Source organism: Girardinichthys multiradiatus, chromosome 6, assembly GCF_021462225.1.
Source record: "Girardinichthys multiradiatus isolate DD_20200921_A chromosome 6, DD_fGirMul_XY1, whole genome shotgun sequence".
NCBI classification, from domain to species: Eukaryota; Metazoa; Chordata; class Actinopteri; order Cyprinodontiformes; family Goodeidae; genus Girardinichthys; species Girardinichthys multiradiatus.
In genome coordinates, this window is record NC_061799.1 from 35084793 (window position 1) to 36129792 (window position 1045000).

At 40.0% G+C, this 1045000-nt stretch overlaps 25 protein-coding genes and 6 long non-coding RNA genes across 89 annotated transcripts in view; 17 read left to right on the forward strand and 14 right to left on the reverse strand.

Annotated features, from left to right (window-relative positions):
- Nucleotides 1-91968, forward strand: part of LOC124870310 (receptor-type tyrosine-protein phosphatase mu-like) — a 247633-nt gene extending 155665 nt beyond the window's left edge. Inside the window, exons 13-36 of one of the 8 annotated variants that reach the window (XM_047368913.1) lie at nucleotides 3685-3721; nucleotides 6362-6436; nucleotides 9329-9464; nucleotides 12122-12151; nucleotides 22091-22308; nucleotides 27341-27421; nucleotides 28081-28107; nucleotides 31817-31828; nucleotides 34047-34240; nucleotides 36436-36444; nucleotides 40270-40357; nucleotides 41682-41758; nucleotides 50316-50352; nucleotides 59259-59356; nucleotides 64301-64417; nucleotides 66520-66674; nucleotides 70271-70406; nucleotides 73153-73296; nucleotides 73640-73813; nucleotides 76499-76630; nucleotides 84661-84786; nucleotides 85626-85789; nucleotides 85973-86108; nucleotides 91130-91968. In XM_047368913.1, coding sequence (XP_047224869.1) covers nucleotides 3685-3721; nucleotides 6362-6436; nucleotides 9329-9464; nucleotides 12122-12151; nucleotides 22091-22308; nucleotides 27341-27421; nucleotides 28081-28107; nucleotides 31817-31828; nucleotides 34047-34240; nucleotides 36436-36444; nucleotides 40270-40357; nucleotides 41682-41758; nucleotides 50316-50352; nucleotides 59259-59356; nucleotides 64301-64417; nucleotides 66520-66674; nucleotides 70271-70406; nucleotides 73153-73296; nucleotides 73640-73813; nucleotides 76499-76630; nucleotides 84661-84786; nucleotides 85626-85789; nucleotides 85973-86108; nucleotides 91130-91183 — 2457 coding nt within the window. In that variant the 3' untranslated portion in view covers nucleotides 91184-91968. Of the gene's footprint in view, nucleotides 1-3684; nucleotides 3722-6361; nucleotides 6437-9328; nucleotides 9465-12121; nucleotides 12152-22090; nucleotides 22309-27340; nucleotides 27422-28080; nucleotides 28108-31816; nucleotides 31829-34046; nucleotides 34241-36435; nucleotides 36445-40269; nucleotides 40358-41681; nucleotides 41759-50315; nucleotides 50353-59258; nucleotides 59357-64300; nucleotides 64418-66519; nucleotides 66675-70270; nucleotides 70407-73146; nucleotides 73297-73639; nucleotides 73814-76498; nucleotides 76631-84660; nucleotides 84787-85625; nucleotides 85790-85972; nucleotides 86109-91129 lie in introns of all 8 variants that reach the window. The other 7 variants (XM_047368912.1, XM_047368914.1, XM_047368915.1 and 4 more) reach the window with 7 other exon arrangements.
- A 23581-nt stretch (nucleotides 91969-115549) lies between these two features.
- On the forward strand, nucleotides 115550-142675 carry LOC124870031 (transmembrane protein 200A-like). Of its 3 annotated transcripts, XM_047368450.1 has the most exons (4): nucleotides 115550-115643; nucleotides 127930-128101; nucleotides 128654-128820; nucleotides 140439-142675. In XM_047368450.1, the coding sequence occupies exon 4, from the start codon at nucleotides 140472-140474 to the stop codon at nucleotides 142029-142031; it is 1560 nt and encodes a 519-aa protein (XP_047224406.1). In that variant the 5' UTR covers nucleotides 115550-115643; nucleotides 127930-128101; nucleotides 128654-128820; nucleotides 140439-140471; the 3' UTR covers nucleotides 142032-142675. The 3 variants fall into 3 exon arrangements, with proteins under 3 accessions (XP_047224406.1, XP_047224405.1, XP_047224407.1); XM_047368449.1 differs by lacking the exons at nucleotides 115550-115643; nucleotides 127930-128101 and having other exon boundaries at nucleotides 128638-128820; XM_047368451.1 differs by lacking the exons at nucleotides 115550-115643; nucleotides 127930-128101; nucleotides 128654-128820 and adding an exon at nucleotides 128863-129809.
- A 3387-nt stretch (nucleotides 142676-146062) lies between these two features.
- epb41l3b (erythrocyte membrane protein band 4.1-like 3b) lies at nucleotides 146063-220319 on the forward strand. Of its 24 annotated transcripts, XM_047368424.1 has the most exons (28): nucleotides 160057-160202; nucleotides 160300-160408; nucleotides 170109-170284; nucleotides 173624-173767; nucleotides 177311-177415; nucleotides 177686-177728; nucleotides 177819-177894; nucleotides 178167-178385; nucleotides 181854-181941; nucleotides 188247-188291; nucleotides 188816-188968; nucleotides 189478-189575; nucleotides 190310-190485; nucleotides 194494-194699; nucleotides 195053-195637; nucleotides 200033-200086; nucleotides 201023-201058; nucleotides 201405-201470; nucleotides 202628-202816; nucleotides 205964-206026; nucleotides 206428-207102; nucleotides 207837-207869; nucleotides 208315-208383; nucleotides 210266-210349; nucleotides 211875-211973; nucleotides 212128-212208; nucleotides 213548-213663; nucleotides 219310-220319. In XM_047368424.1, exons 3-27 carry the CDS (start codon nucleotides 170120-170122, stop codon nucleotides 213656-213658), a joined length of 3663 nt encoding a protein of 1220 aa, XP_047224380.1. In that variant the 5' UTR covers nucleotides 160057-160202; nucleotides 160300-160408; nucleotides 170109-170119; the 3' UTR covers nucleotides 213659-213663; nucleotides 219310-220319. The 24 variants fall into 24 exon arrangements, with proteins under 24 accessions (XP_047224387.1, XP_047224381.1, XP_047224379.1 ...); XM_047368431.1 differs by lacking the exons at nucleotides 160057-160202; nucleotides 160300-160408 and adding an exon at nucleotides 146063-146272 and having other exon boundaries at nucleotides 170142-170284; XM_047368425.1 differs by lacking the exons at nucleotides 160057-160202; nucleotides 160300-160408 and adding an exon at nucleotides 146309-146445.
- Nucleotides 220320-222153: 1834 nt separating this feature from the next.
- Nucleotides 222154-228239, forward strand: LOC124870476 (zinc finger and BTB domain-containing protein 14-like). Its single transcript, XM_047369188.1, has 2 exons — nucleotides 222154-222282; nucleotides 225101-228239. Exon 2 carries the CDS (start codon nucleotides 225124-225126, stop codon nucleotides 226297-226299), a length of 1176 nt encoding a protein of 391 aa, XP_047225144.1. The 5' UTR covers nucleotides 222154-222282; nucleotides 225101-225123; the 3' UTR covers nucleotides 226300-228239.
- Nucleotides 228240-230544: 2305 nt separating this feature from the next.
- On the forward strand, nucleotides 230545-235742 carry LOC124870394. Its single transcript, XR_007038755.1, has 3 exons — nucleotides 230545-230631; nucleotides 230827-231118; nucleotides 234605-235742. It is a non-coding gene; the product is annotated as an uncharacterized LOC124870394 (long non-coding RNA).
- A 6835-nt stretch (nucleotides 235743-242577) lies between these two features.
- On the forward strand, nucleotides 242578-249902 carry LOC124870437. Of its 2 annotated transcripts, none has more exons than XR_007038770.1 (4): nucleotides 242578-242761; nucleotides 244192-244417; nucleotides 244519-244621; nucleotides 249490-249902. It is a non-coding gene; the product is annotated as an uncharacterized LOC124870437 (long non-coding RNA). The 2 variants fall into 2 exon arrangements; XR_007038771.1 differs by having other exon boundaries at nucleotides 242580-242761; nucleotides 244192-244354.
- Nucleotides 249903-261532: 11630 nt separating this feature from the next.
- Nucleotides 261533-262135, forward strand: LOC124869847. Its single transcript, XR_007038669.1, has 3 exons — nucleotides 261533-261615; nucleotides 261686-261741; nucleotides 262027-262135. It is a non-coding gene; the product is annotated as an uncharacterized LOC124869847 (long non-coding RNA).
- A 19391-nt stretch (nucleotides 262136-281526) lies between these two features.
- On the forward strand, nucleotides 281527-302857 carry LOC124870684 (protein APCDD1-like). The gene is made up of 5 exons (XM_047369507.1): nucleotides 281527-281818; nucleotides 287651-287822; nucleotides 288150-288675; nucleotides 299469-299790; nucleotides 301966-302857. Exons 1-5 carry the CDS (start codon nucleotides 281779-281781, stop codon nucleotides 302442-302444), a joined length of 1539 nt encoding a protein of 512 aa, XP_047225463.1. The 5' UTR covers nucleotides 281527-281778; the 3' UTR covers nucleotides 302445-302857.
- Nucleotides 302858-315354: 12497 nt separating this feature from the next.
- LOC124870528 lies at nucleotides 315355-318467 on the forward strand. The gene is made up of 3 exons (XR_007038797.1): nucleotides 315355-317034; nucleotides 317112-317181; nucleotides 317760-318467. It is a non-coding gene; the product is annotated as an uncharacterized LOC124870528 (long non-coding RNA).
- Nucleotides 318468-323529: 5062 nt separating this feature from the next.
- vapal (VAMP (vesicle-associated membrane protein)-associated protein A, like) lies at nucleotides 323530-346825 on the reverse strand. The gene is made up of 6 exons (XM_047367560.1): nucleotides 346543-346825; nucleotides 330626-330778; nucleotides 329078-329181; nucleotides 327718-327795; nucleotides 325469-325636; nucleotides 323530-324439 (listed from the first exon to the last, which is right to left on the reverse strand). Exons 1-6 carry the CDS (start codon nucleotides 346598-346600, stop codon nucleotides 324275-324277), a joined length of 726 nt encoding a protein of 241 aa, XP_047223516.1. The 5' UTR covers nucleotides 346601-346825; the 3' UTR covers nucleotides 323530-324274.
- Nucleotides 330645-377277, reverse strand: rab31 (RAB31, member RAS oncogene family). 2 transcript variants are annotated; one of them, XM_047367563.1, is made up of 8 exons: nucleotides 377078-377277; nucleotides 375193-375272; nucleotides 373210-373291; nucleotides 368989-369060; nucleotides 368605-368711; nucleotides 367135-367244; nucleotides 364174-364281; nucleotides 330645-330778 (listed from the first exon to the last, which is right to left on the reverse strand). In XM_047367563.1, exons 1-7 carry the CDS (start codon nucleotides 377111-377113, stop codon nucleotides 364184-364186), a joined length of 585 nt encoding a protein of 194 aa, XP_047223519.1. In that variant the 5' UTR covers nucleotides 377114-377277; the 3' UTR covers nucleotides 330645-330778; nucleotides 364174-364183. The 2 variants fall into 2 exon arrangements, with proteins under 2 accessions (XP_047223519.1, XP_047223518.1); XM_047367562.1 differs by lacking the exon at nucleotides 330645-330778 and adding an exon at nucleotides 361411-361992.
- A 4281-nt stretch (nucleotides 377278-381558) lies between these two features.
- Nucleotides 381559-393856, reverse strand: ralbp1 (ralA binding protein 1). Of its 2 annotated transcripts, none has more exons than XM_047368907.1 (10): nucleotides 393782-393856; nucleotides 390795-391097; nucleotides 389390-389827; nucleotides 388768-389117; nucleotides 388033-388194; nucleotides 386745-386876; nucleotides 386152-386262; nucleotides 385940-386061; nucleotides 385743-385863; nucleotides 381559-383037 (listed from the first exon to the last, which is right to left on the reverse strand). In XM_047368907.1, exons 2-10 carry the CDS (start codon nucleotides 391042-391044, stop codon nucleotides 382726-382728), a joined length of 1998 nt encoding a protein of 665 aa, XP_047224863.1. In that variant the 5' UTR covers nucleotides 391045-391097; nucleotides 393782-393856; the 3' UTR covers nucleotides 381559-382725. The 2 variants fall into 2 exon arrangements, with proteins under 2 accessions (XP_047224863.1, XP_047224864.1); XM_047368908.1 differs by having other exon boundaries at nucleotides 393683-393808.
- Nucleotides 393857-399695: 5839 nt separating this feature from the next.
- On the reverse strand, nucleotides 399696-414274 carry twsg1a (twisted gastrulation BMP signaling modulator 1a). The gene is made up of 5 exons (XM_047367026.1): nucleotides 413715-414274; nucleotides 411831-411991; nucleotides 403952-404051; nucleotides 401779-402039; nucleotides 399696-400192 (listed from the first exon to the last, which is right to left on the reverse strand). The coding sequence occupies exons 2-5, from the start codon at nucleotides 411954-411956 to the stop codon at nucleotides 400011-400013; spliced, it is 669 nt and encodes a 222-aa protein (XP_047222982.1). The 5' UTR covers nucleotides 411957-411991; nucleotides 413715-414274; the 3' UTR covers nucleotides 399696-400010.
- Nucleotides 414275-415825: 1551 nt separating this feature from the next.
- ankrd12 (ankyrin repeat domain 12) lies at nucleotides 415826-468228 on the reverse strand. 4 transcript variants are annotated; one of them, XM_047368218.1, is made up of 13 exons: nucleotides 468052-468224; nucleotides 435256-435369; nucleotides 430350-430500; nucleotides 426748-426819; nucleotides 426219-426359; nucleotides 424794-424997; nucleotides 424392-424534; nucleotides 423971-424118; nucleotides 419426-423678; nucleotides 418431-418529; nucleotides 418168-418311; nucleotides 417993-418088; nucleotides 415826-416963 (listed from the first exon to the last, which is right to left on the reverse strand). In XM_047368218.1, exons 2-13 carry the CDS (start codon nucleotides 435313-435315, stop codon nucleotides 416778-416780), a joined length of 5697 nt encoding a protein of 1898 aa, XP_047224174.1. In that variant the 5' UTR covers nucleotides 435316-435369; nucleotides 468052-468224; the 3' UTR covers nucleotides 415826-416777. The 4 variants fall into 4 exon arrangements, 2 of the variants coding, with proteins under 2 accessions (XP_047224174.1, XP_047224175.1); XM_047368219.1 differs by lacking the exon at nucleotides 426748-426819 and having other exon boundaries at nucleotides 468052-468223; XR_007038694.1 differs by lacking the exons at nucleotides 415826-416963; nucleotides 417993-418088 and adding an exon at nucleotides 418848-418968 and having other exon boundaries at nucleotides 418170-418311; nucleotides 468052-468228.
- Nucleotides 468229-468287: 59 nt separating this feature from the next.
- On the forward strand, nucleotides 468288-503403 carry acss2l (acyl-CoA synthetase short chain family member 2 like). 3 transcript variants are annotated; one of them, XM_047368221.1, is made up of 19 exons: nucleotides 468288-468340; nucleotides 479767-479998; nucleotides 480080-480275; nucleotides 486230-486321; nucleotides 487718-487821; nucleotides 491609-491681; nucleotides 491814-491889; nucleotides 493135-493219; nucleotides 493708-493845; nucleotides 495274-495444; nucleotides 495528-495661; nucleotides 498291-498423; nucleotides 498741-498797; nucleotides 499678-499758; nucleotides 499939-500047; nucleotides 500178-500246; nucleotides 500351-500527; nucleotides 502830-502904; nucleotides 502984-503403. In XM_047368221.1, exons 2-19 carry the CDS (start codon nucleotides 479875-479877, stop codon nucleotides 503109-503111), a joined length of 2022 nt encoding a protein of 673 aa, XP_047224177.1. In that variant the 5' UTR covers nucleotides 468288-468340; nucleotides 479767-479874; the 3' UTR covers nucleotides 503112-503403. The 3 variants fall into 3 exon arrangements, with proteins under 3 accessions (XP_047224177.1, XP_047224178.1, XP_047224176.1); XM_047368222.1 differs by having other exon boundaries at nucleotides 468325-468340; nucleotides 479795-479998; XM_047368220.1 differs by lacking the exon at nucleotides 468288-468340 and adding an exon at nucleotides 479263-479647.
- On the reverse strand, nucleotides 470666-478707 carry ndufv2 (NADH:ubiquinone oxidoreductase core subunit V2). The gene is made up of 8 exons (XM_047368224.1): nucleotides 478553-478707; nucleotides 477481-477534; nucleotides 475753-475815; nucleotides 475165-475281; nucleotides 473162-473330; nucleotides 472696-472805; nucleotides 470926-471002; nucleotides 470666-470851 (listed from the first exon to the last, which is right to left on the reverse strand). The coding sequence occupies exons 1-8, from the start codon at nucleotides 478592-478594 to the stop codon at nucleotides 470758-470760; spliced, it is 726 nt and encodes a 241-aa protein (XP_047224180.1). The 5' UTR covers nucleotides 478595-478707; the 3' UTR covers nucleotides 470666-470757.
- A 13810-nt stretch (nucleotides 503404-517213) lies between the features above and the next one.
- On the reverse strand, nucleotides 517214-626058 carry LOC124870444 (microtubule cross-linking factor 1). Of its 8 annotated transcripts, XR_007038774.1 has the most exons (17): nucleotides 623494-626058; nucleotides 617997-618221; nucleotides 617287-617445; nucleotides 581879-581938; nucleotides 578955-580328; nucleotides 569337-569477; nucleotides 561883-561984; nucleotides 559871-560092; nucleotides 554534-554704; nucleotides 544599-544766; nucleotides 541973-542248; nucleotides 537497-537832; nucleotides 536606-536685; nucleotides 534617-536159; nucleotides 532891-532948; nucleotides 532747-532790; nucleotides 519619-519702 (listed from the first exon to the last, which is right to left on the reverse strand). XR_007038774.1 is itself a non-coding variant. In XM_047369126.1 (16 exons), exons 2-16 carry the CDS (start codon nucleotides 624310-624312, stop codon nucleotides 519580-519582), a joined length of 5799 nt encoding a protein of 1932 aa, XP_047225082.1. In that variant the 5' UTR covers nucleotides 624313-624534; nucleotides 624612-626058; the 3' UTR covers nucleotides 517214-519579. The 8 variants fall into 8 exon arrangements, 7 of the variants coding, with proteins under 7 accessions (XP_047225082.1, XP_047225083.1, XP_047225088.1 ...); XM_047369126.1 differs by lacking the exons at nucleotides 532747-532790; nucleotides 532891-532948 and having other exon boundaries at nucleotides 517214-519702; nucleotides 623494-624534; nucleotides 624612-626058; XM_047369128.1 differs by lacking the exon at nucleotides 532747-532790 and having other exon boundaries at nucleotides 519564-519702.
- Nucleotides 626059-626191: 133 nt separating this feature from the next.
- Nucleotides 626192-640581, reverse strand: rab12 (RAB12, member RAS oncogene family). Its single transcript, XM_047369133.1, has 6 exons — nucleotides 640165-640581; nucleotides 636664-636724; nucleotides 632803-632941; nucleotides 631314-631403; nucleotides 631020-631124; nucleotides 626192-628299 (listed from the first exon to the last, which is right to left on the reverse strand). Exons 1-6 carry the CDS (start codon nucleotides 640403-640405, stop codon nucleotides 628192-628194), a joined length of 744 nt encoding a protein of 247 aa, XP_047225089.1. The 5' UTR covers nucleotides 640406-640581; the 3' UTR covers nucleotides 626192-628191.
- Nucleotides 640582-642032: 1451 nt separating this feature from the next.
- On the forward strand, nucleotides 642033-647849 carry napgb (N-ethylmaleimide-sensitive factor attachment protein, gamma b). Its single transcript, XM_047369324.1, has 12 exons — nucleotides 642033-642210; nucleotides 642416-642483; nucleotides 642576-642660; nucleotides 643681-643698; nucleotides 643782-643812; nucleotides 643900-644009; nucleotides 645161-645227; nucleotides 645311-645381; nucleotides 645483-645561; nucleotides 646543-646622; nucleotides 646735-646864; nucleotides 647138-647849. The coding sequence occupies exons 1-12, from the start codon at nucleotides 642155-642157 to the stop codon at nucleotides 647282-647284; spliced, it is 942 nt and encodes a 313-aa protein (XP_047225280.1). The 5' UTR covers nucleotides 642033-642154; the 3' UTR covers nucleotides 647285-647849.
- Nucleotides 647850-650823: 2974 nt separating this feature from the next.
- LOC124870041 (piezo-type mechanosensitive ion channel component 2) lies at nucleotides 650824-798673 on the reverse strand. Of its 3 annotated transcripts, none has more exons than XM_047368462.1 (53): nucleotides 798112-798673; nucleotides 780894-780989; nucleotides 769067-769192; nucleotides 754580-754622; nucleotides 743832-743994; nucleotides 738070-738355; nucleotides 734864-735077; nucleotides 726513-726687; nucleotides 719278-719397; nucleotides 718663-718698; nucleotides 716728-716845; nucleotides 715355-715524; nucleotides 714027-714257; nucleotides 713583-713703; nucleotides 713091-713284; nucleotides 711546-711694; nucleotides 709182-709355; nucleotides 701987-702270; nucleotides 697386-697546; nucleotides 693105-693275; nucleotides 692751-692876; nucleotides 690744-690944; nucleotides 690451-690655; nucleotides 689513-689614; nucleotides 688230-688395; nucleotides 685131-685374; nucleotides 684906-685023; nucleotides 683287-683443; nucleotides 682802-682891; nucleotides 681796-681920; nucleotides 680258-680326; nucleotides 677611-677714; nucleotides 674974-675094; nucleotides 674522-674599; nucleotides 673797-673963; nucleotides 672274-672467; nucleotides 668227-668400; nucleotides 667373-668023; nucleotides 666986-667244; nucleotides 666666-666845; nucleotides 665096-665405; nucleotides 662059-662191; nucleotides 661390-661537; nucleotides 660348-660559; nucleotides 659383-659541; nucleotides 658139-658286; nucleotides 657696-657884; nucleotides 656293-656400; nucleotides 655945-656117; nucleotides 654515-654634; nucleotides 654220-654293; nucleotides 653841-654042; nucleotides 650824-652193 (listed from the first exon to the last, which is right to left on the reverse strand). In XM_047368462.1, exons 1-53 carry the CDS (start codon nucleotides 798173-798175, stop codon nucleotides 651941-651943), a joined length of 8856 nt encoding a protein of 2951 aa, XP_047224418.1. In that variant the 5' UTR covers nucleotides 798176-798673; the 3' UTR covers nucleotides 650824-651940. The 3 variants fall into 3 exon arrangements, with proteins under 3 accessions (XP_047224418.1, XP_047224417.1, XP_047224419.1); XM_047368461.1 differs by having other exon boundaries at nucleotides 674522-674602; XM_047368463.1 differs by lacking the exon at nucleotides 718663-718698 and having other exon boundaries at nucleotides 674522-674602.
- Nucleotides 798674-798743: 70 nt separating this feature from the next.
- Nucleotides 798744-804549, forward strand: LOC124870044. Its single transcript, XR_007038709.1, has 2 exons — nucleotides 798744-798869; nucleotides 803971-804549. It is a non-coding gene; the product is annotated as an uncharacterized LOC124870044 (long non-coding RNA).
- Nucleotides 804550-810830: 6281 nt separating this feature from the next.
- LOC124870136 (cathepsin Z) lies at nucleotides 810831-825300 on the forward strand. The gene is made up of 7 exons (XM_047368660.1): nucleotides 810831-810862; nucleotides 812705-812905; nucleotides 818293-818456; nucleotides 818528-818707; nucleotides 822058-822205; nucleotides 824630-824795; nucleotides 824970-825300. Exons 1-7 carry the CDS (start codon nucleotides 810831-810833, stop codon nucleotides 825081-825083), a joined length of 1005 nt encoding a protein of 334 aa, XP_047224616.1. The 3' UTR covers nucleotides 825084-825300.
- Nucleotides 825301-831410: 6110 nt separating this feature from the next.
- Nucleotides 831411-835220, reverse strand: LOC124870388. Its single transcript, XR_007038752.1, has 2 exons — nucleotides 835104-835220; nucleotides 831411-834789 (listed from the first exon to the last, which is right to left on the reverse strand). It is a non-coding gene; the product is annotated as an uncharacterized LOC124870388 (long non-coding RNA).
- A 27-nt stretch (nucleotides 835221-835247) lies between these two features.
- On the forward strand, nucleotides 835248-858544 carry mppe1 (metallophosphoesterase 1). Its single transcript, XM_047369042.1, has 9 exons — nucleotides 835248-835785; nucleotides 835879-835987; nucleotides 837287-837390; nucleotides 839274-839354; nucleotides 854407-854515; nucleotides 854781-854861; nucleotides 855867-855989; nucleotides 856162-856302; nucleotides 857850-858544. Exons 1-9 carry the CDS (start codon nucleotides 835535-835537, stop codon nucleotides 858030-858032), a joined length of 1182 nt encoding a protein of 393 aa, XP_047224998.1. The 5' UTR covers nucleotides 835248-835534; the 3' UTR covers nucleotides 858033-858544.
- Nucleotides 858545-863162: 4618 nt separating this feature from the next.
- On the reverse strand, nucleotides 863163-942493 carry gnal (guanine nucleotide binding protein (G protein), alpha activating activity polypeptide, olfactory type). Of its 2 annotated transcripts, none has more exons than XM_047367355.1 (12): nucleotides 941799-942493; nucleotides 917655-917727; nucleotides 913839-913893; nucleotides 913551-913670; nucleotides 898474-898571; nucleotides 871853-871907; nucleotides 871683-871756; nucleotides 870168-870226; nucleotides 869929-870049; nucleotides 867544-867674; nucleotides 867391-867458; nucleotides 863163-865413 (listed from the first exon to the last, which is right to left on the reverse strand). In XM_047367355.1, exons 1-12 carry the CDS (start codon nucleotides 942292-942294, stop codon nucleotides 865267-865269), a joined length of 1497 nt encoding a protein of 498 aa, XP_047223311.1. In that variant the 5' UTR covers nucleotides 942295-942493; the 3' UTR covers nucleotides 863163-865266. The 2 variants fall into 2 exon arrangements, with proteins under 2 accessions (XP_047223311.1, XP_047223312.1); XM_047367356.1 differs by lacking the exon at nucleotides 941799-942493 and adding an exon at nucleotides 917996-918582.
- Nucleotides 942494-942550: 57 nt separating this feature from the next.
- LOC124869494 (serine/threonine-protein kinase MAK-like) lies at nucleotides 942551-956991 on the forward strand. 5 transcript variants are annotated; one of them, XM_047367361.1, is made up of 9 exons: nucleotides 942551-942679; nucleotides 946679-946887; nucleotides 948498-948552; nucleotides 948850-948971; nucleotides 949310-949392; nucleotides 949636-949768; nucleotides 954861-955032; nucleotides 955130-955297; nucleotides 956275-956991. In XM_047367361.1, exons 1-9 carry the CDS (start codon nucleotides 942668-942670, stop codon nucleotides 956842-956844), a joined length of 1524 nt encoding a protein of 507 aa, XP_047223317.1. In that variant the 5' UTR covers nucleotides 942551-942667; the 3' UTR covers nucleotides 956845-956991. The 5 variants fall into 5 exon arrangements, 1 of the variants encoding a protein (XP_047223317.1); XR_007038603.1 differs by lacking the exons at nucleotides 942551-942679; nucleotides 949310-949392; nucleotides 949636-949768; ... (1 more) ...; nucleotides 955130-955297; nucleotides 956275-956991 and adding exons at nucleotides 946978-947097; nucleotides 950594-950642 and having other exon boundaries at nucleotides 946263-946887; XR_007038602.1 differs by lacking the exons at nucleotides 942551-942679; nucleotides 948498-948552; nucleotides 949310-949392; ... (2 more) ...; nucleotides 955130-955297; nucleotides 956275-956991 and adding exons at nucleotides 946978-947097; nucleotides 950594-950642 and having other exon boundaries at nucleotides 946263-946887.
- A 2825-nt stretch (nucleotides 956992-959816) lies between these two features.
- Nucleotides 959817-966315, reverse strand: LOC124869493 (transmembrane protein 14C-like). 2 transcript variants are annotated; one of them, XM_047367359.1, is made up of 5 exons: nucleotides 965765-966123; nucleotides 963685-963786; nucleotides 963519-963606; nucleotides 963358-963437; nucleotides 959817-961892 (listed from the first exon to the last, which is right to left on the reverse strand). In XM_047367359.1, the coding sequence occupies exons 1-4, from the start codon at nucleotides 965832-965834 to the stop codon at nucleotides 963377-963379; spliced, it is 321 nt and encodes a 106-aa protein (XP_047223315.1). In that variant the 5' UTR covers nucleotides 965835-966123; the 3' UTR covers nucleotides 959817-961892; nucleotides 963358-963376. The 2 variants fall into 2 exon arrangements, with proteins under 2 accessions (XP_047223315.1, XP_047223314.1); XM_047367358.1 differs by lacking the exon at nucleotides 959817-961892 and adding an exon at nucleotides 966162-966315 and having other exon boundaries at nucleotides 963292-963437; nucleotides 965765-965863.
- Nucleotides 966316-966459: 144 nt separating this feature from the next.
- Nucleotides 966460-974448, reverse strand: pak1ip1 (PAK1 interacting protein 1). The gene is made up of 10 exons (XM_047367357.1): nucleotides 974124-974448; nucleotides 973053-973215; nucleotides 972717-972837; nucleotides 972565-972639; nucleotides 972136-972188; nucleotides 971896-972041; nucleotides 971125-971222; nucleotides 969456-969555; nucleotides 966903-967029; nucleotides 966460-966621 (listed from the first exon to the last, which is right to left on the reverse strand). Exons 1-10 carry the CDS (start codon nucleotides 974199-974201, stop codon nucleotides 966482-966484), a joined length of 1101 nt encoding a protein of 366 aa, XP_047223313.1. The 5' UTR covers nucleotides 974202-974448; the 3' UTR covers nucleotides 966460-966481.
- A 4492-nt stretch (nucleotides 974449-978940) lies between these two features.
- Nucleotides 978941-985732, forward strand: si:dkey-222f8.3 (Poly(U)-specific endoribonuclease-C-like). Its single transcript, XM_047367055.1, has 7 exons — nucleotides 978941-979082; nucleotides 981962-982061; nucleotides 983236-983347; nucleotides 983472-983593; nucleotides 984108-984220; nucleotides 984469-984622; nucleotides 985047-985732. Exons 1-7 carry the CDS (start codon nucleotides 979072-979074, stop codon nucleotides 985305-985307), a joined length of 873 nt encoding a protein of 290 aa, XP_047223011.1. The 5' UTR covers nucleotides 978941-979071; the 3' UTR covers nucleotides 985308-985732.
- Nucleotides 985733-987886: 2154 nt separating this feature from the next.
- On the forward strand, nucleotides 987887-1012158 carry cc2d1b (coiled-coil and C2 domain containing 1B). 2 transcript variants are annotated; one of them, XM_047368250.1, is made up of 26 exons: nucleotides 987887-988014; nucleotides 988297-988428; nucleotides 988512-988656; nucleotides 991207-991307; nucleotides 992221-992340; nucleotides 992763-992903; nucleotides 993466-993796; nucleotides 995417-995538; nucleotides 997572-997650; nucleotides 998379-998459; nucleotides 999154-999290; nucleotides 1000345-1000417; nucleotides 1001210-1001349; nucleotides 1001427-1001556; nucleotides 1003829-1004001; nucleotides 1004133-1004258; nucleotides 1004585-1004643; nucleotides 1004770-1004949; nucleotides 1005029-1005102; nucleotides 1005282-1005340; nucleotides 1005426-1005477; nucleotides 1005998-1006097; nucleotides 1007188-1007278; nucleotides 1007737-1007859; nucleotides 1007963-1008010; nucleotides 1009328-1012158. In XM_047368250.1, exons 2-25 carry the CDS (start codon nucleotides 988366-988368, stop codon nucleotides 1007972-1007974), a joined length of 2712 nt encoding a protein of 903 aa, XP_047224206.1. In that variant the 5' UTR covers nucleotides 987887-988014; nucleotides 988297-988365; the 3' UTR covers nucleotides 1007975-1008010; nucleotides 1009328-1012158. The 2 variants fall into 2 exon arrangements, with proteins under 2 accessions (XP_047224206.1, XP_047224207.1); XM_047368251.1 differs by lacking the exon at nucleotides 987887-988014 and having other exon boundaries at nucleotides 988033-988428; nucleotides 1004770-1004886.
- A 166-nt stretch (nucleotides 1012159-1012324) lies between these two features.
- The window catches only part of zfyve9a (zinc finger, FYVE domain containing 9a), a 40002-nt gene continuing 7326 nt past the window's right edge, over nucleotides 1012325-1045000 (reverse strand). Inside the window, exons 2-19 of one of the 3 annotated variants that reach the window (XM_047368248.1) lie at nucleotides 1040340-1040436; nucleotides 1036418-1036541; nucleotides 1033081-1034468; nucleotides 1032201-1032300; nucleotides 1031532-1031708; nucleotides 1031221-1031384; nucleotides 1029559-1029667; nucleotides 1029081-1029203; nucleotides 1026909-1027064; nucleotides 1026145-1026369; nucleotides 1024462-1024544; nucleotides 1024228-1024332; nucleotides 1020475-1020625; nucleotides 1020191-1020271; nucleotides 1019010-1019172; nucleotides 1018358-1018463; nucleotides 1017798-1017974; nucleotides 1012325-1016121 (exon numbers count right to left, since the gene is read on the reverse strand). In XM_047368248.1, the coding sequence (XP_047224204.1) occupies nucleotides 1015960-1016121; nucleotides 1017798-1017974; nucleotides 1018358-1018463; nucleotides 1019010-1019172; nucleotides 1020191-1020271; nucleotides 1020475-1020625; nucleotides 1024228-1024332; nucleotides 1024462-1024544; nucleotides 1026145-1026369; nucleotides 1026909-1027064; nucleotides 1029081-1029203; nucleotides 1029559-1029667; nucleotides 1031221-1031384; nucleotides 1031532-1031708; nucleotides 1032201-1032300; nucleotides 1033081-1034468; nucleotides 1036418-1036487 (3540 nt within the window). In that variant the 5' untranslated portion in view covers nucleotides 1036488-1036541; nucleotides 1040340-1040436 and the 3' untranslated portion in view covers nucleotides 1012325-1015959. Of the gene's footprint in view, nucleotides 1016122-1017797; nucleotides 1017975-1018357; nucleotides 1018464-1019009; nucleotides 1019173-1020190; nucleotides 1020272-1020474; nucleotides 1020626-1024227; nucleotides 1024333-1024461; nucleotides 1024545-1026144; nucleotides 1026370-1026908; nucleotides 1027065-1029080; nucleotides 1029204-1029537; nucleotides 1029668-1031220; nucleotides 1031385-1031531; nucleotides 1031709-1032200; nucleotides 1032301-1033080; nucleotides 1034469-1036417; nucleotides 1036542-1040339; nucleotides 1040437-1045000 lie in introns of all 3 variants that reach the window. The other 2 variants (XM_047368247.1, XM_047368249.1) reach the window with 2 other exon arrangements.

Genomic DNA, 1045000 nt, shown 5'->3' on the forward strand with positions numbered 1-1045000 from the left:
TTATATTTTAAAACCCTAGAAAGGAAGTACATTGTAGTAATTAGACTTTCCAACAAAACCTAAAATAAAAGGTGCATTTGCTTCAATATCAATTAGTTTATCACCTTCAGATAAACACCTGGTGCTATCAAACCATACCAGAGGAACCGTCCAAATTGTGAATAGTTAAATAGAAATATTCATTGATATATAAAAGCCTAATTGGTTTCAGTTAAAAAAAAAAAAAACAGAGAAATAATCACTGCCAGTCCAGCTTTTTTCAGTTTTTCCAAATATACAATTAACTGTCTCAACTGAGTAACAACATAATCAGATCAGCATAATTGAGAGAAAATCTAATTTGTTCCTCTTAATTTAGTCAACTTTAGTTAGAGAGAATCAAACTGATGAGCACAATTTGAAAAAAAAAAATCAAAGTTGTGAAAGTAATTTTTCTTTGTCATTTAGTTTTTCAACAAACTTCTATTTTTAATGGAACAAACTTTCTTTTATTGTCAAACTACACATTTTATTCTCTCTCTAAATAATATCAAGGTAGATTTGCATAAAAGTAAAAGTCTAATTAACATTTTAACTCCTTGCTGTAAGTTGATAGCTACATAGTAACAGATAACAGGAGCAGACAGCAGTTTCATGCAGTCTTCAAGCAGTCTTCTCATGCGGTGCACAAACAGCAGTGAGTGCAGCTTTTTCTTTGGAACTTTCTTTCAAACACCACACAAATGAAGAGCGTTTAAGATCTGATCTGCAGTTAAGTGTGCAAGTCGGTGGTACAACAGGGCTGGCTAATCCTCCAGGTCATAGCTGCTGTCATCGAGTAGCACTTGGAGGGCCCCTCCCCTGTGCAGCTCACTCAGTTGCAATTTTAAGAGCCCTGCCGATTGTGTCCTGAATGAGAATCGCCATAAACAGCCTCCTTGAGTATCACCAGCACGTCTTTAACATGCAGCAATGCTGAATCAAATTAGCAAAGTTTGCTCTTGAGATTAAAGCACAGACAGATACGAGTCCATGTGTTGTGTGATTGGGGAGGAGGAGAGTGTGTGTTGACTTACAGGTCTAGTCAGAACTTCACATACACTCATAGGCATTTACAACATTTATAGAATTTGAACATTTGTTTTCCATGGGCCGAATGGTTAACATTCCTTAGCAAGATGATCATGAACCAAACACTTTTTACAGCCATTCAAGCTTTTGACATGATCCTACTGAACAGGTGACTCTTCTTTTTGGCAAACATGGTAAAGTTCAGGTAAAATGGTTTATTTCCTTTTTAGGCCTATAGCCTTTAAGTGTAGTCCATACATTTTACATTGAGATGAGGTTTGGGTCATTCATGGTTAATGTTAACATGCGTTATCCATTCCAAAACATGTTTCTATATGTGCTTGGCAACATTGCCCCACAGGAGGATCCGATCATGTCCAAATTTAAAACATCTGACCCAAGCTGCCACCCCAAAATGAGAAAATATTATGTTATGTTAGTTATGTTTAACAACAACGTGGAAAGCACCAAGGCTCATGTCTATCATAAACTTGAAGCTGCTGGAAGACTGGTGTCACTGTCCACAGCAAAGCAATTTTTATATTAACAGGAACAGAGAGCTTTCCAACCCAGAGAGAAGCTGTCCAAAAGACAAGCTATACACCTTCACCTTTGGGAGTAAATGGTATGGCCAGATGAGATGAAGATTAAACTGTTTGGAGGAGTCAGCGTGAGCATTTCGATGCTAAAAACATCATGACTGTCAAGCATGGTGGCAGCAGAATCATGCTGAGGGATTTATATGACAGCCATCGGTACTGGTGAATTACACAAAGTGGTTGGAATAAAGAAGGACTTCCTCTAAATTCACCAGCTTCCCTTCAAATCAACAGATATAAATGGCTGCAACTTTGACACAACTGGATGTCCCAACAGGGCAATGATTTCAAACCCTCATCAAAACTGTTGTTTTAATGGATAAAACAGGCAAATATTAATGTATGGACTGTGCTTAAAAAACAGCTTTGTTCCAGGAAACCAAAGAATTTCATTAACTCTACCAATTCTGATGAGAAGAGTGGTTAGTCATACAGCCAAAACCATGCCACTGTCTTGGTGATGTCTGCAGAGAGCATGTGGGTTCTCTGCAACATTTAAACAAATATTAGCAGGGCTGCATTTATGTATTTAAGTCTGTCTGTGTTTATATTTTTTACAGTTTATAATCATATTTTGTTTTTTTTTGTTTCCATCTTGAAAAAATGGTTTGGATATGATTTGTATCAGGGCGCTTGAACCTGTGGCTCAGAACTTTGGCCAAAGCATAAAGGCCTGAGAAATGTTTTTAATTATAAAGTTGAAAAAAGGCTAGTTTTAGTATTTTTCTCAGCAATTATTTCATGCTATATTTACATTTCCACAACAGAATTGACTAACGATGCAAGGAATTCTTTTTAGCTCTTCAGTTTTGTCAGTAGGGCCCAAACTACATGTTCTTCATTTTCCATAAATTGACTTTTTGTTGGACGTTTTTCTTTGTTTAAAACATAAAAATGAGATGTTTATTTTTGGTTCTCTAATTTAACTGTAAAACATAAACAGTTTTTACAGTAGATGTTCATAAAACTTGACCACCTAGGTTTTATGCCTTTTGACAAATTCCTTTTATTAAATATGAGGGCACAAACGGTTCTTTGGATTGTAAAGTTTGCTGACTTCTGATTTAAATTAATTCGACATTCATGCTGATGATGAGTGGATAAAAACTTCATACTGGAACTGTTGCTCACAGCTCTATCCCTATAAAGTAAACAAGTATTCACTATCAATAGAGGGTCCTTGGAGCCTCAATTAGTGTCTAACAACACAGACATGATTTCAGTCTGCCTTTTAGACATACTAAGCACTTCAAGGTGTGCACCACCTATAATTAGAATTTCTTTAGTTTTTGTTCAAGTAGAAATCCAATGTAACTTTTCATGACATTGCCTATAATAAAAAAAACATCTGACAGCTTAAAAGCTGCAGTACTGTCCCCAGAGACTTCGTGAACAGTGATCTATTTCTGTCCTTGGTTTCTCGTCATTAAGCTTCTCATGGCCTCTAAATGTTCCCTGCTAACTGGACAGTTCGGCTGGGACAAATGTGGGGACACAGCAGTCAGACCTTTTTGTGGTGAATTACTCATCGGATCCCCAATTCTGTCTGTGTTCCTTTTTTCCTGTTCACCAGACTTTTTTGATAGCAAACTTCTCCACCAACAGTGAGTGTTAAATTGAAGGCTGTTGTCAGAGCAGGAACTCCATTACCTATTCTGTAAGTCTCATTGATGTTTTCTGCTGGAGCCCTGCTTAGTAGGTTGGTGTCGCCTGTCTCAGGGCTCTGGTTTCTCCACACTGGCTGACCACCTTGAGCCGCTAGCTGCCGACAGATCACTGTTGGTTGACAAATCTGCAGCTCAGCACCACTAATCTGTGCTGTGGGCCCCCTCGCTTAGATGCATTTTGTGTCTCAGTCATTGAGCTCAACACATGATAGGGGCCAGCAGGAGACTGGCCACGCTGTTTCTTTGCAACCACAGGTTCACTGGATTGGTATTGTTACTGTCATATGTGTGCCTTTGGGTTTTTAAAGTAACCCGTGATCCTCTTCTTCTACTTTTCTGCTTTCTCTCTTTTTTATCTATTTGGACAGGAAACCAAAATCGACTGTGTTCGGGTGGCAACCAAAGGTAGGACCAGATCAAGTGTTTTTTTTTTTTTTACTTAACTTGCATATATTATTTGAGAACTAACTAAATAATAACACATTGTTAGTTTTTTCACTGTAGTTTTGTGACATGGATTTGGTTTAATGTACAGTGTCTTGCAAAACCTTTTCACATATTGTGACATTAAAACCACAAACGTCTGTGCATCTTATATATATATATATATTTTTTTTTTTTGATAGACCAATAGTGCATAATTGTGAAGTAGAAGGAAATTGATAGAAAGTTTAAAACCTTTTTTAAACAAATAAAAATCTGAAAAGTATGGTGTGTTTATTGATTTTAGCCTCCCTGAGTCAATAATATGTAGAACCTCCTTAACTGTAGTTACAGCTCTAAATCTTGGGGGTATGTCACTTGTAGCTTCACCCATCAAAAGACTGCAATTGTTATTAATTCCCCTTTGCCAAACAGCTCAAACTCCGTCAGATTGAACAAAGAGCATCTCTGAACATCAGCTTCCAAGCTTTAGCATCATTGTCTGGCTGGAAGGTGAACCTCGTTTCAAGTCTTTTGCAGCCTCTAACAGGTTTCTTACCAGTATTCCCTTGTAGTTATCTTTATCTTCCCATCAACGCTGACCAGCTCCCCACAGTATGATGCTTCCACTACCATGTTTCACCATCACATCACAGGGTGATGTGCAGTGTTAGTTTTCTGCTACACATAGCATTTTGCCTGTAGGCAAAGTTTATAATCTCATCTGACCAAAGCACCTTCTTCCAAGTCTTTGCCTTGTTAGCTACAAAGCTTGTGGCATGCTGTAAATTTAAGTTCTCGTGGCAACATCTTTCTTTTTGCAACTCTTGATCTACAGTAATTCACGAGCTTGTATTGGTCTATGACAAACATTCCAATAAAATACATTGAAGCCTGCTGTTTGCTATAATCTAAAAAAGGTTCAGGGGGTATTTTGCAAGGCGCTGTATTGACTGAGAACATGTGTTTTTCTGTGATTTGGAGGCAACCTGTGTGCCCAGCTCAGTCTGTAGGTACTTAGCTATGCTGGCCGAATGTCCTGCTCCTCGTATTAAGGGTGATGAAGTCTAAGCACCATTGATCGGGGAGCAGAATTGATACGGCCAGAGGGAGTCATAGTCACAATCCGTTCTGGGCTGTGGGAGGTTCTGTCACATGCCCCGACAGTCTCATATATTATGTTGTCTGCATTCAGTTGCACTATAGATTTATTGCAGAAGGCCCAAATGACCACAGCTACATGGGTCAATAGGCTGAATTCAGTTGCACACACAAGTGTAAAGATCATAGGGAGCCATGTATCACCTGGAGGAAAACATTTAGTATTCCAAATGTTTCTCACAAGGATACACGGATGCAGACCAATTTGTTTGCATCCCTTAAAGATGTGTAAAAAAGCCTACAAATAAGTTTGCCCTTTATAGCCGTTGTACAAACTTATACTGAAAATTCCAACCGTTAATTTGATCATATTTATTTAGTGGGGATTAAATCTCATAAGACATATTTGCTTTCATCACTATTGGCACAATTATAAGTGTGATCTAAGCATCTTTTTAAATGTATTAAATATTTTTGGTGTCCTGGGGGTATAAATTTGAAGTGACACAGAGGTAAATTTCTGTTAGCCACTAGCAACAAATCTGGATGAGAGCCCATATCCATCTTATCAATGCTTACAGTGAGAAGGATATTAAGGGAGGTAAAATAGTTTCCAAAGCTAACTGTTTGAGAACATCTTGGGGTCTGAAAGTCTCAAAAACAAACATTAGATGCAATTTCCATGCCAATTGGTTGTTTGGAAGTCATCCCAGAAAAAAGCCTTCACTGTCCCATAATCACAAAGGCTCTACTGGGTTTTTAAATGTATATTTGTGTTTTGTTTTTTTTTTTTGCAAAAAAACATTCCAGATGGATTTGGCATAGAAGAAAGGGGAAAATGAGGGAAAGTACCTATGCCCAGTGTTTAGTACAGTGGGAGCTATGATGCTGTTGATCTGTTTTTCTTCTAAAGGCACTGGAAACTTTGGCTATACGGTGCCGTGGACTCACTGAAATACCTGGAGATTTTACATTAATATTGGGTGACTTGTGTCTGTAAACTGAAAACAGCTCATCTTTGGGAGAACAATTTCAATACGATAATGGTCAATGATATGGCACAGAATCTGTTTCCAGAACACGAAATCAGCCTTTTCTATGTCCATCTCAGTTCCACAGCTAAATCCTATTGAAACCTGTGGGGTGAGCTGAAGAGTATAGCGAGTAAGAAATGAATCTATGGTCATGGTCAAAGATCCTTCTGTCTCTGGAAGCACCACGTGTGTGAAATCTTGGAGAAGAATAAAGCTACCAAATCAATTTACTCTAGTTAAAGGTTGGATTTTTCAGGATGAGATTATGCTACTCTAATATTTATTTTAAGGGTTTTTAGTCATCTTAGCCAGCGCTGCCAACCAGTTTATCTGCATTTGTAAACTAAAAGTTTCCTAAATGAAATGTTTTGGGTTTGTTTTATCTGGCTCTGTGTCGCATGATGTTGTTTCCAGCTTCAGTGTGGCCTCTCTCTTTCTCTCTTGTCTTTGTCCTGCATGCCGTCCTGGATCCACTGACTATACTCAGCTGCCATACTCGTGACTCAGCTCACCACCCCCTACATCCGCATCGCCCCAGCGGCCGGGGACAACCAGCTAACAGGTCAGGCCTAGAGCCTCTCTGCAATCCTCTGACACTCACTCCATTACTCTATGTTGAGAGATGTGATTGTACTCACAGCTCCCTCCACAGGAAAAAAACAAAACAAATGCATGTGTGCAGTTTTTTGTTATTGTGTTTTAATTTGCATCTAGGCATCATGATTAACTCAAAGACATGCAAAGATTGTTTTCTACCTTCATCTTCTCCGCATTAGTGGACATGAAAGGCCTGCTTGAGGAGCGATTGTTGTTTTGATTAGTCACCGTAGAACATTTCTGACAGGAGTTAATCCTTTTTCATGAATATTTCTCATTATTCTTAGCCAGATTAAGTGACTGTTGGTTGTTAGTTGTGACAACTTCAAACACACAAAATAATGCTGAAGAGTAACTATTCAAAATATGCCTGGATCCTCCTTGCTGAGCAAAGATCCTGAATCTCTCTGCAGCTAAATCAGACGAATAGTGGATGAACCTTCAGCTCTTCGAAGCTCGGATGGGGATTTGACGTTGACAGCATTTCTCTGAGATTAGTGTGAAACAATGTTTGGGGACAAAATCACCTCCGTCACTCCTGACATGATGTCTTTCACAGTCTGGCAATCCTTCACCGTTTTGCCTAAAATCATATCTATTTTTCGAATAAATCCTGTTGATAACAACACAACAGAGCTGAAACAATATGTCAAATTCATCCCGGGATGGATATCTACTTTTTTTTTAGAGGGAAAGAAAATGGGAATCCCACATAAAGATTTGGTTGACATGACCATTTATTTTTCTAAATTTACAACCGGTGACAAGGAATAATGGTGTTTCTCAGGTGGACGGTCGGGATTCTAGCACCACAAGTATTTATTTTTTTTTAGAGCACTTCTTATCATTTCCCAAGAAACAGATGGTGTTAAAAACAAGCTTCTTTTCTAAAGTACCCAATCTCTTTGCGCGTCTCATTGTGGGCTATCTCCTCCCTGGCTGATATTTAATGTTTTGAGCATTTTTATCTTCTGGGTGTTATCTTTTCTGTCCTGCATCATGCATTTTTCTAAATCCTAAGAACCATTTGCCTCAAATGTGATTAACCAAGGGTAAAGTAGGTACGCATTTATCTCTCTTGGTGCAGCTTTGTCCACAGATTCCTGATTGTCCACAAAGGACGTGAGCTAAAGGTGGAGTCTTTGGGACAGTTGAAAGTTACTTACTTTTATTTTTGCTTCATTTAATTAATTTATGTTCTTTTAGAGTTCCTAAATTGTACACACTGTCGCATCGTTCACTATACACAAACGCTATGGGGATGGTCACAATTCTTCACAACTGCCTTGCCTTGTACTAATAAAACAGATATGTCAGATATATGAGTAAAAATAATCTTTAGCTGGATAAAAGTCTTTAAAAAAATCAGAACACTTTCAGGAAAAAAACTCAGAGTGGTCAGTGCAGTAGAAAAGTCAAAGGAGAACAGAACTAAACTCAAACGGCAGTGATAAATTCAAACTGTAGAGCAGAATTAGTTGCAATAAGGGTTTTAATTCTGCCCACAGGCCAACAGGCAAAAAGATGGAGGTTCCCTGGGAGAAAATGAATTTTTTTCTTGTATAGAAATGTTTTTTTGCACCCTTTCTATCATAATAATATACTTCTTGGAACTGTAAACCAGCAATCTTACATTTCTACTTCTATAATAGAGTTGGGCCAAATAAAGACCTTTGCAACAAAGTATGCATTTTCTAGTATGATGTAATGGGACTACAAAAGTAGCCTATGCTTCTGTGAGTTATATTACAATGGAAGTGTCATTAATTATTAGTATTTTGAATGTTAATTTGTGAAATTATTTAGAACTTAGTATGCAGGTATGAAGGTATGCAGCTTTAAGTAAATACCACTAGAGCAGCAGTTTTGCTACAACTTGTTTAATTTAATCTCCAAACAGATTTATTTGGACATGTCAGAAGATTTTATGGCACATCCATTGCAACTCAGAGGTGCAATATATACCACATATAACATACACTGCTACAAAATTCACATGAATGCCAGGCAGATGTGGTGGCAATGATGACATGATAATAACATTACTTAATTCAATGCAGACTCTCTTTCTGCACTGATGAAGATTCACTCAGCACAGCATGCTGAATGTTTTCAGCGGCTGAAACAGCAGGAGAGTTTGCCCTATTTTCTGATTAACTGAACTAATAATTATTTGTTCCCCTGGGGCTACTCAGAGACATTGCACTGCCAAATATGGTCAGGTGATCATTTAATAAACGAAGGAAATGAGACAGTGACTTCACATCAAAAATTAAGTTACCCAGTTTTGTCAGATACTTCATGATACGCAGAGATGAATAACACTCCACCATTACAACTGATAATGTAGCCTGCGTAATTTCATCTCAAGATATGAAAAGTTGGATGAGATTTTTGTCAAAAAATAAACTTTTTTGAGAGCAGAAACTTAGAGGCACAATATATTTTGCAAATAGATTTCTTTGCTAAGAAATGTGTGTAAATGCTATCTAAATGTTGTGGCAGTGAGAAAGTGACAACATCACCTGATCTAATGCAATGCTGTGCGGAGAGAGAACGCGTACCAAACGTTTTGAGGGGCTAACAGTAAAGTTTGCCCTATTTTCTGATTACCTCATCTAATAAAAACCTGACTACTTAAAGGCATTGTTTATACAACATTATACTTTCATCCCTAAAGGATCAGATGATAATTAAGTGAAGAAAAAAAGGTAACTTACATAGGACGAGACTCTACACCCTTCATCCCAATATAGATACAATGTAAGTGAATGGCAAGAAAGGAAACAGATTTGATTGTTAGTCTTGCTTTTTGATTTGCCCCAGTGAGTGGCTCTTAACACCTGATGTTTTTCAGGAGCAGCAACTCATAAACCTGATGCGGTTGAACCAGAGAAACAAACAGACCACACTGTAAAGATTGCAGGGGTCATCGCTGGTATCCTCCTTTTCGTCATCATCTTCTTAGGTGTGGTGCTCCTTATGAAGAAAAGGTAAGCAGTTTTTTGTCCTTCTTACTCATTGAAAAACAGTTTCAAATGTGTGTGGATGAGGTTGAACTCACTTGCAACATACAAAAAATAAACACTTTCTTTACCATAATTTCCTGTGTTTCTTCCTCAAAATGGTAGCAGTGTCAGTGGCATCATAAATAATTAATTTGATTATGTTGATACGGCCCATTTGTGCTGTGTACAGCCACAAGATACAAGTGTGCCATGAAAAATTAATCCGATTCTACAGCACCCTCAAACAAATGCACAGCACTTCAGTGACACTGGAATGGGAATAGAGGGAAAAAATGTTTTTCAAATGTTGTGGTGTGGAGTGGAGGCATAGAGGAGTTAAGAAAGAAAATAAGATGAGAGGCTCACAAGGAGAAGAGCCTGGCCGCATAGCTGAAGGCAAAGTTTACATTAGCTGTTGGACCCCATACTCCAGAGATACCCACTGCACACATTCCACTAATCAGGGGAGCTAATGCTCAACAAATATGAACTTCTTTTGTCCAAAGGAAAGGTTTCAAGTAACACAGTATGTGTTTCTGTGAATATTTCCTCCATGGATACAAGTTATTTTTCTGCAATATCTTTCTGATGTTTAGCATGGGTGAGCTGTAAGTTGTTTTTTACAATCTTATGTCTTAAGTTCAATCAAAGATAAAATGCCTTAAAGTATTCATTCCCCTTGAATATATATATATATTTTTTTTTCATTTTGTCATTTTACTTCCTCAAACATCAACGTGAGTTTTCGAGGTCAACCAACAAAAGGTAGTACATAATTGTGAAGTGGAAGGAAATTTAAACATGGTGTATGACATGTTTTGCAAATAAAAATCTGAAAGGTGTATTTGGTATTCCGCTCCATCGCTCTGATATCCGCAAATAAAGTCCATGAGAACCAACTGTCTTCAGTGATCAAATAATTAATAAATATACTATAGCTTAACTACATGTAATTTATTATCACTTTTAATTCAGCTGTTCTGTGAAGGCCTCAGAGGTTTGTTAGAGAACATCAATGAACAACCACCTTCATAAAGACCAAGAAACACAGCAGACAGGTCAGGGAGAAAGTTGAGGAAGGCTCTAAGGCAGGGTTAGGTTAAAATGGAATAACTTTGGTATAACTGAAAACCAAAACATGACCATCCAGCTAAACCTGTCAGGTAAGGAGAGCACAAATAACAGCAGCAGCCTAGACCTAGAGGAGATGCAGAGATCCATATGGAAAAATGGAAAAATCATTAATTTGGACAAAAGTTAGTCACCTTGTAAGATGATACCCATCATAAGATGTCTTTTTGAATTTTTTTAAAACATCCTGGATGAAGGTGCTCTGGTCGGATAACAGCAGAATGTAACTATCTGGCCTATGTGCAAAACACTATTTGTGGAAAACTAACATCCTGAACTCAACATCTCTACTGTGAAACATGGTGGTGACAGCATTATACTGTGTGGATGCTTATGCTCCACAGGGAGAAGGAAACTGGTCATAGTTGATTAAAACATGGAAAGAGCAAAATATCAGGGGATCCCTGAAAGAAAACCAGGTAAAGACAGGGTCAGAGGTTCATCTTCCAGCAGGACAATGACACAAAACATACAGGCAGCGCTACAGTGAAATGATTTAGATCAAAACACATTCATGTGTTAAAAATGGCACAGTCTACATCCAAACCTAAATTCATAATCTGCAGTAAGACAAGAAATGGATGTACACAGATGCTCTCCATCCATTGTTTTACTTTGCAAAGGTAAATGGACAAAAATGTAAGTCTCCAATGTACATTAGAAACACAACTCTGAAGATTTGTAGCTGTAATTGCAGCGCAATTTGGCAACATTTATTTGCAAAACAAAACGTATCCTTTTCCGTGCACTTCATAATTTACAATATTTTGTGCTGGTTAATCACAAAAAATCTCAAGAAATACATTGAAGTCTATGGTTGTAATGTCACAAATTGTAATTAAGTGTAAGCATTATCAAACATTTGAATGCACTGCAGTACATGAGATCAAGTAAATGTAGATGGCTGGGAAGGCGTCTCTGTGTCATTTCGCTCTAATATAATCACCATGTTCCATGTTTACTCTTGCTGGTAATATAGGTTCCACTTCCCACAGCATGGCCCTGTTTGTGTAGCACAGTAATCAGTGGGAGGGTGTGAAAATCAGCACCAAGTAATGGAATTGTTTTCAATTAGCCTTAATCAAACCGGAGATGGAGAAGACTCCGTTGGTTGAATTTTGTCTAATTTACCGTCACCGACCAGGGAATCAGACTTGTGTTTAGACATTCGAAGTACTCATTAAGTTCCAACCTCAGAGGTCAGATATGGTAATTCTCTTTATAAGTGTATAAAATGATGTGTTGATAAAAAGGGAGATCAGTTTTACTTCAGTAAAACTTCTCGGAACTTTACTCAGAGCCCCTTACAGAAACAAGACATGACTCCAAGCGATCACCTTTGCCCTCACAATCACTGGTTTATCTCCACGTGTGCCACCATATCTGATTTTGTTCATTTCTACTCTTTTTTCAAACATTAATATATTTTTACTTTTTCTTTCCTTTTTATTCCATTCCCTCCCCACCTCCTCCACCACTGCCTAAAATCCTACCACCACCCCTCTCGGCAGAAGAACCTATCACTCCTACACTTACTACCTGTAAGTAACCACTTTGTGTAATGTTAGTGCCATGCTTCTCACCCACACGCTGTTTCCCTCATGCATGCAGAGAGCCATGTCATCCACTTCCTGCCCAGAGCTATTACAGAGGCCCAGCTGTAATCTCAGCTGGAGGGATGGGATACGCCACTCCAATGCATCTCCATGCTATGAGCACATCATACTGTATGTCACATTGGCACGACTTCTGACGAAAAGTAGACAGGCACAGCTACACGCCCCCGCAATTACGAACCTGACACTGGAATGCTGCTGCTGACATAATTTCTGTTGCACTTTACAGAAATTTGTTTATGAAGGGGAAGCTAAACTTGCTGCCTTAATGATTGTACAACTGCCAAACGTATCTTACGAAACAAGAAAGAAAGAAAATCAATGCAGCTACTGATGCATTTTTACTGAGTGTGAATTTTTCATTCGCCTCCAGTAGTTTCATCTCTATTGACTTGTCAAAACTGCAGTTTTTGAGGTGCTTCTATGATTTACTTCTGTGCAGATGTTTGTCCAAATATTTTCCCAAATTCTGTTAACCTACTAAAATGCAGTAAATAAGTCTGTCCGGAACTGTATTTATTACCATATGATTTTAAGCATGAGCAAATATTCTGAACGTATTAATTAAACTATCTGCACGTAATCGTTTTTTTGTTTTTGTTTACCTCAACATCATCCCTGATTGCTTATGTTCAAGCATGCTTTTTTTGCTCTTGATGCACATACATACCATTAACCCTCTATGGTGATGGTGGAGTTGTGTCTTTAGCTGGCCGAAGGTGATCGCAGATTAGCTTATTTTCAGTTTTTATGCCTCTAACATTATAAAACAACAGTTGCAATTAGTCTTGTTTTCTCCTAATACAACAAGTGATTAGACGTCACACCATTTAATGGTAAAGGAGCTTATTCTGCGGCTCTGCCTTCCCCCTGTAGCTCGTCCGCTCCTCTCCGCACGGCCTTTGTGATGGATGCCGACTAATCTGTCTTGAGATGGGCTGTGATCAGAAAAAAGAATGGAGGATGACTCACATCAAAGAACATCTCACAATACACCTGGAGATAATACTACTTTGGAAACTCTGCGTGTCACTCATGTTAGATCACAGCTGTCTTGAACACAAAGCCCCGATGACTTAGCAGAGTGGCGTCTTCAAAGCCACGAGTGAGCACAATGGCCATAACTGTGCAAGGAGAGATTGTTTGGCTGTCAGATAGTCAAAAAAGGAAGAACTGCGCTGTTTGCATTTCATTGTTGCATACAGATGCGCTTGTTTTTTGCAACTTATTGATGAAAGCGTAAATGTGGGGTTTAAAGGTGAAAAACATTATTATTTTATTTTATTAATTTATTTTCTCACTCAATCATCAAATAATTTGTTGTCAACACTACAGACAGCACAACAAATAATAATAGGATAATGACTGAAAAGGTACAGGCAGAAGCACAATGCTTATATTTGTGCCTGTCCTACACCTCAAAATAAACTACACATCATCATTCTTACAATATAGGAAAGACAAAGAAAAAGAAGAGAAAATGAAAGAAAAAAACGAATAAATTAAACTAAGGAATTGATAATAAGAGTTATGGTGAAAAGAAAAATATATAAGAGCAATACTAGATAGCTATACAAAGTTACTTACACTTATAACCTTCAAATACTGTACCACTTATCTTTTTTTTTTTAAACGATAATGAATTACACATTTGTAAATCCATGCCTGCATCATTCCATAATTGAACTCCAACAGAAATACACCTCCTTTTCTTGCTTGTTGTTTATTAAATTTACAAACCTATAGCAAATCATATTTGAATTCATATAATGTAAAGAATCTTTGCACACTGACAGGGGGTGAGTTAAATTTTGCTCTAAACCGTATTTGCATTATTTTGTAGTAGACCAAATCATGAAATTAATGATATCAGATTTTATAAACAGTGGATTAGTATGATCACAGTGGCCAGCCTTGTTAATAAAACCTATGGCTCATTTTTGCAAAAGATTTGCATCATTTATTATGGATTGATATGTGGAGCCCCCACACTTCCATACAATATGATATATAGGGCAATAGCTACATTTTTCCCTGAACAGTACATATTAATATTGTCTGCAAAAATAATATATTATGTAGGATCGTCTCGCTCCTACAAGATGTTTTTCACCAGGCATCCCCTCAAAGTTTTAATTGACACACGACACACGTTAGATAAATAGACTGAACTTATATAGCGTTTTCCAGTCACACAGACCGCTCAAAGCGCTTTACACTAGAGCCACATTCACCCAATCGCACTCACTAACGCTCACACATTCATACACCGATACGCAGATCGGTAGGCAACTTGAGGTTAAGTGCCTTGCCCAGGAGCACATTGACATATGGCAGGAGGAAGCTGGAATCGAACCCACAACCTTCTGATTGCAAGACAACTACTCTTCCTACTGAGCCACAGTATATATGTCTTCTTGAAGCGTCTTCACTTTGTTGTTATTGCATTGTTTAAATTAGCTAATCAAATGTAACAAACATGTTACACAAACCGAAGGTTTATGTTGCTTTATTAATTGCATTCTGTCTTTTGGGCAATCTCCTGAGTCTCATCCGTACTTCTGATGGAAACTGTGTTGCCAGTCAAAAGCTGACAACACTTGTATGATTGATGAAACCCATTAATGTTCCGACGCATTCATCAAAGTCGTTTAAAGCTACGAGAACCTCCTACAGACGGCCAAAAATATGCACTTTAGGTTTATTGCCAGAGGTGGCTGTGAGGGCCTTCGCCCAGCACAACATCAGTCAGAGAGCTCATTAGGAATGCAGTTACATGTTCGATCAAATATGTGACGGCCTTTTAATCAGGTGGCTGCACCGGCTGCTTTGCATGCTGCTGCCAGGGGAAAATAAAGATCAATTGGCATAGGGCAAGAGTTGTGATTGGGTCTTTACTCCCATGAGAACTGGATTCATCCATCAAGTAGCCGTGAAGTTCAGTTAAAACACAGTTACAGCACCACTTTCTCAATCAGATGTCTATATTTCCTTGTTGTCCCTAAACTTTAGGTATGTGATGTGGTTATAGATTGGTTGCTTTGCATTTGTGTTCTTTGTCATTTAAGATAATAATATTCTATGTGAAATACGTGAAAAGAAACTAAATAAATGTGAAACTAACGTGAAACTAAAAAAATTTTACTAAAATAGTAAATAAATAACCAAAATTTCAGAAATCAGAAATCAGAAAAGCTTTATTGCCAAGTACGTTTTTGGACATACAAGGAATTTGTTTTCAAATACATTTGTAATTTACATTTAGATACAGTGCAGATACAAATTGGCCACATTTGTGACCTCTTGGGTGATCATCAGTGCCCTTGTGAAGTAATTTTGGTTGGCCGGCCACTCCTGGGAAGGTTCACTGCTGTTCCATATCTTCTCTGTTTGTGGATAATGGCTCTGACTGTGGTTAATTAGAGGCTCAAAGTCTCACAAAGGGCTTTGTGACATTTTCCAGACTGATAGATGTCAATAACTTTCTGATATTTTCCTAAATTTGTTAGATCAGGGTTTTTTTGAGATCCTTTAAGCTACTTTATGTTGTCAGACAGGTGATTTGTGATTACACAGGTCAGATAGTAATCAGGTCTAGGTGTGGCTGGTGAAACTGAAGCAAAAATGAGGTTAATCCCATTTTATTTACGGTTTAACAAATGGGGCAATTATATTTTCATACAGGATTGGGGCAGTTTGGATAGCTTTTGCCCCTTATTTAATGAAATCATACAGAATCATACAGACAGTTCAGATTTAACTACATATATTTGAATTTGACCTTAGATATAATACAACACAGTATAATTTTATACTTTATAAGTTCTGTAAGTTTATAAAGCCAATAGAAAGTGTTCTAAGACGAACAAAATAAATCATAAATGATTAATGAATGCATTGTTTTTGTTTTATATTTCATCGTCCATCAAATGCTTACTTTGACCAGAAATATGTTTCACATTCCATCTTCAATAAATTAAACAGAGGAAGATTATTGATGGGGCAACCCCTCTTAACTATATTTCCCTGTAAATAAACATGAACCTCTATATAAACACTAACTCAACACAAACAACATGATAGTTTAAATGTTCACAAGCGTTCAAAGAGTGGCGCCCATTTCATACCCATGTATTGTCATTTTGTCCCGATCTACTTCCATTTCATATCTGATTTAAAAAAAAGGAAGAAATGATTTTGTATGCTTGTAATTAACAATAGCCAAATATTGTATATATATTGCTGGTTAAGTATTTTTTTGAATTATGGAGAGAATTATTAAATGTTTAAAACTCATGTCTCATGCCCCAAGCTCTGGTGATATTCAAACAGCATTATATTTCTTGTCAAAGTGAAGTTTGTCTTGGGAAGTCAAGCTATAGGTCTAGATTTATTAGCAATTTTGGCTCAACACCCAGTATCTATGTTTGAGGCTCTTATTTTGAAGTAAGATGGAAAGTTGCTCTTGGGTTGATGGTTATATAAAGGAGTTGACTAAACAAACTTAAAGACTAAACATTGGGCTGGCTGAAATCCCTTGCTTACAGAATACAACGTTTTCAGATAATATACTATTCAATCACATTGGAGGAAGGATTAAAGCATTTTTCAGATATTTGTTTCTCTATGATTCATGAAAATAATGTTCTTCAATAAAAAGTTATCTAATACACCATTGTTCAAATAGATGGGTACAAAATGGTTTATTTACAGGTAAAAAATGGAATGCTTAGGTGTTAAATGAGAGGGCCAATTAGCAAAAGGACAAATTTACCACAAGCCTTCTTTGGCCATTATTTTGAGTATTCTTAATTTGCAGTTTCACGTTAGTTTTTTACCTTTTATAAAGATATAAAAGTACTTATCCTTCAGAATAAATCCTTTTTTATAAACTTATGCTTGCACCGATAATTCAGTGTGTAACTACTGGAAGTAAACATCATGTTTCTGCTTCATCTTACTTTGAGCTAATTTATTAAACTCTCTTGCAATGTGAAAATTCACCCCAAAATGAGCCTTTTCAAGACTTTTGTTAAGGGTTGGCAATTTTCATACTCGTTATTTCCACACTATTCCCATCTTTATGTATGTCAGTTTTCATAATCACTCCCATTGCACTCGGTGACAGGAGGAGGGTTGTACTAAATGTAATAATGTTTAAGACAAAGTTCTCCGGGCAAACATCTTCATTAAACTTTACAAGTCGAACATGTGGCAAGAATTGCATTAATTGGTACAAGCCTTGAAGAGTTTTGAACTTACGAGCTTTGCATGTTGATGAAGAAGAGGAAAAAAGAACACCTTGAGCAGGCCAAGAGGATTTCTTGCAAGAAGTGATTTGGTTAAAATGTAAATATTGTAAGACAGAGTATGACTTTGAAAATCTGGTAAAAAAACAGCATTATCAAGTGCAAAAAAGCACAATATCAGTGAGGGTGTATGACCCAAATTCTGCTTCTACAGAGCATTGAAGAACTATTTTCTGCTCAACTGATTTTTTTCTGTATTTGCTTTTCTTCTTTTGTCACATTTGAAAGTTTCAGATCATCAAACACATTTTTGAATCAGACAAAGATAACCAGATTAAATACAAAATGGAGTTTTCAATTTGTAATTCATTTGTAATACCTGGCAATCAGTGTTTTAGATCACTGTGGAGGAATTTCTGCCCATTCTTCTTTAATTCAGCCACCTTGTAGGGTTTTCAAGCATAAGCCACCTGCTTAAGGTCATGCTGCAGCACATTAATTGGATTTAAACTCAGACTTTTACTAGGCCACTCCAAAGCCCCCTTTGCATAATTCAATTGTACTTGACCCATTTATGGATTTTCTGATAGAAAGCAGAATTCGCAGTTCCATCAATTATGGCTGAATATCCAGGCCCAGGAGCACCAAAGCAGCTCTTACCCTTAAACTACCAACACCATGTTTGAAAGTCAATATGCTGTGGAAATGCTGTGTTCCTTTCATGCCAGTTGCAAAAAGACCAACACCTTTTGGAAAAGACCCAGTTTTATTTTGTTTGTCCACAAAATATTTTCTTAAAAGTCTTGGGGAACATCAAGATGTTTCTAGACCATGTGAGGCTTTTGTGATGTTTTTGCACAGCAGTGTTTTTCGTCTTGGAACTCTTCCATGGAAGCCGTTTTTGCCCAGTTTCTTATTATTAAAACATAAACATCAACATTAACTGAGCGCAGTGATGTCTGCTGTAGATGCTGTTATGGGTTTTCTGGGTTTCTGGGTTTTCTGGGTTTTCCTCCTGAATGAGTTGGTGATACGCCCTTAGAGTAATTTTGGTTGACCAGCCGTTCATGGGAAAGCTATTCCATGATTTCTCTATTTGTGGATAATGGTTGTCACTGTAAGTGTGTGGAGTCTCAAAGTCTTAGAAAAGGCTTTGTAACCCTTTCCAAACTGATAGAAGTCAAAACCTTTCTCAGCTGTTCTTCAATTTCTTTATATCAGTACTGCTTTTTGAGATCTTTTAACCTACTTCATGTTGTCAGATTGGTTCTGTTTAAGTGATGCGGATTTCTGGGTGTGTGTCTAGAGAAACTGAACTCAGCTTTACAGTAAACAGTTATTAACAAATAATTGTTAGGTATTATTTAAATTTTTAACTTTTAATAGTTTGTGAGGCATTCAGTGTAAATGACCATTTTTCTGTTGAAATGGCTTCAATTCTAAATATGCGGGTAAACAGGTGGGATGATTACACACAACCTCACAGCATAGTTTAAACATCGTTGGAGGGAGTTTTGAAATAATGCTCAGCACACAGCCACTGAAATGCCCCCACAGAGTTGATCAGAGATGCTTCTGTAGCTCCTCCCTGCTGGATGTCAGTCAAGTAAAACCAACACGCACCACTGATCTTGTTTTGGATCTTTTAATGAAGCCTTCTTTGTGACATTGTCACAAGGTTTAACGTCATTCTGACGTTGAAATGAGCTCCACCATGCTGAGCTTAAGGTTTTGAAGCTCCTCTGTTAGAGGTTGCAGCAGTGTTAAACTCCAAATGAACAGACATTCTGCCATTCTCATAAAATCTGTGCGGCTTTCTATGTTTCTGGTGAAGCCCAGCTCACTTAGATCCCAGATATGCCACAAGCCACACCTATCATGTACTGAACTGCACACATCTTCTAATGAGGGTTACCCAATCATAGTTACCTAAAGTCTAGGCTCGGTCTTTGAGGAAACACTTCTGCTATCTCATTTTACAAATAAAAATAGATGTCATTCAATAGGAAAATATCTTGTTTTATTGTTTAGCAGTTGCTACTGTAAATTTCTTGTTAAGATCTCGTAGCATGCTGCTTTGCAATAACTATCCGGAGACATTATAAATGGCCACATTCATCAACTTATAAAAACAAACCACTGTAAAATTTATTTTGCTATCTCTCTTTGCATATCAGACTCCATATTATAGTCTTCTATCATTAATTTTTCTTCCCCTTCACAAATGAGGAAAGAATAGCATGCCAATTAATCTTCATCTAACACCCACGGTGCCTTGCAAACATCCCAGTATTACTGGCGCTTTCCTCATTTTTGGCACTGGTGCCTGTGCAGCCTCATTTATCTTCAGTGTTCTCGCTTCAACTGTCACACAGGCCAGAAAAAAAGGAAATCCAAGTCTTTGCAGAAACAGTGATACAGTTTTAAAACCAGCCTCACAATAGTTCTTAATAGACTCCTCCATGAGCGCACACAGTGCTGAATCAGTCTCAATATTGCCCGGGGTACATGGAGCTACCCTCTCCCCCTTCTCGCTCCTTACTACATTATGGAGATATAATGGAAAAAAGAGCGACAAGATTGCCATTTTGTTCCCAGCTCTAATTGCAGATTAAAGACAAAAAGTGAGTCCAGCACAGGAAAATGTAACTACTTTGTCACCCGGCTTTCAGAAGAATGGATTCAGTATTAGCTTCACGCCGTGGCCTTCAGAGCAAATGGCTGTTTTAAGGCAGCGGGAGTCTGTTGCCATATGGCATGAGACAGTGACAAAATTGAATAAACAGAGGAGATTTGTGAAAACAAAGCAGCAGGAGAGCATCATTAGACAGCAGTTGTCAGCGAGAGAGGCCTCAATTCAGATAGGGAGGGGGGGGGGGGGGGGGGGGGGTCACGCAGAGAGTAACAAAGTGCGAGAATCAGTGTGAGAGTTGCCATAGTTAATTATTACACTGTTCGCTCCCTTCCAGCTACCGAGCAGCGTCAGGCATCAGATATGGCTATTACTACAGTGCTCAAGCTGTTTGCTGCTCTTCTGTACTACAACATGCATAAAACTATATGGAAATTGTCTCACAGAGTGGCAGTGTGGGGCAGCATTTGTTGCTAAAATACCCTAAAAATGATGTGAAACATTGGGTTCAGCTTCAGAATAATAGTATAGTAAATAGAGAGTCTTTAAGTTTATTTTGCACTAAGAAATCACGGGTTAATGGAAGTATATTGAAAAACGGATTAAATAAAATTTGAAAGCTGCTTTTGTTGAGTATTTTAACACGTATGTTTTAAAAAGTCTTTCAAATGCGTCTATAAAAATGTGGGTGTAAACAGGCAGAGGTACATTTGTGCAGACATCAAGTCCTGTCAGTATATGTGTAGTTACAATCTGCTTTTATTTTGTATAGTGTGTATATCGGGAAGAAGAGTGCAAGAAGAGAAATGAACAGTGCGCTACTGCATTAGGAAAGACATATTTACATTTGCCATGAAAAGCACTGAAGAAATTGTTAGCTGAATCAATGAGAAAGTATGTCAGATGGCCCTAATGTTGCAGCCATCCCAGGTATTTAGTATGCCGAGTGAATCTTCATCAGTGCAGACAAATAATCTGCATAGCCTCACATGACATTAAGCAATTAAGTAATGTTATTGTCATTGCTACGACTTTTAAATGGGACTTGTAAATTTTGCAGTAGTGGGATTTGGCATTGTAAGATGCTACATGCTAGCATACAAGTTATGCTAGCATGCAGCATCTTGATTTAGTGGTTAAACATTGTACATTCTACATTGTAACATTGTAACAGCACATAGCTGCCAGGATCTCCAGTCACCACACATTGAAATACAATGTTTAAATAGGACCAAAGTCATGTTTGTATTGAGAGAATGAAGTGATGTTGAGGTCAGAGTATGTACCAAAAAGCCAACAATATTGTGCCTCATGGCTTGCAGACTCAGAAATCAATAAAAGGTATCTCTGTATTATGATCCCCAAAGGAAATCAATAGAAGCTATTGTCTGAGAGTCTTAAGTCAAAGAAACAGAGGGTTGTGACCCCTGTTTTTCAGAATTTCGACCAGAATCTGTACACAAACATTGCTCTATAAAGTCCGGCAACAAGACAAATATGACAGGGTTTCAATAGCTTTAAGGAAACATGAATTTATTGTATTTGTTTGTGCCTTTGTATGGATTTTTGTGTTTTCAGTCTGAATACAAAGCTTTAATGGTGTTTGGGACCTGATGCTTGCTCCAACACATCAACATGAAGTGGGTCAGTATAAGCAGGTTGACTGTTTCAGTTCAGTGTTCACAACTTTAATACGTCTGCCCCAAAATAATGCTAGCTAATTTTAAATCATCAGAGCCACTGATGTATTTGGGTTAGTGTCACACCTTTCCTTATTCTTAAATATTTATATTTTTCTCTGTTTGGAATATTATGCGGTGCCAAATAAACCCTAATGTGGCCCAGCCCAGGGTGAATTATCCCAGCCATCTCATTGCATGGATGAGTCATTGCTACCGGTCTCATATCAGATCAATTTTCGGAGAGGAGGTCATTGTCACTTAGGTCTGATTGCGCACTTTTGTTTGTTCCTCTTCCATAAAGGAAATTGGCCAAGAAGCGTAAGGAGACACTGAACAGCACCCGCCAAGAGATGACAGTGATGGTCAACTCCATGGACAAGAGCTATACAGAGCAGGGCACCAACTGCGATGAGGCGCTGTCCTTCATGGACACGCACAACCATACCCTGACCAACCGCAGCGAGTGTGCGCTCACGCTCAACGGCCGGAGTGAGTGCTCCCTCACCTTGAATGGCCGAGGTAAGATGGCTCCACGTAGGCCTATTGGTGTACCTACGTTGTTGCAAAATCACCCACACTACAGATGGAGCCAGGCTGGGGGCAGTTGTTATGGTTCCTGGTATTAAACAAACAAAAATGAAAAAAACTGTATGTATTAATTTTCCAATGTAGCTGAATTAGTTAGATCCCACAATATATTTTTAATAAAAGGGTACAAAAACATTTCTTTTGTTTCTAATTTCTCCAAGTGTAACTCCATCTTATTTAATTCTGTTCAAATAATTTTACTTGAATTTTGCAGTTTTTGAAACATTTCTTGTGGTCAAATGGGTGCACTGCTTACTCAGAGTAAGTTCTGAGTGATTTGATTGCTTTGTTTATTTTGTTTTTAATTATGGCTTCATTTCTTTTATCCAAGCCTCAAGGGTCTTCCACACCCGTTTTGCACGTTCCTTTTAAGCTTTCTTTCTCTTCTCAAATCAGATTTGTTTAATTAACGGAAAGTTCATTCTAATGTGCAATGTTTTAAATTTACCTCTAGAATTACTTTGCTCTTACAGCTTGTTTAGCTGTGTAAAGTCTTTTGAAAATCCTTGTTAACTGTCTACTTGGAATCTGGTATTTAAATCAGTAATTAGGCCATCTTGAAATCCCAAACCAGACCTCAAAGCTTATCAGTAAACATCAGACAAGCCAGAAGTCTGTCTTTAGGTCATAAACTCAGCGCCGTGCTGTGTCCAAGCCACCTATGAAACAAACCAAACATACTACGTCTGCTCTCTTGCTGCAAATCTATTAGTTTTCTTAAGGTTAAAATAAATTCGTTGTTGATAGGCAGCTGAGCTAAATCGTCACCCAGAGCTTGACCTGCTATAATCCCGGGCTAAACCATCATATTAAAAACCCCAACTGCAGGCTCTGTCTCTGCTCCCCTCCAGGGGCTGAGCCCCAAAGATGCGCTGACCTTGATTAACTGTCTGTTACCATAGATGTTCAAATCAGCCCCCTCTGTCTACCACTGTAAGTGGTTTAACTGCTCATTTTGCACTCTGTCATTTGGATGCCTTCTCACTCTTTCTGACCTTACGTTACTTTTAGGACTGTCATTTAAACTCAAAACATTACTGACGACAGATTATATTCCTGAACATACTATCTTCAGAAACCAAACCCTGCTGCACTCAGCAGTTGTTAATGTTGGATGAGTAGATGATGACGATCTAGAGAGAAACTGACGGCAGCTTAATTGCTTAAATAATTATTATCACTTATAAGCCCATGTAAGCACTACAGTTATTTTCTGTATAAGACTGCATGCACAAGTCATTTGGTAGTTTTCTGATATACTTAAAAGTCTTTTTTAGAATTTGCTGTGATAGACATTTTTTTAACAACCACAATGCCAAAAAGGAAGTTTTAGATTAATAAATACAGTTCCGGTTACCATCCAGCAATTAGTCCTGTTATCAATACATTTGGACTTTTTCTTCAGGTAAAGAATGATTATTCAACATTAAACTTCAATAATTTTTAAAAACAAGAATTGTGTGCTTACATATGAATTTATGGTGGTTTTCTTATAGTCACTCAGGGTGGACATTATTGGCACATTTAATTGTTTTCATTAAGCCAACATCTTGGTTCTTATATTGTCTTATTACCTCAGATGATAATAAGACAATGTAAAGAGAATACCTTTTAGAAAAAAAACATACATTTTTATTTACATTTTATTTAAAAAATGCATGTCAGGAAAGATTGTACCCTTCTCAATAGTCAAGTAAAAAATTTTTCTTTATACTACGGCAATTACAGCTAGCTGACCAGCTCTTTGGATGTTTCCACCGGTCCTTTAAAGAAATATATTTGGTCTTCGAGGTTGGAAGGTCTCCTCGCCATCACCCTAATTTTTTGCTCCCTTCACAGACTTTCAGTTTGATTCAAGTTGGGACTCTGACTCAGTCACTCCAAAACATTGCTGTTGCTACCAGTCAGATGAAACATTTGGTTAAAATTAAAAGATTACTTTTACCTAAATCTGTCGGGGGCATGAATAATTATGGGCATAACTGTACATACACCCCGACTAATATTTGATTGAACGTGTCTTAGAAGGTTGCACCTCGACCAGATATTTTTTGCAGCTGTTAAAAGATCTTGCATAATTCTGGCTAGATTTCTTATCACTGTTTTTGGGATTCATTTAAAACCTTATTTTTACCTACTGACCCAGCTTTGAGCATGGTGCACAAGTTTTCAATAGAGTTGAGGTTGGTGCTTTAGGAAGGTCATTCAAGAAGTTTAATATTATGCTGCTTTATCCATTGTCTCCGTGTTTCAACCATCTGAGCCGAAATGTCACCGTAATATGAAAGCATGTTGCTTACGATGCTCAGAAACCACCAAGGCTCAAGCAAATCAGGAATTGCAAGATGTTGCAAAACCACTATCCCCAAGCAAGTTTAACACGGACTGAAAGGGGGCAGACTAAGACCCCTGTCCACATTAACATTAAGTTTTCTGCTCAGCTGGACTGTTGCAACAGAACTAAAACCCATGGCTTTGGAAAAGAATCCAAGCTAAGATTAAACTCCTGTAATGGCAATATATTTATGGAATATGTTTAAATCCAGGCTCAGTGCCATGTACCCAACCAATATAAATTAACTTTAACATTTAGTAGACAAATATCTAGCTAGAGCTGTGCAAGAAGATTATTAATGGCTCCATAAACGAGGTGTATGCATATATCTGAGCCAGTATTTGTAAGGTTGACCATGTGGGGTTTAGAAGGAATCCAATACATTCACACTTGTGCACCAAGTTATTGTTTTTGAAAGTCATTGAAGCTGTATGTTTACAATCATCCACTCATGAAAAAAGAGCAGTTCAAATGCATGATTAAAAGTTCGGAACTATTTTGCCATTCAAATTGATAATGCGTGTATGTCAGCCTTTGAACTGTAGCTCTAACCTCTTTTGATAACTTAACTTTTGTTTGGTGAAAATCCTCCAACTGTCACCCTTGTTAATTTATCACTATCGACATGGTAATGGTTAATGTTAACAAGAATAAGACAGGTATTACTGTGATATTAACTGCTCTTGTCTGCTACCTTCTCTATTGTTTGTAGCCAGTAATCCCATAATTACAACAAATATCAGTGCTTCATACTGTTAGTCATTTTTGTAACTAATGCAGTTAACATAAGTTCAGTAGTTGTTGGGCACAAAAAACAAAACAATTTATCCTCTCAGAAAATATTAGGCACTTTGTAGATAAAGGGAAAAAAAAATGTGGCCCTTGAGTAGTAAATGTCAATGTAAATTTGATTTATTTACAAGAAAAGATTTGGATATTCTCTGACATTGAAAATGTATAAATTTCCAAGAACAAGATTATATTTTCTTATGATTAAAAGCATAAATTTATAATCTTGAAACTAGATATTCTCTGACATTGTAAGTCGGAAAGTTTGAAATTTACATTAAAAACCTCAGACATTTGTGACAAGAAAAATGCCAGAAGTCCTCTATGAATGAAGTGGTAAATTTAGGAGAAGAGCATCTGGATATTTTCCAAAGTGTAAGCAGTACATCCAGGATCTGTATCAGTATGACATTTTCCAGGTACAGACTCGCCATTAACACCTCGAAGTGGAACAGGTGTTACATCGGCCTCACACACCTCAGAGAGTGAAGGAGAAGCTGCAACATGGCCGCATCCTCCTGATACAGAAGAGAACCCAGATGTACCTCTTAATTTGAAAAATATCCAGATGTGCATCTCTTAAATTTCCCAATTTAATCTTAACTTCTGGCACTTTTTGTCTCAAATGTGGGACTTTATATTATTTTAAAACCTGAGAGAAGTTTTTTCTTAAACATTTCTTACTATACAATATTGCATAATATCCTAGTTTTAAGATTGTAAACTTATGCCTTTAATCAATGAAAAAAAAACATTTTCTTCACGACATCAGAGGATGTCCTAGTTTTTTCTTGTAAATAAATGAAATTATTGTAGAATAATTTTTGGCAGAAATTTGCTCCTCCATGGCCACATCTATTTATTTTTCTAATATCCACACTGGCCCTCGTACTCCGTCGTACAGATATGCACGGCTATGAAAAAGTTTTATCCTATTTTTTTTGCAGTATTTTTGTGTCAAAACCACTTTTTAAAGCATATCACTGTGTCCCAATAATGAAAAAGGCCAACAAGAGTTGTCTCTTTAAACAGATTAATATACTGAAAGAAAAACATGAAAAAGACCCAATTTGTGAACTTTTAAAAATTATTATATGTCGATGTTTGGCATTGCATGTGGAGCGCATGTCCCAGGTACAGAGACACAATCTGTAGGGACACGGAAGGTCCCGCAGGGCAGAGGACACCAGGGCGATAGGTGCAGTTGCTGACACTAATCACCCTCCTTGCAGCGCCTGCAAAACAGAACCCAGAGAGACAAGGACAAGGTGTCCTGGTTTAGGTTTTGTTTCAGCATTTACAGTGGCTTTGTGTCAACTTTTAAGTTTAGAAAATTTAAGTTTCAGTTTGTGCAGAAAAAACCCCAGAATCCAGACTGAGTAGGCTGTTAGGACTTTCTAAAGGGACTAAGTAATGCTTCTGTAGCGTGGGGAAAAAAACTAGTCAACTCAGATTGAAGAGCATTAAGAACATTTCCCATTTCACAGCTATACATTTGTGTAGCTAATACCAATATTAATATTTGGTAACCTCTCTTGCTCTGTTGGTATCTGCCCCTCCTGAGCAAACACCATTTAAATTAACATTTTTTAAGGTCTCAGAGATATTTGTGGCCACCACAATGTAGCAGAGAATGAAATGTTTTTATAGTAGCTTTAAAAGGTAAGACATTTTCAGATCGTTTTTTTACAGTATGTTCATGACCTTGCAAAAGTATTTGCAGCCTTTATACCTGAAACATGATTATAAATATAAGAGTACTTTTACCAGCATGTATTTACTTGCAAGTCTTTAATTTACACCAGTTATAAGTGTTTCCGTTTATTGTCTCTTCTGCAGCTGGATCTTCCCCCTCCTCCTTCACGCTGCCAAAACCCAACACTCTGACATCGTCCATCCCCACTAACTCGTACTACCCAGGTAAACATATTACCTTTCCACTCTTGAGTCCTGTGCACCACCAAAGAAGTGCTTCGGTTGCAATCTTAACAGCAATGTTGACAAATTTAGTCATTATGAAATCAGGAAAATTAAGTGTCACAACAGATTAATGAGAGATAACATTTTTACACAAGTTTTAATAAGTTTTACATTCTCTTTGAGACCTAATTTTTAGTATAATTTACTAGCTGATACTGTAATGTGTGACATAAACATATCCAACACATTTCTACATCCTTGAAAAAAAAAGAGAATCACAAAACGATTTCACAAATGAGAAAGCAGATAAATTAAGTTTGGATGGGTTTCCACCCTGATACATCCCAGCTCATGTTTTATAGCAGCTCACCAAGATGGATTTTTAGCTGTTCGATTGAGTTTCTACAACCAATATCCATAATTGTGTCTTTTGTAATTACTTCACAGCCCATTGATTAGATGGGCACCCAGATTTATATTTGGCTAAACTTGCTGTATAATTAGCTTTTCCGAAAATGATCTATTTCTTACTGTGTTGTTTGGCAAGAAACCAGAAAAAGGCCATATTTGTTGTGTCTTTTAAATTTTGGATGGAATGTACCTTTTTTTATTTACTGCCATTTTCTTTCCTCCTCCAACCTCTACACTTGTTTGAGCAGATCCATTTGTGCCAACGGCTATCTTAGGTGAGATGCTTTCTTTTTCATCCCATTCATGTTTGCTGGAAAAGCGTACAAGTCTGTTACATTCATTCTACTGAAAACCTAACCGTGAGCGCAAAAAACGCAAATTTTAAAATTATTTTTATACTCGTATGGCATTTCTTACTAAAGATGGCTTCCTCACCACCATACCTGCCTGCTGCTTCCTCCTCTCCTCTTTTAACCGTTTCCACCTCCCCTCCCCCCACCCAGCCCTTTCCTCCTCCTTGACCAGGGGGACTCCTCTCCCACGCTGAGGCTGGCTTCACTCCATCCCATCCGCATTGCGTGTCGTGCGTGTGATGTCACTTACGTGTTTGACCTCTCATATGCATGGACAAGACATGTGGACTGGATGTGGTGGGAGTTTTTTACGGGGGCAACAGGAGGGCGGTGGAGGTGGCAGATAACATGCTTTTGCCACAGCAGCTACACGAGACACAAAAGTACTTTGTCATAGCTGCCGTTTTTTAAGAAAAAAATTTCAAAACGCAAATTGTTTGGTCTGAACATCTCCAGGTGCAATACATTAGAATATCATTGGACAATTTATTTTAGCAAATTAAGTAAAACTGCTATTGTATAGATTTATCACACAGAGTGCTGTATTTCAAACCTTTATTTGTTAATTTTGATCATTCTGGCTTACAGCTAATGAAAACCCAAACTTCATCTTTTTTCAAAAAATCTAAGTCTTACACAAAACCAAAAAAAAACATTTTTATTAATGAAATACTGAACTACTAAACAGCATTTTACCCTTCCACTTAACTTTCCATTAAAATGCTAAGATACGGCACTCTGAGCTTCTTTAACATTGAATTTTTGGACCTTACCCTTTTTGACGAACAATGTCAATGACTGTTTCTATGAAAAAAAAAGTAACATTACATAAGTCACAAAATTATGTGGAAATGTATTATAGCATAATCAAACTAGTACACTTATATACAATTAAAGAAGTTAGATGTTATGGACAATCCTGAGGATTGACAGCGGTCAAGCAGACAGTCATAGACAGCCTCCTTGTAAGTCACAAAAGGCCATTTCTAAAGAAGCTAGTTCATCACAGAGTGCTGTATGCAAGCACAGTAATGGAAAGTTGAGTGGGAGGAAAAATTGTGCTAAAAAGATCATCTTACCTGAGCTCTAGGTTACTGTGTTTTACCTAGTCCAAAGTCACGGCAGCCGTCTACCAGGAAATTTTGAAGCATTTCATGGTTCCCTCTGCTGATAAGTTCCACAGGGATGCTGATTTTCCAGCAGGACGTGGCATCTGTTGACACTGCAAAAAGTCCTTAATACCTGGTTGAATCACCATAGTATCACTGTGTCTGATCAAACAACTGGATAATCTAACATATAGATAATCTATGGAGTCTTGTCAGGAAGAAGATAAAAAACACCAGACCCAACAACACAAATGAGCAACCTGAGCTTTCCTACCACCTCAGCAGAACCACAGGCACCACCACCTCCACGTCACGCTGCATTGACCAAGTATTGTGTGCATATACCACACAGTACATGGACATTTGAGTTGGCTGACATTAATGCAGACACGTCAGCTGACTGAAAATGTGATATTCAAGTTTTCTAAGAAACAGGGTTCTATGTTTTTACAACTCCATAAAACTCTTGGGATTGTCTTACACAACCCCCCCCCCCCCAAAAAGCAACAACAACCTTTTTCATCATTCTTTTTAAAGTTGCTCCCCCTGCCTTTGGCAAACTCCTATTAACCTACTTGTTTTTGTTTTGGCCTTTTATATTTTTGCCATGTTTATACATCCTCAGCAGTAAAGTAGAATCATAAAAGCATTTTGTTCCTCGGTTAATTATTACTGCCCTTGCACAGCCTTCTCACAGAAGCAGATGCATTTCTACAAGCGTTGCTTCTAAGCTAAGTGGGGCACTAGAACCGTGATAATTAAACACTCAAGGCCACAGAACAAAGACGCAATAAGTAAGTCGCGAGCATACATTTGTAAGCACAAAACCAACTGTTGAGTTGTTTTTTTTTTCATTATTTTTGTTATTACTTCCACCCCAGTACAACGTAAAGCAGCTTCTTTCATAACTGAGCTTCAAGACAGTTGCTTAATGTTAGTTCCACATTAAATGAAGCGTGAAACAATTAACATCACATTGCAGCAGCCCCCTGAAAAGGTCACGTGCTTCCAGTTGTGACACGTTCAGTCACAGTTGTCTCATCAGACGAAGGGAACCATCAAAGCTCACATGGGACTAGTGAGGTTTTGTTTTTTAATCTTCCTCAGGCATTATTTTAGAAATACTTTTTTTTTACAAAGTGCAAATGCAGGTGTTTCCACGAACACATGCAAACATAATTATAGCAATTAGTGGAGAAAAATAAAACTAAATGTCAGAATACTCAGTTGGCATCATTAAAATATGCAAGTAAGACATCTGAAACGATCAAAGCTTGCTCCAAATACAGTCACGATTATTTTCTCCCAGAAATCCACGACTTCCTTGTTTTCTTTTGTTGATTTTATTCCTTTTTTTACATTTTTGTATTGCACTGTTGATATTTCCCCATCCATTCACTCAGCATCCCTTCCCTCCCCAACTCGGCTTTCTACAGTGCCTTGAAAAAGTATTCTTACTCCTTGAAATTATTTCCACTTTGTAACATTAGTACAACCTTCATTGTATTTGATTGGAACTTTATGTGACAAACCAACACAAACTATTTATTGTAAAGTAGACAGAAAATTATATTATTAAATATATTATTTAAATACTGAAATTATTGCCCAATTTGCTTTGCAAAAAACCTTAAGCTCAGTCAAAATTGAATCGAGAGCATCTGTGAACATAAGTTTTTAAGTATTGCCACAGATTCTTGTTTGGATTTACTGTAGGTCTGGACTTTGGCTAGACCATTCAAACACATGAATATGCTTTGATTTAAACCATTCCACTGTAGCTCTGGCTGTTTGTTTAGGGTCATTATCCTGCCTGAGGGTAAACCTCCACCCCAGTCTCAAGTCTTTTCCAGCCTCGAGGATGGCCCTGTATCCTCCCAACTCTGACCAGTTTTCCTGTCCTTTCTGACAAACAAAACATCCCCACAGCATGATGCTGCCACCACCATCTTTCACCGTCAGGATGTTGTGGAGTGTTGGTGTTCCCCTGCACATGGCATTTTGAATTTGCGCCAAAGAAGTTGAGTTTTGGTCTCACCTGAACCGAGCACCTACCCAGAGGTGCACTCTATTTAATAATAAGGTGACTTCCGAAGGCGTTTGGTTGCATTGGATTTTATTTAGGTTTATCAGAGACAGGGGGGGCGAATACAAATGCATGAAACACTATTCAGATTTTTGTCAAAAAAGTAAAAAAAGAAACGTGTCATTTTTCTGCCATTTCATAAATATGCACTACTTTGTCTTGGTCTGTCATATAAAATCCAAATAATACATATTGAGGTTTGAGGTTGTAATGTGAGAAAATGTTAAAATTTTAAGGGATTTGCATACTTTTGCAAGGCACTGTACATAGGCGATTTGAACTAAGAAGGCATACGATCTTGCCCTTAAGCGGAGCTCTAAAACACTCTATTGTAATAGGTTCTCATGCTATATTGTTGCTTATCCCCTCTCTGCTGTCTCTCCTCCTCTCTTTCTCTTTACATACATAACCTCTAATGTATCTGCTATCTAAAAAGTGCCCATTAATGGTAAGTTTTCCTAAGTGACCCCGGGGTTGGGGGAAGGAGGCAGTGTTTTTATTTTATTTTTACCCAGACAGTAAGCCAACAACCGGCTGCTTCTGGCATTCTGACATTGATTGCATGACAAGTGAACATGTTAGCATCTCACCACCCTCCGTACCATGCCACCAAACCACTATCAGCTTAGCATGGTCGAAGTACATACATTGCCCCATGGCAGCTTCACCCCATGCATTCTCCTCCCATCTCTGTTTCCCTCCTGGGTTCTTCTTTTAATCTTTATTTTTAATTAAAACTATTATTTAGATTTTTTTTTTTTTTTTCATGGTTCGGGGGAAGTTTGGGTGGCAGGGGTTGAATCCACGCTATGTCTTTGTGATGCTTCTGATGGCGCCTGCTGCAACATGCTCACCGTGGCCCCCAATGCACCCCCTCCTCTCACATCTTCCTCCATGTTTTTGGACATCCTCCATTGTCCGCTGGCTCCCCCCCAAAAGCATTTGTGCCTCATTTCTGCCACTGACTGGAGGACAGTATGAAAGAGCTGGAATGGACTCTGACTCTCAGTATGAGCCGCAGCCCAAACAGCCGTACTGTTCTGCCAGTAAACGGAAGTAAACCTGTCATTTTGCAGCTTTTTTATGACAATTTCTATGATCATCTCTGCTGTTTCTCATATTTGTGGCCCAAGCAACACATTTTATACTTACAGCCGCCATGTTAAATGCATAGCGGTGCTAGCGTCTTACTCAAAAGGCCTTACAGAGAACAGTGTTTTTCAACCACACTGAGACAGATGGACCCAAACCTTCCCACCACATGACTCATCCTATTACTCAATGATGTTGTGTTGTTGTGACCATCCATAACAAACAGATTACTAGCTAAAAGTTGTTTGTCAATCTGGAGGGCGGTGACATAATGCTTAACAGTAAATGAGATAATGTACCGTCTGTGTATGAAAGTCGTCGATATATTAAGCAGTCTGAAACGTGACAATACCTAAAGCTACTTATCTCAGGTTGCTACAGCGCCTTGCAAAAGTATTCTACGCCCTTAACTGTCCACCGTTTGTCACATTACAACCACAAACTTTGACATTTCATTAGAATTTATTTGGGAAAGACCAACACAAAGTAGTGCACAATTGTGAAATGGATGGAAAATGAGACATGGTTGTTTTAAAAATAACAAAATTGAAAGTGTACCATGTATTTGTAGTCATTCCTCTTTACTGTGGTGCAACAAAAGGAAATCCATTGGAGCCATTTGCCAAATTACAGCCAAAATGCTACAATATGTGTGATAGAAAACTAACATTGCACATCACCCTAAAAATACCATCCTCACTGTAATACACGGTGGTGGCAGCGTCATGTTGTAGGACTGCTCAGGTCAGATGGGACCAAAACTGAACTCGGTGACCTACATGCAAAAATTGTGTGTGGAAGAAAACTATGATGGTGAAATGTGCTAGTGGCAACATCATGCTAAGCAGAAGTTTTTCTTCAGCAAGAACAGGGAAACTGGTCAGAGTTATTAGGAAGACGGATGGAGCTAAATACAGCGTAATCCTGCAAAAGACTTGATATTGGGCCAAAGTTATAAGGGAATGGTTTGGATCTGTGCATATGAATGTGCTAGAATGACCCACTCAAAGTCCAGACCTAAATGTAATTGAGAGGTTGTGAAATTTTAATTTGTAAATATGATGTTTACAAACGCTCTCTGTCTAATCGGAGTGAATTTGGGATAATCTGCAAAACTAATTGTAAGAATTTCAGTCTGTAGATGTGCAAAGTTGTTAGAGACATACTGCAAAAGACTTGCAGCTGTAACAGCAATGAAAGGTGGGTCAGGGAAATGCACTCAAATGCATGTCACACTTAGCAGATCTTTATTTGTAAAAACCATTTTTAAAACCATTTATCTTTTTACTTCCACTTCACAATTATACAATGCTTTGAGTTGTTCTGTCAAATAATATCATATTAAATGCCTTGAGGTTTGTGGTTGTAACATGACAACTTGTCAAAAAAGGTTTTCAGGGGCATAAATACTTTTTCAAGGAACTTCATGTCTACATTACAGTTGTTTACTGGTTCAAGCCTTATGTCACCCTGATGTAATTTACAATCTACTGATGCATGTTCAGCTCAGATTACTCTGTCCTTAAATGCCTTGTCCTGTTTTTTGTTTTTTTTTGCCCCCCTGCTCTCCGCAGATGAGAGCCAGAACATGGGCAGCGACACCAGCAGCCTGGTGCAGTCGCATACTCACTCCCTGAGGAAGCGGGAGCCTGTAGACGTGCCGTACCAGACGGGTCAGCTGCACCCGGCAATCCGAGTCGCCGACCTCCTCCAGCACATCACCCAGATGAAGTGTGCCGAAGGCTACGGCTTCAAGGAGGAGTACGAGGTAGGGCGCAGTCCAGCTGTCACCAATCGTCGTCCTCACCCATAAGAGTTTGCAAGCGCACATAAAGTCTGCTAACATGTCCACAGATATTCTTCAGTGTTTGACAGTCTAATACAAGGCTTCATCTGTGTCACTGCGTGCAGTCTATTTAATTCTTTATCTGTGTCTCTGGATTGTAGCATGCAGCAGAACTAGTTCCCCAGATTCTCTTTTATGATGAATTGTTCATGTGCCCCGTCGCCGTTTGTGTTGTGTTTCGTTTTGATGTTCATCTCTGTTCCTTCCTGTTTGGAGCAATGTGGTATGTGAGTATTCTTGTGTTCTGATGCTGTAGACTCACCTGTAGACATACACACACTCTATAAGGACCCCTCCTTCACCTGAATCAGGTCTGATTAGGCCCACTGAAGGCAGCCAAGCGCATCCCCTCACAACACCACCTGTAATCTGACACCAAAACAAAGGATTTTGGCCCAGAAGAGCATCATTCTTGTTTTCTCTCATTAGTGTGGGAGGGTGGCAGGGGTTTGGCGGCACTCCAGCCTTCTCGCTGTCCCTAAGTACCCCCACTAGCCAGCCTTTTCTAACTGGCTTCAGGCTGAACTTTTTAAATCATCCATCTTTACTATCTTATCTGCATCTGTCCCACATCACAGTGGCATTTTTATCTGTTGCTGCAGCCTCTTCCTTCAAACTAAAACCGTCATTGTCACCTTTCTCTATCTAGATCCTCTCCTTTTTAATAACACATACCATGTCTTTGCTCACATTTTCAGATCATTGCACTTGTTCATTATTTTCTGCAATTTTCTTATTCACACCTCCTCTGTTCCTTATTCTCTTTTTGTTTCCCACCTTACCTGCTATATGTGGTCCAGTTCTATCAGTTTTTTCACTTCACTCTTCTTCCTCATGACTGGGGAAGAAAATAACATGGCCTAATAAACCCCCATTGCACAGATATTAAAAGAACATCACAGCACAGGAATGGCTGTAAAAATAAAAATGCAGTACCTTGGGAAAGTACCTTTTCACATTTTCACATTACACGGCAAACTTCAGTGTATCTTATTAGGGTTTAATGTGACAACCCGACATAAAGTAATGCATAGCTCTTAAGTGGAATGAAAATGATTCATGGTTTGCAATTTTTTTATTTTTACTAAAAATCTGAAGAGTGCGGCCTGAATTGTATTTAGTAAATACTCTGTAACGCCCCAGTCTCAACTCTTCTGCAGCAGATCTTCTTCCAGGATTGCTCTGTATTTAGCTACATATCTATTCCTATAAATTCTTCCAGGGTCCCGGGTACTGCTGAAGAAAAGCATCACCACAGCATGAAGCAGCCACCACCATATTTCATTGTGGAAATAGTGTATACAACATGTTAGTTTGGGGCCGCACGTAATAAAATAAATAAACTAAGGCAAATAATACAAATAATAGTACCTTTATTCACATGTTTGCTGTGTCCCCTAAATAGCATGTGGGAAAACACCAGTTGGAGCTTCTTATGGTTTTCTTTTAACAAGGGCTTCTTGCTACATTTCCATCAAGGCCATAACAGTGGTGTGGACGAGCTGTCGCTATCCTGTCAACAGGTTCTTCCACCAGAACATACCTGTTTGCTGTGTTGCTTTTTCACCAATGTTCTCTTACTAACCTCTGAGGCCTTCAGAGAACATTTGGATTTATACTTAAATTATACACAAGTGGACTCTATTAACTTAATTTGGTGACTTTTGAAGGCAGTTGGTTCCAGGGGATTTTATTTTGGGGCATCAGAGTAAACTGGATTTAATCCAAATGAATGCCACAGATTTTTTTGGGGAAAAAATATTGGAAACCATTATTTTCCTTCCACTTCACAGTTATGTTTATTTTGAGAATCAATCCCGGAGAGTGTGAATACTTTACAAGGTAGAATAAAAAAAAAAAAAAACGGGAATTATGCGGTGCTTTAGGTGTGCGATGGAGCTCATTCTCATTCGGTTAGAAGAATCCATTCTGAATGTTGTGTCCCTCTGCTGTCTCCACTATCTCAGTTTCTCTTAAGGTTAATGCCCTTTTTAACCGTTTATTTCTGATGATGAGATTGGAGTCTACAGTACACCTCTAAACCTGTTGACTTACAATGTACTATATCTCTCTCTGACCCATGTTTCTTGTTATTCTGTACGTTAACTTTGGATCAGATAAACGAGGTAAGCCAATACTTTTGGTTACTTGTAAGTTTTGTATTTTATTTGTTTATTTTTTTAGATTTTTCTTTCAGAAAATGATTCAAAAAGCCTTACATATCAGTGGTGATTGTGGGCTACTTTTAAGGTCCTGTGAGAGTAAATAGCACATATTGCTGATTTATCTGAAAAGGGCATTTACCAATAGATGTTATGTGAAGTTACTAAGTGTTTAACAGTGCCCAGGAGCAATTACAGTCCCTATGACATGATTTATTAGTTTAGAAAACATATGTTGATAATACATACATGAAGATAATAAGGCAGTCAGCAAGCTGCAAATTGTTATTTATATTCTGGACTATAAATCAAATAAAAGGGACACTGTAAAACACATAGCAAAACGATATGTTATACTTTGTTAAAGCTTTCCAAAGCCAGATTGGAAGTACGCTGTAACAAAGTATCTGCATGAGTGAATTGTCCTGCACGATGCTGCACAGTTTGTGAGAAGAACACAAGCTTCTGACTCATTAAAACCACTACCCCAGCATTGTCTTGCATTTGTGATTAGCTTGTTTTATTAGAGCAAACATTTGTGCCTCATCTACATGGCTGAGAGAGTCCTGACTTTGGGTCCCGGTCAGTTCCAGTTCAGGCCTTTCACCAATTTGTGTCTCCATTCTGTCCTCACCTACTTCCATTTGGTACATGCAAACAAATCATGTCTTGCTCTTGTACATAACTATCGCCAATGACTTTATTTCCTTCGTTAGTCAACTATTTTGATGAGATATGGAGATAAATATTCATTAAACTTGCAAAATCTCAAGTACAGTTGAAGTGAATGTAGCTGGTATTGACAAATTTTGTGTATTGCCTGCTCTTTCCAACCTATAATCAATATCTGGGTCAATCAGATCTTATAAAATATAACAGACTGTGACCCCTGATCAAATCAAAGTAGCTCCATGTGACCTTCTGCTGGTGAATATAATATTTTGGAGTCAAATTACTACATTTCCTTAAATTAGACTGAACAGATTTTGGAAAATGGCTTAAGATGTTCAGTTATCAAAGTGAATGTGAAACGTCCCCCTAGATTGGTACAGATGAATGTATCGCTGGGATAAAATGTCCTATAAAACTGCGAAAGTACGGCAATTGTCTTCCCTTTTCTAAATCAGTAAGTCATTTATTATTGCAAAGACAAATCATCAAACTAGCCTGCTTCAATATATTACCCTCTATTTTCTTTGGTTTTACCCTCGCCATGCTGTTTGTCAAGCACTCTGGTGCTGCTTTACACTGACTGTATGGAATGTGGTTTGCTTTTTACCTACGGTTAGGTAGTTACAGAAAATGTAACAGGAAAGGAGACAAACTGTTCTGGGATTGCAGATCAGGAGTTGGTCTGTAATTAAAAACATGCTAAATTGGATTTCAGCCAGTGGGAATAATTTCAGCAAAGTGGGAAAAAAGCTACTTTCAGGTGCAGTGAAGCAAAATACAGCACATGCAGCATATTTTTCTGGGATGAATCAGAGGATACTGGTTAGTCCGATGTTAAAGCTCTCAATCCTTAGTGTATTAATTGAAGGATCCAGAGATCACTTACACTGTCTCACAAAACTGTTCATGAGCTTTGAACTTTTTTACATTTTGTCATGATAAGATTTTTTCATGAAGGGGAAGCAAAAACATACATGGCTTTAAAAATTAATCTAAAAAATTTATCATGACTTTGTTTTCAGTCTTATTTACTCTAGCACCCCTAAATCAAATCTAGTGCAACTAATTGCCCTCTTAAGACACCTAAAGTCCAGTTGTGTGTAAATGTAATCTCAGAATAAATCCAGCCATTCTGTTAAAGCCTCAGAGTTTTATTAGAAGTATGGTACCTCCACCTTAACTGACAGGACAGGCAAGGTGAGCATTAACCAGAGAAGCAGCTAAGAGGTCATGATAACTCTGGAGGATCTGCAGAGATCCACAGCTTCGGTGAGAGAATCTTTTGACAGGACAACTATTAGTTTCACTCTCAACAAGTCCTGCCTTTATAAAATTCTGGGAAAAAAATAAAGAGTTCTGGATTGCAGTTTACCACAATCCCTGTAGCGGACACAGCAAACCTGTGGGAGGAGGCGATCCAGTGACATGAGACCAAAATAAACCTTTTTGAACAACATGCAAAATGGAATGTGCGCCGGAAAACTAACTATGCACATTATCATGAACACATCATACCAACTGTGAAACATGCTGGTGAAACATTCACTCTTCAATCTTTATTTTGCATCATAAAGTGGGGGTGCTTTTCCTCAACATGGACAGGGAAACTGGTTAGAGTTGACTGAGCTAAATACAGGACAACCGACAACAAGAAAGTCTGTAAGAGGCTGCAAGAAACTTAAAACTAGGGCCGAGGTTCACCTTCCAGCAAGACAACAATCCTAAACTTATATCCAGAGTTACAATGGATATTTTAGATCAAAGCATCTTCATGCCTCACACTGGCCTAGTCAAAGTTCAGACCTTAATCCAATTAAGAATCTGTTGCTAGGTTCAAAAACTGACTGATGTTCAGCTGTTTTTCAGCTAAAGATGGTACTACAGTATTGAGCCGCTGGATACAATTGCATGCCACACCTTTCAGATTTTTATCTGTAAATAATTTGAAAACCATGTATCATTTTGTCACTTAACAATTAAGTTATATTTTATGTCACATAAAACCCCATTAAAATGCATTTATTCCCAGTAATGTGACAAAATGTGAAAAGGTTTAAGGGGGTGTGAATACTTTTGCAAGGTAATCTTTCTGCCTTTCACATTGAGGATGATTTGTCTTTAAATTTGTGACATGCTGTAAGACCTGCATCCTTCAGAGTGACATACAGAGGGGCACTGACTCTGATCAGAGAGTAGAGAGCAGAGGTCTAATCCATCTCTGGGACATGCGTCCACCTGCACCTGAAGGATGGGGCATATTTTTAGCATATTAAAGCTGTTTCTCTGTGAGATCCCTAATCTTTAGGACTCCGTGCAAAAGTATGTCCTTGTGTGGTGTCTGAGGGGGCTTTTTATGCTAGACAAACAGCCTGTGGCCTGCCACTGCACTTAGATGAATGGAACCATCATGTCCTGGATGACTGATGATTGAGAGCATTTCTTCCCTCTTCCACACTAAAAGGAACTCTCAAATTGCCTCTTTAACCTCCCGGTATTCGTTCTTCAATCTTTATTTTGCCGATGCACTGTAATGAATTGTCTGCCTTTTCAAATGTGCATTACCCTACTATCTAAAAGGACAGAGGAGTTACATGTTTTGGTTCAGCTCAGTCTGCTTGGAGCCAACCTTAGCCTCCCATTTCCCTGCTGAGCAGCAGTGGCCTGGCACTGGGAGATGTATTTTCATAATTTGGCTTAATTGTGCCTGGTGTGCCATCAGAATGAAAATCTCCCCAGCGAGAGACGATAAATATTTCATGAGGGTAATCTGAGCGGAGTGGTTTTTTGATCTGGGACGATGTGCGGGCTTTATCTTTCCGCGCCACAAGCAAATTGAGTCCTTCAGGGGAGGCAGACAGGCAGCCTCTGCGGTCGCCCCGCCTGGGAGAAGTCGCCTCTGACTCTAATGGGGCTCGCTTTTTGACACTCCTCCCTGGGAACCTCCACCCTCGCTGTGTTTCATGTCTGATACTAATGTGAATGTCTCTCTGTGTTTCCATTTTTTTTTTTTTTGTTGTTGAAATGAAAGATGAGTAGTGTATTTTGTAGCCTGGTTATCATGTAGAGTGGTTACACATGACACCACGTTTCATCTCCCTTTTCTTCTGCTTTTTCCAGAGCTTTTTTGAAGGACAGTCAGCACCTTGGGACTCCGCCAAGAAGGATGAGAACCGCATGAAGAACCGATATGGGAATATCATTGCGTGTGTGTACAAAGCACCTCTACTGCTCGTGAATTTTTTTCCCCCTCATTCATCGGTTTAATTTATTGGCCAGGCTCATGACTAGATGGGTCTAAGCTGCTCAAACAGAGTTTTTATTACCAGCCAACGAGGGTAGCTTTGACCTTTTCATTCCGCTTTTATATTCATCCTGTTGTGTCTTTTCAGTTATGATGAATAGGCCAAGCAGAATGGGATGTGACATAATAAGTAGCTTTGACTTGTTGGGTGAAAAAAATGCAGAACTGCTTCCAAATTATTCCTAATATCTGATCGCAGGGGTGGAAATTTGTGAATTCAGACTGATTCGGGAATAATGTTTGGAAGAACATTTGCTTTCACTAACTGAAGTCATTTTAAAGTTTTACGTGGTAGATTATTAGTCATCACAGATATGACGACAAAAGTGCGTAACTAGAAGCTAACCAGACACTTTTCTTTCCCATCTGAAAGGGTTGTTGAATTCATTTTGATTGAATAAGCATAAATATATTATTCAGTATTTCCCACTTTTATTTTTTATATTAGGCTTACAAAAGGTTTTCTTAAAATCTCAGGCCAGCAATTTGCAAAGTTAGCATTTAATTAAAAAAAATCTGGCTTTAATTGAAACCAACAAAGAAGCAACACCAAAACTGTGTGTATGCTGTCATATCGGCTTGAATGCACAAGTATTTTCCCATTTGTTTCAGATGATTTTAACTTATCTATATGTTTAGATTAAAGAAACAACTGTATGTCCATGAGCATCTTATTCTGGCTTTCCAGGAAAAACGATAATTAACGCAAATAGCATCAAAATAAATTCATTTTATAATTTAATTTAAGTCATCTCACACAATTTTGTTTTTAGAAATACAGTATTTAAACGGTGATCCGAACCAAAGTAGACAGAAATATGGTGAAATATAAAGTCTTTAATTAAATTAGACATGCAATTTGAACCTCTTTATGACAATTGATCTCTAAAATTTACTAAAATACCAAGCTATGGTTTAGGTAAGGCAATAAAATAGTTTTTATGCGTTTAGTAAATATAAGTAGGAAGGGACAAATTGATCCGGAGTCTTGTATATGGAGCATAATAAGTTTGCTTAGCAAAATGTTTGTGTTAATGTGGACAGCGTCCCAACTCTCCTCCATTAGCTGCCTCCCACCTCTGTCCCTGGTTTCATACCCCCAAAACCTGTCTCCCCACCTTTTAATTTTTCACTGCATTCTTTATTTCCATCTGTCCTCATCCCCCTTTCTGGCCTCGTTAATATGATTAATTCAAATCTGTTTTCTTCCTCTCTGCCTCTCTTCCAGATGATCACTCCCGTGTCAGGCTGCAGGCCCCGGAGGGGGAACAGAGCTCCGATTACATTAATGCAAATTACGTTGATGTAAGTACACACACCAGCCAGCACCACCAACTCAAAGGTCACTGCGCCTTCTCTTGGGGCGAGAGAGGGCGCTGGCGCCGCCGTCCCAGGAGGGCCTGAGGGAGAGGGCAGCACCTACTGCTTGTCCATCACATGCACAAACACAAAAACACATTCAGACACGTTGGCTTTATATTCTACTTTAGATCCCTCTGTTCATCGAAAACATTAAGAGGAATAAAGATCAGAGTCTGGCGTTGCTGAGAGAGAGAAAAGGCAAACCAACCCACAGGGGAAACCGAGGTTCTAGTTTCAACTTCGCTTTGAACTGTAAACTGACATGTAGAGCCCAAAAAGGTTTTGTGGATAATTACTTTACATGTTTACCAAGAATACAAATGAACTGAGTGCAACTGCACTAAATATTAGGAAGACATAACTGATTAGGATTTTTATTATTGCTATGAAAACTGTTGTCTTGCTTGGTAACATCTCAAATCCCTTTACTTTAAATCTACCAATGTCCATAAAAAGGTTGGAAAGAAAATAACGTTTTGTTATTTGCTTTGACAAAATTGTTAAAACTTGCATTTAAGCGGTTAAAATTTCATAAAATTCATTAGGGATCATGGAAATTTTGTGATGTATGGTATGGACTCAAGTTACTGATAGCATTCATAAAACAAATGGAGTGAAGGGATGGACAAGGGCTACATTTGTTAAAAATGTTAAATATGTTACAAACATTGACCACAAACAAAAACAAAATGTGTTACAGGTTTATTGATAGAGGTAGTTGTTTTGAATTCAACAGAACTTACAAGATTTTTATAGCATTTATGCATCAAATCATATGTTTCCAATCTTTCTCTGATTTCTACCACAATTAAAAACAAAGTGCATCAAAGAGCGTGCAGTGTTTCATACATTTACATTCCAAAAAGAGGATAAGGAAAAATCTGCGAAGAAATTATAATCCCTGGATCACTGCAATGTCCAGTTCAGTTTTCTCTACACTTAAGCTCATATTGAGACAAATATATCCCCTCTAGTATCTATTTACTGTCTTTGAAGCCTCTTGAGTTCTGACAAAGAAGCCCTGCTGAAGCACTTTAATAAACAGTCAGATAAAAAGGAAAAAGATTTTAATTGATATAAGATTATGTCATTGTAAGAAGAGCCTTACAGTAGATTTTCTTGAAAATGCTTTCATGTCGCCATGCTAAACACACAAACAATAAAACATTAAAATAAAATAAAAACCTGTACCTTACATGTTTACCCCCTAAGCCCTCCAAAGTTGTCTGGAATTGAAAACATGCCTGTGTTAAGCTACAACTCATGCTAGGTCCACATGTCCAAATGTTCTCGGTTAACTGTTTTCTTACTTAACTGTTTATAGTGCAGCAAAAAAGCATTTTCCCTTACAGATTTGTTCTATTTTTGCTACAGTTGAATGTTCATTTAATGACTGATTTTAATTTAAAAGGATTATCTTAACCAACTTGACCCTATGTGAAAATTTAATTGCCCTACTTGTTAAATCTTTAAGAGTGATTACCCATGTTTTTGAGTTCATCTGCCATACCCAGACCTTGTAACTGCCAGACCTGTAGAATGAAAAAAGCACTTAAAAATAACCTGTCTGACAACAACAAGGAAGGCTAAAAGATCTCAGAAGCAACACTATGTGCCTTGATCTAAAGAAATTCAAGAACAGATGAGAAACAAAGTCACTGACAGCTATTGGTCTGGAAAGGTTCTCAAAGCCATTTCTGAGGCTTTGAGACTCCAGTGAACCAGAGTTAGAGCCATTACCCATAAACTGAGAAAACATGGTGTAGTGGTGAGCCTTCCCAGGTGTGAATGGCCTACTAAAACTCCTTCAAGAGCATATTCAGGAAGTCACAAAAGAACCCAAAACAATATCTAAAGCAATGCCTCAGGAAATGCCAGTGTTCACGATTCAACAGTAGGAAACATGCTTAGTTCCAAAGCCAAAATCACTTCTGACCCAGACACAATGACCCATCTCACATTTGGCAAAAAAATTAATTAAATGACCCATCTGCAATCTTTGAGAAAATATTCTGTGGACTGATAAGACAAAAGTGGAAAATTTTGGAAGATCAGTGCCTCATTACATCTGGTATAAAACTAACAGCATATTAGTGAGAGAACATCATCCCAACAGCTAAAGCTGGTTGTGCTCGTGTGATGATATGGAGCTGCTTAACTTCCTCAGGACCTGGGCTGCCATAATAGCTACATCTAATGGTACCATGAATTCTGCTCTCTAGCAAAAAGTCTTATAGAAGAATGTCAGTTTATGGAGAGGCCTCGTCAAAGTGTGGACTTAAATCCAATTACGATGCTGTGGCTTCACCTTAAAACAGGCTATTCATGTTTGAAAACCCTCCAGTGTGGTTGTATTAAAACAACAGTGGATCCTAATTCCTCCACGGTAATATAAAATACTCATAGCCAGTTATCTCATTCTCTTGATGGCAATTGATGCCTCCAAACTTGGCAGCTCCATAAATAAACTTAAGAACTGGTTAATCTTGGAGCTTAACCAGTTATTAACTTTAGAGGGCAGTTAGAGTCTTACATAGGGCCACATGGGCTTGGAAAGCTTTTTTCCTCTAAATAAATAAAGTTCACATCTGAAAACTATTGTTTTGTATTTACCAAATCTTTGTCTTATAAAGAATTGTTTGATGATCTGAAACATGTAGGTATGACAGAAAGCAGGAACAGTATCTTTTAACTCTATTGTTAGACATTCAGCAACTGAAGGACACAACAAAATCAACTTTTATCCAAATATTTACAATAGTTGTACACTAATAATAGTTCTACTTGTGTTGGAGTGACTCAGAATGCCTTCACAGTGAGTAAAAGTCATTAAAAAGTGATGTGAGCCACATCTGCTAAAATCTTGTCTAACTCACTTAGCTCCTACAATATGGACTCTACCAATCTGACCTGATTTGCTGTTAATAGCAGCGTTGCTTGCAGGGTGTGACCAATCACAGCAGCTCACTTGCCTCCTTAAGCAGAACCTTCCAGCTGCATGTGTAATGGGCCGAGTCTCTAAGTGGCTATCTGCTCAGGAGAGAGTTCTCGGTCCGTCTCCTATCGTCTCACTCCATAATGTGGTAATTTGTAATCTCTTGTTACTCCCTCAAACATAAATTCATAATGCAAGGTGTGCCAGGGCAAAATGTAGGAGGCCTAAATTATTTACCTTTCCCGCTATTCGCTTTATGACCCATTATGCTGCAGAGAAGACTTACACAGTGGAGAGCCCCATTACAAAATAAGAATGTACGCATTTTAAAGAGAGTCCTGATTGAAAAGGATTTCTACCACTATGCCAGCTTCATTGGGAAAGTACTTAGCAGAAATATGGGCAGATGGGTAATGATGTTTATGCTATTCAGAAAGCTTTTTTAACCCATCTAAAATTTCTTTCTGCCAATAAACTCTTATGTGTAGAGCATTTCCCATTCTGCTTGTTATTGTACTCTGGCGTACTTCTGATTATTGGGGGTCATGTACGAGTAAGCTGAGTGGACGTGCGTCTCTTCTGTGCAGATGATGCAGTATTTTCACAAACATTTAGGAGGCAATCAAACAATGTAACGGTCTGTTTCCTGTAGAATTATGTTAAGGATACACAACTGAGGCCTGTGAACAGACTGTAGTCACTGTAGAAGCGATGCAGCATTGGGATAAATTTGAGAACGTCATATTCACCAAACTCAGATGCAATCTGCGTGTCAATTATTTGAAAAACTATTTGTCTTTTTCAAATATGAGAAATGAAACTAAAAATGTTGGACTTTATTTGATTTTTTTATCAAATCCAGAAATATTTTTTTTTCTGGTTGTAATGCTGGATTAATTCTCTGTGTACTTTTTTGTGCATGTTATTTTGGGCATATGACTATTTTGGCTACTTTAAGCCAAAGCAGGTTTATGTGTATTATTCAAGGTAATTTCAAGTCCTTTACAAGAAACAGAGGTAGATGAAAATTACATTAAACAAGAAACGCATTAAAAGATTAATAGTTCAAATGTATTTTTTTGAATTAAGTAAATAGCTAAGAGGTTATTAAACAAAAAGTTTTCAGTCCTGATTTAAAGGTCCTACCCTTTCTGCACTTTTCAGATTATCAGCGAGTTTCTTCCAGAGCTGAGGAGCATGCAAACTAAATGCTGCCTCACCTTGTTTAGATCTGGTCCATGTGAACAAGTCTCTGACCTGAGGGTTTATTCCTGACAAGGAACTCTGAAATGTATTTTGGCCCAAGACCATTCTGCTTTTTACAGACCTAAAATCACGTTTTAAAGTCCAGCGTTTTATAACTGTTAGCACTTGCAGTAATTGTGTGTAATTTGATAAATTGTTTTGTTGTTGGTCAGGACTCTGAAAGCAGCATTTTGGATTAGCCGCATCTGCTTGCTTGATTTTAACAAAGGAGTTTGTTTCCACATTTTTTGTGGTCAGAAATATTTCCTGAAAGCAGAACTTGTCTTTGGTGAAAGCCTGGGCAAAGAAGCGTAGTAGCCTTCTTCAAGACAGCTGAATGGCGGAAACTGTTCACTCCAGCACTTTATCTCTCATGTAATTAATAGGAATTTAATGAAATTATTGTTTAAAGCCTGTTAAAAGGACCGAGCCTCTTCAACATATATTATTTTTATATGCTTGTTAAAGAGAGACACATGTGTAATTTCTTATGCGATACATCAAAAATGTTGTTGTGAAGAATTGAAAATGATCAAAAACCAGCAGACAGCCTAAAGAGTGGAAGAAATATATTGGTAAACATCAATATACACCTTTTAATGGTTGTTATGATGTATTGTTAATCCAGAAATATAATATAATCTTTTCTATTTTAGATGTATATTTGAGATGTTTAGCACATCAAACAAGACACTGGATTATTTATTTCACCTTGCAAATATTTGTATTTGTACTTGAGTGTTTTAGTAAGCCTTGCATATTTGTTTCCAAGTGTGTCACTAGAAAATTTTATTTTTCACTCATTAGAAACATAGGATTTAGGACTAAGTGTGAGGGGCAAGGGTTGAAATGGGATTCAGCTTCAGTCTAAACAGTATCCTACAAACTACATGCTGGTTTGTCCTGCTAAAAAACACACACTCTCACTGGGATCAGCAGCAAAATAAGATTTGGTTTCATGCCCTGTTGATATTTTGTCATATGGGCAGGAGAATCTGGGAAGGTTCAGCAAGCTTTCACATTGGGAGGCAACTGCAAAGGAATAAGAAGCAAAAACAAGTTTAACGGAAACCCTGACAAATACAAATCTATTAACAGGACAAAAAATTCAATATATAATCAGTCTTTGAGACATTTATTGCTCTACAATACCTGTAGGATGGATCTGTACCTAAAATATCCTCAGGATCTTCAAATTTGTTTCCTTTCTGTTCACTCAATTGTTTCTGTGTATATTTTCCAAACCATTAAAGATGCTTCAATGAGTCAATGAGAGTCAATATAATACAAACAGAACATGCTTTCTATTTCCTTCCAGATGTTACTGGCAGACTAAAAAGGAAGCATAGTACAGGTAATAGGATTGGTACTGAGGATTAGGAAAAATGGGCTATGTAATAATATTCAAATTGAAAATATGAGTTTATGCCCGCAGGCAAAAACACTTAATGCTGCACGTTTTGGACACTCGAGTCTCTATCCTTACAAATGATCGTAAGATTGCACTGAAAGACCAACATCAGCATTTAAATCCACATCAATAACTTACACACACCTGGAAACAAATCATATTCTATTGCTGTTTTCAAAAATGACATGTATTTTTACCCACTTATGTTGATCCTACTGAAGTACTCATGTGTTGCTAATAAGCTTACAAAAACGACTTGGGCGTGTCCATGGAAAGCTCCTCTCACCTGTGCGAATGTCAGGGCCATTCTTTTCTCTTTGTGTCTTTTCTTGTCTAATCCGACAGTGTACTGGGCTTCCGTTTTACTCAGGCGAACACACATGAAAGCGCAAACAAATCTCCTCCGTAGTCCAGAGATAAAGAAGTCATTAAAAATGGAGGAGAGCTGAATAGCTGAAGGAGCCCTGTGGATGAGAGGCAGAATGAGGAAAATATCCTTTGTGTCTTTCTGCCTTCGTTGGAAGAGCGTTAATCACAGTCCACGTTAAATTGAATATGAGAGAGATAAGCAAAGCAGCAAGGGGTGGCTGGGAGAGAGGTGGTGATGGGGAGCACAATCAAGAGGAGGCTGGGTCGAGGAAGAGCCTTTAAGTCCTAATGTTTTGTTTCCTGCCACATATCTCTGAGAAGACAATGAATTGGACAAATAAAACTTGATGGGATTAAAGTAATCCCTGAGACTGGGTGCCTTATTGTGAAGATCAACGCTGTTAGTTGTATCTTGGGGATTATCAACACTTTGAACGTTAAGTCCAGAGGTGTGCTGCATGTAGAGTGTGACAGAAAATCCTTTTTGGGTCTTCTCTCAATAAGCATTTTAGTTTTGTCTGATACTGAAAGACAGAAACGCATGGTTGCATAAAGAAACACACCTGATTTATTGTAGGTACTACATTTCCAACAAGCCAGATTTTCCAATCTCTGAAAATCTTTTTGAGCAATATTAAACTTTCTAAAGCAAAAATCCTTAAGAAACAAAAAGATCTGACCAAGGACCTGAGATATCCAGTTTTCTGATTGTCTTTGCGAACCATCTTGGTGGACAGGAAAACAGGATGAGCCAACTTTGGCTACAGAGCCACAGGGATCAAAGCCGAGAACGTCGACGTCAAAGCATATTAGAAACCAATGCTCGGATGTTTGAGAGGAATTTAAAAATGTCAGTAACACTAAAATGTCAGCTTATGCTGCTACCCAGCTGACATTATTTATTTACATATTAGCAGGTAGGAATGTAACGGTACTCGTATTCATACAGAAAATATCTGGTACAGCCCTGTTGGTTCAATGCACACATGTACCAAGCAGTGTTACAGCGTTGTTTTAGAGCTGAGAACATGCACAATGTTTATGTGTGGAAATAAGTGCACAATGCAACGTTCTGTAGGGCAGATTTAAAAAATGACACAAAACCAAAACAAAGTGGACTCCCAGCTATCACAGACTCTACTATTTGGGAACATTAAGGCTTTTCATGCAGATATGGTGGAGTAAAAGGTGGACCGAATCAATATATCAACGTACGAATTTTTCAACAGCAATAAGGCTGCTCTGCACTTGTCTGCACAATGTCAAGCTAAATATAAATATCACTGATACTGAAAAAAATAATCAGCTAAAGTCCAAATTCAGCTGTGTGGAGCAATTGAGCAGTCCAAAACGCTGCCTAGCATTAGAGATGCAACAACACACCGGTCCTGGTGTGATGAATCCCTCTGACATGAAGGGATTTCCCAGAAGCAGCACATCTCATAACCTGGACTGTATAAATATCAAATCCACTCCAAAGTGATTTAGACCTTTTTTATTCCCCAGAGGACTGCACAGTTTTACAAAAAAGAAATCTAAAACAACAACATTGACCATTTTAAAGTGGTTTTATTGTCATATAATCCATCCATCCAGTAAATATTTTATTTATAAAAAAAAACAAATCTCCAATCAGTTATCTAGTGGCCACTTTGTCTTTGTTTCTCTTGCTGAAAGTAAACAGAAAACGTATCGAGAAACAAAATCCATGGTTACGTACCAAACCATGAATTATGTGTACCTTTTACACCCCTATTAGCAACTTACTGGTAGCGCCTTCTTGCCCAATGACAGCTGTATCTTGATAACTGTATTATTGCTACACTAAAAGACTTAAACAAAAACCTGAAACTAATGCGGAGTGTCAAGTTTCACTCCACAACTTGATTTATTTTGCTGCGCTGTAAGTCCACACTGATTTAAACTTGAAATCTGAGATACCTGCCATGGGATTCGGGCACACCATAAGTTCATATCCTTATTGATGCACCCTGAAATTTTCTTTAAAATTCCATTCAGGCAATTTTCTTTGTCATTTGTACATCTTAAAAAACGGCCACTTGTATCCAGGGATCTAAATTGGTTCTGCAAAACTGAGTGTTAGTTTAGTGGCTTTCTCTGAAAATGGTGAGGTACTAGACTGAAAATGAGAGGAAAAGCACCCACAGTCCAAAGAAAAACATCATAAAAACCTGAGGAACTGTGGCTTAGGGCCACTATGAAAGATTTTTAAAAAGGCTGGCTCTTTGGAGGCCAAATATTAAGCATAAGTGCAGTTCGCATGCCTGCAGAAATTGAGTTTAATAAAATAAAAACAGCTGTTATGAGGATTCCTGCTCTACTTTTGAATGCATCATTAGTGAAATTGTCTACGTTAGCCTAAGAGGGCTCCACTAAAGCTCCTCTCAATGAATATCAAAGACAATATGTTTTCTAACACAAATAACCTCACAACAGCTGGTGTTTTTACATGCTGGAGAAATGTTAAGTGACCCTCATATTCTCTTCTTATACTTTTTTTTCTCCCTCTCTTTTTACAGGGTTACCACAGGCCGAATCACTACATCGCCACTCAGGGTGAGAGCAAAACTTTCTAAAAATTCAGATTTTCTTTGAACTGGAAAGTGTGGGCGGTGAGAATTTGAGGCTGTCTGCTGGTTTGTGCAGGTGTTTGCAAACATCTCTCTGAACATCCCCTTCGTTGTTTACATGCGCTGTTGCAAGCTGCTCTTTGATGCTCAGTCAGGTGTTGGTTTGTGCGAATCTGCCACCGCTCGGTGCTGCACACACACACGCACACGCCTGCAAGCGAGAGGAGCAGCATGCTTCCTCCTTCCTCCGTCTCTTTTCCTCTTTACTTCCATTGGTGGTGTGGGAGCGATTAATCAGGCAGTCTGGAAGCATGCTGACTGAATAAATAAATGGATTAGCTGACATGTACAGGCACATTTTGTCGCTGTGTTAATCTGGCCAGCAGATTTGCAGAGAAAAGAGCTCTTACAGTGACCTGAGAGGTTAAATCTGATTGGTAGTTAATTATTATGAATTTTGCATTGAGAACCTCACTCCCACTCAACAGTGCTGCTTTATTCACATGGAAAAGAGAGGTGTTTTTTTTTTTTTGTTGCAAAAAAGCCTTAATGGATTCAGACGAGCAGGGAGTTGCATAATTACCTGTTTATTAGTGCATTGCCTCTCTTCCGCAGCATCTCAATTAAAACAACTCTCTGTTTGCTCTTGCTTCAGAAAGACATGGCATACCAATAAGGCAGCTCGGCCACTCCATTTGAATGTTTGTCTCTGTGCATATGTCTGCGTGCACAGCACCTGCTACGCCTCGCATTGACCGCCGAGTCAAACACTCAAACAAAGCCCTCTGTCAAGTGCCGACTCTCTGCTGCGGGCCTTCTCTTTAACAAGCGTGGAAATAATTTTCTGTCGGATTATTGACTTCCATAAGTGTCCTGTATCCATTAAGAGCCCTCTATACTTCATTTCTAAATATGCATATGGGGATCGACAGTCAAGGATATTTTCCAAACAGAAGGAAGAAAAGCTCGAGAAGACTGACGTGTTTCCCTTAAAGTTAATTAGGCCATTTTTTTCTAATTGAGCTTGCATAATGAGTCCTCAATTTCTAACACTTTGATAAAGCTTTGCACTAATTTCAGCCATATACAGTGCCTTGCCAAAGTATTCATACACCCTGTTGAATTTTGAATGATTGCCATACAGTTTAGTGCAATTCCTTGAGGTTTTGTATCATGTAGACCATAATAAAGTAATACAATGTGAAGTGGAAGGACACTAATGCATGGTTTTCAAATTGTTCCATAAATAAAAGGAAAATTGTGGTATTCATTTGTTTTCACACCCTACTTTTCTTTCTCTGCAAATACAGCTGCAGGCATTTTGAGTGTGTCTGTGTCAAAATCTAGAAACTGATATTTGGCACATTCTGATTTCCAAAATACCTCAAGCTTAGTCAGATTTTGAGTGTCTGTGAAGAGCAATTCCAAGTCTAGCAACAGATTCTCATTTGGTTTTTACGTCTGGACTTTGACTGTGCCATTCTAGCCATGCGTATGCTTTTATCCTAACTATTCAATTGTAGCTGTGGCTGTATGCCTATGCTGTGTTCGAGTTGTCTCTCGGAGGTCAAAGCTGGGGGCATTCTTGTTACAAACAGGAAAACAATGGCGATTGTTATCTACTGTGGTGCTGAAAGGAACATGAGGACATTTAGATATTTTGCAGGTACATAAAGACACCTACCATCAAATGTGCTTGGTTCATAGTTTATAACAGTAACTTTCTACACAGTCTATATGTGCGCAGGCATATTGGATGCTGAACTCAATTACCAGTGAGCTCAGACTTTCAGAGATTGAATCTGACTTTAGAGGGCAATCCTTTTTGTCTTTCTGATGGTTAACTTGGAAAATAAGACTTCTGAGGATAAAGAGAACACACCAGTAGGGTCTTTGTCCTGCTCAAAGGTCTCCTCCACAGTCCCGAATCTTTTGCATCCCCTCAGCAAGATGCTGCAACTACCCTGTTTCACTATGGGGATTGTGTTTTCAAGGAGATGTGCAGTGTTAGTTTTTCAACACATGTAGAGTTTTGCAAGGACTGAAGTTGGAGACCTCTGGTCTAATTTGACCAGAGCACCTTCTTTCATATATTTATTGCATCCCTTACATAGTTTGTGGCAAAAGGAAAATGCAACATTTTCTGGCTTTTTTTCTTTAGTGGCTTCTTTGGATTTTTAGAGTCCATCCCTTATATTTGACCTGTCAACAAATTTTGTTTTCCACCTGAGCTATGGAATCTCTGCACCTCCTCCATAGTTGCGGCCTGCACATACTCCATACTCCAAGAAAAATAACAGAGTTCCTTCTAGCAAATGAATGAATGAATGAATGGCATTTGATTCTCAAACTCTATTGTAGAACTCCTGGAAAGTCCTCATAGACCCCACTATAGCATCTGTAAGTGTGGTAACCATACCCACTTTATATTTTTGATCAATCACATATTATTTCTTAGACACCATACAACTAAACAGTTCTGCCCAGTTTATGTGTCAAGAAGAAGCAGCAGGAACTCCCAAAACAGGGTTGCAAGAACAGAATGATGTCACTTTTCCCATTTTTATTTGAAACTATTATTTAAAACCATGCAGAATTTTTTTTCCACTTCACAATTATGGTCACCTTTGTGTTGGTCTGTGACATAAAATACCAAGTTCAAGGGAGATGAACGCTTGTTGGTACACAAAAACTGAGCATATGGAAACATCTGTATTCTCCAGGAGAGCAGGCCCTTTTCTATAATTCATCATCAGCTCCGGCAGGCTGACAGGAAGGAAGGCTCAGTCTGCTGACACTGAGGCAAAGAGCAGCCGCAGATGATAGCAAAGCCAGACACAGACCTGTCGCTCAGACAAACTGCATACAGTAGCACCTGAAAAGGAGCACCTGAGTGCTGGCAGACTAGCTGAAAATAAGGAAGCAGTCTCCTCTTTCTCCTCTTTGCAAAGTTTCTCCAGTGAGTGACACTTCCACTCCACTGAGACCAGCAGTGGCTCAGAAAATCCAGTAATGCTGGATAAGCTAAAAAATCCCTGTCATAAATTGCTAGTGAAGGTGGTTCGGATGTGCTTAAAACAGCAGACAGGTGTGATAACGTTGTCTCCGTTCTCTCACGCTATAAACTACGATGACCCTCATTAGTTTGGGGTTTATTGACGAGTCCCTTTGCTCTGTCAAGGTGACGATGGCAGGTAGAACAGCTGTCAGTCCATAAAAGCCTTATCACCAAGCTCTGCTCCTCATTATGTAGGTCATCCTCTCTTTTTTTTTTTGCTGCAGCAACACAAATTCCTGTAACTCTCTGACTGCAGCTCACCTACTTACCAGCCTAAGTGTGCACAACAGCCCTCCCAGTTTGCCACTTTGCCTCTGTCCATTTTTATGCTTAAGTGCCGATCAGGCGTAAGCTTCTCCCTGACTGAGACGGTGAATTACATCGACACAGAGATACCAACAGCTCTGATAAGTCCCAGAATCCTCCTGGTGATGAGAAAAAATATGCATAATGGCAGAAAAGGTTCAATTTTATTGCGTTTTTCCCCTTCGGCCATCTCTGCTTTTCCTTCCGTTTCCCTCACAAGCAGCAAATGTCACTAGGCCTGCTGAAGTTTTATAATGTACAGGTTAACATCTCAAAGCCCAGCGGGGAGGTGTGGCAAGGCGATAGAAAGAGGCAGAGAGCAAATCAATGATAAGTGAGTGTACATTATGCTAACGTCTGCTGCATGTAATATTAATAGGGGAGAGGAGGAACATCGCCTCAGTCTTTGTCTGTGAGTGTGTACATGCACATGTTGATCAGGAGTTTTGTGACATGCCTGGCTGGGGGATTTCTGCAGCTGTCACACTCTGAGCTTCTGAGGAGGAGCAGGGCCTGCAGTCCCAAAGTAACGCTTCAGCTGCAGCAGTGTTAGCTCTCTGACAGCTGGAAGTGAAGCTCCTGCTGCTGTTCTTCTTTTGTGAAGTGTCTTCTCCAAACTTCTCCAGCTAGAATCTGCACACTTTGTCCTGCAAACACTGCTCTCATCTCTCTCAAGTAACCTGTGAATTAGACTGAGTGCATACGCTTTTCCTCTGTGCAGGTGGTTATCAACAGGAGCTGTTTGTGGTCACACACGTTTTTAAAGATCTTTACTTTAAAAAGTACCACAAGCCGATTTTTATATTTGCAAATATAAGAAAAGGTATATACAATATTTGTGGCAAAATATTGTTTTTTCTGTCCACCCAGCCATCCATCCATCCATCCATCCATCCAGCCATCCATCTAGCTGTTTTCCCCTATTGGCGACTTTAGCCGAGCGATTGATAATTTCCATATTCGTGTCATATTTTAGTTTTTAATGTTTTTTTAAATCAATGATCTAACTGGTAAACAAGTATCAAAATCTTATTCTAAGGCACAAAACACAAAAAACATTAAAGAGGTGTGAGGTGATTAGACAAGTAAACCAAGTCATCTAGATAGATGTAAAACTCAGATCTGCTTCAAACTCCTGACAGATACAGTTTATTGTCTAAAGCACTACAGTTAGAAATAATTTCAGGGATTCTGGAATTAATATTAGCCTTTCTCATTTAATACATTTGATGAATGACTAAATAATAGTCTGTTGATAGCTGACGAAGCCTCTTGAATAAAATCTAAGACGTTTGCTTGCATTCTACCTCGGATTGGCTGATAGGATGATTTTCTGCTCCCTAACTTTACCCATTTACTTATTGATTCCAATGAACGTGTCTTTCAGACAATATTTTACCAAAAACTTTCTTGTAGCTTAGATGAAAACATCTTCTTGAAAGAAAATATAGGATTTGCGTTCCCTTTGTTTACCTGCACATCTAGAGCCCTCCTCATTTCCTCACGAGTGCCATCAAGTGCACTTCTTTCCGGCAACATACCCATATCAACTCTCCATCTCTGCATCTTTATAGAAACATAAATTGGCTGGGTGGAAGCTTGGCACAAGCCGCCCATCGGTCTATTTACCATATAATGCCAAGTGTTATTGTGTTACTAAAGTCCTACACACCAGCTGTCCTGCTTCTCAGTCTCAATTTCTCAAACTTTTCAACAGTGTGTATCCTCCCTCAGGGACAAGTGTGGGAGGTAGCAGAGTGGGTGGTTCAATCAGGTTGGGTAGCTATCGGATAGAGTGGCAAGGAGGCTGAGGTCTTACATTTAATTTAAGGCATGCCACCACATGCAAAACAGAAGGAATGAGAGAATACACATGGATGTTGGTTAGTCGATTTGCTCCGACTGTCTCGATATTCTTGTTCAAATAGATGCATGCCTTGGCTCCAAACAGCTAAATATTTGTAGAACCATTTCTGTCAGTTGCTGATGGGTGATAAAGTGTATTTCAGGAGGGTTTGTAAAAGTCAAAAATGAAGAAAAGAAGTGAAAAAGAACTGCAACAGATGTCTATGATACTTTGGGTCTGGCCAAACTCTGGGCTCAAACAGAACAACCTGACTTTCAATGACACAGAGAGGGAGTTTGTTTATTATAAATTACGCATAATTACACACTCACATCTTAACAGTACTCATAGGATTTAGGATTACTATTTGAAAGAATTTTGCGTGTTGTTTGTCTTCCAAGATGGCCAGTGGGTACCTTTTATGCCATCGTAGTAATCACCCTGTCATCAATGGTGTTCCTTTACATTTAGCACCGCAACTGTTCATGTGTTATGGGACCAGTAATATCTCCACCAGCCAAACGTGGCATTTTTGGAATCAAGGGAAAAGTACAGTTCTCTTCTTTCAGCCAGCTGATTAGCAATGTCCAGCAACAGGCAGGAGAGGGGCAGTGCCACATTACACTATGCTGCATACAGCCTGACGAAATTGTGGTCACTCCTGCGCTTACTCTGGCAGCTAAGGACTTATGATGAAACATTTTAGCTGAAACATTCAGTACACCCTGATAACGGTCGAGGTCTCATTGGTGGATGTATTCTCATTCTCGCATTGCACGCCATAGACTGCTTTATTATCATATTATCTAAAGTTATTGAGAAACAGCTTCCACAGCACCTTTTGTGGTCAGTTGTGGGGGTTTTTTAGAGTCTCTGGGAGGATAGCAATGAGATTGCATAATTACAAGTATCCTTTTTGCCCAAGTGTCTCCTGGGTGGCTTAACATTTTTTTTACACTCGAATACTAAGCAAAAGCAAAGAATTACAGTACTTTGAAATTTGGTGACCTGGTTTTTAACAGGGTTTAAATGTCTTCCTGTTGTTAAATGTTGTCAAACCACACCCTAACTGACAAGAACAACACAAACACTTTGTGCATGTGTTATGCTGTGTCTTTGCTCAGCATGTGACTGCATAATTTGCTGTGTCTCCAGGTAATTTGGCCCATCGCAGGAGAACGCACAGTTGTGGAGATTTGCATTCACTAATTAATTTGTCAGAAGTAATTCTTTTTCACGTGGCGCTTGATTAAAACCAACCAGATTAATAATTAATTCCAACCCACAATTATTGCTCCGTGAAGTTTTAAATATTAGAGGCATTGAATGGCTGTCTGCTCATTTATTTTGATGTTCAGCAGACACATTTGGGTCTGGTTTGGGGGAAAGGTCGGTGCTGAACAGATGAGATGTGGTGGTAATTACTTTGAGCTTTGCAACACACACACACACAGACACACATGCTTAGGCTTTAGTCTTATACAGGTCCTTCTCAAAATATTAGCATATTGTGATAAAGTTCATTATTTTCCATAATGTCATAATGAAAATTTAACATTCATATATTTTAGATTCATTGCACACTAACTGAAATATTTCAGGTCTTTTATTGTCTTAATACGGATGATTTTAGCATACAGCTCATGAAAACCCAAAATTCCTATCTCACAAAATTAGCATATTTCATCCGACCAATAAAAGAAAAGTGTTTTTAATACAAAAAACGTCAACCTTCGAATAATCATGTACAGTTATGCACTCAATACTTGGTCGGGAATCCTTTGGCAGAAATGACAGCTTCAATGCGGCGTGGCATGGAGGCAATCAGCCTGTGGCACTGCTGAGGTCTTATGGAGGCCCAGGATGCTTCGATAGCGGTCTTTAGCTCATCCAGAGTGTTGGGTCTTGAGTCTCTCAACGTTCTCTTCACAATATCCTACAGATTCTCTATGGGGTTCAGGTCAGGAGAGTTGGCAGGCCAATTGAGCACAGTGATACCATGGTCAGTAAACCATTTACCAGTGGTTTTGGCACTGTGAGCAGGTGCCAGGTCGTGCTGAAAAATGAAATCTTCATCTCCATAAAGCTTTTCAGCAGATGGAAGCATGAAGTGCTCCAAAATCTCCTGATAGCTAGCTGCATTGACCCTGCCCTTGATAAAACACAGTGGACCAACACCAGCAGCTGACACGGCACCCCAGACCATCACTGACTGTGGGTACTTGACACTGGACTTCTGGCATTTTGGCATTTCCTTCTCCCCAGTCTTCCTCCAGACTCTGGCACCTTGATTTCCGAATGACATGCAGAATTTGCTTTCATCCGAAAAAGGTACTTTGGACCACTGAGCAACAGTCCAGTGCTGCTTCTCTGTAGCCCAGGTCAGGCGCTTCTGCCGCTGTTTCTGGTTCAAAAGTGGCTTGACCTGGGGAATGCGGCACCTGTAGCCCATTTCCTGCACACGCCTGTGCACAATGGCTCTGGATGTTTCTACTCCAGACTCAGTCCACTGCTTCTGCAGGTCCCCCAAGGTCTGGAATCGGCCCTTCTCCACAATCTTCCTCAGGGTCCGGTCACCTCTTTTCGTTGTGCAGCGTTTTCTGCCACACTTTTTCCTTCCCACAAACTTCCCACTGAGGTGCCTTGATACAGCACTCTGGGAACAGCCTATTCGTTCAGAAATTTATTTCTGTGTCTTACCCTCTTGCTTGAGGGTGTCAATAGTGACCTTCTGGACAGCAGTCAGGTCGGCAGTCTTACCCATGATTGGGGTTTTGAGTGATGAACCAGGCTGGGAGTTTTAAAGGCCTCGGGAATCTTTTGCAGGTGTTTAGAGTTAACTCGTTGATTCAGATGATTAGGTTCATAGCTCGTTTAGAGACCCTTTTAATGATATGCTAATTTTGTGAGATAGGAATTTTGGGTTTTCATGAGCTGTATGCCAAAATCATCCGTATTAAGACAATAAAAGACCTGAAATATTTCAGTTAGTGTGCAATGAATCTAAAATATAGGAATGTTAAATTTTCATCATGACATTATGGAAAATAATGAACTTCATCACAATATGCTAATATTTTGAGAAGAACCTGTATTTAAATTTAGTCGTTTAAAATTGATATATATGGTATGTACAGTTATGTGCATAAATATTGAGTCATTTGTTACTTCTTTGTATCTCTCAGGGGTTACACCACAGCCTGAAAATGTATGGAATTTGACTTGATCATTTTTCACGTCTTGAAGGATGCAGAAAAGAAAACTGACTTTTGTGAATCCTAAAAACCTACCCATTCCAGTTTTTACTGATTCCCATTTCTCTCTTTTAAGAACTGTAATATAGGAGTATAAAAGAGCAGCATTCAAAGTGTTATTTTATCATGGCCTACCTGCAATGAGCTGGTCGAGATTACGTCACATATCTTTTGTCAAGTCTACGTCGGTCCATATGCCAAAAAAGATGAAAAACTGCTCTTTACCACACAACGGAACCAAACACCAACTTCCCTATGTTATGTTATGTTATGTTATTGTATAATTTATGAAATGTAAGATAAAGGTCTTGTTTTCAAATGTCCAGGGACTATTGTCAGATCTGAGAATTCGAACTTCAGACTTTAAGGTACATTTAGAAAACAAAACTGACCTTCTTCTCTTCTCCTGTCTGTCTTCTCTTTTTAAGGGCCCATGCAGGAGACAGTCTTTGACTTCTGGAGAATGGTGTGGCAGGAGAACACGGCGGCTATAGTCATGGTGACCAACCTGGTAGAAGTAGGCAGGGTGGGTATTAATTACAATCACTCAAACCACAGATCTCAAACAAGATTGTCTCACTCTCGGTCGACTGACTGATTGTATCCCGAGGCAAGCCGAGCCAACTTTTATGTTTTTTAATGTCTTTGCACATCTGTGTCCAGATGTTTCTGTGTATGTGTGTGTATGTGTGAGTGTTTCCTGACTTATTGAGGCGTGGGACTCGTGAGCCACCAGCTCTTTCTCCATCTATCTGATCAGTGAGAAGTGAAAAGAAACTGATTGATGGCCTTCATTACGAGAGAAGCATCCAGGCGACTGACTACTGTTTCATCTGAGTGGCTCTATAACAGAAGATTAGACTGTGCTGAAGCCGCCAGCTTTTACAAAGCCCTAGAACAGAAACATCTCCTAATTTTGTCCTCATTGGACAACAAAGGGTTCCTGTTTCTGAGTAAAAAGGATGTTATATGGTGTTCAAACTACTGGAAGAATCTTAACAGTGTTTTTTAAGGCATATATAACCTAATTTACATTTGTTTGTTTTCAACTGTGTTTAGTCCTGTGGCTCATAATAGTTATATTAATTTTTGTCCAAAATTGAGAAATACGTAAAGATGCATTAAAGAAAAAAAGCCTAGCACAAGATAGACACGAATGCAGCCAAAGTTGCAAGGGAGTGATTGTTGCATCTTAAGTACAAACTGAGGCATCAGCACATGACTTAAAGTACCCAATTGGAAGAATAGGGATGGCTAGGTCTCCTACTCAAATCTAAGTTTATAAAATGAAGATTTATATGAAGTTTATTAAGTGAGGATGAAGTCAGAAGAGATGCTGTCTGAGTGCAATGAGACTTAACAAACCAGAACCATACCGAGGGATTTAAAAGCACTCTGTGGCAAATCTAGTCTGCCTGTAATTCAACACAAAAACTACAGCACTAACATTTCTCCAAACATGCAGTGGTTGTGCAATTCTAATTTACTTTTGTCCACATAATCACTCCGGGTTTTACTTAGGAGGGTTTAACTGAGATACAGTTCAGCTGCTATAAGATTTAATTTCTGGGATAGAGTCAAATGTGTCACAAAAGGGAGCTGTTACTACAGCCTATCATGGTGGCCAAACATGCAGGAGGAACATTATGAGAGCGTTTTTTATGTATTTATTATAGATGTCTGTGTACATCAGTTGACATTTTGTACATACAGAAGACACATAAAAAAGACAAAACCCCAGTGAAATATAGCGTTTTCTTACCTGATAAACATTATACTCACAAACAGCTCCACTGTTACCTCAGTGGTCTGGCTGTTCACTCCCTGTTCAATCCATCTGTTGTAGCCATGACATAAACTGTGTTGTGTTCTCATTCTTAACACTAACCTAGCTTTGGATTTTTCCTTCCCTTAAAGTCACGATCCCCGCCTCTTGGCAATCAAGGGACAAAATGTGTTTCCAGAGGAGAGAGGTTTTTATATATGAGGTGAAATCTGGGCTCTTCATATGTTCACTTCCATGGAGCTCAACCATGTTTCTTGGATAGAAGATTTTTGTAGCCAAAGTGCTCACTAAATCGTTTTTCTGTCACCGCACATTCATTTATCACATTCCTATTAGACAGGTCTGTTTATCTAGAAAACAGTTCATTCTCAATTTCCAGCCGTAGACAGCAATAAGCTTTTAGACAATGTGGATACAGATGCAGTAATCCATATATGTCCGTGCTTTGCTGTTTAGATGGCATTAATTACTGACACATTTTTAAGGGAAATGAAAGGCTGAATGTGATTCATTTATGTGTAATTTGTTGAAAACCTTTTCTAGTTCTTAAATGTGACATATAACAAGAACAAGTGGCATTAGTTAAAACGATGCCTTTGTTCTAATTTGTTCCACTTAACCTCACATTTTGTTCTTTCTAATTTGGTTATAATCAAGAGGAAATGAAGGTCTTAACGTGCGGCATAATGATTAGACTGCCCAGGGAATTTCCTTTAAGAATTTCAAATGCTTCTGAGCTAAAAACCACTTAAAATTATGCACACCTTGATTTTGCTGAGGTGCATCTTTGGTGGGGGCTTAAATGTATTGGAGCTGATATTGATTCATGGCCACATCTCCAGGTACCTCATTAAACTTTCCTTCTACAGTAGCTGAGCCCAACCCCAGCCCGGCCGACACCTTCTCCACACCTGCTTAACTGCAACAGCATCCTCTGTGGGGCTTTGGCCCCCGAACCGTCTGTTATATGATCCTTGTCCAATGGCGGGCAGGAGCCAAAGATGGTGGCTCCGCAGTGGGGCCCTATAAAATCACTCTGCCATATCACAGTGGGCCATCTGCTCAGCACAGTTGCTGATGCACTCTGGGAAACTCTGGCACACGCTCAGAGAGGCACACGTTGCTTCTGTCCTGAGGCTTCCAAACACACAGGGGCGGCACTTGGCGCACTTTGATGTATGAGAGATCTGATTTTGGAGGTTACCGTCTGTGATAAGGTGATGCTTTTTTTGGCTTTGTGAAAATTTTCATAACCCTTGAATTTTAAAACATTTTGTCACATTACAACTACAAACATCAATGATTATCATCAGGATTTTGTTTGTTAGACAAAGTAATGCGTAAGTGGAAAACTATTTATACATATTTTCCAAAAATTGTGAAAGTGTAGTATGCATTTTTTTCCTGCCCTCTTTACTCCAGCACCCCTTAATAAAGTTTAGCCCAACGTATTGCCCTGAGATGCTACATATTTAGAAAATAAAGCCTGCCTTTTATGTAATTTCATCTTAGTATAAACCCAGCTGTTCAGTGAAGGCCTCAGAGGTTTGTTGGAGAACATTAGTGAACAAACAGCATCACGAAGACCAAGGAACACACCAGACTGGCAGAGATAAAGTTGTGGAGTAATTGAAAGCAGGAATGGGTTATATTATTACTGAACACATCATCCCACAATGAAGCATGGTGGTGGCAGCATCATGTTGTAGGAAAGCTTTTGTTCAGCAGTGACAGGGACGTTGATCAGAGTTGACCTGAAGATAAATACTGCACAATCCTTGAAGAAAACCTGTTATAAGCTGCAGAAGACTTAAGGTTAGGGCAGAGGTTCGCTTTCCAGCAGGACATCAGCACCAAACATACAATCAGAGGTAAAAGGAAACAGTTTAGACCAGGGCCATCCAAAGTGTAGCCCAGGTGCTGTTTGCAACCCTTGCAATGATTTTATTTTTTCATTTTATTCTCATAGCACTGTAAATAGAACCACAAACATCTAGCAACTTTTATTCAAAAGAAGACTTGGGTGCAAAATAGAAAAATATTCAACCAAAACAATATTAGGAAACTAAATGGCGTCTTTTAATACTCTTTTAATGTTTCCTGTCATCAATGTTTCACAAATCCCTTTTCTAACAAAATCAGACTACTTTTTCATTTCATCAAAATATTGCATATTTAGTTTGTTGCTGAGCAGGTTAAAAAGAATATCACAGTACATTTCTTTAGCTGTTTTTAATTGGAACAAAATGTGGCTAGTGGGCACTTAGAACCTTCTGATTAAGGCCCACTTGACAAAAAGTTTGGACACCACTTGTTTAGATCAAAGCATATTCCTGTGTTGAAATGGCCCAGTCAAAGTCAAGACCCAAATCAAATTGAGAATCTGTTTCAAAATTTATAATTACATTTACAGACACTTTCTCTCCAATTTGACTGAGATTAAGCTATTATACGAATATATTGTTGTCCTTCCATGACTATCTATTATTCGCTTTTGGTCCATCACATAAAATCCCAATAAAATACATTAAAGTTTATGGTTGTGATGTGAGAAATGAGTATTTTTGCAAGGCACTGTATCTTACCCACATTAGCGAGTGAGTTTAGAGGAGGTGTCATCACAGTCACACATGCCTGTGAGTGAATGAACATCTGGCATATTTTAGCCCAAAGGCTGGTTCCCTCAACCAGGCATCTGATTCAGAGTGATCTAATAAGGTAATGGCTTTTGGCTAATTCAATCTAGCTGGAAGCGGACGGTGGATTTGTGATTGTCATCGGGGATTAGTCATCAGAGGTGTCACAGACAGAGAGGGTCCTGAAAGTCCCCCAACCTCTCTTACTGTGTCACTCCGCAAAGCAAAATCTCATTTCATTCGTAATCAGCACAGAGATGCCAGAGACGAAAATTAAATCTGCTTGTGGCCGACGTTGCGTTTATCCCTCATCAAAAATTATCAGTCTCTGATTTACGTCCATGATCTAAATCTCTATTACCAGTCTTACTCCACCAGTAACAACAGTTTAATTGAACAGGGAGGGAAGAGGTTGTGGTTGGGGGGGTAATTTTGCACTCTTATGATACCTAATACAAGTAATATTTCCAGTGGGGTGTTTTAGATTTCTGTTGGGAAATTTGTTTTGAAAAGCTGAAGGTTTATTATTTCATATCATTACTGGATTGTCATTATGTCTCCCCTCCTTCATTTTTCCCCCCTATTTTTGTTCTATTTTTTTTACACACTGGATACCAAGAGGAAAAAATGCTAGACCCCCTTGAGGTCTTCTTTGTTTTGCTGCAGCTTTGTGTTCAATCCACCTTTAGAGTCATTGTCATGTTAGCGACGTGAGAATGAAAATAATAAGGTGCAATAAGGTGTGAATGCAACCTCCGCCTATACATAAGATACCCATTAACAGCAGATCCTTGACCAGGGGACGAAACTAATTTGAAGCAATCTCATTTAGAATCGAAAGAAATGGTTCAGAAACTGACACAAATCAGAGGTATTGTTATGTGACAAACTTTATTGCGGGGGACAAAAAAAATGACGACCAGGCTACTTGCAGGGAATGCAGATGTGAGGTTGTGCGCTGGCTTAAAGCAATGTTAACATAAAAGAGGTTATGCGTGCAGCAGTGTTCAATGATTTGTTGTGAAACTGTTGGTTTTCTGACCCTCAGGTGAAGTGCTGTAAGTACTGGCCTGACGATACAGAGATCTACAGAGACATCAAGGTGACACTGATAGAGACCGAGCTGCTATCAGAGTACGTCATCAGAACCTTTGCTGTTGAGAAGGTATGTTTTTCATTCTTTTTCGCCACTTTTTGAGTAAATTCTAATCTTTCATAGACCAAAAAGTTGCAAACTCCTCCGTCTTAGGTTTTCTTTTATCTCTAAATGCTACAGATGAGGAAATCATATAAGAAGAGTGGTTGCAAATCTTTTGTGCTCTGAGGGACGCACAAAAAGTAACGAAGCTTCTTTAACGTTGACTTTTGTTAACAGCTTATCGAGGTCACAAAAATGGTGTGCCGGTTAATCTGATAGTGGTCTCAAAAAGCAGCATTTCAAAAAAATATTAATGGCACTTAAATGTTTCCACATTTTACTCTGTTACAACCACAGATTTTATGTGATAGAGCAACACAAGGTCATGAATAATTCAACATTTTGCAAATATAAATCCAAACCTTTATTGTGTATTTGTGTCCAGCCCCCTCTAGTATGCTTATAAAACAATTTCATCAGCTTTAAACACAAATCTCATCCTAAACATATCGGCTAGGAGAGCATTAATCAGATTAGCAGCCAAGAGGCACCCTGGAGGAGCTGCAGAGATTCACAGCTCAAGTGGGAGAATCTGTTAACAGGTCAGCTATTTGTCATGGCCTTCACAAATCTGGCTTTTATTGGAGATTGTTGAAGTTTACCACCAGCCATAAAGGGGACACAGCAAAAATGCAGAAGAAGGTACTCTGGTTAGTGTTGTGGTGGAAAACTAACACTGCACATCACACATTAAAATGCAAGGTTATGACAGCCTGATGATGGCAGCATTTGTTGTGCAGATGCGTTTTCTAAGCAGGGACAGGGAAGCTGGTCAGATTTGATGGAAAAACAGATACAGCTAAATAAAGGACAATCTTGGAAGAAAACCTGTTGGAGGCTGGGAAAAGCTTGAGACTAGGAAAATGATTTCTAGCAGGACAACAATTCTAAACACACAGCCTTACAGTGAAATAGTTAAGATGAACACAAATTAGAATTTGTGTGAATCAGATGTGAATCCAATTGAGAATCGGTGGCAAGACTCTCACCATCCAATCTGACTGAGCTTTAGCTGTTTTGCAAGAAAATGGACAAAAGTTTCAACCTTTGGATGGGCAAAGCTGGTAGAGATGCACTCTTCAACACATGCAGGTGTAACTGCAGTGAAAAGGGATGCAGTGAAAAGGGAGTACAAAGTACTGACTGAGGGGCGAGCTGAATTCAAATGCACACCACACTTTTTTATTTCCTTCTACAATTATGTTAAGCTTTGTGTTAGCCTATCACATAAAATCCCAATAAAACGTTTGTTGTTCCAATAATGCTAAAATGCGGAAATGTGCAAGTTTTGCAAAACACAGAATTTACCTAATTTTTCATCATTTTGTTGCAAATAGTTTAATGTATTTTCACATTTTACTCATCTAAAATATATGTCAGTTTTTTTTTATTTGGGACATAAGGGTTCTCAGTTTACTGAGATCCATTAAAAGCTTACAGTCACAGAAGATGATACTTGTCAAGAGTTTAAACTAAATCAGATAAACTCAGCACATTACACCTCTAAAAGTAAGCATTTGTGTAGATCCAAACTGAGACAGACCAAAATAAGCAACTTACTAATTGAGTAAAGCACCCAGTCCTTCAACAAAGTCTGCAATAAATAAAATATTTTCCAATAGGAATCCTCTCCAATAATTAGCTCCCCCCCATCAAATGTTAGTTAGTTACTGCCTAGAAACAAACAGGAGTTTGGATTACAGGCACACTTTGAGGAGTCCCAGCATGCTGTGAGTCATTGTAACGCAGAGTTTCAAAGCTGCAGAGAGTGTGTTTTAGGTACATTCGATGCAACATGTAGTCGATGTTGCAGCCTGGAATCCCAAAGGTGTGACACAGAAATGCTTAAAGGCCGCATTCCCCTTTGATGATACTGTTTGCTGATAGATAATGGAAATTTTTCTCATCTCTCCTTCTACTTTGTCCATGAAGTTTGTGTTTGTATTTAATTCAGTGCTGTATTTGCTCTACAAGGACCTCTCATATCAGTTGAACAAACCTCCCAGCATCCTTTCTGTGTTTTTCTCCTCCGCGCTCTGTGTGTTTAACATGATGACTCTGTTCCTCAGAGAGGCGCTCATGAGATCCGGGAGATCCGACAGTTTCACTTCACTGGCTGGCCGGACCACGGCGTGCCGTACCACTCTACAGGCCTGCTGGGGTTCATCAGGAGGGTCAAGACCAAGACTCTGACCAATGCTGGGCCCATGGTGGTTCACTGCAGGTTGGTGTGGTGTGAGGAAACAAAGCTCTTTGTTTCTGCTGGTGTGATACCTGTCAATACGTTGAAATGCAAATGATTTTTTTCAGGGTTTTATGCAATTTTCAGAAGAGAAAAGAAAACCCAGATCTGTGCACATTTTTCAGATTGTATTTTGTTGTTGTGGGATAAAGCTCAGAGATGTAATGCTGGTAAAACTGACTATACAGGGTTCATACACAGTCTGGAAAAGTATGGAATTTTTTTTCAGTATTTTCCTGTCTGAAAAAGTATGCAAAGATGAAACTGGAATATGGAAAAATAATAGTAAATAAATAATAGTATTTCCAGACTTTACTTTCTCAGTGTTTTGTCCTTATTTTTGTCCTTCCTTCCTTTCCTTTTATTTATTCCTTTTGTCTTTCTTCTTTCTTTCTTTCTATTCCTTTCCTCATTTCCTTATTTCTTTCTATTCCCTTCCTCATCCTCCCTTATTTCTTTCCTTGTTCTTGTTTGTTGATTTCTATCTTCCCTTTGTTGTTTCCTACATTTCTTAATCTGCCCCTTCCCTGTGTCCTCCTCCTTTTTGTATTCTTCTTGCCATCCTTTCCTGTGTGCTTCCATTCTTCTTTCCTGTTTCTTTCTTTTGTTTTTCTCTTTCATGTGTCTTCCTTCCTTCCTTTTTTTCTTCCTTCCTCCCCTCCTGCCTGCCTTCCTGTATTCCTTCCTTCCTTCTTTTCTTCCTTCCTTCCTTATGCCCTTTTATCTTTCCATTTTGCTTCCTTTATTATGTATTTTCTTCTTTCTTTGTTTCTTTCCCTACATCTTTGTGTTCCACCTTTCTTCCTCAGGTCATTCTTGTTTCCTTCCTTTCTTCCTTCTGTCCTTCCTCCCAGTTTTTGCAGATTCCTCATATAAAGTCTATTCACTGTAGAAATGTCTACCATAAAGTCCTAGTGAACTTGAGAGTTTTATAAGAAGATGCCTTTTTTGAAATATCCCATTAAAGGTGAAGCAGATCTCTAGAAACATTTCTGTATAACGATTTAAAACTTAAACTGGTTTCCAAAGTGGAATTATCCAACACAGAAACATGAATATTTAATTGTTTCTTTAATACAGTTTCATTTTAAACTGGCTGACATGCATGCTTGTCTGATACAAACTTTTACCTGCACAATCATTAATTTTTTACAATTACATTTTTCATTTTATAATTGGCCAGATGTTTTTGGTGTGTGACAGAAATAGAGTGCAGGGAGCCAGTTGATCTCCCTAAAAAGCTTTGCATTCATAGCCCAGGATGTTTCTCCTGTACATATATCACTCTGCATCAATGATGCTTTCACAGATGCGCACGTTTCCCTCGTTATGTGCTCTAAGGCACAGATGCTGACTTTAGAAATGTACTATTTTATCAAGAATGACATTTTACCTCATTTTTCTTTTATTCTCGAACATTCAAAGAAAACAAAGAATGATAAAAGTATATAAAGAAGAAAAATAAGAAAATTACAAGTGTAGGAAATGTAACCATTCAACAACATGTATAACATAAACAGAAAAAAAACTCTTACAGTAGGTCGAGAAGGGGCAGAAGGAAGCAAAAGCTTCTGTAAATTTTTACCCCTTATATTTAACAATCCCTTTACAATACAAAACCTAAACACGCATCAGTGTTGTCATTATGCAACAACATATGGGAGAGGCAACATCCAAAGATCATTCTGTCCTTTTAGCATATCAATTAGTACTTTTTTTTTACTCATATTTGAATTCTTTAAAAGTATTCCATGTTTTCAGTTCATAGTCAAGATTATTCCAAGGTTTTACCCCCCCTTGCAGATATGCACATACTTTTTAGAGTAGTTTTATGTCTGAATTTACTCTCACTCACTTAAAACTGTGCACATATATTTATATTATATTGTAGATATGTTTATACTGTTTAATTTGTACTGTATTGCACCGACTACGCCAAAACAAATTCCTTGTATGTCCAAAAACGTACTTGGCAATAAAGCTTTTCTGATTCTGATTCTGATTCTGATTCTGAATGGTTATTTCAGTATGAGTTCCTCTCTAAAAACATTCACCTCTCGGTTCGTGAGTCTCTTCTATATATTATCAGGCATTGTTTTGCATAAAACTTTCAGTTCAGCTGTTTTAGCTTTTACTAAATTGTCAAATATTAATGAAATTTATTAATTTAGAAACAGGATTAGTTTCTTTGCTCTTTTTGGCAAAGTGGAGATCCGTTGTAGGTTTGATTTGCATGTGTTTCCCCAAACCTTAGCACAGTAAGACAGACATAGATGTATCCGTGTGTGGGACAGTGTGCAGTGTTTTTTTATTTAGGAAGTATCGTGTCTTATCCAGAATTCCAATGCTTCTAGCTATCTCGAAACACAGATATTCTGTATAAGGTTTAAAGCACAATTTATGGTCAACAAAGACACCCAGAAACTTACTTTCTGACACTATTCATTTCTACAGGGATTTCTGAAACTAACTTAAGATTTACAAAAAGTATATATTTTGTTTTACTCAAACTGAGTAATAGTCTATTTCTGTCAAACCAGTTTTCCTTGACTATTTCACATAGTCAGACACTTTAATATCATTACTGAAAAGAATAAACAATATAGGTCCTAAAACTGACCCCTGCGGGACACCAGAGGTAATGTTTAGGTATTCTGACATTCAGGGACCCATCTGAACAAACTGTTTTCAGTTGTTAACATCTCTTTTTTAATGGAGACATCACATTTCAGAGACAGAATTTTTTTATTTTTAATTAGGGTTAGGGGTTTGCCTCTGTTGATTTAGTCTAATGAATAAATGTGTTTTGTTCCACCACATTGTGGATTTTTAACCTGCATTCATTGATGTAATACCAAACTGTGGTCACTGACTGATTTTGAACCCTTCCTGTTAATTGTTTTACCAAACAAATAACAGGAAGGGTTCAGGGTTTCTTTTTCTGTTTTTAGGTTAGTGCTGCCTTAGTTCCCAAATTCCCATCTGTAGTTTTGCAACTCTTTCTATCATTCAGATGCTTGATTAGTTTGAGAAATTACACCCAATGTCTATCTTTCTGTTTGAACTTAAGATAAATACTTTTGCCAGCGTAAGATTTAAAAGATATCATTTTTAAAGTACACAAAATCATAAAATCTATGTTGCTGAGGTAATGTTTACAAACCTAAAATGCATTAAATGGTATCCATAAAAAGATAATATAAACATTTCTCTTAAAAAATATTAGTTAAGTTTATGTAACATGTTGACAGGGGAGACCTTCATTGATCTCACAGATTGATTTCCATAACATCAAGGAGACTTTCCAGACCTTACAAGTAACTTTTCCTGAAATTTACAGAGATCATACATGGTAGTTTTAGAGACCAAAACAGTTTAACTTAGATAACTGTGCACAACGAATACCGACAATACAGGGTGTATTATTGGGAATATACCAGGTTACAAGTCACTTTATGAAGCAGCATGGTCCCTGAAAGTAACCTGTAAATTAGGGGAAATTACAGGCTGTATTTACAGGCTGTCTGACTTAAAAAGTCATAGCAGTAGTTAAAATTATGTTGCCTGTCTGTGTACAGTGCTGGTGCTGGTCGGACAGGCTGCTTCATCGTCATCGACATCATGCTGGACATGGCGGAGAGGGAAGGCGTGGTGGACATTTACAACTGTGTGAGGGAGCTGCGTTCACGGAGGGTCAACATGGTTCAGACTGAGGTATGGTCAATCTGCTCTCCCAATAACCTCAGCCGAAATGGGCATATCCACAAAGACAAACCAGTCAAACCTGGAAGTCTGGGCATAAAACATGACAGCTTGTAGCCGTCTATAGTGAATCAAGTAGTATCAATGGTTAATTCTCCTCGTAAACCCCAATTTTAAGACAAATTTAAAGATAAACCAATGCTTTCAATAAAGCCATATATATTTTTGAGAGCATTTAATTCAGGGCAATTTATTTGTGATTAATTAGCAGCTGAGTGGGGGGATGAAGTAGAGATCTCTCACACTTTTGCCATGGAGTGATTATGTCAATTATCCTTGAAAAAGCAGCATAATAATTGTTGTCATTTAATGCAAAGTACCTGCTCAAATTTCAAATGTAACTGTTTCATTAACACGTTACTAAACCATCCAAATTAACATAAGTTTTGTTGTTTGTAATCCACACAATCAATTCATCACTTGCACCTTTTTTAATGGTTTATCTCTTACCAAAGACATTTATTAAACTGCACACAGAACAATTTCCCAGGGTGCTCTGCATAAGTGGCTGGCATTACATGCTGTAATGACAGGGTTTAGAGGCTTTTAACAGGATTTAGTTCATATCATTGACTGAAAACATTCCTGGCCCGTTTTCGAGCTTTATTCCAGTGTGGACTTCCCTGAACACCGGCCATCTGGAGATGTCCATCATGTCGTTGAATGCATCATTTCCCCATAATTCTCTTTAAATCACAGGCATCATTGGACTTAATGGGCAAATGTTTCATCACTGACGTCTGAATGGGGATTAAAACAACTGGAGACCAAACGTTGAGTCACTCTTCTGAAGTTCAGTGACCTTCAAACCGTCTGCATGTCTGAGTATTTTACCTCGCAGGTGTTCAGGCTCATTGGCTCAGCTCCTCCGCCTGCAGCCAGACACCAACACTCCAATGTGCTTTAATTCTCCCATTAAAATGTAATGTGATGTCTTTAATAGTTTATGAGCTCAGATAGGATCCATCAACCTGTAAATTGATAAACAGCCTGACCTACTGACCCAGCCCAGAGCACGCAGGTTCACATCAAGTTCTAGACAGATAACAAACGGCAGCACATGTTTCTGTTTGTATGTGTAAATAAGTGACCCCTGTGTTCGAGTGCGGATTTTGGTACGAAGTGACAAGGAACTGTCATCTGAAAATGTCACTTCAGAATAAATTTGCATCAAACTTCAAGCTGTGTCATCATCTTCCAGCGCTTGAGTGATCGACTCGAGGAGGAGGAAATCTGCTGTAATTTTCTGCTTCGGTCTGTGTGAGAACTGCTTTCATTGTCCAGACTTAATGCTTATTCACTGTGACATGCAAAAATATTCATACCTCTTTATAATGTTTCACCACATTAAAACATCAAACTTTATTGTATTTCAGAGGGATATTATGTGACTGACCAACACAAAGCAGCACATAAATTTGAAGTAGAAGGAAGCTGACAAGTGTTCTTCATAGTTTCTTTTAAAAAAGTCCATTTATATTTAGCTTTCTTTATTTTCTTTATTTTCTAGTGCCACTTTTTGCTGCAATCACAGCTTAAAGGAATATATCTACAAAATTTGTACATCTAAAAATGGAAAATCGTGTTTACAAAATAGCATCTGTGAGCATCAGCTTTCAAGTTTTGCCTCAGTTGGATTTAGCCCTGGACTTTGACTGGGCCATTCTAAAAAACAAAACTGCTTTGATCAAAACCATTACACTATAGCTCCTTTTGAGTGTTTAGGGTCTTTATCCTGGTGAAAAGTTAATCAATACTCCAGCCTCAAGTCTTTTGCAGACTCCAACTGGTTTTCCAACAGGGATGCTTGTAATTAGCTCCTTCACTCTTCCCATGAAGTTTGGTCAGCATCCCTGTATGTGCTGAAGGATAATGTGTTCAAACTGATGTGTACCGTTAGTTTTAACTGTATAAATACTGAGATTAAGTTACATACAGGTGGACTGTATTAAGGAAAAAAGGACAAAACAAGCTACAGCATGGCTACAATAACAAGACAAAAGTAAAACAAAAACACTCAGGAAGAAAGTGGAGCAAAGCGGAGAGACTACCAAAATAAAATGGGCACTAAAGCTTGACCAACACATGAAGAGACAAAAATAAAGAACCGAACTGCAAAATACAAAACACAAGTCCAAATCATCATGAGAGCAGTTTCTTGTCTTGGATTTTATTTAGGATAAAAGGGGGTTTTCAGTTTTTTATTTGTGAAAAACATTTACAATCGTTTCCTGCTACTTCACAATCATGCACCACTTTATGTTGGTCTTTCAAATAAAATCTCATTAAAAAACATCTGCATTTCAATCTTTGCATATGATCAAATCGCAACCATCTATGCAAAAGCTAGGTTACATTTTGGGAAAAGGTCAAATAATTTCAGAGAATATTTACTGTTAAAATGTTGTGGAGTTTATTCTTAGACAGGAATTAAATCAGCTTTGTAGGAAAAATATATGTTAAAATATGTAACGTAACCTTTCAACATAAACAATGTTAAATATTAGTCAGAACAAAATGCCGAAGGGTAAAGCAAAAACATGGTAAAGGTCACTGAAATCTTCCTGCACAAGTGTAGCAGACCCTTGTCTTGGGTGCTTTTGCTGCTGGTAAAAACAAAATTCTCATATTTATGTGTCTTAGAAGTCTAAGATGTCTGACAAATCCGAAATCAGGATGCTGTTTTTTTCAGGAGCAGTATGTCTTTATCCACGATGCCATTTTGGAGGCATGTCTCTGTGGGGACACCACCATCCCTGCCAGCCAGCTCCGGTCCGTCTACTACGACATGAACCGCCTGGACCCGCAGACCAACTCCAGTCCCATTAAGGAGGAGTTCAGGGTGAGCACTTCACTTAAAGCATCATATCAAATGCAGGACAAACAATTGTAAATATGTTCTCTCTTGATGAAAGACACAACCCCCCTCTGGGCCAATCAGGAGCAAAAATGCAATAATCTGTAATAGTATCACCCCCTCTTGGGCCAATGAGCGTTATATGAGACGCTTCATCCCCCTAAGTTTCATCACAGTAACATCAGGGGAGTCAGAGCAGTCGCTAATGGAACTGATTAAAGAATTGCACTGTTAATTACCATAGTGGGAGATAATTAGCACACTCACGACCCAAGTGCCTACCTTCCTGCATCGATATGACAGCATGTAATCTGCCTCGATCCAACAGACTCTAAACATGGTGACACCCACGCTGCGGGTGGAAGACTGCAGCATCGCCCTGCTGCCCCGAAACCACGAGAAGAACCGCTGCATGGACGTCCTGCCTCCAGACCGCTGCCTGCCTTTTCTGATCACTATTGACGGGGAGAGCTCCAACTACATCAACGCCGCACTCATGGACGTAAGAGTCAAATGCAGACAGCTCCAAACGCTGATGGTTGCTTTGCTGTACATTGTAAGGATTATGATTATTGATAAATGAATATTTATCAAAAATTATAATTAAAAATCATAATTCAGGAAAATAGTTTTCCCTACGAATAGAAATAAATAATAATTACAATTAGTTAATTATCATTAATAATTGATCATTTTTTAGCCAAAACAACGCTAAATGTCACTGTTTAATCAGCCACTTCACCAATCGGTGGGGAACTTTGACCTTATTTTGACAGATAAATCACTCCTGCACGAAATAAACATAAACGCTTCTCTTTATATATGTGAACTTTTATTGACCATATAGCCCTGATATAATTACTACTCTGGTCCAAAAACCTTCACCTAACTAACACCACTATTCTACACAAAAGGGATGAAAATGACTACCTAACAATGATAATAAAAGAAAATATATGCGCACTGAGTGTCTATGAAGATCAAACCAACAGTTCTATGGACAAAATGTGCAATTTGGATTAACTTGGAAAGAGAAGTCCTCCTGGTGTGTTGACTGCCCCAAATTAACAAAGGGTCATAAAACTCTGAGGTGGGAACTCAGTGGAAAAACTCAGGTAATAAAATTGGGACAAAGAAGTGGTCAGGCCATGAGGCCCAGACTGCAGCTGCTTTGAATGGAAAACTTTTAAAAGTCCAACTTCTATCTCCTGGCTGATTTGGGATCAGCCCGACAAAAACACGCACCTTGTTGATCGCATCCGTGCTCCGCGATTCAATACACTTGCACAGCAAATCAAAAACAGCTCCGGATAAAACACTTCAATCACTATTGCATGCAACAAGTTGATACCCCGGATTCACTACTGGTGATTCTAAATCACCTTAAACTATGCCTCATCCTGCCCAGACTTCTAAATGCACCCATCCAATTTAATATGAAAAAAAAAGAACGAAAGGGAGGGGGGTGACCAGAGTGACACGTGTCTTTGATCAACTCAAAAACGGTAAACTTCTCATCTGTCCAAAACGGGGGAAAGTATGAGGAACCGTTGCAGTCGACTGAATCAACAAGGGATCTTCTTGAAAACAAACCTCTGTAGGTCGACCTGCGCAGCCCAGCCGGTCTATCCCCCCAAAATGGATGACCCCAACAATATTTAATGCAATGACGTGACTGAGTCACAAGCCTGGAAAAATCTGCTTCCGATCAAATATCCTAAGTTGCATTTCCTATCAAACACTATCATTAGTATTAATAATAAAACTCACTGCCCAATGAATAATATGAGTGGTGAAGTTGGTGTTCAAGACATTGCCACATAACAATAGACCTTTTTCTGTCTCTCAAGTATTTCAAATGTTATAAACAAACATTTTCATATGCAGTTTGTAGAACACTGGTGAGTTTAAACTGAATAAATAAAGTTACCACCAAACAAATTCCACCTTAATGTAGATAGTGTCTTTTCTTATCCCCTTCTTATACAAAGGGTGGTTTTGTTTGTTTGGTTCTGGTTTTAAGGAGGTTATTTTTTCTACTTACAGTAAGAGAAAAGAGAACTATTATTTGGCTGTTTTTTGTACCGAACCCCTATCAAACTTATGAAACAAGTTGTTCCATATTGAAATTATGGAACAACCTGCCATTAAATATCTGAGAGGCCTCTTTTCTTACTGTCTCTTAAAAACACACCTATTTTCAGTGTCCTTTGACACAGTGTGAGTTGGTCTGTTGTTATTCTCTTTATTTGCTACAGTTTGCTGTGTGCTTTTATTCTGTTTGTAATTTTTGGTTATAGTTCACTATTTTATTATTTGTGAAATGATCAAACCTCCTTTCAGTGGTGGGAGGAACTGACATGCAATAATCAGCGTGATATTCTGCCTGAGAAGCACAATTTACAACAACTGGCTAAAATACTCGTCCAAAAATACTTGGCAAAACAACTTACTACAACACCTGCATCTTACAGGAATATCTCATTTCTGTTAAAAACAAGAAAATTACTCAATTTATGTTTTTTTTTTATTCTTTTGGCAACATATTTTAAGTCTACATCTGCAGTATTTCTGTTAAGCAGCTGACTGCAGGCTCTACCCGAGCAGATATCCCGACTAATTTAGCCGATAATAAGATCTTCTTATAGTTGTATTGCTGTATTAAGAGCAAATTGGCATAAAAAAGTGTAATCTTCTCTGCAATAAGCATGTTAACTTGAAACCCCAGGCATTTGTTTAGCATTTTGCTGAAAACTATGTAGAAAAATATATATAAATGTTATAGACACTTTTATTATAATTATTATACTTTTAGTATTCAACTGTTATATTATCTCAACAGCAGTAGGAATAATTGCTCATGTTCTGTTTTTAACAAAAAGAATTGCATCATGCTATACATTTTTGTTTAAAACTAAATTCCATTATAGGTGGTATTTTTATATGGTTAGTATACCATGAGAACCTCATACTGGCTAATGCTTAGTTGTCACACTTACGGGCCACGGGTGAACTGGAATATACACATACTTACCTCTAAGGACCAGAGACCATATTAGAAGAACATTGTATTAATATAATGTCAACAGATATGAAATTTCCATTATAAAACTCTAGATTATGTGAGAAATATTCACCTTACATCTTTAAAAATCTTCCTTTTTCTTCTTTGTTTTTTCTCCTTCAGAGTTACAAGCAGCCTTCTGCGTTCATAGTGACCCAGCACCCGCTGCCAAACACAGTGAAAGACTTTTGGAGATTGGTGCTGGACTACCATTGCACATCCATAGTGATGCTCAATGATGTGGACCCAGCACAGGTAACCCAGACCCAATGTGCTCAAAGCAAAAGCAGCACTCAGGCAATGTTTCTTTAAGAAACATTGCAAGACTCCCACATCAAGGTTTTTTTTTCATCACCAGTGTGTTTAAACCCTGGGAAAACAGCACTTGTATCTTTTTAGAAACAGTATGGATGCAGCATGTGTTTGAAATATGGGAGATGCAGCCGAGAGGATGCCATGAAAGTGGAAACAGGCCTGTGGAAGAGGCTCTCCAGATTTCTCAGCCCGAGGCTCTGTCATAACACCCGGGGATCAAAGCCTAAAGCCAGGCTGTTCCCCCTCCACCCAAATCCACTTTCCCTGGGTGACTGACTGACTGACTGGGTAGAAAAGGCCTTTCATTCAATATTCTCACTGTAGCCGCCCCGTAAGGCAGCCAAGAAAGCAGCACAGGAGGGAATGGAAGGAGGGTGTGAAGACGAAGGAGAGAGATGGAGGTTTTCTTTCTTCCCCATGAACATCTTTGTTTTTGCATCTGTTAGATTTGTCAATTTTTGACTGGCTCCTAGAGGATGCTTGAAAGTGGAGCTTAAGCTGCTGCAGAACCTGCAAATGTGTTTGCACTTTTGTGCGATAAAAGAATTAATGGAGTGTATAATTGTATGTCCGTCTCTGTGCACGTTTTCTGCCTTGTTAATGTGCATTCTTCGGGGTAGTGTAGTTGTTTGCCTGTGGCTGTGTGACTCTGCAAGAAGGAGTATCTTACAGTGTAGAGCATGCAGACTGGGTCCATCTGTATGTGCTCTTCTCCCGCTCTGATTTAGAGCTGTGAGGCCAGCAGTACTGCTCCACAGGTGCACATTCTCAACTGTGCATCCTCACCTGCTGAGCAGAAATTGGCAAGACGTTGCTGTTCTTCTGAAGCTGTCCCTTAGGGGTGTACATCTCTGTTCGGTTTCCAGCTCATTTTAGCTAAATACATTCATGCTTTTTTATGGTTCAGCAGCAGTATATATTTTTAGGTTGTGCAGATTTCAATGTATCATATTAAATAAATTTTCTTTTGCAATCTGTTACTGCAAAAAAAGAAAAGCAAGAGAAATACTTAAAAAGAGCAGATTGCATTAATGAGATGATCGAACTTGCCAGGTAATATTCTCTGTTTGTTGCCTTACACACAAAACTTCCTCCTTTTCTACAATTGCAAGTAGATCTTTAAACATTCAATAGCACTCCAATGACTGTATCAGCTTGCAGAAACCTTTTGGCACCATAGACTATGGTTCATCTACAGTAGATTAATTTACATGTTAAAATGCCCTTTCTCTTGTAGGTTGCTCATTCCTTGCAGACGTAGTTTAATTCTGCTTATTGTTTTGCAAACACAGCATTCAGAGTTAGCTCTTTTCTACTTGCTCATTTAGGCAACAATAAGAATGAATTGAACAGGGTTTCCCAAACTTAGTTTTCTAAGTTTCAACCCACAAAATACAGGTGCAGCCATACTTACTGGCACTCGTCATAAAAATATGTAAAAAACCTCAAAATATATCCATCTTTTATTGCAGTAGCATAATCTCACACTGAAAAGTTTTAACCTCTTAAGCCCGAGGGTCTATTTTCTCAAAAATGCATACTCATACTTTACAAGGCATTTCTCAACTTGTACAATGCCTAAACTGCTAATCTTGGCATCAACTAATAGAAAGATCCTGGAGGATGATGTGGATGTGAAAATGTGAGAGTAAATTATTCTGGACCTGGGTAAATAAGGTTTAAATGCCCAAAAAATGATTTCCACCTAAAACAGATGTTTACATACAAAGCCTCTTACTCTTGCTGTAAAGAAGGGAATAAACATAATAAATTGCAACTACAACATCTGAGTGACATCTGTGGCCAGTCTGGTTACAACAAAACAAACAATTGAAAGGTTATACATGTTTAGACTTAAACAAATCCAGGCAGACCCCTACTGTGCCATTTTGGCACACTTTGACACAGTTTGGAACAATTACTAAAGTTTTGAATTTATTCTTGAAACTGAAAATGCAGGTTGCCATTATATATTTGGTCATAAAATTACAGTTTTTCCAAAGAAAAACAAAAAAAAATTAATTTTTTCAGCACCCTTTATTTTGACAATGAAAAAGGGTGAATAGAGAAAATGAAAAACAGTTCACTTTGAATCATGCCACACTGTTCTTGGTCGTAAATTGCATTTTGGCTATCTGTGTGCTTTTTTGCATGGCGTTTGAGCTGTGTCAGTGGATATGAGAATGAAGTAGATAATTTTGTAGAGGAGTCTCAGATGAAGATCTGGATATATGACAAATGTCAGTTTCAGAGTTAGTGAGCTACAAGCTAAAGAGGCCAAGTCCCCTTGTAAGGGGACAATCTGGCTTAAGAGGTTAATTCTGGGTTTTTGCCTATAACTTTTTATATGTTTGGAGCTTACAGAGAGAGGGATCTTTTCTCATTTCTCTCAGCACAATCTCTCTAGATCATCCATACTCAAGGGTCTCCTCTAAGACTCTCTTCTCTTCAGCTCACCTGAAACTGAGATGGCTGTGGAAGAAGGTTGATTTTGTATGGCAAGCTCTTTCTGATTTAGCCAAATATTTTGCAGGGTTTGCATTAGTCAAACTCCTCCATTGTCATTATTAGAAGAACATTACGGCAATCTCATAACATGCCATAATGTTGAGTGAACTTACAATATCTTAAAAAAATTCACACAAGAAATAAAAATGTATTTCTTACTTTAATCCTTCCTTTCTTGTATACTTCCTGCTTACTATACCTAATTTTTCCTTCCTTTGTTTCTTCCTAATATAGTTCCTTGTGCTCTTCCCTCCTCCCTCCAAAAAATCTTTTTATTCCTTTTTCCATCATTCCTTGCTTGAGTGTTTTTTCCTACTAACTTCCTTTTGTCCTTATGTTTTTGGGTCTACCTCTGTTTCTTCCTTGTTTCATTCCGTGTTTCATCCTTCTGTCCTTCCTCTGTTGTGTAATTTCATGCTTTCTTTATCTCATCCTCTATTTTGTCCTTCCTTCCTTTCTTCCTTCCTTCCTTCCTTCTTTCCCTTACCTTTCCTTTCCTTCTTTGAGGTTCCATATTTAAAGCCTGCCCACTGTAAAAATAACTGCCTTAAATTCATAGTGAACTTCAGTGTTTTGGATTTTAAAATAAGTAGAAAGAACAGAGAGCTTTGGAAGACACCAAACCTGCTACTATCTATTCAGAAGTAAGTGTTTCTCGCTGTCCATTGTTTCCCTGTCCTTCACCAGCGTATTGTATTCCTCTTCTTCATCCGAATCTTGTTTAATGGCCCTCTATCAAATTTCTTCTTTTTTTTTCTAAAGCTACAAGGCAAATTAACTCTTCCTCTTTGTCCGATGATGCCATGGCAACAAATTTAGGAAATGTAGGAATTTGTCATGAGAAATTGTTATGCCCGACTAGGAAATCTCTAACGTCCATAGCCAGCACACTTGGAGTCTGCGATGCTTACAGTACCCACACAGTTTGCCAGATTCTGTTTAAGAGTTCCTGATTCCATGTACAGGTCCTTCTCAAAATATTAGCATATTGTGATAAAGTTCATTATTTTCCATAATATAATGAGGAAAATTTAACATTCATATATTTTAGATTCATTGCACACTAACTGAAATATTTCAGGTCTTTTATTGTCTTAATACGGATGATTTTGGCATACAGCTCATGAAAACCCAAAATTCCTATCTCACAAAATTAGCATATCATTAAAAGGGTCTCTAAACGAGCTATGAACCTAATCATCTGAATCAACGAGTTAACTCTAAACACCTGCAAAAGATTCCTGAGGCCTTTAAAACTCCCAGCCTGGTTCATCACTCAAAACCCCAATCATGGGTAAGACTGCCGACCTGACTGCTGTCCAGAAGGCCACTATTGACACGCTCAAGCAAGAGGGTAAGACACAGAAAGAAATTTCTGAACAAATAGGCTGTTCCCAGAGTGCTGTATCAATGCACCTCAGTGGGAAGTCTGTGGGAAGGAAAGAAGCGCCTGACCTGGGCTACAGAGAAGCAGCACTGGACTGTTGCTCAGTGGTCCAAAGTACTTTTTTCGGATGAAAGCAAATTCTGCATGTCATTCGGAAGTCAAGGTGCCAGAGTCTGGAGGAAGACTGGGGAGAAGGAAATGCCAAAATGCCAGAAGTCCAGTGTCAAGTACCCACAGTCAGTGATGGTCTGGGGTGCCGTGTCAGCTGCTGGTGTTGGTCCACTGTGTTTTATCAAGGGCAGGGTCAATGCAGCTAGCTATCAGGAGATTTTGGAGCACTTCATGCTTCCATCTGCTGAAAAGCTTTATGGAGATGAAGATTTCATTTTTCAGCACGACCTGGCACCTGCTCACAGTGCCAAAACCACTGGTAAATGGTTTACTGACCATGGTATCACTGTGCTCAATTGGCCTGCCAACTCTCCTGACCTGAACCCCATAGAGAATCTGTGGGATATTGTGAAGAGAACGTTGAGAGACTCAAGACCCAACACTCTGGATGAGCTAAAGGCCGCTATCGAAGCATCCTGGGCCTCCATAAGACCTCAGCAGTGCCACAGGCTGATTGCCTCCATGCCACGCCGCATTGAAGCAGTCATTTCTGCAAAAGGATTCCCGACCAAGTATTGAGTGCATAACTGTACATGATTATTTGAAGGTTGACGTTTTTTGTATTAAAAACACTTTTCTTTTATTGGTCGGATGAAATATGCTAATTTTGTGAGATAGGAATTAATGGGTTTTCATGAGCTGTATGCCAAAATCATCCGTATTAAGACAATAAAAGACCTGAAATATTTCAGTTAGTGTGTAATGAATCTAAAATATATTAATGTTAAATTTTCATCATGACATTATGGAAAATAATGAACTTTATCACAATATGCTAATATTTTGAGAAGGACCTGTACACTTACAAAACTCTTAGGACCATTGGAATTACAGACCCACAGCATCACACATCCTCCGCCATACTTAACAGTGGCCCTTAGGCTACATTTTCAATTATTCATTCTTCACCAAATCCACCTGTAGTGTTTTTTGCCACAAACCCCTAGCATTGTCTCGTCTGACCAAAGCACAAATTACCTGTTAATGCTTTTAGCAAACTTCACATGTTTATTTTTGTTAAACCTTGTTTTCAACTCGCAAGAACTGCAGGAAAAATATGTGACTTCTAATCATTTTAAAATTTTAATTTAATGCCTGAAGAGCACCACAAGCCCACCCAACTCTCCTAAGAAACGTCTAGATCTCTGCTTGGAAAATGACAACTAGAAATCACACATTAACAGACCAACAACATTATGCAGAAAGAATTGAAACAAAAAAGGAAATTAGATAAAAATGAACAAATAAGCCATCATTTCACAGCATTTATATTCTAAAGACAAATAAAAAAATTCACACTTTTATGTGGGAAGGTGCTGCATTAACAGATTTTATGTGAGAAGCCCTGCTCTATCTAGAAAGCATGAATATGTGTGTTAAACACAAAGATGTAATCAGACTTTGAAAGAGACGGTGATCTGAACTTAGGCACTTCTTATTTTTGTTTTCGTTAACCTCCTACTTTGTGGTAAACTATAGTGAAAGCCCCCGAATACATAAAAATGTGTTTATTAGGACATTCAAAGCAATTGGAGTTGATAAGAAAAATCTAGCTTGAAGTGTAATAATATTTATTAATGGTTCTATTTTCCATTAAAAGAGTTCAAGCTGAAGGAGGAGGCCTTTAGGGGAAAGACCCAAACTGAAGATATTGTCAGACGGTGGTAAGATCTCACTAATCCAGTCACCATGTCATCTATGGAGGAGGTACAGCCCTAGGGCTCTAATGGGGGAAGGTCAGTCCATTACCGTGGCAGTAGGGTGTGTAAATGCTCCCCAGCAGCTGGATGTAGGGGATAGATGAGATTCGAAGGGTCCAGACATTGTTGGGTTGTTGTGGTTGCTACAGTTTAGTGTTGGTTGGAGTCCTGGGACAAAACCTGTGTGGTGGTTCCTTTCTTGATGAAAGGGGACTTGGAGTGTGTTCTAACTATAGAAGGATCATATTTCTCAGCCTCTCTGGGAAAGTTAGTGTTGCAAAAGAAGCTCCTACCAATTCTAAATTTCAGATTAAAGAGAGGTTGTGTGACATTCGCCTTGGCATAAGGACTAGTAGGACAGATCTTTGTTCGTGCTGGATTGCTGAAGGGGGGTCATGGTAGTTTGGTTGTGGGGTCCATGTGTGTTATGGATCTAAATATTGCTTACTTGTGTGCCTTTTGATCTATTTGGTTGACTTTGAAAGCCAATTTAGTGATTGTATGAATAAAGCAAAGGTTGGTCTGTATTCTCAACACAAAGTGGAGCTTGAGCCTGGTGCTGTTTGTACTCCAGCAGTTCTGGGCCCTGGTCACTGTCTCTGTTGGTGGAGTTTATGGACAGGATCTGGAGGAGAGGAGGGTGTCTGGTTTGGGACCCTCAAGGTCTTGTCTTTGCAGATAATGTGGTTTTGTTGGCTTCTTCAGCCCGTAACCTTCAGCATCCACTGGAATGGTTTTAAATCCATGGTTCTCAAATGGAAAAGAGTGGATTGCTCCTTCCTTCTTGGCAGTCAGCATCTGCCTCAAGCAGATGAGGTTAAGTATCTTGGTGTGTTTCTCTCAAGAGATGACAAGATGGAGCAAGAGATGAAAGGATGGATTGGGGCCTTATCTGCTGTAATGCCAGCGCTGCTATTGTCTGTCATGTTGAAAGAACTGGGCCTCAAAGCAAAGCTCTAGGTTCAGAAGTTTCAGGGTTATCAGATCCTAACTTCATGAGATGTGGATCTCAATCAAAAGAAGAAGAATGAGAAAACAGGAAATAGCTGGAAGGAGCTTCCTCCATTGGGTGGTCAGAGGCCAATAAGCACTGTCACCAGGGAACACTTAAAGTAGAACAGCTGCTTCTCCACATTGAAGGGAGTAAGGTGATATGGTGCAGGTATCTGATCATAAGGCCTGCTGGCCCTCAAGGCATATCTGACTGGGAGGAGACACCGGGGTACACCAAGAAAAAACAGTGGTAGGATTATATAACCCATCTCGGCTGTGAATGATTTTGGAATCATCTGCAGAATGAGCTGCAGAGTGGTGCTGAGGAGATGTCTGGATTTCCCTACTTGGCCTGTTAACCCTGCGACCCAGTCAGTCAGTCAGTCAGTCAGTCAGTCAGTCAGCCAGGGAGGGAGGGAGGGAGGGAGGGAGGGAGGGAGGGATGGATGGATGGATGGATGGATGGATGGATGGATGGATGGATGGATGGATGGATGGATGGATGGATGGATGGAAGTTTTGAGTTAAGTTTAAATATATTATGTTATATTTTCATAATTGTCTGTAATTCTTAAAATGACTATACTTCCTAAACCTGGCAGTGCTTATTAATTTCCAGATGACTTTCAGTTGAGTTTTAGGGATTTTTCAATACATTTTTATGAAGATTCTTTCTCAGTTGATCTGGAACAGTGACTGAAGCACAAACATTTCAGTTGTGGGAAAATGTTTGTGTTTACCAAACAGTTTGGTTCTAATTTAGGCTTCTTTGAAGAGGCAACTTGATTATTTAACCTGAATAAAATTTAACCTTTATTACAGATTTTGACAATTTAAAAAAGAGGGAAATGAATTACTCAAGGTTTCTTTTAGATATTTTACTCTGAATTGACAAACTAAGAGTGTGTTGATCAGTTAAAAGCTGCCATACTTGAGGTACATGAGTATTAAAAATCCTTTCTTCATTGAATGTTTCTCAATGAAAAGAAAAATACTTTAATTGCATTTATGGCCTCTTGCGGAGTGTGTGATTAAATTTTTTTTTTTCAGTGTGATGAGTTGAAAATCACTTTTTCTGTCTTTGGACCAGAAACTAATAAATCATCCATGTTTTTGTGGGGGGGTTTTTTTGCTTTTCTTTGTCTGTCTGCTGTTGATTTGTCTGCATCTTTTTCTGTCTGAATGTGGGACTCTGTGCCCATTCTGTTTAGCTGTGTCCACAGTACTGGCCTGAAAATGGAGTCCACCGCCATGGACCTATCCAGGTTGAGTTTGTCTCTGCTGACTTGGAGGAAGACATCATCAGCAGAATATTTCGGATCTACAACGCGGCCCGGGTACGTGGGCATTTTATGTGTAGCCTTCTGCAGCTTGTTTGTCTTCCCAGCAGTAACCACGACAGCCATTTTCTGCTGTCACCGCTCACCCCACACATCCCACACATATGTGGACCTCTCCTTTCAAGCTTCATAGAGGCAGACTCATTTCTATTCTTTAAGCCCGCTCCGTCACCACTGATTGGACCGAGGAGTGATTGCAAGATATCTTCAGGACAGCTTGACAAATTTTTACCTGCACTTGAGAAAAGGCAAAATCAGAGTTTCACACCAGCTCATGGGATCACATAAAGGTCTCCTGCATCAGTCAGTGTGTGTGTATATATATATATATATATATATATATATATATATATATATATATATATATATATAGATATTACTAAATATAAGTTCATGTTAGGTAAGCTGACTTTATAACCGTTTAACTTGGAGAGACCTCCCTTCACAGCAGGAGTCCGAGACCCATGCTGGTGTCACCTGGGGTCACCTGTGTGAGCTCTTTATCTTGTTGATGGTGCTTGCTTTTATTAATACGCTGACTGGCAAAGGCAGCAACATGTAAGGTACAAGACATGTAGGTCTAATCATATATGATCACTAACAGGAGTGATTGATAAGTTCAGACATCTGTCTCCAGTAGCAGCTCATACATCACCCTCCTTCCTCCTGTCTGCAGGATCATCTCCCCTCTATCTACCTCTGTCTGGCCTCGGCCAGCTTTAGCTCCTCTTTATGTTTTTACAACAAAATTGCATTGAACCATTAACCACAACCCTGTCCCCCCACTCTCCCCCCAACATGTTTACGTGAATAACTAGTTTGTCTTCGTCCTCCAGCCCCAGGATGGCTACAGAATGGTGCAGCAGTTCCAGTTCCTGGGCTGGCCCATGTATAGAGATACGCCCATGTCCAAGCGTTCCTTCCTCAAGCTCATCCGACAGGTCGACAAGTGGCAGGAGGAGTACGACGGAGGCGAGGGACGCACAGTGGTCCACTGTTTGTAAGTTGGCCCAGCCTTAAGGAGAACAGGAGCTCCTTAATCCAGGGGGGCTGGCATTAGAGAGAAAACATCTCCACCTACTGTTTGAAAACCCTTACTGCAACAAAATCTCTGAGCTCCATTCTCTGCTCTAGATTTTCATCATAAAACACTACTTAACTTTACTCATTATGAATTTTGCAGGAACGGGGGCGGCCGCAGCGGTACCTTCTGTGCCATCAGCATCGTCTGTGAGATGCTTCAGCATCAGCACTCTGTGGATGTTTTTCACGCTGTCAAAACACTGAGGAACAACAAACCTAACATGGTGGACCTGCTGGTGAGGAGCACTCAAAAAATTAATGGTTTTGCACCTTGTAATCCTGAAATATGTGACTACGTAGATCCTGGTAGCACTCAGTCTGATGAAAATTAAACAATAAATGTTCTGTAAACCAAACTTTAGTCCCTGTCTTACAGGGAAACATGATAAATATTTATATTCAGTTTAAGCATAAATGCTTGCAAATCACAACAGGTTGGATTAGGTCTAAGTAGTGTGTTGAAATGTCTTTATCTAACATGCTTAAGCCCGGATGAAGAAGATTTGTGTGCAACCAGTTCCTTGCAGAAATATTCATACTTCCGAAACTTTATCATACTTTTTCACAAACCACACTTTTCAGATGTTTAGTTGTAACAAAGCTTAAAAAAAACATGTATCATTTTACTTCATTTCCTATCGTTTACTAAATCCTAATAAAATACGTTGAAATTGCTGTTTGCAACATGACAAAACGTAAAATAGTTCTATGGGTATAAAGATTTTTGCAAGGCAGTGTATTTCTTAGAACATCAATGTGCATTCCTCTAAACCAACTATTCTGCAGCATTTAGATGCATTCCTCCTCCTAACACCCCTGAACCAAATAAATGGCTCCTTACCATGTCTCTGTAGAGCTGAATGACTTTGCTGATGAGGAAAATCAGCCATTTGATTCAGGTGTGTTGGAGCAGGAGCAGCATCTAAAAAGTGCAGATTAGTAGCTCTAGAGCACTGGAGTTGGCCACTTCTGTCTTAGAACCTTGCACAATTGTTTCTCTCTTACCCCTCTAGTGAAGGGTTGAAAGACTCCAGTCCTGGAGATGTACTATCCTGCAACTTTTAGACGCATCCCTGCTCCAACACACCTGAGTCAAATGGCTGAATGAGCCATTCAGCTCTGCAGAGACCTGATAACAAGCAATTCATTTGGTTCAGGGGTGTTAGAGATTGGATGCATCTAAAGGCTGCAGGATAGTAACTCAAAAGGACTGGACTTAGACTCCCCTGTTCTACAGTTCGATGATCTGGTGGATAGATTATTCTTTTCAACCATGCCACTTATTTTTAAATATTTGTATTAACTATTAAGATTTTTTGGGCTCTCTTTGGCCCAGGATTATTAAAGAAACATATTAAATGTCTCAAAAAAGCTGTCATGTTTTTCCTTTGCAACATAATTGCTTAATCTATAAGCCCCCACCTCTTTTAAACAAATTGGCATTGGAGCATCATTCAAAAAGTAATGCTGCAACAGCTCAAAATTATATTTGAGTTCTTTCTATAACGTCTTTCTGTTATAAACTTAAGGTTTAAAAGGCTATTCTTTAATAATGCTAGCTTTTTCAAAGCTTTTTAAAGAGTCCTGCATGAAACCCCATGTCATAGGTCTAAAGGTTCCTGTCTGCTTCATACTTTTGTATCTTACCTTTGAGAAAAAATGATGCTGCTTTCATACAAGTATGAATAACTAAAGTAAAAAAAAATGTAAAAAGATAAAGATCAACATCAATGTATTAGAGTTTTGAAGTGTTTTGCAGAGCACTAACAATGTGGTTGGCTTCTGGTCAAGGATGCAGGAAAGAATCAGAAGTAAAAGAAGCCACACAGCCAGCTTCCAATTAACTGATTTATTTCAGTATTTTTATTTTTTTGTTTATTTTTTATGTGTCCTTTCCAGCAGAGTAGCACTCAGAATTGTTGTCTGAGTGCCAAGAAGAAGCCCAACAGCTTTGCTTTTACGAGTGGAGCATTACGGCTAACACTATAATGCTCCACTTGATGCTCTGGAGCCTGCCAGGGCCAGGTGCCAGCGCATGCACTGACCCCAAACCCTGGTTACATACCCACCAGAACCCAGTCCACTCAGGGTCAGCCAGGACCCCCAGCCTGGGGACGACATGCCACAGGGACCCCGAGCCCACCCCAGACCCAGTAGCATCACAGGCCCCCCAAAAGCATCACATGCAGCCACCAGATATCACCCCCGAGACCCACCAAAGCCCCACCCTGGTTGGAGCCACTGCCCCCGGTGCCAGACCCCCCAGCGTCCCCAACTCAGGGACACCCCAGATGCCCCAAAACCAGACACCCCCTGAATCCACAACAACAGCTCCCCAGAGGATGAAGCCAATGGTCCCCCACCCCAGGTTTTACAGCAGCTTGTTCCTCTATTGTTGAACACGCATCTTCAATGTGTTTTAACAAAAAAAAAACAATAAATGGTTACATAGGTTTTTGTGGATTATCTTTAATCCACACTAGGTCTGTCCTTCAGCAAGCTGAGTCTCAACCACATACTTTTTGTAGCCATCAACAAACTTCTGGCATACCTCTGGGCCCAGTTTCAGAAATATTGAACTTGGTCTACTTTCTAGTTGAGACCTGGAACAAGGAAAGTGTCGGAAGTGGCTTGATCTTCCTGGAGGAGCCTGTAGATGTTGGAGTGCAACTACTCCTCAGAAATCACCATCAGGATGGGTGATTAGACAGCAATTAGACGTCTTATTATTGTCCGCATAAACATATTTTGGAGCATTAACGTTTTTCTTCATAGTCAATAATTTATCTCAATAACACAAGAACTGCACTTCATTTTTTTGCCAACGTCAGCTTTTTGTTTAACATAAATGACGCAGAAAATCCTTCAAAGGCAACTGTAAGATAATGTTTTATTTGTTTTACGTTTTATACTATATTGCACAGTGTTTACATTGATGCTGTCACCAACGCCACATGACTGTGATGCACCTGTAATTAAATTAATCTGAGTATGCCTTATTGATAACCACACAGTATGTTCATAAATAAATTTAATTTATCAGGGGGTTCATTCTCCTTTACTATACAGCCTGATTGTTTTCCTGACTGCATCTTATAGCTTTTAGTCTGGTAACTTTTTCTATGGTTTCGCTTTGTTGCTGACACACCTGAATTTCCCCACATTAAAGGGGTTTCTGTTCTGTTCTGTATTAAATACACTTGATCAATATCTATCTATCTATCTATCTATCTATCTATCTAAACCATCATATTTGTTCTAACAATTTCTGATCTACTACTTCTCATTTCATTAAGTGTTCGTTATTGCCTGCAAGTGAAAGTATTGCAACTATTGATATTTTGTTCAAACAAATAAAATCCTCCACCTCTGTGGGTACCTCACCCACATTTAGTTGATGCTCCAGCTGTTGTATTTCAACGTGTGTTTTCTGCAGCTGCATTTATAAGTATTCCATCTGACCACACATGTTTCTATGTTTTCTTGTAAGTACACTTTGTACAGCTGTTTCACAGGAAGCTTTAGGGACAGAAAAATATCTCAATTTCAGTTGCAAGTCTATTCTTTTTCATATTAGGTCATGAGCCAACCTTTAACTTCTTGCACATCATTAATTGCATATGATGAATATAGCCAGTGAATGCTGTGTAATTCAGTTGGTAAAAGTTAAACAGAACAACGGCTTATAACTGGACCTTACCTGATTAACTGTGTTTTTATATTTCATCTTGATTTGCTGCCACATCCTTTTTGTGCCTGCTGGGTTGCACATATAGACACACATTTAGTGCACACACACACACAAACACACTTTATGTTTCGTTTTTTTTTTTTGGGACGTTGAGCAAGCATAGGTTTGAGGAACTTTAATTCTCCATCAAATCAAACTCATGCATTCACTTGGTCTCTGCCACACTTATTCTCGCTATTTAGCAGCAGCAATAGTATTGCTTTTCTTTTTAAATATGTGCTGATATTCTCCGTATGCCGTCATTAATATTTATAATTCCATCGATGAGAAATATGCGCTTCGAGGCTTCTTATTTCCTCATGTTGCCATGGTTATCTGCCTTCCATTGATTAGGGCTTCTTATTTACTCGTGCTTAACTCAGGGCGACTTTGACTCAGAGTTGAGTAACCCAAGTGTTACCCCGTGTTCTGAAACCGAAAACCCTGGGTATATTAGTGTGGAGAAGGTCTACTGAGGGTATGTGCTTTCTACTCGGAGCTTGTTAACCCTGCTTCCTGAAACTGGGCCCTGATTGCAAGTTTGACCACTGGTCCTTTCAGAAATGGAAAGCTTTTAAGCAAGATTTGTAAATGTTCAACAAGGGTTGAGGTTGGAGCTATGCAAAGACCTGCTTTATGCATTGTTCTGAGGTATGTTCGGGATCCTTGTTCTGTTGGAGCTCCCAATGCTACCCAAGATTCAAACATCTAGCTGCTGATTTCAGGTGAAGTCGAGGGATTTGGAGGTTGTGGTGTTTCTTCATTATTCCATCCACTTAATGCAATGCACCCATACCATTGGCAACAGCACAACACTTCACCATTGTGCTTGAATGTTCATGTTGTTCTTAGATTTGACTCCTCTAAGCTCAATCTTTGTCTCATCTATCTATAAAACATTTCTCCAGAAGTCATTTAAGAGCTGCTGAAAATGCTTTATGCTTTATAGCTAGCACCGTCTCAGTCGAGGGTGATTTTTATTGTAGACAGAGACATCGGTGTTCTACCAGTTTCCAGTTTATGAATGGCTCAAGCTTGGTGGTGTCTGGGCTTTTACTGATCATTCTAACCAGTTTGATTTCATTTGAAGGCAAACATTAACCTCATAAATATAAATGAGGTTACTTGCTCTGACCTCAGCCCTCCAATGAATTTAAAAATGCTTTGTCATTTCTGATAAGAGGAGTGGACAATTATCCAGCAAACGTTATGGAGTTTGATATCTACAAAAAGCATCAAGGTGCAACTTATTCAGGGACATTTAACCAAATATAAGTTGGGATATGTGCATATATTTAAGACCGTATGTAAAGGTATGTTTTCATATTTTCCAGCTCTTGTTTTTGAAAATCATAGAAGTTATTTGTTTTTAACCATTCCACCCTGCAAAGTGACCGGGTCAAATAAATCATTTAAAGCCTGAAGATGTCATACATGGCCATGATGAGTGTGTATTTTATCTGAACATGTTGATTTTAAAACAAACATCTCATTATCTCTTATTTTTGTGTTTTATTTGCCCTGCAGGATCAGTACAAGTTCTGCTACGAAGTGGCACTGGAGTACTTGAACTCTGGTTAAAGTAGAGCCCTGCCGTCTCCACAAAATGCGGGACAGTGCAGAAGGACTGCAGCTTACCTGTGTGCATTATGTAAAGAGCGTGGGTAACCGGAGCCAACAGGTACACGCCTGACCTTACCTGCGGCTCCCCTTTGACCAGCTGTCCTTCTTCTTTATCGTGCAGACGGGAAAGAGTTGTACAGAGTTAAGTAATGCAGCAGAAGGAGTCAACGGGAGCACAATGAGCTGTTTCTTTTCCTTTCTGGATCTCTCTCGCTTTCTTTCTCTTTCTCTCTCTCTCAGATGCCTGTAGTCGCGTGGTTGTTGCCTTGATCCTTATTGGCTGGGCGAGCATTAGACACTGTCCGGTTTTCAACGGGAATGCACAGCACTGTACATAACGCTCCTCTCATTTCTGTTTCTGCTCAGCTTACTTTTGAAAGTCATTAAATGCAGGAGCTCAAAGCTTAAATGTTCTTAAATGTCCAGTAAAACTATGACAGCTATGGCTACATCTGCTTAAATTTTTTCCTGTATGGGGATCCAAAGCTTTATTTGCACTTCCATTGAGTTCTTGCTGTGCATATTGTAAATATTTCTGTAGATTATTTATTCACAGTATGTACTTTTTTTGTGACTCGCAGTAAGTGACAATCATATGTTCAATAGGTTTGGTTTCTTGAATGTACTGTATGCTTTTTTTCAATTATATCTTTTCTTTTTTGGTCACCTTGTATGACAGGGGAAGCCAACTGTAAAGAAAAGGATCTATAAATGTACCTACAATATAAACATTGGATTATCTACCTGGGTCTACTGTCTTTGGTTGAGCTGGGAAAGATGGCGTTGGGGCGCCATCTGCTGGAGCACTGAGGAACAGCAGAGGGTGCTACATTATTATCTGCAGATTTGATTTGTTTGAGAAAAAAATAGTATACTGTTAATAAACACTGTTTATACAAACTTATGACATATTTATTCGATTTATTTGAATTTTACAAAATAGTCAACTGTGAAACCAGCAATAAAATATTACAATTTACAGTCTATAAAACTGTGATGGGAAGCAGATTTTAAGAACTTTTTTTAAGAAAATAATCATAAATATGATAATAGTCAAAAATTACACATTTGCACCACACAAAATTATCTTCTTTGAATATTAGAGTAAACAGTTTTTGAAGGATAACAAGTAGTAAACCGAAACTAATGTAAGATTTCAGAAGTTTCTCTGTTTTTGCTTCAGTCTGTGTGATTTTTTTCATAAGTTTCAGTGATACGATCTGTTTTAATTAGCATGTTTACTTTCTTGATTTGCAAAACTGTTGATTCAGATTATGACGTGAAGCTGGACAATAAACAACCAGTGTTGCTGCTCATTTAGTGTGCTGTAATATATACAACACCCACCTCCCTCACTGGCAGCCCAGGAAAATATGTGCAGAAAACCTTAACATAGATCTTTTATTGCAGCAGCATAATATGACTCTGAAAATTGTAGGAAAACCCAACCTTAAAATTGAGTTGATTTACTGTATTATACAACTTCTTGAAGAATGAAAAACATGTTGCCTTGGTCCTGGTAGTAAAAGAAAAAAATCTAAAAACTAAATATTGCACTGGTACTTCCTATTAAAAGTCTTATGGCCTAGAAAAGGAAGCTGTCCATCCTCCTTCAAGATACCAGCAGGGAAAACAGTGCAATATGTGGGTGACTGGAATCTGCAACAATATTTGTGCTCAGTTTCCTTTACGATGGAAAGAGAGGGCTTTTATCCACTCATTTCACCACCCTCTGCTGAGTCTTCCCATCTAGAGCAGTGCAGCTGCTGCACCAGATGGAGATGCATTTGTCCGTTCCTCTTTATTCAATCTGTCTGTCATCTAGAACCGCGAGTCTACTCTAATGCTCTCTTCTCTTCGACTCATCCCACAGGTTTTCTACAGTATTGAGGTCTGGGGACTGAGATGGCAATGGGAGGAACTGATTTTGCTTCTGGGGAAGAATTTCTGTGTTGATTTGGTCCTATGTTTTGGATTATGCTGTAAAGACACCCAACAACAATCTTTTTTTTTTGTTTGCTTGAATAGGTCATCCGGTTTTTGCCTAAAATCTCCTGATATTTTAAAGAGGTCATGATGCCATGCATCCCAACAATGTTTCAAGGGCCTTTAAAAGAAAAACAAGCACACATGATCACACATCCTCCACCATACTTAACAGTGGGCATGAGCTGCTTTTCTATATATTGATCATGTGTTTTCCACCTGAAACACTGAAGTAGTTTGTTGGCAAAATAAATCAACATTAGCCTCTCGCTAAACAGCCAGATGCCAACCGGCTGTTTAGCCAGTCTAATGATTGCAATGGAGACCTGGTAAAAAACTAACAAGCAGATATGAAATCGTCACAGATTATTATTTCTTCTATTTTTTTGAAACCATTAAACCAGAAAAATATACGTGCTGCCACAAAAGTTTGCGTAGCTTCTGCTGTTTTACAAACCTGGATTTATTAGGTGGATTTGACTGAAACTGATGAGTTGCACCTCACAGACCTGGCATTGTTTGGCTCTGGAGGTTCTGTTGTTGGAAGAAATCTCTTCACTGTGTGGGACTGGAAAAGCTCTCAGACTCTGAGCTGTTTAAGTAAAACTGTAAAGAAATTAGAAAAAAAAAAGAAGTCTGCCTTAAGATACAATGACAAATTTGGAAACATGTGGATTGATTATTTGCAGATTCACCTAAATGAACAAAGCGGATTTGGTTTTAACTGAGCATCAATGGTGAGTAAAGCAGAAAAGTTTTTTTATAAGTATTATTTGTGGGGTAGAATTCAAGCTGAAGCATAATTCAGCTTGAGATTTGTGGAACATTAAATTAATGTCAACAACGTTCAAAATAAAACAAAATGCTGAATGATGATTTCATCAACAGATAAAAGTCTGCTGTATTTTCCTCTAATAAAAGACCTTTCTAATGTAAGGCCCAGATACAAAGAATGAATACATTTGTGAAGTGATGACATGATAATTTGTGCAATTTCTCTTATTTATGTAATCAAATGTCAAAAATTAAATCTAAAGCAATTCATCAATGAATCCTTTCATAGATACAGTAGAAATTACGCTGTTTGACCAACTTATCCAGGAGTAACTTGGGTGAATTCTGGTCTTGCTATAGTAAATACAGTAAAATCCCAGTGCTGTGAAAACTATTAGCTCCCTCTGTTTTTACTTTTTGTCACTTGTATATGTTTCTGCCCATCAAAAACATTTTTGTAACCGATAAAGATAAGGTGAGTAAATGAATACAAAAAGCTGTTTTTAATTGATGGATTGATTTGTTATGGGAAAATTAACTATCCAAACCAACCCAGCCCTAAAACATAACATCTGGCTGTGTCACCTTTGTTGCAACAACTGCGTCATCAACATCCAACATTCCCAGTAACTACCAGTCAGTCTTTTACGTCAATGTGGAGGAATTTCGGCCCACTCTTCTTTGCACAATTGTTTTAATTCAGCCACACTGGAGTGTCTATGAACAGAAGTATTGGCAAAGTGGTTAAAGTCATGGGACAGCATCTCAATTGGATACAAGTCTGGACTTTGACTAGGCAACTGCAAAACCTTTATTTAGTTTTTTTGTTTTTAACCCATTCAGCTCAAGGTAAGGTAAGGTAAGTTTATTTATATAGCGCTTTTCAGCAACGAGACACTCAAAGCACTCAAGGACACACACTGATGGTTAGACGTTCTTTAGGATTTCCTGCAAGAGTGAAGAATTCATGGTTATTACGAAATTACAGAAAGTTGATCCACATCATCACACTACCACCACCATTTTTGATTGTCAGCATAATGTTTTGTGTTTTTTTCTGACATGCTGAGTTAGTTTTGTGCCAGTTGTAACAGGACACACACCGTATAAAATGTTCTACTTTTATCTGGCTAGTCCACAGAATGTTTTCTCAAAAGTCTTTGGGATCATCAAGTGCAATTAAATTTCAAGATGTTTTGGATAGTTTTTTCTTCAATAAATGGAGTCATAGTTAAGAACTGCTATTTGTGGTTTCTCAGGTTATCTTGGTCTAATATGTTTTCAGATTTTGCCCTTTGGTCACATTTAGGACCAAAACACAAATCTGTGATGGGGAAAATACTTTTTCCTGGCACTGTATACAGCACCCTTCCGGTCACAGTGACCATTCAAAGTGCTTTGATACTTCAGGTCTGCACTGTCTTGCAGCTGTGTGTTGGAGCTCTGGAGCTCTTCTGCAGATTCATGCGTTAAGCTGAACTTGAGTTTTTGTTTTTTTCCTTCACAGAAAATCGACATAATTTGGGACTCCCTATGGTAAAAAGAGTTTTTTTATTCATTTATAATCAAAAGTCTATTCAAAACCTACAATAGAAATACAGTTTAATGCACAAGTAATGGAAACTAATCTTGATGTCAAAACTTTGTTGTTGATGTTTGTTTTGTTATACCCACCTTAAACCTACAGCAAACGTGGATCAAATCGTGCATCCTTATCAAAGTCTCGTGTGAAGACTGAACTATACAATGTATACAGTGGAAGAAGGACCAAAAATCAGTAGTTTTTTTAAAGCAACTTCTTGCATGGGAAAGATGTTTGCCATGAGAACCAATAAACACTCATCTCCTCTTGTTTGTATGGACAAAAATTACATGTAAAAGCACCTGCAGTACTAACACCAGCCATGTGTTGCCGCCCCACATTCTGAAATACTCTGCTGCCCTGTCAAACCAAGGTTTTAGAGGTTAATGAGGGAGGCTCACTTATTATTAGTTTCATCTGTGGGTTTATCTGGCATTAACTGGATCCAACAGATGAATCTTGATTCTCGACACATTGACAACAGCAGATTAACTTGGATTTTAGGCTGCACACCTTTCCCCAAAACATGCCAACACTTTGCATTAAAAACATTAAATACCTTGTTTTAACCTGGAACTTTGAAAAGGGTTAAGTTTAGATTAAAGAGAATTTATAGTTACTTGTTAAGATGGTGCTGCTGAAAAAACGACTATCATCTGCATAGAGGTGAACCATAACTGACCTTCTAGACCTAAATAGGAATATATTTATATAGATAAAAAAATAAAAAAGATAATGGGACACAATGCTACTCAAGGACAAAGCAAAATAAGTGCTGAGCTGTTCTTTTCACATAGTTAAAAGAAAAAATGAATTTTAGATCATTTGTATTCAAACCTATTACTTGGTATTTGGGATTTTAGCAGTGATTGTAGCTTTCTTTTTTCCTTTAGGGTGACCCGACAAGATTTAGTTAGAGATTTCCCACAGTCATTTTTAGCTAAATTGATTTAGCAAAACCAAATCAGATGTATAAGAGCTCTGTGATTTGGTCCCTGGTCTGTCTTCCAGCTGGATTGTCTCCTGTGCAGGACTTTGCATAGACTTTGCTGTTACTAATGTACTTTATTTAGACCTTTTTGCATTGAAACAGAATATACAGGTTGTTTTTTTTAGCTTGCAAAAGCTTGTTCATTAATTCCTTAGTTTTTATTGCCTTTAATTTTTATTATTTTAGGGAAAACAGGATGTAGGAGCACAGCCTAATAGTGACACTTAATACAGATTTGCCCAATTTATTATGGGTAAAGAATCAATGTGGGCTTCTCTTGGTTATTGTTGTAGTAGTAGGTTATAAAAGCATCACAAGGAACCCATTCCAAGAAATCGGCACCAAATCTGACCAGTAGGATTAGGTGCCAATATGGATTTTACTCTTGTATAATACAATAAAATGCATCAAACATTGCTTGTTGTTGCTATTGTAGCAAATTACAGCATGTGAAGGAATATTTCAAACAAAAAAACAAGACTGAAAAAATGATTATGAAGAAACCCTAACAAACCGTATCAGCTGTATGACTTCTAGCTGCTGTTCCCAAAATGGCAGAATTTTAATAACATACCTTACATAACTTATTTGACTGACACCTCTGAATAATTACTGAATAATTAATTGTCAATCAGAAAGCAGTGCAAGACTTTTAGAAATCATGAGTCATCTGCATTTACTTGCTGATTTGCATAGATTAAAATAGAAAGGGGAACTTCTCAGACAATTCTTTGCAACACATATAAATGCAACCCGTATAAGGTCTTACATGTGATGTTTGAAGGCTTCTTCCCTCCTGCAGCTCAGAAAAAGAAGCTGCTGCACCACCAGAGGTCAGTGAACAATGATTTTTAAGCTTTTTTCCTGCCCCCTTTTTCTCACTCTGCTTCTCTGAATTATGACTGCTATAATTGAGCATAAATTATGCAAACATCATTCATCTCTTGGTAATTCTTCTGTTATGAATTCCATTTAAACACCCTTGGATGGAGAGAACTTAATAAGCAGCTTGGCATTATTGAAAAACAAACATAATTTTCAAGTTCCCCCTCTATCTCATCCTGCAGACAGATAACTTTCAAAATTTTGTTGGCTGTACATTCACATACCATCGCTGTGCCTTGAAGAGTGTTAAAAAGAAGAAATACATCTTCATGGAAGCTCAGGACTCATCTTTTCCCCTAACAGAATGTTCCAGCTAGTCAGAGCCACGTGCGCTGTGGCACCAGAGATGGTTTCATGTTTCATTTCTGGAGATGTATTTATGTGCTCACTCTCAAAGTCTCGGGGTGTGGGTGAGAGGAGGAGGAGGAGGACTTTTTGTGTCTCCATAGCAGATGTTTTCTGAGGGTTTGTCCAGAAGGGCATGCAACGACAGAAGAATGGTTGCATCAAACGGTACTGATTTCCAGTACATGATCCTGGAAGGCAAAAAATACGATGAGGGGTCTTACGTTATAGCTCACATTGTGTCTTGCATCCTAAACAAGGAGCTTACAATCTTCACATCCAAAAAGCTCAAAACTGTTCCTGTACTACTAAACATAATTATTTCTTAGAGCCAGAAATACAATTTTATATCCAGAACTGACCAAGTTTCAAAAAAGGTAGATATTCTTTAGTATACAGGCCTTGTTGACGTTTGCCCATGTCATGCCAAATCATTTTCAAATACATCAACTTGCAACAGTATTTACAGCCTTTAAATTTTTCAGATTTAGTTGCATTACAAATACAAACTTTACAGGATTTTATTTGGATTTTATTTAATATGATTGTGAACCAAATACTTACATGGTTTTCAAATAGGTTTTGACTAACTTTAACTCCATCCATCTTTCCATCAGTTCTGACCAGCTCCCAGCTCAAGGAAAGCATTCCCACAGCAAGATGCTGCCACCACCATGTTTCACAATGGGATGGTGTATTCAGGGTATATCTTTAATTTTCAGTATTTTGCATGTCCCAATTAGGTGACTTCTGAAGGCAGATGGTTGCGCTTTATTTTATTTAGAGGTACCAGAGTAAAAGGGCTGAATACGAATGCTTAGCATGCTTATTTAAAAATACTTGAGAAAAACGTGTAACATTTTTCTTTCACTTCACAATTTAGCCACATTTTGACCAGCCTGTAACATAAAATCTCAACTGAGGTTTGCTGTTGTAAAATTACAAAACGTTCGGGAAAACTTTGTGAACTGTGGCTGGTGTTATAACATAAATGCTTTTTTTTTTTTGTTTTGTCACTTTTGATTTCAGCTTTAAGTCATTTATTTGTTGTTTTTTATATTAGTGGATTAATTTTACAGCATCTAGAGAACAAAAACAATGGAGAGGAAGCAGATCCATATAAAAATCCAACTCAAACACCCCAAGATCGTGAAAAAATATAGCAATAATAAATAAAGAAAATAAAAAAAATAATTAAGAATGTACTTTCTTTATCAAATTTTCTTCTTCTATTAATTCCATTTTACAGTGGAAAGAGAGGGAAAGCACCTTGTGATGATGCTGGCTTCTACAGGTACATCTCAAAAAAATTAATTACCATGAAAAATGTCTATGTTTTGTCACTCATTTCAGAAAGTGAAACTCGTATATTATAAAGATTCATCAGAGTAAAATATTTCAAGGTTTTTATTTCTTCCATTTTTTATGAAAAGGCACATTTTACACAGATTTGCAACTAAGACAATAAAAAACCTTGACAGCTTAAAATGATTCATGACTACAGGAAACAAAAAACAAGAAGAATCACAGAGGCACATGTAATTGAGAAAACATCAGCAAAGTACACTTGTTGTCCAAAATGTCATATTTTTTACCCTTGAAACTATTTTTATGGCGATTTACTGTAGAAAAGAAAGAAACTGCTTCATTCACTTAGAAAATGAATGCTTCTATCATGTTGTTTTTCCACAAGATGGCACACTAGAGCAAGCCCTGCTGAGCTATAGTTCATCGGCTAAGGTCAACTGAATTTGCTGCATCTTCTGTAAGAGATTCCTCCTTAATTCTTATAAATTCAGTATAGTCAAAATATATCAAGGATATAAGTTTAAAAAACAGTTCCATCAATCAAAAAGAAATTCCCATTTAAAAACTTAAAATACACGAGTCAAAAGCACAATAGATTTAAATAAAGACATGCATTTGGCCTGTTCCTCATCCTGCATATGCATACACAATTTATGGGGGTGTTTTTAATTTTCAGAGCCTTTCAATGCATTTAACATTGCAACAAATTGCTCAATGAAAAAAATGCATCTCTCTGTGATGGCTGATGAAAAATTAAGACTCGTGTTTGTTAAATTCAACAAGACGCTTACTGAACTGCTTGCAAACAAACCAGCAATGCAGGATTCAATACAAAAGTGTGTTTATGACAAACACATGAGTGCAGATTCACAAACAGGTTAAAGGGTAGCAACTAAGCCAGAGCAGCCTGTTTCCATCTGCGGGGATCGGATTATTCCGTTTTTCCCCCCTCCCTGCACTCATATTTCCTTTGCTTTGCAGCTACTGCTGTAATGTAATGTGCCAAGAGACTAAAAGAGGGCAACGATTTTACTTGATCCCTTTTAACTTTTCATTCATTCGCGCTTTAATGGGCCGCAACAGAAAGCTCTTCAGCTGTAAATGTAAACTTTCTCCGGCAGAATCTGTCTTGGGCCAAATTGGGCACTTCGAAAAAAGATATTCCAGTTTTAACAGTTCACTGCAAAAGTATTCATTTGTATCAATTTTAAGGGGCAAACATACATTAGTCCATAGTTGTGAAATGGGATGAAAATTATACTGATTAGGTGACGTTTGAAGGCAGTTATGGACTTTATTTTGGCATATCAGAGTAATATGGGCTGAATACAAATGCATGGCACAAAATGTTGAAAACCATGTCTGGTTTTCTTTCCACCTCCCAACTATACTTTATTTTGGTGTATTGCTTAGAATCCTTGTGAATATACAGGTCCTTCTCAAAGAATTAGCATATTGTGAGAAAGTTCATTATTTTCCATAATGTAATGATGAAAATTTAACATTCATATATTTTAGATTCATTGCACACTAACTGAAATATTTCAGGTCTTTTATTGTCTTAATACGGATGATTTTGGCATACAGCTCATGAAAACCCAAAATTCCTATCTCACAAAATTAGCATATCATTAAAAGGGTCTCTAAATGAGCTATGAACCTAATCATCTGAATCAACAAGTTAACTCTAAACACCTGCAAAAGATTCCTGAGGCCTTTAAAACTCCCAGCCTGGTTCATCACTCAAAACCCCAATCATGGGTAAGACTGCCGACCTGACTGCTGTCCAGAAGGCCACTATTGACACCCTCAAGCAAGAGGGTAAGACAAAGAAAGACATTTCTGAACGAATAGGCTGTTCCCAGAGTGCTGTATCAAGGCACCTCAGTGGGAAGTCTGTGGGAAGGAAAAAGTGTGGCAGAAAACGCTGCACAATGAGAAGAGGTGACCGGACCCTGAGGAAGATTGTGGAGAAGGGCCGATTCCAGACCTTGGGGGACCTGCGGAAGCAGTGGACTGAGTCTGGAGTAGAAACATCCAGAGCCACCGTGCACAGGCGTGTGCAGGAAATGGGCTACAGGTGCCGCATTCCCCAGGTCAAGCCACTTTTGAACCAGAAACAGCGGCAGAAGCGCCTGACCTGGGCTACAGAGAAGCAGCACTGGACTGTTGCTCAGTGGTCCAAAGTACTTTTTTCGGATGAAAGCAAATTCTGCATGTCATTCGGAAATCAAGGTACCAGAGTCTGGAGGAAGACTGGGGAGAAGGAAATGCCAAAATGCCAGAAGTCCAGTGTCAAGTACCCACAGTCAGTGATGGTCTGGGGTGCCGTGTCAGCTGCTGGTGTTGGTCCACTGTGTTTTATCAAGGGCAGGGTCAATGCAGCTAGCTATCAGGAGATTTTGGAGCACTTCATGCTTCCATCTGCTGAAAAGCTTTATGGAGATGAAGATTTCATTTTTCAGCACGACCTGGCACCTGCTCACAGTGCCAAAACCACTGGTAAATGGTTTACTGACCATGGTATCACTGTGCTCAATTGGCCTGCCAACTCTCCTGACCTGAACCCCATAGAGAATCTGTGGGATATTGTGAAGAGAACGTTGAGAGACTCAAGACCCAACACTCTGGATGAGCTAAAGGCCGCTATCGAAGCATCCTGGGCCTCCATAAGACCTCAGCAGTGCCACAGGCTGATTGCCTCCATGCCACGCCACCTTGAAGCAGTCATTTCTGGAAAAGGATTCCCGACCAAGTATTGAGTGCATAACTGTACATGATTATTTGAAGGTTGACGTTTTTTGTATTAAAAACACTTTTCTTTTATTGGTCGGATGAAATATGCTAATTTTGTGAGATAGGAATTTTGGGTTTTCATGAGCTGTATGCCAAAATCATCCGTATTAAGACAATAAAAGACCTGAAATATTTCAGTTAGTGTGCAATGAATCTAAAATATATGAGTGTTAAATTTTCATCATGACATTATGGAAAATAATGAACTTTATCACAATATGCTAATTTTTTGAGAAGGACCTGTATATAGCAGCTTGTGGTTGTAACAGGCCAAACTGTGAAAACATTTAAGGGGTGTGAATACCTTTGCAGCTGTACCAGTGTCCTCAGTCTTTTTGTTGTACATGTCTTGTTCTGGGAGGCAGCAGAGCAATCAACAATGTGGCTCAACATAGAAAAACACCTCCTGCTTCATTAATTCTCATGCACACTGAGGGCTCTGAAACCTCTCTGCTCCTCTGACACTTCTTCTGATTCTGACAGTTTGTCATACTGCCAACTTAGCACTCTGTTTCTGTTGGTTCTGCACTATTCATGGTAGGAAGTTATGATTTGCAAAGCATGAAGAAACAGCGCATGCATATTTTAGTAGAAACTAGACAGTATATTATGAAAGTTGCAAGTTTAGTGTTGTCTCGCTAGTGGGTGGAGCCTAGTTTTGTGGTCTGCAGGTGCTCTGCATTTTTTTTTTTTTTGTTCAATAACAAGGTAAAATTAAATCTAATATCACACAGTGAGATGTGCACGAACACACAAACTGAGGCTGTGAACAGTCTGCGTCACATCAAAAACACATTTGAGTAAAAACTAGCAGAGGGAATCAGGTCTCCATCAAAGTCAGTCAGATTTCTTTCAACTCACAGAGCAACTGACGACTTTTTCTTGCATTGCATATGATGAGTCTGTTGCCATAGCAACCCAGAGGAGCTTTCCTGCCAGCAGTAAGTCCAGCAGAAACAAGTGAACCTGCAGCAGAACCTCCCCCCCCTCTGAGAGGGCCTGCATGTCTTCATCTGTTCCCATGGCAGCGTGATGGCGCTCCAGATAGATTCAACGTGGCAGGGAGTCAGATTCTTTATCTTCCAACATGTTATATCGAGCTGAGCCGGCCTGCTACACACCGCTCGCTGCAGCATGGAGAGTCGGACAATAGGAGCTGAAGAAAGAGCATGTCAGAACTGTGTCTCTGCACCGACATCCAGAGCGGAGCTGAGCTAAGACAGGCTTATCAAGAGCTTATTAGCAGCTGCAGAGAGATGCTGGATGTCAGGGAGGTTCACAGGCACAAGAGAACCATGGGTGGACTCAGGCTGAGTCATTTCAGGGTTAGAATGAGTGAAAGTGTAGAACAGTGGCGGTTCTAGCAGGGGGGGCAGTGTTTTTACTTGGGGCACAGAACAAAAGAATGAAACAAAAATGACAGGGCAATATTACATCGTTTAATATATTTAGTGAGCCACTTGCGGCTCTGGGGTTGCAGGTTGCAGACCCCTGATTTAGCAGATGAAAACTGTGATCCTATCTCAATACGGCTGAAGCTAAGAGTGCAACAACTTAATTTTTAATTCCTTGCTGGAGATAGGCACCAGCTCCCCCGCGACCCACTATGGAATAAGCGGTAGAAAATGACTGACTGACTGACTATAAAGGTAAAAAAAAACTCAGTTAAAGACAGACTTCTGTCATCTGCAGAAATACTTGGATGATTCTGCAGTCGTGGGGTGGATCAGAGATGGACAAGAAGCTGAGTACAGGAAGGTGGTGGACCGCTTTCTGGCATGGTGTGGAAACAATCATCTCACCTTGAACGTTAATAAAACAAAGGAGATTACTGTAGATTTTAAGAGAAACAGAAATAGGTCATATTTTCATGACTGGAAAAGAAGTGAAGATGGCGGAGGAGTATAAATACCTTGGTGTTCACCTAGACAACAGACTGGAGTGGAGATGCAACTGTGAAACCGACTACAAGAAGAAGGGGCAGAGCAGACTGTGCTTATAGAGGGGCACCTGTCTAGAACCGCCCATAGTGTGGAGTCATACAGCACAATCATTGTCATGGCATGTTGAACCTGTTTAAATACTGCCAGGCATCTGTATATTATTCTCTAAACCAGCTGAAAAATAGAAAATTGTTTATTTCAAAAAATGTATTTCCAGTGCTGTGTTCAAACAAAGTAATCAAACAAAAGAAGAAACATTTATTTTGTCTAAATGTTGTTTGTTCTTGACTACAAAATAAAATAAAAAACTCCCAAATGACGAGTTAAAAATAATAATAAAATTTTTTAATTATTAAACAATATTGTTAAATCCATTACTCCTAATTTTACAATTTGGTGATAAATGTTTTTAACAATTTATAAATTATTTATTTTACAGTATCTTAGTTACTATGAAAGCTTAGTGATGAATAAAAAATGTGGAACAAACTTTTCTGTGTTTCTGTTGTATCGTTGTTTTCAAAGACAGGTTGTAGTAAGAAGAAAAACAAAACACGTCAGATTATATCTTTTTATTCTCTGTAAAAGTTGAGAAAAAAGTTCTAATCATTTCATATTACTTTCTTTTCAATGTTTTTGTAATTCAGGGTTACAGTTTTTAGTTTCAGGTGGCAAAGACTTGAATCACAAGTTGTCTTAAACAAATATCTCAAATCTGAGCAAAACAATTTTTCTGTAATTTTTATGATTTGTTAACATGTAAAAAAAAAACATTTTTGGTAGCACTGAAAATAAAGAAAAAAAGTAAGTGTCATACGTGAAAAAATACGATAAACAGAATTTTTGGTTTTCACTTGCATCTCATATTTTCCGTAGTTTGGGGTTAAGGCTATTCGGTATGAGGTGACAAACCGTCTGAAAGGTTCATAATAATTATTCCCAAATTAAAGTTCTCCCAACAAATTATGAAAGCATTTCTGTCACAGTGAAAATGAAATTATGCTGTGTGTGTGTGAGAAACATGATGACATCATTATGGGATACAGTCGTGAAAGTATTCATACCTCTTGAAATTAACTCTGTTCTCTGTCTGAGGCCTTCGCCGCACAGCTGGATTTATACTGAGATTAATTTAAACACACTCTGTTGACTAATTAGGCAACTACTGAAGGTGTATTGGTCCCACTGGCTTTTATTCAGGGCGGTAAGAGGAGGGGGCTCAATACGGATTAATACAGTTATAAAAATCCTCTACAGGTCCTTCTTAATGCTAATATTTTGAGAAGGACCTGTATCCTTGTCCTTATGCACAGTTATGCACTGATTTGTGTTAGTCTATGATAGCTTGTAGTTGTACTATCATAAACTAAAATGTCAAAGATCAAGGGGTATGAATACTTTTGACATGGACTTTTGCTGGGTCAAACAAACATAATTTTTTGTTTGTTCTTATTACAGACTTCTGTTAAACTTGCCTGCAAGAGAAATGAAAAGGTAGACTTATATAAGTGCACTGAATCATGGTTTGCCTCAAAGGTAGAATTTAAATGTGCAAAATGAGGAAAATTCATCCTTTCTTGTCCGTTTTTCTTCTGTCTTCTGAGGTACATCCAGTTATTTAGGTAGAGGCAGAGAAAGGTTTCAAGGTACATTACATAACGACCATCCTTGGAAGAGGGAGGTGTTATGTTTCCAAATGCTACGTTTTCATTTCCTCATTGCACTCAAAGTACACACCCAGCCAGTGAAGAAGACGCTGCACAGTCTCACTGTCACTGCTGTGGTAACGCTGTCATACCATCCACCTTTCTTTGTGCATTCTCATTGTGGCCCCATGCTGTGGATCCAAACATACTCTTCTTTATCTCCTGTGTCCTAACTGTGCATGGTGACTCATGTTTGACTCCTCTGAGCCGTTTGCAGGTCCCTCAGCTGCCTGTCTGGGAGCAGGACCGTGCAGCGTAGGTTCCTTCCAGCCCTGTAGTAGTAAGGTTTTTTTTTCTTCCTCTATATAATTGTCTAATTATGAAATCCACTCCATTGATCGTCATAACAATAATCATCACTATGACACCTTAACAAATTTCTCTGTTTTTTTTACTCATTATAAAGAATATTTCAGGCTTTTAATTCTTCAATTTTTTGTGCATTTTGGCTTACAGATAATAAAAATCCTAAATTGAGTCTCAGAAAATAAGAATATCGTGAAAAAGTTGAATATTTCAAATTCATGGTGTCACACCCTAATCAGCAAATTAGGTCAAAACACCTGGAAAGGTTTCCTGAGCCTCTAAATGGTCTCTCAGTCTGAGTCAGTAGGCTACAAAATCATGGGGAAGATTGCTGACCTGACAGATGTCCAGAAGACAGTCATTGACTCCCTCCACAAGGAGAGGAAGCCATATATGGTAATTGCTAAAAAAGCTGGTGTTGAACAAAGTGCTGTCTCCAAGGAAAATGTCTGGTAGGACAATGTGAACCAGCAACAGGGATAACTGCAGCCTTGAGAGGATTCTCAATCAAAATCCACTCAAGAATTTGGGGGAGCATCACAAGGGCTGGACTGAGGCTGGATTCACATATCAAGAGCCTCGACACACAGACGAATCCTACACCTGGGGGATAAATGTCACATTCCTCGTGTCAAGCTAATCCTGAACCAGAGACGAGACAATGTCATTTAAGGCTTGCATTTCATTTGGAAATCACGATCCCAGAGTCAGGAGGAGGAGTGGAAAAGGCACAGAATCCATGTTGCTTGAGGTCCAGTGTGAAGCTTCCACAGTCAGTGATGATTTGGGGTGCCATGTCATCTGCTAGTGTTGGTCCACAGTGTTTTATCAAGTCCACAATCAGGATATTTTAGAGCACTTCATGCTTCCTTCTGCTGACAAGCTTTGTGGAGATCCTGATTTCATTTTCCAGCAGGACTTACATGCCTACACTGCCAAAGGTACCAAAAGCTGGTTTAGTAACCATGTTGTTCCTGTGCTTGATTGGCCAGCAACAAGCCTGACCTGAACCCCATAGGGAATCTGTGGAGTATTGTCAAGAAGAGGTGAGAGACACCACACCCAACAATCTAAATGACCTGAAGACCGCTATCAACTTCAGCTCAGGAGAACCACAGGCTGATCGCCTCCATGTCATGCCACATTGATGCAGTAATTCATGCAAAAGGAGCCCCAACCAAGTGCTGAGTGCATAGAATCCTAAACATACTTTTCAGAAACCTGACATTTCTGTTTAAAATATCCTTTTTATTAATCTTATGTAATATTCTAATTTTCTGAAACACTGAGTTTAGGGTTTTCTATATCTGTGCACCGTGTTATTTGATTATTTTAGATGTACAACACTTTTAAATGTGCTTCAGAAAGTAAAATTGACTTGACTTGACTGGTAAGAGAGTGTAATTATCCACAGTAAATCAAGTCCTGTACTGGCCTCTACTAAAAGGCCACTCAGTGAGAAAGGACCCATTACTCCAAAGGTATATTAAAAAGCTAGATTACACTTTGTACTCAGGAATAAAGACCTTTTATTATCCCGTGGTCTAATGAAAGTGAATTGAACTATTTAACCATAATGACTAGTGTTAGATTTGGATGGAAATGTGGGAATCTTACAAGCCTGAGAACCCCATCCCAACTATAAAATATGGAGATGGGAGCATCATGTTGTGTTGGTGTTTTACTGAAGGAGGGAGTGGTGCACTTCTCAAAAAAGATGGCATCAAAAAGATGAAACATTATGAAGCAATATTAAAGTAACATCTTAAGACATCAACTAGGAAGTTAAAGCTTGGGTAAAAATAGGTCTTCCAAAAATAGGTTCTGGTTACGTTCCTGTTTCTTTAAGATATGTCTTTCAGATGGGTTGCAAGGTGCAGCAGTTTGTTAGCACTGCTATCCTGCAACAAGAAGGTCCCGAGTGCAAATCCCATTCGGAACATTTCTGCATTGAGTTTTGCATGTTCTCCACAGACCATCATATTAGGGTAACTGGTCACATATCATACATGTTGCCCAATCTGCTGTTGTGACTGGATACAAGCAGTGGTTATAAGTGGTGTGAAAGTTCTTAAAGAATTGTCAATTAAGACAGTTTCAAAGGATTTCAATAAACTCTGTTTTATTGGTTGGAAAATATAAAAGAAAGTAAGGAGGTACTTTTTTTGTTTGTGGCAGTCTTGGTGTCAATCTTTTTCAAAGAAAATAACCTCCCTACCAGCTAAAGCATCAGATGTCTGCCCACAGATGACATCTGACAGAAATCAAAACTTAATAACATTGAACCCCAGAAAGAAAATGTCAAAAAAGGTCTTTTTTTTATCTTGACGAGACCTTCAGACTGGGGGAATAACTCCAAATTTCTTTCCAGAGCCTTCATCTGTGTGTTCAAACCTGCAGAGCTGAAAAACTGGCACAGTCCATGATCGATTGTAGTTTGTTTCAACAATCTATTCTTAGTGTTTCAGGCTTCAGTGGAAGGTTGGCCCTGAAAACAATATTTCTTCAAACTCTTCTTTTGAGAGAGATGTGTGAGCCACATCTTCTGAATACACCTCTGCTCCCAAATAGGAAAGTTTCAGAGCTATTTCTGCACTTGAGTCTCATCCGACGTCACTGGAAAAATCACACTGGCTAAAATGATCTCAAATCAGGCAACACTGACAAACAAGTGACAGGACAGCATTTCGCTGGTTAGATGAGCTAAAGTTCAGGTCACAAAATTTTGATGTGAGGGCTGTATTGTGCTGTTATCAGTATGAGTTGTCAGATCTATCTTGAGTTATAGACTGATGACACGAATGTGTTATTCTTAGCCATCCAGCTTCAATAAAGTTTTTGATTGATCGTTCCTTTTCATCTACTGATCCAGGGCCAGTTTTGATTCACACCTCAGTTCAGCACAGCCTTGACATCAGGTGTAATTGGGACCCGACTCTGCATAAATTTGCACTTGGAAAATTAACAGGAACTGAGCAAAGCAGTGAAGTACAGTTGATTAACCTCCCTTAACAACTTTAACGTCATATCTGGAGTTGCTGCAGATATAAATCTACAATTATGACAGTGATATTGTCAGTCGAAACTTTTAGCCATAATAATACAGAGGCTTGTAAAATATTTATTTAGAATTTAACTTTTCACATTTTGTGAAAGAGTTAAAAGAATACGAGGATTAAATTTCTTTTACAAATTAAAATCTGAAAAGTATAGTGTGCATCTGTTTTTAGCTCTCCTGAGCCAATCAGTGCAGCTCCTCCAGAGTTACCATGAGCCTCTTGCTCTTCTTGCACAATCTGTTAGTTGACAAGTGGACAGTCAGGTCATGCTAGGTTTGGAGCTGTGCCATTGTCTTTTAATTTCCAGATGATGGACTGAACCAAGCTCTGTGAGATCTTCAAAGCTTTGTATATTGTTTTATAACCTAACTCTGCTTTGAACCTCTCCACAACTGTACCACTGACTTGTCTGCTGTGTTCCTTGGTCTTTGTGTTGATTTTCCTTCACTAATGTTCTCTGGCAAACTGCTGAGGCCTGTACAGAAGGGCTGAATTTATACTGAGATTAAATTATACACACCTGGATTCTGTTTATTAATAAGGTGATGTCTCAATGGCAATTGGTTGTACTAGGTTTCATTTAGGGTCATCAAAGTAAAGGAGGATGTATACATATGCATGCCATGCTTTTTAGCTCTTTGATATTAAATTATATAATTAAAAAAATTAAAAGCATGAATCATTTTCCTCCCATTTCACCTTTATGCACTACTTTGTATTTGATTGTATTACTATCAGATAAAAATCCAATATAATAAGTTAAAGTATGTGGCAATGTGACAAAAATCTAGATTGTATTGATACTTTTAGGCCCTGTCTTGCAGCAGTTTATTTTCCAAGTCTTGGGCTGTTTAGACCAATGTCCCTGTCTTGTTGCTGTGTTTCTCCCATTTATGTTCCTCTTGTTCCCAAGCTGCGCATAACCTCGTGAGTCACAACATGATCTGCTGCCTGCTCTCATAATATCAAGAGCCTTTTTGGCAGGAGGGCTTGTCCAATGCCCTCTCCAGCGACAAGATTTATTTGCCTCTCTGTTCGGAAACAAAAGAAGAAGATTTGACAGAACTGTGCAAGGGTTTTGAGTGACTCATCATTTGTTTATAGATTTATATGCCAGAAAAATCGAGAAAGAAACAGTTTCAACAGTTTAAGCTTGAACAAATCTATATTTTGTAGCGCCACCTTTTACTGTCTAACACTGCCTGAACTTTCCTGCTGAACCAGTGTTCAAAGCTTTCTGAGGGCTTTTTCAGACTGGTCTTTGTCTTTTGTTCTGTTCTTTTTCATGATCATCCTACACACTTTCAAAAGTATTGAGGGCCTGGTGTTTGGAATGCCATCCCATGAGTGTATTATTGTTAAATCTTTTTTTAAGCTTTTTGTGTTTGCTTCGTCTCCAGAATTTCTGGAAATATTGTTTGGCTGAAAAGAGAAGCCTTTGTGTGTCACATTCTAGCTCAGGATGTTGTTGTTGTTGTATCAAAGTGTGATTGTACTATTCTGAATTTGGGATTCTGTAAATCTAGGGTACCTGACCAGAAGCCAATAAAAATGTTTAACTACACATATTCCTGTTTTGTGGATTTTATTGGTAAAGGTGAATGGGTAAATTAAATCACAGCAGCAATTTGTGTCATTTTACCTTTTTTACATCATGGGAACAGCCGGTATTCACCCCTTTGTCATTCTGTACTCATGTTGCCATTTTGTTCCATCCTAGATTAATTTTTAACTTGTAAATAAACTAGTTTTTACCCATTGACTTAACCATTGCATTCGTTTCTTCTCTTAGAAGAAATTTAATTTTAAATTAATTAATAGAACCGTGAACCTATAATACACACATGTTAAATGAAAGATCTTATTTTCTTCAAACTTTTCTTTTATATTCTGTTTCAATAAATTACCATTTTATTTGTGTTTTCTCGAGAATTTACTTTTTAACAGCCATTCTTCTATATAAACCATTTCTGGGAAGGTTTTAGCATACATTAGATGAGACGACTAAGAACCCAAATGCATCTTTTAAGTCCTGTGGAAGGACTCTTTAAGAGTGGGGGTTGCACAGCCAGGAGGTCCTGGGTTTGAATCCTAGCTACAGCCTTTTTATGTGGGCTCTTTCTGGGTACTACTGATCCTGTCCAGGGTGTAATCCTCCTCTCACCAATTAACTGCTGAAGACACTAGCATCCTCACAACCCCATAGGGATGAAGTGGAGATAGAAAAGGGATGTAGTGACGACTTTCAGGAAATGTTAATCTGCTCTGAAATGCTGTGTGTATCTTTTGTCTTCTGATTGTCTCCTTTCCTCATTTTTTAAAGGACATACTGCACACAGTGCCAAGATATGCCAAGTTTAGGCCTAAAATTTCTTTTGAAATCAAGTTATGTTGCAATGGTACATTTTAGGTCGGCTCAACTGTTTTTCTTTTTGTGTTTTTGTGAAACAGAAATTAATTCCTTTTGCAAGGAGCTACCTGTATCAAAGTTTAGATATTATTTCAACATTTGTCGCATTGTCTGGTATCTGTGATGACAGCACTGGCAAAATCCTTGACTTGCCATAAATAAATAAAACCAACATCTTATGATATTTGTGAAATCTAGATTGAAAATACACTTTAGAAAATAGCTAAAAGCCAAATAAAAAGATCTTAAGAAATCCTGATAAGCAATTACTCATGAACGGTTCACAAAATTTAAAAAAAGTATCAGTCCTTGAAAGTATAATATGAGGTAATTTGCAGTAGCACCAAATGATTCATGTGATTCTTGTTGCTGCAAACTCATTGACAGTAAAGCCAGAGTTTAATAAACTAGAATGTGCAGCTTGTGATTACTTCACACAGTGGTCTTTTAAAATTGAGGTTTATGATCAGAAGGAAGACATTATACTGTTGAGAAGGTGTGATTTTCACCAGGCTAAAGCTGTGCTCCCATTTTATGTAATTGGTTTGTGCATTTTTGAAAACAAAGCTGCCCTTTGATCATTCCCCCGGTTGGTTGATTTTACTTTAACATGGTCCTATTGTTTCAAACATTTCGCTTTGAGCTTGAACTTTAAAGCTGCTTTTATCAACATTTCCATTTTAACAAAGCTTCACACGACAGTAATGTAAATAGGTTCCTTTTTTGTGAGAAAAAATCACAAAGCTCTTAGAATTGCTGTTTATGCTTCTGACCACAAGGAGTTAGAGGCCTGCAGACGGACGAGGTCGACTGTATTATAAGCTGATACACTGTAGACTAATGACCCTGCTGCAACATTATTCTCATCAGATAACAATAAACAGACAACAAATCCAAATGTAAGCTTTTGAAAAATCAGACTTCCTGTTGTTTAAAAAAACAACAGGACAGTGATAAGTGTTTCCCCGTCACAGATTTTACTAATTTTGCTTTTTGTTACAGCTGAATGTTTCAGATCATCAAACTTACAGTATTTTAATATCAGATAAAGATGCAGTTTTCCAATGAAGATTTAATTTTTAAGGGAACATATCCAAACCAACCTGGCTCTGGGGGAAAAACTAATTATGCCCTAAACCTAATCAAGCATTTTGATAACTGGTAACTTGGCCCGCTCTTCCTTGCTGAATTATGTTAATTCAGTTGCATTGGAGTGCTTTTGAATGGCCTATTTATGGTTATACTACAGCATCGCAATCAAATTTAAGTCTAGAATTTGACTAGAATTCATTGTTCTGAATATTTTGAGCAAAACTGTGCTCTTACCCCACTAATTGAACCTTCACACTCTGCTCTTACTGGTGCAATGTGCAATCAATGAAGACTGGTTACCAGGCTGGTCCAATTTAGCCATGAAACCTCCCACACTAAAATGACAGGTTTTTCAGTTTCATTGTCCAACCCCTGTATATAATGAGTACATTTATTACAACAACTGTATGAGTAAGCATTCAAAATGTTAAATTTTCCTTGCTTTATACATATATACAGTATATGAACTTTCAGAAATTTGCTTTACTTTGGTTCTTTTACTCATTTTTCTGTTATCCAAGCTGATCATTAAAGAAGGCATTAGTTGTTGTACTAATTAGGTCTCCTTCATGCTCTCTAGGCATTAAATCAGGGATTAACTCTGCTCATGATCCATTTGTTTTGTTATTTTCCCAATTTACGGCTGAAGCAGATTACTTGCATGTCATTGAAATGATCCTACAGTAATATTTTGTTGCTCATTTGCTCTGCAGAGGAAAGGAAAATGCACTGACCTGCGAGTCCAATTGGACAGTTTGGATTATCAGATGCCCTTCCAGCAGTAAAGGTTAATTTCCCCAAAAAAACACCTAATAAGTCCAAGCCCTGCATAAGCTCAGGTCATTTGGGAAATGTTGATTAATACATTAGCATATGAAAAGATGAACGACCTCAAAGATGCCCGGGACAAAAAGGGCCAAAAGTGGCTGTGGTAGGTCGACAAGGAGATGAAACATTGATTGGAAATACATTTTAGGCTGTTGCTGCACAAATTAATGTTGAACATAAGTGATTAATTTGGCCAAACATTTCTCTATATGTGTTCTAGACACATATAGAGTTCTAGACACATTCCTCATTTGGAGGAATGAACTGTCGAATCATTTGGATCAGGTAAAAATTAGTGCACTTTTGACTTTACAAAGTCAAAACAAAGTAATGGAGTCCTTTTTCTGTGCACTCACATCTATCATGCAGTCAGTCCTTCTGTTGATTCACTGAATGCTTTCAATATGATTAAACAGCCTATTCAAAGATAAACAAAACACTTCTGGGAGTTTTTTGGTCTCCTGTTGCAAAGCTAAGTCCCCAAAATCATCACACAAATAACCGTGGTAACACCATATGTGTTACACAACAAAGTGCTTAAAATGTTCATACCCCCTGAACTGTTTAACATTGAACCACAAGCTTGAATCTTTTTTATTAGGATTCCACCCACCTTACTCTGATACTCCTAAATAAAATGCAGTTCAACCAACTGCCCACAGAGGTGACTTAACAGGTCCACCTGTTCGTAATTCTCAGTGTAAACCCAACTGTTCTGTGAAGGCCTCAGAGGTTTGGAAAAGAACATTAATGACCTTTCACCTAAACTGACAGGCCAGGTACTGTAAGTAGCGCATTAATCAGAGAAGCAGTCCAGAAGCTCATGATAACTCTGGATGAGCTATAAAGATGCACAGCTCAAGTGGGAGAATCTGTTGACAGGAAAACTATTACACATGAGCTCTACATATCTACCATTTTTGAAAGGGTGACAACAAGAAAGTCATAACTGAAATGAAAACCTTTTTGAGGTTTGCCACAAAAGCCATGTAAAACTAGCACTGCACTTCATCCCTAAGTGAAACATGGTGGTGGCAGCATCATGCTGTGTGGGTGTTTTTCTTTAATGGTTACAGGAAAGCTGGTCAGAGTTGATGGGAAGATGGATGGAGATAACTACAGAATCCTGGAAGAAAGCCTGATAGAGGCTCCTATAGACTTGAGACTGAGGCCGAGAACAACGACTACAATGCGTTACCATGGTTCATTCAAAGTTCAGACCAAAATCCAATTGAGAATCTGTGGCAAGATTTGAAAACTGATGTTGGAGATGTTCTCCGTCCAATCTGACTGAACTTGAGCCACTTGAGCTACTAAAACAAAAGAGTAACACATTCAACCCTTGGTCTGAAAAACTGGTAGGCACATCCCAAAAGATTTGCATCAGTAACTGCAGTGAAAAGTTTTTTTCTACTAAGTATTGACTCATGGGGGCTGAATAAAAATGCAGGTCATAGTTTTTAGATTTTGTAAGAAATAATAAACCATGCATCATGTATCTTCCACTTTACAATCATGCACTATTTTGTGTTGGGCTATCTGTCACAGAAAATCAGAAATAAAATATATTAAATATTTGTGGTTGTGATGGGGCAAAGGTTTTTTAACTGAAGGTCACAGAGCCTCCTGCAGCCAGCACCAAGACACCACATTCCTTTCACACGGCTTACCTGCTCAGGTAATGTCAACTGACTGCTGCTGTATCCATAGCAACAACCCCTCACCCCGACCCCACCCCGCTGGTACACCCTCAGATGAGCTTATTAGCATGCATGAACAAGGACCCAAGCTCGTCCCTGATTGGTCCTGTCAGCTCCTGGCATGGACTCTGGCTCATCGCTGCAGAAGACCCAGCTGACCGCACACTACCCTGCCATCAAGCTCGCGCCTGCTGTATTCCACATGACTGGACTTGTCCTCAAGCACCCAGGGAACATGCTCCGGTACAGTGAATGTCAGTGCCAGTGTGTCTCACTAAAGCACATGATCTGATGGCTGCCTTTCTATGACTGCTTCCAAAAACTGCAGCAGCAGAACCTGAAAAATAATAAATCTAACACAATCTTTTTTTGCAAAAAAAAGCCACCTTTAACAAAGTTGTCATCAGAAAAAAGTACACCCGTGTACAACCCGTCACCTGTCACATTTGCCCTCACATTTGATTCTCTGCTGCCCCTGTCCCAGCCCTCTGGCCCAGATAAAAAGAAACCTCTTCTAAGGTGTTTGGTGAGGCATTATAAAACAGTTGCCATGGATACCCAGTGTGAACAGGCTACACATACAGGCAACAGGATAGGAAGTGACAGATACAATATTTCTCATTTCAGAATTTCCTCTTCCTCTCATCTGCAAACAGGCTGGCGATCCGCTGTGTTCAGAGCGCCAAGCTTCAAGACCATAAAAACAGGTCAGCTATGATTCTTGTATAGTTGCATTTAGGCCTGTGTGTATTCTTGCTCCTAAGAGGTGTGCTGAAGGATATTTTCCACCTCATTTGGTTTTGTTGTTTCCCCCCAGAAGAGATGACCTATATTATCTGGGCTGGGAGATCAAAGAAGGTTTGCTCACTGATCCCATGAAGCTTGCATCTTACAATCCCCCCCTTGAATTAGTCTTGATTGCACAACAGCTTCTGCTTCGCTGCAAAATGTGGTCATGAAGCTTAAACAGGGCGAAAACAGCTTCTGTTGTAGCTGCTTTTCTTGCAAGATTCATGATCCAGCAGTTCAGGAGCAGCGAAGCTTTTGATGTTTGGTGCTGAGATAAATCTTTTCTTGAGGTTTTGCACAACCTGGTTTCTGTAGCAAAGCACACACACCTTAGATGTGAACTTTAACCGGTCTTTTTGCAGGGCCTCGTTGAACTATAGATTTACTCAAAGCAAAATATTTTTGATGCCATTTGGTGGCTCGGTGTTTCCAACCTTAAAGAGTGTTTTCTAGGTTATCAACAACAAAGAAAATACTTTCTAGGTTCTGAGTCCTTCGGTGGTGCTTAGAGTCTCTCTTAAACCCAAAAGAAAATATCTTTGAAGATAAATAGATAATGTCAGCTACATTCATTCTTGGTTGGGCACAGGTTCCCTCAGATCTGCATCTGACCAATGCCTGATTAATTCAACTGGGAGATTCCAAGTGCATCAGCTCTGTGGGAGCTGATGCAATTGGAATCAACAAGCCACTGGACCAGTAATCTGTGACCCTCTAGACCACGCAATGATCCAAACGTATGATCATCTAGAAATCCAACGTCTGTACCAGAAGGTACAACACCACCTTCCATCCTGGAAATGAGATCAGTCAGATCAGACATCTGTTTGTGACTGGAACCATAAGCTGAGTTGAAAGACAAATGCTGAAACTGCACTTCCACAGAGACCTCAACGGTGCTGTGAGAGTTCCAGCAACAAGTTGGACCTCAAGTAAGACACTTCATGTATTCTTCTGTGGCAGTTGTCTGGTGTTGGCTAAATTGTCTGGTCCCACAGGGGTCCCCTAGATTTTGAGTAATCCTCAACATTCCCCTCTTAAATCTGAATGAGGTATTAGATCATAATGTCTGACTTAGAAAAACCAAGTAATAAGACTACAATTTTTAATTATGTGCAGATTTTGGTATTTTTAAAGAATACAGTAAAAATAGTTTAAATAAATCATATCTTAACAAAATAAGTAGTCATAAGAGAAAATGCAAATCTGGCTTTTACCACATAAAGCATTTGAAACCAGTACCTACAGGTAACATCCATGTTTGAACAGTGGAAACTACTTCCAGTTGTTGTAATTATGAATATGAATATATTATTTAATATTTAATATTAATACTTTAATATTTATTAAATAATATTTCGGTCTGTTAAAGGTTGTCCTGTGAATACCAGCCTAATAAGGCGGTGGCATTAGGACAAAATTGAAAGGGATGAGCCAAGCTCTGACATTATTGAACAGCAAAACTCTGGAAATACAAGAATTTATTAACAAAAATAAGTCAACACAAAGTCAAACATATTTCAATCAACAAACTCTTTACAATGCTAAAACAATCCAACTAAACTACCAAGCAGAATTAAATATAACGAAGACTGATGGGCTATGTACAATATAAACAAGTTGATTAAAGATGCTTAGAAATCATGACCAAAAAGAGTGATGCAACATTACCATGCAGTGTTTATGTTTGAGAACCAAGGATTATCTTGAAGAATCTGGAAGTGTAGTTAAGTTAGTCTTGGAACTAACTTAGGCAATATTTGGCATACCTTTAGACAACCATTCACAATGCAAGATCAGATAAAATATTATTTTAATAAAATAATGTTTTAAAGAATAATCTGCTGAATAAAACCAACCTTCTGGATGACCATTTCTCAACGTTGTTTAATTAGCTGCCTTTATTTACAAAAATAATATTTAAAGAAATATTAAGGAAATAGTAAAATAATATTTAATGAAATATTATTTTGAAAAAGAGCCAAATCTTTCTGTAGAAATGGGGCTTAATGGTGTTTACTTAGTTATCAAGTTTAGTAAAACAATATTTAGGGAAATATTTTACAAGATTGAAAACCAACAACCTTTTTGGGTAAATGATCTTAAGTATGTAAGGACGTGTTGTTAGCTGTTAGTGGTTAAAGCTAACAAAAGAAGCTTATAGCTTATCATCAGAATCAAACACATACCTTTAAAATACCACTGATAAAAGGGGTTAAAATGCATAAGCGCGTCATGGCCGATCTTCTGTGTTTAAAATCACCCTTTAAATAAAGTTTGTCTCAACTTTTAAAAATACATCAAACACAGAACACAAACTGAGCACGTGTGCTGAATAGATAATCTGCTAGCACTAAGATAGCTGAGTTTCAACACAAACAAAACCAAACTTCATAAAACGAAAAAAAAGTTTTGATTATTTCATTCTAAATTACTTCTCTCTGCCCAAACCTAACCTCTCAGGTGAACCGTGCTGAGGAAAAGTTGTCCGGGCGACGAAGTTTGAAGAAACATTCACAGTGAACAAAGGGTTAGCTTCATCTAACCTCCATAGCTGTTGGGTGGGGCGGCTCACTCTGTCGGCCGACAAACTGCACGTTACTGCTGTAACCACGGTGATGCGGTCCCGTTGTCCTTCCTTCAGACCGGAAAACTGCTCCACTCGGCGTCGTAGAGACAGGGTCTCTGCTGGGAACTCTCTAGAACACAGTTCGGCTTCTGTTGACCTCAGAGAGAAAAGTCAAGCAAAGCTTGTACCTTAATTACCCCGTTCATGAATGAATGCCGGATACACAAACAGCAATTCATTCGTACTTAACTTAGTGCATATGATCACGTGATCGTATGACACTCTTGGATCCAGTTTGAAGAGTTGTGTCTGTTTGCCAGTAAAGAGACATTAGCGCGCTGTGTCCCTCTGTCCAGCTCCCCTGGGGGACCCGCGAAGAAGAGACATAATCTCTTCGAAAGCTGGGTTTTATTCAAACAGCGACGTCACGGGAAGTCCGCTGTTACCTCTTTTCCTGGCTGTGCTGGAAGTAGGTTATTTTGAAAGGTCCAGAAAAGTTCGTACCGGACTTTCATGTTGTAACCATGGCTGTGGTCCCAACACAGTGATTAGTTTTACTGTTACTGTATATTTACTTTCCATCCAAATGACACCGCTCAGCATATGGAAATTAACATTAGAACAAAAACGCTTGAGTGCAAACATGAAATCTCCTTTTACCATAAACTATATAGGTTGCTATCTGTGTGTCTGTTATCATGTTTTTGCTCTTCAATCAGTGAAGAAACCACAAGTGGGTTAGGTAGACAAGATATTTGCTAAGTAGAAGTTGAATTCTTTCAAAATAATATTACTGAAGTAGAAGTAAAACATATAGTGCAGTAAAACTTCTTTTTGAAGTTGATTTTGTTTTAAAAATGTTACTCAAGTAAAGGTATATATAACTCGTTACTACCTTCCTCTGGTTTGCTAATTGTGTTTTTGTTTCCTCTGTTAATAAGTAGTGAGTAGACTGATACTAAATCTGATCCTTTTTTCAGTGATTCCAGCTCAGGTCAGTCATTAGAGTTTTACTTGAAGGGGGGTTTTTTTGTTTTAACTAAACTCCTAACTCTGAGGAATATACAAATAAATACAGAGCCATAATTTGTTAGTGATGAAGATTCCTATTTGGAAACTAAATGTTCATTTTAGTTTTGATAGATTATGAAACTGAACATTAATAATTTAAGGTAGGCTTGCCTTTATCAGGCAAAAACATTCCAATAATTAGAAACTCGATTAAACAGGAAGAGGTTCCTAGTGTTTGACATGCAATGAATTTTTACAGAGTCTGTTATATTTTGGAGGTGTAATTATTTGTCTTTTTTTCCAAAGCATATTAACACAATTCAGCCCAATGTACCTTGTCAGAAGCTACAGAAAACAAAGATGGAGGTCTTCATATTCGCCTGGATCAAAGATGACCTGATAAGTAGACTTGTCTGAGGCAGCGTAGTGTACACCTCAGACTTCCGGTGCAAGTCAGAGTCCTGTCTTCTGTAGAGATACTTAGATGACTCTGCAGTTGTCTGGTGTGTCAGAGAGGGCAGGAGGCTAGGTACAGAGGAACAACCATCTCATCTTGAATGTGAACAAAACAAAGGGGACAATTGCAGATTTCAGTGATCCTCAATGCTCACCTGGACAGCAGACTAGACGGTGCAACAAGTTTGGTCCATCAGCGTTTAAAGTAAGATCCTGCATGTCTTCTATCTGTTGTGGCGAGTGCAGTCTCTCGTGCCACCTTCTGCTGGGGTATTTTGGGTACTTGGTGGTCCTTGGGGTATTTTTTAAATTGAACTGAATTCCTATTTAGGAGAGCTTCTAATCATAGGGATGTGTTTGCCTGCTGAAAGTCTGTGACTGAAAGTTTTGATTGAACAGGTGTTTCATCTTTTGGTTCTTGGGAAAGGATCATCCTTCCCCCACATGTTTCAGTTATAGACGTGCAAAGTTTGGGGTTTTTGTAGAGGCTTCACATCCCTACATCACCACTGCTGTTTATCATTCACCAGCTGTGCGTTTTCATATAATTCACTATGTCTGCAAAGTTATTTCCCTAGTTTAAAAAAAGTTTTGGACTCTTGGACTTTTTCAGTATAAAAACACATCACCTACTTTACTCATGAATTCTGATTTGTGGTACAAGCCCATGATATGTGAGCCAGTGCTGGCCTGTATTCGGGTTTGTGTCCTCGCTTCCCCATTTATCAGCTATTTCTACTGGGGAGAATGGAACAAGGTCACTATTGGGGACCGGCTACCGGCTGGGAGCAAGTAGTTACCCACTCTTTTCCTCTCCTACCTTCCTGATCTTTTCTCCTCCATAACTCAACTCCCGATACTCCTCTGTCTGCCGCAAGCCTTTGCGATGCACCACAAGTTGTCAGAGATGCATGGCTGTTGAACATAGCAGCATACGGCCCAGACCATTCCCCATATGTCTCCATGACCTGTATCAGTCGCAGCTCCGTCACGCATCTCATTAGCTTCAACAGAACCTAGACCCAAAGGCTCGTTCATCAAAAGAGGACCGTCTCCCAGCAGTATCCCAGCAGACAGTGGTCCAGATAACTGTTGCTCTGGAAAGTTTTTGGTGTTATTTATGGTGGTTGTAGCACAGTAATGATAAGGAAACCGTTTCCAGATCAAGTTCAGCAGATGAATGTTTCTTGAGCAAATTATTGTTTAGAAAAGCCTATGGCTTGTCAAATAATAATTGATTTTGTCCCACAACAACCACAAAATTGTTGGGTTCTGAGGTTTAGAGTGACCAAAGCACAGACAAGAGCTCGGCAGCTGCATGTTTAAAGGAGTCTTCTTCTTTTATTCAAAGATAAGTTCAAAAGGTTTTCCAAACGTAGCAAGAACGTAACAAAAATCACTGCAGGTACAAAAACACAAGTCGAAACTCCAAAAACTTACAGAGTTGACTCTGCCGGAACATAGTAGTCAAAGCTTTAGACGAGGAAAGGTGAACGAACCAAGGAACCAGCAAAGGACAAACAAAAACCGAGAGCTTATGAACAGAGGGAAGTGGAGTATGGACCAATGAGATACTGAGGCAGGTAATCAGATGAGAATGGAAATCAGGTGTGGACCAGGCTATAGAGAACTGAAGGAATCTGGATGGTTGCTAAGGTGACCAAACTAGAATACAAAGGGAACATGAGGGAAGCTAGGCAATAACATAACCAAAGGAACCTGACTACAAAAACAAAACTATGAACAACAAAACTCAGGAAAACACAACTAAGCAAAACTCTAGACGGAGATAATAAACCAAAAGAGACATAAGAACCTAGAATAATCATTAACTAAAGTAAACTGAGAAACTAGAGGGAATAGAAGAAACACCAAAACCTAATAATTAACAAAGAACCCATAAAGAAACCCTGACCGTAAATAAAACCTAAACCACAGAAAGGGAACCAGGACGAGGAGGAACAGAGAAAATAACCTAGTAGACAAAGAGCACAGGTGAACAAATACCAAAACATAAATAAACACAGATATACTAAATGGGAAACTAAACTAGAAACTACAAGGAAGACAAAGGAGCTAGAATAACAACGAATATAATAATAGTCATAAGAAAACCATAACAAGTAATAGATAAGAAACCATTAAAGGAACTTAGACAAAATCCAAACTAAATGAAAGGTCGAAAACACAAGACCACAACAAAAACCAAAGATCTCGCTTCACAACAAAAATATTAGTTCTCGTGATGATTTTTTTCAAAATGTTAGCAAAACAAGCTATAAAATCAACTAAGTGAAGATGCTATCAAACCCAACCAGTAAAGCCGTCGTCTAACATATCACAACTTATTGGTGGAGTTCAGTTTGTTGAGGGAAGTTTGCAGAAACTTTCAGGAGTGAGGGGGTAGGTTGCTGCTGTATTAAAAATGGGCATTACAATTTATTTTTCAGTCACTACGCCTGACTCAGTGCATCTGTGTTTCTTTCCTGGATTAGAGTTATCAAAGAATTTACCGCTGCTCTTAGCTTTGTGTATTCTTTGTTATTTTTTTTCCACAGAGTATCCCACTGGCCCTGTGAGTATTTGCTTATAAGTGTAGCTTCCTTGGACTGAGTCATTGGTCAAGTTATTGCTGCCACTAAGTTTAAACCACTTTCATGGTTTATCTTTACATAGAAAGTATCCCTGGTCCTGTGATTGTGTTAAACTGTATCTCTCTCACAGTCTTATTGATGGAGCTACTGCTGCCCTCAGCTTTGTTTACAATGGTTAATTTTCTTTCTATAGAAAGTACCATAGGCCCTGTAATTATGTGTTCAGGTGTGTATTTTCCCTAGACGGACTCCTGGTTTCTTTAGATTTTCTTTCTTAGAAAAACTGGGTGATGGCAGCCGGATCTGTCAGGCAGAGATTGTGCATGTAAGCAGATAAAAGACAGATCCACACTCCACTTTCAGCCTAATTGATGTGCCATCATCTCTTCTAGCAACTGAATCTTCATCTCTGACACATCGGAAGGGAGCCAGAGCTTTTAGCCTTTCATCTGTGGAGCCCTCTGACTCCTGCACCAACTTAGGCAGTAATGATGACAACTTCTCCTGCAGGAAGTTGATCTCTTGCTGAGGCTGTCTCAAGTTCCCAATTAGCTCATATGAATCCCCTGCAGCTTCTGAAACAGCTTCGGATGGACCGATGTAGCTTCTAAGCATCTTTTTACCCACAGACGAAAATCAGAGGATAAATCAAATATCTTCCTTGGTGCTGCAGATGCTGTAACAAAGGCGGTCGGGTTTCAGCTGGAGAATCGCAGGAACTATTTTTGACACTGTATGAATATGAGCCTGACTCTGCTGCACACTCCCCAGAGATTTCCTAGATCTGTGAGCGTTGATCTGTTTTATTTTGACGAGCATCAAAAAGCCGTTACAGGAGCGAGCGCGATGGGAAGTACATTATTCACAGCAGACCAGACCGGACGGGGGAGTGGCGTCTTAAATAACCGTGACAGACATGATGTGGTCAATAAGGACTAAATTGAATTACTGAATGACTGTTGCAGCGCGAATGGGAGTGTCCCTTCTAAAAGCAAAGATGCACACTTCCAGCAGACTGGAGCACAATGAAAGCACAGTTCTTTTTTCCCTTTATCTTACATACATTTATTTTATTCTCTCATTGCAGTGAACCTCCTCTAATTAATCTCTATGCTCGAGATGAGTTTAATTATCTGGGGATGCCTTGATAAGACATGATTAAGTATATGAGGGTAAAGACATAAGGCAAGTTAGGAGATTTTTTTTTAGTTTCTCCAAGACTGTGTGCAATGTAAGGGACACAAATTATATGCTTTCTACAACTGTTCAATATCAATAACCTTAATATCTCTTTACAGCCCTGTATTGTCATTCATATTAAATATTACCCAGTTTTTTGGCTCAAAGCAGCATCAATAAAATACCTTTCAGGAAGCCAATAATTTATAAAAAACAAAATAAAAAAACCTACATCCTACTCTCTTCTCTTCTCCTGCTTACTACTTTAAAAGCATATCCTTAAGACAAGAAATGTATGCTATGAGACATTACTGAGTTGTCTTGACCTAGAGAAGGCCACTCCTGCCTTTATCAGCTCCAGGATTGATTATTGCCATGCCCTTTATTTCGGTCTCTCTCTGTCATCCCTCAGTCGCCTTCAGCTTGTCCAAAATGCAGCTGCTGGTCTTCTGCCCGACACCTCCAAAAGTGAACACATCATCCCTTTTCAATGTCTTACTATCTGCTTTAAAATATATTTTAAACTTTAATTGCATTTTAAGCACTTTATGACCTGGCCCCACCTCATTTGTCTGAATTGCTAAGCTTTTGTGTGCCTGGCAGGTCTTTCAGGCAAACAATTATTATTAAATATACTGAGGATAAGGTCAAAACGCTGTGTTTTTTTTTTTACCCAGGCTCTGGAACCAGCCCCCTCTGGATCTACGCTCCACCACTGATCTAAGTCTTTTTAAGTAGAATCTCAAAAAAACTTTTTTTCAGACTTTTAACAGCAAGCAGCACCGCAACACTCTATTACTGATTTTTTATCTTTTTTGGCTCTTATGCTTGGTTGGTTCTTATGGTTTTATGCTGCGCTGTTTATCTCTGTATTGTTTTTCACAGTTTTTAATTGTAAAGCACTTTGGTCGCCCAGATTGGCTATGTAAAGTGCTATATAAATAACTTTTTTTATTTTAATGAATTTGATTTGGTCAGATGTCAACCTCGACCATGTGCTTTGTTATAGCCATCAATAAGTTTCTGGCTGCCTATAAAAATGATCTGAATATGAACGTATCAGCAAGTGGATAAGAAAAATGCACAAAAGAAAATCTAAACCCAAACACCTCAAGATCATGACACAAGATGCTTAAACATTGGACACATTTGAGTTTTCCTGCATCACAGTGATCCCAAACACACATCAAAATTGATGGTTTTGCAATAAAAAAAAAGTATGCTAAGCTTAGGATCAGAATCAGAATCAGAATCAGCTTTATTGCCAAGTTCATACATACAAACAAGGAATTTGACTTCGATACACTTTGCTCTTTGGTTTTGTTTTTGCATTACAGAATATACATATTTACAATGTACAATATACACATATATAAATAAAAAGGTGCATTTGCAACATCTGTATGCTGTTTTGTACTCTATTGAATGTTCAACAGAGAAACAGCCTGGGGGAAGAAACTGTCTCTGTGGCGGCTCGTTTTAGTGAACAGTGCTCTGTAGCGGCGGCCTGAAGGTAAAACTCTAAACAGTTTATGTGCAGGGTGTGTGGGGTCTGCAGAGATTTTAGCAGCTCTTTTCTTGACCCTAGACCTGTATAAGTCCTGGATGGAGGGAAGGTCAGCTCTGATTATTCTCTCTGCAGACCTGATTATTTGTTGCAGTCTGGACCTGTCCTGTTTTGTGGATGAGCCAAACCACACTGAGATGGATGAAGACAGGACAGATTGAATGATGGCAGTGTAGAAGATGACCAACAGCTCCTGTGGAAGGGTGAACTTCTTGAGTTGCCTCAGGAAGTACAGTCTCTGCTGGGCCTTCTTTCAAACAGTGTCTGTGTGTGAAGACCATCTCAGGTCCTCAGAGATGGTGGTTCCTAAGAACCTGAAGTGGTCCACAGCTGACACGGTGTTGTTGAGGATGGTGAGGGGGGTGTATGGGGGTGGTGTTCTCCGAAAGTCCACCACCATTTCCACAGTCTTGAGTGGGTTCAGTTCAAGGTAGTTCTGACCGCACCAATGTACCAGCCGATCCACCTGCTGTCTATATGCAGACTCATCACGGTCCTGGATCAGTCCAATGACAGTGGTGTCGTTTGCAAACTTCAGGAGTTTCACGTACGACTCCTCTGAGGTGCAGTCATTTGTGTAGAGGGAGAAGAGGAGTGGGGATAGAACACACCCCTGGGATGACCTCAGCTATAGTGAAAATTTGTTGACTGTGCTTAAAAACTAGATCTGTGCCAGGAAGCCAAATCAGTATAAACTAACCGCTAAGACGTGGCCAAGAGTTGGGATAGAAATATGCCAGAAAATTGTTAATGACTAAATCATGTGCATAGATTTAACTGTACATTTTGTACATAGTTCAGGCTGGGTATATAATTTTAACTCTATATCAGTCTAAGAAAATCCAAACTAAATTAAAACTTTTGTGTCCAGTTATTGTTTTCCAAAGCCACTTAAATTATTATTATTATTATTATATCATCCTCCAACTTGCAAAAAGAACAGTTTGAATGAATGGTTAAAAGCCCAAAAGGAGTATTATATTAATGGTAAAGACATATGGATCTAAACCTCTGATCAGCACTGTGGTCAAAATAAAAAGAACAAATGTGACTTTTTTAGCACTTTTTTATCCACTAGCAGGATTATTTTATCAGTCGGAGGATGGATTTTATGTTATATCTTCCCACATACTTTATATGTAAATAAAAGCTGCTGCATTTCTTGCTTTGATATCCTAGAACCACATGTTTTGGTGCATTTGTTTGAAGTAAACGGGTTTCTAAGTCGCTGTCAGAAGCCCAGATTTATGCATGTGTCATTGTGTCTTCCTAAATTGCACAAGCTTACTGAAAGCTGACCTTTATTGTACTGGTTAACATCAGGGATTAAAGACAGCTCTTTAAACCCCCTCTGGATTATTTCCCATCTCACTGTGTGCTTTGAATCCCTGACTGAGGCATGCAGGCTGGAGTTTTTCCTCTTCTTCTTTCACTAAATTATGGCATAAACAAAACACATTTCTGGGTCATAAAATTTTCTGTGAAGTCTCTGGAGAATCAGCTCTCAGCTTTGTTATGCATGCTACCCCAACCCAGTGCATGGTGGCTGCCTTTGTTTTTTTTTTTCAGTTTCACATAAGTGAAACCCATCTGGACTCATATTTCATTTGGTGAAACAGGACAGAACACACAAGCAATTAAAACCATGTAGCCCACGGGGAAAAGGTAAAGGAACAGGAAGGAACATTAAAACTGTTGTGAGTTGTTGGATGTTGTGTATTTAGATCTGCTTTTCTATGAACGCAGGTTCACATGGTCCAATTTGGAGCTCAGAGCATGGTAATTTATACATGCATCGTCTGTTTAATACATCCTTCAGAGGTATGCATATGCAAATAATTCCCTTGCTTAGTGATTTATCATAAAATTACTAAGAAGTTCTGCATAAGCATTAGACTGCCCTGGAAAGAAAATAATCTGCACACTGAAGAATTTTTAAGTGCACTTTATGTATTTAGTAGTTTGTGTTCTCCATTCCAAATACAAGTAATGTTTGAGTTATAGGTGATTTAAGGTTAAAGTTCTTTAATGCCATTATATTTCTTACTTTGTTACTTTAGTGTGTCTTGCTAATGTGCCTATTTTCTTTATTTTGTTTAGAAATACAACCTATCTCCAGCTACATTTGTCAATTTTTACAAATAGCGAGATCAAAAAAGCTCAGTGTAGACACTGAAAATGTCTGCAATCCTTTTGAAATTATAGCAATAAAGTTTTTTGCAATTTTAAATGTACTAGTTATGTTGAAGGTAAATTTGAAAGTCCCATAAAAGACTTTTTGAGTTTTAGTTTCTTTTAGTATATCTATTTTGGATTCTGGAAAACCTTTCGGTGCTCTGTGTTTCATTGTCACTCAAATTTGTATTTTAGCTGACATTAAGTCTTAAAATTTGAAAATGGAATATTTGATTTTTGTTTATTTTTTAGAGATCATTATAGATATTAAATTATGCTTGATTCTCATCAAAAATAAGTAGAATTTGTGTCTTTTAATTTATTGTATCAAATTTTCAGGTCTGAGAGCCAATTAAAATGCTTTTAGTGTATTAGTTATGACAAAAGGAATGCATTTTTTATTGATATCAAATAAATAGACTTTATTTGAACAGATAAAATTTGCATTCCATTCCAAAATCAAGCCCCCAGAATCTGGACGAAAACTGGAGAGCTCCAGATCCAGTGTGAAGTTTCCATTGTCAGTAATGATTTGAGGAGTTATCTTTGTTGGTCCACTTAGTTTTAGGAAAAGTTACCAGGACATGTTAGAGAACTTCATGCTTCCTTCTGCTGACAATCTTTATGGAGATGCTGATTTCATTTTCCAACAGGTCAAGAGGAAGATGAGAGAGACCAAACCCAACAATGCTGACAAGATGAAGGCAGCTATTAAAGCAACCTGGGCTTCCTGAACACCTAGGCAGAGCCTGCAGGCTCATTACCTCCATGCCCCATCTCACTGATGCAGATATACATGCAAAAGGCCGCCCAACAAAGTATAGAGTGTGTACACAGTGCAATACTTGGACATACTTTTGAGAAAACCTTTCTGCTCAAAACTGTGTCCTTTTTCGAATGCACTTTTTCCTTCCACTAAACTGTCTTTTAATATGTTCAGACACAGCACCGAGTCAACTGCCAGTTTCTTCTGCAATGACCTCTTCGTACTTACCCTCCTTGTGGAGGGTGTTAATGATTGTCTATTGGACAGCTGTCAAGTCAGCAGTCTTCACTGTGATTGTGTAGGCTATAACAAACATATTTCTTTTTTTGAAAAAATAAAAATAGAACTTGTGATCATTTTCAAAAAGACGAGATTCAGGAGTTTTTTTTTTTAGCTGTAAGCCATGACCATCAAAATGTAAACCTTGAAATATATATTTCCTTCTTGTCTTTTCAATAAGATTGTGTAAGGAGATGCACAGGCAACTGAAATGCATAAATGTAACAATTGTATCCGAATATAGTGGTCATGTGGTGAATTAGATGTTTTATTTTTCCTGGAGCAGGTAACATACAGTATAACACTTCACCTCCTCTAATCACCACCAATAGAAATGCGCTTGGCCCGCCCCTGCCGGCTCTATTGTGAATCCGCGTTGAGCTGTAAAAAGCCCCACTCTTCTTCCAGCCTTGGCACCGGAGCGCGGCGCACCACGACCGAGCACAGCCGAACCAGGGGCGCGCCATGAACATCTCAAAATTTCCAGACACTATTTCTGGTAAGTGATTTGTCATTTTCTCCATTTTAACTTCGTTTTTATAATCCACCATCTGTTCCACAAGCGCCTTTGTATCCAGATGATCCCCATAGTGCGCCTGTTTAACACAAGAGTCAGGAGTCTTTTGATTGGTGTGACATGACAGCTTGGCTTAGTTTGAAAATATCTGGAATAAATCACTTTAATTGCAAGGTCGCTTGATTTCCGTTTACTTTTATTCCAGGAACTAAAATTGTGATATTTATTTGCTTAGTTAATGGATATATTTCGGCTTTTTCGTGTGTATCCAATGCCATGATTTTATTTTTTAACAAGTTGGAGAACACAAGCAGTGGGAAATTCATCATCCGGAGCCGTAATGTGACCACACAGCGCTTAGGTTTGTGAGAGCATGGGCTTCGTCAGGCCGTGACAGCGGTGTACGGATGTTTGTCATTCATCTTCCCCCTGCGAACCCCCCCATCCCCCAGCCAACTCGGTGTCGGCTCTGGACATTTTCAGGGGCCACCTCCTGCTTCCACGGCGGCCCATGTTTTCTTCGCAGGATCTTTTCCCAACAGAAGGGAAACAGATGCGCCGTAATATCAACAGACGGTTAATCGTGCAACATTGCGCAAAAAAAATGAAAGAAAGAGGGGGGAAAAAAATGCGCCCCCGCAGATTGGACAGACTGAACGTTATCAGCTTCTCCATCCTGCCAGACGAGCTGTTTGCTGTGGCAGCCAACCCAAACCGAGGAGCCATCAGCTTCCTGTTCAGCACCGCAGACAGAGACATAATCCGACTTGTTCACACCCACCTCTGGTCCACGTTGTTCCGATGCCCTTCTTTCTCCCAGCAAAGACCGGGGTCCGCCCACGTCCGTAGCGGCGTTAGTGCAGCCTCACTTGCTCTCGCCCAGGAGGCATTTGAGTGCTTGTTAGACGTGAAGACAAGCGAAGGTCGCTATAAACTTGCGGATGAGTACCGGAGCGCTGTTTGCTTAGCAGGTGAGCAGAACTCAATGTTCCACATCCTGGAGAAATTACCTGCAGGTCATAACCTCAGCCATCAAACACGTTTCAAAGCATTCAGCATCGTTTATTTCTTTTTTAAATTGGAAAATGAAGCAGCACATGGAGCAACTGGAAAACTTTCTTCACTAAAGGGCATGTGTCAACTTCACCTTTTCAAATGTGCACATAAGGAAACCGTGACGTCACGCGTGGAACAGCCAAATGGGGTATCAGTGAGCATTTTTTTTAAGATGAAATTACATTTAAAAAATGTCTAAATGTGTCATCCCATTGAGCTCTTTCTGTTTAAAATACATCTAAACTACATCTAAACCAAAAGTTATTTCAACTCTGGGGATATTTTTAGAAGTCTAAATGTAGACCTATTTTAGCAGAGATAGATTAACACACACAAAACAATGAACAGACCAAGTTTTAGATGTCGTGAGCGAGGTGAAATACTTCTCCTATCTTTGTGATTATGAGGATGTGCACCAATAGTGTTGCAAGTTGCACATGCAAGCTAATATGTTACATGTGCACATGTAATATTGTATGACTCACTTGTGCTGTAATTACAGTAAAGCCAAAAACTGCAGGTAGTCTTTCATGATGCTTTCAGACTATTCCTTAAGGACAACTCACATCAATGGCGTCAGACACCACAGAAAACCCTATTATTTTCTATGAAACAACGCACACCGGTGGTTTCAGGTTGGCAGCCGAAGCTCTAAGGCAGCAATCCTTTGTGAACCTGTTCACCATCGTCGATGCTACTGAATAAAACATAGACACAAATACAACTATTAGGCCCATTGCACTTCTTTCATTGTTCTTCTATTGTTGTTTTACACCTTCATTTATGGTGGGAAATTAGTTTGAAATGTACGAAGAAAGGTTTATTTTTTTAGGTTGATATAAGGGCAATATAAGGAAACTGGCAAATGATATTGCCTTTTGATCGATTTGTTACATGATCCCCATACTAGTGAAAAATCAAGTTTCATTAAAGATATAAGGAAGGAATGCTTAGCTAATATTTTGAAGTTTTGTAAAAGACTTACAATGTGAGCATTGTACACCAAACTACACCACTAACATCACTAAATACACCAAATAAATTTTGGTGTAGTCTTTTTGTTGCGGGTGGAAGGTCACTACTATGGAGAGCCGTTTCATTCAAAATTAAATAAATAAATACTGCTGTTGATAAATTATTAATAAATATTCCATTAAATAAATATCCCCATGAAATAAAACAAAATAATTATGTTAAAAGAAATTTTCATCTTATTTTATTTAATTCATTTCCAGATTTATTTATTTATTCATTTCATAATGCAGTTTTATTTTGAGACACTTTTATTTTGTAAAGCTACTTTACGTATTTCAGTGACTTTTACTTTTTAAGCCCGTTTTTCATTTTAAGCCCTTTTTATTTCATGTTCTTATATTCAAATGAGGGGGCAGAGTTTTATCTGCTGGGCGGCGCTGGGACAGCAGGACCGAGCTCAGTTCGTGGCAGTGGAAGACAGTATGTAGGAGGAATCCCCTGGCTCCCCTGGTGCCAGACCTGCCGTAAAAGCCTGGACGGTTGTCGCTGTTTTTGTGGAAACCAATGCTGATTATCGGCAAACGGGATGTCATTATTGTTATAGCCTGTTACTTTTAAATGATGATGTTTTTATAGGTTTTTATTTAATAAACAGCGTTAGCCAGGGACGTGCACAGATAGAGACGAGGTGGTGGTAGAGCACCTGCCCTTTTATCCTATGGACCAAAAAGTGCCCTCCTGAAATCTTTTTTTTTTTTTTTTACAGCGTATAGTGTGAGGCCCAAGGTAAAATTTCTGAATTAAAGTAAACTTGGCAGTGTAACCTGCTTTGCTACAACATAAGGATATTTGGTGCAGATGACATTTTGTGATAAAAGTACAGAATGATATAGTCAAGACAAACACGTTGTGCTCAGTGTGTAAAAAGAAAAAAAAATGGAGGATAACGTAAGTTTCAAATTTGACTCAGGAAGTTCAGGTTGTGAATCAGTAATCTAACTTTAAATCAATCTATGATAATATTGTTGCCTTATTAATCGTAAGAATTTTGTAAAATGCATTCTTGTTTTGAGTTTTTTTTTCCTGGGTGGTCATTTCTCTACATCCCACAGGACAGTTTGTTTCAGGGGTGCTTAGTAATACGTATAAATTATGTTCATGCTGTGCCTGTAATAAATCTCACACTACAAAGGCAACTACAGCTCCATGTGCCGCACAAGGTGCCCTTTTTTTCCACTTGAGCACCTGCCCCCCAAAATGTCTGTGCACGCCACTGGCGTTAGACCCATAATATAAGGTGGCTGTATTTACTTGAGATGGAAAGTAAATAGCACTATGTGTGTGTATGATGTGCTGAAAGGATGACGAAGACTTATTGCACAAACAGCTTCCACGAAAACAATGGCAACCGCCGTGGCACCTTCCGGCATCCTCGCAGAATCCCCTGGCTCCCTCCGGCATGTTTCTGCCGGCCACTGCCACGAATTGAGCTCGGTCCTGCTGTCCCAGCGCCGCCCAGCAGATTAATCCCCGCCCCCTCATTTGAATATAAGAACATGAAATAAAAAGAGCTTAAAATGAAAAACGGGCTTAAAAAGTAAAAGTCCCTGAAATACGTAAAGTAGCTTTACAAAATAAAAGTGTCACAAAATAAAACTGCATTATGAAATAAATAAATAAATCTTTAAGTAAATTAAAGACATCTTTAAGTAAATGAAAGAAATCATTAAGTAAATTAAATAAATCTTGAAATTAATTAAATAAAATAAGATGAAAATTTCTTTAAACATAATTATTTTGTTTTATTTCTTGAGGATATTTATTTATTTAATGAAATATTTATTAATAATTTATCAATAGGAGTATTTATTTATTTATTTAATTTCGAATGAAACGGCTCTCCAGACACGCCACCTGCTGGCATAAATAGATAAATGCATTTGGCAAAAAACCACAGATCTGTTCTGACGCTTCCAGTGTGTGTTAAATGCATCATTTGATGTGATGTGCGTTGCCTTTTAGGCTTCCAATGTGGACAGCTGCAAGTCTAATGTTTGCCATGAATACTGTTCCAAGTCCTCCTGAGGAACGCTATGTATAAATGTGTGTGCTGTTTGAGAGCTTTGACTGTCATAACACAATGTTGTCTGTATGTTATGTAATGGTCTCGTCTGCATGGAGAGACACATGCATTTGCATTGATGCATTTGTTTTTTATTAGAATTGTTTTGATGACATGAACCAATTTGTCTGAAACAAAGGGAAATATATGTAGTATCTGCTTGGATATCACAATTCTTGCCGCACAACAGACATTTTCCTTAAGGCAACAAATTTAAGCTTAGTCCCAAATGATATCAAGGAAGCTGTCGGTGCTCAACCTGTGCAGCTCCATTGTTTAACGACTCTAAATTAAAAGTTTTAAAAAAGACTATTTTCCACACATAAATATAATTCCTGCAATATAACAACTGCTAAAAGGCTGAAATTAGTTTAAGATGCTAAACCAAAAATGATGTCTTTGAGTTAAGGTTCATACTATATGAGGCGACTGTGGCTCAGTAGAAAGAGTAGTCGTCATCTTGCAATCAGAAGGTTGAGGGTTCAATTCCAGCTTCCTCCTGCTGTATGTCGATGTGCTCCTGGGCAAGGCACTTAACCTCAAGTTGCTTGCATATCAGTGTATGAATGTGTGAGTGCAATTGGGTGAATGTGGCTCTAGTGTAAAGCGCTTTGAGTGGTCTGTATGACTGGAAAGGCACTATATAAAATTCAGTCCATTTACTTCCTGACATTTTTGCATTGTTTACACGTTTTTTTGTGAACCTTACAGTTTATTTATTTAAGTCTACGCTTAGACAAATTTTAGTTCAGGAAACTTTGCTTGTTCTAAAAACAGACAAAATATATAGGCCAAAATCCTGGCATTGAGGATAACCTAAGCCACTCTGACTATAACCTTGATCAAAAAGGAAAGTTTAATCCTATCCTTAAAAGTAGACAGGGTGTCTGCCTCACTGACTAAAACTGGGAGCTGGTTCCACAGGAGAGGAGACTGATAACTAAAAGATCTGCCTCCCATTCTACTTCTAGAGACTCTAGGTTCTCAGACTGCAGGTTTACTGCAGTCTGAGAACAAAGTGCTCTGTTAGGAACATATGGAACAATCAAATCTCTGAAGTATGATGGAGCTTTACCATTGAGGGCTTTATATGCAAGAAGTAGAATTTTAGATTCTATTCTGGATTTAACAGGGAGCCAATGAAGGGAAGCTTAAATAAGAGGTCAAGTCCACTGTTCACTGGGATACACATCTAGAATAAATGTATTTGGTATATATTTGGTTTATAATAAACTTTTTTTTTCTACATCTACATTGTAGATCTAAATGTAGACTTGTTTTAGCTGAGACTGACTGGCAAAGAAAAAAACACAGTGTGAGTTGGGTTTGAATCCAGAACCTTTTGATTACAAAACGTTTTTTACAAGATGACTTGTAAGTCACAAAATAATGTATAAGTGTAGTACTTACCATGTGTATCAGTCATACATTTTATTATAGCTGTAATAACTTTAATCACTTAAAAAATATATCAAACAGAGAAATTATTTTGCTGCTGAGTCTGTCAGGTGATGTTGCTTTTCTTTTCTTCATACTTTCATTTGATTCAGTGTAAATTAAATAATTTCAGCTTTGTTTCAGTTGTGATGTTGTTGTACAGTCTGAATGTTCATTGACTCTTAAGATAAAAATGCATGTTGTGTCCATTTGCCAGCACAGGACAAATGTAAAAATATGTGTTTGTGTTTATTCATATTTTCCTAATGTTTTGCTCTAAAATAAACAAAAGCACAGTTTTTCTCAACGGGTAAATTACCACAATATCACAACAATATGCTGTTCACTGATTGGCCATGAGCATGGTCAGTCATAAGTCAATGGCATGAGAAAGTGTTTGCCATGGTGACAGAGAGAAAGACAAGCCAAGATTTTACCGCACCTCGCAGTGCCAGGAAAACCTCAAAAATCTACAAAATCAACTACAAAAATATTAAGGACCACTGTGGCCAGAGCGGGTCAAAGCGAAAGCTGTGGCTGTGGTTCGAAATCACTATTGAAGGACATGGTGTGCGAAGGTTTATTATACTTTGCACACCACATGACCCTGATGGCTGGAGGTGGGGCTTGAAGCGTCAATGGAAACACAACAAGTTTAATGCTGAGTAGAGTCAGACAGAGCAGAGTGGAGCCGTGCTTTGCTGGAATTGTGAATGGAAAAGAGGCAATAGAGAATTCTCAAGCTCCTTGAGAATTCCTTGTTGTCCCTGGGAGATAAATGATCCCTACTGAGAAAACAGCAAGTCCTTTCACACTGTTTTTCTTTAATACAAGCTTCATTGTTGTTGTTGATTCTCTTCTTCTCCTCAAGATGTTGTTTTCTTCATGTATTGTGTATTTAACGCCACTTTATGACTGAGGTTATTGATGTTCCTGCTAGTGCAGACAGGGAGATCCCAGAAATCTGGGCTTAACGTGGACGGCTGCAGAGACCTCTGGCAGACTCTAGCGGACCCTAGCTCGTAAATTATGTCACAAAGGCTTTGTGGTTGAGCGGACAAAAGTTTGATCTTTACGTTGTTGCAGCTTTAAAATGTTTTTGAACACAAGGTTTTTGAGTCAAACCATAAGCCAAACATAAGTTGGCACACTTATCCAAATCAAGCTTCATCCAGCATGGAAAACCGGGAATATTGGACTAAACCGGATTAATTATCTCATCTCTTGTAAAATTCATAAGCATACCTCTGCCATGTAAAGTGGTGACCTTTCTGTCCTTTCCGCAACAGCTTTGTCAGAATAATCATAAATACAAAAACAAATTATAAACCTACATTACATAAACTGTACTGGTGTTCAAACAAGCGGGTAATGGTTCCTATTTTCCTTCGTGATATACTGATCGTGAAGGACGCTGTCATCTCGAAGCGCAGCTGTGTTAGTTGATGGATCTGAAAGCAGGAAGGAGAGGGTCAGCGGGGGAGATTTGGTGAGAAAGAGAGTCAGGAGTGAGGTGGAGAGAACATGCCTGCTGGCTTCCTGTCTGAACACATTACACTGGCACTGGCTGATACCGCATTTCGTATTCTCTGCTGTCAACCTAGGTGTTTATCATTGTGCTGTTTCCTACATCTTTGTATTTTTACACTGTGGACTAGAATTGCACCTATACATTTTTAGGGGTCATTGTGAGGAAGCAGCATATTTCCGCTTGTTACATAACGTCTGATACACAAAAGGATAGAACAGCACATAGGCTTTTTGCCCTAAAACCCAGCTATTTTTATCAATTTGACATCTATTTCTTGCCTGTAGTAACCTAGCACATGGTTGTGGTGTATTTGTTTTTATATACTGTGCACAAAAATGTTCTTTGTTTCCTAGGATTTCACAAACATGATGACATTTATTGAGACGGTCATAGACAGCTGATGGAGTTGCAAAGCTGGTGGTGTTTCCTTTTTTCTGTTGCTGTTTCTGTAGGTGGGACTGAGTCACTGGCTATTTTTTGTAGATTCCCAATTTAACAGGCATAGCTGGGACCTTCTGACTAGTTTCCACACCCGAGGTTTAGAATAAAAGCATAATTATTTTAATCAATCAGTCTAAAAATGCTCCTTTATTTAATCTTGACATGTTTCGTGCTTTGGATGTTTTTTTTTTATGATTTAGTCCATACATTTTAATTAAATTAGAACATTTAATTCTGATCCAAAAAATGTTTACTAAGATATTTAGTCCTGATTTGGTACAGGTGTTCAATTAACTCATTTAAATAAATCCTGCAAGCAGTGCCAACTGTACTGCTGCAATTTATGCCTATATCTTTGCTTGTATTTATGAGCGGAAACCAGATATTTGCATACAATGTACTTGTACTCGTACTCGTCATCTTCCGCTTCATCCGGAACTGAGTCGCGGGGGCAGCAGACTCAGTAGAGACACCCAGACGTCCCTCTCCCCAGACACCTTCAGCTCCTCCGGGGGGAGCCCAAGGCGTTCCCATTCCAGCCGAGAGACATAGTCCCTCCAGCGTGTCCTGGGCCGTCCCCTGGGCCTCCTCCTGGTGGGACGTGCCTGGAACACGTCCCGAGGAAGGCGTCCAGGAGGCATCCGGTATAGATGCCCGAGCCACCTCACCTGGCTTCTCTCGATGTGGAGGAGCAGCCGCTCTACTCCAAGCTACTCCCGGATGGCCGAGCTCCTCACCCTATCTCTAAGGGAGTTCCCGGCCACCCTACGGAGGAAGCTCATTTCAGCTGCTTGTATCCGGGATCTTGTTCTTTCGGTCATGACCCAAAGTTCATGGCCACAGGTGAGGGTAGGAACGTAGACTAACCGCTAAATCGAGAGCTCGGGGTCTTGCATACAATGTGTTAAAAGACAATTAATCTTTTTTTCCTTGATGTTTGACAATTAATGGGGCTAAATCTTTCCTGTTTAAGGTCAGTTAAGGGAACCAAATTTAATTGTATTTGCTAAATACCACAATAATGATAATTGTTTTAGATTTTTTTACATTCTTTAAATTCTGAAATGTGCACACATCAACTTAGTATTTGGTGTATTTCCGTTTTAAACTGTATGACTTGGTCAAATCTTTTGGATGTCCTTCCACACGCTTCTCATATCAGCTTGCTGGAATTTCTGCCCATTCCTCCCGACAAAATGTATTTAGGTGTATACATAGTACATTGTGCATTTGGAAGAACCATTTGTGTTCAAGCTGTATGCTCTTTCCTCATGATACCATCTGTTTTGTAAAGCACACCAGTCCTTCCTGCATTAAAACACCCTCACAGCATGATGTTGCCACCCCTCGTACTTCAGCTGTGAAGTACAGGTGTGGCTGTTAGGCTTCTTGGTCGTGAAAACTTCCAACTTTTTTCCTCCATATGTAACAATTGTCATTCTGGCCAAAACCTGAGCTCTTTGTCCCTGAGTGCATTTGTAAACTGTCATCTGGCTTTTTTTTTGCCTTTAAAGTAAGAGCTTCTTCCTCTCTGAGTGGCTTTTCAGCCCATGTCAGTTCACAACTTATTTTACTGAGGATAATGATATTCTCTTTCCAGCTTCAGCCAGCATCTTCACAAGGTCATTAGCTTTTGTTTGAGGGTCGATTTCCACATGTTGCTCCAAAAAAGTTTATCTAACCAGTATGATGGTTGAACATTCCTATGGTCTTTAAGCTTGCATTATTGTTTAAACAGATCAGCATGACATGTTCAGGCATCTGGAAATTGTACCCAAGGATGAACCAGACTTGTGAAGGTCCACAAAACACTCAGTTTCAGTCTGTGTCAAGTCTGATGTGCTTTTTGCTTCATGATACTGTTAGTTCACTAATGTTCTCTAATAAATCTTTGAGGACCTCACAGAACAGCTGGATTTATATTGAGATTATATTACACACAATTGCACCACGTTTACTGGTTTGGTGGCTTCTGAAGGGTGGTGGATGCATTGGATTTTATTTAGGGGTATTAGACATCATTCCTGCAGATTACTTTCTCAGAATCTCTATGTTTTTCAACTCATGGGTCGTCAGTTCATGCAGAGAGATCCCAGGCCCGGGATTTGAACCCAGGACCTTGTTACTGCTAAGCTACTAACTGCACCACAGTGCAGCCTGGTTGTTCAAACAATCAAGATTTTATAACACCTTTTGTGGAAAACAAAAATACACAATGACTTGATGTTTAATGAACTGGGTTTGTGTAATCGATCAACTGTTTTACGTTAATTAGCTCATAAATAAAGTGTTTCACAAGGTCAATTAATTATTAATAAATTGTTGGTCTTTTGTATGTCCTATACTACAATCATCGCATTATGATGCATGAGGGGTCATTTCAATAATAATTGAACAACTGCAGTTTTTCATGATCAATTCCTGTTTTACTGATGATTGGTTGCCTAAAATTTGACTATGCTCAAAGATTTTAAGTCAAAAACTTGTTCCTTACTTGTCATGCACTGCGCATTTCTTCTCTGTTGCAGAATATCTCAATGGCTGGGTGATGTGTATCAAGCCGACATGTGACAATGTTCGCCATAATGGATGATGACACTGCAATGCTGAGATCTTAATCTAGATGCCGTCAGTCCAACACAACTGAACTTGCAGACAGGCGGATTCATAAGAAATACTGTTACCGTTACCGTTATTTTGTCACTTTACAACCACAAGCTGAAGTGTGTTTTTTTTGGAGATTTTAACTGATTGGGCCAACACACAGTTGTGCATAATTGTGAATGGGAAGAAAACCGTGCTTGGTTGGCTTTTATTTTATAATTTAAATTAAAATCTGAAATGTTTGGCATACATTTGTACAGTTCCCCCTGTATCAATTATTTGTGGAAAGACCTGTGGCTGCAATTACAGCTGCAAGTCTTGGGTATGTCTCCACCAACTTGTACATCTTGTACATCTTGAGACTGAAATGTTGTTTGTTTTTTTTGCTAAATGGCTGAAACTCCATCCAACTGGAAGCAAAGAGCAAAGAAGTATTGAAACAGATTTGTTCTGGACTTTAATTCTAACACATCAACATGCTTTGATCTAAACCACTTCTATGTAGAGCTCACAGTATGTTTAGGTCTTTGTCCTGCTGGAAAGTGAATCTCTGCCTCAGTCTCAAGTCTGGTTTTATCCTATGATTGTCATGGATTCAGTTCCAACCACCATGATGCTGCTACTGTCATATGTCACCACAGGAGTGGTGTTCAAGGTGATGTGCAGTGTTAGTCTTCCAGCACACATGTTTGAGTTTAGCTGTTTCCTGCATCTACTGCATGGCTTGAGGCAGCTGCAAACAGGACCTCTTATGGGTTTCTTTGAACACAGGCTTTCTTTTAGTCATTTTTCAATATAGCACAGATTTGTGGAGTCCACAGCGCTACCACACTAACACCTGAGCAGGGAATCTCTGCAACTCCTCTACAGTTACCATGGGCCTCTTGGCTGCTTTTCTGATTATTGCTCATCTTGACAGGCCTGCTGGTTTAGGTGGACAGCCATGTCTTGGAAGGTTTGGGAAATGGATTTATAGATTAACTCTGCTTTAAACTTCTCCACAACTTTAACCCTGACCTGTCTCCTGTGTTCCATGGTCTTCATGGTGCTGTTCTCTAAAATTTTCTAACAAACTTCTAAGGCCTTCACAGGACAACAGGATTTATACTGAGATTAAATTACATACACTTCTGAAGGCAATTGGTTGTACTTAATTTTGTCTTGAGGTATCAGAGTAAACTCCGCCTCTTGCCCAATGTATAATGGAGATCCCAGTCCCCTCGCAACCCTGCAAGATTAAGCAGGCATGAAGGATGGATGGATGAGTTTTGCTTCAGTTGCTAAAATTTTAATAAATAATAATAAATTTGACCTTCACAAAATCTTTAAATAGACCTTGTTAACGTCTAGACAAGAACAGGCTTGGTTTCTAGAAAATGTTTAATATCAGTGTTTTACTCTGGCTGGTGACTGTTTTGTTTTGTGTCCTCCCAGACTGAGTGACGAGCCTACTGTCCAGTCACCGCCATGATTGCCACCGGTGGCCTGCTGCGCATGAACAGGAGGCAGGATTCTCTCCGCTCCAAAAATCGAGCTGAAAATAAGCGGAAACGGAAATCCAAGAAGAAGAAGAAGAATGATGTGGTGGTCGTGAAGGGAAAACTCAATCTCTGCTCGCCAGCTGGTTTGGTGGCTGCTGTTGGAGTTGTAATTCTCATGGTTGGGATTTCCATGGCCGTGTTGGGTTACTGGCCCAGCCAGAGTCAACAGGAGTACCAGGAGCGCCGCAGAATTGGTGCGTTCCACAACAGCAAGATGAGCTACTCCAGAAGCCCACCGTCTAACGCGACCCATGTGAGGCATTCCTCTACGCAAACAAATGTGTCAAACCAGAGCCATTCCAACAGCAGCATCCCTGACCCCACTCCCCACTGTGGTATCCTCTGTGACTTCCTGGATAATTACCTTTACTCAGACAATCTGAAAGTCTTAGGACCGCTGGTAATGGGAATCGGCATTTTCCTCTTTATCTGTGCCAACGCCGTCCTCCATGAAAACCGAGACAAGAAAACCAAAATCATTAACCTGAGAGATATCTACTCCACAGTGATTGACCTGCATAGCATACGCTCAAAGGAGTACTCACCTCTGAACGGCCTGGTGAACTACACTCAATCAAGGACTGCCGAGGGCCCCTCTGCTTCATTCCCAGCGAGTGGGGCACTCACACGTAGCTCCTGGCCTTCCACCGGACTCCATCTGAAGGGGGAGTCAGATACCAATGAGATGTTTAGACGCTCCTCTCTATCCAGCAGGCCACGTAGTTTCTCCAGAGATGTGCAGAGCTTTACAGATACTGTCTACAGCATCTACAAAGACTACAGCAATAGTAGAGAGCAGGCCCCGCAGCCTCGGCAGTGGGAGACCACCTCCATTGTCACCTCCTCTGTAAACGCTTTCACGCTGCCAGTGATCAAACTTAACAACTGTGACGTAGAGGAGTCAGAGAGAGTGGAGGCAGAAGGGCGCTCAGAGGAAGAGGTTATAATTGAGACTGCTGCCGAGAACATTAGGGAGGAAGGACATGGCAGCAGCAGCCATTGTGTTGACGTGGATGGTATGCAGAGGGAAGCAGCGGCGACGGACCCCCCACCTCCCCATCAGAGTCAGGAGGACATAAGCACAGAGACGGGCAATCAACAGGGGGCGCCACAGTCTCAGCCTCATGCACATTGGACCCAGCTGTTTCCTCCAAAGCCTGTTTCCACGGCAACAGGCTCAAATATGTCGCTAAACTTCTTCGCAGAGCAGCCGAGGCTCGCCCGCCGCTGCAGCCTGTCTGTGTCTGGGAGACGTCAAACTGACAGAGTGAGGCGTTTCAGCTGCCCCCGACTGGAGCGCTCAAACAGCAAGGGCTACATCAAACTAGCTGACCTTGGGGGCGACTCCTTCGAAGCCCCCGACACGCACACATCTTCGGTGGCCGCAGATCGGGCAGCAGAAATAGATGCAACGGTGGCGGGAGAGGAAGGAGCTCAAGGAGGGGAAGATTCAGTGACACCCAGCAATTCAGCGACAGAACCCTAGGTGTTTCTTTTTCAGCTCATGAGCCTCCTTAATGTCTCTTTGGTGATGTTCTTTGCTTCGTACCTTCTTCTGCAGTAGGTGATGAGTATGTGATTATTACAAACGAATTGAAAAACAAATACATTTAGCTGCTAAGGACTACTGAAACACAGCCATGAACACTAGAAGGCAACACTCTTTATTAAAACTACACCCACTGCTCAATGTTCAGATGTAACTTTTCTATTTTTACAATGTAGCAAGAGCAATATTAAAGACTTTAAAGGAGTTTCAGTAAAGATTTGTAAAAAAAAATAAATAAATAACATGAAAGAAAGAAAAAAAGTGAAGAAAATCTTATCTGATAAGTCATTTTTTGTACAACAGTAGGGCCGACATAGTAGCTTGTAAAACTACCAAAACTGTCTCTAAGAACTGCTGTCCAACATGTTGTACTGTAGCATCAACATGTGCCACAGAAAACTGAAATAGACTAGATTTGTTTCTCTGCATTGTTCTGTGAATTACACGTGAATTGGTGATTTGAACTGAATCTCAGGTAGACGTTTGGTTTAGCGTTGGGACCTTCATGATGAGGTCTTCCCTTTGTGCACACTTGTTTACATGAAACATACATGGCTGAATAAATCTGACTGTAACACCTCTGATGGGTCCTTGTGTGATATTCGACTAAAGGCAGCAAAAGCAGAACAAGCAGCTTGCTCTAATTCATTTCAGTTTTAGTTTGATTCTGTTGAAGTCAGATCATGTGGGTTTCTTAGGAGCAGTCAGCTTCTTAACTGCAGTAGACTGAAGTCAAAGTGGTCTTGGGTCTGCAGTAGTCTTAGATTTCTTTGATTGATACGTTTTCTCAGTGTTTAGATAAATCGGTGTACACAGTTTCTGGGATTCCAAATTAAAAACACTGCAATAGTTATTCTTTACTAGCAGGTGTCAACAACATCGCCATTTTTTACATTAAAATGCTTAAGAAAAAGATTCTGAGAATGGCATAACCAGAGCTGGACTAAAAACTATTTTCTCAAAAGCATTGTAGCGTGTTTTCTTTGAAAATTGAGCCTTCTCTCCCAGTCACTAACCATTTCAGGTGGCACTAACCTCTCTATATAAGTAAATTTTTTGTGAAGTCAAGATAACAGCTATTCTGGGACCATTTCTGCCATCTAAAAAAAAATAAAAATAATGCTACTGGGTTGGGCAGATGCTAAATCAATTAGATTTGCACCCTGTCACATTTGTTAATAATGTATTTGTGGTTCTCTCAACTAATGTTGCTATGCTAAGTTATGTTGATATGGTAAGTACAAAGATTAAGGAAATTTGCCCCTCTACAATTGTGGTTCCCTAAACTGATGTTTTTATGCTAACCTGTCTTAAGAGAACCACAAAAACATAAAAACTGTCATATGCAAAGGTGTCAAAGTGTGAATTAATCTGCGTATCAACATGATGCAACATCTTGACATGCTAACTACACAGATTACACAGATTTTCATGACAGTTTACAACTATTTTTGTGGTTTACTCAACAATGTTGCTATGCTAACTGTACTGTACCTGCTAAAATATCCTATTGATGTGTCCGCTTAGAGTTGTTTGTTTCTTTGAATTAGCAACTTTTTGTTTCTATAGTTGAGCTACGCAACCTATTATTTACTTACTGACTGTACATAATGATTTTTGTAATTACTCTGTTTCTTCTGTCTTTGGTTTACATTTAGGAGCCTTATTTTGGCATTAATGTCACAGAACTGGAAATTCTGGTTAATTGGCAACATGATACACTTAGCAGCTTTAGTTCATTCAATTACAGATACACTAAAATTGTTTAGTTTAGAAAACATAAAAAAGCTCAACAACTGTCTCGTGTGTAACAAAGCGTTGAATGTATACAAAAAGTGGCAACACTGGCATAGCGGCAACATTTTATTTTTGCAAAATGTATGTTTCTGTTTGTGTTTAATGCTGCAACATGCTTTAGGAAGAAGCAACAACAGAAAGTACCTGGGTGAACACTTTACATCTACTGTAAGACAGTTAACTGGCAACAACTCATGTCTATAAAAGGAGCATTCCTGAGGGATTGAATCTTTTTACAAGATGAAAAAGGGTTAATATGTTTTCATTTATGGTATATTATTTGTGTTTCTTTGTATAGTGTCAGATCTGTAGATTCCCTCACTGAATGTCACACAATGTTAAACCATTCAGGAGGGCAGGAAAAGTCTCTGGAAGCAGAGGACATGGCTAAAACTGCCTTTAAATAGCTGTTATGATTGGGTTTCCAAGAGGTTATAAACAAAGACAGTACTGTAGTGGAAATCAAACAATGACCTAAGAAGGAAATCTCAAAGCCAGTGTCACAGAAGGTAGTGTTCTGTACTGCATCCAGAAACTCAGAACACAACAAGCAAAATAAAAACATATATTTGGTTAGATCTGAAAACCTCTTAGATAGTGATCAGTCAAAATGAACTTAGATGAGATGGAAAAGTGTCTCAGAATTTAAAAGCAGAGAATGTAGAGTGTGTATGGAAATTAGCTCATGGTCTCTCAGAAACATCTATGAAGGCACCCTCTGAGTTATGCCTCCATTCAGATGACATTTTAGCAGGATGGTGCCATTTCCATCCTACAAATATACAAAAGCAGTACTCTAATCTGTGTTCTAAACTTGTATTCCTTACAATGCAAAAATGTTAATTTCACATTTTATCACATACCAACCACAAACTTCAAAATATTGTATTGGGATTTTATGCAACACATTGTGTTTAGACCAACACAAAGTCATTCGTAATTGTCAAGTGGATGGGAAATGACTGATGCTTTTCCAGATGTTACACAAAATAAAAATTTGAAATGGCAGGCAAGGAGGGAACGAATCAGAGTAGCACCCTGCAAGCTTGTGATAACTGTACAAGGCAATGAAAAGCCCCTATGGTTTCATAGGGGACAAAGCAAACATGAGAAACAAGATGCTTTGTTCAGACAAGACCTAAATTAAACTTCTCGACACACCTGCAAAATACTTTAAGAGAAAGAAAACAAAGTCAGAACATCAGCCTGAACATACCAGTGTCACTGTAAAACATGGTTGGGGTAGCGTCATGCTGAGGGGATCCTTTTCTTCAGCAAAGACTGTCAAGCTGGTCAGAGTTGATGGGAAGATGGGTCTAGTGAAACACTAGGTAATCCTGGATGAAAATCTGTTAGAGGCTGAAAGAGAGTTGAGGGTTGGGTGGAAGTTCACCTTCTAGCAGGACAATAAATAAAAAAATTAAAAGAATTAAATAAAACATATGGCCAGATCTTCAAGGTGGTGGTTTAGATCAAAGTGTATTTGTGTGTTAAAATATTCAAGTCAAAATCCATGCAAAAAAAAAATAAAAATTGAGAATCAGTGGCAAGACTGGGGAACTGCTGTTCACAGACGCTCCCCATCGAATCTGACTGAGCCTGACATACTTTGCAAAGAAAGTTTGAGCTTATAGACATGCCAAGCTGGAAAAGACAAACACTTCTACTTGTCATTGCAGCAAAAGGTTATTCTGCAACATACGAACTCAGGGAGCGCTAAATATGTAGGCATGCCACACTTTTCAGATTTTTCGGGGGAAACTTTTAAAACTATGTATGTGAATACTTCAACAAAGCACGGTCAAATCAGTACTTGTCCTGCCAAGTACCTCCTTTCCAACTCTTTTGTAAAAATGTAGCTGATATTAAATGGCAAATATGCTTTTAATTAAACATGTTTTTGTTGTCTGGCTTGAAATCAATAACATTTTCATAGTATAAATAAAAATACAGATTAAGTGGGATAAATACTCACAGGAAACAGTCAATACATCATCTTTAAGCTCATTTTGATTTGCAAACTAAAACTCTCGTGTTGCTCCAGCCCGTTGTGGCCACCTAGTGGTCATGTGACACACGGATCAACATCAAACAGGCTGTCCCTGCGGCAAGCCGCCAGCAGGTGGCACTGCGCGAGAGATGACGTGGTAGTCCGCCGTTGACGTGGGTGTTTAACCGGCAGGAGGGGGCGGGGTTAGCTCACTCCTTCTCTGGGGGAACTTTGCCAAAACTGAGCGCTCACAGGTGTCCGGTCCTTTGCACCCGGATTTGGACGAGCCCCATATCGGGATTCCTGGTCCCTCCGGTCGGTCACGCTGCTGGGTGACAGCTGGTGGTTTGGGGGGCGGGGGATTTCTCGTCTTCCCTTTCTGAGGACACAGGTAAAGTATTGAGTACCGTGTTTAGGTGCCGTTTAAACGTTTAAAACAACGTGGTGAGTAAAAGTTATTAACACCTGGATTCATGTTTGTCTTCTCGCCGCAAATCATCGGGCTTTTTCACGCAACGTGACCTGCTGCTGCTGCTTTCCTGGTGGCACCCGGATTGTGACACGGTGAGAGCAAGTGTTCATTCAGAAATGTGACTCAAAACAACACCACAGTCCACACTGCAGTTAAGAACATGCTTATGCCTCTTGTCTTCAACACTGTCACTTTAATTTTTATTTATAAACACTTTAATTTAATTTCTGTTTGTCATTCGAGGACACTAGACGTTTAAAAAATTACATCTATTTTGGCACTAACACGTCTGAATCTGAAGAAAATAGTGTAGTTGCTAATTAAAAGTAAAACTATGCCTACAGTGTTAACAATACTAAGCATATCGTTGGACTATTAGTCCATGACACGTTGAAGTCTTCTCAAAAGTGCTGATTGTCATGTCCATATGCCTTTATCAGCTGATTTCTGGTCTAAAGAGGTTTCTTAACTCTCTTATTTTCATAAGTGCTGAGAAAGCACTTAACCTTGGCTTCCTTGATGCACACACAATCACCTGATTTAAATAAAAATCTGTGCTGGACACAGGCAGGCAGTTCCGAAATGGGAAGTTGCCACAGCATGGGTTTCCTTCTTGAAATCGACTAAGAATAGAAATGTAACTGGATCAAATAAGGGGAAGCTCTGAATTTTTAAGCTGCAGGCAAAACCTTTCTAGAAAATCAATCTAATTCACTTTGGATACGCAGGGACCCAGTGTGAAAAAGTATTTACCCCCTTAGGGATTTATTTTCTGTTACTCCTACATGTTTAAGGTCATCAAGCACATTCTAATACCAGGACAAAGATAACGTGAGTAAATACAAAATGCAGTTTTCAAATAATGATCTTGTTTATAAAAGGAGAAAGCTGTCTATATGTGAGAAAGTGACTCCCCCAGGATAGAACCTGTCTGACAACAGGAAAGTAGGCTAAAAGATGTCAAAGGTCTGCCTCATTCCCCGATCGCACTGCAAGAGTTACAACATCACAAAAGAACCAAGAGCAACATCTAAAGCCCTGTACGACTTGTCATTTTTAATAGAACCATGAATTCAGCTGTCTACCAGAAAATCCTGGAGGTCATTATCTTGCCAACAGTTAACTGTAGATCAACCTCGGTGTGGTTAGGCAACAGGGAGTGGTTGGAAGCATACCAACAAGCCCACCTCCAAATGCCCCATCACAATATGAAAACTGTTCTTTTTTTTCATATGTTCAGGTTCTATTTGTATGATATTGAAATTAGTTGAAACATTTGATTGTGACAAAACCAGAAGAAATCCGTTAAAGGGCAGTTTACCTCTTCCAGCACTGTAGTACATTGGAAAGTATCTTTAATATTTTCTCGCAAAGTTTCCGAAGTTTCAGACCGTTTGTGGTGGTGCATTGCTGTTCTTAGTCAAAAAGGTTTTAGCAGGTCAGCAAGATTGAATCATGATAATGAAAGTACAGAATCGGGGAGATAAGGCTGGGGCAAAGTCCGTGAGACTAGAAATGTACTCTGGCTGATGGCAGCATGTGCAACAGACCACTTACTCTTAACATGTGACATTTGTGGTTTTTGAGAAAATTGTATGTAGATGGATAGATTTATGAGGGGAATAAACACCCTGGACTTTATTTTGTCAACTTCCAATGACAAAGTCTAGAAAATGTGCCAGTGAGCCCACATGTGAGCAGAACAGATACCCTCAGGATTCACAGAAATAATAAATGTTATCTGTTCTGGTTGTCTGTACTCGATTTGGTTATATCGGTTAAAAACTGGAGATAACAGTTTGGCATCTGCATCCTGCTAATCTGTAGTTCATGTCTCACTTGATTAATTTCTAGATGTTTTGTACAAGTGTGAACAGATAACTTTATATCTTGATTTTCTGTGAAAAATGTTTGTCCTTTCGGTATAACAGTTTGGCTCATTTTCTTATGGAGATTTTTTGAATAGCTGCTAAGGAGAGCAATGTTTGATTGGCTGCATGGTGGAGAGGAGGTCAGCACTTTAACCTGATGGAGAGGAGGTCAGCACTTTAACCTGAGGTCTTTTCTGTGTGGACTGTTCTGTGTTTCCTGCCTGAATGGGGAGTCAGAGTCACAAAATATCAACTGGTGGTTCTAATTCAACTTCAGGAGGAAGGGGAAATGGTTTCTTTTTCCTGATCCTGTGACGTCCATTTTTTTTTTCAAGTCGTACTATAGATTCTCGACTAGATTTAGGTTTGGACTTTGACTGTGCCATTCTACCTAATGAATATGCTTTGATCTAAACCATTCTACTGGAGCTCTGGCTGTTTGTTGTGGTTGTTGTCCTGCAAGAAGGTGAACCTCCACTTCAGTCACAAGTCCTAGGCAGCCTCCTACAGGGTTTTCTTTCCAGGATTGATCTGTATTTTCCTACATCTATTTTCCCTTCTACTCAGTTGACCAGTTTCCCTATCCCTGCTGAAGAAAGCCATCCCCACAGCATGACGCTACCATCACCATGTCTAGTGATTGGGGTGATGTGTTCAGGATTATGTACCATGTTAGTTTTCATTCCACCTATAGCGCTTTGCGTGTAAGTCAAAAAGTTCAATTTTAGTCTCACCTAAGCAGAGGAACGTCTTCCACCTCACGTTTGCCCCCACATGCCTTGTGGCAGACCTAAAATAGGACTTCATGTGACCCTCTTCTGATCAGTAATCCATAAAGACCAAATTTGCGAGGTGCAAAAGTAAAAGTTGTCTTCTCAACGGTTTCTCCTACTTGAGCTTTGTGTCTTTGCAGCTCCTCCAGAGTTACCGTAGGCCTCTTGGCTGTGTTGATTAATGCTCTCCTTGCCTGCCCTCTCAGTTTGGTCAAATCAGGGTAGATTTGCAGTTGCGCCACATGATGGAAACTGGATTAAACGGAGCTCGGTGACATGTTCAAAGCTTTGGATGTTGTTTAATACCCATTACCCTGCTTTAAACTTCTCCACAAGTGCTGTGTTCCTTGGATGTAATGCTTTTTGCCCATTTATATTTGTTTGTTTTTTGAAAACCATGTATCCTATTCCTTCCACTTTATAATTATGCACAATGTTGTTCTGTCACTTAAAATCGCAGCAAAACACATTGAAGTTTTTGTTCTGTGAAAAAATTCAAGAAAAATTTGTATTTTTGAAGAGAACGGTAGTTCATATCTACTTCCGATTGAATTTTTCATAGAGCTAATGGCATAAACTGGGATTTAAGAAATGTGTCTACTGCAGTATAAAACAAGCGCTGAATGTAAATAGACATTGCAAAATTAAGGCCCAGATATTTCAACAATCAGTGGATTATAAAACCACAAAGCCCCTCTGTTCTTTCATCCTCTATGTACCTATCTTAATCATCCATTTCACATTGTCATAACAGGAGAGCATTGAGCGTGACCGCGTAATCAGTTCACTATATGGAGTCAAATTGAACCGCCGTAACATCACCCTCTTCAAAAGTCTTATTTATTTTGACTTTATTAGAAGACTTATGGAAAGAAACTAGATGCCTCCCCCATTGCACAAGCAGAAAAACAATGGTATTATTGTGAAAAGCAAATCAAAAAGGAAGGTTTTTGACCCTTTTTAAAGAGGTTTGTAAATGCTGTTCTCTGCAAACACAAGTTATAAAATGTTGTGGTTTCTGCATATGGTCAAACTTTAACCTCTAGCTGCCCCTGAAAATCTGCCTTTCTTTGCGTACAGACCAGTAAAGGTTATTTCTATCCTGTAAATTATGCAATTCTTGCTTTAACTTAAAAGACACAGTGGGGGACCATGATTTTGGCCCAGTTTTTCTAAGCTGGTCCAGGGCAACACAGGAAAGTTGTAATTATGGTGGAGCAGCCGGGAATTCCCAAATTCAGACTGAAAGTAGAGCGAAGCATATCTATCTGTATGACCAGCCGGGTAAAAACGAACTAGCATAGTTTGAGCAGTTAGGGTGTAAGGCTTTAGGAGATCATCTTTGGAGCTCCTTGAATATTTTGTTAAAACAAGACATGCATTTAGATTTAAATTCTTTAATTTTTCTTATTTTGTTACTTCACACACAATAAAAAAAAAATTAGAACATATAATTACAGTGGCTTACAGAAAGATTTAGTCCCTTGGTACTATTTAAGGGTTCTACATACATCATTAGCTGCGTTTTTCTTTAAGGTGATGTAGTTCACTTATTTCTACACTGGTCTAGGGAATTTACATTATTGCTGCAGTTTCAGGTTGGTTCATGATCAATAACACTCACATTTTACTGGATAAGGGAATGTTATTGCTGCTGGATGTAGAAAGCATATACGTATTGTATATTAAAAACATAATAAAATTAGAGTCAATACAATGCATTTAGATACATACTAAGATTTTAAGGTTTAATTATCATATTGAGAAAAATTCTCCATTTCAGCATCTCAAATGTCAAAAGGGTCATCTTTAAAACTTTAACTGTAACATCTTTTCAATTATTTTCAGACAATTAGGGAAGCAGTGGCAAGATGTGACCTTGGACCTTGTATTCAGTCCAGTTAAAGTTATTTATGTAGAGTTCCTATGTAGTCTGTAAAAGTCTGGGATTTGATTTAAAAATGTTCAGATTTGGATACTTGGGAAAACAGAAAATTAAAGTATGAAAACATTTGTCTTTCCAGATCCTGTCCCACTGAATAAATGGTGTCCTTTCTTTTCTCCTTCCCCTTCTCACCTTATATCCTTCCTTGTTTCCTCATTTCTCCCTTCAATGCCTCCTCATTTTTTGTTTTTGTCCTCTCATCTTACACTCCTTGTATCTTTCTTTCCTTTCTCCTGTCCTTCCTTGTGTCCCTCCTTTCTTCTTTCCATCTTTCTTCTCTTTCTATTCTTTTTCTTCTTCCCTTGTATCCTTTCTTTCCTTCCTCAGATCCTTCTTTCTTTTTCATTTGCTCCCTTCCTTTTTATTTCCTGCATCTTCCTTTCTCTTTCATTCCTTGTGTCGTACATCTCTTCTTTCTGTCCTTCCTACCTTTATTCCCTCCTTTCATTATGTCCTACTTCCTTCCCTCCTTCTGTCTTTCCTTCTTTTATTCCTTGTGTCCCATTTTCAATCCACTTGAGACCTTCCTTCCTTCCTTCCTTTTTAAATGGACATGATGGACCAATAACTGGAAAGTTGATGGTGGAAAGTCTGAATTTCTTGCATGGAAAGTGTGTACAAACATTGTGTATTCCGCCTTTTTATGCTGAAAGTTCAATTCCAATTTAAATGCAGGCCAAATCATTCCATTGTAATCCAAGCACAACATAGTTCAAAAGAGTCATATTTAGTTTACATTAAATTGATGATTATGTAAAGATTATCTGTGTCAGAACGGTTGAAGATTAACTCTTACATAAACAAATCCTGAAATTTTTAGTGTTTATTGCAAACTAAATGGCAAATGAAGCCATTCGGCTCAGATTTCCTACCTTCTGTTGTCCCCTAACTCATAGTGAGTTGAGTGCATTTCTGTTGTCTTGGTGGGCCTGAAGAGATAACGTGTATGATTCAATCTTGCTGAGTGAAGAGATAAGCTTGTTGGAAGGATTCTGATCTCCCCGTGTTGTTGGATCACTTGAAAGCAGCGCTAGGCCGTTTCATCCCAATAAAGCTGCGGAACCTATAAAGCCCTTATGAGCGCATCTTGAAATATGGGGTTTATAATAAAGAGGTGGAGTTGGAGTTTAATTTCCATGATCAGATGGGATGTTGCACAGGAGCGTTAGGTTTCAAGTTTACAAGTATTCTAGCCTGTGTCTTTATTGAACATACAGAAGAGAAATGGAAGAACAGAGTTTAGAGTACTTCAGATTTCTGTGGGTTACATCAGACCCATTCTTATTTATGGGACTGAAAAACTTCATGACCTGAATTTGTTCCACACTAGTCTATTCTTTTCCTTGGCACTACCTCTGAGAGTTGTATGATTATCTACTGTCCTGATCAGTTGGATTATCCTCACCTTGCTAATAAGGAAGGCCTTGCGCTGACGCTGCTATATGTGGTCTCCTTTTCCATTTTATTGTAAAGGAGAAAATAATGACCTTTCAGCTTTCCAAAGGTTGCAAAGAAGCACCAGATTTATGATGGCTCCTGATAAGATATGCTTCCTACCACTGTGACATGAAAAGGGAGTGCCTGTAACCAATTTGAATTCATCTGCAGCTCTGGAGGTGATCTTGGCTTTTGGCAAAAGGGTACAAATGCTGAAAAGACCAAGCCTAATATGAGGTATGATTTGATGAGGTCGTGCTCGAGGTAGGGGGTTGATTTGGGAGCTTTGGCCCAGTTTGAAGCACTGAAATCAGGCTCTAATTTGACTTGCATGTGGGCCGAGCTGAGCCGGACCGTGGGGGATATTGGTTTTTTTACTGGGAGTTGAAGCCAGAAAACTTCAAAGTGGGATTTATCACCTGCAATTATCACCAAAATAAATGGGTCCAAAGTATTGGTATGGCATTCACAGCTTGGAGACAGACATTTTTTTTTATGCAAACATTACTAGGGAATGCAAATGCTTTGAAGTTTTTTCTTTGAGGTTGTATTAAAACCCTCTATAATTACCCTGTGTTGGGATATAATTGAATATCCAGTTTTAATAACCTTCACAAAGTCTCCAGGGATCCGTAGGGATTTCTGGCCTGGACAGTTCTCTTCCTCTAAATTAGATCACACGGGTTATTTGTTTGAGACTGTCAGAAACATGCTTCCATATAATTATGTTTTGACCAGGTGCTTGCTGAAGGCTTATGTCCGCTGCAGTGGAAATTAGATTACTATAATGAAGTTCATAAGGTTACCCATCATTGCTCATTTCTACAAGTTTACATCAACACTAGAGATTTGGTGAGTAAAATCTCTGGAAAATGTCTTGGACAGCTAAATTGCTCATCTATAACAACATTTTATTAATTTATTTGTTTAATTGGCCTTTAACCAGGGTGACATAATATTCCTAAAAGGCAACTGATATATAAAAATATATATTTGTTTGGAGAAGACAAGGTTTCAAAATTCCAGGGTAAGGGTTGCATGGCACAGATGAGCAGAGACTTTTGCACGCAGCAGAAAAAAGTGAAGACATAAGCTAAGCAGAGTCCAGAGATCACATGCTGTCTGTCTTTTGTGGAATAATTCATTTTGCTGACCAAGCTCTGTCCTGGAAGCTGGAACGTGTCATAAATATTCACGCACACTTATCTCACAGAGACGCCCAACAGGATGAAGACAGAATATCTAAGTAGAAATATAGTCGGACACTTCAGCTATCTTTTATTGTTGTCAGCCTAAGTAAAATTTCATTACATCATTTATTGCTTTGCAAAACGTACACACATTCATACTGATTGCAGAAATCCCATTATTGCATCTCCCTTTACATTCTGGCTTCGCTGAGTTTACTTACTGCTGTTGGATAGAAACTGTTGTTGGCCAGTGGCTGTTAATCCATCGCATCGTGCAATGAGACTGTAATGTGATGAAGAAGTCTTGGATAACATGAGTAATTTCAATTCTGCTTTAGTTAGTAAATTTCACATATGACTACTACTACAGAGCCTCAACATTTAAAATCTAAAGCCATACATCCTGACGAGGTGAGAGGGGAAATCAAACAGCTGAGCATGTGTCAGTGCTGCTGTGCCATCATGCTTTCAGTCCAAAAAGTGTTTTTGTTTTTACCTCCCGCATTGATGACCAAAATACTTTGATGTAGATGATTTTTAAAAAATCACATTTCCACTAAAATACAGTGACTGTAAAGAGTGACACAGAGATGGGTTGAAGACTTTGGAATACATTATTGACAAGAACCCTGTCCTGTAAAATACAGTATAGAAGTATTTAATTTGTTTTCCCAAAATAGATGCAGGGTATAGATGAGTATAAAGTGCAAAATGGCTGGTTTACTTGCCCTGAGACATTTTGACTTTAACTGCACCTGGGTCTGAATGGTTGGATAAACCACAGTTTTGAAAGCAAAGCCATTTTAGTTTATTCTAAATCCAGGTAGAAATTGCTGTTTAATGTGTAAATTATTGCTTCTTTATAAAATGGGATTAATTGCTATGTATTAATTAAAAGCTTCTAGTTAATGCAACACATTTATCTGATCGTATCCTACCACTACTTTTTAAAAATAAAATAGTCTTGGTTTGGATTGACTTTAGCATACTTTCAGATATACAGTATTCATCATAGTTGAATAGCAGTTGATACCCATCTCTACTGAGACAGAGAACACTGCTGGCCAGATATAATTAATGAAATGAATTTGTTACCCATGTTAAATGTAATGCTGTTAGTTATGGCTGACATGCGAGTTCAGAAGAGACTCGTGTGTTAGCGGATACACAGATCAGGGAGGAACGTATGACAACTGATCATTGCAGCACCATGTTGACGAAGTAAATATTTCTAAATTTCAAAGTAAAATGGCATCTGTTTATTACCCTGTTTTAAGGTTTAACTTTTGTTTGTAAAGCAGCAACAAATTGTTGGTATGTTGCGTCTTTTTTGAACCCCTTGTCTTCTTCCAGCTTATTTATCAATGTTCCTGACTTAAAAGGTTAAAGTAATTTTGATAAACTACAACATTCCTGACAAAACCAGGTAGATTAGTTTTCCTTCTCACTTGAAAAAAGAAAATATATATAAGTTTTCTGATTCTCTCTGCTCCTTTCAGAGGCGACAACTTGCTGAAAGGTCCCTTAATGATACATTTTCAGTTTTCTAAGTTTATTATGCAATGCAGACTAAAAAGATACCTGGGACCTTTTCAGGAGAAAAAGCCCACAGCATGACAGGATCTGTCATGCATATTTATTTTTGTACTAAAAAAACTGTTATTTCTTAACGTAGGAATTTTTTTTCAGCTCATAAATGTGCTTAAGTTAAAGGTTGGATTTTTTTGCTATGACCTTTAAATTTTGGCACCACCCACTGCTTAGATGGTCCTCAATGAGCAGCGATATGGTCAGTCAGGTTATGCAACAGATACTAGATTTCCCTGCTCTACAGCAAGACAACAGTTTTTCTGGCAAGGGGAAAAAAATACATTGTTTTCAGCCGGTAATATGAAGTTGCTGAAAGTCAAATGTTATTTGGTGGACAGCACCTTATAAATTCAATCCTCTTGAACATTTTTGGATTGTTGTCATACAACAGCAACTGAATGGCTTAAGTATTTTTCTTTTTTGTATTTTTATGTATCACTGGGATTTTACCTGATAAACCAACACAAATTAGCGCATAATTGTAAAGTAAGAGGTACATGATACAAGGTTTTCACATATTATTACAAATAGTGGATTTGCTGTGTGTTTATTACACTAAGTCTTTCTACAAAGCAAGCCCAAGTCCCTGTCACCGTTCACGTAATCTGTGTCGGCAGGAGTAAACAAATGTTAAGTTGTACTGTTCTTGGCTGGTGGTGTGTCTGCACAATCTGCTGCTCATGAAAGCAATTAGATGAACAAATGTCAGAAAAGTGATCGAGCTCCTACCGTGTTGCGGGAGGCAAGACCCAAAAAACCTCAGAGAAAACAGCCCAAGCTCTAATTAAGACTTGTTTCTGTGATTTCATGTCACACAAACATGGTCGCATGAAACGGAGAGCAGCAGATGTTTATTTTGTCCTGCAGTAATGCGCATGCTCTAACCATCTGTTTTTTAAATACATGAAGTTGTGAGATAAATGCTGTTAACTCTCCTGGGTCCCTTGACATTGTTTTGCGTTTTGTTTATTTTATTTTATGTATAACTTTGGCCGTGTTGGTTCAAATTGTGTAAAACTTGATCAGGCTGGGTATTTTAGGGTTATTTTTATTTTTTTATTATTTTTTTTATCAGTTTCAGAATAGTGCAAAGTAGTATTGCAATTTGATCCTTCTTTTTAGTTCCCTGCTGTTAAAATCCCTTCAAACATTCCTGTTTGAAATTGCCCACTGGATGAGAGCATGTTTTTGTTCTGTACTGTACATATATTCTTTAATTGTTAAGCTGGCATTTAAGGGGTTTACAGTTTCAGAAAGTTCATGAATGTGTGGGCTGGACTGAAGTTAAAGACAATAATAAAAAACAGGCTTTAAAAAGACATTTTTATGTCCAAGGGATGCAGGTGGAGCATAAAATAAACACACCCCAAACAGTTCATTTTAACACAGAGTGTTTAAATTTAATTAGTAAAATCTTACTTTTCAGATTATTTGCATGTGTAAAAAACTTCGTGATGAGAAGAGAAATCCATGCACAATACGTTTTTAATTCGGCTAAAGATTATAAAATAAGCTCAGTGATGCCACAAAATAACTGAATTGTTATGATGAGGGTCTGGAATTGGTCAATGTTTGTTCTTTGTGTTATAAAAATGTATTTTAAACAATTATTTAAACATCAGCAAGTTAGAGATTCTGTTCCATTTTAGTTTTGTCTCAAACACAGTGGACTGAGCTTGTTTTTAGGTTTGAATGGTGTCAGATCACACTAGAGAAAAATTGGATGGTTAATTGAATTTGCAAATGGAGGGGCTTTCTCATTAGGTATTGATCCCAGTTTTTAAACGTGTAACCATATTTCAGTTCAAAAGACAGAGCACACCTGCTGCTGTTTAAAGAAAACTATTGCTTAGGGACATTTGCAGCATGTTGCCTTCCAAGAGATGTATTGACTACTAAATGCAATCAAGGGCCAAGCACTGAATTGCACAAAGTATTTCTGGAGGTGGGTAGTTTGGTCACTTGGTTGAAACCTGTTTTTTCCCAGCAAGAAAGTTCAGGGTCCAAATCCCAGTTTGCATGTTTACCCAGTGCGTCCATTCTCTGTGGGTACTCTAGTTTCCTCAAACAGTAAAAAAAAAAAACATACACATTAGGGACTCTAGACAGGGACTCTTAGGGACTCTAAATTGCAATTAGGTACGATTTGCCTCGCGAAAGTATAGAAATATACATTTAATCACATTTCAACAACAAACCTCTGTGTATTTTTATTTGGATTATAGGATGAACCAGCACAACGTGGAGCATAATTACCAAACGGGAAACGAAACCTGTTTTTGTAAATCGTTTTATAAAAAATGTCGGAACAGTGTGGTGAACATTTGTATTTAGGCCTCTTAACTCTTAAACTACTAATTTTCTAATTAATAGTCTACCTATGTTTAATTTAATATTAGCATAAATCCAGTTGTTCTGTGAAGGCCTCAGAGGTTTGTTAGAGAACATACGTGAACAAACAGTGTTATGAATACCAAGGAACAAAGCAGACAGGTCAGGGATAAAGTTGTGGAAAAGATTGAAGCAGAGTTAGGTTATAAAACAATATACAAAGCTTTGACCATCTCAGGCAGCACCGTTCATCATCTGAAAGTGCAGAGTATTTCACAACATCAAACCTTTCCAGACGCGACCTTCCATCTAAACTGACTGGTCAGGTAAGGAGCATAAATCACAGAAGCAAGACAGAGGTACATAGTAACTCAAGAGGAGAGGCAGAGATCCGCAGCTCAGATAGGAGAATCTGTTGACAATTAGTTATGTACTCCATAAATCTGATCTCATTGGGGAAGTGGCAAGAAGAAAGCCTTTTCTATAAGAAAACCATAAGAAGTCCTGTTTGCAGTTTGCAACCAGCCATCTAGGGAAAACGGGAAACATGTGGAAGAAGGTCTGTTGAGACCAAAAATTAACTATTGTTCTAAATGTAAAATGCTTTGTGTAGCTGAAAACATAACACTGCATGGTGAAACATGGTGGTGGCAGATACATTAAAGTTTGTGGTTATAGTGACTACAATGGGAAGGGGTTTTAGAGGTATGCGTTTAATTTCTGCAATTAGTTAAGGGCCAAGTTCACTGATATAACTGACTTTACAAATTCACTGTTACATTCCACACATATATCAGTCTAACCTAATCACATCTCCTAAATAGACTTGACTGTAGCTGTATTTGTCCACAGAAGCTCCAGACCCCGTGTCATAATTTAGTCCAGTCAATGTGTGCATATTTAGCAAAACAATTATTAAACTTGTGGTTGGTCGATTATTTCTTTGTTGTAACAATTCTTCCTGGGAATATATTCTATACCATTGAGAAACCTGTTTATTTCCCCTTAAATGGGCCACATTTGGAAGGAAAATGCTTTTGTGGGTTAAGCAGCAGAGATAAGTATGTGGGTTGCACCCATGAAAAACTTGCCAGTTCTTACCTGCTAGTGCCAAGCAGCTTACTCTGTTATTGAGTCTTGTTTGGTGGTGTTTATTAGATTGGATTATTGCAGTTTGAAGAAAAAAGACATGTTTGCAATTTACCAGTACATTAATATATCAAGCATGTGCCTGAAGCTGTGGTAATACCTTTGTGCACCAGATGTCTTGAGAGAATTTGGACATGAAAAATGTCCCTTTAACTTTTATACCTTTGCTCTAGGGGCATGGAATTCACTGCAGACCTATTTTAAACTGTGGATTTCACAGTAGATCAAACTTTCCCCTATTTAACATTTACCAGGAGACTCTATTGAGGAAGTGCATTTCTAATACAAATAGGTACAAATTTTGGCCCCATAAGTGTTACTTCTTAGCCATTTTAGAAGTCAATGCAACATTTAATAATAATAATTATTCCCTTTGTGTTCATATTCTACCATGTATACCCATGTAAACATCCTTTCTGTTTGGCAAGTTCCAGTCTCTGCATGCAGACTGTCAGAAAAATGGGGATGTGCACGACCAGCTGAACAGAACATGTCCCCTACAGACACTGTGTACAGCTCCTTCTGTCAGAGGATGACATTCATGAGCACAGTTATAAACCTGGTGTCGGTAATGCATGAGAGAACCTTACATAGTTACAACAGCCTGACGGCCCCTCCTCATGCCGGTCACCAGCTTGGTCAGGCACTGTTGTGGGATGGCATCCCAATTTGCAAACAGCAGTTGTCACAAGTGAGCCAATGTGGTTGTGTTAGTCACCCTAGGACAAACATCAAAGCTGATCCTACACGTATTCAATGGGGTTGAGGTCAGGACTGCAGGCACTTCAAGGCTGAATTAAGGCGCCTTTTAGCTGACTCCTTGTGTTTTGTAAAAGGTCAGCCTGCCTCTATTATGCTCCAGACTTGCCAAGATAGGTAGCCACTGGGCCACCGCCATGGTTCATCCGCCATTATTGTTTTCACGTCGTTGCTGTATGGCACGTTCTGTCATCTGATGCTGGAGCCTATGCTGTATTCATCTGTGACTTATTAATGGCCGAAAAGAGTTCAGAGGTGACTCGTCTTTGCTGGTTTACGAAGGAAATGTTTTTTTTTAAAGAGGCTTCTGACAGACCCCATACAGTTGGGGTGAGTGTTGTCATTTTGGAGGTTGGACATGGATTCGAGAAGTGGGTTTGGCACTGGTTGCAGAATCTTATCTTGATATCTCTCTGCATTGAGATTGCTTCCAACGACTGACAAGCCTCGTTTTTCCAGCAAGGGGAGATGTTGCCCCTTATCATAACACTACCTCCTTCAAAAGCCGTTTGTTGTTGTTTCAGGGGCCCGACCCTCAAAAATACTTTACCTACACATCCGGCATCATTTAAAGGAAAACAAATTGCCAAAAAGGAAAGAGTGTTGTTGAATTGTAGTTGGTGCTGCCAACATAAAGCCCCGGCTGTCCTCATATCCCACAATCCTGCTCTGAGCCGCACAGAGGAGCGTGATAGGCTGCTGAGGAGGGGAACTGCAGCACCGCTAGCACCGCTGTCAGTAAACAGAAGCCCACTCCGAATGAATGCAGCGCCCAGAATCAGCTGAACCAGGACGCTCCGTCTGGTAACCAACCTTTCCATTCTTTTTAGCTCTGCTCACGGCCGCCGCGGACGATGACCCATGATTAACATGAGATGTTACTGTTTTTCACTGTATTCAGGCGGAAAAGAAGTGGAGTAGTCGTGGCTCTGCGGGTCAAGGAAGCACGGGTTATTCATGTCCATACTCCGTCGTTTGGCCGTGTACGCCTTACGGTTCCGAACATGGAGGTGACGATGCTTTTCGCTGCTTACAGCTGCTTCATATTTTGAAAAAGAAAGTCCGAGTCTTGTCTCGAACCGTTGAGGTGAAGTAAGCTAACGTGCTCAAGTTTCAAGACAGAAAGTCGCGGGGGAGGAGGGCTAAACGGAGCCTTTTCTGCCGCTTTAAACCACAGATTAACACATAAATACAGAGGACAGCCGAGTCACCGTGAGAGAATGTTGGATTTAAACACAGTTAGGGCGATTAAAGAGGCACATTACGGCTGGTTAAAGCGATACACTGGGCTGTTTTTGATCTGCAGTGCGGTAGGCGTGGCTAAGGCGGCAGGATGACACGGTCTGGATCCTCTTTTAGCATCCCTTCATCCCTGAAGGCTCAGCATGCAGCTCCCAGGTTCTGACTGGACACTTTCATTTAAATGCACAGTAAGACGCTGTTGCAGTAGCGATCTACCTGGTTAAAATATCGAGGGCATTCTTTGGAAACGTTTTTTTTTTTTTTTTTTTTTAGTTAATCCACTTAGGTGGAGATCTGTTGATAAACTGCAAATGTGAGGAGATGCATTTGAACAATCCAGAGGTCCTTGGTTCCAATGAAGAAACACTCTAATCCATGTTTTCACTATTAAAAAACAAATGTGATGCAATATAAATTTCCTTTTTTGAGTAGAAACGCTTTGGGGAATATCCACATCTAAAACTGACTTCTTTAAACCACCACAACATATAGAAATCAATACATTTATTAGGTACACCATTTTGGTTGAAAGAACACTAAAAGAGCTTTCAATTATTTCAAGATCACGTGTGTTTGTGTAAAGATTTACACAGCTGCAGTCTTTAGAAGCAGACATTTTTTGAGTTAATTTATGTCCCTCAATTCATGTTTAAAACTGTGAGAAGCTGTAAGACTCGCCAAAAATCTAAAAAGAAATGGCTTACAGTTTTTTATATTGCCATGAGATATTCAACAGATAATTTGTCTTTTTAGTGGTCAGAATAAATGTGTGGTAATTGACAAATAATATTCCTTTACTTCAGCCTAAAGGTCACATTGGTTACTTCAGAATGTGAAAACTTTACAATTAAAGTCAGAAGCCTTTAATATTCTGGCTTGAAACAAACAGCTTGTACTTTTGTGTTTTCCAAATGATGCATTATTGTTCAATTCTGAAATTAACCTATAAAGGTCATGCCATAGTTTGTTTTTTTTCTGTTATTCTTCAGTATGTTTTTGATTCATTTGAGGTGAACTTGCTATTTTGCCCTTTTGCATCCATCCGCAAGGTTTCAAGGTTTTAGCCTTGAAACTCCAATGGATCCCATTTTTGCCAAATTTCTTTCTTACTATTAAATTAAGAACTCTGATCTCAGCAGAAGTGAGGCCTTCAGTGCTTTAGATGTTGTTCTGGGTTCTTTTGTGACCTCCTGGATGAGTTGTCGATGTTCTCTTGGACTAACTTTGGTTGACCTGGGAAGGTTCACCACTGTTCTGTATTTTCTCTGTTAGCATTTAATGTGTTTCACTGGAATCTCAAAGCCTTAGAAATTGCTTTGTTAACCTTTCCAGTCTGATAGATGTCGGTGAGTTGTTTTCCCATCTGTTCATGAATTTCTTTAGATCGGTGCATGATGTGTCTTTTCCAGATCCTTTGGCCTACTTCATGTTGTCAGACAAGTTCTTTTTATGGCCTACTTATTTCAACAGGACATCCAAGTTGAATGCAGCTTTTCCAGAAATGTGATTAATCACACATTTAAGACATTTTTGTAAAGGGATGGGTTTAATATTTTTTTTATTTAGGGCCAGGTTGGTTTGGAGAACCTTTTTCCTTATTTATTGAAATCATCATTTTAAAACTGCATTTTCTAACAACTCTTTCTGACAAAAACATTAGAACACTGTTAGGGAAAGATGTAAATACATTTCACAGCACACCAATTGGATACAATTTGAGCCCCAAAGGGAGTTGTGAGTTCTGCTTATTATAAAAATGTTCAGTTTTCCATATGAGCTAAAATGCGCTAAAATTAATTCTTATTAACAGCGGCCAGTTTTAGCAATGAGGTCGCAGCTGATTTGCAGATTACTCGTAGTTAATCCTATGAAACATGACATGCCTACTGGTGCCTCTCAGCTCCTCTGTAAGACGTTACTAGCTTCTCATCAATATACAGATCCTAACCTCTACAATCCTTCACATCAACAGACATTTTTCCCTTTGTCCAAACTGCAGAGCAGCTGGACTGAACAGAGTTGACGGCAATATTCCACATTCGCTCTGACACCCAGTCGAGTTGAATTGGCTCCCTGTTGAACCCCTAAATGCCTCGGTGCAAAAATCAGCAATGCTAAGAATGTAAACGCAGCTATGTGAGCTGACAGGATTTATGGCCTCCTCAGCAAAAATGTGCTCTGCTTTGAGTCACCTTCATGTGACCAGACTGCCTTCCCCAAATTCTGCTGTTAGATGTGTCTTGCCAAGTCTGTTTGGGCTCAGCCTTAAATTAACATGTATGGGTACGTTCAGTACATTTATCTGTGAAATAAGCAGACTTCTGTGTTGTATTGCCAAATTGAGTTATTACAAGACGCTGTTGTTTTCTGATGTTTAACATACAGGAGCTTTGAAATGAACCTGTTGCCAAGTTTAGCCACTTTTCAGGTCATCTCAGCAAGGCTGTGCTAGCGACAGAGCTCAAAACTTGTTGGACAAAGATCATCATCAGTGTTGCTCTTTAAAAGTCAGAGTACTTTGCTCTCCTTCCATTGTATTCCTACAGCTGTGGAGAAAAGCAGCTGCGGTGTTTATGAGCTGCTTGCACATGTGCAGCTTTGTCCATGTAATGTGTTAAAAGGCCGTGAACTGTGTGGGAAAGCAAACAAGACATTCCATCTCTGCCAACTTGCTGCGTAGTCCTCATATGTTTGAATATATCTAAAATCGCATCTCTTCAGCCTTTATGGATGGTATTTTTGCTTAGATTTTCGCCTGCTGAGAATTGTCAAATGTTTCCCTTTTTTAGAGCAGAGCATCAGCATCCAGTTGTGAGAGTTTACTGTTAATGGTTTGTTTCTCAGTTCCAGTCCCTGACATCAGAAATTGAAACATAGCTAAACCTGAGCAGCTAATTGAAAGTCTGACTGTATTGAAACATTGTCTGTTTGACTTAGTCTGCAGATATTATTTGACAGAACTTGTATGCATTCCAGATGTCAGTTCAAACAGCTGGTATTCTGCTAATATTGTAAGAAATAGTGACTAAAGTCTAAATTAATGATACTTTTTGCTTTGGTGCTGTTTTGTCTGACTCAGTCTGGGAACCAGAAGAAAGAAATTCAGCACATAACAAGAAAAGTCTTGTGTACTGATTAAATGCTGAAATTAGAGCTGCATGATAGTAGGAAAATACGTCACTGGGATATTGTTAAATATTGCGATAATGATTTCTTGACTGATTAACTCAGATTATCCTCTCAGCTTTTCTATGGTCACGGCGTCCCTAACCCTCCACAATGAGCTCCAGCATCTCCTCCACTAAAATCTGCATCAGGTTTGGGGAACCAAGTAACTGACGATCCTTTTAACTGGCCAGCTATATTACTGCCAATGATATTGCGATTCTATGTATTGGGCGGCTCTAGTCATAAGAAAAAGCATCTCTAACCAATTCTCTCATTATTCTGGCATTTAGCAAATAGAAACGGTCTTTATAATCCTAACTGACCAAAAACAGGACATTTTTAGCGTGATTTTTTATTTCAGACGTTTTTATGAAGTGTATCCAAGTATGTGGTTTCAACTGTATATTAAAAACATTTTTTTACTGTGTCTGGTAGCCAAAAATAAAAATATTTGTATTTTCAGACCCTCTCTTCTTATCCCATTCTCTACAAGTCTTATCTATCTGTCTGTCCATGTTTCCAGCAACTCACCCTTTCGTTCATCTACCCAGGTTCTGGATTTTTGCTGGTTCCTTATTTAAAGCCTTGCTACTGCATAAATGGCTTCCATAAATTTCTAGTGAACTTTTTTGACACAAAATCTGTGGAATAACCCATGCAACGTTTTTTTTCTTTTTCTGCATTACCTTGATTGGGTAATGGATTCTCTTTGCTGGTTTTACGTAGTGATCATCAGTTGCCTGAATGGTCTTCATGCTACATTTGAAGATCACAGCAGCAGAAGAGTGTTTACTGTGCTGAAAACAGGCCTGAGGTGTTTAAATCTATGAATTTAAAGAGGCTGGACTAAATTAAGCCTTGATGTCTAATGCTGTGCCTGCTTGTTCAACTTTTTCAACTGTACCTGGAGGATGTTAGTGTGGGACTGTAAACGGCATCAGTTATTGAATTACTAGGACTTCATTATTTTGATTAAATTAGACTTTGCTGTACTTCTAAACTTTCTCAAGCTATGAATCATTAAAATTGGCGATCTTTATTTATATTTTATCAGTAAAGTAAAAAATGAACATCTTTATACTTCATATAAAATTTTAATGCTAATAAATATTACAAATTTCCAAATAAGGAGTCACACTTATTTAATAAACAAAGAGACATTTCTAGACCTGCAGCAGCTGAGCAGTTGTCATTTTTGAGCATGCAGCACAGCCACTCGGTTTCCTGTTACAGCAGCAACTTGTGTGTAACAGCTGTCCACCCTGTAGTAATGCAGAGGTCTCAACATGGACTTCAAGCCTGCTCAGGACACGTCTAGGCGTTTAAAAAAAAAAAAAACCAGAAAAGACAAGTATTCCTTTCCACATAAGCCTCATAAGCCCCTCGGCAGGACTGATTAGGGGACGGGATTGGCAGAGACGGGCCCAGCTGTGATTTAGTCTGGCTAATGGAGCCAGCACAGATGGCAGACCCCTTGTCCTCACATGAACGTGTGCGATTCAACGTGCACGTGGCCACTTTCCAGCAGTCTGCAGAACAATCACAAGTGGAGCTTAAAATGGAGGTTTACATGCATGGACGGCACATTTAGTGTCAATGACCAATTACGTAATGGAGCTTCATTCCGGATCAGTCTCTGCTGCACCGTGAGCAAGGACATGAACATGACGTCCGCCTAATGTGGTGTCAGTGGATGTTCAGTGGCAGACAGCAGGCTTGGGTCGGTGCAAGTCGCTGTGAATTTACTTCCCTTTTAGTGTAGATGATTCTCATCAGAGGAGCTTGGTTCAGAGGTGTTCTCTGTTTCCTTTGCTCCTATCTTAAATCATTTTACCATGAGGTTACACTTGACCCAGTAAAAGCTAGTTCACGCCTAAAGTTAGCCATCTCTATGTTGTAGTTGTCAACATGGAGGCCTTGTAAAAAGTAATAGCCCTTTGTCAGTTTTAAGGATTGAAGCCTAAGTGCACCAGCAGTGTGTGGAAAGAATTACCTACAACCTTGTTGCATCTAATTGAGCAGATAATGCCCTGGATTCATTGAATCTTCCTATATGGACACTGGGACACAGTGTCCATATAGACACAACCGTCCCTTTTAGATTTTCTGTACTGGCCCGAAGTGGTCGACAGGAAATCCAAAATTAAATATCCTTAAAGTGTTCACTGCTTTTATTTTGAAGGCGATTGCTATCGTTTCTCTGTTTGGGTAGCTATGTTAGTGTTCTTCTGTGCACCACGAGACTCATACAGGAGAAGATTTTCTGGTCAGTGTGTGTTTTACTAATACCACAAGGGACAGTTTGGAATGTAGTATTTGTACACATGGTTTACCATACTAGATTTCATTAAAGAAAGAATAAGTATAAGATGAGCCTAAACATCTCCTACCAGCCGTTGACCAGGGTGGTGGAGGAGTGATGCTTTGGACTTGTTCTCCAACCACAGGACCTGGGCACCTTGTGGTCATGGAGTCGACCATTAACTCCTCAAATGTGAGGCTGGGCTGTCTGGCTGCTGAGGCCTTGCCAGTGTTGGGCAATGATGGTAGACACACTGAATTAAACAAAAAGGCCAAAACGGGTGCCGAGATGGTCGAGCTCAATTCCAAATGTTGTAGCTTTATTTTAAGAGAGTTGAGCAGAAACACATTTACACAAATCTGAATGAACAGCTAAAATACTGAAAGAAGAGGACAAAATATAGAGGAGCAAACTAATAACGAAGATCTTTATTGTTAGCTCATTGCTTCTTAAGGCGGTTTTATAAATGTGTGACTTCCTTTACAAGTAGAGGTTTTTTTCCCTTAGCAGAGAAAAAAAAAAGTATAGCGTAGTTCTAGATCTGAGTTGGTGTTCCATTAAATGTGAACTCTTCGTGTGTGCTTGAGAATCTATGAGAGAAATCCAGAACTGCAAAACGTTCAGTAAAGACTGCTGTATGGGTACAATCGTCTGTAATCCAAGGCATTAAATGAGTTGTGAATACAGCTTTTCAATATACAATGTATGTGCCAGTCCCATGGTGAGGAGCAACACACAGGACTAGTGTTCAAGCTGTTGTGTGGCTCAGTGAAGAGCGCCTGTCACCAGTGACTGAACTTATTCTTGCTCAGTTTCTATGGTGCTAAGATGTTCCTCTCCTTCCCTCCCGCCGTAGTTCCTGTTTCTTGCTGGAGTTAATGGATGCAAAGGTCGACTGTGCAGTTATCCTCTTGTCAGCTGGTTCCTAATTCGGCCCCACATGACACGACAAAGAGGTTATTACTGCAAATATTGCTGGAGCTCAGCGTTGGCCTTAAAGCTTACTTGAAAAACATTTTTTTTTTTTTTTTGAAAGTCATGGTTGGAATGTGGATCTTTTGGCTCATTGATTCATTCACATTGATTTGAGATAGGATTGCAGTCTGGATCCGGTAATCTTTATTGGGTTTTTATAGCTTCAGATGTTGAAAAGAATCTGATCAGCATGTTGCATTCACTGACCCTTGGACGTTAAAACCTGTGTTCCTGCCTTCACTCAAGAGTCCAGCATTATTTCTGCTTCAAGTCAACATTTCATGGTTTGCTTTACCAAGTTGTGTTGCCTCTTGATTCCGAAAGATTATTAATTCTTGTTTTAATTAATTACAGAAGGATTCAAGCAAGCAGCTCATTAGCAACGATGAGTTTTTGTTGTGGCCTTTAAGAATAATCCCCAGCTAAAGAACATGTAGTAAGTAAGATGAACCAAATACATGTGCAGCATATTGAATTCATTGTTAGAAGCTGTTGAAAATTGATATGACGTAGTTGTCAGTCCTGCTGCACTTAAAAATAATCGGACCCTTCTGGGTTTCAAAGCGCACCCTCAGAGATGTCGCAGTTGTTTTTCTGTTTTTAGTCATCATGTTGACATCTTCGGGGATCACCTCGCTCCAATGTGTTGTTGACTTGCTGGAAGTCAGAGACCTTCCCACCCCGACGGTGAAAACACGTCCCTATAAATAGAGCTGAGGGAGAAACTGGCCAGCAGCAGCATGACAGGCATTTGTACTACCAACCCCAGCACAGGCAGAGTATGAAGCAACCCACATGCGTACAGAAACACATCCCTCCCTCGTCCCAGTAGCTAGCGGAGATCTGGCCGGTCTTGTTGAAAACCAGTAATGATTTTCTTTCCTTACCCGGTTTGATGACCTTTATATCACATCTGTGCCGTTTCTGGTGGCTGAAGGAAAAGGTTAAACTATAAAAGACGTGTCGTAGTTCCGCTTAGATACTTTGGATTTCTGTGGGTAAATACTATTCATAGAAACATAGAGGCAGGGCTTATATCCAAATAATTTTAGTATATTCATCATTTTTTCACATTGCAGATAATGGGGTCATTAATACACAAAACCTCTAAAAGCTGTAATAACTTACAAAAAATACTACAAGTGCTTTTTGTATGTTTGGAACATGTTTTGATTAAAGCCAGCAAACAATGGATGATATTCAGTATCTTAATTATTTTTGTTTAATATTGCATAATATTTGTATTTGATAACTGATTAGGCAATTAACCAAAACTCTCAGGGTCCCTAAGCAGTCTGGAAAAGTCTGGAGTTTTATTTTGCTGTTTTCCTAGTCTGGAAGTAATAAATCTTATATAAGAGCAGATTTGTTTAACCTGGTAAATTTAGTTTTTAAATGTAGTCATTTAAACGTTTTTGTCAATTACAATTCAAAAACGTTCAAAGTGTTTTGGTTTAGTTTTAGCACTTTAGATAATAGCATAAACTGCTACTAGATTAGTGGACTGCCTGACTGAGCTAACAATAACTAACACAGTCATTTTCTATTGCTTCTCCCATAGTGGGTCGCTGGGAAGCTGGTGCCTATCTCCAGCAGTCTATGGGCGGGAGGTGGGGTACACCCTGGACAGGTCGGCAGTCCATCGCAGGGCAATGAAAATTAGCATAGAAAGTGGTAGTCTATAAATTGTTGTTAGCATGGCAGACTATGCTGACTGTCGCTCCCCGATCTGTCCCAGAAGCATTAAAATGTAGATCTATAAAGTGAACATATTTATATTACTTGCTATTAAAAGGACATACTTTCCTAGACAATGCTATAATTCACTTAATAGCAATTGTCATTATTTTGTTTGAAAAATATATTTTAGTAGAAAATGGTGTATTAGAGTTATTGATTGAACTTTAAGGTATCTATGTGCCCTCTGGTGAACATCTGTTTTTTTTTTTTTCCTGGAATAAAAATCCACATCTTTTGAAAGAAAACGTTCTCTTTTCCAGAAATAATGCAGATGATAGAGTGTAAACAGATCCATTCTGTGATCAACACTTGCAGTGTACAGTACAGAGAATAAAATGTTAAACGAATTAAAGGTTTAGCTCTGTGTGATGTAATCTTTGGGTATGCTCAGAGCAGTCAAAACGGTTTATCGAAATGAACCCTTTTTGTCTGTATTTTTGTTATTCCCTTTAAATCATTTACTATTTATACCATTACAATGACATACAAAAAGAAACACCCCCACCCAAAATAAGATAAAAGAAAAACAAATATAAGAAGAATGAAAAAGCGCCCTCCTGTTTGCGCATGAGCAAATGTGCTGACAGTACGGATTGGGTAGTGACACCGACTACTATTAGCTATGATGCTATAATTAGCATTTTGGCTAATGGTAGTAAAATCAGCTAATTCTAGCATATTACTGAACGTTTTTATTGTAGACAATGCCCCATATTGATAGCTAACATGCTAATAGCATGTAAGCTATCATTTTACCCAACAGTAACATATATACATAAGTATATATACATAAACACATAAGTTGTTTAGCATAAGAGATAGTGTTGCTAGCTTATTGCTATTATTCATGGAAGTTTATTACCTAATATCAGTGGGATAGATAATGTTTGCTATCGATAGCAACGTGCTAATTATAGCATGGTTGCCTGTGTTAGCATTTTCCAAACTAAAGTCTTTTTTTGTGGTTTAGTTATTACAATGTAGAGTCCAGATGACTAAAGCACTGTAAAGCCCAAAGCTGTGCGTTTGGCCCTATCTGTGCAAGAAAACCTTCATTATGGTTGTAGGCAGTATAAACCAAATGGCTGGCACAATCAAAAACTCTCTCAATAATTTTGTAGTTGGTCTTTCTTCTGTTGTCAACCAGTATTTTGGCATCCCTGCATTTGCATCAGAGTGGAGTTCATCTCTGTACAGGCCTTTTTAATGGGCACTATATCATTTCCTACACAGTTAACTGACTCAGAGTTTTCTCCTGTACTTTTCTTTCTTCTCCACTGCAGTGTGATTTACCATGACAACTGAATCGGGCGCAGACTCTGAGGCCAAACAGCCGCAGGCGAATAAGGAGGCAGAGAAGGGGAAAACTAAAGCAGCGGCTGACCCTGCCTCACCCCAGAAACAGCCGGAGCAGCTCCCAGCCGCAGTTGGACACAGCACCCCGGCCAGGAAAGAACAGGTTAGGCTCTTCATAATTCACAATAGGTTTCCTTCTAACATCAATAAACTTAACATAAAAACACACAAAACAAAGATTAGTTTGATCAGTTAACTTTTTTATATCCCATATAACTGTGTTGATCCATAGAATAGAATAGAAATAACCTTTTGTCCCTCAAAACAAGTAGGACTACTGGAATTAGCAGGGATCGAACCTATGACCCACCCTGGGAGCATGCACTTACCGTGAAGCAGCTCACTCTAACAAGTGAGATAAACTTCGGCTTGAATAAAAGAAAATGTTTCACAGCATGATTACTCCTGAATGAATCAGTTCTTTGTGAGAAAATGGAAATTGAGGTGACGGCATGATTTCAGTGTCCTCCTCTACTGTTACAACCCACCAGTCAGATGGAGCCAACTCATCTTTCTGTTGCTGCTCCATGCTTTTATTTTCTTCATGAGAAGAAACACAGATTTGTCTACCTTTTGCAAGTTGTGGATAACTATTCTTATTTCTAAACTGGATTCTAACAGATTGGTGCAGCTACTCCCTGTCTGTGGGGATGGTGTCTGAATACAGTCACTGAAGTAGCACTATGGCAAGTCAAAGCTCACCTTCTGTCTTGGGTTCATTATTTAAGGTAGAAATTAATTGTAATTGTTCTAATAATAACTAATGAATCATTATTTAAGCTAGCATTTCTTTATATTTTTAAAACGGTGGTTTGACAAAATCAGAAAATAAGTGCTTGCCTGGTGCAAGTGAACTGCTGACAAAGATGCGGTCTTCTGGATGTCTCTCCTAATGATTTACCCGAGCATGAGAAAGCCCTCTTGTTCAAAATTCCACTAACCAAGCTGGATTTTATCATAATCTGCACAAATTAATTGCTGAAACCAGTTTGTTTTAGGAAAAATAATTTCTATTCAATGTATGTTCTAAAAGAGTTATATCCAATAGCCCTGGCTGTATGGCTGGTATCCTGTGGCAGGATTACATTTAAAGATAATACATCTTTAAATCTCATTCAGGATCTGGAAATGTGTTTTAAAAAGGTGGAGAAAGAGCTTTAACTTATCGCTTTAGGAGCCAAGGTTCTGGACACTTTAGTTATTGTCTTTGCACACTCATATATTACAATGTATTTTAGTTTTACACATCACTAGTAGGAAAAATGCAACATTGATTGTAGTTTTTTCATGTTTTGCCACAACCTGAACTGCTACAAACTCTTTAGTTCTGCATACACACACATAAAAGTACACCCCTCAAAAACAGTAATGGGTTAAGGACCTCTGACATGCCTGTCTGAGGTCTTTAACCCATCAGTAGGACTGGTATCTGCTCCTTTATGCAAGGAGGAACAAGATGAGTACTGCCAGAGCCCAACCAAGTGACCTCCACTGGTGTGAATGTCTCTGACCAAACCATTAGAAACAGACATTATGAGGGTGGCCTGAGAGCCTGGCGTCCTCTAATAGGCCCTGTGCTCACTGCCCGGCACCGTGGAGCTCGACTAGCATTGGCCACAGAACACCACAATTGAAAGGTTCGGCATTAGCACCCTGTTGTTTTCACAGATTAGAGCAGGTTCACTCTGAGCTCATGTGACAGATGTGAAAAGGTCTGGAGAAGCTGTGGTGAACGTTATGGCGCCTGTAACATGATTGGTTTGGGAATAGGTCAGTATTTCTATGGGGAGGCAAATCCATGGAGGGACACACATACCTGTACAGGATAAATAATGTCACCCTGACTGCCTTCAGGTATCAGGATGAAACCCTTAGACCCACTGTTGGATCTTTTGCTGGTGCAGTGGGTCCTGGGTACCTCCTGGTGCATGATAATGCCTTCCCCATGTAGCAAGAGTATGCAGGCAGTTCAACACATCATTTAGCAGCTGCAAAATGGTTCTTTTACTTATTCATTACAATTTCACTTGTATCTGTCACCGCATTCGAACATTATTCTGTTTCCCTTAGATGTACATGATAAAAGGGAATGCTGTCAGCCTAAGTCAGTTTAGCAGTTATTTCTTTATGAATATTCAAAACAGGCGTTGATGCAGCAGTTCTACTTCCTCTCCCTAGTAACTTCCTCCTCGTCAAGCTGGTTCAGACCAGTGTGCTCTGAAATCATCCAGGCTGCATTAAACAGCCACTGACAGATGATGCTGTTGTTGTGTAAACTGGCAGAAATAAGCCTGGGAAAAATCACAACACCGTGACACGACACTGTCTGTCATTCCTGTAAAACTCACTCCAGCCGAGGGCACATATGCCCCAAAAAATAGCTTCAGTCACAGTGTTTCTGCTGCGATTTCATACATCTGCAGCACCTGTTCTGATTAGTCATGAATGCATGAAACAATGCATGTGTAATAAGCATCCTTAAGTATTTCTTTTAAAATTGAGTTCTAATAAAACGCTAGGTTTCACTTCTTTACTGTCTCAAAGTAATTTCCTTCTGTGTTTGGATACTGCTTCTGAGTGACTCTGCAAGGACAGTCCACATGAGTTTCACTGAATACTGAGAGCAGTCTGACTGATATAATCTAAGGGGCAAAATAAGTTATTAACGCGTGATTTCAACCAAAGAGGAGAACTATCTCCAAGGTTTGTTTTTCAGGATAAATTCAGTCAAGAAGGGCTTTGTTTTCAGTCAAGTGGAAAAGTGGATTTTCTCTTTTTAGGATTGGAAAATCTGGTGGTACACCTCAAGCTCTTCTCTTTGGGACCTCATTACATTTAGGCACAGTCCCAGTTGTTATTTATAGGCTCAGGAATGTGACTCAAATGGTGATTTTAATCTAAAAATTAACAACTTTAACTGACACACAGACCAAGCGGGGGAATTTACATAATAAAATATCCACAGAAGAGTTTTTCTCAATATGTGGCAGCAATAGAAAGCAATGGCTCGCTTTTGAGAGGTAGAAATCTTCACCAGACCATCTGCTATAACCGCCTGGAGGTGGAGAAGTTATTGGCAGCTAAAGTTACCCTAATGACTGCTTTTCATGAAAGAAACATTGCTAAAGATAGAAGCACTGGGCTAGGAGTACTTTCTATCAGTAAGAACAATGGGAATACACAAAGTTAATGACAACAATAGCTCAGTCTGTGGCTCTGTCCAAGAAAGAGACCTCTAAATACAGAATAACTGAGCCAAGAGTACTTTCTATGGAAAAGAAGAAGAGTGTTCACTCTCTGTTTATGGCAGCTTTAGCTCTGTTGAGAAAGAGGCATAGAAGCACTAACCCAGGAATACTTTCTGCGGAGAAAGAAACCGTTAATGGTAACAAAATCAATCATTGGATTTATGTAAGTTTGGCTACTTGTTCCCTTCCATTAGGAGCAGCAGGAGGAGGACCAAGAGTCCCACAGGTCGTCCACCAGTCGTCTGTCAAGGTCTCCTTTGAGGGGCGTAAAGAAAGTGAAGATGATGCAGTGCAAGATCGCTCTGCTGGACGGCTCTGACTACACCGTCAACGTGGAGGTGAGTCGTTGCAGGTGGCGGAGGTGAAATGTTTTCAAGAACATGGTTTACTGCTGGGTAAAATGAGAACGTTTTTTTACTGCCTTGTTGGTAATTAAATCTGTAGGAATCAGATCACTCCTTAATTATTAAAGATACATCATTGTTTCCAATAATTAGGCATCATTTAAAATGTGTAAGTAAAATAGCTTCTCTTTAAATAATGTACCACGCAGAAATATGCAGGTTTTTTTTCTGCTCTTCTGTTGTATGTTGAACTTTATTTTTACTTCAGGGCAAGCAAGGGTGGCTTTTCACACCACTTTCACAGTCTCTGAATTCTATGACAAATAAATGCTGATAATTGGGTTTATTAAAACATTTCACCAATAATGTTATAAGTTAGGCTGTAGGTCTGTTTGTTAAACCCAGATTACAACATAGTGTGTTTTGGTTTTAGGAAAGAATTGGCAGATATTTTAACAGAGTGGATGTTCATTAGGCTGCATAAACTTAAAATAAATAATAATTTAATATTTTTTTATATCTTAATCATCACACTGGTATCAGAAATTACTATTATATTAATAAATAAGCATATTTTTCCACACATTAACTTTTCTTTAACAATTTGAGGGTAGAAACTTGGTTTAATGAAGAGGAATTATTGTCCTAAGCTTTTCTGTTTTGTCTGAGAAGAGCTTTTCATGTGGTAGTTCAGCACATCAAAGCTGCTGTTCCCAAGTGAACCTTGTTAGAAAGACAGAAGTGATAACCGTCTCTCTTTTTGTCTTAAATAAGAAGCTTTAAATGCCACAAACGGAGCACTAAAATTGTTGGACTGATAGAATTTAAGCCCAAAACAAGAAATATCTTTATTGTTTTAAAATGTGAGAGTTTGAGCTTCACAGCATTATAGCCTCTTCCTGCCTTCAAAGTGATTCTTTCTCTTAAATCTTCATTATATCAGGAATAAATGGGACTTGTGTTTAACATTTAACCAATGCCTCTTTCCTTTTGAGCTTATTTTAAAGTTTGGAGACTGCAATCCTTGAAGATTTCTCAGATGTGTCCAGGCTGAACAGGAGCACAGACCCTCCTCTGCAGATCTTTTTATTAAGCAGATTCCTCCTCAGCAGGGGGTTCGGGTGCTGGAGTTGTTGGACTGTTCTTGTTCAGAAACTGTGTTCGGGAGCATTTGTTGCAATGTCCCACCACAGCATACTGGAAGGGGTTTTTTTTTTTTTTGGTGCCCTTGAGACAGATTCTGCATTTTAATTCTTTGCAGGAATTTCCTGTAGTTTCTTTTGCACTGTTTAAAGGTGGATCTGATTTACTAGTCAAATAAATGAAACTAGAAAAACACAAAAGCTTATTTATTATATAATTTAAATTCTAATTATTCATTTTTATCTTAGTGAATTTAGTTTTGTTTTTTTGGGGGGGGATTTTGCAATAACAAAACCTGGAGTTAGATTTATAACCTTGCTGGTTTTTCTAATATAAATGATAATTAAATGAATTCCACTCAAAATCTTGCATAGAATAGCACGTTAATAAAGAAAAAACAATGTTCCACTTTGTCAGTGTGTGACATTGTGTGTAGTCATCTTCAAGGAATCATCCTGCCTGCTCAGTAGGAACCCAGCAGAGATGAGATGGACCATCTCATGCTGTATCACAGTTTTACAGCTGAGGTCGGAAAACTCGGGTAATTTCCAGCGAGACTTCCTCCTCCCAACCCCCATCCCCATCTGAAACTGGTCCAGGATGTCAAGTCTTGACACTTTTATCCCTCTGACCTTGTAGTTTTCCAGCTCAACTCGATTTGCTCCTGTGGGAAGCAGTCCGGCTAATGACATGGAGCTGCTGAAGCTCCCCCATCTGCACTTCTCAGACTGTTAGGTTTTAGTAGAGGGAAAATGAAATCCCCAACATCTCACGGGCTATTTAGATAATGGTTTTGAGTTGGTGGAAGTCTTTTTACCTTTTTATCCTGAATGGATGGAATGTGGCATTACAAGGTAAATTTTAAAAGCTAAAGTGGTGCAGGCAGATCTCCATTTTAAGGAAACTAAAAAAGAATTCTCTTCATATTTTTAGTTTATAATATGATGCATCTGCAAAATATAAACCTGTTTGCTGACATGTTGTTGGTGCAGTGACCGAAAGTAGTCTTCAGCTGAAACCGGTAATTAAAAGGATTTCTTTTCTGTTTGACAATGAAGTTTCACTTCTCCTACAAGATCACTGTGAGTCTTCAGACTGCATGTTGCAGTTGTTCTTGTTTACTTTCTATGTTTAGACACAATTGATCAAGATCAATGTTTCTCATCTGATTTGAGGTCGGTTTACCTTCGAGCTCGCTTTTGTTTTCCCCCGGTGAAGGCATCCAGACTGCTTGATTACTCTGGTTATTGTGTCCTTATCTTCCTGATAACTGGGTGACTGATTCCAGAGGTTTTGTACATCACAGCCTGTTTTGTTTGTGTGTCTGGAAAGCTTTTAAGTGCTGCGTTTGAGAAGTTAAAGTCTCGGTTAGGCAGAAATCTTCTCACATGACTGTGCTGACTCCCTTAGAGATGCAACCAGTGGAGTTAAAATTCTGTTCTTACCCTGACATTTTTCTTATTTTACATTTTCATTCTGTATGCATGTGGATGCCCTTACAAGTGCTGCTTGGAATTTCTAGTGTGTTCTTTCCCAACCGTGTGGTCAGCATATGTTCACCAGTTGCCTCCATGGGACTATGACAGATTCATAGGGATGTTATGATCCCTGCTGCTAAAATAATCTATTGCAGTGGTGTCGTCCTATACAGTCAGAAGAAGCTGGTCTTGGCCCCGAGTAGATGGGATGTCTGCGAGATTTCTCAAAATATCACCTCTGAGCTGAGCCAAATAAATCCTTGAAGTAACTAAAAGATAGTGAAACGAGTTTCACAGTCAAACTCGGGTTGCACTTAAGTCACAAAGCAGAGACTTCAGATTTGACCTCCAAAAACAATCGGGTTTGTTTGTGGGTGTACAGAGGTTTCTGCACACCCACCATCAGTTTTAGTTTTGCTGTTGAGGAGGCAACAAGTTCGTAAGCTTACGAGCAGATAAACTGCGTGAGAAACCTCTGAACTCTGTTTGATCTGGTTAGAGTAAACTCTGCCAGCCTCTGCCCCCTGTCTACCGCATCCAGTGCTTTTCTAATCAATAAATGCAATGCCAGGCCCTCTTTTTATTGTTCTAAATGTATTTTGTATTTAACCTACAGCCTAAAAACACACAACTTCCTTTCGTCTCACAGCAGGAAGGTTGTATGTGCAATTTGGATTTGTGGTTTGCTTCTGCATAAATGAAGCCATAGAATTATGTATATTTTTAAGCTTTAAATGTTGATGCTTTGACCACATAAACGAGACCTCAGTCATCAAAGTGGTGTTAAACTGGAAAAGTAAAGAACAATCAAACACATTACATAAACTGCAGTGCCTTCACAAAATCTGGGTGAATCAGTGCATTTCATATCAAGTCATACAAGTTTAAGACTATTTTTTGGGTTTTTTTCTTACAGAAACGGGGCAAAGGCCATGTGCTCTTTGATAAAGTGTGTGAACACCTCAACCTGCTGGAGAAGGATTATTTTGGCATCACATACAGAGACGTAGAGAACCAGAAGGTAATTTAAATGAAAATGTCTGTTTAGTTGTGTTGTTGCTAATGTGTGAATAGTTTTTTTCCTATGAAATTACTAAGTTGTTCAACAGTAAAAACATAATAATTTAAGCTAAAGTACTGTAACTCTTTTCAAATTACATTTTGAAAGTAACTCAACTAAACACACCAGTCCTATATCTAAAGCAATATTTCCCCCACTTTAGCAAGTATGTTTCCTTATAATTTGGACAGACACTGGATATGACTAATGCTTTCCTCTGTGGTTTTGCAGAATTGGTTGGACCCTTCCAAAGAGCTTAAGAAGCAGATCAGGAGTATGTCTAAGAATCCTCGTTATTAACCTGTCTTACTGCTAAACAGCTAAATTGTGACTTTAATTATCTCACCTTCTTTCTACGTCTCAGCTGGTCCCTGGAACTTTGCTTTCAATGTCAAGTTTTACCCTCCAGACCCCTCACAACTGAGTGAGGACATCACAAGGTGAGTCAACTGTTGATTTAAAAGGGTTATTCTTCATGCTTTGTTATTATTATTGACTTATAGGAACAATTATTGTAGTTTTAAACTGGAAGAAAATGCAGGTATGCCAGAAGCCATGGTGCTGTTCATTTCGAAAACATCTCAGTACTGTTCTGGAGCTTGAACTAAACCAAAGCTGCTTCGTTTCAGGACAGAAAACTGAGTCAGACATGAGAATATCACCGTGGATTGAAAAACTAAAGCATGTTTTTCTTTTTTCCTCCCACTTCCAGGTATTACCTGTGCTTGCAGCTGAGGGATGACGTTGTTTCAGGTCGTCTGCCTTGTTCCTTTGCCACCCACACACTGCTGGGATCCTACACGGTGCAGTCTGAACTCGGAGACTACGACCCAGAAGAGCTGGGCAGCGATTACATCAGCGAAATCCGCTTCGCACCCAACCAGACCAAAGAGCTTGAGGAGAAGGTCATGGAGCTCCACAAGACCTATAAGTTAGTGTCTGCATCTCTCTGCAGCCCAGCTGAGCTCTGGACTTGATTATTTTTTGTTTTGCCTAATGAAAACAATTACAAAAAATTTATATATTGAACCCCTCCTTGAACCGTCACCTTAACGTGGTGGAGGGGTTTGAGTGCTCAAATGATCCTAGAGGCTATGTTGTCTGGGGCCTAAATGCCCCTGGTAGGGTCTCCCATGGCAAACAGGCTCTAGGTGATGGGTCAGACAAAGAGTGGTTCAAGAATCCCTCATAAAGAACAAAATATCGAGGCACGTGACGTCGCCCGGTACGGCGGAGCCGGGGTCCCACCCTGGAGCCAGGCCTGGGGTCGGGACTCGTCGGAGAGCGCCTGGTGGACGGGTTGCTCCTCGCGGGACCCGGCCGGGCCAAGCCCGAACGAGAGACGCGAGACCATCCCCCAGTGGGCCCACCACCTGCAGGGGGAACCGTGAGGGACCGGTGCAAAGAGGATTGGGTGGCGGACGAAGGTGGAGACCTCAACGGCCTGATCCCCGGATGCTTAGGCTGGCTCTAGGGATGTGGAATGTCACCTCGCTGGGGGGGAAGGAGCCTGAGCTTGTGCGGGAGGTCGAGAGAAATCGACTAGAAATAGTCGGGCTCGCCTCCACGCACAGCGTGGGCTCTGGAACCCATCTCCTTGAGAGGGGTTGGACTCTCTTCTACTCTGGAGTGGCCCACGGGGAGAGGCGGCGGGCTGGTGTGGGTTTGCTTGTTGCCCCCCAGCTCAGCCGTCTCGTGTTGGGGTTTACCCCAGTGGATGAGAGGGTTGTATCCCTGCGCCTTCGGGTTGGGGAGAGGTCTCTGACTATCATTTCAGCCTACAGGCCGAGTGGTAGTGCAGAGTACCCTGCCTTCTTGGCGTCCCTGTCGGGGGTGCTGGATAGTGCCCCTCCCAGGGACTCCATTATTCTGCTGGAGGACTTCAACGCCCACGTGGGGAACGACAGTGACATCTGGAGAGGCGTGATTGGGAGGAATGGCCTCCCCGATCTGAATCCGAGTGGTGTTTTGTTATTGGACTTCTGTGCTAGTCACTTCACATAATTGTGAAGTGGAAGGAAATTAAATGAAGGTTCCAACTACAGGGGGATCACACTCCTCAGCCACCCTGGTAAGGCCTACGCCAGGGTATTGGAGAGGAGAGTCCGACCGATAGTCGAACCTCGGCTTCAGGAGGAACAGTGTGGTTTTTGTCCCAGCCGTGGAACACTGGACCAGCTCTATACCCTCTACAGGGTGCTCGAGGGTTCATGGGAGTTTGCCCAACCGGTTCACATGTGTTTTGTGGACCTGGAGAAGGCATTCGACTGTGTCCCTCGTGATGCCCTGTGGGGGGTGCTCCAGGAGTATGGAATCGGGGGCCCTTTATTAGGAGCCATCCGGTCCCTGTACGAGCGGAGCAGGAGTTTGGTCCGCATTGCCGGCACTAAGTCGGACCTGTTCCCAGTGCATGTCGGACTCCGGCAGGGCTGCCCTTTGTCGCCGGTCCTGTTCATAACTTTTATGGACAGGATTTCTAGACGCAGCCAAGGGCCGGAGGGGGTCTGGTCTCTTCTTTTTGCGGATGACGTGGTCCTGCTGGCCCCCTCTAGCCAAGACCTACAGCATGCGCTGTGGTGGTTCGCAGCCGAGTGTGAAGCGGCTGGGATGAGGATCAGCTCCTCCAAGTCCGAGGCCATGGTACTCGACCGGAAAAGGGTGGCTTGTCCTCTTCAGGTTGGAGGGGAGTTCCTGCCTCAAGTGGAGGAGTTTAAGTATCTCGGGGTCTTGTTCACGAGTGAGGGAAGAATGGAGCGGGAGATCGACAGACGGATCGGTGTGGCTGCCTCAGTAATGGGGGCACTGTGCCGGTCCGTTGTGGTGAAGAAAGAGCTGAGCCGAAAAGCAAAGCTCTCAATTTACCGGTCGGTCTACGTTCCTACCCTCACCTATGGCCGTGAACTTTGGGTCATGACCGAAAGAACGAGATCACGGATACAAGCGGCTGAAATGAGCTTCCTCCGTAGGGTGGCCGGGCACTCCCTTAGAGATAGGGTGAGGAGCTCGGCCATCGGGGAGGAGCTCGGAGTAGAGCCGCTGCTCCTCCACATCGAGAGGAGCCAGTTGAGGTGGCTCAGGCATCTATACCGGATGCCTCCTGGACGCCTTCCTCGGGAGGTGTTCCAGGCACGTCCCACCAGGAGGAGGCCCAGGGGACGGCCCAGGACACGCTGGAGGGACTATGTCTCTCGGCTGGCCTGGGAACGCCTTGGGCTCCCCCTGGAGGAGCTGGAGGAGGTGTCTGGAGAGAGGGACGTCTGGGCGTCTCTGCTGAGTCTGCTGCCCCCGCGACCCGGTCCTGGATAAGCGGAAGACGACGAACGAACGAACGTATATATTGAAAGGAGTCAGTTGAAGTGGTTCGGGCATCTGATCAGGGCGCCTTCCTTTGGAGGTTTTCTTTACATCCCACTGAGAGGCACTTGAAGCTTTTATACATTAGTTCATGCAAAATGAATGACAAAAACGATGCGGTCTTTCGCAATGACCTTTAGGTTTTTTTTTTGGCTCTTTGCAATCAGAAGTCAAAAAAGCACATGGTGATTTATTTGTTTTGTCAATTTTGAGTTTTAAAGTTTGCAGTTAATGAAAACTCAAATTTTTTTTCTCAGAAAATTAGACCAATAAATGCTTTCTACAAGATTGACTGGCTACATGTCATGTACTAAAATACAAGCAATAAATAATTATTCTAGGCTGTTTTACTTGAAATGCCGCATATAAGTGGCATTAAATGGAGGCGGCGATCCATTCAAGACTGCAGCTATCTCTCTTGCTTGTGCTCGTTTTTCCTTCCACTTAACTTTCTATTGAGGTGCTTGGATACAGATCCCAGTGTTTTTTGTACTGGTTTGCTCTCTTAGCATTCCCTTCCTGAGTTTCATGAGATGGTCACCTGAAATGGTTTTCCAGAGGTTCAATGAGAGACGGCCAAAGGTTAACATTTCAGTTTTTACAGCAAAGGGCAACTACTTTAAGGAATCTAAAATACAAAACATATTTATAGTAAAATTTTTCGTTTGCTACATGATTCCATATGTGTTCATTCACTGTTTTGATGCCTTCGGTGAGAATTTATGTACAATGTAAATAGTCATAAGCATAAAGACTTTTAATGAGAAAGGGGTTCTAAAACTTTTGACCGTGTATGTAAGTCCTAATCATTAGAGTTAATTGCAATAAACGCTGAAATCACTGTGTCTGTCATGAATCTGTAATATGAGTTTTGAATTAAATTCCAGAAACAAATAAACTTTTTTAAGAATATTCAAATTTATTGAGATATACCTATAGCGTTTTAAATATAGATACATTGATTGTTTTTTCTGTTTTGCTGGCACAGATAGGTTTATTTAGGTCTATTGGTGACTACTGTGTTTCTGATGTTTTTTTGCTGCAGGGGGATGACACCAGCTGAAGCAGAAATCCACTTCCTGGAAAATGCCAAAAAGCTGTCTATGTATGGAGTTGACCTCCATCATGCTAAGGTAATAAGTTATAACGAAGTTGTAACTCTCTCTCCTTTCTCCCAGCATAAAATATTTACCTTTGTGCAGCATGACAGCCAGCTGGTGAAATAAGTACACATCAGAACAGCTTCTGTACCAGTATTTAATTAGAACGTACAAAAATAATTACAGTCTACAGTCTGTATTCAAATGTATTTACTTATTTATTTTCTCTAAAGAAATTTGTACTAAACAAGTTTTTTAAGGTAGGCTACTATTTCTTTCCTGACATTTTATTTGGTGAACTGATGTCTAAAACAACTGAGATAGCTTCATTGTGCAGCTTTAAAGAGACCTGATTCTTTTTGGAGGTGTAGAAGATTTAATAGTTTACATTTTAGGGTTGCAGAGTTCAAGGAGCTCGGTTAAAAATCTAAAGTAACTTATTTCTTCCTCGTTTGCACTTTTATCATCTTTTCTATGGCTATCAAAATAATAACATAGCGAATCAAAAATGAATTGATAGTCTATTATTTCATCTATTTAGATACTAATCTCTGTTAACATCGATGCCAGCCGCTCCAGTCATTACACAAACTGCTCTCTGACCACCAGCTGATCACATGAAGCCTGTCTATGCTGCTGCAGTCACCAACATTAAACTAACACTTAATTTGCTTGTTCTTTCTCATAGATCACCACTATTTACCTTTTTACAGTCATTTTTCCAGAGTGTATCACTTGGATTGTTAAGGTATAAATGATGCAGGGCTGCCACTACTGTTAGTGCTTTGCAAAAGTATTTATACCCCTTGAAATTTATTTTCACATTTTGTTGAAACAACCACAAAGTCTGAGTATTTAATGTGGTAGGCCAAGACCGACTACATGTAACTGTGAAGCATAAGGATAAGGACGCATGGTTTTCACATGCCCTGTGTTTAGCTCCATCCATCTTCCCGGCAATGCTAACCAGCCTCTCTATCCCTGCTGATAGAATTAATTCCCACAGCATGATGGTGCCATCACCATGGAAGTACAACATGAACCACTGTCAGGGTTTTACTTAAACTTTGTAATTATAAAATAGGATTCCTAGCATTAAAAACTTGTTTGGATTCATGTCTGCAGTGATGCTGAATTCACAAATATTCTACAGTTATATTGTCTGGTTTATTTACAGAAATCAAGTCAAAAACATCCCTGGCTTTTGAAAATGGTTAACATCGTTTGTCTACAGTTAAAACAAGACAAATGTCTGCACCTTTATTCCCATAAGTCATATAGTCAGACTGTATGGTAAAAGACATAACTCTTTTTCTCTTTGATAGTAAATATATGACCTTTAAAAATATAATACAGAGATGGTAAAGGATGGGGAGAAATGTTGGTTCATGAATTTATGCAGAGGAACTCGAGTAGGTTAACTAGAACAGGCTCTAGAGGGGACTGCCGAACATTTAGGAAAAGTGTTTTTTGGTCAAGCTTTCTTTTCTTGTCATGCGTCTCAGGTCTGGAATAATTTAATAATTTACTGAACTCCAGACATTCATTTCATTTTGCAAAAATCTTAAAACATGGCCTCTTGAAAATCAAAGAATTCAGCGCAGCATGACAGTCTGCATCTGCTTTAAACTTTTCTGATTTTTGCATGAAGTATTTATTACATGTAATTGTTAGTTAATTTCTTATTGTCTTGTTTGTGTTTGACATGAAGTGTGACGCCATAGAGGTGAACACAATTACTCCGAAATGTTTAGTTTTAATATGAAATTAATAACTAATTTTATTACTTCTACACAACAAAAATGTCAGCATTTCATATTCATAAATTAAAATTTTAACTTTCCATATTAACATGTACAAGTCTAAAGTTTTTGCACAGAGGATTTTGAATACCTTCATTTGCCAGAGCGTAAAATTTCTACTATCTATAAAGAAGCAAAGCAGCTAGGGCTTGTTGATGCAACATAAAAATGTGTCCCATTTCATAACAGAGGTGTGACAAAATAAGTATTAAAGATAAATGAAGAAAGAGAAAGTAAAAAGTAGTAAAACCTGTTGCCAGTTTGTTCATAATGAAAATGTTCAAAAGCACTAAAGCACATCTCCTTTCTCTTACTATGGGGTGTCACTGGACTTTACACTTTGCAGTAGAAGGAAAATGATGCATGGTTTTCTGGTGTTTTCCTGCCACCGATTGGGTTTTTGTGTGCAGTATAATTTTTTTGTCACGGTTATTTAATTGGGATTTCTTTAGGTAATTGGTTACACTGGATTTTATTTAGGAGTATCAGAGTACAGGTGGTTGAGCAAAAACTCACACCACACTTTCGATTTTTATTTGCAAAATATTTTTGAAAACCTTCATTTAATTTCCTTCCACTTCACAATTATGTGCTTAGTCTGTCACATAAAACACGACAGCGAGGCAGAAGGTGAAAAAGTTGAATACTTTTGCAAGGCAAGGTAGTTGGAAATGGAAAAGGTCCCGATAGATGTCATTGTTTATGCAGGGAAATGTCTTTGAGGACATTAACTGAGTCATTGCTGCTTTCTACATTCATAAAATGTGTTTTCAGACTATTAAACAGATCATACAGTAAAAAAATCTTCATTCTTTACATCAGAATGCCAAAACATTTTTCCCGTCACATGACTTCATGACTATAAAATACTGTTGTTAAAGATGGAAATAGAAATGTTTTTTTGTGCTTCACGGTGCACACATCCTCCTGAAATGTCTGGATGACTTTTACTGCACTTTCCAGAGCAATCAGTCACACTTTTCCTTCCAGAAAAACCTAAAAGTCAACATGAGTTTGCATACCTCTGACTCAGCTGCCTTCTTTTAGACTTGTTTGTTTGCAGAATTATCAGGAATTTGTTGTTTAGAGGGAAAATATCCTAAAGCTGCCTTATTGTTTTTTCTGAAAGATTTCTCTCACACTTACTAGTACCTGCGGTTTGACCATCATTAAGGCCTAAAGTGTTTATTGGTAAAAAAGAAAAGACAGAATTTCTGTTTGAAGTACATTTATGGCCTAATAAAACTAGTTTTTTCTGTTTGAAGAGAACTGGTCTAAGATGGGGTGATTTTATTGAAAATCAATTATTTTGTTTTATGCAGTTTCACACCACACTAGCATTAGTCTACATGATCACATGTGTAACTGTATAAAACATCAGTGTCTGATGCATTTAATCCCCTAAATGAAGGAGACCACATGTGCATATACAGTACAGACCAAAAGTTTGGATACACCTTGTCATTCAAAGAGTTTTCTTTATTTTTATGACTATGAATATTGTAGCTTCACACTGAAGGCATCAAAACTATGAATTAACACATGTGGAATTATATACTGAACAAAAAAGTGTGAAACAACTGAAAATATGTCTTATATTCTAGGTTCTTCAAAGTAGCCACCTTTTGCTTTGATTACTGCTCCACACACTCTTGGCATTCTGTTGATGAGCTTCAAGAGGTAGTCACCTGAAATGATTTTCCAACAGTCTTGAAGGAGTTCCCAGAGATGCTTAGCACTTGTTGGCCCTTTTGCCTTCACTCTGCGGTCCAGCTCACCCCAAACCATCTCGATTGGGTCCAGGTCCGGTGATTGTGGAGGCCAGGTCATCTGGCGCAGCACCCATCACTCTCCTTCTTGGTCAAATAGCCCTTACACAGCCTGGAGGTGTGTTTGGGGTCATTGTCCTGTTGAAAAATAAATGATGGTCCAACTAAACGCAAACCGGATAGAATAGCATGCTGCTGCAAGATGCTGTGGTAGCCATGCTGGTTCAGTATGCCTTCAATTTTGAATAAATCCCCAACAGTGTCACCAGCAAAGCACCCCCACACCATCACACCTCCTCCTCCATGATTCACGGTGGGAACCAGGCATGTAGAGTCCATCCTTTCACTTCTTCTGCGCCGCACAAAGACACGGTGGTTGGAACCAAAGATCTCAAATTTGGACTCATCAGACCAAAGCACAGATTTCCACTGGTCTAATGTCCATTCCTTTTGTTCTTTAGCCCAAACAAGTCTCTTCTGCTTGTTGCCTGTCCTCAGCAGTGGTTTCCTAGCAGCTATTTTACCATGAAGACCTGATTCACACAGTCTCCTCTTAACAGTTGTTCTAGAGATGTGTCTGCTGCTAGAACTCTGTGTGGCATTGACCTGTTCTCTAATCTGAGCTGCTGTTAACCTGCGATTTTTGAGGCTGGTGACTCGGATGAACTTATCGTCCGCAGCAAAGGTGACTATTGGTCTTCCTTTCCTGGGGCGGTCCTCATGTGACCCAGTTTCTTTATAGCGCTTGATGGTTTTTGCGACTGCACTTGGGGACACTTTCAAAGTTTTCCCAATTGTTTGGACTGACTGACCTTCATTTCTTAAAGTAATGATGGCCACTCGTTTTTCTTTGCTTAGCTGCTTTTGTCTTGCCATAATACAAATTCTAACAGTCTATTCAGTAGGACTATCAGCTGTGTACTGTATCCACCTCCTGCACAACACAACTGATGGTCCCAACCCCATTTATAAGGCTTGAAATCCCAGTTATTAAACCTGTCAGGGCACACCTGTGAAGTGAAAACCATTTCAGGTGACTTCCTCTTGAAGCTCATCAACAGAATGCCAAGAGTGTGTGGAGCAGTAATCAAAGTAAAAGGTGGCTACTTTGAAGAACCTAGAATATAAGACATATTTTCAGTTGTTTCACACTTTTTTGTTCAGTATATAATTCCACATGTGTTAATTCATAGTTTTGATGCCTTCAGTGTGAAGCTACAATATTCATAGTCATGAAAATAAAGAAAACTCTTTGAATGAGAAGGTGTGTCCAAACATTTGGTCTGTACTGTACAATGATCAGAATGAAAAAGATAAGTGTCAGAATGAGGATAATATACAGATGTGTAACAGCCTAACTGCACACAGCAGACAACCAGATCCTGTCGTTGGATGGTAAATCAGTGTTTCTTTGCGTTTTCAAAATCAAAATGAAGTTATATTTGAATAATGACGCAGCCCCATCTGTGTATTCTTTGGTACATTCATCTGACATGACAGTTACAGAGAAACTCAAGCCTTGCTTCTGCTGATGACATTTTATGCAGAGTATTTTGGTGAAGTACTAGCCAAAGACCTGCATGTTTAGTTTTTTTTTTATGATTTGATAAATGAGCTAAAAAGGTAGGTCATTTCATTGGCTATTTTTTATCTGACAATAGAACGTCTGGAAAAAGTGGTTCTCCTTGCTTTAAACGTCATGAAATTTCATTTGTAGTAATTAATCTGCTATCTATGTAGAATTTCCCCCAACCAAAAGCTGTCTGGGAATACCTAAGGACAGGAAGTCACATGACACACACACACATTAAAACTGCAGTAGTCAATACAGTCATTCTTTGTAAAGGGCAAAAAAACACTTAATGTGGAAAACCCCTGATTTGTTTATCAACAGAATAACGTGCATAGCCTATTTTACAGTTCCACAAACTGTGCACATAAAAGTAGGCTTATTATTATTATTATTTTGTTATTATTAAATTGGAACATAGCTGGTGTGGCGGACTTAAGATCTCAGTAAACCCACAAATGGTATCACAAGTTGAGTTTCGTCAAGAACTCCGATACAAATCATTTTTAAAAACTTTGATATGGATCCTCATTCTAAAATTCCTCAACATGTGTAAATATGAGTTTTCCCAAGAATGTTTTAAAAGTTTTTCAATCACAAAGTTTGTAACTATTCCTTCGCCATATGAAACCCCACACATATTTCACCCATGCAGTTAACTTGTGATGCCTAGCCCTACAGCACACCTGCTTGACAAACATCATGGCTGCCACAGTGACTCCTTGGTTTAACATTGTTTAACATTGCTTCTGCACTGATTGACTCACACCATATCACTGCTGTCTCTGGGGGTTTGCCTGAGCAGATCTGGAGCCCAGCTTGACTCTTTGTTTTTCAGTTTCTCTTCCACCGGCATCAAAAGCGGCATCAGAACACAGGCAGGAAAGAGAGAGAGCTGAGGGGCTGTCATCATAAAAAGAAAATGGCATCCATTGCTCTTTATGAAATGAATCGCTTATCAAAAAGGGCTTTGAAAGTCAAAGTGGACCTGGATGTGAGCAATGGGGAGGATATTGCCCTCCCAGATGTAGATCTGAATGAACAAGATGACAGAGATGAAGAAGTGGCTTTGATCAAACTGAATAGGCACCAAGGCTCAGTGCTGCCTCTGTTAGTCATAGTTTTGATACAAGAAAATATGTGCATATCAGAAGACATTCCTCTTTTGTCTTCTCTCCTCTCTCAATAAATGCAAAGTTGGTAGGGAATCTCTATGAAAGCTTGGCTCCAGCTGAGGGAGAGGTAAGAGGCCGCTTTCCATGTGCTTAAACTACCTGAGTAAGTGTGTTTGTGCATGGCTACATACAACACTGTCATTTCCAACATCCCACTTATCACTTGAGATTGGTTGCTCCCACTTTAGATCAGTGCTTCTCTTGTTGGTTTCAGCCAGCCATTTCACGCTTTGTGTAGTGAAGAGCTTCATTTTTCCAAAAACTTCACTGTTGCATTTGCCAGTTGGCGCCCCTCTAGTCGTCATTCAGTGCTACCACAGCGTGCATAGAGGATATTAGAGAACCACATGCCTGATTCCACTTTATGCCTGCCTGCTCAACCCCTGTAATTATCACAAACCTTTTTCTTTTACATTTCTACTTTGTCCTGCTGTGCACTGACGCCTGAAACCTTCCTGTATATACTGACAAGTTTATGAAAGTTTATTTTCTGTGGTACGCAGAAAGGAGTATATGTTTTGCTTGGTGGATTTTCCTCAGCCTCCATAAACTGATGTGTATTTGTTTATTTTCTCTCTGTGTTGTTTGCAGGACTCTGAGGGTGTGGAGATCATGCTGGGAGTTTGTGCAAGTGGCCTCCTCATCTACAGAGACAGGTTGCGGATCAACAGATTTGCATGGCCTAAAATCCTCAAGATCTCCTACAAAAGGAACAACTTTTACATCAAAATCCGACCCGGCGAGGTAAAGACCGCAACGGAAAGAAGATGGTACACCCCTGGTTGTCATGCTGCATGTACATTTGCATTGTATGAGCAGGAAATACAATGAGGAAGAGATGTTTTTATGGAACACTCCAGCCATTCATCCGTTCTCCATCCAATCATCCATCCATCCTTCCATATATCCATCCATTTGCCGTTCCATCCATTCAGCCATCAATCCATAACCTTGATTTGGATGGAGAAATGGGTCCGACTGAACAAAGCCACTCTGAATAACCTGTCAGCAGTCACCATGTATAAACATAAGCTGTAACTGGGCTGTTTTCGTCATTTATTGCTGTTTGGCTCTTTAATCATTAAATGTTGAATTGGGACATTGAGTTTGGAGTTGAATGAAAGATTTCTCCGTATGGCTTTGTTGAAGCAGTAAAAGAGAAAATTAAACTACTATAATCTCAGTAGGGAATTTTTAGGGTTTTAATGAAAATGAATACAAGTACTGAGGTTGGCCTTTTGTCTGCGTTACAGTTTGAGCAGTTTGAAAGCACGATTGGTTTCAAGCTCCCAAACCATCGCGCTGCCAAAAGGCTATGGAAGGTCTGCGTGGAGCACCATACATTCTTCAGGTAAGAAATTTTCTTTGGACTGAAAGCCCATTGCATACACCGCCTTATTTACAGCATCTTGGAAAAATGTCACATTTATTTATTGGGATTTTATGTATTTGATTAACACAAAGTAGTATAACTAAAGTTGAGGGAAAAGGTTCAAGGTTTTCAATATGTTTTTTATATCTAAGAATATGAAACTTGTGGCACGCATTTATATTTACTACCCTTATTATAAACCTCTAAATAAATTATTAACAAACATATGGCTACACAGAACAGCTCGATTTATACTGAGAATAAATTGTATGCTTGAGGCAGTTTATCTCCATCTTTGTTGTGGTATGTCAGATAAAATCACAATAAAATACACAACATTTGTGGTTTTAATGTGAATAAGGCCAACAGATATGAATAATTTTGCAAGCACTGTGGGTTTTAAATATAAATTCTGCAAAGTAACATTAATTCCCTCGGTATCTCTATGGCAATTTTAAATGTGAGGATACCATGCCTACTTTGCACTTTGCTCCTTGTCACTGTACTTGATTTCACTCTGCTGAGCCTCGCAGTAGTTCATCATGCAGAGTTGCTGCTTTAAGCTAAAATGTGGTCTCTTGAGTCATTTGGTGTTGCAAACCCTGCCTGAGGGCTCCCAGGAGACTTATTCAAATGAGGAGTTATAGTGTTTTGGCTTAAATCAGTGTTTTATTTTTGGTTTGACTAATGTGCTTGTTTGTAACCCATCACAGGCTTGTGTCTCCTGAGGCACCTCCGAAGAAGTTCCTCAGCCTCGGCTCCAAGTTTCGTTACAGCGGCAGAACCCAGGCTCAGACACGGAGGGCCAGCTCTCAGATCGCCAGGCCGGCGCCATTGTTCGAGCGCTCCTCTAGCAAACGCTACAACATGTCCCGCAGCTTAGATGGAGGTGAGAGGGAGGAGTGCTTAAGCTGTCGAAAACATATCCACATCGTTGGAATACAAGTGCATCTCAGTAGATACTGTACAGTATACACTCTTTATTCTGCAGTTTAATGTGGCATGGAGATGATCAGCCCCTGGCTCTGCTGAGGTGTTAAATAGCAGCCTTCAGCTCGTCTCCATTATTGGGTCTCATGTCTCAACTTCCTCCTGACAATACGTCATACACTGCTCAAAAAAATAAAGAGAACACTCAAATAACGCATCCTAGATCTGATTGAATGAAATATTCTCATTGAATACTTTGTTCTGTACAAAGTTGAATGTGCTGAAAACAAAATCACAAAAATCATCAATGGAAATCAAATTTATTAACCAATGGAGGCCTGGATTTGGAGTCACATACAAAATTAAAGAGGAAAAACACACTAGAGGCTGATCCAACTTTGATGTAATGTCCTTAAAACAAGTCAAAATGAGGCTCAGTATTGTGTGTGGCCTCCACGTGTCTGTATGACCTCCCTACAACCCCTGGACATGTTCCTGATGAGACGGTGGATGGTCTCCTGAGGGATCTCCTCCCAGACCTGGACTAAAGCATCCGCCAACTCCTGGTCAGTCTGTGGTGCAACGTGACGTTGGTAGATGGAGCGAGACATGATGTCCCAGATGTGCTCAATCAGATTCAGGTCTGGAGAACGGGCGGGCCAGTCCATAGCTTCAATGTCTTCATCTTGCAGGAACTGCTGACACACTCCAGCCACATGAGGTCTAGCATTGTCCTGCATTAGGAGGAACCCAGGGACAACCGCACCAGCATATGGTCTCACAAGGGGTCTGAGGATCTCATCTCGGTACCTAATGGCAGTCAGACTACCTCTGGCGAGCACATGGAGGGCCGTGTGGACTTCCAAAGAAATGCCAGCCCACACCATTACTGACCCACTGCCAAACCAGTCATGCTGAAGGATGTTGCAGGCAGCAGATCGCTCTTCACGGTGTCTCCAGACTCTGTCACATCTGTCACATGTGCTCAGTGTGAACCTGCTTTCATCTGTGAAGAGCACAGGGCACCAGTGGTGAATTTGCCAATCCTGGTGTTCTCTGGCAAATACCAAGCGTCCTGCACGGTGTTGAGCTGTGAGCACAACCCCCATTTGTGGACGTCGGGCCCTCATACCATCCTCATGGAGTCGGTTTCTAACCGTTTGTGCAGACACATGCACATTTGTGGCCTGCTGGAGGTCATTTTGCAGGGCTCTGACAGTGCTCCTCCTGTTCCTCCTTGCACAAAGGCGGAGGTAGTGGTTCTGCTGCTGGGTTGTTGCCCTCCTACGGCCTCCTCCACATCTCCTGGTGTACTGGTCTGTCTCCTGGTAGCGCCTCCAGGCTCTGGACACTACGCTGGCAGACACAACAAACCTTATTGCCACAGCTCGCATTGATGTGTCGTCCTGGATGAGCTGCACTACCTGAGCCACTTGTGTGGGTTGTAGAGTCCGTCTCATGCTACCACAAGTGTGAAAGCACCACCAACATTCAAAAGTGACCAAAACATCAGCCAGAAAGCATTGATACTGAGAAGTGGTCTGTGGTCCCCACCTGCAGAACCACTCCTTTATTGAGTGTTTTGCTAATCGCCAAAGATTTCCTCCTGTTGTTTATTCCATTTGAACAACAGGATGTGAAATTGATTGTCAATCAGTGTTGCTTCCTAAGTGGACAGTTTGATTTCATAGAAGTTTGATTTACTTGGAGTTATATTGTGTTGTTTAAGTGTTCCCTTTATGTTTTTGAGCTGTGTAGAATCTCTGCTAGCTTTAGGTTAGGCCAGTTTGCAGACCAATTGAGGACAGTGACATCATGGTCCTTAAAGCAGGGACTGGTCCTTTTGACGGTGTGGACTGAAGGCAAGTCCTACTGGAAAATGTAATCATTTTCTTAACAGGTGTAAGGATTATGATTATTGATTGATTAATATTTATCAAAAATCATAATTAAAAATCATAATTCAGGAAAATAATTTCTTAACCAAAAATCAAATAGAAATCAGAGATGTCCTCTGGTGTTGTGATTATGGGCTCAAAGCTCTTAATAATTAGAATTAGTTATTTATCATTAATAATTGATAATTATTACCCAAAACCACCAAATGTCACTGTCTATCCAAACGCTTCACCGCAGGTGGGGGAACTTTGACCTTATTTTGACAGATAAATCGCTCTTGCACGAAATAAACAGACATTTCTCTTAAATATATATGTGAAAATGTATTGAAGTCATATAGCCCTGATAGACCACCACTCTGCTCCAAAAACCTTCACCTAACTAACACCACTATTCTACACAAAAGGGATGAAAATGACTACTTAACAATGATAATAAAAGAAAATATATGCGCACTGAGTGTCTATGAAGATCAAACCAGCAGTTTTATGGACTAAATATGAAATTTGGATTAACTTGGAAAGAGAAGTCCTCCTGGTGTGTTGACTGCCCCAAATTAACAAAGAGTCATAAAACTCTGAGGTGGGAACTCAGTGGAAAAACTCCAGTAATAAAACTGGGACAAAAGAGTGGTCAGGCCATGAGGCCCAGACTGCAGCTGCTTTGAATGGAAAAAGTTTCAAAGTCCAACTTCTATCTCCTGGCTTATTTGGGATCAGTCGGACAAAACACGCACCTTGGTGATCGCGTCCGTGCTCCGCGATTCAATACACTTGCACAGCAAATCAAAACAGCTCCGGATAAAACACTTCAATCACTATTGCATGCAACAAGTTGATACCCCGGATTCACTACTGGTGATTCTAAATCACCTTAACTATGCCTCATCCTGCACAGACTTCTAAATGCACCTATCCGGTTTAATATGAAAAGAACGAAATTACTTTGACGTTGATTTCTTCTCTCCACTGGTTGAGGATGGGTAGATCTGAAGAAAAACGAGGGTGGGGGGATCACGCATCCGTGATCTACTAAAAAAAAAAACTGTAAACTTCTCACCCGTCCAAAACTGGGAAAATATGAAGAACCATTTTGTCAATAGAATCAACAAGGAGGAAAACTCATCTCCTTGGAAACAAACCTCCCAGGGTTTTAACCTCTGCCAGGTGGTCTTCAATTGAATCTTCTGACCTTCTTGTATCAGACAGATTTACAGCTTTCAAACTCTTCCGGGAATGGCTCTGTGGAGCAAATGTTTGCCTGCGAGCTTTTGTCTCTCCAGATATGCGCTTCCAATGCGTCGCCCCGTGAGACACGCTGGAAATGGCAAGGAAAGTTTATTTTCTGCGGGTGTTTTATAATCCCAGGTGGCGTCAGAGCTGCGACGTCTGTTGAGCTGCGAATCCCAGTCGGTCTATCCCCCAAAATGGATGACCCCAACACAGGGAAGCATGAATTGCTCTAAAGTTTCCTGGCAGATAGCTGTGCTGAATTTCTCCCAAATTCTTGAATAAGTTCGGCTTCACAATCCTCCAGGCTCCAGTTGTCCTCTTACTTGCCACACGTTTTCCTTCCACTCACTTTTCCGGTAATATTGTCAGATACATTACTCTGTAAAAAGCCAGCCTCTTTAGGAAAGACCTTTTGTATCGTTTTTGGAGGGTGTAACTCTGCTTGTTTGTCAGCTGTCTGTCCCACAGTTGGCCATCACAACATTTCTCTATTAAAAATCTTTATCATATTGTGTTTTTTATTTAGAAACTAATTTTTTTGGTTTTCATGAGTTTAGCCAAAATAATGTTACCAAAAAAAAAACACTGAGTAATGCATCTGTTTTTATATAGAAGGTTCACTTATTTAAATAGGTTTACTCAAATAAACATTTTAATGATGTTTCAATTATTAAAATAAACTTGTATCTTACTGGATCGACGATGTGTTTCATGTTTGTTTGCAATGCTTCTTTTTTTTACTAAAAATAAAACAGAGTCTTTGGTTCTTGAATTTAAAGCTTGATAGTCCCAGAAAATCACAGATTAAAGACCGTCTCATCCATCTCTGTTCTCAGCTCCCATTACAGAGAACCATGAGACTCCTGTGAAGGACGGCCCTGGTGACGGGGCGCCCAAAGTCATTGCCAAGGAAGACATCATCACCACGGTAACGACAGAGAGGGAGGCGGAGGAGGAGAAGGCTGAGCGGGAAGATGTGCAGAAAGGTGCAGCGGAGACACCAGAACCAGCTGTGACGACAACGCTCAGACATGACACTAAGGTAAAGAGCTGTCCAACACCGCTGCATTAAATAAAGGACCTCACTGAAGCTTTAACTGTTGTTGAATTTGAAGAGTACCTTTATAGTTCTCTTTTTTATTGTTTTCTATTTTATTTTCTTTGTTTATTACTTTCTTAATGGCTGATGCGAAATTCCCAGTTGCTTTCAGCGTAACCCACTGCAGTAGTCAGGCTTCTCATCCTTTGTGTGCTTTACTAATTTGCTTTTCTTTTCTTGTCCTTCCTTTGACCCTCACATTTTACTCGTGTGCTCATGCATGTTCACCCCCCTTCCCCTTCGCTTGTCTCCATCTACACATACGTTATCTCATCGCTGACATTTCCCTCCGTCAGCGCTCCCCTCTTGTGTACGCCAATGACCCCCTCCGCTCTGAGCTCTCCCTCCCATCAACTCCCATCACGTCAAGCAAAGTGCGGCGGAGGCGCACGGGGAGCGGCCGTAAGCGGGCCTCATCGGTCAGCCCGGCCAAGAGCGCCAACGGCTGCCAGTGGCGGCAGGCCCGCGCCGACCGCAAAGCCGCCCTGCTGGAGGAGCAGGCGCTGTTGCTGTCTGCCCGCAAGCAGCGCCTGGAGCAGGGCAGGCGGCGTGGGGGCACCCTGTTCTCCTTCTCTCTGCACCTACCCGACCTGTCTTCCCTCCTGGACGATGACGGCTACATCAGCTTCCCCGATTTGTCCGAGATGCGCTTCGTCCCAGAGTGCGCGCAGAACTTCCTCCCCATTAAGTCACCGTCTCTCATCCCCTGCTTCCTCTTCATCTTCTTCTTCCTGCTCTCCACCTCCTTCTCAGTCCCCTACGCTCTCACCCTCTCCTTCCCACTGGCATTGTGCCTCTGCTACCTGGAGCCCAAGGCAGCCTCCCTGACCGCCTCCATAGCCCAGGGTTACCATGACCATGACAGTTCAGAGGAAGAGGAGGTGTGTGCGCGTACGCCTGTATGTTCCAGTTCCCACATCTGACCCAGAATGACCTGTTAACACCTGATTCTGTCCTGTAACTGTTCCACCAGTTCAGATCCGACCCGCAGATAGTGTGTGTCCCAGTGTCTGTCACTCTCCTACTTTCAGAGCCTCATCTCTGCTGTCTTATCATCATCAGAATCACGCTTACAGAGATGAACCTGCAAGTCTTACCATCTCATATCTGATTGGCTGCTTCGCCTTTAATGAGAGGGTTGGACACAAACACATTTTACCTGCATGGGTGTCAAATTTAATCTCTGCAGCCTCACAGTAAAATATTACTGAAGAGATGGTTTTCTTTGAGAAGAGTTGATTTGTAGGAGTCACCGATCATCATTTAGCGATTAATCTTGCAATAAATTCGAGGCTTTGTGCCTAACCCATCTCAACTTTAACCTGTCATGTCCAGATTTCTGACTAATTCTGTTCAGTCAGAGCTCAGAAAACAGCAGCGTTATGTAGAAACATTCATACACCCTGAACATTTTCACATTTATGTTCATTCATGTTGCAACCAAAACGTATTTTATTGGGAATTTATGTGACCAACACAAAGTTGTGGAAAGTATAAGGCAGAAGGAAAAGGATGAAGCCGGTCTTAGTTAATAGTTAAAGATGGATGGAGCCAAATCCAGGGTCGTCTCGACAGAAAACCTTTTGAGGCCGAGACGAGGACCAAGACTCTAAACATACAGCCAGAGCTGCAATAGAACTTAAATCAAAATGTTTTTCTCTAATTGAACAAACAGTTAAGATTCAGACCCAAATCCAATTGAGAATCTGTGGCAAGACTTGAAATTTGATGTTCTCAGATGCTCTATTCAGTCTGACTGAGCCTGAGCTGTTTAGCAAGAAAAATGAGGAATTTTCAGTTTCTGCATTTGCAAAGCTAGTAGAGACGTACTCCAAAGACTAATTGGTGTAACTGCTATGAAAGGTGGTGTTGACTTAATGGAGCCTGGGTAAAAATGCTAACCACACAGATATTGTAAAATCTTTTGCAAACAATACCTTCCACTTTACAATTTTACAAACTTTGTGTTGGTCTATCACAGGGGATACGGATAATTCTGTAAGACATCATACTTAAGCCGCAAGTTGACGCTTTCATAATTATATCTTCACTCGGTCTCCCTGCATCGCTTTCCAGCTCAACCAAAGCCGCACAAATTAAGATGAATCATTTACATCAGATCTCTGTTGACGGGGCTCGTAATGTCTTCGGACTTGCCCAGAAAGATGTGATATTTTACGTCACGCAGCACACTTTGAAAACAATCAACTTAATGAAGTGATGCAGAGAGACTGAGACGACCAGCTTCCTCCACATCACCCACCGTGTTGACATGCATGGAGAGGAGGGGGAGGGCCTGAAAGTCAGGTTACTGTACAGCCACAAAATCAGCAGATCAAAATGTGATTTCTTCTGCTAATCTAAAACCGTGTCTTACTGAAAATTATTTACGGTTATATTCAATGCTGGTAAGAAGTTCACAAGTGGGTCATCAGGGCCATGGATCCCAGGAATAATCGGGCCTTTCAAAGAGTTATTTTTTCCCGGGTGGAATGATGATGCAACAAATAATTTATACAATCTTTAAACAACCCAAAATTAGGTGCAAAAGTTTGATTTGACTGGGGATTTTCCCTAATCCTCACAGGGTCAAAACTGTTCATACAGGCTAAAATATGCACATAAACCCCCCGTTAATATTAAGATAAATATCTTTTCGCAAGTTGCTGGGAAACCGGATACATTTGTAGGCATCAACAAGCTTTTTGATGTAATTCTGGGCACTTTTTCTTATCAGAGCCATTTAAATTCGTTGGTGTCCTGGGAGAGTCCTTGTCAAATTCTCAGTTGGGTTGAGGTCGGGTCCGTCCCAGAAGCCTAATGTTAGCGGGCTCTATCCCTTCTAAAACCAGTTTGGGTGTGTGTTTAGGACCATTGTCCTATTGAAACACCCAGTTGGGCCAAATCTGAGGTGAAGTCTTCACTGTTGCACCTTGTGCACTTAGCAGTAAAACAGAACCACAGCATGATGCTGCCACCACCATGCAAGACAGCTGTTACAGTGTTACTACATTTGTATGTCAAAGTATTTCAATCTTTTTTCTTGTCTGACCACAAAGCTTCTCTTCAGAAGACATCTGGCTTGTCTATCTGGGCAGCTGCAAATTTCAGGTTCTGATGTTGAAGCAGGGGCTTCTTCCTCTGCCGGCGCTCACTAATGTGAAGTTAAACTTGTTTAAAGTGACACTGAGGATATTGTTTTGATTAACTCACATTTTTGTGACTCATTTCTGTTTTTTACCTTCATCAAAATACCCCCACCGTTTATTCATCAAGTGTGGACACTTTAAGGCCACAGGAAGTCTCAAATATATTGTGTCCATGGAGTCATTTTCGATGTTATTGTGATGCTGAACGTAAACAGACTGAACTATGGTGTTCTTCCAGTCATACCAACCATTTAAAGCACTTTACACTAGAGCCACATTCACCCGATTGCACTCACTAACACATTCACACAGGGACACGCAGAGCAACTTGATGTTAATTGCCTTGCCCAGGGGCACATCGGCATGTGGCAGGAGGAAGCTGGAATTGAACCCACAACGTTTGGATTGCAAGACAACTACTCTTCCCACTGACTGCTTTCACACCAAACCTTTGTAAAGGTTTGTACCGTGCCAGAATCCGGTTTCTGGAGCAGATCATGTCGATGTGAACCCATCCCAGACCCTGAAATGGCCAAGAGAACCGTACCCTGACACTTTAAGAACCGCCGGTCTCTGCACAGTTTTTCCGGACCCTGGAGCAGTTTGCTTTGCAGTGTGAATGCATGCCAGGCCAGCGTACCAAAAGCAGGAGAGGATGCAACACAAAAGCAGCGCATTTGAATAAAAGAAGAAATAGAGGAAAAGCAAAGCTAGAGCGCAACAGTCCAGTTTCTCACTTTTACCGATCCCTGGACTGAACCAGCAGTGTGAACGCGCCCTTGATGTGATTCAGTATATTGTGTAGCTCTAATCCTAACCACTGCTTTATGCTTTGGGACAAATAGCTGTTAGCACAATGATCCTAAACACACAAACACATTTTTGAAATCGGTAAGGCAAGCTAATAGTAAGTTTCTGGAAAGGCCCCGACCAACCCTGTTAAAAATGTTGGTGCTTAACTTCATACATGTATTTAATTCAGTGAGATTAGAGCAGCCACTGTTGCTGATAATTTGACCTGACCTATAGGTGGAGGCAGTGGCGATTCAAGATGGCAGCACCCTTGCTCCATGGATGAACATTTAACAATTTTATTGCTTAGATACTTCCACTACAAGAACAGCTTTCTTGTCAAGATTCAATTGATTTTTACGCAAATTAAGGCCAAAAGTTATCTGTTGAGTTAATATAATGATACGGTTTGAAATAAAAGTGAATCTAGGACACATTTTGTCCTTTCATGTAAAGCTTTAACTGCTTCATTCAACAATAGCCCAACTCTGGTGTCTTTTAGTCACCCACCTGAAACCTGAGTGTCATTTTCCACATGTTGTGATTTATTGCTTCTAGTAGGCTACTATAGGTGTGAAAGGTAGTGCTAAGACCACAGCAAAGTTTCATGGATTTGGACCCTTATTGATTATACTGGTTCAATTTAAATGGGCTCCACCAATTCTGCCTAAAAGACTAAACAAACACCCCTCCAGAATTATGCCAGGACCTTTCTCATTGCTCCTGAAAGTGTGTGGTTTCTCTGCAGCTTGTATAAGGTCAACCAAACATTAGTTGCCGTGAATGTAAATATTAAAGCCTGTGTGTATAATTCTCACCCTGCGTGTTTATGACCAAATTCACAATAATTTTAAACTTTTGGACCCAGTTCTTTTGTTCTTTCTTTTTTATTTTAATCATTAAAAGTTGTTTGTTGTATCGCCATTACGCCCTGAAAAAAAAAAATGAGAAAAATATTAATGCTGATGATGAGTGTATGTGAACTTCTCATGTTCAAGGCTGCAGCCTCTTCAACAATAACTGAGCGACAAACTCCTGAGTGACCGACTGACGGTTTTATCTTCCTCTGAGTCTGTTTTGCTTGCTTCTTTGATCTTTTTACGTTGCTCATTACGTTTCTGTTGAGTTTCATTATTTAGCTGTGGTGTTCGTCTGACATCAGTGTAGCTTGCTGTTCCAACAATCAGAGCATTTCCATTTCTCCCATTTGTGGTAACGAGGAATCCGTTTAGATGATAAATGCTAGGTTTTCCTTTTCAAACATTTACAAGTTGGATTCCTTCTTCTTTTTCTTGCTTGCAACCCGGATTGTTTTGCTTTGGTCTGCAAACGCAGACTGACAGCGAACGTACGGACTTTGCCTGTGACGGAGAGATGACTGCCACAGAGGTTTGTATATAATGTATAAACAATTCACTGATGAATTGTAAGAACTGTTTGAAATTCTCAAAAATGATTGGTCTGCACATTTAGTTCTTGTTTTTAATCAAACTGTAGATCTAGTTCCTTATTTTTGAAGCATCTGTTGGCCTTTATTGTATACTGATATTCCTTTTAAAGCACTTCCTTTTGATTTGGTCTACAATAAAAACAGCAGACAAAAAATCTGTTGATTTTGTTTCTAAGATTTATTAATTTTTAGACCTAAATTGCTAGTGAAGCAACAGATTTTGCATAGGGGTGCAGGGAATAAAGTTGTAACGTGCCTTAGTTGTAACTTTTAGGAGCCGTGTGCAGATCCGCTCACTTTCAGATGTTTTCTAAAGAAAATCTGATTCCACTTTAACTCCTGTTCAAGCATATTTAAAGTATGCCAGGAGGGTATGTTGGTATGGTATGCTACACCAATTACTGTCTTATTGTCTGATAAAATGGCACAAGTTTAAAAAAAAACCATAACCATCTAGCATCTGGGATGATTTTCAGTCATGTGGTTTAAAAACTGGTATATCGTCCTCACTGATGGCAAAGATGTTTACAAAAAAATAAACTACCACTTAGATATTTTCTGCTTTTTATTTTATGAACCCCAAAAAAAATGTTTGGTCGTGTACTGCTCTCTTCTGCTTATACAACGTTTTGCAGCTTAGTTTTATGTCCTTTTTAAAAAGTAATAGGATGCAGGGTGAAATGTGGCTGCAGATGTTTGGGAATAATTTTAAGCAGGGCTGAGCTTTAAAAGCTTAACGGTCAAAACTTGAGTGATTGTTCTTGTAATGTTTCTGTTTCTGCCCCCCTAACTTTCTAATTCACGTCTTTTTCCTTTAATAACGGCATTCCTCCTCTTCTCACTGTCTCTGTTCTCTTCGTTTTACCTGCTGTCAGTCGGAAGCTGATGAGGACTCCGAGATGCGGACTCAGGTATACCGGGGTCGCTGTGTGACCCCTGCTGAGTGCCTGGAAATCAGACGCAATGAAAGAAATCCACTTTCAGTCATTGTTTTTCCTACCCCTCTGCTTTGGTTTGCCTGCTGCTGCTGCTGCTGCTGCTGCTGCTGCTTCTGTCTCGCTCAAACTGTTGTCATACAGCCACACCCAAGAGTCAGATTTAATGGTTTTAAAGTTGTTTTTGTTAGCATGATTTATTCCTATACAGCAGAAGCCAAAGCTCCCATTTTCTCCAAACAAGAGTTGAAATTAAACCACAGATTGAGGCGCCTAATAACCGTTTATGTAACGACTCCTTTGCCTTTTTCTGTCTGTGCAGTATAGTTTCATAAGACGAGCAAAAGGGGAAAATGTTTTTATCAGACATGGTAATCTGATGCTAGAGGTTGGTAAGCAAACGGAGACCGTGTGAAATATGCATGCAGGTGCTTTTAAGGCATGAAGGATGATTTTTAATGAACAGCTAACACGTAAATCTGAGTTTTATGTAGTGTTTTCTTTAAAAAAGTTGTTGCTGGGAGCTTTAAGACTCTTAAAAATATTACACAGTTAAACTGGAGTTGGTCTGTTTTGAGATGTGGGAGTGTTGTGCTTAACATAAACGATGCATGAAACCATTTATTTCCTCTGAATTAAGCTGGTCTTAAATGCTCCCAAAGCATTTAAGCTTTTTTTGATTGATTAACTGTGTTTCGGAAGGTGCTGCACAGGTAGTCTGCTGAGCCTTTAAAAACGTCTGCATACATTGACATTATGTATGTATGTGAGTGATGTAAGTTTGCAGAACATAGGGTTCCTACACAGTCTGGAAAAAATCTGGAAGAATCAGGAATATGACTTGAGGCTTTTTTTCAGATCTGGGTAAACGGCGGTGGGGTGGTGGAATAATATTTAGTATTATTTATTTATCACATTCTCTAAAAGCTCTTCATCTATCGATCAGTCCATCTTCTAAACCATCTAACCTTTTGTTCATCCATCCATCTATCCATTCATTCATCCATCCATGCATTCATTCATCTATCCATTCGTCCTTTTTATATGTTTATCTATTTCTGTTGAAACTGCATGAATTGTTTCCATCCATTTTTACAACTATCATCCATCCATCCACCCTCTTGTTCATGCAGCGATCTTTGTCCACCCATTTGTCTGTCCACCCATCATACAGCATCCATCATCCATTTTGCTGCCTCTCCATCCATCCGTCCGCATGTTCATGTAGCTATCTCTTTGTCCATCCACTCATCCATCCATCTCCAGTCTGTTTCTTGAAGGTTCCATCTTAAAAGCCTAGTCGCTGTAGAATTACCTGCCAAAAATTCATATTAACCTTTTGTGTCTGTACTTGGAAAAATGGCAGAAATGGCTGAGAATTCTGTCATTTTTTATCAGAAAATTTGTGTAGATTTGACATGAAACGTGTAGGAACCCAGAGAACAACTTCAGACCTATGTAGTACCTCATTTGGAGATGCAAGCTTGCCTTCATAAAGCATGACTTCGTTCTACTCCTCCCTGTGTCATGGTTTATCGGCCATAGGACTCTGAGCCTCCACCCGAACTGGTCAAGCACCAGACAAACATCAGCGAGCTGAAACGCTCCTTCCTGGAAACCGACAGCGGCGGCGCTCCAGGTCTTACAGAGTGGGAGAAGAGACTCTCCTCGTCGCCTCTGCGCTCACCCAGATCAGATGAAGCCCCAATGATAGAGCCGCTGGAGCCGCAGGACGTAAGCTGCAGACTTAATGACGGCATGTCTGTGTGGAGCATGACCTCAACAAAGGGACAGTCTTATTAAAATACTGGTAGCAGGAATAATTGCTGAGTAAATTTTAGGGTGGTGATCTCAGTTTTATGGGAATATAAATCTATTTGGCATTAGAATCTGTCTGGTTTAGAGTATTTTATGGTGGACCCGTTCATGTTTATTAAAAGTAGTGTCAGTTACATGTTTTATACAACTAATTTATAAAAGCAACTAAAATATTTTATTTGCTCAAGTATTCAAGACTTTCATATTACAGTATCTGGGTCAAAAAATAATAGAATTACTGCACTTTGTGGATGTTTGGTGAGTAGTTTTACTTTGTAGCACAAAATGGTCAAGATATAATTAACAGTTAAGCATTCAGGCTTTGACAAACATACCTTATTTATTTGTGGTTTGCTTCAGGTGATTGTGTTGTGTTGATGAAATATGTGCTTTTAATCAGTCTGAAACAAAATGTTCTGAAAGGAAATTCTCTCTCTGGATTTTTGTGTTTGATGTATCCTTTCCAATCCAATACATTTGTATTTATAAAGCACATAAAAACAATCACAGAGGATAAGAGTGCTGTACAGATAAAGCAAAAATATAAACACCAGTAGAACCAATTAAATACAAACATGGACATAAAACCAACACCCTACTAAGATTTAAAACCCCAGAGAAAAGACTTTTTAAAAAAGAGTAAAAAAAGTGAAATCGAAACTGGTGAAATGTGCTCACACTTGTGTGTGTGTTAGAAGACGTGCAGCAGCATTTTGCACCATCTGCAGATGTGTGATTAAAGACCCGCTGACACCTGTAAAAGTACGTTACAGTAATCCAGTCGTCACAACAGCATGGATTACTGTCTCCAGGTGCTTTCTCATGAGCATGAACCTGATCTTTTCTCCACCTTTCCTCCTTCTCCTGCAACACAAACATTCCCCCTTTGATTTTTTTCTTATATGGAATATCTTACCGCTAAATCTTCCACACTAATACGGTGCCTTTTTAACCTTGATTTTACAAGGATTTTCAAACTTTCGTCATTTTCATCCATTTACACATTTTCTTCTATTCTATCTGTGGGCTTTAGTGTGTTTTTGTTGGAATACTGGTGTTGCCACCCCATTACCTCAAATAAAAGACCACCAGTCAGTCCCTGATCCACATCTGTCCCACTGTTTGTTTAACTTTAGGCATGATTATGTGCAGAAATGACTCGGTGACCACTTTTTCTACAAATGCTCTAGAATTAAATCTTCACCTAGTCAGTCAGGTTTTGCCTCTCTAGTGTCAGGTTTATTGTACCTTTGCCCCACAATGAATAATAGCTTCTAAACAATGGGTCCTAAGGCCCTGATAGGTGCAGCACCACCTTAACGACTGTGCTTCTGTTTGTTGTTTCACCAAAGAGCTTTGAATTTCTTTCATTACTTTGTGTGGATAGTATGCTTCCTGTTTAGGTGAGTTTCCTCTTCAGCACCTGTTCGGCCCATTCTTAGCCCCCTCTGTTTTACGCTGCATGCACCAGGGTAGAAACAGATTATGGAAATAGAGATTTACCCCAGAAAATGGGCATGATTTAGATCTTACCCTGAACCTTCATTAAGGCAGCAGCACACTACATAAACAACACAGCACTGGTAAGATTGAGGTTTCAGGGTAATTCTCTTCCGACGGATAAAGGTTCAGGGTAGTATGGAAACATGCTTTCTGTAAGAGGCCATTTTTTATTGATTTCTCAGGTTATTTGTCAGATCTCTGAAGGGGTTGCTGGTATTTACAGATTTACAACATTGTAGATGCAGCTGCTCTGTTCCTATGAAACAACAACCTCATACTGTGGGCTTTGTTTTTTATAAAGACCTGTTTTAGAAAGTAATGCCTCACATTTCTTCAGTATCTTTATTTTTGACTCGTGTATTAAACTAATCCACACTTATTGGCACCACTGACAAAGGTGTGTTAAAAGCCATAAGATACATGCATCTTTCATTCCAATATTATCGTCTCACAGATTCTTTTTTAATACAACCTTTTATGTGAGTATTTATTCAGTGGAGAAAAATCCCTGCTGCCATGATTATTGTCTCCACTGCTACAGTCTGCTTTTGCCAATAGAATGGCACTTAGTCTTGTCCTACAATTTAAAAGGTAGGACCAGCAGGGATCTCTGAAGTCCCGCTTTCTCTTCGTCTCTTCTCTTCAGTACACCCTGAAGGGTTTCTGAGGGATTTAGGTCTGGGAATGGGAAATGGCTGCTGTCTGGTGATTGTTGATTTGGCCATATGTTTTGGATCATCATTTTACAAATGGTTGTCCCAGAGATTAGGTGACCACCAAGGTGCTCTTCTTTTTAGCAGCTCTCCAAAAGTGAGCTTTGTAGATTATTTTTACCTCCCTTATCATCTTGCAAGAAAATACAGGTCCTCATTCAGGCCTTCTTGTCACAGTTCCAGTTGTTTTAAACTTAATTATTGCTGTGATTGAAGACATGGGCAAGTTTTGGCAGTTTTTGGTTATTTTTTGCCACTTGTGTATTAATGAAGATCATTAATCTGCCTCACCTCGATGGATATTCTCTTGTTTTTCTCATTTTGAATAGTGGCACTCTGCGTCATCTCATATTTAAACCTCAGGAAAGTAGAAGTCATGAGTTTCTATTTGAGTTTCTTGACGGTCTGATCGGTGCTTCAGTTACATTTTTCCTGATTTTTGTTCAAATCACGTATTCATTCATGTAGGTTGGTTTTCAACACTAGAAAAATGTTTTAACATGTGGTGTTTCTTATGTTTGCCTTTTTTTTTTTTTTACAGTGTTCTCTAACAATTTAATTTACTTTGCATTTATCACAGTGTTTTAATTTCAGTTTATTGTTTTGCCACAGCAACTGGTTGTCACATGAATTTTTCAGCATAACTAATAAAGTATCTTGTCTCATATGCCTTTGCAGCAACTTCTGTCAGCAATAAGTTGCACAATCTGACGAGCTCACTGGGAGCTATTAAGTTCTTAAGGTTTTCTGAACAGTATCTCTCTGGAGATATTCGCCAGTGAATGTTAGCAACTGTGTCCTATTTGTTTTGTTTGTTTTTAAGCCTTTCTGTATTTTCTCTTTTCAGGCCAAAGATGAACAGTTAGCTGGAGAGGAGATCAAACCAGAGGTGGGACCTAAAGGCACCATGGTAAGCTGCTTCCTGTTGGTCATTTCTTGTCATTTCTGAAGTTTCTACATGCTATCAGGTTGCTTTTGCTCTTCTTGAGCCTTTCCAGCTCCACATGTATTCGGATCCTACTAAATATGTACAAAATAAATTATTTTATTTTTTACTATATTCATTGATTTAGCATTCTGATGCCAAAATAAACCCAAACCCAAACTCTAACCGTTCTGATCAGGTAAAGTTAACTTCTGATCAAGAATAAGTTATATTTTATTAAATTAAAAACTAAGATGTATCTAAACTCATACTTGTGGTGCTCAGCCTGTATTTGTGTCAGCCTTTTTCCGCCTTATGCTCGTGTGATGCCCTCTGTCCTTTTATCTTGAGCCATCCTTTTTCCAACAAGTCAAGTGTCTCCCCAGGCAGCGGGATATCTGGTGAAATACGTGGCGGATAGTATTATAACAGATGGGGCCACCTCCTCCGGACCCCACGGCATTAGCTTGCCGACCACCATAGACGACGACGTCTTCCTGGATGGGACCCTGAGGGAGGAGGCAGAAGACAAAACCCTGGACTCCCAGGAGGAGGAGGTGTCAGCCAGGTCGGTGGTGAAGGTCAGCCCCGGAGCTGTGAGACAGGAAGTGTCCCAGGCCATCAGCGACAAGAAAGGCACGCTCATTATCTTTAAGCAGGCGGAGAATAAAGAGGACACCGAGGACGAAGGGACGAGCAAAAAAGAGGGGTTTGCAGTCCCAGTGGAATCGGAAACTGTAAACGAGAAAGAAACAGAAGCTTCTGCTGTTGTAAAAGGTCAAACGTCAGTAGTTAAGATGCTGAGTCCAAAGGTGGAGATAAAAACTGGTGACTCGACTCAGATTAAAGGTATTGACTCTCCTAAGAAAGCAATGGCATCATGGATTTCTGAGGAGAAGGTGGAGATTTCAGAGGTCACCAGTTTGTTTACAAAGGAAGTCGAAGTCCTGAAAACTTTGGATGAGCTGCAGCAGAAAGCCGAAGAAATCCAGTCTAACCACCTGAAGTTAAGCCTGACTCACATTACAGTTTCTGAATCTTCAGCTGCATCCTTAGCAGTGGTACTGTATGAAAACTAAAAGCAAGCCTCCCTTCATGCCTCCACTCCCACAGCTTACCCCCATCACCTCCCCACTACCTGCAGCACCCACATCAGTTTAACAGAGTAATCCAGCCCCCTGCATGGCTCATGATCAATTAATACCCAGCATTTACAAGGCAAACCGTCGGTTTCTGTTGCTCCTTTTTAACCCGAACTCTTTTAGGTTTGTTTTTCATTTTGTTGACAGCTAAAACGGCTTTCCATGCTTGAGCGGCTCACTCCCACAGCCGACGAGGACAGAAGCCAGAGCTCTGGCTGCCTTTTGTTGTTTTTAATGTTTCGGTTTGTTCCAGTTAAACTATTCCTTTCTTTCAGCTTTTTTCATTAGTTCCCTTAAAGTGGTGACTTCATAGCTCCTGGCTGGGTGCCACCGCTGCAGCTTTTCCTGCAACATCCTCCAAACTCCTCGCCTCTACCCTTACAGACAAGCCATTACAATATTGTATGGATCTACCTGACAAATTATCTCTTAAATAACTTTTAAAACCAGATGAACATTGAAATTCTGCCAGTGCATTCTACATCCAGATTTTAGGAGTTCAAACTTTAAAATGCTTCATAGTGGTATCCATACAATCATCCTCCATCAAACCTTTATTTTTTTTCGTCTTTTACTGTTAACTGTGGCATTTTACTGTCCTTTCTTTACCTTTCTCTCTGTTTTTGTGTGTATTCAACCCTGTGTTCCATCAGTCTACGCTCGGATGGGTTTCCTCCTCTCAAAAGGTGACATCTAGCTCTCTGGTTCTTGACAGTGCCTTGCAAAAGTATGAAAGAGTAGGTGTGGTGGAAAACTTAACACCGCACATCACCCTAAACCCAACACCCCCGCTGTAGTACACAGTGGTGGCAGCATGGTGCTGTGGGAATACTTTTGTTCAGCAGGTACAGGGAATATGACCACACTTTTCACATCGCATCTTTAGGATTTTTAGTTGTAAAAAGTTCACAATCACATCACAATCACATAATCCCATTAAAATACATTGAAGTTTGTGGGTGCATCTTAAAACTTTGCAAGGCACTGTATTTTTGTTGTCCAGTAAAAATCTCTGAACTAATTCAACAGTTTTTCCTTCTTGTCAGGAGTGATACGAATCAAGACTGATGTTTGAAATTGTGTTGTCACTTAATGCAAAAATATAAACAATGGTGCAACTGTTGGTTACAGGCATCTGCTGACCAGGACGAGAAGGCAGCTGTTATTACTGAAAATGGAGCCGAGCCTGCCAAACCAAAGGTAAATATTAACAAGCTTAGTTTCAACCGGGGTAGCCTCTAACTTAGTTTGCAAAGTCAGTACACTCCCCGTCAGATATTATTGGTGAAAATGTTTAACCAGAGTCTGTGTGTTGTTTACCACATAGAAGACAAGTTCCTGAAATCATTTATATTTTTTAGTTTGTTTCCTGTGTATGTTTCCACTATGGGACGCCAAACTGTGCCACTCCTCCTACTGCACAGGTGTTTTGGAAATGCAACAAAACCAAGATGTGAAATGCAGACACACCTCCGCAGTTTGTTAATCTGTGAAATTGCAGTTTTACATGAGTACTTGTTTGCAAATATAACTTTTAAACTCGATCATCCATGCCGCTTTAGTATTCTGAGGAGTTGGCTCGTCACAATCGATTGTCAGTGAAAGAGAGAAATTCCAGTAACTTCCAGCATAAAAAGCTTTCACTCTGAAACACTTACTTATTAGGCTACAGCAATTACATTTTATAACTCCTCACAAGTCACTCAAATCTCAGCGGGCAGGTGTAACATAAGCTTCAAATTAATTGTAGCCACTCAAACAAACCATGTTTACTCACTTTATAAGCAGAAGAGAGAGATAGAGTTGTGGTCTTTAGATTTGTTTCATAATGCAACCACTGGGGAAAAAAGCAGAAGACTGAGCTGTATTCCCAGTCAAGAGATCTTATCTCTCTTCTAGCCCAGATAAAGCTAAGAGGGATGTCCATATAATTTAGCTAAATGTCATTCCAGTTGCAATTTTGCGCAAAGTTTATAGTGTCTTTACCCAAGTTATAGAGGGAAGATGCTGTGTTTATCTTGTGCATTTTGACTGATGTTTGCAGAAGATAGTCAAATAAGGGGAGATTAAAGGTTCAGGAAACATAGTGGAAACACGCTTTGGTAGTAGGAGGAGGAGCAGTTTTTTTTCCTAGATGTTTTGGAAAGTCACGTAAAAAAAAAAAAAGCTGAAGGATGTTTATTACTGACCCTTCAGGACACAGAGGATGCAAACCATTCAGAACTTTCCAGAAATTGTATCAGGAGTAATGTATTACTGTATTAGGAGGTTTAAATACAAGCGGTTGCAGAGAATAGAGAGATTGATAACTGGGGTGGGTGTAATTAAGGAAGCCCTGGAAAAAAAAATTTCAAAGTCCAGCCCACACAAAGCAACTCATACTGGACTCCTTACAAAAGCTCCAGCTGTATGTCATTCTCACCACCACTGCCCCTCCTGTTAATCCAGTCTGTCACCAGTAACCAGTAATCGACTAAACTCATGGACATCTGTATCCGCCTCCTAAATTCAGTCTGCAGCTGCTCAGATCAGAGGGCTTCTAATGTGATTTTGGTGCAGAAACTTAATGGAAACCTTGTGATTTTCATTCCTCAGTAGCCTCTTCTTCGCTGGATTAGAGAGTAATGCATGACTGCGTGCTTGTTTGGAGATTTAAATCAATCAGTAGCTGTCTGGTTTATTTCATCCACATGTGGCGTTTAATTCCTTACATGTGTCTATCCTTCCTTCCTTACTCATTCCCTCCATTTCTTACTTTTTTGCTTCCTTCCCTACTAACTTGCTTGTTTCCTTCCTTTATTACTTACTTATTTCCATCCTACCTTACTAGCGTGCTGTGGATATTTGCATGTTTTGTTCTTATAGCCTGAGCTCAATAGAAATGTCTGCTTTAAATTGTGAACATTTGTATTTATATGTTAAAAAAGTACCTAAATGACCTGTGAACTCTGCGCATTTAAGTCTGGAAATGTGTTCAGCTTGGACGTGAAAATGTGTAGGAACACTGGATATCAGATGGTTTTTAAATGTTTTTAGAAAAGATTTTCCAAACTCTGGTTAATCTTGTGTTTCTGTGCTTCAGGCTCCTGACGGAGTGGAGGTGGCTGCCAAAGACGTGCCAGTGGTCCACACAGAGACAAAAACCATTACCTACGAGTCCGCTGAGGTGAATTTAAATGCTATGTAACAAGCAGTCACTAGTCTGTAAAAGATGCTGATCCGTTGTTTAGAGAAAGTTAACTCATTGACAAAACTGCACAAATTAGCTTAAAATAAGATTTCTCTTTTTCTTTCTTTAAGGAATCTTTAACAGCCAGAATATGGAACCAAACACAAGATACCTTTAGTATCTTAGCTGCAGCATGCAGAAATGTAATAGCTCTTGAGAAGAGTCCTTTATACTTCTGGGATGGAAAGACAGTTGATTGAATCTGCAGGATAGATTGAACGCGCACATCGTTTATGATCCGTCTGACTGTTTCCAGTCAGAGCTCCATACTTTCCATTGCTGGGCTCTTTCAGCCCCTTTACGATCAATAGTTGCAATATAAAGCTGCAGGATCCTTCCATTTGGCACTTGGTGAGATCCTGTCCACTTCATCGTTCTTCATCAATCATCCTGATCCATCCCAGGAACTCTGTTCCTATCAGTTTAGTCTAATGAAGAGGAGGAGATAGAAACTTTCCAACCATATACTTGACATTCAGTGTAGTTCATCAGTAAGATCTAATTGGGTTTATTATTCTGCCATTTCTTTAACATTGTTTGTGTCCTGCTGGTGTGAGATGTCAAACCAGTAACTTAATCAGAATACTTTCATTCTCATTCTGAAGACAACATTTTAAGATATTCTATGAAACACCACCATATAACCTTTATTGTTACACATGAGGACTAAACTAGAGAAGCACCGACCACATTTAGTGATGGACTTCCAACATCAGGTTTTATAAACCTCTCCCTGGTGTCATCAGTCAATAATTACTTACATTAGGAGCATAAGTGACACCTGTAGCATCATATGTTACTGATTAGCATGGTTGCCATTTTTAAATGTCAGTCTCTGTGTGAATATTCCAGGTGAAGTGAGACCTTTAATGCTAGGATTTCCGAAAGACTGAAAACATTTTGCCTCCCCTTTGCTTTGATTCCTGCTTTGCCCTCTTGGCGTTCTCTCCATGAGCTTCATGAGGTGGTCACCTGAAATGGTTTTCCAAAAAGTCTTGAAAGAACTTCCCAGACGGCCAAAGGTTAATATTTCAGTCATCACAGCAAAGGGCGGCTACTTTAAGGAATCTAAAATATAAAACATATTTAAAGTTCTTTTGCAGTTTTTCATTTGCTACCTAATTTATTGTGTGTTCATTAAGTTTTGATGCCTTCAGTGAGAATCTACGTACAGTGTAAAGAGTCATAAACATAAAGAAAACCAGAAAATGATAAAGGGGTTCTAAAACTGTTGACCAGTAGTATGTATATATTCATTCTAGTTAAATAGGGTTTTATCAGGAGCATCAGAGTAAGGTGGCTGAATACAAATGCCACACTCTTCAGGTTTTTATTTGTAAAATAAATTTTGAAAACCTTGTCCCATTTTTTTTTTTAAACTGTATTAATACTGTAACAAGTGCTTTAGTATTACTCCCCCCTCCCGTTGAGTAAAAACATGGGATGTTGTGCCCACTGGTAGGTTGACACTAATGGAGACGTAGACCCCGGGGTGCTGCTGAGTGCTCAGACCATCACCTCGGAAACCACCAGCACCACCATGACCACACACATCACAAAGGTCAGGGTGCATCTATTGTCTCTCAACCCCCATCTCAGCAGAAAAAGGCTCCGACATTTTCAAAGCTTCTGCTTCTTGAGAACATTTATTTAAAGTTTCTACGTCACGTTGTGACGAATCGTTATTATTAATTTGAATGTTTTCTGTTGATCAGACAGTGAAAGGTGGAATCTCAGAGACTCGAATCGAGAAGAGGATCGTCATCACTGGAGATGCAGACATTGACCATGATGAGGTCTGTCTTATTTCTTCCCTGCAATCATTGAAAATCATTACACTTAGGGTAATAATGTGCTGTTATGTTGTATGATTTTGGCTTACAGCTGTAGGAAATACAGCAACTGATGAGGATAAAGTCATATCAGGCTCATTAATTAAATGTATTGTCCTTATGGGTCTCTGCAGGCTAAATCCTCTCTGCAAGGGAGCCATCTTTTTGCCGACTTTAGAGAAACAAATATTTAATATAGATATATATAAGAATCATAATATTGACACTACAGTTGAACCTGAATGATTACTTATATTATCAGTTATTGACCTATCAGTAATTTGATGAATTATGTAGAGAAACAAACATAAAGCCAAACTATCTTAAGTGTCTCTCTGAAATATAAACCTTAAGGTTTTCTTGCAAAATTTGAAATTCTAGCCGCCTGTTTTAACCTAAAAAGGTGTGAAGAGGACAAATAGGGTTCCTACACTCGTTCTGGCCTTCCGTCAATTTTTCCTATTCTGTATCTTAATGGGGTCAATCCTTCTATTCCTCCCTTGTGTCCTTCTTTTCTTCCTTCCATCCCTTTCTTCCATATTTTTACCCTTCTTCCCAACCTTTTCTTTCCTTCTCTTTGCCTTTTCATCAGTGGATGAGGCCATCTTGGCCTCAAGGTCATGTCTCCAGAGACTCACTAGCTGCTTTCATGTGGCACAGGCATTGGATGTTCTGTGGTTCCCCTCTTTGGAACCAAAACAATACCAAACTGTACACCTGCACCACGTTCTGTCTCAACCGTAGGTACATGGAGGCAAAACGAGGTAAAGCTTGGTGAAACCTTAGAGACTGTGGAAGAAACACAAACATATTTTAACTTAGTAGATCGGGCTTTATAAATCCACCTAGACTTCTTGGTTGTGTGGCCATGATTGTGTGGACCATAACCAAACATTTCTTTGTTTTTAAAAATCCCTTTTTTAGCGATTTTGTGTAATTTTCACTAAATTTTGGGTTTTCATCAGCTGTAAGCCACAATCATCAGAATTAATAGAAATAAATGCTCATTTGTTTTTCGTATTTAATAAATGTTTTGAAATAATTTACCAATTGATGATTTTCTAATTTAATGAGATGCACTAGTAAGGCTTAATTAAATTGACATTGGTGACCCTTATTGCCTTAAGCTTTACTTCTGAAGCTGTGTAATGATTTGGACGTGTGACTAAGTCCTTGAATGATGGCAGCTCTTACTACAAGGTCACTTCCCTGTTGGCATACTGACTTGCAATCCAACCGCTCTTCCCCGTTCTCTGTCTCCCCCGGGTGCTGCCCTCCTGCCACTGCACCCTCCCGTATTCAGGCTCTGGCTCAGGCCATAAAGGAAGCTAAAGAACAGCATCCTGACATGTCAGTGACCAAAGTAGTGGTACATAAAGAGACAGAGATCACGCCAGAGGAAGGGGAGGACTGACCCAGGTAAGAAAAATGAGAGAACCCAGTCCTGTTCCCCAACCTGCCCGGTTTGCATTTGGTTTGGATTGGCCTGCTTCTGTTGCACTCACAGCTTGGTGCATCGTGCTGTTGTCTTTTCAGTGGAAGGTATTGTGGGTGTTTGTCTGCACACAGACTGGATATTGCAGCCTCTGCTTGTAAAGACAAGTTTTTAAAACCTTCACAGGAAAGCTGTTAACTGTCTCCTAAAGAATTTGTAGTTTAGGTGCAACACTTCCCCCTGATGGACAAAAAACAGACTATTTACTATACTTAAAACAAGGTAATTTCTCTGTTATTTTAAACATTTTTACTTTTGAAAATAATAAAATGTCAATCATACAGAAGAGAATAAACCATTTGGGATCATGCATTAATCAGTTACAGCATTCTTGTTTCCATACCTAGTTGTGTGTACAAGAGCTACAGATTAAATACCGGTTAAACCGGCTTCTGCTTCTCAGAGATCTTCAGCTCTGTGAACTACAGATCCACCCTCATGCTCTGAAATCTGATCCTTGTGTACACAGATGAGTTGTGGTCTGTTTTCAGCTCTGTTACTCAGAAATGCGTGCACTTACTAAAGAATCTCTTTAAGGCAAAACTATGGATGCATTTCCACTGCAGAAACCTCACCCACAAACCTGAGTAGTTTTCTGGGGCTGCTTTTACTCCCATGATTTTCCCCTGCTGGAACCAGGACCGGATCAGGGTACCAGATATTGTTTCTTTCCTTCTTTGTGCCCTTTCTTCATTCCTTCCTTCTTTTCATTCCTTGTGTCCAAACTTATCTTGGTTTCTTGCTTTCTTCCCTCCTTCCTCCCTTACTTCCCTCATCCCTTGTGTACTTCCTTTGGTCTAGCCATTCTTTGTTCCTTCTGTTTCATTGTCTTTCCTTCCCTTCTACAGGTCCTTCTCAAAATATTAGCATATTGTGATAAAGTTAATTATTTTCCATAATGTCATGATGAAAATTTAACATTCATATATTTTAGATTCATTGCACACTAACTGAAATATTTCAGGTCTTTTATTGTCTTAATACAGATGATTTTGGCATACAGCTCATGAAAACCCAAAATTCCTATCTCACAAAATTAGCATATTATTAAAAGGGTCTCTAAACGAGCTATGAACCTAATCATCTGAATCAACAAGTTAACTCTAAACACCTGCAAAAGATTCCTGAGGCCTTTAAAACTCCCAGCCTGGTTCATCACTCAAAACCCCAATCATGGGTAAGACTGCCGACCTGACTGCTGTCCAGAAGGCCTCTATTGACACCCTCAAGCAAGAGGGTAAGACACAAAAAGAAATTTCTGAACGAATAGGCTGTTCCCAGAGTGCTGTATCAAGGTACCTCAGTGGGAAGTCTGTGGGAAGGAAAAAGTGTGGCAGAAAACGCTGCACAACGAGAAGAGGTGACCGGACCCTGAGGAAGATTGTGGAGAAGGGCCGATTCCAGACCTTGGGGGACCTGCGGAAGCAGTGGACTGAGTCTGGAGTAGAAACATCCAGAGCCACCGTGCACAGGCGTGTGCAGGAAATGGGCTGCAGGTGCCACATTCCCCAGGTCAAGCCACTTTTGAACCAGAAACAGCGGCAGAAGCGTCTGACCTGGGCTACAGAGAAGCAGCACTGGACTGTTGCTCAGTGGTCCAAAGTACTTTTTTCGGATGAAAGCAAATTCTGCATGTCATTCGGAAATCAAGGTGCCAGAGTCTGGAGGAAGACTGGGGAGAAGGAAATGCCAAAATGCCAGAAGTCCAGTGTCAAGTACCCACAGTCAGTGATGGTCTGGGGTGCCGTGTCAGCTGCTGGTGTTGGTCCACTGTGTTTTATCAAGGGCAGGGTCAATGCAGCTAGCTATCAGGAGATTTTGGAGCACTTCATGCTTCCATCTACTGAAAAGCTTTATGGAGATGAAGATTTCATTTTTCAGCACGACCTGGCACCTGCTCACAGTGCCAAAACCACTGGTAAATGGTTTACTGACCATGGTATCACTGTGCTCAATTGGCCTGCCAACTCTCCTGACCTGAACCCCATAGAGAATCTGTGGGATATTGTGAAGAGAACGTTGAGAGACTCAAGACCCAACACTCTGGATGAGCTAAAGGCCGCTATCGAAGCATCCTGGGCCTCCATAAGACCTCAGCAGTGCCACAGGCTGATTGCCTCCATGCCACGCCACATTGAAGCAGTCATTTCTGCAAAAGGATTCCCGACCAAGTATTGAGTGCATAACTGTACATGATTATTTGAAGGTTGACGTTTTTTGTATTAAAAACACTTTTCTTTTATTGGTCGGATGAAATATGCTAATTTTGTGAGATAGAAATTTTGGGTTTTCATGAGCTGTATGCCAAAATCATCCGTATTAAGACAATAAAAGACCTGAAATATTTCAGTTAGTGTGCAATGAATCTAAAATATATGAATGTTACATTTTCATCATGACATTATGGAAAATAATGAACTTTATCACAATATGCTAATATTTTGAGAAGGACCTGTATATTTCCTGTCTTGTACTTTCTTGCTTCCTTCCTTTGTCATTTCTTGTATCCTTGTTTGTTCTTTTTTCATTAAGTCCTAGTTTTATTCCCTCATTTGGACCTTCCTTCTGCTTTTCCTTCCTTGCTTTCTTATTTGTCCTTTCTTTCTTTACTTCCTTCATTTCTTCCTTCCTTTCTGTCCTTCCTTGTCTTCCTTGCTTGTGTCCTTCATTCCTTCAGTTCTGCCCACTGTAGAGATGCCATTAGTTCAGAGTTCACTTCAGTTTTTTCTTTATATTTAAAACCTGACGTAAAGGACTGCAAACTCTGAAAAGTTGATTCTTGAAAAGTCTCAAGTCTTTTGGTGATCAATGTTCAGGAACCTCTCAGCATAAGCATAAACAGCCCGGTAATAGAGTCCAAAGTGGAGAAATGGGACATTCCTCTTTCACTCCATGTTTTTTATCTCTGTAGAGAAGGAAAATAGGTCAGCGGTCCTTGTTGCTGTGTGTCTGCAAACTTCCCAAATGTGTTTGAACTTGCCCACTGCCAGCAGCATGAGGTTTTTGGCAGGTGTGACTGCGCCTGAAGGAACTTGTCTTTTCATTGCACCAAAGTGCTCTCCTCCTAGCTCTCTCCTAAGCGTTTTCTCTGTTTGGAAGCTGATCGCCTGCTGCTCACCCCTCATGGCTGTGAAGCTTGTTATTTCATTAGTGTCTGATACGATCCCGAGGCGCGAAGCCCGGGATGAGCAGACATGCATGAAGATGCTTTGCGTGACTCACCAGATGGGAATGCTTGGCTTTTTTTCTGAACCCTTGATGACAGGGTGTGTGTGTGTGTGTGTGTGTGTGTGTGTGTGTGCGTGTGTGTGTGCGTGTGCGCAGCTTGTTAAATGACTGTTTCAATAGCATTAGCAATACTGTATATTTTCTCTGTGCTTTGTGGGACATTTTCTGCTACAAATACACACAGAATCGGGGAGCCAGAGTGAGAAACATTCAGCTACTCAAACAGTGTAGAAGTATGAGAGCAGCAAAGTACTGACAAACATCTAAGAAGGGGAAACATGTCATTCTCTCTTCACCAAACACTTTCAGATCTTTTCAGCCATCATTCTTGAGGCCCTCCGTTGGTTTCTCAGGGACTGATGCTGATTTGTTTTTTTTTGTTTTTTTGTGAAATCAGAGCAGCTGTTAACAGATATGAGAAGCCATTTTTAATATAGTTTAGACATTTATAATCTGCTAAACTTTGAAAAAGAAATGGGAAATAAACTGATTGAAGAGCAGCTGAAGTATCTATACAGGTCCTTCTCAAAATATTAGCATATTGTGATAAAGTTCATTATTTTCCATAATGTTATGATGAAAATTTAACATTCATATATTTTAGATTCATTGCACACTAACTGAAATATTTCAGGTCTTTTATTGTATTAATACGGATGATTTTGGCATACAGCTCATGAAAACCCAAAATTCCTATCTCACAAAATTAGCATATCATTAAAAGGGTCTCTAAACGAGCTATGAACCTAATCATCTGAATCAACAAGTTAACTGTAAACACCTGCAAAAGATTCCTGAGGCCTTTAAAACTCCCAGCCTGGTTCATCACTCAAAACCCCAATCATGGGTAAGACTGCCGACCTGACTGCTGTCCAGAAGGCCACTATTGACACCCTCAAGCAAGAGGGTAAGACACAGAAAGACATTTCTGAACGAATAGGCTGTTCCCAGAGTGCTGTATCAAGGCACCTCGGTGGGAAGTCTGTGGGAAGGAAAAAGTGTGGCAGAAAACGCTGCACAACGAGAAGATTGTGGAGAAGGGCCGATTCCAGACCTTGGGGGACCTGCGGAAGTAGTGGACTGAGTCTGGAGTAGAAACATCCAGAGCCACCGTGCACAGGCGTGTGCAGGAAATGGGCTACAGGTGCCGCATTCCCCAGGTCAAGCCACTTTTGAACCAGAAACAGCGGCAGAAGCGCCTGACCTGGGCTACAGAGAAGCAGCACTGGACTGTTGCTCAGTGGTCCAAAGTACTTTTTTCGGATGAAAGCAAATTCTGCATGTCATTCGGAAATCAAGGTGCCAGAGTCTGGAGGAAGACTGGGGAGAAGGAAATGCCAAAATGCCAGAAGTCCAGTGTCAAGTACCCACAGTCAGTGATGGTCTGGGGTGCCGTGTCAGCTGCTGGTGTTGGTCCACTGTGTTTTATCAAGGACAGGGTCAATGCAGCTAGCTATCAGGAGATTTTGGAGCACTTCATGCTTCCATCTGCTGAAAAGCTTTTTGGAGATGAAGATTTCATTTTTCAGCACGACCTGGCACTTGCTCACAGTGCCAAAACCACTGGTAAATGGTTTACTGACCATGGTATCACTGTGCTCCATTGGCCTGCCAACTCTCCTGACCTGAACCCCATAGAGAATCTGTGGGATATTGTGAAGAGAACGTTGAGAGACTCAAGACCCAACACTCTGGATGAGCTAAAGGCCGCTATCGAAGCATCCTGGGCCTCCATAAGACCTCAGCAGTGCCACAGGCTGATTGCCTCCATGCCACGCCGCATTGAAGCAGTCATTTCTGCAAAAGGATTCCCGACCAAGTATTGAGTGCATAACTGTACATGATTATTTGAAGGTTGACGTTTTTTGTATTAAAAACACTTTTCTTTTATTGGTCGGATGAAATATGCTAATTTTGTGAGATAGGAATTTTGGGTTTTCATGAGCTGTATGCCAAAATCATCCGTATTAAGACAATAAAAGACCTGAAATATTTCAGTTAGTGTGCAATGAATCTAAAATATATGAATGTTATCATCATGACATTATGGAAAATGATGAACTTGATCACAATATGCTAATATTTTGAGAAGGACCTGTAGTTGAGTTGAGTTTGGAACTTTAACTCACAGCGGGGTGTTTCTCCTCCATCCACCCTTGTGTGTCTTTGTTGTGTGTTCATCTCTGCAGTCTCTCTGTGCCTCTGTTTATGTGGGTAAAACTGTGGTAACCCTTCATCTGGCTCGTTTTCAGTGTCCAGCATGCAGCGCTAAGGCATAAAAAACCTCAGGAGTAATTAAAACACACAGCATGTTTTCACTTCTGGCTCATCTGCTCTTCCAGGAATAACTGCGGGCTACTTTCTGCGACAACATCCACTGCTCCACAACTTAACATCAGGACTCTCAGAAGGCTCTTCTTCTATGGATGCTGCAGCTCGATCCTCCACCCGCAAACATCACCTGCAAAAACCAATGAACCCACTCTGCATGAGAAGGACGCAAAGTTGCATCATCAACCAAATGGCCCGTCTGATTTGTATTTTATTTTTCTTTTAATGGTCCTCAGTCCGTCTGCACGTCGAATCCCCGCGTGCAGCAAGCAAACCTTCCGCTTTCAATGCCTTATTACGATTTCGATGCATTTTTATGATTGCTGAGGATAATTACTGTAGCAGCTTTTTATTTATGAAATAAAGCTATCACTCCAGAAATTTGTAATTGCTGTAGGCTGTACATGTTAGGGAGCAAAACACTATTTAACCTCAATGTAGAAGAAAACAAAGCATTGCTTCACTTTCTATCCGGTGTGCCACGATAGACATTGCTCCAGCTCTGCCCTGTACATATCAAAGCCTCTCAAGGAAAGCAAGCATACGGTGATCTTTTAGGGTTGATTTGTTTCTTGTCTGTTTAAATTGAATTCATTTCACTTTTATTATAACTTCACTCTTTTTATTGTGACACTTTTTTCCCACGCAAGCTCTATTTTGGCAGAAGCAGAGGAATCAAAGAAAACAAAATGACTTTGACATGCCTGTGCAGGCTTTGAATGTTTTCCAGGGTGGGACGATCGGCCACAGCACAAGCCCCGCGTCTGCGCAACCGTGGGGCAAAGGGCTGAGACGGCCGAGCTCCGCCCGAAAGAGATGCAAAGCCGATTGAGATCAGCTATCCTCCCTAAACATCCATTACCATGTCAGCTGTATGCCTTCTTTATCTGTTCTAGTGTCTCTGGAAGGTGTCCATCTACAGCCCTGTTTTCCACACAGTGGTGAAGGAAAAAAGTGACTGACGCATTTGTTCCTAATTTGCATTTTATCCCTGAAATAATAAAGTGACCACAGTACGACAGCTTGTGTTTTTGATTGCTTTCAACTCTCTCTCTCTCCCTTTAATTATGCCTCAGATCAAACATCATGTAGCAAAATGACCAAATTCTTGCAGAATGACATGGAATGGTGATAATTGACTTTTATAGTTTGTGTGAGGTGCAGTTCTAGATGTTTGATATGCTAAAGTAACTGAGAATGTTATTGAAGCTTAAACAAAAATTACTGTTTGCAGTGTTTTAATTATTGCCAAAAAAAGGCTGTGAATGCCTAATTGAGCGGGTGTGTTCCAAAGAGTAGTAAAGAGGTAAGAGGCGTCACTGTTACCGTTGCAAGGCCCCAGGAAGACTGGTCGTTTAAAAGCACCTTTTTAAAATACAAACTTAATCAATCAGGTTTGTTTTTAAGAAACCTAAATATAAAATTGTTTCTCAGATATCTGATGTAAATGCTTTTATACCATTTAGGTTATCATCAGAAGCTTTAAATCCTTGTAAAAGTTGACAGGGTGATGCACCTGTTGCATTATGCATTATAATCTGATCTGTTTAATATGGCTTTGGTTATCTGTTGTCATTCAGCACTGGATCAGGCTGATAAATCCAGCTCAGCATTGATTGGCTTCAGGCTGAACATGCATCTTAAATGTTACTGTCCAAACTGTATCAAACCGCTTCCGCATCAGTCTGTCAAGGAGTCATTTGTATGTTTACCACCCGTCTTATATTGTTATACAGTTCTCTGAGGTGAATGGGGTGATGATTTGCTTTTGTGGATTTTCTGTTTAAATATTTCCCTACTTTTTTGATTAAAACTTTATTTAGTCACAATATCGAAAACAATATAGTAAATATAGTTTAGCAAAGTCAGTCCATAAAAGGAGGATTTTTTTTAGACTGTCATTTACCCAGTTGGCTTATATCATAAATGTGCAGCACCCTGAACAAAACATCCACATGGTGAAGCATGGTGGTGGCATCATTATGGTGTGGAGATGATTTTCTTTAGCAAGAAGAAAGCTGCAATGTTTGAAGAAAGCATGTTGGTGGCTGCAAAAGATTGGAGACTGACGCGGACAATCTCCTTCAAGGAGGACAACAGCCCTGAACAGAAATCCAGAGCTGCAGTGGAATGTGGCTTTGATCAAACCATACACAGTGTTAGGAATAACCTTTATTAATATGCTCATAGCTGTTTTCCCCTTTTATACTATAGTGAAATAAATATAAGTTCTAATGTTTCCCTTTTGTTACAATAGGATAAGAAGCCCATAGACATACAGTACGAGGATAAATGGCCCAAGGTTTGTCATAAATGACCTGAAGCTGGGGCACTGGGGTTGATAGTGGAGCAGCTGGTATAACTGGGTTGATTAGAAAACTACAGCACACTTAGATTAAGTATGGACACCAGCTACTACACAATCTAACAGATAGATACCACAATGGTGACCCATAGTCTACTGATAATCACTGAGGGAGGGCAGATCCATTGCATTGGAGTGCCAGATATAAAAACTGTATGTGACCTTCTATCGAGGCTCTTTGTCATCCTCTAACAGACGGAGACGGTCCGAGACGGGAGCCTCGGATCTCTGTAATCATTCCTCTGCCTTAACTTCGATTAAAATAGCTAATAGTTAGGAACTGGTTGAGAGTCGTTCCTTTAAGAGTCTTTAGATAGAAGTGGTGACTGTTTCCGGGGTCCAAGTACCGGTGGGCGAGGCGTCTCACCGCCAACACCCCCCCCCCCCCACACACACACACACACACAAAAAAAGGTTCAGAGTGGTTCATCTGTCCACATACAGACGATCTTCTGGGTGTAGTACCCTCTCCGGGGCTGTAGGTGGCAGCAGAACGATGCTTCGCTTCCTGCGGAGACCCACAGTCACAACAAGAGGAGGAAGAGGAAAAACGACAACTCAGGATCTGGATCGACGTCGACCGCCTTGCGTGACAACACAGGGATCGTCCAGGCTTTGGGTATTAACGCTTTTTATTCCCCTCTCTCTGTCGGAGCGAAGCGGATCAGCCGCACCGCTGTCCTGTTTGTAGCGGTGAGTGCTCCGCGGTGCCGCCGCTGTCGGATTGCTGCCTGTCGGGCTGCAGAAACACTAACCGAGGCTGGCTGGCTGACCAAGATGGCTGGGCGCAGTGAAATGTGAAATATTCTCTCTGAGGTTGATCCTTTTCTGCGCGCAGCGTTGCTTGTCACGCAAACACTGCAGCGGAAATGTGTTAGTTACCCGCAGAGCAGTGCGTGTGTTTGTTTCTATATGTGTTTTAATTTTTATTTTCATTTTCATTAGCTTCACCACGGCTCAGCTCGCTGTCGGGCCTGCCGTGTTTTTTTTTTTTTTTTTTTTTTTCCTTTTCAAGGCTTTCTGCATGATAGATTTAGCCACTTCTCTGTCTTCTGCGCATCTTATTTGTAGAAATAAACACCGTTAATTGCATATTGAATTAAATGTAGTTTCTCAGCCTGTCTATATTACAATTAGAGGCATGCGAACAGAGCTCCACCCCTCTGCTGTGTTGGAGCAAGCCCTGTTTTGTTGTGGGAATTAAAGGACACCTTTAGTTTTCATCACGTTAGGCTACCATTTTCTTAGCTTCACATTCATAAAAAGCAAAGGTATATATTTTATAATAAAGGTTTGCTGCGCTCATGTAGGTTTCTTCACCAAACTGCATAAAAACAGAGACCCTAGTAGATAACCGGAAATGACGTAGATAAAGGAAAACACCGGGTCACACCAGCCGAGTTAAACATTTTTCGGCACATGTATTATCAGTGATTTCTCTGTGTTTAATGTTAGAGGTGCACCGATCAGGCTTTTCTGGCTAAGACCGATTTCTGATCTTCTTAGAGGTCTGATGGATTAGATCTCAATTTACAGCCATTCAAACTTCAAGGAGCGATATATTTTTCCTCCTTTATGTGTCATGGTTCTTAGTAGTGCTGTGCTAATTTGAACTAATTTGATACGGTTCTGGACGTTAATTTATTTCAAGTGCCGTGCATAGCAGTGATATTTCTGACCTGTTGGCTGGGTTTTCTCTGCCCTTGATCACATATTAGATTTATACTTTAAGATCCTAAAGCTGGGATGATTAGGAATATGTGGTGTTAATATCAACCCTGGTTCACTGGAGTTTCTGCTGCTGAAGTCAGGAACACTTGGTCTTGTTGATTCTGCTTCTCCTTGTTTTGTGTATGTTACTTCAGAGAGTCTCGGCATTACTTTGTCCTCACTTCTAAAACCAATCTTGTGTTGGTACCAGTATCCTTGGGTATAATCCTCACAGAAGTGGGCACTACATACAACTTGGTTTGCAAAGTTTCAGGAGTTGGAAACATCTGGTGAAAACTGACACAAGTTTATGGGAATAAACGGAAATAAACCTCATATTTAAATTAGTGAAGTTTGCCCCTTTACATATATTTTAAATATTGTTGTGACGACAACAACCAGATTTCATGTGAGTTCAAAAGAAGTTCTTTGTGAATGTTAATGGAATTTAAAGCAATATTTCAGAAATTTCTCAAACGTTTCTGGAAATTTACCATACATTTTCCAGTATTTCAGCATACTGAGATACATACTTACAAAAGTTTGTAAAAGGACTGCGGTTTTGAATTAAACTAAGATTGTTTTGCATTCATCAACAGTTCATTTTTTGCGCTGTCTACCTATTCTCCTATATCTGAGTATAGCAATGTGACTAACAGAAGAGTTACAGTCAATGGAGGAAAGGTATGGAGTAATTGGATAATTTAAGTGTTTATCTGTTTATTCGATTTGAGGAAATCCGTTGAAAAACTAATGAAACATTCGGGACCTATGGGATAATATTTGAAAAAGGACGAAGTTGTAGTCAAAGGATGTGTTTTGTTGCAAATATATATTTAATTGTGGATAGCTGTTATTTTTCTGCATGCTTGGGGGGGTTATAGGAGATTGGTTTTGATCTTTGCTCTTGAAAGTTTGTGGGGGGGAATAACTGATATAAAGGTGCGTATCATCATAGTAGAAAACCATCAAGTGTTAACTTATTTCATTAATCTGAAAATCAATACTCATTGACATTCATAACACGTAGAGTGATATGATTCTAGCTTTAATTTCAGTTACTTTTGATGATTATGGCTTATAACTAAAGAAAAGGCAAAATTCACTCTCAGGTAATTTGAATATTGCACAAGATCAATACTTTAAGAAGTATTTTTAATAAAAGGATTACATGACATGATGACATGACCGTTGTCCAACAGAAAGTCATTGACATCCTCCAAAAGGTCAATGTTAAAAAAGCTGCCTGATGTCCATTAAGCTTTTGAAATCTTTCATTAAAATTAAGTGGAAGGAAAAAGTGTGGTAGGCACCAGGCAATCTAAATGAGTTAAAGGCTATTATTAAAGCAATGTGGGCCTCCTTAACACCTAAGCAGTGCCACAGGGTGATCGCCTCCATGCTGTCTCACTGTGATGCAGTAAGCCATGCAAAAGGAGCCCCAACCAAGGATTTTATATAACTTTGACCTTTTTAACTTAATTAGTTAAATATATTAACTTTTCTGTTAATCTAATGTATTAAAATGGCGGAGCTCTTTGCTTTCAGCTAAGTCAGACATCTCATGAGTCTAAACACGATTTAAGTAGTGAAATGTTTTCATGAATTAGAAAAAAATAAAACACCTGGCAGTAAGACCAATGTTCCAGTATCACCACAGACAATAACTTGTAGGAATTAAAACAAACTTTGTAGCGGAATCTTTAAAACGTGTCGTTCTTCTGCAGGTTGCTCCTGTTTGACCTGCACCATGTCTGATTTACTGAGATACATCGACTACGACCACAAAGCCACCTTCCTGAAGATGCTGAACCAGCAGAGGATGGAAGGCGAGCACTGCGATGTGGTTGTGGTGGTGGAGAACATCGAGTTCAGGGCTCACCGCTGTGTCCTAGCCGCCTGCAGCAACTACTTCAAGAAGCTCTTCAAGAAGCAGAGCGATGAAGACAACTCCATTGTGGAGCTGGACTTTATCCGCTCGGACATCTTCGAGGAGGTGCTCAACTACATGTACACAGCCAGGCTGGCGGTGAGGAAGAAGGACATCAACATGATGATGTCGTCCGGGCAGATCCTCGGCATCAACTTCCTGGATAACCTGTGCACCCAAAAGAGGGAGCTGACCAACATGAAGACCCGGGAGAACCAGGCGCCAGATGACCACGGGATGAGGGCGCAGGACGCCATCCTGAAGGAGCTAGCCATGGAGGAGGTAAGGAAGAACAGCTTCTACGACCAGGGGATGGACGCCATAGGGCCCGGCGGCTCCCACGTGTCCCAGCCGCACAACTACAACACAGGCATGGGCAAGGACCCTCACACCCACAGCTGGGGCTCCTCCACGTCTGCCACGGACATGAAGCTGGAGTACCTCCTCTACGGCCACCGCGACCACAACTCCTGCCAGAGCGCCGGAGCCAAGCCCCTCGACCACAACGCCAAGAAGGAGCGGCTGCTCACCGCCAACCGCCCGTACGGCTGCGAGCACTGCCCCAAAGCGTTCACCACCGCCGCCCACCTCAAGGAGCACCTGAAGATCCATTCAGGCTTCAAGCCGCATCGCTGCGTGGTTTGTGGCAAGGCCTTCATCCGGGGCCCCGACCTGAAGAGGCACGAGAGGGTCCACAGCAATGAGCGGCCCTTTGCCTGCCAGATGTGCGAAAAGGCCTTCAAGCACAAGTCCCACCTGAAGGACCACGAGCGGCAGCACCGGGGCGAGCGGCCCTTCAACTGCGGTTCCTGCGACAAGGCGTTCATCAAGGCGTCGGACCTGAAGCGCCACTGGAACACCATGCACAGCGCCAACCCCCGCAGACAGATGTCGCTGTCGCCCGCCGCCTCCCAGCACGGCCAGGGGGACGCCGCCGACCAGAGAGACTGGAAACTGGAGACCGGGCCACACTCGCACAACTCTGGGGACTGCTGAGCAACACACACAAACACACACTCACCAACATGCAGGTGCATCTCAGGAAATTAAAATATCATCCATAAGTTCATATATTTCAGTCATTTAATCCAAAAAGTGAATCTCATTTAATGATTAGATTCATTACAGAGTGATACTTTCAGAGGTTTATTTCTGTTAATTTTAAGAATTATGACTTAAACAAAATTCACTTTCTCAGAAAATTACACAAAACCAAGATTTTATAGGATTTTTCAAAACAGAAATGTTATGCTATAACATACACAATCATGGGGAAAACTGCTGCTTGCGTACTTATCCAGCACATAGCCACCTCCATAAAGAAGGTAAACCACAGAAGGTCATTGCTAAAGAAGCTGGCTGTGTCCAAGGGTGTTATATCCAATCATAGTAGTGGAAAGTTAAGTGGACCGAAAAACTTTAGTAAAAAAAAAAAAAAATAGGAATACCCCGTAGTTTTTCTGTGGTTAGGTCAGTTTGCTGGCCAATAAATCACAGTAACAACATGGTCATTTAACCAGCTTTTGGTACTTTTAGCAGTGTGGGCAGGTGCCAACTCCTGCTGGATGAAATCAGCATCTCTACAAGACTTGTCAACAGAAGGAAACATGTAGTGCTCTTAAATTTCCCGGCAGACAGGTGTGCTGATTTTGCATTTGGTCAAACACAGTGAACCAACACCAACAGATGACATTGCACCTCAAATCATCACTGACTGTGGAAATGGCACATTGGACTTCAATTAACTTGGATTCTAAACCTCCGTGCTCTATGACCTTGATTTCTAGGTGAAATGCAATCTTTCATCTGAAGAAGAGGACCGTGGACCTGGTCAGGAGTGTCTTAACACACAAAATGCCCGTGTCTCGGAAACGTCGGAGTGTGTGTTGTGTACTTTTTCCTTCCACTAAACTTTCTAGTCATTCTTCTCCAATGACGTTTTTTAGCTTACCCTTCTTGTGGAGGGTGTCTGCAGTCTTCTCTGTGCTTGTGCAGGTCATAACATTTCTGTATTAAAGTAATATTTAAATTTTATGAGACACTGAATTTTAGGTTTTTATTAGCTGTAATCCTCAAAATGAACAGAAATAAATGCTCAAACGTATTTTGGATCCATAGAATATTACTTGCCCTATTTCGTTTATGGAATGGCTGAAATAAAATAACTTTTTGATTATATTCTAATTAATTGAGATGCCCCTGGCCTGACCTGCTAACATGCACACTTTAATCCCACCTACACACGCTGACACAAGCACGAGGTCAAGTGATGGGAGTGCAGAACAGGAGAGCAGAGCATGTTCCTAAAGACTGTGAGGCTGTATTATTATTATGGTTATTATTATAATTCTAAAGAGTTATGTCCTTCCCACCTGTAAAGTCATGTAAATGTTTAGTTCACTATACTATACATATATTTTTCACAAAGCATTGTCGCTATCTAGACCTGAGGGGTTCTCATAACTTTATTTTTCTTTGATTTTTAATGAGATAAACATTTAAATGTTCGTTTAACCTTTTATGGATTTAATGGAGATAAAACAAGAGAGTCCAAGAAAGAAGGGGGGTGAGAAAAGATATTTTTTTCTGCATAACATTCGTTGCATTGAGTATATTCATGTGGATGTTTTTAAATGGATGTGTTTAGTTGTATTGATTGATATTACACTGTAAAGGTAAGACGCAGATGAAACCAAAGTCTTGGGCTCCTGACGGATCGTCCTCAGAGACTGTCCGGTCCAAGCAGAACCGGCCAACTAGATTTACTGTTATACAGTATGACTGTCATCCGGGGCTATCGGCAGATAATGATAGGTGTCTGTATATACTGTAGCTTAGTTTGTTGCACAACTAGAGTTCACAATATGGAAATCATGCACATATAACATTGTTCTACTCCTACACTTTGACAATAAACACCATTTGCTGTGTTTTAATGTTGTTGTGTTTTTGTGGAAAAATGCTGGAGGGTTTTGTTTATGTGAAAAATATTTTCATTTACTTTTTCAGGGTTTCTTCAAAGTCATAAAGAGTCTTCATTTTCTTTTCTATTTTATTATAGGCCTCCAAATTGTCAAAACTAAGTGTAAAATTGTATTTAGAGAGGTCTTTGAAATTTGTTCATTGTTCATTCATTGCTTCTTCTGTATATCTTTATTCTTTCTTTGAAAAAGTTGCCAGTGGTATTGGTTTATCATGTGATCTTCAGCTCTAATGGAGGAATTTGTATTTATTACACTATGACAAACCTGTAAACTCCTTGTTGTAGGGAAGCAATAAGCTCCATCCAGAGGAATTTGTCCCCAAACATTCAGCTTTCCCTGCGAAGCTAAAGAAACATATGCTCCAAGAAGTGGCTGATAGGCCAAACGTCTTGTGACTTGCTCTTTTGTGATTGGAAAGTGTATGTAATAAGGCTCGGCTTGACAACTCGGATTTCAGTAAAAAAAAAAAAAAACCTGTAAACTTGCTAAAAAACACCAATTTGCATTAAAAAAAATTATCCACCTTAAATTTTCAGTCCATCAATTGTCAAGCAACGGTCGCAGAGGCCGATTCTTGCTGATTCTGTTTGTCGCAGTTGGTCTTGAATTGTCCAATAAATTCATTTTAATTTAAAACAGGTGGTTTGAGGAGGAGGTGGCCTCAGGTTTCAGCTTTCTAACACTTACTCTGCAACACTGACTCGTCTCCCTGGGCGTTTCTTCAAGTGTTCAAAACAACTCGCATGGCATCGTTATGGGGGCGTGTTTGGATCATCAAGCAATAACGACCCAAATATTGCGATAAATGGAGGATACGGCCTGTGACTCACCTGACCTCACATGTTCTGGCTACTTCTGTTACTTCCAACCATGTTTAGAAACCAAAAGAAGTCCAGTTACCTTTTCCATAAGAACTTATGACCATCATGTCCTGGATGATGGAATCTACACCAGTGTATTTAAGTATTTATTTTTTATAACTTTTATCATTTTAGCAATTTTTTTAAAGCCTTTGTTGCCCTCAGTCAAGCTAAATAAAACTTGCTTAGAACTGCATATGACCTTTTTTTAAAAAAAAAAAAAACAAACTACTACTATAGGAAATTCGTTGACATTTTTTAAATAACTACAAATTTAGTTCTATTTTCAGGTTTTATAATAAAGAAAAACTAAACTTTTGCACAAAGAGGATGGAAACATTTTCTTTTGTGGGATGTTAATATTTTTGAAAATTGTATAAAAAGAAAAATCAACATCCAACATAGATCTAAATAATAACTACTGGCGCTTTTAGTGTGAATATGTTGCATGAATTCATTGCAATTATTCCACGAAAATGGCTAAAACCTGCATTTGTTATATCTATATTTAAAAATTTATGTTGGTTCTTTATCATTTTTAGCCAAAGTTATTAAGGACAGTCCAAAGAGCTACCTGTGGCTCCAGAGCTGCAGGTTGCAGACCCCTGGTCCAGTGATTGAAATGTTTCTCCATTCTTTAAAGAATAGCTCAACCTTATTCAGATTGGATGGAGAGGCAGTTTTAGGTCTTGCCATAGATTCCCATGTGGATTTAGGTCTAAACTTTGACTGGGCCATTCTGTCCTGATGGAAGCTAAACCTCTAGCCCTGTCCGAAGCTTTTTTAACAGTTCATCCAGGAATGTTTGGTGTTTGGTTCCATCCATCCCCACAGCATGATGTTACCACCATGTTTCTCTTCAGGGTACAGTGCAGTTTTAGTTTTCTTCCACATATAAAGTTTTGCAAGAAGCAATTTATTGTCATCTTATCAGAGTACCTTCTTCCACATGACAGAGAACAGGTCCCAAGTTAAGTCTCAAGTCTGTAAATTCTGAAATAAGCATTTTCTCATCAGATGAATGCCATCTGCTCTGCCGATAACACCTCATTGCTGTAGATTAGGAATTCAAACATTTAATTCAACATGCAAAACTTATGAGCTGCTTTTATTTTTGAAAAATTAATAACTCGTTATTATTACCTTATTAGAAATATAAAGATGTTTAGGTTTCAAGAAAAATAATAATAGAAATTTATGTTGAATATCTGATTGAGCCAAACAAATTGGGTTTACTCTTAAAACGTAAGTTTAAACGCGTTACAGATGTACGTTGTAAATGACCCAACGTCGTGACGACATTTAACTGAATTTAGGATTTATGAATGAGCAGAAAGAGAAGCGCTTTTATTTTGAAATGCAGGAAGTGTGTAAGTCTGCAGCTGACGTAACAGCCGGTGAATGGGAGGCAGGCTGTGTTTATTTTCTTGTAAAACTACATAAACTCGTTTAATAAAGCGTTCAGATCGAGGGACAGACCAAAGGTCAGTATGATGAAGCGCATTGGGACAGGTTGTTTTAAACCAATAGCAGTCCACTGTTGGCTGACGTCATCACTGGCTATTTATGTATTTATGTAGCCTTATTCCCCAATGGATTTAATTCATTTCCCCCTTAAGATTCTAGACACAATACCCTATAATGAAAGTTAAAAAGATCCTTTTTTCTTTTTTTTCCAGTGTATTTACAATAAGAAAAATCACGTGTGATTCACAGCCTTTGCCAAGATACTCAAAATTGTGCTCAGGTGTATCCTGTCTCCTCTGATCATCCTTCAGATGTGTCTACATCTCAACTGGAGCCCATCTGTTATACATTCATTTGACATAGCAGAAACCAAGCAACGAGGTCAAAGGAATATTTAGAAAAGGAAGAAGTTTGAGACCACCTGAATCCTCCCTGTATCTGCCTGACCTTGGTCACTTAGGCAAGGCTCCAGTGGTCGCTTGTGGAGATACAACCATCCAGAAGGTCAGCCACTGCTAATTCATTAAACCAATTAGGCCTTTATGGTAGAACCAGATGGACATGACAGCCAGCTTGAATTTTGCAGAAGTGCACCGTAGGGAATTTTGTGTATGGAGTAATAAAAATCTCCGCTCTGATGAAACCAAAATAGAAATGTTCTTACTGGAACTCCAAGCATCGTGTCTGGAGAACACCTGTGGTGCACGGTGGTGGCAGCATCATGCAGTGAGGACGTTTTCTGCCACAGGAACTGGGCGACTACATTGAGCAGAGGAGTCAAACTCTCCTGCAACTTTTAGATCTGTCCCTGGTCCACCACACCTGAATTAAATGGTTGAATTACCTCCTTAGCATGCACTTAAGTTCTACAGAGCCCTGCTAATGACCCAATTATTTCATACAGGTGTGATAAAGAAAAATGACATCTAAAAGTCACAGGACACCAGCCCCCAACGAGTGGACTTTAGTGACACCTAAAGGGTACGATAAAAGCCACCAAATATAGAGAAGTTCTTCAAGAAAACCTGCTCCAGAGTGCTCTGGATCTCAGACTAAGACAACAATTAAAATGTAAATAAATTTAATTATTATATATTATGTAAACATTTTGACGGCTTTTTGTTTAGTGACCACAAGAGTTACCAGTTTAAACCTATGACTGAGGATTTGGTTTGTTGTGAGCCTTCTCTATGCAGTCACAGTTGCCAGTCGTCTCCAGTCCCCCACATCACGTTCTCCACCTTCAGCATGAGGTCAGGCTCAATAACCTGAAGAAACGGTCAATTTTGAGGAGCATAAAGCCAGTTAATTCACACCCAACATGGTTATCTTTCATCTTAAAGAAAAAAAAATTTAAATATCAGTTCCTGTCCCATACTCTGCATGCAACACTAGATGGTGCCCTGTTCATAGTGATTGACCTGTTGCTGCCCAGGTCTGACCCGCTGGTGTCCACTGCCCAACTCTATGGGAACCTCACAGGATGCTGGTTTGAAAAAAAGGTGCAGGTTTCATTAAAAGAAGCTGAGATCAGGGTGAAGAACATGGGCTAGCTTTGTGAAATGTATGCACTGTCACACCTCAGTGTTTTCCATGCATTTACATGTACTTGGAGGAAGGCCGGTGGAGGATCAGGGAGCTGCAGATCCCAGCAGGCGGATACAGGAAATAAATTACCAATGTTTAATTGTTCGTCGTCACAGGCCAGTAGGAGAACATCCTCCTGCATGCCAACAGGAGAAGAGCTTGAACACATGGGATTTAAGGGAGTGAAACAGCTTTATGGAAAAATGACATCAGTGTCTGATGGAAAAGTCGCCTAGCCTCACTGTCAGTAGATGCCTGAGATCTGTTTTCTGCATTTCCTGACTGGGTTCTTGTGTGTGTGTGTGTGTGTGTGTGTGTGAGTAGTGAGGGAAGGGGGCACATTAAAGCCAGCAAAGGAGGCAGGATATGGGTTTGTATCACATTGTCAGACTGATTGCGGCTGGGTGTGTGTGCGCCTTTGTGCCGTGACTGAATGCATGTTTATTTTCGAAGGAGCACACAGAGAGACTTAATGGACTGATGTGTATGTGCAACGAGTGCGAGAGGTGGAGGAGGGTGTGTGTGCATACATAGTCCACAGAGTCTTTATATATGCTTGTGTGCATGCATTCGTAATGAGTTCTGTGCAAATGCTTGTGTGAAGAAGCACAGGGAGAGAGTGTGCATTCATGCGTGTTGCCCAGCGTGTGTGTGGGGGGGGTATGTAAGTAAGTCAGTCTTTATTTGTATTATGTATGCATGAGCCTGCGTGCAGATAAACACATCATCACTGTTTAGAAAGCTCGGTTTGAGAAAGTGTTGTTGTATAATGCAAATGTGTTCACATGAATACATGTATAAAAGAACTGTGCAAAAGTTTTGAATCATCATTTTTCTGTACCTTGCCTCCATGTCAGGCTATTTTGTAATCCTTTAAAACTGTCTTGATTAACAGTGCTTCAGGCTTTCTTAAAGCTGTTTCTATCATTTTCTGCTCAGTTGTAGTTCCTAATCATGACAGCATACAATGCATTGCAAAAGTATTATATCCCTTGAACTTTTACATATTTTGTAACAATATAACCACAAACTGCAATGTGTTTTAGTTGGATGTTTTGTGATAGACCAACACAAGGTAGTGCATAGGTGTAAAGTGGAAGGAAAAGGATCTGTGGTCTCACATCTAAATCATAAAGGTCTTCAAAAGCCTTAAATCTAACTTTCTGAATCTTGCAAAAACCCGTTTTCAAACCGTTTATAGAAATGCAGCAAAATAAAGATTTCAGATTAATAATTTCCATTTCTGACAATAAGAAAGCAAAAAAATAGTAACTTTTTGGTCGACAATAATCTTTGGGTAGCCTACTAATCAGGACTCTTAGTTTTGGTTTGTTGTGTGTCTGTGCCTGATTAGATGAACATCAAAAGTCTGCAACCTGCACCTCTGGAGCTCATCTGATGTAGCTGTTTCTAACTTCGATATAAAGTCACAAAATTGAGTGCAAGATTATTTTTTTTTTCCAGTTGAAATAGCAAAAATAAAGTTTTGCTGCGGGTTAAAATCTGGTAGTTTAAGATACTTAAAAAATCTCTGAAGATGTCGGATCTACAAAACAAAGTTATTTTACTGTTAATGCAAGTTTCTTCTTTTTCCATCATACATTAAAACATCAGTAATGTGTGCATATGTGGGACACTGTCGTAGTACTTTTGTTTTAAGGAAGGAAAAAGTTGTAAGAGCGAGCCTCTGCACACAGTCTCAAGTCTTTTCCAGCCTGTGGTTTTCATCCAGGATTGCTCCATATTTAGCTTGATCCATCTCCTAACCCACTGTAGCAAGCTTCCCTCTGAAGAAAAACATCCCCATGGCATGATGGTGCCATCACCATGTTGCACAGTGAGGATGGTGTGTTCAGAGTGTTTGTTTTGACGGTACTATTGCTGAGATTACATTATATACTATTTGCTAATTAGGTAGTTTCGGAAGGTAGTTGGTTGCACTTCTTATTTAGGATGTCAGAGTAAAGGGGACTAAATACAGAGGTACCCAGATTTTCCAGGTTTTTATTTGTAAAAAGTTATAAATGTTTCAATTTCCCTCCACATGGCAATTATTCAGTACTTTTCTGAAGGTCAATCATGTAGAAATCCCAATAAAATACACTGAGGTTTGTGGTTGTAACATGACAAAACATGAAGACAGTTTAAGGGGTGTTAATACTTTTTCGCTGTATTGTGAAAAATTGAGCAAAGACCTGAGCTAGGACCAAACCCGAAGGACCTTCAGAAGGACAAAAAGTAAATATAAAGTAATGATTCAAGACGTTTGGACAGCACAGTATGAGTGTGTTATGTGGTACATATTAGCACTGTGTGGGTTGTGACTTCAGATTCACGTCTGCACAAGTTTATATGCCTGTCTTCAGCTTCAGTTTGTGTCTGCATGTATGTGTTTATGTGCAGAGTGAACACCCGGTTTCCATTACGTCGGGCCGGCCGGGTTCCATCAGCTACACCACAAACCTCCTGTCTCCACTCAGGCTCCACCCAGCGTCGCCACAGGCTTCCCAGAAAAGAAAAGCATCTAATTAAAAAGAAAAAACTTTAATTATGTTCATCTCATCTCTGTCTCTCAATGAGAGAATTAAACGACTGTATACAAACACGTTCATTTGGTGGACGAGAGTGAAAGAGAGGGAAGATGTTTTTCTTATATATATATATATATATATATATATATATATATATATATATATATATATATATATATGCAGAATGGCTTTTAATCAGTTGCTGATATTCATGAGGCATAATGTCGTCCTCTCTGCCTGAGCACCATCTGGAAATTCTTCTGCTTTTTAACAGACTTCATGATCTGTCTTCTACTTTTATGATTTGAAAAAGCGATAAATCATCTTCCAAATGTGCATCTCCACTTACTGTCCTCTACAGGCGTGCTGCTGGCCCATTAAACTGATTTGTGGAGCAGAGGCAGTTGTAAACTAACACTGGATTACAACTCATCTTCAGAGGGAGTGTCTCTTAGGAATGTTCCTGGTATTTCACTCATCACCTTGAACACAGGAGCTCCTATCTGACCTGCTTCCTCCAGGTTTATAAACTGTGACCCCGTGTGTCCACAGACAGGGTCCGTCTTTGTTGATCGGCATGACTCTGACCTGCAGAGTCACATGGCTGGAGGTGGGTTATCGGGCCATCTCGACCTGCCTGCTGGAACCATTGTTTAGTCCCGGACCAGATATTCCGGCTGCAAGATTACCATCGCATCACTCCTCAGTGGGGAGTCCAGGCCTCGCAACCCCTCTGTGCAGGCTGCCTTTCTGACTCTTATCTCTTCCACCTGCACTGTTTTCTCCACAACCATGAGCTCCTCACCTCCATTCTTCCTTCTATCTCCATCTTTTCGTCCAGAAACCTGCTGAGGATACTTTATTTATTCCTGCAGGAGATCTTATTCTGCAGCACGAGCAGATATTTAATCTAGAGCTGTGACAAAGCCACACATCTGAATGGAAATGAGCTTATACTAAAATATTGTTACAGTAATCACATGTAATAAAAATACTGTTTGAGAATATCAGAGAGATGTCCTGGTTTCCTTCTGTCTTGTTTTTCTGAAGGTTTCTCCTCAAAGCAGCTCCCTAAACTACATTTTCTGTTTTTCTATTTTTTTTTTTCTGTCTTCAACCTTTATTTTTCTGCCTTTTCCCCTCCCATCCTTTCCTTTTTATTTTATTTTATCCTATTCCGGTCTTTTGTTAATCCTCTCCTTCGTTTTTTCATCTTTTTGTCTTCCTCACTTTCCTTTTCCTGTCCGCCATTTTACTCATTCCCTTCCTATTATATTCCCCTCTGTCTTTTCCTCCCTTTCTCTACTTCCATCTTTACACTTCCTCTTATGTTTTTCCCACCCTGTTTTCTTACATTATTTATATTCCTTTTCCTGTTATTTATCTTTATCTTAATCCTTTTTCAATCCATTCCTGTTTTTCTTTCCCCATCCTTTCCAATTTGTCTTCCTATCATTGCCCTTCCTTTCAATTTAATCTTATTCTCATCTTTTGCTTTAATCCTGTTTCGTTTCCCACCCTTTGATACATCCTTTTCCTGTTTTTTCCTAATCCTCTCAGTACTTTTCAACTCCTACTTTTCAGATTATTCCTGTTCCTTATTTTATTGCAATGTTTTTCTTCTCCTTATAGATTTCACTTCACTCCTCTCTCATGCTCTTTTACGGCGATCTCCACCTCTCTGTACTCTTCTTCCCAGTCTCCTTTCCTGCCCATTTAATCCTTTCTTGCGTCTCCATTCTTTTCCTCTCCATCGCTGTTGCTGTGTCTCCCAAATTGTCCCCCGCTTTGTTTGCTTTGCTTCATTCTTGTTTTATTCATTCAGCCTTTTATCTTTTCATCTTAACTCTCCCTTTCTCCTCCTCAATCCTGTAGCACAGATAATAATATCTGAGTCTAGTTGAACACAGCACATGTTCTCCTACCTGTACCTCCTGCGATCAATCTGGAGGTCTCACTCTGATGAAATTCGCACTGATGAATGTAAAGACTAAACTGATAGCATTGTTCCCTGAAATCTCCATGCCTAATCTAACATGTCCAATCTAGTGGTAAATACTATAGCACTAATAATTCTGTAAAAACAAACAAAACAAAACAAAAAAAATACTATATAAATGTCAGCCTTTTCTAAAGAAATGGGAACAAATTGTGTCTTTATGAAAAACAATAGAAACAAAGTATCTAAATAAAACATTTAAAAGTGGTTCTATATGTTCTGTTATGTGTAGAGACACAAAACTTTAGTATATTTTATTGTGGAAGAAGGTTGAATGACACCAAGGTTGAACATTATGAGTGGCAGAAAACGAACTCTGAACACATCATGCTCACCGTCTGGGCCAGACTTGGCTTACAGGGGCAGTAGCCCAGAATTTCTTTCCTTTTTATTGAATGCATGTTTTGCAAACTTTGTACTTAAGGTGAAATATCAGTTGATGTTTTATTTCTTATTTTGTTGGATTTTTATGAATATAAACCACACACAACTATTTGAAGCTTAAAACCCCAGACAAGTCAAATCTACCAGCAGTCAGATTTAAGTGCATACTCTCCACCTCCTTGGCTTTTGATGTATTTTTGGGATTGTATTGCATTGATATTGCGTAAACAGGTCTGGATTAGTTATGAAAACATTTTGGGTCATTATTTTTTGTGTTTGGATGAAGACATTTCAAGAAAGGTCGCTGGTCCATTATGTGTACATCTTTTCAGGAACAACATGGATATCCATCTACCAGGAGATGTTTTAAACCAACCATGCGTCAATCCGTACCAGCTGGTGTGTGCTTCTACCAAACTATTGATTTACTTTGCATGCATAAAAGATATTTGTGTTGGTAGGGCACCAAAACCGTCTCTAGCCACATCCTCCTGAATGCAGCCCTGCCCACTGTAAAACGTAGTGGTGGCAGGGTAATGCTGGGTGCTACAAAGTTTAATACAAATGCACGCCACACTTTTCGGATCCTCATTTGAAAAAGATTTAAACCACATTTCGTTTTCCTTCCACTTCCGGATGACAGGATGTTTATGTTTAAAGCTCCACAGATGTTGGTTTCATTGCCCAACACCTTGGCACACATTTAACTTGGGTTAATATTTGTGTCTTTGGGGAAGGTATCTGTGATTGGTGGTAAGAGAGCTTTATCAAGCTCGTGAATGATTAACCTCAGGAAACATTTAATCATCCAGGTTTCTCTTAAGCTTTCATGAAGCCAACTGGGCCATGTCATAGGTGTGTGTACACTGCAGGGAGAAGCATGCACTAAGTGTGTGTGTGTATAGATTTAGAGGCAACTCCATGTCCTGTTTTAGTTACTGTGCCCGGCACCTACAAGCTGTTTCCGGGCTGTAGTTGGATAAAAGTCAAGCTAATGACGTCTCTCTTCCAGCTATCTTCATCATTAGCATTAATATGTTTACCTTTAGGGTTTCAGAGCCGTGCAAACATATAAATCACTGGTAATACAAACCAGTTAAAGCCATTTGTAATGATGTTGTCTTTGTTGCTCCAACTTTTTGGTCCACAGCTGCAGGGGTGACGGGCGATCCAAATCCTTCAGAAACGTTGATTCTCCTCATAAGGTGTTAATGGCAACAAATTGAATATTTGGCACTAAAATGGTGTGACCTCCATTTAAATCAATTCTCAAATCATTGTTAAAGATGCAAATTCGAAATGTAGCCTCTATCTTGTAAAAACAGCTCAAGTACTTTGTTATTCATGTCTTTTCGTGTGGGTTTTACAGTATATTATAGTGGATCAGCCTGAGGACACTCCAGCAGCTCATAACTCTGACTGTGGATTGATCAGATGAATTGAGGGGGATATTTACAGCTTTGATTATAGTGACACCTGTGGTTAAATAAGCTCACTGCTGCCAAGTTTTGTCTTGGTATAATCATGTTCCTCTATCACAAAATGTTAGGAGTAATCTTTGTTAACAATGTTATTAGATCGCTTTAAAGATTTTGATATTGTATAGCACTTTATTTAAACTTTTTTTTATAATTAAATTGCATTTGAACTGTGCACATATATCTAAAGGCAATTTAGATAGGCCACTTAAACTAACAATCATGTTTTTGGACTGTAGGAGGAAGAGGGAGTACCCAGAGAGAACCCATGCAAACTCCATGCAGAAAGACCCCTAGGCTGGGATTCCAACCTAAGACCTTCTTGCAACAAGGCAACAGTGCTTCTAAAAATGAAGTGCTTTAAAAAAAATGTCATTATATAACTTCCCCCTATTTCACATCTTTCACATTACAACTACAGACTTTAAGGTGTTTTAATTGGGATTTTATGTTATAGACCAAGATAAAATTGTGCATAATTTTGAAGGTAAAGGAAAAGAATGATATGGATTTCAAAATTTTTTACAAATAAAAAGCTTAAGTGTGGCGTGTCTTTGTGTTAGCTGCTGTGAATCAGTACTTTGTTGAACTACTTTTCAGTGAGGCTACAGCTGGAGATCTTTTTGGGTATGTCTCTACCAACTTTCTACATCTAGAAACTGAGTTTTTTTCCCAATTCTACTTTACAAAAAAGCCTTAAGCTCAGTCAGATACTCATTTAGGTTTAGGTCTAGACTTTGAATGAGCACTCAATCCCAACTCCTGTGTGGGGACGCTTTCCTCTATGCAGCTGAAGAACAGCATCCCCATAGCATGATGCTGCCACCACCATGTTTAATGGTTTCCGCTGCATATGGTGTTTGCTTGAAGGACAAAAAGTTCTTCATTCCATGGGTTTGCTGTTTGCTCATATAGCTTGTACCTTTGCACATAGCGTGTCGCAAACCTCGCTGGTGTGTAATAGACCTGAGGTTAATTGATATTTAAATAATAATAATGATGATTTTGCAACATGGAGTTAAATAGTAAAACTCTGGGTTAGTAATCGAGAGGTCCTGGGTTCGAAGCTGGATGGTGTCACTTTTGTTTTGCCCTTTTTGTTGCTTTAGTCGATCTCAGCTTAAATAGGTCTACATTTGGACTTCTAATAAACATCTAAAACCAATTACACATGTAAAAAACTTTAAAACATTTTTTATTAAATCAAAAAATGCTCACCAGACTTAAAGAGAATTTGTAGATTGTTATTTCAAATATTTCCCTTTGTGTTACTTTCTTAATTTAGCAGCACATTAACAATGAATGGGAGTTAAACTTGTTTAACACACCGTTTTAATTTAGTTTTCAATTCAATTCAGTTTATTTATATAGCGCCAATTCACAACACGTTGTCTAAAGGCCCTTTCCTAATTAAAGTTAATTCAATCGAATCATACAGATTCCAAATCAGGTACATACTGTAAATTCAATTAATCCTAACTATCAAACAGTGCAGTGCAGTTTATAATTCAAATTGGACAAAAAGTTTTTCTGTCTAAGGAAACCCAGCAGATTGCATCCAGTCAGTGACTTGCAGCATTCACTCCTCCTGGATGAGCATGTAGAGACAGTGGACAGTCACTGGCGTTGACTTTGCAGCAATCCCTCATACTGAGCATGCATGTAGCGACAGTGGAGAGGAAAAACTCCCTTTTAACAGGAAGAAACCTCCAGCAGAACCAGGCTCAGTGTGAGCGGCCATCTGCCACGACTGACTGGGGGTTTGAGAGAACAGAGCAGAGACACAAAAAGAACAAAGAAGCACTGATCCAGGAGTACTTTCTATGAGAAAGAAAAGTCAAACATCAATGGTTATAGCTCCTTTAGCGGCTTCATCTAGGAGAGAAAGACAGCTAAACAGATTAACTCTGAGCCAGTTTTCAAGTCTAGAGTAGGAAAGAGAGCACATACAGTTAGTTACAGTAGAAGCTCAGCCAGTAGCTATGTATAGGAGAGACAGGGTTAAACACTGAAAAACAGGGCCAGGTGTATCGTCTGTAGAAAGAACATAAAGTTGTTGGCAGCAGCAGCTCAGCCGATGTCCCGGTCCAGGAAGGTGTCATAGCTAAACACAAAGCCAGGCCAGATGCAGCTTCTAGAAGGAGAAACAAACAGAGAGAGAACATAAAGTTAAAAGCTAAATTAACAGCAAATAACACAAAATTGGAGTAGTAGGAGAATGTAGTGAAAGTGGTCATTATGTCCTCCAGCAGCCTAAGCTTTTAGTAGCATAACTACAGAGATAGCTCAGGATAACCTAAGCCACTCTAACTTATAAAGCTTTATCAAAAAGGAACGTTTTAAGCCTAGCCTTAAAAGTAGACAGACTGGCAGCTGGTTCCACAGGAGAGGAGCTCAATAACTAAAGGATCTGCCTCCCATTCTACTTCTAGAGACTCTAGAAAACCAAACAGTAAACCTGCAGTCTGAGAATTAAGTGCTCTGTTAGGAACATATGGAACAATCAGATCTCTGATGTATGATGGAGCTAGATCATTAAGGGCTTTATATGTGAGGAGGAGAATTTCAAATTCTATTCTGGATTTAACAAGGAGCCAATGAAGGGAAGCTAAAGTAGGAGAAATATGATCTCTCTTTTTAATTTTCATCTGAACTCTTGCTGCCGAATTTTGGATCAGCTGAAGGCTTTTAAAATGATTTAATCCAAGAGAAAACACCCACTTCAGTCTACATCTGTGATTTTCTGCTTCGTGTTTCATCTGATGAGAAGCATTTCTCCCTGAGACATAGAAAACAAAGAGTGCCAGCCTGCTAGTCCTTTAATTTTCAAGATATGTACCTTTGATTTTTGCTTCCCGTCAACTGCCCTGCACCACTGACATCCGGTTGCCTACACCTGTGTGTAACTCACGGGGTGGGGGTACTTGCACATGTGGTTTTGAGTAGCTTCCAAGGGCATGCACATGTTGCTAGAGTTATTATTTGCTTAGGAAAAAGAGGATGAAACATGATAGGGAATGTTTTTTTCTCCCTGCGTCCAACAGCGATGAATGGAGATGGTTTTTGTTGTTAGGGCCAATTAATTATGTCAGTGACACCTGGCTCCTTTCTGACACGTGTTAGCTGACAATTTGGTCTAATGAAGAAGCTGAACTTCTGTGACATCATGATGTGATTGACAAGATAACTTTACCTGCTTTATGTTAAGGATCATGAGGAAGTGACACTTTCCAATAGACAGGTTGCTGTTGAGAGAGGTCAGATTCCATCAATGACGAACGGTCAATTGAAATAGGGGCCAGTTTAAATACATCCAGTCAGTGGACAAAGAGTGTTGCAGATTATCCTTTGACATCTTAAGGAATAAATATTTATGTTTCCTTTCAGCTCAGCTTTCTTAACTCAAATCAAAACGCTCCACCATGGGGGCCAGTGGAAGAAAATGTGACTACAGGAAACCCTTTAGCTGCTCAGGCAACCTGTCTGTGGCCAAAAATGTATTCATATTACATTATGCTTGATTTTAAATGTCAGATTCTTACAGCAAATTCAACTTAAGAGTTTTGACAAGCAACTTTAAAGAAGCGTTTAGTTCTGTTAAAAAATCTACCTTTTGTGTTTCACTTACTCTAATGACACTTGCCGGAAAATGTTTATAAAATATATAATATAAACTAAACTAAAAGTTAAGTTAAGTTAAAAACAAAACAAACAGGAAAACCCGATATTGAGCATTTTTCTTCCTGCATAATATTAAGTGAAAGCATCCGCGCTTTCATAATTAACCTTGAGAGAAAACATTTTCAGGATGGATCTCCTCTGCTGACCCATCCGGAATTTTAGCTAATGTAAATCTATAGTGCATTTTTAACCATATAATTTACAAACTTGTGTTTTATAAATATCTAATCACCGCAAATTACTGACAAACACACCGCTTTGGTGTCTGCATCACCTCTGCAAACACGAGTCGTCACATTTTAAGAGAATTTTGTTTTTTCCGAGTGTACAGTGAAGTACTCAGAAATGCCGAATGGGAAAACTGGTTTACATGCCCTAATGTGAGTGTTTTCCACTGACTTTTGATGGTTAAATACCTCCCATAAAATCAACGGTACACTCCAGTGATTTTGTTTGAAGGGTTAACACTTTTTGCTGCTGTTTCCCGGTGAGTTATGCTAGTTTTATGAGAAATAATATCACGAATGAAATGCTAACGGATAGCACCGTCAGTTAAGCTAGCACCTTCTTGTATAACTTGAAGAGCTAATTATTTTTTATTTAATCTTTATTAAAGGCTAGAACAAAATCTAAGCATTTAGATGAACGGGTGTTGAGTTGTGTGTTTTTTGCACTCTAATAAATGGGTGCTGGTTTGTTGTGAAGTTTAATGTCAAAATAAATTTCTTGTGAATGGGCATAAAAGGACGTTTTAATGATGCCAAGATCATCCATGTCGGTTACAAATCAGGTGAATTTTGTTGGGCTGAAACGATTAATCGGTGATCAATCGATGATTGAAATAGTCGTCAACTCATTTAGTAATCGAATAATCACTAACTAGAGTATACAGCCTCTAAAACATGCCAATTGCTTAAAGAACAACCCACTCACAGTCGTAATTAGGCCAAATTTTACTAAACATATATAGATTTTGCATTTAAGATGAAAAACATTATTTGTCCGTAAATATTCTCTCTCCAGAACCTCTCAAGTGGTCTATTTAGCTTCACCTGGTTCAAATTCTGTTAGAAATCTCCTATTAAGCACCTGTTGCTATCCGATTCGAAAAAATACTTGACAGATATATCGATTGGCAAAATAATCGTTAGTTGCAGCCATAGAATTTTGTTCCTTTTATTGTTCAATCAATCCAAACAAATGTTCAAAATTAACCTTCTAAATTAAGTTAAAGTATTTTAAAATGTAAAATACCGTTTTAATGTATGTTTCTTATGACATTAACACATATAAACAAATCATATTCATCTCTAAAGTGTGTATAATTTCTAAATATTTGTTAAGATATTGCCATTATTTTTCAGCAAATGTTGTTTGGAATAAATATTATTTATCTGATAGTCCTTTATTCACCCAAAGGTCAATTTCCTTATTCTAGGAAAATATATCATAACCATTAAAAACAGCTTTGCGTGGTTCAAATTCTGTAAGAAATCTCCTATTAAGCAGCTGTTATTCGATTAATAATCAATTAATCAAAAAATAGTCGACAGATTAATAGATTCAGGTTTTGCTCAGGTTAGAAAAGCGAGTGCTTATGTATAAAATCTCTTACCTTTTGGTACAGCGGTAGTTAAAACATTAACTAGGAAAATATCTACTCCTTTTCAGCTAAGTCAATCAGTGTTGTCAGATCAAACGTGGGATGTTGTGCTCTCCCTATGTTGCTAACAGCAAATAAATAAATAATAATATTGTGGGTGTGTTTACTTTATATTAACAGATAGGGTTTTTAAAATATCAACCTGCAGTAGCAGATAACCTACACTCAAGCAGGTATAGATAAGTGTAATGTTACTTTTTTAGAGAAGTGAGAGGGTAAGATACAATTTTAAATATTATCCTGCTGTTTCTCAGGTTTTTCTTCCCTTCTTTGTGTCCATCTTTGAAGAAGATTGATCAACGTCGGACTCCATTCAGGGATGGCCAGCCCACCGGCAGGATACCGGAAGCTCATTCTTAATGCAGGGAGATTCGGACCTGCCCTGGATGGTCTGAGATCTGTGGAAACCGCCAGCGGGTAGGAAAAACTGTGATTAGGCTGCACCGCTGCATAACCTGCAGGGAGGAGAGGGATTTAAAAGTGAGACAGTTTTCTTATGTAGATTATTGCCTTTTTAATGACGATTTTTGACCTGATCTTTCCCTTCCGACACGCCCCACTCATCGTGATGGCTGATCTAGTTTGCTCGAAAGGACGTCAGGACCGCTCTGACTTCTAATCAGGGATATTCAACACTCAGCACGCAGCCTGTTGAATGTGACGTCTAGCCAATCACAAAGCGAGGTGACAGAAACACGAAGGGGAATTACTCTGAACTCGGGTTTGATCTCGAGAGTTTGCGAGATTTCCCGTCTGACATCTGAATGTTCGTGAGTGAAATCTGTTTTGTGTGTTGCGCATGCCGTGTGGCAGCACACAACACACTGTAGGACCAACCCTGTTATATCTATGAGTTTTTTTTTATCATCATGTGTGGGGCCCTCAGGTTTTCAAAAAATCAACCGACAGTTTTATGAACCAGGTATAACACAATAAAAACTGATTAAAATCACCAATTTCATTTAATTCTTTGTGTTTCTTAAAAAAATTAAGATTTAGAATTTTTGCCTATCTTTTAATTTTTGTATTCTGTTTTTATTTTTTTTTATTTCCCGTACTGTCGTGTTGATTGGAGACATTCTGGACCTAAATCGATTAAGTTTGAGTAATTTAATTTCTGTAATCCGAGTCAGGTGTTGCAGTATCGAGATTAATTTCCACAACATAAATAAGAGGCACAGAAAACATGAGGAAGAAGGTCCTCTGGGCGGATGAGGCCAGAATTGAACTTTTTGGCCTACTTCTGTATCCATACATGTGGTAAAAAGGAACACTCAACTCAACATCTCAACCATGACGCAAGGTGGTGGCAGCAGCATGCTGTGGGGATGCTTTTCATTATTATTATTATTATTATTATTATTATTATTATTCAAGATCAGTGTGTAAATAAATAGGAATGTCTCCTTTTTAATTTGATTATAAAAAAAGTTTTGCTTAGTATTTTACTACTTACATTGATCTGATTGTTTCTAAATAAGACCAGTGTTTTGTTCCAAAAACGTCTCAAACATCCCAAATAAAGGAAATCTGACATCATTTACAATAATAACTATTTGTTTTTAAAGTTGCTTGATTGAAAAAGAACATTTAGAGTATTACTTGCTGACTGAATTTGGTTCCCCGTTGAAGGTAACCTCAACACAACATTAAGGTCATGACAACAAATTAAAAACAGCATCTAGAAATGAAGACTCTGAGCCCTCACAGCCTTCAAATGAGTCAGTATTCACCAGAGAGCTCCTTTTTCTAGGATACCGAGTGGTTGTAATTTCAGGAGTCTCTGGGTTAGTGTTTGGAGGTTGTTGCCTGAGCCTCCTGCAGGTCAGACGTCTCCGGGCTTTTAAAACCAGATGCACACGATTAACTCGGACTACTTCAAATTGGTTGCCCTTTGAAGCCCAAGCTCCTTTTCTTGTGACATTTTCTTTTGGAGCCTGGCGACTGTAACCAGAGATGGGTGGAGGGGAGGTGAGTTGCTGAGGAGGAAGTAGGAGGGAGGCTGGGGGAGAGAGCGGGGGTCTTATTGGGTGGTCTGGCCTGAAATGAAGAATGCTGAAAAATTGCCCTCGTAGCTCATACAAATTGCTCTGTCGCTCAGTATCTGATTTGGCTCTGAAACACAAACTCTCAGCACCTGCAAACACACTTGTTGGACCTTTAAGCTGCATAAAGAGAATCAGTAAATCAAATAAATAACTGTAAATATAGAAAATATTAGCTTTTGTTGCTTTAAAGAACATTGTTTCTTCGAATTAGTTTTTTTTCCAAGTTAAACTATTATTGTATACATGGCCCCTGACATGCGGGGACAACAGGGTCAGTTGTCCCGGGTCGATTGTGGAGGGGAGCCCAGAACTGGGCCCTCCAACCATCAGATTATGATCAATATGGTTTTGTTTTCCAAAATAGGCCTGTTTTTGAAGAAAAATATAAACCTAATATTTTAGTTACATAAAACCGTTTCTATTTCTTTCTTCCTAATTGTCCTTGCAGTATTGAGGAAGGACCTCCCCACATCCCTAACACAGAGATGATCTGGCTGCTGACTTTGAGTTTATTAATCCGTTTTAGTAAAAGTGTAAAGGCAGCTTCAGTCTGTCCCCCCATTCTGGGTTAGTATTAGGACCACTCTTAGGTTGGTAAACGTTAATGACTGCCCTGTTTTATAACTTGCTCTAGATTGACGTTACTGCCAGCCACATCTTCACTGCTGCGCATCAGATTTGTAGAACCTCAACTGCTAAAGGAAGGTTTGGCTCATGGCATTTGCAGGTCAAACTTAAACATGTCACACAAGCAGAAGCCTAAATAGGAACAATTTCGACCATGTTGGCTCTATGGAAAGCCAAAGGTGCTGCAATTTGATCCATTAAAAACTCACCAAATTGCTATTAATACATGAGGGGGATTCATCTGTCTATTTATTGAATAAATAATATATATAAAAACATTTTTTTTATCTTACTTTAATAATTATTTCATAAATATTTGACTTCATGCTGCAGAACATCATGAACATCCCTTCTTCTCAGCAGTGTTAATATTATTATTAACCAATCAGATGTTAGGGTTTCTATTTAGTGAGACATAGCAGCAGTTTAAATGATTTCATGATGTTCTTTAGCACAGGAAGCAAAATAATCATTTTAAAAAACTGACATTTTTATGTTTGATTTTACCACAAATGTAATTCACATTTTAATTAGATTCTCCACTTGAATTATTTCATTGAGTCATAAATTGAGACCTGTAAGATATATGGAAAGTAATTATTTATTTAATATACATATTATAAGACATTATCGCATATAACAATGTATTTAGTAACTTATTATATTTTGGGGATTTGTGTCACTGTTAGGCTTCTATGGAAAATAAAAAAAATCCAAAGTATGGAGCAGAAATGAAGGAGAACAAGGGAAGAAGAGAGTTAGGAGAGAATGGAAGAAGGAGTTAGATTGCAGTATCAGTCATGTTTTGAAAAAGTAAATATTAGTTAGTTTTCTACTAGTTAATGAATGCCATGGGTGAGGGGTGAGGGGGCATCTAAGATGGTGTTGTCCCGGGCCCAGGCAAGGCTGTCTGCAGGCCTGATTGTGTTTATTGTTGCCGTTAAAATCTCGGTTGGTTGAAGTTTTAGATCCTGGTTGGTAACTTTGCAGAAGGTTGAGGTTCTACATTTTTGCTATAATGGATGCTGTGGAGAAACATCAGAGGAGTTTCATGTTTGGTTCAAGTTCCTGGTGTTGATTTGGTTCATTAAGGCTTTAAAATAACCCAACGGCCATCACAAAAAGCTAGGAATGTAATGTCCTGTTTTGGGAAAAGTATTTACATCACATTTCTGTTATTTAAATTTCATTTTTTGTCTTTTTTATTTATTTCTTGTTTTTAATATATCCTTTGCAAAAGGGATGAGTCAGTATGAGATTCTTACTGAGATTCTTGCTGCTGGTATCTTCTCAATTGTAGTTTTAAATAGTTTTACCTTGCTAAAAGTGATGAGCAGTGTTCCTGTCAGTGCCTTCTTTAAGCCAGCTTACTGGCAGGGTGCAGAAACTGGGGAGCAGGAAGGGGAGCGTGGCACTACTCCATGATTTAAACAGCTGGAGAAAACTCTTCTCTGGTCTCTAAATAAAGGGACTTTAGGAACAGTGTGATCCAAAATGTTAGCAGGTTTGAAGCCACAATGTTTTTAAATCTAAGTTTGCGTTGAGACCACTAACCAGCTCATGGCTTCTTTAAAGTATACTGGAGATGAAAGTTTGAGAATAAACACCAAATTCTTGTTTTTGTTTTTGTTTTCTTTTGTTTTCTTTCAGAAATAATGCGGTCTCCCTTGCTTATCATTTGATGGATGTTTTTGTTGTGAGTACACCAGGCCAATAGAACCGTGTTTTTTAACAGAACCAAGAAAACCGTGTGGAAAACACAACAATCACAATTAGAGAACAGCAATGACTTCAGCAGGGAGAAAGTATATAACAGCTAAATCTGCAAAAGGTTACAACAGTCATCAGCTAGCGTGTAGTGTACAGGCTGTTGTTTTGACTGATCACTAGTCTCTAATCTCCTCTGGTGTGATTATTGGTCCATTTCTTCCATTCTCATCCACAGTTCGTTGACTGTAGCTAGTGTCTTGGCTTTAACTTTGTTGCGAAGGATTTCCCAGAGGTTTTCCGTCAGGTTAAGATCAGGGCTTTCAGGCTGGTTATTGCATCAATTTAACCTCTTCAGTTTCAAGGACCTGCTTTACCAGTTTTGCCGTGTGACTGGGGCATATCGTAGTACTTTGTGTTTCACTTGGCTGTAAGAAAAGGGCTTTCTAAATAATGTTTGATTAAAACTGCTGAGTGATGAACGCCAGGAAGGAACCACATTGTCAGAGAAGGTTCTGATTATCATTTCCTTTCACTGTCATGTAGCTGTATAGGAAGTCCAATTCACGCCGCAGAAAACATATCCCAAACTATGACACTTCCTCCTCCACTCATCATTGACTTCTTTGGACCTTTTGGGTTCTGTCTTTCCTAAGGTTGAAGACTGTATGTCCTGTTGGACTGAACATAAATTAATCTTCCTTTTAACATTAAAATAAACTTCAGAACTATTCTGCTCTGCTGGATTTCTTGGGGAACTTAAGTGAGTTTGTGATGTTGTCAAGATGCATTTGGGACAACCTACTCTTCTTGATTTGGCTGATAGTCACCCCTGTGGTCTTCATCTGGACAACCTCTTCCAGAGGTTCTCAGTCAGTTGTTGCTTTTTATTACACTGGTTAACTTTCATGAGGGAAATTCAAACAAAAATAACAATAGTTCTTTATTAATCTTTTCTAGAAAAAGATTATTTTTATACCTAGAAAACAGAAAACATAAAATTCTGAATTTTCTGTTTCTAATTTTGTATAAACCAGAAAGCCATTTTCTTTAGAAATAAAACCAAACAATTAAAGGGAAACATTTTGGTTTCTCTGGCTACTCTTTAAAAAACTCTTACCCACATTTGCAGCAGAATTTCCTTTATTTTATTTTATTTATTTTTTACAGAGCAAGACGAATCATGAGACAAGTGTTGCTGAGAGTTTAGATGTCGTCCTGCATTTCTTCTCCCATCTGTTTCCAACATGCCGGTGAGACGAGACAAACCAGCCCTGCCAAGACATGGAGTCACTGATGTGTTTGAAAATTCATTGCCTCGCAACTCATCAGTAATGAAGTGTTTGAAACGTATGGAAAGGAACGGGGCAAAGGAATGAGAGAGCTTCAGGCTTCGTGGCAAATCCTTTGCATGTTTCTAATGGCTCAAAAAGTCACACCACACTTTAGTCTGGTCATTATTAAAGTTAAAACCCCCAAAAGTTTTGTTTTCCATAGTGACATCTGGTCTCTGCTCATTTAGAGAGAGCCAATGACAGAATCACATCTGGACAAGCTCAGATTAAAAATGCCCAAAAGCAGAACTTTGAAGTGAATTGCGGACCTCTTTATTTCACATCATCATTTTATGTTACCCAAAAAAATATCTCCAGCATCATGTCCAACAATATCTGTATCTTGGACTTCTTCATGTTGAAAAGCCATGTTTAACAGGGGGCATTTACTATCTAATCTAAACTGTAAAAGGCTGGAGCTTAACTCTCAGATCAGTGATTACAGCAGAAAAGCAGTTTCTATTTTAAGTGAGAGATTTTGGAGACTTGTTTACCCTACAAATCAGTGGGGATTAATTGAAAGCAACCTATCACACCAGGCTCAAAGCTACCTCTGTCATGCTCTGTGTCTGGGCTTCCTTTCCGTTCTTGTTTTTTGTGCAGTATTCTCTGGATGGCCACATTTCTCATGTTCTGGTTGTCCCATTTCAGCTGCTTCATATTCTTAAACCACTTCTAGTTGTACTTTTTGGTCTTCTCAGTCAGTTTGGGTCTTGTTGTCCTTGCTGGTGCCCAAATATTGAAGTTTTTTGTTTGGAACCCAAACCTTCTTGTCCTACCTAGCAAGGAGGTCAGATTTGTGAACCAACCGGCATCCTGTACAGGCTGTCTTTAATTTTGCAAAGTAATAAATGTGAGTCTTTTGCCATTTTTGCTAAACCCAAATTGTAGACCATGTAGTCAATCCTTATGCTTTTCCCATACTTAACTGTGATGAAAAAAGGTTGCACAGACATGCTTTATATTTTTTGGACATTAACCTTCAAGTCTTTACTCAAATTCACAATTGCATTTAGATCTGTACATTGCTGGGGCCATTCTAACTCAGGAATATACTTTAATCTCTGGTGCTATGGTAGCACCAGTGTTTTGGGGACGAGGTTTGGGCTGGCTGTGGAAAGGCAAAGAAACAGTACCAGTTTGTTGGGAAAGGCCCCTTAGTGGTTTCACAGGAGAGAAACACAACTAAACTGATTAGATCTGAGCTATTAGTACAATGGTAAATGGCCTGCACTTGTATAGAACTTTATCAAGTCAGACGACCCCAAAGCGCTTTACGCTACAATCAGTCATCCACCCTTTCACACACATTCACTGGCTACATTCTACCCAAAGCTGCCCTGGGGCACACCAACAGAAGTGAGACTGTCATACAATCAGTGCCACCAGGCCCTCTGACCACCATCAGCAGGCAAGGTGTGTGAAGTGTCTTACCCAAGGACACAAAGACTGAGAAGGACAGAGTGGGGGTTCAAACCGGCAACCCACCCAGGACGAACCCCTAGCACTTGAGCCTTCATCACCCAATCTGATGACAAAACAGTGTATTGGCAGCAGTATTTCCTTCAGTGGTTCTTGTCAAGGAGAGAGACCAAGTTAAACTCAAAAAGGGAGAGCAAACGGTATCCACTAATAGTTGTCCTCAAGAAATCTTTCCATTGGGAAATCCTTGTGCACCAGTTCGGCCCCCGTGTCATGGAGGTCTGTCCCTCCATTGAGGTCTGTTTCCATCTGCACAAGTGTTGAATGTTTGGTGGTTCCTCTCTTTAGAACCCAGAACCAAATGGTGCAACATGAGCTGGATTGTCTCCAATGCAGGTGCAGGGTGGCAAAACCTTACAAAACCCGCTGGAACTTTTGAAGAGTGAATAAAAACAGAACCGAACCAGTCCTGCTGTTATTGGTTCTTCTTCTGTTTCCCTTAGTGTCAGTCCATCATAGTCTCTCTTGTGAGACTCTCTTCATCCTTCACTGTTTCAGCGCTGAGAGCTCACATCACCCCAGTGAGAGGTCATCAGACATGGACCGTTGAGGAATGCTTTGCCACGTCTCACTAGCTGCTTGGAAAAAAAAAAGATTGTTTTAGTTTTATTTTTTTTCCCAAAACCTTTTCTCTTACGCCTCAGAGAAGTTCGCAGGCATGCACTGAAATATTTTAGGCAGAGGAAAAAACAAGGTTGCTTCATTTGATTATCTGCAAAGCATATTTTACCATTTCACAACCATTACTACCAGCCTGTAAAAACTTTAATAAGGTGTAACTTGACTTGTGGTGTTACCTGTTTACCTAAACATGGGTGAAGCCAATCCAGTTGTACAAAAAAACCATCAAAGAAGCCATTAAATATCCATTTAGGGATACAGCTCACATCAGGGGGTCAAGTTTATGTCTTAAACAAGCACAAGAACTCACATCATCCACATTCAACATTATACAAAGCGCCATATACCCCACAGCAAAATGAGGATTATCTTTCCAGTTCCCTCAGCTCTTGATGCTATGCAAACAAGATGGAGAGGGGAGAAACAGATCTGGTGACTGAGACGTCATGGCATCGCCTTCTATAAACAAGAAAAGCGAGATCTATCGGGCTTTACGTCCTAATATGCTGCAGCTGATCCCCTCAGCTTCCACAGCCTCATTCCATCTTTCACTCATAAGATTATAACAGATTTTTAATAAGACACAGACTCTACATTCCTCTGTGGACTGTAAATGCCTGCGGGCATCCAAATCTTATTGTTCACCCTCATCTTGAAACAATCAGATGATGACAAAAAGTCTGCGACACGCTCACACAGACACAATGTTCTCATCAGGCATTGGCCTTAAGGAGAGGGTAGATGATGGTTTGCACATTGTGCTCGAGCTCTAAGAAAACGAGTTAAGAGTTTTGGAAACTTTGAAGAAGATGATTAGAAAGACTTCCCATAAAGTTTGGTGTTGAATCATTGTTGAACCTGCTTTGTTGTGAGGCTGATCTTGTTCCAGGAACAGACTGTGTTGATCTGAAGTTCAACCATAAGGGATTTTAAAATTACATTCTTTGTTTTTTAATTATAAAGATTTTTCTGTTTCCATTGTGCAGCCATTCTTGTGATTGCATTAGGAAGACCAATATCCAAGATGTTTAAAGTTCCTTTCAAAGAGACTTAATTGACATTGATTACTGTTGAAGGAGGTTGTGTTGGGGTCAGGACGCTTGTCTCATAGCAAGAAGGTCCTGAGTTCAGTACTCAGCTGAGGTGTTTCTGTGGGTTTTCTCCATGCACCACTTCCTCCCATAAAGATGTGCACAGATCCTTTAAAATAAAACCATCTTTCATTGCAGTAACGTAAGCTTTGACCTCTAGTTTGTTGTGGGGGATTGCTGCTCATACTGAGAGAAGTTCTGTCGGAGATTTCTTCTTTCTAAAAGGGAGTTGTTCTTTTCCACTATTTCCTCGTTCTTGCTCTGGATGAGGCAGCTGGCCTTCCTTAGAAGAAAAACATTTTACCAACTATCATTATAAACTGAACTGGGCTGCATTACTGCCACAGGGTATGAAGGTATGCTTTCAGAAGGTCCTTCCTCCCTTCAACAATAAGACTACAATAAAACCTATAAATGTAGAAAACGGCTAACACATAGGTTTCACCTCATTTATAACTTATTTACAGGGGTTGGACAATGAAAGTGAAACACCTGGTTTTAGACCACAATAATTTATTAGTATGGTGTAGGACCTCCTTTTGCAGCCAATACAGCGTCAATTCGTCTTGGGAATGACATATACAAGTCCTGCACAGTGGTCAGAGGGATTTTAAGCCATTTTTCTTGCAGGATAGTGGCCAGGTCACTACGTGATCCTGGTGGAGGAAAATGTTTCCTGACTCGCTCCTCCAAAACAGACTCGCTCCTCCAAAACAACCCAAAGTTCCTCAATAATATTTAGATCTGGTGACTGTGCAGGCCATGGGAGATGTTCAACTTCACTTTCATGTTCATCAAACCAATCTTTCACCAGTCTTGCTGTGTGTATTGGTGCATTGTCATCCTGATACATGGCACCGCCTTCAGGATACAATGTGTGAACCATTGGATGCACATGGTCCTCAAGAATGGTTCGGTAGTCCTTGGCAGTGACGCGCCCATCTAGCACAAGTATTGGGCCAAGTTAAAGGTGGACTCATCAGAGAACAATACATGTTTCACATTGTCCACAGCCCAAGATTTGCGCTCCTTGCACCATTGAAACCGACGTTTAGCATTGGCATGAGTGACCAAAGGTTTGGCTATAGCAGCCCGGCCGTGTATATTGACCCTGTGGAGCTCCCGACGGACAGTTCTGGTGGAAACAGGAGAGTTGAGGTGCATATTTAATTCTGCTGTGATTTGGGCAGCCGTGGTTTTATGTTTTTTGGATACAATCCGGGCTAGCACCCAAACATCCCTTTCAGACAGCTTCCTCTTGCGTCCACAGTTAATCCTGTTGGATGTGGTTCGTCCTTCTTGGTGGTATGCTGACATTACCCTGGATACCGTGGCTCTTGATACATCACAAAGACTTGCTGTCTTGGTCACAGATGCGCCAGCAAGACATGCACCAACAATTTGTCCTCTTTTGAACTCTGGTATGTCACCCATAATGTTGTGTGCATTTCAATATTTTGAGCAAAACTGTGCTCTTACCCTGCTAATTGAACCTTCACACTCTGCTCTTACTGGTGCAATGTGCAATCAATGAAGACTGGCTACCAGGCTGGTCCAATTTAGCCATGAAACCTCCCACACTAAAATGACAGGTGTTTCAGTTTCATTGTCCAACCCCTGTATATATATTGTGTACATTTTGTTGTATTTTTATTGTTAGTTTTGGCATTTTTGTATAATTAGTGTTTCTTTTTTGTTGCTTTGCTTGCCATATTTGTTTTTGTTAATTATTTTTCTTTTGTTAATTATCTTCCTAGATGTGAACATTTTTACTCTGTCTTGCTGTTGCGACAATTCAGTTTTCCCCTTGGGGGATAAATAAAGCCTTATGTTAATGATCAACATTTGTAGTTGAATATAAATCTGTTTACATGACTGCATAGGTTTGATTTATAATTTATGTAAATAAATTAGACCTGCTTATCTTGCAAAGTGTCCTGAGATCAAATTAGTTGTAAATTGCTCCTGTATAAGCAAACTGAATTAAATTTGAGTAAATGTATTGAGTCTGGAAAAAAAAAAATCCCAGATAAAGAAATAATTTTTTTTTTCTAATTGGCAACCCCAATAATTGTTTTATAATAAATGTATCTGATTGCTTTTGTAATTTTATTTACACTAGACCTCTTTAATTTGATTAGAGTTTCAAGGAGCATTTATTAAGTAGTCCATGACTCACTGTTCCCCTTAGGTGTAAATGGGACCAGACAGAGGGCATTTCTTTTAGCCAATCTCCAAAATAGGAAAGACAAGTAAACATGTCACTGAAGTAAGGCAGGAAGTTGGTACTCAACTATAGTTTCCCATATCTACAGTGTTGCTGTTTGTAAAGCAATGCAACAATGTCCTTTCCTCACCAGCCATCATCATGTGGAGTTTGTTAAATGCTTCTGAAACTCAGTGCTGTGACCAGCTTTTTGGCAACAAGCACTTCGGTTCGGGTTAACATAAAATGAAAAATGAATTTTCAGAAATGCCTCATGCCCACTGTGAAGAATGTTTCCCTGGAAACATTTGACCACAGCATAATGAACTCTTGCAGTTGGACGTGGTTTTACCTGAAAAAGGAAAATATATTCCATCGGTTCCCCTCATTAATTGCTCATGCATGCAGAAGCACTTTACCACTTCACCATCCTAGGTTACTTATGTCCTGCTTATTGCAAACCTATGTTTAACTGTCATAACTATGTTGTAAAGCTTTGTTTCACACCAGTATTATGGTTAAACCTGTTGTGGATGTATTTACCACCACCGGAATGTCTCACAATGCATTGTGGGTAGCCAGTGATGTCAAATGGCATAAACCTTTAGTCGATTTAGGGTTACTGAAATAAAATTATCAAAGAAAAAAACACAATCTTTTTTGGGAAAACACTAACTAATGTCTGAAGGTTCTTCCTTTGTAAATTCCATCCATCCATCCTCTATAGCCGCTTCTTTCATACAGGGTTGCAGGGGAGCTGGTGCCTATCTCCAGCGGTCTAGGGGCGAGAGGTGGGGTACACCTTGGACAGGTCGCCAGTCCATCGCAGGGCAAAACAGAGATACACAACCATGCACACACTCATTCATACCTAAGGGCAATTTAGAAAGACCAACTAACCTAACAGTCAAATTTTTTGCACTGTGGAAGGAAGCTGGAGTACCTGGAGAGAACTCACGCATGCATAGGGAGAACATGCAGAAAGCAGAAAGACCCCTGACTGGGTGTTAAACCCAGGACCTTCTTACTGCAAGGCAACAGTACGACCAACTGCACCACAGTGCAGCTCTCCTTTGTAAATTAATGTGACTTAATGAAAATGTTATCGCCCCCTAGTGGCCTGCCAGGGGACTTTGTTCTTATTTCTTATTTCCTTTTTTTCCACCACAAATACATGTGCTTACATTTATCCAGAGTGTGGTGGAAGCTTTATTATTAAGAAAAATAGCAATATCAGGGTTAAGCTGAACTGCATTGAATATAATTTGTCATTATTGTTATGTATTTTTATCCAACTGAAGGAAAAAAAAAAATCTCTGTCCAAACAAGACGCATACAGGTCCTTCTCAAAATATTAGCATATTGTGATAAAGTTTATTATTTTCCATAATGTCATGATGAAAATTTAACATTCATATATTTTAGATTCATTGCACACTAACTGAAATATTTCAGGTCTTTTATTGTCTTAATACGGATGATTTTGGCATACAGCTCATGAAAACCCAAAATTCCTATCTCACAAAATTAGCATATTTCATTCAACCAATAAAAGAAAAGTGTTTTTAATACAAAAAACGTCAACCTTCAAATAATCATGTACAGTTATGCACTCAATACAGGTGCCAGGTCGTGCTGAAAAATGAAATCTTCATCTCCATAAAGCTTTTCAGCAGATGGAAGCATGAAGTGCTCCAAAATCTCCTGATAGCTAGCTGCATTGACCCTGCCCTTGATAAAACACAGTGGACCAACACCAGCAGCTGACACGGCACCCCAGACCATCACTGACTGTGGGTACTTGACACTGGACTTCTGGCATTTCCTTCTCCCCAGTCTTCCTCCAGACTCTGGCACCTTGATTTCCGAATGACATGCAGAATTTGCTTTCATACGAAAAAAGTACTTTGTACCACTGAGCAACAGTCCAGTGCTGCTTCTCTGTAGCCCAGGTCAGGCGCTTCTGCCGCTGTTTCTGGTTCAAAAGTGGCTTGACCTGGGGAATGCGGCACCTGTAGCCCATTTCCTGCACACGCCTGTGCACGGTGGCTCTGGATGTTTCTACTCCAGACTCAGTCCACTGCTTCTGCAGGTCCCCCAAGGTCTGGAATCGGCCCTTCTCCACAATCTTCCTCAGGGTCCGGTCACCTCTTCTCGTTGTGCAGCGTTTTCTGCCACACTTTTTCCTTCCAACAGACTTCCCACTGAGGTGCCTTGATACAGCACTCTGGGAACAGCCTATTCGTTCAGAAATGTCTTTCTGTGTCTTACCCTCTTGCTTGAGGGTGTCAATAGTGGCCTTCTGGACAGCAGTCAGGTCGGCAGTCTTACCCATGATTGGGGTTTTGAGTGATGAACCAGGCTGGGAGTTTTAAAGGCCTCAGGAATCTTTTGCAGGTGTTTAGAGTTAACTCGTTGATTCAGATGATTAGGTTCATAGCTCGTTTAGAGACCCTTTTAATGATATGCTAATTTTGTGAGATAGGAATTTTGGGTTTTCATGAGCTGTATGCCACAATCATCCGTATTAAGACAATAAAAGACCTGAAATATTTCAGTTAGTGTGCAATGAATCTAAAATATATGAATGTTAAATTTTCATCATTACATTATGGAAAATAATGAACTTTATCACAATATGCTAATATTTTGAGAAGGACCTGTAAATCCAAAGAAAGCATGAGGACTGACTTGAAACGCTGATGCCAGCCAGCAGGTGGCATTAAGAATATTCTGAGGACAATTAGTTATTCTATATTGATTTATTTTTATTTATTTTATGATGCTATATTATGGTGTTTTTTTTATTCTACAGCCGTGGAAAAGTTTGCTGGACTTAGAAAACTACAGCTTCATTATTGTTGTGGTATCTATCTGTGCTGAACACACAAAGGAAAAGACAGACGGACAGACATGTTTCTTTTATTTAAAAAGAAGTTACTGGATATTTATGACATAATGATTTTTCTCTTCTTTGAGACAACAGTAAAGGCTTTGTTATAGTTCCTGAAGAAAAGCTGGGAGAACAATGAAGGCTTCAGTGATGCAAGAAAGCTGTCTTCTGGGTCACTGAAACACAGCTTGACACTTCCTCACATTGCACAAACACCTGTGGATAACAAGAGGTTTCTGCTACATTCAAGTCCTCGTACATAACACAAATACATGGCATGCAAGTAAAAATCCTGTTCTTTGTAGTGTCAGATTTCACTTAAATGCAAACAATCACGTATACACATGCACTGTGACTTATGGGAGAGTCAGACTCTGCTGAGTGGTTTCATTGTTGATGACAGGGGCCTTGTGAAGGAAGAAAAGGCTTCCTGTCTGTGATCTTGTTGTTGTGGAGACAGAAGGGCCCCCAGTAAAACAGATCATCCCAAATCCTTTGATCTTTAAGAGGAAAACCAAAAAAGGATCCTTAAATTGCCTCAGTTCATCCACATGAAACAAACCACTGGCATAGTTTTGATGTTTTTTCTGTCGACGGCTTTCATCTGAGCCTGGAAAAGAAATCTAAAAACTTTTAAAACCAGGAATTTGAGTGTTTAAAAAGAAACTCTTTGTTTGAGGCAGGAAATATTTAATTGTTCTGGGGAGACGAAGAGCTGCTCTTTATTCGGACATGTTGTTAAAGAGCTAAAAGAATATCCACAAAAGCAAAGCTTTTGAAAGCTTTGACTGCGTACTTTATATTTTATGTCAAGACCAATCTTTTAAAATTTTAGTAGACCAATGAAACATAACACTTTACATTTTGTTGTACAGAAAACATCCATAAATCAGGAAGGACAAGCAGGTTTCTGGGCTGACCCTGTTGGACCTTTGTTAAAAAATTGCATTTTCACCCTTGCAACTGTTTTTTCTGATTTAAAAGCCAGAAATAGAATAAAAATTATATGTGCATCCTCGTACGCGTTCTCGTCGTCTTCCGCTTATCCGGGACCGGGTCGTGGGGTCAGCAGACTCAGCAGAGACGCCCAGACTTCCCTCTCCCCAGATACCTCCTCCAGCTCCTCCGGGTGGAGCCCAGGCCAGCCGAGAGACATAGTCCCTCCAGCGTGTCCTGGGCCTCCTCCTGGTGGGACATGCCTGGAACACCTCCCGAGGAAGGCGTCCAGGAGGCATCCGGTATAGATGCCCGAGCCACCTCAACTGGCTCCTCTCGATGTGGAGGAGCAGCGGCTCTACTCCGAGCCCCTCCCGGATGGCCGAGCTCCCAATCAGGAAAATCCACTTAGCCCTTATTTTACTCTGAAACGCATTTACAGACAAATCTGTTCAGATGGTTGTAAACAGTGGCTCTCAGAGGTTCACACATTCAGAAATTAGACCATCGAACCAACTTTTTTCACCTTTATTGTGACATATCCTGTGCAATCTGACATAAAAACGAAATTATTTGGGGAAAAGCTAAAAAGTAAAATGCAGCTATAACCTGGCTGCATAAGTTGGCGTCCCACAGCTTGATTTTGTTATATTTGCCCTCACTGCCATGCAGAAGTTCTCCAAATCTTTCAGATTGTGAGGACATGTCTTGTCCTCAGTCTTCAGGTGATTCCACAGATTTCCTCTGAAACTTGGTCCTGGACTCTGGCTAAAATGACTGATGATGAAAAACAGTATCTGGAGGTTTTGTTTTTAATGGTATGTGACATGAATGTCACATTTAAGGTGGAAAAGGATGTTATTTAAATTACTTATAAAGATGTGTTTTTGACCAAACAATGCTGGCATTTTAACAGATGTGTTTGCACTTTTGAGATCTGCTGTACCTTAAACTCTAGGGGTCCATTTTCCCAGCGAAACCTTCCCACCCAGAGTGATTTCTGTCATATCAAAAAGAATAATGTGACATTTATGCTAACTCTAGTCATCCCTCAGGAATTCAGCCCCAGTAATGCTACTGTTATCAACATTTCTCTTATTTACATCTTGTTTTTTTATTGCTCCTTACTATTTTTGTTTGTCAGTTCTCGTTATTTTTGGTTTTGCAGTGTAATAAACGTATTTCTTTTAAGAAGCTGCTGGATATTTAAATTAAGCATCAGTTTGTTTTGAGAATATGGATTTGTACTGTATGTCTCTATAGCTGTTACATTATAGTCGGTTATTTTGTTGTCATTTATAACGAGCTAAATGAACATCCTCTGAGATGAAAGAGTTTCTCAGTGCTCCCTTTAAAAACTGACAGGTGGATTTGACCCCTGAACTGTATTTTTCTCGCCTGAGGGATTTTGACCCTTCATCAGATTTTCAAAGGGATGAGGTCAAAAGTTTCGGCTCTAAACTAACGAATCACCAAGAGCCTGCAGATCCATTTAAACTATCACCCAGCAGCACATGTGTCGTAATCCTGGTAAACTCAAAGAAATTACTAACTTGGTACTTTGATCAAAATAAATGATCATCTTAGTGGTTCTGCAATGGAAAATGCATTTTTTTTGTATTAGTAAATAACTTTCCTATGTTGATATTTTTTCATCCCTCATTCCACATCGCTCTCTGCTCACTTCTTTGTTTTGTGGTTTTTCTTTTATAAGGGAGCAACAGATCAGTTCTGACCCACTGAAGAACTACCACTACCACTACTGGAAGGAGTTTATCTTTATTCAAAGCCCCTCAATAGAAACAAGATTAGAAAATAAAACTAATAAGGTCAAGGAAAATGGTAAAACAAATAACTTTATAACAAAAATACAACATTCAAATATTCAAATAAACCTGAAATTCACTGAGGGCTTCAAGGTGGCACAGTTGGTAGCACTGTTGCCTTGCAGCAAGAAGGTCCTTGCAGGTCCATGCAGAAAGACCTCGGCCGAGGGTCTTTCTGCACGGAGTTTGCATGTTCTCCACGTGCATGCGTGGGTTCTCTCCAGGTACTCCGGCTTCCTCCCACACTCTAAAAACACGACTGTTAGGTTAATTGGTCTCTAAATTGCCCTTAGGTATGATTGAGTGTGTACATGGTTGTTTGTCCTATATGTCTCTGTGTTGCCCTGTGATGGATTGGCGACCTGTCCAGGGTGTACCCAACCTCTCGCCCATAGACTGCTTGAGATAGGCACCAGCTCCCCTGTGACCCACTATGGAATAAGCGGTATAGAAGGTGAATGAATGAATAGAATTAACTGAATAGTTAACTGTTGTAATCAGTTGCTTTTCAACCTTGACTGGCTGGTTAGAAACTCTGCTTTCAGTTGGTAAAGACACCAAATCTAAAAGTCTAGAAGTTACCAGATGGTAGAACAACACCAGGACAGTTTCCTGAGGGAAGAGCATGTCTGAATGCACCGCATGTGTGCAGTTATCTCGAAGAAAATGTAAATATCTCTGTTATCCCATGAATGCACACGAGACTGCTGTTATTGTGATGTCAGCCATGCTAATCATTAATATAAATATGATAATGGGAGTTTAAAATCTGAACTCTGATCATTTTGTCTTTGTTTTAAAATATAAGTAAAACCTTTTGTTACAGCTCTCTTACATCAGAGACAGACTCGTATCTGTGACTTGGACTCGAGAACAAAGGCTTTAGACTTGACTTGGACTCTATAATGTAAGCCAAGCCAAAAGTGTGAATACAAAGCAAAAACAGAAAGGGGACTAATACTTTTTCATCTCTGAAGAAAAATGGAAGAACGGGGAAAAAACAGGAGAGACTGCAGCGTCTGAAACGTCATTGGTCAGTGATTTTTCAATGACTTTTTTACTGAGCTTTAAACCTACCAAGTTCAAAAGTCTATACATGGCATTCATTTTCTTAACTTTTTGGAGGCTTTTAATCAGCCTATACCTGTTCTTAAATGACCAAAGAAACCCTGATTGGGACATTCCTAAGTTGAACCAATAACCTCTCCACCACCCTCCTGGTCCATCTTACAGATGAAAGAGTAATTTGATATCAACATATTACCTTTTGGAGCAGTTGTCCAAACCTGTCTGAACAGAGTGTATTCTGTTCCCTTAGATCTCAGCTGTCAGGCACAAAGAGCTGCGGGAACCAGCATGTACACATGTTTGTGTTTTGGTACCACTGATTGACAGAGGATGTAGCTCCAAGGTCATATTTCCAAAGGTAATGACACAGCCATCAATATTTGATCTTAAGAAAGTTTTGAAGATGTACCTGTCCCAGCCTGAAGACAGGAAGATGGGTTTAAATCAGCTCTGATGTTTTTCATGAACAAACATGTTTGTGCAAGGATTTCTAAGCACATATACACAAAGAAGACAGTGGCTGTGGTTAAATGTGGCAATTACAGTTCTATTGACATAATCTCATAAAAATTATGTTGCACTAATATAACAGAGAATGACAATAAACTTCCAGACCTTTAAGACTTCTTGGAACAACCCCTAAAGCGTAGAAAGAGATGAGCGTGGGAGCGAAACTATCTGTAAGAGGGAAGCGGTTGGAGCATGAAGATTGATGGATTCTTAAAGCATGGCTATTGATGTGTGCTGCAGTTTTGCCATGTGGAAGGACAGATTTGTGGTTCATGTGTGTGAAACAGAATTTGTCCCAGATTTTCTCTCTTCTTCTTCCTCCCTCCTTACTCTCTTCTTCTCTCTGTTGGCTGGATTTAAAAAAAATGCTTTGATGTGGCATTCTCAGTGTTGTGACCACAAGCCCAAAAGGAACCAGATGCTCTTTGGACTGCCTTGTGGTATCTTGGCAGATATATGAATAAAAAATAGAAGAAGAAAGAGAAGATGGGCTATGTTGGTGGGGGCTGACTTACTGTAAAATTGGCTGCACTAACGTAGACGGAGAAGACAGTCTCAGTAGCATTTCTGTCACCAAAAGTCAGAGGAGACCAACAGAGACATGAACTGAAAATGCTCTTTGCGTAATTGCTTGTTAGCCTGTTTCAAAGTTCTGTGGTACAAAACCTGACATCATCTGCATAGATGGACACTTTATTTTGAAATTGAAGCTAGAAAGATCAACACTTGAGGCAAGTACCATAAAGATGACACAGCATACTCAGATTTTTTTGAGAGATTCAGTTTAACTAAAACCGCTTAGTGGTAGAGCAAAGCTGGTTAGTAAGCCAAATTAAAGTTTTCAACATTTCTGGACATGTTTACGGTCATGTACAATGGTGAGTTGGAGACAGAGAGACTTCAGAATGAAGGAGCTTGGAGACAAAAATAACATTTATTACACGCAAACACACACACACACACATATAGACTTCATTTGTCCACATTTTGTCACATTAAAGCCACAAACTTCACAATATGTTGGATGGATTTTATTTGATGGACCAACACAAAGTACTGCATCATTGTGAAGTGGAAGGAAGATGGATAAATGCTTTTGAAAGCTTTGTACTAACTCTGAAAAGCGTAGAATGTATTGGTGTTCAGCCTCCCTGACTCAGTACTGTGTAAAACCACCTTTACTACAGTTACTACAGGTGGTGGTCTTTGGGAATATGTCTCTACCAACTTTCCACATCTTGAAATGGAGATTTTGCCCATTCTTCTTTGTCAAATACGCTCAATCTGATTGGATGAAGAACATCTGTAAACATCAGTTATTAAATCTGGCCACAGATTATTAATTGGATTTGGGTCTGGACTTTGACTGTGCCATTCCAACACAAGATTATGCTTAGATCTAAACAACTTCCTTTTAGGTCTGACTGCATGTTTAAGGTTGTTGTGCCAAGAAGATGGACCTCTGCCCTAGTTATAAGTCTTTTTCAACACTTAACAAGATTTCTTCTAGGATTATACTGTATTTAGGTCCATACATCTATCGACTATGACTAGCTTCCCTGTCACTGCTAAGAAAAAGCATCCTCACACCATAATGCTGCCACAGTAGGGACAGTGTGTTCAGGGTTAATTTTCCACCACACAGTCTAATGTATGCAGAGCACCTTCTTTCACGTTTGCTGTCGCCTGTTTGACCAGGAGCAAACAACAAGCAGCGTTTCTAATGGATTTTTTTCTTTCCACTTTTTCATAAAAGGCCACATTTGGGGAATTCATCGGTCGGCAGATTCTCCCACCTGAGATGTGGATCTCTCCTTGGCCAACCTGTCAGTTTACATGGACTGCCTTAATTTGGATAGCTTTGCGGTTGTGCCATACTCTTTCATTTTCAGATGATGGATTAAAGACTGCACAGGTATTGGGGTATTGTTTTAGAACCTATCCCTGTTTTAAACCCCTTTACTGTCAGGTTTAGTGCAACGGAGGACCCCGGAATGCAGACAAGCAGGCAGCATGACGGTAGGTGAAAATATTTAATTGTGGAAGAGAAAAACAAAAACACAAAGTTCAGGCGGGCAACCAGGTGGCCGTCCCGAGCAGGCACAAAGTTCAGGCGGGCGACCAGTAGGCCGTCCCAAGCAGGCACAAAGTTCTGGAGGTCGTCCCGTGCAGGCACACAGTTCAGGCGGGCGCCAGGACCTGCAACACAGAGTCCTGGGCGGTCGGCGGTGAAGAGGCTGGCAGCAAAGACATGGAGGCCGAGCAGAGCAGAAGACCCTCTGTCAGGAGGTCGGCCGCGCCGAGTAAAGGACCCTCAGTCAGGAGGTTGACCACGCCGAGTAGAGGAACCTCGGAGCTTAGAGTCAGGCCTAGAGTCAGGCGCCCCATAGTCAGGTGTGGAGTCAGGCCCCTCATAGTCAGGCAATAAGTTGGGTGCCTTAGGCAAAACGTCAGTCAGGCCTGTAACAAAGTCAATCTGGCCTGGAACACAGTAAGTCCGCTTTGGAGCACAGTAAGTCAGCTTTGGAGCACAGTAAGTCAGCTCGGGAAAACAGTAAGTCAGCTCAGGAGCACAGTAAGTCAGTTCGGGAGCACAGTAAGTCAGCTCAGGAGCATTGTCAGTCAGGCCAGGAACACAGTCAATCTGGCCTGGAACACAGTCACTGGGCCCTGGAGCTATGGTCATAGGCAGTCCACCCACGGTTCATCCTTGAACCCCTCACGGAACTATGGAACGCACATGGGAGGCGGTTCATCCTTAAAACCCTCACGGAACTCTGGAGGCTTGGAGCCAGGCGGCACCCAGGAGACAGGCTTCAGTTCCATGAACACCCCCCAGTGGAAACCTAGGAGGTGCTCAGGACCAGGACGTGGAGGCAGCCTGCCCATGGGCTCCTCCAGAACATGAACTGGCGAACCCTCAGAGGCTGAAGCAGAGCCTGGCGAACCCTCAGAGGCTGAAGCAGAGCCTGGCGAACCCTCAGAGGCTGAAGCAGAACCGACGGGACCCTCGGAAACCGATGCAGTGTCTGGGGGACCCTCAGAGGCCAGAACGAGGACAAGCTGCACCTTGAACCCCTCAGAGACAGGATCCGGAGCGCTTCCTCCTCGAACCCCTCGTCTCTGGGTTCAGAGGCCAGAACGAGGACAAGCTGCTCCTTGAACCCCTCAGAGACAGGATCCGGCGGCGCTTCCTCCTCAAAACCTTCATCACAGGGTTCCGGAACTAGGATGAGGACCAGACTCTCACTGAACCCCTGGAAGGCCTGCAGACTAGGAGCAGAAGCTGAGGCGTTGCGTCCACCCTCAGTGGCTTGCGAAGAAGCTGAGGCGTCACCGACACCCTCAGTGGCATGAGCAGGAGCTGAGGCGTCGCCGAGAGCCTCAGTGGCGTGAGCAGGAGCTGAGGCGTCGCCGAGACCCTCAGTGGCGTGAGCAGGAGCTGAGGTGTCGCCGAGACCCCCAGTAGCGTGAGCAGGAGCTGAGGCGTCGCCGAGACCCTCATTGGCGTGAGCAGGAGCTGAGGTGTCGCCGAGACCCCCAGTAGCGTGAGCAGGAGCTGAGGCGTCGCCGAGACCCTCATTGGCATGCGCAGGAGCTGAGGCGTCACCGGGACCCCCGATGACTTGAGCCGAGACGTCGCTTGGACCCCCGATGACTTGAGCTGAGGCGTCGCCGGGACCCCCAATGACTTGAGCCGAGGCGTCCCCCTTCCGACGTCCTCTGCGTCGTGTGGAGGAGGTTGAGGCAGACTTGGGCGCCACAATGGCGGCGCTCTGAAGACCTGACGTGGGCTGGTCAGTACCAGCTCCCTGGAGACCTGAGGTGGACTGAGCTGCAGCACCATTCTGGAGACCTGGCTTAGACTGCTCAGCCGCAGCGCTCTGGTGGCTTGGTATGGGTGAAGGTGGACGGCAGTAAAACTGCCTTACTGCCGTCTCATAATCCTCCTCCATCTGTCTGATTCTCTCCCTCAGCTCAGGAGAGGAATACAGGAGACAGGTCCTTCTGAAGGCTTTAAGCTGGTGTGCATAAAACCTTAAATGCTGCTCTAGCTCGTCAGGTGTTGCCTCAGGACACCAGGCTGGAGCGAGCGAAGACGGCATGGGCAGAGCTGCAGCGAGCCTGGGAGACTGTGCTGTGGCAGACGAAGAGGCGGGAATACTTGCAACCCTCCCGCCAGCGAGCAACGGAGTTACCGCTCCAGGCGTGGCAGCAGCAGCTGTGGGAGACTCCTCCTCACCAGCAGAAACACAGGAAAGTGCTCCACGCCGGCGTTTCTTGCGGCGGGAGGAGGACAAGGGCTTCACTGCCATATGAAGAGGAGGAGAAGATGAACGCCGACTAAGGGTACCTGTCCCCGGACATGCAATTGCCAACTTGGATCCGTCATGAGCCGACTGCGGCACTGACAGCCCTGCAGAACGGCGCAACGTCTTCTCCGCCTCCCGAGACAGGAACGTAAAGAGATCCACCGCACCGCGGCCAGACCCAGGACCAGCAGGTGCGAGCTCCATCTCCTCCAGCAGAAGTGGAGAGGGCACAACCTCCAGATCGGACGGGAGATAACTCATAGCCTCCTTCATCTGCTGCTGAAGCCAGTGATCAGAGGTGCTCTCTTACCTACCGTCTGCGAGGTCCAACTATGGCGGAAACATTCTGTCACGTTTAGTGCAACGGAGGACCACGGAATGCAGACAAGCAGGCAGACTGCTGTGTTTCTTGGTCTTTATGATGCTGTTTATTTACTGGTGGCCTCTGAGAAACCTCTGTGGCCTCAGATGGACTCTACTTAATCTGGTTACTTCTTAAAGTACCCAACTGTCTGTTGGGGAAAGAAATGTCTCTTGATTGTTTTCTGTTAATTTTAGCAAAGTAGCAAAAATATGACAAGATAATAAAAAAATCAACATAAAACACAAAAAGGGTCCTATAAAAACAAACTATGCAGTAGAGGATGTTGATGTTTCCTTTAAAGGGCCCTGGAGTGGTCTAAACATGTGATGACGCAGCTGTCTTTCTGTGTTCATTGGTCCTGTGCTTGAGAACCGTTCCGTCTGACCACTGGGCCAACAACAACTGCACCAACATCAGCAGCAGCGTCAAACACAAGCTGAAACAAATCCATCCTTTTCCCAAAACGGGCTGCGCTGCACCATAGCATAAAACCTCACAGCAGTTATGATTTATGACAGTCATGTGACACAGCAGATTGGCAGCAAGCCTACGCTGCTCCATCTCCAGCCACGACCACAAAACATGAAACCATACATTAAGAATGTCTCCTGAGCAGCTGGTGAGCAGAGACCTTCATGCAGTTGAGAAGACTCGAAGACAAATTAGACAATCTTCCATCTCTGTTTGTTGGAGAGAAAACACTAGTATTACAAAGTAAAATTCAATATTCAAACTTTTGGCATGTCACCTCTCATTTTCTGTTAGTATTTTCTTGCAGAGGTGTACTTGATATGAAGTGTTTATCTTACACATCAGATAACTGTTTATACAGCAAACCAGTCCAAAGCACCGTAAAACAAAGACCGGGCAGTAGACTGAACGGCGAGTACAATAAGTACACTGTTTTGATTGGAAGGCAATCAAACCCAGCAGAGAATAAACACAGAAAAAACACTGGCTGATTGTGTTTATTAAAAATGAAGACAAATCAGTATACTTTATTCAACAAGCTGCAGGATCAGAGCCAGTTTTACTGTCAAGTCGGTAAATACAGAGGAGTTTGTCTTGCTGACATTAGTGCAGAGGCGTACTGACCTCTTAGATATAAACAACGATCTGTTTGTACCAGAACCACATGAAAACACGTTAAAATCTCACTGAAAGCTGAGAGAACAGTTGGGCAACAACAAAAACAGATTCCTGAATTTGGATTTTCCCTTTAAGAACCCAGTGACATTTTTGCCGGTGCTGTCGGCAGGAAGGCAGAAAGCCTCTGGGTCCCAAAGCTGTGAAATGTTCTGAAGAAGTTTAACAGGGGTTAAGCTAATTATAACTCTGGGTTGCTTTCTTTGAAAAATCCAACTTCGCATTTTGGACTTTGTTGTGTGTGGGGCCTTTTCCGTTATTTTATTGCTTATGATTCGTTGTTTTTATTGACAGCTCTTTGTTAGGGATTGATGAGAAATTCAGGACTTAAAAGAAAGTCTTCATAATAAATTTTTCTAAATACTGTTTTCAATTGAACTTGTTGAAATCTTTGAATCATGTTTGCAATAAAGAAATGTATGTGCCATAAAAGAAGGATATGGTAAATATGGTTGCAAACGGGCACGAATGTTGATTTTGGTGAGATGGCTAATGACCCAGGGCACCATAATGTCTTACAGTACGCATTGTAAGAAAACACTTTTTTTAAACTGCTGGAGTTGTTATCTGTTTAAACATTGGTGGGCAGGCAGCATCATAAAGGCCACGGAAGAGTACTTTTTCAATCCATCATCTAAAAATGAGGAGAGGAATTTGACCTTTATGGAAGAATCCCAGGAAGAAAGCTATTATTGGAAGACACCATACAAATTCATGTTTGCTTGCATATAAGATGTTATTTGTGAAAGAAAACTAACACCGCCAACACGCCATCCCTACTGTGAAACATGATGGTGGCAGCATCATGTTCTGTTGATGCTTTTCTGCAGAAGACACAGAGAACCTGGTCAAAGTTGATGGGAAAATGGATCTTAAGATGAAAGATGAGCTAAATGTGGGTCAATACTGGAAGAAAACCTGTTCGAGGCTGAAAAAGACTTGAGACTGGGGTAGAGGTTCATCTTCCAACAGGACAATGACCCGAATACTCCTGTCACCATATTGCTTATCTGCCTTTGATAACATTAATTATTAATCACCATTCTACCTGGAGACCGTATTTCTCTCTAGATGCAGAATGCTTGAAACTGGAAGTAAGACTGATCGTGTGACTTACCTTCTCAATAAAGTTTCTGACTAATTGGTCTCTCATAGAGCCTTAAAATTCAAGTCCAAGACAGTCAGTTGATCCTTAATATCCATCCATCTTCTGCACAGTTGCCCTGGACAGGTCACCAGTCTATCAAAGGGCAACACAGAGACACACAGGAAAAGCAACCATGCACACACACTCATACCTAAGTGTACTTTAGATTAACCAATTAATCCATATTCAATGCAAAAAGACAAAGGTGGGGATTTGGACCTCTTTGCTGCACGGCAACAGTGCTAATTACTGTCATCTTTCAAATATGAAAAAATCAAAACCACACAGTGACGTCTTGGCAGAAGTCATAAGTCTTCATGCAGTTGAACACTGAGAATCCTACACCGCTGACCTCAGTAGACATGTTGTATTCTGGAACAGGAGCGCATTGAAACCAACAGATTGTAAAGACATTTCAGGACTTGATGTTTCACAAAATCCTCTTCATTTGCTCACAATTAGACTTTTTTAAGACATGATTTACAAGTCCTGGTAAGTTAGGAAATAGTGTGACATCAGCTTGAACATACAGCTTCAGCCACAAGGGAGTGGTTCTGATGCATCTTCATGAGTGGCCCAGTCAAAGTCCAGACAATCTGACTGAGTTTGAGCTAGTTTGCAGAGAAGAATGAACAACTATCTCAATCTCCAGATACCCAAAACTGGAAGAAACATAACCCAAAAAATTGCAGCTGTAACTGCAGCCAAAAGGTGGTTCTATAAAAGTCTTGTCTCAAGAGGGCTGCACAGATTTTTCAGATTTACTCTTGTTAAAACAAATTGACGCATTGTCCTTGCACTTCACTATTATATGATGCTTTGCGGAGGTATACCCAAAAACTACATTGAAGTTTGTGATCTAGCGAGACAAATTGTTGAAAAAGGTCAAAGGGAAAACGTCTGTTAGGCACTGTAGATCTGGGTTTATGAGTCCCTAATCTCTGTGTGATTTGCAGTAAAATAGGAACCATCTCAGTTTCATAAATGTTTAAAAGTAAATCAAAATCATCTGGAAGACAAATACAGGCATTTAATCATGTTTTTAGATCATATTTTATTTCCCTGAAGCCCTGACATAAATAAAATTATCAGGGTGTGTGATTAAAAGATGCTCAAGTCACTTATTAAATCCACTAAAACTAATTTAAAGACTCAGAGTTTGAGTGATGGATGCTTTCTTGCGCTCTCTGAGTTCACTACTGCCCACAATCATAATCACCACTCTTCTTGTCAGAAAGGTCTTTTTTGCTGCTTTCTTTTCTTCCTCTAGTAAGCAGAATACCCTTTAAGGACAAAAAGCATTTATCTGAACCATACAGCTGCTTGTACCACCAGGAGAAAACCATTTCAACAAAAATAAGATGAAAAATGTAATTTCACTTATTTGTAATCCTTTAATTTAACTATAGTTAACAAATGTTATTTTTAGGACTATTTTAACCAGGCGGATTTTTTCCCCAAAGGGGTTGAAAGTTGATCTAATAATAAATTATTCTTAAAGTACTTGGGGGGCTCTGAGTTTTTCTTTTGACATAAAACCCTCAGGTTTGATGTCATTTTTATGTCCTCATGGTCTGAGATACAGGGTGTCTGAGCGTGCACACACTGATGCAACAAGGCTATTACAACTTTTTTATTGTATTTTCTTCCTGCTAGCAGATTTGTTTTTTGCAGTTAAATTGTACAGGATTATTTTCACATTCTACGTGGAAAAGGTTTTGAAAACATTTTCTACAGTATTATTTTCTATATCACAGAAACCTGGCCTGTTAACAAGGGGGGTGGACTTTTCAGAAGCACTGCAGTAATAGTACTACACTGTAATAGTATTTCTGTTTTAGAGGGGCATGCATCTGAAGGCTCCTTTTGTGTCAGAAAATGTATTTTATGATTACTTACTAGGCTGACTGATTTATAAGTTTTTGTTTAAGGTTTTTTTGTTCTTGGATAAAAAAAATACCTTTTAAAAAACTACAGGCTTCATTTCTTTCCTAAATACATAATGCACTAAAGATCGAACCAGTAATTATCATTTTATAAGCTGTGCCACAGCTTTGATACTGCTGGCATACACTGATTCCATGTACTGTCACCATGGCCCTTTTTAGTGAAAGGAAAAATCTTTTCCCTCAAAATGGGATTTTTCTCTGGACTCCAAGTAATAAACTTCTGCAGACCATCATTATCAGAGCCCATTTTGTCCCTTTTCACAGACAAGAGTATAAGAAAATAGACGACTGTTGTCCTGAATCAATATTACCCAAAGTGGTGACGATACGCCAAGTCATAGAAAGTTAAAGCTGTCCGACTAATCCAAAAACACCTAATGAAGATATCTGGCACCTCTGGGGGTTTTTTCTTACATGTTCTCCATTTACACGCAGTGCCCTGACAGATGGCCCTAAAATAATGTATCATGTATTTTTATGGTTGTACATGTCGCATAAATCACAGGATGTTTCCTGCGCCTGCGTCTGTCAGAGCTGCCGAGTCAGCCTGTATGTTCGCCACGCAGCTGGCATCCCAGACAGGGCCCGTCAGATGAGGCCAGAGGCCCTCGAGCAGGCTGGAGGCCACAGGAACCACAAAAATCCTGACTCTACCGTGGGACAGCGACGGCTTCACTCGCCTTTAGGTCAGTTTCAGATGAAAAACAGTGGTGCTGTATCAGGCCTTTTATTGCATTTACAGGATTTGTTCTTATTTTTAGTTGGAGCCATCAGTTCTCTTCCTTTCACTTTGTTCTTGAGATCAGAGCCACAGGAAGCTGTCGGTTCTTATCCACCACTGGAGAACAGCCTCAGCAGTCCGGAAAACCGGCCAGGGTAAACGATCCGTCAGAGAAAACATGACAGCTAATGGGTTCTGTGAGCACTTGGGTTTTGTTATTATGTTCCTGTTGCAGAACCGGGTGTTTTCATGTCAGCGCTGCATCACGTCTCACTCTGCTTACTGTCAGTCAGAACTGCAAGTTTACTGGAGGAAAATACTATTCAGAATCTAACCAGTTTTATACTATCATACACACTGCATAGCAATAGTATTCACACCCCTTGACCTTTATCATGTTTTCTCACATTACAACCACAAACGTCAGTGTATTTTATTAGGATTCTGTGTTGGACCAACACAAAGTAGATCTTAATTTTTAAGCGCAAAGAAGGGATGTCTGATTTTTATGTTTTTCTTGGTTTTTTTGTTTGTTTTTTTTACAAATAAAAAGCTGAAAAGTGTGGCATGCAATTGTATTCATGCCCTCTGAGTCTGCACTCTGTAGAGCCACATTTTGCAAGTCCTTTGGGGTATATTTCTACCGGCTTTGTACATCTAGACACTGATTTGTTTAATACTTGAACAGCCCCACGGCATAAAGCTCCCACCACCGTGTGTCATGCTGTGTTTTGGATGATGCGCAGTCACAGCATTTTTACACATAGGCCAAAGACTTTATATTTGTTCTCATCTGACTACAGCACCTTCTTCCACTTGCTTTCTTTGTCCCCTACACAGCTTGTGAGAAACTGCAATTGTAACTTCTTTAGGCTCTCTTCATCAATGACTTTGATTCGTCAACTGCCATTTTTCCGTAAAGGCCCAATTTGTGAAGTGCATGATTCTCCTGTTTGTTGACCCTCCCACCTGAGCGATGGATCTGTGCAGCTCTTCCAGGGTCCCCATGGGCCTCTTGGCTGCTTCTCTGAATAATGCTCTCCCTGTCCACCCTGTCAGTTTTGGTGGACAGCCATGTCTTGGTATGTTTGCAGTTGTGCCATATTCTTCACATTATGAACAGTCCTCTTTGATATCAAAGGATTGCATTTTGTTTTGAAACCTAACTATGTTCTAAACGTCTCCTCAACTTAATCTCATCTCTTGTTCCTTGGTCTTCATGTTGCTGTTTGTTCACTATTGTTCTCTAACAAACAGATATAAAAAACAATCAAATATGTTAAAGCTTGTTTTTTTTAATGTTGCAATAAAGGGGTTTGAATATTTTCAGCAAAGTAGATTTTGTCATTTTCAAATGTTGGCTCTTTTTTACTCTGTTTCTAAGGAACACAGACATTTACATCCAAAAGGACAGTTTATCCTTGACCCAGTGAGTTTTTTTCAGACGAGCTTCACACAATAGGATCTCTCATTGCACATGAGAGTATTTTCTAAGGCAGCACAGATGAAAAGACCTCCCTCCTCTGTCCTCTCCGTCTGTTTCCCTGCTCCCAGCCTGGATTGATTTAACTGTCTCATATGTCTTTAAAGGCAGCAGATGTTGGCTGTGTTGAAACTGAACTTGAAGCCTGTCGGTACTGGGGAACGTTCTCATGTTTGATTCAGTGTTTTGCTGCAGTTTCTTATTTTCTAACTGAAGGGGAAACATCAGGGTTGAAGAATCACAGGTTTTCTGATGCATTTAAGGCAAATGATCCAACAGTTTGTCTGTTGTTTCCCTGCTTTGAAGGATTCCTCCAGGTCTTTATTTCATCAATAAAGTGTCAGCTTGCATCAGACATTATGTGACAGGAGGCTAAAACCCATGAAAATCAGGGAATAATAATATAACCTTAGTAAATTTGCTTTAAAGGAATCAGATGTTTTAGTAATCTTTCAAAACCACCTTCATCAACAGTTATTGGGTTTTTGAAGATCAGTTTTTCTTTAGACTTAAGCTGCTTTTTCATCAATCTTCTGTCCAGTCCCAGTACCTAGCCATGACTGCTTAACATGCAGTGTGTGAATAATATCCACAGTGTCTTGTAGAGAACTTTAAAGGGCAGGCGCTCCATACGGAGAAAGTATAAATAACACTATGACTTGATGGAAATAAAACTATGTTGAAACGTGATGAAAACATGGAAACTTGGATTAAACTGCATCATACTGTGCTGCTGCCTATCATCAGATGGAAACAGACAGAGGCCAAAACTTAATTTTGTGTCTGTATTCTTCTGACCAACAAGTGATGTTCATGTTTCACTCTTTCACTACAACCTCTGTCCCTGCTGACCATGTTGTTTCTTTCTGACTCTGGTTTGATGTTCTTGTTGGTCTTCATCTAATTTGACGGGTCTGAGTAGATCTGTAATTTCTGCCAATTCCAAATCCCCTTTCGTACCCATTTACCAACACAAAGTAGTGCATAATTGAGAGAGAGGTATCCCAATCCTTGTGGTTTTTAGTATAACAATGACCATCAGTGGGACCCTTTGTGGGGTTCCTTGAGACGACATTGTTGTAAATAAGCTTTGTTTTGGTAAACATGGCCAAAATTAGAAATATCCTATCCAGGAGTGACGCTGAAAAACTAGTCCATGCATTTGTTACGTCGAGGCTGGACTATTGTAATTTGTTACTATCAGGATGTCCACAAAATGCAGTTAAAAGCCTTCAGCTGATTCAAAATACTGCAGCAAGAGTTCTGATGAAAATTAAAAAGAGAGATCATATTTCTCCTATTTTCGCTTCCTTTCATTGGCTCCCTGTTAAATTTAGAATAGAATTTAAAATTCTCCTCCTCACATATAAAGCCCTTAATGATCTAGCTCCATCATACATCAGAGATATTATTGTTCCATATGTTCCTAACAGAGCACTTTGTTCTCAGACTGCAGGTTTACTGTTGGTTCCTAGAGTCTCTAGAAGTAGAATGGGAGGCAGATCCTTTTGTTATCAGGCTCCTCTCCTGTGGAACCAGCTCCCAGTTTTAGTCCGTGAGGCAGACACCCTGTCTACTTTTAAGGACAGGCTTAAAACTTTACTTTTTGATAATGCTTATAGTTAGAGTGGCTTAGGTTATCAAGGAGGAAGCCTTCCTCCCTCCCTGTTGGTTGGAGTAAGGGGGAGTCAGGTTTAGCCTAAACCGGCTCAGTTATGGTTGAGGTGCAAACACACCTTCCATTTCTGCTACCTGTATGACCCCTTCTCTTTTCCAATGGTTATAATCAGCGCCGTAGAAAGAAAGAGTTACGACACTCCCATTGACTTCTATAGAAAGAATGGAATGCGAAAGTCACGTGGTTCATGGAGCTGCTAATAGTTCCAAACACCAGCACCACCTGTAATATTTGGATTTCTTTTTTTTTTTAAATACATAGGCAATAGATCTTTCTACATAGTATAGGATGTAGATCCGAAGGTAAGTTTGATCAGAGCTCTTAACTGCTGGCACAGAATACAGTTATAGCATCCTTGCTAGCATGTGCTAGCATGCGGAGGAGATCAGAAAGAGCATTTATATTAGGTATTGTTACTTCTGTTTGGATTTTCAAATTATGATTTAGTAGCCAGTAATCAGTTCATTGTTATTTAATTACCAAAAGTCAGAGGAAAGAGTGAAAAAATTCGCTTTTTGCGTTATGTCGCGCCTGAAGCCGTTCAACCTGACTGACACCGCTGAGATGTTTGGAACTATTGAGAGCTACATGAACCACGTGACCGCCTATCGGCGGGTTCAAAGAGTGTCGTAACTCTCTTTTTCTATGGCGCTGGTTATAATCAGTCTGACAGAGGGAGGTATCCCAATCATTGTGGTTTTTAGTATAACAATGACCATCAGTGGGACCCTTTGTGGGGTGCCTTGAGACGACATTGTTGTAAATAAGCGCCGTTTAACTAAATAATCTGAACTGAAACTATCTCTGTAGTTATGCTGCTATAGGCTTAGGCTGCTGGAGGACATAATGACCACTTTCACCCTCTTCGCTACATTCTCACACTACTCTCCAATTTTGCATTATTTGCTGTTATTTCAGCTTTTAACCTTGTTCTCTCTTTTCTCTTCTTAGAAGCTACACCTGGCCTGGCTCTGTGTCTACCTGTGACACCTTCTTGGAGAGGGGAATTGTCCGAGCTTCTGCTGGCAACAACTTAATGCTCACCCTCTACCGATGATCCACATAGCCCTGTCTTTTAGTGTTTAACCCTTTCTCTCTCCTAGACATGGTGATTGACTGAGCTTCTACTGTAACTAACTCTATGTGCTCTCTTTCAGACTCTAACCTTGAAAACTAGCTCAGAGTTTATCTGTTCTTTCTTTCTAGGTGAAACGACTAAAGGAGCTACATCCATTAACATTTACTTTTCCTTCCCATAGAAAGTACTCCTGGATCAGTGCTTCTGTGTTCTTTTTGTGTCTCTGCTCTGTTCTCTCAAACCCCCAGTCGGTCGTGGCAGATGGCCGCTCACACTGAGCCTGGTTCTGCTGGAGGTTTCTTCCTGTTAAAAGGGAGTTTTTCCTCTCCACTGTCGCTACATGCATGCTCAGTATGAGGGATTGCTGCAAAGTCAACGCCAGTGACTGTCCACTGTCTCTACATGCTCATCCAGGAGGAGTGAATGCTGCAAGTCACTAACTGGATGCAATCTGCTGGGTTTCCTTAGACAGAAAAACCTTTTATCCAATTTGAATAAATACCTGAATCTGACTGCATTGTTCAATGATTAGGATTAATTGGAATGTATGTACCTGACTTTTGTGAAGTGCCTTGAGATGACATGTGTTGTGAATTGGCGCTATATAAATAAAACTGAATTGAATTGAATTGAATTGTGAAGTGAAAGGTAAAGGATACATGATTTGCAACACTTTCTACAAATAAAGATATGAAGGGTGTAGCGGTAGAGCGGGCCTCCCATATACAGAGACTATAGCCCTCGACACAGCCATCCTTTGCTGCATGTCTTCCCCTCTTCTCTCTCTGCCCATTTCCTGTCTAATAACTTTCAATAAGCCACTCTTAAAAATAAAAAAATTAACTAATAAAGAGCTGAAAAGTGTGGCATGCATTTGTATTCATTCCCTCTGACTCAACACTTTGTACAACCACCTTTTGCTGCCACTGCAGCTGCACGACATTTTCTGTTATGTCTCCAGCTTTGCACGTCTGCAGACTAAAGTCTTTCTTTTGCGAGGCTTTGTACTTCCTTCATTAGTTGCAAGGAAAGCCGAAACAATAAACCTTGTTTCCAATATATTTAGAGCAGTGTGGTTGCATTTTGAGACCTTTGTGTAACTCCTCTGTCCTCATGTGTTATACCAAGCAATCAAGGGTGAAACGATTAACATCTCATAACTCATTGGAACTTTTATGCTCGACGTGCACCACTCCCTCCTCATTCCGCCTTTTACAGCACCCTACAGACGTGATGCGAAGGTCTGCTGGGAGACATGAAGAAAGTAGAAAACAGCAAAGTCATCCAGTTCTTCAGAACACCGGCTTAATAGGAAACAGAGAGACAGCAGCTTTGAAATGTCCCCACACACATTCATCTGCGTTGGCATGTTTGGCGACACTAATGAAGAGGGCTTAATGTGAAAAACATGTTAGACAGAAATCTATCAATCAAAGGCAAACTCATAATCAGCACAACTGAGTCTCTGTGACACGGTCTGACCTAAATGCAATAGGATGCTGGTTTTCAGGTGGCTTACTGTCCCTTTGAGCTCTTTCGACTATTAAAGCAGCTTAATTTCCACCTCACATAGTTCTCATTCCTACAGCTGCACAAAGAGGATGCAGCAGTGCTTTGATTAGCCACAGAGGACAACAGAGGGGTCAGCACAGCAGAACTCCAGCTTATCCTCAATGCAGACCTTCTTATTAATACCCCTCTTGAGCTTCCTTCTAAATCCAATCACCGTGTTTGTCCGGATATCGTTCAGCGGCTTTCCCGGTGACTGAGAAAAGAAGGACTTTGGAGGCAGAAAGGAGGCTTGAAATCAGTCTCCCAGAGCGAGGATCCCGGATTAGAGGTAAAAGAGCAAGCACCGTGGAGCGTAGCAAGGAACAAGGAAGGCAGCAGTGAGGGGTTTAAGACTCCAAACAATGAAAATTAATTAGAAGTCCCTCAGAGGAACATTGCTCTTCTGATTAAGGAGGAGGAGGAGGATTAGTGGTTAAGCACATGAAATACTGTTTTTACATTGGCGGGGCCTCCTTCACCAGGACTTCTGTGTGTGAGTGAAAACATGGACTTAGACCTCACACCGCAAACAATATCCCATCGCCGTATTGCATTAATGTGTTTAGAAGCAGAATAAGATGCCCAAATCCACTTTTTTCCTCATTAATACCTTAAATCAAGGGTGGCCGAAAAGCGGCCCGTGGGCCACTTGCAGCCCTTGGAATGATTTTGTGCGGCACCTGGCTGAAGTGCCGAGGGCCTCAAGCGAAGCTATTAAAGTCAGAGTGTGAAGGTGTACTGTAACTGGAGCTGGAGGAGGAAATTATGGCATGTTGGAAACTGAGATCACTGTTAGAGTAGCATCTTGGGGTCATCATAACAACCAATAGATGTGATCTGCGTGTCCAACTGATTGGGTAGGAAAATGTTACTGCTGGGGTTTACTGAATTTGCTCTGGTCGGAGGAGGCTATGACTGAACGTCACAGTAACAAACACCCAGGTGAGTCTGGTGTGAAACTAAGGATGAATATGTGGGAAAGCACCACATGTCCATTGGTAGGTTTTTTGAATGTACGTGAAGAATAAATAAATTAGACATTTTACTGGGACTTGTCTGAAACTTGTCTGTCATCCTAAAGACCTCACATTTTCTCAATTGTTTCTTCCTTACATTCATTTTATTTGATTTTATTTACATTCAAGCAAACAAGCAACTTAATGGGGATTTAAAACAGCTTGCTTGTATCAGCTTCACACCAGAGTAAAACCATGCTAAGCCCTGCACGGCCTATACAGCCCATCAGGATGCAGATTGCAGCCAATTTAAAAAACCTTCGTGGACCTGGGACTCCCAAAATAAGTTCAACTCCTGCTTTTGTCCCTTTTAAAAAATATGAAACCACCATCCCTGCAGGAGCTTTGTTCATTCTCAAAACTGTTCACAACCTATAAAAATAAACCACTTGTTATAGAGAGGCCACCCTATCTAAATATACTGCCGAATATCTCTGCAGACACCTTTATCCAGTATGAAGAAACATCATGAGGTGCCTTAAACTAAATATAAAAGTTTAAAGTAGAAAACAGTGGTCTGAGCGCCGGATGCCGTTAATTTTAACAGTTTAACCAAGGAGATGGAGAGTCGCCTGAGGGTCAAGAGATCAGAGACAACGAAGCTCAAGTTGAAAAGACAGCTTGAAACTCAAGGCCAGGGTCTCCTTCAAAGACACCCTGAGCAGATGTTGAGCAGGAGAAACACTGTGAAGTCCCTTCTGCCTCCAGGCACAGAGGTTACAGTGAGAAGGTGTTTAATCTGAGGGCTACAGAGAGGAAAATGTGAAGCATCCATCATGACTGATAACAAGGAGGATGTTGGAAACTGATGGCAGGATGTGATCTCAATGATAAACGGATGGTGTGGTTCCAGCTGGTTTGATTAAGAAATTTAACCAAAAAAAATTGTCTTTTGTTTCTGCAGATCTACTTTTACTCAACAAAATTTGAAGATAAAGCAAAAATGTGTAAAACTTTTAATCCATCTTGCGTTTCATCATTCTAGATTTTTTCTATTGTCTTTTTATGATGTATTATTTTATAATGCTGTCATGTAATTGTTTTTTCTTTAGTCTTTATCACATTGTTGTATAGCACCTTGGCCTAACTTTGTTTTAACTTGACTTTATAGCATTTTAAATCATTTTCTTTTCACAGATGTCACATTTGGGCACGAGCTCGGAACAGAATAATGAAAATAAATAGTTAAAAATATGGAGGTTCAAAGTTGCCACAATTTAATATGTATATAAACAAATAAATTACTAGGTAAATGCGTCGTTATTAAGTGTTGATTGGAAAAATGTACAGAAATAAAATAAAATATATCGCTCAATAAATATGCTATTGATTAAAAGAACATATATACATTTTTTAACCTTTGTTTTACCAGGTAAAATGTTTTAGTTTTTTCTTGGTCATGCAGCTCAGCATAGCGAATGTTTTTAATTTCTGTCAACTTCAGTGATTAAAGCTAGTGTGTGGGGCTAACAGAGGCAACTGTGGCTCCGTGGGAACGGTTGTCGTCTTGTAATATGAAAGTTGTGGGTTTGATTCCAGCTCTCCCCTTTTTATGTCAATGTGCCCCTGAGCAAGTTGCTTACTGATCTCCATATCAGTGTATGAATGTGTGCACGTTTCTTTGAGTGGTCGGTATGACTGGAAAAGAGCTTTATAAATTCAGTCCATTCACCATTTAACAGACAAATATGGAGTCACCATCACAGTTACATCAGTCTGTAAAGACCTGCAAACTGGAGGCAGAAAAACACCAGAAATGAGCAAAGTAAAACCAAAACAGTATCCACAACAAACATAGAGTGTCTTGTTGTGTTGGTGGCTGTTAGAACAGAGATGGGGGAATAAGTGGCCTTGATTTTTACAGAATACCGTCGTCAAAGAAGCTCTGTGACGGAAACCTCAGGTGTTTATGGTTACGAGCCATTAAACATACTGATTGGACAGAGCAATGCTCGCTTCCTGTCAGGTAAGTTTTCAGGTTTCTTGGGTTTATCACAAGCAAAGGCCAATATTTGTGTTAATAAAAAAAACTATTTATTTGATTGCAATGCTAATTAATCAATGATGTTATTAAGTAATCATTTCATATTCATTTATTGAGTTCTGGCACTTTTAGATCCCCATGGTGTGTCAAAGGTTGATGGAGCAGAACTTTTTATGAACACTAATTATCATGCATTTACTGAATAGAGTAAGAGAACAGAAACATCCAGACCGGAGGTCTTCAACCTGCGGCTCCGGAGCCACAAGTTCCTCTTTGGCTCTTAAAAACCTTGGTTAAAAATCATAAAGGACCAGCAAATTTTTTAAAATATAAATATAACAAATGCAGATTTTGCATTTGCTAAGAACAAAGCAATTTTCCGTGTCATTAGTTTGGAAACTATGCTTTTTTAAAACATAATTTTATCCAAACATCCCATAGAAGACAATGAATCCTCTTTTTGCAAAAATGTTGTTGTTTTTTTATTTTAAAACATAATAATAATAATAATAATAATAATAGAAATGAAATTGTAGTTCTTTAAAAATGATTTCTAATAGTAGATATTTGTCAAAAACTAAAAAGTGAAATTATTTAGAAGTTCATGTAACATTAGGCGCTCTAAACGAGATTTATTAAGCTAAAAATGTGTCTTTGGATTGTAAAGGTTGCAGATCTCTGATCTAGACCAGTTCACTGTCACAGTCTGGACCTTAAAGGAAACACAAACACGCCCATTAAATCTCACCTAGGGCGGGGCGATGGTTCCGGTGTTTGAACGCACTTTTTAAACTCTCCTCCGGGCCGCGGGGCGCATGAAGGAGCCGAGCTGCGGCGCTGAAGCGTTTGGACTCACCTTCTATGCGCCTGCATGTTCCTGACAACCTTGGATGGTTTCATTTCTGGCAGAATCAGAGGCGCGTTTTCTGACAAGATGCTCGGATTTTGCTGGAGGGTTTGCTCCAAACTCTGGATTAAACCGGGATTTCTGCGGGAATAACTAAAGGAGGAAACTCCAGTGGAATCCGCCGGGAAGCTTGTTTTAGTCGTTGGAGGAGCGAAATGGACCTGACTCCTGCAGTGCTTCTTGTTGCTTTTTTAGGTAAAAAGTTTATTTTTGTCTACACTTTGCATGATTCGTCTTGTTTTATTTGCTGCAACAAAAAAGAGGCTTGAATTCCCGTCTTTCATATCATCACACTTGCTTAATGTAATTTCTGTAGATTTATAGATGCAATAAATAAGTCTTATTAAAAAGTTTAGTTTTTAATTTCAGTAATTTACTTAAAAAAGACAAGCTTGTATATTTTAATGATTCATTACACCAAGTGATATATTTAAATAGTTAATTTTTACTAGAATATTACATTAGACCAATAAAAAAATCATTTTTAAAACAAGCAAGCGGTAGACTGTTGTGTTGACAGTTGTCCAGCAAATAGTCACTGACAACCTTTACAAGTATAGACTAAGCCACAAAAGGTAATTGCTAAAGAAGCTGGCTGTTTACAGAGTGCTGTACCCAAGTATGTTAATGGCATGAAATTTAGTGGAAGGAAAAAATGTGCTGGATAAAGGTGCACAAACAGCAATATGCTATAGAGAATGAGGAGTAGGACTGTGTTCGCTAATCATATATCAACTTATGCTCTGCAAATTTCACCAGGACTTATTGTTTTGACCCCCTGATGAAGACACATTTGGTGTTGAATGTAAGTCAAATAAGGCTTATGTAATAAAAGGTAAAAAATCCCTACTTTATATTCTGCAAGTTTAATGTCCTTCAGTTGTCAAGCACCTGTTTTAGCTTTTATCTGAGCAAAGAATCCTTATTTTAACTGATGATCCCATGGGGAATATATTGATTGTTGTCAAGAGGAACATGAGAGACACCAGACCCAGCAATACAGAGGCTATGAAAGCCACCTGGGCTTTTTTAACACTTTAACAGAGCGACAGAATGGTCGCCTGCATGCCACACCATTTTGGTGCTGTAGTTCACGCAAAAGGAGCCCAGTCTAAGAATTAAGTGCATATAAGGTACAGTACATTGACATACACTTCACCAAACGGACCTTTCTGTATTCAAAATCCATTTTATTTGTTGTACGTAACATTCCCATTTTTAGTAACCCTAATTTTGTGTATTAATGTGCTGTAATCCATAATCATCTAAATGAACAAACACTTGAAATATATCAGGTTTTGTGTAATTTCACTTTTGAATTGTATTACTGGAACAAATGAACTTTTTGATTGAATTCTAATTTGATGTTTATTACACCTGTTTATCAGCAGGTTAGAATAATAATAATTCTTTAGTGACTCATGGTTGAAAGTTAGACGGCAACACAAGCCCTCCCTGAGGCTGTTCTGTAGATGAAAGATCTGGAACGGTTAAGAGCCACTTTAAACATCCGTTCCTGATAAAAACCCGTGTTTGTGCAGCGCTGGATTAAGGACCTGCTGTTGACCCACTCCATCTGCTGCAGATGACAGTACAAAGCAACATTTTGGCAGCAAGCATAAAGAACTGGTGCACATAAAAAGGAAGCTTCGGCGTTCCACTTATTCTTAAGTGTGTTTAAGTGTCTTGAAGTCTAAATTAAGTGGTGTGTTATTGCAGGTTTACTTAGTGGCAATGAAAATGCTCTGTCATTGTGGATTACAGTGTGCTGGAAATTTACGAGGGGCGAAAAACCTCAGAGCTGACATGCAGAGTGTTTTAAAAAATAAATGAGCGACTGATTAAACAGCTTGAGTCTGTTAAATCACATCTCGATTAACCTTTTTTAAAGTTAACCTCCAACTGCCATCACACTAAAAATATCCTTTCAAGTAAAATAGGCTTCATGTTGCGTTGCTGTAACCACAGCTATCTTTTTTTAGCATGTTCAGTGAAAAATTGTCTTTTGAGATCAAATTTTTGACTTTTCATTGCTTCAGTTGTTTTAAATAAAGCATCCGAAAAAGATAAAAATTAAAACTGTCCTATTACAAGTTCACCCAGCAACGGATTCTACATATTTAAATCTGAACCCACAAAAAGCTACTTAGGAAATCTTATTTTCTTCTACAACAGCTAGATTTGAGTCTAAACAGAGCTCAACCTGTCAGACTTTATAAAAACAGTCAGTTCAGGTGGATTTCTGAGACCAAATGCACAGCAGCAATGAACGTCAGCAGCCAGAGAAGCATCTGTTTCTGTGCAAACATGTGTTAAAAAGATAGGAGAGGAGAGGCTTATCTCAGCACAGGTCTCACATCTACATTAACGTGATAATGCCTTGGAGTTATTTTCATGATTTAAGCCAGTCTGTTTTTATCTTCATTCTTCTTCACACATCTCACACTCAGGGCTCCACAGTCCATATCTAGCCCATTCTTATCGTATAGATACAGAAGTTCACTGTGTGTTCATGGCAAATATCTGAGCTGTGGTCAGAATGTAAATATGGAACCTGCCACACTAGTACAGACATGGATGTATGGAGGGACGGATGGGTGGACAGATGGTTAGATGGATGCCTGGATGGTTTATTGGACAGATGGATGGATAAAAAGAGAGATGGATGGATGAATGGACAAAACATTGGATGGACAGAGGGATGGACGATAGTTGATTTGGAAACGAATAGATCAGCTGATTAACGATGATGGATGGATACAACTGTTGAAATAAAGAAGTCTTGAAATACGTATTTTTTTGCATAAATAATTTCTTGTTTTCATTCTTGTCCAGACCTAGAAAATAATCCATCTTCCAGATTTCTCCAGACTGGCTTTCTACACGTCTGCAGCTCCTAAACTATCAAACATGGTGATACTTCCCTGTTATTAGGCTTCCTTTCACGCCTACATATAAATTCAGACTGACACCTGGATCTGTGTTCACTCTGCTCAAAGAAAGTCAGTCTAACACCAGTAGAATCTAAATGTCCTCAAGGAAATAAATGTTTTAAAGTTAGTCTTATTTTCTCTCCATCCTCCGAATTCTGAGATTAAACAAACAAAAGTCCTTTGTGTGGTTCCCACTTTGGATTTTTCTCTTCGTATAAATGATGTGCAGTCTCTGCTGTTGTCAGAGCTCCCAGTTCGTTTACCTCACCAGTGGGATCAGGCCAACTGGAAATGTTCACTGTGGTTTAGGGCTCTGGGAGTTTTGTGGTCACTTTGATTCGAGGTAGAGTGCAGCAGCTTGGGAAAGCAGCAGCAGAGAACGTCTCAGTTGTTATGATTATTGCCTTAATGACGGAAGAAGTTTGAAAAAGATGGCGCTCCGGCTCCGCTCTCTGGTACATCCGTCACCTGTTTAATGTGTGAAAGAAAGATGAATGAGACTTCAAACAGGGTACACATAAGCTCCTTATAATCATTTCCTCATTTATCTCTCCGTCAGTCTGTTTTCCATCTGGGAGTTTGGCTCACATTTGGCTTTAACGTTAAAAGATTTGTAACTCTGATTTAAAAACTGCTCAGAATGATGTTCGCATCTCTTTATGATGTTTGAGATTTTTATATGGTTTGGATGGATGCTGCTGACTTTATATCTGGTCTGTTTGATATCAGTGTAGGCAGATAAGTTAGACAAAACATCTCACTTTTCTGCCAGGAAATGTACAAGTTGATGCTGATGCTCAGATCAGACTCTTCAGATAACGAGGAATTAAAAAGTCTGGGATTTACTTAAAGGTATAAAAGACATAGTTAATGTCTTTGTAAAGAAAACTACTGAAAACACCAGAAACCAAAAGCAGTATAATAACTATTACTGTTATTATTATAATTATTACTATTATTTTCAATTATTGAGGTCTACTGTTTTCTGTTGTTGTAAAGCTGATGTACCATTCATGCTCACATTGGATTGGCTGAGAGATCAGGAAGCTGCCAGGTTGGCTTCCATACTGTAAAGATGGAGTCAACTTTAACTGATTTCATTTTAACCGTCTAGACAATAAGGCATGACATGAACAATAAAGCTGCCTTTTTAAGTAGAGAGGAATTGTGTGCTTCAGATCATTGTTGCGTGAGATGAATCCTCACCTTCTAAAGATGGATCGTCTGAAGTTCAGAGACCTCCGGATCAGTATTTGCTGAAGGATCCTTTTCAGACAAGGAAGTTCTATGTTTTGGTTTCATCAGACCAGAGGATTTTGTTTCTCCTGGTCTAAAAATCTCTAGTGTTGTTCTGTCAGAAAAAATTCAAATCGGCTGCCGTGATCATCTGGCCACTCTACCTTAAAGCCCTGATTGGTGCAGTGAATTAGAGATGACTGACCTTCTGGATGGTTGTCCTGTCTCTATAACTCAGTTCAATAAAACCTTTTTAATCCCAAAGTGGACTTAAATATTGTTGTAACTCATATTATCCAAGTTTCTTCAAAGAATCTAAAGCAGCAGGTCTGAAGAAGCATCTGACTGAAAACAACAAGAAATCTATGGAGCTCTGCCTCTTTTGTTTGTTAAGCCAGACAGATCCAGTGAGGGTCTTGTTAGTTCAAACATTCCTCCATTTCCAAATAATGGAGACCACAAAGCTTTTAGGGACATTCAGTGCTGTTAAAAACATTTCTTGATCCTTCCCCAGATTTGTGATTGACTCTGAGATCTACAGACAGTTATTTTGACTTCCCCGCTTAGTTTCTTCTCCAATATATGCTGCCATCTGTGAGAACCTCTACGGTGAAAGTGTGTACCATTTCAAATCATGTTCAATCAACTGATCTCCAATCAAGTTGTAGAAACATCGAAGGAATGATCTGAATGAATCACGATACATCTGAGCCTATCTTTGAGTGTCATGACAAAAGCTGTGAATATTTATGAGCATTCGATTTATTTTTGACTCTGCTCAATAACTTCTCACTATGGGGTATTGTGTTTTAATTAATTTTAGGTACTAGTGGCCTTAATTTTTCGTATTTCCTTCAAAAGTGAGCTGACACTGTATGTGTTGTACCAATCATCCTATAAAATAAGGTCTATCTTAATTTCAAAAAGTAAAATTTAACATTCCCACCATAGTGTTTTCTAGTTTCACCTGTATGAAATACTTTACAGGTATGAGCAATAAGTTGACTGAACTAAAGCAGTGCTGCTAACGCCACCAGCCGAGACTGAAATGAAGCCTCCACACTGTGACGTGGTGATTTATACAAGCCGAGCCCTGGTGTCAAGACAGCTGGAGGCAGCTTTGGTTTTCACTGGGTTTTGGCTTCCTTTAATCAGATGGTTCTTTTTGTCCCTCTTCTTCTAATTAGTCTCAAGTTAAAAGCACCAGAGCAGCCCGCAGTGGCATTCCAGGGCATTGGGTGATATTTGCAGGCCAGTCAGCTCTTCATATTTCAAGGTTGATTTTTATGATATGGTGGTATTACATGGAATAAAACTTCAGTGGAATGCAAGCCTGAGGGCCAGTCTTTGAAAATACTTTCATTTCCGACATTTTATCTTGTCAAGGGCATTCCAGCTCTAAAGTTATTGTCTTCCGCTTGGTTGGATGGAGAGCGGGCCGGCAGAAATCAGATGAGAAGCTGTATCCTGTTATCACAGCGAGCGTCACACCCTTACCTTTTCCATGTGGTTAAATTGTTTATTCAGGTTACAGATTATCACATAATCAGATACATTTTCCATTCAGAGGAGGCATCACAGGCCACTGATGAAGCTGTTGAGTTTCTGTTGTGTCTATGTGGGTTCAACTGATTAAATTAAGCATGCAAAGAAGTTTAAAGCAGTACGAGAGTAAAGTTGTAAACCAGCGGGGTTCTTCTTTCCCCCTTTAATCTCACTCTAATTTACCTTTTGAGACCTTCTGAAAGTAGTTGTACTTTATTTAGTAGAGAATAAAAATCCAGAGTTCTTTTGAGCACTTTTAATTACAAGTAAGATGATCCTCTAAACATAATTGTTGGTACTGTTTTTCCCTCAGTTTGGGCTGAAGGTTCATCTCTGCCTTACTCCAGTCATCGATCTTTGAGGAAAACCTTTGGTCCTTCCTCCAAAGACTCCTTGTGTAACCACATGCTGAAGCACCTCCACAACGGAGCCCGAATCACCGTGCAGATGCCGCCCAACCTGGAGGGCCACTGGGTGTCCACCAGGTTCGCTTGTTTTCCAGCTGCAACTGTAGTCTTGCAGAACATTTTTAGTTTACACATTGAATGAAACTGTTAATAGGAATGTAATGTGGAAGGCCTTAATTTGTATTGCAGTTACAGCTCATCTGACAAATGGTAAACATAAAGCAAACAATCACCATTAGGATTCTTATTAATTTCCCTTTGGGATTATATATTAAAGAAATAGCAAACATGACCTGTTTTTTTAACCTATTTAAAATCCTGTTCAGTTTGTAATCTTGTTAGAATGCCAGTTATGCTGCCAATTAGTGGAGGTTTATTGGAGTTTGCCTTTATTCTTTGTTGCAGCTGTGAGGTGAGGCCTGGTCCAGAGTTTCTAACTCGCTCCTACAGGTTTTACCCCAACAACACCTTCCAGGCCCACCAGTTCTACTACGAGGACAACCACTGCACCAAACCCACCTACACGCTGGTCATTCATGGTCGACTCCGCCTGCGCCAGACCTCCTGGATAGTTCGGGGCGGCACAGAGGCAGAGTACCAACTCCACCAGGTCCAGACAGTGTCTCACACGGTGGCTAAGGCCAAAGAGCTGAGCCAGAGGCTCAGCCGCAGCTGCAGAGGGGCTACAAAGGGCCCCTGGGAACCCGGCATGATCTACGAGCTGTGGAACGAAGAGGGAGGCTATGACTGCTCCAGAGAGCTTAACTTCACCATGCACGAACTGCAGCTGCTGCGGGTAGAGAAGCAGTACCTACATCACAACCTGGATCACCTGGTGGAGGAGCTGTTTCTGGGAGACATCCACACCGAGCCGACGCAGAGGCTCTACTACAAACCTTCTAGCTACCAGATCCCTCTGCAGAATGCTAAGGTTGGTCCCCAGTGCCTGTTTCTATTGAGCTACTTCTTTTTTTAATAGGGTTAGCTTACCTTGGTCTTAGTTTTTTTGTTTGTTTGGATATTTTATGATTCAAATGTGATGTTATATAGATAACTGCAGACAGATTACCTGCATGTCCAGAACTAGTAGTTGTGTTGTGCATTAATGCTTCAAATGAAAGTATTGAAAAATTGCAGTAACTTACTTTTGAAAACTTTATAAATTATGTTCAAACAAACTTTAACTGAGTGCGGCTCTCTGTGGAGTCGCAATGTTCACAAGAGAACATTGGTAGAAAAAAATACAAAACTTTATGGAAAAAAGAGTTGCAGTACTTCCCCTCAAAGGTGAGAGCTTGGTGACTGTTGTATGTACACACAGGGGCACAGTTTAGGCTTTTACGCCCACATGTATACAGTATATCATTGTAAGGTCCCTGTTACCACGCTGCCTTGCTTAAAACTTAATATAAACAGAAGATTTGTGCCCTGACCATTAAAACGTATTGGATATGCTGAGTTGGTTCTTCATCCTGGTTATGTTGCCATTGTGTCGGTGCTTTCTGCAGGCAGGAAGTGAGCTTAGTTGTGGGTTTGTTTCATTATTTATATTGGTTTTTATGACCAGCACCAGAATAAGTGAGACTGTTTTCAGGGTTTACTGTGCTCGCTTATAAAACGTGCTATTTCACTTGTTTTGTTCTTTATGGTTAAACTCCCCCTGAAACCTGTAGCTGATGAGCTGGGTTGTCATTAGAAATTATATTAAAAGGGAGCCAAATGTTGTGGATCCATTCCTTCTTAAAGAGTTGTTCAAAAGATTGCATGGTTTGTTTGATTTATATTTGTTTTTAAGAATCCAGCCTGAGGTAACTAATTTTATCTGGGAAATATTCACTGAGAGGAATGATATAGTAAGATCTGGATGAGAACAATTCAAACTAATGACATAATGTGAAAGCTGCATATTAAATAAGCAATGAACTTAAGCATCCTCTGCTGCACTTCTCCCCGTATGCCTGTTCTCCCTATCAATCAGTGGAGTAGCAAAGTAGCAGCTTATGTGTGAAATGCAGCAAAAGAGGGAGACAATTTTCCCACCTGCAGATTTGACCTGTGTCTCTTACGACATCCTCCTGGGCCTGAGATAGTGGTTTATTTTCTATCCCAAGCTTGAGAGTTAGTATGCAACGCCCGCCTCATATCACCTCAGAGACCACACACACATTTTCAAGGGCCTGACCTGACCTTTACAAATGTACAGCTGGGAAAGCGTATTTTGAGGCGCATTTAACTTGAACTGTCTAAAAGAAGTGACCTTCTAAGCAAGTGCAGACCATTAACATGTCAAGTAGTATTTTCCTATTAAATATTGCTGTATTTTTGAGGAATCAAACCCCGCCTCTCTGTGCATGCTTCCCTTCTTGTCATAGCATATGTTAATATAAACTAAGCCCAATAATTAACCTCACCCAATAAACAGTTGCATTAAGGGAAAGCAGAAACTGTGTTGATTTCATCTCAAATCTCAGGTTAGACAAAAACTCCTCTCTCTCTCTTCTCTGCTGTGCTGTGCCGACAGGTTGTAATTTCTCTGTTTATACTGCTGAACAGGAGTTTCCCTGCTGGCTAAAAACCCCCAAGTGATGTTTTCACTGTCACAGCCTGCAAAGATTACAATGAACTCCTGCTGGAGTGAGCTATCTAAACAAATACCCTTTTTTACTGGGCTAATGGGCCTTGGTGTTGCTGATCAGAATATAAACAGAGTGTGGAAGGATCACACGAACTCCCCTGTTGGGCTGTCATGACCACAGCCTCTCTCCTTAAGCGCCCTTTGGCCTGAAGAAGTGCAATGTGAAGCCGGGGAATATCTCTGGGAACAATTAACATGTGGTATTTGTAGAAGATTGGAATCGTGAAGCCGTGTTAAATATTCCAGCAAGCGCATAGCGAGTCTGGTTTCATGCCTGCCTGAGGCTCAAGTCAAAGTGTTGCCTGGTTCTGTCTTCCTTTGGTTTTCTTCTTTATAAAAGTATTGTGGTTTTATTCTTGATACAGATCCACGTTAAGGTGAAGTCAGGCAAATGCTCCTGCACTATTCCTTTTGATGAAAGGTCACCTACATGATGAAGAAAATAAATATCTTCTGTTTTCCTTTAAAATCTGGTCTAGAATGGTAACTTAATAATTGCTTCTTTAGAGGTGGAAACATATAGTTTGTATTCTTGATGGGCCAGCAGGAGATTTTCATCTTATGATAAACTGTATACCGGGATCTAAACGCTTTCATTTAAAACACAGAAGCAACAATTATTCTTCTGTTGCTAAAATCCTGTACTACTACATGTAATATATTAACCTAATATTATAACACAATACTATTGAATTTAGCTTCTTTCAGCTTTTCTTGAGTTATCTGTCTCCATCTAATTATATCCACTACCTTCATGTCCTCTTTCACTCCATCCATAAATCTCCTCTTCGCTCTTCCCTTAGGCCTCCTGCCTTGCAGTTCCACCTTCAGTATTCTTCTACTCACTATCCCTCCTCTTCACATCTTCAGACCATCTCTGTTTGGTCTCTCCGGCTTTATATCAAACACATCTAACATGAGCTATCTCTCTGATGTACTCTTTCCTGATCCTATTCATCCTCATCACTCCCAAAGAAAACCTCAACATCTTCATCTCTGCTACCTCCAGTCCTGCCTCCTGTCTCTTCGTCAGTGCCACTGTCTTTAAACCATGAAATATTTCTGCTCTCATCACAGTCTTGTACATGTTTCCTTTGATTCTCGCTGAAACACTTTTATCACACCTGACACTTTTCTCCACCCGTTCCAAACTGCTTGGACACGTTTGATCACCTCTTTTCCACAATCACCATTGCTCTGGACTGTACTTAAGTACTTAAAATCCTCCACCTTCATAATCTCGGTTCCCTATAACCTCACGGCTCCACTTGGATCCACCTCATTCACATACATGTATTCTGTCTCGCTCTGACCAACCTTCATTTCTCTCCCTTCCAGGGAAAATCTCCACCTCTCTAGATTTTCTTCCACTTGTTTCCTGCTCTCACCACAGATCACAATGTCATCTGCAAACACCATAGTCCATGGAGATTACTACTCCAGACTTCCTCCTACAATACCACAGCTCCTCTCTCGTCACCGTCAGATTCTTTAGATCCACAAAAACACATTGCAGCTCCCTCTGACATTCTCTATCAACATCCTCAAAGCAAATACTACATCTGTTATACTTTTTTTTGCCAAGAAACCTTACTGCTGTGCACAAATGCTCACTTCTGACCTCAGTCTACCTTTTACTACTCTTTCCCATAACTTGATTGTACACTGCTCAAAAAAATAAAGGGAACACTTTAACAACTCACTATAACTCCAAGTAAATCAAACTTCTATGAAATCAAACTGTCCACTTAGGAAGCAACACTGATTGACAATCAATTTCACATGTTGTTGTGCAAATGGAAAAGACAACAGGGGGAAATCTTTGGCGATTAGCAAGACTCACTCAATAAAGGAGTGGTTCTGCAGGTGGGGACCACAGATCACTTCTCAGTACCTATGCTTTCTGGCTGATGTTTTGGTCACTTTTGAATGTTGGTGGTGCTTTCACACTCGTGGTAGCATGAGACGGACTCTACAACCCACACAAGTGGCTCAGGTAGTGCAGCTCATCCAGGATGGTACATCAATGCGAGCTGTGGCAAGAAGGTTTGCTGTGTCTGTCAGCATAGTGTCCAGAGCCTGGAGGCGCTACCAGGAGACAGGCCAGTACACCAGGAGACGTGGAGGAGGCCGTAGGAGGGCAACAACCCAGCAGCAGGACCGCTACCTCCACCTTTGTGCAAGGAGGAACAGGAGGAGCACTGCCAGAGCCCTGAAAAATGACCTCCAGCAGGCCACAAATGTACATGTGTCTGCACAAACGGTTATAAACCGACTCCATGAGGATGGTATGAGGGCCCGACATCCACAAATGGGGGTTGTGCTCACAGCCCAACATCATGCAGGACGCTTGGCATTTGCCAGAGAACACCAGGATTGGCAAATTCGCCACTGGTGCCTTGTGCTCTTCACAGATGAAAGCAGGTTCACACTGAGCACATGTGACATACGTGACAGAGTCTGGAGACACCGTGGAGAGTGATCTGCTGCCTGCAACATCCTTCAGCATGACCGGTTTGGCAGTGGGTCAGTAATGGTGTGGGCTGGCATTTCTTTGGAGGGCCACATGGCCCTCCATGTGCTCGCCAGAGGTAGCCTGACAGCCATTAGGTACCGAGATGAGATCCTCAGACCCCTTGTGAGACCATATGCTGGTGCGGTTGTCCCTGGGTTCCTCCTAATACAGGACAATGCTAGACCTCATGTGGCTGGAGTGTGTCAGCAGTTCCTGCAAGATGAAGACATTGAAGCTATGGACTGGCCCGCCTGTTCCCTAGACCTGAATCCGATTGAACACATCTGGGACATCATGTCTCGCTCCATCCACCAATGTCACGTTGCACCACAGACTGTCCAGGAGTTGGCGGATGCTTTAGTCCAGGTCTGGGAGGAGATCCCTCACGAGACCATCCGTCATCTCATCAGGAACATGTCCAGGCGTTGTAGGGAGGTCATACACAATACTGAGCCTCATTTTGACTTGTTTTAAGGACATTACATCAAAGTTGGATCAGCCTGTAGTGTGTTTTTCCTCTTTAATTTTGTGTGTGACTCCAAATCCAGGCCTCCATTGGTTAATAGATTTGATTCCCATTGATGATTTTTGTGTGATTTTGTTGTCAGCACATTCAACTTTGTACAGAACAAAATATTCAATGAGAATATTTCATTCATTCAGATCTAGGATGTGTTATTTGAGTGTTCCCTTTATTTTTTTTGAGTAGTGTATGACTCCTCAGTTTTATTCCTCTGTAGTTGCCACAGCTCTGCACATCTCCTTTGTTCTTGAAACGTGTAGCAGCACACTTCTTCCTCAGACATCTTCTTACTCTCTAAGATGTAATTGTAAAACTCTACTGCAGTCATTCCTAGACACTTCCATACCTCTACGAGTATCATTAGGACCAACTGCCTTTCCGCTCTTCATCCTTTTTCAATGCTTTCCTTACTTCCTCTTTACTGATTTTGGCTACTATCTGATCCACAGTGGTCACTTCTACTGCTCTTTGTTCTTTCCCATTTTCCTCATTCAGCAACTGTTCAAAGTTCTCCTTCCATCTTCCTATCACACATGTTGCACTTGTCAGTACATTTCTATCTTAATCCTTAATAACCTTAACCTGCTGAACATCCTTTCTATATCTGCCTCTCTGCCTTGCCAACCTGTATAAATCCTTCTCTTCCTCCCTACTGTCCAACCTATCATACAAGTCACTATTTGCTCTTTGTTTGACCTTAGCTGCCTCTACCTTCATTTTATGCTGAGTCTCCCTGTACTTCTGGTGACCCTCTCCAGTCCTCACAGTGTCTCACTACTTCTTAGCTGATCTCTTCTCTTTACATACCTCATTCCACCACCAAGTCTCCTTATCAACTTTCCTTCCTTAAGACATACCAGGTAGTCTCCTACCTGTCTCTCTGAAAGCATTATTTGTAGCTGTCCCATCATCTGGAAGCTCCTCCTGGCCAACCAGACTCCGTTTCAACTCGTCTCTGAAAGCCAAACCATTGTCTTCCTTTTTCCGCTTCCACTTTGTCCTCTGCTCTGCCTTTGTCCTCTTCATCTTCATCACCACCAGAGTCATTCTACACACCACCATCCTGTGCTGTCTGGCAACACCTACCACTGCCTTGCAGTCACTGAGTTTCCTTCAGATTACATCATCTACACATGATATAATCCACCTGTGTGCTCCTACCTCCACTCTTGTAAGTCACCTTTATGTTCCTGCTTCTTCTGGAAGAAAGTACTCCAACATGTTTATTAAGATCTGCATCAGTCGCCACTCTCTCACTCTGGGGATATTGTACATCACTTCATCCAACTTGCTCTAGAACTTCTCCTTCTCCTCTAACACATCCTACCTGTAGGGCATAACTACTAACAATGTTGAATAGCACACCTTTCATTTCTAGACTCATTACCTTATCTTTCACTCTTTCCTCCAGAACATTCATGACAGGCTCCTCCTTCACGATAACTCCTTCACCATTTCTCTTGCCATCCACACCGTAGTAGAACAGCTTGAACCCCGCTCCAAAGGTTCTAGCCTTGCTAGAACATTTACACCTGGTCACCTGAACAAACAATATGTCCACCTTCCTCCTCTGCCTTATGTCAGCCAACTCTCTAGCTTTTCCCGTCAAAGTCGCAACTCTGTCCTATTCTCTTGCCTTTCCTTTACTCTCTCTGCCTACGGACATGTCTTCCTCCTATTCTGTCTTTTCTGCTTTCAGGAAAACCGGTCGCTGCATGTTTTCTGGCATCTATTTAAAAGGACTTTGAACCTACGGGACAATATGATGGAAAATTTTAGCAGCTCTGAAACCTGAACTTTTTAAAACCTTGAAACCCATAACCAGCCTAAGCCTATTCTGTAACTGTACCATCACAGAAAGTCTTGTAAACAACTCTGTTGGGGATCTAATTCAGTTTAGTTGTCATCAATTCCTCCGTTTGACCTTGAGAAAGTGCTGATGTATTTGATCAACTCTTAACTAGGATACAGTCGTCTGAATTGATACTCTTGGGATCTGCACTTGTTTAGAAATGGCTCTAAAAGACCTTCCCAACTTTTGTAAATCCAAAGTTTTTGTTCTTCGATCTTCACTGAGTTCATTGAACAGTCCTGTTGTTCCGGGTGGTGGAAAATCTAATATGTACTTTCAAACTAATATTTTTAATCACCACCAGGAATTTAATGTAGCCTGGCCTATACATTTTTTTCCTAAACAAAGCTAAATAAAAATTGATTATTGGAGTTTAGTAATACAAATGTTATTAACCTTGAGTTTTATAATTCTATCTGTCTACTAATTTGAACACATTTCTTAATTCTTTGGTTTTCAGCTGGGAACAATCAGGAAATATGGTTGGAATTGTTTTGTTTCTGGGTGGTTAACAAGGACTTGCTCTGCTGTACAACCACCTCTTTAAGCTGTAACATGTTTTTTTTGTTTTTATTCGGGAGGTTTTAGTGGCCATCTAATCCATTAATTTTAAGTTGCTATACCCAGAACTGGTCCCAGCCCAGAACACTTGCTGGTGCCAGGAAGTTCATTTGTGGTTATTGGGTGGAACTTGGCAGTGATGCAAGAGAGAAATTTGTTTCTTTCATTTTCTCTCGCCCTGCTTCACCGCTACCTCACTGAGGAGGACTAAAGACTACTTGGTGATGATCTATTTTGGTTCAAGCACTTGTTGCTAAAGAACCATTTTAGTCTCATCATCCCTTCTTACGTTGCTTTGAGTTAACAAGATGTTGAATTGTGTTTTCAATAATAGAGAAATTTAGCAGGGAATCATTTTGTTGAAAAGACGCTGGTACAATTCAATACATATTTAAAAAATGCTGTCTCTGAGGACCAGCATGTTTCATTCAAAAGGGATTGGGGTTAGAATTGCACTTTATTTCTGTATCACTTCTTATGCCCTCTGTAGTTAAAGACATGTTTTTTAAGGAGCTCATGATATTCACCCTGCTAATGGTAAATGGACTGAATTTATACAAATTTGACTGAATTTTATTCACACAGAGTAAAACTCAACATTTTAAAATTTCCTTTAGAAGTGGCAAGTTAACAGACTTTTTTTGTGAAACTGAGTACTTTATGGTTAAATGACCTCACAGCCTGCTTTGTGAATTAGCTATGAACAATAATGTCATTGTGGCAACTAAACTGGGTATTTAAAAAAGATCATTAAACCAGAATAAAGGAAATATTGTCTTAATCTTTTGTTCAACCCACAAATAGTACTCAGAATGTTTCATTTTATATCAACACCATATTAAGCAGATTATTTTCACCACCTACTGGCCTTGTGGGTTATTCAGCATTATTGAAATATCTGCGTTCTCTTCTAGATTGAGATATTCATTTTTCAAAAGGAAAAGTGGTGTGGTTAAATGTTTCCTTAAAGTTATGCTATTAAGCTGTACACCAGAAAAAAAGCACTGAAGCACTGGAGTACTTTCTATAGGAAAGAAAACGAAAGGGTCCCCAGGGTTTGAGGCAGCAAAAACTCCATTAGTGCCTTTGCCTTGAAAAAAGATGGAACTAAGCATATAAATCTAGAGCCAGGAATACTTTCTATGGAAACAACATGGCAATAGCTCCATCAATTGTTCTATCTAGAAAAAAGACTAAGCCAAACAAAGCAAAAGAGTGCTTTCTTTAGGAAATAAAATTAGGGTATAGAGGTATTGGTAGTAATAGCTGTGTCAATAGCTTTGCCCCAGAAAGACACTGCTAAACACAGTAGCACTGGGGCAGGGGTACTTTCTACTGAAAATAGAAACAGAGTGCAGTTATTAGCCAGAGTAAAGCACAAGAGCTACCAGAACTTCATAAACAAATAATTTCCACTGGATCTTAGAACTGTCACAGTTTCCAGCAGGATAACAAAAGGCTCATTTCAAAAAGCATTATTTCTTTTTAGCTTCTGCAGTTTTCCTGGTCTGACATTTGCTCATCATGCCTTCTGCTTTGGTTTTGTCCAGATGTTCTCAGTGGAAGAATACACTTGGAACCACCTTAGAATCCTCACAAAAAAAGAGAAAAACAAATTGTCTCATTTGAGATGGTGTCACTGCAGCTGTAACATTTTTATTTGCAATCCGGAAAATAAAAGCTTTTCCAAGTTCCTCCCAGCTGGCTTTAACACTTTACCGGATCATGTCATTTAGTTATGAAAAATATTTCTGTCATGTCTACAGGCATTCCCAATCACATGCAACAGCAGACAGCCCAATTTTATACTTATTTATCAGTCTTCAGTTATTCCATGCTGGCAGATTATAATCTATTCAGAACAAAGGATGTTTGTTTTGGGGTTTTTTTTGTTTGTTTTTTTATCAGTTTGTGTTGGAGGAGCTGTGATTTCCTGTAGATCTGCAATGTGTTTTCTTCCAACTCTATCCGTCTTGCAGCAGCTCTTGCTCAAATGAACAACTGTGGTGGTAAAACCATAAAAATACTAATATTCAGAGCTGAAATCACAGAGCGCCTCAATCCCAGTCATCTCATTAACCTCTCACTCCAAGGCGGTTATGGTGCTGCGCTGGGAATATCTCATCTGCAGATTTCTCTCCTTCTATTTCCCTCTTTTCATTTGTTCTTCCTGGAAACCTTTTGCAGACAGATTGTCTGGGAAAACCGTGACTGAGTTTAGGAGGTTAGGTATAAAACCTTACCTACCCTGTAATAACAAAGTCAAACCAGCCTCATGGGAATTCAGTCTTTGGAAGAGATTTTCTTGAATACTGCGTGAAAGCTTCCAGTTGTTTCTGCAGTTGAAAAGCCACAGCTGTCCTGTCTGTGGACCAGACCTGATATGATCTGAACAGTTGCTCATGTTGATGATTTTTGCCTCAGAGTGACCTTTGTTCCTGCTCGCTGCTTGGTGTGTTGTACCTTCAGTTCATCCAGAAATCTAGCATAATGCTGTTACCCAGACATGAAGCTGGAACATTACCAGTTTTCTTCTTTCACCTCTGAGCAATGTAGGTCGTTCTTTATGTAAATTTTGTGACATGATGCTGGTGATGGATTTCAAGGCAACTCAAGCTATGAAAACCTGTTTATTCCAACTTATTTGGTCAAATGGATATTTTCATATACATTCTAACAACACTATGGAAATCTAAGTAAGATTAATATAAATTTTTTTGTATCTGTAAAACGTAATACAAAAATACAATTTCTGGAGAGGAATACAGTTAGAAAGCCCACATTTATTCTTTCCTAAAATGTGTGAAATCACACAGGGTGCACATGATTCTGTGGCAATAGTGGGCCTTATTCAATTCAATTCAGTTTATTTATCTAGCGCCACTTCACAACACATGTCGTCTCAAGGCACTTTACAAAGTCAGTTCAATCGAATCATACAGATTTCAAATCAGGTACATACATTCCAATTAATCCTAACCATTGAACAGTGCAGTCAGATTCAGTTATTTATTCAAATTGGATAAAAGGTTTTTCTGTCTAAGGAAACCCAGCAGATTGCATCCAGTCAGTGACTTGCAGCATTCACTCCTCCTGGATGAGCATGTAGAGACAGTGGACAGTCACTGGTGTTGACTTTGCAGCAATCCCTCATACTGAGCATGCATGTAGCGACAGTGGAGAGGAAAAACTCCCTTTTAACAGGAAGAAACCTCCAGCAGAACCAGGCTCAGTATGAGCGGCCATCTGCCACGACCGACTGGGAGTTTAAGAGGACAGAACAGAGACACAAAAAGAACACAGAAGCACTGATCCAGGAGTCCTTTCTTTGGGAAAGAAAAGTAAAACATTAATGGTTATAGCTCCTTTAGTGGCTTCATCTAGGAGAGAAAGACAGCTAAACAGATTAACTCTGAGCCAGTTTTCAAGTCTAGAGTAGGAAAGAGAGCACATACAGTTAGTTACAGTAGAAGTTCAGCCAGTGTCTATGTTTTCCTCTATATTTTATTATGGTATCACTGTTAAAATGGAGGTGATGTCGGTTGTTTAAGTCCTGTGGGAAGCTAAAGCAGGTATCAGCATCGACCATTAAACTCTTTTATTTTAACTAACTGATCACATTATCTCTTTATTATCAGAACCACGACCATGGCTGCATCGTCTGTCGGATCATCTACCGCTCAGACGAGTTCCACCCGCCCATCCTGCCACCGCGGGCTGACCTGACCGTGGGCCTGTACGGTCAGTGGGTGAGCCAGCGCTGTGAAGTGCGCCCTGAGGTCCTCTTCCTCACTCGCCACTTTGTCTTCCATGACAGCAACCACACCTGGGAGGGGCACTACTACCACTACTCCGACCCCACCTGCAAACACCCCACCTTCACCATCTACGCTCAGGGCCGCTACAGCCGAGGGCTTCCCTCCACCCGTGTAATGGGAGGGACCAACTTTGTCTTTAAAGGTTTTTAGTCTTTTATTCTTTCACTTTATTTTGTAATTAAGAGAAGAAAAAGTTTAAAATGTCAATGTGTTGTGGAGCCTTTACCTGGTAAATTTACCATCTGATCAGATTAAAGACATTTTTCCCAACCAACATCTGAAGCAATCTGTGCTCATTTACCTGGCTGTTTAGGGTGTGGATCCCTGCATGATCAAGCCGGTAGTGTTTTATTAATTCGCTGTTATTCCTTGTTCTGAGAATATCTCTCCTTTCTCTGTCTTTCCTCCATCTTCTCTGCTTAAGACACTCTTAGGCTCACTAAAAGTCCTCCTCACTACTCTTAACATTTCTTACGGTAGGAGCTCTTAAGGCCTTAGATGCTTTGTGAATAACTTGTGTCTTACCGAGGAAAATTCTAAGAAAAATCTTAGAATTCCAAAGATTCTAAGATTTTTCTTTCTGACGTCACTAGGAGCTACTTTAGTCTTAGGATTGTTTGTGAATACGGGTCCAGAACGTTTAGGATTCATAAGGTTCTACATAGATGGTTCCTATGCTGTCTGGAAATGTGTTTTCCAGGTCTAGAAAAGTTTGGAAAAGGAACATGAGTGTATGGAAAAATAATATTTCCTATGTTATTGGGTAAAAGTTGTCCATTTGTTCTTCATTTCCTTGTCTGCTTTCTTCTTTTTCTCTTTGAGTCTTACCGTATTCCTTCCTTGTTCTCCTTTCTCAGCCCCAAATGTATTTCCTTCTTTCATTCTTCTCTTCCTTATGCCTTTACTTGTATCACTCTGTTTTCTTGCGTCCTTCTGTGTCCTTTTCTGCCACCCTTTCCTTACCTGTCTTCCTTCTCTCCTTTTTTTCTTCCTTTTTCCTCTCCTTCCCTCTTTGTGCCCTAACTTTCATCATCATTAGTCTCCTAAATTGCTCATTCTTCCTCTTTGTCCTTATTTGTGTCCTGCCTTCATTATATCCACGTCCCTCCTTCCTTCCGTTCTTCCCTAATGATTGGGGAAGATTGGCTTAATGGATAAAAATGTCCATAATGGCACCTGAGGGATATTATTCTCTGGAAAACACAATGAATTACTTTTAATTAATAAATGAATAAATGAAGAGGAATGAGCTCAATGCAATCTGTCCATTCCAATTGACTATCGTAGAGGTAAATATAAGGGCAATTACAGCCCAGATTTTCCTTTTAAATGACATGTTTTAACAGGTCAGCATTTGTCAGCTGAACTGTTTAAAAAGAATCAGGATGTTATCAAAGAGGAACACCAGTACTGAAGTACATCAAGGGCAGTCACAATTGAAAAGGTAGTGTGAATGGGTAAATCTGTTCTATTTCTATCAGTTGTTTTGCTTTCTGACGACGAGAACATGAAAGCCTGTGAATGAGAGTAGCTTTTTGGTGAGTTCAGCTGGATTAAAGGGTTGAGGGTGACATAACAAGTATGCTAATTGACCCAGAATGGCAGGATCTACAGTTAGGCCCACAATTATTCATACCCCTTGAAGATTTAAAAATTTATGATTTTAAATTTGACAGACATCTCTGAAAAGACAATAAAACTATAAATGAGTATCCATTTATTAATTAGGGTGTTTCTTATTATTTTTAAAGAGGCATGTCAAAAATTATTTGTACCAAGTCTTTGAGGTTGGAATGCCTCCTTGCCATCACCCTAATCTTTAGCTCTTTTCACAGATTCTTCATCAGATTCAAATCCGGACTCTGACTGGCTGGGCCGCTCAGAAAAGTTAACTTCCAATTAGACGAAACCTGTTTTGTTAAAATTCAAAAATTCCTTTAAACCTAAATCTGTAAGGAGTATGAATAATTTTGGTCTTAACTGGAGGTACTATTGAGAATGTTATGTTATAAAATAATTGATCAGTAAAACAGAACTATTTCATATTGTGAAATGTGAATTTAGGTTGAGTGAATGTTGTGCTACAACAGTAAATAATTGATCTGGTACACCTTTGGGGCACCAATAATTGTGCCACCAGTGATTTTGTAAAACAAACAAAATAATTTGACTTTTTTTTTTCTCCCCACTAAATAAATGTACAGTCCTCAAATTAAAGGTTGCATTTGTCCAAATATTTCAGTTTCAGATGATGTTTAGAAATTAAACTGCTGCATCTCTACAGATAATTGAATCTTCTTGTGTCCCCCTCCTCTAGTGAACCACATGAGAGTCACGCCCACGGATGTGGCCACCACCTCCCTCCTGAACGTCTTTAACGGCAACGAGTGCGGTGTGCAGGGCTCGTGGCAGGTGGGGGTGGAGCAGGACGTCACCGTGACCAACGGCTGCGTGGCGCTGGGCATCCGGCTTCCCCACACAGAGTATGAGCTTTTCCGCATGGAGCAGGACGCCCACGGCCGCTACCTGCTCTACAACGGCCAGCGCCCCAGCGACGGCACCAGCCCCGACCGCCCGGAGAAGAGAGCCAGCTCCTACCAGATGCCCCTGGTGCAGTGCTCATCGAGCAGCCAGCGGTCCAATCACAACAGAGGGGATGATGATGCAGAACAGAGTCTGCTGTACCATAACGGCGCCCCGGGATGGTACGGAGGCTGCAGCAAATGCATCGCTGTACTGCTCATCGCTGCGACTTTGTCAAAGTTAGGGAGCAGTTTGGGCTTTTTCTTTTTATAAACATGCAACAGTGAGGGTTAACAAAAAACTCAAGAACTAAAACGAAAACTTTTTGTTTGGGTTTATAGGAGAGTGAGAACTGAATTCCTCTCCAGCGACCAAGACTTGACACTGCTGCACCGCAGGATCTGCACTTTAGAGTGGAACAACTAGTCTGTGGGTCCACAACTAGATTAAAAGCTCTCTTTATACCTACACAGATCTGAGATTATGTTTCTTTTCTGCACCATTTTTAATCCAGAAACTATCACATCATGGGTTCTTACAACAAAAAGCACTGTTTGACGTGTGGAAACATTTTCTTGACAACTGTGACTTCAGGAGAAAAGCTCACGAAGCTACTGCTGACTGTAAAAACTGAGCTGCAGCACGTTTACAGATGCATCTCAATAAATTAGAATATCTAAAGAGTTTATTTTAGTATTTCAATTCAAAAAGTGAAACTCGTATCGATTCATTACACGGCAATATTTAATTTGCATTTATTTCTGTTCATCTAGATGATTATGGTTTACAGCCAATGAAAATGCAAAATTCTGTCTCTCGGTAAGATAGGGTTGGGCTTAGGGGTACATATTACTAGTTATTTTTTATTATTTCAATTTCAACCTTTATTTAACCGGGAAGGGACTCGCTGAGTTTGAAAATCTCAGACAGCAGCACTAAAACACAACTCCAGTAACAGCCAAGACGGTGTAACAATGAAACATACAGGATGATACCTAGCCGGTCTCTCTTGTTCATCTTGAATAGGAATTGATTTTCTACCAGTTTTTACTTCTACTAAACTTTCAATTGATAGCTTGCTGGGATACAGCACTCTGAATTAAGTTTTAATCATCTGTGGTCACAGGGGTGGAAAGGTCAGAAAGGAAAACCCAGACATACCTCTTCCTGGCTAATCTCTCCATCTTATTCCGGGGAATCCCAAGGCATTCCCAGGCCAGAAGAGATATTTAGTCCCTTCAAGGACTATATATGTGCTGGGTCTTCCCCAGACCCTTCCAGTGGGACTACCCAGAGGGGGCAATCCACCATTTTACAGTCGAGAACCATGGCCTCATCCCAGCCACGTCACATTCAGCTGTGAACCTCTCTAGTACATGCTGGAGGTAAGAGCCTGAAGAAGCCAATACACCCACATCATATGCAAACACCAAAAATGAGACCCTGAGTTTCCAAACTAGACGCCTTCCTCTCCACAACTACACCATGAGATCCTGTCCATGAACAGCACAAACAGGATCCATGACAAGGAGGAGCTGCCCCAGCAGAGTCCAACACATATTAAGAACTACCTAATGCCGAGAATGCAGACACAGCTCTTGCTTTGGGGATACAAGGATTGGATAGCTCTTAATTACCAGCCTGATACCCCATACTCCCATAGCACCCCCCACCTACAAAGCACCTTGTTGGACACGGTTGTAGGCCTTCTCCAGATCCACAAAACACATGTAGAGCGAAGAAGCATACTCCTGTGATCCCTCAGCACTTCTGTGAGAGTAAAGATCTTGTCAGCAGAATTATATGACTGTGTGTAGTAAACCTATATAATTCAGGGTTAACTTTTTCAAAAGAATTGCTGAAATAAATTAGCTTTTTGATCAAGATAAACCTTATTGTCCCCCAAGGGGCAATTTGTTTTGTAGCCAGCAAAGAACAAATGCAAAGAATAGTACAAATATAATTGACAGAAATACAAAAAAACAAAAAATATATCCATTAATTACAACATGGCAATATTTGAACTTATTTAATAACGACAAAACCAAATGGAAGGGGACAATGCGATAATTTGTACTGCAGTAGAGCGCAGCATTGCGTGGTTTGGAATCGCATCTCGATGGCGGAGACCGACAAAGCACCGTCGCGGGGCTGTCTGTGTCCATGAAGCTAGTATTTTAACAGATAGCATTAGCTTATGTCGCCTAGGAGGTTCAGTACTTCACTGATGCAGATACAGGAACTTTAATGGCCTTTTTTTAAGTTGCTCTTAAACATCAGTGTTGTAGCATTAGCTTGTAGAGTTAGCATCACTACGATGTAACATCGTTCAGCATTTTATTTTTTTCCTGTGCCTCCGAACAACGCTTTGTGTTTGTTTGCCTTGTCAGACAAAGAAAGTCGCATGTTTTTTTTCTGGCTGTACTCGACATGTCAGTCGAGTTTAAAACTTCCAGCAGCCGCTTATTGTCAGGTGAATGACTGCAGGGAGGGAAAGGCTGAGTGTCTCTGTTGTTGCAGCGCTGCTGCAGCCAAAAGTTGACTAAAAGACTATTTGGACAAATGTAAATTGGTCGGTTTATGTTGATTTTGATGCAAATGAGTATCGTTGAATAATTACTTTGACAACCCAATTCTATATTCTGATTTACTGAAATGCACCTGTGTGTATGTTCTTTAAATGCGTTGAAATCAGTAGCAGCTGTTGTTTCGGGATGTTTTTAACTCAAGAAAGTCATCTGGATTCAGCTGAAAGATTTTTATTTTTCTCACTGACTGTGGCATCTTCACCATCTAACATGAGGGTTTTCTAAGCTCATGTAAACCTCAGTTTGATGATATGGAAAATAGATGGAAATACTTTTTTGCCCCATGGGGAAATTTTGCTTAGTGAGTGAACACTTGACACTCACCATTAACATCGACTTATAAGAAAACAAACTAAGAAGCAAACATAATGACTAAGACACACAATCTCCATCAAAACACACTTAATCGCAGACCATGTAAAGACAGAATCAACATCTTCTGCAGCTCAGGGCTTTTGTGTATACTGTTTAATTATGCACTAGCGTTATCCATTTTCTGAAGATACAAAAATAAATAATTGATTCAAACATGTTTTCATAAAAGAAACAAAGTTCTACCAGTTCAGGTCTACTGACCATAACAGACAAAATAACAAAATTTAAATTGTTTCTACATGTGTTTAAAAAACTAACTGCTTTCAGTTTTGTTCTGTTTTTAGAAAGGGCTCGGTAATAGAAGGTAGCAGTACCTTCTATAAAAGCAGCAACGAGTGGATGCCTCTGATCAGCAAGAATGCTTTTTTCCTTAGATCTCTCTTCATAGATGTGATCCAAGTTATCCAAATTCATACCCAGCAGCTTACTGGCAGTAGTCACTATTTTCCTCGGTGTTCTTTTGCCACGGTTGACAGGCTAACAAACCCTCCTGTAACTGTAGCATCTGAACTCCACTCTACCAGACCCTGCAATGAATTTGCTAAATTCTTTGCTGAAAAAACCCAAAAGATCAGAGGGGCAGTCAGCACATCCACATCAACTCCAGTACCAATGGTGTCTCCAACTGATTTTGACAAAATTTCCCAATTTCACCAAATAAACTACAAAAACTTAGAAGATATCATACAGCAACTAAGCTCTTCTTCCTGCTGTCTCGATGTTTTACCCCCAGCTTTCCTTAAGAAAACTTTGCCCGTAATAACATCTGATTTAACACAAATAACAAACACGTCCCATTTGTCAGGCGTTTTCCCCCAGGCCCTGAAAACAGCAATTATCAAACCTCCATTGAAAAAGAGCAACTTGGACAAGCTGCTACTGCAGAACTACAGGCCCATATCAAACCTCCCCTTCATCAGTAAGATGATTGAAAAAGCTGTGTTTCAACAGTTAAACAACTTCCTAACAACGACCAACCGCTTCGATGTCTTCCAGTCAGGCTTCCGGCTCACCACAGTACAGAGACTGCTCTTGTCAAGGTGTTCAATGACATCCATATAAATGTAGACTGTGGAAGAAACACAGTGCTGGTATTATTGGACCTTAGCGCAGCATTCAACACTGTTGATGACTCCATTTTATTAGAGCGCCTGGAAAACTGGGTCGGCCTTTCTGGTACAGCACTCAATTGGTTTAAATCCTACTTGAAGGACTGGGACTTTTTTGTGTCAGTAGGTAACTTTACATCAGAGAGCACAAAAATCCCATGTGGCATTCCCCAAGGATCCATCTTAGGGCTCCTCCTATTCAATATCTACATCCTCCCCCTAACTCAGATTTTAATAAACAACAACGTAAGTTATCATAACTATGCAGACGACACACAGCTATACGTTACAATGTCACCCAGTGACTATGAACCCATTCAAGCGCTGGGTAAATGCTTAGAAGAAATCAATGCATGGATGGGCCTAAATTTTCTTCAGCTGAATCAAAACAAAACTGAAGTAATAATCTTTGGACCAAAGGAAGAGCGTTTAAAAGTTAGCACACAGCTTCAGTTAATACAGCTAGAAACCACCAGTCAGGCTCGAAACCTGGGTGTAGTGATGGACTCAGACCTAAACCTTCAGAGGCACATAAAGACAGTAACAAGGTCAGCCTTCTATCACCTAAAGAACATCTCCAGGATTAAAGGACTAATGTCTCAGCAGGACCTTGAAAAACTAATTCACGCGTTCATCTTTAGTAGAATTGATTACTGCAACGGTGTCTTCACAGGTCTGCGTAAGAAGTCGATCAGACAGCTGCAGTTGATCCAGAACGCTGCTGCCCGCGTCCTCAATAGAACTAAGAAAGTGGAGCACATCAGTCCGGTTCTAAAGTCCCTACACTGGGTCCCTGTAGCTCAGAGAATAGATTTTAAAATACTTCTGTTAGTCTATAAATCACAGAATGGCTTAGCACCAAAATACATTACAGACTTGTTGTCAGTGTATCAACCATCCAGACCTCTCAGGTCTTCTGGCTCAAATCTACCCTGCATACCCAGAACCAGAACTAAACATGGAGAAGCAGCTTTTAGTTCTTATGCTCCACTAATCTGGAATAAACTCCCAGAAAACTGTAAAAGCGCCGAAACCCTGAGTTGCTTTAAATCAAGATTAAAAACTTTTCGTTTAGAGTGGCCTTTGACTGTGTTATCTAAACATTATTAGTAAAGTTTTCAGTCCAATTTTCCTTTCATTTTCTTATCCATCTTTCTATTCTCTTTATTTTTTTATTATTTTTTTTTTAAATAACCTCTGTTGTTTGATTTTCTGTATCATTGTAATGTTTTTCCTTATGTACAGCGCCTTGACTGCCTTGTTGCTGAAAAGCGCTATATAAATAAACTTGACTTGACTTTGTGCTTCAGTTATGTCACCAGACCAGCATGTAATACAGGGGTGGGCAACTCCACTCCTCAAGGGTTGGTTTCCTGCAAGATTTAGATGGGTCTCTGCTTCAACACACAGAGTCAAATGTATGGGTCTTTACCAGGCCTGTGCATAACTTTCCTGAATACTGAGGAGGTAATTCACCCATTGATTCAGGTGGACACATCTAAAGGTTGCAGGACATAAAGTAAAGCCTTTGCTGTCCCTTTTTCTGAATATGTTCTCTGTTATCTAAAACCACTGCAGACGTGACACTCAACTATTAAAGAGTCTACTTACTACATTATGAGTCCTGAGTCATCCAAGTCATTTCTTTCTCTTACACTAGCTGGTCCTTCACCTTTGCCCTGAATGTTTCAAACTTTGACATGCTTTCAGGTCTCGTGGCCCTGGTACAGCAGCAGTATGCTGGGGCTCTTACCCCAGTCTGTTCATGAGGTCCACAATGGTTCAACCAATAAAAAACACAGACGTAAGTTATGAGCCATTACCAAAAATGTTTTCCTCCTCCAAGATCATTAAATTTAACCAATCTTAATGCGAAGATTATTTCCGTACCTCTTTCATAAAACAGACAAAACCAGATTTTCATGTTTTCTGCTATTATTTGAGCATCAAGTTAACCAATTAGGTTATTCTGATGACAGGAAATTAAATCAGGTTTTTAGGAGGAGATGATGTTCGGACAGGTGAAACTTCTGAACTCCTTGTGAGGAGATTATAAATCTTTTTTTAACAAAGTTTAAAGAGGTTTTGGATTACCACCTACCTTCTACAACATGAAATGGTTGTGAATTTTTATTTCCCATGACACAAACTTTAAAAACTAGTTTTGGTGGATGGTTAGAAATTTTTTTAAACAGTTTTATATAACTTTTTTGTTTTCCATTTTCTTTGCAGTTTGCAGATCTTGTTCTTCATGTAGTTTTTGTGGTTGCTAGCTAAACTGCCTGATGTCACTAAATATCTCTCCATTCAAGTCTTGCCAAAGATTCTCAATATTATTTAGGTCTGGACTTTGACTGGGCCATTCTAAAACATTAAGATGCTTTTATATAAACCACTCTATTGTAGCTCCGACTGTATGTTTTGGGTCATTGTCCTGCTGGAAGGTGAACTTCTGCCTCAAGTCTGTTACAGCCTCTAACAGGTTTTCTTTAAAGATTGCCTTGTATTTACCTCCATCCATCTTATCAACTCTTACAAGCTTCTCTGTTCCTGTTGACGAAAAGCAATTCAACAGCATGATGATGCCACCAAAATGTTTTTATATTGGGGATTGTGTGTTCAGGGTGATGTGCAGTTAGTTTTCCATCACACAGTGTTTTGCATGTAACAAAGCAGACATGGACTTCCTCTTGCAACACTATCATAAAAGCTAGTTTTGTGGAGACAACGACAAATAGCTGTCATGTCGGCAAATTCTCGCGCCTGAGCTGCGAATCTCTGTAGCTCCTTCAGAGCTACCATGGGCCTTTTGACTGCATCTCTGATAAATCCTGTCCTTGACCGCCCCGCCAGTTTAGGTGGATGGCCATATCTTGGAAGGTTTGCAGGTATACCACTCTATTTTCAGATCATACATTGAAAAGTGCTCAGATATGTTCAAAGCTTGAGATACTGCTTTCTAACCTATCCCCTGCAGAAAACATCTCCACAATTTTCTCCCTAACCTGTTTGCTGTGTTCCTTCGTCTTCATTCCGCTATTTGTTCACCACTGTTCTCCAACAAGCCTCCGAGGGCTTCAGAACAGCTGGATTTACACCGATTATAGTACACACAGGTGGACTGTTTTTTTCCCCATTAGGTGACTTCTGAAAGCAATAAGGTGCACTGGCTTTTACTTAGGGGTATAAGAGTAAGGGAATAAGTAAGCTGAATAAGAATACACAATCCACTTCTGATTTGTAAAAGCATTTTGAAAACCATGTATCATTTTCCAGCCACATCACAATTGTGCACTACTTTGTGTTGGTCTGCAACATAAAATCCCAATAAATACTTTGAAGCTTGTTGAGGTAACATGATGAAATGTGGAAAAGTTCTGCAAAGCTTCACAACCATCTTCATTCATTAAACAAATATGGACTTTTTAGAAAATAATATAAGCATATTGTAAGCATTCAAGTAATAGTTATTAAAATAAACAATAGGTTCAGAGACCGTTTATAAACAGTTCTAGTTGACTACACTGTGATTAATGTGTATGCCAACACTACCAGCACTTTCTACACCGTTCAGTTTGACCCGAACACCCAGAGGTCAGTATTCAGCTCCCCTCGCTCCGCTGCCAAAAAGAAAAAGTCAACATTTCTTTTCCCACAATCCCGTCCCCAAGGAATTACCTCGAGTTACTCGACTTCATGCTTTGATAAAACGATTCAAGGTTTATGGTTGTGTGGGAAATTGGCACCTTATAAAGAGAGCTAATTTCAGCACATTATCTGGCTGAATTTACCATAACAGACTCTGTCATGCAGAACTTCATAATGGGCTATAAATGCATGAAACTGTCTGGGTTTAATCTCCAACAGATCTGATCAAAAAAATAAGGTGAACCCAAGCTTTCGTTCTGAGTTGTTGGTCATTCTGGTTTTACAATAACATCTTCCCAGAGCAGGTTGAGAAACACATGGTTTCTGTAGATGTGTTTATATCCTGGTTAGAAAATGTGAGTCACACTACTGCATAGCCAGATTTTGTTTCAATGACCTATGAAAATCCATGACTTTAAGTAAGTAATGTTTAAGCCTCATTTTTCTACATATTTGTTACTATAGCTCAAATAATTTGATCAGCTAAACCAGGTTGCAAAGGATGTTTTGGACAAAACATTTTGTGGTACAACCTTCATGATTTAGTGTACACAAGCAACGTTACTACAATTTTCTTTTTTTTATTGACAGCAACCCAATAAGAGCGTGATTTTAAGCTCTTTTGCATTAGTACCTGCTCTGCTCAACTCGGTTCATTTTCTATTTCAAGGGAGTACTACATGTATGGGGTCATAGGAAGGCAGCCTGAAAATTAATGTGATGCAATTCATATGCAGCAATCCACCGTCTAGCTCCCTCTGTATTTTCTCATCAGACACCAAGCACTACAAAGTCTGCACCTAGTTTTTGGACCATGGTGTTGATTTGGTGTTGCCATTTTCCTTAAATATCAGAATATGCTCAGTTGCTTGTTGCACGTTTTTAAAAATTGATTCTTGTAACGAAGTCGCCCTTGTGACTTAACCAATGATGCCACCCTCTAGCTACTCAGGGGCCGACAGTCTTTTGACGTCACATTTTTAGCTCAAACCCAGCTCGCTTGGAACCCTGTCCGAGTAGATGCCATAAAAGGAGCTGGTACCAAATATCAATAATTTCCTAATGGAAAACCCTTAAAATCATAGGTAAGAAAGGGGGTTTAATTTAATGCTACACTATGCAAGTGCTCTGCTGCAATAATAAAGATTAACTCACCTCGGCATTCTGAATCCTTGAAGTGGCTGCCATGGCTATGAAGTTGGATCCATGTTTGGATTAATGCTGCATTTGAGTTGTCTCTGAAGTTGGAGCTCAGAGTGACATCAAGCCTGATTTGAGGGTACTGGTTGCAAGTCAGAAAACAGTGGAATTTGTTATTTATTTTGATCCCAACTACTATTAGCAATACAAGATAATAGTAGTTTTATGTGTTCAACAACAAATTAAACATGTTCACAAGTAGCTATTTTATAGCATTATGTGTGCCACTGGTTTAATGGGATATGAACCATCAGAAGTGCTCACAGTTTATACTGTTACTTTCTAAAGGCACATAGCCCCACCGGATACGTGGCTTTAGCAAACTCAATCTTTCCCAGTTGGAATTCTGACTTCAGGGAGCAGTCTTGCTTTGCAGATTGTTGAAAAGGAAAACAAATCTGACTTCAGAGTACAAAGAGAACACACCATGATTTGGATAATTGTTCGACCAGTTGGGGCACTCACAGATTGTGCAAAGAGCATTGAACTATCAGCCAAAGATGACCAGGCAATCATTAAGTATGGCAAGAGACAAAACAAGAGACAGTGATGTAACTTGCAAAAAAAAAAAAATAAACCTTACTCTGTCCTGAAGCTGTAGCACACAGTAGGTTTACACACTTAATCCAAATACACACATAGAGTGTATTTGGATTAAGAGTGTATTTGGATTAAGAGTGTAACAGCAACACTGAAAGAGCTGCAAGAATTTCTGGTTGGTACACTTGTGTTCTACATGTAACAATGTTCTCCTTTGTTCTCCATATGTTTGAACAAAGGGTTGAAGCCACAAGCTTTTTCTTCTAAAGAAATCATCCAGGCCCACCTAAAATCTCTCAAAACCTTGAGGGACAACGTGTTATAGTCTGATAAAACCAGACTTGAATGTTTGGCTACAATTCTAAAAGGTAAATTTGGCACAAAAATCCCTACAGATCATACCCACTGCGAAACATGGTGGAGGCAACGTTATGCTCTGGGGGTTTTTTTTCTTCAGATGGAACTACTTTTTGTCAGGGTGAGTGAAATCATTACCAGTTCTAAATACCTGTCAGTTTGGGCCCAAAACCTTCAGATGTCTGCTTACAAGCTGAGGAAGATGGATGGATTTTATTGTTCAACATAACATAAAAAAGTACATCCAAGAAAATGAAAACATCCTAACCAGAAGAAAATTAAAGTTTTGAAATGACCTAGCAAGAGTTCAGAGGGAAATCTGCAGGGTCACCTGGAGAGGGCGGCGGGCAGGAGGTGTTGTCACACTCTGAGAGATTTGGAGAACATTTGCAAAGTAGGTAGGACAAATATTTCCAGTTCAAGATGTGACACTGATAGACTCCAACCAAAGATGACTGACTGCTGAAATTTATTAAAAGGTGCTTCCAAAAAAGCATATGCAGTAAGATCATTATTGCTGGATTTTTTATATTTATAAACTGATTAGTTTGTTTTAAAGTTGGAAAAACTGGATAAAGGCCTCAGTAACAATAGCAAACATTTTCTTAAATCACAAACTAGCCATTTTAGCCACATAAATGGCTTGTTACCTGGTGTCTGTGTAACCAATGAATAGAATTTACTCGGGTTCAGATAGCAGTTTAATATCAACCAGTTCTGTTTATTACAAAAGCTCTGGATTGAAACACATCCAACTTCATCATACTTTCAGCATAAAACTTTTCCAGTACAAAAAATAATAATAATTCACTCTAGCACTTTGAAACACTAACCGTGCAGGACAAATAATATATTGTCTTTAGTAAAAAAAAAAAATAATAACGCTGGCCAGCAAAAAAAATCATTTATATAGAGCTCTATATGTGTGTGGTGCATACGAAACAAAATAAGATGATCAGGGTTGTCCTAGCTGGAAACGACCACCAGGAACGATGATGGCAGATGCACTCCTCCACTGATGCAAGAAAAGGCTCAACGTCTCTGTCCTTCGCATCCACAGGTAAACCTCAGCCGTCTTCCCGTCTAGCAGGAAAGCATATTAGCAGGCATAAAAATCAGGTGCAGTGCAGAATGTGAAAGCTGCCGTAAAGTGACGTCGCGCTTAACCCTTAAAGGGACACTACCTACAAAACTGAAACAATACTAGTATGACAGTAAACCCTCATGCCACACAGACATATAAACAAAACACAAACACAAACAAAAGTGCAACTGGGTTACATCTGCAAAGCTTAATGACTGCTGATAGGGAATTCAGCCATTAGCTTTCCGTTACACCTCCAACGGTCGTTGCCAGAAAATGCCAGAGAAAGTTCCGAGTTGGGCGGGGCCTAAAGCAGAGTTGTTCCTTATGGGGTAAGAACGATGTCATAAACAATGTGTATGTAAAGACGGTGTGTGCATATTAGTCAATAGTTGAGCATAAGTAAAATCCAAAAGAGGTATTGTATATTTTCTCTATAAGAATACAAAATAAAATGTTACAGCTTCAAGAAATTACAAACACAAAGTTCAAGTTTACAGTTGTGGTTTATTCTTTATGAATACAATATGCTATAACAGTTTGTGAATACGATTTCTTTTCTATGAGAATACGAATTTACATCAGCGACTTGGTGTCACGTGATCTCAGGCTGGTTAGTGGAGCACAAAGTTAGTCGATTCGCGTTGCGCATGCGCTGTCACACTCCTCACCGCCAGTAAACGTAATGCCGGAATGTGAGATAATTCAGTCTAAAAGGAATATTAGGAACAGAGGGGAAATAGGGGGGGTAAATCAAGAGTATTATAAATAAAGCATTGTTCTTATTTTCATGAAATATAAAACTAAAACATAGAATATAGTGGGTGGAGTTATACAATGATGTACAGTAGGTGGCGGTATGCACCTCTGAATATTTTAACATTACCTGGCTTTGTACCGTAGTTTCTTGGTCCGTCATCTTGGCACTAGTGTTGCTGCTTCTTCTTCTTCTTCTTCTGCTAGCGGTTCGCAACAAATTCAGAGGTGCATACTGCCACCTACTGTACATCATTGTATAATAATAATAATAATAATTTAATTCACCATTTACATACAGCTCAGAAGACAGAGAAAAAGAAAAAAGAGGAGAAAGAGCACCTACAGAACTAGCTCCTTAAATTGCAGCTGCAAGAGGCCAAAGAGAAATTAAATAAGAGAAAAAGTGATAAAACTGAAAATGTAATGTTAGCTGCAGCTGCATCTCCAGCAGCACACACTCACACACCTTTGACTGATCAGTGGCAAGGAGGGGGGTTACCCCTTCCTCCACCCTATTACAATTACAATTACAGGTACAGTGGCCCCGGTCGTGGAGGCGGATGGCATGTTGGTGGTCAGCGTGGTCGTGGTGGATGACGTGGAGCACCCAGAGGAAGGGGTGGAGCCAGCAGGGCACTGGGAGATGTGTGCTACAACTGCAGTCAGTCTGGACATGGGCCTGCCCCAACTGGGGGTCACAGCAGGGAGGACCAGGACTTACGGTCCCTCCTAATGCAGGTATGGCGCCTCCCCCATCCCAGCAGGGCCAGTATCCACAGATGGGTGGACAGATGGGTCTTACAGTCCATAATGACACATCCCTGAGGAGGACCAAGGCAGCGTGGGCACGGCAGACCCCATGTTGCCTGCAAAGGTGGGAGAGAACTGTCTGAATTTTTTAGTGGACACTGGAGCTACTTATTCCACCATAACACAGCAACCTCCTAAACTACTGCTCTCTACCAAGACTGTTTCTGTGATGGGCTTCTCAGGGGCTGCACAAATTCTGCCTGTGACTGTACCACTTCCTGTTCAGATTGGGACTCAGAGAGTAACTCACCCTTTTGTGTGTTCACCCAGCACACCTGTTAATTTGTTGGGCAGAGACTTATTAGTGAAGCTGGGAGCATCAGTGCTGTGTGGTACTGATGGGTTAATGGTAACTTTTCCAGATGGCTCCTCTTTGGCATGTGGACAAATCAGCATGGACAATATTTTTACAGCCAGTTGCAGAGGAATATGCAGACATCTACTGGGAACTGCTGACCGCACCTTCATCTCCAAGCAGCATCTTCTCTGTGTATCAGCTGTGGAAACCCTGGATTCAAAGTCTCTGCCCCTACACCTCTCCGCCTGACCCGCCCCATGTCACTCTGTTCTACGACCGTTGTCACACTGAATGGTACCAGGATTTGTTTAATGAAACAGTAGAAGGTAGGACATGGTTCATTTCATCCAAAAATATTTATGTGGCTCCTGAGGGTGTGGCTGCAACAGTTGATTTAACACCTGAACAAGCAGAATGGTATTTAATGTCAGATGAAGCTGTTCCTCATGTTCCTCTTTCTTTGCATCCTGAGCACCAAGCTAAGGAATTGGGAGGAGTGGTAAAGCGCTCTCTGGCAGCTGGGGACTGGCAGGACACCTCGGTCACCAACTTAAGGTATTCTAAAAGCACAGACATATAGTGTATAAAATGTTCAGCTACTGATGAAGTCCTGTTGCAGCATAAGATGCTCACACGTCATCATGGAAGAGAAAAAACAAATCATCCTCAAGCTCCAGCTCTTCTGCAGCACCTCCCCTCTCAGTTATGGGCTGAAGAGCCCACAGATGTAGGACTAACCCCCTGCGCCCCAGTCTCTTTTCAGGTTGCATCTCCCTCGCCTAGTTGGGTTCCACAGTATCCACACAAACAACAAGCTCAGGAAGGCATCAGAGACACCATTGAAGGCCTGAAGTCAGCAGGTGTGTTAGAACCCTGAGCCTCATCATGGAATACACCCATTCCTTCCTGTAGAGAAAAAAGGTACTGGAAAATACCGCATGGCACGTGATTTAAGAGCAATAAATTCAGTTCTGGTGACTCCTACTGTTCCTGTCCCAAATCTCTATGTTGCTTTCTCCAACCTTGAACCTTCACAGCAGTGGTACACATGTATTGATCTAGCTAATGCCTTTTTCTGTTTGCCATTAGCAGAAGAGTGCAGAGAAATTTTTTCGTTCACCTATTGTGGGGAGCAGCTGCGCTACACCCGTCTGCCACACGGGTTCGCCCTTTCACCAGATATATTTAATCAGGTTTTGAAAGATGTGTTACAGACTACCTACCACAGAACGTGACTCTCATTCAGTACGTGGACAACGTACTAGTGGCAGCATCCACAGCGGAGCTCTGTTTGCAGTCTACAGAACTCGCGCTAAGAAATCTGCATAAACATGGATTCAAGGTCAGTAAAAATAAACTACAAATAGCAAGGAAGCAAGTTTCCTTCCTGTGCAGAGTTATTACTGCAGGACGCACGAGCATGTCAGGTTCACATAAGCAAAGTATTTTAACACACCCTAAACCTCTTAGGGTGAAAGACATGCTGTCATTTTTGGGACTTACAGGCTACAGTAGGACCTACATCCCACGTTACACCGATCTCACACAGCCCCTCAGAGACCTAATTAGAGAACAGGGCATGTGATATCTCAATAATGTCCTTAATTGGACACAGGAAGCAGAGGAAGCCTTTATTGCGTTAAAGAAGCTTCTCTCCAACGTGGCAGAGCTGACGCTCCCAGACTACACCACACCATTTTATTTGGATGTTTCTGCAACAAAACTGGCAGTAAATTGAGTTTTGTTTCAGAAAAAAGGGGAAGAGAGGAGAGTGCTGATGTATGCTTCAGTAATGATGGATAACATGGAAAAACGCCACCCACAATGCACACAACATGCAGCAGGGTTGGCAAAATTAATTAAAAAAACAGCTCACTTAGTGATGAGACACCCTCTGAATGTTTTAACAACTCACAGTGTGGTGGCATATGTGAACTCTCAAAGTTTTACCATGACAGCTCTGAGACAACACAGGCTCAGCAAAATCTTGGAGGCACCCAACATAACCTACACTCACGAGGGAATCAACATGGCGGATGGAATAACACAGGGGGAACCACATCAATGTGAAGAGCTGGTTTGCAGGACAGAAAAGGTAAGATCAGATTTAGAAGCCAGCCCCCTTGAGGGACCACAGGTGAGACAGCTGTTCACAAATGATTGTTTTTTCAGGCATGACACAGAAGGACTATGCTGTCGTGGAGCAGACAGAATCAGGATTGATAACAATGGAAGCAAGAAGGTTGGTAGGACACGTTGGAGGTAGACAAATGCTGGAGAATCTGAAGGAGTGGTGGCATCCTTTTATGACAGACATGGTAAAACACTTTGTTAAATGCTGTAAAGTGTGTGGGCAATTCAACCCAAAGAAAACTTTGACACCATTGCAGGGAAAGTTTCCTTTAATCACAAGGCCCAGAAAGGAAATAATTATTGACTACACAGACATGGTGCAGTCAGTAAGAGGTTTCAGATATCTGCTTATGTGTGTGGATGCTTTCACAGGATGGCCAGAAGCATGGCCAGCGAAAAAGGAAGATAGCAAAACTGTGGTTAAATGTCTCATTAACCATTACATTCCCAGACACGGGTTTCCTGAAAAGATAAGGACTGACAATGGAAACTATTTTAAGAACCAGGAGCTGCAACAGGTGGAGTCCAGTTTGGGGCTGAAACACAAGTTTGGCTCAGTGTATCACCCTCAGTCCCAAGGAAAAGTTGAAAAATGACTCAAAACCTGAAAAACAAATTGGCTAAAATCTGTGCACAGACTAAATTATCATGGGTTGATGCATTACCTCTTGCTTTGATGTCAATCAGGTGTTCAGTGAACTCAACCACAGGATACACTCCATAGGAGCTGGAAACCGGAAGGAGTTTTCCAGGACCACGAGGAGCAGTTCTGACATCTGTTGGGACCCACAGCCATGGATTTCAACATTAAACTACGGTAAATACTTTTCTGGAACTTACAAAATAAATTGCTTTTAATAGACTTTCAGCACAACTTCAGAAGGGGGAAGGTAACAGAGGACTTCCCATGATGCCACTGCCCGCATAAAACCCCCACCTTCCCACAAGTCTTTCTCTTCCAATGGTGATCATCCGGTAGGGGAGACAAAGGGCGCTGATGTCTCTTTGCTGGCAAACAGACATAAACTCTTCAAACTGGATCCAAGAGTGTCATACGATCATCGATCATATGCAAAGTTAAGTATGAATGAAATACTGTCTGTGTATCCGGTATTTTCATTCATGAACGGGGGTAATTAAGGTACAAGCATTGCTTGACTTTCTCTCCGAGCCCTGTAGGAGCGGACTGGACGGTCCGCCCAGCAACAGCTCCGGAGCTAACCCTTTTGTTCAGAGCGAACGCACCTTCAACCCCCCGCAAAGCTACCGAGCTAACAGCTTGTTGCCTGTGGGTACTTTCTTCAAACTTCGCCCTTGGACAACGTTTCCTCACCACGGTTCATGAGGTTAAGTGTTTTGGGCAGAGACAGATTTAGAATGAAATGATCAAAACGTTTTTCATTTTATGAAGTTTTGTTTGTGTTGAACTCGGCTATCTTGGTGCTAGCAGGCTATCTGCAGCACATGTGTTCAGTTTTGTGTTCTGTTTGTGTGTTTTTAAAGTTAAGTCAAACTTTACTTGAAGGGTGATTTTAAACACAGAAGATTGATCATAACGCGCCGTCCGCACTTATGCATTTTAACCCTTTTATTAACGGTATTTTAAAGGTATGTGTTGATTCAGGTGCTAAGCTATCAGCTTCTTTGTTAGTTCAAATGCTAACCGGTAAGAACACGTGCTTGCTGCTAAAGAGTATTTAACAGAAAGGTTGTTAGTTTTCAAGCTAGTAAATAATAGTCCCTAAACATTATTTACTAGATTTGATAACTAAGTAAACACCATTAAGCCCCATTTCTCCAGAAAGATTTGGCTCTTTTCCAAAATACTCCCTTAATAATATTTCTTCAAATATTATTTCAATAAATAAAAGCAGCTAATTAGACACCGTTGAGAAATGGTCATCCATAAGGTTGGTTTTATTCAGCAGATCATTATTTAAAACATCATTTTATTAAAATAATATTTTATCTGATCTTGCATTGTGAATGGTTGTCTAAAGGTATGCTGATTATTGCTTAGGTTGGTTCCAAGACTAATTTAACTTAATTTCCAGATTCTTCAAGATAATCCTTGGTTCTCAAACATAAATACTGCATGGTAATGTTGCATCACTCTTTTTGGTCATGATTTCCAATCATCTTTAATCAACTTGTTTATATTGTACATAGCCCATTAGTCTTCCTTATTCTTTAATTCTGCTTGGTAGTTAGTTGGATTGTTTTAGCATTGTAAAGAGTTTGTTGATTGAAATATGTTTGTCTTTGAGTTGACTTAGTTTTGTTAATAAATTCTTGTATTTTAAGAAATTGAGTGAATTCATTCCATTTATGTGCAGAGTTTATGCTGTTCAATAATGTCAGAGCTTGGCTCATCCCTTTCTATTTTGTCCTAATACCATCGCCTTACTGGGCTGGTATTCACAGGACAACCCTTAACAGACTGAAATATTATGTGATAAAATATTAATATTAAATAATTTCAGATTCATAATTCCAACACATCTACAGGTGATAAACAGAATCTGTCACACAGACTATTTTTCTCAGCCACAGACGGTGGTGGAAACCTACAATAAGGTTCTGGGATCTGAGAGATCTACAGGAGAGCCAACAACACCCCAGGTCGAGTGGGTGTGATTGAAGGTCATCAAGCAAAAGTGGGTGGAGCCAAGGTTCACAGGACCGTACCAGGTGACAGAGAGGACATCCCACGCAGTGAGGCTGAAGGGCAAAGAAGACGTGGTTTCATTGGAGCCAGTGCGCCGAGGCACCGGAACCACGGAGACCCCTGGAGGAGATTGGAGGAAACAGCTTCATCAATAATCCCCTGAGCTGTCAGACAACTAGGCAGTCTACCTTAGTTGTTGAAGAAAGAAGACCAACAGACACCAGCGCACAAGATGTCACCTGTATAAGGGACCAACGAACAGCGAGACTGCTCCACCCAGAGGACAAAAGGACGAGAGAAGACAAGAAAAAATAAAAATTTTCAATTTATGGTTTTTACTTAAAAGTTATATTTTATGTTATTGCATTTTTACTCTTTTATTATATTCATCTATTGTTGTGCTTACTGTTCAGGGGCCATAAGGATTGTAGTGATTGAACCCAGACATTGTTTTTAATTAAGAAACACAGTTAATTAATCAGACTGAGAAGACATCCTCCACTTAGAAGGGGTCAAGACATCCCTGCTGAGGATCAGAAGGTTTTAAGCACCCTAAGACTACAGAAGCAGGAAATGCAATAGTCCTCAGGCAAAGGTAAGGCAGAGGCAGCAGGGCCTAAAGCATAGTTAATGTAAAAAAATCCTTCTGTCCCCTCTGGAGTAAGAGGTGTATATTGATATTGCTTTAATTCATTTTTATCTTCTCTCTGAAAGAATTAAGTAAAGTTCACAGGATGATTCAATTTCAGCGAGTTCCATTGCATTGTCGGTTCCAGCATGCTTAATTACAGTACTAGCGGCCGCACTAATAACCAAAACGGAGGGGACCGGTGGGAGCACCAAAACTAAACAGCCCCCTGCTATAATTATGCGCAGCCCGTCTGACCCTTATGACGCCAAATTGACCATTCCTGCTAATACTAAAGGAATCACGGTAGCACAACTTATGTAACATTAATTGTGGAACCAACCAGGTGGGTTGGCGTGGTTATGACGTCTATATGTGTGTGTTGAAAGGCCACTCCAGTGAATTGTCTCAGAATCCGTGTGGAACACTGGACCAGACGGTTACACTCATCATTATGACCGCAGGAACAACTTAGGACAGCTGCAAAAGAATATATCCTTGATTAGAGCCACACCAACACCTGGTGGACCCGCAAACCCCCTCATATTCACCACTTGATATCTGACATATGTCCAACTCACCCCATGATCTCTTAAGACAATTAATGGGTATTATTTTGTTATAGGTGTCGACAAAGCAGGAAAAGACCCTAAAGGCATTATTAAGGTACAACTAGCATCACCTACTCCCGGTCCTGGGCCGTCTCTTGTCCATTATGTAGATGTACATACTGTGAAGGACCTTATAACATTGGAAACAGGATTTACTGAAGCTAACTTATGGCTAGAATGGATGGCTGAGACTGCTCAAGAAAATCATATGTCTGACTGTGCAGCTGCGAGACCCTCCCTTTACACTGAACCTGCTCCTCTGTACCCTTCTGATACTTGGGGCTATAACTGTATGCTAAATCTAACCAAGGCAGCTACACCCACTAACTGTACCACACTGGCTACTATTTTTCCACCCATTAACAATAAAACTCTCGCTGGACCATTTACCTCTTATAAAGGCAATGGAAGCTACAGATGTTTCAATTTTACATCTCCAAATGCTATAGTGCTTCTAGGTGAAATCCCACAGGATTGGTGTAACAGAATTGAACCTGGTTCAAACATTGGAAGGTGGGCTAGAGCTGGTTTATACTATTATTGTGGTGACAGGAGACTTTTGATTAGGATCCCTTAGGAAGCCTGGGGAGTGTGTGCTATGGTCAGATTACAGGCACCACTGATGTTAATTGGGGAAGTCATAAAAGGAACTAATAACACTCGTCTACCCTCTGTCCTAACAGCTCGGAGGCGCAGACATGTGTTAAAGAAGCGTGCAACTAACTCCTTTGGCCTCACGCAGAACTCTCCCACCTATATTGATGCAATTGGAGTGCCTAGAGGAGTCCCAGATGAGTATAAATTAGCAAATCAAGTAGCAGCCAGCTTTGAAAATATCCCCATAATCTCAGCGTTTATTCCAATAACTCCTAACAAGAATGTAGACCGCATTAATTATATTCATTACAATGTACTACGACTGGCCAACTTAACCCAGGATGCCGTTGAAGGTCTCTCAGAACAACTAGCCCCCACCTCTCTCATGGCCATACAAAACAGAATGGCATTGGATATGTTGCTAGCTGAAAAAGGGGGTGTCTGTGCCATATTTTGAGATATGTGTTGTACTTTTATCCCCAATAACACCGCTCCTGACGGATCTGTCACCCGAGTAAAACAATGCAGGAGGATTCAGGGATTGACAATGCATCGGAGCAATGGTTCACTGATATGTTTGGAAAATGGAAAGGTTTAATCATGTCATTAATGATTTCTATAGCTATTTTTGTTGCCATAATGGTTACCTGTGGTTGTTGCTGTGTACCACGCATCAGGGCTCTGATGGTTCGCTTCATCACTGCCACAATTGAGAAGGGGAGTGCTGAATCTAAACCTCCTACTTATCAGATGTGTGCTTTGACGGAGAAACGTCTGGGGTTGGCTGCACTCTATGTGGAGCAATCTCCTGGTGGAATCAAAAGGGGGGATTGTGGAAATATAAATGCCTTATTATTAGTAGCTAAAACTAAAATAAATTTGGGACTTTGCCATTTATAGATTATTATTAGGGGTTTTTAGTTATGCTTTTGATAGTTAGAAAAAAACCTTAACAGTAGCTTCTAGTGTGATCACACAATATGTGTTTATTATTCAAGGTTAAAGCTTGCAGGTGTTTCCTGTCTGTATCGTGAGAAGCTGGTAGTGTTGGGGAGGCATGGTACTCCTCTCTGTGCTGACCAAAACTCTGATAATTATTCCACCCCGAAACTTCCTGAAGTTGTGTGGGAAACAATTCTTAATTAAATGATGAAATGTATCTCTGTTTCTTTGATGCTGTTGCTGGGGAGACATCCACAGACAGAATGATTGTGTATGTAACTGGAAAAAAGGTGCTGCACAGCAACGAGGGGTATATGACGGAGTGAAGTGCAGCCCCAGTCAGACAACACACAGACGTTTCCAGGTACCAGTGTAAGTGTGTGTCTCCCTCTCTGAGGAAACGTACAACTGATCTCTGACTGAGGATTGTCCTTTGGGGTGCCAAATAAAAAGAGTCGGGGAGAGGTGAGGAGTAATGTAAGAGTTAACTGACGGCCAGTAAAGTTTTCCTACCTCGACACTAACCCAGCCTGGCTAATTAGCTAATATTAGCATCAGTATTGCTTCATCACCACAAAGCAGCAATAAGCATGTAAATACCTCACTAAGGTCTACCCCAGTAGGTTTAAAATTGCTTTATGTTTTAACTGGTAGAGAAAAGTTGAGTATTTGCAACTGAAGTAGAATTTAATTATTGGTTTTTCCTGAATATCTTCAGCTGGAAAAACAAAACTGTGGTATGAGTATATGAATCAGCTCTCAATGTGTTCTCAATAACAAATATCATTGGCAACCTAATTATTTTTGTAAGAAATATTTAAGCAGTAGCAGCATTGAAATAATTGTCCCTTTTGTTTTGAAACAAATGAAGACGTGTTCATTTTTCTTTTAAATGTTTGTGTTGATACTGTGAAACCGTGGTATTTTTACACAAATTTCTCATCTGAAAAACTCACACCTTCCCAAAAAACGGTTTCTTTACCCCCTTCAAATGAGACAGGAAAAGATGGCTATGAAAACCACATTTTTCCAATTTTATTTTGTCAATGATTAATACCATGGGACAGAATATTACCTCCTTTCAGTCAATACTTGCCTCGGAAGGAATAAATGTGTTGAATAATGTTTATTAATAATAATAATAATTGTGAGGAAAATGACAGGACAAATGCACATAACGAGGCTCCCATTTCCCCACCTGGATCTGAACATTCCAACAGAAAGAAGTAGAAATTACAAACAAATTAACTTCAGAAGCAATCCAGCAACGAGTCTGTTTCAAGGAACTTTCTCTCCATGTTTCTGTTTGAAAGGATTTTAAATGACATTTACAAGACGCCTAGCATCCATTCAATTCCTATTAAAGCACAGAGAAAAGGAACAAAAACTGCACTGCTTCTTCTCAATGGTTCCCTCCTTCTTCCATGATCCATGTTGCCTGATGGTAAACATCTTTCCATTGTCCCATCAAATTACCTGTAAACCAATTAATCATAAACTGAGAACAAGAAAGGGAGAAATCACTTTTTTTGTTTTTTAAACCTTCTTTAGTGGACTCTCTGGGCTCAGTAAGTGTGCGACATTGTAAAAAGACGACGCCTTTGGATGATGCTGTACAGATGTGTTCACTGTAGGCCACACAACCAATGATATAGCAAAGTCGACAGAAAGACTTCTTGCTCTTCCAGGCCTATTTTTTTCTTTTTTCTTTTTGGAGCTGGAGCGGAGGAATATGGCCGGCATACGTGATGCCAGTCTACAAGATGAACTTTCCGAAGAAAAATCCAATGAAGATGGCTGCTATGACGACAAGGAGGGAGGGCAGGAAGGCGGTGCTGGTTTCTCGGCCGACAACGTTGGTTGAGTTTGATGTCCTGTGGTCTGAGCGAGGAGGCATCTTTCTCATCCTTGTTCCCTCCTCCTGTAAAAACAAGAGAGCAAAACCTCAGCACCACACAGCGTAGGCATCAGTTTGTTAACAAGCTCTTCCAGGTCATGCTTACTAACGGTGGTCCAGGTGTCAACACTGAACTGCGGGAGTAGAACTGGGGCACCCCACTGTTACAGAGCACCAGAGACTATGCAATAAAGGGGTCCCACGATGTCTAAGACCTGGTGATATACAATTAGAATTCCCACTTTTTTTATTGTAGAAAATTCCAAACTTTTCCATACTCAACTCTCCAGAGACCCCAAAGCATGAAGCTACCACCACCATGCTTCACTGAGGCAATTGTGTTCTTTTGTTTTTGTTTTCCATCAAACATTCCTAAAAGCCAAACGTTAAACCTTGGGGGCTTTTTTTTTTTAAAGGTTTTTGGAGCACTAGTGTCCTTTATTGGTGGACAGCAAATGGCTCAGGGTTGGGAATTGAACGTTTAAGACTCTAGCCTCTGCATATGGTGTGCGAGCTGTACCACTGAGCCATGGGATGCCCTTATTAAACCTTGGTTAAATCAGACCACAACATATTTTCCTACTTTAGCTGGTTTTGTCCTCATCTTTTGACCAATTTTGGAAAGACATCCAGTTGTTGCTAATGTCACTGCAGCCCCATGTATTCTCTACTTGATAATGGCCTTCTACACAGTGGTCCACGGTGCATCTAGTGCCTTGGAAATTCTTTTGAACACTTCTGCTGACTAATACTTTTTGACAATGAAATCAGTCTGATGCTTTGGAAGCTCATAACCACCATAGAGCAGCCGGTTCTGTTTTTAGCATGCTGCATGGTGTCCACATCACCTCATGGACAATGTAATTGTCTTCCACAGCACCATACACCCAGTGATTAACTGTGGCATGTACTTCTATTATTTTGCTTTACAATTGTGTGCTGAAGGAAAATTACGTGTGAATTTGGCTCTGTCTTGGTATGTAAACTAACCTTTAAAAGTGGGTTTAAGGCCCGATAACAAAATGTCACAAATTCCAATGTTAATCTTCTAACCTTCAATTGCCTGTTCTCGTCGTTGAGCTTGTTTATCTCCGACTGGAGCCTCTTGCACTTCTCCAGTAGCTTCTTCATCTCTGTGTCGTCTGCTGCAGCAGCTGGAACCGTTGGCTCGACCTTCATAGAGTTCATCACCGGGGCTGCTCTTGTCACTTCCACGTCATTCTGGCCGACAAAAAGGAGGAAAAGCATGACTGAGGTGAAATCCAGCACGGCCAGACTCAAACCTATTACGTGCCTTGGACATGCCAAAGAAAGGCGGCCTTGTCCGAGTTTCTCAGCGCCAGATCTGAGACCAAGAAGTTACATTTGATGTGGCTTTGTTTGTAAGACGGCCAAGATTACAACATTGCAAATAAAGGCCTGACTGGTGGGAGTACAGAAATACAACTATTGCAGTGTGGATGGAGGCTGGCAGAGGAAGGATGATGTAATTACCACTTAAACAAGCTGAATTCTGTGTTGGGGCTCAAATATTTTCAAAAGAGAAAACATGTAGTAGTCTCAATGTAAATCAACAACACATTCAGTGCTTAGGAAAACTATTCATACACTATGAACTTTTTCACATTCAGTCAGATGATAACCACAAAGTTGGTCTTTTGCAAAATAGCTCGACTCAGTCTAATTGGATGGAGATAGTCTGGACAGCAATTTTTAAATCTAGCCACAGATTCTGAATTGAATTTAGGTCTGGACTTTGGATTATAAAGGTTGCAGACCCCTGATGAGTGGTCCAGACAAAGAGTCATTTGTGCCTTAATTCTTCCCAATTAAAACTTGTTTAGAGCCACAAATGTTCTGACGTTTTGAAAGAAATACAACTTTAAATTTTTGATAAATATCTACTATTAGAAACAACAATTTCTATTATTAGGTCATTAAAGAAAGAAAAATGAAATTTTGCTAAAAAAAACAAAAACAAAAAGCAGGATGCATTTTCTTCTATGGGATGTAAAACAGAAAAATAGATCTAAATAAACATTTTGATGATGTGTGACAATTCATTTAATTCTGCTTAAGTCATCATCATGATTTACATATTTGTGAATTAAGTCTAAATTCTATCATCTGTTAATTTCTTTCCATTGATTATTAGGAGCACATTTGGTTTTTTTTTTTTGTTTCTTTTAACCACCAATCACAGCTCTTAAAAGACCTAGCAACGGGGTCAACCACACCTCCTCACTAATATAGGAAGTTTTGTCGTCTCCTCGCTCTGAGTCGCTCTCAGCAGAGAACAGAATCACTCTTAAGCTAGAACTCATTTCCAGGAGCTTTTAGGCTAAGATAGGAGCTCTCTGACAGACTCTGAGAACCTTTGTGAATACAGGACCAGATTTTTAGATAATTGTTAACAGATTCTCCCACATAAGCTGCAGATCTCTGCAGCTCCTCCAGAGTTACCATGGACCTCTTGGATGCTTCTCAACAAGTTTGACAGAACATCTGGATTTATACTGAGATGAAATTACACACAAGTGGACACTTTACTAAATATGTGACCTCTGAAGGGACTTGGCTGCACTGGATTTTATTTAGCGACATTACAGTAAAGGGGGCTGGATATATATGTACACCAAACATTTATTTGAAGAAAAACATTATGGAAACTGTTAATTTCCTTTTAATTCAGATTAATGCACTTTTCGTGTTGATCTGTGGGGTGAAAATTGTCAAAAAGCTGAAGGGGTTTGCAGACTCATGCAAGGCCCTTGACTTCACTCGTCTGCAAATGAGGTTCGACATTGTATAAAAATGGTCACATTTTTGGTTCATTTAAACAAAAATGGATGTTAAACAGGCAGAGAAGTGTTATCTTATTTTACTAAAGCAAACCTCCATTACCTGCTGTAACTTTAATGGCCATGTTTAGACTTTTAGTGGTACTTTATTCTCCCGTTTGTGCCGTTAGTTGATTTACCTACAGGCCAGAAATGTCATGAGTACATGTAGCATGTCTGGTAGCGGTTGCTCCTGTTAACCTTTGTCAATATATGAAAGACCGGATAACTGCTATGTTTTCACCTTTTAAAAATGAGAGGATTAGAGGGGGAAAAAAGATTTTACTAGTCATAACGTATTTAAAGGTTTGACACTTGTGACCTGTTTTTCCTCCAATAATACATTCTCCTATAAGGAAAGCAAAAAGCTATCAGGAAGTTAAAGAAAACAGATTCTCAATCAGGTCAAAGATGGTTCAGGTTATAAAATGTCCGTTTTAAAGCAAAAGGAGCTCCTCTTACCACTTCGTTTTCAGAAGGCATCTCGAAGACACATCTCAGCTTGGAATCCATGAGATCTTCGGGTTTTGCATCTTTCCACTGACAGATGAAAAATGTGCATGTCATTCGTTAACTCAAACTGCATCCAGATGGATCTTTTTCTCCACAGACAGAAATGTAAGGACATGGGAACGTACATGCAACACTGCATCACCCTTTCTTTCTGCAATGGGGCCTCAAACCTTAAAACTCCATAAAATCTTAAAACATGCATCTGTTTACTTCCAAAACAGCGTTGAGCTGACCTATCACAACAACACACTTGGAGCTCCAGGTTATAGCATCATTTCAAGTGAATTTTGCAGTCATTTCCAACAGTCAACAAAACATTTCCAATATTAAAAAAGGCATAACTGCAGCCAAACTTTGGGATTTAATATAAACCTGTTCACAGATACTATCAAGTTTGTTTAATTGTGTGGCTAAGCATTTGCTGTCCCCTGGTGGACAAATGGGGAACCTCTCATTTTCTTTGGCCACGCTGGCGTTCTCAAACATAATGTTGCCTAAAACATTGCAGAAATGTAGATTTTACCCATGAACCTACTAAAAATAAGTCCTCTGAGTACATTTTATATATCAATATTAATAGGCCTTTTGATTTCTGTATTTTAAAATGTAAAAAGATAATTTCAGCATTATAAGATGTTTTGGTTTCTAAAGCAATAAAAGGGATTTGTGCATTTTTAACAATGCAGGAAAATATATTTGAATGGGATATGCTGTCCCAGTTTTTTTATTTGTAGCACTGAACTGATATATTCGTGTGATTCACATAGACAGAAACACTCGATAGCAGTACCTAATCTGTTGTAGTTACTCATTTTTATTGTCTTGAAATTTTTATCTAATAAGACCAGTGGTAACAGTGATGGTCAAAAATATTTACAAATACAATCAAGTAATTTTAGAGCACAAAAAAAAACAACATTGCTGTCATCATTTAGGTGCTGTGATCTCATTTCGGCAAATAAATGTACTATGGGCATTGTACTGTGTTTAAAATAAATGTTCATATTTTGCTAAAAATAATAATTATATCAATTAATTAATAGTAGCTTAAATATCTTAAATACAGGAATTAGGAGAATTCAGTTAAAAATAAACGTTAACATTTCATACAAAATTGTTCCAGCAAAAACATGAAAGATTTTCCAAAATTAGAAGTTAGAACCTTAAATGTCAAACCAGCATCTTCCTCATCATCAGCAGGCTGTTAAATGCTTCTGCATCAACTAGGAGGTTAGTGGCCATCCGTCAGTTCAGCACATACAGGAAATATTTTATGGAAAAGGAAATAAATCAGCAACCAAATACTTACCAAGGAGTCATTGTCGGAAACGTTTGATGGGGCGAAAATCGTCTGCACCATAAATTTGTGTTTACTTTTTTCATTGGGGTCATAGTCAAAGGGTTGTAGCATAACTGTGAAAAAAGGAAGGATTTTATGATAGAAATGAGTACAGTCTGAAAACAAAGTATCTTAACCTGAAAACAAAAACACTGAGCAAATATTTCTGTCTCTAAAGCATAACAGGAACATGAACTCTTTTTTAACTTTGTGTTTCATTCAAGCCAAACACAAGAAAGGAAAATAAATTAGTGGCTTTAAGTTAGTAAGCACTTTGTTAGTAAGCGTTTGAAAGACACCAAAACGCTGAGTACTTATAATACTCAGTACTGCATTCGTCCACAGTGTAACTGTTGGCCATTTACATCCATCCTGTGGACGCTGTCAGTCTCAAGGCTTCTCTTCTACATACCTTTGCTCTATGATGTTTAAATGTTAGCTTTACAAGAGCCCACCTGCTGCTCCTATATGGGTGAAAGGTTATTGGTGACGGTTCAAGCTGCAGCTTAACAGCCTTTATGACGGTTATGTTTAACAGACATGTAAAGACACCATAAAATGATTATTATCTGAATGGAGTCACTAATAAAGCTACTAATGCCATTAACTCTGTTATTACTCGGTTTTTCTTGCCAATAGAAAGTTCCCCTGGTATTGTGTTTCTGCGTCTAGCTGTGTCTCTTTCTTGGACAGAGTCACTAACAGGGCGAATGCTGCCAAAAACTCTCCATCTACTTTTTGTCTTTTTTTTTTTGTAGAAAGTATGCCTGAGTACACCCAGAGTTTTTATGTTTAGCCACATCTCTATCTAGGATGGGGTTGCAGATGGAACTCTGGCTAATTGTTTGTTTTTTCTTCCCTGTATAAAATACTACAGTTTCATTGTTTTTCCGACTGCTCAATCTGAGCTCGGTTCTGCTGAGGTCTCCTGTTAAAATGGAGTGGTTACTTTCTACCTTCGCCTGATCGCTACTCATGATGAAGGATCGCTACAAAGTCAATGACTCGATACAGTCAGCTGGGCTTCCTTTTGGCATTAAATGCTGAATTAAATTTCACTGTACTATATTGAAGGTCTGAACTGGATTGGACTGTGCATCACTGGATCTGGCTATATGATTAGATTGGAATAAACTGGACTGATCTGGACCGTATTGGCATCTACATATTTGATACGAATTGGATCTATTTGTCTTGTAAAACTGCCTTGAAGTGACAACAGATTTGAGATGATCAAGAATTAAGGGATCATTTGAGAGCTTTCCATAGTACTCTACTCCACAATGTGATCAAGGTCAGGTACAACTGGACTCAAAAAGAGTAAGAAAGCAGTTTGAGATAAAAGCTTGAAAGCCTGACGTAGGACCTAAAGCTTGGAACTCAAGGAAGCATCCAGAAAGCATTTCTGTGTGGATTATGCTGACCTACAGATCCCTACCTTCTCTTAATCACAATCAATGTTTTTAAACTCAACCAAAACCAAACCTCAACAACAGGAAGAATATTTTAAAGCCTTACCAGAGATGATGACCGTTGCACCTGGATCGATGACTCCGCTGTTTGGCCGTACGCAGTACCTGCGAGGTGCTGTCGTCTTCACTTTGAAACATACTCTTCTGTCAGAAGGGTTCTTCAGTTTGAGGTTAGCGGTGACTACATCTGTGAAAGGACCTGACGGACAGAGAACAACAGACACAGGCGCGTTACTAGCTTTGGAATCCAGGCACACGCTCCCGCTAAAAGAAGTTAAAAGGAAGCATTCTGCAGATACATGAAGTTGCAAACGACGTATAATTTTCTAGAAAGTCAGCTGAAAACAAAACGTTTGAAAAAAAAAAAAAAAAAAAGTCAATATTTCCAGATAGACGTTCTAGCTGCGAGCACAACAGGCCTGCAGGCTTTGGTTGCCAAGTTTCCAACGGGATTTTAAAACATTTGCAGAAAAATAGTGAAGAGCAACTCGATTAGACCGACACGATTTAAAGGCCTTATTGAATAGAGAGCTCAAGGTGAAGCTAGACTGCAGCATCTGGCATCAGGCTCTATGAAATAAAAACAAGAGAGCATGCAGCTAGATAAAGAAATAGAAGACATTACATTATTTCATACTGGTAATATTAAAACAGGGTTTCCAGTACATAAAAGTACACTAAAGCATTATATATATATATATATATATATATATACACAAACACACACATGTATTGGGGTCCAGAATTATAAAATAGAAAGAAAATACAATTGTTTTCAAAACCTTTACAAATTAAAGTCTAAAATGTTTTGTATGCATTCCCCTCCAACTTCCATACCCCTAAATACAATCCAGTGCAACCAGTCACTCTACAAGCAAACAGAGTCCACCCATGTATGTCAGGGAGGAACTGTAGAGAGGTTTAAAGCAGAATTAGGTTATAAAACAATACTGCGAACTGTTTATATCTCATAGAGCACTTTTCAACCCATTATCCAAACATAAAAACTTTGGCACAACCCCAAACCTACAAGAATGTGGCGCTCTACCTAAACTGAAATGCTGTGTGTGGTGGAAATTTACATTGCACATCACCATCATGGAGAGGGAAAGGTGGTTAGAGGTGATGGGAAGATTGTCTCTACAAGGCAATAGTGGAAGAAAACATCTAAGAATCTGCAAAAGATTTAAGCCTTGGCCAGCAGTTTACCTTCCATTAGAAAATGGACACTAAACCGACAGCAACTGGTGCAAAGGAATAGTTTAGGTCGAATCATATTGATATGTTAGAATGGCCCAGTCAAAGTCTAGACAGAGATTCAATTGAGATTATGTGGCAAGGCTTGAAAAACAAAAACAAAACACTGTTTGCAGACCATCTCCATTTAATCTGACTGAGATTGAACAAAAGAATTGGTGAAATTTCAGTTTTTAGATGTGCAAAGCTGGTGAAGAATGCCCTAAATGTATGCCACAATTTTTAGATTTTCATTAGCAAAACAATTTTTGCGCTCTTTAATTTACAGCCACATTTATGCAGTACTTGGTGTCGGTCGATCACATAAAATCTAAGCTGGAAGTTTAAGGCTTGGCACAGAAAGTCAATCAGAAAACTATGACTTCAGAAATAACCACTACTGCCTGCATATGCTTCTACTGTAGATGAGACCCAACAAACCACCTGAACCAATTACATTGACCCCCACACAGATAATTTCATATAGATGTCCCATGATGATATTCGAAATGGGAGTCCTTCCCCCGTCGGGTCTTTACTCAGGAGATCAGTGGTTAATGCAACAGATCTCCATCTTGTGATAGCACTGGCTTCAAATTAGTTCCTTAACCAGGGTCAGCACAAGCTGCTTTGATCACCAACGCCAAGTCAAAAACACAAGTGGCTGCCAAGTCAGAGGTCCCACAAACTCAATCTGGGCCAATTAGCTTGGGAGACTACAGAAAACATCACATGACAACTATCTGACAGCATGGTAACTGTCAGGAACTGCTCATGATATTACATGCCGAAATATTGTTCAAAGGGTTTTTACATTAAAATATTTTATGTAAAGGTCAAACATCTATAGGGATGGGTACCTTTCACATATGAACCGATACCAGTACCTGGGAATCAATATCGGTACTCAAAAGTACCAGTTTTCGGTACTTTTGTGTGTGTTCATGTGGTAATAAATGTTAATTTGTTTAATAATAAAATCTCAAAATTACATATTTATTTCTCATACACTGCTTAAACAAAATAAAGGGAACAGTCAAATAACACATCCTAGGTCTGAATGAATAAAATATTCTCATTGAATACTTTGTTCTGTACAAAGTTGAATGTGCTGAACCACAAAATCACACAAAAATCATCAATGGAAATCAAATTTATTAACCAATGGAGGCCTGGATTTGGAGTCACACACAAAATTAAAGTGGAAAAACACACTACAGGCTGATCCAACTTTGATGTAATGTCCTTAAAACAAGTCAAAATGAGGCTCAGTATTGTGTGTGGCCTCCATGTGCCTGTATGACCTCCCTACAACCCCTGGACATGCTCCTGATGAGACGGCGGATGATCTCCTGAGGGATCTCCTGGACAGGCTGTGGTGCAACGTGACGTTGGTGGATGGAGCGAGACATGATGTCCCAGATGTGCTCAATCAGATTCAGGTCTGGAGAACGGGCGGGCCAGTCCATAGCTTCAATGTCTTCATCTTGCAGGAACTGCTGACACACTCCAGCCACATGAGCCACATGCATTGTCCTGCATTAGGAGGAACCCAGGGCCAACCGCACCAGCATATGGTCTCACAAGGGGTCTGAGGATCTCATCTCGGTACCTAATGGTAGTCAGACTACCTCTGGCGAGCACATGGAGGGCCATGTGGCTCTCCAAAGAAATGCCAACCCACACCATTACTGACCCACTGCCAAACCGGTCATGCTGAAGGATGTTGCAGGCAGCAGATCGCTCTCCATGGTGTTTCCAGACTCTGTCACGTCTGTCACATGTGCTCAGTGTGAACCTGCTTTCATCTGTGAAGAGCACAGGGCACCAGTGGCGAATTTCACACCTGGTTCTCTTGTGGCTGCAGAGAACAGGGATGCCTGTTGCTCTTAAATAACTTTGCTCAAAGCATCCATGAGTTCTGGAAGAGGTTTCTTATTTTCCACCTGACTTAAATTTACAGTTTAAGAGAATCTGCAACTAGAAAGTACAATAAGTCAGTTAATTATGTGATATGAAGAAACTTAGTTAAACACTCAGTACTAGTAAAAGTACTCAAGATATTCAGCTTTCAGTTAAGGATTCAATACTATGTCAGGGCTAGTGCATTTTTTGCACTTGCCCTGACATACACGATTCAATGGTGGAGAATTAAACGGTAAATTAGGTTCTGAGCCTTATTACAACAGTAACAGCTGTTTTCCTCTGTTGCGTACACCAGTCGAGTTCGCCAACAGTCATTTGTGGCAGCTCTAGTCTTAAGGACCGCTAATCCTAATCAGCTGCCTACTGATTCAGGGGCATCATTTACAGATTTTGCTTAAAACCGACCATGTCCACACGGTTGGGATGAACACCTGCGATGAATCCAAGTTCACTACCCTGATGTCCAGCTTTTGAGAAATCCTCTAAAGTAACAGACTTCAGGAACAGAAGGGTGTGTTGCTGCTTCTCCTGCAAGCTGGGGATATACAGGGGTTGGACAATGAAAGTGAAACACCTGGTTTTAGACCACAATAATTTATTAGTATGGTGTAGGGCCTCCTTTTGCGGCCAATACAGCATCAATTCGTCTTGGGGATGACATATACAAGTCCTGCACAGTGGTCAGAGGGATTTTAAGCTATTCTTCTTGCAGGATAGTGGCCAGGTCACTACGTGATACTGGTGGAGAAAAACGTTTCCTGACTCGCTCCTCCAGAACACCCCAAAGTGGCTCAATAATATTTAGATCTGGTGACTGTGCAGGCCATGGGAGATGTTCAACTTTACTTTCATGTTCATCAAACCAATCTTTCACCAGTCTTGCTGTGTGTATTGGTGCATTGTCATCCTGATACACGGCACCGCCTTCAAGATACAATGTGTGAACCATTGGATGCACATGGTCCTCAAGAATGGTTCGGTAGTCCTTGGCAGTGACGCGCCCATCTAGCACAAGTATTGGGCCAAGGGAATGCCATGATTATGGCAGCCCAAACCATCACTGATCCACCCCCATGCTTCACTCTGGGCATGCAACAGTCTGGGTGGTACGCTTCTTTGGGGCTTCTCCACACCGTAACTCTCCCGGATGTGGGGAAAACCGTAAATGTGGACTCATCAGAGAACAATACATGTTTCACATTGTCCACAGCCCAAGATTTGCGCTCCTTGCACCATTGAAACCAACGTTTGGCATTGGCATGAGTGACCAAAGGTTTGGCTATAGCAGCCTGGCCGTGTATATTGACCCTGTGGAGCTCCCGACGGACAGTTCTGGTGGAAACAGGAGAGTTGAGGTGCATATTTAATTCTGCCGTGATTTGGGCAGCCGTGGTTTTATGTTTTTTGGATACAATCCGGGTTAGCACCCGAACATCCCTTTCAGACAGCTTCCTCTTGCGTCCACAGTTAATCCTGTTGGATGTGGTTCGTCCTTCTTGGTGGTATGCTGACATTACCCTGGATACCGTGGCTCTTGATACATCACAAAGACTTGCTGTCTTGGTCACAGATGCGCCAGCAAGACATGCACCAACAATTTGTCCTCTTTTGAACTCTGGTATGTCACCCATAATGTTGTGTGCATTTCAATATTTTGAGCAAAACTGTGCTCTTACCCTGCTAATTGAACCTTCACACTCTGCTCTTACTGGTGCAATGTGCAATCAATGAAGACTGGCTACCAGGCTGGTCCAATTTAGCGATGAAACCTCCCACACTAAAATGACAGGTGTTTCAGTTTCATTGTCCAACCCCTGTATAATGTACTCCGTCGTTTTCTACGAGTGCAACAGTGAGTCTACACTGATGTGGGAGTTTGTGACAAGTTTATTTTTAAATGTTGATGTCATTGAAATGAAGAGGAAACAGCTATCCAAACCTGCCTGGCCCCACGTAAAAAAAGTAATCCCCCCCCCAAACCTAAGTATTGTTTGTTCTTGTGTCACGTTGGCAGCAACCACCATCAAGCGCTGGCACTAACTTGCAGTGTTTTACATCCCTGTGGAGGATTTCTGGCCCACTCTGTTTTAATTCAGCCACACTGGAGGATTTGTACATATGAACAGCCTGTTTATGGCCATGCCACAGCATTTTAACTAGATTTAAATCCAGTCTTCGTATAGGCCACTTCTTGAGATGTTTTAAAGTTGGACTTGCTGGAATGCTCTGGATCACTGAGATGTCAGTGTGCTTTTGGAGTCATTTTGATAGGCCGGTCACTCCTGCGAAGGTTTATCACTGTTCCATGTTTTTTCCATTTGTGGATAATGGTTCTAGCTGTGGTGGTCTGAAGTCATATAGCTTTGGAAATGGCTTTGTAACCCTATTCTGATTAATAAATGTCAGTAACATCGTTTCTCATCTGTTCTCGGATTTATTTAGATCAGGACATGATGTGTTGCTTTAACAGGTCTTATTTAAGTGTTTGTTTTATATTAAAATGTGTTTACTGATCTGAAACTTTTAGTTGTGACAAAAAAGCACGAAAAAATCTGTAACAGGGCAAATACCGTTTTCACAGAACTGTACAAAGAATTTATTTTATAAAATGAAAACATTGCTAGAAAAGGTTAATTTTGTTCCTCTTTTTGCTTTTTTACTTCCTGGATCAAGAAACGTCCTCAGAGGGAAGGGCCGATTAAGCTGTCAGGTAAAATTACCAACCTAATCTCCATCCTACTGTGCTGGTAAATGTTCATATGCTGCTCTGGTGTAAAACTCAATCCATTCATTTTGTCTCTCACATTCAAAACTTACTGCCAACATTAAATTCACTTAAATAGCAAGTTTAAAAAGGTAACAAACTCAAAGTTTATTTATTCAATAGACTGTAGAATATTATAAAATAAAAAATAACCAAATTATCGCTACTTGAACAAAGAAAATGACAAAGCTATCAACAAATACTGTTTATTAATGGATTTCACATCTCAGCTGGAGCTCCATAGATCACAAACTCTACTGTTAATTCATTCATTCTCATCACAAAGAGAGACAAACTGTATTGTATGACTACCTGACTCCACCCAGCTAAACATAGAGCTACACACATGACTGGATAATTGTTTTCAAGACAGGTGGAGCATTAAATGCATTCTTTTAATCTTGAAAAACTTCATTCCAGATTCTTTAGCTTTTAACAGTCTGTGTTATTGTATACTGTTACAGAGAAGGAAGTCACAAGACGTATGAGGAACTTCCTCAAAGCCAACATCTATGTTGCATCTTTGTTGTAAACCTGTTGTGATGATCATGACCCAACCCAACAGAGGTCACTACCTGGTTTTAGCAAAGCAAACAGGCGGAGCATTTAACTGGGAACCGACCGATACCATTAATGCATTTCAGCTGACGAGTAATTTAACTTTAACTGATGGGGGCAGAGCTTCACTGTCCTTATTATGACCGCATCAGAAAACACTGTGGTTGTAGGAAAAATGTTTTCTCCCAGGAAAGGGCAGAATATGAGGAAAAAACAAACACGAACAAAAGAATGTGTTTCATGAACCTAGAAGGAGAGAGATGATCATCTTCAAGGAAGAGATGTGATTTAAAATAATTAAAAAATAAACAAAACATCTCAAGAAGACTTGAAGCATGTTTCCACTCCAGTAACTCTCCCTTTTAAAACCTGTGTCTACCAGGGTAAAAATCCAGGTAGACATTTACCTGGTAGGGACGTAGCACTTTTTGGGATCTTTGTGCAGGAAAGGCGACAGGCATTTCACATTATTTCAACATTTCCAGGATTATGCTTCACTCATCCAAGTCTGCTCTACAATTCACATTAGCTTTTAACTTTTAACAGCTCTTTATATTACATACATTATAGTCATAGGGCTACAACCCTAGTTGTGATACCACTATAGATTATAATTAGGCCTCATTTTTTTAAAACACTCTTCTCTCTTCACCAGTACACAACATCCCCACCCCATGACCTTTAGAATCTCAGCCACTAAGGAAGTAAACCAGCTGTGGGCTTTAAGAGAAGTTATAGTCCATTTATCTGGCCAAATATCTTATAGATATACAGAGAACGTGATATTTAATGCATTCAGGTAGTTCCTTTAATATTTCGCACACAGATACTGCGATGATGACTGCGATCTGATGTAGATTCTGGCCGTTTGTGGAGATAGAGGGAGTAAATCATCCAGTTTTCAACCGTTTAGGTTCTGAGGCAGAAATAAAAACAAGTGCAAACTCCAATGAATGGACATTGGAACAGATTTTAAGTAGGAAGTGAACAAAGCTGCTGCTGCTGGCATCTGTCTGAGCACTGCTCTTTTAAACCAAAGAACGTTTCTAAAACAGATTTTAAATCGTCTTGTTCAATTTTGCCAACCTGTAGCAAACATAACTGCAACTACTGATAATTACATAGAATACGTGTTTATGTGTCGATGGGAAGTACTCCATCTCATACTGTCTTGGCCAACTTCAAAAAAATAAAAAATCTAAATCTAAAAGAATCAAAAACAGCAATATTCTGGTGAAGTGCAGATTTTCCTACATAAAAGCTAGTTAATAAATCTAATAGAATAGGAATAAAGTAAAATTAATGCACATCTGCAGGAGCGTAGAGCAGCATAGTACAGAATGTGCCAAACAGAAGATTTAATCTCTGCTTTGGCAGGAGGATAACATGCTGTAATCCTTTACAATCTAATATCATCTTTTACTTAAATTCATCACAGATAGTTGATGTCTGTCTTTTGTTCAAACTTTTTAAAAAAATGCACAAATGGAAAACATTTGCAATAATGTTATGTTGAAAGAACATATTCTGTTACATTTTTGGTAAAAACTGACATTTTACCAACAGTTTAGCGAGCTTTAGACTTCATACAGTCCATATTCAATACCCGTCAAACGTTTCAGAACCACATTCTCCTTTAATGGTTTCTTTATGTTTATGACTATTTACATCGTAGTCGTTCATAGTTTTGCCGTCTTTGGTGAGAATCTACAATGTAAATAGTCATGAAAATAAAGAGACCCATTAAGTGAGAAAGTGTATCTAAAACCTTTGACCAGAAGTGTCGTGGAATGTTTTTTCTAAGATATTATGTCTGTAATCTGGATGAAGGTAGAGTAGCTGCCATTATGAACAGCTCTAATATTTATTTCATTATCCTTAAGTTTCCGTTGAAACTGGCTATAAATACATATTAGTATTTTATATGAAACATTCAATATTAACTTCCAGTAAATTCATGCAGTTAAGAGTTCATTTATTTGGTTAAAAACACATTAAAATGTAAGGGGGGGAACCTATTTTTTTGTTCCGCATGCCACATTGTTGCCCATGGGGAAAGTTTGGCTGGTGTACAAGGAGCCACACGGAATATTATACTTGACCTATCTGCCAGAGACTGGTCACAAGAGGTTTCCCCCGAAAACAAGCGTATTTTTTTTTGTGTGTGTGTGAGATGAAGCTGTATAAATCATCTTTATTCCTCTGGAGTTGATGCAGCCAATGAGGAACAATTTTATTGTTTTATTTGTATGTTTTATTTATGTAGATTGTATATTTTCCGTGAGCTAATGTAGATTTGTGTTTCCTTTCTTAGTTCTGACGGTATTTTTGGGGCATCGTTAAGACTTTGACAGACAATAAATGTCTGTTAAAACCCGAGAACGATGTTGAGCCTTGATTGAACTTGAGAGGAGAAACAGGTAGTGTTCACTTAATCCCTCATGATCGGATTATGACAAATATTCTATGAGTAAACCCAGTACAGGAATTACCTCGACTGTTACTGCTTCTAAAACTCATCTCTACCCTTAAAACTGAAGACAAGTATGTGCACAAACGTCAGCGAGGAGAACAAATGTGTCTGCTTACAACCACAATGTGCTCTGGAGTTCCTGATTTCTGAAACTCACGGATTTATTCTGCGTTTGAGTCCAACCAGGTATCCCGGTTTTTAAACGCCTTAAGCCTTTGTTTTTTTTCACCGTTTAGAAACATGGTATGTCTGTCAGATATTAACTGTCATAGACCAAATGTATGTTGGTAGGTCTTGTTTTTTTTTTTCACATTTAAAGTTGATCTATAGTAGTTTCAAGAAATCTGCTAAATTTAAACTTAAAGAAAACAGATTTCTGTCTGTGTGTAAGTTTAAATAAATAACACATAAGGAAGTTAAGCATGTCTAATAGAAAGCTGCTTCCTGAAATGTTGCTTGGCAAGTCTTGAGCTAATATTGTATGTTAAGGGAGATACTCCAGAGAGTATTTCCCTTAACATACAGTACCTACCAGAGCTCATTACTCCACATGCAGCAGTTCAATACAGAGCATGGATGCAACAGTGAAAAGCAGTGGTTTGAGTCCTTAAAATAAAAATATTTTATGCAATTGCTACAGTAAGATATGTATATTTGATTAAGCAGGAATCAGACGATTCAAATTTAGTTACTAAACCAACTAATGCAAACTTGTACAAAAACTATTTTTGTTTAAATGCAACAGAAACTTGGCTAAAAACAGTCACTGTGTTTTATACACTGTAAACATAAAATAAACCAGCTCTGAAAGGAATAAAAACACTGGAAACATCTGACACACCCACACACATCTATTGCATCCACTGCCTAACTCTGAGATGCCACCTCTTCGTCAAACACCAGAAGCGCCATCTTCTTCATCTTGCTGCATGTATGCCGGGTTAGGGTCCCCCAGGCTTGTCCTATTCTAAAAATACCAGCCAAGGAGAGGACGGCTGCCCTCGTTGCTTTGCTTGGAGGAATCCCAAGAGAGCCTCCAAAACAGTCCAGGTCTCACGTAGACACAGACCAATTTAGCTCGGCCTCTGTGACAGCAGAAGAAGACGCGGCGTGCTTCTAACGCTGCTCCTAAACGTCTGTCAGGAATCATTTCATTTTCATCCAACTCAAATTCATTTAAAAAACCAAAGACCCTAAATGTTGCAATTGTTTCTTCTTCAATTTACTGTTTAAATTAGATTACTGCAGTTAAATAATTAAATTACAGTTGGTTCATAGTCAGGTTACACGATGCCAGAAAGGACGTTTATTTGCAAAACAAAGATCCACTCGAGCCTCCACAACACTTTACGCACAAAGAAAGAGGATGTATTGATGCAGCATAAAAGATTAGAAGTTCTGCTCTGTCTGGGAGAAAATATTGGTTTTTAAGATTGCATTTCTTCCTCCTTATGATCCATTAGAACAGCTTTACAGACCCAGATTTCTGCTTTTTGTTCCTATTTCATTAAATGAAATATCTCCAATTGAAATGCAACAGAGGAGCTTGGCAGAATGGCATAAAAAAAAGCATTAAGACTTTTTAGGCCTTCATCCATTTGAGTTGACTGGAAAAGTTAATCTGATGAGGGAAAATGTAAGCCCTGTGACTGATCATTTATCAGAATAAGTTGAATTACAGCTGAATTTCTTAAATAGGGTAAAGTATGGAGGGCAGTGATAAGATTATGCTCTATGTCTCTGACAGCTGGCTAATTCTCCATATTCAGATGAGACACAAACACTTGTTTATGGTCAGAGGAAGTAACTCTTCGCTGCCTTCTGACAGCCGCATGCAGCCGAAAAACCCACCTGAACTGGTCGAGCATGACCCAGACTGAGGGCATTTAAACTCCAAGGCTGAGAAATATTTTTACAATTCCTTAGGTTAGAAGAAACTTCTTTTTACCAGACCAGTTGCACTTCATAGTTTTAAGGGAAGCAGCTAAATGCAATTATTAGACCAGATGGGTGAATAAACACAATCTTAAAAGCACAACAGAACAAAAAACTAAATTTATAACACAAACTAACTTTTTCTAACATTAGTCACTAAAAACCTGGAGAAAATAATAAAGAATAAAGTAATGGTGGCAAAAACAGATTAAGTTTACTAGTTTATCGAGATCACGCGATGATATGAAAACATCTCGAGGAAGTCTATCTTGTTGGAACCAGCGTGACTTTGTTTGGGTAAACTAGCATTGAAGAGGTCTGCAGCTCCTTTTTGATCCTTTATTTGGCAGCAGTTTGGTTAACCCGAAGTAAAATATAAACTGCGACACATAAGATAGTTTGGTGAGCACTGGAGGAAAATATAGCCGCATGTGATTCAATAACGACACTCATTACTTTTATTCTATTAGTGGAAGCACAAAATTATGTTTTCCAGGCTTTTGTTTTAGCCTATGGACATGAGGAACAAATTAGCATTCAATTTGGCCCCAGTTACACCTAGCACCGGCATGTATCCTGAGGGATCCAACTGAGTCCAGACAGCGCCAAATATGGGTGTAAATGCATTCAAGACACACTGAGGACAGTTATCTTCACACCACCTTCAGAGGTGGCCTGTGACCCTTGTGTCTGCAGTGGTTTGGCAGTCTGAATGCAATCTGTCTTGGGAGCCTTTGAAGGACCACCCTCCGATACAACATGATTCTCCTCAAGCTGTTGTCACCTGGACGGCTCTCAGTTTTAAGAAAGTAAACTTTGGTAAAAAGCTGTTGTCAAATCAGTACTTTCATCAACCAACTTAAAACAACTACTGCACTATCTGAAATGCTCCAGTTTTACTTGTTAAAATCATTGTCAATATAAAAAACAAAAGATGTCATCTAAATAGTTAGCATTTTATTGGTGTGCTCTGGATTGATCAGTGGATATTAGGAGACTGTTTGGCTGAGTGAATTTTGCTGATATGCTTTTTTTTATTAACATCTTTGGAGCTGATTGAACCCGCTTAAGTCACACCTTCATAAAATTGCTCCTGCAAAGCACAACATTTCTGGAATATCCAGTCACATTGAAGCAGCGCCATGTGTCTAAGCAATAAAAGTTGTGCAAGTGATGCAGTCGGCTGTTTTACCGGTTAAAAATTCTTTGCACTGACACCGAGCTCTGTAAAGTCCCATAATATTTACTCTCCGTTTCCTCTCTCATCTCACATCTGTTACACAGGTGGGCTTTTAAACATCTGTTCTGGAAGTGTAAGGAGGACAGCACAAGAACTAGGTTAGATCAACTCTCTTTACTCAACTCCAACAAGGAGCTACTCATAACACAGGAAAAAACGTGCCAACAACACATATCTCTGTAAGGTCCTGTAGTCTGGGTGTGAGTGGAGCCCCCTAGTGGTCTGCCACACTGTAGCCTAAATAACTGCAAAACATGTAGATGAATCTTAGCAGTGTTGATGTCTGAATAATCTACTTCAAGTCATTTATGTATCTGTAAAGTCACAAAAACATCAGTGTGTCGTGGCTACGCGTTTATTTGCCATAAAGCGTGTAACTGTGATCAGCTCAATCAAGATGGATTTTAATGGCCGCTGTGAATAGTCGTTGCTAGTCTACTTATATCCTGATTAACCAAGATACAGATACCAGGTCAGAACGGGGCCTAAAAGTACTCATAGTTCAAACCTGAAATGGATTATTTTACGCTGAACAGAGATTTATTAAAACACAGATTATAATGTGTGAAACCTTTATTATATTTGTAAAAACACAAAGCTATGTGACTTCACTTAGTTGAAATGTTTTTTTCTCTATTAATAATAACAAAAACATTTTGATTCTTAGTTTGCTTAAAAATACTATTAAAATTGTATCTTGTGTTGGACTAATGAACCCAAAACAGCGTATCATCTCTACTGAAAGGCTAAATGTATCGTTACGCCTCTAGTCAGGTCTAATCTCTAGTCATAACAACGTTCAGTTTTTTTCTTAGGATAGTAAACTTAAAAACACCTGCAAAGGTTTCCAGAGCCTCTAAATCGTCTCCCAGTCTGGGTTAGTAGGCTACACAATCATGGGGAAGACTGGTGACTGGACAGATGTCCAGAAGAAAGTCATTAACACCCTCCACAAGGAGGGTATGCCACAAAAGCTCATTGTTAAAGAAGCAGGTTGTTCACAGAGTTCTGTATCCAAGCATATTCATAGAAGGTTGAGAGGAAAGAACAAGTTTGGTAGGAAAAGGTGAACCAGCAACAGGGTTAACCACAGCCTAGAGAGGAATGTAAATCCATTCAAGAATTTGGGGGAGCTTCACAAGGAGTGGACTGAGGCTGGAGTCGGTGCATCAAGAGCCACTACGCACAAACGAATCCAACACACGGGCTACAAATGTCGCTGGATCAAAGACATCGTTCTTGCTATTGTTTTATAACTGTCACTCTGTTCATTCCTAAGGCTTTGGACTGGTGAATCCCAACCAATCATGGAATATGAACACATACAGTTGATATTAAGAACAGTCTTAATTGAGCATCTAGTCGCCTTTAGGTGAATTTGAAAATGAAAATAAAAATAACTCAAAGGAAAAGTGCTGTGAGATATTTAATTTCTCAATTGTTCTCACACTTGAAAAATGTTTGGAGACGACAATTGGTGCCCGTGAGATCCGACCCACGTCTTTTCCCTTCAAGGACCAGAGAAACAAAAGGTTGACAGATTCTAGAGTTCAAGGCAACAGCCCAGTCATTAACAATAAAACAGCTTCTCCTTGGTGAAAACGCTTCCAGCACTGAGAGATTAGTAACTGGGACAAATACCAGAGAAGCAGAAAGAGATTCTGGGTCAGAATGAATTATGATATGAAGATAAATAGTTTCCTCTAATCAGTGCTGTTTTACATCCCTATGAACTATCAACATTATGAAATGACCTCTTGTTCAGAGCAAAATTTGCCTTATACTTGATTAAATATGTGAAGACTGTCATTATGTTTGAATGAGTAGTAAAAGTTGTTAATTTGCCAGAATGAAAACCAGTTTGTTTCCACTAAGCATATAGTGATGCAGGTAAATACAAATCAACCATAGCGTTAGCAGGAAAACACTGAAGTTAGTATCTGATATGTAGGAATCTGGACTCCATTTAACCAGCAACACTGAGTAAAATTGAATCTAAAGTTGTTAATTAAACTAAATTATTACTGGACTAAATTGTTCTACACCTATTATAATTACAGATTCTTTTTTGACAGGTAGATTAGAAAAATGCATACAAAACACTGAAATCGCCGTTTTTGTGTGTTTGCCAGCAGAGTTCAACCAATACCAAGCACACACTGTGCTTTTGAGAAAATTTGGGTTAACTATTTACCCCAAATTTAAAGTCAAACCTGTTTTGAAGTGGTCAAAATGACAAAGGAAAAAACCTGGAATTGGCTAAATTCTACTTTCACAAATAGGAGAATAGTATCTGTGTTTTAAAGAATTTGCCCTCATTTTAATTATTTTTATAGTTTGTCTAAGTATTGGAGTTTTTCCCAATAGAGAAAAAAAAAACTTTTTTCCCTTTTTTGAACTTAATGAGGAAAAGTTTCACAGATCACAACCTGAGTTTTAAAGGATCTGTCCTCAATGAAAAATTATCCATTCCAGGTATGACTAGTCTAAGTATTCTTTAAGCAGGACCTGACCTGAAGTTATCTTAAAGCCACAAAAAGCACTGAAGTTAGTCTTTTTGCACCGACCTGTAAGAAAACTCTGTCTGTATTAGACAGCAATGGCCTAAATCAGTGGATCGCTCTCGCTGTGTCTTGTCTCAGTATTGTGACTTTAAGAAACAACCACAGCAAAACTAGGGAGAGGCAGACATAGAATATTCCTTTTCAAATTTATGATTTAAAATAAATACAAGGCTTCATACATCCCAAACTGATTTATAAACACCATCAGTTTAGAGCCAGTCCAGGTTTGACATGTTTAAATCTTGTTTTCAAGCAGCCGCTGATTCAACATGCCACAGATTGTATAAAAAAATTAAGGAAAAAAGTTTAACAAATCCAAAAAAATATTTTTATGAATATTTGTTCAGGCTGCAATGACCCAGTTAAGGTTTGATTAGAGCAGATATTTTATATTGTGAAATGAAACGTATAAAATGTAGCCCAGAGTCCTTAAAAACTGTGAAATAGCCCTTTACCCTAGTGCTAACTCGGATGCTAACTTCAGCGTAGTGTTAGCAGGCTAAGCTAACTACGGGTAGCCAACAGTTAGCTGACACATCATTGAGCCTTATCAGTCAGGAAAGCAATCAGTGGCAACCCGGTTCGCAGATCATTTTAGAACCCACTGAGCAGGTTCTAATAACAATACTTCTGTTAAACATATTTAAAATGATCCCTTAGACCCTAACGCCTTTGGAGAATCGGTCAAATATTAGTCCAGCTCCACTTAGACGGTATAATGTTGCTGTCAGCTAAGTTTGTCATTCAACTGTCAGCCAGTTTGTCAGCTGAACGTGGAGATATCCCTGCCTTTGGTTTCTCGGTATAAACGCCATTTGTTGCCACAAAGTTTATGTTGATCGTCGTCACCTTTTATGGGAGACCTGTAAGAATTTTATGGGTAACACTGGTGATCCTTACATAGTAACAAGGTTTTCACTTCAACTGAATGTACAACGGCAAACGTAGACGACAATGTGTTGCTTTTAAATCCGTCGTCAAACTCTGATATCCGATACCCAATAATTCCTTTAAAGCTTTACTAGTTTGTTTTCAGCGAGGTGGTAATCAGCGGCGGCCCGCTTAAATGCACGCTACGCCGGCTATCCACTTCACTACAGTCCGAGGCTTTTGTGGCCCGTCCTCTTCCCTGGCTAACTTAAAATGGCGGTGAATGCTTTCTAGCCTGTTAGGCAGCGTAAAACAAATCATTCCAGTGTTTAAAAAAAAAAAAAATCACACCAACCGACAGGACTCTTTACACGTCAAGACATATCAATTATCCTACCTTTAAATCTGAGGTCGGAGGCAGGGTCGAGGATTAGGACCTGGTCCAACTTGGACATTTTAGCTGAGGGGGATGCACTTAGTTGTGGGTATCGTGGAGTGACAAGTGGAAATCCTGGATGCCCTGCCACTGAGTGAGTCGATCGCTGGCGGAGTTTTAGCGGCGGAACGGAGCAGCATGAGGGTAGAAATACTTGAAGGCGCTGGAAGCTCAGCACTGCGCGGCGTCCTCGTGGTTCTGATAAGATTACGCTACATTAAACTCGTTATACACTGAAATACTTTGAGGAACATCTGATAAAAACCGGCCAAACCTCCCTACGTGACTCTTATAAGATCAAATATGCCGTACTTAGTCGGTTTTACGTTTACATTGCTTGTGTGTTAATTTGTGGAAGGAAAAACAGGACTGAATCTTGGAAAAAATAAGTTGCAAAACATGCCATTATAATTAGTTTATATTCCTTGAAGAGTAAGAGTGTTATCATGAGTATAATAAAGCGCAGCATCCCTAGATCTGACCTCTTATTACGAGATCTTATTTTATTATAAAATCGTAACTCGGCATCTTATATCTTATCTATTATTGACGAAATAAACCCTAATTAAAGACGTACACATATAATAAATGCCCATTATAGATACAATTACAAAGTTCTACCCTGGGCCGGATTAAGGTTGATGAAGGCCCCTGGGCAGTTAAGGAGTCTTTAATTTTACAGATTGTAATACATTATTTTACAAATATACAGTCATATTCAATAAATTAGAATAGAATTGAAAGTTCATTTATTTCAGTAACCCAATTAACTAAGTGAAACACATCATATAGATTTATTGAGTATTTAGTTTATAAATATATATACAAACCCATTTTAGTTTTTTTTCCTCATTTTTATACTATAGGGTGTAATTGCCTTTGTTTCAGAAAATAAAATAATACTAAAAAAGTTCTGTTCAATTTATTTACATGTTGCTAATTCACAAGCAGACAGAACATTACAAGCAGACAGTTCAGTTAATATCCATAAATTTAATTGAGACCCTAATTCTTTCTTTCTATTTGCATTTTCAGAAAAGTTCCTCATAAACAGCATAAATGAGGCAATGTAACATATCCCTGACACACCAAAAAAGGCAGATGGCATGGATCTTTTGATAGAATAGGAAAGAAAATATTAGAATTTAATAGAATAGAATAAAAATATCCTTTATTGTCCACCAGTGGGGAAATGTAGGTGTTTCAACAGCAAAGTGAAAGGCAAATGGCACATGCAGATTCACACAAAGGTAAAATATAATAAAACAAAAGAAAAATAGGGCAAATCTCAAACATAACAGAAAAATACTGTACGGTTATTAGAAATAGCATACCTAGATTCAAAGAAATCTGCAGCTGAGTAGGACAATTTTCTAGGTTTCTATTCTAAGTGATATTTAAAAGAAATTTCAGAATGTGCTGAAATATTTGTGCATAAAAAACAACAAAATACTATTTACAAGACTATGGAAAACTGTGCAAATAATAACAGGAATGTAAACAACATTTTACGTTTGACTTTGTTGGGAGCACTGATAGTTAAAAAGTCTTAACAGCTGCTTGGAGGAAGGACCTGCGATAATGCTCCTTGTGCACCTAGGATGCAGCAATCTTTCACTGAAGGAGCCCTCCAGTTCTACAACAGCTTCATGCATGGAGAGAGAGACATTGTCCAACAGTGATGTTATTTTTGCCAGAATTCATCTGTCTCTCACTACCTGCACTGTGTCTAGGAGGCATCCAAGGATAAAGCTCAAACGTGCAACAAAAAATGGCTGATGTCACTGCAAAGTCAAAAATTTTACCATGATGTGCAAAGGGTTGAAGCCCAAGTTATAGGTGCGGCTATAGAACTGATTCTTTCAAATATTTTCATTGATGTTATATTTCTAGAAATCCAACCAGTTACAACAGCTCACAGTGAAACAGTAAGTTATCTTTGGAAAATACAGTAAATGCAGAGTTTATATAACGCTTTTCTAGTCATATCGACCAGTCAAAGCACATTACACTAGAGCCACGTTCACCTAATCACACTCATAAACGCACACACATTTATACACTAATACACAGAGCAGTATGCAACTTGGGGTTAAGTGCATTGCCCAGGGGCACATCAACATCTGGCAGGAGGAAGCTGGAGTCAAACCAACTACTTTCAGACTGCAACACGACTACTCTTCCCACTGAGGTACAGTCGCCTCTGTAAAGAAACACTAACAGAAAAACAATGTTGGCCCTCATGGTTACGCCCAAGTTAACCCTTTCAAAATCCTCCATCAAGGTTAATTCATTATAAGATTGAAAGTCGGTGCAACACATTCACCTAACTCTGGAAGAGGGAAAATAAAGACAAGTACTATATCGGCTACGGCAATGTTGTAATAAACCTTCTTTGCATACCAAGGAAAATAACTCTTTTAGGACTAAAGTAAAAAAAAAAAAATGCATTTTTATAACTCAAAATGGTATTATATCTTGATATAAACAGATCTAACAACTAGGATTTAAAATAAACGTACAAGAGAGTCAGAAATATGTACAGTAGATATGTGAGATTCAACTCAATAACAAACATGCAGAAGGATAATTGGAACAGCAGTGAGGCATCAAGAAGGAATTTGGTACACGTGCACCACAGGGCATAAGTGGTGATGTCATTTGCCTGATCGATGTGCTGCAGGCAGTTCCCGAAGCATCCAACAGTCACTCAAAACAGTAAGTGAAGGCCACCAATCAAGGAGGATCCCCTGCAGACCCAGTACTGGCCAGTTATGGAGCATGATAAAGGTCACCCTTTCTAAGTGATGGCATTACAAGTCGGTTTATGTAGTACAGGCAGTTGAAGAAGCATCCAGCAGTCAGCCAAAACAGTGAGTGAAGGTGTGTGCGGAAAAATTTGACATAATTATCAGCACTTGACATATACAGGTCCTTCTCAAAATATTAGCATATTGTGATAAAGTTAATTATTTTCCATAATGTCATGATGAAAATTTAACATTCATATATTTTAGATTCATTGCACACTAACTGAAATATTTCAGGTCTTTTATTGTCTTAATACGGATGATTTTGGCATAGAGCTCATGAAAACCCAAAATTCCTATCTCACAAAATTAGCATATCATTAAAAGGGTCTCTAAACGAGCTATGAACCTAATCATCTGAATCAACGAGTTAACTCTAAACACCTGCAAAAGATTCCTGAGGCCTTCAAAACTCCCAGCCTGGTTCATCACTCAAAACCCCAATCATGGGTAAGACTGCCGACCTGACTGCTGTCCAGAAGGCCACTATTGACACCCTCAAGCAAGAGGGTAAGACACAGAAAGAAATTTCTGAACGAATAGGCTGTTCCCAGAGTGCTGTATCAAGGCACCTCAGTGGGAAGGAAAAAGTGTGGCAGAAAACGCTGCACAACGAGAAGAGGTGACCGGACCCTGAGGAAGATTGTGGAGAAGGTCCGATTCCAGACCTTGGGGGACCTGTGGAAGCAGTGGACTGAGTCTGGAGTAGAAACATCCAGATCCACCGTGCACAGGCGTGTGCAGGAAATGGGCTACAGGTGCCGCATTCCCCAGGTCAAGCCACTTTTGAACCAGAAACAGCGGCAGAAGCGCCTGACCTGGGCTACAGAGAAGCAGCAGTGGACTGTTGCTCAGTGGTCCAAAGTACTTTTTTCGAATGAAAGCAAATTCTGCATGTCATTCGGAAATCAAGGTGCCAGAATCTGGAGGAAGACTGGGGAGAAGGAAATGCCAAAATGCCAGAAGTCCATTGTCTATTACCCACAGTCAGTGATGGTCTGGGGTGCCGTGTCAGCTGCTGGTGTTGGTCCACTGTGTTTTATCAAGGGCAGGGTCAATGCAGCTAGCTATCAGGAGATTTTGGAGCACTTCATGCTTCCATCTGCTGAAAAGCTTTATGGAGATGAAGATTTCATTTTTCAGCACGACCTGGCACCTGCTCACAGTGCCAAAACCACTGGTAAATGGTTTACTGACCATGGTATCACTGTGCTCAATTGGCCTGCCAACTCTCCTGACCTGAACCCCATAGAGAATCTGTGGGATATTGTGAAGAGAACGTTGAGAGACTCAAGACCCAACACTCTGGATGAGCTAAAGGCCGCTATCGAAGCATCCTGGGCCTCCATAAGACCTCAGCAGTGCCACAGGCTGATTGCCTCAATGCCACGCCGCATTGAAGCAGTCATTTCTGCAAAAGGATTCCCGACCAAGTATTGAGTGCATAACTGTACATGATTATTTGAAGGTTGACGTTTTTTGTATTAAAAACACTTTTCTTTTATTGGTCGGATGAAATATGCTAATTTTGTGCGATAGGAATTTTGGGTTTTCATGAGCTGTATGCCAAAATCATCCATATTAAGACAATAAAAGACCTGAAATATTTCAGTTAGTGTGCAATGAATCTAAAATATATGAATGTTAAATTTTCATCATGACATTATGGAAAATAATGAACTTTATCACAATATGCTAATATTTTGAGAAGGACCTGTAGTGGATGGTAGAAGTCTTGTTTTTAGTATATATTTCCAACATGTAGGGTGTCCTCAATACAACATGGGGCAGGATCACATAACATGTTCAGGTGTCCTCACTTACTCATTCTGACATTAAGGAATGGGGATATCTGCCAATACACAATACAACCCCCATTAAACAGCTCTTTTTTCTAGGAATCTGGTCGAATTTATTAGTTCTCCAAAACTCTGACAACCCAGGGTTCCGACCAGGAAGCAGGGTCGTAGTTTAGCACTCCTCTCTGCAGCCTCTGTACTGCTACCCTCCCATTACCCTATTAAGACAGTGTCTTGCCCACGGCCAAAATTGAATAGATTAAAAAATAATCTAAAACGAGGAAATCAGGAAAATCTAATTAAAATAAACACAACTCAGACTAAAAAGAAAAATAAAACAATTAAATGTGTCCTACTGAACATAGGATCTCTCTCTTCAAAGACTTTGCTAGTTAGTGACCTGATTTGTGACAATCAGATTGATTTATTTTCTCACAGAAACCTGGCTGCAGCAAGAGGATTTTGTTACTATAAATGAGTCAACTCCTACTAATCATTTAAATTTTCACATTCCTCGAAATACTGGGCGAGGAGGAGGAGTAGCTACCATCTTTCAGTCCAATTTATTGACTAGTCCCAGACCAATCAATAGCTACAACTCTTTTGAATATTTAATCCTTAGTTTTCCTCATCTAAATTGCTAAGCACTAAAACCACTTCTGTTTGTTGTTTTGTACCGTCCACCAGGCCCTTACTCTCAATTTTTAGATCAGTTTTCAGACCTTTTATCTGATTTAGTGTTAAATACAGATAAGGTTATTATAGTGGGGGATTTTAACATTCATGTTGACACTGAAAGTGATAGCCTAAATATAGCCTTTAATGCTATCTTAGACTCAATTGGCTTTGCTCAAAACATTAACAAACCTACCCACCTTTGTCTTCATTCTCTGGACCTTGTGCTGACATATGGCATTGAGTGTAAAGACATAACCATATTTTCTCATAACCCTGTCCTGTCTGACCATTTTTTAATAACCTTTGAGTTTAATTTAACCACGTACTCCACACCTGAAAGAAAATTTCATCATAGTAGATCATTATAAGACAATGCTGTAACAAACTTTAAAGAATCTGTTCCACTTTTGATATTTTTCATTATCAAAGAAAAACACAGTGGAGGGCAATAATTTTGTTTCTTCCCCTTCACAAATTGATTCTCTTGTTCATAGTGTTACTTCATCATTGCATGGTGCATTACACAATGCAGCCCCCTTGAAAAAGAAGGTAATTATTTATAGGAGGCTAGCTCCCTGGTTTAATTCAGAGCTATGTACTTTAAAGCACAATGTTAGAAAATTGGAGAGAAAAAGGCGCTCTACACACAGAGGATTCCTACTTAATCTGGAAAAATAGCCTACTGTTGTATAGAAAGACACTTTGCCAAGCCAGAACAGCTTATTTCTCATCATTAATAGAAGAGAACAAGAATAATCCTAGGTTTCTCTTTAGTACAGTTGCTAAACTTACACGGAGTCATAGCTCTGTTGAGCCATCCATTCCCTTAGCTATCAGCAGTCATGACTTTATGGGATTCTTCCAAAATAAAATTGATTCTATTAAAAAGAAAATCTTTGACATACTCCCGAAGATGATTACTTCATCCTCAGCAAGTGAGACAACATTGGAAATAACTGCAGAACCTGATTTGTGTTTGGATTGCTTTGATCTTGTGGAGCTTCCTGAGTTATCAGAAATATTTGCTTCATCTAAACCTTCAACTTGTATGTTAGACCCAATCCCAACCAAATTATTTAAGGAAGTGTTCCCTCTGATTACCAGCCCCATTTTAGATATGATTAATCTATCCTTAGTAAATGGATATGTACCACAGGCTTTTAAGTTAGCTGTAATTAAACCTTTACTTAAGAAACCTTCGGTTGATCGAGATGACTTGAAAAATTACAGACCTATATCCAATCTTCCATTCTTATCTAAAATTCTTGAGAAAATAGTTGCTAATCAAATGTGTGAGCATTTACACAGCAGTGACCTGTTTGAAGAGTTTCAGTCAGGTTTCAGAGCTCATCATAGCACTGAAACAGCTCTGCTGAAAGTCACTAATGATATTCTTATGGCCTCAGATAATGGATTTGTGTCTGTACTTGTCCTGTTAGATCTCAGTGCTGCATTTGATACAGTCGATCACAATATTCTCTTAGAAAGGCTGGAATATGCTGTAGGGATCGGGGGAACAGCGCTAGGCTGGTTTAAATCTTATTTGTCTGACAGATTCCAATTTGTTCATGTAAATGATAAACCATCTTTAAACTCCAGGGTTAATTGTGGAGTACCACAGGGTTCAGTACTTGGGCCAATCCTCTTTACTATATATATGCTTCCAATAGCTAAAATTATCAGGCAGCATAGAATAAATTTTCACCAACCAGTTAGACTACAAGCATGTCTTGAAGACATAAAAACTTGGATGACTTTAAATTTTCTGCTTCTAAATTCAGACAAGACAGAAGTTGTCGTTTTTGGACCGGAGTCTTTAAAAAAGAAACTGCTTAGTCAATCACTTTACCTGGATGGTATTAAATTGACCTCCGGTAATAAAGTAAAAAACCCTGGTGTTATTTTTGACCAAGACATGTCATTTAAATCCCATATTAAACAGGTTTCTAGGATTTCCTTCTTTCATCTCCGGAACATTGCCAAAATTAGAAATATCCTATCCAGGAGTGACGCTGAAAAACTAGTCCATGCATTTGTTACTTCAAGGCTGGACTATTGTAATTCGTTACTATCAGGATGTCCACAAAATGCAGTTAAAAGCCTTCAGCTGATTCAAAATGCTGCAGCAAGAGTTCTGATGAAAATTAAAAAGAGAGATCATATTTCCCCTCCTATGTGTGGCTGGGGAAGTTGGTCCCGGTTTTCAGTTGGTTCTCGGGGCCTGTTACCTGTCCCTAGTCTTTTGCCCGGCAGATGTGCCTATAACTCCCTCCTTTGTTGGGACTCGGCAAACGGGGGTGCCTATTGGGGTCAGCCGGGGAGCTGGCTTCCTGGGAGAGCGGTTTGCCCCCCAGTCCTTCCCTCCCCATCCCCGGACACCTCCCTTGCCAGCTCCATCACATTACCACTCATGGAGGGCCTTGGGGTGCGGGTGCGCCATTGGAGCGCCACAAGGGTTTTCCATCTCTGCGGTCCCATGGCAGCCTGTGCCCCAACTTTATTGTACAACTTAGACACTCTCACTTATCCTGAAACACCTCGACCACCCAGGGACGTACGCCAGGATCCTGTTTGTAGATTTCAGCTCGGCCTTCAACACCATCATACCAGACATCCTCCACCAGAAGCTCACCTAGCTCAACGTCCCAGCCTCCACCTGTCAGTGGATCAACAGCTTCCTGACGGACCGACAGCAGCAGGTGAGACTGGGGAGCATCTTCTCCCAAACCAGATCAATAAGTACTGGTGCCCCCCAGGGGTGTGTTCTATCCCCACTCCTCTTCTCCCTGTACACAAATGACTGCACCTCATCGGACTCGTCCATGAAACTCCTTAAGTTTGCAGACGACACCACTGTCATTGGACTGATCCAGGACAGTGATGAGTCTGCATACAGACAGCAGGTGGATCGGCTGGTACACTGGTGCAGTCGGAACTACCTTGAACTCAACCCACTCAAGACTGTGGAAATGGTGGTGGACTTTCGGAGAACACCACCCCCATACACCCCCCTCACCATCCTCAACAACACTGTATTGGCCGTGGACCACTTCAGGTTCTTAGGAACCACCATCTCTGAGGACCTGAGATGGTCTTCACACATAGACACTGTTCGAAAGAAGGCCCAGCCGAGACTGTACTTCCTGAGGCAACTCAAGAAGTTCAAAGTTCCACAGGAGCTGCTGGTCTTCTTCTACACTGCCATCATTCAATCTGTCCTGTCTTCATCCATCTCAGTGTGGTTTGGCTCATCCACAAAACAGGACAGGTCCAGACTGCAACGAATAATCAGGAATGCAGAGAGAATAATCAGGGCTGACCTTCCCTCCATCCAGGACTTATACAGGTCTTGGGTCAAGAAAAGAGCTGCTAAAATCTCTGCAGACCCCACACACCCTGCACATAAACTGTTCAGAGCTTTACCTTCAGGCCGCTGCAACAGAGCCCTGTTCGCTAAAACCAGCCGCCACAGAGACAGTTTCTTCCCCCAGGCTGTTTCTCTGATAAACATTCAATAGAGTACAAAACAACAGCATACAGATGTTGCAAATGCACCTTTTTATTTATATATGTGTATATTGTACATTGTAAATATGTATATTCTGTAATACAAAAACAAAACCAAAGAGCAAAGTGTATCGGAGTCAAATTCCTTGTTTGTATGTACGAACTTGGCAATAAAGCTGATTCTGATTCTAACATTTTCATGACATTCACATGTAGGGCCTTGGGGGTGGGCGCACTCTATGGCATCAAGAGGGAGAATATCCTAGTAGCCTAACCTCTGGTGCCTGCGCTTACCTCTAAGGGTATAATTGCATGTAGACATTGAGGGTTCAGAGTGGGGGGTGGCAGACCCTCTTCCCCACCGTTTTTTCTTATTAAATGCACACTACAACAACACGCATCAACACGACATTTGAGCTGACGGAGGCAGGCTTGGGGTCTTTTCACACCCTTGTTCGCTATTTCCCATCTGTGGTCGGAGGCCGGGAGAGGGAGTTGGCCCTCAGGTCGGGTCTGGGCTGGGTTTGGGGGTCGGGTCTTGGGGATTGTTTGGTGCTGGCGGTTTCGGCTCTCTCGGGATCGCTGGGTTCCCTTGGATCTCAGCCCCTGGCTTTGGGCCCTGGTCTGCCGGCTGGGTGGGTGCTGGGCTCCGGCAGGGGGATCTTAGCCGGCATTGATTGGGATGTGGCCCTGCTTTGGTGGAGGGGCTGGCCGGCTGGACTGCTTGGTGGGCCGAGGTGCGCCATGCAGGGGTGCGGGTGGCAGGTGGGCTGGGTCGCCCCTGGGGTTCGGGGGTGGAGTTGGCGGGGTGCCCGGTAACTGGGGCTGCCGTGGACTTCTTCCACTGCTTCCTTCTATGGTTCTGGCCCATGGTCGGGCGCCGGGCTGCGGTTGGGTGGATGGGGCGGCAGAGCATGTCTTGTGAGTGCACTGGGGCGGCTGGCGGGTTGTGCTTGGCCTGGAGCGGTTGGCCTGCATGGCCCAGGTACCCGGCTGGTGCATGTATCCCTCTTATGGACTGGTGGGCCGGGGCTGCTGGTGCTGTCAGGGGGGGTTGGGCGGGCTTGGAGGTGTGCTGCTCTGTTGGCGGTCGTGTCCGGCGGGGGGATTGGGGCGGTGGGCAGGGGGATGGCGTGGAGGGGATGCAGCCTATGGGGTGGAGGGGTTGTGTCCACTTCTAGGGTGTGGGGTCACCGGCGTTTGGATCGGCTGGGCGGCGATGGTGGAGCTGAGCTGGATAGTGTTTCTCCCTGGGCGGTCGTTGCAGTGGCAGTCATGTAGTGTTTTTTGTGGCGGGGGGGGGTTTAGGGGAACACTGGCCCTGGATGCCTGCCGCTGGCCGGGGACCTCTTGGTGGATGAGTTTGTCCGGTCTTGGCGGGGGTCCTGTTGTGGGTGCGGTGCTCGGTGGGGTCTGCCCTGTTGCAGCAGTGGGCGAGAGTGGCATTGCACAGGGCCCTTGCGGCGCGCTGTGTGGTGTGGGAGCGGGGTGCGGCGGGGGTGCTTAGAGCGGGGCTGTGTGTGGAGCTTGCGCTGTGTGGGTGTGGCTTCATCGGCTTCTCGGCCATGGAGTTCACCTGTGGGGGTGTGCCCCTGTGGGGGAGGGGATTCGTGGCGTTTGGGTTCGTGGGCCTGTGTTCGATATCGGTGTCGTGTTGGGGCTGGCCCTGTGTGGAGGTTCCTGTTGGGGTTCACTGGGGGTGGGAAACTCATGGGGTTGGGATCGGAGCTCATTGGGGGGTCGGGACTGCTCCGTCCTGGGGCGGCTCTGGTTGGCGGGCTGGTTTGAGCCATGTGGACCCCTCTTTTGTACATAGCCCCCTCTCCGGAGGTGGAAGGGGGTTGTTGTGGACTGGGTTCGGGGTGGGGGGCGGTAGCTGGGCTGGGGTCACCCGGGTCTGGGCGGTGCCAGCGCTGTCTGCCTGTCTCTGCCCCAGGAGGGATGGGGACCACCTCCTGGATCCGGGGGCTGTTTGCCCCTAGGGGGTACCGGCACCTGGACCTGGGAGTATAGAGTATGCATGGGGAGTGTGAGTGAGTGTGTGACGTCCATTGTTGTCTTTACGTTGGGCGCGAGTGATTTTATGTGTATGCATGAGGGTGGGAGTGGTGATTGTGACTGTGTGAGCCTGTTTTTTTTTTTTTGTGACAGGTTGGGTCTCGGACTGCTCCCTCTCCTAGATCAGCTTAGGCCCCCCCATATTATGGGGGGCCTATTTCCTCCCCGCCACACTACCTGCCGGTGGTTGGAGTCTCTGCCCGCTGGTGTACTTGTGGTTCTCGGTGTCCGGGGCTGGGTGCTTTGGTGTGTGCTGGCTCACTCCTGGTGGCTGCTTGCCGGGGCCTGGCCCCTTGGGCTCTGTCGGGCCTCTGCTTGGGGGGTGGTGTGTCCCGGGGTCTTGAGCCTCTGGATCCATGGCTGGATCTGCTCAGGCGTGGACGGCTGCCGGCGGGGCCTGTGGGCTCGTCGCTGCGGCTCCCTGGGGCTTCTGCACTGTCGCTGCTGGGTGATTCCCCTGGGACTCTCCACTGCTCTTCTCTGGGGGGGTTGCGGTAGTCCCGGCGGTGGTTCTCCTGGGGTTCCTGTGCTTTGGGTGGCCTTTGGATGTTTGTGGCTTGGATCTTCTCAGTGTCCGTCCAGGGACCATGGGGCAGGTCTGTGGGTCCTCACACTCGCTATTGCATATTTTTGTGGAGAAACCTTGTATACAAAAGCGCATCCACACTCATACTCACAGGTGTTAAGCTTCAGGTGTTGACAGATACACAGATGTTCTATATTGGGCTGCACCTCTCAGTAAGTACATTTTAGATTCATAATTACCGTGTACTATTTCGTAAAAAAAAAACAGCTGCAGGTGTATAAGCAAGCAGGGTGTAATGTTGTATTCTCTTCATCCTTTCTCTCCTCCACTCTTTCCTCCTTTTCTCCCCTTTTTCCCTATCTCTCTTTTTTGAGCTTTTTTCCCTTTCATTTCAGTTTCCGTGTCTGTAACAATTGAAATATTCCCAAAGAAGTTTATAATAAAGTTTCTTTTATAAATATCAAGCAGAGCTTTAAAGCATTAGCTGTGATGCTCTGCTTGTGAAAGTAAATCTGTTGGGCAATTTCTTGGCACTCAGACAACAATTCTGAGCGATACTCTACCGGACAGGACACGGTAAGAAAAAAAAAAAAAAAAAGAATGGGAGGGAGATCCTTTAGTTATCAGGCTCCTCTCCTGTGAAACCAGCTCCTAGTTTTAGTCCCTGTCTAAGGCTGGGCTTAAAACTTTCCTTTTTGATAAAGCTTATAGTTAGAGTGGCTTAAATTATCCTGAACTATCTCTGTAGTTATGCTGCTATAGGCTTAGGCTGCTGGAGAACATAATGACCACTTTCGCCCTCTTCGCAGCATTCTCACACTACTCTCCAATTTTGCATTATTTGCTGTTATTTAAGCTTTTAACCTTGTTCTCCCTTTTCTATTCCTAGAAGCTACACCTGGCCTGACTCTGTGTCTACCTGTGACACCTTTCTGAAGGGGGCCATCATCCAAGCTTCTGCTGGCAACAACTTAATGCTCACCCTCTACCGATGATCCACATGGCCCTGTCTTTCAGTGTTTAACCCTGTCTCTCTCCTAAACAGCTACTGACTGAGTTTCTACTGTGACTAACTCTATGTTCTCTCTTTCAGACTCTAATCTTGAAAACTGGCTCAAAGTTAATTTGTTCTTTCTTTCTAGGTGAAACGACTAAAGGAGCTACATCCATTAACATTGACTTTTCCTTCCCATAGAAAGTACTCCTGGATCAGTGCTTCTTTATTCTCTTTGTGTCTCTGCTCTGTTCTCTCAAACCCCCAGTCAGTCGTGGCAGATGGCCGCTCACACTGAGCCTGGTTCTGCTGGAGGTTTCTTCCTGTTAAAAGGGAGTTTTTCCTCTCCACTGTCGCTACATGCAAGCTCAGTATGAGGGATTGCTGCAAAGTCAGCGCCAGTGACTGTCCACTGTCTCTACAAGCTCATCCAGGAGGAGGGAATGCTGCAAGTCACTGACTGGATGCAATCTGCAGGGTTTCCTTAGATAGAAAAACTTTTTATCCAATTTGAATGTATGTACCTGACTTTTGTGAAGTGCCTTGAGACGACATGTGTTGTGAATTGGCGCTACATAAATAAACTGAATAGAATTGAATTAAACTCAGTTAAGAGCAGATAAATGTATTGTAGCGGGATTAAGCTACTTTAAATAAAGGCTCATAAACACATTAAGTCTCAGTCTATCAGGAATCAACACAGAGGATTTTTTCATATACCCTGAGAGATCTCTATCACATTTAGAAGAATCAGATTTCTTGATACAGTGCCTTGCGAAAGTATTCAGCACCCTTGAACTTTTCAACCTTTTGCCACATTTCAGGCTTCAAACATAAAGATATAAAATTAAAATTTTTTGTGAAGAATCAACAAGTGGGACACAATCGTGAAGTGAAATGAAATTTATTGGATGTGTTAAACGTTTTCAACAAATAAAAAACTGAAAAGTTGGCCGTGCAATATTATTCGTCCCCTTTACTTTCAGTGCAGCAAACTCACTCCAGACGTTCAGTGAGGATCTCTGAATGATCCAATGTTGTCCCAAATGACTGATGATGATAAATAGAATCCACCTGTGTGTAATCAAGTCTCTGTATAAATGCACCTGCTCTGTGATAGTCTCAGGGTTCTGTTCAAAGCACAGAGAGCATCATGAAGACCAAGGAACACACCAGGCAGGTCTGAGATACTGTTGTGGAGAAATTTAAAGCTGGATTTGGATACAAAAAGATTTCCCAAGCTTTAAACATCCCAAGGAGCACTGTGCAAGCAATCATATTGAAATGGAAGGAGTATCAGACCACTGCAAATCTATCAAGACCCGGCCGTCCCTCTAAACTTTCATCTCGCACAAGGAGAAGACTGATCAGAGATGCAGCCAAGAGGCCCATGATCACTCTGGATGAACTGCAGAGATCTACAGCTGAGGTTGGTGAGTCTGTCTATAGGACAACAATCAGTCGTACACTGCACAAATCTGGCCTTTATGGAAGAGTGGCAAAAAGAAAGTCATTTCTCAAAGATATCCATAAAAAGTCTCGTTTAAAGTTTGCCACAATCCACCTGGGAGACACACCAAACATGTGGAAGAAGGTGCTCTGGTCAGATGAAACCAAAATCTAACTGTTTGGCCACAATGCAAAACAATATTTTTGGTGTAAAAGCAACACAGCTCATCACCCTGAACACACCATCCCCACTGTCAAACATGGTGGTGGCCGCATTATGGTCTGGGCCTGCTTTTCATCAGCAGGGACAGGGAAGATGGTCAAAATTGATGGGAAGATGGATGGGGCCAAATACAGGACCATTCTGGAAGAAAACCAGTTGGAGTCTGCAAGAGACCTGAGACTGGGACGGAGATTTATCTTCCAACAAGACAGTGATCCAAAACATAAAGCCAAATCTACAATGGAATGGTTCACAAACGTATCCAGGTGTTGGAATGGCCAAGTCAAAGTCCAGACCTGAATCCAATCGAGAATCTGTGGAAAGAGCTGAAGACTGCTGTTCACGAACGCTCTCCATCCAACCTCACTGAGCTCCAGCTGTTTTGCAAGGAAGAATGGGCAAGAATTTCAGTCTCTCGATGTGCAAAACTGATAGAGACAAACCCCAAGAGACTTGCAGCTGTAATTGCAGCAAAGAGTGGCGCTACAAAGTATTAACGCAAGGGGGCCGAATAATATTGCACGCCCAACTTTTCAGTTTTTTATTTGTTAAAAAAGTTTGACACATCCAATGAATTTCATTCCACTTCACGATTGTGTCCCAATTGTTGATTCTTCACAAAAAATTTGAATTTTATTTCTTTATGTTTGAAGCCTGAAATGTGGCAAGATGTTGAAAAGTTCAAGGGGGCCGAGTACTTTCGCAAGGCACTGTATATCTAAAGATTATGATTCAATTAGGATCAACAGTGAAATGAGTGATTGAATTAATGATTGCAAGAAAAATCAATAGCAACTGCTAATGTTTATTTAAATCAAACTAAAATTATTACTATGGATGAATTCATTGGCAGTGCAGGTAAAGCAGGTGCTCAAACTAAGAAGCCATTACTCCATGATGGTGCCTTTGCTGGTTCCTTCTTTCTGATCTCAGACTCAGCTCAGCTCAGGTGAATAAGCTACAAAAAATGTATTTTTTTTAATCACTTTCTGAAAAGTAATTGCACCCATAAACAGCGACGGGAAAGACTCTGGTAATGAGTCTTTTCCATTGCTGTGGATGAATGTTGGCCCAGTCCTCTTTCCAGGGTTTTTTAGCATGAATACCCTGTTTAAGGTGTTGCCACAGCATTGTTGTCAGATTTATATGCCAAGTTTGACTAGGCCACTGCAAAATCATCATTTCGTTTGTTTTTTTTTTAACCATTCACAAGTGGACTTAGAGGAGGGCTTTGGATCGATGTTGTGCTGCTTAACCCGGACATTCTCCTTCAGGATTTTCAGGTGGGGAGCAGAATTCATGGTTCCATCAATTACGTCAAGTCGTCCAGGTTCTGAAGCAGCAAGGTAGCCTCAAACCATCACAAGCTAGAGACAGGAAGGAGATGGATAGATGTCTAATATAGAAATTAATTAGATCTAAAACATTTAGACGTGACAAAAAAGCAAAAACAAAACAATCTAAGTCGGCAAATAACTTTTTCACAGACCATCGGGTTTATGTAAATGCTTCGTACAAATTTTAACCACAGACCAGTGGAAAGAAATAGGATTGCGATCCAAATAATTAACACAGGTACTTATGGTGAAGTTATAACAAATGGAAAAATCTCCATTTAAATAAAGCTGCAACAAGAAAACCCTGCAAACCATTTAAGTGTGCTTGTGCAGGCCTTCCAGCTCACAGTGCAACAACACCACAGCAGTAGTTTGTTACGTAATCTGTCACATAATTATAATGTACTGTCCCAAAGCATGATCCTACACCAAAGTTACATGATAAACATCTAAATTAACTCCTTAGGGTTTAATGTATATTTTAAAACATAGCACTTTAAAGTACATCATATGTCGTGTCTACATTACAGCTGTGTGGACTTGTGTCATCAGTTAAAAAGTCTGGGTCAAAATCCCTTTGGACATCAATAAAATGAGAATGTAACTAAATTTTTGAAAAAAAAAATCCACTCTAAAAACGAAACAAAGAAAAATGTATGAATACTACTTTATTGCAATGTTTTCTTATACGCAATCAGACCTGTTTTACTGGGAAAACAGTGATGCATGATTTATACTGAATGAGATATAATATAAAGAGTTAGCACTTTCAATGTGCACAGTCAAACTATACCAACAGTCATTGTCTTAGTGGTAGTCACTTTAAACCACGTTTTACTTTATCTAGAAAAAATAAACAAAAAAAGCACTTTTTAGACAATAAACGTAACACTTTTGGGAATTTCATTCAATTCTAAGGGTCATAATAATACCAAACTACACTGAAAAACGTTTTAACATTCAGTTCTCAACAGGCAGCTGTACCTAACTCTAATTTCTCATTTTAAAATCATACCTCTGTTACAGTGCACTGAAAGACTGTAATGACAAGTCTGACATTAACTCCAAAATAAGATTTGATTAATCTAAAAGTCACGTCGTATCCCACTTCAAACGGTATGCTCTTCAAAAGGCGGGTAACACTATTTGGCAGATTCCTAACGAAGTTTGATGTGATTTTCCATTACAACATTCAGATGAGCACATACAGGAATCTGCACAGTATTGTATGATAAAGTATAGAAGAGATATTAATATTACAACAAATGTTAGTAGTACAAATAAATCCAGTACATTCACCCTCCTCTCTAACTAAATACTGAAGTTGTGAACACTGTAAAAGTGATTGTTTTAGGTATTTTATCAAGTATCGTCAAAAATGCTGTGGTCGAAATCAGAGATGTACTGTTAAAAAAAACAGCATTTTAACATAATCTTAATTTACACATGTAGGCTAAGAACACATTATCATTTTCCTCCAAGTCAAAAGTTAGGGTTTAATTCCCATGCTTCTGTTTTAGAGATCAGTTAAACAACAAAATGTTTTTTAGTACATGATCTGCAGTTTTTAGGTATTATTAACATTACAAATGTAAACCCTTTTTCTCCTGATAAAAAAAACAAAACAAAACAAAAACAAAGCTGTTGTCAGCTATTTACAGCCATTCTCTGTAGTGAACACTGAAATGTTTCCACATGTACAAAACATCTTCGACAAACTTATTAGGTTAATTCTACCCAGCATTATAGTAAAACTTTTAAAAAGGAATATAAAGAGACTGTGTGAGCGACTCAAATACACGCTAATGCTAATAGAACGTGCTTTGTCAAATGTTCTAATGAACTTTGAGGGTGAAACAAGTTTGTACAAAACAATAATCTAAGAATGCATGAAAGTGGATACAATCGGTGGAAGAGCCACAGTGAAATGCATGAACAACCAAATGCTGCTTGGGATTACGTGTGGTATGTGTAATTTAGCCCGAACCACAACTAGAGGGAGACACACCAAAATATTTCTGCTGGATTAGATGATCAGAAGAAATGCTGGTGTTTTGACCTGATTAATAGTTGTTTTTCCTTTTTTATAACCTCAGTTTATCTTCTGTGTTGTCTTCCCAACAGGTAGGATGCTGAGTGCATTGTGGATTTTGTTTAGGGGCTGATGTTTGTCAGGGCATTGGAGAAAAAAATGACTTCATCACATCAGACCTTATGGGTACTAGCAGCACCTCCTGGTGGTCGGATTGGGCTGCCGGGTGAGTTTGAAGGAGTCATTGCTCTCCACTTCAGCATTTTGCAAGGGTGGAATCTGTTTACCTAGCAAGACACAAACAACAGTTACTGACAAATGAAAGAAGTTCAACAATTACACCAGGATGAGCTCGGCAGATTTCTCACAGATCCAAAAGGTTTCTGGCCCAACTTTACCTACTTCCAAGGTGCTTGGAGTAGGACAAAGATCTGGTGAGGTGAAGACTCCAGTAACACTTAAAATACTGGGGAACCTTTATACCCTTGTAAACAGACCTACACATTTTGGCTTGTCCCCTTCTTGAATGACCCTAAAGGCCACAGACTGAAAATCAGCCATCCTTTTATAAAGTTGTTTACTGAGTATGTCAGCTGTTACTGGAGTCTTTGCTTCGCCAGAGTTTTCACATAACTGGACTGCCCTTTTTTTTTTTCAAAACCCTAACACAAATGGAAAAAATGCCCATATCTGCTGCTACTTGTGGGGGTCAATTATGATATCGGCCAAAAGGGCAGTTGCCCAGGGCAGCATTAAGGTGCGTTCAGACCGACCGCGATTTTGGCAAATTTTTCGCCTCATTCGCGTGCTGTTGCTCACCTGACATTTTGTCAGGAAATCGCATGGCCAACAGACGACAATGCTTCATTCGCTCCACAAGTTGAAGCGAGTGGAGCGAATGAGTGGAGGTGGAGCTTCTGTCTGGCTCTTGCTGTTTTCAACTGAACGTGTCGGATCTGGATTTTACAGAGCGAGTCATGGTGCTTTATTTATGGAAAGCCGAACTATGCCGTCGGCGTCGACATCTTTAGGTTCACCAGATTCTCTAGAGACGGAACCAGTTTGGCAAGTACCACCACCTACTTCAGGAGCTGTGGCTCAATGACGGTTTCTTTCAGCGGTACTTCTGTCTATCCAGGACCCAGTTTGAGGACCTGCAGCCCGGCGTTGGGGGACAAATCAGCCTCCGAGACACTAACTACAGGCGCTGTATCCCCACTGCAGAACGTCTGTCCATCTGTCTTTGGTGAGTGAATAAATCTCAGTTCGATAGAAAAACAGCCAAATTGTACTGTCCAATTCTTCTAAATATAATAAACATTTCTGTGCCTAAATATGAATGAGAACCGCCATACTTCAGGCAAACGCTGATATGACAACAGAATGTAGCATGGTAGCGTATTGAATAATTATGTAATAACGACTAATCGGCTTGCTGACATATGCATCTGAAAATTAAATACTTATGAATATAATTTCAAAGATGTACCCTGAGTAACTGGTGTGAGTTTCACATTTATATGACGTTTGTGCTGTAAAGAGGGCCATAGACGTGACGCGAATTGTAAGAAAAGTTCAGATTTTTGAACTTCAGCAAACTTCACTTTGCGTCCATCATGAGTTTCGCTTCGCTCTATTCACAGCGTTCACGTCATATCCTTCGCGTAGCTTCGCTCCTGAACACACCTTCATATAGGGTTAACATGTAAATCGCTCACTCTTGTCCCGTCATTCGCGTTTGGCCGAAACACACCTTTAGAAAGATGAATGGGTGGGCGGTGCCAGGAACAAGCACTTAATTAAAAAACAAACAAAAAGTGTCTGTCAGTGGTGCCTTGAACAAGTTTTGTGTTGCTTTAGTGCGCGTGCAGTGATTGGGCAGCTGCTTGCTCACAGCAGAGAATAGGGAGGCTATTGTATGCACTTCAAGCAGGACTGCTCTGCGTATTAGGTCAACCCAGAATGTTTATGGTTTCCAACATTTTGATTGGTTTGGGGTTGAGACCTGGTCTGTTTTAGTTAGTGATTCTGCATTAGCAATACACGTTTAATGGTTGGAGAAGCAGCTGAAAACTCACAGGATTGACAAGATACAAAAAACAAAAAAAAACAAATTGTGAACAAATAACATTCTGAACTGGCAGCACAAAGAAGGAATATTAATTATAGAAAATTACTAATGACACACAAAACAAACTTTCATTTATTATTAGTAGTGGTAGTAGTAGCTGTAATAATAAACGATAGGTAGCTTTTAGCTGAATGTTCTTCTGGTTTTTCTATTGAACTTGTTTCTAGGTTTTCAGATTTGTCTGTGGCATCAATTAATAATGGGCAGTTGCTAATTAATAATATACTACAACAACAACAAATACTACTAGTAATAGATAACAACAGATCAGTGGCGGATGCTCGTCTTTCAAGGAGGGGAAGCTCAATTTCAAGATCACTGATTCGCTCATTTCGCTGTCAATCAAAAAGGGATTCAGCCTCAGACAGATCATCCAATCATCATGCAGAAGCTGAGCGTCCGGGTGAGCCGAGGCCAACCCACTGCCCCATAGATCCCCAGAGACGCTGAGCGTCTGATGGGCGGGACAAAGCCCAGCATTTTTGCTTTGCTATTGAATTAATTATTATTAGCGCATATTTAGTCAGTGACATGTACACACAACAGTATATATTTGATCACTTATTTTTTGACATTTTAGGTGAAGCTGAGCTTCCCTTGCAGTCTTAGAGCAATCATCACTGCAACAGATATTGCTGATGTTTATATTTTTCTGCTGCTGACTTCACTCCTAATGAATTGCTTTAGGCTTGTAAAATTACATGTTATATGTTTCAGGTTTTGTAAAAATTAATCCTCTGTTGTGATGCTGTTACTTTAATCTGAGAGAAATCTGTCTTTTAGTCACAAATTATGTGGGTGAGGCCACCAAAACTATGAATAAACAAGGATGAGGAATTTAAATGACAATTGTTTCCAGCTGCTGGTTTAATGAACGTCAGATTGCTTGTTTACCAGTATATCTATGGTTCGTTAAGAACTTAAAAGTGATGAACTTCATGGCAGAAAGGAGCCTCAGACAGAATCTACTGACATTAAACAGAAGGAACAAAAAGGCATGAAAACCTACTGATTTTCTGAAAGAGCTCCTCGACATTGACCGCATTTCTGGCGCTGGTCTCAATAAAAATAGCTGCAATTGATTCAGCAAACTCCTTCGCTTCCTTCATAGGAACTTCCCTGTGAAACAGAAGAACAGCGTGAAAGTGGAACAAGGTTCAGGTGGGGAAAAAAGTACTTTTTTTTGCAGATGACTTACCTTCCTCCCATTTCTAACTGAAATATCTGAAAAAAGTGTGTGGGGTAAGCTAGTTACAGCAATTAGGACACTGGTTTCATTTTCCAATGGGAAACAGTGTGCTGAAAGCAAAGCTAATTTCCCAAACCTGGAGGTCTCTGATGTGCAGTAAGTCTGTTTTCTTGGGTTTATTACATTTGTGCTATAGAAACTGTCTCATCAGTATTAAAAAAGAGGCTTCTCCTGTAAATGCCACAGATCACATACAGTGCTGTAAAAAAAAATATGTGCCCCCTTTCAGATTTCTTCTGTTTTTATGTTTTTGTGGCGTTTATTTGTTTCAGATTACATTGTTAATTAAATTGGTTTATCTTAGTAAATAGCAGGCAAAGATAACCCAAATAAACAACACCCAGTTTTCCAATTAAGATTTAATTTATGCAAACTAACTCAGCCCTATGTGACTGCAGTTAAATTCTGAAGCAACTGTTATTGGTCTGATTTTACAAGCCATACCCAGGCCTAATTAATGCTGTACCTGCTGACAACATGAAGCAACATCATGCCCCAAGCGAAAGAAATTCAAGAACAGATGAGAAACAAAGTCACTGACACCTTTCAGTCTGCAAAGGGTTAACAAAGTCGTATCATTCTGTGGACTGAGGAGACAAACATGGACCATTCTGGAATGTGTCCATCTGGTTAGTACATTGATGGAACCATGAATTCTGCTCTGGACTAAAACCAAGAAGGAGAACGTTGGGCTATTAGTTTGTGAACGTAAACTCAAGTGTACTTGGTTTATGCAACCGAAAAGTCCATGTTTAAATGACTAAATAAACAAACAAAAAAATAAAATGAAGACATGGGGTGGCCTAGGTAAAGTTGGGAATTAAATCCAACTGAGAAGCTGTGACAGGATCTGAAACAAACCATTCATGTTGGAAATCCTCCAATGTGGCTGAATGAAAACAATTTTGCAAAGAAGAGACGATCAGAATTCCTCCAGTGATGATATTGCAAAGGCTTGATGGCCGTTGTTGCCACCAAGGATGGTTCAAACATCTTTAGGGAGAAATTACTTTTTGCACATAGGGCAGAGTTGGCTGAAATAGCTTTTGTTCCCTTTATAAATCATTATAAATTATGTTTATTGTGTTTTGTTCTCAGGCTATCTTTAATCTTAAAATTCAAGTAAAGATCTCAAACATGTCAGTGCGACAGCAGAAAAATCTGGAAATCCAGTTTCATGGCACAGTACAAGAGTCTTTGGTTAAAACCTAAGAGAAGAAATAATCTCACCTGATGTCTCCTAAATCATTCTTGTTTCCTGCTATGGCTACAACAATGTCCTCTGGGCCGTGTTCCTTCAGCTCCTTCACCCACTTCTTCAGTGTCTGGAAAGATTCCTGGTAAGCAGGACACACTGTGGTCAGCTCTGGAATAAGCCCAGCATTAATTACCTCGTGTCACACAAGAGTGTCAGTGTTTTCAGACAAGTTTCCAGAGGAAAGTATGACATTTGTAGGTCATGGAAGCATAGCATCCCAGACAGATGGAACAGTAACACCATTTAACATCAGGCTCCTACAGGTGGAACCAGTTCTTTTCATTTATATTCATTCAATACAACGGATATTTGCTTTTTATTTTACTGAGGGTCGGAGACCTGTTTGTTGCACTCACCAGTTTAGTTATGTCGTAAACAATGACAGCAGCAGCTGATCCCCTGTAGTACATAGGAGCTAATGAGTGAAACTGGAAAATAGAAACAAATTATTAGTATTTTTCACATTTAAAATCAACAAAAAATGTGATTAATTTTTAAAAAAAAGGTTGATGCCCATTTAAAAGAATACCAGATTATTTATTTATTTTTAAGTCCAAGGAGATATCCTCTTCCTCATCTCCCAGGTCAACTAACTGACACACTCCAGCTCCTCTTTGGGGGATCATAAAGGCATTTCCAGGCCAGGAGGGATATACCGCCCTTTTGCTGACTTCTGGGTCTGCTATGGGGATGTGCTCCCAGTGTGAAATGCCTGGAGAACCTCCACGGCGAGGCATTCAGGAAGATTACTGCTGAGCTGAGTGAATCAGCCACCACTACATCCTTTAAATCTAACCAAAATCATGTCATATGTTTGTGCACGATTAGTGCTGGTTTATGAGAGCAGAAACCATTGACACCATTTCTGAGTTGGGTTAAATGCAGGGTCCTGGTCGACCCTTGTCAAGATGTTCTTCCCACCTTTCCATCGACGGTACAGATAGGTGTAGAGGACACTGTTTGGCTGTACAGATGAAGAAGGGTTTATGCTGCACTTGAATGCGTGTTTAAATGTTCTGTGTACATGTAATGAAATGTGCAACATCAGTAAAACTGCCCTCGCTGTCGTCAGCACAAATTTGTATCATATTTTCCATCTGGCGAGACAAGCAGGAGGGAAAAGAGACCTCCTCAGTCTCCTCAGTCTCTAAGAAAAACAAACAATTCAGCAAGTTTGTATTTTTATGCTCCTCTCATTCATGGTAACATATCTGCAGGACAACAATTACACAAAACAACAACATTTAGAGATTTTAGTCTGTTGTTCTGTGCTTTAGATCACAGGCAGTTCTGTTTAATGCAACAGCCCCAGTGACAGAGGTCTCCAGATATTGTTTTCACACACATGCAGGAAATATGCCAACTAGTTTTTCCATGCAGTAAGCAAGTTTGTATGGAGCTAAATTGGGGCCATAAAGTTAGTTCAAACGAAAACAATTTAAACCTCAAAAATAAAAGTTTGTTCAGAAGAAAAACATTTGAACCTGAAAAATTATTTAGAACCTCCCCCAAAAAAGTTTGCAACTGAAAAAAAAAACTGTGGAACTAGAAAAAAAAAAAGTTCAAAATTACATTTCAGATTCAAGTTTTTTTTTTTTTTTTTCGAACTTGCAGATTTTTTTTTCGGCTTCAAACTTTTGGCCCTGTTTTGGGGGGCGGGGCCTCAGATCACGGGGGTGAGGAATCATGACTGACAGCTCAACACAGCGGCTGAGCAACATATTCCCAGCTGTTGCATTCAGGGACCGTGGGAATTGGAAATATCTGTAATACATCATCAATATTCTATACATATATATGTGTTTTTGGTTTTGAAAGATAACATGCTTCACCGATAGAAGCAGCTTACGTGAAAACACGACGCGCATCTCAGAGGAGAAAATATGATCTTGACAGAGTTGCACAGCATTTTAAGTCTGTGTTGGAGATTTCCCATGCTCTCAACATCAAGCAAAAGAACCGCCAGACTAAGCAGCGGGAATGAAACCAGATGCAAAACGAGCCGGTATTTTCCAAATATCCTTGCATAATTAAGCCTGGACTTGTTTTCACATGGACTGGACTCAGGTTTCGGTTTCTGGTGCATTTCAGGGGCATACTGGCATACGGGGCAACCGAGGAAATCCCCGGTTTGCTGTGCAACTCTGTCAAGATCATATTTTCTCCTCTGAGATGCGCGTCGTGTATTCATGTAAGCTGCTTCTATCGGTGAAGCATGTTATCTTTCAAAACCAATCACATTTATATAGAATATCGATGATGTATTACAGATATTTCCAGTTCCCACGGTCCCTGAATGCAACAGCTGTGAATATGTTGTTCAGCCGCTGTGTTGAGCTGTCAGTCATGATTCCGCACCCCCGTGATCTGAGGCCCCGCCCCCCACGCCAAAACGGGGCCAAAAGTTTGAAGCCGAAAAAACAAATCAGCAAGTTCGAAAAAAAATAAGATAGAATCTGAAAAGTAGTTTTGAACTTTTTTTTTTCCAGTTTCACATCTGTTTTTTTTTTCAGTTGCAAAACTTTTTTCCAGTTTTCAAATTTATTTGGGGGGAGGTTCAAAATAATTTTTCAGGTTCAAATGTCTTTTTTTTGAACAAACTTATTTTTTAGGTTCAAATTGTTTTCTTTTGAACAAACATTTATTTTTCAGGTTCAAATTTGTTTCATTTGAACAAACTTTATGGCCCCAATTTAGCTCCATAAGTTTGCCAAGGCTTAGGTAACCCCAACCACACATACACACTACCCTCCACCCCCTTCAATCACAGAAATCACAGCAATGTCACACCCTCAACCGCATTCTCTCTTTTCTCTGTAAATCTCAAGGACAGAAAATGTTTCATGCAGTTTAGTTGGTGTTACTAAAAAGAATGAAACCAAACAGACATAAGTGTGCATATAAGCCAAGTTGTATGGTCCAAGAGTAATAAATGCTGGGAATAAATTCCCAAATCTTTGATTCAGTCACTAAAAGAACTGTGCCATTTCTTAGAATAAGTGAGCAAGAGTCTGAACGTTCGGACATAATTCAAATTGGGCTTTCTGAAATGTAATTAACGTATTTCCAAAAAGGCAGTAGGTCCAGAAACCTCCAGAGGCTGCAAGAAAACATGTCGGTTGCGATTCTGCATCTCTGAAATCCAGCAAAGACCAATAAGATTTACGTTGGGTTTTTAGTGTAGAAGGTTACGCTCTGCTAATCTAGCAATATAGATATTTGTGCATAACAGATATCCATAAAGTCCATGATGCTTGTAGAAGAACACACAAGTCACAATAAATCAAACCATGTAAAACAGACCCGACCCAACCCGAATAGATTAGGTACTAATGGAAAAGGGTGTTGAATGTTTGATACTAGATGATAAGAGATTTCAGGTCCCTCTTGTATGAAACATGGATATTAAGTGACTGAATTTCCTATAATTGCAGAGGCTCATGGGAAATTATCCCAACAACAGAGGTGTAACAGTATATGCGTTTGCATAGAACCACCTCCCCACAGACGTCACTTGAAGGTGCAAGCAGTCCAGATAAAATACACCACTCCCAGGTGATCACCACTCTCATTTAGAAAAAGATACACGTTTTTATTGTTTGTTTTTTAAAGTGCCACAACAACAAAATACTATCTAAAGAACTCCACACCAAATAAATACATAAATGTCTGGTTATGATGAGGTTGAAGACCATTATTTTCAGACTGCAGTTTGTGGTTTCTGTGATCTTTTACAGTAGTGGGCCGGAAGGAGGGAAAGTATGGCAAGCCCAGAGGTGATAGAAATAACAAGATTAAGGCATGCATTTTGGATTTGTTTTAAATCCAGCATAATCTTTTATTAAATATGCATCCAGGCACCAGCCGACACTGAAACACCAGTAGTTTTTCCAACAACCTCCACCTATTGTTTGCATTGTGTCCCACCAGGTGAATGAGCAAACTGTTCTTTATTATTTATGTATTTATGGTCAAACTAATCAAAAACACAATTTTCTCCTATTTTCAAACATAATTTACGCTTTTGGAATATTTTTTTGGCCATCGTTTAGCTCAAACTACAAGAAATTTAGTTAAATGTTTTCTTTAATTGAAAGGCAGATTTACAAGTATATATATATATCCCGCTTTGCTAGACTGAAACCTCAGCATACAGTCACTGTTTTCTGTTCCTGTTATTTTCAGTTTAAAATAAGAAAAAAGAAACTTAATATTTGCATTGGGTATTTTTGTAGTTTGCTGTTGTACCCTCCTCAAACCATACCCCAAAGCATCTGTGTGGTGCCACACCACTAGTAGATCACTGGTTGTTCTGAGACATCTCCTAAAGCTGCTCTGTTGTCAGGAAAAGCTCTTTCGAATCTAGGACTGAGGTGAAGACACACTAACGAGTATCAGGGAATTTGTTAAAATGTCTCCTAACCTTTGAACACAATCAATCACCCCGTGGAACGGTTAAAAATAACACTAGGTGATGAGTGGCTCTCTGGTCCAGATATGTAATGGAAAATGACCTAAAAAGCATGATTCATGGAGTCATGTGTGGAAACTAATAGAGTTGTTGAATAGTTACACACCCGTTCTTGTCCAGCTGTGTCCCAGATCAGAAATTTATGTAGTTCATTTCCACATGGTACAGTCTTGGTCAGGAAAGATGCCCTGTGGACAGTTAAGTGCATTTATCAACAATTATTCTGCAGTGTGTCTCCTTCTGCATTTTACAAACTAAAATGAATCACGTATTCTGTTTTGGTCAAAAGATAAGTGGGGTCTAATTTGTGGTTTTAAGTAAGAATTTAGTAAATAAAACATCTACCTGCCACTTTATTTAAAATACAGGTATCAGAAAGTATTCACACCCTCTTACTTTTACACTTTTTGCATAAAAACTTATTCTAAATCAGATTTGATAAGTTTCTTTAAAAAAGAAATCTACAAAACAGTCCATAATCCCAATGTTAAAATATGTTTTCATGAATCATTTTTGAAAGATCAAGTCCTAGGTGCGTCTCTACAAGCTTTGCACACCTGTTTTGGGCAGCGTTGGTTGACAGCCATTTTCAGATCGATTAGATGAAAGTCAGGGTTCTGTCTGGGCCACCCCAGGACATTTAGTGATTGCTGTGTTGGAAGATGATCCATCACCCTAGTCTGAGGTCCAAAACCCCCTGGAGCAGACCTTGAGGGTGCTATGACCACACCATTAATGCAGAGTTGTCACATTGAGGTTGAGGAGTGGCTTCTGTTTGGCTGCTCTATCATAAAGGCCTGATTGGTGGAGTGTGATAGAAATGGTTGACTTTCTGAATGGTTCTATCTCCATAAAAGAACTCTGGAGCTTCATGAGTGACCATTCGGGTTCCAGTTCACCTTTGACCAAGGCTGTTCTTTTCCCAGTTACTTAGTTTAGTCAGGTACACTGATCTAGGAAGAGTCCTGTTGGTTCCAAACATCTTCCCCTTCTGAATAATAGCAACCACCAAGCTTTCCAGGAAGTCCAGTCCTACCAGAATTATTTTGCTTTGACACAATGTAATCTTGGAGGTCTCATCACTCAGTTTCTGCTCTGATATGCAAGATCAACTGGGAGACCTCAGTTAGATAAGCAAGGTCCACTCCAAATCATGTTCAATCAACTGCATTGAACAAAGGTGAACTCAAATGAAGTTGCATAAGTTTCTCAATGGTGATCAGTGCTCAGTTCTCAGTGTCTTAGTAAAGAGAGTGAATACTTTTTTTAAAATAAATTTACAAAAATGTCTGTAAAGTTTTCCACTTTGTGATTACAGGTTACTTTATGTAGATTTGTTTTAAAGAAAACATTTATCAGATTGGTTTTAGAATAAGTCTGTAATGTAACAAAATGTGGAACAACTAAAGGGGTGTGATTACTTTCTGGTGACACTTGGGAAATAAAATAACAATTACGGTACTCTTCTAGTTTTGGTTGTGACAACCCCAAGCCAGCAAGAGTATATATTACACATATGGATTTTAATCACACTGAAGGGGTGCTAATCGTGTGGAACCCACTGGGCTGGAATAAATACAGTCCATGTGCCCAATGCAGGCCTAAACTAGGTCCCTGATGGGTATTTGCTCTGGAGATGCCCTGCATCAAACCTATATAAGGCATTAACATGGGGTCATTATCCAACATGCAGATAATCCCACAGGATGCCATTTTTTCAGCCCGTTCTATATGGGTCCCATAAGTAAATAATGGCTATGTAGTCGGTCTTCAGAATACCTTAGTTTACAATGAGAATTACTTTCAAATCAACTCAGTTTATTTATTTGCCACCAATTCTGAGAAAATGTCCTCTAATTCACATCCAGTTATATAGAAATATATACTCAAATCATTCAAATATGATCCATTTATAGTTCGTGTCAAACTGAGATTATACTGCCAAATGGTAAAAAGTTATACAAAGAGGCCCAGTCAATTGCATTGAGTCACTGCCTTTGCAGCAATCGATCTGCTGAGCCTCCCCACAAACAACATTGATAGACTTGTTTGCAGCAGTGGCCGGACCTCATGTGTTTTATATACTCACCCTATGGTGGGGCTTATGTTGTGATCAAAATGATCTTGAACAAATCTGCAAACAATGCTGGATTTACCCACTCCTGTGTCCTGGAAGCAGAGAGGGTCACATGCCAGTCACAGCAAATAGAAGCACACAAACTGGGGTCACTTTAAAGCAAATTGATTGTGCAACTGGATGGTCAGGAGCTCATGTGATGAGTCTTTTAATTCCTATACTGGTCTCAAGTTTACAACAAAATAAATTTAATTTGTTTTTGTTTGCCAAAGTAAGTATATAATATGCAGTGCAGTGAAGAACTATTTGCCCCCTTACAGATTTCTTCCATTTTTACTTGGTGGTGTGAAACATTTAAGTGTTTCAGACCACCAAAACAAAGTTAACCTGAGTAAATACAAAAAGCAGCTTTCATTTGCTAAGGGAAAAAGCTATACCAATCAGCCTAGCCCAATGTGAAAACGTTACTGCCCTCTTAAACCTAATAACTGGTTGTGCCAGCCTTTGTTGCAACAACTGTCATCTAGCGTTTATGATAACGGCCAATGACTCATTTATGTTGCTATGGAAGAATTTTGGCCCATTGTTCTTTGCAGAATTGTCTTGTTTAGCCCTATTAGAGGGGTTTCAAGCATTAATGCCCATTTTTGTCTGGTCTGTCCAAAGAATACTTTCCCAAAATGTTTATTGTTAAATGTGAGAAAGGCTTTGTGCTCATTTCGGTCAGCACCGGTTTTTGACTGAAACTCTCCCATAGATTCCAGTTTTTCCCAGTTTCTTTCCATTTGAATTATGAGCTCTGACCTTCACAGAAGCAACTGATGTCTGCAGTGCTTAGGATGTTGGTCTGGATTTGTATGTGACCTCCTGAATGAGTCCTTGATGCCCTCACGATCATTTCGGTTGGCAATCCTGGACAGGATCAGCACTGCTCCGAGTTTCTTCTGTGGGTAATGGTTCCGACTCTGGTTCACTGGAAGCCCAAAGCTTTACAAACGTCTCTGTAAGGCTTTCCAGACTGACAGATGTCAGTAACTTTATATGTAATCTGTTTTTTTGAGCTTTTTAGATAAAATATTTGCTTATTGAGATATTTTACCCTACTTCGTGTTGTCTGACAGATCCATTTAGGCAATTTTTCAGATTCTGCAGGTCAAGCAGTACTTAGACCTGGGTGTGGCTAGAAACACCGAACTGTAAAATGTGGTTAATCGTTGTTTAGTTTATTATTTTATAACTTTTTCCACACAGGACCAGGTTGGTTTAGAGAATGAACCAATCATCTGAAACCGCCCATAGGTCAGCATCCTGGTTTTCTGATGGCCCAAGTATAAATAAAAGCAGATGTGTATTTATGAGCAAGTCAGTAGCTTTAGCTCTAAAACTTTCCCTGTTCGCCTTTGTCTCCGTGATAAAGTCCGATTAGTTTAACGCAGTTGTTACAAACTCCCTGCTGTTAAAGGACGAGTTGGAGGTTTTATTTAGTTTTTCTGCCGACTCAGCAGAAAATCTAACGGCTTACGTGTAGCCGCTGGTCAGAAGATGACGTCATGAGCGATAAACTGTCAAAGCCGTTAAAAAGCCGTTAAGACAAACTGGGTAAAATCCGGTAGTTTGGTTTAAATGGTGCAATAAAAACAAACTGGGACGGGACTGCTGCGCCAGCCAGTAGATAAAACAGTTTTTTTTGTTTTTCAAAGCAACAAGCTTCCATCAACAAGTTTTTTTTTTTTTTTTTCCGAGGATAAACAAAGAAAAAGACAGTTTCAACCTAATTGGCAGCTGAATAAATGTAGAGATAAAGCCGTTGCGTTGCTTTTAACTCAAAATGTCTTCCGTTATTTCCAGTCAGTGAAGGAATTTTCCCCTCAAAAAGAGAGAAACATCAGCCACTTACCCCTAAAAGACAGACTTTGAGCTCCCTTATAGCCATGGCGGGTTGGTTTATCGCTGTTTTTGTCTCGTCATGTTTGTCACAAGTAATGTTTTTTGTTTCTTTCCTCTTCTTGGATAAAGGAGAAACCCAGCCCCTGACACCAACAGGCAAGGCAGGCAGACAGGCTGACCATCAACGCTACAAGCTGCAAGTCGGTGTCCCTTAACAAAAATAACACTTCCGCCCGAGGTTTTCAAAATAAAACGCATTACACCATGAACATTTTCAAAGAGATCGATAACATCCACGATCCATCTAAAAACATGAGAATGTCGTAAAAATGTTTTTAAGCATTTTCTGTCCCTCATTTCAGAAAAGGGAAACTCATACATTGTATAGATAGATCACACACTGAATGAAATATTTCAAGCCTTTGTTTCATGTAATGTTTATGATTATGGTTTACATATAATAAAAACCCAAAATTTAGTGTCTCAGAAAATTCGAATAACATAAAAAAGGTAATATTTCAAACCAGCTAATTAATTCAAAACACCTATAAAGGTTCCATCAGCCTCTAAATGGTCTCCCAGTCTGGGTGTGTGGGCTCATCATGGGGAAGATTGGTGACTGGACCTACAGGTCCTTCTCAAAATATTAGCATATTGTGATAAAGTTCATTATTTTCCATAATGTCATGATGAAAATTTAACATTCATATATTTTAGATTCATTGCACACTAACTGAAATATTTCAGGTCTTTTATTGTCTTAATACGGATGATTTTGGCATACAGCTCATGAAAACCCAAAATTCCTATCTCACAAAATTAGCATATCATTAAAAGGGTCTCTAAACGAGCTATGAACCTAATCATCTGAATCAACGAGTTAACTCTAAACACCTGCAAAAGATTCCTGAGGCCTTTAAAACTCCCAGCCTGGTTCATCACTCAAAACCCCAATCATGGGTAAGACTGCCGACCTGACTGCTGTCCAGAAGGCCACTATTGACACCCTCAAGCAAGAGGGTAAGACACAGAAAGAAATTTCTGAACGAATAGGCTGTTCCCAGAGTGCTGTATCAAGGCACCTCAGTGGGAAGTCTGTGGGAAGGAAAAAGTGTGGCAGAAAACGCTGCACAACGAGAAGAGGTGACCGGACCCTGAGGAAGATTGTGGAGAAGGGCCGATTCCAGACCTTGGGGGACCTGCGGAAGCAGTGGACTGAGTCTGGAGTAGAAACATCCAGATCCACCGTGCACAGGCGTGTGCAGGAAATGGGCTACAGGTGCCGCATTCCCCAGGTCAAGCCACTTTTGAACCAGAAACAGCGGCAGAAGCGCCTGACCTGGGCTACAGAGAAGCAGCACTGGACTGTTGCTCAGTGGTCCAAAGTACTTTTTTCGGATGAAAGCAAATTTTGCATGTAATTCGGAAATCAAGGTGCCAGAGTCTGGAGGAAGACTGGGGAGAAGGAAATGCCAAAATGCCAGAAGTCCAGTGTCAAGTACCCACAGTCAGTGATAGTCTGGGGTGCCGTGTCAGCTGCTGGTGTTGGTCCACTGTGTTTTATCAAGGGCAGGGTCAATGCAGCTAGCTATCAGGAGATTTTGGAGCACTTCATGCTTCCATCTGCTGAAAAGCTTTATGGAGATGAAGATTTCATTTTTCAGCACGACCTGGCACCTGCTCACAGTGCCAAAACCACTGGTAAATGGTTTACTGACCATGGTATCACTGTGCTCAATTGGCCTGCCAACTCTCCTGACCTGAACCCCATAGAGAATCTGTGGGATATTGTGAAGAGAACGTTGAGAGACTCAAGACCCAACACTCTGGATGAGCTAAAGGCAGCTATCGAAGCATCCTGGGCCTCCATAAGACCTCAGCAGTGCCACAGGCTGATTGCCTCCATGCCACGCCGCATTGAAGCAGTCATTTCTGCCAAAGGATTCCCGACCAAGTATTGAGTGCATAACTGTACATGATTATTTGAAGGTTGACGTTTTTTGTATTAAAAACACTTTTCTTTTATTGGTCGGATGAAATATGCTAATTTTGTGAGATAGGAATTTTGGGTTTTCATGAGCTGTATGCCAAAATCATCTGTATTAAGACAATAAAAGACCTGAAATATTTCAGTTAGTGTGCAATGAATCTAAAATATATGAATGTTAAATTTTCATCATGACATTATGGAAAATAATGAACTTTATCACAATATGCTAATATTTTGAGAAGGACCTGTATGTCCACAAGATTTACACTGAGTCCTCTACAAGGAGGATAAGCCGCAAAAGGTCATTGCTAATGAAGCTGGTTCTTCACAGAATGCTGTATCCAAGCATATCCACAGAAAGTTAAGTGGAAGGAAAAAGTGTGACGCAAAAAAGTGCAACAGGGATAAGTGCAGCCTTGAGAGACATGCTTTTTAGGTTAATTGGTCTCTCTAAATTGCCCTTAGGTGTGTGAATGAGTGTTTGCATGGTTGTTTGTGTGTTGCCCTGGATGGACTGGTGATGTGTCCAGGGTTTAAAATAGTTAAAACGTTTTCCTGAGAGCACGGAAAATCTCTTCCTCGGAAGCCCATAACTGCCGTTACTTGATAAATAATTCAACAAATGATTGCTTAAATGTGTCCATAATTAATGTAAATTGGAAGTAAATATATAATGTATTCATTTACTGGTCTCTACAATAAGGGTTCTGAATTATTGAGTTTTCTGTCGAGAAAACAAAAAACACCTGAAGTTGGCATTGTCACTGGGAAATTGTTTTTTCTGTATCAATAACATTTATCTGTTTTAGTAAAATTGTATGATTCTGCTGAATTAATTACATCAACATCCATTTTTGGAGTGTTTAGTTGTTTATTTGAAACTGACTGACAGGAGAAAAGATCACCCATCCATGGAGACCCAAAAGTGCCATAACTCCATAGATAAATCATGAAATTATTACCAACAGTCCTTAAAAAAACTATTTGCCCTCCTACAGATTTCTTGTTTTAGCTTTTTTGTCACTTACATCTTCCCTGTTCTTTAAACAAATTTTAATACCAGACAAAGATAGCCTGAATAAATACAAAAATCAGTTTTCAAACATTGATTTAATGAAATAAGGGAATAAAGCTGTTCAAACCAACCAGGCCCCAATGCGAGTAATTGCCAACTAAACCTTATAACCATTTGTGCCACTCTTGGCAGCTGAAAAGGAATTTTGGCCCGCTCTTCTTTGCAGAATTGTTTCAATCCAACGACAATGGAGGGTTTTCAAGTATTCGCTGCCTGTTTAAGGTCACGCCACAACATCTCAATCAAATTTATGTCCAGACTTTGAATAGCCCACTTCAAAACCTGTGATTTAAACACTCACGTTTAAGGTCATGAACTGATGGTCGGACATTCTCCTTCTGGATTTTCTGGTCTCAATTACGTCGAGTTGTCCATGTCCCAAAGCAGCCCCAGACCATCACATTACTACCACTCTTTTTGACTAGTGTTAGTTTTACTCAAGATGTAAGAGGGATCACCGGGGTGTTTTGAGAGATTTGAGGCAGACTTTGGTGTATTTTTGGTCAGCAGTTGTTTCGGCCTTCAAATTCTCCCATGGAGGCCAATTTTACCGTCACTTCTCATTAAATCATGAACTCTGACCTTAACTGGAGGAAGTGAGGCCAGCAGAGCTTTGGATGTTGTTCTTTCATGACCTCTTAAATGATTTGCCAATGCTCTCTATAAGCAATTTTGGTCGGCCGGTCACTCATGGAAAGGTTTCCCCACGGTTTCTTCATTTGTGGATCATGGCTCTCAGTGAGAGCCTCTCGCTGCTGTTCACTTGAGTCTCAAAGCTTTAGAAATAGCTTTTTAACCCTTTCCAGACTGATTAATGCCAGTGACTTTCCCTGATCTTTAATTTCTTTATATTAGGGGATGATGTGTTTTTTTAAATATCTTTTAGCCTACTTCATGAGGTCAGAGAGGTCTGGCATTAATAGTGTACGAATGTAATGAGTAAAATTGAATTCATGCTTTCCAAAAATATTTGGTTTATAAAGGTTAATTTATGATTTAAAAAGAGAGGCTATTAGCTGGCTAGGCTGCTTTGGAAAGTTTTCTCCCCTCAGTAAATAAAATAATTGAAAAACTGTTATTAAAAGTTGTTTAATAATCTGAACCATATACGCCAGAACAGATAAGGATCGGTAGCGGGGAAATACTTTTTCACATCACTGTATGCTTTTCGATAAGTAAAAAAAAAAAAAAAGCTTACATACTGTGGTTTTCTTCCAGATTTTTGGCCAACTTGACAAAACTCCTTTAAAAGAAGCAGTTAGGACAGTGATATGTAGATTCAGGGTCTCTCACCAACACCCTTAAAAGGGAACACTTTTAATTAGACTGGGACAAGTTATTTGAGTTATGTGCCCTGGAAAGTGGAAAGTGCTGACAATTTCCGAATGAATAGCTAAACTTTCAGGGTGTGAGCAACACACAGAGATTCAGATCAACATTTTATTCTTCACAGCATTAGTCTGCCTGCCAACAGTCTGCTACAAAAGCTCCAAACAATGCAAATATCACCCCAGGATAAGCTTCTGGGTCGGTTTTTCAACTCATAAAGTTATATTCAGATCGTGGCCAAAGCAGGGACAGCCACACTAGAATTATCATTACAAGTACAATGAAATAAAAACATATGAGGACATAAGAACTCAAAATAAATTTGTTCTGTTTTAATATACAATAAAGATAAGTCAGGCTACGCCTTTTACTTTAAACTGCATTTAAACGATGACAGTCCTTTTACAGGGGTCATGGATCTGTCCTGAAATGATGAAACAACGTCACACATCTATAATAATAATAATGATAAAAATAAACCGCACACAAATAACCTACAAAAGCCTTCAGCGGTTTCTTCACGCATTGAACATAAAAACAAATCCACCGATGTGCTACATAGACGTTAAACCAAAATCTCCATGTTTCCTTGTTTGGAAGCCAGCGATCAGGTGAGTGCACTTGTCTACACGTTATTGTGATTTTTTTGCTCCAGTTTTCATTCAGTTGTCAATTCCAAATATTTTTCCATATATATTTTACCAATATGCTATCAGTTAAATCAGGGCATTTCTTGAGCATCAAAGATGTTGTTAGAATGATACCAAAGTTTAAAATATACAGATAGACCAATCCTAAAGAGCTTTCTGTTGCATTCGTGGTTCTCCGGCATTTTGAGTTATGGCACAATGGTCGGTGATGTCAAATCTGAGGGATAAACTGAATTACAACATTATGTTTTGTGATAATTTCTTGATTTATCAGTGAAAAATAAACTCTAATCTTTCACACATCCACCCACTTCCTTCATGAATGCCTTCATTGTCACTCTCCTCCTCCTCCTCCTTTAAAACAGGCTTGGCACAGCAGATTTGAATAATATGGTCCCTGGGAGTCCCTACAGAGGTAGCCAGTCATCTGCGACAGCTGCTCCTCTGTTTCTAGGTTTTCTGTTTTGCATGGCGGAACGGGAAAAAGTCAGGATGCCACAGAGTATACAGAAGATGTTCATTAAGCCTTCTTCGGATTTTCTGAGGATGGTAAGCAACACTACAGGTGAACTGACCGTCTACGGAGATGATTAGAGCCACACATGTCACAGATTTCACATGTTGGTGTCTCTCCTGTCTTTGCTTGGTGAAGGCTTTGAAGGATCCTTCGGTGCCTTCCCGTTGGCTGGGGCAGGTGCGTCTGTAGCGGCAGCCACAGTGGTGACGGACCGTTTGGTTTGTTCCTCGCCGCGGGCCTCCGGGCTCGGCTGGGTGGGAGGAACCTGCTCGGCTGGCGGCGGGACATTTAGCTCTTGCTGCTGCTGCTGCTGCTGCTTGTGGCTCTGCAGCAGACGGAGCTGGACTCGGAGCTCCAGGATGGCTTCCTGCTCCTCGTGGATGGCCTGGTTCAGATGAGTGTTTTTGTTCTGGAAATAACATGAAGACTTTATGCTACTGTGCATGGCGAAGGTAGTCAAAAGATTGAACTTCTTCAACATGTTTTATTGGGATTTTATGTGACAGACAAAACACAAGGTAGTACATTGTTTGGTGAAGTGGAAAGAAACATGCTACATGGTTTTCAAACTGATAAAAATCTGAAAAGTAGTTGAACTTTGCCCCCTTTTTTCAAATATCCCTAAATGCAACCCAGTGCAACCTAGTGCCTACAGAGGTCACCTAGTAAGTAAACAGAGTCCACCCTGTGTGATATTTGATCAGAGTATACATTCAGTTATTCTGTGAAGGCCTCAGAGATTTGTTAGAGAACATTAGTAAACAAACAGCATCATGAAGATCAGGAACACAGTAGAGAGGTCAGGCAGAAAGTGGTGCAGAAGTTTAAATCAGGTGAGGATTTCTAACAATGTACCAAGCCTTGGACAGCTCACAGACCTCTGTTTAATCTAGAAAAGAGTGTGGCACAACTGCAGACCTACCAACAAATGGCCGCATACTTAAACTAGAAGGCTGCGCATAAATCAGAGAAGCAGCCAAGTGGACCATGGCTAGCTCCAGCATGGGTGGGAGAATCTGCTGGCAGGACAACTATTAGCTGTGAACTCCGCAAATCTGGACTTTACGTGAGAATGACAAGAAGAAATCCATAGTTGAAAGGAAGAAGTTGTGTTTGTAGTCTGTTTCAAGCCGTAACAAACTGGGGGACACAGCGAACGCGTGGAAGAAGCTCCTCTGTTAAGATAGAGCAAAACAGAACCACCATGGGACGTGGTGGTGGCAAAATCATGCCTTGGGGATCCTTTTCTTCAGCAGGGAAGCTGGTCGGAGTCGATGGGAATATGGATGAATCTGAATATAGGACTTTCCTGGAAGAAAACAGGCTGCAAAAGACTTGAGACTGTGGTGGAAGTTCATGTTTCAGCGGGACAATGGCCCTAAACATACAGCCAGAGCTACAATTAAAAGGCTTAAATTAAAATAATTTCATGTCTTAAAGTGGCCCAGTCAAAGTCCAGACCTATTTGCACTTCAGAATCTGTGGCAAGACTTGAAAATTGCTCTTTCCAGATGGTCTCCATCCAACCTGACTGCGCTTGAGCTTCAGAATCTACTTTATTCACCAGGTTCTTGCACAAAAACAAGAAATTTAATTTGGTTCTAGTTTGCTCTTAATGGAGAAACTTAAATATAAATTTATAAAAAGTAAAAAAAAGTAAATATAAACATTGTTTTTACAAATTTCTTTTATTTATTTAACTTTTATTTTTCCAGGAAAGAAATCCATTAAGATTATTAATCTCTTTTACTAGGAGGTCCTGACCAAGATTAAAAGCAGCATAATGCACAAAGACTTGTGCATCCTTTTCATAACTTTTATGGACAGGATTTCTAGATGCAGCCAAGGGCCGGAGGGGGTCTGGTTTGGGGACCAGTGGATTTCGTTTCTTCTTTTTGCAGATGACGTGGTCCTGCTGGGCCCCTCTAGCCAAGACCTACAGCATGTACTGTGGCGGTTCGCAGCCAAGTGTGAAGCGGCTGGGATGAAGATCAGCTCCTCCAAGTCCGAGGCCATGGTTCTCGACCGGAAAAGGGTGGCTTGTCCTCTTCAGGTTGGAGGGGAGTTCCTGCCTCAAGTGGAGGAGTTTAAGTATCTCGGGATCTTGTTCACAAGTGAGGGAAGAATGGAGCGGGAGATCGACAGACGGATCGGTGCGGCTGCCACAGTAATGGGGGCACTGTGCCGGTCCATTGTGGTGAAGAGAGAGCTGAGCCGAAAAGCAAAGCTCTCAATTTACTGGTCGGTCTACATTCCTACCCTCACCTGTGGCCATGAACTTTGGGTCATGACCGAAAGAACGAGATCCCGGATACAAGCGGCTGAAATGAGCTTCCTCCGTAGGGTGGCCGGGCACTCCCTTAGAGATAGGGTGAGGAGCTCAGAGTAGAGCCGCTGCTCCTCCACATCGAGAGGAGCCAGTTGAGGTGGCTCGGGCATCTATACCGGATGCCTCCTGGACGCCTTCCTCGGGATGTGTTCCAGGCACGTCCCACCGGGAGGAGGCCCAGGGGACGGCCCAGGACACGCTGGAGGGACTATGTCTCTCGGCTGGCCTGGGACGGCCTTGGGCTCCACCCGGAGGAGCTGGAGGAGGTGTCTGGGGAGAGGGACGTCTGGGCGTCTCTGCTGAGTCTGCTGCCCCCGCGACCCGGTCCCAGATAAAACGGAAGACGACGAGACAATGCACAAAGAGATGACCAGGGGGAAGGAACTGTCTCTATAGCGGCTGGTTTTACCAAATAGTGCCGACGTGAAGGTAAGAGTCTAAACAGTTCCTGTGTCCAGGACGTGTGGGCTCTGCAGAGATTTTAGCTGCCCCTTTCCTAACCCTTGACCTGTACAAGCCTAAGAACAGGCAAACATTTCAGTCTCTAGATGAGTAATGCTGGTAGAGACATAACCTAAAAGACATGGAGCAGTAAATCCAGCAAAAGCTGACTTTCGAAGGCTAAATATAAATGCACACTAGATTTTTGTTTTTAAAAAAAGATACTGTACATGGTTCTGCAAGCTCTTCATCAAGCCTTTTTCTTTTTTTTTTAGGTGCTTTAGTCACATAGTGCTACAAACAAGTTAGCATGGGCTTGTTAAACCATCCTGAATGTTTCTCACCTCTAGTTCCTCATTTTGTTTCTGCAGGTCTTCCAGTATCATCTGCAGCTCTTCCTCATCTTCACTCTCACTTTCACTGTCTGAGGAGTATTCCTCCGTCTCACTGCGACCCTGCTGCCGACTGATGAGGAACACACCAACGTTACTGTAGATAAGTACAGTGACGGCTTTAAAATGAATCCCTGTTCATCTCTTACCTCTGGATGTCTGCGATTTCTGCCCGCAGCCTCTCTATTTCTTCCTTCTCGGTGGCAATCTGTCTCCGCAACACCTGTTCCAGAGCAATCAGCTCCTCCTGCTCCGTCAGGATCTCATTCTCCTAATCACCCAAAAACAGTTATAATGCTGAATTTACTAGCATATTGCTGATTTAATCACATTAAAACATTAATGTGTATGAATGAGTCACCTGTGCTAAAAGCAGGTTGATGACTTCTTCTTCATTTTCAGTCATTTCCTCTTTGGACACATCTTCCTTTGAGAGACTGGCTATTTCTTGTGCTATCTTAGTCTCACACTCCTGAAACAGCACAGATGAAAAAGTCTGTCAAAATAGATTCAAGTTTAACTGGCTCATCCAGGATTTGTAACAGGCCCAGGAGGGAACCCCAGACATCCCTCTCCTCAGCGACACCCTCCAGCTCATTCTGGGGGATCCCAAGGCCTTCTGCAGACTTCAGGTGGGATATATAGTCCCTCCTTCTGGGTCTTCACTGGTGTCTCCTTCCAGTGGGATGTACCTGGAAAACCTTCAAAGGGAGGCCACTTGCATCCAGGATCTCCGTCTTTTGGTCATGGTCTCATGATATTAATACAACAGTCAAGAATAAATAATGTACAAACTAAATTACATGTATTTTAACACACATTTCTATACATCTGGACGTGTTTACAATGAATAAATCTGAATCCTGCAGGATTTACCCACAAGGCTACAGCATATTACATGAGCCTCCTTTGTTTTCTTTCATATTTAACATCCCAGATGAGTAGGAACATTACCTGCCGTTTAGCCTCCCTCAGCTTGCGTTTGAGGGCGGTCAGGATTCTCTGAACCTCCCAGAGTCTCTCCTCCTTGGACAGGTCCTTCACACCTGCCTGCAGGTCTCTGTGCAGGCAGTTCAACAGGAACTCCTAAACACGAACACCTTTATATCACTGGTTCAAATGAATCCTGGATTAATGAGCTTGAAAAGCACACGACTAGTCAGGTTTCCTACACATTTTTCATTTCAAAATGGCAAACATATCCAGACTAATTTCTACACTTTTTTCATTAGCTTTTATACCATTCTGGACATTTGAGGCCAAACTCATCTGCAGGTTTCACAAACCATGAAACAACACAAAGCGAAAACTGGCTTCTGAATCAGTGTTACATAGACCCATTTCACTGCTTTTTCTGGCATCTGGACTAACTTAGACCAGCTCTATTCCAAAATCTGTGACTTTAATGTTTGCCAAATAAGCACTGGACTATCCTACAACATCTGTAAAGACCAGTTGCTGAACTTTGGTAACTTTATTTGTAAAATAATACTTTGCATAAATAACAGTTAAAAGTGTTTGGCACTTTAACCAGACCCAGTTCAACTAGAATTTTAAGCTGTTTAAGATCCAAAAAGTAGATTTTTAATACATGTGCATTCAGTAAACATGTCAAAAACCAAAATACAGATGCCTATAATTTTAAAATCATTGCATGATGTGGCAAATCAGATTACATTGATTTTTAACATAAATCAATGTAAAACAAAAAACGGAATTTATTAATGTTATTCATTTTTTTTTTGTCCTTTAGAAAACTAAAGGCGAGGAGAAAATGCTGTAAAAATCTGATATTTTAAGATGTTCAATTTTCCTATCAGAACCTGGAAGATAGTCAAAGATTGTGTTTAACCGTGCTAAGCATCCAGGAAAATGGATTGTAAAGAACCTTAAGGTGAAGAAAGAAAAATGTGTCTCGTTTACATGCAAAGAGTCAGAAATACTATCAGACATCAAAGAATTAGCAATAAACAAAGGAAACTTGAAAATATTGGCCATGGTGTGCAGGAGCACTGCTCTGTGTCTATCCATACCACTGATAGAACTTTATTGCTTTTAACATTTGTCCTCAGCTTTACTTACATTTCGGGTTTTATAGTTTTATTTACCACACTTGAAATTAAAAACACACCATTCCTGTGCTTTTGTAATTATGTTACCAGCAGCAGATAAAAACATATTTACACAATAAAGAAGAGAAAACGGAGGAAAATAAAACATCTGCTGCTGGACTGAAACCAACCTGCCGTCGAATCTCCTCCTTGATGTTTTCCTGGGTCTCGGGCAGAGCTGGCATCGTTGCCATGTTGGACCAGCGGAGAGGCCGCACCACCGGCTTCAGGATGACCTCTCCGAACAGCTCTTTCACGTGAGTAAAGAAGATGTAGAGGACACGATTCCCGATCTAAAAGGAAGGAGAAGACATCCGCAGAGTGAAATGAGCACAAAGCAGGAAAAAAACTGTTTCCCTATGGTCCTCATTACACCGATCCTGGGTTCATCCATGTTTATTTAACGTGTGTTTTTGGCTCAGAATAAGTGGAACAGCTGTAGAGATGACTCCTATGGGGATAAACTAGCTGCACTAAACTAGAGAGATGAGCTCAGTGTGAACCAATAAAAAAAGTTGGTTGGTTTGTTGCTAAGGGAATATTCCTGCTAATTTTTCATGTCACAGTTTCACACTTTTCCAGGTTTTCTTTTTCTTCTTGAACTTATCCTTGAATTTTCTGTTCTTTTTTATATCTATTAGTTGAAATAAAAAGACACAAAACTTTACCAAGAATTAATATGAAACATATACCTTGAAGATACATTAAATATGGAACCTGCAACAACCACAGGGTGGATGGATGGATGATGAAAGAACCGATGGATGGATGTTTTAGACTGATAGAAGATAAAATCTAAAAATAGAAATATTTTTCCCTATTCTGCCAAACCAAATGTCCTCCTGAAGTACAGTTAGGCTGCTGACCTGTATGGTTGGGTTGAGGACGATGGAGATATTCTGGATGTTCATCTTGGTGTCCGCCTCTCTGGCGATGACGTGGTCCATGTGTGTGACGAGCCAAGAGAGAAGCAGTCGGCTCTCCGGCGGTACTTCGGCCAGCAGCTTGTGAAACTCCGGCACCTTCTCGGCCTCCGCCTGCCGACTGCAGGCGTCCTCGAAGCGCTGGGCCAGGTCTCGCCCCAGCAGGTTCTCCGGCAGCTCGCGGAGATACTGCTTCAGCAGGCTGGCAACCGTATGGGGGTCGTACTCCTCCAGGCAGGGACACTCCTCCCGGTCGTAGGAGGCTTTCAGCTCGTCAACCTTGGACTTCATACCTGGCATGGAGAGATGATGAAGGTTTATCTTTTGCTTTTCTCTTACAAAATGAATAATATATAATATAATTGTTCCTTTCCACAGTCACCACATGCTTGCTTAGGAGAAAGGATAGCTGTGCAGTCAATCCAACTAAAGAACGTTTTAATAACTTAAATGATAATTTAATAATAATTCTGGATATAAATTGGGTCTGTTTATGTTGTAAAGTGTCTTGACATGAATTTGTTGTGAGCTGGTGTTGCATGACAAACTGAATCAAACTGAATACCTGAGACCCTGTAGATGCCCTCACACTTCATGCCATAATTCTCAATGTAGTCCAGACATTCCCTGAAGATGGCCGGCAGCTGGATGCCGTCGTACAGAGCGGTCCTCTTCACAGCTTCAGCCAGCGAAGCTCCAAAGATGGGTCTTATAGTGGGAGTCTCCACTGGGGCCAGCTCTGCCTCCAAGACAGGCTTCTTCTTCTTCTTCTTCTCCTTCCACTGTTTGACTACATCAGCAGCAGTCAAGTCCTTGGACTTCTTATCCTTATCCTTGGCCTTGTCCTCTTTGGGGCCCTTCTCCTTCACCTTAAAGTCCTTCTCCTTCTTCTTGGAGAAGCTAGGCTTCTTAAACACGTGGATTCCCTTAGAACGCTTCATCTTGGACGGGCTCTCCGCTTCGTCCGCCGAGCTGTCCTCCTGGAAGGCGGCGTATCCCTCAGCTGTAAGAAGAGGTACAAACGGGTTAAATCTGAGAGGAGAAAAAAAACCCTCCTGTGTTCTTATCTCTCTCCTACAGCAAAACTACGATAGCAGCGAAACAGAAACAGGAAGAGGGATGTGTGAGAGAGAGAAGACAGCAGAGAATGGGGACAGGGAAAAGAGGTCAGCCACTGATTTAGCTCCGCTCCCACAGCACCTTACACCTCTCCTCTCTAAAACATAGTTTAGGTAGATTTCCTCAGGGCAAAACCAACCAGTGGACTCCTCTCAGCTGTGTAAATCAGTCCGTTGTCTTGAGATTCACCCTCACTGGGAACCGTCCATCCCCTCCTTTATCTCACTGTTCACTAACGTGGGAGCTAAATCCAGATGTGGAAAAATGATGACACAAAGTGGACAATGACAGAACAGCCTACGCTTTGGGCAAGGAACAGGATGGAAAAGTGGAAATTTCTCTATTCTGTTTTTCTAGATGCAGTGTGCTGCCATATCAACAACAAACAGTACTGTGCAAAAGATTTGAATTTCTAGGCTAGCCTTTCTTTTTATTCTTCTGATTAATAGTTATTTAGGCTTTCTTAAGGTATTTAGAAGTTTTCTCTGGGGTTTGGCTGCTTCTAATCAACAGATATAAAACACGTGACCTTAAAAAATTATAAAAACACATTTATGCCAGTTGCCAACATTTATTCAATTATTACACAGTTTTCAAGCAAAGAGGCGCTGTTGTTAGCCCTGCTGCCTTGCAACAAGAAGGTCCTGGGTTCTAAATTTCCTAAATCTGCTTTTGGGTCAACGCTACATAGTTTGGTTTGTTCTTTGTTTACATCAGGATCTGTTTCAGATAATAAATCTGAAGCTAAATAATTAATTACTACCCCACCTCAGCAGTAAATTACTGAGATTAATTCTGGCCAACAACATGTTACATATTATATCACCCTTTAAGTCAAAACCACATCTTACTCCTCTTCTCCTTCTTCTTGAACTTATTTTTTTTCTTGCTGTGCTCCTTATCATCATCCGAGACATAGGGATCAGGCGGCTCATGATGATGTCCATCGTGAGGTGGTGATGGTTCGCCGGTGCGGTAGAGACCGGGGAACTTGATGGGGCTGATCTCCTCGGAGCTGGGGGTGCGGGCCACCCCGCCCGGGTGATCGGCCCTACGCTGCTCTGCAGGGCTACTGCTGGGAGGCAGGAAGCACTCGGTCATGGCTTCTCTGGCCTTATCGCTCCACCGACTGACACATCACGCCTCCATTGCACCTGCGGTGATGGAAGATAGGTCTAATAAGCAAACAGGAATCGGATCATTTCAGACAGGTTCCAGGTTCCATCTAATTTACCTTAGGCAACATGTAGTGGTCTTGATATACGTAATACTAATTACATTTGGACCGACCCCTCATTAGTTGTGATTCCTGCTAATCTCTTTGAAAGTGGTTCTCAATGGGTTTTTGGTTGTTGCTCATGTAAACTCCATCCATCACCGAACTAATGTCAGATGAAAGGTTTTTATTTAAGCAACTTAACTCCGACCTATGAGCTATTCACACATAATAAAATCCTCAAAGGATGAACCAGCGTTATGGCTGTGGATGATAAACACCTTTGCAAAAGACCAATTCTAAATTGGGTCTGGTTTCTTTAGCTATATCCACATTTCTAGACCAGAAATTAGATAGGAGGAACCATCTAATTTCTAGAAACCATCACATAAACCTTCCAGTGGTTAGATCAACAACAGCATGTTTTAGATCTGTACCTACTCCAACACATCCAATTGAAATAGAGGTTCTGCAGGAGCCCGGTGATGACCCATTTATTTAAGTGTCTTAAAGCAAGGAAACATTTAAAACATGCAGGATACTGTCCCTCAAGAACCAAAGGTGTCGACCCATCAAAGTCAAAATGATGCATCTTCATCTTTTGTCCAAGTTCTTACAATAACCTGAAAAAGTATGTGCCCCCTCACAGATTGTGTTTTTACTTTTTTGCCACACTTAAATGTTTCAGATCATGAACAGCCCTGTTGAGGGTCTGCCAAAGCCATTAAATCATAGTCAAGTCCAGACTTTGACTAGGTCTCTACAAAACCCCAAATGTATTTCCTTGACTCAATCAGAGGTGGACTTTCTGGTGAGCTTTGGGTCAATGTCCTGCTGTATGACGTTTTCCTTCTGCTGACATTTTGTCCTTTAATCTATTCGTCCTCCTATATTTGACAAGAGAAACGCAAGTAAACCGATCAAAGATCCAACTGGATGTTTGCCATTTCTCCCCTTCGCTGTTTTGAACTTTCAGGCTTTTAGTGAAGCCCTTTCATGCTGATCATGTATCAATTTGTACCCGCCCGGAGGGACTTTTTAGTCATGCTATGATCGCAGATTATGTAAAGCAAAGGTCTCTAAATAATCCTATCTGGACCCAAATTACATATTTGAAACCTTTTCAACAGTCACATGTTTTCCTTCTTCTCCAGTAATACATTAGAGCGTGTGCTGCTTTGTTTTCCATTGACTTCCTGTCTCTCAAGGCAAATCCGGTAGAGAAGAAGTAGGGATGGGTAAGGCAGAGCAAAATATTGTAGGTCAAAGAAGAGACTCTGCGCATTAGTTGTCTATAAAAAGGGAATAATGGAGAAGGGACAGAAAGGTTTTCATTGGACTGGATAAGATTCAAACATGTTCTTTCTTTCTATGGAGACTGTAAACCTAAAAGAGACTGTATTCCTAAAAAGTCTTACATTTTTAAATGAAAACTCACAAGGATTTGTTTTTTCTGTAGCATGGCAAATTACTGCACTTTCAAAGATTACAAGAAGGTCTGCTTTCCAGAAAGGAAAGTATAACAAAAGACAGGGTGGTACAGCACTGCTAAGCAGCCCCAAACTTAAAATATGCAACCATTAACTAAACATCTAAATAGCAACCCAACTTTACCCAGCTTTCAGAAACAATGGAGCTCCTATGATCACGGTTTGAGAAATAAAATATTCAATAGCATAGCAGCCTAAATCATTTAAAACAAAACATGATTAACATACATTTTTGAACACGCCTCTTAATTTCAGGTGTGGAAATGAAAGCACAGCTGAATAATCTCAACCTGAGCAAACTGTAACATTGTTTAAGTGGTTTACAGCTCAACTAAACAATAATGTTTTTAATCTTTTCTGCCTGAAAATGTCGGTAATTGCAGCTGTTGTCTCCACCCACCAGATGGGGCTTCTGCCATTCCAAACAATCATACAGTCATTTTTATCAGCGACCCAAGCATTCGTGTACCTGATGCTGATCTGAGGCCTGCAGACAGTTTAAAAGGCAGGGTTGTGACTGCGGGCATTACTCAAAGAGGAACCTAGGCAGCTGTAAAGTGTATTAGGAAGCAGATGAAATCACCCTAAAAGGAGATGTGTTCTGAAGGACTAAACCAACTGTAATCTGTAAAGAAAAAATACGCCGCAATACAATAATACAGAAATGACCAGCTCTATAAACACTGACTTAACTGTAGGAAACGACTAATTAGCAGCGTCAACTTGTTTTAATCCCCCCTTGTTTGTTTGTTTGCTTGCTTGCTTTGGGTAGATCGACCTCTCAGTTATCAGTTAATTTCTGCCTTATTCTAGCAAACTAACTCTACACAGCCAGTCCTTTTTGATCATACTGCTGTTATAATACTCCACTTGGTTGTCAGCGCCCATAACTTAAAGCGTATTTTCCTTCAAGGAGCCATAACGTGAAGCTTTGCTCTGAATTGAGAGGGGCCCATCTGCTAACGTCACTTCAGCTAGCTCCCAACATGTCCGTTACGACAAAAAAACGCGGATTTATCCAAACAAAACTTACTGGTTAACCGGATATATTTACAGAAAGAAGCTAAACTTTCCCTTCAGACGCTCGCTCTGTTATTTGTAAGGGCAATACCTAAAAGAATAGAAACTTTACCAAGTCTTGGTCGGTCAATCATACAGTGCAGCTTCCGGTTATGTACCGAATAAACTCTTCGGCGCATGCGCAAACGCAAACGTGCGTCATGGGAAATGTAGTTTAAACTAATATGTTGTTTTGCTTAGGTAAAGTAGACTTGTAAAAGTAAATATCTAATATCTAAGAACTTTGTTTAAAAGAATTTGTTAATGTTCTCAACATTTCTTTCTTGCTGAGGCTGCTGGTGCAGCGTATAGAATTATATACCAAGAATACTAGCACTGTTGTCAAACCTAATACAATTAATAATATTAATATTGTTTGTGTAACACTTTTTAACAAAAGAAAGTTTTTGGAAAGTGTTGGACAGCAAGGATTCAGACAAACCAAGAACAACAAAATACTTTAAAGCTATTTAAACTGCTAAAGGGCTGAAAAAATGAACAGCTATTTAAAACATATAAAAACCTATATAAAATATAAAATTGAATACAAACAAGCAGAGGTAGTGGTTGAATGTTCTTAAGTTTCTATTGCTTCTCTGCCTTTTGAGATAGTCCAGTTTTTAGCATGGTGATTGCCACTGTCAGGGCCTTTTGAGCTGGGGGTTGTTGTTTTTTTCTTACAATTGTTTTATTTATTGTTTGCAAACTGTTTGGATTAATATGATGGTGACAATTAAAAAATAACTATGCCCTATACAAGGATTCACTGTAATGCATACATGTTGTTATAAAAGCATAAACAATTTACAGTGAGCATCAGGTCTTTATGTTGATCACATTTCTTTCTTCAAAAATGGAATGTATGTACTGAATTTAAGAAAAGGTCAAAATAATCATTGTTAAATATATAAAAAATTATTCCATAGAAAAGTGAAACCATTTCCAGCTCCAGTGGTTGCGTAAGTGTGCAGACCCTTAAGCTAATACTTTACAAAACCCCATTTGCTTTTGTTGGAACTGAACCCATTCAGTTCCTGCATTAAGTCTTCTCTCCAGTTGGAAATATTTCTGCACTGTGGTTTCATAATCTAGAAACTTTAATTTTCCTCATGTGAGTCATTTCTTTTGTTAATTTGGATCAGTACTCGGTTTAATTGTCCTGCTAAAAATTTAAATCCATTTAAATCAAACTGACTGCTGTTTTGCACTATTTATTATGTCCCCAAACTTGCAAATACCCCTAATACCAGAGCCTGATGTGGTGGCCTCCATGTTTCAGTGTGGGTATGGAGTTCTTTTGATTATGCACAGTGTTGTTTTTAGTTCTATCCATCCATCTAAACCTGCTTGTCCTTACAGGGCCACAGGGGGCTGGAGCCTATCTCCAGCTGTCATTGGGCGAGACGCAGGGTACACCCTTGCCAGACCCTCACAGGGCAACATAAATGTTGGCACCTCTGATATTTTTCAAGAAAATTAAGTATTTCTCAAAGAAAAGGATTACAGTAACACATGTTTAATCCCTTTCTGTGTATTGAAACTAAACCAAAAAAGGGAGAGAAAAAAGCAAATTGGACAGAACGTCACACCAAACTGCAAAAATGGGCTGGACAAAATTATTGGCACCAAAATTGTTTCAAGCATGTGATGCTCCTTTAAACTCACCTGGGGCAAGTAACAGGTGTGGCCGATATAAAAACCACACCTAAAAACAGATAAATAGGAGAGAGGTTCACTTAGTCTTTGTATTGTGTGTCTGTGTGCCACACTAAGCATGGTCAACAGAAAGAGGAGAAGAGAAGTGTCTGAGGACCTAAGAACCAAAATTGTGGAAAAATATAAACAATCTCAAGGTTACAAGTCCATCTCCAGAGATCTAGATTTGCCTTTGTCCACAGTGCTCAACATTATCAAGAAGTTTGCAACTCATTGCACTGTAGCTAATCTCCCTGGGCATGGATGGAACAGAAAAATTGATGAAAGGTGTCGACGCAGGATAGTCCAGATGGTGGATAAGCAGCTCCAAACAAGTTCCAAAGATATTCAAGCTGTCCTGCAGCCTCGGGGAGCATCAGTGTCAGCGGGAACTATCTGTCAACATTTAAATTAAATGAAACGCTAGGGCAGGAGACCCAGGAGGACCCCACTGCTGACACAGAGACACAAAAAAGCAAGACTACATTTTGCCAAAATGAACTTGAGTAAGCCAAATTCTTTCTGGGAAAACGTCTTGTGGACAGATGAGACCAAGATAGAGCTTTTTGGTAAAGCACATCATTCTACTGTTTACTGAAAACGGAAAGAGGCCTACTAAGAAAAGAATACAGTACCTACAGTGAAATATGGTGGAGGTTCAATGAGGTTTTGGGGTTGTTTTGCTGCCTCTGGCACTGGGTGCCTTGAATGTGTGCAAGGCATCATGAAATCTGCGGATTATCAACGGATTTTGGGTCGCGCTGTACAGCCCAGTGTCAGAAAGCTGGGTTTGCGTCTGAGATCTTGGGTCTTCCAGCAGGACAATGACCCCAAACATATGTCAAAAAGCACCCAGAAATGGACGGCAACCAAGTGCTGGAGAGTTCTGAAATGGCCAGCAATGAGTCCAGATCTAAATCCCATTGAACACATGTGGAGAGATCTTAAAATTACTGTTGGGAAAAGGCGCCCTTCCAATAAGAGAGATCTGGATCAGCTTGCAAAGGAAGAGAGGTGTAAAAAGCTTATCGATGGTTATAGGAAGCGACTGATTTCAGTTATTTTTTCCAAAAGTTGTGCAACCAAATATTAAGTTAAGGGTGCCAATAATTTTGTCCAACCCATTTTTGGAGTTTGGTGTGACCTTCTGTCCAATTTGCTTTTTTTCCTCCCTTGTTTTGTTTAGTTTCAATACACAGAAAGGGAATAAACATGTGTATAGCAAAACATATGTTACTGTAATCCTTTTCTGTGAGAAATAATTCATTTTCTTGAACAATTTCAGGGGCGCCAACATTTAGGGCCATGACTGTACATGTTTTTGGACTGTGCAAGGAAGCCAGAGAACCTGGTGGAAACCCACACCTGCACAGGGTGAACATGCAAATTTCATGCAAAAGGACCTCCTTGCTGCAAGACTAACAGTGGTAACCATTACACCAGTGTCCAGAGCAGCTTTCGCTTCCAGAGATGGATTTTGTAATCATCATGGAGTCATGAGACCATAACACATTCCCTCACTGGGATTTGGAGATTTAGCCACGTCCTTCTCTACAGGCTTCTGCAGCCTTACTGTTTAGTCCAGACATGTAGAGATTACAGGAGACTCTTGTCACATGTAGAAGACAACTAGAAATTCCTGCAGTTCCTTCAGTGTTGCCATCCAGACCTTTGACAAACTTCCGGACCAGTTTTTGGAGAAATGTTTTTGTGATGTCACTCTTATTCCACGTTTTTGTCCAAAGACTGTCTTCACTGTGCGGTAGAAACTAAATTTGGTGAAACAATCTACTATTCTAAGTCACTTGTACTTTCCCAAGGCTTTGTGGTTGGAATTGGGACCTGGTGGTCATCGGGACATATCGTCACCTTCTTAAAATTATGACCTACGTCATTTTATGTCAAAAATTATTTTTTTTGCCTAAATCGTCTCCTCCTGATGCTAGCCACCTTTTGTGAATTTATCTGAATCCTCAGTTGAAGAGGTCATGCTATTCCATGCCTGTTGTATATTGGCCTATGTCAAGAGTGTGACTTAGACAGTTTTACAGGCTTCTAAAAATGGCAATCGCTTCAAGAATAACCAAAATCTACTCAGCCACTGAAGCTATTTCCATAATTCAGGGTGCATCCCCTATTGGTAAGTGATAAGGATTACCACAATATCGGCTAGGCATTAAATATTGCATAGATATTTAGAATTTTAATTCTGTTTTTCAGTCAGCATTTTTATCCACAAAGTAGCTACATTCATGAAGCGAGCAAAGAGTGGAAGAGCTCCAGAACCTGTGACTGTAACAAGTAATCGTTTTTTGTCAACTTTTTTCTTTCTTTTTAAAGATTACTTCACTGTTTTTCTTTTAATTTTCCACATTGCATGATCTAATTGAGAAGGATATGTAGCTTAATAAAAAGGACCATAAGAAATGTGTATGTCAACACTCATCTGTTGTTATTACCTTTTGGGGTGAAATTGTTCATAAATATTATATATATTTTGTGAATAACTTTTTTTTTCCTGAAAAAAGGAAGGTGACAATATGAAACAAATTAGTCCTCTGATGATCTTTTGTTGGCTCTGTGTGCGCCAAAACCACAGCTGCAGTGGCGAAATGAGGTCAGGACTTGATATAATAATAATTAAAAAAAGGGACAGACAAGGTTTCATTGTGCGCCTGCAAGATGAGTCTGTGCACGTTGCCCTTGCATGCCAACTGGGAACATAATCAGTGATAGGGCGTCCTGCTGCTTTTTGAAAATGTGCTGGCACTACAAAGAGCATTTGTGTGCGGTGGTGAGAGATTGGCATCAGGGAATGTTTTCCTCTTGGCTTGCATGAGATGGTCACTGAGAGCTGTACACCTGTGGACCAGAATGGAAGAATAACAACGTTGTTTCCCCAGGAAATGATGTGTTTCCTGATTGGTGAAACACTAAGCTAAGATTAAAGTTACAGAGAGGGCAAATGGGAAAACAGTTTCTCTTTAACCTGTGCCATGCATCTTCTAATAATCAGGCTTCAATAAAACATAATTAATACAGATATTTTAAAATAATCTTTTTTTTTTAATTGTCTCTTACCTTGGTAAAGAGGTGTTGTTATTAAAAAGTTGTTTTAAACCACTTAATTTTGTTCCTTGAATAAAAAGAAATTGCATTAATGACATAAATTCATTAAAACAGTAAAACAATAGCTAAATAGCAAAGCAGTGGATATGAAAATTAAGTCTCTAAAGGCTGGATCTCAAAGAACTCCATAAGAAATATTATTTTATGTGGACTGGGAAACTAAGGCCATCTATTTCCTGTAAAGACTTTATCCTTGCACAGTCATGGAGTTGGGGTGTGGAGAGCCAAATCTCCCAAAAAGGATAAATTCAATCATTTCTTAAATTCACCAAAGACTTTGTGTCATTTAAACAGTCCAGCATATTAAAACAAAAAAGCAGCTGATAGGGACTTTAAATCTCCCACAGATGGATCCTAAAGGATTTAATAGGAACAGAGCAGAACTGTACCTAAAACTGAGCCTTGTGGAACTCCACTTGTAAGTTGTGCTGCATTCCACATAAATGTGGAGTGAAAAACTCCTTTGTTCAACCAATAACTTTTTTTTCCTCACTAATTCCTCATATGGTTGCAGGGGGGCAGTAAATGGGAATGAGGCGGATTACACCCTAGACAGGTCACAAGTGTCCAATTTCCCCAACGAGATAATTTCAGGTAAAGGTTAGCTTAATTTTTTTTTTCAAACAGCCCATCATATTTGCACAGAATAGTGGATAAGATATAAAGTCCTCATCAAACGATTCCAAAGGATTTCACAAAGAGAGAATAGTACCTAGAATCAAGCCTTGTGGAACTCCCCATGTAGACGGTGCTGTAGCTGACAGTCATTTATGTGGACTGAGAAACTCCTACTGGAAAATTTTGCTTCTCTTCCCTCAGTCCTCTTGAACCTAAATTTGGTTCAAGCTGTGTTAAGAGCTTTAACCATACAGTATGTTCAGGCTCTTCCTGCAACTATTTCCATATCAGCATCAGCATTCAGCTCCAGAATGCTGTTCCCAGCAGTTCCCAGAGGCAAAGGTCAAACTCTTAAGAACAGCAGTTTCAGCATTATTATATCCTTTACAGGGAGTGAGATGATTTTTTTCTTTAAAAACATCCTTCACAAAGGTTGAGGCTGGGACCCATGACAGAAAGAGGCAAAAAAAAGTCTAATTTTGTGCCTGAAAGACAAGTCTAAGCAACACAATTTCAAATAAGACCAACATTTGAAACACAAAGTCTTAAGTCACCAAATCTTTTCTTTATTTGGTACAAGACTGGTATTTTGCTGACAATAATTGCAAAAATACATTATTCATATACACCTAGTAAAAAACACTATGGAAGACACATCTAAAAATATACAGTAACAGCAGAATAAAAACAATTTGCAGGGGTAGGAGAGGGAGGAAGAGGCAGAGGTTTATTTTTCATGGTTACTGAGGAATACTAACATATAACAGTCATGGGTTTCTCTTCCCTCAGTCCTCTGGTACGGACCAGACATTTGTTACCAACATGTGCCCAGAGATCAAATTGGTTTGGGTCAGGTCAGGTCAGAAGAGACAGTTCAAGCACTTCACAGCCTTGCTGCCATAGTCCAGGCACTCCGGACCAATGCACTGGCAGCAGGCATTGTGAAACCAGCGGTACTTTGATCCTCCCATTGACTCACAGTACTGCTTGCACTGACGAATGGACACGCAGTCATCAAAGTAAACCACCGTGCACATTTTCTCTGGAAAGAAAGGAAGCAGGTTGAGTCACAAATCCAGCAAAACATGGTTCACAAAAAACATAATTACCTACAGCCCTCAGTGTTCCTACTTTTACTTAATGGGTTCGCTGTAATTAACTGAGACCATGTGTTTTAGGTGGGTGTTATGAGTTAAGTGCTCAGCTTTGTGGGAATGCTATAACTTTATAATCAGCAGCGCTGGTTTAGGGGTAAAACACCAAAAACACCTGCAAATTAAAACCAAAAACAGATATTATCTCTCTTTTCAGATAGCAACCATTGAAGTGGTGCTGCATGGTCAGAGCTGGTCTAAGAGGGTCTCCGTTTCAAAACACAGACTTAAAGTCATGATCTGTCTGTAATATGTAGCATATTTTCTTGTTTAAAGTTTCTTTAATATATAGTACCTTGTTCCCATATCCCTTAAACATTTTCACATGAACAAACTTCAATATATTTTATTGTACATTTTATGTGATAGACCAACACAAAAGGTGTGCATATTTTTAATTTAACAAAAAAAATAATGCATTGTTTTTAAGATGTTTTTAAACTAAAATCTGAACAATTAGTGAGTGCATTTATATTCAGTGAGTACTTTGTTGTAACACCTTTCGCTGAAAGTCTTGTGTATGTCTCTACCAGCTTTGCCTAATTTTGTTTGCAAAAATAGCTCAAGATCTGTCAGATCGGATGGACATCATCTGTTTCAGGTTTTCTCACAGATTCTCAATTGAATTTAGGTCTGGACTTTGACTGGGTCATTCTAAACTGTTAACATGTTTTCATTTAACATACCTACCTACATCCCATATTAGTCTATCATGGGTTAAACCATCCATTTTCATATATTATGAGGTGTATTATTCAATCTAAAATTACAAGATATAATTAAATATATTGCCATACATTTTACATAATATGAAAAGCGGCAATCCGTTATACATTATTCAATATGTGGTCATATATTGACGAAATATATTATTCAATATATATTTTAAAAGACAGGAATATTAGTTTTAAATATTGACACTAAATATATATGGAAATATATTTTCGTTGTGTAATGGTCCATCGTAGCTGCATGAGAAACCTTAATGTTCCTAAATAGCAGAGTTGGGAGTCCTTTCTGTATTAGTGTCACTTTGTAAAGCTGCACTACAGAATGTTGGATTGAAAACTTAGTTCCACATATAAACACTCTGCGTGTGTTCAGATGTAAAACAATGGCATATTCGTACCGAAACGACAGTCCCGGGTATTTTCAATATAAATAGGTGTACCATTAAACTCCTGATTTACTGTTATTGCTTCAGGATTACATATCCCTACTATGAAACATGATGGTGGTAGTATCATGGTTTGTGCCTGTTTTAGTGTATTTTGCTTAGATTAGCCAGTCATGATTGACAGGACAGCTGAGATAATTACATCTGTGAGTTATTGAACAAGATGTCCTAAAATACTGTAACACTCCTATTGGAATAGGGGCCTTTAAACAAGTTTTTAACCTTTTCTTTTACAGAAAAGGTATTTGTCAAGGATGATGCGTTGTAAAAAAGGAGTGACAAAAAACCTTGTTTTACCGTGAGGATCGATGCTGGTGTGGATACTGTTTCCCGGCACCGACACGTTCTGAGGTTGGCTGTTGAGCGACTCCAGGAAGGAAACCAGGTTCTCGTGGTGCGTGAACTCCTCCGCTACAGGGAAGGACACCACCATCATGTTGATGGGCGCGTCGCCCTCCGTCAGGGCGCGGAACAGCGAGGGGATCGGGCGGTGAAGCTCCTCCACCGTGCTTTTGGATGTGGCAGGAGAGTCGCTGTAGTTCTTGGGGTTACACATCCCTGACAAAGAGAGATACATCAGGATGTTACAGGAATATTTCTGTCCCCTCAATCTGTTTTTAAGTCATGAGGGTGGTTTTGAAAAACCACACCACTGTCAAAAATGTGTCTCATCTCAATTAAGGTCTGTTTAACACTTTGTTTAATTTCAACACACAGTAGCAATCACAACAAAGTCCCCACATCCCAAGATACGATCTTCTAACCCTGTGCAATGAGTCCAAGTGAATTAAAGCTAATGGGTAAATCATTTTTTGGGGGACGGAGTTTGACAGAGGATTTGGATTACAAACCGATGCTAAAAGCAGAGCCAGAGCAGCTGTTTTAGATAAAACACACTCATGTGTGCTCCCTCCCTCCCTGCTCCACCTCCTCTCGTTTTTAAAGTCCAAGCTCCTCCAACAAGTCTCCTAAATCTTCCTCCCCGCTCTTTTAAACACTCTCACTTCAAAGCAGTCAGCGTTTGGCACAAATAACTTGTTTTAAGTGGGAAAAGGACAGTGAAAAAGGGAAGAAAACATAAATGAAGACAATATATTTGGTCAGAGCTACAAGATCTCCTCAATGTGCTGTAAAAGGCCCGTCCAGAAGGAAAACGCCGCTCTAACATCTGTGTAGCAGCAGCAGCAGCAGCAGAGAGTTCAACGCTCAGATCCCTGTTCTTGTGTTCCACATGAAAGCATTTTAATAAAGCCTCGATGTCAGCAAGCAGAGCAATATCTGTCAGTCAGAGCAGACAACTGCTCACTGGTTTGCATCTGTGATATCCAGAGTCAGAGGAGAACCGCCTTCTCCTTCTTCTTAAATCATGTTTGTTTCTGTAATCGGATCTTTAGAAAGCATTGTTGTTGCTCAGAACCTGATGCTGTCTGTACAGTGACAAAATACAGTACATCCCTTATTTATATCCTGCTTCCAAACGCAGCAGGTTTTTTTTTGTTCAAGACCATTTTAAATGATCGCAGGAAAATCTACCTGTTTGGAAAACAAATCATACTGAAATTAATACATTTCAGGAATTAAGTGGTTTGCAAAGTATTGTAAGTGAAAGAAATGCAGCAATCTACAGACAGACATTAGCTAGACCGATCTTCCAACTATCAGCACTGAAAAAACAACATGAACGAAAACAACTTGCAGGTCCCTCTCTGCTGTGCTGCGGCTCTGCTTTAAAGCCTTGCCTCCACACAAGGCAGCTTTGTTTTCTACATAACATCGTCACCACAAAAACTCTAGATAAACACATTCCTTGCTTGCAAATGTTACAAGAAACTATGAAAATAACAGTATTTCTACAGAGTTATTGACCAGCTTTATGTTGAAATTTTAAACTCTCCCAGAATCAAATTTCCAGTTGTAGCCTTTGTAGACAACATTCAATTATTAGTAATTATACATTTTGAAAGGCATTTTTACACTGGTCGGTCTCTACATCTGGAAGTAAAACTCAGAGAGAGGAAGGAAGGAAGGAAGGATATGTCTTCATACTCTGTCTTTGTTTTCCATAGCTTTTCAGTTTCCAGTTACTTTTCCAGACTTCCCAGTATTCCACATACAAACATGGTTAGTACATGTGTTTCCTGGGCAGAGTAAATTAACATAAACCAAATTATTTTCATTAAGATGTTATTCTGCTGTGGTACACCACTTACAGTATGTTAAACTGACTCATCCTTATCTATATTAAAAGATATAAAAAAACTCAACTCATTGAAGTCTAAGCCAAATCCTAACACCAGCGTGACAAACCTTCATGTGTGTCTTTCTGCGCACATTTCCAGCCAAACACTTCTCACCAGCTGCGTCTTGTTGGCAGCAGGCGGCGGCCCCTCTGCAAAGTTTTCCGACACCAAAATAGAACAGTCGGACTTTTAAAACCCAAGTCGGTAATAAATGAGACTCCTGCACCTACCGACGCAGTCACAACACTCCTCCCAGAGGTTCCCCAGACACAGCATGCAGTCTTTACAGCAGGAGCAGTTCCCATCAGAAGGTCGGCACTGGCACAGCTCCTGAATGAACACATGGAAACATGCATTAGCAAAACACAACAACAAGCTTAGAATTAAAAAAGGAGAGAGTTTGGGCGAAAATATTGATTATTACGGGTAATTAAAACATTTAAGGCAGCGGTTGATATTTTACATAGCAAATACAATTACCGTACATACATCTCCATCTATAGCGAAAAATGTCAACATTAAAATGTTCATCGATATTTACAGACCATGTTCTAATGCATTAGCAGAGCTACAAATTACACAGTAGAGAGGAGACAGCATGTAGACAAGCCGTTCAAACAGGAAGCATGTCATTAAACCATCGACAGAAAGGACAACCACTGGTTTGCTTCCAGTATAGTAACTATTAGAGGACTAAAACAACTACACGCTGGATGAGGCATCTGTGGCATCTATCGAAGAATGTGAGGCGTCCACGTAGACGATGGTACCTCAGGAAAACATAAGAAGAGACAGGTTTTCAACCCAAGAACAGTGCAGGTCCTGACACGTTCATGTTCATGACATTCAAATCCTGCTTCCTTTATGGTAGCTCAGGAGAGGATAAAGGTCTCAGTGAGGACTCTTTTAAAGAATAATTGCAGTTTATTATAATGTTAATCCTACTCTAGTGGAGGGTAAAGAATTATAGATAAGAAACAAGTTTCACACATTACATAAGACCGTCTTTTGTAACATGAATATGTAATCTATATACTCCTGACTGATATACAACTATTACATTTATACATTTTGCTGCATTTCTAATAGAAAAGCAAAACAGCTTGTCAAAATTCTTGACTTTTCAGTTTATCATCAGTCATTCCTTGTGCCCAGACATCTCAGCAGTTAACTGCAACAGACAGTCAGAACTGACTAAACCAAGCTAATGTCACAGGAAGTTCAAAATGGAGAAAATATAAGTCGTTTAGTTCAACTGTTTTTTCAAAAAAAAAAGGGTCTACGAAGGCTTTGGTGACCCAGGATGGAAAATCAAAACACAAGTAAAATTAAACAAAACAGGTTTTTCCATGTTGCTGGAACTTTCATGAGTTGCAGCTTAACTTTTCCACATTTTGTCCCATTACTACCAGACACTTCAGAGTATTTTATTGGGATTTTACATAACAGAAAAACTCAAAGTAGGGCATTAGTGTGACGTAGAAAGAAAAAGAAATAGGGGTTTCAAAATTTAAAAAACTACATTTGTCAGATAAAATCTTAAAACTGTGAAAAGCATTTGAATTCATTACTCCTATACCCCTAAATAAAATCCAGTGCCACCTACTCCCCTTCAGAAGACACCTAATTAGCAAACAGAGAGGTTTGTTAGAGAACATCAGTGAACAAGAAGCATCATAAAGACCAAGAAACACAGCAGACAGATCAGGGATGAGGTTCTGCAGATGTTTAAATCAGTGTTTATTTATCAAATATACCCCAGGCTTTGGCCATCTTACAGCCACTGTTCCATCCATCATCTGAGTATGGTACAATTGCAAATCTGCTAAGACATGGCCTTCCACCTAAGCTTACAGGCTGGGTAAGGAGAGCATTTTTTTAGAGCAGCAGCCAAGAGGCCCATGGTAACTCTGGAGGAGCTGCAGAGATACACAGCTCAGATGAAAGCATCTGCTGAGCGGACAACTATCAGTTATGCACTTCACAAATCTCACAGTTTACCTTAATACATGTAATGGACACAGCAAATGTGTGTAGGAAGATGAGACCAAAACTGAAATTTCTGGCCTTTACAGTTTGCTAACAAGGAACATCAACCTGAACATGCCATTCGCCCTGTGAAGCATGGTGGTGGCAGACACTTCAACAGGGATGGGGAGAGAAGATAGAAGGAGACAAATACAGGACAGTCGTGGAAGAAAGGCCACCAAACACTTGAGACTGGGACAGATGTTCACCTACCAGCAGGACAATGACCCTAAACATACAGCCAGAGCTTCAATAGAAGGGGCTTAAATCAAAGCATATTCATGTGTTAGAGTGGTCCAGTCAAAGTCTACTACTAATGCCAAACAAGAACACTTGAAAAGACTTGAAAATAGATATTTTGAGATGCTCTCCATCCAATGTGAATGAGCTTGAAATATTTTACAAAGAATAGCTGATAGAGTCATACCCCACAAGTCTTGCATCTGTAACTAAAATGAAAAATATTGACTCAGGGGGGTAAATACAAATACACCGTGTATCATTTTTCTTCCGCTTTAAAATTATCCACCACTTTGTGTTCGTCTATCACATAAAAATCCAGTAAAATATAATAAATTTTCCGGTTTTAAGGAGACAAAACATGACAAAGTTAAAGGTTATGTGAATACATTCCCAAAGCTCTGCACATTTAAACACAAAAGTCAGGTTTAGACCTACACAATACAATCCATTCTCTGCAGTCGTTCACGAAGCACCAGCTCCTGAGTTTTGCTCCGCTACACCTGATGAGTCACGTTACTTAAATAGAACTTCTTGATAAACCCAGAAACTCAACAACAGAGGTGCACAGTGCAAGATGTGCATGAATCATAGAGCCACAAAAGCAACCCTGACAGGAAATAAGTTTAAATAAAGGCCATCTACCATTCAAACTTTCAGTCTAAGTCGCACAGGGACTCGGGTGTTTCATAAAACACAAACCCGTTTATCATATCTTAAAGCTAAAGCCTTAAACTCAAGTTAAGAGTACACAAACTAAACTTTGTGACATAAGGGCATCTGATCAAATAAAATATTGATTTAATCTTACTTTACAGTCTTGTTACTTTACAGAACTTGTTTAAAACTTCCAGTTAGATCTAATTCCTTATAGATCTGAGTCCTTCTGAGAAGCAGGGCTTCTGGAAACATCTAGAAACAACGTAAAACTGCTGCTGGAATCAGTGCACAAACACGTGATTTTACTTCTGTGCTCCAGAGCAGTTCGTCTTTGAAGTCCCTGGGCCGTCCAGGAGACAAAACTAAAACCTTGTTGGTAGGATTAAATAGTGCCAGAGGAGCTCCTTTTCCTCCCTTGTGTTCCCTCCCAACTCAGAGCGGGGAGCACATTCCTCCACGTCAAGGTCATGACAATAATGGGGGAGGAACAGGAGAGAAGGGCAAGAAAACACCTGGAGAACAGAACAGAGCAGAAATCTCTCCCTTTAACACCATGCTTTCCTCCTCCTCGACTGCCTTTCTCCTTAGTTTCATCCCTTATTTTGTTTGCTCTACTTTCTTTTCCATGTTCTTTCTCAGTCCAGCTTCTCTCTCATCTTCTCAGGAACCGTCTCCTCTGTGTAAACACCCCCGGCAATGATAAAAGACTCTGAAATGACTCAGCAGGGAGGGATTGTAAAACCACACACAGCTCACATAATCACCAGCCTCTCTACCCCTAAATCTCTGATGAAGATCTGATCCCATCACTAATTGTAACTTTTAAAGGTGGCATTGTAAAAACTAAAACTACACAGCACTCAAAGCCATGTTTCACGAATCAGAAATATTCCTTATTTTTATAAAACACAAGAGAAATGGAGGTGCTGCTAACTGGTTAGCTTAGCTTTCGCTATTAGGCTAAAGTTAGCAAGAATCAACTCTGCTAGCAAAGCTAAGCCTAAATAAAAAACAATAACAACAAAGGTCTACATTCATGCAAAAAAGAAGGTTTCCATTATTTTAATTACAGTCATGTGAAAAACTAAGTACACCCCTGCTGCTTTCATTGGTGTTAAGGGGACAGTACCAGCTAGGTGCTGCTAATCAAGTCTACGATATTTCATGATCTTCAGCAAGCTTAAAGACGTTTTGTCATTTTGCTGGTCTGGGGCAGAGGTGTTTTAAAAGCAACAGTAATGGCCTTAATACATGATTCCTTTTCAACCCATTAACAAATGAAACCTATTTACTCAAAGTATCTTTGTGTTATTTCAATTTGGGATCGTCAATAAAAAGGTGGCCCCCACAATCTGAAAGAGTAACGTGGTGTCACACAAACATAACAGTAATGGAGGACCTGCTGCTTGGTTTATAGTTTTTGTCAGACTCAGAGTGAAAGAAGAGAAGGCTGCAGGCACCAAGACGGAGCACTCTGGATAAGTACAGGAGAGAGGGAAGCCATGGAGCAGTATAAGCTAAAGGGGTATGTGAGGGCTAGCTAATGCTACCTAATGCTAGCTTGCTATAGGGGCCATATACACAATAAGCCCAGCGAACAACAATTTAATGGTTGAAGATATTAGTTAGTTATTATATCTATGCTGTGACTGTAACACCGCCCCCTACCCAATCAGTAACCAACGGGCTTCTGAGGTCACGTTTTTAGCACAACTCAGAACGGTTGGAACTGCAAGCAACCAGGTACTAAAAATAGTTTCTACGTAATCGATAGTGATGGAAAAGCCTAAAAAGTGATTAGAAACAATCTGAACTGCGCTGAGTAGGGACTAGTGGAAAAGGAGCAATGGTAAATGTTTTGTTCTCTGCTGAACACAAAAGCAACTTATTAACATCTATGACAAAAATAACATGACAAATATTGGAACTGTCATGTCATCCTGTGCTGAATTTAGTCTGTTTTTGACTCTCCAGTTAAATATAGAGTCAGAGTACTTAACTTTGGGTTATAAATGTGTCATTCACCTCTCAGAGGCATTCAGAGGCTAAGCAATTGAAAAATGAAAGGACAAACTAGTCGGCACAGGCGGTGGTTGTTACCCTCCATAACAGATGAGGTTATCTTAAAAAGGTCTTATTTGGCTTCTCTTGCTCTCAAGTGGAAACCCCAGTAATCAGTCAAAGTTCAGCAGCTGCAGAGAGAGAAGCACTTCGAAGTTGTGAACGACTATATCAGCGGCTGTTAAGCTTTGAAATCTGCTGCCCCACCCCAAAACCTTGCCTACCCTGTTAAGGATGGGCTTCTCTGCACACTTCTCAAGTTCCTAAAAGTATAACCCCCTCCAAACACACACACACACCTCCTCCTGACCCCGGCCTCACCCCCCTTCTCCCGCCCTGAGGGGTTTTAGAGAATCCAGACAAATGAGTGGAGGTGGCAGCAGAGCGTGAAAAGCAAGCTCCAGACAGCAGATCCAACTAATCACAAGCAACACGGACCATCTACAGAGCATCTGGAGGCGGAGACCTTTCTCCTTCACACACAGGTCATCATTCTTGCCTCTGACAGCTGGCAAGTTAGTGTCGGCGGGGTCGCAAGAGCTGGAGAGCTCATTACATTCATTAGAAAGAAGCCAACTAGAGGATGTTTTGAAGAAATGGACTGGAGATGCACCGATCAGGCTCTTACTAGCAATACCGGTTTTCTGTTGTCTCTGAGGTCTGGCCCGCTCATTCCAATTTTGTCCAGTTTTAACTTTCTTTCTGAAGAATGCTTTATACAAATACATTTGTGCAAACTTTGTTTTAACCAGAGAAAATATTGGTTGGGGATTGAAATCAGAGAATTTTCTGTTTGACAAACCTTGACCGGTGAGCGGCTGGTTAAAAACTCAAATCTTTTTGCCGATCTGTGAACGCAACAAAGTGCTACCAAACAAAAACACTCTTCGGTGTGAATGTGGTTACTGACACAGCAGGATGACAATTTCTACAATATTTTCCCCTATAAAGCAGTTCCTTAACCAAAGAACCACATTTATGTTTGATTACATCTTGCAATGATGATATCAGTTGCAATTTATGCCTATTTTCTTCTTTCCTCTCTCATCTGTGACCTTTAGCATTTTGAGCAATATCATTTGTATCCAGTGTAAGCATCTCTGTCCACCTGGCTAAATATTACATTAGCATTAGCAGCACGTTGGCAACACTTGGAATGCATTAGCCAACAATTACTCCACTCCAGTCCTTTGCGATATGAATATTGCGATGATGATATATTACGCAGCATTAGTCAAAACGTCTGTACGAAGTTTGCAAAGTAAAGCTGAAACTGATCCCTGAGCTCCAGCAACAAAATAGTGAATATTGGTGAATAAGAATTTTAAATTCCCAAAAGGTAGCTAAGGTGCCCACAGCTCAAGTAGGAGAATCTCTCGACAGGACAACTGCTAGTTGTCCACTCAACAAGCAGGGCCTTTAAGGAAGAGTGGCAAGAAAAAAAAAGACAAAAAAAGTCTCATATGGAGTTGGAGCCATGTGGAGGACACAGCAAACAAGTAGAAGAAGGTGCTCTGGTCAGATGAGACCAAACCTGAATTTCATGGCCTGCATGCAAAACTATGTGCAGCAGAAAAAAAACCATAGGATATCACTGTGAACACATTATCCCCTCTGTAAGACATGGTAGTGGAGGCATCATGCTGTGGACTTGTTTTTCTTCAGGGACATGGAAGCTGCTCAGAAGTCTTATGGCTACAAAAGACTGGGGTTAAGGTTCACCTTTCAGCAGGACAACAACCCTAAACGTGCAGCCTGAGCAGAAAATTAAATGATTTAGATCAAAGCATATGTGTTAGAATGGTCCAGTCAAAGTCCAGGCTTAAAGATTGATTTTATTTTGTCCTATTCAGTGTCTGAAGTTGAATGTATGACATTTTGTTTATTTTTAGTTAGTCTATATCCTCGAAGCTTCGGTAATACCGTTCATAGCGGTTTATGGTTTATGAGCTTCACTCTGTATGAACATTATGAGACTTTATTACAAACTTTAAAACTGGACACGACGTTCCCACGCAGGGCCAAGATTCACTGTGTGCCGACTGGTTTATAGGTTTCTGGACTAAAGCAGGGTCTGCAGTGTAGCAGTGTTTTTTACAGGCAGCGTCTCAGAAATCAGTATTTAAGCAGATTAGCAATGTGCAGCTGATATATTAAATGCAGGGTAAACCAAGCAACAAAAACTACCATCAAGTGCTTTAATCTGGAGACTCCAACTGCATATTCAAGTTATTTGTTGAGCTTTGAAGAGGGAGAAAAGGCCTGGTTTCATGCAAAAACTGAAAAATGTGCATGTTAGAAGTTTGATTAGAGTGGACAAATAACCTTAAAAGGTTTGCTTTAAACAAAACTATAATTTGCATGCAGAACTGCACATTTCCAGCACAGGAAATCAGTCTGAGCTACAAAAAGCAATCTGCATAGAACCGCCCTCACAGTGGCTGAGGTTATTCAGGTGAAATGGGAGCTTGAGTTAAAGACTGTACTTTAAAAAATGTTAATGGGAGAGGCAGAGCCACAGGACAGAGGAAAGGACGCAGCAAAATTCAGAACAACACCTTCACTGATTGTTTGCCATCCTCAAGTAACAGGGATGTTTAAAACGTCCTGTGGCAGAGAGCGGCCCTCGTACAGCTGGATTCTGGAAGGGAAACTTGCCATAGATAGAAATAGCAACCAGGACTTTAAAGCAGCTTAGGAGGAGCTTGGACAAATAAATATTTCTGCTTCCTGGAAAAAACACACCCCACCATCACGACTGCTTTCCAGCTTATCCGAGGATTTTATCTGCATTCCTCAGTGCAGATCCCAACTTTGTTTTCAGTTATGACAAGAGCAAGTTAAAGGAAGCTCACGGTGAAGTCTTAGGAGTACTTTTTTGTCACGTTAGCTCATAGCCACGCTCTTGTCGACAGAATCTACAATGTTTCTTTACACAAAACAGCTGCATCTCTAGAGGAGGAAAATGCCTTAAAACCTGGCTGCTCTTTACTACTTTTATCTGCACAGAAGATCAGCCCGCAGTCAGGAACCGATTGCATCATTCGACCGAGAGCACAACCCTACAATCATCCGTCCGCCCCTCGCTCGTGCTCTGCGGTGTGGATTTAAGGCCCTCACCTGGATGAGGCACTTGCTGACGTCGCTGGCGCAGAGGGCTTTGTTACAGCCGGAGGTCAGAGAGAGTCCTGCAAAGAGGAAGAGCAGAGCTGCCATGGCGGGGAGGATCAGCTGAGCGGACCTCATCCTGACGGTCTCACCAGCACACGACTGAAAAACACCTTGAAGCAAAAAAACATAAACCACATCTTAAAGAAGGACGCAAAATTTCTCTATATTTTACTTCCAAGCAGACAGATTTTCTTGTAATATTTTAGAATCAAAGTCCGAAAAAAAGCTTGAAGGATATTCAGAAAGTCTGAAGAATTACTGATCAAGATCACTTTGAAACATTACAAGAAAAGAGTGGAGTACACGGCCTTGAGCTTTTTCATATTTTGTTACACATTAACCACAAACTTCAATGTATTTTACTGGGATTTTATGTGAGAGATTAACGCAAAGTAGTTCATATGTGTGAAGAGGAACCAAGGTTTTCAAAATTTTCTACAAATAAAACTGTAATGTTTGACATGTATTTGTAGTCCGGACCCTTTGTTCCATTACCCCTAAATAAAATCACGTCGACCTATTAAGAGCATGGTGGTTAATGGATGGATATTATTGGAAGCAACTATGGTAACTCTGGAGGAGCTGCACAGACCGACAGCTCAGGTGGGGGAGAATCTGCAAACAGTAAAACTATTTGTGGTGCACTCTAACCATCTGACTTTTATGGAAGAGAGGCATGAAGTAAGTCCTGTTCGCAGAAGTCATGTAGGAGACACAGCAAACATGTGGAAGAAAGTGCTCTGGCTCAGATGAGACCAAAACTGAACTTGTTGGCCTTCATGCAAAAGGAGGAAAACTAACATCAAATCATCTTGAACCCACCATCGCCACTGTGAGGTAAGGTGGTGACAGCGGCATGCTGTGGGGGTGTTTTTCATTAGCATGCTATGGGGAGCCGGTCAGAGTTGATGGGAAGATGGATGATGCTAAATACAGGGCAGAGCTGGAAGAAACACTGTAAGAGGGCTGCAAACGAGGTGAGACTGGGGCGGTTTAGATAAGTGGTCCCCAACCCTGGTCCTCAAGACCCACTTTCCTGGATGTTTTAGGTGTTCTCCTACCGCCACACACCTGGCTTATATAAATGCACGATTAATGGGCTTCTGTAATGGGCAATTAATGACATGCTGGGCAGTGGGCCCTGAGGACCAGGACTGAGAACCATTCATCTGAAAAATAATCATTCCACTTTACAATTATGCTCTACTTGTGTTGGTCTGTCACAGAAAATCCCAGTTTAATACATTACAGGACTGTAACGAGAAAAAAAAAAAAAAAACATGTCTTTATTTCAGTTGCTTTGTCCTCAAGGTATAAATTCAAAGCACATACCCGAGCTTCTTTCAGTGTAAAACCCTCTTCTTAGCATCCATAATCTCACTTTAAATCTAAAAGGCCAAACAACGAGTTCTAATTGCCTTGTAAACACTCTGGAAATCACTGCTGTGTCATGCAAAACACTCCTTTCTCCGAAGTAAAAAACAGGCCTGCAGTTACATCTCATTCAAAGCCAGCGCTCCTTTTTTTTTTTTAGGAATAACAATATGCGCAACACATCTGGCAACATCAGCTGCCTTCATCCATTTTCTGCATGTGTGTGTGTGTGTGTGTTGCACTTCCACACACACTCCAGACTGAGCTTTTTTACACCTCAACGCTCAGAGCTGCACATCGTCCCCACTTCACATGATGGGGAGAAAACATGTGAGGGACATTAGCTCCCTCATTCCTGAGCGCCTTTCTGTTTTTTTTTTTCCTCCTCTTATTAGTTTCACTCGCACGCAAGCGCAACAGCAGCGAAGAAATAAAGAGATCTGACGTCTTTAAACTCACCTGAACGCAGTTATTATGTTTTCAGTTTGTCCTTTTAGAAGAGACTGAGGTTGTTTTCTCTTTGAACTCCTCCAGGATGGTTATCCGCCGCCGCTCCAGTGTCCACTGTGTCCAGAGGGCGTCAGTCTCTCCGCAGCACAAAGCGACAGGCAGTAGGGCGCCTTAAAGGCACACGCTCCATTTTCAAAGCAAGCCTCTGCGGAGAGAAAGCGCCGGCCCCTGGGGTCAATCAGCGTCCTGAACTTCGGAGAGACGGGTGCTTACATGACCGACCTAGCTCCCCTGGATCAAAAAACTCCACCAAGGAGCAGCAATGAGAGAAGCGTGCGTAAAAGCGCTGCGTAAAATCCGCTCCAACACGTGAGCTGGGCTCTTTTTCAGCACTGTTTGCCTTCTGAATCTTCTTCTCCTCCCCGTTTGCGGCTCCTTTGTCTCCTCTCCTATCAGCGGGTTTCTGAGCGCGTCTCATTAGGTGAGAAAACTCCGGATCGGAAGCTGTGAAGCCGACCGGGCTCCCCGCTGAGGGCCAACCCTGAGCTCATTTGTAGCCCACGGCTGCAGGGCTGTGATGAGCCACTTAGCTCCACAGGTGTTTACATGAGTTGCTGCTGCAGCTTCAACACGCAGCCTATCAGCCTGCGGCGGGGAGGAGGCCGGAAACTCCAGTTGTAATCAGATTAGATATGAGGCCCCAGTTACACAGCAATATGACAGGAACAATGCAGTGTAAATATTACAATGCTAAATGTTAAAGCTGTAATTCTATTTCTAAATGGATAAGTTCCTAATTATATAACAATTATTTTAAAATGTAGCCAAATTGTTTGCTAAATTAAACGTTCAGCTAAATTATTTTGGTAAATAAAATACTTGACTTTTGATAAATTAACCTTTAGCAAAAATTAGCTTGGTAAATTTTTCATTCTTAAATTTAATATTAAGATAAATCTCTGGCTAAATAAAATATTTGGCTAAATATAGGTAATTTAAATATTTAGTTACAGTAAATGTTTAGCTAGGTACTTAATTAAAATATATATATATATAGGTAAATGTTTTGCTAAATCAAATATTTAAATTAAATATTTGGCAATGAAATATAAAGGTTTTAATGCATTGACATTTTTAGCTGAATTAAATTTTTAGCTAAATTCTTTGTTAAATATTAAGCTGAATGTTTAGCAAAAAAATTTATATTTTGCAAAACGTTTAGGTTAATATTTAACTTTGACTAAATGTAGCAAAAATTTGCTCAATTAAAGTTAAATATTTTGCTAAATACTTTAACAATTGAAGATTATCTAAACTATAAATTAGAAAATAAGCAAATTGTCTTGTTAATTTAATTCACCTGTTCTCTAAATTAAATATTTGGGTAATTTAAATATTTACAAAATATCTAGTTAGTGTTTTGGTAAATTCTTCGTTAAATTATATATTTGGGATCTTTTTCTTTTGAAAAAAATTGTACAAAATATTTACCTAAATTAAATATTTGCCTGCATTCTTAAATTATCCATTTAACAAAAATGTTTAAGTAAATTGCATTTGGAGTAATAACTTCTTCCTTGCCGAGTGGCCTTTCAGCCCATGTACAGAACTTTTTAATTTTGATAAGTGACCAAAAACAGGAAAATCTGGTTACGTGCTTTTTTTGCATGTAAAATTTTTTTTTTCCTCACCACTTTTGAACATACAACAGAAGATGTAAACAGCTTACATTTGGTTACAAATCTATTGAGTAAACTAATGATCTGAATAATATACAAGTCAAAATGAGATTATTGTTAAAGATAAAACCAGATATTTACTATATTTGTAAATTAACTGTTTGTAGAGAATATCTACTGCATCAAGGTATATTCTAAGTAATTTTTAAGAAAAGAAACACTATTTAGTTTATTTTTAAATGTTCATATTATAATTTTTTAAATTATAATAAGCTTTATAAAAAGGATAAAAACACCATCAGTAAAATACCGTTGAACTGAGCATCTATCAGTTTTATACAATGCTGTCCACAGAGACCCCTACTGGCTGAGCAGAATACTGCACCCACAATAGTAATGCAGGTGTGAATCAATTAGAACTGAGAATAAATGCAAAACATGTAATTTCACAACAAATAAAATTTATTCAATTATATATATTACAAATATGTACAAGTCATGTAACAAGTAAATATTAAAATAGACATTTTTTTAGAACTATCGTTCAAAAGGCATTATGTTGAAAAAATAGGATTTGTTGTGATCTCACGTCGAAACTGTAAAAGTTTTTTCTTTTTTTTCCATTTCTTGGAAGCCACAACAGACTTTAATGTGCGCGAGACACACTATGGACAACACATGAGGAGTGAGGCCGCTAAAAGAGACGCAAAAAGTTGGGGCAGAAAGAAAAGATCCAAGGAGCTGGAACACTTCAGTAAACCTCACAAATTTAAGTCCACGGTACAGCTTTTAAAGATAAAGAACAACGCAACGCATGCACAGCATTTAACTGCCAAAGTCAAAAAACACCAGCTGTGGCGTAAAGCTCCAGATGTGGAAGGAAGGAAGGAAGAAACAGTTAAAAAGAAAAGAGAAAAACAACAGAAGCCAACAACAACAACGAACATCACAGACGAAGAGGAGACTCGATATATAAAAAAAAAAATGACTTTGGTCCATTAAAACATCAGACAGAACGAGTTTACAATCAAAATATCTATTACTTTTTGTTTTTACAGGTTTAAAACAATAATTACATGACTATGTACAAATGCACATTTTTATGTATAAAATAAGTTAAAAAATTAAGAGCACAGTCTGTACACAACGTATGAACACTTTGAAAACCTTTGAAATCTTTCAGGGGTGCCTCTGGTCCGCTCCACCCGGCCCAGTTTCTTCTTTTATAGCCTGGATCTCGGTTTCCTGCTTTTTGTCCTCGTTTGTCTTCCTATTAGGAGCTCCGGGGTAAAAATCTCCTCTGTTCTAAGTGCTCCTCTGTGTAATCGCCACATTTTAAGTGCTTCACATTTCCTTTTCTATTCCCACGAAGATGCCGGCCAGTCTACGCAGCTCATATCGGGGTGAGGTCGAAGTCATCGTTGACCTCCACTAGCGGGATGTAGAACTCGGGGATCTCGAAGATGCTGGTGGACTTGTAGGTGGCCGGGTCCAGCTCCTGCAGCTTCAGCTGCCACTCCAGACGTTGCACGGCGTTCAGGGCCGCTGCCTCGTGCTGCTGCCTCATCAGGAGACACGTCTGTGGAGCAGAGAAAGGAGGTCATTACTTTATCCACGCAGCGGTTAACATTCGGGGCGTTTCCAGGGCTAGATCGGTCCTGAACTGGTTCTGTATATCAGCTGGTCTGGTTTTCTACAGCCAGAAGACCAGCTTGGAGCCACATCATTACATGACTGTAATCAAAAGGCTGCTCAGTTGGACATGCTGTTTATGGATTTAAGCAAATAAACTGACGCTAAAGGGCAGCACACATCTGCCCCTATTATTTCCCATTACACAGAATAATTGCTAAAATAGCCTCTCTCTTCAGGATTAATGATTTAGGTTGTAGTTATGCCAAAATACTAATCAGTCATTTACAACAATCACAAAAATGACTCAAAACATGGTAGAAAAATCTTTTTTCTTCATGTATGTAAATTATTGGAGCCTTTGGAGTAAAGCGGGAGGAGATAATGTGTCACGTTTACTGGTGTTATTTGAGACCAAACAACACCAGTAACAAAAAGAGGGAGGGAGGCAGGCAGGCTAACATTAAACAGCCCTACCACCAGCTGCTTATGCGATGCATTTGTGCATTCTGTTAATTTGCCATTTTACTTGTTGCATTTTGCGACTGTTTTGTGTTGCTGAGGGCGTATACTGTATAGCCTGCAAACCAGAATAAACTACTAAACATTTTAATCTGATTTAATAATCCATTACTCAGCGAAAAAAAAAAAACAAGAGCGCAAAGATTTATTTTGTTCATCTGGTTAGCCATCATCCTCGTCAATTGTATCCACTAAAATCTGGTTACCATAGCAATGCCCAAACAGTGACAGGACACGAGCGCATAGCTCATTGTATGTTATTTTTATGGCGTCAACAATGGCTCCCCTGGACGGTTCTTGGTACACATGTTCTTAACTCTGAGCGTTATTGTCAAAAATATCCTATAAGTGAAGGAAAGAGAGAGTTACACAGAGATGAAAAATGCAAATTGACTCCTTAGTAGTTGAGCCAAGTCAGCAGTCAACGTCTTTACATTCATTTTCAAGCCCTTACCTTCAGTTTGTCAAACTTGTCGTCAACATCCTGTAACCAGGACATGAACTGCCGTGCGTTGAACCGGTCCCTCACCGATGTTTTGCCGTCATCGTTCTGCAAACAAAAACAACGCATTTAAACCCACTGAAGCACAGCATCCTGTGGGACACATGGAGGAGGGGGAGGGACTAACCTGGATGTCCTGAGGCATGTTGTACACCTCTGCGTCCAAAAGAACGGTACAGGCGCTGAAAGGCAACGTCTGATTGGCTAGTGTTCTTGCAGCCCGGTAATGGACTCGTAGGACCTCCTGCTCGTTTGAAACGATCAACTTTTCCTGAGAGGAAACAAAAAGGAGAAAGGGGCAAGGTCAGTTGTAGGGAGAGGAATAAATCTGCATTAAATAAAGAAGAACAGCAACTAAACTGAAATTAGGTCTGATATGAATCTACATACCCTTTCAATACTGTGCTGCAGCCGTAGTTTCATGCGGACAACCTCTTGTTGCTTGAACATTTCCTTCAGAGGCTCAGGTAACGATGGAGGCGGAGTTATCTGTGGGATTATTATTATTATTATTGTTCTCCAAGAAATGCCTTAAAGGCCTTCATAGCTTTACTCTGTGTAACTGTTGTAACTTTAAACACTTTTAACATTAAAACTGCTATGGTGCCTTGCTAAAGTATTTACACCCCAATTTGTTAGATCCCAGTAATAAATATGGACACTTAGATGGATTTCACCATACACCCACCAGAGATTCACCCATGCGTCCGTGTTGCTACAGCTCCGGGTGAGTGGTTGTTGAAATGTGATGACCCAAAAGAGAAGAGTGTTTTACCGCGCAGCCCCTAGCTTACAGTTGTGTCGTACTCTTTCCATTCTTGGATGATGGATCGAACATCTGCTTTAAGCTTCTCCACAGCTGAGCCGGTCTCCTGTGGTCTTCATGAGGCTGTATGCTCACCAATGTTCTCCAACAAGCCTCTAAAGCCTTCACAGAACAGCTGGATTTATACTGAGATTAAATGACACACAGGTGGACTCCACTAACCAGGTGACCTCTAAAGACGACTACCTGCACTGGAGTTTATTGAGGGATAATAGAGTATAGGGGGATTATGACAAATACAAGCCACACTTTTCAGATTGTATGTGTAAAAGATTTAGAAACCCATGTGACCTTTTCCTTTCAGGTCAAAATTATGCAGGACTTTGTCTTGATCTATGATATAAAACCCCTATAAAATACATTTGAAGCTTGTGGTTGTAACACAATAAAATGTTGAAATGCTTTGAAGGTATGAATATCTTTGGAAGGTACTTTGCAGCTTTCATCATGTTTGCTACTAGTTTAATGTGAAGTTAAGTTCTGTATTTATTGAGTAAAACTGTCAAAACACACAAAACTGCATGGGTTCATCATTCATGTGATAAACTATGAGACTCACTGTTGGTATGCAGAGTTTGCTCAGTGGGTTCCCATCCAGGAGGTAGGATCCATTAAAGGTGACGTATTCATCATAATACTGCGGTGGTTGGGGGGTGACGTTGCACAGAACTTTACGCTTCTCCTCGATCTTCTTGCGGATGTGCAGGAACTCGTAGTACGGGTTGGCCCTCTCCGTCTGGTAGGGCTCGATCTCCTCCAGCTTCACAGAGTCCACGATGGCTGCGAGAGACTGCTGACACTTCTCCTTCTCCAGCTGGGTGGTGGAGCATAACTGCGAGTTAGACAGCTTGGGCATCTTCCTCTTGCGTGGATGAGGGACGTGGACGTCCATATCCTCGTCTGCGGGGCGAACTTTAAGCTTTGCTCCAGAGGAATCGGAGTCTCGGTCTCCGGACTGCGGAGAGGAGTTCCCTGAGGCGTTGCTGCTGTCTGTCTGTGGGGCCGACTGGACGAAGCTCGGACTCTGTTCTTCTGCGGCTGATGACTCAGTTTTATCATCTGCTGGTGTGACCTCCATGGGCTCCAAGGGGATCTCTGCTTTAGGTTCATATGAACCATCTTTGCTTTCTTCAAGGGAAGAACTTTCTGTTGTAGCAGCAACGCCACCACTGTTCTCTGAGCTCGGCAGAGCGTCACCCGTCTCCTCGGCCTTGGGTTCGGGGGTTACAGAGGACGTAGCGTCCTCCATCTGAACATCAGGACATGGTCCAACGTCGTCGGTGGAAGGCTGTGATTTGTCAGGATTATCTGTGGCTGTGTCTTCTTGAACTGCTGGGAACTCTTCTGTTGAACTGGGAATGTGCAAACTGGTGGTTGGCAGTGGACTCCCCGCCCCCTCCGGTGTTGGGTTGTCTGAACCGGCGTCCATATTCTCATGTACAGGATTCTCCACAAGTTTGTCATGATGGCCAGGCACCTGTAGGACATCCGACTGGTTCTCTGTACTGGAAGATGGGAGCATCTCTCTCTGCTGGAAGGTTGTTGCGTCTGTGAGTGGCAACGACTCGCCGGATGTTAACGGTTGATCGGATTCTTTGCTCCCACACTCTCCCTGCGAGGTTTCCGTCGGACAGGAGACGTCTTTCTCCACAGCGGGTTCTGGGAAAGGAGCAGTTTTCTGCTCTGCCTGAGAGGCGTCAAGTTCTGGAAGCATCTGATTTTTATTTGGAAGATCTTTACCTGGGAGTTGCGTTGCTGACCATCCTGCTGTGCTTTCCTCTTTTTCCATGGCGGGATCAGCTGATGGGTTTAGGTTTTGTTGACTGCTGAGGCTCTCATCAGGTTCTGAGGTCTCCTTTGTTTTCGGTTCCTCTCCAGAGGTGTTGGTAAGGCCACACGTGAACGGATGCTCTGCACCGTCACCCTCAGCTGATGACCTCGGATGCTCCTCCAGAACGCTCTGGAGGTACTGAGGTTCATGCTTCCCAGACAGCGGCGTCTGGTTACTCTGTGGGACGTCTGGAGGACTGTTACAGTCTCTGTCGTGGACAGATGGTGACCTGGAAGCTTGGATGACGAGGGAAGACTGGAGAAATGCCTGCTGGGAGTCTGAGGTCTCCAGGTTCATGTCCGAGTCGTATTCTGTGTGTCTGGGAGTTAATGTTGCGGCCTGATAGGACTCCTCGGAGCTTGCTACAGAGACTAGGGACACGGAGCGGGACATGAGGCCACCGCGGTCGCTCTCGGGTCGAGGCGATCTGCTCAGGCAGTTGTCTACAACCGATATGACCTTTGTGCCAATGGTGGGCACACTCTTCCCATCCAGAGACAGCGTCCTGTTGTTGGCCCCATCTTTCAGGGATTTCTCTCTGCCGTGGACGTCGGATGCTTCTGAGCTTTTTGATCGTGTCAGCTCCTTGTTTAAACAGAGTTCTGGTTTTGTTCTGTCTTTTGGTTTGGACTTCCCCGGATCGTACAGAGGCCGCTGTTTGAGTCTCTCCCGTTCTTTCTGCTTGATTTTTTCCAAATGTTTCCGATGCCACAGCTCGATCTCCTGGTCCTTCATGCTGAGCATTCGCTCAAAGCTGGTCTGCATCAGGTCATCATTCACCAGACGTTTCTCCTTCGGCTTGGCGTCCCGTGTGGCTGTGGGGTTTTTTGGTTTGCTCTTGTCTGCGTCTCCCTCGCCGGGTTTGGCTTTGTTGATCCGGACCTGCTGGGAGCGGTCTTTATGCCGGTCTTTATCCTTGTCCTTGTGTCTGTCATAGTCTCGCTCCCGATCTCTTCTGTCTCGATCCTTCTCTGGTGTCTTCAGGGCTTCCTCCTTTGATTTTGTAGATAAGACCTTGCTGCTCTCAGACAGACCGCTCCTCTTATCTTCTAAAAGTAACTTCAGATTAGAGCTGGATGAAACGCTGCTATCTTTTATCTTATCTTTCTTTTTCCTGTCACAGTCCTTTTCTTTCAAGCGGTCAGACTTGCCGTGATCCATGGACTTCTCCAGAGGTTTCCCTCTCCTATCACTGTTTGCTCGATCTCTTTCTTTGTGATCCCCGGCGCTGTACTCCCTATCGGAGCGTTTCTCGAGCTTATCTTTATTTTTCCTGCCATCTTCGTGCTTCTTTGCTGCGGATAAAGATTTCAGCTTCTCGTTCTCTCTGTAGCTTTTATCTCCAGGCGAGAGGGTTCCTGTTCTGTCTTTTTCCTTCCAGCGGTCCACTGAATTTTGCGGCTCAGCTTTGTCTGAATGCTCCAGTTTAATCTTTTTCTCCTTGTCCAGATGTCTTTTCTCCATTTTATCCGAATCCTTTTCTTTCCCTGGAAGCCTCTTGTCAGGTTTGTCACGTGAAGCCTTTTCGGACAGGTCCAGCTGTTCCTGATCAGTTGTGATGGGTTTCTCCTCCATCTCCTCTTTCATGCTGCTGTTCTGCAGCGACTCCTCGGGACTTTGACCTGATCCGTGACCATCCACCTTCTCATCACACTCGCTAGGCTTCAAGTCCTTTGTCTTCTCTTCTTTCCCGGCAGACTCTTTTCGCTCCTTCTTCACGACCTTGTCTTTTTCCCGCTCCTCTCTCAGCTTTTTTTCCTTGCTGCCGGAGTGCTTCTCCTTCGAGTTTCTCTCATCTTTGGGAGGGGAATCAGCAGGCTTCTGGACTGAGCTGATGTCCTCACAGTCCTTTTTTGCTGCCAAAGGTTCATCTGCCTCGTCACTTTTGAAAAAATTTTCCTTCCAGAACTCCCTGTCGAACTCCAGATTCCTGTGGCCGTCTTTCCTGGTCTCCTTCTGCCTGTGGCGGCTCCGGTCAGCTTTGTACTCTCTCCTGTGTTTATCTTTCTCCTTGTGTTTGAGTTTGTGCTTCTTCACTACTTTTCCGTCTAGATCTGTCTTCCGTAAGACCCCCTCGCCGCCGTCCATGCTGTTTCCTATGACGCTGTCCTTGCAGGGGCTCGAGCGGCCGTCGTCTCCCTCCAGGCTGGAATCCTTCTGTTGATGTTTGCTCTTTTCCCGGTGCTTGCACCCTTTCGTGCTGGAGCTTTCCGTGCAGTAATCTGCATCGGAGTAGTGGTTGTATGAGCCGTCGGTGATAGACACCTTGGTGTTTTCCTGTTTGAGCGGACAGTGCTTGTCTGCCAGGCTGTGGTTCAGTTTAGGAGATTTAATGGAGGAAAAATGGAAGAGGTGGACGGATGAGTCGTCTTTAGGACTGAAAGACATCTTAAAGGAGTCCTCCTCCCGCCCCTTCTCGTTGCTTTCCGACACAGTTGCAAGAGAGAGGACCAAAGTTTTGCTGTTCTCCTTCCCGTCCTCTTCATTTTCCTTGTTTTTGGTCTGGTTTTTGCTCTTCTTCTTCATTTTACCCTTTTCCTTTTGCTCAGAATTGTCCTTTTTCAACCTTGTGTCCATTTGGTGGCTCTCTGCGCTTTGGGAGCAGGTGGGGGAGTTCCTTTTCTCTGACAGGCTCTCCATCTCGTCGCTGGAGGTGTCGGAGCTGCAGTGGACGCGGGAGCTTTTCGGTTTTTTGGACTTTGAGGAAGAGTTGCCCTTGTTGCTTTGCTTTCCCGCAACATGATTCCTTTCTTTATCCTCCTTCTCTCGCTGCCGCAGCTCCCTCCTGGGGATGTGTCTGTCGTTCAGAGCTTTGCTCAGATCCTCCTCTTCTTCCTCGTCTTTAAACTCGTACTCGTCCATGCCCGGCACGGACGATGACGCCTTTGTGGTCGGTTTGCCGTCCGTTTCCTTTTCGGTGTCAGAATCCTCCATGTTGTCGTCCACGCTGGATGGATTGACGGATGGGGGGTCTTCAGATTCTGCAGAGAGGAAAATACATGTTGTGTAAATACAAGCAGTTACAAATAAATATGTGTTATAATAAATCAGAATATCATTAAACAATTCATTTATTTCTGTGATTCAACTCAATAAGTCAAAGTTATATATAATTCAAGGATGTATTTCTGTTAACTTTGATTATTACGGCTCTCAGCAAATAAATCTTTCCACCAAGTCCCAGATTCCCAAATCATCGATGCTACTGGCAGATTCACAAAACCTTAACCCATGAATGAGGGACAGTTAAACACCACAGCTTCTTCTGCCCACCTGAAGAACTGTCGTCTTGGTCCGACAGCGACGCCTCTCCTTTTAGAAGCTGCTCCAGCTCTTGGGAGTCGGCCACATCCACTGGCCGCTCGCCGCGCTTATTGGCTTGGAAGGCATTGCCGCCGTGACGAAGGAGGAGTTTTACAATCTGCAGATTGAAAGAAAAACAAAAACGACAAAATGACACAGAGAATCGTTTATGGAAAAAGGAGAAATCCTGGTTTAAAGGAGGCTCAAATGTTTGCAAATGTTCTTAAAAATCCGTTTAATTCAAACAATTTTCACTTTTAATATTCTGTACCTGAGGGAAATACTTTAAAGTCGCCATATTAACATAGTCAGAAACCTTTAATGCATCCTCTCAATCTAAAATCTACTCTTTAGACCTTCAGTTGTGGATAAAGTCTCGATAGGTTCTTACGTCTTTGTGGCCGCTGCTGGAAGCGTCGTGAAGCGGCGTGTCGTCATCCAGCCCCTGCGTGTTCACCTCTGCACCTGCTGCTATTAAAACCTTTGCCACGTCGTAGTAACCCAGATTACAGGCTTCATGAAGCGGAGTCCAACCTGTGGAGAACAGGAGGAACACATCGGACTGCTCAGAACACACAGCTGCGAGCCATTTCCCGTTTATCCCGCTATCCCCCCCCCCTACACACAAAACAACATCTGTACGGGGAGACACCGACGTGCGGACTGCCTGCTTCCTGTCATCTCTCTAAGAGGCGTCACCTTTGAATCAGCAGCTGCAGCACTGCTTCGTGTCATTAGCAGCCATGCAGACGTAATGAAAGCTTTTAAATGATTATCTCCTGCGGCACTGTACCTGCAAAGTCTTTGACATTGACATCGGCTCCCAGGCTAATGAGCTCTTTAACTTGCTTGGCGTCTCCACGGATCGCTGCCATGTGGAGGGGCGTCTCCCCGCGCTCGTTCCTCTTGTTGACTTTGTCCTTCTGTCGGGACGAGGCGCTGCTGGGGACTTTCTTCTGCCTGGGGGTCGTCTGTGAGGGGTGGCTGGGCGTGGAGTCTGGACACAGGCGAGGGATAAAGGACTTAGCCGACTGTTGTTTCTAAATGCTGACACCAGGTGTTTATATAATACTGTTAACGTTAAAGACCCTAAAATCTTTCACTGCAGTAGCATGATCTCACAAAAGTCAATTTAGAAAGACCCAACCTTTAGTTTGAGTATATTTAATCAGTGGGAAAGAAATCCCACATATGGATAAAGAAATTCCTTTTTATATATTTTTATGGCCATCGTAGCCCCCAGAATGAGAAGTATTTGGTAAAAGGGTTGATTTTGTGTCAGGTGAGACTTTTCTGTGTGTTTCGGATCATTACCCTGATGAAAGATTCAGTGGCAACTAAAATCTTATAAATTTGATGAATGGTGCAATATAAATTCACTGTTTCATGGATTTTACTTAAAGCAGGCAAAAGACATTTTTATTTGAAAGCTACTCTTGGAAATTAACCGACTTTCAACCCTGTTCAAGCACAACAGCTCTCAATCACTCTGCAAACAACACAATAATGAAGCCCGAAGGATGAAAACAACTACAGTAAATGGCAGCAGCCTCCTTTAAAGACTAAACAACAAATAAAAGAATGAATAGAAAACAAAACTTATGCCTAACAGTCATTTAATATTAAGAGAAATTCACTGACTCAATGCAGTTGGCCGAGTTTCTCCAGACCAATGACCAATTGACATTATAGTGGAAACCAGATGTATAAATGTACTGTTTACAAAGTTTCTTTCCTCACTGTTTGACAGTAAATCAGTCTAAAGGAAGAAAGGAAGTAAGTAACGAAGGAAGGAAAGAGGTAAGGGAGGAAGTATGGAAGAAAATAAATAAGGAAGGGAGGAAGGAAGTAAGGATGGACATTTAGATGCATGCATAGATGAACAAACAGCTGAATGGACAGATAGATAAATTGATGTATGGACGAATAAAACGGATAGGTAGATGAACAGGTCGTTTAAAGTGAGTAACTGGGAATAACATCTGGAAATATCATACTCATCCAGACCTGGAAAACACTCCAGACTGTGAAGGAACCCTGTGACTAAGACATCAAGAGGAATATCATGTACTTTTTCTGGGAACTCGCAAACATGCTTCAGTAAATATTGAATAAATGATTCACAGACTTTTTTTCCAAGATGTTCAGAAGCATGAATGGTGCCGAAGTAAATAGTTCTCAGGATGTGGTGAAGGTGATAAAAGGCAGAGCTACAAACCTGGACTGTTGGCAGTCATCTGCATGAGCAGAGCCATCTGTTTGCGCTCTGACAGCGGATATCCAAATAAAAGGTTAGAGGACTGGGACCTTCTGCTCCCAGGTTCCTTCTTCACCTTCTTCTTCTCTGGTCCATCTTTATCTGCAACAGAATCAAGACAAATGTTTACAATGTGTGAGATTTTTATTCCGACAGAAACTTCAGTATGAAAGGGACACGTTTTCCTCCTCCTTGTATCTGTTGAGCTCGCTGAGAAACAGATGACAAGCAATGAGGTTTGGGGAAAAAAACAAAACAGAGCATTCTCTTAAGCCAGTCAAGCGTCGACGGCGCTCCTCGGGGGGCCCCCACCCCCCTCCCCCATCTCCAATTGGTCGAATGTTGCTAAACACAGACATGCTGAGCTGTAATCGGGGAAGATGCAAGGCGAAAACACACACACGTGCATGTGTGTGTGTGTTTGCAGCGGAGTAGCAGCAGAGTTTTTGACATGACTTGAAGAGGACAGCAGGGGGGCTGCAGCAGTTACCTGCGTATATCCTGCAGGGGGGCACTAATCTCTCTCCCCAGGTCTCACTCGACTGGCCTGGGTCTGAGTCATCTACAGTGCAAAGCAGAGAGGACGGGGGAGGAATGGGGGAGGGAGGGGGAGAGCAAGGGGTGGAAGGGTGGGAAAGCACTGCATTAACGCTCATGCTCTCACACCCTCCTCTTTCCACATGTAGTCAAACACAGACAGGCACAACGGCACGCTTCACGCTGCAGATTATGAGTCATGGCAACACAGGAGGCAGGAGAGAAGATCCAATCAGGCGGTCATTTACTCCGCTTCCTCCTGCAGCTGCTCGAAAACACTGAGGAGAGCTGCTGGAAGGCAAAGCCACCCTCAGAGCTAGTTTACCTTTAAGACCTCTGCAACACATAAATTACATTTAAATTGAAGGGTTCCTTCTGAGAGCGAAGCAGGACCACGCAATGAAACTCACAAGACCGAGCTCTGCTCTACAGAGGAGATGAAGGCAAACTGGAAGATCTTAAGATGCCAGTAAACATGAGCTTTATTTATTTATTGTCACAGCAGCAAAACTATACACAAACTTATTTTTTTTAGCTCAGATCTGATGTAAACATACATTTATGCTTCTAAGTGGAAGATGGGAGAAGAAAGAAGAGTTTAAATTGAGACGACTATGAAGAGAAGCTAAAAATGCTGCTTGAGGAATTTATCTCAGGGGTCAGCAAAGTTTGAGGCAGCCTCAAAACGCTTAGATCTTCAGTGGAGACACACCGTAATCACAAAAGATTGTTTAGACATAATGTGTTGCTTTTTGAGATATTTTTGGCCTACTTCGTGTTGTCAGGCACGTTCTAATCAAAGCAATTTCCTGGTCCTAAAGGGCAGGAAGTAATCAGGTCTGATTGTGACTAGTTAATCAGTTAATTCAGGATTTAACTCGAAGATAATAACTTTTTAACATAAAGCCAGGTCTGGATAACCTTTTTCCTTGATAAACGAAATTATGATTTTTGTATTTACTCTGCTCATCTTTGTCAAACTTTTTTTTTGAAGATCTGAAACCTTTGACAGAGATTCGTAAGTGTTTTCCATTGCTGTGGCACTGTTTGTTACCCAAATTCTTACAGCAAGACTTTTCGGATTTAATCAATAACCAAAAAATTAAGCATCCCTGGTCTGTCACAGCAGAGAAAACATAATTGTGCAGGATAACATCACACAGTGTAAATGGACAAATCAGTGCAGCTCTTTCCAACTTTATAATCAGAAATTCAGTTAAGATTTTGACCCTGAATAAATGTTTGATCAGAAAACAGCAGTTATGATGTCCATCAAACCCTTTCATATATTTCATGGTTCTCATTTATTCAATCACAAATGAAAATCTGAAAAGTGTGGCATGCAATTGTAGTCAACTCCCTTTACTCGTATACCCCTAAATAAAATCTAGTGCCACTAACTGCCATCAAAACTAACCTAATTAGTCAATAGAGTCTAGTTGTGTTTATTTAATCTCAGTATATATCTAGTTGTTCTAAGAAGGCCTCAGAGGTTTGTTAAAGAACATTAGTGAAGACCAAGAAACACAGCGACAGGTCAGGGAGAAAGTTATGGAGACATTAAAGTCAGTGGTTATGAAAATAATATCCCAAGCGTTAAACATCTCACAGAGCACCATTTCATCGATCATCAGAACATTTAAAAGCCTATGGTACAACCAAAAACATAGAAAGACATGGCCAGGGAAGGGTGGCATTAGAGCAGTCAGCCAGGGCATGGTAAATCTGGAGGAGCTACAAACATCCAAAGCTCAGGTGGGAGAATCTACTGACAAGACAACTATTGGTTATCCACATATCTGGTCACGCTACATGTGGTGGAAAACCAACAAAGTACATCACCCCGAACGCACCATCCCTATGTTCAAACACGGTGGTGGCAGCATCATGCTGGGGCCATCTGTGGCTAGACTTAAACTGCTGTTCATCGACACTTTCAGTCTCATTCAGCCTGACTGAGCTTAACCTATTTTGCAAAGAATTAGGAAACATTTCAGTTTGTAAATGTGCAAACCTAAAAACAGCTTTCAGCTATAACGGCAGTGGAAGGCGGACCTACAAAGTAACGACTCAGGCAAGTTCAGGACAAATGCATGCAACCCTTTTAAGGTTTTTATTTGTAAAAAGAATATTAAAAACCATGCTTCATTTTTATTTCACAATTTATTTAAGTTCAATTTTATCATATAAAACACAGATAAGAAAACATTGAAGCTTTTGTGGCTAAATGTGAAATAGATGTGCTCCCAACACTACAAGTACATAGTGCAATGAAACGACAAGAACGCTGACTGAATTAATTAAACAGCTGGGTGCAGAAACCAGACTTCAATAGGACATGTTGGTTTGACTCTTTTTGTAGTATCTGTAGAAAGAGACTCTAAAAGAATCTACTTTTTGTTGAAGAAGTTTACCGTAATAGAGCACTATTGTTTTACAATACTTCTTTAAAACGAAGAGTGATCCAACTTAATTCAGCCACATTAGAGAGATTTAGACCATGAAAGCTGGTATAAGATCCTGCCACAGCATCTCAGTCAGATATAAGTTGGGAGTTTGACTAGGCCACTCTAAAACCATTATTTTGTTGTGTTTTTTAACCATCCAAAGGGGGTCTTGCTGGTCACAAACAAGTCATCTGGGTCCTGAGGAAGCAAAGCAGCACCTGGACATCAAACTACCATCGCTATGTTTGACGTAAATGGACTAAATTTATATAGGATTTTCCAGTCATACGACCACCAGATGTGATCGGACCAAAGGTTTTGAGGTTTGTCCCGTCACTCCACAGAATCAGAAGTCCATGATCTCGTCTGTTTTTGAATTTGTTTAGATCCTGCCATGATGTGTTGCTTTTTGAGATCTTTTAGCCTACTTCATGTTGTCAGACAGGTTCTCATTAAGTGATTTCTTAGCCCCAAAGGTCAGGAAGTAATTAGGCCTGATTGTGACTAGTGAAAATAATCGCAAAATGAGGTAAATCATATTTAATTCTGGATTTAATAGGAAGATAATTACTTATTGTTAACATAAAGCCAGGTCTGGATAACCTTTTTTTAATAAATTAAATTATGATTTAATTTATTAAATTATGACAGCTTTTTGTGTTTAGTTTGGTGATATTTGCTTGATATACAGTTTTTTGATGATCTGAAACACTGAATTGGGACAAAATCAGAAGAAATCTGTAAGGGAGCAAATAGTTTTTCATAGCACCGTTTTATTTTCCAATCAAATCTTTAAAGCGAGACTTTTTAGATTTCATCACTCACCAAACATCACTGCTTTTCCATCTGACTTTTTAACACCAACATTAGAGAATCTATAGTTGTGCACAATAACATCATAGATTGTAAATGGTCAAATCAGTGCAGTTCTTTCCAACATTATAATCAAAACGACCTCCGAAATTCGTCAGTCAAGATTTTGACCTTGCTTAAATGTTTAAAACCCGCTGGAACAAGCTCCGTTATGATCCACCAGGTGGCAGTGTGGGGACATGGCAGTGAGCCAGCCTGAGCGGCACTTTCAGGCAGGGACAATAACTCGGCTTACCAGTGTCTGAGTCCCGCTCCTCTGTCCGGGGCGGACTTGTAGTGAAGGAAAGCTTGCGCTTCATGGAAGACTTGGCTTTCCCTTCCTTTCCCAGCAATTCACCCCGGTCCAACTTCGGAGTTTTGGTGAAAGGCGACAGTTTGTCTTTACTCTGTCAGAGTTAAGAACATTGTTAGACAACCAAGAGATTTGTAAGTCAAACAGTTATTGACAAAAATAAACAAACTGTAGCAGCTTCATAAAACTGTTACCAAGTTCAACAACAGACATGGTTGGTTTCAGCTCGCAGACAGCACTTCAGGAGCAGACAAAGCTTGCAGAAATATGACCCAAATCTAGCAAGGGGGACATAAATATCCTCCCCAATATGTTATGTCTGCGCAACATATTCTGAGTTAACGGCCCGACTCCTTGAAGCAGTATTTTCCAGCACAAAGCCGCTGCCAAGTGAAAGATCAGGAGCAATCATCTCTGAAAGGAAGTATATCTATTAGAAACCTGGGTTCCCGACTAACTGGTTACAATGGTGCATTTAAGTTGTACAGTTAGGAGCACACACATTTTTCACAGCTCCTGCATCACAACAATATTACTGTTTTACCTTTAAAAGTGACTTTTTTTTGTCTTTCTGCAGATCGATAGTAGGGTAAACAGGGATGCAACGATATGAAAACTTTGTAACACGGTTCATTGTGGTTAACAATTTTATGAGTTTATCAAAACAATGCTGAAATGATCCAATTATTATTGATGATTTTAATTAAGAAAAAAAAGGTCACCCTTGTCAAGATTTTTAAGACCATTTGTTTTAAGCAAAGAATAATTGCGTGCGGAAATTTTAATCTTAATGTGTTAATAGAAAGCAACGTTGTTCCATTTTGTCAATGGTAACATTTCAGAAAATTATAGTATGACCAATAAAATTTTGTTTCCCCTGTACCTATGACTAAATATGAATATGACCACATTAGTAGACACTTAACTTCCCTAAAATAAAGATAAGAACTAAAATCTAGAGGATATATATCTTTAGCACATTTTCCGAGGCAAAATTCAATTCTATTCCAGACTCAAATTTCCAGAGTTCTCTGACAATTTAGGAACCCAGGCTTTAAAAATGAAAGAATGAACAAACATGGAATAGTCTGGAAATACAAAATGTTTTAAATCGAATTTCATATTTTTCCAGACTTTGGGGGGGCTGGGTGCTGCATTCAACTCTGTACATTTGTGACAGTTAAAGAAATTGAAGATTAATAATCACAACAACTGAAGATGCAGTTTTAAATATATTTGTGTTTAAACTGTGTTTTCAAACTAAGAGATTAATGCAGGACATGATGAATGAGTTTCTTTAACAGCAAGGACCTGAAACACCTGTGTTATTTGCATTTCTCCGTCAGATTATTCAAACTAAACTTACTCACTACAGCTAATTGGTTTAATACGAGTTTAATTTCCACAATTTGACCCGACATTCTTTAACTTCACATGTGCATGGGAGTCCCATCTGTTTGCTTGAAAAATACATTACAAATTAAGTTGAGAAAGTTGGGAGCAAAACAACCTGGAGCAAAACAGTAGTGCACGTAAAACCTTTACTATTGCAGTTACTCATCAGCCATCCGATCTGCATATGAAGCTGTTTCAGATCCATTACATTCACTCAAGCAATTTGGTGCGTAAAATACATTTCTGGCAGTAAGAAAATGTCTGCAATGTGGTGTGTCTTTGATCTCGGCGAAGAGATGTGCCAGCTGTGCAAAGCTGGAGTGTCTGGCAATGTTGAGAGTAGTAGAGAGCTTAGATGTGAAGGACCTTCGCTTCAAAAATAAGGGCAGAAACAATTTGTCTTTTATCTAGTAGAATAACTAAGTGTTACGATGGGAAGATGGAGAACAGCTTACACCCGAGCCTCTCACCTGTTTTAGGGAAGACCTTGTCTGACCAAAGAGTTTTAAACAAGCGGTTTTATTGAAGAAGCTGCACCAAAACTGCAACCAGCTAATTACTTACAGTTATAGTCTAAGATTACAGATGATCAAAGTCCAAGGTTGTATGTAACTGAGACTGACGACAGTGTGCCTAGGATGCGCTCCCTGTCTGGAAACCACATGTTATTGTCCAGCGATGTTTATTTACAAAATGTGGTTTTAATTCAAAGAAATATCCGCGCAGACATTTAGCATTTTGTCACATTACAAACTTTCATGCATTTTATTTGGGGTTTTGTGTGACAGATGAACACAAAGTAGTTTATAAATGTGAAGAGAAAGGGAAAATATGCCTGGCTTTCATTAAAAAAAAAAAAAAAAAAAAAAACATCTGAAAAGTGTGGCATTCATCTGTATTCAGCCCTTTATTCTGATACACCGGCATAAAGTCCTGTGCAACCAGCTGCCATCTGAAGTCGCATAATAACTAAAAAGAGTCTGTCATACAGCTGTTCTGTGAAGGTCTCAGAGGTTTGTAGGGAAACCACAAACAGGAAGGAACACAGCAGACAATCGTTTGTTGATCGTGGAAATGTTTAAAGAAAGGTACAGGTCCTTCTCAAAATATTAGCATATTGTGATAAAGTTAATTATTTTCCATAATGTCATGATGAAAATTTAACATTCATATATTTTAGATTCATTGCACACTAACTGAAATATTTCAGGTCTTTTATTGTCTTAATACGGATGATTTTGGCATACAGCTCATGAAAACCCAAAATTCCTATCTCACAAAATTAGCATATTTCATCCGACCAATAAAAGAAAAGTGTTTTTAATAAAAAAAACGTTAACCTTCAAATAATCATGTACAATTATGCACTCAATACTTGGTCGGGAATCCTTTGGCAGAAATGACTGCTTCAATGCGGCGTGGCATGGAGGCAATCAGCCTGTGGCACTGCTGAGGTCTTATGGAGGCCCAGGATGCTTCGATAGCGGCCTTTAGCTCATCCAGAGTGTTGGGTCTTGAGTCTCTCAACGTTCTCTTCACAATATCCCACAGATTCTCTATGGGGTTCAGGTCAGGAGAGTTGGCAGGCCAATTGAGCACAGTGATACCATGGTCAGTAAACCATTTACCAGTGGTTTTGGCACTGTGAGCAGGTGCCAGGTCGTGCTGAAAAATGAAATCTTCATCTCCAAAAAGCTTTTCAGCAGATGGAAGCATGAAGTGCTCCAAAATCTCCTGATAGCTAGCTGCATTGACCCTGCCCTTGATAAAACACAGTGGACCAACACCAGCAGCTGACACGGCACCCCAGACCATCACTGACTGTGGGTACTTGACACTGGACTTCTGGCATTTTGGCATTTCCTTCTCCCCAGTCTTCCTCCAGACTCTGGCACCTTGATTTCCGAATGACATGCAGAATTTGCTTTCATCCAAAAAAAGTACTTTGGACCACTGAGCAACAGTCCAGTGCTGCTTCTCTGTAGCCCAGGTCTGGGGAATGCGGCACCTGTAGCCCATTTCCTGCACACGCCTGTGCACGGTGGCTCTGGATGTTTCTACTCCAGACTCAGTCCACTGCTTCCGCAGGTCCCCCAAGGTCTGGAATCGGCCCTTCTCCACAATCTTCCTCAGGGTCCGGTCACCTCTTCTCGTTGTGCAGCGTTTTCTGCCACACTTTTTCCTTCCAACAGACTTCCCACTGAGGTGCCTTGATACAGCACTCTGGGAACAGCCTATTTGTTCAGAAATTTCTTTCTGTGTCTTACCCTCTTGCTTGAGGGTGTCAATAGTGGCCTTCTGGACAGCAGTCAGGTCGGCAGTCTTACCCATGATTGGTGTTTTGAGTGATGAACCAGGCTGGGAGTTTTAAAGGCCTCAGGAATCTTTTGCAGGTGTTTAGAGTTAACTTGTTGATTCAGATGATTAGGTTCATAGCTCGTTTAGAGACCCTTTTAATGATATGCTAATTTTGTGAGATAGGAATTTTGGGTTTTCATGAGCTGTATGCCAAAATCATCCGTATTAAGACAATAAAAGACCTGAAATATTTCAGTTAGTGTGCAATGAATCTAAAATATATGAATGTTAAATTTTCATCATGACATTATGGAAAATAATGAACTTTATCATAATATGCTAATATTTTGAGAAGGACCTGTATATGCTATAAAATAATTTGATGGAGCACTTTTTCATCCATCATCCAAAAATGAAGAGAGCATGGCACAACTAAAAACCTGCCATTACATGGCTGTGCACCTAAACCGACGGACTGGGGAAGGAGAGCCAGAGACCCATGTTAACTCTGAGGCCAGCAGAGATCCACAACTCCGGGGGAATAAATGTGACGATGGGGCAACTATAGGTTTATGAGAAGTCCCGTTTAGTTTGACACGAGCCATGCAGGAAACATCTGGAAGAAAGCTAACAATGCACATCACTATGTTCACATTATTTCCACCATGAAACGCTGTGGTGGCTGCATCATGATATGGGGAGGCTTTTTTTCAACATGGATGGGGAAGCTGGTCAGAAAACCTGCTAGGGGTTGGAAAAGACCTGAGACTGGGACCAGGGTTGACCTTTCCAGAAGGTGCAGCCACCTCAAACATACAACCAGAGCTATAACAGAAAGGTTTAGCTCAAAGTACATTCGTGTGTTAAAATGGCCCAGTCAAAGTCCTACTGAGAATCTGTGGCAAGAGCTTGAGCTATTTTATGTGAAGGTAGAAGAGACCGAAAAAAAAAAAGACTTGCAGCTTTAACTCCAATCAAAGGTTGGTCAACAAGGTAAAGACAATGCATTCCGCACTTTTCAGAGTTTTATTAATTATTATTTTTATTAAAACCGTGTGTCATATCTTTCCACTTTACAATTATGCACAAATCTGTGTTGGTCTATCACATGAAATCTTATAAAAAACTTGAAACTTTAGTGCCTGTGTTAACATACCTTCTTCCCTGCCTGCTTATCCACCATGGCTCCATCTCGGTCGCCCCCAGGTTTGGCCATGGTGCGGCACCTGACTAGCTTAGACGCCTACAGCACAATCGGTTCATCATGCACCTGGGGAGGGAAGACAGAAACAGAAAGGTGAAGGACCTGAGCTCCACCACAGTGTCTTTACAGGAGGGCTGCCATAATAATTATTGAGGCAAACCTAAAGCTCTTGCATCAGGCACAAAGACGAGATTCTACAATCACACGTAAATCTACAATTAAATAACAGTTTCCTTAGGTGGTTTACAAGTTTCACTTTCAACAAGTCTGCCAGTGGCCGAACTGGAGAGGAGGGCGAATGATACTTTCACACGTTGCTGTGGCTTTTTTTTTATCTTTTAGAGCAGCTCAGAAGTCAGGGATTTTTACTGAACTTTCCATTCCACTTCTGTAGACAAACCTTAAAGAACAGTCAGAAAACAACTAGATGAGGCTGCATGAATCACAGCTTTAGGGACTGTTGCGACGTCCCACCCCACACATGTTGTCACTGCTCGTAGTCGTCGATGTAACCAAGCTCTCTCTCTGATGTGGTTCATGACGACGAGAGCAGAGTAGCAGAGTCGACGGAGTGTGACGTGGGCTAACTCCAGAGCGTAAAGTAACCAGCTGAACCTGACCGAGAAGCCGGTAGGACAGCTGTGAGCTAGCTCATCACATGAGGATTGTCCTTTTTAGTCATAAGACCCGCTTCTCCACTTTGAATGAACTTTCCCTTCTTCCATTTTACACTCACACAGTTTCATTAAGCAGAAGTAGTCTCCCTCTCTGCACAATGAAAAGTCCCACAATGAGCTTATTCTAAATTAGGAAACTGAAGAGCTACTGATTAGTTTTTACGCAGCCACCATAATGACTGGGAGAGCCCCTTTACTCAGTCTGAATATAAATCACATCTTCTAACATTTTATGGCTGACAGTTCCTTTTCTAAGAAGCATGACTGTATACTTTTTGTATTTAGTATTCAGAACAAAACATTCAGAGGTCACATTACAATTCATCTCTAAAACCTCTGAGGAAACTCTAACCAACATAGATTTGGTTAAATGACCAAAACTTGACTTTTGAACTGTTTGAATCTAGCTGTGTACCTTAGCTTCTTTTGGCCGAAAGGGACAAAAGGGATTTCTGATGTGGCTAATTAGGTTAATGCAGATATATATATATATATATATATCTTGTTCTTTACGAGCTTGGAGGCCAGCTCACATTCTGCAAGAACAGAGAAAGTTGTTCTTTCACTCAAGGTGGCAAAAACTTTCCGACCAGAACATTTCATACTTCACAATAATTCAAGCGCAGAACTCCCGGGAAGTCCTGATGGGTCCCTCCCACCGCTGTTTAGTCAGCATAGTAACCACGCCCACTTCAGATTTCTGACCAATAAAAGTAATTGTCAGAAAACAGCCTCAATCTGCCAAAGCAGCGCTGCAAGCACAGAACGATATCATTTTATTCTTCTAACCCTGGCAAAGTGAAACAAGTCTATTCATGTGCAATGTGCATTAACATTTTTTATTTTTTTTTTAATTGCAGAGTTCTCCATATTTAGTAATTAAAAACGAACCAATAATGACAAAGACTATCTTTAGTTTCAAGGTTTTTCTCCTCAACACCAGCAGTAGATCTTCCATTAACAATTAACACAGCTCATCTAGATATTTAATTTGGTTTGGGGGGAAAAAAAATGCAGAAAAGCTTAGCTTAAAGTGGCGTTTTTAAAATGTAAATTATAATTTTTAAGCAGCTCCAACTGTAAAATCTCTCAATCTCTGTCTCCTTTACATTTTGTCACATTACAATCACCAACTACAATTTACTTTGGAGATTTTATGTGACAGACCAACACAAAATAGTGCATAATTGTCAAGTGGAAGGAAATGACACATGGTATAACAGTTTTTACAATAAAAATGCAAATAAAATTAAGTGTGGGAGATGCATTTGTATTCTGGCGCTTTTACTCCGACACCCTAAACAAAATCCAGTGCAAACAATTGTTCTCCGACAAACCTCTGAGACCCTGTGTGATATTTTAAATTGTACCATTTAGAGCTTTAGTAACCGAAATCACCTCAAAGTAGGGCAGAGGTTCACCTTCTTGAAGGACAACAATCCCAAACATACGGCAGGTGCTATGCAGAGCATGTTTATGAGGTAAAATGGCCCAGTCAAAGTCCAGACCTAAATCCAATTGAGAATCAGTGCCAAGACCTGCTGTTAACAGAGGTTCTGTATTTAATCTGACTGAATTTGAGCCATTATGCGAAGAAGAATGGAGCTGATACCTCAAAATACTTGAAGCAGAAGTGTGCATCAGCTTCCTTGTACTTCACAACTATGCACTACTTTGTGTTGGTCCTTCACATTAAATCTCCCAAAGGAACATTTAAGTTTGTTGTTGTCTAGGTTGACAATATCTAGATTTCTTTGGTAAAATAATTATCCTGCAAAAGCCTAAGCTGAAAACCATACCTGAAAAATAATGGGAGCATGACCCCGTTGACCTATAGAAATGTTAACAATCAATCTTATGTGTCACAGAAGGGTAAAATCGCCTTTTTTCTTAAAACTAAGCACTGCATTCAGCTGTTGTTTTGAGAATCACAACTGAGGGTCCGTATAATCAGCACAGTCGATGGTGGGATGCAACGCAATCATTTAAAAACAAAAAATAAAAACCAAACATACCAGTGTGGCAGAATAAATCAGAACAGAAGCCAGCGAGGAGATATGTTTAAATGGAAGATCAACACTACCATGAACATCACATTCATACTGGACCACCGTGGGCTTTATGAAGAATGAAAGCAAAAACATAGCAGGTTTAATCTGCTACGGCTTTTATGGCAGAACCATGAACACCAGAGCCACAAAAAAAGGAAATGGCTGCTGACGGCGCCAACATAGTCTAAACAGAGATCATAGATTAAACACCAACTTTTAAACATTTTTTGTAGCTTTTTTTAACTTTCTTTCCAGACAGAAGACGCATACCATGATCTTTTATTGACTGTTTCTGATTAGTGACTAAACACAAAGGCACATGCATGTGCAGGAATCTATCAGGCGTCAGATGTATTTAATCACAATATTGAAAAGTTCTTCTTGCAAATCACTTTGAGTTACCCTGTGTATATGTGGCGCTACACAAAAAACCCATCTTGCCTTGTTGTTTTACTGTTTGACAGAATCCATCCAAGTTTCAGTAAGCACACTGTTCACAACGGCAACATGTTTCGGATCTTTAGTCGAATAACTGTGTGCTGCGGGGGCCGGTCAGTACCAACATCAAGGCCCACCAGAGCTTATTCCAACATACCGTTCCCATGGATTAAAGTCCGTTGATGAGATAAGGTGCAGAGGTAACCCAAACTTTCTCCAGCTTTACCATGATAGAATTATACAGTGCAGTGCTGGCACACCCTCGCATGCTGCTACACACTGCCGGTTAGCTTGCTAAAAGAAGGACAATTTGATTTTCTTTAGCTTAAAAAAAAGCCAAATTTGTCTTTTTGGATAAATATTTGTCCAGTATCAGTGTGGAAACTAAAAGAGCGATACCAGTTACTCATTAAAAGGTATAACTGTCTTGAAACTACAATTAGCAAGATATCAGGGGCTAATCTCAGCAAAAACATCTATTTTCCGATGCATCGAGATGCGATCATGGATGATTTGGGCTAGATTACAAAACATCAACATTTAATTATCAGAAGGCAGAACTCTGAAGCGTGTGACTGTGATATAGAAAGAGAAAAATCACTTTGACAAGATCCATGTCATAAGCAGACCACAGACTTCGTGACAGATAATGTTTTAGCTCTACACTGCCCTGCCGAGGCCAGTGAGCAGTCATTCATTAATCAGCAGACAGCCAGTATGCTGCATCATTGTCATTCAGGCAGCTGAAAAGCAGAACTGAGCAGCTCAGAGTGAGCTTCGAAGTAAAAAAAACTATTCTGTCAGGGGTATTAAAGCAGCATGGACAGGCCACAACCAAACTGAAAAAAAGACAAAACAACAAACGCTAACAGGACTCCAATCTGGCCCAGAAAACGGCGAGGAGGGTGTGACTATAATTACAGAGGTATTTGGGCACTCACCAGTCGGGCATTTATGTTCGCTGCGTTTCATGAGCAGCTCGGGGCTGCGTACGCCCCTGCAAACTCTGCCATTAACCGCAGGCTGTTTCAAGTCCAGATCAAACTCTGCCTTGATAACTGCTAAGGTTCACAGAAACTACAGCTATGATTACCCTAGAACTGGGTCTAGCACAGTGAGAACAACAATTACCTACTCCAATTAATAATAGCAGAGAACATGCAGAATCACCACCAGCAACAAATGCTAGGTGACATATTATGACAAGATGCGACATTAAAGGCACTCAGGATGCCTCGTTTCCTCTCTAACGTGGTAAATAAATAAGCAGGAAGGAAGAAAACAGATTGAATGTCAATGAATGTTTTCTCAGCTATCAAAAAATGGTTTTAACTTGTGAAAAAAAAACTATTAATAGCACAATAAATGGGGAAAAAGAAGGCTGTTGTCAAAGCAAAATGGCTTAAACTATGGAAGAGCATTTTCGCTGAATAAAGGAAAGTACAGGGGTTGGACAATGAAACTGAAACACCTGGTTTTAGACCACAATAATTTATTAGTATGGTGTAGGGCCTCCTTTTGCGGCCAATACATCGTCAATTCGTCTTGGGAATGACATATACAGGTCCTGCACAGTGGTCAGAGGGATTGTAATCCATTCTTCTTGCAGGATAGTGGCCAGGTCACTATGTGATACTGGTGGAGGAAAAAGTTTCCTGACTCGCTCCTCCAAAACACCCCAAAGTGGCTCAATAATATTTAGATCTGGTGACTGTGCAGGCCATGGGAGATGTTCAACTTCACTTTCATGTTCATCAAATCAATCTTTCACCAGTCTTTCTGTGTGTATTGGTGCATTGTCATCCTGATACACGGCACCGCCTTCAGGATACAATGTTTGAACCATTGGATGCACATGGTCCTCAAGAATAGTTCAGTAGTCCTTGGCAGTGACGCACCCATCTAGCACAAGTATTGGGCCAAGGGAATGCCATGATATGGCAGCCCAAACTATCACTGATCCACCACCATGCTTCACTCTAGGCATTCAACAGTCTGGGTGGTACGCTTCTTTGGGGCTTCTCCACACCGCAACTCTCCCGGATGTGGGGAAAACTGTAAAGGTGGACTCATCAGAGAACAATACATGTTTCACATTGTCCACAGCTCAAGATTTGTGCTCCTTGCACCATTGAAACCGACATTTGGCATTGGCATGAGTGACCAAAGGTTTGGCTATAGCAGCCCGGCCGTGTATATTGACCCTGTGGAGCTCCCGACGGACAGTTCTGGTGGAAATAGGAGAGTTGAGGTGCATATTTAATTCTGCCGTGATTTGGGCAGTCGTGGTTTTATGTTTTTTGGATACAATCCGGGTTAGCACCCGAACATCCCTTTCAGACAGCTTCCTCTTGCATCCACAGTTAATCCTGTTGGATGTGGTTCGTCCTTCTTGGTGGTATGCTGACATTACCCTGGATACCGTGGCTCTTGATACATCACAAAGACTTGCTGTCGTGGTCACAGATGCGCCAGCAAGATGTGGACCAACAATTTGTCCTCTTTTGAACTCTGGTATGTCACCCATAATGTTGTGTGCATTTCAATACTCGTACTCGTCTTCCGCTTTATCCGGGACCGGGTCGCGGGGGCAGCAGAATCAGCAGAGACGCCCAGACGTCCCTCTCGCCAGACACCTCCTCCAGCTCCTCCGGGGGGAGCGCAAGGCGTCCCCAGGCCAGCCGAGAGACATAGTCCCTCCATCGTGTCCTGGGCCATCCCCTGGGCCTCCTCCCGGTGGGACGTGCTTGGAACACCACCCGAGGAAGGCGTCCAGGAGGCATCCGGTATAGATGCCCGAGCCACCTCAACTGGCTCCTCTCGATGTGGAGGAGCAGCAGCTTTACTCCGAGCCCCTCCCGGATGGCCGAGCTCCTCACCCTATCTCTAAGGGAGTGCCCGGACACCCTACGGAGGAAGCTCATTTCAGCCGCTTGTATCCGGGATCTCGTTCTTTCGGTCATGACCCAAAGTTCATGGCCATAGGTGAGGGTAGGAATGTAGACCGACCGGTAAATCGAGAGCTTCGCTTTTCAGCTCAGCTCTCTCTTCACCACAACGGACCGGCACAGTGCCCCCATTACTGCGGCAGCTGCACCGTTCAGTCTGTCGATCTCCCGCTCAATTCTTCCCCCACTCGTGAACAAGACCCCGAGATACTTAAACTCCTCCACTTGAGGCAGGAACTCCCCTCCAACCTGAAGAGGACAAGCCACCCTTTTCCGGTCGAGAACCATGGCCTCGGACTTGGAGGAGCTGATCCTCATCCCAGCCGCTTCACACTCGGCTGCGAACCACCCCAGTACATGCTGTAGGTCTTGGCTAGAGGGGGCCAGCAGGACCACGTCATCTGCAAAAAGAAGAGACGAAATCCTCTGGTCCCCAAACCAGACCGCCTCCGGCCCTTGGCTGCGCCTAGAAATCCTGTCCATAAAAGTTATGAACAGGACTGGTGACAAAGGGCAGCCCTGCTGGAGTCCAACATGCACCGGGAACAGGTCCGACTTAGTGCCGGCAATGCGAACCAAACTCCTGCTCCGCTTGTACAGAGACCGGGTGGCCCCTAGTAAAGGGCCCCCGATTCCATACTCCTGGAGCACCCCCCACAGGGCATCACAAGGGACACAGTCGAATGCTTTCTCCAGGTCCACAAAGTACATGTGGACCGGTTGGACAAACTCCCATGATCCCTCGAGTACCCTGTAGAGGGTATAGACCTGGTCCAGTGTTCCACGGCCGGGACGAAAACCACATTGCTCTTCCTGAAGCCGGGGTTCGACTATCAGCCGGACTCTCTTCTCCAATACCCTTGCGTAGGCCTTACCAGGGAGGCTGAGGAGTGTGATCCCCCTGTAGTTGGTCACCCTTCTTATGTAGGGGGACCACCACCCCAGTCTGCCAATCCAAAGGCACTGTCCCCATCCGCCACGCAATGTTGAAGAGGCAGCCCCACAACATCCAAAGACTTGAGGTACTCAGGGCGGATCTCATCCAACCCCGAAGCCCTGCATCCGCATAGCTTTTTAACCACCTCGGTGACTTCAGCCCGGATGATGAAAGAGTCCAACTCCGAGTCCCCAGCCTCTGTCTCCACCAGGGAACGCGTGATGGCAGGATTAAGGAGATCCTCGAAGTACTCCTTCCACCGCCCGATAATGTCCCCTGTCGAGGTAAGCAGCTCCCCACCCCCACTGTAAACAGTGTTGGCGAAGCACTGCTTCCCCCTCCTGAGGCGCCGGACGGTTTGCCAGAATCGCTTCGGGGCCAACCAGTAGTCCTTCTCCATGGCCTCACCGAACTCCTCCCAGGTCCGAGTTTTTGCCTCTGCCACCGCCCGGGCCGCAGCACGCTTGGCCCCACGGTAACCGTCAGCTGCCTCAGGAGTCCCACAAGCCAACCACAGCCGATAGGACTCCTTCTTCAGCTTGACAGCATCCCTTACTGCCAGTGTCCATCACCGGGTTTGGGGATTGCTGCTGCGACAGGCACCGCAGACCTTACAGCCGCAGCTACGGGCGGCAGCATCGACAATAGATGCGGAGAACATGGTCCACTCGGACTCTATGTCTCCAACATCCCTCGGAATCTGGTCAAAGCTCTCCCGGAGGTGGGAGTTGAATACATCCCTGGCCACGGGTCTGCTAGACGTTCCCAGCAGACCCTCACTATGCACTTGGGCCTGCCAAGTCTGTCCGGCTTTCCCCTCCACCAGCGGATCCAACTCACCACCAGGTGGTGATAAGTGGACAGCTCAGCCCCTCTCTTCACCCGAGTGTCCAAAACATGCGGCCGAAGGTCTGATGATACAACAACAAAGTCGATCATTGACCTCCTGCCTAGGGTATCCTGGTGCCAAGTGCACTGATGGACACCCTTATGTTTGAACATGGTGTTCATTATGGACAATCCGTGACTAGCACAGAAGTCCAATAACAAAACACCACTCGGATTCAGATCGGGGAGGCCATTCCTCCCGATCACGCCTCTCCAGGTGTCACTGTCGTTTCCCACGTGGGCGTTGAAGTCCCACAGCAGAATAATGGAGTCCCCGGGAGGGGCACTATCCAGCACCCCCGACAGGGACGCCAAGAAGGCCGGGTACTCCACACTACCACTCGGCCCGTAGGCCGAAATGATAGTCAGAGACCTATCCCCAACCTGAAATCGCAGGGATGCGACCCTCTCATCCACTGGGGTAAACCCCAACACTAGACGGCTGAGCTGGGGGCGACAAGCAAACCCACCCCAGCCCGCCGCCTCTCCCCGTGGGCCACTCCAGAGTAGAAGAGAGTCCAGCCCCTCTCGAGGAAATGGGTTCCAGCGCCCACGCTGTGCGTGGAGGCGAGCCCGACTATTTCTAGTCGATATCTCTCGACCTCCCGCACCAGCTCAGGCTCCTTCCCCCCCAGCGAGGTGACATTCCACGTCCCTAGAGCCAGCCTAAGCATCCGGGGATGGGGCCGCCGAGGTCCCCACCTTCGTCTACCGCCCAATCCTCTTTGCACCGGTCCCTCACGGTTCCCCCTGCAGGTGGTGGGCCCCCTGGGGGATGGTCTCGCGTCTCTCGTTCAGGCTTGGCCCGGCCGGGTCCCGCGAGGAGCAACCCAGCCACCAGGCGCTCTCCGACGAGTCCCGACCCCAGGCCTGGCTCCAGGGTGGGACCCCGGCTCCGCCATACCGGGCGACGTCACGTGCCTCGATTTTGTAGTCATCATGATATTCAATATTTTGAGCAAAACTGTGCTCTTACCCTGCTAATTGAACCTTCACACTCTGCTCTTACTGGTGCAATATGCAATCAATGAAGACTGGCTACCAGGCTGATCCAATTTAGCCATGAAACCTCCCACACTAAAATGACAGGTGTTTCAGTTTCATTGTCTAACCCCTGTAATTACCTCATTTGTCCCTGCAAAAGTAGTCATGGGTCAGTTACCAGTTTTAAAAAAGGTACAACAAGCTTTCAAACAGTTTGATTGCCAAAACGGCTAACGTTTTCTGTTATACTGTTCATATGGTTCAAGTCCTTTGAACACGCCATAATGTAGCACAGCCCCTCCCCCCCTTGTTGCTGCACATGGCTGGTCAAGCTGGCTGAAAGAAGGCTATTGAACTTTTCCTCTTGTTGCAACAAAATACACATTTTGCTGATAGCAAATATTTCTGCTCGCCAATAGGGCTGCAACTAACGATTACTTGGCTAATCAATTAATCTGTTCACTATTTGTTTGATGAATTAATTAATTATCCGATAGCATAAGGTGCCTAATAGGAACTCAAAACTGCAATAATCAACATGTTTTAACAGTTTAGTAGTACGAATACTTTTTAACTAAGAACAATTAGACCAAATTACACATTTTTATTTAAATTACTGCAGTGTTTGTAAAAAAACGTTATTCTGTCAGAATCGCATACCTGCACATGTCTAGTCAAAACACCTCGTTATAAATCTAGGAATGCGGTCCACTTCCCCACTTTTTGCAGCACACTGCCTTCCAGCTGGATGAAAGAAAGCTACTTAACTTATCATTTCCATGTAACAAAGACCAGAAAAACATTTGAAGTCATTGTGTCTGTGCAGTGGACTAAATCTAGCAGGTTTTTGTTCCGCTGTATTTGTGCTCAACACTACATATGATAATGTTAGAAAACACATACATGTAATTCTAATATCCAGTGTGTTCTTTTAGCAGCAGCAGAAATGTGTTGCTTTCCTGCCTCAAATAAAAGCAATCAGATAAAGTGAGGGTTGGATGATATTAGGAAAACATGAAATAACGTTGCATGTTTTCCAATGTTGCAATGACGACGCACACACCAAAACAGCGTTGATGTCGTTCTGCTTTGGGTTCATTTAAATAAAAATACACCTCAGAGAGTGAGCAGCTGATCCAGCAACTGGGGGAAAAAAAAGTAATTCACCATCTCAACAGCAACATTTTATTGAACCAACTGGTCTAGTAATACAACAACTTAGTTGTTGTTTCTTTATGACCTAACTGGGACATCTTAATGCGCTCCTATATCATTTTATTCTGCATTAAAACAACAAGCAGCACCACATATATAACCATCATTGAGTCTGAACGCATGGTACTTATATAATTAGCACATATTTATTGTAGTTAAAGGAGTTTTTTTTTTTACAATACTGATATTGTGTGAGTGATAATTCAATAATAAATACACTATATATTGCAGCCTTTCACAAAAGTTTTGTTTTTATTTTTTTAATTTGTGCTTAAATAGCTTAAATCATTTTTTTTTGTAGGTACCATACAGTAAAATCTTATACCTGCCAATGCCAAGTAAATACATTGTACTTAGGCTGTACATTTTTTATGCAATTAAGTCTGAAAATGTTGATTATTTATTTTAAGAAATACATAAATATTCATTTTGTATTTTCTTAAATTGGTCCTATTCTTGTATTTTTGCGATGAGAAAAAAAAAAGAGATTCTGAACAGTAACGAGGATTTTGGATAATCATGCATTACCTTTTATGATGCAACCTGTAACAATGTGACAGAAAAGTATCGTCTGATTAATTCATAGAAATATTTTGTTTTTGCAGTGTTTGTTTAGATTGCTTTCTGTCCTGCACAGCAAGCAAGGCTCAATTTAACCTGCTGCTACATTTTACAAATTTAATATACATTTTCTAAAATATCCTCTTCATGCTTGGACATGACCGCTAGTTGGAATAAAAACTAGGAGCCAGACTTTTTTTTTTATTTTTTTTTTTATTGTAAACATCCACTGGCAGTGACTGCAGTAATGTTAAATGCACTAGCAGCATGGCTGCTCCTTCTGAGACGCAGATGTCTCTGTACTTATTTATAACACGATGTTCTTGCAATCTAACTCCACTGGTTCCCGACTAACAACAATAACAGGCATTTCCCTATAGTGCTGTAGCATGTTGGCCCTGATGGTAGACTGGGGAGCGGTGCATGTCCTTGCTTGGTTGTAGAGGTTTAGGGAGGCGGGGTAAGAGAGGTGGTGGGGATGCTGGTGTATGCTGAAAGGGAGGGGGGTGGAAAGCGTGCAGTGTTTTAAATAGGATGGATGGAGAGCACACGAACATTACGGTAACCTGATCCACCGACTGCAGGATGGGGTAGGGAGGGAAGAAGGCTAAGAATAGCGCTGAGGCTGACACACAGCTCGCAGAGTGCGTTGCCCCCAGCAGCAGCAGCAGCAGCCGCAGAAACGCTACTCCACTACATCTTCCAGAGCGCTGCCTGCTGCAAGCTCTCACACACCATGTGGAAAATACATGTGATATTTCCCCCCCCTGTTCTCCCATGTGGTTGCACTTAAAACAAGCTGCAAAAAGCATCACTGGTTCAAAAACAATCATTAGTGAGCTAAAAGTAAGTCAATGCTCTGCAAATATCTAAAACAAAATATAATATATATATATATATATATATAATATAGATACAGGGTCAGATTTTACACCAGAAGGCAGGAAAATCTGTAAAGTGCTCAAGGAGACCCACTACGCGTGCTGCAATGATAAACAGCCAGTCACGTGGTAGTGGTCCTTCTGCTACCAGGCTAAATGATGGGGGAGGTCTCACTCAGCTGCAAATGCACTCCCAGCCTTCATCTCTCTCCTCCTCCTCTTCCCACCCTGACTGCGTAATGAGAAGCAGGACAAAGCCAGACGCAAAGGCACGATTATGGAGACTGAGGGAGAGGGGCGCTGGAGGAAACAATAACCAGCAAGAAGCTTGAGGTTTTAGAAATAATCCAAGGTGAACAAATAAAATATCAGAAGTCAAGTCTAATGATTTTTTTAATACATGATTATACGATGGCACAATAATAACATCTTTAGAAGATATTAATGCCTAATGGACATAATGTGAAGGATGTTCTTATGGTTCGGTCTAACATGCACACCTATGCAAGCCTGAAAAGGAGTGATTAAACATGCACCACGAGAACAGAAGATTCGCCCACAAAAAACTGACAACCGATGAATAATCATTAACTAATCCTGAAAAATATTTACAGATTAACTAATGATTAAAATAGTCATTAATCGCAGCCCTACATTGAAATGATTACTGCATATAATCATTGATCCAGTTGAAATTGTGTTTTTTAATGTATGGCCATGTTAACATCTAGGAAGTGTTGTTCAGGTAAAGACGAGATGTAAGAAGGAGACAGAAGCTGCTCCATGTGCGCTCTGAAGGTAAACCAATCGTAGTTGGTTCACTCTAAATGACAAGAATATCAAGAAATTTATGAAAATGACCAAAATATACTTGGACAAGTGTACTTGTACTGTTGCTTTTTCTGTACATTTATTTTTATGTGTGTTCTTTCATTTTATAATGGGACTGTTAAAGTGTGCTGCATTGACTGCTGAAGAGTTGCAAGTTTTAACTGACTCATGATAAAAAAAATATATTTGTTCAATTAGAAAATGTGTATTGGATTACCTGCAGTCTTCATTGTATTTTTATATCTACCATATATCACCGATATCAGTGTTCTTTACATTTTTTTTAAGATAAATTGCTATTTATAAACATCATTGCAGCAATTACTTCCTGAAATATTGTTATAATTCTGAGGCCTTGTCGCACACCTCTATACAAGACAGTTACTCTGACAGGAAACACTTGAAATGTTCTCCTCTCTGTGCAAGTTTCACACAGGAAGATCATTAGCGTTGCACCACCTCCTTCCTCCATCTCCCTTGTAAATAAGCATAGGTTTCTCTGCAGATCACTAATCAATCCAAACATGAGAATGGTTTCAAGATTTATGAAAAATAGCCTTTGCATAGGCTGCTACGATGCTTTTGGGATTGGGGTTGTTTTATGACAGACATTCGCCAAAAATATTTGGAATTGCTTTAATGGAAGAGCTGTCTGCAGGCAGAAACCATACATCTGAGAAGTCACACGGGAATATTAATGTTCACACAAGCAGTTTTCTCTACCTTTGTGGCTTCTTTGATTACAGTCATTTTGTTCTCCTGCCTTAACCGTGCACCATGTTAAAAGGCCAAACATTTAAAAAGGAGCACGTTAAGTGCAGCTCTACCCTTGTTACTGGCTCGTCTGAACTGAGGCCATATTTCGACATGGACAAACAAACAGAAAAAGACAGCGGATGCCTCAAGGCGTATGTTCACCTCTCGCTACCCTAACCCCACACAGACAAAACACGCCCCATCCAACCAGGGTGTCTGTCCTTCGCTCCCAGTTTTATTTTGTTTTTTTGGTTGTGTAAACAAACCAGCCATATTACAGAAAATAGAGAGAAGGCTTTGGTTTTAAACATGAGAAAAGCCTGAAAACGTCAGCAATCCACCACACCAGTAAAATGCAGCGAACACTCTGAACCTGAACAGAACTTGTCATTTAGTTGCCCTAATGGTCCTGCTGTTAAAACCAAAACATTTCAAATTGTACAAGCATACAAGACCAATTCTAAAGCTGTTTAACCTCCTACAAATAGTCCTACTTTCTTTTTTGGATGCAAAACAGAACGTTAAACAGTTTTACAGCCTTATCCATCACTTAAAAGCTTCCATAAAAAGCAGGAACAGCTTGGTCTCCGGGGAGAGGTTCCACACATGGTTTGTACATAAATCTAAAGTATCATAAAACGGCCTAGTGTTTGTATGCGAGATGCAGAGATAGGGTTAACTTCGCTGCCAGTGGAATAAAAGGACAAAAACACGCCCATTTAACCGGTCAGAGAGTCTGAAAGCCTTAAGAAGCCTACCGGCGCAACTCTGAATGTAGGTTAATGATCTGATACCCAAGCACAGGACATGAACAATGAAGCTTTTACTGCTGATTATATGTTAAAGGAAGAGGGCGAGAGAGAGGGACGGAGGGATTAGAGCAAAGGTTAGACCCGAGGCGTGGGTCCAGGTCCTATACCCACCACAGCAGCAGGACCTGACCCAACCAATCACTGGAGATCTTTTCCTACATTCTTGTATTCTTGTTATTATGAAAAGAAAGAGGCAGTGTTGTGGGGAATAGATAACACATTTCATTTTATTACTGATGCAGCAATATCACTATAAATACTAGCAAATTATTTAAAGGAGCCAAAAAATACAAAACATGAAATATAATCATGAAACGATATTCGGAAAGGATTGTTTTCGTGACAAAAGATTTTCCTAAGGGATTATGTGGAATGGATAACAAGTTTTTGCACCCATCCAACACCAATAAATAAAATGGATGTAGCAGCAAGCACCTTTACTACCATCTACGCAGATAACGTGGGGGAACTCCGTGGAAGTAAACACAGGTAGGCAGGACTGATATCTCCTTACCCACCAAAAACAGCAACACTTATTGCTCCTGGATTATGAAACAACTGAATTTCTTGATTCGAGCGGAGCAACATCCTCACAACTGAAGGGTTTGAGTTTGTGTCACGGTTATGACCGAGAGCTTGAGCAAAGTTTGCAGCCAGACCACTGAGGAGACTGCGGGAGTTGTCTGCAAGTATAAAGTTTATCATCAGGTAAGAAAATGCTTCGTTCTACCAATAAATAGCTGGAGCAGCATTGTTTTCTTTCAGAGTGTCTGAGCAAAATGGAGCAGATATGGGAAGAAACTTGTGCCATCAGAAACTGAATTTGAATTTCTCAGACTGAATATGTATTTGTGTAATTTGAAATTAAACACATTGATTTGAAACTGAATTTATTGGTTTGAAAACTGAATTTAATGGTTTGAAACTGAATTAATTTGCATTGACAATGTATTTCGTTGTTTTGAAAATTCAGTTTGCCTACTTTCACTTTCAGTTCGAAAATTCAATTTCAGTTCTAAAATTCAGTTTTTTGTGTCACACATCCGGGTCCTTGAGGATAGACTTAGATTAATCAAACACAGATTCATCGATTTACGTTTCACATCAGGTTAAACTTCCTTTACGGCATGTTGAGCTGGAACAGTGCAGCATACATGAGCTTAGCGGATGTCCATCACCAAGTCAAATGACCATCTATAAGAAATCATGTCAACAAATGATGGTCAAACAGCAACACTTATGCTACCTGTAGCTATTAGCTAAACATGCCAGATTAGCATGGTGCGGCCGGTGTTATGTCGGTCTGCGTTTCCCCTGCCTTTACCTCAGCGTAACTTATGTTGCCTAGCAACAGTGATAGCGTGAAGCACAGAGCTGTGAAGCCGAACAAATGGAGCCCTAATGGCTTGTTTTCTTGTTTTATAAACTTGTTCATTATTCAGCCATTTAAATTGTTAAAGTTTTGTGTTCATAGATAAAAAAATATATATATAAAAATCTATTCGTAAATCTATTTGTAAAAATGTAACAATTTCAACACTAACATATTAACTTTAGGAACAATGTATAAATCAGTTTATTTGTAGAGCATAAAAATAAAACCAAACATCAACATTAGATTTCATCTGACTGAATTATATCTGTGTTTAACTTCCATCCATTTGGGAAACCCAGCAGGAGCTTGAAAACAACGTTCCGGGAGTCAGTTGTGAGTCCGGTGTCAGGGCAGCAGAAGCGGACGTCTCCGAACACGTCGGAGAACGTGTGGAATTAAGCAAAATCTTGATAAACCGAGCAGATATTTTAGGTTTACACAGCTACATTCTAGTCTAAAAACAAGTTCATTTTGTTTCACAGAAAGCGCAATATATCCAACTTTGTTCACAGCTTTTCCTTCTCCTCCAGGCTTTGCTACTTCCGTTAGCACAATCTACTTTAACCTGCAATGAATCATGGGATAGGGTGGCCCACGAAGGATACACCGGACCCATCCTTCATATCTGGGGAAAAGAAGGACGCATTTGTTGGACCTATTTGGAGGAGCCTGCGAAGCTGTAGACTTCATTGCCTCACAATGACGTAATCGGCCAACAAATGTGTCCTTCAAAGAATGCAGCCCCTCAATTTGGACACAGCAATAGTGAATGACATCCGTGAATCGGTGAATCTGTGTTTGATTAATCTGTGGCTTCAAGGACCCGGATGTGTGACACAAAAACTGAATCTTAGAACTGAAAGTAAAAGTAGTGAAACTGAATTTTCAATTCAACAAAATACATTTTCAGAGCAAATGAAGTCAGTTTCAAACCATCAAATTCAGTTTCAATTAAATGAAATTCATTTTCAAACCAATGCATTTAATTTTAAATTACACAAATACAGATTCAGTCTGAGCAATTCAAATTCAGTTTCTGATGGCACAAGTTTCTTCCCATAAACAGAGAACTCCAGATGTTGTGAATGAGGCTAATTATGAGGAAAATAATGATACTTGCAAAATCACTACACAACTCCCTGATATAATCTGAGTTATTCTACTTGTGACACTTTTTTGGAGAAATGGGAGGGCTGTCGCCATAGTAACAATGCTGGTCAGAACTGGAGCAGAAATTAAAGATCTAAACTTGATGCTCCAAGAACTTTCGTGTTTAAATCAGAGTTTAGTCACAAGCATCATTCTGACTGGGGAATGTAACATTATCAATTTCTGGTAAACTGTGACGCCATTCTCAGGTGCCCTGTGGTTGCCTTTTTGTCTTTTGTGCTTTTTTTTTTTTTTTTTACAGAGATGGAAGTGAATATGAAAATTGTGAGCTACAAGCCTGAACATGGTTGAAATCAAAAAGTTGAATACTATGCCTAATGTGATGGAAGAGCAAATAATTTATTCAAAATTATAATCATCAACTCATTACTTTTAAAATAGGCTGCTTCTGTTAAACCACTTTAACTCTAATTGCAGAAGTTAATGGCAACATCAAAGGCCCCAAAAAGGCAAAAACAGCAACTACATCCCTACCAAATAACAACTCTGCACCTCACAGCGTTTCAGAACCACCAGGATTGTTCTGTTAGTTTTTTTCATGAGCAACTATCTGTCTGCTGTTTGAAAAATGGGCTGCGAGGAAAAATGTGTCAGCTTTCATGCTGTCATTCAAGACATGACTACATCTATGACCATCACATCTAATTAGGTTTGATAGGCTGTCAATTCAATCACATGTGCAACTCCTGGTGGCTGGTGATGCGTCAAAACCACAGCGTTGTCTCCAAGTGAGTCTTGGTAGTATGACCAGTGACTAAAACGTAATGAAGCAGGGAGAAATATACACACTAAAGTGGGGTAGAGGTTCTTGGTCTCCAAAACGCTTCAAATATTAAAACATATTCTTATTATTTTCCAAATAACTGGCTAACTTTCTTGGAAAGGGTCTATTTGCCAGTTACAACTGTTTAGCCCTATTTATTTTGAACTATTTGAGCATTTGTAAAGTAAAGTCTTCTGTAAATCTGAGGTAAAAGGTTCAGAAAAGAAAGGCAGACATCCATGTCCAATCTACGCCATGGGATTGACCAGACTCTGTGGCAAAGAGCAGAGTGGAGCCAGTCAGAGTGACGGGTAGAGTAGGGAGCTTTAATATAGAAGGAAGACTGCCAACAAAACAGAGAAAAGAACAAGAAACATACATCTAAATGTGAAATAGAAAGAAAAACACTGCAGAGTATAACGAGGCAAGTAAGGCAGACAACGAGGAGGCAGAAACAGCTGTACTTGCAGTCTGAAGGCCAACAAATGAGGGCAGTTTGTCCATTTTTATGTTTTCAGATCAACGGGAAGAAAAGATGAAAATGAGATTGTGGAAAAACTAAGTACATCTTCAAAACCCTAGTAATGCACAAAATAAGTAAAACCAGGTATGGGTTGATATGAAAATTTGGGCCAATATCGATATCCGATATTAAAATTGCTGTTGCAGCCGATAACCGATATTATATAAATCATATATATTTCCCTACCATTTTGACACCGTAAAAATGTGACCACACTTCTGACTTTGCTTCTCTGCTTCAGTTAAACACCCAACAATCCTGCGATGCATCGCCACTACTCTCACGTGACCAAACAGATATCACATGGCCAGAAACACACACACAAACAGCAACAAGACAGAAATAGACATTGGCGAATTTTACTTATGGGCTTTCATTGATTTGTTAAAAAATGACCACTGTCATGACACCCATGAAGGGATTCCTTTTAAAAAGATAATGGACAGTTGCATTTATATTAATTGTAACATATCAGGCTTTAGCTTCCATAAAATGGTTTTATTTTTTTATGGGAACACTGACACAGGAAAACTGTTAACAAGTTTGTGCCAAAATTAAAGTCAGTTAATAGGGAGAGAAAAAAATGATCAATTTCTAGGTTCTTAGTTTCTGTTGCTTTCAACTTGGATTTAGATATTTTTCAAAGTCTTATCTTCCTATCAGTAAATAAACAGATTTGGATTTCAGCACAGGATTGAAGTCTTTGCTCATGCCTTCAAATAACCAACATATGCAAAAATGGTTCAGAATGCACAGAAATAAAGAAGGGCTAATGTCTGGGGATATACCCCCTCAGCCTGGGTCCAGCATCTTTAAGAACCATAAAGAGACATTTGACTCATAGGAACCTTAATGCTGGGTTATTATTAGGCCTGGTTACTTTGAGCTACTCTCTAAAAGTAAAGAAACTCTCCCCACATTCTTAGAAGCAACCCTAACTGATACGTCCTGGCACCATAGAGTCAACGAGGGCTTATTTTGCTGCTGTGACCAGCAGCTAGTGGCAGCGTCTGTTCCACTGTAGACACAAAGGCAAAGAGGTGAAAGTAAGTTTACATGAGGCTGAAGATAAAATCATTTTCTTTTGAAGCTGCAGATCTAGACAAAGAAAGCTGCGATTTCATCTGCTATAGAGATACTGTAGGTAGTTGGTTCTTCTAAGCTGGTCTAGATGTGTGGCTTTGAAGTCTCTTTTTCACATCAATTCATTTATGAAAACATGAAACCAATGTGTGAAAAGAGCCAAAGACACATGCAGCTCGAACAAAACACTGAACTTTGTAAAAGACAATAGTAAAAGGTCACTTCTACTTAAACATGCTTATGAGAAACAGACAAGGTATTCCCCCCAACTGACTTACTGACCACGACTGTTACATTAGGAATTAGCTGGACATGGGCCTTTTCAACAAGAAATGTTTCCCCACAATGTAAATTAAACTAGTCATTCCAGCCTTACCATCACATCGGATTTTGCTTATTAAAAACTCTTCATCAAGTCGATCCAAAAGCTGGTTAAATCAACCACCAATTAAGGAATCCTGGACCATCTCCAACAATCAAATTAACTACAGAAATGTGGGAATAGCCTGGTTTCTCTATGATTTTAGAAAAAAATAAAAGTCAGTCATAAAAAGGTGGAAAAAGTCACAACAGATCACCAGTCTTTAATTTATTATTTTTTACCACCAATAGACCAAGGCTTAGGTTTCTCATTGGATATCTTCACCAAGAAACAGCTAACGCATGTGCATGTTAGCGGCAAACGATGTCAAGTTTTTTTGTTTTTTTTTACTAAAGATGTTCACATTTTTAAACACTGCAAAACTGTTAAGTTATATAACAATAAACTAACTTGACTGACAGTCAAAGCAATCTGTTTGATTAACACTGAATAAACATGTTAGACTTACAACAAGGTGCCATTTTGTAAGACAAAATTTATGATTTTCTTTGGGATCTGCCGACAATTCTGAGATTTATGAAACATTTTTCAGTGAAAACACGTAAAAGGGCTTTTTAATTATGTTTTTTGCCATTAGGACCACCTTAGAAATAAACAACCATAAAAACAGTGATACATGGTTTGTCTAATCTGGACTAGAACACTCTACAATAATTAAAACTGTAGATTTCTAAAACCTATTTGTGAAAACAAACAAAAGAAAGAGAATTCTTAGTTTTCCCAGAAATATTTGCTTATATTTTGTGTCATCCTCGTATATCACCTCAGCTTGTGGGCTGGTTGCATCTTCACAGGCCTACAGTAGAGTAAAATCAATTATGTTCACTACAATTTCATAACATTTACTGCAGTCTCAGCATCCAACAACTTAAAATAAAATACAATACACTTAAATGCTGATGCCCATTTTAAAAAGGGGGTGGAAACATGCACAGACATGTCTACTGGAGAAAAACCCAATATAATGACAGCATACCGACAGTAAGTAGGGAAGTACCAGCAAACAAAATCCTAAAAAAATCCAGGGTCAGAGTACTGATTAAATCCAGTATCAATAGGCACATGTGTAATTTGTCCCGCTGAGAGGAAATCTTATAAATCCAAAATAGGGCAGTAGGGTTCTCATCGTCAGACAGCATGGCCACCAGCAGAGCCAATGTAAACAGGATATGACTGCCTTCTTTGGCATAAGCAAAGTGAAAGCATCTCAGGACTGAAGAATGCACAAACACCCATTGTCTGATAGTCTTTTTCCATCCTGATGTAACAGCCGGTTATTTTCCCCTCCGTTCATTCATAAAAAGGAATCTCGTCAAGCTTTTTAATAAATAAAAAAATGCTATTAGAGATCAGCAGAGCTCTTCCTGTTCTGTCACCAAGTTGCATTAGGAGTCTTGTAGGGAAGGTCATAAGTTCTCAAACTGTCCGCCTACAGGAGCACATGGCTGATAACCGAGCCGTTACACACCGAGATACTGAACTCAACAGGCTGCATGAAAACAATGTTGTGCATGCATTCATCTGCTGGCAAAGGGCCTGCACATGTGTAATCAACAGGCTCCACCCTCTAACACACAAATGCAAACTCGCTGGGCCTCTTGAAGACGCATTGGGCTGATGAACTGCAGTCAGTCTGGACAGGCTGGACGTTCAAGTCCACCCTGTGGATGTAAAGGCCAACTGAAGTGAAAGTGATGGGGTGGATTTATAAGCAGCTTGAAACAGAGGAAGCAGAATATTTCTGCCACTGTCACATGTTTGTTTTTTTCCACTACCTTGTAAGGTCTTTGTTCTAACAGGCCGAGTTAGAACGATAGAGCAGACTTAACAACTATCCACTGAAGTTCAACAACTCTTACAAAAGGTATTAGTCAACATTTTACATGTTACCTATTATTGGCGATGAACCGTTGCAAAACAGCTTTAATTTAGAAAAAAGTCTTCAGAAAGCACGACCCTTTAAACCTTACGTCTTGTCATTGTCAAACACATGTCCTCAGCTGTTTTGTTTCTCTTCCATCACTGCAGTTTCCATCTTATCCGAACTTTAGTATCTCAGTCACCATGAATATACATATGGTGGGCATCAAGGGCAATCAGAGACCATCCAACTGGCCAGATATATTACTGGCAATCCGAATGTGATTGCATGGCTCTTGGAATATGTTATCCAACAGAATATTGAACCCAGCCAGTCATTTGCAAACGTGACACACTGAGATGATTTCCTTTGGTCTGAGTAGTACAATTAGTTAAGTTTAATGACACGAGCAAAAAATACATCATGAAAACGAGGTAAACTAAAGATATTATTAAGAAATGCAACTTCCAAACAATTTATGATGCCCAGTAAAAAAATAACGCACTAAAATAGTCAGAAACCTTTAGATGATGTCCTATAAAAAAGACTTTCAAAACTAATTTCACAATAAAAGCATTTCCTTTCATTTCAGACGTGCATTTCTTTCTGTTTTAGTCAATGCACGCCAAATTACTCAAGGCTTTATCTTCTTGTAGAGCGACGATGACCGACTAGACACAACTAACATATCATTAAAGCGATTATTTTCCAACACACATCTACGGTAAAGCCAACAATGCCTTAAAGCATGTTTGAAATTCCTTCATTCTCTCTTAGACATAAAAACATGCAGCTAACTGACTGCATAACAGCTGGGTATTTCTGCACCTGCAAAACTGTTAAAAACACAAGCAAGAAAGCATATATTTCATCTAAATTACTCTTGCTGTGGTAAAACCCATCAAGAACCTAAAGCAGATCACATATGGACAGAAAGCTGTTCCAGCTTATATGACTGCCTTTGCATTACAGCACCTTGGTCAAAACTGGATCCACTAAGAGGATTACAATCTGTCTGGACTCTGGAGAGGATGCTGCACATGGAGGCCACAGTATATAATCCAGCTGCTCGTATAGCCAAGTGTTGTATGGAAACGACTTCAAGATAACAGCCTGGATGTTCATGGCCATGTTGTTGTTCAAAAAAGAATCCCTCATTGTTAATTTACACACTTCAGATATAAAAGGACAATTAAACTGTTTTTAGATGGATTTTTTATAGATGAAGCCTCACACATTTAAGTGTTAAGTTCTCCCTCACTGCACCAGTCTGAAGCTCCCAAAGTATCCGTGCTGAACCGAGGCGACTGCGGATCTTGACTCATGTAATTTTCATGACATCACAGAAATTAGAGAAATTTTTCTGAACCCAGATCACTCGAAGCATGAGGGTGGGGTCAGGAAAACGAATACTTGAATGAATCAAATGTTTTCCCAGGTAGATTTACATCTGTGCCAGCTGCAATAAACATTAGACTTTGGTAGGGCTAATATTTAAGACTTAACTGACTTTGCTTCATCACAATAACAGAACCTACACAAAATGTAAAAGGTTAACAATTTTGGCTGCCATGATTATATCTGCAAAAACAAACAGCTAGAAAAAAACAAACATATATGCTTAAAATTCATCATACTTGCCAATAAATCATGCTCATGGTATGGTAGAAGTGGCTGTTTTCATGTTTTTATTAATATTAGAAAGTGTACTTTGCTTTCTGAAGTCTGGGTTCAGGGACGTTACGGTCCAGTGTATGGTGACGCCTTAAAGCTACAGAGCCTAACGAGTGATATGCTCAAAGTTCACCAGGACAGGTTTCATCTGGAACGCTGTGGCAAAGCCAAAGTGCCAAAAAAATCAGAGTAAGAAAAAAATATATAAGCATAGTGGGCAAATATGAAAAGTCCACTAATAAGTCCTTTAGTGCAAGATAAAGTGAGTTAATTTAGCGGAAGGAGACAGAAACCGACAGGAAAGATGTTAGACAGAGCTTTCAAGTTGAAGATTCAGACAGACAAAGACATGACTAATGTTACAGACAGAGATCTTGTCTATTTTAGATATCCAACTACACCATAACAGGTAATATGTAGAAGCACACAGTGGAAGTGATAAAACAACAATTATTGGCATTTTAAACTGTACGTGCAGCAACTATATTGATACCGTTGATGGTTAAAAGGTGCCAATTTGGCATATTTAGGTAAGAGTCTGACCAATGCATTGCTGACGGTCAATTTTCAATTATATTTGAAAAGGTCTAAATGCAAAAATGTACAAAAAACTGAATAGGATTTGTTACACAAAAACACAATTAATCCTCTTTACTGTTTTCGAACTGCTAACCTGATCCTGGACTATGAAATCTTTGCTTTCAAGCAGTGCCCTGCTAGGATGGTAAGGTGGCTGTCAAAAAAAGTTAAGTTAGATAAATTTTGTCCAACGTAGAGCAAGTGCCGCACAAGGCAAATATAAAAGGTTGAGGGGAGTGTCTAAAAACCCACAACAAAGAAAGGATGTGCCCTTCCCATCGGCAATGTAAGAGTCTAAAAGAAGACATCAGATTATTTGCAAAAACGTTTCCACCAAAGTGTCCTTCTTTGATTTAGTAGAGCCCATTGAACATCAATTGTTTTTACATTTTAAAAACAGGGGGAACAATAAACTTATGTGATTTTCAGTCATTTCTGCACACTGCTTTTTGACAATTGTGGCAAAATATGTTTTAAATCCTGCTCTACATCCTAACCTAACAAAGTGGGGTAGTACTACACACAATTGAGGCCGTATATAGCGGCCATAGAAAGCCAACTCTAAATCAAGACAATGCAATTTAGAGAAAATGGTAAGAACAGGTATGTATCGCCATTCTTCTGCCTTTCTACAACGCAGCACAATATTCAGTCCAACTGTAATAGTCATCACTATATAATTGTGTGCTATACCTCAATAGCAAAGGACTGGTTGGATGCATTATTTGGTAGGTTAATACAGTTCCAGTAGCATGCACGCAAAAACATGTTTTTTGTCTGTTTCACTGCTCTCGATGTCCACGCTTCATGTAGATTTTTAGTGGCCAAAAAGCTTACAAAGACTGGTGGAAAATTAAGGACATCCTCATTGAAATATTCAGCAATGGTATCACAATTACATGTTTTACTTGCGCTTTACCACTGTCTGAAGTTGGGTTCCCACTGTGGGATTATCATCCGTTCTAACATGTTTTGTCAAAATGGAAACATCAGAAAATATATACTCATGAACTTTAATCGGCAAGTTATTCGATGAACAGAGGCATTTAGTGCTCCTGTACAACACAATCAAGCAGTGGGAACATTTTTCTGGGAACCACTGTGCAGTGTGGCCGCTGCTGTACCAGACATTATGGTCCACTTTTTTGAGGCTGCCGCCTTTTCCTCATCCCCCACTCCTTCTTTTCAGAGCCCGACTAAAATATGAGCATTCACAGACCTTATTAGCCGATCAGTTCTTTGTTGCTATGACATCTCTGTCACGTCTTTCTGGATCCATTCTGCTGCGACCACAAATTGTGCAGACTGGCGTCTTCAGTTTCACAGGAGTTACTATCAGGCGTTTACCTTATAGAGCTTGCATAGTTTGACACGTTCAAGTCTGCATACATTTTGAAACCGCGCAGAATATGTTGGGCTTACAAAAAGACTGGTCCAACAAGTTGCACCTGAAATTAGAGAAGGCCGTATTTTTATTTTAAAAGGTGGATGCATTAAATTATGATTGTTTACTTCTCTTGTTATAATATTAATACTGTTCTGTTTCAATCTAACTGCTTGGAAGCTATGCAAAAAAAGCACATACCTGTCTACTAATACGGTATCGCTGCTGCTTAAAATCCTATTGAGATGGTCAGAGGAAAGCTACGAAAAATCAAGATAAAGATGAAATGTTCCAAGAACTTACTCACTTATTCAAATAATAAATGCAATAACTTTGGAATAAACTGCATTTAAAAAGAAGTACAGGTTACACCAATCAGGCTTTCCTGGCCGATACCGGTTTCCAGTTTTCTGACTTGCTGATTCCGATTTTGACTACTAAGGATAAAAACCAATAACACCTGGGCTAAAGGGTATTTAATCAAGGTAGTAGTTTTGAATCCAAAAGAAAATGAAGGAATAACAAAATTACCTGATTTTTACTGAACTCAAAAGGTTTACACACAGAAAACCGTGGGGGTTGTTAGTTTTGAGGCACTTAATAGGAATTAATTAATTAATTAATTAAACTCGGATAGTTTTTTTTGTATTTGACGTACTGGTCACCAAGCAAGAGAAAAACCAGTGATAGTGAGCTCTAGATAATAAATGGTGCATCTCCAGTCAGCACCCAGCCAAACTTAGGGACTGGCTCAGAACAGAACTGATAAGAGAAGCGATCGTTAAGCAGAAAGAACCAACATTATCAACCATCGTCATCATTATAAACAGCAACACCTTGAGCATGACTGTTATAGCATACCTGTGACAGAGACCAGTTTAGTTTGAACTAGAAAGTGAAGACGAGGCACCTCCTCACCAACTGCTACCTTACTGAAACACACAGTGTTTGTATAAGACATCTGGATCCGATGTGTCCAAGCTGCACCATTTTAATTGCAGCGTTTATCACTGCGAGTGTGTGAATGCATAGGTGGGGGGAGTCAATAAATTCTGAGATGCTCATGGTCAACAGGGAGGGTACAAGGAGGAGCCTCACCGACTGGTTTAGATGACAAACTTTAAATCTCACAGGCCTCACAGTCCAACAGACCATGCAGCTGGTTTTAATCGAAAACTGACACAGAACCGGCCCAAACAACCCCAAGCACCGAGCCAAGAGAGAGCCGCACTGGTTTATGCACGGCTCAACCTCAACAGTTCATCTGCCAGGCCCAAAGCCACTAGAGGCGATAAGTACCGTAAAAAACAAGAAAGTGAAGGTGTTTCGACACTTCATGAGTTTACAGCGTGTCTAAAGGAATGTAGGAATTAGGAGTCCAAACAGGAGGTTGCGAAATGTACCACTGATGCAGTCCTTTAAAAATGTTAACAGCACAACATTTTAAAGCACCGCTTAAATCCATAAATTAAACACTTAAATTTCAAATTGTTGTCCTTGAATTGATACAAATATAAATGTATTAGCAATAAACAGATAATTATGGTTTAAAAAACAATGTAAGGGTTATCATGATAGCTTTATTTGGTGCCTATGTATTTTCTCTCATATCAGTTTGTTTTAGATGTGGCCCTCAAATTGTTTAACAGCATGTTTTTAACCAGTGCACGAGTGTTGTTATTAACAACTACTGGCAACCCAGCTGCAAATCTTCCCTGCGTATATTACGCTTTTAGCAGCTCCTTACAACTACATCAAGTTTGGAGTAGACCTGTGCAATATATCAAATTATAATCATCATTGCAATATCAATATTTGGTTTGGTGATATATTTTGTGTACCATGCATTCAAAGTCTGCTTGCCTATAGTGTGTTTGGCCAATTAAACCTAACATGACTCACACCTCTGGCAGGATTAGCAACAGGTTTCTCTTCACTAGAAGTAATATTAGTGTTATGGAGAGGGGCCGACTTGAATCTGATGGGTAATCTGGGGAAGGAGCTGAAGATTAGCATGGTGGCTAGGGGCGCTTCCAAAATACCAGTGAAAACACGCAAAAAGATGGTCAGCATTTATAAGAAGGGTTTGACTCCACTGATTATAGAGAACGGCATATATTTTTGGCACCATGTGATTATTTTGTTAAATAAAAATGCAATGTCAACAAATGTACACTAGTTTCTCATCTCTAGCTTAAAAGTGTAAAAAGATGTGTAGAGTCCAATTAAATGGTAAATGATTGATCATAAAATTGCAGATTTATTACCTTTCTATTGTATTGTAAAGTGTAACACAGAAATAGATTGGTTTGCTACTTCCCGTCTGCCTATTATGTAAATAACTAAAATAAATGCCACTCGTACTGCAAAAAACCTCTAATAACTAAACTAAAATAATTCAGAAGATTTTCTTCTTTTAGAGAAGTAACAAACCATGCATTATTTTTAAAGACCACAGAACATTTCTCACTAACTGGACACAAGTACAGATTATTTCAAGGTCATTTCAAAGGATTGAGACACAATGAAATGATGACATATAAACAATATAATTATGAGCCCATTGCATTGATTCTGCTTGTTTGAAAATAGAGATGCAATGTCACCAGTAACACTCTAAGGGAAGTTAGTGAATGCGCTTACAGTTTGTGCTGAAGACTCTCTTCAGTGTGGATGCCGGTACTAAGTGAAGACTCAAAGCTAACCAGTTTCAGTGTGGGTTAGGCGTTTAATAATTTAAACAGAGGAAGACAGAGTGAGGCTTTAAAAGAGCTAACCAGAACAGAGTACACCACGGTTGCCAAGTTTTATCCTTTGGAGCCATTGTCTCTGTCATGGAAAAGGCAAATCTGAAACACCTGGTTTTAGACCACAATAATTTATTAATATGGTTTATGGCCTCCTTTTGCGGCCAATACAGCGTCAATTCGTCTTGGGAATGACATATACAAGTTCTGAACAGTGGTCAGAGGGATTTTAAGCCATTCTTCTTGCAGGATAGTGGCCAGGTCACTACGTGATACTGGTGGAGGAAAATGTTTCCTGACTCGCTCCTCCAAAACACCCCAAAGTGGCTCAATAATATTTAGATCTGGTGACTGTGCAGGCCATGGGAGATGTTCAACTTCACTTTCATGTTCATCAAACCAATCTTTCACCAGTCTTGCTGTGTGTATTGGTGCATTGTCATCCTGATACATGGCACCACCTTCAGGATACAATGTTTGAACCATTGGATGCACATGGTCCTCAAGAATGGTTCGGTAGTCCTTGGCAGTGACGCGCCCATCTAGCACAAGTATTGGGCCAAGGGAATGCCATGATATGGCAGCCCAAACCATCACTGATCCACCCCATGCTTCACTCTGGGCATGCAATAGTCTGGGTGGTACGCTTCTTTGGGACTTCTCCACACCGTAACTCTCCCAGATGTGGGGAAAACAGACTCATCAGAGAACAATACATGTTTCACATTGTCCAAATCCCAAGATTTGGGCTCCTTGCACCATTGAAACCGACGTTTGGCATTGGCATGAGTGACCAAAGGTTTGGCTATAGCAGCCCAGCCGTGTATATTGACCCTGTGGAGCTCCCGACGGACAGTTCTGGTGGAAACAGGAGAGTTGAGGTGCACATTTAATTCTGCCGTGATTTGGGCAGCCATGGTTTTATGTTTTTTGGATACAATCCGGGTTAGCACCCGAACATCCCTTTCAGACAGCTTCCTCTTGCGTCCACAGTTAATCCTGTTGGATGTGGTTCGTCCTTCTTGGTGGTATGCTGACATTACCCTGGATACCGTGGCTCTTGATACATCACAAAGACTTGCTGTCTTGGTCACAGATGCGCCAGCAAGACGTGCACCAACAATTTGTCCTCTTTTGAACTCTGGTATGTCATCCATAATGTTGTGTGCATTTCAATATTTTTAGCAAAACTGTGCTCTTACCCTGCTAATTGAACCTTCACACTCTGCTCTTACTGGTGCAATGTGCAATCAATGAAGACTGGCTACCAGGCAGGTCCAATTTAGCCATGAAACCTCCCACACTAAAATGACAGGTGTTTCAGTTTCATTGTCCAACCCCTGTATATATATATATATACTGATATATCAGTAAACCCCTGTTTTAATGTGGCTGATATAAAAATGATTGCCAACGACGTTACGGCTGTTCTTATATCTTTCGTATACTATAGTTCAAGAAAAATCTGGTTTAAACGAAACATAGATAGCTTTATAAAAAAAACAACAAAGATTGGAAAAAAATAAAATAAAATCAGATCTCCACATTTCTGAGAAAAAGTCCCAATCATTAAATATTTTAAGGAATGCTAAAATAATTTAATTGGGAGAAAACACATTCTTAAGTAATACAGTAAAACAAATGGGTGTGCTTTAGGTTTAATAATAATAATAGTTTGATGGTACACTGCAAAGCGCTGCAATATCAAGTATTTGTCAGATTAATATTTTTCAGATCATCAGAGTTTTTGTTTACTGGCATGTAACCAACAATGTTCTGTCTCTTGGTCTACCAGTACAGATATCTTAGACTAACACGTCTCTGAAAAATATATTTCATGAACTGGATAAACTGGTACATCAACAAAGGCCTGCAAATCCCACCATGTTCAGATTCAACAAACAGGATCATCGATGCCGTTTGTAGAAACCATCCTTTTATTGTAAGCACCCGGGTTCTTATACAAGAATAGGACTCATAAAAGTCAGTCAATGGTGTCTCTTATTAAATTGTTCTTTAATGTGTCTAAATGTTTTCAAAAGAATCATACATTAAGGTTTTGAACTTAGTAAATAATTAGTTGCATGGCTGGTTGGTTATTATAAACACATGAACGTTATAGCTGTACTTTACTATGGGTTAATAATGTCAAAACAAGGTGTGTCAGACATGCCTGTACTACTACTAAAATAAAATGTCAATTTGATCCACTAGTACCTCTTCTCCAGCTTAAAGGTTAAAAGTCAGTACAACTGCGAATTTATACCTGCGGCTTGAAGTAGTCCATTCAGTCTCAGGTCTACTATATTAAAAAATACTTTTTAATTTTAAAAAGTAGACAATAACAACACTCGGATAAAGTGACCTCTTACCACATAAAAGGAAGATATGTCTATATACTGCAAAATAAAGGCCACTAGTACGCCAATAAAAGGAAATACTGAAATATAAGATGACTGATAACAGGAAGTAGGCTAAAAGATCTCAAACTAGGGCAGATCTGCAGAGGCTACAGTCCACAATGCGGCTGTCCCAGGTTCAAATCCCGAACCCAGCGACCTTTGCCGAATGTCTCCCCCTCTCTGTGCCCTCTTTCCTGTCTACCTACTGTTAGAAAAATGAAAAAATAAAAAATAAACGGCCTCTAGTGTCACAAAAAAAAATAAATCTCAAACTACATCATGCCTAAATAAATGTAGGAACAGATGAGAAACAAAGTCATCTACATGCACCAGTCTGGAAAGGGTTACAAAGCCACTTCTCAGGCTTTGGGAGTCTAGTTAACCACAGTGAGAGTCATTATCCACAAATAGAGAAAGTATGGAACATGATGAACCTTACCAGGAGCAGCGAGAATACCAGAAATGCTCCAAACGTGCATTGATGACTCATCTAGGTCACAAGAGAGCCCAGAATGACATCTAAAGCAGACCTCACTTGCCAAAGTTAAGGTCAGTGTTTTTGAGTCAACATAAAGACAGACTGGGCAAAACTGGCATCCATGGGAAAGTTTCATGGCAAAAACCACTGCTGAGCAAAAATAAGAAAAAGGCCCATAACACTCAAACCAAAAAAACATCTCGTTGATAAAGACCTTAGGGGAAGTATTCTGAGGACTGACGAGACAAAAGTGGGACATTTTGGAAAGTGCGCATCCCATAACATCCGACATAAAACTAAAACCGTATTTAGGACAACTAATTGGTGCGATTGTCTTGGGCTGCTGAATTTATCAGTTGCTGAATTAAAACAATTAAAGCATGGATCAACATTGTTCCCCAGTGATGTGAAAGGCTGAAATTATTGCAAAAGTATTAGGTGTAGAAGAAAATCATTCTTTAAATCGGTTGTTTTGGATAGATTTTCTTCCCTAAATAAAATAAATCTAGATGTAAAAACATACTTACTCTGGTTATATTTGTCTGGTATTAAGATGATCTGAAACATTTAAAAGTGGCAAAAAAAAGCCTTTGCCATAAATCTTTTTCATGCCATTGTATGCTACCGCCATAGGGGTGTACTTCTTGAGCATGAATGTTTTATTTAGTAGTACTTAGCTATTTATTTATTTTTTGGTAATATAAGAATTAAAGCTTTTAATAAATAAGGACTAACAATGCATCAAACGGGCATTCAATGGCAGATAACAGTTTCCAGTTTTCTCAGAGGTTCAATTTGCTAATCCAGATTTTCTTTTTAAGACTTCAACTCATGCAAACACATTTATTTTAATTCAACAACTAAATGAAATAACCACAGCCATTAAAAATTGGGCTGAAGGCTCCTGGATACATGTAGTATGTTTAGAGCCCAAATGAAAAAAAGGAATTGCATGATAATTGGGATTTAAGCATCTGTCTCTAAATGTAAAGGTTTTCATGCTTCTTTTTTGATGCATTTAACAAAAAGGAGAAGAAAAAAACTCACTTATTACCCATATATCAAGGGGAGAAAAAAAACATTGATTGAATGGTGCGTCATTATTACAGACTACTGTTGAAATCAAGTCCTTGTACTTCTAAGACAATGAAAAGAACAAGTGCCCTCATTCATGCAGCTCCATCTGCAGTCATCTTTGTTTAAGCTTCTTCTGGTTTACACAAAACCTTTAACGGTTGATATTTTGATATTACTGTTATTTTTTAAAAAATACATTAGCGATTTATATGCCTTTTATAATGTTACATTGAAAGTAAGTTGAATTTATTTGACTTTTAAAGATATGTGTATTTACATAAAAACACTTGAAAGTACTATTTGGAAGCTGTATGAAATACCGTTTCACACAACAGATGTTTAACATCTATACATTTTCCTTTTTAGCTTGTCGTCTGCAATCTGATGCACAGCCAGTCATCTAAAAAACAGACAGCTTTTGTATGAGGCAAACACACCCCCAAGATGTCAGAGTCACCGGCTAGGAGGATTTGGCTCCAAATTACTCCAACTAAGCATGTTCCTAGTGTGCATTAACAAATCATAGTTACGTCGTACACTAGAGCTGATAAGTGATTATCACTAAAACGCAGCGCTGATTGTAAATAAACGGCGGCGAGATCACTGCAGACAACACCACCCACTTCAGGGGAACGTCTATGCCGCTCTCGCTTTCTTTCAACGCACTGAAGCAGATGTTACTAAGCGCTAAATACTCCAATTTAACCTTTTTTTTGTTTGTTTACAACCTGCTACAGGTTATAGTATGTTTACCCTGGTTGGGTTTACGTTTAAATAATATTTAGGTGCCTGCTACTCCCTGCCATTCAAAAAAAAATAAAAAAAATAAGCGAGTACATGTAATATTTTAAACGACAATGATGAACACAGACCATAGCATGCTGGAGACAAAAGCCCACTTCGCTGCCCTCACAGCGTTTCCAGCCCGTCACTGCCTCGCTGACTGACTGGGTCTAACCCAGCCGCTTCGCTCCGACATTTTCCTATCTGCTCCCTGAACCCTCGCTTCAAATGCGGTCCCTTACTAGGAGACAAACGAATACTAAAATGTGAGTCTGGACTGTTTAGATGTCATAAACTACTTAATGTGTGTAAGGCACGTGGCGTACAACTAAACCGAGCCCACGCAAACACTTAAACGTTCATTTTCGCACGCAGTTTACGTCAAGTTAGCTCTTACATTAGCCTGCTCGCTGTAATGTAGCCAGACGGGCTAACTAAGATTTCTACCCAACATTGATACTAAACAATCAAAACTGTCTTGTGCTTACCTTCAAACCGGGTCACACGCTCCTACCAACTCATTCGCGTCCTGGTTTAACTTAATATGGCGCGATTCTAACAGTTATTTTCTAAATATTGTACGTTACTGGTAGCCTACGGCTGTGTGACGTTTATCGCTGCTTTTGAAAACATCGCCGCCGTTCGTCTGTCGTCCGCTCCGAGAAAAGCCTAGCAAAACATGCAAGAGATGCTCCCATTGGTCGAAGGGAGCCACGTGATCCACCCTGAGCCCCCACCGAACTTATAAGGTCTCCGTCTGCCGAAGAAACTAGATGGGTATGTGTCAAACGATTTAACTGATATTTTGTCGAATCTGTGAGTAAATCCGCACTTTCTAATGTTTGCAGTGTTCTTTGTGTTTCCGCGTTTTGCCAATTAGCGGCACGTTAAACCACTGCAGGAGGATTTTAAACCCGTGAATTCGGACTGAAAGGAAAGGAGAGGGAGAGAACGGGAATGGCCGCTTGACGTCATCTTTTCCGCTACTCTGCTGCGGTCAGTAGGAACCTTCTCGAAAGATGACGGCTTAACGTTTAACGGCGGATACGTTTACGCGTATTAACATCGGCTGCTTTAATTTCGGGCCCAGTTTCAATAACGAAAGGGTAGTTCTAATTTAATGCCCGCCATTTCTTTGTGTGAATGAGTCAGCTTTGAAACGGTTGCGCAGTGGCATTTGCATCAGGGCGGACATAGCGCGCATGCGTCACGGCGCATAATGTTGCAGACCAGAGCTGAAAAGTGGGGGGAGGGGCACAGACTAGACACGAAAAAACACGACCGGGGCGGGATGGAGACGAGCTGAAAAGAAGCATTATGGCAGTCTGCTGTTACATATCAAAACTCACTCCTGTCTGCCATTTTCTAGATATAACAAAAACACTTCTATTTAAATTGTTAGCACTTAGTATGGACGAAAAAAAAAAAAGAAAACTAAAATAACTTCTATTAATACGAAATAAAATGTTTTGCTCTTTATATGAATATTACAGGAAAATAAATGTATGTCTTAAAAAATATATGCATGTCAGCCATACTAAGGGCTGCATTTAAGTTATTACTGTAAGCTGGGGATTATTAATGTTATTTATAATAAGGGAATACAATAACAATAAAAGCTTGAGACCATGTCCTAAAAGCCAAGGATACCACATCAAAATAACGAAACCCGAAAAAGTCGTCTTTATTTCCACGTGTTCTCTGCTACTTTCTAATTGATGTTCCTACGTCCAGCAGGTGTTTTTCAGTTGTAGATGAATGGATCATCACGTACAGCCCTGTGTCAAACAAGACTACTAATATGCTAAAATACAATGAGCATAATCATATTTATTAAATGCACACTAGTCAATAACTCACAATTTCTGGTCTAAAAAAAATACATAATGTAGTTTTTTGAAAATGTACTTACAGAAATATAAGGCTCAGATATACACTTTTATGCATAAATGGGAATGATTTTGTAATGTCTTAATTTTCTATAGGAATTAAAACTAATCTAAAAGAACATGCACCACAAGTTTTCCTCATTTTGTTTTTAAAATGAAATCTGAATTTGCTGGTCAGACCAAAGAAGAAAACCAGAAATCTGCATTGGCTGAGGAAACCTTGGTGAATCTGCTAAGTATAAAAACACTTTCACCCTGTAACATCTTGACTGTTATAAATTGGGTTTGATTTCTGACAACTTTATATTGTAGTCCATATTTTGCTAGTTTTTTCTTAAGTTAATTGACATTTTCAGTGAAGCTTGTTGAACAAAACATTAATTCAGATGAATGTGAAATTCAAGGAGCTTAATCAGTGTGGCTCACCTTGTGATCTTTGCTTTTGTTTACCCAGGAATTGGTATTAGAGTAAAACTTTAAGTGTTTAAAAAGCTTTAAGAGCCTTTAGAACAAAAACAAGCTAATAAATTTGGTAAAAAATTAAGAGAGCTGCAGCATTTTAGGGCTAAAATTATGGGATATTTAACATCCCTCAATTTACATTGAAACCTGTAAAAAGTTGTGACCCAAAAATCACGCTGGGTGAATTTAAGGCATCATCACGAATGTTTCAGCAAACAATCTTTTTCAGTGGTTAGAAAAATGTCTAATAGTTCTTTATTCAGGCGAAAGACGACAATCATTACTGGGGAATATTTTCACCATTTAAGAACAGCAATAGAGAATATTTTCCACTGAATTAATAAAAGTTTTTCTTCTTGTATTTCAATAATATCCTTTTTCAAAAGGCTTTTACTATGTTGCTAACAGGTAAGGTGGAAAAAAATATGTATTTTATGTTGTTAACAGGCAATCTCAGTAATGCAGCCCTCAAATCCAAATAAAATGCTGGGTTTTTAAGAGGACGGCGCAGGCAGGAGCATAATTACAAGGCCAGCAATTAGAGCAAAGATGGCAGCAGTAGGCTCCGTAATCGTAAAGAATCTACCATGAATATTTATTTTACACCATAAATGCACCAAATGTCCCTGAGAAAGGGTTTGGGGTAAAAAATGGTCATATATAAAGTATTATACAGCTGTTGTCACAAGCTTATAATATGCATCTTAAACATTTCCTGTGAGTAAATGTAAGAAACACACTTGCACCTAAACAACAGGTACATGAACATTTTATTTACACAATATGTTTAAACATAACGGCAACCTTCTCTCAGAGTACCACCACATGGAGGCACAACAATATCTACAGGTCAGTTCTCACACCGAATCCTGGTCCTGTAGGATGTCCTGTCAGGGAAGTCAGTCCGGCTGCAGGTTCACAAGAGAAACGCCCACTCCTACAAAAAAAATATTGGATGGTCTAAAAGATGCAAGAGTAGACGTTATTAATCTGAAAATGTATTGTGCGTACCTTGGTCCAGGTGGTGGGACCCGTCCTGCCTTCAGTTCATCGATAATATGCTCAATATCCTTTGGTGTGAGGTCCTCCTGAGGGCAAGAAATAAAGCATCAATATTATGGCTGGGGGGTACTAAAGGAGGGGCTAAAATTTAGAAGTGAAATTAAGTTTCTTAACTATATTTTAAAATACAGTCCGTTAAAGGCCAGAAGAAGTAGATGTTTTTAGTTTTAACTGACACCCAAAGCCAGAATATACACTGGTTTATGTGCAAGGGTGCGTAGTAAACATACATGTCCTCCATGTAGATGTGTCCCAAATGGTTTGGTGAATTTTAGTCTGAATTCAGTTGCTAAATGTGCTGCCGAGAGCAGAGTATTGTTGATTCTCTTAAGGCCAGGTCCAATGGGACCCTCACCAGGAAACACAGTAGTAAAAGTGCAGCTGAGCATCGTCCTACAACAGCCCCCAAAACAGAAATGGTTCTCTGTCTGTAATACTGTTGTATTTTGTTCCAGGCAACCCATGAAGACCTTAGGAAATCATGTTTGCTCATGAAGCCACATAACAGTTTCACCTAACATAGCATGAAAGAGACATTAATGTGGAAGTACAATATTTAAGGCATGTTACTGTGAGAAACAAAGAAAGAAGCTTTGATTTTAAAATTCAGCCCAAATTAACCTGGTTTTCTTCTGATTATAGCCCCTGTCAGGTCAAAGGTCAAACATTTTATAAGTTCCTCTATTCACCAAACAAAAACTTGGAACAGCAACAGGATGCTTATTTAAACTCTTAACGCTCGTACCTTCCTTTTGTTTGAAGACACGTTTTCTCTGTTTACCAGGCAAATCTGTGAAGCCATTCTTAGGTTCAGTTTTGTTTTTATAAACGTATTTCTGACAAAAATAGTGTTTCATTAAATGTCAACTTCTCTGACATATATCCTTATTAGAAATTTAAAAACTCAGCATTCAGTATTTGAGTAATTGAGGATATTCATGATTTTTGTCCATTTATGATACATCAACAATGCTTGCTCTCTATTCACCGATTTGATACGATTCAGTCCAATATGTTTGATGCAGATCGAGACATGATGTAATGCAACAGCAATATGCAGCAAACTGCAGAGGTCTAAAACAGTCTTTCAAGCAACACTGCCTGCTGTTCTCTTTCCGAACAGTACGTGTTACACCTGCTCCGATGCAGGAGGAGCATTAAAATAAGACTTCGACAGGATTTTAATCGATACAAGCATCCAAAACCTGATGCATTTTGGGTTTTATCCAAAAAGTATGTTGAATCCTGGCTGCTTTACAGTTGTAGTTGCGGTATAAAAATGTGCCTTTAACTCTGTTAGAAATGGGTTAGATCCTAGATCCCCAGTGGAAATATTGGCTGATCTAATCTCATTTCCGAGGAAAGTTCATTTTTGAGTCCAAGTTCACTTACTGCTTGTGTTCTTGATAAGATCACTTAACTTTCAGCAGTTTTACCAAAGTCTTGTTTTGAGTAATTGTTTCTAAAACTGTGGTTTATCTTTGCTAAGCTTGCAATAACCTGCTTTCCCCTGATAGATAACAGCAGAATTACTTTAAAAAAAAAAACTAGTTAAACTATGTGTAGACTGTACCACACCTGAACTCATCTCAGTGAAACCGTGCTGATAGCTATGCTCTCTGCAGGCTTTATTTGCAGACTTATTTTAATCTAATTTTGTTAATGTAGTTAGAAGCGTTCAGTGAGGACGCCATCTGCACAGAGTAGTCAGGCACTCACATAATAGTTGTCATTTATCTGGACCATTGGGGCATTCACACAGGCGCCCAGGCATTCCACTTCTATCAGGGTGAACATCTTGTCTGCAGTGGTTTCTCCAACCTTAATACCTGTGGACAACGTGAAGCAGATTAGAATTAAAAAGACAGATGAATTGATGCAGAAATATTTGACTTGGCACAAGTGCAAAGTTTTATGAGGATTACAGAGACATTTAATATCTGCTTGCCTGTAGGTAAAAACAAATAGCATGAATGTAACAAGCTGAAGTATTTTGGTTTCATGTTATGTTTCTCATCTCAATCTTTGATGCCGCTGCTTGTTTAAATGGTATTAAAACCTGTATATCTCCATGTTTGTACTTGTTTGGTTCATTTCATTTATAAGTAATTAAAAGAAAGTCATCTGCGTTTTCATGTCTTTATTGGTTCCTTTCCTAACTTAAAATGGAAAATTCCTGCCTCACCCAGCTTGTTTTGGATGGCTTCCAGAATGCTGTCGGAGTTGCAGAGCATGCAGGGGGTTGTTGTGCAGATCTGAATGAAGTATTTTCCCACAGGCTGACGCAGAAACATCGTATAAAATGTGGCGACTTCATACACTCGCATAGGAGCGACCTCCAGCACCTCAGCAACCTGAACAAAATCAATTACAAAAATTCATACGGTGCAAATGATGAAGTAAAAGCTTAACAAATAATAGTAGCTTTAGAAATCTGTTAAATTGGTCTGATTTTTGCTATCCAGACCTTAGGCACTTTTGCATGAATTAGTATCTGGATTCAAACTATGACTGCAATGTTTGTCAGTGTGTTAAACTAAAGCCAGGAAGAGGTAGGGTGCCTTGCAAAACTATCCTTTGAACTTTTTCACATTTCTTCATGCTAATACTATAATTTTCAGTGTATTGTTATCAGGATTTTTGAGGATATACCTTCACAAAGTAGTGCATCATTGTAAGGGAACATAATTAATGATTTACAAAAAGGGCTTACTAACAAAAAAATCTAAAAATTGTGATGTGCATTTGTTTTTACTCCCTATTTTGGTCTCATCTAACCAGAGCACCTTCTCCCCCATATTTAGGGTGTCTCTTTTGGCAAACTTTAAATTGAACTTCTAAAGACTTTCTTTTAAAAATGGTTTCCTCTTCACCACTTTTCCTTAAAGCCCAGATGACTAATTGCTGTCCTGTCAACACATTCTCCCACCTGAGCTGTGGATTTGTGCTGCTCCTCCATGGGCCTCTTGGCCACTTCTCTGATTATTGCTCTCCTTACCCAGCCTGTCGGTGTAGGTGGACGACCATGTCTTGGTAGGTTTGCAGTTGTGCCATATCCTTTCCATTTTCTAATAATGGATTGAACAGTGCTCCATGGGGTGTTCAAAGTTTGGAATATTGTTTTATTACCCAACTATGTGTTTAACTTCATCCCTGACCTGTCTGCCGTGTTCCTTGATCTTCCTGATGCTGATGTTCTCCATAAAACCTGGATTTATGCTGAGATTAAATTACACACAGGTGGACTCTATTAATTAGGTGACTTCAGAGGGAAATTGGTTTTGCTGAATTGTATTGACAGGTATCAGAGTAAATGGGGGTGAATATGGCACACTCTTCAGATTTTTATTTAGAAATAAATTTGAAAACCATTTATCTTTTTTCCTTCTGCTGTGTCAGTGGTATATAATAACCAATCTCAATAAAATACATTGATGTTTGTGGTTAGATTCAAGGGAAAAAGTTCAAGGGATACAAATAATTTTGCAAGGCACTGAACCCCTAAATTCCTCACACACAAAAAGTCAAATCTTCACAGTTTACATCATCAGGCCAAATATGCAATGACAGCAGCTTTAAATCTTTTTACATTCGAGCATAAATTTCACAGTAGTAAGTCGTTTTTAAGGCTCTCAGAGTCAGACATCTGATTTGAGTCTGCAGAGTCAAGTACGTCTGCCTGTGGGAGAAAATGTCCTTTAATCTGAGAACACAAAGGTCTATAAATCCACTTTTTTCCGTAATTTCCGTAATCATAATTTTGCCAAATAAAATAAAAATCCATCTAAAAGACGAGACGATTGTTTTAAAACCTCGGCCAACTGGAGCTGTTAACTGTCTGCAAACATCAAACAAAACCGCGGCTAGATTTTCTTCTTGCCCTGAAACTCTAAAAGACAAGCAGGTGCTTCGCTGTTAAAATGTTGAACTCCTTTGTTGTATTTAATGTTACCAATCACTGATTATTTTTGAACAGATGATCAGAGGCCAGATTAACCCAGCACTTCGACGAGGATGGGAGACTGCAGCAGTTTAGATTTGTTTTATGTTAAAGGAGAACTTTTAGCCAAAATGTTATGTAGGTGTCTAAAGGGACGACGTCCGATAGACGCAGAGACACATTCAGCTGCCGAGATGTCATTGAAAAGCAGAGCATGTTTGAAAGGGGCTTTAGAGAAATTACTGTGCCTTGTTCATGGCAGAGATGGGGAGCCATCCATGTTGCCTCTGGGCCAAATCCAAGACTGGGATGGTGGCTGCCTGCTTGTGTCCTTCGGGATACATCGAAAGGATTGCCTCAATCCTCTGCAAGAAAAATCGCAACAGCAATGTTTTTAGCAATTGCCTAATTAGAAAACGAAGCTATAAAAATATTTATACAAAAACATCACCAGCAGAAATAAATTCACATTATTTTTACATTTTAAGTCTTTGCTTCCAAAGAAGTCTACTGTCATCTAGCTTGTTTTGTGCTAAATTTTTATATGAAATATTATTTAAAGAATTCCTCATTAACTAGCAGCTCTATAAGGTCTAGACCACAGACATGCATCACTGTTCAGACAGCTGAAAAGACGAGCTAAACAATGAACAGCAAGTACGAAATGTAATAACAATTATTATTGGCAGGAGTATCTGGCCTTTTTCCTCCTAGGATCTGGACAAACATGCATATAAAACTCAGGAGGGAAAAGATCAGAGTTGTTCTGCCAAACGAAAAATAACCACAGGGGTTCATCTGTCAAAAGTGCTGCTGAACACAGAAGCTAGCCTCACCTTTTTGTTCTCTGCCGTGAACTCAAAAGGAGTGTCAGGGTTGTTGTCAGGTGTGTCTCTGTGCTGAAACGGTGCAAAAAAATATTGGGTCACAAACCAGTCTACACCGAATATATAACAACCAGTAGTTTTCAAATAAGATCTAGCCACAAAAATCACATTAAATGTTAAGAATTGATCAAGTTATAAATCTGAGATTATATTTGAGTGTTACACAAAACAGCTACGTTAATGCATAAATAGTTGGTTTATAAAAGATTAACCAGGGGGGGCACCACAAAAGTCCAGAGAGGAAACAGGTGTTTTTCTTCAACCTCAGAGAAGAGATCTATAACAGACAATTATTTCTGCTTCTGTACACACTGCCCCCTTGTGAGCAGAAAATGCCCCGTTGTGCTTCTTAATGAAGGGAAGTGTACGGAATACCTGAAAGTAGTTTAAAATCCCAACTCCAAGTCATTGTCAAAATGTCTCTATTAACAAGAGAAATATGCAAGCGCAAGAGTTTGTATTCCATATGTTGTGATGTTTGTCTGAGAGCCTAACAGTCAATAAAGGTTATTCCCTGGATAATTAGAGAACATTTGGAAACAGAGGGGCTCCTGGGATTAATCTAGCACAAACACGGTGGAGTGTGAAGCACAGATCATAATTTCTCTACAGTGTTATTGGCTGATGAGTTTGAAAGCACTGTAATAATGTCTTAGGGTTGAAATACGTGAATACAGTTTACAAAACTCAACTTCATATCTAGTAAACAGAATGAATAATGTAGATCTTTTCTTACTCCTGGTGGGAAATCTGGTTTGGTGTAACCTTGAATTCTAAACATGAAGAAAATAAACCGATTTAAAAATGATCCATTTTGTTGTAGGGTGTAACAATTTGTAAATGCAAGTAAACTGCATTGATACCATCAACAAAAAGCACTTTCACTGTTTATTTTTGAGTTAATGCGAAGATTTCTCCTTTAAGTGATGGTTTCTTTCTCCTTGTCAATAACAACAAAAAAGTACAAATGACAGGACTGGAAACTTTCTGAACATTTCACTATTTAAGATACCAATGTACATGTGTGCACCTAAACCGATTTTAAATGAAATATGCTACCTTTTAAAAACAAAGTCAATGAAAGCTGAAATTTATTTCTTTTATGCTTTACACTGCATTATAAGCTGAGAAATAGAGATTTTAAACAATTATCAGGTATTCAGTACAGCTTTCAGTTTTTAAAAGACTGTTTGTAGGGTCGTTATTTAACCACTTCATCATTTTGTAACTTTGTAGTTTTGATCATTTCGTACCCGATGTATTTAGGTATGAAATCTAGCAATGTACCACACTTCATACTGAATATGTTTTAAATTGTAGCCGTCAGGGGGATGTTTATAACCTTCACTAACAACCCATAATTTAAAGAAATGTTTTATGATTTACTCAGTCTACTGTGGGAAAATGTGGTTAAGGGACTCAAATAAACAACTACAGTTAACCATTTCATAAAAATCTAGTTGCATGAACTGGGATTAGACTGAAATGTGGATAAATGTTAATTATAATAAGAGTAATTTTTTTTAAATCATAAGAATTGAATCATAAGAATGAAAACTTAACCGATATGCATTGGTTTAAGTACATGGGTACAAAATGATAAAATAAAGGGGATGAACTGACCCGGAACCCTTTCTAAGATAAAGTCTTGCATGTTGATTTGAGACCTAAACTCACCACAAAGATGCCACCAGCTCCAGCCCGTGCAGCAGACCGATGCAGACCCCTGACCTGCAACGCAGATGGAGACAGGTAAAATACAAGGTGCAAATGGCTGTGATCCTAACCTACACAGCAAACAATTTATAGTGTGCTTAGGCTGTAACTAGACAGGATAACCTGGTGGGCGCTCAGCTGTCATTAGAATAACATTTATTGTGAAGTCCTTTGTTAGACTGATGAGAATTTGTCAGAGTAATTTGAAGCAGAAAAAAAAACAGCAAACATGGTGCAACACAGAATCAGTATTTTAAACAACTTGTAATAATTTGCACAACAATAAAAAGGATGCATAATGTGACAGGGATGAAGTCTAAAACTGCAAAAGAAACATTAAAGTTCAAATATGTTTTATTTTGGAAGGACTTTGCACACAATTCCTATTTCCATACGTAACTACCAGTTTATGGTTAGATAAAAGCTTAAAGTAAATCAGAGCATATGTCTAAATATTGGACTGTAAGAAACTTGGCCATTCGTACCATAAACTAGATTAACAGAAGTCACCCATTCAACCACTGAGAGCATTTTAACGAACATTAGCTATTTGTGCTGTGCGTATAAGCGGGTTAAATGTAAGCCATTGCATATGTAAACCTACACGGTAAGGCTGAAATACTTGTATAATCATACATTTATATGCTTTTACTTTGCTGAATTAACATACAGTTGCGTAGTTCAACACTAAAATCTCTCCCGTTCAGGTGTCAATGAGAATAAATGACAGAAATTATCAATGTAAGGATTGTACTAATCCGCAAAACGTTCCGTTAGGAGTAAATACACTTTTGGTTTGTCAGGTTGTCACCCTGTAAATAATATTGGACAGTTTGGGGCTAAGCTACCTGCTACTGTTACCCAAAACTGCTTAGCTTAGCTTAGCTTAGTTTAGCCTAGCCTAGCCTAGCCTAGCCTAGCCTAGCGGCCCATGCTACATGTCCTTGTGAAGAGTCACCGGATTTCCTCTCCGAGCTACCCAACACACAGTTCCTAGTTGAGACAGTTAACATGCGAAACACCCCAAACGTACCGCCTGCGAAGCAGCCAAGCGAACAACAGAAGATAAAAACATCCCGGGGCTTCAAGTTTCTGTTAGCAGCAGAAGGACGGGACAGCTGCGGCGGCGGACATGAACACCGGCGCTCGATTAGCAAGGTCTGTGACGTGTATTCGAGATGTGGCGTTTGTCAGTTTCAATATTACTAAATCGATCCCAGATTTAAACAGATGATAGACCACAGCCTGTTGAGACAAACGGTTGTTTCCGCTTAGATGTTTATAACACATGTATTATTATTATTATATACACATAGCTAATATGGCATTTTTTCTGACTGTAGTTAAGGTATTAAGTTATCCAATCTTGAAAAAATGTAAACAAAGCAAAGTCCTTCTCCAGTTCCTCCTGTCATGTTTATTAGGTCACCTCATAATTATAGAGCCATTTCAGTGAAGTTTTCTCTACTTCTTTTCTTTTTTTATTAGGTTTACACCACAAATCATGCTGGATTTGAACTGTTTGCATGCCATGTCATTGAATGTATGTGACTTTCCAAAGGAATCATTGCTTAGTGACAACATGCAGTATTACCCTCGAGAAACTCCCAATATAAGTTGTCACACTCCATGTAGAATGGCGTTTTTGACTGTGTTTCGTAATCATTCAAGTTTCCCTAAAGACAGCCTTGTTCTCTCCTTTCAATCAAATATTTACCCAAACACAAAACGCTTATTAAGAGCGAAAGCAATATAAATTATCTGAAGAGAACATTTTTTTAAGTAATTCTAATTTTTTAGACGTTGTAAAAGGAACATTGTAAACACTAAACATTACACAGGTAAAATACAATCTAGAAAATACAAACTGGGGGACAATTGTTGTTTCTCACAGTAAAAAAAAATGATATACTGTATCAGTCTCAGTAAACAACTGCTGTTTCCTGTGTGTATTTTTCTTGTTTTTTTCCCCATGAGTGCCCAACACCCTCCCTATGAACAAATCTCAATCAGTCCACAGCACTCATCCTGCAACACACCATATCCTCCTATTCCTCTTTTTCCTCCACCCTCTGGCTTGGAAACATAATGTGATCAGCATGCCATTGGAGGCTTATCCAATGAAAAGGTGGGAGTGCTCTGTCCCACGATCTGATTGGCTTCCCTGACACTAAGCAGACTGAGGCAGCAGTCTGCAGATCCGGGGGTGTGTCTTTCTGCATGCTGAATTGTGCTGCTTCATTGCAGGAGGCCTTGTTCTTACCTTACCCTGCAGGATTCAGACACACCAGGATAGACTCCAGATTGATCCATTTTGTCTGATGACAAAGACCTGTCTGCATCTTTACCTCCACAATGGTTGTTCCTGAATCTCAGGGCAAAATGTATCACCCTCCTCTTGAGCTACAGAGGGATGCTCATGTGCCTGATTTCAGCTCCTATCTGGTTATGTACAAGAGGTCGCTGGAGAATCCAGAAGGTAGGTCATACTCCCCATTATCTGAGGCTGTATCTCAATTCATGTCTGCCTAACAGGACCATTAATATCCCTTTGTTTCAGCATTCTGGAAGGAGGTTGCACATGAATTTTTCTGGAAGAAGCCAGCAACTGGTCCAATGCTACAGTACAACTTTGACGTGACAAAAGGCAACATATTTGTCAAATGCATGGAAGGAGCCAAAACCAACATATGCTACAATGTCTTGGACAGGCATGTGAGGGAGGGGAACCTCGGGGAAAAGGTTGCCTATTACTGGTAAGCAAACCCCCCCCAGGATGAAGAATGGCTCTAAAGCAAGGTACTGATCTGAGCTATGTCAAATATTTCAGTCAAAAAAACAACTGCTCTGTCCCCTGTGCCAGCTACACTGCCCCAGATAAATCCCACTTAGCAGCATAATGTCAGCTGGGCCTGAGTTGTCCTATTTTGCATCTTTTTCAGGTTTTATCCCGGCTTGGAATCCCCATGCTGCACTTTATGTTGTTGTTGCAACAATACAGGTCCTTCTCAAAATATTAGCATATTGTAATAAAGTTCATTATTTTCCATAATGTCATGATGAAAATTTAACATTCATATATTTTAGATTCATTGCACACTAACTGAAATATTTCAGGTTTTTTATTGTCTTAATACGGATGATTTTGGCATACAGCTCATGAAAACCCAAAATTCCTATCTCACAAAATTAGCATATCATTAAAAGGGTCTCTAAACGAGCTATGAACCTAATCATCTGAATCAACGAGTTAACTCTAAACACCTCCAAAATATTCCTGATGCCTTTAAAACTCCCTGCCTGGTTCATCACTCAAAACCCCAATCATGGGTAAGACGGCCGACCTGACTGCTGTCCAGAAGGCCACTATTGACACCCTCAAGCAAGAGGGTAAGACACAGAAAGAAATTTCTGAACGAATAGGTTGTTCCCAGAGTGCTGTATCAAGGCACCTCAGTGGGAAGTCTGTGGGAAGGAAAAAGTGTGGCAGAAAACGCTGCACAACGAGAAGAGGTGACCGGACCCTGAGGAAGATTGTGGAGAAGGGCCGATTCCAGACCTTAGGGGACCTGCGGAAGCAGTGGACTGAGTCTGGAGTAGAAACATCCAGAGCCACCGTGCACAGGCGTGTGCAGGAAATGGGCTACAGGTGCCGCATTCCCCAGGTCAAGCCACTTTTGAACCAGAAACAGCGGCAGAAGCGCCTGACCTGGGCTACAGAGAAGCAGCACTGGACTGTTGCTCAGTGGTCCAAAGTACTTTTTTTGGATGAAAGCAAATTCTGCATGTCATTCGGAAATCAAGGTGCCAGAGTCTGGAGGAAGACTGGGGAGAAGGAAATGCCAAAATGCCAGAAGTCCAGTGTCAAGTACCCACAGTCAGTGATGGTCTGGGGTGCCGTGTCAGCTGCTGGTGTTGGTCCACTGTGTTTTATCAAGGGCAGGGTCAATGCAGCTAGCTATCAGGAGATTTTGGAGCACTTCATGCTTCCATCTGCTGAAAAGCTTTATGGAGATGAAGATTTCATTTTTCAACACGACCTGGCACCTGCTCACAGTGCCAAAACCACTGGTAAATGGTTTACTGACCATGGTATCACTGTGCTCAATTGGCCTGCCAACTCTCCTGACCTGAACCCCATAGAGAATCTGTGGGATATTGTGAAGAGAACGTTGAGAGACTCAAGACCCAACACTCTGGATGAGCTAAAGGCCGCTATCGAAGCATCCTGGGCCTCCATAAGACCTCAGCAGTGCCACAGGCTGATTGCCTCCATGCCACGCCGCATTGAAGCAGTCATTTCTGCAAAAGGATTCCCGACCAAGTATTGAGTGCATAACTGTACATGATTATTTGAAGGTTGACGTTTTTTGTATTAAAAACACTTTTCTTTTATTGGTCGGATAAAATATGCTAATTTTGTGAGATAAGAATTTTGGGTTTTCATGAGCTGTATGCCAAAATCATCCGTATTAAGACAATAAAAGACCTGAAATATTTCAGTTAGTGTGCAATGAATCTAAAATATATGAATGTTAAATTTTCATCATGACATTATGGAAAATAATGAACTTTATCACAATATGCTAATATTTTGAGAAGGACCTGTATTTGCTCTGTCAACTACAGAAGCTTGGTAAACACAAAGCTTTTGCTCCACCAGTTCAGCAGTATAGGGGTTCAGTGGAACATGGGCTCACTGGAGATCATTCAAGCATTTTAATACTGTTTGCACCAAATCAAAGCCCACACATTGTATGTGCTGGTTGCAAGTGGTTCTTTGCACAGCTTACAGAGAGGCAGAACTGTGTATATGCAAGCTTTCAGTAACAGTGCGTAGTTTGTTTTGACCATCATCTAAACTGTTATGACTAACGGTAGGATTTTAAGTAAGATGACAGAAAATATTTAAATGTCTGTTAAGGGTTAAATCAGATGAAATGCTTAACCAAAACAAAACAGCAAAGGTTTGCTTTTCACCAAAAGTAAGAAAACTTGCAATATGCAGCAGGACCAAATTTAGTTGAACAGAAAATATATGAGTGCATTCTGACTCTCTTCTTTAGGAAGATTCACAGCTGTTGTACCTTAAATCACATGACCAAAACACTTCATATGTTGACCAGATGGTAGACAACAGGCACACAACACAGTACTTATGCATCTGAATGTGCAAAATGACCAAAACATCAAAATTAATGTTTCAACAACAGTTTAAACATTAATTTTAGCAAAACACCAACCCTCCACAAATGCTTCCGCTATTATAGGAATATTAGAATACTAAAGAGTAGACAAGCTTTCAAACCTTGCAAAATCTATGTATATACTTCTGTGTTTTTTATGGCCCTCATAGCACATCATTTTTAATATTCCAGACAACAGTTTATTGTTTTCTGGAATATTTTTTCATCATAAGAAGTTTTATTTATCATGACACCAGGATGTTTGCAAATCCCCAAAACTAAATGCATTGTAGGGATTTATTTTTACAGATTTTCCACTGTTGGCTTCATTAGAGCACCAATAAATATAAAAATCTGATTAAATGCAGCTATTGTGGAGGCATCCGGAATAGATGCCCGAGCCACCTCAATTGGCTCAACTGGCTCCTCTCGATGTGGAGGAGCGCTGCTCCATCGAGAGCAACTCCTCCAGAATCGCTTCGAGGTCAACCGGTAGTCCTTCTCCATGGCCTCACCGAACTTCTCCCAGGCCCGAGTTTTTGCCTCTGCCACAGCCCGGGCCGCAGCACGCTTGGCCTCACGGTACTCGTCAGCCGCCTCAGGAGTCCCACAAGCCAACCACAGCCGATAGGACTCCTTCTTCGGCTTGACAGCATCCCTTACTGCCGGTGTCCACCACCGGGTTCTGGGATTGCCGCCACGACAGGCACCGCAGACCTTACGGCCGCAGCTACGGGCAGCGGCATCGACAATAGATGCGGAGAACATGATCCACTCGGCCTCTATGTCTCCAACATCCCCCGGGATCTGGTCGAAGCTCTCCCAGAAGTGGGAGTTGAATACATCCCTGGCCGAGGGCTCCGCCAGGCGTTCCCAGCAGACCCTCACTATGCGCTTAGGCCTGCCAAGTCTGTCCGGCTTTCTCCTCCTCCAGCGTATCCAACTCACCACCAGGTGGTGATCTGTGGACAGCTCAGCCCCTCTCTTCACCCGAGTGTCCAAAACATGCGGCCGAAGGTCTGATGATACGACAACAAAGTTGATCATCGACCTCCTACCTAGGGTGTCCTGGTGCCAAGTGCACTGATGGACACCCTTATGTTTGAACATGGTGTTCATTATGGACAATCCGTGACTAGCACAGAAGTCCAATAACAAAAAAACTCGGATTCAGATCGGGGAGGCCATTCCTCCCGATCACGCCTCTCCAGGTGTCAGTGTCGTTTTCCACGTGGGCGTTGAAGTCCCCCAGCAGAATAATGGAGTCCCCGGGAGGGGCACTATCCAGCACCTCCGACAGGGACGCCAAGAAGGCCGGGTACTCCACACTACTGCTCGACCCGTAGGCCGTGACGACAGTCAGAGACCTCTCCCCAACCCGAAGGCGCAGGGATACGACCCTCTCATCCACTGGGGTAAACCCCAACACTAGACGGCTGAGCTGGGGGGCAACAAGCAAACCCACACCAGCCCGCCGCCTCTCCCCGTGGGCCACTCCAGAGTAGAAGAGAGTCCAACCCCTCTCAAGGAGATGGGTTCCAGAGCCCACGCTGTGCGTGGAGGCGAGCCCGACTATTTCTAGTCGATATCTCTCGACCTCCCGCACAAGCTCAGGCTCCTTCCCCCCCAGCGAGGTGACATTCCACGTCCCTAGAGTCAGCCTAAGCATCCGGGGATCAGGCCACCGAGGTCTCCACCTTCGTCCGCCACCCAATCCTCTTTGCACCGGTCCTTCACGGTTCCCCCTGCAGGTGGTGGGCCCACTGGGGGATGGCCTCGCGTCTCTCATTCGGGCTTGGCCCGGCCGGGTCCCGCGAGGAGCAACCCGGCCACCAGGCGCTCTCCGGCGAGTTCCGACCCCAGGCCTGGCTCCAGGGTGGGACCCCGGCTCCACCGTACCGGGCGACGTCACGTGCGTCGATATTTTCGTCCTCATGAGGGATTCTTGAACCGCTCTTTGTCTGACCCATCACCTAGAGCCTGTTTGCCATGGGAGACCCTACCAGGGGCATTTAGGCCCCAGACAACATAGCCTCTAGGATCATTTGAGCACTCAAACCCCTCCACCACGTTAAGGTGACGGTTCAAGGAGGAGCCATGCAATGTATCACCAAAAAAAGAATGGATTTTGAGTACTTTTTTTCGATAATTTTTATCGTTACCAGAAAAAAACTACATATTGTGATAAACATTTAAGTCCAAGTCGCCCTGAATTTCCCAAGCTATATAGCTTGGGAAAGTTTTGTTATGGCTTTAAGTTTTTACCATCGTACTGGAGGTACACTGCTGTAAGAAGAAAAAAACCTCTCAAATCAGAGGACATTTGTAAGAACCCACAAACTAATCAGAATGAGTAAACCTAGCTAAAACCCAATGTTTAAAATATTTATAGTCTTAAACATTAGTGTAAGGTAGCAAACGCTAATATTAAACTCATTTACATAAAGACATATTTTTGTGTGATTTTACTCTGTCCCCTTTAGACAACAAACATGCTATAATTTGTGTATATCAGTACCATCACAAATATTGTATATTTGTATATTTCAAATTGTGTATGAAAATGAGACCAAAGCAGAACAATAAATGACAACAAAAAAGTGCAAAACTCACAATATATATTGCCAGATTTTACAAACCAAGGTCTTCTTTTAGGCCTGAACAAAGGTGTTTATTTAGGTAGAAGCAATATATAATGAAAAATGGTGTTTAAATAATGCTATGGAAGGGCAGCAGTGGTTGAAGAAGAAAAAGGCATGGATTAAATATACTAAATAATGCCAGTCTTAAGTCAGTCATCAGTTTTCTTTGTTGTTGTATTGTTTATTTTACAGAAACTAATTGGTCTGCTGTTTTGATTTTCACCATAAAAAAATAAATAGGAGGTGCTTTTATCATTAAGTCAGAATGACCAAATAATGTTGACGTCTGAGACTTAAAGACAACCAGTGGACGAGCATGTTATATTTACTATTCCATCACCAATTTCACATGTATTATATCCTAATTTTTAGGCTGATTCCACAGGTATTTGTACTGTCATATGTTCTACATTAAAAATTTACTGTCAATCTGCTGCCTTGCAAGTCACAATGACACATGGTTTTGTAAGTAGCTGTCCTGACAAACATCTAAACCAAATATAGACTGAGTAACAACTCGAACTTGGTTGCCTTTGCAATGAACTCTTAGAACCCGCAGAGCAACTCCACAGCCCTCATAATGTTGGAGCATACTGCATTACCACATTGGTAATTTACCTGTGTTGCCTGCACTAATGCAGTCTCCTGACTAATGGATGCTGACTTGAACAGTCTGTGCTGTGCTGACCACAGGCCAGATGGTCCCTCTCTAATTTAATTCATAGAATAAAACCTCTGTGTTTTCCAAGAATAATTTCAGATGAAGTTACTAGTGAATCTCAGTCTATCAACCCTGAAATGTATTTTTGTCTGCACACAGAATCTTACCTTTGCTTTGCAGAATGCTACCTGAATTTCTCATTCTGTCTGGCATCTTTTCAGGGAGGGGAACTTGCCTGAACATCATACGACTATCACCTATGGCCAACTGCTGAGCCACTCATGCCGCTGTGCCAATGTGCTCAAGCAAATGGGTAAGAAAGTCACTTCAGCAACTGAGAATTACAAATTTAAACAGTGGTTTCCAGAATTAAAATTGATTATAATAAACCCCCACACAAATAAATCCTTAAATCGCTGATTACCGGTAATTTCAAAGTTCAAAGGTAGAAAAAGGAACATTAGTCCAACATTATGATTTTTCTTGACAGCTATAATATCAGATCTCACAGTAGACCAATTTTAAGAAGCTAACATTTTTTAAAGTAATAAAAGTAACTTTAAACCTAAAATAAATTAAATTTTTCTAGTTTTTCCTCTACTTCCTGTTACTATTTGCTAGCAAACTATTTAGCCAGTTTAGATACTTTAGAAAACTTTAAAGTGTCGGTAACATGTTTATATTTTTCTCTATTTTCAACTGATAAATATTTATATAACCTATCAATCAATCTATCTATTTAGCAAGATAGTGATATATCTCATTAGTTACTTAACTAATAACCTAGATATCTTACTATCTAGCTAGCTAGATAGCCAATTACATAGCTTACAATATAATTGGCTATCTAACTACGTAGCTAGCTAGATAGCTGATAAGATAGCATTATAACTAATTATATATATAGCTGGGTAGATAGCAAGCTAAATTGCTAACTGTCTACAGTGGCTATGTCTACACAACCCATTAAAATGAATTTTTATAATGTGGAGTAATTATACAAAAAAATATTTATATGCACATATAAATATATATATATATATATATATATATATATATATATATATATATATAAATATATATATATATATACATATATGTATATATATATATATACATATATGTATATATACATATATGTGTATATATATATATATATATATATATATATATATATATATATATATATATTTATATATATATATATATATATATATATATATATATATATTTATATATATATATATATATATACATATATGTATATATATATATATATATATATATATATATATATATATATATATATACATATATAAATATATATATATATATACATATATGTATATATATATATATACATATATGTATATATATATATGTGTGTGTGTGTAACTATAAATACTTTTTCCATTTTAAATTGGACATATTTGATGTATTAGTCCATCATTATTGTAGATAAAAAGTGAAAAAAAAAATGGTTATGTGCAGACACCTGAACTAATACTTCGGTGAATCACCATTTGAATCAATTTCAGCATTCAGTTATCTTAGGTAGGAGTCGAGCAGCCAAGTAGCAGTTCTTACTTATTTTAAGCTAGCTATAGTTATAGCTCGGAGTTAGCTGAGCTTTTGCACCAGCAGACTTTGTTTTTAAATGCTACCCTTAAAAATGAAATAATTATTCATTTTTGTGTTTGTTTTTTCAGGAGTGAAAAAGGGAGACAGGGTGTCCATCTACCTTCCCATGATCCCAGAGCTTGTCTACACCGTGCTGGCATGTGCAAGGATAGGGGCTGTTCACTCTGTTGTGGTAAGCAAGGGCCATGGGTGCCTGATTAGCCTGTCACCATGTCATTCTGATGTATACGGGATCCTTAAATATATGTAAACCACTAAGCAAACAGCTCAAGAAACAACACTGGTGACTTTAATTTGGCGCTTTGAATGTGATGTGATGTGCCGTGCTGGTGTCTAGACACCCTGCTTTTGTTTGAGTTCAAACTTGGGTGAAATCCCCCCAGCCCCTCTTTTTGCTGTGTGTTGTTTATATGTTGATTAATAAGCCACATTTACGAGCTGATTGCTAGGTTTTGTCTGAGAACTAGCATCCTGGGATGCTGTCTTTGCAAATTTATCAGACTGCAGGAAGTAATCCCATTTCTGTCTTGTTTCAGTTGTAATGGACTCAAATGTAGAGAAGGAAATGAAGTCAGGTTGAGTACTTCAATAATAAAAAGTGAAGAAAACTTAAAAAATGGTCTTGCACCAGGAGATCTGACAAAAAGCACAGGAAATGGACCAGGTATACAATGCAGTAAAAAGAATAGACGAAACCAGCAGACAACAGTGAGGCTGGGTGGAGAAACAAGAAGCAAACCAGAAGAGCTAATCAGAGGAAATGAGTTGTGGTTGAGGCAGAGCAGCTGAAGGAGAGAGACTAATTAATCACATACAGAGCTGAGCAAATACACACAGAGAAACCCAGGACAGTATACACAAAAATATAACAGGAAACAACTCTAGATGTATAAAGAACAATAAAACACAAATGAATACGCTAATAAGAAAATACTTAACAATAACGAGCACAGCAAAAAGTGTCAAAATACACACATAGCAGAAAATCAAAACCCAAACACCTCAGGATAATGACATGTCTTTGAGTCAAAAAATGGAAGTAAAAAAACATAAGCTCCACCTGCTCTATTGTTCATTACTGTTAAGCATTTGAACAAAAAATAATTTATTTTTCTTCGGCTTTTTCAGTTTTCCACCATCAGTGAGGATCCATATCATTTGTTTAGTCTCTCATCGTGTTTTCTAAAGAAATTTTCTTAACTTTTGCTACATTCCCACATAATACAGTATGTTGATGCTGGCCTCATCTATATAAACAACCATCTTGTAAGCAGTAAGCTGTGGTTGCTGCCCTGACCCCATTTTCACAGAAAAACTTATCCGTTCTGCTATTGCGGACCGCCCCACTCCAGTAGTTATCAGCTGTTTTCTGCATGAATGCAGAACTGACAACACCTGCACTCAGTATATGGGTCAGACATTACTGGCTGCTTCCAGCCTGGGAATGCTATTTTAGTGATTTAACCTTCCCCATCCACGCATAGGTTAACAGCCGGGTTAAAAATATCATCAACCCTCCAAGGTGGAATTCTGTATGACCAACAAAGGCCCGATTTTGGCAGATTGGAGTGAGTGACCTTGTCTGTGCCAAGTCATTGTAGCATATTCTCCAAGGCTTGATCATATTTCACATGAACAGTATTATTCTACTCGTAAGGATTTTTCAAGCTTGTTGGATTCACATTACTAATCATCATGAATAATCATGAAGACATGCAGGCTCAGACAAGCCAACGCTGTGACATTTTGCTTAGTCCAGAGTCCTTCGTGAGCTGAATCCTAGTGCTGCCATCAATGCTGAAACTTTACACTCCATGAACTATTAACCTTGGCCTCAGAACAAGTGTCTGCCAAAGAACACCACAAATGGCAGTCACCTAAAAGAGCAGTTAATGGATGGCTGGCTCTTTATCCAAGATTAAACAAGGTTACTCATCTATAAATGGGGATGAGGAGGAACATTTGCCAAAGCTGAGTCTGCTGTACATAAAGGCTTGGCTAAATCTGATAAACTAGACAGCTTTGACTGAGAAACATTTCATACAGGAACCCTCTTTGTTCTCTGAACTTGTCTTGTTTTAAAGAAATTACACTGGTCCTTACATTAAACACAGTTCAAAACTTAGTTCAGTGGCTGTTTATATAAAGTTGGCTCCCCTTATAGCCAAACTGGACCCAAAGCAGGGAGCCTTAAAGTGTAATACTATGGCCACCAGAGAGAGGATCCAAATTATCCTTGCTGAAACAATCTACCAATCAAAAAAAAAGATGCTGAAATTAAAAGTTTTAGTTTATCCACCAGTAGATGATTAAAATTGATAGTTTAAAGTGTTTGTTTTATACAGCAGACATTACCAAAATGAAGAAAAAAGTACTCAGGTCTGTGTGACTTGTAAAACGTATTTACATCTTTACAGTTTTCCTATGTTTTGGCTTTTTGGTCAAACTTGAATGTTTAAGATTGCCAACAAAGTATATGAGGAAAAAGCTATCCAAACTAACCTGGCCCTATGGGCAAATTTTTATTGTAAATCACGAATTAGCTTTAAATACCCACATTTTGTTTCAATTTCAGTAGCCACACCCAGGCTTGACTACTGCCTGACTGTAAGCAAAACCTGTCTGACAACAGGAAGTAGGCTAGAAGATTTCAAAATGTAACACATCATGCTAAGAACCCACAAGGAACAAAGTCAGTCGTATTTATCTATCTGGAAAGGGTCATTAAGCCATTTCTAAGGCTTTGGGATGGTAGTAAACCACAGTGAGCGACATGGAGACAGCATGAGCCAGTGGTGGACTTTAGGGGCAGCTGACCTACCAAAACCACTCTGATATTACATTGACAACTCATCCAGGAGGTTACAAAAGAACCCAGAACGCCATCTAAAGCCCTGCAGGCCACACCTGCCTCAGTTAAGGTCATTGTTCATGATTTAAAAAAATAAAAAGGAGAGACTGGGCAAAAATTGTATCCATGTGAGAGTTCTGAGGCCAAAACCACTGCTGACCAAACTGAACAAAATGCCCCATCCCACATTTGCCAAAACATTTAGTGAAAGTATTCTGTGGACTGACGAGACAAAAGTGCAACTTTCTGGAACTTGTGTGCCCCAGTACAACAAGTGTAAAACATTAACTGACAGTCAAACACGATGGTGGTAGTGTTATGGTATGGGCCTCCTGGTTCAGCACCTGGACAACTAGCCATAATTGATGGGACAATAAATTCCCAGTATCCGACCATCAGTTGGTGACCTGCAGTTAAGGTGCACTTGAGTTTTGCATTGACAAAACGATTTGAAGCATATCAGCAAATCCACCTCTGAAGGTGTTAAATATACAAAAATACATAAATAACTTAAAAAGCATCTGTGGCAGCCTGTTTTAGCTGGAAATCCTTCAATACCACAAAGATTGCAATCAAAGTCTGTGAAATGATAAATGAGCTTTGTGATAATTGTTTTTCCTAAACCAGTGCTAATTATTTGAATAGCCTGCAGAGAGAGGATATCCAATGTTCAGACTAATTTACTCAATCCAAACAGGCATCTAGACTGTGACTGCAATGCAGACGACCACAAAAATATATCAGAAAGTTTCAGTTTTGAATGCAAAGGCTCAGCTGCTGCAGCCTATTTGCATGACGCTCAGGTTCTCAAGTTCTGAGGGAGAGCAGTCCAAACAAAGCATCTAAAAAAACCGACAGCTGATGGGAAAACACCAACGCTCAACTGACTAATGATTAATTTAACTAACAGTACTGTCAATTGACTTGAAATCCACCTAATTAGTGTTTAATACACTCGAGTAGGAGGTAAAACCAACAGTTTAAGGCATTAAAACCAAACAAATCTCAAATTAATTTTTTTCAATTGACCCAAATGCCTGTAATTAGAGATAAAAATAAGATAATTATGCTGATTAAAAAAAATTTGATATTATTCCTCTCTGTTTAGTTTGCAGGATTCTCCTCAGAGTCTCTGTGTGAGAGAATTATGGATGCCAAAAGCAGCGTTCTGGTCACAGCAGGTACATTAGTTTCAAACAACAAAACAGCACCAGGTTGTTATATGGCTTGGGGGCTGTAAAATGATACTCATCTGTTCTGTTTCACACCTCATTATATGCCTCTCCCTCTGACTGTACATCCTTCACACACAGATGGTGTTTACAGAGGAGACAAACTGATCAACCTGAAGGAGATCTCGGACGAAGCGCTGGAGAAGTGTGTGGAAAAGTAGGTCCCACTCATACGGTCAGAAATTTCCCAGTTCCCAGCAACTGATCGTATTTACACAAGCTGCTCCTGGTAATGGGATTTAGTCCTTGGAAAATGAGTTACACACACACACACACACACACGCACACACACAGTTCAGTCAGCTGTTATCAGAGTGGCTGGAAACAACACACCGCTGGGCTTTTAGATTACCAGGTTGCCGGGCAACATGGAGCACTTAAATCCATCAGGAAAAGCCCAAGCTGCTCGTCTCCAATGGGAACGAGAGCCGGAGAGGGATGTGAGCAGACAGGCAGAGCATGCTGGGAAGGGTTATCATCCGAGGGACACAAAGAGTCACAGATGCAGATGTGGGTTTAAAAGAAAAGATTGAAACAATACACTGACAGTGGTTCATTGTGACATGCACAATTCAGATAAAAAAAAATGATTCAGTTCAAATTTGAGTCCTTAACAAATTGTGTACTGCTGTTCTACAGTGTGTTGTGCATTTAAATTATCAATATTTTCTTTATACACTACCAGTCAAACGTTTTAGACACACTTTCTCATTTACTGGTTTTCTTAATGTTTATGACTATTTACATTGTACATAGATTCTCACTGAAGGCATCAAAACAGTGAATGAACACATATGGAATTATGTAGCTAACGGTAAATTATAAAAGAACTTCAAATATGTTTTATATTTTAGATTCCTTAGAGTAGCCGCCCTTTGCTGTGATGACTGAAATATTAACCTTTGGCCGTCTGGGAAGTTCTTTCAAGATTCTTTAGAAAACCATTTCAGGTGACCACCTCATGAAGCCTCCCTCTGCAGTAATCAGAGAAGAGGGAGGCTATTTGGAAGAATCTAAAATATAAAAATGTTTAAGTTATTTCACACTGTTTACAACACAGTTCCATATGTTCATTCACAACTTTGATGCCCTTGGTGAGAATCTACAATGTAAAAAGTCATGAAAATAAAGAGACCCGTTAAGTGAGAGAGTGTATCTAAAACTTTTGGTGTATATTTCAGGCATAACATGTAGTGTTGACATTTTTAATATCCTCTGTGGGTGATAAATCCAAATAAACTGAATCCATAAGCAGATTGTTTTTAAGCAAGTTGTGAGAACATGTAAGACCCAAAAAAAAAAAACCTGTCAAAGGATCAATTTATGTCAGACTGTTTAAAATCTCTGAAAATTAGAGCTTCCCGTTTTCTCACTTCCTGTTTTTCTTTAATTTTCCTCACAGAGGGGCGTCAAGTGTCGCCAGGTGCCTGGTTATCAAGCACCAAGCTCTCACGACGAAAACTGGAGCTTCATGCAACAAACTACAGGTCGGCATTTTTGGGTCTGCAGCTTTATTCTTAAAAATGAGCCGCAGGGAAACATCTTTCACATAATTTGCTTTTTGCATATAACTTGTGTGAACAACATGTTAAAGAACAAATATTTAGAGTGGTGTTTTTATACGACTTCACATCCAAACCATTAAATCCCCCAGAGAACTCCAGTTTAGCTACATTTTATTTTATTTCTAGCTGTTTATGGCTACGCTTTGTGATGCCTATTCACATGAAAACAGTGCTGGTCTGTTTCAAAAGACAAGGCCACATTAAAACGGATCAGAATCAGCTTTATCTGCCAAGTTTGTGCACATAAGCACGGAATTTGGCTTCGGTTTCAAACGCTCTCAGCGTACAGACATTTAAACATAAACATGTAAACTTTAGGGGAGATAACGATTAAAAAAATGTTTATATTAGTTAGTGAATCAGCATGTTGAGCAGCTTTGTATTTTGGATCTGCTCCCCTGTTTGTTCAGACCCCCTGGGACTCGGAACGAGATGTGTGGTGGGACGAGGCGATGAGCGACTGCTCTGAGGAGTGTGAACCTGAATGGCTCGACGCCGAGGATCCACTGTTCATCCTCTACACCAGCGGCTCCACCGGCAAACCTAAAGTAATGGACTTTGTCGCTCATGGTGCCTTGCAAAAGAATTTTTAAAAAAGAATGGATTTGTCCACGTTTTGTTAAGTTATAATTCCAATTTAACATTCTTGTAAAGGGGAAGGAAAAGATGCATGGTTCTCATTTTTTATAAAAGGAAAATCTGAACACAGTGGGAGGCATTTGCAGCCCCCCTGACTCAAACTTAGGGGATATCTCTATCAGATAGAAGCAGAAATCTTTGCACATTCTTCTTTCCAAAATAGCTCAGGCTCAGATTGGATGGAAAATGTCTGTAAACATAAATTCTCAAGTCTCACAACAGATTTCCAATAGGGTGTAGGTCTGGCCTTTGACTGAGCCATTCTATTGCGATCTGGCTGTATGTTTGATGAACCTCTGCACCAGACTCCAGTCTTTTGAAACCCTGCATTAAGGTCCATCCATTTTCCTATTAACTCTGAACTGTTTTTTTTGTCCTTGTTGAAGAAATGCATCCCCTTAGCATGATGTTGAGGGGATGCTGAGGGCAACATCGTTTGTTACAAACTGCAAACAGGACTTCTTATGATTTTCTTTTAACACAGGCTTTGTTCTTGCTGCTCTTTCATGAAGACTAGAGCCAGCTCCTTCAGCGTTACCACGGACCTCTATGCTGCTTTTCAGATTAAACAGATACAGAACAGGTGAACTTGTTCTCTCTCCTAGAGCTGCTGGAACAAAACCATGTTGTTCTATTCTTGCAGTCCTGGTTTGGGAGTTCTTGCAGCTTGTTCCTGACACATATTCTGGGCAGAACGTTTTTCTTGCGTGGTGTTGGAGAAATATGAAGTGGATGTGTTGCAGTGGAAGAGGCCTATGAAGACTTCCTGGCAGTGTTGTACCTTAGTTCTTGTAAAGGATGAAATGTCCTCAGCAGGAACTTTGTTCTTGTTCTTGCAACCCTGAGTAAAAGAACTAAGTTCTCTGTTGTTGCAGGGTATTTATTGGCCTAAATGCTCTTCATCTCTGGCCTATCAGCTGAAGTAGACCGCTATGTCTTTGTAGGTTTGCGGTTGTGTCATGCAAATGTCTTTCTATTTCCAGGTGATAGATTGGTCAGTGCTCTGTCAAATGTTCGAAGCTTGGGATATTGTTTTATAACTTAACTTAGCTATAAACGTTCTCCCTGTCCTGTCTGCTGTGTTCCTTGGTCTTCATGATGCTTTTTATTCACTAATCTTCTCTAATAAACCTCTGAGGCCTTCACAGAACAGCTGGATTTATAACTGAGATTAAATTGGTTGCAGTGTTTTTTATTTAGGTGCAAATCCCACTTTTTTTTTGCAGATCTGTGGTCTCTGTAGGAAGACTTTTGCACGGCACTTTGTCTTATTTCAGTGAGCCTGACATGATGTTAGACTGCTCACATTAACTCTGCCTGATTTATAATCCCAACAGGGCGTTGTCCACACTGTTGCGGGGTATCTGCTCTACACCTTCCTCACCTTCAAGTATGTTTTTGATTATCAACACCATGACGTGTACTGGTGCACGGCAGACATCGGCTGGATCACAGGCCACTCCTACATCATCTACGGCCCTCTTGCAAACGGCGCCACAAGCGTCCTGGTGAGTAAACATCAGCTCCACATCTTGACACGAGAGTCCCCGTTCACCACAGCATAAATGTTCTGAAGTCCATGTGATTGCAGTTTGAGGGGATTCCGGTCCACCCGCACGTTGGACGGTTCTGGGAGATCATAGAAAAGTACAAGGTGACCAAGTTTTACACCGCTCCCACAGCCATCCGCCTGCTGATGAAGTACGGACAAGAACCCCTGCAGAAGTGAGTTGCTGCAGTTTCATTAAAAGCTTCAAAACTGGATTTATTTATTTACTTACTCACTTTTTAAAAGTGAATTTGAGTAGTTTTTATTAATTAATTAATTTAGCTATTTTTTAAATATTAAAACGTCTCTTTTCTGTTTATCTTTTGTTAATTTTATTTTCTTATTTTTTTACTTTATAACACAAAAGTCCTGTGTTCTCTGTTTATTTGTGAGCTTTTATTTATTTCTTGACTCTTTTAAGTTCATCATATTCGATCTCTCTTTCATTAATTTATTGATTAATTCATTTTTTAAATTCATAATATAAATCTTGTCTTTTATCTGTTCTTAGGGTTCTTATTTTAGCTATATTGTCATCATTTAAAGTTATTTATTTATATTGACTTTTTTACCACCATAAACTTCAATCTCCCCTTTCATTAAATAATTTGACATGAATTTATTCATTTGTTTATTTTTTGGACTTTATAATATTACATTTTGGTTTTATCTGTTTCTTTTAACATTATATTCAATTTCACCTTTCTTTTAATTTATTAAAAATTTTTTTTCTTTGACCTCTGTCTTATAAGTTTTGTTACTTTTATATATTTTGTCAACATTTTATTATTATTTATTCTTTATTTGACTTTCTTTAGTTAACTTCATAATATTTAATATAGCTTCTGTTTATTTTTTGTATTTTTTATTATTTTATGTATTAATTTGTTTTCCATAATATTTTCTGTCTCATTTGTTTACCTACTTTTATCCATTTTGTCATCTATATTAATCTGTGCGTTTGCAATATTTAGCATATAATTTTAACACAGTATTAAATAAGAAAATAAAGATGCCAGATCCTTAAATTATTATTTTTTTTTTTTTTACCGTGTCCTGTCCAGCAGAGTAGCGCCCATAACTGTTGTCTGAGTGCCAAGAAAAAGCCCAACAGATTTACTTTCACAGGAGAAGTATTACAGCTAACGCTTTAAAGCTCTGCTTGATATTTATAAAAGAAACTTTATTAGAAACTGCTTTGGGATTATTTTAATTGCAATGGACACGGAGACGGAAACGAAGAGGAAAATGAAAAAAAAAAGAAGCAAGAAAGAGTGTCTACCACAACCCCCCCAGAGAAGAGCAGAGGAGAGCCCCAGGGAAACCACCCGGCAGCCACAGTGCAGAAGCCCCTGGGAGCTGCAGTGATGAGCCCACAGGCCCCGCCGGCTGCCGTCTATGCCCAGCCATGGACCCAGAGACCCGAGACCCCGGGGCAAATCACTCCCTAAGCAGAGGCCTGACATAGCCTCTGCTTGGGGGTCTACCTGGACCAACCGAGCCCGCCAACTAGAGCCGTCCCAGGATGAAACAGTCCCTACCCCACAATGAATTCCGATTTCAACCCCATGAGCCCCCCACCACCCATGAATCTCAATGTGAATCTCCCTGCCCTCCACCACACAGTGCGCCGCAATGGCAATGGCCCCACACAACACCAACCCAGCCTCCGGCCACAAGTGCAACAGAGCAGACACCACCAAGCAATGTGTTTACAACGGACCCCCTGGCCCCACACCAAGATGGGATAAACTCACCCGGCTAGAGGTCCCTGGTAAAAGGCACGCACCCGGGGCCCCCACCATGCCCCTGCAACCACACAAACACACCACATCACCGCCACTGCAACAACAGCTCAGAGAGAAACACCAACCAGTTCAGCCCCACCCCGCCAGTCCATGAGAGAGAAACATGCGCCAGGCCAAAGTCCTTAAATTAAAAAGGACGTGGTTATAAAAACATTGTGAGTGAAATGGAGGTTTATCAACAAATTATTGTTCAAAATATTATTTATCCTTTTATTTATTGCTTTTAGGGCTCTTTAACAAAAGCTTCATGTTCATTTCAGGACCCACTGAAGATCCTTGAACCCAATCTCTTACTCTCTGGGGTCTTAGATATTTGGTAGATTCAGGCACAAAATGGAGACATTTGCTAGTGTTAGACAAGCCTGCTGCATGAAATCGTGGCACTGATTATTTTATTTACTCACTAGCTGACAAAACATGTCCTCCTTCCTTTTTATAATGAAAGCTCAGTCAAAAGTCACGCAATCCAATAAATAATTGTTCACTATTTATTCATATGTGATGATTTAAATTTGTCAAAAATGATTTAATTCACTATGTATTAAAATATGATGGTTTTATTTTATATTTAAATTTTCTTTCTTTTTCTAGCATTTATAGTTTATATGTTCAAAATACAGATTTAATAGTACTCATACATTGCATTTGTATGGAAATAACAATGTCTAATCTACTGAATAAGGGCAAAATTTTTATCCAGGAAACATAAAAACTAAATATTAATACAATATATCTCCATGAAGGCAAAGCGTACCTATAAGCTGTCTTCTTAAACATGTGCTTTGTTTGATTTTATTGTTAATTGACTTTAAAAGAAACATGACAACACTGAGTTGAGAAAAGATCTAGAAGATAAAAATGCTTTCACCAAGTATATCACATTTGTCGAGTAAATGTGCTCCGCTTGGTTAAAAAGTTAAAAAGTGCACAGATGAGAGATGGCCTTATAATTAGTGTCATGTCAGTTTTTTAAGGCTTTTCCTCATTGTCTTGCCAGGTATGACCTCTCCAGCCTGAGGATTCTGGGTACTGTAGGCGAGCCCATCAACCCTGAGGCATGGCAGTGGTTTTACGAGGTGGTCGGTCAGAGCAGATGTCCTGTGGTCGATACTTTCTGGCAGACTGAGACGGTGAGAGACTCACACCCAATCATTCGGACACTCGGAGCTAATCACGATACCGTTGCTGAAAACTGTGACGCGATAGCGATTATGATTAATTTCAATATTTTCAGCCTCCTTTTCTTTCTCCCCCCTCAATGTCCTTTGAGCTTTAGCTTCACGACCACTAAAAATATGCATCAGGTGTGGGCACTGAGCACGATGAACAGCCCAGAAATACTCATTTCATTTATTTCAGTAACTCCGTCACTAAGTGAAACACATTATGTAGATTTTTACATACAGACCGACGCCTTCAAGTGATGTTTTGTTGTTATCTCCTGCAGGGAGGTCATGTCCTGACACCTCTACCTGCAGCCACGCCTCTAAAACCAGGATCTGCTGTAAGTGACACCTACTTTGACATTTTCAACTAAAATTAAAATGTCTTATTTAAAGGTTTTATAGAAACAGACAGAATCTTGCTTGAAAGTTTATGAACTGCTTTGAGTTTTTCCAGATTTCTGCATTAATATGAGTAAATAGGGTTGAGACAATTAATCTTATTCATCGTTATTTATCGATTATTGGATTAATCAAGTAATTTAGTAATCAAATAATCGTTAACTGGAGTATACAGACTCTAAAACATGCCGTTTGCTGAAACAAACTGTATTTAAGCCAAAACTGTACAAAAAAACGTATACATTTTGCATTTAAGATGAAAAACCTTCTTTGTTTTTAATATGCTCTATCCAGAACTGCTCCAGTGGCAAAGCTTTAGCTTCACCTGGTACAAATTATGTAAAAAATCTCCTATTAAGCACCTTTTGCTATCTGATTTTTATTCCATTAATTGAAAAATAATCAAGAGATTAATTGATTAGCAAAATATTAATTAGTTGCAACCCTAAAATAATAAACAAATGAGACATGAACATTTTTAACATGATTTTTTAATTAAAAATATTAAAACATACATGTCTGATTCAGTAGTTGTGCAGCAACAATTATCCATTAACTGTTGATAGATCCAACACATCAGCTGGCAGAAATGTAGTTTATTCATGTGTACAGAACAGCTTTAGATCAGGTTTTCACCGTTTAACACTCTGGGAAACTCTCTGGATGTTTGCATTATAATCTGGATCCTTCAGGAGGTAGAAACACCTCTAGACCTTCAGATTACATCCAAGGTCCAGTCTGAATTTCTAATTTATGTGGATCTCAAGTTTTTTTCTACATACTCGTTAATGCTCCTATTTTTCTCAACTCCTATTTCAGACCTTTCCTTTCTTCGGAGTGGAGCCCACCATCCTGAATGAGCACGGAGAGGAAGTGGAAGGCGAGGCTGAGGGTTATCTGGTAATTTTATTTTTCTTCCTTTAACTTAAAATAAATTCAGTAGCTTTCCAGCAAAACCAATCTTATATGTGACCTTAATGAAGTGATTATTTTTTTACTTTAAAGCTAAAAACTGTTGTGGGAATTAAAATTGTGTGCAGGGGTAAAGCTTTTCTCTTCCTCTTTCTGTCTGTTTTGCAGGTTTTCAGAAAACCCTGGCCAGGACTAATGCGCACAGTTTATGAAAACCATGAGCGCTTCGAAAACACCTACTTCAAGAAGTTCCCAGGCTTTTATGTGACTGGTGACGGTGAGACATCAAAATAAAATTTCCCCCGTTTTGTCAGCCACAGTACACATCTCCACTTCTCACAAGGTCACAGATGTTTTGGTTTTAAACCTCTTTTGGAGGTTATTGAGCTTGTTTTTCTCTGCTTCAGGCGGCAGGCGGGATAAAGACGGATACTTCTGGATCACAGGGAGGATCGACGACATGTTGAACGTGTCGGGTAAGTTTGCTACAAAAAGCAGGAAAACAAGTAAAACCTTTGAAGCAAGTCATTCCTCTCCCGCCGACCTCGTGTTTAGTTTGTGACTTTGCGACGTCCTCCAGGCCATCTTCTGAGCACGGCGGAGGTGGAGGCGGCGCTGACGCTGCACCCGGCCGTGTCGGAGGCCGCCGTGGTGAGCCGACCTCACACGGTGAAGGGAGAGAGCCTCTACTGCTTCGTCTCCCTCAAACACAGCAAGGAGTTCGACAAGAAGATGGCGGATGAGCTCAAGAGACTGGGTGAGTCAGGAGGGAAAAAACCTGGATTACAGGGATATTGGTGAGAATTTTCCTGTGAGAACTTTATTATCCTTTATTTCACCAGGAGTTTAAGAATCTCCTATACAAGACAGTCCTGACCACGACTGGCAGCAGCAAAGAGTTAAATGACATTTACAACAAAACAAAGAATAAAACAAAAGAAGCCCTCAACGAAAACATTTCAAGATCTTTACGAACAACATTTAGTGACCTCAGTGACCTTTTACGTTCAAGCTTTTCAGTGACTGGTTCCTTGCAGATGGAGCGAAAAACTGAAAAGATTTCTTTTTTTCTGAAAAGAAAAGTTTGGTTTAGGATCAGAAAGTAAGTAAATATGAAGCAAGCAGTCCAAGTATGACGTTATAAATAAAAGTGTCCAATGATAGAGTCTACAGGTGGCCAAGGCTGTGTGTACAACGTATAATGATGTGTGAAACATTTAAACCTGTTAGAAATTTTAAATCTCCATGACAAACACCATCCAGTGAATGAAGACATTTAAAACAAGCATGCATGTATAAAATGTCACCATAATCCAGCTCAAACATGAAGGCAGGATCAAATCCTCAAAGCAGAAACATGATCTGATCCTAAAATACAACCAAAGTTTTAATTTCAACTTCTTCAGCTGGTGAACATGGATATAGCTTCGTATCCTGGTCGTGTTTGAAGAATAAGTCTTAAAATTTTATACCAAATCAAAGAAAAAAACAGCTGGGAATGAATAAAATTTAGCTTTGAAGCCAAATGTATTTATGAAGCAAGCGCTGACTGATATTTCTCTCAATTTTATGCATTCAAAGACAAATGGAACATATTTACAAATAGACATTTTAATAAATAGTTAAAACCAGCAACTTTCACTACACTTTACCTGCACACAGCCTTATTTGATACCAATTTCTGGGTTCCTCAGCTAAATCTGACTTTCCCAGTCAGAATTACACCTTCAGGAGCTGTTTCTGTTGTTTTTATGACTGGGAACTCTGAAAATCCGACGTCCCAGTACAAGGAGAGCGCAACGTAGTCTTCTAAAGCGGTCTAAACATGACGTTCAAGAAAGGCAGATGTGTGTTGATCTTAATTACTCAGAAAATGAAGCTGCTCTGAAACACAGGCTGTGATTCATTGGATTAAGGTGTTGCTTCAACATTATGTGCATGGTTATGCTCAATCTTAAGTCAGTGGAAGTAAAACAAAAACATCCCTACAGCATGATGCTGCCACCACCATGCTTCACTGCAGAGAAAATAAATCAAACCTAAGAGTTTCCCAGGGGTATGAATATGACATGTCTCAGAGGCCATGACATTCAAGTAAGGCAGATGTGTGTTGATCTCCATACATCAGCTACGGGCTACAAGAAAATAGTTGCTTGTCTAAACCTGCTGACATATAGTTAGAAAAATAGCTACAAATGTTATAAAAGGTTTATCTTGTCAGCAGCGAGCAGGACGGTAAGGAAAGTAAAGCAAATCTCTCTGTAACAACCATTTATTTTAAGGCTTTTGTGCTCATCTTTATCAAGGGACGCTTTAATATCTGAAGGCACCATTTATTATGTACAAAATTCAATATTGAAGATATTCAATATAGCATGTATAGCAAATACACGATATTTCATATATAATATAAAATATTCTGTTTTGTATCCTTGTTGAAATATTGGTTTTGTTCTAAAAGCTGCAAAAAAACATTAAATAGTTAAAGCCATCTTACACAATCCAAACTCAGTCCAGTTGTATGAGACAATGCATAAAGGTCATTTTATATTGAAATATGTGAGGAAGTAGCTGCATGGGTGAATAAATGCGATGAGCTCAATTATTATTATTTTAATCCTTTAAAAAAACTAGAAAAGTATCTGGAAAAATACTTTTTAGTCCTGGATTTCCACTAACTATTCACATATACATTAGAAATGAAATAAAAATGTCATCTACAATGACATTTATTTATCGTAATGGAAAAAAAAACATTGTCAAACATAAGTCAGATTTTGTACTTTTAACCTTTACACACAGAAGACCGCTCCTTGTTTTTTAAAAATCATGTTAGATTTAAAGTCGCATAAAAATATTCCCATTTTACAAAAGCTGTTTAATAACTTCTACAGGGCGTTCAGGTTTTAAACTCACTGGTGGACTGGTGTAGCTTCGGATTGTTCAAAATGTTCCTTTTAAGTTTGTTCTTTTTAGTCATTTAATGTTTTTTGTGGAACTTTTATTTACAAAAACAGTGAATAAATTAATATTGGCCCCTTTTTCTACTTCCTCCTCAGTTAGAGAGAAAATTGGACCAATCGCCACGCCAGACTTCATTCAAAACGCCCCGGTGTTGCCAAAGACCCGCTCAGGTAACATCTGCACCCTCTTCCTCCTTCTGTGCTCCTTTGTTTTCCTCTGAAAAGCTCATCTCCTCCTCCTCCTCTTCAGGAAAGATAATGAGGCGAATCCTCCGGCAGATCGCTCGCAATGAGAAGGACCTGGGGGACCTCTCCACGCTGGCCGACCCTAAGGTGGTGGAGGTGTTGTTCAGCCAGAGGAGTGAAGCCGCTGCCTGAGGAAACATCTTCATCTCTTCTTCCTTCTGTGATTATGCAACAGTACTGATGAAGACAATCACAGCGGCTGGATTTGTTTAATCTACTCTGTTATGGACAAAGTTGGGATTGAACAAAGACATTTAGAAACAGAAAATAATTTTGAAAACCAGAAAAGTTTGTTTTTTGTAGATTTTTGGGCCAAAATTTAGCAGATTTTAATTGAAGTGTATTTTTTTGCTGATGCTTTATGTATATTACCACAATGCAAAACATTTCTATGACCCGATCATAATAAAGTGTGTCATCCTTGTGCTTTTTGCTGTTCCCCCTTCATGTTGAGATGTCCTTGTCGCCCTCATGTGGCAGGAATCATCCTCTGCAGCTACTGCCTGAAAAAGAGTGTTCTACCCTTTTTCTCTGTGCAACAATGCAGAAAACTCCCACAAGCTGCCTTACTGTGTGGTTAACAGGAGTTATTTCAGGAAACCTGGGAAATAAGAGGGTATTTTATGGTAAGAGAGTGAGATTATTTAGAAATTACAAACTTCAGTTGACTTAAAATTGACAACAGAAGCACAAAGAGAAGATATGGCTGGATCACGTTGCACAGATGATGTTCAGTGGAGGAATCTCCTTTGTTTGTTTCCTCTGTGCCACGTGCACACAGCGCTGCAGGAGGACGGAGAAACCGAGATTTTACATCATAACCCCCAGCAGCCGGCTGCTTGTAACCACGACAACCTCTTCACCACCACCTCTTCCTCTTCACATCTTCATCCCACCCTCCTCTTCTACATCCCGCAGATGTTTGGTGTCCCGGCATGTCCGCTGCTGGTTTCTTTGCATTTTCCAATCTATCACTCAAATAACCTGGTGAAAAACAACAGCTATTTGTCTGGCCTGGAGTTTAAATGGGTGACTTTTTTGGGCTTTATTATTTGTGGCTCCATGCTGATTCAGAAAAAGACTTCAAACTGCTTTGTTGTGTTTCCTTGAAGGATCATCTTTAGACGTGTGAGTATTTGCGCTGCTGGGAGATGAACCAAGAAGTGAATGAATGTGGCCTGTTGGGTTTGTGCCAGAGCAGTCTGAGGCAAACTCCAGAAACAAACAAAAGGAGGAATTATTATGGCTCTTAATGAAGGTCCTTTTTTTGTTTTCGTTCATGAAAAGCAAAGACAGATGGTGTAACTGAAAGCTCGCCAGGGATTTTAAGAACAGATCAAAACTGGAGTGGAAAGATTAAGCCACTTTCCCTCAAAATAAGGGAGATTCCTTGAGAACAAATTATAAAATGTAACATCCATTAAACAATCCCTCACTTAGAAAACCAGGTATAGAAACTACATTTACAAAAATGTCAAATATTTTAAGAAAAACACGAATTTTTGGATGTATTTTTAAATAAACCTATGCATTAACAAGGTTTGAATCAGGAAGTCGTTTGGGTATCCAGAGCACAAGGAAACAAGGTATAAGAAACTTGGAAGAACTAGCAACTACGTAGCTTTACAACAGCAACCAAGACTGTACAATCTGGCAGTACTGGAGAGTACTGCTGGTCCACCTATACCAAAACCGGGTTCTCAGGGGCCTGTTTCTTGCAACCTTTAGCTACGTCTCTGCTTTAACACACATGAATACAATAATTAGGTAATTATCAGGACTCTGATGAACATGAGTGCATGCTTAGGAGGCATTTTTGCTATTTGATTCAAGTCTTTTGGAGCAGGGACACATCTAAACGCTGCATGAGTCTGACACTCCTTTCCCACATTGTGGGATCAGCAGCAGGTGAGAGAGGAGCTCCTCACCTGCAGAGAAAAGGTGGGATGGAGAGAGAAGGAGAAAAAACATGCCGCCACTCGAGGATCACCACAGAAACCCATTTTAGGTGTCTCTGTCGGTCATGATTGATTATCTCCTCTGATAGAAGAATGAATCAAGAGGAAGCCTCAGTTCTTCTGTTCCAAATGCGGATCTCTTGCCATTCATTTATCTTTTGGTATTAACTCAAACATTTATTTCTCTCACAGTGGCGTTTTAAATGTTGAAATTTCCATAAATTAAAAATAAGGGTTATGTGACCATTGGTAACATTGAGCTTGTTCCAAACAAATATTGCTTCCGCTGTTAAAGTTTCTGGAGAGATTCCCGCCTGAACGTCGGCTTGCCGGGTTCAAAAGGTCATGTTGCTGCTCTCCACACACAAAGACCCAGTCTGTTTTATGCCACAATGCAGCGTTCCTGCAGGAGCTGCTGCTGTCCCAGCCTGAACACACTCAGAGCTCCCGCTGCCTCCACAGGGTCAGCCACTGTCTAACAGAGAGCCGTCGGGTCGTCCAAGCCACGGATTCTCCATTTGTCTCCGTCCGAGCCCAGGGAGCTTTTTGTATCGTCGGCATGACAACCCCAGGCCCAACTGTGCTGCTCATTGTCGTTTTTTTTAAAAGGTTTTTCGTTCAAAGCTGCAGGCGTTTGTAACTCAGGGTCCAAGTTTGACAGATTGCTCCTAGGAGCAGCGTGAAGATGTTAATTCTCTCTGCAGGACAATCAAAAACAGTTCATTGAAATGTGTCCTTATTTGTCGTCTGATTGTTTGGACAGCAGGACTCATTTTTCATTAGGCCTTTAGGGAAACTTAAAGGACTTCTATTCATATTTATCATCGTTTATTAACCAGTAAATCAGTAAACTCAGTTTTAACTTATGCAACAGAAATGTGGGTTTTTCTTATAATACTTCTTAGAATCTTTTAAACATTAAAAGAAGGGTAGGTATTGTCTGTTAGTTTTTCTTATTTCTGATTACAGTATTTTCTTGGCTTTTTTTACTTTTAATTTAAAACCCACACCACATGGTTTGCAGCTCAGGAATACTTGGCTAAATTTGGACGAACCTGTAAAGATACAGTACCATATAGTCTGAATCAGTTTAAAGCCACTAAACGCAGCAGGAATTTGAACATTTTGTATGTTTCTACGTACAAAGTACATTTATACTGTAATCTGTACAAAATGTTCTGGAAATAATCCTGTGTAGAATAATTAAATATTCCTATCAGATAAATGGGGCTATTTCAGGTGACTGTGATGAGGAATACTTTTTCACATAGGCAATAAACACTAAACAGGTCATATAAACAAATCCTCAGTTTATTTCATATACATTAAATAATAATTAGGTGTTTAACTTATTTACTGATTTTACCTTTTTTTATTTTTTCTCATTGATTTTGGCCCAACCTCATCACCATTCCTCTACATTCAGATTATTTATCCTCAGCATGAACCAAAAAGGTTATGTTAAATATCTGTGGGGTAGCATAAATGATGCAGGCTTCATTCTTTTGCATCAAATATTAGGGTAGAAAACGCTAAAAGTTCACCATGTGATCACCATGTGAAACAAACAGGGAGGGTGATTACTGGATGGGAAACAGCAGCTGCAAGGAAATCGAGAGATGGAGGCAACTGAGGAGGTCTGACCGGAGAAACGACTCAACTCAAGTAAATGGGAAAACGCAGGGATCTGGGAAGTTATTAAAGGAATATATGGTCAACTACAAGACCAAGAAAATAAACAGAAAAGTCAAAACTAACACAAAAAGACATGTGGTCCAAGTACTTTCAAGGCCTTCATGACACATTCATTTCTACACAACTCCCTTAAAGTCACAACGCAGCATTTCAATAAGACTGAGGTCTGGACTTTGACTAGGCCTTTGCAACACTGAATTTTTCCTTTATCAGCCATCCTGCTTTAGATTTGTGTTTGGGATAATTGTTCTGTTGGTGACCCAGTTTGGGCCCAGCTTCAGCAGATTCAATTCAATTCAATTCAAAGATACTTTATTGATCCCCGAGGGGAAATTAGAATGGCCTCATGTCTGACTGTAGTACTCTTTGGATACAGAGGAGTTCACAACTGACTCAATGACCGGAAGGCTGCCAGGTCCGGTGGCTGCAAAACAGGCCCAAATCATCAACCCTCTACCACCGTGCTTGGCAGTTGGTATGAGGTGTGTTGAGCTCTTTGGTTTTTACCAAACATGGAGCTGTGCATCATGAATTAGCATCTCTACTTTGGTCTGTCCAAACAGCAGCTGCAGAAGGGTTCAGTAAAATCCAACACTGCAATCCTAACTTGGTCAGCCATGTTCCTCTCAGAGAAGTAATATATGTTCAGTCTTTCTCTAACTGTCCTTCCATGAACTTTAATATTCTAGATGCTAACTGAAGAGTCCGACATGCAGCTCTTTTTGGCGTTTTTTGTCATTTGACTTCTCTAATCATTGCACAGTCTGACCCTTGGGTCAATTTTCTGTGTTCAGATTATTTGGAAAAGCTTTGGAAGCACCAAAAACGTGTTTCGTTTTTCGCCATGACTGAAACTAACCAGGTAACTAAAACGTGAACTTTATTTTTGTTCAAAAGTAGACACAATAAAAATGAAATTTCCCTCATCATTGTGTCTAATCAAAATCAATAACTGAACATGTTACAAGCTTCTTGTGCAAAATGGACTAAAGAGGTAACACTCCCTTTGGTAGCAAGGTGGACCCGTCTGTCAGATGTCCAGGTACTTTTCAAGCCTCAGTTTTCAGAATCATTGCGGGTGTTTGCATGCGCAGCGCTGCTATCCGTCCTCATAGTGACCTTAGATCAGTTAGTGAAGCGTCACCCAGGCTGTCTGTCAGTACCGAATCATCCGGGTCCCTCATATGTCAACTGTAGAACCTTATAAAACAAGCCAGACGAGGATACATGCAGCCAGGGTCCAAACTGTTTCCAACCACTGCTGAATTATTTATCATATAGGCAAATGCGGATAAAACAGAAGCTTTTCATTGTTTTCATCTGCAGCTCATTCCAGAGTGTACATCCTGCAGCACGTTCAGTCTGGATGCCCAACAGATATGTGCATCTTTAATGAACAGGCTTTACAAAATGAGGACGCAGGGAAAGAAATTAGTTTATTCTGAGTGAAATGTTCCAACCTGTAATGCCAGACAGCAAATGATTGGATAATTTGTTATAAATGTAAATGTTTTTCAAAAAGATTAAAGACGCTAAAATCTGAAGAGTTTTTCATTTACAGAGCTGTGAAAAATATTTGCCCCCTAAACCTAATAACTGATTGTGCCACCCTTGGCGGTAACTTGCTATGTCCAGCGATGAGCCTTTTACATCACTGTGGAGGAATTTTGGCCCGCTCCTCTTTGCAGAATTGTTTTCATTCAGCCACATTGGAGGGTTTTTCGAACATGAACAGCCTGCTTAGTATTATTCCACATCGGATTTAAGTCTAGACTAGTCCAGGCCCTGTAGAAGCGCAGTAGCCCCAGACCATCAGACTAACACCACCATGTTTAACTGTTCGTCCGATGTTCTTTTCTAAAATACGGTCTTAATTTTGCATCAGATGTAACAGGACACACTCCACTTTCGACATACCAAAGTGGTAATACCCAAGTATTAACCACCGAGTGGTTTCTGCCTTGGAGCTCTCCCATGAGATGTGGATGCGCTCTTTGAGTAATTTCAACAGGCCGGTTTCTTCTGGGAAGGTTCACCAATGTTCCATGTTTTCTCCATTTGTGGATAATGACTCTGACTGTGGTTCACTGGAAGCCCAACACCTTAGAAATAGATTTGTAACCATTTCCAGACTGATAGATGTCACTGACTTTGATTTTCATTTGTTCTTGAATTTCTATAGATCGCAGAATGATGCGTTGCTTTTTGGGATCTCTAAGCCTACTTCATGTTGTCACACAGGTTCTTTTTAAGTGATTTCTTGATTCCTGATATCAGGCGGTAATTAAGCCAAAACAATTACTAATCACAGCTATTTTCTTGAGAAGTCTAAAAGGGGTTAAATACTTTCATAGCACTGTTTACAGTAGACCATGAACACTAGAAAGGCAATAAAACAAAATTCAGTTTACTTCATATTCATGGAATAAAAAGGAGGACGTGATCGATTTGTTTGGCTTTTTCCCCAATTCATTTCCTTTTAACTCCACTCAGATTTGTTGATATGCTTCCACATAGAGAGCATTTATCCTCAAGCGTTTACCACAAGGTTTATTTCTACTGTCTAATGAAGCTGCTGCATAGAAAAAACGATGCTGACAGTGTGTAGATTTATTAAATATTAGGGAATTAAATAAAATAAAAATAAACGTGATGTTTTCTGATAATGTTTTGTTAATTTTGTGTTTCTCTGGAAAAAGAGTGCAATTATCAATGTATTTGAAGCTCTGACAATAAAATATTACTATGCCAGCACAAACACACAGTACATCAGACCACATATGACATAAACACTGATGTAAGAGTATTGTTTCATGATGAATCACGTTGTAAATTTAGCACATTAGTGGAGAACACAGGATGTCTGATAAATGTTTTCCAGGAAAAACGTTCTACCACACAGGAAGAAATTAGATTATTCAGCTGAGGAGAAAGATAGTGGCTCAGTCTTCATGTCTGTAGCTCAGACATATTGTGGTGGACAGTAATATTAAATAGGTCTCTGATGACCTGGGGGATCTACATGGTTCATACCCCACAGGCAACTCAGAAATGTATTAGACCCAACTCTGTTCACTGCAGCAGCAAACCGTGGCTCGGTGACCCCGGCTCTTTGACATGTAATTTCAAAACATCTAAGAGAAAAAGTTTTTTAACCAAGAGGTTGAAATATATAAAAAAAACCTCAGGTCTGTGTCGAATCCTCCGGCCAATAATCCAACCACTGCACTAATGCACCAATAGGCAAGCATACAACATTGAACCAGGAGCCTGAAAAACGATGAGCGGTCAAATTTAAACCATATTTAGCTATGAAAGCCAGTCCCTTTTATCAAAGTTCAAATTAGACATGAGATGTGAATTTACCCGAAACCTAATGAGTTGGGAAAGCATACCGATTACTCTGGAACAGCACTGCACACTATACTGAATCAGAATTGTCGTTGCAGTGTTGATGTGTGCAATACTGCAGTCGCAAAGGATTTCTCCACACTACATTTGGCAGGCAAGGATGGGCAGTTATCGTACCATTTACCATTTTTGTTTCATTAATTTTTTCATCATAAGAATGTAGACAATAAAAAGTGTTGGGATTGTTACTTTTCCTATTTTTCCACAGTTGGTTCCGCAATAAATACACAAAATATCATAATAAACTTTTGGAAAACAGCACTTTGGGTAGAAGCTGTTTCTGTCTTACTTTTTAAACTCAAAAAACCTCCTAGAAAAGAAATTTAAAGACTCTCTGACCAGGGTGTGAGAGGTCAATCCTAACTAGCAGTTGCTCCCACTTTCCGAGTGGGATGTCCCACCTGAGGGGGCGTTCCAGTTCAAATTAATGACTAGAAACCAGGAAATTTCCATTTCCCAGTACAACCGAAATGCAGCATGATGGTGCATTCCATTAACCTCGGAAGTCGGAACTGGGACGTTGGAGTTTACGTCATCTCTGAGTTGTAGCGTTCTAGTATCCTGCTAGATTTTGTTCATATTGCTGGCAACTGTAACAGCAGTCTTACAACAATAACAATAAACACTGTTCTACGCACACAAACACCGTTGAAACATCACCTCTTATCAACACTGAAAAGTAGTGCGTGTACGACTGACTACATGTTACATAAATAATACAGAACTGCTAAAAACAGTCACAGTAACAAAGTTTTTCACTGTTGATGCGAGTAGCAGCCATCTTGAATGCAGAAGTCGAGTATGGCCCTATTGCCCCGACTTTCTGACTCATAATTCCGACTTTTGGGGGTGTTCCAGTTGAAATTTCCTGTTCGGAAGTCAGAATGTTGGTCATTGATCATGAATCTGCCAGAGAGTTAGTATTGCAAGGCCTGCAATTATATTCCAGAGGCCATACCAATCTAGTAGTCCTTTTATCTGCCTAGCAACAGAGCAGAAGGAATTTTGGTAGGATGAAAACCTAGCAGTTTCAACAATAACAAAGCGGTTAATTAACTTTTTAAAAAAATCATTAAATATGAAATATAATTCAGATATAAGCGTAACATTTTTGATGATTATAAAGTCCATACAGAAAATATAAAAAATGTATTTGGCCCTCAGAGATGCCTTGGAGGGACTTCACAGTTCCCCTCTCGATTTTAAATCTATCCATTTACCAACAGGCAGCCAGTGCAGTGATTTAAGGTCTGGTGTGATTCATATTTCTGGTGTTGGTCAGGATTTTGAATGATCTGCTGTTTTCTGATTGATTTTTTACACAAACTGGTAAGGAATCCTGTTAAATCATAAATTACCTCGGAATAACCACATTTTATTAGTTAAATTCACCAGCCACACCCAGGCCTGATTACTGCCTGCCCCATAGAATCAAGGAAACGCCTAAATAGAACCTGTTTGACAACATGAAGTAGGCCAGAAGATTTCAAAAAGCAACACATGAAGCCCCAAACTAAAAAAATTCAACTCAGATCGGAGACAAAGTCAATAACATCTATCAGACCAGAAACCATGGCCTCACTTGTCTCAGTTAAGGTTGGAGTTCATGATTCAATAATAAGTAACTGGGCAAAGATGGCCGCCATCAAAAAGCTCCAAGGCCGAAGCCACTGCTGACCCAAAAGAACACAAAGGGCTGTCTCACATTTCCCAAAACAACATCTTGATGATCCCCAGACTTTTGAGCTAATCCAAAAAAGGACATCAAACCTTAAGTCAAACATGGTGGTGGACGTATGATAGTCTAGGACTGGTTTACTTCTTCAGGACCTGGACGAATCGCTGTAATTGATGGACAAGGAAGACCTGAAGCCAAATGTATGGCCATGGGTTTGTGACCTTGGGCTCAAGTGCACTTGGGTCATGCAGCAGAACAATGATCTAAAGAACATCAGCAAGTCATGTTAAAAAAGGTGGGTTATGGAATGGCCTAGTCAAAGCAGAATAAACATTAACATTTAGCTCATGAACATTTTGGCCTCTAACTTCAAAGGCGGTAAACCATCATTTGAAACAACCAACATTGCTGCAAAAGTACCTTCATCATAAAACAAAGAAGACCTTTAGTTGCTGTAAGATCAAATAAAAATGTTCTCCTCTTTCAGCTGACCTTCATATCATTTAGCAAAGATCTACTTCAATGAAATCAAACTTTTCCCAAAGGCCCCACCACATCTATGTTATCTTTATTTTCTCTTTGCTGTACTTCTGTTACTGCTGGGTGTGACTTTTACTTCTCCTGGGTCACCTCCTTCCTGGTGCTGCTGACATCCGACATTAAAGGAGCAGCCGGTCTCCAGATAGCATCAGCATGTGCCCTGAGTGAACAGAGGCTTCGGTGTAAATTATTCAGCAGTAGTGGGTTCCTCTCAGGGCAGATGGGAGTAAAAGCAGAGCATCCTCCTCTTCTTCTCCCCTCTGCTGACCCACTCAGAGACATCAACAGCTCCCAGCCTGCAGCAGAGCCCCATTCATTATTCATTAGTTATCCTGTGCCCTCAGCTCCTTGTTTTATCCACTTTATCGATTCCTCTTACGCATTTTCTGAAGCTCTCTCTTAGTGCAAAGACGAAGCAAAACTTTTTCACTTAATAATTTGGATTTATTCTGCTGTTTAGGTTGGAAATAATAATTGTAATCCTCTCTCTTTAGTGGATCTAAATCATTTTTCTTGCTTTTCACAAAAATAAATGAGCTATTTGATGCGGTTTTGGGATACACTAACCCATAAAGATACAAAAATTAGGTCAATGGACCATAATAAAAATATACAGTGCCTTGGAACAGTGTTCATACCCCATTGCTATCCCATCAAACCACACACCTCATTGTATTTTATTGAGATTTTATAGAATAAATCAATACAATGTGGAGCATTTTTGTGAAGTGGGAGAAATCTAGAGTGATTTTTTTGCCCATTCTTGTTAAATGGTAAATGTTAAATAGCTCCGACTCAGTGAAAATTTTATGAGAGCATTTGCAAAGTGCTGCCCCAGATTCAGTTTTATTTGGGTTTGGACTTTAACTGGGCCATTCTAACATGCTTTGATCTAAAACAGTAGTTATAACAGGTTTTCTTCCCGAATCACCCTGATCATCCATCCTCCCATCGACTCTGACCAGCTTCTCTGTCCCCGGTGAAGAAAAGCATCCCCACAGCATGATGATGCCACCTCTATGCTTCCTGGTGGGGACGGTATTTTCAAGGTGACATTCAGTATTAGTTGTCTGCCACACAGAGGGTTTTGCATGTTGGCCATATTTGGTCTCATCTGACCAGATCACCATGTTCTCTGTGCTCCAACATGGTTTGTAGCAAACAGCAACCTTCTCATAGCTTTCTGTCAACAATAGTGTTGCTTTGGCCACTCTCCTACAATGGAGTGGATGATTAATAGCTATTTCATCAATATGTTCTGCCACCTGAGTTGTGGATCTTTGCAGTTCCTCTAGAGTTACCGTGTTGCTTTCCTTACCTGTTTTTTGTCAGTTGAGGTGAATAGCCATGTCTTGGTAGGTATGCAGTTGAGCCATACCCTTTCCATGTTCAGATGATGGATTGAAGTGAGCTCCATAAGGAGTTCAAATCTTGGGATAATGTTTTATAAGCTAACACTGCTTTAAACTTCTCCAGAACTTTCTCCCTGACCTATGTGCTGTATTTCTTCATCTTCATGATGCTGCTTGTTCACTAATGTTCTCTAAAAACCTCTGAGGTCTTCACAGCACAGGTGGATTTATGCTGAGATTAAATTACATACAGGTGGACTCTTTACTAATTAGGTGACTTCTGAAGGCAAGCGATTTCATTAGACTTAATATTCAGATTTTTGTTTGAAAAAAAAGAGTCACTTTGCTTTAATAATACAATAAAGTTAAATGAAGGACATCTATGGGTTTATTTAAATGAAGATGCTGGACGACTAAACAGCGGAATGGTTTAGACACAAACTGAATTTGTGGATAAACATTTCCAGCACATCCTTGTCCATCTTTCCCTCTGGATTATTGCTAAACACATCCTCACAAAAATAATGTCTTCACATCACCACATCATTATACGACGGACTCCCAAAGTGTATTTTCGCATTCTTTATCTTGCGTGACACGCTGGAAAACACGACTAAGATGGCACATCTTATGACCGTAATGAAAAAGGATTTGACTTCTGGGAGGATACAATCTTCTTATTTATGTTCTCCATGTCTGTGCCCCCTGACCCACTGTAATCCTGCACTCTGCACTGTAATCTGCAGACACACAGGAATGCTTAGGAATCGGCGTGGACACAAACAGGTGGCATACAATCCACCTTAGTTGAAATTTAGGCGTTTTTCCTGGGCTCCTATGGGTGAGTTTTAGGCTTCCAGGTGACTTGAGGAGTTAATTTATTAATGTCTTTGGTGTAAGATCCATCTCTCCATGGAAAGTTGTCCTCTGCCTGAATTTCTCTGATGTGAACTTTCACATACTTTAAGTGCTTTTCTCAAGGTCACTTCAAAACGTCCTCGTAGAACCAAAGGTCCAGTCAGTCAGTCATTTTCTACCGCTTATTCCATAGTGGGTCACGGGGGAGCTGGTGCCTATCTCCAGCAGTCTATGGGCGAGAGGCAGGGTACACCCTGTACAGGTCGCCAGTCCATCGCAGGGCAACACACAAACAACCATGCACACACTCATTCATACACCTAAGGGCAATTTAGAGTGACCAATTAACCTAACAGGCATGTCTTTGGACTGTGGGAAGAAGCCGGAGTACCCGGTGAGAACCCACGCATGCACGGGGAGAACATGCAAACTCCATGCAGAAAGACCCCAGGCTGGGAATCGAACCCAGGACCTTCTTGCTACAAGGCCACCGTGCAGCCTCAAAGGTCCAGTCAAAACAACTTATTTTCGGCTCCGGCTCAACAAAACATAACAAATAAACAACAATTGGATGTTTAAACAACTCAAGTTCAAACATTCTAAATGTAAGACGGCACCCTGTACTGCTCATTTAGAAATTTAGAAACATTTAAATAATTCATCATTATTTAATATAAGCATTTTGTTTTGTCAGAGCCATACATCAGGTTATTCCCCATTAGGTGGAAAAAACATATAAAATACATTAAAACAAAAAGCAAGAGAAATTAGTCTAATCCACCAAACTGCACAGACTTCACAGCAGATTAGCATTTTGTACATTTGTGGCTGAAAGGTTTGTAGCAGTCTGGTTCTGCTTGTTGTAAAATCTGTTTTCTTTGCTCTAAACCCCTCAAAATAATTTAACAATAAACAGATCTGGTGTAGTAGGTATTTGATGTTTTCCTTTCCCAATGGTTATTGTAGGTTTTATGACTCTAGATGGATTTTATTTGGCAGAAGAGAGGGCAAAAATGGTTCTTTGGTTTAAAAACATTGCCAAAGAATCTCCATGCATCTAAACCTGGAACCAAAGGGACCACCTATGTTGTCTTATCTCAAAGTGACCTCCATGGGCCGCCAGCAGCGTGGCGTTCCTGTGTTCAGATCTGCCTGTAAATCAAAGAGGTAAATATGGCCACATATTACAGGTTCTGTGAGCTACAGTTTGTGTCGGACCCAGAAAAGGCATTTTCCCTGTTTGTCCCTAGCGAATTCTGACGTGATTGCTGGTGGGCTCTCTGGGATGTTTGTCACGTTTATATTCTCAAATCTCTCCTAATCTCCCTTGCTCCCATTCAGGTGTAATTCACATTCAACAAGTAGCGTCTAATGAAATGTTTAATCATCTAGGCTTGCTTTATTTTTTCCTCAGTAATAAGTAGACAGTTAATAGTATTAGAAATGGTATTTCGTGATTCATCTTTGTTAAACTTTGGTTTAGTTTTTCATCCACCCCCACAGTTGAGAACTTTTTGGTTGAAGTTTAGCAAATTATCTAGGGGAGTTTCTACCTTAGATTATTCACAGTCTCAGAGGGACCTTCAGGCCAACAGAACCAGCTTTTTGTCCAGTGACCCAGACTGTCCTCTGAACCAGGAGATGGGGCTGTAGGAAACGTACATCCAACATTCAAGCTAGTTTCAGGGAAGAGGACAACAAGAACAGGCCGTGTCGGACTGAAGTAAGACATTCCTTGCGATTGTATTGTTGTCGTTCTGGTGCTGAATTCTGACGGATTAAAGCTGGGTCTGACTTTTGGCTTCAATTCCCTTCTCAGATTAAAGTACTAATGTAATTTAAAACTAACCCAGAAAACCTCTTTGTTTCTACTTCGGAGAGCCTGACAAACTCTGACAAATGTTAGACCTTTTAACCAGTAAATTATTGTAGTTTTGAATGAAATTTGAGGTTTTTTCAGTTTAATGTGTTTTCCTTTAAACAATCATTCCCTTGTTTAAAATTCTCCTTTAAAGTAGATTGAAGATTAACTTCATGTTGGACTTTTAAATCCAGGTGTTTTATTTCTTTGAGTTCGGATCAATTTGCCCATGCGTTCTAATGCATTGCTATTTTGTCTCCTTCTACTACCATTTCATATCCATTTTTTGAAGTACTTTAATAAATTATAGTGAAAAATGTCATAAAAATGCCCCAAACACCTGCAGAATTTTATTTATTTTTGAATACTTAATTAAATCCCAATTTCCATTTATTTAGGCTCTGAACCCTCTTTATGCTACTTGACTCTTTTATAATATGACAGATTATAACTCAGGATCAAATTAATAACCCTAAGCAACATCCTGATGGTTCATATTATTTACTGGAGACATTTAAACAATTATTTTACAGCAGACTATGGGATACAAAACATCTTGCTAGAAGGTACGAATCAACGCATGGTCAGTACGAAACAACATAACGAAGACCGACACACGTTTCGTTTTGTTAGTAAATTAGCAGCAGATGAATGTTAGTTGATTAATTATAGATTCCATTCTTGATTCTTCTAACATCTAACATCAATCTAACATATCACAATAATTCTACGCACTTTTTCTTTTCCAGTTTTACAAAATAAAATTGCTGTTCATGTAATTTCCTTGTGGGTATTCATTCCCTTATTTGCCAAACCATAGAAAAAACTGGAATCATCCTCTAACCTTGGACCCAAACCATATTCACATAAAACCAAAGGGGGACTTGTAAATACACATTCTTGTTAATTACCATTTAATATTTACAGAAGACTACAGATTATGAGACTTTTTTGTGACACAGACGTTCTGTTTAAAACATTCATAATTTTGTTTTCACAATCCGTTTTTCTTGTCAAAAGAAAAAAAAGTCCATATCCAACAGTAACAAAGACAGCCTAGAAGGTACCATAATTTACTTAAAAAACTGGTATTTCATGTGACAACAAAAACAGCTCGAGACTTCCCTTTGCGATGAGGTTTTCATCACAGCCGAGCTGAGTGACCACAAAAGACTAGAGTTCAAATCTACATGCACTAAAGTGCTAGTGTTCAAAAGGCATGCAAGTATTCAACTGGTTTTATTCTGCCTTCCAAAAATGCATAAGTTTCTTCTGGTTCATCATGTCAACAGAGACAAACATTCATCTTAACGTAGAAATAAATAAGGACATTCGCATCAGAAATGACATTGTGGGTCTTGCCTTCAGGCCGGAAAAAATGACGGCAAGCAGTTTTTTCGTTTTTGTTCTCGTTTTTGTTTGTTTCTTGCGTTGAAAGAGAGAAGTGAACTCGAGAGGCAGGCAAAGTAAAAAGCATGTACAGATACATGAAATAATGTGTAACAAAATAAACTGTTATTAGATAAGAACAGTGCAATGTTCGGCTAACCAGCAATTTTCCTTTGAAAAAAAAAAGGTTAAAAACTGTGGCAAATACATAGTAATACATTTAAATATATGGGATAATGAGTGACTTAAACATATGGGTGCATCTCAATAAATTAGAATATTGTCAAACTGTTAATTTATAATAATTCAATTAAAAAAGTTAAACCCATAGAGATTCATTACAACAGAATGATGCATTTCAATTAATTTATTTCTCTTTACCTTGATGATTATGGCTTAAAACCTATGAAGAAACAAAATATAATATCTTAGAAAATTTCAATATCACATAAGATAAATAAAGAAACTGAATTTTTCACAAAGAAATGTTGGGCTGTGGCCATGTTAAGGCCTATTCAAATCATGGGGTTGTCCATCAGACATACATTGGCACCTTCTGGAGCTTAGCCCACAAAAGGTAATTGCTAAAGAAGCTGGCTGGTCACAGCAAAGCATACTAATAATAGTTGAGTGGTAGGAAAAAGTGTGGTAAAAAACCCTCTGCAACCTTGAGAGGATTACAAAGCAAAGACAATTAAAGACTTTTGGGAAGGTTAATAGATCATCAACAGCCACCACAGACAGATATCCTAGACCTGGATTATATCTGTCACATTCCTCGTGTCAAGCCACTCCTGAACCAGAGACAATGTCAGAGGGGTCTTACTTGGGCTAAGAAGAGAAAGAACTGCACTGTTGCTCAGTGGTCCAAAGTCGTCTTTCAGATGAAAGTAAAGTTAGCATGTAATTTGGAAATCAAGGTCCCAGAGTGTGGAGAAAGAGTGGAGAGGCACAGGATCCATGTTGCTTGAAGTCCAAAGTGAAGTTTCTACAGTGACTGAGGAAACTTGTGGTAATATATTTCTACACTGGCCAAGCATGTGGCCAGAGTGGCAAGGAACAACTCCTTTTGAACAGGAAGACCAAAGCCCCAAAGAGAATCTATGGGGTATAGCCAAGAGGAAAATAAGAGACACCAGAAACAGACACTGAAGAAGACCTGAAGGCAGCTGGGCTTCCATTACACCTCAGCAGAACCACAGGCTGATCACCTCCAAGCCACACCACACTGATACAGTAATTCATGCAAATGGAGGGTCAACCAAGCATTGATAGCATATCATTTTCATAAGCATAACATTTCTGTGTTAAACATTCTTTCTTTTCGATCTTATGCAATATTCTAATTTTCTGGGAATTAATTTTGGCTTTTCATTATCTGTAAGCCATAATCATGAAAATTAATGAAAACAAACACTTGAAATATGTCTCTTGGTCTGTAAAAATCTATACATGAGTTTAAGTTTTGAATTGAATTACTGCAAGAATTAAAATTTTCTGTGATATTCTAGTATATTAACATGCACCTGTACAGTACAGGCACCTTTAATGGAAAGCGACTTTTTTAACGCCTTGATTTCATGATATTCCAGTACATTCCAGATTCTTCCAAAAAGTCTTGGTTTCTCTAATGATCAGCTGGTGCTACTTATTAGATACCTACCCCCTGTTCAGGCTCCATGTTTTTAGGGTCTTTAGTTCTGAGGGGACGTTACTGAGGTACTGGGTCTTTTTAGGCCAAAATAAATGAAGGAGTAAAGGATGTAGAGGACACCCTTCACACCACTTCCTCTCCCTCTAGAATGGGCTTCCTGTGTCCCATCGGCGGGAAGGTGAACCTCCTCTTCGTGCCCTCACTCTACTTGGGCGAAGAGGAGGGAGAGCGGGCTGCCCAGCGTGAGGGGGGTCGGCGGTTAGCCGGGCGGGCTGGCCTCAGGAAGCAGGAGTCCAAGGGCGGAGCCACTGGGGAACGAGGCAGGTCCTGCCAACGACAAGGAGCTGTCAGAAGAAGAAGAGCAACAGGGCATCTGCAGCTGATCAACACAGAGAAAGGTGAATAGAAACATGAATGAGACAAAGTTAGGAAAAAGTCTGCAGATCTGGATTTTATTGAAAACTTCACATGTCAGGTGAAGAAAATGAAAATAGTTGAGGTCAGTTAATGTAGAAGATCAGATTTAAGTGAGGTGTTTGATGCAGAATTAAGCAACTACAGGAGGTTTAAAAATGTTCAGTCATACATTGAGGTTGGAAGAGTATTATGCATCTATTCCCTCCAGATGTCAGCAGAGAGAACACTTACTTGGCTTAAAACAGGCCAAGGAAGTGAGGAAGAGAGGAGGAAGAAAACATTTCTCCTCAAAACAACTTTAGTTTCACTGCTTCAACAACTCAACCAATGGCCTAATTTAATTACAGCTCTTAGACGGGTGTTAAGGTGCAGTGAACGTGTGTTTGCCCCATTAAACATTTCTTCTGGTTTTCAATTTTTTTCACTCTAAAATATTTCAGATCATAAAAATTTTTTTTTTATCAGACAAAGACAATCTGAGTAAATACAAAATACAGTTTTCAAATTATAATTTCACTTGTTAAAGGAAAAATCTGTCCAAACCAACCTGCCCCTATGTGACAAATTAATATATTCCTTGATGCTGGAGGGTTAGGGAGCATGAACAGTCTGTTTAAGGTTTCTGAAATGCTGATTTAAATAGACAAACTGTAATATTTCCAACCTTCATGGAGACCTGAGTGACCGATACAATAACAAGTAGCAGTCAGATAGATATATGTTCCTGAATAGAGGTGATTCATAAACAAATACAGGCATCCTGTTTAATAGGGGTGCTTGTGGGTTTTTACAAGGTTTCCAGCATGGTGCAATACATCAGATCACAGGTCACCAATCAACATACTGAGCAACGTTTTTGGGTTCTTCACAGATCTACTTCCAAACACTTTGATAGAAAAAACAGCTTTCATCATTTCCAGCATTTTGGAAAACACCCCGACACACGTCAGAGCAGGAATTATGAAAAAACACAAATTATAAATGTGTCTCTTTGCATTTCTCAATGCATCCTTGCTCCTTCATTAGATCTCATGTCAATAACTCCTACTGGATCATTTACTGGGACAAACCTTGCTCAGAATACAAGTATCATAGGTTTATTGCCAAGGTCAATTTATAACAAATAACTTGCTTGGTATGACACAATAAGACCTATGATAAACATCATGCATTTTGTGTCCTGAACTGATTTTAGAGCAAAATCCAAAATTATTCATACTCCTCGCAGATTTAGGTTTAAAGTAACCCTTTAATTTTGCAAACATGTTTCTTGTACTCGTCGTCTTCCGCTTATCCGGGACCGGGTCGCGGGGGCAGCAGACTCAGCAGAGACGCCCAGACGTCCCTCTCTCCAGACACCTCCTTGAGTTCCTCCAGGGGGAGCCCAAGGCGTTCCCAAGCCAGCCAAGAGACATAGTCCCTCCAGCGTGTCCTGGGCCGTCCCCTGGGCCTCCTCCCGGTGGGACGTGCCTGGAACACCTCCCGAGGAAGGTGTCCAGGAGGCATCCGGTATAGATGCCCGAGCCACCTCAACTGGCTCCTCTTGATGTGGAGGAGCAGCGGTACTACTCCGAGCCCTTCCCGGATGGCCGAGCTCCTCACCCTATCTCTAAGGGAGTGCCCGGCCACCCTACGGAGGAAGCTCATTTCAGCCGCTTGTATCCGGGATCTCGTTTTTTCGGTCATGACCCAAAGTTCATGGCCATAGGTGAAGGTAGGAACGTAAACCGACCAGTAAATTGAGAGCTTTGCTTTTCGGCTCAGCTCTCTCTTCACCACAACGGACCGGCACAGCGCCACCATTACTGTGGCAGCCGCACCGATCCGTTTGTCGATCTCCCGCTCCATTCTTCCCTCACTCGTGAACAAGACCCTGAGATACTTAAACTCCTCCACTTGAGGCAGGAACTCCCCTCCAACCTGAAGAGGACAAGCCACCCTTTTCCGGTCGAGTACCATGCCCTCGGACTTGGAGGAGCTGATCCTCATCCCAGCCGCTTCACACTCGGCTGCGAACCGCCACAGCGCATGCTGTAGGTCCTGGCTAGAGGGGGCCAGCAGGACCACGTCATCTGCAAAAAGAAGAAACGAAATCCACTGGTCCCCAAACCAGACCCCCTCCGGCCCTTGGCTGCGTCTAGAAATCCTGTCCATAAAAGTTATGAACGGGACCGGTGACAAAGGGCAGCCCTACCGGAGTCCAACATGCACTGGGAACAGGTCCGACTTAGTGCCGGCAATGCGGACCAAACTCCTGCTCCGCTCGTACAGGGACCGGATGGCCCCTAATAAAGGGCCCCCGATTCCATACTCCTGGAGCACCCCCACAGGGCAACACGAGGGACACAGTCGAATGCCTTCTCCAGGTCCACAAAACACATGTGAACCGGTTGGGCAAACTCCCATGAACCCTCGAGCACCCTGTAGAGGGTATAGAGGTGGTCCAGTGTTCCATGGCCGGGACGAAAACCACACTGCTCCTCCTGAAGCCGAGGTTCGACTATCGGTCGGACTCTCATCCACCCCCGAAGCCTTGCCACCGCGGAGTTTTTTAACCACCTCGTTGACTTCAGCCTGGGTGATGAAAGAATCCAACCCCGAGTCCCCAGCCTCTGTTTCCACCAGGGAACGCGTGATGGCAGGATTGAGGAGATCCTCAAAGTACTCCTTCCACCGCCCGATAATGTCCTCAGTCGAGGTCAGCAGTCTCCTGCCCCCACTATAAACAGTGTTGGCAAAGCACTGCTTCCCCCTCCTGAGGCGCCGGACGGTTTGCCAGAATCGATTCGAGGCCAACCGGTAGTCCTTCTCCATGGCCTCACCGAACTCTTCCCAGGCCCGAGTTTTTGCCTCTGCCACAGCCCGGGCCGCAGCACGCTTGGCCTCACGGTACCCGTCAGCCGCCTCAGGAGTCCCACAAGCCAACCACAGCCGATAGGACTCCTTCTTCAGCTTAACAGCATCCCTTACTGCCGGTGTCCACCACCGGGTTCTGGGACTGCCACCACGACAGGCACCGCAGACCTTACGGCCGCAGCTATGGGCAGCAGCATCGACAATAGATGTGGAGAACATGGTCCACTCGGACTCTATGTCTCCAACATCCCCCGGGATCTGGTCGAAGCTCTCCCGGAGGTGGGAGTTGAATACATCCCTAGCCGAGGGCTCCGCCAGGCGTTCCCAGCAGACCCTCACTATGCGCTTGGGCCTGCCAAGTCTGTCTGGCTTTCTCCTCCTCCAGCGGATTCAACTCACCACCAGGTGAAGATCAGTGGACAGCTCAGCCCCTCTCTTCACCCGAGTGTCCAAAACATGCGGCCGAAGGTCTGATGATACGACAACAAAGTCGATCATCGACCTCCTGCCTAGGGTGTCCTGGTGCCAAGTGCACTGATGGACACCCTTATATTTGAACATGGTGTTCATTATGGACAATCCGTGACTAGCACAGAAGTCCAATAACAAAACACCACTCGGATTCAGATCGGGGAGGCCATTCCTCCCGATCACGCCTCTCCAGGTGTCACTGTTGTTCCCCACGTGGGCGTTGAAGTTCCCCAGCAAAATAATGGAGTCCCTGGGAGGGGCACTATCCAGCACCCCCGACAGGGACGCCAAGAAGGCCGGGTACTCTGCACTACCACTCCGCCCGTAGGCTGAAATTATAGTCAGAGACCTCTCCCCAACCCGAAGGCGCAGGGATATGACCCTCTCATCCACTGGGGTGAACCCCAACACGAGACGGCTGAGCTGCGGGGCAACAAGCAAACCCACACCAGCCCGCCGCCTCTCCCCATGGGCCACTCCAGAGTAGAAGAGAGTCCAACCCCTCTCAAGGAGATGGGTTCCAGAGACCATGCTGTGCGTGGAGGCGAGCCCGACTATTTCTAGTCGATATCTCTCGACCTCCCGCACAAGCTCAGGCTCCTTCCCCCCCAGCGAGGTGACATTCCACGTCCCTAGAGCCAGCCTAAGCATCCGGGGATCGGGCCGCTGAGGTCTCTACCTTCGTCCGCCACCTAATCCTCTTTGCACCGGTCCCTCACGGTTCCCCCTGCAGGTGGTGGGCCCACTGGGGGATGGCCTCGCGTCTCTCGTTTGGGCTTGGCCCGGCTGGGTCCCACGAGGAGCAACCCGGCCACCAGGCGCTCTCCGACAAGTCCCAACCCCAGGCCTGGCTCCAGGGTGGGACCCCGGCTCCGCCGTACCGGGCGACGTCACGTGCCTCGATATTTTGTTCTTCATGAGGGATTCTTGAACCACTCTTTGTCTGACCCATCACCTAGAGCCTGTTTGCCATGGGAGACCCTACCAGGGGCATTTAGGCCCCAGACAACATAGCCTCTAGGATCATTTGAGCACTCAAACCCCTCCACCATGTTAAGGTGGCGGTTCAAGGAGGGGCAAACATGTTTCTTCTGAACCATTCCACAACGTTAATATTATTTTTAATTCAAACATGTTTCTTCTGAATTAAAATTATATTAATGTTGTGGAATGGTTCAGCCAGGACCCAGACTTGAATCTGTGGAGGAAACTAAAGATGAGGGTGATGGAAAAGAGGCCTCCAGATCTCAAAGTCATGGAGCTCACCACCAAAGATTAATGGTGAAAATACCAGCGGAGACATGCAAAAAACTGGTCAGCAGTTAAAAAAAGGGCTTGATTGTTAAAATAGCAATAAAGATATGAATAACTGTCAATGTATCATTTTTAATAAAATGTAAATATAAACAAATAATTTTCTCAAAGCTGATTTTCCTTTTACATTGTTTTATCAACTTTTGAGAGATGCCAGTCTCATTTCCAATCAGATTTGGAAAATCTGATTTTAAATTTAAATCTGTCAGGGGTATTAATAATTTTGGGCCTAACTGTGTGTATATGTTAATTAAACAGTTATACATTTTAAGTACATTTGTTTCCCCTACTATGTTTTCTTTAACAAGGTAGACATTTGGTAGACATTTGTTCTGGGCCAACAATCAGAAAAGCCTTTAGCACAAAAAAAGAGAGTGCACAGAAAGATATAAATACCACCAGGCATCGTCATCTTTTAATCCTATGGATGATTTATTAACGTGGAAGGAAATGACTGGATCAAACTCGAGAAAATAAAAATAAAACGCTCCTAATGGACCGGAAAAGTCATGGAAAAACATCACAGCCCATTAAGCTGCTCATATTGTGACATAACGCAGTGGACCTAGTGGAGACAGTGTTAGTATAGTTTGAATGCACCTCAAATGGACAACATCCAACCTGTAAATCTTTCAGACCTTTGTGTCATGATCAATAGTGCAGCCTTTAAGTGCAACACAAGCACGACCAAGACACAATCTGACGAGTTACATGACTTTGTAGGATCCCAACAGTGGTTTTGCATGATTATTTATCAAATAATCATCTATATTTATTAAACAACATTGCTACACTGGTGTCTATTTGTTGTACACAGGAAAAATAACCTGCATTACATGTAATCTCCAGTTCACATACAACTCCTTTTACATTTATTTGGACCTACAGTCTGTTTGGACCCATCGTAACGTTGTCATCGTCCCAGTTATTTTAAACCTTAGGACAAGAAGCTGTTTTCTGACTTATTTAGATCAACACATATTAGCCTTATTTGAATGGTAAATTCATCTTTCTTTCCCATTTGAACAGTGGTTAAGAGAAATGGACCTGTGTCATGTCATGTTTGTAGCCCTTGGAAAAAAGGAAGTCATGGATTACTAATTTAAAGCTTTTTTTTTATAGTCTGATTCATGGAAAAAAGTAACAAATGCTTAAGTCACATTTTGTACGTGAAACGTTGGGGTTGGTGAATAATTGGGAGATTCTAAAAACAATTATTTTTTAAATTAGTATTTTTCTTCATTGTACAAATATATTCACATTTAAGGAGGTTAGATTTTTTATAAAATAGTTTTATGTGCAAGACTGCTACTGCAATACAAGATGGATTTCTAGTCAACTTTATAAGGAGCGCCAATTTGAAGAAGGCGCTGAGGTACTCAAAGTCACAAAGTACAGAGAGCAGAAACTGGTGAGGGAAAATATAAATTTGTGGGTAATGTTGTGTTAGGTGTATTATCTCCAACCTTGCAAACAAGAAATAAAGTCTTAGCAGGATTTTGCTACAAAAGTAAGATTTTTAATGTCAGATTTGTTATAGTAGCCAAAATTAGTTAACTTGAAATTTAAAGCTTTTTTTCACCTTTTTTTTAAATATTATTACTATTATAATATAGTGGCACACTTTCTTTCATGCATCAATGAAAATAAAAGCAACATTTAAAATAATAATTTCACAAATGTTTTCTGAACCTTTAATATAAAACTGTGCCAAGTCTGATTTATTGTATTCTCTGGAGTTAGCTAAACACAACCTCGTTAGCATATTAGCTTGTAGGTACTAACTCTTCAGAAATCATGTTTTGCTGGCAACATACTGATACCATACATTTAATTCTATGACATTACATGAGTTTATATTACGACACGAGAGAGCTGTATCAGACATAGTCATAGTAAATGCAAAAGCACAGACCGCAAAAAGAAAAATGAATAAATCTGTGGTTAATTTTAGATGGTTTATATCAAAGCTTCCTACCAGGTAATAAAACATTAGCTGGATTTTGCAACAAAACTATTTCACATTAGTTAGAATAGTTTAAGTAAACTTAAGTTTAAGTAAACGTTAGCTAGTAAGTGTAAACTTCAGCTAAATTGAGGCTAAATGGGCTAATTCTGTCTCGTATAGTTTTTATGTTATTACAAGGTAGCACACCTTCAAGCAACATAACAGCAACATTAACAAAAATATAACTACACAAAAGTTTTTTGACATTTTAATTTGAAATTGTGCTGAAAGTAATTTTGTTTACTTTCTGGAGTTAGCTAACCACAAACCCGTTAGGATATTAGCTTGTAGCTAATATGTTTTTGGTTGCATTGTATTGATAGAATAAATATCACTCTGACATTATAAAGGCTTATATCTAATCATGAAATCCTATGATATTATATATTATTTCAAGTCATTTTACACATATTTCTGAAGGGTGACATTAAATGTGGAAGATGCTGTATTAGTCAGTCATAGTCAATGCGAAAGCACAGACAGCAGAAAGAAAAAAAATACACATTTGTGGTTAATATTTTTTTAGGTGTCTTATATTGAAAGCTGCAAAGCAAAAAATAAAACCTTAGCAGGATTTTGTCACAAAACTAAGATTTCTATTTTAGATTTGTTATAACAGCTTTTTGTAAACAGTACACGTTAGCTCTTGTGTACTGGTGTAAACTTACATAACTTACTATCTAATTTCAAGCTACTTAGCTAAATACTGTGTTGTTGTCTGTAATTGCTTCTTAGTAACCTACTTTCAAGCAGCGTTTGAAAATAAAGCAACTTAACAGATGTTTTCTGATATTTCCCCTTTAAATTGTACTCTGATTTCAGTTATTATCTTGGGGCTAATAACTGTTAACAGACAGTGCTTTTGATAGCATTGTATTAACACAATAAATTAAATTCTATGATATTATATGGCATTATTTGAATTATGACATCATATTATATGATATATTATTCTAAGACTTTTACACATCTTTATAATATGTACCAATAAATGTGAAGGGTGCTGCATTGGTCAGACATCATCAATGAGAAAGTACCGAAAGCAGAAACCGGCAAAGAAGACAATACAAATAAGTGATCAGTGTGATTTTAGGTGGTTTACATTAAGGAAAGGTAAATAAGACATAACAACTTTGTCACAAAACTTACATTTCTACTTATATTTCTCAAAATAATTGTGGTTACCATTAGACAATATCTGGTGAAAGTTAACTAAGCCTCATTTAAGCCTAGTTGTCTAAAACCTTTATCTGTTGTCTTTATACAGGTCCTTCTCAAAATATTAGCATATTGTGATAAAGTTCATTATTTTCCATAATGTAATGATGAAAATTTAACATTCATATATTTTAGATTCATTGCACACTAACTGAAATATTTCAGGTCTTTTATTGTCTTAATACGGATGATTTTGGCATACAGCTCATGAAAACCCAAAATTCCTATCTCACAAAATTAGCATATTTCATCCGACCAATAAAAGAAAAGTGTTTTTAATACAAAAAACGTCAACCTTCAAATAATCATGTACAGTTATGCACTCAATACTTGGTCGGGAATCCTTTTGCAGAAATGACTGCTTCAATGCGGCGTGGCATGGAGGCAATCAGCTTGTGGCACTGCTGAGGTCTTATGGAGGCCCAGGATGCTTCGATAGCGGCCTTTAGCTCATCCAGAGTGTTGGGTCTTGAGTCTCTCAACGTTCTCTTCACAATATCCCACAGATTCTCTATGGGGTTCAGGTCAGGAGAGTTGGCAGGCCAATTGAGCACAGTGATACCATGGTCAGTAAACCATTTACCAGTGGTTTTGGCACTGTGAGCAGGTGCCAGGTCGTGCTGAAAAATGAAATCTTCATCTCCATAAAGCTTTTCAGCAGATGGAAGCATGAAGTGCTCCAAAATCTCCTGATAGCTAGCTGCATTGACCCTGCCCTGGATAAAACACAGTGGACCAACACCAGCAGCTGACACGGCACCCCAGACCATCACTGACTGTGGGTACTTGACACTGGACTTCTGGCATTTTGGCATTTCCTTCTCCCCAGTCTTCCTCCAGACTCTGGCACCTTGATTTCCGAATGACATGCAGAATTTGCTTTCATCCGAAAAAAGTACTTTGGACCACTGAGCAACAGTCCAGTGCTGCTTCTCTGTAGCCCAGGTCAGGTGCTTCTGCCGCTGTTTCTGGTTCAAAAGTGGCTTGACCTGGGGAATGCGGCACCTGTAGCCCATTTCCTGCACACGCCTGTGAACGGTGGCTCTGGAGGTTTCTACTCCAGACTCAGTCCACTGCTTCCGCAGGTCCCCCAAGGTCTCCACAATCTTCCTCAGGGTCCGGTCACCTCTTCTCGTTGTGCAGCGTTTTCTGCCACACTTTTTCCTTCCAACAGACTTCCCACTGAGGTACCTTGATACAGCACTCTGGGAACAGCCTATTCGTTCAGAAATGTCTTTCTGTGTCTTACCCTCTTGCTTGAGGGTGTCAATAGTGGCCTTCTGGACAGCAGTCAGGTCGGCAGTCTTACCCATGATTGGGGTTTTGAGTGATGAACCAGGCTGGGAGTTTTAAAGGCCTCAGGAATCTTTTGCAGGTGTTTAGAGTTAACTCGTTGATTCAGATGATTAGGTTCATAGCTCGTTTAGAGACCCTTTTAATAATATGCTAATTTTGTGAGATAGGAATTTTGGGTTTTCATGAGCTGTATGCCAAAATCATCCGTATTAAGACAATAAAAGACCTGAAATATTTCAGTTAGTGTGCAATGAATCTAAAATATATGAATGTTAAATTTCCATCATGACATTATGGAAAATAATGAACTTTATCACAATATGCTAATATTTTGAGAAGGACCTGTATAGTGGTTTACGTTGCCCTAACATTTAGAAACAATAATAATTGTACAAATGATTTTATATATTTTTTTTCAAAAACTGAAGTAATTCGTTTTCTGGAACTAGCCAAACATAACCCATTAGTATAGCTTGGAGCCCATGGAGTAATAATAAGCTTTTGGTGCCACTGCATCAATATTATGAGATTGATTACTCTGATTATATGGTATTATAAGATCATTTATATCATATTATCTGACATTGTTTTTGAGTGAAATTGGAAATTCAGTTTTCAGTAAACCATAGTACCGAAATCAATGGGTGATGTCAACCATTGGTATCCTTTATGAGATGTCACTCATCTTTTAGTCTTAAACTACTCCAGACTTTTTTCCTTTATATGTTCGCTTGGGGGCTGCACGGTGGCGCAGTTGGTAGCACTGTTGCCTTGCAGCAAGAAGGTCCTGGGTTCAATTCCTGGCCTGGGGTCTTTCTGCATGGAGTTTGCATGTTCTCCCCGTGCATGCTTCCTCCCACAGTCCAAAGACATGCCTGTTAGGTTAATTGGTCACTCTAAATTGCCCTTAGGTGTATGAATGAGTGTGTGCATGGTTGTTTGTGTGTTGCCCTGCGATGGACTGGCGACCTGTCCAGGGTGTACCCCGCCTCTCGCCCATAGACTTCTGGAGATAGGCACCAGCTTCCCTGCAACCCACTATGGAATAAGCGGTAGAAATTTTTTTTTCGCTTGGTTTGGAAAAAAGTATCACCATCTACATTCAGATCAAGTGAGAAATTTAAAAGAAAACATAAAAATGAGCAAACATGACTAACTAGCAATGAATAAATCAGCACATCGAAACATAAACAGTCTGAGCATTACAAGTTTACTGTAAGTCATTTTGTTTCTGGCAAAGTTTAAAGGGCATCAGATTTCAGAGCATTTTATTCAAAGCAGACTTTTTCTAAAATACACTTATGAAACAAAAAGAGCCTTTTATAGCTAACACATGAAAGCAATACCAAATATGTTGATCACGTAACATCTGCAACAGCACCATCAGGCATGGTAATGACAGAAACAATATAGGCGGATCTCACAAATTTTATATATTGTGAAAAATATATATTTTTTGTCACTCATCTTAGAAAGTGAAACTTAAAAATCATCATCAAAGTCATTACACATAGAGCAATATTTCTTCTATTATTACTTGTAATTTTGATGATCATGGCTTACAGTTAATGAAAACCCAAAATTCAGTGTTTCAACATGAGAAAAAAAATTTGAATATTACATAAGATCAATAAAAAAAAAGAATATTTTAAACAGAAATGTCAGGCCTCTAAAAAGTATGTTAATTTCTATGCACTCAACACTTAATTGGGCCTCCTTTTTGCATGAATTACTGCAACAATGCGGCATGGCAGATTGAGCGAACATTTATTGAAAACTCATTGTGTCAGAGTTTGCATTTAACGTTTTCATAATATTCCAGTTTTCTGAGATACCGAATTTTGGGTTTCGTTATCTGTAAGCCATTATCATTAAAATTAAGAGATAAAGGCATGAAATATTTCACTCTATGTGTAATGAATCTATATAGGAGTTCCACTTTTTGAAATGAGTGGTATGCAAAAAAATATTGAACTTTTTCACGATATTCAAATTTTTTTAGACGCTCTTGTACCTTTTCAACAAAAATATGTCAAATCGATAGGTGTGGCGACACAGAAAAAGGATAGAAGGTGCACTTTGCAACAAAGATCACCTACACAAGAAACATGGATTAGATTGGAGAAAGTTAACCAGTCAAAAGGATTGATTTCTCCTCACCCACGGAAAGGCAGGTTATCCGTTGGAAACACAGTTACTGCCAGAGCAACTCCTACAGGCAGGGAGCAAACAGCTGGACCTTTGAAGCGAAGGCAACTCCTGTAAGCGAGCTTTCTTTTGTAGCAATGTTTAGTTTTAGTCTACATTAAAAACATTAAATAGGCTAAAACCTCTGCTGATCTATAATTATTCCTCCTACATGTTTTGGCATGATAATTAGCTTTAGCTGCAACAGATTTTTATATGTTTGAGCCAAATGCAAGAGAGTATTTGGCTGCAGCTGCTGTTTGATTACATATCATTAACTTCCCTGCTATCCCCTATGTGTGCAGCATTAGGCTCAAGGGACTTTTTTAGTGTCAAACGATGTGCTGTGAGATAACTGTGGATGGACTGATTGAGTTAGAATGTCATGACAGACGGTGTCATCAGAATAAAGGTTTGACAGCTACATTACTGCAGCGTAGTTAAATCTAAATAAATAAAAAGCGGACTGATTATGTCGAGAAAAGTGAGAAAGAATTACACTGCCTGATTTACCGTCTAAAGTATGCTATTCTGGTGAGCGGCTGGGAAGAATGCATGTATGTGCACATGAGAGGAACAATGCTGGTCAGAACTCATGTATGAATTAAATATTTCTGAATGATTGCAGAGTTTTTGTTTTTTTAATTATAGTTTTTTGTCACAAGCAGTCACTCACCACTGTGAGGAATTACAGGCAGACTGTACTCATGACAAAGTGCTTTTAAATCCCTCCCTACTGTGCCTGTTTGTTAGGTCTCAAAGCTACTGCTGTCAGACAACATTTCTCCTGACTTCCTTGTACCTATGGGATAAATTACCATATCAATCGTCCTTTTATGAACTCAGACTGGAGCTGGAAGTTAAATGTAACATTACTCTTCAGCGACTTTCAGCTGTGTTCTTGGCTGTCTTGTGCTCGCTTCTCTTTCACGTTTTTTTTATATTTTTGGATTTCAAACACAACAAATGAGTAGGACTTTTGTAAGCTGCAAGCCTTAACACAACTGAAAGGAAAAGTTGCAAAAACTCTGATAGATGCCCTTTACCATTTCATCTTCACAATTAACCTTTTCAATACATGAGTACACATTAAAGGTGACAGGGTTAGAAAAAGGTTAGCCAGATGATAAAAGAAAATCTGGTGATAACGGTTGGATTGTTGTTAGTTGTTTCGAGCACATGCTCAACACACAAAATGATTAATAAAGTTGTGAAACAAGTTATGATGTCATTGTCTCCCAAAATCCAAGAATGTCAACTTCCCAAAAACACCATTTATATGTGAATGAGAACAAATGTTTTACATCGTAAGCCTTATAGGGTGTAAAAGGTCTGAATTAAATAAAATTTTAGCTCTCTGATGCAACTTATTTAAAAATTGCGCTTGTGTACAATCTGAGCGAATAATAATATTCTAACAAATGAATGGTGTTGTAGTAAAATTAGTGCAACTGATGTTTTATGGACAACAACATGCAACGCCACCAGTAGGATCCTAACAAAAATAAACATTGAACATGCATCACCACTAAGGAGCAGATACACAGGCGTGGCACAACATTGGAGGCCACGCCGATGGCATCACACACTGTCACTCTGCTGACCTGTGAAGCATGCATTAATGAGCAGGGGGGCATGTGGAGGAGGTCTGCAGGGTGTAAGGGGGAAAGATCCGTGAGCCTGGTGAACCCACTGCCAAAGGCCATGGACGAAGAAGAAGAGTAGGAGGAGGAGGAAGAGGAACTTACATCATGGAGACAAGCAGAATTACAGTCCCCAAGGAGTTGTTAGTATGACAGTGTGGTTCTGGATCAGCGGACAGAAAAGAGGAGGGACAGATCAAGCCCAGAGAGGAGGAGAAAGGGGGAAAAGAGGAGGAAAGATATAGAGCAGGAAATGTTAATTGAATAACAAAACTGAGCAAAGGAAAAGAGGATTTGCATGATAACTCTGGTATATTGAAAGCAGACATATGGTGGAGACTTGCAGCCTCCAGACCACACAAAGCAGTTATCACCCAGTTAAACCTGGGAAAAAGGCAACGTAAGCAGAAGATAACTTTCATGTCAACACTCAGGGATATCAGTTTGGGGTAAGGTCCAACAACTGGATTAAATAAAAACAAATCCTGTCATTTCTTTCCAATAAAGTAAAATGGAGGACAAATTGTGTAATGCTAACACTTTTTGAATATAAAACCTGAAAAGTGTGGGCTGCCTATAAATATGGCCTCCTTTACTTCGATACCCTAAAATAAAATCCATTTCAATCAACTGCTTTCAGAAGACACCTAATTAGTAACCAGAGTCGGTATTAGTAACTAAGTATTCACTAATGAGGGCTGAAGACAAATGCATGCCATTTTTTCAGAGTTTTATTTGTAAAAAATGTTGAAAACCATGTCCCTTTTTCCTTCCACTTTACAATTATGCACTACCTTGTGTTGACCTAACACATAAAATCCCAATAAAATACATTGATGGTTGTGGTTGTAATGCAATAAACTGTAAATAAGTTTATGGGGTAGGCACTGTACATTCCTGCACTCCCCAAGCCTCCTGAACCGTAGCATTGGTTTTATGGTTGCTTTTTATTTGTTTCATAGGTGTATTGAATGCAATTCTCTAATTATATTGTCCAACAAGATGCCTTTTAAGTATTTTTCTTTTCTAAAATATTGTCCAATACCAGTAAAGGCATCCATGGGTATCCATTCTCTATGGAGTCATGTCATCTGTAATGACATGACTGCATGTGCTTACAGATGATCAAAATCAATGGTTTTCTGTTTTTTGAGCAGCAAAACTTACTTTCGTTCAGCTGTGCACATCACCTTATTTAGTCATGTGGGGTTATGTGGCTTGGTGTGTTCATACTTTTCATGGATATACTGGCAATGACACCCATCTAGATGCTTTAAAACATGAGAAAAACATTAATAGTTTATTATTTAATATATTTGTTGTGATCACATGTCCTCTAAATGGGTTTTAAAACGGGACAGACTGACAGGCTGAAGTTCTGATTTCATAAAGCCACTCAAACTGCTACTATATATGATTAATTATCGAGATTTTAAACTGTAATTCCATGCAACTGTGAGATCATTGATGTCACTGCTCCAGTTATTAGCCACACAGGCCTCAGTAAAACGTGGAGCACAGAGGATAGACTACCAGCAGCAGGAAGACACACAGAGAGAAGAAACTCTTAGCATGCAGCAGTGGAGAGAAGCTCAGTTTTTCTGAGGAGAGCTAAATATTTTAACATTACCATTGCATCAGTCAGTGCTTTCGATCTGAGAAAATAAAACATTAACATTTTAGTGCGTATTATTATCTTGACTATAGCTGAATACATGCTTGTCTTCAAGGGGAATCCGAGGTGATGCCAATGAAATCAGTGTGTCATAAAACATGGACCCCAGATCAACTGAATGATGAAGCGATGAATCCAGGGCATCTGTATATTTACCTCCATACATCCAGACTGTCCTCTGTCCGACTCCACCTGCCTGTTGGTGTCCCTGCTGTGGGCGCCCTGTCCTCCCCCCTGCAGCCTTCGCTCTTCTCTAAAATTCTGCTCCTGCAGCTTTTTGTTGAGGATGCGGGCTGCGTTTTCAGCCAGCGTGTAGCCCGGCGGGGCAGACAGATCCTGCCGGATGCTGACCACCTCAGGGTTCTTGTCCCCCTGAGTCTCTACTATCAGCTGGACCGGGCTGGGCGAGCGCCCCCTGGCAGTCCGCAGACAGTCCTGCATGTTCCTGGGGTCCGTGGTGAGGGCTCCATGAGCAGGGCTTGGTTCTGCGGTGGGGGGCGGCGTGGGCCGGGAGCGGCTCGGGGACTTGTTGAACTTCTGCAGAGAGTCGAAAACCACCGGCGTGTGGTCAATGATGTTGAAGAGGCTGGAGAGACCGTCGTTGATGGTGGTGTGGACGGGGCTGTCTCGGGTGGTGGTGGAGCGAGCCCATGCCGACTCGTTGTTGCCCTTCTGAGGGGTGGTGGGTGTGGGAGCGCGGCTGTTGTTAGGTAGCTCATTCTTGTTGGACGTGGACAGCTTGCGCTGCAACTTGGGAGAGCCGTATTTGGGTGAGCAGCAGGGTCGCTCAAACTTGCTCTGGACCACCGGAGAGTACTGGATCTTCCTTGTGCTGCGTGATGGAGATGAGATGGGGGTTCCGCTGCCTTTCGGCGTGAGGCAACGGTGCGGGCTGCTGGTCAGGTTCCGCAACAGATCCGTTTGTAAGCCAACACTGATGGTTTGGGTAGTCTGGGTTCCTCGTGTGGTGAATCCGTTGGTCTGACAGGCAGTGTCGCAGACCGCCAGCCCCAGGGGGGAGCGTATGGCGTTCCGGACCGAGATGGCCACCTCCTTCATGTCATCACTTAGATTTTTCTGGAGCTGAAGCTCCATAGAAGAGGCATAACCCACAGTGGAGCAGATAGGGGACTGCATGGGAGAGGTCCTCGGTCCACCACCCTCCAGGAGGCAGGGCCACCGCAGACTGCTGAACACCTCATCTGTTCCACTCGCTCCAATCCCGGCCTCTCCTCCAGTCCGGGCTTTGCAACCCCTGGAATATAACAAATCCGGGTCCTGGACTGTTGCATGCTCAGCTGCCCCAGCTCTGGTTGGACTGTGGAGGATGGGAACCCCATAGTGCTCCACTCCAACCCCAGCTCCGTTGCCCCTGAGCGGGGATTTGTGGCAGTGCTCGGGGCTACTCAGGGTGCTGGTGGTCAGGGTGGCACTGGTGGTCAGGAACCAGGAAGCCGGTTGAAACGGATCGGGACCGGTCTCCCCTTCCAGTACCTCGGCAGGTCTGCCTGTCCACAAACGCGGGCCAGGGTAGCCCCAGCCCTTGTTGCTGAACTCCTCGATGTACTTGAGATCATCCGGAGAGAGCGGTGGGGTGACGTCGTCTTGGTCGGTGCCGCCGGGGCGCGTCTTGTCGGGGAGGAACGGCGAGCTGTCCATCAACCGCTGGAAGTCGCTCATGGAACACACAGACTTGGCTCTAAATATAAAACACACATCAAAATCAATAAATTAAACTATAACAAACATAAAAAAGAACTCTACGTCTTCAGTGTTCTCACAGCGTGGGGGTGGGGGGCAAACTCCTTTATATTCCCACTGAGGATAAATAATCCTAACACAACCTGTATCCTGTAAACCAGATCAGCCCTTCTTAATATTTTAAAAATGGCTATGAATTATTTATCATCATAGTCATGTGGATCTCTATCCAGCCTTAAAAGAAAACTCCAAATAAAAGTCACCAGGGACAAGCTGTGCGCCACTTCAAGTAAAAGCAAACAGAATCAGCACAAAGCATCCTGACGGGCCGACGTGCATGTAGTAAAAGCCTGATAATCTACAGCCAGTCAGCCCAGTTTTCTGCCACCAGTTTATTGCCAACATCCATAAAAAGGCTGAATGGGTTTTAACCTGAACTCCTACCTGAGAAGACTTCCACCTTCCCTCATTTCCTCTTCTGCGTATGCAGGATCACCTTCACTCTCTGAAATCTCATTAAGAGCCTGAAACACAGCAGACACAACTCTAATATTTACTTACAGGAAAAACAAATGAAAAGAGAAAAGAAACTGGACAGGTATATACAACAAAAGGCACTGTTAAAAGCAAGGAATTCCAATAAAGTGACAAAGAGCTAAAGATTTTTGCTGTAAGGGAAATTATTTCATTTCATCAATCCAAACACCACATGCAATTTTTTTACTCAGATTGAATAGATAAAACTTGTTTCTTCTATTGTCAAATCAAACTGGGGTTCTTTCTTGGTTTGCAGTTTTGGTGTTTCCTGGGTTTTTCCTCTATATCCTAAAATTATGTTTCTGGATTTCACTTTCCGGAGGCCTTATTTAAACTAAGCAGAAAATGTGTAAAAGCTGGGTCCGAGCAAGAAATCAACCAGTTTAAAGGAATTCTACCAATTCTGCCAGGAGGAGTGGACAGATATCCAGAGTTATGCCAGAAACTTGCTAACGGCTATAAAAAGTGGGTGGTCAAAGTGGAACCTGCCAAACGACATTTAGACAAATCAGTTCTGTATATATGATTTAAAAGAATAGTTTGAATAAATCCATAAAAGCTCAAAGTTATGATTTATGAGTGTATGAGTAATTTGTTATTTAATCACAAATGTTAGAGTAAAAAGAGCATTTTAGCAATTTTGATGCTGATTATTCAGACAACAAAAGGTAAAAAATGAAAGTGAAAAATAAATAAATTCTGGCTAATTGGAAGCAAAACATAGAGAAACGAGGGAATATTTTTACATACAACTGTATATTAACTATTATTTAAAGTTTAAATAACTAAGTGTATTACCTCATTCATGCAGGGGAACTTCTTCTCACTCTCCAGTTGGCAGGGTGGAGGGACCTCGAAACCACTGAGGGGGTCCAGAGTCAGGGCATCCAGGAACAGGTTCTCTGTCGGGCCCTTGAGCCTCATTGCGGCTCCCGGCTCTCCCAGTAAGGCCTCAGAGTCTGAGTGGGATCGCATGGGGGGCACAGGAATGGCTGAACAAGGGGACTGAGGAGGGTGAGGCGAACGTGGGAGATTGCACAGACTTTCCTGAGGTGAGAAAACTCCTCTGTGGGCTACGCTGCCATCTTTTATGTCGGTGCCCTCGCCTCGTCTGCTGTTCAGTTCCCTCTGCATCTGAATGATGAAAGATAAATAAACACATAAACTCATGAAAGATGTTAATGCAGCCTTTCTGAAGGAAGGAAGAAACATAAGAGGTGTGTGTCCTTACTGGGATTTATTTAATCTTATCAGATACCTTTATGCAAACGTTATGACTCTCAGAATTGTTGCTATGTTAAAAATGTATAAACTGAATCTGCTGGGCTCATTAACTTAAAAATAAATGGTTCATATCATACATTTATGATTTACTGTTTTTTAGTGTTTTTTTAGTAGTCCTTGAACTGCCACCTTAACGTGGTGGAGGGGTTTGAGTGCTCAAATGATCCTAGAGGCTATGTTGTCTGGGGCCTAAATGCCCCTGGTAGGGTCTCCCATGGCAAACAGGCCCTAGGTGACGGGTCAGACAAAGAGCATGAGAATCCCTCATGAGGACAAAAATATCGAGGCACGTGACGTCGCCCGGTACGGCGGAGCCGGGGTCCCACCATGGAGCCAAGCCTGGGGTTGGGACTTGCTGGAGAGCGCCTGGTGGCCGGGTCGCTCCTCGCGGGACCCGGCCGGGCCAAGCCCGAACGAGAGATGCGAGGCCATCCCCCAGTGGGCCCACCATCTGCAGGGGGAACCGTGATGGACCGGTGCAAAGAGGATTGGGTGGCGGATGAAGGTGGAGACCTCAGCGGCCCGATCCCCGGATGCTTAGGCTGGCTCTAGGGACGTGGAATGTCACCTCGCTGGGGGGGAAGGAGCCTGAGCTTGTGCGGAGGTCGAGAGATATCGACTAGAAATAGTCGGGCTCGCCTCCACGCACAGCGTGGGCTCTGGAACCCATCTCCTTGAGAGGGGTTGGACTCTCTTCTACTCTGGAGTGGCCCAAGGGGAGAGGCGGCGGGCTGATGTGGGTTTGCTTGTTGCCCCCCAGCTCAGCCGTCTCGTGTTGGGGTTTACCCCAGTGGATGAAAGGGTCGTATCCCTGCGCCTTCGGGTTGGGGATTGGTCTCTGACTGTCGTCTCGGCCTACAGGCCGAGCGGTAGTGCGGAGTACCCGGCCTTCTTGGTGTCCCTGTCGGGGGTGCTGGATAGTGCCCATTTCCGGGGACTCCATTATTTTGCTGGGGGACTTCAACGCCCACGTGGGAAATTACAGTGACACCTGGAGAGGCATGATCGGGAGGAATGGTCTCCCCGATCTGAATCCGAGTTTTTTTGTTATTGGACTTCTGTGCTAGTCACGGATTGTCCATAATGAACACCATGTTCAAACATAAGGGTGTCCATCAGTGCACTTGGCACCAGGACACCCTAGGCAGGAAGTCGATGATCGACTTTGTTGTCGTATCATCAGACCTTCGGCCGAAAGATTTGGACACTCGGGTGAAGAGAGGGGCTGAGCTGTCCACTGATCATCACCTGGTGGTGAGTTGGATCCGCTGGAGGTGGAGAAAGCTGGACAGACTTGGCAGGCACCAAGCGCATAGTGAGGGTCTGCTGGGAATGTCTGGCGGAGCCCTTGGCCAGGGATGTATTCAACTCCCACCTCCGGGAGAGCTTTGACCAGATTCCGAGGGATGTTGGAGACAGAGTCCGAGTGGACCATGTTCTCCGCATCTATTGTCGATGCTGCTGCCCATAGCTGCGGCCGTAAGGTCTGCGGTGCCTGTCGTGGCGGCAATCCCCGAGCCCGGTGATTCCTTTTGTCCTGCATTTAGCAGCGACATAGCCTTTTTATTATTACCCTGAACTTTCAGGGTTGAGCTTTGTGGAGAGAAGATGTGTGGAGAGAATTCAACCAATCATTTCTGATTGGTTGAATTCTCTCAGCATTATGCTTCAGTTATCTCAGTTTAAACTACTTCACAGTTTATTTATTTGATTAATTTTAACTGTAATAGAGTTATGCTTTCTGTCATCTCTAGACAGTGTCAACGTACCATTTTAATGTTTTATTTTGTTTATGTTTGAATGTTTTACAGTGGTTATTATATATATATATATATATATTATTATATATAAATATATTTCAAAATGGAGATAAAAACAACCACATCTACCCAGAAATATGGATCATTTCAGATAAAAAACAAAAACAAAGCTATGTCTGTTAATGTGTGCCACATCTGGTTACATTTATTTAACATCTGTTAATGTTAAATGCTTTCTTTGAGTTGGGAAGGATTTTAATTTTGTTTCAGAGTGTAACCGCTGAGAAAAAAGCTGACGCTATGGCTGCAGAGCCCAAGACACAATCCTGATCAGAGCTTCTAGCTGTTTATCTCTCTGCCACAAATGTAGTGAAGATGGAAGTCTGGATTTCTGAAATTCATTACACCTTTGCACAGAGTTTGGAGAGTCTTAATTGAAGCTATAGATTGAAGATGCGGGTAAAAAATCACTCAGTTTAGGTTTATTCCTGTAAATCATGGCTTTTAAAATTTTGCAAGGGGAAACAGTGTGCAAAACTCCTGCAGACAGTAGGCTATAGTAGAGCGTGTTAGATGACACTCAATGTCAAAACATAGACAATTCTGTTGTTGTCCCTCTGCTAATAACTATTTGGTATTATTAATAATATGTTCTGATCCAATCACAGGTATGTCAGGTTTCAGTTTGTATAAGGATATTGCTTCAATTAACATTTATTCACCCTAATTTATTTTTGATAATGTTTTATACTGTTCCTCTATGAAGCACATAAAACATGGCACCGTGTAGCTGTTTTCAATAAACACTAAAGGCTGTGGCCACATAAATACAACTATTATTACTTTAAATAAACTCCCTATTATTCTAATATATTAATGTATCAGGAGCCCTTCAGTAATTTTTGGGGTTAAGAAGGAACAGCCACATTATTTGGGTATTTTTATATTGACTTCATTGAAACATTGCTGAATAATGTATCTGCTTCCTGCTTCAAATCTACATTAAGTGGCTGTTTTCCTCTCCCTGATTTATATGATAATACTCTCACACTCCTATCATGCTAATGATGGTGCTTCTGCTTTTTGCTTCGACCAGCAGCCACCAAACGAAGAGTGAAACATCCAGTTAAACTGGAAAAAAGAAATCCATTATTCAGTGATCCTCAGAATCTGTTATAAATACATTGAATCCGAGTGCTCTGTCATTGGTTCCTGTGAGTTTAAAAAGAATCACTTATCAACTTAGACAAAGTCAAATGTGCTTTTAAATTCAAGCTTTGCTTTTTGTGTCTCTCAGACTTAAAATATCAGTTTCTATTTCATCCTTTTTATTTCAAAAAGATATAATTAGCTCACTGAGATGATCTGATTAAATAAAAAACATGGGTTCATGGTCCCTCAAGCTTTTGATGACAACATTTCCACCTATTTAGGCTCTAATTTTCAGAGTTAAATACAAACGTTTGTAACTGATTTATAGCTGGGGTCTACAAGGGCTGGACTTTAAATATGGAACCTGGAAAAAATTCCAGAGTCCATATTTAACCCAAGATGGATGGATGGAAAAGAGGATTAATGAAACAAACAAACAGATGAATGAATGAATGAATGAATGAATGAATGGATGAATGAATGAATGGTCAAATGGATGGATAGACTGATTTATGGAGGAATAGATAAATGGATTAATAGATGGAAAGATGGATGGATTAATGGATTTATAGACGGACCAGTGGTTGGATGGGGGAATGAGAGGATGGATAAACACACAATCAGATGAATGACTGAATGGAAGGAGGGATGGACAGGAGGATGGATCAACCTTAACATTTTTAAAAACGTATCCACACCTGGAACATTTCAGAAACGTCTCCCCACGACTCCACCAAAGTCATAAAGTATAAATTTAAACACAGCTGAACTAAACAGTGGCCCATTTACTCTGTTGACTTCATGTAAACATGGAAAAAGCCGTTTGACCATCCTTAACTATGTAAGAATAAAAACGTCACCATAATATCTGTGTCGCATAATTAAAGAACAGAAATAAGTATCTTCCAGCAGCCTTCCAGTAAACTACTGAATGTGTTAAGGAGGTGATGGTGTACAGCATTTTAATGCAGAAACCTACTGAGTTTAACAGATTTAGTTAAGCTTTGAAACTCCTGTAACTGATTTCTCTTCCTTCTGCTTCCACGGTTTGACTCAACGTCTTCCTCATCTCTCTCACCCTCTCCATCTTCCAGCGGAGCTCGCTCATGCTGCCCTCCCACTCCTGGCGCTCCTGGTCGAAGCGTTCCTGGAGCTCGGTCCTCTCGCGGCTCCACCTCTTCTCTCCATGCTGCAGCTTCCAGCGGAGGTCCAGAGACTTGCTGTGGCTTTCGGCCAGGAGGCGCTGATGCTCCTCACGCTCCTGCTTCAAGGCCCACTCGGGCTCTCCTCCAGGCGGCTCCTCTTCGCCTCCCTGTGCTTCACCTCGCACCTTTTCCCGAGCCTCTTCCTCAAGCTGCTCACAGATTAAACATACAGACAATTGGGGGTAGATATATAGATAAGTTATCCGACACCCAAGACCAAAGGAGATGTGTGGTTAAAGAACCAAAAATGTACCTTTTTTATCAATATCAAGAATAAAACACATAGTTACTGTTTCATAGAATAATTTTCATAACCTTAACAAAGCAATGCTTTGATTCGAAAGAACAGAGCAATCAGAAATTGTTCTAATTTACGCAATAAATTCCCATTTGCGTTCTCATTTAATCTAATATGCAGCAGATCAGAAATGGCTGATTATTTTTCTAACTGGAGATGTAGGAGTACCTTTCAGAGGCTAGTAGCTCATTTCCAATGTCGTGGTCATGTGTGCTTTTTGTTCATTTGTTACTGTGTTTGTGCATTTGTTAATGCTAAGCTTAATGTATCACAGGAGCAGCTGGTCTTAATCTGTCCCAGAAGTAAAAAACATTTAACAGGTTTTAGATGAAAACAACCAACATATTGTGACTAGACGCCTCCGTTTCTTTGTTCATTTAAGACAAAACACAAAAGCTGTTCTTCTAAATTGGCATTATAACCTATCCTCTAATTAGAAAGAGAGAGTGCGAACGAAGACAGAAATCTTCATACCTGCAGAACAAAAAAGGGAGCAACATCCTGGTTTTGCACAACAGAGCTTTGTGATCTTGAGAGAGGCATAACAGTACAAACCAGAGTGAAGTGTTTCAGCTATGTGAGGAGCATCTCAAGGCTGTCTTTGAAACACGCTTACATGAACTGTTTGTCCTGTATCTACTGCAGCTATAAAACTCTCTGAGGCATTTTAAACAGACAGTTCCTCAGAAACAAGTCAGAAGCCAAACTGGGCCTCGTGTTCACATCTAATCACACAGGTGAGGGGCAAGTTTCATTCCCCCCTCTGCTCTGCTGGGCTGCATAATCATGATGAATAAAAAGCACATTTCTAGAGCCTTAATCAGAACGAAGCAGCGAGGAGCAAGCGAGCGACCCAACATTATCAGATGAAACTAAGCACATTAGCTCTCAGTGCTGCCCTCAGCGACCTCTGCTCTGTGAAGGGATTGAAACGTGTAAGAGCTGCGCGGATTAGAAGCGTGAGAGTAAAAAAGATAATCTTCCTATAGTTCAAACCTTCTAATTGGTCCCAAAAGCTGCGTTTTCCCATTTTTTAAAATCACACCAAGCTTAGAAGAGACTCTGTTCTGACACGGCGAGCTTCAGATTGGATCTTCAAACACGCGGTCAGAGGGAGAACATGTCCTCCAACTGATGGTGAGCTACATCGATGGCTATCGGGCTGCGACTCTAGAAAAGTTTCAGTTTGAATTAAGCAGATCAGATAATAAAGCTCCCATCACAAAACAAACTGATCGATTCGATGTGAATTCAACACCTCGTGGGAACACGTTTTCCTTTCCTTTAAAGAGGTTTTCTATCAGTGCAGAAGTAAAGCTGCGGAGCACTTCCAGGTTTTTTTCCAATGTTTCTGCCTTTTTCAAGATCTGTATTTTAAAATCTCACATCTGTGAGTGATCTAACAAGCAGCTGCTCTTACAAGGCTGGAGGAGACACAGCTGACAATAAATCATTCCCTCTAAAGGCACCATGCCAAATAACTACTCAGGTAAAATCTCTCTTATTGTTCTCTTATTTCTCTTATTTTCCAGTTCAAAATCTGTTATATACCAAGGTTTTGCTACAGTTTCTAATTTTTTATCTCATTTGGAATAACCTTTTTAGTTTGTTTTTTCAAGATTGATCAGTTAGGACATATTCCTTGGTTCCTCCTTGGAAGTTGTTCCTCATTTTACTTGTTCCTGTGAAGGTCCTCAGTTTTCTGACACATGCCTTAAGTTTTAGTCAGTTGTTGCTTTAAGTGTCTATTTGTAATGAACTCAGAAAAAACCTGGCTTTTTGCAAAACTTTTCAGGATTACCATTAGCAAAATTATTTTAACATCTGTTGCTCTACTGAGAAATGCCCTAAGGCATATCAAACTGTTAGCATCAATTAGCTGAATGGTGAATTATTTAGTGTGCATATTGACAGCAGGCAAACAATTTTGTATTTTCTTGTTGTCTTTTCTCTTTTTTAAATAACTGATTTCTGCCCATTTGAGTCTTCAGCAGCAGGATTTAGACTAAAATCGGGACGATTTCTTAAGCTAACTGCAGCCTAAAGTGGCCAGCCCATGAAGACTGCCCAGAGTGGGCCGTCACGCCTAGAAGAGGCAACATGTTTACCGTCATCTGACTGCTTACTGAAAGCACACCTTTTTCCTTCTACCAGATTGTGTCATGTCCCTTTAAAGGTGGGCGCTGAGACACCATCTGTACCTGAGCGACCTGGCACTTCATCTCTGTCCACTTGACCTCCCAGGCGGCTTTGTCATTGGCATACGCTTGTTGCAGTTGGTAGCGCCTCATCTGCTCCTCCCGCAACTCCTCTCGAAACTCCTCCAGGAGCGCTCGCAGTGCCTGCAGCACTCGCCTGTTCTCACCAAACTGCAAACAGAGGAGTCAGGGGAGTCAGCTAACACTTTCATTATGTTAAGAATAAAACAGCAACAGTGCATGCATGACGTTTCTTTAAATATGCAGATATACCAGGGTGCAAAATAATGCAAACATTCCTTTGAAACCTCAGAGTATTGCTGTTATTAACGCTGCATAATGATTTATTAGACTTCCAGCTACATGTGCAGTGAGATCTACTTGTGTTGCAGAGAAATTAACAGCTTGGCTCAGCGAAGGTTTTTGCTTGTGGTGGTTCTGCTGTGGAGAGTACTCAGGTCCTGGGAGGAAGCAGGGAAGCACCAAATAAGCTGGTTATCACCTGGAGGTGTTACTGCAGGGCTGCTGGCTCTATCAACCATTATAGAAAAACTAAATATGAGCTCAGGTGTGGGAAAACCTGAAGTCTACACAAATATTTACAAATATTTATGACCAATAATGAAGTGAAGGCCAACTTTAGAAGCTGTAACTGAGGTTTCTAGAGACCATAAATCTAGGTTCCAGACAGTTTTCCTTTATAAATGTAATATTTTTTAATTTCCTAGAAGCTGCACGGTTTTATTCTTAAATCTTTTCTAAAAACAAATTCAGGTAGATTTCGTTTTTAAGGTGAATTTTCTAAGCTTCCCAGTACTTAACTTTTATGACATGTAAACTATTTTAGAACAGCGAACAGTCAACTGTTAAAAATAACGTTGCATTAATGGTAATCTCACCACATATATATACATATATATATATATATATATATATATATATATGTATGTATATATATATATATATATGTATATATATATATATATACATATATATATATATACAGGTCCTTCTCAAAATATTACCATATTGTGATAAAGTTCATTATTTTCCATAATGTCATGATGAAAATTTAACATTCATATATTTTAGATTCATTGCACACTAACTGAAATATTTCAGGTCTTTTATTGTCTTAATACGGATAATTTTGGCATACAGCTCATGAAAACCCAAAATTCCTATCTCATAAAATTAGCATATTTCATCCGACCAATAAAAGAAAAGTGTTTTTAATACAAAAAACGTCAACCTTCAAATAATCATGTACAGTTATGCACTCAATACTTGGTCGGGAATCCTTTTGCAGAAATGACTGCTTCAATGTGGCGTGGCATGGAGGCAATCAGCCTGTGGCACTGCTGAGGTCTTATGGAGGCCCAGGATGCTTCGATAGCGGCCTTTAGCTCATCCAGAGTGTTGGGTCTTGAGTCTCTCAACGTTCTCTTCACAATATCCCACAGATTCTCTATGGGGTTCAGGTCAGGAGAGTTGGCAGGCCAATTGAGCACAGTGATACCATGGTCAGTAAACCATTTACCAATGGTTTTGGCACTGTGAGCAGGTGCCAGGTCGTGCTGAAAAAGGAAATCTTCATCTCCATAAAGCTTTTCAGCAGATGGAAGCATGAAGTGCTCCAAAATCTCCTGATAGCTAGCTGCATTGACCCTGCCCTTGATAAAACACAGTGGACCAACACCAGCAGCTGACACGGCACCCCAGACCATCACTGACTGTGGGTACTTGACACTGGACTTCTGGCATTTTGGCATTTCCTTCTCCCCAGTCTTCCTCCAGGCTCTGGATGTTTCTACTCCAGACTCAATCCGCTGCTTCCGCAGGTCCCCCAAGGTCTGGAATCGGCCCTTCTCCACAATCTTCCTCAGGGTCCGGTCACCTCTTCTCGTTTTGCAGCGTTTTCTGCCACACTTTTTTCTTCCCACAGACTTCCCACTGAGGTGCCTTGATACAGCACTCTGGGAACAGCCTATTCGTTCAGAAATTTCTTTCTGTGTCTTACCCTCTTGCTTGAGGGTGTCAATAGTGGCCTTCTGGACAGCAGTCAGGTCGGCAGTCTTACCCATGATTGGGGTTTTGAGTGATGAACCAGGCTGGGAGTTTTAAAGGCCTCAGGAATCTTTTGCAGGTGTTTAGAGTTAACTCGTTGATTCAGATGATTAGGTTAATAGCTCGTTTAGAGACCCTTTTAATGATATGCTAATTTTGTGAGATAGGAATTTTGGGTTTTCATGAGCTGTATGCCAAAATCATCCGTATTAAGACAATAAAAGACCTGAAATATTTCAGGTAGTGTGCAATGAATCTAAAATACATGAATGTTAAATTTTCATCATGACATTATGGAAAATAATTAACTTTATCACAATATGCTAATTTTTTGAGAAGGACCTGTATATATATATATATATATGTATATATACAGTAAAGACCAAAAGTTTGGACACACCTTCTCATTCAAAGAGTTTTCTTTATTTTCATGACTATGAATATTGTAGCTTCACACTGAAGGCATCAAAACTATGAATTAACACATGTGGAATTATATACTGAACAAAAAAGTGTGAAACAACTGAAAATATGTCTTATATTCTAGGTTCTTCAAAGTAGCCACCTTTTGCTTTGATTACTGCTCCACACACTCTTGGCATTCTGTTGATGAGCTTCAAGAGGTAGTCACCTGAAATGGTTTTCCAACAGTCTTGAAGGAGTTCCCAGAGATGCTTAGCACTTGTTGGCCCTTTTGCCTTCACTCTGCGGTCCAGCTCACCCCAAACCATCTCGATTGGGTTCAGGTCCGGTGACTGTGGAGGCCAGGTCATCTGGCGCAGCACCCCATCACTCTCCTTCTTGGTCAAATAGCCCTTACACAGCCTGGAGGTGTGTTAGGGGTCATTGTCATGTAGAAAAATAAATGATGGTCCAACTAAACGCAAACCGGATGGAATAGCATGCCGCTGCAAGATGCTGTGGTAGCCATGCTGGTTCAGTATACCTTCAATTTTGAATAAATCCCCAACAGTGTCACCAGCAAAGCACCCCCACACCATCACACTTCCTCCTCCATGCTTCACGGTGGGAACCAGGCATGTAGAGTCCATCCGTTCACCTCTTCTGCGCCGCACAAAGACACGGTGGTTGGAACCAAAGATCTCAAACTTGGACTCATCAGATCAAAGCACAGATTTCCACTGGTCTAATGTCCATTCCTTGTGTTCTTTAGCCCAAACAAGTCTCTTCTGCTTGCAGCTAGCAGCTATTTTACCATGAAGGCCTGATTCACACAGTCTCCTCTTAACAGTTGTTCTAGAGATGTGTCTGCTGCTAGAACTCTGTGTGGCATTGACCTGTTTTCTAATCTGAGCTGCTGTTAACCTGTGATTTCTGAGGCTGGTGACTCGGATGAACTTATCGTCCGCAGCAGAGGTGACTCTTGGTCTTCCTTTCCTGGGGCGGTCCTCATGTGACCCAGTTTCTTTATAGCGCTTGATGGTTTTTGCGACTGCACTTGGGGACACTTTCAAAGTTTTCCCAATTGTTCGGACTGACTGACCTTCATTTCTTAAAGTAATGATGGCCACTGGTTTTTCTTTACTTAGCTGCTTTTTTCTTGCCATAATACAAATTCTAACAGTCTATTCAGTAGGACTATCAGCTGTGTACTGTATCCACCTCCTGCACAACACAACTGATGGTCCCAACCCCATTTATAAGGCTTGATATCCCACTTATTAAACCTGACAGGGCATACCTGTGAAGTGAAAACCATTTCAGGTGACTACCTCTTGAAGCTCATCAACAGAATGCCAAGAGTGTGCGGAGCAGTAATCAAAGCAAAAGGTGGCTACTTTGAAGAACCAAGAATATAAGACATATTTTCAATTGTTTCACACTTTTTTGTTCAGTATATAATTCCACATGTGTTAATTCATAGTTTTGATGCCTTCTACTGGCCACTTTATTAGGTACACCTTGCTAGTACCGGGTTGGACCCCCTTTCGCCTTCTGAACTGCCCTAATCCTTCGTGGCATGGATTCAACAAGGTACTGAAACATTCCTCAGAGAGTTTGGTCCATATTGACATGATAGCATCACACAGATGCTGCAGATTTGTCGGCTGCACATCCATAATGTGAATCTCCCGTTCCACCACATCCCAAAGGTGCTCTATTGGATTGAGATCTGGTGTCTGTGGAGACCATTTGAGTACAGTGAACTCATTGTCATGTTCAAGAAACCAGTCTGAGATGATTCGTGCTTATGACATGGCGCGTTATCCTGCTGGAAGTAACAATCAGAAGATAGGTACACTGTGGTCATAAAGGGATGGACATGGTCAGCAACAATACTCAGGTAGGCTGTGGCGTTGACACGATGCTCAATTGGTACTAAGGGGCCCAAAGTGTGACAAGAAAATATCCCACACACCATTACACCACCACCACCAGCCTGAACTGTTGATACAAGGCAGGATGGATCCATGCTTTTATGTTGTTGACGCCAAATTCTGACCTTACCATCTTAATGTCACAGCAGAAATCAAGACTCATCAGACCAGACAACGTTTTTCCAATCTTCTATTGTTCACCTGTGCGAATTGTTGCCTCAGTTTCCTGTTCTTAGCTGACAGGAGTGGCACCCAGTGTGGTCTTGTGCTGCTGTAGCCCATCCGCCTCAAGGTTTGACGTGTTGTGTATTCAGAGATGCTCTTCTGCATGCCTTGGTTGTAACGAGTGGTTATTTGAGTTACTGTTGCCTTTCTATCAGCTCGAACCAGTCTGGCCATTCTCCTCTGACCTCTGGCATCAACAAGGCATTTGCGGCCACAGAACTGCCGCTCACTGGACATTTTCTCTTTTTCGGACCGTTCTCTGTAAACCCTAGAGATGGTAGTGTGTGAAAATCCCAGTTGATCAGCAGTTTCTGAAATACTCAGACCAGCCCGTCTGGCACCAACAACAATATATACATTCATATGTCTTTTTAAACATATTATTAATTCTTTATTTATTCATGGATTGTTTGTTATTGAGATGGCACTTAGTTTAAAACTGAGTTCCAATGTATGCAGTGAGGTTTTGCATCAAATTACATTTTAAAAAAGATGTGAAAAGAACTAAATCAACCCATGTTGGTCCTACCAGCTTGCATACAGTATCACAGAACCAAACGGGTTAATGAAGAATTAATTATCTGACTTCACTGGGACCCTGGCTGTCTTTTCATCTCCTACTAAGCACACATTAATGAGCTTAACTGATGATGGGATGAACGAATGTTTGCACTGGTTGTGCTCACAGAGGAAAACTCTGTACCTTCTTCCTGAGTTTAGAAAGGTACACTACTCAAAAAAATAAAGGGAATACTCAAACAACACAATATAACTCCAAGTAAATCAAACTTCTGTGAAATCAAACTGTCCACTTAGGAAGCAACACTGATTGACAATCAATTTCACATCCTGTTGTGCAAATGGAATAGAAAACAGGGGGAAATCTTTGGCGATTAGCAAGACACACTCAATAAAGGAGTGGTTCTGCAGGTGGGGACCACAGACCACTTCTCAGTATCTATGCTTTCTGGCTGATGTTTTGGTCACTTTTGAATGTTGGTGGTGCTTTCACACTCGTGGTAGCATGAGACGGACTCTACAACCCACACAAGTGGCTCAGGTAGTGCAGCTCATCCAGGATGGCACATCAATGCGAGCTGTGACAAGAAGGTTTGCTGTGTCTGTCAGCGTAGTGTCCAGAGCCTGGAGGCGCTACCAGGAGACAGGCCAGTACACCAGGAGACGTGGAGGAGGCCATAGGAGGACAACAACCCAGCAGCAGGACCGCTACCTCCACCTTTGTGCAAGGAGGAACAGGAGGAGCACTGTCAGAGCCCTGCAAAATGACCTCCAGCAGGCCACAAATGTGCATGTGTCTGCACAAACGGTTAGAAACCGACTCCATGAGGATGGTATGAGGGCCCGACGTCCACAAATGGGGGTTGTGCTCACAGCCCAACATCATGCAGGACGCTTGGCATTTGCCAGAGAACACCAGGATTGGCAAATTCACCACTGGTGCCCTGTGCTCTTCACAGATGAAAGCAGGTTCCCACTGAGCACATGTGACATACGTGACAGAGTCTGGAGACACCGTGGAGAGCGATCTGCTGCCTGCAACATCCTTCAGCATGACCGGTTTGGCAGTGGGTCAGTAATGGTGTGGGGTGGCATTTCTTTGGAGGGACGCACACACCTCCATGTGCTCGCCAGAGGTAGCCTGACTGCCATTAGGTACCAAGATGAGATCCTCAGACCCCTCGTGAGACCATATGCTGGTGCGGTTGGCCCTGGGTTCCTCCTAATGCAGGACAATGCTAGACCTCATGTGGCTGGAGTGTGTCAGCAGTTCCTGCAAGATGAAGACATTGAAGCTATGGACTGGCCCGCCCGTTCTCCAGACCTGAATCTGATTGAGCACATCTGGGACATCATGTCTCGCTCCAGCATCACGTTGCACCACAGACTGTCCAGAAGTTGGCGGATGCTTTAGTCCAGGTCTGGGAGGAGATCCTTCAGGAGACCATCCGCCGTCTCATCAGGAGCATGTCCAGGGGTTGTAGGGAAGTCATACAGGCACGTGGAGGCCACACACAATACTGAGCCTCATTTTGACTTGTTTTAAGGACATTACATCAAAGTTGGATCAGCCTGTAGTGTGTTTTTCCATTTTAATTTTGTGTGTGACTCCAAATCCAGGTTCCGTTGGTGAATAAATTTGATTTCCATTGATGATTTTTGTGTGATTTTGTTGTCAGCACATTCAACTTTGTACAGAACAAAGTATTCAATGAGAATATTTCATTCATTCAGATCTAGGTTGTGTTATTTGAGTGTTCCCTTTATTTTTTTGAGCAGTGTATATTCAGAGCGAAGAATGTGAGAAGTATCTGATGAGGTGCCGTCTGCCTGTCTGAGGGTCGTCTGTTTAAAGCTTTTCAGCGGTAAGAAGAGCTGTTGTAGCCATTATCTTGCCATGCATTGCATCACATTTTATGGTTTTATATTGGACTGTCTTGTAGATCGTCACATTGCATCGTATCAAATCCTGTTGAATATCATCAACTTGTTCACATTGTGACAGGCTCACCTGAGGAGGAAACTGGACTAGTGTGTAAAAGACAGAAAGTCATTCATAACAAACACTGGTTCAATGAGCACAAGGTCGGAACATTTAAACTGACATTTGTCCAAAATCAGCCTGTTTTTATCACTTCGCTGGTTAAGCAATTAAGCTAGCTTATGATCGTTAACAAGCTAGAATGTAGCAAAGCAGCAAAGAGAGAGGACAGAGGCGGATACAGAAAAATGGGGAGGAAGAGGACAGAGTGGAGGGAGGAGAGCGAGGAGGAGAAAGAGAGGAAGACAGGAGGAAGAGAGAGGGATCACTGAGGACTGAGAGGAAAAATAGATGAGGAAGAAGAGAAAAAAAGAGGACAGATTCTTCAAAAAACGTCTGTCGGGAAATGTCAAACTAATTCACATTTTACTGACATTTTATATTTGTTCCTAAAGAGATATCCAGATTTTGAGGAGTGAGGTCAGAGTTTTGATTATTTTTTGTAGGTTAGTATTTATCACATGAGTTAAAGCTTGCTTAAAGAGATAGATTGTTCAGTTTTCGTCATTAAAAAAAACTTGATACCAAATATTGTTCTGAAAAAATATATATTGTATCTTTATTTATTTTTATTATCAATTATGCATATTTGTTTTTTTTTAGTTGTGTAGTTTGCGTGTGCCTACAAGGAAAGTCGCAAAGGAGCAGGAAAGTGATGAAAAGAGCTTTATCCCATCTCCCCCCCAGGAATTATTCTCTGAAAGTTTCCCGTTTATTGCCCCCCCAACCCCCCAAAACAATGAAATGGGATTTTTGCCCCTGCTTGGCAGGATCTGTGAGAATAAGGTGGGACTCCTTTGTTACTAGTCTGATATTCATACTAAAATTATTGTCCAAGCTTTTCCTGAAAACTGGGAATGACATTTTTACAGTTTAACATATTATTTCAGTCAGACCACCAGAGCCGCTTGCAGCAGCAAATCTCTGCAGCTTGCATATGGTTACTCAACATATCATTGAATGGGAAAAGTGGAAAACTACTCACAGGACAAAGTAAAGTCCGATTGCAGTAAAAATTATCTTAATGATGTAGATAGGAAAAAAATCAAAACCCTTTACAAAGTTAAGCACTTCAGAATGGTTAATAATGCATCCCATCCAGACTGCCTACATGTACTGGTTTTACTTTACAGGCTGGTAAAGTGGTAGACTGAGACCTGAAAGCAAATCTCCATGTATGCTTCACATCACATTTAATTGAGATTTTAAGATTTCAAGCAAAAAATGGGTGTACTCAATATAAGCAGTGCTTCTAAACAGCTAAGTGGGTCAAAATCTGCATATTGTGCCAGCTCTAATGAATGGCAGCCAAACATTCTTTTTCGCACATAGAAAAGAAATATAAAGTAGAACTCAAGAGTCCGAAAACATTCGATTCATCAATTTTCAGATATTCAGATCAAAGGATACATTTTTTATAGCAAGTTTTCTTTTTAGCATTAATTACTTTCAAATTTCTAAGGTGGTTTAATCCGACCCACTTTCACATCAGTTTTTGTTTTATTCATGTATGTTTTCTGTCTGACACGTTTTGGATTGCGGGATTTTATGTTTGCATGAACTAAATTATCTGCTATGGCCTTTGAGCTAAATATTACATTTATATATTTATGATTTAAACATGGAATATTCGCAGCAACCCTGCAGTGAAGCATTTTTTAATTTGTACTTGTAGCAACAGACAGTGGGTTCGTAATCTGGATCTACATTTTTGGGCATTTTTGGAAAAAATACAGATGAAGAAAATGTGTCCTGAGCAGGGGTGGAACGGGGAGAAAAAGTGGCTCAGGATTCCTGACAGACTGGCCCACTTTATAAAGCTGGGGTGACATTTTTATGAAAAATAGCCCTACAAATATATATTCACATCGTTACAGTGGTAAGATTTTAGTTACAGTGAGCTGATTTTTTATTCTCAGATGGCCCTTGTAAGTTACAGCTACAATGTATATGTATACATATATAGTCAATTAGGTAAACAATAAACAATAGACAATAAAGGATATTTCTATACTCTATTTTATTGACAGGTAGGATGAATGCCATGATGAGCTAGAGCCACAGCATTGTGCATCTCTTTGTTGGATTACGAGACAAACAGGAAGATTTAAATCATGTGGCATTAGTTGGGACAAGACTTTTTTGATTCATAACTCCTGAGTTATTAATAACAGGATGGAGGGGAGAAGTAGAGAACGCTTCGAAGAGCCACAAAACGAGGTGCTGCGCGACTACGGGGCCGAGCCCGACACCTGGGCCTGTTTCTCTTCCAAAGCCTTGGGAACCTTATCATGTACTCTCTGAATCGCTGATTTTGTTAAAGCATTTTTCCAGACTAAATAAACATTCTGATATGATAGGTTGGACTTTTCTAAATTGTTCTGTGTGAAGTTAAGCTGCTGCAATAAAAGCAACATTTATTTCAAGGCTAATTAGACTTCTTAACCAGGGATGCCAATAAATGCTTCCAGCACTCTTTGGTGAAGGACGCTAATAACTTCTGTCGTTAAACTGAGCTGAAACATTACATGCTGTCTAAAACGTTTGGTTCAATCATAACATTTTAGGTATTTTTCAATAAAATCAAAACTCTTATTTCAGTATCTTACATTTAAGGTGATTTACATTACTGAACTGGGTTCAGGTTTCTGCAGAGGGACACAGGTGCTGAGTTCAGACTAATTTTCAGTCAAACGTTTTGAAAGTGATTTAAAACATGCGTTTAGCAGCAGTAAACAGTTTGCTACCTGTCGCTGATGCTGCATGTGTCGGTCAGGGGACAGCAGAGGAATGGCGGGTCCAGTTTCAGGGGCTTCCCCTGGAGTTTGAGGTAAACACAGCCTGTCGTCTCGTTCTGGCGCCCCCTCCGCCTGCTCCGCCGTCACTCCCAGCTCTGGGAAGCCCTCCAGCTTCTCCAACTGGAACAGAAGATAGAGTCAGGAAAAACCGGGCTCTGATTCATGCGCCCTGTTCTGTTTTCATAGCAACACATCCCGCCCCAGACTGGCAGCTATGGGAGCTTTTCTGAACATTTACTGTGAACAATGCAGGAAATGACTGTGGTATTCATATCTTTGGACATTTACACACACGTGGATTTAGGTGGAGTAAGTTTGGCAGGAATTCGTCTTGAAGTGAATTGGGAAAGAAAATAATTCTTAGTGAAACCACAGAAAACAATGTCCACATGTGGCTGGAGTATCTGAGAAACTAAGAATATTTTCCTAGAATAATATTCTGCAACGACATTCCCAGACAGACTGGTTCACCCAAAGGATAAAATCCCCAGACACAAGCTGAGCGATGTAGTATATGCCATCCAATGCAGCGAGGAGTGTTTGGACCCATGCATTGGAGAAACTAAGCAGCACATTTCACCTTTCTGACATCTACTCTGCAGTCTTGACTTGTCAGACGATTTTATAGCAGCCTTGTGACCAAAACTGCTCTTAAGACATCGTAAGGGACATGTTTGGATTATCAAACAATATAGATAATACATTGAGCTGAAAAACGGGTAAGACCATTCACTAGCATGCCTTAATTGCCCCATTAGTGACCTTAATGACCCTATTAATGTGATTGTTCTGAGTACAACTCATAAGCCTGTTACTTCCAACCATGTTCAGAACTGAAGAAGCCTTCTGGATGAGGGCTGAAACGTCTTCAAGAAACAAGAGAGGACGTTCAGTTGCTTTCTACTAAAGCACTTAGAATTGTAAGTTGACAAGGGTCGTAACTGTAATAACTAAATATTTTCAAATCGTCAGTATACAGTATTTATACATAATACAGAGTTATAAAAAAATCCATAGGCCTGCCTAAGCGTAGTGAGGAGAGCAACCTACGTTAAAGCCTTTTTAACCATATCAAACATATCAGCAAGCAATAATAAGCACTGAAGGAATGGCTTAACTTCTGTATTGGTTTAACAGAAGCAAGACATTTGCAGTCAGCACTGGGAAGATGGCAGATCTCACCATTTCTGAGATATGTATCAGACGATAACTTTAAAAGGTCATCCAGGTGGTTCCTACATCAAGCCAACATTGGTCCTTTCTTCTAATCTAGGTCTAGGTTTAGGGAAGCTCAATTACAACCTGTTTATTTAGTCCAAAACCAGTTTTGTAGTGTGTTTGGGAACATTTTCCTGTTTGAACACCTAATTATGTCCTAGTTCTGACCCAATCTGTAACCCCCATATTAAAGAAAATGGGTTAGGATGTTCAGGACAACACAGGAACCACTAAGACTGAAGACTGACATGGACAAGAAACTGCTGGAACAACAGCGCCACTGACCCTAGTGAGGCCAGTTTTACATTTCAATGGACTGAGAGGGTGAGACCAAGAAAGAAGCACCTGCTACTAAATCGATACGTTTCAATTTGTCTTATATTTGCAGCTGCCCACATCAACAAGCCAAATGTCGTCTGGAGAAATTTTATGGTCAGACCAGACTAGGATGAAGCTGTTTGACGTCAATCACAACAGGTATGTTTGGAGAAAAGGAGGTAGGGCTTATACAGGTCCTTCTCAAAATATTAGCATATTGTGATAAAGTTCATTATTTTCCATAATGTCATGATGAAAATTTAACATTCATATATTTTAGATTCATTGCACACTAACTGAAATATTTCAGGTCTTTTATTGTCTTAATACGGATGATTGTGGCATACAGCTCATGAAAACCCAAAATTCCTATCTCACAAAATTAGCATATTTCATCCGACCAATAAAAGAAAAGTGTTTTTAATACAAAAAACGTCAACCTTCAAATAATCATGTACAGTTATGCACTCAATACTTGGTCGGGAATTCCTTTTGCAGAAATGACTGCTTCATTGCGGCGTGGCATGGAGGCAATCAGCCTGTGGCACTGCTGAGGTCTTATGGAGGCCCAGGATGCTTCGATAGCGGCCTTTAGCTCATCCAGAGTGTTGGGTCTTGAGTCTCTCAACGTTCTCTTCACAATATCCCACAGATTCTCTATGGGGTTCAGGTCAGGAGAGTTGGCAGGCCAATTGAGCACAGTGATACCATGGTCAGTAAACCATTTACCAGTGGTTTTGGCACTGTGAGCAGGTGCCAGGTCGTGCTGAAAAATGAAATCTTCATCTCCATAAAGCTTTTCAGCAGATGGAAGCATGAAGTGCTCCAAAATCTCCTAATAGCTAGCTGCATTGACCCTGCCCTTGATAAAACACAGTGGACCAACACCAGCAGCTGACACGGCATCCCAGACCATCACTGACTGTGGGTACTTGACACTGGACTTCTGGCATTTTGGCATTTCCTTCTCCCCAGTCTTCCTCCAGACTCTGGCACCTTGATTTCCGAATGACATGCAGAATTTGCTTTCATCCGAAAAAAGTACTTTGGACCACTGAGCAACAGTCCAGTGCTGCTTCTCTGTAGCCCAGGTCAGGCGCTTCTGCCGCTGTTTCTGGTTCAAAAGTGGCTTGACCTGGGGAATGCGGCACCTGTAGCCCATTTCCTGCACACGCCTGTGCACGGTGGCTCTGGATGTTTCTACTCCAGACTCAGTCCACTGCTTCCGCAGGTCCCCCAAGGTCTGGAATCGGCCCTTCTCCACAATCTTCCTCAGGGTCCGGTCACCTCTTCTCGTTGTGCAGCGTTTTCTGCCACACTTTTTCCTTCCCACAGACTTCCCACTGAGGTGCCTTGATACAGCACTCTGGGAACAGCCTATTCGTTCAGAAATTTCTTTCTGTGTCTTACCCTCTTGCTTGAGGGTGTCAATAGTGGCCTTCTGGACAGCAGTCAGGTCGGCAGTCTTACCCATGATTGGGGTTTTGAGTGATGAACCAGGCTGGGAGTTTTAAAGGCCTCAGGAATCTTTTGCAGGTGTTTAGAGTTAACTCGTTGATTCAGATGATTAGGTTCATAGCTCGTTTAGAGACCCTTTCAATGATATGCTAATTTTGTGAGATAGGAATTTTGAGTTTTCATGAGCTGTATGCCAAAATCATCCGTATTAAGACAATAAAAGACCTGAAATATTTCAGTTAGTGTGCAATGAATCTAAAATATATGAATGTTAAATTTTTATCATGACATTATGGAAAATAATTAACTTTATCTCAATATGCTAATATTTTGAAAAGGACCTGTACACTGACTAACACTGTACCAACTGCAAAGCTAGTTGTGTCGGCAGCATGCTGTGGAGCTGTTTGAAGTACTGGTGCACTGCACAGAGCAGATGGAATAATAAAAATGAAGGCCTACATCCAAATTCTTCAAGGACACCTCAAATCAACAGCTAGACGGTAGAAACCTGGACAGAATTGTTCCCAAAAACAAAACAAAACTGGTTTTAGGATGGATAAAACAGGCTATTGGGCGTTTGAAATTGAAAGTGTATGGACCATGTTTAAAAGTCAGGAAACGAACACCTTTGGTCAAATGCATCCAGAATTATGGCAGGACCTTCTTGATGAGTACAAAGAGTGTGTCATGGAGGTTCAACTTGCTATGCGACACTTAACCAAATATGAGAGGGAGTGTATATAAATATTTGAACCCGTATATGTATAATTTTGACAGAAAATCGCCAATAAATTCAAACTTTTGTGCTTTTAGAAACCATTGAAGTTCCTCAGGCTTCAGGAAAAAGGCCCAGATGTGATTTCTTCTAAAAGCAGAAAGAGAAACCTGCGTGATTAAACAAAAAACAACTTCTAAAAAGGGATCTCTAGCAACCTCTATGGTAGACCAGCTCCTTGCTGGTGCAGCATCTACAACCACAACTTGGATGTCCCAGCAGGATACCTAGTAAACTAAATGATAATATGAGACATATCAAATATGTCACAGAATCACATTAAAACTCCTGTCTGAGGATGCAAAGTAAAACTAAGGACAGTGGTGTCCAAAACCTTTGAAAAGGTGACCAGAAATGTCAAGGTGAATATTAGATTATATAATTTTATTATTAAAAAGATCAAAATTATTTTATTGTGACTGTTTTATTTTTCACCTGCTTAACAATAACCTCAAAACAACATTTTTAAGAAACAAATGAAGTAGACGGATATTTGTAAAAAAGGGATTGGTAAATCACTGTAGATGAGAAATATATAAAAGCGTTTCACATTTGCCTGATGAACAGATAAACATACAATTTCCTAAATTTTTTGAGTCAATTGTGGTCTGCATTGTTGGTGTACAAAATGTTTTAAGTTAATTCTCAGCAACTAGAAAGACATATGGGCCACTCCTTTTTTGCTGTATTTAGCTGTGTTAAATAAACTGGTGTCTTCTTTTGGACAAAAGCCAGAAAGTTTGTGGTCATATTTGGTATAAATTTAAACAAAATGCAAAAATTTGGTAGATAAAAGATAAATACCTTGCTCTATATCCAAATTTTTCCATTGTAAGAACATTTGTTCTCGCCTGAATCATTTTAAAAATCTGCACCTCCAGCTTGTGCCAGATTTTTACCAACAGTTTTACCTTTTCAAACATTCCTGCTTGCATTGTGGTTGCAGACACACAAAGTCTCTACATGGGAGTGAATTCTTTAGGATCGTTAAATCAAGGCGTTCGGTTTTGTGTAACTGTCGCTTTGACTGATTACAGCAAGAGGAGCAAGGGAGGCACACTGAGCACCGAAGTCCTGTGCAGCTGTAATTACAGGACACAATTTTCTATCAACTGAGATTTAAACAGCAAACTGTTCTGCGATCTCCAGAGAAAGCTCAGCCAAAAGCTAAATAAAACGGAACATAATTCTCACAGATTGCAGGTCCAATCACCCAGAAAACTGAGAGGATAACGAGAAGAAGGGGAACTTCGACTACTGAATCGACAAGCCACTCAACCATCAGACATGCAGCTTTACGAGTCCCTGTGGAGCCAAAATATCCCTCAGATTGGAAGCGATTTCAGATGAGATGCTCATTTGCCCTGGCTGTACCTCTTTGGGCTTAATGACCAATTCAAACCGCAGTCTGATACACCTCGGAAATAGTTCAATGTCAGTTGTTTGAAACCTACAACCGATACATAATCATCCTCATTTTCATCTTTTAGAAGGAAAAAAAATGCCTGACTCACATTGGGTACAACAGTCTCATCTCCTGAGTCACCCTTGCAGCTGAGCCTCCAGTGCAGAAGGATCCCCCTGAGCTTCATGTAGAAGATGATGGTGTTGCGTCTGAACAGGCGCACCTCTTGTTGCAGCAGGGCTTGCTCCTGAGCCCAGGGCGCCTCATGGCTCTGAAGGCCCTGAAGCTCCAGACGTTCTCGCTGTGCCTCCAGACGTAAACGCTGCTCCTCCTGCCACCGGAAAATGTTGATGTATAGTAAGGAAAGATCAGGTTTGAAGCTTTTATTAAATCATAAACCAGCATAAAAGATACGCATTTAGACATATTAGAGGCAAATATCACACTAAAATCAGAGGAGTTCTCACCTAATCTTCTCTAAAACAATTTTAAAGCTGTAGTTTTTTGCCTTCTCCACTGTGGTGCTTAGTTAAAATCATGTTTAAACCTCCAGAAAGAGCTGCAGAAACAAAACACAAATATCCCTGTTGCAATGTTGCATATCTGAGTGACATCACACTAATAAATCACTTGCCCTGTCCTTATGTTGCTGCAGATTTTACAGCCTTCATCCTGTTTGGAATGCATCAGCGATGCATCATAAGCAACACACACACTTTTTACACCTGACAGGACTTGATCTTTCATTGAATGCTCTTCATGTCTTCATCCTAAGTGCTTAATTAGAAGGCTTGACCATCCAAACGTGTCCCTGACGATGTCTTTTGAGTTAAAACGGCATTGTTAGGCACATGTTTGGATCGTGAAGCAACAACAACCCAAATATTGGTTGTATGGATCAATACTTGGTCTATCTGAACAAATACAGAGGGTAACTGCCTCTTTAATGACCTTATTGCCCCTATTAGTGTGATTGTTCTAACTACAACTTATTGGCCTGCTACTTCCAACTGTCTTCGGAACTGAAGAAGCCTTTCGGATGAGGAGTAAAACGTCTCCAATAGACAAGAGAAGAAGCCCAGCTGGCTTCTAATGAAGCACTTTGGATTGCCATGTCCTGGATGACTGAGAATCTATACTAATATAGTGCTGTCTTTGTGTGGCTAGATACACCAACATACGAGACAAGCTAAGACGTTTCACTGCAGATTCATAAGGACATTTATAAAAGACCTAATTCAAGATAGAGACAGTTTCTGATTTAAAAACAGTAGTAGGTGGTATTCAGTTTGCTTTTATTTAACTTGGAAGATCTTACTAAGATGTGAGATCTCTTTTTAGGGAGGGTTGGCCAATATAAAAAACTTTTTATATCAAGTATCATTCCAGGTATGATGACTAAAATCGTGATTAATGAGTATAAATATATTTACCCGTCTGCATTTGATTCTCTGTCATCATTCACTCACAGTTTTACGCCTATCCAGAAAACTCTTCATCATGCAGTGTGCTTTGTTTTGAGGTGAGGAGCGTGACAACAAAAATAACATTAAACAGCCAAACTAGGCCTGGGTTGGACAGATTCTTAGGGTATAATACCCACGGGTTAAAAGGTTTCACAGTATTTAAACAAACATTTTGAATTAAAATGTATTATTGAACAACAACATAAAGCACCAGCAGCTACGTAATAATAATAGCTTTAGACTTCGGAACCTTTATTCACAGTAATCAGACTGGAAAGGGGCACTGATAGAAGGGACGAAGACGACGGTCTCAAAACCATTGATGCTTTACCAGGTTTAAAAAAGATTTTAAAAGATAACTTCCAATGACAGATAAAATATAAATTGAAAAAAGTTAAAAGAAACTATACAGAACCACCTCAACTGAACTCAATGCCTTTTACTAGCTGAGTTAAACTGTTGACAAAACAGTGAACATCATAGAAAAAGGCAGTTGCTCTCCTGCCTTTTAAAGTGCTGTTATTAACTGTAAAACGTCCAAAAAGCTCAACCTGTGAATAAAGCGTTCTTTAACAGCCTTGCTTTGTCGGACTAAAGTCCAAATCTCTGCGGTGAAACAGATCTGAAGGAGTTAAACTGCACTGTCCTTGTGTACCTGAGGCAGGGTGTTGACAGCCTCCCGCTCCTCCGTCAGAGCTCTCACCCGTCGTTCGTGATCCAGACGAAACTGGACCTCAGAAGCAGTCGTGTCTCGGTGCTGAACCCACAAAATGGTAAAAAAATTAAAAAAATATTAATATGATCCATGCAAATGTTTTTACATGCCTTAGGCTGTGATTGAAAGTCAACCTAGTGTGTCAAGGGAAGGCTTTTCTTCCTGATTTTATTTGTTTTTGTTGGTTCATTCACTGAAAAAGAAATCCCCAACAGAGGGAAACTTGTTTCAGCTACTCGTTTTAGTTTTATGTGATTTAAGATTTAATAGGTTTCACCAAATTAATATAATCCCTATTGTATTGTTAAAAGTTACGTTAAAAGATCACTGAAAAGTAAATGTATAATTAGTAACTCAATTTAAAAAGCAAAACTCCTGTTATACGGTGCCATTACTCACACAGTGGCATATTTCAAGCACTAATTTCTGTTAATTTTGAGGAATATGGTGTGCAGTTAATAAAATCCCAATATTCAGTTTCTCAGAAAATGTGAATATTAAACAAGGCGAATAAAAATGATTTTAAAATCAGAGAGACTGCAGTTTTGTGTAGGCCAAGACTGCATACATCAAAGTTGTCCTGCAGACAGTAAGACACCCTCCAGGAGAAGGGTGACCCACAAAAGGCCATTCCTGAAGAAGCTGGATTTTAACAGAGAAGTGTATCTAGGAAAGTTGAGTGGAAGGAAAAAATTGTGGCAGAAGAGACATTCAAGAGCTTACGACTCACAGGGTTTTGATTGCAGTTGTGTCAGTGCTTTAAGAGTCACCACAGGTGTATACAGGACATGGGCTATAAGTGTAGCATTATTTGTTTTAAGCCACTTCTGAACCAGAGACACAAGCATCTTGCCTGGACTACAGAGAAAAATGACTGGACAGTTGCTCAGAGGTCCAAAGCCCTCTTTTTAGAAGAAACAAATGTCATTTGGAAATGAAGGTCCCAAAGTCTTGAGGAAGAGTGGAGACGCACAGAATCCAAGCTGTTCGAGGTCAAGTTTTAAATACCCTCAATCCGTGATGATTTGAGAAGCCACGTGATCTGCTGCTGTTGTTCCAGTCCAAAGTCAGAGCAGTCGCCTACATGGAAAATGTAAAGCACTTCACACTTTCCTTCCTTAACATCTCAGCAGAGCCACAGGCTGATGATCTCCATGGCACACTGCATTGATGCATTAAATCGTGCCAAAGGAGCCTTCGTAGAGTATCGGATGCATATACTGTATCTTACATGGACATTTTAAAAATTGTGTTCTATTAGTCTTATGTAATCTAATTTTCAGAGAAACTGAATTTTGGGTTTTTATTAGCTATAATCCAAAATCATTAAGGGGTGTTTAAAATCCATCACTCTGTTTGTAATGAAGCTATATGTTTCATTCTTGAATTAAAAATACCTTTTTGATGATATTACCTTCTTGAATGCAGCGACACATATAAGATAATCTTAATAACATAGGCCGAATAAAGCAGCTTGAGCAGGAACTTCTCCTGTTTGCTTATATATCAGAAATGCTTACATATGGGAATGAAATGCTCATATTTATGAGTCTGGTTGTGATCATTTGTCTCAGAAATCAGTAATAACACAACCTGCCTGTCCCTCTTAAAACACCCAGGAACAGTTTGGAACCACAGTTTTAAATATATATATATTTTTTATTTCCAATGCTGCACCTCATCAGTTTGCTCCAACAGTAAGTTGAGCTCCTCAGCTTGTCCTGACCCTGCATCACCTCTCTGTCAGCCCAATGTCAAATGCTATGCAAATCACTCATGCTGACTGTGCAGTGCTAATCCTGCCATATCCAAGCTGCTTTCTCATTCACCCATTCATTTATTTCACCCTACAGATTAGGCTGCTGCTGAAAGCACAGAGGATGAGCAAAAAGTCCACATGAATGTGCTATAACTGTGACTACAGCAGCAATGTGCCGCATCACCACTGCCAGTACTCTGCATTACATAACAACCGGCAGCTTCTCTATAAACACAAGCATGAGGCAGTGATTATGAATGACCTCAGAGTATATAAATCCAAGTCTTAAAAAAAGAGATCTGCGATATATGGTGCACAATGTGTATTTAAAACTGTTCTGTGACATATCTGTGTGTGTACACTGACTTTAATCCGTTGAATGTGGAAACTGTGTCTGCTAGTGGTGGACCGGAGCCAGGGGGCATCGCTTCAGGGTGAAGTGTGTGCAGACTCAGCTCTGATATCATAAAGGGTAACAAAAGTCACACAGGTCACATCAGCAACACATTGTTGCTGTACACAGCTGCTGGTACCATCATGCTGTTGATGAAGGACAATAAATCAGCAACAAAACTACTGCAAATGAAAACGTGTCACCAAAACCTTTCTTTCGCTATTATCTGGGTCGATTTCTTTTCTCATTATGTCAGTCCAAACAGTCGTTCCGTGTATGACATGAATGGGAGAAAACAAATAAAAATGTTAATGTTTGGCGTAAAATAGTTGACAAAAAACACAAAAACGTGTGTACAAGCAAACGTATGCTATTTAGTTTATTATGTACATTTTCAATGGATACACGCATTTTTCTTCCCAAACAAAATATACATTCCATCTTTGATATTTGATTTGACATGTCTGAAGCTTTTTTTATGTACACCTTTCCTATGCATACACTTTTTTAGAAACATTCTCCACAGAGATGAGATTGTTGTTGTTTGCTGCTTGAATGTCGCCAAACATTATGCACTTTAAGGAGATTTGTTTTTATAAGAGAACTGAACTATTTTTGTCCTTTAAAATAAAAGGGAAATCAAATTTAGATTGAACTATTATCAGAAACTAATCATACCTTTAGAAATTACACAATAAATATCTGAGGTACAAAAATATTTGATAGGAATAGTAATATAAATAAATTTTTTTTAAGTTGTCCCTCTTTGGTCAAGTCAGACATCCATTTGGTACCTATCTACTCCTATTTCACACTCATGTAATTAAAATTAATAAAACTGTGTAATTAATCATTGCATATCGAATTATAAAATATTTTGATCAAGTATCAAGATAATTCTTAAAAACATGTTAAATGTGAGGCGTTGGGTGGCTCAGTTGGTAGAGCAGGCACACCATGTGCAGAGACTATAGCCCTGGACGCAGTTATCCTGGCTTCGATTCCCAGTCTCAGGACATTTGCTGCATATCTTCCGCTTCTCTTTCCACATCCTAAAATAATTTCTAATTGTATAGCTAATTTATTTGTGAATTAAGATTTTATATTTTATATATCACATGAAAAACTTTTATTTATTTATTGTTGTGATTCAGGTCCCTGTTTGGGCCAGCTGATTTATGAAAATATGAGAGATTATGATCCTGGACCAAATCAAAATTACTTTGAGGAGCCTCCTGCTGGTAGGTTTTACTGATTTCCTTACAGTAGACTATAAGTAGATAGTAGGAAACATCTCCCTTGCGTACCTGAAAAATTTGGGAAGTAAAACTTCTAAAACTGGAAAAGTATGAAATAGCAAAGGGAGGAAATGACAGGCAAGCTAATATTACCACTACTACTAATAACAATAATCCTAAAAGTTTAACAAAAAACATGTCAGCTATTTTATTCTTAGCAGCTCCGATTAGCAAACTCTGAATATCTACGATTAATTGTAGGGTCAATATGTCATGGGCAATTTTTTTCTACTGTACATTGATGCTGAAGTCTTTATGCCAAGATACAGGAGACTGAACTTAGTTTCCTGGTTAGGGTGGTCGGGCTCAGCCTTAGAAATAAACTGAGGAGCTCCCTCTGCAGGGAGCTCAGAGTTGAGCCACTGTTTCTCCGCATCGAAAGGTAGCAGTTGAGGTGGTTCGGGCATATGATCAGAATGTCTCTTAGGTGTCTCCCTTTCTATGTTTACAGAGTACGTCCCACTATGAGGATACTCCAAGGGAGACCCAGATTTCACAGAGGGACTATGTATACCTTGAGGCCTGGGATTGCCTTGCACTCCACCAGAATGAGCAGAAAAATGTTGGCAGGAAGTGGGATTTTTGGATTTCATCCCTGTGTTGGGACCCACAGCCATGGAAACAACATGAAAGATCCAGTACAGACTTTCCTGGAACCAGTGTTACCAGGTGAGAAATGTAGGATTATCGTACTAGAGACATAAAATTATCGTATTTTGAGGGAAATTATCGTACACTCGTCATAACCAAAATAACAAGTCTGTTGATGTGTTGAATAGCGTTTAACAGGAACTCGCAGCTTTGTGGCGTCAGAACGGAAAGGATTTATCAACAGCTGCAGCCCCACAGTGTCGGGCTCTGCTTCTTCTTCTATTCTTTTTTTCTTTTCTTCAATCATGGGCGGGCGCAGTGGACTATTCAGCCAATCATGGCCGTTGTTCTGAGGCCAACGCATCACGTCACACGTAGATCACATTTAGAAAAGCACGATTGGCTGGAATTTCCAGCATTTGTTTCCGAATCCGGACACAGATGCCTTCAAGGTTCACAAAAAAACTCAGACAGACTTTGGCGATAGGCTGATGACGACTGATTACAACCACACATTCACGGAATGGTCAAATTATCGTACATTTGGCCTTTACTAGGAATATTGATCGTACATCGTACAGAGAGCAAAATTATCGTACAAATACGATAATTATCGTACACCTGGCAACACTGCTTGGAACTTTCAAAATAAATTGCATTAACCTACTTCCGGCACAGCCAAGAAACGGAGTAACTACGGACTTCCTGTGACGTAACTGTCCAAGTAAAAGCACCGCTCTTGCTACATCCTGCCTCTTCCATACGCCCTCCAGAGGGACCGGATAGGGGGGACAGCGTGCTAATGTCTCTTTGCTGGCAAAAAGACATAAATTCTTCAAACTGGATCCAAGGGTGTCATAAGATTACGCGATCATATGCACAAGATAAGTACTGATGAGACGCTGTCTCTACAAAGAGTGGAGCGGTTCTTCCCGGTCTAAAAGGACGACAATAGGAGCCTCATCACGTGGTAACGTGCAGTGTGGTCAGCGGACAGAACGGGCCGCCCAGCCACTGCTCCGGAGGTTAGCTGGAAGCTAACCCTTCGTTCACAGAGCTTTCTTCAAACTTTGTCGTCGCCTGGACAGCTTTTCCTTAGCATGGTTCAGAGGTTAGGTTTGGGCAGAGTAATAGAGAGATATTTAGAATGAAATGATCTAAACGTTTTTCATTTTATGAAGTTTGGTTTTGTTTGTGTTGAACTCTGCTATTTTGGTGCTAGCAGACGATCTGCTCAGCACGTGCTCAGCTTTGTGTTCTGTGTTTGTGTGTTTTTAAAGTTAAGACAAACTTTATTTAAAGGGGTAATTTTAACACAAAAGATCGGCCATAACGCGCCGTCCGCGCTTATGCATTTGAACCCTTTTATTGACGGTATTTTTAAAGGTGTGTGTTTGATTCTGGTGCGCTTCGCACCAGAATCAAACACACAAAAGAAGCTTCTATCAGCTTCTTTTGTTAGCTTTAACTGCTAACAGGTAAGGACACGTGCTTGCCTGCTAGGGAATATTTACCCAGAAAGGTTGTTAGTTTTCAAGGTAGTAAATAATGTGTCCCTACACATTATTTTACTAAATCTGATAACTAAGTAAACACCATTAAGCACCATTTCTACAGAAAGATTTGGCTCTTTTCCAAAATACTCTTAATAATATTTCTTCAAATATTATTTCAATAAATAAAGGCAGCTAATTAAACACCGTTGAGAAATGGTCATCCAGAAGGTTGGTTTTATTCAGCAGATCATTCTTTAAAACATCTTGCATTGTGAATGGTTGTCTAAACGTTTGCTGATTACTGCCTAAGTTGGTTCCAAGACTAACATAACTAACATAACTTCCAGGTTCTTCAAGATAATCCTTGGTTCTCAAACATAAACATTGCATGGTAATGTTGCATCACTCTTTTGGTCATGGTTTTCAACCATCTTTAATCAGAATTTGTTTATGTTGTACATAGCCCATTAATTTTCGTTATTCTTTAATTCTGCTTGGTAGTTTAGTTAGATTGTTTTAGCATAGTAAAGAGTTTGTTGATTGAAATATGTTTGACTTTGAGTTGACTTATTTTTGTTAATAAATTCTTGTATTTTAAGAAATTGTGTGAATTCATTCCATGTGTGTGCAGAGTTTTGCTGTTCAATAATGTCAGAGCTCTTCTCACAACTTTCTATTTTGTCCTATTGCCACCGCCTTATTAGGCTGGTATTCACAGGACAACCTTTAACAGACCGAAATATTATTTGATAAAATATTAAAATATTAAATAATATTCTCAGATTCATAATCACAACACCTGGACCTGTTTCCCCCATGACCAAACTCCCTTAATCTAAGACAATGGATGTATGTATGAATTCTGGTCCCTAGCAGAAAATCCTAAATGAGAATGTTAGGCCATTAATTTATGAACTTGAACTAAAGTACACCTGGGTTATACCGAAGGACAATGATCGGAAGCACACCAGGAAGTCCATGTAGTATAAATAAAAAAATAAAAAATAAAACTCAAAAACAAACTTTTTGGAGTCATCTGGGCGAAGCCTGATCTAAAATTAAATTTTGATCCTGAAATCTGTTTGATGACCTGAAACACTGAAGTGTGACAAAAATCAAAAAGAAAAATATCAGAAAGGAGGGAAATATTTTTTCACAGCATTTCAATTTAACTTAAAATAAAATTAACAGGAAGCACTCAAATGTCCTCAGCATGATTTTATGACATTAAAGGTAACATTCTTGACTGTAGTTTTAGATGGTTCTTTGTTTTACTTGAATTGTTGGTCTTTTTGTTACTACATTTTCTGTTTTTCCTTCAGTTTCATGCTTAGAATTCAGCACTTTGTGTGTTCTGTCATAAACCACGCTTTGGAAAGAGACAATGTTCCCTAAGAGTCCTGGCATGTATTTATAGTCCCAGTAGTATTGAGCAGCAACGTCTAAGAAACCTTAAGTTTTAAGCATAACAAAAGTCTTGAAACAATCTACAATATATCTTTCTAAAAATAAATAAGAAAGAATGGAAAGTCCGGACTAAGCTTTCCAATGAACTGATTTGTCTCCACACCATTCTTCAATCAACGTGTTAAGCATTACATGCTTCAGATAGTTTTAAAATTGTACTTAAAATTCATTAAACCCTGTGGAGCTTCATTTGACAGCTGCTCACTCTGAGGTGAAAATTTTGCTTGCCCTCATCTAAGTCACAGTTTAGTCTAAACAATTTTGGTGAAGGAGCAATTAAAGGAAATTAGCATCTGTTTCAAAACCTTTTCAGATCCATGCGTTAAGACTTGGCAGAGGGCCCAAACTGGTGTTGAAGTGGAGATATAGAGGAGGTAGGAGGCACTGACCTCTATTCTTAAAGCCAGGGGTCTGTGGTACATAGTGAGTCCCGTGGCTCCCCTGCTCTGGGCCGGGCCCCCAACCTGGCTCTGGGGCTCCACGCCTCGCTCCTGTCCTAGACGCCACTCCAGCTCATCCCTCTGAACGGACTGTGAGTGACATGGGAAGGGAGGGGAAAGGGGTGGTGGCAGGGCAGTGTAAAAGGGTAGAAGGGTGGGCAACGGGTACAGGGGATGGCAGTGGTTGTGATGAGGGGTGGGGGGGACATGTGTGAAGTGGATTGTGGACAAAACAGACAAAAGACACCAAATAGGGTAAGGGACCAATGAAAGAACGCAAGCAGGGGGAAAATAAAAATAAAGGAATAAAATGGAAAAAGAATATAAGCAGGAGAGGGGATATAAAAAAATAAACTAACAGGCTAAACAATGCGGAGAAGAACAATCGGACTAGAGTACGAAGAAGAGCGCAAAAAGAAACACCAACTTAAAGATGACGGCGTATGAGAGAGATGAGAAGAGAACGAGAATGAGGATGAACAAAATCATGGGCTGAAACATCTGGTGGGAACACAAAGAGGAACAAAGAGAGGGAACCAGGGGGAAAAGAATGCAAAACACTTGTTATGAAGCGCATGCAATGAGGGATACATGAATCCAAACCAACAGCTGAGAAATACCACGGAAAACTGCAGAGCGAGAGCTAGCACGCTAACGGTTTTTCAACACATGTCAGCGCACAGCCATGTGTGCCGTAGAGCAATAGTCTAAGGAAAGCATCTAAAGCCTGTATGATGCAAATTATATAGAGAGACTTTAGCATTATAAAATTCATAAGGAGTTTTATTTTAACCTTTAAACTGTGCTAACATGTGCTGAAGGTTGCTAGCTAGTGATAAAGGTACTGTCTAGGAAACAAAAACATTCAAAGGAAAAGAAGAGACATATTTATAAATTCCCAGGAAGTGTTATTTTAAGGTTTAGAGCAGAAACAAGTTAGCTACATGCTTTGAAACTGTGCTAACCGTTACTAGCTAACAATACAAAGACAAAAAGCATTCACCAAAGGAAAAAAATGAATAAATATATAAATTCCTAATAAATATATTTTGAAGTTATAAGCAGGAACAGGTTTGCTACATACCTTGAAACTCTGCTTACATGTGCTAACGGTTACACGCAAATAATAAAGTTCTTGTCTAAGAAAAGAAGTATTCGCCAAAGGAATAAATACTGATGATGTACATCTAAAAATTCCCTGAAAGTTATATTTTGAGGTTTAGAGCGGGAACACGTTAGCTACATCCTTTGAAACTTTGCAAACATGTGCTAATGATTATTAGCTGGCGGTAAGTGACTTTGGATTTGAATCCACATGGGCATAGTTTTTTGCTTATTTCTCTGCCTCCATTTTATCTTCAAAGTTTATGGTGTTTACATAACACATAAGTCAATCTAAATATGTACACTACCAGTCAAAAATTTAACACACTTTTCCATTCAATTGAATTAAATTAAATTTGAAACATAACAACACATCTGTGACAATTTAATTACACAAGTAAAAAAAAAGGAGGTTGGCCTGCATGTTGATATTTTTACTCAAACTTTTTGGATGTTCAAACAAGTTTAATTTTATTTACCTTACTTTAGATAATTTGAAGGAGCAAATATTCAGTTTAATTCAATTCAGTTAAATTCAGACTGAAATGAATTTAATACAGAGTTCAATTTGAGTGTGATTCGTGTGGTCATTATTGTGATGCTATAGCAAACATAAACAGATTTTTATGACCCAATAGGACCCCAAACATCCCAGGCAAATAAAGTAAACCCCCGCTTTTATGAGAGAATGTGGACATCCGTGTCTGAGCTGCAGTCTTCCTTGATGGTAGCTTTAAACACCACACCGATAAACTTGGAAACTGCTTTTACTGGCAGTAAACTGTAATGCTTCACAGTTAACCCATTTGTACTGTGCTTACCATTACCATAACTACAGGTAATGTGTGGTAACTCAGAAGGGACAGGATTAATCATTTACCCAAATTATTTGCACTTATCGGCTTACTTTCGCCCCTGATTGCATGACATACAAACTGAGACTCAAGTCCCAGACCTTAAGTCCAAATGAAGACTAGGGAGGCTTTTTTAGTAATAAAAACATATTGCAACTATGCTTTTATTCAGCCAAAAGGTCACATTTGCTAGTGGGGAGTATTTTGTACTATTAAAAAAAGTGAAAGAGAGTTTTGTCATTCATTAAATAGGAATTCTGTGCACATTATTTTCATAAAGTAATTATGGTCAAATTATACAATTAAAATAAATTTTAATTCCATTTTCTGCTGAAAGCTGGACCTTGCTCAGGGTAATTAATTATTTACCCACATAAGAAATATGTGAGTAAATATATAACTAACAGACGATTTCGTTAAATAAAAAATAAAACTCTACTCATCTTCAAATGAATCAAACAAAACTTCATCAATAAGCCTTAGCTGTGGTGCACACAGCTATATTCTGGTGATATTTCCTATACGTTTTCAACAGAAATTTTCGAGATCGCAAACCACATTTGCTGTTTTTGAGGTGATAGGAAAAAACGTATTGACAGTTGTTAATCTGTAGTGTGCTGTCAACATTACCGCCACTGTCTGTTGTCATGGAAGCCATGCCATTCTCATAACCGTTATGTCACCATAGCTAATGCCTGAATAGATAGATTATAGAAAAATATAACCACTTGAAAATGGCCAATGTTGATGTTTAGGACATTTTAAACAAGATTGTGCCCATATTTGACAATAAAGCATGTTAAAATCACTGACTGGCATTTCATATGATGTATGGCGTTTGGGCTAATTCAATGTTACAGGTAGCCATTTGGACATCAGCTGATTTTCCCCAATTCCAGTGATATTTCCATTCGGCTTGACGTTGTTTCAGGTGAGTAATTCAGTTAAGTCCAGAGCGAGCTGTGTCCTTAAATGCTGTTGAAAAATGTGTACAGTGACATAAAGTTTTAGTTCAGTCCACCTTTCTTTCTCCACTGTAGCTGCATGAAGGAAATTAAAGTTCCCAAAAACCAGAATTTAGTAATAACTGGGAGTTCTATCCATTTTGTTTTGTTGTCAATTTTTACAGTTTCTCTATAGAACAATTCAACGCACACTTGGTTTCGCTATAAAAAAACAGCGTATTCATTCTTGTCAAGTGCATACCGAACCGACAGGGCTGCACCGGATATTTTCAGTACAAATACATGTACCATTACACCCCTATGAGCGATAGATGGCCTAGTCTTGTCACAAGAAGACGACGACATCTGCAAAGCTGCTAGGTTGTAAGCGATTTCATCTGAATCTCTTTCTTCGGACATGCCTTTGTAAAAACGTATTATTTACACATTAACATTAACTGAACAGCATGCTACCAGTATCTCAGAGTACGCATGTGCGCTAATACAACTTAGGCAGCAACACATGATCAGTGAAGAAACTACTCCTTAATATCGGCAGCCATTGTTAAAATAATAAATCTAATATTACTGAAAATGACAGATATCGTATTTCTTTTGTTGAGACTGAAGTCTTTAGAGCCCGAGTCTAAGTCAAGTCTAAAATCTTTTTGTAACCCAAGTCTAAGTCAATGCATAGAGACTAAATCTAAGTAATAGATTTGAGGCTAAATTAATGGATAAAATATGCTACACATTTATTCTATTCTTAATGAGGGTTAAATTATGCAAAATACTAGCATGATTTTGATGAAGAACTTAACTGTAATTCAGGAGTGGATCTGGAACATTTTCCTGGAGTTTGTTTGTCACAACTATCAGATAAACTTTGTGTCAAAGTTAAATATTAAATATTTCTCAGGGACAAATACATAAAAGTATTACTGTTCCTTTGGTGAATCAATTATCAATTTATTCAATTTATTTTTATTATATAATTATCATTTATCAATTTATTTTTACAAACATTCTCTGAACCAGGTACTTGTTGCTAATGCACTGGTAGCTGTTGTGCTACTTTCAGTGACAAGGTCAAAGTCTAACATCTAACAGTTATTAAAAACGTTTGCAGTTTTGAGCTATTAAAACGGCAGGTAGCTATGATTAAATCACCCATCTTCACCCAGACTAACCAGTGAGTCCTACAGGTGGAGGAGCAAAGTAGAGACAAGTCATTGGACAGAAATTACCATTGAGACAGCTTTAGAGCTATCTCTACAAAGAAGACGGGGGTTCTCTAAGTAAGGCGGGTTTAAAGAGCTGTTTGTTTAATTTCTAATGGGAGTCTGACTTAGAAAAAAACAAAAGATGTTTGCTTGATCATGCAGCACAGAGATAATGAACCTGCTTTGGAGGAGTAAACCTTACAGACATGTTGACTTTACAATGAGCTGCAGTAAAACAAGGACAGAAAGCAGTATGCTAGGCAGCAAGGTTCTTCCACAGGCCACTCATACAGCCCCATGCAACTATTTATTTGTCATTAAATACATTATTTTTGACACATTGTTGTGGTTTGTGTGCCTGAAAACATAATCAAGTTGCAGGTACGTACAATGGCATGTTGTTAAATCATAACAGCCAAACCCTTTATGCAGCATAAAAATGATGATCAGAATAATGTAGCAGAATGTTAAGGCTAAAAGCACAGCATTTTACCATGCAACAATTCACAATGAGGCCCAGAAAGTTGAGCCAAATGGAAGAAGCTGCTGTAACTCCATAAGTACTTACTGCATTCACACCAACCCTCACCTCCACGAGTGACTGGAAGCAGGAAGGCTGCAGACAATGAGTGCAGGGAGGCAAACAGGCAGGGCTGCTGGCTATGGGGATGTGCATGGAGATGCAGACATGAAGGCAGCAGCGGCAGAAAGCGATGGTGGTGGCAGTGGGACTGAGAAGTGGTCTCAATGCCAGTGGCTTATTATGAGGCAACCTGATACTAAAGATCAGTCTGTGTCAGCCTTAACAGGGAACGACCACATTTTTAAACAGCATACAATGTTGGGGGGGATTTTTTTCTCCAAGTCCATTCAAAAACGAATGAAAAATTACCACCAGTTTAAACAATAAAAATAAATATGCCACCAGAGATCAACACCCCAGGTTTAGTACCACATTACAGCAGGACAACCCTTTAAATGATTCATGAATAGTTAACATCCCCTATTATTAATAAAATGCTCTAAACATTTTATAAATCAGCCTATAGTTAGCACTTTGCCTTGTAACGCACTAAAAATGTGTATTATTGCAGGCTTCCTACACAGTCTTCAAAGGGTTGGAAAAGTATGAAGATGGAATTGATAATTTACCAAGTTCGAATAATAGAGGTGTAATGGTGCATGTATTCGTACCGAAAATGTCTGGGACAGCCCTTTCGGTTCTGGAAGCACGTGTACCAAAAAAAAGTTCTCTATGTGTTGAAACAAATGCAGGACGTTAATGTATGGAGCCAAAGTGCAGAATTTTACGTTATATTGTGCGACTTTAAAAAAAGACATGAAATCAAAGCACAGAGATATCACTAAAGATCGCTATTTGGGAACATTAGGGTTTCCTATTCAGCTGACGATGGAGAACGTGGGGCAGACGGAAGAAATGTTTTATGTCAGCTTTTTTTTTAACAGCTATAAGATACGTAGCTCTCTCTACAGTGAACTTAATTCCTCCCCTGAAACAATGTTAATGTTGCTCTCTCGATGTTGCTCGGTAAACGTCACTCTATCTACATCACTCTGTCAACATCAAAATAGACTAAAGTCCAAATCCAGCTGCCTTTAGCATTCAATCAGCCCAAATGCTGTGGGCATCTTTACAGTATCAGACATGAAAATCTGTCAAGAGAGGTTTCTCAGGTATTATTGCAGCTTTACTCCTCCAAGGCAACCCTAACCACCATAATGCCTCTGTAAAACTTAAGTATTCTTCGTACACAGCTAACTAAAGCAAAAAAACATATTTATACATTTTTGTTTTATTCTCCTGATTGAAGTATACGGAAAATGTACCAAACCATGAATTTAAATCTGAGATAAGTACCGAAGTGTGATTTTAAAACCAAGGTACTGTACATAACGTACTGTGCTGTTTGTATATTATAACTCTCGTGTTGTATAAGTACAGGAAAATAAAACAGAGTATGTTTGAGTTTCCAGACTTTTTTCCTCATTTTACTAAAAAAATAAATACAAAAGAAAAAAAAAAGCCTTTTTATCTTGATCCATTTTAAAAGTATGATTTATATCTATGACTTGCTAAATCATTTGAAGTCTAAAAAAAACCCTACAGATAAATCCACATTTATTAAAATATCAAAAAAGACCTTGCTATATGAGAGTTTTAAATGGATCCTTTGGTTTTCGGGCTGGTTCAGGTTTGGATGGCAAGTACAACCTTTATGCTGTCTTGTTTTTTTATTTTTATTTGTACAAACAAAAAATTACATATGACAAAATATGATTTAAATGATGTAGAATAATTAAGGTCAGATTTGAAAGGTCCAGGTATTTTAGATTTTGAATAGCTGATCTAAGATGGTCCAGACTCCATAAAACTGTGAAATAAGACTTTTGCCCTCTACTGAATCAGAGGCCAACTCCAGGATAGTGTTGTTTAAATATTTTTAGGTAGATCCAGCTTATAAATCCAGTTTTAATTGTTTTGTACTCAAATATCCAGAATTATGGAAAAACTGTTAAAAGAAAATAGAAATCTGAATCTAGAAAAGTGTGAAATTTTAAAATGGCATTTTTGTTGACAAACCTGCTACAGCTAGATTATTCACTGGTTTATTAACTATTTATTTATAAGCAGAGGCTCATTGTAAATTAGTCCTCTGTATCCAAAAAACTAAAGAAGATGTCACTACTTCTGTGAAATCACATATGTTTCAAGTGAGCAAATTTATTCATTCAAGTTAAATTGATACACAATCATACTAGAAAAGTGCTTAAAAGTAAATCAGAAATGTCTTCTTCTTGGTTTTGTTTCAGCAAAATGCAGGAATTGGTCTTGCTATTTCATTAATTATAAAAAGGGACACATTTCGTGATTTTCTTTCTACTGTTTGGCCAGTTTTATACTTGGTAGAATTTGCTTCTTATTTAATGAAGCACCTACATCATAGAATCATAAACACACTGTTTAACGCTGTGGTATTACGAACTGGGTTAAACTAAGCAGACAAACCAGGGAGCAACAACTGAAGGAAATCAGTTCCAAATCTGGGCTAATGTAAGGTTTCATTTGACCTTGTTATAAGAAAACATACTATAAAGTTTTGCTTTTCACTAACATACCTTTACTTTGAAAGATACCAACCCAGCTTCACCATCACTTTTAGTTGAAGAGTGATAAAAGCTTTAAAAAGCAAATTAACAGCCCTGGAATCACCCCCTGCAATACTGTTAAATAAATGTTAAACCTAAAGAATGGTGAAATCTTTTCTAGCATAATAAGAACCTCTGAAGGCAGTGACTGAGCTTTAAAGCTACATTAACAAAATTACAACAAATTCAGCCTTGTGTTTCCATAGTTTCTTTGGTCTGGTTGTTCTTGCTGAACAGAGGCAGTGTTAAATGCACAAACTTTCAAACTAGTTTAATTTGGGTTTTCCACCAAAGCAGAGCTAAACCAGGGCAGGTGTAAGAGCTGATTCTTAAAGGGCATCATATTTTAGACACAGAAAACCTAAATACAATACAATACAGCTTTTTACTGTTTTTCAGAGGGAATATGTATTCTGAAGCAAATAGAGATTTTTGAGGCACACCTTAAAAATCTGATATGGTCTTCGATAAATGGTTAATAGCTGCCACATCATCTTGTAGTCCATCCCTGTCTAAAGCCAGAGGACGTTTTGCCATAATGGCAGAAAAGAGAGTTTTTAAAAGAATATGTTGAATGGATGTGTGGCTGACACAGAAAAAGTAGACAGCAATCACATTTGCATCCATGGGAGAGCTCCAACATGAAAACTACTGCTGATCAAAAATAACACAAAGGCCCACCCTCACATTTGCAAAGAACATCTTGATGATTTCCAGGACTTTTAGAAAATAATGTTTTTTTTTTAATGACAAAAGTGTAAATGTTTGAGAGGTGGGCATCCTGCTAGGTCTGTCGTAAAACTAACAGCATTTCAGAAAAATAACATCTTACTGACAGTCAAACATGGTGGTGGTGGTGTGATGGTCTGGGACTGCTTTGCTGCATACAGACTTAAACAACGTGTAGTAAATGATAGAACCATGAATTTTGCCCTAGCAGAAAATCCCAAAGATTATGTCCTACCATTGTCCATCACTGAATGGCTCAAACACCAAAGAAAAAAAATTAATCGAGGCTTATCACTGCTCTAGTCAAAGACCAAATTTAAATCCAATTGAGTTGCTGTGACATGACCTTAAACAGAGTGCTCAAAATCCCTCTAATCCAGCTGAATTAAAACAATTCAGCAAAGGAGAGTGGGCCATAATTCCTCCACAAAACACAAATGTAAAAGACTTTTGGAGTTGTCAAAAACACTTGATGGCAGTTTTTGTGTGGCAAAGAGAAATTCTTCCTCATTGAAGACCTGGTCTGCATTGTGTATTAAAAGATTAAATTATATTATCATTGGGTCATTGCTGCTACCTGTGAGGGGCACTAAAAATGGCGCATATGTGAAGTTTATATGGTATGTTACAGTTGTGACGCTCATGCCATGACAGTTTTTGAAATGTCCAAAAATCCATGGCAACCTGGCTTATCTGCATATTAATTTGTGTGTGGTGCTATATTCAATGAGTAATGAAGAGCTAGTGGTTTCACAGGTAAATAACTAGTATTAAGCAAACATTAGCGCTGGTTTAGCACTGGAATTGGTTTGGTGGAAGAAACCCTTAAACCCTTAAGAAAGTCTTTTGGTTTGGTACCTCTTTATTGGGGGAGAAAAAAAACCTTGCCAAACTGTAAAATAGTCGCAAACTAACACATTTTCAAAAATTTCACAATCATATCTTGCAATTGAGTTAACACTATTGTAACTGTCATTAAATAATTTTATATAAGGAAGTCTTGAAAATATTTTAGACAATCTATTCGGTCTAATATGCCTCCAATTGATGAGTTTCCCATTGACGGGCTCAGCTGTGCAGGGTGCCGCATGCTGTTGCCACCATCTTAAATTAGAGCTGATTTTTTTTTTACAGACACTGCTGATTCAGGCTTGTCGTTTAGTTAATTTTGGCCTTAATTGGTCCACTAATGACTCAACACTTGAGAACATTTAATACAGACACAAATGTATCCCTACATTTCTAATTGCACAAAATGATTTTAACCATCGTTTTCTATATATCTGGCTTGAGCTGCAGCTAAACTAGTCGATACTAATCGATTTTGTCTAATGTTGAGATTATCTTAATAAGGTTAAAAACTACATAAATTCAAGAGAGTAAGCAAGAACACTGAGGCAGTTTTCCCTTTACATCTAACTGGCCAAGATGACTAATTGTTTTTACAAGGAAATAAAACAACAAAAGAAAGAAAAAATTAGCTAAAAAATTAAAAGAATACAACAGTAGACCGTGGAAAAGTTGACACAAATGTCTTGAACTAACCTGGAAGTCTGTGACCAGGTCTCTTCCGAAGGTGCCGATGGGAGAGTCACGCGACATGGAGGTAACAGTAGACAAGAAGCTGCTGGACTCCGTAAGGTTCGGCATTGGAGATAAATCGTCTGTCCTTTCTCTCAGCCTGTCTCCTACATAGTCCAGCTTTTCCATGAAGATGTGGAGCTCTGTACGGAATGCCTTCATGCGATTGTTGATGGTGTCCAGTACTTGAGTGTCTGGTTTGGATCCAGATATGGCTGCTCCTTCGAGGCTTTCCCCTGTGGTCACCAGCAGCCTACCTTCAAAGATCAGACTGTCTGTGTCTGTGATGAGACGATCTACGGTCTTCCCCAGCCTGTCGGCCTCTCGTTTCACGTTGGCGAACGACTCCCGCTCTTCCCTTCTGCGATTGGCGAGCTCAGTGGCGCTCAGCTCACGGCCATCCGAGGGTTTAATGCTTCCTAACCCTGAGGTGGTCCCTGTTTTCTCAAACAGGTCTTCAGAGTCACTCTCTCCCCCAATTGGACCCTCCCTCTTTGGTTGTAGGAGAAGTCGCCCCGTTTCCTCCTCTTCAGCAGCCTCTCGCCGGCCTGCATCGCTCTCCGCATCGCTATCTCGGGGGCTGCCAGTGCGAAGGCCAAGGTGCGCAGCCAGGTCATTGTGCTGGACGCTGGACAAGAGGACGCGGTTCTCGTACTGCAGCTTCATCACCTTTCCGCTCAGCTCGTTGATCTGCATCCGGGCTGATTTAAGTTCCTCCGTCATCATCATCCCACTGCTGGAACCATTACCAGGTTTCAACAATCCCCCCTCACCGCCTTCCTCACTGGCAAGTCCGGAGCTGCTGCTGGGGCCAAACTTGAAGCGATTGAGTTCAGATGTCAGCTGCCTGTTATGGTCCTCAATCTCAGAGATGGAACGGCGCAGCAGTTCAGCTTCCTCTTCGACAAACTGGAGGTGCCGACGCAGCTCACCCACAGACTCTAATGGGTCACCGCCGTATGGAGACGAAGGCATGCTGGAGAAAGGTTCCCGTCCAAAACAGTCTCTCTCGTACTGACTGCGAATGTCCTCATTCTCTGCTCGCAGGCTGCGGTTCTCCACCTCCAGCTCCACAATCTTTCTTCCCAGAATGTTGGCTTCTTCCTCCACCAGCTTCAGGCGTAGTCGGAGCTCGGCTTCTCGTGTCGTATGAGGGCCCCCGCCTGAGCACTCGGTCAGGGGAAGGGGACTGTCAATGTCGCCGTAAACGGATTTGTACTTCTGCAACTCCTGTTCAAGTTCATCCTTCTCGCGACCCAGCTTTGCCATCTTTTTCCTCATGAGGCTGGACTCCTCTTTGGCAAACTGGAGTTGGCACCGAAGGTCTGCGCTGTCCTCCTGCATAGGTAAATACAGACGAGGCTATACTTTAGACTATTGGAATATTGTTGGCAAAAACAACACCATAAAGAGTTAGAGTAAACCTTTTCAAATTTGCATTTTCAGTCCCAAGCTCATTGGTTCAGGCAAACAATAAACACAACAGCTTAGCTTTTTGAGAAGCTGAAAAAAATAGATCTTCACAAAAATATACCCACATTTACAGTCAAAGCAGTCATTAAAAAGGTTTAAAACAACTGGAACCATGACAAGGCTGGACGATCTTGCCATCACACAAAGTCAGGAGGACGGCAAAGAAGGTAAAAAATATATCCAAAGCAAAGAGGGACATCTTCGGATCAACAAGACTCCATAAGAACCATTAGCCTCCATCTATGAGTCAACTAGGTGTCTGAGAGTAACACCCGAAAAAAACTCCTTTTCTGTCCTACCTTAACAAACAAGTGATTCTACTGTGACTTTATCAGAAACTGTTGGCTTTGGTCAAATGAGACTTCAAATGAGATTTTATTTTTCTGCCAAAAAACACTGCAGGTGGGTTTGTAAGGAAACAAGGGATGAATCTGTGGAAAACATCTCATTGCCACTCGTAAGTATGGTGGAAGATCTGTGATGCTGTGGGCCTGTTTTTCTGGCAAATATCCTTGGAAACTTCATGGAGGCTTTGAAATAAAATTATAAAATAAAAATCTGGTGTTGTCTTCTGGAAGCTGTCATTTGGTCTTATAAACTCCAAACAAACTCCAAACATCTGGTAAAATCTACACAGAAATGGTTCGTCATACAGAAAATCAACCCGCTTCCATAACCATTAGAGTCCCAGCTGAATAATACAGAAACAAAGCACAGCATAGGTGCCAATTGTGGCACCGATGATTTTTGTAAAAAAAAAAAAACATAAATAAATTCTTAACATAGGATATTTTACCCCACTGAATAAGAGTACTGTAATTAAAGGTTGTGTTTTTATTTAAACGATCAGTATGAGATCATACTACTGGAGTAAAAGATTTACCAGGGGTCCTCCAATATACAGACATACTCAAGAAATTATTAAAAGTACCTTTTGAAAATATCAACATTTAAGCAGGTATTAAACATACTTTCGATTAAGCCCACATTTATGTATTAATATTAATATGCATTAATATTCCAATCTTAATGCTGTGTTTTTGTCAAGTAGGAAGAAAATCATAATTAGCAAAAATAAAGGCTGAAAAATATCAGTCTGTATGTAATTAATCTTACTGAAAGAGAGTTACTGAAATAAATGAACTTTTCCTAAATTTTCTAATTTATTGAATAGATCTGTATGTGGACAGTGTTGGATCTCTAACATAGTAAATATTTCTGAAGAAAAAAGATCTCTTGAAAAGATGAGCATTGTGTTTTCGTCCCCCAGATTTGACCTAAAATAACTGGGGTAACTAACAAAAAAAGTAAGCTCAATATTTTTTTTTGCCTGACAAAGTATAATTTTAATGTATAAAGCATAACACATCATAAAAGCTGAATTCAAAGAAAAATAAAGTGTTTATTTTTTTTACCTGACTCGAGGATTTCTTGTCCTTAAAAGCTTCCCTGCTTCCCCGTCGCCTCAGTGCAGTCTGGGAGAGAGAAAACAGAGGCGTGATGACTGTGGTTGCTATCATAGAGCAACGTTAAACTATAAGTGCCAGTATTATACAGCGTCCACAGGTCAAAGCCTAGCCTAACAGGGATGCACACCGATAATTATTCCTCATAATTACAGACAGAGTAGTGAACATGCATGTGGATAGTATAAATCATCTCCTCAGAACATTCATCTTAAAACATTTCCTGGTTAATTTAGTGTAGGATGCTCTGCTGCATGTTTTGCAACATGATGCACCGAGCTGCTTTATATCAATGCGTCCTTTTGGTTTGCATTCTTGGACACGTTGCACTTCCAACATGCTAAAGGGAGCAGGTGGAAGCATCTTCCTTCCCAGCATGAAAATCTGTCCTGCAGCTAAATACTGCAGTGCACATCGCATGCAAAGCCAGGATAAAAACGTCGGCTAAGCCTCAGCAACTAATAAAATTCATTCATTCATTCATTCATTTATTTTTGTATCAGCTTTTGTCTTACATCATCATATGACAAGCAGGGGAGAGTTACTGCAAGGAAAGATGGTGGAAAAGAAAATAGGAAGGAAGAAACCCCCCGCTATAAATGGAGCTGTTTCCAGAGATAGACTACTACTCTGACAGCTATTTAAAGGCTTGACGATCAGCAGAGCTTCCTTCTAGGAAGCATAACTGGCTATTAGACGTTCATGGAATATTGTTCAGTAACATCTACTAATTACTTAGGATACAAAGTTCTTTTAGAAGAGCTGGAACGTTTTTTTAAAATTGGCTGATTTTCCGAAAACCTTTTGGGTGTGTTTCTAGAATATTTTTGGATTTCTAAGTGTTTTATGCAGCTATGAAAGTTTAAGGGGGATAGAAAATACCCCTTTGTCCCAACATTTTTACTTTCACTTGTTTACTACAAGTGGTCACTACAGTTTACTGGTCACTACAGTTTATTCACATTTTAGCTATAAAGAGTAAGTGTGAACATATATTTGCCCAAATGGGGGTTTTATACAACGAAAACACCATTCAGCAGAAAGCGCAAAGACGCCTTCAAGAGCTAAACAGGAGTTTAGTTTGTTATCTACTCGATTGAAATGTGACTTTAAGGGACATGCATTTTTAAAGTAAAAGGTGGAAAGCTTAAAACAACTGATTGTGGTTCCCAGCAAAAGTATGCATACCCTTGAGCTTTTTCACATTTAGGGATCAAGTGTGATATATCAACACAAAAAAGTACATGCATGGTTGTGACATGATATAGTGGGATGCATTTTGTAGGCTTTTGGGGGTATGTTTCTACAAGCTTTGAACATCTAGAGACTGATATTTCTGCCTGTTCTTGTTAGAATAGCTAAACTATCCAGCAACCAGTCTCAAGGCTTCTGCAGCCTCCTACATGTTTTCTTCCAGCGTTGATCTGTATTTAGCTCCATTCTTCTTCCCATCAACCCTGACCACCTTCCCTGTTCCTGCTCAAGAAAAGCACCCCCACAGCATGATGCTGCCACCACCATTTTTCACCACAGACAAACTGAGTTCAAGGAGTTAGTTTTCCACCAGGTTTAATGTTTTAAATGTAAGCCAAAGGGTTTCCCTTTAGTTTCATCTGACCAGAGCACCTTCTTCCACATGCGTGCCCCTATATGGATTGTGGTGAATTTTAAACATGACGTCTATAGGCTTAGGGTGTCCTGTCTCAGATTCTCACACCTGAGCTGTGGATCTCTAATACTCCTCCAGAGTGACCATGAGCCTGATTACCCAGCCTGTTTAGGTGGACAGCCATATCTCAGTAGGTCTGCAGTTTGGGCCAAATGTTTTCAATCTTTGAAGATGGACTGGGTAGTGCTTCGTGAGATGTTAAAAGCTTGTGAAATTGATTTATAACCTCACCCTGCTTTAAACTTCCCCACCGGACAAAGAAGTTACCAGTCTAAAGGGAATGATCCTATTTGGATGTAAATAACACATGCAGACCAGTAAAGGGAATCTATGTAATGTGTAGATAATTTGATTTGCAAGAAGCTGAGACATCTAGAACAGGAGAATTGAAGGTGGCATCACAAGCAGAGCAACAGGCGCTATCAGGCTGTTGCCGGAGCTTCTGACGGTGGTCTAAACGGAAGGTGAAGAGTCAGCAAACACAGAGGATACTTCATTGACGAATCAGACAGCATTTTCACAACCTTATGGCATTTGACAGAGGTCACGTTCTCGGCATGTTTCAGATGTGCCAGCTTTTTGCAAATCAAATCATTTACATTACACCCATAACTGCTCTGCTTACATGTCAATTTACCTCTAAGACCATTCCACCTGGGGGGTTCACTGTATAAATGTACATTTATGTCTGTGACACTGTTTCAGAGCAATGGAGTAGTTTGTACATTTAAATGTTAAATATTTTAAATGAATTAGGCTGTCTGGATCTGCAAAAGGAGCTGATTTCATGAAATTAATTGAATATCTCTTGAATGAGGAGTTGCTTTTAAACAAAAAAGAAGTTATTTGTTAACCAGTGCTATATAGACACACTGAAATGAATCAGATACTCAGTGTATCAGCTGCCTCTGCTTTCCCTTTTTCTCTACCTTTCACTTTGTATTTGGAAAAGTCTTCCCAGCCGTCCTAAATGGACCAGAGTGAATCATTCATGGCCAGACGGATGGAAAATGTGAGGAAGGAACCCATTTTATCCACAGCAGCCCTCTGACTCAGTTCCTGCTTCATGTCATCATATGTAAGCTATACGGACTGAACACTTTATACTGTTCTGTACGATTTTGCAGCTTCTTCTTCTTCTTCTAAAGTTAAAGGCTTTAGTTACCAAAACTTCACTAATTTCTTTTTCCATTGATTTCCATTTTAGTCTGCAGTCCTAATGTTTGTGTGCCGCCCTTATAATCTCCAAATAATGGTCTGAGACTCTTCAGTTGTTTTTGTTTAATAATTGTAAGTGATCATTTTATCCAGTACTCAGTCGGATAAAAATGTGCATCCAGACCCAGCCCTCCCTGCCGGTTCTCCCTCCAGTCTGTGTCAACATCTTCCACACCAGTCATGGTTTAAATCCCAGTTGTGGTGACAGCTAATCCCTCTGGGGAGTCAGCGGATTACAAAGATCCTCAGAATACCCAGAGTACAATAAGGTGGGGTCTCTGTTTACTGTATGTGTAAAATGAGCAAAGGAAATTTTAAAAAAATAAACTTGGTGGTGAAAAGAGCCTAATTTATCTAAATTTTGCTTCCAACAAGTTTCTTCTATTTCTTTCTTTTTACTTCTACCTATTCCTTTTCAAACAGATTATTTTGTATGTCTCAAAGGTTTTGTTTGTGTTTATTTTTTTCTTTTCACTTAGGTTCCAAACAAATCAATAAACTAATCTAAACCAAACTAAATTGGTCCTGATTAGCCAGGGGAAGCTTGGAGTGGAGCTCCTGCTCCTCCGCATTAAAAGAAGTCAGCTGAGGTGGTTCAGGCATCTGATCAAGATACCCCCTTTAGAGGTTTTCCAGGGATGAGACCCAGGATCCAGAAGCAACTGGAGGGACTAAATGACCCTTCTGGCCTTAATGTTTTGTTTTACTATTTTTTTTAAATAACTTTCAGGAGCTAAACGTCTTTACTTCCTTTGTAATAAACTCATAGATTATCTACAGCTATGCTTGAAAACATTTACTTGGAAGCACCATGTATGTTTCTGAGAAGTGTCAGTGCAGTTTTCTGTTAGCTGTGAAGATCCGATCAAAGAACACTGAAGCATCAACAAGATCAGCATTTCACCAAGAGAGGTCATGAAGAAGGGGCGAAATGAGAGAAGACATGAAAACTAAAATGTTAGCTGTGTCAGACAGAACAGTTTAGGTATTTCTGAACTCCTTTTTACCCTTGAAAACGTTGTGGTCGTAACACATTGTTACAGTTGTTCTACATTGTCTGAAGTTTAAGCAATTCAAGGAGCTGCTTCTGATGTTGTTTTGTTTTCAAAGTGACTCCAAGCAAGCCATTCATCAAATTTCTGCACAGCTCTCTATGAGGCCACACAAGGCTTGGTGCAACGTCTTATTTTTAAAAAGTCCTAAAGGTCCTGAAGACCTACAGAGAGACTTCCAGGTAGTAAAGTTGCTTTTAAAGATCAGGACAAAGACAGAGCATGACTCACACAGAGGTTTAGGAAAATGTAAAACCTCGATAAAACTGATCAAATTTTTTAGACAAACTTCAGCTTATAGCTGTTTTGACTGATCAAAATAACTTCATTGGAAAAATGTCACATATTTATGATTTGTATTTTAGAAAACTGAATTTTTGATTTTAAACAAGAAAATAAATAATGCAGAGTTGAGAGATCTAACTAAAGATGCCAACCTGGGGTGCACTCTTTATTTATAACATTATAACTGAAAGAGATGCAATAAAAATAATTATCCAACCATCTTTTTGTCCATCCATCCCTTTTTTCAACATGATGAAGGTCTGAAGTTATTCTAGCTGGACATGATTATATCTGAATGTTTCTGGCCAGCAGAGGAGAATCAGAGAAATAAAACTGCAACATTAGGACACAATGGTGACTTTTAGTTCAGTAGGTACTTAGAATTAATTAACTGCTCTCCACAGTAATTAATGGAGCCTCGCGGACGAGTATCGATGTGTGTGTGAGTGTGTGTGTTCCGGTGCTCAACCAGTTTTAACACAAATCACTGAAGCAAGAAGACATGCTGCAGATCCAATGGAAAAAGGGTGTTCCTATGATGGAAATGTTGAATTCTGGGTACTTGGACACGTCTGTTTGCGTAAGACACTGAAGCCGGATGACATCACAGGGTGACATCACCCAAAAAGAAAAATAATCCCTTGGTGGAAAAGGAAAAAAAAAAAACATTTTGGGAGGGCGGAGGGCTGTGCAAGAACGGGAGAAATCTCAGCAGCATCTGTACTCATCAGCTTGGCCTATTTATGATTTTCCTCAAAGACTGCACAGAGAAGAGAGGCGTCAGGCTCTGGTAAAGAGGGATTTAACAGGAGTAGCAATGTGACCAGGAAAAGTGAGCGGGATGGGGGGATACAAAAGGAGCTTCGGCGGCCGTTAGATGCAGATAAAGCCCTTCTCCGCCCTGACGGAGGACGTTAAGACTCTATCACAACAGAATGAATGGGTCTCACCCGGCGGGAGAGCTCACAGAGATAAGTCGCTCTGAAATGTTTAGAGGCAGATTATATTAGTTAATCTGGACTGTAATCCATTTGAATAAATTAATTAATACAACTCACAGTCTTGGCTGAACACATTTGGGAGCCTAACGGCCTCTTTTTGTCATTTGATTTAATTTTTGGGCCAATCCAAGAACGCACATTGATGCAAAAGTGCTTTCTGCTGGAGCTCCTACTGGATCAAGATGGGTTATTTTTACACGGACAATCAATCTCTGGCTTGCAGCACCTGCAGTACTCTAAATATACTTCATTTGGACATGATCCATCCTCCAAATAGGCACCATCCAACCCACTGAAATTCAATTTGTCGATGAAAATGATGTGAAATATTTGCCTATTACATAAGACAAACAAAACAATTATTTTTAAAACAAACTGGCTGTTCACTTGAGAGCTACAAGGGTTGGACAATGAAAGTGAAACACCTGGTTTTAGACCACAATAATCTATTAGTATGTTGTAGGGCCTCCTTTTGCAGCCAATTGAGCATCAATTCGTCTTGGGAATGACATATACAAGTCCTGCACAGTGGTCAGAGGGATTTTAAGCCATTCTTCTTGCAGGATAGTGGCCAGGTCACTACGTGATACTGGTGGAGGAAAACGTTTCCAGACTCGCTCCTCCAAAACACCCCAAAGTGGCTCAATAATATTTAGATCTGGTGACTGTGCAGGCCATGAGAGATGTTCAACTTCACTTTCATGTTCATCAAACCAATCTTTCACCAGTCTTGCTGTGTGTATTGGTGCATTGTCATCCTGATACACGGCACCATCTTCAGGATACAATGTTTGAACCATTGGATGCACATGGTCCTCAAGAATGGTTCGGTAGTCCTTGGCAGTGAAGCGCCCATCTAGCACAAGTATTGGGCCAAGGGAATGCCATGATATGGCAGCCCAAACCATCACTGATCCACCCCCATGCTTCACTCTGGGCATGCAACAGTCTGGGTGGTACGCTTCTTTGGGACTTCTCCACACCGTAACTCTCCTGGATGTGGGGAAAACAGTAAAGGTGGACTCATCAGAGAACAATACATGTTTCACATTGTCCACAGCCCAAGATTTGCACTCCTTGCACCATTGAAACTGACGTTTGGCATTGGCATGAGTGATCAAAGGTTTGGCTATAGCAGCCCGGCCGTGTATATTGACCCAGTGGAGCTCCTGATGGACAGTTCTGGTGGAAACAGGAGAGTTGAGGTGCACATTTAATTCTGCTGTGATTTGGGCAGCCGTGGTTTTATGTTTTTTGGATATAATCCGGGTTAGCACCCGAACATCCCTTTCAGACAGCTTCCTCTTGCGTCCACAGTTAATCCTGTTGGATGTGGTTCGTCCTTCTTGGTTGTATGCTGACATTACCCTGGATACCGTGGCTCTTGATACATCACAAAGACTTGCTGTCTTGGTCACAGATGCGCCAGCAAGACGTACACCAACAATTTGTCCTCTTTTGAACTCTGGTATGTCACCCATAATGTTGTGTGCATTTCAATATTTTGAGCAAAACTGTGCTCTTACCCTGCTAATTGAACCTTCACACTCTGCTCTTACTGGTGCAATGTGCAATCAATGAAGACTGGCTACCAGGCTGGTCCAATTTAGCCATGAAACCTCCCACACTAAAATGACAGGTGTTTCAGTTTAATTGTCCAACCCCTGTATATCCAAACATATTAATAGAAAGTTGAGTAGAAGGAAAAAGTCTGGTAGAAAATGGTCCAAAAACAAGAGATGGCTACAACCGCGGGATGAGTCTGAGGCTAAGACAGAACCAAACACATCAGAAGCACATGACTTGGGCTGAGGAGAAAAGGGACTGGACAGCCCAGGGGTAAAAATCCTCAGTTATAGATGCATTCATCCAGAATCCAAGTTACTTCAATGCAGAATTATCAGCCTTGTAAAAAGTTTGCTGGTGTACTATACAGAATATGCACTAAATACTTGGTCGGGGCTCATTTAACATGAATTACTGCATCAATAAGGTAATCATCACTGTGGAAACTTTTCACTGAACTTCATCAACTTGGATTCTGCATCTCTGCACTCATCCTCCAGACTCTGGAACCTTGATCTCTAGATGAAATGCAAACCTTACTTTCATCTGAAGAGGACATTGGACCACTGAGCAACAGTCCAGATCTTTTTCTCCTTAGACCAAATAAGACCCATCTGATGTCTTTGGTTCAGGAGTGGCTTAACACAAGGAATGTGGTAAATACAGCCCATATCCTCAATACATTTGTGTGTGGTGGCTCTTTAAGCACTGATTCCAGCTGTAGTCATGGCCTTGTAAATCTCTTCCAAAGCTCTTGAATGGGGCTTTTATTCATAATCCTCTTAAGGCTGCGTTTTCTTCCTGTTGTTGTGTAACTTTTGCTACCACAGTTTTTCTTTCCTTTGAACTTTCCATTAATATGCTTAAATACAGCTCTCTAAACACCCAGCTTTTTAACCAATGGCCTTTTTTGGCTTATCCACTTCATGGAGGTTTGTCAATGACTGTTATAAACAACTCTTTATACAATATTTAGATTTCATGAGAAACTGAATTTTTTTAACTTTTAATTACCTAGATTTCAAATCTAAGCAATATAAGAAGTTTTACTTTTTTAATTGAATTAATGAAACTAAATAACATGTGCCTATAATCTAAATCTTTGACTTGTGGGTAAAATCTGTTGTCCTTTAGTCAGTAAGTCCCAGTGCTGCTTCCATGAAGCTGGACATTTACCAGAACACATTTTACTGCTGGTTTGTGGCAACACAAGGCAGGCTGCCTTCAGAACCCTCTGAGGGCACTCCAATGTCAGGACATCCAATCAGGATGGGAGCATCTAGCTATGGAGATTTCTCTCCACATTTCTGAATTATTCTGACTTCTTATAGTCAGACCCAGCTTACAGATGCTGACACATAGGAGAAAATGAACGCCACATGACTTAGTATGCAATCATTCAGCCTATAGAAGATTAAAGAGGAACATGTTTTGGCCCCAAAAACACCATGATTTCATAACTAAATAATGAAGTTGTTTATAAAATAATTGTTTAAATGACTCTTTCTGGCTTTTCACTGCAGTGAAGTTTGCTGATAACAATGAGTGATGAATCTTTTATAGCCAGTTTAGTATGAATTATTTAGTTTACGGTTGGTACTTCAATGCAGCATCATGGCGTTTTCCCGCTGAAAGCTCTGTAAAAGTGCAAGCATCTATAAACTATCCGAAGCACAGCAAAAGGTATTGATTGAGCCGAGCGGAAGATGAGAAAAGGAGATTTTTGGATCAAAATCATATTGTGAGTGCAAGAAACAAGAAAACATCTCAGTATCACAAAATAAAATAATTTTTTTCTTGATTTTGTTATTTTACAACAATAACCTTCAGTGCCTTTCATTGGGATTTTATGCGGTGGACTAACATAAAGTATTGCATATAACTGGCAAACTGCAAATGACACTGTTCATGAAGACCATATTTGTTGAGTCCTTATTGTCCCGTCAACACATTTCATTTGAGAACCGAAAAAATATTCATTTCCTTCCACATTTTTGCGTCACTCTGTGTTGGTCTATCGCATAAAATCTGTCAGAAATACATTGAACTTTGTGGATGTAGCGAAGGCTGCATGATGTTAGAATAACATATGATATGCAATGAAGGTGGTGAATGTTGCGTTGGTTATATGGCTTAAGATTAATACATATGTCTGTTTAAAAACCTAAAATAGCCATAAAATATGGCTGTAAATAAATATCTTAAATGCCAGTTTGTTACCCCATTCACGTATAACCCTTAGACCTGCCAGGGGACATAACACTGTCATATTGCAATACTAAAACGAATTGGCAAAAAACTGTGCAGCCGTAACAACAATGTGATAAAATATCGAAGGGTTCAAGCATGAATATCTTTGCCAAGTACTGCCCTAATAGCTGTAATATGATCATCTAGTACTGATGGTCCCTCATACGTAGTGACTGGTTATTATACTTCATCCACTGTAATTCCACATTATTTCTTGACGTGAAAACAGCTTAATGACAAACATAAAACTGTCAAAAAAGGATGCAGGCAACAGAGTGCAGAGTGTCATAAAGAACCTGCCAGGGCTTTTGGATTAACCGTGTCCCATTAAAGGCTGCACATCAACAAGTGTGTTGTACAAGGAGTCAGCATGCCGGATTCCCACTGGAAACATAGAGGAGCAACCCCTGGTTGCTATAGTGACCTTTTCCAAGATGCACAGGTTGTAAATAATTCTGTACGGCAGCATGAAAACAACTCGCCTGTGTATTTCTGTAGGAGGCAACTCCCTCACTGCTCCTCTCCGCTAAGCCGACTCTGACTTCTGCCAGGGACCAGATATGAAGCATTAAAAGAGACAGACAAAGAGCCTTTCACGGAGGAACGTTGCTCATGCTTCAGTCTTTCTGAACAGCCCAGAAAACTGGCACGCTTATCGCAGAGGACATATTGCCACTCAGCCAGCTGGCATCAACTTCAAAACAAGGATGCATGGAGGTGGTTCTTTCTGGCATGACAAGCTTGTTTTAATAAAACAACTATAAACAGGAGAGATACTCACAAGTCATGTTTTCCAAGTCCAAGTCAAGGCTCAAACGACTGGAATGAACCATAAACTCTGCCCTATTACACTGTAGATTGCTGTAGATTATGAAATCAAATAATGGGTTGTTTTATCTCTTGGTCTAATGTAACACATCAACATTTAACCTGAAAAAAACCCCACAAAACTATAGGATTATATGATTTATTTTAGACAATAATTGCCTCCTTAAGAATATACATATTAGGGCTCCACGATTTTAGAAAAAAATAACATTGTGATATTATCATTAAATATCGATACCGATTAGGGTTATTCCACCTTTAATGAGATCAATATAACTGGTGGGGAAAGAGAACAGTGAAAGCCCATTTTAATGGCCAAATACATTATTAGAAAGAGTTTTAATGCATGACACCTGCAACACTTTAACTGCCTTCCAAATATTGCATCCAAGAAAGTCCTTTGCAACTGCGATTTTGCACATGTTGATAGTGCGATTACGGTTGTGATTTGATATATTGTGCAACTCTAATAAATATGCATTCATGTTTAAAGAAACAATATTAGAAATACTTTAACACTTGTTAATGTTTAAGTTCTGACTACAAGTTTCTTTCTTACAACATTTTAGTTATTCACCATATAGCGCACTCTATTGGGTTAGAGAGCTTTTCTTTTCTTTACTCTGACATTTAGGATTTGCAAGATTAGTAGAAAACAAGGTAGATTAAACCTGAATTTAAAACCAGGTGGTGGCATCCTGAGATCTTATTAATGTGAGAAATACAGGACCTCATCAGTTGTTTAGATAGACTGCTTCCATTTTTGGTACTTTATTAGCACTTACTTATTTTCACCTTAATCTACAGATACAGAATGTTCATGAGACTCAAGTCCCAAATCTCAAGTATGACGTTCGTTACAAAAGAGTACGACTAAGATCTTTTTCTCAAGTTATCCAGCTTTTCTGTGCAAAAGCGTGCCTGTGGGTTGCAGGCATATATTACTGGCACCCAGGCAAACCGGTTATGGCATCCACAGAGTGTAGAGCTGACTCTGCAGATCTCACGGTGTGGAGGAAATTAGAAGAGAGAAAGAGAAGGGGGAGGCTTACACTTCAGTGAGCACTCCTGTAAGCTGCTGGAGCTTCTCTGAAATGTATAACTGCAATCAGGTCCACTTTAGAGTCCCATCGTGATACGCAGACAGGCCACAGTCATTTTCATTTAAGTTAAAGCTCTGAAGGGAGCATAAAGTAGCAAAATGGTTGAAATATTGGTATTAATGATAAGAGAGAAAAACCTGTGAGCCACAAAAAGTTATATCCTGTCAGGAACCCTTAAATTAAGTAGTGGAAAGCAGGGGAGTTATCATCAACATTAGCAAGGTGAAAGCATTAAAACCAGTTGGTGGTAGTTCCAGTTACCATCAGAAGATTACATGCACCCAGCACTGGCACTAATGCTATTAATTTGGGCTTTTAATAATTAACTTGAACCATCATTTATTCTTGAGAAGGGAAAAATGATACAACATACAACCTGAATATTTTTTATCAACACAGGGTGTAAGAAATAAATAAAGGCTCAAATATGTACAAACACCCCTAATAATATATGGTGAAGGTCTTAGAAAGTTGCAGAGAAACCACACACCTCTTGATATACCATAGAGCTCCAGGCATAATTGTGGCTGGATATATTACTGCTTTTCTGGCTCATTTAAAGGGGTTAGTACCATGGCAGAGACCTGGCTCTTAAGCTTAGACCATCAATTTTCAACAAGGTTAATGTTAACCTCCATCTCAAAGCTAGTTTTATTGTATGTTTGGGGTCATTGTGCTTAAGAACAAGTGGATGATGATGGAACACCACTCTTAATGTCCACTGTGAAAGAGTTTTATATTGCTGTAATTTGAGAGGGCGACAACCAAGAACCAACATGGAAAACTCGGGCTCCACTGCGATTTGTAGCTACCAACATGGATGAGCCAAGTTTTACAGTCGAATGAGACAAATAATCAAGCTGTTTGGCCTCAGTGCCAGGAAGAACGTTTGGAGGAGTCCAGGCGAGGCTGTATCTACTGTGAAGCATGGTAGTGGCAGCATCATGCTGAGGGTGTGTTTCACTGCCAGTGGTGCACGTGCATTACACAAAGTGTGTGCAATAATGAAGCCAGAGGACTACCTACAAAATTCTTCAACTTCACCTCAAAATCAAGCTGAAACTTGGACATATTTGGGTGTTCCAGGAGAACAATGGTTCCAAACACGCAGAACTCGTTAACCTACCGAAAGGTCCGACCTCACCGTTATTAAACATATATGGACTATGTTTAAAAGCAAGATCCGGCTTCCGGGTATGGCGCTGAGGTGAGCAGACGCGATGAACCTGTGCTCCCGGCTCGGTTGGCTAAACCCCCTATACCAGAGAGAATTTACACTTTATAATCCACACATTTAAGATGAAAAGGGGAAAGGTATCAAAAGGTAACGGTAAATCAATTCAGGCAGAAGAAATAAGCGAGAGAGTTTCCATAGGAAAGGTTGACAAAGGTGCATTTGATAAGCACATGGCTACGGAGGGGCTTCAGGCTACCATCGCAGCTATCCACAAAGAAATTTTAGCTGTCCGTTCAGATATGAAGGAAGAGCTGTCCTGCTTTCGTGACAACTTCTCAGCAGACATGAAAAGAGATTTAACCAATTTTAAAGAAGATATTAATGGAAAGCTAAATGAAATCGTGTCTGACATGAAAGAGAACAGAAAGAGAGCTGAGGAGTCGTTACAACACGTGGCAGAAATGGAGGAGTGGACTGTGGTGGCGAAAGAGGTGCTGGGTCAACCTACAAGCGACCAAGATAAAATTCAGGCAAAGTTGACTGATTTAGAAGCACACTCACGAAGAAATAACATCCGTGTGTACGGGATCCCGGAGGATACAGAGGGAGGAAACCTGCTGGAGTTTATGCCACTATTAAGGCAGAGCTGTCACTGCAGGATACCGATCGAGCTATACAACGATGCCACCGGGCTCTGGGTCCCAAACCACCGCAGAATGCCAGCCCCCGCTCCGTGGTGATCCACTTTTTGGCACTCAGAACTAAAGATTTGGTGCTTTGCTCTGCGTGGAAGAAAAGAGAGATCCGCCTCGGCCAGCAGCGGATTTATTTTGACCAGGATTATCCGGCAGAGACCCAAACGAAGAGGCAAGCCTATGCTCCTATCAATAAACTTCTGAAAGAGAAGGGTCTCCGCTTTAAAACCCCACTACCAGCTAGGCTTCGTGTGTTTTTCGACGGAGACCCGGTCACGTACAACAGCGCAGCCGAAGCCATAAAGGATTTGCAGAAGAGGGGTCTCATAACTGACTGCAGCAGTAAGGATGGTCCCCCCGACGCTGATGGAGAGACTTTCCTGGGAAATGGTGGAGGCCAAATGACGGAACCCGGACGCACATGGAGAGAGAGCACGCAAAAAGCTCAGCAGATTTCGTCACGATGCCGGGAACGCAGACCCCTCTCATTAATACCCAGGTGGTAAGATCTGCAAACACAGTGATGTCATCCAATGAATGGACTAAGAGCTGAATATTTTCATAAAGAGACACTGTCGAACAGTATTTTAATCATCTTTCATTTAACCTTGGCTAATGCTAACAAGACACACGTTACTGATTGTTATAAATAGCTTATAATACCTGACCGTTGTTTTGGGAGCCGGTTTAAGGGCTCTGATAGTGCACTGAGCTTACACTCATACCGAGCTGAGTTAGTTTGCACTGGAGAGACCCCCCATGCGAAAAGTCTCATGGGGACTTTCCTCCTCAATCAGGACTCCCTAGTGAGTCAATCTGTTTTGGGAAGTCGTTCTTCTACCATCTTTACTAGTTTGTTTTTGTGTTACAAATTTTTCGTTTTTGAGTTTTACTTATTTTCTAATGTTAAGGTCACCTTGGATATGCAAATTAGAGGGATTTACTCAAATAAAGAGTTATGTCTCAACAGCAATATAAAATTATAACTATTAATGTTCACGGGTTACAAAATCCAATTAAAAGAGGAAAGCTCATAGCTAAGATGAAGAGAGAACAGCAGCACATTATCTTCTGGCAAGAAACTCATTTAACAAGAGAGAACCACAAAAAAACAAAAAAAACAAATTGAGTTTAAACAGACTTTTTATTCTTCCCACCTAAATGGACACACTAGGGGTCTAGCAATATTAATTGCAAATAAAGTGAATTTCCAGGTAACTAAACAAATTACCTCCAGGACAAGACAAAATATTTACTGATAAAATATTTGATCTCATATTGACAGAAACATCTGACCTAAAAATAGCAGAAATGAGCGCTATTTAACAAAGACACTTGATATAATTATATTAACAGTTGCTGCTCTGATGGTTTCACCCTTTTAAACTAACTCCTGCCTGTCCTGTTTGGTCTTGAGACTCGCTGTGGGTCCGATCCAGCACTCCTCACCGTGAGAGCTGGTGGTGGGGATCTAAACACCCCCTGACTACTGGAGGCCAGAGGAGGGAACTGGTGAAGTGTGCATCTGGTATAAAAAGGTCATCAGGACACGATCGAGGGGGATAAATTTACATCGGCAAACAAATGCATTATGTTCTGACAGCCTCTGCAGCATTGGGACTAATGTTAGGTCCAGCTCCTGTGTTTCACAGACAGGATTTACGCAGATGTCCCATGTCTTGAGCCTTTGGTCCTTGTTGCGGCGGTCCTAGGTTCGAGTCCCAGCCCCGGCGACGTTTGCCACATGTCTTCCCCTCTCTCTCCTTCCCTGTTTCCTGTCAGCCTACCTTCAAAAAACACTGGAAAAAAGGAAGGCCACTAGTGCTGCAAAGAAATTGTGAACGAAAACTACTAAAATAAATAATATTTGTTTGAACAGTTTTTTTTTTTTAAGTATATTAGTTAGTATATAAACTGATGGTAAAAGATTTGTGCGGAAACAAAGACATTACTATCTAGTATTGCTATACAGACGATAAAGCACTGGAGCAGCCTGTAACAGCCCCAATTTGTCCATTTATGCTCAAAAGCCCACCAGTGTAGCTGAATTTAAACAATTCTGCAAAGAAGAGTGGGCTTAAAGTCCTCCACAGAAACATAAAGACTCACTGCTAAGTACTGCAAATGCTTGATGGCAGTAGCTGCCTGTGAGGGAGGCACAAACAACTGTTACGTTTAGGGGGAGAATTACTTTTTCACATGTGGTCAGGTTGCTTTTGATAGCTTTTTTCCCCCCTAATAATAAAAGAAGCCATCATTTGAAAGTTGGTAGGCGCAGTTGGTAGCACTGTTGCCTTGCAGCAAGAAGGTCCTGGGTTTCTGCATGGAGTTTGCATGTTCTCCCCGTGCATGCGTGGGTTCTCACCGGGTACTCCGGCTTCCTCCCACAGTACAAAGACATGCCTGTTAAGTTAATTGGTCTCTCTAAATTGCCCTTAGGTGTATGAATGTGTGTGGTTGTTTGTGTGATGCCCTGCGATGGACTGGCGACCTGTCCAGGGTGTACCCCGCCTCTCGCCCGTAGACTGCTGGAAATAGGCACCAGCTTCCCTGCAACCTAATATGGAATAAGCGGTAGAAAATGACTGACTGATTTGAAAGATTTAAGAGTGAAAACAAAAAAAGTAGAAATCTTTAAGGAAGCAGCTTCTTATGTCTTGAAATTTAGACCCTCTGCTATATTATTCAAATAAACTAAACATAAAAATGCAATGTTACAATGCTCCGAACCATCAGAGTTGTTAAAAGTAGCATTACTTTAATACAAGTCATCAAACAAAATACTTAAGTGAGAGTAAAAAAGTATTTGATAAAAAGGCTAATTAGGCTCTGAGTGACTTTTTGATCATAACATCTCATTTAATTTGCGAAAATAATGTAATCAGACCTGCAAAAATATCACATTATGTGCAAATTCTGGTAATTTATAGAATAAAAAGATAAATCACATCAGACAGAACAATCATTTCCTAATCCACTTTTTCTTCACGACACAAAACTTCTGAAATCAATACTTATAATAGGTAATATACAGTCCTACTGAATAAATTAGAATATTACTGAAAAGCAAATTAATTTCAGTAATTTCATTCACTAAGTGAAACATGAGATAGATTAATTACACACAGACTGATCTTTTCAAGCCTTTACTTTTGTTAATCATGATCATTTCCGCTTACAGCTAATAAACACATGACATAAAGATTAGAGTTTTACATTACATAAAAAATAAAAAAATAAAAAAAAACATTTTTGATGCAGAAATATGGGCTTAATTAAAAGTATGTTTACTACCTCCGTAAATATTATTTTCCAAAGCTACTTTTAATCTGACAAATGAGCCTCATTGGACGCATATTCTGATTCATTGAGTATAGATGTATGTGTTAGAACAGCAAAGTATCTCGAGTGACAATATATACTTTGGTGTATATTTATTTATTTATCCATATGGCTCAGCAGACATCAATAAAGCTTGTGTAAAAAACAAGAAATCGGACATTTTTGGTTAAAACATGTTTGTTCTTTATGCGGTGTAGTAAACAGAGGTGGGCAGAGTAGCCAAAAAGGGTACTCAAGTAAGAGTGGCGTTGTATAAAAAAAAAAATCAAGTAGAAGTAAAAAGTACGGTGCAGTAAAACTGATAGAAGTACATTTACTCAAGTAAATGTAAGTAGTTACTACCCACCTCTGTGAACCATACAACTAAGCTGGTATAGGAGAAGCAGGGCACAAGAAGAGTTGTTAGTTGAATGTCCAAACTTTAAGACTATTGTCCATTTGTGTTATGTGGGAATCAATATGCATCCTAAACTATATTAGTCCATCCAATGAAATTTGCTATCTGCTTCAGCAATAAAAGCCAGAAGGAAGAAAACTAAAACCATGAATCTCTCCATCACATTTGTCCTCCCTACTTCTCAGAGCACCAATCCAAATAGGACAAACCTGGTTTAAAAAAACCTATTTCCTCAAGCAGTTGGCATCAGGTTCTGCAGAAACCTGTTGATGACTCACCCTTTTAAACAGAAACCCGCAGATCTGCAGGGCAATGTGTTCTCTGGTGACTAAGACAAGGAAGCACTGCTCTAAAGTGTTGATAAATTTACATTATTTCCTGGAGATGCTGGTAGGCACATTATTTTTTTACTTTCATACAACCAGACTGGTGGTTGTGAAAGGTCAGCTCCCAGGTGAGAATATGAGTAAAACAGCTTAAATGAGCTGCCGGACGGTGTGCTTTCCTCAGCTATGCTCATCCCACAAGGGAGAAGAGGGGACAAAAAGAGGCCAATAACGTTTGAAAGGCATCGAATCGGTGTCTCAGCTTGGAGGTCACATCCAACACAGAAAAACTGGGCTCTCAAACCGAGTTAACGCAGCTGAAGCTCTGAGTGGAGCTATAAAAAACAAGAATTTGATGTGTCATAGAAGTGGAGCCGTTTGTGGAGCAACACCAACAGCTATAAATGTCACTGTGGCTCAGATGGGCCAGGAGGAGGGAAGAGCTGCCATGTCATCTGCCTGCGAGCTCCTCGACATGTCCGGCGGGTATTCTGGGACGGCGGCCTGGCAGCGTGCCGGCGGAGAGTGGTGTTTGCAGCAGGAGAAAGTGAGGCATAAGGAGAGGCGGATGTGACTATCAGTCATCATGAAGTGAGGAAGACATGGGTAAAGTTAGAGAGGAACGTAGAAGATGCTCCTTCAGGGGTAAATTCTGCTGATAAATACCAAATGGGAGGATATCCCAAGATAAGTCGAGGTCGTCTTCTCTTTTTGTGAGGTATAAACAAAAATATTTCACTTGAGATTCATCCTTCAAAGGAAACAGCAGGTGATGTTTGATACTAGGACATGGACTTGTCTTTATTTTCTCAGTTTAGTTAGCAAAGATTTTTCTTTAACGGGTAGACGAAAGCGAGGATCCACCTTTATAGCTTCTTGTAGGATTGTAGTACTTGTACAATCAATAAAGTAACACAACAGAAGCATCACGTATAGAATAAATAGTCTAAAAAGTCTCGACTCTTCCAAGATTTCTATATATTTTGCTTCCAAGAAGTTTTACTTCTGCAGAGACGGACTTCCTTGAAATCATTGTACAATCGTTCTTAAAAGTTCACCAGGTCATTACAAAATTTTAAGTTATTTGATGCTTTTTCACTCGTTCTAATAACAATAATAAGATCATTAAACAGTAGTCAAGACAAAACAAGATCAAGGTCTCGATATAAATTTGCTTAAAAGAGAGTTTAAAATGTTGTAACTGACTTGATGAGATAATAAAAACTTTAGCGTTTTTTGAGATAGTTAAAATTTTGTGAATGAAATGTCGGCGCAATTGCATTGTCCATACAACAGTTTCGTTATTTGTTTATATCAAGGTTATGAGAGCTTTCCATAAAGGATAATAAAACTGTTATTGTGACAAAAAGCTCAAGTCAATCTCTTGTCATTTCAAGATAAGAAGATAAACCTCTCGTATCTAGGTAAAAAATAAATATCTCTGCTGTTTTTTAGTTACTGATTGAAAACCTCCCCAAAAAAACTGTTTAATATACACTAACACTAAATGTCTTAGAAAAAAATTGGAATTGGAGTCTTGAAAACAGGATTTATAAACATCTTGCTGTTTTCTTTGTAAAAGATTCAATAAACATCAGTCCCAGGATGGCTTCTGTGCTTTAATTAAACCTTTATCAGCAGCTTATCTCCTTTTCAGGGCACGATCATTTGTTGTTTTTAATAATTACCCTCAGCCAAGTGAAGTGAGGCACAGATAAATAAAAGCCTATTACCCTGTGATTATAAAGTCATATCTGGGACTTTCCATCTGAGCTGCACCAATGTTTCTTCGGCTCAGAAAACAGGGCATTACTCTCATCCATGACAGGACCTCTGCGGGGTGTGAGATGGTGGATGAGGGTAAAAAACAGGGGGAATTAGTACCCATCTGACTGCTAATGAGGTCAGCCTCCTCCCCAGCCTCACTTAGTATTTAACTGTGGCCTTGTGTGAATCAGAGGGCTCACAATAGACTGGGAGGAGTCCACTCGTCTGCACAGTTGTCCTTTTTGTGGATAAAAAATGGCATGCCGGGAGCTGATAAAGCAGGAAAGTAAAATTCAAAACGTTTCATCAACAAATCCCACAAGACTGTTGAGCTGCAACAGGATGGGGTAAAATGTAACTAACTCTAGATTCTGGCGGCAGCAGAGAACCTCAGTCATCTGTAGTCATAATCGGACCAATTTAGGCCCATCTTATGGGTTGTGTATCTAACTCCCACAGACACCGGTTAAAGTCTATGTTTCTGAAGATGTGGAGAGGATATCTGCAGATTAACAAGAATTTTGGATTTTACTCATTTTCTTAAATAAAAAAAAATTATAATAAATCACCAAAGATCAGAATCAGAATCAGAATCAGAATCAGAAAAGCTTTATTGCCAAGTACGTTTTTGGACATACAAGGAATTGGTTTTGGTGTAGTCGGTGCAATACAGTACAAATTAAATTAAAATCAAATTAAAAAAAGATCAATAAAAAGTGTTTTTTCTGAGACACATAAAACACAACACACACATTAAAACTTGGCAATAAATCAGTCAGTCCATCCAGTTGTTGATGGAGCTACAGAGACAATACATCATGGAGGGACATCTAGACCACCCTCTGTTCAACAACATCCTCTATAACTCCTCCTGGGCAATTACTGGCCACTTTATTAGCCACACCTAGCAAGTCCCGGGTTGGACCGCTGTTTTCCCTTCTGCCTTAATTAACATTTATACCCCATGGAAACCTGAAGTGATGAATTACAAATGAAAGGTTCCTAGATACTTTTTTAGTTCAGTTACATTATTTTTAAATTTATTATTTTTCCACTCCCCGTTTCAATTTGCAATGCGTGCATGATGTGTTTAGGTTTTTTTTAAAGCTACCTAAATACTTCATTGTGAACTGATACCAGCATCCACACTGTTATACAGTGCAGATGTAAACCACAGATTAAACTTGACATCCTTTCTCCTTCATCGACCCTAGAAAACTTTTCCCGACCATATTTAACTCAAGGTGATGTCCCCTCCGTGCTGTCGGAGGCTCCATTTTCCTGACGGCTTGTCTGTTCCTTCTGTTTGAAGGGGAGGTGAGAAACACTCTGAATCAGTCAGAGTTACTGCCTGCCAAGCTGCTGTCAGCCTCCCTAAATATAACAGCTAATGCCATTGGTTACGCTGGAGAGGAGAAGCATCCGCAACGCCAGCTTTGGACGGCACATTCTGATGTTTTTAGGTTAAAGCTGAGCAGCACGCTGCCAGACGATGAGGCATCTGTTGCTGCAACTGATATGATGGATGTTTGCACACTTTTAATTTTTTCTTGCACATCAGACATTTACACTCCAAAGAATCTATCAGGAGTCTCCTACAGCCTCAAATAAATTAAACTGGATTATTTCAGGGTTGTTATTTTTTCTGTTTTGGAGCATGAAATACTCACAAAAAGGTGCCTTGAAAGGGGGGATATCTCTAAATACCCATCTGTCATGGATGTGGTTCCTGTTCTACATCCAAAATAAATGCTGGGAATTCTGTACATTTGCTTTTTCCTTCATATGACAATGATTTAATGGGTAAATATACTTTAGTGTCAGAAAAGACAAAATTGCATTGTTTTTCAAAGCAGAAAAGTAATTTAAAAACGCCCTTTTCTGACACAAAAGTCTTTCTAGTGATGCCCTATAAAACAGAAAGCAGCACCATACATGGATAATGTAGTATCTGAAACCCAGACCATCTTGGTGTTTGTCACTTTTTATGGTTGCAGATGGAAAACAGACAAAAAGCAAACTTTTTAATAGATATACTTTGAATAGACTGGTTGCTTCTTATTGGTAGCATAGAACAAGGATGCAAAAACCACTTTTGCTACAAAGATAATCTATGCAGGCAACATGGGTGAACTCCGTGGCAGTAAACACAGGTAGGGAGGACGGATTTCTATTCTTCCACCAAAAATTCACAGTTAGAAACCATTTCTACCAAAAGATTACTTAACAATTACAATGTTGAATGTAAGGGAATGAAAAAAAGTTAAAGCTAAGTTGTAAGCACACAAAACAGTTAATGCGGCTATGACGGACAACTTGACAAGGGTGCCAGAAGCCAGACCTTTACTAAATAAATCACTTTACTAAATAAATAAATAATCGCTCTCTCTTAATATTCCTTATGCATGTTAACCCACGCTAATTAGCTGTAGCAGCAATGTTTTTTTCCTCAGTGTCTGAGCCAAATGAAGGAGAAAACATTTGCCTTTAGATGTCGTCTGAGTATTTTAACTTCCCTTCCATCCACCACATGTGCCTGAATTTTAGTGCTCTGTATTACAGTTTTTGTCACAAGGGACCATGTTAGACAGGCTGGGTTTATGACAGAGCTTTAAACCCCTCCACAGGGTGCCAGTCTGTAAGGTCTCCCAGCTATAGCCTTCACGACCTCCTTCTCCTCACCAGATGAATAGTCGGTTAAATCTTTACTTTATGAAACCCAGTTTGACCTTCAGACCATTACACCCCTCCATTGTCTTGGCTTTCCAGTGTGTTATGCTCTGATGACTGAGTTGGATGGTCCAAACAGGTGGTCGTCACTCTTCAGCAACCTTCTGGCTGAGTTGCCTTGTACTTGCTTATTTTATTTTGTATTTTTCTAATTGTTTTCAATAAAATGTTTATAACAGTTGTGAGATCCAAGTCTAAATACACCTCAAAAGGAAAAGCTGCAAAAATTATCATACAACCATTTAACTTAAAAATTTATCTTATCTCAATCTTAACCAAATTTTGTAGCTTTGATGCGATGTAGATGATGCTTGAATTGATGCAAAACACAAGCAAAACCCCAAGATCTCTTAATACTGTGATCAAGATCACAACAAACAAGCTTTTGATGCTTTTCATAAAACCCTTGATTCGTCTGAAGACATTTAAAGAGGCACTCTGATGTTCGTACAACGATGCTCTGATTTACCAAGTGGCAGCTTTGATGCTTCAGTAAATTATATCACTTTCAAAACATTTTCAGAAAAACCCGACTGGAAGGATGACAAATTCAACCTTTCACTGGGTTTAAACTTCAAAGGACAGAGCTTCAGATTTCTAACACACTCCCGAAGGTTTCACACACAATGGATGATTGCCCCATTTTCTCTATGTAAGCCATAGTTCATGTATAGCAAAATATCATAACCATTTAAAAGGATTTGTATTCTGTGGCATTTTGTGCAGCAAAAAAACGCTAGAATCTCTTTTCTTTGTTCCATAGATGGTAAATCTTTGGACTTTGAGCGATCTGTTACATGGTGATATATTTCATATGGATGTGTGTCACTGCAGCAGATATTCTCCTTTCCTTGCGCACGCTTTCCTTCTTGCTGGTGGAGTCAGACACAGGATATTAAGTAGGTCAATGAGATTCCTTTATGCTACTACAGCAGGGAAGCAAGGCGCAGTAGAAGATTGGGAAATACATGGCAGCGAGATGATGAGATGAGATGGAGAAGACAAGCGAAAGCAACTACCTCTGCAGTCACTGTCGCTTAGATACTGTGGTTTATTAAGGATGTAAACACACCTCCATCTCTTTTAGAAGTAAAACACAGCTACAAAGACTCAATGTTGAAGGATTTTATTGAAATTTCTCTTTTTGATTCTGTGCAGTGAATATTTTCTATGTGGAACCCAGTTAAAGTGCTGTGTTTGTAATAAAGCATAATGCATGCTGGCATTGTTGCTCATTCACTGATGCTTTCACTAAGCAGTAAACTGATCAGCATGGAAAGAAAGCCTTGGGAGCCCTGAAAAAAATCTAATAAATAGAAATTCGTGACTTCAAGTTTCCATGGGGTGAAAATCAGGTCTTAGCCAATCTTCAAAATGGGAAAGACAAGAGAACAGAGCACAGAAGTAAGGCAGATGTGTGTTGCTCCTCATAAGTCAAGAAATGACAACAAGAGAAAAGCTGCCTGTCTAAACCTTCCCATATCTAGAGTCAGAACAATAAATAAAAAGTGAAAACAACTGAACTACAGATTGGCGATATGGACCAAAAGGTTTAGCACTATATTTGGTGGCATTTATTGCGATAATAATAACATCGACGATAATAAAAGTATTTCAAAATTAGTCTTTTTTGCCAATATATTATTTGGCTTTATGTCACTCCACACAAAGTCTCACAAACTCTTCCTCTTGGCTGTTTCTAGACACCAGTTACATTAAATAGTGCAATTATATTCCAAAATATACACAATTACTGCTTTTAATCATACGATGATTTATGCCTGCTCTGATGGAGCCAACAGTGGAAAAACAGCAAAAGGAAGAATCCTGACAGTTCTTTAGTCTTTAGGGTTTGCAAGTCCTGTCATTTAGAGTTTAGCGTTGTCTTGATAAATAGAAATTCTTATGACAATAAAAAAAATCCAGATAACGACATAGGTACAATACCTGTTCATCCCTAATTAGACCCGAGTTTATCTTGCCATCACACACCGTGAGAAGAAGGGCAAGAGAGGGGAAAAAAAAAGACATAGATCTCAAAGATCTCATAACCACCAATAGATGCAATCTACATGCCAAAAAGTGATGTCAGAAAAAAACGTGTTTTCCTTTTTGGAGTGAAAGTGTGTCAAGAAGCTCCTCATGCCCATTGTTAAGCAAGGGGGAATATACAGGGGTTGGACAATGAAACTGAAACACCTGTCATTTTAGTGTGGGAGGTTTCATGGCTAAATTGGACCAGCCTGGTAGTCAGTCTTCATTGATTGCACATTGCACCAGTAAGAGCAGAATGTGAAGGTTCAATTAGCAGGGTAAGAGCACAGTTTTGCTCAAAATATTGAAATGCACACAACATTATGGGTGACATACCAGAGTTCAAAAGGGGACACATTGTTGGTGCACATCTTGCTGGCACATCTGTGACCAAGACAGCAAGTCTTTGTGATGTATCAAGAGCCACGGTATCCAGGGTAATGTCAGCATACCACCAAGAAGGACGAACCACATCCAACAGGATTAACTGTGGATGCAAGAGGAAGCTGTCTAAAAGGGATGTTCGGGTGCTAACCCGGATTGTATCCAAAAAACATTAAACCACGGCTGCCCAAATCACGGCAGAATTAAATGTGCACCTCAACTCTCTTGTTTCCACCAGAACTGTCCGTCAGGAGCTCCACAGGGTCAATATACACGGCCGGACTGCTATAGCCAAACCTTTGGTCACTCATGCCAATGTCAAACGTCGGTTTCAATGGTGCAAGGAGAGCAAATCTTGGGCTGTGGACAATGTGAAACATGTATTGTTCTCTGATGAGTCCACCTTTACTGTTTTCCCCACATCCAGGAGAGTTATGGTGTGGAGAAGCCCCAAAGAAGCGTACCACCCAGACTGTTGCAAGTCCAGAGTGAAGCATGGGGGTGGATCAGCGATGGTTTGGGCTGCCATATCATGGCATTCCCTTGGCCCAATACTTGTGCTAGATGGGCGCGTCACTGCCAAGAACTACCGAACCATTCTTGAGGACCATGTGCATCCAATGGTTCAAACATTGTATCCTGAAGGTGGTGCCCTGTATCAGGATGACAATGCACCAATACACACAGCAAGACTGGTGAAAGATTGGTTTGATGAACATAAAAGTGAAGTTGAACATCTCCCATGGCCTGCACAGTCACCAGATCTAAATATTATTGAGGAACTTTGGGGTGTTTTGGAGGAGCGAGTCAGGAAACGTTTTCCTCCACCAGTATCACGTAGTGACCTGACCACTATCCTGCAAGAAGAATGGTTTAAAATCCCTCTGACCACTGTGCAGGACTTGTATATGTCATTCCCAAGATGAATTGACGCTGTATTGGCCGCAAAAGGAGGCCCTACAACATACTAATAAATTATTGTGGTCTAAAACCAGGTGTTACAGTTTCATTGTCCAACCCCTGTATGTGATGCTGTGTGCCTGTATTTCTTTCAACCACTTATGTTTTTATTTATTACTACTTTATTTAAACACCAACATACTGGTTGGCTAAATAAATAGTACAAAAATGCCTTGGGAACCATGTTAGAGTGAATGGCATTATGATCCCGGACAAAAAAAAGAAAGGGAAATGACTCTTTCAGGAGGATAAGGGTTAAAAACATATGGGCTAATCAACATAGAAATGGTTACCCGGATACAAACATAATCTTCCATGATCTTCACAGTCAGAAGACCTAAATCCAGTGGAGGGCCTTTAAGGGATTCAGACAAGGTCCTAAATGTTCACAGAAATAAAATTGTGTTGAATAAACAAACTGGTAATGTCACTAATTATTTAAAAAGTGATTAAAAGGTTAACAGAAAAGCTTCCTTGTATTAAACCGATTGAAAAATAGTTTTCTGTCCGAGATTTATGTCTTACAGTGATTTTGTATTAAGACAAAAATAAGCCAATCAGTCAGTCGGCAACGTTTGTCTGCTCAGGGGGGATTTTGGTTCCTTGGCTGAAAATCTTCTGCTTCAAACTTAACAAGGACAGTTTGATCAGTTGATCATATTTTGATTTGCAGACAGTGGGCGTTTCCTCACCAGCAAAAGGTATTCTCACAGACCCAGTGACTATTATAGTAGAGAACTGAGCCGCCGTGGGTCATAGGCGTTCCAGAACACGGACAATGCCATAAGGGTGAAACTGAATTGTGACAAAATATTATTTTTACCCTTTTCAAGTCTAATTAAACCATAAAAAATGTGTTTAGTGCTAAAAGGTATGCCTAATATATTGGATTTATTAGCTGTCGGGGTATTGGGTTTTGGGTCTCAGCTGGGTAGAGAAGGTCCAGCTGTTTTAGGGATGACTCGCTACCGCCTTAATCCCATAGGAAACCTGTGGGGTCAGCTGAAGAGAGTTTAAAAGAGGAACCAGGATTCAGGACAACCTAAAGAGATCGTGCAACGAGGAACGGTCAAAGATCCTCTCTCTGCATGCTCCAACCTGGTCAACAGTGATGTGCATGAATGCGTTCAAATGAACGTGTTCATGAGTGGTGCTAACATGTTTTGGATATTTTTTCACATGAAGAACTTAAAAGATAAAGGAGCTCCTCCCGACTTCATGTAACAGCGCTCTATCTGTGAAGTAACTAAAGAGTAACAAAGTACTTTTAAAGAGGGGGATCTTTGGATATTTCATGCAGAAAGAGAAGCAGCGTTTTCCATCGAGGTGAGAACCGAGTGTATCTGTGTGTACGTATGCGGGATGTTTTTGCCATTTTTGTGAGAATTCATTTTGGTAATGCAATGCTTTGTCGCTCACTTTAAAAACCTGACTTTGCTTTATTAAAAATATTACTTCAAGGCTCAGGGTCCAAAATTCAACAAAACTAACTTGCACCCTGATTTTAATGATTATTACAGGCAGGAGATCCGAGCAGAGAAGAAGCAGCAGCATTCTGTTACACTTCTGTTCCAGGCAAGTATTTAATATACCAATAAAATCATTTATGTATATTGTATCTACTTTATTTAAGAGGACAACAGTGGTGTTTTAACCCTCTTATGATCACCATTATATATAGGCCACATGGATATTTCTTTTATCTTCCTGGCTGCAAATTATTTAGTAGGGATGCACTGATATCAAAATTCAGGCACATATCGTTATTAATTTTGCTGTTATGGCCGATAACTGATATTTACCAATATTATATATCATATATTTCTCACTACCCTTTCAACACCATGAAAAAACTACCACAACGCATCACTGTCACGACTAAACAAATACCACATGGCCAACCCTCTCCCGCTCCAAAAACACAAACAGCAACAAGATGGTATTAAATATTGGTTATTAATATCGGCTCGATATGTTAAAAAATGACTAACATCGGCCGATACCGATGTCAATACCGATATATCTGCATCCCTAGTGTTCAAAGTCAAATAAGATGTTGAGTATTGAGGGACAGCAATTACAAAACATCCTAAATTGACCACTTTTCAGGCCAAATTTCAGACTCGTTATTTTTTCTGACAATGAAAGCATTAAAATACATACACTACCAGTCAAAAGGTTTAGAACGCCTTTCTCACTTATTGGGTCTCTTTATTTTCATGACTATTTACATTGTAGATTCTCACCAAAGGCAACAAACCTGTGAATGAACACATGGAATTATGTAGTAAACCAAAAGTGTGAAATAACTAAACATTTTTAGATTTTAACAAAATAGCCTCCCTCTGCTCTGATTACTGCTTTGCCCTCTTGGTGTTCTCTCCATGAGCTTCTTGAGGTGGTCACCTGAAATGGTTTTCTAAAGAATCTTGAAAGAACTTCTCAGACGTTCATTGAGAGACGTCCAAAGGTTAATATTTCAGTCATTAAAGCAAAGGGCCGCTACTTTAAGGAATCTAAAATATAAAATATTTAAGGTTCCTTTACAATTTTTGTTTGCTCCATAATTGAATATGTGTTCATTCAATGTTCTGATGCCTTCAGTGAGAATCTATGTAAAATGTACAGGGGTTGGACAATGAAACTGAAACACCTGTCATTTTAGTGTGTGAGGTTTCATGGCTAAATTGGACCAGCATGGTAGCCAGTCTTCATTGATTGCACATTGCACCAGTAAGAGCAGAGTGTGAAGGTTCAATTAGCAGGGTAAGAGCACAGTTTTGCTCAAAATATTAAAATGTACACAATATTATGGGTGACATACCAGAGTTCAAAAGAGGACAAATTGTTGGTGCACGTCTTGCTGGCGCATCTGTGACCAAGACAGCAAGTCTTTGTGATGTATCAAGAGCCACGGTATCCAGGGTAATGTCAGCATACCACCAAGAAGGACGAACCACATCCAACAGGATTAACTGTGGACGCAAGAGGAAGCTGTCTGTACGGGATGTTTGGGTGCTAACCTGGATTGTATCCAAAAAACATAAAACCATGGCTGCCCAAATCACGGCAGAATTAAATGTGTACCTCAACTCTCCTGTTTCCACCAGAACTGTCCGTCAGGAGCTCCACAGGGTCAATATACACGGCCTGGCTGCTATAGCCAAACCTTTGGTCACTTATGCCAATGCCAAACGTCGGTTTCAATGGTGCAAGGAGCGCAAATCTTGGGCTGTGGACAATGTGAAACATGTATTGTTCTCTGATGAGTCCACCTTTACTGTTTTCCCCACATCCGGGAGAGTTACGGTGTGGAGAAGCCCCAAAGAAGCGTACCACCCAGACTGTTGCATGCCCAGAGTGAAGCATGGGGGTGGATCAGTGATGGTTTGGGCTGCCATATCATGGCATTCCCTTGGCCCAATACATGTGCTAGATGGGCGCGTCACTGCCAAGGACTACTGAACCATTCTTGAGGACCATGTGCATCCAATGGTTCAAACATTGTATCCTGAAGGCGGTGCCGTGTATCAGGATGACAATGCACCAATACACACAGCAAGACTGGTGAAAGATTGGTTTGATGAACATGAAAGTGAAGTTGAACATCTCCCATGGCCTGCACAGTCACCAGATCTAAATATTATTGAGCCACTTTGGGGTGTTTTGGAGGAGCGAGTCTGGAAACGTTTTCCTCCACCAGTATCACGTAGTGACCTGGCCACTATCCTGCAAGAAGAATGGCTTAAAATCCCTCTGACCACTGTGCGGGACTTGTATATGTCATTCCCAAGACGGATTGACGCTGTATTGGCCAAAAAAGGAGGCCCTACACCATACTAATAAATTATTGTGGTCTAAAACCAGGTGTTTCAGTTTCATTGTCCAACCCCTGTAAATAGTCATAAACATAAAGAAAACCAGCACATGAGAAAGGCAAACTTTAGACCGGTAGTGTAAATGACAGAAGCTGTTCTGGGAATTTAGTCATTATGAAATACAGTTTATGCGCACAAAGAAAACAGGAGAAAATGCAACAGATGTAAAGGCAGCAAATAACACCATGAGCTAAATACACTGCTCAAAAGAATAAAGGGAACACTCAAATAACACATCCTAGATCTGAATGAATGAAATATTCTCATTAAATACTTTGTTCTGTACAAAGTTGAATGTGCTGACAACAAAATCACACAAAAATCATCAATGGAAATCAAATTTATTAACCAATGGAGGCCTGGATTTGGAGTCACACACAAACTTGAAGTGGAAAAACACACTACAGGCTGATCCAACTTTGATATAATGTCCTTAAAACAAGTCACAATGAGGCTCAGTATTGTGTGTGGCCTCCATGTGCCTCTATGACCTCCCTACAACCCCTGGACATGCTCCTGATGAGACGGCTGATGGTCTCCTGAGGGATCTACTCCCAGACCTGGACTAAAGCATCCGCCAACTCCTGGTCAGTCTGTGGTGCAACGTGACGTTGGTGGATGGAGCGAAACATGATGTCCCAGATGTGCTCAATCAGATTCAGGTCTGGGGAACGGGCGGGCCAGTCCATAGCTTCAATGTCTTCATCTTGCAGGAACTGCTGACACACTCCAGCCACATGAGGTCTAGCATTGTCCTGCATTAGGAGGAACCCAGGGACAACCGCACCAGCATATGGTCTCACATGGGGTCTGAGGATCTCATCTCGGTACTTAATGGTAATCAGGCTACCTCTGGCGAGCACATGGAGGGCCGTGCGGTCCTCCAAAGAAATGCCACCCCACACCACTACTGACCCACTGCCAAACCGGTCATGCTGAAGGATGTTGCAGGCAGCAGATCGCTCTCCACGGTGTCTCCAGACTCTGTCACGTCTGTCACATGTGCTCAGTGTGAACCTGCTTTCATCTGTGAAGAGCACAGGGCGCCAGTGGCGAATTTGCCAATCCTGTTGTTCTCTGGCAAATGCCAATCGTCCTGCACGATGTTGGGCTGTGAGCACAACCCCCATTTGTGGACGTCGGGCCCTCATACCCTCCTCATGGAGTCGGTTTATAACCGTTTGTGCAGACACATGTACATTTGTGGCCTGCTGGAGGTCATTTTGCAGGGCTCTGGCAGTGCTCCTCCTGTTCCTCCTTGCACAAAGGTGGAGGTAGCGGTCCTGCTGCTGGGTTGTTGCCCTCCTATGGCCTCCTCCACGTCTCCTGGTGTACTGGCCTGTCTCCTGGTAGCGCCTCCAGGCTCTGGACATTACGCTGACAGACACAACAAACCTTCTTGCCACAGCTCGCATTGATGTACCATCCTGGATGAGCTGCACTACCTGAGCCACTTGTGTGGGTTGTAGAGTCCGTCTCATGCTACCATGAGAGTGAAAGCACCACCAACATTCAAAAGTGACCAAAACATCAGCCAGAAAGCATAGGTACTGAGAAGTGGTCTGTGGTCCCCACCTGCAGAACCACTCCTTTATTGAGTGTTTCTTGCTAATCGCCAAAGATTTCCCCCTGTTGTCTATTCCATTTGAACATCATGTGAAATTGATTGTCAATCAGTGTTGCTTCCTAAGTGGACAGTTTGATTTCACAGAGGTTTGATTTACTTGGAGTTATATTGAGTTGTTTAAGTGTTCCCTTTATTTTTTTGAGCAGTGTATATTTTAAAACTTAATTTTAGGTAAAATATGATAAATGAACTAGTTCATGGTGGAACTGTGAACTTAGTTGAGAATGTTTAGGTGGAAAACTACAAACATTGTTATACCAGCTCACATTTACATGTTTATGGTAGGAAATGTGGACTCAGGTCCAAGCCTAAGGTCAAAATTAGCTTAACAGAGTACAAAATACACATGTAAAAACTAGAGATAGCCCTTAATATTGCACCTTTAAGTGATGAAAATATTGCACCTTTGGTGGGTGAAGTGTTTGGTGCAGGTCAGTGAGTAGTGTGAGAGTCTACAGAATGTGGCTCGAGTTCAGCAGTCTGACTGCTTCAGGGAATAAGCTGTTTCTGAGCCTGGTGGTCTTGCTCTGAATGGTCCTCAGCCGCCTGCCTAAGGGGAAGGAGCTGAAACAGTCTGTGAGTGGGATGGGATGGAGTCCTTCAAGATACGGAGGGCCCTACCCCTGTATCGTGATGTGTAGAGGTCCGAGGTTGTGGGAAGGCTGCTCCCCACAGTCCGCTGTGCAGCCTTTCCCACCCTTAGCACAGCCTTCCTCTTAGCAACAGTGCAGCTGCCGTGCCATACGGTGATGCAGATGCAGAGGACGCTCTCTGCCTCTCAGTGGTAGATGCTCCTCAGGACTGAGCTCCCAAGTCCAGCATTCTCTAGGGGGGGTAGTGGTCCTCAAAGCGGGCATAGAACCTGTTAAGTGCATCTGGCAAAGAGGTGTTCCTTTGGGCATTGTGCATCCCTGGTGTTGTAGTCCGTGATGGACTTGATGCCCCTCCACGTGCCAGGGGTTGTTGGTGGTGAAGTGACCGTGAATTTTCTGGGCGTATGTGCATTGACTGCAGTCAGTGCTTTCCTCGTCTCTCTGAGTGGTGATGCCGTACCTGTCCTGAACGCAGAATCCCTAGCTTTCAGCAGTCAGGGTTCCTGGTTCGGGCAGCAGGTTAGTGTCCTGGTGGTGGTGACATCATCAGCAGCACACATGGAGATGAAGCCGAAGACAGAGGAGATACATTCTTAAAGATCCACCTCTCCCTCATATGTAGCTGCCTCTCTGAAGGCCTGCCAATCTGTGCACTGAAAACAGTCCTGGAGCACAGAGCCTGCATCCCTGGGCCACACAGTGACTGTCTTCTTTGTTGGCCTGATCCGCCTCAGCAGTGGGTGGTATGCTGGCGCCAGCAGGATGGAGATGGGGTCAGAGAGGCCAAGGTGGGGGCGATGAAGAGCTCTGTACGTACAATCAATGTTAGTGTACACAAAGTCGTGTTGATAAAAACTAGGCAGAGTGTCCGTCAGTTTCACGGGAGTAAAAACGCACGTAGAACGCCTCCGGGTGCTTTGTCTGCAGCAAGCTAACGATGTCATGTAGCTCCTTTACTGCTTCATTAGCAATAGCACCCAGCAGGATGTATACAATGGTCACAAATCACTACATGTAAAAGAGATCGTATAGATGGGCTGTCTGAAAGTAAAAATGTATTAAAGCTTTAAATAGAATAAGCAGAGCCTTGTGTAAGTAATGGCACCACTTTACTGAGTGAAGGAAATCTGTCAGGAGAAATACCTGGGAGTCAGTGAGCAGGAACAGAAGAGCACAGAGGCCAAAGTATTTGTCTTTAATGAAAGACGAATTTATCACAGCAGAGTGGGGACACACAATACATCACCTGATGCTCGTGCCCTGTGTGCAGACATGTCATTAGTTTCATTTCACTACACACATCAGAGGGCAGTTCATTAAAAACAAAAACTACTCACAGACCATTTCCTTGCTGGTTTATAAGTTGACCGCAGCCAAAGGCAGCAGCAGACCTACAGAGTAGCAACAGCAGATCCTGTCAACCAGCTTCCTTTGGCTGTTTGATATGAGGTTTGGTCATATCGCAGGGTGACAGGGTCCAGAACCGGTAGATTACAGCCGCCCCCTGCCTCTCCGGCTCTGTGTCCACCACCCTCATTCCCGTCAGCCGCTATAAAGACACGCCGCTCTGTTTTATAACAGCACTTCTCATTGGATTAATCCGCACCGTGGTGCCAGAACTGCTCTGTGGAGCCTCTGACTGCACAGAAAGATTGGCTTTAAAGAGACCCATTTTAACAGGATTTTGTTCTTTGTTAATCAAAAGTGATCACAGTGTAATAACCGTGAGGCTGTGCAATAATCTCCCATCGCGTTCAGAGGAATGATAGTTTGTTGATATAAACAGAGTAGACTGTAATGGGATTAAAAATGTAAAAAACATGAAGATTTCACAGGAGACTTCACTATATAAGAAGACATATTTTTCCCCCTCACTATCTGACAACAGAAATCAAACTAAACATTCCTCCTTCAAGTCGTTTGGATTAACTAAATTAATTCTAGTTGGTAAAAGCCAGAACAATGAGAGACAGAGAATGTTTAAAATATTTTATTTAACTCTCTTCAAATTCAATGTAGACTACATGTATTTTTTTCGTATTTGGTAGAATCGATCGTTAAGCTGCATTACTTGGGTTAAACATTTTATGGTTTCCTTCAACAAGAAATTACTTCCCAATAATTTGCTAAAACCTTGGCACAATCCTCCTGACAGAACTGGTGTAAGTAGGTCGGGTTTTTTGGGTGCCTTGCTCGGAAATGTCTTTTCAGCTCTGCCTATGAATGTTTCTATGGGACTCAGATCAAAATATTGTCTTTGTGGTCCTTCAGCTACTTTGTAACTAATTTGGTGGTATGCTGAGGGTCATTGTTCATTTGAAAAACCCATTGTGCCTAAGCTTCAACTTCCTGGCTGATGTCTTCAGATGTTGCTTCAATATTTCCACAGAAAGTTATTTCTTCATGATACAATCAATTTTTTAGGCGCACCAGTCCTTCCTGAGACTTCACGACATGCAAGCTTTCCCCCTTTTCCGGTAAATCTAACAATGGTCATTATGGCCAAACAGTTCAGTTTTAGTTTCATTAGATTACAGGACACGCCTCCAAATATTGAAGTATTTGTCCCTGAGTATTACTATGTTGCATGCGCCTCTTCGCCACCATGTTGCTGAGTTTACCTCGCATGAATTGTCTGCGCATGCCCGGTGTTTTTGCCCACTGTTTTTTTGTCTCTGTGGCAGTGTCACAGCGCCACCAGCGGGTCCGGCACACATGCTACAGCGTTTTCAGTGGTGCTGCGTGCATTCATGTGGATGCCCATTATTTTCTGGATCGTTTTTGAAACGATATCGTTTTCGTCTCCATGTGTGTGTTACATCTGATCCCCAATTAGGTTGTATTCGCACATCTCAAACAGTACATGTCATTCTCAGGGCGTGATGGTGGTGCAGGGCTTGGGCACGCGACCCATATACAAAGGCCTTAGTCCTGGACGCAACCGTGATGGGTTTGACATTTACTAAATGTCTTTCCCTTCTCTCCCCATCCCATTTCCTGTCAGCTCCATTTCAAAATAAAGGCCACTAGTGCCAAAAAAAACTTTTAAAAAGTAATCATTCTCTGCATTACAACATTAACAGGCACATACCAAGAGAGTTACTGTAAGAAAATACCAGAAGGAACATGGAACTGTTATTTAAAGATATGGTGAGGTGTTGCATCAAAAAAAAAAAACAGAAACAGAGGATGTTTTTGTGGGACGGACCTCAGGGGAAGACAGAATATATATATATATATATATATATATATATATGCAATCATTCGGTGTCGGTGCAGCAGCCCTTTAACTCATCTTTCTCTCGACAAGATGGCCTGTGTGTCATCTGCTGCTCATGCATGTATGCCTTGTTTTACCACCACCAAGGACTAATAAACTGAACTTCTCAAACCTCCCCTGAGCCACAGTAGAGACTGAATGTGCTCATTTAGACACTAAATAAATAATTTCAGGTAGCATCCTCTCACATGCAAAATTTTACAACTGCAAAACTGAATTTGTTGCAAATCTGTTTTTTTTTTGCTGGCGCTTCAGCTTTCTTCAGCAGGAATATAGATTTGATACCAACTACTAAGCAGTTAAATAAAGACAGTGGTTGGGAATCACCAGATCCTCAGCGAGCGGTCTGTCTTGGATTGGCCTACTTCTCTGGGCTGGCAGACTTACCAGCTGCTGTCAAAATCAATAAGTCTAAGCAGTCCAACCTGAGCGGCTCTGAGAATAAACGCTGCTCATCTTATTACTGGTGAGGCTTTACTTCACTATCGTCAAAGTAAAAACTTCCTTCTTCCTCCTCTGGGCAACATGGGAGCACAGAAGGGCTACATGATATTACGAAAACATGTAATTGTGATCCCATTGCTGAATATTCCAATGCCAGTTCTTTGGACATCCAAGAGGATGCCCAAATTCAGCTGCTTGCAGCGTTCAACCAGCCCAAATGCTGCCTAGCATTAGAGACAACACACTGGTCCTGACCAGTAACTCTGAGCAGAGGGGATTTACCAACAGCTGCACTCTCATGGTCCATTCAAGTACATCTGGTACACTGGGTTGTATAAATATCCAAAACAACTCCAAAGTCATTTAAACCTTACGTATTCCCAATTGTCTGCGAAGTCTAATTTAAAAAATACTACACAACAACACTAACCATTTTCAGTACATTTATTCTTGGATAATCCATCCATCCACCCATCCACTATTCCTGCTTATCTTTTATTAATTTAAAAATTAAATCTAATCTCCAGTCAGTTCTACAGTGGCCACTTTTGATTGAACTGAACCGAAAACATACCGTGATTTTTTTGTGTACGGTTTTACACCCCTAATTATAAGCATGTGTAGCATGAATGCATGACACCTAAAACATAATGTCCAATGAAATATTGCATTCAAGCAGTCATTTGGAAGTCGGATTTTGCGTTCGCCGATAATCTGATGACGATTTATAAAAAACCCGCCGTCATCTCACCTCTTTGATCCTCTCCAGCTCGTTCTGCAGCGCCTGTCTGGAGATCTCCACCTCGATGATCTTCTGTCTGAGAGTCTCGTTCTCGTCCTCCGCTCGGCTGCGCTTGTCCTCCGTGCTCTCCAGCTCATTGTGCAGGCGCACCGACACGTCCTTTGCAACCTGAGGACGGGTTGGTTGGAAACAGATGAAGCACAATTAAGTGCATAAATACTTCACAATAACCTACTTCAACAATAATAATGGAACTCATATTTCGTTGTCTTACACGCAGTTCCAAGAATAGGTATCCACACAACTTTAACTTTTACACATTTTGTCACATTGCAACCACAGACTTTAATGTCTTTTATTGTGATTTCTTGTGATAGAGCAACACAAAGTAGTGCAGAGGGAAAAAAATGATAAATGGTTCTCAAAATGAGAGTTTAGTAACGCTGGAAAATAACACTAGGCCCTTGGTAAAACATAGTGGTGGCAGCATCATGCTGTGGGGACCTTTTTAATGGGTGTGAATACTTTTACAAGCAACTGTAGATCTAATCCTAATTTCTCACTCACAAAAATGTTGCATTAGTTTTTGGTGTGTTTAGTAAAAAGCACAGAAATCTCAAGATGCTGTGAGGAGTTTCTTCTTTGCTGTTACAGATGTTAAACTCAGACAGAAACAAAGTCATTTTATGCACAGGGACGAAGAATCACATAAAAAGAACCTTCAGGTCCTGCTCCAGACTACGCAGCAGCTCTCCGTCCACGTGGCCCGTCTGAGCGACCCGCAGACTCTTCTGCTCGGCTTTCCTCAGCCGGTACTGCAGGATGCGGCAGTTCTTATTGGCTCGGTCCAGTTCCCGCCGCAGATCCTGCACCTGATAGACCTCCTCCTCCAGGTAGCTGTCCCGAACCTCCTCCATCTCAGCGCGCAGCTCCTCCACTTCATCCTGGGAGACACACGGAGGAAGAAAATCAGCTCCGTGTTTTCTTATTATGATTTCTAAGGGTTGTGTCAGCAAATTAAGGCATATTGGTGTGAATGGGAGAAAACCTCTGTTGGCTGAATCATGATCAAGGCTAATATGAGTTGATGCAAAGAAAATTTAGATTTTTGTAAAAAGAATAAAGTCCTTTAGACTTTCTGTGAAATGCTGTTGTACTAAACAACGTGGTGAATAATTGTTTAATTCTTCTTCCGTCAGAAAGAAACAAATCTTTTTCTGATCTCTGTGGAGATGCTTCCCAAAGAGATGCAACCTAAAATTCAATTTTCATTAAACCTATAATAAGCTCCAATTAGTCTTGTACCTAACCAAATTAAAGCCACTGAGAGCTCAAGGTTTGTCCTGTAGATAGAGAACATTCATGGAGCCACATCCTCACTGATCTCATAGTTTTGAATTATTCTGCGTCCTCAAGCCTCCGAGTCTAAAGACGTCATTTTGACCAGAAAACTCGGGAACAAGACCCAATTTTAGTGTGAGATTCTGTCACTGCAATACAACATTAATTCATGCAGCCAGCTGACAAAATTAATAACAGGAAACATCAATGTGTGCAGAAAAGGTTACCCAATAATGAAGATAGATTTAAGTTATTTTCTGGTATAAATCTATTAAGGAAGAGATGCAATATGATACAACTCTGTGAATTATGCTAATACTTTTATATGATTACATATGAGCTCCTGTCTTCACTCTGATGACATAACCTCCATCACTGGCTGAAAGCATCTTATCTGCAGGGGTGGATGCAGTCCTGCTAGCATCAACATGTAACATCCTGGTCTGGGTTTATCTGCAGAGTTGAGGTGCTACACCAGCTACTTCCGTAACTGAGAGGAGGTCGGTTTATTTCCCGGACATGTTTGCTCTGTAGATTCCCCCAGGGATAGCAATCCCAACATGTGATGAAAAGAGAATTGACTGCATAAATGAAGGAGGGAAAAGTGTGTCAATTAAAGAAAACTAAATCCATCCTAATTTGGGAAAACACTGAGGCCAGTGTTATTGGAGCAGGGCCCCTAGAGGAAGGAGCTAATGACCTTGCAGACAGTCGAACCGATCAATGGACAGGTTCAAAAAAGAGGGCAGAGCAGCACCACGGGAGCAGGTATACTTAAAGAAAACCTCTGATGTTTATTACAAGAGTGCGCTGGCTCACAGAAACCATTTGGACCTCTCTTTAAAGTGAGTTTACTCGTCGCCGGTTCTAATCGCTTAGAAAGGTTATCCATTCTATAGGAAACAAACAAGGGTTGGCATTTCCAAATCCACTGTTACTCCTTCTATTTTCTTAATTAAGTATGAGCTAGAAGGTATTCAGTAAGTTGTAATTAGCAATTTGAACCACTAGATGTCTCTACGTTGAATAAAACCGAACCTTTAAGGCGTAGATTCCATCATATCTTAGAGTTTGAAATCCTGAAACTCTTAAAAGTATGAAATCAGTTTCTGCCTTTGCATTGTTTTTAACACAGCAAAGTAATTTTATATGGTTGATGACTTGGCATATGTAACAGCTTAATGAGTGTTTTCAATTTAAAATAGATTGTTTTCATGACTAAAAAAGACAATTCTAACAGAAATGTGTTGATGTATGGCAATAAATGCGCAATTCTGCTATGCTAGAAAAGAGGTTGAAAGTATGTAGGTGAAGAGGCTGTATTTTTCCCCACCCAGCTAGAACTGCAAAACAATTGATATTTCGACTTTAACTGAAGCAGCCATCTAGAACTAAGGGATGGGAACATAATGCCATGCCAGGGTTAAACAGGTATCTCCAGCAGGGTCAAAAGCCAGATCTCTTAGGCATCCAAGCGTGTCGTTTATGAGCATAAAGTTCCTTCTTTAAGAAAATGTTCTTTTAGCAAGATTTTTTTGTTTGTTTGTTTCCTTAACCAATACTTTCACTTTTCATGTGTCTTCTGTCAGCTCAAAACATCTGCTGTAATCCACGGATCATATTTTTACATTAAATCAATAACCTCCCTGTCCACAATTTTTCTCCCGCATGTTTATTCTCGGTAATTAGCTGCAACACCAAATAATTATTTTCTTCATCAACTGATCGTACATCAGTAGGCAGACTTCCTGTCCTTCCACCCCATGTGAAGCCTTTGCTTGAAGTTACTTTTTGTAGTCAACAGATTTCTGTGAGAAAGCAGTGTGTCCCCGGAATATAGTTGTGAGACTTTCAGATGCTTCCATTCATTGTTGCTATGTGTTACACAATCACTGCATAACTGACAAAGTATTCTAGCAACCTTTTTTCGGATAAATGAGAGTGGTGATTCCTGTGCATATCCAAGTAACAATGCTGGTCAGAACTGGAGCAGAGATAAACTGATATCTACCTGAATTCAAGTTTTTGTCACAAGCAGTGATTCACCACTCACCACAGGTAGAATGGGATCCCTGCAAAGTGTTTTCAAATTGCTAGGTAAGGTGCCGGTTTGCTGGTTTTTCTTGTACAAATTGCTATATAAAGTGTTAAGAGCTTGCATTGCCATCATTACTTTCTGCATCTTCTGGCTCCATTATTGTTGCTTTCTTTTATCATTTTCTACATATTTTTCAAATTCAGACATGGAAATTAACTTGTCAACAGCAAGACTGATCACAAATGAAACGGAAATGTTGTGAAGAGGATGATATATGCTCTATAGGCATGAGAAATTTGAAGCAATTGGCAAATTCTATGGTGTAAACAGCTATTTTCCATTAATTTTTGCTACTCTTTTGAAATAATATTTTAAAAACTAATTGATAGGTTAAGCAGTGGGAAATGTGATAAGGCCACGTGAAATGTAAATATATGAAACTCAATGAAAGATTTTTTTAAATAAAATTGACACAGAAAATTATTATTTAATTTCTTCGGGTGCTTGTTATTCTGTATTTTTGTATGCAAGTGTATAATTAGTATTTAAAAAATTTTCATATTTGAGAATCTAGTGGCAAATATTTTTGTAACTTCAGATTGGAAAAGAAATCAAAGTGAATGCTGATTAATTTTCTGTTGACCGACCACTTCATTAAATAATAATATGCAAAACATTCACACAATATTTGCATATATTTTCCCTCCAAAATAAGAAATGAACTGAAATAAGAGCATTTGTTAGCTAGAGACAAATTAATGAACAAATTTACCAGCCACTCAACGGAACATCGTTGCTTTTTCTGGTTTAAACTCTACAGAAGCATCAAACAGGATAAAGCAAATACAGTCCAAAGGAAAACAAATATGCAAAACATGTGCTGTGAAAAAAAAAAGCAGATGTAGTGGGAGCCCCCTGTTATTTACGTACATAAGTGTTGGGGGGCTGGTATTGGACATCAGAGACCCAGCTGGGGGGCAGGGACAGGGGCACGATAGGGTCTTTGAACCCCCCACCCCACACACGAACACACACACACACACACACACACACACACACACAACATCTGACTGTTATCAATTCCTGAGGGATAAAGCCATTACAGCGAGAGGCAGTAAAGCTGATTAACTCTCCTGTGTCTCCACTGAATAAGATAGAAAGGCACTGCAAAAATGCATGATCAAGTTTGAAATACTACCCTCACCAGTGACATTCAACTATACCCTCTTCATATTTGAAATGGAAAACCTTTGAACTCTCTGTTGCTTAATCTGTGTTTTGCCCCTTTATCAGCTTGAAGGTACATTATATCCTACTTTTAGAGCAGTAAATGTGAAGGGGAGTGCACTTCAATAGAGCTTATAGAACCAAGCTTCTTTTAAAAATGCACTCCCTATGTGAAGTGTCCAGATTTTGCATATAATCTTAAAATAAATAGAAAAATAGCATCTACTGCACAATCCTGCAGTCATCGGGACAGATGCATTTATTCCTCCCCATACAGGTTAAAACATGAGACTTTATGTCGGTATAGACTTGTACTAGATTTGACCAAAACAATATGAATAACCTGAAAGAAAAAAGGAGGAGCACCAAGATGAAGCCCCTCCTCATAAAACACCTATCAACAAAAGATCAAATCAGCAGGGATGGCTTGGAGGATTAACAAGATGACATGATGGATGGAAAACCAGTGGGAATGTGTTTAGATTTGAGATAAGGATGAAAAATTAAGTTATAATGGAGCAGGTGAAAAGTCAAGGGCAATAACAACAATCAGCTGTCCTGTTTGAGAGTGAAATAAATTTTGTTTTGGGCAGTTGCGCCACCAGGGGAGGAGACCAGGGTCCACCAGTATAAATCAGGCCCCTACAGACAGCCACGACCCCCAGGGATTTACACAGTCTTATATGCATAAAAAATACATTTAATTTTAAAACAGACACTCAGTTTTTCTTTAATCTTCACTGTTAGAAAGCTATTCGGAACAGAGACATCTATAACTACCAAAACTGTTTGGAGCCTTCAGATCACTAACCAAACCAACCTACATCTGTTTGAAAACATGATTGTACATCTTGTACATTATGAATTAACTGTGATTTACCACATTTTTAGTTCATATATACTGGCAAGAACTTTAAGAACCTGTCTAACAACATGAAGTAGGCTAAAAGATCTCAAAAAACAACACACCATGCCCCGACCTGAAGAAACTCAAGAGCAGGAAAGGGTTATGGTCCAGCAAACTGTGGTGGGAGACGTTATCCCCAAATGAAGAAACATGTGAAACAGTGGTGAACCTTCCCAGGAGTGGCCTACCAAAATACTCCAAGAGCACATCAACACATCCAGGAGGAAGAACACCTAAAGCACTGCAGGCCTCACTTGCCTTAGTTAAGGTCAGAGTTCATAATTCAAAAATTACAAAGAAACTGTGTGTGAATGTATATCTAAATGGGTAAATGACTGAATGTGGTGTGAAGCGCTTTGGGGTCTCTGGGGACTTGATAAAGCGCTATTTTGGGTTATATTTGACCCATCTCATGTTTCCAGAAACAAAACAAAAAAACTTTTCTATAAGCACTTGGAAGCTTTAATGTTGAAAACAAAAATGTCCAAGTAGGCTTAACATTTTAAAAGGGTTTAAATTTCAAGTTCCACCATATGAACACACCTAAATAAAACTCCTGAAATTCTGCTAATAATTTTGGATTTTGGTTTGACAACCCCACGGTATTAGAGGCCCCCCATCACAAAACTTTCTAGAGGCGCCCCTGGTTTTCTGCTGCCGAACCCACAAATTGCATGAATCCCATATTGATACCAAGCCTTACCTTGAGGTAGTCGTTTTCAGATCTCAGTTCATCCAGTTCCCGCAGCAGGTCATCCTCGGCTGCAGCCGTGGTTCCGGTCGGCTTGAATTGTGCGCTGGTGGGGGGCTTCTCCAGTTTGGGGTTCTCTCCGTGCGGCCCCGGAGCGGGCTGAGCCTGAGACACGCCACTAGGTGCCGGAGGAGCTGCTGCTGCTTCCCTCGGTGCAGCAGGATTATCGCCCACCGGCTGATCCCGGTCGCTGGAGCCGGTGCCAGACTCAGTGTCGCTGGGGACGGCCGGCGCCAGCTTGTGTTCGTCGGACAGCTGCTCGGACGGGCAGTCTGACAGGTCCGAGCTGCTGTCCGTCTGGGTAACCCGGCCGAGAGGCGACCCGGTCGGAACCCTGATCGGGGATCCATGGCTGAGAAGGCCCGGAGATCCCGCGACTAGTTTGCCCTTTTTGCCTTTGGTGAGGATCGGACTGCTGATGGTGTCCGGCTTGAGGCTGGCGGCTTTGGGCTCAGCAGCTGCTGCATGCTGCGGTACCTTCGTGGGCTTTTTCGCGGCGGGGGACTTGATGGTACTTTTTGGCGTGGCTGGTTTCTCTTTGGCCCCGGTTGTGTTGCGCCTGGAGCTTCGGTTCGGATGGGCTAAGGACACCGTGGCAGACTGCTGCAGCTTGCCGAGTTTCGGGGATTTGGGCACGATGGCAGGTGGTTTGTTGGAGCGGGAGTGCACATCCTTGAGGAAAGGTCTGGCCGGGGAAGGCGCTCGGTTCGGTCTCTTCTTCTCCAACTGTTGGCTCTGCGGTTTGGAGTCAGAGCCATTGGAGCTCTCCATTATACTGGAGGATGATGAAGGAAGCGATCAGTCCACAGCACCGAGGAAAATTTCTGACGTGCGCCTGCAGGGAAGCAGCCAGGTTGCTCTGCCTTCTCCTTCCTTGTCGGGCTAGGGATGCGCATCCTGCGGCGTGCTGGATGTTTGCTTTTACTCCATCCAGCAACATTCACCAGGTTGTCATTGTAGTCCCCTCTGCCTGTGGAGCCTTCAGAGGAAACACTGCAATAAAGGAGAGGGGGATTACTGAAGGGATGAGTGGCAGGATGAATCTGCAGCCCGGGCTGGTTAAACTCAACTTGGAGACGCAGAAGTGAGTCGGGGTGGCATCAGATCTCCTCTTCCTCCTCCATTCCCGTTTCATGTGCACTGGATCCCCGTGAGTCGCACTCCTTATGCTATGACACGTAAAATCTGCAATCGCTGCGGTGTGAGGCTCGACGCCCGTGGATTCCGGCGAGGCGCATGCGCTGCTGCTTCATACCCCTTGTTTTCTGTGGGACCAGGTCTGCCACGCTCTGCTGCGCATGTCCAAAAGGCTGTTGAACACCTTTTCACGAAGGCACAAATACCTACCCAGGACAAGGGTTGTGCAAATAAAGGCACCACAGTATTGAACCAGACATTACGTTTTACAGTGCATTGGAAAATGTTTTGTGCGTCTTTAAAATGTTTCCAACAAGCTAACACAAAGTTGTGGTTAATTGTGAAGTGGAAGCATTTTGATTCCTCATTTTCCGATAACTTTAAACTAGCATGCTGAACATAGTAAACTAAACATAGCATGCTGATGTATTCAGCGCCCCCTGAGAATCCGATGGAGAACCACCCTTTGCTGCAGTCAAAGCTGCAGATATTTCTACAAACGTTAGACATCTAGAGACTTAAAATGTTGCTAATTCTTTGCAAAAATAGATACAACTCTGTCAAATTGGATGGAGAGTGTCTGTGAACAGCAGTTTTCAAGTCTTGCCACAGATTCACAATTAGAACTTTGACTAGGCCAATTGAATGCATGAGTGTCCAATGTCTGGCTGTATGTTTAGGGTCATTGTCCTGCTCGAAGCAGGTCTCATGTCTTTTACAGCTGCCAACAGTTTTTTCTCCACATTTTGACATAAACTCTGACCACCTTCTGGTTAAGCTAAAAATAAAAAGCATCACCACAGCATGTTGCTGCCACCACCATGTTTCACAGTGGGGTGGTAAGGTGTTTGGGTGATGAGCAATGCTAGTGTTCTGCCACGTAGCCTATAGTGTTTCGCATGTCAAAGTTTATAATTAATCTAAGACTGCACAAACAGGACTTTTTATAGTTCTTGTTAGTGTACAACTAGTTTGTTATTCTGACAGATTTTCTCTCGTGGGCCATGGAACTTTGCAGCCTTTCCATAATTATTATGGGTCTCTTGGCTGCTTCCTCGGTTAATGCTCTCCTGTTCCAGCCGGTCGGTTTAGATGGATGGCCGTGTCTTGGTAGGTTTATTTCAGATGATAGATTGAAAAGTGCTCTGCAAGATGGTCAGAGCTTGGAATATTATTTTATAAGCAAACCCTGCCTTAAACGTCTCCACAACTTTCTCTCTGACCTGTTTCTCGTGATGCTGTTTGCTCTGATGTTCTCTAACAAACCCAAAGTGTATCGTTGTGACATCAAGAGGTACGAACACTTTTGCAGGGCACTTTGATTTATTTATTTATTTTTGCCTATTAGATGTTTTGAGTTTTAATGGTGATCCCTTTCCAGAAGAAAACATGACACTGAAAGCATCAGATTCAAAGCTTTCCACTGACCCACCCACCCCTCGTCATAATTTCCGCTATGCGTGTTGTCCTGTTCTCTCAGACACAGAAAGAGTGAATAAACACCAGGCATTAGTAATAAATATAGACATCTTTAATTGCATTTCATTAGTTCAAGAATGCCACAAGTTATAAATACAGCATACTGCTTTAAACCTCTTGGAGACTGGTTTAACACATAATAACAGACATTCATCATAAAGAATACACATTGCAAATAAAATGCAATTCTTTAAATGTATAGTTAAAAACCACAGAATAGTAAAAGGCTTGGTTATTAGAAGAAAGTCAACAGGGTTAGTGCCAAAATGTCAAGGGGAAAAAGGTTTCATTCCCAAACAAACACCACTATTTGAAAAAATGCTCACACTTCCGAACACGTGATAAAAAAATCCCAATTTTCCAGATAATTTCTGCACAAAGGGTCTTCTGATGGACAGTCCTATTGCTAAAATGTGCTTGGGTGATCCCACCAATACGCTTGTGAATCTTGTGTTTGTCTGATAACCTAATAAAATATGTTTTTTTTTCTACAAAAGCAAAAAGCACCTTCAGTTAAAATGTTCAATAATGTTAAATCAGGTTCTTTTTAATGGGCTTCTTTTTTATGAAAACTAAAGAAAAAAAAAAACCGTTATTTGTGCACAATTACAGCGCTCCACTACTATTTCTGCAATCATTTCAAAATAAAGCTTACATTTCTATTTAAAAAAAAAGTGAACACCCAAAGTCTGAATTCCAACAAGCTCCTAATCCAAAAAAGTGGAAGAAATGCAAGATAATTAGTGGTCTACATGTGGTAATAGAAATTTTACCTAGATGCAGTTTCCAACTTCACCATTAGATGCCACAACATCTAACGTAATGGGACTTTAACTCATTACAATTCAAAAGCAAATCCATACTGTGCAGCTCTGAGCCAATCAAAGTTTCCTGAGTCATACAAACACTAAGCAAGTCACCTTCAACAGTTCCAACTTTTTTCTTCTCTCTGCTGTCTATGAATTCAGAAGGAAAAAACAACAACAAACAAACAATGAAGACGTATTAGTAACAAGAAAGGATGAAAGAAACCATGTTTGCGTGCTGGCGGTATTACTGTCTTTATTACCGTCGGATTAGCCGACGTCACACACAGAGAATTACCCTGCTCAACACAAATAGATCCAAGACTACATTACCCAAATGCCCTTGCAACTACATCCCACATTCAGAGAGTAGCCACTGCTGAGGCAGCTTGATTTTTATTAGACCTAAACTACAACTTCTGTCCATTGTTTTTCTGCATGTCAGTTTACAAAGGGAATCTGGTAGTAGTGCAAAACTTTACAATTTATAGAAATTTAATTGCCATCTTCCAGCCACTTTAATACTTCCAAGTTAAAGTAACATAAATTGAGGACTAACAACCTACTGCTTGCCAAAAATATCTGCACCTTGTCCAGTCATTACAGCAACATACTATATTTAAACCCCAGGTGTTTTAATTCACTTTAAGTCAATCTGTCACTTAGTAAAAATACATAATAAGTTAAAAAAGAGACTACTGTACCTGGAGACACAGAGTTTGAACTGAGCTAGAGAGATGTGGGAAGTAGTCCCTTTGTCTGCAAGTCTGAAAATGCAAAGACAGCCTCGGAGCGACTCGGACGATCTTAAACTTAGGGAGAGACGTCAAAAGAAAAACAGGAGAAAAGCTGTGAGGCCTCCAGTGATTACTTCTCTGAGGAAGGTGTCCAGAAGGTTCTCTACCTGGAAGACATACCTAGTTTAACCATCCAAACAATGAGGTAGTCTGGGTCACGTGTAGACAGAAAGGTGGTAGGAAGAGGAAGATCCTCCAGGCCTAAGTGTTAGTGTGCTGCAGGTCATTGTGTTCAGCAACGCAGGAGAGGAAGCAACAGAGAAATGATAATACTGCTTGTTTCATGCATCATTACAGCAGCAGTCAACCATTCTGAAGTGCTGCTGTGTGCTGCCCCCATGTGGCCACATTGGTGCGCTGCATGTTTCAGAGAGTGTCTGCTTGTGTAAGAAAGGTGATGGGGGGTGGGGGTTGCTTCCACACACTGAGTCTCAGCAACAGCGCATGCGAGGAGGGGGCAACTCCGGTGGCACTTCAGGTTCAGGCTGCAGAGACAGGATGCTGTTGGAGAGCTCCTTGTTGGGAACTTCAAGAGGCATCTGGGGGATCAGGGACAGGGTCACAAAAAAAGACACTTAGTGTGACGATCCAATTCCATCCAAGCATGAATAACAAACAGCACAAAAATGAAAACAAATAGGAGCTACTAGCAGTTTTCCTGTGACTCTAAGGTTTCAAAACACTCATTCAATAAAAAGGCAGAGGAAGAACAGGTGAAGAATCACAGTGTTTGGAAGGAGTGAAGAGATAAAGTAGTGCTTACTGCTCCTACAGATAGTCTGTTCAGTACATTGAAATGCAAATTCTACTTCCAGTAGATACCAAATCTGTGTGATCATGTTTACTTCTCTTTAGTTCATTTAATTAAGTCAACTAACAAAACAACAAAAGTTTATAAAAGGGGTGACTAGGTCCCTCAGAGAATAACATCTGCAAGGACTTAGACAGATGTCACAGAGTTAAATCTACCTTTGTCCAATTCAAAATCCTTCTGAGGCTGCCATTCTTTAATATACACTGAGGGAACACTCAAATAACACATCCTAGATATTCTCACTGAATACTTTATTCTGTACAAAGTTGAATGTGCTGACAACAAAATCACACAAAAATCATCAATAGAAATCAAATTTATTAACCAATGGAGGCCTGGATTTGGAGTCACACACAAAATTAAAGAGGAAAAACACACTACAGGCTGATCCAACTTTGATGTAATGTCCTTAAAACAAGTCAAAATGAGGCTCAGTATTGTGTGTGGCCTCCATGTGCCTGTATGACCTCCCTACAACGCCTGGGCATGCTCCTGATGAGACGGCAGAAGGTCTCGTGAGGGATCTCCTCCCAGACCTTGACTAAAATATCTGCCAACTCCTGGACAGTCTGTGGTGCAACGTGACATTGGTGGATGGAGCGAGACATGATGTCCCAGATGTGCTCAACCAGATTCAGGTCTGGGGAACAGGTTGGCCAGTCCATAGCTTCAATGTCTTCATCTTGCAGGAACTGCTGACACACTCCAGCCACATGAGGTCTAGCATTGTCCTGCATTAGGAGGAACCCAGGGCCAACCGCACCAGCATATGGTCTCACAAGGGTTCTGAGGATCTCATCTCGGTACCTAATGGCAGTCAGGCTACCTCTGGCGAGCACATGGAGGGCCATGCGGTCCTCCAAAGAAATGCCACCCCACACCATTACTGACCCACTGCCAAACTGGTCATGTTGAAGGATGTTGCAGGCAGCAGACCACTCTCCACGGTGTCTCCAGACTCTGTCACGTCTTTCACATGTGCTCAGTGTGAACCTGCTTTCATCTGTGAAGAGCACAGGGCGCCAGTGGTGAATTTGCCAATCCTGGTGTTCTCTGGCAAATACCAAGTGTCCTGTACGATGTTGAGCTGTGAGCACAACCCCCATTTGTGGACATTGGGCCCTCATACCATCCTCATGGAGTCAGTTTCTAACCGTTTGTGCAGACACATGCACATTTGTGGCCTGCTGGAGGTCATTTTGCAGGGCTCTGACAGTGCTCCTCCTGTTCCTCCTTGCACAAAGGTGGAGGTAGTGGTTCTGCTGCTGGGTTGTTGCCCTCCTACGGCCTCCTCCACGTCTCCTGGTGTACTGGCCTGTCTCCTGGTAGCGCCTCCAGGCTCTGGACACTACGCTGACAGACACAGCAAACCTTGCCACAGCTCACATTGATGTGCCATCCTGGATGAGCTGCACTACCTAAACCACTTGTGTGGGTTGTAGAGTCCGTCTCATGCTACCACGAGTGTGAAAGCACCACCAACATTCAAAAGTGACCAAAACATCAGCCAGAAAGCATAGATACTGAGAAGTGGTCTGTGGTCCCCACCTGCAGAACCACTCCTTTATTGAGTGTTTTGCTAATCGCCAAAGATTTCCCCCTGTTGTCTTTTCCATTCGTTATTGTAATAAAACCACAAAATATAAACGAAGGCCATATCATCCATCCCTATCATTTCATACAGCATAGGTTTTATTTTAAGAGGGTTAAGGCCAAACATTTATTTAAAAAGACGCTGATGAGTTTTTTAAAGATACTTTTTAAGTCCGTTTTTTCACCTGAATTAATTTGAGCCCCTATGACCCATTCCTATAGGAGATATGTGTGCTTCACTTAAGGGTGATCTGTTACTCAGGGTTCTTTATTTCATATTTCTCTCCAAAGGAAGTATTGTACCTCAGTTTCACAGTTTCCTTATGTTCCTGTGTTGTTTAGTCTATTTTAAATAGTGAGGTACGGTTTGTTTGTTGAGTATTTACATTTTTTTCTCAATAAAAACAAGTCAAAAATATTAATAGTGACTTCTTGAATCAGTATTAAATAAAACTGGCTTAAAATGAAGAAATATACCAATAATTCGAAAGGGAATTTCAGTTGCTGGTAGTTTTATTAACAAAAAGATTTTAGTAAACACCTATAGAGACAGGTCCTTTACATGCAATTTCATCCCAATGCAAATGCCGATTCTTGCTTCAGAAAGTATCTTTTAAAGGTTGAATCTGACCTCCTTTTCTGGTCCTTTTTGTAGCAGAGCTGAAAAAAATCTCCAACTAAATGAGAAAATTATTTCACTAAATTATTTAAAATCTAATTAGACTAATGCAGCAATAAAAGGACAGAGATCCATGAAATAGGCTTCAAATACAACAAGTAAGACATTAATTCTTATGCAGCTACAAATTATCCTCCCAAAAACAAATTATTCAAAGTCCTGAAGACACCAACCTTGCTGAGGATGTCATCAACAAGCTTGAGGAAAATCTCGTCCACATTAAAATTATCCTTGGCACTGGCTTCGCAGTAGCGCATTCCACTTATTCGAGAGGCAAACTGTGAGCGAGAGGAAAATACAGACCCTGTCACATATTCTCTCTCCTCACAAACAGTATACCTTTCTCGATTAGCATCATTAGCATTGCAGGCATATAAAGCAGAGCAAGGGACGATCCATCAGCCAGTAAACATGTAAGGACGGTTTTTAGATTACGTGGCAGTGGTGGTCTGAATGTGTGAACCCACCCTCTCTCCTTGTTGTCTTGAGATGATCCGATCAGTCTCACAGTCCAGCTTGTTCCCAACTAGCAGAAGCTCTGCTTCCTCTGAGGCGTACTGCCATGTCACAAAGAGCAAAGCAGAAAAAAAAAAAAAAACATACACATAAATTCAGTAACCGTACCAGTTTATAAAACAGCTTTGGGTTTTCATAAATCCACGGTGTCATCAGCTAGATATATAATGTCTGTCTTTTATTTTTGCTTTTTAACCTGGAACAGCTCAAGAATATTCCCTGAACCAAAACATAATTGCTCTCGTATTCTCCAATGTAGCATTTGTTTCATCCTTTCTAGATCACTAAAGTCTAGAAATGACTTTAGGAATCTATAAGTCCCTCTCTCTTTAAGTCTACAAACCTCTGAGGTCTACACAGAACAGCTGGATTTACACTGAGGCGCTATTTACATTTAGTTGCAATAGATTTTATTAAGAGGTATTCAATTAAAATGAGCAGAAATACAATCTATTGAAGTTTGTGGTTGGAAGATGGATGAAAATGAGAAAGAATCTCCAAAAATGACCACAAAGTCATAAATCTGAGCAATAAAACATGAAAATGTGATTTATTCAGACCAGTGATGTTTTAGGGACACCATTATTGAAAACACCACGCAAAGAAAGAGGGGCTTATAGCACCGACAGCAGTGTCCCCTCATAAAGCCTACTTCTCCTACCTTAAAGCCTACTGAAAGGAAAACATTGTTTGATAAAAAGCTCATTTGATTTCATCACGTTTACATTTTAAATAAATATAAATTCTTAAATTTTGTGAATTTGCAGCTATATAAAGTTGATTTTAAAATGTTTATTTAGACTTGACTAAATTTGTTACCAGACTGGAAACCTCCAGATCAACGAGCACTGCTACATGTAAGGTTCAAACTGTAAGTTTCCATTTTGTAAGACAATCTTTTGCTAAAAATGTATTTTCTGTGAAAGGAACCAACCTGTAGGATGGTCTTCCCGCTAATATTAAGACTTTGACTAGACTGTCCACTTTCAAAACACAAACTAAATCCTGGCTCACACAGCAGCAGCAGCAGCAGCAGCAGCAGCAGTGTGGCCATGTTATATGAAATACATAACTGTGTATATGAGGCATGCATTTTTTGATCTCGAGAGGATGTGTTCATTTTATTACAATGATTTTATTAGTGCTAACTGGTTTCTGGACATTTCAGATTGCATTTATTTTTTTCTTTTTATTTAACTGTTAGAAGTCCTTCAAGGGATAGGTGTTGCGAAACAGCCATGGATATAAGCACTATGATACAGGCATCAGATTAGTTTATATATAATGATCTATGTTTATTGTATCTTTCCCTACCAAATAAACCAAATAAAAGAATAAATAAAGCACAATGTCCCTTATAATGGGACACAAGATGAGGCGTATGTTTGTTTTATTGATCAAATAGATCTGACCGGTTCTGATGGGTTTTTTTTTTTTTACCTTGTCTATCATCTTCATCCATTTAGGAAGGTCTTCAAAAGTCTCCTGTTTGGTAATATCATAAACCAGCACGATTCCCTTGGCTCCTCTGTAGTAGGCTGACGTGATGCTGTTAAACCTCTCCTGGCCTGCAGTGTCCCTGCAACAAAGAGATCAAAACCAGCTTATTAAGAAACCATTTGAATACAATCTAAAATAATTTCTTTTAATCAGAAAGGATTAACTTTAAATTGAATAGGACTTAATTGATTAATGTAAACTGAACAATGATGGGGTTATGATCTAAAAGCAGAAACAAAAGAGGAATCAGTCATGAAAACTTATTATTGCTGTCATCTTTTCAGTAATTAGTTGTTTTCTGGCATTATTACCAGCTGGGAGCCATAACATAATGATTCTTCATTTAGATGGATCAGAGTAGAGGAGGCTGAACAAGTCTGCTTGCGACACTTTTACACATTTTTACAATTACGCACCAGTTTGTGTCAGTCTATCAAATCAGATCCCATTAAAATACATGGAGGTTTGTAGTTTTACTGGGGATATTTAGAGATCCATAAGGCAACATCCTGCTGAAGGCAGCCACTATAAACATGAAATTTCATTTAAGCAATAATATTTACAGTAAGCAGGTGTTAAAATAACATGGAAAGTAGAGCAGAGGGTTGACGCTGTGGCCAGCTTTTCAGTTTCCAACACAACAGGTTAATCACATAATCACACCTACTGTCGAGTGTGTCGGAAAAAAATTTACTTTACAGTTTCACATCTAAGTGATCATGATGTTATGGCTGTTATGTCTGAGCTAAATCTGCTGTTCACAGGTTTTATTTAAAGATGACAAAGAAGAATAAAAACAAACAACAATCCAGAACTGAAGAATGTTACGCTTTATTGTATGTTTAATGATTTTACTGAGTGGATCATCTGAGTCTAAATCTGAAGCATGACAAGCAGTATGAGCGACGCTAACAGTGCAGTGTTACCGTACCTCCAGGCAGCTAGTCTCTCCCTTTTTCCCCCAGTGAGTCACAGTCAGGCTTATGAGCAGGAGAGTGGACAGAGACAGCAGCACAATGGCAGGGTTAGGCGAGACTGGACACAGCTGAGGTGGCGCATGATGAGAGCTTTTCAACACTTAGAAAAGACCAAATAAACACACACACACTGGGTGACAGCCGTCCAGATCAGAATGAGGACCGGCAGAGGAGTGTTTAAGGGCGGTGGTGATGTGAAGGTGGACGAGCGTTAGTCAGCAGGATAAATGTGTAAATGTGACACACATACACGGGGAATGAAAAGAACAGCTGACATTTTGAACATTTTCCTGCCAAGTTTTTTTTTTTATTTAGTAGATTTTTCAGTGGATTCAAAGCACCAAATGTCACCAATAGACTTCTTTGGTGCTTTGAGAATTAATTCAAGTAAACAATTAATCCTGGAGTTTTTTGCCCTTTCACGAAGTTATTAATGAAAACGTGACGGTATCAATAAGTCTAATTTTATCTGACCTAAATGAGAGTCACTTAATGCAGAGCTTTTTTTCCCGCTCTTATTAAATCAATCTGAAAAACAGTTTGCAACGCATACTGACAAGAAAAGAAATGAATCAATCAGGCTTTTTTACAGGTCAACACAGATTTTCCCTTTTTCTTTGAGGTCTGACTGATTCAGACTTTCCTTTTAAGAAGTATAACACATACAAACTATGTTAAAGTTTTAATTCAATGTTTACATTTTATAAGCACTGACCATAAATTAAAAAATATGCAGCGTGTTCACTGATAGAGATAGTAGTGCAAATGCATCAAAGTCACATTACCAGTCAAAAGTTTGGACGCACTCTCCTATTCAATTCATTGAGAAAGTGCGTCCAATCTTTTGACTGGTAGTGTATATCCTCACCTTTAACTGAGTTATGCTTAGTTCAAAACAAATGAAAATTAGCATTTAAAAGACCACATTGAACGTTAGCATTTAATGAACTAGATATCTGACCCGCCCTTATTTAGCAAAGCGGTGTCTCTATTGTGGACTAATGCTGGTGCTGCAGCACCAACTGTGTTGAAGGTAAGGTGCCTGCTCAAAGTTACCTTCATAAGCAGCCGTTTTTGCACCGAGAGCAATTGGAATATAAGCCTTTGAGTGTTTAAAAACATGCTGATGTTGTGTTAAGCTTGTTTGTGTGCTACTATTTGCTTTTAAGCCTAATGTTGCAGCAAAAAATGTGAACAGTTAGCAATAAATAAGGTTAACGACAGACAGTGAAATCAGGCTAAAAGGTCCTGGCGCTGAACCTTTGTAGCATTGTTTTTAAACATGCTAGCTGTGATGGTTACGTAATGTGTTGTGTTGTTGTGCGAACATGCATGTTTAACACAAAACATGTAATTTATTTTGCTTCTTTTTTTTTATTTGCAGTTTTAGTGTCTTCATTTTTGGGGGCAGCAAATATATGGCTCAAGCTTTTCATTGTTTCCACTGTTCATTGGAAAACGGGTCATCCGTTGGACAAACTGTGCCTGGACGTGCAGGGAGGACAACATAATCACAAAAAACAAAAAAGCATCAATACTTAAATCTTAAACAGCCAAACAGGAAGAAAAACTGCCTTTCCATTATACATTCAGTCTAAATAGCCTTCCTGATGGTACTCGGAGGAATGACGGCCAGTTTTTCAATTGCTGAACGTAAATGTTTTCGGAGGTTTGGTTAGGACCAAGATGACAACATTGACTAATTATAAAAGAGCTTTCTTACAGATGATCCCCTGTTTTAGGATTAACAGGAGCTTGTTTCAACACTTTTGAGAACCTGAACATAGTATTTTAAAAGGAACAGCTTGATAAGCTGTTCAGTTAAGTTACTAGCTGTACTACCACTGCCAATGTCATGTCACAGTGTGAAGTACTGCTGTTGCAGCTTCACATTAAACAGACAGACGTGACAAAACAACAACAGAGAGTCCTGTTTCAAGGGCAGGGTCTGCAACCCGTAGCCTAGGGGCTGCAAGCGGCTCCTTGGGCCATTCACATTCGTCTTAATGGCTTTAACCGAAAAAGGATAGTGAAATGTGACCAATCTTTTTAAATATGAAGGTAATAAATAAAAAGTTTTAGACATTTTTGTAGCAATTTGAGCAAAGAAGTTCAGCAGTGGTGAAAGGAACAGCTATTTTTGTCTTTAGGCCACAAACTAAGTCCCTTATTCCATTCAGGAAAACTTTGGATTTGTTTTGTTTGTTCTAAAACCTAAAAAACCAAGTTCTTCTATTTAAGCCATAAAAATTATTTGGGAAGTATTTTTAAAAGCTAAATATCTTTCCATTTTCAGAGAGTCGTGTAGATTTTGCAGCTCTAAACACATTTCCTTTAGCGGGGGAAAAAACCAGCCAAACCCCATTGTAGAATAAGAGAGACCAGCTTTTTGTTTCCAAGATAATATTTGGGAATATTAATACTACATTTTCTGTGTGAACCCAAAAGGTCCAGTTAGCATACCCCATACTCACTGCCATGTCGATCCAAGGGTGTTGATGCTGCTGCCTTCAACATTTACTGCTCAAACTGTGATGTGGTTTTATTCAATATGTTTACCACACTGAAGTGTCATTTTTATCCAGATGAATGATTTTTAAAATGTATGTGAACACTCAGTTAAAACTCACAGTACCTTCAGAACATCTTGTTTTTAATTTAAGAACTAAAACTAATAAATGAACCCATCTGGATAGGTAAGATAGACCTCATAGGCCAGCAGTAGCCTGGTGAGCAAAGTCTGCAGATCAACAGCACACAAAGAAATGCACCAAGCAGAAGGTTAGCATTAAGGCACATCATTTCAGCCCAGTTAATAACTCACCATATCTGGAGTCTGATCTTCTTCCCTCGTAACTCAACTGTCTTGATTTTGAAGTCAACACCTATAAATGGAAAGACAAAATGTAATTACAGGCAAATACCATCAGTTCTTCCGTCACTTTGATTTTTATCTGAAAGTTTAGGTTTATTTTTCCATTTGATTAGGTTTAAATTTTGATTAAAGTTACTTGCAAAGGTATGGATAGCCCTTAATCTTTTCACATTTTGTCACATTACAAACACAGACTTCAATGTATTTTATTGGGATTTTATGTAATAGAGCAACACATAGCAGGACATGATTATGCAGTGGGAGGAAACAGTACATGGTTATTTCTTTTTACAGTTAGTTAGTTAATACAGTCCACCTGTTTGTAATTGAATCTCAGAATAAATCCAGCTGCCATGAGAAGGCCTCAGAGATTTACTAGTGAACAAAAAATCTTCATGAAGTCCGAAGGACACACCAGACTGGTCAGGAATAAAGCTGTGGAAATATTTAAAGCGGGGACTTTCTAACACAATATTTCAAGCTTTGGAAATCTCACAGAGCACTTTTCAACCTTTCACCAGAAATGGAAAAACCACCAACACATGGCAGCGCACCTAAACTGAGAGGCTGGACAAGGAGAGCACTTTTCAGAGAAGCAACCAAGTGGACCATGGTAACTCTAGAGGAGCAGCAGAGATACGAATCTCAGGTGGGATATCTGACAGGAAAACTATTGGTGATGCCATAAAACTGGACTTTATGGCAAAAAGAAAGCTATTTTTAAAGATAACTCATAAAAAGTGCCATTTGTATAGTGCTACAAACCATGTAGGAAAAGGGAAAAGATTTCCAAGAATGTGCTCTGAAACTGAATTTGTTTTTTTTTAACCGTGTCCTCAGAAGAGAATACAAGATAACACCCTGCTTGCTTCTACACCTGTAGAAACATGTATAATAATTACCAAAAAGTGCACAGTACTTATGAGTGCAAGATGTATTTATGGGTAACTGCGGCTGAAATAGAAAATGTGTGTATCTGTTAACACCTGAATCTAAACACCTGTGGGTTTAACTGTGATCACGCTTGTGTATACAAGGTTTCTCCATAAAAATATGCAACAGTGAGTGTGAGGAGCCACAGACCTGCCCCACTGGACCTGGGACAGATACGGAGGAGATCCGAGCCTCAGACATGCAAAGGTCCCCCAGAGCACAGGAACCCCAGGAGAACCACCGCCAAGACTACCGCAACCCCCCCAGAGAAGAGCAGGGGAGAGTCCCCAGGGAACCACCCGCCAGCCACAGTACAGAAGCCCCAGGGAGATGCAGCGACGAGCAGCACAGCCGTCTACGCCCAAGCAGATCCAGGCATGGACCCAGAGACCCGAAACCTCGGGGCACATCACTCCCCAAGCAGAGGCCCGACAGAGCCCAGGGGCCCAGGCCCCGGCAAGCAGCCACCAGGAGTGAGTCAGCACACACCAAAGCACCCAGCCAAGGACACCAAGAACCACATACACCACCAGGCAAAGACGCCAACCACTGGCAGGTAGTGTGGCGGGTAGGAAACAGGACCCACATTTGACGGGGGGCCTAAATTGAGGAGAGGGAGCAGCCCAAGACCCAACCTGACACAAAAACACACAGTCACAATCACACATTCCCACCCTCATGCGTACACATAAAAACACTCACACCCACGCACTCAACGTAAAGACAAACAACAATGGACGTTGTACACTAATTCACACTCCCCATACATACTCTATACCCCCAGGTCCAGGTGCCAATACCCCATTCAGAAACCGCAATTTAACTTTCTGACTATCTGCAAATCACTGTGTGTTGTTAAAAAAAAAGAAAACTAACACTGAACATAGCATCCCCATGGTGGTGGAAGTATTATGGTACTTTTCTTCAGCAGGGACAGAAAAGCTTGTCAGAATTGACTGGAAGAGATCAGTCAGTCATTTTCTATACCGCTTCTTCCATAGTGGATCACAGGAAAGCTGGTGCCTATCTCCATAGGTCTATGGGCGGGAGGCGGGGTGCACCCTGGACAGGCCGTCAGTCTATCACAGGGCAACACAGACAGGACAAACAACCACACACACACTCAGTCACACCTAAGGGCAATGTAGAGAGACCAATTAACAGTCATGTTTTTGGACTGTGGGAGGAAGCCGGAGTACCCGGAGAGAACCCACGCAAGCATGGGGAGAACATGCAAACTCAATGCAGAAAGATCCCCAGCCGGGAGTCGAACCCAGGACCTTCTTGCTCCAAGGCAACAGTGCTACCAGCTGTGCCGCCATTGGAAAAGATATGGAGTAAATATAGAACAAAGCCCGACACTGATAGAGGCTGCAGAAGACAAAAGACTGGGGCAGAGTCTTACTTATTAGCAGGAAAACAACCCTAAATAAACTTTTAAAGCTACAATGAAACAGATCAAAGCATGTTTGTATGTTAAAAAGACCACGTCAAATTTCAGGTCTACATCCAATCAAGAATCGGTGCAAGCCTTAAGATTTGATGTCCATACGCTTACAGGCCAGGCCATCTGACTGAGATTGTGCTATTTTGTAAAAAAGATTGGACAAAAAATTCAGCCTCTAGATGTACAAAGCTTGCAGAGACATACCCAAAAAGACAACTTTTAATTTGTATTTAGAAAACTTTTCAAAGAACCATTATAATTTTCCTTGCACTTCCCATGCCAGGTCTACTAAGTTAAATCCCTATAAAATACTTTAAAGTATGTGGTTGCAATATGAAAAGGTTCAAGGGATACAAAAACTAGCTGTAAACACTGACACGGGTTCTACTTGTTACATATTTGACAATGAAATAGGAATCACTAGATGAGAACACAGCATTTCCAGGCAGATTCATATAAATTATTAATATAGGATAATGCAAAACATTTCCACAGGTGGCCTCTGATAAAAGGATTATAATACCAGTGAGTCTTTGCTGGATCACAGGAATGACAAAGCACAACATGGAGCTCTATCATAGCTGCTGCTTGTGTGTGACTATTTTTGGGACTGGACATTGTTGGTGGCTGGGGTCCAGGTCACAGGACAACAATAAATAGTTGCGTTTCTGTTTAAATATACAAGCACGGGACATTATTTTTGAAAACATTTTGCAAGAATGTATTCAGGTTTAAGATGAAGGAAAATGCGAAATATTGACTCAACTGGCCCAGACTATATTCTCATAAAAGAGGGAAATAGTTCTATCTTCATACTAATTTATGCTTAAAACGTATTTTATAATAACAACTATTACCAGCACAAGATATTGTTTCGACAGTAAAAAAAAACCAGTGCGGTGAGTTAGCTTGAGTTAGCTTCTGCCAGTAAACCGCGAGGAAGAAGGCGCACTCCGTTTATTCCATAGCAGTTTAATGGCTCTTCAGGAAGTAGTCGGATCCCTTTTTTTTTTTACCAACTGAAACTGCCTAAATAAAAAAGTAGACAAAAAATAAGCCCCTGTTCTCACCTACGGTCGACTTGCATGACTCGCAGAAAGTATCGTCAGTAAACCTCTCCATGAGGCTGGTTTTACCAACTCCACGGGAGCCAATAATTATAATCTGGAGCTTGAAGTCAGCGGGTCGGGGAGGCATCTTCCTGCGGCGGGACTGAGCCCCCAGAGCGGGGGACGAATTCGTGGAGCCTCCGCTGCCACCACTAACACCACCGGCGGCGGCCCTCCGCGGGATGTCATATCTTGGATCCATCAGTAATTCCACATTTATGACAACAAAAATAACATATGAACAAACCTAAGCTGAAATACTACGGCGGTATTTTGCTAATTCCAACTTTCTTTTTAGTCCGGGGAAGTTTAGGGAAAGTTTGTTGCCCGCTGATAGTTGTTGTTGTTCAGCCATTAGACACCGTGGATGTCATTGCGTCATTTCCGTTTCCCAGACTCATTTATCCTAATATTTGCCTTTAAAAACATAAAATCTGACAAACCCAATCCAGCAACCCGAAAACTGACAATTTAACGTTTCCTTGTTCCCGCCAATAGAAAGATGAAAAGTTAAGTATAGATCCTACATGCTTACTGCAGTTCTAGACTAGGGAAATAAATCAATTTTTAATATTTGAAAATGGGCCTGCCATGGAGGGAGTTTGGTTGTGGGGTGGAGTTGGTCAGGCTCACCTATGTAAGGTGTTATATAGTTCAAGGTTTGGTGGACGTATTCATCAGGGGTTCTTGTATTGCACACAAGTCCACATAATCTACCCTTCATACTTTTGTCAGCAGTTTCCCTTTGGCATTTTCAATTAGCCGTGGATTGCTGGACACTTTGGCCTGGCCTGTTGTTCTTCTGGCTGGCCTGAGTGGGTTTGTGGAAAGGTCCTTGCGTCTTGGGGCTGCTCTGACTCCGGCGTGGGGGGATCACCTATACCCTTCTCCTAAGGTGGGCTGTTAGTGATTGTGGCCGCGGTTTGGATAGGTGCTCATAAGGGTGCATAGGTGGGGTGGAATAGGGTTTGCAGTTGTGAGAGGGGGATAGTTTCTGGGTAGCAGGTCTAGGAAGTGTTTCCTCTCCTTGGCGCTGGGTGATTTTGCTGCTGGGGTCTTGTGCGGTAATCCTGCCACCAAGGGGACCAGGCCCTGGGATTGGCCTGCACTGTGGAATGTAGCCATGGTCCCCCAGTGCAGACCACTAACTGTCACAAGTATTCTGCTCACGTTAAGAGAAAAATTCACACACGCAACGTCTTCACACACACACACACACACGCACCTGGGAAATGGGCATCTTGAAAGAGATGACCTGGTAATAACTCATTTTTGGGGAAACTTTAAGGCGCATTCCCTAAAGGTTACCCATTAGTGAACCAGTGGTTTTTATATTTCTTACATTTTTAAAGTCATTTTCATAGACTAAGTTTGTTATGTGAAATCACCTTAATTGCTCCTTGGAAGAAAGCCAAAATACAAACAGTGGAGTGATCTCTTCCTCCGATTTACACTCTGCTGTAGATCCATTATCTGAACTTAAGATGCATTTATTCAAACAGGCTTTTAATACTTAGTAGCAGTGTGATTCTCCAACACTGATACACATTTAATGTGCTGTCCGTGTGTCTTCCATGTTCTCACATGTCTTTAAAACAATTTTATATGCTTTTATTTGATTTTATTTTCTTATTTTTTTGCATGTATGTTTTTATTTTATTTCCACTGTGGTCACCTTTTGGCTGTTGTAAAGCGTTGTATAAATAAATATTGACTGATAGATGGAAATCATAAAAAAACAAAGAAAGTAGATTTCTCATTTATTTTTCTAATGACTAAAGGTAGGACGCTTCTCACGCAAATGTTTGTCCTCTGCGGCACCCGTAGGCTGCGACGTTGACTGACGTTTCGGTTGAGGAGGAGTTCCTGTTAATCCAAACATAGACGGCAGCAACATTCACAGGTTTTTATCGATACCAGGACTATTTTATAGCGTTGACTCGCCAACGGGATGGCAGCTCAGAAGATAAACGAAGCCCACGAACACATAGCTAAAGCGGAAAAATGGTGAGAAGCGGCGGAAATGAGGCGTTTTAGCTCCAACAGTTTATGTTGTTGTATAGCTAGCTGCTGTAAGGCCACCGTAGCATTTTCGCCACAAAATACTGCGACATTAATATACGTTAAATGGACAGCTATTTCTCCAAATAAGTGTATTCTGGTCATGGTTGCTTGTGCTATTTGTAATTAATTCGTGGTTTTAATTTTGTAGCTTAAAGACGGGTCTGACCAAGTGGAAACCTGACTTTGACAGTGCGGCATCAGAGTACGCCAAAGCAGGTAACACAGAGCACAAATCCCGTTTAAACATGGCGAGAAGGGCTTTATTGGAGTTTATAGTGAAATGTTGCCTGTTAATCTTCTGTCTGTAGCTGTGTGCTTCAAGAACGCAAAGCAGTACGAGCAAGCTAAGGATGCTTACCTGAAGGAGGCTGAGTACCACACAGAAAACAAGACGTATCCTTGTATGCAGCATTTACCTCTCATTACAAACGCATGCAACGATGTTCAAATGTTTAAAACCGCAACGATCTTCTTTATGTTCTTTGGCTTTTAAGCACACGAACCTTTACACTCCTGAATCCTGCCTTTACACCTGACAGCATAACATCCACAGTGGACATAAAGATGAACAGTAGGGATGGACAATTATCATGTTGTTTGTTACCATGGAAAGAGATTAATACAAGTCATATAACTCAAACTGTTATAATATCAACTTTAACTGATGTTTGCGTTTGTTACAGTTGCAGTGTTTTATGCTTCATGTTATGATTCAATGCAGTTATTGTGCTCTGTTTAGCAGCACAGTTGCTCAACTGAATAGTCATGTTATGGTTAAGCAGTCTCTGATAATCTGTAAATAAAAATAAATAAATAAAAAGACAAATAAATGAATTTTAAATGTTTTTGTTTTTTTTACCCCCATCGTCATTATTGTCCGTGACACCAAATGACTTTTAAATCCATCTCTAGAGAATATTTAGCTACATTTAAAAAAACCTCTGCAAGAAACGACCAGTGTTTGAAAGTCACTTCCTTAAAGAGGTGCATTTGCAAGATTGTCTATGTAAAATAAACCATCAAAAAGACATTTATGACAGTTTAAGGTCTTTCAGGTTGGATGAAAAAAAGTTCAAATATGTGAAAAACCTAAAAGGCCTTCAAAGAGCCTGAAGAGACATTGCTTGAGAGGCAAGCCCACTATAAACATCTTGAGAAAGCCTGGTCTACTTGAAGCAAATGATAAAGAAACAAGAGGAGGCTAAGAACATTTGCATAGCACTTTATTTCAGTTAAAATCCAACACTTGCTGCCTTATGTCTTGTGTGTGAAAGTGTGTATTCCTTCTTTTCACGGATAATCAGTCACTGTAAAATGTCCATTTTAAGAATGACGTGTCTTATACATAAAAAAATTGATGTTCTTTGATGCTTCCATGTTGTGTTCTCCACATTTCCTTAACTCGATCTTCAGACTCTTTCATGCTGCAAAGTAAGTATCCTTTTTCTAAAGCTGATTTTGAACCAGCTGCAAACGTGAAACTGTTTGTCTCCAACTGTCCTCCTCTTCCTCAGGGCTATTGAGCAGGCAGGGATGATGATGAAGGTGAGCGGTAGCAACGTATTGGAGACTTTATAATCCACTGGCAGGTGATATTTCTGCAGCATGCATAAACCTGCTTTGTTGCAACAGGAGCAAAAGAAAATGCCAGAGGCCATCCAGTACATAGAGAAAGCCTGCATGATGTACATGGAGAATGGGACCCCTGACACTGCTGCTATGGCCTTGGACCGGGCTGGAAAGTAAAACTAACCTTATATTCTCCTCAGAGAAGCATAAGAGTCAACTGACCACCATTAAGTAACACCAGCTGGCAGACTCATGCTTACAGTGCATTCATTTCTTTGTCATAGTTTGTCATATCACAACCACAACCTTAAATGGGCTGGTGCCCTGCAACCTTTACATATTTCCCTGGTCCAACACACCCGAATCAAATGGCAGACACATGTCTAATAGCTGCAGGACACTGCCCCCCCCCCCCCCCCCCTGCTTTAATGTATTTTAGTGAGATTTTCTCAGGAGTGGGCCAGTTTCTGGCTTCAAGGTATGCCAAGGCTTTAAAAGATTACAGAATCAGAACCACTTCAAGTTTGTCATACCATTCCTACAATTTGAAGTCCTTTTGAGGTGCCGGGGAAAGTGTCAGAGTGACCTGAGCGTACTAATACTGTTAGACTGCTGGCGTGCTGTCCCTCTCCAACCTGTTTCTGCAGACTGCCAGTCAGCTGGTTGAAATAGGGCTATTATGTTTTCATACTTACAGAAGCAACCATCTTCAGCTTATTGGCAGTGTTAGCTATCTGCCACACGTAGCATTTTTCATTTCAGTTAAAAAGAATACATTTTGGTCTTATGTGACCAGAGCGCCTTCCCCCACATGTTTGGTGTGTCTTCTGCATGGTGAATGGCAAACTGAGCATCTTATGGTTTTCTTTAACAATCTTGCCACTCTGTGGACTGCACAACCAATAGCCTCCCTGTTGTTCCACCTGAGCTTTGGATCTCTGCAGCTCCTCCAGGGTTACCTCTTTGCTTTGCTCTCCCCTGTCACAGCAGGTTGTCAATTGTGCTTCAGTAATTAGGTGACTTCTGGCGGCATTTGGTTGCACCAGATATCTTTTAGGGTTATCAGAGTAAAGACTGAATACAAATGCACACCACATTAGATTCATTGTCAGATTTTTATTTGCAAAATATTTTGATAACTTTTACTTCCATTTTATAATTGTGCACCTGTTTGTGTATGTGTGTAGTTTGTGGTCGTAGCATCTCAGGGGTAAGAAGACCTTTTCAAAGCACTGTAACCTTTAAGTTTCAGCTTCTGGTCATAAGAACAAATGGAGCACACAGCAGATTTCCCTCTGAACTAAAGCACATTTTTCCTCCCCAGACTTATTGAACCCATACATCTAGAGAAAGCTGTTGACCTGTATCAGAAGGCAGCAGGTGTATTTGAGGTGAGAGTTTCATTAAATGTTGAATAACTGAGGTTTTGGTGGTTTGTCTAGTGTTAAATAACATCCTTGTATCACGTTCGCAGAATGAAGACCGCCTGCGTCAGGCAGTGGAGCTGCTGGGGAAAGCCTCCAGACTCCTGGTCAGGTTAAAAAGGTGAAGGAAACTTGGGATCATTTGTTTGTCATCTTCCAACTGGAATTAACAGAATTAAAAACTGGAAATGTGATCATGTTTGGTTTCCTCTTCCTAAACAGGCTGGACGAAGCTGCAGTCGCCCTGCAGAAAGAGAAGAACATGTACAAAGAGATCGAGAACTTTCCCATGTGTTTTAAGGTGGGTCAGCCAGGTGTTCTGGTTCTACATGTAACCTGTTGTGATCTCGAAGGCAAGGCAATCAGAACTGTTCCTGCTTGATTTATGCTGCTCTGTTTATTTATCTGTTGCAGCAGAAACAAGTTAATGAGTGCTGACTGCTGCCTCAGCCAAGCAGTTTCTAAACGACGTTCCTACACAGTCTGGAATTGGACTATTTTCCTTCTCTAGGATAGAATGTGAATAAAAAACAGGATGCAGCATAATATTTGTATTACTAGGTTTTATTCCCTTTATTGTCCACCTGATGAGTTTCTTCAAGCAGGCTGCTTTAATGTAACACAGAGTAGTTCTCATAGTGATGCATTTTTCCTTCATACCAAATCAGGCCTAGAGTTGATCATTAAAAGACACTCATCCATCCACCCACCTGTCTTTTTTCTGTTCATCCTCTATCTATCCAACCATTCACCTGTTGGTCTGTTCCACCCTTCTTTTGCCTCTATCTGTTCATTCATCCATTCATTAGTTCTTTTTTTCAGCAGTCCATACCTTTGTCCCTCTATCTATCCACCATCTATCCCCATCCATCATTACTTCTATTTATCTATCCAGTTGACCATCCCATCTGTTTATTCATCTTTCTTTTGTTTCTCTATCCATCACTGTGTCCACCCGTCTGTCTGTCTCTTTCCATTCATTCATCCATTCACTTATTTTTCAGTTCAACCTTTTCTCCCTCCATTTATTGTCATTTTTTTCCCTCTAGCCATCCTTTTGTCCCTCCATCTGTCCTTTCATCCCTCTATCATCTTTTTGTCAATCCTTCCTTTCGTCTATCCATCCATCCACGTTTGTATCTCTACCTTTAAAATCTAGAAAAGTTGGGATTCTGAAACATGTTTAAAATAAAATAAACTCAGGTTTGTTGTGTCACTAACACTGACCTCAGGTCAGCCTGATAACGGAGCAAAAAGGATGAATCATGTTCTGATTGTTTAGAAAACAACCGCCCAGGTTCTGGTCCATCTTCACCGAGGCGACTACGTGGCAGCTGACAAATGTGTCCGGGAAAGTTACAGGTACAGCTCCAAACGCACCCCCACCATCTTTGACCTCGCTTTACATTCATGAGCCCCATTGCTGCCTCCTGAACTGAGAGGATGGCTGTGTAAAGTGTTGCCTCTCCTCCAGTCTGCCCGGATACAGCGGAAGTGAAGACTGCGTTGCGATGGAAACGCTGCTGCAGGGCTACGACGAGCAGGATGACGACCAGGTGTATCGTGTGTGCAACTCTCCTTTACTGAAGTACATGGACAACGATGTGAGTACTCATTAAAAAGTATAGGGCCATGTAAAAATATTCATACGCTGTAAACCTTTCCACATACATCAGTGTATTTTATGTGATAGACCAAGGCAAAGTAAGGTGTAAATGGGAAGTGGAAGGAAAATGATTCATACTTTTAAAATTTTCTCTATTGGCTTGAACAGCATCCGTAAATATGAATGTTCAGGTCTTGTACCATTAATTCTCTCTGTTTCAGAAACATGTGGTACTTAGAGATAAATTTTTTTCCTGTTGCTTTTTTCCCAGTATGCCAAATTGGCCATTTCCCTGAAGGTCCCTGGAGGAGGAGGAAAGAAGAAGAAGGCTGCTGCTGCTCCACAAGGTGGCGCCAGCGGGGGGCCTGCAGCTGCTAAGGATGAGGAGGAGGATGAGTATGAGGGCGGGCTGTGTTAACCTCGACCCATACAATCCGTCACCACCAGAACATCCTCTGTGCTCAGAACCTTTTCATCCCGGACTGTTTGATCTTTAACAAGCTGAAAAAAGGAGGAAAAACCCAACAGGTCCAGCCGGTACCACAGGAGAGTGAATATTAGGCCTTTAAGTTCGTGTTACTCTTCTGCCTGGTGTATGAACTTGTTCTGTTATGTGTTGTCTCGATAAATCTGTATATTTTGCTGTTATTGTTTGTGGGTAGATTATGCATATGCTCAAACCATGAATACCCTGAATGCGACAGAATCAGTGAATAGGTGTTTTATTTATACAGAGATCATTTATTCAGTATTCACAGCTGCTGGGAATGATAGCGGAGCTGTATACAATCGCACGGGTTATAATGCATGTTTGAAATAAAAAAACGGTCTCATAAAATCAAATATAATAAATTTCATCATCTAGAACAACCCTGTTGTCTTCAGCATCTGTGATTGGTAAATAAGCTTTTATCCAAATGTACACTACGTTTAATCTACTTCATGGTGTGTGCTACCTTAAAATAAAGAAATTTTGTCCTGTGTGTACTGCCACTTTTTCATTGTTAAATCAGTGCAACTTATAATAGAAACAATAAAAGGGACCGTGAAGTGATTTTAATGTCAATGTGTTCAGTTTATAAATAATCTGATCTTATTAACAATTTGCCTATAGGCCTAGTAGGGAGGTGGAGGACGTTACTTTGACTCAGAAATACGGTGGCGGGTCATTTACAGCAGAAGAGCGCGTTTGCTCGGATATTATTCATTGGCCTGACCTCAACCTTTAATACGAAGAGGACTGACATCTTGTTGGGACAGCTTTGCATTTTGGGGGTGAATGGGGGCTTGATCCACTGGTTCAGAGACGTTTTGATGGCCCGAGATGAATAAGCAGTCTCTGATGAAATCATTGTAAATACAGGTGTGCCACAGGGATGTGTGTTATTGCCCCTGATATTTTCTCTGTATATAATAACCTGCAGATAGAGGATAGCTGTAAACTCTTTAAGTACATTGATGATATCGCTGTTGTGGGTCTCTTCAACAGTAACGGCAGCTGTGGTTATGAGGCTCAAGTACATATGGTTGAACAGCGGTTCAAGCAACATTATCTGATTATCAGTGTAGATAAGACCAAAGATCTCATCGTAGGTAGATCTGGTCCTGTTCAGCCCGTCTGTTTCTGACCAGCCAGTTGAAGCGGTCAGGAGCTTCAAGTACTTAGGTACACACATTGATGACAGGTTAAATTTTTCATTAAATGTGGATGAGATTTATAAGAAAGCCAGTTGGACACTGTTCATGATCAGGAAGCTCAGAGGTTTTGGAGTGAGCTCACAGATTCTTGAGACGGTTTATGTCAGTCTCATTGAAAGCGTTCTTGTTTTTGATATCACTGTCGGGTTTGGGTACTTCACAGTGGTAGATAAAAACAAGCTGCACAGAATTGTAAAAATCCAGGGAAGGTGATTGGCAGAGAGCAAAAATCACTGGAGGTTCTTCCAGACAGCAGTGAGCAGAATGGCCAGGTTACGGACATCGTTACAGAATGCCCCTAGCAACAAAGGTGGAGTACAAGGGTTCGTTTGTGCCAAATGCAGTCAGCCTTTTGAACAAGAGCGATAGAGCCTGAGAACAGAGTATGTAGTACATAAAAATAGTTGCTTTTATCTATCTATCTATGATGATAAGGTGGTCGTTTACATTTCATTTATTCTTTTTCCCCCTTACTTCTTGTTGCTCAACCAAATTCCCAAACTTTGCACACTTCTTGTTTTGTGGCCCTCCATGCTCTTGATGTGTTTCACTTCCTTTAACAAGTTAGATTTTCCACATCAGCCGGAGTCTAACGGCAGCACCAGTATGGCCTCAGACAGACGTAATGACTGCGCAGCTTCCCAAGACCTTTCCATCTTTGATGAGGCTAATGCTTTCTGTCTGTAAAAGTGATATTTAATGTGCATGCATTCATGTTGCCTAAATGACTACTGCCGCACATTAGGAGGAAACTGGAGTGCTGGAAACAACCCGTTTATCCAAAATATTTATCTAAAATATTTAAATATATTCCTATTAGAATAAACATTAAGCATTATAAAGGTCCTAAATTGTTTCTATTTTCATTTAAGTTGGTTTCATGTTAATTGTAATCAAAGTGAAACAAGCTCGCCTCTGTTTAACTCTGACTTGATTTAAAGAAAAATGCCACAAATCTGGTCCACAACTATCTTTAAATTTGTAAATCCAGCTTTATAACTACTAAAATTGAATGCAAGAGAATTCTGGGTTGTGGAAATATAGAAAAGATTTCTATTCGCAGTTTGTAAACATCTCATTAGAAAGCAGAAATCTGTAAAATTCAGGTGGAACCTCACCAGGAAACTGGTAAATACAAACATTTATGGAAGGTATTTCTACATTGTTTAAATGTAGAAGCTGGAAAAGAAACTGGATGGATGGATGGATGGACAAGGAAAGAAATAAATGGAGGAGAGGAGTGAAAGACACAAGAAAGCAAGGAAGCAAGGACATGAGAAAGGAAGGGTTGGAAGGAAAATAAAAAGGAGGGAAAGAAGAAAGAAGAAGGGAAAGACAGAAACCTAAACAGAAAGAAACAGAGGAAGAAAGGAAAGACGAGGATGGAAAGAATAAAGGATACAAGGAACCAAAATAAGGAAACAAGGAAGTACACAAGCAGAAAATGGAGGAACTTGAGAAAGGAAGGGATGAAAGACACAAAGAAAGGAACAAACACAAGAAAAAAAAAAACAAGGACTCAGGGAAAGAAGGAAAGGATGGGTACACCTTTTCAACACCTGGATAGGAAATAATGTTTACAAATATTTGCCCAAAGCCTAATTTTCTTTTTCATCTTCCGCTCCATCCACCACGTGTGTAGCATTCCCTCGATGTGACCTTTAGTACCAAACAACAATGCTGTGAGAAAACTAACTGCAGGTGGACTTCGAGTGCAGATAAACCCTCACGAGTAAAAACAGACTGGTTAGGTAGACAAAAGGGAAGACTTTCACAACCACCTCATAGCCTAATAATCTGTTGAAGCTGTTGAAATAAACGTGTTCATGTGTGAATGTGCACATCTCAATAACAATGTTGGTCACAACTGGAACAGAAATGACATCTTCTACCTCAATGCTGGCAGAATTTTGGTGCTTCTAACAACAGTTGTTGTCACAAGTGGTCATTCACCACTGTGGTGGAATAAGACTCACCACAGAGAGCTTTTAAACCCCTCCACAGGATGCTGGTCTGTTAGGTCTCCAAGCTGCTGCTCCTGACTTCCGTCTTCTCCTCAATGGATGAATTAACATTAAAATCTCTGCTTTATGAACTCAAAGGAAAACTCCTCTCACTTGTGTAGCAAGCCGCTACACATACTGGCTTGTAAATGGTGCAGATCCAGTAACAGGTTAACTCAGCTGCATTCCATCACTACTGTGTTGCAGCCAATGCCCCGGTTCTCACAGTCTCTCTCGCCATCCAAAACAGCACAAAAACTTTTCAAGATATCTTTATTTGCACATCTTGTCTCACCGTCTTAATATACAGCTACAATTTCACATTTCATTTCTCAGCAACCTGTCCCTTCAGTAACATGACCCCCTGTATGTACATGTTTTGAGAATCATTCATGGCAATAATTAAGTTTTGTTTTTTTACTCATGCTAAAATGTTGTTAATGCATAGTTTGGACCAAGGGGGTCGTGTCTCAGCCCTTTTTGTGAGGAAGCATTTCTTCTTCTGGATGCACGGCTGTGGCCCCCACAGCTTTTTGTGTGTTTGAGTGTTAAAAAGAGCGATCCCCGTAGGTGATGAAGAGGAGGAGTCATGATGATTCAAACTGAGTGGATGTGGTTGATTGGCAATAATGTCATTCTTTACGAAGACCCTCCTCCCGCTGTGTGCAGTAAACAAACCTGACTTTAGTCCGTCTTAATATATTTCATGCCATTTAAATAGTTCTCACCTTTTCTACAACCTCACATGGTTTTAGATCCGTTGAAGACTACATACATATTCGACACATACGGGAAGTATCGGTGAAACAGCTCTTCCTGAGAAAGATTTGTGATTCTGAACAGTTTCAGTTCTTCTCATACAAACAAAATAAGGCAAGAAAGTCTCAGAACAGTTTAAAATTTTCAGAGAGCCTAGTAAAAAGAAATGTAATGTTTCCTGGTCTGAAATGGCCATCTTTGTGTGGTCTCGTTCCTTGAAAGCCTGGCACGGGAGCTCAGTATTGCACCATCCAAGGTTCCAGTTGGATGAGTCTCAGATTGTGCTCGTCTGGTCATCACTGTGCACATGTTTGTCAGTGGAAAGCCCTTAAAACAGTAATGCTGCAGCCACATTTCACACCTTACGACCTACCGAGCAGTAGTAACAACTTTTGCAGCTGCAAATTTGTGCTCAATTTTCATTAAGGAGATGGTCACTGTTGTTGCTTTTTATCCCTAGCAAGTAAAAAGTACCAGTTTTAGGTAAAATCAGTGTTTCTGTGTGGAGCCAATGCTGCATCACTGCTGCCGGGGCTCAAACGTTGTGCTCATGCAGTGATCACACAGTTCCCCTGAACAGCTCTGAACCATCTTCATTTATTAACCTCCCCATCTCACTGAGTTTTCTCCCGGGTCCACTTGATCATCGTCTCCGGCGAGCGGTAGAGGAAGATGAGTTTGGCGTACATGTCTTCCTCCAGGTCCAGCTCCCCCGTCTCTCGGACCAGGAAGATGTCGGTGCAAAGCTTAAGGATGCGATCCACGTTGGGCAGCTCCTCGAACATGATGGTGTGGGAGATGCCGCTGAAGAACTCGCGCACAAATTTCCCGATGACCAGAACAACGGAGGCGTACAGGCCCATGATTCTAGAGGAGCCCGAGGAGAATAAAATGCCAGAAATGATGAGTTAGTTAGATCTGTTGTCAGGCACGTGTGTTTAAATTTCATCACAAAGGCATATTTCGTTATATTTTAGCGTCTGAAACCCTCTTAAGTCTCAACAGCACTGAGAAAAAAGCTTAAAAATTGGCATTTTCTATGTTTTTAAAAGCAGATAACACTATGTGAGGTTTTGGAGGCAGGCCTTCATACTCATATTCAACGATGTGTTGTCTGGAACAGCATATTTTTTGTTGATACTTTTGTCTACAAATTAATCCCTTTTTAACAGGAATGTGCCAAAGGATGGAAAAGGGCAAACTTCTACTCCACCTATCAAAACCAGCGTTCTCTGTTCAAAAGACCTTTCACCACATGAAACAACTGACTTCTTTCTTGCGTTTAAGGTAGAGAACAACTCAAGGCCGAAGAACGAAGACAGTGACAGATGGATTAGCAGCTAGACTAACAAGGCAACCACAGGTCTTGGTTGTCCAAAAGATTTAAGTTTTAAGTATCTACTGATGTCTGACGTTAAAAATAAATCCATCTGACTTCCTAGTTCAAACCCCACCCTCTGCTCCGCTAACAGGTGCACCTCCATGATTTCCCTGTATTTAGCTCCATCCATCTTCCTGTCAGATCCCCACATCCCCACAGCATCATGCTGCCACCACCATGTTTCACAATAAGGATGCCACACTCAGGGTGATGTGGGTGCCATTTTTCCACCACACATGGTACTTGGCAGTTAGTCGCACTGTGACTCAGAGTAAAAGGGTCTGAGAAAACAAATATATGCTGCATTTTTTATACTTCCTGTTGGTCGGCCACATAAAATCCCTACAATGACAGTTTTTTACTCATCTTGGTGATGGTAAGTTGACTGTGTTGAAGACTTTTCTTAAACTATTTATTCAGAATAAAGTCCCATCAAACTCACTCATATTATGGAAGCAAATCGTTACCATATTTCACAGTGCATAGTGCACAGCGCCCCCTACCGAACAAGATGGGTAGCTCGGTCAGCAGGGAGCTGAGGAAGAGCGGCTGCTGATGTCACTCTGCTGCACCCGCCGCTCTGAATGCTTTTTCGTTTTCGAGTTCTGGGCAGTACTTTGCGGGCAGATCACAAAAACGAAAAAGCATTGTCTGCTTGGTTTTCTTTTTGATTATGGCATAAAATGTGCAGTCGTGAAGAAGAAAATGCAAATAGGATGATTGATTACTAATTTCATTTATGAGTCAAATAATGCAGCCACATTCTTAAAATGAAAAAGCATTTCTGGAAATGCTTTTTCATTTTCAAATTTTACATTTCAAATTGAATTTTGGTATCTATTTGCTGGGGCATATTTTGAAAAATAAATCTCAAATGTCTTTTTCATTTTAATTAAGTGAAAGAATGAGCAGTCTTGATGAAGAAAATTAAAATGCAAATAGGATTATTGATAACTAATTTCATTTATGAGTCAAACAATGCAGCCACATTCTTAAAATGAAAAAGCATTTCTGAAAATACTTTTTCATTTGAAATATGGTAACGATTTGCTTCCATATCATATCGACAGTGCATTTTGGAGTATTTACATACAAATACATGAATAGGAACTGGTTAATTTGTCAGCACGTACCCGTATCCGGCCAGGAAACCCAGACTGGGCGGGCTGACTTGGTCGCTAAAGACATAGATGCGGAGGCCCGCTTCACGCTTTGGATCAATGGTGTCTAAGGGTCCGGCCGTAAGTTGGTTGACAATCCACCATTCCTGTATCTGATCAGATAAATTCTGGGCTCGCATCAGGGTAAGGGAAATATCAAACATGTGGTCTTCACCTGTAAGGATAAAGAAACATGTTGGTCTCATAGTGACTGATATCTCTGACAATTTCAGACATAATTAAAAAGCACGATTAAGCTAATTGAGTGTAGATCTTTTCCTGATTATGATTCTTAGTGGTAACCTAATAAAGTAAGAATGACTGAGCATTTATGTGTTGAAAGTTTACTCACCGAGCTGCTCGACAGGCGTGGCGTCTGAGTCACTCGGGGCTCGAATATAGCGGGGAATGAACTTTGGGATGGTCCTGCAGAGGAAAATAAGCTGTTAGTGGTCAGTTTGTTGGGAATGACTCTTCTTTTGATGGCTCACTCTTTTTCTCCACTCTGTTAATCATGCTTTATTGAGTAAGTTCTGCTTGAAAGTTTGTAAAAATCCACAGAATACACAGTAAAACCCAAGATAAGAAGGGTTTACCGTCCGCAGCAGAAGAAAGGGCGCCACCTGTAGGAAAAGAGATTTACTTACACTTTTAAGTGGCTCGATGTCCCATTCAAAAGCATTATGAGATCCCGTCTTGTTTCATCATCTAGAGACATCACATTTTTCCCAGATGCTGTTTCAGCTTTGGCACCAAGACTGAAGTTTCTGACAAGAAGGAAAGAAAGTAACAGCGTTAAGGTGTGAAGAACATTTCTTTAAGCTCTTTCTGAATGTGATAAAACATTTCAGTGATATCTGACAAAAAGCACAAAAGAATGCAAAATGACAAGAAAGTAAAAGATATAAGTCATGTAAAGAAAGCATGAAGTGGCACTTTGAAAGAATCGCTTCTAGATTCACAGATTTTCCCAATACGCCTTAGTTAATGCTTTTTGGAAACAACTTTTGCTGCAATTGCAGCTGCATATCCTTAGAGGATTGGCTCCATCAGGTTTGAACATCCAGAATTCTGAAGGTTTTTGGACAAATCTTTGCAAAATAGCTAAAAGTCAGATTGGGTGGAAAGCATCTGAGAATGCTTCCTTGCTGGAAATATTATAGAGTGCTATCAATATGAAGCTCACACGAATGCAAACTTGTTTCTTCTCATCAGTAATTAATTTCAACAGTAAAAGATAATCAGAGAAATAATCTGAAGCTAAACACTTGGAAACTTGAAAATGTTTGACTATTCACATACAGCCTCTGTAGAACATGTTGGAAAAATCTCATGGAAATCTTTTGGCATATGGAAATCAATCAATCTACCCTTTTTTAAGCCGTAGAGGGAATTTGTTTTTTTTATGCTTAGCTGCCATGCGTTTTGACCTCCTGATGACCTTCCTTGTAAATGGTCTTGAATAATCTCCAGGGTTTTTCGGGGGGGCTTTGGCCAATTTTTTCACAAATTTCTGTCCATTTGTAATCATTTTCAGAGGACAGGTTCTAACTTTTTATGGAAACAGTTAATAATAGAAGGATGAATCATATGTGTAACACAAACTGTTCATTTTTGTAAATGTAAAGATATTTTATTACAAAAACCTTTATTACCGAAATGTGTCTGGAGAAAAGCCAGATTTGAGGATTTAAATGTACAGCTCTAATAAACTTGATTATCAAATGCACTGTTGAACATTAGTGACACATTATTTACCCTTATTTATTAGTTAATAGTAGTTATTCACCTCGGTTTAATCATGCAACAATGTCATGGACCTGCGGGTGTTCTGATGTGGCCCGCTAAACACGTGCAGGAGTTGGAGCGTCCTTGCTTGCTATTCTGCGATGCGTTTACAAGCGCTTGGTCATTTGATTTTTACTATTGTAAATATTGGTTTGGACAACTTATGTGTCTAGAACCTCCATGTTGGCCCTGGATGCAGCTTCAATTGGCAAATTGCAATGAAAGTAGCGTTTAATGCACAGCACACTATGCTGCTTGTTTGTCTCTGGTAACAGTTGTCACTAAGTACCTTTGCACAGACCAGGAGACAGTGATTGGGAAATCCTTCTCGTTTGATCCCAACATTTCTATCAGGTTGAGTCTGCTGGGTGGGCTGATGGTCCACAGGGAGTTGGAGCTGCCTTTCAGCTCCGCGATGATCAGATCCTGTGCAAAGTAGGACTCCAGCCACTGCAAGGCCATCTGCAGCAAGAAATGAACACAGTTTAACCCGTGGAGGATGTTTGAATCAAACATCAGTATAAGTATAAATTATGCATTAACCAGTAATTGTAGAAAAAGCCGCGACTGGATTAGCATGGGCACATTAAACACAATAAAAGAGAATACATTTATTATTGTAGGTTTATAGTCTTACATTTGTTTTGGACTCATCACTGGTTACAAATGCTTTCGTAAAGTTGACAAATTCATTCTCTTGCACAGAGCGGAGTTGCTGTTGTTGAGCACTCATGGTAAAGATGGGCTGTGGAAGGACAAATGTAAATTTAAATGCATCTCTGATGTTTATGAAATACTAGCTTAGGAAAAATCTGGGCTTTAATTTGCTGAAGCCAGAGTAATCTCCTAAAGACATGATCACATGCACAATCCAGGTTAACATGTATAAAAAGCCTTCAAAATGGCCTCCTCTTTTGTTGCAGTAGCAAAAGGTCAGAAAAAGTCAGAAAAATCCAACTTTAATTTGAGAAAGGTTTTCGCAGTGGGGGAGAAACTACTTAAAGAATTAACTCCTTTTAATAAACGCACTGTTATTACACTTACAGACATCCATGCTGTTAATACTTTGCATAAGCCTCTTTTGGTAGCACTTGGTCTGAAGGTTGGAGGGATCTTTGACCAGCCCTCTCTAAACAATCTCCACTGAGACTGCAATGGGAGATGGTTGATTTTGTGTCTGGAGAACCATTTCTTCATCGATTTGGCCATATGTTTTGGATGAAATAATACACTTTTTTAGTTTTGTTGCAGAGAGCACCAGTTCTATTTAAATTGTATTTGAAATATTAGGGGATTTTAGAGGAGTTTATCATGGCATGCATGCTCATTAGGTTCATGTTTGAAGAAAAACAGGCCCACAGCATTCCAGATCCCCCACTATATTTAACCACTTGCTGCCATATTTATTTACAATTATATGAAAAAATAAATTGTGTGTTTACTGTCAAGCAGATGCTGAATTAGGAAGGAGCTTTTAATTCCAACATAGCACATAATATAGAAAAAGCTTTAGGCATATAGTTTCAAAATTTGCTATATTAAGAATAAAAGGGCAAAACTCAGATCACAGTGATGTTCTCCCAACACAGTCCTTAGTATGTGTGGAATATACATCAACTGGCAGCATTGGGAGCAGTGGGAGCGAATGGCAGGACTCGCCACCTCGGCTGCATTAGGACTGCAAGCATTTTGATGCTACAACAGTCAACAAGCGGTTAACTATGGAAAGCATGGGGTGCTTTGCCACATGTTCATGCTTTTGTTTCACAGCAGATTACTGTGGCTAAAAACCCAATGTTCTTGTTAATTTTATATTTTGAGTCACTACTTGCTTTTATTCATCAGTAGCTGGAGAGAAGGGGAGACATGTGACAAATGGTCTGGGCCAAGAATCAAACCTTGGATAGCTGCTTTGAGGACTGTAGCCTCCAAACATGGTGCACCTGCTCTACCACTGAGCCACGTGGTGCCCAAAAAAGCTCAATCTTAGTGTCATTAAGCAAAGCGCACAAAAAAAAATAAAATAAAAATCATGTCCACCTGAAAGCCTGCCAGGGTGATTTTCACCGACACGTCCAGCGGAGCGTTGACGACCCCAGCCACAGATTTTACCAGCGACATGAAGAGAAGCGGGAACCAGACGATACAGATGAGGAGCACCACAATCATTCCTCCCATCCCGTATTTCACCACCTTCTTTTTCTTCTGGCCTCGCGGCTGAGGGTATCTCTGCAGAGGGACGACATGAAGACCATGAAGGTTTTTCTGAATCTGTCCTCTTTGTTAAGACTACTTCATCAAAAATAGCCAGAGAACAAAGAGGAAATTGTTTAACAATCAACAGCCAATAAGGCAACAAAAGCTTAAGAGCTTGATATGTTTTTTTTATTTACATATTTTAGATAAAATGGCTGCACAACAGAAACTGTTGGACAGTTGAGTGGAAGGAAAAACTTGTGCACAAGCAACAGGGATAGCCACACCTTCTCAGATTCTCTCCAACATTTGAGGATAAAAATGTGAGCATATATGTCCTCCACGCAGATCCAGCTGGACAAGGACAACGAGGTATCGGTCCAAACCCAGTCCATCACCGCTCGCAGCTCCGTCAGGAAAGGTACCATGCGGAAACTGAAAAACAAAGCATACATTAATCAGGTGAAATACAAATAAATTCAACTTTTCTGCCCACAAAAATGACAAAACAAATCTAGAATAGGAATTTGTTAATTTCATTCAATGAACAAAGACCTGTTACAGGAGAATCCCGTTAAATTCAGCAAAAACGTTAGACTAATAAAAAAATAAACCTTTTCAGTTATTGCAAAATACATTCACGGGAAGAAGATGTGATTGATGAAGTTTATAAGGAGTTTATAAGGAGTGGATACATCTGAAAAGGGCACCAGAGAGCATAAGGAGGGGCATCATGAGTGCTGTGAGCATCCAGGAGACAACAGAGAATGTGCAGCAGTTACATAACTCAGTATTACCTGCAGTAGAGTTCGATAAGGCTCTAGGTGTGTTGTTTGCAAGGGGTGGATACCATCGCATGGGATGAGGCATTTACAGAAGTCAGAGTGATATTTTTAAATGCAAGAACACTGTATAAATTGCCAAGCATGGTGGTGGCATCATGGTAAAGTGACTGTTTCACTGCCAGTTGTACTAGTGTACCAATAAGACAATTTATTAGGACAAATTGACTGATATTGTTTTAACCCAAGACATAGTTTTAGCAAGAGCCACAAGAAAATGTGAAAAAAGAGATTAGGACACAATTAAGAATAACATGAGTATCATGTCTTTTGCACCTTAAGTATAATAGAGTGAATCAGAGGCACTGGCAGTCAATTCAACAGCAACAGCAGCAAACAGATGTCCAAAGATGAACAAAGGTTCTTGGTCTTGGCCACAATGGCAAGAATCCACGTGAAGCTTTTCAACACTGCGCAAATTATCAAGAACGGTGGCGGCAGCATCATGGTGTGGTGACTTTTAACGAATTTAAAGAATTATTTTAACCTGCAACAGAGTTTTAGCTTGAACCACATGACAAAAATAAATGTAAATGAAAATAAACAAACCAAAGCATCTCCTGTAAACCAGCTGGATTCTGAGGAGCTGGGTGTTGATTCAGCAGCTAACAGCCGCCTTACGTGTACCTGACCTACATGGACCTGTTTGTCCTGATGCCAGAAATGAAACACATCTAGCGTGAACTCACCCCTGAAACAGGAACAGATTGACATAGTTGTAGCTCTTGGTGAGGAAGTTTCCCAGAACACGGGTGGGATACCCGCAGCGGATCTGATAGGCTGACAGTCCAAAGTAGATGCACTTGACAAAATACCACATCTGAGCGACCGTGTTCTCACTGAAACGCCTGCGAGAGGAACAGTAGGTTTAATAGCACATATGGATATTATATTTAGTCAGTAAGTCAGTCAGTCATTTTTCTACCGCTTATTCCATAGTGGGTCGCGGGGGAGCTGGTGCCTATCTCCAGCAGTCTATGGGCGAGAGGCGGGGTACACCCTGGACAGGTTGCCAGTCCATCGCAGGGCAACACACAAACAACCATGCACACACTCATTCATACACCTAAGGGCAATTTAGAGAGACCAATTAACCTAACAGGCATGTCTTTGGACTGTGGGAGGAAGCCGGAGTACCCGGTGAGAACCCACGCATGCACGGGGAGAACATGCAAACTCCATGCAGAAAGACCCCAGGCTGGGAATCAAACCCAGGACCTTCTTGCTGCAAGGCACCGTGCAGCCTTATTATATTTTATGCCTTGCATATATTATATTTATATTTATATATATATATATATATACACTGTACATATAAGTGATCTATAAATAGAGGCCGTTTGAGGAAATATGTGAACAGTTCCTGTTAGAAGTTTAGATTGTAGGCATTCAGTTCTGATTAAAGTGGAAGGGTTATACAATAAATAACTTTAGGTAATAAAAACCAAGAGGTTTGAATCTATTGTGGATTTCTTCTAGAACATCAGGATCTAATGTATCCACACAGGGTCAGATGTTATGTGCTTCTTTGTGTTGGTCAAATTAACTCCATATATTTAAGTTGTTGTAACTGGAGAAAACATAAAAAAGCTCAAGGGGTGTAAATACTTTCACACGGCTCTGCTTTTCATTGAAAGTAAGATTATGCTCTCACTTTTCTGTGACACCAGGCAGGATGAAGAACATCCAGAAGTGGATTCCAAAGACAAGGATGACCTGGAAGATGACCTTCCCCATGACGGTCTTTCTGAGGTAGAGGGCCCGGTCCACCACCATGGTGCCGAACTGGATCAGGACCATGACCAGGAAGGGCCCAGGGACCTGATCCTCCGACAGAGACGAGGTAATGTCTGCAGCTGAGTGTTTCTAGAAGTTAAGAAAGGAAGAACATCGATGGTTAATTTGGCTTTTGTGTGACACGTTTCTCGGTTTGAGCCTCCTAGGTTCCTGGACATTTTGTTTGTGCTTTCTAAAAATTTTGTTTTGCCAGACTTCCACCGTATTGGTGGATATTACATGAACTTTTTTATTTTCATTATATATTTTTTTGCTTATTTAAGTCTTTCACACCCCTTTTAAAACTAATCAGAGCAATATTTTTGCTTTAGCAGTTTTTGTGCTGTTGACACCCATTTAAACTGCCTTTTTGGAACACAGTATCATTGCAATTTTGTTTATATTTGCTGAAACCCCTTCAGAATTTCATGTTTAATTGTTTTCCACAAAGAGGAGATTTTATTTTTCAGCAAATATAAACAAACAGGCAGAAAAAAAACATTTTGGTGGCTAATAATTTTGTAAATGATCAGTTGCTCTTGGTCAGTTGGTCTTCCCTCCTCTCTTTCTGCCTGTTTCCTGTCTGAATACAGTGAATAAAGGGCACGGGTGCTACTAAATATTTGTTGCATTAATACTGCTCCACATACATATTTGCTATGTATGCTGAGGACTCAAGTTAACTGTGGAGCTCAAATCTTCAGAAGTACAGTTTTTGTGTCCAAGGGACAAATGGGGACCAATTTATTTACAAATGACTTTCACAAAAAATGGATCAAAATCAAAACCTTTTCATGAAAATGTCATTTAAGGGGTTAGAAATGTCTGATTTTTTTATTATGCATGTTGAGGACATAACATTGTTTTTCCAAGGCAGCCGGGTGGAGCTAGGCGAAAAACCCCCAGAGTGTAACACTTACTCCAAACGCCCAGAATCCGAACACAATGATGATGAAGTCAACGGTGTCGGCCAGGAACATCAGCACGTAGACGTCCGTGACGGCGCTGTACTCCGGGTGGATCAGGTTGTAGAAGAACTGCTTCATGGGGAGGTAGATCTCCAAAAACCTCAAGGGAGCAGAACAGATGTTATTCATCTGCAACACTTCTTGTTTTAATGTCCGGGAGCTTTTTTGCACTCGGACTTTAAAACTCCTGTTTATCCGAGTCTTAAACTGAGGTCTGTTTTTTAAATAAAAATGTTTTTTAAATAAAATAAAATGTTTTTTAAATAAAAATCAGAGAAAACATCATTCTTGAGAGAACCACAGCAGTAAAATATGAGGTTAACTTACTGTTCTAAGGCATAAGGTCTCAGAAACCACTCATTCCATCATGATTACATTTAGCAGAATAACAAGCTTTGACTGGCTGCTGCAGCACTTACAAAAAGGACGCTGAACGGCCTGACGGGAACGCTGTAATTAAAGGTCTAAATTAAGCCCCGTGAAAGGTTTTAGTGGGATAGGATGTGTCTCTTACATCATTCAACAACAATATCCTGATCCATGATATCATAATGTCACCGAGCCATGGGAAACAAACAGGGGATGAGTCAGTTCCTGTGAAACCATGCAGCTTAATGGTACCGGTTTATAAGGAAAGCTTTTGCTTTGAAGAGCTGCTCCCTCAGCTTCTCGATGATCATCTGTTTGCGGGTCTTCTGGTGGACGCTGGCCTGACTGCCGTCCTTGTGGCTGCTGCTGCGGGAAGCCGTACTTCCTGTGGAAACAATTTGCATTTTAAGCTGTTAATGATCCATGATGAGGCGCTGAGACACAGAAGCACTTCTGAGAATCACGAGCACGCCGCCTCAGGTCTGCAAATTGGAGAACACTTTCTGTTGGTATGCAAAGTCCAAAAGTATCAATATTTGGATTCATTTGGCTTAAAGATCACTGACTTTCCTCATGATTTCGACAAGTTTTATAAATATATATATATATATATATATATATATATATATATCCACAATCAACATTATATCTTTGGTTTCTCATGAGTTTGATGTCATTTAGTCACTTTTAAATTTAGTTTAATGCATATATGCTGATTTGATTCTAGTTATAGCCTTTCGTTGACCTTTGTTGTGAATATTTGTTCCTCCTTGTTCACCTGTGTCATCTGTTCAATTATACAATGCAATCCACACTTATTGGCACCCCTGGTAATAAATGCATATTTCACAGGAGTAGCACATTCTCACATTAAAACTCCAATAGTACATTTCTTCAGTGGGGGAAAAATCCATATTATCCAAATAATATAAATAATAATAAATCCAATTTATTAATAAAGAACATTTAAAAAAACAACTTGTTTAAACAAAGTGCTGTACAATATTAAAACAGGTCAAACCAAGACACAAAAAATATTAACTGTGATTATAAAATATAACAAAAGACAATAAAAGGCAAATATAACGCACTAAAAAGACTGTAGTAAAATAAAAACAGAAACAACGAACTAACTCACACTGTGGCAAAAGCCACCAAAAATTTGTGTTTTAAAGAGAGAAGTAAAAACAGCAAGAGAAGAAGCTCGTCTCCTCTGAGCTTCAGCCATTAAGGTATTTAAAAGCCAAGAGATGGATTTTAAAATCAGTCCTTTGTTCCAATAGCAGCTAGTGGAGAGAAGACAGAACAGGAAAGACAGGTCTGTGTTTGCATGAATCAGTTAAAAGACGAGCAGCAGTAATCTGAACAGGCTGAAGCCGTGCAAGAAAGGCCCGATTGATCCCAGCATGAAGTGAATGCAATAATCTAGTCAGGTTGTGGTAAAAGCATGGGTTATTATCTCCAGATCATGTTTTGACAAGAATGGTTTTATCTTAGCAACCTGGTGTAACAAAAAAAAACTTTTTTTGCAAAACTCTGTTGACCTGTTTGTTGAATTCAAAACCTGAATCCAGGGTTACACCAAGATTTGTAACCTGTTGCTTAACAAATGGTTCTGGATCCCCAAGGTTTGGAAGAGGGTTTTGTGAATTACTGTAAGGATTTAATAATATCACCTCTGATTTCATTTTAGCTCAGAAAAGTCATGGCTATCCATGCTTTGGATGGAACATGAGTGATTTAGCTTTATAGGGAGATACATCTGACAGTCATCTGCATAACAGTGACAAGAGATGCTCTGGTTTCTCAAAATTTACCCAAAAGGGAGAAGACACAATGAAAAAAGAAGAGGGCCGAGAATTGAACCCTGAGGAACTCCACAGGAAAGAGGCGCTGAAATGTATGAAAAACATAAAAAGAATGTTCTTTGTTTTTTTTGTTTGTTTTTTTACAAAATTACTATCTTTACACTGCTATACTCTCCTCTCTTCAGCTCACCACAGTTTCTCAATTAGATTTCAGTTTTTCAAAAAGAAAGGGGAATTTTGTTTCTGGTGAACTATGTCTGTGTTAACATGGCCATATTCTGGTATCACTGTCCTAGGTGCAGCCAAGGGCTGAAGGGGGTCTGGTTTGGGGACCAGTGGGTTTTGTCTCTTCTTTTTGCAGACGACGTGGTCCTGCTGGCCCCCTCTAGCCAAGACCTACAGCATGCGCTGAGGTGGTTCATAGCCGAGTGTGAAGCGGCTGGGATGAAGATCACCTCCTCCAAGTCCGAGGCCATGGTTCTCGAACGGAAAAGGGTGGCTTGTCCTCTTCAGGTTGGAGGGGAGTTCCTGCCTGAAGTGGAGGAGTTCAAGTATCTCGGGGTCTTGTTCACGAGTGAGGGAAGAATGGAGCGGGAGATCGACAGACGGATCGGTGCGGCTGCCGCAGTAATGGGGATGCTTTTTTTGTTTTAACTACTATAAAAAATACAGCTTTGTCTATCACAGTTCTGGCTGTTTTAAACTTTTGAATTATTACTCAAACTCTGAATATGGGATATTTTAGGTAGTCTATTTATTTTATAACTATTCCCATCCCTTATAAAAATCAACATGTCTGCCCTACTTGGCATGTCTTTCCCATTCTGTAGAGTTGACAGAAGATATTTGCATATTTTATGTATTTTATAGGAATTGTTAGGGGTGCCAATATTCAGTTAATAACTCACGGTCATGTCTTAATGTGTTTACACTGAATACATTTATTCAAATTCAAGGTTGAATTTTTCTTTTTTACTGTGTGACTTTATGCAACAACAATAAAAGTTTGATTCATTTTTATGCTTTGTACCAGGGATGCCAAATGATGGGTTACTAATTCAAAGTATCGACATCCTGATCAACTAAAAAAAGTAAAGTCTGAATTAAAAAAGGCTGTAGTTAAATTTTTTGGGGGAATTGTAAAGTGTGAACGGTGCTGTTTAAAACCCCTGGTTTAGAGGCTCAGCAGTGACATCATACTGTCCAAGTTCCTGCAAAAATGTTTAAAGTTTCTAGTTTATTTCTCATTCTGATTCTTGTCCCTGCATCTGGGTTGCATCTGCACTATATATCTCCATTGCAATATCTGTGTGCTCAACACTAATACTTGTTATCGGATTGCTTGGTCTTCCAGGTAACATGGGTTCACTCTTACAATATATTCTGCCTTTAAAGGGAGATTCACTGTAGCAGATCTCCACAACTGAAGCTACAATCAAGCTATGATAAAGTAGCAGAAAAAAAAAGACAACATAACTCACCTCTCTTAGATCTTGCAGAAGAAACTCGAGATCGATAGGAAACATGCGAGCCTCCGCTGGAGCTTTTCCGTCTCTGGTATGTCTGAGGCTGTGGGCAATGCACCTGGACTTGTCCTGAATCAATGGAGGTCCCAAAGGTTATGGACCTTAAGGTGTGATTGGAGCCTCTCCTCTCCTCGATCAGCGATGAGGCCGGCTCAAACTCCTCACTTTCCTCTTTGTCTCTTCCCTCCTCCTCAGATTCGCTCCGACTCTGATGAGAGGCTTCTTTCTTCTCTCTGTGGTCGTCCTCGTCCCACAGACCGTGACACTGAGGAGGAGAACGACTGAATGAAGACAAGGTGTGCAGCAGCATAGAAAATAGCATTCAATGTAATTGCACACAAAATTAGCCATTTTTACACTTACAAAAATGGTGTTGAGTGAAATGTTCTGACTACAGGTCTATGGGTCTACAAGAAGATTGAAATGTATCCAATAAGCTGAGAGTTTTGTCAAAGCATAAAATTACTTGAAAATATCAATATAGTCAAATCACAAGCGTAGGTGAAGGAGTCCAGCCGAAATCACTCTATCACTATGTTTAGGAGACTGGCTGCCATAGAAGAGGAGGAGATTATTGTCTTCTGATGTTAGCAGTTGTTATCTCCAAAGAAACATATGCAACTTCTATTAGTTTGGCATCAAAATGGCTTCACCTTATTAAACTGCTGCTTAGGATGTCCAACAGTGTGTAGCAGGTGCCAGGACAGTCTCTGCCTGAGGAGGGTGCTACAGAACAGTGTCACCACCAGTGCAGAGCTTGCTCGAATGGATCGGCATGTACAAAAAGATGAGGACTTTTGAACAACGACCCTGTGTCAACACGTGGAGTAAATAAGGAACTATTTATTCTTCAACATTTATATCACTGCCCAGATCTTTGGCCATGACTGTCTCTCTTTATTTTCACAGTCCTCCTCTTTTTATCCAGCAACCGACTCAAATTTTCCAAGATCTGATTGTCCAAATGGATCCACCCATCCATCCATCGTCAATACCCACTTGTCCTTAGTGTCATTGGGGAGCTGGCACCTGTCTCTTCCCGAGGTACACCCTGGACAGGTCGCCAGTCCATCACAGAGCATGCATACACACTCTCATACCTAAGTGCAATTAAGGAGACCAATTAACCTAGCAGTCATTGTTCTGGGCTGTGGGAAAAAGCTGGAATACCTGGAGGGAACCAGGGGAGAACATGCAAACTCCATGCAGAAAGACCCCAGGCCAGGGTTTAAGCACAGGGCCTTCTTGCTACAAGGCAGCAGTGCTACCAACTGCACCACTATGGACCCAGATATAAACATCTTTATGTAAAATAAATAAATAAATAATGGCTCAACCTTTCAGTTCTTGCTGCAGCACACCCACCCAGTTTTACCACTTGAACCCAAATGTAGTGCGATGTTCTATGTTTTTACAATTAAACCACTTTGGATAACTGGGCTGTCAAACACTTCCATGTCTAATGCAGTTTCACCCGAGTAAAAACACTTCCTTTGTGGCATATATCCATTTGCAGTTTTTGTACCTTCAGGATGGACCTGTGGAAGAACAGAGCCAGCAACTGGACCAAGTCATAGTGGACATATCCATCTTTTTTCTCTACACCAATAATGTTGGGAGGGTGATATGGTTTATTCCTGTCTATCTTGTTCTGGTTGAAGGGGAAGAAGCCAAACTGGAAGAAGTACTTGATGACAATGGTGACCTGGAAGGGAAACAAACAAGTCTATTTAAAGTTCCTTCAGATAAATAGTAAGATATGAAAAGAATACTCCTACTTGATGAGATGATCTAGAAAACTGAAGCATCATAAATATTCTGCCATCACTCCATCTGTGCCTTTACCTCAGTGTAGATGATGGCTGTCATCCAGTAGCGCTTACTGGGCCGTGGCACCGACAGCATGGCCCAGAGGAAGATGGTGATGGGGAGGACCAGGGTGACACAGGAGGCCGACACCAAGTGGTTAATAATGATGACCAGGTAGCAGACGAACTCCGAGTGGGCCACCAGCATGTTGTAGAGGGCGTAGGAGAACTGCAGGATCAGCGGCTGCCTATGGTAGAAATGGTCCGACTGTTCCAACTCCTCGTCATAGAACATCCTGAACACAGAGGGGAACTTGGGTTAAGCTTTTTTGAAATTAAAAAGAAAGATATTAACTCCATCTTCTCTGTTTGGAAAATGAATACTCCAGCCATTATGTTGTTCAGTTTTTAGGACCGGACTTACTTGTTGAGCAGCAGCTCGCTGGCCGTCAGCTCGGTGGTCATGGAGGGCAGCATGATGTCCGACCGGCTGTCTGAGCGGCTGTCGGACGTCATCACCAAGCGCCTCCTCCTGTAAGAGTCACTTTCATCGTCGCTGACCTCCAGGCGGTCAAAGCTCACTGCCTTGCTGTAGCTGGGAGGCACGTCGGCGTCTGATGTTTTTGAGGCGTCTGTGTCGGGGGTGTAGAGTATCACCACCTGACCGTCTGACTGCATGAAGTCCTTCCGTCCTCCTCCGTCATCGCTCTCGCTGATTGAGTCGTTCTCCTGAGTGGAGAGGGCAGGTTCTGCTTTGTCCTGCCTCTCGGAGGGCCCCTCATCAGGGCTCAAGGACTCACAGTGAACACCCTCTCGTTCCTGGTCCTCACGTACCTCCACCCCACCAACTTCCTCAGCCTCATCACCTTCCCGAAGTTCATCATCCTCTTCAACACCTGCCCTCTCCTTCGGTTCTCCTTCACCATACTGCATCTCCTCTGCTTCTTGATCTTGCTCAAGCTGTTGGAATTCCAGCTGCTGCTTGTCTTCTCCTTGATCCTGCTCGTCCTCCACTTCCTCGATGGGGTCTGTGGTGCCTTGTTTGGAGTAGATCATGACGCACTGAGTCGTTTCACTAAGAAGGACAAAAAAACAAATACTATTTATTTTACATCCATTCTTTCCCAGAAAAAAATTGGTTTGTTCTACAGCACAACATATTTTAAGAGAAAAAAATGTATATATCAAAATAATTTTTGATGAACTTGATGAAAACAGTCATGAGATGCAGCCATCATGTTTATGTGAGTGGAATGGGGTCTATAAGAGGCAAAGCACCTGGATATAAAGCTGCTGCCGCTGTCCATGGACGAATTGGGCACGTCCATGCTGTACATCTTCCGCAGGCTGGGTCTGGGACGCTGACTGGTTTTGGGAATGTTCTCTGGCATTGCGTCCATGTCTTCCAGAGTAGACTGACGGGAAAACAGGTTGGTGGCCTCCGTGAGGGCACTGACAGGCAGTGATGGAATGGGATGATGGGTAGCGGCGAGAAGGACAGACAGTGTTGTTTTAAAAAAAAAAAAACTGGAGCGAATCAATTCCATTTAATGAAGCTAAAAGGATTTAATCTATATTTGCCTTTAGATATTACTATTTTATCGGCCAGTGATGTACTATTTTAAAATTTTTCTCACTCAAAACGAATGAAATACGTCAATAAGGACATTATATGTTCAGGTTTCATATTTAACAGAAACAGACCATTAACCCTTACCTAATCTCTTTAGGAATGGGTGTAAATACACAGTTGGTGGTGCTACTACTACAGCTGTTTCTCAATAAGTCAATAAAGGAGGAGGAGTATTAAGGTTTGGTTCATTTGATAGAAATGTACTACATTATATAGTACAGTATATACAAATATACCACTACATATTAGTGTTTTAAGCATACATAAACAGCATTTATTATGATTTAATAATAGTTTCATGGTAAATTGACTTATTCTTATGTGCTTTGCCTTATATCTTAGAAATTAATTAAGTTATAGCATTTTAGCAATATTTTATACTTGTTTTAACTTTGTATCATTTGTTTAACATGTAGCCCACACAACCCTGTACAACACTGAAGTGGAAACAAAATTACTGTCGCTATTGAGTTTAGAGAATCATATGTCAAAAAATGTTAAGAATCTTCCAAGTCTGATCTAAATTTTCCAATTTTATGTCCTTTTACCATACTGTTAAACAATTCAGGAAAGCCAAGATGATGATGTCTTGAACTTTTAAGCTTTTGATAGGTTAAGTCACAACATGCAAGTTACACAGAGGAACATCTGTGGATGAATTTTAAGGCCACACCTCAAACACACCGCTTCCTTGTGTGACATCAAGGAAAAAATCAAATGAGATCGGGGAAGATATCAGGAAGAAAATTGTGGACCTCCACATGTCTGGATCATTCTTAGAGACAATTTGCATTTCCAAAGGCCACAAGGTGCCACATATATCCGTAAAAAAACTGAAAGGCCAATCAGCGAGGATGAAACCATTACACGGACAGCAACATAAAAAGCCAGAATACGGTTTGTAAATGCACTCAGGGACAAATACCTTCATTTTCAAGCAATGACCTTTTGGTCTGAAGAAACTACAATGGAAGTATTTGGCAACAATGATCATTGTTACATTTGGAAGAAAATTTAAGAGAGCATGCAAACCTAAGAAAACAATCCCTGAAGTATGGACGGGGATGGCAGCATCATGGTATATGGATGTTTTTGCTGCAGGAGCGACAGGTGCACTTCACAAAATAGATGGTGTCACGAGGAATGAGGATCACGTGGAAATACTAAAGAAACATCTCTAGAGATCAGCCAGGAAGTTAAAAATTAAACACAAACGGGTTTTCCAAATGGCCACCACTTTACAAAGTTGCTGAAGGACAACAAAGTCAGTGTTTTAAATTTTTGATGAGTGTACATCAAAAATTGCGATTATATTAATTATAAATAAAGAAGTTCAAGATATATTTTGTTCTAAATCCTTTTTTTCACCTGCTGATAAGTAATAATACTATGAGAAAAATTGTTTTATAACATTAAGAAATACTTGCCTTTATGGGCTTTCATATGATATGAAGTATAACTGCAGAATTTAAATTATATATTATAATACATATTATATAAACATAATAATATATTTAAATTCTTAATCTTATATATTACGAAATGTTTAATACTATGTTAACAGTATTAAACTAACTCAGTGACAGTCTGCTGCCTCCTATGTGCACAAAGGAGCGTTATCCTTCCTCCCACCAGCTGCACTTTATAGCCATCAATGCTCCCATCAATAAGTATTTACATCCCTGCTGGCTTTTGCTATTTTTTCATTTCTTGTAAATAGTCTGTTGTTGCCTTTTTTGCTCAATTTTTAAACATTCCTTTTAATGCAAGTATGATATATACAGGTACTTCTCAAAATATTAGCATATTGTGATAAAGTTCATTATTTTCCATAATGTCATGATGAAAATTTAACATTCATATATTTTAGATTCATTGCACACTAACTGAAATATTTCAGGTCTTTTATTGTCTTAATACGGATGATTTTGGCATACAGCTCATGAAAACCCAAAATTCCTATCTCACAAAATTAGCATATTTCATCCGACCAATAAAAGAAAAGTGTTTTTAATACAAAAAACGTCAACCTTCAAATAATCATGTACAGTTATGCACTCAATACTTGGTCGGGAATCCTTTTGCAGAAATGACTGCTTCAATGTGGCGTGGCATGGAGGCAATTAGCCTGTGGCACTGCTGAGGTCTTATGGAGGCCCAGGATGCTTCGATAGCGGCCTTTAGCTCATCCAGAGTGTTGGGTCTTGAGTCTCTCAACGTTCTCTTCACAATATCCCACAGATTCTCTATGGGGTTCAGGTCAGGAGAGTTGGCAGGCCAATTGAGCACAGTGATACCATGGTCAGTAAACCATTTACCAGTGGTTTTGGCACTGTGAGCAGGTGCCAGGTCGTGCTGAAAAATGAAATCTTCATCTCCATAAAGCTTTTCAGCAGATGGAAGCATGAAGTGCTCCAAAATCTCCTGATAGCTAGCTGCATTGACCCTGCCCTTGATAAAACACAGTGGACCAACACCAGCAGCTGACACGGCACCCCAGATCATCACTGACTGTGGGTACTTGACACTGGACCTCTGGCATTTTGGCATTTCCTTCTCCCCAGTCTTCCTCCAGACTCTGGCACCTTGATTTCTGAATGACATGCAGAATTTGCTTTCATCCGAAAAAAGTACTTTGGACCACTGAGCAACAGTCCAGTGCTGCTTCTCTGTAGCCCAGGTCAGGCGCTTCTGCCGCTGTTTCTGCTTCAAAAGTGGCTTGACCTGGGGAATGCGGCACCTGTAGCCCATTTCCTGCACACGCCTGTGCACGGTGGCTCTGGATGTTTCTACTCCAGACTCAGTCCACTGCTTCCGCAGGTCCCCCAAGGTCTGGAATCGGCCCTTCTCCACAATCTTCCTCAGGGTCCGGTCACCTCTTCTCGTTGTGCAGCGTTTTCTGCCACACTTTTTCCTTCCCACAGACTTCCCACTGAGGTGCCTTGATACAGCACTCTGGGAACAGACTATTTGTTCAGAAATTTCTTTCTGTGTCTTACCCTCTTGCTTGAGGGTGTCAATAGTGGCCTTCTGGACAGCAGTCAGGTCGGCAGTCTTACCCATGATTGGGGTTTTGAGTGATGAACCAGGCTGGGAGTTTTAAAGGCCTCAGGAATCTTTTGCAGGTGTTTAGAGTTAACTTGTTGATTCAGATGATTAGGTTCATAGCTCGTTTAGAGACCCTTTTAATGATATGCTAATTTTGTGAGATAGGAATTTGCTCTGAATCTAAAATATATGAATGTTAAATTTTCATCATGACATTATGGAAAATAATGAACTTTATCACAATATGCTAATATTTTGAGAAGGACCTGTATTTTTAAAAAGTACAATGTTGTAAATTATCCCTTACTGTAGAGTCTCTTATTCTGATTATTTCATTGATTTTACTGATTGTTCCATTCTATTCTATTCTTCTAAGAATGTCCAAAACAGCACATGGTCCTAAAACAAATGTAATTTTCAGTAAGGTAAAGTTCATTTTCCACGCATTAAAAATAATATCTCAACTATTTCTTTGTCTTGTGGTATCTATTTAATATAAAAGCAGCGGAAAGTTAAACATGGAGAAGTCTGGAACAGTATTTTTTCCAATGGAATGTATTAATTTATGTGTTTTTTAGAGAATGTGATGAATGAGTAGCTGTTTTTGTGTGATGATGATTCATCCAGCATGGCGCTCTGGGTACCTTGATATGCTGTCTCTGGAGGCCGTAGAGTCCTGGCTCTCCATGGGGTAACCTCTCCGCCTCTTTCGACCCTTTGTGGAGCCAGATATCGACCCATCTTCGCTGAGCTGATCCAGGCTGGCCTGCCTGGAGATGTTCAGTTTCATGGCCTTCTCGTAGTAGACATGGATGCTCTCTCTGGACGGCACATTGCCCTGGCAGGAACAAATTAGGTTTACTCGATAATAATGATAATCATGATTTACATTATGTCCATAGAGGTCTGCAGAAAAATTATTTATTTTGTTTATGCATTTTTTTCACACTTGAATGCATCAGACTGACAAACAAATGTTAATATCAAATATAACCTGAGTAAATGCAAAAAGCTGTTTTTAAATGACTATTTAATTTATTAAGATAAAATACGTGTATACAAACCCACCAGGCCCTGTGTGAAAATATAATTACCCCTCTTGTTAATCAATCACCAGTGATTAACCAAATGTTTTGGTTTAAATTTAATAGACACACCCACATGAATCAAGAAATCACTTACATAGTATTTGCCTGACAACATGCAGTAGGCTAATAGACTTTAAACAGCAATTATTTGTGCCCCAATCTAAAGAAATCCAAGAAAAGCTGAGAAACCAAATAATTCACATCTATCAGTCTGTAAAGGGTTACAAAACCATTTCTAAGCCATGGTCCATGGCTCTGATTGTGAACCACTGTCAGGACCATAGTGAACCTTTACAGGAGTGGATGACCTACCAAAATTACTCCAAAAGCACAAAGACAACTCATCCAGGAGATCATAAAAAAACAGAACAAAATTTAAAGCTCTGTAGGCATCCCTTGTCTCAGCTAAGGTCAGAGTTCATGATTCAACAGTAGAGAGACTGCACAAAGCCCCATCTTACATAGTCCAAAAAATCTATTGACAATCCCCAAGACTTTAACAAAAATATCCTGAGGACTAAAATTCAAAAAAGCGTGGATCCCACTCTGGCATGCATTCAACTCATCATTTCAGAAACATGGTGTCGGAAGTGTGATTGTCTGAGGTTGTTTTGCTGCTGCAGATTTGGACAACTTGACAGAACAATAAATTCAGTGGATGAAAATCTGGCCCAGGTTTGTAACTTAAAAGTTTGATCACATTTGGGATATGTAGCTGGACAATTATCCAAAGCACACCAGCAAGTATACCTCTGAATGGTTAAAAGAACAAGAAAAATTATGTTATTGGAGTGGCCCAGTCAAAGTACGGACAAAAATCTGATTGAGATGCAGTGGCTTGAAAATTCTCCAATGTACTGCAAAAGCTTAATCCCAGTTGTTGCCATCAAAGTTGGCAAATTTTTCCCCTTATAAATGAAATCATAATTTGAAAACTGCTTTTTATATTTTCTCAGATTATTTCTGTGTGGTTTAAACATTTACATCTGACCAAAAAGATGAAGACCTCTGTGAGGTGACATGCTGTCATGGCACTGCGGAAGTTGCACATTAAAATCCAAAGTCAAGATTTTAGATACCTTTTTGACCTCACGTGTCAGCATGCATCGCTCAATACGAAGCACCGTAGATATGTCGATGTACTCCCTGCACATGTCGTTCATCCAGCTGGTGAAGCTCTCGACCGTTGTCTGGAAGAGCACCCAAGTGAACTTTATGATGTTGAAGACCCGCTTGATGATGTTGTCTGCATGAGAAGTGGCAACATAAGCAAGATTTTACAACCATAGCAAAGTTAATGAGACAATGTTGCAGCAAAAGACATCAAAATAAAAAGAAGGGGAGGAGGATTTGGACCAAGAACATTAATTATTTGCTTTCATAAACCATGACTTGGTTGTTGAGAACACATTTTAATTTATCAAGGAAATCTTGTTGTTGGGCTGCACGGTGGTGTCGTTGGTGGCACTGCTGCCTTGCAGCAAGAAGGTCCTGGGTTTGAATCCCAGCCTGGGATCTTTCTGCATGGAGTTTGAATGTTCTCTCCGTACATGCATGTGTTCTCTCCGGGTACTCAAGCTTCCTCCCACAGTCCAAAAACATGACTGTTAGGTTAACTGGTCTCTCTAAATTGCCCTTAGGAATAAGGGCGTGCGCATGGTTGGTCTTGTGTGTCTCTATGTTGCCCTGTGATGGACTGGGGACCTGTCCAGGGTGTACCCTGTCTCTCTAATGACCGCTGGAGATAGGCATAGGCATAGAGTATAGACGATGGATGGAAATATGGTCATGGGGGAAACCCTACCTGGACCAGCAGACTTCTTGTTCTCCTCTCCTTTTTCTTGCCCATCAGAGAGCTCCCCCACCTCTATCGCAACATGACCTGCTAAACAATAAAACTAATCCATCACAATGGCTGGAACAGCAGACAAAATAAATACGTCTCAAGCTTTATCATTCACTGATTATTTAAATATAACTTTTTTAGAAATTACTTATTCAGTCAAAATGTCACTATATTGACCCAAGCAGAAAGGCCCAATCAGGCCTACTAGTGTTACATTTAGGCTCTGACAATACAACTGATAAATGCAATGAGGATTAAACCAGCAGGTGAAAGCACACTTCCATTATTTATTAACATAACAATAAAGGCTTGATAGAGTAGTTGAGGAAATATTATTTTAGCAGAAAATGTGGTTTTAATGCATTAAAATCAAAGAAATACAGACTTAAGGATCCCACTGACTTTCTTACCATCTTTCTTGCTTTTCCTGTTTCTCACTCTCTTTGTGTATTTCTTCCAAAACTTGTGTTTGTCTTTGGCTCGTGCCTTCAAAGCAGCTTTGGGGTCAGCGATCCAGGCCTGGTAAAGAAACTGCAGAACAGAGCAGAGCCGTTTGGTTTCAGTCCAGAGTGTGTGTGTGTGTGTGTGTGTGTGTGTGGGGTGGTAGCCGAGGATGAGCGACAGGGACACAAACACTGGGAGGGAACACTGCCAAACGTTTACTTTAAATCATGACTGCTTGAAACAGCTGAGCCCTTTCTAAACCTACACTAGAAAGGTGCTCCACAGTGCCTCTCACACTTATTGGCATCACTGGTAAATATTTCTAGAAAGCCAGAAAATATATTAATATTTCACTGCAACGCCATAAAAAAACTAAATAATTTAATTGGAGAACACTAATTCAGTTAAAGGAAAGTCCCCCCTTGACAGTAATTATTGGTACCCCTAAGAACTACCATAAAATGCATTTAACCAAACATTTGTTAAATGTTTAAACATGACTTTTTAACTTGGAATTAGATTGTTTTGGATATTTTGATGAGTAATCCATGTTTCCCTGGGGTATAAATATGATGTGCCACTTTTCAAAAGGGGAAAGACAAGAGAACATGACATCCAAGTAAGACAGATATGTGTTGATCTTCAAAACCGATCAGGAAATTCTTTTATTCATACCCAAAGTCGGAGCAATGGAGTTATAACAAACAAGGTTTAACTTATCACTAGTTCATTACTATGAACTGCGAGCAGCATGACAAGGCAGGTAAATAAAACTCCAAAGCTCACGGTTACAAAACTCCAGCAAACAGGTGGTCACCAAGTCTCCATAGTAACTATCTAAATGCCAACTGGATGTTTGGGAGTCATGCTAGGAAAAAGGCTAGTATCCAACCATCACAAATGTAAATGTAGAGTTTACTAAACTCTGCCGGGACTCTCAGTGGAACTGAGGTGGGAAATAAAGGATGAACGTGTGAACAAGCATCCCATGGCCACTCTCAGCTAAGGTGGAGGATCTGTCATGCTGAGGGACTGTTTCTCTTCTAAAGACCCTACAAAACGTAAGTTCATAACATCATGGGATTTCTACATTAAAATCAGTTGCAAACATGAAAAAGACTCATCACTGACTTTTATCCCCTCAATGAATACATTTTTATTCATCGTTTATTTTTCTAATTCTTTTTCATTGTGAAAATATGTAACTGCAGAAAAAGATGAACAAAAACCCTTTTAGGACGTTTCACATCTTTCCCAAGGTTAGCAATAAATGTGGAAGCTTCTGTTTTTAATGAAAATGGTTTAATGTTTTGCTACAAAACAATATTATGCCATGATATATTAAATTAAAGCTCAGGGCTGACTCACTTGCTGAGGAAACCAATTATTTATTAACCCAATATGAGATATTTTTAGCTTAAAATATAATTGATAATGGTTACTGGACTTTTTAGCATCCATATGTCCAACCATCTGAATATTTATATTTTTTCCAGTCTGCTTTCAAACTTACACATGTATTTATGGAGCAAATACAGTTAGCTATGGTTCAGGACATGCAGATTTTATATTCATGAAGTGAAAAATGGTCGACTACGAGCTCTTGCAGCATACATCGTCTTGTACAACAATATCTGACAATTCCACGGAGCAGCAGAGAACAAAAGGCAGCAATAATATTTAACACATGCAAAATACTTCATGCCAAAGTAACAGCATGCAGCCCAACAACATTCCCACTCCTGCTCATATTTGTAGATTTCTTTTAAATGTTTTTGGTCTGTTTCAATAAGGTTTATATCAAATATGAGCTGCAAACATCAGGAGACTGCGATGTTAGCTTCTAAAAGATCTGGTATACGTTCCCCCAGTAAAGCAAGCAGTGTAACGTGAGTATAGTGAGTACCTTTCCTGCCTTGACTACATACTGCAGCACAGTTTTAGGCAGCCTAATGATAGACTTGGGCAAAGCTAGAACAGCTGAGACAAACTTTCCAATCGCTCGCTAAAGGCAGAAGAAAGAGGGACAAGGTTTAGTAGAGTTAGATTGCAGGGTGAAGGGGGACGTTACCTGTGTGAGGAGAGAGTGGAAATTCATGAGTTAAACACATTAAATTGCGCATGATTTATTCAAAATGTGAATCTAAGTATGCAGATACAAAACTTTTGGAAAACAAACCAAAAAAAAAGATGCCAAAAGAAAGGCATGTAATGCAGAAACAGGTCACATGAATGGTGAAATGTGTGTGGAAGTGACACAGGTTTGGAGGTCAGATAAACAGTCTGCAGACTGATGATAAAAAGATGTTTAACCTTTTTGGATTCTTCATTCAAGTGTTATGCTCTGTTTCATATCTTTAAGTGGATATAAAACATCAACAGTGGTAATATCAGCGTAAGATACTATCCTTGCTCTTTTTCTTTTTAAAGAAACATGCCCTATTTTTGTTTTATATTTGATTGCGTCAGTAAATCCTTGAAGAAAGCATATTTTTATCCTAAGAAGTATAATATTGTTTGATTCTAAGTATTCAAATTAGGAAACAGCAGAAATAAAAAATAAGAACTTTAACCCTTCTGTAACCACAGAAATATCGATCCACCTGAAATGCGGACTTCTTTGGCGGCTCTTCGTCTTTTTTGTCCTCCTCCTCCTCTTCCTCCTCACTGTCAGTTTCAAACAAGTAATAATCTCCGCTTCTAACCACTAAGGGGCAGAAGAGAAAATGTTTTTACATGAACTCAGAGGCTGTAATATAGTTTTTTATATCGTAAAACATTAAAATCAGAATCAGAGAGACGTTGGATGGAAACAAGATGTATGAAAGTCAAAACACTCACCATTGCAATATATAACTCAAAAATAACAGATAAAATAACAAATTCTATCTTTCTACTGTGAAACAAACTTATAAATTTACACACGTAAAGTCATTGTGAAAAGAAAGTACACCCCCTTTCAATTCTAAACTTCCATTTATCAGAAATTAATCAATTTCATCTGTTTTTTTTTACCAGATTCTAAAATAATTTAAATCTCACCGCAAGTGTAAATAAAATCGCAACAGATCCCAGACTATCATAAGGAATTTAACAAAGACAAAGAAGCTAAAATGCAAAAGCTGAGTGTGAAAAACTAAGTACACCCTTATGGTTCAATAAACGTTTAGATGGAAAGTAGCAGCCAGGCGTTGCTGATCAGATGCATCAGTGTTAAAGGTCACACAGGTGTGTGCTAACGCAATGCCAATGTGGAAAGACATCAGGAATAATCATAGAGAAGCAACTCTTGCTGCTCATCAGTCTGGGAAGGTTTATAAGCTCATTTTCAAAGTGTAAAATTCCATATCATACAGTAAGGAAAAAATATTTACAAGTGAAAAACATGTAAGAAGGCTGCCAATGTTCTCCATGCAATGCTCAGAGAAATTTCAACAAAACCCAAGGAAGTCCATCACAGGCTGGACTGGCCTCAGTTAGCATGTTAAACGTTAAAGCTCCTGACAGGACAATTAGAAAAGAGACTGAACAATGAGGGTTTACTTGGAAAGGGTGCCAAAAGAAACCCTCTTCTCTCTAAACAGAACATGGCAGCAAATCTAGGTTTGCAAAGTTACAACTGGATGAACCACAAGACTTCAGAACTTTAGATGGATGAGACCAAAGTAGAGCTGTTTGTCCAAAATCTACAGCACAAACAAAAAACATAAATTCAAAAGAAATATACACCTGCACATCTATCACAGACGAAGCTGGGAACCAAACCAACACACAGACATTCATTTAAAGAATGATTAACATCCTAACCAAATATCAGAAGAGGAAAATAGAGGAAATGCTATCTTCAACACATGAGGGAACAGCGAAATAAATAAATATATATATGTATATATATATAGTATTTATGTAGTATTTAACTAATTGTCAAGGATAAATTCGTTGAACTAGAAATGCTGAAAAAAACCAAAGCAAATATGGGCAAATAAATGCATAGATAAAATTGGCAAAAAGACATCTCTCTCAGCTACTCAACTCAGCTAATAAAGTCAAAAAGGTGCAGGAAAATAAAGCAAAATGACAAACTAAACTAAAATGAACAAAAAAATTATCATTTAAAGCTGAAACTCAGATGCAAGACAAATTAAAAACAGAGACTGATAAAGTCACACTAAAAATTACTACTGAGATGTATTGTTGCTACACGCTATGCATTGTGACATAAATGTAATTTTCTACCAAAAATTCCCTTTCCATTTATTATAAAAAAAAAAAAAAAAAAAAAAATGGGATCTATATCTTTTAGTGCACTTAAAAGTTAGATATAACTGATTTTAGAACCTGGTAAAGAACCTGAAAACCTCAGAATTGAAAGATGAAAAATTTCTTTTCAACAAATTGTAAAAATGTTAGTATGAAGTACATATATAAAAGAAGACAGCCTATGATTTCTGTATGAACAGTTCTCTTTAAGCTAGGTGAAGTGACTCCAGACTGCAGCAGCTGAGTGTCAGAAGCGATGGGATAGACAAGGCTGACTTATGTCCTTGAACAGAACCGCAGTGGGCAGGAAATGAGGGAGGATGCTGGGAAATGGAGAAGAAACACCAAATGACAAAGAGACAAAATAATTTGTAAAATGTCATGTGGGGGCGGATGATGACATGAGACATGATTTTGAACCAAACAGGCAATCAGGGGGAAAACTCAAAGGAAAAGTGTTGGTATTTAATCTGTTTAAGAACTGTTTTTCATGTCTGTGCAGTCCATTTTGTTTTCACCTGTTTGGTGATCATGTCTGCAGGCAAAGCAGGAACAAACCCTTCTTCCTTTATCCCAGTATTGAGAATAAAGGAGGGTCTGTTTCATGTCTTGGCCTAAAAATGAGAGCAATTCTCTACTGTGGGCTTTTCAGGCGAGATCAGTCAGTAAATTTTAAACAAGCACAAACCTCCAGTTAGTCATTTTCTCCTTCTTCATTGTGCCTATTTAAGGCATCCAAACTCTGTGGTTTTATTAATAATACTCAAACTGAAGTGCCTCCTCGCACAGGTTGCACACGAGACCTTCAGGTAGCAAAACGGTGCCTTAAATAGAGACAGAAAATGATTACGGACTGGAGGGATGAGGGAGGCTGTGATGCCGCTTTCAGAGCCCTGGGACAGTATGGGAATCCTCAGCGTTCTGGTCAAGGACAAAAGGGGCCAATGAGAGTGGAGGAAGAGAAAAACAGGATTTTGGGGGTCAACCTACTGGAAGCATGGTCAACCCACGGCCTCCACCACTGCTTTTTTTTGGTCTTGGCTTTCGCTCGCTGTGCTCCTAAAATTTCACAAATACATCAGTGCAACATATCACAAAAGTAAATAAAAAAAATAAAAAGTTCACAAATTTAAGTTGTATTACTAGGCGATGTAAAGCAGCTTGCAAATGTATTCTCACCCCTTGAACTTTGACATCTTGTCATATTACTAGCTCAAACTTCAATTTATTCCAGTGGGATTTTATGTGAATGACAAACACAAAATAGCACACGTGGAGTGGAAGGAAAAAAGATATATGCAGTTTCAATTTATTCGCATATAAAAATCTAAAGTGTGTGGCATCCATTTGGATTCAGTCCACCATCATAACTTTGTACAACTACCTTCTCCAGCTTTGCACATTTATTGACTGAAAATTTGACCCATTCTTCTTTGCCAAAGGGCTCAAGCTCAGATCGGAGGGAGAACATGTGGAACGTTGATTTTAAAGTCTCACCATAGATTCTTAATTGGGTTTAGGTCTGGACTTTGACTGGGCCATTCTAAGACATGAATATGAGTCGATCTAAACCACTCCATTGGAGCTTTGGATTTATGTTCAGGGCCGTTGTTCAGCTAGAAGATGAACCTCCACCGCAGTCATAATCCTTTGGTTTTCTAACATTATTTAGTTTCAAACCTCTACCCATCAACTCTGACCAGCTTCTCTGCCTCCTCATAGCATGATGCTGCCACCACCATGTTTCACCATGGAGATGGTGAGTTCAAGGTGATGTGCAATGTTGGTTTTTTTCTCCACAGTGTTTTGCATGTAGATCGACCGGTTAATTTTGGTCTCATGTGATAAACTCCAACCTCGAGTTTTATCAAGGGCCTTTTTTGATTAATGCTCTCCTTATCGGTTGTCACATTCAGTCATGTTCGGGTTACAGACCCCTGGCTTAGGTGGACGGCCATCTCCTGGTGGATTTGCAGTTGGGCCATTCTTTTTTCACCTTCACATGACGGATTGAACAGAGCTCTGTGAGATGGTTCAAAGTTTTGGATATCGTTTTATAATCTAACTCATTTAAATCTTCTCCACAATGTCCTCCCTGACCTGTCTACTGTGTTTCTTTGTCTTACTTTTTCCATTGATGTTCTCTAACAAACCACCGAGACCTTCACAGATCACTTGCATGTATACTGAGATTAAACTGCACACATCAGGACATCAGGACGTCTGAAGGGTTTTTGCACTGGATTTCTTTTTAGTGGTATCAAAGTAAAAATGGCTGAATACAAATCCAAGCCACACTTTCATACTTTAATATATTAAAAAAAGAAAAAGAAAAGCACTTTGTGTTTGTCTTTCACATAAAATCACACTAAAATAGTTGGTTGAAGAAGTTCAATGGCTGTGAATTCTTCTGCAAATAACTGTAGCTGCTTTGTTAGCTCAAACAGTGGCATCATTATACATAATAAGCATTATTTAAGCCACATTATGGGCTCTACAGCCAGAGACTGCGGCAGGCTTCAGCATACCATCATCGTCGTCTTCCTCCTCGGGCCGGACGGGCGTCTGTCCGCTGGCGGACTCCTGCGCCAGGCTCAGCATCTTCTCCTTGCCCCTCTTAAACTTTTGCTGCCTCACCTTAATGCGGTCCATCCTGATTAGATCAGAGAGGCGGTGAAACATCACCACACATTGTCCATAAACATCTCCAGGCTTCAACATGGAAATAAGAGTATGTTATATTACAGTGGAGTGCTCATTAGCGACGGTGAGTGGATATCAACAGGGCTCATGAGGTACTCCTTAGGAAACTAGAAGTAGTGGAAACACACTGCTTTTAGGTGGTATGATATTCTAATAGCTGCCTTCCAGGAAACCATAGAGCCAGTAGATGCTTTTAAACCACAACAATCATGTTTACTTAATTACGGACTGAGTTACGCCTAATGAGGTTCACCAAATACACTGAAAGAGATAAAGACATGTTGCTATATGGCAGATTAGTGTCAACATATTAGATAAATAGAGCGAAAGTCATGCTCCCTACATATTTTTTCCACACTTTTCCTGGATCCAATTTCCAGAGTTCCTTTTTTAGCCCTTTGAATGAATACAGAGATGGATGGATGGATAGATGGACGGACCGACCAACGGCATCTAATCATTCTGATTAGAAAGCTCCAACTCTCAGCAGACAGCCTGTGTACCTTGGGACATTTACATCTGCACACAGAAAGTCCAAAATGTTCACAACAAACACCATTTGGATAAACAGTGGTCTTCTCTGCGATTTGCTGACGGTTAATGAAGAAAAGAAAAGCGGTTTATCACAGAGAGTAATGAGCTGCTGGATTTATAATTTCAGGATGGGGGCTAACAACCCTGAAACTGTGATTTGGCTTTATTGAACCACAAGTCAGATGATTTTAAAGAGACCAAAATTAATCTATTTTAAAGTAACTCCTGAGCAGTTTCCGCATTGTAGCCACAAAAAGCTTGTTGCATAACACGAAGGTTAAACATTGAGAGTCTCACTGTCTCTTCAGCTGCTCCACTGATTTGCTCTCCTCCTCCAGTCGGGCTTTCACCGCCTTCACTATCGTGGCCTGGAAAAGTTCTGCTCCTCTGAAACACAAAAACATCAGGAAAGCTCAAACTCCTTTTGTACAATTACGCTGCTTTGATTCTGCTGTTTTCAGCCTGAACTGAGTAAGAAACATCTTTCATTTACACCTGAATTTCCAGGTGGTTTTGTATATCTAAAATCAGAATCCCTGACACCATGATTAATATTTTTATTTTAATAATTATAACAAGATTGGATTTTCCTTTAAGACAAAATCACTCAAATTTGAAATGTTATTATACTTATCAGATTAAATATACAAAAAACAAAGCATCTGAATTACTACAATTCAACACAACAAATAACAGTCATTAAGAATTAAAGCAAAGCACTTAAAATGTCACTGTTCCTCCCTCAGGTAACAGAGTGCACCGGCTGTGGCTTTTTGGAGTACCTGGACGCAAGGATCTGCGACGCTCTGATATCAGCCACCACGTGGAGGAAGTAGTAGCTCATGAAGACTCGTCTCTGCAGCAGCAGGAAGGCGAAGCAGATGCTGTCCCAGATTATCCCTGCCTCGTCTTTGGGCAGCTCACAGAAGTTTCCGCTGCCTGGATGTGGTATGGAATCAGATTTATTTGTAGAAACAAACAGCTTTCAGTTCTAATCTCTACCCTACTCCCAAAGGGTCAGAAAATGTAATTTCAAGAGCAACTGAACCTAGCATGTTAGCGTTAAAAATGTAATCTATCATTTAATTTGTACAGTTAAAATTAGAAACCATGAATTCTTTCCACTTCTTACAACTTTATGACCTGGCGTCCCACAGGGTCCTATGCTGGGCCTATGCCTATAAGGATGTGTAAAAAATGTTTACCTTCTGTATATAAACGTGAACATTCATGTATACAGATGATATAGTTATTTTCGCTCAATGTAAAGACTGAGCCAGTAGATGCTCTTAAGATTCAGATTCAGATTATTTTTATCATCATTCAGCATAACATCAGAGATGCACTGCAGAATGAAATTATGATGCATTTTTAAGGTGTAAAGTAGGGGGCTGAGAACACAGCCCTGCGGAGGGCCTGTGCTCAGGATAGTGGTCATGTTTACTAAATTATACAGTTAATTATACAGTTAAAATTATATAGTTAAACCTACTGATATCAGACAGAGAAACTAAAATATATATAATCATGTTGTTAGAAAATAGCTTAGTTTAAACAAATCCCATGAAAAGAGCAAGAGTCAGGGTTCCCACATAATTTTGTAGACATTTGTATGTAGAAATGTTTTATATTTTTTAGATTTAAATTTCTCTGAACTTTGAATTTGTCATTATAAAAAACATATCATTTTTCACTACCACATTTTCATGGATGGATGGACAGATGGTAAAATCTCACCTTCTGACATTTCCAAACTCCCTAAACTCTAACAGTTACTATTTCATAATCTGGTGTCCAACAGGGCTGGATGCTGAGCCCATTTTATCTTCAGTATGCAAATAAATCATAATAGCAATTCTGCACAAAAGCAGTGAGATTTTTCATGTATGCAGATTATAAAGTTGTTTTCACTCATGGTAAAACCACAGAAGAGGTTGAAAGCAAATGGCCACATCCAACAGTAAAGGTAATATGTTGTCTGAACGGATGTTGTTAGACACTCATATTCAGAGAAGTTGTCTCAAATATATAAATACACTGGTTTATATTTGGATTCCAATCTTAATTTTAAACCTCACCACAAAGAGGCTTAATTTAACGTAAGGTAAATTTGATTAATTTCGTATTTATTAAGTTGAAAAAACAAAAGGACCTTAGTCGCTATTTAATAATATAAAAGCATATTTTAAAGATTGTGCAGAAACCTTTGACAGGCTATTGACATAATATTCTGTATTCACTGTAAATAAGTCTTCCAATTAAACCAGGCAGAGATATTTCACACTGAAGAAGAGAGCAAATTTAATTCCTCACAGACATCTTTCGGAGCACATTTTGAAGATCATGTTATAAATGACACAGATGGGATCTTAGCTGATGATTAGAGGTTTTGTTCACTCACTTTGGCTGGTCTGTGTGGTGTTTACGTGGTAACCTTTGATGGTGCACGCTAGACTGAAAAACTGGATTAACCAGCAATGGTTCTGCATCAGGGAGGTGATGTAGCCACAAGCCAGGATCTACAATAAAACCGTCTTTAGTAAATACTGAATGTACTAAATGTTTCATTTTATGTCATTATTGTTTAAAGAGTTGTTTATGTGTGTCAAGGAGTAAGTTTACATACAGACAAAATGTTCTTCATTGTGATTACAAAGATGTTATAGGCAATCAGGAAGTCCCAGTAGTGGAGGATCTTTTTGATTGGCTTCAGCAGCAGGTCACCACCAAACAGCAGGAAGTAGAAGCAAGCCACAAGGTAACCCATACAAAAGACGCTGATCCGCGTGGTCCCAGTAATGAAGATGATGGTGAGGACGAACCAGAACAGGTAGCTGAACATGATGACCTTTAACATGTCGAGGTATGACCTGGGGAAGAGAAAAACACGACATGTGAACAGACATTTTGTGCAGTTTGCTTGGTTGTCTTCTCATGTCGAGTCTGGTGTGGTTGGCAGTCCCTGTGCTTGGCCTGTGATCCAGTTTTAGAGTCACGAGAGTGTAATTTAAAGTAAGATATGATTAAAAGTTGGTTCCAAGGCTTGACTTGACTTTCTTAAAATATTTTTTTAGATAATTTTCCACTTACAGCTAATGAAAAGACGACATTTAGGATAAGAATATTACAACAGACCAATTTAAAAAAATTCTAAAAAAAAATAAGATATAAGAAAAGGCAGAGGAATCCATAAGTTGGAGCAGTGACCAACAAGCATCCATCATCTTTTATCTAGAAAGATGTGGTCAGGGCTTGAAGTCGCCAAAAGAACCACATCATCTGCAAAAAGCAGAGAGAAGACCCTGAGTCTCCCAAACCAGACATCCTCCTGTCTGCGAGTACTCCTGTACACAGTAATTCTGTGCATGAATACCACAAACAGGATCAGGGACAAAGGTGGAGACCAACCAGTACTTGGAAAAAGCTTGACATGGTGCCAAGAATGCAGACATTACTCTTTTTTTCAGGCCCACAAAGATCAGATAGCGCCTTAACAGCATCCCTGGCACTTTATAATCCTGCAGGAACCTTGCAAAATGTTCCAAGTAACATGATTGTGAAGTTTCTCCCAACTCTTGAGGACTTCACAGCCAGTATCCCATGATCCCTTTAGAAACTCCTTTAAAGTAAAGATCTTGTCCACTGATCCTTGGCCAGGATGAAAGTCATACTGCTTCTCTTGAATCCAATGTTTGACAATCAGTCCATGCATAGTCGCTCACAGCACTGTCCCAAACAAGACCGGCTGAAGCTGCAAAAATTGTTTGAAAGCTGTGGTAACTGAAACTTGTGATTACGACATACTTAGCCTCCAGGGAGCATTTATGTAAAAATGCAAGATCAGGGGTTTGTTTAACTCCATGGTGACACACAGCCACGTATGCCAAGCCGCTGCTAAAATACGTGAGGAGGGATGATCACCACACACATTTCAGTTCGTCCTGTTGCTTTATGCCTAATCGCCTCATGAATCACCTTCAGTGTGTATCTTAATGTCAGGGCACCGGTAAGAGTCTGATCGATGGATGGGAATCAGAGCTGTAACCTGATACTGTTGCTCAGCTCAGGTACGCTGCTGCATGTTCTCTGCTTTCACATGTTAAAATCATGTGAAAGCATCCTGCCTGTCCACGTGAGAGACTATTAAAGTGATGTTGGGAGTGAAAACATAGGATGCAGCACTCATTACCTTGATGTGCGCGGGACCACAACAGCAACTACAGCTCTGATGAAGTGGGTTTGGCTAGGACGACGCGTTGATGGGCTGGAGCGGCTGAGAGAGTGTCCTCCTTCATCAGCGGGAGAAAATACCTTTTCCATACTTAAAAGCTATTTATTGAGTTAGAGTACAGGGCAAAAGCGTCTGAGTCGCAGAGTGACGGACAGAGTGTTTTTGTGGAATATGGATTTCTCCTCCCTGCTCCCTATATCCGTAATTCGATCCTGGAGGGAAACGATGGAATAAGTGCAGAGCTGCTGTGGCACGGCAGACAGCTTTGCAGCTTTTTCACTTTCTACAAGGGCTTGTTGATGGACACAGAGTGCGTTAATAAAACACTTGTCCACTTTGTGCATCAAAACAGAGGAATGTGAAGAGCACATAATCAATGACCATGGACAGGTCAGGATGCTATCGCTGTCTTGTTCACTCCTCTTTCTGTTAAAAACCAGCTGCTCATGATTTTTTCTGTGCAAAGTCAGAAGTTAGCTCTGGATCTGAAAATAGGATAAAAGGCAGAAATCTAAATCATGTTTATTCAGTGGTTCTTAAATACGGTGGAAGGAGTGCCTTGCAAGAGAACTGCTGAAGTCTTTTACATTTTGTCACATTTGTTGGATGGATGGATGGATGGATGGATGGATGGATGGACGGACGGACGGACGGATGGACAGGCAGACACCTGGTTGTACGGACCAATCAATGGATGGATGGATAGACAGATGTATGTATGTATGAATGGGTAGATGTAGCAATACATGGATTAATTAAACATTACAGACTATTTTCTTTTTTCAAATATTTTAGGCCTGGAAAATCAATCAATCAAATTTCTTCCATAGTTCCTAACAAGCTCCACATTTTGAAATTACAAAACAATTTAGGTAATCAAAAGTCAAAATAATACATTTGTAAAAGGGAGTTAGGATGCCTCACATATTTGGTTTTCTGTCACTGTTAAATCTGGAAAGAATCGATGAATAGAGGTGAGAAAATCTGAAAAAAGTTTGTGATCTGGGTAAATGGCTCAGAAACTTCAGATGAAATTTAACTTGTTAAACTCATATTTAAAAACCAAACTCAATCTTCCCCAGAAATAACGCTTAATGTCTCTGAAGCTTCTGGTGCAGACCATGGACCTTTAATATCTGACTAATAAAACTGTTTCAAACTGCTCTAAATAAACTCTGACACCACAAATCCTCAGCTGAATGGTTTTGATAGCTTCAGTTGTATGGAGCACATTATGCTTGACTTTATTGTCGACATCCGATACCGTTATGCATCAATTACTCTGTCTGCTTCACTTCCTTTCCATTTCAGCATGTTTCTCTCTGTACTAATGACTGCCAAGCAGTGGCACCAAAATAACTGTTGGACATCTCTTTTAAGTCAATATTGTGTCAAAAATCTCTTGGAAATCATTTAGATACAGGATGAACTGTAGCTTACCTCCTGCAGGCAGCAGGAAGAGAATGAAAATTGACTGAAGGTAAGCTGCTGTACCTGCAGTGGATGAAGTCGGGGACGGGGTTGTGAACGCTAAAGGAGGCTGCGTCCAGGTCTCTGCAGATCTCCACATTGTCACCGGCCATGATGCGGACCGCTGCCTTGTTTTCATCATCAAAGACTTGCTTCTGGAGAGAGGCACAGAGCAGCAACATGAAGTCGTCTGGAAGGAGAGGAGAAAAACATCTGAATAAATTTATATTTATCCAAAACAGTGTTATAATATTTCATTTTATCTTCTTAGAATATTTACTCAAATTAATACATTGCTACTTGAGTGTTATTCTTCTTAACCCCCCCCCCCCCATAACTTTAAATTTATCCTGCAAGGAGTCAGAATTCATTGTAATCTTTTAACAGGGTCTTCAAAAATAGTTGTTCAGACTTTCTAAAGGAAAGTATGCAGACAGTAAACAGGGTGAGGAAGTGCGCAGGTCGTCGTGGCTGGACCCCGAACCAGCGGACAGCTGTATTGAGGCTGAAGCCTCTCTATACATGGGTTGCACCCCGTAAAACCATTTTTAAAGGAATGTTTTTTGTTGGTGTCTAGAGCTACTTACCTTTAACAAATAAGGTAGAAAAAGATACTTTTAACCATGTTAATAAGTAAGAACCTGTGTTGTTTCAACAAATATTAGAGAAGCTATAAAGAACCAATTTAAAATCTAATGTTTAAGCTTTCTGACCAGCAACATCTTTATATAAATCTATTAAAAATGCAGAAAATGACAAAGTTTAGTAATTTTAACACCAAAAATCCTAAAGAGCAATTAGCAGAATCTTCATATGTAATAGAAGATCAAATAAGGGATGATGCATGTCTCAGGTCCTGTTCCAGATCTTTGTTGGATTTCTGTCGTCATGACATGAATTTAAGATAGTTTCTAGTAATGCTTCTTTAGTCCGTCAATTGTCCAATATCTTATTTTTAGGCGGAGCCAGAATTCAGGAAAAACCAGAGAAAGCCTGTAGAAAGATTACTTCTAAAGATTACAGGAGAGTCAATTAATAAAGAAATAAGCTTTGGCAAACTGCTTTTTTTCAACTTTAATTTTAATTATTTGTTACTTTCTAGAGTTCAGTTTTCAAACCAGGGATTAATTAAACAATTAGTTTATTGGTAAAAATAAACCAAAACATGTGCAAAAATGGTATTCATGTATTAATGTAACACTGAAATGATTGATTAATGAAACAAATATTTCTTTGACAGTCACAGCTTTATTTTTAACCTAATTTTTAACCTCGAAACACATTTCCTGCTTCCGTGAAGGACTTACAGATGAGGAAATATGGATCGGGCTTCATTTGGAAATCCGGGACATAAAGCCACTTGATCACATTGGAGTCTGTTGTAGAGTTTGGAAACCTCCAGGGATAGTCTGAAATTAAAAACATCATGAGACGGGCATTTAAACAACGTGAAAATGTCCACAAGCTTCATTTGTTGGAGCACTTTTAACATAAGGAATGGAAACGTTAGCCTGGACTTGTCAGCAAAGAAAACATGGTAAAAAAAAGTTGTTATGGCGGTAAAACTAAAAGCATGAGCCTACTTCTAAACAAAGAAAGCTACTATGTATAAAAATAAATAGTTTTACTTTGAAAGCTAAGCAAATAAATCTAATAAATCTTTTATTTTATTTTCAGGTTTTAGAACAACATGAATTATTAACTTACAAAGGAAAAAGACTTGTTGAATGAGGACCGCTGAATGAGCCCTTTAGATAGGTAGCCCACTTAATAAAATTAAGCACATAGTTTATAGATAAAATCCTTGCACCATTGTTGCCCTTCTGTTGTAAAGATTCTGTGCAGATATTGCATGAAAAACATACAGGAAAAACTACTAAAGCCATGTTTTCTTATTATCTTTATAATTAAAAGCATTTCTTATTTGGTTTTCTAATAGTCACAGATGAGGGGCCAAAGAGCCACAGGTTGGACACCTCTGCTATGAAGCAATGGATCCACACATATTTTTATGACAGCTATTTAAAGAAGAAAAGCACAAGTTTCAACACTTATTTATACTTCTGTAATGTTGCTGGCCTCAACACTGCCACTCAACATCACAATCAAAACCTCTGATTTTCTGTTATGGGCCCCCATCTGGCCACCCCTTTCATTTTATAGGACAACATTTTTTCCTAAAACACATAATCAGGTAGTAACTTCACTCTGACCGGTAGGTTATTGTTTATCCAAGCGCACAAACCTTTACAGGCAGCAAGCGGGATCCCGATGCAGACAAAGTACTGGATCGTAAGCATGCTTGCAAGGAAGAAGCAGTACTTTGACCAGATCTCAGCAATGGCTTTCCTTCTACGTCTGTGCATGACCACTATGAGGGCAAAGGCATGGACCATGGCATAGAAGTCCATACGCTGACCAATGACGTTTACCACCAGGAGCAGGCATGTCTAGGAGAACCAGGATAGGCAAAAGAAGCAACTGAAGCGTTAAATTTCCAAATAAAACACATTTTAAATTCTGCACTGGATTTTCTACCTCAAGTCCAAACTTGTAGAAGAAGTAGTTGATGAAGTATTTAACAAAGCTGATGATGCCGATGTCGAGGTGCTGGCGTGTGATGTCATGGAAGATGATTCTGGCTGCTGGAGGCGATAGTTTGTTCCTCAATCTGAAGTACAATTGATGGCGATAAATGGTCACCTCAAAAGCCAACATCGCCAACATCAAGAGGTGGTTCTGCAACGATAAAATTACTTTACGTTACTTTTTAAAGCTTTGGTTTTGTTTAAGTAAAAAACAGAATTTATAAATTTAAAGATTTAAATGTTCAAGATTAGTGGGAGTCTTAACAATAGCCAGTTACTCAGCATGGTTACGATGATCACTTTTCCGTTCGAGGATGGACGGGTAACATGCAGGACAATGTTTGTCCGCTCAACAAAGCTTTCAGCACATGTAGAACGTAGAACATGGTGTTGGTCCTCCCGAAGTGTCACATCTGTTAATTATCTGCAGCTCCTGGCTAAGAAGCTTTAATGACTAATTGATTAACGGGCAAAAATGCACAGGTCATATTTCATGTATTTTATAACCTTTTACTTTATATAATTTATATTCTATACATTTAAATATCAAGATTAAAATGTCTGTAAAAAGAGATTGTTGTTTAATTCTCAAAGTGCACGTAAAATAAAAATCTGCATCTACAATTGTGTTCCTAAGCCAATACACCGTCTCCCTAATACCTAAAATAGATATTGAGCACATATTAAGCAGGAAATACACCTATTTTTATGTGGATTTATCTAGAATGAAGACAAAAAGAAAGTACACCATCTTTAACTTGTGTGTACGTAATGGGGGGTTTTGTGGTGAACTACATTTTTCAAAAACTTTTGGATTCATCTTAGTTTAATAAATACGTTTTTGAATATATTTGTACCTTCATATCGCCTTTAAATAAATCAATATAAATGTTGTACTGTCTTTTTCAGGGCTGCTAGCAGTTTGCACTTTGAGAGGAATATTTACTTCATATTAAGAGCAGGTGGAAACTTTGAGATGATATTAAACAGTACAATATGATATGAAATGGTGCATTGCTGAACAATACAATACAGTTTAATACCGCGGGGAACTTCAGGTCCCTTCATGGCATTCAGGGAAAATGTCCTGGAATATGACTGAAAAAAATATTTTTATGGGAACAATAATGGTGACAATCAGTCTTTTTAGGCAGCTGTGATTGCAGGTCACTGCTGTTAAAGGACTCAAGAGTTTACGCCTAGATTTAGCTTGAAAATAGTCCTTGGGATGCTGTTTTTACGAGTGGTGAGAAGCAACAGATGCATGCTGAATGGAGTCCCGTTGCAGATTGGTCACAGTACACACCTGCAACCCCGTGGAACGTTTTGTACCGTTTTATTTATCTGGTTCATGGTGAGCGAGAGAGATGCAGCACTGTTGTTGTCAGATTCTTTTTGCTTTATCTTCCCTGTCCATGGCTGTAAACCATCCGACTGAAGAGATCAAGCTGAGATAAAGAAGCTTTTATTTCCAAACAAACTCAGAGATGAAGTGGGGTGGGACTCAAATTTGGATTTTTTTTCGCTGGCACGTTTAAAAATCAGTATAATGGCAATAAAAAGAGACCTTGTGCATTTCTTCTCATTGAGTCAAAAAACAAAGGAGAAGAGATTTAAGTTTGCACCCCGACATTTAAAACTGAGGGAGCTCCTCCACTTCCTTCATCGTTTTTGCACCTATGGTGATCCACCTCTTAGATCTGTTTCAGTTTAACAACTTAAACTGTTTATACCACACTACCTTTAATACAAATGCATATAATTAGATCTATGAATTTTTCCATGTAGACACAAAAGAGGATCATCCAATTAGTTTAGGAAGCTTTTCATGCTTGAATGGGGTCAGATCAAATGTATGAGTTAACAAGGTTTACATTTAGTATATAAATACTCTCCTGATAAGTTAGCTGACGGCTTTTTTTTGTCTTACTCATTTAGGAGTACTTCCACTCCTTACCCTGAGGTATCCCAGGAGGTCTTGATTGTCCTTCTTCAGGCCCACCCAGTTGCCGAGATCCGATGTATTCTTATACAACGGAGAGTTACTAATCTCTTTCTGTTGGTCTGATGTGTAGGTATCTGGCTGCGCACAGAAGGGGAAATTGTTGTTAATTTTATGATTATATTAAACTAATTTATAAATAAATGCCAATATGTAAAAAGTGTGTATATAAAGTATGTATATATATATACACATATATTATATATTACATATAAGTAATGAAGCTTTCAAAACAAACAGTTTATCAAGAGAAAAATGATACATGCAGTGATCTGTGATGGAAATAAAATGGATCAAGGTGATATTTACTATAGTGCATTTGTATTGATGGGGCTCTATAGTCTTCAGCTGGTACAACATTTTACACACAATGATGACACACGTCCAGACAGTGCAAACACTGGAGGCAAGGGGTCGATACTGGCTGTAGGGCAGTGCAAAGGCCCATGACGCCAGGAACACATAGTTGAGCAAAGACACCTGCACAAGAGACAATACAGGCGATGAGGACATGAAATGGTCACAATAAGCCAGGAGACCACTGAAATCCTTCTTTAATTATGCTCTGCCATAACACATAAGACAACAAAAGTATTTTAAAGAACTTTAAAGACAACAAAAAGACACAAATTGGATTTTTAATTAAAGGAGCCCATTCAGGATAAACTGGTAGTTACATTATAACTCTATGAGAATCAAAGTAATATTATCTCTGTGTGTAGAAACAACTTAAATGTGGTTTTGAACCAAAACAAGATGGGTCACTGTAACAAGAAGTTCACTGTAGCATCAACTTTAGTTAAATATTTAGGCAGGGATCCCACGGCAGACTATGAGTTGCAATGTCACTCGTTATGACCAAAACCGACATGCAGTGCCTTGCAAAAGCATTCATAACCAAACAAACACAAGAAGAGTAAGGAGCCCATGAATGTGGTTCAACCTCTTTCGAATAAACAAGCTGGACAAGAAGAATTATCCAGTCGCCCGCTAGCTAGATGGTGAAACAAGCTAAAGGTAGTACAATGGCAATCTGTCTTTCTCCTAGCTTTTCATAAAGCTAAACATACATGTCCTCCTATGCTGAAGATATTCATTTACTGGAGTGACTAGGAGTAAATGTTGGAGCTACATATCACACACAGGAAGAGGCCAGGAAGATCATACAGACCTCCTCAGTGGTCCACAACTATCAGCAGGAGCTGAAAGTAAAGTTTCAGTTGGCTGAGTCGTTTATGGATTGGAGGACATTATTAAAACTGAACAGGAGATTGTTTATATTGTCTCAATGTCCGGCAATGGAGAGCTTTTCTTGGACTGAATGAACTCTGAGCAGACAGAGGCACACAGACCATTTTTAGGATGTAGGCTTGGATGACTGGGCAACAGAGTTAGTCACTACAGGTCCTTCTCAAAATATTAGCATATTGTGATAAAGTTCATTATTTTCCATAATGTCATGATGAAAATTTAACATTCATATATTTTAGATTCATTGCACACTAACTGAAATATTTCAGGTCTTTTATTGTCTTAATACGGATGATTTTGGCATACAGCTCATGAAAACCCAAAATTCCTATCTCACAAAATTAGCATATTTCATTCGACCAATAAAATAAAAGTGTTTTTAATACAAAAAACGTCAACCTTCAAATAATCATGTACAGTTATGCACTCAATACTTGGTCGGGAATCCTTTTGCAGAAATGACTGCTTCAATGCGGCGTGGCATGGAGGCAATCAGCCTGTGGCACTGCTGAGGTCTTATGGAGGCCCAGGATGCTTCGATAGCGGCCTTTAGCTCATCCAGAGTGTTGGGTCTTGAGTCTCTCAACGTTCTCTTCACAATATCCCACAGATTCTCTATGGGGTTCAGGTCAGGAGAGTTGGCAGGCCAATTGAGCACAGTGATACCATGGTCAGTAAACCATTTACCAGTGGTTTTGGCACTGTGAGCAGGTGCCAGGTCGTGCTGAAAAATGAAATCTTCATCTCCATAAAGCTTTTCAGCAGATGGAAGCATGAAGTGCTCCAAAATCTCCTGATAGCTAGCTGCATTGACCCTGCCCTTGATAAAACACAGTGGACCAACACCGGCAGCTGACACGGCACCCCAGACCATCACTGACTGTGGGTACTTGACACTGGACTTCTGGCATTTTGGCATTTCCTTCTCCCCAGTCTTCCTCCAGACTCTGGCACCTTGATTTCCGAATGACAACGAAAAAAGTACTTTGGACCACTGAGCAACAGTCCAGTGCTGCTTCTCTGTAGCCCAGGTCAGGCGCTTGCTTCTGCTGCTGTTTCTGGTTCAAAAGTGGCTTGACCTGGGGAATGCGGCACCTGTAGCCCATTTCCTGCACGGTGGCTCTGGATGTTTCTACTCCAGACTCAGTCCACTGCTTCCGCAGGTCCCCCAAGGTCTGGAATCGGCCCTTCTCCACAATCTTCCTCAGGGTCCGGTCAACTCTTCACGTTGTGCAGCGTTTTCTGCCACACGTTTTCCTTCCCACAGACTTCCTACTGAGGTGCCTTGATACAGCACTCTGGGAACAGCCTATTCGTTCAGAAATTTCTTTCTGTGTCTTACCTTCTTGCTTGAGGGTGTCAATAGTGGCCTTTTGGACAGCAGTCAGGTCGGCTGTCTTACCCATGATTGGGGTTTTGAGTGATGAACCAGGCTGGGAGTTTTAAAGGCCTCAGGAATCTTTTGCAGGTGTTTAGAGTTAACTTGTTGATTCAGATGATTAGGTTCATAGCTCGTTTAGAGACCCTTTTAATGATATGCTAATTTTGTGAGATAGGAATTTTGGGTTTTCATGAGCTGTATGCCAAAATCATCTGTATTAAGACAATAAAAGACCTGAAATATTTCAGTTAGTGTGCAATGAATCTAAAATATATGAATGTTAAATTTTCATCATGACATTATGGAAAATAATGAACTTTATCACAATATGCTAATATTTTGAGAAGGACCTGTATGTGCAGCGACGGGGCTGCTGTCAACGTCGGTATGTACAATGGCACTGTACCCAAACTGCGTCAACTGGCTGCAGTGGAGCCCTCGCTTGGGCACATTCTGTGCCCCGAACACACATTGGAGAATTGCACAAACTCAGCTGACCGCAATGTCCCGTACTGTGAAATTTTTCATAACTCTGTGGTCAAGCTGTTGCAGTTTAATCTACAAAATGGTGGAGCAAAACACACGGCAGTGCTGACAAAGTTGTGCAAAGGGAACAAGATATTTTTTGTGAAACAGGGCAAGTCTCATAACATCAGATGGCCTGCATGGAAGCATGAGACAATGTTGAAAGTGTCAAAAGAATTACCTAGCATTAAAATACAACTGGTAACCAGTGATGATGGTGATCTACAGCATATAGGAAATGGTAAATGGCCTGTACTTGTATAGTGCTTTATCAGAGACCCCAAAGTGCTTTACACTACAAACAGTCATCCACCCATTTACACACTGACAGTGGTGAGCTGCAATGTAGCCACAGCTGCTCTGGGGCAGACTGACAGAAGCGAGGCCGCCATACAATCGGCGCCACCAAGCCCTCTGACCACCATCAGCAGGCAAGGAGGGTGAAGTGTCTTGCACAATGACTGAGACAGACAGAGCGGGGATTCGAACCAGACAAACCTCTACCACCATCACCACAGCTTCCCGATATCTGCACAGAAAGTTTCCAGTGTCTTCAGGCCGACATGCTTGACATCGGCAACATCTTGAAGAAACATCTATTTTAGAGAGAAAAGCTGACCATTGGAGAATGTAAGAATGAACTCAAGGTGGCCACTGGGCAGTTCACACTTCCACTCGAAGAAAAAGTCTAGATGGTACAGGAGTCAAGCCATTTCTAGCGCTGATGCTGACAGGAATAAGACAAACTTACTTAGAGGTTTAACTGACGAGGCTGAACTCAGATATGACTCCATTAAGTTATATGATGTTTTTTTTTTTTTATATTTGATCTTTCAACTCGGCCTCAGGAAAAGCAAGACCTCCACTGGCAACACATTAGTTCGCACCTTACTTCAGAAGCATAAAGCCTTCTTGAAACTTAAAACAAGCAGGAAAACATCCGTAAGCTGGTATGGGATGGTATGTTCAGGGTTCAGTGTTAGTTTTCCGCAGCTTGTATTATTTGCCTTTAGGCCAAAGAGTTCAATTCTGGTCTCATCAAATCAGGAGACAATCTTCTACATGTTTGCTGCTTCTCCTACAAGGCTTGTGGCAAACTGCAAACAGGACTTCTAATGGCCATCTTTTACCAATAGCTTTCATCTTGCCACTTTCCCACAAAGGCCAGATTTGCTAAATGCTACATACTACTTTGCATTGGTCTTCACATTGAATGGCTCTAAAACTCATTCAAGTTTGTGTTGTAATGTGCAAAGTAAAATGTTTAGGGGGTGTGAATATTTCTGCAAGGCACAGTATATGCAGGGTCCTCCTAAAGCATCATGTTTTACATTAATTTGACTAAATTGACTTGTTTTGTAATCTAACAGGAAAAATGTAAGTATTTCTTGGCAGCTCCTAAAAAAGTGATTCAGGTGCTGAAGCTTCTTTACCTCTTGGATGCAAACCATAACAATGTAGCATGATATGATCTTGATAACATGGATCTCCACCAGCCACCAAATGAACAGCTGCAGTTTGTGGAAATACTCCAGGAACTTGAGGAAGAGCACTGTGAGTCGGTCGACCACCAGGTGCCATTTATTCTTCAGATCTGAAAAGAAGAGCACTCTGTAAATGTTTAAACTGCCCAACAACCCTTACATTCTTTCTTTCAAACAGCCGGACTCATCTTTTAAAAGTGGTCTCAAAAAATAGGTCTTCAGGCTTTTTGTAGGTCTTTCTTTGGAAGCTAGCTGCTTTTTATTCTCATTTCCAAATGAGGATTATGGAAGCAGTTCTGGACAACAACAATCTATGCCAGGTAAGCTTAACCTGAATGTTCTGTCTATAAGAGACCAAAGAAAAATCCGGCAAAGTTCTGAATAAAGGACCAGGTAGATGTATCATTCATCAGTCGAACTTCTATTGTACAACAGGTCACAGCTAATAGATTTTTTGGGAATCATCTTAACTGGGCTAAAAACACATTTTCTGTCTGCTAAACTGTGTTATGTTAGTTTTTTTTCACTCTCCGCATCTGCGACTGTTCCTATTGCAATGCTAGGAACAGTGCACACTTTTTACTCACAAGAAATCTGGCTGCAGATAATTTCAGTTATTAAAAATAAGGACAGGCTTGTGTTTGGAAACTAAAGGAGAGGCAACCAAACTTCCTCTCCAAAGCCTATGGTCATTGTCCCTGAGTTCATTTGTAAACTGTGATCTGGCATTTTTATGTCGCCTTTGAAATAGAGGCTTCTTCCTTACTGAGTGGCCCGTGTTAAGCCCATGTTGCGTCCGATTCATTTCATTGTGGATCAAACAGTCTCTTCCCAGCTTCAGTCGAAAACACATGCACCAAAATGCATTCATCTCTGGGACACAGAACTTCCTGATGACAAGCATTCATAATACTATTTATACTTGAGCATAAATGTTTGAAAATATTTACGTGGTGGCCTCAGGCATCTGGAAATTATACCCAAGAATTAAACAATTCTCATCCAGATATCCTGCCTGCTCTCTTTAGATTTTTCCACAAAGTCAAACTAGGATGCAGCGTGAATTAGCTGTTTTATTAAAATACATCCAAAGGTGTCCAACAATTTGACTCAAATGTAGCGCACAAAGCAACACAACCGTCATCTCAACTTTCCTAGATTGCTTAAAGGCAAAGTAATCCTTTTGAATGAAAACTGCTGAATTTACAGAAAGCAAAACGTTTTAATTAAAAACAAATTTCTCTCCTTTATCCCACATTTAGCAAATATAGTGAAATAATTATTGTTTCTGTTCCTTGATTCATGCCCAGGGCAACTTAAAGAGCCCCACTGTAAAACTAGTTAACAACATTTATAGGCTGTGATACAGGTTCCTACAGGTCCTTCTCAAAATATTAGCATATTGTGATAAAGTTCATTATTTTCCATAATGTCATGATGAAAATTTAACATTCATATATTTTTGATTCATTGCACACTAACTGAAATATTTCAGGTCTTTTATTGTCTTAATACGGATGATTGTGGTATACAGCTCATGAAAACCCAAAATTCCTATCTCACAAAATTAGCATATTTCATCCGACCAATAAAAGAAAAGTGTTTTTAATACAAAAAACGTCAACCTTCAAATAATCATGTACAGTTATGCATTCAATACTTGGTCGGGAATCCTTTTGCAGAAATGACTGCTTCAATGCGGCGTGGCATGGAGGCAATCAGCCTGTGGCACTGCTGAGGTCTTATGGAGGCCCAGGATGCTTCGATAGCGGCCTTTAGCTCATCCAGAGTGTTGGGTCTTGAGTCTCTCAACGTTCTCTTCACAATATCCCACAGATTCTCTATGGGGTTCAGGTCAGGAGAGTTGGCAGGCCAATTGAGCACAGTGATACCATGGTCAGTAAACCATTTACCAGTGGTTTTGGCACTGTGAGCAGGTGCCAGGTCGTGCTGAAAAATGAAATCTTCATCTCCATAAAGCTTTTCAGCAGATGGAAGCATGAAGTGCTCCAAAATCTCCTGATAGCTAGCTGCATTGACCCTGCCCTTGATAAAACACAGTGGACCAACACCAGCAGCTGACACGGCACCCCAGACCATCACTGACTGTGGGTACTTGACACTGGACTTCTGGCATTTTGGCATTTCCTTCTCCCCAGTCTTCCTCCAGACTCTGGCACCTTGATTTCCGAATGACATGCAGAATTTGCTTTCATCCGAAAAAAGTACTTTGGACCACTGAGCAACAGTCCAGTGCTGCTTCTCTGTAGCCCAGGTCAGGCGCTTCTGCCGCTGTTTCTGGTTCAAAAGTGGCTTGACCTGGGGAATGCGGCACCTGTAGCCCATTTCCCGCACACGCCTGTGCACGGTGGCTCTGGATGTTTCTACTCCAGACTCAGTCCACTGCTTCCGCAGGTCCCCCAAGGTCTGGAATCGGCCCTTCTCCACAATCTTCCTCAGGGTCCGGTCACCTCTTCTCGTTGTGCAGCGTTTTCTGCCACACTTTTTCCTTCCCACAGACTTCCCACTGAGGTGCCTTGATACAGCACTCGGGGAACAGACTATTCGTTCAGAAATTTCTTTCTGTATCTTACCCTCTTGCTTGAGGGTGTCAATAGTGGCCTTCTGGACAGCAGTCAGGTTGGCAGTCTTACCCATGATTGGGGTTTTGAGTGATGAACCAGGCTGGGAGTTTTAAAGGCCTCAGGAATCTTTTGCAGGTGTTTAGAGTTAACTCGTTGATTCAGATGATTAGGTTCATAGCTCGTTTAGAGACCCTTTTAATGATATGCTAATTTTGTGAGATAGGAATTTTGGGTTTTCATGAGCTGTATGCCAAAATCATCCGTATTAAGACAATAAAAGACCTGAAATATTTCAGTTAGTGTGCAATGAATCAAAAATATATGAATGTTAAATTTTCATCATGACATTATGGAAAATAATGAACTTTATCACAATATGCTAATATTTTGAGAAGGACCTGTATATGTAAAAACACACAACTGTGAAAAAAAACAACAACCTAAAAACCGAAAATAGTTTTAATTGAGAAAAGAACAAAGTACTTTTTATTTTTTAATTATTTACTCCTCCATACTTCTTGTTCTTTTAGTTCTATTGTTCGTTTATCAACGTTCGACAGCCGGTTGGGATGATCAAATAATAGGATTAGAAATTTTTTTTTTTAAAGTTAGAGTTTCAAATAGTTAAAATGTTAGATTTAGGATAACAATTGAAAATATAAAATGTGTCTTCTGGAGCTTTCCCATAAGAGGTGTAGGCACAGACTTAAACATACTCAAAAGTGGGCTCAGATTTCAAACTTTAGGTTTAATGATCTGAGAAATAGGATGCACTGTAATACTCAGTTTTATATTCTCATAAAGGATATAAAATATCCAATGCAGTGCGTTTTTAACAGAGGCCTTGTTGTTTGGATAAGAACGGATATAGCAGCGACAGCTCATTATAAACCAAGAGGTCCTGCAGGGCCCTGTTTTATTACCCATTTTATTTTCTGTATATATAAACTGCAATTTAATTTAACACCAGCTTGATTTTCTGAAGCCGTAGCTGATGTTAGCAGGAGAGAGAAAGTGAACACTTCAGCTATGCGCTGCGTCAGAAAATAAAACTAGAAATAAATCTAAAGAATGTGAAAAAATTTGTAATGCGACTCGTTTTTTTTTTTTTACCACTTGGCCCGTGTTGATTAACAACCAACTGGTGGGAGAGAACTGGCCTTTGGGAAATGTATGCTAAATACTGAGCTGACTGCAGGAACGGGTCTGCATGCTTAGGGCTGATTGAACCTGCCACAAAAATCAAAAACATATGTGAATTTCAGCTGCATACGCAGGATTTTACACGATGCATAATTCATACTTAGTATGAGAGCATACCTAGATGTAAAGTGCTGCGTAAACCATGGAGAATGCTGTGGCTTCACCCATTCCTACCAATTACAATCATTGCAGATCTTGTCAAATTTGTTGGTAAATTTAGACTCTTCTTTACAGAATAATTTAAATTAAACCCTATTCAAGGGTTTTGGAGCATAAAATCATTAATTAGATGGCACATCTAAATCAGCAATTAGATGCCGATTTAGGTGCTACAGCATCTAAACCAGATTAAGGTCCCGACTTTGACTAGGCCCCTACAAAATCTTCAATAAGCCCTTGTTTTGTTTCTTTTTTGAAAATTCAATAGTGGACTTGGTGTGCTTTGAGCTAATGTCATGCTGCATAACACAAATGTGCTTGAGTTAAAGGTCAGAAACTGATTGCTGACTTCACTATTTACGATTTATTTAAAAATGGGATGTTGAAGATTATTTAGACCCTTCTCAATAATCAGTGGAAAAATCTTTATTGGCACTAAAACAAAAAGCAAAACAAACCTTTGTTATAATATAATAATATTAATAATAACCAGCTTTTTGGATGTTTGTTATTCTGATGAGTTATGGTGATGAGCCCACTGATAAATAAAAAATGTGTTTCAGCACTTTTAAGAGTCCTTGGACCTGCTGTGTTGCTCCATACCCGAGCTCTGCTCCGTGCTCGGCTCCGGTTCTGTTGCGGCGCTGCATCGCTGGCTCTCCTCCGTGCTGGACTGGCGCTGGTCGGAGAGGCTTTTGGGTTTCTCGTCACTCACGTTGCCATCGGTGTCCATCACCACCACAAGCTGCTGCTCCTTTTCGTTCTCTGAACCCCAACTTTGCTGCTGCTCCTCTTCCTGCTCCTCCTCGTCTTTGGGCAGCACGGCCTCCACCGAGCTCGCGCTGAGCATGGTGAGATCTTCCAGGCTTGCCGTGGGCTCCGCCAGTCTGAAGACATGGAAGCAGTGCTTAGTTACTTGGACACATTTGCACATATTAGTCTGCACATGTCTGTTTTAATATACTTATGAGGACCTCCGGGAATTTATGCTTTTAGCCTGAAAGTTAGTAATTTGATTATTTTAATGTCCCCTTCAGGGCATTTTTTTAGGTCCAGTAACCAAAACATTCACGTAGATCTTAATCCCCACTGCTGAGAAGGCAGAACATAACATGATTCTGATTTTTGTAAGAACTTTTACAGACTTGTTGTCACTTCCTTCACTTGTTGATTTAAGCACCAATTTATAGCCACAAAAGTAGTAAAACACGTGGTGTATTTATTCAGCAAAATGAATATTATGATACCAGGGACCATTATGCAGCTCATAAGCTGCTCATCATTTTATTAGCTGATGAATATGGGCTAGGAAGGAAGGAAGGAAGGATATGAGGGAGGATGTAAGGAAGTAAATAAGGAAGAAAAGAAAGTAACAAGGAAGAACAAAAGAGCTATGCGGAAAATAGTTTTTACAGAAAAGTGGACTCATTAAATTAAGCCCCATTACCTTTTTGTTTGATATGTAAATTGTTTGATTATTTCAACAAGGCCCTTCATTATTTACTGCATTTTAGTCTTAAATATCACCCTTTTGTTTTTGTGCTTCTAGTTTATTAGTGTGTGATTGTAATTAGTTAGTTGTTGGTGGGTTGGTGATCAGTTCACCCTCCCCGACTGGGACCAGAAGCGCCTAAAAATATTCTCCTCTGTGTTTTAGTGTTTGTTGCCTTTGAAGCAACCCCTTGTTATACATTTCTTATAAATAAATAAAAAAAACATGGAACTAAAAAATCAGCAATCTCCGCGACACAGTGTTAAATTATTTCAACAACCCAATTTTTTTATTGTCTTAAAGTTTTTGATCTTACAACCCAGTCCCTTATCAGTTGGACCCAAACCACGTCTTTATATTAGAATAACTATGTGATACTAACATGGCACAAATGTAATTTGGGCTTAGAAGCACTATTATTGAAAAATAAATTAAAAAATAGAAGGTCTTTTTTGCCACATGAATCATTTGAGATTTTTTGTCTACATTTTCACTGCACTGTCCGAATGGCTCTTTACAACGAACAATAACTACTTCTAAGTATTTCACACTACAACGAAAAAGCTGAGATATTGCTTCTTGGAACAAATCCTATTAACTTTTTTCGGGGGAAAGTTTATCAAGCATTAAGAACTCATTAGAAGTTTGCTTTTATTGTCAATAAAAAGAAGTAAAGAGTTGCAGCTCTGAGAGCTGTGAAGGTAAAGGAGGCTAACGGAGGACTATCTGCACATTTGCATACCTGCACAGACACCTAGAGATAATTCTCATGAGTAAAAATCCTGTAACTCTGTCTTTGGATGGGTTAAACAGCTGCACTTTAAAGAAACAAGTCCTCATAAGTATATAAATACAACACCCACTAATTCATATTGATGCAAAAGTTCCTTATGGATTCATTTGGTCTGACTGTTACCTGAGTAACATTTCATCAGGCATTGTATTCATAAAGCAGTGCACATTCCTTCAGCATTCGTTAACACAAACAATGGTATTCCATTACTTTCTTCTTGCAGCAGTTAAATAATGGCTGATCAGAGGCAGTAAACCCCTTTAAAGTCTCCTCAGGCAATGGAGCGCTGGTTGGGTTTGGATTACATGAACCGGCTGCATATCAAGGCAAGCATTCTGCCATCCAGCAATCAACACTTACTTGCTCTGTTGAGAAGGAATTTTTTCTTTGATGCTGCTCAGGACAATAAAGTTAAACAGGCGTGAGTATTAACAATGAGGACGAGATCAGACCTGAAAATCACTCAAATGTCCACACACATTTAAAAAGGCATGAAAATTGGCCACAGGAGTTGAGTTATTCAAGGGAGGCGGGCTTCATTAGGAGGTTGGGAATATTCTGGTGCTCAGAGCAGAAAAAGGGTGTGGATCATTGGGAAGTTACTGAGGAGAAAGATGATGTTCTCACAGATCCAAACATGCTGAAAAGAATATTTTCTGTTAGAAGAATTGATGTTTTGAGAAAGTTGTTGGGCTACAAGCAAAACACAAAAATATAAAACCTGAATAAGGAAACCAGTCCTGTCATGGGAAAAATCTCAAATCCAGGAAAAAGGGGAATTATTGTGCAACAACATTTTGGTCAAAAAACTAGGAAATAGGAAAAGTTTGGGGAAGGGAAGGACAATTTCTGAGACGCCGGGAAGTGAAGTGGGCTGAAGATGGGAACCACAAAAAAGCGAGCAGATACCCACCTATTAACGATCAAATCGACACGTTCTCTGACTTTAATGTGGCTGTGAGAGAAGGGCGGCAGAGAAAACATGGCAGCGGGTCACAGAAAAGAAGCAGCTCAGCCGAGCATTCAGCAGCAAAACAATAGGAAAACCCACAACAATAAACCACACAACCAAGCCCTCAGACTGGGACACGACAAATGATGAGCACAGCGGTCATAATGGACCGTTAGGGGAAAATAGGAAGAAAAATAGGGCTAATGGCTTCGACACAAGCTCCATTTAACATGCATTTATCTGTATGTTAGAGTAACTGGATTATCTGGAATAATCGTTTGCTTTTTTAATAGTTTCCAGCTTCCAATAAGCCACGGGGTGATATATTTTAAACATAGGAAGTAACAGTGAAATATCACAGTCAGCAAGGCTATTTGGTTATACACAGAAGGACAAAATAGAAGAAAAAAGTACAAATATTTTATTCCAGTCATGTTTTAAAAGAACTACAAATAAGCAGAGATATTGTTCTCTATAATATCATTGTGTAAAGTGAGCTTGATTCAGAGTTTTCCAACTCAGTGATGAACCCTTTTTCAGTCAGAAATTAGGCAAATTAGGGGATGGATACCATTACCCTGAAATGTAATAACAGAAAAAAAGCAAAATATAAATTCATAAGCCAATCATATTCTGATTTGTAGCCAGAGGAAACACCAGTATGCCTTCCTCACCAGTCCAAGGTATTCTAGAGCCATGATTCTCAAACTATGGTACAAGTACCAATGGTGCTACCAGATCTGCTGTTGGTGGACGAGAGTTTGGTGTTAACCATCTATGAGGTAAATTAATTGTTATAAGGACCAACAGCCAAAATGATGAGCCCAAAAATGACGGCACAAACTCAGAAACTTGTGAAAATTGTTGTGGTGCTTCCTATTTACTGTAGCTCTACAGTCAAGACGTGGATCTAGAAATGACCTCAAACCCTTTTTAATCACGTTCCAGTTACAGTAGTGGGATTTCCTGACTGATGCTCAGTGACATGCTAACTACTATTAGCAAAGCAAGCTATTTTTCACCATAAACACTATAACAACTTGTTCTCTAAAGAAGGTTGGATAGTACCATACTGTATATGTGAAAGATCTGATGAGATGCAACTCATCACAGGTGGAAATAAACTTTTCCTTCTGGGACCAAGTCATCGTTTTGAAAGTAAGTCTCAAGTTTTTCAACCCAAGTCTCAACTCAAGTCCCACGTAGAGACATTTAAGTCTTAGGTCAATCCAAAGTCACGGCTTCTTGAGTCGTAGTCCTAAACTTTTAATTTCGAGTCTAAAACAAGTCATTTGGCCAAATATGTAATTTATTCAGAGTAATAATGTTTATGAGACTTTTAAATGATTTTAAAATGTGTTTTAGTTTGCTAGAACAACCAGCAACAGGAAGTGGTACAAAATCATCTCAAAATCAGTGCTGGTGTTACTTTTACAGTAGATTTTAGCCAAAACAAAGAAAACATCCAGTTAATTTAGAAAATAATGAGCAAACAGTTTCTTAACAAACCTTCAACAGATTTTTATAAAATAAAAAATATTTCTATGTCAACCAACTGCAACAGAACAAACCTGCTTTAACAAGATTATATGAGCAACATTAGATTATTAGAATAACAACTCACTGTATAGAAATTAATTATGTGATCATGATCATTTTATAAGGGATGATTATGGTGCTGTTTTCTGCCAGCTTGGATGCACTATCTTTGTCAGTGGTTGAGATGTTGAGATTCTGAAATTTTACTAAAAACCAGTTGGAAATGAATAAATCTAACTTTATCTGATTCAAGAAATGTGTAATATGTTAAATAATGTAAACAAGCAATTTGCATCTTACATATTTGCATGTAGAAAACTAAATTATAAAAAAATAAGTTAAACTATTTTTCGCATGAAAGTGTCATCAAACCTAAACTGCAACAATGAAGCATTGCAGGTATTGTACTTGTGCATATTAATTAAATATGTATAACTAAATAATAAAGACAATGAACACATTTTCTGTGGGTGACCACCTGCTTGACATGAAGGGGAGGAGGGGATATTAAAACATATATTTTATTTATTATTGCTTTTCTGAGAAAAAAACCTTTCCTTTACTTCTGCGTAGACATCGCAGTTGCTCTCTATCTTAGAGGATTTTGCGCTGTATCCGTCCCCCAACACAATGGCCACACATTTATGGCAGTTCTGGCATCCCGTACTTTACGTCACTATAGCCTCTGGCAGCGCTCGCGTCCCTTTCTCCAGGCTTGCAGAATAAGACTGAGACTGTTGATTCTTTCTAAATTTATAATCTTACTGAAAGTACTTCAACATTATGGTGCAGAGTTCTGCTACATAGTAGCCTACCTGTTGTTTGGATGATGCTGCACATCTTTTTAGAATAAATTAGAATGTGCTTTATTGTCTCTCAGTGAAGAAACTCGGGTGTACCAGCAGCAAAGTGACAGGCAAGCTGAAGCATACAGATTCACACAAAGGTATAATATAAAAACAGAAAGTAAGAATAAGAAACTGTACAGTAAGGGCAAATTTACGGCATAAGAAAAAAACTGTGCAGCTGAGTTTAAAAACTTTAAAAATGTACATAATGTGCATGTGCACTCACCGGCCACTTTATTAGGTACACCTGTCCAACTGGTCAAGACAATCTGCTGCAGTTCAAACCAAGCATCAGAATGGGGAAGAAAGGTGATTTAAGTGACTTTGAAAGTGACATGGTTGTTGGTGCCAGACGGGCTGGTCTGAGTATTTCAGAAACTGCTGATCAACTGGGATTTTCACACACCACCATCTATAGAGTTTACAGAGAATGGTCCGAAAAAGAAAAAATATCCAGTGAGTGGCAGTTCTGTGGGCGCAAATGCCTTGTTGATGCCAGAGGTCAGAGGAGAATGGCCAGACTGGTTCGAGCTGATAGAAAGGCAACAGTAACTCAAATAACCACTCGTTACAACCAAGGCATGCAGAAGAGCATCTCTGAATACACAACACGTCGAACCTTGAGGCGGATGGGCTACAGCAGCACAAGACCACACTGGGTGCCACTCCTGTCAGCTAAGAACAGGAAACTGAGGCAACAATTCACACAGGCTCACCAAAATTGAACAATAGAAGATTAGAAAAACTTTGCCTGGTCTGATGAGTCTCGACTTCTGCTGCGACATTCGGATGGTAAGGTCAGAATTTGGCATCAACAACATGAAAGCATGGATCCATCCTGCCTTGTATCAACAGTTCAGCCTGGAGTTGGTGGTGTAATGATGTGTGAGATATTTTCTTGGCACACTTTGGGCCCCTTAGTACCAACTGAGCATCCTGTCAATGCCACAGCCTACGTGAGTATTGTTACTGACCATGTCCATCCCTTTATGACCACAGTGTATCCATCTCCTGATGGTTACTTCCAGCAGGATAACATGAATGTTTCCAGTACCTTGTTGACTTTATGCCACGAAGGATTAAGGGAGTTCTGAAGGAAAAAGGGGGTCCAACACGGTACTAGCAAGGCGTGCCGAATAAAGTGGCTGGTGAGTGTATATTTGTGCATAAAACAATAGACTATGTACAAGAAATAGAAAAACTGCAAAGAAAAACAGCAGGGATGCAAAAATCTTTTTTTGCTGCAATAGTGGCATTTATTTTTCCTGAATGGGAACTGACAGGAAATGGAGTAGAGAGAGGGGGAAGACACCCGGCAAACATCAAGGGGCCGAGACTTGAACCCATGACAGCCACATTGAGGACCAAGGCCTCTCCACCTAACTCCTGTGCCATGGCCGTGCCCGGGATGTAAACACTTATTGACTTTTCATCTTAATCCCTGTCAGAATCTTTGCTGTCTTTGTAGGATGCAGAAGAAAAGCAGGTAAACAGCACAGTAGATGCTTGTTGTAGCAACACGAGGAGGAAATATTCTCAAACGCCGGGTCGCTTGCTGGATCGTTGTATGCCTGGTGCTTTTGCTTTGTAATGCACCTTTTGGTTTAGGATATAGTATTTTTAAGTCAAAGGAAGTTTGACTTATAACCAATTAGTGTAAAAGTCCAAGTCAAGTCCAAAGTATTTTATGAAATCATGAAGTCGAGTCTAAAGTCAATAATTTGTGACTCAAGTCACATGACTCGAGTCCACACCTCTAGCTTTCCCAGATTGGCAATGTCTTACAAATGGGCAATATAAACTAAATTTCACTGCGTTAAATAACAACAACGCCCAAATTCAGTTGTATTAAACAAATACGTTATAGCACCAAAGGGACCTGAAATACAAGTATTGTTCATTCTATTTTCTCTTTCCAAACTAATCCAGAACTGCAAAATAGTTTTTAATAAATAATTTTTTTGCAGCACTAGTGGTTTGAGAGTTGACTTGTGTGGGCAGAGAAGGCCCAACAGTGACCGGCGCAGTTCATACCTGTTAGATATAAAGTCACCACAGAACCTCCCAGGACCAAAGTTTATAAGCAACCCATATGATATTTAGCCATATTAACATGAACAAAATAAACAAAAAAATTACACCTTGACTTTGACTCGAAATTGTAAGAGTCTCACCTGTAGATGGTGCTTTCTTCTTTGGCTATAACGGCCTGGAGATCAGTGAGCTGGAGAAATGGTTCGTGGAAATAGTGCAGGTGGAGAATACACACCAGCAGGAAGGAGGTAGGAATAAAGATCCTGGTGAACAGCATGGCCAACGAAAACCGCCGCAGACCCAAGTCCTCCAACCTGTAACAGATTTGAAATAACAAAAGCAAAAGTGGAGATTTGAGGTTCCATGTGGAGTAAAACTTTCTATTTTTAATATTCCTATCGCAAAAAGAGAATCAACTATCAAATTATGGTACCAAGCTACAACAGATCATAATAATAATGTAACATGAGCATTACACATTTCTACAATAGAATGAAATGAGAAGACTTTTCCTGAATTTCCTCATTTATGTGCATAGCTGATGAAAAAAATGAATTAAAGACCTAATTACTCCTGGTTTATTAATCGATTTCCTGTAGTTTCAAAAGTTTCATTCTTACAATCTTTCAATTAGGTAAATTATTCACATAATTACATAAACTGTTTATACTACATGTGTTTTATTAAACTTTCCCTGAATTATGTTGCTTCAGACCTGCAGACCTTAATGTTCTGTTCTTATGCCTATCAATAAAAAACTAGATCATCTGACCAACCAGTTAATGTCACGTCTACTCAGTAGATTTCCAAAAACCATACAGCATAAAAAATATCCACTACTTCTCTACAGCCTCATTTTTAAGAGTAGACAAATCAACGCTCTGCTGCTGACGACAGCTGCTAACAGCAATTTTAAATGGATAAACCCTGATGGAAAAAAACACATGAAAATCACCTGTAATCACATGTGAAAACATGTGGTCATATGGGAAAATCAGATTACTACAAAAAACATAGGTGGAAATAGCAAAAGGGGTTACATGTGAAAAATTGTGTTTTACATGCAGAATACTTTCCTACATTTTATTACATGATTTAATTTGCACATATGAAACAGACAACGGAAAAAGATTACACATCTGGATTGTTTTCCCAAATTTGTTCCACATGTTACTCTGAATCCCATTTACATGTTAGTTTTGCCATGTGAAACACAAATTGGAAATAATTTTATGTGTAGTGGGTTTTCCCCAATTTCATATTGAAATGCACAATATAATTACTACATGTGAAACCAATGTGTGAAAGTATTTCACATGTGGGTTTTTTTCCCCTACATGTTTCACATGTTACTGTGTGATACATTTTTTGTGAAAAATATAGAGGGAAAAGATTTCACACACTGAAGGTTTTACTGTACAATATAATTTCAAATGTGAAAAGTTTGCCCAGATGTGTTTCACATGATACTATACCATATCATTTCTACATGTGAAACTATTCCATACGAGGAATGTTTTCCCACATGCTTCACATGGTACTACTACATCCATATGTAAAACATACACTGAAACCCTTTTTATGTTTCACATTTTACTACACTATATAATTTAAACATATGAAAACATTTCAAATGTGAAACCATGTATATGTGAAATGTTTTCCCACATGTTACAACATGATATATTTTCCACCCGTGAAGGACATGTGGGAAAAGATCTTACATGTGGAAGGTTTTCACATGTGTTTCACATGTTACTATGCAAAATAATTTTAAAATGAAACGTATGTGAAAACTTTTCACATGTTGAAGTTTTTCCCACTTTTCACATGGGTCTCTTGTATAGTTGAAGAGTAATAATCCAATGATTGAAGCCAATCTTGCGGCATTTACAAAGTTTTATCAAAGGTCATTAAAAAGTATGAATTGTCTAGGTGTCACAGATGCTTCTTTGTATAGTGGGGATTGCCTCATGTTATCGTTACCCTGAGGTTGCCTGAGTTTGATTCCAGCTTCCACTATGTGTCAAAGCGTCCTTGAGCAAGTAGCCAACTGATCTGCATGCCAGTGTATGGATGTGTGTGATCTCTGAGTGGCATGGGAAGGGTCATGGGAATCATTTTTTCCCTTCAACTTCACATGGGCATCAGTAATCCTTTGAGTTTCTAATGGGCAGCACATATATACCATACTGGTTTCCAATTTGAATTTAAATGTGTTTCACACAAAATGTTCCAAAACCACATTTCCCTATGTGCAAAAAATGTGTTTTACACATGTGATCAAAATGTTTCCATGTGACTATGCCTGTTACAATTATGTGTTTTTCTAGTATGGACAGTTTCCTGAACTGCAGGAAAAATGTTGGCAAAGAAAACACAGGGCTTCAGGTAAATCAGTGGTATGATGAGTTAAACTGTTTGTGCATATCCAGCTGTCTCTGTTTGGGAAGGGAAATTAGAGCTGAGTCTGCATCCTGCATCTCCGATCAGTCATTACTTACTTATCATCAGTCACATTCAGCGCTCCTTTCCAGAACTTTTCGGAACCATCAAACTGGAATGTGTAGACGATGGTGAGGACCAGCATGGTGTACATCACCACAGTCATCCAGAAGTACTTCAGGATCCTTCTCCACCACTGATAGTGCACCTGCAGGCACCAGGAATCATTTCAAAGACTGTACATTTACAAAAATCAACAGGTTTTAAATTAAAACAAAGCAGAAGATAAATTTTAAACAGGACCCTTACCTTCTACAAATATTAAGGAAAATTTTAATTTTCTGGAGATTTTCACAGATATGTTAGATCAGAGTATCACTGAAATTTACATCAGTATGTCATTGGAGGGATAAACTAAGCATTAAATGCATAAATGCTACTCAATGTCACTCAAAATTCAGTATTTGCTAAAATAATGAACCTCTGACTTATGATTTCTATGGGTTCTGTAATTTTATGACATCAATCTTTAGAGAACAGGGCAGCCATTCCTACTATTGTGTTGAATGAATGAGTGTCGCTCATGTTGGCCTGCAAATACATGGCTGCACATCAGCCCAAACACACCACTCCAACAGTGAGACATGGTGGTGGCAGCATCATGATGTGGGGATGCTTTTCTTCAGCAGGGACAGGAAAGCTCACAGTTGACAGGTAGATGGATGGAGCTAAATACAGGGCATCTGTATCTTCCTTGAAGAAAATATTTTAGAGGGTGCAAAACACATGAGACTGGAGCGAAGGTTCAGCTTCAAATACGGCCATAAACATTCAACCAGAGCTACAATGTTACGGTTATGGGTTAGACTGCCCAAGCTTTAAATCCAATTGAGAATCTGTGGCTTGAAAATTGATGTTCACCGATGCTCTCCATCGAATCAAAGTTTGTATAAAAATGTCAGTCTTCAGGTGTTTAAAGGTGGTAGAGAAACATACTCTGTGAAGCCAGCTGACATTCGTTTGAGGATGGACAACTTACTAAAAAGGTGACCAAAACTAAAAATGTAGTCCTTAAAATCTATGTTTATGTCACAGTTTCTAACTCTTTCAACCCTTTTGCACCTGCCACACACCCAGGTTAAAATATCCTCTACCACTCATTTCTGGTTGCATCTCAGTGATTATACAACAAAGTTAGACACAGAAACCAGCGTTTGATAGCTGAATGTCTCATCTTTACATTCAGTCTTCTTCCTCTGCACCAGTTCCTTCGCAAACAGTTTTACAAGCCTGTGAATCTGCCTTACCATTTCTGTGGATGTAATTAGAGGAGTGAGATGTCCGTTAAAATATTTGTGCTCGGTACATCAGTAATTGCACTTCAGGAAGCATATATATTTATCGTGTGTGTATAAATAAAAGAATTTGGCGAATGTGAGTATTTGTGCACACAAACTTCCTGTTCCCTCAATGGAAAGCAAGGAGCTCTGAAGAAAATTACCCTGTTTTTAGTTTTCTTTTTGATCTAAACCAAAAAAATAACCTCTGTTAACATAAAGCTGAGAGTCTGCTGATAACTGTGATAACATAAATGATGTAGGTACCTGGTAGAGGGCCACGCAGGAAAGTAACATCATCATGTAGATGATCTTGTACATGACGATTGTTCCTTCAAAGCTGACGATGAAAAACATCCCACCACAGATGTAGATCCAGTATTTGACCAGAACACCCATCACCAAGCTGCCGAGAACATGCATGAGGTCCTGCTCCCCTCCATCCTCTGGGTCCTCCTCATCTACAAAAGTGAAAAATATGAGCATACACTCATCAGCGGGCGTTCATTTGAAAAATAAAACCTACACATTCCTGGATCAAGCCTACTTTTTAAGATAACACAGCAGTGGTAACTTGTCTATTTTGGTTTTTATCCCTTACTTTTGCAGGTAAGCAGCTGCAAAAGTATTTGAACCTGCTGATCCATTTTCAAACCAAATTAAAGATCCTTTAGCAGTTTGTTTCCGTCTAGTTGCCACAAACTAACCATCTTACATAGTAGGACATTGATGTTAACAAAATATGAGCATAAGGGTTACCCTTCTTCTTCTGTTCATCCACAAAGACATCTGAGAGACCTGCACTGTCTTCTTTTTGTTTCTCTTGTCTCTCGGTTAGCGTTTGTCTCAGCAGCAACCAGAACGTCACCAGGCACATCATCTGGACACAATAAAATGGTTACACTGAGACAAGAAGAGAAAAGGAGTACGAACTGATAAATTTATTGCAGTTCACATCAATCAGATGTAGTCAATCAGAGCCGAGTGTGGAACATGTTGATAGTCAGACCCGTTATAGTAAAGGACAAACACACATGCATGGTTTATTAAAGCAGAAGTATGGGGAAAAAGAAAAAAACACAAATTCTGGGAAATCTCTAAATCCTTAGAGCTCTTCCAAAACATTTTACAATACAATTGTGTCTTGTTTTACAATAACAACAAGAAAAAAACATTACTCCTGATTCATTTTAGCTTCCAAACCTTGGATGAAAGCGAGTGGAATGGGTTATTCTTCTTGACAAAGAATCCTGCCACTGGTGGCATATTCTCAAAACTCCAAATGTACTGCAGCACTATCACCAGATTGCCGTAGGCCACCATGAAGGGGGACGACAGCATGGCGTAACGCCTCCGGTCCCTCACCATCCACAGCACGCAGGACCACATGAGGAAGACGAACGTCAGCCAGCTGACATACGTGATGCTCCACGCCTGCAGAGGACCAATTGTAGAGATCTATTAGTTTGAATGCCAGCTGTAGAGTCATTGATACAGCGTATACCACTTTCTAAATTCATTGATTCTTCTAAAGTGCTCCACTCCCATGTTCATACAGGACATTAGTTTATCGTCTTTTATTTTGGCAATTAGGCAAGGCACCTTTACCAGTATTAAGGTATCTTAGGTTTTTAAAAATGCTAGGTTTGATAAAGGTTTTTCATTACACTATTTATGGGATTAGAAGTCCTTTTAATGAGCTAAAAGAAAGTGCTGTTGCTGTGCACTGCCAGCCGGTTAGCTGAAGGAAAGCTGCAGACTTGCTAGACGCCCCAGTAATTAACTAGTTAATATTGACCCGTTCGCTTTCCAGTGTGAAAAACAGAACAGCAAAAAGGTATAATAGTCTGTGCAATAAAAAAGATTACTTGAAAATTAAATTACCTTTACATATAAATATAAAGGTGACTGGCAGCTTTAGGTACCTGCAAAATTTGTCGAAGCAAATGAACAGTGTCATTTTGCCAGATTTCACAGGTCAACTAGCAACACAAGAAACATTCTCAGCAAGCTTTATTCTAAGGGAAGAGTTGCAGATTTATTCAGAATAATGCTAGCAGAGTTTTGGTCACATTTAAGACATTTTAAATTGTCGTTCAAAATACTGCAGCTTATAAGGGTAAAATATAACTATTAAGTATAAATAAGTTATACCAAAAGAATAGATTTTCATCATACCCGTTTAATTGACAAAGAAGACCAGGTTTGTATAATACTTTCTTTAAAATCAACCTTCTTCAATGAAGTGGTTGAAAAAACCACTTCATTATAAAAAAGTGTTTTTATAAAATATTGTGAAAAGTATATTTTCCTTGAGGACTTTATATTTAAAAGGTGGAGCTTTATCTCATAGACAATGGAAATATAAAAAGTTAGCGTTTGTCTTCAACACTTCATTTATTTTCTTATACTTATCCAAATCTGGAAAAACAAATTCTGTTATTTTCCATACTTGCAAAAAACGTTTGCACCTGAAAACCGGCAATATGTTACTTTTAAATGTTCCTCCACCAGGCGTCTGCAACACTCACCATCATAGCTATGAGAGCACAAATGTAGCTCTGTTTCATGATGAAATGGAAGAATTTAACCATTGCACCAACTCCTTTTCTCTTGATCTCATTCTCTTCTTCCTCGGACTCCTTCAGTGCTAAATCCTCTGGAGGCAAACTCCCTTCATACACAGACTCTTCTTTCTTCTCTGTTTGGATGATAAAAAGTTATATTTTGTCTCTGTTTTTGAAAATAGGTGATCATGTACGACAGGATAAAATAAACTAAGCTAAAAAAAAAAAAAGGTAACATTGGCTAAGATATCTTCTCTTATACAAGGTACGACATCCTGCCTTATAGGACTATAAGATAACATTTGTCTTATATATGACAAGGTAATTCAAGATGTGACAAGGCAAGCTCACAAAAGACAAGCTACAGTAAGATAGATCAGTAAAGCCTAAATAGGTTCCTCTTTTCCCTTCTGAGCCCATGAAAATCAGGACTGAGGTCTATCACTGGCTTTATTTGTACCTATGTGCTTCTACCTTCCCACCACTTTGATGCTGATACACTGAGGGCCAATAAAGGAAAATACATAATTCTGTTCTATATTCTATTCTTTATGATAAGCTTATTGACCCTGTTTTTATCATCCATTCACAATGTCCTGCCTCAGCAAAGCACTAAAAAAGAAACTAAAAACAACAAAAACTTGGGTACTGCTACCATTCCTCAAGAAGAAAACTCTTTAGCAAGCCTTTTTGCAGCTTTACTGGTTCATTTCCTGTTCAATTTACTCTTCAATTTGCTCTGCTGACCCCTTATAATCACAGGGGCAGGCTCCACTCTTTTCTTCCTGAAATCAATTGTAAGCTCTTCAGGTTTTAATGACATTTAGTGCAGCAATATGGCTGACCATACAAACAGTAAAACAACAATGCCCTGATCACAGGCCAAAACAATCTCAGTCCGAGCTAAACATGATGCCTACAGCTTTCAAATGACCTTGTAGACCCTGTGCTGGACATCAGGTGACAAACCTGAGATGTCCAATAGGTGTCAAAAATAGCCTGGGCTTGCTTTAGCAACAGGAGAAGAAACTTTTACCAAACGTCTAAATCTAAACTGGAAAATCAAGGAATTGAATATTTTTTTAAAACAGAAAATTTTAGTACAAAGAACTGGTCAGAATTCAAGTGACATGTTTTATTTTTTTTCCCGAAGACCTTCTCGTAATTTTTTAAAGGTATTGAATTCGAATTTAAATAAGATTTAACCTTTTATTAATTCAAACTAAAAGATTACAAGAAAGTCTGAGGAGTGGTTTAATCTAGAAACCATTAAATTCATCTATCACAAATCTAAAATGGAATTGTTTCCCAGCATTTTCAAATCTTACTTGGCTCACCTGTATTATCACTGAGCTTGTCCAGTTTGTACTGGGGGGTCGAGTACAGGTCCAGAGAGATCGGTCCGTTCTCAGTGGTAACGAAGTCAATAGACGTCCCGTTTGAGGTGGGCACAACCTGCAGATCAGAATCAGAACACTAAAATCAATCTCTTCAACTAAAAAACAGAAATTATGGGATTACACTACTCAGAAACACGCTGCTGCAAAGGCAAAACACAGCAACTTCAACTATGCGAGTTCATGTTAAACTTATTAGGCTGCTGTGGTTGCTCATTTTTTCAATAAACAACAGATTTATCACAATTTCTGGTCATTACTGTTAATAGTTTGTTACTATGTGTTGTCTTTGCAGGGCAATGGAAAGTTATTTTACTACTTTTCACACTGCATTACTGATCAGGTAACAGCGATCCTACTGATAAACTTACTTTGAAAAGGACTTTTTTTTGTTGATAATAAAAGTATCAATACCATTTGAAGGTTTTTACATTTTGTCGCATAAAAACTAGAACCTTTTTATGTGCCAGACAAACACACAGTAGTACATAATTGTGAAAGGTGAGAAAAATAATACATGGTTTTTAGTTTTTTTTAAGAATACAATTGAAAGTGGGGTATGTAGTTGTATTTTCCCCTGTAAGTCAATACTTTATAGAAACACCCTTTGCTGTAATTACAGCTTCAAATTCTTTGGGTTACATCTTAACCAGTTTTCTAAAGATTTCTGCACATTCGTCTTCGCAGAACAGCTCAATGGGAAGAGGATCGAGTGCAGATCTGTCAATATAAATATGCAAGTCTTGCCACAGATTCCCAGCTACATTAGGTCTATGCCAGGGGTGTCCAATGAGGACCGGGGGGGTCGTTTTAGGCCCTTGGAATGGTTTTGCGCAGCTTTCAATCTGAACTGAAGAGTGGTACAACTCTGCAAGCACAGGTGGTTGATGGAAAAGCACACATTTCATATTTTTAGGTTGAAATTTTCACTGAAAAACTACAATCTTAGAATGGAAAATGTTAGGCACAAGACAAAGTATCTGTCTTATAAAACCACATGTTTTTTTTTTAATTCTAATAGTAAGTAGGAAGACAAACATCCAGGGACTTTAAATTAGTAGCAGACTTTGGCGCACCCATTAAATAAATTTGGCTAAATACAGCAAGTGCTTTCCAAGAGAAACCCATATCCCGCACTTGTTGAAATTTTCCTTATTATGTTTAGGATATGTCTTTTACAGATTCATTTCCTGCAAAGGTCTGAATACTTTGTTCTATTACAATATTCCATGTTTAGCAATTGTTAAGCAGGTAAAAAGAAAAAAAAAACACAATAAAATAAATCTTTGTGGCCCGCGAGTACTGTTTTTGGCCCATGGTGTCAAAAGGTTTGGACACCAATGGTCTAGCTCATTCTAAAAGAGGAAAATGGCTTGTTCTAAACCCATTCTTTGTAGCTCTGGCTATCTGTGTAATTTCCTGCTGGAGCAAAGCACCCTCGCAGCATGATGTTGCCACCACCATGTGTCACAGTAGAATGCTCTTTGTTTTACTATTCCTTCTGCCACATTTAAGACATTAGGGCCAGATTTGTATCGCTCACATGTGATACTTGCCCTGTTGAGGGATTCTCACACCTGAGCTGTGGATCTTTGCAGCTCCTCAAGCGCCACCGTGGGCCTCTTGGCTGCTTCTCTGATTAATGCTCTCTCTGCTCTGCTGTCACTTTACAATTATGTGCTACTTTGTGCTATTGAATAACATTAAATCCCAATAAAATATGGAAAAGATCAAGGGTATGAGAACGTTTACAAGACTGTAGCGCTGTATGTGAGGATGCAGTCTGAAAAGCAGATTTTATTCAATCATTTTCTTTCAGAAGAACACAGAGAGGGGGAAAGATGAGATTTAAAAACACATCCAGAGCAGCCGCACCTCAGTTGTACTGATGCCATCCTGGGTGGAGAGAAGCTAGGAGGAAAAAGAGCATACAAGGCGAGGCGTGTTATCGATGAGCTGCTGTAGTAAAAAGACCGCCGTTTTCTTTACAATTGCTGATAAGCAGGAACAAAGCCCAGCTGAGCTACTCTGTAAATCCTGCCAACTGCTCATCTGTTTGTACACTAAAAGCTTCCAGACCGCTGGAGGTGGCCGCCAGGGACGGACTACAGACTTTGATACAGGAACATTGTCAGAAGGTGTGTTTCGGAGAATGGGATCAGTTGAAACACTGAAACAAACTGTATAATGAAGCCGGTGAAAATAAACAGCTTCGGTTTATCATAATACAGTAAGTTTTCTGTTTAATCTGGAAGTGCAGTTAGTCTAAAACAGTATGCATTGTTTTCATTCTTGCCTAAATCTAAAACAAGAAAAAGATTATTGGCCTTGTGAACAGCTTCTTCAATAATTAAACATAAAAATATTCCAAGGCTATTTGGATTCCTAGCACCTTTCACATTTAGATAACAAACAGGATCATGTTTTCTTAATCAAATGTCCAATAATCAATGCAGCACTGCTCATGCGTGCATTATAACCCTGACGTACTTTTTTCTCATCCGTGCCCTGGCGAGACTCCCACCACAGCTGCCTCTTCCTGTTGGCCGAGTTATTCAGTCCATTTTCACTCCACTCCTCTTCCTCACACATATCTTCATCCTTATCATCCTGAAAAAACACAGATAGGCAGTTTTGTGTTCGATGTGTCTCTTAAAGCACTGAGCTCGGGGCTGTACTACTGTAACACGCCAATACTTTCTACACTTATGAGCTCATGCTGAATGCTGGGTACAGCTGGGTCACCTTTTAAAGAGGAAATGCTGATAAGTTTTATTTTAACAGCATCTGTGGGTTTAAAGCAGTGAAACAGAAAGAAAATAAACGTGATTGAACACACTAATATATGATCAGCTGTTTAGAGCTGTTTAAAGCCAAATACAGATATCATTTCAGCTTATTTTAAATTTTCTGTTAAGTGCAATATTTAAAAATACCATTAGCATTTACAGCAAAATATAAAGTTGCTGTTTTCTATCTTTATTCTCATTTTGCTTGTTGTCAGTTTCCTTTTAATGGGTCTATCTTCTATCGGCAGTTGAAAATCTGAAAACTTGCATCATCATCAAAACATTACAGAAAACACATCAACACCCAGAATGTCCTATAAGTTAAGCACAACTTGGGATTTTAAACTGCTACCTCTGTCCAAGAACTTAAAGGACAGATTTTCTATTATAGTTCATATTTTGTTCATTTAGATGTCAAATTAAAACTAAGGTTACTCATTTCTGTCAACGTCAGTGTACCGAACCTCAAACGGGCATGGGCGGTTCTAGACAGGGGCCAACAGGGGCCCGTGCCCCTGTAGAACTGGCTCTGGCCCCTGTACTGAAAATATAATACTAAATGAATTTCTTATGATACAGAAATCGTAACTGATTGATCCCTTGGACCAATTTAATTTCTTACCTTTACAGATTTACTTTATCAATGGATAAAATTAAGGTGTTGCACTTTTAGCTTCAACCTTATTGAGACAGGATCACAGTTTTCATCCGCTAGATCAAGGGTCTGCAACCTGCAGCTCTAGAGTGGCTCTGTGGCTCACTATATGAAACGATGAAATATTACCTTATTTTCTTTGTTTCATTCTTTTGTTCTGTGCCCGCATGAAAAAACACTGGCCCCCCTGGTAAATTTGACCTAGAACCGGCACTGCAAACCAGGCCATTCCTAATTGCCACCTACTGGTGCTTAATTAGTATTTCAGTGTTTTTGTTGGATTTCAATGTCAGAAAAAACAAACAGCAGAAATTTAGCATTACAAAATACCAGAAGTGGCGAAGATGTGGCTTAAAATTTGCTCTTGTGTTCACCTATGGTTTTCTACCAATTTAGCCAGTTGGCAACAACGTGTATTGAAAGGTGAAAAATTAACAAGTTAACAAACCCTACATCCAGTTTTTTGTAGTTTTTTTGATTGGACAAAAATCTAAAAAACAAAATGTTTGTCACAAATGCCAACTTTATCACTTATGATATGGACTAGTTTTTATCTCCTAAAAATCAGGTTCTCCAGCCAAAATACTTATATAAATATTTTGACCTTTGACAGCAAAAATTATTTAAAGAGGATGGTGCTAAATAATGCAATAAGGGAATGATAACCCTTTAGATTTAACATGATCATTGTTAACAACATGACAATCACGAATCTCAGGAAGACATTAGAAATGTTTTTTGGGAAGAAACAAAACAATATTTGAGTTTTTTGGTTGCTCTGCATTTTTAACAGGTGATGACCTACTTGTAATACATTAAAACACCAGAAATTGTAAGAAAATCTACCTTTTCGTATCTTTTATTTGTCAGAAACAAGGGCCATCATAACCTGGCACCTCTACTATCGAACAAACCTGTCAGTATGTGATTTAGGTACCAATCATGTTTTATTATTAGCCTCTAAAGTGTAAGAGTAGGTAAAAACATAAACACACACACACACATACGCACACACATCACTTTGTGGACAGATCAATAATGCATACAGCCCTACAGGTTTGGAGGGAAGTATTGACCCCTCTATAAAAACACTAATCTATAACTCCATTACAAGATGGAGGAGCGGAGCCTCGAGCTCTGAGGTGAAGGAAGACAGAGGCAGGTCTTTTTAAGGTGGCCATATTACATGAAGTTTCTCTCAGCAGCGGCAGTAGTGAGCTCCTCTCAAGGAAAGATGAGTTAGAGGATCATGAGGCTGAATGAACATAGGAGTCTCAAAGGCTTTATAGCTTGTGCAGCATTTTGATGATCTAAAATTGTTTTGAAATGACTTCATGATGACAAACTTGTTAAAAAATAAAAAAAACTTTTTGCAGTCACTTTCCAAACACATAATTTAATTATGATCTGTCCTTTAAACATAATTCACCTGCTTGTACAAACTGCCCCATTCAAATCCCTTCATAGCACCATAAATTGTGACAAGTTGCTGAATTTATACTTTAAACTCCCCACTTAGCGATGTCATGTTTGAATATGGAGCCAGTTTGTTCTACTGCTCACGCTTTGTCAAAATTAGACCAGCAATTCTCAGATGATAACATTATCTACACACGGCCGACGGGTCGGGCCAGCAGTCAATTAACCTGGAATCCTCAATGAGTCCAGTTTCTGTCATCACAAGGCCACCTTGCAGCTCAGTTTGGATCCATTCCAGCACAATATTTGAAGCTTTTAAAGGCTTGATCTGTACAGAATATGGTTCCAAAACATCAGAATTATGTCTAATAGTAATGGTTTTGGCTACTGCATCAAATGAGTGGTACACAGGCACCTGCAAACATGAACTAAAAAACTATTGGGTTGTGTAAAACAGTAAAACATTTTTAAGAGATCATTACACAGTTTCTGGCATCAAAATAAATCAATCTTTCAACAAGTTAAAGTTTTGAAAACAATAAAACTTTCCATCACATTAGTTCTATGGTTTTAAAACCCTATTGATGAGATGCTAAGGTGCGTTTTCTTTTTAAGCAGTACGGAGAATAGAGTAAATGACACTTCGCTCCCCAACATGTTGCTGCGCACTGTCACTCAACTGGCTGAAAGAACAACAGTTTTTTTTCTCAATTAAGAGAAATCTGGCATTTCAGAGATTTCATATTTTGCAGAGGAATAAGACCCAGAGGCCGGCAAGAGGCGGGTAGCGTCATTCTGAGGTACTTATTAATTAAGAAAAGGGTTACGGGTGGATCTGACAATGAATGGAAGAAAACCAGGAGGTACTGAGGACGGTTATTGCTGGATGTGAAACAGGTGAGTTGTCACTGAATAAGGACCAGCTGTGACGGGGTTAGAGATCTGAGGCAACTGAGGGCAATGACTGAGCATAATGAACACACGGATAAACAAAACTATAAATAAATACTAGTAAGTTAAAGAAACACAAAAAATGAAATAACAAAGAACTCAAAACATAAGAACCAGAACACAGAATTCAGACCACAGGTGACAAAACTAAACCTAGTCCTAGATCATGATCAAACTTTGGCTGGCTAGCTAGCAACATCTGTAAAGCAGATGGACCCAAGCAGAAAAACTGACTAATTAACCATCCGGTTGCTATACTTGTGTTCATCTGTGAAAATCTACAATATTTTATGAAATACGCACTTAAAAGACTACTACTAGATTTAGTAGGCGTTTATTCTACATTGGTACTAAAGCCAATGCACCAAAATTAAAATAATAAAAAAATGATAGAAAACATTATTATAAACTGTATCCATAAACGTCATGTTGTCAGCAGTATGAATTATTATTACGGTTTTAAAAAGAAACTGTCAGATCATATTGAATGTGTATTACTTTGAGTTTTAAACTTGCTCAAACTTTGAATAGCTCGACTAACTGTCGAATAATTTGATAATCTGATAATGTGATAAAAGGGTAAATCTGCTGTCATTTTTCACATATAAATTATGCAACTAGATTATATTAGATTACTGATTATTACTGATTATCCTTCAGCTTTGTTGTTTCCTGTTTCAAGAAGACTGGTCAGGGAGCGGCTGTGAATGAGCATTAGGACGGACTTTGACAGATTTGAGTCAGGAACTGGATGACAAGATGCAGAAAAGTGACAGAAAAGCTGATAATGTGTTCTTTTGAAACTTCTGTGCACTCTTTTGCGTTTAACTGTTGCACAAATACAGGCAAATGCAGGCAAAAGCAAAGTCTAAACAGAAGCCCTTAAGCTTAAGGCAGTGGTTCTCAAAGTGTTTCTGTTGTGCCCGCCTTTGAAGAATGAAACATTTCATTCTCTCCATCCTACCAAAAATTCAACAAGAAGGCTCAAAATTGAACTTTTATTCAAACTTTTCTTCTTTAAAATTCACAAAAATAATAATATAACTGTGTAATCACATAATTTAGAACAGTAATAACAGTAATAAAGCTGTTCGTACTCGTACTCATACTCGTCGTCTCCCACTTTATCCGGAACCGGGTCGCGGGGGCAGGAGACTTAGTAGAGACACCCAACGACCCAAAGCACACAGCCAGGACAACTAAGGTGTGGATGTGTAAGAAGCATCTCAAGGTCCTGAAGTGGCCTAGCCAGTCTCCAGACCTGAACCCAATCGAAAATCTTTGGAGGGAGCCAGAAGTCCATATTGACCAGCGACAGCCCCGAAACCTAAAGAATCTGGAGAGGATCTGCATGGAGGAGTGGTCCAAAATCCCTGCTGCAGTGTGTGCAAACCTGGTCAACAACTACAGGAAATGTCTATCTGTAATTGAAAACAAAGGTTTCTGTAGCAAATGTCATGCAATAAAATGCAAATTATTACTTAAAAATCACACAATGTGATTTTCTGGATTTTGTTTTAGATTCTGTCACTCACAGTTGAAGAGTACCTGTAATAAATACTTGTTCTCCCCACTCTACATATATTTTGTGTGAAAGAAAAAAATTATTTAAGCAGCAAAGATGAATCAGTCAATTTGTGCGAACTAACTTAATAGTATCAGAGTCTTACTCAATAAAGTGAGGCTTACTCCACAGCACACCTTATTCAGTACAACAATAATTTGCAACCTAAGACCAAAGACAAGTCTTGTCATATTTTCTCATCCTTGTCCACATTTGTCTTTGTTCTGACGTTGCCTATTTTTCTTTTGTGATATGCGATTTGTGATATATTTCTCCTATTTATAGACAGAACGCCCTCTCTGGATCTGTCCACGTTTCGCCTGCTCATTTTGTTTATTGTGTCATCCACAAATGAGTTAAAGTCCTCCAAAATTCACAATAGTTTGGTGTGTACGCTGCATTTTCTAGACAAAAAAAGGCAAGGTTATTCTCACACCTGCCTGTCATGCTATCACGCACCCCACAGTTTGAGAAAGGCTGGCTTAAGGGAACCAAAACATATTAACTATTTTAACACTCTTGAAATTATGATAAAACATCAAGCTTTAGACCAATTTTGTCCAAATCCACAGAGACTGATATCTTGCTGAATTTAGATGCATCCCTGCTCCAACACAGCTCATTCAAACGGTGGCAAAACCTCCTTAGCATGTCATCAAGTTCTGCAGGGGCCCATTCATTTGGTAAATCAGACCTGCTATATGGCAGGGGAGGCTTTCCTTTCACTTCAGAGCTACCCCACTACACAATTTTAACCAGTCACATAAAATCCGAAAAAAAACACACAGAAGTGTGTGGTTCTAATGTAACAAAATGTGAATAAATTCAATGGGTATGAATACTTGTGTAAGGCGTGATAATAGATAACAAAGAGCTGTGATAATACTGTTAGCATTTGTTTGCAAAATCAGCTCCTCAACACTTGCTCAGTTCTCCACTCAAATGAATAATTCTCTGAAAGCCAATATTTCTTCTAAGTCTTACCATTTTCTCGTCTGTTTGACACCTATCAAGCGTGTATTACAGGACAGTGAAATATAATGCGTGAATAAATTTCATTCATTATCTTTTAGGCTTCAAAACAACAGTGGATCTATTATCCTCGCTGTTGTGTAGCTGAGCTTCTTTTTATGCAACATTTTAGCAAAATATTGGACGCATAGGTGTGAGAAAACTTTGCGTCACAACAGATCTCTCTTATTTTACGGCATTTATTCCTGAACTTTAGGTTTAGGTTGCCATATTGATGCAGGTTTAAAAAAATGGGCTGATCACCGCCTTGTTAACATCAACTTCGTAGCAGTGCAAGCCGTGACTTATTCAAAAAACTTTAAGAAGGATTTGACATCAGTAAAGAATCCAACTGGACAGTAGTGAGAAATGTATAAGCTGCCTTTATCATATTTCTTAATCGCAATTGAAAATATTACACATGGAAAAGAAGGATGCTGAGCTTTAAACAGGGATCCCAACAGAAATGGGAGAAAATCCGTCCTCTTGTTAACAAATTCAGATTTGTGGAGATCATTTAAATGGAAGGTAATAAATCACTGTTTCTGAACACCAGAAACAAATGTCAAAAGTTATTCAAGGGGGGAGATGTGGTACAAAAACTGGGTCAAAAGCACACATACTTTTGTCAAGTCCAACATTACTCACATATTGGAAAGACGTTTTTGGTGCCATCAGTAAGGGATCTCAACAGGATCTTGTTAGGAAGCTAAAGGTTGGCATTGCTTGGGTTAATCATAGTAGGATTTTAAGGCCTCACTATTAAAGGCAGCAATCAAGTGGTTTAAACAAGCTCCCCCACATGCGTGGCTAGATAAGGTATGGGAAATGTACCTTCATCTCCAGAGTTTAAAATAACTTATTTTACTAAATTTGAATAGAGACAGAATGCTACAAATTTGATACAAAATAGATTTTTTTTTTGTTTTGTTTTGTATTTGTGTTTTTGTGTTTCTCCATTTCCCTCCTGTGGGATGTTCTGTTTGTTTGCTTATTGAGACAGAAAACTGTTCGTAGTATATTCTAATACAGTAATTATAAAGGTAATAATAGTTTAAAAAATGTGAATATGTATATTTCATTCAAGTGTCAATAAAGAAACACTAACAAAGTTTTAAGAAACCGTAAAATCAGATGTGCTGCTAAAACACGCATATCACTGGCCCACGAGGACTGGAAGTGGACCCCTCTTCTTTAGCATATATGAATGTTAACTACACATGAAACATGAAACAGTCCCGAATAAACACGTTCAATTTTTAACCTCTACAATTAGATAAAGCTATTCAACTGAAAATATCCATGCTCTAATATTGCTGCAGCCTGCTGTCCTTACCATGAGTTGGTTGATGGGCTCCTGCAGCCAGAGGCGGATGAGGGTGGCCAGGGTGTAATAGAGGATCAGCAGCATGATGGGATTGACAAAGTGGTACCACTTACGATTCGGGTGCACAATGAGCTTCCACGTGTAGGAGCAGTTGGTCTGGACGATGGGAGAAATGCCAAAGACCCTGCGAGAGAGAGAAGCACATACGTGAGGGAATGCTCAAGAACTGCTTTTACGGTAAAATGATAAAAATAGTTATCAGTAAAAATCAAAAATAAAGCTCATAATTCCTATTTAAGTAGAACTGCTTGAGCTGTATACTAGTTTTATCTGCAGAGAAACATTCTTGAGATGAAAATCTTTAAACCTTGGAATCTGAACAATGCAACAAGGGTAAGAATGTGTTTATAGAACATAGCAGGTCATTTGATTCACTCCTTTCCTGACTGCTTGAACAAAGTTCACCCACTCAGGAACTGCACTGACGTATGTGAGACAACTACCCAGATTTAGAAGCTCTCCTGAGACTGTGCCATCCCGACCCCAGCTCACTTCCTGAACGGTTTCTCTTTACAGCTCAGGAAGGCCGACTGGTCACGCGAGTGGGAACTTCCATTGTAAGGCGAGGAGGCAGGAAGTGGGTTGGAAGCTCGGCCTCTCAACGGTGTCACTCAGCACCAGACCCAAAGCAAGGCCGAATCACTGTCAACACGCACAATTAGGGCAGGCACTACCGTGGCCCACTGTCCGACAGGGGATGCAAGTATTTACCACCGGAGAATTTCCCTCTGAAGGCCTGAAGGTGTGCATGGAAGAAACAGGGGAGTGCTGAGGGGAAAGTGGTACTTTTAACACAACAGAAGGCAGGAAAACTTCAGCTTGGTGGAAAGTCAACATGAACATGACATGCTACTGTTTAAATGCTTAGCTGTTTAAATATTGGGTTAAAGTTTCAGAGAGAACATGTGCTTTTTGTTGGCGTCGAAAACCTTATGGCATAATTCCTGCTGGGTGTTAGGCAACTTTACTTGGATGAATTGGTAAAGTTAATTTAACATGGTTGGTTCCCTTCCATGGACCTGGAACTTGTAATAATGTTGGGGTCAGATTTTTCAAATTTCCTGTTTGGTCCATTTTAACACCAGTTTTAACATCCGTCTGGGATCTTTGTCCTACTAGAACACCGAATTGTGTCCAAGTCTCAACTGTTCAACCCAACCTGAGAGTAAAGGAAATTCGTTAAGTTGTTCAAGAGCAACCGAGGAACCACCAAGGCTCAAGCGTGCCGTGAACTGAAATGTTATAGAAAATCAGTCACGTTCCACAGTGACTTAAATGTTGCTGAAGAAAAAAAGAAGCCCATGCTCCGACATTACGTCAAACCATCCACATAGACAAGCCAAATAGGTCCTGGAGAAAAGGTCTACGGTGAAAACTGAGAAAAGATTACACTCCTTGGCCACTAAACTGTTTGGAGGGTTTTAAACCTAAGAACACTGTACTAACTGCCAAGCATGGTGGTGGTGGCGTCATGCTGATGGTCTGCTGGTGCATTGTGTAATTTTAGCAGAATAATGCGGATGGAGGACCAAATTCTTTAACTTCTTAATGTCTTCAATCAACAGAGATGGGGTTAAATGTGGACACACAAAAAAACAGGCTGTCATTATGCTTTTGGAAATGCCAGACCTCAATGATTAAAGACATGTGGACAATGCTTAAAAGCCAGGTAAGTTAAAATTAACTACACCAATCCTGATTTGTGAAATATCCACCCAGCTTTATGCCAGATGCTTGCCGATTTTCAAAATCAAGGTGTCCAATCTGTGACTTCTTAGGGACATTTAATATGAATATATTTGAGCCTGTAGGTAAAATCTTGACTGAGCATTATAAACAATAAATTCAAACACGTCCTAATTTTTTTATTTTTTTAAATCCTATAATTTGTTGGTGGTACAATCATTCCTCCTGGTAAAACAAACTGTTTAAATTCATCATTTGCCCCTTTCAAAACAAATCTGTAAAATACACGTGTTCTTGGCGCCTCTCGATGAGCTGAAAAGTCCCAACACTCAATGAGGGGCTAGAAGTCGACCTACCAGGTTTACACCCCTGATCCACCTCGGGAGGTAGATATACAGGTCCTTCTCAAAATATTAGCATATTGTGATAAAGTTCATTATTTTCCATAATGTCATGATGAAAATTTAACATTCATATATTTTAGATTCATTGCACACTAACTGAAATATTTCAGGTCTTTTATTGTCTTAATACGGATGATTTTGGCATACAGCTCATGAAAACCCAAAATTCCTATCTCACAAAATTAGCATATCATTAAAAGGGTCTCTAAACGAGCTATGAACCTAATCATCTGAATCAACGAGTTAACTCTAAACACCTCCAAAAGATTCCTGAGGCCTTTAAAACTCCCAGCCTGGTTCATCACTCAAAACCCCAATCATGGGTAAGACTGCCGACCTGACTGCTGTCCAGAAGGCCACTATTGACACCCTCAAGCAAGAGGGTAAGACAAAGAAAGACATTTCTGAACGAATAGGCTGTTCCCAGAGTGCTGTATCAAGGTACCTCAGTGGGAAGTCTGTGGGAAGGAAAAAGTGTGTCAGAAAACGCTGCACAACGTGAAGAGGTGACCTGACCCTGAGGAAGATTGTGGAGAAGGGCCGATTCCAGACCTTGGGGGACCTGCGGAAGCAGTGGACTGAGTCTGGAGTAGAAACATCCAGAGCCACCGTGCACAGGCGTGTGCAGGAAATGGGCTACAGGTGCCACATTCCCCAGGTCAAGCCACTTTTGAACCAGAAACAGCGGCAGAAGCGCCTGACCTGGGCTACAGATAAGCAGCACTGGACTGTTGCTCAGTGGTCCAAAGTACTTTTTTCGTTGTCATTCGGAAATCAAGTTGCCAGAGTCTGGAGGAAGACTGGGGAGAAGGAAATGCCAAAATGCCAGAAGTCCAGTGTCAAGTACCCACAGTCAGTGATGGTCTGGGGTGCCGTGTCAGCTGCTGGTGTTGGTCCACTGTGTTTTATCAAGGGCAGGGTCAATGCAGCTAGCTATCAGGAGATTTTGGAGCACTTCATGCTTCCATCTGCTGAAAAGCTTTTTGGAGATGAAGATTTCATTTTTCAGCACGACCTGGCACCTGCTCACAGTGCCAAAACCACTGGTAAATGGTTTACGGACCATGGTATCACTGTGCTCAATTGGCCTGCCAACTCTCCTGACCTGAACCCCATAGAGAATCTGTGGGATATTGTGAAGAGAACGTTGAGAGACTCAAGACCCAACACTCTGGATGAGCTAAAGGCCGCTATCGAAGCATCCTGGGCCTCCATAAGACCTCAGCAGTGCCACAGGCTGATTGCCTCCATGCCACGCCGCATTGAAGCAGTCATTTCTGCAAAAGGATTCCCGACCAAGTATTGAGTGCATAACTGTACATGATTATTTGAAGGTTGACGTTTTTTGTATTAAAAACACTTTTCTTTTATTGGTTGGATGAAATATGCTAATTTTGTGAGATAGGAATTTTGGGTTTTCATGAGCTGTATGCCAAAATCATCCGTATTAAGACAATAAAAGACCTAAAATATTTCAGTTAGTGTGCAATGAATCTAAAATATATGAATGTTAAATTTTCATCATGATATTATGGAAAATAATGAATTTTATCACAATATGCTAATATTTTGAGAAGGACCTGTAGACCTGTAACGGCTATGAGCTGTTGAGGTAAGACAGGACTGTGGATTAAGTGTGATGCAGTGGCATGATACAAAGCAAAAACAGCAAAGGCTCCACAGTTGGAGGGTGCAAACAGAGCAGAGACACTGGATTGTCCTCTAGTGTTGTCTGATCCGAGAAATATATTAATCAGCACAACCTTACATCGATAACATGTTGAAGACGTTGCTTGTATTCAAAGAACTAAATGCATTTGGAAATGAATTTGCATTTCTTCTGCATATTGCTCAGAGGAATGCCGGGAATTGTAGAGCCACGCCCCTTTTGTTGAACAAAACCAGCTGCATGATCTGAATGAAGACAGGATGCGGAAAAGGAGGTTTTGAGTTGTGTGCTTCTACCAGAAAAATCGCCTGAAAGGGGTTATCAAAAGCTCTAAATCAATATGTAATTTATCATGATGAGTGTATGTAAACGTTTGACCCGAATTGAAGATGAGAAAATAACTGAAATATTTCTGTGAAAAGAGAGTCCAAACAATACTCAGAAAAGGCCTTCAAGCTTACTAATACATCCATCTACACCCACTTATCGTTCCAGGGTCATGGGAGGGCTGGTGGTTATCTGCAGCGGTCACAGAAGCGAGGGGTGGGGTACAGCCTGGACAGGTCGCCACTGCATCACAGGGCAACACAGAGATACACAGGGCAACCATGCACACATATGCACAGAGGACAATTTAGAGAGACCGATTAACCTATTAAGGCAGCTGTGCTACCAACTGTGCTACCAACTGTGCCACTGTGCAGCCTACAAATGAAGACGTCACACTAGTTTAAGAAATGTGCACGTTAACAGATATTTGTTACAAAAACTTTGCTACTCTCTGTCTAACCATTACAAAGCAACAAATATAAAATCAGTTTTCTATTGGTAAGACAGTCCTCACTATTAATTGTCAATACTGATATTAAGTAGTGTCTCCTCCAGCAATTCAGAATTAGAGAAAAAGAAAACATCTTATCTGCCACCAGTGGCAACAGAGGGACGAGGAAGACTGTTTGTTCGAGGCGGTTTTTATCTATATACTGCTGTAAATAGCTTGGATCTTGACACACAGCAGCAGCTTTTAAATGGGAAAGAGTAAGATCAATAAAAACCCTGCAAAGCTAGGGGGACAGACACTACAGCGACACAGCTACTATGATGCAGATCATTGCTGTTACAAGAAGCTTGACAAAAAATTAACATCGGGTAATTTTGTTTGTATATCTGAGCCATTTAAAGAAGGCCTATTATCTGTATTTACAGTCTTATAGTCATTTTAAATGAAGCACCTATATTATTTTGTAAGTTAATTTTAGATTTTTTTGTTAACTTTTAAGAACAAATTCATGATTTAAAATTTTTTTTACAACACGTAATACACACAGCATTTACGATTGGAAACTGCAGAGCGCTAAATCACTCATTCATAAAGGTTATCGTCATTTTAATCAATCAGAATAAATTAACCATCATAATTAAACAGTAGACTGCTAACTCTGCTGTTTGTTTTGATATACTTGTAATCAATAAAACAAACTTCACTTACTAAATTCCCACAGCTCAATAAAGCTGAGCTTGGCCTTTTCTGCTGCATCTTTGTTATATAAATATGTAATAAACACGGTTACTAGGTATATACGACAATACAGTGTAGTACATGCATAGAATTCAAATATTTAACCTAATATATTTTAGATATTTAAACCCATAATTTTTCGAGGACCGGGCTTGTGCATCGCTGTAGTAATCCATGCCTTTTTGCTGGAAATATGACGTGACACAGAGGCCCATTTCTCTTAGCCATTCCTCTAAATGGGAAAGACAAGCATGCCATTCAAGTAATGCGGATTTTATTGACTTTTATATTTTCCGCAAGCTTCTTCTTTAAAAACGTCCCGCTGTTTTTTAAATTTCATGATGCCATGCACTCTAACATATTTCCCAGGGCCTCAGAAACAGGTCCAAAGCATCACAGATCCTTGGGCTTCATATGCTTCTCCCTTTTATTCACCATTTGATTCAAACCAGACGTACTTGGAGCATTTGTTTGTCTCATCTTACTAAATCACACTTTATCAGTTAAAGTCCAAGGACATTTTAGCAAACTCCACATATTTAGGTTTGTGATGGTGGAACAGAAAAAGGCTTCTGTATAGCATCACTTCAGTAAGTTAGCATCTAGATGACATCTAATGATTGTCATGGGGACTTGGTGACCCCAGGTTGCCACTCTTTGCTGCAGTTTTCTATCTCTGAATAATTTATTTTCCTCCTTTACGATCCTGCTAACTGTACGTGGTGAAAAGGGAAGTATGGGTTCTCGTCGAGCTTAGAGGGTAAAAGAAATGGACCAATGTGTCATTTTAAATGTATACCTTGAGGAAATACAAAGTTGTGGATTACTAATTAGAACTTCTTAAAACTCTGATAACCTTAAAAAGTAAGGTATAAAGGAAAAAAAAAAAAAACTTCAATGCACATTTTGAAGTGTTTGTTAGGGGGGGACCAATAATTACGCCACCAGTGATTTCTGATGAAAAATGATTTCTTAATGTGGGATTTTCTTCCCCCACTGATTAAATATGCTCAAATTGAAGGTTGGATCCTTCTAAAATTTTGAGTGTTAAATTATGCTTCTGTACTAAAAAGGTTTTGTTTTAAGGTTTCTTACCCATGTTTTAAAAGGAGTTTAATAAATGTGAAATGCGCTACATGTGTAACTAATTAATTTAACTAATTTCGAAATCGTCCCATTTTGGGCAGAATTTTAAAGCTGTGAATCATTAACAACAAACTTGTGCTAGTTCTTTTCTTAACCGACCTTTTAATTCTGAAATATTAATTTAATATGATCTAATAGTTCTAAATCAGTGGTGTCCAAACTTTTTGCCACGGGGGTCAAAAATGTCAAATCCCAATTTTTATTTATTTATTCTTTCATAAAATTGCAAAAACAATAAAAAATTGTATCAGTGGATGTTTGTTTCTTATTTATTATCAAATTAAAGTAAAAGCAAAAATCATGGTGGATGACAGATGAATACTCTGTGTCTCAACAGTGAAACACACACCCCAACATTTTTTTTTAAATGTTTTTTTGAATGTCTTTATCAGCTGCCTGAGCTGGAAAACCAAATTTATGCCACTCTTGAACTTTGGTCGAGGGCCGCAGAAAAACATTCCGAGGACCACAAATGATCCCTGGACCGCACTTTGGACACCCTGTTTATTAATCTGAAAACAGACAGCGAGCCTGAAATGTCAAACGCAGTTTTGTATTTCTTCTTCTTTACCATTTATATAAAACATGTAACTTTGATTAATCTAACATTTTTTTATTGTTTCTCTTTGTGGCACCAGTGTCCTTTATTTTTGTCTTTTTTTTTTTTTTTACAGTAAGCTAACAAGAAAGGGGTGGAGAAACGGGGAAATCATTCAGCAAAGGTCACCTGGGCCGGGAGTCAAACCCACAAGAGCTGCGTCAAGGACTGAAGCCTCTGAATACGGGTCGCGCATTTTATTCCTTCGCCACCTCTGCACCCTTGATCGCTATTTTAAATGTAATTCCTTTAGATACTCGTCGTCTTCCGCTTTATACGGAACCGGGTCGTGAGGGCAGCAGACTCAGTAGAGTCACCTAGACGACCCTCTCCCTAGACACCTCTTCCAGCTCCTCTGGGGGGAGCCCAAGGCGTTCCCAGGCCAGCTGAGAGACATAGTCCCTCCTGCGTGTCCTGGGCCTCCTCCCGGTGGGACATGCCTGGAACACCTCCTGAGGAAGGCGTCCAGGAGGCATCCGGTATAGATGCCCGAGCCACCTCAACTGGCTCCTCTCGATGTGGAGGGGCAGCAGCTCTACTCCGAGCCCCTCCCGGATGGCCGTGCTCCTCACCCTATCTCTAAGGGAGCGCCCGGCCAGCTTATTTCAGCCCCTTGTATCCGGGATCTCGTTCATTCAGTCATGACCCAAAGTTCGTGGGCATAGGTGAGGGTAGGAAAATGTATCCTTTAGATACATTTTCAATATTTAACAAGTCTAACCAAACAGAATGAGTCTGGATCCTAAAAAAAGCTGCATCTATGCATAGAGGTTGTTTGGCAAATTACTCAGACAAGACATTTTATTACATTTAAATTTAACACTTTATATTCCGTGCAAGCTATTTTTCACTGTGTGAAATCATTGTTCCTTAGAACTGCATCTCTCCGTGTGTGTGTGTGTGTGTGTGTGTGTGTGTGTGTGTGTGTGTGTGTGTATATGGCTTTCCTGTAACCACAGTGTTTGTATTATGATGTGTCCACTCATGCATAATAAAAATAAAACCAACGCTGGATGGACAGGAGCATAAACCACTGCTTCTGAGTAGGAGTTTGAAATGTTTTCACTGCAGCTGGGTTTGTCTTTGCATTTTACCTTCCTGTTTGTGAGATCAAATATTTTGTGAATTTAAACTAATTTGATGAAATAAATACCGCTATCAGAACTGCATTTCTTTAATAGAGATTTCATTTTTCACTTATTATCCCAGGAAAGGCTTCCTCTTTATATCCAGCTATAGATTAGGTTCTAAAAGTTTAGTAGTTAGCTTGGTTCTGACCAGGTGTAGCTGTCCTCTGGTGAAACGAACTCCTGGAAAAACTGGAACTGGTAAAGGTAGAGCACTACGAGGTGTCCGGCGCTGAAGATGGCCATCAGGATGCACATGCAGCTGAAGATGAGGGTGTTGAAGGTCCGGCAGAGAGACCACCAGGTGCACAGGAACAGGAAGATGGCGAAGTAAACGAAAGAGGTTAGCGAGGGCAGCATGATCCCTGTAAACACAAAAGCAAAGGGAGACAGCAGCTTAATCCAAGAAAAAACATCTTTTCCAAACACACAGAGGATTTGAGTCACATTACAAACAGTGACAGCAGCGTGAAGTTCATAATAGTTCATACTTATGTAGATAATTTTAGAAAAATGCAATTACTGAAATATTGGTCCATTTTCACGTTGGGTTGTTCTTAAAGTAATTGTTCTGGAAAAGCCAATTGAATATTTTCTAGCTGATTAAAAACATTTTTTGAGACATAAAAAACTAATAAAAGCAAACGTAATAGTGATAAAGTTAAGAGTGGGTTTTCTTGAACGCCCTCAACAACTGGAGTAAAAGTAGAAAACAAATTCGTCCGCTTCTGGCTGGTACTATTTTCCACTTTCCTTTGGGATCTCACCTGCTGATTCCAGTTTTTACCAATTCAAATGTTTTATTCTAAAGACTGCACCACATCAAAAATACAAGAACCTGCTGCAGGTTCTTTCATAGCAGCTTTGGTACCAGTTTTCAGAAGACTGTGCCCATTGATGCTTCAAAGCATATCCCCCTAAACGTGCTCATATTTAATAAACTCAAAAAAGGTGCATTAAACTATCTGCTGTGGTTTGAATGAAGTCGGATTTGTTAGTTTTGAGGCCTTTATTTGCTGATCACACATCAGAGCCGATTAATTGGTACGTACCTGACTTGAAAGTGAGGTTTTAGTTGTGACGAGATTTGCTGCATCTCTTCTTCAGATTTTTAAAACTGTGAATATAGTATGACGCAGCCTGTAACCTAAGAGTCAAGCTGTCCTGCCTGGTGAATCTCTACAACTTCTCCAGGGTCTCTTCTCATTTTCAGTTGATGGATAGAACAGAGCTCTGAAATATGTTCAGAGCCTAGCGTATTATTTTATAACCTAACCCTGCTTTAATCTTCTCCATAACTTTCTACCTGACCTGTCTGATGTGTTCCTTGGTCTTCATGATGCAGTTTGTTCACTAATGTTCTCCAGCAAACCTCTGAGTCCTTCACATAACTGGATTTATACTGAGAAATTTCACACAGGTGGACTCTGTTTACTGCTTAGCTGACTATGTAGGCAGTCTATTGCACAGCCCTTTATGTAGGGGTGTCAGGGTGAAGGGGGCAGAATACAAATGCATGCCGCACCTTTCAGATTTTATCAAACTTTTCTAAACCAAAGGCTTTCCTTTCACTTCAGAGCTACCCCACTACACAATTTTAACCGATTACATAAAATCCGAAAAAAAAAACACAGAAGTGTGTGGTGCTAATGTAACAAAATGTGAATAAATTCAATGGGTATGAATACTTGTGTAAGGCGTGATAATAGATAACAAAGAGCTGTGATAATACTGTTAGCGTTTGTTTGCAAAATCAGCTCCTCAACACTTGCTCAGTTCTCCACTCAAATGAATAATTCTCTGAAAGCCAATATTTCTTCTAAGTCTTACCATTTTCTCGTCTGTTTGACACCTATCAAGCGTGTATTACAGGACAGTGAAATATTATGTGTGAATAAATTTCATTCATTATCTTTTAGGCATCAAAACAACAGTGGATCTATTATCCTCGCTGTTGTGTAGCTGAGCTTCTTTTTATGCAACATTTTAGCAAAATATTGAACGCATAGGTGTGAGAAAACTTTGCGTCACAACAGATCTCTCTTATTTTACGGCATTTATTCCTGAACTTTAGGTTGAGACCTCACTGTGGGTCATAAATTCACATAAAGTCATCTTAAGCTAAATAGTACATTATATATTTGGGGTTTACATACTTTGTACATATCAAGGGTTTTTCTAGTGTACATTTGGTTTTTCAATCACCTTCTCCATTTTGTCTATATCGCTGTTTAATAAAACTCAGTGATATATGGTTTTGTGCACTTAAAATTAGATTTAGCTCATTAATATTAAACTTTATTTTTCCCTTCACTCTATTTGCATATTTTATTGCTCTGGAAGTTAGTCCCACACAGCAGGTTTTGGCTGAAAAACATCTCAAACAATGTCTACATTAATATTGCCAATAATCAGGTTATATTTGGTCTTTAAAAGGAGAGGTCAAAATATAGGGATGCATTAGTTAAAAAAAACAAATGGTACAAATTTTACTGACATATATGGAGGTTTCTTTAAAGTGAATAAAAAAAATTAACTATTGCAATCAATAAGTCCATCACTAATAGTGAATCCGATTCACCTCAAATAAAGTTCAACTTCATAGTAAGTTTTTCTTGAACCTTAGTCCATCTTTTAGTTAAAACCATAGTTTGCACAGAGGTTATAAAAGATCAGCATGTTCTCACTGTACAAATGTATGAGTCAGGAAAAGGGTACAAATAGCATGACAGAAACAAACATACAGGACTGACAGGTACCTCTCAGATGCTTGTGGGAGAATTCATTATGGTCTAATGAAACCAAACCTGATCTTTAGGTTTGGCACAAAACAACTCAATGCATCACCAAAAGGACATCATACCCAGAACGAAACATGGTGCCAGCATCATGTTCTGGGGTTACATTTCTTCTGATGGAAAAGGGTCAGGTTTATAATTCTAAATACCAGGCAGACTTTACCCCAAACCATCAAACATTTGACATCCGCTGTCATCGTCATTATCCCCTCTTTGGTTTAGAGACAAACTGAGAGCAGAGACGAGATGCAAACTCATAAAATACTATCTGCTGTGAGCTACAGAAGAAAGAACTGAGGCGCAGGGCTGTTAAAATCCTGAACAAAGCTGCCTAAGCAGTTAAACGGACTATTTGCTTTATAATATTAAATTCAACATTACGGTTATTCGAGTAATATATTTGGTCTGATGAAACCAAATCACTGCCTCATGAAAAGTTTAATATTTTTGGTTATGTTTCACCATAAACTAGAATGCATCAGTGCTAGTTCATTGGAAAATCCTTCACTAAAAAGGCCAGGAGGTCAGTGACAAAGAAAGAAGGAAAAGTAAGTTTTACCTGCCATGCCCAGCAGGATGGTGACCACCACTTTCCCTGCAGTGGTGATCAGATTCCCAATGATCTCCTTCACTTTGGAAGCCACTTCTGCCACCATCCGCAGGATCTTCATCTTAGTGCTCTCTTTGGTTTCTTCTTCTTCCTCCTCCTCCTCTTCTTCTTCTTCCTCCTCCTCTTCGTCAAATAGTTCCTCATTCTCCTCATCGTCCTCGGCCTCGTACCCTGCTTCCAGGTCCTGCTCCAGCAGGACGTCGTCATCATACGGGGTTGGCTTCTCCTCGTCCTCCTTACAGGTAGATGACACAAAAGTTAGAAATCAGAGCTCTCCATGGTCCTGAAAGCTGTTTCCTACAGGTAACGTTAGCATAAAAATCTCAGAGTATCTTGTCAACTGAGCTTATACCAGCAGATCTGCATAAATCTGTCAGATGAAGCATAATGAGCAGATGAGCAAATGTGTCCCTAGTCACCTACAGTCTCAGTAAAAAACAAACAAAATAACTCAGCTGTTGAATTCAATGAATAAAGCACCAGGCTGACAAAAGAAACAGGTGGTATAAATTCAGTTTTATTCAAAACATAAACCATAAGTTCCTGCAGAGGTAAACTTCCCTGTTGTTTATCACAGTGTTAGAGAGAGAGAGAGAGAGAGAGATGCCATCTGTGCCAGTCGGAGCACACAGAGCAGGGAAATGTGGACTTAATTAAAACTGAGTCATAAAGAGCGATGGTAGAGACTTGCCAGGCGATGATGGGAGGCTGTTTTCCAAGTCATCAATTCTCACATGAAAGTTTATACTCAAACTCCTGTTCCGTGTCGCCTGCGAGGCTCAGCGAGGCCACAACACAGAGCGGCAAAAAGAGACGACTTTCCTGCTAGCTTTATTTAGGAGCTGGATGGAGCATCAAAATAACGATTGAACTCAATCATTCGGGTAGTTTTTCATTTGTAAGCCTCCAATGGTGTATCTATTGTGATCGTGAAGAGCTTTGCGGAAGGTGGAAAACATGATAGCTTAACCTCGTCGCTGGAAAGTCAATCACAAGAGTAAAACTCATGGATGTACTCCAATCAATATACTAATCTGTGGCTACAACACAACATCAAATGAAAGACCTTGTAACTTTGCCTGCAGAAGATTTCAACACCGTTATACAGATCCATCTCTATAAATTACAATATTATTTACTTTCATAATTCAAAAAGGGAAATTGTAATGTTATTTAGACTCATTACACATAGAATGATAGATTAAAAAGCCTTTATTTCTGTGTGATTTTGATTATAGCAAATAAAATCCAAAAGTTTTGTGTTTCAAAAAATTTAATTATTACAAAGGACCAAGAAAAATGTATTTAAATATAGATACATTTCTTGTTATGTATGTACATGATCACTGGGAAGTCTGACAAGTGTTAAGCAGACAGTTACTGACACCGTCCACAAGGAGACTAAGCAAAAATAGGCCATTGCTAAATAGCAGTCTAGTATAAAAACATAAAAATGGAAAGTGAATTTGAAGGAAAAACTCATTTTTCTTTCTTTTCTCTGAGACTGGGTAACAGGTCCAAGATGGAAACCCAGACATCATTCTTCCCAGTGACACTGAGGGATCCCAAGGCATTCCTCAGAAAACCAGCTGACCAAAGAAAAAGTTCAGTAAAAACAGGAGCACAAGCAAAAAGGATATTCACAGCCTTCAGAGGACTGTTAAGCAAAAGCTGCTGAGCTGGAGAATTTGTGATAATATTGGGAAATTTGATATTCAAATTTAAGGTATAAATTGCACTATAATGAACAAGACACGGTGTAGTAATTAAACAAATTAGTGTTAAACTTCTGAATTAACAGAGCAGGAAGTGCTTTTATTTTGATATTTCCAGTCAGAAGTGTCCTTATGTTGCAGCTAGCTTAGCAGCGAGAAAATGTCAGAGGTAAGTTACGTTTATTTTGTTTTCTATTAACATCCCATAATAATCCACCAACATCACCGGCTAATAATCAAACCTCACCTTTCAGAGCAGCAGTCTGTTGCTCACTCACCACCTTCCTTTCACTCATTTCTCATTGCATGAGATAGAAACTGTTACTAAGACTGTTACTAAGAGTCCAAGTTTCAAGTCTTTAGGGCACAAGTCTAAGTCAAGTCCGAAGTTTTTTACTTTTGCAACTTAAGTGCGACTCGGGTCACCATCTTTTGCATGTGGTTTTGTCTGCAACTTAATAAGCCACTGCTTCCTCTGCCTCACAGACGGAGTTGTTTTGAACAAAAGAGCTTTGTGGTAGAAGGTTCATGTTGAGATATGTTTTAAAAAGTTCTCTTTTTAAAAGATAAAAAGTTTTCTTCAGCATAACCATTTTTCTTTACCGCACCTGCTTAGGGTACATTGTGGGTGGTTCTAGTAAACCTATTTGGAAAAAACAATAAAGATATTCTTGTGCAACTTGCAAATGCCAGCAATGTAAACATATTTTTTCAGAGCATGTCTTAGCAGTCCCTTAAAAGGGTGGAAGTCATTTAAAGGTGTTAAAAAAAACTTGTGCACAAGTTGTGTTGGGTTAAATATTAGGGTAAATACAATATTTGCATGCATAATTCTACACTCTATTGAAGTTGAACAAATGAGCACTGAAAATACAATGTTTTGCTATAATTTACTTTAGCTGTTTTCAGTTTTCTGTGTGTTTGTGGCCTTAGTGATTTAAAGTCCTCAAATTCTTCAGTAAAATCAATGCAGCACAGAACAGGAAAAGAGCACATGCACTCATATATGTAATGATGGGCCATTGAAGGAGTTAGGAATAAAATAAATATGTTTTTATTGTTGTTCAGTATTTATACACCTTTTGAAGATAGTTAGCTAGTTGTTAACGAATGACAATATTTTTTTTTCATCAGGTTTGCAATGCTAGACATTATCTTTGGCCAAAGTGGCACACGCCCAGATGCTTTGAAACTTAGCTTTCTTTAAGGACTCTTATGCAGAAAATCCTCCTTCTATCTATTTCCTGTAACTTCTTAGTGATCACTCGGTTGTAGGCAGTTGCTGTCTATCTCCAATGATCAAGGGGCAATAGGTATTGCATACTCTGGAAAGGTCAAAAATCAATCACCGGGCAAACATAGAAAACCACAGCACAGAGAACCATGCACACACACACTCACACCTAAGGGGATTTAGAAGTGCCCAATTAACAAGTGTTTCAGCACCTGGAGGAGTCCTTCGTATGCATGGGGAGAACTCATCACACGGAAACACCAGGCCATGTTTGAACGCCTTTTTGTTGCAAGGGATGCAGAAAATCCCTTTGTTTAATTTTGTTTTAAAATCTTGTTTATTGTGTTCAGTAACCTAAATCATGACTGAAGCAAGCAGCCAACCATATGGAAAGTCATTTTACTTTTCAATCACCACTGAAGATCTGAAACTGAGATGTGAAGAATTGATTTTTCGTTCCAACATTTACTTATAGCTAACCCCCATACTTCTTCTTCTAGCTCAGTGTGAGTCAATGACTGCAGTGCATTTAATTCTTCTGTATATACTGGTGCTAATATATGCATCACTAACTTAGTCTAAGCATCAAACTTCTATTTCTGTGGGTCTGAACTGAAGCATAAATAATTTTAGGTGTCGAGGTTTCTGGTTTATGTACTAATTTACCACAAACGTTATGAAAAGTAGTCAAAGGTGATTAATCTTTCACATATACCAGGGGAATCAATTATTTCATAGCCATCCAAACAAAATGTTCAAAATGATTTGCCTTTGATCGTAGAAAAAATAAAAATATAAATAAGCCACATTGATCCAAATACTGGTGGGGGGATGTGTATAGATTTATGAGCCTGTATGTATAATTTTGACCATGTGTGGATAGGTGAAAATCTGCATTTATTTTAAAGCTGGGCACCAAATATTTCTCATTTAAGTAGAATTTTGTATTATAGCAACATACAACTTGGAAAAAGAAGGGTTCGAGTGTATGTAAGCTTCCGACTGCCAACTTACTCCTACAGTATTTTAGTCCTGAAATCGAGAATCTTTTTGTGTCAAGATGTTTACATCTCAGTTTTATGGCCAACAGCTTTGTTTAGAGAGAGTTACCTCAAACCTCTTCATGTTTATGGGACCACGATTCTAATCGTTTAGTCTTCAAGCAGGTTTTGTGGAAATAAATATTTGCATGTATACACAGATTTCCAGATGGTTTATTATAAAGCTCAATCTAAGCCAACACATCCACACTGCTCAGTCTTCTTTCAGTAATGGCAGAAGCTAAAAGCAAACTCACTACGAGGTCCAGCTTTTCCTATAATTACAAATTAACCTCCTGTCTCTGGGATTTTGTTAATAGCATCCAGCAACTTTTCTTCTGCAGTTCGCGAAAATGCATCTGGAAGGCTTGTGGGCTAAAAGCTGTCATTTCAGCAATCATTGACATCTTATTTTAACATTGTAAAGCTCAGGGTGAGCAATTAAAGACCATTTTAATTTGTGGCCATATTAGGCCTCTTTTTGATGTCGACTTTAGCGTAAGAAATCATTGATTCCAGTAAAAACAAAAGTAAAAACACCCTCAACCATGAAAAGTGTCTCCTGTTTAAATGGACAGTTGGATCTTTGGAAGTAGGATTCTTTTAGGAGGTCATGGCCTGTGAATATCTTCCTCACAGCTTGCTTAAAATCTTCATCTTCATCAAAAACAAGCTTGTTTATGAGACTTTCAAGTTGGACCTGCAAAACCTTCTTGTTGCCTTAATGTGATCTGCGCAAAAACCGAAGAACAGCAGCAGGTAGTCAAGGAGCCAAGTTGGTGAGTAACTATTATAACTCACAGAGCTGCTGTCACTCAGTCGTTTTACGATGTCAGCTTTATTATACAAGCACACGACATCACAGGATTTGGCACGCTTGGGTAGTTTAGACTGCCCTACAGGCTACAAGGTCTCCAAGCTGTCCTGCTGCTGTTACCATCCAGCACTGTGCAACACCAACAGATATCATATCTGCTTTGGGATGTTTCCTGACAATCTGCAAAGTTTCCTCATATAAACAACATGTTTCTGCATCTCCACCATCAGTTTCAACATTGCTATGACGAATGAAACACAGCGTTTTCATTAGCTTATGAAAGGCATGAGAGGATGAAGGTGAGGGGGGTTTGATGCCGGAAGAAAAATGACAACTTTCTTCCTCCAAGCAACCAGCTTATTTGCATATTCTGTGAGCTTGTTCCTAGCCTGGAGCGGTTATTCTGTAGCAAGCACAGCATAAATAAATCTCTATGTGCCAGAAACTAAATAATTGTTGTTTTTATTTGTTTTTGCATGGAAAGCCTGGATTAACTGTTTCAGTTGCTTGGTGAGATTATTTTTGTTGCAGCCAGAACAGCTGAAGGATGATATGTGAATATCAGCCAATGTGTCCAAAATGTTACAATAACTTACATGATTCAAGTCAAAGATCATTGTTCTGGGCCACAGAACCTGTGTTTTGTTACTTGATAATGGTAGAAATTAAATCTTCTACAGGTTCCACTCTGACTAGTCGTTAGCTTCAGCCTCTAGCTTGTATTTATACAAAGTGAATATTTAGACAACTAAAGGGTCCAACAAGATTAGGACTTGAACCAATGTATACTTTTCAGTGGTGCTTTAGTCCATAGGTATTGTATCATGACAATCACATCATTTATCCATGTTTATATAATTTCTGTAGACAACCTGACAGTGCAGGTCAACACAGTTGAAACCTACTTGTTCCTCTGCGTCGAAGTCAGCATTGTACTGGCCCATTTCCTCAGGGGGCCTCTTCTGGACCAGACTGCGACACAGCAGCCAGATGGCCAGGCCCACCAGGAACATGCCGATGTCAGGGATGAAAACTCGGATGCCGTTTCCTGCATCAGCGCCAATAACACTGTGGGACAAACAGGAAATGGAGGAAAAACGCTGAGAGAAGGCAGATTTATGTTTCCTTAAAGAACTGAAGAATCCAATCCAAAGCATTCAAAATAAGAGATATTTCAGGATAAAACTAGAAAAACAAAAATATTGTACAATACAAATACACTGCCTTGCAAAAGTATTCAAACCCCTCAAAAAAACCCATAAAAACGTTTAATACTTTGTCACATTACAACCACAAACTTCAATGATTTAATGAAACAGACCAACACAAGGTAGCTGATAATTGCGAAGTTGACGGAAAATGAGACATGGTATTCTGAGTATTTCTATAAGTGTCCATACCACTCAGTCAGTTTTACCATATTAGCCATACGAGATACACATCAGGTTAGAGCATCTAACTGGTTAAATATATTACCGATATGCAGAGCCAGACACTAGAAACATAGTGTCCAACCAAATGTTGCGTCCAAACAGTCTTTTGCTATAGTGCGATCTTGATGATGACTGGGATTGGATTTATTGGGTAGCTCTAAAAAGCATTACTAAAAGAAGCAGCCATGACTCTGGAGGAGCTGTAAGGATCAGCTACAGCTCAGGTGGGAGAATCTGTTGACAGGTGATGGGACAGCTATTAGTTGTTCATTCCTCATATTTGGCCTTCATGGAAAAGTGGCAAAAGGAATGCTATTCTTAAAAGAAAACCAAAATGAGTCCTATTTAAATCATGCCTGAAGCCATGTATGGAACTTTTTGGCCTACACGCAAAACACTGCGGCAAAAAACATCACCCTGAATACAATGCCTTCCTGGTGAAACCTGCTGGCGGCAGCATCATGCTGTGGGATGCTTTCTTCAGCAGGGAAAGGGGAGCCAGAGTTAATGGAAGCTAAAAGGAGCACGGACAACCCTGAAAGAAGGCCTGTCAGAGGATGCAAAAGACAACAGGAAAACAACCCTGAACATACAGGCAGAGCTACATAAAACATTCATTTGACATTGAAAATCCAAACCTACAGGGGTTGGACAATGAAATTGAAACACCTGGTTTTAGACCACAATAATTTATTAGTATGGTGTAGGGCCTCCTTTTGCGGCCAATACAGCGTCAATTCGTCAATTCGTGCATTTTTGATTAAAACGTGTTTGGTCCTCATTTAGTGAAGTGACTCACAGCCAGGGGCAAACTGGCATACGGGGCAACCGGGGAAATCCCCGGTGGACTTAGTGAGATGGTGGTTCACTTATATATATATATATATACAGGGGTTGGACAATGAAACTGAAAAACCTGGTTTTAGACCACAATAATTTATTAGTATGGTGTAGGGCCTCCTTTTGCGGCCAATACAGCGTCAATTCGTCTTGGGAATGACATATACAAGTCCTGTACAGTGGTCAAAGGGATTTTAAGCCATTCTTCTTGCAGGATAGTGGCCAGGTCACTACGTGATACTGGTGGAGGAAAAAGTTTCCTGACTCGCTCCTTCAAAACAACCCAAACTGGCTCAATAATATTTAGATCTGGTGACTGTGCAGGCCATGGGAGATGTTCAACTTCACTTTCATGTTCATCAAACCAATCTTTCACCAGTCTTGCTGTGTGTATTGGTGCATTGTCATCCTGATACACGGCACCACCTTCAGGATACAATGTTTGAACCATTGGATGCACATGGTCCTCAAGAATGGTTCGGTAGTCCTTGGCAGTGAAGCGCCCATCTAGCACAAGTATTGGGCCAAGGGAATGCCATGATATGGCAGCCCAAACCATCACTGATCCACCCCCATGCTTCACTCTGGGCATGCAACAGTCTGGGTGGTACGCTTCTTTGGGGCTTCTCCACACCGTAACTCTCCCGGATGTGGGGAAAACGGTAAAGGTGGACTCATCAGAGAACAATACATGTTTCACATTGTCCACAGCCCAAGATTTGCGCTCCTTGCACCATTGAAACCGACGTTTGGCATTGGCATGAGTGACCAAAAGTTTGGCTATAGCAGCCCGGCCGTGTATATTGACCCTGTGGAGCTCCCGACGGACAGTTCTGGTGGAAACAGGAGAGTTGAGGTGCACATTTAATTCTGCCATGATTTGGGCAGCCGTGGTTTTATGTTTTTTGGATACAATCCGGGTTAGCACCCGAACATCCCTTTCAGACAGCTTCCTCTTGCGTTCACAGTTAATCCTGTTGGATGTGGTTCGTCCTTCTTGGTGGTATGTTGACATTACCCTGGATACCGTGGCTCTTGATACATCACAAAGACTTGCTAAATGAACCTTTACACTCTGCTCTTACTGGTGCAATGTGCAATCAATGAAGACTGGCTACCAGGCTGGTACAATTTAGCCATGAAATCTCCCACACTAAAATGACAGGTGTTTCAGTTTCATTGTCCAACCCCTGTATATATCTCAATACATACACTGCTCAAAAAATAAAGGGAACACTTAAACAACACAATATAACTCCAAGTAAATCAAACGTCTGTGAAATCAAACTGTCCACTTAGGAAGCAACACTGATTGACAATCAATTTCACATATTGTTGTGCAAATGGAATAGACAACAGGGGGAAATCTTTGGCGATTAGCAAAACACACTCAATAAAGGAGTGGTTCTGCAGGTGGGGACCACAGACCACTTCTCAGTACCTATGCTTTCTGGCTGATGTTTTGGTTACTTTTGAATGTTGGTGGTGCTTTCACACTCGTGGTAGCATGAGACGGACTCTACAACCCACACAAGAGGCTCAGGTAGTGCAGCTCATCCAAGATGGCACATCGATGCGAGCTGTGGCAAGGTTTGCTGTGTCTGTCATCGTAGTGTCCAGAGCCTGGAGGCGCTACCAGGAGACAGGCCAGTACACCAGGAGACGTGGAGGAGGCCGTAGGAGGGCAACAACCCAGCACCAGGACCGCGACCTCCGCCTTTCTGCAAGGAGGAACAGGAGGAGCACTGCCAGAGCCCTGTAAAATGACCTCCAGCAGGCCACAAATGTGCATGTGTCTGAACAAACGGTTAGAAACCAACTCCATGAGGATGGTATGAGGACCCGACGTCCACAAATGGGGGTTGTCCTGTGCCCTGTGCTCTTCACAGATGAAAGCAGGTTCCCACTGAGCACATGTGACAGACGTGACAGAGTCTGGAGATACCGTGGAGAGCGATCTACTGCCTGCAACATTCAGCATGACCGGTTTGGCAGTGGGTCAGTAATGGTGTGGCATTTCTTTGGAGGGCCGCAAGGCCCTCCATGTGCTCGCCAGCGGTAGTCTGACTGCCATTAGGTACCGAGATGAGATCCTCAGACCCCTTGTGAGACCATATGCTGGTGCGGTTGGCCCTGGGTTCCTCCTAATGTAGGACAATGCTAGACCTCATGGGGCTGGAGTGTGTCAGCAGTTCCTGCAAGATGAAGACATTGAAGTTATGGACTGGCCCGCCCGTTCTCCAGACCTGAATCCAATTGAGGATATCTGGGACATCATGTCTCGCTCCATCCACCAACGTCACGTTGCACCACAGACTGTCCAGGAGTTGGCAGATATTTTAGTCCAGGTCTGGGAGGAGATCCCTCAGGAGACCATCCACCGTCTCATCAGGAACATGTCCAGGCGTTATAGGGAGGTCATACAGACACATGGAGGCCACACACAATACTGAGCCTCATTTTGACTTGTTTTAAGGACATTACATCAAAGTTGGATCAGCCTGTAGTGTGTTTTTACACTTTAATTTTGTGAGTGACTCCAAATCAAGGCCTCCATTGGTTAATAAATTTGATTTCCATTGATGATTTTTGTGGGATTTTGTATTCAATGAGAATATTTAATTCATTCAGATCTAGGACGTGTTATTTGAGTATGCCTTTATTTTTTTGAGCAGTGTGTATGTATATATATATATATATATATATATATATATATATAAAATTGGCTTTAATTTTACTTCCACATCAAAATTATGCACTGCTGTGGCATGGTTTATAATATGTAGTCCTCTTGAAATACCAAAATGTAAAGAAGTTCAACAGTAATGAATAATTTTGCAAAACACTTTTATTGTCTACTGAGAATCGCTTAACATGGAACAAATCTGACCAATGGAAATGGATGTGCTGCAAGTAATTCCTTAACATTCCTCTCCAACACGTTAGCTTACACAGAACACTAGTACTTTCATGGGAACAAATATAAGTGCAGCAATTAAAGGGGTTGGACAATGAAACTGAAACACCTGTCAAATTAAATTATTATTATTATTATTGTTAAATTATTGTGGTCTAAAACCAGGTGTTTCAGTTTCATTGTCCAACCTCTGTATATCTCTCAGAAAACACCACCTGTTTACACAAAACACACGGGAATCCAGAGTTTTCCGCTACTTAATTGTTCTTTTAATATGTGTTGTGCAGAATGCTTTAGGATTTTATATGGAGAACCACCCCACGTAATAAAATCAGGCTTGCTGTTTTTAAATGTATTGCTATTTACAAGTGAGTGAAATTCCATAAAACAAGAACAGAAAACTGATGAAAAAGTTTATTTGGTTGTTTTTTTAAACTTAGGAAAAAAAACTGTTCACTTATTTAAAAAATAGTTAGCTGGAACAATCAGCACACTTTTGCATCAGCAGCAGCTGAAACAAACCGAAAGGAGATGATTAAGATTTTTGGGAGCATTGTTGCTGGGATTTACGTCCTCCTATCTAACCAACCATGAAAAGATTTGTTCAGACAAGAGCCCAAACATAATCTGCAGAATGTTGCTATGACAGCTATCATAATGTCAGGCTTCATATAATCCACGTTGATGCTTTTATGCAGCCCGAGGACACGTTTTACCAGGTGTCATAATTGCATGTGCAATTACAGCAAATAAAAACTGTCCTTGAAATGGCTAACAGGTTTCCGAACCTTTAAAACGCTCTCTTTTTAATCATCCAAACTAATTTCTATTTCAGTTTTACTGCAACCGGATTGCATCCTGTGTTTGGCCACCGAAGTGTTTTTCTTTACATTTCACACTGAGCTCCAAGTGTAATTAAACAGTTCCCTATAAAATCTACTGGTAACTCTGGAGCAGCAGAGAGGGTTTGGCTGTGGTTGTAAAGCAACTGGTCATTTCAAACAAAACCAATCTCACGCTGGCCTTGAGTGGAAATAAAGCTTCTAAAAGTTGAAAACAGTGCTAATCATCATGATGGAAAATGCACACTCAGAATAAAAAACTGTTTGGGTGTTTGGCTGCTGTTGGAAAGTTAAATCTAATCAACGACGTCTGTTTCCATGCGCTTTATTGTTGAGAAGGTTTGTGCATCATCACACAGATGAAAGAGATGGAAACCATCAGAGCCCCACAACGTTAAGGCAGCAACTTTAATGACTCCCACGTTCCTCCACTTATTATGTGTGGGAATTAGAAAAACATCAGCAGTGCTACAGTCTGCAGAAAGATTCAGAGAAAAACTCCCAGTATGGACAGTTCAACATATATCGCAACACTTAGAAGTAGTTAGCATTTAAAAAGAATTAGTAAAAGTCAATCGTTAGAAAAGAAAGAACTGATCCCTGAGAATAAATAAATATTAAAACACACACAAAGGTGAACTTAGAACTTATTTTACACACCAAATGATCCAATGTAGAGAAGCAAGTCTGCGCACTTTGTTAAGCTTGCAGTAAGAGCTTAATGTTATATTTCTTAGATATTTAAAAGGAAATAACTTCCAACAATTAGAACCTGTTTAAAATAAGGAGATGTTCTAAGTATCTGACCAATCACATCCAAACAAAAAGAACATTAAAACAAATGCTAAAATTACATACAGGTGCAACTCAGTTACCTAGAATATTATTGAAAAGTTCGTTTATTTCAGTAACTCACTTACTTCACCAAGTTAAACACATTATTTACACACAGACTGACGTTTTTCAAGCCTGTAATTCTGTTATGTTGGAATTAAGATTATCGATTAATTAATATTCATCAAGAATTATAATTAACAATCATAATTTGACAAGATTTATTTCTTAACCAAAATCCTCATTTATGAATCGAAGACCAGGGATATCCTCTGGTGTTTTAACTGTGGCTCAAAGCCTTTGATAATTACAACCGTTAAATACTCGGTAATAATTGATAACTATTACCAGAAATGTCACTGTTTAATCAACTGTTTCTACCGAAACGTGGGGAACTTTTAACCTTATTTTGACTGACGAATCAGTCTTGCACAAAATAAACACAAAACGCCTTCTCTTTATCTATGTGAATATTTATTAAATCACAGCCTGATATAATCCGCTCTTCCGATTTAATAATCTTCACCTACTCAAACATGCAAAGTTCTACACAAAAAGGGGGTAAAATATCTAACTAAACAAAATAAAGCAAAACAGCAGTGGGTGCGTATGGGACCAACCAGCAGTTATGGCCAAAGGGATAATATGACAAGGGAATATGGTGTTGAACGAAGCCCGCCAGAAAGTGTAGCTTAGTGAAATGCAGAGACATAAAACATCCCCCAACTCTGGGCGGGGGTGAGCAGACAAAGAGTTATACAACTTTTGGCGGCAAGCTAGTAAGCAGTAAAGTTGAAGACAAAGAAATGGTGAATTTCCCCATGAGGGAAACAGTTTCAGGAACAGTTCAGTTTCACAGTGCACTTGCGCGCAGGTGTTCGCACGGTAAAGACACACTTGCGAGACACGGCGGTCTCCAAAAGTACCAGCAAGTTTCAAAACAATGGCATGCACATACAATTCAGAACACATTAGACTCTAAATGGCGACTCTAATCGCACTAAAATTATCCTCTATCCTGCCCACGCTATCCTTAATAAAGAAATAAAAGAAAAAGAAAAAGATGGGTTTTACTTTGTTGAAGTATTCCTTCTGAGCAGAGGGAGAGACGAAGAGGGGGGGAGTTGGAAGTTAATGTGTGTCCACAGTAAACTTCGGGAAGAGCGGTCAATCTTCGTCCTTTGTCCTCCTTGGCAAAAAGGAAAAATATGATCTGACCGTCAGCAGTCGACTAGAACCAAGCAAGGAGGGAAAGTTGCGTCTCCTTGAAACTCCATAGTTTTGGTTACGTGTTAAACTCACGTCTTCGATCGGCAAAGTGAAATTTTTGGCCTTCTCATTCCAGAAACCTCGTTCATGAATTTTTCGTTGGCCAACGAAGGAGAATAAATTAAATCCACTTGGGACTCTTTTCCAGAAATTGATGCGTTTCAGTTGCTAGTCCGGCTTCCAGCGTGAAAAGCAAAGCTTCTTTCAAATGTTCCTTTCTATATTGCCTCCTGTGACGTCAGACCTGGGACAGCCCCGTCGTATCCGCCGCAGTGGCTGCTGGGTTTTGTAGGACAGACTATCCTGCGGTACAAAATGGCCGATGACATTGGAAAGGCATTGTGGTGTCCAGCAACGTGCAAATGGTCCAATATTCAGCAAACAAGTGGTCCAACAGTTAATTGATGATGTTATGCTTAAAGCTAATAAAAATAACATTTAAGATTATTATATTACAACAGATCAATGGAACAGTATGTTTAATACCTGCTTAAAAGGTACTTTTAATCCTCATCGATTTAAGCCTCATCGGAACGGATATTCCAATTTATTGAGACGTACCTGTAGGCCCGTATAAGCAAACTTAGTATAGTGAACTGTTAACTTAGGCATAAGGAAAAGCATAAAAAGTACTTAAGTAAAAGTAAAAATAGAAATGATAAACTGGCTAATACCAACTTCTGGTTTTCTTTGAGTTCTGACCTGTTGAGTCCAATTGTCTATTTACTTCATAGGACTACATCACAAACCTATTTGCTTCAATTCAGCAGGATTGCACAACAAAAATGGTTATTTGCAATATAATTGCAGAATACTTCAATGTCAATGATATCTATTATGATTACCCCCATTTTCCTGAATATTTTCTTTCTTTTCCTTCACCAAAAAGTCCCCTGGACCTTTTTTAAACATTTAAGCTTAAAAGATACATCCAGTGCAGGTGTCCAGGGCAGGAAAAATCTATGCAACAGTCAAAAAATATTATTGGCATGAAGAGTTTGCATGTATTGGCACTTAAAGTCTAATATCCTACCAAGTATCGATTAATCTCTTGACAATTTTTTTGATTAATCGGTTGATAATCGGATCATGACATATTCCTTTTCGGAGCAAAAAGGCCCAAGCAGGGATAACAGTCTAAGCTCATCGTACTAAATTAAAAAATATCTTAACAATATTGCTCAAAGTGTAAAAAGAAATATGACAGGCAGTCTGTTTAAATGTTAAGAAATTGTTATTTCAAATAAAATCACAGGTGCAACACTTTTTGGCACAATTTCAATATTCCTATAAAATAAATGTAGCAAGAGGGTTTTTTAAATAAAAACATGACTTTTTTCAAGGTTTTCAAGATTTTCTGTTTCCCTGGGGTATAAATAAGATGTGAAAGACCCACTTCTTTAGCCTCAGGCCACTAGGCTGGACGAAGACCCAGGTTATCTTGTCACTTGCACACTGAAGTGGATAATAAGGGAAATGAAGCAAAGCACACAGTTTAGGCCATGTAGCCTTTCTGTCCTTCCATTGACAATTTAAATGTTTGCTAAATACTGTAGAGATTTAAACTGTGAGCCTGTGTGGGAACTCTGGCTTTAGTCAGATGAGACTAAGACTGACCTTTTATGCAACAAGTGGGTCTGGTGTGGAACATGAGGATGAATTTGTTGAAAAGCACCTCAAGCCCACTCTTAAACGTATGGTGGCGGACGTCTGATAATGTGGACCTGTTTCTCTGCCCTGGAAACCTTGGCAGAGGGCGCATCATCATGAAATCTCTTGAAGGCCAGAACATTTTGAACAAAAAGAATCTGGTGGACTCGACCAGGAAACTGAAAATGGGTTGCTAATGGGTCTTGGAGTAGGAAAATGATGCAAAACATGTAAAATAGAAATGCCTCGCAGAACTGAAATCCTAGAAATAACCTGTGGGGTGAGCTGAAGAGAAGGAAACATTGGAAAGGGTCCAGATGTCGGGACAATCCAGAGACACTGTGCACAAAGAAAAGTGCTGTCCTATTTACAACAGCAGGGGAGCTAATTATGTTTTCTTTAACATTCATTCATTTCTTAACCTGGGATTATTTCCCCCTCTGATTAAATGCACTAAAGGCAAGGCAAGATTCATAGAAAGGATCATTGGAAACGTTTTACAGGACTAACAAAGGAACAGATTAAAAAACACACAAATTTAAAGATTGGATTGTTTGAAAATGCTCAGTGTGCGATTACGATTCTGCAATAAAAGATGAATTTATAGTAAGACTTTTTACATATCTTTATCAAATGTGCCTATTAGTGTGTAGGGCAGTGCAGCAACAAAACCAGAACTCCAATATGATCTTTATTCTTCTTAAATGACACTTTACTACAACAAAAAAAGTTATTTACTCTTTTAAAAGACTTTATCAACAGGAAATAAAAGAGGAAAAGAAAATACACAACAGCTTTGAGTCTTCTGGAGGCTCCTTTACATTTTCCTCCGCCCGGGCAGTAAAATGTAGCCATTACAGCAGTAAATATTGTATATGCACTACATATGATCCTCAGCACAAACAGGTAAAATGTTTATGGGTCTATTTCCGCCACTTAACTGTAGAGTACACAATCCACCCAGGGCTGATGAGTGCTGGAAAAAGGACGTGGCTGTGTTTCGGACATTCCCGTACTTACAGACCGCATTTAATATGATCACGGGGATGTGCTGAGACAGGCGCAAACAAAAGCCTTGAAAAATAGACCCTTCAAGCGCAGTGTGAGGGTTAACTGGGTTTAGCATTCATTAACAATCCACAAAGGGACAGGTTAGGAGGTGGTGAGAAGATGAGCCAGTGTGGCTAAATGCAAAAAGTGGTGGTTAATGTTGTCGAGAGGCAGCTATATTTAGGCTACTTTGGGTATTCTTTTCCTAAGGAATAGAGTGAAAAAGAAGGAAAGTGCATGGAGTATGTGTTAAAAGTTTTTCCTCAGTTCATTTCCAATAAAATAAGTCTAATCTGCCATCTAGCTGCCAAAATCTTTACTTTTACCTGTGAAATTAGAGCAAAGATTAATTTAAGCAGCCTAACTGATACATAGATATATGTTTTTTAAAGAACGTGCACCCTAAAAATTCACAACTTATTTATGTCAGGATATTAAAAGAAATGACTGCATTTTATTATTGTTGTAATTTAAGATTGGGTTTACCAAATTCAACATGTTTTCTTTTTCTATATAAAAAAAGATGTATGTAATTTATAAGAACAGACACAAATTCATTTGCAAACAGATTCCTTAAATTAACAGCTCCTTTAAATTTATAAGGATTCATTTACAAACTCAGTATTTACAACCATTTGCCAATATACACATTAACATGTTGGCAATTAATGCAAAATGTAATAGATATCCATATCCAAAACACCCAGATATGCAGTAAAATAATGTACAAAAACAAGGACATTCACCAAATCTTAGCAGTGATTTGATTGTAAAATGCTTTTTGTTTTTTTTAGTAGTTTAAATAACTATTTTCTTACCTCTCAAAGCCAATCTGTCGTATAGAGCTCTCCCACGGCGAACCTAGAACAAATAACATGAAAGGATTTAAAATAGAGATATTTTTTCTGTTTACCGACAAACACAAGTGACATGGGCTGATATTTGAAAAAAAATCAAAAATCAGTATAATCGGGCCCCGGAGAGTAAACTTGAGCAGCCTTAGGATTTACATATTTTCCAAGAAATACATCATTAACATGTAGTTTTCTGTACTTTAAATCAAAACACAAAAAGACTATACAAATGTATGGAGTTAAATTTGTCTCAATATTATTCAATCAAACAAAAAACTAATCTCAATCAAAAAAAATAATATTCAATCAAAACAAACTAATCTCAATCAAAAAAATAATATTCAATCAAAACAAACTAATCTCAATCAAAAAATATTAAGTTGTGATCAAAACTTTCAGAGTTTTTTCTCACAAAGAGAAAAAAGTTATTTGCAAACCATAAACTTTTATTTGATCATGTCAAAAATCTTTGGTTACGAGTCTCGCTTTTTTGGTTTTGACGCTCTCTGTTTTTGGTTGAACTCAACGAATTTTGAGTTCTGGAAACATGAACATCCTGGGCGGGGCCTAAAGACGAACGCTGTAAGACGTTTCCCTATTGGTTAGCGCTGAATAAAGCAGCAGAATCTGATCCCCCGCATCTCTGAACTTCTGCTCGAACTGCAGAGCTTGCAGCGTCGCTTCAGTGAGGAGACATCAACTCTACAGAAGAAAACTGCGCTCAAGTGAGCCGAAAGTCAGAAATACGCGGTGACGTCAGCCGACACCAGCTCTCTCTTAAAGATTAGCGTCGGACATGCAAGGTGCATTACGGTAATGGAGCAGAAAGGACCCGATCCTGGCAACGGTAGAGAAAATAAGAGGAAAACAGAAAAGTAACCTTCAGAACATTTATATTAATTACATTTTTACAACTTTCACATTCATGTTTTATGTAAAAGAATAAATATTTTATATTTTACTGTACAGTTTTGGAGAAATATCTTGTCAAAATACCTCAAAATGCTCAACCATTATATGCATTTGTCCCACTTTCAGGAATTTATTTCTCCAAAACCATGAGAGGTGACAACACAATCTCTTCAGATTTTATCAGAGGGTCATCTACGCTATAACCAGAATTAGTATTTCATAATTTTACTGTAAAGGTTTGGAGAAATACACAACTACCCCAAGTGTAGTATAAAACAGAATCTATGTCGGGCAGACGGCATCCCATAATCCTGTGTGTTGTCCTCACAACCCGTGATACTTCCTCTCCTGTGCAGTTCCCTCACCACACTGTCATGCTGAGACGCAGAGTGCTTTCCACCGTGGCCCTGTAGATATCTGTAAGCAGCTGAGGAGATGAAGAAGAGCTGTTGTTGTACCTTCTTCAACAGGCAAGGGGCGTTTCCAGTCCAGGAGAGGTCAGAGGAGATCTGGATGCTCTTGCACTTTAAGTTGTCCAAACCACTTCCCAGGATCTCATCGACCTCACCAAAAGGAAGCGTTTGTGGTACTTTGTTGGGGTAGTTGTGTATTTCTCCAGAAACCTACAGTGGAATTATGAAATACTCATTCTGGTTATAATATAGATGACCCTCTAATAAAATCTGAAGAGATTGTGTTGTCACCTCTCATGGTTTTGGAGAAATAAATTCCTGAAAGTGGGACAAATGCATATAATGGTTGAGCATTTTGAGGTATTTTGACAAGATATTTCCCCAAAACTGTACAGTAAAATATAAAATATTTATTCTTTTACATAAAACATGAATGTGAAAGTTGTAAAAATGTAATTAATATAAATGTTCTGTAGGTTACTTTTCTGTTTTCCTCTTATTTTCTCAACCGTTGCCAGGATCGGGTCCTTTCTGCTCCATTACCGTAATGCGCCTTGTATGCGCGACGCTAATCTTTAAGAGAGAGCTGGTGTCAGCTGACGTCACCGCGTATTTCTGACTGTCGGCTCACTTGACCGCAGTTTTTTTCTGTAGAGTTGATGTCTCCTCACTGAAGCGACGCTGCAAGCCCTGCAGTTCGAGCAGAAGTTCAGAGATGCGGGGGATCAGAGTCTGCTGCTTTAGTCAGCGCTAACCAATAGGGAAACGTCTTACATCGTTTGTCTTTAGGCCCCGCCCAGGATGTTCATGTTTCCAGAACTCAAAATTCGTTGAGTTCAACCAAAAACAGAGAGCGTCAAAACCAAAAAAGCGAGACTCGTAACCAAAGATTTTTGACCTGCGCAAATAAAAGTTTATGTTTTGCAAATAACTTTTTTCTCTTTGTGAGAAAAAACTCTGAAAGTTTTGATCACAAGTTAATATTTTTTGATTGAGATTAGTTTGTTTTGATTGAATAATATTGAGACAAATTTAACTCCATACATTTGTATAGTCTTTTGTGTTTTGATTTTGATTGAATATTATTTTTTTGATTGAGATTAGTTTTTTTTGATTGAATATTATTTTTTTGATTGAGATTAGTTTTTTTTTATTGAGATTAGTTTTTTGTTTGATTGAATAATATTGAGACAAATTTAACTCCATACATTTGTATAGTCTTTTGTGTTTTGATTTTGATTGAATATTATTTTTTTGATTGAGATTAGTTTTTTTTTATTGAGATTAGTTTTTTGTTTGATTGAATAATATTGAGACAAATTTAACTCCATACAAATGTTGCTGGCTTTGTATTTTCACAAGTTGGAAAAGATTCGAATTTTTGCTGCGTTCAATTTGAACTCAAAAAGTCAGAAAAAAAACATAAAATGTTTCTAAATTATTGACAGTGGGCAAAACAAATGAGAAAACCCAGTGCTTAAGATCCAACATCTGAGGTATATACACCTACAGAACATTGGTCCAATTCCTTAAAACAAGTAGCTAATCAGGCAATCACATGGCAGCTACTTAGTCCATTTAGGCATCTAGATGTGGTAAAGAGTACTTTACCGAAACTCAAACACAATATGCTCAACAGAAGACTTGCAGGTTTTGGTCCAAAAAAGAGAAAACAGTGAGCAAGCAGCAGTTTTGTGAATTTAAATGCTTTACTGATGTCAGAGGTCAGAGAATGAGTGGACTGGTTTAAGATGACAGATGTTCAAATAGCCACTCCTTACAACCAAGGTATACAGAATAACACCTCATACATGACACATCAAAACTCTCAGGGAGATGGGCAACAGCAGCTGAAGACCACAAGGGTGGCACTCTTGTCAGCGGAGAACAGCAAACTGAGGCTCTAAATCACACTGGCTCACCAACAGTGGGCTTTCAGATGGTAGGGTTTGAGTATAAACAACAAAAAGGCATGGATGCCTTGTATCGAGAGTTTAGGATGGTGTTGGCGGTGGTATAATGGTTCATCCTTCCATCCACTCAATTTCTTATGGTTGTTCGAGATCGGGTCATGAGGGTTCCTGGTCCTGGAGACAAACCAAGACATCCCTTCTCCTAGCCACACGCTAAAGCTCACTTTTGTAGAAAAACCAAGGCATTGTCAGGCCTGAAGGGATATAGAGTTCCTCCAGCAAGTTCTGGGTCTGCCTTGGGGTCTCCTCATGTGGAGGGAGGCACCCAGGAGGCATCCTGCTCAGAAGCTTGAACCCCACAATGAGGAAAGTCAACACATTACATCTAAGGCTAACTCCAGCCACCATACAAAGGAAGCTAATTTCAGCCGCTTGTATCTGGGATCTTTTTCTAATGGTCATGATTCGTATCTCATGACTATAGGTGAAGGTCGAAACATAGACGGACCAATCCATCGATTCTACGTTATTCCTGAACAGGCCCCAAGATATTTTAACGCCTCTGCTTGAGGCAGAGGCTGACTGCCCACCACCACAAACGCTCTCTACCTTTTATTCAGTTGAAGACCATGACATCAGACATGGTGTGTTATAGTGTGGGAGATGTTTTCTTGGCTAATTTTGGGTCCCTTAGTACTAACTGAGCAAGGTTCAAACACCACAGCCTATCTGAGTATTGCTGCTGCCCATGTTTATACCAGATAACAATCTGCTTTCTGGAGTAGAGTTCACTCTACTCCAACAGTCTCCACAACAACCAGATCCAATCCACAGAGCACCCTTGGGATGTGGTGAGACAGGAGTGTTGCATCACAGATGTACAGCAAACAAAATCTACAACAACTGTGTAATGCAATCATACCAATATATAGCTCATATTTCTAAGGATTGTTTCAGACACCTTGTATCTATGTTGCAAAGAATTAAGGCAGTTCAGACACCAAAAAGGGGTCCAACCTGACAGGTGTACCTAATAAAGTGGCCATTAACACAACATTAATCCTTGACACCTCTCCAAGGATTCCCACATATTCAATTTACCACTGAGATTGATATTCTTGGGCTCTTTTTCAGGTACCGGTATACCTGAATGCTTTGTTGGTTCAATGGATGAATAATTAGGTGCTAAACTTTACTGAACTGAGGTTTCAGGTTTACAATGTGCAGAGAGGACACTGCAGATGTTAAATATGCTTTAAAAAGATATCGCAGACAAAGCACTTCATCTCACTGAGTTTATCTGCTGTTCCACATGAGTGGAAATTACAGATACTTTTTAGGGAGGTGATTGTTAAGTTAACAACTGTGAAAGAAGTGTTCACTTGCAAGGAGGACAAAAAGAGGTCACTGTGGATGGTTCGATATCTTCAAAGAATTGAAACAATACAGAAAAAGGCTTAGTTTGCAGTCTGATGATAAATACATGGGGCAGCAGGATTAAAAAAGGGAGATTTAAACACAAAAACTAAGGATTTTCTTGACAGGGACATGCACTTTTTCCCTATCAAAACATACAGCAATACTGCTTTATTATAATGCAGTACTGTTCAACATGCTGTAAAATACAAAACACCACAGGTACTGTATTTAAAGAAATACAAAATATTACTGTACCGCACTGCCAGTAATCTAATGTCCTAAATAAATACCAGAAAGTAATTACAGTATCATACTAGGTTCCTTATTTAGTTGTACTGACATAAATTCCACTGAAGGACCCTTCAAGCATATAATGTTACCTGACAGCATGCATAGCAAACCATGCTCCGTTAACACTGATAGAAAAACAGCAGACTGGCAATTTGTTGTTTTTTTTAAAATCAAATATATTTAATTTCCTTATCCAACTGCTTGCAAATAGAAAGTTAGTAATAACTGTTCAAAATCACACAGATGTAAAAGCAAAGAAGCATGAGTTTTCATCATGGGTTTTCTGCAAGTTGTTAGAAGTTAAAGCCAACGATTATGGCTTTTAATATACAGGTCCTTCTCAAAATATTAGCATATTGTGATAAAGTTCATTATTTTCCATAATGTCATGATGAAAATTTAACATTCATATATTTTAGATTCATTGCACACTAACTGAAATATTTCAGGTCTTTTATTGTCTTAATACAGATGATTTTGGCATACAGCTCATGAAAACCCAAAATTCCTATCTCACATAATTAGCATATCATTAAAAGGGTCTCTAAATGAGCTATGAACCTAATCATCTGAATCAACGAGTTAACTCTAAACACCTGCAAAAACTTCCTGAGGCCTTTAAAACTCCCAGCCTGGTTCATCACTCAAAACCCCAATCATGGGTAAGACTGCCGACCTGACTGCTGTCCAGAAGGCCACTATTGACACCCTCAAGCAAGAGGGTAAGACACAGAAAGAAATTTCTGAACGAATAGGCTGTTCCCAGAGTGCTGTATCAAGGCACCTCAGTGGGAAGTCTGTGGGAAGGAAAAAGTGTGGCAGAAAACGCTGCACAACGAGAAGAGGTGACCGGACCCTGAGGAAGATTGTGGAGAAGGGCCGATTCCAGACCTTGGGGGACCTGCGGAAGCAGTGGACTGAGTCTGGAGTAGAAACATCCAGAGCCACCGTGCACAGGCGTGTGCAGGAAATGGGCTACAGGTGCCGCATTCCCCAGGTCAAGCCACTTTTGAACCAGAAACAGCGGCAGAAGCGCCTGACCTGGGCTACAGAGAAGCAGCACTGGACTGTTGCTCAGTGGTCCAAAGTACTTTTTTCGGATGAAAGCAAATTCTGCATGTCATTCGGAAATCAAGGTGCCAGAGTCTGGAGGAAGACTGGGGAGAAGGAAATGCCAAAATGCCAGAAGTCCAGTGTCAAGTACCCACAGTCAGTGATGGTCTGGGGTGCCGTGTCAGCTGCTGGTGTTGGTCCACTGTGTTTTATCAAGGGCAGGGTCAATGCCGCTAGCTATCAGGAGATTTTGGAGCACTTCATGCTTCCATCTGCTGAAAAGCTTTATGGAGATGAAGATTTCATTTTTCAGCATGACCTGGCACCTGCTCACAGTGCCAAAACCACTGGTAAATGGTTTACTGACCATGGTATCACTGTGCTCAATTGGCCTGCCAACTCTCCTGACCTGAACCCCATAGATAGATATTGTGAAGAGAACGTTGAGAGACTCAAGACCCAACACTCTGGATGAGCTAAAGGCAGCTATCGAAGCATCCTGGGCCTCCATAAGACCTCAGCAGTGCCACAGGCTGATTGCCTCCATGCCACGCCGCATTGAAGCAGTCATTTCTGCCAAGTATTGAGTGCATAACTGTACATGATTATTTGAAGGTTGACGTTTTTTGTATTAAAAACACTTTTCTTTTATTGGTCGGATGAAATATGCTAATTTTGTGAGATAGGAATTTTGTGTTTTCATGAGCTGTATGCCACAATCATCCGTATTAAGACAATAAAAGACCTGAAATATATCAGTTAGTGTGCAATGAATCTAAAATATATGAATGTTAAATTTTCATCATTACATTATGGAAAATAATGAACTTTATCACAATATGCTAATATTTTGAGAAGGACCCGTAAAGCACAATGAATTCAACATGAAGATTGAGAAGATGCAAAGAAGTTGCAATATCCAGTTTAGATAAATATAATATTCATCATAACTGTTTATATATTCAAATGCACACAAAAAAGTTTGGTAAATTAATCGGAAATGTTATGTTTCTATATTTTTTTTATCATTTTGCTGCCCTGTATTCTGCAGGTAACATAGAATGTGTATGAAAAAGGTTTCTGTAGGCAAACAAGTTTCGAAAAATCAACCTTTATTGTACAAAAGTGTTTCAGTGTTGAAACATACAGTGCCTTGTGAAAGTATTCAGCCCCCTTGAACTTTTCAACCTCTTGCCACATTTAAGGCTTCAAACATAAAGATATAAAATTGTAATTTTTTGTGAAGAATCAACAAGTGGGACACAATCGTGAAGTGGAATGAAATTTATTGGATGTGTCAAACTTTTGTAACAAATAAAAAACTGAAAACTGGGGCGTGCAATATTATTCGGGCCCCTTGCGTTAATACTTTGTAGCGCCACCCTTTGCTGCAATTACAGCTGCAAGTCTCTTGGGGTTTGTCTCTATCAGTTTTGCACATCGAGAGACTGCTCTCTGCGCTTTGAACAGAACACTGAGACTCTCACAGAGCAGGTCCATTTATATGGAGACTTGATTACACACAGGTGGATTCTATTAATCATCATCAGTCATTTGGGACAACATTGGATCAATCAGAGATCCTCAATGAACTTCTGAAGTGAGTTTGCTGCACTGAAAGTAAAGGGGCCGAATAATATTGCACGGCCCACTTTTCAGTTATTCATTTGTTGAAAACGTTTAACACATACAATAAATTTCATTCCACTTCACGATTGTGTCCCACTTGTTGTTGATTCTTCACAAAAAATTAGAATTTTATATCTTTATGTTTGAAGCCTGAAATGTGGCAAGAGGTTGAAAAGTTCAAGGGGGCCGAATACTTTCACAAGGCACTGTAAATTATGAGGGAGATTGTATCCAAAGACTTGTTACAATCTGAAGAAACTGGGGCTCTGGTTGCTAAATAGGGGAAGACAGGTCAGTGGGTGGCCGAGAAATGGCTTGTTGTGAAATCTAAAAGGGCAGAAACGTCTGTGAAGGGAGGAGGCCACAAGACTCATCCCTGACATCAAGCACTTCACCCAGAGCCAAACTGACTTGTTAAGACTTATCTGTCCACCTCCACACGGATACTCCCATTTATAAAAGCTCAGTGAAGGAGGACAGATGGACTTATCGGCGATCACCAGCATTGGAGATTAAAACAACAGAGGAAATGCCATTTTTAGATTCTTCTGGTACCTTCTGCAAAATCATCATCAACATTATAGAGTCTACAGACATTATGGAGACATCTACATCCTTTCACATGGGAAGGAAGGAGCAAGGGCTCAAATTACCACACAAGTAACTTCCCAGTTTTCTTTAAAATATCTGTGAGACAAATGTAACAGAAACTCTCTGGAATTCCCACTGAAATTGACTTTTGCATAATTATTTTGATGTGCAAATTACAAAGTATGTTTTCAGCTCACTGTGGCTGATTGTTATCACGCTTCACTTTTGATAGGATGCGTCATCCACAGCACAAAGCTAACAAAAACTAGAAACATATACACAGTGTAATCTGTGTTTAGTGTAGATGAAACCTATGCTAAAATCAGCAATATCAGCATCAGCAGACACTTTCGCTTACGTAACTTATAGAAAGTAAAATGTTAATCGTAGCAAAGGTAAAGCTGTCAGTTACAGAAAGTAACATTTGCATTATACGAATGCAATCCATAAGCTCCAAGATGTAACCTTTGTGTTCCAAAAAATAAGTTTTGAATTCTGGGAAAGTAAACTCTAGGTTTTAGAAAGCAGCCTTTGAAGTCCAGGAAAGTAACCCGTATGATCCAGAAAGCAGTTTGTGAGATAAAGGAAAGTAACTTGCATGTTTCAGGAGAATGACCTGTAAGCTACAAAAACAAAAAACAAAAAAATCAGTCAATTCCAGAAAGTAGACTTAGTGTTTTAGAAAAGTAGTCCAAAAGGTCAAATGTATTGTTCAGAAGCTAATCTGTATGTTCCACATAGAACCTTGTATGTTCAAACAAAGTAACCCGCAAGTTCCAAAAAGTAACCTTTACGTGCTTGAAAGTAACCTCTGAGTTCAATTAAAGTAACCTGGAAGATCTAGAAAGTAATTTGTGAGATTACCTGAAAATTACCAGATGTTCTTTCAAAAAAAGTCAGAGCTCCTTAAACTCATACACTTTTAAAGAAAATTAGTGTAGTGGTGGAAAATTGAAACTGTCATCAAAGCCAGAGTAGCTAGGATGAAACACAGAGAGTGGCAAAGATGAAGATAAAGTCCCTTTGTGTTGTTTTAAAGACTCATACTCCCCTACTCACATGTTCAAATAAAATCCAGTGACTGCACGCAAAACCCAGTCTGTTTAAATGTTCTCAAATCCAAACATCTGCAACACGTAATTTCTCCCTGACAACGTTAAACCTTCAGGTGTGGGAGGAAACCCCCCATCCTGACTGTGACTTCATGCTTCAGGAATGCCAGAGGTAAAATGAGGTAGAGTCTGATCCATAGCATGACAGGGGAATACTGTGTAAAACAAACCGAGCTCAGCATGGAGACCTCTGGAATAAAGTGTGAGACTTTCAGTCTGTTGAGGCGGGGCCAGTGTTTCACCCCTGCTCCGAACCAAAAATACCTGTCTTCCAGACTTTATGTCAGCATCATAAAACACCCTTTGTGCTTCCCGGACTGTAAATCTCCATGCAGCACTTTTTTTGCACCGTCTTCTATCTCTGTAGGCCAAGCGCCAGTTACACCTTTCCACAAACTGTAAAACAAAGCATCAACATGTGAGCACGTCATAGTTTTAGTGTTCAAAGACTTGTTTTCACCTTCTAAGCTGTCAGATATCTGGGGATCGGCATTAAGGACACTGACTGCCAAGAAATTTGGACAATTGCAGGAAAATATCCGGAAGTCAGAGAGGTGAATTTTCTCTGCGGACGATTAAGTCAACATGAAATTTAGCAAACTCCACCCATCTGGTGCTCTTTCACGGTTAATACAAACTGTTTGCAAATGCCGCTTAATCCGGGACAAGTCAGCACATAGGAATGACAGATGACTCCAAAGCAAGCCAGCTACGGCTCATCTGGTGACCATTCCCTGACCTGCCTTAACAGCTGGAGGTGTTAGTTCTCCCAGGAAAGGTTTTCCAGTTCATGCTAAGCTCAGCTCAGAGGTCTTGAGGTGGTTTTGGCTGCTACAAACAAAGGAAAGTCTACTATTTTATCCAGAGGGAGGACAACCACTTCATGGAGGAGGACTATCTGTTTATACTTGGCTGCCAAAAGGAAAAGGGTTTCAAGGGGGCTACATACCAGATATAGAAATCTAAGCTAATGCATCTAGTCAGAAATAGTACAAGCATAATGTCAGACTTCCTTTTGCAGTAGAAAAAAAACTTAAATAGGAATAATTTAGGATAAACTTACAGAGGTAAAGTTCCTGCAACATATTTGATAATCATTACAGAGGCACAAAAAAAAACATTCTTGTTTTTCTTTTTTGTTAAAAAAAAGATCTTAATCAATAGCTGCATGACTTTCAGATGCAGTCCATCTGGAGATAGTTTCTTAATCCTGACAATACTGCTTTGCGCAAACACCGCACATTATGTTCTCATGGTACGGTACCAGAACCAGACAGAAAATACATTTAAAAAAGCAACAAAAGTCCAAAGAAAATCTTGAAATACCTTTAGACAGCCTGGAGGAATTTTCATTTAAGATCAGTTTGAAAGATTACAAGAAAGTCTAAATCCTCAGAAGCAAAATATAAAGAGAAAATGTGGCTGGTGAAAACGTCTTCACAGCACTACATGTCAATAAATAACGTGGAGGGCATGCAATGAATACATATACAGGTGCAAAATTAAATGTTAGTTAAATTATTTAAACTTTACTTTACAACATACTATGTCAACATACAATATATCACTATAGACAATGACTAAATACCAAAAACACAGTTTTCAAATGACTGGATTTATTAAGAGCAAACATCCAAACCAACCTGGCCCCATATGAAAAAGTATTTGCCCCATTATGGTGTTGACGTTCACTCGTCACACACTGGCCTGATTAATACCAGACCAGTGGAATCAAAAACATCATTTAACTAGAACCTTTCTCACAGCATGAAGTAGGCTGAAATGCCTCATATGATTCAACTGTAAGAAATAGAGACTGGGCAAAAATGGCATCCAAGTAAGAGGTTCAAAGTGAGCTTCAAAGCTGCCCAAAGGAGAACACAATGTCCTATCTCACAACTGCCCAAAAACATTTTGCAGATCCACTGGAAAATATTTTGTGGACTAATGAGACAAAAGTAGAACTTATTGGAAAGTGTACATCCTGTTACATCTGGTGTAATTATATGCTCTCAGGTTATGCTGCAGAACAACTGTTAAAAGCACACCACCAGCAAGTCGACTTTTCAATGGCTCCAAATAATCCAAATCCAGTCAAACTCTAAACTTAAATCCAATTGACATACTGTGATGTAACCTTACAGGCCCATTCTGCTCAACACCCCAATGTGCCTGAAATAAAACAATTCTGCAAAGAGCAGTGGGCCAAGATTCCTCCACAGAGATGTAAAAAAGTTATTTCAGTTTTTGCCAACACTTGATGGCAGTTTGTGCTTCTAAGGGTGGACAACTAGCTCTTAGGCAAGTCCTTTTTCACATAAGTCCAGAATGGCTCGGACAGCATTTTCCAATGAAAAATGAAATAATCACTTGATGACAAGTGCTTGTTGTGTTTATTCAGGTTATTCTTTATCTAATGATAGTGATATTTGTGTTATTGAAACATCTAGGTGTGAAAAAGCAAAAACAAACGCTTGCTAGGTAGGTAGGTAGGTAGGTAGGTAAGTAGGTAGGTAGGTAGGTAGGTAGGTAAGTAGGTAGGTAGGTAGGTAGGTAGGTAGGTAGGTAGGTAGGTAGGTAGGTAGGTAGGTAGGTAGATGACAGAATTTATAATCTACCAAAAAAGGTTCACTGCCCCTGAGAATCCAGTAATAAAGAGCATATTTAGCCTCCACTCTCTGAACGGCTGTGTGTGTTTCCTCCTGAGGTGATAAGGTTCGTTCTGCTCTCTGAGTTGGCCAAGATTCAACCGAGCAAAGCAAGCTACTTTCATTAGAAAGAACAAGTCATTAGAGCACAAGGTCAGGCTGTGTCCCCCGTCTAGACACATTCAAATTTTACAGCTTGATACCACGTCTCTTGAGAAGCTCAGAGACCAGCTATTAACACCTTTCCAACAGTGAATGAGTAGCTTATTCTGCTTGCTATGCTTGTTGCATTTTTGTTTTCACATCAGCATATGTTTCAAGAGAGTTCATTAAAGTCAGGGAATGGTTACGAATCATGACACTGTATGGTGCTGGAAGTACAGGAAGTAATATTTGAATTCCAGGAGACTAGTCTGTGAGTTTCATTAAAGTAACCTGAACGCTCCAGAAGAAATATGCTGCAGGTTTCAAAAAGTAACCTGTAGGCTCAATAAAAAGCAACCTGTAAGCTCCAGAAAGTAAAATGGAAGTTCAAGAAAGTAATCTGTAGGTTCTTGGACAGTAACTTTAACATTACAGTGCAGTAACCTGTAAGCATCAGCAGAAGCTATCTGTGAATTACAAAAGGTAGGCTGTGAGTGCTAGGAAATTAACCTGTAGGTTCCAGGAAAAGCAACCAGTAAGCCCCAAAAAATGTAATTGTAAGTTCCAAAAAGTAACCTTTGTGTTTTTGGACAGTCAGTCAGTCATTTTCTACCGCTTATTCCATAGTGGGTCACGGGGGAGCTGGTGCCTATCTCCAGCAGTCTATGGGCGAGAGGCAGGGTACACCCTGGACAAGTCGCCAGTCCATCACAGGGCAACACACAAACAACCATGCACACACTCATTCATACACCTAAGGGCAATTCAGAGTGACCAATTAACCTAACAGGCATGTCTTTGGACTGTGGGAGGAAGCCGGAGTACCCGGTGAGAACCCACGCATGCACGGGGAGAACATGCAAACTCCATGCAGAAAGACCCCCAGTTGGGAATCGAACCCAGGACCTTCTTGCTGCAAGGCAACAGTGCTACCAACTGTGCCACCGTGCAGCCCTGTTTTTGGACAGTAACCTTTAAATTACAAAACAGTAATCCGTAAGGTCCAAGAAGAGTAACCTGTAAATACTAGAACTTAGCCTGTGAATTCCAGCAAGGTATTCTGTAGGTACCAGGAAAAGCAACATCCAAGTCCCAGAAAAAGTAACCTGTAGGTTCCAGGAGAAATTACCTGCAAGCGTCAGAAAAAGTAACCTGCAAATTCAGCAAACTAAAATGTAAATTCCAGGAAGTACACTGAATGACCCTAAAATTGACCTTTTTTACATTTTAGATCAAGCATGAATTACATATTTGTCTTCTACAAAAAAAAAAAAAAAATCATACAACTCTGTTTCTTTCATTAATATATTCTTTGTTTAGTTTCTTGTTGAATATGTAAAAATAAAAACTGGAAAGAAATCGCAATGAAATAAGTTTTTGCATTTGTATTTAAAAATTTAAGTTTTGTGCCCCCCCCCCCCCCAGAATACTTTTACCTTCAGCTGAAATGGCAAAAAGTTCGGACACCACTACTGTAGGGTTAGAGGGGTAATCAGTAAGTTGCATTAAAAGAAACCTGTAAGTTTCTTTATCAGGTTCCAAAAAGTACCCTTTAAGTTTTAAGAAAGTACCCTGGAAACACTAGGAAAGGTAAACAGTACGTTGAAGAAAAACAGCCCCCATGTTCTAGAACGTAACCTGTCAATTCCATGAAAAACAACCTGCAAGCTTCAGAAGAAGAAGCCTATAAGTTCCAGTGAGTATCCTGTGAGTTTCAGAAAGCAAGTTCCAGCAAAAGCAACCCATCAGTTCCAATAACCTTTATGGTTTTGAAGTAACCTGCATGTTACAGAAACTCCAGGAAGTACTGTGTAGGTTCTGGTAATCAATGCTTTTGTTCCAGGAAAATAACCTGCAAATTCTGTAAAGGTAAGCTTAAAATTACAGAAAGTTGTAGAAAGTCAAAAATTGTGATGAAAGTGGGGATATTTCTAAAAACAAAACTTTCTCAGCCTGTGGAATGCTCCACCTCCTTTAATGACACCACATCAATTGCTGAGGTCAGAGTTCAAGCAGAAACTGGCCTGCGGGAATAATGGGACACATATGTCTGACACAAACAAACGTGGCAAAACTGCAGATTTCCACCAGGAGCATTAATATCTGGAATCAGTTTAACCAAAATTAACATATCATCTGTAACTTTTTGTAACTCGAGGAAAAAGTAAAAACCAGCAGGATATTTTCTCATCTCTCTTTCAAATAGACAAGAGCAATCGAAGGGCCCTCCATCACCCAACTTAGATCCTCAGACGTGCTCCACTTCTTCTGCACACAACAGAGCTCTGCCTCAGAGCTTCAATCACAAAGGCTGCAGTGTACTCACAGTTGAAGTCGGAGGAGATGGAGTTCCTGGCCAGGAGGCTGTTGACGGTAATCTGATAGATGATGTGCAGCAACAGGAAGGACATACTGGTGAAGCAGAGGGACTGCAGCAGACGCCCTGTGTGGCCTAAACAGAAAGAATGAGCACAGTGAGTTCAACACGTTCAAGCACTGATGGTTTGAGAACTTTCTGTTAAAATGTTCTCGGTATTTCTGAGCTTTTACACAGTAGTTATGGAGGAATGCATTAAAAATGTACAGCTGTTTTCTATTGATATTATGTGCTATACGCTGAGAAGCTGCTTTGAGTGAGCTGCAAAAGGAGACGGGGCAACATTGAGAGAGCCCGAGGAGACTTTTCAGCAGATCACCATACATATGCTGGAATAAAGCTGGCGCTACCTCCACTGAGCACAGCTAATTTCTGTCAAAACGTAACTCTCTAATACACTGTCAAAGAAGAACTAGCTTTTATTCAGCACTGATTTGGCTTCTGCTTTTGGTGACTGATGTCACTGTGAGCTGTTTAAAAAACTAAAGATGTTAAATGAGATTGCTTCTTTCCCAAATAATGCAGGTAAAGAACAGAGCAGCTGGAAGACATGGTTGATCCTGGGTGGGAAGGAAGGGAGCTGCCACAGCTGTTCAACACATGACTACTTTATAGTGCACCTACAGGTATTTGGGATAATTTCAGGACTTGTTGTGGTGATAATTCCCTTGCGAAGGACAGGTTGAACTCATAAAAAAAAAGTTCATTTTCATCCTCAAACCTAATATTTTTTGACAACCTCAGAAAGAAGTTACAGCCTTCCATTTTGTTTCACGGTTTACCCTCTTAGATTAGATTATCATACATCCACTCACTCTGATCCAGTGCTCAGTAATGCAGAATGTTTTCTTCTCATTAGGTTTACAGCATCCCCGTTGGGAGAGTTTTACTGTGGTTCTGTGCAATCTCCTGACTAAATAGAGGCGCTACCGCTGAGCCCCCTGGCTAGTAACGGTTCCTACAAATTATCCAAGCCAAACTACCAGAATTTTCCAAGCTCAAATTTCCAGAGTTCTGAATTACCCATTTATCAGATGGATAAATAGACAGAAGGAAGGATAAATTGATGCATAAGTGGGTGATAGATAAACAGATCTATGGACAAACTGATGGATGACAAGATGGACACAAGGAAGGATATATGGATGAAAAGGTGATAAACAGACGGACAAATTGAAGGACATATGGACAGATAGCAGGAAGGATAAATAAATGGACCTATGGATTGGTGACAGACAGATGGATGGACAAAAAGAAAGATAAATCGGTGGGTGGATCAGATTGATGGATGACTGGTTGGATGAATGGACAGAAGGAAGAATAAATGGACAGATGGAAGGGATGGACACGTGATAAACGGACAAATGGATGGACAGATTGATGCAAGCTTCTTTGCCATGTTCTATATGAAAACCATGAAAAAACACAATGATTAGGGCAACTCACTCCTAAAGATTCAGACAATAATCATGCGGAAAATGGAACAAGGAAAAAAGTCTGAAATTACATATATTATTTAATAATGTCATACATACCTTCAAGTCTCTTAACCTGTCTGGAAAATTATTTATAGTTGTGAAACCGGCAGACAGTCATGGTGGGGAAACTAAAGCAGAGTCACCCATCACTGTTTTAAAACTACAGTTGGCATTGTACATTGGCATGTAGTTAAAACTTTACATTATACAATTATTGGTTTTTAATGGTTTAATTATTACAAAAAGTCCAGATTTCTAATAGGCCTTAAAGCCCAAAGCTGAGGCATGTTGGACCTATTTGTTTCACAAAACCTTTATTATGGTGGTGGGCGGCAGGCACCACATGCATGAGACCAGCATTATACAGGTCCTTCTCAAAATATTAGCATATTGTGATAAAGTTCATTATTTTCCATAATGTAATGATGGAAATTTAACATTCATATATTTTAGATTCATTGCACACTAACTGAAATATTTCAGGTCTTTTATTGTCTTAATACGGATGATTTTGGCATACAGCTCATGAAAACCCAAAATTCCTATCTCACAAAATTAGCATATCATTAAAAGGGTCTCTAAACGAGCTATGAACCTAATCATCTGAATCAACGAGTTAACTCTAAACACCTGCAAAAGATTCCTGAGGCCTTTAAAACTCCCAGCCTGGTTCATCACTCAAAACCCCAATCATGGGTAAGACTGCCGACCTGACTGCTGTCCAGAAGGCCACTATTGACACCCTCAAGCAAGAGGGTAAGACACAGAAAGACATTTCTGAACGAATAGGCTGTTCCCAGAGTGCTGTATCAAGGCACCTCAGTGGGAAGTCTGTGGGAAGGAAAAAGTGTGGCAGAAAACGCTGCACAACGATAAGAGGTGACCGGACCCTGAGGAAGATTGTGGAGAAGGGCCGATTCCAGACCTTGGGGGACCTGCGGAAGCAGTGGGCTGAGTCTGGAGTAGAAACATCCAGAGCCACCGTGCACAGGCGTGTGCAGGAAATGGGCTACAGGTGCCGCATTCCCCAGGTCAAGCCACTTTTGAACCAGAAACAGCGGCAGAAGCGCCTGACCTGGGCTACAGAGAAGCAGCACTGGACTGTTGCTCAGTGGTCCAAAGTACTTTTTTCGGATGAAAGCAAATTCTGCATGTCATTAGGAAATCAAGGTGCCAGAGTCTGGAGGAAGACTGGGGAGAAGGAAATGCCAAAATGCCAGAAGTCCAGTGTCAAGTACCCACAGTCAGTGATGGTCTGGGGTGCCGTGTCAGCTGCTGGTGTTGGTCCACTGTGTTTTATCAAGGGCAGGGTCAATGTAGCTAGCTATCAGGAGATTTTGGAGCACTTCATGCTTCCATCTGCTGAAAAGCTTTATGGAGATGAAGATTTCATTTTTCAGCATGACCTGGCACCTGCTCACAGTGCCAAAACCACTGGTAAATGGTTTACTGACCATGGTATCACTGTGCTCAATTGGCCTGCCAACTCTCCTGACCTGAACCCCATAGAGAATCTGTGGGATATTGTGAAGAGAACATTGAGAGACTCAAGACCCAACACTCTGGATGAGCTAAAGGCCGCTATCGAAGCATCCTGGGCCTCCATAAGACCTCAGCAGTGCCACAGGCTGATTGCCTCCATGCCACGCCGCATTGAAGCAGTCATTTCTGCAAAAGGATTCCCGACCAAGTATTGAGTGCATAACTGTACATGATTATTTGAAGGTTGACGTTTTTTGTATTAAAAACACTTTTCTTTTATTGGTTGGATGAAATATGCAAATTTTGTGAGATAGGAATTTTGGGTTTTCATGAGCTGTATGCCAAAATCATCCATATTAAGACAATAAAAGACCTGAAATATTTCAGTTAGTGTGCAATGAATCTAAAATATATGAATGTTAAATTTTCATCATGACATTATGGAAAATAATGAACTTTATCACAATATGCTAATATTTTGAGAAGGACCTGTAAATGTTGCAAAAAGTCAGTTTAGGTATTGAAAAAGTCTGAACAGAATAGAGACACAGCCCACTGTGTTTTAATTATTTTGGAGGGAGTTAGGAAAAGGATTTCAGTAAACTCAATGCTCTGTTTTGATGGTCCGTTTCATTTTGCCTTCTGAGCCTAAAGGACGAGTGGATCTGTTTTGTTAATTTAAACCCAATGTTTGGCATGAATAATTCATTAAGGTGTAAGGTTTTGTTTTTTTTAAAGCCACAAGAGTGCCGTTTGTCCTACAGGACGTGTCAGTTTGAGACTTTAGAGACAACTTGTTTGGGTTTTAACTCTGAGTATTTGGCTTGAAGGCATTTAATTCTCAATGGAGGGAAACAAAATGTGAAGTATCACTCTAATATTAGCAGCTAACATTTTAAAAGCCTTACATGAGACATCCTGTGGGTTGTTGAATGGACTGATTCTCGAAGGGAAGCCTTTTAGTACTCCTGCATAAATTTGTATGAATATTTTATGTTTTTGTGGATTTAGCTCATTTATGGTCCAGCATTGGCAGTTTGGCTTTAACTCCTATCCCAGGTTGGCTTTTTAAATCCCCGCTGTCGTCATCGTCTTACTTTCTCAGACCCACAGCACATTTTTCCCACCTTGTTAATTCTGGCACGAGCTTCTTCATTTGAGACAAATTGCATAAAAGATGAGAAAAAGAATATACAATTAATTTCCCCAAAGACCATGGGAGTTATATTAGGTTTGAGTGCTGTCAGTTCAAGGAATTCTTAATCTGTTGATGGAGATGGTGCGACTATGAAATCTGCACAATGCCTTCTGTTTAGGAAGCATATAAAATTCCTTCCCATGGGAGTGTTTGGAGACTGAGTAAGGAACCAAAGTGCCAGACACAAACTGTCTTCAGGCAACAAAATTGCTATAAGGAAAGATGGAGAACAAGCAGGAGAAAGTTGCCCAGAGCCCTTGGAGCTGATTTGGATACAGAAATGAACTAAAACTCCTCCATACTTCATATTTACAAGCATTCTTTCTCTTAGCGGTGATAGCCCAGGGAATTAAAATGGGAAAATAGCACAATTTATTACTTGCTTTTGGATTTATTAAGCCAAATTTGGTGTTGTTACTCACATTGTCACATATAAAACACCGAGCAGTTTATTGTGTGACACCGTGTACGCACTCGTAAAAACAGAGCTTTGCGCAGACGTGTGGCAGGCGTATATTTTCAGTTTGCATTGAGTTTGCCTCGAGGTCTTGAGTTTAGAACGTCCAACTTTATGGGGCCTTTATCCTTCACTTACAATATAACATAAATTTGGTTGTTTGTTATTAAAACAAAGATATTGTGAAACTTGATTATTTTTTAATAACAACAGAATTATTTTTTGATTCTCAGGTTCGGTCTATTTGTAACATTGAACTTAGTCTGCAATGAGCAAACCTATAAGGAGAGTTTTATTTTGTATAAAGTATGTGTGAACATTATTTTGAAAGGCTTAAATAATCCCTTTTAAATCACTACTTTAGTTCCCTTATTACTATGGAGGATATTTTTGCAGTAATGTATTCTAAAAAATAATGTTTTGAAAAGCATCCTTAAACATCACTTTAACAGTGCTAATTCCTGCCCATTAGGTATTTGAAACATTTTTTTAGTGACAATCCAACATGCATAAAACTAACACTCATCCATCCAACCGTTTTCTAGACCCGCTTCTTCCATAGTGGGTCACGGGGGAGCTGGTGCCTATCTATAGCAGTCTTTGGGCGAGAGGCGGGGTACACCTAAATCTTCCATCAGGAACCTTGGTGTAACCTTTTGACTCTGCTTTCTCCTTAGGCACCCACATCAAATCTCTGGTTCACTCTTGTTTTTATCATTTATGTAACCTTGCTAAGTTAAGTCCCATTGTGTCACGTTCTGAACTTGAGATTACTATCCATGCATTCATTTCCTCACGTTTGGATTACTGTAATGCTTTATTTACCTGTCTTAGCAAAAACTCCCTGGAACGTCTCCAGGTTGTTCAGAACGCTGCTGCTAGACTTCTGACAAAATCTTCTAAGTATTCCCACTCCACACCGTTACTCATCCAGCTGCACTGGCTCCCCATTAAATTCAGAGCTCAGTTTAAGATTCTGGTCCTGACTTATAGAGGTCTTCATGGTCAAGGCCCAACTTATATCAGTGAACTCTTATATCCGTACAATCCCCCCAGGTCTCTGAGGTCATGCGATAAAGTCCTACTGGCAGTACATCACACAAGGCTGAAAACTAAGGGTGATAGAGCTTTTGCAACAGTAGCTCCCCGACTCTGGAACTCTATCCCCTTGTGTATAAGGACTGCGGATTCGGTGGTGTCTTTTAAAAAACAGCTAAAAACTCATCTTTTTAGGCTTGCGTTTGGTTAGTTTATTTTTGATTTTATCTTATCTTCTATTTTACATTTATAAATATATTATTCCAATTGTGCCTTGTATTAGTGTTGTGAAGCACTTTGTGATCTGTGTCTTGAGAGGTGCTATATAAATAAAATTTTACTTACTTACTTACTTACTTACCCTGGACAGGTCGCCAGTCCATCACATGGCAAACAAACAACCACGCACACACTCATTCACTCCTAAGGGCAATTTAGAGAGATCAATTAACCTAGCAGTCAAGTTTTTGGACTGTGAGAGGAAGCCGGAGTACCCGGAGAGAAGCCATGCATGCACGGGGAGAACATGCAAACTCCATGCAGAAAGTTGAACTGAGGACCTTCTTGCTGCAAGGCAACACTGCTACTAACTGCGCCACCGTGCAGCCCCACAGACACAGCAAGGTATCTTGGTGATTTTCCCATTGCTAGTTGGATTTTTGCAGAAGATGTAACTTTGTAAAAATACATTTCAAATCCAGACTTTTCAAATAACATTACAGCCTATGGGCCGGATTCTGAGACCTCTCTGTGCTCCGATGGGATTTAACAGATAACCATAATTCTCACAACAATAAATGGAATTGTCTGAAAGTGGACACAATCTCCTACAAAATTTCCAAAAAAAATGTATGAAACTTAAAGAAAGACTCTACAAGTTTCTCCTTCAGGTAAGTCCTTAATTATGGGGCGGTGCATGGCGAAGGTAGAGTGGGCGCCCCACACACAGAGGGTAATAGTTCCTTGAAGCAGCAGTCTGGGGTTTGATTACCCACCTCAAGACCTTTGCTGCATCCCCCAAGTTTTTACCAAGCGTTCAAACTACAAAAAAAACCTTTAATGTATGCAATCTGTCATGATTATAACAAGAGACCCTTTATTTAAAAAAAACAATATTTAACTTAAGTCTAGAGTTTATTGTGAAAGACTGGCATCACACTAGTTTCCAGTCAGAAATGTCGCCCTGACTGCGATCCTGTTTGTTGTACCTTCCTCACACCAGCGTCTGTCATCCTGCAGTCCGTCCTTGATGACAGACAGGTGAGGCAGCCAGATGGGATACAAGTCCTGGCTTGTTACACCCAAACAGTATCTCATGCTATCCGACGCCTCGGGTGTTATACCGCCACTGTTTATCTGATCTGCATAGGGTACATTGTTCACATTAACAATAAGAATCTTTAATAAAAATACACATAAAGTTGAATTGTAATCTGCTGCAGGCTAACCCTGTTAAATACAGAATAAGAGTATTGCTTTTATGATATGACTTGAGGGGAACCGCAGAATATTTACGTTTGTTTTACAGCAATGGGTTATTTCTGTGTGATTTTTTCTCTGTGGCTTGGCTTTTTGATTATATAACTATACATGACTCTGCTTTCAACTTTTAAAAACATCCTTAATTAAATCTGTCAAGAATTTGACATTTTTACAGCTTTTCAAAACACTACTTTGTATTCTGCAAAGAAACATGTTTATTTAGATTGAATTTCTTGATCCGATTTTGACAACAGCAAATAAGATTAGTCGAAAAGACAAAACAACTAGCAAGAACAGGACTTAAAATGTATTGTAGTGGATTTCTGCAGAGAGGTTGTGAGCAGTAAATATCTTAATATCTTAACCTAATTTCTTTGATCAAGCAAAGATAGTTTTCCAGCTATTGGAGAACAGGACCAGGACGAAAGCCCAGTCTCAATAAATGTGAATAGAAAAACACTCTTTTATAAACCTTTAAGTTGCTGTCACATTTGCATTAAATGGTTATTCCTATAGGCCCTATGATTATTTAAACAAAGGAATGCACATAGGTCTTTAACCTTGAGTAAAAATACGGTGTTTTCATCTTAATAATATCGAGACTTACAACAAAAATGTATAACCTGATCTAAATGCTTTTATTTAAAATGGTAAAGCAAAAAATATCCCTGCTGCTGATAAACTAATATGTTGAATTTTACAATTAAATAGTGCCATCTATAACACTTTTTTATTATTATTTGGATTTATAAGCTTAAGCTCTACTGATTACTTTAACAGGTGCTTATTTTTGCTTATCGAAAGCTGAGTAACACAAGTATACAAGCAGATATTAGCTGTTTGACTGGTCGATCTGTCTTCTTAATAGGAATGCTGCTCATAGATTTCCAGCAGTAGTTTTAAAACAGTGTTACCTTAACGAGAGTGATGGGTGGTGCTCCATGTTGTTTGTCTTTCTTGTGAGAAAAATTAAAGTGTAGTAGCCTTTTTTCTGCTAGCTGACCAGCATTTTGCAGTAACAGGTGGGAGAGGGAACACACTGGGTTGCTTAAAAAAAACTCTAGTCGCTTTGGCAATAATTTTGGCATCTCAAAAGGATTTTAAACTGCAGGAACTGTATGATGAAATATTTCACTCTGGCTCACATTCCCATCAAATATTTCCTCCGACCAGACAGATTTATACCTTTGGTTTTGTTTCCCCTGTGTCACATGGTAAGACCATTGTTGCCAAGTGCGGACCAAATCCGTCGTCTGTAGGCATGGGCCGTTTTTTAAGCAGGAAAGTACACAGAGTTCTTAAAAAGTTCTGGTTTCCAAATCACTACATTTTCCATCATACCGTTCTTGCAGTTTAAGTGCTCTAAATGAGACATTAAGGAAAGTGCCCGAGTGACAAGAGTTTAATGGAGCAACACAGCGTTGCCCTCCCCATGTTTGTTGCTGTGCACTGCTGGTCAGCAGGTCAGAGAAAGGCTCCCTAATTTTGCCCTTACTTGAAGGAAAGACTCGTAATCGTACTCGCCGTCTTCTGCTTCTTCCGGGACCGGTTCGCGGGGGCAGCAGACTCAGTAGAGACGCCCAGACGTCCCTCTCCCCAGACACCTCCTCCAGCTCCTCCAGGGGGAGCCCAAGGCGTTCCCATTCCAGCCGAGAGACATAGTCCCTTCAGCGTGTCCTGGGCCGTTCCCTGGGCCTCCTCCCGCTGGGACGCGCCTGGAACACCTCCCAAGGAAGGCGTCCAAGAGGCATCCGATATAGATGCCCGAGCCACCTCAACTGGCTCCTCTTGATGTGGAGGAGCAGCGCCTCTACTCCGAGCCCCTCCCGGATGGCCGAGCTCCTCACCCTATCTCTAAGGGAGTGCCCGGCCACCCTACGGAGGAAGCTCATTTCAGCCGCTTGTATCCGTGATCTCGGTCATGACCCAAAGTTCATGGCCATAGGTGAGGGTAGGAACATAGACTGACCGCTAAATCGAGAGCTTCGCTTTTTTCGGCTCAGCTCTCTCTTCACCACAACAGACCGGCACAGTGCCCCCATTACTGCGGCAGCCGCACCGATCCGTCTGTTGATCTCCCACTCTATTCTTCCCCCACTCGTGAACAAGACCCCAAAATACTTGAACTCCTCCACTTGAGGCAGAAGCTCCCCACCAACCTGAAGAGGACAAGCCACCCTTTTCCTGTCGAGAACCATGGCCTCGGACTTGGAGGAGCTGATCTTCATCCCAGCCATTTCACACCGAACCGCCCCAGTGCATGTTGTAGGTCTTGGCTAGAGGGGGCCAGCAGGACCACGTCATCTGCAAAAAGAAGAGACGAAATCCACTGGTCCCCAAACCAGACCCCCTCCGGCCGTTGGCTGCACCTAGATATCCTGTCCATAAAAGTTATGAACAGGACCGGTGACAAAGGGCAGCCCTGCCGGAGTCCAACATGCACCGGGAACACGTCCGACTTAGTGCCGGCAATGCGGACCAAACTCCTGCTCCGCTTGTACAGACACTGGATGACCCCTAATAAAGGGCCCCTGACTCCAGACTCCTGGAGCACCCCCCCACAGGGCACCATGAGGGACACAGTCAAATGCCTTCTCTAGGTCCACAAAACACATGTGGACCGGTTGGGCAAACTCCATTGAACCCTCGAGTACCCTGTAGAGTGAAGAAAAGACAAATTTAGGAATTTGGGGAAAACTTCAGTGAGTCATGCTCACCAAAGGTGCATCACCATCACCCCATCACAGTTTTGTGATTGATAGATTTTTTAATAATCTGGTGTTAGTCTCCTGCATTCAAATGTCAATCATCTACCAGCAAGAGGTCACTGAACATTACTTTGGTTCGATCGGGTATTATAAAGCGTTTGTAATTAGTTCATTAACCCACAGGCCCAAACAGGAATCAGAACCACAATCAACCGATATAGGTTGGAATATAAAATGTTCAGAAAATTGAGCGCGGTGCTGATGGTGTAGGGGTTAAGGGTGCGACCATATACGGAGGCTACAGTCCATGAAGCGGCCGTCCCGGGTTCGAGTCCTGGACCCGGCGACATTTGCAGAATGTCTCCCCCTCTCTCTGCCCTTCTTTCCTGTCTGCCTACTGTCAAAAAAAAATAAAAAATAAAGGCCACTAGTGCTGAAAAATATCTTTAAAAAAAAGTAAAATAAAAGTAAAAATAACGTACATAAATGAACAATTTTATGATTATTAATCTAAATAATTCTGACAAAATACACTAAAGTGCATTAGTTAAGTACATGGGTCCTTTTCTGTTTTGGATAAAATCAATGAGATCCTGTTGAACATTTAAGTTTATGATGTCTGTGTAAATACTGTGATCCTGAGAAAGCTTGGCATATCCTCTCAATGTTCAGACACCCTGAGAGGCTTCTACAGAGCTCTGATAAAGTATTTGTCCCTTTCTTCTGCTTTTCCTACCTTAATAAAGGCATTCATCATTTGAAAACTCCAATTTGTATTTACTTAGATTGTCTTTGTATGATATTAAAATGTGTTTGATGATCTGAAACATTCACATGTCACAAAAAAGCAAAAAAAAAAAAAAAAGAAGAAATCTGTAAGTGGGCAATTACTTTTTCATGAAACTTAGCCAGTCCATGACTGGTTGTGTTTGGTGTTAAAAAGGCAGGAAAGTTCTCACATTACTATAAACTGACTATATGAATACTGATGTTTATGTTAAACCACACTTGAAGTCAACAGCTATTAAAGAGGTGAGCCTCCAGCTTTACTAGAAGCCCTCTTTTCTCTTCAACTATTGATGAGCTTGTAAGTGGTCCACTTTCTCTGCGCCCTCCTCTCCTTCCTCCTTTCTCTTCCTCCCTTTACTTCCTGCCTGTTATTTCAGCTGGAGACGAATCTCGGACTGGATGCTGCTCCCTCCACCTCCGCCAATATGGCTTTATGTATTATTAAACACTGCACGCGGTCTCCTCCAGAAACCTGTATTATTGCTGTAGAGGTCTGGGAGGTGTGCTGTTTAGGATTTTGCGGTGGAGGGCAGCACATGAAGCCGGCGGCTGCAATCCCACATTTATCATCCGTGAGGAGAACAGTCATCTCAGTCACTTCTCAAAAACCGCAGAAGTCCATTGTGATTCATGCTTCTACAGTGGATTAATACCTACAGCCATGAAAGGATGATATAGAAGCTGGTTTACAAGCTTTAAAGACCAAAATGTTTAAGAATGAAGCTTCAGCTCAACCTTCACATGGAATGAATTAACTAATTGTGCTCTTTAAATATACACATTTATTGGATTTTGCGAAATACAACTAAACGTAACAATGAAAGAGCCTGAAGTGTCGATTTTCATCAAGCAGACTTCAGATCTCGAGCTGACGGATCGAATCGTTTTATCTGAGATCTGCCTGACAGCAGATCGTTTTTGTTATTACAGATGGACTCGTGCCTGGACTAACCAATATTACATTTCATGGGCTAAACTGTGTGCCAAATCCAACCTCATCACAGGGAAATTCAAGTCTCCTGGAGAAAGGACTGGTTTGTATTACAGAAGACAACATTCAAACCGAAGGGAAATATTTAAAGACTCTCCAGGCAGGGAGCATCGTCAAAGTCAAAGTCAAGCAGAGATGAAATGAAGATCTCACCTTGCATTGTTGTGCTTGTTGGCTCTGGAAAGAGCGGAAGAAGCAGGAGATAGATGAGGTAGACGAAGGACAGGACATTGTACCTGAACAGGCAAGCTGCAGAAAAGAAAAAACAAAATCAAAGTTTATGGAGAAACATGATTAAAAATCATTAAATTGCTCCTGGCTGTGGTAAAACAACATAACCCCTTTGCTGACTTAATTAAACACACCCAAGGCCAATTAATCTTGTCACCGGGCCTGGTACATTGAAAAAAGGGAGAACACCCCCCCCCCCCCAAAAAAAAACAACCTTTGCACCAAATTCTGGACCTTATGTTTGTTTTTGAGGCTAAATTATCTCCCATTAGTCCCTGGATGTTAAGAGAGGTGATTAACTGCCTGGGGCAGAATTTGCATCTTTCTGATCTCTAAACAATTAGGTTTGTATTACATGAAAAATTTAATTCAATGGAATCAGACACAGTTCAACAGCTAAATTATCTGAATTATTTTCAACACAACTACAAAAGCCTTCCCTATTTGACTCTGTGACCGTTTTACTCAACAGAAAGTTACTCCAAATGGCCACTTCGGAAAACGCCTCGACATACCCACAAAAAAACCTCTCCAGAATAGTCCTTTTCTGTGTTATTACTATCATATTTGAACTTGCAGGTAAGACTTGTATCTATGGCCTCACTTGATTTCTGAGTTTGTAGCCCTCCAAGTGCAGTTACATGAAAACAATCCAAACAAGGGAAATTGTCACATTTGTGTGTTCCAAATTCAATAAACTACAAACTACTGATAAGTGCAATATGTTTGATTACTTGGGTTAAAATCTCAACTGAAGAAACCCTTAAGGAAGTAAATACAGTTTCACAGCAGTGTTTCTCTGTTAAGGAATAATTTTATGTATGCTTTTATTTATTTACAGAGTTATCTCTTCTTAGATGGAACTGGGCTTGTTAGTGTTTATAATTTGTATGTATTGTATTTAGCTTTAGAATGAGGTGGCTGTTAGTATAATTTGTTAAAAACTATCAATAAAAGAGTAGAAATTATTAACTATTGTTTCATCAGTTGCATGAGCCTGAAGGCCAATCTGGACTGATTGTTTTCCCAGCAGAAAACAAAAACAAGCCCATCCCCTTGGTAACTCAATTGAAGACATGTTTGACAGTGTTTCAAACATTTGAATGAAAAGGGTCAAATGCAAGGCTAATACCAACTAAGAATTAAAATAAAAAAGCAACTTTGATTTCTGCTATTTTTATTTCTTTATTTAACAGTATTACCCTAGGACATTAGCCTTTAATTCCACTAATAGATTTTACCATTACACTCGTTTTCCGCACCCAGTCAATCCGACAGTGAGTTGCAAGAGGTCAAATACGAACAGAAACTTGTGCCATCAGAAACTGTATTTGAATTGCTCAGACTGAATCTGTATTTCCGTAATTTAAAATTAAATGCATTGGTTTGAAAATTGATTTCACTAAATTGAAACTGAATTTAATGATTTGAAATTGAATTTGTTTGCTTTGAGAACGTATTTCGTTGTATTGAAAATTCAGTTTGACTACTTTCACTTTCAGTTCTATAATTCAATTTCAGTTCCAAAATTTAATTTTTTGTGGTACACCCGGGTACGGTGGCCCAGAGGTGTCAGGTCAAATACAAAAGCTGCAACACAAATACAAGAGCCACAACGGAAATATAAAACCACAACGGAAGTCATTCAACAGCAGTATTATTTATTGTCCTTATTTTCTTGTTATACACTGTGTACTCTGCCATTTTACCAACAATGACTAGGTGTAAGCAGAAAGTGGGATGAATGAAACTTTGTAAATCTTAAGCATAAGATTAGGGAAACTGGATTTTCTGTTTCAAAAACCGAGAACAGATGGCGTTAACCTATAGATATGTTACTGCACTGCGGTCAAGTGAGCCGACAGTCAGAAATACGCGGTCACGCCAGCCGACACCAGCTCTCTCTTAAAGATTAGCTTCGCGCATACAAGGTGCATTACGGTAATGGAGCAGAAAGGATGCCGATCCTGGCAACGGTTGAGAAAATAAGAGGAAAACAGAAAAGCAACCTTCAGAACATTTATATTAGTGACATTATTACAACTTTCACATAAATGTTTTATCTAAAAAAACAAATATTTAATAATTTTACTGTACATCTTTGGAGAAATAACAGTTCAAAGTATCTACTAATGCTCAACCAGTATATGCTTTTGTCCCACTTTCAGAATTTTATTTCTCCAAAACCATGAGAAGTGACAACACAATCTCTTGAGATTATAGTAAAGGGTCATCTATACTATAACCACAATTAAAAGCAACAAAAGCATATACTGGTTGAGCATTAGTAGATACTTTGACCCGTTATTTCTCCCAAAATGTACAATAAAATTATAAAATTGTTTTTTTTTTTACATAAAACATTTATGTGAAAGTTGTAAAAATGTCATTAATATAAATGTTCTGAGGGTTACTTTCCTGTTTTCCTCTTATTTTCTCAACCATCGCCAGAATCGGGTCCTTTCTGACCATTACCGTAATGCATCTTGTATGCGAGAAGGTAATTTTTAAGAGGGAGCAAGCATCGGCTGACGAGACCGCGTATTTCTGACTGTCGGCTTACTTGACCGCAGTTGTAACAAAGTCAAAGCTCATTGTAGACTCATACTTCCAATCAGTGTGACTGATCATCAAAAAAAAGCGTTTCACTTATCAAACGGGCAAGATTTGTCTGCTGTTAACAAGCAAAGCTTCTTGTTGTTCATTCAACAGGCACTGTTACTTCTGTTGCAGGTTGCGTGACTTCCGTTGTGGCTCTTGTATTTGTGTTGAGGCTTTTGTATTTGACTTGACACCTCTGGGCCACCGTACCCGGGTACTTGAAGCCACACTTAAATTAAACACAGATTTACTGATTCACGGATGTCATTCATTAATGCTGTGCCCAAGTTCAGGGGCTGCATGCTTTGAAGGTCACATTTGTAGGCCGATTACGTCATAGTGAGGCGACGAAGGCTATCCAACTTCAAAGGCTCAAATGCGTCCTTCTTTTCCCCAGATTTGAAGTATGGGTCCGGTGTATGTGAAGGATGTGAAGTGTGCTGATTAAAACATGGCAGTGTTTTAAGTTTATATACGACAACAGATCTACTGAACTTACCTCGCAGATGTGGGCCATGCGTGCAAACTCTCGACAGATGTCACAGAGTAATCTGCGTGCATGGATTGCAAAACGAATTCCCAACGGCTTTGATTTTTTGTTTATTTTACTCGCTGACACTTGGCGGGTTCCATAAGAATATATAAAGGGGTAGCCTACATAAAAACCATGTAGTTATTTACATGGAGACAGCGGTATTAACCTTCATTTGTTCAGCTTCACAGCTCTGGGTTTCACGCTATTATGGTTGCTAGGCAACAGAAGTTATTCTAAGGTTAGGGCAGGGAAAACGTAGACCGACGTAACACCTGCGGCACACTTTGCTAATACGGCATGCTTATGCTGCGTTCCATTTGTACTCGGAAGTCGGAATTTCCGGCCTCCAAGAAGGAAATTTCAACTGGAACGCCAGTTAAAGTCAGAATTACAAGTTGGAAAGTCGGGGCAACACGACCATACCCGACTTCCGCATTCAAGATGGTTGCTACTCGCATCAATAGTAGTAAAACGTTCTAACTGTGGCTCATTTTAGCAGATCTTTAGTATTTATGCAACATTTAATGTGTCGTACACATACTACTTTTTAGTTTTTATAAGACGAGATGTTTCAACACTGTTTATATACACGAAATACCACGTAAAACAGTGTTATTGTTGTAAGACTGCTGTTACAGCTGCTTCAATACAAACGAAAACAAGCAGGAACGCTACAACTCATTGATGACGTAAACTCTGACATCCTAGTTCCGACTTCCAAGGTTAATGCAACCCTGCATTAGCTAATAGCGACAGGTAGCATAAGTGTTACTGTTTGACCATCATTTGTTTAAATGACGGTTCTTATAGACGGTCATTTGACTCTGTGAATGACATCTGCCAAGCTCAGGTATGCTGCACAGCTCCAGCTCAAATACCAAAAAGGATGTTTAACCTGATGTGAGACATAAAGCGATGAATCTGTGTTTGATTAATCTGGCTTTTCGGGATGTGGGACTCAAAATACTGAACTTTGGAACTGAAAATGAGTTTTAGAGCTGAAAGTGAAATTAGTCAAACTGAATTTTTAATACAGGTCCTTCTCAAAATATTAGCATATTGTGATGAAGTTTATTATTTTCCATAATGTCATGATGAAAATTTAACATTCATATATTTTAGATTCATTGCACACTAACTGAAATATTTCAGGTCTTTTATTGTCTTAATACGGATGATTTTGGCATACAGCTCATGAAAACCCAAAATTCCTATCTCACAAAATTAGCATATCATTAAAAGGGTCTCTGAACGAGCTATGAACCTAATCATCTGAATCAACGAGTTAACTCTAAACACCTGCAAAAGATTCCTGAGGCCTTTAAAACTCCCAGCCTGGTTCATCACTCAAAACCCCAATCATGGGTAAGACTGCCAACCTGACTGCTGTCCAGAAGGCCACTATTGACACCCTCAAGCAAGAGGGTAAGACACAGAAAGAAATTTCTGAACGAATAGGCTGTTCCCAGAGTGCTGTATCAAGGCACCTCAGTGGGAAGTCTGTGGGAAGGAAAAAGTGTGGCAGAAAACGCTGCACAACCAGAAGAGGTGACCGGACCCTGAGGAAGATTGTGGAGAAGGGCCGATTCCAGACCTTGGGGGACCAGCGGAAGCAGTGGACTGAGTCTGGAGTAGAAACATCCAGAGCCACCGTGCACAGGCGTGTGCAGGAAATGGGCTACAGGTGCCGCATTCCCCAGGTCAAACCACTTTTGAACCAGAAACAGTGGCAGAAGCGCCTGACCTGGGCTACAGAGAAGCAGCACTGGACTGTTGCTCAGTGGTCCAAAGTACTTTTTTCGGATGAAAGCAAATTCTGCATGTCATTCGGAAATCAAGGTGTCAGAGTCTGGAGGAAGACTGAGGAGAAGGAAATGCCAAAATGCCAGAAGTCCAGTGTCAAGTACCCACAGTCAGTGATGGTCTGGGGTGCCGTATCAGCTGCTGGTGTTGGTCCACTGTGTTTTATTAAGGGCAGGGTCAATGCAGCTAGCTATCAGGAGATTTTGGAGCACTTCATGCTTCCATCTGCTGAAAAGCTTTATGGAGATGAAGATTTCATTTTTCAGCAATACTATGCACCTGCTCACAGTGCCAAAACCACTGGTAAATGGTTTACTGACCATGGTATCACTGTGCTCAATTGGCCTGCCAACTCTCCTGACCTGAACACCATAGAGAATCTGTGGGATATTGTGAAGAGAACGTTGAGAGACTCAAGACCCAACACTCTGGATGAGCTAAAGGCCGCTATCGAAGCATCCTGGGCCTCCATAAGACCTCAGCAGTGCCACAGGCTGATTGCCTCCATGCCACGCCGCATTGAAGCAGTAATTTCTGCCAAAGGATTCCCGACCAAGTATTGAGTGCATAACTGTACATGATTATTTGAAGGTTGACGTTTTTTGTATTAAAAACACTTTTCTTTTATTGGTCGGATGAAATATGCTAATTTTGTGAGATAGGAATTTTGGGTTTTCATGAGCTGTATGCCAAAATCATCCGTATTAAGACAATAAAAGACCTGAAATATTTCAGGTAGTGTGCAATGAATCTAAAATATATGAATGTTAAATTTTCATCATGACATTATGGAAAATAATGAACTTTATCACAATATGCTAATATTTTGAGAAGGACCTGTACAACGGAACACATTTTCAAGCAAATGAATTCAGTTTCAAACCATTAATTCATTTTCAGTTTGGTAAAATTATTTTTAAAACCAATGGATTTAATTTCAAATTACACAAATACAGATTCAGACTGAGCAATTCAAATTCAGTTTCTGATTGCACAAGTTTCTGCCCATAGTCAAAGCAGTGAATGGGCAAAAACAAAAAATCAAACACACTCCTAGAGGACCTTATAACCACCAATTAATGCTAAAAACGTCCTTTTGAAAGCAGGAGTACCCTGAAAAAGACACAAAGATGGGGAGATTTTACAAAGCAAAAACATTTGAACCAATGATCTTGTAGTGGTGCAAATTTCCTTAAGAAATGTATGAATACCTGGTCTTTTATAGCCTATTTAAAAAACAAAATGATTATTTCTACAACTAATTATTGATCTATTGGCTTTCTGACTCTCAAAATGTGGTACATTGTGCTGCAAATTCAAAATTATCATTTAAGATAAACTACAAAAGATAACATTTCAGTTGCCAAGTAAAGTTTCTAATAGGTTTTGGCCATTCAGTTTAGTTTTTTTTTTTATTACTAGCTGTTGTGTAGATTTGAAAGGCAAATATAGAAAGAAAATAATAAACTATGCAGCAGAAAAAATTAACTGCTAAACATTCGGGCTTTGTAAAAAAGTGGTTAAAATAAAAAGGAAAGCAGTGATATCAATGTAAGTAGACACGTCATCTTTGTCAGTTCAGTCTGTGGGGGTAAAATATGAAATCACCCTGCAATTTGCAAATCTTAAATAACCACTTTGCAATTATGCAAATAGGCCTGCAGTTAAAGAAAGTGCTTGCAGATTTTAATGTACACTGCACCTGGAAGTTGAACAGAAAACAAGGAGCCATTAGGATGGAAAGGATTATAAAATCATTCACTAAAGTAAATTAAAACCGAGGGTGGCAGAAGATGCTGGTTAAGCCAATTAAGCTGCGTCTTAAATTTAGAGTGCAAACAAAATGGGAAGGTTGTAAAAAGGAAGCATCAAAGTGTTATGATACAAAACTGAAAGAAATGTGCTTGGAAAATAAAAATGCACAACAAAAGAAAATAAATTAAGTTAAATAGGTAGAAACAGAAGTCAATCGTCCGTAAGAAATTGATTGAAAGACATGGGACTTAGTTTTTATAACTTACACAGAAAAATGTACAGTTGAAGTGGGCTAAAAAGAAGCAGTCATATGCTTGGGATGACGGGATGAAAATGGAAATCTGTGATAAAAACCTAAATATTCATTGGCCAAGGAGATGATACAGGGAAGTTTGCATGGTGCTGCCCCAGGGAAACATGCTAAGATGACTGCATAAAGAAAATAAGCAGATTTAAACATTTGCTGACTACTTGAAGCTGCACATCAGGTAAATAAACAAGACAGATGGAGGTCATTCTCTCTGCAGGAAATTATGTTTATTCATCCAGCTCCAAGTTATAACAAATGCAAGAGACTTTTACTCAAAAGCACTCAAATTTGTCAGTCAGTCAGTCATGACTGTTTGAAATCAGCTTTTCATTAATTAATTAAATTTTGCTAAATAAAGTATTTTCAAAGACTCAGAGTCATCACAAATCCTGTTATTATTAAGAACTGACTAATATTTGTTCTTTTTTTTTTTTTCAATCGAGCTAAAAAATGTGTCCTCTTTTTAAATAAGGCAAACTTCAACATTTCATTTCAAACAACAAATCTGACCACTTTAATTGTTTAAATAAAACATAGCATCCTTTGTTTATAGTGGAGCTTGTAACTTAAAGTGAAGTATCATAAGAGTTGAGGGAATTCTGGTGGCAAGTCAGGACAGATCACTATATGCAATTAAATATATCTCTCTCACTTTTAAGCATTTGTACACAAAAGAACATGCTCACACTTTGAACGCCCCTGGTGTAATAAGATACAAAATGTCAGAAAAGCTAATAATTAGTTTCAAACTGCATTCTTCACTACATTCTATATGCACAGCAGCCATATTGAATACTAAACGTGCTATGACTCTGCAAGCTCTGACATTTCAGGTCAGAATTCGGACTTTAGCGGATATTCTTGTTGTATTTCAAGCTGGGAACTTGGAAAATCCATCTTTCCAGTATAAAAAGAACACACCATCAATACCCCTGCAGTAAACAGTTTGCCATGAGCATGTGACTTAGAAAAAGGTATACTCAAGTGTACTTGTATAAAATGCAGTTATTTTTGTCAGGATTAAAACAAATGTATATATTTTGCTCAACTGTATTTAAATCCCTGTAAAGGGCTAAGCATCAATATTTAAATTCCAGTCAGTCAGTCAGTCAGTCATTTTCTACCGCTTATTCCACAGTGGGTTGCGGGGGAGCTGGTGCCCATCTCCAGTAGTCTATGGGCAAGAGACGGGGTACACCCTGGACAGGTCGCCAGTCCATCGCAGGGCAACACACAAACAACCATGCACACACTCATTCATACACCTAAGGTCAATTTAGAGTTACTAATTAATCTAACATGCATGTCTTTGGACTGTGGGAGGAAGCCGGAGTACCCGGTGAGAACCCACGCATGCACGGGGAGAACATGCAAACTCCATGCATGAAAGACCCCAGGCCGGGAATCGAACCCAGGTGCAAGGCAACAGTGCTACCAACTGCGCCACCGTGCAGCCTATTTAAATTCCAATTTAATTTAAATTCCATTTATTCCTGACAGTTCTGGTTAATTCCCATAAGTTCCCCTTACAGTGTCAAACGTGTAGTAAGGCAATGCCAAAACATTGTTTTCCTGTGGCATTGTGTCTTTTAAAGGCATTCAAATGAAAGGTAGATGCAACAGTGGGACTGTGGTATTGGTTTTTATTCACCAGTCATCATGCCAATATCTGCCTGGGGGCCTGAACATTTTCTGAGACAGTACACAGTGTCACCAAGGTGCACTAACTTCAAAAATAAAAAATAACAATCAAACAAATCAGGCATAAAAGTAAATGTTGCATTTTGGCACTGTTCCTGCACACTATACTGTACAAACAGACCGATCCAGGGACATAAAGAAGGTCTTTTAGGCTGTGATGAAAGTTAAAACACTTAAGTGCAAACATTACTTCTAAAAAGCATTAATTGATGTATTGATCCCCAATCCAACTCATTTCCTGAGTACAGCTACCATCTGTGCTGACTGCAGCTTTTTACCAGTTAAACAGCTCACATCTTATGCTCATTGAGTGTCAATTAACACTTGTAAAATGTACCACACCATCTACATATCGACCACATCTACAGCCTTTTTTTTTTTTACCTGAATGACTCAAGCAGTGCACTGGTTAGAAATCATGGTTTCAATTACAGGTTAAACCTCAAAGTAAGCAGAAAATATGGTATAAACAGTGACAAGTCTTTGAAGATTTTTAGGTCAGGAGGAGAGGAGGGGAACACACAGTGACTCTTGTGTAACATGTGGACACTCAGTCTGACCACCTAAAATCCGTCTTTGCCGTTACATCAACAAGCTCAGAGTTTACAATCGTGTCGGCCGGACGAGTTATCGTCTATGTCACAGAATTCAGCAGCTGAACTACTGAAAAATTACACTTAACTGCAGAAAATGGTGCTTTTATTTATCTTTGCACAGTCAATGGACCTATTCATTGACATTTGACTTGGCTCCGGCTATTCCCTTGGTGCTGAAGTAAGTGCACCTCCTGCTTTTCTCCATGCTCAGATATAGGCAGACGGAAAACTAACAAAAGTTTGATAAATGGCAGAGGGGCTGCAAAGTTTTGCAAGTCGCAAACATCTGCGATTAGTTTCAGTTGCGCAAGAACACTTGATATGCCAAACAGGGAAACCCCTTAATTATTAGTGTTTATCAAATTTTTTTTTGTTTCTTTTTTAGAGTCAAGAAGTTGAGATTTTCTAGCTGGAATGCTGGAGGAGGGAATGAGTCACTTTTTTCGTTGTCTATAACCCTTCTGTCCTCCACCCACTACATTTTTAATAAATGTGTCATTAAACCTAACAACTTTTGCAACTAATGTCATCACTACCCATCTGCTTACAGTTACAAATCTAAAGATGTTTGCATCCATACTGTTTGTTTTTACTGATAAGACAGTATTTAAAGCCTTTGCTCCTGCAGCAAGCCTGCAGACACTTGACCACAGCCTTCCTGACCATTTTGCCATTTGCTGTATGACTCACCATCTGAGGATTTTTACGCCGAGAATGAAAATAAAGTGCTGCTTTTTTCAGACATCAGATTACAGCAAAAATCTCCATTCAATTTTGTATCAGGCTTTTGTCCTGTTGAGGTAAAGGTATTATTACCGAAACAAAAACCTGAAGAAATAAAGCAGATTTGCGTTTACAGTCAGGATCAACTGTTGTTAGAGGTGAAGCCTACATACATAAAAATTAAAAACATAAGGGTGGAAGATGAGGTGATCCGGTGCCGGCCCAAACCGAGTACTGGGAGATAACGCAGGAATTTAAGAGTAATAAAGAGCATTCCACACCAAATGTTGTCATCAGCGCATTAAACCTGACACTGGCTTAAGTTAAGTTTAAAGTATTCGCTCCAATCCAAAACTAGAATTGCTTTTATGCAATGACTAAGCGACTAAAGATTCAGTAAAAGAAACATAAAACCTTAGGGAGAAAGGAAACGCCTCATATTTGAAGCTCAATAAAGATGCAGATTTGCTAAGGGGTAAAAAGAAAAGATTTGCAAAAGTGATCAGTTAAAAAAAAAACTTTTCTGTCAGACTTTAATCATACATAAAATAAAAGTAGGGTACATTTTATTTTAGGGTATATTTGGGATAAAATAAGTAAATGGTAAAACAAATTTAATAACAGCAGGAAATGAAGAAAATGCAATTAAACTAAGTAATTATTATAAACATACACTATATTGCCAAAAGTATTTGCTTGCCTTGACTCACATATGAACTGAAATGGCATCCCATTCTTAATCCATAGGCTTCAATATGACGTTGGTTCACCCTTTGCAGGTATAAACAGGTTCAGGTCTTCTATGAAGGCTGTCCACAAAGTTTAGGAGTGTTTCTATGGGAATTTTTGACCATTCCTTCAGAAGCACATTTGTAAGGTCATAGACTGATGTTGGACGATAAGACCTGGCTCTAATTCATCCCAAAAGGTTTTCAGTAAGATTTAGGTCAGGACTCGGAACTAAGGAGCCAACCCCAGCTCCTGAAAAACAACCTAACCATTTGGCACAATACAGTCTGACAAGTACCGTTCTCCTGGCAACCGCCAAAACCAGAATTGTCCATCAGATTGCCAGATGGAGAAGAGTTATTTGTCACTCTAGAGAATGCGCCTCCACTGCTCTAGAGTCGAGTCTAATGGTGGTGCGCTTTACACCACTGCATCCGACGCTTTGCATCGCACTTGGATGCAGCTGGTCGACCATGGAAACCCATTCCATGAATTCTCTATGCACTGTTCTTGAGCTAATCTGAAGGCCACATGACGTTTAGAGGTTTGTAATGCTTGGCTACGCAGAAAGTGCCGAAAATCCATCCGTTTTACGTGGCCTACCACTTTGAGACTGAGTCGCAGTTGTTCCCAATACCTTTCCCTTTCTTGTATTACCACTGACAGTTGATGGTGGAATATTTAGGAGCGAGGAAATTTCACGACTGGATTTGTTGCACAAGTTGCATCCTATCACAGCACCATGCTGGAATTTACTGAGCTCCTGAGAGTGACCCGTTCTTCCACAAATGTTTGTAGAAACAGTCTGCCTCCCTAGGTGCTTCATTTTATTCACCTGTGGCCATGGAAGTGATTGGAATACCTGATTTTAATTATCTGGATGGGTGGGAGAATACTTTTGGCAATATAGTGTATTTGCAAAAAAGTAAAAATACCAAAAGTTTACAGAAAAATCCACAAATAAATACTGAAACTGGGCTGATTAAATCTGCAGGTAACTTTTATTTTTAAATAACCCCAAAACATTTCACGGGCTGCACGAGGGGTCGTTGTTAGCACTGTTGCCTTACAACAAGAAGATCCTGTGTTCGAATCCCTGCCTGGGTTCCTTCTACATGAAGTTAGCATGTTCTCCTTCCTCTAAAGCATTCCCTTTGTCTCATGAATACAACTTTGTCTCTGATTTACAAGTTGGCCAAGCACAGACACAGCACGCTGACGGGTTTTATCATTAGTTTTACCATTCTTTTTATCCGCTGTGTAGAATTTTCGCCTGCACGTACAAGTCAGGTTTGGCCTCAGACAAGACGTTTGGGAAAGTGGATGGTCATAATTACGTCCGTACTCCCAAACTCTGCCGGTAAACACATAAACAGCAGCCTGTTTGATCAGCAAAACTGTAATTGTGAGACAGAGTGTGTGTTGGCTGAGGGGATTGTGTACACAACAGGACAGCAGTTGTGTGCGTTTCAATAGAGGTGCTGTCAGATGGTCAACACGAAACACCCACTGTAACGTCAGCAGACAGCTCTGTCACTAGCAGATGAAAAGCAACAGTTTGCAACGTACATTGGACACATGAACATATACAGAGAGGGTAAGGTAGGTGTCTGAAGCCACATAACAGCTGCTGGAGTTTTTCTGTCTGTCTATGTAGCACTGAGACGAGACATCTAACAAGAATCCTAATCCAACATTGCTGATAAAAGAAACTCTGCCTTAACAATTTTGAACACTTTCCCTGCTTTCCATCAGACATTTCCATCCTCCTGTCAGTGACCGTGTACAGCTGCAGAGCATGACAAGTGCTCATTGGCACAAACATAAAATATTAAAGGTATGTTTACGATAAAAGGGGAAGGCAATTCTTCTCTCCTTCACAACCGCATTATTAATTCATACTGTTAAAACGACTTTCCACGAATTAATGGAGACAACGCATGGACTCACAATTGCTTTTGGAAATAAAGGGCCCGTCAGCCTGTCAAGCGATGCATTACGGTTCCACTGAGTGGGTCTTATCTATAGAAAGCATGCTGTTAGCTTTAAAAGTACCCCCGTGGTGGTGCACCGACACACCACTGGAACCTCAGTGGCAGTTTGGTGCTAATCTCTTTTCACTTGTGGCCTACCACAGGATTACAGCTGTAAGTAAACTGCATTTAAGTTGGGGAATGTGCATCTGCATCTCCAGGAAGCTACCATACCGACAGAGGCAGACACATTTGTTGGCATCTGGGGAAAGGATGTGAAATATTCTTTAAAATACATCTATATTTTTTATTGGAGTAGCATAACTAATAGCACTCAGTGAACAAAAATTAAAGTAACTATAATAATAATGTCAAAAAAATAATTACTGGCTCAATTGGTGTAATCCTTAATCATTTCAAATAAATCCAGTAAAGCATTTTTAATTAATACGTTACTTTATAACATAATCAGAGTTTCAGCAAATTTCTTATTAGTATGGCAATATTAACTTTATTAATATAGTACTTTATAGAAAACTGATTGCACTGATTGCACCAATCAGCAAGATTGACAAAAGTTACATCATGAGAGTAATAAACCACAAAAACATCCATCCATACATCTTCTATACCCACTTCTTCTGTTCAGGGTAGCTTGGGGGCTGGTGCCTATCTCCAGCGGTCTACAGGCGAGAGGCGGGGTACCCCCCCAGACAGGCCGCCAGTCCATCACAGGGCAACACAGAGACACACAGGACACACACCCATTCACACCTAAAGGCAATTTAGAGGGACCAATTAACTTAACAGTCATGTTTAGGACTGTTGGAGGAAGCCAGAGTACCTGGAGAGAACCCACACATGTACGTGGAGAAGATATAAACTCCATGCAGAAAGACCTAAGGCCAGGAGTTGAACCCACGACCTTCTCACTGCAAGGCAGCAGTGCTACCAACTGCACCGCCATGCAACCCACAAAAAGACACATTAAACCAAATGGACTGAATAAACAGTGCAAAACAGAAAATGTATCATTGTATATTAACTGCATTAATCAAAGTTGAAAAACTTTGTTTGAAGTGAAAGCCAAAGATCCATGACTTTTTGTTTCCCTGGGATATAAACATGATATAACACAAGAGGCCCACCTCTTTTAGCCACTGACCACTCCAATAGACTCTCATCGCCATTTTACAGCTCACAGTCCAAAAACCTTCCCGGTACAACCATGGCGCTATGTCCAATCAGCAGATCTGCAAAGGAAAACCTGTCCAAGCTTGATTCTGGTTCACATGATAATAAAAAATATAATGTGAGGACTGATCCCTGGATGAGCTAAAGTCAAGAGAGTATTAGGAAGACACATGATTCTGGATGATCTAGAGAGATTGTGCAAAGACAAATGGTCAAAGATCCCTCTTCCTCTCTCTCTCCACCCTTAAACCTTGCAGGGTTTTTTTGCACATCTCTACGAACAATCATTTCAATGTCTGTATATACTTTAAATCCTACTACAAGTCCAAGAAAACAAAAAGCAACCAGGATGAATCATCGTCCACATCTGCATAGCGAAGCAGTGAATCAGGCAGAAAGTTTCAAATAACACAGCAGCTTCGACAGTAACGATCTTATTAGATAATGGGTGAGCAGACTCCTGGACAGTAAATTAAGGGAAATGTGAAACAGCAGTGAAAACACTGTCAGTGTGCTGTAAATGCTAATTAATAACAAACATTGTCAGCTGCTTAACTACTGAAAACAGCAACACAAAGCTAACCAACAAAACCACTGAGACAAACAACAACAATTACAAAGCCATTGAGAAAAGCAGAATAATTTAGTTACTTGTGCAACATCTGACAGCTGTAATTCCTTTTGCACAACAAAAACTATTGTAATAAAACAAGGCAGGATGATTTTAGCCTTTAAATCCATTCTGTGGCAATCTATGCCCAGATACATGTGGTGTTTCTTTCATTGAATCTGGTCTGAAGACAGATCCAGGTGAAGGACGATGCTGGTAAGTGAGCACTTTGCTCTGCTCTGCTCTGCTCTGCTCAGCTCAGCAGTCTGCATGCGAGAGCCGCTGGTTTTTATGGCCGTGCAGTCTGTTTTTGCTGGGAGCGATGATGAGAGATGTACTTCCAGCATCCTGAGGTCAAACTCGAAAACCACTCCTCTGCTGCTCTTAAAATCTCATTGCACACGTATAAACTAACCCGCGGTGATGTTTCACAGAGTGAGAATTCATACCATAGAGATACTAAATTATTGTGCAAACTAGTGATATTTTAAAACTCTTTCATGCACAGTCCTCGGTACAGTGGACACCTATTCAGGCAATTTCCTGTGTGTGGATGCTGAAATATTTGCATATAAGCCAAACCAATGGACTCTAGTGTGTCACTCCATACTAGGGCTGCAACTAATCGATTAATCTGTCGACTATTTATTTGAAAAATCGATTAATAATCAGATAGCAAAAAGTGCTTAATAGTAGATTTTTTACAGGATTTGAACCAGATTAAGCTAAAACTATTCCACTTGAGGATACAGCATATTTACAGGCAAAGACAAGTTTTCATCTTAAATGCAAAATGTAAACATTTGGCCTAATTAATGCTCTAAGTGGGTTCTTTGAGCAACTGGCAAGTTTTAGAGTCTGTATACTTCTGTTAATGATTATTCGATTACTAAATAAGTGGACAATTATTTCAATAATCGATTAATCTGATTCATTGCTTCAGCCCTACTCCATACACCGCCACCTACTGGCAAACAAGTGTAAGATCACAAAAACATATCGCGAATATCTTGCAGGTTATTCTATAAGCCCTTAAATAGGGTAAAAAAATAATTGTCAAGATCAGTGAACAACCAAGGACTAAAATAATCATGCACACTTTTTCAAATACTGACTTTATGTTGGGAGGAAACTGTAAATAATCATCTGTCAACTAAAATGGACATCATGCATAACTGGTTACATTATAATTGATATTTTTATTAATACTGGTACTGTGCTGTTCTTGAAATTTCTCAACAGCAGAAACTTACCCTAATTTTCATTAATAGACCATTTTTTTGTAACAAAAATAAAATTTTTTGTAGGTCAAATGGTGGAGTTACAGTTTTGACTTTTCATTTTACGGGCAGAGAGACTGTAAAACCCATGTAAAAAATAAAATTGCTTCACAAAAACCAAGCATTATTATTAAAAACACAATGAACAAATTAAACGATACAGAAAATTTAAAACAAGTCACTGACGTAGGTGCTAAAATAACCATAACATATCTGGAAGTTAAAAATAACCTGTTTCAGAGTGGGAGTCTTGTTTTTGTGTTCCTTAGGTTTACTGGACAGATTGCTGTAATCAGCTTTATGTATCACTGACCTATTTCCTTTTTGTTTAGTCCTATGAAAAGTATTTTTGTTGTCGTTTCAGAAATGTTCAGTGGTAAAACACTCAGGGAGGGTAGGAAGATTTGAGAGCAAAGAGCGATAGTGAGAGGTGGATGAGAGCGGAGAATATATACAGCACAGACTGAAGGGTCAGAGAAGAGGTAACAAAAAATAACCATCACAGTGAACCATGTTAGAAAATGATAAAATATGTTGCCACATTACTTTAACAGCAGTTTTATTAGATTTTATAATTTACCCATTTTACTGGGACACGTGCCCCGGGATATATTTTCTGTGGCCCAGTACAATTACCGATCAAAAATGTTGTGTCTTTTAAACAACAAAGAGCCTACAGATCTACTATTGAACATTACAAAAAGTCCAGCTGCTCAGAAAACAAATAGAGAGAGAAGACTAAAGAACTTCTAAAGGTTCAGGACGTTTAAGAAATGTTGCAAACTGGGAAGTCATGAGCCAAACAAAATGTATATTTCAAGTGTAAATGACTGATTGATTTTAGAAGATGAGCCGGTTGTACTAAGGAAGGATTGAAGCTAGTGAGTTGGAGCACAAACTTGTTAGAAAAGCAGGTAGCAAAGGATAGATAGATAGATAGATAGATAGATAGATAGATAGATAGATAGATAGATAGATAGATAGATAGATAGATAGATAGATAGATAGATAGATAGATGTTGAAACATAACATAGTGGTGGCAGCATCATGCCATGGGGTTGAGGGAAAGCCTCAACAGGTTTGAACTCAGCATAGTGTAATATAAGTTTAAACGCATATTTTTCACTTCAGTTCACCCTTAAGAAGCTTTTCAAAAAGTCCAATATAAATGAATCACACATGCTACGTTATATCCTTATTGAAAGCCCAGGAATAAATCCTGGATATATTTGTCATATTTTCTGCATACTTTTAAGGCCCTCTGATCAAGCAGCTAATCCTACAAACATCATCTTTGAGTTCTTCTGAGGAAATAAAGAGGAAACTCACCAGCTGCGAGACAAATGGGCAGCAGCAGCCTAAAGATCAGCCCGCACACCATCTGAGAGGCCATGGCTCCGGGCGGCCCGTATAGGGTGCAGGTAAAAGAAGCCGGAGATTGTCCCCTCTGTGGTCAGGCTCTCTCTTGCCTCCCAGTCTGATGCGCTCCGTCAGTTCCCGGCTGGCTCCTCCGAGCGGCCACATCGGCTCTCCGCTGCTGCAGACACCTGGACTCCGATCATTCCACAGGAAGGGAACAAGCGCATTCACCGAGGGTCGCCACAGCAGGGGGTGTCGCCCCTTAATGTAGCCAGCATGATAGTTTTAGATGCAGAGATGCGCTGAGGTCATGGTGGCGGATTCAGGTACGCAGACTGGAGCGGCGTGCTAAAGAACCGGAGAGATCAGCCAACAAGTCCTCAAGTCCAATTAACCTCCTTCAGAACCACAAAAACTTTAACTAGAAACTAAAGAACTACTAATCAGTCTTTGTTACGCTCCCCAGCTCTCGATGGTTGGAATAAGACCCAGAAACAGCGGATAACTCCACATCTGTGTCTGGAAGCCCCGTTACACAAATTTGACTTTCTGACTTCTGCTGTTGACTCCGTTGTCCAACAGGAGGATCCCAGACGAGCCTGAGAGTGGCAGCCTCCTCACCCAATCATAGATGAGCGACTGGAGATCTGCACAGCCCCCGGAGATAATTGGAACCAAGAGGTGGGACCAGGAGATGAGTTAAAAAATACCGCAAACATTTAAAAAAGGTAGAGAAACTATGACCTGAGCTGCGATTTCAGTATTTTCCTATACTTTAATATGATCATTTCAGGACTCTAAAGCTGAGAACATGAAATGAGGACGTTCACTTCCACAGCGACTTCATGAGACGTTGACTTATCATTATATTTTGCATCTTATTAAAGACAAACAGCGACGTCTACTGGTATAAATCCATCTTCCACAAAGAAGGTTTTACAACTTGAGAAAAGGGATTGAGAGCAAAGATTGACTAGGAATGGAGGCAACATGGTCTTACCCTTTTTGTAAACGGTTTTCCATTTAATTTACATCCATGTGCAGTCTGACCTTTTCATGCATTGGAAGACCAATCATAATAAAGCAAGACTGCTATAGTAAATATAGTAAATGTCCACAAGGTTGTAAAACCTTTAAGTGTAAAGAAAAAAGGGGCATATGCCATATTTGGAGGAAAACTAAGTGCATCACCCTGAAAACTCCATCAACATAGTGAAACATGTTGGTGGCAGCATCATGGTGTGGGAATGCTTTTATTTCAACAGGAACAGGGAATCTATTTAGAGCTGATGGGAGGTTTACCTTCCAGCAGGACAATAACCCTAAACTTACAGCTAGAGCTATAATTGAGTCAAACATATACATGTATTAGAATGACCAAGTCAAAGTCAGTATCTTATTGATAACCTGTGGCAAGACTTGAAAAAGTTCATAGTTGCTCTCTATCCATTCTGACTGAGCTTGAGCCTGTTGAGACATACCATAAAATACTTGCATCTGTAATTGCAGCTAAAGCTTGTTCTATAAAGTATTGTCTCAGTGGAGTTGAATCCAGATAAACCCCAAACCTTTTTTAAGTTTTTTATTTGTAAAAACGTAAAAGCCATGCCTCAATTTCTTTCTAATTCACAATTTTACACTACTTAGTATATGACATAGAACCTCAGTAAAATACTCTGGCTTTAATGTGAAAAGATGTGAAAAAGCTCAAGGAGTTTGAACACTTCTGTAAGGCACTAGAGCAGGTCTGATACATTTTAGCTCGGAGGCAGGAAAGTTTATCTTCAATTAATGCATTAATCATGAAGGATCTATCAAAAACACATCCAGTTTATAATACGGTAAACAGATAGGTCTCATAATTGAAAGGTCAACCCAAACAGCTCTAACCCTTCTTTCTTCTACTGCTCTTTACAGCCACTATTTCACTCAGTAAATTGGAAGCATATAAGCTAAACAGCATCACTGTGATGCGAGTTGTGACCTGCATAGGAGGATGTCCGTTGTAGCAGCTGCAGATGTTTCCTTTCACAACACAGAAAATAATTGACCTCGTTTTTTCTCTCTCTCAGGCTGCCCCCCTTGAGTTTTGTTCTACAGGAGGTTTTGTTTCCAGTTCTGGAGTTTGTTGGTTTTCTTTCAGCGATACAATAACATCACAACCTTCTACCTTTGCTGACTCAAGCCAGGATTTATAAATAAAGCAGAAATAAAATATTATATTATTATTAATTCTCTCCACCTGATATTTTGCCTTTACATCTACAAGGAGACAGTTAGGGAAACGACTTGATAGATGAACTATTACTTATTTTAAACAATCACGAATCATCAAGACATGATTGAGAAATTAGGAAAACCTTACATTTGCTTTCTTGTGGCGTGTGTTAGTTTATATTTCCTTTACTTATTTCTGTTCACTTAGATGTTTTGTTTTTTCCCTGGACACCCTGATCATCTGAGTTAATTAGCCTCTCTCCTTCAGTTGCCATGTATCTTCTACCAGCTGCTCTTGATTCCCTCTGATTACCTGCTTTGTTCATTGGTCCATTCTCCTCCCTACCCTAGTATTTATACCCTCTGCTTTTCATTAATCTCCACAGGATCATACAGTTACCTCCCTGTTCCATGTCTCCGGGTACCTGCTCGTGTTTCTGTTCTGTAGGTTCTTCAGTTAGGTTAGATTAAAACTCTTCGACTCATCATGCGACTCCTGTCCTCCTGGTTGCACTTTGGTCCTGCTCCACCTCAGCTAGTTGTGATTTATCACATCAAATACAATAATGTACAATCTGCAAGTTACCCAGTTAGCAGTGTTTATAATTAGTTATAACTATATAAACTAATATCAACCTGTCGTGTATTATTGCTACAGAGCCTACCCCATCTATAAATACATTTTGACTGCTAGTGTGATGTTCTTCTAAAATGTTAGTTTTAGTTAGTTTTATACTAGATATAAAGGGATGCACTCTATCCAAAAAGGTCCAGGTTTGTCTTATCAGTTCACAGAATGTTTCCCCAAAAGTCTTGGGGATCATCTGGATGTAATTTGGGAAATGTGAGACAAGTTTTTAGTTTTAGTCAGCAGTGGTTTATCCCTTTGAACTCTCCCACGGAGGCCATTTTTGCCCGGTCTGTCTCTTATTGTTAAATCGTGAACACTGACCTTATCTGAGGTAAATGAGGCCTGCAATGCCTAAGATATTGTTCTGGCTTCTTTTGTGAACTCTTGGATGAGTCCTCTATCCTTTCTTGGAGTAATTTTGATAAGCCTTAACCTTTGAGGAAGGTTCTCTGCTGTTCCAAGTTTTCTCCATTTGTGGATAGTGGCTCTCACTGTGGTTCACTGTGGAGTCTCGCAGCCTAAGAAATAGCTTTGTAACTCTTTCTAAAGTGATAGATGTCAGTGACTTTCTCTGATCTTCCTCAGATTGAGGCATGATGTGATGGTTTTTGAGATCCCTTAGCCTACTTCATGTTGCCATACAGGTTCTCTTGAAGTAATTTCTTGATTTCATGGGTGTGGCAGTAACTCATCTCAGATCTGGCTAATGAATCAGAACCAGAAAAGTCAGAGTAATCAAACTTAATTCATGATTTAGAAAGGGGGCAATTATATTTTCACATGGCACCCATTTGTTTTGGTTTGGTTTGGTTTGTATAGTTGTTCCCCATTAATAAAGGAAATCATTATAAAAAAAGCAGATTTTTCTATTTATTCAGGTTATTTTTGTCTGACATGAACATTTGTTTGTTGAAATTAAACAAGTAAGTCTGATGGTGCCAGGGGTAAAACGTGCAACACATATTCAGAGGCTTCCGTCCTTAATGCAGCCTGTCACAGGTTTGACTGCCGGTCCAGGTGATCTTTGCTACGTTTTGCCCTCTCTTCGTCTCTTTTCTGTCAGCTTACTGTTGAAAAAAATAGAAAAATGAAGGCCACTATAGTGTGGCAAAAAAGCATTAAAAAAGAAAACATATAGGTATGACAAAAAGCAAGAAAAAATATTATAAGGGGGCAAATGCCATTTCCCAACACTGTCTATCAGGTCCTGTGACAGGTCTTTGCTAAAATGTTTTGCTAAAGAGACAACATTCATACACTGCACAAAATATTCTGTCATTGTCAGATATAATAACTTGATTGGAAAATAAGTTTAAAAAAGCATCAAAAAGTCTAATTAAAAGCTCTGAAAGACCTTCAGAAAACCTGGAGCTACTGATCATGACCATTTTTAAAGATCACAACAAGTCTGACTGCTTGGAAATACAGCATTTTGAAAAAATTAATTATGAATGGTTTAACATCACTGAGCCTTTTGACGTCAGTAGGATGATTGACTCACTGAAGCTACATCACAGTCGGACTTATAGAACTACAACTTTAAAACATCCTGAATTAGCTGGAGCAGGAAATGGAAAAGACGACCATTTTTTCCCCACTGAACTTTTCATCCCACTACTCACATCCTCTTACTGTGTTCAGAAAGCAGTTTTTCCCTGCGGATCTAGGTCCTGTCATCATGAAAGACCCTCATTAGGATAGAAAATCTTCAGCAAAGGATGTAGTTGCTCACTGTGGATGTTTTCCTGTTGCCAACAAAGTTTCTCATTTCACGTAACAGAATAAGATTTGGTGGTAAACATAAAAATACCCAAACTAATAATGTTTTTCCTCTCGTTTTTTTCAGGTTGAGTCATAAAATCATCCAAAATAAAAAATATAATTAAAAAGCTCCAGTGTATACAGAAAGCTTGTGCTGACTCATACAGTGTTTACTGGAGCTTAATTTAAGACATAGTTTCAACTTTTTCCCTTCATTTAAAACATCTACTGACAATTAAGCTACTAGAGCTTTTTGTCATTTTATCTGTCAATTTGATTCTTGCGAATATCTTGCAGGGAAAACGATTTGACAATTAGAAAATTCCCAAAATGTGTACTCAAGTTATACATCTCATCATAATCAGCATTGATAGAAACACTCCAGCACTTACTTAAGATTATTTATCTGTACTCATAGGGTCAATGTATATAAAACAAGCTGAGTACATGCTTCATAAAATCAAGAAGTACACTAATAAATCTTCTTTTACTTCTACTTTTTATGATTTTATTGACAAGGAAACAAACCACACTGATGTTTTTCTCTGCAATGCACATTGCAAGAGGAGCAGAGGTGGAAGGGAATGATGGGAGTAGCCAAAAACAATCCCCAATGACCCTCCCTGTGCTTCTGAGGAAGGAAATTTACAGCAGCAAAGGTCTTGCTTGTGATGAATCACCAGAAGAGGCGATTCAGTTTACAAAAATAACAAATGTAAACAGCTAAAACCAGCAAACCTCTGGCCTGAAGTTGCACTTTTCACCGGCAATCCAGACCGGCTGGATTTTTCACTGCTCAAGGTCCATGTGGGAGCTCTCGGAGCCACAGACAATCAATAAAGCAGCCCCAAAACATGTCAGCCAGTGATTTGTTTGTGCTGTTTGAAGTCCAGGCCTTCTGAGAAGAAACATTTGTCTTTGATTTATTGTTCATCGGAACCTTGAGATGGAACTTATTGGTTACATTTCTGGGTCAAATGAAGCCTAATACGCACCTTTTCAGAATTTCGGAAATATCATTAGTAAAACAGGATCAATTACCTTTTTGAGAGAAATTAAGGGTTTCAATAATTTTTTATAACTTTAAGGTCCTCGTGATCATTTTGGGGTTTTGTTGTGTAAGTTTCTTTTCATTTGTTAGTTTAGATTCTGTTTGAAGGTGCAGTTTGGATCATTGTATCCAGCAATTCCTTAATAAATTCTCCCCATCTTCCTCGAAGGTTCCAGCATCCTATGGGTTCTCCTCCTGAGATTCTTCAGTGGATCTGGCAACTTCAAAGTTGTCCTCCCAAGACTCCTAGATGGAACTGGTGGCATGTGGACAGTCTGCTAGAACTCTTGTGTTCATCCGGAGACATCCCTTTGAGAGAGGTGTACTGTCATGGTGTGAAATACTTTATGTTCATGTTATGGATCAACTCCATTTTTTTTTAAATCTATTTTTGTTTTGTTGATTCGGGCTCTAATTGAGCTGGAGTTTTTGTCTACCTTTTGGTAATCTGGTTTCTGTTGTGCAATTTTTTCTGTTTACTTCCTGTTTTTCTGTCACACCTGTCACTGCTAGTTCCCACTTGTGTGTTTGGTCATGCTGTTTAGTTGTTCAAGCCACCTGGTCCCTATTCAGTAATCACTCCTCCCTATGTATATAACTTCCAGGTCTTTTTATTATCTTGTCAGATTGGCCTCTTTTTCTTCATTCTCTATGCCAGCTTGTCTCTTGTTTGTCTTCTAGTTGTTTCCTGTTAGTCTATTTGTAAATCTTGTGATTTTCAGTTCAATAAAAGTCAGTATTTATTTCACCCTGTATCCTTCCTGATTTATGTAGTTATAGTCCACCATAGAAAAGAATGGTGACATTCGTTTTAATGATGAGTGGACGTCAAATTCTAATCAGCATGTTCTGTATTTCTACCAGACTTTGCAGCAAAATAAGGAAAGTAACAAAAAACAATTCTGCTTCCTGATTTTTATGTCCCAAACTTGCAAAAACAGATAGATAACACAATTATGATAGTTTTATATAAAAAAGGTTAAGAAACTCAGTACATAACAGGTATGGTAAGAGTCCGGAGATGATTTTTATTAAAAAGCAGCCCTTAAAAATAAATAAATCTGTCTCTAAATTAAATCCCCCAACCACTGAAAGACTTTTCTTTCTTCTTTGTGTTCCCAAGAGGTTTTAGTTCATCACAAAAACACATGCAAAGTTTCAAATTACTTGGATAAAAAGCACAAATTGATTATCTTTTAAACATTTTGATATTACAGGATCCATCCTACAGTAATTTATTAATGAGAAAATCCTTCAAAATGCTGAATTTCTTTTGACTAAAGATCCAAGGCTGACCTGGCTGCCGTAAGAAGAAAGCAGAGCTGATGAGATTAGAGTACAAATTGCTTCAGTATTGATCCACGAGTGAAATCCAAACTGTGCGTACAATATTTACATGGATGCAGTTTCCACGCACTCTAAAGGTTGGACTTCTGAAGTGGGCTTTTTTCTGTGGTGGTGGAGGACAGATCCACTCTTCAGGAATGCAGATAAATATGTTTGTAATTGGGCTTTCATATGTAAAACCTGACAACTCCACTTTGCATTATATTTAACTTATAAAATAACCTAATTTATGTTTGTTTCTTGCTTTTGCACTCCAATTATGACTTTAACCACACATCAGAAACATCAAAAGGGAATTTACTGATGATACACTGATGTTTGACACTTATTTTTAAAAACAAAATTAAATAAACTTATCGTTTTCCAAGTTTTTAACAATAACAATTTTGATGTGATGATAAAAAATTTTGAATTAAAAACTAAGAATATCAACCCCAGGATAGCACAAAAAAATGTGGGTTATTTTTAGAGTTGGGGGAGTAGAAGACAAATGTAGGAGCAGGCAACATTTGGAGTGGTTAAAATATGAATTTATTAAAATAATAAGAGTCCAAACTTACTAAAAATGAACATGGACGGTGAAAGAAATCTGAATCGAAAACACAAGGAGCAGCAATAATGGGGACAATACACTGGAGAAACAAGCAAGAAATGGATAAAAACTTTACTGTCATTGCACGTTGCACATGTGCCAGGTCCTTTTCAAGAAGAAACTCAATAATGGCAGACAGGAATTTTCTTTTTTGGGTTAGATCCTTCGATCTTGTTGTTCCAGCTTTCAGCAGAATATTCATGGCCAGTGGTGGTTCAGAAAAAAAACACGGGGCTTTTTACCCAGAGTGGCATGGGGTCGCAACATGGAAACAAAACGTCCATCAATTGCCTTAAGTGCAAGTTTTCTATTGCTTTTATTGCATTACCAATCAGAGGTGGTGAGTGCCCCCCTGTGGTGTTGGTAGTCTAAGCACTGTGGGGAAATACGGCTGTACACCATGGGTGGCAGATGATACTGAACATGGTAATGGTCTCGTAGTTTAGGTTTTGATGCTAAACTAAAGAGGTATTTTGTTAGTTGCAATCTGATCTCAAAACCTATAATTTCAGATTTTCAAAACCTGTATTATATTTGTAAAACACACAAAAAAAATTCTAATGTTTAAGCACCACCTGAGATTGAGACAAAGTTCAAATGCACAATATAATATAATGGTCACTATGATTTTTTCCTACTGATGTGACATTTATCTTTTACTAATTTTACATGCTTAAGTTAAAGCCTTAGTTTGCAGAAAGGTTACAAATAAACAAAAGGATCTCATTGTACAACATTATGAGAAAGGTACAAAGAAAATCCACAGCATTATACACCATGCCACTGCAAAGACAGTCATTAATAATTAGAGAAAATAAAGGAAAAAACTGACATTACAAAAACTAAATGTTTCCATAAAGTGATGATAAGACAAGGCAGAGTTAGTCAGGGGAAATAAAGAGATGTAATATTGAATTTTGTTATGCTATTCTAATTTTCAGAGCTGTATTTCTACAGCTCACAGAGTTTAGTTTATTAAATTTTCTATGATAACACAGCTGCATGGTTGTCCTCTTTGTTTGTGTGCTGCACAGTGGAGCAGGTCTTTCCGCTTACAATACTTGCAAATTGTTGCAGAGAAATGCTTCCACTTAAACGATGCTTGACGTGTATTTAGCCTTTTGTCGCCTCCCCTGTTCAAAAAACAGGAAGAAGTTCATGTTAATGCACACATAACGGATGTTGGTCTCATCGAAAGGATTTCACAGATTGTTTGTAACACCACATTACGTTTTAAAATATTTACAGCCCCACCGACTGACCCTCTTACCTGCATTATTGAGAGCAGTTTCTGCTTTTGAAGAGGCACCAAATCAGGGATGGAGTGTAGCTTTTAACGCAGCAGTGATGATCCCAGGGGTTGAAGTTTGATGGGATTTTACAGCACTTCACGGGACGGAACATCTCCACTCAAAGAAAATACAATACGTGATTTAAAATAGAGTTTCAGCTAAATATTTGAGTGAAATGTCTGTGGAGTAAAGTTTGTGCGCTGCAGGTTTAAATGCAGGGCAATAAATAATCTGAGGTCAGCGACTCCTTCTGGGTACACTGAGGCTCCTTCTTTTCAATTACACATGCGTCAATTTTCTGATGCTCAGTCATAATTTAGTGTTCGCTTTGTTGTGAAGGACTGTTTATGTTTTCATAAAGTCGATCAAACCTCAGCCTCCCTCAGAGAACTCTTTTTATTCTCCTGAATACAAAATTTACGTCAGGGAATCTGATGCAACAAGCACCAAAACGAAAGGGAGATACTGGTATTTTCATTTACAAATTATTAATAACAGGAAAAAAAAGCAGCTAGTTTGCAAAGTATTGAAAAAACCAAGTACATAATAAAAAATTATTCCTTAGTGTCATTCTTTGTGGGAATTGTATGCACATTTTTCTTTAAGCCTAGGAAATGCTGCTGAAGCTTGCATTTTAAATGACCATTTACATTTTTAGCATTGCTCCATTCTTCTTGGCCAAAGTTATTAAGAGCCACATTGGAGCCGCAGGTCGGAGGCCCCCTGGCCTAAGTAAACATTAGGGAAACAGAGGGATCTCTGAAAAACTAAAACAGGAAGTGTACCAAAAGTAACGAAAAAATCTAGAAAAAAGACAAAGTCAAAATAGAAGTCATATATATATTAAAAAAAAGTTCAGTTTAATAGACTTGGCATCAAGTAAGTTCATTTTTAAACCAACTTTCTATGCTCACTGTCTTTTTTGTATTTTCTTCTCAGTAGTTTCTTTGTTCCCTCTCTCTCCAGGCTTTATTTGGTGGCCGATGCAGATTTAATCTCCAGTCATTTAAAACACAAGTATTATTGCTTCCCTGCTAGAAATACTGGATGCAGAGATGTTCAGGCCTCCTCCAGTAATGTGATAACCTTGTTAAGAGCTGATTATTTACAACGATAACACACCCAGTCATTTATGTTGCATTAAGCTTAATGTGATTTTAACAGGGAACTAAGTGTGCTCATTTAAAAAAGTTTCCTGCTAAGTGTGCAAAAAAGGCAGCTCTCTACCACTTATTTTCAATGAGGATTAAAATCATTGAGGAAATAAACAAGGAAAATATGATTTAACACGTCAAATTGTGTAGTTTTATATTTTTATTATAACTTAATCATGTTGCCATTTCATTGCCTTCAATCCTCTTTCAAAATTGATAAATATTACATTATTGTTTTTCTTACTTTTTAAAATATTTTTTACATGTCCACTTAGGTGGACAGCATTCCTTCAGACTTTTAAATTAATAAATGACAAACAACATTTATAAAACATGTATTGAGTGAAAATGATAAAAGAAATACATCCTCCTGTTTCATCCATCTCTCAATATAATATTTACTCCCGAATAAAAGCATCTCTGCAAAAAACGACAGTATTATGCAGGGAAAGGGAAGGGGAAACAGAAATAAAGTGCCATCAATGAATTCAATAATACAGTAACCAAATTATAAAGGTTTGTATATGCAGGCTTACAACTATTGGATAATATGTTTATTTATGTCCTGGAGCTCTGTGAGAGGGCAAATCCTCAGTTTTATAGATATCCTAAGCTACTTCATCTTCATCATATTCAATTCAATTCAATTCAGTTTATTTATATAGCACCAATTCACAACACATGTTGTCTCAAGGCACTTCACAAAAGTCAGGTACATACATTCCAATTAATCCTAACCATTGAACCAGTCAGAGTTAGTTATTTATTCAAATTGGATAAAAAGTTTTTCTATCTAAGGAAACCCAGCAGATTGCATCCAGTCAGAGATTTGCAGCATTCACTCCTCCTGGATGAGCTTGTAGAGACTGTGGACAGTCACTGGCGTTGACTTTGCAGCAATCCCTCATACTGAGCATGCATGTAGCGACAGTGGAGAGGAAAAACTCCCTTTTAACAGGAAGAAACCTCCAGCAGAACCAGGCTCAGTGTGAGCGGCCATCTGCCACGACCGACTGGGGTTTGAGAGAAAGAACAGAGACACAAAGAGAACAAAGAAGCACTGATCCAGGAGTACTTTCTATGGGAAGGAAAAGTAAATGTTAATGGATGTAGCTCCTTTAGTTGCTTCACCTAGAAAGAAAGAACAGATAAACTCTGAGCCAGTTTTCAAGATTAGAGTCTGAAAGAGAGCACATAGAGTTTGTTACAGTAAAAGCTCAGTCAATTTCCATGTCTAGGAGAGAGAAAGGGTTAAACACTGAAAGAGAGGGCTATGTGGATCATCGGTAGAGGGTGAGCATTAAGTTGTTGCCAGCAGAAGCTCGGACGATTCCCCTCTCTAGAAAGGTGTCACAGGTAGACACAGAGTCAGGCCAGGTGTAGCTTCTAGGAAGAGAAAAGAGAACAAAGTTAAAAGCTGAAATAACAGCAAATAATGCAAAATTGGAGAGTAGTGTGAGAATGTAGCAAAGAGGGTGAAAGTGGTCGTTATGTCCTCCAGCAGCCGAAGCCTATTGCAGCATAACTACAGAGATAGTTTCAGTTCAGATTATTTAGTTAAACGGCGCTTATTTACAACAATGTCGTCTCAAGGCACCTCACAAAGGGTCCCACTAATGGTCCTTGTTATACTAAAAACCACAATGATTGGGATACCTCCCTCTGTCAGACTGATTATAACCATTGGAAAAGAGTTATGGTATCATCTTATTTGCCAATGCAGCTTTGTGATTTATATCTGAATATCAGCTTTGTTCATTCATTGACTATTTATCATTCTTTAGCTTTTCTGTCTTTTTAATCTGATTTTATACAGCTCATTTTTTGTATATTTGGTTGATCAATTATTTTATTGATCAATGTATTTTTTCTAAGGCACAACGCTTTCACCCATCAGATGACTTCTTTCTTGATTTATCTGGATGTTTTTTTTGTCTGTTTATGCTTTAATCTTCCCTGACATAAATATTAGGTACATATTGAAACAATTAACATATTTTGCTCACAACTTTAAATGACTTTCTCAATACGGTATTTATAAGTTATGGTTTTACATATGTTAAATGAGATATCTCTTGTTGGGCACATAGTTAGTAACCCAGCTCTAAATGATATTTTTTCATGTTTGGTCTCAGTATTAAGTTCTTATGAGTTATCTGTTAGCTGTAAAAATTCGGTACCCTTTAGATCCAATTTAAAACGTAGAGATATCATATATTTTGTTTTTTGTGTTGCCTGTTAGTGTGAGTTTAAACTATAAAAAAGCTCATTTCATACTCTGCTCACCTTCCAATGAGACACATTAGCAAATCTCTTCTAGGTACATAATTAGTTGCTCCCAGAGAACAGGCATCTAGAAAAGTTGTAATAAGAACCAGTAAGAAACTGTGACTGGAGGGCTGCAGTTGTTTTGTTCCATCAAAAGAAAATTATGTGAAATTGCAGCTCCACTGTCCTGCTTTAAGGAGAAATAAAAGAAGCAATCTATGCTAAACATGGAAAAACATGTTTCTATCACCTAATCTTTAGCTCTGATGGTTTTTCAGCAATTCACACCATGGGACATTCAATTCAATTCAAAAATACTTTATTAATCCCAAAGGGAAATTAAATATGTGACCAAAACAACTCTAATGGCATCAATATGGACGTGTTTCGATTGTCAAGCAACAGAGGGTACGGCCAGTGACTCCAGTATTGACCTTAACAGCCCTATTACTGTGATGACTCTGACTACAATTTGTAACTCTGTTACTTCCAACGATGTTCAGAGCTTAGGAAGCCTTTTGGATAAGATGTGAAACGTTTTCAAGAAACAAGAGAAGTCCAGTTGCCTTCTACTGAAGTACTTGGTCCTGCTTTAATATTAATATTTCTCTATTTTTTCTCATTGTGTGCTCTGAGCTGCTATTGTCTAATAGTTAAATTGGTGTGAAATGGAACCTTTAGCGCACAATGAACGCTACAATAGACAACTACTCAAGCGCTTTCTTTTCTTTGTGGATGTTGATGGCATACTTACATATAAGTCACTTTATTGGACTGTTGTGTGTCATTATATACACTTCCATCTACTGGCCAACCTGTGTAAATTCACAAAACACGTGTTTTGTTTGTCTGTTTAAAAGTCGGCCTGAAATGGCAAAAACCTCACAAACTTATCATTACCGTTAAATTAAAACATTTTGCGTATAGATTTTATGTTAGGAAGACTACATGTTAGGAATAAATTGTAATTAACCACTTTTCCATTAAAGTGGACATCATCCATCCCTGGCTATATTTTAGTTAAACATTTTCACCAATACCTGTACCATACTCATTCTTTAACTATTTCGGCAGTACAAAACCGTATTTTTCTCATTAGACCATAACTTCCCACTGTTTGTGTTCCCCAAACAATATGTTTTACAGATAGGTTCAATTGTGTGAGTTACAGTGGGTGTCTATATTGTGTGAGGCAGACAGAAAGATCCACAGGTGGAGCCAGGGAGCGAATATTCAAGTCAAATTAAAGTGATCTGTCTATGTCTCTCAAAAAAGGAAGGATAAGGATATCCAAGATGGATATGATGGACATGTCATTTAAATCCCATATTAAACAGGTTTCTAGGATTTCCTTCTTTCATCTCCGGAACATTGCCAAAATGAGAAATATTCTTTCTAGGAGTGACGCTGAAAAACTAGTCCATACATTTGTTACTTCAAGGCTGGACTATTGTAATTCTTTACTATCAGGATGTCCACAAAGGATGTCCAGCAAGAGTTCTGATGAAAATTAAAAAGACAGATCATATTTCTCCTATTTTAGCTTCCCTTCATTGGCTCCTTGTTAAATCCAGAATAGAATTTAAAATTCTCCTCCTCACATATAAAGCCCTTAATGATCTAGCTCCATTATACATCAGAGATCTGATTGTTCCATATGTTCCTAACAGAGCACTTCGTTCTCAGACTGCAGGTTTACTGGTGGTTCCTAGAGTCTCTAGAAGTAGAATGGGAGGCAGATCCTTTAGTTATCAGGCTCCTCTCCTGTGAAACCAGCTCCCAGTTTTAGTCCGAGAGGCAAACACCCTGTCTACTTTTAAGGCTAGGCTTAAAACTTTACTTTTTGATAAAGCTTATGGTTAGAGTGGCTTAGTTTATCAGGGAGGGATCCTTCCTCCCTCCCTGTTGGTTGGAGTAAGGAGGAGTCAGGTTTAGCCTAAACTGGCTCAGTTATGGTTGAGGTGCAAACACACCCTCCAATAAAAAACAACTTTCTGTGGCCATTTATTTAGTTGTTATATATAAAACAGCTTCCAAGTACTTTGATTCTGTTGATTTACCGCAGCTTTTCTAGAATAAAATCTTTGATTCATTTCTGTATATTTTTTTTCAAATCTGACTTTTGTGAAATCTTTTATTAGTTTATTATTAGTCTATTATTTAGTTTCGCGTTTGTTTTGTAATTTCTTTAAGTTTATTTCACCTCACTTCTATAGTGAATGGAGCATAGCGGCATTGTGGTGTTTCCAGCCAGCAGAGGGCGCTCCATAACCGCATCCTCACCTCTGAGCGAAGAGAGGGAGAGGGAGAGGGAGGAGTCAAGATGGCGACTTTAAATGTCTGCCCGCTGCTGTTTTGTTTAGCATCGCTTTCGCTGGAAACCAGTACTGCCAAATACCTGTCAGCGCCCTGCTACAAGCCCATTAAAGATGACAGACCAGACTCAGTCAAGTAAGTAACATTTAGATCACTGACACAGGTAAAAGATTTCAGCTTGTTGTTGACAAGTCTATGTCTTCTAGGAGTTACTGGTGTCGAGGGATCCTTTGGGGAAAGAGATGTTCGTATAAAATTGTTTAGTAATATCACCAAATCAAACTTTAAACTTTAAAGGTGAATTGAACTCAAAGGTTTTTCACCGCTGTCTATTGTACTGCTTCATGTTGCGTTCAAGGGTATATTTTCTCTCCCCATCTCCAGCCTCCCTGGTTGCATGGAGATTGTAACCTGTTCTAAACTGGTTTGGTTGGCTCGCACAGGTTTGCAACCTTTGCAACCCAAATAGACATTTTTACCCCCATTGCAGCTAAATAAAACCCGTTTAGAGCCGCACAGGTAACACAACCTTTTTGCAAAAGACAACTTTTTTTTAAATTATCATTTTAATAGGAATTTTTCTATTTTTTGAGGAACTATGACCTTATTTCTATTATTAAGTTTGAAAGTAAAGACAACCAAACTTTAGCACAAAAAAAAAAAAAAAAAGCCGGGACATATTTTCTTTTGAGACGATAATATTTGTGAAGAGAAACAGTTTCCAACCTAATGAGAAAAATCGTTCTAAATAAATAATTCAGGTACTTTTTAGCATCATACTGTTGTGGAAATTCAATGCTATTGCATGACACACACAAAAACAGCTAAAAACCTGTATTTGTTATATGTATATTTAAATAAAAATAATAATAAAATTCAAATAAAAGCATTATTTGAATTATTATTATTTTTTAAATCATTTTTAACCAAAGTTATTAAGAGCCATTCGGAGCAGCAGGTTTCAGAACCCTGGTCTCTTAGAACCAATCAATGCGTTCGTTGGGCTTGTTTAAATTTAGTTTACTCTGCTTGCATTGTAATTGGGACTCGTCTGTTCTTTCAGGGATAATGTGAGAGCTGCCTCTGTTTGTTTACACCCTCAGTAGGTGCAAACTGCATGTGGCAGCATCAGTGTTGCTCTGAGTTTCTGTTGCTCGCCACTCACAGGTCGATCTGTTGACTGCAGCAAAGTTGTCCGGACAAAAGAAAACTGATATAGCAACATAAAATCAATGTTGTTGACGGAAGATTAGTTCAACCAACGAGGAGAACGTTTTCATTCTGCCTGTTTTATTTTGTTTGAGGACAAACCACAACGGCCTGAAAACTCAATGTTGCCCCCTGCTGGAATCATCTGGTATGTCAACAGTAAACATCACAGAGAGTAGATGATTTGTCTCAGCAGCTGAATCACGGGAGCCTGATCTGAAAACCTTACTGATCAAAGTTTACATTTGGCAGAAACTAAAAGCCAAACATGGTCTAACTTGCAGCCGACCAACTTTGTTGAGGATAATTTGACCCCGACTGTCTGCAGTCTCCTCCATAATATCAGGGTGAAAGTCAGAGGCGGACAGATATTTGGCACTGGCTTTAAAAATTACTATCTTAGATTAGAACAATGTGAAGGCAACGTTGGGAGTTTTACCTGAAAAATATGTCATTATATTAACTCACTCAAATAAAAATAAACATAAGCTCACAGATGTTAGTATTGGTGAAATAAGACACGACACTCATTCAGTGGCAGGAATAAGATGACAGAATGAAAAAATGAATGATTTATTAGAAACTTTTCCATTTAATTTTTAAGTCTGTGCAAACAGCTTCCTTTGTCTTTTCATACAGTTCAGTTATTGGCACCACTGGTCAAGATGTGTAAAAGGCCCTTAAAGGAATTAATTTCTCTTTTCTAGCAGCATAATCTCATACAGAACCCAAATCTAGCCTGTAAATCTGAGTATATTTATTAAGTGGATTGAAAATCCCATCTTTAGTAAAAATGTTCGTTCGTTCGTCGTCTTCCGCTTATCCAGGACCGGGTCGCGGGGGCAGCAGACTCAGCAGAGACGCCCAGACGTCCCTCTCTCCAGGCACCTGCTCCAGCTCCTCCAGGGGGAGCCCAAGGCGTTCCCAGGCCAGCCGAGAGACATAGTCCCTCCAGCGTGTCCTGGGCCGTCCCCTGGGCCTCCTCCCGGTGGGACGTGCCTGGAACACCTCCCGAGGAAGGCGTCCAGGAGGCATCCGGTATAGATGCCCGAGCCACCTCAACTGGCTCCTCTCGATGTGGAGGAGCAGCGGCTCTACTCCGAGCCCCTCCCGGATGGCCGAGCTCCTCACCCTATCTCTAAGGGAGTGCCCGGCCACCCTACGGAGGAAGCTCATTTCAGCCGCTTGTATCCGTGATCTCGTTCTTTCGGTCATGACCCAAAGTTCATGGCCATAGGTGATGGTAGGAACGTAGACCGACCAGTAAATTGAGAGCTTTGCTTTTCGGCTCAGCTCTCTCTTCACCACAATGGAAAAATGTCCTTTATTAAATAAGCTTTATTTACTGTATATAGTCTCTTTTTTACAGCTGAAAAATCACAGAGCTTGATGATATATGAACAAAAACTATAATAAAAAGAAATGTTGCACAATGTTTTAAAAAGCACTTATGGCACAACATCAATGTGTGCTGCAAAAGATGGCTTGGGCAATGGCTGGATTCAGGAGGACTTGGGCCCCTGGGCTAGAGTCAGTTTTGGTGCCCTGCCCACGCAAATATCTTTTACTCATGCTAAGTAAATCCACAGTTTGGTAGGACCACGCACCAGCGGATACGGATTGATGCTTGGTTGTTTTAAAATATCTGGCCTTGTAACCCCAGGCTTGGATGCAATATCCGGTTGGCTATTCTACGCTGCTCAAAAAATAAAGGGAACACTTAAACAACACAATATAACTCCAAGTAAATCAAACTTCTATGAAATCAAACTGTCCACTTAGGAAGCAACACTGATTGACAATCAATTTCACATGATGTTGTACAAATGGAATAGACAACAGGGGGAAATCTTTGGCGATTAGCAAGACACACTCAATAAAGGAGTGGTTCTGCAGGTGGGGACCACAGACCACTTCTCAGTACCTATGCTTTCTGGCTGATGTTTTGGTCATTTTTGAATGTTGGTGGTGCTTTCACGCTCGTGGTAGCATGAGACGGACTCACAAGTGGCTCAGGTAGTGCAGCTCATCCAGGATGGCACATCAATGCGAGCTGTGGCAAGAAAGTTTGCTGTGTCTGTCAGCGTAGTGTCCAGAGCCTGGAGGCGCTACCAGGAGACAGGCCAGTACACCAGGAGACGTGGAGGAGGCCGTAGGAGGGCAACAACCCAGCAGCAGGACCGCTACCTCCACCTTTGTGCAAGGAGGAACAGGAGGAGCACTGCCAGAGCCCTGCAAAATGACCTCCAGCAGGCCACAAATGTGCATGTGTCTGCACAAACAGTTAGAAACCAACTGTTCTCACAGCCCAACATCATGCAGGACGCTTGGCATTTGCCAGAGAACACCAGGATTGGCAAATTCGCCACTGGCGCCTTGTGCTCTTCACAGATGAAAGCAGGTTCACACTGAGCACATGTGACAGACGTGACAGAGTCTGGAGACACCGTGGAGAGCGATCTACTGCCTGCAACATCCTTCAGCATGACCAGTTTGGCAGTGGGTCAGTAATGGTGTGGGGTGGCATTTCTTTGGAGGACTGCACGGCCCTCCATGTGCTCGCCAGAGGTAGCCTGACTACCATTAGGTACCGAGATGAGATCCTCAGACCCCTTGTGAGACTATATGCTGGTGCGGTTGTCCCTGGGTTCCTCCTAATGCAGGACAATGCTAGACCTCATGTGGCTGGAGTGTGTCAGCAGTTCCTGCAAGATGAAGACATTGAAGCTATGGACTGACCCGCCCGTTCCCCAGACCTGAATCTGATTGAGCACATCTGGGACATCATGTCTCGCTCCATCCACCAACGTCACGTTGCACCACAGACTGACCAGGAGTTGGCGGATGCTTTAGTCCAGGTCTGGGAGGAGATCCCTCAGGAGACCATCAGCCGTCTCATTGGTAGCATGTCCAGGCGTTTTAGGGAGGTCATACAGACACGTGGAGGCCACACACAATACTGAGCCTCATTTTGACTTGTTTTAAGGACATTACATCAAAGTTGGATCAGCCTGTAGTGTGTTTTTACACTTTAATTTTGTGTGTGACTCCAAATCCAGGCCTCCATTGGTTAATAAATTTGATTTCCATTGATGATTTTTGTGATTTTGTTGTCAGCACATTCAACTTTGTACAGAACAAAGTATTCAATGAGAATATTTCATTCATTCAGATCTAGGATGTGTTATTTGAGTGTTCCCTTTATTTTTTTGAGCAGTGTATTTTGAGTGCAAAGCATTCGGGTTCTGCATGTTTGTAATATATTTTTCCTTTTGGATGGGACCCAGTTGCCCTCGATGCCCACATCTGATATTATATTGTTAGTAGCTGAGATGCTAAAGCAGAGACTGGGGGGGAAATTTTGATGAATAAAAGTAAAGAAAATATGGGTTAATGTACATTAATTGTATCATAATTACATGTTTTACTAATATTGTGGGGCCCCTTATAAAATTATATAAAAAATATTGATTTGAGGTAAAAATCAAGACGATCCCACAACCTGATAATACCTATAGATTTGATGTAACTGATGCATTTTGGCAATTTATTCTTTTTTGAAGTTGTTTTTAGGACCTTTTGAATTATTTATTGATGACTTCCTGTTTACCTTGGGTATAAATATGATGTAACACAGAGGCACAACACATCTGTGATGCTGTGTGCCCATTTCTCTTCCAAAAGCCAAAAATTTAACTGATTTCTTCTTAGGCAGATCTTCCGCCAGTCTTTTTGTCCAGATTCAGGAAGAATTTACATTAGGTAATAGTGAAAAGGTTTTGTGACCATAAAAGATGGTAAAGCACACCTACCTAGAATACAAAATGTCCTCTGAACAGGCTTGGAGGCAAATATTTTACTACGTTAATTGAGGCACACAATTTACTCTCTAATTAGTGCATTACACAACTTTCCAAAAGAATTTTTACCATTCAACATTGTTACTCAATTGAAATGATTATAGAAGAAGACAGTTACCTGACTTCTCGGTTGTGTTTCTGTTTTCTGATTTTAATTTGAACATGTCAGTTTTGAAAGATCTGACTATTTATGTGGATGCTAAAGTCAAATAAATGACTAGATTTCTGTTGGATTTTCATCCTAGAAGAGATGTCAGTCATCAGCATACATCGTCAGTCAGGTGAATGCACAGGATGTCACAGGAAAAGCAGTCATGATCACTCACACAGTGTTAAGAAGAAGAAATCTTTTGCAAAAGAAGAGAAAGACCTGTGCCGAGCTCTAATTTGTGCAAGTGCTTTTTCAATTTGCAGTTTCACAGTAATTGCTTCCTTACCTTTCTGACATTGCAGGACTCATGCTCGGCCACACGAGTATATCAAAGCGTTGGATCTTCCTCCGTCGTGGGACTGGAGGAACATCACCGGAAAGAGCTATGTGAGCGTCACCAGGAATCAGCACATCCCCCAGTACTGTGGCTCCTGCTGGGCCATGGGAGCCACCAGCGCCCTGGCAGGTAACCATGGGAAAGAGGAAAAAAAGAAATACCTACGGTTTTATGGCAACGGTTGATATTCTTATTTTAAGATCGCATCAACATAAAGCGAGGTGGAGCGTGGCCGTCCGCCTACCTGTCTGTCCAGAACGTGATCGACTGCGGGAGGGCGGGCTCTTGTTTTGGAGGAGATCACCTGAGAGTCTACGCCTACGCCCATAAAACGGGGATCCCCGATGAAACCTGCAACAACTACCAAGCTGTCAATCAAAGTAAGGAATCCTCCGTTTTTTTTCAGACTCTTCCCAGTTAACTGATTAATTTATATTTTAGTGAGGGGTTCCTACATGTTCAAATTAATAGAAAGGAACACACACGGGACATTTTTCATCTATACAGATGAGCTTGTATTATTTTAGTCGACTCTAAAGCAAGGTGCCTTTAAACTGATTAAATCTATGAAAAATGTGAAATCAGTTTTATTTTTCAGGCCTTTTTTCGGTGTGTTTCCAGATTCTCACCTATATTTTTTAAATAAACAAGGCTTAAGAGGTAATTTTTACTATTTATAACAAAATAATTTCTTATTTATAGGAATCTAGATGGTTAAAGAAGGAAGGCCTACATAAATTAATATGACTATAATGATAGTTTGTCATTTTAAACAATAAACAGCAAAATACAAGTCCTCATTCATTATGACAGTATCTAAGAAAATAGAAATAACACAGGAGAGAAACCAGAGGTTTTATATGAATGGCTACAGTGTTTATCAGATATCATTAATGTAACATTTTGTTAGTATTTTTCAAACTAATAAACATACCTTGAACTACAGTCACCAACACATATTTAGCAAAGTAATAAGATACATAGAATATAATTTCCATGTTACCCATTAAATATTAAACCTTCTTAAAAATTATTTTAGATTAAATGTTTGTTCTTAAATGCAGAGAAAGAGTGCAAAAAATGAATCTGTGAAACCTAGAAATTGGCTGCTGGAAATGTCTGCATGTGTAAAATCAGAAATGTTTTGGATCTCACTTAAGCATCATGTAAAAGAATCAGAATCAGCTTTATTGGCTGGGTTTGTTCTCACAAACAAGTAGTTTGACTTTGACGTCACTCTAAAACTGAAAACTAAAGGTTTTTACGGCAGAATACGAAAAGTTAGTTTAATGAGTGTTGAAGAGGTCAGTTAAAATAATTCAGAAATGTGGCCTGCCAGTATTTCTACACTGATATTGCCGAAAATATCTGTCTACTTGTACATGTACATAAACTTTGAAGACATACTTTCCCTAATCTATAAGGTCCACCAGAATTCATTGTTTTAGTGGTGTGAATACTTTTGGCAAAATGGTGTCTGTAGAAAAGTAGGTAATTTTATTATTTCTGTTCTTTTCTAGGTCAGGATAAATATGGACAAATATTCCTCATTTTAATCTAAGGATAAAATTCAGTATTTTATGAAAAATAAGACTTTTTAAAATGTATTTGAATAGATTTTGACTTAGCTTTGATTTGACATGTTGAAACATTCACTTGATTGTTTTGGACTTCGAGTTACTGACAGCACATAGAGATAAATCCACACCTATATAATAAACGTAAACATGGCATTTCACTGCCTTTTTGTCCTCTAGAACTTCCTAGATCAGGATTTTGTTATTTAATGTATTTGTTGATCAGGAAAAATGAAATTATTAGGTTAAAAAACCCCAAAACATACATATACAGGTCCTTCTCAAAATATTAGCATATTGTGATAAAGTTCATTATTTTCCATAATGTCATGATGAAAATTTAACATTCATATATTTTAGATTCATTGCACACTAACTGAAATATTTCAGGTCTTTTATTGTCTTAATACGGATGATTTTGGCATACAGCTCATGAAAACCCAAAATTTCTATCTCACAAAATTAGCATATCATTAAAAGGGTCTCTAAACGAGCTATGAACCTAATCATCTGAATCAACGAGTTAACTCTAAACACCTGCAAAAGATTCCTGAGGCCTTTAAAACTCCCAGCCTGGTTCATCACTCAAAACCCCAATCATGGGTAAGACTGCCGACCTGACTGCTGTCCAGAAGGCCACTATTGACACCCTCAAGCAAGAGGGTAAGACACAGAAAGACATTTCTGAACAAATAGCCTGTTCCCAGAGTGCTGTATCAAGGCACCTCAGTGGGAAGTCTGTGGGAAGGAAAAAGTGTGGCAGAAAACGCTGCACAACGAGAAGAGGTGACCGGACCCTGAGGAAGATTGTGGAGAAGGGCCGATTCCAGACCTTGGGGGACCTGCGGAAGCAGTGGACTGAGTCTGGAGTAGAAACATCCAGAGCCACCGTGCACAGGCGTGTGCAGGAAATGGGCTACAGGTGCCGCATTCCCCAGGTCAAGCCACTTTTGAACCAGAAACAGCGGCAGAAGCGCCTGACCTGGGCTACAGAGAAGCAGCACTGGACTGTTGCTCAGTGGTCCAAAGTACTTTTTTCGGATGAAAGCAAATTCTGCATGTCATTCGGAAATCAAGGTGCCAGAGTCTGGAGGAAGACTGGGGAGAAGGAAATGCCAAAATGCCAGAAGTCCAGTGTCAAGTACCCACAGTCAGTGATGGTCTGGGGTGCCGTGTCAGCTGCTGGTGTTGGTCCACTGTGTTTTATCAAGGGCAGGGTCAATGCAGCTAGCTATCAGGAGATTTTGGAGCACTTCATGCTTCCATCTGCTGAAAAGCTTTATGGAGATGAAGATTTCATTTTTCAGCACGACCTGGCACCTGCTCACAGTGCCAAAACCACTGGTAAATGGTTTACTGACCATGGTATCACTGTGCTCAATTGGCCTGCCAACTCTCCTGACCTGAACCCCATAGAGAATCTGTGGGATATTGTGAAGAGATCGTTGAGAGACTCAAGACCCAACACTCTGGATGAGCTAAAGGCCGCTATCGAAGCATCCTGGGCCTCCATAAGACCTCAGCAGTGCCACAGGCTGATTGCCTCCATGCCACGCCGCATTGAAGCTGTCATTTCTGCAAAAGGATTCCCGACCAAGTATTGAGTGCATAACTGTACATGATTATTTGAAGGTTGACGTTTTTTGTATTAAAAACACTTTTCTTTTATTGGTCGGATGAAATATGCTAATTTTGTGAGATAGGAATTTTGGGTTTTCATGAGCTGTATGCCAAAATCATCCGTATTAAGACAATAAAAGACCTGAAATATTTCAGTTAGTGTGCAATAAATCTAAAATATATGAATGTTAAATTTTCATCATTATATTATGGAAAATAATGAACTTTATCACAATATGCTAATATTTTGAGAAGGACCTGTATTACAAAATGAAAAGACATAAAAGGAAAAAGAAAATTGGAAACGTTTCCACAGATGCTGGTTTTGTAATCTTTTGTTTTTTATTATTTTACTTGTGATTAAAGAATAGAAAAACAAACTGGGTTATTTGTTATTGATTGTATTGGTTTAATGCTCCTTTTACCTCAGATGGGTTGCATTTATTTGTATGAAATTGTTATATATTAATAAATAGTTACTAATCTAGATAAACGTAACTGTAAACAGTCAAAGTCTTCTGGGTTTGTTTCAGAGTGCATGCAGTTCAATCAGTGTGGGACCTGCTCCTTTGAATCCTGTGCTGCTGTGAAGAACTACACCGTTTGGAATGTCGGAGACTATGGAGAAATTTCTGGAAGAGACCAGATGAAAGCCGAAATTTACACCAACGGGCCCATTAGGTACAGGATGTTGTTCTTTTCTTCATCAAACTACAATTCCAGTGAGAGGTTTACATGAACCCATCAGGCATATAATACATTCTGTGGCTTTTAATTTTTTATTTGAAGTATTATTTTTATTGGGAAAAAAATCAAAAACAAACAACTTTTAATACATTTTTTAAAAGAATTAGGTGCACAGGTTTGAATTTATTGGATCTTTTGTAATCCACATGTGGTCAAAATGATTAAAGTATTCCTACCTCTTGAACTTCTTCATGCTTGTCATGTTACGACCACAAACTTCAGTGTATTTGTAGGACAGCCTCTGTTCCAGTGTTTTGCAGCCTCCATTTACTCAACTCTGACCAGCTTCCCTGTCCCTGCTCAAGAAAAGCCTCCCCACAGCATGATGCTGCCACCACCATATTTCAGCGCGAGGATGGTGCATTCAGGGAGATGTGGAGTGTTCATTTTCTGCCAGCCCAAATGTTCAAACTTGATCTAATCTCATCAGAGCACCTTCTTCCCCATGTTTACTATGTTCCCTGCATTGCTTTTGGCAAACTGCAGACATGACTCTTCATGGCTTTCTTTCCGCAGTTCAACAGGCATGCCATTCTTCCATAAAGGTCGGATTTGTGTAATGCCAACAGAGTTACCAGGGGCATTTTGTCTGCTTCTTAGATGGATGCCCCCCTTGTCCTGTCAGTCTGTTTAGGTGGACTGCCATGTCTTGGTAGGTTGGCAGTTTTATCATACTTCTTTCAGATGATGGATTGAAAATTCTTCCATGTGATGTCTACAGCTTGAAGAACCAGCTTTAAACATATATCTTCCTATTCTGTCTGCTGTGTTCCTTGCTTTAAATGAAAGAGGTTCTAAAATTTTTGACTGGAAGAGTATGAACACCAAACGTTTAAGTGGTTTTCTCTTAACTTCACATGAAGCACTACATTCTGTTGGTCTACGACTTAAACGTCTGTGGTTCTAACATGAGAAAAGGTTTAAAAATGCTAGGGGTGTGAATACTTTTAGGAGGAAATAATACCTAAAAATTATAGGTTTACAAGCTGGGAAGTCCAACAGCAACACTGCCAGTGTTATTAGACAACCAACATCAGGTGAATGAAGAGTTGACAACCTCTAGAAAGCATGAACATGAGATCCGTCTGAGGTAGTAACAGATGAAGAAAGGAGCATCAGCAGGAGGTTTATATGGGGGGGATGCAAGTGAGACCAATCAGGAACAAGAAACGTGGTCTGTGTCAGACAGGATGTACAGAGGAGAGTAAACCACCTTATTATTCAAATTGGTTAAAAAGTTTTTCTATCTAAGGAAACCCAGCAGATTGCATTGAGTCAGTGACTTGGCAGCATTCACTCCTTGATGAGCATGTAGAGACAGTGGAGAGGAAAATCTCCCTTTTAACAGGAAGGAACCTCCAGCAGAACCAGGCTCAGTGTGAGTGGCCATCTGCCACGATGGCCTGGGGTTTAAGAGGAAAGAGGATACACACAAAAAGAGCACAGACGTACTGGTCAAGGAGTACTTTCAATGAGAAAGAAAAGTAAAACGGTAGTGGCTATTTTAGTGGCTTCATCTAGGAGAGAAAGACAGCTAAGCAGATGAACTCTGAGCCAGTTTTCAAGTCTAGAGTAGGAAAGAGCACATACATTTAGGCACAGTAGAAGTTCAGCCAGCAGCTATGTCTAGGAGAGACGGGGTTGAACACTGAAAGACAGGGCCAAGTGTATCGTCTGTAGAAGGAGAACATAAAGTTGTTGGCAGCAGCAGCTCAGCCGATGTCCCCCTCCAGGAAGGTGTCACAGCTAAACACAAATCCAGGCCAGATGCAGCTTCGACGAAGAGGAAAAAAAACAGTTAAAAGCTAAAATAACAGTAAAGGCAACATTGGAGAGTAGTAGGAGAATTTAGCAGAGAGAGAGTGAAAGTGGGCATGTCCTCCAGTAGCCTAAACTTATAGAAGCAAAACTAGTGGTTTAGGTTATCTAACCTAAGCCACTCTTTCTGATAAAGCTTATAGTTAGCTTTATCAGAAAGGAGAGTTTTAAGCCTAGCCTTAAAAGTAGACAGGGTGTCTGCCTCACGGACTAAAGCTGGGAGCTGGTTCCACAGGAGAGGAGCCTGATAACTAAAGGATCTGCCTCCCATTCTACTTCTAGAGACTCTAGGAAACACCAGTAAACCTGCAGTCTGAGAATGAAGTGCTCTGTTAGGAACATATGGAACAATCAGATCTCTGATGTATGATGGAGCTGGATCATTAAGGGCTTAATGGTGCAACAGTGGAGAGCTTAATGAAAGCAGTTTATCAAAAATTAAACTTGATGAGTGTGTGTGTGTAAAACATCGTAAAAAGATTTCCAAACTGCATTACAGACCTGCAGAAAACGGCTTTCACTCCCATCTTTGTCTCTCAGTTGTGCCCTAATGGCGACTGATGCCCTGGAGGAATACTCCGGCGGGGTTTTCTCAGAGTTTCACCCCCTCTCTCTGCCGAATCACATCATCTCAGTGGCTGGCTGGGGCGTAGACGGAGACGGCAGCGAGTTCTGGATCGTCAGGAACTCCTGGGGAGAGTTCTGGGTCAGTTTATTTCACTCCTCAGCTCTAACTAGTGACTGTTCAGATTAAAAATGCACTCTCATATGGAGTTATTTTTGGGGTTGTACTATATTCTAGATTTCGTTTTTTTAGCAGTCGCTCTCACAGTATATGCCTTTTGCTGGATGAATGAAAGGGTTTTATGTTTGTTTTTAGGGAGAGCACGGCTGGGCCAGAATCGTCACCAGTTCCTACAAAGGAGGGAAAGGCAACTGGTTCAACCTCGGCATTGAGAAAAACTGTGTATACGGAGACCCTGTTGTAGTGTAAATGCCACAGATGTCACTCTCAGCTTTTGATGAATGTGTATTTTTTTCCATTTTAGAAATGCAATGGACTACTTTTAAACCCCCTAAAAAGCTCACACTGTGAATTTAGAGGGTTTGCTTCTGCTCCAGATTTGACCAGAAGTTTAATGATTTTTATAAATTGTTTTATTTCAAGGATGGACTATAATGATTTTTAAGCACAAGAACTGGCTGCACAAGTTTGGGCTTATTGTGGTTTTTCCTCTGATCCCTACAGTTTCAAACCTGTACATACAGGTCAATGTATAAACATACACAACCACTAATATTTAGGTAAATATCTTGTTAGCAAGTTCATATTTGATCACTCCTCTTGGCAAAATTAGTGGAGTTCATTTCAATTGGTTGTACAGGTCCTTCTCAAAAAATTAGCATATTGTGATTAAGTTCATTATTTTCTATAAGGTAATGATGAAAATTTAACATTCATATATTTTAGATTCATTGCACACTAACTGAAATATTTCAGGTCTTTTATTGTCTTAATACGGATGATTTTGGCATACAGCTCATGAAAACCCAAAATTCCTATCTCACAAAATTAGCATATTTCATTCGACCAATAAAAGAAAAGTGTTTTTAATACAAAAAACGTCAACCTTCAAATAATCATGTACAGTTATGCACTCAATACTTGGTCGGGAATCCTTTTGCAGAAATGACTGCTTCAATGCGGCGTGGCATGGAGGCAATCAGCCTGTGGCACTGCTGAGGTCTTATGGAGGCCCAGGATGCTTCGATAGCGGCCTTTAGCTCATCCAGAGTGTTGGGTCTTGAGTCTCTCAACGTTCTCTTCACAATATCCCACAGATTCTCTATGGGGTTCAGGTCAGGAGAGTTGGCAGGCCAATTGAGCACAGTGATACCATGGTCAGTAAACCATTTACCAGTTGTTTTGGCACTGTGAGCAGGTGCCAGGTCGTGCTGAAAAATGAAATCTTCATCTCCATAAAGCTTTTCAGCAGATGGAAGCAAGAAGTGCTCCAAAATCTCCTGATAGCTAGCTGCATTGACCCTGCCCTTGATAAAACACAGTGGACCAACACCAGCAGCTGACACGGCACCCCAGACCATCACTGACTGTGTGTACTTGACACTGGACTTCTGGCATTTTGGCATTTCCTTCTCCCCAGTCTTCCTCCAGACTCTGGCACCTTGATTTCTGAATGACATGCAGAATTTGCTTTCATCCGAAAAAAGTACTTTGGACCACTGAGCAACAGTCCAGTGCTGCTTCTCTGTAGCCCAGGACTGGGGAATGTGGCACCTGTAGCCCATTTCCTGCACACGCCTGTGCACGGTGGCTCTGGATGTTTCTACTCCAGACTCAGTCCACTGCTTCCGCAGGTCCCCCAAGGTCTGGAATTGGCCCTTCTCCACAATCTTCCTCAGGGTCCGGTCACCTCTTCTCATTGTGCAGCGTTTTCTGCCACACTTTTTCCTTCCCACAGACTTCCCACTGAGGTGCCTTGATACAGCACTCTGGGAACAGCCTATTTGTTCAGAAATGTCTTTCTGTGTCTTACCCTCTTGCTTGAGGGTGTCAATAGTGGCCTTCTGGACAGCAGTCAGGTCGGCAGTCTTACCCATGATTGGGGTTTTGAGTGATGAACCAGGCTGGGAGTTTTAAAGGCCTCAGGAATCTTTTGCAGGTGTTAAGAGTTAACTCGTTGATTCAGATGATTAGGTTCATAGCTCGTTTAGAGACCCTTTTAATGATATGCTAATTTTGTGAGATAGGAATTTTGGGTTTTCATGAGCTGTATGCCAAAATCATCCGTATTAAGACAATAAAAGACCTGAAATATTTCAGTTAGTGTGCAATGAATCTAAAATATATGAATGTTAAATTTTCATCATGACATTATGGAAAATAATGAACTTTATCACAATATGCTAATTTCTTGAGAAGGACCTGTACTTGGTCCAAGTAGTACCTCCTCTGCATGTCATGAACTTCTACAGAGGAACCATCATTTGATTCAGCGGTGTTGAACAAGGGAAAGAATTAAAAACATACAGGAAACCGATCTTGAGGACTGACTTTGGACACCACGGCTTTAGAGGAAAGGAAGTTGGTTAGGATGTTGCCAAGCAGGTCTGATAAAGGGTTCCTATGTGGTCTGGAAAAGTCTGGGTTTTGATTTCAGCATCTTCAAGGTTTGGATTCTTAAGGAAAAATAAATTGAGAGCATGAAAAAATATTTGCATTTCCAAACTTTTTCCCATTGTCTAAATGTTATGTCCTTTTGTGTCCTTCCATTTTTTTGTCCCTCCTTCACTCTTCCTTCTGTCCTTTCGTTCTTCTGTTCCTTCATTTGTCCTTTATCCCTTTCCTTTCTACCTAGTGCCCTTTATTCCTCTGTCTACCTGCCTCTTTTCTTTCTTGATCCCCAGAAACAAAAGCAGTCCCACAGCATGATGCTGCCACTACCATGTTTCACTGTGGGGGGATAATGTGTTTCGGATAATGAAAGTACAATTCTTTTGTCACTTCTTGGGAGTTTAATGCATGAATGATCTGGGCCTATATTCACAAATAATCCTAAAACTTAAAGTAGCTAGCTAGTAAGATTTTTACCTCAGCAAGCTAAAAGTTATTCACAAAGCACTTTAGGCCTTAAGAGCTCCTAATATGAACAAATGTTAAGAGTAGTGAGGAGGACTTTTAGTGAGCCTAAAGTGTCTTAAGCAGAGAAGATGGTGGAAAGACCGAGAGAAAGGAGAGATATTCTCTACAATGAACAGTAAATTAGATGCTACCACTTCGATCGTGCATGGATCCAATTCCTAAACAGTTGAGTAAATGAGCAAATAAACTTCTATAACAATTATATAATTATTAAAATGGAGATAAAGTTTATCATCCCCCTAGGAGGAAATTAAATAGTTTCAACGGCTGGACAGATTAAAGATGCACCTCTAGGAAGGATAAATCAAACAATAAGAATAACGCATGAACAAAGAGTGAAAGAATTTATATTTATAGACTGTGAAATACTTTCAAAAATAAACATTTTAAACAAATTGGATTTTATATATAAATATCTCTAAAGACAGTGCCTTAAATCCCAGAATTTACAGGGGGTGTACTTTAAATGACATCAAGCAATTGTTTTGAAACTGTGATGCTCTACAGATAACAGAAACCTGTAAAAAGTGCCTTCAGAGCCCTCAAGGACACTGCAAATCAACAGCGTAATGACAATATAAAAATGTCCTGGTATTTCAAAGAGTTCATGATGCCACTCTAACAAGGGTTTATGGAAGAGAAAACAGGCCCACAGCATCATGGATCCTCCACCATCCTTAGACATGACATGCTTTCCCACATATTCACACATGGGTTGGACAATGAAACTGAAACACCTGTCATTTTAGTGTGGGAGGTTTCATGGCTAAATTGGACCAGCCTGGTAGCCAGTCTTCATTGATTGCACATTGCACCAGTAAGAGCAGAGTGTGAAGGTTCAATTAGCAGGGTAAGAGCACAGTTTTGCTCAAAATATTGAAATGCACACAACATTATGGGTGACATACCAGAGTTCAAAAGAGGACAAATTGTTGGTGCACGTCTTGCTGGCGCATCTGTGACCAAGACAGCAAGTCTTTGTGATGTATCAAGAGCCACGGTATCCAGGGTAATGTCAGCATACCACCAAGAAGAACGAACCACATCCAACAGGATTAACTGTGGACGCAAGAGGAAGCTGTCTGAAAGGGATGTTCGGGTGCTAACCCGGATTGTATCCAAAAAACATAAAACCACGGCTGCCCAAATCACGGCAGAATTAAATGTGCACCTCAACTCTCCTGTTTCCACCAGAACTGTCCGTCGGGAGCTCCACAGGGTCAATATACACGGCTGGGCTGCTATAGCCAAACCTTTGGTCACTCATGCCAATGCCAAACGTTGGTTTCAATGGTGCAAGGAGCGCAAATCTTGGGCTGTGGACAATGTGAAACATGTATTGTTCTCTGATGAGTCCACCTTTACTGTTTTCCCCACATCCAGGAGAGTTACGGTGTGGAGAAGCCCCAAAGAAGCGTACCACCCAGACTGTTGCATGCCCAGAGTGAAGCATGGGGGTGGATCAGTGATGGTTTGGGCTGCCATATCATGGCATTCCCTTGGCCCAATACTTGTGCTAGATGGGTGCGTCACTGCCAAGGACTACCGAACCATTCTTGAGGACCATGTGCATCCAATGGTTCAAACATTGTATCCTGAAGGCGGTGCTGTGTATCAGGATGACAATGCACCAATACACACAGAAAGACTGGTGAAAGATTGGTTTGATGAACATGAAAGTGAAGTTGAACATCTCCCATGGCCTGCACAGTCACCAGATCTAAATATTATTGAGCCACTTTGGATTGTTTTGGAGGAGCGAGTCAGGAAACGTTTTCCTCCACCAGTATCACATAGTGACCTGGCCACTATCCTGCAAGAAGAATGGCTTAAAATCCATCTGACCACTGTGCAGGACTTGTATATGTCATTCCCAAGACGAATTGACGCTGTATTGGCTGCAAAAGGAGGCCCTACACCATACTAATAAATTATTGTGGTCTAAAACCAGGTGTTTCAGTTTAATTGTCCAACCCCTGTATGTCATAAAACAAATCTACTTATGTTTTGTTGCTGAAAAGCTCAATGTTCATATCATCTGAGCGACGCACAGTGTTCCAGTTAAAAACCTATTGGAGACTTCAGAAATCTCCACATATTTACGTTTGTGATGGTAGAACAGAATAGGCTTTTTTTCATTGTATGCCTCCCAAACAAATAGTTGGCATTTAGAAAGAATCTAGTAGTTTTCTCTAACAGTGAGCATTTGTGAACAGTGGTTGTTTTACCTCCCTGAACATCCACCTCACTGTGCATGGTGGCAAAATAGTTTCAAACTTTTTAATAATTGCTCTGAACGTAGATACAGGAAAGTTTACACAAGAAATGTTCTATTTACAGGCACATCTGCCTTACTTAAATTACATGTTCTGCTGTCTTTCCCGTTTTGAGGAGTAGCCAAGAAAACTGGGCCTCTGTCTCGCATTCAAAGTTTCTAGATCGATTTAAAAAGAAAGGCATACATTAAAAACACGCTCTAGGTTCATTTATATATTTGAGTATGTTTTTTGTGTAGTCATTTTATTTTACAGCGAATAAATGATCTGAAATAAAAGGTCGGATTTTTCTATAACAATTCTCATATTACCTTTTGTTAAAAGTTGAATCCAACATACTAAGAGTGTGGGTCCACATCACCTTTTTAACTCATAAAACTGGCCACTAGAAATCTCATCTTTTTGGTGAATAATAGACTTTTTTGTCAGATATTTTGTAAAACAACCACAAACATTTTGAGCAAGGAACATGTCAAACAGCAAGAGCTGGTTCCTGGTATGCTTATTTTTAACTCAGTGGAACGATTGTTGTAATTCTGGAAATTCAGGCTGAATAACATACTGTAACACAGGAATAGGATAGGTGTGTTTTGTTTAAGATACCTGCAGCTGGCCATGGCCTGTTTTCACAAAGAATCCTCAGACTAAAAGCAGCTCCTATTGACGTCATTCTAAGAAAAAGATTTTAATTTCTTGAATTGTAAGATTTTTCTTAGAAATGTCCTTCTTTAAGATACAAGTTATTTATGAAGTAACATTTGCCTTGAGAGAGCTCCTAACGTGAGGAAATGTTAAGAGTAGCGAGGAGGACTTTTAGTGAGCCTAAGAGTGTCTTAAGCAGGCAAGATGGTGGAAAGAGAGAGAGGAGAACTATTCTCTGAACAATGAATAACAGTGAATTAATAAGACGCAACCGGCTCAATCGTACAGGGATCCACCTCCTAAACAGCTGAATAAATGAGCACATAAACTTCCATAACAATCACACAATTATTAATGGAGAGATAAAATTAACCTCATCTCCCTTCAGCAGCAGGACAGGTTAAAGGTGTGCCTCTAGTGAGGTAATAGAAAGGCTTAATAAATAATAGAAACAAATATGAATAACCATCAATAACAAGTGAACAAAATTACAAACAATATAGTACAGAATTATTAAAATATTTACAGAATGTATTACGACACAGCCTGGGCTCAAAACCTCAATAATCATGAGGATCAATAAAATAGTGCACACATTGCCAATTAGATTTAGACTAATCAATTAATCATGTTTTTGGACTGCGGAGGTGGGGGGGGGACTGGAATACCCGGAGAGAACCCACGCATGCACAGGGAGAACATGCCAGGATTCAAACCCAAGACCTTTTTGCTGCAAGGCAACACTGCAACCCAGTACTGTGATACAGAAGAATTTAATGATAACAGAGCAAAAACGTACTGGCTAGGCACAAGGAGAGCAGGACAAGAAACTAGGAAGGGCACAACAGGAGAAACCAGCAGCAAACAATAGAAATCAAGGAGTGTAAATACCGAGGAGGACATAAATGACATGAAACCAGGTGAGTTTAATCAGAGGAATGCAGAACAGCTGTGGGTGGTTGCTGAGTAGGGAAACTGAAGGAATGAGACTAATCAACGCAGAATAAAAAAAACCTTGAAGGTGTTATTGGAGCAGGAGGTTCTTTAAGAATCCTTTTATGTCTACATAAAACTGGGTTCCCAGATGCCACCAACATGTTTTAACCTGGGGATGGTGTGTTCAAGGTGATGTGAATGTTTGTTTTCCACCATTAGTATCATTTTGCATACAGGTTAATTTTTTGTGTTATTTGACCAAAGCATTTCTGCCATATTTCCTTCGTCCCCCAGATGGCTTTTAGTAAACAACAAACAGGAATTCTGATGGCTTTCTTTCAACAATGGTTTTCTTCTTGTATCTCTTCCTTAAATGTGTTTTTTTTTTTTTTTTGGGCAATCAGAGTAAATGCATGTTACACTTTTCAGATTTTATTTTGTAATAAATTATGAAAACTCTGCATCGTTTTCCTTTCCCTTGACAATAATGCACTATTTTGTGTTAATGCGTTTAGGTTTGGGGTTGTTACGTGACAAAATGTGTAAAAGTAGTGAAAAAGAGTATAAATACTTTTGCAAGGCACTTTATACCAAAGTTTTAAGTCTGTACTTCTGAGAAACAAATACTCTCTCTCTGTTAGACTGGCGAGGGTTCACTGTGCAGCTTTCTCTGAGTTATGAGCCAGAAAATATTCCTCAGAGCCAGAACATGTGGAGGGAAGCAGCACCTGGCATCTCCAGCTTTCTTCATTCAGTCATGGGCAACAGCCCTCCAGTTCTCCTGATATGCTGCTTCGTCCAGGTTCCCTTTGTTCTGCTTTCAGCTTTGCTTCTAACTTATGCTGCTTCCTCATTCTGCATGTGTCTCATCTGTCTTTGTGCAGATGTTTAAAAGGTCAGGTCTGAATGAAAATAAATGGAGTCTCTTCCCTGTGACACAAACTCCCCAAACCAACCGGTTTAGCCAGTAACTGCCCATTTTTAAAAAAATCCCCTCTACCTCAAGTGGTTTAATTTAATGTCTACTTCCTCTGAAACATGCAGTCAAGCTCACATGTGTGAGAATGGACCTAACCGGAAGTTGTTTGTCCTTTCAAGGTAAAAGCCTCAGTATGATGCATTTTGATCACATTGGAGTGACAGTGACAAATTTAACATAATTGATTGCAGGTCTAGGCACAAATTTTGTTTAGTAATAGTTGCATTTTGAAAATAAAAAAGACATGCTACCAGCTTTTTTAAAACATTGGAAGCTGTTTTCCATAGATGCTAGATCTGAATACATCAGTAATAACTTTCAAAATGTTATTTGGACTAATTTTACCTCACAAATAAAAATAAATTCACCTTATGAAATAAGCATTAGTATGTCCTGTAGCAGTTATACACTTTTAACCAATCAAAATATTTTTTCCTGCTTAAGCAAAACCTGTTTTTTATTTCATGAATTAATATTTCAGTGTCATCATGAATACAATCAAAGCAAAGGTTTAGTTTTTTAGTAAGTTTTGGGAAGTAAAATTATTTTATCTTTAAAACAAAGGTTGCAAAAAAATGATCTAATTCATGTTTTATTTCTTTTATGTTCTTGCACATCCCAAATGGCTGCAGCAAGTCCCTATTAAATAGTTTTAAATTTTGTTTATGCCCATTTTTATTGGATTTATAATTAAAAAGTGTCTGGGAATTTAGATGAACACTTTGAACAGCTCGAAAAAATTAACAATTGCATCTTTTACAGTATTGCATGTAATATGTCTTCCATTAAAATCATTTTACAAGGAGAAATGGTGATAATGGTCATATTGTTTGCTTCTATATATTGAGTTAAATACAGTAAAAACAATCCCAGAATTTTCTAAAGACTATATGAGTTTAAAGCTTTGCACATGTAATGCTCTAATAAATATTTACATGTGTACAAGCATAAACAAAAAAATGTATTTCTTCTATAAAAAAACATGAACTTGAAAATTTTGTTAGAATTGTATATTTTCATCTTCTGGAAAATCAGAACAGGAAATATCTGGAAATATGAATACTTTTCTATACTATATTTTGTAATGTGGTTTTTGTTCCCACATGCTTCTTTGTTTTAAATCTCACAACTTGTGAAGCACTTTGTAAGTAATGTTTTTGAAAGCTGTCTTATTCTCTTGAAAAACACAACAGCATACAGGCCAAACATTTTTTTTTTTTGCTCACAATATCTTTCATGAAAACCAGGAGGATTTCTATGGATGTTGGGATGCATTAACTACATGATCAGACTTTGATTGCTTTGATATTCATCATTTTCCTCCATTTACTTATAGGTATACATTAATGTTACCAGACCGTTGCTTAATAACTAAACAAAAGAAGATTACTTTTTATTTACAACAACTAATGAGCTACATATTGCTTTTTGTCCTCTATTAAATAAAATCCTATTTTGAAAACTGCATATTGTATTTTCTTGTGTCATCGTTGTAAAATTGGTTTGATGATCCGAAATGTCAGTGTGACAAAAAGCAATAAGACAGGAAATCTTTTTTGGGGAAAATGCTTTTTTACAGCGTTAAACATAAGCTGAATATAAATGTAAACCTGTACTTGTACTCATTGTTTTCTGCTTATCCAGGACCTGGGCCTTCCCCTGGACCTCCTCCCGGTGTGACGTGCCTAGAAAGTCTCTTGTGGGAGGCGTCTGGGGGGCATCTGATACAAATACAGCCCCCTGCCACCTCAACTGACTCCTCTCGATGTGGAGGAGCAGCAGCTCTACTCCGAGCCCCTCCCGGATGGCCGAGCTCCTCACCCTATCTCTAAGGGAGTGCCCGGCCACCCTACGGAGGAAGCTCATTGCAGCCGCTTGTATCTGGGATCTCGTTCTTTTGGTCATGACCCAAAGTTCGCTTTTCGGCTCAGCTCTCTCTTCAACACAACAGATCGACACAGCCTCCCCATCACTGCAGCTGGCACACCGATCCATTTGTCGATCTCCCGCTCCCTTCACCCCTCACTCATGAATAAGACCCCGAGATACTTGAACTCCTCCACAGGAACCAACCTGGAGAGGACAAGCGACACTTGTACCCTGGCCTCGAACTTGGAGGTGCTGATCTTCATCCCAGCTGCTTCACACTCAGCTAAGAACCGCCCCAGGTCTTGGCTAGAGGGGGCCAGTAGGACCCCCTCATCTGTGAAAAGGAGAGGCGAAATCCAGTGAATAAATTTAAACCATGTTGTTATAAAGCCAGATAAAGTTTCTCTGAAAATACAAAGACTAAACAAGGAAAACCCCACAGTATCTGATAATCATGGTAACAGTTATTCCCATAAGTGACTTTTTTTAATCATCATATTGATTTGTTGCAACAATTAAAACTAATATCTTTGTTTAATCAAAATCTTGTTTTGCCAGTTGAGTAAATAAGTTAGGATAATGATTAAATATGTGGGAAATTGATTATACATAGTAAAACGTGTGAAAAAAAAAAATTTTTTAATTCACCCAGCAACGGATTATGTGACCAACTTCAAAATAAGACTATATTTGTGCTGAAAACGTGGAGTTCGAACTGTTTATAGCTGCTTTATTTTTTAAATCCACAACCGGAAGTGTTGTTTCCAGCTTGACCGTTGAGAGGCTGCCAGATAGAGGCTGACTGATGCTGCCCGCTGCGGTCTCCCTCAATGAGCGGAGGACGTTCGGAAGTTTCTTTCACCTCCTTCTTCGCTGTCCGGGTCCACGGAACCGAACCCCGCAAGACGAAATATTTTTTCTCAGACGCTCCGCAGCCGTTTTACCTTGAGCATCTCTCGGTGGGAGACCTAAAAAAAAAAAAAAAAAAAAGTCCCTACGGGTGAGGAGCGGCGCTGAACTGAAGAGATGCCTCACGGGTCGCTCGGTTCAGGGCATCCCGAGCACCGATCAGCGGAGAAATGCTGAAGTTTAGCGGCAGCTCGGTGGTCGCGGCGCTGCTCATCGCGGTGGTCTTCGGCTCATTCTTCTTCTGCGAGTATCTCATCTACTTCCCGACCATCCTTAAGTGTGCCTGGCCGAAGCTGAGCTATGCCCGGGGCGGAGAGGGCACCGACGGGCGGCCGACGGACTCAGCGGTCCGCGCCATGGTGCTGTCGGACACCCACCTCCTCGGAGCTGTGGGGGGACACTGGTTCGACAAGCTCAGGAGGTACCCTCTCCATCTTACCCATCCATTTTATTTATCAGTGAGGTGAGCCACAAAAAAACCATTAAATAACAGCGGGCTTGTGTCCAAATGCAGGGAATGGCAGATGGAGAGGGCTTTCCAGACCGCTCTGTGGCTGCTCAAGCCCGAAATAGTCTTTATTCTCGGGGATATCTTCGACGAAGGCAAGTGGAGCTCCCAGAAGGTAACAGAGCTCCATGTTTTCCCTCCTGTAATGCAGCAACACTGTTTTGGAATATCCTCACGATTCTGTTAGATAATAATAGAGAAAAAGTTAGAAGAAAAAAAAAAAACCAAAACACACCGGGAGGCTGTGGATGATGTGGATACAGAGCAGAGGCCAGTGGTTCTGATCAGCTTCTGATACCGTTAGGGCCCACAGACTGCAGGGTCTGATGTAAACATCTGCAGCCTGCACCCATCTCTGCACACCGAGCTCCGTTCATTTCATTCACGCTGTAAAACGGGAATCTGATGACATAGAAGAGGATCTTGTTGAAAAACATCAACAGAAGATGCTCAGTGGTGGCTTCCTTTCTCATGGCTACACTCAGCTGCAGCTCTGCTTCTTTGGTTTTTCTCATAGATGATCAGTGTTTGATTCATTCTTAAAAAAAAAATCCTTATTTAACTGATTTCTCTTTGGTTCGTGTGACATAGAAATGGAGAAAATGGAGTCTGAAATGAGCAGAAATTAAGATAAATCCCAAAATGAGCCTTTTATACTGTGGCTGTGGATTTTCAACACAATAACTATCAATACCACAAGGAGCTGCAGGTTATTGCTTTTTATTGATGGACTGTTTGGTGTATAGGTCATCTATCTGTTGGTCTAACAGTCTAAACACTGCAGAAACTTCCACAGTAAATTCACCGTAAAAACATATGGAAACTAGACATTAAAATGTGAAGAAACCCAGTTTTTAAAGTCTCGGTTTATCTGCTTCATTCAAATTCCCAGAATGCACACCTCCTAACCAGAAATGTTACCAAAAAACACAAACATTTGACTCTTTTCAGGGGTAAAACTGTTCTTGCCTGAGAAACGATTAACTTTTTGATACATTTGTTCTGTTCATGAACTGATTAAACGAGCAACTGTTTGGTTTGAGTCAGAAAAAGGTTCATAAATCCATAAAACGACACTGAATAAAACATGATCTGCTGAACTTGAATTTCTAACAAAAACATCTAGCTAAAACCCAAAGAGTGATAAGATAAAATCTTATCCTCTCCCTGATAAATCTCATGTGCAAATAGTTTCAGCTTTAGTAGAAGAGCAGTGTCTCAGGGCTAATTAGAGCCTCATCATATAAAACTTTAAACCCCTGATATAATTAACGGCCTCTTGTGGGGAGCCTTGACTCAAAGCAGCCACCTTGGCCTTCCTTGGAGATCCTATTAAGGGTTTCTGAACGGCTCAGGTGATTTTCTTTCCTCTCAGAGGCCTGATCTGAAACCTGTTTTCTCTCTTTCTCTGCAGCACTGGGAGGACGACGTACGCCGCTTCCACAGGATGTTCAGACACTCCACTGACACAGAACTGGTCGTACTGGTTGGCAATCATGACATTGGTTTCCATTATGAGTGAGCACACACTGCCTTTCTGTTTTCATTGTGCTTCTTTTGTTCGATAAAGCTGGTTGATCACCTTTTAAAGGTAGGATGCTGCTGAAAATCCTGATGAATTAAAGACTTAGATTTCACCGGTTAGAGGTCACGCTCCCTGGGTATATTGATTTTTCTTTTTCTTTTTTTTGGTGCCTTGGTTACATAAATAATCTTCAGCTCTCAGAAAGATATTTGAAGACTGCCAGAAATGTATCCGAAACCTGTGTATTGCTGCTCTGCCGCCGAGCCGGAAAAACAAAGGAGACGAGAGTAGTTTGTTCACATTACATAAATGTTTTGGAAATATTTGAGTGAATCAGGAAGAGTTCAGTCAGACAATGCAAGGATTAGATGGAGTAAATGCAGCCAGGAATGAGAGCACACAGGTTCTGCTTCCTTTTCAAAACACAAAGGGCTGCAGTGACTGTGGTTTCTTTAACTTCAGCTTTCTGCACACCTCCCTGCTGCACAAAGGTGAACCAAACAGGGACACCTGCAGAGCCTTGATGTTTTAGGAAGACACCCAGTTCTTTTTTTAAAGTAATGCAGGGCATGGAAAAGTATAAACCCCTCGAACCCTTCCACGTGTTGTCAGGTTCCAAACACAAACTCCAGAGAATTTCGTCAGGATTTTACGTAATAGACAAACACAAAGTAATGCATAATTGTGACGTGGAAGGAAAATGATGCAGGGTTTTCAAAATATTGGGCGAGTGTTTGTGTTCAACCGCCCTGAGCCAATACTTTATAAAACTAGCTTTGGCTCCAGTTACAGATCAAAGTCTTTCTGCTAGCTTTGCTCATCTAGAAGCTAACATAACCCAAATATTTCACTGCAAAATAGCTAAAACTCGGAGTGGCTTAAATGGCCCGAAAAGATCATTTTATTGCGTGCTCGTTGTTTCTGAGCGCTGAACTGAACTGTTGATGGCAACTTTCCGCTTGGAAAGTTTGTTCCCGTTCTTCACCTGAGGACTCCATCTTCTGCCCAGTGAGATAAGGAGCTGCAGCTTAACTGAAACACCTCAGCATTCGTCCATGAAGAAATAAGCTACAGTTTCTATTACCAACCATAAAAATCCGCATTGATGCTGCTGCCATGGGTTAAATGAGGCAACAGTGGGCGGAAGACTTTGAAAATGTACATTATCTATCTATTGTATAACTGTGAGTAAAATGTTTAGTGAAACGTTATGCAATAAAAATGTAAAGTCTTTTTTAAATGTATAGAATATACATTTTTACTTAATATTTTAAGAAATCTATTTAGCAAGTTTTTTCCAGTTACCAATACACATCTTTAACACATTTAACCTACAACAGTGCATCAAGGTAAATCTTGTTATTTAAAGCTTTTATAGACCGGAAATGGTGGGAAATCTTGAAATAGCCTGAAAAAATAACAGAAATCCAACTGAAGTGCTTTTGATTTGGCATCAAACTAAAACAATGTAAAATATTATTTTTAGTTTGGTGGAAACGTTTATACTACAGCACAGCAGCCCTTCGATGGATTTTAATAAATCTTTAACGTGGTGTTAAAGGCTGTGGTGTTGCATTATATTTCAGAGATGTTGCGCTTATGCTGTCTTCTCCTTGTTCGTAACAGTTTTTTCCAGGAGGGAAGTGACACATGGTGCAGAAAAATCATCTTGCAGATCACTTTTGATGCATGTGCTTCAGAGATGTGGGATTATGTCGACATGCGGCTGCTCTTAGAAGCTTTCATTCAGTCCATGCAGCAGGGAGTGAACCAGCGCGGCTCTTATGTAACGGTGCACGACAGGCTGACGCGACAGGCTGAGCAGCAGGGTTTTAACGCTTAGTGTTTCTGTTGTCGTGTTGTGTCTCCCCTCCAGGATGGACTGGTTCAAGCTGCAGCGCTTTGAAAAGGTCTTCAACGCCTCCTCCACCAGGATTGTTACCAAAAAGGGAGTCAAGTGAGTGACAGGAAGTAGAAACACACATGAAATTCTGCAGGGCAAACATGTGACTGGATGGTGGCCAGTTTTAGTCCTTGAATCAGCCTGTGCCAGAGAAGCACTTTGAACAAGAAACATGTCGATAAGCCGTTGGTGAAGATTTTCATGGTATTTTTATTTGCACAGATTTTTTTAAGTATTTAATTCTCTGCGAAAATGGAAAAACAAAGTAGACAGCATTCCCTCTCTATTTTAAAAGTCAAATCATGCTGATTCAGGTTTACAGCAAGACATTTGATGGGGAAAAATATCACAGAGAGCAAAATTCACTGTACCACCACTCACAAAGACATTCCAATTAAATGTTGGTACGAATTACAATATTTCAGTTTGCAAATTACAATAAAAGGCAAATGGTGGCCTCAGAACTGTACTCTGAAGCACGGTGGTGGCAGTGTTATGGTTTGGGGTTGCAATTTAAAACAATTTCTCTTTAGGAGGTGGTTTAGATTTTTTTTTAAGTGGGGTTCTGTTGAGATGTTATGAGCGGTTAGTAGGCTACTCGCAGCAGATCAACCTGTTAAAGCCTTTATTTTTGTATAAATCCAGATCAAATTTTATGAAATTTTAATAACGAGCGAAAACAACCACCATCTTTGCTGGTAACGCATGTCACCTCGTACATTTAGAGCCTCACAAACAATAAATAAATTGTTGTCTTGAATCATATTTTTTTATATTGGTGCTCTCATGAAAACAGTAGTGTGAGATTTAGGGTTTGCAGATATCATCGGTTACAGTTTCTCCCTTTCATGACCCAGTAAATAAATTTTTTTATCACAATTTATGTTTTTTCTGATAAGGATTCAGTACCTGCACATCCTGTACAGTACATGCTATTTTATAAATGTTTAAACTGTCAGAAAATTAGCTGAATCCAGAGACAAGTGTCAGATCTAAGCTGGAGAAGGTTCTTTAATGTTCCAATATGCAGGATTCTGGCTTTGGTGTCTTTATTGTCCGATGGGCAACAACTTGGTGGAGTATGGAGTTAAATTTGTCTCAATATTATTCAATCAAACAAAAAAACTAATCTCAATCAAAAAATATTAAGTTGTGATCAAAACTTTCAGAGTTTTTTCTCACAAAGAGAAAAAAGTTATTTGCAAAACATAAACTTTTATTTGCGCAGGTCAAAAATCTTTGGTTACGAGTCTCGCTTTTTTGGTTTTGACGCTCTCTGTTTTTGGTTGAACTCAACGAATTTTGAGTTCTGGGAACATGAACATCCTGGGCGGGGCCTAAAGACGAACGCTGTAAGACGTTTCCCTATTGGTTAGCGCTGACTAAAGTCGCAGACTCTGATCCCCCGCATCTCTGAACTTCTGCTCGAACTGCAGGGTTTGCAGCGTCGCTTCAGTGAGGAGACATCAACTCTACAGAAGAAAACTGCGGTCAAGTGAGCCGACAGTCAGAAATACGCGGTCACGCCAGCCGACACCAGCTCTCTCTTAAAGATTAGCGTCGGGCATACAAGGTTCATTACGGCAATAGAGCAGAAAGGATCCGATCCTGGCAGGGTCATCTATATTATAACCAGAATTAGTAATTCATAATTTCACTGTAGGTTTCTGGAGAAATACACAACTACCCCAAGTGTAGTATAAAACAGAGTCCATGTCGGGCAGACGGCATCCCATAATCCTGTGTGTTGTCCTCACAACCCGTGATACTTCCTCTCCTGTGCAGTTCCCTCACCACACTGTCATGCTGAGACGCAGAGTGCTTTCCACCGTGGCCCTGTAGATATCTGTAAGCAGCTGAGGAGATGAAGAAGAGCTGTTGTTGTACCTTCTTCAACAGGCGAGGGGCGTTTCCGGTCCAGGAGAGGTCAGAGGAGATCTGGATGCTCTTGCACTTTAAGTTGTCCAGACCACTTCCCAGGATCTCATCGACCTCACCAAAAGGAAGCGTTTGTGGTTCTTTGTTGGGGTAGTTGTGTATTTCTCCAGAAACCTACAGTGAAATTATGAAATACTAATTCTGGTTATAGCGTAGATGACCCTCTGATAAAATCTGAAGAGATTGTGTTGTCACCTCTCATGGTTTTGGAGAAATAAATTCCTGAAAGTGGGACAAATGCATATAATGGTTGAGCATTTTGAGGTATTTTGACAAGATATTTCCCCAAAACTGTACAGTAAAATATTAAATATTTATTCTTTTACATAAAACATGAATGTGAAAGTTGTAAAAATGTAATTAATATAAATGTTCTGTAGGTTACTTTTCTGTTTTCCTCTTATTTTCTCAACCGTTGCCAGGATCGGATCTTTTCTGCTCTATTACCGTAATGAACCTTGAATGCGTGACGCTAATCTTTAAGAGAGAGCTGGTGTCGGCTGGCGTGACCGCGTATTTCTGACTGTCGGCTCACTTGACCGCAGTTTTCTTCTGTAGAGTTGATGTCTCCTCACTGAAGCGATGCTGCAAGCCCTGCAGTTCGAGCAGAAGTTCAGAGATGCGGGGGATCAGAGTCTGCTGCTTTAGTCAACGCTAACCAATAGGGAAACGTCTTACATCGTTCGTCTTTAGGCCCCGCCCAGGATGTTCATGTTTCCAGAACTCAAAATTCGTTGAGTTCAACCAAAAACAGAGAGCGTCAAAACCAAAAAAGCGAGACTCGTAACCAAAGATTTTTGACATGCGCAAATAAAAGTTTATGTTTTGCAAATAACTTGTTTCTCTTTGTGAGAAAAAACTCTGAAAGTTTTGATCACAACTTAATATTTTTTGATTGAGATTAGTTTGTTTTGATTGAATATTATTTTTTTGATTGAGATTAGTTCTTTTTGATTGAATATTATTTTTTTGATTGAGATTAGTTCTTTTTGATTGAATATTATTTTTTTGATTGAGATTAGTTCTTTTTGATTGAATATTATTTTTTTGATTGAGATTAGTTTTTTGTTTGATTGAATAACATTGAGACAAATTTAACTCCATAGTGGAGACGGGTGGATACTGGATCCACCTGGAGTGGTTGGGATGAAAGGCAAACTGGTGCTAATGTCGATGCATGGAGGCTGGCTCTAATATGTGGGATAACAAGCTTTATTTTTATGGGTGACCGGGTGGTTGTCTTTCATGAACCACACAACAGTTAATTTCATTGTAGAGGTGTTTGAAGACGACTTGACTGACAGAGACGTTAGAGACGTCTCCCAGTTCATCCATGCAAGCTTTGAGCATCCTTCCTGGGATGTTATCAGGACCTGATGCTTTCCGTGGATTGATCCTGTTAATAGTCCTCCGAGTGTTGGTTGATTTGGCGAGAAAAGCTGACAGGTCAGATGGTGGAGGCGGACCAAATCTTTCACCAGTTGTATTAGATGCATCAAAACATGAAAATAGGTGCTGAAACTGTCTGGGAAGAGAAACTTCACTATACGCTGCCCTCTGTGTGGTTGTGCCTGGATTCTCTGCCAGGTTCATCTGCTGTCTCCTGTGCTGAAGAGGTGTCCCTGTGTTTTTGCTGCGCTGGTGCATTTTGCAATCCTGATCCCTTTTAAAAACGCAGACCTTGCTGAGATGTCCCACGTTGTCCTCTGCCTGCAGGCTGCATCATGGGCCTTGAGTAACAGACACACCTCTGTAGTCATCCAAGGTTTGCGGTTACTGCGTGCAGCATTTATGGTGCTCATCGTTCCTTTTTAGCTGTTTATGAGTAAGTATCTGTGAATAAATTGAAGAAATGGAGCAAAAATCAAGAGTAAAAAAGATTTCCTGAAAGCTTTTAATATGGAGATGATGAGTACTATTTTCCTATGATCATGTAAGAAAGCCATGATAATGGAGCAACTGTTTGGCCTTAATGAAAGAGTCACTTCCACCAAAAATCTGGTCTGTGCGCTCAGGTTTGTGCTATAATGTTTCTTCGCCCTGACAGAACGAGTTGTTTTTGCTGCTGCAGCTGTAATCAATAATTTCACAACAATGCATCAAAGGCGGCGTGCAAACTGTACGTCAGTGTGAAGAGGGGTCATTTATTCTGACATCTCTGTGAAGAGGGGTCATTTATTCTGACATCTCTGTGAAGAGGGGTCATCTCTGTGAAGAGGGGTCATTTATTCTGACATATCTTCAGAAGATCATTATTGTTCGTTATTCTGTTTGTCTGCAGCTTCTTTCCGCTTCAGACCGAGTTCCTGGAAAACCTGGAAAGCCCTGGAATTTAATTTAAGTACTTTCTAGGTTTGGGTTAAGTATGGAAAAGGAAAACAGTTGTGCTTCCAGACTTTATTCCCTTACCTACTATCTAAATGTTGTGTCATCCATCATCCATCCATCATCAGTCCATCCATCATTCATCCATCATCCATCCATCCATCATCCATCCATCCATCCATCATCCATCCATCATCAGTCCATCCATCATTCATCCATCATCCATCCATCCATCCATCATCCATCCATCCATCATCCACCCATCATCCATCCATCATCCATCCATCATCCATCCATCCATCATCCGTCCATCATCCATCCATCATCCATCCATCCATCATCCATCCATCCATCATCCATCCATCATCAGTCCATCCATCATTCATCCATCATCCATCCATCCATCATCCATCCATCATCCATCCATCCATCCATCATCCACCCATCATCCATCCATCATCCATCCATCATCCATCCATCCATCATCCGTCCATCCATCATCCATCCATCATCCATCCATCATCCATCCATCCATCATCCGTCCATCATCCATCCATCATCCATCCATCCATCATCCGTCCATCATCCATCCATCCATCATCCATCCATCCATCATCCATCCATCATCAGTCCATCCATCATTCATCCATCATCCATCCATCCATCATCCATCCATCATCCATCCATCCATCATCCACCCATCATCCATCCATCATCCATCCATCATCCATCCATCCATCATCCGTCCATCATCCATCCATCATCCATCCATCCATCATCCGTCCATCATCCATCCATCCATCATCCATCCATCATCCATCCATCCATCATCCACCCATCATCCATCCATCATCCATCCATCATCCATCCATCCATCATCCATCCATCATCAGTCCATCCATCATTCATCCATCATCCATCAATCCATCCATCATCCATCCATCATCCATCCATCCATCATCCACCCATCATCCATCCATCATCCATCCATCATCCATCCATCCATCATCCATTCATCCATCCATCCATCATCCATCCATCCATCATCCATCCATCCATCCATCATCCTTCCATCCATTATCCATCCATCCATCCATCCATCATCCATCCATCCATCATCCATCCATCATCCATCAATCATTCCATCCATCATCCATCCATCCATCCATCATCCACCCATCATCCATCCATCATCCATCCATCATCCATCCTTCCATCATCTATCCATCATTCATCCATCCATCATCCGTCCATCATCCATCCATCCATCATCCATCCATCCATCATCCACCCATCATCCATCCATCATCCATCCATCCATCATCCATCCATCATCAGTCCATCCATCATTCATCCATCATCCATCCATCCATCCATCATCCATCCATCATCCATCCATCCATCATCCACCCATCATCCATCCATCATCCATCCATCCATCCATCATCCGTCCATCATCCATCCATCCATCATCCATTCATCCATCCATCATCCATCCATCCATCATCCATCCATCCATCCATCATCCTTCCATCCATCATCCATCCATCATCCATCCATCATCCATCAATCATTCCATCCATCATCCATCCGTCCATCCATCATCCACCCATCATCCATCCATCATCCATCCATCATCCATCCATCCATCATCTATCCATCATTCATCCATCCATCATCCATCCATCCATCCATCCATCATCCTTCCATCCATTATCCATCCATCCATGCATCCATCCATCATCATCCATCATCCATCCATCCATCATCCATCCATCCATTATCCATCCATCCATCATCCATCCATCATCCGTCCATCATCCATCCATCATCCATCCATCCATCATCCGTCCATCATCCATCCATCATCCATCCATCATCCATCCATCCATCCATCATCCATTCATCCATCCATCATCCATCCATCCATCCATCATCCTTCCATCCATTATCCATCCATCCATCCATCATCCATCCATCCATCCATCATCCATCCATCATCCATCCATCCATCATCCATCCATCCATCATCTATCCATCATTCATCCATCCATCCATCCATCATCCATCCATCCATCATCCGTCCATCATCCATCCATCCATCCATCATCCATCCATCCATCCATCATCCTTCCATCCATTATCCATCCATCCATCCATCATCCATCCATCCATCATCCATCCATCATCCATCCATCATCCATCCATCCATCATCCATCCATCCATCATCTATCCATCATTCATCCATCCATCCATCATCCATCCATCCATCCATCATCCTTCCATCCATTATCCATCCATCCATCCATCATCCATCCATCATCCATCCATCCATCATCCATCCATCCATTATCCATCCATCCATCCATCATCCATCCATCCATCATCCATCCATCATCCATCATTCATTCCATCCATCATCCATCCGTCCATCCATCATCCACCCATCATCCATCCATCATCCATCCATCATCCATCCATCATTCATCCATCCATCCATCATCCATCATCCATCCATCATCCATCCGTCCATCATCCATCCATCCATCCATCCACCCATCATCCACCCATCATCCATCCATCATCCATCCATCATCCATCCATCCATCATCCATCCATTCATCATCCATCTATCCATCCATCCATCATCCACCCATTCTCCATCCATCATCCATCCATCATCCATCCATCCATCCATCATCCATCCATCCATCATCCATCCATCATCCATCCATCCATCCATCATCCATCCATCTATCCATCCATCATCCATCCATCATCCATCCATCATCCATCCATTATCCATCCATCCATCATCCATCCATCCATCATCCATCCATTCATCCATCCATCCATCATCCATCCATCCATCCATCCATCATCCTTCCATCCATTATCCATCCATCCATCATCCATCCATCCATCATCCATCCATCAATCATCCATCCATCATCCATCTATCCATCCATCCATCATCCACCCATCATCCATCCATCATCCATCCATCATCCATCCATCCATCCATCATCCACCCATCATCCACCCATCATCCATCCATCATCCATCCATCCATCATCCATCCATCTATCCATCCATCATCCATCCATCATCCATCCATCAATCATCCATCCATTATCCATCCATCATCCATCCATCATCCATCCATCCATCATCCATCCGTCATCCATCCATCCATCGTTCGTCCATCATCCATCCATCATCCATCCATCCATCATCCATCCATCCATCCATCCACCCATCATCCACCCATCATCCATCCATCATCCATCCATCCATCATCCATTCATCCATCCATCCATCATCCATCCATCCATCATCCATCCATCCACCCATCATCCACCCATCATCCATCCATCATCCATCCATCCATCCATCATCCACCCATCATCCATCCATCATCCATCCATCCATCATCCATCCATCATCCATCATCCATCCATCATCCATTCATCCATCCATTATCCATCCATCATCCATCCATCATCCATCCATCATCCATCCATCATCCATCCATCCATCATCCATCCATCCATCATCCATCCATCCATCATCCATCCATCCATCCATCGTCCATCCATCATCCACCCATCATCCATCCATCATCCATCCATCATCCATCCATCCATCCATCATCCATCCATTATCCATCCATCATCCATCCATCCATCATCCATCCATCCATCCATCATCCCTCCATCCATCCATCATCCATCCATCCATCATCCATCCATCCATCCATCATCCATCCATCCATCATCCATCCATCCATCCATCATCCATCTATCCATCATCCATCCATCCATCATCCATCCATCATCCATCCATCCATCATCCATCCATCATCCATCCATCATCCATCCATCCATCATCCATCCATCATCCATCCATCCATCATCCATCCATCCATCCATCATCCATCCATCCATCATCCATCCATCATCCATCCATCCATCATCCATCCATCCATCCGTCATCCATCCATCATCCATCCATCCATCCATCATCCACCCATCATCCATCCATCATCCATCCATCATCCATCCATCCATCATCCATCCATCATCCATCATCCATTCATCCATCCATTATCCATCCATCATCCATCCATCATCCATCCATCATCCATCCATCATCCATCCATCCATCATCCATCCATCCATCATCCATCCATCCATCATCCATCCATCCATCCATCGTCCATCCATCATCCACCCATCATCCATCCATCATCCATCCATCATCCATCCATCCATCCATCATCCATCCATTATCCATCCATCATCCATCCATCCATCATCCATCCATCCATCCATCATCCCTCCATCCATCCATCATCCATCCATCCATCATCCATCCATCATCCATCCATCCATCATCCATCCATCATCCATCCATCCATCATCCATCCGTCCATCCATCATCCATCCATCATCCATCCATCCATCATCCATCCATCCATCATCCATCCATCCATCATCCATCCATCCATCCGTCATCCATCCATCATCCATCCATCCATCCATCCATCCATCATCCATCTATCCATCATCCATCCATCCATCATCATCCATCCATCATACATCCATCATCCATCCATCCATCCATCATCCATCCATCCATCATCCATCTGTCATCCATCCATCCATCATCCATCCATTATCCATCCATCCATCATCCATCCATCCATCATCCATCCATCCATCATCCATCCATCATCCATCCATCCATCCATCATCCATCCATCCATCCGTCATCCATCCATCCATCATCCATCCATCATCCATCCATCCATCCATCATCCATCCATCATCCCTCCATCCATCCATCCATCATCCATCCATCCATCCATCATCCATCCATCCATCCATCATCCATCTATCCATCATCCATCCATCCATCCATCATCCATCCATCATCCATCCATCCATCATCCATCCATCCATCATCCATCCGTCCATCCATCATCCATCCATCATCCATCATCCATCCATCCATCATCCATCCATCATCCATCCATCCATCCATCATCCATCCATCCATCCGTCATCCATCCATCATCCATCCATCCATCCATCATCCATCCATCCATCCATCATCCATCTATCCATCATCCATCCATCCATCATCATCCATCCATCATCCATCCATCATCCATTCATCATCCATCCATCATCCATTCATCCATCCATTATCCATCCATCATCTATCCATCCATCATCCATCCATCCATCCATCCATCATCCATCCATCATCCATCCATCCATCATCCATCCATCATCCATCTGTCATCCATCCATCCATCATCCATCCATCATCCATCCATCATCCATCCATCCATCATCCATCCATCCATCCATCATCCATCCATCCATCATTCATCCATCCATCCATCCATCCATCATCCATCCATCATCCATCCATCCATCCATCATCCATCCATCATCCATCCATCATCCATCCATCATCCATCCATCCATCCATCCATCATCCACCCATCATCCATCCATCATCCATCCATCCATTATCCATCCATCATCCATCCATCCATCATCCATGCATCATCCATCCCTCATCCATCCATCATCCATCCATCATCCATCCATCCATCATCCATCCATCCATCCATCTATCCATCATCCATCCACCCATCATCCACCCATCATCCATCCATCATCCATCCATCCATCATCCATCCATCAATCATCCATTCATCATCCATCTATCCATCCATCCATCATCCACCCATCATCCATCCATCATCCATCCATCATCCATCCATCATCCATCCATCCATCATCCATCCATCATCCATCCATCCATCCATCATCCATCCATCTATCCATCCATCATCCATCCATCATCCATCCATCATCCATCCATTATCCATCCATCCATCCATCCATCATCCATCCATTCATCCATCATCCATCCATCCATCCATCATCCTTCCATCCATTATCCATCCATCCATCATCCATCCATCCATCATCCATCCATCAATCATCCATCCATCATCCACCCATCATCCATCCATCATCCATCCATCATCCATCCATCCATCCATCATCCACCCATCATCCATCCATCATCCATCCATCCATCATCCATCCATCTATCCATCCATCATCCATCCATCAATCATCCATCCATTATCCATCCATCATCCATCCATCCATCCATCATCCATCCATCCATCATCCATCCGTCATCCATCCATCCATCGTTCGTCCATCATCCATCCATCATCCATCCATCCATCATCCATCCATCCACCCATCATCCACCCATCATCCATCCATCCATCATCCATTCATCCATCCATCCATCATCCATCCATCCATCATCCATCCATCCACCCATTATCCACCCATCATCCATCCATCATCCATCCATCATCCATCCATCCATCATCCATCCATCCATCCATCCATCATCCATCTATCCATCATCCATCCATCCATCATCCATCCATCATCCATCCATCCATCCATCCATCATCCATCCATCCATCATCCATCCATCATCCATCCATCATCCATCCATCATCCATCCATCCGTCATCCATCCATCCATCATCCATCCATCATCCATCCATCATCCATCCATCCATCCATCCATCATCCATCCATCATCCACCCATCATCCATCCATCATTCATCCATCCATCCATCATCCACCCATCATCCATCCATCATCCATCCATCATCCATCCATCCATCATCCATCCATCCATCATTCATCCATCCATCCATCATTCATCCATCCATCCATCCATCATCCACCCATCATCCATCCATCATCCATCCATCCATCATCCATCCAACATCCATCCATCCATCATCCATCCATCCATCATTCATCCATCCATCATCCACCCATCATCCATCCATCATCCATCCATCATCCATCCATCCATCATCTATCCATCATCCATCCATCATCCATCCATCATCCATCCATCCATCATCCATCCATCATCCATCCATCCATCATCCATCCATCATCCATCCATCATCCATCCATCCATCATCCATCCATCATCCATCCATCCATCATCCATCCATCCATCATCCATCCATCATCCATCCATCATCCATCCATCATCCATCCATCATCCATCCATCATCCATCCATCCATCATCCATCCATCATCCATCCATCCATCATCCATCCATCATCCATCCGTCCATCCATCATCCATCCATCATCCATCCATCCATCATCCATCCATCCATCATCCATCCATCATCCATCCATCATCCATCCATCCATCCATCATCCATCCATCCGTCATCCATCCATCCATCATCCATCCATCATCCATCCATCCATCCATCATCCATCCATCATCCCTCCATCCATCCATCATCCATCCATCCATCCATCCATCCATCCATCATCCATCCATCCATCATCCATCCATCATCCATCCATCCATCATCCATCCATCCATCATCCATCTATCCATCATCCATCCATCCATCCATCCATCATCCATCCATCATCCATCCATCCATCCATCATCCATCCATCCATCATCCATCCATCATCCATCCATCCATCCATCATCCATCCATCCATCCGTCATCCATCCATCCATCATCCATCCATCATCCATCCATCCATCATCCATCCATCATCCCTCCATCCATCCATCATCCATCCATCCATCCATCATCCATCCATCCATCCATCATCCATCCATCCATCATCCATCCATCCATCATCCATCTATCCATCATCCATCCATCCATCATCCATCCATCATCCATCCATCCATCATCCATCCGTCCATCCATCATCCATCCATCATCCATCCATCCATCATCCATCCATCCATCATCCATCCATCATCCATCCATCCATCCATCATCCATCCATCCATCCGTCATCCATCCATCCATCCATCATCCATCCATCCATCCATCATCCATCCATCATCCCTCCATCCATCCATCTTCCATCCATCCATCCATCCATCATCCATCCATCCATCATCCATCCATCCATCCATCATCCATCTATCCATCATCCATCCATCCATCATCATCCATCCATCATCCATCCATCATCCATCCATCCATCCATCATCCATCCATCCATCATCCATCTGTCATCCATCCATCCATCATCCATCCATTATCCATCCATCCATCATCCATCCATCATCCATCCATCCATCATCCACCCATCATCCATCCATCATCCATCCATCCATCATCCATCCATCATCTATCCATCCATCATCCATCCATCCATCCATCATCCATCCATCATCCATCCATCCATCCATCATCCATCCATCATCCATCTGTCATCCATCCATCCATCATCCATCCATCATCCATCCATCATTCATCCATCCATCCATCATCCACCCATCATCCATCCATCATCCATCCATCCATCCATCATACATCCATCATCCATCCATCCATCCATCATCCATCCATCATCCATCCATCCATCCATCCATCATCCACCCATCATCCATCCATCATCCATCCATCCATTATCCATCCATCATCCATCCATCATCCATGCATCATCCATCCATCATCCATCCATCATCCATCCATCCATCATCCATCCATCCATCATCCATCCATCTATCCATCATCCATCCATCCATCATCCATCCATCATCCATCCATCATCCATCCATCCATCATCCATCCATCCATCCATCATCCATCCACCATCCATCCATCATCCACCCATCATCCATCCATCATCCATCCATCATCCATCCATCCATCATCCATCCATCATCCATCCATCCATCATCCATCCATCCATCATCCATCCATCATCCATCCATCATCCATCCATCCATCATCCATCCATCATCCACCCATCATCCATCCATCCATCATCCACCCATCATCCATCCATCATCCATCCATCATCCATCCATCCATCCATCCATCCATCATCCATCCATCATCCATCCATCCATCATCCATCCATCCATCCATCATCCATCCATCCATCATCCATCCATCATCCATCCATCCATCCATCATCCCTCCATCCATCCATCATCCATCCATCCATCCATCATCCACCCATCATCCATCCATCATCCATCCATCCATCCATCCATCCATCATCCATCCATCATCCATCCATCCATCATCCATCCATCATCCATCCATCCATCATCCACCCATCATCCATCCATCATCCATCCATCCATCATCCATCCATCCATCATCCATCCATCCATCCATCATCCATCCATCATCCATTCATCCATCCATCATCCATCCATCCATCATCCATCCATCCATCATCCATCCATCCATCCATCAACCATCCATCCATCCATCCATCCATCATACATCCATCCATCATCCATCCATCATCCATCCATCCATCATCCATCCATCATCCATCCATCCATCCATCCATCATCCTTCCATCATCCATCCATCATCCATCCATCCATCATCCATCCATCCATCCATCCATCATCCATCCATCCATCATCCATCCATCATCCATCCATCCATCATCCATCCATCCATCAATCATCCATCCATCCATCATCCATCCATCATCCAGCCATCCATCCATCATCCATCCATCCATCATCCATCCATCCATCATCCATAATCCATACATCATCCATCCATCCATCCATCATCCAGCCATCCATCCATCATCCATCATCCATCCATCCTTCCATCCATCCATCATCCATCCATCATCCATCCATCCATCCATCCATCATCCATCCATCATCCATCCATCCATCCATCCATCCATCCATCATCCATCCATCATCCATCCATCCATCCATCATCCATCCATCCATCATCCATCCATCCATCCATCATCCATCCATCCATCATCCATCCATCCATCATCCATCCATCATCCATCCATCCATCATCCATCCATCCATCATCCATCCATCATCCATCCATCATCCATCCATCCATCATCCATCCATCATCCACCCATCATCCATCCATCCATCATCCACCCATCATCCATCCATCATCCATCCATCATCCATCCATCCATCCATCCATCCATCATCCATCCATCATCCATCCATCCATCATCCATCCATCCATCCATCATCCATCCATCCATCATCCATCCATCATCCATCCATCCATCCATCATCCCTCCATCCATCCATCATCCATCCATCCATCCATCATCCACCCATCATCCATCCATCATCCATCCATCCATCCATCCATCCATCATCCATCCATCATCCATCCATCCATCATCCATCCATCATCCATCCATCCATCATCCACCCATCATCCATCCATCATCCATCCATCCATCATCCATCCATCCATCATCCATCCATCCATCCATAATCCATACATCATCCATCCATCCATCCATCATCCAGCCATCCATCCATCATCCATCATCCATCCATCCTTCCATCCATCCATCATCCATCCATCATCCATCCATCCATCCATCCATCATCCATCCATCATCCATCCATCCATCCATCCATCCATCCATCATCCATCCATCATCCATCCATCCATCCATCATCCATCCATCCATCATCCATCCATCCATCCATCATCCATCCATCCATCATCCATCCATCCATCCATCCATCATCCATCCATCCATTATTTCTAAACTGACTGAACAGGAGTAAGAACTGAGTCAAGAAAACTGGTACTTTGACATGATGAATAAATCTGTTGTACCTAAAAGTAAAGAAAAACAACAGTAACAGATTCCTAAACTGCAGATAAATGTGGAATACAATCTTTGAGATGCTGTGGTGCATTTCTACAGCCTCTCTGACTGATCTTCTCCTCTGTGCAGTTTCCTGCTGGTGAACAGTGTGGCCCTGCACGGTGATGGCTGCCCCATCTGCCAGTCGGTGGAGAAGGACCTGATTAAACTCTCCACAGACCTCAACTGCTCGCTTCCGGTGAGAGTAAATTTCAGGAAGTCGCATGTTTCACGCTGTCAGCACTCTGCGGACTCTTCGATGATGGAAGTGTGAAAGAAATAATAAACTTGCAGCATTTTCAGTCCAGGGTGCAGAGCAGGTGTTTTGTTCTTTTCTACTTTTGCAGTTGTTACACTAAATTGCATCAGTTTTTTTTTAGGAAACAATCAGAGGTTAAAATTTGTTGAGGACACATTATGAGTACGAGCCAGCTGAGGAACTCTGTGTGTTTACTGTGGTGCAGAACTCGCAGTCTGACTCCGAAGAGACGAAGAACTGTGGCGGCTCGCAGACCTATCCTCCCACCGCCCCCATCATGCTGCAGGTTAGCTGGGCTTTGCTCTGAAGCTGCACCGGGCTCCCCTCATTCTGACATTTACTAATCACACACAGATTTTATTTCATTCATTCACAAAGAGAATTTAAAAACTAAAAAGACAAAATAAAAATAAAAGGAGCTTATAAATGAAAACAGTGAAAATAATAAATGCACAAATAATAAAAGGTATTTGTACTCCTTGAACTTTCTGCATTTTCTCATGTTTCGCCCTCACACTTTAGTGTGCTTCATTGGGGTTTTATGTGACCAACACACAGAACTTTGTAGTTGCATAAATCTGCTCTTTATGGAAGAGTGGCAGTAAGACAACCGATTTTTAAAGAAACATCCTATTTAAAGTTTACCACAAGCCTTGTAGGGGGCTACTGCAAACATTTAGAAGAAGATGCTCTGATCAGATGAGACCAAAAGTTGATGTTGACCTGCAAATGATTTTGTGGAGTAAAACTAACACTGCACTGTGAAACATGGTGGTGGCTGCAATACGCTTTGGGAATTATTTTCTTCAGCAGGGAGCTGGGAGCTTTTCAGAGTTCATGTAAAGGTGGATGGAGCTAAATACAGATAGAAATCCTCTTGTAATGTGGCAAAATGCGAAAATGTTCAAGGGGTGTCCTATAGCTTTCTTTCAGTAATTTCTTCCTTCTCATCACTCTTCCACAAAGGCCAGCTGACCTTTTAACAGATTTTCCCACTTGAGCTGTGGATCTCTGCAGCTCCTCCAGGGTTGGAGGATCAGGCTTCTCTGATTAATGCCCTCCTATTTCCTTCCACCTCACTTACAACCTTTAAGAACCCACAACTAATAAAAATAATCTCTATTTTTCTTAAACCGTATTTCAAAATTAAGAAACATACGGATGTAATGTTATATTTTTAGCTAAACGTTTTAGGCAGCGACAGCATCATGCATTCTGTCACAGTTGCCCAGCATCTTTTATCTGGTTCTGACGTTTAACATACAGATGTTACAACATCTGCCTTCTCCAGCATTACCCTCTGTACAGAGTGAGCGACGCCAGCTGCACAGGGCAGGACGCAGCGCCGCCTGAAGAGCGACACCTGCTGTTCAGAGAGAAGTACGACGTGCTGTCGAAGGAGGCCTCGCAGCGGGTGAGTCTTCTGCGTCTCCTCTCAGCGCCTGCAGGGTTTCATCCAGTCACGTGCAGTATTACCTGAGCAGCAGCATCAGAAGGTGATGAAAGCAGTGATGTAAGGGAGCAGCAAGCAGCATCTGAGGTGGATGTGGCTTCTTTTTTTTTTTTTTTTTGTCCCCCCTGCTCAGCTGCTGCAGTGGTTTAAGCCCCGGCTCATCCTGAGCGGACACACCCACAGCGGATGCGAGGTTCTCCATGACAACAAGTACCCAGAAATCAGCGTGCCGTCGTTCAGCTGGAGGAACAGGAATAACCCCAGCTTCATCCTGGTGAGAGGGAATACAGAAAGCCTGTGCAGAGATGCGGACAGCGTTATACTTGCATCATTTATGGAGGTCTAGGTTGATGTTGCCTAGACTTTTCAGCTTCCAAACCTAAATATACTATAGTGTGATAATATTTATGAAAATCTAATCAAAGAAGAGCATAATGACAAAACAAATCCAATCTTTATATTGTTTTATGACTGGTTTTTCCAACCAACTCTGTGAGTTTTACTGAGATTTTACACAGTGTTGCTTTATTATTAGGTGAAAGGAAACGCTTCATGGGTGCCAAATGTTTTACAAACAAAAATCTGATGATTGTGGCATGCATTTGTTTCCAGTCTCTTTGCTTTCGGCAGTACTTTGTAGAACCACCTGATGCTGTGGGATCTACCAGCTTTGCACATCTAGAGAGTGAAAGTTTTGCCCATTCTTCTTTGTAAAACAGCTTAATCCCAGTCAGATTGGATGGAGAGTATAAGTGGACATCAGTTTATATGTTTCTCAGTTGGGTAAAGGTCTGAACTTTGACTGGGCCATTCTAACACATGAATGTGCTTTGATCTAAACCATTCCATTGTACCTGTGGGTGTATGTTTAGGGTCGTCATGCTGCTGGAAGATGAACCTCCGCCCCAGTCTCAAGTCTTTCCCTGCGTTTCTTCCAGGAATCCCCTGTATTTAGTTCCATCCATCTTCCCATCAACTCTGACCAGCTTTCCTGTCCCTTCTGAAGAAAAGCATCCCCACAGCATGATGCTGCCACCGCCATGTTTCACGGTGTGAATGCTGTTTGTTCACTAATGTGATCAATACATCTTGTTCATGTATCTGTCTGTTCATCCATCCATCCATCCATCCATGGTTTTTCAATACTGTTAAAATATCTGCAATAAAATCCATGCACACTTTTCCATTATGTTTTTACTTTAGAAATCAATCAAATCAGGCATAGGAATCTAGAAAAGATTAGAAAAATGAGTAGAAACCTCACAGTGTGTGACATTCTCAACACGCAACAGAATAATAACAATAATAGGTTTGTAAGAGCAAAGGTTTTAATTATCACTACTGAGAAATCAGTTTATCCATTTTCTATTTAGGTAGCCATGAGAAGAATCACAACTTAAAGAGAATAAATAACAATTTAGGTTGTTGTTGTTTTGTTGTACAATTCTGAATAACTGATTTTTTGTACTTTTTAAATAAAGATTCTGAATTCTGTATTTGTTTAATCAGCTTTAATAAATGTTGCATATTTAGGTTTTGACATTTTAGGATGTTTTCTTGTTGTGTTGAATCTTTAGATGCGTGGGTTTTTTTTGTTTTTTTTGTTTGTTTGTTGCATTTTTGTGACGTTTTGCCTGTAAGGTCCACCTAATTTTAATTATTTATTGAAGCATGCATAAACTGGTATCATTTTTATTGGCTTTCTCAAAGGTTTGAACAACAGTCTTATGTTTTTGGACGCCCTCTAGTGGCTGAAGTGGAGAACATGCAGGCGCCTCAGCTGGTCACTTCTAACACTACGTGTTTCCTCTTCCTCCCCAGGCGTTGGTGTCCCCCAGCGGTTACTCCCTCTCCAAATGTTTCCTGCCGGAGGAGAGCACGGTGATCGCAGTCTACTGCTCGGCCGGAGCCTGCCTGCTGCTGCTCCTCCTGGCTCACTGTCTGTGGATGAAGAGGCTGCTGCAGCTCAGCCTCTTCCTGCTGGGCAAGCACAAGTCTCTGTGAACTACGGTACCCAGAGTGCACCTTGCCGGTTTGTGGAGCTGGTAAATACTCGGGTCTCTGGGCTACAGACCTCTCCACCCAGCCACTGTTTGTTTGTTGGGTCATGTGAAGGACATAAGTATACATATATATATATTTAAAATGTGTAAATCAGTGCTGGCATTGATGATGATGAAGGAAGGAGATGATGTTAGCTCATCATCTGTTTTCAGATTTTCTTGGACAGGTTGTCTTAAAAGCTGCTCACATATTATGTAGGACAGTTCAAGGAAGAAGTGTAAATACTTTGCTGTGGTGGTGAGTTAGAGGTGCTTTCTGTGAAACACGCCAATCATCTCTGAAAGGAGTTCATTCTTTTTTAAATCCGTCGTTGATGTCAGTCCATCCGTCACTGCTGCTTGTTGTTTTTATGATCTATATCAGGATATATTTATTCATGACTTTCTGTGCCAAATTGTTGACAGTTTACAATGAGATGTTCCTAATAAAGAGTTTTCTCGTGGAAAAAATTACACCAACTGAGAACAATATTTAAATGTTGTTGTTTCTTATACAAATCCCTCTGAAATGATAAAAAAAAAAAAAAACAACTGATTTGATCAGAATTTCTAACTTTCGTTCAATAGACAATTGAAAGTTGAGTGGAAGGAAAATGTGTAGTAGGAAGCAGAGTCCTCGAAAACATGGACAGCCGCAGCCTTGAGAGGACTGTGAAGGACAGAAAATTAGAATTCATTTTAAGACCAATTTAAAAATCCAAAAACAAAAATCCAATTTAAGAAAAAGGGGTTTATTAAATGTGGGCCTACTGAAAGGTTTGGTCATGTAATGTACAGTACAGACTTCCAAATGAAATGCAAAGTTGACTTTAGTCGCAAATGAGGACTTTGGACCACTAAGCAACAGTCCAGTCCATTTTCTCCATAGCCTCGGTAAGATGGTTCTGACATCTTTGGTTCAGCGGTGACTTAACTCTAAGAATGTGAGCGCTGTAGAACGGCTCCAGGATGCGTCTGGGCATAGTGGCTCTTAAAGTTCTGACTCCAACCACAATCAACTCTTGGATGGGCTTTGCTTCACAGTCTGCTCAACGCTGCAGGAATCTCTGTTGTTGGTGCACCTTTTTCGACTGCATTTTGTCCTTCTTCTCAACTTTCCATACAAATGCTTGGTTACAGCACAATGACCAACGGCTTCTTTAGCTATGACCTTTTGTGGCTTACCGTCCTTTGGGAAGGTGTCAATGACTGTCTTCTGGACATCATCCAGCTCTACTCTTCTGGTTGCTTCTTTGTCTAAAACTACCCGCATCCAGTGACGCATCTACTAAATATGGTTTCAGGTTTATTATATGAAAAAACATCTATTAATTTTAGCCCAACATAAGTTTTAAATGGACATTTATTTTGTTTTTACTGCTATTAGAAACTGAGATAGCAATATCAAAACATGTAGGGTCTTTAAATAAAAGAGATTCTGATTTGTAGCAGCGGGCAGACCCAAATAATCATTGAAGATGTGGTTTTGGTTGTGAAAAAAGGCCTTAATTTTAAAATGTTTAGTGAAAAGTCTCCAGACACTTCAACAGGATCAACCACTTTATGGACCAGTTAAAGCTTTGTGCTTCTTCTGCTGTAAAAAGCCTTTAATTACAAATCTCACCCATATTTTCAACAAATAAATTTGACATGTATTAGAAATAAGGCAATTTATAAGCCATTTGTCAGAAGCTTCTTTTTTATTATTTAAATGGACTTCATTCCTTTTCATTTATTTCTATTTCATAAATTTCCCTCCAAGTATTTGTGTTGCAGCACCCTCCATACTGGAAGATGTGTAAAAAGCCTTAAACTGTCCTGGAAGTCATGGATTTCCAATTTATTCAAATTTACATTGAAAAAAAGTAAAGTATATATTAACAAAAATGCTTCTGTTACATGTGTTTTACAAGAATCGAACCAATAACTGGAACTCTGGTGTTTCTGTAAAACAAATTAGGTCTTTTTGTAAGATTTTTTCCCCTCTGTTTATATGTAGTTAAAGGTTGGTTTCTATATATTTTAGTGTTAAATGATGCTACTGCAGTACAAGCTGGGTTCATTTTAAGGCTTTTTGCAGAATCTTTACCAGAAGATGCAAATGATCAATTCGCTGATTTTGGGTTTTTATAGAGCAGAAAAATGTACTTTTCAGTTTTTAGAAAGTGGAAGCAAGGAACGAGCCTGTGTCTTAAACAGAGCTGATAATTTAGTTTTCTTCACTCAAAATCCTGAAGTTAAAACTAATATTCTCTGCTGTCTGCACCTCTCATCTACGTTCAGACTGATGGGTAAGAAAAATGTTTTTTTTTTGTGATTAACTGTGGCGCATCCATGTAATGGCAAATATTTTGTTATGTCAGTGGTTCCACCAGAAACCACAAGAATAATGAGTTATTTGAGTTTTTACGCATCTGTCTTGCTTTGTTCTGACTGGAAAACCTGGAACCTTTGCTGATCACGTTATTGGATGAGAGGAAAGGTGAATCGTTTTAAAGAAAACTCACATCCAGTTTCAGAAGACTCCTCATCTCAGCTCTGTATTCGCTTCCCTCCTGAATCTCCATTTTGGCTGTGTGGCGTGAATACGTTTCAAACTTTTCGAAGGATATTTATATGAAAAACAAATGTTTTTGTGTGTTAATATTTCATAATGGACGACTAGCGTTTCATTTGTATGTTTGTCCACCAGATGGCGACACTACCCCCCATTCAAAGCAAGATCTTTGGCAGGTTTCTACTGAAATACAGGTCCTTCTCAAAATATTAGCATATTGTGATAAAGTTCATTATTTTCCATAATGTAATGATGAAAATTTAACATTCATATATTTTAGATTCATTGCACACTAACTGAAATATTTCAGGTCTTTTATTGTCTTAATACGGATGATTTTGCCATACAGCTCATGAAAACCCAAAATTCCTATCTCACAAAATTAGCATATCATTAAAAGGGTCTCTAAACGAGCTATGAACCTAATCATCTGAATCAACGAGTTAACTCTAAACACCTGCAAAAGATTCCTGAGGCCTTTAAAACTCCCAGCCTGGTTCATCACTCAAAACCCCAATCATGGGTAAGACTGCCGACCTGACTGCTGTCCAGAAGGCCACTATTGACACCCTCAAGCAAGAGGGTAAGACACAGAAAGAAATTTCTGAACGAATAGGCTGTTCCCAGAGTGCTGTATCAAGGCACCTCAGTGGGAAGTCTGTGGGAAGGAAAAAGTGTGGCAGAAAACGCTGCACAACGAGAAGAGGTGACCGGACCTTGAGGAAGATTGTGGAGAAGGGCCGATTCCTGACCTTGGGGGACCTGAGGAAGCAGTGGACTGAGTCTGGAGTAGAAACATCCAGAGCCACCGTGCACAGGCGTGTGCAGGAAATGGGCTACAGGTGCCGCATTCCCCAGGTCAAGTCCCTTTTGAACCAGAAACAGCGGCAGAAGCGCCTGACCTGGGCTACAGAGAAGCAGCACTGGACTGTTGCTCAGTGGTCCAAAGTACTTTTTTCGGATGAAAGCAAATTCTGCATGTCATTCGGAAATCAAGGTGCCAGAGTCTGGAGGAAGACTGGGGAGAAGGAAATGCCAAAATGCCAGAAGTCCAGTGTCAAGTACCCACAGTCAGTGATGGTCTGGGGTGCCGTGTCAGCTGCTGGTGTTGGTCCACTGTGTTTTATCAAGGGCAGGGTCAATGCAGCTAGCTATCAGGAGATTTTGGAGCACTTCATGCTTCCATCTGCTGAAAAGCTTTATGGAGATGAAGATTTCATTTTTCAGCACGACCTGGCACCTGCTCACAGTGCCAAAACCACTGGTAAATGGTTTACTGACCATGGTATCACTGTGCTCAATTGGCCTGCCAACTCTCCTGACCTGAACCCCATAGAGAATCTGTGGGATATTGTGAAGAGAACGTTGAGAGACTCAAGACCCAACACTCTGGATGAGCTAAAGGCCGCTATCGAAGCATCCTGGGCCTCCATAAGACCTCAGCAGTGCCACAGGCTGATTGCCTCCATGCCACGCCGCATTGAAGCAGTCATTTCTGCAAAAGGATTCCCGACCAAGTATTGAGTGCATAACTGTACATGATTATTTGAAGGTTGACGTTTTTTGTATTAAAAACACTTTTCTTTTATTGGTCGGATGAAATATGCTAATTTTGTGAGATAGGAATTTTGGGTTTTCATGAGCTGTATGCTAAAATCATCCGTATTAAGACAATAAAAGACATGAAATATTTCAGTTAGTGTGCAATGAATCTAAAATATATGAATGTTAAATTTTCATCATGACATTATGGAAAATAATGAACTTTATCACAATATGCTAATATTTTGAGAAGGACCTGTAGATGTTGATGAAATCCTAATGTCAGATATGGTGTGCATGTAAACAATGTTTCTGTACAATGTATTTGATCTATAAAAACTGAAGCAATGTGTACATAAAAGCCTGCTACATGTTAATGTGCCCCTGGGCAAGGCACTTTACCTTAAGTTGCCTACTGATCTGCATATCAAAGTATGGAGGTGATTGGGTGAATATGGCTTTAGTGTAAAGGGTTTAACATACCTGCCGCTTGTACTTTAAACCTTAATAAGACAGATGGGTGGGTTTTTCCATGTTTTTCACCCCCAGAATTATCTTCAGAGTGCCTTTCTTTAAAGCCAGCTGACCGGCAGCACATAGGGGAAGTGGCAGGGCTGTCTTACTCTATAAACTCTGGTCACTGACACTTTCTCTATTATCTCCTGAAAATGGTTTTAAACCGCAGGAACGGTTTGTTGGAAGATTTTAGTGCTCGGGAGTAGCAGCATCATGCTGTGGGAACGCACTACTTCAGCAGAGACAGAAAAGCTGCTCAGCTGTAACTTTGTATACGTCTGCACCTTGGTATAATTTGATACCGTTAACCAGCCCATGGCTTAAACCTCTAAAACTTCATGAAATACTAGTTATCTGATAAAAAAAAAAAAAAAAACGCTTCAGCAAAGAGAGCTCCGCTCTGCTCTCAGCCAAACCTTTGCTGCCTGAAAACAAAACAAAAAGAAGAAACAAAACGGACACAACTGGACACCAGGATGGAAATAAAGCAAAGTCCTCTAATGTGCCTCTTTATTTAAAGAAAATAAAAACGTCATTTAATCATCCTCCCAAGGCCCAAACAAGGCTTTTCGCACCTCCAGTCAGTCCACTCTCTTTCAGGGATAGACGTGTACTGTAGCAGAAGAAAAAAAGGCTGATGCTGTTTGTACAAGGAAAAGAGCTCGTCTTGTTGGGTGCTGCTCACACATTCATAGTGCCTGTGCCATTAAAGTATGGCTCCAAAGGACCAAAGAATTACTAATATTGCACACTCTCATTTATTCATCTCCATCCTAAACATGCTTTCCTATGTGTGTATGTATACATATTTATTGTATACATACATAGGTATGTACACCTAGGCACACACATAATTAAACATGTATAATTGTACATATATATTTATATAGACCTATAAATTTACATGTACATACATTTATAAAATTTTACACGCACGACACGCACTCGCCCTCGCAATCGCACACGATGCGTCTGTGAGTCTATGTTTGTCTTATGTACACATGCGCACAGGCACGCACATCAGTACATATCTCACACACTTCAACAAAAAAAACAAAAAAAAAAAAAACAAACACAAACAGTAAGTTGGTTCCTATCAAAACAACACCAGGTTGCAATTTGGACACTTTCAATGGATTTTCCAATGTCTGTTTAAAGTTGAGAAATAAAATAAAAAAAATTATATATATATATATATATATGTATATATATATATATATACATATATATATATATGTGAAATTAAAACAAGAAAGAGAAAAGGCATGGCGCTGCAACATCTGGTCTTCACTGCAGATAAGTGGTTAATTTGCATAATGTATACAGGTTTTTAGGATTTTTTTTGTCCCTATTTTTCCCCCCCCCATTTTTTAATAAACAGCATTTCCTTTATTTTTATAAACCAGAAAAAAACTAAACTCTACAGAGAAAGTCCCCTACCCGCAGTCTCTTCGCTGCCGATAGAGATTTTGACATCAAGCTGTACAGCGCAGTCGAAAACATACTTACATCTGAGCTCATTTACAGGTACAGCCATAATCAAGGCACAAAGATCTACAAGTAGATTTGTTTTTCTTTCAATTAAGTTGTACAAAATAATATTACATTTTACAGTCTGTACAGGATAATTCAACCTTGCACAGTGTACAAGTTAACAAAAAAACCCAACAAATACATTTTTCCCCTCCTGCCCTCCTCCTGTTCAGTATCTCTAAGCTATAAAGGGTGGGAAAACAACAAAACAAGAAAAGGACGCCGGTTCAAGTCCGTGGAGGCAGCAGGGCTAAGGTGCAGAGAGCTCAGTCGTCATCGCGTTATTTCCTGCCCCTCTTTCCCCTCTTTTTTTTAAATCTCATCTCTCGCTCCACAAGTCTTTCGACTGCTGGGTCCCACCCTGCAGCTCGGCAAGCCAACATCGTGACAGGGTGGGTAATAAATATTATGATGCTACATTGTGTGTATGTTTCCTCTGGAGAAATAAAATAAACAACAAAAAAGAAGAACTTTAAAAGAAATGGTTCCTCTCCGTCCTCTCGTCTTCAGGGCGGAGCGAAGAAGGTCGAAGGAGGAGGCGGTGAAGGTATGGTGGTGGTTCATTCCTGCCTCTACACTGAGGTCCTGTCGGTGTGTTTGTTTTTTTCGTTTCACACCCACCAAAGCAGATCCAAAAAATTTTTAAAATACAACAAGCGGGGAAAAAAGAATCTAAATAAAATCAGGAGGTAGCCCAAGGCTTAGTGGAATGACAAAAATGAAGGCATTCAAAAAGGGAAGGATTCAAAAAAATATTCAAGAAGCAGCACGTGACAACTTTGTTCCCCAAACTTCCAATAACATCGGATTAAAGGGGATAAATCAAGAAATAAAGAAGGTACAAAAAAAAGCCAAAAAAGTTGAAAAGATGAAGAGGATTTGACACACTTCAGTAGTACTTCATATTCCTTGACAGGAGGGGTGATCTGAGGGTCTCTTTGTGGGCTTTGTGAGGGGGAGTAGAAAGGGTTCTTCAAGGATGCAGAATTGCAGAGAGGAAACACAGAGGGGCCAACAGAGAGAGAGAGGGACGTGTCTCTGTCGTCCATCACAAGAGTTCGTACTGCCGCAGGTGCATTCTCTGGATGATGTCCCGGCAGTCGTTGAACACCCGCCGGATGTTCTCCGTGTCCACGGCGCAGGTGAAGTGGGGGTAGCAGTAGTGTCTGCCGTCGCCGCTCGCAGTGCTGATCCGCTGAGGAGGAGACGACACGAAATAATCAGGATTTCAGAATAAAAGCGCTTGCAGCAGGTACTGTTGCATTTAGTCACAGTACAACCACAAAGTAGTGCCTAACTAAAAACTGTCATCATAATCCTAAACGTTTGGTGTGCATTTGCATTCAGCTCAATTTACTCTGATACCCCTAAATAAAATCCAGCCCGACCTCAGAAGTCACTTGTGTCTAATTGAATCTCGGCAGAAATGCAGCTGTTCTGTGGAGGCCTCAGAGGTTTGATAGGGAACAACCAGCATCATGAAGACCGAGGAGCACAGCAGATAGGTCAGGGAGAAAGTTGTGGAGATGTTTAGCTTTTACGGTTCAAAACAATCTAAAAAAATCTTTGAACATCCGATAGAGCTCGGGAAGAGCATGCAATATGGCTGTCCATGTAAACCGACCGGCTGGGCAAGGAGAGCATTAATCAGAGAAGTAGCCAAGAGACCTATGGTAACTCTGGAGGAGCTACAAACATCCACAGCTCAGGTGGGATCTCTGTCCCCAATGAATTTGGCCTTTTATGGAGGAATGTGAAGACGAAAGCCATTTGCTTAAAGAAAGGCAAGGGGAGACAGCAAACATGTGGAACAAGATGCTCTGATCAGATCATGCTGTGAGGTTGCTTTTCGAAGTTGATGTAAAGATGGATGGAGCTAAATTCAGGGCAATCCTGGAAGAAAACTGGTTGGAAGGCTGCAAAAGGCTTGGGAGTGGGGCAAAGGTCCATCTTCCAGCAAGACATTGACCTCAGAGACACATCGGACCTACAGTTTAGATTGGGTTTAGAGGCTGGAGTTGGTCAATAATCTCTGGCTTTCCCACTTGGAATTAAGTTTCACTATTTCAGATTAGAAAATTAGATGAGACCGTTACACTCAATGCATAAACCAACCAAGCAGTGCTAATGGAGAAGTAGTTTTTTCTTCTTTTTTGTTTTTATTACATTACACAGCCAAAGCCCTGTTTTACTACTGTTTTAAAATGTCCTTCAAGATGGTGGCATTTGGAAAATGTGGTATCTACTGAAGTGGTTATTTAAAATAAAAACCTGCGCATATTCATTACTTAGAATGGTCCAGTCAAAGTCCAGACAAAAATCCAAGTGAAATACTGTGGCTGCAAACTGGTGTTTCCACTCTTAAAATGTGCATCGCTGGTACAGACATACGCAAAAGACTTTCCATCCAATTCACAATCGAGGGTAACTTTGTGTTTGTGTCTATCACTTTTAATCTCAAGAAAAAACATTGAACTTTAAGGTTGTAACAAAGTGTGGGAAGCTTCCAGAAAGGGGTGTGACTATTTGGCAAAGCACCGTAAATCAGAAACATTCCCAGCATTTAACTGGCTAAAAACACACCAAAAATGCACAGTGAGAATTATATTTTTCCTTTTCTTTTACCAAACTGAATGTCTGAGGATTCAATCTAATTATGACCAAAACAGATCTAGAAATTCTGTTTTTAGATCTGACTTTGTTTAAATATAGCTCCAGTCACCAAGAAGATGGTTAGCATGAGTCAGGCACTGACCAAACTAGCATTTTCAGACCAGTGTTAGTCATCATTAAGCTGCAGTGGTCCTTTTCAAATATGAAGGAAACACACTGAGACATTGAACAAACCACAAAGGGACAAAATGGAAACCCTGCTTTGCAAAACATCAAAAATAGAACCAGTCTTTCATAAAGAAATGCCTGATATTCCCGCTAAGGTTCTTAAAAAAACAATACAGATAATGATGCTATCTGAGATTGGGTCTCTGAGATTAGTTGGAACCATGGAAACCCTGTCAACATCAACATTACAGACTTTTTTTTTATTATTCTTGACAGAAACGGCTCAGAAGAGCTATTTCTGTCAGAATAATGCACCGGTGGGTCAATCTCTCAATAATCAGACGGTTAAATTCAGCGTGTTCGTATGTGGACCTGCAGGCTTTGTACTTACAAGAAACTCATCTCGGATGAAGAATTTGGCTCGCGTCACTCTCGGGTCTTCGCCTGGTTCAGGAGTTGCTGAAAGGACAACAGAGTCTCCTTTTAAAAACAAATGGGGATAAACGTTTGTTCGCATCATGCTTGAGTGAGGTGAGCCACAAACCTTCATTTGGTATGGTGTATCGAGCGTATTCGGGGAAATAGTCCTCAATTTTGGATTTTCCAGCTAATACTTTCTCAGCCAGCATGTCCTGCTTGTTCAGGAATAAAATGACAGATATAGTGCGTAACCATCTGAAAAACAAACAACAGTGTTTATTTTATTAAGTATATATTTACTGTAAATTACAGGTTCAAACAGAGTGGGGGCAGTATCATGCTGTGGGATGCATTTCTTCAGCAAGATGGGTGGCTAATCCCTGGAAGGCTGAAAAAATACATGTAGGCAAAGCTACATTGGTTGAGACCAGGGGTCTGCAACCTTGGGTCTTCCACAATGACTCCTAATAAATTTAGCTGCAAATAATGAAGAACAAACTAATGTTTTTTGCATATAGATATAATAATAAATGGAGGGTTTAGCAGGTTTTTAGTTTTTTAATGAAATAACTGCATTGGATTTTCAAAACAGAATGAAACTAAAAGTACCAGAAATATCGTTTCCCTGAATATTCCATTATTGCTTATTCAGGTTCATGTTGCACAAATTATTCTGATCATGTTTAAGACCACAACTGGACTGCTGACCTGAACTGCTAAAGAAATTATTTACAGTGCATTCTTAAAGCAGCAATTAATCTGTAAATTCACTGGGTGACATTTGTTGTTATTTCATTCCTGCAGCTGCAGCAGTCAAAAACACTCAGCCCAGCAAATCAGTTTAAACCACCACCAGATAAAGGAAACATGACCAGAAAAACACTTAATTCCCACACAGGAAACACCTCACTCATAATACGTATTAAGTGTAAATGATCAGATTGTTTTACTCTGTTCAGCTCTCCTGACCACCTTAAATAGTGAAGGCTGTGGACACAGCAGATTTTTAAGGTTCAACTTTCTTTATTTATGCCGGCAGTAAACAATATATATGGGCTTTTATTGTAGCAAATAAACATAAAAAAATGAAGTAAATATCTAAATCAGTATACAAGAAATGGCAGACAAATGATTTTCCAGTGGTACTTGCCTCATGTAGATACAACGGATAATCAGAAACTTGTACATTTTTTATGTAAAACATTATGTTTTGATTTTAAGATGCAAGATATCTACGGAAAGGTGATTGAATTAACAATAAGAATATATTATAGTAAAATGTGACAGTTTCAAATAGTTATGTAGCCAGAGGTTTGTAAATGAAGGAAAAAATATCAATATCACAGCACAAAAAGCAGACATTTGACCATAATTAATTTAAAAATTCAAATAATTTGAAATTATGGCAAAAAATCATTTGGCCAAACAATAATTTGCATCTGTACGTACCATTGGGGTCTACAGTGTTGTAATATAGTAATGTGGCTAAGTCGAGAATAAACACGGTACTGTTTGACTGCTTTCATTGTAGCAACTAAGTCTTCCAGCCAAGAAAGGCGCACTTTCTATGGCAAAACATTTAGTGTTGTCAGACTGATATTTGCATCTAAGATGCTTTTTGATCAAAACTTGGAAGATCTGAGTGGGTCAAATGTCACACGATTAACCAACAGAGTGGAAATGTGCGATGTGGAAGATGATCGGCCTCCTTTTCACGTCGCCACAAAATAACTTCTAGGTAAATTGATGCAGAAACCAAGTAAAAATCTGAATCCACAGTATTCTACGAAAGAAAAATAGGGGAAAAAATGGTGGCTTGAGGCTGCCAATGTTTGTATTTATTGGATGCAATTATAAGAGTAATGCAACTCAGAGGAATCACACTCTGCATGTAATGAATGAATAAAATCACTTGTTGAATTTTCCCTTTACATGGTTCTCACAACCATCACAATGTGCCGAACGTTAAAGCTACTAGCCCAATTAGGCAACAATAAAGTGAAGAGGAGCAGGGGGGAACTGGAATCGAACTTCAATGCTGAGGAATCTATGTTGACATCTTTCAATAATCGCTTATCCACCATAATGTTTGCTAATACCAGCTGATCAGCTCGAATCATGAGCCTGTTTTGATATCATCAACAAAACAAAAAAGCTGAAATTGTTTATTTTTCTTCATTGCACATTTTAAAAACTTCTGATTTTCTAAAATCCCGCAGTGCAAATGTATATCTCACTACCTGGTTGTGTTTTAAAGTCTTTGTACATTTGATAGATAAAAATACTCCACCTTTTAGTATCTACAAGAGATACAAAAAGTTTTCTACAACACAGACAGTCTTCCATCACTGCTGTGGATTGATTTATAGTAATTTTGGCTTTCTTGCCTCAGAATCAAGACAACCTAGTGATTAAATCTGTGCTGGGCCACTGAAGCTTCTGTAGGGAAAGTAACAACAGTAAGAAGACTAAAGATTTGCTGTGTTCCAGTCGTAGCTTTCCGACTCACCTGTTGTTCCAAATACTGCGGAAAAGGTCCAGTGCTTCCCGTAGCCTGTTGGTGTTATTGTCTTCCCTTATTACCATGTTATAGCTGCTGCTGGCCACCACGAAGATGATAGCAGTGACGTCTGGAAGGACAACAGAAATTCAGAGTCAGAACAGCGTTGTTTTTTGTTTTTTTTATTTATAGGAATTAATAAACTACAAAGTTTCATTAATTTTAAAGAGATGGGCTGAACGACTCACCGTTAAAGCACTGGATCCATTTTCTCCTTTCATCTCTCTGACCTCCAACATCAAACATGCTGTGGACGAGACCAAACACCGGGTCAAGACTCTGAGACAGCAATGACCTCGCTGCTGACATCTTGTGACAAAAGGGCTTTGAAACTTTGAGGAATTCGTACAAAACAACACGATACATGCAGGATTACTACATGACCTTAATGTCCAAATCAGAGATGTTTCCAAAACCGCAGCGGTACCAGAGCAGATATCACAAAGGAGGGAAGGATGACAAATGGATGAATGGAAAAACACATGGATTGATGGATAAATGGACGACTGAAAGAATGAAAAGATGAATGGAAGGATATATGCTCGGTCAGATGGACAGATGGATGGATAAATGTATGGATGGATGGATGGATCAGAGGTGGGCAAGTTCAGTCCTATAAGGGTTGGTGTCCTGCCAGTTTTAGGTGTTTCTCTGCTCCAGCAGACTTGGCTAATTACCAGGCCTGTGCAGAACATGCCTGCATACTGAGGAGGTAATTCAGCCATTTGATTCAGGTCTGTTGGACCAAGGACACATCTAAAGGTTGCAGGACACCAGCCCTCAAGGACTGGAGTTGCCCACTTCTGATTTAGACAACGACACATTGAGTAAAGTAAAAAAATTTACACATTTTTCAAGAATGTTTTCCTTGTTCAAGACTAATCCAGGCATGGAAAATGACGACATTCCACACTTATCCAGACTGCTTACTGATCGGGTCTGGTGTGAAATAGAGACATACCAGACAATATCTGTGGAAGCATTAATAATCCGGTAATGCTTGAATAAAATTTGGGATATCTGTGCAGAGAGCACCCTGGATGAGTTGATTTCCTAAAGGGAATTCCCGATCCAAAGCCATTCCTTCAATCACTCAGGTTGATATGCAGTTTTACAAAGGTTTGTTTCAGACAGCGAAATGTGACAGAGATGAGTTACGTTTTCCGTTGTTCTTATAACCATCATCATCTCAGAAATCCTGTTAAAGTCGCTCGGATCCCACCACAGTACCCAGCAGTCCTGGGATCCGTGTCTCTTTTTTTGCTCTTTTTTCCCCTTGGAGAAGCAGGGATGTTGGAGGGATCAAACTTATGACATTTCAGGCCCTGAACCACGAGGATAAGATAAATATAGTAGTGATACCCAGGAGGGCATTCCAATCTGTGATTATTCTTTAACGATGACGCCAAAACGGGACGGGGTCAAACGCTTCTAAAAGAAGCAAATTACTGGAAAACGCCCCGAGAGTGTCTGTTTTCAGAACTGGGTGACGAAGATCTGGAAAGCTGCTGCATAACAGAGAACGAGAGAGCGGATGTAAGAAGAACAATGCATCCTTTTAGCGGGGTAGAAATATTTGGCTTATAAAAGTGACAAAAAAAATAAGCAGGAAGCACATTATAATATTTACTATGTTTCTGGCTGTTTGTTATTTTGGTATCTTAATTTCTACTTTTAAACACCCTCCTCCTCGTACGACTTACTGAAAGTTGACTTTGTCTACTTGGAACCTCGTCTCGAAAATCCCTGACGTTAACACTCGGCAGCGTAGAAGATCCTGCACGACAGAGACACAACAATGAAGGTTCAGTAAGCAAAAGCTTTTATTTAAAAAAAAAGCTGCCTTTCTGAGCAGATTAGCAGGAAAACTGACCTGGTCTGTTGGTGTGTAGTCACTCTGTCTTACAGAGTCAATTCTGTCCAAGAAACTGCAACAAACAAACAAAAAAGAGGAGACTTTTTAATTTTTTATACACTTGGGAAAAAGATACAGTAAAATATAACAACTGGAGAAAAGGTCTGAAGAAAAACAAATCCAAGACACAGGGAAAACATACTTTTATTGTAAACAACCAGAAAACAACTGATCTGATCCAGACGCAGTCGCCATGTCTGACTACCTGCAGAGGCCTGAGGAGGCCGCTGTTATTGCAGCTGCGGGCCACTAGAGGGCAGGCGTGCTCAGTCTGAGCTATTTTGGTCTGTCTCTAGCCAGAGTGATTGCATAAGGTGGTTATTGTGGAGGTTACACAGAATGCTGCTGCCGTCTCTTTTACAACAGAGAGCAGCAGCAGCAGCAGCAGCAGCAGCAGCAGCAGCTGGGCCTCTCACAGCTCGGGACAATCCGGGGCCAGGGACGAGGAGCCACACGGGCCTCTGGATGACCCGGATCACCCAGAGAAAAGACTGCCAACAGGGGGCTCCAGGGGCCAGGATGCCATCACACACATACAGTCTCTTGCAAAAGTATTCAAACCCCACATACCTTTTCCACGTTTTGTCTTGTTAAAGCCTCAAATGTTAATGTATTCTACTAGGTTTTTAGGTGACAGACCAACACTAAGTAGAGCATAATTGTAAAGTGGAAAGAAACAAATACATCGTTTTCAAAATGTCTTAGAAATAACAGTTTGAAAAGTATGGCGTACCTTTTTCTTGCGGCTCCCCCTGGTTTAATATTTTGTAGAACTATCTTTTGCAACGTGCCAATCTTGAGTATTACTTATTTATATCTATAGAACCGGAATATTGCCTATTCGTTTTTCAGTTATTCAAGCTTTGTTATATATCATGAAAAACGCCCGGACTTCAATTTTCAACTCTTGCCACGGATTTGGACTTTGACTGGGCCATTCTAATTCATGAATATGCTTTGATGTAAACCATTCAATCGTAGCTCAGACTGTATGTTTAGGGTTGGTGTCCTCCCAGAAGGTGAACCTCGTTTCAAGTCTATTGCAGCCTCTAACAAGTTTTCTTCCAGCTTCCAGGTGACTGCAGAAGTAAAACTTCCCCACAGCATGATGCTGCCACCACCATGTTTCACAGTAGGAATGGCAATTTTCCTTCAAAAAGCTCAATTCCGGTCTCATCTGCACAGATAACTGCAAATGGAATTTCTTATGGCTTTCTTTAAACAACTGATTTCTTCTTGGCCATCTATCCTCAAGGCCAAGGTATGAGTCTACAGGAGGCTGAATACAAGTGCACATTGCACTTTTCAGATTTTTATTTTTTTATTATTTGCAGTTATGAGCTTAATATAAACAGGACACCAAGGCTGAGACAATCTTTAAAAGTTACTTGAAGATGGTGTTCCTGAAAAACTAACAAGTCTGTCAGAGGCTCTCGGTTAACTTTAGCCTTTATGCTTTCTGTTGAAATAACAGTCGACAAATTCAGGGTTGAAAATAAACAAAATGCATTAAAAATCCAGTAATTTAAGATAAGTACAGAATGCACCTGAATAGACCTAAAACTCACAGTAGGGCACAATATTTCATTTTTATTCAGCATTTCCTGAAATTAAGGAAATATTGCTACTCCTCGTTTTATCTACAGAGTATTATTTAGTTTTTGTTTTTTTACTTTTTGGTACAAATCCACAGTATGAATACTTTAGTTTGGATTTTAGGCACTTGGAGATAAACAATAGTTCTGATTTAATTCCAAAAACACAGCAGAAAATCCAGGAAAAGGTCAAACTTCCGTATTAAACAGAAAAAACTAAAATAAAATAGGGAAGATTTTTTTCCACCAACTCGAAGGAGATGCAGGTTTGTTGGAGACATGTTTCAGAAAGGAAGCTGCATTCAGCTGACGCTGGTGACTTCCTTTGAGTAAGACTGACCCAGATGTGGACCAAACGGGGTCATCTTCTCACCATCTTTGATTTTCTAAACAACCCATCTGCACTTTCAGGATGTCACCAGTCAGACAGACAGTCAGACGACACATCTGCAGCACACAGGAAACCTGATGCGCAGAAGATCGCTGTTCACGCTCTTCTGTAGGTTTCTATTCGGGACGGCTGTCTCTTCATTTTCACTTCAGGCGCCTACGAGCGGCACACCAACACGCCCAACGAGGATTAAATAACCGAGAATGAATGGTGCATTATGAACCATTAGATAACAGCGACGCTGCTCATGTGCTTTGACAACAACGTTCTCATCACGCTGACTACTTCTGCCGCAGACGAAAGGAGAAGTAGGACCATTTCTGAAAGGGCACCAAAACGTTCTCACACAAACACTGCACGTATAAAAGTTGTAAAACATAGGCAAAAAAAAAAAAAAAAAAAAGAGAAAGAAGACGTTTGCATGGAAAACTAATAAGTTAGTTCATCCACAACTTGCAATAAACCAGTGGTCTGCATCTAAAGCCTCATATCGTGAGGATGCACTAATTCTACCACATGTATGCATTTAGAAATCAGTTTTAAGAACTGACTTGCAACTCAAACTTCAGTGGACTTGTTAAGCCCTCAAACTTATTACACGGAATACAAACACTCACTGCCATGTTTGTGAGGCTTGCCTAATATTTACACAAACCTTTAAAGGGGTTAAGGTCGAGGCTCGCTCTAATGTTTTATCCAATTAACCAGTTTTGATTCTGTCCAGGTCAATTTGTCTAGATGCTATTTTGAGATGAAATTGAATAATTTAGAGCCAGGCTTCCATCACTATTCCATCCAATTTATGGAATGCATCAGCAACACTGGCCACAAAACAGGCCCACAGCATGATGCTGCCAAGCTTGACACAGTGTTCAAGCCTCACCTTGACTCCTCTTCACATACTTTTCATCAATGTGGCCAAACAGCTCAGTCTTTGTCAAAGCTCAACTCCAGAGGACATTTGGCTTGTCCATTTGGACAGCTGCAAACCTTAATTGAACTTTAAAGGTGTCGACTTTGGACCAGGAGCTTCTTTCTTGGTCTGCATCCTCCCAGTCCATGTTGAAGTTGATGAGGCCCGAAATTATTTAATCCCCTGGCAGATTTAGATTTAAAAGTTTAATTCAACGATGATGCTTGTTTCTGACCGGACATGAGACAGGGACCTCCCAAACGGTAAAACAATGTAAAAGGAGGATTTATTTTGAAAAAAACATAATTTATCTGTTAATATCTAAATTTTTCATTGAAAATGGCATGTGAAAAATAGTTTATTATTTTTAATACACAGCGGAAAAATCAAGAGGGGTCTCTAGATGGGCCACTTCAAAAGGTTAATGTCACTTCCAGTTGCAAAATTAAAAGAATAGTTTAAACCTAAATTTCTAGGGGGTATGAATAAATTTGGACCTAACTGTCAAAGGACAATCTGTGACAAGACTGATGTTCATAGATGCTCTCCAACTAGTCTGAGGAAGTTTGAGCTATTTTGCAAAGAAGAATGAGCAAAAACGTCAATATCCAGATGTGAAAAGTTGGTTAATAATTTTATTACATCCTTATATGCATTTTATTTTAATCTATGTTGCTCTGAAAATAGGGTTCAAATGCATATTCTGATTATTTTTGTAGATTTTTATTCATTTTTACTAAGAAGATTAATACATTATCCCTCTTCCTCGCACCCAGTGTGGAGACCAGTGCTGTGTCAATCTTTAAACACAAAACCGAGCAGTGCCTTGATGGCAGCTTGTGATTTCACAGATAAACATTAGATATTCAGATTGTCATTATGCAAGACGAAGTAGGTGTGAAAAAAACTGACCAGGCGAACAGCAGATTACTCTGTCGGCTAACAAATGGAGACTGATAAAATGAGATTTTTTCAAACACTAAAAATAATTAAAAGCCTTCGACTCAATCACAAAGTTTTAAATTATGTTGAAAGTGGGGAAAACAAAAACCTAACGGGAGATTTTTATTGAGTGCATTCCTGTGACAGATAATACCAAAAAAAAACACATATTTACTCAAACAATCCACCAAATCCAGCACAAAAGTATTTTTAGTCTTCCTTGCAGAAACATAGCTAGGTTATAATTACAGAGTGCTTTGTGACTGCCATGTGACAGCAGTACTAGATATCCAAATATAATCTCCATCCAGGACTAAAAAAACAAGCAGAACAAGACCCCTGAGTCCATAAAACTGTCAAAAAACTGGAAAAGTTGGTGTTGAGCCACTGGTGGTGCAGATAATTCCCTCTCCAAAGGTTTGGATGCAGCTTTTATTTAGTAACTGTTGTGGTTGGAGGCCCCAAGAAGAGACCAGTCTGTCTTTTTTAAGGTCCGGGTAAATGTGTGCGGTTTTTGCCGTTTTCCCCAGTTTTTCTCCTCCCAGTGCTGGTTCATCGTTGGCATTCCCAGATCATTGTGTGATGTGATCACTTTGTCAAAGCTGTGGTTTGTGGGATAACAGGCCACTGGTTTTCCCACTTTGTTTTTAGTGTGTGTACAGCACACACATAGCAAAGTACGCTGTCGTATTTAGACCCTTCACACAACAATGGACGCGCACCAAACGAGCTGTTAATTCTCATTTATCCTGATCTTTTAGAGACTAATTTTACATATCAGTGACAAGACTGTTTGGAATTTCAGGTTAGATGTCAAATTAAATATTACTATCTTGTGCCTTACAGTCGCCCCCGTCTCTCCTCTGAGCTGGATTGGCTCTGTATTTAGCTTAAACACATTGCACCGGTCCTGCGGGCCATCTGTGTTGCTAAGTATAAGCTTTGTTATGGAGAGAATCACCTGACTTGTTCTGGACTTTCCACGTTGTTTGCCTTACCTTTACATAAAACACGGACATAAGCATAACTACACACACACACACACACACACACACACACACAAGCCATCATGTTGAGGGACAGTTGATGCAGGGGCTCTCGGGCCTCAGACCCCACATGGTGCAGGTCACATGTTGCTGCCCTTTGAGCAGAAACAGGGGCAGAGGGAAAAACTAAAACTATGACTCTTAATGGAGTCCATTTCATCACCTATTTATGTTTTTGTGTTGTTAGTTTGCTTTATGAATCTGTTAAACACACAGCAACAGTGCTGTCTTTACTTGTTTCAGATAATCAAACTAAACCATTAATATCAAGACATCCTGAATAAATAGAAAACGCAGTTTTCACCGTTATCCAAACCAACCTGGTCTTTTTGTATAATGTAATTAGCTCCTATGTTTAACCATGAATTAAATGTGCTTAATCACGTTTTTTGAAGAGCTGAGTTCAATTTCACTAGCCACACCCAGGCCTTAATACTGCCAGACCTGTAGCATCAAGAAATGACTTTAAAAAACCTGATCTGACAACACGAAGTAGGATAAAAGATCAACAGTATTGCAATAACGATATTGGTTATGATTAACCCTCATTTTTTCAGCCACTAAATGAGCTGTTCTCCACCAATGGAAAAATGGTAAATGGCCTGCACTTATAAAGCGCTTTATCAAGTCCACTAATGGAGAACACATGGAACAGTGGTGAACCTCCCTAAAAGGTTAAAGCCCACCAAAATAACTACAAGAGAGCAACGACTGTTCATCCAGGAGGTAACAAAAGAACCAAGAACAACATCTAAAGCTCTGCAGGTCTCACTTAAGGTCAATGTTCAAGACTCAACAATAAAAAGAAAGATGGGGCAAAAAATCGCCTCCACTAGAGATTTTCTAGGAGAATAAAACTGCAAAAAAAAAAAAAAAAAAAACTGCACAAATGGCCATCTCACAGTGGCCAAAAAACATCCTGATGATCCTTGAGACTTTTGGGAAAATATTCTGTGGATGAGACAAAAGTAGATCACATCATACCTGCAGTAAAACATGGTGGCAGTACTGTGATGGTCTGGGACTGTTTTTAGACCTGGATGACTTGCCACAATTAATGGAACGATGAATTCTGCTCTCTAGCAGAAAAACCTGAACAGGTTGTTGATGCTCCAAAACCTTCTAATGTGGCTTAATAAAACAGTTCTGCAAGGAAAAGTGGGACAAAATTCCTCCACAGCTACGTACGAACAGCTTGACTACGGATAGATCCATATGTTAGGTTTGAGGAGCAAATACTTTTCATAGGGCCAGACAGCCTTTTTTCATATTAAATATAACCACCATTTGAAAACTGTTTCTCTCTGATATTTAACTTGATTTGATGATCTAAAACATTTAGGTTTGACAAAAAAAAAAAAAAAAAAAACACAAAGCCTGCAAAATCTGTAAGTGTGTATTTCCAAAGGAAGACTGAACCAAAGTGCAAGAATCTAGTTTAAATTTCTGTGTAATTTCAGCTCAAAATGCGTTGCTATATGGGCTGTGTTAAAGTGTTAAAATCTTCACACCAACAAACAGCACTCGACCTCATGTGCTCATCTGATAATTGGGTTGACTTTTTACAAATAGCAGACCTTCTTTAATTAGAAGTGCAGAGATTCGGATCAATAGTTTCCATATTTTGAGCCGCTTAGGCCAGCATAATGGATTTTCACTTTAGGGTCCGACTGACTAGTGACAGCGCTGTGAAACTCAGCTGCGCCACTACACCGTGTTTCACAGCTGGAACGTTTTATTAAAATGTCTTCAGCTCACGTGTTTTACTGTATTTTTTAACTGGCTCAGCTGGTTTAACATAGCTTTATTATTATAAAAGCTGACAAAATGCGTTATTTAGGGATGCACACGACTATTTGTTGAAGTGTAGGTTTTGACAATATTTGTGAAGAAAGTAAGTCAAAAACTCTGAATTAAAATACTTTTAAACGGAGATAAGCAGATCTTTATCCTTAATATTAACAGCAGGTGAGCGGAGTCAGTACTCAGTTGTACTTTACTCGTTTCTTAAAGTGCTTTCTGTAAAATAAAGTGTTGAAACACAATTTCCATATCAAAATTCCCAACTTTCCCAGGTACAAAAGCCCCAAAGTTCTAATGTATATTTAGTAAGGTTTTAAGGAATAAATAGTAAAGTTAATATTGAATTTACGGGAGCATCCTCGACAGCTGTCGGGTTTAAATTTGAAACCTACAAGAATCACAGACGGACGGACGGACAGATGGATAAACAGATGGATGCACAGTTGCATCTATGGATGATTTTCCACTACACCTAAAAGATACTAACATACTTTTTCAGACTGCAAGGACATTTTAAAAATAGTACATGTTGTATCCACAAATATAATACAAAATGTCCATCCCCACTCTACTAAAAAGACACAGGACCAAGTAAAACCAGCAATCTACTCATTGCATAACCCAGACTGTCCCGAGGAGGTGCACTGGTAGAGAACATCAGGGGATGTACAGCAGGACAACATGGTGCAGGATCCTGGTCACCTGGTGGAAAGATCTGGGGTTCAGCTCATCCATCCAAACGAGAATGCTCTGCGGTTTTGAGAAATAGCTCTGAAACCAGGCAAATCCATCAAATGGGACTCAGTGGGTACTTCCTAAACATAGGAACGGGGGACGGAGACGCTCCTGAAAGTCAAACCGAATCTTGTGTAAACAGAAGCGCCTGTTTTACCTCAATGGCGGTCGATCAGCCTTCCAGGGCCCCATCAAATCATGGGTTTGAAAGGTGTTGTATATAAAAATGTAAAATACACAGTAATGTCCTTTTGTGTCTGCTCAGTGTCTATGTGGACTGTTACACTACATGTGTTTAAAAGAGAACCACTCGCAAATCTGCAGAGCTTCCACATACAGTCAAATATGTGTGTTGTTTCCTATGTGTCCATTTTATCTTTTTAACAACTGCTTCTATTTTACATTAATTATTTATTGCTCATGTACAGGCCAGATAGCTTTTTTCTCAACTTCGTTGTACTTGCGGCCATGAAAATAAAAAGGATATCTTGATTCTGATTCTCACTGTGAAATTGACAGACGGGCTTCTCTAATTAACAGAGAAGCACAAACGTCGACACATGAATTATGCCAAATATAGAAAGCAGAGTAAAAATAGCCCAACCAGCAGTATTAGGCAGGTTTCATTCCCTCTCAGGAGAAACAACAGCTGCCTCTATGTCAAATTAGTTGTTGGGCTTGGAAGCACACCGGTGACCTGGCGAAAATTAGGTTTTCCTCTCTTCCTCTAATCAATGATCAATACCCGGTGACTAATATTAAACAGGAGGTTCTACAGCATCTGTGCAGATGCTCAGGACTCAAACACAGCTCCAGAGTCAGGGTATTTTTAATTGTTAGTTCACATTTTAAAGATGTTCAACAGGCTGCACATTTCTGCTGAGGCCTGTTTGTGCAGTTCCTAGCTCGGCCTGTTGGGGCCGCCCCTGCGCTCCCATCTTTCACACTGACCCTGCCTGGTTTCAGCTGCTTGGTTCCCATGGCAACCCCTGTCAGTCCATACCCCCCCTCCCCGTCTCTTCCTAGGCCAGGCTGTATCCTTCCATTCCCAGACTCTCCCATACATCAACACTAAGCAGAACCGAGCCCTGTGCCGGCTTTCTATCCTTCTGCGCTGTATGTGTGTCACCGCCGCTGTGCGTTCGAGTGTGTTCAGTGGGAGGGCAAAGCAAAATTAGGCTTATATAGACAGATTATTTTAGAGGGCCGCAGTCTCAAGCTTGTACCTAAAAATAAGCCACATCTTCAGAGAAAGATTCCCTGCGCCACATGAAGGAGTTTCTGAATACACCCCCGACAGGACCGACAATCCATCGGTTTGGATGAATGAACAACAAGATCTTGAAAGTCCCAGCGCACTCAAATGAAGACCAGTGAATACCGTGATATATGGCTCCTACAGAAATCCAAGACTCGGACCACCTGAACACACGCTGATAGAAGGTCTGCATGCATAATTAGCACGGCACATCTAGGCATTGTCGTTCAAAACACTAAATACCAAAGGTAACACGTGGCGCTGCTGCAGCATGAAATTTTCAGCCCCTTTCCTTTGAGCCACCTAAATAAAATCAATGGAGCTCTGTTCAATCCATCATCTAAACATGGAAAGACTGGGACACAGCGACAGGCGGGCCACTGAATGGCAACAGGCCAGGTGAGGAGAGCATTAATCAGAGAAGCAGCCAAGACAAGGTGACTCTGGAGGAGCTGCAGAAATCCACAGCGCAGGTGTGAAAATCTTTTAATTAAAAGAACAACTATCTGCCCTTTATGGAAAAGTGGTAGGAGGAATGTGACTGTGGAAAATCCTGTTTGCAGTTTGTGACAGGCCATGTAGAAACACAGCAAACGAGTGGAATAAGGAGCTCTGCTCAGATGAACACAAAGTTAAATGTTTTGGTTCACATACAAAATGCACCTAGGCCAAACACTGTCCCATCATTTCCATCATACAGGAAAAACAGCTGAACGCAACAAAAGGATTGGAGAAATAAAATCGAAACCACAGTGAAATACTGAGTGTAGTACTAGAACAAAGACTTTCATGGCGGCAAAATATAAAAAAAGAACTTCATAAATTCAATGATTACATTTATTTTATGCTAATATATTGAACTATTTAAATGTCTCATGATCACCTAATGATTAGATACTTTTAGACATTTTTACTTTAAAAGCATTAAATTCCAAAAAATAAAAAAGGGAAAAATTGGAATTTGCAATTGTATGAGGCCTTGTATGGGAAAACTAGCAGCATGAAAACCCCGTCCACATGTTGAAGCATGGCAGTGGCAGCGTCATGCTGAGGAAATGCTGTTCTTCAACAGGGACAGGGAAGCTGGTCAGAGTTGACAGGAAGATGGATGGAGCTAAGTACGCTAGACGAAAACCTGTCAGAGGCTGGAAACCACTTGAGATTGGAGCAGAGGTTTGCTTTCTAGCAGGACAGCGCCCCTTAATATACAGACAGAGATGCACTGGAATGGCTTAGATCAGTGTTAAAATGGTTCAGTCCATGTAAAATATTAAATACAACTGAGAAATTGAGAAGTCTTAAAAGGTGATGTTTAGAGGCTGCCCTACCAATCAACCACAGTTTGAGATATTTTCCAAAGAAGAAAGAGCCCTTCAAAGCTGGTAGAAGAAAGCAGCAAAAGGTGGTTCGGGGAGGACGGAATATAAATGCACACCACACTCTTCAGATTTTTTATTTGTAAAAAAAGAAACAGAAAGTCATTTTCCTTCCACTTTACAATTGCACACTGCTGTGTGTTGGTCTATCACTAAAAATCTCAGTAAAAAGCAATGAAATTTGTGGATGCAATTTAACAAATGTAACAGAGAACACCTGAAAATCTAAGACTATGGTGTTACGTGTCAAAACCTTCAGTCTTCATTTAACCTGTTGCAGCTTTCAGCAAATCAGGTCTAGTTAAGGAATGTAATAAATAAACTGAAACTAGGGGCCAAATGTTTACTTACTTACTTACTTATCCTCCGAGCTACCTCGGTCAACCCAGCCAGATGAAACAATCCTACAACACAAAGTGTCAACAAACCCCACTGACAAGAATACAAGGTTTCTATAAATAGCCTCGTGTCCCCCCCTGACCACATTCCTCAGGGGGTGAAAGTTCAAGCCTGTTTGAGTAGTAGCAGAGGTGGAGGAAGACCTTTCTACCGGGGTGTGGCTGGACAACACCACCCTTCGGGCCTCACTGCAAGGCTAGCAAACCTTCACCACAATACAAATCGAGGAACTGACTGAGCATGCCCAAAGGGGTCAAATACAACACGCTAAGATCGTGCATTGCTTTACGTCCGTCGTTTCCTCACTCGAGTAGGACGGCTCAGCAGCAACAGTGTGGAGCTGGGATCCCCTGTCGTGATTAGACAGCAAAACGTCTCCTCACATGTCAAACATCGCTTTCATCAGCTCACCCCCCTCCCCACCGTCTGAAGACATGGTAGAGCAGCATGTGTGAGCATACACAGGGTAGGGGGAGACAGAGCGCATTCGTACGCTCCCAGTGACTTATTTCATGTCCGGGCGTTAAAACATGAGAATACACGGCCAGGGTGGCGCACGCTCTCGCAAAAACGCACGCAGGGGGCTGCACACACGAAATAGGCACAGAGGGGTTCTGTGTCTCACCTTCTGCTGCTGACCTTCCCTTTGTTTACAGCGCATTGCCGGGATACTCCCTTTGATTCGGCTGTGCACACGTGACCTCAGCCAGTTTCTGCTCTGCAGTGCTGCTGCTAAAAATAGCCTCAGCTTGCCCTGGCTCCACAGCTAGTTTACATAAGCTCTAAGGGGGGTGGGGGGAGAGGAGAAGGGAGCGACAGAGAAGGGGTGGGGGGTAGAGAGGAGGAGGGGAGTCTCAGTGAAGAGAGAGAGCAATAGAGGAAGGAGGGAAGGAGACATTGGGGGGTGTATGGTCGACCATTCCACAGTCTCTGAGCAGGGGAGCTGCAGCGTCACTGCTGTCCTCCAGCAGACTGCCTGAACACTCCTGGACAACAGGAGGCTGAGGTATATATACACGTCTGTGTGTGAGTGTGTGTGTGTTGTCAGCGCACAATAACACACTCGGAGATATCCGCCATTCACCAGCCCTGCTCTTTGTCTGGCCCTTAAAATGGACGCGCATTTTGACCCAAAAATAAAGACGTATTTATAGCTGCGCTTCTTTAAGTGGAACAGAAACTCTCTTTTTAACTCCAACCCTGCTCATAGCAAACAAAAAAAAAGACAAATTAATACAGTTTGCACACATTTACTAAAATAGCACCACTGAAGCTGATGATAGCAACATTTATCTATGTAAAAAGGTTGACTGAGATAGCTTCAAGATGGACGTGCTGCGTTTATCTTTTTAGGACAGAAGATTACAAGTTATGAGAAGCTTCAACAATATTCAGTGAATATGGGCAAAATTTAAACATATGTGGATGTAATTACGACCAGGCAGGGTCGGTATGAGCTTCTCATTGTATGATAATGTTTAGTAAACATCTCATGGTTTCACAGTAACTACAGAGAAAAAAAACATCTGGACATAATCTGCTTTATTTAAAAAAGATAAGTTATTTTTGCTGGTGCTCAATTAACATTTACTATGCAGTTATTAATATGTCTTGTAATGTTTATTTATTTAACAATATGTGGTGAAGGCATTACATTGATAAAGCAACAAGGACAGATTTACAAGAGTGTAAAAATTACGAGACAAGAAAAAAAAAAAATATCCCGTCTCAAAATGATCATTACTAATTAAAGTACCAGCCATTCATGTATTATACAAAAGAGTGATAGAACATAATTTAGTGTGTCAAATTTATTCAAAACATAATAAGACATCCTTTTCCCCAGTGACACTGTTCAGGTAATAACAATAATTATCTTTATTTAAGTATTAAACAATAAATGACCTCAAACCCTAACGTCCACTGTATCTAAGTCATTTTCAAGCACTAATTGCACAATGTATCAGACTTTTAGTTCAACTCCGTGTAGAGGAACACAAGAATGACCAGATGGTATAAGCTGGTTTATTAGTAGGGCTATCTGCTCTGCTATCCAGCCCAGTCATACCTTGCTAAATGTAACTTGAAAAATGCAACACCTTAACTTTCAAGACCATGACTGTAGTTTTTAATCACTGCAAATATTTCAAAACAGCCAAATTGGTCTTTCTTATAGGCAAGGGAAAAGTATAATGAAATTCTTTCAGTTAGCTAACAAGCAGTGCACAGCAACAGGTGGGGGAGAGCCAGTAGTGCTTCGCTTTCTCATCACTCCATGCAGCTGGCGAAAACTCTTGTCGCTCAGACACTTTTGTTTGGTATCTACCCACACTTAACGAAAAGGACATCTGAAAAGGCCACGACATTTATTTCCAACCAGAGATGTATTCATTTTTTTCAGCCAAAGTTTTGTATTCATAAGACGAACATAACTAAAACAGAGTAGAACAAGTTTACAGTCTTTTCCGACAGATCCCATCCTAATCGATGTCACAGTTTGAAAACTGATGACCAATCCGTGTGTAAAATTTACAGCCACCAAATCACAACCCTCATTGCAGTAGTCATGTGTGGCATGCTGCAATCACAAAAGACTGCTTGGATGTAATATTTGGTGGGCCATTGCAACACACTCTGCATGCAGATAAAATGTTTGACCAGGTGGATGGACTCACCACATCTGATACCGAATGTAGTTGGGAAAGAAAATCACTCCTTAATACCCGGGTTCCTACCCATTTTCCATCTCAGTATTCCATACTTTTCCACACTTACAAACACAAGGCCATTATTTTGATGCATACATGCATCAAATTACTGTACATCTCCACCCTAGACAGGCTTTAAATGTGCCTGCAGCCGATAGTTAATTAAAACCACAGATTGTAAATAACCAATTAAGCAATAAAAGAGGGAAAAAAAACATAAATTCATTTTCTATAAATTTGATAGTGTATCTCTGCAATGTTTTGAAATTTAAATATTTTTCTATACTTTTGATTTCCATTTTCCATGCCGACTGAATATTATGATGTAAATCCTTATGTTCAATGTTTTTTTACATGAATATAAAATGTTCCCTACAAATTTCAATCATAGTCAGGCTTTAAATATGGGTACTGAAAAAAGCATAAAATCGAATTAAAGAGGAACTAAAAAAAGAAATCACCCGGGCTTCTGAGTGTTTGGCAGCTTTATCTTAGTTATCACATGGTAATAACAAGAAAGACAGGATTTCCCAGGAAATGTAGTTGGGAAAGAAAATCACTCCTTAATACCCGGGTTCATATCCATTTTCCATCTCAATATCCCATACTTTTCCACACTTACAAACACAAGACCTATATTTTGATGCATACATGCATCAAAATACTGTACATCTCCACCCTAGACAGGCTTTAAATGTGCCTGCAGCTGATAGTTAATTAAAACCACAGATTGTAAATAACCAAGTAAGTAAATTAGGGAACAAGACTTCCAAAAAAGGATCGCCACCTGTTATCCTAACGAGTAAATGTACTTTAGCCCAGTCATTATGTTCATCTTAGGAACATCTAACTATGAAACATCTACAGCTGTATAAGCTGGACAATAAATTATGTCAGTCAGTCAGTCATTTTTCTACCGCTTATTCCATAGTGGGTCGCGGGGGAGCTGGTGCCTATATCCAGCAGTCTATGGGCGAGAGGCAGGGTACACCCTGTACAGGTCGCCAGTCCATCGCAGGGCAACACACAAACAACCATGCACACACTCATTCATACACCTAAGGGCAATTTAGAGAGACCAATTAACCTAACAGGCATGTCTTTGGACTGTGGGAGGAAGCCGGAATACCCGGTGAGAACCCACGCATGCACGGGGAGAACATGCAAACTCCATGCAGAAAGACCCCCGGTCGGGAATCGAACCCAGGATCTTCTTGCTGCAAGGCAACAGTGCTACCAACTGCGCCACCGTGCAGCCCCAATAAATTATCTCTTTTTAAATAAAGAAAACGGAAAATCTGAAGTGCTATTGTTCACATTATCTTATAAATTTCTATTGTCATCTACCAAACAATAGACTTTTGATGTTGTGTGTGTGTGTGTATATTAAGAAAGATAAATATTCTTTCACATCACATGTTTTGATTTTCCCATAAATATCCAGACATGGAATATGCTCTCTGAAAATCTGTACTTTTCTATACTAAAACTTTGGGATTTGCTGCATTGATACAAAGTTTTACCATAATTTTCAACCATAGCCATGCTTTAATATGTATGCTGCAAATGGCTTTAAAAATATAACAAAGATTTTAACCAACCGTATATTTGATAAGTTACAGGACTGACGTCTAAAACTTAAGTTTCACCACAATCATCACATGTTTAGCAACTCAGTAACATCCATCCCACTACGTCAGGAATTTTTATCTCTTAGAAAATTATATTTTTTCATACAGTATTATCCATTTTCCATACCTGTCCAATGAAATGTCATGCTTGATTTGGCTTAAATTTTGAGATTTCTCCACTATTTTTGGCCATTTTTCAATGCATAGATACAAATTGAAATTTACAGCAGATATTTAATTGCAGTCAGTCTTTAACTGTGCATGCTACAAATATTATACAAATCCCCAGATTATTAGTAATTGCATCAGCAAATAAGGCAACTCCTATTGAGTGTATGGTCTAGAAGGCCTAAGCTTTATTCTAGGCGTCACATGTTCACCACCTGAGTAACGTCTAAACATGAAATGAGTATGAAATGGAAATTAAGCAATAAAAGAGGGGAAAAAAAACAAATTAATTTTCTATAAATTTGATAGAGTATCTCTGCAATGTTTTGAAATTTAAATATTTTTCTATACTTTTGACTTCCATTTTCCATGCCGACGTAATATTATGATGTAAATTCCTTTGTTCAACGTTTTTTTACATGAATATAAAAAGTTCCCTACAAATTTCAATCATAGTCAGGCTTTAAATATGGGTACTGAAAAAAGCATAAAATCTAATTAAAGACGAACTAAAAAAAGAAATCACCCGGGCTTCTGAGTGTTTGGCAGCTTTATCTTAATTATCACATGGTAATAACAAGTAAGACAGGATTTCCCAGGAAATACACTATATTGCCAAAAGTATTTGTCTACTTTTACATATATATGAACTTTGATGACATCCTATTCTTAATCTATAAGGTCCAATTTGTTGATGGACCCACAATCGCCAGCAACAACAACTTTAACTAGTCTGTAAACATCTTCCACAAGGTTTAGAAGTGTGTTCATAGAAACCAGAATTGCAGCCTCCGCTCTAATTCATCCCAAAGGCTGAGGTCAGGACTCTGTGCAGGTCAGTCAGGTTTCTCCAAAACCCAATACCTTTGGCAATATATTGTGTATATACAACAAATGTCAAGAAAAATAGATATAATGTCTGAAAATACAAATAAATACATTTAGACCTGGAAAATATTACATTGAAATAGCCTTTGTACCCAACTTTTTTCTAGTCCAAAATGGGGCAGTCTACTTTGCTACGTTTTATGCTAACCATGTGCCAGTTTGTGTCCACCTTTTGAACATGCTTTAACAACTGATGATTTGAAGCAGTTCTGCTATGTCATACTCAGAGTTTGGTATTGTGACTACAGTAAATATCATGTACCAACATGAAGTCGCTCAGTTATTTTGGTTTGGTCATGGGTCATAAATGAGTTGTCTGGTCTGAGCAGGGATCGGACCGGATAAAAGGTGTACTATAAAATCTTTAGAAAATAATGTGCAATTAAATTAGATTAGATGTTAAACTGGAAAATTTTTAAATCATCATTAGTCTCCATTTCCAATAAAAAAATCTTTACAACCAAGAGAAATAAAGAGATATGCAATGGTTGAGCACAAAATAGAAGGAGGAAGGGACGAAATGTAACGTGAGCACAGAATTGGCGAAGGGGTAAGTTGACCTGGAGCTTACGTTACCAAACCAAGCTCTGACCAGTTTACTAAGTCATAAAATATAAGATCTATATAATCAGCAATTAAATATTGCAACATGGCCACAAGATGACAAAGAAATGTGTCTGCAACTGAATATCTAAGCAGAGAGTCTACAGTTTTTTATTTTACAAAATAGAGGTTTAAATAAAAAAATAAACAAATTCTAGTTAACAATTGCCATTATCTCTTCATGAATGTTATGCTGTTTCAAATTTAACACTAAAAAAAAATAGATGAATAAAACCAGATTCTACCAGAGATGCACCAATCAGGCTTTTCGCGGCCGATACCATAAGAAGTTCTGGGTCTATGAGTGACATTTTGTCTGTGCAAATCCTGCAAAACGATTAAACTGGGGAAGCTAAAATCAAACCGGACGACATCAGGTTGGAGGTGAGTATTTCCAAAAGAAAAGCCACTCAGGTTTTTGAGCCCCTCTACTTCTGTTAGACTGGGATGAAGTTTCATTTTTGTGCAACTTTAATGACTTTTAACAAACTGATCACCACAATCATCCTAAAGTTTTCATTTTCTTTCAAAACTGCCCTGATGACCCCACTAAGCTTTATATTCACCTTAAACTAGCTCCTCCAATTATATGAAAACATGGCTATTAAAAGGAAGCAGAGGCTGTCAGAGCCTCTGGTCTCTAGAAACAAAATAAAAACACACTGGCAGCAAAGCGAATCTTGTGACATGTAGCATGCAATGCCAGGCAGCTTTAGGCTCTTATAACCACTCTCCTGAGCAGGCGGAAAGATTTTCATGTGCGATATCTACAATATGCTTCAGATCTCCAACTAACATGCTTTGAAACGGCTCACAGGTACAGGTACACCTCATGTCGGGAACACAGAAGATGTTAAGTGAAGCTCAGGTTGAAAAGAGCTTACAAACACAAAACACTTTTGTCTGTTTGGAAAAGACTTGGCATGTGCTCTCATGTGCTCTGCAACATCTTCTCTATCGCTTTCTGGCCTCCAGAGAGGAACGAACAGACAGACTGAGGGAAAGAGACCAAGAGGGATGGTGAGTGAGAGAGAAATCAGAGTCCCACAGGGGGCAACAACAACCTCAAAGACAGCGGTTTGTGTGTGTCGAGTCCCACCAAGCTTCCAGTTGATCATTCTGCTCCTTACATCAAAAACCACTCCATTTTACTCAGAAATCATGCAACAAAACACACCAACACACACATAGAGCTGTCTTTGATTTTTCTGCAATCAGCTGACAGGATGGTCATCTGATTAAAACAAGTGACAAATGTTTTTGTTAATCTGGATTAAGGCCTTTTATGAACCCTTTTAGAAGGAAAGGAGCATGTTTTCATTAGTTAAAATGAAACTCTGAATATAGAGTTAATGTTTGTCAATAGACTTTGTTATTTTATTATATAATTAAAGAGGAATAACTTATTTTTGAAAAAGTCCAATTGCCAATAATACTACTGTTGCTACTACTACTTTTTATGAATTAATAATTACTATTATCATTATTACTATCAGTAGTAGAAGTAGTAGTATAGACATTTAGTTTTGTCTTATTATAATTATATAATTGAATAATTTCTTTTCACATTCATTACCATTATTCATTTATATTATTATATTATATTCACAAATGCAATCATTTTACCCATTTAATTATTTTAAATTGCATAACATTTTTATACATTTCTTTTAACTAAAGTTAGAATTAGCATTATCACTATAATTTTTCAATTGATTTATTTTATATTTCTAATACTAAAGGTTTCACTTATCACCTTCAACTTTTCTCAGCATCTTTTAAATACCTTAAAGTTCCTTTTTAGGACAAAGGTTTGCACCTCTTGCTTTAAAGTTTTATTTAAACATCTTCCTGACCCTTATTTCCTTATCTTCTGTATTCAACTACTTGCCTTTCACAGTTTCTTGTAAAAAACCAACAACGAGTTCCTGTGCAAGCTCCAATGCTAGTGTATTTACTAAATTGTACGTAAAACTGTGGATTTTTCCATTTTTGGATTTTTCCAGAAAACTTGTCTTCGAAAGTACAAAATTGTTAAGATAAAAATTAACCAACAAATCAATTTAGATACACAAGAAGCCAGCAGGATCACTTTTCCTCTGCTGTCATACAGTGCTGATTAAACATGTTAAAAAAAATTAGACACTGAAGCTACTTGTTGGGGACAAAAAACGACAGTGACATGCAGTCGGTGTATAAATATCGCTCTCATGGGCTCTTCCATGAAAAGAAGCACCTTACTGAGCAGGAGCAGTTTGCAAAGCGTAGCCTCTCTGTTTCCGAGTAGCCCTCCGAGGGCCTGGACCGGCTGACAATGCCGACCATTCTTAGCACTTTACTGTTCAAGATGACTGTGTCAGTGGCCCCTAGGCTGGTGACGGGGTCCCGTGACCAGCACAAACCCCCAGCTGAGGCCAAGAACTAGACTCAGCTTTAGAGATGTGCATCTGACCCCAGCTCCGTCTCCGGGACTTGATGAGATGACTGTAAACCTGGGCCATGTTCACAACAATAGATTAAATCTTTAGGCCTCTTGCTTGAAGTCAGAGAATTGGAGGTGGGGGTCAGTTGGTTTGCAACAACACGTAAGTCGAACACCAGATGTGTCCTTCAAACTAGGAGCACTGCAACATGACAGGATGATAAATATTTTTAAGATAGCTACAAGTAACTTTCATGTTGTGGAAGCTAGTATGATCCAGGCCAAGTCCTGGTTATTGGCTTCCAAACTTGTGAAATAACTGCTTGAACTTTTAGGCCTAAATGTAAATATGGTTATGATGCTCTGAGTATGACGGTTGGAGACACAAAGAAAAATGGTCCAGCGGCCAGAATAAACCCATCATCAGTTTTACTGTCTGGTTGGAAAATTGAAAAATCCTCTTTTTCCAATCAGTGAATGCACACTACTAAGTGCTTACAAGATCTCGCTGACAACACTCTTCAGTGCGGGTGCTGTTACAGAAGAAGAAGACTCAAAGTTCGTAATTTTCAGTGAGAGATATTTGAAACAAAATCAGGGGCAGTACGTCTAGATGTTGAGACATGTCTGTGGTCCATTCAGGCTGCGAGAGGAAGACTTCAGCTGATAACAGGAAGGCTTAACGTATTACAGAAGAGTTCCTGTTTTTTATCCTTTTAAGCTTTCAACATCTGTTTTTCATGCAACATAAGAGATTTGGAAATGTTGGCAGCCTTAATCTCAGTTTGTGTTCTCAGCACTAATCTCAGAAAACTGCACTAACTGCCAATGTAAATATGCTAAACTCAGTTTAAAATTGTCAATACATAAACCTTATTTATTATCACACGACAGAACTTCGCTGGCTCTTCCAATCTCGCTTCAACTCCGACATGCTTTTGTCTCAGATGTTCATGTAGAGAAGTCGTGCTTCCATGCCATGCCAGACCGTTGTGGCATATCTTGCAGGGCACTTGTCATTTTACTGCATCTAGGGTGAAGTGCTCCCATACTTTCGATGTCTTTGTTCGTGTTGTTTTTTCTTCTGTTTTCTCATTTGTCCCCCTTTTCTTCCGTAACTTTTCGTACTCCGCCATCTTGCTCAGTGCAAATGCGCTTGTGCCGCGTATAGATTCTTGTGTGTGGAATGTCATGCAAAACAAGGCCAACTATTAGCTGATTTTGTTCTTCTACTGCTCTAACGGTAGATCACAGCGTTCGGTGCCTCATTACTGCCACACATTGGCCACAAAAGTAACAGATTGTGTTAAAGAATAGACCGCATACGACAAAACGTGATTACAAAGCAACTAATTGATGACTAAATTAGTTGATAACTATTTTAATAATCGATTAGTTGTTTCAGCTCTATTTAAAATTAGTAGTTTCAGAACTGCTATCATTTTCCCTCATTAAGTTTGTACAGTTTAAAGACCTATATATGCCTACCTTTTCAACTTTGTGAAAACATGTCCACATAGCTGGCATTGCTTCTCTGTTTAACTTAAACACTCGACAGTCCTGCGCTGCATCATGTTCACTGTCATATGACCATACAAATACCACAAGGGCTGCACAACATTTGGAAACATGCGATATGTGATATTGCAAGAGAATATCACAATAACAATAAGAGATAAATAAACAAACAGTTAAGGAAGCAGTGTCATGTCTTTCTGGGTTAATTGACGCCAGACAGTGAGCGGTCTATCCAGCTACTGGTCAAAAAGTTTTATTAATTTTTCCAAGTTTTATTAAAAAGGTTCGATCTGGATGCATCTGCTGTTTTGGCAATTAAAACTATTCTGTTGTAGGTTCCTAATAAATTTATTATTACCAAATATATTGCAGGCACAACAATCCTGAATGCATTGTACCTCTATAATTAGAAAATATTTATCGTAGTCCAAGCAATTCTTTGTGATATTAATGTTGCGCACAATAATTTATTAGATAATGAAAATTTTTAAAAATACTGTGCAACCCTACTCCACACAGTAAGCACCTGAAAACTACTACTTGGTTTACCAGATTTATTTTTATATCTACAAATCAAAATAAATGTTACAGACATTATTCTAACTATACTAATTAAAAAGCTAACACTTTAACAGTAGTAGGATTAATTGTAGTTTTTTTATGTATTAATTAAAAGCAATTGACATCAGATTACACATTTTACACAACCAGCGTCAGCTTTCTCATTGTACGAGCACAAAGTGTCACTGAGCTATTGAATGGTCTTGTTTCAGCAGAAAAACTTCCGACCACCCATAGTAGCCTCTCTCGGTTCACGCCACTGCAGCCGCGGCACGCCAACACGCCACCCATTTCACAAAACACATGTACATGCTGGAGCTTCCCGGGACCTGGCTCAGGGGAAGTCAGATTCGCGTGTTTGATTTTGCCGTTGACACATCCAAGGCACTGCAATGGAACTGGCCCACTGCAACTGAAAATAGCTTATAATCAATCAGCTGGCAGACACATTTCTGTGCTCTTAAAACGTATAAATGAGCAATACGGGAGGGTGGATCGATGGGTGACAGGATTCCGAAAGCATCGATATGGACATGCTCATTGGCATAACAAGCTCTCGCCATCGGCCTGTACTTTATTTCCTGTGCCTGTGTCCGATGGGGTGCCCAGTATTAGGCCAGCTGGAAAAAATATCTGCAGTGAGTGGAGCAAGGTCTGTGAAGGACAACGGCAGAGGTGGAGCGTCTGCCTTTATATAAAAACGAAACAGGACATGCATTCAGCTAAGCTCGATTGCTTCTTGTGGTTTTACGACGAAACATATTTGACTGTTAGTATGCAAAGCAGTATGTTCCTCCTGCACAACCCATCATGTAGGCCAACTTCCTCTTTAATTTACTCTGAGTGACTGAACGCTGCCTTATCACATTCATGATCTAAGACAGATCAAACTACACAAACACAAATAAACACACAATAAAACTGAAAAATAAAACTGAATTATATAAACCTAAAAGCAGCTCTGCTACTGTACTAAAAAAAAAAACATCTGTGGTAAAACAACCCGGGCTGAAAGTGATGAACTTTGCTCTCTTCCTTTTAACCCGTTTGGCAGCAGAACCCGTCTGCCAGCGTTTCCAGCAAGCGTCAGTGAGTGGACTTAACAACAACAGGTGTCAATGCGCATGTGTGTGAAGCTTTTACACACAGGCCGAGCTGCTGCCAGGTAGGACAGAGTGTCTGCGCCCTCCGTTGAGAGAGTAGATTCACAGGTTAAAATCAGAAAGAGGAAGCAAGCGAGAGGTCGCGTTAGTCTGACAAGTTCCAGACTCCAGCCTAAATGCTTTTTCATCCAACAGCAGGTTTTCAGTCTCCATGGCTGTTTTTTTTTAACCACAATAAAGACTGATTTACAAGAGAAAACAAAATAATAACTGATTCTGAGCAGACATATATAGTTCAAATAGTTCAACATGTTGATTAAGAGAATTGAAATAATGTCATCTATACCATATAATTTATGTGTGAGAGCCAAATGTGTTTCGTCCAGATTTATTTGTGTAGGTAAGGGTGTTCCTCGGGGATCAGTCCTGGGCCCGCTCCTGTTTTGTTTTGAATATAAATGATGCTAATGGTAATTTTCATCTTGACGCAGAAAATACTATGTAACCTGATACTTCTAATCTCTGTTAGCAAGATCTTTATCATTTGTGGGTAAAAATGAGAGTGAATGTGAAATATAATTGGAAAAGCAGAGTTTTAATGCGTCGCAGCTTGAACTTAGCAACCTCCCAAATATTGCATCCAAGCACTTTTATAATTAAATATATCTACTGTATTTTCTGATTTTATAGTTGTAACTTGCGTTTGACATGTTGGCTGAATTTTAGTGCCATTTAGTATGAATAAAAATAATAGCTAAAAGTTTATTTTTTTTAGACTTAGGCAAATATGTAAGAGTAACACAAACATAGTAGTAGCAATGGTAGCTCATTAGCCACAATGGCTATGTAATGGCAACAAGGTATGAAAAAAATTATTAAATTATTTAAAACATTAAAGCTAACTAATGAATTTATTTTAATCCTAATTTTAAGTTTTCATAGGCTGGTCACCAGCATCAAGCATTTCAAAAGTGACAGTTTAGAAAACCGCTAAACTTTTCATACCATTCCTATGATTTAAAAGGGAAACTGTCAGAGTGACATTGAGTTTTCTCCAGCTGTATGAGGCACAGACAAGAGCTGCCCTCCCTTCACCTTTTGCTGCGCACTGCAGGTCAGCTGGCAGAACAAAAACAACTAAAATTTCTTTCCCCTCACCCACAGAAAAATTTGGCTGTTTGACAATATTTTCAGTCGCAAAAAACAGACAGTTGATAGATAATTATGCTTACTCGAAGTATAATTATGCTAGCAGCGGTAAGTATAAATGATGCATTTATATTTGAAATAAAAGAAATGAGACCAAGCTATACGTTTCTGGCTGTAATGTTTGTGGTAATATCGTGATACCAGGAAACCATGAGAATCTCACACCGGCCCATCCCTAAACATAAGTATAACAAGTGCTTTTTATACTTCCAAACCACTTTTAAGTGAAGGAAAACTAATTTTAAAAGGGCCACTACAGAAAACGTTATAAGCCCTCTTTAATCCAACTGATCAGCAGTGTTTAGCTATGTGTTAATCTATACTTCATACACCTGGAGAAAACTAAGGTCACGCCGACACGCACTTGAATCTCATTGAAAGGACTTTAAACCATAGGGATGGTATGATGTAACATTTTAGAGTGGAAAGGCTTTTCTTTAGCAGGGGGAGGGAAGCTGCACAGGTACAACTTTTTAAGAACCTGGGTATACCTCGTTACTGACAACCGGATCATGCCTAGTGGTAATCTATTGTCAACAGAAGAAAATACGGAGGGAAATATGGCAGAAAGACGCTAAGAAAGACTTGTCAATGGCTAGAAAGACATAAGCAAAGTTATTAAAAACATACAACAAACTGTTCACTTTATATAATCCACACTTTTCATTGTCTTCATTCCCCTCTGTTAATGTTTGCTCATGTCACAGGACAGCTGTGTTATCAGTGCTTTAGCTTGCACTGATAATGCGGATTGTACTTACAATACAGCACACTCTTCAGGATTTCAACACAGAAGAGTGCAACATTTACGGGGCTGTAAAAAGGAAGTAATAAAGAACTGAAATGTTTACGACGGCAGAATTCTTCACTATGTCATTGTGATGCTGGAATACGGACTTAAATAAATCCAGCCAGCTTTTTTTACTTTGTTTGTTTGGTTTTTACATGTTTTGTTCTGGCACTGACTCGGAGCGGCAAAGACAAACACAGGCCGTGGCTTGTTTTAGCTCCACCTTACAGTTTCATGTGACTTTCCATGCATCATCTGACTTTCACTCTCCTGTTTCACGGGCACAGCAACCAGGAAAAGCATTGATGAGAAGTTAAAAAGATGTCCAAGGAGTGCAAGATCTATGCAACATAACTTCTAAAACACAGGCTCACAAAATGACCTTATCCCTGGTTACCAACAAACGTGCCTTTGACTGAACCCTTGGAGATAAGGAGAAGCCAACTTTAAAGATAAGAGGGGACAACTTCCAACGGGCAGCGTTTCTCAGACTGCACCATGTACAGTGCCAGCCTCGCTTACTGGACGCCCTGATAAAGATGTGCAAAAAGGAAAAGAATAAATTAATCTTTTTATTGCATTATAATTGTCTCTCTGAAAAATTTTAGCTAAATTCAGCCTTTAATTTGAGTAAATTATTCCTTGGGGGAAGAAAAAATCCTATATTAAAATATAATTGTTTTTTGAAAAAAAAAAAAATTATTATGCTGTTTCTATTCAGCTCACGCCACAGATTTTCTACAGGATTCATGTCTGGACACTGAGATAGCCATGGAAGAAGGTTGATTTTGTGTCTGGTGAACTATTTCTGTGTTGATTTGGCCAGATGTTTGAAGTTCATTATCCTGCTGAAAGACCTAATGATGACACGTTTTAAATATTTTCCGGATTTCCGTTTTGAAATCTCCTGGTATGTCAAAGAGATCATGACGCAATGCCAGCGCATTTGGAACAGAAACAGGCCCACAGCATCACAAATCCTACACCATACTGAACAGTGAGGAAAAAGGTGATTTTCCACATATTCATCAATTGTTTCATTCCAGACCCATAGAGCGTTTTTTGCTAGAAAACTCATTCTTAGTCTCAACAGAGCACTTGGATCCAGTTAAAGTCCCAGTAGCATTTATAAAACTCCACATGTGTATGTTTAAGACAGTATGACAGAAAAATTTGTCTTGAAGACTTTGTGACCCCCAGATGCCCTTTGCTGCTGCAGTTTTCCAACAGGGAGTTTGGAGAACTTTCTTCTTACCTCTCTTACCAACCTCCAGACTGTACGCGGTGGCAAGATAAACTCGGGTCCTCGCCTAGCCTGGTTTTTCTCAGTTATTGACCGACTGTACATTTTAGGCAGTAGCTATTTTCTGACAAGCCTTTCTTGATTTATAAATATAAAGTTACATCTGCCTAACTGGAATAACATGTTCTCTTGTCCTTCTCATTTTCAAAGAGTGGATAAAAGAAATGTCATTTATATGAACTCGGAGGAAGCAGAAACCTACTGTTTGCTAATTTAACGTTCCTATCAACTCTGATCCACTTAAATGGTATATATTTACAAAGTAGTTCATTTTAAAGGCTCTATTAATAACTGAGACACTTGAGATTTTGTTAAAAACAACTATTTATTAACATTGGCTTATTCCCACACTGAATAAATGTACTGTAAAGATTGTCACACTTCTGCAATAAAAGATTATTCAACTCAAGTCTTTAATACATCTTTACCACAGGGGTGGCATTACATGTGGTAGATGCTGTATACCTCTTATTTACATGTGAATCAAGAGGGGAAGCAGAAGGAGAGTACTGTAATCTGCGAGTCACTTTGCATGTCCAAACTTCCTTTTACAGGCAACAGAGGAGGGCCTCTGCCGTGTCCAAGGTACCGGATGAGCCTTCCAAACAATCTGGGGCACCATGGAAAGACTCACCAAAAGCTGCACCTTGTTGCGGCACGCCGCAGTTATCAGCATTTCCCAACAGCAGTGTCTAAAGCACAACTGTACCATGTTAAGAAATCCTTGCGGTCAAAGTGAAATCATGACCCGCATTGGATCTGTGGCACCAAAACGACACCAAATATTTAAAAAGAAGAAATCGGAGTGTTCAGAGCTAGCTGTTAAATCAACACAATAGGTCCAAAGAGGTCCAACACTGGGACATTTCAGTGCAGATCAGACCCAGCTTTGCATATCGCCATGGAGATGTGTCAAACACACTGACGTGAGGAGATATATGTATGATTTTCCAAAGGCTGACTACAACTGTGGCTTGACTAGCCACACCCAGGGCAAACATACCTCAGCCGTGTTCATATATGACCTGACACCAGAACACATGCACACACTGCATAGCTTTTAACTCCATCAGGACAAAAAAAAAAAAAAACATACCATGCAGACTGAAATGTTAAGACTTATCCAGCTTTCTGGGTTTTATAGCAGCGAACACACGCGTGTTCAGAGTGTGCTTATAAAGGCTCAGAATGTGGACACCAAAAGCCTGGACTCTTACTATTGTGCGCAGTCGATGAGCTGGTATTCGTTGGATCTCTCGAAGCATGCCTTCACTCCTTCATCGTCCCACAGCTTCTTTGCGTGATCGAAGAACTCCTGAAGAAAACAAGACAATAAAAACTTTAGGAAAAATACTCCAGTTTATTACGTATACATACAGCTTTAACAATCCTTAGCTGCGTTAAGGTCATCAACAATGATGAACTAGAGCTTAAAAGACCTGAGGGCAGTGGAGCACAATGATGTTTTTTCAGCCCACTTTTAGTAATTTTGACAATTTATTCCTAATTTCTCCTCTTCTTAAACTGATCATATCTGTAGATTTATTGCACTTTTAGTTTTGCTTTATTTTGATTCCATATTTTTAAAATATAAAAACATTTTATTTACTATACTTAATTTATTTAGTTTTATTGCCACTATTATTGAACCTCTACAGAAGTCATTCAAATTAAATGTAGGTTTTAGTTTATTTCTATTTAATTTGTTTGTTCATTTATTGTTTTGTTTTTTTCCGACTAATTTATTTAAATGTTGCATTCTTCTCATATACCAGCTGAAATTAAATGCTGATTTTTTATTTATTTTTTTACTTTTCTTTTAAATTTCAGTCAGTCATTTTCTATACCGCTTCTTCCATAATGGGCTGCAGGGAAGCTGGTGCCCATCTCCACCCCTTAACTAATTGTTAAGTTTTATTCAATTATTTTTATTCTAGATTTTAGTTTCTTCTCTGTTTCTTTTATTTACCTATTTAAATCTTTATAACAGTTGTTCTTTCATTTATCCATCCATCCATCCATCCAATTATTAGAGAGCGTCATTTTAAAACTCTTATCAGGATTATAAATGTTGATTTTTATGCAGATGTTTTGTATCTCGAGGGCTGCACGGTGGCGCAGTTGGTAGCATTGTTGCCTTGCAGCAAGAAGGTCCTGGGTTCGATTCCCAGCCTGGAGTCTTTCTGCAAGGAGTTTGCATGTTCTCCCCGTGCATGCGTGGGTTCTCACTGGGTACTCCGGCTTCCTCCCACAGTCCAAAGACATGACTGTTAGGTTAATTGGTCTCTCTAAATTGCCCTTAGGTGTATGAATGAATGTGTGTGGTTGTTTGTGTGTTGCCCTGCGATGGACTGGCGACCTGTCCAGGGTGTACCCCGCCTCTCGCCCATAGACTACTGGAGATAGGCACCAGCTCCCCCGCGACCCACTATGGAATAAGCGGTAGAAAATGACTGACTGACTGTTTTGTATCTCTTCCTGAACACCTGAACATCCCTTCTATCAATGCCATATTTTAATAACTACTTCAATAACTTCCATGCTTAGCCTTGTGTCGCTCATTATTTCTTCATTGCATGTTGGGTTGCTCTCATTAAATTAGAAAAGTGCTCTATAAATAAAGTCTGACTGATTAGCCAAAAAGTAAAATAAAAACAGATTTACGGTTTTTCTGTTAAAAACAATTACAAATGAATTTGAGACTTATGTTAACGAGAAACTATATATATATATATATTTAGAAAGCTATATGAGTAAACATGCACATGTTGCTCACAGCAGGTTTTATAGTACAAACTGTTCTTCACTCATGGCTGTTGCCTGAAGGCGGGTCCTTCTACATTTCAACATCAGCAGTTTTGGTTGTTTTCATACCCAAGTTTTTCCAGGTACAAAAAGCGTCCACCTGTCACAGGACGTTTCACACCGACCAGCAGACAATTTGTACCCTGCAGCATTTGAATGGACAGGATTCTTGCATGCTTGGATGAATCATTTACAGTCTTGTTCTCACTGTCATTTTGGTTTGTTTGTGAATCATAATATGTCATATTTTATCAACTATTTCCAAATGGTAGAAATAGGGTTTAATATAAACATTTTACCCAAATTATGAGAAGTTTGACCATTTTTATTAATAATGATATCCATGATTACTTAAAGTACCTAACCAGCATGAAAAACAAACTGATATGCAATGGTTTGAGTTCATAGGTATGAAAATACAGGTATGAAATGGAAGGATGCTAGGAAAAAATGGCAATGCGAGGGTACAAAGGTGGGGTAAAAAATGATCCAGAGCCCCTGGAGGCAGCAGGACTAATATGCTGTTTTAATGCCAGCATTTGAGTCCAGAAGGGCAGAGAACGGATGCATTGCCAGTACTGAGCATTACACATACAGTGTAACACCACTTTTACGCAAAAATACATTCTTTCTAAACAAATTCTTTAATGTCAAAGAACTGCGATGCCTGCTTTTCCTAAAAATGTTGAAATGCTTTTATTTCCATGGCATGGTCATAATGACTCATAAAATCTGCAACATGTTTGCTGGGGAGTCAGAGATATAGTTCATATAGTTCTCCTAATGAGTAAAAAATAATGATCAGTGGTCCAAAATCTTTGCTACAGCTCAATACGAGAGAGTCAGCCAACAATAAGCGACAACAGAAAAACTAGCCTTGAAAAAAGATATTCTACAATGATGAGATGCCAGAGAGAGTACTAGAAAAACCAACATTTTCCAAGGCTGTAATGAGCACACAGCAATGTAGTGCTGCCCCTCCTACACCTGTTGCTGCACACTGCAGATTAAGTCTATCAAAAGAAGTTTACTACACTTTTCACATGCTTACAAGAAGGACAAATCTGGCTGTTGGGACAAATTTCTAGTCATTAAAAACATGGAAAATGAAGAATCGCCACTAATCACTCTTTTTAAAAGCTAAAACTGTTGAGAAAATACAGATTGATAAACTATACACATGCAGATAGTCAAACTATTAAACCAGGTAAGACTGGGTTTGTTAGATGTGTCTCAGTCTATATAGAGCTAAGGAGCAAAAAGGAATAATATTCGTATTAATAACCACAATTATCAGGACATACAGCTGATTTCATTCCATATTTATTTATATCCTCTTAAATACGGTTTGTGATTTGTGAAACTTATTCTATTGAGAAAACAGAGTGTGATTCAGAGCAAAATAAGCCAGTTTAGCTTTAATCAGTTGTTTTGCTATTTCTATGCTTCTAAAAAGTATTAAAATGAGGGATTCACAAATCACAAACTTACGTTCACAATTCAATATTTGAATTTACTGCAGAACTTTATATGATAATGTACTGGCATCAGAGTGAAATTCACAGTTAAAACAAGAACCGGTCCTGCAAACAAAAGGTGTGCCCACAAAGAGCAGAGATGGATGGAAACAATCGTGGACTTTTCAGAAAAATACTGAGAAATATGTTGACAGTTAAAATGTCAAGTCAATTATTTTTCTTTGTAGTAGGAGCCACATAATATTAGAGATACACTGATCCGTTTTGTGGCTTAAATCAAATGTTCAGTTATTTGGTAATCTGCCGATATCATTTCTACCCACATTTGCATACATGGAAAAATACTATTTCAAAAATAAAGTTTAAATATTTACAGAGTTTTTGCTGTCTTTAGCATCTTATATTAGCGATTACTAAAACATCAGCCCCCAAGAATCTACTTAATTCAATTGATTGAGATTTCCCAAAGGTTGACCAACATTTCCAAAACTACCATGTTTCATGACAGAGACTAAAACTCAAAGGGATAAAACGAAGAAACTATGCTGTATAATGCAAGCTGAAGTCTTGATCTCTCTCACTTTCTCACAGCTAGAATCAAGATTAGTACAAATGTTAAAATGCCATGCATTTCCCGGTTAGCTTTATTAGATAACATATTGGATACTGGAGCTGGCTTCCAATTTGGCAGTGCGGTAAAGGAATATTTCAGTTTTATTGGCATCTGGCTTGGTTAAGATTTATAATACGTTGAAAAATCTGGACTGGATTACACTTGGTTAAATACAGGTATTTTCACTGTTTCTAGATTAGCCTAGATGAGATAAAAAAAATTCAAAATGTTCACAGCTTTGGTGCAGATTAACACTAAAAATAATAGTAATAATTTAGACTTAACTGATCTCACAATGAAGAAATTATCCTCTGCATTTTACCCATCTCTATAGATAGCAGTGGGCTGTCATTGTGCGGCACCCAGGGAGCATTCAGGGGCTAAGGGTCTTGCTCAGAGACTGAGAGTAGCAGGCTGTGGGATTCGAACAAGGGACGTCGTGGCCTCTCCGGGACGCAAATGCCCTGCTCTGTAAGCCCTAGACCACCACTCCCGACAAGGTCCCTGGGCTGCTATATTGTTATGATGCATGTATTTTTATTTTGAAGCACTTTGTGACTGCAGTCTGAGAAAGGTGCTATATAAATAAAACACATTCTAGAAAGTAGAATGCAAAACTGCAGTCTGGGAACTCATCTTTTTAATACAAATTTTTTGATTTCAAATTTCTTTAAATTTTCTTATCCAGACTTGGAAAATCATAAAATCTAATTCTAAGCTTTTCCAGACTTTGCAAGACTGTATCCCATCCATGACTTCAAGGCTTTCCCCATCCCCAGTCGTCTCTGGGTATGCCCTACCCAGAGACGACTGGGTGAACAACCCTTACCGGCTCCTCTGAACATGTCTTTCTGACTGAATGGGCTCCTCCTCTACCCTGGCACCAACACATGACTCTCTGCACTCAGCACTGGCTCTACGCTCCAACGGGAGAGGGAGTGGGGGTGGGGGAGTAGCCGCGAACCAGAGAGACAGAAGAGCCTGATAAATGATCACATGCTCCGGGATCCGGTGATTAGGTTCAGCGTGGAGAAACTCCAACGATCTCGTACAGTGTCACAGAATAGGCCTAAACTTCAGACACAAAGCACAAGTAACCCCAACTCTTAGGGGCCATCATGTTATATATAGAGAGAAAATGTGTGATGCAACCATAGCGGAGTGGAATTAATCTCCTTTCTTCTCAGTCAAACGTCTAACAGCCTCTGCAAATATCAGCAAACTTGAGATTTTGTTTTACTGTAGCACACATCATCTAGGGGCTTAAAGTCCTAGCAGAAGGCCAGACTAGGATGTTTAGAGCTTGATGGAGTGAGGATTGGGGTGGGTGTATGATCCTTAGGGCTCTTTTCCACAGTAGCGTGTGACACTGGGCTTTTTAATAAATGTAGTGTGTGCTGCAGTGCCCTACAGAGGAACTGATAACACAGAAAGGGACCAGAAGGGAATTTGCTGCTTTAACACAACGTTTTTTTGGTTGTTTTTTTCTTTATTTAACTCATTCCTGTGTTCCCAGTCTGCTTCCACACCACGGGAACAGATTCTCTGCTCAGATTGAGTTTAATCAAGTACAGTTTGTGATGTCATGGCAGTTGAATCATATAGGTCAGGGCTGAGACAGAACAAAATGGCCCACATCTCATTCGACTTATCAAAACAGTCCTGATGGGGAAATTGTTTGCAACTTCTGTTACAAGGGAAATCTAAAATTCCTTTGGGTAACGTTCTGTATACAGCAAAGGCCCAAGGTTTTAAAAAAGATAATCAAACAATGCAATAATCAATATAAATTTTGAAATAGGAAAATTATGTTTTTGTTTACATTTTATAAAAAAATGACATGCCAAAAATTATTTTAATCATTGTCAATAATCAATGGAAAATTCTTCACCATCAAAGCAATAAAGCCCTTCTTGTAATTGCTGACCAGATGTTTGCATGTTTCCCCTTGTAATTTGACTATTTATCTTTGGCGAAGAGCTCCAGGTCATTGAGGTTGGAAGGCCTTCTTGCCATTACCCAAATCTTTAGCTTGCGCCACAGATTCCTGGATTCAGGTCAGGACTCTGGCTTTGCCACCACAAAACAAATAATGTTAATTCCAGTCAGAAAGAAACATGTTGGTAAAATTAAAAGATTACTTTGAACCTAAATCTGCCAGAGGTTTGAATAATTTTGGGCTTAACTGTAATAATGAATTCTGGACTGCAGCAATATGTTGGGGAAAACATTTGGGAAAGAAAAACGTTTTCAGAAGTAGATTAAAAGGTTTCAAAAACTGTTATTGGAATACAATGATAACGCTCAGGTTTTTACCAGTACTTAGGACCACAGGGTCTTGGGTTGTGAGATGGTGGACCTTGTGGGGTTGGGAGGGTTTATAATAACTTATATGCCTCTGCAAGTGGATTTTTCAAAATAAAAGCTTGATTGGTGCACAAAATCACCCTAAGGTTTAATTTTTTACCATTTCACACAGGCTGACGATATCTACAGAGCCAAATGTAGCTTAAGTCATCTCTATTAGGAGATTCAAGTTCTGACCTTCTCCGACTGTTGCTGCACACTGCCTGTTAGCTGGCTAAAAGAAGGCTACCTTGTTTCCCCTCATTCATACAGAAATGACTAAATTGGAGGTTGGAAATTTTTCTGGTCATTATAATACAGCAAAGATGTGAATCATAACCTTGGGAAAATTCTTCATTAAGTAGACATTAAACAAATACATTTGCTGTCTTCCATCTCAACAATGTGAAACAGTGGTTAAAAAGTAAAAAAAAAAAAACTCAGCTTAAAAACATTTACTGATGTCTAAATGTGGTTGACAAGTGGTTGAAGTTTATCAACTGGGCTAACCAAGCCGGAAATTCAATGTCTGCCTTTAGGTTAAATCTAAATGGGACTTGTGGGCAAAAAAAGTAAATTTCTGAAACAAATTTCTAGGCTTAACAAAGACAAGTAAAGAATAGCCTTATATAGCCCTCAATTCCAAGGATGTCCAGCAGCTAAAAAGGTAACACTGTTTTAAAACCACAGTTAACAAGATACAAACTAACCTTTAGGCTGTAGAGGACTTTAGCTCATTCTTGTCTTAAATCTTGATAATAGTGTTAAACTGCGTTTGTTATACTTAAGGTGACCATATTGAGAGAATCTTATACTAGGCTGTGCCCAACTTTGGTTTGGCGCCAATAGGAAGCTGTAAAGCAGATGCCAATTTTAGAACCCTTAGCAGCTAAGGGTTTGCCAGTCACTGTATTTTTTTACAATGCTTCTAAACAGTCATATCTTGTCCTTCAATTAGGCGTTTCCTTTTTCTACTTGGTACCCAAATCGCTGCCACAAAACAATAAAAAAGCTGAGGAGGGTTCTTCAACTCTTTTATTATTGAGTGTTGTCGGCCAGCTGGGTGAGAAGTGTTTATTCGTCAACTAGGCATGGGCCAGTACGATATTGTAACATTATCACTGTAGAATTCATACTAAAATATTATATTAAGAATTACAAATTCATAATAGTTGTATAATTGCATTTATTTAAAACAGAAAAGCAAGTGATGCTACTGCTATAAAAACAACAGCACACCTTAATTTTTACAGTTATAATAATGTTACAGATGCCACAGACTTTATGTGTGAAAGTCTACAGTATCTCAATAAGTCTAATAAGGATGTCCCTTTAGAAATCCATCCCGGGTCTGCTAATATTCATTTTGTATACAAGTGAATGCAAACGCCAATTTTCATTTTTACGCAGATGATACTGTGAATTATAGCAAGTATATTAATGCCATTAACGCAATATAATTTTTGTATTTAAAATACAAAAACTTAAGTCAAAACAAAATAACCTCCCTGGCAACATTTTGCCAGTTTTTGAGTAAAAGTGCCTATGGGCAGAATGTTATCTTTTTTTGTCTCTACATTAAGCACTTAATTAGTTGGGCTATCTGCTCTAGTAGAAACCAAGCAGTTGGCTGCTGAACACATACTTGCAACTGCAATTTCAAAATACTGTGATCTTTATTGAGGGGATGGGTGGCACTCCCATAGTTTTCTTAAAATGGCTGTTAGTGTTTTTTCTGAACAGAAATATTTCCAAACATCCGCATTTGTCTTTCTTACATGCCAGGACGAAGGTTAGTAGCATTATTTTTGCCAGCTGACCTTCAATGTGCAGCAAAAGTAGGGAGGAGGGCAAGGCAGCTTTACTCTATGTGCTATACATATAATATATAAATATAAGGAAAATTCACTCCTTTTCTGGCATCTCAGTAAAAGAGCTTTAAAATTTTGAAGTTTAGAAAGCATAACTATATCGACACACAAAGTACCTCCACTTCTTACTTTAAAATAATAGATACATGAGACAGAAGGTGTCAATAACAAAGCAGATACCTACAAATTAAAGAACCTTCTTTATGCTTACATTAACTTCCCCAGACAGTCACATACTGTCAGCAACTGGATAGCAGTTTTCAAAACAGGCTTCACCTTGCAAAGAAATATTGTAGATTTCTAACATCATAAGATCTTGTGCCACAAGATATTGTTGCACCCCAGTTGAATAGTACATCTGTGTTAGATTACAGTTACTGTATGCAAAGAGACCTGGATTTCTTGGGTTATCTTAAAAGGAGTCTCTGTTCACTGCTTTTTATCTTCGAATATGAGGATTTTAAATACATATCAGCTCTCCATGCCAAAGATCCTCGAGCGTTCAGCAAAAGGAAAAAAAAAAAAAAACTAATATGACACAAAATATTTTAAATGATGATGATCACCATAATGCAGAGGTGTGAAACTTAATACTTTCAAACTCCCTTTTACAACCAGCCAATGAACAAGGGGACAAATATACTACGGGGCTACTCATGGCTCTACTTGGTAACTAGATTACCAGATTTTTAACTATACTCAGTTACAGTGTCACACCTGTTTTAAATGGAAACATTAGTACTGGTCAACTAGCCTGAAAGAGGAAAACAGTGCAAAACAGAGGCTATGGGTGATTTGAATTTTGCTTCAGCTCAGTTGAAAGACGCTGTCGAGTAGGTAATGTTGCTACAGCAGTGACATTTGTTTCCATTTGCATAGACGACCGTTTTCATCCGTGCTTTCTGTTTCATGGGTCAGCTGTTCTACTACGACAGGGAAGAGGAAAAAAAGCCAGGTCTTTGGCTTATAAACCCCATGGTCCTCATTTAATATCAAACGTAACGGTTTTGATGAAAATTAAAGCTCAACTCCAACACTTATACTTTGTGAAATGAATAGATTTTTTTGAACTTTCTGTGTTTTAACCAGCAACAGGTCAAAACAGAATTAAAAGTAATTTTGGTAGCAGACATTGTAAAAAATATTCTTCACGTCCCCATTTTGTACCCCAATTTTTGGGGTAAGAAAAGGAGCTATCTGCCCTTTCCCAACTTGTTGCTGCGCCAATTGCTCTTTTTTTTTGCTTCAACAAAGCCAGTAGTTTTTAGAGTCATAGTAAAGACACTAAAGGAGCACAACCCAGTTTTTCTGCTGAAGTGATGTGTGCCAGTTATCAGCATCAGGGAACACCAATGTGTCTACACCATATACATTTTAAACTCTTTATTGAGATGCCAGAATTAGTCCTGGAGTGACCAGAGTTTTTGTAGAGCACCGAGTAGTGCTTTGCTCCTCCTCCCCAACTTATTGCTGCGCACAGCCAGTCGCACCTACACTTGCCCCCTCTTACAATAAAAACAAATAAGCACCACAACTGTTTTTATTGAGGTGATACTTTTTTTAATATACTTTATATATATTTAAGATATATTTTTTCCATTAAAAAAAACTTACCTAAAAAGATAAAAATCACAATTATTTAAAACAATTATTCACTGAGCTTGGAGAAATTATGCATTTATCACATTCAAAAAAAGGTAACTTACATTTACTTGGAACATTAAAATGTCTCTGATACCTTTCTGATATCCTCCCCCACAATAACCGAAATATTTTTTTCAAATGTAGCATATTATATAAAAAATAAATGAAATAAACCTACTGAAAGATCATGTACATGTATTTAAATGTCATCAGTTCCAGTTACGTTTAGTATTTGTTGCTGATCAACCCGTCCAGGTTTAAATTTAAGGAGGCTGACGTGTGATGCAGAAACCACCCAGTAGCAAATCTTGCACCTCATGTGTTTCTGATCAGCGCCTGTGTTTCCACACAAATAAACTGACTTGACCTGTTTTTTGTTTGTTTGTTTTTTTAAAGGTTTTTGTGGCACTAGTGGCTTTTGTTCGTTAGGAGCTGAACAGGAAAGAGGGCAGAGAGAGAAGGGGAAGATATGCAGCAAATAGCCTGGGGCTGGGGATCGTACCAGTGACAACATTTCTGTTTTACTGAATGCTGCTGCTGTGACTGTGGGTGTCGGCCTATGTGCCCATTTGCAGTTTTAATAAATTGTGCCATCTACCGCAGGGTGTTTGGTATCAACCAGGACTCAATTCATACCCGGCAGGGCACCATTCCGCCAATCCTTCTCTCCTCTTTTTGGACTGGTGAAATCGTGCACCATCCAAGAGGTATTGCACACAATGGACCTACTTGCAAAGAGGAATATGCCAAAATAAGAAAAAAACTGTTTTTTGGGGTTTTTTTGTGGCACTAGTGGCCCTTATTTTTTTATTTTTCCAAAGTAGGCAAACAAGATGTGGGGTGGAAAGAGGGGGAAGACACGCATCATAGTTCTCCTGGGTCGGGACTCGATCCCAAAATGGCTGCGTCGGTGACTGATTCGTCCGTATATGGCTTGCACTCTACGGCTTAGCACCACGCCCAAGTCTTTGGATGATTAGTTTGTTCTTGTGATTGTATGAGCCTACAACTAAATTTGAACAATAAATTTAATTAATTTCAGAGCCATATTGAAAACTACAATTGGCAAGCTACAAAGAGGCGTGTTGAACAGGTACCCAAGTAAATAACCCAGCTAATATTACCTGTAGCAAAGCAGGCCAACTAAAGTCATAGAAAATCTCAAATGGAAGCAAGCTTGGACAAACGTCGATGAGTAAATAATAGGTATGAAGTGACAACGGGCAGAACAGATCCAGAACCAACGATGAGATCTGACATCATCATACAGTCAACACCAATCACAAAGTTTGCCCTTCCTCAGCCTTAATTAGCTAGCAGCAGATTTAACAAGATTCCAACACAAAGCACAAGATCCAATTAATAAATTAAACTTCAACCACTAAGATTTTCAGATGTTTTTCAAAATATTTTTGTTTGGCCATTTCTTTTGCTTTGAAACTGTAAATAGTTTAATACTGTTTTTGAAAAATAATCAAGTATTTGGTAAAATTACTCGTGTAAAGAAGGAAAGTATATATAAAGTTTATAGCTTCATGCTACTCCCTTTCAAACAATGATGACGGTGCGGCGCTGGTGGTGTAGGGGTTAAGCGCACGACCATATTTGGAGGCTATAGTCCCAGACCCCGCGACCTTTGCCAAATGTCTCCCCCTCTCTCTATGCCCCTCTTTCCTGTCTGCCGACCGTCAGAAAATGAAAAATAAAGGCCTCTAGACCTGAAAAAATATCTAAAAATAAAACTGATTACAATTTTACCCTGCCTCTCGCCCATAGACTGCTGGAGATAGGCACCAGCTTCCCCGTGACCCAGTATGGAATAAGCGGTAGAAAATGACTGACTGACTGACAATTTTACATTATATTCCCCACTGCTCAGCAATTTAAAATCGCCTTACAATACATTAGACAAAGGACTACATGTGAATTCGCCCCATGCCCATTTGTACACACATTAAGTAGCCACGAGTTGCTATTTCATCCAAACTACTTCCATTTCATACGTGAATCTGTATCTGATTAGCGTATCTGTTTAGTTATTTCTTTAGTTAAGTAGACTTTGGAATAATCAAGGTAAATAATCCCAAAAATCCTCATTTTCTCATCCCCATTTGGACCAGCTGACTCCTTTGAAATACAACACATTATGAGCCCCAATCAAACCAAAATAACTACCAGTGACCTTCTGCTGATACATGTCATTCACTGGAGTTGCATAGTTACATTTTCTTACAGTAGATTAAGAGTACTTGTATTTCAAAATTATCTGCTGTCAGAGTGGGTACAAAACATCTCAACATAAACACAAATTGATGCATGGTCAGCAGGGAATGTACCGAGGCAAATGGCTTCTTTTCGTACCTGAAAACGTCAGGGATAGAGCAACCAAAATTGCAAAGGCAAAAAGTGACCAATGGGGAAAAATGACAAGCATCCTGGACAAAGAAACAACCAAAAACTAGATACACTTGTTTGCATTAATTGATTAAATGCAACAACTGCAGAGAGTCTGTTTTTTGATACGATCCAGTACAATAATAGTTTTAAACGTTTCTTAAACAAAATCAAACATTTGCAAGATGCAGTTCCTCTGACCGATACTGTGGATCACTTCTATATTTATCATAATAGTACATTTAGTTCCAAGTACTTGGTTGTTTTATAAAAAGGCACATTTCCTTTCACTGACACCTAAGGAGATACAAGTTATTGTCTACTTCTTCTCTTTCTTTGTACAAAGCATGACATCATCTGCGCAGAATTTTCCCAGCAAAACACGCTTCCATGTTTCAAAACGGCGCCACCAGATGAAAGCCATAGGTTGCTGATTGGCCGGGCCGGGACACCGGATATCATGCCTGGTGGCACTGAGTGACAATGTGGTGGTGACACTGACGGCACAAATGAAGCCCGAGACTGATGACAAGAACAGACGGTCCAAACAGAGCCGTGCTGTTGTCTTACGGCCTGGGCCGGGGCCTGGGAACTCAACGCCGCCTCTCCCCGTGGCCCCTTACACAATCTGACCCAACGTCGCAGCCGCACAGGCCACAGCAGCTCAGCCGGGATATTAACTGCCCAACTGGTTCTTAAGATGTAGAGTTAAAAAAAGTTGCTAAAAAAAATATTATGCTTTAGATGTGAGGAAGGTAGGCAGAAAATATACAACTTGCTGTACATTCGGTGATTGTTTAGATTTGTTTGGAACGACTAACACAGCAACAGGTGGGGGAGGGGAGGACAGGGCTACTGTATGCTCTATACATCCGGTTTCTAGGTTTTGTAGGAGATCCATAGCAACAAAAAAAGAACTAAATAGAAATTTAAGATGCACCGATGACTGTTCTTCTGGCTGTTACCGATTTTTGTATTTTTCTTTGAGTTCTGACTTGCCAAATACAATTCTGATTTTTATTTTCTAAAGACCACAAAACATAAAAGAGGGACAATGTGCTGCGGGTTCTATGATAGAGGAAATAGTTTTGAATCCAATAGAAAAATGATGGAATTACACAAGATTATCCCCATTTTTCATGTCTCCAACCTTTATCTGATTTTATTATAGTCCCGCAAAAACAATATTTGCCCCCTGTCAGATTTCTCATTGGAATCATACCCTTTATTAAATCAAGAAATCAAAAAAAAGCAACAGATCAGGTCTCGATCTAAACAGATTCATGAACCGATTAGATACAAAGTCTCTTGCATTTATCTGCCTGGAAAGAGTTACAAAACTGTTTTAAAGGCTTTGGAGAAAACACAGAGCAGCGGTGAACCTTCTCAGGAGTGGAAGATCTACCAAATTTACTCCAAAAGCACAGAAATTACTCATCCAGGAGGTCACAAAAGGACCCAGTACAACATCTCAAGAAATGCAGGCACTACTTGCCTTAGTTAAGGTCAGAGTTCATGATTCAACAATAAGGAGGAGACTGGGCAGAAATGCCTCCATGGGAGAATTCCAAGGTTAAAACCCCGGCCGACCAAAAACAAAAACCCGTCTCACATATGCCAAAAAACTTCAACAAGCCTTTTGGGAAAATATTCTGTGGACTGACCAGACAAAAGTGGAACTTTTCAAAAGGCATGCATGCCATTCAATCTAGCATTAAACTATCACAGTAGAAAATGAACATCATACAGACAGTAAAATATGTAAAGGTATTTAGTTGCTTAGCTGCTTCAGGACCTGAAGACTTGCAGTTTATGGGCTTGTGAATTGTGCTGTCTACCAGAAAATCCTAAAGGAAAATGACTGGTCATCAGTTTGTGACCTAAAGCTCAGCTGCTCAAACAGTGGTCTAGTCAAAGTTTAGACTTAAATGTGACCGAAATGCTGTGGGATGACCTTAAACCTCTACACAGATTGGTTGGGATTGTCTTCCCCCCTCCCAAATTAATAAAATCATTATTTGAAAACTGCATTTTGTATTTAGTCAGGTTATCTTTCTCTGATATGAAAACAGAGAAAATCTGTAAGGCACCAAATACATTTTCACAACAATGCACGTTAGTTATTTTGCTGATCCATTTATATTTTTTAAATAGGGGAGAACAAATCGTATTTTTTAGGATTTGGTTGACCGGCCGAACACCAATCAGAGCTGAGCCAATTCCAACTGCTGGCTGATTAATTAGGGTTTCTCAAAAAAAATAAAAATAAAAGGTATTTCCGTTTTGGTTAACAGGATCCTAAAACAGTACACAAAATTCAAACTTAACAGATTTGGAATATAAACAGAGAGAAGTATAGAAATTCTTCCAAATTCTGAAAAAAGTCAGAAAAGGGTAAATTATTCAACTTAAACCATTCCTCAAATCGTTTTGAATAAACATTTCGACAATGACTATTTTTCGTATTTTTAAACTGCTCACTGAGAACATTTCTGGACAGAAATGAACTCCTGTAAATTGTAAAACCCGACTCTCCAAAGCGCAGATCAACAAACGGACTACAGATTAACCCGGTGTTTCGTTCACACCGGAGAGACAGCTCATATTTCCGTTTGGTTCCAGTAAAATCTATCTATAGCTCTTTATCAATTCGTCATTCCTGCTCCGTGGTGCTGCACGGCCAGTGTCAAACAAGGAAGACTTTCAGAATTATGTAAAACATTATCTACATTTCCAACACATGGCCTCGTGCTATTAAATGGATGATCACACACAGAAGAATCCGGTGTACTCCAACTTCTGCATTCAAATCCACACATTCAACAGGGAACTGAGCCACCCAACAAGCTCCCGGTGTGTCATTTCCATCCTGCTTTTTAAAGTAAAGAGCCGTGGCTTCTTAAGAAATCAAGTCCCAATGTGTGAAAAGATAAAGGAAACAGCCAAATTCCAGCTAGTTTTATCTCGGATCACCGTTGTCAGACATACCTCTTTGCTGAAACACCAAACCCATTACATCACATGCCATCTAACGCCCACGTGAGCACGCGTTGGGAAAAGGAAAGATTAAAAACACACGCATATCCAGCACACAAGCAAATACATTCACAAGAACTGCGTTAAAAAACAAAAAAGGCTCTTACCTGTGGATAGTCAAAGTCCGATAGTGGTGCTATGCTTTTGATGTATTCGATCCTAAACTGGTTCTCTGGATTGGCTATTGGGACTGGGGGTATTAAAGTGCTCATCGCAGACACTATAGTCTATAAAGCAGAAATGGGAGACAAAAGAAAATAGAAAAGGCACTAAGCAGGATGAATACCGGAGGGGAAAAATGCTAAAAAGCCTGTATAATAATCAGTAAAATGGGATTGCAGGGGGATTCTCTGTAACAACAGACACTGAGCAGGGTACTGCAAATGCAAACTCACCACTATGGCATCCTTCACGTTTTTCCGAATATCCTGTATTTTCTGTTTCTTTTCTCTGCACAGAGACAAGACACATCTATGAGGCAGTGCATACCAACATACAGGGTTTATACACACTTCTTATAAAAAATTAAGACTTTTACAGACTAAGGATTCCAGAGATCTCAGTCCTTTTTTTTACCCGTTTTAAAATATCAATGCTACATTTTGCTGGTAAATTAACCTAGATCACTTCATATGGAACCTGCAAATACCATGGTCTTGACAGGAAGGAAGGAAGGAAGGAAGGAAGGAAGGAAGTGAGTAAGTATGGAAGGAAAGACAAGAAAGAAAAGAAAGATGAAAGGAAACACAAAAGGAAGGTAGAAAGGAAGCACAGAAGATGGGACAAAGCAAGGACAACATTGAGGGAGGGAGGGAGAAACGATAGAAGGGAAGAAAGAAGAAGGAAGGAAGGACATACAGAAGGAGAGAAGGTTTGAGGACAGAACATTAGCTCAAGTCTTTATTCTGCCTTAATTAGCTGAATGCATTTTGTTTTTTTGTTTGTCAACCCACAGTTTAGTCCAAAGACCAAAACCTTTTGACTTTAATACACTTCACCACCATAGTGATCACCCCTAAAATATTTCCTCTTTTATTCATTCCTTATATCTCACAAAGGAGTAAAGCTGACATTGTGCCCCCAGTGAGGAGCCAAAAGACTCCCAACAATAATTGTGGACTCTACAAGTAGCTTAAAAACAATAGTGCTACAGAGATCATATTATATGTTAACATATTTTTAAGAAGCAAAGAAAAAGAAATCAAATAAATGTAAAGTTGAGTGAACACTTTGTGTCTGTTTTTGGTTAAAAAGTGAGATCCTACAATATTTTAGCAACCCATACACCATATGGACCATTTATTAAACTAATTTGAAGTTCGTCTAGCTGTAGTACATTTCCTTGTCCGCCTCTGAATAAAATTTACATGTATATTACATGATTAAAACTTCTACCGGAATAAACTTCTCTTTTAAAGCTACTACTTGTTGAACCAATGGATTATTACATCAAATTTGATCTGTGCACAAAATGACCTGAACCTGTCCACGCTTTGCTTTGTGGGTTTTTCTCCCAGCATAGAAACAGTATGTAAGTCTAAAAGTCTAAAAATCCAAATATTCTTTGGTACGTTGCAAGGATCTCTGTGGAGACCAGCAGCCTTTACTTCATGGTGAAAATCACTACTATACTCCGGTTGGAGCCATGTTGAATATTTTTTCATGCAAGGCATCAATATTACATCTCCACCAAGATCTACTGTGACCTTTTTATTTAGGATGAATCTCGTTTCACAAGGTTCTTCGTACCCCTACCCCTCATCGTATCCTGTGACATAGCTCTTAAAATACTCCTTCAAGAAGCTGATACAACATCATTTCTCCCCGATTCTTTGTATGTAAACATATAACTAAATAGCTACATGTGTGAGTGGATCTGCAGATCTCAGTCCCATTTATAGTAGTGTTTGTAAAAAAAATCTCAGTTTTTAACGACTGGAAAGGCTTTCCCCTTTGCCCTCCTTGGACAAACACTGATGCAATCAAGAGCCCTACTTCAGATCGAGGAATTTATGCCCGGCGGGGCTCTGGCCCTCGATGGTCAGCAGAAAATACTAAATTAAAAATGCAAAGGTTCTTAATTCCGCACACAAATCAGAATACACTGCTCATATTTTGGAAAAAACTGTAATATATTTTGAAATCAACCTCTACCGCTTGTGTTTGGGAATCTACGTTAGCACCATAGTGTGTACACTAATGTCAGCTCATGCTAGAAAGAGAGTTTTTAACAATACATTGTTTTCCAAGTAAGGGGGTTACAATAATAATATTTCAAAGAACTGTTTGGCTTGTTTGTGGTCATTTCCAGATGTCACACTTTGCATGCCAATAAGATATTCAGTCTGCTGGAGGGAGTCTTACTTTAGTAGATGCCCACAAATAACACTTAACAGAGTTTTATTCAATATCTACTTTCAAATGATTGCGCTGTTTTTCTAGAAGAACTACATTAAAGTCACAGTTGTCAGTATGCCATACCACATTTTATTGCGCCGCAAAGACTACTCGTACCAGCAGCCAATAAAACCATAATCAGAGTTTATCATCAAATATAAAGTTGGAGCTACTGAGTTGATCTGGCCCTGAACAACAATCATTTCTAAACATCTTAAAATGTAGGAATAAGGGCTAATAAGGGGGAAGGGTGAGATGGGGTTCAGCTTTAGACATTACAGGTGTTTAGGTACCAAACCACACCAAAAAACCTTTCTAACAGTCTTCAATGAACTGAACACAGAAGCAACTTTTATTGTTGCCCTATGACTTAATTTATCTATAATCTACAATTAACCCCAGATAGGTAAAAATCGGTGATGAATGTATCATTAGTATTACATTTAAATCTTGTATACTGTAAAACCCTGCCTTTTCTTGGATAAGCACCTTTTATTTCTATATACATACAGAGAATTTTCCTACAGTTAAAAGACTCCGATGTGTTGTAGGCCAGTGTAAAACAGGCCGCAGTCAAGATCAATGCAGACAGTGAGGGGCAAGGGGTGAAACGGGATTCACCCAAAGAGGTTAAAGGTGTTTAAGCTACAATCCAGACCTAAAATTTTATTCTAACACATTTTGAGCCGAACGTCTTGTATGATTTGAACACAAGCCCAACTTCATATAACAAGCCATTATTTAACTCTTGTACGTTAAAATGTTAAGCAAGCAGGTGAAGGTCAGTGATGATGTATTATTATTATTATTATTACAGTTAAATCTCAACACCACCTCACACCATAAGATAATGCCTCTCCAGAATACATATATTTCATTAATACGTATATAAATGTTTTCTAACAGGTAAAAGGAATGAATTGAACTATTATCCTAAGTGCTAATTGAATTATGATCTAAAAGAATGCTTTAATAGTACAGCCCAAGCGGGCAAGTCAGTGATTAGGGTATAATTACTATCACATTTGAATCCTAATGACAAATTATATATTTTCTCTGATAAATACATGAAATTCATATATAATTCAAAATAAAAAATGATTTTCCAACGTTTCTGATATGTTGTAGACCTTAATTCGGAGAAAAGGGGGTAAAACGGGATTCAGCCTTAGAGATCGCAGGCGTTTAAGCAACAAAATAGATCAAAAAACCTTCTTGGGCAAAATGTATACTGAAAATCGTCTAGAAATTTAATATAAACCCAACTTTGCCCATTATCCTAAGTCATAACTGAATTATTATCTAATTTAGTCAGCAAAGTCAGTGATCAGGGGTATCATTATAATTTATAAATCTTGACGTTAAGATCCTGCCTGACTTTAATTTCCATTCACATGCAGAGAATTGTCCTGCAGTTAAAAGGACTCTGACATGTTGCAGGCCTTTTTAAAACAGACCACAGTTAAGATCAATGCCATGCAAGGCCTTGCAGCAAAACAAATCATCAATAGGCCTATGTCGATCACAACCTCTTTCCCTTATGCATGAAACAGGAAACCATTTTTTTTTTTTTTTTTTTTAAGCACACTCAGATTCCCACATAAATAACTGTGCCTCTTAACAAACAAACAAACAAAAAATGGACCAGACAAATGCAAGATATTAGCAGGTTTGCATGGTGGTACAGGGCCCAACAGGCGCTGCAGTGGCAGCAGGCTGTGTACCGGCCTCGGCGTTGTAATTCATTATCACAGTAGCCATAAAGGACAGCATTAAATGTTATTTTCTGTGCGGGTTTAATGCGCAGCACTCACTCAGCGTTGAAGCCGTTGACGTGTAGAATCCTCATCTGCTTCACAATGGTGCTTTTTCCGGACTCTCCCGCACCTTCGACAGAAACAAAACGTAAAAAATAAAAATAATACCACACATTTAGCGCTAAGCGACAACATCCTGACCACCTATTAGGGGATAAATGCGTTTAGAGAGGAGGGGTAAATGATTAAGGCAGTTAATTGTAGGCTGTGGAGCTTCCATCAATATCCACCCCCATGACATATTATTGCTGTCAAAGAAATACGGCTACGTGTTCGGTAAACGAAACGGATTAATCCACATTTTAAAAACCCAGCCACCGCGTTTAGATTAGCCTTACCCAGTAATAAGAGCCTGTGTGTCGCTTTATACGCTTGTCGCTCCTTCTGCAGCTGCTTTTCTATCTTTTTATTAGCTTCTCGTTGTGCCTTTTCGTCGATGCGTTGGTCTTCAGTCTTGCTGTTGCCCAAACAACCCATCTTCCGTCACCCTCAACCCTTCCTTGTGGAGTCGTTAAAAAATAATATCAAAATGACAACCGGGGGAGGACGACGGGGTTCTTTTTGTGAAGAAATAACACCAACAGCGAGTGTGCCGTAAAAAAAAATAATAATAATTTAAAAAAAATCTCTGCGAGGCTTCTCTCCGTCCGTCCGTCCGTCGGAGGGAGGAATATGTTCCCCCGTTACAATTCCGCTTCAGCCGCAGCAGACCGACATCCGCACCGACGAAGAACGACCGCTCGATTCACCGAGGAAATATTTTAAATACACACATAAATAAGAACAGAGAGAGAGAGAGGGGGTATTTGAATTTCTGGGAATCCGGTCAACTGTTCCTATCACGTCTCCAGCCCCTCTCCTCTCTCAGTGGTTTTTTTTTTTTTCCTGTCTGAATTTCTACCAGTACTTCTGTCTCTTTAACTCAGCACTGCCTCTCTCTGTGGCACCAGGAAGTAGCCGCGGACCGTGGAGGTGGAAAACAAACCTCCGGTAAACTGTAACGTTAACAACCAGCCCTCGGATTGAATTTTTGTTTTTTTAACTCGGCGAAGTTAAAAAATAAAAATAAAAACAGAGGAGCTGTTCCACATTTAGCCCAATGATATTCTAATATACGAGTAAAACAATAGCAGGGGTGGAAGGCCAGACGCCTCTTTACAAGCGGGGCTGGGTCTCTGTCTGCTGGTGAGATAGCCCTGACTCACACTGGTAACCTGTTGACAAGCTTCCTGTACGTACTGGGTTTAACTGGACTTTATATTGCATATTAAATATATTATTACTAATGTCATACTTATTTAATATTTAATTCATGTAAATAAGTTATATATACACTACCAGTCAAAAGTTTTAGATACACTTTCTCACTGAATGGGTCTCTTTATTTTCATGACTATTTACATTGTAGATTTAGTTTGCTACATGATTCATTCAGTGTCTTCAGTGAGAATCTATGTACAATGTAAATAGTCATAAAGATAAAGAAAACCAGTAAATGAGAAACGTGTTTCAAAACTTTTGACCGGTAGTGAATATATACACATACACACACATATGTATGAATATATGTATGTGTATACACACATATATAAACTGTATATATATATATACATACAACAAACACTCAAGGTGGCTTTGGTATACAACAAAGGACAAATAGGCAGAAAATTAAATCTATCTATACCCATGTGAGAAAAACGAGGACACCACATTAAATATCTAGATATTTATTAAAACGTTTTCACATATCAGCGTCTTATCTAATTTTTTTGTTTATCTCTGGGAAAGGAAGTGATTTCATTACAGGTTAACACAAAAATTTACTTCATTAAAATGTATTCATTAAACAAACGAATGCATCAAAAATTTGTATTCCAGCTGAGGAAAAAGTTAGGACGTTCTATCCCCATAACAGCTAGTGTTACCCCCTTTGGTTGAAGTAACTTCAATGAGATGCTTCTTGTAGCAATCAGCTGAGATCTTTGGGGGTTTCTTCCTTGTACAGGTTGTTTCAAGTGACCCCACAGCATATCAATTAAAGCATTTCTGCTTTAATATTATTTACAAACGGTCTCAGATTTAATTCCACCCTTTGATACATGGTAGGATTCATGGTCGATTCTATGATGGTGAGCTGGTGGTCAGGTCCGGCTATAGCAAAGCATTCACCAACCATGATCCTTCCAGCTCCATGCTTCACGGCTGGAATGAGGTTATTTCCCTGGAATGCTTTATTGAATGCCAAATGTCCTCCATTCTGGTGTCCAAATAATTAAATTTTAGACACAGTTTGGCCTTCATGTCACTCTTAGAGAGCAATGGCTTCCACCTCGCACACTTCCTATGAAAGTTAAAGTTATTGTCTCTTTTTGACTTTATAGGCACTTTCATATTAACAGTTGCAAGAGCCTGCTGTGGGTCCCATGATGACATCTTAGTGGTTTTTGGAGTCTTCTTTTAGAATCTTGCAGTCTGCTTTGAAGGTGAACTTGCTTTGACGGTCAGACCTGTACATGTTGGCAGTTGTTCTGAATGTCCTCCACATGTAGACTCATTTCTGCACAGGGAAATGGCGGATTTCCAATCATGCTGAGACTTCTTTAAATCCCTTACCAGATGTATAAACCGCTGCAAACTTCTTTCTGAAAGTCTTAAAGCAAATTTTCAAAATGCTGAGAAACGATGTTCTCACCATGTGCACCTGATCTGATGCCCCTCTGTGGGATATTAGGATGGAAAAAATGTGGGGGTGACCTAATACGAAATAGCTCTTTCATTACATTTCACAAAAAGTTTTAAAAGGTCTTATTATATACCTTTAAATCTATCTATCTGTCCATCCATTTGACTATGTATCAGTTTCATTGAAAAGTACAGTACAGGTGTGTTAAGCACTTAAGTAAATATGTTCTATTCAAAAATATTAAAAACAATCCAGCAGTCACTTATTCTGTACCTGTAAGAAATTTAGCTTAAAAAGAAGATCTATGTTCTCACTGCAGTTCAGGGCAGATTTCACACTATAAGTGAGCATCAACGTTTTATGCTGAACGTGGTATAAAAATATATCCTACACCTGCTTTACTGTGTCAATTACACAGGTGTGGTTACGTCTTGCACAACTGAATAGAGGTTTGCAATAAAGGTACTCTGTCTGAGATTTAAGGCAGCCTGAAATGTAGGGGGGTTTTTACAGTTGTAGCTGAAGAGGAGAGCCAACTACAGCTGCCTTATACTGTAAACTGTTGCGCTGAAACGGCATCACACACATATGCCGATAAAGAAGGAAACAAGAGAAACATTTATCAGTAAAAAATGTGTTTTAAAACTTTACTAGAAGAAAAAGTTCTGTACTTGAGTACATTTCAACAAATAGACACCTGATGAATTATATTTCAATGTAATGCAGTTTTTGAGATGTTTCTTAATATAAAACATCCGTATGAGACAACACATTTCACAATTAATGCCACTCCTGGTCAAGATCTTACTTAAAATAAATTGTTTTTATAAACATTGTGATCCCAAGAGTGAGATTTTTTTTTTTACCTCCTTTCCCATCTACCTGACTGCAGATATTGGCAAAAAACTTGATCCAGCCTTGTTTTAACTGTTTTAGGATGGACTTTGTTTAAACTTCAGTAGTGCTTTCAAAGTGATTGAACTGGATTACATTTTATACCAGTTTCAGCCCCTTTTATTTTCCTTTTAATAAATTACACAGATTTGAAAATGTACTTTCATCTTGAGAGCAACAAAGTACTATCTCAATCAAATTATATCATAAAACAACAAAGTAAAATCCATAAAACACACACACACACACACACAGAGGGACTCTATTGCAAAATGTGGACACCTGAAAATGTCCTTTTAGATCTGTTACATCACCATGAAGCAGTAATCAACCCTACCACGAAATACAAAGTCCAACAAGCACAGCACAAGAACATGTTAATAAAGCCTTAGGCAACAAGATGCAAAACAGCCTCATAAATTTACTCTGTATGAGACTCCAAAGCCAGAGACAGTTAACACACCTGCCTGGCCTACTGTAGGCCCCACCTTAGCAAATACAAAGAGATCATCTGGATAAATAATTGCTCAGGGCAACACTTATATTTGCTTTCCTCAAAAATATTTACCTGCCACTGACTACCAAACACATCAATCCAACACATAAAAAATGACTTATCTCAGGGACCCTACTCAAAAAATATAGACCTCCCATACGGCACCCTCCTCGATTCCTGACCCCCTGGAAAAGATCTGTAAGAAGCCCAGGTGAGGCTACAGTCCTCAACGCAGTTGTCTCCGGTTCGATTCCTGGCCCTGGGCCATTTGCTGCATACTTTCCCCTTCTCTCTCTGCCCTTCATCCTGTCCAACTGCTAATGAATAAAGGCCACTAGTGTCCAACAAAAACCTTTCAAACAAAAAGAAGTTATTTTTTACAGAATCATGGTGCCACATTTATTGGCAACCCTAAAAGTTTTATAAAATAAATATACAGTCCTGGGAGAAAGTATTTCCCCCCTTACAGAATTATTTCTGTTTTGCTTTTTGGTCACACTTAAATGTGTCAAAGTACTTTTAATATCAGACAAACATAATCTAAATGAGTGCAAGAAAGGAGGGGAGGAAGGAAGGACACAAGGGAGAAAAGAAAGAAATGGTAAATGGACTGAACTTATATAGCACTTTTCCAGTCATACAGACCACTCACAGCACTTTACACTAGAGCCACATTCACCCTATTGCACACACACATTCATACACAGCTCAGTAGGCAACTTGAGGTTAAGTGCCTTGCCCAGCACTTTGACATATGGCAGCAGGAAGCTGGAATCAAACCCACAACCTTCTGATTGCAAGACAACTACTATTCCTACTGAGCCACAGTCGCCTCTGATGGAAGGACATGAGTGATGGAGGAAGGAAGGATGGATGGATGGATGTATGGAGGGAAGAAATGAAGGAACGGGGGAATGGCAAAAGAGATAGACTGAGCGAGGGAGGACGAAAAGAGAGACACAAAGTGGAAAATAAAAACACTCTTTCATACTCTTGATGTCTTTTCCCATACTTATCCAGACCTTGATAAAGGATAAAATTTCAATAGTTTGAGACTTTGTAGGAATTCTGCACTCAGGAACTGTTCACCAGACCCAAACACAACATTCTTCCATGGCCACAAGAGCCCAAAACCCCAAATCCTATAGGACAACTGTGAGGTGGAAACTTAACACAAGACCAAGGACTCTGGACCATCTAAAAAGATTATTCAAAGAGGAGAGCTCAGAAATCCCTTTAAATGGATGATAAAACCTTGTGAAAGGTTAGAGGAGTAGACTAAGTGTTGCCCAATTGGGAAAAGCCGGTAACAGCAAAAAACAGTTGTCTCAAATGTTTGGCACAAGTGATTTAGTTAAAAACAACAATTTGTTCATGTTCATGCTTTTTCAACATTTTTTACTGTGACTTGCCACTACAATAGCATGCGGTGGTAACTGCAAAGGGTGAGGTAACTGTTAATTACACTTACTGAAAGGACAGAATGATCTTTATGTTGTACTGTGTAGTGGAAGTAAGAAACATTTACTTAAGTTTCAGGCCTAAAACTGAATTCAGCAACAACCTTGCAGTGAAAGTCCCGGTTTAGTTGAGGCAACAAAAAAAAGTGTGCTGCGTGTGTCACTTTCAGCTCACCGTGGTTTCCTTTCACACAAGATGTGGTGTGGTTTGTTCATTAGCCATCACTTCGCTCTACACCATGACAACCTTTGTGTTATATGTAGGTGAGGTTCTGTTGTTATTTCATTAAAGGGGGACTTGATAAAACCTACCTGTGCTACAGAAAGTAACCCTTCTACATTTGTTAGCAATAAACACGTGGTCTCAGCATGGCATATAATACTGACAATACTTGCCTGTAGTGACATTTTGGAGCATGCAAACGAACCCTAAAACCCTCAGTCACAATGTAGTGGTTTGATTACAAAACCACTATTAGTGCTCTGCAACTCTGATTAAAAAAAAATTGAAAGATCCAGTTTCCCCACCTTAAAGAAAGCAAGGTCAAAACCAGTAACTGATCCACACTTCCCTCTAGTGTTTAGGGGGAGTGTTGCATGTGTGCTGTGGCTCCATTTCAATGATGCGTAAATCGTTGTCCATTAAAGGAAGCGTGGTGGTATTTATATTTAGCTCGTTGTGGCTTCCTCTTAACTACACAAACAGGGTGTGAAACGTTTTTTTATTTATTAGCTGTGCATTTTGATCTCTACCTTACTAAAAAACGTTTTTAGAGTAAGTTTTACTTGGTGGTTTCCATCTGCTCTCTATAGCAAAAAATGCCTGTTTTCACATTTATCCATCAGGTTTCTTTAAGTGCATCGAGCTGAGTACTCAGTGCAATGTAATTTCCAAGAGTCAGAATGATGTAAAAAAATGAATAATTAAAAAAAATTCACATAAAACTTCTGCTTGAAAACAGTTTTAAAAGCCACAGGTTTAAAAGCCACCAACATGTGTGAAAATTGTAAAACAAGAGTTTTTATTGGGATAACTAAACATTTCATGAAATATCTTCTTTTTTTAAATTCCTGCTTAACCCTTGGTTTGCTGGTGTCTCTATAGCCATTGATGGGATAGAGGTCTTCAAGTCACCAGTTTACCGCAGGGCACCAAAGAGACACACAACTGTGCATCCAAGAGTAATTTAGAATGTTGTAATAACCGAACATGTATAGATGGTAAACATGCCAACTCCATGCAGAAAAGGGCCTGGTAAAAATTGAGCCCAGGACCTTCTTGCTGTGAGACAACAGTGCTGATACTTGCACCACCCTGCAGCCCACTATGACAGTCCTCCATCGATAGTCTATAGCTACTTTTTCCTTAACAGGGTTGCAAGGGGTCGGGGGGGGGGGGGGTGTACCATGGACAGAGCCCCAGTAACTCACAGGGTAAAATACCATGCACACCAAGGGCTAAGGGCTATTTAAAGAAGCTAGTGTTTGGATGCACAGGGAGAACATGCAGAAAAGGTCCTGCCTGGGATATGAACCCAGGACTTTCTCGATACAAGGCAACAGTGCCAACAACTGCAAGCCCGTGCTGCCAATGATGAAACATAACAAATTAGTGAACGTCACTTCTATTTAGGACCCAGTTCTCTGCAGTCATAAACAGGTTAAAACTCAGTCATGCAGATCCATCCATTGTCTTCTGCTTATACAAGGTCAAGTCCAAGAAGTAAAAGGTCCAATAGGGAACCCCAGACATCCCTCTCTCATGAACAAAATCTCTGCAGCTCCTTATAGGAGACTCCAAAGTGTTCCCAAGGTGTTGTCCATCCAGCAAGTTCTACATCTCCTGCAGATTCTCTTGTCACCTGGATATACCTGAAACGCCACCACAAGACGGCACCCAAGATGCATCCTAATCTGATGCCTGAACCACCCTAAAGTTTACACTTAGAACCAAGGTCCCCAACTCTGGTCCTCAGGGCCTACAGATCTGCATGTTTTAGATTTATCCCTGTTCCAGCACACCTGTTCCAAAAAGGACTATACCTTCTCTGCATCAAAGTTCTGCAGAACCTGTTCAGGTCTGTGACAACAGCGCCATTGGGTTCAACTCCTTCTTCATCAAACCACACCAGAGCGGCTCCCCTCAATACTGTAAACAAAGTCCTTATCAATCTTGCACTCCACCCTACAATTACCTGGGTACCTGTCCTCGAGACTTAACCTTGACCAAGAGGTGAGCAGGCCATCGTCTGCCAATTGAGAACTAGACTTAGAAAAGCTGCCTCTCATCCCTGCTGCTTCACACCTGGCTTTGAACCACTCCAGTGAAGGATGAACGCTATAGTTTGAAGCTATCATATACCAAAGACAAAGAGTTTCTCAACTAAAACGCCCTACTGTCCTTGACTATGCCTCAAAAATTGGTGTTGGCTTCCAGCTGATATTGTGGACACAGTTCTTGCTTTGGTTAAGAGGGCGACCTGATGGGCCTCTGGACCTGGAGGTCCATCGAAGACGGACCAAGATGAAACGCCACATCGTTTTGACTAAATTGAGAACCATCCAACTTGTTACCAGCAAACACTACCTTCCTTAAGGCGAGCTAAATTTTATGTCAGTAAATGGTGGCTGCTGGTGCCAAAAAGACCCAAATTCACGTAAAAAGAGGCAACAAGCAGACATCTAGTTTATGGGGCAAATATGTCCCTCTTCATATTTTATCTGCTTCTCGAAGAAGCTCAATACACCAAGATGAGTCAATTACATTCTGCACATTTTACAACAGCATGGCTCTGTGTAAACCAATAAACCGACCAAAGCTCACAGACTTATCACCCAGCACAACTTGAACCATGTTCCTGACAAAAAACACAAAAACTCAGTATCTAAAATGTGACATGCCATGTTTGAATTGTTTACTGTGGATTAAATAACATTAAAAAGGAAATTTACAGTTTTAAAGCACTTCGGATGTGGCTAATTTCTAATGTGTCATAAAATTAAACTTTGATCTAAAATAAACTAAAAAATAATTTTCTGGAAGCTAACACTTGAATGAATGTAGAAAGCATCAATTGCACTCTGAGAGAAATTGATTTGATGCAGGTTAATTAAAATCAACATCTGAACCTAACATAGCATTTGTATTGGGCGTTGGGGTTCAACCTTTTATTATATTAATACCAAATATTTCTAAGGTTTTCTTTATTGATCTCCACCTGTTTGTATCTACATGGTTTGATTTTAAAGCTCTTTTTCACAGATTATTTTTTTGGTCAGAAGCAAAATTCTGTTTTAGTTTCTTTTTGCAGTTCTTGCAAAGTTCGGACTTTTTTACTGCAAGAACACTGCACTGGTGGTGTAGGGGTTAGCATGCGACCGCATATAGAGGCTATAGTCCTCAAAGCGGCTGTCCCAGGTTCAAGTCCCAACCTTGGCAACCTTTGCCAAATGTCTCCCCCTCCTTCCTGTCTGCCTACTGTCAAAAATAAAAGCCTCTAGTGCTGAAAAAATTCTTTAAAAAAAGTATTTTATCTTGAAAGTTGCTATCTAAATAAAAATGAACTTACTTAACTCCAGCAGCTTGGGTTTGTAAGATCCCTACAAATAGCTGGTAATCACTACTTAGCAGTGTAAAACTGCATTTTGAATTGTAACAAGGATATTGCAAAGTCTTGATTGGTAATACACACATTAAATATGCTCCAATACACAGGCTCTAAACAACAAATTTAATTTTAAACACCTTTTTTGTAGCCCAGAATATGACTGAAGCATGCACTGTATAAACGAGGCACCAGTCCAAACGATACCGTGCTAAATTTAGCATTGTTTAATTTTTTTCCTGGAAGAACTGCCTGCAGGAACAGAGGCTCTTGAAAAAAAAATTCATAAATTATATATTAAGCAAACTCGAAGAACAGGCCTGGTCCAATGTCCTTCAGATGTGGCGTGGTTCCCCTCCGATTGAGCTGATAGGGCAATACACATTGCACTCCCTGCTATCAGCATCATAAATATGACAATAACTCATGTTACAGTACCTTCTGTCAGCGGTGACAGTAACTGGGAGCTCACCGAGTAGCAAAGTTCAGCTCTAGTCAATGATAAAACTCATTTAGACAGAAGGAAAGTTCACTTGGCTCCAAAGGCGTGTGCCTCTGTACATGAGAGAGATTTTCCCAAAATCTGGTTTCCCACACAGGACGGCAGCTCAAAAACAACAAACAAATCAGACAGAGCTGCAGGATGGATACTCTCCGACTTGTCTGCTACGTCTTTTCAGTAATTCCAGTTTAACAAGCAGCCACTGTGACCACATGATGATGGGGATGAAGCTGATTTATGAAATGAAAGAGTAAAGGAAATCTAGGAAAGCTGCAACAGCTATTATCTATCAACAGCACAGAAACGGATCTAAAACACCAGACGACCAAGTCACTTCCTTTCCAAATAAATGATAGGAACCTCCATTTCAGTTCCTCGGTAGATGCTGCTGTAGTGAACTTTAAGGTCTGCAGGTGTGAGTGCTCAAAGTTAAAATAAGACATTTTCAAGCACTGTATAAAAAGACAAAACTGTTTTCCCTCACTGTCTGACAATCTTACCAAACGTTTCTGTTTTCAATCAGTTAAGATTACTAGAATTATTTCTGTTATCTAAATGCCAGAATAATGACAAAAGAACTGCTTAGTATTTCTTTCAAATTCAGAAGTTTAGAGACAGTAACATTTTTATGCTTTTGAACAGTTTTGGGAGATTTCAAATAATGATGGCATGGCTTTGTGGGCTCTGATAGGTTAGGACACAACATTTAAGATAAACAGAGGCACACCTGTAGATGTACTTTAAGGCAACACCTCAAACACACACCTTCCTTGAGTGACATCATGGAAAAATTAAAATGAATCAGCCAAGATATCAGGAAGAGAACCGTGAACCTCTACAAGTCTAATTCCTCCTTGGGCACAATTTCCAGATGCCTGAAGATGACACATTCATTTGTTTAAGCAACCATACAAGTATAAAAAGTATGGTAAAGTCCACCTTGTGAAGACGCTGGCTGAAGGTGGAAAATGGGTCACTCAGCAAGGAAGATGCCATTACTCCAAAAGCAACATAGAAAGTCAGACAATAGTTTGCAAATACGCTCAGGGACACATACCTTATTTTTTGGAGCCACCATCCCAACTGTGAAGTATGGGGGTGGCCGCATCATGTTGTGTGGGTGTTTTGCTGCAGGGAGGACTGGTGCATTTAACAAAATAGATGAGATCATGAGGAAAGAGCATTATGTGGAAATATTAAGGCAAAGGCAAGACATCAGCCAGGAAGTTAAAGCTTGGGCTTTCTAAAGCTAGGCCTTCTAAAAGGATAATGACCCATAATGCCACACATTAGTTACAAAGGACAACAATGTCAATGTTTTGGAGTGGCCATCACTAATTCCTGATCTCAGAGCTGAGAAGATGTGTGTGAGCAAGCTGGCCTACAAGCCCGACTCTGTTACACCAGTTCTGTCAGGAGGAATGGACCAAAATTCCAGCAAACGATTGCGGAAAGATACCTTAAACATTTGAGTCCAGCAATTTAAAACGCAATTCTACCAAATACTAGAGGAATTTATATAAACTTCTGAATTAATAGAAAAAAACTCTCTCTCTGCTTATTCTGACATTTAGCAAATAGAAATATTTTTGCAATCCTCACTGACCTAAAACATGAAATGTTTAGTCTGATTTAACGGCAGACAGACTGTAAAACAATTGTGCACATTTTAGACAGTATCTGTTATCTTCTGCTTTGAACTGCATTTTACTGTTTCCGTAGAAGCCCACATCCTAAATCTCTGTTCAAAGGGTTTTGATTTTACTGAAATTATACAACAGTTTCGGGTTTCCATCTTAAACTCAAAGTTAGACTTTGAAATTCGAAAGGCATCTTAACTTCCCTCACCTTGCCTGTGGGATTATAAAGCCAAAGCAATTATACTCCTAAGAAACCTCCTATTGAACTGTTATATAAGCAGTTATAAACTAAAGCAAATAATTATTTCAGCTTTGTAAATCATTGACTGATAGTTTGACTTGTGGAAAGAAGTTGAAATATTTGTCACAACCACTGTTTCCAAACACCAAAGATTCAGATTTTAATTAACAGACTAAAAGGTAAGTTGATGAATTTCTAATTACATGCCTATATGAATGTCTCAAATGTTCTTGTTTTGAAAGCTTGTCTCACTGGAGAGGTTGATGAATGTGATAGATCTACAGGTTTGAAGAAAAAGCTTGACCAAGTCAGTAAGTCAGAGGAGTATCTCCTTCTGAAACATGTAAAATGCATCTCAACAAACTTTTTTTTCAGTTTTTCCAGTTTCACCAAGCAGGTCGATTAAGGCACGTTTATCTGTGGTCCAATTCTGCTAGTACAGTGGGTGAATGGAGCCAAATAGTAAAAAATAATTAACACCATCCTGTGCCGCTAAGACTTATCTCTACTTGATGACATGATTTACAAATAAGACACCTTGGCAGTAAGATGTGTATTAGAGATAAAAAAAAAAGGTCATGAATGGATTTAATTTTTATGATTTAATTAACTTGTATGGTGCAGTTAAAATGTATCCATAAACCATCCCTTTCAGCAGTAAGAATCTCTTTTTTCCTTCCTTTCCTCCTTCTAGGATGTGTTTGCACATAGGAATGCATGCTTGGTTTTGTTCATCAGCTTGCCTTCATCACAGGGTCATAAAATAATTTCCAGATCAATAACTTTTGGGTAGCTGGGGGACAAAAGGCCTTAAGCTCTTTAAAAAGTAGCTGTGAAACTGAATCAACCAGCAATTCATATACACTCACCAGCCACTTTAATAGGTTCAAAATACTTTTACTGGTTTGGACTCCTTTTCGCATTCAGATATGCCTTAATTCTTTGTGGCATAGATTCAACAAAGAGTTTGGTCCGTATCGACGTGACGGCGTTGCTGCAGATTTATTGGGTGCACATCAATAATGCAAATATTTTGTTCCATCACATCCCAAACACGCTTTATCGGATTAAGATCTAGTGACTGTGGAGGCCATTTGAGTACAGTGAACCTACTGTCATAGTTATCAGAAGATGGGTAGACTGTCTTCATAAAGGGATGGATGTGGTCAGCAGGCATACTTAAGTAGGTTGTGGAGTTTAGACCATGCTCAATTGGTGCTAAGGAAAAATATAAGTCAATTCATTACACCACCACCACCAGCCAGAATAGATCCATGCTTTCATGTTGTTTAAGACAACTTCTGGCCCTGCAGTCTGATTATATTGCACATAAAATCTAGGCTCATTTAAACCAGGCAATTCTTCCAGTCTGTTATTGACAATTTTGGTGAGCCCGTATGAATTATAGGCTCAGTTTGCTGTTCTTAGCTGACAGGAGTGGCACCTGGTTTGAAAGGCTGTTGCCTTTGAATCACCTCTAACCAGTTTCTCCATTCTCCTCTGACCGCACACATCAAAAAGGCATTTTCATCCACACAACTGCCATTCACAGGACATTTTCTCTTTTTTAGATCATTCTCTGTAAAACCAAAGACACGGTAGTGTGTGAAAATTCCAGTAGACTAGCCCATCTGGCACCGACAACCGTGCCAAATTCAAAGTCACTTACTTCCCCTTTCTTCCTCATTCTGATGTTCATCCCGCAAATCATCTTCACTACATCCAGAAGCCTAAATGCACTGATTTTCTGACAAGATTTTGGCTGATTCACTGTTTGTGCTAACATGTAACTAATAAAGTGGCTCCTGAGTGTATACCCTCTAATTTCTTTGTTCTTTTATTGTTTTCTTAGTTTTTTAGAGGTCTCTCTGGTTCCAGGTAAAATTCCCTTCAGCAGTTCTTACCTACATTTCTAAAGAACATGTTTATTTCATACCCATAAACAAACAGTCATTCCTGTGTACATATTTACTTTTTTGTAGTTCTGTAGTTAAGTATTTTCATAAACGATGGAGATAAATTGTCATAAAGCTGACAAAATCTCATGTATAATTTTAATTTAACTGCTTTATTCAATATTATAATGACTGTTCCCTGTTTGGGATAGTTCACTCTTATGGAATATGAGATATGTTGTTCTTGATCATTTCAAATAGAAATTATTTAATTATATATATATTTTTCAAATTTGACATTTTTTGGGATCACAGGGCTTTGAAAAAAAATAACGATACTGTGGGCTTTGGATGTTTAAAAAGGTGTTTTGAAGCCTGTGTTGTTTGTCACTGTGTGGCACCAGGGAACAAATATTCCTAAGAGGCATACTTCTCCCTCTGTCCTAACTATATGCATATTTGTTGCCTACAAGAGGAATAAAATAAACTTATGAAACATGAATTTGTGCCTTTTGTTTGACTTAACGGAGCCCTCATAATAGTTTAAAATGCTGCTTTACGTATGTAGTAGTGCTAGCTTGAACAAAACAATAGGCTTCAGCCGTGCTTTATGCATTTTCTCTAAATAACGTAGCAACTGCTAACTTTTTGTTAAGATCTTCTCCTATGAAAGCAATAAAATTTTACTTGCAACTTTTATTTTTTAAGTATCTGTTTAGCTATGCTGCTGTACCACACATCCTTCTCAACGCTCGTGTACCTAGCTTTAATGTCACAGTCTTGTGTCTTTTCCATTTTGAAGAGTGGCTATGTGAAATGGCCCTCTGTGTCAAGTTGTATTTATACTGCAAACAAACAGAAACTCATAAATTACTAATTAAGGTTCACTGACACGATAATAACATATCAAGGTAAATTATAAATGGGAAAAATGCTTTATTTAAATATATTTTAAAGGAATTATTACTGGCGCCACTAACTCTGGCAACGGTAATTTTGTAAAAACATGTTTCTTAAAATCTCACTGACCAAAATACCTTAACATTACAGGTTGAATTTTGCTTATTCTTTTCCAATAAAATACATGGTACTGTAACTTGTTTTTTATTAACAAAAAACTGCTTTGTCATAGTTGGTAGATAGTGAACAGAGGATTAACCTCACAAAAAGACATTATCAGTTCTGCCCTCTGACAGTTATATCTGTGATGTATCTAATCAGTCTAATCAGTGACACTTCGTTTTGTGATGTTAGATTTTTCCGTCTGTGTGCAAAAACATGGCACACCCACAGCTGAGCATAAGTTTCTGACTACCTGAACATAACACGTCCAAGTTTAGCTGGTTAACAGCCTAAACATATGAAGGTATCGTCTGAATCGCTATATGGCATTTATCCAGGTCAGCCTTACGTTTTACAGCAAGACTGAAGCTCGTCATCAAAATGCAGTGTGTAATAGCAACTATTTTAGCTTATTTTTAAAACAATCACTTGACAAAACTGTTAAGAATGTCTTAATATAAAATTTTACCTCAGCAAAAATTTCACTTTAATTAAAAAAAAAATGTACTCTACTAATTTCAGGAAAAAAAAAATGCTTTCCCAATAACTGTGATAATTCATCTAAATACCTGCAGCGAACACAAAGAGATAAAGTGACCCGGATTGGTGAACGTACACGGCCTTGAAATATAAGACGATTTGAAAGGTGTCTACTTTCAGAGGAACACAAACCACCTCAGTTCTCTAGTGTGCAACAGGAGTCCCGTTGGAGACCTGCGGGGCATAAAAATCCTGACGGCCTCCAGAGAAAAACCAGAAGTGGCCCGTGCAGAGCTGTTAAAGGTGGAAAGGGAGGCCCGCCAAAACCACGAAGGCATGCTGTCGGGACAGTAACATGGTGTGCAGCAGCTTTCAGCAGAAGCTCATGAAAGAATGTATGACAGTTCCCTGTGTGACTTCAATAAGATAAACTATCCCTTCCTGCATATAATTAGCAACAATTGTTTACTCAGGAAATTACACTGGTGGCACAGAGAAAAGAAGCACCACACTTTATATTTTAGAGAAAAGCAAATGTGGCAAAATGTGGATCAGATCTGATTTTACTTCTATACTGCTTTAAAATATTTACTGAACGTTTACAGTTTGAAAACTGAATATCTGCACTAAATGGCAGACAACACTTAAAAACCACTGAAAAATAATAAAAAAGCTTGAATGTTATTTATTGTTATAAACTATGAGGGGGTTACATAATCTCTTACATGCATTGGTAAAAGCTCAGTATTTCTATGAAAACAGTACAATTGATAAGAGCAAGTAGAAAAGTTTCAATACGGATGAATTAAATACTAATATGAAGTGTGAAGAATAAACTCACCCCGCAGTTAAAACAATTTTCATAATATTTCACTAAAATATCTATGTTTGAACTGAATAACAAAATGGTGGAGAGGTAGAGTTAGATATTTCTATATCAGACACATGAAAGCAACAAGATGAATAGGAATTTTTCTCTCTACCTATAAAAAACTACACATACTTCAGTAACACGGCATATTTATGTAAGTTTCTTCAACAAAATATGGCAAAAATCTACAATCTAGATTTACTTCACAAACAGAATCTAATACTACACACACTAACTCATAAAAATGGAAAAACATGCAGAAGGAATGGTCTGATTTGGACATAATTTGGTACACACGCAGATCTGCAATGGGTTTGTAAACAATCAAATTTGCAACTAGCTGGCACATCTGTTTTGGTATCAATATCTGCCCACTGCAGTCAGCAAGCACCACCTTCAGCCTTGTGTAAAACTACAATGCCACCACAAATAAGTCCTATCAAGTGCTAGTAATGCTGCAGAAGGATCCTCTGTCTGGTGACCTTAATTCATTTTTTTGACTGACTGATGGACGCGTCATCAACAGACCACTCTTAATGCCACAACCTATGGCCTCTGGTGCCTATTCTAGACCTGTCAGCTCCTTGTAAATACCCATCACTGGTCGGGATACCTATGAAATTACAGCTAAATCCGATCATTCCTTCTGGGTACTTAATGTAGTTCTTAACTGGTTTTCGGGGGGGTCGGTGAGGATAATTTAGACATCATCTAGGAAACACCATGATGAAAAAACACTAAATGACCTCTAAGAAGTAAATACAGGGGTTGGACAATGAAACTGAAACATCTGGTTTTAGACCATAATAATTTATTAGTATGGTGTAGGGCCTCCTTTTGCGGCCAATACATCATCAATTCGTCTTGGGAATGATATATACAAGTCCTGCACAGTGGTCAGATGGATTTTAAGCCATTCTTCTTGCAGGATAGTGGCCAGGTCACTATGTGATCCCTGTGGAGGAAAACGTTTCCTGACTCGCTCCTCCAAAACACCCCAAAGTGGCTCAATAATATTTAGATCTGCTGACTGTGCAGGCCATGGGAGATGTTCAACTTCACTTTCATGTTCATCAAACCAATCTTTCACCAGTCTTGCTGTGTGTATTGGTGCATTGTCATCCTGATACACGGCACCGCATTCAGGATACAATGTTTGAACCATTGGATGCCCATGGTCCTCAAGAATGGTTCGGTAGTCCTTGGCAGTGATGTGCCAATCTAGCACAAGTATTGGGCCAAGGGAATGCCATGATATGGCAGCCCAAACCATCACTGATCCACCTCCATGCTTCACTCTGGGCATGCAACAGTCTGGGTGGTACGCTTCTTTGGGGCTTCTCCACACCGTAACTCTCCCGGATGTGGGGAAAACAGTAAAGGTGGACTCATCAGAGAACAATATATGTTTCACATTGTCCACAGCCCAAGATTTGCACTCCTTGCACCATTGAAACCAACGTTTGGCATTGGCATGAGTGACCAAAGGTTTGGCTATAGCAGCCCGGCCGTGTATATTGACCCTGTGGAGCTCCTGACGGACAGTTCTGGTGGAAACAGGAGAGTTGAGGTGCACATTTAATTCTGCTGTGATTTGGGCAGCCGTGGTTTTATGTTTTTTGGATACAATCCGGGTTAGCACCCGAACATCCCGTACAGACAGCTTCCTCTTGCGTCCACAGTTAATCCTGTTGGATGTGGTTGGTCCTTCTTGGTGGTATGCTGACATTACCCTGGATACCGTGGATCTTGATACATCACAAAGACTTGTTGTCTTGGTCACAGATGCGCCAGCAAGACGTGCACCAACAATTTGTCCTCTTTTGAACTCTGGTATGTCACCCATAATGTTGTGTGCATTTCAATATTTTGAGCAAAACTGTGCTCTTACCCTGCTAATTGAACCTTCACACTCTGCTCTTACTGGTGCAATGTGCAATCAATGAAGACTGGCTGCCAGGCTGGTCCAATTTAGCCATGAAACCTCCCACACTAAAATGACAGGTGTTTCAGTTTCATTGTCCAACTCCTGTATAATGTACCTATGTCTATTGCATATTATCAGGGCCAGCCCAAGAGTACCAGAGTAGCGATTTATTTTAGGGCACCTTTCATTTGTACCATAATTTTTGTTCCCCCAATTTAACACAGCTTTATTTACAACACATTGAGTTCAGTTGACTTTATGATAGACTGGGCTATACAGACTTGCAAACACATCCATTCACATTAAATATGTAGCACTTCATTTTAAATAGTTTTTTTAAACTTGATTTAATTTCTATAGTAATTCTACATAACTCTATTCGGAGTGGTTTGTTCTTACATCTACAGCTAAGTTGAAGAAAAAGAGATGAACCACAGCCAGAATGTGGAGCTAAATCAGAAACAACTTATTTTTGTTATAAAATAAAATAACTAAATTAACAAATAAAATGATTCAAACAAACACTGACCTTTTAAGTATTTCAATAAAGAATAAAATAGAAAGACTGTAGGTTTGACTTTCATAAAGTTACTGTGAGTCATGTTGAAAAATAATTGTTAGCAGGTGAAGATAAACCAGCAGGGGTTGACAATCTGGATGGAAAGTAGTTAAAAATTGTAGCAAATATAGTTGTGCTTCCTATTTGTCATGTGTCTAATTTGAATTTAGAAAACCATGAACTCCAGCTGCATAGAAAATAGCTAAAATAATACCTTTGCCAATACCACAAGCGCCCCTTTTTTAGGCCCAAGCAGTCATCTAATTACTCTTTTACCTGTATTAAGCGATTTACACGCAGATTATCAACATGCATATAGGCCAGGTTATTCCACTGAAACCGCTTTGATTCAAATGACTGATGATGGCTCCGTTGAATGGATTGTAAAAAATTAATGGGTTCTGTGTTATTAGACTTCTCTGCTGCCTTTGATATGATTCACCATATGCTTTTAATAGAGACAAGTAAATGTTGACATTTCCGTTTACTGCAGTTGTCTGGTTGGAGAACTATCTAATGAACAGGAAACAGGTGTTTTATAATGGTAGCATTTCAGAGATAAAATCTGTTTCTTGTGGAGTCCTCCAAGGTGGTTGCTTAGGTCCTTTACTGTTTTCAGTTTTTGCAAATGATTTTCCTTTTTACACAAATGCAACAGCTGTGTGAGGAACTCTTAAAGAAGCGGCGCTGATCGTGTAGGGGTTAAACGCGTGACCATATACAGAGGCTACAGTCCTCAAAGTGGCTGCCCTGGGTTCGAGTCCCGGACCTGGTGACATTTGCCAAATGTCTACCCCTCTTTCCTGTCTGCCTACTGCAAAAAATAAAAATAAAGGCCACTAGTGCTAAAAAAAATATCTTTAAAGTAGGTAATGAACAACAGACTAATTTTAAATGCAACAAAAACTAAATGCATAATAATAATGAGGCCAAGATAATACTGGCTAAAAAAAGAGCCTAAATTAAAACTTGCTATTAAAGCATTATTATTATGCACCAATGGACCAAGTAAAAGAAGTTAAATTATTAGGTGTAATTAACAGTAATTTATCATGGAAAAAAACATTTTGATAAATTGGTAAGGAAAATGGGCAGAAGCTTGGCTGTTATACAAGGTGTTTGAGACTTCTGACAAATAATATAGTTATACATCTGATTAAATGTTTTTTCTCAGATAACTGTTCATCTGTGTGGTTGTGGGCCTCAGGGGGTCACAATACAGAAGCAACAAACAGTTCAAAACAAAGCTGCTCGGTTTGCACTCAGATGTGCACTCAAGCAATATCAGTGTGATGCATATTGTCCTGGCTAAAGGTTGAATCCAGATTTATTCCTAAAATTATATTATTTATTAAAAATGGTATAAGTATTTTATCCATTTATGACTCCTGTTTGTACTACCTGAAACTTCCTAAATTTAATTTGACTACAAGTAAAACCGACAAAATTATTATTAGGATTTTATTTTTTTGTACTATAATGCAATATTTTATAGTGCAATATTTTATGCAGCATGGTCTTTACAACTGAGTTTAATACAAGTTAGCTTTTTTATAAAGAGCATAAATGATTATGTTTATGAAGTATGTACTCTATTATCCCAACAGGAAGTGCTCAAACTTTCTGCCCATTGAGTCCATATAGAACACTGTGTACTGTAATACTCTATGGCACATAATGCATCATAACAGTATGTCTCCTCTCTGTGATCAGGTGAGTTTATTTATAGTAAAACAAGGGCAAAAAAGAACCACACTATGGTTAAACGTTTGAGCAAAATCCACACTTGATGTGGTCCCATATATTTTGGTTTATTTTTCTGTCCCCTATTTCCCAGAACAGATCACACCCATATTTAATATTACTATTCTGGTTTTAAGGTAAACATGGCCTCCAGCTGTTAAGTCTGTTTCTGTATTTACAGGGGTGTGAGTTTGGTCCAATGAATCTTACCCAACCACTAATAAAACAAACCTAAGAGTTTAATCGTTAAACATATCCAACAATATGCGTACATTTTGTTTGAGTGAATTTCAGTCAATATTTTGTAGTCAAAATGATATCAATTCAACAGAAAGAGTTATTTTAAAACTCAATTAAATCTGTTAGAATTTAACTATTAAGATAATTTCACTCATCTGGTTTTTGCTCCTATGTTGAAAAGAAACAAAAAATAAGAACTGATTTGTGATAAAGACATAAAGCATTGCTAGCAGGTTTAGCATTAGCATTAGTGCTGCTGCTAAACCCATTTAAGCTAGCTGCTAACTTTTTTAATCAGTTCTAAATGTTTCCTGGACAACAACAGTTAAGATGTATCATCATTAGCAGTGAGTGAATCAGGTTAAAGAGGGTAAATTGGCTAGAAAGTCTGACATTAGCATTAGCGGCATCAATAACCTAGTTTAAGCTCAATGCAGGGTTGCCAGATCTGACTTACATTTTTCGCCTCAAACCCAACGTAAAACCCAGCCACCTCAATAAAAACCAATTCAAACCTCAACCCCTCTTGAACTGCATGTTAAAAGCATAAAACTGTTACACGTATAATAAAGAACGTGTCGCCCAGTCCTGTTCTATTTAATCATAAAGCTGTGCTCAGATTTCTACATTATAATACTTGCAAAGAGCTTTAGAGTCATCCTCTGTGGCTGGCAATCCACAACTTTAGCTCTGGATCAGCCTTCCATTTCTTTCTGTATATTTTATGTATATTCCCCCTGAAGCATGATGCTGTATCTTAACGACAAGTCAAAACCTAACAGTAAAGGCCTTTAGGCCAAAGCACCCTAGTATAGCTTAGTTTAGGTCTTAACCCCATTTGGGGAGTTTACAGCTGACAGTTCACAGTGACACTTGATTAACCAATGACTTCTAGTGATTGATCATGTCAGGTTCGACAGATTCTCTAGATTTTAAAATAAATTAACTAATTCTATGAGTGCAAGAGCACAAAATATTTTTGAGGTGTGCAGGTTTTTACTTTTCTGCCTCACACTGACAATTATTTTTGAAAGAATGTTCCTATGAATACATTCTAAAAACCCGCCAAATGTTGTGAAAAGCAGTCATAATTTTAGCATCCCGCCCAAAGCTATTTTTACCAGCCTAACCTGTTCAAGAAAAGCCCAGTTGGGCCAAAACCCACTTAATCTGGCAACTTTTTAAATCAGTTCTAACAAGGTGGAATGTAAACTGTTTTCGGGACAACAACGGATGAGATGTACCTACAATCATTAGCCATATCTGCATCAGGCTTAAGAGGCTAAGCTGGCAAGCAGGTCTGACATTAGCACTTTCAGTAAACTAGTTTAAGCCGGATGAAGACTTTTAAAATCAGTTCTAACAAGGTGGCATGTAAACCGTTTCCTTGGCAACCACAGCTGTAAAGTGTGGTTCTGTGGCAACGACTGCCTCAAGGTTAAAAAGCCCAGCTTCCTAGAAAGTTTAACCTTAGCGATGGCGCTGTTGCTTAATAAGTTGGGTATAAACTTTTAGAATCAATTCCAACAAGAATTAAATGTGAGCCTTAAAGCCACAGCTAAGATGTGCCGCTAATTAGCCATGATTTCCTCAAAGTGTAAAGGTTTAGCAAGTTTGACGTGAGCATTCAAGCTAAAGTGAGCATTCAAGTTAACTTTTCAAATCAGTTCTAACATGCTGGAAATTAAACCTTTTCCAAATATACCATAAATTCTTGCTCTCTTGTAATAAGTCCTGGCTTTTATGAAGCTGATGCACCGGTAACACTATGACTACTAGCTAAGCATTAGCAGTGTGTTGCTTTCACCTTCTCTCTGCTAAAACAGTCCTGACGGAGGCATGAAATCCAATACATCCCAGATGTGCTATGGTTTTTGACACCAGGATATCAGATCCTTTCAGTCTTATAAATTGTGAGGTGGAGCCTCCATGGATCTAACTGGTTTTTCCAGCACATCCCAAGATGCTGAATTGGAGATCCAATGAATTAGGAAGAAAAGTAAACAACTCAGTCATTGTGCTCCTCAATCAATTCCTGAACCATTTTTGGTTAGAGGATGGCTGCATTATCCTGCTGAAAGATGTTACAGCCATCATGAATACCGTTGCCATTAAAAGGGTTCTCATGGTCTGCTCCAATAGATTGGTTAGGTGATATGTGTCAAACTAACATACACATAGTTGGCAGGTTCCAAAGTTTCCCAAAAGAACATTGCCCAAAGCATGACACTGCCTCCTTCGCCCCATACTGCGTCATAGTGCAACATGTTTCCCGGATAAAAAAAACACAGACCTGCCCATCGAAATGATGTGAAAGAAAACATGATTCATCAGATCGGTTCATGTTCTTCCTCCATTGCTCTGTGGTCCAGTTCTGATGGTTGCGTGTGTATTATTGGTTGTTTAGGCAGTCACCAAGACTCAGCGTGGTTACCCTGACTGGTCGGTGGCCACCCAGCCCATTGTGTCTTATGGCACTTTTCTATCAACTTGTCTAAAACCACATGACCCTGTCACTGGTTGAACCGTTCTTTTTTATTCCACTTTTGATACCAATTGACTACCGCAGACTCTGAACCTTTTTCCAGCTTGTAACATGTCAAATTAGAGAACAAAAAGTTCCCTTGCTTCTAAATGTATCCCACTCACTAATTGATGCTATAAAGAACTCATAATTATGGTTACGGTGACCTTTATTTCGCCTATTCACTATTTCATACTTGTGCAATTTTGGCTGCTTCTTATCCGACTTTGTTCGTACAAAATGGCGTGATGTTTCTGAGTAACCGCATGTCCATTCATACTCGCCTGGGGGACGTTTTTCACCTGCTTTGACAGAGGAACGTCATTTTCTATATTCTACCCAGTTTGCTGTAAGGAATTGTAGTAATATGACTTCTATAAATAATTTCAAACTAAGGGATGCTGCTTTGAGTTATTTTGGTTTGATCGGTGGTCATAATCTCTCCAATTTCAAAAGATTCAATGGGCCTAAATAGGAATGACACCAAAATAACTGGGAACAGAGAGGAAAACAGGTATTAATATATAATTGAATTAAACTACACATGAGATTTGAGATTAATCTCTTATCTTTTATGAAAAAATATCTACAGAAAAATACACTATCACACAATTGTGTAAGTACATGGGTATGATGTGGTTTATTTACAAGTACAAAATTAATACTAAATGAAGGAAGAATTTGCCAAAGAGGATAAAAAACCTGATGCTGTGTTATTATACACATATTGGCCTTATTGTTCTCTGCTGGACCCGGATGAACATAAACTGAACTATCCTCTTCTGTTAAACTCATTTCGAAATGTTTGATCCTTACCAAGCATGATTAACTGAAGTTGACTGCTTTGCAATAAAACTACAACCGGTTGGGTAGTATGGATCTAATATTGAATCTGTCTAGATGATCGTTATATTGGATTAATTCAACTAGAGCATTCCTGGATGTGGATCTATTTGTCTTGAGATTACATTTGTTGTGAATCGGTGCTATATATATAAAACTGAATTGAACGGGTAGTTAATTTTTGAATTTGATCATCACTACACATTAAACTTACAATCCACTATGTTCGAGACAAATTTAAATAATTTTACTGACTAATATTGAACACCCACCAAAATAATTTTTATAGTGCAGTTTGGACCTTTCAAGCTGTGGTAAAATGTGGTTCTGGTCTGGAGTGATGGCCATCAGATGTGGCAGCAGGCCTCAGCAGGGCTGAGCTGTGACATAATTTGTGGACAGGCCAGTGCGTTTTTGTTACTATTAATAAAACACCTTCTCCCAGTCCAACAACAACAGAGAGGCGAACAACCTACCGAGCAGCAGCAGCCGATGCGTCTGTTTATACTCCCGCTTGAGCTCCCTCAGCGCCCTGTCAATGTTTTTACTGACTTTCTTCGCCTCCTTCTCGGCCTCCTTCTCCTCCACCAGCAGTTTGTCCCAGTGTTTCTGCTTTTGGGTGCTTGTCTTTTGCAGCAGCTGCAAGCGTCGGCTGCGCTCCTTTCCCGATCCCTTGCCGCTGCTGCCTCCTCCGCCGCCGCCGCCCCCGTTTTGTATAAGCACCCCGTCTGTCCCGGTGTCCCCGCGGCGGTGGTCCCTAGCCGGGTCCCCAGGGCGCACCAGGCCTCCTCCTCCGCTGCCGCGTAGCGATGAAGTCTCCCCACATCCCCCTGTGTCCTCCTGGCGAGCCGCCGCGGCTCGGCTTGGCACGGCAGCGGCGTCCGGAGGCTGGTCCGAGTCCGAGGTAGCGTTGGAGATAGAGCCGCTTAGGTCCCCGAAGAGCCGGGGACGCAAACTGTAGCACAGCCCCATGTTGAAACCAATATTTGTCTGTGAATGTGATTTTTCATAAATCAAAATATCGGGCGGGGATTAAAGAAAATCGCAGATGCGCCACCAAGTACCTAACGAGCCATCGTCACATTGGAGCTCCAGCGATGCGATTTAAATCCGAATCCGAGGCGAAAACGTGAATGAATTATGCTCCGACATTTGCTATATGTCATCTTGCATTTTCCCCCAGTCAGCCTTCGCTTCGTAGATAGTGGATCACCTGATCCTTCAGTGGACACTGCGGGTCCACCTTACCGTAAGTAACTAAAAGCGCACAGCCTTGGAGAAACGCCGCGCCTGTCCGCTGCGCGCAAACACAGGCCGCAATCTGACTGCACAGTTCTTAGGTGCAATGCCAGAGAAGGTACGTCATGTTACTAAAGTATGGCCATTTGCAGAATGCTGCTCATGATTTTCATTCCTCACATTTCATGCCTGCATGTTTACAGAGGAAGGTGCGCTGCTGCTCAGTCGCACAAAAAAATGTAAATATTTTCTTTAAAGCACCAGATTTCGCTCAGTTAGACTTGCGCTCCCAGCAATGTTTTGGTCAGATGAAACTCTTTAAGTATGCATTTTTTAATAAATAATTCTGATTTAATTTGAATGGAATTTTCTAAATTTCCTTGAATTCAGTCATTTCAGTCTAAAAGCGTCCATTGAAGTAGTGTGTCATTTCACAAGAGTTTTATCATAGCTATTTGTTCATTCAAAAGCTCATCACAAATGTTCAGGTATTCAAAGTGTCACCTGCAATCGCTTACACTTGGATATCGAAGCACAGTTTAGTAAAAAAAAAAAAAGCTAAACTAATTTCATTTTTAGTCACCTTGTCAGAATATCCTGGACCTTCATGTCTTTGAGCCAGTTTAAGAGGGTTAGAAAATATAAAACCTCCGAAAATAACAGAGCCAAATAAGGGTAGGCGTGCAGGGATTAAAGCAAACCACTAGATGGAGAACTCGTAGAACCAAATGCTGGCTCTTTAACATTTACTAATGCTGCGCATTAGAAAAGGCACAACTTAAATACCTATAACCCAACTGAAGGAAAAAAATGCCATGAAAGATGTAATTAGGATATTAAAAAATATTAGACCAAATTAGATTAAAATGTGAACCATATTAAAATCAGTAGGGTCAAATACGTTTTACTGGAGTATTCCTTAGAACCACAGACACATTTTACAGGCAAATATAAAGCAAACAAAACTTCAAGCAAAGGTGGATAGGGTACTTAAAATTGTACTTACGTAACAGTAGTAGTGCTTCAGTATACTTTTACTTAAGTATGTCAGGGGTAGTGTAGCGGAGGACCCCGGAATGCAGGACGGACAGGCAGCATGACGGTAGGTGAAATGATTTAATGAACAGAAACTTACTGAAGAAGACGGTGGCAAAAAACAAACATGGACAGGCTGGCAAGACAGGCTTGGCATGAGCAAAGGGCAGTACGTGAATAGAGATAGTGTTGCAAAAACCTAACTTGACAAAACATGAACTAGAAGACAAAAACTAAAGCATGACCAGGAAAATAATAAACAGAAGCATGATTTAAAACCTTAACTGTGAGGAAAAACCCGCACCCCCATTGCGGCCGGCAACATCGGCAAAGACGTGGAGACCAGCATTGGCAATGAAGGAGAGGACGAGGACCCGGAGACCGACAGAGACATAGAGACCTTGGGGGCCGGCGGCGAAGGCGAAGGAGCTGACGGTCTGGAGGTCGGCCGAGCAGAGTAGAGTAGAGGACCCTCGGTCTGGGAGTCGGCCAAGCAGAGTAGAGGACCCTTGGTACGGCAGATTAGGAGGTCAACCATGGAGCATAGAGGACCCTCCAGGAACTCGGTGGACCTCCGGAGGTTTGGAGTCAGGCTTGGACTTCACGGTGCCTGGCGCACCTTCGGAGACAGGAACAGGATCAAGTGGCTGTTCAGCCTCGAACCTTACGTTACCGGATTCCGAGGTCAAGATGAGGACGATTTCCTTCTCGAACCGCTCAGGAACAGGATCTGGTGGTGGTTCGTCTTCGAACCGCTCAGGAACAGGCTCAGACAATGTTTTGGCCTCAAACCCTTCATCACAGGGTTCAGGAACCAGGTCCAGTCTCTCACTGAGCCCCTGGAAGGCCTTCAGACCAGGAGCAGAAGCTGAGGCGTCCCATCAACCCTCAGTGGCGTGCGCAGGGGTTGAGGCGTCGGCCACACCCTCAGAGGCTTGAGCAGGGGCTGTGGCGTCGGCCAGACCCTCAGAGGCGTGAGCAGGGGCTGAGGCGTTGCAGGGACCCTCAGTGGCGTGAGCAGGGGCTGAGGCGTCGGCCGGACCCCTGATGACTTGAGCCGAGGCATCCCTCTTCCGACGTCCTCTGTGGCGTTTGGAGGTTGAGGCAGACTTGGGCTGTACAATGGCGGGCATCTGGAGCCTTGGCGTGGACTGCTCTGCAGCAGCGCTCTGAAGACCTGGCGTGGGGTGTTCGGCAGCAGCAGAGCTCTGGAGAGCTGCCGTGGGCTGAGCTGCAGCACCGCTCTGGAGACCTGATGAGGATGGATGTGGGCAGCAGTAAAACTGCCTTACTGCTGTCTCGTAATTCTCCTCCATCTGCCTGATTTTCTCCCTAAGCTCAGGAGAGGAATACAGGAGACTGGTCCTCCTGAAGCTCTTAATTTGGCGAACATAAAACCTTAACCGCTCCTCCAGCTCGTCTGGTGTTGCCACAGAACAATGGACTGGAGCGAGCGAAGACTGCATGGGCGGAGCTGCAGCGAGCCTGGAAGACAGTGCTATGGCAGATGAAGACGCGGATATACTCGCTGCAGCACTCACGTTCAGCAGGCATGGGACCCACCTCCTCGCCAGCCGAACAACGGGGAGGTTCTCCACGTCAGCGTTTCCTACGGCAAGAGGGAGACGTCGGCTTTGCTGCCTGATCAGGGTGCAACCAAGGGAGCAAGCGGAGAACGGCGCTGAACCGCCTCACGCTCCATCTGCTCCAGCAGCACCGGAGAGGGCAGAACCTCCAGATCGGCCGGCAGATGTCTCATTGCCTCCTCCATCTGCTGCTGAACCCAGAGATCACTGGCGCTCTCTTGCTTACCGTCTGCAAGGTCCAATTTTGGTGGAAATTTCTGTCAGGGGTAGTGTAGCGGAGGACCCCGGAATACAGACAAGCAGGCAGCATGACGGTAGGTGAAATGATTTAATGAACAGAAACTTACTAAAGAAGACGGTGCAAAAAACAAACATGGACAGGCTGGCAAGACAGGCTTGGCATGAGCGAAGGGCAGTACATGAATAGAGATAGAAGTTGTCGTCGTCTTCCGCTTTAACCGGGACCGGGTCGCGGGGGCAGCAGACTCCGCAGAGACGCCCAGACGTCCCTCTCCCCAGACATCTCCTCCAGCTCTTCCGGGGGGAGCCCAAGGCGTTCCCAGGCCAGCCGAGACATATAGTCCCTCCAGCATGTCCTGGGCCGTCCCCTGGGCCTCCTCCCGGTGGGACGTGCCTGGAACACCTCCCGAGGAAGGCGTCCAGGAGGCATCCGGTATAGATGCTTGAGCCACCTCAACTGGCTCCTCTCGATGTGGAAGAGCAGCGGCTCTACTCCGAGCCCCTCCCGGATGGCCGAGCTCCTCACCCTATCTCTAAGGGAGTGCCCGGCCACCCTACGGAGGAAGCTCATTTCAGCCGCTTGTATCCGGGATCTCGTTCTTTCGGTCATGACCCAAAGTTCATGGCCATAGGTGAGGGTAGGAACGTAGACCGACCGGTAAATCCAGAGCTTCGCTTTTCGACTCAGCTCTCTCTTCACCACAACGGACCGGCACAGTGCCCCCATTACTGTGGCGGCCGCACCGATCCGTCTGTCGATCTCCCGCTCCATTCTTCGCTCACTCGTGAACAAGACCCCGAGATACTGAAACCCCTCCATTTGAGGCAGGAACTCCCCTCCAACCTGAAGAGGACAGGCCACCCTTTTCTGATCGAGAACCATGGCCTCGGACTTGGAGGAGCTGATCTTCATCCCAGCCGCTTCACACTCGGCTGCGAACCGCCCCTGTGCATGCTCTATTCACTATCTGAATAGAGACAGTGATACAAAAACCAAACTTGACAAAACATGAACTAGAAGACAAAAACTAAAGCATGACCAGGAAAATAATAAACAGAAGCATGATTCAAAACCTTAATTGTGAGAAACCTAAGAGGAAAAACCCGCAACCAAAAGCCAAGCAACCCCAAATCATAGCAAAGAAGTAAAAAGTGGTTATCCAAAAAAAATACTCAAGAAAAAAAAAGTATTCAGTACGCTACTTAAGAGGGGAAACTAAAGGTGAGTCGGATATTTTAATAAAGGGTTTCTGCAGGGAAAGCCTCCCGGACACAAGACACTGAGCAGTGGAGCTGTTGATCTGTGGAGGGATGTTGCTGTGCTTACAATGACCAACTGTTGGAGTGTGAGGGAGTCTCAGACCATGAACCGATACACCATACTCAAGCAGCTGGGGGACGGCACATATGGCAGCGTGCTGCTGGGCAGAAGCAATGATACTGGGGAACTGGTGGCCATTAAGAGGTGAGGTGAACCTAACTGAACATGCTGAAGACACACTGTGTTGCTTTGTCTCAGAGTGTTAAGCTGATTAAAAACCATTTGGTTCTGCAGGACGTTCTGAGGCTCTATAATAAAACGTGGATTAGGATTCATGAAAGAGATCAGAAAGTCATGTTTTGAGACAAAACTGCCCTATGAGTCTGCATCAAGTGTTGCAAATAACTGAACCAGGTATTTAAAATCTTTAAATGTGTATATACAAATAAAAATAATATGAAGAAAAAAATTTATAAATTAAGGAAACAACAAATCCTTTTAAATGCATGTTATATTATAAGTATGGGGGCTCCAAAGCATTATTTAAACAAAGGACCACATGTTGAAATACCAAACAGAGCCTTCCAGGCATATGTGCTGGAAGACCTGTTCGGGTAATTTTGTCCATTCCCAGTGAAGTTTGTAAGATAAAACTTCCATGCTTGGTTAACAATTATATTATTTAGTAGAAATGGCATCTTGTCTGCGAAGTAACTCTTATTAGTCACAATATTTAAAATGTCAGACTATGGCAAACAAATGCAATCTTAAGCAAAAGGAAAATGAAATGTAAGTGTCTATTTTAATCGAGAAAGTCTTTAGATGAACTCAGAGTCTGCTTTGATAGAAATTGTCTATTTGTGCATTTCTCTGTGTTTTCGGAAAGAAATGCCTTTAATTGCTGCCGTTTTGTAATTATGTCCCACTTTTACAAATTCCCAGACAAGGAAGTTCTTATTTTGTTACAATTTGTCCCACTTGGAAGAATTGTCCTAACACAGATAAGATACAAGCAAACACTGTTTTTTTTAAAAAACAATATATTTTCCAATCTAAAAGAGCTTTCAGAATGGGAGGGCCCCTCAGCATGATACTGCCACCATTGTACTTGACAGTTGGTACAATTTTGTTTGCTGTGAATGCCTTACCTTGACTCCTTCATAAGTACATGGTTTTTATCATTAAGGTTAAATAGTTCAATCTTTGTCTTGTCAGACAATAGAAAAATAATCCATCTACCGCCCAATCCAGTCAAATAACAGAAAGTTTAGCACCTTACCTGTTGTGTGGTAGGTAATTGGCTCCTGCAACTGTTAATGCTATGACCTTTTGTAGGGATATTATAATTAAAATTCTGATTTCCAACCCACATAACCTAAAGTCATCAGCATGTCTAGTGAAATGAACAGAAATCCTCTCTGTAGAAGATCCGGTCCGGCCCAAAATTTTTTGCATCCTAACTCCCACATGCACTTACTCCTATTATGTATTTTAACAAGGTCTGATCAAACGGCTGTGAAAACAGCCCAAACCATAGCTCTTCTGTCCTCATGGTTGACCATGTGGAAGGTGAAAGCAGCATCCGTATATCCATTTAAATGTTAATTATCTATGGTTTTACTTAAAAAACCTTTTGAACATTTTGTCAGAGCATGTGTAGCTGATGCTAGAAGTTGGCTTCATTATCTAATTACACTCAAGCTCATAGAAATGTTATGTATGAACTTTGGGAATTTAGAAATCATGTTTCAGGTTCAGCGGCATAAATTTATATAATTTTACTATCAATTTTACCCTCATTTATTACCCAACAGGATTAAGAAGACGTTTTATTCTTGGGATGAGTGCATGAATTTCAGAGAGGTTAAAGTAAGTAAAAATATACACCGAAGATTGGATTTTTAGACCTTCTTTTTATATTCCCACAAATATTTGGTCAAATGTCTCTGAACAAGTTGCCCCTGAATCACGTCCTTTGTGCAGCCATCAACAAGCTTCTGACTACTAAAGATTCTATGTTAACATTTATAACACATGGTGGAAAAAATAATTAGATTTAGTGTTTTTGAAGATAATTTTATGGTTCATGCAGTGTTTTTATACATATCTGTTGAATGATAGAGATTCTGTTGTTTGTTTTTTCCTAAAATCCTTCCTGGTTATCAGTCATTGAAGAAGCTGAATCATGCCAATGTGGTGAAACTGAAGGAAGTGATCAGGGAAAATGACCACCTCTACTTTGTCTTTGAGTACATGAGAGAAAACCTCTATCAGCTCATGAACGAAAGGTAAGAATCAGTCAGACTTTCATCAAATCACAGGATGTGTGTTAAACTGAATTTAATACAATGTTTAGCATCCATATTTGTTTTTGCAGCAACGAGTTGTTTATTGGGAGAATATTAGTATTAATACTGTTGGATATTATAGGAGCTAAATTTACTTAATGGAAATAAAACAAGCAAAGATAACCTCTGTCATGTTTCTCTACTTTCAGTCCAAAATAGTTTCTTTTCAGTTGTTCCATTAAGATTATTTTCACTTTGCTGATTTTTCAGTGAAAAATACATTTCATTCAATTTCTTGTTTCTTTCCTCTCTCTTTTTTACTGCCATGCAGCTCCTAGTGAAGATAAGATGTTTTCTGAAAATGAGACAAGGAACATTCTGTTCCAGGTTTTATCAGGTTTAGCATTTGTGCATAAGCACGGTAAGACATTCCTCTCTTTTTCTTTTCCTTTCCAGTCATTGTAAAAATCCACTTTGGCTGTGCAGGTCAAAGATCTGTGTTTTATTAGCTGAGAGTCATGCTTTTGTGTAGTTTTTTTGACAGCGGGTGTTGAACAAAGTAGAATTAAAAAAGGCCACAGTTGGTTTGTTTCAGAGAATGATGCATATTGGTGCACATATTTACCTCAGCAGGAGTTGAATCAAGTATCTCTCATTTTTTAAGGGTATTTCCATCGGGATTTAAAACCAGAGAACTTACTCTGCATGGGCCCGGAGGTGGTCAAGATTGCAGATTTTGGACTAGCAAGAGAAATCCGCTCACAGCCGCCTTACACAGATTATGTGTCCACAAGATGGTGAGACTGATTCTTATAAGGACAACATTTCTCAGGTTCCAGCCAAGTAAATTTGGCATGCATTGGTCAACTTACTTGATGCAACAGCTCCCCATTTAGCTCTGTCTTTAAGATTTTGGTTATAGCAGCTAATTTTCAAGAGAGCCACTCTGTTTTTACTAAATAACTCTCTCCTGCTGGCTGTTTCTTTCTAGAGATCAGTCATACCTAACCAAAATATACATACATGTTTTACCAGATTTCATATTTGTAATGGAATTTTCTTATCAAAGTGTGAGAGAAGTTGACTCACGACAAGAGAAAATCCGGACTTTGTCTTTATAAGTTTTATTCAAAGGCATTCAGCGTTTGAATGACTCTGTCACCGAGCAAGTCAGTTGAGCAGAGCCCCGATCAACATTTACACACAGTATTTATACCAGAACATGACAGTGTTATCTCAACTTCAGAGTCTGTGTTTTATGACCCCAGACCCTTCTCGGGTTCAGAGGTGACAAAGTTATCTAGGAACAGACCCATCTGCTCTTCATGAGACATCACCCTAAATGATGGGTTTTAACCATTAAACTTCTGATAATGGCTTTTACAGCTTCCTCCTCTAACACAGATGTTCTGAGGAGTGAGGTAACCTAAAGGTCATACACTTTGGAACACTTAATAAAGAATTTCCATCACATATTTTATTGGGATTTTATGCAATTGACCAATACAAAGTAATGCATAATTGTGAAGTGGAAGGAAGATCATAAATGGTTTTTAACTTTCTTTAAAAATAAAAATCAGAAAGTGCAGTGTGCATTTGTATTTATCCCTCTTTACTTTCAGTGTTCACCTGGACAACAGACTAGAGTGGAGATGCAACTGTGAAGCCATCTACAAGAAGGGACAGAGCAGACTGTACTTCTTGAGGAAGCTTAGGTCCTTCAGTGTTTGCAGCAAGATGCTGCATATCTTTTATAAGTCTGTTGTGGAAAGTGTGATCTCTTCTACCATCATCTGCTGGGGAAGCAGCATCAGAACCAGGGACTTAAAAAAGCTCAACAAGCTGATAAAGAAGGCTGGCTCTGTTCTGGGGACTCCTCTGGAACCTCTGGAGATCATTGTGGAAAGAAGGATTCTTCATAAAATGAAGAACATTATGGAGAACCCTGAGCATCCTCTTCATGAGACTGTCCTACAACAACAGAGTGTCTTCAGTCAGAGGCTTCTTCAGATCTGCTGTAAGACGGACCTCTACAGGAGATCCTTCCTGCCCACAGCCATCAGCATCTACAACGGCTCTTTGAGGAAACCTTCATAATATGAGCTATAACAACATTTAATTTCCCTTTGGGATTAATAAAGTATTTTTGAATTGAATTGTATTTAATTGAATTGAATTGAATAAAATCCAGTGCAACCTACTGCCTTCAGAATTCACCTAATTAGTAAATTACCTGCAAAACCTAATCTCAGAACATCTGAATAAAAACAGATGTTCTGTGAAGGCCTCAGAGGTTTGTTAGAGGTTTGAGTAAGGAGTTGGACCCAAACGCAAACAGGAACGTGGAATGAACACTGAAAAGTTTTGATAATTAAATAAAAAAACTTACAAAAAGAAATACAAGGAAAACCGGACATGAAGCATGGGCAGAGTCACAGAACATGAAGAGAACACAAACACAACTCAAAGCTAAAGCCTAACATCCAAGGATCTTAACAATATTAGTTAACACACCTGCATCATGAAGACCATGGAACATAGCAGGAAGGTCATAGATGAAGGTTTGCAGAAGTTTAAAGTAGACTTATGTTATAAAACAATATCCTAAATTTGGAACATCTAATGGAGCTATGTTTAATCCATCATCTGAGAATGGAAACAGTATGGCACCACTTCAAACCTACTGTACCAAGACATGGCTATCAACATAAACTGACTGAAAAAACAAGAGCATTAATCAGAGAAGCAACCAAGAGGCCCATGGTAACTGTAGGAGCTGCAGAGATCCACAAATCTAGACTTTAAGAAAGCGACACCAAGAAAGCCATTGTTGAAAGAAGGAAATGAGTAGGGTTGTATCGGGGGCACAGCAAACCTAGGACAAGATGCTCTGGTCAGATGAGACCCAACATTACATTTTTAGTCCTGCATCCAAAATGTGTGGCACCTCTTGAAGGTAAGGTAAGGTAAGTTTATTTATATAGCGCTTTTCAGTAATGAGACACTCAAAGCGCTGTACATACAATTACAATACAATCACAAAGAAAATAAACACAGATACAAACACAGAAAAACAAATCAAATGATACTACAATCCTTCTAAGAAATCAAAAAATCTATAAATCCTTCTGAGAAATCTAATAGTCTCATCCATCCACTGAATTCTAACTAGGGAAGTTGAATCACTGGTACAAAACAGCTTTAATCCACATTTTCAGGTGCTAATGATATATTGCTTTTACTGGTACTGAAGTTGAACTAAGTAATAACAGTCCATTGTAGTCTAATTAAGAAAGCTGGGTCATTGGTGTAAGAGCAGCTAAAGACCAAATTACTAATAATATTTGGTTTTCGCTGGTAATCCTTCTGATAAAACTAAAAATCAATGAAAAAGTAATGAAATACTAATAATAATTGGGTTTTGCTGGTAATCCTTCTGAGAAATCTGAAAATCAATGAAAAAAGTAATGAAATACTAATAATAATTGGGTTTTGCTGGTAATCCTTCTGAGAAATCTGAAAATCTATGAAAAATAATAAAATCACACATTTAGGTAAAGTAAGATAGGAGGAAACAAAAAATTATATTTCAGATGATATTCTTAGCAGAATGAGTCTGAAATAGTACAAAAAAAACCTCAGCAGGGGTAAGCAACACACACATAAGTAAAGATTCAGCAAGGGTACGGTGTAATCTTGAGGATGTGAATATATATAAGTCTGAGTGTGTTTGCAAGAATTAGACTGTCAACACTGATAGAAGCGCCATTGTACTTGAGAAGAGAGGTGGAAGTTTTATCAATCGGCCGCATAGTCCTATCAGCACAAAACTGGTATGGGAGTGCTGGGGAAGAGCCCCGTGTTTATATAACATCCAGGAGACATGTTGTCGATATCCAGTTAGCAGAAGTTGCCAAGGCCACATTGGGGCGCCAGATTTAGAAAAACAATAAATGTTGTGGTTCAGGCAGTTGTGAATTTCTAACCACCTTAAGAGTTTTACTGGTATGTCTCAATTGCGAATCCAAATAGACAAATTTCTGGTATTTTCCGCAGAACTCGAGCGTACAACTTCTCCAAGATTATATCCTTTAACCTCTGAGTCCAACCGCTGCCAGGCTGCGATTCTGTTCAAGAATCGTGTCCAGCTTGTGATTCTGCTCTCTTAACATTTCAGTCTGAGTGTTGATCGCTCTACAGACTCCATCTAACATCGCAGGCAGCTTTGGAACGCTTTGAACAGTCGCCTGCATTTTGCAAATCACTCGATAAGCCAGGTAACCACCAACTGCAAAAGGCAGAAATCCTGTTATCAAAAGTCCAAATATGTACACATTTTCTATGTCCTCGACCGACATCGTAGTCAGGCACACAATCTTCCACTCCTGCCAAGAATCCATTGTGTTTCCAGAGAAGAACGTCCCGTCTGGACAAGAGGGTCTCCTTTACCCTCTCTTCCTGTTGAAAAGAAAAATTTTTTATCAATTACGTTGAGAGTCCAGCTGACTAAATCCATAATTTACAAGTTTGGAGGATATGCAAAGCGAGGCTCTGAGAAAAATACAGACAAAAAGCAGAAGCAGGGATCAGCAGGGAGGGAGGGAGAGAAAATGCGTGTGTCTTCCACCATGAGCAAGAGAAAAAAAGGTGAAGACACCTTTCAAAAGATGAAACATGGCGCTTACCTCAGTGGGAACAAAAAACTGGTCAGAATTGATGGGGGAAATGAATAGAGCTAAATACCTCTTGGGCTGCACGGTGGCGCAGTTGGTAGCACTGTTGCCTTGCAGCAAGAAGGTCCTGGGTTCAATTCCCAGCCAGGGGTCTTTCTGCAAGGAGTTTGCATGTTCTCCCCATGCATGCATGGGTTCTCACCAGGTACTCTGGCTTCCTCCCACAGTCCAAAGACATGCCTGTTAGGTTAATTGGTCTCTCTAAATTGCCCTTAGGTGTATGAATGAGTGTGTGCTTGGTTGTTTGTGTGTTGCCCTGTGATGGACTGGCGACCTGTCCAGGGTGTACCCTGCCTCTCGCCCATAGACTGCTAGAGATAGGCACCAGCTCCCCCCCGACCCTCTATGGAATAAGCGGTAGAAAATGACTGACTGACCTCTTAGAGGCTGCAAAGACGTTCACCCAAACAAACAACCAGAGCTACAATAGGACAGTTTAGTTTATATCCTATTCATATGTTAGAATGGCCCAGTCAAAGTTCAAGCTTAAGCTATTTTACAGAAAAGAATGGGTTGAAAAAATCAGTCTCCTAATTTGCAAAACTGGTGCAAAAGATATACCCCAAAAGACCTGCGTGTTGTAACTATAAGGGTCTATGAAGTATTAATTCAGGGGGTGGTGTGCAAATTTACATCACACTTTTTAAATTTCTACCTCTCAAACATTTTTAAAATCATCCACTTTACAATTATGCATTACATTCTGTTGGTCTATCTCATAAAACCCCAAGAAAACGAATTTAGGGTGGTGCTTGCAATGTGACAAATTGTTAAAAAGTTCACTTTTAAACAGTACTGGGAATGTGCTTGCAAAACCAGCAAGAGCAAAGGAGTTTTGACCTTCCAGGCCCAAGATACAGGAAGCAGGTTCGGATTTTATTGCAATTTCGCTAGTAAATAGTGCTGAGACCAAGAAGAAAGATCTATGATTATAAAGGCTTATTAGTGTTAATGTTATTTTGGCTCAGTTGTTTTTTTATGCTCTATTTCAGAAACATAATAATATGAATTCCTACAATGCCTTTAGATATTGTTCTTTTATATTCATACAGAAACATAAAGTCAGATTCTTAGTTTTCTTTCTTAATAAAGATTGATAAATGAATAAAATCAGATTGAGATCTTCATTAAATCTTCTGTGTTTATTACATTACAGGTACAGAGCCCCCGAGGTTCTGCTGAAGTCCAGCTCTTACAGCTCTCCCATAGACATTTGGGCTGTGGGCTGCATCATGTTTGAACTATACACTCTGAGACCCCTTTTTCCAGGAAACAGCGAGGTGGATGAGATATTCAAGATCTGTCAGGTGCTGGGAACGCTGAAGAAGGTAAGGAGCCATAACAAATATGTAAAAGGGCTTCTTGTAAATGTGACTTGTTTTCATTTTTAAAGTGAAAATGTAACTTTGACTCTCCACAAATCAGTCTGACTGGCCCGAAGGCTTCAGCCTGGCCTCCTCCATGAACTTCCGTTTCCCAGAGTGTCTCCCCACCAGCCTCAGATGCCTGACTCCCAACGCCAGCGGCAAGGCGATCGCACTGATGAATGCCATGCTGCAGTGGGACCCTGAGAAAAGGCCAAGTGCTGCTCAGGTAGGTTTAAACTCATTACGGTGTTCCACGCTATGGAATTTAATCATTTTCCTAATCTGGAAAATTATGGAAAATACTTTTCTTCCTTTTTCTATTTTCTACATGTCTACAATTGCCTTATAAAACACTATGCTTTTACATTGATTTATAGTAAATTGATGTTCTTTATTTTTTAATTGCCACATTACATCTTGAATTGAAGATTTTACTTGAGTATTCTGGGGGGTTTTTTCACTCACTGACTGAATTCAGAAATTAAAAAAGCAGCATTTGACTATCTGCTTGGTCTTTAGACAACTTTAATTATTGGTCAAACTGGACCAGAGGTCCTTAAACTGGGTCTAAAATGCAGAGGAAAGCTTGTATCAAAGTTTACAAACAGTCCAAGAGAATCCATTCCTTATCTTATAAGTTCAAGGGTTAGAGATTTTCAAATTGAGCTGATCAAAGTTTGTCCAGATGCTACAAAAGCAGTGGCATTGGAATCCCTTTCAGTATTGTATTGTTTCATTTATGTGGCACGTACAGATAGTAAGACTCAACTACTATTCAACTGGTTTCAAACTAGATACTTTGCATTCAAATGTATTGAGTTTTTTCTTAAACATGCAGAAAGAAATGTAGAAAAGTTTGGAATTTTGTAATGAAAAATGTGCAGGAATCCTGTCATTAACCTTTCAGGTGGATTAGACATTATAAACAGATGCTTTAACAGAGACTCTTGCAAATTAGATGTACAAGGCAAAAGTCATTAGTTGAAATTTATTTTGTACAGTTTGAGCACATGTTAAAAAAGTTACATTCTCGGCATATGTAATCATTTTTAAAACATTTTTAGAAATATTTGTTACTTTTCTGAATATTTATCCTTTTTAATGCTTCAATTTATGTGAGGTGTGGCCTTTTGTGTTCAAAACTTGATTTCTAAAGAATGTAATTTTATTTTTTTTCTTTGGATTGCACTGACTGTTTTCCAGGCTCTGAGGTATCCATACTTTAATGTGGGTCAGTCACTTGGGGCCCCTCTGAAGCTCTTAGAAAAGCACAAGGCACAGGAAAAGGTGTCTGAAGCATCTGCAGAACCAAACCCTCTGTCTCTCTGCAAGACGGACCAGGACTCCTCCAAGTTTAGCAAAACCCAAGCGGGGCAACATAGCTACAGCCAACCTTTCCATCAGCCTCCCCAACAGATCCTGGTCCCTCTGGAAAACAGGAGCAGACCAACAGAGGGATTGCAGGAGCCCTTCAGTCTGGTGAAAAACATGCAGCCAGGAAACATGCAAGCTGTAGGTTCCACTCATGTAAAGATGTTTGAATGTTTAAGCTTCTTAAAAGAAAAGGACATAACTAATCCATTTATTAATGGTTGTATATTCCCAGAATTGGGAAAGAGTTGTCCCCTGTTTCTTTTCAAGATACATTTTAATTACAACTCATCTATATGCATAGCGAGAAACCGCTGCAGGAACCGAGACCAGTTCTTGTGGGCCTCGGGCAGGACGCCGACGATGGGGCCACACCTCTTTCAAGTCTGTCGGATGGGATGACGAAGATGATGGAGTAGCTGGAGTTTCCATCTCAAAAAAACCCACAACCACTTCGCTGAAGAGCACAATTAAACTCAGCGATCTGTAATAAAACATCCCTTTTTTCTTCTTTAACTTGAGTTTAATCTATATCTGAACTGTGCCTTGCAAAAGTACTCATACCACACTGTAACCACAAACTTTGATGTATTTTATTAGGATTTTATGACCTGCATAAAGTAGCACATAACTCAGAACTGGTTAGATTAGAAAAGGTTTTACAAATACAAATCTTAAAAGTGTGGCATGCATTTGTTTTCACCACTTGCCCTTTCCTCTCAAGCGGGTGACTCAGATTGGAGTGAGATCATATGTAAACATCACATTTTCTTCCACAGATTCTGAATTAGATTTTAGCTCTAGACTTTGACTAGGCCATTATTGACAGGCTTTCTGCCAGGATTGCCCTGTATTTATTTCCACATCCATATTTCCATCAATTCTGACCAGCTTCTGTGTCTCTGCTGAAGAAAAGCTTCTCCTTAGCATGATGCTGCCTCCATGTTTTCACCATGACTGATGCGCAGTGTTAGTTTTAACAGAATGGGTGTTTTTATGCTCTCTGAAGCCAAAGGTTGAATACATGCATGCTTTAGTTCCCAAACCATTTATACTGCTCCTTCCATTTCACATTTAGGTGCGACTTTGTGTTGTTTTATTATATACAATTTCAACAAATGCATTGAAATTTGTGGTTGTCAAGGCATCGTGTGTTCTGTTCACAATTGATCTATATCGTTAAAATATACTGATTATTAAAAGAAAAGATTTATCTCTGAGAGATGGTCTGATTTAGATTTATTTAGAACAAATATAAATAGATGCACGTTGGCGCAGTTGGTAGCTCTGTTGCCTTGCAGCAAGAATATCCTGGGTTCGACATGGAGTTTACATGTTCTCCCCGTGCATGCATGGGTTCTCAATGGGTACACCGGTTTCTTCCCACAGTCCAAAACATGACTGTTAGGTTAACTGGTCTCTCTAAATTGCCCTTAGGTGTGAATGAGTGTGTGCATAGTTGTTTGTCCTGTAAGTCTCTGTGTTCCCCTGTGATGGACTGGCAACATGTCCAGGGTGTGCCCTGCCTCTCACCCGTAGACTGCTGGAGATAAACACCAGCCCCCCGTGACCCAGTATGGAATAAGCGGCATAGAAGATGAATGAATAAATAGATGGTATAAGTGGTGTCATCTGCAGTGGAGCGATAGTGCTCCCAGGCAGTTTCCAGAGCATGCAACAGGCAGAACAGTAAGTAAGGTCAGCAGTCAGCAATACCAGAACTTGATAGTCACATTGTGTGTGTTTGCATCAGGCTGGGATCCTTATGTGCAATTTATTCCACTCTGAATCATAGCACATGTATGCTTGTATGCAGCACTGTACCGGTTTTCTTAACATTTGAACCTATGTTTTAATGACCTTTCACCACATGCAGTTTTATTTCATTTTCACCACTTCATCTGGGTCCTTAACTGTCAAACAGCGTCTTTATCTAGAGAACCGTCATAAAACCCTGTTTCAAAACCAGCTTTATACATTTCATTTGACTCTCAATTCAACGTTTTTCTTTTTAATTTGATTTTTAGATTTTCAGGGTCAAAGAACAACTTAGGAGTAAATTTCCAGAGCAGTATGGGGCTGAACAGAGCTGAGTCCACAAAGTCTGCCAAGCAACACTACCTCTGCCAGTCCAGATACGTGCCAGGTTATGTTTGATCTTTGCTTTTAATTACAATTCATAATTAAAATGATTATGTTTCGGATTAACCTTCTTAAGTTGTGGCTTTGAGAGTAATAAATCCTTGCAGAAAAAAGATTAGGCCACATCGGTATTTAGGAATTCTTCTTCTTCTTGTTAATTTTTTTTCTTCTTCTTCTTACTATTATTATCAGTTCTGTAACCCTTAGATGTTGCTTGGTAGCCTCTTCAGTCCCTTGGGTTGCATGGCAATGCGGGCTACAGTTTTGCTTCTTTTAACTTCATTATTTTATCCGAGTGGCGGGTCAGCATGCACACAACCACACCTGAACTTCTCCCCCTTGAAACAGGCGGAGCAGTCACAAGATGTCACAAAGTGTTGCACTAAAAATAAACCCTCAAACAAACTATAGTTAGCGTCCCAAAATGTTACTGACCATCAAAATACTTGCTGCAAAAGTTAAAATGTGTCCTTTTTGCATCCTCACCTCTGTAACAGTGACTCATGGCATCAAAAAAACATTTTGAAGCACAGATAAAAATTTAAATACTGTGCAGGATATAATTAGCTAAACACTAAATGAAATACAAGATTTCAGTGGCCTGACAGCAGGTTATCTTACAACATCTCTACATTGGATACATCACGTTGATTCTGAGGTGTTTTTTCAGGTGTAAATCCAAGAAGTCTTTATTTTTCTGTGGGAAGTCAAGAAGCAGAGCTGCTCCATGTTAACAAGAACACATGGCCAGCACATTCATCGGGCTACAGGTAAAGAAAAGCTCTCCTTTAAGCTTTTTAAAAGAAGACAAAAGTACTCTTCAGATTCTTCTTTTGCAGTATGTAAATCACATAAATTGTGAAAATTCTAACACATGAATATGCGTTGATATAAGCCATCCTATTGTTGCTCTGGCTGTGTAATTATTACCATTGTCCTGCTGAAAGGTGAACCTCTGTCCCAGCCTCAAGTCTTCTTCCAGGATCATCTTGTATTTAACTCCATTAATCTCCCCAGCAAGTCAGACCAGCTTTCCCATCCCTGCTGAAGAAAAGCACACCCACAGCATGATGCTGTCTCTACCATGTTTCCTTATGAGTGATGCACGGTGTTAGTTTGTTTTACAGAATGGTTGTATTTATACCGAGATAAAATGACACACAGTTGAACTCTGCTAACTAATTAGGTGGCTTATGAAGGGTATTGATATCAGAGTAAAAAGGGAGGAAAAATCAACAGCACACCTAAAAGATTTCTTTTGGAAAAAAAATCTTAAAAACCATTTATCTTTTTCCTTGAGCTTCACAATTTTCAATCACATAAAATCCCAATACAATTTGAAAGTATGTAGTTAAAACATGACAAAATGTTAAAAGGTTCAAGGGGTGTGAATACCTTTCCTCTTAAGAGTTTTTAACATTTTGGTCTATACTAAACCTGCATTTATAGCTTTGGCACAAAAACATGTTTTTTCTCACTGGTAAAGCTTTAAATGAACCATTTTATCCTCCTACCTTGTTTGTGATTTGATTTCAGATTAAATTCTTCCTAATATTGTCCATATGCAGCCTCTCAAAGAAAGGAGTCCAGAGAATCGTCAGGTTTCTAAAGGTATCCTGTTTTAGAATGTTTCTGGTAAAATCAGCAGGTCGACTATAAAACTAAGGCTAATTTTATTTTGTGTTTTTGTCAGATTCGTTTCAGATCAACCCCAAGACGTTTGAGTACCCTTTGCAGAAGGCAGAGATAGGAGCAGACAGGCAGAAGATCATTCTGGCACCCATAGAAGTCACTTCAGCTGTTGAGTCACCAAATAAATCAGAGGATCAGGGTTTTTTGTTTGTAAACTGAGTTAGAAAATATATTTTTTTATCTCTATCCTTTTGCTCCTGCTTTAGTGGATCTGTCACCGACGGCTGATCTTAGAACTGACCATAAAACCAAAACATCTGCAAGCAGACTGCACTTAAACCAAGCCTCATCTTCTAATGAAGGTACAAATAATCGGCAAAGAATACAAGTTTTCAGTAATACCTTCTGTTTGTTGTTCATTTAGCGTTGGAGTGATGGAGGAACAGGTCCCTGCATCCTCAGATACTTGGACCCAGCGCTATAGGAAGGTCGGGTCCCTCCAGGAGCACAAACCTCCAGCTTGTGCACGGACGAGTGGACTCGACCGCCAAATATGGAGGCTACCGATAGTCCTGGTGGCAACTGGTAGCCCTTCAGCAAGCTCCGACCGAACAAAGATTTTGTGCAGGAGTTTCTTTTTCTACAAATTGTTTAGTTATGCGATCATGATTGAAAGAAAGTACACAATTCTAGAGTTTTATTTAAACTCTAGTAAAAAAAATTATATGTACCTGGTTATAAAATTATTTCACTATAAAAACTAAATCAAAATAAAAACCTGATGTGTGAGAAAGTAAGTACATGCATGTTGCATGTAGTATGACTATTTGTCTCCCACATCGTTGTAGAAGACTTTTGACCTACACAGCATTGATTAATTGCTTGCATGAACCGGTTTTCAGATTCAGCTGTCGGAATGATGGTTTTAACATTTTACCCTTAAATACTTTGGTATATAGAAGATGACATGGTTGAGTGAGGTGTCCTTTGGCTGCAAACAAGCCCAAATCATCATCCCTTCACCACTGTGGAGTCTGAAGTGGAGCTTTTGTGTGTTTGTGAGTATTGCACAGTCCTGGCCTTGGGATGAATTTGCAGGGATATCCACCCCTTTGAAGGATTAGCAATTGTTTTGTTTTTTTTCAAATGTGAATCATCTTTTTAACCGTAGCATGATGGACTTTGAATTGTTTGGAAATGACCTTTTAACCCTTCTTATATTGGTAGTCAGCAAAAATTGCTTTTCTAAGGTCAGTGCTGATGACTTTTCATCTTGGCACTGTGTGAAAGGGCAGCTTAATGATCCAGGGCAGAAAACTGGCTCAGGGTTCCTACTGAGTCTGGAAAAGTCTGGAATTGGATTTCAGTATTTTGTGGTCTTGATAAGTATGTTGAAATATTTGCCTTTCCAGTTTTTCATTCCTTATACCTTTGTCTAAATGTTGTGTCCATCCTTTGCATTTTTTCTTTGCGTCCTTTCTCATAAACTTCTGTCTTTCTTTGTTCTTCCTTCCTTTATTCCTTGTGCTCTGACTTTGTTTTGCTCCTTTTCTTTCCTTCCTTCCTTGTTTCCTTCCTTCCTTTGTGTCCTACATTTTGACTATCCTTCACTCTGTCCTTTCTTCCATCCTTCCCTTCGTGTTTGTGGGTTTCACAGCTTCCACAGCTTCTAAATTCTGAGGAAGCAGCAAAGATGTACTTAGTTTTTTCGAACAGCTTTTTCTGTTTAGGCATCATCTTAAAAAAAGTTAACTTGTTTTTGCTCACTTGAGGTTAGATTAAAATACATTTATCATTTGGTAAAGGCTGTTCTTAGTGTCTTTATACATAAAACCTGAGAACTGAATAAAGCTTTACTTTACAGTGCCTTGCGAAAGTACTCGGCACCCTTGAACTGTTCAACCTCTTGCCATATTTCAGGCTTCAAACATAAAGATATAAAATTAATTTTTGTGAAGAATCAACAAGTGGGACACAATCGTGAAGTGAAATTTATTGGATGTGTCAAACTTTTTTAACAAATAAAAAACTGAAAAGTGGGGCGTGCAACATTATTCGGCCCCTTTACTTTCAGTGCAGCAAACTCACTCCAGACGTTCAGTGAGGATCTCTGAATGATCCAATGTTGTCCCAAATGACTGATGATGATAAATAGAATCCACCTGTGTGTAATCAAGTCTCCGTATAAATGCACCTGCTCTGTGATAGTCTCAGGGTTCTGTTCAAAGCCCAGAGAGCATCATGAAGACCAAGGAACACACCAGGCAGGTCCGAGATACTGTTGTGGAGAAGTTTAAAGCTGGATTTGGATACAAAAAGATTTCCCAAGTTTTAAACATCCCAAGAGCACTGTGCAAGCAATCATATCATGATTTGGGCCTGCTTTTCGTCAGCAGGGACAGAGAAGATGGTCAAAATTGATGGGAAGATGGATGGGGCCAAATACAGGACCATTCTGGAAGAAAACCTGCAAGAGACCTGAGACTGGGACGGAGATTTATCTTCCAACAAGACAATGATCCAAAACATAAAGCCAAATCTACAATGGAATGATTCACAAATAAACGTATCCAGGTGTTGGAATGGCCAAGTCAAAGTCCAGACCTGAATCCAATCAAGAATCTGTGGAAAGAGCTGAAGACTGCTGTTCACGAACGCTCTCCATCCAACCTCACTGAGCTCCAGCTGTTTTGCAAGGAAGAATGGGCAAGAATTTCAGTCTCTTGATGTGAAAAACTGATAGAGACAAACCCCAAGAGACTTGCAGCTGTAATTGCAGCAAAGGGTGGCGCTACAAAGTATTAACACAAGGGGGCCAAATAATATTGCACGCCCAACTTTTCAGTTTTTTATTTGTTAAAAAAGTTTGACACATCCAATAAATTTCATTCCACTTCATGATTGTGTCCCACTTGTTGATTCTTCACAAAATATTTGAATTTTATATCTTTATGTTTGAAGCCTGAAATGTGGCAAGAGGTTGACCAGTTCAAGGGGGCTGAATACTTTTGCAAGGCACTGTATCTTTACCATTTTTACAACAAATTTACAGTTTTCAAACAAAGATAAACAAGATATGCCAAGTCATTTTTTACAGCAAACTGTAGAAAACTGTACATCTGGGAATGTTTTACAATTTACATTCAAAGTTTAAATGAGTTCAGGATTTGTGTGGTCTCAACTTCAGCATTCCAACGATGATCTTCACCAGCATCAGCACACTAAAAACAAACATTAAAATAATCACATCATTTTGAAAAATGTTTGTATCCCTCAGCAGAGAACAGGGGAGGCAACATTACCTCACTAAAGTCATTAAACCAGCCGGCATGAACTTCCGGGAGTCCAGAAACCTCAGTCCCATCACCACAGCTAAAGTTCCCGCGGTGCCTGCATGTACAGACAAACATGATGAGTAGATAATAGCTGCTGTCGTCACCTTTAGTTGAACAAAGTGAGCAAACTCACCCAGAGAAAGCCACACGTTCCTGGGATTCTGAGACGCCAGATAGGCCCCGACAGCAGCCGACAGGCCGAACAGGAGACCGGCGACCAGAGAGGTGACGCTGCCTGTAGGGGGGCGGTAAAGTCATGTTTGTGCCAACCCTGGTTTTGAAGAAAATAATATACAGAATGTTCTGTTCTGCAAAGTCTTTGCATTTTCTGTTCTGCAATTAAGGCTTTGTTGAAACCTCCTGAGTATTTTTCTTCTTCAGGCTTTCTGAAGGTTAATGGATTACATTTTTGATCCACCTTATAAGAAATGCCCCCGCCTTTAAGCAACTGAATTTAAGGGATGAAACCAGTGTTGCTTCAACAGATAGTCTGCCTTGCAGAAGTATCACAGTGCATCATTTTAAAGTGGAAGCAAAATTGTGAATGATTTTCCAAATTTTTATACAGCTAAAAATCTGAAAAGTGTGGTTTGGATTCCATACCCTTTATTCTGATACCTGTTAAATAAAATTCATCTTAACCAACTGCTGCCAGATTTCATAATTTTAGTCACTTTGTTACAAGCAGCCAGTCTCAAAGGACACATTTAGTTTCCATTTATTTAGCTGAATGTAAGAAAAATAACAAAAATAATATTTAGCACCAAGAAGGTGATACTCAAAGAGCTATTAGCTAAAAACTTGCAGTAGATGATCAACGGAAGGATGATGCATCTCTTATCCTTTAACGGGTCTTTAATAGTTGCTTAAGACATGGCTTTAGAAACAGTCTGTCTACAGGGGAAAAAAATGGAAAAGTGCAAAAATATTCACAGATTTCTTCAGTTTTTTGCTTTTTTTTTTGTCACTTTCAAATGTTTCTAATCATCAAACACATTTTTATATTGGGTAAAGATAACCTAAGTAAATAATGAGAGTTTTCAAATGATTTATTTTGAGGGGAAAAGACAATTCAAACCAACTATGTGAAAAATGAACAGCCCCTAAAAGTTAATGACTGGTTGTGCCAATCAGCAACAACTGGCATCAAGCCTTTGCCATTAATAGCATTGAGGTTTGTGGACCACTTATTGGTAGCAAAATTTGTTTTGAATTTGGTTGTTTCTGGCAAACTTGAGATGGGTCTTTGTGTTCTCTTTTGTCACCAGAGGTCTTGGCTTTGGAACACCACCTTGGATTAGATTTTTACCCTGTCTCCAATTACTGAATCATGAATTGACAAGTGAGCAGTGCTTTAGATGTTCTGGGTTTTATTGTCCTCAATTTGCTCTTTGGGAGTCATTTTGGCAGTACGGCCACTCCTGTGAAGGTTCACCATTGTACAACCACTGTTTTCACCTTTTATGGATAATACCCCTCAGTGTGGTTCTCTAGCAATTTGCATACTGATAAAAGTTCAAGAACTTGTTTTTATCTGTTCTTAAATTTCTTCGGATCGGAGCATGATGTGTGTCTTTTTGATATCTTCTAGCCTAATTCATGCTGTCAGACAAGTACTATTTATGTCAGTTCTTCATTATATTTGTCAGGCCTTAATTAGGCCTGGGAGTAGCGATTTAATTTGAACCAAATAATTGTGGAAAATCACTATAAATTCATGATTTATCAAGGGAGGGGACCCTTTTCACACTGAATAGCTTTTCTCTCTTAGTAAATGAAATCATTTACTATTGATTTTGGAAGGAAAAGCCACCAAACTTCATAGAAAAACTTTGAAAATCCATCTGAAAGTTCAGAAAACTATTTACAAAGACTACTTTAAAAGAATTATACGAAAATCTGGCTATTTGGAAGGAAAATGTAAACAAAGGGGCGGCTTTAAAACTTTGGATTTTGTAGCTATAGATTTACTTAGAGTTTTCCTTTTACAGATGAATCAAAGGGGGAAACACAAGATTTAGTTGTTTCTTGTCAACATCCTCTTTGAATTTTAAGTTTAAACCAGACTGATAAATTGTGTACTATAAGAACTTAGAACTGCAGGGATATTGTGTAAAATATTTTAAAAGCAGTGTTTTCACATTAATTTCTCCCACCAAGAATAGTTTAACTAAAACGTGATGTCTGCTTAATATAACGATTAAAAGGCCTACCTGCTTTAGCATAACCTATGACTCCTCCTGCTGACACAAACAGAGCATAGCTGAAGCCAATCCAGTCCATGATTAACAGCCAAGTTCCGCTTTACGGAGCTAAATTCGAACAGAGCAATAAATTCTGACAAGATAAGCTACCCAAACTTTGTCTTTATTGGCAAACTATCCTTAGTTCACAAACGGCTACGTAAAACTGCATAGAGCCCCTACAATTACAAGAAAATTTTACCAGTTGGTAGTTTACGCCTTAACGGAAGTTAACCCATTTCAAAATAAAAGATCTGACAGAGTGCACTCGCCTGGTAATTGTAACCTTATATCAATTTTGATTGACTAAAATTTAAACAAACCGTCCTTAGCTTAATAACAGCAATATCAAATTTGTAGAAATTACATTTGCAAGAAAATCCTCACTAGTTCGTCATTTGGTAACTTTCGTCCAAACACTTCCGGCTTAACTGAAATTCGCCGCTTTCAAAATAAAACCTGACAGACTGCACTCATGTTGTAACTGTAACCTTGTATATTTTGATTTATTGAAATTTAAACAAGCCGTCTTTAGTTTTTCAAAAGCGTCGTAAAATTTCGTAAAAACTATTTTTACAAGAAAATCATCACCTGTTCAATATTTGGTAACATAATGCAAAATGCAAATGTTTGAATGGGACAGTAAGCTGACGAGAAACCATGAATGGGTTGTTTTTTTTTATTTTTTTATTGTTTGACAGACTTTTTTCCACCATGATTTTTCTTCTTCTTCTTCTTCTTCTTGGGTTTGCTCTCATCCTCTACAATTACTTCTTCTGTAGTCTCTTGGATTCTCCTCTTCTTCTTGGCAAGTTCCCGAGCAAGTTCTGAGGAAAGAGGAGGCGGGAAAAAAAGGCATTTATTGCCATGTAAAAAGCTGAAATCTGTTTAAAGAAAAAGCTCCTTTTGAGTTTGAATATGCTTCTATTACAAACAATAATACTGATTAAAATGTTGAGCAGGCCGCTCCATTATTTTAAGCCGTGCTGTAATGTTCAAAGGTTAACAGATTTTTTTTAATTACAGAAGATAGTTTCAAAGTAGTGTTTCAAAGTTCTTCAAACTAGTCCATAGAGTGAGATGAAAGTTAGTATTTTCAGGACTCCACCTTCAGATGTTGTTGTCTCAGATGGAGCATCGGTTATCGGCTGCACTGACGAAGGTCTCCATACAGCGAGGCACGTCAGTCTAGCTGTTGTGTTCACTTCCCCCAGAAGGGTAGGAGACTCCAGCTCCTGGTCAACAACAGAAATGGTCACATAAAATTCCTGTATCTGTATTTTTACTAATCAATTTGTCTGCATTGGCACCACTGTCATTAATACTTTGACAATCCCACTTTTACCAATAAGGCAGCATTTATCTTATTGAACAAACAAACTCCATGTGTGAACCTTTGTAATGACAAATAATTGGCACGTAGAGGGCATGTTTCAGGGTGGTAACGGAGAGCCGGTGACCCCGAAATGCCACTCTTTACTGCAGTTCTCAAAGAGTGAGCTTTGGAGATTTGATCATGTCTCCAACCACCCTGCTCTCTGTGTGTGGTCGTTTAAATAAACTTGGATCATTGTTAGTCTTTTGTGTCACAGTTCCATTTGTTCTAAACATTTTAATTAAACTGGAAATTTTAGTTGAGAAGCAACTTTCTTGTAGTCTTTTCCTGATTTATGAACATACAGGTCCTTCTCAAAAAATTAGCATATTGTGATAAAGTTCATTATTTTCCATAATGTAATGATGAAAATGTAACATTCATATATTTTAGATTCATTGCACACTAACTGAAATATTTCAAGTCTTTTATTGTCTTAATACGGATGATTGTGGCATATAGCTCATGAAAACACAAAATTCCTATCTCACAAAATTAGCATATTTCATCCGACCAATAAAAGAAAAGTGTTTTTAATACAAAAAACGTCAACCTTCAAATAATCATGTACAGTTATGCACTCAATACTTGGTCGGGAATCCTTTTGCAGAAATGACTGCTTCAATGCGGCGTGGCATGGAGGCAATCAGCCAGTGGCACTGCTGAGGTCTTATGGAGGCCCAGGATGCTTCGATAGCGGCCTTTAGCTCATCCAGAGTGTTGGGTCTTGAGTCTCTCAACGTTCTCTTCACAATATCCCACAGATTCTCTATGGGGTTCAGGTCAGGAGAGTTGGCAGGCCAATTGAGCACAGTGATACCATGGTCAGTAAACCATTTACCAGTGGTTCTGGCACTGTGAGCAGGTGCCAGGTCGTGCTGAAAAATGAAATCTTCATCTCCATAAAGCTTTTCAGCAGATGGAAGCATGAAGTGCTCCAAAATCTCCTGATAGCTAGCTGCATTGACCCTGCCCTTGATAAAACACAGTGGACCAACACCAGCAGCTGACACGGCACCCCAGACCATCACTGACTGTGGGTACTTGACACTGGACTTCTGGCATTTTGGCATTTCCTTCTCCCCAGTCTTCCTCCAGACTCTGGCATCTTGATTTCCGAATGACATGCAGAATTTGCTTTCATCCGGAAAAAGTACTTTGGACCACTGAGCAACAGTCCAGTGCTGCTTCTCTGTAGCCTAGGTCTGGGGAATGCGGCACCTGTAGCCCATTTCCTGCACACGCCTGTGCACGGTGGCTCTGGATGTTTCTACTCCAGACTCAGTCCACTGCTTCCGCAGGTCCCCCAAGGTCTGGAATCGGCCCTTCTCCACAATCTTCCTCAAGGTCCGGTCACCTCTTCTCGTTGTGCAGGGTTATTGCCACACTTTTTCCTTCCCACAGACTTCCCACTGAGGTGCCTTGATACAGCACTCTGGGAACAGCCTATTCGTTCAGAAATTTCTTTCTGTGTCTTACCCTCTTGCTTGAGGGTGTCAATAGTGGCCTTCTGGACAGCAGTCAGGTCGGCAGTCTTACCCATGATTGGGGTTTTGAGTGATGAACCAGGCTGGGAGTTTTAAAGGCCTCAGGAATCTTTTGCAGGTGTTTAGAGTTAACTCGTTGATTCAGATGATTAGGTTCATAGCTCGTTTAGAGACCCTTTTAATGATATGCTAATTTTGTGAGATAGGAATTTTGGGTTTTCATGAGCTGTATGCCAAAATCATCCGTATTAAGACAATAAAAGACCTGAAATATTTCAGTTAGTGTGCAATGAATCTAAAATATATGAATGTTAAATTTTCATCATGACATTATGGAAAATAATAAACTTTATCACAATATGCTAATTTTGTGAGAAGGACCTGTATTAATAACTGCCTTACTTTAATGGCATGTTTTCCCGTCTTTGCCATTTTGAAGAATTTAATGAAAGGGGTCAGAGTCTAAAGTTAATAAATAATAATTTTCCATAGTTAATTATATTTGAGCTCAGTAAAACAAGAAGTCTTAACATTACTAATTAAAAGTTTAACAGAAAATGATTTTAACTGTTTCCCTCCCTAAATAAATCTATTCAAATTTAAAGGCGGAAGTTTAAAAAAACAAAAAAACATCAGTGCCAGATGATGTTACTGCAATAAAAAAGATCAATTCATTTTACATTTTTTTCACACATCCTAACCACAGCTAGCAGTAAATGCTGAAGGTGCAGTAACAATTGCTCAATGGAGTGGCTAAACGTTTATTTTGATTTATGGTGGAAAAAGAACAAAGACGTGCCTCTTTCAGATGCATTTTCCACATTTTGATGAAACCGTCGTTTGAAGCTGTTAGCAACACGCAGAAATCATCCACAACCAAACTGTCGAGAGCTTTTACTCTGAAACCACAAACAAACCACAAAGAGTATGCAATATTAACACAGCAGTCAACACAATCTACAGTTAGGCCAAAATTATTCAAAACCCTGACAGACCTAGGCTTGTTGTAATGTTACCAACACATTTCTTCCGACTGGGAGTGTTATTAATGCTTTAGAGTGGCCCAGATAGAGTCCTGACTTGGATCTGACAGAAAATCAGTGGAGGGAGCTAAAGATGAAGGTGATGGTAAGGAAGCCTTCAAACCTCAGAGACTTGGAGCTCATCACCAAAGATAAATCACTAAAAGTACCAATGGAAACATGCTAAAAACCTGGTCAGCAATTGTAAGAAGGTTATGATTGCAGTACTGCCAATGAAGAATTTGTTTCAATTGGTAATGGATACAGGTATAAATAATTTAGGATAGACATGTTTCAATAAAAATTTGATAAATTTTTTTTTTTCTACATCTGACATTGTTTTATTTTCTTCTGAGAGATGCTGGTCTCCATTTTCTATTTCATAAAAACTTATTTGTTGAATAAAAATACTTTAATACGGACAATTTATGCAAAATCCACTTTTTTTAGCCTTTAAATACATTTTGTTATGTACTTATAGGTCTGGTGGGGGGCAGAAAAGTTGAATTTAGTCTCTCCAGGTGTTGTGGAGATATCTTTATGCTCTGTTTGGGTCATATTTTTCAGTCAGTTCAGTTTTCTCCATCATTTGTTATTTTTTTCCAACTGTTATGTCACAGTATTTGCTGCGGAACAGCTAAATAGGGTCAAAGATTTCTGGCAGACCAATCTGCGGATCGGCCATATTTATTACTCGCTGCAATTTTGTAGTCTAAGCTCAAGTATGCCTACGCTGAAAGGGATAGGTTCAGTTCGGTTGTTGGGTTCATTACACAGTCCCCCGGCATCAGAACCTCTTCGAAGTCTCTGGTTAAATTTTATTTGTCATAAAAATGCTCCCACATCTACAAAAGAGGAGTTCTTCAGCAACCTCTGCCAGGATGAAGAAGGAATTGCTCCAAGACTTCATCTGATTTATCTGGTCAGTTCCTTGTCTTTGGAAACGACAGACACAGCAAAGCAGTAAGCTGCAAATAACGCTAAAATTACAACAAACTTTACTTTAGGCATTTAAAGGAACGGCACCAAAACGAGCTGCTCTCAGACGCACCTCAAAACAGAGGTAGAAGAGGAGCCTGTGGAGCTACAATAACAAGACGTTCAGACCAAAGGGTTGCAGTTCCACTTTATATAGACCACAACTGAATGATTTAAGTGTGTAAAGGAAGGACTTAAAAGCATGACATGTCCCCTTTAAAATAGAAATCAGCCAGGGGTATGAATGATTTTGGCCTTAACTATAAATAAACAGCCTATTTAAAAAAAACAGACAGATTTATTCATATTATGATAAACATATTAGGAGATGTATAAGGGTTAGGAGAACCTGATTTGTACATCACACTGTGCAAGCTCAATATAATAAACCTGCTAAACAATCATGTCACAGAGTAAGATTTAATACACTGCTGCTCCATTACCACAGCTGGTTCTCAAAAAACTTACCTTGTTTCATGAGCCTTAAATTCACAAACCCATTTAGCTTTTCCCATGTCACAGAACCTCACGGTTTCATCGTCACCTGCGACGACCAGGATGGAGTTCTGAAAGACAAACAGGGCTCAGAACCGCCTGTTCAAACAAACAGCTTCCAAAATACATTTCCATCTTTTCATTATTCAAAGCACACACTGCACAATATCCTGTCACAGCTAGCTACAGGAACCAGGCTGAAATGTGTGAAAAAGCAGCCATGGTCCAAAGAAAATTAAAAAAAACTTTTCACTTCTGGAAAGACTCCGAGAAAGTCTGATTAATTTAGAACAACATAGAAAAAACCATAATGGCTGGGATAAAACATCTGCAGTTTTCACAGTATCATATATTATCTTAACTAGGGATGCACAATATATGTGGATTAGCACCGGTATCAGTATGTTTAATGTCATTTTTAACATAAAGATATCAGTTCTATTAGTAAAACTGGGCTGATATTAATAACCGATGTTTATTTCCTTCTTGTTGTCGTTTGTGTTTCAGGAGGGGGTTGGTCATGTGACAGTGATGCAGCGGAGGATTGTGGGGTGTTTAACTGAAGCAGAGAAGCGATGTGGTCATTTTTATCAGTGTTGAAAGGGTAGAGAAAAATATATAATATCGGTAAATATTGGTTATTGATCAAATTTTTATATCGGTGCATCCCTAATCCTAACTCATAATACGTATGCCAGCTTCCTGTACATATTCATGATACAGAGTCTTGGTTTGTAAACTCACATTCAGGAATTTCACAGATGAGATCCTCTTTGGGTTTGTGATTGTTCCCGTTACAGACGCTGTCTCTAGCTTGTAGATATCGATTTTGTCGTTCACCACCACCACAAATCTGTCGCCATCTGGAGACCATCTGACTATGTGTGCATCTGATGAAAGGTATAAAAACAAAAGGCTAATAACATGCCTGCATCACAGAAGAAATCCAAAGCTGTTTCACATCCAAGTCAAAGTTAGACTTACTGTGTTTGATGTTTTTGATAAAAGCCGATCTTCCACTGATGAGATTCCAGGTTCTTTAAAGATAAAGGGATAAGTTCTAGTAAAATATCTTTTGTTTTTTGACAAAGAGCCTACGTCAAGGGTAAGTCAAGGGTTGATACACATTTTCCAAGTCTCCACACTTAAATTTCCAGAGTTTTAAGCTCATTTTCCAGTCATTTTTACAGAGGTCAGACTTTAAATATATAATGTACAATAAACAGAGGCTATAAAGAGACAGACAGACGGACGGATGGATGAAGAGGTAGATGCAACATTTAGACAGAGGGACAGTGAAAAAGTCTGGAAAATATTTCCTTCTTAAAGTAATTCTTACATCAAATTTTCCAGACTTTGCTAGACTGCGTAGGAATCGTGGAAGTAAAACGTCAGGTGAGCTGTGAGCTTTACCTCAGAGTGTTGTCTGCCCCGACTGAAAGCGCCAGTTTCCCCGAAGGATGGACAGAGAGTGAAGTGACGTGACCTCTGAGGAAAATGAGAGGAATCAGGAACATCATTCACAATAAACAACTGCATCGAAACCGTGGGAACTTCATACTCACTTATGAGCTCTGATGGTCTTCATACACTCCCACGTCTTCGTGCTCCACACACACAGGAGCCCATCTTCTCCTCCACTCAGCAAATGAGATGTCCCAGAGAACTCAAGGCAAGTGATGGTACCTGTGAAGAAAAAGAGTCTTGGAGTCACTAACATAAAAGTAACGCTAAGTTTTCTAACACAAGGAAAGATTGTCACTGACCACCTCTATAATTCATACTGAGAAGCCAGCTTAAATTGGGAAAATTTGTGGGAAGGAAAAGGGAAATTCAATGCACAATTAAGTTGAATTCAACGTGTTTTCAGTTTCAGACAAACTAAAATAAGCCACTAATACCTTCATGATGCAGCAGGGCCCCATGCTCCGTCCTCTTCTTCATGTCGTACAACTGTATGGTTTCATCTTTGCTTCCCGTGACCACAAACCTCTCGCTCGCTGCCACAGCCGTTATTGAAGCCGTGTGAGCGTGATGGGTAAAGTCGGCTTTGGCTGTCCATTCCTGCATTAAGAAAACAAGGAGAAACATCACTTTGCAACACCTTAAAGTCAGAAATCCTTAGACAAGATGTGCAAATTAAAGGAGGTTCATAGGGCACAATTAAAAAACAATGAGAGCAAAAAGGACAAAAAGGGAAATATTTATGTGCAAAACACAAGATAAAACTGTTTTAGAAATAACAGAGAGCACCATCATCCATGTGCCTCTTTTCTTTTATTAGTTATAAGATGATTGCTTATAAACAACAATATTTATATTAATATGCAGTGAATATTATTAACCATTTTACAACAGCAAAAACAATCTGATGAATACTTATTTGACTAAAATATGAGTTATCTTCATAGATCTTTCCAGCTATTGATCTGAGATAAGGCTGAGGAATTTAAAAGTTGTGTTCCTTCCTCATTATTCCATCCACGTTGGGCAGTTTACTATTACCAATGGTAATAAATCAGTCCCACAGCATGATGCTGCCACCAATATCCTTGACAGTTAAGATAAATTAAAGTTTTATTATTTAACTAAAAAAGTAGATTGGGGTATCCATTATAATTTCGAATCTGATGATCATTTAGAAGATGTTGATTTGAGATTAGGTTGGGGAATTATGAGGTACACCCTGTTCCATCCACGGGCAGCAAATAGATCCCCCAGCATGATGCTACTACTACCTTGCTTAACAGTTACAGTATAGTCCGTAGGCTTAAAGGCCTCACTTTGACTCCTCTAAACATCAATGTGCTCTTATTTAAACGTTTAAAATACTGGAACTAAACAAATAAATCTAACAAAAAACAATGATTAATGTGTAAATTATATTATATTCAGAGATCACACAGACCGTATTTAAATTTGAACACATTTAGCACATTTTCCTGCAGCCACAGAATCACAAGCCTACTCACGTTTTCGCCCGTTTTCACTCGGAATCCGAAGGTGATTTGCTCGTAGCTGCCAGCGACGAGCTCCAACTGCGCTGCCATGCTTCTGCTGCTACTATTTCTGCTCAACCCAACCCCAACTCTCTGCTCGGGATGAGCTAGCTACTTAGAGCTCTGCCGCCAAATTCAAGTGACAGCTCCTTAAACCCCAAAGTGCCAAATACAGCAGAGATCAAACGAATAATAACTAAATCAAAACCGAGTTTTACCCAGTAACAGATCGCATGTGTGAATATTTTCTTGCTACACACGCCGTTGACTACAAAACAACGTGTGACGCTAATGCGCATGCGCTGAGTGTAATTTCTTCCGCTTGGTAGGTGTTTTCAAAATAAAGGCTGGTGGAAGCCTGTCCGTATTTCAGGCTCTGGTCCTTTCTTTTTTTAAAAAGAAGTAAAACAAAAGAAAGAATATTAATTACCTTATTGTTTATTTGAATTGTACAATGATGGAGTGTACATGTGGATATCTAGAATTGCGCCGCTCAAGGTGGCAGCAGGTTGGAGTAGCTCTGTTACTTTTGATTCTGATTTATTCTTTTTTGGGAACTATTCCTCTTGTGGTGGATACAGTTGATTTTTTTTTTTGTATGACTGTCCACTCCAGTGTCGGATGCTGTGCAGCTTGGAGGATTTTTCTTAATACTTTCTATTTTTGGACATTTGTTATGATGCATTGCCATGGCAACGGGGTTGTTTCTTACAACCGGGAGCAGCTGATTAATATCTCAAAAGCTCAAATAATACTTCAACTACAACCCCAAATCCCCGATGAGTTGAAAAGGAGACGCCGTGGATGCAGAGCAGGAGCTAAGAGAAGAGAGAGAAGGAGGAAGTTCAAACCATCTCTTCCGTCGATTTTGAAGGGCTATGTGAGATCGTTGGGAAACAAGTTGGATGAACTCCAAGCCCTACAAAGGACCTAGCCAGAGTACCGGGCATGCAGTATCATGTGTTTTACTGAGACATGGCTGCAGGATCTTATCCCCGACCCCAGCGTCTCTCTGCCGGGCTTTTTAACCATACGAGCAGACAGAGATTTAAAGAGGAGCGGCAAATGTAAAGGAGGTGGACTGGCAGTACTTGTGAACAACAGATGGTGTAATCCAGGACATGTTACTGTGAAGTGTCATCTCTGCAGTCCAGATATTGAACTGTTGGCAGTAAGTTTTTGTCCATATTATTTACCCAGAGAGTTCACCAGTGTTATTTTGGTAACAGTTTACGTTCCACCTTCCGCTGTTGCTGACACTGCATGTGATGCCATCAGCTCAGTTGTTGCTAAGCTACAGACACAAAACCCCAATGCTTTTGTGGCAATTTCTGGTGATTTTAACCATGCTTCACTCTCTGCTACACTTCCAACGTTTCAACAATTTGTCAGCTGCTCTACCAGAGAAAACAAAACATTGGATTTGTTTTATGCAAATGTCAAGGACTCATACATCTCTACAGCACAACCTCCTCTAGGCAAATCAGATCACAATCTTGTTTTTCTCTGGTCGAAATATAAGCCCCTTGTTCAGAGACAACCTGTAATAAAGAGGACTGTGAGAAAATGGTCACAGGAAGCTGAAGAAGCTCTGCAAGGTTGCGTTGAGGCTACAGACTGGGACCATGTGCCAGCCACATGGAGAGGACATCAATGCCATGACTGAGTGTGTAACCGACTATATAAACTTCTGTGTGGATAACATCATCCCCACCAGAACCGTGAGATGCTTCCCCAATAACAAACCTTGGATCACCAGTGACCTGAAGGACCTGCTTAACAAGAAAAAAAGAGCCTTCAGAGAGGGAGACATAGAATTGTTGAGGATTATACAGAAGCAACTTAAAGTCAAGATAAGAGACAGCAAGGAGGTGTACAAGAAGAAGCTGGAGAGCAAGCTCCAGCAAAACAATATCAGAGATGTGTGGACAGGGATGAAGAAGATCACAGGCTTCAAGCAGAAGGATGATCAGACCGATGGAGGTCTGGACAGAGCCAATGAACTGAACACATTCTTCAATAGGTTCAGTTCAGAAACAATCTTCGCATCCTCCTCTCCTGCTCACAGCCAAACAGACATCCCACCCTCCTTTGACCCACAGGACCCACAGCTGTCCAGTAACACCTCACATTTTTTTATCTTCCACCTCAGCCCTAGACCCTTCTGCTTCTACATATTTGCCTTCAACCATATCAGAAGATGCTGATGCTTCTTTTGCTTCCCCCTTCCACCTGTGTGTCTCAAGAAGTCAGGTGAAGAGACAACTGGAGAGACTGAATAGGAATAAGGCTGCAGGTCCAGATCATGTCAGCCCTAGAGTCCTGAAGGCCTGTGCAGAGCAGCTCTGTGGGATTCTGCAGCACCTCTTCAACCTTAGCCTGGCCCAGAAGAAGGTTCCGGTGTTGTGGAAGACCTCCTGTCTTGTTCCGGTACCAAAGAAAACTCACCCATCAGTCCTCAATGACTATAGACCTGTTGCCCTGACATCTCACATCATGAAGGTCCTAGAGAGACTCCTGTTGGCCCACCTGAGTAAGCAAACAGTAACCATCAGGACCCCCTTCAGTTTGCTTATCGCTGTGGAGTTGGAGTTGAAGATGCCATCATATACCTGCTTCAACAAACCCACTGTCATCTGGACAAAACCAGCAGCACTGTGAGGATCATGTTCTTTGATTTCTCCAGTACATTTAATACAATCCAACCTGATTTGCTTTGTCAGAAATTCCAGAAGACTCAGGTGGAGGCCTCAACAATCTCCTGGATCAAAGACTACCTGACAAACAGACCACAGTTTGTGAGACTGAAGGGTTGTGAGTCTAACCAGGTAGTCAGCAGCTCAGGAGCACCACAGGGGACTGTACTCTCACCATTCCTTTTCACTCTGTACACCTCAGACTTCCAGTACAAGACAGACTCCTGTCATCTGCAGAAATACTCGGATGATTCTGCAGTCGTGGGGTGGATCAGAGATGGACAAGAAGCTGAGTACAGGAAGGTGGTGGACCGCTTTGTGGCATGGTGTGGAAACAATCATCTCATTTTGAACGTGACTAAAACAAAGGAGATGATTTTAGATTTTAAGAGAAACAGGAATAAGTCAAAAACTATTTCTATCATGGGAGAAGAAGTGGAGGTGGTGGAGGAGTATAAATACCTCGGTGTTCACCTGGACAATAGACTAGAGTGGAGATGCATCTGTGAAGCCATCTACAAGAAGGGACAGAGCAGACTGTACTTCTTGAGGAAGCTTAGGTCCTTTGGTGTTTGCAGCAAGATGCTGCATATCTTCTATAAGTCTGTTGTGGAGAGTGTGATCTCTTCTACCATCATCTGCTGGGGAAGCAGCATCAGAGCCAGGGACTTAAAAAAACTCAACAAGCTGATAAAAAAGGCTGGCTCTGTTCTGGGGACTCCTCTGGAACCTCTGGAGATCATTGTGGAAAGAAGGATTCTTCATAAAATGAAGAACATTATGGAGAACTCTGAGCATCCTCTTCATGAGACTGTCCTACAACAACATAGTGTCTTCAGTCAGAGGCTTCTTCAGATCTGCTGTAAGACGGAGCGCTACAGGAGATCCTTCCTGCCCACAGCCTGCAGCGTCTTCAACTGCGCTTTGAAGAAACCTACATAATATGAGCTACAATAACATTTAATTTCCCTTTGGGATGAAGAAAATATTTTTGAACTGAATTGAATATTACTGAATAATGAGTCCATCTATATGTACTTTAATCTCAGTTTAAATACACCTGTTCTCTGAAGACTTTAGATGTGTATTACAGAACATTAAAACAAGTTTATGGAACAGTAGCAAGAAGAAAGCAATTGATTAAAGAAATCCATTATAGTCCAGTATAGTATAGTTGAGATTTACCACAAGCAATGCAGACGGCAGAGCGCTGCAAGATGGAGGTGGTGGCAACATTGTCCTGGGTGGATGCCTTTCTTCAGCAGGGAAAAGCAAAGTGGTCAGAGGTGATGGGGAGATGGATGGAGCAAACTTTAGGGCTATACTGGAAAGAAAGTCTTTAGAGGCTGCAGAAGACTTGAGACTGGGGTGGATGTTCACCTTCCAGCAGGACGACAACCAGTCGGAGCTAAAATTTGAATGGTTTGGATCAAAATTAATAAATAAATTAATTAGCTAGTTAAGCGGAGATCTAAATCCAGCTGAGAATCTTTGGTAACACTTGGAAATTATGTTCTCTTTCAAGATTTTCATTTGTAGTAAATGTGAAAACCTCAAGTCATTTTTGTTCCACTTCACAATTATTTGCAATGTTTTTATCAGCTTTTCACCCACATGCTCAATAAAATACATGTGCTGTGTTTGTTCCCTGATAAAATGTGACATAGAATCAATACTGAGCCTGTTCGTCTAGCATTGTGCCTTGAGGTGACATTTGTTATGAATTGGCATTACTTCGTTTATACTATTGACTTTATATTTCTATTTTAGATTTAAACTTGATGCGTTTGTGCTATTCTATCCCCACGTCTTCCGTATATGGTCGCAGGGAAGACCATGCCATCTCCATGCAGAAAGATGGGATTAGAACCCAGGACCTTATTGCTGTAAGGCAACTGTACTACCAATTGCGTCACCCTGCAGCCTTGATGCCGTCATAGACGATCAAGAACTGTTCAAGCAGAGACCCGTTAGAGTATTAAAATCCTTCATCTTTTTGTCCGAGGTTCTTTTTTGAAATATATATTTATATTGGTTACAACCAAAAACCTCATCTCTCGCCTACCAGTCAGAAACAAACCCGCCCGTGTCGTGACGTAAACATGGGGAGGGGCCGCGCCGTTTTTCAGGCTTGTGATTGGCTAGTGTAGAAACGTCACGATTGAAGCCGCTGTCAACTGTTCTTTTCTGAGAAAACAGGAGTTTCTTTTCCGCTAAAAGAAAGCATGGCTAACAGGTAAGCGTTCAATTCAAACCAGCATTTTTTTTTTGTTTTTATCCTTTGGTTATCTACTAAAACATTTTGAGAAACCACCCTTTTATAAAGGCTTGTGAATTCGACAGGGTTTAATGTAAACATATTATAAAGCTGTAAGATGACACTTCTTGTTTTAATACACGTATTTCTTTTTTTTCCTTTAAGATATCTTTCTGGTTGTGACTAACGGCGGCTCTAAACCACAAAAACAGTTTTAGAGCTGTAAATATGTGGATATGTCATGCAGGCTGGTGTTGTGGACATGGCTGCTGCAGGGTCTGGTGCTGATTAGTGGGTGGATTTATACATCACGGCAAACAACACATGGTTGATTTTATAGTTTCTGCTGCCATTTTCAGAGTTAAACAAAGAACAGAGAAGTTTTTGTGCCACTTCCTGTTATTTGGTTCTTACTCACCATCTGCAGATCTTACATTACAGTAAGGGTGTGGCTTTAATCTACAAGTGTTCATCTACTATTTCTAAAAGAAACAAAGCAGAAGTCAGGATCTGAAAGTTTTAATATCAGGTTATAAGACTACAAAAAGTAATGCATGAGTTTTTCCACCCGTGTTTTCCACTCTGTCATTGCTTTTTTAAACAAAACAGCAGCACAAAATTCTCAGAAACATACAGGATTGACTGTAAAAGGAGTAGATTGAATCATCTGCTGAATAATAAAACTAAAAAACCCAACCCTCTTTATCAGTGAAAATAATAAACCATTCAGTAATAGCTCTGAGGTTACAACACACTGCAGAAAACATTGCCTCTATCTTTATTACCAGGGTGTAGTAGAAGCTGTAGAGGAATAAATGATCTAGGAAGTTGCTTTTTTATCCAAGTTTTTTTTAACTGAAAGAAAAAGGGAGGAATTTGACACCACTGTCACTAAAGGTGAACCCCACCCGTACACCTGTTGTGACAAACATGAAAACTGAAACTACAATACCTTGCAAATGTATCCATACCCCTTGAACATTTCTTAAGTTGCAGCCTCAAAAATCAGTGTATTTTATTTATATTAAAGTACTGCATAATACCTGCTCTGCTCTGCCTCCAACATGTTTTCTTCCAGGATTGCTCTGTATTAAGTGTCATCCATCTTACCATTATCTCTGCTCAACTGACCTTTCCCTGCTAAAGAAAAGGATTCCCACAGAGTGATGCTGCCACCACTGGGTTTCATGATGGAGATGATGTTTACTTTTAGTTCCCCTCCACACACAGTGTCTTGCATTTAACCCACAAAGTTCAAATTTGGTCTCATCAGACCAGAGCATCTTCTTCCACAGGTTTGCTGTGTTCCCTGCACGGACAACATACCTTATGGCTTTCTTTCTTCTTGCTACTCTTCCATAAAGTTCAGATTTGAGGAGTGCATGTCTAACAGTTGTCCCATTGACATGGTATCGCCCCTAGTAAGCTGTGGATCCCTGCAGCTCCTCCAGAGTTACAATGGGCCTCTTGGCTGCCTGTCTGATTAATGTTCTTCTTGCCCACCCTTTCAGTATAGGTGGAGGGCCATTTCTTGGTAGGTTTGCAGCTATGCCATACTCTTTCCATTTCTGGATAAAGAACAGTGATCCATGAGATTTTCATAGATACAGTTTTACAACCAAGCTCTACTTTAAACTTCAACACATCTTGGTCCCTGACCTGTCTGCTGTGTCCCTTGGTCTTCATGGTGTTGCTTGTTCAATTAAGTTCTCAAAAAGAATCTGAGAGGCCTTCACTAAGATTAAATCACTCATGGATTGACTCTGATTATTAAATACGTGATTACTGAGTCTTCATTTAAGTTCACACCTCTTGATATTCTCATAAAGCATCAGGTGATTCGTATCTTTTATGTGGAAGAAACATCAGGTAAAGAAAACCTTTCATGAACACGCCCCGGAGAGAAACATCCTGTATCACACCTTTCAGGTTTTTATTTAAAAAAATCTTGGAAAAGCTGGTGTCATTTTCCTTATGGTTCCCAAATGTGTGATACCTTGAGTTGGTTCCACATCATAAAACACATTTATGCTGTTGGTTGTAATGTGAAAAAATGTAGCAAGAATACTTTTGCAAGGCACTATATAATCTCTAAATAAAAAAAAAAAAGGTGAGAAAAGGTGCGCTGCTAACCCAGGTCGGAGGTTAGTCTATGTCTCTTGGTGTCTTGTTAGAGTAGAAGATGAGTTAACAGATCAGGGCCTCTTGACCAAAACAACGAGAAGTTACAAACGGGAGAAATGTGCTTCCTCTGTAAGGTTGGTATGGCTTTGCCTGCAAGATGGAGCTCAGAGCTGAGCCCCTGCTCCTCCATATTGAAAGGAATCAGTTGAGGAAGTTCAAGCATTTGATCAGGATGCCTTCTTGAAGCCCACTACCACCTAAAGGTTTTCTGGGCACAATCAACTGTGCTGATTCCCTGGGCTAGACTGAGAACTCACTGAAGGAACTGTAAATCCCTTTTTCCATGGGAACCTCTTTGTAGAGTGTTTTGCTTGGGAGAGTGTCTTTGAACTCTGACCTTTATGTTTTCTGCTCTCCTCGCTGATCTGTTTTAGTTTCTGCTGCAACACCTGTGCTGTATCAAGTAATTTACCCCCGTTGGACATAAAGCAAAAATGATCTTTAAATCCAATTAAAATCTCCTTAAGTAATAAAACAATTGCAATGAGGCAAATACTCTGGTAATATGAGGGCTAAGTCATATATTCTATCTTTTTGCAACCATAAAAATATCTGATGGAGCTCAACCTTCTCTCTAATTTGGAAAGAACAGAAACTGACTCTTGAAACATGCTGTTAATTTTGCTTGCTTCTGCAGCTCATGATTCATTAGTTTCTTTTTGCTTTTTCCACAGTGGACAGGCTAACCGGGAGCTGACCGAGGTGCTAAATCAACTCTGGCACCTGGATAGTAACCGTCTAAAGCCCGGGACTGATTACAGAATCTCCCTTCAAGTCAGTCCTATAAAGCACTTAGGGATGAATATATGTAAACCCACCTGGAAGAGAAGTTAGATTAGCTTCAAAAGAAGCGTAATATCAGCTCAGCAACAGAAAATAAATGCATAAGGAGAATTGAAACCTAATTCTAGTGTTGGAAAACTAAACAAGTAAAAATGTTGTTTTTTTTTTTTTTTTGCTCAAGCAACCTGAATGTTTAGATTTTGCGGCAGAAAGTTGTTAACAGCTGTGGATTCCTAATTTCATAGTGTCACTGATATGTACCTGTTGTTTTTTTGTTTTTTTTTTCAATCATAAGAAAATCCCCAACTAGTATGTGTACGTGGGCCCCATATGAATTTTGCTAATTCTGGATGGATACTAAGATATCCTCTTCTCACAATGGGCTTCTTGTATGGGAACCACTATAGTTGACTAAATCCAACCTATACCAGTTTGATGTCCTCTGTACAGGATTTAGCTGGGTCTCAAATTGGTATAAGAAAAAAAAAAGTTGTCCTCCATCAAACTTCTATAAGCAATTAACCTGGAGTCATTGTGTCACATTTGGGCTCCATTGTTCAAACCATTTTATACCCATATGAGGCCCACGTGTTGTTTGCTGGGGCGAATACCTCAATTGTGATGATAAGAATTAGGAACAAACAATACATCCAAAAAATCTGCAAAAACTGTACCCATATTAATTGGTAAACGTCATAGTGTTGGTGTTTGATTTGTTGTTTAAGGAAAAATAAATGGTTGTAACTAGCTTTGTGTGAGATATTGATATCGGCCCAAATCTGCATATCGGTGCATCCCTAGACACTTCCCACAAGGACAACTCAAAAAGAGCTAGTTAATTAGAGATAGTGATATTTGCACATACTATATATATATATCATATATATGCATATGTTCCTACCTTTCATAGGCTGTGAAAAAATAACCACTCTGCTGACGTTGCTTCTCTGCTTCAGTTAAACTCCACACAATCCTGTGCTGCAACTCTATCACACATAACATTGGTTATTTATATCAGCCTAGTTTTACTTATGGGACCGATACCGATATTTAATAATAAAAAAAAAGTCATCTGATACCGGCGTTAATGCAGATATATCATGCATCCCTAGTAATGACAATATTCCTGCTCTGTTTGCTTGCCTCTATTCTGTTTGACTTTCAGGGGAAGGCGGGTTATGTGGCTCCGGGCAGTAACTCCGCCAAAGATCTGGCCAAAGCTCCTCTCTTTGCGTACGTGAATGAAGAAAAACTAAAGAACATTAAGACGTATGCTCGTAAGTATCATGTTAATGAGGTTCTCTGTCATCATTTCCATTTTATTACTACTATTACTACTATTTTATTCCTGGTTTTCTAGAATCTTGTTTTTATCACATCTGATTTTGCTTTTGAATGCAGATTTTATCAGCTTGCTGGACAACTACGAGATGTCTACAGGCGTGTCAGAGACAGTCACGTCTGAGGAGCTTCAAGAGAATCGGCTCTTTATTGATGCCATCATGGAGACTGAGGTCATGAAGGTACAACAGCTTTAGAAATGTAATGTTGAGAACACATGTAGACATTACAAAGGGGTTCAAAATGAGAATGATAGATGATAAACACAGACGGATTCCTGACGGACTTATAGATATGTGACCAGTTATTTCATATAGGCTCCCATTTCCAATAATAATTGTATTATTTTTCTGTCTGGTGCCAAACACAGTTGAACTGGATGTTTTACTATGATCCCTGGCTGAAGGCAAGCCGATAACCAGACCCACCAGAGTGTGTGTGACTGTTCTTTTCAATTTTGATTGCAAGCAGTGCCCTGCAAAAGTATTCATAACCATTTGAAATTATTTGTCACATGACAAACACATGGGTTTTATAACTGCAGAATATATTTTTAAAAAGTGGATATCTGAGTAAACACGTTGGTTTTAACACCTTTCGAAATAATCATTCTTCATTTTTTCTAGTACACACTGCACTAAATATCAGTTTCTCTAAAAAAGAATAATGAATTTTGTTTGATTTTTCAACTCATAGTGTGCTCACAAATATCTGGTAAAGAAAGGCCAGTCGCCTGCAGACCTGGGAAAGTTCAAGAGACAGCTGTATGACACGTGGTTCCGGCTCTACCACAGAGACAGGAGTGGAGGGTGAGTGTTGCTCTGACAGCAGGGGGCGCTACTACAAAGGAGAAGCTTAGGGGGCAAAACATTTGCATGTTTATCAACTGAACAACTGGCAATATAGGTTTACATATTATCTGTTCTCATTTTCTTGGATAAATTGCATATAGGGTGTCTGTTCCTGAACAATGCAAAGTTTTAGATAAAGGAGAAATTACTTCAGAAATATATAATTCAGTTAGGGCAGAAACAAATACACTTTTTTTTTCTTTCAGGGAGGATTCTTGTGGCTTTGAGCACGTTTTTGTTGGAGAGACCAAACATGGCAAGGAGATCATGGGTCTGCACAACTGGGTGCAGTTCTACCTGCAAGAGAAGCACGGCCATGTGGATTACAAAGGCTACAAAGCCAGGGACAAAAAAAACACAGTAAGAACATCATGCATGTTTCCAGCTCAGTTAGGAAAAGTGTGGAATTTGATTGGAGCATTTTTCAGGGCAGGATAAATATGGAAACAAGAGTATAGGAAACATTGTTTGTATTTACAGAATTATGCCCTGTGGCATCATCAGTCTATCTGTTTTTCCACCCATTTGTGTTTTCCACTTTCCATGTTTTTAATCTATTCATTTTGCCATCCACTAATTTGGTTTTTAGATTTTGTAATAATGTTTGAAAAGATTGGTCCAAAACAGAATAAAAGCTCTGCTAATTTAAGTTTAGAATTTGGTAACGGAAAATATCTTGGACAACTGATCATGCATTATTTTGATCAGTGTAAAAACTGGAAATCTGGAATATTTCCAGTTTTTACCTGCATTAAATCATATTATTCTTGTTTGTGTGTTTTAGCCTGATGAGGATGACCATGTTCTGAACCTGCAGTTCAGTTGGAAAGGTCTGGTAAAGCCTGTCGGCAGCAGCTTCATCGGCATCAGCCCAGAATTTGAGGTCGCTCTGTTCACCATCATCTTCCTCATGTCGTCTGAGAAGATGACTTCAGTGGTGGTGAAAGTGGACGAGTACATGCTGGAGCTGGTGGTCTGTCGTCATGGCAGCTCTATTGGTACATCCTACCCTAAACTGCTCAGCAGCAACAACAGGGATTTGTAGTCTTACAGCCATCCTGAAGGAAATACTGTCATATTTCACTCTAATCATTAAACAAAGAGTCAGTTGTTTTATTTACACTAAAGGTCCTGCTTTAAATCTCTCTTAGCCAGATGTTGACTGATAAAGGTGGATTAATGTTAATTAATCAGATATGCTGCCACCTATTACAGGATATGTACATGTATTTGTTACAAAATAGATATTCCTCTCATTTGTGCTCAACTTGTAAGAATATTTAAGCCAGAACGGTTAGTTTTTGAAATACATTTTTTTGCAAAGAGATTTTGAATTTAATCTACATTTGTCTGGCAGATAATTTCATTTGAAGTATTTTAGAAAATAATGTAAGTGGATTATTTACTACTTGTTAAATCAACAAAAGCTAATTTCATTGTATAAATTTTATCGTGATTTGGCACCTGTGACTGAAGCATTCTTTGTTTTGATTTATTGAAATACTCATTTATTCTTTCTACATACACACTTGATGGGTTTTGAAGAACAGGGCGGACTGGGTTCCATCAGTTTTCACTGGTAGAAACAAAGTCATAAGCCTCATTCCACAGCTTCTAAAGAAAATAATACCCAGCTTTAGAAAACAAGGTTTAATGAAGTAGTTAGTGGCTTTCAGCAGTAGATGGGTTTTTAATGTAGCCAGCAGTGAATCCGGACCTTAATCTTACATAAACTATACATTTACAGGGGTTGGACAATGAAACTGAAACACCTGTCATTTTAGTGTGGGAGGTTTCATGGCTAAATTGGACCAGCCTGGTAGCCAGTCTTCATTGATTGCACATTGCACCAGTAAGAGCAGAGTGTGAAGGTTCAATTAGCAGGGTAAGAGCACAGTTTTGCTCAAAATATTGAAATGCACACAACATTATGGATGACATACCAGAGTTCAAAAGAGGACAAATTGTTGGCGCACGTCTTGCTGGCGCATCTGTGACCAAGACAGCAAGTCTTTGTGATGTATCAAGAGCCACGGTATCCAGGGTAATGTGAGCATACCACCAAGAAGGACGAACCACATCCAACAGGATTAACTGTGGACGCAAGAGGAAGCTGTCTGAAAGGGATGTTTGGGTGCTAACCCGGATTGTATCCAAAAAACATAAAACCACAGCTGCCCAAATCACGGCAGAATTAAATGTGCACCTCAACTCCTGTTTCCACCAGAACTGTCTGTCGGGAGCTCCACAGGGTCAATATACACGGCCAGGCTGCTATAGCCAAACCTTTGGTCACTCATGCCAATGCCAAACGTTGGTTTTAATGGTGCAAGGAGCACAAATCTTGGGCTGTGGACAATGTGAAACATGTATTGTTCTCTGATGAGTCCACCTTTACTGTTTTCCCCACATCTGGGAGAGTTACGGTGTGGAGAAGCCCCAAAGAAGCGTACCACCCAGACTGTTGCATGCCCACAGTGAAGCATGGGGGTGGATCAGTGATGGTTTGGGCTGCCATATCATGGCATTCCCTTGGCCCAATACTTGTGCTAGATGGACGCGTCACTGCCAAGAACTACCGGACCATTCTTGAGGACCATGTGCATCCAATGGTTCAAACATTGTATCCTGAAGGTGGTGCCGTGTATCAGGATGACAATGCACCAATACACACAGCAAGACTGGTGAAAGATTGGTTTGATGAACATGAAAGTGAAGTTGAACATCTCCCATGGCCTGCACAGACACCAGATCTAAATATTATTGAGCCACTTTGGGTTGTTTTGGAGGAGCGAGTCAGGAAATGTTTTCCTCCACCAGTATCACGTAGTGACCTGGCCACTAACCTGCAAGAAGAATGTCTTAAAATCCCTCTGACCACTGTGCAGGACTTGTATATGTCATTCACAAGATGAATTGACGCTGTATTGGCCGCAAAAGGAGGCCCTACACCATACTAATAAATTATTGTGGTCTAAAACCAAGTGTTTCAGTTTCATTGTCCAACCCCTGTACAAGGAAAATTTGAATGTGTTCTAAAACTATTTCAGTTTGTTGCAACATAAAGTGGAATAAATAAATAGTATTTCATAGAACACTTGACAACCACAAAGTCCCCCAAAATAATTACTGGGTGAAAATGTCATACTGCATTCTGATAGTTGTAGACTCATTTTATTTTTTTTACTTACATTTTTCCTTCTGTTCAACTTTCCTTTAATGTGCTTGATCTCTCCACTATGTGAACAGCCATCTTCTTTGGCAATAAAATTTGGTGGGTTTTACTTGTGGAAGTTGGAAATGAGTCTGTTGGAAACTGTATTTTCTGTAGTTAAAACCTCTTTTAAAAATTAGTCATGTACTATTTTAGTTTTAAAATTCATATTCACAAACTGATTTTTTGGTTTTTATTAGCTGTAAGCCATAATCGTCAGAATTCACACAAAACGACTGAAATATATAATCAGTAATCATTCTATTTAATTAGTCTTAATTTTGATTTAAATTACTTCGTCTAAATAAAAATCTCTAGCAATATATGTAATCTAACAGAACACTGAAACGTGTTTAATTTAGGCTCACTGATGCGTTCAGTGTCGCTTGCCTGTAAGACATGACTCAGGGCGTTTTTTCACCCTTCTCCTGCTGTCAAACGCCCTGTCGCATTGCGCATGCGTATTCAAACAAGCAATGTCAAGCCGCAGACGAAGCTGGTCGTCTGAGAGCTACCTTATGAACTAGTGAATGCACAGGTAAACCTACATTTTGCACCGAGATTTTACTGTAATATTTAAATTATTCGTCGGCGGTGATGGCAACAGGCACCCACTTGGTGTTAAAACAACTTTTGGAGCTGGTAGAAGATAGCATGTTTGGCTAACAGCTTTAGCTCTGGTCAGTAGGCAGTTCAGTGTCACGCAGCGACGGTTGGGAGCCACCTGACAACCGCTCACATGATTTCAACTGCTCTAACCAGAATACAGACAGCTGGAATCAGCTTTTTATTTTATTTTTCAATGTGTTTTGGTTCATAGGGCTAGTTTGGATCACACGGTTGTCGCTGAAGGGTTTGTTAAGCGACAGACATACAAAAAAAAAATAGCATGTTTGGTAAAAAGAAGAAGGCACCGATGCCCAAAGGACAGGGCACTGCTGCGGCCAAAAAGGTAGCAACTCTAAAGCCAAAATTACGTTAAACACAGCAGGCAGAATGATAAAATGTTAAGCCGGAAATCTGTGCTTTTGTTAGATGGGGTTGTTTGTAGACCTGGACCCTGAGAAGATGATGATGGGTGCGGAGGAAAACCTGGACGACCCTGATCTGGAGGCTGAACTTGCTGCTATTACTGGAAATAAAGCCAATACAAGAGGAAGAGTCAAGCCGAAGGGGAAAAGTGAGTTCTGTGTAACTGGATCTCTGTAAACATGCTCAATGATTCCTTATGGGCTTTATACGTTGTATGTCCTGTGGATTTGCGCACCATTTGTATATTCTGTTTTTCCTTGTTTTATCTCATTGCTACTAGTTGATTTAGGCCCCTGTTCAGACCTAGCGTGAAAATGTGTTCTGACTGATTCAGATACAAGAAAACATCTTTAAATTTGAGTGTTCACACTTAATAATCTAGCAATGCATCTAGCAGAGAACGCAGATCCCTATTTTAAGTCAGATTTCTGCAAAATTGACAACATTTTCAAATTCAGGATGTTCCATAACAGACAGAGATTGAGAGATAACGTGGAAAAACAGAGAACTTTGCAGGGATATGTTCAGCCTTCCTGGTATCTGTTTTAAGTCTCGCTGTCAAATGTTTCTTTGCAGCCTGAATGCCCCATAGACATGCAGAAAATACAGTTTCCCTTTCAGTGAAAGGAAATTGTATTTTCCTTTCCTGACACATACTGAAATTGGCTGTGTCTTTAATAAACACAACCGATGTCAGCAGTCCTGATAGAGCTAATGAATGTTGCCTTCACTGATCAAATTTTTTTCAATCGCTCAATGGTCATGGCCAGTTGAGCTATAAATTGCCTGATCATATTCACCGACTGATTTCTCGTCACAGTGGCGTGTCAACAACACCCTGCGACTTTGCAAGTTCTCCCACTTAGAAATCATGGAGGGGTCTGAAATTTTCATCTTAGGTGCATGTCCACTGTGAGAGACATAATGTAAAAAAAATCTGGAAATCACAATGTATGATTTTTAAAATAATTTGTGTGTTACTGCTGCAAATTAGTATTTGAACACCTGCCAATCAGCCAAAATTCTGGCCCTCAAAGACCTGTTAGTCCGCCTCTAAAAGGTCCACCTCCACTCCACTTATTAATCTAAATTAGAAGCACCTGTTTCAGGTCGTTAGCTGCATAAAGACACCTGTCCTGGCCACTACAGTTAATCATTTGCATATATCTCACCACTCCTTCTCTGTTGCACCAGTTCCACTCATTTCCCCCTTCACACAATGCATACATTTTCAATTCAATTCAGTTTATTTATAAACGCCAATTCACGATTTTCTGCTTTACTTTTTGTCTTCATAAGCAACTAAATGCACTGATCATCAGGATATTTCTTAGGGATGCACCAGTATAAAAATTTGGTCTGCTATGAATATTGCTGGTAATGCCGTTAACTGATATTTACCTGTTTCATATATCTCATATTTATTTCCCTACCCTTTTATCACCATGAAAAAGCGACCACACAGCTGACATTGCTTTGCTGCTTCAGTTACACATAATCCTGCGCTCCATCTCTGTCACATGCCCAAACAAATACCACATGGCCCCCTCCCCTCCACCTCCTGAAACACAAAGGGCAGCAAGATGGAAATTAAAACTGGTTGTAATATCAGCCCAGTTTTACTTTTGGGATCGATATCGATGGTAAAAAATGACTAACACTGGTCGATACTGATGTTAATATTGTGCATCTCTAATAATTTGAGAGACTTAATTTTTAGCACACAGTTAAATAACCTGGATTCTTCTTAAAAACATGCAGTATCTTACAATGCAACTGTAAATGCGACTACCACTTTGAGTTTTATGAATTTCAAACAGGTGGGGCCTTTGCTTAGCACTCTGCACTTTGATCTGCCTCCGCCTTTAAAATCTTTGTGTTTTATGGTGATGGTCTCATTTCTTTTACTAACACATCTCTGACCCATTCAAGACCTCTTGGTGCTGGTAGACAGGACCCCTTGAAATGATTTGGGTCAATTTAAATTGGACCTGAGTTGTTCTGCTTTGATCAAATTATGATTGAATATTTTAAATCGTTTAGTTGTGTTTTGGCCAAAGTAAATTTTAAATAATTTCCTGGATCTAATGTCTACATGGAGAGAATGGATTTTCAGTGATGAATAAAGTTGACTGGACCTTTCGTTGCTTTGGTTTTGTTGTTGAACTGTGTACAGATTGCATTAAATCTGACAGATCGTAGCATAACGTTTTTCTAGTTAGTTTCGCTATTACTTGTAGTTGTTTTTCAGTAGTATATTATAAAGCCTGTGTTCAGTTATTTTTCATTTGAGCAATTATATGTTTTTGCAATGTAAGAATTTGAATTGAAAAGTGTTACATTTTTATTTAATGAAGAAAATAAAGCCATGTCCTCACATATTTGTGACACAGCTCTGTTAAGCACCAGGCTTGCCTAATGTTTAGGTCCACCAATTTAATGGAGGATTACATTTTATCTGAATTAATAAATGATTTTAAAGGTTGAATCCAAAATATATTTGAAGATTTTCATTGTTAAATTCTGGCACAAAAGCGATTATATCAAATAACATAAATGTATTATCTAACTACTTGTGTTAAAAATCAAATCTCTCAACTTATAACATTGTTAATTATTACCATCAACCAAGATGAGAGCATATACGATTCCTGCTGTTGAACGCATGAAAACATGACTGTATGTTTCTATGCTGTAGGCCCTCTGCCCATGGAAGACATTGCAAAAATGGCTGACGAGTGTATGAAAGATGTGGACGGGGATGATGACGATAATGTTGAAGACGATGAAGATCTATTGGTTCGTGCTGTACATCTAACACATTCATATCAGGGTTTCTCTCTGTCAGTGGATGGTAAACCTAGTTTAGTATTTCAACATTTATTTTATACACATCTTAGGAGGTAGAAAAATAATCTTGGATCCTTTGTGCTCGAAGTCCTGTTGTGTTGTGATGTTTTTTGATGTTTCTCCATGTCTCAGAGAATTTAAAGTATTGTCAGTGTAATCAAAAGACATTGCCATAGGTTCCCAAACATGCATAAAGCTGAATTAACGAGAGATTGCATACATGAGCACAGTGAAATGGTTTGTCAAACGAGTAAAAGTAAATCTCTGTATATTTAGTAATGTCTTTCAAAACCAAAAATAAAGCCTGCTACAGTAAGTAACTTTGTACCAGTTACACTGAAATTTCTGGAGCTTGTATAATATTAAAGACTTTTATCACTTCCTTACAGTTTCTGATGAATATTAACAAAGAGAAAATAAGTTAGAACTAAAACTAATAATGCTCTTCTAAGCCATTAAATTTACTTTTATGATCTTATTCCTATTTAAAACATCAGATTTTGTTTGTAGAGTCATTCTGTATTAGAAGAAAACTAAGGATACTGTAATTGACAGGATGTCTCTCAAATAATGCCAAATACCATCCTGGAATTACAAGCTGTGTTATTATGTACTCTTAGTAAGCTTTGTAGCCAGAAAGATAATTTCCTGTTTAAAAAATGTGACCTGATGCACCTTTAGTGCAGACTGTAGAAGAGGTGCAGAACTTCTATAGGTTAAGCATTGGTTTTTGCAGTTTTACCAGTTGATCTTAAAAATGTCACCAAGCAGGTGGAAAGCTTGCCATTCATCTAACGCCCTGAGTTGTGTTTTAGCAGTCATCTCTGGTTGTTGATCAGTCGGTGCATTCTTTTTCCATCAGGCGGAGCTCCAGGAAGTGGTGGGTGAGGAGGAAGCTGGGGATGCAGAAACTGCTTCCTCCACATTCTCCGCCTCCGCGGAATCTTCTCAAGTCGAGGCAGTCGAGTCCCCAGCTGCACAGGTACGATACAAGCAGCTCTCTGCCAGCTTTGAAACAAACACGGCCGACGTACGTTTCGGATAGAATTTTATGTTTTTTCAGTTCCTTGCTTCTAAAACTGTAACTTAAAAGTGTAACGACTTGTTTTGGTAACAGTCCAAATAGTAATAGTTTACTTGGCGGTTCTAATGGTGGGCTCTGTGTTATTGAGGTAAATACTTAATTTTTCTTTCTGTACAATACTCTGAGTGGTTATTGTTCAGGTTTCAAACAACTGAATAAGGAAAGATATATATTTTTGTTTTTATTTACTTGGATTGTTGCTCCTGTTTAGGTAGTAGAGGTTTGCAGCTCACAGTTTGTATACGGACACATTTTTCAAAGGAGCTCTTTTCAGTGTTGTTTACAGTACCCGCATGTTGATTTTTGTGTGACTTAAACAGGAAGTGAAGGTCTCCAAAGCAGCCCCTGGTAGCCTCCAAAATACTCTGGAGGAGCGAGCAGAGATGTATAAGACAGCAATAAAGAACGCAAAGACTGCAGGAGAGACGTCCAAAGCCAGAAGATATGATCGAGGTCTGAAGGTTGGTAAAAATGCATCGAGATGATGAAGATATAACTACATCCCAAGGCTGATTTATAGCAGCTCTTTCTACATTTAAAATGGACAATTAATGGGGTGAGTGATGATGGGAATTTTTAGATGTTTTATTTACATTAGATTGACAGATTTGCATACAATTTTGTCCCCTCCGTTGTTGTGAAGGGTTACGAGATTAACTTTTAGCAGGAAGCATTTGTTGTAGGACCTGTAAGTTAAAGAGGAAAGAAGCACATTGAGATAATCGAAGGGCTTAATTAAAGCCTTAATCGTAGAGAAATTCCACAGAAGGATCTGAAGCTTTTAGTTGCCTTGCAGCAAGCCAAGAAACTTAAAGATTTAGAGAGTTTAAGTAAAGAGGGGTGGGTCTGAATCCCTTGGTAACTTGGTTACCAGCTGTTTTGGCCAGTAAATATTTCTCCTCCAAGTTTAAATACTTATTTGGAAGACATACAAAGCAGCAACAAAATGTTTTTTTTCTATTTAAGAATTTAATAGTTCTATATAAAATTCATTGTAAAAATTGTTATTGTTGCTCTTGACAGTCACTGGAGTCGATGTTAGCTGCTGTGAAAAAAGGAAAGCCTGTAAACGAATCAGAGATCCCACCACCTGTAGCTACCGGAGACCCAGTCGCTGCATCTCAGCCCGCTGTCCCTGCAAGACCTGCACCTCCTGTACCCTCGCGTCCTGATCGAGCGCAGCAGGGGGAGACGGAAGCCACGACCCTGCCGACTGCCGTGCCTGATGCCATGACACTCAGCAGTGAAGAAGAGCAGTCTTCCTCTGCTACCATACCAACTCTGAGCAACCTTCCATCTCCTGAGGAGCCACCTGTGGGAACTGCTGACCTCACTAAGGCCAGTCTGACAGATTGTAAGTTCTATACTAAAACTAGTAAGTTAAAGCAGCAATAATGTTTTTAACATATAAAGGTTAGGTTTCAACAAATAAGGGCAAAATATGTTTATTTATCCTGTTGGCAAATCCTAAACTAGCTTGTTCATCAAATGCCTGCATTTTTTCAATATGTTATAATAGCTGCACACATTATTTAGGTAAATACATTGCCTGTAAAAGTATTAATACCTTTTGAACTTTTTTCAAATTTTGTCACAGTACAACGCTAAACTTTCATTTAATATATAGGAGTTTTATGCAATAGACCAACACAAAGTAGTGCATAATTGAGAAGTGGAGGGAAAATCATACATTTTTCAAATTATCTTAGGAACAATCAGAAGGTGTGGTGTGCATATATATTCAGTGTCTTTTTAATATTTAACCCTGAAATAAAATCAGGTCCTGCATGTCATTGGGTGGTTGTGGCAGCATTGTGCTGAGGGGATGCATTTCTTCAGCAGGGACACGGAAGCTGGTCAGAGTTGATACCGAGATGGATGAAGCTAAATCCTGGAACATAAACTGTTAAAGGCTTCAAAAATCCTAAGATTGTGGCAGAGGTTCAACATTGAGCAGAACAGAAACCATAAACATACAGCCAGAACTACAGTTTAGATCAAAGCATATTCATTTGTTAAAATGGCCTAGATGGAAATCTTTCATAATTTTCTGCAAAACTTGCACTTTATTTTTTAACTCGCTCTGCATCAAACCTGACTGACATCGAGCTGCTTTGAACAGATTAGTTTCAGTTTCTTGATGGTACTGACGACTTGAAGCCGTAACTGTAAGTAAGCCGTAATAAATTGGGGGACTGAATAAAAATGCACGCCGCGCTTTTCAGAATTTTTTGTAAACAATTTTGAAAACCATGTACTGGTTCTGGTTGTTATGTGACAACATTTTTGAGAGTCCAGGGGTTGCAACTTTCTAATACATGAAGTTCATTTCTATAAAGTGACAATTGTTTGCATTTCACAGAGAGAGGTCCAAACCAACAAGAGATTGTATTTTACTGTTGTTAAAATTGGGTTTATGGGTTGGGCTCAAAGTTTCTAAAGCAAATTGAATCTCTTAAAAATGTTTTTTCACAGAATTTACAAATACCTTAACTAACACTTATTCATGATCAGCAACTATTAATAAAAATGATAATTATAAAGTTACAAATATCTGAGAGGTGTACTTAGTTTTTGTTTTTGTTTGCCCAAATTGGCCTCCTATCAGTAAAATCCATATTGGATTGTGCAGAAAACAAAAACATTGAAGGACTAGATGTTTAGAAATGTTTGGAATATAAAACAACAAATTTGAAAAGTTTAAACTCTATTAATATTTCACTTTTATTTAGGAAAATATTTACAAATGTACCTTTTAAATGTATTTATCAAAATTTTGATGTGATGTTTCTCACCTTTAATATACACCTGACTGTAAATTATGGATTTATCTGAATTTATTCTACTTATGCTATCCATTTTGTATCGGAGGCACATGACTTTTATTGGTCTCAGTGAAATAACTGTCTCCTTGCCTGCCAGTATGCAGTGAATGAGGCCTTTCACTCTGGTAATTGTTTTGTCCGTGATGCAGCCATGACTGAGGGGACAAAGACGATGCTTTTGGAGAGGCAGAAAGAATACAAGCTGGCAGCTTTGAGAGCAAAGAAGGAAGGGGATATGGAGCAGGCTAAGCTCTACTTCAAGACCAGCAAGGTGAGTTAAAGCATGACAAACGTGCCCTTTTAAACAAACCAATTCTTTTCTGTGTGTAAAATACCATGTTTTTAAAGTGACATTTGTCAAGGAACTGGCAGCAGACCTTTCTGGAAGCTGACAACTTCTTGATTTGATTTGTGTAGCAAATAAAACATATTTCCCATTGAGTTGAAGAGAATTATTAACTCCTGGGTTACTTCTACAGATGTCATTTATCATGTGTTTGTATAAAACCCAATCAGACTGGAATATAAGAATTGATGCATTTGTTATAAAGGGCCACGTATTTACATCCCTGTTTTTCAACCTTTTTATGTTTCCAACCTTTGACATAAAAGTGAATAACATAATAGAATTCCTTTTATTTAAAACAGAAAAGCAACATACATACATTGCTGCTACTGAAATCACATAATATATTGATTATTATGGTTGTAATAATGTCTTGGAGGTTTATTTATTATTTTGATACATAGACAAACATGCAAAGAGTGAGGGAACACAATCGAGAGCTGATAGTCCGTTTGAAATGAGAATCAGCTGTTGGATTGACTCCCTATTACGGATCACTTTTTACCTTCCAAATCATACAAGATCATGGGCCATGTGGGCTTACACAGCAGGGTCTGAGATTATGGAACCAAAAGGGTGGGGTTTACCACACCTTTTTGGTTCATGTAGGTTACAAGCATACAGCGCTTTGAATGCAAGCAATGTTTTTGCTCCCAACATGTTGTCATCCGCGTAAGATTCTGCTGAGCACCATGCTTCTCGGATCTGATGGACTCTGCAATACCATCCACACCGTGGACTTCTGCTGCTGTCTTTGCTTTGTATTAAATGACCATGTATTACCTCTTAGAGTTCACATTGAGAGTTTGTGACCTCCTCCCATGAGGGACCAGGAGCGTAAACCCTTCACTCCGTGTCACGACCTTTCATTTGACCACGAGACCTAAAGAACATGAGTATATCTCAAAACAAAAGGATTATCCGTAAGGTGGTACTGAGAGTTTAGCAAGCCATTTTAACGTTTAATTAAAAAATACACTAGAATTCCCATTTTTAAATTTCAAAAAATATAATTCTTCCTTGTCAATGTAACAATTTTACTACTAAAAATTGAAATTAAATATATCCACAGTAGCATATTACTAATAAAAATTTGAAATGCCCTCTTAGGATATCTAGAATTACAATTGTACACGTAAGAAATTTAAGATATCTAAAAATCCCTAATTTAAATAATGATGTCCAAGATTGCTAAAATGTCGACTGTGGATAGGAAGAATGCCATTCCAGATATCTGAAATGTTAGTTTTTTACTAGGAAGAATAGATTTAGGGATTTGTTTTAAAGGTTCTCTCTATAATGTGTGAAGATGGCTTGCCAGATCAGAGCACTGAACAACTCGGCTCCATACTCTTAGAGGAAACTCCACTTACTGCCGAAGTGTTTCTGTAAACCGTAAAAAACAGAATGATCTAAACTTTAGTGGTTTGAAACCATCACTTTGAAAAATCGTGCTATACACTGAGACCAGAACCAGCTCATGCCTGGTGTGTGTAGGTGTATGTGTTTGCCTCGGGGCATAAACCTGTTGTACAAGACACAGAGCAGAGGAGAGAAAAAATGTCACTCAGGTTTGTTTAATAGGAAGACACTGTATAGATCTGTTCTGTAGGAAGTTTAAGCTTATGTGTCTTCTGTTGTAATCTGACCAGATATATGTAAAGTAAAGTTGGGCTGACCTTCGAAGGGGGTGCCAGACTCCCTCCTAATATAACAGTAGGAGAAACACTGTAGGTAAAGTTTGTACACCGGTCATTAGTCATTTAACAAAACCCAGTTTTAATGCACCATGTTTCCTAATCATATGTTTAAAGCTCAGATGTTTGCAGTCTGTTGTCTGGGCTTGTTGCTGCTGGACATTCTGACTGCAAGATTTCCCTCAGAGGAATGTGATGATGTAAAATATGCCAACAATGCCAGTGTTGACAAAGAGTATCATTATTTATTTTTTTGTGCAGAGGTTTGATGCTGCGATCGAGGCGTTGGAGAAAGGACAAGCAGTCGACCTCAGTGGCCTCCCTTCATCTCCTGGAAAGGGTCAGAAATGCTGTAAAGAAATAATGTTTTGTTAGGGAAGAAGATAACAACTATTCATAGGAACAATTCCTAAAAGGCTGACAATTAAAACTTACATATTCTGCATGTTTTACAAAAAATAATAGGAACTAACAGAATCAAATGTAGGTCTGAAAAACAGAGGTCAAAATAATGTTTTAGGAATGATTTGCTTTGAGCCACTTGTTACTTTAGATGGAAAGTGATTTAATATGATCAAAGAGTATCGCCATCATTCTGGAGATGTTTCTCCCGATGAATACAACGAAAACAGCTAAAGAATAATGTATGAAAATGAAGTAAATTATTTGTCCAAGTTGATTTTTCTCTAATAACTTCCTCAGCATGCTAATGTGAGAAATAGAAGGGGTGTTATTTGTCTTTCCAGAGGAGCTTAAGAAGCTTGTTACCCACAAAAAGAACCGAACTCTAGTTGGACTCAAGTTGGTTGAAGTTTAATATCTAATCGTCCTGATTTTCTTAGACACATATTTACAAGGTGTAGTATATCATAACTGGGTTTAACTGGACGTTACAAAACCATTTTGTGTTGTAAAGTGTTTGGAGATATTTGCTATGAATTGGTCCTCTAAAAATACGTTGAAAGTACATGGCTAAACACAAGCTTTTTGGCCTGAGAAATTACACATGATCAAAAAAACTCTGCTTTTGTAGATCTTGGGATTTAATATTCACCTCTTGTGTTTTAGGTGCAGGAGTGGGCTCTGCTGCAGTGAATAAACCTCCCTCTGAACACATCGAGGCCTCCCAACCACCTACAGAAGCCCCTGGTACTCATCAGTTTAACATTTAGTTATCTGTTTATTTTTTTTATCGTTTTGTTACCAAATTTCTACAGTACTCTGTCCGGTGATCGTCTTTAAGAAACAATATTTCATTTATTTTACTTCCTCTTAATACACTCGTAATACGTTGATGAGGCTTCAGTAAATCTGAAAGGAAATCAAAATCATCGTTTGGAGAAGCAGTCGGCCTGTCTAGGTGGAGGATATTATACCGCTGTGGAAGTTTGGAATTTGGTTTAGGTATTTTGTATGGAAATATATTTATATTTCCACTCTTTATTTCATATCCCTTTGTCAAAAAAAAGTATCAGTTCATCCTTCTGACCATCCACCTGTCTGTCCTTCCATCCATTTTCATCTACTTAAGCACCTTTTCATCCATCCATGAGTCGTTTCATTTATCAATACATGCATTCATCCAACTATAATCCATTCATATGTGTCTCCATCCATCCATGCAAATTCAATGCGCACATTTCTAGCATATAACTATAGTTAAGTTTGGTGTATCTTTAAAGAATGAGCCAGAAAAGACAGAATTGTTGATGTTTGAGTCTGAGAAAGGATGGAGTTTCAGCATGAACAAATGTGTAGGAACATTGACTTATGATAAGCTTATGTTGTACTAGTAAAAGTCTTTAATTTCTCTTTTATGAGAAACTTTCTTCTGCGGTTTTAGGTCCTGCTGCCCTTTCAGGTCCCACGGATGTGCTGGAGGCTCTTGAGCAGAGGCGAGTTAAATATGTGGAAGCATCAAATCATGCCAAAGCCAGTGGGGATGACCGCAAGGCCAGAATGCACGACCGCATTGCTAAGGTATCTTGGAAGACCTCTAATGTAGTTAAAATAACTAAACTGTATGGTTTGAATTTTTCCAAATGACATAGATGTGTTTTTTTCAGTGCCTTAAAGAATATTTGTCCCTTTTTATAGATTTCTTTAGTTTTCTTCACATTTAAATGTTTCTGATTATCAAACTGATTTTATTGTAAGATAAAGATGATATGAGTAAATATATTCAGGGAAATGTCCAAAGCAACTTGAACCAATGTAAAACAAAACGTAATTTCTACCATTTTTAAATCATCAGTTAATTGCAATTAACCACTTGATGTGGAAAGTTGAGTTCAATTTCACTGATGGTCTGATTACTGCCAGACCTGTAGAATCAAGACAAAAGACAAACAGAACTTGTCTTACCAAGATTACTCCAGGAGTTCATCAACGTTTCATCCAGGAGCCACAAATGCTGCTCTCTAGCAGAAATTCCTGAGGGACAAGGTTCAGCCTTCAGTTCCTCACATTAAGCTTAAGAACATTTATGTTCGGATTATTGTCCTGTGGCGTTTTATGCTCACCGATCCAAAGCTTTAACCTCTGAACGGTTATAAAAAACGAAGGGTTCAGTCTGGCCTTAAATCCAATTGAGATGCTGTAGCATAAGCTTAAACAGGTTGTTGATGGTCCTAAACTGCCCATTGTGGCTGACTTTAAACAATTCTGCAATGAAGAGTTGGCCAAATTCCCTTCACAGTGATATAAAACACTTATTGCATGTTGTTGCTGTCAAAGATGGTTCAAAGAGTTATTAGGTTTTGGGGTGCAATTACTTTTTCTCATAGGATCAGGTAGGTTTGGAGAGCTTTTTCCCTTAATGAATGCCATCATCATTTGAAAACTGCTTTGATTATTCTTGCCTGACATGAAATTGGTTTAAAGATCTGAAACAGTTAAGTTTGACAAAAAAAGACAAACAGAACAAATCTGTGAGGAGCAAATATTTTTGAAGCAGCCTACTTCTTCTCTTTGTAAATCACCATTTGTTACATTAGCTGTGTTTATTAAAACCTTTTTAATCCCTCTCCTGCAGCAATATCACAGCGCCATCCGAGCTCACAAAGCTGGGAGACCGGTCAACTTCGATGAGCTTCCAGTGCCACCTGGTTAGTATCATGTTAACTAGTTTTATAGCCTTGTGTCCATGTTACTGAGGCTGAGCATTTAATAACGCCTTTATAGTTTAACAACAGTACTGCTCAACAATTTGACCTGAATAACTGCTTCACCCGGTTGAGGAACATAATTGCTCATCCGTTTGAAGGAACTGGAAGTGGTTCTGCTTGACAGAGACAGTAGCAGAAGGGTAACAAGTCCTTACCTGCAACCAAGATGGTTGATGAAGTTCTGGTAAATTTGAGGACCGTTTTATTAATGTTGTATTTGTGTCGGCTCTTGGGTATCATACTCCTATAAACCTCCGCATAAGGGCCCTAGAAGATGGTAAGATTTGGGATATACATCCAACAAATATTTCTTAAGTCATCACACTATGTAGTAATATCACCAAGTATTACTTAGATCTTCTTTATCTTCTCTATCTGTCCACTTTTCGAACTCATTTGCTCCATCTTTGGCTTCTCTGTCAATCAGATTGGATTTTCATGAGCCATTAAAAGTCCTTGATCATGTATAAATCCAGTTCAACCAAAAACTTTCAAATGTTCCTTAATCTTTTGTACCTTTTTTAACATTTGTGTTTGTAAGTGAGGAAAGATGTAAATGATGGAAACATCTTTATCATTACAGTGCACATAAACTGTGTGCACCCGTTTAGATAATTATGCACATAAAAACAGAAACTAAAATAGGAAACCTGAAACATCTGCAGTATTATTTTTCTGTCTAACCACTGTTTGTACTTCATAAAAGAACTAAATATCGTCATATTGTTTCAGGCTTTCCTCCGATCCCTGGCCAAAAGGCGGCAGATGCTGAGCGAGGGTTTATCGCTACTCTAGAGGCAGCCAGCAAGCTTGCTTCCCCTGATGCTCCTGATGTTGGCGATGAAGAAGATGATGAAGAAAAGGAGGAAGAGGTGAGCTATCTATGTAGCCTGTAAATTACTGTAGGCTTGTTTCTGAATAAACGACTCATATAGTGAATCTCTTTCAGTCAATGGTTGCTGTTCCAGAAAAGCCAAAGAAGCCGACGTTAGATGTCCCCACAGCTGGTCCAGAGCAAAAACGATCACCGTTAGCTTCGCCAGGCAGCACATCTCCAAAGGAAAGCCCCTCGCCAACGGGTCAGTTTCAATTCAATTTTATTTACACAGCGCCAATTCACAACACATGTTGTCTCAAGGCACTTCACAACAGTCAGGTACATACATTACAATTAATCCTAACCATTGAACCAGTCAGAGTTAGCTTTTTATTCAAATTAGATAAAAAGTTTTTCTGTCTAAGGAAACCCAGCAGATTGCATCCAGTCAGTGACTTGCAGCATTCCCTCCTCCTGGATGAGCATGTAGAGACAGTGGACAGTCACTGGCGTTGACTTTGCAGCAATCCCTCATACTGAGCATGCATGTAGCGACAGTGGAGAGGAAAAACTCCCTTTTAACAGGAAGAAACCTCCAGCAGAACCAGGCTCAGTGTGAGCACCATCTGCCACGACCGACTGGGAGTTTAAGAGGACAGAACAGAGACACAAAGAGAACAAAGAAGCACTGATCCAGGAGTACTTTCTATGGGAAGGAAAAGTAAATGTTAATGGATGTAGCTCCTTTAGTCGTTTCACCTAGAAAGAAAGAACAGATAAACTTTGAGCCAGTTTTCAAGGTTAGAGTCTGAAAGAGAGTTAGTTACAGTAAAAACTCAGTCAATTTCCATGTCTAGGAGAGAGAAAGGGTTAAACACTAAAAGACAGGGCTATGTGGGTCATCGGTAGAGGGTGAGCATTAAGTTGTTGCCAGCAGAAGCTCGGACGATTCCCCTCTCCAGAAAGGTGTCACAGGTAGACACAGAGTCAGGCCAGGTGCAGCTTCTAGGAAGAGAAAAGAGAACAAAGTTAAAAGCTGAAATAACTGGAAATAATGCAAAATTGGAGAGTAGTGTGAGAATGTAGCGAAGAGGGTGAAAGTGGTCGTTATGTCCTCCAGCAGCCTAAGCCTATAGCAGCATAACTACACAGATAGTTTCAGTTCAGATTATTTAGTTAAACGGCGCTTATTTACAACAATGTCGTCTCAAGGAACCCCACAAAGGGTCCCACTAATGGTCATTGTTATACTAAAAACCACAAGGATTGGGATACCTCCCTCTGTCAGACTGATTCAAAAACAAATCATAATTTACTGACTGGTTATATAACCGTCCAAATAGATAAAAAGTCACTCTTCTTGTGAGTATAAAGTGCCATAAAACATATATTTTCCCTCTTAAAGATTTCTTCTGTTTTTGCTTTTTTGTTAAACTTAAAGTTTTATTTTTTTATCTTAAACATGTAATATCAGACAAAAATAACCTGATTAAATACAGAATGCAGGTTTAATGTTATTACATTTATGAAGTGAAAAAGCTCTCCAAGCCAACCTTGTTAGAACTGGCAGGGAGTCTTTTGCGTTGCTGCGGGGAAATTTTGGCCCCACCTTCTTTGCAGAGTTAATTCAACCTCACTGGAGGGCCACATTATCTCAGTCAACTTTAAATTTAGACTTTGACTAAGCCACTTTGAAATCTTCCTTTAGTTTAATTGAGCCATTCAGAAGCAGTGTTGCTGCGCAGCCCAAGTTGATTTGAACTTAAAGGCCTAGACATTCTCTACAAGAACAGAGAGGTTGGTTGACTTTGTTCTTTTCTTGCAGGTTGTTCTTGACACATTCTGGGCTGAACTTTTTTCTCATGTGGTCCCATTGGGACTTTAAAGCAGTTTTGCATGGAAAGAGCTTTGTTTATGGCAACTCGCGTTAAAGAGCAAATTACTCTGTTCCTGCTGAGGTGGTGAACTGATTTCAGGACATTGTTCTTGAGGATTTTCTTGCTCAAGAGCAGAATTCCTGGATCCATCAATCACGTGAAGTCGCCCAGGTCTAAAAGTGGAAGGTCCTGACCATCATACTACCTCCAGTATGTTTCACTGTTGGAAAAATGTTCTTTTTTTCGACCCGCTTTTAGTTGCACGTTAGATGTAACAGGAAGCACACTTCTTTGTTTTATCAGTCCACAGAATATTTTCCTGAAGGTCTGGGGATCATCAAAATGTTGTTTGGCAAACGTAAGAGAGGCCTTTGAGTTGCTTTTTGTGGTTTTGACCTTGGAACTAATCCACGGATGCTATTTTAACCCAGATCTTTGGTTTTGCTGAATCATCATCATTTTTTTGGTAAATGAAATCATCATTTGAAAACTGCCTTCTGTATTTACTCATGCTGTCTTTGTCTGATATTAAAGTTTGTTTAACAATATTAAACATTTAAGCAAAAAAAGCCTAAGTATAGGAAATGTGCACAGGGTGAACACTTTATCCTCAGTACTCCTGGTTTACTTTAGATTTTTTTTGTCCTCACTTATCAGCCGTTCAGCTGCTGGAGCTCTTGGAGAGCAGGAAGAAACAGTACATGAAGGCAGCTCTGCAGGCAAAACAAAAGAACGACGTGGAACAAGCAAAGGTTTTCCTCCGCACCGCAAAGGGCTTGGACCCCATGATCGAAGCAGCACGCAGCGGCAAAACGGTCGACATCAGCACCGTGAGCAGACAGCCGAAAGCCACATTCTGACTCGGAAAATACAATTTGTCTGCTTTCTTTAGAACATCTCGTACTCTGGTAATGCTTTTCCAAGGAGCAAATTGTGACAGATCTTTGTTTTTCTCTTGAAGTTGCCATCGCCCCCTGGTGACGAAGAGGACGACTTCATCCTGGTTCATCACAGCGACGTGCAGGTTTCAGAGAAAGCAGAGCAGGTTTACACCCAGCTGTCCACCATCCTGAAAGAGCAGCATGAGGTAAGGCTCTAAGATAATAGCCTCACTAACCGTGTTTACTTTCACTCCATTGTATTATACAGCTCAGGATGTGAATATGATAGGAATAATTAGTATATTGGTAATGTTTGTGTCTTGGTTGCATAAATATACTTTAAATCTCTGTGCAAATTATTTGTACACACAACATAAATCCAACATAATTGAGACATTTACAGGTGTGAGATGTCTTTAGTTATTATTTAACTTGAACAACAAAAACAAATTGTTAAATACATTGGTATTTTTCTAGCTGTGAAGGCTGCAGAGTACTGAGCAATGTTGTGATTTCTGTTTCTTTCTGTCAGAAATGCTTGACTTACTCCGAGCAGTTCACTCACCTCGGGAACATCTCTGAAACAACAAGGTGAGCTCCCTCTGTCTCTCTCTATAGTGTTCGGGAGCTGACCCCTGACCCCCATTTATGTCTTTTTAGGACTCATGATTGTTGTTAAACTATCCAATCATAGCTTTGTTTGTTTGTTTGTTTAAGGTTTGAGAAAATGGCGGAAAGCTGCAAGAAGAGCATGGAGGTCCTGAAGCTGGCTCAGTCGAGGGGTCTGCCTCCACCCAAACATCACTTTGAGGAGAGATCTTTGCGCACTGTGAGGTGTAAACATTTATTCAGAACTCACTGCGATCCAAGTGAAGATATATTCTTAGTCCTGACCAGGTGTCGCTCTTTATGTACCTCTGAGGTGATCCCAAATCAATAAATGTTTCACGTTCTGGTTTCTTTCCTTTCTTTCTAGAATATTTCCAGAACTGAGCAGCACCGACATGGTTGTTATCATCGTGAAGGGGATGAATCTTCCTGCTCCTAGTGGTAAGGATTTGGACAGTTCATAACTATTTTTTTTATAAAAAACAGAGAGAGTGTCTTTACTAACTTGCATAAACCAAAGCGTTTGGTTTACCATGTCCTGAAAAGTCAGCTTCAATGTTTACTGAAAAAAAAAAAATCAGGTTTAGTAGTAAAAAAAGTACTTGCTTTTCCTTCCTCAGGAATCCAACCAAATGATCTGGATGCTTATATCAAGTTTGATTTTCCCTACCCCAGCGCAGTGAGTGCCTTAAATTATTCTAAATATATAAGACCCAGGACAGTTGTTCTGATAAAGTCTTTGTTTCCTGCTTTATCTCCTCCAGGAGCAGCCTCAGAGACACAAAACCAATGTCATCAAGAACACTAACTCACCAGGTAATGGTTGTTAGTTTTTAGCACACGTTTTGAATATCTGGAACTTTTTCCAGTGAAAGCTCTAAGTTTAAACTTAATTTGTCCACATGGGCAAATTGTATCTTGAAAAGGGAATCAACTATTCCAACCCTCACACTTCCACCAAAACATGCACAACATTCAAAATTGCTGTCATCTTAGTCATAATCCTGTTTGATAATATTGCTAGAAGTGATGCGCGGTGAAATATTCATAAAACAATAAATAATAAAGACGGCGAACACAGTTTCTGTTCAGTCACTCCATTTCATTCTAGAGCATGTTGCACTGGGCACATAATCAAAAGGTAAAAGATAAAAAATGGACATGTAAACCTCTGGAAAAGTAATTTATTAAATTGTATTCTTGTTTTATCTGATGGTTTCAGTATTGATGATGGCCTTGACTTTTCTTTATTGCATTTTCTTCCCTGGGTTTATTTACCACCTGATTTGCTGAATAGGAATAAATTTGGCAGGACACATTGTTTGTTTTTTCCCAGATTATAACCAGAGCTTCACGCTGTCAATCACCCGCAACCACCGAGGCTTTAAGAGAGTCGTGACGTCTAAAGGCCTCAAACTGGAGCTGCTGCACAAAGGGTGAGGCTCTGTTTTCATGCTGCTTTTGTTTCATGAGGTAAAGGTAACTGATAAACGACATCAGGGTTGCCCAAGTCCAGTCCTCGAGGTCTACCATCCTGCAACTTTTACATGCATCCCTGCTCCAACACACCTGAATCAGATAGCCGTGTTGTCTCATCAGCAGTAGGTCATCCAGCTCAGCAGAGGTCTGGTAACGAGCCATTCATTGGATTTCAGGTCTGTTGGAGAAGGAATGCATTAAAAAGCCGCCCGATAGTAGCTCTCTAGGACTGGATCTGGGCAACCCTGAACTACTTCATGAGTGTTTTAATACATTTTTACAGTTTACAATACAGTAGAAACCAGGTATTTGCATAAACTGTGCAAATAGATAGTGGTGGAGCAGTCGTTTGTACGGTTGCCTTGGAGCCAGATAGATTTGGGTTTCAGTCCCGGACCTGGCCTTTCAGCAGGTTATCTCTGTTCATGCATTGGTTCTCATTAGGTCAGTGTCCTACAGCCCGTAGGTATACATGTTAGGTTAATTGCACCAGCTGATCTGTGACCCTAAATGGATAAACGGGTTTAGACGCATGTGGTCTTTCTTTCTAACTATCTCACATCAAATCAGACTAGCTTTTGTTGTTTTAGTTAGGATTACCACAATTATTTATATTTGCTTAAAGCCAGAGAGCGACATGCCTTTAACCTTCTACAAATATAGAAGTTTGCAAATGTTTTCTTTGTGTTGACCTTTGGGTCAGATGTTCCGGGTATCCTTTCAGTAGCTTTAATAGTGTGCTAGAATGTTGGTCCATTCCTCTTGACAGACCCGATCAACTGATTCAGTTTTTAAGGTCGTAGTTTAGATGAGTGCAACATTAGCACTTCCTAACAACAGACGAGCAACGTGAAAGAATGTGTAAACATCCTACAGATTCAGGAGTTTGAGCCAAATAGGCCAACAATGTAATGGAGACAAAATCTCCAACCGTCTCTGCTTGTAAAAATATCAAGTAAAAAGGATCAGTTGCCTGTCTTGATTCAGGAAAAAAAAACTAAAGCTTTGTGTTCTGATTACACAAAGTGTCCCTACGTTGTCTCACAGGGGTTTCCTGCGGAGCGACAAGCCCATTGGGTCAGCACTCGTAAAGCTGGACAAACTGGAGTCACAGAGTGAAATCAGGGAGATTGTGGAGGTAAGCATCAGTTAGAAAGAAAAAGGAAATGTTATGTAGAAATGTGAGGATTACACATTTTAAAATGATCTTACCTAAACACTGTTTGCCTTACCAGGATTGTAGTTGCTACTCTGCAGATTTAAAGCCAAACTTGCCACTCATTGCTTTAATGAAAACATCCCATAAACATATAAGCATAAAAAACTCAATGTTTAGATGTAGAGAAATAAATATTTCTTAGTATCTAATAGAGTTGGGTGAAATGGTCTTAAAATTTGATCACAGTATTTTGTGGCACTTATTGGCTGTGGCTGCAAACATTGTCACTGTAAACAGTCAGAGCCCCACAGGTAATAGTTACACTAAGTAGTGCAACTGTACAATATTTGTTCAAAAAGCAAAAAAAAAAAAAAATCCCAAAGTCACAGTAATTGTACATCGGCTGTTTGAAACCATCTTTTTGCTTCTCCTGCCAGGTGATGGACGGCCGGAAGCACACAGGAGGTCGGGTCGAGGTGAAGGTTCGACTGCGGGAGCCTCTGAGCGGCCAGGACGTGCAGACGAGCACCGATCGCTGGCTAGTCATCGACTCTTCAAAGGTAACATCCCATACAGTGAAACTTTAATACACATGTAACAGACTGTCTCTTTGTATTTTGTTCATGTGTTTTTGTGAAATAATGTTAATTTTCTCCCTTTCAGGGTCCTGTTTAAATGTTTGTCCAAATTAAAGAAGAGTTACAGATGAAGGTATGTTTTTTTTCTTTTTTTTCAGGTAAATAAATGTATATATTTTTAGAACTAGTGTCAAATAAACAAGCAGTTTTTTTTTTTTTAAACGGCTGATTTGCAATCGGAACTTTTTCCCTCCTACTGCGTTGTGCAGTTCTGGTTAGAAGTTAACATTCACTCATCTTTTTATGTGGTGAGCTTCATAATGCAACACACAATTAATTTACTGTGGATTTTGTATGATCTCCACACGGTCAGAATTATATATACCGACTCAAATGTATACATACACCTCCATTAACATATAGCTAAATATATGTTAAGAAGCTGCACCCCAGTCACACCAGCAAGCTTCCGCTCTGATTGTGAGTAGATTTCTGACCCGGAAACGATGGAGCTCATTTAAATCAGTTTTCCTTGCACAGACCCACTTCCAAGCATAGCTGAAAACCAGCCAAAAACCATCTGAAGAAAACTTTTACACTAATAAACATCGAACTATTTGTCTACAATTAAAAGCTTTGTATTTTGGGGAGTTGCCGTGAGGCTTTCAAACTTAAAAAACACTAAACCAGCTGTCTGGGTTGTTTTGCTATCAGTGGTTCTGGCCCATTGGACACAGTTCATGTAAAGAAGAAGAATTACATCAAAATTATTCAACTTAACCTCATATCAACAGTTGGATGTTTGAAACTCAAACACAGCAGGGTATTTTAAAATATGTCAAACTTATTCAAACTGTTTTTTTTTGTATAGATAAAGGAAGCCAACCTGAGGCTTGATGGCTCGGACTTCAGTCCTATTGAAATTATCTGGACTGGACCTGAAAGCTGGGTCTGTGGCAGGACAACAACCAGTTTAGATTAACTCCAGGAGTCAAACAGCTTATCAGAAGCTGAGCAACTTGCTAAAGGACAGTTGAAAATATTAGTGGGGGTGTATGTAAATATTTGAGCCTGTGCTTATAATGTTGACCTTGTGTGGATTAGAGAAAAGTCACCATAAATTCACATTTGCTTGCTTTTAAATATAAATGATTTCACGTTAAACGATCATTCCAGGCTGAAGGATAGTTTAATAAATCGGTAAAAGCCAGAATTATTCACATATAAGTGAAGGTCTGACAGAAACCTTATGAAACTTCTATAATGTGCCCAGATTACAAATTATTGGATGATAATAGATTGATTTAGATTGATTTATTAGAACAGCATTAATCCTCTTTAATCCAGAGATTGTAGCGTTGCTTGTTTGCTGATCAGCGTAGATGTGTGGTGTATTTGATGTTTCCATACATTTAATCTGTGCCTGATTGATAAGATCTTTGTCTTGCAGGTGAACATGGACTCAATCAGAAACACTTCGGAAGAAAAAGACGAGGTTTGGGATCTGCTGGGGGCAGTCAGGTGTTCACATGGGACTCAGGCCTTAACTGATCTTGGACTTTTGCACATTAGCACCACATAGTCTTTTTTTCACAGCTGTCCACCAGGAGGAGACGTTTTACTGTTGTACTGTGGCTCGCTAGAGGGTTCGAGGAGCTGCATGAAGCAGACTTTAGAGCAGTGAGCTGAAAGCTCTTTAAATCAGCAAGTAAAAAGACTCAGGCAACGATCACAGCCGCTTGGACAGTTTCTAGTGAATCGGCTGCGCTCCAAGTAGGCAGCAGTGTGTCTTCTGCTAAAGTTGAAGAGCTGCCATTATCCTGCTGGCTAACTTACGTTTATTTCATATATGTCAGCAAATAATGTGTACATATTCCTCCTATTTATACAAGTCAAGGATCTAGAACTTCACTATGCACTAATACCAAAGTAATCAAAGTTGCTGTAAAATCCAGCATATTTAAATTATCTTTATTTGCCAAATCTGTTAGAGTTGCAGAAATTTATATACACATTTATATGATACGGCTGACATGTATGCAGCTTGGTTTGTTGGAGGTTTTCACTGTTTCCACACAAGGGATCCAGGTTTCACTGTGGAAACAAGAGGAATGTCTCCAAAGATGTTTTACAGGTGAAAGCCAAGAAGTTCTGATGCTACACAAGGTCTCTTTTTGGTACCTTCTACTTAGACTGGAAGAGGTGTGTTTTGTTTAAAGCAAGGAGCACAAAACCACAGAAATCTTTAACATGTGCAGATAAAGGAGGGGGGTAAAGTTGGTGAGTAATTTATCTAAGGTAGCAGTTAAAGGATTAGTGTGATGTAAAACAGGAGATGGTTTAACTGACGTTTAAACAGTCCGCCTTTATAAAATAGTTTGTTAATTCAGCTAAAAACCTTAATACTGAACTATCTGTAAGCCATTTCTGACAATGTGTCGTTCTGAGAGTACTTTAAAGGGTCAGTCACTATAAAACAGAACAACTTAATTCTGAAGCCAGTCAGATAATTTTAGTTTTCACGATTCCTCGTCTGAAACGTTTAGATTTGAAGTATGCCTCGTCACCGTGCACCAACTGGAGGACTCTTAGGCTGTAGGGCTGTTGAGGGTGATTTGAGTTTCAGTGCCAGCCACTTTTATTGGCACCTTTTTAATGAAGATGTCTGAAAGAAAAGCCTTAAAATAAATGAGTCACTCATTGCAGAGGCAAAGTCTTATACTGAACATTTTAGAAAAATCCAACTTTTTATGTGGAGTACATTTATTCACTGAAGAAAAGCAATTATTTTAGTAAATCACTGGTGGTACCAACCCTCAGAAACCTCTTTTAAAATAAATGTAACTGGAGAATTTTAAAAACACAAATGCCTCAATTTTTAAAGTTGATCAGAGTTTCTAGGAACTTCTGATTAAAAATCAGTTACTTTGTGTTTCCCCGGGGGATAAATATGGCGTGGCACAGAGGCCCGTTTCTGTTAGCCACTGGTTTCCAGGCTGGACGAAGACCCGAGTTCATCTTGGCACCGAACACAGTGAACAGGATGGGACTGCAGGTAATAAACCATCATCGAAACTCACAGTTCAGCAGCAGCAAATGACAGCATTTAAGGTTCATAAGGTCTCAATAACAGCCATTAGAACAGGGCTGTCCAAAGTAAGGTTAGCGGGCCATTTCTGGCCCGTGACCACAATTTGGGAACGCTTTGAATTTCACTTCAACACGGGTTAATGTAGAGATATAGATGGAGATATTCTTAATAAATTTAAATATTTATAAAATAGGTACGGCAGAGTATGCCTCTTTCATTAACCCTGGATTTTGTTTTTGTTTTTTGCCTCAATTTTAATTTCATTGTAAATGGGGCCAAAATAAATCCAGCAACTTGTATTCAAACAGCCTTGGACCCACCTGTTCACTAAACCTGGCCAAAGGTGCGTTTTCCAAGAAGGAATGACCAAATTGTGTTCTAGTAGCTGAGAATGAATCACAGAAATGTAATTTCTGATCAACGATCAACACAAATTACAAAATTGCGCACTTTTCTTTTAATCAAGCAAACATGTGAGCGCCGTTTTATTTTTTGGTTCTACAATGATTTACAGATCCCTTTCCTAAAAAAAAATCACAAATTTTTCTCAAATTTTCCTGCGAGTTTATGCTGCTGCTGTGAAAGATGAATTTATTTTGAGGCTTTTTGCACATGCGGTAAATGTGGCTCAGGTGGCAACGTTAGCAGCTAAAGAGGGGGGAGTACTTTTCACAGGTAGCGACAGAAATAAAAATAATTATTTAATAACATTTCGTTTGGGCAAATTTCTTTTCTAGAAATAAAATGCGTTAAGACTTCGACCAAGACAGGAGAAACGGTTAACTGAGTGAGCTGGCCCTTTAAAATTGCTAGTTTCATTGTAAATGAAGCCATATCAAACCTACTGAGCCAAATGAGTAAATGACAATTTCCTGAATAGGTTTCACCTCAACTCTTGAGTTTGGTCAAAACATTTCAGATTTTGGCTTTATTCTGTGCAGACAAAAATACTTTGATTTATATTCAGCCACTATTTTGTTTTCTAGCGTTTAATTAACTACAGGTTTACAAAAAATGGTAAATGTCTTGTTCATAATGCTGAAAAGCTCCAACTAATGTACGATGGCATCAAAGGCTGTGTGATGAACTGAGTAATCATGCTTCAGTGTATCAAATCCCATAATTTTACTGTTAATTTAATTTTCTTGCATGTTTTTCTGCAAAAAAGAATAAAAGCAGAACTCGTTTCATTTTTCTATAAGGTTTATTTTACATATGCTGCTTATTTTTCAAATAAAGACTAATTTCATGACATTTGTAAAAGAAAAAATGTACAAGAATTTTGGCTTTTCAAACAATTATTTTTTTTTAAAGAAAAAAGAAAAAAAAACAAAGACCAGTAAACAACTGAACAAGTGCATTTTTCAGGATTTATTTGTTGTCAGAATGCAAAAGATGATTTTTGTCTCTGTTTGCATGCAGTGTTTTCAGAGTTTTGGACAAATTTTTTATTTTTTACAATTGAATAACAGAAACAAAATGCTACTTTTCCAGTCAAATTGCACCTTTTTTGGGAGATTTAGGACATATTGCACATATCTGATAACTCCAAAATAAAATGTAACAGTAAACGAGGACGCAGAAAAACAATCTGTTTGTTTGGAGAAGCATGAGACCGATGAACGCCACAGAGTGAAGGCACACCATCTGGGACGATCACAGTAGCCCAACCAGGAAGTGGTTTTGCCTTTTATTAGAGGAGCTCCTAAAATACCTGAAAGAAACTAACGGCTTTTAATTTGAAATGTTGGCTCTTCTGCAGATTCTCAACAGATTGTCTAACAAATGCCTTGAGAAAACCTCTCAAACTGTCCCTTTTAATCAAGATTAGATGGAAACTTCACACAATGATTACTGTACAGGGTTTGTTTTATTTTTGGTGGTTAATCTGACGGGAACAAAAACAAGTAGAATACATTCATAGATTTTATCCGTAGGTCCGAGTTGCTGGAGGAGGACGCGTGTTCAGGAGCAGATGGATCTGATCTCTTCATAGCTGCACTACAACAGTTGATGCCCCTGAAAAAGTGTCTCCAGAGAGCTGCAGAGTCTTTGTTTTCAGGGCTTTGGAAGGATGCAGAAAATGGGAGATTAGATACATTCAGCCTCGGGTCAGTCAGTAAATTTCGGGTTTCTGCAGGAAGGCGGCAAATGAAATGACCTTCTGGGACACGGCGGCACCCTGTCGCTCAACTTAACTCCTGTAAATGGCTTAGACTCCAGTGCACTGCTTCTGCAATTAGTTTTTATATCTCTTATATATATATACTGTATATATTTATATATCTTTACATTTTTAACAGTTATTGTTTGAATGATTAAAAGGACTGAATGATGAGAAGCTGCTGAAGAAACATTTGATTTGCCTCTTTATGTACAGCTGGACCTTTTTTAAAATGTCAGTAACATATAATCTTATCTCCCAGGATGTCACCAATACTGGGATCTCTGGAGGCCACCGATGGTGGCCTTACGACGGGAGAAACCAGTCGCTCTTATTTAAAAAAATATATACAAGTCTATTCAATTGTTGGTGGGCGAACGTATTTGGCGATTGACGAGTAAAGCTCAAGAAGTGAAGCCGTCATGATTTCTTCTCTCCTTGATGATTCTTTGCTGCAGGCACTGAGCACCACGGTGCATAAAAACTCAAATTTCACCTCACAATTCCACCTTCCTCCACCTCCAGTGACTCCTTTTCCATCCGAGCGATGGATATGCAACAGAATCCGTGCTACACAGAGGCAGGTTTTACCCAGAGTGCATCGATTCAGGGCCTCTGGCTGACACAGTGACATTGGTCCGATAAGAAGCTCAGGAGCTATCAGGTCTGTCCGAACACCCACACTTAAAGCCTCAAACTCTGCGTTGATGTTGGAAGATGTTACGTACAAAGGTGTAATCACAGATCTCACAAGATTTACTTTCTAATTTGGCATTTCTTGGGCCTCCAAAGTTTTCCATCGTTGTTCTTTGACCAAACAATTAGGGGCAAGACCAAAGTTTTGACAAATCAGTAGGAAACCAACCACAGTGCTTTGAAACATTTTCACATTTTGTTTTGTTACAACCACAAACTTCCAACGTATTTTAGTGGCATTTTATATGAAAGACTAAAAGTCCAGCGTAGATGTGAAGTGGGAAAAAAATGATGCATCGATTTTTTATTTTAAAATTCTCAAATCTCAAATCAGACCCGATTTCTATGATACCCCTAAACAAAATTCTGTGCACCCAACTGCGTTTAGACGTCACTTAAATAATAAATAGATATTAAGCCCTCAGAGGTTTGTTGGAGAACATTGGTGAACAAACAGCATCATGAAGACCAAGGACCACAGCAGACATGTCAGGAAGAAGGTTGACCTTTCAAGCAGGGTCATGTTTCACAAACCCATGTCACTGAAAACTGGAAAATATGTCAAGAAGAGCAATAATTAAAGCAGCAGCCAACAGGGCCGTGGTAAGTTTGGAGGAGCCGCAGACGTCTACAGCTCAGGTAGGAGAATCAACAGGACAACTTTTACTCATCTGCAAATCTGGCCTTTATGGAAGAGGGGAAAGAAGGAGGCAACAAGAGGTCCTTTTTGCAGTTTGTCACAAGCTGTGTAGGAACAAAGCTAACGTGGAAGAGGGGGATCAGGTAAGATTGAAGCTTTAGCTCTAGATGCAAAACAATATCTGGTGGAAAACCAACACGGCACTTCACCCTAAAATCACCACCCCTATGTTAAAACATGGTTGGAGGCAGCATCATGCTGCGTGAATGCTTTTCTTCAGCAGGGACAGATACGCTGGTCAGCGCTGATAAGATATGGAGCTAAATACTGGGTGATCCTGGAAGAAAACCAGTCAGGGCCAGCAAAGGACAAATGGGGTGGAGGTTCGCTGCCAGCAGGACAACAACCTTCATCATGCAGCCAGAGCTACAATAGAATGGCCCAGTCAAAGTCAAGATATAAGTCCAACCATGAATCTGTAGTAACACTTAAAGCTCTAGACGTCCAATGTTGACAAACATTCAAAAAGCTTCGCAGCTGTAATTGCTGTGAAAGGTGGAGCTATAAAGTATTAACTCAGGGGCCTGAATACAAATGGACAGCAGATTTTATCTGTAAGATGTTTTGAAAATCATGAATCGTTTTCCTAAATGACACACTGCTTGGCGTCGGTCCATCACATAAAATCTCAATAAAGGCGTTTGTGGTTGTTTTGTGAAACGGTGGCTGTTGGTTTAGTGTATTTTTATGTGCATTATTACAAAATAAATTGATTTCACTGGAGAAATAATGTTCCATTTAGAAATGATAATAAAATTGACATCTGACCTCAAATAAAAAATAAAAAGATTTTTATTTGGATTAGTAGAGTTCATAAGGAACATATCCTGACTGGACTGACTTAACCAGCAGGTTCTGGGTTCATTCAGCTGCTCTGATCGATCCAGGCGGTGGTTTTATTATTTAAATGATCGGCTTGTTTCTGTGATTTAAGCTGAGAGGAGCTTCACTCCACTGAAGTTCTGTGTGTTTAACCTGACCTGATGGTGTAAATATGACACTAATGGGTTGGACTGCTCGCCTCCAGACTGTATTTCTCACAAAGCGCCATATCTGCACATCAGTTCATCTTTGCTTATTTAAAAAAGCTGACATATCAGTTTATTAAATTATTAAATCTGCCTCTAAGATTTGGGACCATTAATCTTTGTAATTTTAAACCTTCAATGGGCAAAAAGTGTGGCTACCAGGACAGACTCCGCCCAGAGCTTCCTCAGATACCGAAACACCTCTGAATCGTGACAGACGGCGGGTGGATGCATAGGTTCGACTGGAGGAATGCTACCCCACCCGGCCTGGCACAGTTTTGTGGGTCTTTTTCAGGCGGGAATGGTTGGAGGGAGATAAAGGAGGACCAGGCTGTGAGGTGGTGTTAATAAAAAAAAGAAGAAGAAGAAAAGTCTGCAAGTAGGTGGGACTCCTCGGGGCCTCCTAAGAGATGATCTCCAGGATGTAGAAGACCAGCTCCATGACCACGGGGCCCTCGCTCAGCTGACAAGCCCCACTGTGGATGACGGGGATCAGAGCGCTGTCCAGATCGCTCAGGTACTGCGGCAGGAGAGGCTGGCCGTTACTTCCTGCCAGGTAACCCACCTGTACAGACACACGGCGGGTTAGATGATGGGTTGAACATGAATGTGGTTCTGGGCCACGAAGCTCGAAATAATCTGACAAAAACATGTTTTATGTGAATTTATACACAAAAAAGTCCTAGTTTTCACTTTGATCTAAAACTTAGTTAAAGGGTGAAAGATTGCTGAAAAACATTCATTAACAGATGTGAAAATTATTCTGTAATTTTGAGGACATCCTCTGCTGATGTTTTCCCTTCATTGGACTGAAATCAGAAAGGATTCGGCTAAAAGCCACAATTAAAACAGTCTTAACAGTATCTGGAATGCCAGGAATTTGCAGACTAGCTAAAATTTTAATTTGTCACAATTGTTTTTATTTTTAAACCTTCGGTTTAAGTCTTTTGTTAACTGTTTCTGTTGCTTTATCTACTGTAAAGGAACTTCCTGAAGGAACCAATAAAGAAAGAAAGTCAGTCGGTTAAATTTGTAAAGACATTACCTGTATTTGAACTTTCAACGTGGTCCACACTACTTGGGTCAAGAAGAGAAACCTTTCGGTTCCTTCATTTTTTTCTGCTTTTCTTTGACATATTTACAAATGTGACTCTATCAAATAAAACAAAAGCGGCGGATGCCAGAGACGTAAAAAGCCTTAAAATTGGCTCAACTTTTATAGCAGCAGCATAAAGTCTCACTGAAATATTTAGAAAAATCCCATTTTTAATCTGAGTAGATTTATTCGGTGAGGAAAATGCCTGTTTTAATAACTAAAGGATTTAGGTCTGAAAAGCAATGGAAGAAGATTATTTTTTCAATTGTTTTTGGTTTTTTTTGTCAGTTTCTTTCTCTTGACCCATTTTCAGTTTTCTGGTGTTTTAAAGAGCCCATGATGCCATGCACTCCAAACAAGGTCGCCATGTGCTCTGGAACACAAACAGGCCCATAGCATCACAGCTCCTTCGCCGTACTCATCAGTGGCCATGAGGTACAACCCTACATATTCATTAGTTTTTAAACGCAAGCCAAATCCACCTGAAGCGTTTGTTACAAAACAGGCCAGTCTGTGTCTGATCTGAACAGCATGCAGTTCCTGATTAAATCCCCGTAGAGTAAAGGAGAGCAAACTTCCTCACGTTTCTGTTTGTGACGGAGGGAAAGAAACGGCTCTCAGCTGCCATTCTTCCTAAAAAATGGGTTGGCATGGTAATAATTATACCCCAGAGAAACAGTGTAATTAACTGTTAATTAGTAGTTCATAGACCCTCTAATAAAATAACCTTTCTAAGGAATCGCCCGTGTATCAGTAACTGGTGATTTTATTTTTTAAAAGAGAAAAACAACTATAATTTCTTACCGTGACATAAATGTACTCAGATTAAAGTTTGGGTTTTAATCATGTTTGAAGTGTGAGATGATGCTGCAGCAATAAAAGATGATTTTTAAGCCCTAAGACATGTTTTAAAAGGGACGCCGATAAATGCGCCTAGCTTTGTAAATGAAGAGTTCTACATAGAAACATCTTTTCAATAAAAAGGAATGGCTGCTCAGGATTCGAAGAGACTACCAAGTCATGCAAACATCTCACCAACAACAGAAATAGTAGTTGATGCAGCTTTAAAAATGTCTACCACCCTATTATCTGAATTTAAATGATCCCTAGATCCCCGAGGATGAGCAAAGCCTGCTTCGTCCTACCTGGTCAGAGTCCAGCGTGACCCTCAGTCCTAGTTTAGCCATGCCATCCTCCTTCAGCAGCTTCAGGTGTGGACACAGAGCCATGCAGAAAGCTCGCGCCACGTTCTCTGCCAGCCGGCTGTGGTCAGCCGGATCACTCAGCCCGTTGGGTTGGTCTTCGCTCTGAAGGAAAAACACCTGAGGGGATCACAAGAGGTTTTTATTACCTAGTAGAGGATGTTAAGGGAGAAAACTTGAAAGATTATTTTTATTTCTAAGATAAAGCTTAAGGGACGAGCAGAGGTGTAACGTTGCTGCAGGTTTAAAGTCAGTTATTGTGTTGTCAGTAAGTTGCATTATCCTTTAGTCTCTTTATTACCCTCTTAAACGTCCTTCACATAAAACATGCGAGTTCCCTGCTGATGTGTAACAACAGAATTCAGTTTAGCCTCCGTTTATTGACCTCCAGCCTCTTGGGGTGAAGGTTAAAACGGTTGAACATTTCATCCTAGGAGATCTGCCTGGTGACCTGATTTTCCTTAATTTGCAGTAAACTGGACAGAGTGTGTGTTGAGCTGCACCTCAGTCCAGCGGATGACTTTGCCGTTAGCTTTGAACTCTGAGCCGTGGAAGATCTTCACGCTGGTGATAGACTCCATAGATTTTCCATCGATTGGGCTGATGACGCTGAGAGATAAAACAAAGTGATGTTGCAGCTTGTTTCCAAACAGCATGAAGAAAGTGGGATTCGGCTAATTAAATTCAGATTCTGGGGGAGACACAATTAATCTCCAGAGTGCCATTGGGCAAGGCACTGATGTACCAGCTGCTCGTGTGGAGCATTTATGAGCTGAAAATCTGTCAGGCTGACACTGATTTTCCTCATTTTCTAACTGGGTTCTGTAGAGCGCTGACACATTGACTGGTGAATAAAGTATTTTACTGATTAGTTGATGCTGCATCTGTTCAAAGACCTCATTTACACAAAATTGTGCATATTTACATTTGTTTGCAGTCTTGATTAGACTTCTGTAAAATTGATCGCTTTTATCTGGATGTAGGTTTCAAACCACATCATTCCCTTCTGCTCAGAGATTTCCTACATAATGAGTTTTTCCAGCAGATGTGGTAAAAACAGAAACTGCGAAGCTATCAGTTTAATTGCCTGTGACTAAAACTGCATTTTTCTCCCACCCACAACCTCCCCGGATCGAGTGTCTCCGTCTGTCTCACCCTTTGTTGAAGTTGTGGTCGTCTTCTGTCCACAAGATGTGGACAACCTCCAGGTTCTCCTCCTGGTCAGCCTTGCCACAGGTTATGGTGAAGTCTTTCATGTCCTTCAGGGCTTGCCGTAGGGAGTCCATAGTTTCAGCGGTGATCTGGATCATCACACCATCTTAAGCAAAAAGATCAATTTGAAATCATTTTTAAGGAAACAGTCTAGATGCACAGATGAAATGAACGGACCAGGATTACACAGATTGTGTGGTTTACTTGTTCTCAGGGAGTTTATAGGATGGCTGCAGCTGAATTAAGTGAGCTAAAACAAGGCTGAATGAACCATATTAGGTGTAGGATTGATTGGAAATATGGTAAGAATCATAAATAGATGCATTTCATTGGTTGTTACCCAGGTTTGTTCCATTTTCAGGCCTCGGTTTCATTGAAATGTGTTAAGATGGCAACACCTGACCAGGTAAAGATAACACTGTTACATTACATATTAACATTTTCAGTTTAATTTTATGTTATCTCATGTTTTGTCTTGTTCCCATAGTGTTAAAGATGGAAAGTATAAATCCAGTTCCCTACGTCTGTAAGCTGGTGTCCCTCAGGGTTCTATAGTGGGTCTAGTACTTTCTGCAAGTTTTTAGTACATTAAATTTAGGACATTTTAAGACCATTAGAATTCAAATTTAAGACTTGCATGAATTGTGAAAAATGCATCAACTCACTTTAATAACCCCTGTTTAACTTGCCACCTTAGGTTAGTTTAATCAAACTCGGTCAACTTAAGTTGGTGTTGCTTGACTCAGGCAGAGTCAAACAGGTACCAGTGCTTTTACACTCAGGTTACCCAACTTCGATACTACGATTTTATGCAAGATACCTTGAACAGATTTGAGCAAATCCCTGTTTTTCAAGACAAACCGTGGTACATATACACCAGCGTTCACGTGACAAAAGTGGTTGATAAATAAACGATAATATTTTCATTTTGTCAGTGACTCCAATTTACAACAGACTTTTTGAAAACACTAACCGTTGCAATTTGATTGTTGTTTTTATTTATTTGTTTTTTCCACTCCTTGCACTGAAATACCTTTAAAATTGTAGAGAAAATGGCATCTCAATAAATTAGAATATTAGAGAGCCTGTGTGGATATCAGGTAATTTTCTTTCACATTTCTCACCTTCTACAATGCTGGTTTTGGCCAAGAAGCCTGACGAGGCTTTTAAAGCACCACTGAAAACAAAGAAGCAGGCTCCAGTAACTGAGGAAACAGAGGAAAAAAAAAAGGAGAACAAGGTAAGTTCAGATTCACAAAACAACTACTGAGGAGCTGCCTGTTGCCAAGCAGATAAACCCAAAACAAACAGAGAGCAGCAACATGAAGCCTTTCAGACAACAAGCAGGACATAAAAACTTAAAGAGATGAGGAAGACGGAGGTAAGACGTGTGTGTCCGTGTGTGCACCTTTCCGTGGCTGGTGATGGATGCTGATGGCCTGCGTCTGGTAGTTCCCGTCATCGTTCTGCACGCAAACCAAATGGGAGTCGGCCCGGTCGTTGAAACACGACCCCATGGCCAGCACGTGTTCATTGGACTTATTCATGGCCTTCATCAGCTGCAAGGACACATAATTTACAGTGTGACTAATAGCGGCAGCCTTTTGTGTCTGTGTGCTGAGGAAAAAGGCATTCAAAGTGACCTTCTGGTTAAGCCTAATTGCAGTGGGCTTCTGGGTGCAGACCTGTTTGACAGGGATGGCACAGCGATGACAGATTGCTGGATATCAGTAGCTGAAAGGTTCCTTGTATTAATCCTGCTTCTGTGTCTCTTTGAAGTGACTCTTTTGCCAATCACAAATAAAACTGAAAATCTGGAGGGCTTTAACCACCCGCTGCGTTTAAACGCTCACCCGCAAGCTGCAGAGCGACGGTTCGCTCTTCGCTTTGCCGCCTTCCCATCTGTCAGCGCGTTGGCAGCCAAACTCTACAGCCAGCAACACTCTCCCAGTTTGTATCGCTTCTTCCCGCTCTGACGTTGATTCACACCCCGCAGGCAGACACTTTATCGCATGTGGGCAGCATATAGATCTATTGTTCAGCTGCGGGGATACCGCAGAGTTTTCCATGCATCACTTAAACAAAGAGCTTTCTGTGGATGTTCAGATATTTAAAAAAACTGCAGTTTTTAGTCTGACAGAAAGTTATTGGCAAGAAAAAGTCCTAATACTCTTGGGTGTTTAATCACAAGGTTAAAATTCCCTACTTTTCCAGACTCAGACCCCATCCACTCTAACACGGATATTCATCTGAACCTGTCCTATGTGTCCTAAAAACGATTTCGTAACCAATGAAGTCACGACCTACAAAATACGTGGCCAGTATCACTTTCATCTCTGAAACCACACGTTCTCGTGAGTTTTTCAGTCTGTCTTGCTTTAGTCCGACTGCAATGACGCAGAAGAGCAAATATGTTTCAGAGCCAGAAAGCCTATAAAATATTGAAGTATGAAATATAAATAAATTATAATTGGCCTTTTAAATGTTTCAGAAAGCAGATAAGTCATTTTAAAAACGCACCCGCCTTCGATTTATCTCAGACGTTGGTAGATCAGAGCCAGTAGTGGAGTCACACGTTAAGAGCTTTCTGGTGCCAATTTGTTTTGTATTGATCCCTCTCTTAAAAACAGAAAGTGAGTACATAGGACAAAACAACCCTTTTTAGAGAGAATATGCGGAATGGATGTGTTGCTGCAAGTAATGGTGAGCATAATGTTTATCGGGTAAGAAAAGGCTTTCTTTTACTACCGCTTTTACTTTGCGCTCTCTTGCAGCACAAAATTTCTGCCAATTTCCACAGCTTATGTTAAATCAATAACCGCTCCTGCTTACCTTTAACTGCAACTCTTTCTTTCTCTGTGTCCAAGTCCAAATGAAGGAGACTGTGTTACACTACATTTGCTTTCTGATTGTATATCAACATTTTGACCAACTTTTCATCCACAAACATGTTTAGATGATGTGAAATGACTTTTAGGGCCAAAAAACATGACGCGAGGAAGCTCACTGTTGATGGACTGAGGTGCATGACAGACAGGATGTTAACATTTTCACAGCTACATTACAGTAGTCTATTTTAAACCCTCGCAAGTACTGCATGGCTTTCTACTATAGGCTACTGTAGTGACACATCTGTCGGGCTCATAACAGCCCAAACGCCTAAATTACATGAGATCTGCCAGCAGACTTGCCAAAAATATTAGTGTTTCAAATGCAGTTTTGTCACAAGTGGCCATTAACCAACAGTGGTAAATTACAGGTAGACTCACGGAGCCCTTAAATCCCTCTTTGGGGTGCTGGTGTTTTAGGTCTCCAAGCTGCTGCTCTCAGACAACATTTCTCCTGGCATCATTGGAAAAATGATAAATAAATCACATCAATAACTCAAATTCAACCTGCAGCCGTCACTCCTGTTGTTTTGGGTGGACATTGTGTTATGAATCGATGCCTCCCTAACACGATGCTGTTGGTTTTTGGCAGCTTTCAGCTGTGTTCCTAGCTGCCGTGTGTTTTCTTTTTCTTTCATGGAGTTTTATTTCTTTATAAAAAACTGAAAGAAAATATTCAGAATACTGAATTTTTGCCCTCACATTGTTTTCATTTCTTAGGCTATTTACTTTTGGCCTTTTACAGTATTTACAGTATTTTTTAAATACCGTACATGTTTGCATATTGTCTTTCCTGAAAAGACCACAAAAAACCCAAACATTGCACCTAAAACCCAACTCATTACCTCACACACAACCATTATGAAACCCTGATGGCTAAAGCTTTCAACTCAAGCACATAGTGGACTCTTTATCCTATTTTTGGATGAGTTGCATTCAATGGCAAAATGCTGTTTGTGGTTTTAGTCATTCAGTTGATTCAGAAGATTCAATTTTCCCTTAAAAAAATGGAATATAGAAGAATGTATGGAAATTAAATAAAGCTTTTTCCACCAAGCTTTGCAGAACATAGAGCTCTGCAGCTCATATTGTAACTTTAGTACCGTGTCCGATTGCGAGCAGGGACCTTCTGGTCCTGAGCCCTGTTTCAAGCTGCAGCATCTTATTAAAAATGAATGACACACAGTCTAGTCAACGATGGAAACTGTGTCGAGATTTTTATTTTATTTTTTTACCTGCTTCTGCCTGAAAATTAATTTTAATGATGTAGTAACCGACAAGTTGTGTAAAACGGAAACAGGCCGTCGCCGTTTTTGCTCCGTTTTATGCAATAATTTATGGATTTACCAAGATATTTAATATTTTTATAAAGAATAGAAATGGGTGATACATTAAAAATGTTCTATCATTTTATCAAAGGGAAAACATTTTTTTTTATCTGCTGTACTATGGACATTAGAAGCATTTCTTAGTGCAAACAAATAGTTGGTGTGACTCTGTTTCAGCCTTATAGGAAATGCTTAGAGACGTTGGCCAGTCGATAGCAGCTGTGGATTTAAAAACCGGCCCTAAAAGTTCACCGCTGTAAGAAAAAGAGGACTGGGCCCCCACAGATGCCTCCACGTGTTACTTTTTTGTCACACTTAAATGTTTCAGATTAAACAAATTGTAATGTCAGACAAAAATAAGTGAATAAAAACTGCAGTTTTCAAAGGAAGACTTAATTTATTAGAGGTAAAAAGCTATCCAAACCAACCTGGCCCTATGTGAGAAAGGAACTGCACCCTTTTTGGCAACAATTGGCATAGGATTGACTCTTTTACTTTGCTGTTGAAAGTTATGTCACAGCAATATCAATTAGACTGAAGTCTGGACTTTGACTAGGCCATTTCAAAACCTTTATTTCATTTATTTGAGCCATACAGAGGTGGTGAGTTTCAGAACATTGTACTGATGCATTACCCCAGTTCTCCAGGGCTTAAGGTCACCAAATGATTGTTGGACATTCTCCTTCTGGGTTTTATGGTAAAGAGCAGAACTCATGGTTCCATCAATTATAGCAAGTCGTCCAGGTCCTGAAAAGGCAAATTCGCCGAAGACCGTTACTCCACAACCACCCTGTGTGACTGTCAGTATGAAGTTCTATTCCTGAAAGGCCGTGTTAGTTTTTACAACACATCTAACAAGACGCACCCACTTTGGTACCTTATCCCCAGGAAACTACCCTGGTTCCTGGAAATGTTGCTGAAGAGCAAAACCTTAGAGACTCCCACCTCATTGTAGCGGTTGCTTGGGATCTTGATGCTCGTCTTCCTCACCTCCATGTCCACAACCAGACCTTTCACCGCCGGCAGAGTGTACTGGTAGTTACGGAAGTCCTATAAAAAACATGGCGGACAGATTATTTGTTTCATTTGATTATCTTGGAGAAAACATTGAAGTTATCAAAAAAAAGGGTCTTTCCCTGGTGCCCAACTGTCTTGTAAAAGGGGGGGGGGGGCACTTACTGCAAGCAGATTCATGATTGTGTGCCCAGTCTCTCCAAAGAGCGGTTTTCTGTAGCGAACGCTGAACAGTGGACACGGATAAACTGCAGGAGCAAATAAATAACCATTAGTAGAAACACAATGCCCATCTCAGCCTATTTAAATGTCACACACATTATTTTAACACTTTCCTGCGCAAAAAGGCACCAGGTTAGATATCAAAACCATGTTTATTTTTGCTTTACATGCAGATGACCTGACAAGAAATCTCAGGAAGCAGGTTCCTAACTTTCATGCTGCTGCTTTTTAAGCTTCTTAAACTACTATTTTCAGCTTCATCTCATCCAACAGCTGGAAGAAGATCAAACTAAACGGCGTCTCCTCAACCTGCCAGCCTTCTGTGGGTCGGGCCTGAAAGAGGCCAGGATGTTGACAAAGCAGTGTTTGTGCGGAGGATTAATTTCATGGTGATTCCAGCAGTTTGTGTTAAAATGTGTCTTTATTAATGTATCCCAGCTGTACTTGCAGCTAAAGGCTTAAGTGAGCGAGGCGCAGGTCTCAGCTGGCAGGTCCGAATGTGAGAAAAGAGGATTTTGAGAAGAAGAACCTCTCTGATAAAACTGCACACCAGCGTTCCAGATTCACTGGTTTAAATTTGTAGTTTTTATTTTATTAAACATTAGGAGAGGGTCTGGTTTGTGCCGTTATTTAACAAGTTAAATCTACTTTACTCCTCGTTTTTGTGTTGTTTTGAGTCAGGGAAACCATATTCCTATTTCCCATTTATCATGTATACAGTGATGGAGAACAGGAGGGCTTCTTAAAGAAGAACTAACAGGCCTGTGATTCCTACTGATTGTTAGGTGATCAAATACTAATGTCATACAATAAAATACAAATTAATTACTTAAAAATCTCACAATGTGATTTTCTGGATTTTTGTTCTAGATTCCGTCACTCACAGTTGAAAAGTACCTATGATAAAAAATTAAAGACTTCTACATGCTTTGCAGGTGGGAAAACCTGCAAATCGGCAGAGTATCAAATGCTTGTTCTCCCCACTATAGATGACAGAAGATCCGCCTCTCATAAAACAGAAAATGAGTCAATAATTCAAGTCACACTTCTCACTTCCAAGTAATGTTTGCCAGTATCAGTCCAGCTAGGGTTCTGATATGGAGTGCATCCTAATAAAAGCCTAATTTTAGGTTCTGAAGAGTTGGACCGGCATTTATTTCAGCAAATAAGACAAATAGACCAGCTTCCCAGACCTAGAATAAAATGTTATTTTTGTTACTTAATGGGTCTCATGTATTAAACAGACTTTCATCCATTCACCTGTACAACAGGCTGAAAGTATTATAGCCATGCAAAGTAGGAAATACTGACACTCATTGCATTTTAAACAGTCAGTTGTGGTGTTAATATTGCACAAACTGACATTGCAATGATGATATATTGTGCAGCTCTACAAGCCATCTATCATTCTGTCCATCTATCAGTCTTTTTATTCTTCCATTTGTGTATCCATTCATTGCACACTTTCCTTCCTCCCTTCGCCTAATAATCCTTCTGGTTATTAGAAGGTCCATATCTGAAGTTACACCATGTCCACCCCCCCCCATTACTCCAAAAACATAAATGTTACATCGTCATCATCTCTTAGTCACCACCGCGAAGAGCTGTCCATTTATCTAAACTCACAACGGTACTCTGCTCCCAGCCGCAGCATGAGGCGGATCGGGAAGACCTTGGCCCACGGCGTCTCCCACTTCTGGATGAGGATGCCGAAGAGGTAAGGCGGGTTGGGCAGCAGCAGGTCCTGCAGCGACTGGAAGGAGGGGCTGATGTAGAGGAAGCCGCCGTGCTCCTTGCTGCCCAGGAAGCTCTGTGTGAAGAACGAGTGACTCAGGTGGCTCAGGACGTTGCCTTATGGACAGAAGGAAGAGGAGAAAGGTTAGAGTTGAAGAAGGTAAGGGAAGGAGGAGGAAAGGATTGTTGAGATTTGAGAGGAAGAGCACAGAGAAGAAGAGTGAAGAAAAGGAGCACGTTAACACATGTTTATGGCCACACAACACAGTGATTGATGAGAAGTAAAAGCTCAGGGGCTGCAACTCTCTAAAGCCAGCACTTCTTCCAAAGGCCTGACTGACGGAGGCTTAATCAGGATCAACGCACACAATCCCTTCCACCAGCTGACACGGCTCTGATGCAAACATGAAAGAGGAGGCAGCCTGAGGGGAGCGAGCCGTCATAGTCGGCTCATGTTTTGCTGGTTTTGCTCCGCAGCATATGGAGGATAAAAAACAAAAACGAGACATCAGGACACTGATGCTGGAGGTATTTTTCAACCAGCAGCTGCCAACCTCGACTGAAAGCACCTGTAGTCAACTCTGAGACAGATGCTCTGAGCTGCTACTGATAAGCTGCTTCTTTCACCTGAGATGAACCAACAGTGAGGTTCTTACCACCTAGTGCCTCTTGGTAAAGGTGCACAAAGTGGGTGAAGATGTCTCTGGGGATGGTCTTCTCGTCGGGTAGACACTGGAGCAGAATGACGACCTCAGCTTGGCCCACGGCGTGCATGCCTTTAGTCGTCACATACCAGCATTTCCTGTTAACATCTGGGAGTTAAAGAGAGCAGAACACGGCGACTTCACAACAGGGTCAGCTGGTGAAATGAAAGGTCGCTTTAATACGATAAAAAGTGGTTGCTAAAGGTTTGGCTGCAGACTAAACTGAACTGAACTGGAAATGACAAAAATACAGCAGAGGATTAAATTAAATCCAATTATATTCCGTCCATTTTTCAAAGCTGCCCAGGTTGATTTGATCTGCATTGCATCAGCTTATAACAATAATTAATCATACTGCAATTACACATCAAGAAGAATCCAACAATTACCAATAAGGTCCTGTATGAGATTCTCATGGAGTAAAAAAAATCCCAGTTTCACTGAATCACATTAATAACACAAACATTTTAAACTGAAACTTCTAACATCAGTGTTTTTTATTTAAAAACAGAAAAGCAGCAAATATTTCTACTGCTGCGGCAATAATAAAAGCAGAATCATTACAGCAGTAATTACCTTATGTTAGCACACAGTTATATTTATTATAAACATCATTTCAACTATAAATTGTACTTAAATTTAATACAGACTTAAGTAAAAATATTAAATGACGCTTATTGTGCAGAATATTTGATCTTTTTGCTGTTCTGCTCTGTTTAGAGTTAATCAAGTATAACAACCTGATATTAGCTGAGGAATTAGTCTGGCTCCCTGCATAGCTTCACATTCATCAAAGCAAAACTAAATTTGTTTTTCGGCTTGTTTTTTTCCTGTATGACATTCTGGACCTTTGAGTGCAAAGTATTAACTTTGACCGGCCGCCACTTACATGAAATCTGGACTGAGATCAGCTCCGTATTAAAATCTGTAACTATTGGACATGTTGAACTGATTATCCCAGAATAAAAGCTGATTTTTTTAAAGAACCGTTGCTTAACTTGAACTTTTACGTTGCTGTGGTATTTCACATCAAGTCCAGGAAGGTCCAGTTCGATCTGAAGCTAAAGTCTTCTGGAGAACAGACGAGTGATAAATTACTGATGGGTAAAATGTTAAAAGGTTCGATGTGGCAAATAACAGATAAATTGTGTCAGTTTAACATGAATTTGTGTAAAATCAGTTTTTGCAACCGTGAATTTTTCCAAATAACCGAATATCCCCTTTTTCTTTTTTTAAAGCGAAGGACGAAAGTGGAGTTGTTTTCTTTCAGTCAGCTGACCGACAGTATGCAGCAACAGCTGGGGGAGGGGCTAGGGTTGTCTTATTCTACGCTCCAAACAGGCAATGAATGAGAGCTCCAATAAATTAGTTTAAATGATTTGGTTTTCCGTAGTCTTCCCAGGCATGGCTCTTATAGTGAGGGATTGAGTTCTGGTGAAGATCAGGTTGCTCTCCTCTCATACAAACACAGAAACCTTTAGTTCAGCTGCCCCCCTCCTCCACAGGTATATCTTCATTTATGACATCCCTAACTAATGCTGGTCCTGCTGACCTCTTGTCTTTCACAGCTTCATTAAATAAATAAATATGTAGGAGAAAAGCTACCTATGCATTGAACTTAAAGAGCTTTTTTAACTGCAAAAAAGAAAATACCTTTACCAGTGATTTGGGCTAAAGGAGGATAGACAGCAAGCTTCTTCCTTCAGATTAATTCTTTAATCCAGTCTTCTGTGCTCTCAGCCTTGCTGCTGGCCAAATACTGGCTCAGCATTAAATGTGCTACTGTAGGTTTTTAGTTCAAACAATGTTTTAAGTTAATACATTATAAATATTTGTGGAACTGACTCCATTTTGAGAACAGCAATGGGGTGTTAAACAGCTGAGGTCAGCATAACTTCACAGATATTCATTAAATTAAAGCATTTAGTTATTTAAACCTTGGCTACTGTTGTATAAATGTTGCCCAAAACTTTATTTCCAACCGACTTTAAAGCAGCTCAACAACGCAAAACTGAGTCCCGCTACAGCTGAAGCAGTGAACAGATCATTTAAGAAGAAGGTCGGCATGCATAAATTCTCCAAAAATTAATAAACGTGTGTCAGAGTGGTCCAAACGTGACTCACAGTTGACGAGCTTGACCATGGCAAGCAAGTTAGCATTGAGCACAAAGACCAGGGGGTCTGGGCCTCCCTCCTCCAACTGCTGCATGAGGACGACCTCCGAGGGTCTCTCCTCCACTGCGTAATCTGCAGGAGATTTAGAGCGGAGCGGAGGAACAGACAAGCAGAGGGGTTGAAGTCAGACAAATAGGGAAAACAGCCGGTGTGAGATAGAGATGCAAGAGAGACTAAAGGAAGTGGGAGCTGAAGATGCCATGTTGTCTCTGGTTAAACAACAGGACACCTTCCAAATCATTTAAACATCGCCTCAGCATTCCCCTGAACAAAGCTTCTCCCCCTCTGCTGGCAATGAATGGTCAAAACATGAGCGGTGACACAAAGGCCATGAGGAGCACTCTAAGCAAACACAAACACAGCAGCAATGAGGAGGCAGCAGAATGGTGAGGATGAAGGCAAGCACCTGTGATGTGGCCTCCCGTACCTCCTTTGACTCCGGTGGAGATGAGGATGGGAGGGAGCCCGTCCTCCGGGATCAGACTGAGGGAGCTGCCCACGGGGCTGCCTGCCGGCGCGACAGGGGAATGGGTTGCCTGGAGGGTGGAGGTGTGTAGTTAGATGCTCCGCAGGTTAAACACAGTGGAATTAAACAGCAACATTAGAGTCCCTAGAGGGCGCTGAAGGCTCCGATAACAGAACACGTAATATGTATCGTAAAAACAATTCAGCATCACCTTTTATCTATTTTATCTTTAGGGTGTGAGGTGTTACAAATCCAAGCTTAATGTTTTAGCTGATTTACTAATTTGGTACAAATTGTCCATGCAGCTGCACTGACCAATGTAATCTGAAAAGAAAATAGCATTCAAGTTGTTTTTCTTCTGAATCCAGCTTCAGGTTAAATAAAACTTCCCTTCAGCTGCTTTTTATTTTAATAAAGCACCTATGCTCAGAACCAGTCCAAAGTAGAGGCTACAATACTTCTTTTCTGTCATATAAACGCCCAGATTGAAATGGCAGGTTTTTGTGATGTAGAAACACTCTAGAGCTTGCTATGCTTCTTAATTTATACTGCAATTAATCAAAACGATGGGATGGTGGCAGTTCTGCTGTTTCTACAGTAGCAAAATCTAAAGAAATAAATGTAACATGATTATAACTGCAATAATAAATATGTGACAATATTTTAGGAGCAGCAGGATTAATTGTGGCAGTTCTCTTTATATAAAAACAATCAGATCATGTTATTCACCTATTCTCATTATTCTGTTTTAACAGTGAAGCTGTAGTTTTGTTTTCAAGGTAATCAAACCATCAGAAGCTCAACCCGTCTGTTCCTATTTGCAAATATGACCGCTGTTCATTCTTCTACACCAAAAACAAAAAAACTGCAAACTTGGTGCAAATTTGAGAACGTCCACTTTAATTTCCTTCTCTTATTGCCCTAAATTGCTTGTTTTGAACAGGATTTGGCATTCAAAGATTTAAATTGCATAAAGAAGTGCAGAAACTAAAGAAACGAGAGATGCACAGTTCAGGTTTTTCATAACTCAAAAAGATATTAGGTATTTTTTGAGGTCAAATTGTGATTTGGATCGATTGTTTATCTCCCCGTTTCTGCTGAGTTTCTGTCTGCCACCACATGGCCTGTGTGCCAGAATTAGATTACCTAATACATTGTCACTTGAGATACTTTGTCAGGTTTGATAAAGCTGCTCTACAGCAGAAGACATGATGCAACTCATTGCTCAGATTCTCTCAGCTGAGCATAAACAGGCTATAAGATACAAAGTCTTCAGAAACTATTGCTTTCTGCAGCATAAATCACCCAGACAGTTGGCCTTCAGTGACTGTCCACTCCAAACAAACACAAAAAGGCTGTGCTGTAGGCATACTTTTACATGAGCATAATCTTAGTAACCCAGCCAAGCACAATACATCTAAGCATTAAGCGTTTCAGTGGAGTAGCATTTGTAATTCTATTTAACCCACAGGCGCTTACCATATAACAGCCAGTTATGCAGGCAGGAATCCCTGAGAAAGAGCACCTTGTGACTCTCTTTCCACCCACACAGAATTGAATGCTACCATTTGAGCTAAACTAATAGCATTAGTTGGGGCTACATGCTTTTGGTGTCAAACTCACCTCTGAGGACTCGGATGTGGAGGATTTATTTGAGCATGTGGAAACAGCCCGTGACTGAGCGGACACTGAACCAGAGGAGGACGGTTTGGAGGACTCTGCAATGTCTCCGTTTGGAAGAACCCCATCAGCGAACCACACCCTCCTCTGGTCCCGCGTCAGGGAGCCTAAACAGTAGACATCAAATGTTTTAGTTAAAATCATTGTTTTAAGGCCCAGCTGTTAGTTTTTAGCTCTCGCAGGGACCGAATATCATTGCCAAAAGGTAGAAATAAAGTTCCAAGAGTGTTTTCTCTTGCCGATGAAGAACGTACTCTCATTGCCAGGCTGCTTCAGGACCCCCACAGGCACCATGACTGTGGGGGGAGGCGAGCTGAGGACCCCGGATGCCTGAGCCTGCTGTAGGGGGGGGATGGTGGAGCAGTACTCCGCTGGGTTATTCGGGTTTGGACTCTGATTGACTGCAGAAGCTGGTGTCTCCGTTGATTGAACTGACAGCAACAGAGCACACCATCAGTAAACTTTAGAAAGCAATAAATGGGATTTTTTTTCCCCAAATAAAAATATAATTAATGTGACCTGAATATTTATTTAGCCCCTGGAAATCTGAAAGCCTCAAATCAAAATCAAACAGTGACACATGGTGATGGCAGCAGCAAGAGTCTGAAACCTTTTGAATGTGTGGCAAGACTTTAAATTTGTTGTTCAGAAGCCATCTAATGTGACATAGCTTGAGCTATTGACAAGCATAATTAAAAGGTGATTAGATATACTTTTCAGCTTTCTATTTCTTAGAAATGTTGAAAACAATATTTCCTTTTCATTCTAATTTGCAAGTAAGAATTTATCAACCGCATAAAACTGAGTAAAACAATGAAAAGTGACAAAATGTGAAAAAAGGCCAAAGGGGGATGTGTACTTCTGCAAGGCACTGTGTAAAATTTCACTTGGAAAGACTGAGCCGTCTACTAAACGGTGCTCACCGCTCGTCAGGGCAGAGTGACAGGTGACACAAACTCGGGCCTCCTTCCTGTCCATGTAGACCAGCTTACACTTCAAACTGCAACACGCTGCACAGAACACCTTAAAAAGACCGGGTCAGAAGGACAGAGACTCTAATTATTTCCCCGATACTGTAGAGGTGATGCACACGAACATTTTTTGCCAATAAATATTTCTTGGACTAAACAAGAGCCCTGGTGTGCTGCAGAGTTTTACTGTGACAAGACCTCTGACCTTCCTCACCCTAATGCTGCTGCATAGATCCTCCTCTCCCACTGTGCACTGATGGAGGATCATGCTGCATCTATTGCTTCTAGCTGCCAGTGCAGGTGTTAGTATTACTGCAGTGCCAGCTCCTCCCAGCTCAAGTGGCAGAGCGAGAGTGTTTGTTTACCACCATGGGAAATTAAGTAGCACTCCGCCCGGTTTTTCAGTGCGGTGTCAGCGACGGCATCCTGCATTTACAGCAGCATGCAGACACCTTGCCACGCGCGTGTGGGTGGCCCTTACACCGGCTGAGTCTATCTGCAAACAAATGACGACTGAGAAGCTGCATCTATCAATCTATCTAGCAGATTTTTCTCCATCCAATGTAATCTGTGAATTTGAAGATCATTTATATATTGTTTCTCCTTATACTATTTTTTTTTCTTTTCTATGAATCAGAATCTGTCAGCTTTGAGGTTACAAATATGGTCTTTTTAGGTCTAACTGGTTATTTTATGGAGGGTTGATTTTTGGAGAAGCAGCACAACAAAGAGAACCTAAGCACTGGGTATCATGAAAGTGGATTTTTAAATATCTCCGGGCACTTTGCTATAATCACTGCCTCTACGGAGCCCTCGTTAAAGCAGCGCTGACCTTGCCGCAGGCCCTGCAGTGGTGCCTCCTCTTGGTGAAGGTGAACTTGACGTCACATTTCATGCAGAGTGGGGCCTGGGAGTCGGGCACCCACACAGGAGCGACCTCTCCCAGCGAGCTGGCAGCCTTCCTGCAGAGCACCCCTTGTTGCCCAGCCTGTAGGTCGTTGTCAGGGCTCTCCGAGGCCATCGGCGACAGAGAGTGGGTTCCTCCGTTTCCGTTCACACTGACTAAACTCTGGCCCTTCCCGCTGGGCGACGGTTCAGTCGGCGTGCCTCTTCGACAGTGGTTCTCCATGTTCTTGTTCTTGGCGCCTGCAGAGGTGCTGAGCTGGATCTGGACCTGGCCTGACAGTGGCTGGGGGATCTGGAGTTTGAGGCTGACTGGCTGCTTCGGGCGTGCCCCTCCATAGGGAACGCTCACAGGCTGAAGCCGGCTGTTGTCGAGTTTTGGTTGGATGCTACCTGACCCCACGGCTCCTCCATCACTCATCTCCTGCTTGCTCTCTTCCATTTCCTTCTCCTCAGTTACAGAGTCCTCTTTAGAGGGGACAGGAGAGGGAGAAAGGTCCTCATTAATCTCCGTTTCCTTAATCTTCAAACTGCTTCCATTCTCCATCTCCAGACCATTAGGAAGGCTTCTTTTTCTATGTTGCTGGTCCACTTGTCCATTTCGACTACATTTTCTTTCTTCCTCTTCTGCTCTCTCCCTGCCATGAGGAGACAAACTGTTCTCCTCCACCTCTGCCTGGACAATTTGACTTCCATTCACACTTTCTCCATGCTCCTCTGAATTTAAACCATTTCTTTCCTGCTCAAAGTCCTGAAAAACCACTGTATTGTTCTCATCTTTTAACTCCTCTCCATTTTGAGCTGCAGGAGACACATCTGGATGATCCCTCTCAGAAAGAGTCTGTTCCTGTGCTAATCCCGTCTCAAATGTAAAATGAGAGCCTCCTCCTCCAACCGAGGAAGGCCTCTCTCCGGGTCCCTCCTCATTACCAAGCTGGACCTCAGCAGAGGAGCTGATGTCTTTGCCGATCCCATCCAGCTGTGGGCTACTGGGGCAGCCGTTTTCCACTACACTGCGTGGCGTAACGGGTAGAGGCGAGAGGTCATCGGCGCCCACCAGCTTGCCGATGTTGGGCTGAGGGAGAGGTGGGCTGTGGACGTCCGCCGGCCGTTCTCCTCCCAAGGATGGAGGTTCGGGCCCAGACTGTCTTTTAGGGTCAGTTCCTGAGGAGTCAGGGAGGGTCTTGAAGGGAAGAGGACTCTCCCGGGGGCTGATGTCCGCATGGGCCAGAGCGGGGTTCAGGGAAAGCATGTGGGCAGGCGGGGCCAGGATCTGCGTCCACTTGGCATCAGAAAGAATTGACGTGTCCGTCTCATCTGCAAAACAAAAGAAAAACCAAGCTTTTGATAACTTTTCAAGTGAAGTACAACTTTATTTCCACCTGCAGTTTAAACTTGTCTTGCATAAATATTTGCATTGTTTTGCACTTTTTCTCATTTTGTCTTGTTACAACCTCAAACCTCAGTGTTTTTAAGGTGGGTTTTATATGACAGACCAACGCAAAGCCAAATATAATTATAAAATGGAAGGAAAATTATGGGTTTTAATCCCTTTTTTACTAATACAAATCTGAAAAGAGTTCAATCCCGGGTCAACAACCTGTGGAAACACCTTTTGCTGCAATAAGAGTCTTTTGGGGGTATGTCTCTACCAACTTTGGACTTTGACTGGGCCTTTCTAGCACTTGACATTACTTGGATCTAAACCGTCCACTGTAGAACTGACTATGTTCAGGGTTGCTGTCTTGCTGCAAGGTAAACCTGAGCCCCTTTTCATCCATCTTTCCATCAAATCTGATTGGCCTTCCTTGTCCCTGCTGAAGAATGGCATCCCCACAGCATAATGCTATCACCACTATGCGTCACTGTGGGGATTTTATGTTCGGGTTGATCTGCAGTGATAGTTTTTCACTACACATAGCATTTGTGTTGTCTCATCTGACCAGAGGTCCTTTTTCCACATGTTTGTTCTGTTCCTTCATGGCTTGTCGCCAACGTCAAACTGAACTTCTCTTGGCTTTCGTCTAGCCACCCTTGCATAAAGGTCAGATTTGTGGAGCACACAACTAATAGATTTCTTGCGGACAGACTCCCTACCTGAGCAGTGGATCTTTGCAGCTCCTCCAGAGTTGCCATGCACCTTTTGGGTGCTTTTCTGATAAATGTTCTCCATCCCAGGCCTGTAAGTTCAAGTGAATGGCCACGTCTTTGCAGTTGTGATTAATACTTACACAACAGATTCTTTTCTACTGAATGCAGCTGGTTGCACATGATTAAGGCGCAGAAAACCAATACATGCCGCGCTGTTCAGACTTGTGGTTATAAAGTGACGAAATGTGAAATAGTTTAAGGGATGTGACGACTGAGTTGTTTTTCTACTGAATGGATTGTTTTTGGTAATATAAATTAAGAAGGTGTAAAAAGGTGACGGCGGTTTGAGGAAAATGTAAACCAGGAACAACAATTAATATAAATATTCACTCTTTCAGGTGATCAGAGAGCGAAAGACGGCTTGGACAAACTGAGAAAGGAGGTCAGAATAGTTTGGAAAATGAACGTGTCTATGAGCTGGGAGAAAATGGGTTAAATGGCTCACCAGCTCCTGGGAGAAATCCTAGTTACAGAAAAACGAACACGTGAATTCTTTATGATAAGATAAAATATTCTTCTATGTGTCTAAAATTATTTGCTCTCATTGCTGTCATTTACTACTTGGTGATCTCCTCCCTGCACAGGAATTCATACTAGGCTCTTTTAGTGTGCATTGTGTGTACATACACACACAGTTAATCTGCCAAGCTGGATCTCTGGCTGACGACACATAATCACCCTCAGACCAAAACACACACTGAGCTCACACCACCAGTGTCTGTTAATCAGCATTTTTTTTTCTGGTTTATTTTACATAAATCCAGAAAAACAGCCATCTTTCCTCAACAACAGGGAAGCCGAATCCGCAACTCAACACTGCAGTGTTTACTTTGTATTTACTATAAATAAACTCTGAAGCAACTTCTTCAGAAAGACTCTAATATAAACTCCCTACTTATTCTAAGTGTGTCCAAAAAAGGATGCCCTTTTGGTCTTGAACCAATTACAGAGTTTTACAAAACCCCAAAAGCAAATCCAATTAGTCCCATTCCCTCGCCGCCTGGCCTCAATCACCTCCCTGAAATGTTCTTTAACTGTGATGGCTGGAAGCTCCTGCACACCTTGGTTATTTTCCACAGAGGTAGCAGCACCACACCCAGCACCTGTTTTCTCACCTTCGTTCTGCTCGAACTCGTCCAGCACCTTGTCCAGGTTGAAGGCCTCGGCTTGGAAGTAATTCTCCATGGGTCAGAAGCTCCACCCTGCCAACGGCCGCGTGACCTTGGGAACAGGGGGAACCTGTCGGGATAGCAATACTTTTCATATCCTTAGAGGTGCATCTCAGCAACGTGCCTTTATTTCACTAATTTAATTCAAAAACAGAAGCATAAAAATTTTTATTGCACACAGATTTATTCAATCTTGCAGTGTTTCTCTCCTAGATTCAGCTACTAAAAGAGCTACAACCATTAATGTTTTACTTTTCCTTCCCATAGAAAGTACTCCTGGATCACTGCTTCTGTGTTCTTTTTGTGTCTCTGCTCTGTTCTCTCAAACCCCCAGTAGATTGTGACAGATGTCCACTCACACTGGTCATGCTGGAGGTTTCTTCCTGTTAAAAGGGAGTTTTCCTCTCCACTGTCGCTACATGCATGCTCAGTATGAGGGATTGTTGCAAAGTCAACGCCAGTGACTGTCCACTGTCTCTACATGCTCATCCGGGAGGAGTGAATGCTGCAAGTCACTGACTGGATGCAATCTGCTGGGTTTCCTTAGATAGAAAAAAGTTTTACCCAATTTGAATAAATAACTGAATCTGATTGGACTGTTTGATAGTTTGGATTAACTGGAACATAAACAACCAATCACCTTTCTCATTTAATGGTTTTCTTTATGACTATTTACATTGAACATAGATTCTCAATGAAGGCATCAAAACAGTGAATGAACACTTATGCATTTATGTAGCAAACCAAAAATTGTAAAATAACTTCAAATATATGAGGGCTGCACGGTGGTGCAGTTTGTAGCACTGTTGCCTTGCAGCAAGAAGATCCTGGGTTCCTCCCCTCTTTCTGCATGTTTGCATGTTCTCCCCGTGCATGCGTGGGTTATCAACGGGTACTCCGGCTTCCACCCACAGTCCAAAAACATGACTTTTATGTTCATTGGTATCTCTAAATTGGCCTTAAGTGTGAATGAATGTGTGCATGGTTGTTGGTCCTGTATGTCTCTGTTGCCCTGCGATGGACTGGCGAGCTGTCCAGGGTGTAACCCGCCTCTCACCCGTAGACTGCTGGAGGTAGGCTCCAGCCCCCTGTGACCCACTATGGAATAAGCGGTCTAGAAGATGAATGAATGAATGAACTTTAAATATGTTGAATTTTAGATTCCTTAAAGTAGCCGCCCTTTGCTGTGATGACTGAAATATTAACCTTTGACCTTCTCTCAATGAACCTCTGGGAAGTTCTTTTAAGACTCTTTGGAAAACCATTTCAGGTGACCTCCTCATGAAGCTCAGGGAGAGAACGCCAAGTGAGCAAATCAGTAATCAAAACTAAGAGTGGCTGTTATGTAATAATCTAAAATATATAAATGTTTAGGGTTATTTGACACTTTTTGTTTACTATATAATTCCATGTGTGTTCATTCATAGTTTTGTTGCCTCTGGTGAGAATCTACAATGTAAATTGTCATGAAAATAAAGAGACCCATTAAGTGAGAAAGACGTTCTAAAACGTTTGACCGGTAGTGCATGAACCCGACTTAAAATTTGTACGATTTGACTGAATTGACTTTGTTAAGAGCCTTGAGACGATGTGTTGTGAATTGGCGCTATATAAATAAGCCAAATTTAGATATTTCCAGTGTTAACTGCTGTTTATTTTCGTGATTATGGCTTACAGCTAATGATGCAGCATGGCGTGGAGGCAGTCGACCTGTGGGACATCCGAGGTGTTCAGGAAGTTCATGCTATTGCCAACAGCGGCCTAAAGCCCGTCTACATTGTTGGGTCTGGGTGTCTTAACTTCCTCTTCACTATACCCATAAATAAAGCAGGCATTGGTACTTCTGGCAGCGTGAGCAGGTACCCAGCCCTGCTGGAAAATGAAACCAGCATCTCCATAAAGCTCATAGTAGAAGGAAGCATGATGTGCTCTAAAAAGTCCCTGGTAGATGGCCGCTATGACTTTGGACCTGATAAAACACAGTGGACCAGCAGCAGTAAATGATTATGGCTCCTTAAATCATCAGAGACTGTGGTAAATTCACTTGGACTTCAATCTACATGGATTCTGTGTCTCTCCACTCTTTCCACAGACCCTGGGACCTTTTCTTTTTAGCCAAAGAAACTTCTGACTTATGCTGCGTTCCATTAACCATGGATGTCGGAACTGGGATGTTGGAGTTTACGCCATCTCCTAGTTGTAGCGTTCCAGTTGCCTGCTTGTTTCCGTTCGTATTGCTAGCAACTGTAACAGCAGTCTTACAACAATAGCCACTGTTCTATGGGGCATTTCATGCATCTTGAATGCGGAAGTCTGGTATGCTCCCCTGACTTTCTGACTCGTAATTGCAACTTTTGGGTTTGGAATTTCCCACTCGGAGGTCGAAAACTCAGACTTCCAAGTACAAATGTCCATTTGTCTCTGGCTCATGTGTGGCTTAATGCAATATGAAACATCTGTAGCCCATGACCTGGAAACATTTGTGTGTGGTCATTCTTGAAGCACTGACTCCAGGCGCAGTCGCCCCAACTATTGAATAGGCTTGTTCTTCAACATGATAGAAAACGCTGCACTTCTTTTTTTTTTAAAGAGATTTTTGGCACTAGTGGTCTTTATTTTTATTTTTTTGACAGTAGGCAGACAAGAAAGAGGTGTAGAGAGAGGGGGAGACATTCAGCAAATGTCGCCGGGTCCGGGACTCGAACCCGGGACGGCCGCTTCAAGGACTGTAGCCTCTGTACATGGTCGCGCGCTTAACCCCTACGCCATCAGCGCAACCGCTGCACTTTTTTTTTTTAACCATACTTTTACCCTCCACTTAATTTTCCTTTAATATGCTTGGATAGAACATTCTGAGGAAAGCCGGCATCGTCACCAGTGACCGTTTATGGTTGACCCAGTTTGTGGAGGGTGTCAACAGATGAATGTTGGGTTTTCATTATTTGTGAACCAGTTGCCAGAAATAAACACCTTAAATACATAGTTCTGTGTATATTTAATTCATGCATGATTTTCACTTTTTAAAATGAAATGATAAAAAAAATTAAGTAGAGAGACACATATTAAAATGGTTTCTGTGGGAAGAACAATAGCTCCCTCTTCATCATTTCATCCTCCGTTTACACCAACATCAAAAGAGAAATTGATCCCTCAAACTCTTGATTGCTTTTCCTTCCTCATCTCCAAAGCAAACTGATCAATCAGGAATCGGAGAGATCATACAGCAAAACATCTGGAGGCAGTAAAGTGTACCGATTAATACATCAAACAATTCCCCTCAACAAAAATCAAGTGAAGCTACAACTAAGCTTTATTTTTTTAGCATTCTCGCTAGATCCTTCGGGTCCAAACCTTAAGCTTAAAATTCAAAAACTAATTTGATTCTTGCTACATTCCTGTTCGCATTTTGCCTCTGGAAAATGAACCGATTCATTCGTAGTTATGATATATTGTTTTGGTCGAAATATTCAGGTTTAGATATCTTTATTCTAATAAGGAGCATAACTAAATAGATTAAATCATTAACTGTTTATTTATAAGTTGTTCTGTTTTTTTTCTTAAAATTTCAAATCCGCTTTTAAACCATCAATTTAAAAACATCTAAGAGACTCCTCCACCTATCTAAGGCAGTAAAATAGCATGCAAAACCCATATCTCTGGATGATTTACAGCTACCACCCTACACTCTGAGATCTGACAGTTATACTCCGTTCTCCAGGTTATCATGGAACATGGACGATGACAACGCAACAGTTACTCAAGATAGACGGTTTATGGCTGGAAACTACGTTTGTACTTCTCTACAAAATCCCAACTCAACAGACATTATGCTGCATAAACGATAGTGGAATGAAATGGAGGTCCTCACCTGCACGGAGGTCCTACTCTGCAGCCCCAGGTGGTATTTTTTTCTTTAGCTCCTGGTTTTGCCTTCACCCAGTCTGGCAAGCGCCGAGCGCCCACACCTGAGACACAAGGAGAGGAGACACCTTTCAGCTTAGAGCGCTTTCTCAACCCATGTTGCAAAACCTGCAGCTGTTTGTCTATTGTTTGCCAAACCAGCTATGTGAGTTATATAACAGCACTAAGCAGCTCTACACGGCCACTGTTTGAAAGATCTTCAGAGAGAAGGTTTAGAATGAGGGTTATTCTGTTATACAGGTCCTTCTCAAAATATTAGCATATTGTGATAAAGTTCATTATTTTCCATAATGTCATGATGAAAATTTAACATTCATATATTTTAGATTCATTGCACACTAACTGAAATATTTCAGGTCCTTTATTGTCTTAATACGGATGATTTTGGCATACAGCTCATGAAAACCCAAAATTCCTATCTCACAAAATTAGCATATTTCATCCGACCAATAAAAGAAAAGTGTTTTTAATACAAAAAACGGCAACCTTCAAATAATCATGTACAGTTATGCACTCAATACTTGGTCGGGAATCCTTTGGCAGAAATGACTGCTTCAATGCGGCGTGGCATGGAGGCAATCAGCCTGTGGCACTGCTGAGGTCTTATGGAGGCCCAGGATGCTTCGATAGCGGCCTTCAGCTCATCCAGAGTGTTGGGTCTTGAGTCTCTCAACGTTCTCTTCACAATATCCCACAGATTCTCTATGGGGTTCAGGTCAGGAGAGTTGGCAGGCCAATTGAGCACAGTGATACCATGGTCAGTAAACCATTTACCAGTGGTTTTGGCACTGTGAGCAGGTACCAGGTCGTGCTAAAAATGAAATCTTCATCTCCATAAAGCTTTTCAGCAGATGGAAGCATGAAGTGCTCCAAAATCTCCTGATAGCTAGCTGCATTGACCCTGCCCTTGATAAAACACAGTGGACCAACACCAGCAGCTGACACGGCACCCTAGACCATCACTGACTGTGGGTACTTGACACTGGACTTCTGGCATTTTGGCATTTCCTTCTCCCCAGTCTTCCTCCAGACTCTGGCACCTTGATTTCCGAATGACATGCAGAATTTGCTTTCATCCGAAAAAAGTACTTTGGACCACTGAGCAACAGTCCAGTGCTGCTTCTCTGTAGCCCAGGTCAGGCGCTTCTGCCGCTGTTTCTGGTTCAAAAGTGGCTTGACCTGGGGAATGCGGCACCTGTAGCCCATTTCCTGCACACGCCTGTGCACGGTGTTCTCTGGATGTTTCTACTCCAGACTCAGTCCACTGCTTCCGCAGGTCCCCCAAAGTCTGGAATTGGCCCTTCTCCACAATCTTCCTCAAGGTCTGGTCACCTCTTCTCATTGTGCAGCGTTTTCTGCCACACTTTTTCCTTCCCACAGACTTCCCACTGAGGTGCCTTGATACAGCACTCTGGGAACAGCCTATTCGTTCAGAAATGTCTTTCTGTGTCTTACCCTCTTGCTTGAGGGTGTCAATAGTGGCCTTCTGGACAGCAGTCAGGTCGGCAGTCTTACCCATGATTGGGGTTTTGAGTGATGAACCAGGCTGGGAGTTTTAAAGGCCTCAGGAATCTTTTGCAGGTGTTTAGAGTTAACTCGTTGATTCAGATGATTAGGTTCATAGCTCGTTTAGAGACCCTTTTAATTATATGCTAATTTTGTGAGATAGGAATTTTGGGTTTTCATGAGCTGTATGCCAAAATCATCCGTATTAAGACAATAAAAGACCTGAAATATTTCAGTTAGTGTGCAATGAATCTAAAATATATGAATGTTAAATTTTCATCATGACATTATGGAAAATAATGAACTTTATCACAATATGCTAATATTTTGAGAAGGACCTGTACTGCAGTAAAAGCTTGGGTTCCCGTAATATAGTACATGTAAGTTTGGCATTCCTGTCATGTGTCTTCCCAACAGAAGGATGCACTCTGTCCCAGAGCAACATCCTGCTTGATGAACACCAAATAACCGAAGGCTTTGACTCCCTAGAAGACAGACCGATGGAAGATCACTGGAAATGCAGCCTATCAGGCCCAGTCCTTCTGTAAATAACAAGCAGATTAGCAAAAACCAAGTTCTTGTGGTGCATATCCATGTTTTAATACTAGTAGCATTTAGTCTGCCAGCATGTTGGACAAAGTCCATCCTGTACCGCTGCTCTGGACTTTGCCAAGGTTTGTCAAGGTTTTATACTTATGAGCACATTTTTAATGCACAAATACAAACGTTCACTATGAATTTATGACTGATAACAGCGACCAACTTTTTACAATAAGAATCCTGCAAAAACCACTCACTGACTGACTGATACACGATGATGGCTGAATAGACGGAGCGATGGATGGATAAATGGAAAATAATTTTGAATGCTCCATTTTCTTTTTCTAAATGTATTCAGACCTAAAAAATACTTTAATCAAATTTCATATTTGTGTAGAAAGTCTGCAAAAAAAAAAAGGCCCAAACATTTGGTTATCGACTGTAAAGCTACAACTACACATTAAAGATGTATTTTCACCCAATTAACTGAGAAAATAACCGTTATGAAGAAAATATTTTGAACCAACGCATGCTGAGTAAGTCAAGGGCAACAGTTTGTTTGCTTTTCCATTTAATATATTGATATAATTCTGAGTCAGAAGGGATTTTAAGGACAATTTAGCCTAGAAACACCCTGCATGAACTGATAGAACAGAGCACATCGAATGGCTCATCACGTGCATTGCAGCGTCTCCTATGCTATCGCGCTGACCTTGACAAGGCAATCAGATTCACGAATGGAAAAGAGACTTGACGTCTGAATCGAAGCACGGTAAACCTGCCCGGACTTGTCCTCGATCGCACTAAGACCTTGAAGTCGAGACGAGATGAGACTGTGTGAGTGTGGCTGCAGATGAGTAACAGTCAGGCTGATATTCAGGGTCACTCTCATAAGGACAGCAGTGAACAGGGATCACACCAGAGAAGCAAGACTCTGCAGCGAGATGGCCTCTAAGAGTCTTCGAGGTTCTAGCCTCAGCCAGAAACAGCAAAACAAGATGTTTTTAGCTACGACAACCCACAGGTTATCAAAGAAGCTGTTTTTCTATTTCTTCTGGCACCTTACTGTATACCTCCTAGATGTCAAATCAAATCAGGTAATAAACAGCACATGTATTGAGAGCTTAAGTGCTGTTAGTTTTCGGACTGATGACAACCACGGGTTAAGTACATGTGGTTAAACTTAGTGTTCCTCTAGAGCCGAAGGTAAAATGTTATGACAGTAATAAATGATTCAGACGCTGAATGCAAGCACTGAAATAAGACATTTAAACATAAAATTGACTGAAATGATTATATACTTTGAGATGTTATAATTCAGGTTATTCCACTAGACGGTGGTGTTACGGTGAACAAATCTGCCATGTCCTTTTACTGTGGATGCAGAGATTTCTATTATGAGAACTAAAAGCAACATGTTGATAGATACTTATATAACACACAAGTTTCATTCACTGGCGACGGAAATACCATTATATAGTTAAAAACTGATATTTACATACAGTGTATAGAAAAAAGACATTTATTCTTAGTGTCTGCCATTAGGTTAGATCAAACATTTCCTGTTTTAGGTCCGTTAGAATTATCAAAATTATCTCCATTATCTACCTTTGCAAAATACCAGAACAAGAGAGAGAGTTCACATAAAGTAAGAGTACTATGCCTTTAAACAATGTAGTAAAGCCCAGATGATGATGTCATGGCTTTGTGAGCTTCTGATAGGTTGATTCACAACATTGGAGTTAACTGGAGGCGCACCTGTGGATGTCTTCTAAAAAGGCACACCTCAGACACGCTGCTTCCTGGTGGGACGTCATGGAAAGAAAACCCTGGTACAATTCTCCAGACGCCTGAAGGTGCCCCGCTCATCTGCTCAAACGTCATGGGTATGTCCAGAAAATACTGATCAGACTTTAGGCCTTATTGTCTATCCCGGGGGTGTACAAACGTTTTGACATGTGGGCCAAAGTCATCAAGTCAGAAGTACTCACGGGCTAAAAGAATATAATGAAAAAAAAAAAAAAGACTCATATCACAAAAAATTAATTGTGATTATTTTTTTTTTTTTACCAGCTCAACAATAATTTAAGCAATAACTTACTTTAAAAAAGGCAGTCTGATTTATTGGGGTAAAGAGATGTGCAAATCATTATAGATCCAACACTTAAAGAGGGATTTGCATGTTTGCATTATTAAAAAGGCATCCAGTTTGCAAATTTAGGCTCAATAAAAAAATTGAATAAAAGTTTAAAAGCAATAAGAGCAGGACTTGGGTCACATCTGTTGTATTTAGCCAAATTTAGTCACTGAACAAATTAGGTCCTATTTACTAGAGAAATACTGTATGTTGTACATAATGTTCCCTTGTGAAGATTTCAATTGGCCGCAAATGGCCCCGGGGCCACACTTTGAACATCCCTGGCCTGTCCCTACTACAAAAAAAAAACACTTTGATTCAAACATTTATTTAAAAGCTAGGTAATACCTTCTTGTGGAGAATCTCAACGATGTTTGCTGGACGACTATTAAATCAGCAGGTCTTACCCAATATTAAGTAAGCCA

Coding starts and splice junctions, on each gene's coding strand:
- LOC124870031 (XM_047368450.1), top strand. CDS start 140,472: ATGATTGCCACCGGTGGCCTGCTGCGCATGAACAGGAGGCAGGATTCT.
- epb41l3b (XM_047368425.1), top strand. CDS start 170,120: ATGACAACTGAATCGGGCGCAGACTCTGAGGCCAAACAGCCGCAGGCG. Junction 189,576..190,309: donor GAGCACCATACATTCTTCAG/GTAAGAAATTTT, acceptor AACCCATCACAG/GCTTGTGTCTCCTGAGGCAC. Junction 211,974..212,127: donor TGACCACACACATCACAAAG/GTCAGGGTGCAT, acceptor TCTGTTGATCAG/ACAGTGAAAGGTGGAATCTC.
- LOC124870476 (XM_047369188.1), top strand. CDS start 225,124: ATGTCTGATTTACTGAGATACATCGACTACGACCACAAAGCCACCTTC.
- LOC124870684 (XM_047369507.1), top strand. CDS start 281,779: ATGGACCTGACTCCTGCAGTGCTTCTTGTTGCTTTTTTAG. Junction 288,676..299,468: donor TCCCTCTGCAGAATGCTAAG/GTTGGTCCCCAG, acceptor CTTTATTATCAG/AACCACGACCATGGCTGCAT. Junction 299,791..301,965: donor GACCAACTTTGTCTTTAAAG/GTTTTTAGTCTT, acceptor CCCCTCCTCTAG/TGAACCACATGAGAGTCACG.
- vapal (XM_047367560.1), bottom strand. CDS start 346,600: ATGTCCAAGTTGGACCAGGTCCTAATCCTCGACCCTGCCTCCGACCTC. Junction 329,182..330,625: donor TGCAACGGTCATCATCTCTG/GTAAGGCTTTAA, acceptor CTTTTTTCACAG/TTATGCTACAACCCTTTGAC. Junction 327,796..329,077: donor TTTCCGACAATGACTCCTTG/GTAAGTATTTGG, acceptor TTCATCTGTCAG/TGGAAAGATGCAAAACCCGA.
- rab31 (XM_047367563.1), bottom strand. CDS start 377,113: ATGGCTATAAGGGAGCTCAAAGTCTGTCTTTTAGGG. Junction 375,273..377,077: donor TCAAAGTCTGTCTTTTAGGG/GTAAGTGGCTGA, acceptor CTCTGCTTCCAG/GACACAGGAGTGGGTAAATC. Junction 368,712..368,988: donor TTTACGACATAACTAAACTG/GTGAGTGCAACA, acceptor CCTGCTTACCAG/GAATCTTTCCAGACACTGAA.
- ralbp1 (XM_047368907.1), bottom strand. CDS start 391,044: ATGACCGAGTGCTTCCTGCCTCCCAGCAGTAGCCCTGCAGAGCAGCGT. Junction 389,118..389,389: donor GGGCATCTACAGGGTCTCAG/GTATTCAGTTTG, acceptor TCTCCATGCCAG/GTATGAAGTCCAAGGTTGAC. Junction 386,062..386,151: donor TCAACCTGCTTTTAGCACAG/GTGACTCATTCA, acceptor TTGGGTGATTAG/GAGAATGAGATCCTGACGGA.
- twsg1a (XM_047367026.1), bottom strand. CDS start 411,956: ATGAGGTCCGCTCAGCTGATCCTCCCCGCCATGGCAGCTCTGCTCTTC. Junction 404,052..411,830: donor TCAGCAAGTGCCTCATCCAG/GTGAGGGCCTTA, acceptor GTGTTCATTCAG/GAGCTGTGCCAGTGCCGACC. Junction 402,040..403,951: donor GGAGTGTTGTGACTGCGTCG/GTAGGTGCAGGA, acceptor TCTCTTTGTCAG/GGATGTGTAACCCCAAGAAC.
- ankrd12 (XM_047368218.1), bottom strand. CDS start 435,315: ATGGCCAAACCTGGGGGCGACCGAGATGGAGCCATGGTGGATAAGCAG. Junction 418,089..418,167: donor ACATGCCTCAGGACATCCAG/GTTAGTCCCTCC, acceptor TTTTGTTTGCAG/AACGATGACGGCAAAACATC. Junction 416,964..417,992: donor ACAAGTTTGACAAACTGAAG/GTAAGGGCTTGA, acceptor TCTGCTCCACAG/ACGTGTCTCCTGATGAGGCA.
- ndufv2 (XM_047368224.1), bottom strand. CDS start 478,594: ATGTTTTTATCTTCTGTTGTTCGCTTGGCTGCTTCGCAGGCG. Junction 477,535..478,552: donor GCTTGGCTGCTTCGCAGGCG/GTACGTTTGGGG, acceptor TCTGCGTTGCAG/GTCAGGGGTCTGCATCGGTC. Junction 472,806..473,161: donor AGCCATCCAAAACAAGCTGG/GTGAGGCAGGAA, acceptor CGTTGTCCACAG/GTATTAAGGTTGGAGAAACC.
- acss2l (XM_047368221.1), top strand. CDS start 479,875: ATGGTTGTTCCTGAATCTCAGGGCAAAATGTATCACCCTCCTCTTGAG. Junction 479,999..480,079: donor GTCGCTGGAGAATCCAGAAG/GTAGGTCATACT, acceptor CCTTTGTTTCAG/CATTCTGGAAGGAGGTTGCA. Junction 493,846..495,273: donor GCTCCACCGGCAAACCTAAA/GTAATGGACTTT, acceptor TAATCCCAACAG/GGCGTTGTCCACACTGTTGC.
- LOC124870444 (XM_047369126.1), bottom strand. CDS start 624,312: ATGGAGAGCTCCAATGGCTCTGACTCCAAACCGCAGAGCCAACAGTTG. Junction 617,446..617,996: donor GTCTGGAGCAGGACCTGAAG/GTTCTTTTTATG, acceptor ACCCGTCCTCAG/GTTGCAAAGGACGTGTCGGT. Junction 569,478..578,954: donor ACCTGGTCACAGACTTCCAG/GTTAGTTCAAGA, acceptor TGTCACTCACAG/TCCGTTCAGAGGGATGAGCT.
- rab12 (XM_047369133.1), bottom strand. CDS start 640,405: ATGGATCCAAGATATGACATCCCGCGGAGGGCCGCCGCCGGTGGTGTT. Junction 636,725..640,164: donor GTCATGCAAGTCGACCGTAG/GTGAGAACAGGG, acceptor TTCCATTTATAG/GTGTTGACTTCAAAATCAAG. Junction 631,404..632,802: donor GGATGAAGATGATAGACAAG/GTAAAAAAAAAA, acceptor GTGACATGGCAG/TACGCCTCAGAGGAAGCAGA.
- napgb (XM_047369324.1), top strand. CDS start 642,155: ATGGCAGCTCAGAAGATAAACGAAGCCCACGAACACATAGCTAAAGCG. Junction 644,010..645,160: donor GCCTTGGACCGGGCTGGAAA/GTAAAACTAACC, acceptor TTTCCTCCCCAG/ACTTATTGAACCCATACATC. Junction 646,865..647,137: donor TGAAGTACATGGACAACGAT/GTGAGTACTCAT, acceptor CTTTTTTCCCAG/TATGCCAAATTGGCCATTTC.
- LOC124870041 (XM_047368461.1), bottom strand. CDS start 798,175: ATGGCCTCTCAGATGGTGTGCGGGCTGATCTTTAGGCTGCTGCTGCCC. Junction 726,688..734,863: donor CCAGAGGACAGCTACACCTG/GTCAGAACCAAG, acceptor TCTCTCTCGCAG/GGTCTTTGGCATTTCTCCCA. Junction 681,921..682,801: donor GTGGAGCAGCTGAAGAGACA/GTGAGACTCTCA, acceptor TGATCTAATCAG/GATGGACCGCATTAAGGTGA.
- LOC124870136 (XM_047368660.1), top strand. CDS start 810,831: ATGGACGTGTTTCGATTGTCAAGCAACAGAGG. Junction 818,457..818,527: donor AGCCACCAGCGCCCTGGCAG/GTAACCATGGGA, acceptor TCTTATTTTAAG/ATCGCATCAACATAAAGCGA. Junction 818,708..822,057: donor CTACCAAGCTGTCAATCAAA/GTAAGGAATCCT, acceptor GGTTTGTTTCAG/AGTGCATGCAGTTCAATCAG.
- mppe1 (XM_047369042.1), top strand. CDS start 835,535: ATGCTGAAGTTTAGCGGCAGCTCGGTGGTCGCGGCGCTGCTCATCGCG. Junction 839,355..854,406: donor GTTACCAAAAAGGGAGTCAA/GTGAGTGACAGG, acceptor TCCTCTGTGCAG/TTTCCTGCTGGTGAACAGTG. Junction 854,862..855,866: donor CCGCCCCCATCATGCTGCAG/GTTAGCTGGGCT, acceptor TGCCTTCTCCAG/CATTACCCTCTGTACAGAGT.
- gnal (XM_047367355.1), bottom strand. CDS start 942,294: ATGGGGCTGTGCTACAGTTTGCGTCCCCGGCTCTTCGGGGACCTAAGC. Junction 871,908..898,473: donor CTCATCGACTGCGCACAATA/GTAAGAGTCCAG, acceptor TGTTTGTTGCAG/TTTCTTGGACAGAATTGACT. Junction 867,459..867,543: donor ATACACCATACCAAATGAAG/GTTTGTGGCTCA, acceptor TTGTCCTTTCAG/CAACTCCTGAACCAGGCGAA.
- LOC124869494 (XM_047367361.1), top strand. Junction 949,393..949,635: donor AGCATTTGTGCATAAGCACG/GTAAGACATTCC, acceptor TCATTTTTTAAG/GGTATTTCCATCGGGATTTA. Junction 955,033..955,129: donor TGCTGGGAACGCTGAAGAAG/GTAAGGAGCCAT, acceptor TCCACAAATCAG/TCTGACTGGCCCGAAGGCTT.
- LOC124869493 (XM_047367359.1), bottom strand. CDS start 965,834: ATGGACTGGATTGGCTTCAGCTATGCTCTGTTTGTGTCAGCAGGAGGA. Junction 963,787..965,764: donor CATAGGTTATGCTAAAGCAG/GTAGGCCTTTTA, acceptor GCCCCCCTACAG/GCAGCGTCACCTCTCTGGTC. Junction 963,607..963,684: donor GAACGTGTGGCTTTCTCTGG/GTGAGTTTGCTC, acceptor CTGTACATGCAG/GCACCGCGGGAACTTTAGCT.
- pak1ip1 (XM_047367357.1), bottom strand. CDS start 974,201: ATGGCAGCGCAGTTGGAGCTCGTCGCTGGCAGCTACGAGCAAATCACC. Junction 972,042..972,135: donor TATCAAAAACATCAAACACA/GTAAGTCTAACT, acceptor ACCTTTCATCAG/ATGCACACATAGTCAGATGG. Junction 967,030..969,455: donor GGAAAATGCATCTGAAAGAG/GCACGTCTTTGT, acceptor GTTGTTGACCAG/GAGCTGGAGTCTCCTACCCT.
- si:dkey-222f8.3 (XM_047367055.1), top strand. Junction 983,348..983,471: donor GAACATTAAGACGTATGCTC/GTAAGTATCATG, acceptor TTTTGAATGCAG/ATTTTATCAGCTTGCTGGAC. Junction 984,221..984,468: donor CACAGAGACAGGAGTGGAGG/GTGAGTGTTGCT, acceptor TTTTTCTTTCAG/GGAGGATTCTTGTGGCTTTG.
- cc2d1b (XM_047368250.1), top strand. CDS start 988,366: ATGTTTGGTAAAAAGAAGAAGGCACCGATGCCCAAAGGACAGGGCACT. Junction 988,429..988,511: donor GCACTGCTGCGGCCAAAAAG/GTAGCAACTCTA, acceptor TGCTTTTGTTAG/ATGGGGTTGTTTGTAGACCT. Junction 991,308..992,220: donor AAGACGATGAAGATCTATTG/GTTCGTGCTGTA, acceptor TTTTTCCATCAG/GCGGAGCTCCAGGAAGTGGT.